The sequence below is a fragment of the Odocoileus virginianus genome, chromosome 14 (genome assembly GCF_023699985.2).
Source record: "Odocoileus virginianus isolate 20LAN1187 ecotype Illinois chromosome 14, Ovbor_1.2, whole genome shotgun sequence".
Lineage (NCBI taxonomy): Eukaryota > Metazoa > Chordata > Mammalia > Artiodactyla > Cervidae > Odocoileus > Odocoileus virginianus.
In genome coordinates this window covers 42,249,730-43,288,923 of record NC_069687.1, presented here as the reverse complement: position 1 = coordinate 43,288,923, position 1,039,194 = coordinate 42,249,730, and the positions used below count along the sequence as shown (strand labels likewise).

The window sequence follows — 1,039,194 nt, the reverse complement described above, 5'->3', positions numbered from 1 at the left end:
ATAGTTCATCAAGATCTTAATTTATATTCCCATGATGTGGAATATCTTTTCATGTGTTTATTTGCCATTATGAGTATTCCATTCAGTTCAATGTCTCGTTTTGCCCATTTTCTAATTGCATTAGTAGTTTTTTGCTGTTACATTTTGACAGGTTTTATGTAGTCCAATATGAGTCTTTTATCAGATATGTGATTCACAAATATTTTCTCCTATCTTTAGCTTGTCTTTTCATCCTCTTAACAGGATGTGTTGCTCAGTAAATATTTTTAATTTTCATGAAGTCCAGTTTAGTCATTTTTAAATTTATGAATTATGCTTTTTTTTGCTTCCATGTTTTACTTATTTATTTTTGTTGCATTATAATTAACATGCAATATTGTAGTAGTTTCAAGTGTTTAACAGTAATTCAATAGTTTTATACTTTATTAAATGAATATGGCAGTAAGACCATTTGCCATCTGTCACCATACAAAGTCGTTATGATATTATTGACTGTATTCTCTATTTGTACATTATATCCTTGTGACTTCTTTATTTTATAGCTAGAAGTTTCTGCGTCTTAATCCCTTTCACCTATTTTGTCTGTCTCCCTACCCCACTCCCATCTGGCAGCCACCAGTTTGTTCTCTGTATCTATGGGTCTGTTTCTATTTTGTTTTGTTTGCCCATTTGTTTTATATTTTACATTCCACATGTAAGTGAAATCGTACAGTATCTGTTTTTCTCTGTTTGACTTATTTCACTTAGCATAATACCCTCCAGATCCATCTATGTTATTGCAAATGACCTGATTTCATTATTATTTGTGGCTGAGTAGTAGTCCATTTTATATATAGACCACTCCTTCTTTATTCATTCATCTAGTGATTGATACTTAGGTTGCTTTCATGTCTTGTCTATTTTAAATCTTTTTGTAATAAACATAGGAGAGCATATATCTTTTCAAATCAGTGTTTTCATTTTCTTTGGATACATACCCAGAAGTTGATTTGCTAGATCATATGGCAGTTCTATTTTTAGTTTCTTGAACCCCCATCCTGTTGCTTTTGGTATCTTGTCCAAGTACTGTTTACCAACCCTAGGTCCTAAAGATTTTCTGTTTTCTTCTAAAGGTTTTTTTTTGCCTCACCTTTTACATTTAATTCTATGACCCACTCTTGAGTTAGTTTTTGAGTTAAGTTTTAAGTTAATAAGGTGTGAGGCATAGGTCAAAGTTCAGTTTTTTACCTGTGGATATCCAATTGTTTTAGTGCTATGCATTGAAAAGATTGTCCTTCTCTCATTGAATTTGTTTTGTACCTTTGTCAAAAAAACAGTTAGCCGTACTTGTGTGTGGCTATTTCTGGGTTCTCTATTTCAGGAGAATTTTAAGGCTAAGGGTGACTTTGATTTTAGATTAAATTTTTATAAATATGTTTTCTTTTTTGAGGAGTAACATATGATCGGTCCAAATATTCATAAGAGCAACTTACTATAGCCATGTTTCTAGTCCTACTGGCCTAAACCCAACCTTTCCACCTACCTCCACCTACTGTAGTACCTTCCTTCTATGAGTTTGCAATCCCAGCGAAACCTTCACTCTCCAGTTTTTTTGGCCTTGACCTGTGTCTTCTGTGTTGGCAGGTGGATGCTGTATCACTGAGCCACGTAGGAAGCCTGGATCATAAGGTAGCTCTATTTTCAGTTTCTTGAGGAAACTCCGTACTGTTTTCCATCATGGCTTTCTAATTTACACTCCCACAAACAGTGCACAAAGGTTTCCTTTTCTCCATACCCACAGCTCATGACCCCAAACTAGCATTGCCAATAATACACTCCTGTAGAATCTCTGGTTCTCCTGACCTTCTGCTGGATTTCCTCACCCACCCATACATGGGTTGCTTTCTGACCTCACATACACAATGTAAGCCTGAGAATGAAACAGAAATAACTTGCTGTGTGCTTTTTTTTTTCCTAGCAATTTCACCTATAGATTCTACCACTAAGCTTAATAGAATGTCTAGGTCCAAATACCATTTTAGTATCTCAATAGGAGTATTAAAATATGAGTTGACTTTAACTTTTGCTTGCATTTCTTGCATGGTTCCCAGAATACTCCTCCTGAGCCGCTCATGATGGCTAAATAAAATAGCAACCTAAGATACTTAATTTACTACCAACAATTACTCACTATCTAACCTTATCTGATCAGTACCTTTGTGCTAGCTGTTCTCTGTGGCTAGAATGCTATTCCTTGTGTCTGGAATAATCTCTCACCTTTCTCTCTCTCTCACACAAATCACCTTTTCAATGATGTCCTTTCTGACTACCCTGTCTAACCTTTTGACCCCACCACACTGTCTATTCATCTTCCCTGCTTTATTTTTCCTCCTTAGCATTTTTGTAAGTTTTAGCACTTTATGAACTTTCTACAATAAATGTGAATTATAAAATGAGGGAGAAAATTATCCAGTAGTTAAGATCAATCTTCTACTTATGGATGTAAACTTTTCCTAACCAGGAATGTTGCCAGGTATAATTATTCTATTTCTACAATTAACGAAATGAAGATATTTTACTTAGTTACAACAATTAGTGAACTATATAATTCTACTCTCCCTGTACCTGGAAATCTGCAGGAAATCTGCATTTATATCCACTTTGGATATAAATGGAACACATAACCATGTCACCTGTATAAATCCCTCCACTGGCTTACCAGTGTCCTCAGGATAAAGACAAAAACCCCTTCACCTGATCTGACAGGCTCCATACGGTCTGTCCCCCCCTTCTTTCCTGTCTACCTACTGACTGTCCTGCACTGAACCTTTCACAAATGGTCACCTTTGCCACAAATGGTCTTCTTTGCCTCTTCTCTAGTCAGCCTCCTTGCCTTTCAGATCACAGCACAGAAGTCCCTCCCTGTGGTAGAAAATGTAGGTATCTTATAAGCATTTCCCACCTCCCCCTTCCTTGATGACAGAGCCTGAAGCCTACTATAGAGGATTAAAAAAAATGTTGTATTCTTTCTTTTCCATCAGCTTGCAGCTAGCACATGGACATGGGCCAGGCCAAGAGATCTGACGTTCCTTCTGAGAAAACAGGGTTCTGAAAAAAAAAGAGAACCTAGCCAACAAGAAAGGATGGGAGAGCAGAGAGAGGGTAAGAGCCTAGGGCTTTAATGGCATTGTTGAGCTTCTGAATCAACCCTGATCGAAACACCTCTAGACTTCTTGTAAGTGGCTTAAGTGTTGAAGCCTCCATTTGTTAGATACCCTGTAGCGGAAAAGATTGTTGAAACTGAAAGTCGCTAAGTCATGTCTGACTCTTTGCCACCCCGTGGACTACACAGTCCATGGAATTCTCCAGACCAGAATACTAGAGTGAGTAGCCTTTTCCTCCTTTGGAGGATCTTCCCAACCCAGGAACCTAACCCAGGTCTCCTGCACTGCAGGCAGATTCTTTACCAGCTGAGCCACCGGGAGAAGCCCAAGAATACTGGAGTGGGTAGCCTATCCCTTCTCCAGCAGATCTTCCCAACTCAGGAATCAAACCGGGGTCTCCTGCATTGCAGGTGGATTCTTTACCAACTGAACTATCAGGAAATGTTTGTTACTGATGTTCTTTTTATCAGAAGTTTCACATGCAAGAATTACTCCTCTGACTTCCCTGACCATGTCAATTCCTCTTTTTATAGACCCACCTATCATATCTTTCCCTTCAGAGCACCTCCTATGCTGCAGTTTCAATAATGCAATGTAGTCATCTCTTTCTCCAGAATGTAAAGTAAGTTCTCTGAGGACAGGGGTCATATCTGTTTTTACAGATCATTTTGCCTGTACCGGACACATAGCGGAAAGTGTAGAATCCATGAACAAAGGAATGAATGAAGCTAATTAGAACTTTTAAAATATCAAAAATAAGGAGAAAGAGCCTTTCCTTTTTGCTACTTCTGCTCATAAAAAGTTGATACAAATTGTTTTTAAGGTGATTTTTGCCTCAGGTCTACAGATCTTATTGGTTTCTATTATTTCATCTTTGATCAAGTACCATTTCATGAAGACCTTGGTGGGATACTAGGGATAGGGGTCAATGTTACCAGCAAAAGACCTGAAACCATAAATCTACTTTTTACTAGGCCTGCATTTAAAAAAAAAAATTTAATAACCCCTTTCATTTCCTCATTTCTCACATTTCAAATACAGGATATAAGCCTGAAAATGGAACGCAAATATTCTGCTGTGTGCATTTATTTTTTTAACAATTTCACCCAAACTAGTTCCTACCACTAGGTTTAATAAATGTTTAGGTACAGATACTATTTTCTTATTTCAGATATGAGTATTAAAATATGAATTTGTTTTGCTTCTTGCTTGTATTTCAAGCATGGTGGCCAAAAGAAACATTTAGTTTAGTTTTTCTAATGCCATGTGAAATTTACAGTGGATTTGAAGTTGTCTGGTTTTAATTTTTTCCCTTTGCACATGGGTCTTCAATAAAGCATCCAGAAGAAAATAAATTAAAACCAGACATTTCTATCAGAAGTTTCACATGCAATCACTATAGACATGAAAAAATTCCACCATCACTTATTGGCTACAAACTAATATTTTAAATCGCATCTTATTTTTCACAGTTAATTTAATTGAAAACCTTGAATTAATACCTTATCATCTTATAAAATTATTATGACATCTGGCAGGGTTGCTGAGGCTTTGGCAACAAACAAAATAATTTCTACCGATAGTGAAGAAATACCGCTTGAAATTATTTTTGGAAATCAAAGTGTGCAAACAATCAAAATTCCTAAAAGCTCAAAGAATTTTCCCACATAAATTTGATCACATGCCCCATCACAACCTGGAGTTCTAGTCCTAAATTTTCAGTGTTTATGTGTCATTCTAAAACTTGACAAGTGAAAAACCAAATTAATTATATTTTTTCTCTTTCTCTTACCTAGAGCAAATCTGTTCCTCACATTCAGTCTCTCTGGCTTGGCAAAATACTGTCATCTTTCTTCCAATATAAGATGTCATCAACTGTAAAATGTATTGTTTTTCTGTACTACTAAGTATAAAAAATGCAGTAATTAAACCATGACACAATACCAACTCTATTATATATCCTGCTTTCAGAGAGGTAAAATGTGGGGAAAATTCACATTTAAAAGCAAAGAAACATAGTAATTACCTAATCTATGTCCTCCCCTTTATTGTAAGGAATAGAAGTCATTATTTACTGGTCTCTGGAATAAATATTTTATTTCTAGGAATAACCATGTAACAAGTTCTGACCAAAGAAATGTAAGAAAAAAGTATCATGTGACACTTTCTGGGAAACCTCCTGTAAACATAGACAGTAATTGTACCTCTTTGTCCTGCCCTCCCCCCTTTTTCTTTATTTCTTCTATCATCCTGCTATGAAGATGCGAATATGAAGCCTCAGACCATGTAAACCAGAGCTCTGTGATGAGCAGATAACGAGGTGAAGGAGACTGGATACTCCAACCATCTTTTGATTCCAGAAGCACTGCATTGATCCTACCATGGTTTCCCTGTTCTTCACTTTCTTGATGATGGCTCTCCTCACTGCGTGTCGTGTGTGTGTATGTGTGTGGGCTCCGTCACTCCCCACTGATCTAGATTAAACTCCATGGCTGGTTATTATGGTCATTTTCTTGCTTACACTTGTGATTCCTTTGTCCCTCTCTCTTTCTTGTAGTCAGTGAAATTGCCACCTAGGGTAAATTCATCTGTCTTTCTATCTTGCACCTTCACCTATGCCGCTAAACACAACTGGGGAAAACACCAAATTACACTGACTTGTCTCACTTTACCACAACTCTCAAGTTGGCCCTTAATGCTACTTGCCAAACATATTGCGTGTGCATGCTTAGTTGCTTCAGTCATATCCGACTCTTTGCAATCCCATGCACTGTAGCCTGCCAGGCTCCTCTGTCCATGGGATTCTCCAGGCAAGAACACTGGAGTGGGTTGCCATGCTCTCCTCTAGGGGATCTTCCTGGCCCAGGGAATGAACCCATGTCTGCTGTGTCTCCTGCATTGATAGGAAGGTTCTTTACCACTAGTGCCATCTGGGAATCCCAACTTTCCTATGTTCTATATTCATATATTCTTAACCCATTTACTTTTTTACACATTCTTCTTTCTCCTCAAACTTCTGTTCCTCTTCTCCTATCCTTACTCCTTCTGGTAACTCTTCTACTTCCTTGAGAAATTTCATTAATGAGAAGAATTTTTATCAAATCCTCCTACACTATTGGTAAGAATATAAATTGGTATAGCCACTATGGAGAACAGTATGGAGTTTTCTTTCAGTTCAGTTCAGTCGCTCAGTCATGTCTGACTCTTTGTAACCCCATAAACTGCCTCACGCCAGGCTTCCCTGTCCATCACCAACTCCTGGAGCTTACTCAAACTCATGTCCATTGAGTCACTGATGCCATCCAACCATCTCATCCTCTGTCATCCCCTTCTCCTCCTGCCTTCAATCTTTCCCAGGATCAGAGTCTTTTCAAATGAGTCAGTACTTTGCATCAGGTGGCCAAAGTATTATAGCTTCAACTGCAGCATCAGTCCTTCCAATGAATATTCAGGACTGATTTCCTTTAGGATTGACTGGTTGGATCTCCTTGCAGTCCAAGGGACTCTCAAGAGTCTTCTTCAACACCACAGTTCAAAAGCATCAATTCATCGGCACTCAGGTTTCTTTATAGTCCAACTCTCGCATCCATAGTATGATCTCTGTTCGTTTCTAAGAAAAACCATTCAATATTATAGTAATACAAGTCTATGCCCCGTCCAGTAATGCTGAAGAAGCTGAAGAGTTCTATGAAGACCTACAAGACCTTCTAGAACTAACACCCAAAAAAGATATCCTTTTCATTATAGGGGACTGGAATGCAAAAGTAGGAATTCAAGACATACCTGGAGTGACAGGCAAATTTGGCCTTGGAGTACAAAACGAAGCAGGCCAAAGGCTAACAGAGTTTTGCCAAGGGAATGCAAACTTCTCTAGGCACTGGTCATAGCAAATACCCTCTTTCAACAACACAAGAGAAGACTACACATAGACATCACCAGATGGTCAATACTGAAATCAGACTGATTATATTCTTTGCAGCCAAAGATGAAGAAGCTCTATACAGTCAACGAAAACAAGACCGGGAGCTGACTGTGGCTCAGATCGTGAACTCCTTGCTGCCAAATTCAGACTGAAATTGAAGAAACTAGGGAAAACCACTGGACCATTCATGTACGACCTAAATCAAATCCCTTATGATTATACAGTGGAGATAACAAATAGATTCAAGGGATTCGATCTGATAGAGTGTCTGGAGAACTATGGACGGAGGTTTGTGACATTGTACAGGAGACAGGGAGCAAGACCATCCCCAAGGAAAAGAAATGCAAAAATGCAAAATGGTTGTCTGAGGAGGACTTACAAATAGCTGAGAAAAGAAGAGAAGCTAAAGGCAAAGGAGAAAAGGAAAGATACCCATTTGAATGGAGGTTTCTTAAAAAACTAAAAATAGAATTACCATATGACCCAGAAATCCCACTACTGGGCTTATACCCAGAGGAAAGCATAATTCAAAAAAATATATGCACTCCAATGTTTGTGGCAGCACTGTTTACAATAGCCAGGACATGGGAGTAAGCTAAATGTCCATCAACAGAGGAATAGATTTAAAAAGATGTGAGAGATACACACACACACACACACACACACACACACACACAATTAAATATTGTTGTTTAGTCAACAACAGTTGTGTCTGACTCTTGCAACCCCATGAACTGTAGTCTGCTAGGCTCCACTATCCATGGGATTTTCCAGACAATAATACTGGTGTGGGTTGCCATGTCCTTCTCGAAGGGATCTTCCTGACCCAGGGATCAAACCCACATGTCCCACATTGGCAGGTAGATTTTTTTTACCACTGAGCCACCACAGAAGCCCACATATATACAAAGGAGTATTACTCATCAATAAAAAAGAACAAAATCTGCCATTTGCAATAACATAGATGTACTTAGAGATTGTCATACTGAATGAAGTAAGTCAGACGCAGAAAGACAAATACATGATATTGCTTATATGTAGAATCTAAAAAAGAGGGGTTCCAATGAACTTATTTACAAAAAGAAGTAGTCATGGATGTAGAAAACAAATTTACAGTTAAAAGTGGATAAAGGGCAAGGGGGATAAAATATGAGATCTGGATTGACATATACACACTACTATAGATAAAATAGGTAACAATTCTAATGAGATCCTGCTGTCTAGCACAGGGAACTCTACTCAGTACTCTGTAATGGCCTATATGGGAAAAGAATCTTAAAAGAAAAAGAAAAAAGAGAATATATATATGTATAACCAATTCACTTTGCAAACTAACTGAAACTAACACATTGCAAATCAACTATATGCCAATAAAAAATTTTTAATTAAAAATAAATTGTACTATATGCAAAACAGAAAAAGAGACTCAGATGTATAGAACAGACTTGTGGACTCTGGGAGAAGGCGAGGGTGGGATGTTTCAAGAGAACAGCATCGAAACATGTATGTTATCTAGGGTGAAACAGATCACCAGCCCAGGTTGGGTGCATGAGACAAGTGCTCGGGCCTGGTGCACTGGGAAGACCCAGAGGGATCGGGTGGAGAGGGAGGTGGGAGGGGGGACCGGGATGGGGAATACATGTAAATCCATGGCTAATTCATTTCAATGTATGACAAAAACCACTGCAATGATGTAAAGTAATTAGCCTCCAACTAATAAAAATAAATGGAAAATAAAATAAAATAAATTGTAAATTTCGATATTTGTTATGCTATTTTTCTGACAGATGGCAGTGAAGTGTCTTGTCCTAACAAAAGCTAGAATAGTGTGATCGTTTAAAATATCTTAAGGAAGGAAATTCTCTTTCTAATTTGCATGAAAGTGATATATTAAATTATCTTTTTTTATATAACATTTATAACATTATTTATAACATTATTGTTATTTTATATAACATTTTTGTATGTCACAAACATTTTGTAACACAGTTTTAAATTGTCTTTTGAGCTGTTCTTTTTTACTGCAGAAAAGTTTTAAAAATAATTTTGTGTAGTCAAGTTTATTATGTTTTTCTTTTATCATCTGTGTTTATATCCTGCTGAAAGAACCCTTCCCAATGATATTGGAAATGTAGGGATTTTCAGGTACTAATTATGTAATCACCCTTGTTATTGAATTATTTCTAAACTTTTTTTCAAACAGCTGTTGAAATAATTTTTTTGTCCACCTTGGATGGATAAATGTGATGATTAATAAAAAAATAAATAAAATAAAATTTACAAGTTTTGTGGAAAAAATTAAAAGAAAAAGAACTATTTTCCAGATACCCATCACCATTTCACTGACCAGCAGCTGCACCTACATACTCTGCCTTCCCTTGGTTATCATGAATGAACTATTCTTACCCCTATCTAAACCTGATCCCTCAACTTGTGCACTAGATCCCATCCCATCCTGAACCACCTTCCTGAGAACATTGCCCCATTAATTCTGTCTCATCTGCACCATAAATCTTTCACTATTTCCTGGAACATTCTCCTCAGTTCACAAGCATGCTGCCATTTTTTCCATTTTAAAAAACAACACTGGATGGTTCCATGGTGACTCAACGGTAAAGAATCCTCCTGCCAATGTAAGAGACACAGGCTCCATCCCTGGTCAGGGAAGATCCCACATGCCATAAAGCAGCTAAGTCTGTGTGCCACAACTATTGAGCCTGCACTCTGGAGCCTGGGTGCCCCAACTACTGAAGCCCGCATGCCCTAAATCATGTTCCTCACCAGAAGAAGCCACTGCAATGAGAAGCCTACTCACTGAAACTACAGAGTAGCCCCCACTTACTGCAACTAGAGAAAGGCCCAGACAGCAACAAAGACCCAGCACAGCCAAAATTGACTAATTAAAAAAAAACCACTTATCTTGACTCAATGTATCCCACCAACTACTGCCATATCTCTTTGCGATAACAATTTTCTAAATAGTTGTCTCCATACACAGTCTCCAATTCTATTCCCAATTCAACCCACCCCAGTCATGCTTTGATTCCACTTAAACTGTTTTTTCAAGATCACCAATATCCTTTTGGACAGCAAGGAGATCCAACCAGTTAATCCTAAAGGAAATCAATCCTGAATATTCATTGGAAGGACTGACGCTGAAGCTGAAACTCCAATACTTTGGCCACATGATGCGAAGAACAGATTCATTTGAAAAGACTCTGATGCTGGGAAAGATTGAAGGCAGGAGGAGAACGGGACAACAGAGAATGACATGGTTGGATGGCATCACCAACTCAACGGACATAAGTTTGAATAAACTCGGAGTTGGTGATGGACAGGGAAGCCGGGCATGAGGCAGTCCATGGAGTCTCAAAGAGTCAGACACGACTGAGTAACTGAACTGAACTGAATATCCTTTGTGTTGCTAAAGCCAGTGATCAATTGTAAGACTTTATGTCATTTGACAAAATTCATTACTAAGTCCTCAATATACTTGCTTCACTTGGTTTCCAGGACACCATACTGAACACCTACAATTTCATGTAAATACTCCTTCTCAAACTCCACTTCCTGATTCCTCCTTCTCTCCCAAACTTGTTAATGCTGGAGTGTTCTAGGACTCAATCCTTGGCCTTCTTTTTTCCCCCTTGACAACCTCATTCAGACACATAGCTTTTAAATATCATCTATTTACCAATAGCTCCCAAAAACTTTATCTCCAGCTTAGTCTTTTATCATGAATTAAAGATTTATATTTACACTTATTATTTTTTCTCACTTGGTTATTTAATAGATATTACCAACTTAAAATGTTCAAAACTGAATTCTTGATCTCCCCCAAATCTGTTTAATTGCAGCCTTCCCCATCTTAGCCAATGGCAACCTTACCCTTCCAGTTGTTCAATCTAAAAACTTTCTAGTTATCCTTAAATCCCTTCTCTCTCTTTGGGACACTAGTTCTGAAACATCTTGGAATATTTCTGAAAAATGATTCTATACTAAGGAGTGACCCTAAGGTCCCTCTACATGAGATTCAACAACAATCAGTTAAAGACCTAAAAACAGTTCCCAGAAACTGCATTAATAATGTTCAACCACTGACCCTGGAAGAGGTCCAGAAGAACATAAGGGAAAAACTGCTTGTGTAGCTATATGAAAAGCACATGCCATGGCTTCTCACTGCCGTGCCTGAAGACTTCATTTTGTGTATCCCTAGTTAGACATCGACCACATCACTACAATCCTCCTTCAGTCTTCTCTTTCCCACCCCAGTAAATTCCTTTGGTTCTGCCTTCAAATTATAGCTGTAATAGAACCACTTCTTACTACCTCTATTACTAGCTCATAGGTCCAAGCTACCATCATCTCCTGCCTAGAATGCTGCTAGAGTCTTTGAACATGACTTTCTTCTTTTTCCTTTGTCCCCTATCATATATTCTCAACACAGTTGCCACAATGGTCCTTTTAAAATATAAGACAATTCATGATACCCCCTTGATCAAAACCCTCCATCAGATGATCAGGCTCCAAGACCTCTCCTATCTTACCTGCTATTATTCTTTCTTTCACTCTGCTGTTTTCTTCAACATACCAGGCATTTTCTCACCATAGGGTCTTTGCGCTGTTCCTGCTGCCTGGACTACACTTCCGCAGCACACATATCAACAGGGGTAACTCCCTTCTCTCTTAAGTCTTTGATCAAATGTCACCTTTCAAGGAGGCTTTCCTCGACACACATATCAGTCAATGTCCTGCCAGGAAAACAGAAACCACTGTTTCCTACAGAGGAAATTTAATTCAGGGAATTGTTTACACAGGTGATGGAGTTGCTGAGGAGCCAAGCAAGGAGGATTAAGAGGCAACTCAGATATCAGAATCAGCAGGAGTTGCTGTCCCCCCTAGGGCTAAGCACCACAGGGAGTAAGTGGTGTGAGTAGAATTCCAAAGCTGGGGTGATCCATGGGCTCTGAAGTCCTAGCAAAGGAGGCTGAGCCAGAGCTGGGATCAGGGAGGGAGAGATAATCCAATAGGAACTGCAATAGGATGATGGGAAAAGTGTCAGACATCACCCCACAAGGGGAGAGGGGAGGCAGACAGATACCCAACTTGCCAGTACCTCCCATTAATTGAACTCACCTGAAAGTTCTAAGTCAAGAGAACCTGGGAGAGGCTGTTCCTTATGAAATGGCAGAGCTGGGAAGTTAAGGAAAGGATCTAAGAAAAACTGGCAAAAATTCAGCCTACCACCCTATCTAAACTTGCAAGATCCAAAATGCCATGTCTACCACACAGTCCCTCTTACCCTGCTCTGTGTTCTTATCTATCAGGATTCCTAATTGGAAGGATCAGAAACTTATTGTGACTTTTGAAAAGCAAAATTGTTGAGGAGTGTGTGTGCTTCATCCATCAGTCATGTTGGATTCTTTGCAACCTCATGGACTGTAGCTTGCCAGACTCCTCTGTCCATGGGATTCTCCAGGCAAGAATACAGCAGTAAGTAGTCATTCTCTTCTCCAGGGGATCTTCCCGGCCCAGTGATCAAACTCAGATCTCCTGCATTGCAGGCAGATTCTTTACTGTCTGAGCCATGAGGGAAGCTGTGTTGAAAATGTATTGAGTAGCTAATAGAGTCACAGGAGGTCTGGAGAACTGAACTCAATTAAAAAGGGGGCAATAGCACAGGAAGCTAGGCAGAAAGCAGGACCAAAGCAAAATGTGCCACAGAAACTAGCCCACCAAAGACCCTATCATGGCCGCGTTAAAAACAGATGCACAGCAGTTTTGTGTATCACTGGAGGCTAGTCCCCACTGCTAGAACCATGGTTACTGCTATTCATGAAAACTGGGTGTCACTGCTGTTACTACTGCCACCTGTTTCCATAATGGTTTCTCCACTACCCTGGGCCCTTGGTATTAATGACTTCCTATCTGGAATCCAGGGCAAATGTGTCTGAATGCCTGAGTCTGAATCACATACTTATATCCTCGCTGCAAAAGAGGGCTAGGAACAGGTGATATTCTCAGATTTCTTGGTGAAAGGCAGTCTGCATGACTCATCAATATGCAGAAAGTGATAATTTCACAAACACACAAAGGAGACTTACATGCTGGGCCAAAAAATTACATTTACAACATCTTTGCATGTATTCAAAACTACTGTAACTTTTCTATCTTGGACTCTCTTTACACTCTTTTATTCTTTCAGAAAAGTCTAATACAACCTTCAAGACCCAACTTCAGTTTCTTTTTCCTCATGTTATGCCACCCCTCCCCAACCCTGCAAAGGGTATCCATCAAGCTTTCTTTCTACCACCACTTGTACAAATGTCTGCATTTCAGTCACTCAGTTGTGTCCAACTCTTTATGACCCCGTGAACTACAGCCTGCCAGTCTCCTCTGTCCATGCAGTTCTCCAGGCAAGAATACTGAAGTGGTTGCCATTTCCTCCTCCGGGGGATCTTCCCAAACCAGGGGTCAAGCCCATGTCTCCTGTGTCTCCTGCATTAGCAGGTAGATTCATTATCACTGGGCACTGGGGAAGCCCCTATTATGACACTATTAAAAATTAAAAAGTAAATCTTACATACCTACTATGTGCTGGGTAATATGTTAAGTGCTTTATAGTTTCATTTAATCATCCATGCTGCTGCTGCTGCTGCTAAGTCACTTCAGTCGTATCTAACTCTGTGCGACCCCACAGACGGCAGCCCACCAGGCTCACCCGTCCCTGGGATTCTCCAGGCAAGAACACTGGAGTGGGCTGCCATTACCTTCTCCAATGCATGAAAGTGAAAATTGAAAGTGAAGTCGCTCAGTTGTGTCTGACTCATAGCGACCCCATGGACTGCAGCCCACCAGGCTCCTCCGTCCATGGGATTTTCCAGGCCAGAGTACTGGAGTGGGGTGCCATTGTCTTCTCCTTAATCATCCCTACATGTACTAATGTTTTTGCTGTGTTGCATATGAGAATATTGCACTTTACAGAGGGAAAAGTAACTAGCAAAACATGGATATTGCTAGAAAGTGACAAAAACAAGGTATGAAGCCTAGTAGGTCAGTCACTAAGTTGTGTATGACTCTTGCAACCCCATGGACTACAACCTGCCAGGCTCCTCTGTCCATGGGATTCTCCAGCATGGAGAATCTGAAGTGAGTTGCCATTTTCTTCTCCAGGGGATCTTCCTGACCTGGTCTCTGGCATTACAGGCAGTCTCCTGCTTTGCAGGCAGTCTTTACCATACCAGAATCTAAATTTTTAACCATTCAGGAGATATACTGTTTTTAAAAAGTGTGTGTGTGTGTATACACATAGAACCAAGAGTGGCAAAATGCTGATAATTGTTGAGTGGCAAAATGTGATAATTGTTGAAGCTGGCTTCAATGGGAATTTATTATACTTTTCTCATACTTAAAAAACTTAAAACCTGCAAACATACATGTCCTACTCAATATTTTTTTCTGGAGTATTCTATTTCATTTCATTTTTTCTTTTTACTTACTTATTTGGCTATGTCAGTCCCCTTCTTAGTTGCATCATGTAGGACCTTCCATTGCATTGCTCAGACTCTCTAGTTGTGACATGTATGCTCAGTAGTTGCAATGAGTGAGCTTTGTTGCCCCAGAATGTGGATCTTGGTCCCTGATCAGGGATCAAACCCTTTTCCCCTGTATTGCAAAGTCGATTCCTAACCACTGGACCACCAGGGAAAACGTTTTTCTGAAGTATTTTAAGACAAATCTCAGACATTGCATCATACATTTTGTAGTTGTTGTTTAGTGGCTAAGTCGTGTCCGACTCTTTATGACCCCATGAATTGCAACACGCCAGGCTTTCCTGTCCTTCACTATCTCCCAGAGTTTGCTCAAGCTCATGTCCATTGAGTTGGTGATGCTACCCAATCATTTCATCGTCGTCTGTCATCTCCTTCTCCTCCTGCCTTCAATCTTTCCCAGCATTGCTCAGCATCAGGGTCTTTTCCAAGGAGTTGGCTCTTCACATCGGGTGACCAAAGTATTGGAACTTCAGCTTCAGCCCTTCCAATGCATATTCAGGGTTGATTACCTTTAGGATTGACTGGTTTAATCTTGCAGTCCAAGGCATTGGGAAGAGTCTCCTCCAGCATCACAGTTCAATTTTACTTATTAATCAATAGAAGTTTGTGGAGTTCACACTAGAATCCCACCATTAAAATAATTCAGTTTTGCTCAGTTCCTACTTAGTAGTTTTCCTAGTTTTAACTTCCTATGAAAGAAGAATCATACTGATCCGTATTGGGTCAGATCTCCACCCCTGCCACACAGCTAGATTGGGTCATTCTGCTACATGGACTAGATATGGCTGACTATGCCCATCCCTTCAGAAGAGACACATCCTGAGGAAAGTGTGTGAGCAGGTAGATATTTCAACTTTCACCTAGGAAATAGAAGCTTCATTTTTCTCCTGAACCAATAAAAGAAAATAAAATCTTAAAAATATTATTTGACAATGAACACAACTGGGTTTATTGATCATTAATAAGACTGACTCTAGTAATTTGTGAATCAGGTAACACTTATCTCTGGTACCTTTAATTTCCTTGTGTTAGTTAAAATAATGCTGACTCCTTTAACAAATAAACTGTAAATTCTCAGTGGCTCATCAAAATAAAAGTTTATTTATCACATAACAGTAAAATGAATTGCTCTCCATCAGATCAGGGACCCAGGCTCCAGCCTTCTCAAGGTTCCTGAAGACCTTTGTCTTCAATAAGTGGATGAGAAAAGATACCATGCAGTTGAATACAGCTACTGAGTGACGCAAACTGATTTCTTGTGGAGCTGAGTTAAGACATTCATTCCTCTGAGCTATTTCACAGTTGCACAATCATGAGTAGATAAATGGTTGTGTTTTAATCTACTAAATTTGGGATTGTTAAACAGCAATAGATAACTACATAATGCAATGACTTCCCGCCACACTCCCTTTAACTAGCCAGCTTCCCACATGCTGCTAGAGGTAAACAATCTGCCTGCCAATTCAGGAGACATGAGGTTTGAGCCCTGGGTTGGGCAGATCCCCCGAAGGAGGACAACGGCAACCCACTTCAGTGTTCTTAGCTGGAGAATCCCAGGGACAGAAGAACCTGGTGGGCTACAAGTCTATAGGGTTGCAAAGAGTTGAACATGACAGAAGTGACTTAGAACTCCCTCATCTAGCCAGCTACCTTCAAGGTCCAGGTTAGGAAACTGCATCTATAATCTGTTATTTACCAGAATGAGTCATATTAATACTATTAATATTTGGCAGAAATAAGAGGCATAAACCATGAATATCCCAGGCAAACTAAAACATATAGTTACCATATAGCCCTTTTTTTCAGTCTTTTTGTCCTCCTCCAATGGGTTTAGAAATAGTTGAATTTTCCAGTCCTTTGAGGAACTAAATATCTGGACTCTCTTCATCCCTTTCATCTCTGGAAACTATGATATTCTTTTTTCCAAGTTCATCAGTTTCCTTGTGATAGCTTGCTGAAAGTACTTATGCTTAATTTTTCCAGTCACTTCCACTAGTACCACAGATTCAGAGGTTATACAGTCTTTTTCTTGTAATAGGGAAGAGCATTTTGTATCCTATTACAAGTTAATCACTAAAGGGATGTTGCCTATAAGTTTGAATTATACCTAATAACCTATGTCTGGGAACCCTGCCTTCCACATAATGAGCATTAAGCTAGAATACCTTTGTTTAGGATATTCCAGGTGGTGCTAGTAGTAAAGAATCTGCCTGCTAATACAGGAGACAGGAGATCCGTGGGTCAGGAAGATCCCCTGGAGAAAGACATGGCAACAAACTCCAGTATTCTTGCCTGGAGAATCCCATGGACAGAGGAGCCTGGTGGGCTACAGTCCGCAGGGTCACAAAAAGTCGGACAAGACTGAAGGGACGTAGCCCACACCCACCTTTGTTTAATTCACAGGAAACATCCTGGCCAGCCCCACCTGAGAATGACTACAGGGAGGAAGAAGGTACCACATCCCCTCCAGAGGCTGACCAGGCCCAGAACTAGAAACTGTTTGACTTCACTTCTTCCCTTTTTAGTATAAAATAAGTCTGAGGACTTCCTTGATGGTCCAGTGCCTAGGACTCAGCACTTCCAGTGTAGGCGGCCCAGGTTCAGTCCCAGGTCAGGGGACTAGATCCCACAAGCTGCAACTAAGAGTTCGCATGCTGTAACTGCAGATCCCACATGCTACAGCAAAATCTGAAGAGCCTGTGTGCCTCAACTAAGACCTAGCTCAGCCAAATAAATAAATATTAAAACAAACAAACAGTAAGAAGCCTGACTAAGCCTGAATTCTAACTCAGACAAGATGTTTCTTTGGGGCACAAGTCCACCATTTGCTCTCTTTCTGAAAAGTCACGATTCCAACAATTCTCTCGATTTACTGGCCTATCGTGCATGTGGGGAGTTGTAGGAACTTGGATTCAGTAACATTTTAAGTATCATTGGAATGGTAGGTTTCCCCTGAGTTTTCCACTCCCTGGCCTCAGCACTGCTCTTCATCCTTCCCCTAGCTCCTAAAAAAGAAAAAATATGCTATCATTGGAGACAAACAATATGTTTGTTTGTCTCCAAACACATTCTAGGTGTTTAATTTGCTTCTAGGTGTCATGTTTTGCTTCTAGGTGTCATGGTTCTCTATCTTTGCAGCTTCCAATATCAGTTTCCTCACTGCTTGATGCCCAACTACTAAACCGTCACAAGTGTAGAGTTGTCATTTTCAGCTGCACTCCACTTCCAATATGAAATGTGCAACGGCTTAAAAAAATAAAAAAAGTTTATTTCTCAGTCAAAAGTCCAGTGAAAGTATGCTTGACTAGTGGGGAGTTTTACTGTAGGAAATGGCAACCCACTCCAGTATTCTTCCCTGGAAAATCCCATGGACTGAGGATCCTGGTAGGCTACAGTCCATGGGTTTCAAAGAGTCAGACACGACTGAGCGACTTCACTTCACTTACTGTAAGTAAAACTGTAGGTAAAGCACTACTGTAAGTAGCATTTCTGGAATTCTTGTGGGTCTGCCCTCTTTATCATAAGTTTCGTGCTCTGAGTCAGGCTGGCAGGGGGAGAAAGGGCATGAAAGAGTACACATGGGGGACTTTTGTGGGCCAGGTCTGGTGGTAAAGCACATCCTATTAAGTAAATACACTCCACAGCTGAAACACAGACAAATAATTACAGCTAACTGCAAGGAAGGCAGGAATGTGTGGCCTAGCTATGTGCCCTAGAGAAAAAAAAAAGGGTGTTTTGTTTGCTTTTACTTATTTATTTTTGGCTGTTTATTATTTGTGGCACAGGGGTTCAGTTGCCTCTCAACATGTGGGATCTTTAGTTCCCTGACCAAGGATCAAACCCACATCCTCTTCATTGCAAGGTGCATTCTTAATCACTGGACCACTAGGGAAGTTCCCAGAAATAAGTTGTTTTGAAAAGCCAGCCCGTCTCTGCTATCCCAGGTCTCAAAGTGACAAGATATTCATAATTTTCAGTTTTTCACCCTTTAGGAATAAAGGCAGATTTATAGATTAGCTAAAACACATTTTATATTGCAGTTTGGTAGGTATTTTATCTTTGTATTTGACTATGTATGTGGCTGATATTTTTGGAAAAACCCTCTAACCAAATAACATGCATTATATAGATTTCACTCTTGCAAGGCCAAGAAACTGATCAATTTTGTTATCCAGTCTCCTCTGCTTAGCTCTTCCTTTGGAACAATCGAAAGATGAATCTAGTGTTCTGTCTTCCAAATCTGCTTTGAAGCTAAAGGTAGTATTTCAATAAACTTTCTTATTGGTCGGCCGGCTAACTGCAGAATAAGACATAATAAGTAACTAGTCAATATAGAAACAGATATCATCTGGTCCACTTCTTTAAATTTTCAAATGATTATTTTATGTTTATTCTGCTCTCTCTGGGTGCTACCAGTTAGTAAGCCTGAAAAGAATATTTTCAAGAAATGCAAAAAATATATCAGTGCTGAGCAATTGAGTTGACTAAACAAAATAAAAAGATCTATAAACACTTTTGTATTAAATTTGGTTTTGAAAAATTGTTTTCAAAATATGTCACCATTATTTGTAGAATTTTTAAAAATAGAGATGATAAAAACTGTCAACAGCTTTTCCAAACACTGTTAGGAAAACTCTTAGAATCTAATCATAAGGGAATTTACCAATTTTGTTTGCTGAATCTTTTTAAAAAATTTTTTCTCATTGCTCTGGTTTCACCAGGACTGAACATCCATGAAGGCACTAAAGAATTAAGCAAGAAGTGTCAATAGATTATATTACCAGAAGGAATATTAATTTCTGGAAGACAGCAAGACTCCAAAGCTTGCCTTGAAATCATCAGTTTGTCACGTGGCCCAATTGCAACAATTGAGGAAAGCAGGATGGAGCTATCCCATGCCACTAAAAGGCTTAGCATACTAATGGCCCTTTGACACTACCAGCCATTCAGAAATCAGACTTTGTCATGCTCAAGAATAGACCACTCACCCCCAACAGGAAGCACTGGGGAGGCAAACGTGACAGTAATTCCCTGTCAGATAAAACTGAAGTATTGTTTTGGATTCCATCATACGTGAAAGGAATTACTCAGTCATAAATTTAAAATATTCTTTCTTTACCTGTTAGTCACTCTGTATTAGAGTTAAGGATCTATGGCAGGTTAACAATTTTGAGAATCTAGGTGTTTTTGAGCAGGTTATGGAAATCAGGATATGACCACCTGCTATATTTTGATAGTCTAAGTATTGCTAAAGATTACATATCCAGCCATCAAAGAGGACAATTAAGCAAGACTCAAATATTTTCTATCTTTTCTTAACTAGAAGGACAGAAGGCGGTGTGAGAAAATAAGCAAAGTAGGGAATGCTCTGCTTTAGAGTTGTTTTTTTCTGTATTTACATAGCTTTAAATGACATAGCTTTAAATGACCTCGCATTAACATGCAACAAAACACTAGAAACGATTCAGTGGAAAGCCAGCGTAAAACCCCAGTAATGGTCCATGGAAACTTGGGGATGGGGAACTCACACATTAACACATCAAAACTAATTTGAAGAGGATTTAATTGATCTGTGGGCTGTCAAAGGAAGACTTCAGCTCCTAAACTACAAGTGGTTGTCTGCTCATTACCTTTTTTCTTTTGAAAAAAAAAAAAAAGAGAGAGAGAGATATAATCTTAGTGTTTTATCTGTTTATATTTATTTATTATTTCCCACATTAACTATGTGTTTAGTACCTTATTTTGTCCAATTATCTTTTGTTTAAATCAGGGAAATATTTCAGAGGGATTATCTCTTGTTCTATGAAAGAGGTAAAAACAGGTTCGAATCAGGGAGACTTCATCAAAGAGAGTTGTAATCCCTATTGTTTCTCTGTATTCTTCCCATCAGTTTAGAGAATGTGATAAATATCTCTTTGAATCAAGCATTGGCTTTTACTTTTCCTGGCTCCTATAATTCAAATGTGGTACAAAAATAAGATATTCAGATACAGTAATTTACTACACTGTGTTACTTTGTAATATAAAAAAACTACTTGTTCTTTTAAAAATGCCACTTTGGTTAGAAGTAGGTTAGTTTTTTCCTACAATTTTTATTTTATAACTCTAAATGTTTCGAGGGGAAAAGGAAAATAAAATAAGATCATTCTTTGTGACCTAACACATTTCACTGAACCCAAGAAATGAATGATTGCAAAAGAAAAAGAAGCCTTTTAAGGTTTCATTTAACACTGAAAACCTTCCCAGACCTTGTCATCTCTAGCGACATTCTCTTGCAAAAAAAGATATTATTTTAGAGTTTTGAACAGTAACTGGTTTACAACAACATAGAATTTATTTTTCTTGATTGCTCAGTTACCCAGATTAACTGTTAAATTGTAATTTGGTTGTCCTGAACTTCTTGCCAAGTTTCCACATGGTTTTAATTTCATTTCACCAGTTGGTGTCTTTATTACTCCATGCCTCCCTCTTACACTGGATAATTATATTTTTCTTTGTAAAAAGCAGAGTGATAAATAAATTTGGAACTATTAAGTGCTTACTAAAAGTTTTTCTGAAGTTCAAGGATTGCCAGAACAGTTTTCTTAAAAGAGAATAATATCATGCTTTAAAGGATTACATTATTATCCAGAGGATAAATATGTATTATAAATTTTGTTTTGTTGTCCTGAAAGAGGAGAAAAAAAAAAGAAACACTTTATTTTAAAATTAAATTTGACATCCCGAGTGATTTATGAATATCTGGGTCTTATTCATTTTCTAATAATCATTTGTAAATATTTTAAATTTTACAAAGCATTTGCAGTAAAGGTATAGTATTATCAGAATATCAGAAAGATTATTACATATACAAAATCTTTTTAAATAAAAACTTTATTTCTGCCTTACCTGATGTTTTGATGTGCTAAAATGAGTACTCAGTAAATATGTCTTATTTTATTACTAGTTCATATTTTACTTTTTAAAATATTGTTTTCGTTTTTGGGACTTGAATGTTAAAGACAATTGGTAAAATGATGGTATTTTTTAAAATAATAGTAGAAGCCAATGCATTCTATGACGTTCTCGTCACGTGTTCTCTTTCCTGTTCTGTGATTTCCATCAAGTGCTGAGACACCTTGGGCAAAGTTGTAGCCTATTTCACAAGAGCAGCCGGTCGGTCAGTGACACTGATTTTAGGAACTGCACACTTTCTAGACTGACTTTCTTCTCTACTAGGATGAGTTACATCACCCACTCAGCCCCCCAGGCACAAAAACTGCAAGAAAAAACCTGATCAGTTTTTTCATGGAGCATCATTTTCACTCTAGGATAAATACATTTAAACTTCATTTTGCATTAAAATTAAAGTTATGGGTGCAATGCAAAATTCTCATGATTTTTTGGTTCAAATATAAGACTTAAATAAAGAAGTTTCAAGATTATGAAGGCCTTCCAGATTCTTATCTCCACAGTTAGGAGAAGTATGAAAAACTCTGAATTAACACACTAAAATGTGCAATCTTTTTGTCTTTTCCCAATTTTATGGTAGTGTGTGTGTGTGTGTGTGTGTGTGTGTATGGGTGTGTATAGATAGATAGATAGATAGTTATATTCGATGAGTTTTCCTCATCCAAATTCTTCAAGCTCTGAAAACCTCAGGACTCTAAAGTCAGGGCTTTTGAACTAGAGAAGACCTCAATAGCAGAATAAAATCTATTGAAATCCAAATTGAGTGATAAATGTATAGGGAAGTAATTATGGGTTGTTTTTTTTTTTTCCTATTTTTCCATTTTAAAAAAATGAAGATGTTTTTCTACTTCTAAATATATCTGTTTGTTTGGAAAAAATATAGAAAAAGAAAAAGATGGAACCAAAATTTACCTTAGGTCTTATCACCCTGAGACTAAAAAAAAATACATTGTAGATAACAAATGTCTGTATCACCGTTTTTGATAGTTGTCTAGCACTTCTCTATGCAGGGCTAGACTGTTACTTGACCACTGTTGTTATGGCCTTTTTCAGTTTCTTATACCTGGACCAATCTCTTGAGACTGAAACTTTCTCAAGGTTACCTCAAAAATGAATGTTTCTGTCATTTAGTGATTTTTCAACTAAAGAATGCAAAAGGCAGTCCTCGTACACATTTATGAGTTTATATATCCATATATGTATGTCTGTTTGAAATATGTTTGTATGCTCTATCTATATATGGGTTTATTTTTGCCTTATTTATTGTTAAGTCTTTGCATTTAAAATTATTTCCTACACAGGTTATGATAAGAAAACAGACATATCTTTACCAGTTCCATTAAATAATAGATTATTTGCAAATTGAGCCTACATAAGTTCCCTGCTGATAACAGAGTCATTTCCTTTGAAAGATGTCTTTTAGAATTATAACCACTGTCCTGAGAATGAATACACCTAACTGGATCTTAATTTTCAGTATATTTGCACAACTTCAGCAAGTCTTTCTTGGTTATTCTTGTCCTTTTCTTTGTGCTTCATCTTCTCTTGGAGTTAGTCACCCAAACTGAATTTCCTCTGGGGAAACTGTAAGCACATTTTCTGCATAATCTCTTGAGGTTAAAAGCTTTGAGGATCTTTGTACATAATGGAAGAGGAGAGTCCTTTGACTACAATTGTCTTAATCCTTAAGATGTTTTGTGTGTCCTGAATGGGGAAGCCATCATTTCTTCTAAGGCTTCCTGAGACAGGATCTGCAAGATTTTGCTTCTTGGTGATTTTATTGAGTAACTCGTTGAATAGACAAAGTTAATTATTACTAAATAAGCATGTGTTAAATAAATTCTTTGTAACCATATTTTAAGATTACTGGTGCCCTCAGGTTATATCTAATGATATGTGATAACATGTCATAATGAAAAAGACGTTTGTCTTATTGAACTAAATGATTTTTTCAGTTGGTGAGATGAGTTGGACACATTACTTCTAACTGAATTTGGCATATTAAAAATTTTTTTATTGTAGAGGGAATTTTCATGATATTTTACATATAGATAGCCTTTTGCTTAATAATTATTTTGTTATCAGTATTAACAATCTATCTTAAATAACAGGAAATTGTTATTTAAAAAATCATAAATTAATTTTGTGTTATATATACCTAGATTTAATATAGAATCAAAGGGACAGTTTCTCCTTTGTTTATTTCCAAAAGAAAATAGACTCACATCTCTCCTTCAGTTACTTAACCTGCAGAACTTTGTCAAACATAGTTGGTATATTATGGCAGAAACAAACACAATATTGTAAATATCCTTCAATGAAAAATAAATGAATTAAAAAGAAAAAAACAAATGGAAACCCGATGGAGATATAGGATTTCTCTTTCTAGACACTTTTTAAAAAAGAGACCTTTAGGGACTTTCCTGGTTGTCCAGTGACTAAGACTCCATGCTCCCAATTCAGGGGGCCTGGTTTCAATCTCTGGTCAGAGAGTTAGATCCCACACAACTAAGACAGGCTTAGCCAAATAAATAATAAATAAAATAAAAAATAAGTGTTTTTTAAAAAGAGAGATCTTTATATTTCCCTAGAGAAGCAGTTTGCCATTAGGTGACAAAATGAACAGTAACTTCCTGGATTCCCTTTAGTCTTAAAACAAGGTGATCCTAGCAAGCCATACCAGCTTCACTTATTTCTCTGTTTTTTTCTCCAGAGATAAACGAACCCTGGTATATTTGGGTGTATAATCACAACTCTTGTAAGTTTGACTTCCAGAATCCATTTTTTGTTGCCTTGCTTTTTGCTCCTGAGGTATAGCCAAATAAGGTTTTAAATACTTTAGAAAGTAATTCACAAGTCTTCAATGGCTAGTCATTCATTCCCTCATTGTGAATTGATCCACATTTCATATGATTAAATTGGAAAATAGACTTACATGATTATTAAAGTAATACATGTTCATCATAAAAATATTTAAAAATTCAAGACAAGTTTAAATAAGAATGTCTATAATGTTACTATCCAGAGATAACTATGACAGGAATTTGATGCATTTTTTCTATTTTGCATATGTACATAATGTTTATACATATATACATTTGAATCTTCTGTTTGTCCATATTTAAATAAATTTGTCTAGGACAAATTCTTAGATGCCGGATTACTAGATAAGAGTATGAATATTTTTAATGGCTTTAATTCATACTGTTACATCATTTTGAACAGAGTTGTACCAATTTATAGGCTCACCAGCTGTGGATGTGTATATATCCTATCTCTTTTCCCCGCATTGAATGTTCATTCTGTTTAAAGCTTTGCTTGTTTGATAGGTGTAGTAGGACTGAATGGTAGCCTTCCCAAAAGATAAATCTCTATCCTAATATGTAGAGTCTGAATATTACCTTACATGGCAAAGGTGGTGATTAAGTTAAAGGTTTTGAGAGGTTTTATCCTGGATTATTCAGGGTGGCCTAAAAGCAAACATGTGTGTTTTATTTGTTTGTGTATCTGGCTGTGCCAGGTCTTAGCTGCGGCATGCAGGATCTTTTAGTTGCAAGATATGGACTCTCAGTTGCAGCACGTGGGATCCAGTTCCTTGACCAGGGATCAAACCCCAGCCCCCTGCATTGGAAGCATGGAGTCTTAGCCTCTGGAACACTAGGGAAGTCCAAAATGTGTTTTTTAAAAAGAGCGGCAGAGGAAGTTTTGAGGCAGACACATATAGAAGAAGACAAAGTACAGACAGAGGCAGAGATGGGAATCATGTGGACACAAACCCAGGAATGCCATGCCAGCAGTCCCCAGAAGAGGGAAGAGGTAAGGAACAGATTTTCTCTAAAGTCTCCTGCCATACCTGGCTTTCAGATTTATGGGCTCCAGAACTTCGAGAGAATCAATGGCTATTGTTTTAAGCCACCAAGTTGCAGTGATTTGCTAGAACAGGTGCAGGAAGTGAATACAGCAGGTCAAAGTTACATTTCAATGTTGCTTTAATCTGCAGTTCTCTCAGCAGAGACATCCTGCGTGCATGAGTGCTCAGTCATGCCTGACTCTTTGAGACCCCATGGACTAGCCGGTCAGGCTTCTCTATTCATGGAACTTTCCAGGCAAAAATACTGGAGTGGGTCGCCCTTTCCTTCTCCACGGTATTTTCTTGACCCAGGGATCAAACCTGCATCTCCTGAATTGACAGATTGACAGGTGGATTCTTTACCACTGCCACGTGAGAAGCCACCAGACACGCAGTTATTTTAAATTGTATTTATTTAATGAATAATAAGGTCAGACAAAGCTAAGACAGAAAGTGAAAAAAAAAAAACAAAAAAACCCAAAAAATCCAACTTGGAGGCTACTGCAATATTTTAGAAGAGAAAAATAGCCTGACTCGAGATAAGATAGTGAAGTGAGGATAAACAGACCAGATTAGAGAGGGGGTTAAAGTTTAAAAAGACAAAATTTATTGATTGCATAAGATTGCAGAGGGAGAGGAGATGAAGATAATGGACAGTTGGGTGGCTGACTAAGATAGAAAATGCTGGAGGGGAAGATGCAGATTTGGAGGAAAAGTAAAGAATTCAGCAAGGATGACTTAAAGTGCTTGTGAGACCTGTGTGTGAAGATGTCTGCAGGGCTGGTGGCTAGAGCTGAGGACGGAGATCATGACTAGAGGCTTACATTTGTAAGTCACCAGCATCTTGAGTGGAGGGCACAGCAACCCACTCCAGTATTCTTGCCTGGAGAATCCCTTGGACAGAGGAACCTGGTGGGCTACAGTCCATAGGATTGCAAAGAGTCAGACATGACTGAAGCAATTTAGCAGGTAGCTGCTTCTTGAAACTGTTGACATGTGTGAGATTTTTCTAGATAGTGTATTCATGGTATAAAACAAACAAGAACTGGGACCAAATCCTGAGGAACAACATAAGTGGATGCTCAGAGAAAGTTTTGGTGAATGTTCAGTCGCTCAGTCATGTCCAAATCTTTGGGACCCCACAGACTGTAGCCCGTCAAACTCCTTTGTGCACGGGATTTCCCAAGCAAGAATACTGCAGTGGGTTCTTTTTCTCCTTCAGGAGATCTTTCTGACCTAGGGATCCAACCAGTGTCTCCTGCATTTCTTTACATTGATATGCAGATTTTTTAGAAAGCCACCAGGTCAGAGAAAGAAAAGCTTTCAAATATGACTGAGAAAAAGTTGAGAGAGTAACAGGAAAAAATAAGATTTTGTTTTTTAATAACAGAATAGTTAATGGGATTGAGCTGAGAGAGTCTAGCTTTTGATACTAGCAGGGCCCAGGTGGTGCTAGGGGTAAAGAACTCACCTACCAATGCAGAAGACTAAGAGATGCGGGTTTGATCCATGGGTCAGGAAGACCCCTGGAGAAGGGCATGGCAACCCACTCCAGTATTCTTGCCTGGAGAAGCCCATGGACAGAGGAGCCTGGTGAGCCACAGTCTGTGGGGTTGAAAAGAGTCAGACATGACTGAAGCAAGCATTCAGGGCTCTGTGGGGCTTCCAGGAACAAAAGTCTTTCTGTGCCCCCCATTTCTTTGATTACAGGGAATCGTCTTCATTCAGCCTACATGACATTTCCTGAGTTCCAATGGGCATATTAAAGCAGCTGTTAATTAGGGAAGGGAGAGGAAAGGAGACCAGGGAGAAACCAACAGTCAAGAGCAGCCTTGGGGCAAGGTCTTCTTCCCCATCCATGGATACACACAGTAACTTTGAGCTATTTTGCAGACATTGAAACCCTCTCCAGATGGGAGAAGTTAGGATTAACAATGGTATGCTGCCCACAAACATGTAGATCCCAGACCCGAAGCTTGATGATGCTGACTCCTACTTAACCTCACATATCCCATCAGAAAAAAGTCCACAAGCTGATTATGCTCTCTTTGAGCAATTAGTTAAAACGTCTCCCTATCTTCCCCAATTCGGGACACAGGATTATAAGGACATTAGCCCGCTGTGGCCCCCTTTGCCTGGCAAAGTCATAAAACTATCCTTTTCTACTTCACCCAAAACTTTGTCTCTGAGATTTGATTCAGAAAAACTGAGTTTAAAGTTATCGCTTTTAGTACCTCTTGAATCTCCCTTGGCTTTCAGACCAAGGTCAAGCTCTTTCTGGACAGCCTACAGCCAATAATAGGAGCTAAACAAAAACATTGTGTACCGATGTTTCTGCCCAGCCCAAGAATCCTTTAAGGAACAATTTTTGCCCCAGGACTTCTTATTGGATTGACCCAGAACTTTTCAGATTTGCATAACCATCTGAAGGCCTTCCATATTCAAATCCTGCTTCCTATCCCTTTCATGTCTCTTCCCAGGTGGCGCTACTGGTAAAGAACCTGCCTGCCAATGCAGGAGACATAAGAAACACAGGTTCAGTCCCTGGGTTGGGAAGATCCCCTGGAGAAAGAAATGGCAACCCACTCCAGTATTTTTGCCTGGAGAATCCCATGGACAGAGGAGCCTGGCAGGCTACAGTACATTGGGTTGCAAACAGTTGGATATGACTGAAACGACTTAACACTATTTCATATGTGCTGTGAAATAGCACATATTTCACAGGTGCTATTCCCAAAGAAGCCTCTTGCACTATTCACTCTGTCCATTCTGACACAGTGATCTTGCAAGAGAAGTTTCCATGGAATTAGAGGAATTAGAAGATGTTGAGGAATAAATGCCCAGTAAAGTTCAAGACAGAGGATCAGGTGGTTGGATGCCATCACCAACTTGATGGACATGAGTTTGAGCAAGCTCCAGGAGTTGGTGATGGTCAGGGAAGCCTGGCATACTGCAGTCCATGGGGTTGCAAAGAGTCTGACACTACTGAGTGACTGAACTGAATTGAAGTGAAAGTTCAAGACTCATTGGTGAAGAGGTATAGTGAGGATAGAAACTGGAATGGAACTTGAGCCCATGGAGGCTTCACTTTAGGAATGGACAGGCATGAAATATTTCAATCTGGTAAGTTGGACTGAGTAGAAAGGGTGATAGCCCAAGATCCCTGAGAAAAATGAAAAGATGGAGTCCTGAGCTTAATAGTCAGAGGAATTAAGCTGAGATGAAAGGAGAAACCCTCTCCCATTGAGAGAGGAGGGAAGAAAAACAGGATGTGCACATAAGTTTGCAGATATAGTAGCAGATGAGACCATGTGCTTAGAGGTGGGTAAGAGGTGATAGTGGTTCAAGGACAGTAGAGATGGTTTGATGTAGCTACAGTGTCGGATGAGATGGTTAATGGTGAACACTGGAAGCATCCAGTTTAAGCCAGGACTAGACAGAAGTATTCACTATTACCGATTTTACCAGTAAGGCTCCTAGCCAGAGGCAGATGACGCACCCAAGCTGGGTACCAAGGAGAGTAACAAAGGGCTACTTGATAGAGGTTTGGCAGAATATAAGGGAAATTGGGAGATCTAGTGCAACACCCCAGGACTGGAAACCCAGGGCACTGTTCCACTACCAGGACTGAAGCAGAAAAAAGAGGCAACAGTTACCGGAGCTCAGTAACTCAGAAAGCTGAGTGGAGGGCCCGGCTTTTAGGAACAGGGACTTTTGATAGGATGAGAGACATTTCCATTCTTAGGGACCCACAAGTGGGAAGCTGGGAGAATAAATACTTAGATCTCACTATCCCTATCCCCTTCCTTTTCTGTGTTGGCCAAACCCAACCAGAAGCCAGAGAGCAAAAGAATCTGTGTTGTATTTTCCAACAGATCAGCCTCTTGGGGACAGAGAAGGGTGGAGAAGAGTGAATTTGGAGAATTATAATATGCCCTACCACATGTTAAAATGTATCACAAAGATACCAACAAAAGAAAAATAGTGCATTACTGGCTCAGAAATAGGTTATAGAAAAAACTAGTGAGTCTGAAAATAGGACCAAGTTAATATATGGCATTCATTATATGGGAAAGGTGTATTCAAACCAGTAGAACAAAAGATAAATTATTCATTAAATAGTATTTTTTAACAGCTGGCTAGTGACCTAGGAAAGTTAAATCCCTACTTTTAGAAACTTGTAAACTTAAAAATAAATCAATGATTTAAATGTAAAAAGACTCAAGAGGGAGGGGATATATGTATCCTCATAACTGATACACTAAAATTAGGAACAATTCATAATACATGTTAAAAAATTAATAGCTATAATGTACAAGTGAATAAATCTATAAAAAAATAACAATTCAAAAAAAATAAAAATAACAATTCAGTAGGGAAAAATCTGTGACAGACCAATGATACATGAAAAAACATGTTGGTAAATAAATATAAAAATACTTTCAGCTTTATTGTTAATCAAAGACATGAACTAAAAACGACTGTGAAATACATTTCCATATCTATAAAGTTGTAGAAGATTGAAATAACCTATTGTTGTAGGAAGTGAAGGAAAACAGACCCTCTGACTATGGGAATATAAATCAATATAACTTATTTACAAGGCACTTTGACACACTCTATCAAAAATTAATTTACTAATTAATTTGGCTGCACTGGGTCTTACTTGTGGTGTATAGCCTCCTAGTTGCAGCCTGTGGAATCTAGCTCCCTGACCAAGGACTGAATCTGGCCTCCCTGTATTGGAAGCATGGGGCATTAGCCACTGGACCACCAGGGAAGTCACTTTTTTATTTCAGCCCCCTCCCAATCCATTAATATGGGACTGGACAAGAAACTTAGGATAGAATCCTACAGTGGAACACTCTGTGGGCATTAGAATTAACATATGTTTCTATATTAGTTCCCAGTTGGCTCAGATGGTAAAGAATCCGCCTGCAATGCTGGAGACCTGGATTCAATACTTGGGATGGGAAGATCCCCTGGAGAAGGGAATGGCTACCCTGTCCAGTATTCTGGACTGGAGAATTCCATGGACAGAGGAGCCTGGTGGGCTACAGTCCATGGATGGGGTCACAAAGAGTCAGACACAACTGAGCGACTTTCACGTACACATTTTAAGTTATGTAAAAACATATCCACAAGATTCAATCAGTGAAAAAACCTGTGTTGAATAATCTCTGCCTTAGCTGCCTCCTGAGAAACCTGTATGAAGGTGAAGAAGCAATGGTTAGAACCAGACATGGAACAATGGACTGGTTCCAAATAGGGAAAGGAGTGCATCAAGGCTAAATATTGTCACCCTGCTTATTTAACTTATATGCAGAATACATCATGCGAAATGCCGGGCTGGATGAAGCACAAGCTGGAATCAAGATTGCAGGGAAAAATATCAATAACCTCAGATATGCAGGTGCTACCATCCTTATGGCAGAAAGTGAAGAGGAACTAAAGAACCTCTTGATGAAGGTGAAAGAGGAGAGTGAAAAACTTGGCTTAAAATTCAACATCCAAAAAATGAAGATCATGGCATCTGGTACCTATCATGGTGCAAAAAGATGGGGAAACAATGGAAACAGACTTTATTTTCTTGGGCTTCAAAATCACTGCAGATGGTGGCTGCAGTCATAAAATTAAAAGATGCTTGCTCCTTGGAAGAAAACCTCTGACAAACCTAGACAGCATATTATAAAGCAGAAACATTACTTTGCCAACAAAGGTCCGTCTAGTCAAAGCTATGGTTTTTCCAGTGGTCATGTATGGATGTGAGAGTTGGACCATAAAGAAGGCTGAGCAATGAAGAATTGATGCTTTTGAACTGCGGTGTTGGAGAAGACTCTTGAGAGTCCCTTGGACTGCAAGGAGATCCAACCAGTCCACCCTAAAGGAAATCAATCCTGAATATTCATTGGAAGGGCTGATGCTGAAGCTGAAACTCCAATACTTTGAAGCCACCTAATATAAAGAGCCAACTCATTAGAAAAGACCCTGTTGCTGAGACAGATTGAAGGCAGGAGGAGACAGGGACGACAGAGGATGAGATGGTTGGATGACAACACCAACTCGATGGACTTAAGTTTGAGCAAGTTCTGGGAGGTGGTGAAGGACAGGGAAGTCCGGCATGCTTCTGTCCATGGGGTCGCATAGAGTCATATACGAGTGAGCAACTGAAAAACAACAACAACAAATGCATAATTTCATTTATTTAAAATTGATTACAAAGCATAGTAATCTGGTATCACCATGTCTTGAAAGGTAATCACAGAATTGTTAGCAGCAGTTATCATTTTGGGGGCGTTTTGGGTGTTTTTTTCCTTATATGGCTTCTTCTGTGCTGTTTGAGCTTTTTATTTTTATTAATTTTGAGTTTTTTAAATGAACATGTATAATTTTACAAAATATAACTAAAATGAAGAAATAGTTTGTATGAAGATTAGAAGCAATTGTTACATAGAGAATTTCAACAAATCCTTGACAATCCAGGTAAAGCTGGAAATTATTCATTTACATCCTCGACGTTAAGTGATGGTCTCCAGCTCTCCTTTGATTATCAAGAGCCAGAAGAACTCAGATTATAGAGTTTAACCACAACCCATCTGGAAGAGGCCACGGCAACCCACTGCAGTATTTTTGCCTGGAGAATCCCTTGGACAGAGGAGTCTGGCAGTCTCCTGTGCATAGGGTCACAAAGAATCAGATATGACTGAAGGGCTTAGCACGCAAGCACCATAATCCATAGTATGAAGAGCAGGCAGAACACAATGGATAGGAAAGATCTTTCAGACAGGAAAAAGAAAGAGAAAGTTTAACATGATAGGAGAAAAGGAGACAGATTAGGAAGGCTGCAGCCAGACAGAAAGAAGATAAGCATAGTTGAATCCTGGAATAGGAATTTGGTGAACATCATTCCTGGCCTTGGGCAAAGGAGGTTTAGCAAGATGACAGTAACTCCAGATAGCTTGAGGGAGAATTTGAAGACATCCAGGCTTGTAATCAGCCCCTCGGTTTTATCTATCATAGCTCTGTTGTTCAGTTGGTAGGTTGTGTCTGACTCTTTGAGACCCCATAAACTGCAGCACTCCAGGCTTCCCTGTCCTTCACTGTCTCCTGGAGTTTGCTCAAACCCATGTCCATTGAGTCAGTAATGCCATCCAAACCATCTCACCTCTGTTGTCCCCTTCTCCTCTTGCTCTCAATCTTTTCCAGCCTCAGGGTCTTTACCAAAGAGTCGACTCTTCGCATCAGGTGGCCAAAGCATTCAGCATCAGTCCTTGCAATGAATATTCTGGGTTGGTTTCCTTTAGGATTGACTAGTTGATCATTGCTCTGGAATGGTAAGATAACAAGGCCATTGGGAGGATTCTAGAACAATAGGCCTGGGATACAGTATTATTCAAAGACTTTATAGGCTTTTTAAAAGCCTATGACCTCTACAGAGGCAGGAGGAGAAGGGGACAACAGAAGATGAGATGGTTGGAATGCATCACCAATTCAATGGACATGAACTTGAGTAAGCTCCGGGAGATGGTGAAAGACAGGGCAGCCTGGCGTGCTGCTGTTCATGGGGTCGCAAAGAGTTGGACATGACTGAGCAACTGAACAACAACAAATGACTTTGATATGCTACTAAATGGTAGGAAGCAGAGACTGCAAAGACTGTAAGCATTCTACACCCAATTCCAATGTGGGTGTGTGCTAGGGCAGTTTTCTGTACCAAAAGCAAACAGTTCTTGGACCCTGGCTATGTGCCCTGCAGTTCAGCTCCATTCTGACACTAACTCCCTGGAGATAAAGTCAGATTCGACAATTTCAGGGTTCAATTCTGACAAGACTGCCCTTGACATCAACCCTCTGTCTAAATGCAGATGACTAATCACAAACCCAGGTTGTCGTCTATACTTCTGACTGTAAACCAGAAGTTCCCATGACCCCCTCCTTAGGTTCAATAAATTTGCTAGAGCAACACACAGAACTCAGAAAAGCATTTTACTCAGTAGATCACTGGCTTATTATAAAAGCATGTAACTTAAGAATGAAAAGTGAAAGGGTGAGTCACTCAGTTCTGTTCACTCTTTGCGACCCATGGACTGTAGCCATCCAGGCTCCTCTGTCTATAGGATTGTCCAGGCAAGACTACTGCAGTGGGTTGCCATTTCCTTCTCCAGGATGTCTTCCTGACCCAGGGAATGAACCTGGGTCTCCTGCATTGCAGGCAGATTCTTTACTGTCTGAGCCACCAAAAGCCAGATGGAAGAAATGCATAGGGAAAGGTATGGGGAAATGTCTCAGAGCATCCATGCCCTCTCTGAGCCCACTACTCTTCCCAAATCTCCACCTCTCACCAACCCAGAAGATTGAGAAACCCTGTGTTTTGGGGCTTTAATATATGCTTCATTACACAGCCATGATTGATTAAATCATTAGTCACTGGTTATTGATTCAACCTCCAGCTTCAATCCAGCCTCTGCCATTTTCTCTCTATATTCATCCTCTGCCAACCTCCAGCCTCTGCCATTTTCTTGGAGAAGGAAATGGCAACCCACTCCAGTATTCTTGCCCAGAGAATTCCATGGACAGAGGAGCCTGGCAGGCTACAATCCATGGGGTCACAAAGAGTCCAGCATGACTGAGCAACTATCACTCATTCACTCCAGGGTATCGTCTCCCGGAAGGTCAGGGGAGTGGGACTGAGAATTCCAACCCTCTAATCACAGGGCTGGTTGCCCAGCAACCAGCCCCACCCTGTGGAGTGCTTTCCCAATGTCACTCATTAACATAACAAGATGCACCTGTATCTGCTCTTATCCCAGGAAATTCCAAAGATTTTAGGAGCTCCGTGCCAAAACCAGGGCAAAGAACAAATACATATTTCTTATTATCAATCACAGTATCATGGACAGAAAGATCAAAGTGGATTGGGCTGGGAAAAGAAAGCTGAAATTGGTGAAGCACTTCTATCTGGAGGACGGTCCCCATGACAGTAGCCATCCTTAGTAGTTATCATGTAGGACTGGATACTCCTCAGAAGATGCAAGTGCAGACTGCTGAGGAAACACACAGACTAGCCACATTCACCGGAGGTAGAAGCCCCAGAGCAGCCCAGTGCAATGGGAATATAATGCAAGTTACACATGTAATTTATGATTACCCAGTAGCCACATTAAAAAGGTTTAAAAAAAGTGAATTAAGGGTAATAGTTAACATATTTATTTAACCCAGTATAAGTAAAAATATTTGTATTTCAACATGAAATCAATATAAAATATTAGTGAGATATTTTATATATATATATATATTTTTGTACTAAACCTTTGAAAGTCAATATGTATTATTAGTTTTACAGCACATCTCAATTTGGCTTGGCCACATTTCCCATGCTCAATAGCCACACATGGTCAGTGACTTCTTTTGGATGATACAGATAAAGAGAATGGGAGGCAGACTAAAGGCTCTTCTCCTTCCACCATCACTGATACATAGAAGCTTCTTTCTCTACTCAGAAACAACCTTGGCAAAGAGGAGGGGATGGGAGAGGAGGCCCTTCTAGCTGTAAGAAATGTCTTTAATAGAAAGTTAAAATTATGGATTGTTTAAGAGACTTTAAGGGACTTCCCTGGTGGTCCAATGGCTAAGACTGTGCTCCCAATGCAGGGGGTCTGGGTTAAACCCCTGGTCTGGGAACTAGATCCCACATGCTGCAACCAAGAGTCTGTATACGGCAACTAAAGAAGATCACACATGCTACAGTGAAGAACAAAGATTCTGCATGTGGCACCTAAGACCTGGCATAGCCAAATAATTAAATATATTTGTTTTTTCAATCAAATTTCAGCTAGAAGTAACAGTTAATTTTAAACAGAGACCAAGTTTTTCTTCAATTGTCAGTGGCAGTGGGGACCCAAGGATGAGATTATTTGAAATAAAGAAATGTATAATTTGCTGCACATCCAAGTAGTATTGGGTACATTTCAACCCAATTTTTCAACCCAACATTTCAACATGTTAGTAAAGTTTGGAGAGTTGTTTTCACCGTGCAAACCTTGTTAAGCATGTTGACAAAGTAAATCAGTATTGAGCTCACTGAATTTAGGCATAGTTCTACAGAAAGTAAGGTAGTTGCTTGAACCCTCCAGATGCTTGTAACCTAAAGCCAAGACCACATAACACTAATCATTATAAGCAAGTCATGATCATTGGAAATGGGGGTTCTTGGGGGACAGGAGTTTCACAACTAATTTCATTTCAAACAGCATTAATGTATTGCTTTAGAAAAGCTCTTCTCTAAGCTGTATTTACTACTGTGTAGTACCTACCAGTCTGGTTCTCTCTTCTCTACCTTTTGATGTTCCCTATCTAAAATACCATGTCTGACTCTTTGTGACCCCACGGACTGTAGCCTACCAGGCTCCTTGGTCCATGGGATTTTCCAGGCAAGAATACTGAGTGGGTTGCTGTTTCCTTCTCCAAGCTAAAATACCTCTATCCTCAGCTCTGAGAGCTGATTCTATCTATAATTCACAAACCAGTGTTAAGTCCTCTCCTTGCCATGAATCATGCCAAGACTTGTTCAATAAAATTTATTGTGTGGCTCACATTAAGTGGCTAAACTCCTAATTATAAACTTTTATATTATTTCCTAGTTGTTTTCTTTGTGGATTTCTTATCTCACCAGTGAATTCATGCTCTACTATGGGAAGAAATTTTCTTCCTTTTTTATTAATGTATCTGATGCATTCAGAAAGTGCAGGGCTTGGGATTAATTCTCAAAAAATACTTATTGCTTGAATTGAAGCAACGAAACAGTCTGTGATAATTCAATTTGAAAATTAAAGTAGCCAAATGTAGTAATACCCACTAAGCACAGGGATGCATTTTCAGGATACCCAATGGGGAGTGCTAAATTCAAACAGAAAATTGTAAGAAATTATCATTTCCGGCATTGAAGAGACAATTTTGATTCTATCCTACTTGAATAACCTGAGCTGAGAAATGCTCCTGGCTTATATTCTCCAATCAACCATTGTTCATAAAACTGTTGATCACATCTTCTTAGCTGCCATAAGAAAAAAATAATCACCCTCTGTAAATGGTCCTTCTACTTGTCATTTATTTCTTCCACTAGGTTCTAAAAGGTGCTCTTCCTCTTCAAGCCCTTTAACATCCAAAATGAGTACAGCACGGATAGTTATGTTTCTTCCAATGAGTCAATGGGATCATTTCCAGTACTATAACGTGCACATCTTTTATCAATGACCACAGGCTGAAACTATTTACCAAAACATGAAATACAAGTTCACTCACACTTTTTCGCCTTCACTTTTTTTTGTGGCTGTACCACACAGCTTGTGGGATTTTAATTCCCCAACCAGAGATTGAACCTGGGCCAGAGCAGTGAAAGCACCAAGTCCTAACCACCAGGGAACTTTTACCAATCTCAAGAAAAGAGTTTGGCCAGCCCATGCAAATGTAGGCAAAGTAAGTAGGGCAAATGATAATGTATTACAACTGACTCATCAAGAGAAAAATACCTAGCAAAGTCAGATTCCATGTGTTTTACACACACATACACATGTTTTAATATGAAATACTTCAGAGACAACAGCTCTATAATACATCAGTGCTACTCAAAGCAGTGCTCAAGGAAGTATGTTTCTAATACTCTGGGGAGTCATTTGAGGCCTTCTGGCACATTGTAAGATAATAAAGATATCTAAATAAGTTTATAGCCTCAGTTCTGATTTTGGATGACTTCACAAAACCTTGAATTTATCATTTGTTTTTAATCATAGCCCTTTAACATTTGTGAGGCACATGGCTTTTTTTCTTGTTTCAGTCTTGATAATTTTGAAGTTGATATTCTGTTATTTAAATCATCTTTATGCTGTTCATTTTTGTGTGTGTGCTGAAATAATAATTCCTTGATCAGAAAGGCTTGTATATTAATACTTTAGATGAGGAATTCAGTTCAAATGGGACTGTACTTGGTCAAAGAAACAGATACTTCAGCAATTGTGATATCTATAGATCCACAAATTTAGAACTTCTCAGATTCCTAAAGGAGTGATTTAAAAGCTGAGTAATTCATTTATGTGGTTTCAACAATGGGGAATAATATGGACTAGTAGATTAGGCAGTAAATGGTAATTTTTTGGAGTGAAGAATTATATACAAAAAAAAATCTATATAATAACGGATTATGTTAAAACTGAGTACAGCTATTCATTTCATAAACATATACTGAGGGTTCACTATGAGCCAGGCACTTTCTTAGATCGTAGGTAAGCTGTGATGAACAAGACACACATTATTCCTAGGGAATTCCCTGGCAGTCCAATGATTAGACTCCACACTTCTATTGCAGGGGGCATGGGTTTGATCTCTGGTCAGGGAGCTAAGATCCCTCAAGAGGCAAGGCCAAAAAAAGAGACAGACATTGTTCCTAAACTTGGGAGCTGAGAATCTAACAGATACTAATGTATCGATAATTCAAAGAAAAATATTCATTGAAAGGACTGATGCTGAAGCTGAAACTCCAATACTTTGGCCACCTGATGCAAAGAGGTGACTCCTTGGAAAAGACCCTGATGCTGGGAAAGATTGAGGGCAGGAGGAGAAGGGGATTATAGGGGATGAGGAGGTGAGGGTTGGTTGGATGGCATCACCGACTCGCTGGACATGAGTTTGAGTAAGCTCTGGTAGTTGGTGATGGACAGGGAAGCCTGGTGTAAGGCAATTCATGGAGTCACAAAGAGTCAGATACGACTGAGCAACTGAACTGAACTGAATGAGAAATTAAATTCTTTATCTTAGCTGACAAGAGATTTGCTGGTTTGAGTAATGTTCCTTAGAGTGCAGCAAACAAAACATTAATTTAGTTTTGTTTCTCAAATTCCATGTAAATGGAAATCAAGGTTTGGTCAGGTATATTACATCCCATAATATTATGCTTCACAATAAATGAAGCATAAAATCTCAAGTCCTTGGCTAGTTTAGGGGTTTACAGTTTAGAATGATGGCTTGAAGGTTTGTTTGGATTTCTTTTCAGTCTAAATAATGTTTTATAAGAGATGCTTCTCTTTTTTAAAGCCTTCAAAATTAGGCTTGGGGAAAGTGTATACTCTTTTTCATATCTCATCCTTCACATAGTTCTAGAAACATTAGATAAACTTTTAAGTATTGAGAAAATATGAGATTCTTTTTTTAAGTCTTGATTCTTTGATACCCTCAGATAACTAACATACTGACTAGGGTCAAATAGGACATTTAGGGAGCATGTTATGTCCATACAGTGCAAATATCTCTTAAAAGTGTTGCTAGTTTTTAAAATCTTTATAGTCCAGATAAAACTGTGGCTATGACCTTCATTTGAATCTGAAGCATGCTGCAAGTCAGCACAAAGAAACTCAAACAAATGGAAACGTTTAGAATTTTTTAAAGAAAAATTGCTACATCTGCAAGAGTCATTGTTTTGAAGTTTTTTTTTTTTTTTTTAAATAATGCTCTATGTGCAATCAAATCTTGAAAAAAAAATAAAGAAGCCAAATGGAAGGAACATCAGTAAGCTTATAATAAAAAGTAAATGAACATTGACCGTTTGTCTTTGCCAAAGGCAAGGGGATCTGAGTCTAATAAACAATGCTCTCTAGTCATTGAAAATGAAATGGTGTAAGTCATGACAAGGTGTGGAAAGAAAACACAAAGGAGAATAAGGAGACTTTACAAGAAAGATCTCATTCTTTAATATATTTACTTTGCTTCTACTTTCTCCAAAGAGAACAACCAAGAAGTTTCTTCAGCGTCTTAGAGCATGGTTGGCATGAAAGTGAAAGTGAAGTTGCTCAGTCGTGTCCAACTCTTTGCGATCCCATGGACTGTAGCCTACCAGGCTCCTCCATCCATGGGATTTTCCAGGCAAGAGTACTGGAGTGGGTTGCCATTTCCTTCTCCAGGAGATCTTCTCGACCCAGGATTCCCGACCTAGGTCTCCCGCGTTGTAGGCAGACGCTTTATCACCTGAGCCACCAGGGAAGTCCCATGGTTGGCATGGGAAGCAACAATCTTCATGTAGGCCGAACACAAGGCTGCGTATTGTTCAGTTGCTCGGTCGTTCTGACTCTGCGACCCCATGGACTGCACCACACCAGGCTTTCCTGTCCTTCACCATCTCCTGGAGCTTGCTCAAACTCGTGTCCATTGAGTCGGTGATGCCACCCAGAGGCTTCGAGGGTTCCCCACATAGCCTAAAGCACAGCCAACAGTGGCTGGATATGGATTGAAGCCAACCCCCAGAGTTTGCCTCCTTTGGCTTTCCTGGCGGCTCAGTGGTAAAGAATCCACCTGCCAAGCAGATGTGGGCTCGATCCCTGCGTCTGAAAGATCCCCAGGAGAAGGAATTGGCAACCCACTCCAGTACTCTTACCTGGGAAATCCCATGGACAGAGGAGACTGTCGGGCTGCAGTCCATGGAGTCTCAAAGAGTCGGACATGACTGAGTGATGAGTCAGCAGCAACAGTCATCATTAACTAGGACCACAGCAAGGGGCTTCTAACTGGCCTCCTCCCCATCTAGTCATGTCCCTCCTGTCCCCTTTTCCTCAATTCCTCTTCCCCCAAATTCTGCAGACAGTAGAATTTTAAAAATTGAAATTTGATGGTATTCTTGACCTGCTTTAATTCCTCAATGACTTACAATTACTCTTCGGATAAAATTTAAAATCCTACAGATTTCTGCGTGATGTGGCACTTGTTCATCTCTCCAATTTCATTTTCTGCCTTTCTCTGCCTGCCCCACTGAAAATTATACTCAGTGACTTGCTTGCTGTTTCTCAAAGAAACCAAGCTGTGTGATCCTTCAGAGTATCACTGTTACTGTCTGGGAAAATCTTCATTACTACCTCCAGCCCACCCCAGGATACCACTGCCAACTGGTTCCTCTTCAACCTCCAGGTCTCATCTATAGCGCCCCCCCACCCTAGGTTAGGCTACATATTTTGACAGTATCCTAGAATTTGTCTTTACACATATTACTTCTATAAGCAAAACTTCTCAACAGTAATAATTATAGGAATATAATGAATTGGGGCTTTCTTTGTTGTCTAGTGGTTAAGACTCCACACTCACAATGAAGGAGGCCTGGGTTCAATCCCTGCTCGGCTCAGCCAAAAATAAATAAAAATAAATAAAAATAAATAAAAATAAATACTTGACAAAATAAATTTTTAAAAAAATATGATGAATTATTTAATGTCTTTCTCACTTGATTTGTCTTTCTCACTGGATTTTCAGCTCCATGAAGGCAGGGACTGATATCTTATTTACTACTGCTTATCTTGTTTATTACTGAATTTTACATACCTGGTAATGTGCCTGACTCAGGGGAAGCATGAGTGCTCAGTCATGTCTGACTCTTTGCAACTCCATGGACTCTAACCCCCAGGCTCCTTTGTCCGTGGAATATTCCAGGCAAGAATACTGGAGTGAGTTGCCATTTTCTTCTCCAAGGAACTGAGAGAGTCAAGTCCTAGTAGGTTGATAAGAAGTCTGGGGGTCCCCAAGGAGAGAGGTGTCTGGAATTCTCAAGGAGGAAGAAAGGGCAAACGTTTTTTCCCTCTACATTCCTTAGGATTATATAACAATAATGTATCCTGCTTGAGGACAGTTTCTGGAAAAAACCTTCTGGCTAATCCTGTTATCTTAAAATGTAAATTATGGGAGTGGGTCTAGTAAGATCTTTACAACCTCCAGACATTCTTTTGATTCACTGTAATAAGTAGTTAAAAAGTATATAACTCCATTGCTAACACTAGCGAGGGGGCACTCTTTCTGCCCCGTTCTGATGTCTATATCAGAAACTTTCCCTAGCTCTTTTATACTTCAGTAAAACTTTATTACACAAAAGCTCTGAGTGATCAAGCCTCGTCTCTGGCCCCAGATTGAATTCTTCTCCTCCAGAGGCCAAGAATCACGGTGTCTTTCATGGTTCAGCAACAACCTTTCGGGATCTTCCCAACTGAGGGATCGAAACAGCATCTCCTGCATCTCCTGCATTGGTGTGAGGATTCCATACTATTGCTCCACCTGGGAAGCCCATGCCTGACTCAAAGTCAGAGGTTAATATTTCTGGGATGTGTTGTAGTGATGACAGGGCTCACTGGGAAACTTTGTCATTGCCTCCTCGTTCATCTTGAACTAAGATTCAACTTTTTGTTCCATCTAAAAAGTTCAAATCTGAATCACCTAAGAAAGTGAATAATATAGATTTCACTGAATACTTTTGGGGAAGCTGAAGAAGAGAATGGCATCACATACCACACAGCAAAGTTTAATTGAAAATTCCTATTAGACATTTCTATTCTTTTCCTCAAAATTGCTTTATAGTGTGTTATCTCCTTTACTTTCTGAAAACCCTGTCCAGCTTTACAGACTCAGCCTTCGTCACTCTGATTTCATCGTGCCAACAAAGATCTTCTATTCCTTTTCTAGTGTGAAACATTTTAGCTTTTATCCTTCTATGAGTTTGCAAGAACTGGCCTAACAAAGTATCACAAGCTAGGTGGTTTAAAGAACAGAAGTTTATTGTCTCACAGGCCTAGAGGCTAGAACTCCAAGATCAAGGTAGGACCAGTTCTTCCTCAGTCCTGTAACGGGGAATCTGTCCCTTGCATTTAACTTCTGGTGATTTGCTGGTGATCTTTGGCATTCTTTGTCTTGTAGAAGTGTTACCATGATCTCAACTTTCACCTTCACATGACATTCTCCCAGTGGGCATTTGCATCCAAATTTCCCTTTTAATAAGGACACTAGTCATAATAGTTTAGGGTCCACCCTAAATGGACTCAACTAGTTCCATTTGCAGTGACACTATTTCCAAATAAGGTCACATTCTGAGATCTTGAGACTAGGACTTTAATATACTAATTTTCAGAGGACACAATTCATCTTATAATAATTCTGCTCCTCAGCCCTCTCTATAAGGAAAAAAAAAATTTTTTTTCCCCTATCTTCTCTATCAAAGGGTTTGGAGGGAATTGCAGATGAGGGAAATTATTTATAATGAATATATTTTATCTGTCCAAAATAATTTCCTCTTACAAGTGACTGAAAAACTAAGAAATTAGTCAATCTTCTCCATAGGTCTATACTCCAAAAATACAGATCAGGTGACATCATTCTCTTACTCTACCACTGAGAGTAGACAATATCTTATCTCCCTGGTGACCGTTAAATCTCCCGTGCCTAACTTACAGCCAGTTACATAGTAAGTACTTATAGATATTTTATTTATTTATTTATTTATTTTCAATTGAAGAATAATTACAATATTGTGATGGTTCTTATGGATGCTTGGTGAATGCAGTTGAAGAACTTTAATGGCTGCTAATCACTTGCAGTTGTAGTTTAGTAGCTCAGTTGTATCCAACTCTTTTGTGATCCCATGGACCATAGCCTGGTAGCATCTTCTGCCCATGGGATTTCCCAGACAAGAATACTGAAGTGGTTTGCCATTTCCTTCTCTAGGGGATCTTCCTGACCCAGGGATCTAACCCTTATCTCCTGCTTGGTAGGAAGATTCTTTACCACTGAGTCCCCACGGAAGCCCACTTTCTAGTTAGCCAGGCTTTAAGGCCCAGGTCAGAATGTCCCTACCTCCTCTGATGATAAGTCTTTTTCTTCTAGGTAAAATTAATCTCTTTTTCAGATAGCCTCATAGCACTTTGTGTACTTTTCACAATAGAATGCATAGTAGAATTATTCTGAGTTGTATCCATCTTCCAAGTAAATTAGAATTCTCATAGGACCAAAGATATGTCCTATTCATGTTGTTATCACTCACAAAGCCAGGCACACTTTTTTGTATTATAGGTATCACCCAGCACAATTTTAATTAGTGTTTTAAAATTAAATTAATTGATCTTGGACTTGTTCTCCTAGGCTAGATCTTCCTTCCTTCCTTACCTTCTTTCTAGTACAAGGACTCCTTTGTAATCATACTTTTAGGACTTTTTTTTTTTTTTCTGAAAAACTGTATGGTAACAAAAAAGCCACTATAAATTTAATAGTATTTTAAAATAAATTTGTGTTCTATTTACTACCAAATAATCAGCAGACATAGGAAAAAAGTGGATGCTCATCTGTTCCCAGACATATTATAATATTTGGTGTATACATGAATTTGGGAAAACTCAGTGGCTTACAAGCTGCAACAATTTTCTAGAAAATAAGGATAAATTGACAGTTTTTTATTGGATAATGGCAAAGAAAGATTAAACCACATAAAAATGAGATTAATTTTTTTTCCAAAATATTCTGCCTTGCATTCATACCTTTATTCATTTAGTGATTACTTATTCTGTACCGCTTACATGCTAGACAACAAACTAGGTGCTGAAGAGGGAGCGGGTTCAGTGCAAGTGATGAGAAATGGTTGGATCCTGGAAGTGTTGTGAAAGCAGGGCCAACAGGATTTAGGGGCCAATTAGATGTAGTGCATATGAAAAAGAGTCAGGGATGAATCTGAAGCTTCTGACTGGAGCAATCAGAAGAAGGGGGTCTGAGGATAGGGGTGTTGATAAGGAATGTGGTTTTGGACATACTAAACTTAAGATGATGATGAATCAAGAGAAGATGTCTTCAGACATATGCTAATGTGGGTACCTGTTCAATGAGAATAAACACAATAAGAGGTGTGTGAGAGGGGGTCCACATCAGCCCATGAGAGCTGATTGTAACATTTTCAGGGATTTTGTAAGCCAACTCTTAGAAGTTAACAAGCTGTTATTCAAAATTAAGCTACGTAGGTACAGGTGTATTTGTTAAATTACGCCTAAGTAAAAGTAATACCAATTTCAAAATGTATCATTTCCTAATCACTGTACTATTGTCTATGATGAGGAGGTATATGCTTGCTTATGTACTGAAGTATACAGGAAACTGGTTCCATTCATTGCTTCAGAGGAGGGGAACGTGGGTTTAGGGGTAGAAGAGAAACATTCTATTCCCTGGATAGTCTTTTGTTTCCTTTGAATTTCATAACACATGTATGCATTTCTTATTCAAATCAAGAAAGATGGCTTTTTAAAAAAGTGTTTATGTGGTTTTAAGAACATGATATACAAGTAACCCTCAGCATAGTGTGGGGGAGAGGAGGAGCAAAGCTCCTTCACTTTAAATTTGTACCAATTTTGACTCTCTCTCTAATTTTTTTTTTTTTTTTTGGCCATGATGCATGGCTTCCAGGGTCTTAATTCCCCAACCAGGGATCAGACCTGGGCCCAAGGCAGTGAAAGCATCAAGTCTTAACCATTGGACTGCTAAGGAATTCCCCAATTTTGTCTCTTTTGAACACAATTATATTTCTTTATGAATAGCCACTAACATTTATAAGAAAATTTATGATAAGCAGCTTCCAAAGAGAAAGGATTTTTTTTAATTAACAATTGTAACCTATATACAAATAGCTCATGCAGCTGAATATGAAAAGAAAAAAATCAACCCAATCGACAAATGGGTGGAAGATCTAAATATACATTTCTCCAAATAAGATATAGATAGCCAAAAAGTACATTAAAAAGACAATCAATGTCACTAATTATTGTGTGCATGCATGCATTATTAGAGAAATGCAAATCAAAACTACAATGAAAAAAAAAGCTGCAATGAGGTAGTATCTCAAACCAGTCAGAATGGCCATCATCAAAAAAAATCTATAAACAATAAGTGCTAGAGAGGGTGTGGAGAAAAGGGAACCCTCCTACACAGCCAGTGGGAATGTGAATTGGTACAGCTACTATGAAGAACAATATGGAGATTCCTTAAAAAACTAAAAATAGAACTATCATATAACCCAAAAATCCCACTCCTGGGCATATACCCAGAGAAAACCATAATTCAAAATGATACATACACCTCAGTGTTCATTGCAGTACTATTTATAATAGCCAGGACATGGAAAACAGTCTAAGTGTCCATCAACAGAGGAATGGATGAAGAAAATGTGGTACTTATATACAATGGAATATTACTCAGCCATAAAACGGATTGAAATTGTGTCATTTGCAGAGATGTGGATAGACCTAGAGACTGTCATACTGAGTGAAGTAAATCAGATGAGAATGGCAAATATCATATGATACCACTTTTTTGTGGAATCTAAGAACAATAATACAAGTGAACCTATTTATAAAACAGAAATACACAGATGTAGGAAGCAAACTTATGGTTACTAGGGGGAAAAGCAGTGGGGGTGGATAAATTGGAAGATTGGGATTGACATATAAACACTGCTATATATAAAATAGATAACTAATCTGTATAGCACAGGGAACTCTTCTCAGTACTCTGTAACTACCTATATGGGAAAAGAATCTAAAAAAGAGTGGATATATGTATATGTATAACTTATTCACTTTGTTATAAAGCAGACACTAACAAAATATGCAAATCAACTACATTCCAATAAAAATTTTTGAGAGACACACAATACAGAAAATAAGTCAAAATATGAAAAATTATGTGTGCACTTATTTGGTAAGTTCTTTAGCTTCTTGTAATAAAAGATTTCTCTGAACAGATATTTAACATATATTACTTAATAAAAGATACATAAAATGAAAAGATAAAAAATTGTAGCCTATAAACTTCAGGTTATGTTAAACTCCAGGCATGTTTAAGGAACAGTATGTATTAGAATATTTGTTATACAAAATTACATTTATTTACTTTAATACCTACGTTTGTCTTAGGAATTTGAATTTATTTAACCTATTTGTGATAATTAACCCATTGACTATGACCTTACTGGTTTTATTATGTTAATACTTTTCATCACATAAACAGGATAAGTTCCTTTGTTAATCCAAAAATGTAGCAGATTCTGAGTCAGGACTTTTCTCCTCAATTGAGCAAGGAAATCAAGCAATGCTTACGGCAGACTCATTATCAAAAAAACACAGTCAAAAAAGTTGTGCTTTCAAACAGATGATGCCAAGGTTCTGGTGACAAGTCTGAACAGAGGGTAGTGGAATAGATTGCTTTAGCCCTAAAACTGGAGTGTGATGATGTAACAAGTAGAGGACTCAGGAAGGACTTAGGAAACCTCTGTTTTGGTTTTCAATGGAAGCTGCCTGTCTTTGCTGCCTATTCCCATTTGACAGTGTGAAACTGCTGTCTTCACCATATTAAGTCTCAAAAAAAATGCACTCATTCAGGTGTATTGTGTAAGAATCCAAATTTCAGAAGCAGTGTCAGCAAAACAGTACTTTTCAATGGAATGAGGTCAATCAAACTGAGAAGCAGTCACATCAGACCATGGTAGAGAAACTACTCTCTCCCTGAGTATTTTCACCCTGTTTTCTTATATGAGTTAGGGTGATCAACCAAAAATCAGGTCTGAATAGGAAATCTTAGAAGATTCCTGTGTCTCTCAGGGTTCATGCAGGAAAAGCGAATTCACCTCTTGCCCCTGACCCCAAGGATTTGCAGAACTTTCACACAGGATTTCCCTGGTAGATCAGATGCTAAAGAATCTGCCTGCAATATCAGACCTGGGTTCCATCCCTGGGTTGAGCAGATCCCCTGAAGAAGGGAATGGCTACCGGTTTCAGTATTCTTGCCTGGAGAATTTCATGGACAGAGGAGCCTGGCAGACTACAGCCTATAAGGTCACAGAGTTGGACACAACTGAGCAACTTTCACTTTCACACAGGACAGAACTACCTGCAGTGGTGTTGTCGGAGGGTAAGAGAGTAAGGAAGCTATGGCACCTAGACAAGCAACAATAGAAAGACCTTACTTTCCCTAGAGAAAAGGAACAAGGGCAGGATATAGAGCTCCTGGACTCAAAGGGAACTAGAAATGTGTGGACTGGGCCTTCCTGCTTCTGCTGGGTGGTTGCAGAGGGAAGAAGCTGCTGCCAGAGAGTCTGTGCTGAAAGGGAGGGGGCAGGAGCCTGTACCCCACATCTCTCTCTTCCCATCCTCTACTCTCTACTCACTGGCCTGGTCAAACCTAGAGGCAAACCACTCCCCAGGGGGACATCTGCAGGGCTTGGCCTTTGAGGACACAGAGCACGGAAGAGAAGGATGGAGAATGGATGGGAGTGGAAATGCAAACAGAATAATCAGCACATTCAGCACTCATTGCCTGCATTAAAATCCTCTGGGCAAATTCCCAGATGGAGCAAATAGTGTATGCATTTCTCTGACAAATAAGCAATAATGCATCATTGTCATAATCTGTTGTATACATAACATATGCATATATACTGAGCAGGTATCCAGTGAAAAATCTTCCCTTAAAATTCTTCTTCAATTCACATAGGGTTTCCATAATCACCCAAAGGTAGTCGGGGTTTGCCACAGACCAGGGTTACTAATTGCTTACCTCTCAGAGAAATGTTGTATTTCATATTTTGAGACATATAATTAATATGCTAGATAAACAAGAAAGTGCTCACATAAATTCTCAGGTCTGCCCTCCCCCATTAAAGGAATTGAGTGACCAAATTAAAAATCTTTTTTTAAAAAGGCACATCCAACTTGAACAAAAGAATAAGAACCTGAGTTAAGATTGGAGGATTTTATGAAAGATCAGGCTCTGTCAAGAAGGAAGGACATAGTCAGCTCTTTCCTTCTTCTGAAAGGGAAAGCTGTAGTTTTAAAACTGCAATTTGTGAAAAACAGTTTAATTGAACTAAAGAAAACTAGCATTCAGATGGTTAGGGCCTAGTTTTCCACTGAGTTTCTAAGTGGAAAATAAAGCATATTAATTTGAGGAGTGAAAATTCTTCTTAAAGAAGGAATTATTTGTTTTAATCAGAAAGACTGAGTGTGCATAAATATATTTGCCAAAAAGGTTGCAAACTTTTCATTTCCAAGATGAAACACAGCAAGCAACACTAAAATACTACCACAGATTAAACTGTTCTATACTAATAATTCTCCTTTCCAACATCATTTTACACCCAAAAGGGGGGAAAAAAAATTAACTTCTGTGCTGATAGAAATTGGCAGCACCCCAATAAAAACATGTGATAACATATTTAATTGCCTAAAGACTGTTAGTACTAATAGCCAGGTGGAGCCAAAATCATTCTTTCTTTTGGTAAAGTTTTTATATAAATTTACTCATTGTCATTCTTTTAATTTTATGATAAATGTCTTCAGTGAAAAGTAGGATATAATAAGATTGGGATTTTTATCATTTACTTCATCTGAGGATTCTTTTAGTAACGTTAAAAGAAAGACAGTGGTAAACTCTTTTTTCCCCTTTTCTCACCATCTCTGTGGTAATAAAACTGAGATGAACACGTGGAGTATTTTGGACTTCCCTAGTGGTCCAATGGTTAAGATTTCACATTTCCATTGCAGGGGGCATGGGTTTGATCCCTGGTCAGGGAAGTAAGATCCCACATAACATACAGCATACCCTTCTCCCAAAGAGATAATAAAAATATAATAAATATATTTTAAAAGAAAGCATGGAGCATTTTTAATTCATGAAAAGAAATCTACTGAAGCTAAAATGACTACATTTTCCAGAGCTATAATTTCAATTCTTGGTTTATATTTACTACCATCAAAACTGATATTTAACAGCAGAGAAATCTACAGTAAATATGAATACACAAATAGAAGAGATGTTTTGAATTGTAATAATGTTTATTTTAAAAAATCCATTCTTAAAAAAAGAAAGAAAAAAAAATCCATTCTTGTAAAGCTAAAATAGTTGTAAAAGTAAGTGAAAATATTAAATTCTTCCATTTAAATTATCTTGGAATTTTTTTTAAAACAACTTCATTAAGATGAAATTCATATGCATTACAATTTATTTATTTAAAATGTCAATGGTATTTATATATTTACAGAGTTGAGCAATCATCACCACAATCAATTTTAGAATATTAAAAAAAAAAAACACATTTATTTTTCATTGCCCCATCCCTGAGCAACCACTAATCTTTCTGTCTCTACAGATTTGTCTATCCTGAATATATTGGCTAATTTTTAAAGGTACAATATTTCTCTGACAAATTCTGAATTTTATATTGATCTATTATATATAGATAAAACTTTGCTTCTGTTTTCTAATTAACTATTGAAACTTTGTATTAATTTTTTTTATTTCTAATTTTTTTAATTAAAAAAAATTTGGCTGCGCTGGGTCTTTGTTGGGGCATGTGGGCTTTCTCTAGTTGCAGCACAAGGATTCTATGGAATGAACTCAGTGGTTGTGGTGTGTGATCTTAGTTGCCCTGTGGTCTGTGGGATCTTAGGTTCCCAGATCAGGGATGGAACCCATGTCCCTTGCATTGGAAGGCAGATTCTTAACCACTGGACCACTAGGGAAGTCCCCGAAATTTTGTGTTAATTTAATACTGAGTTCATATATAAGATTTTTGAAAGAAATTACAGTTGATTCTCAAACTGCTGTCATAAAATATGAATGAATGTCACCTGTGAGTTTTTGTTGAGGTGTAATTTTTGACCTGTAAAATGTAAAGCACTTCAGGAGAATTTTAAATGGAAAAAAAAAAATCAATAAATCAAACAAAACAACTTTCAAAACGTTGATTTCATATATATTCATTCCCTCTGCCCTTGAATTTGGTGAAGGAAAATGTATATCTTGATGTGGATACAATGTCATCAGGATTGGAGATCTGACTTTCCCATAGATGACCTTTGCTAATAGAGAATTCTTAGTTTTCTATCAGTCTTTGCTTGAGGTTGAGTTCAGACTCCGCAGTTACTTATTTCTAAGTATGAGCTCCTGCACTCATCTACTAGAGGCTGGAGGTCAGAAAGCTTTCACTTGCAAAGCATTCTATTATTTGGGAAAATGCTTCTCCGCCTGATATTGTCATTCTCTGTTCTATGTCTCTGTCCTCTCCATGTTCCTCTGAATTGTGTTAGAACAACGCAGAGTGTTTGTTGATTGTCATTTTACTGGGTGGCGAATTTAGCTGGTAGCAGATTGGCAACAGTTTCCTGGTTGTTTAGTGCTTCTGAGAAAACATTCTTGAGACTTCCTGAAGTTGATGAATTTTATACTCTCCCTCTGGCTTACAGCCACTTACAGATTTACTTTTAACAACTTTATATCTGTCTTTTTTGAGATTATCTTGTGGTATTTACCTGTCATTGTAGCTGCCAAAACCTTTGAGACATTTTCGCTACTTTGTACTTCTCTATGCTGAATTATTCTACTTTCCCAATTTAGAATGTAACCCTGCATTTCCCAGCTTCCCTTGTTGGGGACTTAGTTTCACCAATCAGATTTATTCATATAAGATTTTGATTTGGAAGGAATCTATGTGAGGAAATGGGCTTCTCAGGTGGCTCAGTGGTAAAAGAATCCGCCTGCCAAGCAGGAGATATGGATTTGATCCCAGAGTGGGTAAGAGCCTCTGGAAGAAGAAATGGCAACCCATTCCAGTAATTTTGTCTGGAAAATCCCATGGACAGAGGAGCCTGACAGCCTAAAATCCATGGGATCACAAAGAGTCAGACATGACTTAGTGACTGACAACATAACATGTGAGGAAAAGCCAAGTGAGGGGCACCCTTTGTTAGGGGTGGTAGACTTTGCGGGTCTATTGTGGAGGTCCAATTTCCTGATCATATAAGAGAAGGTATGAGCGGAAGCTAACCAAATGTCAGAGTTCATCATAGCAATCTTCAGTCACCAGCTTTTGGATTGCAATGAAAACCATGATGATATGATGATATTGGAATATACAGAAGGCTGTATAGATTGAACAGTGAGGAGTGGAGGATGGAACTCTTGGCTTACAAAGAGCAGTCAGATCAGGTAGAAGAGTGAAACAAACCATATGAATTAAGGAGAACAGGTGACATGAGAGATGCAGGTATTCATCTAAAGGAGAGAATTACCACTGTCTTCTCTGTTCCTGGTGGTTGTGCCTGTGTGGGCTCACAGACCCAGTGATCACTGGCTCTCAGATTTTTCAAGAGAAAGAGAAATCCAGATTTTTGTGTGGGATTTCCAAGTTTTAAAATATTGTTAACTAATACAAAATTGTTTTACAGGTGTGTGTAACCAAATAAAATATAAATTGGATGCAGTCCCTAAGTTGCCAGCTTTTGATCTTGCTTTACTGGTGAGAAGAAAGCAGCACATAAAGAATGGTGAGATAACAGCAGGTGGGAACACAAAAGAGGATTTGAGAAGAGCAGAGTTGGGTTGACAGTATACAAATCAAAGAGTGATTCATTAGTTAAGGAGGGAGTCATGTCCATTGTGTCCATTGTATTGGGAGCTTAGAAGTCATTGATAACCTTTGCCAAACATCTTTAGATGAATAATAGGAGGAAAGACCACATTGCAGAGGGTTGAGGAATGAGGGAGAGGTGAGCTAGTGGAGACAGAATGAAGATTACTCCGTAGGTTGTGTCTAGGAGGAGATATAGGAGAGATAAGAAGGTTTTCTATTTTTTTTTTAAGGGCTAGCCAAGGCTGGCTCATGCACGTGTGTGTGTGTGTGTGTGTGTGTGTGTTGAATTAGGCAAGTTTTACTAATTATTTCCATTTTTTATCCTTACTTTAAAAGTTCTTTATGAAACATATTTATAGGCTCAGATTAGTAAAACTACTATAGAGGAAGACATTTAAAATTATGGGGAGAGAGCTCGATTAATAGAGTGAATTTCTGGAAGAGATGGGGGTGTGGTGGAAAACAGATATGAAAATGAGATTCTTTGAGATTAGAGGGAAGGTTATTACAAATGATATGGAATTGGCAAACTTATGGTAATGCTGGCAGTGGAGGAAGCTGACATAATTCTTTCCTGATGGCAGCAATTTTCTAGTTGAGTAGATAAGATAAAGTTCGCTGAAAGTAAGAAGAGTGGTAGACACACTGCTGGAAGACAGCGGTGACGGCATGGAAGTGCCAGGAAGGGAAATGGGGATAGAGAGTTACGTAAAATAGGGCTTTTAAAGAACCTGAGATTAGATCCAATAATTGTACAAGGGCACATACTGGTACTTTTGGAGGATTTCATCCTTGCTTAGCAGCATAAGCATAGATGTGGAGGGGTTGAGTTCACTGATCCATAGTTAGGATTTTGGCCAGAGAGTGTGGGGAAATGGACACGAATTCATAGAACCAATGTTCTAGTGAGAAAATCATTGAGGTAATTGAGGTAGGGAAAGATAACAGGCCAGGAGGGATAGAATGTCAAAAAATTTTGAGAGGGACTTCAATTCTTGGTTTAGGCTATAGATTTTGGGGTGTGGTTGCATCTGGATGCATTCCGAAGAGGATGTCACTTATTATTGTTTCTATTTCATTTGATCGCTTAGGTCTCTCTGTTCTTAGAAGAACTTAGGATCAGTTTAGAAGTAGCCTTGGCTTCCTGACCCATGGATAAAGCTGAAGTGCTATTCTAAAACGGTGATGTAGAACTCCTGGAAGGAGCTCTAGGTGAGTGAAGAGAAGGAAAGTGGACCAAATGTCAACTGAAGGGAGGACCAGAGTTGAAATGTCACTACTCTTCATTCAAAATTCGTGTCTCTTATTAATAAACTTGCCATGCAATACATATGCCTGGAAGGGATGGTAAAGGCAAGTTCACAACTCCTAGCCAGTCCAGCTTAAATCTCATTGGGACATCTCATCTTTTCCTGGGGCACTAAGTCTATAAAAGACTGTAGGAATTTCAGGTGTTGGTTGCCTTTTGAGTAATCCAGTTCTTCCCTTGTCACTGACACATAAAGCTCACAGCAGTCTCAAGAAACTATAGAGACTCACCTTTGCCTTGGTCTTTCACTGCCACCACTGCTTATGGGATGCATCATGACAAGGAAATCATCCCATAATTTTTTTTTTTTGGTGCTGGAAAAGATAGAGATCTCTTAAAACTTGAATGGATGTACAGCCCACGCTGTCTTACCAGGCTTCTGATTTTGCTGCTGATTTGTTGCTTGCCCCAACTTCTTGAGAAAAGCTTATACTCGTTCTTTAGCCAGAGATCTTAGTCCTTAGGGAATTAATACAAGAGACTTTTGGTGGGGGTAATCTGGCTCCTGACCGTACCAGTTGGTTCCTGGGCCATATTCTTAAAATAGAAAAATGACAAATTATAGCTCTGCCAGGACTACATTTGGTGTAATCCGGAGAATATGTTTTTAAGTGTCTGAAGGACTCAGCCACAGGAATCTTGATGGTACCAGCCAAGATATCTGAGGTCCAAGGATGGCAAAACCCAGTGACCATCCAATACTCATGGGGGGATTCCAGCTAAATTGAAGCTGGGATTTGGACATGTCTGGGCAGGTCTGCCGAATACGCAGGGCAGGCATGCCTGGAGTCTATTTACATGACAACTTTTGGCTGGAGAAGGATTGTTTGCTGATCTGAATGGAAAGTGGGATGGGAAGAACAGAAATGTGCCTGTCTTAGGACCCAGGTTTTGAAAAATGTTTTTTAATAAATGAGTTTATTAATTAAATAATATATCATCTTTTTATATCAAGATAATTGTACAATATTTGAATTATATTAGGATTTTTGCTCACTTGGAAATAATTTATTGCTATCTTTAGGAATCTGTAGTCCTCATGTAGGAGATCATATCAAAGTTAAAGACAGATTTAATTTAATTTACTTACCAGGGATTGTGCTGGGCATGTGAATGAAAAGACAAAAGGCACGTTTTGTGGTTTTGGAAATGTTGGGTGATTGAATTTTTTCTAAATTTCCATGAAAAATAGTGTATCTCCATCTGTTATTTGAACTGTGAACTTTTGCTATAGCACCTAGAACTTTGTGATATTTTGTTAAATATTAACGTGGTTAAAATAGTTTAAAATTTAAAATAAATTGTTTACATTTGGGCTTCTGGGCTTGATTGGTGCCATTCCTCATTCATTGTATTTCCAAGGTAGAGAGGTTGATGAACCACAATTCCACCCTTTTTCCTTTTGGCTGTTCTGCTCACCTGCAGTAGAAGAGCAGAATCTTAACCACTTGACCATGAGGGAAGTCCCTTTTTTTTCTTTAATTAATAACAAGTAGTACAGTCCTAGAGGACATATTCACTGGCTGTCTTTTTAAATTCCAGGCACAGATCTAAGCACTTTACACACCTTATTTCTTTTGATCTTCAGAACACTACTATGAGGGAGACACCTTCATTGTCCTGGATACATATACGGGAAAACTGAGGCCCAGAGAAGTTAAATTCCTTGTCTAATTAATATATAGCAAGCAGTGGGGAGAACTGAGGTTTTGGGTGTTGGCAGTGCTTTAGCAAAGCTACTAATTACTCTAAATTTTAAGATGGCTATGGAAAAGAAAAAGCTGTTTCTTGGTATGGTTCAGGGGTCAGAAATTCTCTCATTGCCAATTTCGATTCTCTAGACTTTGCAGTCACTGGAATTATTTTCCTGTCTTTTGGTCATGTAAAGTAATTTTTAAAATGACTCTATTTCAGTTGCTTTTCTAGAGACTGGGAAAAGCAGTCTACTGTGCATCTCTTCCCAAGAATGATTTTTTTAATTTCTAAACTTTTTTTGATATGATTCCAAATTTATAGAAAAGTTGCAAAAATATAGTATTAAAGATATCCATATACCTTTCACTCAAATTAACATTTTACTCTACTTCTTTTACTATTTGTATGCTCTCTCTGAATACACTTAGAGGGGGAAAAAAACCCTACTTAAAACTGTATTTTTTCTTTGTGAATCACTTGAGAGTAAGTTGCATACGTTTTGGTCTTTCCCCCTAAATACTTTAGTGTGTCTTTCCTAAGTTCAGAAATATTCTCTTGTATGCATATTACAATGATTAATTTCAGTAAATTTGATACTGATACAATGCTTTAATTTATGGACAGTATTCTAATATTGTCCAGTGGCAATAATGTTATACAGTGCTCTATCCCCTTTGGGTACAGGCTCTTGTCTAAGGTCAAGTACTACACTGTGCTGCATTGTTTGAGAATGATTCCAATTATGTCAGATTTTATTTTTGTTATACCCATATGGGCTTCCCTGGTGGTATGGTTTAGGTGTCAAAAATTCTCTCATTGCCAATTTTGATTCTTTCAATGCAAGAATATGCCTGTAGTGCAGGAAACCTGGGTTTGATTCTTGGGTTGGGAAGATCCTCTGGAGGAGGGCAGGGTATTCTTGCCTGGAGAATCCCATGGACAGAGGAGCCTGGCGGGCTACAGTCCATGGGGTTGCAAAGAGTTGGACACAACTGAGCGATTAAGCACACAGCACACATACCCATATAGGAGATAAAAATCTTAATTGAAGTGGACATCTGATGAAAATTAGATCCATGATAGATTTTTTGCTATTTTTACTTGTTATTTTGTAATTACTAATGATTAGGATGTACTCATACTAATTAAAACTAGTTACTAGTAACTGTTTATATTAATTACTTTATATGCATCAGTGAGTCCTAACTGAAATTCTAACAGTAGCCTAATGGTATCAACCTAATTTTAATTTTAAAAGAGAATTCTATTTTTTAGTACTAATTAGCTTAATACAGGATTACTGGGAAAGTCAGAAACTCTAACAAGGAAAAAGGGAAACTGTCCGATGTTGGACGTGAATGATTGATGCTGACAACTATGAAATACAAATTTTTAAAATAATCCGGATGTTGTTTAAAGGGCAAGCTGTTGATTTTATCACTCACCCTTGCCAAGACACACATTGGTGCCTGTTAAATTTGACGTTTTCACTCTGATGTCAATGACAACTCTAAAGCATCTGTAGCATCCCAGGATGAAGTAACAAATCAATTCCAGCAAAGGATGTGAAACCAGTCTGCCTGCTGTTTCCCTCCCTGAGTGTTCAACCCTAGTGGCAAGCCAGTAGCTCCCAGGCACTACAGAAGTTCCCATCTTTGTCTTTCCCTTGGTTTTTTTCAGCATTGGTCTTCTGCACCTCTTCTCCTTTCTCTGGGAACAGGGGGCTTAAGGCTAATAGCACCGACAGGCTCCTAATTATTATACGAACTCGACCCACCTAAGAGGCCCCTCTGCCTCCACCAAATTTCTCATTTGGTGACCATAGTTGAGAGCCAACGGTCTCCTATAATCCTGTAATTATTTATATTACAGAGGGTTTTCACAAAAGGAATAAACTTTTGGAAAGAACTAGGGTCACAGTCTTTGAAAGAATATATTTGTTCAGCTATGTTTGTAATATTGACTGTTTTTTGCTCTTTCCCTCCTATGGTTCTAATCGTCACTTCTTTGCATCTTGTACTTGATATTTTTAATACACTTAGGCAATGAAGTAGCACAGCAAGTTGGAAACTTGTGATTATCTAGTTATGTATCACTATGTATTACAATGTATTACTGGGACAACCAGTTGATGCCCTACCTGCCAATCTGAGGCTCTAGTAGTGTGAGTTGACTAAAACAAACTGCAAAACATTAATACATGTCCACTTACCTTGAAAGTGTCATTATTTACTCTCCATGAACCATGACCATTGTGGAAATCCACCCCTGCTCCATCTTTACCTCAAAAAGTCTCTAGAATTTCAATATTATACTGCCTTTATTTCTGTAGTTGACATTCTGACCTAGGTTGCGCTGTGGTTTATCTGTCTATTTTTACTTTTCCTTGTAATGTGCTTTGTTTAAAGATTTAAGATCTACTTTATTTAGATGAGGAAAGAGAAAGGGTGCCTTTGGTTCTGGAGATGAGCTTGGGACAAGGATATCTATTACATGATATTTTAAAGAGGAAACTTTAGGCTTGACACATAAGGAGGGACATCTACAGTTTCCTCCAGTGCTGAATGGAAAGTATGCCATCACTACTACAAAGGGGTGTTTGGACCTCAGATTCCTTTTTCCTTTTGAGGTGATCTGTAATTTACCTTGGAGTTCTTACTACCCCGGTCACTTAATTTCAGTGATAATTGTATTTCTCAATGAATGTATCATACACATTTTTACTCAAAAGTCCTAACAACTTCTTTTACATCATCAGCAGTTGAGACCATTGGCTTTTTAAAATTTTTTTATTTTTTCACTCATCATTTATTTACAAATACACATTATAACTTTTATATACATTGCACATTTACATGGTAGAAAAGTATAAAACTATATATTTAAATGAATTTATATTTAACTTGCCATGTTTGAAAATATAAAATTGCATCAGAAAAAAGTATTATGAAAAGCAAGAAACCTGAACTGATAAAGCTTTGATATACTTTTCATGACGCATTGGGTGAAAAGAACTAATTGAAAAGGTACAGCAGACTAGCTTTTAAAGGAAACACCTAACATAAGGTTGAATGTACAGCATTCCCCTTCTTTCAAGCTCCTGACACCCATATCACTCAATTCTTTGGATCTGTAACATCTTGGAAGTACATGATTAGAAACCCAACATTGCTATCACCACCTGCCTCACCGATGTCTTCATCATAACAAGAGAACAGAAACAGGAGTTTCCTCAAAGATGTATCCTCTGTACCTGCTATCTGAGTCAGAGTTATAATGCCTTTTGGTCAGTCAAGATTCCTTGTAAACAAAACCCGAGGGATCAGGTATGTACAGAACAGGCAGCAGAGAATCCAATAAATAAACAGGACAGAAACTGACATGCAAGTTGGTTAAAGTGGAAAAGAGTCTAACGACACACAGTTAAATGAAGGGAGACAGATGAGTGAGTGAATAGTAAGGAATGGACTTAAATGGTTTACAAGGGGAAAAAAAAGCTTTTACTTTACAAGCAAGAGACCTCACAATAAATAACAACTGCTCTTCCTTTCACGAATAAATTTCTTCAAAAACAAGGTGTACAGTCAACCAGACATTTTATGTATAAATTATAAAACATGACACAGTATAAATAAATGTCTACAAGTCTCAACTATGGGCCTCATCCAGTAGACCTCACAATGACTGCCTCTCCGGGTCCAATGAGTAACAAGGCGGCCTGGGAGAGAGCTTTAGGACAAAGGTCCTTTATGTATAGTTTTCCCCCCAAATAAATAGGCATACACTTATTTACAGTATGGACAATGTATTTTTTTCTTTTACTTTTTTTCTTTCCTTTTTTTTTTTTTTTGCCCAAAGGCTATGTCAACATTGAACACTGGTGGAGCGTTTACCACTCTAGAATGGAAGATATGGGAAAGCTGTAGTCCTGGTCTTCGTCTTCCTCCTCTTCCTCGGTGTCTTCCGAAATGGCTAGATGGGGGAATACAGGGGAGCTGCTGTTTAAATACGGACAACAACAGCGCAGAAGCAGCTCAGTGCATGTTTTCAAAGCCCTCTGTAACAGCCATATTACAGCGTTGCATTTTTATGTGGCTTGCAGTAAGATGCTGTTTTGTTTTTGGCATCTGCTGTTATGTAACAAGTTTTAAAAAAAACTTTTTTTTTTTAGAAACATTATCTATGAAGTCAAAAACTGCAGAAAGTTCTGAAGAATCAATGGCTCAGGTTTTACGGGCAGATTCCTGAAATTAGATAAAAAGCGCTCTTGTGTTCTAGGTATAACTGCTTTGGGTCCTTAATTTAGTTAGTAGGGGCAACTGCGCAAAGCAGCAGCCTATGTGTGATAACAGAAAGCTGTCTTCGAAAAAGAAAAAAAAAAAAAAAACCTTTGAAGTAGTTAGTTCAGATTCAAGTGTTAATAAAAGCAAACAGCAAAGCACACTACTAAAACAAAAGGAATTAGGGGCAGATGACTGGAATGGGCTATTTTAGAGGTGATCTTGTTGATGATCATCAGACAAGTCCTAAAGACCCGGAAATATTTCAGGTGATTTTTTTTTTGTGGATTGCTGAATTGCTGGTGCACTTTATCAGCTACCTAACTTAAACAGAAGTGGGCTTATCTGGGGGAAGTTTTTGTGCTAAGTCTCCATTCCCTAGGACTTGCCTGGGAAATCCTTAAACTGCAGCAAGGTTAGAAATCACACTTACAGTTGCAAGATCCGGAGTGCTTCACTTCCAGCAGCACACCTGAGGAGCAGGCCGCTTCCTTCATGGCACACTCGCTGGCATAGGTGGCATTGTCACTGGCACAGACAGGCTCTTCAGACTTACTCTCAGGGCACAGTGAATCGCAGAGGGAACACCGGCCTCTGCCAACCTTGAAGTCCCATAAACACTTTTTTCCACCAGTGCACTGGATATCTTCACAGGACTTTGCTTCTAGAATATAATACACCTGTGATGAGTAACTCCATTCCCCTCGCCTTGTCCCCTTTCTCTAGTCTATCAATAAATGAATAAATGTAAACATATAAAACATATTTTATTACTCACTAATGGGGCTCATGGAAATACTGTGCAAAAACGCTCTATAAAACTGAAACACACACATACTCAAAACTCCCAGTTTCCTATATATTAGCTTAGAGCATGAAAATATTGCAGTATTTTCTTAAAACAGGATTTCATAGTATCCTTCAGTGAAATATGTATTTGATTACTTCCCACAAGTAGGATCTTTTAAAAAAAGAAAGAATTCTATCAGTTATCAGAATCTGATAACAGATTTTAGGAACTGTTAAGTAATTATTTCTCGCTTCCAGCAAGTCTAGCACTTAAAAAAAATGTGTAAAATTGAGTGAGTTCTTAGGTTTCTAAGAAGGAAAACTGTTTCCTGTGTCTTGTTGGCATTTCAATATGTATGCCAATGCATCCAGAAGACAATGGTTTCCTTAAGGTGGTTATGACAGTTCACCGACTTTGATGAAGCTAGTTTCGGGAAGTTTGGGGTTTATTTATTGGTTAAGCTCACAGTTTTATCACAGTTATAGACTTTTTCTCTTTTCCTTCCTCAATCCAGAATACCTACTGATACACTTTCCCTCATAGGCCAATCCGATAGATCTGCCCAGTAGGCAGGTAGCCTTTCTCAGGTGACAGGCACTGGGGTAGGTCACTCCATCATTCCCACAGAGATACTGTTCAGAGGAGGTGGGCTCTGGGCAAATTCTGTTACAAGTCACACAGTAGGCATTATTAGTCTGGTCCACCACGCATGTAGAGCTGCCTGGACAGAAAACATCCCGACAGGTCTCTGAAACAAAGAGGGAAATACATTAATATTAAACACGTTAATAGGTACCTTCTTCCAGACTGAGCCAGTGGACAGTTTAAAGGAAATCATGAAACAGAAGCATTCAGTGTTAGGAACACACTTTGGTAGCTCTGCAGTTTTTAAAAGAAAACTAAGACTCTAGGTTGAACCTTTAGTGTCTTAAGTAATCTTTAGAATATAAAGTTAGAAAGGGTTCCTTTATTTGGTATTATTATTATTAGGCTATTACTGCCCATCCCAAGGGTCTTGCAGTGGGTCTACCTCAAGCAGAGGCTGGAGGAAGGGTCGGGTAGGACCTACTTTTACATTTGCCCTGGTACTGGACTTGCAGCTCTGGCTGCTCTTTACATCTGGCCTTGAGGAGTGCACATTCGTTGCGGTAGGTTTTTCCATCCAGCCCACACACCGGGCCTTTCCAGGTGATGTTAGAACAATCTGGGGCACAGACGCAGCGGGGTTTGTTCTTCTTGTTCATTCGGCATTTTTTCCCGGGGCCACAGTCCACGTTCTCACACGTTTCTAGGAGTTGAAAGAGGCAGGGATTAAAACCAGGGTCAGGCACCATGCAGGTTAGCCAGGAGGGCTGGGGTGCCTTGCGCAATCCTGCAGCCAGGAGTCTGAGCCCAAGGGGCTAGGCTGTTGCTCGGAAGTTGAGAAGAGGGAAGGGTGGGGGACAGTGGGCTGCGTCCGGTACCCGAATCTCCCTCAAAGAGCAAGGGTTGGCGGGCTTCACCGCCACTTTTGGCTAGGAAGTCCGAGAACCTCTGGCGACCCTTGTTTTGCCTGTGTGTGACAGGCAAGATTCAGCCCGAATGGCTTACCAGCGCTGGGGGCGGTTAGGGGGAACCCACGAACAAAGCTCTCCAGTCCCAAACTCCGGCTGGGCACTGAGGAAGCCGAGGGTAAGACGCCCTCTACTGAAGGCCTGCAGACTGCGGAGGAAGAGCCCTACCTTTACACGGGATGCAGTTGGGGGCGCCCCCATTGAAGATCATCCACTTGAAGAGCGTGTTGTCATTTACGTCCTCCTCGGTCCATGAGGTGCTCAGGCGGCCAGTGCTGCAGCACTCCTCCTTGCTCAGTTCTGTCTTGTACAGGACCTGACAGCGGCCGTTCTTTGCTTGGCGGAGCCAGCAATTCCCAGCTGCGGGGAGACAGGGGTGGGGAGGTGGGCAAGTGAGCGGGCGGCGCCGGCTGGGTAGCGGGAGGGAGGCAGCGAGCCGGCAGGGGGAGACCCGGCGGGGATGGGGAGGGAGTGAGCGTGGAGGAGAGACGGCAGAGAAAAAGCAGAAAATAAATCAGAGGGAGTGAAGGGGTGGAGAAAGGCGGAGGGGTGGGGGGGACCAGACTGAAGAGGTGGGAGGTGGGCGATCGGGAGGGAGGGCGAGAGCGAGAAGCCCGGGCGCTCCAGCCATATCAATGTCAGTTACCAGTGACCCAGACACAACACGTGCAGCTTGCATTGACTTTTACTAGACTGTTTACTTTTATTCGTCCCATTTCATAACCTGCAGCGACTCGAAGAGCAGATTAAAGAACCTGACAAAAACAGGATGCGACGGATGTTTTTACATGTCGGTTTCATGTAGGCGGTATGGGTATTATTTGTGACAGGGGTTAAGAAAGTAGAACTTGAGAGAGAAAGAAAAGATAAAGAGAGAGACACAGACGGACAGACAGACAGACAGGCAGACAGACAGACAGACAGACACACAGACACACACACACACACACAGCAACAGATAACGCAAAAGGCACTTCTGAAAAATGAAAGCAAAAAAGCAACCGGGCCCTGCCCGGCGCTGCCCCTCGCGGCCTCGAGGCGCAGCCCGCCCGACGGGCCGTTTTGCAATCCGCCAGACCCAAAGGACGCCCGCGGCCACCGCGATCTTTCGAAATCTCCGAGGGCTGCTTTCCCCGGCGCCCACGTCCTGGGCAGCCAGGCAGCGCCTTGCTCCGAAAGGTGGGCAACTCAGAGCGGTAGTGCGTCGCAGGAGGCTAGGGGCTGTGCCCAGGGGGCCGTATACAACACGCCTAAAATAACGCTAAAGCCAGGAAAGTTACAAGTCTGCTTCAAGAAAAGTACCAGGGTTGGGGGCGGGGGGAAACAAGGTGGGAGGGGGACTTACTATCGTTTCACGGTTATATATACATATACATACACACACACACACACCCCTACCTCATACCTACCGAGATATCTTTCCAAGTAATCCACCCCCCCCCCCTTCCTTTTTAATGTTCAAAGTTTGGTCAGGAAGACGTCTCATGAATCATCCATATAACTTTAACAATAACTGGACCGCAAGCTGCTATTATTATTTAAAAAAATTCTGCCCAAAGACTAATGGAGATAAATCTAATTTAAAAAAAAACTTTAGAAATTTGCTCTTATTGCATCTCAGAATTTAAATCAATTGTGGGTTCCTCACTGTTCTACAGAAAGTTAACAATCAGAGGAATGAGGCAAAAGGGAAAAAAATTGTAAACTTCTCAAAACAGTCCGGAGTAATTTTTTTTTTTTTTTTTTTTTGCGGGGTTGGGGGGAGGGGGTTAGAAGCAGCATCCACTAGGCAGAAAGCTACTTCCCTCTAAAATTTTCGGCACCCTCATTTCCAAGTTTGGGCAAAGTTTCTGAAACCACGTCCCCCAGTCACCGAGGAAATTTCAGTATTCCCCCCTCCCCACTCAGTCATTTTTTAAAGTATCCAAAAGATGCAGGAGGGAGAGATGTTAGATTGCAAATGGATCGATTGCAATCTTCAGGCTACCGATGCTTGTCCCCTTCTTCAGAGCCAAACAGGGGAGATAACATCTAAACTCATTACGTCCAGAACTTGGAGCATCTAACCCTAACTACTGAGAGAGACTCCAGCTCACTCCCTTTCCTTTTAAAGGATAACCGCGCTCCAAACTCGGTTCTCAGTCCTAAACTGTCACTGCCTTCAGTTCTCCCACTCCTCTCCATCCCGGACTCGCTAAGTTGGCCCAACATCTTCCGAAAGCAGAGTTGCTCAGAACAGACCCGGTGGAGACGCCCGAAAAGTACAAACCCCTGCCCTCCGCCGAGCCTCCCTGCGCATCCCGCCTCGCTTACCCTGGGCGCTGCGGTCCTCCATGAACTGGCAGAGCAGCAGCAGCAGGAGGCAAAGCCCGCCGGGCTGGTGCCTAGGACGGGCCATCCTGGGGGCAGGCGCGGGGCGAGGAGCGCGGCGGCGCGGGGAGCGGGCGCGGTGGCGCGGGGAGCTGGCGCGGCGGCGGGTGGCTCTGGCAAGCGGTGCGCGTCGCAGAGGCGAGCGGCGGAGGGCGCAGCTATCCCGGCGTAGCCCAGCGCTTGCCGCCGGCCGCCCGCGCGATTCAATGGACGTCAGAAGCCAGGCGCAGCCGCGCTTTAAATCTAGACGGGGGTCTCCGCGGTTTGCGGTGGGCGGTCTCCCAGTGTGTGGGGTAGTGGGAGGGCGGCCGCGAGCGAGGGTGTGCGCGGTTCCTTGGGGGTGGGGAGCTTTTAAAAGTTCAGTGTGAATCAGGTGACATTTCCCACCTTCTGGAAACCCTTCCCAATTATCTGGTGGAGGTGCCCGAAATCAAAGCGGCAGGAGGGGAATCGCCGAGTTCTTATTTGCGTAGGAGCGAGAGGGAGGGGGCAGGAGACCCGGGCGCGGGGGGGTGGGGGCGACGCTTCGGGGGTGGGGAGTGGGGAAGAACACCCACTTCAAGTCCTGCACGCCGCCGCTCGCTGGCAGCGCCGGCGCGCCCGGGGTGGCGTGTGTGTGTGTGTGTGTGTGTGTGTGTGAGTGTGTGTGTGTCTGGCACGGTTGGGGCGCTGGAGGCGGCGGCGGGCAGGGCGGAGCGGAGCCGGGCGGCAGGGCGGGAGTTGGTCTTCGCAACGCCGCTCCTCCGCTCCAGGAAGACTTCGCAAACGCCCGGAGAGCCCCGAGCTGCCTTAATACCCCGCCGGAGGTCCGGTCGCTGCCGTGTTAAGGCCCCGCAGCCTGGACGCGGGACCCCGCGACGTTGTCTGTCTGGGTCTGCGCGTGCCGAGCGCTGCGGCCACCCCGGAGCCCAGGGTTGTGGCTGGGAACCCCAGGCCACCGCACCTTCCACCCGGGGCAGAACCTGGAGGAGACGTGGCCCTCCGTCTCGACGAGTTAGAAGCGAACAAAAATGTTTAACACCTCGGGCCGGGCCTCCCCCCACCGTCACAGTCTCTCCCTCTCCTTTTCTTTTCTCCCCTTTCACTTCGCAGCGTCTGGAGGAGTCGGAGCCCGGAGCGGGGGCGCCGACGTAGGCGGTCTACCCCCCTTCCGAGGCTCGGAGACTCCCCAGTTTCTGTCCTGTGTCTCTCTGTCTCTCTCACTCCCAGTCTCCTTCTCAGTCTCTCTCTCTCTCTCTCTCGGTTCGCGGAATAAAAAAGATTGCAACATCGATAATGAACTTCTGTAGCCTCAGTTTATTAAGCACAGTGCCTGGCATTCTTCGCTGAAAGTTGGCGGGTCTCTCATTTATAACATTTTTGGCACCGCTGAATGAAACAGAGGAGGCGATATTTCCTTTTATATAAAACGATTACTTCACGGAAAATGCTATATTGTTTATTCCAAAGCTGCCTTTTAAATTTCTATTCTTTTCGCTTCTGGAGCCCGAAGAACAACAGACAGTGAAGTATGCAGACAAAATTCTTGGACATTCGCAGGTCACTGGGATTTTGTTCTACGGATTTCAAATCCGCCCCTCTTCGCCCCCCACCCCTCACATCCCCCTACCACCGCCAGACTGCCCCCCCACGCCTCCTCTCGCCCTCCCACCCCCCAACTTCCACCACCCGCCTCCCACCCTCTCCACAACTGCAAATAACTCAGTGATAACAGATTTTTTTCCACCAACTGCAGGAGATAGTGCTAATCTTTTAATAAAAGATCCCATTACAATGGGATCTGTCTGGACAGACTATAATAGATCCCGAAATACAGCCGTGCTAATATTAGAAGACAGTTGTTTGGGTGCCTCTCAGACGGGCCCAAGCCCCCCTTTGAAAGTGGGCATGAATCACAAAGCCCCGCGGCCGCCGCACCTGCACTGCGCGTATTCGGTGCAGCAGGCTGGTAAAAACGGGTGACCTCGCCGCTGCTTTTCGCTTTATAATTACCGTCCCGAGGACGAGAGGGGAGGGGCGCGGGCGGTCCTGGCGGAGGTGGGGGGGTGGGGGGCGCTGGCTTTTGCTCACTTCAGACGGCTCTGGGGGCTCCACATCCTTCTTAATCTTTCCAGATTTATTCTTCCTCTCTCTCTTCCCTCTTCTCTCTTTCCCTCCCGTCCGCCCACCCCTTCTCTTTTCTCTTTTCCTCCCTCTCCCCCGACTCTGCTCCTAGTCTCCCCGCTTTTCCCTCCCCTCTTTCTTTTCCCGTCTTCCTTTCTCTTCCCTCCAATGCAGCGTTAATGTAGAGTTGTTTAGTGCCCTCTAATGGCAGACGACATTAACAATTAATAGCAAACTGTCCCCTTTGCAGGAGCCGACACTCTATGGCAGAGTTCCAAAGTTGAATTTATTTCTTCTTTATTCAGGCAGATGGATATAGTGCTTATATAGTAATGTGCTGGAGGGAAAGTTTGTTTTCTCCCTTTCAAGTCCTCTTTCCCAGGGAAAACTTGGTTGAAAGAAAGGGGAGAGCTAACAATTATTTTTACTCAACTATTTTTTTTTTTTTAGTCAGGGAGGGGTATGGGTATAGATTTGTCTTTTAATAGCAGCAAAAGATACAGCTTCTGTTTTACCAAAGTTTATCAAACGTGTATCTAGGGTTGGAAAATAAATTCAATATTCTAAATATATAAATGATCTTAGATGGTTGGATCTCATGGCAGTGCTACCAATAGCCATTAAACGTTTTAAGACCCAAATGTAATTACATGATTTTATATTGTCTCCTGTTTAAGTATATTTCTTGGTCCTGAATCTTCTGTAGCCTCTGGAAACTGAAATTTTTCACTTTTGGGCCATGCGAACCATTTAAATTCACTCCTGCTTGTGAAGTCATCTTGCCTAGAGGGCTGTGGGATCATATTTTAATGCATTGTTTATTTTCTCAATACTTTTGGGAAGATCATTTTAAAGACCACAATTTCCTCTTATTTTATAACCATTATAGCAGTGAAAATAGTGATGTAACTTGGATGTTCTCATTATAATTTAACTTATTCATTCACTATACAAGTGCACCCAGAATATATTGACATTAAAAAGAGCATACCTAGTATGACTTTTGGGGGTAGTCTATGTGGCTAAATTAAGATTAGAATAAAAGTAATTTTGAGGGTTTAATCAAAAGATACTTGGATTTTTGAATTTTTGGTTTATTCAGATAGTTTGTGTATATAGAAACAACTCATATCACAAGAACTTTCTGAATTAGCTTAACCCAAGGTATGACTGCACAATTCCAGTATGATGGGTAAAAAGAAAAAATTCTGTTCCTATTTTATTCTTGTTTCTTTTAAAAAATATTCATTTATTTCTGGCTATGCTGGATCTTCGTTGCTGTGTTCGGGCTTTCTCGAGCGTCTAGGTTTCTCACTGTTTCTCTAGGTTTCTTCTGTTGTTTCAGAGCACAGGCTCTAGGTGAGTGGACTTCAGTAGTTGTGTGTGGCACTTAGGGTCAGTAGTTGTGGTACCCGGGCTTAGTTATCCCATGGGATGTGGGATCTTCCCCAACCAGGGATCAAATCTGTGTCCCTTGCATTGGCAGGCAGATCCTTAACCACTGGACCACCAGGGAAGTCCCCTATTTTATTCTTTGTCTACATAATGCCAAGTGCTCAGACCATTCATTTGACTAAGTTCACCACATTGACTAGTTGCTTTGGCATCATGTGATTGTCTAGGCCAAAGCAGACACACTTGCTTTTATTGTAAAAAACGCCACCACTCACGGGAGTGACCAAGCGTACCAGAGGAGTACCAGAGGCAGACCCAATACAGGATTACTTCTTGCTGAAAAGAAGATAGCTCTGCGGGTCAGGGTTGAGGTCATAGGCAAACACACTGTGGAAAACAGAATGCTGTGTTGTTTTGCCTTTGTGAATAAGCAGTTTGGTGTTTGTTTAGTGAGACAAGCTCATCCTGTTTTTCAGCTGCACCTTGGATAGTATTGATCTGTTTGGGAGAATGTCTGCCCCGAATCGGCACAGATCAGTCATCAAGATTCTTGTTGGCCTGGCGTTATTTTCTAGCCAGTTGTAGGAAATGAAACACAGGTCAATATGGTCTCATCCGGGCCTCCTGTGAGCATCAGCAAAAGAGTCATCCAATTTCTGGGGTATGAAATGGTATCACACCTGTTTGGTGACATCACAGAAAAACAGCTGCTATTTCTTTTACTGTTTTATCTCCTATAAATGTTCAGTTTTGGGTTTGTAGATGTCTAAATGTCAAGGGGACATTTTAAAATAAAAGTGCCTTCTTTCATTTTTGTTGTATGCTTCCAAGTTTGACTTCTTATTTTTTTCCCTTTCTGCTCTGCCAAAAAAGTAAATGTAAATTATGAGAAATACAATAGGACCACTTTGTAACTGGCTTTCTGGGCAGTGCACAAAAAGACTGCTGTTCTCTGATTGTTTTTTGTCAGCTTCAAAAGCTATCTTCCTTCTGAAGTTTATAAATTTAAAATATTAGAGTTTAGCAAATAATTCAATCTGGCTCCCAAGATACCTATTTTAAATCCTATGAAATGGTTGTTTGAACCAGAACTGACCTGGTTAAAATTTAGTCCCTAAAAAGGGAATATGAAAGGGGTGTGTGAGGTTACATAGGGAAAATTTTGAAGTCATGGGGTAGCTTTCGGTCTTTGCCTTAAAATTAAACGCACTGTTTTGAAGTTAGGTATTTTCCCAAATGATATTAAGATTTCAAATGCAAATAATCAATCTTGATTAAACAGGAGAATTTAAGCACTTGAGAAATAGACTGAAGTGATATTAAAATCAGATTTTATTCTTCTGGGTACAAAACTGGTTACTTAATGCGTCACAGTCTTTAGTGTTGTGTAACATCATAGGCTAGATGAGGATTGGGGGTAGTGGTAATAGTTCTGTATTGGCTGAATTGTTGCAGAACTAAAAAGTTAAGAAATGTGAGTACATAAAAGCAATGTTTATTCAAGATGTCCAAACCATCAGTTGACTTTTTAAAAATGTCATTAGAATATATACTTTTAAAAGATGGTACTGAGAAAACAAACAATTGTTACCTGAATTTTTCTCTTTCCAATGTTGCTTTTATGTTATAAAGTCAGTCTTTTATAACAGCCTTCTCTTTTTGATACTACTTGTTTCTAATATTTTATTCCTTATAATCTCCTTCAATTTCAGAAATATTTTGTGTTTCTACAAGTCACCTATGCTATGTGGCACATAGTCATGTAAACCAGTCATAGAAGCATGTTCAAGTTTAATACAACTAAGTCTTTAAAACAGACCTTAGTAAAGAATTCAAATTATGCCTTAGGGTAGGAATGTTATATGAGATTAATACAAACTAAATAGTTTATGTATTTTAGTTCACTTTGACAATACAAATGATTCATTTATTGTATGTGACTGAAAATATCAGCGTGTGACCTTTAGCACTTTTAACCCTGATTCTATTTACGATTTCCCCTGAATGGAAAGTGTGAGGAGAGCAAATCAGTATTTGTTGTTCTGTATCCGAACTTTGTGACTGAAACAATGTGTCAATCAAAGTAAGAGCCACCTTTGGATTATTCATTGGTTGAATGTGAACTGATTTGCTGTATTACTTCTGTGTATTTTGGTTTTTATTACCTCCTTTCAGATTTCCATAGAGTAGCAGTGGTTTGCACATTTATTAATTAGCTCTTTTCTGAGTGTTTTGCTAATCAATATTGCAGTTAGTAGTTGATATAATCACTGACCATTGATGTTGTCATCTGTATTTTTTTTTTGACATGAATCTTGTTTCATTTCTGATGTCTATTTTACCCCAAATGTGAAATATTATGTTTTTGACAGGTCTAAAGTTCACCAGTCTATCCTAAAGGAAATCAGTCCTGAATGTTCATTGGAAGGACTGATATTGAAGTTAAAACTCCAATACTTGGGCCACCTGATGCAAAGAGCTGACCCATTTGAAAAGACCCTGATGCTGGGGAAGATTGAAGGCAGGAGGAGAAGGGAACGACAGAGGATGAGATGGTTGGATGGCATCACCAACTCAATGGACATGAGTTTGAGTGGACTCTGGGAGTTGGTGATGGTCAGGGAGGCCTGGCGTGCTGCAAGTCCATGGGGTCGCTAAGAATCAGACACGACTGAGTGGCTGGACTGAACTGAACTGAAAGTTCACAAGACATTTAGACGTGACTTTATATATCCTATTGCATCCTTTATAGACTGTTAATTAATCATCTTTCTTTGAAGAAGAATTCATTCCAAACCTATTTTTCACTTTGCCTCTGCATCTCCTAAGTTTGAATCTAACTTTGGGTTTTCTGCTTTGTTCTGTTCATCTATTTGTTGATCCTATGTCGGTCTCAGAATCTTGACTACTATGAGGAAGTCAGGTAATGTAATTCCTTCAACTTCTTTCTTTTTCAAGATTGCAATTACATTTTATACAATTGAATATTGTAGTTGTGTTTTCATATAAATTTTAGGATACATTTATGCAATTCTATATGTACACGCAAAAAGTTTGATGGGATTATGATTGGGACAGATCAATTTAGGGGGAATTGAAATTTTAAAGTAACTATGTGCCACATATAGATAACTTAAAGAAACACAAAATATTTCTGAAATTGAAGGGGATTACAAGGAATCAAATATTAGAAATAAGTAGTATCAAAAAGAAAGGGCTGTCCATGATTGACTGATCCTTTGACATAAAAGCAACATTGAAAAGAGTCTTCAGGAGATGGGAATGGCAACCCACTCCAGTATTCTTGCCTGGAAAATTCCATGAACAGAAGAGCCTGGTGGGCTGCAGTCCATGGGGTTACATGACAGAGCACACACACGAGGGAGGTGGAGGAAGATGGGTTGGTAGCAATAAACAGAGGTAGAACTAAAAGAAAGAAAAGAGTCTTCAAAACCATGAACATGGTATATCTTTTCCATTTACTTAGGTTTTAATTGTTCTCAACTATGGTTTATAGATCCATTTTGTATTTTAACTGTTATTGAAAAACCATGCAGAAATAGAATAATAAATACAGTTTCCAGCTCTTTACCTCAAAGGATCTTGATGAGTTATAAAGATTTCCTGGTGCAGGCTTATACATGTCTTCAATACTTTTTAAGGCTGATTATCTATAGTCAGTTAAAAAGAATGTATTGAACACACATTCCAGGAGTGGCATACTAATTCATCAAAACCTCTTGCACGCATTTTTTGGGTGTTGGTTTTAAACCACAGTCACTCCTTTGAATGAATAATTTCTGTCACTATGAGATTTATACCCACTGAATATTAAAAATTATCTTTTATTGGTTAGTGTTCTATTAAATATTATTTCATACTTTTCATATGAATAGGTTCCTACTCAAAACAATCCATCATCGACTTTCCTGGCGGTTCAGTGGTTAAGACTCCATGCTTCTAGTGCAGGGGGCACAAGTTCAATCTCTGGTTGGGAAGCTGGGATCCCACATGCTGTGCAGCCAAAACAAAACAAAAACAATCCATCACAGTGCTTGAATTTTGAGTGGTGGAAACATGCAGTTTCCATTGTGCCAACATTTGGGTGACAGTTACTTTCTGCTGTATTCCTTATTGGAGAGCTACATCATCTTTTCATTTGTCTTTGCTTTTCCCAATTCATTCATCCTCCCTGTGGTTTCCTTTCCTCTTATATCTCATTTTCCGTCCACCAGAAGGATTAGCACTGTAACCCAAATTGTACCTTTTGCAGCATTGGCTTATTTTCTCATGTAAATGCTACATTCAAAAGTAAACTATACTTTGTATTGTTTATCCAACAGTACTATTAAATATTTAACAATGGGTTGAGGTCAAATGGTGATGACACAACACGTGGAAATACAGAACAGATGATGCATTAAGTGTTGAAGTAAATTATTTCAACACGTGGTGAGCCTTGCTATTTTTTTGGACTAGAATAGGAATATGTATATTATGAAGACTAGTAGATGAGTGACTTAGAGGCAGTTTTGGTCAGTGTGTGCTTAATCTACCATAAATAGTCATTCTTTTAGCAATATAAAATTGTTAGTATATATGAGGCTCATTTATTTGGTTTTCCAATATATTAGCTAAATGATTCTTCTGAACTAGTCCTAGTATGATATCCCTACAAATAAGAATATGAAAATCATCAACAGGAACCATGTGTTAATGGCTCACATGCTGGGCAGATGGAAACATAGTGTAGAAGAATTATTCAGTTGAGATCATTTTGGCCCCAAGACTTCTTTGCTTTAATAGAAAACATTGATTTGGCTAGCCAGATGACACAACCATCACTCTGTCAACATTTTCATCTTTGCCAGAGTACCAGATTTCCTGAAGAAATCTTTAGGCAGTGATTCCTAACTTTTTCTTAATCACAGTCCATCTGAGAAGCAGTTGAAAGATATGAACCATCTCCCCAGAATAGTGCATAGACACAAACACATATATGCCTACACAAAATTTTGCATTCATTTTTAGGGAGGCCCTAAGCATTTTGAAATCCATGCCTGGATCCTTGTAGGGTTCCATGGACCCCAGATCAAGATGCCTAATTTTGAAAGATCCAGTTGGTATGGTCTGATTGTTCTGCCAGTATACTCCAATGTGTCTACTTCCTTTTTCAGAACCATTCAGACTACAGTCAGTGTATCCTCCCTGGAGTAATTCCCTGTATTAGTCTGTTTTACAAAAGGAACCTATGTCACCATTAAAACAACTGTTTTGAGAGGGTTCAAAACACACACACACTGATAATGCATCTATCTATGATTTTTCCTTTAATAATAGCTACCATGTATTAGTGGGCTTCCCTCGTAGCTAAGTTGGTAAAGAACCTGCCTGCAATGCAGGAAATCTGGGTTTGATCCCTGGGTCAGGAAGATCCTCTGGAGAAGGAAATGGCAATCCACTCCCAGTGTTTCTTGCCTAGAGAATCCAATGGACAGAGGAGCCTGGCAGGCTACAAGAGTCGGACACAACTTACTGACTGAACCACTACCCCCACCATGTATTAGTATCTATTACATGCCAGGAACCTGAAATATATCATTTCTGTTTCCTTAACTACCTTTCCAGACAGATATTATTATCACCATTTCCAAGATCTCTCCACAAAATTGGACAAAGTTTAGCCAGGAAAACTTTATAGCTCAGCATTTAGGAAGGGATTGTATTTTAGGTATTCCAGGGAGTAATGAGCAAAAGAAACAGCTCCATAATTACTACTGTATTCTAAACAACTTAACACACTTTGACAGATAATGTTTTTCTACTGTTATGCATAAAACCTGCTGTTGAGGACTTCCCTGGTGGTTCAGTGGTTAAGAATCTGCCCGCCAATTCAGGGGATATGGTTTGATACCTGATCCTGGAAGGTATCAGGGCAACTAAGCCCGTGCGCCATAACTACTGAGCCTGTCTTTCTAGAGCCCATGCTCCACAGCAAGAGAAGACTGTACACTATAACGAAGACCCAGTTCAGCAAAAAAAAGAAAAGAAACAGATATTTGCAGCTGAGACACACAAAATACCCTAGCACAAATAGCCTGAAGTCTTTCTGTGGTTTAGTTTTCAACATAATTTCAACAAATATCCAGTCAATCTTCAGATTCTGTGACAGAGACAGAGCAGCAAACAAGGCAAATCTAGTTGGTTGCAGCTTTCTTTGAACTTTTGAGATAGCAGGGAAGATAGACATTAAGTAAGTGCACATAATAACTGTGATGAGGATGGCCAGGGAAAGTCCTCCTAACAAAGTGACATGCAGCTGAGACCTTACTTTTGAGGAAGAGTTAGTCAGGAGAAGGTGGTACTTGGAGAAGATGGTGAAAGAGTATCTATGAGGCCCATGCAGCAAGACAGAAATCATTTGAAGAACCGAAAGATGTTAGTAATGGCCAAAGCATATGCTTCGAGAGGAAAACTGGAAATTGAGGAATGGGAGAAGCTGATGGTGCAGATTATATAGGCTCTTATGAAAGCCATGGGTTCACTGGTTTTCCAGAAGAAATCCACCGGAGTATTATAAGTAGGGGGTGGCCTGAGTCATTCTTCACTCAGAAATGCGCTCCCCGCCCGAACAGTGGAGACAGATTTGCATGGCACTAGCACTGGTGAATGTGGAAACAGTGTCAGCCCAGAAAATGCTCTTGGGCTCCAAAATCACTGCGGATGGTGACTGCAGCCACAAAAGTAAAAGATGCTTGCTCTTTGGAAGAATAGCTGTGTCAAACCTAGACAGTGTTTTAAAAAGCAGAGACATCACTTTGCCAACAAAGGTCCGTCTAGTCAAAGCTATGGTTTTTCCAGTAGTCATGTATGGATGTCAGAGTTGGAGCATAAAGAAGGCTGAGTGCCAAAGAATCGATGCTTTCAAATTGTGGTGCTGGAGAAGATTCTTGAGAGTCCCTTGGACAACAAGGAGATCAAAGCAGCCCATCCTAAAAGAAAGCAACCCTGAATATTTATTGGAAGAACTAATGCTGAAGCTGAAGCTCCAGTACTTTGGCCACCTGATGTGAAGGGCTGACTCACTGGAAAAGACTCTGATGCTGGGAAAAATTGAGGGCAGGAGGAGAAGGGGGCAACAGAGGATGAGATGGTTGGATGGCATTACTGACTCAATAGACATGAATTTGAGAAAACTCAGGGAGTTAGTGATGCACAGAGAAGTCTGGAGTGCTGCAGTTCATGGGGTCGCAAAGAGTTGGACCCAACTCAGCAACTGAACAGCAACAACTGCACTGGTGAAAGGCTGTCTTAGGATGTCATCCCAGTAGCAGAACTCTATCAGAGGCTGACACTGGGGCTGAAGAGAGGGTAGATATAGAGACAATTAAGGGGCGGAATTGATAGGTTCTGTTGATTGACTGAATGGGGGGTGGTGAGGGTTTCTGGTATCAGTAAGTGAGTGGGTGGTGGTATCATTTCCTGAGATAAACAGCAATGGAGGAAGAGCAGGTTTCTGTTTGGGACTAGTCTTAAAGGAGCCTGTGGGACTCAAGAAATTTTGAATGCTCTGAATTGCCAAGGTCATCCTTATGAACAAATCTCTTACGGGTAACACGAGACTGTCTTCCTTTGTGACCCCGAAAACAGGCAAATCTACTTAGATATGACCAATTAGAACCAAGAATGCAAAGCACTTTGGGATGAACTGACCAAACAAATGAATGAGAATGGGTGGTAGTTTCATAAACCAATTCCAAGAAAATACAAGCTCCCCTTTGCACTTTCTAAGCACTAACTTGAAAGGGTAGCAGCAACTCAATATATAACACTTGCAATGATAACATGGTAGTTCATGTTATACATCTTCAGCTACTAAGGACATTTATTCATACACTAAACAACATTTATTTTATGAACAGAATTGAGTACAACTGAGTAACAATTGATAGCAAAACCATTAGATGAATGATATTGATGGAAAACTGACATTTATGTCAATATGTGTAATTCTCACTAATATTTGTGTTTCCAGTCTTGAGCTATTATGAATAACACTGCTATGAACATACTCATACAAGTTGTTGTGTGTCATATATTTTCATTTATCTTTAGTACTTAGGAATACTACATATAAATTTACCTAGAAGTGAAATTACTGGATCATAACTTTATGTTAAACTTTTTGAGATACTACCAAATTGTTTTCCAAACATTACTTGAGAAATTGTTTCTGGCATTTTATAGTCCATTAGCAAAGTATGAGTGTTCCAATTTCTCCACATTTTTTTTTGCCAATTCTTATTATTAACTTTTTGCTTATAACCATCTTAGTAGGTGTGAAGTGGTAGCTCATGTTCATTGTTTTTCAAAAGTAATAAATTCTACTCCAAGCTAAAGTCATTTAAAGAGATTCTGTAATGAGGAAACAAATGACAGCAAGCTGTACATTTCAAGTAAAGAAATACAAATGCACAACAGAGAACTTTGGTACTTGTGCATACAGATGAGGAAAGTATCTGATCTGTGAGCGTGTGTGCTCAGTTTTGTCTGACCTTTTGGGACACCATGGACTATAGACCTGCAGGCTTCTCTGTCCATGGAATTTTCTTGGCAAGAATACTGGAGCGGGTCACTATTTCCTACTCCAGGGGAATCTTCTGGACCCAGGGACCGAAACTGCATCTTCCTGCACTGGCAGGAGGATTCTTTACCACTGAGCTCCTGGGAAGCCCTGGAACACGGGGCTTCCAGAACCTGCAGCACAATATAAATAATCTAGGAATAAAACACATTTCCCAGGTAGAGTTAAAAACTGTAAGATTTTATAAAAGAAAGCAGTTTCCCATCAACCCAGAAAGACCCAAAAGTCTTGCTAGTAAAGCACTATGTGGAGTTGAGGGAGGAAGGGGAAGAGTAAATTTCCAAAGCTGGTCATTTGATTTTTGTCTATGACATAATTCCTTATGTCCTGCTTCCTTCTATTTGTGGCTTTGAGTCATTTTGCAATTCAGGTTTAACATTATATTAATTTTGTTTTGTGATTTTTAACTTAAAAAAAAATTTCATGGTACCATGAAAATCTTGATTTCTTACATCATTAATAAATCATTTATCTTCCCTTTTCCATGTTTTAAAGGATATGGTTTCAAAACCTTGCTTTTCTATGTTATAAAAGATTTTAAAACCTTTTTAAAAAATGTTTTCTCTTAGAATTTGTTCTTTAGATTTTAGCCTTCTATGTGGAGAAAAGTTCTTTTTCACCAGGCTGGATTTGGAAAAGAGAGGAGAGAATTTACTGAAGCAGAAACACAGTGGAAGGTAATGGTATGTCTTGGTAACTTAGCTAAACACAAAACATTTTTTCTTTCCCTGAGTACAAAAGTAATAAAGAACATTTGGAAAATATAGTAAAGGAGAAAATTGAAATCATCTGTTTCCTTACCACCCAGAGATAACAATTATTAATGCTTTGGTGTATATTCATCAAGATTTTTTTTTTCTATTTATAAAAGCAGCGATTCAAAGGATCACCAATACCAGTCCATTTGGGCAGGCAGAACCTCGCCAATAAAAATGTAGGTATTCTGGAAATATTTCTCACTTTTCAGGATTCCAGCCAACACACAGAGTCTAGCTCTGGGAAGGAAGGCTAGTGGGAAGTAGATTGAGTTCAGGGTTCTCAGCCTGCAGATTGAGTTTCAAGCAGGGTTCCAGTATGTTTGTTACTGAAGAAGATTCAGGGGACTGGATTGAAAAGCTGCTGGACCTGAGGAAACTGACCTGTTGCCAAGCTCTGTAAGAATGCTAGGGTTATGGCTCCTCTGTACCTCGTTTTCCTGTTAGGACTATCTTAGGAAAGGGGATCGGCTTGGCATCTATTTTTTTTTTTAAAGTCTTTGTTGAATTTATTACAATATTGCTTTTGTTTTTTTGGCCGCAAGTTATGTGGAATCTTAGCTCCCTGACCAGGGGTTGAACTCGCGCCCCTTGCAATGGAAGGCGAATTCTTAACCACTGGACCACCAGGGAAGTCCCAGGCTTGGCATCTATTGATGGAGGTCATCAGAAGTTTTCACATTAGGTTCTGAGGAAGAGAAAGGCAGGCAACCAAGGCAAGGACTAACATTGTATAGGTTGAAAATGAGTCTTATTTCTAATTATATTACACATTTTCTGAAAGAAGTCTTTAAAAATATGTTTTAATGTGGCTTTTTTCTTGGCTCAAGCTACTAGTGGGCTTGGTTGAATATTTAAAGTACCATAGAGCCTGCTCATAGAGTATATTATGTTAATGTAATTTTTAATAGAAGAAGTGGAAAATTGTATTGTGTTATGGGAAGTAATTAGAGATATTTTAGGAATGTATATTCTTGTTGCCCTTACAGTAGCTAGACAGCTTTTAGCTTTCAGCCAAAGTGGGATTTTTTTTTTTTCCCCTAGAAAGTTTAGTAAGATACAGATTATACATTGGTAGAATGTCTGGTCCAATCGTAGGTGTTCAATAAATATTAAACACTAACAACAATTGTGAAGTTTCCTATGCTATGTTTGTCCCAGAAAGGACTGCTTCAGCAGAGCCACGGATTAAGGATAGCCTGGGGCTGCAAGAAAGAGAGACATAGAAACTTTGCCCACAGCCCAATCCCACACATCAATGTGTCAGAACAAAAAGATCAGTATATGGTGGTAACTGCTGCGGTCCTCCCAGCATACTGAGCTGCCTTTTCTTGCTATTGGCCCTTTATGAATAAGGAGTTGAATCAGCCTGTGATAAGGCAACTGAGAAGTGCTGGCATTTTGAAAAGGATAACCTGTGAGTATGGTCTTGGGTTTTACTTACATATTTACATCTCGCCAGGTCTAGCTGCAACTTGAGAAGAAGCTGGGAATAAGGAGACAAGTATTCTTTGGCCCAAATGAAGGGCAGAAGTCAGTCTCCCCTCTGATCTGCAGTCTGGATCTCAAATCTGTGAGCCGAGTCTCTACTGTATGAGGGACGAGTACAGATTGTGTAACAGAGGGTCGCTGTGTGCATCTGACAGGAGTGTGTGTCATAGTGTAGTTTTCATCTTGATAGACTAGCACAATCTGGGTGAAGTGACAGGGCAGGATCCTGGGGAAAGGAGAAACGCCCAGGTAGCTGAACAATGAAAGTTTACATGCTACATATACAGAAAGGAAAAGAACACAGATGGCTCAGTGGAACTACTCACTGGTGAGTGGAGGAATTGAGAAAGCAGAGTGGGGACTTAAGGGAGAATAACATTTGTGAAGGCTGAATAGAATCAAGGGGATCAGAACCGTATACTGGAAAAGTGATGTGGCATACAGTAGTATGTCCATTACCTGCAGCACCATCACCATCAATCATCTTTAGTCTATGATGAGAATTCAAAACTCAAGAGAGGGCTGTCTTGGACTGTGTCTATACTTCACATTAAGTATTTAGTTTTGTCGTTGGTATTAGGAGGAGCTGCTGCTGCTAGCATTCCTATTCATGTGCGTGAGTCAGGCTCAAGCTTACCAATTAATGATGCACAGTTCGATTTTGTCTAAGTACACATGTAGACAGGCTGTCTGTCACCATTGGTGGCTTTCCCTCTTCACCTCTGGGGCTGCACAAAATCTCAGTTAACTAAGAACTTCTCCAGGTTTAAAGAATACAGCAGCAATCCATTGACTGCTATGGTTTCACAGAGTCAGAGGATATGCCACATGGCTAACTGTTGAGCTTTAACACATTCTTCCACTTTTCTCTTGGTGACCCCACTTCTAATCAGGCCCCTTTAGCTTGGGTGGCTGCAGCTGCTATGGTTTGCTGCACATGTCTAGGGGCAGAGATTCTATGAGTAGAACTTAGATGCTGATGGAGTGACTATACTTTGGATCTTTGTTTTTGGCACTCTTGAGTTTCCACTGATGTTAAGTATGGCCCGTGGGTGATTCTGTGGGACCCCACAGAATCTAAAGGAAGCAGGTGGAAATCCAAGTTACTGTTGTTCTTCCTTTGGAGAGATGCTTGCAGTGCAGAGGTTTACTTTGGCTGACTGCCTGATGCCTTGTCTTGGTCCTTTTTGGGTGATGTCCACCAGAAGAGAGCCTTTTTGAATTGATTTTTTAAAAAAGGCTGCCCACACATCCCTGAACAACAAGTTGCCTAGGAGGTGGCATTTGCATTTAGTTCTTCCCGATGGATTTCTATGAGGATGACCACACCACCACAGGCTTTGGATTACATTTTTGCATTGATACGATTTTGCATCATCTAGGACAGAATTCCATGGAATCATGTGTATTTTTTAATGCTTTGGGTTTAGAAGTACAGTCAATGAATATATAGAAGCTTCTGAATGATTGCACCAATGTTGTGTGATCCTGCCTTCTGTGCTGGCTTGATTTTTAAGAGGATGCTGGGCATAGTCTGATTCTGGCTTTAAGAATCACGGTTTTGTCTAGCACACTGCACAAATAGATGTACCCAAAATTCAACTGGTGGTGAAGAGCAGATTTCATAACTTTAGTAAAGTCTGCCACCAAATCTAACAGGCTGGCTTCATCATTATTTTAGGAGTTCAGAGAAATTTTCTTGTCAAGATACCTACTTGTTAAGACTCTGGTGTAAGAATCTGAGTTAGGCTAACTATATTGAACCAATAATATCAAAGATGTGGAAATGAAGTGAGTCAGGATTAAGTTCAAATTCAGGGATTAAGTTCTGTGCTTTTTGAGGATCATCTCTGATACCACAGAATTTGACCCTGTTGCTTCACTGTGGAAAAAAGCCTGTCTGTAGACAGATGTGACATTTGGACACTTGTTTTCATTTCCATATTCCACATTCTGCTTATCAAGACTACTCTTTTCCAAGTAAGTTTATATGGTTTAGTCAAAATAAAAATAAAAGAGATGAAGTATAGATATATACTTCCTATATAGATATAGGAAGATTTCTGTTATTTACTGAATAGAGTGGTCAATATAAAATGATTCATGGGTGCAAAAAATTAGAGAGAGTATACATTTAATATACAAAGCATTTACTGTGTATATAAATGTCTTATGCATTATGAAGTAAATTGAAATATTGGGGGATTAAAGAGGGATTTGCCTTTTTACTTTAAGGTATTTAAATTTTTGTAATTAATATATTAATTTTGCTAAGAAAAAAACACATGTTTATTGGTCAAGTTTGGATACTTTGAGAACCCCAGACCTCTCTAAAAAGAAGTAGCATTTTTATGAATGTTTAGGTGCCTTAGGACAAAAAATGTATTCAGATAGACTCTTAGTCAGATGTGAGGACTCTGAGTAACAGGCTTCAGCAAGCCTCAGAGATAAAATTGAAGAGAATAAACATTGAGAGTTTAATTATTTGAATAACGAATGAAGGTTTTGCATACTCATATATATGGGGCTATTCACTTTATTATATTATATTCACTTTATATTCACAGCTATTGTGGCTGATGTTTTTGACACACAAGGGAACAAAAGAAAAGATATATGTGACCTCATTTCTTAAAGATAGTCTAATTAAGGTAGAGCGTGGAGACCTACACAGCAATGGACTAATCCCAAAGCAACCTAAAAACCAACTTAATGGTCATAGTACACATGGTGTACATAATTTCTAAAGGAATTCGAGATAGGAAAAGATTTTGTGTGGATCTGTTTGGCTGATTAGTCTCTATGTTTTCAAGAATCATTTGAAATGAATAAATCCAATTCAAAAAATAAGTATAAAGGTGAATATAACACATATAGTGTTCCTTATAAGATAATAATATTTATAATCTTTATGATAAAATGCCACAGGAGGATGGAGTAATCAGGAATTAAAATTTTCTGAAGATGTCAGAGACGAGGTCATAGTATATGGAAAAGACCTCAGAAGAGAATTATTTCATTATAAGAAGAACTGGATAGATAGATATCCCAGGTAAAAGCAGAAGAAATAGCACAAATATACAGAAACATATAGGATTGTGAACGGCTTCCCTGGTGGTTCAGCAGTAAAGAATCCACCTACCAATTCAGGAGACTGCCAGTTCTGTCCCTGGGATGGGAAGATCCCTTGGAGAAGGAAATGACAACCCACTCCAGTACTCTTGCCTGGGAAATCTCATGGACAGAGGAGCCTGGCAAGCGGTAGTCCATGGGGTCACAAAAGAGTCTGACAGGACTTAGTGACTAAACAAGAATAACAACAACAACGACAAACAGGATTTTGAGGCAGCTACTGTAACTGATGAGTCTGGAACGATTAAATTGTGCAGGTCCTAGAATGACATATGCTCCCTGGTGAATCAGGCGGTAACAATCTGCCTGCAAAGCAGGAGACCCCGGGTTTGATCCCTGAGTCTCGAAGATCCCCTGGAGAGGGAAATGGCAACCCACTCCAGTATTCTTGCCTGGAGAACCCCACGGACAGAGGAGCCCGGTGGGCTACAGTTCATGGGGTCACAACGAACCGTACACGATTGAGCGACTAACACACACTCGAATGACATTCTATTAGAGCATTCAAACTTGATCCTGTAAACAACGTAGAGACATTAAGGCCACAAGGCATGACTAGCTCTGTAACTGTTACTACGAAATATATGAAAACAAAATATAATTCATAAATTAAAATAACCAGTTCCGCCGGTGCAGGTGCAGTCCCGCCTCAGGGCAGAGGACTAGGGTGCAGCCACTTCCGCTTTCCGCAGGGGCTGCTGGGAAGGACGCTAAGGTGGAGTTTTACGTCCCTAGGATCTGAGGGCCAGGCAGTGACACTGGAAAGCATAATCAACTTCTCTAAAGACTGTGACTGAAGTTGTCAAGCATTGTTCAAATTCCGCCCCTACTGTAAGAGAACACACCTACCGAGGGCCGTGAGGGGTCCTAGACCTTTGTCTGACCACTTGAAGCGTGCTTCCGAAGCTCAAGGAGAGAGCTGAATGCCATTTCTGAAAACTTCTTCGAAGAAAGTGAAATGTACCAGCTCTGTCACCTCTCCCCCGTCAACCATCTTCTCAGACAGTGACAACTCAGGTCTGAAAATACCTCAGATCCTTATGAGAGACTCAAACGGTCCTGGTGCACACCTGTCTTACAAAGCCGCTTGCGTAGGACCCTGCGAAGCCCTCGGACGCTGAAGTGGAGCACGGCACCGCCATGCTTGAGGCCTGGCCCGCCGGGACGGTGCTGACACACAACAGTGGGCATCACTGGAAGCTGGGATCCCTCCAGACCCCAGATGACCAGGGCATTTTCTATGAAGGTACCCTGTACACACACGGCAGGTGCTGGGCTGGGCAGGGCCATCTTCGAGCCAGGGCAAGGGGAGGGGGACCCCTTTCTGAGAATGAGGATGAAAGCCAGGTCCAGTTGCAGACTCGCCTCTCGGCAGCCAATTAGCTGCAAACCTACCTACGGGGACTAGGCAGGTAGAGTAAATGAGTGCTGGAGTCTGCACGGTAAGGCGCTTCAGTCGTGTCTGATTTCTTGTGGTACTATGGACTACACCCCGCCAGGCTCCTCTGTCCATGGGATTCTCCAGGCAAGAATACTGGAGTGGCTTGCCATAGCCTCCTCCAGGGAATCTTCCCGACCCAGGGATTGAACCCACTCATTATGTTTCCTGCATTGTCAGGTGGGTTCTTTACCACTAGCACCACCTAGGAAGCTGGAGTGGGTAATTGCTTGTGGTGGGAACTGTGGCCGAATGGAGAGCGTGTGCCTGTGTAAAGAGGGCACTCTTCTGTTCTGCTTACTGCTGTCGTGTGAGAATGCAGGCCTCAGTGTGGCTGATTGATACAGTGGCTTGTTGTAGCCATCCTGCAGAGATAGGATGGACCGCTGTGTGGGTGTCCAACTCATTGGGACCTCATGGACTGTAGCCCTCCAGGTTTCTCTGTCCGTGGGATTCTCCAGGCAGGAATACTGGAATGGGTTGCCCTTTTTTTCTTCAGGGGATCTTCCTGACCCAGGGATGGAACCCACCTCTCCTGCCCTGGCAGTTGGATTTACCCACCCCACTCCAAATTTGGTTTGAATGTCAAGACTGATGATGTCTCTCTCTCTCTCTCTCTCACACACACACACACCCCCACACCCACCCACCCACCCCAAGAGGTTATGAAATTTTTATTGCTTATATAATTGAGGTCTCTCTGGAGAGCAGGTCTGAAATGCCTTGAAACAAAGGAAGGAGCCTGGCTTGGTTTTTATTTTGGTTAAGGGCTGGGGCTGAGGTAAGGGTTCCTGCACATGGGCCAGGGTCTCACCTAGTTTGAATCTTCCACAGGCACCAAAGGAAGGAGCACTCAGGCTTTCTTATCAGCTTGCCCATATGGGTGGGTGGGGAAGAGGGAGGGCCAGGCTTAAAAGCTATCTGTAGTTAGACATTAAAAAATGGAATCACTTTATTACAAATAAGAAAATTATAACTGTGCTGGAAGTTTTAGTATTAATCACACCTAACATTTATTGAGTGTTTACTGAAGTCCAAGCCCTATTATAAGTGTTTTATTTTATTTTTAGCAATTTTTCAATTGAGATAAAATTCATATACCATGAAGTGCACTGTTTTAAAGTACCTAATTCAGTGAGTTTTCAAGTATTCAGTTTTGTGCAACTGTCACCACTATCTAATTCCAGAACATTTCTATCATCTTAAAAAGAACCCCAGTGACTTTTAGCGGTTATTTCCTATTCTCCTTTCTCCCTAGCCCTGGGCAACCACTAATCTACTTTCTGTCTCCATTGGCTGGTTCTAAACATTTCATATAAATGGAATCATACAATAAAAACAAAAAACCTCTAACAGTTCAGATAGAAAGCCTATGGAATAAGTTAATAGCTTCTCAGTAGGTGCTGTTGACATTTCAGGCATGTATATTTAATCACACAACATATGATTATGACCAGAAGACATTAGAATGCATACAGCCTTTGACACACCAAACCCTTTACAATATAGTGCTAAAACAATAAAATTGAAAAACTAAATAATAGTTTTGTTTACAATTACAACTTTTTGCTAAATGTATAAAAAAGAAAACCCTCAAAGCAGTAACAACAACAACAACAACAACAACAACAACCACACAAAAAGCATAATGCTTCAGTTGTGTCCGGCTCTTTGTGACCCTATGGATTGTAGCCCGCTAGTCTCCTCTGTCTATGGAATTCTCCAGGCAACAATACTGGAGTGGGTTGCCGTGCCCTCCTCCAGGGGATCTTCCCAACCCAGGGATCAAACCCGCATCTCTTTTGTCTCCAGCATTGGCCGGCAAGTTCTTTACTTGTTGCGCCACCTGGAAAGCCTGAGACAGACACAATTTTACTTAAAAGCTTTTGTTGGCTTCCCGCTACTATTATTACTGCTGCTACAAGCAATTGCTACTTCCCTTTTATTGAATGCCTGCTATGGGCCAAATTGTTTTGTTCTGTTTTAGTAGTTGTTAGAATTTTTTTTTTTTTTTTCTGGAAAGAACACTTAACATGAGCTTTACCCCTTTAATAAATTTTAAAGTGTATATTAAGAGGAGGTGGCAAGAATACACAGGAAAACTATACAGAAAATATCTTAATGACCCAGATAACTACAATGGTGTGATCACTCACCTAGAACCAGACATCCTGGAGTGTGAAGTCAAGTGGGCCTTAGGAAGCATCACTACGAACAAAGCTAGTGGAGATGATGGAATTCCAGTTGAGCTATTTCACATCCTGAAAGATTGATGCTGTGAAAGTGCTGCACTCAGTGTGCCAGCAAATTTGGAAAACTCAGCAGTGGCCACAGGACCAGAAAAGTTCAGTTTTCATTCCAATCCCAAAGAAAGGCAATGCCGAAGAATGTTCAAACTACTGCACAACTGCACTCATCTCACATTCTAGCAAAGTAATGCTCAACATTCTCCAACTTGGCTTCAACATTATGTGAACTAAGAACTTCCAGATATCGAAGCTGAATTTAGAAAACGTAGAGGAACCAGAGATCAAATTGCCAACATCTATTGGATCACAGAAAAAGCAAGAGAATTCCAGAAGAACATGTACTTCTGCTTCATTGACTACACTCAAGCCTTTGACTCTGTGGATCACAACAAACTGGAAAATTCTTAAAAAGATGGAAATACCAGACTACCTTACCTGCCTCCTGAGAAATCTGTATGCAGGTCAAGAACAGTTAGAACCAGACATGGAACAACAGACTAGTCCCAAATTGGGAAAGGAGTATGTCAAGGCTGTATGTTGTCACCTTACTTATTTAACTTCTATGCACAGTACATTATACGAATTCCTGGGCTGGATGAAGCACCAGCTGGAATCAAGATTGCTGGGAGAAATATCAATAGCCTTAGATATGCATATGACACCACCCTTATGGCTGAAAGTGAAGAGGAACTAAATATCCTCTTAATGAGGGTGAAAGAAGAGAGGGAAAAAGCTGGCTTAAAACTCAGCATTCAAAAAATGAAGATCATGGCATCCGGTCCTATCACTTCATGGCAAATAGATGGGGAAACAATGGAAACAGTGACAGACTTTATCTTCTTGGGCTCCAAAATCACTGCAGATGGTGACTGTAGTCATGAAATTAAAGGATACTTGCTCCTTGGAAGAAGAGCTGTCACAAACCTAGACAGCGTAGTAAAAAGCAGAGACATTACTTTGCTGACAAAGGTATGTCTAGTCAAAGCTATGGCTTTTCCAGTAGTCATGTATGAGTTGGACCATAAAGAAAGCTGAGCACCGAAGAATTGATGCTTTTGAACTGTGGTATTGGAGAAGACTCTTGAGAGCCCCTTGGACAACAAGAAGATGAAGCCAGTCCATCCTAAAGGAGATCAGTCCTGGGTGTTCATTGGAAGGACTGATGCTGAAGCTGAAACGCCAGTACTTTGGCCACATGATGCAAAGAACTGACTCATTTGAAAAGACCCTGATGCTGGGAAGGATTGAAGGCAGGAGGAGAGGGGGATGACAGAGGATAAGATGGTTGGATGGGATCACCGACTTGATAGCCATGAGTTTGAGTAAGCTTCGGGAGTTGGTGATGGACAGGGAAGCCTGGCGTACTGCAGTTCATGGTGTCACAAAGAGTCGGACAAAACTGAGCGACTGAACTGAACTGGAAGTGTTTATTATGTTACTGCTGACTATAGGTATAGTGTTGTACAGTCACTCTCTAGAGTTTGTTCATCTTGCCTGACTGAAACTTTCTGCCCATTGATTAGTCAACTCCCTGTATCCCCCTCGCCCTTACCCCTGGTAATCACTATTCTGCCCTTTGGTTTTATGAATTTTGCTATTTTGAAATACCTCATATAGTTGAAATCATATTAATTTTTTGAGGAACTTCTGTACTGTTTTCCATGGCAGCTGCGCCATTTTATGTTACCATGAATATGGTGCAAGGGCTCCAATTTCTCCACATCTTTACCAACCCTTATATGTATGTATGTTATTTATTTAATTAGGTAATAGTCTTCCTAACAGGTGTGAGGTGATATCGCTTTATGGTTTTGATTTGCAATTCCCAGAAGAGTAGTGATATTGAACATTATCATATACCTGTGGTTTATCTGTATATCTTCTTTGGAGAAATATCTATGCAAGATTTTAGGCCATTTTTTTTTTTTTTTTGGCTGCACCAGCTTCGCATAAAGTATCTTTAGTTTCCTGATGAGGGATTAAACCTATGCCTCTTACAGTGGAAGTGCGGAGTTGTAACCATTGGATCGCCAGTGAAGTCTCTCTTAGCCCATTTTTAATTTCATTTTTAGTGTTTTAAATTATTGTGTTGTAGAAGGTCCCTGTATAGTTTGGGTATTAACCTCTTATCAGATAGATGATTTGCAAATATTTTTTTCCAGTCCTGTAGGTTACCTTTTCCCTTTTTTGATTGTCCACTGTGTAGAATCTTTTTAGTTAATGTACTGCCGCTTGTTCATTTATTTATTTATTTCTGTTGCCTGTGCTCTTGATGTCACATCTTTGCCAAGACCAATGTCATGAAGCTTTTCTCCTAATTTTTCCTTTAGGAGATTTACAGTTTTGGGTTTATGTTTAAGTCTTTATTTTGAGTTGATTTTTTGTGTATGGTATAAGATAAGCATCCAGTTTCAGTCTTTTCCATGTGGATATTCCATTTTCCCAACACCATTTGTTGAAGAGACTGTTCTTTTACCGTTGTCTATTCTTGACTTCCTTATTGAATATCAGTTGACAATGTGTATGTGAATTTATTTCTGAGCTCTATTTTGTTCCATTGGTTATATGTCTGTCTTTATGCCAGTACCATTACTGTACTTTATAATATATTTTGAAATTAGGAAGTTTGGTACTTCTATCTTTCTCGTTCTTTCTCAAGATTGATTTGGCCATTTGTAGTATTTTGTGGTTCCACGTGAATTGTAGAAAATTTTTCTGTTTCTTTAAAACATGGAGATTTGGATGGAGATTGCATTAAATCTGTAGGTCACTTTGAATAGTATGGACATTTTGGCAGCGTTAAGTGTATATATTATTCTTAATGCTTTACATATAGTAACATTTAAAACTTTTTCTAATTCTAGTTTTTGCCTTTTAAATAAACTTTATTTTAGAGTACATTTAGATTAACAGAAAAGTTTGAAAGATAATATAGTAAGTTCCATATACTCTACACTCAATTTCTCCTATTATTAATATCTTCCATTAGTATTGTGCATTTGCATGATTAGTGAATCTGTATTATACATTATTATTTTTAAAAAATCCATACTTTGTTTGAACTTCTTTAGTTTCTACATAATTTGTTTTGTTTGTTTGCTTGTTCTAGAATCCATCCAGTATTCTGCATTACCAGTAGACTACTTTTTGCTGTGACAGTTTATAGTAGTGTTCTTATTTATCACAATAATTCTATGTGGTAGGGATGTTATCATTTATTTTTAAAGATGAGAAAAATAAAGCTAGGGTCACACAGAAATGGGAGTCAACTCTGGAAATCTGGGCTAGAGTCCTCACTCTCAACCACTGTACTGCATTTCTTCCCACATACTGGCTACTCAGTAAAAGGTAAACAAATGCGCAACTGTGTACTTGGATTATGGTCTGTGGTAACCTGTGGTAAATTGTGTTAGAGCCCGTATTGGTAAAGGTTATTTGTAGGAATTTAGTGAAATTTTCCCTGAAGTAAAGAGCAAGAGAGTTCCAGAAAAACATCAATTTCTGCTTTATTGACTATGCCAAAGCCTTTGACTGTGCGAATCACAATAAACTGTGGAAAATTCTGAGAGACGGGAATACCGGACCACCTGACCTGCCTCTTGAGAAACCTGTATGCAGGTCAGGAAGCAATAGTTAGAACTGGACTTGGAGCAACAGACTGGTTCCAAATAGGAAAAGGAGTACGTCAAGGCTGTATATTGTCACCCTGCTTATTTAACTTACACGCAGAGTACATCATGAGAAACGCTGGGCTGGAAGAAGCACAAGCTGGAATCAAGATTGCCAGGAGAAATATCAATAACCTCAGATATGCAGATGACACCACCCTTATGGCAGAAAGTGAAGAGGAACTAAAAAGCCTCTTGATGAAAGTGAAAGAGGAGAGTGCAAAAGTTGGCTTAAAGCTCAACATTCAGAAAACTAAGATCATGGCATCTGGTCCCATCACTTCATGGCAAATAGATGGGGAAACAGTGGAAACAGTGTCAGACTTTATTTTTCTAGGCTCCAAAATCACTGCAGATGGTGATTGCAGCCGTGAAATTAAAAGACTCTTACTCCTTGGAAGGAAAGTTAAGACCAACCTAGACAGCATATTAAAAAGCAGAGACATTACTTTGCCAATAAAGGTCTGTCTAGTCAAGGCTATGGTTTTTCTAGTGGTCATGTATGTATGTGAGAGTTGGACTATGAAGAAAGCTGAGCACCGAAAATTTGATGCTTTTGAACTGTGGTGTTGGAGAAGACTCTTGAGAGTCCTTGGACTGCAAGGAGAGCCAGCCAGTCCATCCTAAAGGAGATCAGTCCTGGATGTTCATTGAAAGGACTGATGCTGAAGCTGAAACTCCAATACTTTGGCCACCTCATGTGACGAGTTGACTCAAGACCCTGATGCTGGGAGGGCTTGGGGGCAGGAGGAGAAGGGGAAAACAGAGGATGAGATGGTTGAATGGCATCACTGGCTCAATGGACCTGAGTTTGGGTAAACTCCAGGAGTTGGTGATGGACAGGAAGGCCTGGCGTGTTGCGGTTCATGGGGTCACAAAGAATTGGACACGACTGAGGGACTGAACTGAGCTGAACTGAACTGAAATGACTTGGGGACAAAAAGTTTGGAATCATAGTTTAAACTTTCAGTGTTTAACCAAAGTCATGTTGTAGAATTTCATTTTACTTGTAAGAGGACAAAACATTTAAAAAATATAGTATTTTTTAACCTGTGAATGTTTAGTCTCAGAGTTAGTTTGATCACATTCCCAAACTCTTTCTCAACCAATTGAAGACAAGGATAGAGTCAGTTTTATTTGATGCATTGTGGATTATTTTACGGCATTCTGGCACATAGGAAATAATGAATAAATATTTGTTGAATGAGTAAATGAACCCTGATTCAATTCAAAGAGATATTAAAGATTGCTTGGTTTTTATGTTGACAGGTAGAGGCTACACAGGGTTTCCCTTATCAAATGAAAACACTATTAATTAGAGAATCTTAGTGTCTTTTAAGACTTGTACATGTTCAAGCTGCCTGGAATCTGCAAAAAGGGATAACAGAGATGTCCCAGAGAGTCCTTGCTCTTCCTACCAGCTCCCATAACCAGAACCGTAACTCTCTGAATTTATAAAAATATAATTTTCAGAATGTTCTAGGAGTATGTTTTATTAATGTTTACAGCTTTTCTAAAAAGTAGAGTAGGTCTTAGACCATCAAGTTTATTTCTTTGAAATGAACTCTGCTGAGAAATTGTTTTAAAATGACAGCCAGCAGCTTTCCTTTGTATTAATTAGCTGTGTTCACATGGGACAGTGATTAAGGGATTTGTGACTAGTTTTATAAAGAACTGACTTTTTTTTTAAAAAAAAGAAGTACATTCTGCCTTAGAGGAGAATGTGATATGTATGTCATATATTTGATTTTTGGAGAACTTTCAATTTTGGGACATGGTACTTATGTCAACGATGATAAGACTGAAAGTGCATCCTTTGGAAATATAACCCCATTCCTGCTACTCTCTCTTTTCTCCCAACTAATGCAAAATATTTATGAAGAGAAAACTAGCCAATTAGAAACAGTTCTTGCAGAGAAAATCCAACCTTGCAGGAACCTGGAAAGCTGCCCTCTAGTGGAGCTTATTAAATTTAGAACTGGAGGGTTCCAATAGACAAGTGTCTTAGGGTCAAGGGTAGTATGAAATTTCATATTGTTTCTCAAATTTCTCAAAAGCATTGATGGGAATGGCAGTTTAGAATGGAAAGACTAAAGGTTAAGTGTGACCTGTAGAATATGCATTTATTATTTTATTATTCTTTCTTTTTGGTTATTCGCTCATGTTAGTAAGGCCTGTGTTTTCAAGGTAGTTATAAATGCATTAAAAAGATCTTATAAGCCAAAATAAAACTGAAAAAATAAAAATTAAAGAGTATAGGCAGAATAGTTAAACCTATGAAAAATAGAGGTGTGGTCACTTACTTTGTGGTAAATGGTTTTGATGTTTGATTTTGACTGCGACTTTGAGGAAAAAGTCACCATTTTTAAATTATAGTAATTCCATTTTCTGTATACATTATGTTTCTATGTAGGTAGCTTGGAAATATTCAGATGTTCTGTGAATTTATCCTGATGTTCAAGGCAAGTATGTACTGGTCATAAGAGGGAAGCTCCAAGGATCCCCACCTTGTGTGTAGGGGAATAGTTATCTCTTAGACAGGGTTTGATTTGAGCCCTGTTTACAGGATGAATAGTGTTGAATGAGAGAGCACCAAAGATGAACTCCATTTCAAATATCCATTATCTAGCCAGCATTCTGCCATTGGAATTACATATCTTCATTTCTAAATGCTTCCAATCAGGAGTTCTTTGTTAAAACCTAAGTTGTTATTAATGAATACTTTACCAATAAACACCATAATGCAGTATTTCTCCATTGGACCATCTGCATCAGAATCACCTCGAGGGTCTTTTAAAAACACTGATTTAAGGACCCCACTCTAGACCAGTTTGGACAGAACCACTGGGTGGGGAAGATGGGTGAGCCAGGGTAAATCTTATACCCAGTGAAGTTCTAGAATCAAGAAAATAAGCTGAAAGTCCTCAGAGATCAAAACTCTTTAGAATACAGGGTAGGCACCTGAGGAGGAGGAAAGAATATGCCAAAGCGAAGGAGAGAGCAGAGATGGGACGAATGGGAGGCACCAGATTTGAGCTTTGGACTCGTCATGATTCTGCCCAGGGCCACTCCCCAGAAGAGTTAGTGTTGTGGTCTGTGACTCTATGACTAATCTCATCTCGTTCATCAAGAAAAGGGAGATATGAAAACCTTTTGGAAAAGGCAGTACTAGCCCACAAGAAAGCCTGAAATACAGAGAATTCTCAGAGATCAACTCTCTCATCTTAACTGAGCCTCTCGGGATAGGGGCTTTTCATTTGTGCTGGTCCCAGTGACATGTGGTGCAGATCCAGATATGTCCTGGGTCTTGTGATCACAGTCTTTCTTTTGAAAACAGTTGCTGACAATCTGTCACTCCTTTGTGTTAGAGCTCAGTCTGTTTGAAAATGCTGGGTATCAGCTGCTGTTGCTGTAGGTCCATTTCTATTTTCCAGCAGGTGGGTGTGTCTGTTTCTTTCCTTTCATCTCCATCCAGGCTTTCTTCTTTCAGACACTTTCCGGTTTGTCAAGCCAAGTATGCCTGTCATGTTGGAACCCAGCCCTGGGACACTCACCAACTTCTCTTTGTGTTAGTATCTCCCTTGACTGTGTTTCCACTTTTTCTTATCTTCATAAAGCCCATCAGTCCCTTCTCATACTCACCTGTATGTCCTATTCTCTTTATTGTGGGGCCTCAGAAACTGCCAGTTAACCCTGTAGTCTCACCTTTTCTTTATTTTTACTTCATCTAGATTTGCCTTGTGCTTTTCCTCTGGGTCATTTGGCCTATCCTTATTTCTTCTTCCCATTATTTTCTATATCAAGTTATACTAAGTTCTTCAGTAGCTTCCCTGAACAGAAATATTAGGGTTCGGTAGAAAGAGAATGGGTTTCAGGCTCAGACTAGGATTGGAATCCTCTCTTTGCTATTTATTGGTAGCTCTGAAAACAATGATTTTCTCATAGAATTCTGAAAGTTTAATTAGATAATGTAGCAATATGCCAAGTGCAGAAGCCATAACAACAAATATTCAATTCATGGTAGCTATTATTATTCTGTATTAAATTTTTTTTACTGAAGTGTGGTTGATTTACAGTATTTCAGGTGTACAGCAAAGTGATTCAGTTATATGTATGTACATGCATGTACACATATATATTATTTTTCAGACTCTTTTCCATGTGGGTTTTTATAAGATATTGAATATGTTCCCTGTGCTATACAGGTAGGTTATATATTCATATTATTTTTGTATGAAAACTTTCCATACTACTGTAGCCCACAGTGGTTTTCTTCCGTGGTGTTGGTATAGATTTTCTTGGGTTTGGGGTTCCAGAAGAAGTAGGAGAGTAGGATGTACAGCCGTTAACCATGATGCAAGAATAAAGGGGTTCATGAGCAGTAGGAAGCTATCATTTGCCTACTTATAGGCAGAGTTTTCTCTTCGAACCTGCCCTAGGTTTTCTTTGCCTGAGAGTTCAGGCTGTTCTTTCTTTAATTAAGCACAAGCCATTCCCAGAAGTGCTTGCTGAAGGGCACATGTTTTCTTCCCGTTAACTAACAGGCTTTAATTCAAAGCCTTAGAGTTCCAACTGGACCTGTCCAGTGGGGTCATGGAGCCCCCATCACGTTATGGGTTTTTGTTGTGTCCTGGCTCTGGAGCCAACATAATTCTCCAGTGTCCTAATATGCTTTCCCATTGCTGTTCATTTCTTTTATTCTGCATAAGAGCTCTCTAGATTGAGGGAGCCTATAGACAACCATGTTCCTGGCTCCTTAATCTCTGAGACGGACCCCCAGGAAAGGAGCTTCTGGTACAGTATACTCACCCTTCCCTTTTGAATTTGCAAACTATAAAATGAATGTGAATACCTTGTACTTAGAAATCTCTGATTGATTTCACCCTACAACCCATAGTCTTTTGCATATGTTCTAACATAGAGGTTCTCAACATGTTACCATATAAGGGAGATTTTTCCTTGAAATTCTGTGTCCTACTCTGTTTATTGGAGAGGAGGATGTCTACTTCCTCTCTCTCTGTTAAGATTTACTGTGGAGAACCTCTAATAGCCTTTAAAAATATTGAGAAGCAGCACAGATTCTTTAGAATTCTTAAGTAGAATGGAAAAAATTTCTCTTTTTTTTCCCCCAGCTTTATTGAGATAAAATTGACATACAACATTGTACTAGGTTAAGGTGTACTATGATGATTTGATACACATATATATTGTGAAATTATTGCCAAATACTGTTAGTTAACATTTCCATTGCCTTCCATAGTACCTCCCCCCTTTTTTTTAATGCATGTGTGGTAAGAATGTTCAAGATCTATTTTCTTAGCAACTTTCAGGTATATAATATGGTCGTCCTTTGATATCTGTGGGGAATTGATTCCAGAACCCTCTATGGATACCAAAAGCCATGGAATGCACAAGTCTCATAGTTGGCCCTCTGTTTTCAAGGTTCTTCATTCTTGGATTCATTTAACCATGGGTCATGTAGTACTGTGTTTATGGAAAAAATCTATGTCTAAGTTAAGTGGGGACCTGTGCAGTTCAAATTAATATTGTTCAAGAGTCAGCTGTACAGTATTGTTAACTACAGTCACCATGCTGTGACCAAAGTTTCTCTATTTTTCACGTCATTGCCAATACTTATTGCAAGAATGTTTTTGGCAATAGCCATTCTCACAGGTGTGAGGTGATACTTCTTTATGGTTTTGATTTGCAGTTCCCTGATGATGAATGATATTGAGCATTTTTTTGTATACCTGTTGGCCATTTGTATATCTTCTTTGGAAAAATGTCTATTCAGATCTCTGCCCATTTTTAAATCAGATTTTTTTTTGCTGTTGAATCGTGTGGATTATTTATATATTTTAGACAGTAACTTATCAGATAGATGATTTGCACATAATTTCTCCCCTTCTGTAGTCTGTCTTTTCATTTTGTTGATTTCTTTTGCTAATCAGAAAATGTTTCTTAAAGTTGAAATGTGGTTGATTTATCATGTTAGTTTCAGGTGTACAACATAGTGATTCAATATTTTTTATAGCTTATACTCCGTTCAAAGTTATTAAAAATAATGGCTTTATTTTCCTGTGCTGTACTATATATACTTGATGCTTATTTATTTTATACATAGTAGTTTGTATCTCTTAATCCTCTATACTTATCTTGCCACAAAGCTTCCCTCACCTTTTTTTGCTCTGCCAGATTCTATTCATCTATTCTTGGACTATGCTTCCCTTAAATCTTACTTTTATGTCATCTTGGCCATCACTGGCATTTCTGTCCCTGTGTTTCTAGCCACTGTTCCAAACTCTGCTTCTCCTTAGGACCCTCAAAAACTTATTATTTTTTCTTTGTTAGTGCAGATCACATTCTGTTTAGTGTTGGGCTTTTGTTGTTGTTTTTAGTAAGATTGTATGCTTCCTGAAGGCACAGCTCCTTGTACCCTCTTTAGAATGTTCAGTGATTTACAAAAAACAGCTGCTTGATAAAAACTTATTGACTGGTTATTGATTATTTCTTTAATTATATTTCACAATTTTCCTGCTTGCCAAGTCCTGCTTCTAGCCAACATGGGATTATGTGTGGCACCTGAGGACAAGGATGGCATGGAGAACTGAAAATCTAGAGATGATTGTATAAGCTCACTTAGAACTAAGGGTTTAATTATTCCCCTATCATCTGAGCCTTTTATCTGAGCTGAGTTGCCATAAGCAACAAATCAGTGAGTTTCATTCACTCTGCTTGCTTTGGCTACTGCAAATAGCATAAGAAGCACAAGTCAGAGTGAAGGGGAAGCAGAGGGTCTGCACAGGACTGGTACCTCTTGTCTGATTATGTTGGCCAAATAGCAACATGTGTTAAGCGCATCACCGAACAAGTGTTTGACCTTTCTATGTGGGGAAATCAGCATCTGACAACTTGTTTCATGATAAATTAGAACTAGTCTGGGAATGATACTTTCTGATGCCAGTTTTACTTATTCATAAAGCAAAAGACTAAGTGGTGCTGTCCCTCCAGATGGAGTTAGCCAAGTGTCAGTGGAGGGGGATAGAGATGAAAAGAGGGATGGGGACTTACAGTATGTTTTTCTACTGCTGCCAGATAGGGGGTTCTTTCTCCTCCCTCTTGTACCCTCAATACTTCCTACTCCTCAAGGGTCAATAGCCAGAAGAAACTGGTGACCTGTGGTAAAGACTGTTGGAGTGCTGAAAGGTTATTATTTCTACCTTCTAGAAACTTCTTGCATCTCTTTGGGTCTCTACTATCACCTCCATAGCAGGGTTTATATTCAAAATACTTTATAACTAGTATGGTACAGGGTGCTGAACTGTGAGGATGGAGGCTGGCTGGTTATGAATAACCAAAATAGTCATACTGGCCCTTCTCTGGGATCTAAAATCCAGTTGCCTCTGGCCTGGGCCCTGTAAAGGCCTTCTAGGTGGACCCTCTGGTATACCCCAATCCACTGCACAATAGCCAGAGTGATGTTTTTCAAGTGCAAACTGTATTTGTTCTCCTTCTTCCCTCCATTTCTTAAAACCCTTATGGCACTCCGTGGCTCTTAAAGAGAACTTCTTTCACTTGGCCTGTTAAGCCTCACATAATTTTTCTCCTGTCCCTCTGTGATATAACTGATAGCCTGTTTCTCACACAAAACTGTAAGCTCAGTGAAAGTAGGGACTATATTTGTCTTTTCCCTGCAGTTTTTTCCCCAGTGACTACTTGGTATAGTATCTGACAGTGTAGGAGCTCATTAACTATTCTTTAAATAAATAACAACTTCAAGTTTTCCAAAGTGTATCTTCATATCTAGTCCAGGATTTTTATTGTATATACATGTGAATGTGTTTTTAATAAACAGTTTCATAGAAGGTACTTGTTCATATTTCTTAAATTGTTGAACAGCATCAGCATTCTCCTAATGGTGGACATCAGGCATCTGGGAGCTATTGGATGTGAGACTGCCCTCTTTGCCCTGCCTCCTCCTCCCCACTGTCTAAGTAGTCATGTGGCACTATAGTTCTGTTTCCCAAATGATTCTCCCAAGTGATCTTGCCTCTCCAGCTCCTGGCTATGCCTTGGTCCATGTCTCATCATTTCTTATAGTTGCTTCTAACCTGGTTTCTCTACTTTCTATCTTATTCTCCTTTGGTCCATCTTTTGCAGAGCTGCTAGGGGAAACTGTAAAACTCTATTGTCTATTGGTGGATTCACCCCTTGGAACAATCATACATAGCTACTATTTGTGTATCCCAGAATGTACCACACTCTCATATTTCTTTACCATAGCTGGGGTTCCCCTTCTATTGCTCACTCCTACCCATATCCACCAGACAAACTCCTATTTGTTTTTTAGAACTTAATTTAAGGCCCATTTTTTTTTGGGGTGGGGGGAAGGGAGGGGGAGGACCCTTTGATTGCTTTCCATCCCCTAGAAGAATTCATAGTTCTTTCATTTCCATCTTCTACCATATTACTAATTACATTATTTATATTTCCTTATCTTTCTCCAACTAGTCTGTAAATTTGACATCACATGACATTTGTCTTAGTCATCATTGTCTCTCCAGAGAATAGAAGGGTATATGTTAAGTGGTAAGCAGGCTTTCCATAATGTTTGTTGACTAAGAAAATGTTTTCTTGGAGTGTGAGATCCAAAATATATGGTATATATTTAATCTTGTCAAAAATTTTGAGATCTTAAGAAATCATAGTGTATTAATTTTTGTTATATTTTAAAATTTATTTAAATTTTATTCAATATCCTTTGTTCAAATGGGATCCAATTGTGAACTGACCTCTTACAAAGCTTGTTATCATCTATGATAATTAAATTGTATGCCTTGAATGATTTACACACAGCTATTGCAAATCTCAGCAGTGAAAAATTTCATTGATTCTTTCTTGCTTTAATTTATGATGGACTTTGGCATAGTCTGGTAATGTAAGCATTGAATGCAAATTCTCTCCTGGAATTTGCTAAATTTTCTTCCTATTGATGGGGATAGATATTTTAGCAATTTATTTTCAAGCAGGATTTCCCAGCCATTTCTTTTCCCCCAGGACACCTATTTTTTCTCCTCTTTTTAAAAATAATTTACTGGAATACAGTTGATTTGCAGTGTTGTGTTAGTTTTAGGTGTTCAGTAAAGTGAATATATCCACTCTTTTTTATATTCTTTTCCCCATAGGTCATTACAGAGTATTGAGTAAAGTTCTCTGAGCTACATTGTAGATCCTTATTAGTTCTCTCTTTTGTATATAATAGTGTGTATATGTCTCCCAGTCTCACGGTTTATCTCCACCCTGCTTTCCTCCCTGGTAGCTATAAGTTTGTTTTCTGTCTGTGACTCTGTTTCTGTTTTGTAAATATGTTCATTTGTACATTTTTTTCTTTTTTTTTTTTAGATTCCACATAGAAGCAATATCATAGGATATTAGTGTTTCTTTGACTGACTTCACTCCATATGACAATACCTCTTTGTTTTCTTAAGCATAAAGTTAATATCGACCACTTCCTTTGACAGCAGAGCCTGGTTAGAGCTCTGTGGGGCATGAGGATTCCAGTGGAGGGTTTTCCAACATGGCATCACTAGGGATTGGTCTTGTCAGTGCACAGATATTTTTTAAGCACCTGTTCTGTGCCCGACTCTTCAACAAGGTATAATTACTTCTGTTCACCACTGTATTTCCAATGCCTACTACATACTTGATGAATTTCTTTTAAATAAATACATTTTTGGAAAATATGAGCCTGTTCTTAGAGAAGTTGAGAAGAGTAGAGAGACAAATATCCATTATGCTCCTACTATGTGCCAGGTGCTACGTTCACACTTCTCACACCTTGCAAGTTTTACAAAAGCCCTTTGAGGTAGATGGGCTTATTTCATTTTCCATTCATTCCTTGTTTTCCCAATTGCAGAGCTAAGGAGTAAATTAGGAATCACATAAATAACATCATTGTGTTCCTAACTTTGTATGTAAGCTTCCTCTGTTGACAGACCTTAGCTCTTTCAAAGTCCCCTCAATTATTGTGAAAAATGTCTGGGGGTGTTCTCTGTGTACTCATGAAAACAGCTTTGCATTTACTACTGCCCTTCCATTTGCCACATTGTGTCTGCCACTTTCTTCCTCCCCTGGTCTGCTGCTGTGGCTGTTTCTGCCTGCTGCTGTCTCCAGGGATTGAGCTGGGCAAGCCCTTGTGGCACTGGGTCTGTTTCAGTGTCGCATCATAACCTATTTTGTGCACAGATGTAGCGGTGTCCTGGATTTGTAAGAAAAACAGCCTGGTGACAAGACGATCTTTTTCTAGCAGAGGACAGAGCCTCTGGAGGGAAGGGCTGACATGGGCAAGGCACTCATCTGATGTGCTCTAACATGTAGTATGGCTGTCAGAGGCATGAAGATCACTGGAGGCATTGTAGATAGAGCTTCAGGCCAGAGAGTTCACTGTCTGGCTCAGTCCACCTGTAATAATGTTTGCTATTAAGACAAATCTTCCAACCCTAAAGGAGAAGGAGAGAAGTAGCAGAGGTTTGGGATCTGATGGGAAATGCCTCTGGGGAATAAGTTAGCATACACCTCTTTGTAGAGACCTACCAAGGTTTAATTAGAAGTAGCTATGACAAGAACAAAAATAACTTGGTAAATACTATTAGCTTTTTCTTCTTTCTTTGCCTTTGAAAGAGGAAGTAGTCCTCTTTTTTTGGTCCAGTAGTCCCAGGGACTGGGATTTTGTTCTGATTAATGTCTGGGGTATACTATTGGAAGGAGCCCCAAAGTCTAAATTGATATCCAAGTGACAGGGTAGAGCACTCTTTAGGAAGAATAATAGATTGAGAGATAGGGAATATGAGAGAAAGAGAAGTATGGACTAGAGTTTTAAGGGTAGAGAATCTAAGTGAAAGGGAGAGAGAAGGGTGATTACTAAGCAGCTGTTAAAAGGCCTCAGAGAGAATGATGGAAAAAGAGGATCTTTATGATATTTTCTGTCTCTTTAAAAAATCTCTGAAAATTCCCTGTGGTCCAGTGGTTAGGATTCAGCATTTTCTCTGCTGTGGCTTGGGTTCAATCCCTGGTACGGAATTAAGATCCCATAAACCATGTGGTGCAGCCAAAGAAAGAAAGCACAGTAAAAATTTAAGATATTTTAAAGTATATGTTGGGTTTTAGACTTATGTTTCTGTTGGATACAGCAGTGATCCAAGACTGGCCATGAAAGTGGTTCAGCTTCATGTTAGTATCTTCTTAGAGAGCCAAAATGAAGCCATGAAGCGATTGGCAAACAGAGTGATGGATTGTAAGGTGCAGACAATGTGTGTTTCCAGAGATCAGACAAATCAAAAATCACTGTGGGCTGTGGTTGTTGGTGAAGGTCTCAAAATGCTTACTAGAACATATCTTGGACTCAGGTCTTAAAAATATATATTGCATATGAATAGATGGAGAGAAGGAAGGACATTTTAGCCAGTATAAATATACCTAAGTAAAGGCATGAGGTAGGAATGAGCATTGTACAGTATCAAACGAGGGCTAGTCAGGAGTTGAGCCCAAGCGAAAGAAAAAGAAGAGTGATGAGTAGCAACTGGGAATTAGAATGTATCAGTAAAGTGGGATCAGTTTATGGAGGGTTTTAGAGGTTACACAAAGGAGGTTGTTTTTAATTTATAAAAGACAACAGATATATTCTGTAGAGTGATGAAAACTAGAGTTTTAAAAAAGCCTCATCTGGAGGAAGTGATTGAAATGGAGAAAGCCTGGAGACTTTTTTCTTAAATCCATGTGTGAAGCATTTAGGTTTGGACTTGGAAAGGAAATGTTGAAAGGACAAATCATAGGACTTGTAACTGATTAGATGTTTAGGGCAGGCATGAGATCAGAATCAAATAAAATTCTAATTTTTCTTGCCTAGAGGTTTTGGAGAATTACGGCTTCATTCATTTTTCCATTTATCTTTTCACTTCTTCAAGAAATATTTATTACCTACTGTGTTGTCCATACTGGGATACATTGAGCAGAAACATTGAAAACTCCCTGACCTCATGGAGCTTACATTCAAGAGAGGGAGAAACTGATAATTTAAAATATCAACAAGTAAAATATATAGTATATTAGCTGCTAAGTTATTTGAAGAAAAATAAGGAAGAGAAGGAGAATAATGAATTAGGGGTAGGTAAAGAGGTTACATTGATAAATAATTGAAGTGGAGGTGTTCGAAAAGGAGCTAGTTTTCAGGGAAAGGTGGGATTTGGACATATTAGTGGCATTATTTTCTGAGAAATGCAGGTTAGTAATTCTTATGAGATGTTGTGATTGCAAATGTAGATTTGGGAGCCAAGGAAATGGCAACCCACTCCAGTACTCTTGCCTAGAAAATTACATGGATGGAGGAGCCTGGTGGGCTACAGTCCATGGGGTTGCAAAGAGTCGGGCACGACTAAGCGACTTCACTTCTTCACTTCACTTCAGCATAGCTGCAGTAATTGAGGCCTTTATCTTGGGAGAACTCTTTAAAAAGCAGGATTTGATGAAAGCCTGAAGTCCCAACCCTGGGGGCTGCCCATTTTTTTTAGGAGAATTTCTTGAGGAGAAAGACTCAGGGAGGGAGAAACAGTATTCACATGTTGCCAGGATTAGAAAGAGAGGCCAGAAAGGAAGGGAACTTGCTTCTCAAGGTTGTTTTTATTGTTTTATGTGGATGATAATTGAAAGGTACAAGCTTATCAAAAGTACATTCCAATACAGTATTCATCATCCTCTGGTAATATCTTAAGACAGTTTCTGCAAATATCTGGAAGACTATTGACTAAAAGGGCAATGAACCACTCTGTTGCCCAGAAGTAGATAACCAAAGTAAGTTCATTTTTATCTTAACATCAGAACACACCATTAAAATGACAAAGCCCTGATTAATGAGTACCTTGTGAGTATTAAAGACTTTGTTGATGTGTTTATTTCACAACCAACCCATCCTCTCATCCTCTGTAAAACTTGTATGTCTCTTGATGCCGTATCCCCTGACCTTGAGATTTGACAGTCTAGCGTGAAGAACACCAATGTGGTAGGACATGAAAGCCTTTTTAGACAGGGAGAAACCAGTAAGCAAATATTCCATGAAACAAAAAGTAAATAAACAGGTGACTAATACAGAGGTCTGAAGGGAATGGCCTACCAATTAGGTGACGGCTTCTCAACATTTTACGAGGTGTTATTACTAATTCCTTCCTGTGAAGTTAAGGCTGCTAGTGTAACTGTTAGTTGTTTTTTCCACATTAAAATATTTTTCTTTTTAATTTAAAAGATTACTGAGATAGACAAACGCAGCAAAGAGTGCTCTAACTCTGGAGGATTGAGCTGTAAGTCTTTGTCTGTGAACTCTGAAGGCATCCTGGCTGACACTCCTGTGAGAACTTGTAGGTTGGTATGATAAACAACAGTGATGCAATAACAACATAGCTCTGGAGACTTCAAATGATTGTGATCTACATCTCACATTACAAAAAACTTAAATAGTAATGATCTTTTAAAGTCAGTACTTTTCAACTGCATGGACATTTAATCGGAAGTGAATAATATTTATTCGTTTATTTTTAATTTTTCTATTTTTACTGTATTGGGAAATATAGCACATATAAGAAATATTATATGTAAGCACAATTTAAACACTAATAATAATATCCTACGTAACTACCATTCAAATTAAAAAACAGAGTCTTGCCAGTACCAGAGAAGCCTTTATGGCCCTTGGTAATAGAACCTGATAACTTAGAAATGAGTAACACTTAATATTGATCAAAAGCTCCTGAGACCCAAATTTTAAAAATTAGTTTACTACCTTTTTGTCCTATTCATTAACTTGTAGGGAAATTATTATTTTCATTTATTTTTATTAGTTGGAGGCTAACTACTTAACAATATCGTAGTGGTTTTTGCCATGCATTGACATGAATCAACCATGGATTTACATGTGTTCCCCATCCTGATCCCCCCTCCCGCCTTGTAGGGAAATTAAAATAATTACAAAATGACAGCAGTGATTGCAGCAAAAGTTCCTTATTGTCTAATAATGCCACATGAAATTCTTAGACGCTGAACATATTTGTTTCTATCCTTCTGTTACACAGACCATCTTTCAGTAATGGAAAGAAGCAAGGGATCAGCTTTAGTTTCGATGCTCACAAATGATGACCCATTCCCTGTTTGGGAACCTGGAATGGTTGAATAGCATTATCCTTGATGTGCAAGCTCAGGTTTTGCTATTGGAAACAAATGTTTCCATTCCCAGCTTTCTCTCTGCTCTTTTTTCCTATAACAGTTCAAGACTGAAAGAAAGTAAATATTTTTCCCTTTGAAAATTTTTCCTTTTGTTTTTTCTATAAATAGTAAGCATACTATCATCATTCTTGAACTAAAAATGACAGGTGTTTGAAGGCAGTATGATGTCATTGATTTTAGTTGCCTATTTTTTGTCATACTAGATATTTCTGTTACTGAAGTTGATTTGGTTTTGTGTTCTTTATTGTTTTCTGTGTTGTGAAAAAGGAATGTTTATTTCATAAAGTATTTAAAAATATTTAAAGATTAACATATATTAACCCAATACAAGTCTCGATACAATATTCAATATAGCTTAAATGTTGTTTTAACTATTGAATTCTGTGCCCCTGTAATTGATAAATAGAGCAAAGCAAAGCCAAGGAAACAGTAGTTAAACTGATTTTCATAATCTTTCTTCCATAGGATCATCTGGAATGTATTAAACATATATTCTCTTTACCTGACCATAAAATCTAAGGGGAAATGAATATTTTTTACAGAAGTGAATTAATCATATTTGAAGTTAGTGAAATGGAGGACACACTCAGGTTTCTTTCTTCATTAAAGTAATTCCAAAGATACTTTACTGCATGGTTTAGTCTGGCCAAATAAAAAGAGAAATTGGGACCAAGATGCAAGAAAATTATGTGTAGCATACAGTATCTGTATTGGGATATGCTTTGAAAGACTGAGAAAAACTTACATATATTACAACATATCACATATCTTTACATATTATTAATGTCTTAAAAAAGCTGGACATAAAATAAATTGTGTAAAAGCCAACATTATGTCATGAGGAGCAGAAAAGAGAAGAAGCAGACATTATAAACTTTCTTACATGCTTTATACCAAAATCCTTAAAAAAATAAACTGGAATGTGGCTGGTAGCCATAGGTGCAAAATAGATTATAAATTAATTTGGAAGCAGGTGTTTCCATGGTTGTGGGAAAAACAATGCCAACTGAACATTTCCATAGCATTAAAACAACAGACTATGGTAATACTTACAACAGGCAAGAAAGAGAAATAAGATCGTAATGCTGGAACATATTCCTCACTTTCTGAAACAAAACCTGGAGCCGTGAATGCTGCAGCTGGAAGAGTTTTGTAGGAGTTTTGATCTTGGTGGGCGAATTCGGCATTAACATCTTTAACTCAGAGGCATAGCTTGCAGTAAAATCCGTATCCACAAAATATTTTCTATCCCCAGCTGTGAAGTTCTTGCTCTTTCTTTTTCTTTTAAGAAGAAATAAACAAAGACCAAAAATTATTGTATTTGATAAACTTCAATTTGTCATTTCTTGGAGCAAGTGAAATTGCAAAACAGAAATTCTCATGTTAGCCATGTATATAGTTATGATATTATAATACTTTATACTCATTGGCACATAATCCCATTCCATTAGTGAGCTGTATTAAAGAATAACAAAGTCCATGCTTTCATGAGCAATATTTTCCTCTGATAAGAGTTGTGTTTCCAGTTGATAACAGATTCCATATACCTGCACAACTTTCCTGCACTGAATTCTGGCAATTCCCATCCCTCGTATTTTCATTTTAGGGCAAAGAGAAAGGTCTGACATGGGACTCATTTGTCATTTTATTCTGTGGCCTTGGCTGAATGACACGTTGTGATATCTTTTCACTTTGTTCTCCATAGAACTTGGACATGTGGGATACATATATACAAATTACTGAAAGTTATCTGGCCCTCCTAATAGCCACTTGGGATTGTCAGCTAGTACATTTGATTTCATAATTAAAATGTGCATAAAATATATAGCATGTGTTTTAATATATGCATATAAATACTAAAGATATAAAGCAATAAATACAGTTGATCTTGTCATGTTTTAATGGCAATTTAAAACTCTGCTTGTATTTTCCTTAAGTTAAAACTACTAGACAACAAACAAATGAATCATGTACAAACAGTTAATTTCCCACTGCCCTCCTTAAATTGAGTAATCACCTACTGAATTGTCTGGTTATTTAGGTTTGGCTGAATCATATGGCATTGTTATTTCCATAGGAGAAAAACAATTGAATATTAGCAATAGCAAATGATTCAGCCTAATAGATTCAAGTTCAGTCATCAATTGTATATATCCCTTTGTTGGTTACAGCTAAATATTAGGATTGGGAATTTTCCCCCTAGCACTTCCATTGGAGGGACTCAGCTTTCTCCCACTAACTTGCTATATCCAGTGTTTCCTCTTTCAGGGGTCCATTTTCTCTGCTTTCTTGTTCCTTTTCCTTTCTTATATTATTTTTGCAGAGAGAAAGAGGGGGAATGAAGAAAAATGGAGAACAACAAGGTATGGTTCTTCTCTATGAAACTGTCCCCAAACCCTCCTAAAGATTCTAAACTCAAAAAAATATTTGGTTATTAGTAGATTTTTGTAGAAACTGGTAAACAGACTGGGCTTCCTGCCTGAATTGATGTATGGGAGCATAGAGGCCGAAGCGCATGGAAGCCAGTTCTGAGCACTCAGAGAATCACAAAGAAGATTCTTGTGTTCACATCCTATAGAATTTGGGTTTGTCCAAATTTAAACAGATCTCAAAGTTCCCTGTTTGGCATCTGTGTTTCATCTGGGGTCCTGTCCAGTATCGTTTGAATTAAGGGGCAGAGCTGAATCAGGAGTACAGTATAATGACTTCCAAACTGTGGAATACAGTGGTGTGCAGGGAGATTAGGGGTTTGTTGAATTGGCTAAAAATGTTGATTTTGGAAATTCTATTTAAATTTAGAGAAAATTTATAGAAACCATTCTGAGATAGACAGTACAGCCTTTGGGGAAAGTACACTGTTTAATATTGGGTATTTCAGAAAGAAGCTTGGTATGTGTTGAATCACAAACAAGATTGGTGGTAGTATCTGTCAGTATAAGAACATACATAGGACTTCCTGGTATGCAGTGTGGTTTTGTTAATGGAGAGAAGAGACATTTTGTGGCAAATGCCTGCTAGCAAGAAAAACCATTGCTTCCAGAAGTTAAGGTCAGGAAATGGGAAAGAAGTTAAAAGAGGTGAACTACTCCAGCACCATGCAAAGGTGCTCATAGAAACACCTAACCTTTTCTTGTATGTGGGTGAGGCTCTAGAGGGAGGTCCTGTAGAGGGCAGGGTACCCACTTACCAATATCCAGGTGGTCTCTCACTCTGAGGATGAAGAAAACATGGCACCAGGTTTAGGTTTGGAGTTTCTTCCTGTTCTCGGGGCTTCCTTAAGCCTGTGCTGTTGACTGTGTTGTTGTAGTGCTGCCTCCGCAGACTTCTCTCCAGGTTCCTTGGTGACCTCTGCTGCCAGAGAAGACCTTGTCTGGTTGAACTGAATGGGGGAGACCCCTCAAACGAATAAAGAGGCAAAGCTGGAAGAGGATTCCAATAAGGCCTGCAGATGCCGGATGTCTCCAAGGAGAGCAGTGGGGGAGGTTAAGGCTGTGTAGTGAAGTAGGTGTGGTGTGGAGGGAAACGGAGTGCTAAGTAGTTATCATGCTTTGCCTTCTCCCTACCTTTTACTTTGGGAGAGAACTTGATAAAAACTGAGACTGCTAATGTTCCCCCTTTTCCCTTCATTTAGGGCAAGTTTTAATTAGATTCGGGAAAATTGCATTCACTAGAATTCACTTAGATAACATTCTGTTTAGAATAGTGTGTGGGGTTTAGAACAGGATTCCGAGGATATGCATGCATGGAACTCTTTTGAGCTAGACAAGCAAAGAGCTTTCTTAGTTCTTGGAGGAGAAGAAAGTAGAGACTAGTACTGGTGGATCCACCCAAATGACAGAAAGTCACATGCTTTATAATGCAGCTCTCTTCATGACCGTGTGCCAAGGTAATAAATTCAAGAAGTGCTTGAACAGGAGTGGATTTTTGGTGGCAGCCAGTGAGGAGACTGTGTGGAATTATGGGAGAACTTGGACGGGAGAGCATGAAGCCAGAGAGAAGGATGAGGAAGTTGGACATTACCTGTAATATTTTGTACTCTCACAGTCTGTATAACTGGCAGGCAAGTTTAACCAGATTTGTGATGTATGTATGAGTGTGTATATGTGTATGTGTGTTGTCACCTAGCTAAATAAAAGGAGTCATGTCTTCCTGGGAATCTTCCTGCACCAGGACTTATATTCCCATGGCAGCACTTTATACACTGTATTGTAATTATCATCCTTCTGACTACTTTTTTTTTTTTTTTTCCCACAGACATAGACATTTCCAATCCACTGAGTTATCACAATTCCCTCATTCAAAGGCTTCCTTATCTCTGTTTCCATAGGAAGTCCATGTAGATGAGGCAGAATTCTTTCAAATAATTTTAACCTTGTCCTATCAGATGGATCTAAGAAAATCAAAAGAAAAGGGAGGGAAAGAAATGCCTTCACGAATCCTATGTGACTGCCGTATTCCTGCTTTCATATCTTCGTTTATCTTAGCCTCTTGCCTAAATGCCTTCCTTCCACCCAAATGTTATCTGTCTTTCAAGACCTAGCTAAAGGCACATGTCCTCCTGAACTTCTTTCCAATCTTTCTAGTTTGCTGATCTCTTTTCTAGGATTTATCTTGTCTCTGACTTCACTGAATCCTCTTTGAGGATGAGGCATGTTTTATACTTCTAAAACTTCCACAGTACAGTCCTGAATGCACAGCAAGTGTTTCATTTAAACACAATTTTTACTAGCTATGTGTGAATATGGTCTACTGCTTTAAGATGTAAGCCCCTGGAGGCAGAGCCTAGGGTTTGCAGGTGTTTTTGTTTTTTTTTTGTTTTTGTTTTTAAACAGAACTTCACACGTTTTAGGCTGTTTGGCTATTAAACAACGAAGGCCGTGAGAATACTAGAACCTCATTAAAAGTTTCCATGGCGTGCGTGCTTAGCTCTGTTACTTTATGATGGATGTGAAACAGCAATGAGCTGTTCTGTAAGTGTCCTCCCAGTGGCCAGGCATGCCAGGAGAACAATTCTTACAGTTATTACCTACTGAGATTTTAACTGATTTCCCTCTGTGCAAATATTGCTATGAGGCTAAAAAGCCCAACATCTTGACTTTGAATTCATCCTGAATTGAATAATGAATTATTATTACTAAGACATAAGAGCAAAGAATAAGTAGAAAATCAGCAACCATTGGTTGATAGTAAGACTGGAAAAATGGAATTAAGCCAGAGTCTCTTTACTCGCTCAAAGAGCTCATACCTTTCTTAAAGCCTTGTGTTATTAATAATAATAAGAAGAAACTTTGTCAGCTACTTGGATCCAGAGAGCATTCCAAGACCAACAGAAATGATTTCAGGGAGCCAAGTCTTCAGGGTTTGCATAATTGCTAAACACTGTACTTCTCAACTTTCATAAGACAAGGCCATCTTCAAAATTTATTTATGAGATGAATAATTGAGCCTGAAAATTTGATTCTGACATTTCCTGTCTGTTGTGGATCTCTGAAGAGCTGTCTTAATCACATTTTTAGTAGTGTCCAGGAATGACATTCTTCTGACTCCTTTTAAGCAGAGACTGCAGAAATTTCTAGGGTAAGTGATTGCCTCAGTTTTTGGTAGTCATTTCCTTGGGGGCATACAGTTTGCCTCTTTCACTTGTGGAATAGGTCCTACAGAGTGGAGGAGTCATGTCCTTCCCCCAGACTTCCTCCATGCCATCAATACTGTGGAAGATTTGACTTCATGAAAAGCCTTTATGTATCATAGACAAAGGATATTCTTTTTCATCCTTATAAAAAGTGATCTTGCCCAGGGAGTCACATAGAGAAGAACTGGGTGAGGCAGGAATGAACTGACTCATTGATGTATCTCCCATGAACTCTGGATTGCTTTAGAGGGATGAAATGAGCGGTTGAATGATTGTCTAAATTCCAAGGCAGAGAACTGGCTTAAGAACAACAAACACAGTTTGGGCCTGCATAAAATAGAGGGCTTTCTAGGGGATCAGAAAAAACCTGTTTTGCACAGGTGTTACTCTAATTGTGATCCAGAGCTATGGAGGGTTTCACAGTGTGCTGTGATTTCTGCGTTGAGACCACAGCTGTTATAATTCAGCTCTCTCCCCACCCTGCGTGGTGGTCTCGCATTGTTTCATAGGTCCTTAATGGGACACACACAGAAAAGTAAAGCAAGACATTAAGGCTTGCGCTTGGTTCCAGTGGATGGGGTAGCTCCGCTCCCACAGTTGGGTTTTGACCTGTCTAATAGGTCTTTGGAGAAGCAAATGTACAAGCTGAAAACTTCCAGCATATAGAACCACTTGTTTTAGTAATTACAAGTGAAGATTGCACATGCTTTTAAGTTATAGTGGAGCCCAAAATTGAAGGTAGAGAAACCCCTCTGCTGTTGAGGATATGAGTTTCTGTTAGTAGGGCTTTTAGTGTCATTGCTCATAAAAGTTGATTTGGTCCTGAATGTTAGTCTTTTACATATAAAAAATATATTTGTGTATGTGTATATATATTATATGTATATATATTTTTGACTGTTGGGGTAAGAATAGAAAGTATCCATTCCTTTTTATTACTGGATTTACTTGAGTGTAGGTCATTTAGTAGTGTGCTTTTAAATTGGTGGATATGATTTTCCTTGAGGGTTGTCGTCGCAAATATAATTGGCACAATATTATGAAACATGGGCCCAGTAGAGTAGACCGGTTTTTGAGATAGTATATTTGATTTGCTGTACTTTCTGGGATGAGGCAGTTAGATATTTCATCTCCGTGAAATTAACCTTTTTAAAAATATCAACAACAAATAACTTTTCCTTGGTTATTCAGAACTCCTTATTGAACTATCAGTGCGACTTCTTTTAAATTTTGAAAATATTGTTACCCAGCTGTCTTGGGTGCTCTTATCTCCCCAACTTTCTATACAGCTTTTCTTTTGTCTCTCAAGTCTATATAAATTGCTTTACAGTTACCTTCCCATATAGCTACATTTCAGGGCTTTTTTCCTCCCATTCTCATAGCACCTTATATATTTTATTGGTAAAGGGATCGTAAATTCTTCAAAGGTTAGGAACTGTTGTATATTTATCTATGAATCTCTGTTATTCTGAATGTATTTATTAACTCAAAGATTATTCCCTACATCTTACTTCTTTCGTATATCTTTGTATTTTTTTCTTATTATGCCTTCTTTGTATCATCCCACTGAGAGAGTATTTTGTTAATAATAACTTTAATGCCATGGTCCTTAACTACATATTGGGCTCATGTGGAGAGCCTTAGAAAATACTGATACTTGGGTTCCATTTCCAAGAATTCTGGTTGAATTGGTCTGCAGTGTGTCCTGGGCTTTGGAGTTTTGTTAAAAGCTCCCTAGGTGATCCTAATATCCAGCCAAGGTTGAGAGCCACTGCTCTTGTGCCTTATCAATTCCAATCATGAATTTGAGCTTACTTGCATTTGCACTCTATGCAAATGTCTAGCACTTTAATCTTTGCACTGATATTTATTTAAAATGATTGATGATGATAATGATTACTAACAATAACAACAGTTATTGAGCACTTCTTGCCAGACACTAAACACTTATAGTTTATTTTATCTTACAAAAATAATGAGATAAGAAATAGCATTATTCCCATTTTATAGATGAGGAAATTTAGGCATAGGGAAGTTAAATAAATTCCCAAGTCACACATTTAGTAAATGACAGAGCTGAGATTTGTATCTAGGCAAATTAACTTCAAAAGTTCACACTCCCAATCACATCATGCTGTTGTCTGTTGCACCTTTTTGGGACAATGACTCCTGATTAATGGGGATTTCTAATTACTAGAAACAAATTGCTAGCCAGTCACATAGTATTTCCTTATTGCCTTCATCTACTCAGCTCTGCCCTGAGGGGTATGAGGAGAAAGAAATTTCTTCTAAAGAGGGACCAGGCAGACCCCAATATACAAGCAAAACATGCTGCAGAGCCACAGAAACATCTAATCCAATGTTTTCAGCTGTGGTACTGTTGAGCAGTTGCATGTCCCCTTCAGTTGTGACAATCAGAACTGTTTCAGACATTGCCAAATGTCCCCTTGCGAGAACCACCACTCTAATCAAACAGCTTTCAAGCTAATAATAGTAATTAAACTTGGAGTAATAAGATGTTTTGATTGATGGTGACAACTTATTTCAAAACAAGCATATCATAATTTATTTATTCAAATGAAAGTGTTTCTATCCAAGTAATCAACTGGAAAGATGACGCTCATTCCAACAATGCTGCTGTTGTTGAAAACATTTAAAAAATTGTCTTCAGATCTTGTAGTACAACTGAAAAATACTATCCAGCATAATAAATCATCCTTTGCATGGTGAATTTAATATTTAGAAATCTCTGAAAGATATTTAGAGCCAAGTCTGGTGAGTAGGGTGTGTTGATGAAGATGAAAACTGTCTTTTGTAACTCTACCAACGTGGTCTTTCTTGTGTGGCTCATTAACTGATAGCCATTAAACAAGAAGAATTCAAACGGATGTTCTGATTAGTGATGCTCTTCATAGAAGTTGTTCCAGAACTTCTCTGAAGGGCAATGCTCTATAATGCTCACTTTTGCTTAAAAACAAATTTCATTTTCTAAACATCATATATCATGCATGTACTAAGAATTTTCATGGGTGAGCAAGTCCTAGTACTAGAGGAAACTGGGAAAGGTTCCTAAAGGAGGTTAATCTTGAAAGAAGGGAAAGCCAAGGACTGGCTGAGGAAAGTTGGGGAAGCAATTCAGGTAGGGGCAGTAATTGTGCAAAGCTTGGAGGTAGGAGGGAATTAGTCATGAATTAGGGATGGTGAGCAGGTGCACTTAACTAGATTGGAGAGTCTGAGTCAAGGACTGTGGTCTTAATCCTGCCCACATTATCAGTATCACCAGAGAAGTTTATAAAAAGCGATAGCTGCTTGAGTCCCATCTGTGTGTGTGTGACTCTTTGTGACTCCATGGACTGTAGTCTGCCAGGCTCTTCTGTCCAGGGGGTTTGTCAGGCAAGAATAGGGGAGTGGGTTGCCATATCCTACTCCAGGGGATCCTGGCTATAAATAAAATACTGCTGTGGTGGTGTCTGGAGTTTCTGTGTTTTGTTTGGAAAATCTTCACAACATATCTTAATGCATATACATGTCTGAGAACCAATTTAATAAGACATGTACCTGGTTGAGTAAAGGGAGCCTGCAATCCATATTTTCCATGCTTACAAAGTGATAGTGGGCCAGGACAGGCTTTTTAGAAGAGCAGTAAGAACCTCATGCAGTTTTGTATATACCAAGATAGTGATACTGGTGTACTACCAGAGAATCCTGAAGATTCACTGGGGCTTCCCTGGTGGCTCAGATGGTAAAGAATCTGCCTGGGTTGTATCCCTTGGTTGGGAATATCCCCTGGAGGAGGGAATGGCTACCCACTCCAGTATTCTTGCCTGGAGAATTCCATGGACAGAGGAGCCTGGTGGGCTATAGCCCGTGGGGTCACAGAAGAGTTGTGGTCAATAACTTGTCTGATGCCACACAGATAGGAAATGAGGTTCAGACCACACCTAGGTCATCTGGCTCCACAGCTCATCATGCTTTTTGGTACCTCATTAGGCCCCTTATCTTAGAGCAGTGGTTCTTTACTGAGGACAGTTTTGCCCCCAGGAACATTTTACAATGTCTGGAGACATTTTGGATTGTCATAATTGTGGGGTTGATGATGCTTCTACTTCTGTCCAGTAGTAAGAGGCCAGATATGCTCATCAATAATGCATAGAACAGCCACAAAGAATTATCCAGCTCAAAGTGGCAATTGTGTTAAGATTGAGAACCTTGAGGATGGTTGAAGCTCAGGAAGTTGGCAATGAAGGACAAGTTTATGGGTAAGATGATGAAGCGTCTTCAAACATTCATGTGTTAGTTTAGTGTTCAGTTAAATCTAGCTGTCTCATCTCCTTCTGCCTGAGAGTTGCTTGAGGCTGAGACATTGCTCACTGTAATCTAGTAACCGACCTCATGCCTTAACTGACTCCTTTTTTTACAGGAGCCCTTCTTCAAGGTCCTGCATGGTTTACCACAAGAACAGTTCTTTTCTGACCTCTTATTAAGGCAAAGAGGCTTTTCTCCTATGTTTTCCCTTTCTTTTTTCTTCTGTTATTATTAATTTATTTCTTCTTTGTGGCCCATTGAGTTCTTGGCAGATCTTTTAGATATTCGTTCTAAGTTTTTCTTTTTAGCCTTTTATTTGAAGGAGGTGGATCCCTGTTTACCAGGACCCAAGTGGAAACGTCTAAGCCCAGAGGCCACAATAAGGCAGCCATTTTTAGTCACTCTCCACCTGGACTGAATCTGAGCCAGTAGATAAGAGGCAAAACATACCCATTATCAGGCCCCCTAAGCCATCTACTCCCCTGGTTTCTCCCACGGATATTCTTGTTCCAATGCCAGTAAGCCCACATACTCTGTTTGTGGTGGCTTGGAGCCAAAATCCAGGTGTGATATTCCAAAGCATTCTTGTAGAGGAGTTTTCAGCTGGTATTTTGTTTACTACATTTTTGGCCAGTCTCACTCACTTGGGAGCCAAAAGCTTACAGAACTGAAACATCTCTAGCTTCTACCTTACCTGTCTATAAAATATGCATGAATACAGACTTTAGACAGTATGTCTCTGGCCTTCAGTGACCCCTTCTTTGCCTCTGTATTTCTTTAGGAAATTCCAAGAGATTGTGGAAACACCTCTTACTTAACTACTGCTGATTGGAAATCTCGTACCCCCACAAAGTTCTCTGAGGTGCTCAGCAGGGGAAAAAAAGCCCTCTAAAATCAAGGTATGTTGTTCTTGGGATTATTTTCTATTTTTTAGTAGAAGACTCTTCTTGAATGTTCATTTTAAGGCAGCGCTAGAGAAAAATCATACTAAATAAACTAGCCATCAACGAGTTCTTCCACTCATTTTATGGAAAGACCTCAGTATTATATAGATTTGGATTTTTGGTGTGTTTGGCTTTGGGGTCATCCTCTTTGACTTCGTCAAGGTCATTGTGTTGTTCCACTCACTTTGGGGCTTGGGTGTATGTGTTCTGGCTGGCTCTGTGACTTTCTGCCTAGCTCACCTTTGCTAGTGCTCTAGGCTTTATCTCTGTTGTCTGCCTTAGCCTCTGGTATGCAGGGCAGTGGGGCAGGTGGAAGGTCATGAGTTAGTACACAGAGATTTATGTCAGAGGGCCTGCGGGAAAGTTTAGCTCTTACTGTACTGTTTTGTTGGGAGACTGGTGTAAAGTGAGGACTACTTGTATATATGATCCCTCCTCTGCTCTCTTGGGAAATTGAGTCTTACTACCTTTATCCTCAGTGTACTTCCTTTTGCATGTTTGAAAAAGAGCATTTTGTAGTGGGTGGAAATATACAAATGTGTGCTTTTGTATTACTTTTGTTGTTGAGACATCTCTCAATCTTATTTCTATTATCTGTAAAATGGGAATAACACTCTGGCATCTTCATACCATAACTGAATTAGGACTTTGCCTTGTTCACTGTATCTAGGATAATGCTTGGTGCTTTGTAACTAGTTAATAAATACATGTTTAATAAATGAATAAACATTAAGTTTTCCAATTCTAAATGAACTTAAGATACTGCTTTCTTGGAAAGGAGGTTGCATTTTAATCTATTTTTATTAGAAATAAGATAAAATCAAAATTTTTGATATTTCTGTCTTAACTTGTCTTATTTCTGGCCCTGTGCCATAGAACTAGCAGATGAGCACAGGGAATGAGATTATCATAGATTTTTCCGTGTTAGTAATTAGGGGCCTTTCAGAGTACACAGTGTTTTTTTTTTTTTTTTTTTTTTAACTAAGCATGGTTTTAGTGGAAAATTTATTATGTACTTTTAAAGGGAAAACAGTTATACAGAATCTTCATCTAGATTATTTGCATCTCAGTTTTTAAGATTTATATGAAGAAAATAAAGGATGTATGGTCTTTCTTAGTCTACTGCACTGTATACTGCACAGAGACTTCAAAGACCCTTGACGTTAGCTTGCAGCTTAGGGAGAGTGAAGATATCTACAGGCTATGCCCGTCTTTTGATTCATAGGTGTGATATACCCATACATGCATACACACATGTATGCACATGTTATCAGGACAGTGGCACCTTATTTTATGGTGAACCTTGTTGTCAGAAAAGTCAAATTTGAGTGTTTGCTTATGTCTTTTGTTAAGATTCCTTACTGTACTCATGTTGAATCTTAAGTAACTAGAGTTTACATATGTCTCTGTGTAAATTACTCTTTGGTGTTTTTCCTCCTTTGAACTTTTCTATGATTAAAATTTGAAATGTTAGGACATTTTCTACTATTGGTAATCTGTCTGATCCTTCAGCTAAAAACCTCAGGACCACTTGAAACTTGGAAATTTTAGATTTGAGTTTTTAGAGATTTCAGACTTTATACCTCACATTTTTGAAAGACAGTGAGGTGTGTTTACTATGTTATGTAACACTCTCATCAGGGTCTGTACCAACATAATAGTCAATCAAGTTTTACAATGAAATGCACAATATGTATACCAAGAGGGACAAATCAAGACTCTAAATTGCCTCGTGGAAATTTAGATCAGATTTTTGCCACCAAATGAATTTTCAGATCAAGTCGAGTTTGCCATCAAAAGAGTTGAGAAAAAAAAAAAAAAACTTTTGCTTTTTAGAAAATTTTGGTTATTTGAGTTAATGGAAAATTAATTGTAGACTGGTATTTCAAAAATACAATTTTTCTATTTTTTTATTTTATTAAGAAGACAGATCATTTTGTGTATTTTTTTTTTCTTTTTAACTTTTAATTTTGTATTGGGGTCTAACCGATTAATAGTGTTGTGATAGTTTAAGGTGACCAGCAAAGGAACTCAGTGATACACATACAGGTATCCATTCTCCCCCAAACCCTACTCCCACCCAAGCTGCCATATAACATTGAGCAGAGTTCCATGTGTTATACAATAGGTCCTTGTTGGTTATCCATTTTAAATATAGCAGTGTGTACATGACCATCCCAAACTCCCTATCCCTTCTTCATGGCAACCATCAGTTCATTTTATAAGTCTTTGAATCTTTTTCTGAGAAACCTCATTTTATCCAGAGCCTTTTGGAGGGAGACAGGTGGCTTGCCTTAGGGTCCACTGTCCTCCACAGAAAGCCTACAGAGTTTCTGTTCACAGTCATTTGAAAATCAGCTCAATATATTTCTTTGTGCAGACTGTTAAAATGGCTTGGATTCCACTAGAGGGCAGTTGGGCCTTATCTCAGTGGACTTTATGGTTATCAGATCTGTTCCTGTCAAATTGAGTAATCTTTGCCATTAACCACCACTCATTTCTGTTTCTTTTCAGCACCTGTCTGTCCTACTTATCATCACCCACGCTACTAATATATGTCAGTTATTCCCACGCTTGCATCCAGCCTAGATTGTTCTTCTGAACTCTTATTCAGCATTTCTAGTTGGCTGTTTTAAAGACCATTGAATCTAGATATGATGAAGGTTGACCCCAAGAACTCTACTGCCTGTTATCTACCCCTAATTCTCTTCTTCCTGTGCTCCTTGGCTCAGGGAAAGTCACCCCTGTCTATTTGCTTATGCAAGCCTTGGAACTTAGGCTTCATCCCTGATGCTCCCTTTCCTTCATAATTCCTCATCAGAGCTTCTTCATTTCACTTGCCAAATGTCTCTCAAGGTTTGTCTACTTTTGTATGTCTCCACTCCTAGCTAACAACTTTCTTTTGTTTGGCTATTAGCCATCTATTTAGTCTCCTATCTCTAGTCTTGCCTTTCTCCCTTCTTCCAAATTTCTCTCTTATCCTCTGCTTTTCCTTTTGCCAACTCTAGACCTTTCACTCTTCATCTCTATCCCCACACTTTCGTATTTCTACCCATTATGAAATGCTGTTTCTCAAACATGTGGAAAGTAAGTACACTGAAGATGAAGGTTCAGTTCAGCTCAGTTGCTCAGTCATGTCCAACTCTTTGTGACCCCATGAGCTGCAGCATGCCAGGCCTCCCTGTCCAACACCAACTCCAGGAGCCCACCCAAACTCATGTCTATTGAGTTGGTGATGCCATCCAGCCATCTCATCCTCTGTCGTCCCCTTCTCCTCCTGCCCTCAATCTTTCCCAGCATCAGGGTCTTTTCCAATGAGTCAGCTCTTTGCATGAGGTGGCCAAAGTATTGGAGTTTCAGCTTCAACAGCAGACCTTCCAATGAACACCCAGGACTGATCTCCTTTAGGATGGACTGGTTGGATCTCCTTGCAGTCCAAGGGACTCTCAAGAGTCTTCTCCAACACCACAGTTCAAAAGCATCAATTCTGTGGCGCTCAGCTTTCTTTATAGTCCAACTCTCATATCCATACATGACTACAGGAAAAACCATAGCCTTGACCTTTGTTGGTAAACTAATGTCTCAGCTTTTTAATATGAGGATGAAGGTAGTAAGACTCAATTTCCCAAGACAGTAGAGGTGGGTCATATATACAAGAAGTTCTTGCTATGCATGGTTCCTTATATGTATGAATTTGAGTTAGCATGATTTAGTTAAATAACACCAGTCCTCCAATACCAGTCTCCCAGCAATACAGTACAAATGTTAGATTTCCATTTAGTCACTTCCTTAGAAAAGTTTTCCCCTTGGAGATTTAAGAACATCTTAAAGGCACTTACAACACCCTGTATTATTATTTTTTTTTTATGGCACTTATCATAGTTTGTAATTATCTCTTTCCTCCTACCTTTCCTGTGACCCTCCCTCCCTTTCGTCTTTTCATCCTGTAAATTGGCTTATTGTTGTCTGCTTTGTTTGTTCATTACATTAAAGGGCAGTGAGGTTATACTATCTCTAGGTTTTAACAGTGACTGGGAATTCTCAGTTAATAAAGGCTGAATGAATGGATAAATTAACAAAAACAGGGCCCATTTGTTTCTTGGGAAACTAAGAAAGACACAAAGAAAGAAATTTTAGTGTGGAGTTTAGTTTACAACATACCCTCAGTAAATATTCATTGAATGGATGATGAATCTGTGGTGTTGGAATTGATATGAAGGACCCGTGTATGGAAACTGAAACTTTCCAATATCTTAAGAAGAATTATTTTAACAATTCAGGATGATTTATAAAAGAAAGTTTAAAAAAATCACTCAAAATCCATCTTGCTCCTTTCTTTTCTAATGTTACTCAAGTATTATATGGATATAGTCTTGTTTTAGATTCAGACCATACATATGTTTGAAAAAATGAAGAATAGAAGATGACAAACTCTTTCTACCATCACTTCCATTTTTCTGCCAGAGGAAACCATTATCAAATTAAATGTACATTTTCTCTACTACCCCCTCTGTGCATTTCACAATTATATATATGTACATGCATGCACGCTAAGTTACTTTAGTCGTGTCCGACTTGTTGTGACCCTATGGATGCCAGCCTGCTAGGCTCCTCTGTCCATGGGATTTTCCAGGCATGAATACTAGAGTGGGTTGCCATGCCCTCCTCCAGGGGATATTCCCAATCCAAGGATTGAACTCGTGTCTCATAACGTCTCCTGCCTTGGCAGGCGGGTTCTTTACCGCTAACGCCACTTGGCAAGAAACCCTATATATGTACATGTACTCACATGTACTCACATGGTGGGGGCCACCATGTGAGGCAAAGCATCCATGAAAACACCCTGGTAAGACTGTTAAGAAGAGGAGAAATAACGTATTTAGCCCCAAATTGATACAGCATAGTGCCCCCTTTCTCTGTGCCTAACCTGAAGCACACTTCAATAAAGTCTACTTCACACATATATGAGGACATACAAACAAAACAAAAAGCGCCAAAAACCCAAAAGAAAAATAAATAAAATGGGATTATGTTGTAGGGAGAAAAAATAATTTCCCCTTTAGTCCTCTAGGTTTTTGGCTGAGACCCTCCTGTAATAAAGTGATAGACTATTAAGAGAAAAACAAATACAAGTTTAATAATGTGTACATCTCCTGAATATGTGGGAGATATCCAGGAAAGCTGAGTAATTCTCTGAAAGCCACTACCTTAAACACCATCTCCAACTAAAGACGAAAGACGTGGGGTAGTGGTGGTAGGGGAGGCCAGTTAGGGGAGGTTACCAGGAAAATTGCAGTAAAAGCAAGAGCGTGACTATTTAGAGACTTAGAGTCAACCTCCTCTTCCTGGGGCTTCCTTGGTGGCTTAGACAGTAAAGAATCTGCCTGTAATGCAGGAGACCCAGGTTCAATCCCTGGGTCAGGAAGATCCCCTAGAGAAGGGAATAGCTACCCATTCCAGTATTCTTGCCTGGAGAGTTCCATGGACAGAGGAGCCTGGTGGCTTACAATCCATGGAGTCTCAAAGAGACAGACATGACTGAGTGACTAACACTTTCACTTCCCTCTTCCTGGTGTAGAGAGGGCAACACCCTTAACAAATGAAGATATCTTTTACAAATGCAAATTTTCTTACCAAAGGGTAACTTCTACTTGGTTTTCACAGTTTCTTCAATATCTGCTGCTTTCTTTAAAAAAAAAAAAAAAACCAATTCAAAAAATTTCTTATGCCATAGGGGTATATTTTGGCACAATTCTGCTCTCCCAGTGTTTTTCTTACTATTCTGTAACTATGCTCTTCTTAATGAGACTCAGAATTCTCTCAACATGGTAGACATAAGTTTACCTTATTCTTCATGGTGCTTCATAAGATGGATATACTATTATTAATTTACCATTCCTCTATTAATGGAAATATGGCTTCTCCGTTTTTTTCAATTACATACTATGCTTTGTTAAACCTCCTACTTTTTTTTTTTTTTTAATTTTTATTAGTTGGAGGCTAATTACTTTACATCATTACAGTAGTTTTTGTTATACATTGATATGAATTAGCCCTGGATTTACATGTATTCCCCATCCCAGTCCCCCCTCCCACCTCCCTCTCCACCCGATCCCTCTGGGTCTTCCCAGTGCACCAGGCCCGAGCACTTGTCTCATGTACCCAACCTGAGCTGGTTATCCGTTTCACCCTAGATAATATACATGTTTCAATGCTGTTCTCCTGAAACATCCCACCCTCTCCTTCTCCCAGAGTCCACAAGTCTGTTCCATACATCTGAGTCTCTTTTTCTGTTTTGCATATAGGATTATCGTTACCATCTTTCTAAAGTCCATATATATGTGTTAGTATATTGTAATGGTCTTTATCTTTCTGGCTTACTTCGCTCTGTATAATGGGCTCCAGTTTCATCCATCTCATTAGAACTGATTCAAATGAATTCTTTTTAATGGCTGAGTAGTATTCCATGGTGTATATGTACCACAGCTTCCTCATCCATTCGTCTGCTGATGGGCATCTGGGTTGCTTCCATGTCCTGGCTATTATAAACAGTGCTGCGATGAACATTGGGGTGCACGTGTCTCTTTCAGATCTGGTTTCCTTGGTGTGTATGCCCAGAAGTGGGATTGCTGGGTCATATGGCAGTTCTATTTCCAGCTTTTTAAGAAATCTCCACACTGTTTTCCATAGTGGCTGTACTAATTTGCATTCCCACCAACAGTGTAAGAGGGTTCCCTTTTCTCCACACCCTCTCCAGCATTTATTGCTTGTAGACTTTTGGATAGCAGCCATCCTGACTGGCGTATAATGGTACCTCATTGTGGTTTTGATTTGCATTTCTCTGATAATGAGTGATGTTGAGCATCTTTTCATGTGTTTGTTAGCCATCTGTATGTCTTCCTTGGAGAAATGTCTGTCGAGTTCTTTGGCCCATTTTTTGATTGGGTCATTTATTTTTCTGGAGTTGAGCTGGAGGAGTTGCTTGTATATTTTTGAGATTAATCCTTTGTCTGTTGCTTCATTTGCTATTATTTTCTCCCAATCTGAGGGCTGTCTTTTCACCTTGCTTATAGTTTCCTTTGTTGTGCAAAAGCTTTTAAGTTTCATTAGGTCCCATTTGTTTATTTTTGCTTTTATTTCTGAAATTCTGGGATGTGGGTCATAGAGGATCCTGCTGTGATTTATGTCGGAGAGTGTTTTGCCTATGTTCTCCTCTAGGAGTCTTATAGTTTCTGGTCTTACATTTAGATCTTTAATCCATTTTGAGTTTATTTTTGTGTATGGTGTTAGAAAGTGTTCTAGTTTCATTCTTTTACAGGTGGTTGACCAGTTTTCCCAGCACCACTTGTTAAAGAGGTTATCTTTTTTCCATTGTATATCCTTGCCTCCTTTGTCGAAGATAAGGTGACCATAGGTTCGTGGACTTATCTCTGGGCTTTCTATTCTGTTCCATTGATCTATATTTCTGTCTTTGTGCCAGTACCATACTGTCTTGATGACTGTGGCTTTGTAGTAGAGTCTGAAGTCAGGCAGATTGATTCCTCCAGTTCCATTCTTCTTTCTCAGGATTACTTTGGCTATTCGAGGTTTTTTGTATTTCCATACAAATTGTGAAATTATTTGATCTAGTTCTGTGAAAAATACTGTTGGTAGTTTGATAGGGATTGCATTGAATCTATAGATTACTTTGGGTAGTATAGCCATTTTGACAATATTGATTCTTCCAATCCATGAACATGGTATATTTCTCCATCTGCTTGTGTCCTCTTTGATTTCTTTCATCAGTGTTTTATAGTTTTCTATGTATAGGTCTTTTATTTCTTTAGGTAGATATACTCCTAAGTATTTTATTCTTTTTGTTGCAATGGTGAAAGGTATTGTTTCCTTAATTTCTCTTTCTGTTTTCTCATTGTTAGTGTATAGGAATGCAAGAGATTTCTGTGTGTTAATTTTATATCCTGCAACTTGACTGTATTCGTTGATTAGCTCTAGTAATTTTCTGGTAGAGTCTTTAGGGTTTTCTATGTAGAGGATCATGTCATCTGCAAACAGCGAGAGTTTCACTTCTTCTTTTCCTATCTGGATTCCTTTTACTTCTTTTTCTGCCCTGATTGCTGTGGCCAAAACTTCCAAAACTATGTTGAATAGTAGTGGTGAGAGTGGGCACCCTTGTCTTGTTCCTGATTTCAGGGGAAATGCTTTCAATTTTTCACCATTGAGGGTGATGCTTGCTGTGGGTTTGTCATATATAGCTTTTATTATGTTGAGGTATGTTCCTTCTATTCCTGCTTTCTGGAGAGTTTTAATCATAAATGGATGTTGAATTTTGTCAAAGGCTTTTTCTGCATCTATTGAGATAATCATATGGTTTTTATCTTTCAATTTGTTAATGTGGTGTATTACATTGATTGATTTGCGGATATTAAAGAATCCTTGCATTCCTGGGATAAAGCCCACTTGGTCATGATGAATGATTTTTTTAATATGTTTTTGGATTCTGTTTGCTAGAATTTTGTTAAGGATTTTTGCATCTATGTTCATCAGTGATATTGGCCTGTAGTTTTCTTTTTTTGTGGCATCTTTGTCTGTAAACCTCCTACTTTTGTGCATATATTACATCTTCTTCTGTGTGGGTATTACAAAGTGGAATTGCTACATCAAAGAGCACATTTTGCATTTTTATAAATACTGTCAAATTGAATCAAGCACACCATTTGAGTGTGCTGTCTCCACTTGTCAAGACATAGTAGGTATATAATTATTTAAAATAAATAGGGACTTCCCTGGGTATGAATATGCCTGCCAATGCAGGGGACACAGGTTCAATCCCTGGTCACAGAATATTCCATTGCCTGTGGAGCAGCTAAGCCCATGTGTCACAACTACTGAGCCGTACTTTAGTGCCTGAAAGTCACCACTACTAAAGCCTGCATGCTCTAGGGCCTGCAAGCCATGACTGCTGAGCCATGTTTCACGACTCCTGAAGCCTGTGCACCTAGCACTGGTGTTTCACCACAAGAGAAACCACTGTAATGAGAAGCCACTACAACTAGAGAGTAACCCTTGTTCTCGGCAACTAGAGAAAACCACATGCAGCAACAGAGACCCGGTGAAGCAAAAAATAAAAGTAAAAGAAATAAATATATAATTTAAAAAATAATGTCATCTGATGGATGAAAAATATTTCATTGTTGTTTTGGTTTGCATTTCCCTGATATATAATGTAGATGGGAATCTTTTAATTTGTTTATGTTTAATTTGTGGATGTATGCATATATATATCAATTATATCTTTTGCCCATTTTTATATGGTCTTATTATTTAGAAGAGCTTTTCATAGTCATTTGTTTAATCTTGTCAGCAAGAATTTATGTCACTTGTACTGTATAGGCATAATGCTAGGTGTTGGAAAATTGGATAATACAACACAATATATAACTTCCAGTACTGGCTCTCTTAAAGGTAGGCTGGTTAGAGGAAATACAGGCTTGTAAAGAAAATGTTAATAAATGCAATAATGCATTAAAACTGTGTGTTGGACAAAGTGCTTGCTTAAGAATAACTGGGCTGTGGACAGTTGCTTATAAGTTATATCAGAGGGAGAAAAGTTGAAATTGGCATAACAGTTCATCTCTCTAGTAGCAAATTCACAATATATTGAAAGTTACTTGCTATTTTTTTTAGCTTACTGTTCTATGCTTAAATGAGACTTTTTACATATTTATTCAGCAATTATTGCTTATGCTATACTAGTTCTGAAGGCCAGAGTATTAAGAATAAAGACTCTTTGAAGTAATTTAATGTTTTAATTTTGAGTTTTGTTTTCCTGTCTCAAAATGCAGTCTTCTCACCCAACTAGATCAGAGTCCTTTGACAGCTTCTGTGACCTTTCATTGTACACAATAAGTGGACATACAAGCAGAGTCACACAGACATAGCTGAACCAAGTGGCACTATGAGAAAGAAAGTACCAGACAGGCACTTTCTGTCTGGTAATCTGTCTGATGCTGGTGACCACAATGCTGATGAAGAAGACTGTCCAGCTGGAGAGGCCCACATTCATGAGATCTCCTTTTGCGAGTTAAAGCAAAAGTTATTTAATACATCAGTACCACAGTTTATTAAGAACCATAGAGACCTGAGTGAGTCAGTAAGATAGTGAGTGCCTTACTTTTGTCCAGAGAGAGGGTTAATGTTTGTATATCTTTACGGAAAATTATAAAATTCATCATTTTTGTACAAAAGTCACCAACAATTAATTTTTTTCTTCAGGTAAAAGCTGGAGTGGTGTTTCAAATTTACTGAGAGTGAGCTTGAAACTCAGAAGGACCTTGTGGGGCTCTTGGGCGTGGAAGCCTTTTTTGTCACCTGTTTCTGATAGGCAAGACTCTTAACTTCCATAACCTTCCCTTAGTTCCAAAGGGCAGATTTGCACAGTTGCTAATTAACGGAGAAGCAGCCAAGAAACCACCTGAGGCAAGATTAACGGGACCAGAAAATCTCATCAATATTAGGAGACCATTACTTGAGATTAAGAGAGTGCAAGCCCTGCTCACACTCTCATCTTGTCAGCAATCCCACTCTTGAACTATTGCTATAAAACTCTTCATCAGATCCTCCCAGGTTAGGACACAGTTTTCAAGAGCAGAAGCCCGCTGGGTCCTGTTTTGCCTGACAAAGCAAAAAAGCTATTCTTTCCTACTTTATCCCAAATTCTGTCTCCGAGATTCAATTTGGCACTAGTGCAGAGAGGCTGAGCTTTTGGTATCTTCTCTGTGGATTTAGGAAGGCAGAAGAGTAGTTAGTTTTATTTCTTTTTAAGTACACTTGCAGTTAAATTGACCAGAAGGGAGATACGAGAGTGGGCAGAATTATTGATCAGGTCAGTATAGAGAAATGCACAATGCGTCCTTCTGGGCTCTCTAACTGTGTGTTTGAGGGAGGGTGTCAGAAATATGACAAACCATGAAATTTGATAGTGCATGCAATAGCTTGTAAATTGTGTGTTATTAGTCACAGTGATATTATTTTCTATCGAAATATAAACCCCAACTGCAGGCTTTGATGTTCAGTTATAGAATGGGTTTATAAACAGCAATCTGACTGGGAAAAAACTTACCTTAAAGCTGTGTTTGTATACCAGCTATCTTATTTTTGTTTATTTGGAGTGGTAGGAAAGGCAGCAATGTAGATTGTGAGTCAGTACAACACCACATGTACCCTCATCCCCTTGGCAGCACCACTGAACCTCACAAATATTTTGTCAAGATAGAGATAAACTCTGACCGCCATCTTGTGGAGGGGTCTGCCATTACCAAGTCACATTGAGTGTGAGGTGGTGACAGAGGAGGAGGGACTGAGAGGGAGATGAAAGCCATAAGCAAATGTTTCTCTCACCTGAGGATTCTGGTAGAGACTACAGGAGAGATAAAAACCCATAGATACAAAATTTGTCACCTGACAGGAAAGCTATATTAGCTGAACCTGTAGAGGAGGTCTTCCCTTAATTTGATTTAGGTTTCTATAGGATGGTGGATCTGGAATAGCTATGAGGGAGCATTTGTCATTCTTATCTTCTTGTTCCCAGATCCCTGAGCTTGGGAAGGCATTTTTCTCACATTCTTCTGAGTTCAAAGAGCTTACTGAAAAACAGACAGTCAATGTTTATTCTTCCATATTACTTCATTACATACTACACTAGAGCACATTTGTTTTCACAATACTTAATTAGATTTTCCGGAAGTGGAAAGCATTTGTTTTTTTATGGATTTACTATCAGTCTAAAAACCCAAAACCTTTCCAATATTTTAATACAAACCAGTTTTAGAGACTTAAGTTAAAGGACTGTGTTCAGCATAGGAATAACACTGATAAAAGAGACTTTTGATATGTCCCGGATAGCACCCAGCCTGACAGGATGACATTTTGGTGAAAATGACTAAGATATGTTATTAAAGGGAGGGTTTTTTTTTCTTGAAGTATTTAAAGCATAGTTTGCTTTTCACTTGACAGGACAACAACAACAGGAACCACGTGACCGTTTTTCAGTTAGCAAAGCATTCTTTACAGATGCCTGTCTGGTTGTTCTTGGATGGCTTCAGGGCACAGACACCGTATTTATCTTTTGGAAGTTCTCCACCAGGTCCAAGTGTTTGATCCCAGGAATGGGTGAGGCACATCATGCCTTCTGAAGGGTTTGACATTTAATTTGCCTGTAGTGTGGCATGCTCAGGAACATATCTGGATGAAGACTGTTTTTCACTGAATCTAGAGCCTTACAGGACTGCAGCATTCTATGTTTCTAATGTAAATTTGGCAGCAATACCTAGTGCAATGTCTGGCACAGAGTAGGTGCTGAAGGCCCTGAGATAAGAGGGTTGAGTTATCACTCACAACCTAGAAATGTACTGAAATTCTTGTAATGATTTCTACAAGAGCCTCAAACAATGGTCCCGAATTTGACTCTATTGCCATTTGGGGCTGAACAAGTCTTTGTTGTGGGGGGCTGTCCTGTGCATTGTAGGAGATTTAGCAGCATCCTTGCCCTCCACCTGTCAGGTGCCATTTACTCCACAGTTGGGAAAACCTAAAATGTCTTCAGACATTGACAAAACTTCTCAGGGGGCAAAAGTTGGAGTTGCTGCCCTGAACTTCAGTGTAATTGTGTGGAACAGATCTGGTTTTAGGCATGAGTTGAGTTAGCAGGACTAAATAATGAAATATGATATAAGCACCCTGGAAATGCCCTTTTTACCAATAGTATCTCCGCTGGTGATAGCATCTTCTAGGAAGGCTGACCATGTTAGCTGGGATAGTTACAGAAAGTTGAGAGCAAATAACTGGGCAGTCAGCCAGGGAAATGGTCTTTTTTTTTTTTTTTGTTTAAAGAGATAGACAGTCACTGAGGAGTCATGCAGTCACTGGTAAAAAGCAGGTGTCCAAGAGATAACATGGTGTATTGGGGGGAAATGGAAAGGAAATCAGGAGACTTGCACTCTAATCCTGACTTGGCTACTGACCAGCTATGTCTCATAGGGAAACTCTCTTACACTTGGCTTATAACAAGAGGACTGAACGAAGTGACCTCTGAGGTTCTTCCTATCCCTCAGGTGTAAAGAAATTGTGACTTTATTTATCCAATGAATAGCCTGTTATTACCTGTTTTTGAAGAAGAAGAGTAGGGCTTTGAAGCAATGCAATGTAGGAATCAGGGAAATATTAATTAGAAGTATAGGAAGATAAGTAATAGGGTCTTGGGGAATGATAAAATATGAGATGAGGGTAACGGAGTTTGTGCTAAATGGAAGTCATAATATAAGGAAGATGCAAGAGCCATACAATTTTGCCTGTGTGTGTGTGTGTGTGTGTGTGTGTGTGTGTGTAGGTTGATGGTGGGGGTGCTGAGTGGGCCACAGCTAGCAAGCTTGTCAGTTTCCACATGACTCCTTAGGGAGGAGGGTTTACTTGAAAGAACAGTCTCTCTTGCCAAATATGAAAACCACCATCATAGATTACTGACAGCAGTGGGCACTCTTGGATGTGTATGGAAGCTCTCAGTGGAGCATTCAGCTGATTCGACTGCATTACCTATTTTGCAGATGTACATGTCAAAGCAGTCCATAAATATTATGTCTTGTGGAAACCAATGTCATGCTTCATTGACTAAGAAAAGTAAAATGGCCTAAAATATTCTGATATTCAGTAACACAGAAACAAGGCTAGGACAAATCTGGCTGGAAGTCGAATGTTTGAAGAGTTTTTTAGCCATTTTGGGTTTGATAAAAGAGCAAACTCATTTCATGAAGTAGTCTTATCCTTACTTTCCAAACACAATGTGTATTTGAAAGGAAATTCAATCCATATGTTTTTGATTAATGATCAAAATATTATTTCTTAAGAGTTGTTTGATGTCTAAGAAGTATTTAAACCCTTTGAATAATTTTAAAGAAATATATATATATATATATATTTTTCTCTTTAAAACAGGAAATCACTTTTTAAAGAGTTTAAATGAGTTGGGACACAAATGAGATTCAGACTTGAAATCCCGACCCTGTAAGATTAGGGAAAGTTTGAAACTTGCCAAAATAGACTCTCCCATTCCTCCCTAAATGTCAGTACCTTCTGATATCATATTGTCATCAGAAATACTTGGGTACTGTCCAACAGGGTGAAATATTTTGTTATAGTTTTCTCTCAAGTCATAGGATTCATAACCTCAGTAAACTTTGACTCTCTTCTCTCATTTGCATTGGCCTTTGTATCACGTAAGCTACTAAATTCTTTACCTCTTTCAATCTGTCTCTAAGGATTTCTGTTGCTTCAGCCCTTCCAGGCTTTTATCACCTCAAACCTAGATCACAGCATTTACCATCTAGCTAGTACCTCCCTATGTCTAGTCTCTCCTAGTTTCTAGCACCAATCAGATGTATATGTTGTTGCCTTTTAATCCTCACCAAAATCCTCATTAAATCTTGAGTAAAATCCTTACTGTCCTGCTGGAGAACTGTCAGTGCTTCCTAAGACCAGTGAATCCTTTAGTACACATTCAACACTTCTCTTCCCTTGTAGCTCAGTTGATAAAGAATCTGCCTGCAAAGCAGGAGACCCAGCTTCAATTCCTGGGTCGGGAAGATCCCCTGGAGAAGGAAATGGCAACCGACTCCAGTATTCTTGCCTGGAGAATCCCATGGACAGAGGAGCCTGGCAGGCCACAGTCCATGGGGTCTCAAGAGTCGAACATGACCGAGCAACTTAACCACTACAACACTTCTCTGCATTCATTGGCCCAGCGTACTTTTCAAACCTATCAGCCTGTACTGACCAGTAGAGAATCTCTTCTCAGAGTGACTTGGTTGCTTTGTGAAACACAAGATCTGTAGGTAGGTCTGAGATGTCCTTCCTCCCCTTTCTCCTGCTCATTTAATGAGAATGAACCCTCGTCTCACCTTCTTTCCGATGACTCCTGCCTCTGCTATTACTCCTTCTTTAGAGTTCATCACACTTTCTTGTGCCACTTGTCTTTCTGTGTTGGTGTCTGATCTGATGCTACTGCATAGAATTACTTCACTTCGTAGGTGTCTATGCCTTGCCTCCTTATCTAGAAGAGAGACTTGGTTCTATAGGGGTGATTCTCCAAGTATAGTTCCTGGACTATAGTATCAATATCATCTGAGAATTTGTCAGACCTCTAATTTCTTAGGCCCCACCCCAAGACTGCTGAATTAGAAATTCTAGGTGTGGGTTCCAGGATGTTGTATTTTAATAAGCCTTCCAGGTGATTTGATTGCATGCTCAAAGTTGAGAACTGCTGTTGTAAAGGAAAAGGCTAGTTTTATACTTCTTTGTACCTTGTACAATGCCAGGACAAAGCTGAAAATACAGAAATTATTAAAATTCCAGAGAACTTGAATTTTAGAACAAGTTCTCAATGACTTGCAAAGAAGAGAATGAGAACACAAGGTTTTTTAAATGAAATTTTAAGAAATAAAAGCTACTCTTTCTTACTGATGGTCATGGAGGATTAAATAGTTCACAAGTTTATGAATAATCCTTTTAATGAGAACTTCTTCATTTTTCTTTTTTCCTTTTTTTAAGGACTTTAGTATTATTTAGCACTGAGTAATCAGATGATAGAATTTAGCACACTATATTCCCAACATTTTTTGAAACTGTAAATCTGGAGTTTATAGATGATTTTTTTTTCCTTTGGAGGTTGTTTGCTTGATGACCATATGTGAGCCTAGAAAATAATTTCATTTTCTTCTGTTTTTCCTTGAAATCTTACAGCTTAGAACACTTATGCAGAGGTGAATGTTGAGACATAAAAAAGTAGTGATACACAGAAAAATCAGTCATTTGTGTGTATCTGTATACCACCAAGGAAAAAATAACTTACTGTTTCTCACGAAGTGTAAATATTGTATTCTTCTCTTCTCTGTCCTCCTCCAATTTATACACAGCACCACAGTTTATAAGCTTCATTGCTGTGGCGAGCCTTAACCCAGTCATATTTTTTCTGTACTCCTCAGTAAAGTTTTACAGTCTGGGATGAACCCTATAAAGTGCCTGTGTCTGGCAGGCCTACCTATTGGGCAAGCCCACAATTGCAGTGAGCCAGTTTGACAACGCTGGTACACATGAGCCCAGGCAGATGACAGAGGAGCCAAGGTCTACTTCAGTTTCCGTTGGTAACAACCTCTGAGCCTGACTTTTGACTAGAGGCAGCAACCCAGTTAATTAGCATGGCACTGAAGAAAACATTTGTGCTTTGGAGTTCGTCAGACCTGGGTTTGAAATTCAGCTCTATCTCTAACCATTTGCTTCCTATTATTTTTTCCTTTTGGAATGAGGTTCCTAGTATCAGTCCTTTAGGGTTGTTGAAGAAGGTATGGCTTATGTATGCAAAGTACATGGCTCAAGTTGGATGTTCAGTAAGTGGGAGTTACTATTGTTAGTCTCTCATAATTACTGTTTTTAATTTTGAATCTTAAAATATATAACTCTAATGAAGTCATCCCCTTTCTGGCTTTTTTGCTTTCAGAGAGCTGTTTCTAATTGTTCTCCTCTAACAGTGACTGTGTTACATTGACATAAAGTGTGTGGAACAATTTTTTTTCTTTTTCTATGCTCTTCTTCACTAAAGTTGTATCTGTTGAATTTCTAGAAAGCAGGTGGGTACCTAATCAGTGCTGTATCATTTATTCAGAAATCAAATCTGTCTGGACCTTCCTTCTTTTATTGAACTAGTATTTATTGAATGCTTACTCTGTGGCAGGCTCTGAGGATACGCAAGTGTGCATAGGGATTAGAGTATGGTCTATTTAATTTCAGCCAATAGAGAGCAGAAGTGAAAATTTGTGACTAGAATTACCCTATTGTGCAGATTGTTCCTACAAACTGGATTTAGGAATCAGGTATATATGTACGTGGTGAGGTTTTCCAGGACTTAATACAAAGCATTTCCCCCAGTCTGTTTGTAGTATACCTGATGTTTCCACCACTGGAGTTGGTGCCTATCAGGGACTTGACTCTTTTATCCTCTGCTGAAGGAGAATGTGAACTGGAAGTAATACTTTTCCCCTGTAGTAGTCTCTGAGCAGATTAGTAAAAATTAACTTACCAGATCAGCAAAGCTATACTTAGCAAAGAATAGAGAAGTAAGGTCGTAAACATACTAAAAATTTGCTCTGGTTGGGACGCCATCTGGAGAGAATGGCTGGGACAAATGCAGGCAGGCAAACAGGCCAGGATGGGAGGCCTTGGGCAGTTAGGGTATATGGTAATCTCCAAGAGGCCCCCCAGTGGTTCTTGTTTCCTGTTAGTTGCAGTTGTGTGGTTTCTACCACTTTGCTGTTACTGCTGCTGCTTGCTGTTTAGGGATTAGGTCACGTCCAACTCTTTACAACCCCATGGACTGCAGCCCACCAGGCTCCTCTGTCCATGGGATTTCCCAGGCAAGATACTGGAATGGGTTGCTATTTCTTTCTCCAGGGGATTTTCCTGACCTAGGGATCGAACTCTTGGCTCTTGCTTGACAGGTGGATTCTTTATCACTGAGTCACCTGGGAAGTGCTTGTAGCACTTTGAGTGAGGGTTAATTTGTAACTAATAGGACATTATGGAAATGATTCTCAAAGTTAGGTCCTACTGAGACTTCTGCATTACTCACTTCTTAAAAAACTGTTATTTATTTGGCTGCACTGGGTCTTGTGGCACACAGGATCTTCTATCTTCAGTTGCGGCATGCAGGAATCTAGTTCCTTGACTAGGACTCAAACCTGGGCCCCCTCCATTGGGCGTGCAGGATTTTAACCACCAGACCTGCATTACTCACTCTTAAATCAGTCATTCTGGGGAAAGTCAGCTGTCATGGTTTGAAGACACTCAAGCAGCTTTATAGAGAATTTCTTTTGGTGAAGATCTCAGGTCTTCTGCTAACAATCAGCACACGTTAGTGGGTATATGCCTGAGGTATGTCGGAAGTGAATTCTCCAGCCCGAATGAAGCCTTTGACTATTTGACCCCAGTGTCACAAGAGACCTGAAGGCAGAACTACCTGGTTAATGCACATTAAAATTCCTGGCAAGGACATGGAAGCAACCTAGATACCCATCAGCAGACGAATGGATGAGGAAGCTGTGGTACATATACACCATGGAATATTACTCAGCCATTAAAAAGAATTCATTTGAATCAGTTCTAATGAGATGGATGAAACTGGAGCCCATTATACAGAGCGAAGTAAGCCAGAAAGATAAAGATCGTTACAGTACACTAACACATATATATGGAATTTAGAAAGATGGTAACGATAACCTTATATGCAAAACAGAAAAAGAGACTCAGATGTATAGAACAGACTCGTGGACTCTGGGAGAAGGTGAGGATGGGATGTTTCAAGAGAACAGCATCAAAACATGTATATTATCTAGGGTGAAACAGATCACCAGCCCAGGTTGGGTGCATGAGACAAGTGCTCGGGCCTGGTGCACTGGGAAGACCCAGAGGGATGGGGTGGAGAGGGAGGTGGGAGGGGGGACCTGGATGGGGAATACATGTAAATCCATGGCTAATTCATTTCAATGTATGACAAAAACCACTGCAATGTTGTAAAGTAATTAGCCTCCAACTAATAAAAATAAATGGAAAAAAAAATTCCTGGCATACAAAAACTACATGATAATAAATACTTACTGTTTTAAACCACTAAATTGTGGGGTAATTTGTAACTAATACAGGGCCCAGTATATGGTGCTAGATTCCTGGAAGAAAAGAGCAAAGTTAAGGAGGGAGATATTGAAAGGGAACATCAGACAGGTCAGACGAATTTTTACACTTTATAAAGGCTGTGTAGACCTGGTGCTGGGAATGGTGGTGGGGGAGGAGAAAAGGAATTTAATGCTCAATTCCCACAGTACATGGAAGGAAAAAAAAAGGGGCTAAATGATGGACATTAGTTTGGGAAGGACTCCTAAATATGAAAACTTGAAAATGGATCTATCTTTCAACACTATGTGAAGTTTTAAAAATTGACTTTTGCTTGTATTTCATCAAATGGTATAATCATAGTATTAGAGGTAAAAAAAGTTTTCTGGAGACCCTTTAGGCCTTCTTTTTCTTTACCCATGGAAGACACTAGGCTATCTTACCTTTTAATAGTCAGCATGCCAAGAAAGCAGCAGTTTCCGAAGCTTGGCAAAAGGTTTCACATTCATTTAAACAAAAGAGGCTCTTTCTAAAATTATCTACAACTATATTAAACTATGAATCACTTCTGTAACTCCAGGAAGGACTTAAGTGACACATGAGCATTTAGGTAAGAAGGCTTTGTATTAGAGATTAAAAAAAAATTTTTTTTTTTTTTTAAAACAAATTGGTTTCTTTCTAAGTGGTTTTAGAACTGTCACTGTTTTCTGTGTTTTTAGTTGAGGAAAAGGATGAGGTTCTTTGGAGAGGGGCAAGGCAGGAAATCAGGAGTGATTCATACCACTTTTTCACATTCTTCTCTGACGAGTTTTAATCACAAATCTGGGTCCACTTGTATAACAAAAACATTAAAAGTGGGTGTTTTAAACTGTGTCTTTTTATTAATCATGTATTTGGTCTTGTAAATAATACACGCAAGTACATCCTTGTTACGTCAGTTGGAAACAGTGATTAACTAACTAGCTCTTTAACTAGGAGACTAGAGTATCTTGGAATTTTACATGTAGTTCTGAAATAGCTGTGTGTTTTCTTGTGTGTCATTTAATTTGATTCAGGCAAATATTTTAAATTTTCATTGATTTTTAATTTTAATGATCCTTTTTAATCTTACTTTCTATCTAATGCCAATTTCTAAGATTCTAAAGATAGTTTTCTATGCCACAAAAGCTTTTTGAAAGAAGGGCACATTTATTTGTAAGAAGTACACTTTATTATCTCTAAGTCTCTTTGATATCACTGAAAATGGTTTTACTTTAGTTTTCCCTTCAGCCTCCTTCCTTTTCCCCTTTGTTTCTACTGGGATGAGGTAATCCTGGGTTTGGAGTCTTTTGTGATGGAAATGATTGTGACCACACAGACACAGCATAATATTTACCAGGAATAAGAGAAAAAGAAGTATCAATAGTACTGCTCAGGAAGCATTTGAAAATACTTAAGTCTGTCATTTGCAGAGAGAAAAATGGCATTTAGCATATTCATTATTAAGTATTAAGTGACTGAAACATCAGTTCAGTTCAGTCTCTCAGTCATAGTATGTACATATTAAGTTATGAGCCAAAATTGAGTGGGAGGAGATGAGTGAAATTTTAAAATTATGACAAGTAGATGAGATGGACTGAAGTTCAGGAGGCCAGCTGCATTAATAATGCAGTAATATAGTGCAGGACATTCATAAGTGGAGTAAGAAAGTTATGTGGTGCTGAGTAGGCTCAACAGATGAGTAGGGGCATATGTAAATACAGTAGCTAGCTCAGTTGTAGATTCTAGAGCAGGACTTAGAGACCTTTTTCTGTAAAGGGTCAGATAGTAAATATTTTTAAGGTTTCAATCACAACTGCTCAGCTCTGCAGTTGCAGCAGAAAGCTGTCATAGCACATAAATGGATAGACATAATTGTGTTTCATTAAAATTTTATTTACAAAAACAAGCTGCAGACCAGATTTGGCCTGTGGGCTGTAGTTTGCCAATTTCTATTCTACAGTACATAATTTTTCTTATTTACTTGTTTGTAGCTCAGTGCACTGCATAAGGTTTGAGGCCTTATAAGAATGTATAGGGCTTCCCTGGTGGCTCAGTGGTAAAGAATCCACTGGCCAGTGCAGGAGACAAAGGTTCAGATTCCCTGATCTGGAAAGATCCCACATACTGCGGAGCAACTAATCCTGTACGCTGTAACTGTGGAACCTGTGCTCCAGAGCCTGGGAGCTGCACCTATGGAAACCTGTGTGCCCTAGAGCTTGTGCCGCAACATGAGAAGCCACCACAGTGAGAGGCCCACATACCACAACTAGAGGGTAGCCCCTGCTCGCCACAACCTGAGAAAAGCCCATGCAGTAAGAGAGACCCAGCATAGCCAAAAATGAATAAATAAATTCTATTAAAAAAGAATTTATGCAACACTATATGCATATAGCAAGTTAGAGGGTCACTGGGACCTGCTGAGATTTTGTGGGTAGGAATAGAGTCAGCTCCTGTTTACCCTAGATTGAGTGCATACATTGCTAGCACCACGGAGTAACTTCGGGGCAAAACCAGTGTCTGTGGACCATTTTGTTTCCTTTTCACTGAATATTACACATAGCTTGTTCTGAGGACCTACTTAGATGCCCTTCATATGGACATTGGTGGAAGCCTTCCAGATTCAGTAGCCAATTTATCTCCCAGTGATCATTCAGAAAGATTATGCTCAATTCCTATTTGACTATAGGCAAAGAAACCCCTCTTTTCAGTGACTTGGAATACTCTTAGATGCCCTGAGAAAGAAGGTGGGGCCCTCAGCGCCTGAGGGGTGATGGTGGGACAAGGGGAATCTGCATCTATACTGGGGTGTGACTAAACAGGGCTAACTCAACTCCTCCATCCCCTACCAAATGTAATGGAAATAAAACATATCCTCTATATATGTATATGTCCTTTGACCCTATAATGCCTCTTGCAGTGATCTATCCCAAGAAAATTCTAGAGTAGCTGGTAAAAATTTATAAATTATATTTGAATTTCAGTCTAATTTATTAAATAGGAGATTGGAAAGAAGTTAAATATCCAAAGCACTGTAGAATTGATGCTTTTGAACTGTGGTATTGGGGAAGACTCTTTTTTTAAAAAAATTTATATTATTTTCATTTATTTTTATTAGTTGGAGGCTAATTACTTCACAACGTTTCAGTGGGTTTTGTCATACATTGACATGAATCAGCCATGGAGTTACATGTATTCCCCATCCCAATCACCCCTCCCACCTCCCTCGCCACCCGATTCCTCTGGGTCTTCCCAGTGCACCAGGCCCGAGCACTTGTCTCATGCATCCCACCCGGGCTGGTGATCTGTTTCACTATAGATAATATACATGCTGTTCTTTTGAAACATCCCACCCTCGCCTTCTCCCACAGAGTCCAAAAGTCTGTTCTGTACATCTGTATCTCTTTTTCTGTTTTGCATATAGGGTTATCATTACCATCTTTCTAAATTCCATATATATGTGTTAGTATACTGTATTGGTCTTTATCTTTCTGGCTTACTTCACTCTGTATAATGGGCTCCAGTTTCATCCATCTCATTAGAACTGATTCAAATGAATTCTTTTTAACGGCTGAGTAATATTCCATGGTGTATATGTACCACAGCTTCCTTATCCATTCATGTGCTGATGGGCATCTAGGTTGCTTCCATGTCCTGGCTATTATAAACAGTGCTGCGATAAATATTAGGGTGCACGTGTCTCTTTCAGATCTGGTTTCCTCAGTGTGTATGCCCAGAAGTGGTATTGCTGGGTCATATGGCAGTTCTATTTCCAGTTTTTTAAGAAATCTCCACACTGTTCTCCATAGTGGCTGTACTAGTTTGCATTCCCACCAACAGTGTAAGAGGGTTCCCTTTTCTCCACACCCTCTCCAGCATTTATTGCTTGTAGACTTTTGGATAGCAGCCATCCTGACTGGCGTGTAATGGTACCTCATTGTGGTTTTAATTTGCATTTCTCTGATAATGAGTGATGTTGAGCATCTTTTCATGTGTTTTTTAGCCATCTGTATGTCTTCTTTGGAGAAATGTCTGTTTAGTTCTTTGGCCCATTTTTTAATCGGGTCATTTATTTTTCTGGAATTGAGCTTCAGGAGTTGCTTGTATATTTTTGAGATTAATCCTTTGTCTGTTGCTTCATTTGCTATTATTTTCTCCCAATCTGAGGGCTGTCTTTTCACCTTACTTATAGTTTCCTTTGTTGTGCAAAAGCTTTTAAGTTTCATTAGGTCCCATTTGTTTATTTTTGCTTTTATTTCCAATATTCTGAGAGGTGGGTCATAGAGGATCCTGCTGTGATTTATGTCAGAGAGTGTTTTGCCTATGTTCTCCTCTAGGAGTTTTATAGTTTCTGGCCTTATATTTAGATCTTTAATCCATTTTGAGTTTATTTTTGTGTATGGTGTTAGAAAGTGTTCTAGTTTCATTCTTTTACAAGTAGTTGATCAGTTTTCCCAGCACCACTTGTTAAAGAGGTTGTCTTTTTTCCATTGTATGTCCTTGCCTCCTTTGTCGAAGATAAGGTGTCCATAGGTTCGTGGATTTATCTCTGGGCTTTCTATTCTGTTCCATTGATCTATATTTCTGTCTTTGTGCCAGTACCATACTGTCTTGATGACTGTGGCTTTGTAGTAGAGTCTGAAGTCAGGCAGGTTGATTCCTCCAGTTCCATTCTTCTTTCTCAAAGTTACTTTGGCTATTTGAGGTTTTTTGTATTTCCATACAAATTGTGAGATTATTTGTTCTAGTTCTGTGAAAAATACCATTAGTAGCTTGATAGGGATTGCATTGAATCTATAGATTGCTTTGGGTAGAATAGCCGTTTTGACAATATTGATTCTTCCAATCCATGAACACGGTATGTTTCTCCATCTGTTTTTGTCCTCTTTGATTTCTTTAAATAGTGTTTTATAGTTTTCTATGTATAGGTCTTTTGTTTCTTTAGGTAGATATACTCCTAAGTATTTTATTCTTTTTGTTGCAATGGTGAATGGTATTGTTTCCTTAATTTCTCTTTCTGTTTTTTCATTGTTAGTGTATAGGAATGCAAGGGATTTCTGTGTATTAATTTTATATCCTGCCACTTTACTTTATTCGTTGATTAGCTCTAGTAATTTTCTGGTAGAGTCTTTAGGGTTTTCTATGTAGAGGATCATGTCATCTGCAAACAGAGAGAGTTTCACTTCTTCTTTTCCTATCTGGATTCCTTTTACTTCTTTTTCTGCTCTGATTGCCAAAACTTCCAACACTATGTTGAATAGTAGTGGTGAGAGTGGGCACCCTTGTCTTGTTCCTGATTTCAGGGGAAATGCTTTCAATTTTCCACCATTGAGGGTGATGCTTGCTGTGGGTTTGTCATATATAGCTTTTATTATGTTGAGGTATGTTCCTTCTATTCCTGCTTTCTGGAGAGTTTTAATCATAAATGAGTGTTGAATTTTGTCAAAGGCTTTCTCTGCATCTATTGAGATAATCATATGGTTTTTATCTTTCAATTTGTTAATGTGGTGTACTACATTGATTGATTTTCGGATATTAAAGAATCCTTGCATTCCTGGGATAAAGCCCACTTGGTCATGGTATATGATTTTTTTAATATGTTTTTGGATTCTGTTTGCTAGAATTTTGTTAAGGATTTTTGCATCTATGTTCATCAGTGATATTGGCCTGTAGTTTTCTTTTTTTGTGGCATCTTTGTCTGGTTTTGGAATTAGGGTGATGGTGGCCTTATAGAATGAGTTTGGAAGTTTACCTTCTGCAATTTTCTGGAAGAGTTTGAGTAAGATAGGTGTTAGCTCTTCTCTAAATTTTAGGTAGAATTCAGCTGTGAAGCCATCTGGTCCTGGGCTTTTGTTTGCTGGAAGATTTCTGATTACAGTTTCTACTTTCCTTGCTTGTGATGGCTCTGTTAAGATCTTCTATTTCTTCCTGGTTCAGTTTTGGAAAGTTATACTTGTCTAAGAATTTGTCCATTTCTTCCAAGTTGTCCATTTTATTGGCATAGAGCTGCTGGTAGTAGTCTCTTATGATCCTTTGTATTTCAGTGTTGTCTGTTGTGATCTCTCCATTTTCATTTCTAATTTTGTTAATTTGGTTCTTCTCCCTTTGTTTCTTAATGAGTCTTGCTAATGGTTTGTCAATTTTGTTTATTTTTTCAAAAAACCAGCTTTTAGCTTTGTTGATTTTTGCTATGGTCTCTTTAGTTTCTTTTGCATTTATTTCTGCCCTAATTTTTAAGATTTCTTTCCTTCTACTAACCCTGGGGTTCTTCATTTCTTCCTTCTCTAGTTGCTTTAGGTGTAGAGTTAGGTTATTTATTTGACTTTTTTCTTGTTTCTTGAGGTAAGCCTGTAATGCTATGAACCTTCCCCTTAACACTGCTTTTACAGTGTCCCATAGGTTTTGGGTTGTGTTTTCATTTTCATTCATTTCTATGCATATTTTGATTTCTTGTTTGATTTCTTCTATGATTTGTTGGTTATTCAGAAGCATGTTATTTAGCCTCCATATGTTTGAATTTTTAACAATTTTCTTCCTGTAATTGACATCTAATCTTACCACACTGTGGTCAGAAAAGATGACTGGAATGATTTCAATTTTTTTGAATTTTCCAAGACCAGATTTATGGCCCAGGGTGTGATCTATTCTGGAGAAGGTTCCGTGTGCACTTGAGAAAAAGGTGAAGTTGATTGTTTAGGGGTGAAATGTCCTATAGATATCAATTAGGTCTAGCTGGTCCATTGTGTCATTTAAAGTTTGTGTTTCCTTGTTAATTTTCTGTTTAGTTGATCTATCTATAGTTGTGAGTGGGGTATTAAAGTCTCCCACTATTATTGTGTTACTATTAATTTCCTCTTTCAAACTCGTTAGTGTTTGCCGTACATATTGTGATGCTCTTATGTTGGGTGCATATATATTTATAATTGTTATATCTTCTTGGATTGATCCTTTGATTATTATGTAGTGTCCTTCTTTGTCTCTTTTCACAGCCTTTATTTGAAAGTCTATTTTATCTGATATGAGTATTGCAACTCCTGCTTTCTTTTGGTCTCCATTTGCGTGAAATATTTTTTTCCAGCCCTTCACTTTTGGTCTGTATGTGTCTCTTGTTTTGATGTGGATTTCTTGTAGACAGCATATATAGGGGTCTTGTTTTTGTAACCATTCAGCCAATCTTTGTCTTTTGGTTGGGGCATCCAACCCATTTACATTTAAGGTAATTGTTGATAGGTGTGGTCCCGTTGCCATTTACTTTGTTGTTTGGGGTTCACATTTATACAACCTTTCTGTGTTTCCTGTCTAGAGAAGATCCTTTAGCATTTGTTGAAGAGCTGGTTTGGTGGTGCTGATTTCTCTCAGCTTTTGCTTGTCTGTAAAGCTTTTGAATTCTCCTTCATATCTGAGTGAGATCCTTGTTGGGTATAGTAATCTGGGTTGTAGGTTATTCTCTTTCATTACTTTTAGTATGTCCTGCCATCCCCTTCTGGCCTGGAGGGTTTCTATTGATAGATCAGTAGTTATCCTTATGGGAATCCCTTTGTGTGTTATTTGTTGTTTCTCCCTTGCTGCTTTTAATATTTGTTCTTTGTGTTTGATCTTTGTTAATTTGATTAATATGTGTCTTAGAGTGTTTCGCCTTGGGTTTATCCTGTTTGGGACTTTCTGGGTTTCTTGGACTTGGGTGGCTATTTCCTTCCCCATTTTAGGGAAGTGTTAGCTATTATCTCCTCGAGTATTTTCTCATGGCCTTTCTTTTTGTCTTCTTCTTCTGGAACTCTTATGATTCGAATATTGGGGCATTTCACATTGTCCCAGACGTCCCTGAGGTTGTCCTCATTTCTTTTGATTATTTTTTCTTTTTTCCTCTCTGCTTCATTTATTTCCACCATTTTATCTTCTACCTCACTTATCCTATCTTCTGTCTCCATTATTCTACTCTTGGTTCCCTCCAGAGTGTTTTTGATCTCATTTATTGCATTATTCATTTTTAATTGACTCTTTTTTATTTCTTCTACTTCTTTATTAAACATTTCTTGCATCTTCTCAATCTTTGTCTCCAGGCTATTTATCTGTAACTCCATTTTGTTTTCAAGATTTTGGATCATTTTTATTATCATTATTCTAAATTCTTTTTCAGGTAGATTCCCTATCTCCTCCTCTTTTTTTTGACTTGGTGGGAATTTTTCATGTTCCTTTACCTGTTGGGTATTTCTCTGCCTTTTCATCTTGTTTAGACTGCTGTGTCTGGAGTGGGCTTTCTGTATTCTGGAGGTCTGAGGTTCCTTTTTATTGTGGAGGTTTCACCCAGTGGGTGGGGTTGGACGATTGGCTTGTCAAGGTTTCCTGGTTAGGAAAGCTTGCGTCGGTGTTCTGGTGCATGGAACTTGATTTCTTCTCTCTGGAGTGCAATGGAGTGCCCAGTAATGAGTTTTGAGATGGGTCTGTGTGTTAGGTGTGACCTTGGACAGCCTGTATGTTGACGTTCAGGGCTATGTTCCTGCGTTGCTGGAGAATTTGCGTGGTATGTCTTGCTCTAAAACTTATTGGCTCTTGGGTGGTGGTTGGTTTCAGTGTAGGTATGGAGGCTTTTGGACCGTCTCTTATTACTTAAAGTTCCATGTAGTCAGGAGTTTTCTGGTGTTCTCAGGTTTTGGGCTTAAGTCTCCTGCCTCTGGATTTCAGTTTTATTCTTCCAGTAGTCTCAAGACTTCTCCAACTATACAGCACTGATAATAAAACTTCTAGGTTAATGGTGAAAAGATTCTCCACTGTGAGGGACACCTGGAGAGGTTCACAGAGTTACATGAAGAAGAGGAGAGGGAGGAGGGAGATAGAGATGAGCAGGAGGAGAAAAAGGGGGACTCAAGAGGAGAGAGACAGATCTACGCAGTTGTCTGTTCCCAGAGTGTTCTCCGTAGCCCAGACACCCACAAAGATTCACAGAATTGGATTGGGAAGAGAAGGGGAAAGGAGGAAATAGAGGTGTTCTGAGGTAGAAAATGGAGAGTCAAGATTGGGAGAGAATAATCAACACACTCCTGAATAAAAATGGGAACTGAATATTGGATTCTTAAATGTCCACAATTTATATCATATACTGAAAAACAAAGATTAAAAATCTAGAGTAGAGGTTAGACTCTTAAAAATACTATATTAAAAACAAAAACCAAAACACACACAAAAAATTTAGAAATATATATGAAGTTCGGTTTAAAAATAGGGCTTCTCTTTTTTTTTTGTAAGGTTATAGTGTAATGAAAATGAAGATTAAGGAGTAGAGAGGACTTTAAAAGGAAATAAGAGAAAAAGAAAAATAGAAAATAGAAGAGAAAAAGGAAAAAAAAGAAAAAAAATTTTTTTCCTAATTAAAAGAATCATAAAAATCTATGAAAATGAAAGTTAAGGAGTAATGGGGGAGTAATAGGGAATTTAATACATGTAAATCCATGGCTAATTCATTTCAATGTATGACAAAAACTACTGTAATGATGTAAAGTAATTAGCCTCCAACTAATAAAAATGGAAAAAAAAAAAAGAGAAAAAAAAATATATATATTTTTTTACTTTAAAAAAAAAAAGGTAAAAATATATCTAGGAATTTCTCTGGAGCTGTTGTGGTCAGTGTGGGTTCGGTTCAGTTTCAGATAGCTCCTTGTTCCAGCTTACACTTCTCGATATCTACAGGCCCCTTCTGGTGTAGCCGGTGTTACCTACAGGGATTTTAATCTGTTGCACCGGCCCTTCTGAAACGGTTCCCTTTGTTTATTTGGCTTCTGTTTGCTGGTCTCTTCAGTGCCTAATTTCCGCCCTGACATAGGCGGGCGGAGGTGGTCTCTTATTCAGGTTCTAGTTCCGTCGCGCTGCGGGGAGGGACTGGCGCTGCTTTCCCCGTCTATGCTGCTCAGGCTCCTGGCTGTTCTATATGGAGCATGCCCAGCGCTGTGCACGGTTCCAGCTCTCGGGTGTTCCTCAAAAGCGCGGAACAAAAACCTCTGCCTACTTTTTGTGCCTTCCCCGTCAGAGCCGCTCAGGCAGCCAGGAGCTTGACGGGCGCACTCTCCCCAGGTGCGGCGTGCCTTCTGCCCTCCGTGTCCCTAGCCGCAGTCCCTGCCCGCGCTGGTCAGGTGTCTGCGCCCTGTGTCTCGCCACGACCCTCCCGGTGGATGTCGACCATCCAGAATCTCAGGAGGTCTTTGATTAGAAACTGGAGGCCTGTTTGCAGTGCGGTGGGGCTGCGGTCCTTGGGGCCGAGCCGGCCCCTTTCCCCTCCCTCCTGCCTCCTGCCTCCGGTGGGGCCGGGCCGGTCCGTAGCCTGCGAGCTCTTTGGACTTCCTCGGTCCCTTTGTTCTGCGAAGGGCCAGCAATGTGTTCGGGCCGGTTAATTTTCTCTCTCTCTTTTGCTGTCCCACAGTTTAAGTTGGTAACTCACAAAAACTCCCTCCAATTGTCCTCAGGGCACTCAGGCCCAGTCCTTACCCTAAGCAATGCCGCCCGCTCCTCTCCGTTCCGCCCCCAGTGGGGGCGGATGCCGGCGTCTGGGGTACTTTTCTGCTGGGAGTTGCTTTTAGGCACGTAATCTGTGGGTTTGATTTATTGTTCCCCTCCCAGTCAGGCTGCCCTCTGAGATTCAAAAACTTCCCCCAGACCCGCCAGTGCAAGACTCCCTTCCCGGGACGGATCTCCGTTCTTAGCTCTTTTGTCTCTCTTTTTATCTTTTATGTTTTGTCCTACCTCCTTTCGAAGACAATGGGTTGCTTTTCTGGGCGCCTGATGACCTCAGCTAGCGATCAGAAGTTGTTTTGTGAAGTTTGCTCTGCGTTCGGTTATTCTTTTGATGAATTTGTAGGAGAGAAAGTGGTCTCCCCGTCCTATTCCTCCGCCATCTTGGCTCCTCCCCCTGGAGAAGACTCTTGAGAGTCCCTTGGACTGCAAGGAGATTCAACCAGGCCATCCTAAAGGAAATCAGTCCTGAATATTCATTGGAAGGACTGATGCTAAAGCTGAAACTCCAATACTTTGGCCACCAGATGTGAAGAACTAACTCATTGGAAACCCTGATGCTGGGAAAGATTGGAGGGAAGAGGAGAAGGGGATGACAGAGGATGAGATGGTTGGATGGCATTGCCAACTCAATGGACATGAATTTGAGTAAACTCTGGGAGTTGGTGATGGACAGGGAATCCTGGCTTGCTGCAGTCCATGGAGTCACAAAGAGTCAGACGCGACTGAACTGAACTGAACTAAAATAGCCAACAAGAGAATAGATAAATACATTATGCTATATATGGGGTGAAAAATATGTTGTCTTTTAAAATTGTTTTTGGAGATAATTTTATGACAGGCAAATGCTCATTATATTTTTAAGTAAATATAACAGAATAAAGTATGATCTTAATTTTGTTGAAAAAATATAGGAAGAAGTATAGGAGACAGTATATCATGCAGGAGACTACTATTTACCGAAATCCTCTTCTCTTTACTTCTTCCTGATATATAGCCACACTGCATTTCCTAATGTCCCTTGCATTTATGTGTGACCATGTGACTAAGTTCTTCCCAAAGGAATATGAAATAGATGATGTATTCCACTTTCAGGGTTTACTTACAAGAATCTCTTACACATAAAAATCTCCTGTTCTTTTTAACTACCATCAGTTGACTAGAATTCAATACTCAGGGCAACCTTGAAAGTCACCTGTTGAAAATGGCACCATGTCCATCAGCTTGGGCTTCCCTGGTAGCTCAGTGATAAAGTATCAGCCTGCCAATGCAGAAGACACAAGTTTGATCCCTGGTCTGGGAGGATCCCACATGCCGCAGAGCAGCTAAGCCTGTGCTCTGCAACTCCTGAGCTTGTTCTCTGTACTGGGAAGAGCAACTACTGAGTCCTGGTGCTGCAGCTTCTGAAGCCCTCACACCCTGGAGGCTGTGCTCAGCAACAAGAGAAGCTGCTGGAGTGAGAAGCCCTTACTCCACAGCTAGGAAGTAGGTCCCACTCGCTGCAACTGGAGAAAAGCCCACATAGAAGCAAAGACCCAGCATAGTCAATCAATAAATAAAATTATAAAAATAATATTGGCCAGGAAAAGCATAAATTAACGTGGAGGGTGAAGAACCAGTACAACATATAAGACATTATGTCCTACACAGTTTTTGAAAATTGAGTGTAAGTTAACTCTAAGTTTCTTGTCAACCAAAGTGATTAGTCAAATGATTAATACATCAGTTTCTTATATGTACAGATGTTTCTTTATTCTGAAAGAAATTAGCAATGTCCTCAGCAGTATCCCTAAGAATATATCAGAATGCAATTTATAGTGCTGCTTCTGGATTAACTAAAAGGACTCTGAATGAAAACAAACTTTAGGAAAGAAAATAAAAAGTGAGATGTACAGCTTGACAGTAAGACATGGGAGATGATGGCCCTACTGATGCAGGAAGGAAACGTGTGTCTAGAGAAATCCTGGAAAATTCTGTCCTTCAAATAGTCTTTAATTAATATCCTTGATCTTCATAAGCCTTTTTTTCCCCTTTAATGTTAGATTTTAATTCCCCAATATAAGGTACTTTAAAAAATCTTTGAAGTGTAGTTGATTTACAATGTCGTATTAGTTTCTGGTATACAGCAAAGTGATTCAGTTATACATATATGTATTCTTTTTCATGTTTTTATCATAATTTATAACAGAGTTCAGTTCAGTTCAGTCGCACAGATGTATCCCGACTCTTTGCGACCCCATGAACCACAGCATGCCACACCTCCCTGTCCATCACCAACTCCCAGAGTCTACCCAAACCCATGTTCATCAAGTCGGTGATGCCATCCAACCATCTCATCCTCTGTTGGCCCCTTCTCCTCCTGCCCTCAATCTTTCCCAGCATCAGAGCCTTTTCAACTGAGTCAGCTCTTTGCATCAGGTGGCAAAAGTATTGGAGTTTCAGCTTCAACATCAGTCCTTTCAATGAACACCCAGGACTGATCTCCTTTAGGATGGACTGGTTAGATCTCCTTGCAGTCTAAGGGACCCTCAAGAGTCTTCTCCAACACCACAGTTCAAAAGCGTCAATTCTTCGGCACTGAGCTTTCTTTATAGTCCCACTCTCACATCCATACATGACCACTGGAAAAACCATAGTCCTAACTAGACAGACCTTTATTGGCAAAGTAATGTTTCTGCTTTTTAATATGCTGTCTAGGTTGGTCATAACTTTCCTTCCAAGGAGTAAGAGTCTTTTAATTTCATGGCTGCAGTCACCATCTGCAGTGATTTTGGAGCCTAGAAAAATAAAGCCAGCCACTGTTTCCACTGTTTCCCCATCTATTTGCCATGAAGTGATGGGACCAGATGCCATGATCTTAGTTTTCTGAATGTTGAGCTTTAAGCCAACTTTTTCACTCTCCTCTTTCACTTTCATCAAGAGTCTCTTTAGTTCTTCTTCACTTTCTGCCATAAGGGTGGTGTCATCTGCATATCTGAGGTTATTGATATTTCTCCCGGCAGTCTTGATTCCAGCTTGTGCTTCCTCCAGCCCAGCGTTTCTCATGATGTACTCTGCGTGTAAGTTAAATAAGCAGGGTGACAATATACAGCCTTGATGTACTCCTTTTCCTATTTGGAACCAGTCTGTTTTTCCATATCCAGTTTTAACTGTTGCTTCCTGACCTGCACATAGGTTTCTCAAGAGGCAGGTCAGGTGGTCTGGTAGTCCCATCTCTTTCAGAATTTCCCACAGTTTATTGTGATACACACGGTCAAAGGTTTTGGCATAGTCAATAAAGCAGAAATAGATGTTTTTCTGGGACTCTCTTTTTCAATGATCCAGCAGATGTTAGCAGGTTGATCTTTGGTTCCTCTGCCTTTCCTAAACCAGAGTATATAAGAGAGTATTGAATATAATTTCCTGTGCTCTACAATAAGACCTTGTTGTTTATCTATTTTATACATAATAGTTTGTATGTGCTAACCCCAAATTCCTGATTTATCCCTCTCCTACCTTTTCCCCCTTTGGTAACTGCAAATTCATTTTCTATGTCTGTGATTCTGTTTCTGCTTTGTAAATAAGTACATTTGCATCATATTTTAGATTTCAGATGTAACTGATATCATATGGTATTTGTCTTTCTCTTTCTGCATACTTCACTCAGTATAATAATATTTAGATCCATCCATGTTGCTTTAAATGGCATTATTTTAATCTTGTTTTGTGGCTAAGTAGTTTTCAATTATATCTATATACCACATCTTCTTTATCCATTCATCTGTTGATGGACATTTGCTTCCATGTCTGGGCTATTGTAAATAATACTGCTGTGAACATTTGGGGTGCATGCAGCTTTTCACATTAGAGTCTTTTCTGTTTATATGCCCAAGAGTGGGATTGCTAGAGCATATGGAAACTCTATTTTTGGTTTTGTAAGGAAGCTCCATGCTGTTTTCCATTGTGACTGCAGCAATTTACATTCTCACCAGTAGTACAGGAGGGTTCCCTTTTCTCCACAACCTCTCTAGCCTTTGGTATTTGTAGGCTGTGTTTTATTAATTGTCCATTTTGAAATTTATTTTTAATCGGAGGATAACTGCTTTACAGTGTGATATTGGTTTCTGCCATACAGCTGTATGAATCAGACATTAAGTATACACACGTCCCCTCCCTCTTGAACCTCCTTTCCCCGCTCTACCTCACCCCACTCCTCTCGCTTGTCACACAGCACCAGGTTGAACCCCCTGCGTTGTATAGCAACTTTCCACTAGCTGTCTAATGTAAATAGCGCTGCAAGGAACATTGTGGTATATATGTCTTTCTGAATTATGGTTTTCTCAATGTATATGCCCATTAGTGGGATTGCTGTGTCAATGATAGTTTTGTTCTTATTTTTTTTTACTTTATTAAAAAAATTAATTTATTTTAATTGGAGGCTAATTACTTTGCAGTGTTATAGTGGCTTTCACCATACATTGACACAAATCAGCCACGGGTATACACGTGTCCTTCATCCTGAATCCCCCTCCCACCTCCCTCCCTATCCCATCCCTCAGGGTCATCCCAGTGCTCCGGCCCTGAGCACTCTGTCTCATGCATCAAACCTGGACTGGTGATCTATTTCACATATGGTGATATACATGTTTCAATGCTGTTCTCTCAAATCATCCCACCCTCGCCTTCTCCCACAGAGTCCAAAAGTCTGTTCTTTATCTCTGTGTCTCTTTTGCTGTCTCGCATATAGGGTCATCGTTACCATCTTTCTAAATTCCATATATATGCATTAATATACTGTATTGGTATTTTTCTTTCCAACTTACTTCGCTCTGTATAATAGGCTCCAGTTTCATCCATCTCATTAGAACTGATTCAAATGCATTCTTTTTAATAGCTGAGTAATATTCCATTGTGTATATATGTACCATAGCTTTCTTATCCATTTGTCTGCCAGTGGACATCTAGGTTGCTTCTATGTCCTGGCTATTGTAAACATTGTTGTGAGGAACATTGGATACATGTGTCTCTTTCACTTCTGCTTTCCTCAGTGTGTATGCCTACCAGTGGGATTGCTGGGTTGTATGGCAGTTCTATTTCCAGTTTTTTAAGGAATCTCCACACTGTTCTCCATAGTGGCTGTACTAGTTTGCATTCCCATCAATGGTGTAAGAGGGTTCACTTTTCTCCACACCCTCTCCAGCATTTATTGTTTGTAGACTTTTTGATAGCAGCCATTCTGACTGGCATGAGATGGTACCTCATTGTGGTTTTGATTTATATTTCTCTAATAATGAGTGATGTTAAGCATCTTTTCATGTATTTGTTAGCCATCTGTATGTCCAAAGTGGCTATATCAATTTATATTCCCACTAACAGTGCAAGACTTTTCTCCACATCCTCTCCAGTATTTATTGTTTGAAGATTTTTTGATGATGGTCCTTTTGACTGCTGTGAGGTGATACCTCATTGTAGATTTGATTTGCATTTCTCTAATAATAAATAATGTGCATCTTTTCATGTTCCTATTGTCCATCTTTATATCTTCTTTGGGGAAATATCTATTTAGGTCTTCTGTCCATTTTTTGATTGGGTTGTTTATTGTTTTATTATTGAGTTTTTTAAATTGTTTGCATATTTTGGAAGTTAAGCCCATGTCAGTTGCATTGTCTGTGAATATTTTCTTCTAGTCTGTAGGTTGTCTTTTCATTGTTTATGGTTTCCTTTGCTGTGTATAAGCTTGTAAGTTTGATCAGGTCCCATTTGGTCATTTTTGCTCTTTTCCCCTATTGTCTTGGGAGACTGACTTAAGAAAACATTGTTATAATTTATGTCAGAGAATATGTTGCCTATGTTCTCTTCCAGGAGTTTTATGGTGTCCTGTCTTATATTTAAATCTTTAAGTCATGAAGTAAGTCAGAAAGAAAAACACCAATACAGTATATTAACACATATATGTGGAATTTAGAAAGATGGTAATGATAACCCTATGTGCAAGACAGCAAAAGAGACACAGATGTAAAGAACAGACTTTTGGACTCTGTGGGAGAAGGCTAGGGTGGGATGATTTGAGAGAATAGCATTGAAACGTGTATATTACCATATGTGAAATAGATCACCAGTCCAGGTTTGATGGGAGAAGGCAATGGCGACCCACTCCAGTACTCTTGCCTGGAAAATCCCATGGACAGAGTAGCCTGGTAGGCTGCAGTCCATGGGGTCGCGAAGAGTTGGACATGACTGAGTAACTTCACTTTCACTTTTCACTTTCATGCATTGGAGAAGGAAATGGCAACCTACTCCAGTGTTCTTGCAGAGAATCCTAGGGATGGAGGAGCCTGGTAGGCTGCCGTCTATGGAGTCACACATGATTGAAGCAACTTAGCAGCAGCAGCAGCCAGGTTTGATGCATGAGACAGGGTGCTCAGGGCTGGTGCACTGGGATGACCCTGAGGGATGGGATGGGGAGGGAGGAAGGTGGGGGTTTCAGGATGGGGACACATGTACACCCATGACTGATTCATGTGAATGTATGGCAAAACCACCACAATATTGTAAAGTAATTAGCCTCCAATTAAAATTAAAAAAAATAATAAAAGCAAATAAAATAAATAATGAAAAAATTAATCTTTAAGTCATTTTGAGTTTATTTTTGTGTATGGTATGAGAGAGTGTTATAACTTCACTAATTTACATGCAGCTGTCCAACTTTGCCATTACCACTTGGAGACTATCTTTTCTCCATTGTGTAGTCTTGCCTCCTTTGTTGAAGATTATTTGACTGTAGGTATGTGGGTGCTTTTTTCCTTCCTGGATTCTCTATTCTGTTCCACTGATCCATATGTCTGTTTTTGTGCCAGTACCACGCTATTACTGTAGCCTGTAATATTGTCTAAAATCAGGGAGGGCTATGCCTTCAGCTTTGGTAATTCTGGGTCTGATATGGGTCCATATAAATTTTAGGATTATTCGTTCTAGTTCTGTGAAAAATACCATTAGTAATTTGATAGAGATTGCATTAAAACTGTAGGTTACTTTGGGTAGTATGGCCATTTTAGCAATATTAATTCTTCCAGTCTGGGAGCATGGGATATCTTTCCATTTCTTTGTATCATCTTAAATTTCCTCTGTCAATGTTTTATAGTTCTCAGGAGATAAATTTTTTACCTCATTGGTCAGATTTATGCCCAAGTATTTTATTTTTTATTTGAATTTAAAATGGAGTTTTTTTTACCTTTCCTTTATGTTATATTGTTAGTATAAAGAAATGCAGCTGATATGTATGTTAATCTTGTATCCTGCTACCTTGCTGGATTTATCAGTTCTAGTAATTTTTGTGTGGAGTCTAGGATTTTCTATGTATAGTATCATGTCATCTGCATATAAAATGACAGTTCTCTCTCTTCCCTTCCAATTTGGATACATTTAATTTCTTTTTCTTGTCTGACTGCTGTGACTAGACTTTCAATACTATGTTGAATGGAGGTTGTGAGAATGGGCATTCTTGTCTTGTTCCAGATTTTAGCAGGAAAGCTTTTAGCTTTTCACTGTTAAGTGTTATGTTGGCTGTAGGTTTGTCATAAATATCTTTTATTGTGTTGAGGTATGTTCCGTCTATTCCCACTTGGTAAGAGTTTTTTTTGTTTGTTTAAATAATGAATGGATGTTGAATTTTATCAAATGTTTCTTCTGCATCTGTTGAGATGATCATGTGGTTTTTGTTTTTTCTTTTGTTCATGTGGTATATCACATTGGTTGATTTGTGTATGCTGACACATCCTTGTGATCCTGGGATAAATTCAACTTTGTTATGGTGTATGGTATTTTTTACATGTTGTTGGATTCGATTTGCTATTATTTTGTTGAGAATTTTTGCATCTATATTCATCAAAAATATTTGCCTGCAATTTTCTTTTTTGTTAGTGCCTTTGTCTGGTTTTGATATCAGAGTGATGTAGCTTGTAGTATTGACTAAAGTCTGGGAGGGCTATGCCTCCGGCTTGCACAGTTCTGGTTCTGGTGTGGGTCTGTATAAGTTTTAGGATTATTTGGTCTAGTTCTGTGAAAAATACCATTAGTAATTTGATAGAGATTGCCTTAAGTCTGTAGGTTACTTTGGGTAGTATGGCCATTTTAGCAATGTTAATTCTTCCAGTCCAAGAGCGGAAATGTCCTGTCTTATATTTAATCTTTAAGTCATTTTGTGTATGGTATAAAAGAGTGTTATAACTTCTTTGATTAACATGCAGCTGTCCAAATTTCCCATTACCACTTGGAGACTATCTTTTCTCCATTGTATAGTCTTGCCGCCTTTGTTGAAGGTTAATTAATAGAATGGCTTTGGGAGTGTTCCTTCCTCTTCAGTCTTTTGGAAGAGTTTGAGAAGGATTGGTATAGGTTCTTCTTTGTGTGTTTGGTAGACTTTCCCAGTGAAGCCATTTTGTGAGGCTTTTTAAAGTTGGACAGCAGTTTCTTTTTTTCCCTATTCCTCTTTCTTAAAAAATGATCTTTAATTGGAGGATAATATTTTTAATTGGAGGATAATTGTTTTGCTGAAGCTCCCGTACTTTGGTTACCTGATAAGAAGAGCCGACTCTTTTGGAACAGACCCTGATACTGGGAAAGATTGAGGGCAGGAAAAGGGGGCAACAGAGAATGAGATGTTGGCTGGCATCAGTGACTCAATGGACATGAATTTGAGCAAATCCCGGGAGACAGTGAAGGGCAGGGAAGCTTGGTGTGACCGTGGATTCACAAAGAGTTGGACACGACTTAGTGATCGAATAACAAATTGCTTTACAATGTTGTGTTGGTTTCTGCTGTACAACAACATGAAAAAGTCTTACGTATACATATATCCCCTCGCTCTGGAACCTCCCTCCCCCACCCCCATTCCACTTCTCTAGGTTGTTACAGGGCACTGGACTGAGCTCCCTGTGTTCCACAGCAGCTTCCCACTAGCTATCTGTTCTACGCAGGGTGATGCGTTATGTTTCAGTGCTACTCTCTCAATTCAGCCCACCCTTTCTTCCCCCCTCGACAGCAGGTGGTTTTCAGGAGCTTTTTAGAAACTGCTGTAGACGTCCGTCTTTCTCCATTTGTCCACACGCCTGTGCGATGACTGCTAGGAAATATTGGCTCTCCTCTGTTGCCTTCTCCATAACTCTTACTGATAGTGTTTCACCCATAACCGTAATCTAAAGGGGTTTTGGGAAATGCATTTTTGAGCTTTTCCCTTGTGATGATAAGAACTTAGAGGAGGAAGCTATGATGTTGAGTGGATAACAGAACATTTGGCACACTGTGGAATATTATGTTTTAGATCTCCTATATGGTAAGTCAAGATATAGACAAACCAAATTGCCAGCAAGAGGTATTTATAATATTTGCTTAAAAATCACCTTAAAGATAAAGTTATATGTAGAAATATTTGTATGTAAATACAAAGGAAGATAAGATATAGATCAAACTGAGAATTAAAAGTACATCAGGAAGAAACAGAGAGGTGCATTACAAAGTGGGAGTGGGATTTTGTAGGAGCAAGTGAAACTTGTACATTATCTGCAATTTTAGAAAAGGAATTTTTGTATATTACTTCTTTAATTAAAAAGAAAAAATAAATGGAATTGTCTTGGGATAATTAGTACCCTAACATAACAGTTTAAACTAATTTCTATGACATAGTATTCTATGACATCTCTGAAGTTAAGTGGTAGAAAGCTTGAATTCTAGTTCAGTTTCTGCATAAGCAGAAAATTATATAGCTGTATAGGTAATTTTATATTCCTAGGCCTCTGTTTTCCCAGTTGTGAAACAAGGGGAGTGGGTTACATGATTTTTAACATCTCTCTAGCACTAATAACCTATAATTCTAAAATTTTATTAGAGAAAACTACCAGTAGCATGGGACGGTTCTAGGTGTGGGGAGAAGACACTGCAATACTGGTCTCTAGGAAGCAGGAGGAACTGCCTGAGGCTACTGAGGATTCAGAAAATGAAAGTGGGCATTTGAAGGCAACTTGTGCCTACATTAAAATTTCACTGAATTTTAGCTCTCTTCCTATGAGACACTTAAAATTGCACAGAGAAATTTGTTTTTATGTCTGTGAATAGGGCTTAGATTCAGTTGGTTTGCAAAAAAGAAATTACTCTATGGTTTGTTCTTGGAGGGTATCCTTTCTGATTGTTAGGTCTTTTCTGTTTGGGTTTGCTGAAGTTTAATCCTACTCATACATCATACTTGCACATTTAAAGAGATGTAGTCCTTTCTTATTTCTATTAGAATGAAGTCTTGAGATTTCACTATTTTATGCTACTCAGGGATTAAACTTTGCAAACAGTTTGCATCAGAGTTGAGGATCTACCCATTCAGGGACTGAAAGACTGAAAATGAAGGTTCAGTTCAGTTCAGTCGCTCAGTCGTGTCCAACTCTTTGTGACCGCATGTATCGCAGCACGCCAGGCCTTCCTGTCTATCACCAACTCCTGGAGCTTACCCAAACTCGTATCCATTGAGTCAGTGATGCCATCTAACCATCTCATCCTCTGTCGTCCCGTTCTCTTTCTGCCTTCAATCTTTCCCAACATCAGGGTCTTTTCAAATGAAGTCAGCTCTTTGCATCAGGTGGCCAAAATATTGGAGTTTCAGCTTCAACATCAGTCCTTCCAATGAAAGTGAAAGTTAATGTCCTTTAAGTAAAAGTGAAACTTGACATAAAGACCAAACAGCATAATGATTGAAGAAAGTCTATTAGTAAAAAAGCATATTAGCAAAATTAGATGAAAAACCTAGGTTTTCTATTATCTGTTGTAATAAAATGCGTTCATATAATTTACTGGGTAGTATTGTTAATTTTTGACATTTACTAGACATCATTTATATCCTCAATACTGAATGATGATAAACAGAGTCTTTCAGAGATACTGATTCTAAAAAATTCCAAGAAAAATACTTAGAAAGATTGATAACACAGGCATATGGTAAAAAATGAATTTTGTATATTCATGAATGGGAATAGTAAATATTATTAAGATGTTAATTCTCCCCAAATTGATTTATAAAGTTAATGCAAACCCAGTCAAAATATCTGTAGACTTTTTGTTTTATTTTGGACAGACTGAAACTACACTTTGTGTGGAAATTCAAAGAATCTAGAAAAATAAAAAAGGTTTTAAAAAGGAAGAACAAAATTGGAAGACTAGCACTATCTAATTTCGAGACTTATGATAAAGCACTAGTAACCAAGATAATACAGTATGTTATAGGTGTAAAAATAGACCAATAAACCAATGAAACAGAATAAAAAGTCCACAAAAAGACCCATGCATATGTGGCCAGTTAATTTTCAGAAAAGGTATCAGAACAATACAGTGGGGGAAAGAGTGATTATTTCCATAAATGGTGCTGGAGCAATTGGATAGTTGTCTACAGAGATATCTCTCCCTTATCTCACATCATGTACACAGATTAGCTAAAAATGGGTCATAGACCTACATAGAAGAGCTAAAACTGTAAAATCCTAAGTGCAAGCATGTAAGAAAATCTTATGAATCATTTCAGATGGTATACTTGAGGCTCTGGGAACCCATACCACCATTCATAATTTTTCTATCTCTAGCACAGAGATAGAATTTTCAGGCTCTAGCATAGAGCCTGGTCACAGAATATATCCAAGGACTACTAGAACTGAGATCTAGAATTTTTTTCTCTTGTATATCACTTCTCTGGTATATTCTTTCAGGATTGAGCTTCACTCCTTTCATACTCTACTGGTGGAAAATGCGGAGCTAATACTCCTTTTCTTGGGATTTTCTCAAAGCACTTCTGAACTGAAATAATGGGACTTTTTAAATTTTCACTCATAGTCTGGTATTGCTTCAGCTCCTGCTCTAGATTGGATCTAGTGGTTGTGCTGCTCCCTGGCCACCCAGACTGAGAAAACATAGAGAGTCAGAGTGCTGAGGTTTATCAGTGAGAGGGTGACTTATCCTAGGGTAAGAGTTATTTCAAAGGAATATAGGAAGGGGTACTCAAATCACCATAAACAAGTAAAACATCTGTTTTTAAAGTATGCCTAGGAAGGATGTGATGCTATTTTTATAAGAAGTGCAGAATTTCTTTTTTTCCTGTTCTCTGAGTTAGAGGTCTCCAATTTACTTTGCTTGTAGTCTAGACAAACCCTAGTAAGAAATACTGCAACTGAGAACATTTTTGTCTTTGGTTTTTTAAAGTCTCACCATGGTGCTTTTTTTTTTTTTGTTAGTGCTAGAGACATATTCACTTAAAACTTTAGTTGATCTAAAATGATGATGAAAAGGCCAAAACAATCAGAAAACAACCCCCAAAGGATGAACAAAGTAGCAATAAGTGCATACCTATCAATAATCATTTTCAGTGTAAATGGACTAAGTGCTGTAATCAAAAGACATAGAGTGGCTTAATGGGTACAGAAATAAGACACACACACACATACTGCCTATAAGAGACTCATTTTTTATCTAAAGACACATACAGACTGAAAGTGAAGGCATGGATAAAGATATTCTGTGGAAACAGAAACAAAAAGAAAACTGGGGTAGCAATACTATATCAGAAAAATAGACTTTAAAACAAATAATATAGCAAGAAACAAAGAGAGACACTACATAATGATAAAGGGATCAATTAAACAAGAAGATATAATAATTGAAAATATATATGCACCCAACATAGGAGCACCTCAGTACATAAAGCAAATTTTAATGGACATCGTGGAAGAAATTAACAGCAACAAAATAATAGTGGGGGACTTTAATACCTCATTTACATCAGTGGATGGGTCATCCAGACAGAAAAACAATGAGGAAACACTGGCCTTAAACGACACATTAGACTAGATGAACTTAATAGATAGATAGATTCCGTCACAAAGGAGCAGAATCCACATCCTTTTCAAGTGCCCATGGAGCATGCTCCAGAATAGATTGCATGCTAGGACACCAAATAGTCAGTGAATTTAAGATTGAAATCACATTAATCATCTTTTCTGACCACAGTACTATGAGACTAGACATTAACTATAAGAAAAATACTGTAAAAACACAACTTGGAGGCTGAATAATATGCTACTAAACAACAAATGAGTCACTGAAGAAATTAAAGAATAAAAAAAAAAACCTGGAGACAAATGAAAATGAAAACACAATGATCCCAAATCTATGGGATGTGGCAGAAGCAATTTTAATGGGGAAGTTTAAGGCAATACAACCCTACCTCAGGAAACAGCAAAAATCTCAAATATATAACCCAACCTTGCTCCTGAAGGAACTGGAGAAAGAACAAAGACCAAATTAGGTAGAAGGAAGGAAATCACAAAAATCAGAGCAGAAATAAATCACATAGAGACTAAAAACACGATAGAAAAGATCAATTTAAAAGAGCTATTTTTTTGAAAAGAGAAATAAAATTGATGATCCTTTAGGGCTTCCCTGATAGCTCAATTGGTAAAAAGAATCTGCCTGAAATGCAATTGACCCTGGTTTGATTCCTGGGTTGGGAAGATCCCCTGGAGAAGGGATAGGCTACCCACTCCAGTATTCTTGGGCTTCCCTTGTGGCTCCCCTGGTAAAGAATCTGCCTGCAGTGTGAGAGACCTGGGTTCAATCCCCGGGTAGGAAAGGTCCCCTGGATAAGGCAAAGGTGACCCATTCCAGTATTCTGGGCTGGAGAATTCCATGGAATGCATAGTCCATGGAATTTGTTTCTGTGATTTATAGTATTTAAATAAATAACATCGAGACTAAAAACACAATAGAAAAAAATCAATATAAAAGAGCTAGTTTTCTGAGAAGATGAACAAAGTTGATGATCCTTTAAGCAGACTCATCAAGAAAAAAGAGAGCCCAGATCAGTAAAATCAGAAATGAAAAAGAAGTTACAACTGACACCAGAGAAATATAAAGGACTTTGCATGCTAAGTTGCTTCAGTTGTCTCCCACCCTTTGTGACCTTATGGATTGTAGCCCGCCAGGCTCCTCTGTCCATGGGATTCTCCAGGCAAGAATGCTGGAGTGGTTTGCCATTTCCTCCTCTAGGGGATCTTCCTGACCCAGGGATCAAACCCACATTTCTTGTCTCCTGCATTGGCAGGCAGGTTCTTTACCACTAGTGCCACCTGGGAGGCCCATAAAAGGCCATAAGGTATTATTAATGAACAACTTTATGCCAATAAAAAGGACAATGTAAAAGAAATGGGCAAATTTCTAGAAATGTACAACCTCCCAAGACTGAATCAGGAAAAAATATAAATTATGAACAGATCAATTACCAGTAGTTAAACTGCCAGCAGACAAAAGTCCAGAACTATATGGCTTCACAGGTGAATTCTAACAAACGTTTAGAGAAAAATTAACATCTGTATTTCTCAAATTATTCCAGAATATTGCATTCAAGTGCATTCTCTGGGGCCAGCATTAACTTGATAACAAAACCAGACAAAGATAGCACAGAAGGGGAAAATTATAGGTCAGTGTCACTGGTGAACATAGATGCAAAGATCCTCTGCAAAATATTAGTAAATCATATCCAATGATACTCTAAAAATATCATACAATCTGATCAAGTGAAATTTATCACAGGAATGCAAGGATGGTTCAGTATCCACAAATCAATCAACATGATACACCACAATAACAAATGGAAAATCATGTGACCATCTTAATAGATGCAGGAAAAGTGATTGATACTGTTCAACATCCATTTATGATAAACACTCTCAACAAAGTGAGTATAGAGGGAACATACCTCCACATAATATAGGCCATATATGACAGACCCACAGCTAATATCCTACTTGATGGTGAAAAGCTGAAAGCACTTCCTCTAAGAACAGGAATAAAACAAGGATGCTTACTCTTGTCACTTTTATTCAACATAGTAGTGGAAGTTCTAGCCAAGCAATCAGACAAGAAAAGGAAATAAAAGGAATCCAGTTGGAAAGGAAGACGTAAAACTGTTGCTATCTGTAGATACTATACATAAAAAATGCTAAATATGCCACCAAAAAGTACTAGAACTCATCAATTCATTCAGTCAAGTTTCAGGTTATGAAATTAATATACAGGAATCTCATGTTTCTATACACTAACAGCAAAGTAACACAGAAATTAAGAAAACCATTCTATTCATATTCACATGAAAAAGAATAAAACATCTGGGAATAAATCTAACTAAGGAGATAAAAGACTTGTACTTGGAAAACTATAAAACACTGATGAAAGAAATTGAGGATGATACAAATAGGTGAAAAGATATACCATGCGCATGGATTCTAACAGGAATATTGTGGAAATGACCATGCTGCCCAAGGCAATCTTTAGATTTGGTGCAGTCCCTTTCAAAATACCAATGGCCTTTTTCATGAAACTAGAACAAACAATTCTAAAATTGTATGGAAACATAAAAAGACCCTGAATAACCTAAATGATTTTAAGAAAAAAATAATAGAACAGGACATATCACACTCCCTTATTTGAAATTATATTACAAAACTGCAGTAATAAAAACAGTATGTTACTGGCACAAAAACAGACACATAAACCAAAGGAACTGAATAGAGAGCTCATAAATTAACACACACTTCTATGGGCAATTAACCTGTTACAAAGGAGGTTAGGAATATATAATGGAGGAAAGATAGCTTCTTCCATAAATGGGATTGTGAAAACTGTGCAGCTACATGCAAAGGAATCAAACTAGATTACTTTCTCATATCACATAAATTTAAAAAAAAAGACTTAAATGTAAGACCTGAAACCATAACACATCTGAAAGAAAACAGAGGCAGTAGGCTCTGTGACACTCGTCTTAGCAATAATTTTTTGGATGTGACTCTTGAAGCAAGGAAACAAAAGCAAAAATAAACCAATGGGACTACATTAAACTCTAAAGCTTTCGTAAAATGAAGGAAGTTATCAATAACATGAAAAAGCTGCCTACTGAATGTGAGAAGATATTTGCATTGCAAACCATATATCTGACTAAGGGTTAGTATTCGAAACATGCAAAGAGCACATACAACTCAACATCAGGAAAGCAATCTGATCCAAAAATAGGGAGAGGACCTGAATAGACATTTTTCTGAAGAAAGCATGCAGATTGCCAACAGGCATCTGAAAAGATTGGCTCAACATCAATAATCATCAGGCAAATGTAAATCAATATTATAGTGAAGTATCACTTCATGCCTGTCAGAATGGCTGTTATCAAAAAGACAACAAATAAGAAGTATTTGTAAGGATGTCAAGAAAAGGGAACTCTTATGCACTGTTGCTGGGAATGTAAATTGGTGCAGTCACTATGGAAAGCAGTATGGAAATTTCTCAGAAAAAGTGAAAATAGAACTGCCATAGAACATGCACAGCAGTTCCAGCTCTGCATATCCAAAGAAAACAAAAATATCAATTGAAAAGATATGCGCCCCTCTGTGTTTATTGCAACATTATTTACAATAGCCAAGATACAGATAACCTTAGATACAATAGCCAAGATACAATAGCCTTAAGTGCCCATCAGTCGATGAATGGATAAAGAGGATGTGGGATGTGTGTATGTATATATATATATATATGTGTGCGCACACACACACACACATATATATATATATATTTGTTGTTGTTGTTGTTGTTCAGTCACTAAGTTGTGTCTGAGTCTTTGCAACCCCATGGACTGTAGCACATCAGGTTCCTCTGTCTTCCACTATCTCCTGGAGTTTGTTCAAATTCATGTCCATTGAGTCAGTGATGCTATCTAACTGTCTCATCCTCTACTGCCCCCTTCTCCTTTTGCCTTCAATCTTTCCAACCATGGATCTTTTCCAGAGAGTCAGATCTTTGTATCAGGTGGCCAGAGTATTGGAGCTTCAGCTTCAGCATCAGTCCTTCCAGTGAATATTCTGGGTTGATTTCCTTTAGGATTGACTGGTTTGATCTCCTTGCAGTCCAAGGGACTCTCAAGAGTCTTTTCTAGCACCACAATTTAAAAGGTATATATGTAATATATACATACAAATAATAATATATAATATTATGTAATTATATTATTATATAATACATACACACACACATACACACACACACACACACACACACACACACACACACACACAAATAGCTGACTCATTGGAAAGGACCCTGATGTTGAGAAAGATTGAAGGCAGAAGGAGAAGAGGGCAACAGAGGATGAGATGATTGGATGGCATCATTGGTTCAATGGACATGAACTTGGGCTAACTCTGGGAGATAGTGAGGGACAGGGAAGCCTGGCATGCTGCAGTTCATGGGACCACAGAGTTGGACATGGTTAGCGACTGAACAGCAACAACATATATATGTGTGTGTGTGTGTGTGTGTGTGTGTGTATACATATATATATGAAAGGTGTATTATGGGTACATACATACACACACAATGGAATATTGCTCACTCATTGCTCAGCATCACTAATAATCAGGCAAATGCAAATCAATATTACAGTGAAGTATCACCTCATGCCTGTCAGAATGGCTGTTATCAAAAAGACAAATAAGAAGTATTTGTAAGGATGTCAAGAAAAGGGAACTCTTATGTACTGTTGGTGGGAATGTAAAGAATAAAATCTTGCTATTTGTGACAACATGGATGAACGTAGATGATATTATGCTAAGTGAAATAAGTCAGACAGAGAAAGACAAGTACTGTTTGATCACACTTACATTTGTAATCTAAAGACCAAATCAAATAAACAAACATAGCAAAACAGAACCAGTCATACATACAGAGAAGCAAATGGATTGTTGCTAGAGAGTAGAGGGGAAGGAGGAGAGAAATAGGTGAGAGGGGTTAAGAGGTCCAAACTTTCAGTTTCAGAGTAAATGAGTCACAGGTGTGAAATGTACAGTGTGGGAAATATAGTCAATAATTATGTAGTATCTTTGTACAGTGACAAATGATAACCAGACTTACGTTGATAATTTTGAAATATATATAAATATCAGATTGCTGTTATATCCCCTAAACTAACATAGTATTGAAGATCAGTTATACTTCACAAAACACACAAACACGTGAATGAACTAATAAAAAAAGAGACAAGATTTGTGGCTATCAAAGTTGGGGGTGGAGGGAAGGGAATCAAATGAAGATAGTCAAAAGGCACAAACTTCCAGTTATAAGTAAGTACTAGGGATGTAATGTACATAATAAAAATAATTAACACTGCTGTACCTTATAAATGAAAATTATTAAGAGAGTAAATCCTGAGTTCTCATCACAAGGAAAAAGTATTTTCTATTTCTTCAGTGTTTCTGTATGAGTTAATGGGTGTTCACTAAACCTATTGTGATAATCATTTCATGATATATATAAGTCAAATAATTATGTTGTACACTTTATACAACATACATCTATATATAAACTTATATAGTGCTATGTCAGTTATATCTCAATAAAGCAGGAAAGACAAAACAAAACTTTAGCCCATGTAGTCCATAGCAGAGTCAGCACAAAATCTGAATCCTTGTGGTGAGATGTTGTCATTTAGAAACTAAAGTCCAGGGACTAAAGAGCCTCTTGATGAAGGTGAAAGAGGATAGTGAAAAGCTGTCTTAAAACTCAACATTCAGAAAATGAAGATCATGGCATCTGGTCCCATCACTTCATGGCAAATAGATGGGGAAACAATGGAAACAGTGACAGACTTTATTTTCTTGGGCTCCAGAATCACTGTAGTTGGTGACTGCAGCCATGAAATTAAAAGATGCTTACTCCTTGGAAGAAAAGCTGTTGTAAACCTAGAGAGTGTATTAAAAAGCAGAGCTATTACTTTGCCGACAAAAGTCTGTCTAGTCAAAGCTATGGTTTTTCCAGTAGTCATGTAAGGATGTGAGAGTTGGACCAAAAAGAAAGCTGAGTGCTGAAGAATTGATGCTTTTGAACTGTGGTGTTGGAGAAGACTCTTGAGAGTCCCTTGGACTGCAAGGAGATCCAACCAGTCCATCCTAAAGGAATCAGTCCGGAATGTTCATTGGAAGGACTGATGCTGAAGCTGAAACTCCGATACTTTGGCCATCTGATGCGAAGAACCGACTCATCGGAAAAATACCTGATGCTGGGAAAGATTGAAGGCAGGAGGAGAAGGGGATGACAGAGGATGAGATGGTTGGATGGCATCACCAACTCAATGGACATGAGTTTGAGCAAACTATGGGAGATAGTGAAAGACAGGGAAGCCTGGCGTGCTGCAGTCCACGGGTTTGCAAAGAGTCGGATACGACTGAGCAACTGAACAACAAATGTGTGTTAATGCTTATCTCTTATATTACAGTTACTTAAGCAAGAGCATTGATAGTTATTATATTGTTATATTTAAGAAGTCCTTGGTAACTAAGCAATTTAGTCCCTTGTTTTTTCAAATTTACTGTATGTATCTGCTTAGACATTGTATAAAAACTTACTTTATTTAGGGAGTTAGCAAGAAATTATCTTCAGGCTGGAGGGTTCTGTGTGTGAATGTGTATGAAATTTCTTTACAGAGACTTTGAGTTTGTAAAACTGTTTGCTTCTGACTATTTTTGCCTTCCCTCACTACCTGCTGCTCTAGATGATTTGAGAATAAGCTGGTTCTTGTCTAAGGGATGGTCATACAGACAACAGCTGAAGGAAGTTCTGTTTATACTATGGGAGTTTATGGTTTTCTATAGATTTTACAGTATCTGTAAGAAGATCTAGCTTTTTATTTCAGGTACAATAATGTCAATATATTTTGTAACATCTCATTTTGCTGCTTTTCACCAAACCAGGTTTCCTAATAGTGTGGTTGACATTTATTTTCCTTTGTCCTCTGTGTGACATGTAAAGTAAATGAATGAAAAGTCAAGCAGAAGGCCTGAAATGTCTTCTCCATTCACCAAAAATTGATGAACATTTTCTTCTGTAGATTTCAGAGAACTAAGATTTGGACTGCAACCAGGTTCTCTGTTACGGCTGCAGCACTGAGGCATTCATGTATGCTGTTTTAAAAAAAATCACTGCTTAGAAAGCAATGAGTGTTGGTAGGCCCTAGTATGATCTAGGAGAATGCCACCTGAAGATGGTGGTGGCTTCTGTGTACTTGGCTTGTCTTCAATATTGATGTTTTACTTTGTGTTAGTCTGTTTGGTCTGCAAGAAAAGTACCATAGACTGGGTGACTTAAACAACACACACTTATTTCTCACAGTTCTGAAGCCTGGAAGTCCAAAATCAATGTACCAGCATATTTGGTTTTTGGTAAAGATCCTTTTCCTGGATTGCAGATGGCTATCTTCTTGCTGTACTCTCATATGATAGAGAAAGGGAGAGGGCTCTGGTCTCTTCTCTTTATTGGGGTACTAATTCCATCACAGGGGCTCTCTCATGACTTCATATAAATTTAAATACCCCCCAAACCCCACCTCCAAATACCATCAGATTGGGGATTAGGACTTCAGCATACGGATTTTAGGGTTAAGCACACATTCAGTCCAAGCACACCTCTTGCCTTTAGTTGCATGGGGAATCTTCCAGTGACTTCACTGGATATAAAGCATAAGAACTGAATAAGATTTCACTTGTGCTCCTTGTTATTTGTCCCAAAGAGTAGAGGGTCTTGTGAATTTCAGTTCTTATGAATTTGCACTCAAGGGAAAGTTAAATAATTATGATTAAAATCTGACATCCAGAGAGGCCTATGTTAAACATTCCTCATATTTATTGGGGATACCCTGAATAGCACATTGGCAGGAATAGTTTTTTAAAAATTATGTCAGGCTGGAAGGATTTCACAGTTTACTTTTTGGTATAAGCAGGTTTTATCCGGCACTTTTACCAACAACTTGACCTACATTTCATGTGGTGCAAGAAAAAATTTCAGTGAAAAATAGAAGCCAAGAATGCTGGATTTAAAACTAGAAGTATTCACGAGAGGGGGTGTTTATAGGTACTTCTTTCTGTTTACCATCTTAAAATGGATGTAGTACCAATGAAGGTTCTAGGATTTTCTTTCAGCCCACATTTAAAATGTTCTGAATAAACGCATGTGGTTTACTTTCACAGTGTTTACAGAGCACAGTTAAACAGCATTCAATGTCTAGGGTTAACCTCAAAATATTATGTGTATTACTGGAGTAGAATGTAATCTGCGTAGGACTGGACAGTGGGTCCTTTTCTTCTGTGCTTTTTTATTCAGTTAGTTCCATTAACTCTACTGAAACCTCACTCTTTGGTTCAGTGCTAGCTGCTTGCAGTAAATGATATTTATTATCCCTTATCTTTCTGTTTTGGGTGGAGGACAGATATTATCAGATACTTTGAAAGCTTTCTAGGAAAATGAGGAAGATTTATTTTCCTTCTAATAATGCAACAATTTAAGGATGTAGGTTGTATTCCTTAGGCCTGTGATCAGGTATGCCTAAGTGGAGGAGATAGTGATATTGTTGACCCATGGTCTGTTGCTTATCTCAGACCTGGGGAAATAAGCCCAGGGCTAAGGGCCTGGAGTAATGTTTCTCCAGTGTTTCCTCAGAATAGGAAGCAACTGTATGTTACCTGGTCTTGTATACTCTGTATTATCTCTCTATATATGTGTTTTTCTCTCTGTATGCTAATATATGCTATATTAAGGTTCTCTTGAGAATATCCTATTGGTTCTGTTTTTGGAGAACCCTAATGCAGCATATAAGATATAAACAAAATTCCTGAATCTTAAACCCTCATCTTTGTCATATTTATTGGTTTATTTTTATTCCTCTTCTGAAAAGGTTAAGTATAGGACAGTGAAGAAGACACAGTCTGATTGTGATTTTAGGAATTCTTTATATGTTTATTGGAAATATATCCAGTTGAAACAACCTAAAAGTTCAACATTAGCATATTGGTTAATAAAGATTATCAGTATAATATTTACCTGTACAATGAACATTATTAAAAGTGCATTGCAAATAAATATTTACTGATATAGAATTGTCTTCATAATATATGATTAAAGTTAAAAAGTCACTTCAGGGACTTCCCTGGTGGCTCAGTAGATAAGAATTCACCTTGCAATGCAAGGGACGTGAGTTCGATCCCTAGTCCGGGAATATGGCACAAGCCATGGAACAGTTAAGCATGTGCACCACAACCAGTAGGTCCATGCACTGCAGCTACTGAGGCCCATGTGCCTAGAACGCTGTGTTCTGCAGCAAGAGAAGCCACTGCAGTGAGAAGACTGCACTGCAAAACGAAGAGTAACCCCCACTCACCGCAACTGGAGAAAGTCTGTGAGCTGCAGTGAAGATCCAGTGCAGCCAAAAATTAAAAAAAGTCACTTAAAAAACACATAACACTCATAATGAGGTAAACATTTATGTAGTAGAAGTTCTAGGATAACATTATTCTATAGAAATATAGTATAAGCCACAAACACAAACTACATATGTCATTTAAAATTTTCTAGTAATTACATTAAAACAAATAGAAATAAGTGAAATTAGTTTTAATAATGTATATTTAAGCAGAGAAGGCAATGGCATCCCACTCCAGTACTCTTGCCTGGAAAATCCCATGGACAGAGGAGCCTGGTAGGCTGTAGTCCATGGGGTCGCTAAGAGTCGGACACGACTGAGAGACTTCACTTTCACTTTTCACTTTCATGCATTGGAGAAGGACATGGCAACCCACTCCAGTGTTCTTGCCTGGAGGAACCCAGGGACGGGGGAGCCTGGTGGGCTGCCGTCTATGGGGTCGCACAGAGTTGGACACGACTGAAGCGACTTACCAGAAGCAGCAGCAAGCAGATATAGCTAAAAATGAAAAGTAAGTGTTAGTCACTCAGTTGTCTCCAACTTTTTGCCACCCCATGAACTGTAGCCTGCCAGGGTCCTCTGTTCATGAAATTCTCCAGGCAAGAGTATTAGAGTGGGTAGTCATTCCCTTCTCCAGGGGATCTTCCTGACCCTGGGAATCAAACCTGGGTCTCCCACATTGCAGGCAGATTCTTTACCATTTGAGCCACCAGAGAAGCCCAAATATAGCCAAGATATTATTAAATATTAATATATCTAAAAATACTAACATAACTAACAAATTCTTGATATTTTACATTTGTGTACTATTTTTGAAATATAGTGAGTATTTTATCATTAAAGCATATTTCATTTCAGACTAGATGTATTTCACCTGCTAAATAGTCTCATGTGCTTATGACTACCGTATTGAATAATGCAGAGCAAGAAAGCTATGCATCAAAATATTAATAGGGTTATCTATAGGTGGTGGAATTACAGATTCATCTTATTGCTTGCTCATTTTATACAATAAACAAGATAGATGTCTTTACAATAGACATCTATTGCTTTTATAAGAAGTTAAAAAAATTTATGTTTAATGTAAAGTATTTCTTAGAAAGTCAGTTTTCACGACAACTGAAGTTTATAAATGGAGACTCACATCATTACTGCAGGCAGTCAAGGGACTGTGTGTATATGCATGTGTATCTATGTACATACACGTGTATGCATCCAGGTATGTATGTGTATATGTGTGTGTATACATGAATGGAGATGGTGAATAATGGGCTTTCTGTGGATATTGGAAATTTACCGTCATAGACACATGGTGGCCCTGAGGCATGAGCATTATAGTCTTTCAGTGAGGATTATTAACCTGAAGTTACAGTCCTTAGTCTCAAATTAATCTGTTTTTCTTCACCAGAATATCCTCACATTTCTTAGCCCAGGATGACCTGCTGGACTAAACACAAAATCTGAGCTAGATAGTTCTTGGGTTGGGTTGTAGAGGTTAAGCATGAACATTTCAGAGCAGTTAGGGCCAGATTCCCATCAAAAGCAACCTCTTGGGAATTTGGAGTGCTCAAGTATTAGCCAAGTTAGGGTCTAGTTCAATATTCTTCTGAAATGACACATTGGAATTACTCGGTCAGAGAGAGCTCTGGAATGTGCCCACCACGCGGTCAGAAAGCCCGGACTATAAACAGTGGGGCTGGCAGAATGCCAGATGGAGTCACACCGAGATCAGTGACACTTCACATGCTAGCATCTTAGTGGCCTCCTAACAAGCATTGTATTCATTAGAACCTTGCCCTTGGGGTACCTTGACCCAAGTCAATGATGGTCTGAAACACTAGACTACATCATGTCTAATTCCTTTGATGTTTATTAAAGTTAATCATGATAAACTCATTTGGTCTTAATGTCAGTGTTATAAGTACTTTATCAGACTTCTCTCCACAGTTTATTATTAATTTTCAGGAGATTCCCAGATGTCCCTGGGATGGAAGTGAAGTAAACATGAACTGGTTCCCCAAAGTTATGATTTGAGCAGTTTGAGCCAATCTGACAAAAACCTCATGTGCCTTTAAGTGTAAAGCACCTGCCAAGCCACATGTGCACCAGACCACTGGAATTCCTTGGCTTTGTTTTCCTGAGAAGGAGGCTTGGGTAGTGGGGCACTCACTAAACCACTAAATATTTCTTTCCTTTTGTTTTAAAAATAGAAATTCTTACAAAACAAGCCTCATCTCTGGTTTCCAAACCATAAAGTTCTGAAGCAGGGACTTTGAGGAATCCACAGTATTTCTGAATGAAATGTCAGTAAGTCTCATCATCATTTTCAACTCTTGCACTCTCTGCAGAGAACTCTGATGGTCTGTTGGTAAAACCATTCATTTAGTGAAGTGACTGATACAGAATTAAGAAGGATACAGCACCTCTTCTTTATTTGGGCTTCAGGAATTAATTGGCATTTTCCAGGCTTTCTTTCTTTCTTTCTTTTTTTAACTTGATGGAACAGTAGACATGACACACAACTGCTCTGTTTCATTTCAAAGAGCAGACTCTGTGAGGAAGAACACACTTAATAACATTCCATGAAATGGAAAAGTTAGTCTCCCCTCTGTACAAGTATAGTTACAAACAGCTCATAACCTATCAAGCCTAAGACTTGGGAAAGATAATTTATTGAGTCTTGTTTACTAAAGATTCTGGGAATACTTCATATCAATCAGGGTTGGTCAGTTGCTTTAACAAATAGATCCATAGATGTGTAATTGCTCAAATATAATACGAGTTTATTTCTTGCCCATGTACGAGTGCTGGGCAAGGGAGTAGGTGGGCAGTGTCCCTCCTAAACACCGTCCTTCAGCAATTCAGGCTGTTGGAGGCCTTGCCAACTTCAGCATGTGGATGCCCCAGGGCGCCTCTGTTAGGGGAACAGAGCTGAGAGGAAGATACATAGGAGAATTTTACAGACCAGAATTGGACACAGCATATAACATTTCCACTTACTTGTCATAGGCTAGGATTCATTTATGTGGTCTCACCTAACTGTGAGGGGTGCTGGGAAAGGTAGTCCCTGACCTGGCAATCACTTTAAAAATAACCTCTACACTATAGATGGGAACCTATGAATTTTTGGTGCGTACTTAGCTACCTATGTCAAATGCTCTGTTCTTTTCCTTTCAAGAAAATTTATTTAAAAAATTAAAACTAGTGTTTAAAATTTAAAAATAATAAGAGAACAGATAATTTCCCCTAGGAATGGCCTTAATGATGATACCTTCACCACTGTCTCCATGAAACCTGTATGGAGGAAATTGAAGAAAAAGGAAATGGGAGGAAAGATGAAAGAAACACAGAGGACAAGAAGGAAAAGAGATGAGGAAAGATGGCAAGGAAGACAGTGAAAAACATGATGAGATGATGAGAAAAATAAGATCCTACTATATTGGACATGCTTAGGGGTTAAAGAGAATTAACAGATTTTGCATCTCTTTCATTTTCCCTCTCAGGCCGTAGGTCAGCTTTATATAAATTTATGTGGGCATAGCTGGGTTCTGGCTCCCTTTCACTGCATATCTATCCTAATTCTGGCTTACTTGTTACCATTGCACCATTGAAATATAGTGCATACCAGCTTGTAAACTACAAAGTATTATCTGATTGTAATATGATGAGTATTAACATTAGACCTGAAACATTTTTTAAAGGTTGTATTGCTGGGCTAAATTAAAAAAATTAATCACAATTTACTGACTACAATTCCATTTTACTAAATAATATATATTGATATATAAAACACATATAGATAAAGGCATAAATCTTCCTTGTATAGCTTGATGGATTTTCATAAAAATGAACATCAAGAAATATAACCCACATTCAGATAACCCTCTTGTGCCTGTTCCTAACCATTACCCCCTCCCTTTCCCCTAGAAATAACTTAAAATTTATAGAAATGGAATTATATAGCATGAAATTTTTTTCTGTGTGGTTGATTTATATTGTCATGTGTGGCAGCAATGTATTCATTTTTATTACTGTATAGGATTCCATTGTGTGAATATGCAACAATATATTTATTTACTCTTCAAGGACATTTTGATTGTTTCCAGTTTTCAGCTATTATGAATAACACTGCTATGATACTCTTGTCCATGTCCTTTTGTCTGCAGATGTGCACATTTTTCTTCAGTATTTACTTAAGAATGAACTTCCTATGTTATTGAGTAAATATGCATTCTCTTTTAGCGCTGTGCTATGCTAAGTTGCTTCAGTCATGTCCAACTCTTTGTGACACTCTAGACTGTAACCCACCTGGCTTCTCTGTCCATGGGATTTTCCAGGCAAGAATATTGGAGTGGGTTGCCATGCCCTCCTCCAGGGAATCTTTGCAACCCAGGGATTGAACCCATGTCTCTTACGTCTCCTGCATTGGCAGATGGGTTCTTTACCACTAGCACCACCTGGGAAGCCCTCTCTTTCAGTAGATACAGTTAAACCATTTTTAAAATGACTGGAATAACTCACTTTCTCAGTAGCAGTGTATTGGAGAGTTCCAATTCTTCCACATCCTAGCCAGCACTTAGTACTGTTGGTCTTCTTATTTTTAGTCACTCTATAGAGGTTTCAAATTTCCTGATATTAATGAACTTGAGAGCCTTTTCATGTGATTATTAGTTATTGGATATGCAGTTAACCTGAATATATTCAATATATTCAAATATATTGAAAAGGTCCTTTTGTTTTTCAATCCTTATAGGTAGAACAGTGGTGATTTGCCCAGATTTCCTTTCCCCAAGCCAGGGCACCCATGCCCCCAGATGCTGTGAGTGACAACTGTTAACAGTTCATGTTGCCCACCTACTCCAGAGAATTGGTCCTTTTCTAATGGGGCTGTCTTCCCTGGGCAGTTCCATATCCTCTAGGCATGTGACTATTAGTCATTCAGCTAGTGGATGACTAATGTGAGAGAGCAAAAGACTGGCCTCCTTGGCTCAAGAAAGGTCAACCTATTGTGTTGTTTAAGCTTCTGAGTCCTAAGGATTAATCTGTAGCTAGCTTTACCCAAGACTGCATCTTTGTTTGACTCTTTCTCCTTCACAATTCTGCTTCATTCTCTTCCTATATAGAATTTTTTCCGAAGTGCATGCTCTCAATAAATCATGTACACTAAAAACCCTCTCTCAGATTTTGCTTCTAGGGAACCCAACCTAATACCATTGTTCCTAGAAGTGCTTGTAGGGAGCTGACTCTAAGAATGTGATCCCAGGTTGTATCACTTTCTAGCAGTATAATAGACCAGTCATCATCACTTCTGATAGTCTGTTACCATATGTATAGAAGTGCAACTGCTGAGGCTTTCATCTGTGATGAACTGGCATTGATATAGTAAAAGAATATGTATTGCTCTGTGCATTATTTCTGACATTTTGAAGGTAGCAGAGGACTGTGAAATTGGGTGGCTATTGTTTATTTCCATTGAAAATAGAAAGTCATAGGTTCAGGACTTGGCATGCACGCTAAGTTGCTTCAGTCATGTCCAGCACTTTGCAACCCTGTGGACTGTAGCTCACCAAGCTCCTCTGTTCACAGGATTCTCCAGGCAAGAATACTTGAGTGAGTTGTCATGCGCTTCACCAGGGGATTGTCCAGACCCAGTGATTAAACCTACATCTCCTGCATTGGCAGGTGGGTTCTTTACTGCTAGCACCACTGGGAAAGCCCCAGGCTGAGGACAATCAGCCACAAATTTAAAGCGAAGTGTGAGAGTTAAAGGGCATCTTACCTATCAAAGTGACCTCGTTTCTTGTTAGTGAAGGAGAGAGAGATGAAGATCAGGCACAGGACCTAATTTTTTAAGCGTGACAGAACTTTGGAAAAGGCTGAATTCTCAGCCTAGTCCAGTGTTCTGGGCTAAAGATAAATCCCTTGTAGAGAAGGAGTGAGACTGTAAGACTTAATACGAAGTTGTCTTGGTGGATGAACTCAAGCAACCAGATTCCCTTGTGCTCTCTGATTCCCTTGTGCTTTCCGGGTTTACAGAAGTGACACCAACTCTCCACTGTAGAAAAATACAGTCTCCCTTTCTTGAAGACTATGAGAAAAGTAGCAATATTATGTTGGTTTTCCTCAGGTTCTGCCCTCAATTTGCTTCATGACTGCCAGTATTAAATTTAATCATGAACCAGGTGGACATGTGCTGGGAAACATAATGGAAGCAGTGATTACGTGTTAAAAGGGTGTCAGGACACAACCATTATGTTCTGACAGGAATTAGGAGAGTATTCCTTGGAATAGATCCTAGGGATATTGGATCAAGGGTGAAGGAGTAATATATGGAGGGGTGTGAAGAGCGATTTTTCAACATGAGGCTGTGGTCCCATGATATATAGAATTTAACATATAAATTCTAATATGTTAGACATCGAGATATCCTAGATACATCAGAAATAATTGTAGTCAAGTGCTGGATTGGTCTTGGAACATATGGAAAGTTATGGCCCAGGTTAAAACTGTCATGGCAGACAGTGGAGGAATAGATCAAAAAGTTCAAAGATTCTATACTGACTGATTTAATAACTTAGTGCAATTGACTAATTTCTTAACAGACACAATCTATCAAAATTTATACAAGGAAAAATAGCTAATCCAAACAAGCTTATATCTCATAAAGAAATTGAATTGACAATTAATAACCTTACAAAAAAGAAAGCACCAGACCAGGTGATTTCATTGGTGAAGTCTATTAGATATCTAGGGAAGAAATAATATTAGTCTTTCAGAAAACCTGGAGCACAGAGAGCATTTTCTAACACATTCTATGAGGCTGTCATTACCTAATACCCAAACCAAGCAAAGACATTATAAAAAAAAGAAAGCTACAGGGACTTCCCCAGTGGTTCAGTGGCTAAGACTTCATACTCCCAATGCAGAGATCCCAGGTTTGATTCCTGGTTGGGGAACTAGATTCCACATGCCACAGCCAAGAGTTTGCAAGCCACAACTAAAAGATCCTGCATGCTGCAATTAAGACCTGGTACAGTCAAATAAATAAATATTAAAAAAATGAAAAGATAAAGAAGATAAAGCTACAGACCAATGTCTCTTGTGAATAGAGATGGAAAACCCTCAATACTGTATTAGCAGATCAATTCAAGAATTTTATTTTTATTTTGTAAAATTTATTTTTAACTGGACAATAATTGCTTTACAATGTTGTATTGGTTTCTGCCATACAGAAACCATAGTTTGAAGTGTGTGTGAAGTATAGTGTGAAGCAGCTATAAATATATATATATCCAGGCTTCCTGGCTGGCTCATTGGTAGAGAATCCACTTGCCAATGCAGGAGACTCAGGTTTGACCTCTAGGTTGGTCAGAGCCCCCAGAGAAGGAAATGGTAACCCACTCCAGTATTCTTGCCTGGGAAATCCCATGGATAGAGGAATGTGATAGGCTGTAGTCCATGGGGTCATAAAAGAGTTGGACACAACTTAGTGACTAAACAACAACAACATATTGAGCATATGTATTCCCTGCATATTGAGCCTCTTCCTCCCCACTCTCCTACCCTTCGAGGTCATCACAGAGCACTGGGCCGAACTCCTTTTGTTATATAGCAGCTTCCCCCTATGTGACCATGGCCAAGTGAGGTTTATTATAGGTATGCAGGGCTGGGTCAGCATTCTACAATCAATCAATAAACTAATCACTTCAGCAGGTTAAAGAAGAAAAATTATATGGTCATATCAGTAGATGCAGAAAAATCATTTGACAAAATCCAATAGCCATTCATGATAAAATCTCTTAGCAGACTAGAAATAGAGGGATATTTCCTCAACTTGATAAAGAACATCTACAAAAACCTACCACTAATAGTTTATGATGATAAACTATATACTTTTCTCTTAAAATTGGGAACAAAACAGGGATATCTCCCCTCTCACTCCTACTCAGTATTGTATTGGAAGTCCTGGCTAATGTAGTAAGACAAATAAATAATTAACAGACAAACAAATGAATAACTAATTTACATATTGGGAGTGCAGAAGTAAAACTATCTTTCTTCACAGGTGATATGATAGTCTATGCAGAAAATCCCAAAGAACTGATTACAAATACTCTTGAAACTAGCAAGTGATTAGAACAAGGTCATAGAAGACAAGGTTAATATACAAGAATCAATTGCTTTCCTATATATCAACAATGGATAGTTGAAATTTGAAAATAAAACCATAACACCATTTACAGTATAACAAAAATTTAATGCTTAGGTATAAGTCTATATATATGCAAGACCTATTGGAGGAAAGCTGTAAAACTCTGATAAAGAAATCAAAGAAGATCTCAATAAATGTAGAGATATTCTATGTTCATTGATAGAAAGACTCAGTATTGTAGTTCTTCTAAACTTGATCTATAGATTCAATGCATTCTCAATCAAGATCTCAGCAAGTTATTTTATGGATATTGAAAAACTAATTGTAAAGTTTTTATAGACAGGCAAGAGACTCAGAATAACCAGTGCAATACTGAGGAAGAACAAAGTTTGAAGACTGACACTACCTGACTTAAAAACACGATAAAGCTAAATAATTAAGACAGTGTGGTATTACCTAAAAGAATAGACAAATAGATCAGTGGAACAGAATAGAGAGCCAAGAAGTATAGTCACCTGATCTTCGATGAGGGATCAAAGGCAATTTGAAGGATAAAATACAGTTTTTTCAACAAATGGTGCTGGAACAACTGGACATCCATATGCAAAAAAAACTCTAGGCATAGTCATTTTACCTTTCACAAAAATCAACTCAAAATGGATTACAGGTCTAAATTAAAATGTTAAACTGCAAAACTTCTGGAGGATAATATAGGAGAAAATCTAGGTGACCTTGGATTTAGTGATACTTTTTACATGTGTAAACAAAAGCATGGTACCTGAGAGAAAAAAATAGTTGGACTACACTAAAACCAAAGGCTTCTGTATCAAAGAGATTGTGAAGAGAGGGAAAAAAGACAGACTGTGAGAAAATATTTTACAAACACATCTCTGATAAAAGACTTGTATCCAATGTGTATGCATATGTGTTCAGTTGCGTTCAACTCTGCGACCCCATTGACTGTAGCCCACCAGGCTCCTCTGTCCGTGGAATTTCCCAGCAAGAATACTGGAATGGGTTGCCATTTCCTTTTCCAGGGGATCTTCCCAACCCAGGAACTAAACCTGTGTTCCTGTGTCTCCTGCATTACAGGCAGATTCTTTACCACTGAACCACCAGGGAAGCCCATCCAAAATACAAGAAGAACACTTAAAACACAACAGTAAGAAAACAAAAACAGCTCAATTTAAAAATGGGCCTAAGCTTTTCTGGTAAGCGGCCTGAGGCAACCCCTAAAAATGGTGCGCTATTCACTCGACCCAGAAAACCCCACAAAATCATGCAAATCAAGAGGTTCAAATTTTCGTGTTCACTTTAAGAACACTCGTGAAACTGCCTACGCCATAAAGGGTATGCATATCCATAAACCCACCAAGTATCTGAAGGATGTCACTTTAAAGAAGCAATGAGTGCCCTTCTGTCATTACAATGGTGGAGTTGGTAGGTGTGCACAGCCAAACAGTGGGGCGGGACGCAGGATCGGTGGCCCAAAAAGAGTGCTGAATTTTTACTACACATGCTCAAAAATGCAGAGAGTAATGCTGAACTTAAGGGCTTAGATGTAGATTCTCTGGTCATTGAGCACATCCAGGTGAACAAAGCCCCCAAGATGCAGTGCAGAACTTTCAGAGCTCACGGTCAGATCAACCCCTACATGAGCTCTCCCTGCCACATTGAGATGATCCTTACTGAAAAAGAACAGACTGTTCCTAAACCAGAGGAGGTTACACAGAAGAAAAAGATATCCTGGAAGAAACTGAAGAAACAAAAACTTAACGGCCTGGGAATAAATGCTGCAAAAAATAAGTGCAAATAGAAGTAAAAAAAAAAATAAAAATGAGCCTAAGATTTGAAAGATCTCTCACCAGACTCAATATACAGATAAGCATATGAAAAAATGCTCAACGTTGTATGTCACTAAATTTTTGCAAATTAAACAGTGAGATACCACTACATTACTAGATATCTATTAAAATGGTGAGAATCCAAAACACTGACAACACCAAATACTGGTAAGGATGTGTGGAACAGCAGAAGCTCTTGTTCCTTGTTGATGAAAATGAAAAATGGTACAACCTTTATGGAAGACAGTTTGACAGTTTTTTATAAAGCTAAACATAGTCTTGGCATATGATCCAGTTATTGCACTCTGAAATACTTACAAATGACTTGAAAACTTATGCCCACACAAAAACCTGCACATCTTTACTCATAATTTCTCAAAACTGAGTCACCAAGATGTCCTTGACTATAGCCCACCAGGCTTCTCTGTTCATGGAGTTCTCCAGGCAAGAATACTGGAGTAGGTTGCCCTTCCCTTCTCCAGGGTCAGTAGGTGTATAGATGAACAAGCTGTGGTACAACATACCTATGCAGTGATAAAGAGGAATGTGCTATCAAACTATGAAAAGACATAAATGCAATTTAAATGCATATAGCTAAGTGAAAGGAGTGTGAAAAGGCTTCACACTGTATGGTTCCAATGGTGTGCCATCTTGAAAAAGGTAAAACTATGGAGAATTATCTCCATCTAATAAATAGATCAGTGGTTGCCAGGAGTTTAGTTTTGGGGTTGTATAGGTAAACTATTAATATAAAGGACTTTTTTAGGTGGTGAAACTGTTTTCTATAATACTGTAGTGGTGAATACATGACACTGCAAGCTTGTCCAATCTGTGGAACTTTATAGCTTAAGGAGTGAAACAGAACACATGTAAATCCATGGCTGATTCATGTCAATGTATGGCAGAAACCACTACAATATTGTAAAGTAATTAGCCTACAACTAATAAAAATAAATGAAAAAAAAGTGAAACAGTGTATACAATTAAAAAATCATTTAGAACTTTGGAAGATCCCAGCTGTAATACAGAATGTAAAAAACCAATCTAATTGCTTTGCAAATATATTAAACAGTCTCACCATAGTTGGGGGAGAAGGTGGTGAAGTGATTACTTTACAAACTTTGGAAATGAGTGTAGTTTGCCAAAAGAATTATAATACGCTGCTTACACTAGTTGATAAAATTACTTCTCACAGGGATTAGTTAGTTAGTTCTGTTGCTCAGTTGTGTCCAACTTTTTGCGACCCCATGGACTGCAGCACACCAGCTTCCCTGTCCAGCCCCAACTCCTGGAGCTTAATCAGATTATGTCCATTGAGTCAGTGATGCCATCCAACCATCACATCCTCTATTGTCCCCTTCTCCTCCTGCCCTCAATCTTTCCCAGCATCAGGGTCTTTTCAGATGACTTACTTGTTTGCATCAGGTGGCCAAAGTATTGGAGTTTCAGCTTCAGCATCAGTCCTTCCAATGAATATTCAGGACTGATTTCCTTTAGGATTGACAGCTTTGATCTTGCAGTCCAAGGGACTCACAAGCATCTCCTCCAACACCACAGTTCAAAAGCATCAATTCTTTGGTGCTCAGCTTTCTTTATAGTTCCAACTCTCACATCCATACATGTCTACTGGAAAAACCATAGCTTTGACTAGATGGACCTTTGTCATCAAAGTAATGTCTCTGCTTTTTAATATGTTATCTAGGTTGGTCATAGCTTTCCTTCCAAGGAGCAAGCGTCTTTTAATTTCATGGCTGCAGTCACCATCTGCAGTGATTTTGGAGCCCCCCCCCCAAATAAAGTCTGACACTGTTTCCACTGTTTCCCCATCTATTTGCCATGAAGTGATGGGACCGGATACCATGATCTTAGTTTTCTGAATCTTGAGTTTTAAGCCAACTTTTTCACTCTCCTCTTTCACTTTCATCAAGAGGCTCTTTAGCTCTTCTTCGCTTTCTGCCATAATGGTGGTGTCATCTGCATATCTGAGGTTATTGATATTTCTCCCGGCAGTCTTGATTCCAGCTTGTGCTTCATCCAGCCTGGCATTTTGCATGATGTAGTCTGCATATAAGTTAAATAAGCAGGGTATTGACGCACTCCTTTCCTGATTTGAAGCCAGTCTGTTGTTCTGTGTCCAGTTCTATTTGTTGCTTCTTAATCTGCACACAGATTTCTGAGGAGGCAGGTCAGGTGGTCTGGTATTCCCAGCTGTTTAAGAATCTTCCACAGTTTGTTGTGATACACCCAGTTAAAGGCTTTGGCATAGTCAGTAAAGCAGAAGTAGATGTTTTTCCGGAACTCTCCTGCTTTTTCAGTGATACAGTGGATGTTGGCATTTTGATCTCTGGTTCCTCTGCCTTTTCTAAAACCAGCTTGAACATCTGGAAGTTCACGTTTCACATACTGATGAAACATGGCTTGAAGAATTTTGAGCATTATTTTGCTAGTGTGTGAGATGAGTGCAATTGTGCAGTAGTTTGAGTATTCTTTGGCATTGCCTTTCTTTGGGATTGGAATGAAAACTGACCTTTTCCAGTCCTGTGGCCACTGCTGAGTTTTCCAAATTTTCTGGTATATAGAGTGCAGCACTTTCACAGCAGCATCTTTTAGGATTTGAAATAGCTCACCTGGAATTCCATCACCTCACTAGCTTTGTTCGTAGTAATGCTTCCTAAGGCCCACTTGACTTCACATTCCAGGATATCTGGCTCTTAGGTGAGTGATTGCACCATTGTGGTTATCTGAGTCATGAAGAGCTTTTTTGTTTAGTTCTTCTTTGTATTCTTGCCACCTCTTCTTAGTATCTTCTGCTTCTGTTCAGTTCGGTTCAGTCGCTCAGTTGTGTCCGACTCTTTGTGACCCCATGAATTACAGTATGCCAGGTCTCCCTCTCCATCACCAGCTCCTGGAGTTTACTCAAACTCATGCCCATCGAGTTGGTGATGCCATCCAGCCATCTCATCCTCTGTCGTCCCCTTCTCCTCCTGCCCCCAATCCTTCCCAGCATCAGGGTCTTTTTAATGAGTAACTCTTCGCATGAGGTGGCCAAAGTACTGGAGTTTCAGCTTCAGCATCAGTCCTTCCAATGAACACCCAGGACTGATCTCCTTTAGGATGGACTGGTTGGATCTCCTTGCAGTCCAAGGGACTCTCAAGAGTCTTCTCCAACACCACAGTTCAAAAGCATCAATTTTTCAGTGCTCAACTTTCTTCACAGTCCAACTCTCATATCCATACATGACCACTGGAAAAACCATAGCCTTGAACAGATGGACCTTAGTTGGCAAAGTAATGTGTCTGCTTTTTAATATGCTATCTAGGTTGGTCATAACTTTCCTTCCAAGGAGTAAGCGTCTTTTAATTTCATGGCTGCAATCACCACCTGCAGTGATTTTGGAGCCCCCCAAAATAAAGTCTGACACTGTTTCCACTGTCTCCCCATCCAATTCCCATGAGGTCCATGCTATTTCTGTCCTTTATTGTGCCCATCTTTGCATGAAATGTCCCCTTGGTATCTCTAGTTTTCTTGAAGATATCTCTGGTCTTTCCCACTCTATTGTTTTCCTTTATTTCTTTGCATTGGTCACTGAGGAAGGCTTTCTTATCTAATCTTTGGAACTCTGCGTTCAAATGGGTATATCTTTCCTTTTCCCCTTTGCCTTTAGCTTCTCTTCTTTTCTCAGCTATTTGTAAGGCCTCCTCAAACAACCATTTTGCCTTTCTTTTTCTTGGGGATGGTCTTGATCACTGCCTCCTGTACAGTGTCACAAAACCCCATCCATAGTTCTTCAGGCACTCTATCAGATCTAATCCCTTAAATCTATTTGTCACTTCCACTATAAAATTGTAAGGAATTTGATTTAGGTCATACCTGAATGGTCTAGTGGTTTTCCCTACTTTCTTCATTTTAAGTCTGAAGTTGGCAATAAGGAGTTCATGATCTGAACCACAGTCAGCTCCTGGTCTTGTTTTTGCTGACTTTTAGAGTGTCTCCATCTTTGGCTGCAAAGAATGTAATCAATCTGATTTCAGTATTGATCATCTGGTGATGTCCATGTGTAGTGTCTTCTCTTGTCTTGTTGGAGGAGTGTGTTTGATATGAACAGTGAGTTCTCTTAGCAAAACTCTGTTAGCCTTTGACCTGCTTCATTTTGTATCCCAAGGCCAAATTTCCTGTTGCTTCAGGTATCTCTTGACTTCCTACTTTTGCATTCTAGTCCCCTATAATGAAAAGAACATCTTTTTTGGGTGTTAGCTCTAGAAGGTCTTGTAGGTCTTCATAGAGCTGTTCAACTTCAGCTTCTTCAGCCTTACTGGTAGGGGCACAGACTGGATTACTGTGATACTGAATGGTTTGACTTGGAAATGAACAGAGATCATTCTGTTTTCTTTGAGATTGCATCCAAGTACTGCATTTTGGACTCTCTTGTTGACTATGATGGCTACTCCATTTCTTCTAAGAGATTCTTGCCCACAGCAGTAGATGTAATGGTCATCTGAGTTAAATTCACCCATTCCAGTCCATTTTAGTTCACTGATTTCTAAAATGTTGATGTTCACTCCTGCCATCTCCTGTTTGATGACTTCCTATTTACCTTGATTCATGGACCTGACATTCCAGATTCCTATGCAGTATTGTTCTTTATAGTATTGAACTTCACTTCCATTACCAGTCACATCCACAACTGGGTGTTGTTTTTGCTTTGGCTCTGTCTCTTCATTCTTTCTGGAGTTATTTCTCCACTGATCTCCAGTAGCATATTGGGCACCTACTCACCTGGGGAGTTCATCTTTTGTGTCCTATCTTTTTGCCTTTTCATACTGTTCATGGGGTTCTCAAGGCAAGAATACTGAAGTGGTTTACCATTCCCTTCTCCAGTAGACTATGTTTTGTCAGAACTCTCCACCATGACCTGTTCATCTTGGGTGGACCTACATGGCATGGCTCATAGTTTCATTGAGTTAGATAAGACTATGGTCCATGTGATCAGTTTGGTTAGTTTTCTGTGATTGTGGTTTTCATTCTGTCTGTCCTCTGATGGATAAGGATGAGTCTTATGGAAGCTTCCTGATGGGAGAGACTTGCTGAGGGGGAAACTGGGTCTTGTCCTGATGGGCAGGTAAATCTTTAATGCTCAGTAAATCTTTAATCCAATTTCTCTTGATGAGTGGGGCTGTGTTCCCTCCCTGTTGTTTGACCTAAGGCCAAACTATGGTGGAGGTAATGAAGGTACCATGCAGGCACTGCTGAACTCAGTGCCCCTGACCCTGCAACATGCCACTGCTGACTAATGCCTCCACCGGAGACTCCTGGACACTCATGGACACTCAGTGGACACTCAAGTCTGGGTCAATCTCTTGTGGGATCACTGCTCCTTTCTCCTGGGTCCTGGTGCACACAAGGTTTTGTTTGTGCCCTCCAAGAGTCTGTTTCCCCAGTCTGTGTAAGTTCTGGTGATTCTATGGTGGGGTCAATGGTGACTTCCTCCAAGAGGGCTTATGCCATACCCAGGTCTGCGGCATCCAGAGCCCTTGACCCTGCGGCAGGCCATTGCTGACCCATACCTCTGCAGGAGACACTCAGACACAGTTCTGGCTCAGTCTCTGTGGGGTCTCTGGATCCTGGTGCACACAAAGTTTGTTTGAGCCCCCTGAGCTTCTCTGGAGGGTATGGGGTTTGATTCTAAACATGATTTTGCCACTCCTACCATCTTACTGGGGCTTCTCCTTTGTCGTTGGACGTGGGATATCTTTTTTTGGTGGGATCCAACATTCTCCTGTTGACAGTTGTTCAGCAGCAAGTTGTAATTTTGGAGTTCTCGCAGGAGTGATGAGCTCACGTCCTTCTTCTCTGCCATGTTTTTATCTGTTTTAACATCTACAGATGTTAATCCAAGACTTATGATTTTTTGACTTTAGAAAGGTATGAAAAGCTATGAATTCAGTTCCAAGGCACTGCCAAAAAACTGTACAGCTTCATTATTCTGAAACTACTATATATGTGTATTAGAATTTAGCAGTGAGCAAGGTGTGTTACTGTTGGAGGTTACAGATAAGCAAAGGGGAAGAGGCTGGATGTTTTATGGGTAGTAACCTAGAACTGGAGACATTGGTGTGAACTCATATTTACTTTAATATATATACACAGATGGTTGCATATAGAAATATTTATAGATAAGTGTATATGTGTATAGGTTACTATGAATTAATATTTCTTTGCTCTGTTGGTTGAGGGGTCCTAGAAGCAAAGGCCTCTCAGTAGCAGTGAGCACATCTATCACCCAGGTGTTGGTATATAATTTTCCAGTAAAAGCAACCAGGGTGCCTTGCCGAAATGGCTGGCTCTAGGACTGGAGCAAGAAATACATAAGATAAGCTTGGAGTATCCTACAGTGTGCTAGAAATTGAGGAAGTTCTCAGAGTATTAAAAAACCTGCAATGATAAGGGTATGTCAAAGGGACATAAGAACAAACTGAAAGAGCACAGTGGCCAAAACTAGAATAATTTTGGCAGCACAATAAAGTAATAATGCATTATAACACCAAGTATAACAAAAAATCCATGAGTCCATACTGATATAAACAAATAATTAAATAAGTAAATAACTGGGAGAAGAGACAAATCTCTGCAGAAAAATTCCAGATAATTTATGTAGGTAATCCACTATCAAGGAGATGGAGGATAATGCCTTCATCTTTAGGTTTGGGCTGCACATAATGCCTTCCTTCTAAAAATACAATATACAAAGGAGGAAAAGAATATCTTTAGTGGAGAATCTTGACAAACACTATCTCAGGTGAGTGATCAAGGTTAACATCAACAGTGAAAGTCATGTTGGTAGTATTTACCATCAATATGATGTGATGAGAATGACACTTCAACTATGGTTTTACTCCCTCAAACCCCAATTTGAGAAACATCAATCTCCACTGATAAAACATTTTGCAGAATACCTTACCAATACTCAAGGACTTCCCTGTAGCTCAGATGGTAAAGAATCTACCTGCAACACAGGAGACCCAGGTTCAATCCCTGGGTTGGGAAGATCCTCTGGAGAAGGGAATGGCAACCCACTCCAGTATTCTTGCCTGGAGAATCCCATGGACAGAGGACCCTGGCAGGCTACAGTCTGTGGGGTCACAAAGAGTCGGACATGACTGGTGACTGACACTACTTACCAGTACTCCTCAAAACTGTCCAGGTAACCAAAGCTAAAAGTTTCACAAAGTGTTACAGCTGAGAGGAGTCTTGGGAGACCTGATAACTAAATATAACATACCATTCTGGAACAGAGAAAGGAGATTAGGTAAAAACTAAGGAAATCTGAATAGTATGGTCTTTAGCTAATAATAATATATCAATGTGGTTCAGTAAGTACTATAGCTGTAGCAGTCGTAGGGCTTCCCTGGTGGCTCAGATGATAAAGAATCTGCCTACAATGTGGGAGACCCAGGTTCAATTCCTGGGTCAGGACGGCATGGCAGCCCACTCCAGTATTCTTGCCTGGGGAATCCCCATGGACAGAGGAGCCTGGTGGGCTACAGTCCATGGTGTCACAAAGAGTCGGACATGACTCAGTGACTAAGCACAGCACAGTAGCAGTTTTAAGATGCTAATAATAGGGAGAGCTGGTTGTGGAGTATATGAGAACTTGCTGTACTGTCTTTACAGTTTTTATGTATATATAAAACTCTTCTAAAACAAAAAGTTTTTTAAAAGTAAAAAAACCTGATAACTCCTTTATTAGAGTTTCTTTGGTGACATTCTAATATTGAATAAATCAACTCCCTCATCTCCAGAAGGTGAAAATGTTAATGGGCTCAACATTCCAATTAAAAGGCAGAATGAATTAAAAAGAACCAAGTTCTTCTGGAAACTCACATATTTAAGTATAAATATTAGGTAAGTTGGCAAAGTAAATGGATAGAAAAAGATATGTGATGGAAACAGGAAAAGGAACAATGCTTAAGCAACTATGTTAATATCAAGTAAAATAAACCTTGAAATAAATTTCACTTTCACTTATTTTTCTGATCTTCTTTTTCTTGTCTAGATCGAACTATTTGACCTATAAAATTTTTCTTCTGCCTGAAGAACTACTTTTAACATTTCTTTTAGGGAAGTCTATTGTTATTTGAATTTCCTTAGCTTTTGTTTTCTTCTGAGAATATCTTTATTTTTATTTCACTTTTGAAAGATAATAACTTTGCTGAATATATGTCTACATTGGTGGTTTTATCTTTCTCAGTTCTTTAAAGAGTTCACTCCACTGTCTCGTTAAGATAGTTTATGAGAAGTCTACTATAATTCCTGTCCTCGTTTCTGTAGAGAGAAGGTGGTTTTTTTCCCCTTCTCTGGCTTTTTTCAAGATTTCCTCTTTGTCTTTAGTTTTTTGTCTTTTGTCGTTTGAATATGATAGCCTAGGGGTGTATGCGTGTGTGTGTGTGTGTGTGTGCATATGTGTGTGTGCATGTGTTAATACTTATTCTGCTTAAAGTTGTCTGAGCTTCCTAGATCTGTGATACAGTGTCTGTCATAGTTTTGGTAATTTTCGGTCATTATTACTTCAGATATTTCTTCTGTTGTTTTCTCTGTTTCCAATTATGCATCTGTGACACCTTTTGCAGTTACCCACAGTTCTTGGATCTTTTGTTCTTTTTCTATTTGTGCTTCAGTTTGTGAAGTTTATATTGATAGACCTTCTAGTTTACAGATGCTTTTCCATGGCCATGTTGAGTCCACTGATGGCATCCAAGGCAGTCTTTGTTTCTGTTAGAATTTTTGCCTAACATTTCTTTTTTATTCTTTCTTATAGTTTCCATATTTTGGCTTTTTCCACTTAAAGTCTTTAACATATTACTCATTTTTTGTTGTTCAGCTGCTAAGTTGTGCCCAAGTCTTTGTGACCCCATGGACTGTAGCATGCCAGACTCCCTTGTCCTTCCGTATCTCCTGGAGTCTTCTCAGACTCATGTCCATTGAGTTGGTGATGCCATCCAGCTGTCTCATTCTCTGCTATCCCCTTCTCCTCCTGCCTTTAGTCTTTCCCAGCATCAGGGTCTTTTCAATGAGTCAGCTCTTTGCATCAGGTGGCCAAGGTATTACTCATAGTTATTTTAAATTCCTTGTCTGATAATTCCAAAATCTGTGTCATATCTGAATCTGATTCTTAGTTTGTTTTTATAGACTGTAATTTTTTTCTTGCCTTTTAAGCATGACTTGCAGTTTTATTCTGGAAATCTAGACAACTCATCAGGTAATAGGAAATGAGCCTTTTAATGTGATTTTTTAAAAAATTAATCTTACAGTTGGGTTCTGTTTAATGTTTACTGTAGTTGTAGGTGCCAGAGGCTTTTAATTCCCCTAATGTCTTTGATTTTGTCTTTCCTGTTGTCTTTAGGGGTCCTTAACAATTTCTGAGACTCCTTAGATAGAGTCTCAATTTTGTAGTTCTTTGAGCTGAATTCACCAATATCCTGGAGTCTGATGGTGTGGTAGAAAGATGTGAAGTAGCATTTTATAATCTTGAAATTAAATCTTCCTTTAGTACATCTATGTCATTGGGCTGTGACCTTCACAAATTGTTCTCTAGTGGTATGGCCCTCCTTGGATTACTTTCTCTAGCTGTAGCATCTATTTCTTTGAAGTCACGACTGGTTTTGACTGTTTTTTTTTCCCACTTAAGTCGAGACAAGATGGACTCAGGGACTATGTTAGGAGGAATGCTATTACTGCAGATGGGATAAAGATCTAGAAAAGTCTTTTCCATTGTAAGTAAACCTTTGTTATAGAGAAGGCTCTGAGCATATTTCATAACGAAACTCTTACCCCATCCCCACCTGCCATAGCCATGAAGGGAACTTCTGGGGATCTTCACTGTGATAACTTAGTAGGGTTCCTAGATGTAAATTCAGTTCAGTTCAGTTGCTCAGTCATGTCTGACTCTTTGTGACCCCATGGACTACAGCACGCCAGACTTCCCTGTCTAGTACCAAGTCCCGGAGCTTGCTCAAACTCATGTCCATTGAGTCGCTGACGTCATCCAACTATCTCATCTTCTGTGGTCCCCTTCTCCTCCTGCCTTCAGTCTTTCCCAGCATCAGGGTCTTTTCTAAGGAGTCAGTTCCTCTGCATCAGGTGGCCAAAGTATTGGAGCTTCAGTTTCAGCATCAGTCCTTCCAGTGAATGTTCAGGGCTAATTTCCTTTAGGATTGACCAGTTTGATCTCCTTGCAGTCCAAGGGGCCCTCAAGAGTCATCTCCAACACCACAGTTAAAAGCATCAATTCTTCAGTGCTCAGCTTTATTTATGGTCCAACTCTCACATTCATACGTGACTACTGGAAAAACCATAGCTTTGACTATACAGTGGTTCTAGACGTAAAGCCCATGAAAATTTGGAGGCACCTCTAAGACTGAGGCTTTCAGGAGACTTATTGTTATGAAAGTCTGCACTCAGCTTCCAGTAGCTCATCAAAGTTTCCTTTAAGTGTTTCTACAAGTTTATGGCCCCAGTGGCTTCTGCTCTAATTGGTCTGATCTCAGCTGTGACTTTCAGGCTTCTTCTGTCCTTCCAGATCTTGGGGTGGTGGTGGTTTGCCTTGCAACTTTGGTTCTCTGATGGATCCAAGAAAAGTTATTGGTTTTCAAGTTGTTCAACTTTTTCTTGATGTGATGACAGCAGTGTTGACTTTCAAGCTCTTTATATGTTGGTGCTGATACTGTAAGTTGGCTTATTACATTTAATTATTGATATGATTGGATTTAGGCCTACCAGTTTATTGTTTTATTTTGACCCTCTTTTTTTTTTTTTTTAAGATTTTATCTTTTAGAGCATTTTCAGGTTCACAACCAAACTGAACAGACTGTACAGAGATTTCTCATATATCCCTTGTCCTCACACAAACATAGCCTCTTCTGTTATCAACATCCTCAACCAGAGTGGTACATTTGCTAAAACTGATGAATTTACATGGATACATTATCACCCAAAGTTCATATTTTTTGTCAGGGTTCACTCACTCTTGGTGTTTTGACAAGGGTATAATGATATGTAGTTCTCACTATATTAATAGTGTCATATAGAATAGTTTAATAGTCCTATAATTCCTTTGTGCTTTACTGCTTTTTGTTTTTCAGTTCCCTTCCCCACTGTTTATTTTACCTTCAGTTTGATTACTTAGCTATTTTTAGGGTTCTATTTTTAATTTATTATATTGACTTTTAGCTGTGCTTTCCTTTTTTGTGGTTATTATAGGGTATTACAGTATACATTTTAAACTTTTTACCATCTTTGATTTAGTACTGTGTAACTGGAGGCCTTACAAATAGCTGTGAAAAAAGTGAAGTGGAAGGCAAAGGAGGAAAGGAAAGATATACCCATTGAATGCAGAGTTCCAAAGAATAGCAAGGAGAGATAAGAAAGCCTTCCTCAGCAATCAATGCAGAGAAATAGAGGAAAACAATAGAACAGGAAAGACTAGAGATCTCTTCAAGAAAATTAGAGATACCAAGGGAACATTTCATGCAAACATGGGCACAGTATAGGACAGAAATGGTATGGACCTAACAGAAGCAGAAGATATTAAGAAGAGGTGTCAAGAATACACAGAAGAACTAAAGATCTTCATGACCCAGATAACCACAATGGTGTGATCACTCACCTAGAGCCAGACATCCTGGAAAGCGAAGTCAAGTGGGCCTTAGAAAGCGTCACTATGAACAAAGCTAGTGGAGGTGATGGAATTCCAGGTGAGCTATTTCAAATCCTGAAAGATGACACTGTGAAAGTGCTGCACTCAATATGCCAGCAAATTTGGAAAACTCAGCAGTGGCCACAGGACTGGAAAAGGTCCGTTTTCATTCCAATCACAAAGAAAGGCAATGCCAAAGAATATTCAAACTACTGCACAATTGCACTCATCTCACATGCTAGTAAAGTAATGCTCAAAGTTCTCCAAGCCAAACTTCATCATGAACTTCCAGATGTTCAAGCTGGTTTTAGAAAAGGCAGAGGAACCAGAGATCAAATTGCCAACATCTGCTGGATCATCAAAACAGCAAGAGAGTTCAAGAAAAACATCTGTTTCTGCTTTATTGACTATGCCAAAGCCTTTGACTGTGTGGATCACAATAAACTAGGGAAAATTCTGAAAGAAATGGGAATACCAGGCCATCTGACCTGCCTCTTAAGAAACCTGTATGCAGGTCAGGAAGCAACAGTTAAAACTGAATATAGAACAACAGACTGGTTCCAGATAGGAAAAGGAGTACATCAAGGCTGTATATTGTCACCCTGCTTATTTAACTTATATGCAGAGTACATTATGAGAAACACTGGGCTGGAGGAAGCACAAGTGGAATCAAGATTGCCGGGAGAAATATCAATAACCTCAGATATGCAGATGACACCACCCTTATGGCAGAAAGTGAAGAAGAACTAAAGAGCCTCTTGATGAAAGTGAAAGAGAAGACTGAAAAAGGTTGGCTTAAAGCTCAGCATTCAGAAAACTAAGATCATGGCATCTGGTCCCATCACTTCATGGCAAATAGATGGGGAAACAGTGGAAACAGGGGCCGACTTAATTTTTCTGGGCTCCAAAATCACTGCAGATGGTGATTGCAGCCATGAAATTAAAAGACGCTTACTCCTTGGAAGGGAAGTTATGACCAACCTAGACAGCATATTAAAAAGCAGAGACATTGCTTTGCCAACTAAGGTTCGTCTAGTCAAGGCTATGGTTTTTCCAGTGGCCGTGTATGGATATGAGAGTTGGACTATAAAGAAAGCTGAGTGCTGAAAAATTGATGCTTTTGAACTGTGGTGTTGGAGAAGACTCTTGAGAGTCCTTTGGACTGCAAGGAGATCCAACCAGTCCATCTTAAAGGAGATGAGTCCTGGGTGTTCATTGGAAGGACTGATGTTGAAGCTGAAATATCAGTACTTCGGACACCTGATGAGAAGAGTCGACTCATTTGAAAAAACCCTGATCCTGGGAAAGATTGAGGGCAGGAGGAGAAGGGGATGACAGAGGATGAGATGGCTGGATGGCATCACCAACTCGATGGACATGGGTTTGGGTGGACTCCGGGAGTTGGTGATGGACAGGGAGGCCTGGTATGCTGTGTTTCATGGGGTCGCAAAGAGTCGGACATGACTGAGCCTCTGAACTGAACTGAACTGAACCTCATATAATAATATAGATCCATTGTAATGATCTTTTACTGTCGCTTCATGTATGTTGGCAGTTGATCCTCTTAGTTGTCCTTTGTCTGCAGTATCTTTATTTCACCTTCATTCTATAAGGATACTTTACTATATATAGAATTCTTGGTTGAGAGTTCTTTTGCTTTTGGTATTTCAAAGATCTTGCCCCATTGTCTTTTGTCTTCCACAGTTTTGGATGAGAAGTCAGAATAACGTAGATTTTCTAAGGTTGCTTTCAATATTTTCCCTTTGTATTTGATTTTCAGCATTTTGATGTGTTGACTCTTGGTTTTCTTTGCATTTGTCCTGAACTGGTCTCTTAAATCTGTAGATTTACATCTCTCATCAAATTTGAGAAGTTTTCAACTATTATCTTTTCAGTTTTTTACTTCTCCATTCTCTTCATTTCTTTCTTTGCCTCTGTTACTATGAGCTTGTTATTTTTTTCTTTAACTTGTTGTTTGGAGGATTACATTAATTGATTTTGAAACGTTGGACGAATTTTGCATACCTGATTGTGGTTTATACTACTTAAAATTCACTATTTTCAATTTCACTAACACAATTCTTTTTTGCTTTTAATTTTCTAATATTTATTCTGGCACCAATAAATAAATGTTACATTTACTTTTGTAGTACTTGGATTGCAGAGGCCTGGAAACTGATTTATATGGTCCCCTAGAAGCACTGTGAAGGAGCTTTCTTTCATTCTTTTATTTATTTTTTTATGTTTCTTTTTAAAAAAATTAATTTATTTTAATTGGAGGCTAATTACTTTACAATATTGTAGTGGTTTTTGCCATACATTGACATGAATCAGCCATGGGTGTACATGTGTCCCCCATCCTGAACCCCCCTCCCACCTCCCTCCCCATCCCATCCCTCAGGGTCATCCCAGTGCACCAGCCCTGAGCACCCTGTCTCATGCATCGAACCTGGACTGGCGGTCTGTTTCACATATGATAATATACATGTTTTAATGCTATTCTCTCATATCATCCCACCCTTGCCTTCTCCCACAGAGTCCCAAAGACTGTTGTTTACATCTGTGTCTCTTTTTCTGTCTTGCATATAGGGTCATCATTGCCATCTTTCTAAATCCCATATATATGCTTTAGTATACTGTGTTAGTGTTTTTCTTTCTGACTTACTTCACTCTGTATAATAGGCTCCAGTTTCATCCATCTCATTAGAACTGATTCAAATGCATTCTTTTTATTTTTTTTTCCATTTATTTTTATTAGTTGGAGGCTAATTACTTTACATCATTACAGTAGTTTTTTTCATACATTGAAATGAATTAGCCATGGATTTACATGTATTCCCCATCCCAGTCCCCCCTCCCACCTCCCTCTCCACCCGATCCCTCTGGGTCTTCCCAGTGCACCAGGGCTGAGCACTTGTCTCATGCACCCAACCTGGGCTGGTGATCTGTTTCACCCTAGATAATATACATGTTTCAATGCTGTTCTCTTGAAACATCCCACCCTTGCCTTCTCCCAGAGTCCACAAGTCTGTTCTATACATCTGAGTCTCTTTTTCTGTTTTGCATATAGGGTTATCGTTACCATCTTTCTATATTCCATATATATGTGTTAGTATACTGTAATGGCCTTTATCTTTCTGGCTTACTTCACTCTGTATAATGGGCTCCAGTTTCATCCATCTCATTAGAACTGGTTCAAATGAATTCTTTTTAATGGCTGAGTAATATTCCATGGTGTATATGTACCACAGCTTCCTCATCCATTCATCTGCTGATGGACATCTGGGTTGCTTCCATGTCCTGGCTATTATAAACAGTGCTGCAATGAACATTGGGGTGCACGTGTCTCTTTCAGATCTGGTTTCCTCGGTGTGTATGCCCAGAAGTGGGATTGCTGGGTCATATGGCAGTTCTATTTCCAGCTTTTTAAGAAATCTCCACACTGTTTTCCATAGTGGCTGTACTAATTTGCATTCCCACCAACAGTGTAAGAGGGTTCCCTTTTCTCCACACCCTCTCCAGCATTTATTGCTTGTAGACTTTTGGATAGCAGCCATCCTGACTGGCGTGTAATGGTACCTCATTGTGGTTTTGATTTGCATTTCTCTGATAATGAGTGATGTTGAGCATCTTTTCATGTGTTTATTAACCATCTGTATGTATTCCTTGGAGAAATGTCTGTTCAGTTCTTTGGCCCATTTTTTGATTGGGTCATTTATTTTTCTGGAGTTGAGCTGGAGGAGTTGCTTGTATATTTTGAGATTAATCCTTTTTCTGTTGCTTCGTTTGCTATTATTTTCTCCCAATCTGAGGGCTGTCTTTTCACCTTGCTTATAGTTTCCTTTGTTGTGCAAAAGCTTTTAAGTTTCATTAGGTCCCATTTGTTTATTTTTGCTTTTATTTCTAAAATTCTGGGATGTGGGTCATAGAGGATCCTGCTGTGATTTATGTAGGAGAGTGTTTTGCCTGTGTTCTCCTCTAGGAGTTTTATAGTTCCTGGTCTTACATTTAGATCTTTAATCCATTTTGAGTTTTTTTTTTTTTTCATTTAATTTTATTAGTTGGAGGCTAATTACTTTACATCATTACAGTAGTTTTTGTCATACATTGAAATGAATTAGCCATGGATTTACATGTATTCCCCATCCCAGTCCCCCCTCCCACCTCCCTCTCCACCCGATCCCTCTGGGTCTTCCCAGTGCACCAGGCCCGAGCACTTGTCTCATACATCCAACCTGGGCTGGTGATCTGTTTCACCCTAGATAATATACATGTTTCAATGCTGTTCTCTTGAAACATCCCACCCTCGCCTTCTCCCAGAGTCCACAAGTCTGTTCTATACATCTGAGTCTCTTTTTCTGTTTTGCATATAGGGTTATCGTTACCATCTTTCTATATTCCATATATATGTGTTAGTATACTGTAATGGTCTTTATCTTTCTGGCTTACTTCGCTCTGTATAATGGACTCCAGTTTCATCCATCTCATTAGAACTGATTCAAATGAATTCTTTTTAATGGCTGAGTAATATTCCATGGTGTATATGTACCACAGCTTCCTCATCCATTCGTCTGCTGATGGGCATCTGGGTTGCTTCCATGTCCTGGCTATTATAAACAGTGCTGTGATGAACATTGGGGTGCACGTGTCTCTTTCAGATCTGGTTTCCTTGGTGTGTATGCCCAGAAGTGGGTTTGTGGGTCATATGGCAGTTCTATTTCCAGCTTTTTAAGAAATCTCCACACTGTTTTCCATAGTGGCTGTACTAATTTGCATTCCCACCAACAGTGTAAGAGGGTTCCCTTTTCTCCACACCCTCTCCAGCATTTATTGCTGGTAGACTTTTGGATAGCAGCCATCCTGACTGGCGTGTAATGGTACCTCATTGTGGTTTTGATTTGCATTTCTCTGATAATGAGTGATGTTGAGCATCTTTTCATGTGTTTGTTAGCCATCTGTATGTATTCCTTGGAGAAATGTCTGTTCAGTTCTTTGGCCCATTGTTTTATTGGGTCATTTATTTTTCTGGAGTTGAGCTGGAGGAGTTGCTTGTATATTTTTGAGATTAATCCTTTTTCTGTTGCTTCGTTTGCTATTATTTTCTCCCAATCTGAGGGCTGTCTTTTCACCTTGCTTATAGTTTCCTTTGTTGTGCAAAAGCTTTTAAGTTTCATTAGGTCTCATTTGTTTATTTTTGTTTTTATTTCTAAAATTCTGGGATGTGGGTCATAGAGGATCCTGCTGTGATTTATGTCGGAGAGTGTTTTGCCTATGTTCTCCTCTAGGAGTTTTATAGTTTCTGGTCTTACATTTAGATCTTTAATCCATTTTGAGTTTATTTTTGTGTATGGTGTTAGAAAGTGTTCTAGTTTCATTCTTTTACAGGTGGTTGACCAGTTTTCCCCAGCACCACTTGTTAAAGAGGTTATCTTTTTTCCATTGTATATCCTTGCCTCCTTTGTCGAAGATAAGGTGACCATAGGTTCGTGGATTTATCTCTGGGCTTTCTATTCTGTTCCATTGATCTATATTTCTGTCTTTGTGCCAGTACCATACTGTCTTGATGACTGTGGCTTTGTAGTAGAGTCTGAAGTCAGGCAGATTGATTCCTCCAGTGCCATTCTTCTTTCTCAGGATTACTTTGGCTATTCGAGGTGTTTTGTATTTCCATACAAATTGTGAAATTATTTGTTCTAGTTCTGTGAAAAATACCGTTGGTAGTGTGATAGGGATTGCATTGAATCTATAGATTGCTTTGGGCAGTATAGCCATTTTGACAATATTGATTCTTCCAATCCAGGAACACTGTATATTTCTCCATCTGTTTGTGTCCTCTTTGATTTCTTTCATCAGTGTTTTATAGTTTTCTATGTATAGGTCTTTTGTTTCTTTAGGTAGATATACTCCTAAGTATTTTATTCTTTTTATTGGAATGGTGAATGGTATTGTTTCCTTAATTTCTCTTTCTGTTTTCTCATTGTTAGTGTATAGGAACAAATGCATTCTTTTTAATGGCTGAGTAATATTCCATTGTGTATATGTACCACAGCTTTCTTATCCATTCATCTGCTGATGGGCATCTAGGTTGCTTCCATGTCCTGGCAATTATAAACAGTGCTACAATGAACATTGGAGTACACGTGTCTCTTTCAGTTCTGGTTTCCTCGGTGTGTATTCCCAGAAGTGGGATTGCTGGGTCATATGGCAGTTCTATTTCCAGTTTTTAAAGGAATCTCCACATTGTTCTCCATAATGGCTGTACTAGTTTGCATTCCTACCAACAGTGTAAGAGGGTTCCCTTTTCTCCACACCCTCTCCAGCATTTATTGTTTGTAGACTTTTTGATAGCAGCCATTCTGACTGGCATGAGATGGTACCTCATTGTGGTTTTGATTTGCATTTCTCTGATAATGAGTGATGTTGAGCATCTTTTCATGTGTTTGTTAGCCATCTGTATGTCTTCTTTGGAAAAATGTCTGCTTAGTTCTTTGGCCCAGTTTTTGATTGGGTTGTTTATTTTTCTGGAATTGAGTTGCATCAGCTGCTCGTATATTTTTGAGGTTAACTCTTTGTCAGTTGCTTTGTTTGGTATTATTTTCTGCCATTCTGAAGGCTGTCTTTTCACCTTGCTTATAGTTTCCTTCATTGTGCAAAAGCTTTTAAGTTTAATTAGGTCCCATTTGTTTATTTTTGCTTTTATTTCCATTACTCTGGGAGGTGGGTAATAGAGGATCCTGCTGTGATTTATGTCAGAGAGTGGCTAACACAATTCTTTATCAATTTTATTACAAGCCAATCTTGTGTATTTTTACTTTAGATATTGTGTATTTCAGTCTAATAATTTCTATTTCTTTTGTATTTTCTGTTCCTTTCCTGAGATTGTTACCCTTTGGTTGATTTGAAGTATATTTGCCTTTGCCTCATTGAGCCTTGTTAGTTTTTATTTTGGGCTTTCCTGGCAGCTCAGACAGTAAAGAATCCGCTTGCAATGCAGGAGACCTGGGTTTTATCCCTGGGTTGGGAAGCTCCCCTGAAGGAAAGCATGGCAACCCACTCCAGTATTCTTGCCTGGAGAGTCCCCATGGACAGAGGAGCCTGGTGGGCTATAGTTCATGGGGTCACAAAGAGTGAGACATGACTGAGTGACTTAGGCACAGCACAGCAGTCCTTATATTGCTCATTTGATAATTCCATCATTTGGTTTAACTCAAGGTTGGCTTCTGTTTATCATCTTCTCCCTTGAGAATGAGTCGTTTCCCTAGTTCTTTTTATATAATATGTAATTTTAGTTTATATCCTGAATACTGTGAACATTATATTGTGTATACTCTGAATTCTCTTATACTGCTCCAGATATTATTCATGTTTCTGTGTTAGCAGATGGTTTACTTGGTTATCTGTAAATAATCAATTATTTTAAGACTCTATTTTATTGATGTTTTCAATAAACTTTGAGAATAACTTCATCTTTCCTGTGGTATGTGGCAGACTGAGTTTTATTTTTTTAGGTTCAGCTGCAAGTTGCTCTGAGTTTGCCATGCACATTCATAGTTCAGAGGTCAGCAAAAGACTAGGGCCAGTTGGACTTCACTTGTAGTCCAGTGGTTAAGAATTCACCTGCCGGTGCAAGGCTTGTGGGTTCACTCCCTGTTCCAGGAAGATTGTGTATGTTGTGGGACAACTAAGCTTGTGTACCACCAGTTCTGAGCCTGTACTCTAGAGCCCATGAGTTGCAACTACTGAGCCCCTGCATCTTAGAGTCCATGCTCTGCAACAGGTGAAGCTGCTGCAATGAGAAGCCGTCCCACTGTAACTAGAGAGTAGTCCCACTTGCCACGACTAGAGAGTAGCCCCTGCTCACAGTCAAAAGACCCACCATAGGCAAAAAAAAAAAAAAAAAAAAGACTAGGGCAAGTTTGTATACAGACTGTGGTGTATACCTTCTTTCTGTCTTTTTAATTTTTTAAGAACTTCCCCATTTCCCCCTGCATATCTTAGGTTGCTTTGGCTCTGTCCTCTGGTTCTTCAGACAAGAAAGAGGGTTTTCTAACTAAGTTTTAGCCATTCTGTAACATGCAATGACAGCAGCCTGTTCTGAGTAAAACCACACAAATAGAAGACTCAGGCTGTACTGTCTGTCTCTTTCATATTCTAACAGCCTTCCAATATCTGCCTGATCTTAACTGTAGAATTTTGAGGTTGTTGTTCTCCTGTTTTCATTCATCATTTATATTTATTTTCAGGTAGTTTTGTACATAAGAATTGTAATCCACCGTATTGAAAACAACACTTTTCAGTCTCTGAATTCTATTGCTAGTCTCTAATATGTACCACAGCTTGATGACGTCCAAAAAAACTATGCTTAATTTCTGAAATTCCATTGCCTTACCAGTGAGATGGAGTCTTAGATGAACTGAGACATGTAAAATATTAGGCAGCAAAAATAAATATTGATTTTATTTTTCTTGTGTCTCTTTCTTCTCTTTCATAGTGAGACTCAGTCTCTAATTAGGTTCAGTCTCTAATCCTGGATTGTCCATGTTCAAAATCCAGCCTGAAACCATAATTTCTGGCAGCATCTCTAGAGTAGAGACTTTTAACTTTTTTTATTCTATTCTATTTAGGTGACACCTCTCCCAACATCTTCAGATAGTGGGAATAAGTAAGACAGGAGGAATTTATCTTAAGACAGTAGCTTAAAATTGAACAGTAAACATCTCTTTTCAAAAATTTATTTATTTTTGGTTGTGCTGCGTCTTCATTGCTTCATGGGCTTTTCTCTAGTTGTGGCAAGGGGCGCTACTCTCTAGCTGTGCTGCGTGGACTTCTCATTGCAGTGATTTCTTTTTTTGAGCCTGGACTCTAGGCACAGGGACTCAGTAGTTGCGGCTTCCAAGCTCTAGAGCACAGGCTCAGTGGTTGTGGCATCTGGGCTTAGTTGCTCCGCAGCATGTGCGATCTTCTTGGACCTGATTGAACCCATATCTTGTGCATTGGCAGGCGGATTCCTTACCACTGAACCACAAAGGAAGTCCCAACATCTCTTTTCTTATAAATCTTTCAGGTATTCCCACCACTCTCCCAATATCATTCCTCCTATCCAAACTCCTCTGTATTGCTCTTTTCCCTTTTTTTTAATTCAGATTTTCTCTAGCTAGTTCACTGACCTTCCTTATGTATTATTCATTTCATATGCAAAGGAGTTTAGTTATAATCTTGTCTCATTCCCAGTTAATACTCCAAGTTTCTTTTTTTCACCCCACAAATCAAATAGCCATCAAATGTTGGGTTTATTGAACATATCTTTACCCCAATGAAGACTACTGTGACCAACTCTTAAGCAAGGATTTTTGTTGCTTTTTTTTCTTAATTCTCATTACATTCATCCTAGTAAGGGAGTGAGAATGACGTAGACTGCTTTACAAAATATTCTTTGTACTTCTGATATCCAATAACGTCTGAGAACTGAAAGTTTTTCTACAAGTTTGGTACAGATGTATTTGGATGCAACACCTAACTGCAACTAATGTGTATCTTTCATTATCAGTTTAGTATAAGCTTTCATGCATGTCACTACAGAAATATTGATGTGCTCAGTTATAGGGTATTCATATTATATGGTACCATACCTGTATCACCTATCTAAAACCTGAAAATTTATGAATTCTGAAACACATCTTGCCCTAAAAGTTTTGGGTAAGGGGTTATAGACCTATACTATGGACAAATGCTTTAGAACATATTGATGTCGTATATTTTATATTGGAAAATTATATTCCATAAAAGCAATTATTTGGAAGTATATTTACTATTGAGTTACCTAACTCCCTACAAATTAAATTCAAACATAATGAAACCAAGCCATCATTAATTCATATTTAAATGGCAAGAAAAGCAGCATTTTCAAAACCACAACCTACTTGTCAATAACATACATTGATTACCAAAACTGCAGGAATTAAAACTTTCTGCACATTTGTATGCAAAGTATAAAAGTATCAACATTTTAAAAAATTGAATGACAGACTTGATAGAAAAATAGGTCCTCAGAAAACTGTAAGAATGAGTGAATATATCATTTTAGTATCTTTGCTTAGTCCGTTTACTAGATACAAGGCAGTGCCTCCTGGCCATAAGGTGTGTAAAGATGGAAGCCAAAAGAATTTACCTTCTCACTCTTAATGCAGAATTTTCATTTTTCTGTTTTATTCTTGACACATTAGAATTATCTGGTAGGCCAGGAACCATACTGTTAATATAAAAGTCATCAATCTAGAATCATAGTTATCATGTTGAAGAGGTGGTGGTATTTGGTGGCACGATTGAAGAAGGATGGTAAGAACAAATTTTTCAACATAGTTGAAACAGTCATGGAATTAATGTTAAAAAATATAAGGAATATATTCTTTATGACTGTACTTTGATGCACATGCAAATGGCCCAGAAAGCCCCATTTTCCCACAGTTTTATCACAATTACATATGGGTAATTGGGTGTTACCCATGGGTGGGTGTTTTAAAATGGGTACAGGAAGGTAAGTTCCATTGTAGCAACAATTGCTATTTAAACCTCTGAGCATTGTATTGACACATCTTTGGGACTGTAACTTAAATCACCGTTGCTCTTGGTTAGATGTATATATTTTCATTTTTTCTTTTCTTGGATTAGAGTGCTGTATACGTCTTTTACTGTTTTCCTAATGACTCTCTCATGTTTCTTTCTTCAAATATTTAATAGCTAGCTCTTTTTGTTCAGGTGTTAAATATTACCATCCCTTTTTTTCCTCCTGAACCTTCCTTTGATTTATTTTCATCACAACACTTTCTTTCATGACACTTAAAACTATGTTAAATGTTTATTTCCAGTCTGTCATCATATCCTACCGCATGTAGACTCCAAGCAGGAAGTGACCTTGTACCTTCACTAAACTGCTTGTGCAAGAAGGCACTTAATAAATATTTGTTGAATAAATGAATTAATGTGTGAATGAATAGATCAGAATCAAAGCGCAGGAAAATTACAAGTATTTGCAGTGGGTGCTAATGTCAGTTTCACTGTTGGTTAACTCTGTCTCAGACATTTCAAATATCCAATATACATTTTTAATGTGATATGTTTAGATTTTAACTTAAAGACTTTAAAGCTGGGAGTGATCCTCAAAAACTGAAAATAAAACTACCATTTGGTCTAGCAATTCCATTCCTATGTATATAGACAAAGAAAACAAAATACTCATTCAGAAAGATATACATACCCAAATGTTCATGCCAGTGTTGTTTACACTAGCCAAGATAGGGAAGCAACCTCAGTGACCACCAACAGATGAATGGATAAAGAATATGTGGTATGTGTATACACGCACACACTGGAATACTACTCAGCTATAAAAAAGAATAAAATTTTGACATTTGTAGCAACATGGATGGACTTAGAGGGCATTATGCTAAGTAAAATAAGTTAGAGAAAGACAAATACTGTATGTTATAACTTGCATGTGTAATCTAAAAATAAAAAAATTAATGAATATAACAAAATAGAAATAGACTCAGATATAGAGAACAAACTAGTGGTTACCAGTGGGAAAAGTGAAAGAGGTAGGGGGAAGGTAAGGATAAGGGATTATGAGGTACAAGTGAAAGTCACTCAGTCATGTCTGACTCTTTGGACCCATGGGATTTACAGTCCATGGAATTCTCCAGGCCAGAATACTGGAGTGGATGGTTTCTTCCTTTCTCCAGGGGATCTTCCCAACCCAGGGATCGAACCCAGGTCTCGCACATTGCATGCAGATTCTCTACCAGCTGAGCCACAAGGGAAGTCCAAGAATACTGGAGTGGGTAGCCTATCCCTTCTCCAGCGGATCTTCCCAACCCGGGAATCCAACCCAAGTCTCCTGCATTGCACACAGGTTCTTTTCCAACTGAGCTATCAGGTTAGCCCAGGAGGTACAAAGAGCTATGTATAAAATAAATAAGCTATAAGGATATACAGCACAGTGAATTTAAAACAAACAAACAAACCCAGAGTGAATAATGAAAGTAGTGCCCTCTAGCAGTGTCTCAAAAACTACCGTGATTCTTTCAAATGCTTACCTCTTAACAGTATACATCTAAAAATGGCAGTCAACTTATAAGCATAGCATTCAAAGGCATGAAATCTAGTGATTCCCAAGGCTGGCAAAGTATTCCTTCTGTCCTTTTTCTGATTTCTCACTGCAGAAAGCTAGGTAGAGTTGAACTGTGTTCCTGGTTAGTGTAACTAAGGTTGGGCTGATGTCCTGTGGATTAGGACAAGTCATGCCAGTATCAAGATATAGAATATTTTTTAGTGTAAAGGATAAATATGAGCTTCAAGAATAAAGTGGTACTATAATGTATTGGTTAAACAATTGAATAAGAATAGGAAATAAAACCAAGGCCAGGAACTTAGTAAGGTAGCTTAGAAAAATTGTTTCAAGAGTCTGTTTCAAGAGTCTGACTCATTGCTTTTGTCCACTAAGCTTATGATGCCGGAGGAGATTGAACTGGTGTAAAGGAACAGATTTGAGTATGGCATAAAGACAGATAGATTGAGAGATTTCTCTGGCTGTCCAGTGGTTAAGTCTTCATCTTCCAATGCAGGGGGTGTGGGTTTGATCCCTGGTCAGGGGGCTAAGATCCCACATGCTTTGAGACCAAAAGACCAAAATGTAAAGCAGAAACAATATTGTAACAAGTTCAATAAAGACTTTAAAAATGGTCCACATCAAAACAGTCATAAGAAAGAAGAGATATATTGGAAAGAACATAAATTTGTCCTCTAGTCCTTACAGATATACAATCTGATCTAACTTGTTTGAGTATGTTTCTACATTCATAACATGCTAATATATGCTTCAGTGTGTGTGTGTGTGTGAAAATTAAATAAAATTAATTTCACTTGGTATCTAGAGGATTTGTTAAGGTTGTTGAAAAGTTATGAATGCTGGATCAACACTTAAGGTCTATTCACCTTTAGAAGGATTGCCCTGTTGGCTTAGCAGTAAAGAACCTGCCTGCCAACGCAGGAGATGCGGGTTTGATCCCCTGGGTTGGGAATATCCCCTGGAGAAGGAAATGGCAACCCACTCCGGTATTTTTGCCTGGGAGATCCTGTGGACAGAGGAGCCTGGCAGGCTACAGTCCATGGGGTCGCAAAAAAGTTGGACATGACTTAGTGACTGAACACCACCACCACCACTTTTTAAAAAGCTATATACTTGGAATATAGCCAGGGGTTTTGAGATAACAATCTTTGTGTTTATCATTATACAAACATATATTGAGTGCCAGTTTTTGTAAAGTACCTTACTAAGTAATCATGACTCAAAGATAAAAGAAATATAATTTAATAGAGAAGGTAAGATATGTATATTACTTCATAAATAACTGCAATTTAAAATAGAAAGTAATTAGTACAAGAAGAGAAGATAAAGGTGCCATAAGCATTAGAAGACAGAGTAAGAATATCACCTAAGGCTATGTGGAACACAAGAAAGGCAAAATGGAGAGTGAAGTGTGGATGACATTTTGTTTACAAATCAATGTGATACAGGTATATGTTAAATGATAGTTTTATGTATATTTTTTTCTGATCTTTCACGCTAATGTTTTAAAATTTGTGTTTCTCTAGTTGTATAATGAATTTTAAAGCTTTCTTTTTATTTTTAAAAAATATTTTTTTGCCATTTACGGTCTATAATGTCTCTGTTAAACCTGTGATGATTTGTAAGGAGATCTGAGTGAGCCCAGAATAGTCTTAGCAATGGATTAAATTTTGAGTGGCTTCAATTCTTCTGATAGAAAATGTGAGACTGTCACACTTGAGAACTAGTTTCTCAGCAACATAAACAGTTGGCTTTGGGAACATCTTGTTCTAAAGCAAATGCTCAAAGTATCTTGATTTAAGCAAATTTATTTAGAAAGTGAGTGGGGTTGAATCTTATGCAACTGTTTGATTAAGTTTGACATTATTATGAGAGGGATACTTACTAAAAGGTAAGGCTGCAACTGACAGAAAGTTCCAAAGGAGAGATTTTTTTAAAAAATATAGAACATGAAAACTGTTTGAAAGTAAAAGCTAGTGAAGTCATGGAAATTGCTAACCTTTGGAAGACAATTCTGAACTCTTCAGAAAAAAGTTATGTACAACTCAACTACCTTCCTGGGATTTGAATCTCAACCCCTTGCTTAGTTGCTTTCAGCTCCCCACATATATTATTTACTGTCCAATCTTGGACTGAAAAAATATAAAAGTCCTGACTTTCTATAATTACAACTTGTACCATCATTTACATGAAAAAATTATACAAAGCTGAATTACTTGGAGTGGAGGGGGGGAGCAAGTCTGAATTGTTGAGTTCAAACGCTAGATCTAAAGAAAAGCATTATTTTTCAAAGGCACAGAATACTTTGAATTACCTGTAAACAAAGCTTTGTCAAGGTGAGAGAAGGCCTGCTGTGAATAGATAAGATGACATTTGAAATAATACATTAATTGTTTATATGCAAATGAATGCTGTTACATGTGCTTGAAAACAGTTTGTTCTCTTAAGTAGGTCAAGCGTTACCCCCTGAATCCTTGTTTACATCAGAGAGATTTAACTGACATAATTTGCATTCTTTACAAATATGGCAAAGGAAGCTGAAGTCACATATCACAAATTCCAAGTTAATGGAGTTCAAATTGATGAGAGGGTGTCCCCTTTTACTTGTGTATTAAAGTTTATAATATTTTGCTGTTCTTTATGCGTTCATAATCTGAATGTATTCTCTGGTTGAAAACAATTTTATTGAATATTTGGAATGTTTTACTGAAAAAAAAACCTTCAGATGATGTAATATGATATGGATGCAAGATCCTAAATCATGGTCTCACTCCATCAACATTTAGCTTAATTCTCCCATATTTTAATGGTCCGGTTAGATCTAATTGATATCTATAGGACATTTCACCCCAAAACAATCAATTTCACCTTTTTTTCAAGTGCACACGGAACCTTCTCCAGAATAGATCACATCCTGGGCCATAAATCTAGCCTTGGTAAATTTAAAGGCATGAACATCCAGCTGTGAGGTGTAATGGGCAGAGGCTCTGGGATACTCAAGTCACCACCACGTTCTCTTTCTGACATCTCTGCCCCACCCATATGCCTAAGTTTACTCAAAAGACAAAAAATGGGAGAAACAAGCCAGCACTGAAGTTTCTTTATAAATATTCTTTTACCCTCACTTTACCTCCATGAATGACCTTAAAAATTACCCTAGGTAATGCCAGTCATGCTCCGTGCCATTTGACAAGTGAGGACACTTGTCACAGAACAGGTCTGCAGTGCACACTGTCTTCCTTGGAAATTTTCCCTTGAGTTTTTCCTTTTCTTTTCTTTTTTAGTTGTTGCCCAAATCCTGATGGGATGAGTCCTCATTGATAGGCTTAGCTGAAGCCAAACTGTAATATCTTTTCTAGTACAACACATGCAATATCTATATTGTACCTTTGAGCCAGAATCTGAACCTTCTCGATTTATTAAAAAAAAGAAGAAAATTGTTGACTTAAAGATGAGCTGGAACTTTATTTTCAAACCAAAGAATAAAATGAAATCGATCCCCTTGGTTTTTCTTTTCTTTACTTCTTTTTTTGGGGGTGATTTCATTATTAAATAAAACCACTTTATAAATGAAACAAAATCCATGTACAAATGACTGAAATGAATGAACCAAGATTTATCTTCTTTCTTTTTTCACCCAAGGAATTGTTTCTAAGAGATCTTAAGACTTAAACATGATGCCCTAAAATAACCAGCTAGCAGTTCTGCAAAAAGGAAAGCAAAATAAATACATCTTCTTAGAAGTCAGTTATAATTTCCCTTCTGACTTTTTTTTCTCTTTTGCTTACATGCTCCTTAACCCCTATCCTCCTCTGTCCCCGTTTCACTTCCTTTAGAGTCAAAGATCTGGGAAAAAAAGTTGCCTGGTGAAGCATCTGGTCCCCTTTCCTTGGCAGCTGACATGCCACTTGAAATATTTCTTGTGCAGATAACTTAAGGAAACTGGTGAATTAATACCTTAAAATGACATTGATCCACACTGAGTGGGTGAGTGAAGTGAATGAAAGTCACTCAGTCATGCCCAGCTCTTTACTACCCTATGGACTATACCGTCCACGGAATTGTCCAGGCCAGAGTGCTGGAGTAGGTAGCTTTTTCTTTCTCCAGGAGATCTTCCCAACCCAGGGGTGGAACGCAGGTCTCCTGCATTGCAGGCGGATTCTTTACCAGCTGAGCCACAAGGGAAGCCCAAAATAATTGCTGCTAATAGGTCTGGTTTTGTGGTGGATTTAATACATTAGAAATAAATTGTACCTAAATTTGAAGAGAATGATTCAAGCTTGACCTGATTTCCTCTGATTTCTTTTCAAGCAGTGAGTAGTTTGCTTCCTAGAAAGTTTGTATTTTTCTTACATTTGTGGACTTTTAGATTATCCTTGATATTTAGCTATGAGCCTGTCCCTGGTGCCACAACTTTCATGGCTAGTATGGACAAATTAAGCCCTTTGTTTAATTATCCTCTGGTTACAAATCTGGAGGGACTGGTCAATCTTGACAGTAAGTAGTATGATTTTTTTGATTTTGGTCACAGAGGATTTAGGTCTAGAAAGATCATTGTCTGAGGCTTGTAATCTTGATGAGTTTTTCTGTATCTTTTCTGATCTAGAATATGTTTTTCTTACTTTTGAGATCAGTGCCATCTGACCACTGGTTCACATGATTAGGTTCTCATGCTTGCATCTAACTCCAACTCATGACTTCCAGTTATTTCTCTTCATAAACTGGGTAACACAATGTACTGGAGATGGAAACATTGAGAAGGAATTTGCTTTTCTGGTCAAGGCCATGGTACTTCCTTCTCAGAGGACCTTTACAAGTAAGTTTATTTATGAATTCAGATTTTAGATAATCAGCCTCACTAAGAGATCAAGAAATTAACTTTTTGTTGTAGTTTTCAATGGAAAAAAAAAGTGAAATTTCAGAAATAAACACTTTATTATTTTTCCTGAATATTTCCAGCTTTCTCCCTGTAACCTGTTGCTTGAAGTCCTAGTCAGATTTGAGGAGGGCACTTTTTTTTAAAAATAAACTTTTGATCCTAGAATATTAATAGTTTTAGATTTATGAAAGAGTTGCAAAAATACTATAGAGAGTTCCTCTATACCTGGCACCCACCTTCCCCTATTAGCATTACTATAGTATAATAATCACAACTAATGAACCAATATTGAGACATTATTATTAACTAAAGTCCATATTTTATTTGAATTTCCTTAGGTTCTTTTTTTTTTAATGTTTAAACCTCTAATTTTTATTAACAAGTTTGGAAGTACAGTGTTTATATTATTTCAATATGATAGTTACACTATTGCACATGACATTCTTAGAAATCATGGCTTGCCTTTTGAAAGAAGCTACCATTTTCTTAGTCCTTCAAAGAATAGGCTCATTGTGATTTAATAAATCCATTTCTTTTTTTTCTTCCATTTATTTTTATTAGTTGGAGGCTAATTACTTTACAACATTGCAGTGGTTTTTGTCATACATTGAAATGAATTAGCCATGGATTTACATGTATTCCCCATCCCGGTCCCCCCTCCCACCTCCCTCTCCACCCCATCCCTCTGGGTCTTCCCAGTGCACCAGGCCCGAGCACTTTTCTCATGCATCCAACCTGGGCTGGTGATCTGTTTCACCCTAGATATACATGTTTCGATGCTGTTCTCTTGAAACATCCCACCCTCGCCTTCTCCCACAGAGTCCACAAGTCTGTTCTATACATCTGAGTCTCTTTTTCTTTTTTTTGCATATAGGGTTATCATTACCATCTTTCTAAATTCCATATATATGTGTTAGTATACTGTAATGGTCTTTATCTTTCTGACTTATTTCTCTCTGTATAGTGGGCTCCAGTTTCATCCATCTCATTAGAACTGATTCAAATGAATTCTTTTTAATGGCTGAGTAATATTCCATGGTGTATATGTACCACAGCTTCCTCATCCATTCGTCTGCTGATGGGCATCTAGGTTGCTTCCATGTCCTGGCTATTATAAACAGTGCTGCGATGAACATTGGGGTGCACGTGTCTCTTTCCTTAGGTTCTTGATAATGTTCTTTTTCTGTTCCAGGGTCCCATCCAGGATTCCACATTACATTTAGTCCTTACATCTCCTTTGGATTCTCTAGGCTGTGACAGTTTCTCAGACTTTTCGCTTTTTGATGATCTTGGCAGTTTTGAGGAGTATTATTAGTCAGATATTTTGTAGCGTATCCTTCAGTTTGGGTTTGTCCAGTGATTTCCTCCTGACGACGTTGGAGGTATGGGTTGTTAAGAGGAAAACCAGAGTGATGAAGTGCTATTTTTAGTACCTCATATCATGTACATTCCATTAAAGTCACTTATCGCTGATGATGCAAACTCTTATCACCTGGCTAAGGTTCGGTTCAGTTCAGTTGCTCAGTCATGTCTGACTCTTTGCGACCCCATGAATCGCAGCACGCCAGGCCTCCCTGTTCATTACTCAAACTCATGTCCGTCAAGTCGGTGATGCCATCCAGCCATCTCATCCTCTGTCGTCTCCTTCTCCTCCTGCCCCCAATCCCTCCCAGCATCAGGGTCTTCTCCAATGAGTCAACTCTTTGCATGAGGTGGCCAAAGTATTGGAGTTTCAGCTTCAGCACCAGTCCTTCCAATGAATACCCAGGACTGATCTTCTTTAGGATGGACTGGTTGGATCTCCTTGCAGTTCAAGGGACTCTCAAGAGTCTTCTCCAACACCACAGTTCAAAAGCATCAATTTTTCGGCGCTCAGCTTTCTTCATAGTCCAACTCTCACATCCATACATGACCACTGGAAGAACCATAGCCTTGACTAGACGGACCTTTGTTGGCAAAGTAATGTCTCTGCTTTTTAATATGCTGTCTAGGTTGGTCATAACTTTCCTTCCAAGGAGTAAGTGTCTTTTAATTTCATGGCTGCAGTCACCAACTACGGTGATTTTGGACCTCCCAAAAATAAAGTCTGATATGGTTTCCACTATTTCCCCATCTATTTGCCATGAAGTGATGGGACTGGATGCCATGATCTTAGTTTTCTGGATGTTGAACTTTAAGCCAACTTTTTCACTCTTCTCTTTCACTTTCATCAGGAGGCTTTTTAGTTCCTCTTCACTTTCTGTCATAAGGGTAGTATCATCTGCGTATCTGAGGTTATTGATATTTCTCCTGGCAATCTTGATTCCAGCTTGTGCTTCTTCCAGTCCAGCGTTTCTCATGATTTAGTCTGCATATAAGTTAAACAAGCAGGGTGACAATATACAGCCTTGACGTACTCCTTTTCCTATTTGGAACCAGTCTGTTGTTCCATGTCCAGTTCTAACTATTGCTTCCTGACCTGCTGGCTAAGATAGCATTTGTCAAGTTTCTCCATGGAAAAGTATTCTTTATTCACTCTTGCGATTCTGTACTCTTTTGGAAGCCACTGTGTATACATCCTACACTTAAGAGATAGGGAGTTATGCTCCACTTCTTTGAGGGTGCAGCATCTACGTAAATTATTAGGAGCTTTGCATGAGAGATTTGCCTGTTCTTTTACTGTTATCAATTCAATATCATTATGGACCCAGAATGCTTATTTTATCCTTTGGGTTTTAATCCAATACCACTTTATTACTCAAGTTGTTCTAATTTGGTTCTTCCAGTTGGCTTTTATGTTCCATTGACATAATCCCATCATACAGGCTTGTGTTTTGGGGTATTTCCTTACTTTCTGAAGCTGCAAGGTGCTCCAGACTTACCTTTTATTCCTGTTTCAACTCTAGGGTCATCCTTTTCACCGAAGGGTTTTGGTTCTTTTTAGGATGGCAGTAGAAACTGTCATACTGGTTGCTGACTGGTGGGGCACAGTTTTGACATTTTATTTTAGAAGGTGACCTAGAAGGACTCTGACATGGTGGTAGTACTGAAACACATCAGTTCATATAAGTTTTATTCTTGAATAACTGGATTCCAATGTCTATTTTGAATCTTTTGGTAAAAAAGTTAAAACAATATTCAGGGAGGAAAGTGCCTACATTTAAAAATCCACAGTGGCTATATGCCACACGTCTTATCTGACTGATGGCTGCTGCTGCTGCTGCTGCTGCTAAGTCGCTTCAGTCGTGTCCGACTCTGTGCGACCCCATGGACGGCAGCCCACCAGGCTCCGCTGTCCCTGGGATTCTCCAGGCAAGAACACTGGAGTGGGTTGCCATTTCCTTCTCCAATGCATGAAAGTGAAAAGTGAAAGTGAAGCCGCTCAGTCGTGTCCCCATGGACTACAGCCTACCAGGCTCCTCCGTCCATGGGATTTTCCAGGCAAGAGTACTGGAGTGGGTTGCCATTGCCTTCTCCACACTGATAGCAGTGTGTACTTTTTTGGTTGATGTAGCATATTTATTTGATAAATTCCTTCTCATCAGTTAATACCTGTATTAAATTATATGAATGTCACTAATGAATTATCTTCTGGGATGAGGAGATGGTATAATTTTTTGCATATATATAAACAGGTGCTTTAAATATTTCAATAAGACATTTCAGGTTAAGAAAATTGACAAAAGTAATGAAATAGACTTCTATCTATCCCAACCCAGCTTAAGAAATAAAACTTTTCAGATATCACTGTCTTCTCCCCTTGATGAACGTAACCATGATCTTGAATTTTTATGCATGAGTGCAACTCAAGATCATGGTTTAATGCATTTAAAACTCAAGACATCGACATAACTGTGTCTTGAGTTTTTATACTTGTGTCCTTAAAAAATATGTAGTGTTGTTTTGTGTATTTTAACTTTATATCTATGTTCACATAACATCTACAGTTTCACCCTTTTTTCTACTTAACTATATATATTTGATATTTTCCATATTGTATTAGTTTATTCATTTTCATGGCTATAATTTAATTGTATGAAAATAGGGTAATTTTTTCATTCATTTTCTTGATGATGCTCATTAAGGATATTTCTAATTTTTTTTATTAATGCAAACACTGGTGTAGTGAACAACCTTGGGGACACATTCTTATTTGGAATTAACATACCAAAGTATTTCCTCATTGTTGCTGTCATTAAGCATATATGTAATGTTGGTAATGCACTGATAATAATTTCATGATTTCTACATTATTCTGATGTAAATAGTCTTGTTTAATGAGATCCTCGATATTGACAATATTTTTATTCATTCAAATGTGGAGATAATATGGTGGTCCAGTCATAATTTTGACATTTAAATCACTTACCTTATGGTAGGACTTTTCAAGCTGGCAATCAAAAATCATTTGTAATCAAATCCTATTAGTGGGATACACATACACCCATGTGCACACACACACACACGTATTTACAGTTGGTCCTCATTATTTGTGGATTTCATATTTGTGAATTTGCCTCTTCCCTAAAATTGATCTGTAACCCCAAAACCAATGCTAATGCTGCTTTTACAGTCATTTGGAGTCATGCAGAGAGCAAAAAAATTTTGAATTTGCTAATGGAACATGCTCCTGACTGAGATCAAACCAGGCAATACCCTACCTTTAATCATCTACATTTTTGTTTCAGCTCTCATACTCTAAACGAGTATTCTTTTTGCAGTCTGTTTAGAACCACATTCTTTTTTTTGTATTTTCATTGGTGATTTCAATGTTTCAGATGGCCCCAAGCATGTAGTTCCTGAGGCAACAAGGCTGTGGTGTGCCATGTGGAGAAAATAGGTCTCCTGTGTAGATAAGATCTGTCCGGGCATGAGTCAGTGCTGTCTGCCCGAGTTCAGTGGTAATGAATCAACAATACCTGTTAAATTAGATGATTTTGAACAGAAATATACATAAAATAAGGTTGTGTTTTGATCGGTTGATGAAAATATAGTAACCAAGAGAAATTAATGTTTTATTTTCCCTAGAAGCAGTGATTTAGTGTTTGTTGAATCAGTGTTCCCAATGACATTGGAGAACACTTTATAGAATTGACTATATAGTTTATAACAGAAAATGCCAGAATATGTTTCATATTGTGGGTAAAAGTTCTATTATGTGATGTTTTATTTCAGATATGTATGTATAGATGTGAATATGTATGTCTATGTGGTCTGAGAAATTATGTAGAACTATTCAAAAATTATGTAAAATAGATTTCTTACTTTTGTTCATGGAAGAATATTTCAAGTCACTGGTCTGTGATGATTTTGAGTGATAGAATTTAAGTTTAAGTTTGGATTGATTGTGTACACTGATGAAACTAGAGGTCACCTATGTTGATTTGTATAAATTATTTAACAAAAAATATAAATCAATTATTTGCAAAATTCCAAATAATTTTCTGTAAATAATAGCTCCTTTTTCAAGAGATATTGAAAAATGATTAAATCTGTAAACAGCCCTCAATTCAGCTAAATTTCTCTGGGTTCTGCAGCAGCTCAGGCTGGTACATCTTAAAGCTTCTAAATTTCTAAAGTGTCAAGATCACACCAGGATTTCACTGCAGGTCTGTAGTGCCCCAAGTTAAAGGGACATATAGTTCTCCTGAGAGGAGCTCGAAAGAGTTTTTCCACTTGATTTCTTATGTAAGAATACAGCCCTGGAAAAACACAATCAAGGAAAACAAAAGGGGACGATTATATGAGCTACTTGATGTTGCTCATATAAGAACAGTCTACTTGATGTTGATAATTGGCAGTGTTCTGGTGAAGCTGTTAGTGAGTGTTTGGAGCTTATCAAATGTTATTCATTTCAACACTTGGAGTCAATAAAACTTAAATTATGCAAACATTCTTTGGATCTCATCATTGAATCTCATGTTTCCTTATTATCTCCTCTTTAATGTCCAATACTAATAGCTGTTAAAAGAGAGTTTGTTGTAAACTACTTCAATAGAAAGGCTAATGTCTTTAGATTGCCTTAATAAAGACTGAAAAATAATCTCTAAAACTGGCACTGTGGATATAATGGAAACAGACATGACTTGAAATTTGTATGTGATCAGTTACATCCTCTTCATTTCAGTTCAGTTCAGTCACTCAGTCATGTCCGACTCTCTGCGACTCCATGAATCATAGCACACCAGGCCTTCTTGTCCATCAGCAACTCCCGGAGTTTACTCAAACTCATGTCCATCGCATCGGTGATGCCATCCAGCCATCTCATCCTCTTTTGTCCCCTTCTCCTCCTGCCCGCAATCCCTCCCAGCATCAGGGTTTTTTCCAATGAGTCAGCTCTTTGCATGAGGTGGCCAAAGTATTGGAGTTTCAGCTTCAGCACCAGTCCTTCCAATGAACACCCAGGACTGATCTTCTTTAGGATGGACTGGTTGGATCTCCTTGAAGTCCAAGGGACTCTCAAGAGTCTTCTCCAACACCACAGTTCGAAAGCATCAATTCTTTGGTGCTCAGCTTTCTTCACAGTCCAACTCTCACATCCACATGACCACTGGAAAAACCATAGCCTTGACTAGACGGACCTTTGTTAGCAAAGTAATGTCTCTGCTTTTTAATATGCTATCTAGGTTGGTCATAACTTTCCTTCCAAGGAGTAAGTGTCTTTTAATTTCATGGCTGCAATCACCATCTGCGGTGATTTTGGAGCCCCCCAAAATAAAGTCTGACACTGTTTCCACTGTTTCTCCATCTACATCCTCTTACATCACCTAAATTTGCTTTACTCATAATGTGTTTCAGCTCATCAGAAAAAACTGCCAAAATATTAATAATGCAATCTTTTGAAGACTTGCTTCATTGTATTACATTGTATCATCTTTGGTTTCATCTTTAAACTTTAGTTTTTATGTTTCTTCTTAGGTAGAAAATTCTTTCCCTGAGGGGTTGTCATTTACACCATCAGTGAGTAGGTGCGAAGGGATACAGTAGACTCTCCCTAAATTATATTAGCCAGTTGGTGACTGCAGCCATGGAATTTTAAAAGATGCTTGTTCCTTGGAAGGAAAGCTATGACAAACCTAGACAGCATATTAAAAAGCAGAGACTTTACTTTACCGACAAAGGCCCATCTAGTCAAAGTTATGGGTTTTCCAGTAGTCATATGTGGTTGTGAGAGTTGGACCATAAAAAAAGTTGAGCACCGAAGAATTGATGCTTTTGATCTGTGGTGTTGGATAAGACTTGAGAGTTCCTTGGACAGCAAGGAGATCCAACCAGTCCATTCTAAAGGAAATCAGCCCTGAATATTCATTGGAAGGACTGATGCTGAAGCTGAAACTCCAATACTTTGGCCACCTGTTGTGAAGTACTGACTCATTGGAAAAGACCCTGATGCTGGGAAAGATTGATGGCAGGAGGAGAAGGGGATGACAGAGGATGAAATGGTTGGATGGCATCACTGACTCAATGGACATGAGTTTGAGCAAGCTTCCAGAGTTGATGATGGACAGGGAAGCCTGGTGTGCTGCAGTCCATGGGGTCTCAAAGAGTCGGACACGACTGAGCGACTGAACTGAGTGTCCTTTCTGCTGGAATTCCTAACTTCCTCTGGTGTTGATTGGTCCTTGAAGAGCTTTGATTCTTAATTGGTCTCCACCAATGAGGGATGGGCTTCCCTGGTGGCTCAGATGGTAAAGAATCTGCCTGCAATACAGTGAGACCTGGGTTTGGTCCTTAGGTTGGGAAAGTCCTCTGGAGGAGGAAATGGCAACCCACTCCAGTATTCTCTTTTTAGAATTCCATGGACAGAGGAGCCTGGTGGACTACATACAGTACATGGGGTTGCAAAAAGTCAGACACCACTGAATGATGGACACTTTCACTTTTCAAGAAGGGAAACAGTCCATTTTACTGCTGTTTTAACATTAGATTGTTGTCCACAGAGTCTAGTAAAAACCAACTGAGCTTCTCTTAAAACCAATTTTCTCACTGGAGGTTTCAAGTGATTTCTGTAGACTTAAACCTGGGTCCCCTATGTTCTTTGAGGAGATAAACCTTTTTGAGTTGATAGCTCTTGTTAAACTTTGTGTATTTTAAGCAGGTGCCTCTCATTCTAAAGAACTGTGGCTAAAGAATGATTTTGAAATATCCATTTTTAACTCTTCCTTCCTGGCTGCCTTACCTACCAGATGGCTTAAAGGTATTGCTGTGTCATTGTTGTGCATTCACTCAGGGAGACTCTGACCTTAGATTTACCTCAAAGCACTCAAGCGAGAGGAAGTAGTTAAGTAGGAGTGAGAGCAAACAAATAGGCCCACATGCCTTATATGTTTACTATAATCACCTGCTTAAATGGAGGCACTGTTAATGCAGCTAGGAATTCTTTCTGCATTCATGAAAAAGATATTTCTGATGATATCTAATAGCAAAAGTAGTTCTGGCGAGGAATTACGGTGGCTGCCTTAGGCAGACAAACTGAGTGTCTAGGGTAAAGGAGGGAGGGAGAGGGAAACATATTTCACTGAACACACTTTTGGGCTTTGTGCAATGTTTGTGTATCATCTATTCAAAACTAGAAACTACAAGAGGTGGCTATAAATAAAGTCAGAGAGAAGGGAGAGGACACAGTAATTCTGCCTAATTACTTTTGACTAAAAAGGAAGAAGGAGCATGCTGGTTTTTAGGAGAACTTTATTTGTTGTTGTTATTGTGGTTTGGCTTCTGATGTGTTTGCAACTTTTCAGAACTTAAGGTAAACCTCTGGGTGGATACTTGGATGAACTTTTCTGCAGATACAATTTAAGGCAAGGGCTTGGCTTTTGCTCACATGCAACATCAAGACAATATGCCATTTTGAATCTCAGGTTTCAGTGGACATTTATCATAGAGTCAGAGAGTAATATATCTTTCTTCCCCTTTTTGCCAATAAGAAAGCTAGTGCTGAGGGGCCACACCAAGAAACAGTCAAAGTTACAGAGGCCTGGAAGAGCTGTGTGTGTGCCATGTTGGGACTGTTTCCCCTATATAGTTGTATGTGGTGATTTACTCCAGTAGGAGCTATTTGGTGAATGCAGGCATACTTAAAGGCAGAATTTGTTGTCAGTGTCAGGGAGGCCCAAAGATTATATGTGATAAAGTGTTTCAAGTTAATAAAAGTCATAATGAGATAGTAGAACAATGTAAAATGCAGTCTATCTTCCTTTTACCACTGGGGTGGAAATTTACATGGGAATGGCACTAGTGGTAAAGAATCCACCTACCAGTGCAGGAGATGTAAGAGATGTGTTTGATCCCTGGATCAGGAACATCCCCTGGAGAAGGAATGGTTCTTGCCTGAGAAATTCTATGGACAGAGGAGCTTGGCAGACTACAGTTCATGGTGTTGCAAGCGTCCATCATGACTTAATGACTAAACCACCAAACCAGTTTATGTATCCCAACTTAGGAAGAAAACCAAGTCCCCAAAAGAATCTTAGAGTTGGGCTTTTAAATCTTATTTTTTGGATTTCAGTTAGCCTATCGACCATCTACTCAGTACTTCCAAACTGATGTGCTTAAAGTCAATTTCAAATTCTAACATGTTGGTTTAAATTCACCTTGAAAACTATAGTATATTGTTGGAGGAAGGCTGTTAGTTTGCTGTTGGATGAGATCTGAAAAAGAAAGGTGGCATTGGAGTGCAAGGTCTAGGAAGAGAGTGTGCCATTGATCAGCGCTTCTTCCTTTCTTGGTCCCCCACTCTCTTTTGGTGACAGATAGCCTCAGTGGATGTCTGCATTCTCAAACATCCATGAGTTTTGGCTTGCAGATTCTCTTTCCCACAAAGCTTGTAGAATTTTTCTTTCTTGTCAGGTCATAGAAAAAGATGTATCATATGTTATTTCTTTTTCCCAGAAGAAACTAGTAGTATACACAGTAGGCAAGCCTTAAATGAAATAGTAATAGTAGTGTTAGTAGCTAGTCATGTCTGACTCTTTGCGACCTCATGGACTGTAGCCTGCCATTGTCCTCTGTCCATGGAATTCTCCAGGCAAGAATACTGGAGTGGGTTGCCATTCCCTTCTCCAGAGGATCTTCCTGACCCAGGGATTGAACCAGGATCTCTTGTGTTGCAGGCAGATTCTTTACCATCTGAGCTGCAAGGAAGTCCTACTAAATGAAGAGCTACTTCATTTAAAATGGAAGGATAGTACACAGTCATGTTGAGCTTTCTTTTGTGATCTAAATCATATACTGTTGATGTTGGTTTTCATATGAATGCTAGGAAAGGAATTTGAGGAAGGAAGAAGGCTAAAATGTCCTAGCACTTTTGCAAAAATGACTCAAATAAACTGTTAAAAAATAGAGACAGACATCATTTGAACATTTGATATTATGGAGTTGTCATTAATTGTTTTAGTTGGCATAATGATATCATGGCTATTTTTAAAGTGTAATTATTAGAGATATATGTTGAAATATTTGATATGATATTTGATATTTGCTTTGAAATAATATGGAAGGGAGAAGTAGAGGGGTGTATGGGTGAGCTAAGATTTAATCAGTGATTGATACTTGTTGAAGCTGACTCCTGGGTATTTGAGAGTTCATTATTAATTCTGTCTACTTTTGTTAGCATTTAAAACTTTCTGTAATAAAAAACTAAAAAAATAAAGTGAGAGTTTTAAAATACTCTATAGATTACACATGATTTTCTTCTCCCTGCTATACTATCAAATCAAGTCTTGGACCTGAACAGAGAGAGGAACAAGATCAGGCTGGTTATTGGAGGGTGTAATTGTGTGATTCGTGTGTGTATGTGTAGCCTTGTATTTAGTTATATGTGCATATAGGTCATTGATTAAGTGAAAAATTTAAAATAGGTATCACAGCTTGACAGTGTATATGCACCGTTTTTAAATTAATGTATTGAATTACACTTCTTGTTCCTTTTATTGGTTATGTGCAATAGCTATATAATAGCACTTGAGATGTGAAATTATCTTCAATTCTCATTTACTAGCTGTTGCATCAGCAGATTTGCAGGTAAACATCACTGCTTACATTTAACCACTGAAAAAAGTTTTAGGAAAGATGAATAACTTTTCTAACATTCATTGGGTTAGTAGCATAAGCAGAAAATGAGACCCTGTTAGTGATATTTTTAGCCTTCAGTTTACCAATCTTCATGTTATCCTAACATTCCCATGAGTTTTAGTCACAATTTTTGTTTTTTACTATAACAAAATCAAATACTTTAAAACTTAGGCATCGTGGAACAAGTTCAGATAATGAAGCGCCAATTGGATTTTGGCACCATTCCTTGCATATTTGTCATCAAGAGTCAAAAGTAATAGGAAAGAAATTAGGCAGATAAAAGCAGTTTGGTTTCACAGGAATGGAATTGACGTTGTACAGTCAGTGCTATGGAATTCAGAGTTCTGCAGCTACAACTGCCACCACCATCCTCTTCAATCATTTCAGCAGATATGTAGGGTTGAATTAACATCCGGAAATCCTCTACTACAGTGAAACTCCACATTTCTGCTTACATGCTTAGTTACAGCTCGTTTATTCTTTTTATGTTCTGAAACTATTATACATGGCTTGCCATTGAATTACTTTCAATTAGTATTCCCTTGTTGAGTTTTGCAAGGAAGTGTGCTCAATCTTTTGACCAATATGGTATTAGGAGGCATTTTGGAGAGAGTGCTCTGCTTCTTTTTATAGCAGTGTTTTTAAAGGCAAAATTTTAACTCAATTCTCTTTGCCTGCCTCTCTGATTTCACTGACTTTAGTTAAAGGTGATTCTTTTTAAAAGATAATTTCTGTATTAGGTTTAGCCATAAATGCAGTTCTTTTCTAGATTTTAGTTGGAGTAACTCTCTATTACTTCTCTCAGCTTCTTAGACGTGATTAAGCAGAGCACATAGCTGTTTATGTGGACTTGGAGGGAGTTCACAATTGCTGTTAAGGAGGAACTTTGCCTAGAATAGATATGGAACATGTGTACTACATTTGAGATTTCTTTGGGCCAGAACATGGAGCCCCCAGATAGGTGGCAGAGTCAATAGCTGTTACCTTCCTAGGTACAGTTTGTGTATTTCTTTCTCTTTCTGCCTAATTCATCCTTTCAGCACCAGGTTGATAAAAGATTATATAGAGATATCTTTGTTGATATCAGTGGGTAGAGTTGTGGGCAGGCGACAAACAAAATCCAAAGACTATTTTTTGTGTTAATTTTTAGGTGATCTTGATGATAGCATACCCATTTCTATACCGTGGGAACCTATGCTGTTGTTCCAGTCAGTTTGCTGGTAACAGCAGTGCAAAAGCCATGGACAAATTACACTTTTGTGCTTTTTCCTGACTCCAGTTGATTGGTTTAAAAATTGGAGAGTTTCTGCCATCTCAATGAAAGACTCTCAGGAAAAAGGAAAAGTATTATAATAATGACCCATTATGGTCACATTGTTCTTCTCTGGCTACTGAAGAGCACATTATAACAATGGAGGTATTAATTCCTACTTATCATACCATGAAACAAAGATACAATAATGACCAGATATATATGCACCCAACATAGGAGCACCACGATATGTAAGGCAAACGCTAACAAGTATGAAAGAGGAAATTAATAGCAACACAATAATAGTGGGAGACTTTAATACCCCACTCACAACTATGGATAGATCAACTAAACAGAAAATTAAAAAGGAAACACAAACTTTAAATGACACAATGGACCAGCTAGACCTAATTGATATCTATAGGACATTTCACCCCAAAACAATCAACTTCACCTTTTTCTCAAGTGCACACGGAACCTTCTCCAGAATAGATCACACCCTGGGCCATAAATCTAGTCTTGGTAAACTCAAAAAAATTGAAATCATTCCAGTCATCTTTTCTGACCACAGTGCAGTAAGATTAGATCTCAATTACAGGAAGAAAATTGTTAAAAATTCAAACATATGGAGGCTAAATAACACGCTTCTGAATAACCAACAAATCATAGAAGAAATCAAACAAGAAATCAAAATATGCATAGAAATGAATGACAATGAAAACACAACAACCCAAAACCTATGGGACACTGTAAAAGCAGTGCTAAGGGGAAGGTTCATAGCATTACAGGCTTACCTCAAGAAACAAGAAAAAAGTCAAATAAATAACCTAACTCTACACCTAAAGCAACTAGAGAAGGAAGAAATGAAGAACCCCAGGGTTAGTAGAAGGAAAGAAATCTTAAAAATTAGGGCAGAAATAAATGCAAAAGAAACTAAAGAGACCATAGCAAAAATCAACAAAGCTAAAAGCTGGTTTTTTGAAAAAATAAACAAAATTGACAAACCATTAGCAAGACTCATTAAGAAACAAAGGGAGAAGAACCAAATTAACAAAATTAGAAATGAAAATGGAGAGATCACAACAGACAACACTGAAATACAAAGGATCATAAGAGACTACTACCAGCAGCTCTATGCCAATAAAATGGACAACTTGGAAGAAATGGACAAATTCTTAGACAAGTATAACTTTCCAAAACTGAACCAGGAAGAAATAGAAGATCTTAACAGAGCCATCACAAGCAAGGAAATCGAAACTGTAAGCAGAAATCTTCCAGCAAACAAAAGTCCAGGACCAGACAGCGTCACAGCTGAATTCAATTTTTAATTAGAATTTTTTTCCTAGAATTTTCTAGAATTTTAATTCTAATTCTAATTCAAAAATATAGAGAAGAGCTAACACCTATCTTACTCAAACTCTTCCAGAAAATTGCAGAAGAAGGTAAACTTCCAAACTCATTCTATGAGGCCACCATCACCCTAATTCCAAAACCAGACAAAGATGCCACAAAAAAAGAAAACTGCAGGCCAATATCACTGATGAACATAGATGAAAAAATCCTTAACAAAATTCTAGCAAACAGAATCCAACAACATATTAAAAAAATCATATACCATGACCAAGTGGGCTTTATCCCAGGAATGCAAGAATTCTTTAATATTCACAATAATGACTGGAGTTCTAAATGGCAAATCTCACTCTGGTAAGTAAATTATCCTGCAAGCATTAACCCTTGAAAAAGCACAGAAGGAAAAAAAGGCAAGCACGGGAAAATTTTCAAAATATGCCTAAATTCATGTAGATGATCTGTTGGATTCTGTCGTCCTCTGTTTGCTCTGTAATAGACTGAGACCTTCATTTGGGTGTCAGTTGGAATTGCCAAGTGGTAGTTCCCCTGCAGCATGGATCCAGGTGACAAGAGTGACCAATATTTTTTAAGTGGTGATGTTATAAGTCAGATCCCACCACAAAAATATACTCTAATAACGTATTAGTAGGAAAATAAATCCAAGAACCATTCAGTTCTATTCTAAACTTGTTTTCTTAGAATTAGTTGGGTCTTTGTGTTGTGAAAGAATCGATATATTTTAGAAAATGCCTGACTTCCTATTGAATAATTCACTTGCTGAATGATAAAGTTCAGAAAAGTCTGGGATTGCCATCCATATAGCCTTCACTCAAATGACAAGAAATAAAACAGAATAACCATCATGCTACATGCCCAAACATGTAAGTTTTTCATGCAAGTTTTTAGCAGTCACCATGCAAAATAAAAAAGCAAAGACCATAGACCACTTTTTGCATAGTTCTTGACCAAACATTGAAAAGTATGATATGAAATGCTTATTAGACACCTTACAGACACATTTTAACATTCTTATTGATATTAACCTGATCTTGGTTCAATAAACTTGTGCCACAAAAGAAATATGACTTCTGTGGAATATTTAAGCTCAGTAATTGGGTTGCAGAAATACTAAACAGAGACCTAAAGTCACTTGGAAATGTTTACTTTTATTTAAAAACAGAATTCTCAAGTGCCTCTCTGCTTTCTGGTTTCATCCATGACAAGAATGAAAATACTGAAATGTGGCAGGATTTCTAACAGAATGAAAGCCAAGAAACACTGAAAACATAGTCTTGAGATTTCCGGTTTAATTTCCAGGACAAAGAGATTCATTGTCAGTTTATATCATCTCTGCTACATAGATACCTGGATCAACAAAAGCTCTTGACCTCTCTGGGGTCACCCTGTGCCCCATTTTAGCTCTGATTTTGCACTGCTCTTCCCAGTAGTGTTCTGGGATGAGGCCAGCCTCTCTTTACCACAGTGGCTCCTAAGCATTCCCAGAGGAAGAACTGGAAAATATTTGGGATTTTTCTTCTATACTTTCACATTAGTTTATTCTCAGAGCACTTATCATTTGTGTTTTGAGCGACAAGTTGGGTAAAGAAATATGGAAGAAGTGTTTAACTACTTTTTTCCCTAAAGAGCAATATCATATTTTTGTTAGTATAGTGTTTTGTTTTACTTTGACACATGGCTTCTGTAAAAATTTCAATATTTCTCTTTGAGTTTAAGTATCCAATTCAAGGGAATAAAAACAAACACCAAAGCATGACTTTCTCATATTATGAATTTAGTTACTTTTCATGTCTTTTAATGATATTATTCAACTCATTATCTTATACCTATTATATGTAATACAAAAGAATCTATCAACTTTGCAAATGAATTACAAAATTCACTAGTACTCTGGGTTTCACCTAGCACTGTTTTTCAAAAATGCCCTTTCCTTTTCTTGTAACCTTACTTCATCCTTATGCTTGAATGTGGGAATATGTTAAGAAAGACAAGCTTTTGTTAACAGCCAGTACTTTCTTATCACCGTAGCATATACAATTACATGAAATAAGACAAAGAAGGTACTACATAGGGAAAGAGTTTATTAAATTTGGTTAAGGAATGGCTCTTGGTTCTCTCCCTGTTTGTTTGGAATGCACTGAACAGATGTAATTATTTATTGATTTATTGCTAAAAGTTGTTTCTGGCTATGTTCTGGCATATCACGGTGTCTTATGATACTTGGCTGTATTTTTCATACTCATTTATTTTTTAACATTCCCATAACCACCACCCTATGTCAACTTTTAGCACCTTACACTGTAAAAATCAGCTATAGTCTCCTGCCTAGATGAAAATTGCAAGCTTAGGTGACTGGCCACAAGAATGGAAGGCTTAAGCTGGGAACAAGTTGACAAGCTGTGAACACATTGAGAGAGAATGGCCTCAACAGATAAAACCCCTCTGGGGATCAATTTACTGTCCGTTGGACTTCCAGTTGAACCATCGCTGCCGAGTGGCTGTATACCCATTGTATTTTACTACCTGCACCACTGCCTCCCACCAGATTCTTCGAGTGACTCAGCAACTAAACCAAAAGCTCCTGATTTTTTTACTCCCAGTTTGGCAGGTAGGAATGATTGTTCTTTCATGTTCTACCCTGGCCTCTATCCCTGGTTTTCATTCTTCATTTGTATTTTCCAGTCTCCTTTTGCTCTGCATCAGTTTTAAACAACCAGAACTTTACAACACGGGACTTGAGTTTTCTTTGATAATCAACACTGAAAATTATGGAAGAATGATTCATCTTGATACCTAGGTATTATGTACCAAGGGAATTGCTCTAGTAATTTGTCTTCTCTGTACAATGCTTATACTCTTTTCCGAGATACTCACTGATTATATTTTTATAAATGCAAATTGGTCTCTCAATTGTATTAAAGAATGCTTTTTTATCTGGTGAATTATCAGAATGGATGAATGGGTTTCTAGATAGATTAGAAGGATCTGCCAGGTTATATGACATCTTCTGGAGAAGGAAATGGCAACCCACTCCAGTATTCTTGCCTGGGAAAATCCCATGGACCGAGGAGCCTGGTGGGCTATAGTCCGTGGGGTTGCAAAGAGTCAGACACAACTGAGCGACTAAGCACATGACATCTTTTAGTGCACTAGCTTTTTATATTCTGGCAAATCCATCCTAAAGAGACAAAGTCATCTCATAAAATATCACTATTCTATTACCACTCATCCCATGGCCTTGCCTCCCTTATTTTTGTGTTTTCCGATTGGTCACTGAAGGAAACATGTTGTACCATAAGTGACATCTTGATCTTTGGCTCTTTGTCCAGCTCTTCTTTTCTGTGTTGAGTGTTCTGCTCTGCTCTTAGTTTCATACTAACCTTTGCTTTTTCCTTCTGGTATCTTTTGATACCAGGCAAGCCATTTGCTTCAGTCCTTTAGGCACAAATTGCCAAAGTCATTTTGCTTTTGACTTTTCCCTACTCCAGCTTGACCCTAGATCCTTGACTTACCTCTGAGTTTTGACCCATCTTCTCTTCTTGGACATATCAGCTAGTTATACTTTTCCCAACTCTGTCTCCCTTTGTGGTTGAAGCTCATTCCTCTGGCTCTTTTCCATTTCAGTAATATGGGGTAGATTTCCTCTTGCCTTTCCCCCAGCTCTTGAGATGCTAACACTTGATAAGTCTTACTTTTCTGACCCAAAGGATATTGATTCTCCAGTAAGGGCCTTTCCAACATGAGATGCTGATAATTCTTCACTTACCCCTCCAGATTCTCCAACAGTGCTGGAGATGAGAAGACAGGAGATAAGGAAAGATGGAGTTTTATTTTCTCTGCTTCTTCTTGCCTAATTTGGGCAGTGGTCATCTTCCTTTACCTGTAAGGTTTTCTCAGGTGGTTTAGTGGTAAAGAATCCACCTGCCAATGCAGAAGATTCAGGGGACATGGGTTCAATTCCTGGGTCAGGAAGATCCCCTGGAGTAGAAAACCTACTGTAGTATTCTTGCCTGGAAAATTCCATGGACAGAAGAGCCTAGCAGGCTAGTCTGTGGGGTCTCAAAGAGTTGGGCACTACTGAGCATGCACACACATCTTCCTTTACCTGTAGTCATAGCTATTTTAATTAGTTGGCATTGCTCTTATGGCTCTGGTTCTCACTGGGTAACACAATTTTTTTGTCTCATTTAGAATAGAAGGGGTAAAAGCTTTATATAGTAGCTAGTCCTTGCATGTTTCACCATCCTTCACTGGTGACTTAATGTGACCCACACTTTTGTAAATTGTTGCATTATTTGATTGTATCATCTGTCTCTTGTGGGATCCCTGACTGATACATGGGTGCTGAGAAGACACAACGTGTCTTGATGGTAATATGTCTTTGTGAATGTGACTGTCCTTTGAGGGATAGCAATGTGAAGGTGGTAATATGTGTCTCAGGGTTAATGTGTGCATAAATCATAGGCAGATGGAACACAGGAACTGTAAGGAGAGGATTGTTTGAGGAATATAGTTTGGATTTTCTCTCTGAGGGGATGAAATAGTAAGATGGGTACACTTGGATAGCCTTCTGTGTTTCTGTTAAGTTAGTAATTTATGGAATAGGCACAGTGACAAGCAATAGCATAGCCATAGGTAAGGATGGAACAAAAGCTAAGTATAGGTGTATGAATCAACCAGTCCACCCAGAGAAGACTTGGACTGCTTTCCTCCTTTGGTGGTGATGAATGTCTACCATACTGGAGTTGACTCATGAATTAACTGTGAAACTGTGTAACTTTGGGGATTAGCTTTTTCCTCTACTGAGGCAGGAAAAACAGCAGTGGGCAAAGGTCCATCAACACCCCAACTGGGGAGTGGGTAGGAGCATGTTAGCTGAATCGCACATAGAATCGCAATGATTCTGTAACAGAATCATTCCTGAAGGTGCTATAGACTTCATTGGCTCTGTGCTTTATAAGCTAAGCAGGAAGTAGTACTCATGGGCATGCATCTTGTGAAGAGTAATGACAAAACTGCTGGGACTTTCTTCAAGAACTGTGAGGCTATAGGAACAACAGAAAAAAAAAATGGGACTAGTAAGAAGTTAAATCATCCTTGTGTGTCCTTTCTAGGGAGGCCTCCTTAGAGACATAGCAGTGGTTCTACATTCAAAGTTCAATTCAACCCAGTATGTGGGTTACCAGATTACCACCTTAATCCACTAGGCTACAATCCTAACATATCTCTTTACCTTTAAACTGTCAGATTGCAGAAAATTTGGGGCATTTGGTAACTGCATGCAGACACTGGTATTTTTCTCAAAAACATTGAACTACACAGCCAAATTTAAATGGAGAGTATAGGAATTATCTGGTAAATTATTCCGTGCCAACAGCTAAATGGGATTATTCTGGACCCAAGTTTATTTTTTTTGGCCTATTCAGCCAATCTGAATTGGCTGTCTATGACAGACCAAATTTAACAGATCATGGGCTTTTAGACAAGGGACTGTCGTTAACAGAACGAAATGGAGTCATATTTAAGGAAATCATGAAATCCCTTCTGTTTCAGTTGGAATTAAAAAGGAATGGTGAAGAACAATATACTTGTAACTTTTTGGGGCATTGAATGCTTAAAACACATTTAAAATTAGTGTTAAAAAGAATTCCATGTTCTAAAATTTTAGGTTGTAGAGAATAATTAATAACAGTAAATATTCATCTTTTGACCTATATCAATAGAAATAGCTGATGATACAGACTCAGTTCACCAGATTTCTCTTCTGTGTTTATTGAGCAGAGATGATTTCAGACGAACCTATCTTTGTCCTGAATTAAATCTCTACCTTCTATGTTTTTCCCGTTCTATCCTACTCAATAAAGAACCACACAACCCATACTCATAGTGAACAAAGCTATTATTTAATGGAATCTTTCCACTGTGAAACCAAATTATTTTAATTGGCTTAAAATAATACTAAATGCTGAAAGCCAAGTACATGACCTCTGGCCTTGCTGGTGTCTAAGATATCATAGTCTTCATACTTTCTGGTGAGAGTCTCAGACTCGTCTCTGAAGAAGGGCCAAAGGTAAATAAATTCATAGTCTTTAGATCAGGGTTTTGCCAATGTATATTATGTCTCATATAAGCCCTTATTATATAACTTCCTCCTTTGGGTTCTACAGAGTTCTTGTTTGTTGACATTCAGGGTGTGTCTAAAAAGTGTATTTTTGATTTATCCTACTTACCTAGTGCCTAGGATCTGGTTTATACTTTGTGGTTTATTTTTTGTGGTTGTCTATTTGCTACGTTTTGTTCATGTGCCCTCGGACTTCTTAGGGAAAGCTTGACAGCTCATTTTTATATATCAATAAATAAGTAAGTAATACATCATGGATCAAAGGCCACAGCAGCAGCACCGTAGAGAGAATTATATTGTCCTAGGCACTTATGTACTTATAATGATGATATCCTTGGACCCAAGACCTAACACATTTTTCATTAGAACTATTAGATTCCACACAAGATAAACAATTACAAACATTCTAGTGAAGATGATTAAAATTCAGCAGGCTTCTTTTACAAGCTTCAGTATTCTTATGTCTTCCTCTTTGGCCTGACTTATTTCTGTATTTCAGAATTCCCTTGATTGACTTCCAAAAGCTACTCTGTTAATACCTCTTAGACCCAGAGGCATAACTGAAGAAGAATGAAACTTGGAATTCTCGAATCTTTAATGGACCTTTCAGGAGCCAGGTCCAGCTTTGGAATTCCATCTAGGAACAAGCATGCCTATTGCTCCACTTATTCCAGGTGTAACATTAGAAGCTCTAGTTCAAGAGGGAATTTTATCTCTTATAAAATCTACCAGATTTCCTTTGGGAAGAAAAGAATGAGCTTGAGAGGGGGTTACTCCTCAGGAGCTATAACCTAAAATGTACCTGCTTCATATTGCTATATTTAGCACTGCATTCCAGCCCCTAACACAGTGCTCCAGCACAAAGGAGGACTCACACATGATTTGTTGAATGAGTATATACAGTTTTCAAAAGCTTGTAGAAAACCCAACGATTTAAGAAATTAAATTTAAATTTAATTTAAACTTAAATTTCTGACTTACACATGTATCACCTATACTTCAAAGCAAAACAAAGAGATATTTTATGAATAAAAGAAAATAAAATAGAGGAAGATTGAAAAAAAGAGAGGCAAAGGGGAATAGAAAGAAGAAACAAGACTATAGTACTTTATTCTGATAATGTGATTGAATATTTTGGTATGCTAGTTGCTTAATTTTCTGTCTAATTGTCTTGTTTTGGCCGTTTCTTCCCGTTTTGTGGTCTGTGCTTAGACACTCAGTCGTGTCCAACTCTTTGTGACCCATTGACTGTTTTGTGGTTTAGTACTGGGCAGACAAATAAAATTGTGGTCACTGAAATTTATTCTAAAAATGTCTTCATTCCTTTCATCATTTTATTCCCAAATAGATTAGTAATATCAACAGCAATAAAAATAGCACATGCATTTAAAAATTTAATGTACTTATTAATATGTTTGGGTTTGCCATAATATATTTGTGTTTTATTTGCTTTTCTATTCTGTTTCCTCTCTCTGCCTTCTTTTTGATTATTTTTTATTATTCCATTTTTTCCTTTCTATTGACTTCAATGTTACACTTTTTTTTGCCTTTGTTGTTAACATTAGTTTTACCCAGATACTTTTATTTCTTTTTTTCATTTTTTAAATTGAAGAGTAGTTGATTTACAGTGTTGTGTTAATTTCTGCTGTATAGCAAAGTGATTCAGTTATATGTACATATACATTCCTAATATGCTTTTCCATTATGGTTTATCACAGGGTATTGAATATAGTTCCCTGTTCTATGTAGTAGGACCTTACTGCTTATCCAGTCTATATATACTAATTTGTGTCTGCTAACCCCAAGCTCCCAATCCATCCCTCCCCTACCCCCTCTGCCTTGGCAACCACAATCTGTTCTCTATGTCCGTGAGTCTGTTTCTGTTTCACAGATAAATTCATTGGTGTCAAATTTTAGATTCCACACGTAAGTGATATCATATTGTATTTTTCTCTTTCTGACTTACTTTACTTAGTATGATAATCTCTAAGTTCATCCATGTTGTTGCAAATGGCATTATTTCATTCCTTTTTATGGCTGAGTAGTATTTCGTTACATATATATGTACCACACCTTCTTCATCCATTCATCTATCAATGGACTTTCATGTGGTTTCCATGTCTTGGCTATTGTGAATAGTGCTGCTATGAACATAGGGGTGCATGTATCTTTCTGAATTATAGTTTTGTCCAGATATATGCCAGGAGTGGGATTGCTGGATCATATAGCAACTCTAATTTTAGTTTTCTGATGAACCTCCATACTGTTTTCCATAGTGGCTGCGCCAACTTACATTCCTACCTACAGGGTAGGAGGTTTCCCTTTTTTCCATATCCTTTCCAGCATTTGTTATTTGTAGACTTTTTAATGATGGCAGTTCTGATTGATGTGAAGTGGTACCTCATTGTATTTTTTATTTGCATTTCTCTAATAATCAGCAACAGTGAGCATCTTTCCATGTGCATGTTGGCCATCCATCTGTATGGTTTTTTTTGGGTAGCTGACATATTGTGAAGCCTTATTCTGTGCCAGGCATTAGCCGGAGGGTGCTATAAGCAGAATAGCATGGAATTCTCATGACTACCCTAAAAGTAGATGCCATGATTTCTTGCATTCTCCAGACAAGGAGATTGTGGTGAGGAGGTTTAAAGGATTAAAGTTCTTTTTACCCAAGGTCACACAGCACACATGTAGCAGATCTGAACCAGGCGGCCTTCCCCACACCCTCTTGCTGGGTACTTACTGTCTTCACTGCATCCTTCTGGTGCCCTCAACCCTCATCAGAGCGCTCACTCTGCCTGGGAAGCCTCAGAGGTCCTACTGTGTTACCTAGATGGGCTTTCCTAATCTTGTTCCTTCAAAACTTGTTTGTTGTGTGTTCTTTAGAGCCTTTGTCTGAGAGATAAATCCTTGCTAATAGATTAAGAGCTGATAATCAGTCGATTTGTGGTTATTCCAAGGAAATTCATTTATATATTTAACAGAGACTCCTTGAAGATTGTACTTCACCCAAAGCAGTGACTATAATATTGAGAAGTTCAGACAGTTGGTAGATCTTTGGGAGAGGGGCACTCATTTGGTCTGGGCTGACTTCTAGTGCCCTTCAGTTCAGTTCAGTTCAGTTGCTCAGTCATGTCTGACTCTTTGTGACCCCATGGACTGCAGCAAGCCAGGCCTCCCTGTCCATCACCAACTCCCAGAGTTTACCCAAACCCATGTCCATTTAGTCGGTGATGCCATCCAACCAGCTCATCCTCTGTCATCCGCTTCTCCTCCCGCTTTCAATCTTTCCCAGCGGCAGGGTCTTTTCAAATGAGTCAGTTCTTCACATCAGGTGGCTAAAGTATTGGAGTTTCAGCTTCAGTGCCCTTCAGATCATTTAAAAAAGCAGCTGCCTTTTTGGCATATGTTCTTGGATGTTGTGATGAGGGAGAAAGTGTTGCATGTTCCTTTATTATTTATAAATAATTCTAGTTAGGCTCATTCATATGTATGTACTCATTTCCCCTTTGGGCTATGAGAGCACCCAGTGCAGTGTGCCTGCTTCCTTTGGGGTTTCTTGGGGAAAAGGCCAGTTTGATGCTGGAAAAGAGAGATTGTGTTGCTCTTTTTGACTGACATTTGTGCTGATGCAGCAGGCAAACCAGCTTCTCTGTGGGTGGGTATGTTCTAAATCAATTCAAAATTCTTCCCTTAGTGATATTGTTTGTTGTGGTATATGTATGTGGATAGAGAAAAGGAGAGAGAAGGGGAGAGAGATGAAGAGAGAGACAAAGAGAGACTGTGAATAAAACCCTGAATTAAATTTGTAATTAAGTTTAAATTTGTGCCTTTCTATGAGATATATGGGAAATCAAAATTTCAATTTTGAATTAACTGATTTCAACTCTGACTAATTAAATATATAGTCTGATAGTCATGAGAGGAAGCTCAGAAAAAAGCACAAATGGTGGAATTAGCAGTGATCTTTGACTTGGAAGCCTGGGTTCGAGGACTCACCCTGCTGTGTCTTAGCTGTGAGAACTTGGTGAAGTTAACTCTCCTTTTTGATACTCAGGAAACCCTCTTGGTTTGGACATGTTATCATTCTGTGATTCAGTGATTTAAATCTTTGCCATGTGTAAACCTTTACTTCACAGACCTCACCTATTGTCTCAGGTTGAGTTCCCAAGAAGTAGACCCTGAGACAAAGATTCCTATGCAAGTGATTCTTTTTTTTTTTTAAACTTTTTAAAATTTCAATTGGAGGCTAATTACTTTACAATATTGTGCTGGTTTTTGCCATACATTCACATGAATCAGCCAGGGGTGTACATGTGTCCCCATCCTGACCCTCCCTCCCACCTCCCTCCCCATCCCATCCCTCTGGGTCATCCCAGTGAACCAGCCCCGAGCATCCTGTCTCATGCATCAAACCTGGACTGGCGATCTATTTCACATATGATAATATACATGTTTCAATGCTCTTCTCTCACATCATCCCACTCTAGCCTTCTCCCACAGAGTCCAAAAGTCTGTTCTTTACATCTGTGTCTCTTTTGCTGACTCGCATATAGGGTCATCATTACCATCTTTCTAAATTCCATATATATGTGTTAATATACTGTATTGGTGTTTTTCTTTCTGACTTATTTCACTCTGTATAATAGGCTCCAGTTTCACCCACCTCATTAGAACTGATTCAAATGCACTATTTTTAATAGCTGAGTAATAATCCATTGTGTATATGTACCACAGCTTTCTTATCCATTCATCTGCTGATGGACATCTAGGTCTATGCAAGTGATTCTTAAAAGACATGTCACAGGGAAGACCAGTAAATGAAATGGAAGCAGGACAGGAAGAGTAGAAAGCAAAACAAAGAATTCATCTTGGACAAAGTCCTGCAGAATGTTTCTCAACCTTATCCATAGGGGTGTGCTGGAGTGTTGATCGTGTCTCAAAGATATCATTACATGAGGTAAGGGAGATGGGTTTCTACCTCCATGACTTGTTAGGGCCATCTTGTCTCCCCTGCTCCTTCTCTCCCCAGTTCCTTGAACTTCTGTTTTCTCCCAGGCATGAATGCAAAGGCCTTTCGTGGACTGAAGGCAGTTCTCCTAGGAAGAGTGGGTGCTGGCTGCTGGCAGTGAAAACATACCCATAAGGGACTGGTTCACAAGCATGGTGGAAAGAAATCTTAGGTGAGCTGGCTGTGGCACCATTCTGCTCCAGCCTGCCATGCTTTGGGAAAACGACTAAGTTTGTGACGTGGCTAAATTACTGTCAACTTAAATTTACTTGGGGAGAAAAAAGATGGTAAATTGGAAAGCAACCACTCTCTTTCCAGGGCTCAGCAGTGAGGCCAAATGTCATTGTTAAACCAAACCAGTTCTTATCCTCAAATATGATTGCTAACAAAGTTTCAGGAGATATGGGAAAGCCACCAAGATTGTCTAATATGATGTAGAACTTAGATTCCCTCTGAGGTCAGTAAAACATTATTTTTAATTAACATATAAGGCAGAGATAACCTTAGAGCGAAAGTTGTCTGCTTTGTGTATGTGGTTTCCAGGGTCTTATAAATGAGAATACTCTAAATAGAGTAATCAGATGAAGGGTGAAAATGAACCGAGAAAAGGTAACTGGGGGAAATTATGCATATTTAAATATTCTTAAAAGCAAAGATATTTATGTTCAGTTTTCAGGCAATGGTTTTATTCTCTCCTCAGAGATACTTATCATTTTTTTTAATGAGTTACTCATTTTCTTTAAAAACACCTACATACTTAAAATGTTTTCCTTATGAATCAATTTTTAATTTGACAGAAGTGAAGGTACTTGTGCCCATAAAAAATGCCATGTGTTTTTGAAGTGTTAGAAAAAACAGCTCTTTGGCACTAAACAAAGCTGAGGCAGGAACGTAGGAGAGCAGCTGCAGAATGACAGAAAAAATGTAAGATAATGAGACATGTGAGAGAATGTATAATTTAATGTGAAGCTTGAAGCAAATGGCGGGAGGAGGAACATAAATGAGAAAACAGTTAAAAATAGTGGCTAAAATGACTTTAAATCCAATAAAACATAAAATGAATCAATTAGTGCTTAAGCGATATAGAGGAGGCATGATGCTGTGAAAGAGTCTGGAAAAGGCTGACAGATTTTTAGTCTATGAATTTAAATTCATAGGATCAACAATTTCTCTGCCTGGAGATATCTATCTGCTTTTTTTTTTTTTCCTTCTTATACTAGTTGACAAAATGACTTCCTTTCTTTTCCACTTTCTGAGATGTGAATCAATCTGTTATAAAAGCCTCAGTTTTCAGTTTTCTGAAAACATTCCACAAGACGTATGATAAAATGTGTTTGAGTTTTAGAAATTTTTTGTAACTCCTGCTGAAATGTAGCTCTTTCTGTATCTGGATGTTAGAGGTGCTTCTTAGCAATTGGACTCATTGTGGGAGATTGATGGAATTCTGGGGAATGATGGCAAGTAGCTCTCTTGATGTCTCTTTACTTCTTCCTGGTTTTTATATTGTTCATGAGCCTGAGAATTAGATCCTGTAACAATAGCATCCAGAGTCTCTACAGTGAGTGCTTATTCCATGGAAAGTTATGGAAAGCTTTTAAGAACCTGAAATCTTTTAAGGACAGTCTGGCTATATCTGTCTTCCTGGAATGGTTTACCTGAAGCTTGTGTTCATGGAAGTTGAAGCTTAGACAACTTCTAGAAACCCTTCTTGTTTCTAGGAAAGTACTATGTTCTCCATAAGTGCTCATTCAGTGCTGACTGCATATATGAAGGGATAAAATAGTACAAAAATGAGGTTCTTGGGTGGTTATGCTAATAAAATGACATTTTCATCTTAGAATATAAGAAGTCTTTTATTATTAACTGAAGTCCAGTCTAGCAAACATCTTTCTCACTATTAGTCTTTACAGTTTTAAAATTCTAATCATCAATTCAGTTTCTAATAGATGTATCTTCTCATGGGTTAGTTTTTCAATTTTTCTCCGAATTGATGCTATGTGTAGTAATTAGCTTGGCAATGAGGAAGTAGATAAATGTTTCTTTATAAGCATTTTGGGAATTTTCTCATATTATCTCATTTTTTACAAGAATATATTTTGTGGAGACATTTGTTTCAGACAGCTATGGTGACCAGCTATGGTCTTATATTCCTATCCATTTGTATTTAGGGTAATATTCCTAAAATATGGTCTTTAAACCCACTGCCTCAGAATCACTTTGAATGCTTGTAAATTCAGATTCCTGAATTTATAATCCAATGAAATATAGTTTTAGGGCCTCAGCTCTGAAATCTTCATTTTTTCAAGCTCCCAGGTAATTCTTCTGAAAATTGAGAACCACTGGCCTAAAGTGTAGTGTGTACCTCAGGCACAATTGTGTAGTAGGCTTTGTCTTCAGAAGTGTTCAGATGTTCCTCTCCTGCCTTCAGCACCTGTGGTGGTTATTTCAGTCCTTCAGTTATAATAAACTTCACAGTAAGGCGTCAATGACTTGATTTGTTGCCCATTCTAGATTGTGTATTTTAGAAACAGGACTGATGAGGATAGCATGGTAAGCCTAAAAGTTCCTGGCTTTCTAATGGTGGACTTTTAACACTGGAACAAAGGAGTTGTTTGCAGGGAAAGTATGTCTCCTCAGCACCTATCACATCACTAATGCCACAGATAGCCATTCACCTGTTTACCGGGTGACCCTTTTAAAGTCACTTCATGCAAGGTCCCCAGAAGCAAGTCTGAGTTGGGATGGGGCAAAACCAACTGCAGTCTTTCATTTCCCACTGTCCCTTTAAAAGCATTTAAGTAGGGAAAATTCTTTTCCTGCCCCAGATGAAAACATACAGTTCCATGACATTTTGGTACTTTAAAGTAAAAAAAAAAAAAATGCATTCTCAATGGAGTTATTCACAGTGTCCAGTTTTATGAAATAATCAAAACTTTGAATTTGATTAAAACTCAGTCTTCCCTTTTTCCCAACTTTGGACTGTCTTCTCACAGTAGCCTTTCTCCTCTTTTCCCCCTTCTGACATTTCTCTTCCTCTTCTGTCTTGATTACTGCCATTTCTTATCTTTCTTGGATTGAACCAAGGAGACACAGATGGGCAAGAGGGACAGGGAAGTTCTTATCTGATTGGTACTACTTAGGATGGTTTGACATTCTTCAGTCAGTTCTTCAGAAGCTGCCCCTGGGCACATATTATGGCATATCTTTGTGGCATAGGGGATGTATTTCCCCCCTCCTCTTTTCCCTTCTTCCTTTCTTATCTTTCTCCATCTTTTCTTTTCTTTCTTCCTTTTTGTAATTTTTTTCCTTTGCTGGATCACTCCACACAGATTAGGGTGTGATTCACGTAAGCAGTTTTTAAGTGGTTTCAAATCAAATCAAAGGCTCACTTCCTTTTATGTTAACACACATGCCTCTTTTCTTCAGCAAATCCTGAGAATGTAGGCAGATTACATAGTACAGCCACACCCTGTCCTTGCCTTGGACCAGCAAGCCAGCTGTTTCAGTTATCTATTGCTGTGTAACACACAACTCACACAGTGGCCCCAAATAACCGTGCTTTTTTATTTCTGATGGTTTTTGTGTTGATTGGGTGGTTTCTTTGCCTGTTTTGCCTGGCTTTGCTCATGAGCTGTGTTCAGCTGGAGGGCTGGCTGGGCTGAAAGGCCCAAGATGGCTTCATTCATACATCTCCCAGCTGATGCTGGTTGCTGCCAGGGTGTCTCTCTCTCAGTCTACCTCACCCCCCTGCCAGGGTCTTCCAGCAAGTGAGACTGACTTCCTAAGTGGTAGGCTCAGCACAGTGCTTCTGGAGGCAACAGTAGAAGTTACAAAGCCTCTTAAGGCTTGGCTTCTAAGTCATGTAACACCATTATTTTATATTTTATTTGTTAGAGCAAGTCCAAGGCCAGCCCAGATTCAAAGGATTAAAGAAGTAGACACCATGTCATGATGGAGGAAGTGACAAAATCACAATACAGCAGAGCTTAAATACCATGATGAGAAGAATTTGTGGTCATATTTTGCAATCTGCCCCACTGACTCTTTAGTTTTCATTTTATGTCAAGTATCAGTTCACTGTCTCCATTACTGCAGAGAACATATCTCAAGCTCTCTGAGTGGTTCCATTGAAGAAACTTCCTCATCCTGGACTTGAGGGCAGGCAAAACAAGGTATAGAAGGATGCACTGAACCGTTCATTCCGAAGAAATCCTCCTTATAAATGTTGTACTAGCTTCCTGATGCCCTTATTCTTTTATACCATCAGCAGGATAAGCATCAATAACATGTTAGTGGATGACTTCTTTGTAAATTATTTATGTGGTCTTATACCTCCTTTAAAGTGTACTATTGACTGTGTTTTGGTGCTTTCACCCAAACTTTATTTTAACATTTTCTTGTACTTCTTTGAAAAAGATTTTCAAAGTGAGCCCCTCTAACTTCTGAGCAAACAGTAATGACTAGGGCAGCTTTGAGGTCAAATGGGCCAGGTTTTAACGCACAGATTCACCACTTAATTCTTCTGCCTGGTGCTTACACAATCAGCTCTACAACAGAACTAATAAAACATACCATGTGCGAGGCTCAAGCTCATTTTCACGGTGCCATTCCTCTTTGCCAATGATTTTTCTTCAGCACCTTATGACCTAGTTCTGGCTAATCACATGTAAGATGAAGTCTGTTAGGAGTGTCAAAGAGAGATATACAAGATGAAGTCTTTTCCTTTGAACTTCTTTCCTCCTTTTCTTAGTTTTGATGCTGTTAAGTGAGGACATGATACCTAGAGCTAAGGCAGCCAAGTCATCTTTATGACCCACAGGTGATAAACCCAAAGACAAAGGCCATTTCACTGAGAAAAGTGGAGAGGTGAGCTTGGCAGAAGATCCTGGCTAAGCCACTGAACTAACCTCAAGAATGCTACTTCTAGGATTCTTGCTATGTGAGAAAGTTAAACATCTTTATTGTTTTGTTACTGATGGTTGAGTATTTTGCTTGCAGCCAAAGCATACTAATTGATGTAGTGATTATTACTGGATGAAGGAAAGGGATTAATACCCAACTTTTTCAGATGGATTAAAAAGTAAGTAAAAGAAGACTGAAAGAGTTAAAATCGACTAAACTGTGCTGCCAGATCAGTAGCACTGATAGGAATCCTGAGACTCTGACCTCTACCTTCCAGAGTCACTTCCCATCAGCAAATATTTATTGAGCACCTTCTCCATCTCTGCGTCTGAATATCAGAGACAGCCTAATGTGGGGTAAACAAGGTGGCAAAGTGAAAAGAACATAGGTATTAAGATCTTCAGATAGGCCTATTTGATTTGGGGCAAGTCTTCCTCCTCTTCTGAGCTAAGTTTCTACATCTCTCAAATGCAGTTGTGCTGACCTAGCAAGACTGTGACAAGGATTAAATGAAAAATTAAGCAAGATAATGTCTCTGAATCCTGTCTCAATATTATGTCCAAACTAGCCTTTTTAAGATGTCAGCAGAGTGCCTGGTCTGGGATTGGTTTCCCAAAGCCTGGTGAAGGAGGACAGAATTCCTCCAAAAGGCAAATTGGAGTCTTTACAGCAAGAAGATAAGCTAAACCCAGCATGTCTGGCAAAGTCTCCATCCTAACTGCAAACTCAAAGGCCAGAGGCCAGCTCCAGTTGATGATAAGAGTGGTAGATGGGACTGAGGGGGTGTTTGGAACTAGTGCAGATAAGGCTTCAGGAAGATGGCTAAACAATGTGACTCAATCTAAGGGCTTCATAGCTCTTTGAAGCCCAGTCTGTCTTAAGCCATGAAAAATTTGTATGTGATTGTCAATTAAAAAAAATGCTCACAATGTTTTTGTTTGCAAGTTTCTGAGTACTTGGCCTGTCTGTAACTACTATCTCTTACTGTCTTAGGAAGGGATTCTGCCCCAGATCTGGTCCTGAGGGTCTTACCCACCCCTAGCGGGCTCCTAGAAAAAGGAAAAACAAGACAATCTCTCTGGTAAGTGTGCTACAGTAACAGTTGTTCCCGCACCCAGAGCTCTCCTTTAGAGGTGCATGTCTGTCAATGTCAGTCAGATACGGGGGGAGAGTCAACCTTGCCCTACTTATGAGTAGAGAAAACATATTCCTACTTCTTAGCAGATTACTTATTAAGGAAATTTCATCTTTATGTGATCTTGAGGCACATTTACAAAATGCCCCACATTTTAGTACATTATCTTAAAAAGGTATGTATTTAGAAGTCTCAGGTCAAATTCTTTCCCTGTCTTCCAGCTGTCATAATAATAATCCATAAATACAACATATGATTCAGTTAGTCTCTAAGACTGATACTGACTGTATTTTGACACTGAGATAAACATTCAGTGAATAATTACTATGTGTCCTCTAGTAAACACTTTCTATGTATTTTTTTTAATCCAGGTGCCAGCTTTATCAACTAGATACAGTTATGTCTCCATCATGTGTGAACATGATGATTTCACAGATGATGAGGTGATTTGCCCAAGCTCATAAGCTACTGGGCTTCCTAGGTGGCGCTGGTGGTAAAGAATCTGCCTGCCAATGCAGGAGACAAAGGAGATGTGGGTTTGATCACTGTGTCGGGAAGATCCCCTGGAAAAGGAAATGGCAACCCACTCTAGTATTCTTGCCTGGAAAATTTCATGGGCAGAGGAGCCTGGCAGACTATAGTCCACGGGGCTGCAAAGAGTCAGCATGACTGAGCACACAGCTACTAAGTGGTACAGTTGAGTTTGGAACCCAGGTAGTTGAATGTCAGAGCTTGAGGATTTTCCTTCTACATCATGTGGATGATCACTCAGTCCTAGAGGCTAATGAGCAGGAGAAGAGTAAATATTTGAGATCTGGAAAACAAAATTCTATTACACTTAAGGAAATTAAAAATAAGGAAATAATCTTAAGGGTTTTTTTTTTTTTAAGTGCATAAAATCAGTACTTGAAGATTATTCATACATCAGCTGCTTCTCATTTCCAGTGTAGTTTGATATCATGAGTGATTGTTTGGTGCAGACCCTCCATCTGAGGCAGATCAGACAGAGTTCTAATAGCAATATCCTTTAAATCAAGTAAGTTTACTCCAAATGTTCCCAACATAGCCCAAAGCCAGGAAAGTTCACAGCTCTACATTAAAATGTTAGAAAAAGATCACATTGCAGCAGCTGCTTATGTGGATTACCTAGTCTAGCCATTCTGCTAAGACTTAAAAAAACCTGTCTGAGTTGTAGGAAGAAAAAAAAGCAAGACTCTAAAATATCAAGTTGGTGCTTGTTGGTAGAGCTGTGATTTCCCATTTGTTGCCCCAGAAGACTCAGGTGTATCTGAAATAAAAAGTCAAGATGTTTTTCCAGACTCTGAGGCTGTGGAAGGTTTGGTTTTGTCTCTGTACTTCCCCCGCCCGCCCCCGACCAGGTCCCATGCTGTTTCCAGTCATTAGCTTCCCTTGAAATTTTTTAAAATCCTAGAAATGTTTCACTGCAATCCAAACCACATTAGGAACTCTCAGTCCCTTCTCAGCCACTTTATGTAACTTTTTTTAATACTTTACAAAGACACGAGATCAAATGGTCTCTCTTTCTACCTGTGTCTTCTGATTAAAGGTCAGTGATACTGTTACTGTGTGTTTGTTTGTGCGTGCATCTGATCCTTTTGAAATTTAATGAATATTAACATTTATTATGATTTTTATCTTTAAGCAGGAAGAAATTTTTGGAAATAATGGATGTATTCATTTTCTCAATTGTGATGGCTTTATGAGTATACACATATAGTAGAACTTACCATGTTGTGTGATAAAATCATATGCAGTTTTTTCTATGCTGTGTATATCCCAAGAAGAGCATTACTCTGAGATGGCCCCTAAAAATACATCATGTAGTAAAAAATAAGTTAGCCTTCTGTGTCAGAGTAAACAAAAATCCTGTCTCCTATTGGGATCTTTCAGAGGTGTAGTAAATCACGTTTTTAAGACAGTGAATTTAGGCAGGATTTAGTAAACTGAAAATAAAATTACTGCAGATTAAAAAAAAAGTTGCTTCAGATCAAATTTTTGCATGATGTGGTAATTTTTTGGTTTATTTTTCATGTGAACTTTATTTTTTAATATATTTTACAAATTTATTTATTTTTAATTGGAAGATAGTTGCTTTACATGATAATATATTTGAAACTCAGAGTTACCAACCTGAACAAAAAACCTGGAAAAATATATATCTGTGCTTCTTTTGGGAAATATAGTCAGGGAAAATAAATCTGGATGACCATGCAAACAAATATTTTTATCTTCAAAACATCAAAGCATGGTCTGTGAGGCATGATCTGATCTCCATTTCACAGGACAGGATACTGAAGTAAAACCTTGGAAAGCCCTCACAAAATTAGAAACTGCGGTGAGGCTCTTCAACTATTACATTAGTAATCTCTTCCTGAGCCTCTTATGTTTCCTTATGTTTCTCTCCATAGTACGACTTTTCACAGCATTGGTTTCTTGCCTTCCCTTGTTCTTGTGGTTATTGTTAGGTTTAATCACAGTCAGAAAAATGATAAAAGTAGATCCTCCATTAGCATGTTTCTTTGTGTAGTGTTGTTAAAGACATGGTTTCTGACATCATTCATTTAGTTCCAGTGTAATCATCTAGACTTAGAGGTGGAAATGATATTCCTTTCAGCGTTCAGAGATCTTCTGAGAAGGAAGAGAGTGTTAGAATGTAAGAGTCCTGCCCCACACTAAAACTATAACCTTTTTCATCACAAGGAACAAAGTGAAGTTAAAACCATCAATCTAGTTGGAGGATGTTTATGAAAAGTTCTGAATTAACCTATGAAGTATCTGTGAATCTGAAACAGAGAGATCATGTTTCTCATCTTGTTGCTTGCAAGTTCAGAATATTTAGCTTCTGCTGTGAAATGTTTTCTCATCTTGAAATGCCTGGATTCCTTATGCATGGAGAGAAGTAGCATAAAAATACACACGACTGATGTCACGTCAAGAAAGGCCAATGAAATTCATGGTGTTGCTCCTGGAAGATAAACAGACTGAAAACAATCAGTATGGTAGACCTCTTGGTTTACCCTTTGCATAGTTTATTGGCTAGGATTTTCTTTGGCCACATGTAACTTAACTACACCTGAACTACGGTGGTTTGCTAAACAGGCTTTGAGATTTCAAACTTAGCAGGGACTTGGAGGTAATCATTCTAGCTTCATTGTTCCAGGATGCTGATGAGAAATCAGGATCCTTTTCTTTTCTTGTTCTGCAGTCCTTAGTATACGGCTTTCATCCTCATGGGCTTAAGTTCCACCTCTAAGTATAATGTTCACATTTAAGACTAAGGACAAAAGCAAAAAACAAAAGGCACATGTGAGCTTATTCTGTCTCTTTTTAACAACAATTTAAAAAATTTCCAGAATCTTATGTAATAGAGTTGCTTTTATATCTCATTGGCCAAAACTGGATCACATAACTACTCCTAGCTACAAGGGAGTTAGAGGAAGTATTTTAAATTGGTAATATAGCCACTCTGAATTTTGATGTTTTTTAGTAAGGAAAAAGTATAGAATAGTTATTGGGTGGGAAGAGAAAATTAGAAATAGGATTATTGCCCATTGGAAGGAAAGGATGTACCTTTTTTTTTTTTAAACATTATACTTCATGTGTTATTAAGGTCAAATATTCCATCTTCCACAGAGTTCTCTTTACTCTCATTGTTTTCTCTGGATTCCTTTATTTTAAAGAAAGTGTCATTGATCCACTGTATTCATGCTTATTTTCCTTATTTAGACAGTGAGCTCCTTGAGGATCAAACCTAGTCTAATTTACCTTTGTAATCTCGTCATCTACTACTGTGACTGGCACACTAGTAGGAAATAAAAAGTTAGTTGAAAAAATATAAGGAAAAGGTAAGCAGCGGTAGATCATGATCCCTAAGAAACAGACTCTGAGATTCTGGGGGTATATCTACATGCCTCTTTCTGAGACTTTCTCGAATCGAGTCTTACATTCTTTCTCCTATAAGCACTTGACCAGTCACAAATCCCTTCCCCGGCCTGTCCTCCTCAACTGATGATTCTGCATATACTCCTACCTCGGGCTAGCTTCTCTCTACACAAAGTGGGTGACAGCACTGCCTGAAATCTTGGACTTTGGAAGGATTACCCCTTACTCCCTCACTTTGAGTAAGGTGTGAAGTCAAGCAATAACCCAGTGTTGACTTGTGCCACACACCTAGCTGACTCCTCCATGTATAATACTTGTTTTGTTTCATTCTCAAAACAGATCTCCACCCCTGATGCAGCCAAAAGTGTGAGCTGAAGGACAGGCTTGGGTGCAACAGTTGTGGATGACATGGGGTCTGGCTGTTTGCTCAGGCAGTTTACTTGTACTTTCTGGCCCTATTTGTGCCTGGTCTCCAGTGTTCCACTTCCATCTTGTGATTTTGATTTGATTGGTCTGAATGAACAAATTGGGCCTACTTTTGTAAATAAAGGATTGTTGTGACATAGCCACACCTGTTCACTGTCTACTGTCTATGTCTATAGACAACAGCAGAGGTGAGTAGATGTTACAACAGCAGAGGTGAGTAGAGGTGATAGTAATCCCATGACCCAGAAAGCCTAAAATATTTATCATCTGGCCTTTTATAGAAAAAGCTGGCAAATCCCTGACTTAGAGAAATTTGGGAATTCAAGATTTTTTTTTATTGGAATATAGTTTATATACAATATTATATAAGTTGGGCTTCCCAGGTGGCACTAGCGGTAAAGAACCTGCCTGCAGGAGACAGAAGAGACTTGGGCTCAATCCCTGCGTTGGGACAATCCCCTGGAGGGGGGCATGACAGCCTACTCCAGTATTGTCTGTAAAATCCCACGAACAGAGGAGCCTGGTGGGCCACAATCTATAGGGTCAAAAAGAATCAGACATGACTGAAGCAACTTAGCATACATGCATTATATAAGTTACAGGTGTGCAATATAGTGATTTACAATTTTTAAACATTAATTTCATTTCTAGTCATAATAAATATTAGCTTTATTCCCTGTCTTGTACAATATATCCTTGTAGCTTATTTTCTGCCTAATAGTTTGTACTTCTTAATTCCCTACCTCTTTGTTGCCTCTCTGTCTCTCTCCTCTCCCCACTGGTAACCATTAGTTTGTTCTCTGTATTTGTGAGTCTACTACATTTTTGTTGTATTCACTGGTTTGTTGTATTTTTTAGGTTTCATATATAAGTGATTTATACATTCATCTTTCTCTGTCTGAGTTATTTCACTTAGCATAATGCCCTCCAAGTCCATCTATGTTGCTTCAAATGGCAAAAGTTTCATTCTTTTTTATCACTGAGTAGTATTCCATTGTGTATAGAAAAATGGATACATCTCACGTCTTCTTTATCTTTTCATCTGTTGATGGAAACTTAGATTTCTTCCACATCTTGGAAACTGTGATAATGCTGCTGTGAACATTGGGGTGCATGTCTCTTCAGAGATTCCACATTTTTGACTAAATCTACTCAAATGTTCTCATCTCAATTTTCAGGGTTCCATTCTTTCCCTATTAGGACCTTAGCCTTGGAAAAACAGACCTGCTAAAGCTGAGACTTCAGCTTTTTCAGTAGCTGTGATTCTGCATTCATTAAGTACTGGGTTTGGTCCTCAACCTTTTTTGCCTTTCAGCTGTAGGAGATGAGAATTTCTTCATAAACTAAAGTGCCCCTTGTCTTTCACATTTCACATTATATTGGTGATTAATCACCCTCAGTCTTCCATTGTCTTTCTCCAGTGCATCAGTGGTCCCGAGCAACAACTATCCAATTTCATAGTCCTCGTGAACTTCTCAAATGTTTTAGATGTTAGATTTGCTGGTGCATTTTCTTCTCCCAATATCACAACCCAGTTCATACTCAGGACTTTCTGCATGGCTTTGCAATACACTGTGTTGCACAGGGCCTGGCACTGAGAAACATCCCACACTTGGTTTAATACTGTGCTGTCGCCATCTTGAAATTCTTAAAATCGTGGACTGTATCTTGTAAGTGAAGTCCAAGGGGGCAGTGGAACCCGTGCATGAACAGCAGAGATAGCTGCACCGTATGTGTCTGCAATTCTGTGTCAGTCCATTAGCACAGAGCATTTGCTGTGCTCCATGAACAAGAATTCTCTAGCATACATGGGAGTTCAGGGAGATGCAAAGAAGGAAAATATAAGTATTTTAAGTTTGTAACTGAGTAAAAGATGGGGACTGGGATGATAGAAGGAAAGAGAAAGTTAGGACATATTAATAGTTTCTTTTCTTTCCAGTCTTTCTTTACTCATCAATAAGCCAAAGATAGTGTTGATAGAATATATGTATCAAGAAGTGAAACTGAAACAGTTGGGTTGTTTTTGTGCTTTTATCCCACTGTTCTGCTAAGAACGAAGTACATATTCATGTGTAAGCTAGGAACTATGAGTTGTGCCATTTCTGTGATTCTGCATGTGAGTTAAATAATCTTATACCTGCCTTTAAAACTAATACTGCACAATGTAAAGATAAGTGGTAAGACTCAAGCTAATAATTAAAAATTTTAATTGACAGCAATAGATAGCAAATTAAAATCCCGTTAAGTCAGAGACTGCAGAAGAAAGAAAAAAAGCTTGAAGAATCTCTGGCACCATCCCCCACCCCCCACCTTTAAAAAAAAAAAAAAAAGGAGGCCCACATTTTAATTCTGCATTGAGTCCTACAAATTGTATAGGTGATCCTTGCACCACCATGAAGTGTTTTGCAAGTGCATTGCATGTTAAGGGCAATCAATGCACCACCTACCGCTAGTCTTCATTGCTGGCCAGTCAGAGAGGGATCCATCTCCAAAATCTCGTTTCAGAGTCTAGTTCCCAGGACGGCATCTGGGAGCTGTCTTAGGTTTGGGAAAAAGCTCTGGAGATGGAGATTTGCTCATGGGTACAGCCAGGTGTGATTTCAGGAGTATCTGTGTAGAGGGAAGCAGGGAGGCGGAGGGAGGGGTTGCGTTATAACACAGTTATGATGGGGGCGTCAGATGATCTTCCAGGGAGTTCTAGAACTGGGATGGACTTCCGGAGTTGTTCCACCTGAGTCAAGGGGCCTGGCCCTTTGTCCTCTCACATCGGTCAGGCATTGGGTGCAGACTGCACCCAGTGGGGATCAGTCTCCCTCAGCTGAGGGCCGTTCGTGGAGAACGGTTTAGCTGTGGGCCCCAGCAGCTGACACGCACAGCAGCGGGGGGCGAGAGACTCCTGAGCAGGGTGTGGGCTGCGGAGTAGTGTCAGTGAACAAGGCCTGCATGACGGTCCTACACGGGAGGACAGCAACAGAATCCAGAAGAAGCAAAGGTCCTCTCTCCCTCTTCCAGTTTTTAAAAGGTCCAGACAATGCAGAGCAGATAAGAAGAATGCTGCTGTGAGACTCACCGCATACTTACTTTGGTGGTTTAACTATGATTATTAAAATAAAATCAGGCGGATATCAGTTTTAATACAAGAAAGCCAGCACTTAAAAAATATTAGCTCCTTGCCTCTTTTTTTTCATGCTTAAAGCCTATTCTGTCCAGAGTCTTGACTTTCAGAGGAATATGGAAACTAGGATACTTTTACTAAAAGTGTTACCCTTGTAGCTCTGTTACACTAGGAAACAACTCAGATATAGCACTGCATAAGATAAATATTAGGGTCCACAGGGCAGACTTATACAACTGTCTGAAGTTAAAAATTAAATATTTCCCTTTATGATTGATGAGATTACACAGAGGCTGGGCTGAGATGGCATATAAATGTGTTTGTGTGCATGTGTGTGCATATATTGGTTGAGGGTAGAGTGGAAGGGACACACTTTACAAGTTTAAACTGGGTACGCCCAAGGGGATCATGTTTGGCCTAGGTCCCAGGGTACAAGTTTATACTGGGCCGTGAAAGATGATACTTGGTTGTGTGTGTGTGACACCTGGCATAGAGGCTGAAAGGAAGGCATGCCTTGTCTGGGGTTTTCCCAGATGCTTTCTGGATTTCTCCACCATTTTCAGCAGTACCTCCTTTCAGACATACAAATCATGTGTACCATGCATGGGCAGGGTCCCACTGGTCCTGGGAGTAGCCTGCAAATTATTCTTCCTCATTGGTATAAACCTGGGGAAAGGGAATGATTGGCAAGAAATCAACTTTCAAAAGAACTCTATTTCTTTGTTTGAAGGAGAAAAATCAGATTCTTTGGGCATTGGATAGAATATCCAAGGTTATGGGGAAGAGGCAGGCTCTGTCTCTCTCTATTGGCCTAACTGTCCCATTCAGGATAGTAAGGTCAGAAGAGGCCAGACTTTCAGAGGAACAGTGGAGAACTCAAAGCCCTAGCCTTGAATTGGAGAGACAGGCTGAACTTCTCAGGCTCCCTTTTCCTTACTGCTCCTCCTCTTTTTTATTCTTCCTAAAACAACAAGTTTTAAAGAGAAGAGGATAAGAGGGGACCTCTAGGGTACCCTGCCTGTTCTGAGGTTCCCAGTTGTTTCTTTGTAGACAGAAGCGTCTGACTGTGCCAGCGTCATCCAGCACTCCTGCTTTGTCGGAGGAATACTGCTGTGTCTGTGCACCCAGGCGCTGACTGGAGAAGATGCAGAAGCTCCGTTTTCTCAGACACAGGTTTCTTCACAGTTGATCACTCTTGGCAACCTTGTTCTGGCATTTATTAACTTGGGAGACCAGCAGCAAGCTGAATGCATCTTGGAAGGAAGAGATTCTCAACATTGGCTTGTCAGGCAGTAGGCCTTTCATCTTCTGTAGCCCGAGCCGAGTGAGAGCAGGCAGAGTGGTGGGGGTGGGGGTGGAGTATTGGAGAATGATTTCTAACCACTAGTTATAAGCTTGATAAAGGAACAGAGCATCACTCATATCAGAGCTTGAGGTTGGCTGGTTCCGTATAGTTAAGTAGAGCATGAATTGCCATTAAATGAATTTGAAATAGAGGAAAAGTGTTTCCTGAGGTAAAGAGAGATGCTGGCACGTTATGGCTGCATTTTGAAAGACCAAGCTTGGACTAAAGTCTTCTCATCATAAGCAGAGCAGAGTCTCTGTGAGGGTATCTACTGGAAGCAATACCTCAAAAATGCCTCCAGGGCTTACATACATCTTCAAACAAAATTCTAACTCTGGAGATTAAAATTCTCGTACAAGGGGAAAAGACCTCATAAACACTTCCTTGAAAAGGCATTCGGCCACTGTACTTTTCCCTTATCGGTTACTGTCCCACTCACCCCTTTCACCTTCTAGTTTTTCTAGCTCCTAGGAAACAAAGCTGTCATAGCATTCAAGACACCTTCTCTTCTCATAAAACAATAATCACATTGTAAACCCCCAAGAATGCTGCAATAGGTATCTCTGGTTCTTTATTAATGCCGCAGGTATTTGTCTAGCCTTAGAAAAGCTTTTGGCTCAGTGTCCTACTCATATTTTTGGGCTATAGCTTGCTAGAGTTGTCAGGACAAGTAAAACATTTCCCTTTCAGCATTCATTAAAGAAAAAAAAATCCTATTGTATTTCTTAAAAGTGACCTGTGACTCATCTCCTTTTTTGGGATAGAGTTATAGCTTAAGATTTGGTCAACAATGTACTTTTTGGTTGTGAAAGGTAATGCAAATGATGAGAGGTTGAGAGATGCTGAAAATGGTATGAGTTTTATTCATTCATTTGCCACACCCACAGGATGTTGAAGAAATGTATAGAAATGTTTCAGCAAGTATATCTTATGGGCTGTCAGTATAACTTCCTAATTTAAGATTGAACTCTAGGTTCCAGGCACCATTCATATTGAGGGAAAGAAGTAAATTGCCACATTAGTACAGACTTATTTTGACTAGTATTTTTTCATTTTTTAAAAAAAATAAAAATAACATTGTTTCTTTATGATTGTTAATATTTGTTTATATAATTGTTTATATTCTTCAATTATATTTACAGGCAGGAGGAAAGCCAGTCATGAATTCTACTGCAAACATTTCAGAAAAGACAATGACATATAAGGAAAATAACATAAATATTCATAATCTCACTATCCAGGGATAATCAGCATTAAGTTAGTAGTTTATAACCTTACAGTGTATTTTTATATTTATACGTGCAAAGGTATATTTTGCCAGCATGGGATTGTATGGCACATAATGTGTGACTTGCATTTTTTATTCCTCAGTTAATAAGCCTGATCATTCCTCAGCTTTTTAGTGAACATTTCATATTTGTGAAATGAATCCCTCTTTAGACTGCTTACTATGGCAAAAGTGGAACCATTTCATAGCAAATGAATTGTTCATTTTGTTAGCAATTTGATAGAAGGACTGGATAGGCAGAGGAAACAACTTAGATTTTTGCTTGAACTTCTTGCTTAATTATATTGAAGAAAAGTTTCTGGAGACAAATGGTCTTTGACTTTGATCGAGCCAAACAAAATGATCAAGAGTTGTCAAAAGGCCTCAGGAGATAATAAATAGTTCATGGATTTCCTGGGGGACCTACTTGGGCATCTTAGGAAATAATGAGGCATATTTCTCCACAAACATTAGTCTGGGCCTTCTATTTGTCAGAAGAGCGTATGAAATGTATCTGTGAACTGTTTTTTTTGGATTGCCAGAAATCCAAATCTAACCATAATGTTATTCACTTCCAGATTTTTCCCTTTTATTTCTGTTTGTAGAACCCAAATGCATTAAGGCCAGGAGTAGGGGGTGGGAGGGTTACAAGTACAGTATATTTGAAAGTTCTTGCCTTATGTGGATAAGGTCAAAGTTCTTTTCAGTCAAAATGTAGTTAGCTTTTTTCTCCCCCTTGAATTGCCCGTTGCTTGTGTAAACAAAAGGAGATTACACAATGAAAATAGAATCCAGTAAAAACTTACCTGTTTGAGGCTTTGTAAGACAGTCAGCCAAACTTGTCAAGTACTGCCAAAGGTGAGAAAACTGAGTTGGTTGATATTTGGCTATGTTTCCCGAGTCTGAACTGGATTAATAAGTGAGCACCTGGACTGAGTCATGATGTGAATGTTCACCAGCACTTACAGGTGTGACCGTGCTGTGTCACTGCACATCTGCACGTGGCCTTCCAAGGTGATCCCAAGGGATGCCTCTTTGCTTTGTCATGCCCACCTCCCATGTTTCTGAAGTAAAGCTGATAGCCCAGAGAGGATAAAACTCCTGGGAAAATAATTGAAAGACTTTGAAATTACCAGCAGTCTTGGCTTATGCTGTCACATGACTCTGAAAGCCTTTTGCTGGTAGAGTCACAGGGCTGGGAATGATGGAAAGAGGTTACTTAATTCATTTTACAGCTCAAGGCAGAACCATAAATACACACTGGTGGTCTTGCTTCTTTTAAAATGGTGTTTTTGTATTTTTTTTAACGAGAAAGCACCTTCTTTCTCAGTTACTTACTTCCTTGTGTTTACTTTTGCTTTAGTCACAGTAACTTTGTCTCAGTGTTTGTTGCAGAACAGAAAAGAGATACCAGACACTGAGTGACTAGGTTTCTCATAGAATTAATTTGTACCACTGATGAAATTAGTCAAAATGATCTGATGGGATAAAAGCCACTTAAGGTATTTATAAGTATACACACACACACACACACACACACACATATGTCATATTAGTAATACCATGAACAATGGCATATTGTCACAGATATATTTTCAAAAATCAGTTTTTCAGTAAAGTTTGGGAAAAAGTATGTGCAAATCTCCTGGAACATTTTGGCACATCTAGAGCTTTTGCTCTACATTCATCTGTGACAACAGTCAACTTTTTAATGTATTTCTCATTCATAAAAACAATCAATACTAGAAGGAGCAAGTGGAATTCATAAAATTTTTTGAGGCTTTCCTAATTTGAATTCATAGTTTAAAAAATAAAGCTTTCATGCTTTGCTTCTTCTATTTCTGTCTCCAAAATATATTTTGAACAAAAACTCTCCTGCAAATCAATGCCAGATTTTCTGGTCACTTGAAATGAACTACAGACCAAAATATAAGCTCACATATAAGCACTACCCACAAGAAAATTACATTTGGGTTATAAATAAAGAGTTAAAAAGCAAGCTTAAAGTTAATGTAAGATTCTTGCAGATGAGGTATGATGAATTACCAGTGATAAGCACAAAGGGGGAAGAAGATCAGTCATATCATTTCTATTATAAAGAGAGTCAATATAGACTGTCTTTAGGGACCCCTTCAGGTTATAATTGAATGGTCCTCATTCACAGTCAGTGTAATGTGGTGTGACTGGGCTCATTCAAGTTGTATTTGTCTCATTGGAGTTATGGAGAAAACATAAAGAAAAGTCTCTTTCTTAAGGAGTCTGTTGACTTTACTGTTTACTGTCCCTGCTCTGAGACAGACACATAAAGATATAAATAATGGACAGAATGTCTCTTGATACTATGTCTTCATATACGACAGCCATCCATGAAGCCCATATTCAGTAGCAATAAATGCAGATTTCAACGCCCTTTGGAGGTAGCCATCTTGGCCCAACTGTTTGCTGTCTTGCTCTTCATGGCCTGTTTCAGCATTGCACACTGTATCCTCCTTGCTCTGATCTTTTAAAATTTATCTCTATGTGACTGCCTTTGAAGTTGGTGGCAACCTTGGCTTTGATAATTTTAACTCTGGGTAACTTCCAGGACACATCTGCTACTGACTGGTTTTTGGCTTTTCTGACTTTTGAACCGTCTGTCTTGTCTTCAAATCCTCGCTTGTCTCAGAACCTATAAGGCTATATTTGGATTATATTGGGTTGGCCAAAATGGTCATTCGATTTTTTTCCATATGATGGCTATAGTAGCGCTTAGTTGTCTTTTAACTTCATTTGAAATAATTTTGTTAGATTGTATTGTGACAGCTGTATTGTGTCGTATCAGCACACATTTAAAAAAACTTGTGAAAATAGGTGAAGTTTTGTATAGCCACTTTAATATTGAAAGTGAAAGGAAAAAAGCAACATTTTACGTATATTATACTTCATTATTTCAAGAGTGGTATTGGGTTGGCCAAAAAGTTCCTTTGGTTTTGAAGTAAAAATAAGACATTTTTCGTTTTCATCAAGAATTTTATTTGAACAGTGTATTTACCATTTTGTTCCACTATCTTCTGCCATTTTTCAGACAACTTCATAATTCCATCTTCCCAAAACTTTTTACCTTTTTGAGGGAAGAACTGTCCCAGTTGCCTTTTATAATTTTCCAGGGAATTGAATTTTTTTCCATTAAGAGAATTTTGTAAAGAATGAAATAAATGGACATCTGAAGGTTCAATGTCTGGCGCATATGGCCAATGAATCAGAACTCACCAGCTAAGCTCTAACAGTTTTTGTATGGTCATCAAAGAACAGGCCATCTTGCATTATCCCGTTGAAAGATTATGCTTTTTCTGTTGACTAGTTTTGGACTCGTTTTGCCAAGTGCTGCTTTAGTTGGTCTCATTGCAAGCAGTACTTGTTGGAATTAATTGTGTGGCTTTCTGGAAGGAGCTCACAATAGAGCACCTTCCAATCCTACCATATACACAACATCAGTTTCTTTGGATGAATACTGGCCTTTGGTGTGGTTGGTGGTGGTTCACTTTGCTTGCCCTATGATCTCTTTCAGTCCATGTTATTGTACAATATCCACTTTTCATCACCTGCCACAATTTGTTTTAAAAATGGAACAGTTTCATTACATTTAATTAGAGAATCACATGTGGAAATAAGGTCAAGAAAGTTTTTTTTTTTTTTGCTTAACTTGAATAGACTCCAAATATCAGAAGTGATTAACACAACCAAACTGGTGTAAATGATTTTCAACAATTTTTGAATATTTTGGATATTTTGAGTGTGTCAGCTATCTCCTGAGTGGTATAAGGTTGATCGGTCTCAATTAATGTCACTATTTATTGCTATCAACCTCAACTAGTCTAGCCAACCATGGAGCATCATCCAGTGAGAAATCTCCAGCATGAAACTTCACAAAATACTGTTGACACATTTGATTAGTCACAGTATCTTCTCTGTACCCTGCACAATTTTTTTTTCAATTCGATTGCCTTTTTATTACAATTTGATGGCTTGAATCTTGGTAGAACTCCCAAAGGGAGATCCTAGTAGTGGGAATTTGATTTTATGGAATAATAATCTGGGTAGAGAACATATACTATAAATAATCTACATATACCAAGGTTAAGTGAGTGTGGATGAAGTCACCAAAGGAGAGCGTGCAAAGTAAAAGAAGAAGAAAAATGAGGAAAGTGGCTGAGGAACATAGATATTGAGGCAATTGAAGCTTATCATCAACTAGGATATAGCACCAATATGAGTTTCATTGGTTAGCAGGGACATGACTACAATTTGGCATTGAAACAGGAGGTAGAGTATATTCACAAAGATATGTTTAGTTTTGATTGACTACTTATCATTAATAATAAAATCAGTAAAGTTAAGACATAATTACAAAGTAATGGCAGATGGACAAAGCATAACATTTTAAAGAGATCTTTCATGGGATACCTCAAAGAATGACATTCCTAATTTACAAAATGGCAATAAGATGTAAAGTAGAGATAATGAGGTATTCAGGGAGAAGTGCAGATGAAGAATGTGCTAAATGATGTTTTGCTATTTTTTCAAATTCTCACAGTCTGACTTCAGTAATGTAGTGCCATATATATATATATATATATATATATATATATATATGTTTTTTTTTTTTAAGGCTGTTCTTTTTCTATAGGGCTATGGGTATCTAATGTTTATACTCTCACTCTAGTTTGTGGACAATAGCAGTCAGAAATTATTAGAAAAGGTCAATTTATTTAGTCAGCTTACTCAGGCAAGGATTGGGATTAAATATGGGTGTGCCACTGAAATGGAGCTCATTTGATAATAAGATGCCTCAATGCCACTTCGTGAGTCTCCAAAGCACTGTCTAGTCTACAGGGCATTCCTTGATTGTCTCTTATTTTCTTACATAAAAACAAATACAAACACATAAACAAACAATATGGAAATACACTCATTTCTTTTTTTTTCCCCCAATATACATAGCTTTTTGCTTCTTCATTGGCAGCTGGTTGGCCTCCTGAGACATGGTTCTGGGTAATATCCAGAAACAAGATTAGTGCCTTAGGAGGAACATTGTGAAATCAGTAAGAAAGCAACCTTGCTGATCCAAAGGAACAAAGTAGTTCTTTGAGTGCTCTAGGCCAAAATGCTTAAAGGATTCTGAGTCCTACTTCTCACCTGACTCAGGGTCAGTTAAATTTCATTTGTTGAGTCTTGGATCACAGTTGGGTGAAACTGTTGCTCACTGTAGGACAGCTCACTCATTTCCTTTGACACATGCTCTTGTTTTGCCATGAACACTAAGTGACCTCAAACACATTTTTTTCTAAAATTGTAGCAACAAGGGACTTGAAAAAATGAAACTCATGAGACAGTTATCTCTCTTGGCTCCTGAAAAGGCTGTGTCTTAATTGCCCCAAGAAAGATGAAGTGATGTTACCGACCCCATTTCTTGGGAATGATAAATGGATTGCTTCAGCACTAAATGCAAGAATAGATGTGGCTAAGAATGCTTTCAGAACTTTATTTTTGCCTTATATGTTTATCGTGGATTTGCCCAATTAAAAGTTGAACCAAACTAGAGCTCAAAACATCACTTTTTTTTAATATTGCAAGGATTTCAAATATATAATCATATATACATATATTCATATCATGAATATCTCTTCCCATCCTCCAAGTTCCATGTAAATAAAGTATATTTCTTGTATTGTATCATTAACTTGCCAGGTTATCAATTTTTCTTCTGAACAGACTTTGGATCCTTTGATTATAATTTCATTGTAAAGTAATTATGATATTTTGAAGAAAATAAGTCATGAGGAAACATTAAAAAATTACTGGAAGAGATATCTGCTTAATTCTGGAAGAAATCAGGTTTAGATTAAGGGATAGAAATGATAGAAAGAACAGTATCTCTTATTTGGTAATTTAGAGAGGGAAGGAATCTTTATTTCCTGCAAAAGGCAAGCAAAATCCTCTGTCTCTAAAAAAATCATTAAGTAAAACTTCTTTATGGTGGAAGGTGGTGATGATAGAAAGCCTCAGGAATTTTTTTGTTTGTTTATTTTTGTGTTGATTTATAGTTCATATATTCCCCCAAATATAAAAGAATATTCTTGACAGATTGAGAAGACTGTTATAGGAAATATCAAAGTATGTGACACAGCATTTGTGGTTCTGAAATAGATGTGAACTTTTTTTTTACTAGGATCATTTTAAGAAAAATTTCTTTCTACCTATTTGTCTTTCTATCTATCTACTTCGGTGTTTATTTAACAACTATTTATTATGTTCTTTGTACAGTTTGAAGCACTGGGGATCAAAGAAAGTGTAAGGTTGAGGTGGGCCTTCAGCTATTGTATGTGGGAGAAAAGTGGTCTTCACAAGCTGAAAAATTGCATAATACCTGTGATCAAAGAGAAAATTGTTCTCAAATCATCAGATGTTTAATTGTTTCACCAGACCAGTGTTTCCCTGAACTTGGCTAATCATTAAGTCATCAGAGACACCTTGTAAAACACCAATTCCTAGCCTTCATCCTTGAATCTTTAATCCAGGGCCTGGTCAGTGGGGATGGGAATCTGGTTTTAACAAGGAGCCAGGTGAGTTGGATGTATAGAAAAGTGTAAACTACATCATATGAGTATAAACTCTGCCCAGACAGGGACCATGTCTTGTTTACCTTGGTGTTTTGTGCTTGGCACGCTGCTGGTCACATAAGAGGCACTCAATAACTGTTTGCTAAACTGAACAGTGAACATCTCCACAAATAGCCTTTCTGGAAGTCCTCGCTTCTTGCTATAGTTCTAACTTCATTGCTGCCTGTGCTTTTCATCTCTTGATGCTTTTCATCTCTTCATCCCACATGATATGAACATTCCTCTCTGCCACCAAGTCTTAGCATCCTCGTGTCATCTTTCATCTTGATCAATAGCATCAGTCTGAATAGAAATTAATTACCCAACAGGATATTACTCATTTCTTTTGGCCTTCAGCCAGAGGATCTTTTTGTAGCAAATAGGTGTATTTAGTCCTGGGCGTAGATTGGTATTAATAATATTATAACTTGTGTTTATGTAATATCTTTCTCTCAGAACTGAAATCTTTCTTCAGACATTATTTAGCAAGTACAATCTATTCATCCCTCTTTAGGTGTGTACGTTGTCTTACAGATGCCTTACACATGAGTCTAGTTGATTGGACCACCAAGAATTTAGTGGCAATGATTCTTCCACCTGGCTGTTGGGCCTCAGGGTGCCTGAAAAAGGTGTGTCCCAACAAGCAAAGGCATCTCCCTTCAGACAGGCAATAGTTTGACACTTAGTTTATAACTAGGTGTTACCTTACCTGGAGGGGGTAAAACAGGGCTGAGGCAGGCCAAGGGAGGAGTGTCTTGGCAAAGAGGATGCCGTGGATGGTAGAGGATTGTGATAGACTGACCTGAATCTTAGATGGGAGGACAGGAAGAATCTGATCCAACAGGTCAGAACTGACAGCTGGTAGAAAGTGAAATTGAGGACTGACATGCTGAAGAGATTTCCCTGAGGTCACCAACTGGTTGACACAACCATGGATAGAACTGAACTTTGACCTAAAATCCAGTCACCAGACCACATCCTGTAGAGGGAATACTCTATATCCTCAAAGGTCTAATCAATCAACTTGTCTGGGCAAAGCTAACTGAAAGTTAGTCCTCTGAGAAGTCCCCCCACCCCACCATTGAGCTCTAGATCCTAGGAGAAAAATTCTTGAGGTTATTCATCCCATTGCTTCTTGGAACACATAAGTGGAAGAACATGTCTTAGTCAAGATAAATTTCCATAGACAGTTATCAGGCACTGAGATTCTTCCTGACAAGGCATGTATTTCTATACTGTTGGTTAGTAACTGATACCAGCTAGCATCAGATAATATTACATCAAATTTCTCTTCATTTGTGATTTGACTTTTGCATATTCTGAGAAGACAGGCATGAATCACAGGTATTCAGCTATCTAACAAGTTCCCAGTATTTGCCAATCTCTGTAGTAACTTGAAATTTTCCCAGTTGGCTTACAGCCAATGGGCGCTGTAGGCAATATAAGGTGCTTATGGAAACCCAGTGTGTGCAGGTTACTTCCAGGATCTTTGAACCCCATGGGTGATAAATGCTTTATGGAGTGGAGAATACTAAGGAGATGGTTAGTTCTCTCCTCCAAAACTCTTACCTCCCCCCAGAGGTAAATCTTACTCAGTATTTGAATAGAACTTGTTGATCCCTTATTAAGGCTGTGGTTTATGGAGTGAGAATTAACTTTTTCAGAGAGTTTATAATTTTCCCTCCAGAAACAGAAATCTTATGACATAATCATTGAAGAGGATTGTTCTAGAATGGAAAATGAAAAGTCTCTTTTTCAGTGCAAGGGTAAAGTCAAATGTTGCATGTAGCAGTGACAATCCTGTCTGTCATTTTTGATTCATTACATGATGTTGCACAAGCTCTTTTACTCCTTTCCCTGGTCTCTAATAAACCTTAGAAAAAACCTGTTATGGAGTCCAGTGAAGCTACATTTGCTAAGTATCTCCTGAGAGCAAGAAATTTATGGTGGCTCAGTCAGTTAAGAATCCACCTGCAGTGAAGGAGACTGCCTGAAACATAGTAGACCTGGGTTTGATCTCTGGGTTGGGAAGATCCCCTGGAGGAGGAAATGGCAATCCACTCCAGTATTCTTGCCTGGAAAATCCACGGGCAGAGGAGCCTAGTGGGGTACAGTTCATGGGGTCGCAAGAGTCGGACACAACTTAGCGACTAAACCACCACCACACCTCTGCAAGATAGATGTTTTCACTGCCATTTTACCACAAAAACTAAACCTGAGAGAAGTTAAATAATTTTCTAAGCTCACACAGTTATCAAGAGGCAGTGGTAGGGCTTGAATCTATGTCTGCCTAGTTTCAGAACCCAAGCAGCATGACTTGTAACAGGAAGTTGGGGAAATAGATGAGTTGAAAGACCACAGTTTTTTACTTGGCTTCACAATCAAGTATGTGGATTTATGAAATTTTATTCTTTCCATTTTCTGTCTTCATCTGTATGTGGCTTGCTCTCATTTTATTCCACAGATAAATTTGTGAGGGGCCTATTGATAGTCCTGGTACCAAAGTTTCAGCCACAGTGAGAGACCCAAGGATGTCAAGGAAAACTCAAAGTAGTCCTATTCAGTTGCAAAAGACAGAGACGAAGAGGTTTGACACAGAGGACAGGCTGTGAAAGTGAGTGTTTAGGTAACTGCCAGGGTGGCGCTTGTATTTTGTCTTCTAAACTCCCATGTTTAGTGATTGGGTGTAGTTCTAAGGGTTCTGTCTTTCTAAAGCCTTTAGAGAATTTCCAGGCCTGTCTCATTGGACTAAAACAGTGGTTTAATGTATTGGCTAATTAAAGAACTGCTGGTGATCCCTTTTAAGGTTTTCTAAACTATTGAGTGTTCTGAGAGCTATGGTAAAGTACTCTAAAGATTTAAGATTTCATCTTTGAAAAACTGTATGACCTGAAAATATAAACTTTATTAAAAAAAAATCAGAGAAGTCACTGTATAAGTTGGCTTCTCTGAATAAAAACATAATTTCTCTTTTTCACTTTACTTGGTGTGTTTTCTGGTACATCCAAAATGGAATTTAAGTTTCAAAAACTTGTTTTTCACCTAGTTTTAATGGGCCATACTTGTCTTCTGCAGTATCTCACAGTGGCCGGGGTCCTATGTTGTCTGTCAGAGGATTTCTGTTTTTGTCTTGGCTGTCCCAGTAGTTACCTGTATTGTCCTTGCACAAGTCTCCTAACCTTTCTGAGTTTCATGGTCATTATTTGTCAATGAGGACTTTGGAGTCTCTGAGATCATATAAGATCTCTGCCAGGTCTGCATTCTGTGGTCTTATGGTATATCATTTGGTTTCTGGCTTAAAAAAAACCACCCTAAACTAATGGTTTGCCTATAGAATTATAATATATCATGTTTGTGATTACTATTAGCAATTTGATTTTAATTGTTTTCTGGAATGCTATGATATGAATTTATTAGTCATTGGAAAGAACTCAGGAAATAGAATCTTACATGCATTTTTATTTAAGGGGAAGAGTATGTGGTTCCAAGTACTTAATAAAGAATCAAATGATGAACTTGTCCATTATGCTGTTTAACTCAACACAAAGAATTACATGGGTTGTGGAAACCTGTGAGTAACTTTAATTTTATTTAGGAACCAAAGTTTTATTTCATAATATTTTAGTGTTGGAATTGTAATCATGTCTTTGTTCTTTTCTTCTTTCCTTTTTGGCCAAATAAGCAGACACCTTGTTTTACATAGAAAGGGTATTGATGGTCTTTGAAAGGAAAACAATCTGAATTTTGAACAGATTTTTTTTTTATGGGTCAGCACTTTTGTGACTATAACAGACTGTGACTGATTAAGACAAATGGTTATTGGCTGACTTGAAGGAAGCAGAGGTTCATTCAGTGAGCAACTAGAGAGGGTAATAATTCTGGCTTTTGAGAGCTGTCAGGAATCTCTAGCCATCAACACAAATTCTAGCTATAGATACCATGGCTTGGCAAAATCAGATCTCATTTGGAAAACTCTTTTCTTACACTGAGACATGTCAGATTCTCAGTTGAAAAGAAGGTCTACTGAAGATACCCTAATTAAAGACAATTATGATAAGACTGAAGAGACATGATAACTAAATGGTCTTAGATAACATGGTCTTAGATTGAATTTTGGACTGAAAAAATTTGTATAGAGAAGGCAATGGCACCCCACTCCAGTACTCTTGCCTGGAAAATCCCATGGATGGAGGAGCCTGGTAGGCTACAGTCCATGGGGTCACGAGGAGTCGGACACAACTGAGCGACTTCACTTTCACTTTTCACTTTCATGCACTGGAGAAGGAAATGGCAGCCCACTCTAGTATTCTTGCCTGGAGAATCCCAGGGACGGGAGCCTGGTGGGCTGCCATCTATGGGGTCACACAGAGTTGGACACGACTGACGTGACTTAGCAGCAGCATCACTGGGACAAATGGCAAAATTGGATTGTTGACTCCAAAATAGAAAATAAAAGTATGAATATCCTGATTTTAGTTCTTAAACTGTGGTTATGCCAGAGAATGCTTTTGTTCTTAGGAAATATACACAAAAGTATTTAGGAGGAAAGGGGCATGATGTATACAACTTACTGTTAGATAACTCATGAAAATAATATACACACAAATAGGATAGTAATTGATAAAGCAGTTTTACTTGCAACTTTTTTGTGAGTTTGAATATAAAATGTTACCAAAAAAAAAAAAAACTTGTCTGATTTTGCAGAATTGGGGGGAAATGTTAACAAATTCTCTTTGACCAGGACTAGCAAGCTGGTGAACGTCTAAACTAGAAATTCAAGGATATAGCTGAAAATAAAAGCCTTAAGCTTATTGGTACCATTAAACCATAAGCTTTGCCCTCTCTTCTTACTCAACATTGCAACCTGTTCTTTTGTATCATTATCCTTTGTCCTGGAGCAGTCTGGGTAAGAGCTTGAGTTAATCAGTTCCACTCCCTCAGAAAGTCTTTCTAATACCTTGACCTCAGTCAGAAGAAATATGTGTAAAATCTCCCCAGGAATTGGGGAAGACTTCAATATTTTTCAAGCTAGTGGGCCCTTTTTGTTGTAAGCCAAGGACTGTAGATTATGTTTCACTTCTGTCCCAACCAGCTTAGTCTCTCCTCCCTTTTCTCACCATAAAGGGGAAAAATACCGAAATCCTGGCTTTTGTAAAACCATTTGTGTGTGTGTGTGTGTGTGTGTGTGTGTGTGTGTGTGTGTGTGTGGTGCAGTTTCAGTTACCTCAATCACCAGAAACAATAATGCATAATTAATACTGTGCAACAATCTGTTCCCTCCTAAGGATCAAATTAAGATGGACATATCTAGTCATCTTTTCACTAAGATTCATGTAAGTTGCTGGGAGAAGGCATCAGTGAGCTATACAAACAGGGCAGCCCATTAGGGTCTTTTATTTTAGTGGGAGTATCTGTTTTTACATGTGCCTTTTCATTGCTCCTGGAGTATTAACAGCATAATGCTGAAGATGCAGTCTCATATTTGCAATTCCCACCCAGCGAGCTACCTTTGATCTCATCTGGTGTTCATATTCTGGGAGTCTTGGGGAATAAAAGTCTTTTCTTGCTACTTCATGGCTGTGAAAGCATGTCTGATTTGAAGGCTTCATGTAAACTGCCTGTGAAGTAGAGGCTGCTTTGAAGGAATCTGATCAGCTGTAACATTCTGCAAGGAGCAGGGTGTTCAGAGAACGTATAATTCTTCTTCGAAACAAAGATCCTCGTCAGAGCTGTGAGGCTGAAGGAGGTTAGAAGGATACTTTTGCCTTCAGGGTGTCCCAGCTCAGCCTCTGGGTGCTAGTCTGGGCAGGTAACTAGTCTGAGCAGGCTACGCTTTAGTTGACACCTTCGGGATGAACAGACAGGGAGAAACTTGTAGTCATTTTTCTTGGCAGAAGCCACAACCCAGCCCAAGTTAATTATGTCTGAGGAGAAGAATAGTGTCTGGGCACCTGCAATTTTCAATTTGGTACCTCATTTTCCCAGTGCCAAGTATTCTATCGAGCCATTCACATGTATCTTCATAAAGTCCCTTCCTGGTTTCACACAGACAATGGGAACTCTGAGTTTAGAAACTTCTATGTAATTGTCACTGTTTACTAAGAACTTTGTATGTGCCAAAGCTGATTAAATAGCTCTACATGCATCCTGTCTTTTAATCTTGATAACATCCCTTTGAAGGTGATATTATTGCTTCCACTTAGTAGTTGAGAAAACTGAAGCTTAAAGAATATCATGCCTCAAATCACATGACAAAATATTGTGGAACTGGTGCCTCAAATCAAGCCTGCCAGATTGAAAGACTCAAGATTTATATAAAGTTCTGTCTAGAAATAAATATTTCTTCTCTTAACATTCCTATGAATTAGAGGGTAGGCTTTACTGTGTCTGATTTTGTACCCACACCTAACTTAGAGGTTTTGCCCAGAACTATAGATTTATTTAGAGCTAAATGCAGAACTGCTCCTCTCTCTGCTGTTTAAATCTGTTCCTTTTCTTAATAATAAATGTCACTGGCAATGTATTCTAGAATGTTTCTAGAAAGGCTCTGACTTAAGGATTAGGAAAGTCTGCTAAAATCACGTTCGAAAGTGCATAACTTGCGTCTCAACTGACTCCTTCCGCACAAGCCACAGATACGCCAATCTCTCATCTAAAAACAAAACAAAATAAAACAAGAAAGTAAACACAATCACCTCTCTCAATCCTGCTTCCTCCTCTCTATATAGTCCTGTCCTTTTCTCTTAGCTGTGAAGTTTCTTGGCAAAAATATTAACAGTTACAGTTTCCATTTTTTTGGCATCATGTTCATTCTTAAACCTGCAGTCTTTCTCCTCCACACATCTACACACTGCACTAACACTTTTCTGGAAAGGTCATCAATTTACAATATCAAATTCAATGGATCCTCCCTTCTCCAATACTTTTTATAAAATTTTCATTTATTTAGAAAAGTTAAAAAAACTATATAGGGCATAGTTATAATCATATACCTAACCCCTAAATTCTACAAATAATATTTTACTGCATTTTAAAAATCTTTCTGTACTTCTGTCCATCCATCAATCCATCCAATTCAAAGTCAGTTGTGAACGTCAGTATACTTCATTTCTAAGAGTACATCTCATTCACTAGCGTTTAATGTGTTCTTGTTAATATTCTTCTTTCCTGACTGTAATTTGGCATGATACCTTGTCATATATCTGTGTTGAAACCCCCAAATTCAGGCTTAACCATTCCCTACACTGGTATCCAATTATCTGATGAACAGTCAGATATGAGAGTCTTCATATAAGTTTTTGCTTAGCACTGTTTCTTTTTTCACTCTTTGGCATTTCCTTTTTAATATATTTTCTGTCCCTTTTTCTTCTACCCGCTCCTTAAACATTGGTGTGTTTGTTCTCTCTGACTTGACTATTCTCTCATATCTCTATTGTTTCCCTGTATCTTAGGTTTTGTTCCCTATGGAACAGATTATAAGATGGAGATTTGTATGTAGAAAGTTGGTTGGGAAGTGCTCTTAGGAACAACACAAAGTGAAGGAAGCAGGATTCCATTATTACAGAATCAGCTATCCATTATTATTTCCAATAATTTCCAAATATTCCATTATTTCCAATGGAATAAAAATTCCATTATTACAGGGCACAGCTAACTCCAAATAGAACCCTGGAATTTGAATAGCCTCTTCAAAACTGTCCCAAATCGAGGCAAGGTGGCTAGGCCTTTTACCCTTGTATCAAGCAGTGATTAGAAATCCAGTTTTCACCTTGGGCCTTTTTGCTGAAACTCCTGTGGTGTTTTGCTCCACTAAAACCCAGACTTTGGGAAATCACTCTGTGGGTTGTTATGTACTATGGCTTACCCTGGTTAGAGTCTTCACTGTCTCCAAAAATTACTGTTTGCTCAAGGAAACCTGTGTGTATATGTGTGTCTGTCTATTCAGAGTTACCAGAGAGAAACGAGTTCAAAAGGGATTCAAGAAGGACCTAAGGAAGAGGACATATATTTATTATTCACTAGCAGAGAGGCTCTGAAGTGTGCCTAAGTGGGAAATGGGTCTGTCATATGAGGCTGTGTAGGCCGTGTGCTCCAAGGATTGCTTTTCATCTGGTAACTAAACCTATTAGTCTCCTGTTTAAATAATCTTTATTCCCATGTATTTTATTGGATTGGCCAAAAAATTCATTTTGGTTTTTCTGTAATATCTTAGTAACAAAACTTTTTGGCCAGCCAATATGAGATAAATTCACCCTCTTGAATTTTATATTTTACTTCCCTTTATTTTTATCCTTACTGGGTTTTTGTCTACATGTTCTATCAGTTATTGAGAGAAGGTATGTTGAAACATCTGACTGTAGTTCTGGATTGCCTGTTTCTTCAAGTTCTGTTGGTTTTGTTTAACGTATTTTCAAACACTGTTTTTAAGATGCCTATATATTTATGATTAATATGGCCTCTTAAGTCCTTTATCATTATTAAGTGTTCCTATTTATCACTGATACTGCCTGTTCTGAAGTTTACTTTCTCTGATATTCATACAGCCATTTCAGCTTTCTTATGCTTAGTGTTTACATAGCATATATTTTTCATCCTTTTCTTTTTAAATTATCTGAGTCTTTTATTTAAAGTGAATTTTGTGGAAACAGTATATCATTGGGTTTTGCCTTATTACTCAGTCTGATGATCTCTGCTTTTTAATTGGAATGTTTAGGCCATTTACATTTAACCTGGTTCTGGTAGTTCTATTTATGTTTATCGCCTTGTTATTTGATTTTTTATTTATCCTATATCTCCTTTGTCCCCTTTCCCCTTTTTTCTTGCCTTCTTTTGGATGAATGGACTATTTTGTATGACTTCATTTTCCTTACCATTGGTTTATTGATAATAACTCTTTGTTTAATATTTTTGGCAGTTGCAGTAGAATTTATAGTGCACATTTTTAACTTAGCACAGTTTACTTTTGAGTAATATTATACTGCTTCATTTTTAGTGGAAGAACCTTGCCACAATATTTGTTCATTTTCACCTCCTATCCTTTGTAGTATTTTATATATGACTCACAATACAATGTTATTATTGATTTGACTGTTATTTTTTTAAAGATAAAAAGTTCTTTGCATTTACTCTCACGTTTACTATTCCTGGTGCTCTTTATTCCTTTGTGTAAATCCACATTTCCATCTGGCGTCATTTTCCTTCTGCCCGAAGAACTTCCTGTAGTGCAGCTCTGTTGGTGATGAATTCTCTCAGCTTTTGTTTGTCCCAACAATCTTTATTTTGCCTTCATTTTTGAAAAATATTTTCATTGGATGTAAAATTCTACGTTGACAGTTGTTTTCTTTCATCACGTTAAAGATGTCATATCATGAAAAGCAAGTCCTGGAGTTTTGTGTTACACAGCCTGCATCACCATATGTGGCAATCCCGTGTCCCAATCCAGGCTTACTTCAGGGTCTCTCTGCTAGTTTGTGATAAAGAAATGTCCTCCTCCTCCAATTCTTGTTCTTCTTGATTCCTCCTGGTAACTTGGGATAGAACACACACACACACACACACACACACACACACACACTCACACACACACACATTTCTTTGATCAAATCATAATTCTCAGAGATGGTATAATCTAATTCACTATTGAAGCAGAGAAAAATATTTTCCTCAAGTCAGTGTCATCTGCCTGTAGGACTTTATGTAATCATGCAGAGGACATCCAGTCCCCCCTTTCTAATGTTCGGATTCCATATTCTGTGTGTCTTGTCTGGCACAAGATATTAGGTTAATAGTATGAATGGGTTAGCAGGGTTATCTTTTGACATCCTCTGTTGCTTATACAAATAATTGGCATTTTGAAATTATGTTTTTTTCTAAAATTAGGCCACATCAAGTTTTTAATCTGTTACTAATCCGAGGAGATATGACTGTGTGTGTGTTTTTCATTTTCAATTGTACTTATATAATATCATTCCTCTTCTCTTAAAGATGAGACTGATTATTTTCTCCTTTGAGATCTCATTGTATCCTGAAAATCAACCATAACACCTATCACATTTCACTACATTTATTTATTTACACATCACTTTTTATTCTATATTATTTTAGAAGACAAAATCAGTAATTTATTTTTGTTTCTGAGCATTGCATAATGCATGAGACATAATCTTCTAAGAAGTATTTTTGATGGAATTTAATGAATGAATGAATTCTTGTGTAATTATTTTGGTGCTACTGCCTAAATCCTGATATTAGTCAAGGATGTACGTATGTGGTTATTACTGTTCAAAGTGTTTGGATTTTTGCAGTATCAGCATAATTTTGTAATATGCATAGTCAGTTTGTTTTTGTGAAGACAATATGAAAATTACAGCAGAGTAGATTTGATAAATAAGCCTGTAATCTTTGGAAATATCTTTCAATACAGTCAGAATGCTTGGAGAAGTTAGTAGTTGCCTTTTGACGATGTTTGCTGGTGAAAAAAATTGAAAGAGCTAGTAGGAACTGAAGGAGAAGTGGTTCAAAGTGGTTAAATTCTTTAACGTATGAGACCAAGTCATGATATAAAAATGTACAAAAAGAGATCAGAAACATGGCAGTGGTGTAGATCCTTTGAGAATTCAGCCCTGTTCATTTAGACCTCTTCAGATTGACGCCAGTGGGGCCAGGAAATCAGCGCAGAAGAGTCTGCTATCTCCACTTCTTTTTGCTGGAATCCAAGTAGAATGCTTTGACAGAACCCTGGAGACCAATAGTTTGTCCAATTTAAATATATTGGAAGTTACCCTTAGGACTGAGCAGTTGCCCACTGATTTTTGATGTGTCCATAGGAAGTTTGTTTATTTTACAAGGTCATCAACATCTATCCACAGTTTTCAGGGTTAACATCACAGCAGCAACACACTAAGACTCATGTATATGAAACTATTTGGAAAAGAGAAAAGGAAGCAGAACATTGCTTTATGCATGTTAACAATGGACTCTTGGGAGAATATTTATTGGAGGTAAACAGGGATGTTCAGAATTTTGTGTAATTTAGTTTGGGAGCTGTTTGTACTGAGAGAACCTTGGCAAGGACTACAAACTATGGACTCAGACTTTATTTTTCAGGAAAGGAACAGTCTTGCATGTTAAGAGGACAAAAGAATGAACACTAATCTGCCCACTTTATGGGTCACATCTGTGCTGCAGATTTGGCTGTCAGTGAAGTGGTTGCATTTCCTTGTCTTAGATCTGAGAAAACATGGTCATGAGTTATGATGAATTATTATAAATACAGCCTACAAAAATGCACACATGTGTCTTCAAACACAAGTATAGATACCCTCACATGTACCTCTTCATAAATGGTGCTACAATTGTAACATGAGCTATACCTTGTTTGCTGCTATTTGTTGTTTTTTCTTCCAACAAGTGACTGAAGTTTATAAGTAGTTTGTAAACAACTTATAGCTAGAACCATAAACTCAGAAACTTTCAGGACAGAGTGTATTTTAATTTGATGACCCTAACTTTAGGTATATGTGCTTTGGTTTGCTATATTCTATTTCTGTGTGCAAATAAGTCAGATTGTGCAGGATTGTGTCAGATTGTGTGGAACACATACAGCTGATAAACCTCTTCAGACATGATTTATAGTGCAGTCGTGGCCTTTTTACCATATGATGTAAGATCTGAGGCTTCAATTGAGAGGTCTCAATGATGGTTCTCATTGTGTCTTGACTTGGAGCCTTGCAGTTGTGCTCATCACATCAGAGTGCATTTGCAATTATGGATCTTCACGATGGAGCATAGTTCATGCTCAAATAGAAATTATTCTTTCAATTACATTTTAAAACATTTTAAGTCAGAAATCCAGATGCTCTTTTATCTGTTTCTAAGAGATTAAATAACATGATCTTGACCATCTTGAAAATTTTGCTTGGTGACTTAAAGCATGTTCTCTGGAGTTAGCTTGATTTTTGTGAGCTGGTACTACTACTTACAAGATCTCTGTTTCCTTATTAATGATATGTGGCTATTAATGACTTCTAAATTATAAGGTTATTTTGAGAGTGCCTCTCACAATGCTTGGTATCCAGTAAGCACTCAGTAACCATAAGCTATCCTTATGAAAACAATTATTATTGCAGTTCGACTACAAGAAGGGTTTAAGCAATATCTATCATCTATTTACTCTTAGAGAAAGGTCTGCTGAGGTACTGGTAAATGTCTGGCTTCATGGAATCAGGTAAATGTAAATTGCAGTGTTATGTGTATCACAGACACAGGGAAAGAAGCCAAGCATGGCTATAAATTTCACTAGGGCTTTATTTTTTTTTTTTAAAGCATAATGGTATGAGAAAGCTAAGTCAAAGAGCATTATGAAATCAGCACTATTTTAATATCACATTAGCAATTACATGGGATTATCCTAGAGTGATTTCCAAATGACTTATTCTATAACCCAGACCAGTGCATTTTGTACACACATACACAAGCATACACTTGCACGTGAGCATGTAATATCCAGTCACTGATTTAGGAACAAAGACTCCCCGAGGGAGTTTCAAAAACTCTGCTATGTCCCAGTGTGCTATTCTATATTTTACGTCCATTTCTGAGTCAGCAGAAACATGCGTAAAATCATATAAAGTCTGATAACTCCCCTGCTATCCTCTGAAGCCAGAACCCACATATGGGGGTGGTGTGAATTACTTATCCTCTTCTAGGTCTGGAACATGTCATTACCACAAAATTCATTCCCTATGCAATCATCAGGGTCGATGGGAATATAAGAACAGTTGGGGCATGAAACCACAGTAGATTGTCAGGATTGTCTAGCATATGGTGGATCAGAAACAGAGGTATTGCCTTCTGATCTCTGGGGAAGTAATATTGTATTGTAGGCTGGGCAACAGGCCACTAACTTGGGGGCTGAAAATTCTAATCATTCTTTTGTCATTAACCTGTGGTGTGATCTGCAACTTGGTTTCTTTATATGTAGATAAGCATACACTGAGAGTCCTCGCTATATTGTTGCAGATAGTTTTTTCAAACTTTAAAGCAAAATTAGGAAGCCTCCTTCCATAGTCCTTGGGTTGTAAGGGACAGATCAACAAACCATTCCAGTGAAGAGCAAAGTGTATTCAGTCTCACTTTGCCTACCAAAATATTGTGAGATGATGGCAATATAAACCAGCTGTTTAACTCTCTTTGTACTATGGAGTGGCATTCCTGCAGGTTTATGTACTTGGTTTAGGTTCTGTGGCTCTTTTAAGTGGCTCTCAGTTTGCTCAGGATATTACAGAATCATGGAAATCAGCATAACACAGTGGGAAAGACTTGGGCCTTGGAGTTAGACGGTCAAGCATTTGAATCCCAGTGCTGCCATTTACCATCACCTGACCTTGGGCAAATCACTTAACCTTTTTCAACTGTCTTCTCATCTATAAAATGGGAAAAATAATCGAATCTTCCTCATGGTGTGCTTATGTGGGTATAGAAAATCCTTGGTATATTGCTTATAGTTAACTGAATATTTGTGAGGTGATGATATTGTGCATTTAAGTGGACAAGGTACCTACTATTATAACTCAGACTTCATAGTTATTAATCCCAAGTAAATTCTGAGGATTATCTGCCAGGAGGATTCCATGAGCCTAGGAAAACAGTGAAATTTTGAAGATGGCAGATGATCAGCTAATGTCAATAATATGAGGTGTTGTAGTAAATCTCCAATCGTGAAACAATTTAATAATATTTATTCCTAAAGATTGCTGCAAAATGTAAATGAGATAGGATACACAAAGTGCCAAGCACAGTGCTTGGTATTCAGTGGCCCTTAAAGACAGCATTTCCCTTCTTCTCTTACTTCTTGGGAGTAGTTGCCTTAGACCTGAAGGTTGGGGTTGTCTCAGGGTAACAGGGGCCACTGTAGTATATGGCTGTATCTCAGGCTTCACAGCAGGTGTCTGGGCCCAAAATGGACTCCCCCTGGAGGCCTGCTAGGACATTCTCCTACAAGAGAGAAGGATCCTTTGAGAGGAAGGCAGTATGATATATGAGAAAGAGCTTAAGGAAAATGAGTGTAAAGTGTTATGTTCTAATCCTAGTTCCACTACCTGATGACTAGACTGTTTTACCAATAATCTCCTAGATGTTGTTTTTTTCATCATTAAAATGGAGGGAATACTCTAGGCCATAGAGTCTAAGGTGATAGTATAAAAAATAAATGTGAAGATGTGACTTAGTGAGAATGCTTTGGAGATGAGTACATACAAATAAATGGAAGGTGGGAAGTAGGTATGTTGGTATCAACCTGGAGCCCCTCCTTTATCAAAAGCTAGATCTTGATCAAGTTGTTGGAAGTGATTGTAGATAACATCAAGCTCAGGTTTGTTCCTCTTGAAACCTTTACCTGTACTTTTTATATAGGTCTAAGCTCATGAAGGTAGCTCAGCTCAAATGCCATCTCCTTCATTAATTAAATGCCATCTCCTTTGATCCCCTGCCTCCACCACCTCAATGCTGGAAGTAATTGCTAAGATTTATAAACATCTATACTCCCTTATCCGTATTAGCACCATCCAATAGGAATATGATATGAGCCACATAAGTAATTTTACATTTTCTGGTAGCCACATTAAAATGCTAAAAATAAACATGCCTGAGTAATTTAAATATTTTATTTAATTACTTAATTTTAATATTTAAATATTTGATTAATGAAAATATTGTAATTTCAACATGTAATCAATATAAAACAATTTAATGAGTTATTTTACATTGCTTTTTTGTATTAAGTCTTCATAGTCTGTATACTTTACACTTACTGCACATCTCAACTGAGTCAAACCAAATTTCAAGTGTTCAAACAGTGGCCACATGTAGTCACTAGCTACCATGCAGTCAGCACAAGGGTCTGCCTTTCATGTGGCATTGAGGTGTGTCTTGTGTTTGAAGTATTTATGTAGACGTCACAGATGTGTTACTGAACTGTGGACATCTTAAGGACATGATCCCTGTATGATTTGTCTTTATTTCCTTTACAGTATACAGTACTTCAACTTTACATGTGATAGATAGTCACTCAGTGGATTGAATTAGTATGCTAACAAGTAAACATGCAAACAAATGAATAAAAGAAATAGAAGTTATAAACAGCCAGTTCTTAAAAAATCTGTGAAATATCATTTTAATCAACATAGTCAACCGTATTTACTGCAACCAGTATTATTTACCGCAACCCAGTACTATTCTAAGTAAAACATGTACTAAGTGCTGCAGAAGCTACCATGTTAATAAAGATACAGTCCTTGCTCTAAGTGACCTTAGTTGCAGAGACCCCTAAGCTGGGATAAATCATAATGTTCTAGGTATCAACTTTGAAAAAGGAAACATAACTCATCATGCTGTTCAGTAATCTAGAATCTTGCACATGTAAAGAGTTAAATGTATTTGCCTAGAAATTTGCCATTTTAACTATGCCAAACAACGTTTATAAAAGATGTGTTTTTTCCCATATCCTGTTATTTTAAAGGCAAATAAAGTGAGGGAATATTTTAAATTCACATTACTGATTTGCAGTAAGTTATCCCTGAGGAACTTAAGAACTTAATATTATTTTGTATTTCAGGGGAAAAAATTGACACTGAGTGCTATAAATATATCAAGAGCTAATCCAGTTCATTGGTGTGGGCACATAAATTCCCTGGAGGAGTTTAAAAATCCATGTTCTGGCCCAGAACACATGATTGTGTCTTTGGGCTTTGAGTCAGTAAAATATCTTTACTTGTCTGGTGCTTTTCCTGAATTGGGAGTTCTCTGAGAGTCAGAACTATCTGTCTGTCTGTCTGCCGGCCTATCTGCCTACCTACCTACCTACCTGATTCTGGGAAAGATTGAAGACGGGAGGAGAAGGGGATGACAGAGGATGAGATGGTTGGATGGCATCATCGACTCAATGGACATGAGTTTGAGTAAACTCTGCGAGTTGGTGATGGACAGGGAGGCCTGGCATGCTGCAGTCCATGGGGTCGCCAAGAGTCGGACACGACTGAGCGACTGAACTGAATGGAACTGTACTGAACCTACCTGTCGCCTAATCATCTCTCTATTCGATTGTGCACCTATCTGGGCACATATTTGGAATTCAACAAATGTCTGTTGAGTGAATAATGAAAAATAGAATCCATGATGATTTTCATTTGTGATTCATTACAAATATCCACTGAGTTTGGGTGTCTGCATTTGCCATATGAGGAGAAAATGTGAATGACCGGGGTTATGCACTCTGTATACTCTCTTATTCATGACTAACCATGTTCAGAGATTTGTGGTGTACTTCCCTATAGTGTTTTTGTTTGCTCACATCTTTCCCCCTTTATATGACTCACATTATTACAACCTAACATATTAATCATTTCAAAACCACAGTACTCTGAATCATGATGAATCCTGGGTTATAATGAAATACATCCACTAGGAAGTGAGAGCACTTCTAGGAAACATGGCAGTGTCATGTGGCTCTTTTGATAAGGTTCATCTAGAGGAAGTATGAAATCAATCTTCAGTATTCCTGTAGGGAATGAAGAAGTACAAGAATGGTTATGAATATTGGCACAGTGTCTCAGGGCTGTTGTGTGAGTGTAAATATACTGCTCTTTAAATTTATTTCAACCACTTTATACTTTTTATAATTAAAGGGTAATGTATATTAAGTATAGTATATAAGTGAGAAATGAGTTTTTACACAACAACTTCATAGTGGATATCAAACTGGCTTTCTTTTCCGGCTCCAGATTCATTTGCATGTCATTAGGGACTGAACTTCTGTGGTTTGCTTCTAGATGTAGAACGTGGTTGTCCAACTCTCTTAGGCCAAAAATCTTTAATCTTCCTATCTAACCATCTTAACATAGGTTATGTTTGTTTTCGTAAACGTATTAGTGAAAGAGTTGAAGCATTTGGGGCTCACTGAGAGAGAAATATACTGACTGAATAACTGAATGGATTATTGGAAGACTCTAGAGTGAGTGTTTTACTGGTGTGAAATAAAAGGCTGTGTGATTTCCATTGATGTTTAAGTGTTATGATGTTCTCCTTATAGCCTGGGGCAGTAACTCATTGAGTCAACCTCAAGTTTTAAGGCACTGCACATCTTTATGTTATTACTCACCATTAATATCTCAGTATTTTCATTTTTCATAGTTAAAGAGAATTTGCTTTTAATTTTTCTTTTAAAACTCTGTAATACATGAGCCAGCTCTTTGGAAACATTTTCAGTTTCTCCTGGGATTATAAAGCTCTGTAGGATCTTAACTTGAACCAATTTGGTAAAATAACTTATGTTGCCAGATTATTGAAAATTGGGACTCATAGGTTTTAATCAAAACCAATATTATTGTTCCACATGCTCCCATCCAAGCCCAATCTATGGATCTAGTTTTTCCCTGCCCCGGCCCCACTCACTCTTAGAAATCCTTTCCCTTTCAGTTATAAGAAGAGTTTCATTTTGGAATGAATATGTCATGTCTGTTATAATAATTAAAAGACAAATGCTGGGCCTCAGTCCAAATTAAAGCTTGGTTTCTCCCTGGCTTAGGCCTGCTTCAGTCAGCCTGTAGGACTAAGAGAGAGGCTGATGGCTTTTCTAGTTTCCCTGCCTTCTTCTTATCTTCCTCTACTCCCAACTCCCCATGTGGTTTGGCTCTTGCAAAGTGGAGGAGAAGGGGCCAGGAGAGTCATACTTGTAGGATACAGTAACAACTTGACACTGAATTCCTCTGGCTGAGGGAATTGTTTAAATCAAGCTCTTTGCCCTAGGGGTGCTCTGTGGGTTTTCCAGTGATACCATTGCATCTTGTATACCTCCCTTGACTCAGGCAGAATCTTGCCTTCAGCTGGTCATGTGACCTCTTAGATCTCTTTCTTCTCCTGGCAAGTAATCTCTTAGGAGGTGTTTGTTATGGGTTGTGTTCCCCTAAAACAGAGGACCCCAAACCCCGGGCCACAGACTGTACCAGTCTGTGACTTGTTAGCAGCTGAACCCCCACATCAGGAGGTGAGTAGCAGGCAGTGAGTGAAGCTTCATATGTATTTACGATGGTTGCCTGTTGCTCGCATTACCACCTGAGCTCTGCCTCCTGTCAGATCAGCAGTAATGAAATGAGCTTAAATCATCCTGAAACCATCTGTCGCCCCCTCCTCATCTGTGGAAAAATTGTCTTCCGTGAAACCAGTCCCTGGTAATAAAAAGGTTGAGGACTGCTGCCCTGAAAGTATGTTGAAGTCCCAGCCTCTGACACTTGTGAATATGACCTTATTTGGGAATAAGATCTTTGCAAATGTAATTCACTTAAGATGAGTTCTTTAGAGTAGAGCCTTATCCAATATGACTGGTATTTTATACGAGGAGAAAACTGAGACACAGAAAAAACACCCTGTGATGACAGAGGGAGAAACTGGAGTGATGCAACTGCAACTTGGGCTTCCCCTGTGGCTCAGTGGTAAAGAACCCCCCTGCAAAGGCAGGAGACGCGGGTTAGATCCCCGAGTCCGGAAGATCCCCTGGAGAAGGAAATGGCAACCCACTCCAGTGTTCCTGCCTGGGAAATCCCATGGACAGAGGAGCCTGGCGGGCTGCAGTCCATGGGGTGCAGAGTCAGACACGACTTGGTGACTAAACAACTGCAGCTTAAGGAATGCCAGAGATTGACACTAGGACTGAAGCCAGGAAGAATCAAAGAAGGATTCTACCCATAGACTCACAGAGAGCATAGTGCTGCCAATAACTTGATTTCATCCTCCAGAAATGGGAGAGAATAAATTTCTATATTAAGAACTTCATTTGTACTATTTTGTTATAGTACCTCTAGGAAACTAACACAGATAGAATCCCTTTTGAGCTAACTCAATCACGACTTTCCCACTGCAGGTTTCCCAGTTTGCCTCCAGCAATTATACATCTTTAATTTGCCATTGTTAAGAAAGCAGTGACTTCCAGCTTCTGCTTTCCATATGAGTTGGGTAGCAGTCTATTTGTGTGTCCTAGGCTGCCAGGGACACACTTTCCTCCACAGGGAGCGAAGGAACTGCCCATGAGCCAACACCCTTGAATTTCCAAAGACTTGAACCCTTTTGTAACCTTTCTTGAGTGGAAGGTTGCAGATAGGAAACATATTGCAGGATCTGCATAGGTCAGGTAGTGCCTCACTTTGGAGATTGGGAGTATTTGCAGCTGTTCTTTTAGTTTCTGCGTCTTGAAACCTCTGCCAAAACTGTAACAGGCATGCCCCACTCGAGATAAAAGCAAAGATAAACAAATGAGACTTGATTAAGTTGAAAAGCTTTTGCACAGTAAAAGAAACTATAAATAAAATGACAAGACAGCCTATGGAAAGGGAGAGATATTTGCAAATGATATGAATGACAAGGGATTAATTTCCCAAATTATAAACAGTCCACACAACTCAATGTCAGAAAAAGAAATAACTCAATCAGAAATTAGGCAGAAGTTCCAAATAGGTATTTCTCCAAAGAAGACATACAGATGGCCAACAGACACGTGAAAAGATACTCAGTGTTGCTGATTATTAGAGAAATGCAAATCAAAACTACAATGAGCTATTATCTTATATCAGTCAAAATGGCCATCATCAAATAGCTGACAAATAATAAGTGCTGAAGAGGGTGTAGAGAAAGGGAATGCTCCTATACTTTTGGAGGAAATATAAGTTGGCACAACCACTATGGAGAACAGAATGGAGGTTCCTTAAAAAATTAAAAATAGAATTACCATAAGATCCAACAATCCTATTCCTAGGCATGTATCCAGAAAAGGCAAACCCTCTAATTCAAAGAGATACATGCACCCCTGTGTTCATGGTGGCACTATTTACAGTAGCCAAGATACAAAAGTAACCTAAATGTCCATCAACAGATGAATGGATAAAGAAGATGGTGTGCACACATACACACAATGGAATATTACTCAGTCTTAAAGAAGAAGGAAAAAATGCGATTTGCAGCAAAATGGATGCACCTAGAGATTATCATATTAAGTGAAGTAAGTCTAACAGAGAAAGACAAATATCATATGATGTCTCATATGTGGAATCTAAAAAAAATTATATGCATGAACTTGTTTACAGAACAGAAATAGACTCACAGACAGAAAACAAACAGAGTTATCAAAGGGATGGGAGAGAGATAAATTAGGAGTTTGGAATTAACAAGTACACACTACTATATATAAAACAGGTAAACTATAAGGATTTACTGTATAGCATAGGGAACTATACTCAATATCTTGTAAAAGCTTATAATGGGAAAGAATATGTGTATGTGTACATATAGCTGAATGTATTTGCTGTTCACCTAAAACTAATACAACGTTATAAATCAGCTATATTTCAGATAAGGAGAAAAAGACATCCTTTCTTTCAACAAATGTTGTTTTTTTGAATGCTGACTAAGTGTCAGTCATTTTCTGTGCACTTGAGATCTATCAGTGAACAAAACATAGATCCTTACTCTTGTGGAATATACATTTTCATGAGAGATATCCCCCAAATTCAAGCAAATTACTTTTTAACTGTTCTCAGTTTTTAATCTGTAAGATGTGATAATGCTTTGATAGAAAGGCATCTGTAAATAGGCAAAATTAAGGATGTTAATGATACTGATTCATGTAAGATAAAAAGATATTTTAAATACTATCAGAAATATTTAGAGTATCTTCACTAAAATTCAGAGATAAAAATCTTACATGATTTATTTCAGATTCAGTGTATTTTATTTAATATAAAGTTTATGTTTTATGTTAAGGTTTACATTGAACTCTATCATAAAAATATATATTCCAATTAGCCAGTTGTCTTCTTTCATTTTATAGAATGATTAATATCATTTAGTATCTTAACAGCTGATATTCATTTAATATATTAACAGTAACTAATGGTCATATTTTTAATATCTTACTCATATTTTATATTTTTAATCTATTGTTAAAGAAAAAATGCTATGTACTGGTCTTAATAGTTTTTAACTGCATACACCTTTTTCTTTTATTCCCACATAGATATATTTTGATCATTATTATGATTAAATTACTAAGAGTTATTTCTGATTTTTATAAACAGCTCTTAATTATTTCTTAAAATGAAACACTGAAGTCTTATACATATATTTATATTCTTCAAATAAAGAATGACATGATTAAGTCACATAAAACATTACCTTTATTATAAATTAAGTAATAAGAGTATTGATTAATATTTTTATAATATGAGTAGATACATTTGTTAGATGTGTATCATAATAATCTTGACTTTATGCCTTTTAGGAATATACCTTATAATATATTTTCTGTAAATTTATTCTCTGTAGCATCATAAGCTATACATTTCATATTAACATGTTTAACTTAAAATAAAGTTATTTTTTTTTCTTGTTAGTAAGTCTGGCTAATCTGAATGCCTTGACAACCATTACTGGCTGTGCCAATTAGCTTTGTGACAGCGACTTTTTGTATATGTGATAGGATATAAATTGTGTATCTGTAGCTCCAAACATGTAACAAAATGTATTTAAAGACATGAAATAAAAACCTTCTGTTTTAGAAGTTATTTGGGGGAAAAATGTAATAAAATGGACAATTATTCAGTTTTTCAATTATTTCTAAGCATATCATGTTACAAGAGGTCTCTAGCTGAAAGTGTAATGGATATAATTAATATATATTTGTATGGTAAGTCTTGCTTATGAGAAACTGAATGACAAGTATATATGTAGTAGATTTGGCAAGTCAGGTGTTTTTAATGCTTTAAACTCAACAAGGTTTCTGAATGTTGCCAGCTGATAGATCAAAATAATTTTTGGTAGTGATCACTGAGATATTTAATGTTTTAGTTTTTCTTAGGAAGACATTAAGTAGCAAATTGGAGAAGGAAATGGAAACTCACTGCAGTACTCTTGCCTGGAAAATCCCATGGACGGAGAAGCCTCGTAGGCTACAGTCCATGGGGTCGCAGAGAGTCGGACACGACTGAGCGACTTTACTTTTACTTTACTAAGTAGCAAATGAAAGCACCGTGACAAGTTGAGAGCGAGGTCTCAGGAGGAAAGAAAAGAGTTTGTATATTAGATACTATAAGTGGAAAATCCTAAAGATGCTATCAGAAAACTGCTAGAACTCATCAATGAATTTGGTAAAGTTGTAGGATACAGAATTAATACTCAGAACTCTCTCACATTCCTATACATCAGTAATGAAACATCAGAAAGAGAGATTAAGGAAACAATCCCATTTACCATCACAGCAAAAAGAATAAAATACCTAGGAATAAATCTACCTAAGGAGGCAAAAGACCTGTACTCAGAAAACTTTAAGATACAGATGAAAGAAATCAAAGATGATACAGATGAAGAGAGACATGTTTGTGGGTTGAAAAAAAATCAATATTGTAAAAAGAACTTTACTACTCAAAGCAATCTACAGATTCAGCGCAACCTCTATTAAATTACCAATAGCATTTTTTCACAGAATTAGAACAAAAATGTTTACAGTTTGTCAGGAAACACAAAAAGTCATAAGAGACAAAGCAATCTTGAGAAAGAAAAACAGATCTGGAAGAATCAGGCTCCCTGACTTCAGACTATGCTCTAAAGCTACAGTCATCAAGACACTATGGTAAAAATACTTAGGAGTATATCTACCTAAAGAAACAAAAGACCTATACATTATAAAACACTGATGAAAGAAATCAAAGAGGACACAAACAGATGGAGAAATATACCGTGTTCATGGATTGGAAGAATCAATATTGTCAAAATGGCTATACTACCCAAAGCAATCTATAGATTCAATGCAATCCCTATCAAACTACCAATGGTATTTTTCACAGAACTAGAACAAATAATTTCACAATTTGTATGGAAATACAAAAAACCTCGAATAGCCAAAGTAACCTTGAGAAAGAAGAATGAAACTGGAGGAATTAACCTGCCTGACTTCAGACTATACTACAAAGCCACAGTCATCAAGACAGTATGGTACTGGCACAAAGACAGAAATATAGATCAATGGAACAGAATAGAAAGCCCAGAGATAAACCCACAAACCTATGGTCACCTTATCTTTGACAAAGGAGGCAAGGATATACAATGGAAAAAAGACAACCTCTTTAACAAGTGGTGCTGGGAAAACTGGTCAACCACCTGTAAAAGAATGAAACTAGAACACTTTCTAACACCATACACAAAAATAAACTCAAAAATGGATTAAAGATCTAAATGTAAGACCAGAAACTATAAAACTCCTAGAGGAGAACATAGGCAAAACACTCTCTGACATAAATCACAGCAGGATCCTCTATGACCCACCTCCCAGAATTTTAGAAATAAAAGCAAAAATAAACAAATGGGACCTAATGAAACTTAAAAGCTTTTGCACAACAAGGAAACTATAAGCAAGGTGAAAAGACAGCCCTCAGAATGGGAGAAGATAATAGCAAATGAAGCAACAGACAAAGGATTAATCTCAAAAATATACAAGCAACTCCTCCAGCTCAACTCCAGAAAAATAAATGACCCAATCAAAAAATGGGCCAAAGAACTCAACAGACATTTCTCCAAGGAAGACATACAGATGGCACAAAAACACATGAAAAGATGCTCAACATCACTCATTATCAGAGAAATGCAAATCAAAACCACAATGAGGTACCATTACACGCCAGTCAGGATGGCTGCTATCCAAAAGTCTACAAGCAATAAATGCTGGAGAGGGTGTGGAGAAAAGGGAACCCTCTTACACTGTTGGTGGGAATGCAAATTAGTACAGCCACTATGGAAAACAGTGTGGAGATTTCTTAAAAAGCTGGAAATAGAACTGCCATATGACCCAGCAATCCCACTTCTGGGCATACACACCAAGGAAACCAGATCTGAAAGAGACACGTGCACCCCAATGTTCATCGCAGCACTGTTTATAATAGCCCGGACATGGAGGCAACCCAGATGCCCATCAGCAGACGAATGGATGAGGAAGCTGTGGTACATATACACCATGGAATATTACTCAGCCATTAAAAGGAACTCATCTGAATCAGGTCTAATGAGATGGATGAAAGTGGAGCCCGTTATACAGACTGAAGTAAGCCGGAAAGATAAAGACCATTACAGGACACTAACACATATATACGGAATTTAGAAAGATGGCAACGATAACCCTATATGCAAAACAGAAAAAGACACTCAGATGTATAGAACAGACTTGTGGACTCTGGGAGAAGGCGAGGGTGGGAATGTTTCAAGAGAGCAACATCGAAACATGTATACTATCTAGGGTGAAACAGATCACCAGCCCAGGTTGGGTGCATGAGACAAGTGCTCAGGCCTGGTGCACTGAAAAGACCCAGAGGGATCGGGTGGAGAGGGAGGTGGGAGGGGGGACCGGGATGGGGAATACATGTAAATCCATGGCTAATTCATTTCAATGTATGACAAAAACCACTGCAATGATGTAAAGTAATTAGCCTCCAACTAATAAAAATAAATGGAAAAAAAAAAGAAAAGAAAAAAAAAAGAAAACTGAGAAACTTTAAAAAAAAAAAAAAAGACACTATGGTACTGGCACAGAAACAGAAATATAAATCAGTGGAGCAGGATAGAAGACCCAGAGATAAATCCATGCATGTTTGGCCACCTAATCTATGACATAGGAGGTGAGAATATATGATGAAAAGACAGTCTCTTTAATAAGTGATGCTGAGAAGACTCAGCACCTGCGTGTAAAAGGATGAAACTGGAACACTCCCTAACACCATACACAAAAGTAAACTCAAGATGGATTAAAGACCAGAATGGGTATAACACAAAATGGATATAAGGCCAGACAATATGAAACTCTTAGAGGAAAACAAAATCAGAATACTCACATAAATCAAAGCAAGATCTTTTTCAGTCTACCTCCTAGAGTAATGAAAATAAAAACAATAATAAATAAATGGGACCTAGTTAAACTTTAAAAGCGTCTGCACAGCAGAGGAAATCATCTAAAAAAAAAAAACAAACAAACAATGAAAAGACAACGTTCAGAATGGGAGAAATGTTTACAAATGAAGCAACCAACAAGGGATTAATTAATCTCCAAAGTACACAAACAGCTCATGCAGCTCAAAATCAAAAAAACAAACAGCCCAGTTAAAAAATGGATAAAATACCAAAATAGACATTTTGCTAAAGAAGACATACAGATGGTCAACAAATATCACCTCATTCTGGTCAGAATAGCCATCATCAAAAAAAGACTACAAATGATAAATGCTGGAGAGGATATGGAGAAAAAGGGAACCCTCCTATGCTGTTGGTGGGAATGTACACTTGTACAGCCACTATGGAGGACAGTATGGAGGTTCCTTAAAAAACTAAAAATAGAACTACCATATGACTCAGAAATCCCACTCCTAGTCTTATATCTGGAGAAAAACCATTAATATATAACTTTTATAACTTAATAAGTTATATTAAGGTTACCATGCATGCACCATAATATTTATTGCAGCACTATTTATAATAGCCAGAACATGGAGACAACCGAAATGTCCTTCAACAGAGGAATGGAGAAAAAAGATATGGTACATATAAAAAATAGAATATTACTCACCCATAAAAGGAATGAAATAGTGCCATTTGCAGAGATGTGGATGGACCTAAATACTGTCATACAGAGTGAAGTCAGGAAGAGGAAAAGAAATATCATATAATATCGCTTATATGTGGAATCAAGCAAAATGTTACAGATGAACTTATTTGCAAAGCTGAAATACTGTCACAGTTGTAGAGAACAAATTTATGATTACCAGGGTGGGAAGGGGGAGATGAGATGAATTGCGAGATTGGAGTTGACTATTTTATACACTGGTGGTGGTGGTTTAGTCACTAAGTCGTGTCAGACCCTTGCAATCCCATGGACTGTAGCCTGCCAGGCTTCTCTGTCCATGGGATTCTCCAGGCAAGCGTACTGGAGTGGGTTGCCATTTCCTGCTCCAGGAGACCTTCCCAACCCAGGAATTGGACCCAGTTCTCCTGCATTGCGGGCAGATTCTTTACCGACTGAGCCACAAGGGAAGCCCTACACTACTCCTCTGTATAAAATAGGTAACTAATGAGAACCTACTGTACGGCACAGGGAACTCTACTCAGTATTCTGTAATGACCTATATGGGAAAAGAATCTAAAACAGAGTGGATGTATGTATAACTGATTCACTTTGCTGTACATCAGAAACTAATACAATGTTGTAAAGCAACTATACTCCAATTAAAAAAAAAGAAAAATATTCAAGTGGCACATTTAGATTTAGGCAATGTCCTGCCTCAGGTAAGATGAGTGCAAAGAATGATTCTTAGACATCCTTCCAGTTTTGTTTGATTATTATCAATGCATCTATGTAGTATGCACATGGTGGTCAATTACTCCTACATTGGTCTTTTCTTCTATTAATGTTGGTTGAGTGTCTACTTTGCTTGCACTCAAGGAAGTTATAATCTAATGGGGGAGCAACCTTACAATTTTAATGATGTGTTACTATATAGAAGGGGATAGTGAATATAAGGGCACCATATGAGATGTCATCTAACACAGAGTGATTTCCAGAATGCTTCTTGGAATTATGATAAAATAGTTTAATTTTGAAGAAAGAAATTAGTTATGTGGATGAAGATGTTGCCATTTTCAAGAGCTCCTAGTGTAAAACATGGAATTCTGGGAGAACTTTGTGAGTTAGAGAACTAGAAGATTGAATAATGGCCACTTAGTTTCCTTGTTTCAATAAGTATATTTTTCTATGTATTGCTTTATGTATTGATTATCCAGAAAATAAGAATTAGAGACCATTTTGTGATCACAGAGTGGTTAAAATAAACAAGATGAGAAAAAAAAAAATCTCTTTGGCCTGAAATGATTTTCTTAGGTGCTTCATATGCTCAGAAGTAGTGAAACCCTATTTCCTGATATTATTTCTTCATATCTCTTTATTAAATGATTTATTCTGTATTGATTCTGCTTTTCTTAAGAAAAACCTACTTTGGTCACAGATCATGCTTATGAAGCAATGGGTTTATCAAATACTGCCATTTACCTCATAGTAATGGCTCACCATTCTAACCCTGGACTTTCCCTTACATGACTTATTTATTTGTGGAAATTCCAGTGGGGCAGAATGCAATTTTTATTTTTACTTTCAATTCATGATTTTGTTCCTTAGTCACACTTCCTCAACAGGTACTTTCTGATCACTTACTCTGCTGCAGGCCCTGTGCCAGGCCCTGGGAATCACAGCATGAGCGTTCTGGAACGACCGATCGTCTCCCCTGTGTGTTTAGCTGTGGGGGTGGTGGTGGGGCTGAAGCAGGAGCAGGATGAGTGGGCAGTGAGGGCCGAGAGGTTAAAAGGGGCAGTTACAGTGCCGCTCTAATGTGGCTGATGAGGGACAGTGCACAGCGCGCTTTGAGAGTTCAGAGTAAAGGAGCCCAGCTGAAGGAGCTCACCTAAATGAGACTAGGGAAGAGAGACAAGAGGAAAAGGGACGATTACAGGACACTTTAATAGAATCTGTGGAGATTCACTGATAAAAGGAGCTCCAGAGGCCTGAGGAAGGGCTTCAGTTTTCCCATCTCATTCAGTTTTCCAGTCAGTCACAGATGCTTGAGAGCCTGAGAGACTCTAGATAAGTCAAGCAGTAAGAGCGCTGCTGTCTGTGTTCTGCCCCAACTGCAGAATCATGGGCAGATAGATAGCTGTTGTTTTAGATCACTCTGTTTTCTGGTGGTTTGTTCCACAGTAATAGGTAACACAGACATCTTGGTTAATTATCCATCCAAGCCTGAATTGCTTCAGGAGCACAGTCCTCCATACCGTTCACCTGGAAAATCTCTTTCACAGGCTGTGTCATTTTACCGTCTCTCGGGGAGCTTATGGCTGGGGGACAAGAAGATTGTGTAGTTCTCTAGTGCCCCTTTTTACTTTCTTTTCTTTCCCAGTCTCAGCAAACACTTCTTGGCCGGAAATTCTCTCTCTGGTGTAGAGGGAGATCTTCAGGGAGGACGAAAGAGCTACTCCAAGTTGCAGTTTTCTCCTTGGTTTTATTTAAATGCACGTTGTTGTATTCCATCTAGAGAGGTCACAGACAAACAAGAATGTCCCTAAATGATTTGAAGAATTGTGTTTGTTGCCAGCAAGCAGGCATGCTTTCTCAGTGTCATAAAAGACAAGACTTATATTTTTCCCCTGTATAGCAGTTAGTTTAGGAGTGTGGACAACCCTTAGAAACATCTCTAGTTCCATCAGGGGAATAAGTGGTAAAAGATGTCAAAGGAAAAACCAAGTGTAGTTGGAATGGAGCATAAAGCAGCTCTTACAGGAATCAGTTTTGTATTAGAAGAGGAAAAACTTGGCTGTCTTATAATTCCCTACCTATGAAATGATTTAACTTTCTTAAAGGAACTGAGGAGTAATTAAGGGTGGATCATGGGCCTGTCATCTTCAGAAGATCATTTTAAAAAGTTTCCTGAATTGTGTACCCCCCAAATACAATTAGTCTTCAATCATATTTTGCAATAGCAAACAGCAAGTTTTGCTGAGAGAGGCAGTCTTAATTCTGACAAGGTAGTTCTCCAGAGTCTTATTACACAACAAGAGATTACAGAATCAGCATTTATTCTGGAAATTTGCAATAGTTTGTGCTGAAGTGACCCTCCCTAAGCCTTGAGTATTTGGCAAAGAGAATGGGATATAAAAGGCAAAAAGGAGTTTAGCTATTTCTTCTTTATTAACTAAGTGTATCCTAAACAGAATCCAAATGACAACTCCATAGCAATGAACTAGTTTTGCTTTGCTAAGTTTTGATGAAATATTTGATCATATGATAACACTTACCATTACATCATTGAAACTTGAGACAAATATGAAAGAACAGTGTAGTCTTACCATTTTTAAACTCTGGTATAAGATGGCTTTGATATTGAGTTCCATTTATATGACTTATATAGTTAAATTTCTCTGTACCTTATTCCGGGTGGTTTCTGACTTAAAACTCTTCTGGCGGAATCCTCAAAAACTTTGGCCCCTTGCCCTTTTGATACCCCTCTTATTCAGCAGACCTTTAATCAATTCAAATGTTTGTATCACTTGGCTGCCAGAAGAAGGATACGATTGCACAAAATAGTGCTACTTAAAATTTGAGATAATTTTCAGTTTTGTGCAACAAGTTATTTTACATCGTTTGTCAATTCTTGCACTACCTCACCAAAGGAGCTATTCCAAATTATCTTTCTATAATTCCAAATTATCAGGCAAGATAACGAGACCACAGTAGGTATTTTGACAGAGGAAGTTGAATACAAGAGATGGTTACAGAGGAGTTAAAAAGTTGGAAAAGCAGAAAGGAAATGTGGAGATAATACTACAGAGCTAATAACTGCAAGAAACAGCTGCCATCTCTTGGACTTGGGAAATGAAAGGAACAATTAGGGTATTGAATTTAAAAGCTTATAGGAGGGTCCTGCGGAGATGGCAATGGCACTCCACTCCAGTACTCTTGCCTGGAAAATCCCATGGACGGAGGAGCCTGGTAGGCTACAGTCCGTGGGGTCGCTATGAGTCGGTCACGACTGAGTGACTTCACTTTCACTTTTCACTTTCATGCATTGGAGGAGGAAATGGCAACCCACTCCAGTGTTCCTGTCTGGAGAATCCCAGGGACGGGGGAGCCTGGTGGGCTGCCGTCTATGGGGTTGCACAGAGTTGGACACGACTGCAGTGACTTAGCAGCAGCAGCAGTAGCAGGAGGGTCTTTGTAGAGTTTAGACCTCCAAGGAAGGGGTATGATCTAGATGCTGCCAGTACTCCTGAAAACATGCAATGAGGCTAAGTGCCAAAAGAAACTGGCAAAGAAATTTGGAAAATACAGTTGTAAAGTCTCAATACTAGCGCCATAGAACATATGATAGAAGGTAGTATTTGAAGAGACAATCACCAGACAACTAGTATAGTCCATCCTTTTCTTCATGTCTTTGCCTGGTTCTTAAAAAAGCAGACCTTGAGACAAAGGCTTATATGCTACTACCTCCTACCTAACTGAGTAGCAGGGAGGCAGGAGTTAGGGAAGAGGGGAGCATTCTGTGATGCTACATTCAGAACCTCTCTTCAAGGCCAAAATACCTGTTCAGCAGTTGCTCTGAATTTCAGCTTTTGAAGGCTCACAGTTGCATTGTGTGTGGGATTTATACTTGAGCTAAGGAAATTGGTTCCTCAAGGTTACTGTCTTCCCCATGGCATGGCCCACATTGAGTGTCTGGGCATCTAATCTCCAAACTCTAGTCTCAGTTTGAGATAACTCTGAGAGCTGTGCTGGCTTCAGAGCTTCTCATAGGATTGTTTGAAGCTAAAACTGCCTTGCACATCAGCTCTTCCCTCTAGACACCTTCCTGCCATTCCTGCCTTCTTCACTTCCTTACAGGTGTAGCTCACAAGAGGGCACTCCCCCACTAATCTGCATGCAACTCTCCATCTCTGTTTCCAGGAAATAGCTGCAAGCCAATGGATCCAGGATGATCCTGGAAGCAGTCTCTAAAATGAAATTATGAAGATGGATTACTCAATGATAGGTTGGCCCTGAGGCCTCCATCACTGGTGATAAATGGAATGTGGATAATCCCTGCTATGCAGATGATGTGAAATTATTAGAATTTTCACCAGCGATGAACAGACAGGTGGAATGGGGCATTCTGAATGATGTGATATGTTTGGCACCTGAAGGGTATGAAGGAAGTCGTTATTCTAATAACTATGAAATCAGTTGACTTTCCTGAGCATCACTGAAACATGGGAGAGATGTGATAGACATAAAGTGATTATTTACTAATCAAGTCAAAATGTAAAAGCCAAATTGTCTTCATGTGCGCATTCAAGGCAACTTTTAGTCCCCTGTAGTCAGGGACAGTGTGGAGCACCAGGCTCAGACTTAATCGTTAGAGTAACAAGGCTTGAGAGATGGTGGAATTTTTATCTCCAGCAGATGTTCTACGTCAAGCTCAGGGTGCAAATAAGGAAGGAATGGGATGCTTGGAATAGGGACATCTGGGTAGATTTACTTAAGAACCTTGAGCTACCAGTCTCCTGAAACCTCAGATCTTTTAGAAGTGGTTCACTTCCCTTATAATGGGACCACTGGATTTGGGATGGTGACCTCTGGATAGGTTCACTTCAGAACCTTGAGCTTCAAAAGTGGTTCATTCTCCCCAATTAGAAAATGGTCACTCCCTATTGCTTTAAGATAATGCAAAGGCTTCACATGAACTAAATGCTGGTTAAGAGTTTGTTCTCCTCAGGGTCTGGGTCAAATTCCCCTTCATTTAGTCAGAGTCAAATCCCAGAAGAGACAGACTGCAATCTACTGGTCTGCTAAAGGAAGAAGAGGGATATTCTGATGAAGAAACGGATGACTATGTGCCAGCAGGTTTGGAAAAGTATACATTGGAATGAAATTTGATGCTGGATGAAGGAAAGTAGAAATATCATTGGATAAAGGAGCATTCTCTCTTGATACAGCGTTTAACACCCTGGCAAGAATTCTGGTAGACAGTGTTTTGTGTCCACACCTTCTTCATTCACTTAGTTTTTCTCTAAACTATCTTGTCCCCAAACCTCAAATCTTGTTCCCTACAGATCCATGAATTATAGGCAAGAAATTATAAACAGGAAACTCTCAGAAGAAGAAATACATTTGGCTAATAAACATTAGCAGTCCATGTAGTAACTCAAAAATATAACTTAAAACAAGAATTTTTTCACCTCTCAAATGGGAAAAAAATTAAAAGACTGAACACTTTCATGTGTGGCTAATGATGCTTCAAATTGGTACAATACTTTTTGAGGACTATATTGGCATAAGGTATCAAAATTTTAAATACACAGATTATTACTTTTGATCATGATGGAATAGTAGTGACTGCATTTCTTTCTTTTTTTCTCACTATTTGGATATTTTTATATTTTCCTTTTTGTTGTTGTTGTTTTGTTTCTGACTGTGCCACACAGCATGTGGGATCTTCCCTGATGAGAGATCGAACCCATGACCCTTGCAGTAGAAGCTCAGAGTCTTAACCACTGAACAACCAGGGAAGTTCCTATTTTCCTTTTGGACTTACAAGAGCCTTGTATATGACAGATAGCATTCTTTGGTTCATCATGTATGTTACAAATATTTTCTGTAATTTCTAGTTTGTTCCTTAATTTTATCTCTTACTACTGGAATTAGCGTGGAGCAGATGAGATGCCCAGGGTGAAATGTTTAAGAAAGCTGTCACGCTTGGGCTGTCATATCCTGCATTTGCGCAACCCTGACAGTGAATGTCTCCTTCAGAGTAAGATGCCAAAGGCTGCACTCTGGTTCTATGACAGTTATTTTGTGACAGTTATTTTCTGCTGTAACCTGATTAGAAAATGGAGAAAATATGTGAAATATCTGTTAATTCACATTTATTTATGACAATTATTTTCTGCTGTAAATTATTAGAATATTGAGAAAATATGTGAAATACCTGTTATTAAACAGTGCAAAGCTTGATCTCTAAGATAAAGGAAACAAAAGAAGTGAGCCCTATGATATCTGTGGTTTCTGCCTTGATGGCACTTTCTAGATCATTGTGCAAGGGCATCCCCCCAAATTATGTCTCTTTCACTAAGTTGGGGAACCAGAGATAAGAGTTCATGGTAGTTGAAGCAATAGGAAGTATGATGCCTCCAGCTTTCTCAAGATTGCTTTAGTTGGTTTTGGTCTGTGGTTCCATACAAATTTTAGGTTTCATTTTTCCATTTCTGTGCAAAATGCCCTTGGAATTTTGATAGGGATTGCATTAAATCTGTAGATCGATTTGGGTCATATAGACATTTAAAAATGTTTATTTTTTATTTATTCTTCCAGTCTATGAACATAGGATAACTTTTCATGTATTTGTGTCTTCTTCAGTTTCTTCATCAGTCATGTAGTTTTCAGTGAACAGATCTTTCATCTCCTTGGTTAAATTTATTCCTAGATATTTCATTCTCTTTGATGCTGTTGTCAGTGGGATTATCTTCTTAATTTATTTTTTCGAATAGTTTATTTTGTGTGTGTGTGTGTGTGTGTGTGCTCAGTCACTTAGTTGTGTCCAGATCTTTGCAACCCCATGGGCTGTAGCCCACCAGATTCCTCTGTTCATGGGATTATCTAGTCAAGAATACTGGCGTGGGTTGCTATTTCCTCCTCCAGAGGATCTTCCTGACCCAGGGATCGAACCCTCATCTCCTGCATTACAGGTAGATTCTTTACCACTGAGCCACTGGGGAAGCCCATCGTTATTCCAAGTCTATGGAGATGCAGTTGGTTTTTAAGTTTATTTTGTGTATCAACTCTGTTGACTTTGTTTAATCATTGTAAGAGATTTTGGAGGAGTCTTTAGGGTTTTTCGTATATAAAATCATGTCATCTGCAAACAGTTGACTTCTTTCTTTCTAATCTGGATGACTTTTACTTCTTTTTCTTGCTTAATTGCTCTGGATGGGACTTCTGGCACTATGCTGAATAAAAGTTATAAGAGTGGGCACCTTTCTCTTCTTCTTGATCTTAAAGAAAAAGCTTTTAGCTTTTTGTCATTTAGTGTGATATTATCTGTGGGCTTGTCATACATGGTCTTTATTATGTTGAGGTACAGTTCTCCTATACTTAACCTGTTGAGAGTTTTTATCATGAAAGGTTGTTGTATCCATGGCCATACCACCCTGAATGTACCCACACTTGTGGTATGAAAGCTTGTTGCATAATCAAATCCTTTTTTTGCATCTATTAAGATGATCATATGATTTTTTTATCCTTTTTTCTGTTATTGTGGTGTGTCACATTATTGATTTACTTATGTCAAACATCCTTTTGTCTAAGGGCACTTGATCATGGTGTATGATCCTTTCAGTGTATTGACTTTGATTTACTGTTTTTTTTTTTTTTTAAAGATTTTTGCATTGTGGGTATCAGGAATGTTGACCTGTAATTTTCTTTTCTTATAGTCCTTATCTGATTTTGGTATGAGGATAATGCTGAGTTTGTAAAATGAGTGTGTAAGTGTTCCTTTCTCTTCAGTTTTTGAGAAGAGTTTGAAAAGGATTATCATTAACTCTTCTTTAAATGTTTGATAGAATTTTTCAGTAAGCTATCTGGTCCTGGGCTTTTCTTTGTCAAGAGATTTTTGTTTGCTGCTTCAATCTCATTACACATTATTGGTTTGTTCAGATATTCTATTTCTTCATGATCCAATATTTTTTGTTCTAAACATTAATTATTTTTGGCTGCGCTGGATCTTTATTGCTTTGCGTGGGCTTTCTGAAGTTGTGGGGAGCAGGGGCTACTCTTCCTTGTCTTCATTGTGGTGGCCTCTCGTTGCAGAGCAGAGATTCTAGGTGCAGTTCAATTCAGTTCAGTTGTGTCCGACTCTTTGCGACTCCATGGACTGCAGCACGCCAGGCTTCTGTGTCCATCACCAGTTCCTAGAACTTGCTCAAATTCCATTTTCCATTGAGTCGGTGATGCCATCCAACCATCTCATCCTCTGTCATCCCCTTCTCCTCCTGCCTTCAATCTTTCCCAGAATCAAGGTCTTTCCCAATAAGTCAGTTCTTTTTTTTTTTTTTTTAAATAAATCAGTTCTTCACATCAGGTGGCCAAAGTATTGGAGCTTCAGCCTCGGCATCAGTCCTTCCAGTGAATATTCAGGACTGATTTCCTTTAGGATGGACTGGTTTGATCTCCTTGCTGTCCAAGGGACTGTCAAGAATCTTCTCCAACACGACAGTTCAAAAGCATCAATTCTTCGGCATTCAGCTTTCTTTATAGTCCAACTCTCACATCCATGCATGACTTCTGGAAAAACCATAGCTTTGACTAGATGGATCTTTGTTGGCAAAGTAATGTCTCTGCTTTTTAATATGCTGTCTAGGTTGGTCATAGCTTTTCTTCCAAGGAGCAAGCATCTTTTGATTTCATGGCTGCAGTCACCATCTATAGTGATTTTTTTTGTCTTAATTTGTATTTGTTTATTATGAAGTTGAACTTTTTTTTCTAGCCATGTGGAAGTCATGTGGGATCTTAGTTCCCTGACCAGGGATAAAACCTAGGCCCTCAGCCGTGAAAGCTGAGTCCCAACCAACGGGCTGCCAGGGAGTTCCCTGAATATCTTTTCATCTTATTGGCCACTCTTCTTTTTTTTTTTTTTCTTTTAAAAAATTTTATTTATTTAAATTGGAGGCTAATGACTTTACAATATTGTAGTGGTTTTTGCCATACATTGACATGAATCAGCCATAGGTGTACATGTGTCCTTCATCCTAACCCCCCTCTCCCACCTCCCTCCCCATTCCATCCCTCAGGGTCATCCCAGTGCACAGGCCCTGAGTGCCCTGTTTCATCCATTGAACCTGGGCTTGTGATCTGTTTCACATATGGTAGTATACATGTTTCAGTGCATTTATCTCAGATCATCCCACCCTCACTTTCTCCCACAGAGTCCGAAAGACTGTTCTTTTCATCTGTGTCTCTTTTGCTGTCTCGTTTTTAGGGTCATCGTTACCATCTTTCTAAATTCCATATGTATGCGTTAATATACTGTATTGGTGTTTTTCTTTCTGACTTACTTCACTCTGTATAGTAGGCTCCAGTTTCATCCACCTCATTAGAACTGATTCAAATGCCTTCTTTTTAATAACTGAGTAATATTCCATTGTGTATATGTACCACAGCTTTCTTATCCATTCATCTTCTGATGGACATCTAGGTTGCTTCCATGTCCTAGATATTGTAAACAGCACTGCGATGAACATTGGGGTACATGTGTCTCTTTCAATTCTGGTTTCCTCAGTGTGTATGCCCAGCAGTGGGATTGCTGGGTTGTATGGCAGTTCTATTTAGTTTTTTAAGGAATCTCCACACTGTTCTCCATAGTGGCTGTACTAATTTGCATTCCCACCAACAGTGTAAGAGGGTTCCCTTTTCTCCACACCCTCTCCAGCATTTATTGTTTGTAGACTTTTTGATAGCAGCCATTCTGGCCGGTGTGAAATGGTACCTCATTGTGGTTTTTGATTTGCATTTCTCTGATAATGAGTGTCATTGAACATCTTTTCGTATGTTTGTTACCTATGTGTATGTCTTTGGAAAAATGTCTGTTTAGTTCTTTGGCCCATTTTTTTATTATGTTGTTTATTTTTCTGAAATTGAGCTGCAGGAGTTGCTTGTATATTTTTGAGATTAATTCTTTGTCAGTTGCTTTGTTTGCTATTATTTTCTCCCATTCTGAAGGCTGTCTTTTCACCTTGCTTATAGTTGCCTTTGTTGTGCAAAAGCTTTTAAGTTTAGTTAGGTACAATTTATTTTTGCTTTGTTTCCATTATTCCGGGAGGTGGGTCATAAAGGATCTTGCTGTGATTTATGTCAGACAGTGTTTTGCCTATGTTCTCCTCTAGGAGTTTTATAGTTTCTGTTCTTACATTTAGATCTTTAATCCATTTTGAGTTTATTTTTGTGTATAGTGTTAGAAAGTGTTCTAGTTTCATGACAGACTAGTTTTCCCAGCACCAGTTGTCAAAAAGATTGTCTTTTCTCCATTGTATATTCTTGGCTCCTTTGTCAAAGATAAGGTGTCCATAGGTTCGTGGATTTATCTCTGGGCTTTCTATTGTGTTCCATTGATTTATATTTCTGTCTTTGTTCTGTAGTGATTTTGAAGCCCCTCCAAAATAAAGTCTCTCACTGTTTCCATTGTTTCCCCAGCTATTTGCCATGAAGTGATGGGACCAGATGCCATGATACTAGTTTTCTCAATGTTGAGTTTTAAGTCAACTTTTTCATTCTCCTCTTTCACTTTCATCATGAGGCTCTTTTGTTCTTCTTTGCTTTCTGCTGTAAGGGTGGTGTCATCTGCATATCTGAAGTTATTGATATTTCTCCCTGCAATCTTGATTCAAGCTTGTGCTTCATCCAGCCTGGCATTTCACATGATGTACTCTGCATATAAGTTAAATAAACAGGGTGATAATATACAACCTTGATATACTCCTTTCCCAATTTGGAATCAGTCTGTTGTTCCATGTCCAGTTCTAACTGTTGCTTTTTGACATGAATACAGATTTCTCAGGAGGCAGATAAGGTGGTCTAGTATTCCCATCTCTTGAAGAATTTTCCACAGTTTATTGTGATCCACACAGTCAGAGGTTTTGGCATAGGAAATAAAGCAGAAGTACATGTTTTTCTGGAACTCTCTTGCTTTTTTGATGATGCCAACAGATGCTGGCAATTTGATCTCTGGTTTCTCTGCCTTTTCTAAATCTAGCTTCAACATCTGGAAGTTCACGGTTCACAAACTGCTGAAGCCTGGCTTGGAGAATTTTGAGCATTACTTTGCTGGCTAGGGTGTAAGATGAGTGCAATTGTGTGGTAGTATGAACATTCTTTGGCATTGCCTTTCTTTGGGGATGGGATGAAAACTAACCTTTTCCAGTCCTGTGGCCCCTGCCGAATTTTCCAAATTTGCTGGCATATTAAGTGCAGCACTTTCACAGCATCATCTTTTAGGATTTGAAATAGCTCAACTGGAATTCCATCATTCCCACTAGCTTTGTTCATAGTGATGCTTCCTAAGGCCCATTTGACTTCGCATTCCAGGATGTCTGGCTCTAGGTGAGTGATTACACCATCGTAGTTAATCAGGGTCATGAAGATCTTTTTTGTATAGTTCTTCTGTGTATTCTTGCCACCTCTTCTTAATATCTTTTGCTTCTGTTAAGTCCATACCATTTCTGTCCTTTATTGTGCCCATGTTTGCATAAAATTGTCCCTTGGTATCTCTAATTTTCTTGAAGCGATCTCTAGTCTTTCCCATTCTATTGTTTTCCTCTATTTCTTTGCATTGATCACTGAGGAAGGTTTTCTTATCTCTCCTTGCTATTCTTTGGAACTTTGCATTCAAATGGGTATATCTTTCCTTTTCTCTATTGCCTTTGGCCTCTCTTCTTTTCTCAGCTATTTGTAAGGCCTCCTCAGACAACCATTTTGCTGTTTTGCATTTCTTTTTCTTGGGGATGGTCTTGATCACTGCCTCCTGTACAATGTCCCGAACCTCCTTCCCTAGTTCTCCAGGCACTCTATCAGTTCTAATCCCTTGAATCTATTTGTCACTTCCACTGTATAATTGTAAGGGATTTGATTTAGGTCATACCTCAATGGCCTAGTGGTTTTCCCTACTTTTTAAAATTTAAGTCTGAATGTAACAATAAGGAGTTCATGATCTGAGCCACAGTCAGCTCCCGGTCTTGTTTTTGTTGACTGTTTTAGAGCTTCTCCATCTTTGGCTGTAAAGAATATAGTCAATCTGATTTCAGTACTGACCATCTAGTGATGTCCATGTGTAGAGTCTTTTCTTGTGTTGTTGGAGGAGGGTGTTTGCTATAACTAGTGTGTTGTCTTGGCACAACTTTGTTAGCCTTTGACCTGCTTCATTTTGTACTCCAAGGCCAAATTTGCTTGTTACTACAGGTATCTCTTGACTCCCTACTTTTGCATTCCAGTCCCTTATAATAAACAGGACATCTTTTTTGGTGTTATTTCTAGAAGGTCTTGTAGGTCTTCATCAGTTCAGTTCAGTCGCTGAGTCTTGTCCGACTCTTTGTGACCCCATGAATTGCAGCACGCCAGGCCTCCCTGTCCATCACCAACTCCTGGAGTTTACTCAAACTCATGCCCATCGAGTTGGTGATGCCATCCAGCCATCTCATCCTCTGTTGCCCCCCTCTCCTTCTGACCCCAATCCCTCTCAGCATCAGGGTCTTTCCCAATGAGTCAACTGTTTGCATGAGGTGGCCAAAGTACTGGAGTTTCAGCTTCAGCATCAGTCCTTCCAATGAACACCCAGGACTGATCTCCTTTAGGATGGACTGGTTGGATCTCCTTGCAGTCCAAGGGACTCTCAAGAGTCTTCTCCAACACCACAGTTCAAAAGCATCAATTTTTTGGCACTCAGCTTTCTTCACAGTCCAACTTTCACATCCATACATGACCACTGGAAAAATCATAGCCTTGACCAGATGGACCTTTGTTGGCAAAGTAATGTTTCTGCTTTTTAATGTGCTGTCTAGGTTGGTCATAACTTTCCTTCCAAGGAGTAAGCGTCTTTTAATTTCATGGCTGCAGTCACCATCCGCAGTGATTTTGGAGCCCCCAAAAATGAAGTCTGACACTGTTTCTACTGTCTCCCCATCTATTTTCCATGAGGTGATGGGACCAGATGCCATGATCTTAGTTTTCTTTTTTTTTTCATTTATTTTTATTAGTTGGAGGCTAATTACTTTACAATATTGTAGTGGGTTTTGTCATACATTGACATGAATCAGCCATGGATTTACATGTATTCCCCATCCTGATCCCCCCTCCCACCTCCCTCTCTACCCAGTCCCTCTGGGTTTTCCCAAAGCACCAGGCCCAAGCACTTGTCTCAGGCATCCAACCTGGGCTGGTGATCTGTTTCACTATAGATAATATACATGTTTCGATGCTGTTCTCTCGAAACATCCCACCCTCACCTTCTCCCACAGAGTCCAAAAGTCTGTTCTGTACATCTGTGTCTCTTTTTCTGTTTTGCATATAGGGTTATCACTACCATTTTTCTAAATTCCATATATGTGTTAGTATGCTGTAATGTTCTTTATCTTTCTGGCTTACTTCACTCTGTATAATGGGCTCCAGTTTCATCCATCTCATTAGAACTGATTCAAATGAATTCTTTTTAATGGCTGAGTAATATTCCATGGTGTATATGTACCACAGCTTCCTTATCCATTTGTCTGCTGATGGGCATCTAGGTTGCTTCCATGTCCTAGATATTGTAAATAGCACTGCGATGAACATTGGAGTGCATGTGTCTCTCTCAGATCTGGTTTCTTCGGTGTGTATGCCCAGAAGTGGTATTGCTGGGTCATATGGCAGTTCTATTTCCAGTTTTTTTTAAGAAATCTCCACACTGTTCTCCATAGTGGCTGTACTAATTTGCATTCCCACCAACAGTGTAAGAGGGTTCCCTTTTCTCCACACCCTCTCCAGCATTTATTGCTTGTAGACTTTTGGATAGCAGCCATCCTGACTGGCATGTAATAGTACCTCATTGTGGTTTTGATTTGCATTTCTCTGATAATGAGTGATGTTGAGCATCTTTTCATGTGTTTGTTAGCCATCTGTATGTCTTCCTTGGAAAAATGTCTGTTTAGTTCTTTGGCCCATTTTTTGATTGGGTCATTTATTTTTCTGGAATTGAGCTGCAGGAGTTGCTTGTATATTTTTGAGATTAATCCTTTGTCTGTTGCTTCGTTTGCTATTATTTTCTCCCAATCTGAGGGCTGTCTTTTCACCTTGCTTATAGTTTCCTTTGTTGTGCAAAAGCTTTTAAGTTTCATTAGGTCCCATTTGCTTATTTTTGCTTTTATTTCCAGTATTCTGGGAGGTGGGTCATAGAGGATCCTGCTGTGATTTATGTCAGAGAGTGTTTTGCCTATGTTCTCCTCTAGGAGTTTTATAGTTTCTGGTCTTACATTTAGATCTTTAATCCATTTTGAGTTTATTTTTGTGTATGGTGTTAGAAAGTGTTCTAGTTTCATTTTTTTACAGGTGGTTGACCAGTTTTCCCAGCACCCCTTATTAAAGAGGTTGTCTTTTTTCCATTGTATGTCCTTGCCTCCTTTGTCGAAGATAAGGTGACCATAGGTTCATGGATTTATCTCTGGGCTTTCTATTCTGTTCCATTGATCTATATTTCTGTCTTTGTGCCAGTACCATACTGTCTTGATGACTGTGGCTTTGTAGTATAGTCTGAAGTCAGGCAGTTTGATTCCTCCAGTTCCATTCTTGTTTCTCAAAGTTACTTTGGCTATTTGAGGTTTTTTGTATTTCCATACAAGTTGTGAAATTATTTGTTCTAGTTCTGTGAAAAATACCGTCGGTAGTTAGATAGGGATTGCATTGAATCTATAGATTGCTTTGGGTAGAATAGCCGTTTTGACAATATTGATTCTTCCAATCCATGAACACGGTTATGTTTCTCCATCTGTTTGTGTCGTTTTTGATTTCTTTAATCAGTGTTTTATAGTTTTCTATGTATAGGTCTTTTGTTTCTTTAGGTAGATATACTCCTAAGTATTTTATTCTTTTTGTTGCAATGGTGAATGGTATTGTTTCCTTAATTTCTCTTTCTGTTTTCTCATTGTTAGTGTATAGGAATGCAAGGGATTTCTGTGTGTTTATTTTATATCCTGCAACTTTACTATATTCGTTGATTAGCTCTAGTAATTTTCTGGTAGAGTCTTTAGGGTTTTCTATGTAGAGGATCATGTCATCTGCAAACAGCGAGAGTTTCACTTCTTTCCTATCTGGATTCCTTTTACTTCTTTTTCTGCTCTGATTGCTGTGGCCAAAACTTCCAAAACTATGTTGAATAGTAGTGGTGAGAGTGGGCACCCTTGTCTTGTTCCTGATTTCAGGGAACATACCCTGAAAATACCTTCAATTTTTCACCATTGAGGGTAATGCTTGCTGTGGGTTTGTCATATATAGCTTTTATTATGTTGAGGTATGTTCCTTCTATTCCTGCTTTCTGGAGAGTTTTAATCATAATTGAGTGTTGGATTTTGTCAAAGGCTTTCTCTGCATCTATTGAGATAATCATATGGTTTTTATCTTTCAGTTTGTTAATGTGGTGTATTACATTGATTGATTTGCAGATATTAAAGAATCCTTGCATTCCTGGGATAAAGCCCACTTGGTCATGGTGTATGATTTTTTTAATATGCTGTTGGATTCTGTTTGCTAGAATTTTGTTAAGGATTTTTGCATCTATGTTCATCAGTGATATTGGCTTGCAGTTTTCTTTTTTTGTGGCATCTTTGTCTGGTTTTGGAATTAGGGTGATGGTGGCCTCATAGAATGAGTTTGGAAGTTTACCTTCTTCTGCAATTTTCTGGAAGAGTTTGAGTAGGATAGGTGTTAGCTCTTCTCTAAATTTCTGAATTAGAATTAGAATTAAAATTCTAGAAAATTCTAGGAAAAAAATTCTAATTAAAAATTAGAATTCAGCTGTGATGCTGTCTGGTCCTGGACTTTTGTTTGCTGGAAGATTTCTGATTACAGTTTCGATTTCCTTGCTTGTGATGGCTCTGTTAAGATCTTCTATTTCTTCCTGGTTCAGTTTTGGAAAGTTATACTTGTCTAAGAATTTGTCCATTTCTTCCAAGTTGTCCATTTTATTGGCATAGAGCTGCTGGTAGTAGTCTCTTATGATCCTTTGTATTTCAGTGTTGTCTGTTGTGATCTCTCCATTTTCATTTCTAATTTTGTTAATTTGGTTCTTCTCCCTTTGTTTCTTATTGAGTCTTGCTAATGGTTTGTCAATTTTGTTTATTTTTTCAAAAAACCAGCTTTTAGCTTTGTTGATTTTTGCTATGGTCTCTTTAGTTTCTTTTGCATTTATTTCTGCCCTAATTTTTAAGATTTCTTTCCTTCTACTAACCCTGGGGTTCTTCATTTCTTCCTTCTCTAGTTGCTTTAGGTGTAGAGTTAGGTTATTTATTTGACTTTTTTCTTGTTTCTTGAGGTAAGCCTGTAATGCTATGAACCTTCCCCTTAGCACTGCTTTTACAGTGTCCCATAGGTTTTGGGTTGTTGTGTTTTCATTTTCATTCATTTCTATGCATATTTTGATTTCTTGTTTGATTTCTTCTATGATTTGTTGGTTATTCAGAAGCGTGTTATTTAGCCTCCATATGTTTGAATTTTTACCACCCTTTTTCTGTAATTGAGATCTAATCTTACTGCACTGTGGTCAGAAAAGAGGACTGGAATGATTTCAATTTTTTTGAGTTTACCAAGACTAGATTTATGGCCCAGGATGTGATCTATTCTGGAGAAGGTTCCATGTGCACTTGAGAAAAAGGTGAAGTTGATTGTTTTGGGGTGAAATGTCCTATAGATATCAATTAGGTCTAGCTGGTCCATTTGTCATTTAAAGTTTGTGTTTCATTTTTAATTTTCTGTTTAGTTGATCTATCCATAGTTGTGAGTGGGGTATTAAAGTCTCCCACTATTATTGTGTTACTTTTAATTTCCTCTTTCATACTCGCTAGCATTTGCCTTACATATTGCGGTGCTCTTATGTTGGGTGCATATATATTTATAATTGTTATATCTTCTTCTTGGATTGATCCTTTGATCATTATGTAGTGTCATTCTTTGTCTCTTTTCACAGCCTTTATTTGAAAGCCTATTTTATCTGATATGAGTATTGCGACTCCTGCTTTCTTTTGTTCTCTGTTTGTGTGAAATATTTTTTTCCAGCCCTTCACTTTTAGTCTGTATGTGTCTCTTGTTTTGAGATGGGTCTCTTGTAGACAGCATATATAGGGGTCTTGTTTTTGTATCCATTCAGCCAGTCTTTGTCTTTTGGTTGGGGCATTCACCCCATTTACATTTAAGGTAATTATTGATAGGTATGGTCCCGTTGCCATTTACTTTGTTGTTTTGGGTTCACGTTTATACCACCTTTCTGTGTTTCCTGTCTAGAGAAGATCCTTTAGTATTTGTTGAAGAGCTGGTTTGGTGGTGCTGAATTCTCTCAGCTTTTGCTTGTCTGTAAAGCTTTTGAATTCTCCTTCATATCTGAATGAGATCCTTGCTGGGTAGAGTAATCTAGGTTGTAGATTATTCTCTTTCATTACTTTAAGTATGTTCTGCCATTCCCTTCTGGCCTGGAGGGTTTCTATTGATAGAACAGCTGTTATCCTTATGGGAATCCCTTTGTGTGTTATTTGTTGTTTCTCCCTTGCTGCTTTTAATATTTGTTCTTTGTGTTTGATCTTTGTTAATTTGATTAATATGTGTCTTGGAGTGTTTCACCTTGGGTTTATCCTGTTTGGGACTCTCTGGGTTTCTTGGACTTGGGTGGCTACTTCCTTCCCCATTTTAGGGAAGTTTTCAGCTATTATCTCCTCGAGTATCTTCTCATGGCCTTTCTTTTTGTCTTCTTCTGGGACTCCTATGATTCGAATGTTGGGGCATTTCACATTGTCCCAGAGGTCCCTGAGGTTGTCCTCATTTCTTTTGATTCTTTTTTCTTTTTTCCTCTCTGCTTCATTTATTTCCACCATTTTATCTTCTACCTCACTTACCCTATCTTCTGTCTCCATTATTCTACTCTTGGTTCCCTCCAGAGTGTTTTTGATCTCATTTATTGCATTATTCATTTTTAATTGACTCTTTTTTATTTCTTCTAGTTCTTTATTAAACATTTCTTGCATCTTCTCAATCTTTGTGTCCAGGCTATTTATCTGTAACTCCATTTTGTTTTCAAGATTTTGGATCATTTTTATTATCATTATTCTAAATTCTTTTTCAGGTAGATTCCCTATCTCCTCCTCTTTTGTTTGACTTGGTGGGCATATTTCATGCTCCTTTACCTGTTAGGTATTTCTCTGCCTTTTCATCTTGTTTAGATTGCTGTGTCTGGAGTGGGCTTTCTGTATTCTGGAGGTCTGTGGTTCCTTTTTATTGTGGAGGTTTCACCCAGTGGGTGGGGTTGGACGATTGACTTGTCAAGGTTTCCTGGTTAGGGAAGCTTGTGTCGGTGTTCTTGTGCATGGAACTTGATTTTTTCTCTCTGGAGTGCAATGGAGTGCCCAGTAATGAGTTTTGAGATGGGTCTATGTGTCATGTGTGACTTTGGGCAGCCTGTAAGTTGACGCTTAGGGCTATGTTCCTGCGTTGCTGGAGAATTTGCATGGTATGTCTTGCTCTGAAACTTACTGACTCTTGGCTGGTGGTTGGTTTCAGTGTAGGTATGGAGGCTTTTGGATGGTCTCTTATTACTTAATGCTTTATGTAGGTAGGAGTTTTCTGGTGTTCTCAGGTTTTGGGCTTAAGTCTCCTGCCTCTGGATTTCAGTTTTATTCTTCCAGTAGTCTCAAGACTTCTCCAACTATACAGCACTGATAATAAAACTTCTAGGTTAATGGTGAAAAGATTCTCTGCTGTGAGGGACACCCAGAGAGGTTCACAGAGTTACATGAAGAAGAGGAGAGGGAGGAGGGAGATAGAGATGAGCAGGAGGAGAAAAGGGGGGACTCAAGAGGAGAGAGACAGATCTACGCAGTTGTCTGTTCCCAAAGTGTTCTCTGTAGCCCAGACACCCACAAAGATTCACAGAATTGGATTGGGAAGAGAAGTGGGAAGGAGGAAATAGAGGTGTTCTGAGGTAGAAAACGGAGAGTCAAAAGTGGGAGAGAGTAATCAACACACTCCTGAATAAAAATGGGAACTGAATATTGGATTCTTAAATGTCCAAAATTTATATCACATACTGAAAAACAAAGATTAAAAATCTAGAGTAGAGGTTAGACTCTTAAAAATACTATATTAAAAACAAAAACAAAAACACAAAAATTTTAGAAATATATATATGAAGTTCGGTTTAAAAATAGGGCTTCTCTTTTTTTTTGCAAGGTTACAGTGAAATGATAATGAAAATTAAGGAGTAGTAGAGGAGTAATAGAGGACTTTATAAGAAAATAAGAGAAAAAGAAAAAAAAGGAAAAGAAAAAGAAACAAGAAAAAATTTTTTTCCTAATTAAAAAATCATAAAAATATATGAAAATGAAAGTCAAATAGTAATGGGGGAGTAATATTGAATTTTAAAAGAAAATAAAAGAGAAAAAATAAAAAAGAAAAGCAAAGAAAAAAATTTGTTTAATTAAAAAAAAAGAAGGTAATAATATATCTAGGAATTTCTCTGGAGCTGTTGCTGTCAGTGTGGGTTTGGTTCAATTTCAGATAGCTCCTCGTTCCAGCTTATACTTCTCGATATCTATAGGCCCCTTCCAGTGTAGTTGGTGTTACCTACAGGGATTTTAATCTGTTGCACTGGTCCTTTCTGAAGTGGTTCCCTTTGTTTATTTGGCTTCTGTTTGCCGGTCTCTTCAGTGTCTAGTTTTCGCCCTGACACAGGCGGGCGGAGGTGGTCTCTTGTTCAGGTTCGCTAGTTCCATCACGCTGCCTGGAGTGGGGGGTGCTGTTTTCCCCATCTACACTGCTCAGGCTCCCAGCTGCTCTATATGGAGCGTGCCCTGTGTTGCGTGCGGTTCCAGTTTTTGGGTACTCAACAAAAGCACAGACTCGGTTGCACCTGCGTTTTGTGCCTTTCCCCGCCCGAGCAGCTCAGGCAGCCAGGAGCTTGATGGACGCACTCTCCCCAGGTGCGGTGCGCCTTCTCCCCTCCGAGGCCCCAGCCTCAGTTTCCACTCGCGCTGGTTGGGTGCATGCACCCCGTGTTTAGCCACGACCCTCCCGGGGGATGTTGACCATCCAAAATCTCAGTAAGTCTTTGGTTAGAAACTGGAGGCCCGTTTGCAGTGTGGTAGGGGATGCCACCTCTGCGGCTGAGTTTGCCCCTTTCCCCTCCCCCCTGCCTCCTGCCTCTGGCGGTGCTGGGCCGGTCCGCAGCCGGCTAGCTCCTCTGGACTTGCTCAGACCCTTTGTTCTGTGAGCGGCCAGCCGTGTGTTCGGGCCGGTTAATTTTCTTTCTCTCTTTTGCTATCCCACAGTTTTACTTGCTGTCTCACAAAAGCTCCCTCCGATTGCCCTCAGGGCACTCAGGCCCGGTCCTTACCCTAAGCAATTCCGCCCGCTCCTCTCCGTTCCGCCCCCACTTGCTGGTGGCGGATGCGGGCGTCTGGGGTACTTTTCTGCCGGGAGTTGCTTTTAGGCACGTAGTCTGTGGGTTTTATTTATTTTTCCTCCCAGTTAGGTTGCCCTCCGAGATTCGAAAACTTCCCCCAGACCCGCCAGTGCGAGGGTTTCCTGGTGTTTGGAAACTTCCTCTATTAAGACTCCCTTCCCGGGACGGATCTCCGTCCCTAGCTCTTTTGTCTCTCTTTTTATCTTTTATATGTTGTCCTACCTCCCTTCGAAGACAATGGGCTGCTTTTCTGGGCGCCTGATGTCCTTAGCTAGCAATCAGAAGTTGTTTTGTGAAGTTTGCTCTGTGTTGAATTGTTCTTTCGATGAATTTATAGGGGAGAAAGTGGTCTCCCCATCCTATTCCTCCACCATCTTGGCTCCTCCCCCTTAGTTTTCTGAATGTTAAGCTTTATGCCAACTTTTTCACTCTCCTCTTTCACTTTCATCAAGAGGCTTTTTAGTTCCTCTTCACTCTCTGCCATAAGGGTGGTGTCATCTGCCTATCTGAGGTTATTGATAGTTCTCCCGGCAATAGAGATGTTTAATTTTGACTTCTTCAGCATTACTGGTCAGGTAATAGACTTTGATTAGTGTGATATTGAATGGTTTGCCTTGGAAATGAATAGAGATCATTCTGTCGTTTTTGAGACTGCATCCAAGTACTGCATTTTGGACTCTTTTGTTGACTGTACTCCATTTCTTCTAAGGTATTCTTCCCCACAGTAGTGGATATAATGGTCATCTGAGTTAAATTCACCCATTCCAGTCCATTTTAGTTCACTGATTCATAAAATATCAAAGTTCAGTCTTGCCATTTCGTCTTTAACTATTGCCATTTGACCAATTTACCTTGATTTATGGACCAAACATTCCAGATTCCTAAGCAGTATTGTTCTTTACAGCATCAGAGTTTACTTCCATCACCAGTCACATCCACAACTGGGCGTTGTTTTCACTTTGGCTCCGTCTCTTCATTCTCTCTGGCATTACTTCTCCACTCTTCTCCTAGCATATTGGGCACCTACCAACCCGGGGAGTTCATCTTTCAGTGTCATGTCTTTTTGCCTTTTCATGCTGTTCATGGGGTTCTCAAGAGAAGAATACTGAAATGGTTTGCCACTGCCTTCTCCAGTGGACCACATGTTGTGCAGGGGCTTCAGTAGTTGTGGAGTTTGGGCTCAATAGTTGTGACACGCAGGCTTCAATGCTCTGAGGCATGTGGGATCTTCCCAGATGAGGGATCAAACCCATAACCCCTACAATGGGAAGCAGATTCTCAACCACTAGACCACCCGGGAAGCCCTCGTGATTCAGTCTTGATAGGCTGTACATTTCTAGGAATTTGCCCATTTTTCCCCAGGTTATCCAAGTTGTTGGTGTTAAATTTTTCATAGTAGTCTTTTTTAATGATCCTTTGTATTTCTATGGTGCCTTGTAATGTCTCCTCTTTATAACTTTATTTCATTTATAATTTTATTTATTTGAGTCCTCTTTCTCTTTTTCTTAGTCTAATTAATGGTTTGTCACTTTTATTTATCTTCTAAAGAAACCAAATCTTAACTTTTGTTGATCTTTTCTTTTGTCCTATTTTCTACTCTAATGTTTATTGTTTTCTTCTTCTGATAACTTTGGGTATAGTTTCTTCTCTTTTTTCTGGGTCTGGAAATGTAATGTTAGGTTGTTTTTTGAGGTCCCTTTTCTTAATATAGGTATTTATTGCTATTAAACTTACCTTTAGAACTGCTTTTCTGCATTTCATAAATTTTGGTATGTTGTGTTTCCATTTTCACTGATTTCTGAATACTTTTTGATTTCCTTTTTAGTTTCTTCTTTGACCTATCTGTTGTCCAAGAGTGTGTTGTTTAATTTCTGTGTATCTGGGAACTTTCTAGTGTTCCTCCTGTCATTGACATTTAGTTTCACACTGATCTAATTTATAGACTACTATAATATTATAGACCATTAGGAGATTACACACAATTTTCAAGTGCACATGGAACATTTCATAAGGTAGAACATGTGCTGGGACATAAAATGAGTCTCAATAAATTTAAAATAATTGAAATCATGAATATGTTCTCTGTCCACAACAAAATTGAACTAGAAATAAATAACAAAATGTTGCCTAGATAATTCTTAAATATTTGGGAATGAATAAACACTTTTCTAAAAAAGCAAATGAAAATGAAGTCATTGGGGAAATTAAAAATATTTTAATTTAATGAAAATTTAAAAAGCGTAGTATATAAAGTTTTGTTGGATGCAGCTATAGCAATGCAAGGGGAAATTTATAGCTTAATAATGTTCACATTAAAATGAAAAATGTTTCAAAATCAGTGATCTAAATTTCTTCCTTATAAAGCTAGAAAAATAATAAATTAAAGGCAATGTAGAAGAAAAGAAATAATGAAGGTAAAATAGAGATCAGTGAAATAGAATATGGACAACAAATAGAGAAAAATCAATTAAACCAAGCACTGGATGCTTAGCACCATTAACAAAATTGATAAAATTCTAGTTAGGTTGATCAGGAAAAGGAGAAAGGATATTTATTACAAATATCAGTAATGAAAGAGAGGATAGTACTATAGATATACTTTAGTAATTAAAACACTTCATGCTAGTAATTCAACAAGGTAGTGAAATTGATAAACTCTTTGAAAGAAACATTTAATTAAGCAGCTTTAATTAGATCTCAGTTGTTTATTTTTGTTTTTATTTCCATTGCTGTAGGAGTTGGGTCAAAAAGATCTTGGTGTGATTTTTATTGGAGTGTTCTGCCTATGTTTTCCTGTAAGAGTTTTATAGTATCTGGCTTTACATTTAGGTCTGTAATCAATTTTGAATTTATTTTTGTGTATGGTGTTAGAAAGTGTTCTAATTTCATTCTGGACATAGCTGTCCAGTTTTCCCAGCACTACTTACTGAAGAGACTATCTTTTTCTCCATTGTACATTCTTACCTACTTTGTCATAGATTAGGTGACCATAGGTATGTGGGTTTATCTCTAGACTTCCTATCCTGTTCCACTGGTCTATATTTCTGTTTTTGTGCCAGTACCATAGTGTTTTGATGACTGTAGCTTTATGGTGTAGCCTGAAGTCAAGGAGTCTGATTGTTTCAGCTCTGTTTCCCTTTTTCAAGATTGCTTTGGCTATTCATGGTCTTTTGTATTTTCATACAAATTGTAAGAATTTTTTGTTCTAGTTCTATAAAAAATGCCATTGGTAGTTTGATAAGCTTAAAAGCTTTTGCAAAACAAGGGAAACCATAAAAAAACGAAAAGACAGTCACCAGAACAGGAGAAAATATTTGCAAATGAAGCAACCAACAAGGAATTAATATCTGAAATATAAAAACAGCTTAAAGTAAAAAAACCCCAAACAACTCAATCAAAAAATGAGCAGATCTAAATAGACATTTCTCCAAAGAAGATACACAGATGGTTAACAAGCACATGAAAAGATGTTCAGCATCACCAAGTATTAGAGAAATGCAAATCAAAGCTATTAGTAAGATGAAATACCACCTCATACCAGTCAGAATGGCCATCATCAAAAAATCTACAAACAGTAAATGCAGGAGAGGTTGTGAAGAAAAGGGAACCCCTTTACACTGTTGGTGGGAATGTAAACTGGTACAGTCACTATGGAGAGCAGTATGGAGGTTCCTTAAAAAGCTAAAAATAGAGCTACTATATGCTCCAGCAATCCCACTTCTGGGCATATATTTGGAGAAAACCATAATTTGAAAAGGTACATGCATTCCAGCTTTCATTCTGACACTGTTTACAATAGTCATAGTCAGGACCTGGAAACAGCTTAAACAGAGGAATGGTTAAAAGAAGATGTTGGTACATACCTAGAATGGAATGTTATTCAGCCAAAAAAAGAATGAAATGATGCCATTTGCAGCAATATGGATGGACCTAGAGATTTTCTTTTTTTTGTTTGTTTGTTTGTTTGTTTTTTCCATTTATTTTTATTAGTTGGAGGCTAATTACTTTACATCATTGCAGTGGTTTTTGTCATACATTGAAATGAATTAGCCATGGATTTACATGTATTCCCCATCCCGGTCCCCCCTCCCACCTCCCTCTCCACCCGATCCCTCTGGGTCTTCCCAGTGCACCAGGCCCGAGCACTTGTCTCATGCACCCAACCTGGGCTGGTGATCTGTTTCACCCTAGATAATATACATGTTTCGATGCTGTTCTCTTGAAACATCCCACCCTCGCCTTCTCCCAGAGTCCACAAGTCTGTTCTATACATCTGAGTCTCTTTTTCTGTTTTGCATATAGGGTTATCATTACCATCTTTCTAAATTCCATATATATGTGTTAGTATACTGTAATGGTCTTTATCTTTCTGGCTTACTTCACTCTGTATAATGGGCTCCAGTTTCATCCATCTCATTAGAACTGATTCAAATGAATTCCTTTTAATGGCTGAGTAATATTCCATGGTGTATATGTACCACAGCTTCCTTATCCATTCGTCTGCTGATGGGCATCTAGGTTGCTTCCATGTCCTGGCTATTAGAAACAGTGCTGCGATGAACATTGGGGTGCACGTGTCTCTTTCAGATCTGGTTTCCTCGGTGTGTATGCCCAGAAGTGGGATTGCTGGGTCATATGGCAGTTCTATTTCCAGTTTTTTAAGAAATCTCCACACTGTTTTCCATAGTGGCTGTACTAATTTGCATTCCCACCAACAGTGTAAGAGGGTTCCCTTTTCTCCACACCCTCTCCAGCATTGATTGCTTGTAGACTTTTGGATAGCAGCCATCCTGACTGGCGTGTAATGGTACCTCATTGTGGTTTTGATTTGCATTTCTCTGATAATGAGTGATGTTGAGCATCTTTTCATGTGTTTGTTAGCCATCTGTATGTCTTCCTTGGAGAAATGTCTGTTGAGTTCTTTGGCCCATTTTTTGATTGGGTCATTTATTTTTCTGGAGTTGAGCTGGAGGAGTTGCTTGTATATTTTTGAGATTAATCCTTTGTTGCTTCGTTTGCTATTATCTTCTCCCAATCTGAGGGCTGTCTTTTCACCTTGCTTATAGTTTCCTTGTTGTGCAAAAGCTTTTAAGTTTCATTAGGTCCCATTTGTTTATTTTTGCTTTTATTTCTAAAATTCTGGGATGTGGGTCATAGAGGATCCTGCTGTGATTTATGTCGGAGAGTGTTTTGCCTATGTTCTCCTCTAGGAGTTTTATAGTTTCTTGGACCTAGAGATTTTCATACTGAGTAAAGTAAGTCAGACAGAGAAAGGCAAATATCATATCATCACTTATATGCAGAATCCAAAGAAAGTGTACAAAAGAATTTATCTACAAAACTAAAATTGAGTTAGAGATGTAGAAAATAAACATGGTTACCAGGAAGTAAGTGGGGGGTGGGATTAAGTGAAAGATTGGGATTGACATATATTCACTATTATATATGAAATAGATAACTAATACAAACCCACTATATAGCACAGGAAACTACTCATTATTCTGTAATGACCATATGGGAAAAGAATCTAAAAAAGAGTGGGTATATTTATATGTATAATAGATTCACTTTGCTGTGTACCTGAAACTCACACAAATTGTAAATCAACTATACTTTGATATAAAATTTATAAAACTATACTTTGATATAAAATTTTAAAAAACAGCTTTAAAAAGAAACTTTCAAATGTGAATAGTTCTATATTTAGGGGAAAAATTGAGTAATTAAATCCTTTCTGTAAAGAAAACTCAAGTTCCAGGTCACTTTGCTGATGTATTCTACCAAATGTTTGAGGATAAGATAATAATAGCCAGTTCTACTAACTGAAAATAGTGTAGAATGGAATACCTCCAAATTCATTTGATGTAGCCAGCATTACCTTGACATTACACACAAAAAACAAAACACTGTAGGCAAGTATTCCTCATGGACATAGATGTAAGAATTTTTAATAAAATATTAGAAAACTGAATCCAGTTATGTCTAAAAAGAATACATATGGCCATATTGAGTTTTTCTCAGAAATAAAAGATTAGTTTAATATTAGGAAATCAATAAATGTAATTCACCATGTAGGCAAGGTAAAATATAAGAAAAATTATGATTGCAATAGAGGTAGACAAAATATTTGACAAACTTTAACATTTATTCATGGTAAAATTATCTAGCAAATGATGAATAGGAGATAATCCCTATTGAAATGAAAATGAAAAATGTGTGAAATGAATATCTATGAAACTTTATAATCATCATATTTAGAAGACTGATTCCTAGAGTGAGGAACAAGGCAAGATTATTCACCTTCACCGCTCCTATTTATTGTTTTATTCAAGCTCCTAACCAGGAAGGGCACAACAGAGGATGAGATGGTTGGATGGCATCACTGACTCAATGGACATGAGTTTGGGTAAACTCTGGGAGATGGACAAGGAGGCCTGGCGTGCTGCAGTCCATGGAGTTGCAAAGAGTTGGACATATGACTGAGCAGCAGAACTGACTGAACTGAGCCAGTGCAAAAAGACAAGAAAAGGAATGAAGATATATATATATATATATATATATATATATATATATATATATAATGGAAAAGAAGAAGTGAAACTGTTTTTATTTTTAGGTGACATGATGGTGTATATGGAAAATACTAAGGAATCTACAAACACCAGAACCAGAAGGAAAATTGGAAAGTATACAGGGTTAATTTAATATACAGAAGTTAATTGTATTTGTATATACTATAAATAAAAACTTTGAAAATGAAATGTCTAAAATTTAATTTTTAATAGCTTCAAAACATGGAATATTTAGGAATGAACATAACAATATATGTGGAAAATCTGTGTACTGTTCCAAATATGGTCAGGAAAACCCAAGTAAGACTTAAGTAGTTGGAGAAACATGCTGATTTACTGGAAGACTCAATATTGTTAAAAGGTTAGTCTTTGCCCAGTTGATTGGTATATTCAACCTGATCCTGATCCCAATCCCTGCTGGCTTTTGGAAGATGTGCACAGATGGATTCCAATATATCTGTGTCTGTATATTTGTGCATTGTGAATTGTTAAAACAAATTTTAAAAAGAGAACAAGAGTTTGGAACACAACAAAACTTCAAGAAGTATAACATCAGTTCGTGACAGTATATTACTGGCATAGGGATACATACTTTTGTCAGTGAAACAGTGGAGAAAACCCATTGGTCAAGTGATATTCAGCAAAGGTGCCAAAGTAATTAAATTAAGGAAAGGATCATTTTTTTCAAAAATAGTGCTGGAAAGCCTAGATGTCAATATGGGAGAAATGAATTTTAACCTTTATACCATGCATACCACACACAAAAATTAACTCAAATAGGTTTAAACATAAAAATTAAAAGTATAAAGCTACAGGAAGAAAACGGAATCTTCACAACTTTGAGGTTGGCACACATTTCTTAAGTGGCATACCAAATGCATAACCCAATTTTAAAAAATTATAAATTGGATATAATTAATTAAAATTTTCCTTTTCATGAGAGATTTTTTAAAAATTAAAATGTAAGTCATAGACTGAGAAAAAAATTATAATGTTCAGTTCAAAAACCAGTTTTGCAACACATCTAAGCCATGTTCTACAATGTTAGCTTTAATGGTAATGACTCAACATTTTGATTTTCCTCTGTCTGATGTCTGTCAGTTGGATTTGAACACCTATGAGGAACTGGTGGGGGTATTTTGTATTTACTTATTTACCTCTCTAAATTCTAACAGTAAAATAGGTTCATTTTCTTTATAAGATGAGTAGATACCCTTTACTCCCATCCCCGACCACAGATCTTGGATGCATATTTGCTGATCGGTGGCAAGATGCCACATCATTACATTGTTCATGGATATGTCACAAGAATGTTCTGAACCATAGCCTGTTTGACTTTTAGGATACATGAAACCTAGTGAATGGCAATAATAATTCATCACCCTTTGTGTGTGAGTTCCTGTGTAAATATACTTGTAAAGAGCATGGATTGTGTTCTTGAATAAAATGATTAGAATATGAATTCAGCAATTTACATATAAGGATATCACCTAATCAAGGCATTCAAAGTTGAGGTCAGAATGTGAAAATCCTAAATTAATGTGTAACCCATTCAACTGCTATTTTTCTCAAATGGATAAAAATTTGAATATTTTTATTTCCATCTGCATTGTTTTGTGCATTCAAGAAAAGCTTGCCAAATATTATAAATAGACATCTAGTTTTATTACATTTTACTACATTTTTAGAGCAACCTACATTCCAATAAAAATAGCCCCATGTGCTATAAATGAAAATTGATATTCATACCTAGTCATCCAACAGAAATCATTATTAATATTAGAAAATCAATGAGTGGTTATTATTGGTATGGCAGTAGATTTAAATTGGGAAAACGATGAGTCCAATTTTAGTATTTAGTAATTGAGTTGGATATTACATGCTTTGGGAACTATGTTCATATTGCATGTCAAATCCCATTACAAAATCTGTCTTTAGAATGCAAAGGTTCATAGCAAAAACTGTATCCACACCCCTGGCCAGTGGCCCATCTATTTCAAACAACATTCAATACAAAACAGAGACATTTCCATTGTCTTTGGAATTCACTAATAAAACTTGGCTTGTATTGCCATATAATTCCCGCCAAAGGATTCACATCTAGTGCATATTTTTTCTGTGCATTAATCCTAGAACTGCATTCTTCATGATATCTTTCCACACTCTCCTGAATTCCTTCTCCACATTCCTGCTAGACTCTTGAACTAGACCATGGATTTTAATTCTGTTGAAGTTTTCAAAACAAGTGAAAAGTATTTAGGGCAAGTCAGGAATTCTCTAAGAACTTTGCTGAAGTCTCATTATTCCAGATGATAAAGCATTGCCTTCCAATACTTGTCAGGATTGGGTAGCATAATCTGCTGATATCTAAGGAATGCAACTCAGCAATCACTTTGGTCTTAGGACTGTCAGAGGATTGATTTAAATGGGTAATGATTCCAATGCTGAATCAGAATCCAATTTTAAAGACCGTTTCAGCATCTCTGGGAATATGATGAAGCAAGATATAATACAGTGTCCAGCTGTACAAATTCCCAATATAGGAAGTAGCATCTACTAGTTCCTGGGAACTAAAACTTCTTTCTGAATCTATTGATTTTAAACATAGAGAGATTTCCACGTAACTTGTAAAGTGTCACAAACCAGAATATGAGGAACTGGACCTCAAAAAGAAAAGTATTCCTTTGTATTTAGATGAACACAAATAAGAAAATAATTGAATGATATCTGAGAGGCTTGATTTGTTATTTTGGTTTAAAAAAAAATTTATTTTTGAAATTTTTATTTTTTATTGAAGGATAGTTGATTTACAATTTAAATAAATAAATCATGAATTTACAATTGTAGATATGTCCTTGTTGTTTACCTATTTTATATAATGTAGTATGTATCTGTTAATCTGACATTCCTAATTTAACCCCCTTCCCCCTTTGGTAACCATAAGTTTGTTCTCTATGTCTGTGGGTCTATTTCTATTTTGTGAATAAGTTCATTTGTATCACTTTTTAGATTCCATATATAGGTAATATCATATGATACTTGTCTTTCTCTGACTTACTTCACTTAGTGTGATAATCTCCAGTTTTGTCCATGTTGCTGCAAATGACATTATTTCATTCTTTTTTATGGCTAAATAATATTCCATTGTGTGTGTGTGTGTATGTGTGTATGACACCTTCATTCGCTGGTCAATGGACATTTAAGTTGCTTCTGTGTCTTGATTATTGTAAATAGTACTGCTGTGAACATTGGGGTACATATATTTTTTTGAATTAGAGCTTTCATTTGTTCTGGATATATGCCCAGGAGTGGAATTGCTGGATTATATAGGAACTCTATTTTTAGTTTTTTAAGAAACCTCCATACTGTTCCTCATAGTGCTTGCACCAATTTACATTTCCATCAACAGTGTTGGAGGGTTCCCTCCTGAGAGGCTTGATTTGAAAGGATAGTCAAAGCAAGGCTGTAGTTGCCCAGGACTGGTGTTACAGTTGCCAGTACTAACTACTGGAAACTTTCTTAAATGGATATTATTTTTAAAAGTAGTAACATATTGAAAAAATAAAAAAGTATTGGCTAACTCCTAATATAGAATTATCAATCCACTGCATTGTTCTTAGCAAAAGAAATATTCATCTGCTTTTTAAATGCATCCAAGGGCTCTCTTGGTAGAGGTATAGAAAATTTGAAGGTATCATGGTTGTTACAAAGTGGTTCTTGGAGGCAAAATAGAAAAAACCCAGAAGCCTTTTTAAATGTTACTTTTGTGTATGAATCTTCTCTTGTATCATGCTGAAGCTCTGTGAATAGATTTTCCTAGGTTAATAGCTCGGTCGCTGAATTCAATAAAGTTCCAGAAGAAAAATAGGTAGGAGGATAAAGAAAAACCTATTTCAGGCACCCTGGTGGCTCAGATGGTAAAGAATCTGCCTGCAGTGTGGGAGACCCAGGTTCCATCCTTGGGTCGTAAAGATCCCTGGAGAAGGGAATGGCAACCCACCCCAGTATTTTTGCCTAGAGAGTCCAATGAACAGAGGAGCCTGGAGGTCTCACAAAGAGTTGGACATGGGGCTCGCAAAGAATCAGACACAACTGAGCGACTAACACACACAATGGCTCCAGTAGGAGAATATACCTTCCACTACTGATGGGGTCCCAAGAGTTTGCCCTGCAGTTGGTCATAGCATGATTTAGAGCTTTTGATGTCTCCCTAAAGTATTGTCCTCGTTTTCTGGTCCAACAGATAACAGTGGTTCATCGTGTCACTCTTTATATAAAAGGGGCCTTGGGAAGTTGCAAACCTACTTATTTACCAAAGAGGCCCGCTGAAATGCTCACCATGAATCCTGAAAGTCAAAGATTCAAATTCAACACCCGAAGTCCTTTATTTTTGTACCAGATGCTTTTTAGACAGACCTTTGATAGCTCTTAAAAGACAGCAAGGGAATAGCAGCCTTTGTCCTAAAGATTTGTCTGCCTTTTGCCAATAAAATCTTACCATGAAGATTCTGCTGAGTGTGCATTGCTTCTTACCACCCTGTTCAGCTGAAATTAGAATTTCTTCTGATAGCATTTAGTATATCTCCTTTGGACAGTTGCTCTGCTTTTGTTTTTCTTATTTGTACTTTCAAGCTTCCAATTTAACCACTAAACATTTAGGGCATTAGGCGATTCTCTAGATCTCTCTGAAAATCACCAGAGAACAACTGTCATAAGAATGTTTCACTTGCCAAAGGAAATAAGTCACGTTCTCCATATCATAGTTTGGTTACTCATTAGTCTTAGAATTGTTTAGGAGTTGGCTGTAGTCCATAAAACCTATTTGTATATGGATCCAGATTAAAAACCACTTTCCTTATGTACATTTTTATTAATCAAATAGATCTTTGTGCAATTACTACAGATTCCGGAATACAAATATCAAGCAACTAAGGCTGGAACCTATATCTGTTGCTTTGCAGTGTTATACTGTTCAAAGCAGTAACCATTAGTTATCTGTGGCTTGTTGACTATACCTTAATTAAAATTAAATACCATTAAAAATGTAGCTCATGGTTGGTCACATTAGCCACCCCATGTAGTTAGAGACTACCATGTTGAACAGTGCAGATATAGAACATTTTCAGTTGTAGATCAGTGCTATTCTCAAACACTACTTATAGCATAATCATAATTTTTACTTTTTAATAATAAGAAACAAACCCACATTATTATGTGTTTTTATTGTCTTTAAGGGCAAATGATATAGGTCACACTGCAAAAATTCTAGGCAATCAATAAGAAATCCTTATACAATCATGTGAGTTTTACTCTGCATTATTTATCGTATTTTACACTTCAGAAAACACCAAGAGGTCACAGGACTTGTTCCGTCACCCTCAAGGTTAGTGAGCGGCTCAGGTAGAATGAAATCTGACAGCCCAGACCACTTAATCTGTGGAGAATCCAGGTGCCAGACACAACGGGGATAAGCATCAGAAGTGAAGGCAATCTCAAATGAGCCTCTGAAAACCCATCAATACACTGTACAAGTATTTATTTTACAGGCTGAAATGGAAGTGTGTTTATTGGTTTTCTTTTCAAATTGTCCTTGGAGTTGAAGGCTTATTTGTTTCATTGCTTCCAGTATACTTGTAATTAGAATTTATCAGCAAGTTATTTAATACAGAAACATGCGAATATAGGAGATAGTTTTACATTTTTAAGCTTGAAGGAGGACGTTCAGTCACTACAATATCTAATTAGGTCAGCCTTTGGTAATAGAGTAACTGACATGATTTAAAAAACTGAGTTAGTGGCATACTGGAACCAGTTTGTACAGGTTCACAAGAGCCCAGTATTAAACGTTCATGAATTTTGAAAACTGGGTATTAGATATAGCCATTATTAAAAATTAAATTTTGTAAGGTTATAATTAAATAAATTGCATTTATAGAAGACAAAGGTAAAAAATACTCAAGAACCATCATTTCGTAATTATTTTACTACATTTTACTATTAACTGCACTGTTTGAGTTTACTTATATTTAATATACCTATATGGTGGAAATACTCTATTATATTATGGTACGCTACTGCAGATCTTTTCCAAATACCTGTAAATAAATTGATCTGTCTACTTGCAGTTTCACCTCCCGCTACATCTGGTGCTCTTTTGTCAAAGAATCATGCTGTATAGAGATGAGGAAGAATTAGAGATGTTTTCTAGAGTCCCATAACTGCCATTTCTTTCTGTAAGTTCCTAGAGAGCAAAGTGAACATTTGAATTGAGTCGCCAAGCAGATGGATAATTAAGGATATTCTTCCAGATTGAAAAAAAACAGCATGATGATAAAAGTGGGGAAGAAGAAACATAGAACATGTGTAATATTCAAAAAGATCTCTGTAGCCGAGGTATCATCTAGACCTTCCCACTTTTTGGACACACACACACATACACACACACGTCTCACTCTCTCTGTATGTATATGTATGTGTGTAAGTGTGTGTGTGTATTCTTGCTGCAATTTACCCTTCTTGCAAGCACCCTCTTTCAACAACACAAGAGACAACTCCACACATGGACATCACCAGATGGTCAGTACTGAAATCAGATTGATTATATTCTTTGCAGCTGAAGGTGGAGAAGCTCTATACATTTAGCAGAAACAAGACCAGGAGCTGACCGTGGCTCAAATCATGAACTCCTTATTGTAAAAGTCAGATTTAAATTGAAGAAAATAGGGGAAACTACTAGCCCATTCAGGTATGACTTAAGTCAAATCCCTTATGATTATACAGTGGAAGTCACAAATAGATTCAAGGGATTAGAACTGATAGATTGTGTGAAAAACTATGGATGAAGGTTCATAACATTGTACAGGATTTGGTGATCAAAACCATCCCTGAAACAAAGAAATGCAAAATGACAAAATGGTTGTTTGAGGAAACCTTACAAACAGCTGAGAAAACAAAAGCGAAAAGCAAAGGAGAAAAGGAAAAATATACTCATCTGAACACAGAGTTCCAAAGAGTAGCAAAGATAGATAAGAAAGCCCTCCTAAGTGAACAGTGCAAAGAAATCGAGAAAGACAATAGAACAGGAAAGACTAGAGATCTCTTCAAGAAAATTAGAGATACCAAGGGAACATTTCATGCAAAGATTGGCACAAAATAGGACAGAAATGGTATGGACCTAACAGAAGCAGAAGATATTAAGAAGGGGTAGCAACAATACACAGAAGAACTATACATAAAAGACCTCAATGACTGGGATAACCACGATGGTGTGATCACTCACATCAGATGTCTTGGAGTTCGAGACAACTAGAGCCAGACATCTTGAAGTTCGAAGTGAAGTGGGCCTTAGGAAGCATCACTATGAACGAAGCTAGTGGAGGTGATGGAATTCCAGCTGAACTATTTCAAATCCTAAAACTTGATGCTGTTAAAGTGCTGCATTCAGTATGCCAGCAAATTTGCAAAACTCGGCAGTGGTCACAAGACTGGAAAAGGTCAGTTTTCATTCCAGTCCCAAAGAAGGGCAATGCCAAAGAGTGTTCAAACTACCACACAAATTGTACTCATTTCACATGCTAGTAAAGTAATGCTCAAAATTCTCCAAGCTAGGTTTGAACGATATGTGAACCAAGAACTTCCAGATGTTCAAGCTGGATTCAGAAAAGGCAGAGGAACCAGAAATCAAATTGCCAACATTCACTTGATCCTTGAAAAAGTAAGAGAGTTCCAGAAAAACATCTACTTCTGCTTTATTGACTACGCTAAAAACTTTGACTGTGTGGATCACAATAAACTGGAAAATTCTGAAAGAGATGGGAATACCAGAGCACCTTGACCTGTATGCAGGTCAAGAAACAACAGTTAGAACTGGATGTGGAACAATGGACTGGTTCCAAATAGGGAAATGGGTCAAGGCTGTATATTGTCACCCTGCTTATTTAACTTATATGCAGAGTGCATCATTTGAAATGTCAGGCTGGATGAAGTACAAGCTGAAATCAAGGTTGCTGGGAGAAATATCAAAACCTCAGATATGCAGGTGACACCACCCTAATGGCAGAAAGTGAAGAGGAACTAAAGAGCCTCTGGATGAAGGTGAAAGAGGAGAGTGAAAAAGTTGGCTTAAAGCTCAACATTCGGAAAATTAAGATCATGGCATCTGGTCCCGTCACTTCATGGAAATAGATGGGGAAACAGTGGAAACAGTGGCTGACTTTATTTTTGGGGGCTCCAAAATCACTGCAGATGGTGACTGCAGCCTTGAAATTAAAGGACGATTACCCCTAGCCAGCATATTAAAAAGCAGAGACATTACTTTGTCAACAAATGTCCGTCTAGTCAAAGTTATGGTTTTTCCAGTAGTCATGTAGGGATGTGAGAGCTGGACCATAAAGAAGGTTGAGCACTGAAGAATTCATGCTTTTAAACTGTGGTGTTGAAGAAAACTCTTGAGATTCCCTTGGACTGCAAGGAGATCCAACCTGTCGGTCCTAAAAGAAATCAACCCTGAATATTCATTCAAAGGCCTGATGCTGAAACTACTTTGGCCATCTGTTGCAAAGAACCCACTTATTGGAAAAGACCCTGATGCTGGGAAAGATTGAAGGCAGGAGGAGAAGGGGATGACAGAGGATGAGATGGTTGGATGGCACCACCAACTTAATGGACATGAGTTTGAGCACCTCCAGGAGATGGGAAGGACAGGGAATCTAGCATGCTGCAGTCCATGGGGTCACAAAGAATCAGACACGACTGAACAACTGAACAGCAATAACAACCCTTCATGCATCTCAAATTTTAATGTGCATATAAATTGAATTCCAATTCCCTAGGCTAGAGTTGCTGCCTGAGATTCTGCATTTTAGTAAACTCCCAGGCAAGGCTGATTTTACTCATCTGTGGCTCACACTTCACATAGCAAGCACCTAGTTCATATGCATACAAACATGCATAGAGGTTTGATGTGTTTGTTGTTGCTTTTAGTAGAATTTATGGGAAGGGACTAAACATCATACTTGGGAGATATCATGTGGACTGGGGAGTAACCTGAACAAATTGGAAGGAAAAATCCCTAAACTCAACTAATTTTAGAGCATTGGGCTTCTGGATGATGTAGACTCAGGTTTTGAAGCTATCCAAAGGAGTAGAAAGATCTAGATGACATCTGGGTTGCAAAGCTTTTTGACCATTACACATGTTCTGGGCTTCTCCTTTTATGATCATCCTTTTTTTTTTTTTTTTTTTTTTAGTTTGGAAGACCATCCTTAATACTTTCTGTGACTCCTGGAATCTCCTCCAGGAGTCAATTCAAATGTTCACTATGCTCTCTAGGAACTTACAGAAAGAAACAAATATAGGACTGCAGAAAGCACCTCTAATTCTTCCTCATCTCTATATGGCATGGCTCCTTGAAAAAAAAAAACAAAACACCGGTTGTAGTGGAAATTGAAATAGAGTAGAGAGACCATTTCAGTTAGACGTAGTTGTATGCAAGTGAAAGTGAAAGTTGGTCAGTTGTGTCCAACTCTTTGCGACCCCATGGACTATACAGGCCATGGAATTCTCCAGGACAGAATACTGGATTGGGTAGCTGTTCTCTTCTCCAGGGGATCTTCCCAAGCCAGGGATCGAACCCAGGTCTCCCACATTGCAGGCAGATTCTTTACCAACTGAGCCACAGGGGAAGCCCAAGAATATGGAGTGGGTAGCTTATCCCTTCTCCAGAGGATCTTCCCAACCCAGGAATTCAGTCAAGATCTCCTGCATTACAGGTGGATTCTTTACCATGAGCTATCAGGGAAGCAGTGCAGGAGACTTGGGTTCAATCCCTGGCTTGGGAAGACCCCCTGGAGAAGGAAATGGCAACCCCACTCCAGCATTCTTGCCTGGGAAATCCCATGAACAGAGGAGCCTGATGGGCTACATTCCGTGGGGTTGCAAGATTTGGACACAACTTAGCAACTCTTCCACCACCAAATGGTGCTAAGAAGCAAACTCTACAGGTAGGATTCTGGAATTGATTTATTCACTCTCCAAGTGGCAGTGAAAACCCCATCCTGGCTAGGCAAAGCCCTTATGGTTCCTGGAATGCTGTAGAATGCACTTGCTGAAACACTGAGTTCAGTTCAGGTCAGTTCAGTCACACAGTCATGTCCAACTCTTTGCAACCCCATGGACTGCAGCATGCCAGGCTTCCCTGTCCATCACCAACTCTTGAAGCTTGCTCAAACTCATGTCCATTGAGTCAGTGATACCATCCAACCATCTTAGCCTCTTGTCATCCCCTTCTCCTTCTGCCTTCAGTCTTTCCCAGCATCAAGGTCTTTTCCAATGAGTCGGCTCTTCACATCAGGTGGCCAAGGTATCGTAGCTTCAGCTTCAGCATAAGTCCTTCCAATGAATATTCAGGGTTGATTTCCTTTAGGACTGACTGGTTTGATCTCCTTAGAGTCCAAGGAACTCTCAAGAAACTGGTGTGGGGTACAGATGAAAGCAGGTGCACTAAACTGATTCTGTGTATCTGGCATTTGAAAGGTACAAGGGAAAGGATAACTCTGGGACTTTGGAGTGGTTTTCTTTTGCTTAATGGTGTTTATATGTTGAAGAGAGTTCATAATAATCTTCAATCTATCAATCAAGTTTAAAGGAAATTATGAGTCAGAGATGCTCCTTGGTAGCATTTGAAGAAATGCTAATTTATAACTTCTATAGATGGAGAGCAGGCAGGGCTTATGGCCTGGAATAGGATTTAAGTGTAAGCAGCAGAAAACTTTAGAGAAAGTTGAATTCTCAGCCTAGGAAAGTTGAAGCCAAAGTCAAAGCTCTGACAGGAAAGGAGTGGGAGACTGAGATGGGGATATCTGGGTAGATGCACCTGAGTACCTGAAACCCCAGATTTTCTGGACTCTCTTAGTCTTCAGACTTGACTATTACCATTTACTGGAAGATAAGATTCTCTCTTCCCTGTTTAAAAGCCATGTAGAAGTCTCAAAGGAGACAGTCATCTTTAGGAAATTCTTCCTCATGAACTGCCTACCAGACCTATATCTTGGGTCAAATTTTAGCAAAAATAGATGGGGGGAGTGTTAGCCTCCTAAGGGAGAAGAAGTGTTAAATATATCAAAGAGTTACTGGATCTAGTTAACAGGTACTGGTAGGATCAAAGACATAGTGCCTGGGAGTAGAGCCTGCAGCTGGGATTATCAAAGAGTAATCAAAGCTGGAAGAGCTTCAGTGTATTAGTATGGAGACACTTCGGCAAGGGTCCCAAGAAGCAGTTTAAGTGCTCTGTGCATATGGCTCTTAGAATACTGGAAAAAGCAGTGCCCTACATCAAATGTCAGCAAAATTTTTCTGTAATGGACCAGATAGTAAATACTGTACACTTTGAGAATCATATGGCCAATATGTAAGCAAATAAGTGTGGCCAACAAATTGGGTATTTCAATAAAACTTACCGAAAAAGGAAGAGCAGGACTTCGTTGGTGATCCAGTGGTCAAGACTCTGTGCTTCCACTACAGGAGGCATGGGTTACATCCCTGGTCCGGGAACTAAAATCCCACTTGCCTTGTGGTATGGCCAACAAATAAATAAATAAATAAATAAATAAATAAATAAATAAATAAATAAATAAATAAAATCCCACATGCCTTGTGGTATGGCCAACAAATAAATAAATAAATAAATAAATAAATAAATAAAATGTTTTAAAAAGGCCAGCATTGGATTTGACTCGGGGGCCATAGTTTGCCAGCTGCTGCTCTACATCTAATGCAATAGAGGTGCCAACCCTTCTGTGGAGACCGTGAAGCAATATATTAAAAAGTTCAGGAAGCTGGCATACTGGAATGGGCCTATTACATCAGAATGGAAGAGCCACCATATGACTCTATTCCTTGGGAGGTCTTAAAAGGAGATTATTAAAACAATAAAATGATTAAAACAATAGAAAACGTGCTGGTGAGGGAGAACCAATATCTTTAAAAAGTGTCAAGGTGACTGTCCTCTGTATACAAGGCTGAGTGTGTGTGTTTGTACTATATGTATATAAAATTATATACACAATTCATATACTGATGGATATACTTACTATCACTTTCATTGACTCATTTGGAGAGCTTGGGCTTTTTATTCCTGCAACTGTGAGCTTTGTGGGTCTGGAGTTCTTGGTTTCCTCCAGAAGACTATTGGTAGGAGTCCCAGTAATCTTCTGTTGCGTGGTCATTTTGGGGCTTCTCATGCCAGTAGATCATCAGGCTAAGGAAACAGTTACATAATGGTAGAATAATTGACTGTAGTCCTGAGGAGGTAGGACTGAAGCTACATAATGTCCCCTAAGGTAATCAGTTTTGGCATCTTTTGATTTCCCCATGTCCAGTTTTAAGTGTAAATGCAACCACAGCAATCCTGGCCTAATAAGGACATGGTCATTAGGAACTTCTATTCTTACAGATGAGGACCCACCAAGCAAGCCACCTAGCCCTCCCCTCACCCCCTGAATTTTGCAATCAGAGCTATTACATGGATATAATAGTTTATGAATGATTGAAATGAAAAGGAGAGGTAAGATACTCTGCCCTACCTTGCATGCCTTATTCTCTCTCTCCAAATATCACTTTCTCAATAAATCATCATATATATAAGAATTCACATCACAGGCTCTCTTTCTAGGGAACCTGATCTAGGATAAGGTATAAAGCCAATTTCCAAGAATCTTGCTGGTTACTAATTTCAAACAGTTATAACAGAAGGATTTCTCTAACAGAAGGATTTCTCAGTAAGGAAAGGTTTAATCCAAGAACTATACCAAAGAGTTGTATACATACACACGCATATAAATATATGTGTACACAGATGGGTGTATGTGTGTGTATGAGTATAAATCACAGATATTTTGTATGTTTCAGTGGATGAATAAGTGAAGCTCCTACTCACCCAAATGACTTGGGAACTTTTACACTTTAGCATCCAGGAAAAGTAAAGGTTCAAATCCTGAGTGGTAGGCATGCCTGCTTTAGTGACTTGTGGGCACTTGTGTCTTCTTGGAAAGGAATGTAGGCTGTATGCCCATATGGGAGTGCCTGGGATGAATGCATGACTCAATTGCATGTCTTGGAAAAGAACCAATAGGCACATGGTCTGTTGACTAGAGCACAGGTGAAGTAGTTGTGATTTACAGATGTACTTTGGGAAGATTTTATGTTAGACAATAATTATGACTAAAACTAGGCCTGCATCTAATTCTTTGGACTTGGATATAAGTGGACTTTTGGAATCAGAGATATTGCATTAATATAATACTTTCTAAAATAGCTGGAGTGAAAAGAACTATAAAATCATGTGCCCTGTAGATACAGATGCATGTATACTTTAAAAGGTTATGATTAAGAGAAGGTACCCAATGACTTGCAAAAGTCAACGTCTCGGCAGGAATAATGAAGATAGATCAGAAGATCTGAATCTGAAAGCTATCTAAAATTAAAAAAAAAAATTATTTGCATGCTAGAAACTTTACTGAAGCCACATGCATGGTTATTGAAATATTTGATCAATGTCAACATAATCTGGCTCAACATTTAGTACATTTGGTTTAGTTTCATTAACTATTTAATTTTGAAATTGGCCTTGTCAGCAAGCTCTCATATGCCAAGAATACCAAAGAAAAACTTAGACAATTGATTTTATCTAATAATAAATGAAAGTCGCTAAGGTCCTTTTCTATGAAAGCAGGGATACTTCAAATCCCTTGGGAGATTTACCAACCAAGTTACTTAGAATGAGGAGATTAGATGAAAAGAATGTCAAAGAAGGGCTGGTATGGAGCATGAAGCAGGAGGCTCCAGAAGTTACCAGAAGGGAGCTGGGAGAGCAATGTCTGGAACTTTTCTCTAGAAGGTTGAAAATTTGTAGCACATAAAAGGAAGTGTGGGTTGTGATCTTTATAGATCCTACTCACTAAGGGCCTGATGGAATTTCTTTCTTATCTTTGAAATCCTGTTTCTTAATAACATGTCCTCCAAGTTCCGTTGTATGTGGTTGCCCTGTTATTCTTTCCTGCTTGACTGTTTCTCACAAACTTGACCAAGAAAATATCACTCAGGAAGTTCACTTGTGGGAAGCTTTCCCTTTCTATTGCAGAACAGCTCAGATAACACTGATGCTGTCCTGAGTCATCCAGCATGGGTTGGAGGTTTGGAATCTGTACAGGAAGTGGTCTAGGCAAGTGATAAACTGACATCAAAAGACTTGATGCTCAGGTCTATCAAAGTACCTAAGAGGATGGACAGTTCTTTGAACCCAAAATTCTCTTGAAATCCAGCAAATTTTGACTGGAAATCTTACTAAAGGATGATTTCCCATGAAATTTCTGGTCCTTTGTTTCCTATCAGATGATGAATGTCATGAGAACAGCTTTTGTTGCTACATTTAAGTTTCAGTTCAGTTCAGTTGCTCAGTCGTGTCTGATTCTTTGCGAACCCATGGACTGCAGCATGCCAGGCTTCCCTGTCCATCACCAACTTCCAGGGCCTCCTCAAACTCATGTACATGGAGTTGGAGATGCCATCCAACCATCTCATCCCCTTCTCCTCCTGCCTTCAATCTTGCGTCAGGTCTTTTCCAGTGAGTCAGTTCTTTGCATCGGGTGGCCAAAGTATTGGAGTTTCAGCTTCAGCATCAGTCCTTCCAATGAATATTCAGGACTGATTTCCTTTAGGATTGACTGGTTTGATCTCTTGCAATCCAAGGGACTCTCAAGAGTCTTCTCCAACACCACAGTTCAAAAGCATCAATTCTTCAAACTCAGCTTTCTTTATGGTGTGTGTGTGTGTCTGTGTAAATGTGCACACAGCATTTCAGCTAGGCATAGAGAGACATATGGTTATTCACTATTTTGCTTTGAGTTGGTAATAAGCATATTTTAATGAACTCTAGTGACTGGATTATTAGAGAGAACTGGTAAAGGTAAGTGAATGTAGGGATTTGGTGCTGATAAAGATTTAGTGACAGAAATTCAATATAGATAAGGACAAAGATAACAAGACACTGAAAAATAATGGATTACCATAAGTACAGTAATATAGTAACTGTTTTATATTCTAATTAGTTTCTTTGGCAAGTTAACAACAATTTCCTTTTGTCTTTTCATCAAGTGGGAAGTTTTTGTTTTTGTTTTTTTAGGAATCTATTTAAATGTCAGAGTTAAGCACTGGAGTGCCAAATATTTCCATTCTCTTCTAAGATGTTTGTTGAAGGTATTGGCATATAGATCATCTCTAAAGATGTTTTTTACTACATTATGTGAGCAATTCTTTTTTCTTTTTAATTGTAAGAGTTTCCCCTTCATCTAACATCATCCCTCTTTAAAACTAGCTCTCCTGCACTTCATCTCCTTAAAAAAAAAACAGTCAACCCAAATTCCATGCACTCATTAAGAAAAGAATGATACTGCCTTTTCTTTTGTTTCCATTTATTTTAGGATTGGTTTTTGCCTGAGCTGTAAACTACATATCTAGAATTATGTTGGTAAAAGGAGGAAAGAATGGATTGTGAAAGAAAAGCAGGGACCTTGATAAAAATTTAATATGGTAAAAATGGCGAAGAGATGATAAACCTATAGGTTTAGGCAGGAAAAAAGAGATAAAGTCAGACACATTGGGACTATTGTGTTTTGGTAACAGACATTATGATAAAATGGGCACTGTCACCTTCAAAACAACATTTGCAGATCCAAGTTAAGAAGTGAGATATTTTACAGAGATAAAAAGTTTTGAGGAAAAGAACATCCTGAAAAAAAGAGTTTCTAAAAATTCAGCATAGATAAATCCTACAGAATGTTATTACATCACACCAAAGTGTGTCTGTGCAGGTATCTTCTTGGAAAATAAAGTCTTCTGAATAATTTTTGCAGTTTTGCATATCAAAAAAAGATGATTGATTAAAATGTGTGTTGAGTTGAATGAGCCAGGAGTATTTGTCTCTTTTTCATAGATAACCATACACAGTTTTGTGGTTTTAAAACCGAGGTGCCCAGAGGGAGAGCGTACATCTGGGGTGGTGGCTTTTCAACCTTTATCATTATCACCGTGGTCATCACTGGGCAACTGTGTATTTTGGGATGTTGAGCCCTACAAATGTGCTGAGATCACCCTGTCCAGTCTCAGTGTCAACTGGGAAACCAGCATCCTTGAATACATTCCTTATCTCCAAAATCTCTAATGATTCAGGGGGTTGCTGTTTCTTCTTTCTAGTACCATCTCTGATCTGAGTCTGGTCTTTTGTGTCTACTGCTCTGTGTCTTCTCCATACCATTTTGCCCTATTCTGGACATGGCCTTGATTATTTCAGTTCCCCAGAATGCCAATAAAGCAGCTGAGTGTGTGGCAGACTTTTGCTTTGAGGGTAACTAATATGGACTGAATGTTTGTGTCCCATGCTTTTCATATTTTGAAATTTTAGTTCCCAATGTGTTGGTATTTGGGGCTTCCTAGGTGGCACTAGTGGTAAAGAACCCTCCTGTCAATGTAGGAGACATAAGAGACATGGTTCAATCCCTGAGTTGGGGAGATCCCCTGGAGGAGGGCATGGCAACCCACTCCAGTATTCTTGCCTGGAGAATCCCATGGACAGAGGAACCCACTGCAGTCCAGTGGGTGGCAAAGGGTCCGATACGACTAAAGCGACTTAGCATGCACATAGCATGTGATGATATTTTGAGAGATGGGGCCTTGTGGATGTAATTAGGTCATGAAGCTCTCATGATAGGATTGCTCATGTGTGTCTGTGGTCAGTTGTTTCAGTCGTGTCTGACTCTTTGCAACCCTATGGTCTGTAGCCCAAGCCTCCTCTGTCCATAGGATTCTCCAGGCAAGAATACTGGAGTGGGTTGCCATGCCTTTCTCCAGGGGATCTTCCTGACCCAGGGATCGAACCTGCTTCTCTTGTGTCTCCTGCTTTGCAGACAGATTCTTTACCCACTGAGCTACCTGGGAAGCCCATAATGGAATTAGTGCCTTTCTAAGAAGAGACACAAGAGAATTTGCCTCCTCTCTGTATGCATGCATGAAGGAAAGGCCATGTAAGAACAAAACCAGGAAGAGAGGACTCTCACCAGGAACCTAACCATGCTGGCACTGTGATCTCCAAAACAATGAGAAATAAGTGTTGTTTAAGCCACTCAGTCTATGTAATTTTTCAGAGAAGCCCAAATAAGGCAGTAATGGATTAATGGAGTTGATTACACAAAATATAATTGTAAGTACAAAGCAAGGATTATAATATTAATCATCAGTGCTCTGACATTTAACACTTTCCTACCTTTCTACATTTTTTTTTCCTATCTATATGCCCTCCTTAAGTTTTGGCTGCTCTCACTCATCTTTTTATCTATGGTCCACTCTATCTGCTAGCCTCCAACCCCTAAATTCCCATTATTTTTTTAAAATGAAATATGATTTCACTTTCTGCCCATACTCTAAGCTAGGAATATAATTGAGCACATTTTAATATAAGAGACTTTCTATTGTGGGTGACTACCATTTCACAACACAAAAGTTTTAAGGAGCTATTAACCTAAAAGGCTTTCTGTTGTCGCTGTCTAAAATTTAACAGTGTAAATAAACAAAAAATAGCAGAAGCTGTGAAATTTCATTTTTTTCTTTTAACATGATCAAAACCCTAGACAAGATTCCCTCTTCCTGGTTAGAGCACAGACATGAAATATATTGTTCTCCTTTCTTTAGAAGCACAGATTTAACACAAGTGATGCTTGTAGTCTTAGTGATTACAAAAAGACTTTTCAGTGTAAATTGAGTAAATAAATAGAAACTATTTATACAAAAAATTTTTAACTGTCAAAAATTTAGAGAAGAATTAACACCTAAGCTTCTAAAACTATTCCAGAAAATTGAAGAGGAAGGAATACTCCTCCAAATATTTCTATGAGGCCACCATCACTCTGATACCAAAACCAGACAAAAATACCACACACAGAAATTACAGGTCAATATTACTGATGGACATAGCTGCAAAAATCCTTAACAAAATACTATGTGTTTCTGAATAAAAAAACACATTAAAAGGGACATACACCATGATTAAGTGGAATTTATCCCAGGGATGCAAGAATTTTTCAATATCTACAATTCAATCAGAGTGATACACCACATCAACAAATTAAAGAATAAAAACTGTATGATTATCTCAACAGATGCAGAAAAGGCTTTTGACAAAATTCAATATCCTTTTGTGATTAAAAACTCTCCAGAAAGTGGGCAAAGAGGGAACATACCTCAACATAGTAAAGGCCATATGTAGCAAACCTACATCTAGCATCATATTCAATGGTGAAAAGCTGAAAGCATTTCCTCTAAGATCAAGAACAAGAAAAGGATGTCTCTCACCACTTTTATTCAGCCTAGTTTAGGAAGTCATGGCCATGGCAATTAAAGAAGAAAAAGAAATAAAAGGAATCAAAATTGGGAAAAAATTAGTAAAACTATCACTGTTTGCACATGACATGATACTATATATAGAAAATCCTAAAGATGCTGTCAAAAACTAGTATAGCTCATCAATTAATTTAGTAAAGTTGCAGGATACAAAAGACAAAACCTTAACAGACAAAAATCTGTTGCATTACACAACAAGAAAAGATCAGAAAGAGAAATTAAAGAGACAATTCCATTTACCATTGCATCTAAAGAATAAAATACCTGGAATTAAAACTACCTTAAGGAAACAAAAGACCTGTACTCTTTGGAAAACTATACTGTACTCTTATAGGAAAGCTGTAGGATACAGTTGAAAGAAATTGAAGATAATATAAAACAGATGGAAAGATACACCATATTCTTGGATTGGAAGAATCAATATTGTTAAAATGACTACATGACCCAAGGCAATCTACAGATTCAGTGCAATTTCTACCAGATTACCAATGTCATTTTTACTAGATAAAAATCTTAAAATTTATATGGAAACACAAAAGACCTCAAATAGCTAAAACAATTTTAAGAAAGAAAAATGGAGTTAGAGGAATCAGACTCCCTGACCTCAGACTATACTACAGAGTTACAGTCATCAAAACAATGTGGTTCTGGTGCAGAAATAGAAATAAAGACCAGTGTAATAGGATAGAAAGACCAATGGAGTAGGATAGAAAGCTCAGAAATAAACCCATGCACCTATAGCAAATTAATTTATGACAAAAGAAGGCAACACTATACAATGGAGAAAAGATAAGTCTCCTTGGAAAGTGGTGCTGGGAAAACTGGATAGCTACATATAAAGAAGTGAAACTAGAACATTCTTTAACTCCATACACAAAAACAAGCTCAAAATGGATTACAGACCTAAATGTAATACCAGATACCATAAAACTCTTCGAGGAAAACATAGGCAGAACCCTCTTTGATGTAAATTGCAGCAATATCTTTTTCAATCTGTCTCCTAGAGTAATGGAAATAAACAAAATAAAAGGTTAATGGAAAACAAAAATAAACAAATTGGATCTAATTAAACTCAAAACTTTTGCATGGCAAATGAAACCACAAACTAAATTGAAAAAACAACCCACAGAATGGGAGAAAATATTCACAAACTATGCAACTGACAAAATTAGTCTCAAAAAATTTGCAAACAGCTCATGAGGCTCAATATCCAAAAATCAAGCCACCCAATCAAAAATGAGATCTAAATAGACATCTCTCCAAAGAAAACATAAAGATGGCCAAGAGGCATATGAAAAGATACTCAACACTGCCAATTGTTGTTGTCATTGTTCAGTCACTCAGTCATGTCCAACTCTTTGCAACCCCATGGACTACAGCATGCCAGGCCTCCCTGTCCCTCACCATCTCCCAGAATTTGCCCAAGTACATGTTCATTGCATTAGTGATGCCATCCAGCCATTTCATCCTCTGACACCCTCTTCTCCTTCTGCCCTCAATCTTTCCCAGCATCAGGGACTTTTCCAGTGAGTTGTCTGTTTGCATCAGATGATGAAAATACTGGAGCTTCAGCTTCAGCATCAGTCCTTCCAGTGAATATTCAGGGTTGATCTCCCTTAAGATTGTCTGGTTGGATCTCTTTGCTGTCCAAGGGACTTTCAAGAGTCTTCTCTAGCACCATAGTTCAAAGGCATCAATTCTTTGGCGTTCTGCCTTCTTTACGGTCCAGCTCTCACAACTGTGCATGACCACTGGGAAGACCATAGCCTTAACTATATGGACCTTTGTTGGCAGAGTAATGTCTATGCTTTTCAACACACTATCTAGATTTGTCATAGTTTTCCTGCCAAGAAGCAATCATCGTCGATTTCATGGTTGCAGTCACTGTCTGCAGTGATTTTTGGAGCCCAAGAAGAGGAATCTGTCCACCTTTCCCCCTTCTATTTGCCATGCAGTTGGTGATGGACAGGGAGGCCTGGTGTGCTGCGATTCATGGGGTCACAAAGAGTCAGACACGGCTGAGCGACTGAACTGAACTGAACTGAACTGAATGGTGCCAGATGCCACGATCTTAGTTTTTTTCATTTAGTCTTAAGCTGGCTCTTTCACTCTTCTCCTTCACCCTCATCAAGAGGCTCTTCAGTTCCTCTTTGCTTTCTGCCATTGGAGTAGTGTCCACATATCTGATGTTGTTGATGTTTCTCCTTCCTATCTTGATTCCAGCTTGTAACATCCAGCCTGGCATTTTTCATGATGTGCTCAGCGTATAGGTTAAATAAACAGGGTGGCAGCTGACAACCCTGTTGTACTCCTTTCTTGATCTGGAACCAATCAGTTGTTCCATACAGGGTTCTAACGATTGCTTCTTGACCTGCATACAGGTTTCTTAGGAGACAGGTAAGATGGTCTGGTACTCCCATCTTTCTAAGAGCTGTCCACAGTTTGTCTTGATCTACACAGTCAGAGGTTTTAGCGTAGTCAATGAAACAGAGATAGATGTTTTTCTGAAATTCCCTTGCTTTCTCTATAAGCCAGCAAATGTTGGCAATTAGGTCTCTGGTTCCTCTTCCTTTTCTAAACCCAGCTGGAGCATCTGGAAGTCCTTGGTTTGCACAGTGCTGAAGCCTAGCATGCAGGATTCGAAGCATGACCTTGGGAGATTGGTACAACTGTCCGATGGTCAACATATTCTTTGGTGCTACACTTCTTGGGAACTTCGATGAGGATTGGCCTTTTCCAGTCCCGTGGGCACTGCTGGTCTAGATTTGCTGACATAATAAACGCAAAACCTTAATGGCATCATCCTTTAGGGATTTGAATAGTTCTGCTGGAATTTCATTGTGTCCACTAGCTCCATTAACATTAGTAATGCTAATTATTAGAGAAATGCAAAGCAAAACTATTAATGCAGTGAGATATCACCTCACACCAGTCAGAATGGCCATCATCACAAAATCTACAAACAATAAATGCTGGAGAGGGTGTGGAGAAAAGGGAACCTTTCTAGGCTGTTAGTGGAAATGTAATTTGGTGCAGCCACTATGGAGAACACTACAGAGGTTCCTTGAAAAACTAAAAATAGAACTACCATATGATGCTATAATCCCACTTCTGGCCATATATCTGGAGTAAAACATGGTTTGAAAAGATGCTTGCACCCCAGTGTTCACTGAAGCACTGTTTACAATAGCCAAGACATGGAACCAACCTAAATGTCCATTGACAGATGAGTAGATAAAGAAGATGAGATGCTTATATACAATTAAATATTACTCAGCCAGTAAAATAATGAAATAATGTCTTTTGCAGCAACATGGATGAACCTAGAAATCATCACAGTAAGTGAAGTAAGCCAGAGAAAGGAAAAAAAATCATATGATATCACTTATATGTAGAATCTAAAAAAAAAAAAGTGATTTAAATAAACTTATTTTCGTAACAGAAACAGACTTAGAAAATAAACTTATGGTTACCAGGAGGGAATAGATTGGGGAAGGAATAGATTGGGAGTTTGAGATTGACATGTTCACACTGCTATATTTAAAATATATAACCAACAAGGGCCTACTGTAAAAAAGCAAACAAACAAAAATTGTAATTAAGGAACTATGTAAGTCAGACTTTGTGCTTAAGACTTTCACATGCATTTACATTTGCATACACATATTTTTATTTAATTTTTAAGTCACCCTGGTAGGTAGGTTTTAGTCATTTAATTTCATATATTGCCAAGATACTCAGTGTCATGCAGTTGGAGATGCTGAATAATGGGTCATTATATTTTAGGATGTGAACTTGGTTTAGCTAGTCAATAATCTGTTCAATTTTACATACCCTGAAATGATCAGAATTTCAATAATGACCTCACAGTACCTAATTCCATAAAAGGCTGATAAGTAACCCAGAATGCCAAAATTTCAATTTGTAATAGGACACATTTATTCTCAATGACCATAACTTTTGTTTATTTCATTCTGGGAAACTTTTTTTTCCTCCTGGAATAAATATCTGCTGGGCTCAAACTATTAATCAGAAATATGCAATTGGAAAACAGAAGAAATGTTGTTTGGAGACAATTTACCTAAGTTCAGAAAACCTTGATGAACTGTTACTACCTCAGTGTTTCTTACAAGGAGATAATTTCCAATGCAGGCCACCCTCTTTTCCTTGACACACATTTCCTTAAGATCATTTATATTCCTGGTTTATACACCATCAGGTCATTAATTCATGGTACTGAGAAAGAGTTCATTCCTTAGACTCTGAATTGCCCACAAATCATAGTTTATATGTACTACAGAGGAAATGGAAGGCTGAGATTACATGACTCATGCAGTGTTCCCCAGATAACAGGTGCCAGTGCTTTTAGCTTCTACACAACAGAGGGAGAGCCACTGTTCAGTTGGGTAAGAGAGGCTACAGCATCAAGAGCTATTCTGGGGATAAATGAAAACACAGGTGAGTAGGCCTTGAATTATAAGAGGAGTACAATTATTAATGTATAATTGGGACACAGAACATTGATAAGTTTGTTTTCATGTTCTGTCCCCTCTCCTACTCTCATGAAAGGAAAAAATTCTTACCCCCTGCATCAGCTTCTGGGCTCCCCTTTGGGGTAGGGAACATTAGTCATGGGCAAAGCAGAGAAAAAAAGGAAAAGAAATCCAAGAGACTGAGTTGATTTACTCAAGATCTGGGGGAGAACTAGGGAAAGTGAGCAAAAAGCTTTATGGGCTTGGTTTCAGGGAGAAATTTTTTTTTCTAGCAAAATGGCAAGTGAGAAGCAGAGACTAGAAGCCTCTAGAGCAGCTTCTACACAACAGGACTGGGAATAGAAACCAGAAGCTTAAAAATTGTTGCTTTGAGTTATGAGCAAGCAAAGAATGGAATTATTCTTAATTACTCTTGGTTATTGTACTGTTATGTTTCTTTGAGTGAAACGCCTTGGCAAGACTGGGTCACTTGGAGCCCTGGGGATTTTGGGATCACGGTTGGAAGAATAGCACTTTGTTCCTGAAGATATTCACTTGAAGTAGAATTAGAGTTGTCTTCATGGGCATGTGGTTAGCACAGTGACATAGGTCCCTATGCTCAAAGGATCCCACTGTGGTGTGAAATTCTTGATAAATTTGTGTATGTATCATACTGTGTCTTGTGAATGAAGTCTGGTGAAACTGTGGAGCATGAGTGTAAAGAAGATAGGTGGCAGGCAGCCAGGCAGCCTCTGGGAGTGGGGCATGGTGGCTTGATCCCAGTGCCTGAGATCTAGAACCACTAGGTGGCATAGCAGAGTTTAACCACTTGCTCACCTTGATCCAGGAGCTGAGTGATCCCTGGTGGATCATAATGTTAGTCGCTTAGACATGTCCGACTCGTTGCGACTCCACGGACTGTAGCCCGCCAGGCTCCTCTGTTCATGGGATTCTCCAGGCAAAAATACTGGAGTGGGTTGCCATGCCCTTCAGGGGATCTTCCTGACCCAGGGATCGAACCCAGATCTCCCACACCATGGACAGATTCTTTGCCATTTGAACTACCTAGGAAGCCCCAGGTTATCACAAATTGGAGTGATTCCTGGTACAGAAGTTTAAAGATTCTTGGAGTCTGTCCAGAGTTGGGTCAGTGGGAAAAAGAAATGCCTGACCTGACTTCCTCCTGGATAGCTGATAAGAAAGGGAACCTGGCAGCTTGGGACTCAGAGTGCAAGCTGTGCTGCCTGTCACAGGGCCTGATCTCGGGGCGTAAGCGGGCTGAAGTCTGCTCCGTTCTGGCAGGCGTCTTTGTGGCCTGGAGCACTCCCTTGACCACCTCTGTGTGCTGGGGCATACTCTTCCTACTGCTGGCCTTTCTGAGTCTGACTTGTGTTTGTCTCTATTGGCCAACTCGGAGGGCCTCTGGGGAGGAACCACTAAATACAAATTGGATAATTCTGGTGATTCCCCATACCAGTTAAATACTCTATTTCCATGTACAACTGGCACTGCACACTTTAAATGGATGGTAACATTCATGCCAGTAATTTGAAAATTTCATTTTCTTCAGTTAGGATGACATTAAATAGCAAATAAAAAAAATTGCATAGCAAGTTGATAGAGATCATCAGAAGAAAGGACAAAGTTTTATATTTTAGTACCTTCAATAACATTTCCTCCTTGCTTTTAGAACAAGAAAGTGAAAGAACGTGAAGTCGCTCAGTAGTGTCCAACTTTTTGCGACCCCATGAACTGTAGCCTACCAGGCTCCTCTGTCCATGGGATTCTCCAGGCAAGAATACTGGAGTGGGTAGCCATTTCCTTCTCCAGGGGATCTTCCCAACCCAGGGATTGAACGCGGGTCTTCCGCATTGCAGGCAGACGCTTTACCCTCTGAGTCACCAGGGAAGCCCCAGCGGCCCTGGTTTTTCATTTTGCCCTGGGACTCACAAATTAAATAGCCAGCTTCAGGGAGGGAAGTTTGTAAGATGTCATTGCTAAAAGGAGGGTGGGCTGAAACTGATTTAGGCTTAAGATAGAAATAGACTCAACATGTTTTACCACTGGAAATGATGGAATTACTTTGGGTGGATAAAAAGCTACAGAACTCAGGATCTCTTTAGTATTCTATTGTATGGCAGGTTATATCTCAAACCATGATTTCCTACAGTGTCTTTATAGAACTTTGTATTTTCTGGGAAATTCCATCAGTTGCAGCATAGGGCATTGCTTGAATACAGAGGCCATTTGCTTATATTGATATTTACTGAGTTCTCCTAAGATCTTTACTTCTTTACATAGAGTCACTGTCTCCGTTTAGGATGATATTTGTTGGATTGTCTACTGAAACTTGTGTTCCACCTTCCATAACTGCAAAGTGTCAGCCCAGCCAGAGACTACATTTCCCAGTTCCCCTTGCATCTTGGTGGGGTCATTCTGGCCATTGGAAAACAAACAAGTGAAAATACAATATGTCATTTCTAGGCAAAGATGTTTAAGAAGTGGGTGTCCTTTCCTTGATTCTTTATACTTTTGTGGGTCAAGTGCAGAGAAATCCAAGGCTTAGAGAGTGGTAGAGCCACAGGTAGAGGAAAATTCACTTCCCTAGTTGGCACATGGAAGAAAGCTACCTGGAACATGCCCATTGAACCTGGTCATGCAGAAACTACAAAATAAACTTCTATGTTAAGCTTCTGAATTGGGGGAATTTCCTTATAACAACTAGCTAACTCTAATAACTCTCACCCAAATCCGTAATAGACTGACTTAAATCTCAAGTAACCTTTAAAAAAATGGAATCTATGCTTCTAAGTTTACAGGTGGAAGTCCAGGTATTGGAAGTTAAATTATTTTCTCACATAAGTGTAAATAACTGCTAGCAGAACCACAGACAAACACCAGAGAGCCTGTCTTCTAGTCCAGCTCACTCTATATTTTGTTGGTGATATATTCTAAAGGGCAAACTTAGTAGATATCTATCTATGATATGTTTTTGGAAGCAATATTAGGTAGAGAACTGCAATAGCATTTCTTACTTAAAAATCCTGGTAGAAACAAACTAGTCAATATATAATTTTTCATGATGTCCTATTGAGTGTTACTCAATTTTGTTAATTACAAAATCAATCTCTTTCTTTTAAATATAATTTTAAAGGTTTCATGAAATGCTAATCTTTTGCTATGTATGTTTAATTTTAAATGAAAATCAGGGTAAAGAGATCTTGTTTCACTTACCAACAATTTTCTTTATAGCAAACTTTTGTTAGAACATATTCATTAACATTTCCCAAATGAGAAAAGAAATGCCAGTTATGAATGCTATAGTTTAAAATTGAATGGCATTTTTGGAGAATGTCAAGAGATTTCTATGAACTCCATCTCCAAAGTCCCTGCTCCCTCAAACAAAGGAATCAGATCAAGAAGGAAAAAAAGCACAAGAGAAAGAATGTGTAGGTTCTTTCCCTGTTTGAAAACTGAATGGGAAGGGTGAAAACAATCTAGTGCTTCTGGCTTTTTCATAAAAATTGTAGTCAGAGTGATTTTGTAGAAAGTGGGTACAATAATATATGTTAGTGTAATGTATTTTGAGTGGGAAATGGTGATAAGCAGTGGATGTTGAGAGTGGTTCTCTTTTGGGTGGAAGGATTAGAAGGTTTTTATCTTCTATGTTAAGTATTTCTGTAATAATAGGATTTTGGGAATTAATAACTGCTTCTGTGAACATCAAACCTCAGTTTTGCACACCTGAATCAGACCACACACCATGTTAGTTCTGCAAGATATTGGTTGAAACTTACTGAAAAATCTGTCATATCTCATAGTGAAGCAAACTGTCAAAGGCAAAATTTTAAGGCGTAAACTTGTCCATATGAGAGAATTTACACGGTGGTGACATATGGAGGCGTCTGTGTAAATAAAATTTGTCAGACTTGTGTTTGTGATGTGGATGTGCCATCCTCCTCTTTTCTCAGATCTCCTTTCCTGGTTATTCAGACTTTCTTAGAACTATTTTCATAGTTAACATTGGTTTCACTACATTTTTGGATTGAGGGTGGAGGTGGAGACAGGAAGGAGGATATTAACCAGAAGAGAAAGCACTCTTCAAGGCAGGCCATGATCTGCGGAAATCTCTCAAAGGTGTCTCTCAAAGCACTCCTGTTCTTAATTTTTGTTGAAACCATGCACACCCCTTTGATGTACTTGGTCTAGTAATACACACCTTCTTCCTTTACAGCCAGTCATATGAACTTATTTACATCACAAGTCTCTGCCAGAGGCCAGGAAAGAGATCTGTACAGTAATTCCAAACACGGTCAAAAAAGGAAGTGGCTCAGTAGTTTTCATAAAAGTCAGTGACACCTATCAAATGGCATTAGAAATATTTAGGAAGGACTATTCACAATTGCTTCAAACTGACATGATAGTACCTGTCTCAAATGAAATTGCACATTACTGGATAGCTTTTAAAACAATTCATCTGAAGCCATACAGTCAGCAAGGCAGTGTCAGCTGCCCAGAAAAACAGATGTTAAGTGGTGATTGTACTTTGAAATAGAAATGAAGTCAAGGGTCTTCTGTTGTTTTGAGTAAGTCAAACAGTCTAAAAAGGAACACAATTTAAATGAAAAACATTCTTTTATATTGTGGGTTTTTTTTACTCATAACTCACACTGTGTTTGCTGTCTGTATGTGCCATCCTGTCTATTGATATAATTAGGAGATCATTCTAAAAGCAAAGATTGTACATAGTTTTGCTAGTAGAATTAGTTGTGTAACCTTAGGCATTCACTCACCTTGTTATATTTTATTAGAAGTAGACTTAATTATAAAAGCAACAGTATGGGGAGTAAGCAAGCATAAAATCATTAACCATTCAATTTGCAAGTTAAACAACAATAAGTGTGCCGTAATATATCACACATTTATGACCCAATCTTTAACAGTCAAATCTTTTTTATCTAAAAAAATGAAAATTTTTGAATTCTCAAAATAATGCTGCCCTTTTAAATTTCGTCACTAATTCTGCGTGCTGAATTTAGACGTGTTCAATAGTACCAAGAAGCATCTTGCTGTCAAAGCATTTATTTTTGTTCAGTTGCACTCTTTCAACCAGTCTTAGGGTACAAGCCTCCAAAAGTCAGTTTGCTCTCACAATCTGTACCCCTGCAATATTTCAATCCCCAGCTGGAGTGTCTTTCATTCACTCTCTTATGGAGAAATCACCATCCAGGCTTCCTAAATGAGGGCAGAAGGCTCACTCAACTTTCTTTCCCTACTGTGAAGTAACAGTGACCTTTCCTCATTGTTTTGAGGACAGTCCAACGTCATGATTAAGATGAAATCTAGCAAGAAGGTAGGACTCATGTCTTGTTCTAGCATCCAGTGGAGTTTGGCCAACTCATGTGTGTATATATGTATGTATGCATGCATGTTGTTTGCATGTATTTGCATCTTTAGAAGAGTGATACAGATTTACATAGCACAATGATTTTAAAGGGCTGGTTAAGTTTTAGATATTAATTAATACGTTTTTCATAAGTTTACAAACCTGAGGTGCAATTTAGTCCAATGGTCTCTTGGCATGCAATGCACTGACAGCCAAAACCCTGTTTACCAAACCCGAGGCTGTTGCTCATGTGTTTCAAACCATATTCCATATTTTAAAAAATGAATTAGGGCACTTGCTTAGAGACTATATTAATGAGTTTCTAAAATTTGAAAACTAAAAATTTAAAATAATCAGCTAATATATTCAAATACCCAGATGTTTGGCATTATACATTAAAATGCCTGGATATTTTTGTAGAGATTCCCTATCCCAATGTTTGAAGTCAGGTAGCTGTGGTCTATGTCAACTATGAAAATAAGCATTGGCCCACAGTGGACTTGACTTTGCCCAGAGTTTATAAAAGATTATTTTATATGCAAAGGAATCAGCCAGTGCACTTAATGGAAATCAGGTGTCATGCCTTTGAAACATGAAGTAGCCTCTCTTCATCGCCTAAACAAGGGATTTTATGTTTGGAAGAAGCCCATGGATGCTAGTATTTCCTTGACTAGGTTCCACTAAATATAAATACATGATGTTTTATTTTACCTTATTTTTTATGACTGCCTTCTTCCCTTTGTATCTCCCTATCATCAAGTTTAATTGGATATTTCTGCTATGTTCTGATTTTTAAACTTAGAGAACTGAGTGTGCTTCCTCAAAAGCCAGTCGTAGGATCTTTCAGAAAACTTAAGCTGATTCCTTTATGAACATTAATCAACATTAGTGTTTTATTGCATTACCCTTTCCAGTTAAGCTATTTGCAAAATTTTAGTGATGGTCCTCTTTATGTCCACTTTCAGACTGGTTATGTGGTTGAACTGAAAAAATATGTAGAATTTATAATCAGAATATTTGGGTCAAATTTTACTTTTTCTGCTTTAAGGAGTCAACCACCCAGAAATTTAGGTTTTTCATCTATAAAATAGAAACAGAAGAAAATCCTGCAATATGTGAAACATGGGTGAACCTTGAGGGTATTATGTTAGGTGAAATAAACCAGTCACAGAAGGATAAATACTTCATGGTTACACTAATAGGAGATACCTAAAATAGTCAGACTCTTAGAAGCACAGTAGAGTGGTGGTTGCCAGGGGCTGGTGAAGGGGAAAATGGAAGGTTGCTAATAACAGGCCCAAAATTTCAGTTATGCAAAAATGCATAAGTCCTAGAGATCTGCTGTAAAACATAGTTCCTATAGATAATACTGTATCATATACTTAAAAATCTAAGAGGATAAATCTCATGATAAATGTTCTTACCACAATAAACTAAGCATTTAAAAAGCCAGGAAGAGTTATATTTGCCTTAAGTGTAGTGGACACATTTGGGAATGATCTGCTTAACTTGTTACAATCCAATTGTTCTGAAATCACCCCCAGCCTCCAGGTAGGCCTTGACAGCCATATTTGCTGTACATGGACCACCCCCTTCCCCGCCACACCCTGCCCCACTGGCCAAAGATGCTTGGACCAGGAAGGGGTATCTTTTCAAACTGAACTGTAGCTGTAGTTCCCACCTACACTCTGCTGGGAACTTGAAGGTGAGATCAAGTAACTGTAATTCAATTGGACTGGTCTCTTATCAGAGGATAAGTAAACAGGAAATCTTGATGGTCTGATTGGATGCAATGAAACAGATACACAGAGAGAAGCAGAGTAAGTGATGAAAAGGACTACTCTTAGTTCCTTTTGGTCTTCCAGGTCCTGGTTCTAGCCTTTCCTTAGGCTGATTGCCCCTTGGGTTTTATGAAATTATGATGATGATAAAATGTCTTTCTTTCTTAAAATTTGACATTGATTTCTGTTACTTGCTTCTAAGAGGACTGACTAAACCACCTAAGATGTGCTGAGTATTAAATCATAATATTTGAAAAACTTTGTAAACCATTTTAAACAATGTAAGTATTATATGATTATTATTGGAAAATGTCCTAATTCAAGAAGGGTGACTATGAGGTAGAACAATGTAGGAGGTACTTGGGAGCAGGTAGGATCCTTAGTTAGAATCTCTTTAATATTCTGTGTAAATGTGTCTTACTGTACTACCTCTAGTCAATTTTGCTTTTAGTCTAGTGATAACATGAGAAACAGAAATAAATTTGGCCTAAATGTGGAGGAAAATAACCCTGAAAAATTTCAGAATGGTCTAATTTAACATTTTTAAGGCAAATAATTTTTGTCCTCTAAATATTTTTGAAAGTGACTTATAAAAATCCAGTAACATAATAACCTAAGAGAATTAGTGGCAATCCTGAATCTTCATATATAAAAAAAAATCAATTGATAGAACTGAAATTAGTGATTGAAAAATGGAAGCATAATAGTAATTATTAGAAAATATTCTTTTCAAAAAATTTTTCTTTATGTGTGACATTTAAATGTGTATTTTGTGTCTCCTTTCTGACCTGAGGGACAGGATGCCTGGTCTGGGTGTGGGGATGCTGGGAGATTTAAAGAAAATGATTCTTAAGTTCATATATACACCAGACATAATCCATAGATGTGATAAATACATTAATTTGTATTAAAAATGATTAATACTTATTAAATAGTTACATGGACGATGTATAATTCTCACAAGCCTAGATATTATCCCCGTGTTATAAATGAGATCTGTGGGATTTGGAGTGATTTAATAACTTATTTGGGCTTCCCTGGTGGCTCAGATGGTAAAGAATCTGCCTGCAGTGTAGGAGACCTGGGTTCGATCCCTGGGTTGGGAAGATCCCCTGGAGAAGGGAATGGCAACCCACTCCAGTATTCTTGCCTGGAGAATTCCATGCACAGAGGATTTTGTGGGCTACAGTTCATGGGGTTGCGAAGAGTCAGACATGACTAAATAACTAACGCACACACATACACACACACACACACACACACAGACACACAGAGTAACTTGCTCAATGTTAAATAGGTAGTAAGCGGTAGATCTGATTTACTTCTAGTTGGTATCAATCCTGAGGTCTTAACTATCATATTACTTTACTTCCAGTATAAAAATGATTAGGTTGAGCTATAAGAAATTGCCGTTTGTTTAGACTGAGCATGTGAAAATATTAGCAATTCCAGGATTCAACTCTATTAACTATTAGCTTATATAAAGCACTAATTAGTTTATACACATAATCAAATCTAATGTATTTTAGTGATGTATGTTTTCTTATAATTCAGAAATCAAAAATATAGCTAGTGCCTTATGGTGGATATCTTAGCCTGGGTTTGTAGAAACATAGAACTGGAGATGGAGATTAAATTCTTTGGCTTTATTGGGAAGTGAAACATTCAAACAACAATAAAGAAAAGAAGTGAAGCAGGGGAAGAAGAAAAGCAAATAATAGATTGTCAATTTCTGAGCTTGCCACAGCTCAAAACACACAGACACACAGACACACACACAGAGCTGACTTCTCAGGCATAGAGGTCATTTTCTTCTGCACATTCTACCAGTACAGTCTGTCAGAAACCCGAAAGCCGAGGAGTTCATCTGCTGGTTCTTTCCTGTTTTCTCACTCTGACTGGTCGAAATTCACCCTCTCTAGGTTAATTTATCTGGTCTCTCTTTGTAGGCATCTCCTTCATCATCCACGTCTGGAAGTTATAGAAGCCAGAGCCCACCATGGGTTCAGTCTGACTAGATTATATAGACAATATCTGCTGTGAGTTCTTTTGAAAATTTTATTTATGTATTATTTTTGGCTGTGCTGGGTCTTTGTTGCTGTGTGCGGGCTTTCTCTAGTTGGGGTGAGCAGGGTCTACTTTCTAGGTCCATTGTGCAGGCCTCTCATTGTGGTGGCTTTTCTTATTGCAGAGCCCCAGGCTCTCAGCACACAGGCTTCAGGAATTGCAGCACATGGGCTCAGTGGTTGCAACTCCTAGGCTCTAGAGCACAGGCTCAGTAGTTGTGGCACACAGGCTCTTGCTCCGTGGTGTGTGGGGTCATCCTGGACCAGGTCGAACCCATGTCCCCTGCATTGGCAGGCGGGCTCTTATCCACTGTACCACCAGGAAAGTCCCATTGCTGTGAGTTCTGATGCAGGAGGTTGACTGAAGTGGTGCTGACACCCAGTCCTCGCCCCAGAGGGTCCTGAGACATAGTATTGGTACCTGCAACAGCAACAACTGAGTTGGTTCATTGAGCAAGGAGTTGATGTCCAGGGGGCAGGGTGAACCAAGCAAATCTAAGGAGGGTCATAAACTAGATCTGATATACGAGAACCTCAATTTTATTGGCAGATTTGAAGAATTCCTGGTATTCTTTAAAAGACTGAAAAATAAGAGAAGAACACAGCATTTTCTCCTGTGAATAGGTTAATATTATTTTCTACTTCTTTTCTTGGGTTGCCTTACTATAAGTCATTCCTAATGAAATCACAGTTTCAACATTATGCTTTGGGGAAGCGGTCTTCTCCCACCCCCAACTCTGTTTCTGCCTCAAGAACTGTAGCAAACAATTGTAGTCTGCAATTCAGGAGAGATAGACTAAGAACCTTATCTGGTACAAAAAGGAAAGTTGTATCATTTCTAAATATCCAAGGCTTATCCATCTTTGAGAAAAGATGTTTGCAGTTTTTAAAGCCCTCCTGTGACCATGACTTTGCCCTTTACTCTCATTGGAAAGACAGCGCCTTCCATGATACAGTGCCTCTAAGCACTGCTATATGAACTAAATCTTGAGAATGCTCAATTCCCCAGGCTGCATTTCTATTGTTGTTGGATGAGTCTCATTTCAATATTGGCCGGAACTGACCTTTCGTAGTTCATCCATTCTGAACTGCCCATAGCTTGCAGTATTAGGAAGTCAGCCAAATTGAAGAAAATGTAATCTTAGAATGCAGTGTATAACTAATTTTCTCCCTTCTCTTTAGATAGGTTTTTCAAGAAAAGCCTAGTGATAGGAAAATTGAGTGGGGAAGAGGAGACAAGACAAAGGAGATTTTCTGGAATCCCATGCTCTGAGGTTGCCGTTGTAGCGTGCAGCGTGTAGCATTGCCCCTGCTGTCCGCCGAGTGGTGGTAGGACAGTCCCTTCAGGTGGGGACCAGATGATAAGATGGTATGTCTTGTCTGCCTGTGGAAGGAACCTGTGTGTGAATACAACACTTCATGAAAAATCATGCTTGTTCTTTTCTTTCATGAACAAAACTCCTTTTCCTACCTAAAGCCTGCCGCAGAGCAAGGACATGATGGAAAATGTTTCCACACCAGGGAGTTTGAGATCCCTAGAAACCTATTTACTTGGCATGTACCTTTCACAACTATTAGGTTTTGTAGTTTGAAGACTCTTTATAACTTTAATTGTAGTTCACTGTGGAGCTGGCTTAAATTCAGTAGTTAAAGGTCAAAATACAATTACATAAGGAATTGGCAACCTAGATCAATTTGAAAGTGGCTCACATTTTCATCTTATTCTTTCATGGCCCCAGATTTGAGTATTTCTTACAGAGAAATATTATATATATATATATATATATATATATATGGAGGAAAATGAAATGAATTTCCAACATTCTGTGGTGATATTACAAATTAAAGCATGATTTTTTTTAAAAGTTCATAGTAGAAACTTGACAATATCTTATTTTCCTTGTAACTCCCCATTCCTCCATCCCCAGAACTATACTGATTAAGTGAGGCCTTTTTAGTTTCCCTATATTTCATTTTTGAAATACTGGGAGCACAGAAATGATCAAAGGCACATAAGCTTTTAAAAAAAAAAAAAAAAAAAAAAAAAAAGAGAGACTGAAATATGTGTATCTGACTACAAGTTTACTGATTAGGCTGTAACAAATATTAAATTCTAGAAATACTTTAGGTCAAAGTCCTGGAGTTTTCATATAAAATGCAACCCTTTAGAATCATTTAACTCAATTCAACATCATTATTAATTGTAACACTTAATGTCTGGCCAGTGATAGGTAGTCTGGAAGAGAAGATATCCTACTTTGTCTAACCTTGAGTGAAGCAACATGCAAATGACATTCCTAAATCACTTCATACATCCCCAAGACTCTTTCAATTCACAACAACCCTGTGACATAGGTGGGTCCAATATTGTCTTTCTCATTTATAGAGAGGAAAACTGAAATTCCAAGGAAAAACTTTACTTGCCTAAGATTATCCAAGAAGTGGTGTGTAGGACTTAAATATTCAATACCAGACCACCTTACCTGCCTTCTGAGAAACCTGTGTGCCCATCAAGAAGCAACAGTTAGAACTGGACATGGAACAACAGACTGGTTCCAAATTGGGAAAGGAGTACAAGGCTGTATATTGTCACCCTGCTTATTTAACTTATATGAAGAGTACATCATGCAAAATGCTGGGCTGGATGAAGCACAAGCTGGAATCAGGATTGCCAGAAGAAATATCAAAACCCCAGATATGTAGAGGATACCACCCTCATGGCAAAAAGCAAAGAGGAACTAAAGAGCCTCTTAATAAAGCTGAAAGAGGAGAGTGAAAAAGTTGGCTTAAAACTCAACATTCGGAAGACTTAGATCATGGCATCTGGTCCTATCACTTCATGGCAAATAGATGGGGAAACAATGGAAACTGACAGACTTTATTTTCTTGGGCTCTCAGGTCACTGCAGATGGTGACTACAGTCTTGAAATTAAAAGATGCTTGCTGCTTGGACAAAAAGCTATGACTAACCTAGACAACAATTAAAAAGCAGAGACATTACTTTGCCAATATAGGTCTGTATAGTTAGAGCTATGGTTTTTCCAGTAGTCATGTATGAATGTGAGAATTGGATTATAAAGAAGGCTGAGCACTGAAGAATTGATGCTTTTGAACTGTGGTGTTGGAGAAGACTCCTTAGAGTCCCTTGGACTGCAAGGAGATCCAATCAGGAGATCAATCCTAAAGGAAATTTACCATGAATATTCATTGGAAGGACTGATGCAAAAGATGAAGCTCCAGTACTTGGGCTATTTGATGTGAAGAGCCAACTCATTGGAAAAAACCTTGATGCTGGGAAAGATTGAAGGCAAGATGAGAAGGGGACAGCAGAGGTTGAGATGGTTGGATGGCATCACCAACTTGATGGATATGAGTTTGAGCAGCTCTGGGAGATGGTGAAGGACAGGGAAGCCTGTCGTGCTGCATTTCATGGAGCTGCAAAGATTTGGACATGACTGACCGACTCAACAACAACAACGTATTTTTCAGTGTGGGACTGCAGTGGTAATGGATACAGATGTTGTCAACCGCAGGGCAAGACACAAACATTTAGATCAAGCTACACACAATAAACAGTAGGTAAGTTAATGATTGTTGTTGTTGTTCAGGTTAATGGTAGCTATTTATAAATCATCCTGAATAGGTTGTTTCATCTGCTGAAGCTGGAGCTGCTCAACTGGTGCTCCAAATTTCCAGCAGGTCAGTTGCTAAAAAGAGTCATGAAAATAGATAATTCATGTACTCTGTGTGTGTGTGTGAGAGAGAGTTCTTGTAGACATGAGCATATATTACGTACGCACACATATATTCAGTAGGCCCACACATACATCTTTGTGCCTTATCAATCATCTAATTTTGTCAAACATTATTCTCAGTGCCAAGAGCACAGTACTACGCAGTAATAAAAGAAGTACATATTAAATTTATGATAAGATACATTTTTGGTTTCTGATCATCAAAATCTTTCCAATTATATTAAAAAAAATAGTGATGGACACTTATGCCATTCTTGATAACATAAAGAGGTACCAACTTTGGGGAGAAAACTTTAGTAATATGCATCTAAGGCATTAAAAATGTGCTGTAGAGCCAGCTGTTCAACTCCTAGGAGTATATCTTATATATATCTTATATATCTTATATATCAGGAGGCGCTCAACAGTATTGTACATTTGAAAGTTGCTAAGACAGTGGATCTTAAAAGTTCTCATCACAAGGGAAAAAATTCATAACTATATGAGGTGATGGATGTTAACTAAACTTATTGTGGTGATCATTTTTATAATATATACATAGATCATTATACAATAAAACTAGTACAGTATGGCAATCATATCTCAATGAAATTTTTCAAAGTGAAGCTGTGGAACAGATAAGAAATTGCATATTGGGGCCTGAGGGACACTTGAAGCCCACAGATGTGTTTTCTTTAGACTGCATGCTTTGTTTTAGTTTGATTTTGGGGGGCAGTGGGTTGTATTAAATTTTAATTCCTTTAAGATGGCCAGTTTAGACGCTGGCTCCATGACTCCTTATTTCCTAAACAAGTCTGATTCAAACATTTATGTACTCTCCTGGTCCCTATAGACTTTTGAAACTGCAAATTTTGGATTAAATTTTTTCTAAGTTCAATGTCAATTATGTTTATTTCCCATCAGATCTCCCCTACTCCCTCCCCCTAAAAATGATCAACATTTAACTTCTAGGCAGTTTGATTAATGTCTATAAGAGAGGAAAACTATAAATTTAATAGTTAATAGAATGTAATAATAATAAAGATAATGAGAGTTATCATATTTACTCTGATTACTCTAGGTAGTTTACATACATTAATGCATTTAATACTTGTGGCAGTCCTACAGTTCTAACAATAGTGGTAAGAACTCTTATTACTCTTATTTTGTGGATGAGGAAACTTCCACAAAGATAAGTGATTTTTCCAAAGGTTTAGGTAAAAGGTAGGATCAAGATTTGATTTCAGAGAGTCTGCCTCCCTTTTTAACCAATATACTTAACTCTAGTATATTCATAAAATGGAATTCTATTCAGCCATTAAGTATGCTAGGCAAATGTCCAGGAGAACATACTTTAAAGTGTTTAAGGTAGTTCTCTTGTCATGTGAAATCCTGAGTATTATTTCATTTTTTCTCATTTAGATTTTCTAATAATACATATGTAGTGTTTCTAAAATAGACATATAATATTATCTAAAGAAGGAGAGCCAAGAGAAGATTTTGCATTAAAACAAGAATAATAGCAATTCAAACTGGGCTGCACACTGTTTATAATAGCCAGAACATGGAAGCAACCTAGATGCCCATCAGCAGACGAATGGATAAGGAAGCTGTGGTACATATACACACTGGAATATTACTCAGCCATTAAAAAGAATTCATTTGAATCAGTTCTAATGAGATGGATGAAACTGGAGCCCACTATACAGAGTGAAGTAAGCCAGAAAGATAAAGACCAATACAGTATACTAACGCATATATATGTAATTTAAAAAGATGGTAAGAATAACCCTATATGCAAAACAGAAAAAGGGACACAGATGTACAGAACAGACTTTTGGACTCTGTGGGAGAAGGCGAGGGTGGGATGTTCTGAGAGAATAGCATTGAAACAAGTATACTATCAAGGGTGAAACAGATCACCAGCCCAGGCTGGATGCATGAGATGCATGAGATGCATGAGACAAGTGCTCAGGGCTGGTGCACTGGGAAGACCCAGAGAGATGGAATGGGGAGGGAGGTGGGAGGGGGGGGTCGGGATGGGGAACACATGTAAATCCATGGCTGATTCATGTCAGTATATGGCAAAAACCACTACAATATTGTAAAGTAATTAGCCTCCAACTAATAAAAATAAATGAAACAAACAAACAAACAAACTGGGCTGCATTCTCTGATCTGCACTGTGACATGTCACCTTTGAATGTGCACAAGGCAACTGCAAGAGGATCATTCCTTACAAAGCTTTAAGCCTAGTCTAAAACAGGCCAAATTCCCATATTCTTTTTCTGATGCAAGCCATGCATCACACCATGAGCAATACCATATGAATGTCCCAGGTAAAACTTAGAGAACAAATTAAAACACTTAATATACCCCCATAGAGGGAGGTGAAATCAAAACTGTAGTATTCTCCAGAAGTCCTCATTCTTTTATGATAGACACTAAAGCAGGGACCCTGTAAGTTGTTGTATCTGAGATTCCAGCTGCAACACACTGAGGACAGTACCTGGAAGCTTTGCTTATTTCTGGAGTATTGCTGTGTTCAAGTCTGAATATGGTAACTGTTATTAATGTCCTTTGTGGCATCCATGACATATGCGCATATGGAAATAGTAGACAACCTCAAAGAGACATGGTGGGAGGTTCAGTCTCACATATATGCTCGATCCCTTCAAGACTAGAACCCTCTAAATATGGTTTATCAAGGACCACTGCTAAATAGTAACATCAGAAAGTGATACCATGGATCCCAACAGTTAGTAGCTTCTAAGTCGCCAGAGTTTGGAGTCATATTTGCCTTCAAAAACAAAATATCCAGAATAAGCAATTGTTGTTCAGTTGCTAAGTTGAGTTTGACTCTTTGTCATCCCACGAACTGCAGCACATCAGGCTTCCCTGTCCTTCACTATTTCCTGGAGATTGCTCAAACTCATGTCCACTGAGTCAGTGATGCATTCCAACCATCTCATTCGCTATAGCCCCCTTCTCCTGCTGTCTTCAATCTTTCTAGCATCAGGGTCTTTTCCAATGAGTCAGCTCTTTTTACCAAGTGGCCAAAGTATTGGAGCTTCAGCTTCAGTATCAGTCCTTCCAATGAATATTCAGGGTTGATTTCCTTTAGAACTGACTGGTTTGATCTCCTTGCAGTCCAAATGAGCAGAGCATCAGTGAAATGGAAGAGCAGTTTCCATTGCAAGAGAAATATGCAAATCTGAAAAAAGATGTCTCTGAATGAAGCAAAATGTTAACAACTGTGATAGTCTGAAGAGCTCACAGTGTCGGGACCATTGCTGTACAGTAAGTTATATTCAAAGTCTATGTTATTATACAAAATTCAGGTGTTGTGAAAAATACAGTTTAGAGGAGCTAAGTAAGTTTACTTTAAAACAATGGGCATGTGCTAATTTGTGTCATATACCAATGAGGTACCCAAAGATAGGCAAAGGCTAATTCTTAATAGCCTTGTAGGGCCACCCGAGATGGAAGGGTCATAGTGGAGAGTTCTGACAAAATGTGGCCCTCTGGAGGATGGAATGGCAAACCACTTCAGTATCCTTACCTTGAGAACACCATGAACAGTATGAAAACACAAAAAGATATAACACTGAAAGATGAATTCCCCAGGTTGGTAGGTGCCTAGTATACTACTGGAGAAGAGTGGAGAAATAACTCCAGAAAGAATGAAGTGACAGAGCCAAAGTGAAAACAATGCCCAGTTGTGGATATGACTGGTGACAGAAGTAAAGTCCGATTCTGTAAAGAACAGTGGAGCACAGGAATCTGGAATGTTAGGTCCATGAGGTTGGTGATGGAATGGGAGGCCCGGCGTGCTGCAGTCCATGGGGTCACAAAGAGTCGGACACGACTGAGTGATTGAACTGAACTGAACTGAAACGAAACAGGTGATGGCAAGAGTGAACATCAGCATTTTAAGAATGAGTGAACTAAAATGGACCAGAATGAGCGAATTTAATTCAGATGACCATTATATCTACTACTGTGGGCAAGAATCCCTTAGAAGAAATGGAGTATCCCTCATAGTCAACAAAAGAGTCTGAAACACAGTACTTGGATGCAGTCTCAAAAATGACAGAAGATCTCTGAACATTTCCAGGTAAAACCTTTCAGTATCACAGTAATCCAAGTCTATGCCCCAACCACTAATGCCAAAGAAGATGAAATTGGATGGTTCTATGAAGACCTGCAAGATCTTCTAGAATTAACACCAAAAAAGATGTCCTTTTTATCATAGGGGACTGGAATGCAAAAGTAGGAAGAGATACCTGCAGTAACAGGCAAGTTCGGCCTTGGATTACAAAATGAAGGAGGGCAAAGGCTAACAGAATTTTGCCAAGAGAATGCACTGGTCATAGTAAACACCCTCTTCCAAAAACACAAGAGACGACTCTACACATGGACATCACCAGATGGTCAATACTGATTATATTCTTTGCTGCCGGAGATGGAGAAGATCTATACAGCCAGCAAAAACAAGACCGGGAGCTGACTGTGGCTCAGATCATGAACTCCTTATTGCAAATTAAGACTTAAATTGAAGGAAGTAGGGAAAAACACTAGACCATTCAGGTATGACCTAAATCAAATCCCCAATAATTATACGGTGGAAATGACAAATAGATTGAAGGGATCTGAAGAACTGTGTACCTGAAGTACCTGAAGAACTATGGACAAAGGTTCATGACATTGTAAAGAAGGTGGCGATCAAGAAGGTGGTGATACCCAAGAAAAAGAAATGCAAAAAGTCAAAAAGGATGTCTGAGGAGGCCTTACAAATACTTGAGAAAAGAAGAAAAGCTAAAGGCAAATGAAAAAAGGAGAGATATACCCATCTGAATGCAGAGTTCCAAAGAATAGCAAGGAGAGATAAGAAAGCCTTCCTCAGTGATCAATGCAAAGAAATAGAGGAAAACAGTAAAATAGGAAAACAAGAGATCTCTTCAAGAAAATTAGAGATGCCAAGAAAACATTTCATACAAACAAGGGCACAATAAAGGACAGAAATGGCATGGATCTAACAGAAGCAGAAGATATTAAGAAGAGGTGGCAAGAACACAGAACTATACAAAAAAGATCTTCATGACCCAGATAACCACAGTGGTGTGATCACTCACATAGAGCCAGACATCCTGGAATGCAAAGTCAAGTGGGCCTTAGAATGATTCATTACGAACAAAGCTAAGGAGGTGATGGAATTCCAGTTGAGCTATTTCAAATCCTGAAAGATGATGCTGTTAAAAGTGCTGCACTTAATATGCCAGCAAATTTGGAAAACTCAGCAGTGGCCACAGGACTGGAAAAGGTCAGTTTTCATTCCAATCTCAAATAAAGGCAATCCTAAAGAATGTTCAAACTACCACACACTTGCAGTCATCTCATATATTAGCTAGCAAAGTAATGCTCAAAATTCTCCAAGCTAGGCTTCAACAGTACATGAATCATGAACTTCCAGATGTTCAAACTGGATTTAGAAAAGGCAGAGGAACAAGAGATCAAGTTGCCAACATCCACTGGATCATAGAAAAAGCAAGAGAGTTCCAGAAAAACATCTACTTCTACTTTATTGACTACTCTCAAGCCATTGACTGTGTGGATCACAATAAACTGTGGAAAATTCTTCAAGAGATGGGAATATCAGACCACCTTACCTGCCTCCTGAGAAATCTGTATGCAGGTTAAGAACCAACAGTTATAACTGGACATGGTTCCAAATTTGGAAAGGAGTATGTCAAGGCTGTATATTGTCACCCTGCTAATTTAATTTATATGAAGAGTACATCATGCAAAATGCCAGGCTGGGTGAAGCACAAGCTAGAATCAAGATTGCTGGGAGAAATATCAATCACCTCAGATACACAGATGATACTACCCTTATGGCAGAAAGTGAAGAGAACTAAAGAGCCTTTTGATGAAAGAGGAAAGTGAAAAAAGTTGGCTTAAAACTCAACATTCGAAAAACTAAGATCATGGCATCTGGTCCCATCAGTTCTTGGCAAACAGGGAAATAGTGAGAGATTTTAATTTTGGGGGCTCCAAAATCACTGCAGATGGTGACTGCAGCCATGAAATGGAAAGATGCTTGTTCCTTGCAAGAAAAGCTATGACCAACCTAGACTGCATATTAAAAAGCAGAGACATTACTTTGAGAGAAGTCTGTCTAGTCAGTTCAGTTCAGTTTAGTTGCTCAATAGTGTCTGACTCTTTGCAACCCCATGGACTGCAGCACACCAGGCCTCCCTGTCCATCACTAACTCTGGAATTTACTCAGACTCATGTCCATTGAGTCAGCAATGCCATCTAACCATCTCATCCTCTGTTGTCCCCTTCTCCTACTGCCTTCAGTCTTTCCCAGCATCAGGGTCTTTTCAAATGAGTCAGCTCTTCGCATCAGGTGGCCAAAGCATTGGAGTTTCAGCTTCAACATCAGTCTTTCCAATGAATATTCAGGACTGATTTCCTTTAGGATGGACTGATTGGATCTCCTTGCTGTCCAAGGGACTCTCAAGAGTCTTCTCCAACACCACAGTTCAAAAGCATAAATTCTTCGGTGCTCAGCTTTCTTTATGGTCCAACTCTCACGTCCATACATGACCACTGGAAAAACCATAGCCTTGACTAGATGGACCTTTGTTGGCAAAGTAACATCTCTGCTTTTTAATATGCTGTCTAGGTTGGTCATAACTTTTTTTCCAAGGAGTAAGCGTCTTTGCCCTGCTTTATTTTGTACTCCAAGGCCAAACTTAGAATGTAAAATAACTTTAAAAAAATCCTTAGGAAATGTCAAGGTAAATTTTTTTCTTTCTGTGCTTCATTTGAAATGATTTATATAGAATCTTCTTCTGTAGTAATCTTCATGAAGTTTCAAAGACTGAGATAAAACTTGTTTTGGTTTCAAAATAGTCTCACAGTCTTTTCCTTTATAACCATGCTTGGTGTCTTTGCAAATATCAAGACTTTTACATAGGCTTTCCCTTATTTTATTAAATAGCAAACAGGTATTCATGAATAAAATCTTTACCTAACATTTTGAAGTATTAGTAAGATTTCTAAATCTTTATTTCAAACATACTTTGGACATTAGTCGGTTCATTATGCATGTGGTCATTTAAAATAGCACCTGAAACAGACTTATAATTAAATCCAAGTCTGCCAAAATCACAGCATAGACTTGGAATATAAATTTAAGCCAGATAATTGAATTTTTGCACCTTCTTTGCAGCCGTTTTTGCTCTGAATCGTTTTCTTCACTTTATTTCCTTAGATATGGACTTTGCGTGTCTTTGTTTTTAGCCCAAATGCCTCTGATATTTAAGAGGAAATCATCTTTAGTAGGAAAAACTGTCCATTTCCCCTAAATTTACATTTTAGACCAACTAGTTCATTCGGAGTAGGCAATGACAACCCACTCCAGTACTCTTGCCTGGAAAATCCCATGGACAGAGGAGCCTGGTAGGCTGCAGTCCATGGGGTCGCGAAGAGTCGGACCCGACTGAGCATCTTCACTTTCACTTTCATACATTGGAGGAGGAATGGCAACCCACTCCAGTGCTCTTGCCTGGAGAATCCCAGGGACAGGGGAGCCTGGTGGGCTGCCGTCTATGAGGTCGCACAGAGTCGGACACGACTGAAGCGACTTAGCAGCAGCAGCAGTTCCCTTGTATAGCCGTTCCCGCTGCATTCCACACTACTGATAAGCTTTAATTAACCAGCTGTCTATTCTTAGTTAAAATATTTCAGAATTTAAAAATAATAAATCAGTTTTGAGTGTACATTCCTTTTTGTGCTTGAAACTTTCCTAAATACTGACAAGGTAGACTTAAAGACAGCTTTTTCTACTATAAACTTATTCATCTTACAATGCATGTAGTTATGATAGTCATAAATGTGGCAAGACAGATACAATAAGAAGGTAATGTTGATTAAATACAGATCAAAAATGCCAATGAACACTTGTTTGCCATAGGACACTTGAAAGGGATTTTTACTTAATTATTTTACTTGGATCTGTTAGTGGGCTGAATTGTAATGGAAGCGGGTACCTTAAAGAGCTTGGGAAAGTTGTTAGGGATATAAGGGTTAGCTTATATGTTGCAGATGTGAGGTGCATAAAAAAGCATTTCATATTATTGCACATTTTTAATTTGCTTTTTTCATAAAAACCTGAGTGCTTTTCTCTGTCCTCTGTGCATTAGAGTTGAGTAAAAAAATCCACTACTTAAAAAAATTTATTTTATTTTTAATTGGAGATTATTACCTTACAATATTGCGATGGTTCCTGCCATACATCAACACAGATCAGCCATACATCAATATATATGTCCCCTCCCTCTTAAACCACCTACCTCTCTCCTCATCCCTACTAGTTTGAGAGTGGAGAAATTGAATGACAAATAGAAATCACTTACTTACTAAGTTTTCTTTTCATGTGTAAAAGGCAACACTTGAAAATGTGTGACTTTTATTACATCTGCTAAGTTAGAGTAGTATTTTTCTACTTGATATCATGGTACCATATGCATGTCATTCCCTTTTTTCACATGCAGTGAAATTCCAGATAAGTGGAGGGAAATGAACTTCCTCCTCTCCATAACCAATGTTCATGGAGGGAAGAGGAAGAAAAGATTGACTTAATCAGTGAGAAAGAGTTCATTTCCAGGGTCACTGACATTGAGAGAGCAAGCTCAGGTACTGCTGATGACTCAGTGTTTACAGGAAAGCCAACAAAGGCTTTTCTAAAGTGAATAATTTGGTAATGTCATGTTAGGTGGCAAAGCATTTAATTACCCTTAATAATTTATAATTCTAGTGGTCAGCTTATATGTTGCAGATGTGAGGTGCATAAAAATACATTTCATATTATTACACATTTTTAATTTGCTTTTTTCATAAAAACCTGAATGATTTTCAAAGTCTTCTGTGTATTAGAGTTGAGTAAAAAAAAATCCACTACATTTTTTTTAATTGGAAGATAATTACTTCATTACATTGTGATGGTTTCTGCCATACGTCAACCTGAATCAGCCATAGGCATACATATAGCCCCTCCCCCTCGAACCACCTTCCCACCTGCCTCCCCATCCCTGCTTTTACAGTACTGTGTCTTCAGTTCCTGCCTTAGTCTGTTCAGGCTGCTACAACAAAAATACCATAAACTGTGTGGCTTAAAAAGAGCCATTTATTTTCCTTAATTCTGGAGGCTGGAAAGTCCAAGATGCCAGCAGATTCCTTGTTTGATGAGAGTCTGCTTCCTGGTTCACAGATGGTTGTCTTCTTGCTGTGTCCTCACAAGGGAGCTCTCTGGGGTCTCATCTATAAAAGCACTAATCCCATTCATGGGAGTTCCAATCTCAGGACCTAATCACCTACCATAGGTTCTACCTCCAAATGCCACTCTGGAGATTAATTCTCAACATGTGACTTTTGGGGGGTAGGGGACACACAAACATTTATTCTATATCAGCTTTCTATACATCCACTTTTTTTTTCTCTTCACCAGAAAATATTTCAAGAAATAAATTCTGATTGTTATTTTTTGAAGCACTTGCTGCAGATGCCCCCTCCCCTGCAGTTTGTGTTTGGAATTGTGTCAGCTGCTGTGAAAAAAGTAGTAGAATTAAAACATGTGTTTCCTATTGGGGCTGCCCATAGCCTATAAAGAGTCTTTGTGTAAATTTGAAAAAGATGCCCCTTTCCCTGACAGCCACAGCCCCGAACCAGAGTCCAAGACTGGAGGGCAGAGCACTGGCCAGACTTCAGCCCCTGCTCACCCCTCATCTGGGTGCCTGTGTGGGACGACCCAACCAGCAAGGCACGGGGCCTTGTTCCTGCCTTCCCTTCTGGAGTCTCCACTGAAGTTGGGGAGAATGGTAGATAGGCAGCAGCTAGAACACCCTGTGGTGTGTAACTAAATGTGGGATTACGTGGTTTGAACTGAGAGTGGAGACCTGGAGAAAATGAAAACACAGTGGAGGGGAAGCGTTTCTGCTCTGTGTAAGAATTTTTATTTCATTTAAAAACATGGAAGTTCATTTTGGTCTTGCTCAGCTTGGTGCAAATTTACCCTGACTAGCATTTGTGGAGAAGCAAAGGCCCCTTTTTAAAATGTATGAGCTCCTGAGGTTCATGTACTTTTCAAGGAAGAAAGAAGGGACGTTCCAAATGACTGATATTGGATTTTCCACCACATTTTGGCAGATGGAGGTTCAAGCTGGTTCTAATTAAATCTGAGAAATTCAAGAAATGTGCCAGGCATTATGATAAGTATTGAACACACATTTGAACTTACAGATGATCCTCAAAACACTCTTTTGAGGATACTGCTTTTCATGGCAGCTGCATTTTACAGATGAGAAAACTGAAGCTTAAAAGAGTTTAGTAACTTGTCACCAGCTGGTAAATGGCAGTGCCCTCATTCAAACTGGGCAGCACCCAAAGGTATCACTACGAGGCCACACTGCCTGGCTCTACCAGGGCTGATTCCACAAGTCACACACTTCACAGCATGCAGACAGGCTCGGCAGGCAATGTTATGAACTAGTAGTTCTGGCACAAATTGAAGGACTTTTGTTAAAATATTGGTATTGTGAATAGAGGAAAAACAGCAATAGCACATGACCGATATCCTTATTCCTTGAGGTCCACATAGACTAAACTGGGTTTGGTGTATGTGTGCTCAGTCGTATGTCCAACTCTTTGCGACCCCATGGGCTGCAGCCTGCCAGGCTCCTCTGTCCATGGCATTTCCCACGCAAGAATACTGGAGTGGGTTGCCATTTCCTTCTTCCAAACTGGGTGTAGTTATGACATACAATATAAGATAAGCCTATATACATATGACATGTGGAGCATGTCTTCTACACATGCTAATGACATACATAAAAACAGCTCAGGTGATTTTCAAAGCGCTAAAGACTTCCTGGATCCTACTTGTTAATTGTCAGTATTTAACTTACTATTTTGACCTTATTTATGCTTTCCCCCACATATATTTTCCATTCACATCTCCATTACTGAGCAAGAAGAGGGCATGGGTGTTGGGGTATGGGCAAGAATTAGGTATTAAGTCTGAAGGCTGGGGAACCTGCACAAGAGCCAGTGGGAGGTAATAATGAGCCAGGCTGAAGGATCTTGCTGGCCTGCATGGAGACCTTGAGGGGGGCTGAGGCATGAACCCCTGAAGTTCTAATACTGTACAAGGCAGGAGGAGGGGGGCTCTCGAATGACTGATCCAGATTCACATTCAAATTGGTTCTAATTAAATTTAAGAGAAGAAGGAAAATGAAGGAAGGTGTAACTACTTCCATCCTAAATGTCATAGGAAAGGAGACAACAGAATTTATCATCCAAGCTGAGATCTTTTTGAGGGTAAAAGGGGATTACTGTAGGTATGAGATATATTAGTCCCCAGAAAACTGGAAAATGAGGCTTACATATCCCATATCTCTAGTCTTTTTTCCTTGTATAGTGTTTTTGAGCTTAGCAAGATACCCATTTCTGTATTTAGGATATACTAATCATCAACCACCATAGGCTTAATTGAATTATTTTATTCTTCCTGAGATACCCTTTTTTTTTATACAAGAAAATATTTCCATTTGAAGTTTATCAAGAATCCTCTACTTCACTCGTATGTACTTTAGTCTGTTTTATGAATTGGGTTACCCAAAGTTTAGATCAGAAAGTCAAAGATGAGAGGAAGAAATAATCAGGGAAGTCAAGTGGGATGCCCCCAAGTGAACTCCTTAAATGCATACTTGCCAGATTGGTCTTCAAAGCCTTCGATAATATATACTGTCAATCTTCCTTCTTATCTGCTCTCTCCACTCCTCTGCTCAACCACCCCAACCACACATACTTTCATCTGCCTTCAGTTCAGTTGCTCAGTCGTTTCCGACTCTTTGCAACCCCATGGACTGCAGCACGCCAGGCCTCCCTGTCCATCACCAACTCCTGGAGCTTGCTCAAACCCATGTCCATCAAGTCAGCAATGTCATCCAACCGTTTCATCCTCTGTTGTCCCCTTCTCCTCCCAGCTTCAATCTTTCCCAGCATCAGGGTCTTTTCAAGTGAATCAGCTGTTCTCATCTGGTGGCCAAAGTATTGGAGTTTCAGCTTCAGCATCAGTCCTTCTAATGAATATTCAGGACTGATCTCCTTTAGGATGTACTGGTCTGATCTCCTTGCAGTCCAAGGGACTCTCAAGATTCTTCTCCAACACTTCAGTTCAAAAGCATCAATTCTTTGGTGCTCAGTTTTCTTTATGGTCCAACTTGCACATCCGTACATGACTACAGGAAAAACTGTAGCTTTGACTAGATGGACTTTTGTTGGCAAAGTAATGTCTATGTTTTTTAATATGCTGTCTAGGTTGGTCATAGTGCTCCTTCTAAGGAGCAAGGTTCTTTTAAATTTCATGGCTGCAGTCACCACCTGCAGTGACTTTGGAGCCCCAAAAGATAGCCTCTCACTGTTTCCCCATCTATTTACCATTAAGTGATGGGACTATATGCCATGATCTTAGATTTTTGAATGCTGAGTTTTAAGCCAACTCTTTCACTCTCCTCTTTCACTTTCATCAAGAGGCTCTTTAGTTCTTCTCTTTCTGCCATAAGGGTGGTGTCATCTGCATATCTGAGGTTTTTGATATTTCTCCTGGCAATCTTGATTTCAGCTTGTACTTCATCCAGCCTGGCATTTTGCATGATGTACTCTGCATCTAAGTTAAATAAGCTTTAGCTTATTTAATGTTCGTGACATTGTACAAGGGGCCGTGATCAAGACCATTCCTAAGAAGAAGAAATGCAGAAAAGGCAAAATGACTGTCTGAGGAGTCCTCACAAATTCCTGAGAAAAGAAGAGAAGCTAAAGGCAAATGAGAAAAGGAAAGGTATACCCATTTGAATGCAGAGTTCCAAAGAATAGCAAGGAGAGATAAGAAAGCCTTCCTCAGTGATCAATGCAAAGAAATAGAGGAAAACAATAGAATAGGAAAGATAAGAGATCTCTTCAAGAAAATTAGAGATACCAAGGGAACATTTCATGCAAACATGGGCACAGTATAGGACAGAAATGGTATGGACCTAACAGAAGCAGAAGATATTAAGAAGAGGTGTCAAGAATACACAGAAGAACTATACAAAAAGATCTTCATGACCCAGATAACCACAATGGTGTTATCACTCACCTAGAGCCAGACATCCTGGAATGTGAAGTCAAGTGGGCCTTAGAAAGCGTCACTATGAACAAAGCTAGTGGAGGTGATGGAATTCCAGTTGAGCTATTTCAAATCCTAAAAGATGATGCTGTTAAAGTACTGCACTCAATATTCCAGTAAATTTGGAAAACACAGCAGGGGCCACAGGACTGGGAGAGGTCAGTTTTCATTCCAATCACAAAGAAAGGCAATGCCAAAGAATATTCAAACTAGTGCACAATTGCACTCATCTCACACCCTAGCTAGCAAAGTAATGCTCAAAATTCTCCAAGCCAGGCTTCAACAGTACATGAACCATGAACTTCCAGATGTTCAAGCTGGATTTAGAAAAGGCAGAGGAACAAGAGATCAAGTTGCCAACATCCACTGAATCATAGAAAAAGCAAGAGAGTTCCAGAAAAACATCTACTTCTGCTTTATTGGCTATGCGAAAGCCTTTGACTGTGTAGATCACAACAATCTGTGGAAAATTCTTCAAGAGATGGGAATACCAGACCACCTCACCTGCCTCCTGAGAAATCTGTATGCAAGTCAATAAGCAACAGTTAGAACTGGACATGGAACAATGGACTAGTTCCAAATTGGGAAAGGAGTACATCAAAGCTGTATATTGTCATCTGCCTACTAGTCTCCAAAATGTCCTACTCACTTGTACCTTGGATCTTTGCTCAAACTCAGAACTCGAATGCACTTCACCCGAAAACCTTACCTGCTCCAGTATCTCCCTAGCAGAACACTATTTTCTTTAGTTTCAGTTCCAATGATGAAATTCTGTTAATAGGGTTATTTTAAATCTCCTCAATGCCATACATATCTCCTATACTATTTATCATACCTTCTCTCTATAGGGTAACCATGTAATTCATCACCCAAACCAGTATGCCTCTGAAAGTGAAAGGATGTGCTATAGGTAATTAACAGGTGCTAATTAATATGTAACAAGTTTGAGAAAGTGAGATGTGTCATCAACTAACTGGAATTTTTGAGAGGTGTGACTATTTTCTCTTGCTACAATGTGAGCTCCAGAAAGGCAAGTGTATTGGTCAAGATATGTCAGGTTGATGCTTCAGTAACAAAATACTCCAAAATTTCAGTGGCTTAATTAGAAAAAAAGAGAAAGATTATGTATCACGCTATCTGTCCAGCATGTGGACATCTGGACAGTTGCTCAGAATTCCACCTGGTAAAGGCTCTATCATTGTGGAACTGCACCATCTAGAGCAGCCTTCTTGGTTGTCAAGAAAAGGGAAGAGGAACAGGAAAGTAATGAGCTAGCTCTTCTATGCTTTGACCTCCCTTCCACTCACAGATCTTTGGCAGTACCGACCACCTTGTCTTGCCCAACCCCACAGAGGCTGATAAATGCAGCAGAACAGAACAAATGTTTGGTGGACACTGTTTTCTCTGTTAAAGGGAGGATTCTTGAGGCCTCTATTTTTGTATGTCTATATCCCCAAGCGTAGTGGTGTATACATGGAAAACAATCAATAATTATTTGTCATCTTAAATGTGTTGAGTTAAGTAGTTTGCCTTTCCTACTTTCCATTGTATATTATTTGCCTACTTTAAGAGGAAACCTGACTTTTTGAAAGCCAGGTTTGTGTCTGAATACTTACCCTCTTCATTTATCAGAAACAAATGCTTTAAAACCGAAAACAAAAATGAGGAAAGGGTGGGTTTTCATTCTCACCATGAGATACTGCCACTCATAAACATATGGAGGCGCCTCTCATTGCCAAAACATCTGTTTGCTGTTGTGTAGACATGGCCTCTCTGATGTGATCTACATTTAAAAGTATGTTATTACTTATAGATCTATGACTGAAGATTACACGTGGAATCTTGTGAAATTTACTGATGGCTTTAACATTGGGAGCTGAAGTGTAAAATCTATTCAAGTAACCCTCAAGCTGAATCTTTGAGATTGCACGCAAAGAACTGGAGAAAGAAACACAATTTGTTCTTTGCCCATGGGCAGAGGTGTTTCACATGGGGGGCAGGGCTTCTGGTGCATCACACTGTGAGAGGGCCTCATCTATGCCCAGGCTGGATGGGATGGTCATGGAAGTGGAAAGAATTGGGGAAGAAATAATCTTTGATACTGTTGACAGCCCTTTATCCCTTGGTCTTCATTCTTTTTCTTTTCTTTCTCCTTCTGTGACCTTTCTTCTCCTGTTTATCCTCTCTATTTTCTCTCTTTTTTTCTTCCCTAGCTCCTCTTCCTCTAGCTGCACATTTAATATAGTTCCCAGAGTTTGATCCCTGGTTCGGGAAGATCCCCTGGAGTTGGAAATGGCAATCGACACCAGTATTCTTGCCTGCAGAATTCCATGGACAGAGGAACCTGGTGGGATACAGTCCATGAGGTCACAAAGAGTCAGACATGACTGAGCACGCAGCAGCACAGAGGAAGCTTATCAGCTTGCATGGTTCTATGTGTCACCTTTCTGCACTAGACCCAATCTATATTTGCAAACAATAAATGAAGAATTCCTGTTTCCCAGTGCTCAGTGTCTAGGAAATATCAGCCTAAGTTCCAGAAGGGAAAAGTCTCGTTCTGGTCTTAGCATTATCTTCCAGTGTGGCCTTGGGGCAGATTATTTAATGTCTCTGAATATTGATTTCCTTTCATGTAAAATGGAAATAAAATTTGTTCTGCTTACTCTTGCAGACCTGTAGCATGAGTAAAATGTGAAAATGGTGAGGATATACTGTGTTTAATGTACAGAACTATTAAAAACATCACTCTAAATGTTACCATGGAAAACAAATCTGAAGCTGTAGTCCCAACTACTCTCCTTGCCATCAGTTCTGAATTGTTACCATCTTTCTGGACACTGACTGCCATGTCATTGTCTTCCAGGCACTTCAGATTCAACATTTTCAGAAGCAAGTGTTGTTTTCCCCTCCCATGGGGTTTCCCTTCCCCTTGTCTTCTGCTTCCTGCATTTCCTCTATTAGTTCATCGCCATTTTTCGCAACTGGGAGCCTTGGGGTCATCTCGAAATCTGTGCTGACCCTTCATACTTACCCCATCCAGTCAGATTATACATCTTGTTGATTCTTCCTCTAAAATGTCTCTAGAATCTACCCCGCCATTCCAGTTAGGAATGGTGCTCATCTTATGGTGCTGCTTACCTTCTGCCCTGTTCAGATCCTGATCATTTTTCTTCTTCTTCCAATGTATGGAATTCCATACCAGTTATGGCTCATTATGGGAGAGGGTCAGTAAATGTCACTTGGCTCTTCCCTTTGGCAGAGCCTGACACAACTTTGGGATATAACTTAGACCAGGTATTTCAGTCCTTTCTAATGTGACCATCTGCCTCAGCATCTTCAGTTATGATATATTTCAGCCAACCAAAAAATTTCCCTTAAATAAAATACAGAGGCATCTGCACGGCGCTGGTCCTGGGGTTTTGGTGCATAGTGAACCTGTTGAGGGCAGAAATTGGCTGTAGTGAACCAACTGTGAACCAACCAACTATGACCAGCATCTTAGCTGCAACCAAGGATGATAATTATGGGATAGCAACAAAGGTATAAAACTGTTGGTATCCCTTGTTTCCAAATTACTAATGTCTATGAATTACAGTGGGGGTTTTGGGTCCTTAAGTTTAGACAATGGTTTCTACATCTTATGTTTTAAGCCATGCATGTTTGTGCCCTGAAATGTGTTTTTTGCAAAAGAAACCTTATGTTTACTTTGTGAGACAGGCAACAAATGAAGATAAAACCAGCCTCAAAACTTTTTAGTGTGTTTATTCTTTCATCTGTATGTCTTGTGAAAGGCATTGTTTTTTTACTTATTATATAAAAACTTGTGAGTCAATTAAAAACAATGTCGGGTTTCACACATTCCAACAGAAGATTTATTCCTTCTTCTCCACGTGTTTCAAATTAGTCCAATTTGTTCATCAGTGAAAAGTAAAGCAGTAGACTGAGTTCCTGACAGAGACTAATCCAGGAATATCAAAGTATTGAAAGAATAATACAATATTAGGATTTAGAGTTAGTAAATTTTTTTTCCTAGGCATTTCACTTGAGATTTTCCATAATGATATATAACAGTATTTCTGAAATGCTATTTTTCCCTTTCAGTTTAAGTGAGAGACTATAAAGGCACTAACCTTTCCAGTTTTATCTTACTGTTAATGTTGTGCTAAAGTATTTATTTGAGTTAAATTTGTCATCGTGAGATTGGTCTGTTTTCTGCAAGACCACAAAATTATAAAAATTAGTTGTAGCTCTAAAACTTCTCAGATAATTTATTCATCACCTTCCTGGAAAAAGTCTTATCTCTTTACTAACAAAAAAGAGTTGATAGAAATTATAAATAGAGAATACATAGTTCTGATACTGTGTTAGTTGTTGTTCTAAGCCTTTTACATATGAACTCATTTAATAGTCACACTAACTCTATAAAGTAGATTATACCTACTTACCTATGAGGAAACTGAGGCAGCATAAAGAAATGGAAAAGTGATGACTCTTCATCTTGCATCTCACCTTACTGAACATGAAACTCCAAAGACTCTCACTGTCCCTAATATAAGCTTATTTATTCTTTTGTTTATTTAGGAGCCAATGTGACATGATTGATTCATTATACAAATATCATAAGCACAGACACTTGCCAGACACTAGGTAGAGCTTGAGATCAAAGATGAAGGCACAGACTCTGCCATAGGAGAGCTTGTAGTCTAGCGAGGAGAGAGACAAGCCCAAAGATGAGCGTATGAATGAGACCAGAGTAAAAGAGCATGTACATGGAACCCTCAAGCTTCAGGTGTGGGGGAGGGGGGTCAGGAAAGTGACCTCTGACCTTGAGGTCATGTATGAGAGGACATCTGGTGTAGGGAGCAGAACACAGCAGGGAGATGGGAAAAGGTGTCTAAGTTATGTGGCCGGCATACAGAATGTGAGAAAGAGCTTCAGCTTTGAAGTTCAGCTGAACTTGACTTTTTCTACCCACTTATGTGTCAGGAGGGCTTCCCTGGTGGCTCAGATGGGAAAGAATCTGCCTGTAATTTGGGAGACCCGGGTTTAATACCTGGTTCGGGAAGATCCCCTGGAGTTGGAAATGGCAACCCACTCCACTATTCTTGCCTGGAGAATTCCATGGACAGAGGAGCCTGGTGGGCTACAGCCCATGACGTTGCAAAGAGTCAGACATGACTGAGCGACTAACGCTTTCACTTTCTATGTGTCAGGTGACTTCAGACACCTATTCTCTCAGTTTGCTCATCAAGAAAATAAGGGTGATAGCTCCCTCAAAAAGTCATGAGGATTAAACGCAATAACATATGTGTGGTTGTGTCCTATGGCTGTTATCAAAAGTAACCACAAGTTTGGTGGCTTAGAACAATAGAAATTTACCTCGTACAATTCAGGGGGCCAGCAGTCTGACATCGCTATCAACTGGGCTGCATTCTGAGTGTCAGCAGAGCGGCCCTCCCTCTGGAGGGTCTGGAGGGAATCCATTCCTTTGTCTCTTCTGGCTCCTGGGGAGGCCAGTATTCCTTGGCTTGGGGCTACCTCACCCCAGTCTCTACTCCCAGGGCCACATATTCTCCTCATCTTTAATATTCCCCTTTACTGTCTACCAAGCCCAAAATTCCAAGGCACATTCTCCATGTAGCCAGCTTGATCATGACTCTTGGACTGGCTTTTCTTCAGTTCCAGTTTTAACTTTCTCTGCCTCTCTCTTATGGAGACACTTAGGATTGCATTTGGGCTTCCCTGGTAGCTCAGCTGGTAAAAAATCCACTTGCAATGCAGGAGATCCCAGTTCAATTCCTGGGTCATGAAGATCACTGGAGAAGGGATAGGCTACCAACTCTAGTATTCTTGGACTTCTCTGGTGGCTTAGATGATAAAGAATCCACCTGCAATGCGGGAGACATGGGTTCAATCCCTGGGTTGTGAAGATCCCCTGGAGAACATGGAAACCAACTCTACTATTCTTGCCTGGAGAATCCCCATGGACAGAGGAGTCTAGTGAGCTACTGTCCATGGGGTCACAAAGAGTCAGACACGACTGAGCGACAAAGCACAGGGTTGCATTTAGGGCCCACCTGGATTAATCCAGGATAATCTTCCCATCTCAGAATCCTTAATCTAGTTCCATTGACAGAGATTCCTTTTCCATAGAAGGTAATACAGGTTCCAGGGATTAGGATGTGATATCTTTAGGGAGCTATTATTCACCTTACTCCCAATATGTAAAGGATATTGGCAAATCAGAGCTCCTCCATACATGTGAATTCCTACCCTCCCACAATTATGTGTCTCCTAAACCATGGACGGGCCTTAATCTCAATGGGCAGACGTTGCACTTGCTGGCCTTTTTATTTCTAAGTAAGGGTTAGTTAGCTTCTTCTAGACAAACCTGGTCACTATACAAGTAAAAACAAAACAAAACAAAACAAAGATGAATAACTTTGTGTTAAAGGAAATAATTTGTGTTAGGAAATAATTTTGTTTATTTTATTAATGCAGGTTAAACCCTTAAGATTATTGTGTTGAGGATCCGATGGTACATTTCAGAGAGGGCTTCCCTTCCATGTTTCATTTTGCCAGGTATGGCCATGGGCTTTGTGTAAAAGTTTAGTTATATGATGACCTTTTTTCCTCTGCGCATTACTCATTCTCCTTCGCCCGTCAATGTAGGGAAAGAATAATCACTGCAGAGGTCAAGTAGCACTTAGGAGCAATTTAAGAGTCATAGCCCTTGGCTATGAACTTTGGGATATTGCTCAACTTTATAGACTCATCAGCACTTACGTTCATTTTGACAAAGAGACAAATATTTTCATAACTCACTAATCCTGTCAAGAGGGAAAATCTTAAGGATTTAAGATAAAGTATTCATTGCCCTGAAAAAGTAAAAATTTGAATCCACTTACAAAATTACTGTTAATGGACTAACAAGCAATTGGTTATCTGGAATGAATAATGACTCACAGGATATAGAATGTCAAGGATGTGAGCCATTCTATGTTCCAGTCCTTGGTAGACTTGATATTCTTTTACTTTCGCTACTGGGCCTAACTTCCCACATTAGCACCTTAATGTCGTCTGTTTACTTAGAACTCTGCCATTCATCTGCCGATGTACTTGTCCCACTTTGATGGTAGTCCTGCTCCTTTTGTCCTTTCACTTAGATTATAAAGATAGATATATCTTGGGTACTCTCATGTACTAGAGATGTTGAGTTTGCCTCTGAAGAACAGTTCATCTTAACCCTATTTCCCCTGAAAGTAGAAACTGAGGCATAGACTTGAGGACAAGTGGTTTATTTGGGCAGTTGATCTCAGGGAACAGGAATGGGGCATTGAGAAGTTAAAACAGGAACTGAGGGAAAGACAGTCCAAGAGTTGTGATCAACTTAGTTGGTTGATCAACCAACTTAGTTGGTTACTACTGTGGGCAACTGGGGCTCAATCCTCTTTAAAATCAGCTGAGAAGTTATGTAGAAGGTGCAGTGGGATTTTTGGCTCAGGAGACAGTAAAGTGGAATATTTATCTGTTGGCTGCTGCCCCCTGTTGGTCAAGGAACCCTTGCACTTCCAGGGTGACGTCAAGAGGGCTGAGTGGGTCCCAGCAGCAAGGATCCAGAGTGACCATGCCTGAGGGGCCATGAGGCAGAAAGTGAGTTAGTCTATTTAGCTGAGATAGATGAGGTCCTGCCAGGTTATACTGGTCATAGGTGATGGCCACACCAGTTCTTGGTCTAAAAGATAGACATGAGAACGTGAAGCTGGGCACAATACCCGAAACCTACATGGAAAGCTGAGAGTACGGGGTGTAAACAATAATTTATGACAGATAGGATGTTACAGGCTGAAAGAGTGATATGGCCAAAGCAGTGCTAGAAACACTAAGTATATTTGGGAGTTCACTGTAGAAGCCTTTGGGACTTAAGCATGTTCAGAATAGTTTAACTGGAAAGGATGGGTTTTGATCCAGTTCTTGAAGTAAGGGTCATGTAGTGAACATCAATTATGTTTGCCACTCTGCTTCCATCTGCCCTTTTCTGTATTTCAATCAAAATTTCTCTCAAAAATGACTTCTCTCCCCTCAGCCCAGGTGCTTCAGCTTCCTCTTGCTCAGGGGTGGAGCATGTGAGCTGAGCCTATGCAAACTGGAGCAGGGAGCTTCCCGGCCACTGGGATTAGCTTGTGACTTTTGAAATGAGACTTTTGCTGAAATTACTGGACAAGAGACTTGCTCTCATTCGCTAAATTGAAAGCAGAAATGATGCAAAGTGTAGACTTGTTAAAGTTATCCTGCTCCTTTAAGGTGTGAGGCTGCCAGAGGAGGTGGAGTTGAGAAATGGAAACAGAGAAACCAAGACATAGAGATGATTTTGTTTGAACACTGGCATCAAGCACTATTTGAAGCCAGAAGTTCCTCTGGACTTTTCAAGTCTATGAATTTCTCTTTAATGTTTAAGCCAAGTTTTCGGTTGCCTCCAACAACAAAAACAGCAACAGATCTTATAACTTAGGTAGTTTTTAGGCAATTTTGTCTTCTCTATAATTTATTCAATTTTTCTTGCTTTACTTATAATGATGCCAGTATTTTCTTCCCTAACTTTTTCACTGGAGAGTGAGTAAAGCAAGGAGAATGACTGTAAATACAAAGAACCAAAACAGGGTAGGGGTAGTAAAGTGTGACTTGGAAGTTTGGCAGTTTGAATATGGTAGATAGGTCTGTGTGTGTGTCAGACTAGTACAGTGTCTTGTATCTTTGTCATATAAGACTACCTTGCTCCATACGCATTGCCCTTATAAATTTTTTTGTTGGCTTTATATGAGAACTGTATCAGTATGAAAACTGGTTACAGTATGAACCAAAAGTTAAAACCAGACTGTCTCTGAAGGACCTACAGTTCCAGGTAGGACACAAGGAAAGTGAAGATAAATTTGCAGAAAAGAAAATTTAGCCGGGATGCCAGGAAATCTTCTAGACAATGAGATGGTTATTATTACTTATTTATCATATATACTGGATTTGCCTATCACTTAATAACTCGTAGGCACAATTGTGTATCAAAAATCTAAAAGGTTGAATGTCCTTGTCAGACGTTATAGCTCATAGTCTATAGTACACCTCAAAGGTAAATTCAAGATGCAAACAAACTCTTGAATTTCCATGGTGGCATTGGGCTGAGTGGGTCCCTGCAGCATTTCAAATAAAGCCAAGCAGAGCCAAAGGCCTCAGGAAGGAAACTGGCAGTGACGATGCTGATTTAGGATGCTAAGTGAAAGGCAGCCTGGTCAGCCTCACCTTTGCTGTAATTTTAGATTTTTAACATGAACTGCAAATGCAGCTACTTTTGTATTCAGACATTATTTTTTCATCAGAGTTGTCCAAACACTTAATAGGCCATAACCAGTCTACATAATCCTGTCCTTTGGCCTCGGTAGCGGAGTTTGCTCTTAATATAAATGATTGAAAACCACATGAACAGCCACTTGTGCTGATCACATTTATAACCTTTGTCTTACAGAAAACGTATATTGGATGGTCAGGTCGTTATTTTTGCCCAAAGTCATATTTTAAGCAGGAATATACCATGCAAATATCTACAGAGTAAAAGTTAAATTAGAAGATTGGGGCTATTATCTTGGATCCACAGTCTCCAGTGTCCAAACTTAAACCAAATTTAAACTGTCCAAATTAATCTCTACCCATTTTTTCTTTATGCATCAAATCTTTGCACATACTTAGCGCTCAATTTGTTAAGTAAATTAATGATATGAAAGGTGAACCTTTTTTTAGTAGTCAAAATTGATATTGTGTTCAAAACTTGAATAACACAGCATTGTTTTTTGTTGAAGTATAGTTAAGCTACAATATTATATAAGTAACAGGTGTACAATATGGTGATTCACAATTTTAAAGGTTATGCTCCATTTATAGTCTTTATAAAATATTGGCTATATTCCCAGTATTGTATAATATATCCTTGTAGTTTTTTTTTTACCTCATAGGTTGTGCCTGTTTATCCTCTACCCTTAAATTGCCCCTCCCCCTTCCCTCTCCCCACTGGTAGCCCCTAGTTCTCTGTGAGTCTGTGTATTTTTTGTTATATGCACTATTCTGTTGTATTTTTTAGATTTATTTCACATATAAGTGATATCACACACTATTTGTCTTCTCTACTTATTTCATTTAGCATAATATACTCTTAAATCCACCCATGTTGTTTAAATAGTAAAATTTCATTCTTTTTTACAGCTAAGTAGCATTCCATTATACACACACACACACACACACACACACACACACACACACATATATACACACCACATCTTCTTTATTCATCTGTTGATGGACACTTAGGTTACTTCCATATCTTGACAGTTGTAAATAATGATGCCTTGAACACCAAGGTGAATGTGTTTTTTCAAATTAGTATTTTTGTTTGGTTTTATTTTGGCATATATTGCCAGGAGTGGAATTGCTGGGTCGTATGGTAGATTTTTCCCTGCATGGATCACAGCCTTGTTGTGACAAAGAGGTTTGCATAACTCAGTGAAGCTATGAGCCATGCCATGCAGGGCCACCCAAGATGAACAGGTCACAGTGGAGAGTTCTGACAGAACGTGGTCCACTGGAGGAGGGAGTGGCAAACCACTCTAGTATTCTTGCCTTAAGAACCCCATGAACAGTATGAAAAGGCAAAAAGATATGACACCAGAAGTTGAGCTCTCCCAGGTTGGAAGGTATCTACCATGCTACTGGGGAAGAGTAGAGTGCAATTACTAATGGCTCCATAAAGAATGAAGCAGCTGGGCCAAAGTGGAAATGATGCTCAGTTGTGGATATGGCTGGTGGTAAAAGTAAAGTCATGCTGTAAAGAACAATATTGCATAGGAACCTGGAATGTTAGGTCCATGAATTGGAAGTGGTCAAGCAGAAGATGGTGAGTAAACACTGACATCTTAGGAATCAGTGAACTAAAATGGATGGGAATGGAAGAATTTAATTCAGATTACCAATATATCCACTACTGTGGGCAAGAATCCCTTAGAAGACATGGTGTAGTCCTCATTGTCAGTGAAAAAGTCCAAAACGCAGTACTTGGGTGCAATCTCAAAAACAGCAGAATGATCTTGGTTTATTTCCAAGGCAAACCATTCAACATCACGACAATCCAAGTCTATGCCCCAATCACTGATGCCAAAGAAACTCAAGTTGACCAGTTCTATGAAGACCTACAAGACCTACTAGAACTAACACCAAAAAAGATGTCTTTTCATCATAGAGGACTGGAATGCAACAGTAGAAAGTCAAAAGATACCAGGAATAGCAGGCAAGATTGGCCTTGGAGTACAAAATGAAACAGGGCAAAGTCTAACAGAGGTTTGTCAAGAGAGCGCACTGGTCATAGCAAACACCTTCTTTCAACAACATAAGAGATGGCTGTACACATGGACATCACCAAATGGTCAATACCAAAATCAGTGATTGTATTATTTGCAGCCAAAGATAGAAAATCTCTACACAGTCAGCAAAAACAAGACTGGGAGCTGACTGTGGCTCAGATCATGAGTTCCATAATTGCAAAATTAAGGCTTAAATTGAAGAAAATAGGGAACCACTAGGTCATTCAGGTGTGACCTAAATCAGATTCCTTATGATTATACAGTGGAAGTGATGAATAGATTCAGAGGATTAGATCTGATAGACAGAGTGCCTGAAGAACTGTGAACAGAGATTCACAACACTGTATAAGAAGCAGGAACCAAAACCATCCCCAAGAAAAAGAAATGCAAGAAGGCAAAGTGGTTGTCTGAGGAGGTGTTGCAAACAGCTGAGGAAAGAAGAGAAGCAAAAAGCAAGGGAGAAAGGGAAAGATTTACCAACTGAGTGCAGACTTCCAAATAATAGCAGGGAGAGATAAGAAGGCCTTTCTCAATGAGCAATGCAAGAAATAGAGCAAAACAATAAAATGGGAAAGACTAGAGATTCCTTCAAGAAAATTGGAGATTTCAAGGGAACATTTCATGCAAGAATGGGCATAATAAAGGACAGAAACAGTAAGGACCTAACAGAGGCAGAAGAGTTTAAGAAGAAGTGGCAAGAATACACAGAAGAACTATACAAAGAAGGTCTTAATTACTGGGATAATCATGATGGTTTGATAACTCACTTAGAGCCAGACATCCTGGAGTGTGAGGTCAATTGGGCCATAAGAAGCATTGTTGTTCAGTCGCCTAGTCATATCTGACTCTTTGCAACCCCATGGACTGCAGCATGTGAGACCTCCCTGTCCCTTACCATCTCCCAAAGTTTGCCCAATTTCATGACCATGGTATGGGTGATACCATCCAGCCATCTCATCCTCTGATGCTCTCTTCTCCTTCTGCCCTCAGTCTTTCTTGGCATCAGGGTCTTTTCCAATCAGGTCACCAAAACACTAAAACTTCAGTTTCAGCATCAGTCCTTCCAATAAGTATTCAGGGTTGATTTCCTTTAAGATTGACTGGTTTGATCTCCTTGTATCCAAAGGCTCTCTGGAGTCTTCTCCAGCACTGCAGTTCGAAGGCATCAATTCTTTGGCGCTCTGCCTTCTTTATGGTCCAGCTCTTACAACCATATATGACCACTGGGAAGACCATAGCCTTGAGTATATGGTTAGAAGCATTACTACAAACAAAGCTAATGGAGATGATGGAATTCCAGCTGAGCTATTTCAAATCCTAGAAGGTGATGCTATTACAGTGCTGCACTTAACATGTCAGCAAATTTGGAAAACTCAGCAGTGGCCACAGGACTGGAAAAGGTAATTTTTCATTCCAATCCCAAAGAAGGGCAGTGCCAAAGAATGTTCAAACTACTGGATAATTGCACTCATTTCACATGCTAGTAAGGTTATGCTCAAAATCCTTCAGGCTAGACTTCAGCAGTACGTGAGCTGAGAGCTTCCAGATGTATAAACTGGGTTTAGAAAAGGAAGAGGAACCAGATAACAAATTGCCAACATTTGGTGGATCATAGAGAATGTGAGGGAATTCCAGAAAAAACATCTACTTCTGCTTCAGTGTGTGTATGTGTGTGCTCAGTCGCTCACTCATGTCTAACTCTTTGAGACCCCATGGACTGTAGCCACCAGGCTTCTCTGCCCATGGGATTATCCCAACAAGAATTCTAGAGTGGGTTGCCATTTCTTCTTCCACGAGATCTTCCTGACACAGGAATTGAACCCTCATCTCCTGCATCTCCTCCATTAGCAGGTGGATTCTTTACCAACTGAGCCAGCTGGGAAGGGCTTCCCAGGTGGCTTAGATGATAAAGAATCTGCCTGCAATGCAGAAGACCTGTGTTTGATCCCTGGGTCAGGAAGATCCCCTGGAGAAGGGAATGGCAACCCACTCCAGTATTCTGACCTGGAGAATTCCATGGACAGAGGCCTGGTGGGCTACAGTCTTTGGGGTTGCAAAGAGTCAGACATGACTAAGCGACTTTCACTTTCTGCTTCATTGACTACACTAAAGCCTTTGACTGTGTGAATCACAACAAACTATAGGAAATCCTTAAGTAGATGGGAATACCAGACCACCTTACCTGTCTTCTGAGAAACCTGTATACAGGTCAAGAAGCAACAGTTAGAACCTTACTTGGAACAACTCACTGGTTCTAAATTAGGAAAGGAGTATGACAAGGCTGTATATTGTCACACTGTTTATTTAACTTCTATACAGAGTACATCATGCAAAATGCCAGGTTGGATAGATAAATCACAAGCTGGAATCAAAATTGCTGGGAAAAATATCAACAACCTCAGATATGCGTATGATACCACACTAACGGCAGAAAGTGAAGAGAAACTAAAGAGCCTCTTTTGAAAAATTAATTTATTTATTTTAATTGGAGGATAATTTTTTTACAATACTGTGGTGGTTTTTGCCAAACATCGACATGAATCACCCGTGGGTGTATATGTGTCTCCCCATCCTGAACCCCCCCCCATCTTCGTTCCGACCCCATCCCTCTTGATGAAAGTGAAAGAAGAGAGTGAAAAGCTGGTTTAAAATTCAACATTCAAAAAACTAAGATCATGGCATCCAGTCCCATTACGTCATGGCAATAGAAGGGGAAAAAGTGGAAGCAATGACACATTTTATTTTCTTGGGCTCCAGAGTCACTGTGGACAGGAACTGCAGTCATGAAATTAAAAGACGCTTGCTCCTTGAAAGGAAAGCTATGACAAACCTAGACAGCATATTAAAAATCAAAGGTAACACTTTGCTGATAATGGTCTGTATAGCAAAGTTATGTTTTTTCCAGTAGTCATGTATGGTTGTGAGAGTTGGGCTGTAAAGAAGGATGAGTGCTGAAGAACTGATGCTTTCAAATTGTGGTGCTGGAGAAGACTCTTGAGAGTTTCTTGGACAGCAGGGAGATCAAACCAGTCAATCCTAAAGGAAATGAACCCTGAATATTCATTGGAAGGACTGATGCTGAAGGACCAATATTTTGGCCTCATGATGTGAAGAGCTGACTCATTGGAAAAGACCCTGATACTGAGCAAGATAGAAGGCAGAGGAAAAAGAGGCAACGGGATGAGATGGTTAGTTAGCATCATAGATTTAATGGACATGAATCTGAGCAAACTCTGGGAGATAGTGAAGACAGGGAAGCCTTGCATGCTGCATTTCATGGAGTTGCAAAATGGATATGAATTAGTGACTGAACAATAGCAACAACAATGACAGTTTTATTTTTAGTTTTGGGAAACCTCCATACTGTTTTCCACAATGGCTGAACCAGTTTATATTCCTAAGACTGCAGGAGAGTTCCCTTTTCTCCACATCTTTGCTAACCTTTTTTATTTGTGATCTCTTTTTGATGATAGCCATTCAGACCAGTGGTTTTAATTTGCATTGTTTTGTATGCTCATTGTGATTTAAATTTGCATTTTCCTGATGATTAGCTACTTTCAGCATCTTTTCATGTGCCTGTTGGCCATCTGCATGTCCTCTTTGGAAAAGTGTCTATTCAGGTCTTCTGTTCATTTTTTAATCAGGATTTTTTTTTTGTATTGAATTATATGAACTGTTTATATATTTTGGATATTAACCCCAAGTGGTGCTAGTGGTAAAGAACCTGCCTGCTAATGCAGGAAAGGTAAGAGATGTGGGTTCAATCCCTGGGTCAGGAAGATCCCCTGGAGGAGGGCATGGCAACCCACTTCAGTATCCTTGCCTGGAGAATCCCCTGCACAGAGGAGCCTGGTGGACTACAGACCATAAGGATGCAAAGAGTCAGACACGACTGAAGTGACTTAGCATGTAATCATATCATTAGCAAATATCTTATTCCCATTTTATAGGTTGTCTTTTGTTTATGGTTTTGTTTGCTATGCAAATGCTTTTAAGTTTAATTAGGTCTCATTTGTTTACTTACACTTTTGTTTCATTTGCTTTAGGAGACAGATCCAAAAAAATTGCTAGGATCTATGTCAAAGAGTGTACTGTTCATGTTTTCCTCTAGGAGTTTTTGGTTTCTGGTCTTAGATTTAGGTTAATCTGCTTTGATTTATTTTTGTATATGGTGTGAGGGAATGTTCTAATTTTATTCTTTTACATGTAGCTGTCTAATTTTCCCAGCACCACTTATTGAAGAGACTGTATTTTTTTCTCTATTGTATATTCTTTCCTCCTTTGTCATAGATTGTTTGACCCCTTAGTGTTTGGGTTTATTTTTAGGTTCTCTAGTCCATTCCATTGATCTATGTGTCTCTTGTAACACACAACATTTTGTTTCTGTTTTGTCTTAAAATTAGATTTAGAAAGCTGTTTTAGAGATAATATTGTCAGTACTCAAACCTGATAGAGTGTCATCTGATATATCTCCAATTATTCCAATATGAAGCAAGAAAGACCTAAAAATGATTTCCAAATCAGAGTAAAATTTCATTTTTTAAAAAGGGATATCATGCAATATTTGGGATAAAAGTAGAAGAAGGTCACAAAATCAAATAGCATGCTTCCCTCTTAGAGAGCAAAGAATCATTGCCCTGAACTAATGAGGAGGTAACTTGGTTAAACAAAAATATTTGGGTTTATTTTGGCTTGATTTAGGGTCTCAGAAATACCATGTGCATGTTAACATGGGAATCATTTTGAACATGATTTGGGTATTTAAAATCACTCACTGAATGACTTTAATCCCTTCTGATGGGAGACTTCACTACATCTGAGACAAGCTTGATTTTGTTAAACTTCTCAGTCCCATGTTTGGCCACATTAACCTGCGAGCATGATTAGAGTTAGAAAAGCGACTCTGTAGAAGATGTCACCTTCCTACTGAACCATATCTGCAGCTCCCCATGTGTCTCTGGATCACATCTGTTTACTGACAGTGGGCCAACCAATGTCCTCATTCAGTCACACGCAACATCAATGAGAGTAGCGTGCATGTTCTGACAGTACATGTTGACCCCAAAAACAAGTTGTTCTACTGTTAGCCGTGAGGTTCATACAGAAGTCACCTGGATTCTATCTACTCACCTTTGTACATCAGCAAAACAACACCCATCCAAGATCTTACCCGTGAAGCTTTACCTTCATGACGGTAGGAAAAACAAATATTGCAGTACATTTGATTTTCAGATTTCAAGGAAGCCTGTTTTAAGCTGGCTGAAATAAGAAAGCTTATATTTCTAGCAAATGAAGCTACTTTGGCACAGAGTTAAAATTTACTGGTTAGAATTAAAAGTATTTCTTTCTTCAAAATGTAGAAAGGTATATTTACTTTTTTCCCCACCAATCCTTGACATCCACACATAGATTTTTTTAAAAAATTTTATAAAAAGGAGTTTTTGGAGTTAAAAAAAAAATCAGTGTGAGATATTGCCTCACATAATCTCAGCATGTTTTATAGAGAAAGGATATAGAAGCATTTGACTAATAATAGATATAGAATCCTATTCTTATCATCAAATGAGTAGTTGGTTTAGTGTGTTTTTCTTTATGATAGCTAAAAATAAGATTAGGCCTTTTCTTTGTAAGACTGGCACAAATTTTCTCTTCTTTGCTAACTTTTCCTAGTTTTAAAAGTTAGCTTTTCAGAAATAATACCAAAGCATGACTATATAACTTTACTTTTACTTTTTTATACTTTACTTGCAGAGCGGCAGTGGATACACAGTGATTAATAGTGTATTACAGCCAGTGACCCAGTTTGAGCCAGATTTGTTCTTTCTGCTTATGAGGAAGAGAGGTCTGCAAATCACCACAGACTCATGGGCAGCAAATAGAAGGAGTCAAATGAGAGCTGTAACCAGAAGCGCAGACACTGGTCACACACCAATCTTCATAAACACATTTATTTATGTGGGACATGGAATAGACAGAAGTATATTTTTTCAACATAATACTTCCAAGTTAGAAATAAAATGCTGCATAAGTAGTAAATATATTGAAGAGTAAATTCAGGAATTGAAGTTTGTTAGATGATTGACCAATTTTACTTTTCTGTTTCTACATTGGTTTCTCAAAAATGTATTAATTTCTTAAGGGTTGGTACCATGTTGACTCACCATTTAGAGTGCAGATTACTAGTTAAGGATTTACAGTCCATTCGTATATTCAATGTATTTTTTATTTAGCACCTATTATGTGCCAGGCAATATGTTAAGTGGTGGATATAGAGCACTAAATGAAGGGGATGAGGAAGAAGAAATGCCTACCTAGGTGATTAGGTTGTACTCTGATTTATAAATTTAGAAGAAAAAGTCAGGCATTTCTAGCTCAATGTCTTCTTCCATCTGGTATCGTCTACTGGCAGAGAGCATGTTCTATGGCCTGTCTTTTGTCATGAGATAATAGGGACTTTCACCTAGAGGAGGAGGCCTGAAGTTGCCCACCATTGACTAGGTGAGATTCCCAGTTTCATCAACAAAGTATTAACCCGCCCACTTGGTCTTCTGCTTAAGATTAGTTTTCCCCAAACATTCTCATCATTAATAAAGTTAGCACTGTATCTGCATGACTCATAGATTTCTCTCTCACTTGATGGTAAACGAGTGGATAAGAGAAGGGTAGTAATATTGACGCCTTAAAACACCAATACAGGGGCTTCCCCAGTGGCCCAGTGGTAGACAATCTGCCTGCCAATGCAGGAGACACAGGTTCAATCCCTGGTCCAGGAGATCCCACATGCCGAGGAACAACTAAGTGCACGTACCACAACTACTGAATCTGTGCTCCAGAGCCCAAGAGCCGCAGCCACTGAAGCCCACACGCCCTAGAGCCAGTGCTCCCCAGCAAGAGAAGCCACTGCAATGAGAAGCCCGCATGCCGCAACCAGAGAAAAGACCACACATCAGTGAAGACCCAGCACAACCAAAATAAAAAATAAATAAAATTTTTTAAAAAACCACCAAGATAAGCTGACCTCATTAACTAGCAGGATGACCTATGGAAAATTACTTAACCTCTGAGTTTCTTTATCTCTTAAATAAGACTAGGAAATGATTTCTAAACTCTCTGGTTGCTCAAATATTCTGTGACTCTATGCTTGTTTCTAGCAGAAACTTTTTAGAACTTTGATAGATTGAGATTATTTTTTATTATTGAGAGTTTAGAACATTTCTAGCTTTAAAACTTCAAAACCAAATTGCTTTTGGTTATATGATGCAAGAGTTTAAGACCATGGTCAAATCTGGGAAAGTATCTATCAAGTTTCTTTCACATATGAAGTATTACTACTGGTGCATCCTACAGACAAAGGAATTCTGATTTTTTTTAATATGATTTTAAAGTATGGTGCATTTATCATTGTATTAACTGTATTATTTAATATATTCCTAAAGGAAAGAACTTCCCTTCTGATGAAGCATCAGTGAGAACCAGATCTTTTCCTTCCACACTTCCATGTATGATGATTAGATGAATTTTCCACAGACTAGCTTCTGGGTTCTCTTATATTGTCCAGATACTTCCAACTGCCATTAGGAGCATGTGAAATTGACCTTCCTGTGACTAGTACACATGGAGTGACTGTGAACTTCATAAGTTTATACCACCAAACCCTAACTAAAATGCTGCGATTCATGGGGTGGCAAAGAGTCGGACATGACTGAGCGACTGAACTGAACTGAACTGAAACCCTAACTAAACATATCCCCCTATTGGGCTCACTTCAGCTAGATCTCAAGAATGCCTAGGACTCCTCTTGCTTCATGTAACACAAGGGTACATGTGACAGAAGGTTTAATGGACTGAATTGTGTCTCCCCCAAGTTCATATGTTGAAGCCCCAAATCCAGCATGACTGTATTTGAAAATAAGGCCTGTAAAGAAGTAGTTAAGGTTAAATAGGTCCTAATGGTAGGGCTCTAATTCGATAGAACTAATGCCCTTATAAGAAGAGTAGAGAGAACAGGGATTCTTGTGTGCATGCTGAGGAAAGACTTGCTCAGCAAGTCAGGAAGTGAGAACTCAGGAGAAACCAAACCTGTCAACACCTTGATTGTGGATTTCCAGCTTCCAGACTGTGAGAGAATAACTTTCTATTGTTCAAGCCACTCAGTAATATTTTATCATAGCAGCCCTAGCAAATTAAGTAATACAGTGGGGAAAGTAAGGTGACGAGAGTCAGTGGGTCTTATCTGATTTTGATTAAAATGTCTTAATGCTGCAACTTTTACAAAAGTACATGAGTCGAGGTTTTGCTTTCACTGGGATGTAAGAGAATGCAGGAGAACATTGATCTCAACCTAGCAGCAGGTGAAATCGATATAATCTAAATACTCACAACTTTTCTTGAGCGTATCAGAGAGTGAAACTGGAAGACAATCAGATGGACTGAATTCTGAAGAGTGATAAGGTCCTCTTATAAAATACAGACACAAGAATATTTCACATTTGATAGAGCATTGGAGGAAAAGTCAGGCACTGTAAAAAAGAATAAGAAGGAAATAGCTGAAAACTAAACAAATTCTGAATGGTAGAGTCCAGACTAACATGATAGTATACTGAAGCACAGGGGTTCAGTTCAGTTCAGTTCAGTTGCTCAGTCGTGTCTGACTCCTTGTGACCCCATGGACTGCAGCACGCCAGGCTTCCCTGTCCATCACCAACTCCTGAAGCTTGCTCAAACTCATGTCCATTGAGTTGGTGATGCCATCCAACCATCTCATCCTCCGTCGTCCCCTTCTCCTCCCGCCTTCAGTCTTTCCCAGCATTAGAGTCTTTACCAATGAGGCAGTTCTTCACATCAGGTGGCCAAAGTGTTGGAGTTTCAGCTTCAGCATCAGTCCTTCTAATGAACAAGCACAGGAGTTAACAAACTTTAACTCATTAGCTAAATCCAGCTTTCTGCCTTTTAAAATATTTTGTATTATTGGGGAAAATTAAAAAAACAGTAAATCATGACACATGGAAATTATATGACATTCAGATTGCAGCATCTCTAAATAAAGTTTTTGGGGACACAGTCATAATCATTGTTTATGCTTTGTCTGTATCTGCTTTTACACTACAGTGATGGAATTGAATAGTTGCGATAGGCATATGGCCTGCAGTGCCTAAAGTATTTACTATCTGGCCCTTTACAAAAAGTTTTTTGTCCCCTGGTTTAGAGCCTTGTGATACCTAGACATAGGGAAGTTGCACTTACTTGGCAGCTGTCATGCCAAGTCTCTACCATGTTCTCATGAGAAAGGCTGGGGGCAGGAGAGGAGCGCTGAATTCCTTGGCGGTTGTTGTTCGGTCACTCAGTCATGTCCAACTCTTTGTGACCCCATGGACTGCAGCACGCCAGGCTTCCCTGTGGTTCACCATATCCCGGAGCTTGCTCAAACTCATATCCACTGAATCGGTGATGCTATCCAACCATCTCATCCTCTGTCGTCCCCTTCTCCTCCTGCCTTCACTCTTTCCCAGCATCAGGGTCTTTTCTAATGAGTCAGTTCTTTGCATCAGGTGGCCAAAGTATTGGGAGTCTCAGCTTCAGCATCAGTCCTTCCCATGAATATTCAGGACTAATTTCCTCTAGGATCCTTACAGTCCAAGGGACTCTCAGGAGTCTTCTCCAACACCTAGGCAATATACTGACATAAAGCTACTTCCTCTCCCCCAGGACTTTCTCTCATACAAAGCAAGAGCTGCATGCCACTGGAAGAGTGCAAGGAAATCTGCTACACACATCTTTTCCTTTCCTAGGCCAGGAAAAGATCCAACATCTGAGGGGAAGTGTAGGAGTAAAGCCCGCAGGACGGTTTGGAGAGGCAGGAAATTCTTCTACATCCCTAGTCTCCCTGCTGAGGAAGAGACAGAAGTGTGTGTACCTTGAAAGGAACTAAATCAAGAGCAAACCCAAACTCAGCTCAAGTATTGAGTAGACTGACTCAACTCTCTACACTACCAGCTTTCAGAAGAAGCAATGTTTCCTTTTCCAGGTAGAAATACTATTGACCTCAGTTTCTACTATTCCCCCGCCTCCACCCCACCCCCAAATAACCAACATACTACAAAAAAAAAAAAAAACAAAAAAACAAAAACAACTATCAGACATATAAGAAGCAAGGAAAAGAAAACCTGACCTACTGTCAACAGAAAATGTCAAGAGAACCAGATGAAGAGATGACTTACATGTTAGAATTATCAAACAAAGGCTATAAAATAAATAAAATTCACATGTCAAAGGTCTGGTGAAAAAGATAGACAAAATGCATGAACATATAGTATATTATAGCCGAGAGATGGAAACTGTTTTTAAAAGTTAAATGGAAATCCTAGGAATAGTTAGAATATTAGAGTTGAATAATTTCTTTGACAGGTTAAGTAGCAGACCAGATACAGCTGCAAAAGATCAGGGGGAGATAGTCAATAGAAATTATCCAAATTGAAATACAAAGAGGAAAAAAAACAGGAAGGAAGGTAGAACAGTGCCCACCAACAAATGTAACTTTTGTAACTGGAGGCTCAGAAGGAGAAAAGAGAGAATGGGGTAGAAGAAATATTAAAAGAGTTAATGTCAAGGACTTACATTATCGATATTATGAATATTAATAATGAAAGAGAAGTCATTGGTATAGGCCTCACAGACATTAAAAGGGCAATAAGGGACTATCTTTTACCTTCTCCATTTCTACTACTTCGTGTACGTAAATCTGACACCTTAGATGAAAAGTATAAATCACTTAAAGGCACAAATTCTCATAGCTCTTTCAACAAAAACATATATAATCTGAATAGAGCTGTACCTATTAAATAAATTTGATTCATATTTTTAAAACTCTTTCATTTTGTGGATTTTGCTAAACATTTAAAGTTAGGGTTTCACCACATGAAATTGGGGAGGGGGGCATAATTCAGTCCACATCAGGGATTGGGATGGGCCCTCTGCAGAGGTGGCCTCTAAAGATCTGAGGGTTGAGGTGGAGCCAACCTGAAGAAGCAGGAAAAGAGCATCATGGGTGGGGAGAACTGTGGACATAGGACACCTTCAAGTATTAGAGTTTGGGGTTATCAAGGAAAATAGTAAATCCAGCTATTTCCAGCTCAGTCAGAAGTGAACCTTTACAATCAAACCTCTCATCTTCAAATTTCTATTCAAAAGTCACTGCACCAGCATTTGAAACTGGCAGTGGAACAAGGTCAGAAAGCATACAAAGAGAAGAGACTAATTATGGGCAGATGGGAATTGCAGCTTGATTTCCAACTCCAACCAACACTACTCACTGAAACCGGTTAACTTAAAAGCCACCTCGTGAAGGATGACTTCTTGGGGTGTCTCATTAAGTCTTCAGTGACTATATGCCTGCTCCATTGATGGTGATTTTAAAGCACTGGCCAATTCTAGTGGGAAGGAAGATGCCTCAGAAAGTTCTAAAGGTCTGATTGGCTAATGTTTACAGAGATTCTTAATCTCAGTCTTTCTAAGTCAACTGAAAAATATTTGACATCACATGTCAGCAAAGACTTCTTATGGGCGCTGGTTGAAGTCTGCGGCTGTAGTTTTCCGCTGTTTACCAAGCAGCAGTGCCCGGCAGATTATGGTTGAGACGTGCTCCAGGCAGGAACGGGGCATGTGAAACAGAAATCCTTCCACATCTATTCAACCACACCCCATTTTTATTATCTCCACACAGGGAGGTGAACAGAGAGAACTACTAAAGACAACAATGGGCATGGTTTATGCTTGATTCACTGTTTCCTCCCTCTGATGGCATAATTATCAGCAGCAGCATCCTGGCGCTATGAACAAGCATCCATCTTGCCGAGTTCAGGCCAGGGAAGGCGTTCCTTTGAAGAGAGGCCTTTAAAGACTTGAAGTCTTAGCTTAATCCACTCAGACTCTTCATGTAACTTTGTATTTTTAAAAAATTAGCTGTCTTTACAGCGCATAAAATTCTGTTGTTTGTTAAAAAGAAATACACAGTATAGCACAAGGAACTATATTCAATATTTATAATAACCTAATGATGGAAAATAACCTAAAATATGTGTGTTTATATATATAAAACTATCGCTTTGCTGTACACTGAAACTAACATAATATTGTAAATCAATTATAATAGAAAAAAGAGAAATATACAAATATAATGCCAAGGGCTTCCCAGGTGGCTCAGTGGTAAAGAATGTGCCTGCCAACCAGGAGACCCAGGTTCTACTACTGGGTCTGAAAGATTCCCTGGATAAGGAAATGAGAACCCACATCAGTATTCTTACTGGGGAAATCCATGGACAGAGGATCCTGGCGGACTACAGTCCATGGGGGTCACAAAAGAGTCAGATAGGACTTAGTGACTAAACAGCAACAACAAACAACAATAAAATACACACTATATGTTTTGTTATCAATGGGTAAGTAGTGTATTCTTGTTTGACACATTCTGTAAGTCATACTCCTTTGATATCCAGGAAACCGGTTGATTTCTTTAAGTAATAGCCAAGGAAAATTAAAATTTAGCTTTTTTTACATTGCATTTTGTAGTTATATAAATGATAAATAGAATAGTTGCTTATCTAGTTTTCTGTGGTTTAATTTGATCTTAAATGGGCAGAATTGGAAGAAACTTTTAAAAGTACTTCTGAAAATCTGATTGTAACTGTTACAATCAAACAGAATCTTATGTTGTCCATCATGACATATATTAAAATATCTACTTATACATGAACACAAACCTTTAAAATTTGAGTATGTATGTTATAATATATATATTTATTTAAATCCATCTTCTTTTTAATGAACTATAATTTTTCTTTCTATTAAAATCACTTACATTACCTTAAAACTACTACTGTAGATTGAGCGACTTTAAATGACAATTATTTAGTTGAAAAATCTAATTGCTGTAAAGATTGTCAACAAAACCTGTATAGTCTTGCTTTTCTTGAAGGACCAATTTGAGGATCTTTTTCTGTTTTTGGTTTGTACTAATAATCTTTTCTTCTTACAAATAATTCCAAGTTTACTTTATTACAGATGGTATTTGTCTATGGCCAAAAGCAGTTTCCAAAATGCACCCTAGCTCAATAAACTAGTTTAAAAAGCATCTTTAATAAAAATAAACAGTCAAGAGAGAGATTAACAAGAATCAAAACTCCTTAGCGCATCATAAATAGCCCCTTTCACCTCACTAGTCCTATTTTTTTTTTAATCTAGAATACAAACATGTAAGAAACAGAAAATTGATCGCGTGACTATATACGTGAGTTAATAGGACACAGTCACTTAAGCAGTGCCCATGTGTACTGTTTTCAAAGCAGGATCTTGTACATCTCTCTAAACTGTGCCAGATAAGAACAGTCACTGAATTTACTACCATTTAGATGGTTTGGGCTGAAACCCTGGACAGTTGGTTGAATAGGCAGGAATATTAACTTTTCTGAACTTTTCTGACCTCTGAATTTATCTTTAGATTTTTAACTTGGCAGGAAGTTATGTTTTTAAAAGAACATCTGAATGCCTACTACTTGCCAGGCACTGAGCTATATATCCATAAACAAAAATATACATGGTCTCAGCCATCATTGATTAAATAATTATGAACATCTGAAAGATAGTTGTATTCCCTATCATCTTTTATCAGTTACATCACCAATCAATGGCCTTTATAAAGAGATTGTTATTAGAATGTAAGAAAATGAAATGCAACTTCCATCTCAAAAGTAACGTGTTAAAACCAGCAGTGTTAGGTTGTTCTGAACATGTACTGCCACCCAATGGAAATGTGCCCCAATGGCACTGGTCTGTAGGTCTGGAGACCGTACATCCTTCTGGAGAAGTAACGGTGGTGGTTTAATTGCTCAGTCCTCAGTCGTGCCTGACTCTTGCGACCCCATAGACTGTAGCCCACCAGGCTCCTCTGTTTGTGGGATTTCACAGGCAAGAATATCAGAGTGGGTTACCATTTCCTTCTGCAGGAGAAGTAACACTATTGTGCAAACCATTCAGTGTGGTAGATGTTTTGCCCAGAATGAACTGATTGTCCTGGGAGAGAGGGGCGGGGTGTGGAACTTTAACTAAAAATATTTTCCTCTTTATCCCAGCAAAAAAGAAAAATCCTTTTTCAAGATCTGATCTGAGGTTACCATAGTGAAATAGTGAAACTGTCTGTAAATATCTTGAGTGATATCATGTAACAGTTGCCATTTCATAGAAACACTACCAACATGCTGCAGGTAACATTTCCATCATATGTATAAGTTGTATAGGGAAGAAATGAGGCTGGAAGTAAACAATGGAATAGACCACAGTGTTTTATGGTTTGCAGGACTCAAATTCTCAGCCTTAATTTTGTTTTAATTTTGTAGAATCAGCCTGTTTCTTACATATTAAGGGTAATTTGTTAGGGGTCCTGACAAACTCAGGAGGAATGGATTAGAATGTTCCTCAGTATCCCTTCCACCCTCATGGTCACATTATTGATGTCATTGTTTAAGTCTCTAACAAAAAGTATTTAAAGGGAGCTAATTTGTAACCACCTCAAGAATTCTTAAAATCATTTGTTATGTTAGGTGCTTTTAAAAAGATATTAAATAGGCATATTCACATTTTTATTGATAAAGAAATTGAGATAGGCAGTATATTGTCACTTGGCATGTTTTTAAATGAGAAAAGATAGTTTGGTGTCAAAGACTTGTGGTAGGAAAGGAATTTATCATTCTGAAAGACTTAAGGTTATTTCCAGTACAGTGAAAATGTTGCTGTGAAGGCTGTTTGTGCCCCAGAATGCCACTTCTCCTTTTCCCCTAGGAAGTTAACAAAAGGAAACTGAATGGGACCCCGGTGCATAGGAACCAGAGCTCCCTTTTTAAATTTAGTTTAAGAAGGTGTGAGCATCATAATATCCTGCTGGGCATGCTAAAAATTTTTCCAGGGCAGCAGTTGCCTTACTAAATTTATCATTTGACTACCTTAACACCCCAGTCTCCAAAGGGATTAATTACCTAACAATGTATCATGTGACTATTTATGTTATATTATGAAATGTGACAGGAGAGATTAAGTTGGTTTAATGAAGAATGTTATGGTAAATTTCTAGTATAGATTTTCTGACTAGGTGATTAAAGCCAGGCTTCATGGAGGCTTTGCAGAGTTTTTCTGCTTAATGAAGTGTCAGAAGTGATAAACATCATTTAGTCATTCAACAAACATCGATTGCATACTTATTATGTGCTCTGTTGTGGATACCTTGCTGTACGTGTGGATATCAAGATAAGTAACAAGACAGAATCTTTGCCTAGTCAAGGAGGAATACTGCTGTGGCTTAACCAGAATGTGGCTTAACCAGATGGTCTAAGACAGAAGTTAATTCAAAATGTGAATGCCATCTACTGAATGTAGGAGTGTTGGGACATTTACATTAATTGATCATCATGTTAATTTATACATGTTACTATAATTAGAAGCTACTCTGTTCCATTAAAAAAATACCTATTAAATTTTTAACAAAAATTGTACCAAAGGTAGCATCTTTTAGTCAGAAGAAAGTTTCTGTAATCAAACCAGATTACTTTGATAAAAAGTTCTCTACTGAAAAAGTTGTAAACGTTGTTTGTATGTGAGCTACATTGTGATGCTCTAATGACAAGTTAAACATATGAGAGTACAATTGCTCTGCTGGGTCCTCATGAGTCAGTTTGTCCTGAAGGAGCTTGCTAGAGGGCTACAGGGGAGAAACTATAGGCCTTGTCAAGAGAAAGTGTCTTCTGTCTCACTTGTAATTCGTTGGCACTGGGAATCACTAAGAACTACATGTAAATTGCGACCCTGCTGTTGACTTGCGAGAATCACAAAAGGATCTGTCTTCCTCCCTGTTTGTCTTAATCGGGACCAAATTCTCCAGGTACAGAAGTGACTTCAGTCTTAATTCTGACAAGCTTCTCAGGGTACCAGTTAGCAAATTCACTCTTTCACTTATAGCTCTCAAATGACCTTAAAGTTGACAACTTTCTAAAATTGCCCACCTGAGTCCCAGGGAATAACTTATGAACAGAAAGTGACTGGTTTTGATCTGTGTGTTGGCTTACTGTATACATCAGAAGGCGAGTGGACTAATAAGTATCTTCATAGGCTGTTCATGTTTGAATCTTGATTTTCATGATTAGAGTTACTTTAATTTGCCCGACTTTATTCCATTATATTTCACTTTATCACCCATCATTAATAATATCAACTGCACATCCACTGTTTGTAGAACCCTCTGTTATCCTTCTAGTTTTCTAACTCCTTTTAAGGGAGATATTTTGTTTTCTTTTGACAGAATTTATATCTGTTCTTCTTCCTTCCAGTGGACTGAGGGAAACAGACTGTTCTGTGAGGGAGTTATGTTTAATGTGAAAAGATTTCTATTCTACAACCTCATCTGGACTTTCTAATTTAGACAGTATACAATAAAACTTGATTATTTTGGAAGATAAAAGCAATGTCTTTGGATTGATTTCATCGATGATAGATTGGTGCTTTATGAATGGGCAAACCCCTCAACTAGTTAATTAAGGAATATAATAAGCAGTTCAGAAGCCATGTTGTACTTCATATAGGCCTTTAGTGACAAAAGGAAAACAACGTTTTGAGTATTTGTGATTTCTCCAGAGCCACCCTCATCCTCCCACTTGCAGAAATCACCTTGTCCTTTCTTTGAATTCTGAGGCTTTTTCTGTATCTTTAAGACCACGCAATGTTTCTTGTTTGTCTGTTCCTTCCCATGGTCATTGCCCAATGACACCAGGTCCAGCCAACTTCTATCCACAAGGATCTGAGTTTGCCCACAGCTATGTCTCCTGATTGTCCCTGATTTCTGTTCTCAGTTCTGTTCACTGTTCTCAGCTGCTGCTTGTCCCTGGAACTAGTCCCGGTCTTAGAAACTAGCCAGAAGAAGCTGGCCTACAAGAGGAATAAAAGAGAGATTTTCTCGGCTCTCTCCAACTCTGTGGATCCGTCAACTCTGTGGATCCGTGGAGCTGTGGTGGGAGCTGGTGGGTGGCTGTCAGTTTCCAGCAGTGCCTTTCCATTCTCATCATGGGCATTACTCCCTTGAATCTTCTCAACAACCCCAGAAAGTAGATAATCCTTTTATAGACAAGGAAACAGATTTCGGGAGGTTCAATCACAGGTCCGCACTGGCATAGCTAGTAAGAATCAGAGCCAGGATTTGAACCTGACACTAGGGATCATGCTGGTAATTATTACAGGTCAGATACCATACCGTGCAAACAGCGCCTATGCCATTTGTATTTACCAGCTAAAACAGATGAAAGGTAATAGACATGACCTAATTGGTTATGTTTTATTTGATATATCCGGACTTTAGAACCTCTTGAATTAATATATGAATTTATGGAAGCTAATAGTTTTGAGCAGATATGTGCTGGACCCTAGAGCTTTACATATATTTTCTCATTTAAATCTTACAATTACAATGTAGAAAGGCAGGCACTAATATTTTTTTAATAAACATTTTACTGAAGTAACATGTATGGAAAAATGTACAGAATTATAGATTCAATAAATTCAATAAACTTTTACAGATTGAAAGAACAGTGCAGGTCAAAAAGATGAACATTACTGCCATCCAAGGAGAACTCCTTATTCTCTCTCCCAGTCACTATCCCCTGACTCTAGTAGTAGGCACTATTGTTCTTTGCACTTAAAATAATTGAAAACAGATGCACAGCATGCTTAAATAACTTGCTCCAAATCAGAGGTCTGGGAAGAACTGAGGGTTGAACTAGGTATTTCTTCTTCACTCTATTTTATCCCTTCTGATAGAATATTATGGCTTCCATTGTAAGTGCTTGCTATGAGTAGGTATTAGGCAAAGAGTCGTTTACTCATAATGTATTGAGTCCTCAAATTATCCCAAAAGGGTAACACTATAATCCACCTCTTACAGCTGAAGAAATCAAGGAAAAGAGAATTTCAGTGATGCCTTGATAGAAAGTAGTAGAACTAGGATGTGAATCTAAACCTGACTCATTCAGAGTTGATGCTTATGGGAAATAATCTGAAAAATAAATAATTGCCCCCCAAATAACATTTCTGAAGAGGAGGTTTCAAAAGAACTCCTCCCATTTTCTTGCAGGTTTTTGTATCTCAGGTTTCACTTGAGGCCTCCACATCAATTTTGCCCTTGAGCAGCATCATGTGTATCATAGAAAACAACACTTATTGGACTGAATTCTACCTCTTGGTCATAGTTATACAGTTGCAGCATTATCATGTTATTTTTACCTTCTAATTAAAGGGTTATATTATCTATTTTTTTTGTGTGCTCGCCTGGGAAATCCCATGGACAGAGGAGCCTGGTAAGGCTACAGTTCACGGGGTCACAAGAGTTGGACAAGACTTAGCGACTAAACCACCACCACCACTGGTGTCTATCTGGGGCTTCCCTGGTGTCTCAGATGGTAAAGAATCTGGCTGCATGTGGAAGACCGGGGTTTGATCACTGGGTCATTAATCCTTTGACTCTGAATTGCACACAGGTTGACTACCATAGGCAGACCATTAAAACGCCTGTCATTTGCCACCTATTCCATGTTCCTGGAGTCCAAAAACCTTTCTACTGTGTGTGATTTGCAGTCACCTGAGGCTATCAAATAGATCTGCTAACGCAGTTCTCCTGGCTTTTCTGAAAGTGCTACCAGCTCATTCTGTGTTGCTATTAGAGTTGGCTCACATGGTTGTTGACCTGAGGTGTCCCTCTGTGGTCTTGTTACAACCCTCTCAGCTACATAGCCTGGCTCATATAATATTTGCAAATATGTAAAGTTTTAATCTCTATTCTTGGAAGTAGCAGACACTGTTTGGGAGTGAATAGTACTGTGATTTTCGTTACTTGCTCTTTTTTTTTTCTCCCTTCAGACCAGATTTTGGACAGTTTCTCTGTTTCATATTATAATTCCCAGTTGTATCGGCATTCATATTTCCAAGTTGAATCTCATTTCACGACTTTCTGCCATATTTCCAGCCTCTTTTTTTCCATGCTATATCATCTATTATAACAATTTCAAACAACTGCCAACTTGACACATTTATCAAGCTAGCAGAGGATACACTGTAACCCCACCCTCCACCAAACAACTAATGAAGATATTAAATTAACCTGATTTCACTCCAGTACTATAGAGGCTTTACTGGACACCTTCCCCTTGTCTGGGGATGGCCATTTATCACTGTTTTTGGATACATATTCTGGCTTATCTTCAGCCCATGAGACAGGGCTTCCATACAAATAAATCTACTTCAAGGGAGATTTTTGCCTTGTAATATATTAGGTGTGATATTAAAGATCAGTTCTATTAGGTCTACTGAATTCTTTCCTTTACGCTAATTTTGGTAATTCATTCAAAAGAGGGATTAAGTGTGCCTGGCATTATGCACACTGTATTTTGTTTAGACTTCCATTATTCCAGATGTTCAGAATAAGCAGCTGTGGGCACTTCAGAGGAAAAAAGAAAAATATTTCCAGGTACCCCATTATGTGCGTAAATGCTGGAAATGGTTGATCACACACACACACACACACACACACACACACACATGAATCTCTATGTGTGTACTCATAGATGTGCTTGTATGAGAGATCATATGGTGGTGGGCGAAGCAGAACCACAAAAGAGAAAAAGCACTGAATAGGTTATCACAAGATCTCTCGTCTACTCCAGGCTCTGACACTGTTTGACCCAGTTTAAGACAATTGATCTTATCAAGTCTCAGTTTCTTCATAAGTAAAATGTCTACATCAAAATTACTTCTAATACCCGATGTGGCATGTAAATGTATTTTTTTTTCTTTTTTCCTCTTAATATTCAATTTTTAAATCAGAACAAGCAATATTCCTTTAAGATAGCCTGAGCAAACTTGTATGTTATATGACTCTTTTTTGAGTATTATATTAGGGGATTCAGGCTTTCTTGGTACATAAGCAGAAAATATTTGATTTTGGAACCAAGCTTTATGGAGGAAGTAGAGAATTTGCCAATACTGTTATTTGCAGAACAGGAACTGTATCACATACCCTGGACTGGAAGATTTACCCTTAAGTTTGTTCCTGAGGATTTCTAACAATAAAATGGAAACTTCCTTGCCTCTATAGAGCTTCTGCTTTAGAGATGCACAGAATTTTAGATCTGGGAAGATGTATGAAGGTCAACTATTCAGTCCCTCATTTTAGAAGACCTAACTGCCCTTAACTTTCTTCTGCATGCAAAACAGAGAGAGTCAAAAGTTCATAGCAAAAGCATAGTCCTGCCTTTAAATTCCACTTGCAGCAAGAGCCAAGACCTGCCTGCCACAAGTGAGTAAGCAAGAGGCACAGAGAAATATGTCAGGCACCATCCATGCTTCTAGGGAGTGGGTAGGGAAGGCAAGGCCAGCCAGCCTGCTTCCAAGCTAGAGGAGGAGACTTTGTCCCTGGATTTTCATCAAGTTTTAATTCACAATTTAAATGTAAGACAAGTGGCCATGACCTTCCACCCTGGTTTACCTCTCAGAGCTTAGAGTGAAAGTACAGGTGAGGCAGACACTGAGGGGACATGTTGCACCCCCCTCCCCCAAAGAATAAGAGAGTTGCAAAGTTGTTTATTCACAAGAGCAGTAAAACCAAAGAAGTCTGTACTTTAATCAGATGCATGTCATTTGAAAGCCAAGTTTCCTAAAGTAAATTATGTCCATTTCTATTACCAGTGAAATATCTCTATCCTTTAATTAAGTGATCTGCAACACATGAAGTAATGAGATGCTGAATGTTTCAAAAATTATACAAATACTTTGCAATCACTGGATTCTAAAAACAGTTTCATAAACTATCAAATGTGCAAACTGGAAAAAGAGAAATAATCTCTTATTTTCATAAAAAATGTGTAATTGTATAGACGGGTGGCTAGAAGAATGCCCACCAAAACATAGAATATTTATCTCAAGGTTGTAAGATTTAGGATAATTTTCCCTTTCTTTTTAAACTTTTCATGTATGGCTTAAACAATCTAAGTAAAAAATTCTTTTGTACTCTAAAAAAGCAAAACTTGTAGTATTTACAAAAGTATAGAGCTAGCTTTTGATTATCTCCAGAACTCTTGAGCTTACTGTTTGTGGCATGTACTTCCATGTGTCATCTATCCAATCTCTTCTTAAACTTCCATTATCTGTTCCTCTTCAACCTCACTCTGATGGAATGCTCTTTTGAATCTTACTAATAATGTGTCCTTTTAAAAGGCTTGATGCTACTTTTCTTAATTTTCTCAGTTTTCTATAGTCCAGAAACCAAGTGGCTATGTATTCCTTGAATATCTCTTCCCATAATTTTCAATGATACTGAAATTTCCTCTTCCTCCTTCATCCTTTGTGAGCATTCCTTCTCCATGCTACCACTGAAGTGAGCACCCCTGCACCCCTTCTCATCATTCACTTCTTTTTTACACCCATCCAGTTGCATGATTCTATCTACTTAGGATTCTACCACATAGAAAGTGAGAGCCCCTGGGTGCCAGGCATTGTGCCAGGTGGTGAGGATCGAATCCCCAAGAAGACACGTTGTCTTTAAGGAACTTACAAAAATGGACAATGTTAGGTTATTCAGCTTTCTACATTGAAAGGAAGAATCACACTGAGAAATGCAAGGTAGGAAACCTAGCCCAGCCTGGAAAGTGAGGAAAGCCTTCATTAAAGAAATGGTCAGTCATTTCAGAAAGAGAGCACAGTGCAGACAAAGGCACAAAGACATGAGAAGGCACAGTAGACAGTGGGAGCTATCAGCAACCTGTTGTCGATGAGCCTGCAAGACAGGGATGCCCACAGAAGGCAGATAACAGAGTGCCTTGTGTGATGTGCTAGTGCTGTGGACCGCCTTGTGTCTCCCCCAGATTCATATATTGGAGCCCTAACCCATAATGTGACTGTATTGGGGGATGGGGTCTGTATAAGTCTGAGCCACCAGAGAAGCTCTTTACGGAAGTAATTAAGGTTAAATGAAACCGTAAGGGCAGGGTCCTGATCCAACAGGATTAGTGCCCTTATAAGAGAGCCACGCAAAGGGCTTTCCCTCATTCTGTTTCCACAACGGGAGGGCACAGTGAGAGGCAGCCTTTTTAAGCCAGGGAGAGTGTGCTTGTAGAACTGCTGACACCCTGACCTTAGGCTTCTAGCCCCTAGAACTGTGTTTAAGCCAACTAGCCTGGTATTTTGTTATGGCAGCCTGAGCTGACTAAGGCAGTGAAGGAGTCTGGACTTCATCCTGCAGACCAGGGATTCTTCACAGGGAAGTACTGCTGCCAGGGGTATTTTGGAAATTTGAGAGGGAGGTTTTTGGGTTTTTTTTGTGTGTGCGTGTGACTGCACAGTGATTGCCAGGTGCTATTGGCATTTACTGGGTGAAGGTTTTCCGCTTCGTGGCGCATTCTCATGCAGTGAAGAAATATCCAACACCTACCAGACATTTATGTATGTGAAAAACATGTTTATCCTTTCTGGGTCCAGCACCAATCTTCACTTTACACAAAAATACCAAGTATTTCAATATAATTTAACATACATTGAACTTTTTCAGGAATGTCGCTATCTGTAAATAGAGGAAAAAGTATTTTAAAATGTTTTAACATTATTCAGAATTTCAGAAAATCATGTTGCTACAATTAAAGTGACTCTTGGTATTCGTGTTTTGAACATGTATGCCAGTATCAGTTGGTACAGGTTATTGTCACATGTGGTGGTTCAACATATAGATGTAAACATCTATCTATTTTATCGTGCCTTTTAGTATTCTGTGTCTGGGCATTGACTATTGAAAGATAAGTACTTTGTGTTTTTCTTTTATAATACAATTAGAAAGAATTCTAGTTTTTTTGCATTGTTTTGTAGTAAATATGTATAGGAAGGTTCTACTTCTCTATAGATTTTATTTTAGGATAATGAAAAGGACATTGTTATAAAAATAGGAGGATTAAGAACTACTGCTATGGAAGACTGGGACCTTGTGGAGAATTTTAACGCAATGATGTATTTTTTTTTTTTTTCCTGATGTATCTTAATCTCTTCAGAGCCCTTAAATTTTTCCTCTTTTCCCAAGCATTCAGAGGTGGGTAGGACATAAAAGTCCTTCTTCCTACCTCCCTCTCACCTGAGGGTACTGTTGTCATGGGAAATCTGTCCAAGCTCCCTCTTTGAAAGTCACAGAATTAAGGCCTTGGGCTTGACTGTAGGGGCATAGAATGAACCTAAGGAGAGGGAACCACCCATTTCAATACTGTGTTAGCCAGCCCCATCAAAACCCCGCTCTCCGCTACTGTCAGTCTCAAGAATTGTGTTAACCTGAAGAACCTTCTGTCCCTTTTCCTGAGGTTGTACTTATTTCAGGATGAATGAAGTCCTGGGCTCATGGGAGCCAGGAGCGTATGTGGCCATGTTGGTTTTGTGTTTGGCAAGGATAACAAAGTGATCAAGGTGTCTTAAGCCACGCTAAGCCACACAGCAATAGTCCTGTGAGTTGGTTACCAATACTACCTAAGCGTTACCAGTACTCCCCGCCACACGCAACCCAGCTTCTTTGCCCAAACCTAGCTCTGTGACTGCTGCTCCAGCCTTACTTACATGTCAAGGCTCTGAAAACCCCATTTCTATAGGCTGGTGAACTTTACATATGAGACTGGCAGAAGGATCACAGGCCTCTCTTATCTGCACCAAGAGGAAGAAGATGCCTTGATGCTGGGGATCCTGGCCCACCACTCCCTCCCCTTTCATCAGGACTACAGCTGGAGCCACCTGTGTTGCAGACTAGGCCTCAACTCCTTGAAGGAGGAGTTACAACTCCAGTGAATTTCCAGGAGATGGGGGTTTGCTCCAGGTTATGACAATGGATACATTAGCGTGGGCTGAGCTTTGATTGCTAGACCAGGCTGATTGTCCTCATCAGGGCTCTAGCATTTCAGATATACTTCACTCATGGTTGGGTTAGTGACCTAGGAGACCACATCCATTAAGAGAGGTGTGAGGAAAATCTTGAGATGCTAGGACCGTTGATCACGTGCTTCCTACACCATACTTCAGTCTTCACCTGCCTGGCTAGAGGTCCATGACTTGACCTTCTTGTAAATGAGCTGCCCCTTTTCTTCTTTTCAGACTTCAGCTAGCATGAGCTGGGTTCTCTCACAAAGCTCCGTGCCACCTCTGTGCCACTGGTAGTGAAGAGCCATGCCACTCATGAGGCAGAATATTTCCCAGTGCTGGTCTCTTTGCCCTTGTTGGCATCACAGATGAAACTATGGGATTGACTTAGAGTTCATCTTCAAGGCAAGAAGATAGACCAACTCTTTTAGGATTCACAAGTGCATTGACACAGGTTTAATAAGAGTTTTATTGGGTTCCCAACCACTTTGGAGAGAAACATAGTATTCTGTGTGAAGATCAAGTGTGTGCAGCTCTGCTTCCGGAAATAGATGATGGCCTAAACATGTGTTTTAACTGGTGTCAATTTCCCTGATTCCTGAGCTCCTGGATCGGCTCCTGGGATGCCCTCCAGAGATGTTTCAACCTCATCTAATTTTGGAAAGGTGATAAATAGAAGGTCTTGCAGACATGCCTTGTCTAGTGTGAGTATATCCTAACACTGTGGGTGGAGGTTGTAGTGCCTTCCCCCACCCCCCCACCCCCAAACAGGTTCCCTTTCAGGAATGAAGGATTTATTACCTTAGCTGTTGGGTGTGCTATCAAAAATACTCTATGGCTGTTAGTCTCCTTCAGGTTTGCCTCAGTTGAAGAAATCACCATTGCTCGGTGCCATATTCCATTCCTAGCATGGTCAGCATTCAATGTGAAGCAATAAAAGTGTTGCCCTTTCTAACCAATGTGGTATGGCTAAGGGAGGATCCTATCTTCAGAGTAACCTAGTAGATCCGCTGAGGCTTCTGTTAAGACTGTATCGCAGATGAGCTTCTCTGTCTGACCCATCTTGCTCCTTTCCACAGGCCTTGATCCCAAGAGCACTACCTAATAACATCCTATTTGCCATTCTTAGCCCCAGAGAACACAAATTCAGTAGCTGGTGCTAGGAGTGCTCTGAGAAGCAGGTGCTGAGATGTGATTTTGGAGCTGGGTTCCCTACCATGGTGCTGAACCAGGATTGTATGCATTGGGCTGATTTCTAAGGGAAGGGAAGAGGAGCATAGGTTTGGAAAAGGGAGAGGTTATCAGTTGGGATCATGTTTCTCAGATACAGCATTTAAACATCCTGGAGATGGTGCACACTAGTCACTAGGGTGATCCTTAAGAGCTTGGGGAAAGTGGTGGTCCATTCTAAGTGAGGCGGAAGCACCAAAATGCTGTGACTTGGGAGGAGAAACAGACTGAAAGGCTCAGAGAAGTGGGCATGCTGGAGTGGGTGTACCTTAAGCCTGAAAACCCACCAAGACCATGTTGCCCTGGAAGGTTCAGAGGATACACCATTTATTCAAGCAGTAAAGCACGTGCTGGTTAAAGAAGCACAAAGATCACTCAAAAGCTCCATCAACAGAACCCCTCTGTAGCCCTGGGGGTGGTGGGTAATGCCATTACAGAATTAGACCCCAAATAGTAATGTGGATAATGGGACTCTGAAACAATATAGACCAGGTGGCTCACTTTACCAACAGAATCCTAATGGATGAAGTGATGTTATGAGGGTCAAGAAGGGTTCTAACCAACAGAGAGTTATGGATATGGTTAAAGGAACATGGGGTCCCTAGTGATAAATAAAATCAAGAATGGGTGATCAAAAAACTAAGCAGTTTTGGTACATATGCACAAAGGAATATTACTCAGACTTAAAAAGGAATGCATTTGAGTCAGTTCTGATGAGGTGGATGAACCTAGAACCTATTATACAGAATGAAGTGAGTCAGAAAAAGAAAGATAAATATCATATTCTAATACATATATATGGAACTAGAAAGATGGTACTGAAGAATTTATTTATAGGACAGCAATGGAGAAACAGACATAGAAAACAGACTTATGGACAGGGGGAGAGGGAAGGAGAGGGTGAGATATATGGAAAGAGTAACATGGAAACTTACATTACCATATGTCAAATAGATAGCCAACAGGAACTTGCTGTATGGCTCAGGAAACTCAAAACAGGGCTCTGTATCAGTCTAGAGGGGTGAGATGGAGCAGGAGATGGGAGGGAAGTTCAAAAGGGAGGGAATCTATGTATACCTATGGCTGATTAATGTTGAAGTTTGACAGAAAACAACAAAATCCTGTAAAGCAATTAGCCTTCAATAAAAAAATAAATTAAAAGAAAGGAAAGAAACCAAGCAGTTTCCGAGTTTTCCCATATAGGGCAGTTCTCAGAACTAGAATCTATTGACTGAAGAAGAGACCAGGTATCCAGGAGGAAGAATTTGCAAACAAATGTGTGTGCTTAGTCACTCAGTTGTGTCCTACTCTTTGCGACCCCAAGGACAATAACTGTCAGGCTCCTCTCTCCATGGGATTGTCCAGGCAAGAATACTGGAGTGGGTTGTTCCAGGGGGTCTTCCTTACCCAGGGATTGAACCCTGGTCTCCTGCGTTGCAGGCAGATGCTTTACCGTCTGAGCCACCAGGGAAACCAGAATTTTTACAATGTTCTATTCTTGTGTTTAGTTGCTAAATTGTAAACAATAATAATTCCATAGTCCTTCCCAAAGGGACCTACAACAATTTATTGAGAAAAATATATTCTGGGGAAAGAATAATATACATATATTTTGAGGACTTTTAGTATATTGAATGAACTGACATTGATATCTGGTAATCTGAAGTGACTTTATGGGCCTTGGTTAAAGTGAGGGTATGTAAGGGGCAGATGATAAATGGAGACCTGGTCCACATCTGCTTCCCAGTGGGTCTACTGGCTCCTGGACTATCCTGTGGTCAGTTACCTGGTCCCAAGTGCATAACTGAAATAAACAAATTGGTAGTTGACACAACATTCGAACTGTGGTGCTGGAGAAAGTCCCTGGGACAGCAAGGAGATCAAACCAGTCAATCCTAAAGGAAATCAACCCTGAATATTCATTGGAAGGACTGATGCTAAAGCTGAAGTTTAATACTTTGGCCCTCTAATGCAAAGTACTGACTCATTTGAAAAGACCCTGATGCTGGGAAAGATTGAAGGCAGGAGGAGAAAGGGGGTGACAGAGGATGAGATAGTTGGATGGCATCACCAATTCAATGAACATGAGTTTGAGCAAGCTCTGGGAGATACTGAAGGACAGGGAAGCCTGGCGTGCTACAGTTCATGGGATCACGAAGAATCAGACATGACTGAACAACTGAACAACAACAACAACAAGAACTTGAAAGGTTTGTTGATGAGCCATGAAATCCACTGGGATTCTTGGCCTCCAGAGGAGAAGAAGTCAATCCGGGGCCATTGACTAGGCTTGATCGCTCAAAGCTTTTGTTTAACAAAGTTTTATTAAAGTCTAAAAGAAATAGAGAAAGTTTCTGATATAGACAACAAGAGGGGGCAGAAAGAGTGCCCCCCTGACAGTCTTTAGCTGGATGTTATATAGCTACTCAGTTCAGTTCAGTCATTCAGTCGTGACCGACTCTTTGCGACCCCATGGACTGCAGTACACCAGTCCTCCCTGTCTATCACCAACACCCAGAGTTTCCTCAAACTCATGTTCTTTGAGTCGGTGATGCCATCCAACCATCTCATCCTCTGTCATCCCCTTCTCCTACCACCTTCAATCTTTCCCAGCATCACGGTCTTTTCAAATGAGTCAGTTCTTTGCATCAGGTGGTCAAAGTATTAGAGTTTCAGTTTCAGCAACAGTCCTTCCAATGAATGTTCAGGACTGATTTCCTTTGGGATGGACTGGTTGGACCTCCTTGAAGTCCAAGGGACTCTCAAGAGTCTTCTCCAACACCACAGTTCAAAAGCATCAATTCTTCAGTGCTCAGCTTTCTTTATAGTCCAGCTCTCACATCCACACATGACTATTGGAATAACCTTAGCCTTAACTAAATGGACCTTTGTTGGCAAAGTAATGTCTCTGCTTTTTAATATGCTGTCTAGTTTGGTCATAACTTTTCTTCCAAGGAGTAAGCATCTTTTAATTTCATGGCTGCAATCACCATCTGCAGTGATTTTAGGTATTTACCCTACTCTTCCCCCACCCAGTATGCATGCCTCATCCAATCAGCAAATGACCCACAAGACCCCTATCCCACTCCTTGTACCCTGGGTATAAAAGTGGACCAAGGACCCCTGTTCAGTGTCGACTCTCCCTTGAGCTGGCCTGCTGTTCTAACAGTGTCTCCCATTCTAATAAACTTTGTTTCCCTTTCATTCTGTCTCATGTCTGGAAATTCTTTTCCAACCCATGCCCAGACCACAACATTTTTGGTGGCCCATAAGGAGATCTTAGGGTCTCTTCCCCCACCTCCTTGCTTGTCCTTTTTCATAGGAACCCTCTGCGAAGAGGTGAGTGGTGTGGAAACAACTGAGGAACTCTGTTACCAGGCCAGGGTTACCCTCTAGTGTCTTCCAAAGGCCCCAGTGCTCACTGCACCCCAGTAGCTGCCACCCAAACGGGTGAGGGTCTCTCCTTTTGACTTCTTTCCAACTGAGGACTAGGCCAACCAATATTGTGTGGGCATGGATCAGGCACTTAAAAACCATTAGGGTTCCTGCCACATGAAGACTCCCATGTGAGGATAGGGGGGGCATGGAACAGATCATGCCACAAGGGCATCCTCCCCCAGCAAGACAACTTCTGTGCTCTGTGCCAGTGACTGAAGCAAAACAGAGACCATTGTCCCTTGGTCACTGCCTCCCTGACAGGATTGTAAGGCGGATTCCTCAGCCTTCTTCCCTGTCACTTTCATTTCTTTCCCTTTCAGTCCAGATTGATTTACAGGAGCCTAGGTGTTGCCTTTGAGCCATCCCAAGAGTGCCTTCCATGTTTCAGGGAATTGCCAAATGGTGAGTCACCCGGTTGCTCCCGGGAATCTCTGCTTTCTCTGCCCGAGTCATTGTGCCTTAGCTCATGGTTCTCAGAGGTCACCTCTCACTGTTGGATGCAATTTTTGGGGTGGTTGGCCATTTTTGTGCCATTAGTTGTATGGAGACATCCCTGAGATAAAAAAGGATGCCTTTTTGCCAGCCGATGATCAGTACCCCCATTCTACGGCATATAGGCTAAGGATGGATTCTGGTGCATCTTGGGAGCCTCTCTCAGACTCTTGGCTACATTCTCAGAAACTGGAAAATTTTGACCCTGCACAAGGCCTGACCCCAATACAAACAGGGGGACCCAAAAAAACTTGGCCTCTGAATGGCACACTAGCTTTTGCCAAAAGCAGGGAAGGGACTCAGAATATCCTTGTGTTCAGCCCTTCATGGCCCTCATTCAGAATCCGGATTTCAGGGACTCATGCCACATGTGTCTTTCTGTTCCTCCCTATCTCCTGTTCCCCTGTTTCTCTCTATCAGATTTCCCAGACAACCCCTACTTGACCTTTCATATCCACATGACCTCTAGGAAAGAATTTTGAGGTTCCCATTTGGTCCAGGTCTTTTCCTATTTTCAAAATCCTGAGGGATCAAAAACTCTCCTAACATTCTAAAGAATTCCCTTCTAACTACTCCTGTTTCTCAGGGTGGAAAAGGACCAAGCTTCCCCCAGTCCTGCAAATTCCCTTAACCCTTCAGATTCTTCTGAGGGGACAAAGACCTCACTTCCCACCAGAGGGACAATCCAAGATTTTTATCAGCCCATCTGCCCCTGATATCAGAGTCAATTTGAGCACTATTTGATCTGTATTTTAGCTATAAAACTAGGACTACAGAAAGGAAAGCTGACTTTTTGACACAGAATGGCCATGATATTCCTTAGACTCCAGACAAAATTGGTTAAAATGAATTTTTTTCTTGGAAACTGCAAAACTGGTTCTTTTTGCATATGCAGTTAGAAACAACTAGCTTATTAAAAATCCTGCCTAGGGAAAAGCTTGAAGTTAACCCATTCCATGTCCCTGAAATGCACAGCCCACCTTTGTCTGAGACCTCAGCCTTGGGCAAATTAGAACTTAAAAAAAAGGAGGAAGGGGGTGAATCAAAGACACATTTTAAATCTCAAGTGGAAAACTATGTGATCTCTTTCTGTCTGTCTGTCTGGATTTATGTATGTCTCAGTGTCTGTCTTTGAGGTGTTTTGTTTGTTTGTTTGTTTTTATAATATTGCTGAAGTTGTAAATGAGTTCTAATTTAACTGGTCTAAAGAAAAGTAAGTGCTTACAAATAAGACAATCCTAAATACAAGAGAAATTAATCTAAATGAATTTCAGATTAATGTGAACTGGGAAATATTCAATATTAAATATCTAGTATTACTGTTTGTTTCCTAATCTAGTATCAGTTCAGTTCAGTTCAGTCACTCAGTCGTGTCCGACTGTTTGCGACCCCATGAATCGCAGCACGCCAGGCCTCCCTGTCCATCACCAACTCCCGGAATCCACTCAAACCCATGTCCATCGAGTTGGCGATGCCATCCAACCATCTCATCCTCTGTCGTCCCCTTCTCCTCCTGCCCCCAATCCCTCCCAGCATCAGGGTCTTTTCCAATGAGTCAACTTTTCGCATGAGGTGGCCAAAGTACTGGAGTTTCAGCTTCAGCATTAGTCCTTCCAATGAACACCCAGGACTGATCTCCTTTAGGATGGACTGGATGGCTCTCCTTGCAGTCCAAGGGACTCTCAAGAGTCTTCTCCAACACCACAGTTCAAAAGCATCAATTTTTTGGTGCTCAGCTTTCTTCACAGTCCACTCTCACATCCATACATGACCACTGGAAAAGCCATAGCTTTGACTAGACAGACCTTTGTTGGCAAAGTAATGTCTCTGCTTTTTAATATGCTATCTAGGTTGGTCATCACTTTCCTTCCAAGGAGTAAACATCTTTTAATTTCATGGCTGCAATCACCATCTGTAATGATTTTGGAGCCCCCCAAAATAAAGTCTGACACTGTTTCCACTGTCTCCCCATCTATTTGCCATGAAGTGATGGGACCAGATGCCATGATCTTAGTTTTCTCAGTGTTAAGCTTTAAGCCAACTTTTTCACTCTCCTCTTTCACTTTCATCAAGAGGCTTTTTAGTTCTTTTTCACTTTCTGCCATAAAGGTGGTGTCATCTGCATATCTGAGGTTATTGATATTTCTCCCACCAATCTTGATTCCAGCTTGTGCTTCTTCCAGCCCAGCGTTTCTCATGATGTACTCTGCATATAAGTTAAATAAGCAGGGTGACAATGTACAGCCTTGAGGTATTCCTTTTCCTATTTGGAACTAGTCTGTTGTTCCACGTCCAGTTCTATCTGTTGCTTCCTGACCTGCATACAGGTTTCTCAAGAGGCAGGTCAGGTGGTCTGGTATTCCCATCTCTTTCAGAATGTTCCACAGTTTATTGTGATCCACACAGTCAAAGGCTTTGGCATAGTCAATAAAGCAGAGATAGATGTTTTTCTGGAACTTTCTTGCTTTTTCGATGATCCAGCAGATGTTGGTAATTTGATCTCTGGTCCCTCTGCCTTTTCTAAATCCAGCATGAACATCTGGAAGTTCACGGTTCACATGTTGCTGAAGCCTGGCTTGGAGAATTTTGAGCATTACTTTGCTAGCGTGTGAGATGAGTGCAGTTGTGCAGTAGTTTGAGCATTCTTTGGGATTGCCTTTCTTAGGGATTGGAATGAAAACTGGCCTTTTCCAGTCCTGTGGCCACTGCTGAGTTTTCCAAATTTGCTGGCATATTGAGTGCAGCACTTTCACAGCATCATCTTTCAGGATTTGAAATAGCTCAACTGGAATTCCATCACCTCCACTAGCTTTGTTCGTAGTGATGCTTTCAAGGGCCCACTTGACTTCACATTCCAGGATGTCTGGCTCTAGGTGAGTGATCACACCATAGTGATTATCTGGCTCGTGAAGATCTTTTTTGTACAGTTCTTCTGTGTATTCTTGCCACCTCTTCTTAATATCTTCTGCTTCTGTTAGGTCCATACAATTTCTGTCCTTTATGGAACCCATCTTTGCATGAAATATTCCCTTGATATCTCTAATTTTCTTGAAGAGATCTCTAGTCTTTATCCCAAGTCCAAGGTCAGGGGCAGCAGCGGAGAGGAGCTACCACACACCCGAGGTCAGGGGCCGAGGCCAGAGGAGCAACCCCGCCTCCAAGGAGCGGCAGTTGCGCAGGCGCAGGAGGGCCAAGAGGAGCTATTCCACGTACAAGGTCAGGTGGGGCGGCCGGGAGAAGATAACCCTCGTCCAAGGTAAGGAGCAGCAGCTGTGCTTTGCTGGAGCAGCCGTGGAGCGATACCCCACGTCCAAGGTAAGAGAATCCCAAGTAAGACGGTAGGTATTGTGAGAGGGCATCAGAGGGCAGTCACACTGAAACCATAATCACAGAAAACTAGCCAATCTGATCACAGGACCACAGCCTTGTCTAACTCAATGAAACTAAGCCATGCCATGTGGGGCCACCCAAGATGGACGGGTCATGGTGGAGAGGTCTGACAGAATGTGGTCCACTGGAGAAGGGAATGGCAAGCCACTTCAGTATTCTTGCCTTGAGAACCCCATGAAGAGTATGAAAAGGCAAAATGATAGGATACTGAAATAGGAACTCCCCAGGTCGGTAGGTGCCCAATATGCTACTGGAGATCAGTGGAGAAATAACTCCAGAAGAATGAAGGGATGGAGCCAAAGCAAAAACAATACCCAGTTGTGGATGTGACTGGTGACAGAAGCAAGGTCCATGCTGTAAAGAGCAATATTGCATAGGAACCTGGAATGTTAGGTCCATGAATCAAGGCAAATTGGAAGTGGTCAAACAGGAGATGGCAAGAGTGAATGTCGACATTTTAGGAATCAGTGAACTAAAATGGACTGAAATGGGTGAATTTAACTCAGATGACCATTATATCTACTACTGTGGGCAGGATTCCATTAGAAGAAATGGAGTAGCCATCATAGTCAACAAAAGAGTCTGAAATGCAGTACTTGGATGGAATTTCAAAAATGACAGAATGATCTCTGTTCATTTCCAAAGCAAACCATTCAATATCAGGGTAATCCAAGCCTATGCCCCAACCAGTAATGCTGAAGAAGCTGAAGTTGAATGGTTCTATGAAGACCTACAAGACCTTTTAGAACTAACACCCAAAAAAGATGTCCTTTTCGTTATAGGGGACTGGAATGCAAAAGTAGGAAGTCAAGAAATACCTGCAGTAACAGGCAAATTTGGCCTTGGAGTACAGAATGAAGCAGGGCAAAGGCTAATAGAGTTTTGCCAAGAGAAAGCATTGGTCATAGCAAACACCCTCTTTCAACAACACAAGAGAAGACTCTACACATGGACATCACCAGATGGTCAACACCGAAATCAGATTGATTATATTCTTTGCAGCCAAAGATGGAGAAGCTCTATACAGTCAGCAAAAATAAGACTGGGAGCTGACTGTGGCTCAGATCATGAACTCCTTATTGCCAAATTCAGACTTAAACTGAAGAAAGTAGAGAAAACCACTAGACCATTCAGGTATGACCTAAATCATATCCCTTATGACTATACAGTGGAAGTGAGAAATAGATTTAAGGGACTAGATCTGATAGACAGAGAGCCTGATGAACTATGGATGGAGGTTCGTGACATTGTACAGGAGACACGGATCAAGACCATCCCCATGGAAAAGAAGTGCCTAAAGGCAAAATGATTGTCTGAGGAGGCCTTACAAATAGCTGGGAAAAGAAGAGAAGTGAAAAGCAAAGGAGAAAAGAAAAGATATTCCCATTTGAATGCAGAGTTCCAAAGTATAGCCAGGAGAGATAAGAAAGCCTTCCTCAGCGATCAATGCAAAAAAATCTAATATAGACATGTCTAAAAGTCATAAACATTAAGCATAATATTTTCATTGTGGGTAGGTTTATTATAAGTTAAATATTGTTATATCTGTTACAAATTTGTCAGCAAGGAAAGTAACTCAAATAAAGAAATTTTGAAAAAGAAAAATGTAAATGAAACGAGCTTTTAGATAAACTGTTAAGAATAATTATACTTTAGAAATGTCTGTCTAAAATAGTCTCTCTAGATTTTGGTAACCTTAATTTCTCAGTTCGGTTCAGTTACTCAGCTGTGTCTGATTCTTTCTGACCCCATGGACTGCAGCACGCCAGGCCTCCCTGTCTATAACCAACTCCTGGAGTTACTCAAACTTATGTCCATTGAGTTGGTGATGCCATCCAACTAACTCATCCTCTGTCATCCCCTTCTCCTCCCATCTTCAATCTTTCCCAGCATCAGGGTCTTCTCAAATGAGTCAGTTCTTTGCATCAGATGGCCAAAGTATTGGAGTTTCAGCTTCAGAATCAGTCCTGCCAATAAATATTCAGGACTGATTTCCTTTAGGATGGACTGGTTGGATCTCCTTGCAGTCCAAGGGACTCTAAAGGGTCTTCTCCAGCACCACAGTTCAAAAGCATCAATTCTTTGGTGCTCAATTTTCTTTATAGTCCAACTCTCACATCCATACATGACTACTGGAAAAATCATAGCTTTGACTAAATGAACCTTTGTTGGTAAAGTATTGTCTCTGCTTTTTAATAAGCTGTCAAGATTGGTCATACCTTTTCCTCCAAGGAGTAAGCATCTTTTAATTCCATGGGTGCAGTCACCATCTGCAGTTATTTTGGAGCCCTCCAAAATAAAGTCTGTCACTGCTTTCACTGTTTCCCCATCTATTTGCCATGAAGTGATGGGACCAGATGCCATGATCTTAGTTTTTTGAATATTGAGTTGTAAGCCAACTTCATTAAGCCATTAGTTTTAAGCCATTGTCTTCATTACCTCCACCATTCTTTGGCCTCAGGTCAAATAACAGGGAGGGAACACAGCCCCACCCATCAAGAGGAAATTGGATTAAAAATTTACTGAGCACAGCCCCACCCATCAGAACAAGAGCCAGTTTCCCCCTCAGTCTCTCCCATCAGGAAGCTTCCATAAGCCTCTTGTCCTTCTCCATCAGAGGGCAGACAGACTGAAAACCACAATCACAGAAAACTAACCAATCTGATCACATGGACCACAGCCTTGTCTAACTCAGTGAAACTATGAGCCATGCTGTGTAGGGCCACCCAAGACAAACAGGTCATGGTGGAGAGTTCTGACAAAATGTGGTCCACTGTCGAAGGGAATGGCAAACCACTTCAGTATTCTTGCCTTGAGAACCCCATGAACAGTATGAAAAGGCAAAAAGATAGGACACTGAAAGATGAACTCCGCAGGTTGGTAGGTGCCCAGTATGCTACTGGAGATCAGTGGAGAAATAACTCCAGAAAGAATGAAGAGACAGAGCCAAAGCAATAACAACACCCAGTTGTGGATGTGACTGGCGATGGAAGTAAAGTCCGATGCTGTAAAGAGCAATATTGCATAGGAACCTGGGATGTTAAGTCTATAAATCAAGGCAAATTGGAAATGATCAAACAGGAGATGGCAAGAGTGAACACTGACATTTTAAGAATCAGCAAACCTGAATTTCTAGGGTTGCGCTAAACTAAGTGATGGAAGTTTATTGAATAGCTAGGTAGTTTCCAAATAAAATAAGATTCTGAAACATTCATTACTGAACACTAGCTTCCTCTTACAGAGAAACTAGAGATTTTGGACTGTTAATGAATAATGTTTGATGCCATTCTGAGATGTTCCCTAGAATATTTTTTTTTAGAAATTTTCACTGGTATTTATGTTCACCAATCTATAAATGCTAATATAAAGGTCAGTTCTTGGTTGTTTTAGAAAAGGAGGATGTGTGTTTTCAGTAAAAAAGGTATGAGGAATGAAATTACATTTTATGAAGGGAAAAGGAAGTAGGTCTGACTTACAGATAGCTGTTTCAGGATGGGAGAACAAAGTAATGGGTACAGAAAGTGATAAGAAGGTTTTATGGAAAGTGGACCCCAAGGGGAGAGTTTAGTGCATAAATATGTCAGGGGAATGTGTAATTTCCTCAGTTCTGTCTCACTGCAGCAAAAATTTGAAGCGACAGATGAATCAGTGTTATAGCTCAGTTTTATTGGCCAGCAAAGGAAAATAGGCGTGAGAGCAGACCAACCCAAAAGATGCAAAGAAAGAAGCCCCCGGCTCAATTTTGGCTTCTCTTTTTATATGTTTTTTCTCCTCCCCTGAACCTGCCCCATGTAAATTGGGCTAGCCAGGAGGGCTGTTTGTTTTACCTGAGGTCCTTACTCTGGTCCTGGGACCTTCTTTTGTTCTATTTTTGCAGGCTCTTCCCTTCTTTGTCTTTTAGCCACCACCATTTTGGACTCCTTTTTCCTATTCTAACTTCCTAACATTCCCCCCTCAAGAAATGGGAGGCCCAATTCTTTGGGAACAGGAGCATTGAGGTCTCTCTGGCTACTTCTTGCAGAACTGGGATAGTGAAGCCATCACTATTGAACCTCCCCCACTTGCTAGTCTCAGGCCTCGGAGTCCTTATAGTGGTGTCCATCTAAGGGTGAGTGATATTTTCCATGGTCGGCTGTAGTTTTATATATCCTTGTTAAACTGGCACTGCATGTTGTAGCCTGTTGACCTGGGCAGAGACAAAATGGGTTAGACAATTGATAATACATGGAGCAATCATAAGCAGCATCAGTATGGTGATAACAAGGATTATCAAGGGTGTCAGCTAACTCCAAATTCCCCATTGCCAGGAAATGGATCCCCCCCAAAAGAGATTGTAGCCACCTCAAGAACTCTCCAGCTCATTCTTTGAAGTCCTGTAGGATCTAGAATGGTTTTCTTGAGGACTGTGAGACTTTTTTTTTTTTTAACTTAGGTGGAGTTATTTCCCCAGAAACATGTCTCATTCAAGATGGCTCAAGTCCCTCCTTGTTCAGGGATCAGGAGATCTATCTCCTATCTCTTTTGGAGTACAACCCCTGCCAAGCTGTGTTGGCTCTTTAGAGCTGTCCTGAGAAATATTATTTCCAGAAACTTAATTTTGGGAGTGTTCATTAGAATGACACTCATTTGTGGTTCTGTATAAGTATCTGAGATCTCCCAGGGTCTCACAGGTGGATTGAGTATCCTATTCTGTTTTCTTCCATGGCTTGACTCATCAATAGTGAATCCAGGAGTCATGTCCTGGGAACTTGATTGCTGTGGGGGTAGAAAGTATTAGAGGGTAGGGGCCTTTTCTTGTGGGCTGCATTTGAGCCTTTGGAGACCCATCTTTCCAAACTTTAATTAGGACTTGAGTCCCTGGAACATATAGTGGTGGCTCTTTAGAATCTTTTGGGTCCTGGTTGACACCACACAAGAGTATATCCTGTTAGAATTGTCCAATGACTATGGTATAAGAGTGGAGGGACTGAGCCTCTGGATCAAGAAAGGAGTCATTGACATAAACAGAAGGTCTCCCATACAGCATCTCATAAGGACTAAGACCAACCTGTTCCTTAGGGGCAATGCGGGTATGGAGGAGAGCTATTGGTAAAGCTTCCTTCTATCCCAGAGAGATCTCCTGGGTAATCTTTTTATTGCTGATTTTAAGAATTGGTTGGCTGTTTCTATTTTTCCTGAAGACTGAGGCCTCCAAGCACAATGTAGATAATAAAAAATGCCCAATGCTTTAGAGACCCCTTGGGTGACCTTAGAAGTAAATGATGTCCCATTGTAACTTTGTAATGACATGGGCAGACCAAATCTTGGAATGATTTAGTGGAGCAGTTTTTTTTGTTTGTTTTCTTTTTTGCCACCTCCTCAGCCTTCTCAGTCTGGGTGGGAAAGCCTTCAATCCATCCTGTGAAATTTATCTATCATGACTAATAGGTACTTACACCCTTGAGAAACTGGCATCTAGATGAAGTCCATCTGCCAGTCCTCTCCTGGATAGGTCCCATGTCATTGGATGGGCTGGGCCAGCTGGGGTCTTCAAGCCCCTTGGGGGTTGTTTAACTGGCAAGTGGGACAAGAGGAGACCACTTACCTTATAGTCATTTGGAGGCCTGTTCCTCTGAAGGACCTTTTTAGTAATCTTTGGAGGGCCTTCTTCTAAATGAGTGGTGGCATGTAAGGAGTTAACCAACTTCCACTGGAGGTTCCCAGGAAGAAAAAGGAGTCCCTCCTTTTGGAACCACCCCTTATGATCTTCTTGAAAGCCCTCACTCTTAGCTTTAAGAGTCTCACCTTCAGTATATGAAGGAGTTTCTGGCAAATTAGTCTGTGGAACTAAGGTGGCAATGCCTATTAGGCCATTGTTCTGTAATGCTGTTCTCTTAGCTGCCTGATTGGCTGTTTGGTTCCCTCATGCCACTGCCATGCTCCCTTTTTGGTGTCCTTTGCAATGGGAGACTGAAACCTCGGTGGGCAGATGGACTGCCTCCAAGAGTCTGAGGATTTGGTCACCATATTTGATCAGGGACCCTTGGGTGGTCAAGTGGCCTCTTTCTTTAAATAGCAGCATGTTCATGTAGCACCAGAAAGGCATACTTGGAGTCAGTGTAAATGGCTACTCTTTTTCCTTTTCCCAGCTCTAAAGCTCTAGTCAGGGCTATGAGCTCAACTAATTGGGCTGAAGTGGCAAAGGTTTAGCCTCTATGGTCTCAAAATTGGAGACTACTGCATATCAAGTTCTTCTTTTTCCATCCAAAACAAATCTGCTTCCATCAGTGTACCAGATTTCCTCAGGATTGGTTAGAGGGTCTTCTGACACTCCATCTCGAGGTTTTGTCCAATGGTCCAAAGTTTCTAGGCAAAAGTGAAAGGGGAGAGAGCCCTCGGGAGTACTCAGGAGGGTGGCAGGGTTAAGAACTTCACAAGGGGATATAGTCAAGCCTGAATTTTCCTTCAGCACTACTTGAAATCTGAGGATTCTTTGATCAGACGTCCATAAATGGCCTCTCCCATTCAGGAGTTGTTTCACATGGTGGCTGGTAAAAATAGAGAGTTTGAAAGAGAGTTTGAGTTTGAAAGCATCTTCTATTAGGACTGCAATAGCTGCAAGATTTCGAAGGCAGGGAAAGATCTCTTCTCAATAAGGGAATAGGATACTCAGGGCCACCAGAAACTGGTGGGAAAATATTTGCCCATCCCAGCAACAAAGAAGTGCTCAGGCTAGTCTTTTGTAATTGTTTTCCCTGTATCACCCAAAATGGTACAAGTTTGGAAGGAGTAGGCTCTGGAGTAGGAGGTCAGGACAGAGTAGGTAGCCCCTATGTCAACCAAGAAAGTCTCGACCTACCTGCCACCTCCAGTTGCACCCTTGACTCCAGCCCCGTGTTGGTTATCTGTGACAGGTGGGCTGGCTGGAGCAGGCTGCTTCAGTCCTGTTGAACCATCATGAGGGAAGGCTTGGCACTTGACCTTGAGGCTCTTGGGTCCCCAGGGCACAGTGCCACACAATGTCCAAATTGATGGCATTTGTAGGGAGCCATTTTAGGAGACTTGTCAAGGTTTGGACACTCTTTGGTCGATTGTCCTGGCTGTCTACAGATTAGGCATTTGCCTCATGCCTTGTCCTTCAAGGACTCGGGGTTTGCCATAGGGCTTCCCTGGAGGGCAGCCAGCATCTGGGCATGCCTTATCTCTTTCCTTTTATCCCTTTCCTGGGCCTTGGCCTCCCTCTCCTTTTCTCTGTTATAAAAGGTACTGGTGGCTGTCTGGACCATCTCATCTAAAGAGGCAGCAGGGTCCTGCTGCTGTAGCTGCCTGTCCCTCGTAAGAATCTAAGTCCAGATTGGTAAGCTTTTGGAGGGCCTCTTTTAGCCTTCCCAGAAAGGCAGTGGTTCTCATTGGACTCCTGAATTATTGATGAGACCAGGCATAGTCCAACAGCTAATAGGCTTCCTTCTATTTCCATGGGTGGATTTCCTTAAGGGTGACTCTTTCTGAAGCATATCCTACCCAGTACTGTCGTAACCTGAGAGCTGGGCTCCCCGGGTCAGGGTGCAGATCCCCAGGCAGGCTGAGGGGTGACAGGCTCCTGGAGATCAAATCCCTGGGCAGATCAAGGCAGGTTGGCCTCCTGAGAATTGGATCCCTGGGCAAGTCAAGGCATTTCGACCTCCTGGGACCCCTGGATTGGTGGATCCCTGAGAAGGCTGAAGCATGACAACCTTTCAAGGACCAGATCCCTAGGCAGGTCGAGGCAGGTTGACCTCCTAGGACCCCCAGACTGGAGTTGGGTGTCCCCAAGGTCTCCAGTGTGACCAGTGCTGGGTAGGATTAAGGGGTTGTAATCTTAACTCATTGCCAGTTTGTCCACCACAGACAGGAATAGATGCCATGAATTAAAGTAATCCAAGTCTGTGCCCTGAGACTGGGAACCTGGGAAATAGCCATAAGCTTTATCCTCTTATTGCTCTGAGAGAATGTAAGTCACTGATTTTTTTCCCCTAGCCCTCCATGAGAACAGTTTAGGGTGTTTCAAATGATAAACATTTCATTGTCATAGACCCACTCTAGATAATAGCAGCCTAATGACAAAGGAGTGGGTTTTCTGGTCCTGTTAGGGGCATTAAGAGTATTATTAATAATAAGCGGGGTGGAGCAATGTTGCCTACAAGGGGGCAGGGTCCTGATTGTAGGAGTTAGTAAGTGGCTTAAGAACAAATTGATAAGAGGCAACAGACCAGCTGTTCTGTAAAAGCAGAGTGAAGATTTGATCCAGGGGTATGTTTGTAACTTTAGGAGAGGGTAGTAAGGGTTTGGGCCCAAATGGCCTACAGGGCTAACTCCCAAAGTGGCAAACATTGTCCCTGGAAGCGAGTTGCCCTTGAAGGGATGCCACCAACAGATGAACTTCTAGCAGGCATTGTGTACCTGTCACCCCCCCTAGTGTGTCCCCTGAGAGGTGCTGTTGTCACACATGTTGTGGGAAACATGGAAGATGAAGGCCTGAATCTCTACAGGGATGGGTATTACACAGTATTTCCCTCCCAGGGGCCAGCTATTTTCCGATTGTCATGCCAGAAGATTGTAGATGCAACACTGTGGGCCTGGACGGGGCTCAGGAGAAGAGCATAAAACAGGAGCAAAGGGGGCAAGGCACAACTTATTAAAAGTATGACATAGCCCAAGGCATAACATAAACTGATTAAAATCAAATAGGTCCAAGATGACAAGTCATATTCAACTAAACCTTGATCCTCAACCTGCAAGCTAAATGACACACCCAGAGGTGCCAGGACAGTTCCAAGTCACTGTCAAAAGACCGAGGAGTGAGTGGTTCCCCAATTGTTGGAATGATCCTCCCACTCATTAGCATATGAAATCACCCAGCTCTTGAAACCTAACCACACCACATTCCATGGCTGCTGCAGTCTCCTCTGTGATGGTCCACACCCTGTGGAGTGTGCTTCTCTCTGAATCCGACAAATCCACCTCTTACCTATCACTGTGTTTCTCACTGAATTCTTGTAATGAGGCATCAGAGCCTGAGCTTCATTAGGTCCTGAAGCCAGTCACCGTGGGTTTTGGCTGGGCTCAACTCCCAGGAGAGAGGAGCTGAAGGACCGGAGGAAAAAGCAGTGGGATAAACATGCCCTTCATAACCTTCTGGAAGATCTGCTAAATACCTGACTTATGCTCACAGTTTTCATTGGCCTGATCCTTGGCACAAAGAAGATTAAGGACCGAAGAACCCCCATCCACTTGGGCAACAGCTACTAGGGCAACGCAGATAGTGGAGCCTTCGGAACACCCTGGGGCACCCACTGCTGCTCGTCTGTTCGCAGATGGTTCGAGGAAACAAGAAACAAGATTGTAAAGGAATTAAGATTTTGTTAGCCATATGTCTTTCCAGCCATAGGAGCGAGGACTTTCTTCCTTAACCGGAGGTCTTCTGGAGTCTGGGACTGAGCCACGTGAGCTTTCTGCCAAGTTTGTTTTTGCTGTCCCGGTTTCCAGCACGGTAGGCTTCTTGTCACTTCCACTCCGCTACGTTTTTTTCGCGTTCGGCTTCCATCTCAGGAGCTTTCTCTGAGTTGGGCTTCTGCTGTGCTTGGCCTCTGCCTCGTGGGGGCGGAGCCGAGGTTGTTTTAGCCAGGTTAAATCCGAGTCGCCTCACCGTAAATGTTGGGGGAGTGTGTGATTTCCTCGGTTCTGTCTTGCTGCAGCAAAAATTTGAAGGGACGGACAAATTGGTGTTATAGCTCAGTTTTATTGGCAAGCAAAGGAAAATACATCCTCGGGGGGGGGGGGGGGGTGAGGGCAGGCTGACCCAAAAGATGCAAAGAGAAGAGAAACCCCAAGCTCAATTTTGGCTCCTCTTTTTATGTGCTTTTTCTCCTCCCCCTGAGCCTGCCCTATGTAAATTGGGCTAGCCAGGAGGGTTGTTTGTTTTACCCGAGGTCCTCACTCCAGTCCTCAGACCTTCCTTTATTCTACTTTCTCGGGCTTTTCTCTTCTTTGTCTTTTAGCTACCACCATTTTGGACTCCTTTTTCCTATTCTAACTACCTAACAAATACAAGTTTTCTTGAGACGTTGAACTGCCTTTGATAATGGATTTTAAGTTTCTTTACCTCTGAAGTGATCTGTTCTATGTTCACCTTTGAAATCTTCTGTGTTACTTTGGCTAAGTGAATATATGGTTTCACAGTGATCTATATGATTCTATCTGACTGAGTGTTATAAACTCTTTTGATATTTATTGACAAAACTTCCTAAATAAATTGACTTCTGGCTGACTTTGGGGTGCTTCAGAGGGACCCGTGACATCCCAAACAGATATTAAACTACCTGGCTTCACTGGACATGTTAAATTACATGGGAAGTAGTGTTGAATGGGTGATAAATCTTCTTAGGTTATACCGTATGGTTGATGTTACTAATATAGATATCCTAAAATTATGTGGAATTCATATAAATCTGATATGCCCTGATGAAATGTGGTCAATTATAATTCTAGTTATCATATCAAAGTGTTGCATATCACAGCAATGACCAGGCTACTTTTTCAATTGCAACTTAATCAGATTTTAAACGTGCCTTATATGGTTTCACTCTGATGCCTTTGCAAGAATACTGTTGCTTCAAGATTTATGGAGAAGACTTTCCTAAGATTAACCAGTAAACAAATTTTGCTTGTTTGTTATCTGGTAAACTGGTAACAGACTGTAATTTAGTCTACTCTCTATGTTAAGAGAACAAAGGTTTCTTAGAATGCAGCTTTTGATAACAGATTATGAATTTCTTTTCCTTTAAGTTATTTATATTTGTTTTTAAAATCTTTTGTTACTTTGGTAAAGAAGCATTATTTTAGATTATGGTACATGTAAACAGGTCGTTCTGCTTCTACAAAAATAAGCCCTCACGGTTAGACTTTTGCTATCCTGATGTCCTTTAAAACATGGCAACAGTCTACTCCTAAATCAGGGAATTAAAAATGGGTGAACAATAGCTGTAAATCAGAGTTAGGGCTATGGAAATCCAAGATAGCCACTTGGCTTTTCCCGGCTCCCTGACAAACCTCATTTTTATTTGATGGATTAAAGACTTCCCTGGCTACAGGGTTAATGCCCTCATAATGAAAAAAAATCATGTTTCACTGAATATTGTTTTGTTAATTGTTAAACTAAGTTTCTAGTTTTGTTAATTAAGGTCTAGTGTTTAATAAGACTCACTTCTGAGATAGTTCCTTATTATATTGCTAAGAGATTTAATTAAGTTATTAAAAAGAACACTCTGAGTGTTATAAAGCTTATCTCAGTAACCAATCTTTGGATAAAGATCAGATGCTCCATGATGTACAACCAGGAGATTAACACCTGGCTACAATCATTTAACTAAGTTAGATGACCTGGGGTATGCTGGGCTATGAAAGTTCTTGACTTCTAATTCTTACTTATGATCTTACTAACAACTGCTAGCTATATTATTTTCTATATTGCTTGTTTCAGAAGATTGTTTCTTACATTACCAAATGTGTGACTGAGCCTGTGATAAAATGCTGATATGTAGTTCCATATGAGATCAATGGTTGTAATAATGTAATTCTAGATGTGGGAAGAAGCAACAAGAGGGAATATTTTTTTGAACCAAGAGGCTAGTAAGAGAGGTATGGTCCAGAGACTTTTGCTACTTGCAAGATCTGGCTAGTAACAGCACAATGAGTGACCTGTCAATGAAATCTTCATTAGACCTTCCCAGCACCATGGGATGCAACTGCCATGAAATGCCCCAAAAGCATGGTCAAATATATGGCTATGCAGGGACCCTGCTGACTGGAAGTTGGCACTTGCCAGCTATCTCTACAAAGATTAAATCATGACCACTGCAAGCTGCTGACTTTCAACATCCCTTGAAAGGAGTTCGCAGTGGAGATCAGAAATAAGACACTCTGTGCTCTGGGAAAAACCCAGAAGAACTGGCCTTCAGAGAGTCAGATGTTTTCAGCTAAAGATTTTTATGAGCCCAAAGTTTTGCATCTTCTCATACCTAGAGAAACACTAATGTCGCAAACCAATGTCTAGTCCTGGTTCTCCTGGCTAGCTCCTCAGAAGATTTTATATTTCTATTAATCTTTGGGCCATGTATCTAAATTTCTTTTTAAGTTTGTTTCTTCTAGAATACAACAAATCTCCAAGTGATAGTTTGACAAAAATATTCCCTTGCCAACACTGAGACAATGCCAAAACAAGCCACCATATCATTCCATGGACTCTTATCTCCCTCTCTCATTACCCTGACAGAGAGCAGGCAAAGGGAACCCAGAGCCCCATGACACCCCTGTACAGCCTGAAGAAGCCAAAGCAGTCATCACCCCTTTTCCTTTGAGTCTGGGTTCCCAAATGCCTGAGAAGGGAAATATGTAGATAGTTAGACATGAGCAAGGTATCAAAAGGGGCTAAAGAATTGGCCCTAAAAATAAAGAGAGGGAAGAATGTGGTGACCCATGGACAAAAGAGCAGATAAAACCAAGGAGTGCTTGGAATGCAGGAATGGAAAAAGCAGACCCTTATCATCGTTCCTTTCCCCTTGTTGTAACTATTAATGGAATGGTATAACCTGTCTCCCCTCCTACACCATAGTGAGAAGGTATTTGCTCTATTCTTCCCCCACCCAGTATACATGCCTCATCCAATCAACAAATGACCTGCAAGACCCCAATCCCACTCCTTGTATCCTGGGCATAAAAGTGGACTAAGGACCCCTGTTCAATGCCGGTTCTCCCTTGAGCTGCCCGCTGTCCTAACAGTGTCTCCCATTCTAATAAACTTTATTTCCCTCTCATTATGTCTCACGTCTGGAAATTCTTTTCCAACCCACACTAGGACCACAACAGTGGAACTTCACTTCAAGGGCATCATATTGATCAGACCATGTGAGTACATAGTGGAACGTACATTGATGGCTTTGGTAAGATACATGTACTCCAGGGGGGAGGAATTAAGTTTTGAAGCTTAACAAGAATTTAGGGGCCCACCACAATTTTAGGTGGCTAGTGGTCTGGGGTGTGCTGAGACATCACTTTCAAAGTGAAAGCCACATTACTGATTATTGTACCTCCCACCCAGTAGCAATTCCATGCCTATTAATACTGCTCCAACTAACAGAGTGGGTAACACAAAGACTGCCAGCTTTGAGAGAGGTCCAGAATAGGAAAAGACTCTGCATCCATTCCAGGTTGCAGAATAAGGAGATTTACTGCTCTAACCATATAATCTGCAAGACATGGTGTTATTAGACATTCGCCTGGTGGGATAAGACACTGTTTCGAGTTCATGCCAAGTGTCAGTGGGAGATTCATAATGCAGATCTCTTCAGTTCTAGGGCAAAGTCATGCCATCTGCAGTATAAAATTATATGCCTATCAAAAAGTAACAAGCTGTGCTGTTGAGCCCTGATACAGATAGAGCACATGACCAGGAGACATCAAATAACCATGTCACCAGAACTACTGTCCTGAGTATTATCAAGCCTACCAAATCTGAAAGTCAAGTGAGTACAATATTCACCTGTCTTAAGATGGAAGTGTGGTACCTCTAAGATAAAGCCCAAGTGGGACCAATACAGGAAATGCAAGCTCTGTGAGCAGGCAGCCCAGACTCCATGTCTTCTACCACTGCTGTACTCGTGCCTTCCTTGGTTTGCACCTATGGGGGAATTCCTTAGGACCAGGAAGTGAAGGAGAATAAAGGCCCAAACTTGGTTCATGGATAAATCAGGTTAGGAATGTTTTATAAGCCAAATATGGAAGGTGGCTGCACTATAGCCTCACTCAGGCATGGCTTTGAAAGTCAAATATGAAAGGAAATCTTCATAATGGACAGAACTTTAGGCTGCAGGCCTGGTCATCCACCTTTTGTAGATAGAGAAGCAACCTGAGGTTAGATTATACACAGTATACGTGCACTTACTGGCAGTGCCCAAAGATTTGGTTCAGTCTGTAGGAAACTGGAGATGAGAGAGTTTCAAGCTAGAGATAAGTGGACCTATGGGAATGGACATAAAGGGGGAATATCTTTGTATTTCACATTACTGTCCACCAGAGAGCATCTCTCACTGAAGAGACACTAAACTGTTAGCTAATCAAAAGGACTTGGCAGTAGACATCAGCTAGACTCTGTCATTGGCCAGTCCAGTATTGTCATAATTGACATGTGAATCAAATAGCCATGTCGGTAAGGATGAAGGCTATTCATGGCCCGATAACATGAGCTCTCAAGGCTGACCTAACTACTCCTGCTAGAAACAAAGGCTAATGCTGAATCCCCCATGGCTTGTTAGATGTATGGATCTGGAACCTAGAAAAGAAGGGTGTGTTGGGGTGCACTTTCAGTACTTATGGGGTAGGATTAGTATGTTATGGGGAGAAAAGCAAGGGGAGAGAAGATGGTACAACCTAGGGAGTAACAGCAGTTAAAGGCCAGGCAAAGGGAGATAAATTTTAGATGGAGGCTGAGAAGGAGAATTTAGATAGAAATCGAGAGCCAAGAGCTTTATAAGGAAAAGTGTATAGATGAATTAGGTAAAATTGGGGTTAGAAAATATCCACTGGTTTTAGCAACAAAGAGGACATTGAAAATTTTGGCTAGAGCAATTTCAAAGCAAACTAGGGCAGAGGGAAGTTGAGATGTGATTGGGAACTGAAGAAACGAATTCAATGAGTGTTTGTTGAACTTTAAAGCATGATACTAGTATGGAGGAAAGAACAGAAAAGGTGGTACATAAAGGGGAAAGTAGTAAAGGTTTAAAAGATCTGCTGTGGAAAAATAAGGAAGGTAACCAACTCTGTGCACGTGTAAAAATCATCAAGTAGTGCCAAAGCCAAGCCAAAGTTGAAGTCCACAAATCTACACTGGCATCAGTCAATATGGTTTATGTATATTTTCCACTAGGGGTGATTGGCTTCCAGGGGTGGAAGTCTGGAATGCATGTGATTAAACTTGCCTAATAATTGATACAAAGGTAAAGGTTTTCACACGTGAGTGTAGTTGAAAAAAATGGGACCAAGATGTTTCGGGGTCTGGCAAGTGAGATTATAGTGTGACTCACTGTGGTTCTGAGTCTTCTCTGGTGGCTTAGATAGTAAAGAATCTGCCTGCAGTGCAGGAGACCTGGGTTCAACCCCTGGGTTGGGAATATTTCCTGTAGGAAATGGCAACCCACTCTAGTATTCTTGCCTGGGAAATTCCGTGGAGAGAGAAGCCAGGCAGGCTACAGTCCATGGGGTCACAAAGAGTCAGACATGACTGAGTGACTAACACACACTGTGGTGGGAAGGAGAGGAAACCATGAGGAGGGGAGGGTCTCAGAAGAAGAGGGAGGGCCCAGGTACTTAAGACCCAGAGTTTTGAAAGGCAACGAGTGAAAGAGATGGAGAGGTGAGAGGTTATGGGCAGATACTGATGTACCAGAATTTATACTTTGGTCATTCACTTCCAACGGCTGGTAATGCCTACCTGAAGCACCAGTATAGAATGAAAAAGAGCCTTTTATGGATCACCAGCCCCAGAAAGTCAGTGACCAAAATGCAACAAATTAAAAAACTATTGAAGTGAGGAAGGCAGTAGAAATTGAATAATTGTTCAGTATAGATGCTGACTGGCTTCCCAGGTGGCTCAGTGAGTAAAGAATCCACCTGCAATGCAGGAGACGCAGGTTCAGTCCCTGGGTCGGGAAGATCCCCTGAAGGAGGGCACGGCAACCCACTCCAGTATTCTTGCCTGGAGAATCCCCATGAACAGGGCAACCTGGTGGGCTACAGTCCCTGGGGTCGCAAAGAGTCGGACCCGACTGAAGCGACTGAGCACATAGATGCTGACAATATCTAGTAATTCAGCTTTGAGCTTCCCAGCAGCTAAGGCAAATGGAGGATCCATCAGGTTATTTAGCTCTTATCTTATTTTAAAAAGCGTCATATTGGTCTGAAGAGATGCTGAATTCTACAAAGAATGTATTGGATGGATAACTTTCACTATGACTTAGATGAAGCTCATGAAATTTGTCCTGGGGGCAGCTCCTGAATTCTGTACCAGGCTTCTAACTATTCAAAGTGTAAAATTGTAATTTTTCTGTAAATCCCCAAAAGACAACAGTATAGGTGTGCAGATGAAATGTCAGTCATGTGCCTCAGATGTCATCAAGAGCCTCTGGACTGCTTGAACCTTCCAAATTCTATGATCTGCAGGAATTCAAAGCCTTCCCAGAAGTGTCTGCTGATGCACAGGTGGTTTCCGTTTCCTAAACCTCCCTTAACTCATCACTTTTTCACTCACCACCTTTGTCCTCTACACAATGACTCCAAAATTAAATCCAGTCCTTTCTGCAGTTTTTGCTATTAAGATGACCACAAAGAAATTACTCAAATTAATCATTCTTACTTAGGAGTCAAAATTTATAACTTAAGTCTGATAATGGATGGAAAACCATTAGATAGCACATAGAGTCTTTATCCACTCAGCTGCTGATTGACAATTTTTTTCTTGACATAATCATAGAAAATTTTTTTGGATCTGTTTCCTGAAGCAAGGGAAATAAAAGCAAAAATAAACAAATGGGACCTAAGTAAACTTAAAAACTTTTGTTGCTTTCATATCTTGGCAATTGTAAATAATGCTATGAACATTAGGATGCATATGTTTTTTCAAATTAGTGGGTTGTTTTTTTTTTTTTTTTCAGATATGTACCCAGGAGTGGAATTGCTGGGTCAACCAGTAGTTCTATTTTTAGTTTTTTTTGAGAAACCTCTATACTGTTTCCACTGTGGCTGCACCAATTTACATTCCCACCAACAGTGTAGGAGGGTTCTCTTTTTTCCATATCCTTGCTACATTTGTTTTTGTGTTCTTTTTTGATTATAACCATACCGACCAGTGTAAAGTGATATCTCATTGTGGTTTTAATTTATATTTTCCTGATGATAAGCGATGTTGAGCATCTTTTCATGTACCTCTTGACCATCTGCATGCCCTCTTTGGAAAAATGTCTATTCAAGTCTTCGGCCCATTTTTAAATCAGGCTGCTTGTTTTTTTTTTGATATCGAGTTATATGAGCTATTTATATGTTTTGGATGTTAACCCCAGACATCATTTGCAAGTCATATTATTTGCAAATACTTTCTCCCATTCAGTGGGTTGTCTTCTTTTCATTTTGTAATGGTTTCCTTTACTGTGCAAAAGTTTTTAAGTTTAATTAAGGCCTAGTTAAGCCTAGTTTAATTAGGTTTAATTTGTTTATTTGCTTTAGGGAACAGATCCAAAAAAATTTTTCTATGATTATGTCAAAAAGTGTTCTGCCTATGTTTTCCTCTAGGAGTTTTGCAGTTTGTGGTCTTACATTTAGGTTTAACAGTTTTTATTCACTTGCTAATGCAAATGGGAACTTCCTTCTCTGTAAGAATTTTGTGCTAATCGATTGAAAACATACACACACACACACACAACACACATATATATCCTTTTGTCACTAAGAGGACAATATACCAACCTGTCTCTTTGGTGGCCCTCCTGTCTAGCCTAAGGAAACAGGAGAGGGGGGAACTGAGGATGCTGTGTGTGGGCATAATAAACAATTCCTACAGGGGCACAAGAGCTTCACTATAGAAGTCATTAAAGCTGTTATCCGTAGAGGAATTGGCAAGCGGCAGATGAGTTGTCACAACTTGATTCTTTTCTGTAACAGGAATGATCTTGGCACAGTTTACAATGCAGCAAACTGTGCTTAGAAAATTGTGGTGTTTTCTCCTATGTATCAGAATAGATAGCCATATAAAAGATGGCGTGATGAAGAGAAATGTTATGCCCGTTACCAAGTGCATGTTACTTTAAACTCTTTCCCTAATCATATTCCCCCAAACTAACCAGTAGTACTTTTATTACCTTACATAGATGAGTATTATTTGGCAAATTATGAAACAGCTTGTTACACTTTTTAAAAAGTTAATAACACAGCATCTGATTCTTTTTAATAAAAATTTTCTTCCCTTGAATGCTTTCATTATTTTTGTCTTTAGATTATAACCAGTTGTTCTTTCCACTGAATAACCCAGCTTTTCTAGTTTCTGGTTCCACGTAACTGGAGCCCAGTAGGCTTAACTACATTTGAAGATGACTTAAGTAGATGAACTTTGCCTTAGCTTGTAGATGTAAGCTTAATTGTGCCTTGCTATGCATTAGCTGCCTAATCAATCAATCAGTAGGCTACATGTTGTGCTACAGAAGAGTTCGGCTGTGTGTTCACGTGAAAAATAATGGAACTGAGTCCAAAAGAATACCCAGTGGATTCTCAAATCATTAGATTTTGGATTAGGTCTTTACTTTGGCAACATGTGTACAAATAAACAAGCATGACTGAAATTAATTTATTGCATTCAAGAGACATCTGTAATTGTGCAGTTACTCTGTGAGAAAGAATTAAACAATTTCATCTTTGACCACTTCCCTTCTTATTCCAGCTAAACAAACCTCTCCTTCAGATCCTCTCTTCAGCTGATAGGAAAACAAAGGGCCGCATAAATAAGCCTTTGTGTTTATAAATATTAATACATATCAAAACACAAGGATGACATTAAAGTGTCATGAAAAGCCAGTTTAGAGACAAATTATAGACTAATGCTTCTTGCTTCAAGTGGATCTTGGGCATATGTGCCAAAGTTCTGTAGCACATGCTATGTGAGAAAACAGGAAATCAGCTCATCTCTTTCCAGTTCTGAAATATGAGGGCTGGGGTACAAATCACCTTTCAATATCTTATGGATCCTGGGGAGTTATGTTCAACAGGACTTTATTTCAATTGAACTATGACTAAAGGAAGCCAAAATATACTGTCTGTGAAGCTGTCATAGTGCAATGTGTCTTATTAAGCATACACTGGGCAAAGCTGCAGGGCTAGCTGAAAGATGGGTTGGCCTCTAAAGACCCAGGAACAGTAAATAAAGGCCAAAGGGGATCAGAAATAAATCAGAATAAATGATAATCCTGCTCTAATTGTTGATCAACATAATGTTCAAGGGTATTTACTGTGGACTTAGAAAGAGGAGTCTTGAGATTTCTGCCAAGGTCAGGAAATGTTTTAATCCCAAATGATTAACTGGGAAAATGTTCGTGAGTACCAGTATGTGTTATTGAAAGAGCTATAGGAAGAGGGAAAAGGAGATAAGGAAGAAGATAAATACAGGTGGCAGGATAAAAAACAGGGGTGTGGGGCCATTTAATAATAATAATAATAGTAATAATCATAATGGGAGGAGACAATCAGCAAAATAAAAAGGCAAACTATGAAATAGGAGAAAATATTTGCAAACCATATATCTGATAAGGGATTAATATTCAACATATAAAAGGCACTCATACAACTCAATAGCACACCCCCCAAACAAACAAACAAAACCAACCAAAACATTCACATGAACTTATTTAAAACTGGGCCAAGTATCTGAATAGATATGTTTCCAAAGAAAACATTCAAATGGCCAACAGATATAGATAAAGATGCTCAACATCAGTAATCATCAGAAAAATGCAAATCAAAACCACAATGAGACATCACCTCATACTTATTAGGATGGCTATTATCAAAAAATCACAAGATAACAAGTATTGGTGAGTATGGTGATAAAGGAATCTCTACACACTGTTAGTGGGAAAATAAATTGATACAGCCATTATGGAAAACAGTATGGAGGCCTCTCAAAAAATTAAAAATAGATCTACCATATGATCTAATAATCCTACTTCTGGGTATATATTTAGAGGAAATTAAGTTAGTATTTCCAAGAGATATCTGTACTTCCATATTGATTACAGCACTATTTACAATAACCAAGACATGAAACAAGCTAAGTGTCCATCTATAGATAATAGATAAATGTGATAAACATATATGTGTGTGTGTGTGTGTGTGTGTGTGTGTGTATCTCAGAATAAAAAAAAATACATTTATATATATTCTGGCCTGGGAACAGTAACCAAAGACCAAGGGGATCAGAAATAAATTAGAATAAATGACAAAACCTGCTCCAATAATTGACCAACATAATGTTGGTCAATTTTATTATATATATAATTTATATATATATGATTTATAATGATATCATTTATATACTTATATATGACATATATATGCAGTTTTTTTCTTTCTGCACAGGAAACTTTTTGACACTTGGTATTGATTTGAGAGTTTTATGGAAGTAAATTGAATGGAATAGGTTATATTTGCATATGTGCTCAGTTGCTTCAGTCTTGTCCGACTCTTTGTGGTTACATTTATTGAATACCTAATATATACTCCCTTTTACAGAAATGTCATAAGGGCTTTTATCTGAATTTTACTGATAAGGGCCCTGGAGGAGGAAATGGCAACCCACTCCAGTATTCTTACCTGGAAAATTCCATGGACAGAGAAGCCTGATGGGCTGCAGTCCATGAGGTTGCAAAGAGTCCGACATGACCGAGTGAATACACTCATGTACATAGGTAGGAAGTTAAACCTCTGGAAAGTTAATATATTAAGAGCTTTGCTCAAGTCATGCATATAACAGGAGGAGAGGTGGGCTTGAACTTGGGTCTGGCTTTAAGGCCTAACCACCTTACACTACCCACTCCAGAGAACCAACGCCCTTGACCACAAACTGAACTCACTGTATTGGTATTTAACTTTTCAAGATTTATCTTTTTTAAAGTAAGATTTATTATATGAAAATGTCACCTTCTTAATGTGCTTTTTATTCCATAGGATATTATTTTCTAAATTCATTTAGGGCTTGGAGGACAGCAAAATGATGTAGAAGACAGACATAGGGTTAGAAAACAAAGGCTGTGATGTCTGTTTAGTGTTGTTTAGACGATCTCATGGTATGTTATTTGTGCTTTTATTTTACTTTAAATTATATTTTACTTACAGAGTTAAAGATATGAAATTAAATTGACTTACAGAATTAAAAATAATTTATAACTCATCCTGTTCTAGAAAGTATTTCAGGTGCCATGAATCATAGTTAGCTAAATGTTTCTATACTCCTTCATCTGTCCAGACTAGTTTGTCGAATTCTTGGGGCCAGAGACAGTTCTAGCCATCTTTGTTTCTCCAGCAGCACCCAGTGGTTCATTTATAAAAAAAATAATAATTTATTTATATACTTGTGGTCGTGCTGGGTCTTCGTAGCTGTACCTGGGCTTTCTCTAATTGTGGCAAGCAGGGGCCGTTCTTCAGTGCGGTGCCCGTGCTTCTCATTGTGGTGATTTCTCTCGTTGCAGAACACAGGCTCTAGGGTGCGCAGATTTCAGTACATGCAGCACACGGTCTCAATAGTTGCAGCTCGGGCTCAATAGTGGCACACGGGCTTAGTTGCTTAGACGAAGATCCCAGCATGTGGAATCTTCCTGGACCAGGGATTGAACCATTTTCTCTACATTGGCAAGTGAATTCTTATCCACTGTACTACCGGGGACGCTGCCCAGTAGTTCTTGATGGGGTAAGTCACCAACATTTGTTGAACTCATTCCTGCTGATATGACCTGACAGATGGAGTGTACAAAGAAGGACTTCTGTAGGAAAGAATTGTACTGATTGTTTACCAAGTGAAATAGGATATTTTAGAATCAAGGCTGGGCTTCCCTGATGGCTAGGTGATAAAGAATCCACCTGCAGTGCAGGAGACACAAGTTCAGTTCCTGGATTGGGACAATCGCTTTGAGGAAGAAATTGCAACCCACTCCAGTATTCTTGCCTGAAAAATCCCATGGACTGAGGAGCCTGGCAGGCTACAGTCCAAAGGTTTGCAGAGTCAGACATGACTGAGCGACTGAGCATGAGCTCAGGAATTGAGGTTAGATGGATGATTCAAGTTCAGAAATCAATACTCTTTATGGGTTAGTAGATGACCCTTTTGAGTCTTTTAATATCAATAACATGTTGAATTAAAAACATTTCTATGTTTAAAATCTATCACTTTGTAAATACTTCTGGGCCAGCAACTGTCATCATTACACCCTTACATTGTAATCGACATTATTGGGCTTCCAATAATGTCTTTTTTGGGCTTCCCTGATAGCTCAGTTGGTAAAGAATCTGCCTGCAATGCAGGAGACCCTGGTTTGATTCCTGGGTCAGGAAGAGCCCCTAGAGAAGGGATAGGCTACCCACTCCAGTATTCTTGGGCTTCTCTTGTGGCTTAACTGGTAAAGAATCTGCCCACAGTGCTGGAGACCTGGGTTCGATCCCTGGGTTGGGAAGGTCCCCTGGAGAAGGGAACAGCTACCCACTCCAGTATTCTGGCCTGGAGAATTCCATGGACTGTATAGTCCTTGAGGTCACAAAGAGTCGGGCACGACTGAGCGGCTTTCACTTTCACTTTTATAAGGGAACAAAAGAGGCAAGGGTCCTGAAATCACATGGGCTGTATTTTGCCTTGGGTTTTGCTTTTATCTATCTACAAGTTTGTGAGTGTTAATGATTGCTTTCTGCTTGTTTTACTTTTCATTTGTTGGCAGATTTATTTGTATTTTCAGAAAATAAAAAGGGCACTTCAAAGACTTTGATCTTACCTTATTCTTGTATTATTTTTTGCTTTCACAATATGAATGCTATGTTAACTTGGAAATTAAAATACAATGTTACATTGTATATATTTAAAGTTATATTATCTGTGACAGTGCAAGGCACATAGTAAATAATAAATAACTCTGGATTAAGAGATTGATCATCATAACTATCCTCTAGTTATGCAGAAGCCTTAGTTCTGCAACTCACTGTTGACTTTGGACAAGTTACATCATGCCTCCAAGTTTCAGTTTTGGCATCTGAAAAATAAAAAGAATAGAGCAAACAATATATAAGAACCATTGAAACTTTTTAGCATCCTCTGATCAACTGCAGAGAATGGGTTAGTATCATTACCTCTGATTTTCCACTAGGAGAGTCAAATTATATGTATTTTTATGGGATAGATGAGTTTAAAATCCATCTTTATCTTTTCTGCTTTTCAGAGAAAAGGTCAAATTTAGAAAATATGGATTTTTTGGTAGTATCATAAATATTCTTTCTTCACCCATTTAGGGTAGGCCTAAGGCTGGAAGCGTGGATTCTTTCTGGCATATCGGTTCACTAGTGGGGTAAAGGCTTTCAGAAATAGCACTACTCTCACTGATATTCAAGCTATCCTGACTATAAAAAAATTTTTTTAGCCTGCTAAAACTGCCCAATAAGGTTAAGAAACACCTGGCATGAACCTGACTTTAGATGAAATCATAAACTAATCCAAACACAAGTTAACTTGGAATGAAATTAAACCCCGTCATAGTGAACTCCTAACATCTGTGAAAGTGCTTGCTGTTTTTCAGAAGGGTGTTGGGTGGGAAGGCCACCTAGCTACAAATTACACTGTAAGAGTTTGTGGGCCTGTAAATCATTTCTAAAGGATTGTTGGTGATATTCTTCTGTTATACAGAAAAAATTTCCAGCAAGAGAATTACCAGGGTTGATATCTGATATCAAGCAACATGAAAAGGAGAAATGGAAACTTTTTATAAATGCCAATAAAAAAATCACTATTTCCCCCTTCTTTTTAAGATGGATAATTTAAACGTGATTTCTTTGACTTTTTTTTTGTCCCTGGGTAGCATTTTTCTGACTCTGGTCATATGTGATCAACAATGTAATATGCTCCAAAGATGGAGATGAATTGCAGAAGTCAGACAGGAATTTATTTTAAAAGCTTAGACTACCCAGAGGATCAGAAAATATACCCTGGGTTTCTAGGGATTCTGCAAAAAAGAACTTGGATTATGCTGCTAGCTGTAGGTAAGTAACATTCTGCATACACAACTACAATATGCTGACATCTTTACTGAGTTACAGAAAAATCTCCCTTAGTGCCTTAGGTAACTGTTTGCTCTAGCACACTTATTGTTGCTGTCTACAATTAGCAATATAATCATTACTAATCACTCGTAGATGATTCTAATCAAATGTGCAAAATGTGTTTTGAATCCATTTGAGTATCATGTTGAAATCATTATGTCCTGAGTTGCTCCCTTCCATGTAAAATGTCTGGGCTTACCAGGTGGCTCATTGGTAAAGAATCTGCCTGACAATGCAGAACACACAGGCTCAATCCCTGGGTCGGGAAAATCCCCTGGAGAAGGAACTGCAACTCACTCCAGTGTTCTTTCCTGGGAAATCCCATGGACAGAGGAGCCTGATAGGCCTTAGTCCAAAGGGTCTCAAAGTTGGACATGACTGAGTGACTGAGTACACATGCACACATGCAAAAAAAATACCTAAGTTTGGAATTAATGTTTGAATATATGCTTATGGACTAATATTTAGATTTTAAAAGAAAAATCTATAAATAATTTAAATAAAAACATCTCATGAGTTGCTGAATGAATGGCTGTTTATATCTTATTTTAAAAAGATATGTTGGAAATCAGTACTATTTTAAAAATTATTTTGTGTAATGTGTTCTAGTTTATAAATAAAGTTTGTAATACATATTGGCTGCAGCTAAAATAATACAGCATTTAATCACTTCATACAAACAGTGCATTGAAATAAAGCATTTTGAAAACTAGAAAAAAAAAAAGAAAGATGTGTTATAGTCTTATAATTTGCTCCAGCATTTTGTGCTGCTATGAAAAGAGAACAGCAAATATTTGGAGATGCCCTTGCCTTCCCTGGACAGCTTGACTTTTGGAAATTTTTGTTCTCAAAGGTTATATACAATTCTGAAAGTTTATTGCATGCTAAGGTAAAGGCATTTGCAGTATCTCAAAAACAAACAAAGACTACTTTCTAAACTGGTCACAGAGAAATTTGCAACTACTCAAGTCTGAAGGTAGTTTGAATTAATGTGCCATTGATTAGTAGGCTCCCATACCCTAAATCCTGCAGGCAGCCCATTCTGACCTTGACTCAAAGAGCAGAAGGGTGATTTGCATTTACATTAGAATTTGGATGCCCTTGGATCAGTTGAGTGTGCAAAACATCAAACATGATAGAGTTAATAGAGAAAGATGGGTGGATAGGTAGGTAGAGAGACTCCTAAATGGACAGAGGTCATCATAATTATTTTTGTGATGTTGATTAAATTCATCATAAGGAGAAATAATTATTTTTAAGAACACCTTCTCTAGCCAACCTGTAGTTTCTGGTATTTAGTGGAAATAATAGGTGCCTGGGACTTTCCCATGCCTTCACTAGTATCAGATGTTAGGAGACTTGCACCTCAATGAATTTGGCAGCAGTTTTGCATCAGGAATTTTGCTTGTCTCCACAGATAACTGCCCAGGTGTGGTTGGTACCTGTAATACTGTCATAAAATTGGACTTGAGTTTCAAGTGTTGGTTTGATCTCAGTCATGGCTTCTCTCGTTTGTAATGATCTTATTGTGGCTACAGGAGAATCATGATTGAAGGTTATGTTGCATGCATCTGCTTTGTATAAATGCTCTATTTCACTTGGAAAAAGTTCATCTGTTCAAGAGACCACATTTTTTGATGATTATAGATGGACAAATGATGCTCTGGAACTTTAAGAGAGAATAAGGAAGTGTTTAGTTTTTCAGGGATAATTGAAAAACGTCCCTCTCCTTTACATCAGATGTGGTTATCTTAGAGGCCCACTTTGTTTGCTTTCTTCTTACTTAGAGCCAACATACACATCACTCTGATTTCCTGGAGTTTCTTCACTCCTCCTTGTGCCAAATTACATCCCAGTCTGCTTTCAAAACTATGCGGAAAACACACATCCTTCGGGGAGCTTTCTGGACTAACCCCACCAAGCTCCAGTCACTCTTACAATATTCCTGTTGGGCTTTAATTTTATATTTTAAGACTCAGACATTCATTCACTGAATCATCTAACATGTGCACGAACTCTATACTAGGCCTTGTTTAGATGCTGGAGATATATTTGTGAAAAAAATTTTCGTTCCTCTAGAAGTTATATTTCAGTAAAGAGGGTGTGATGGTTAATTTTGTTCCCTTGGGTAGGTCATGGCATCAAGATATTTGGCCAATACCAGTACAGACATTGCTATGAAGGTATTTTTAAGATGAGATGAGATGAACAGACTTTGAGTAAAGTAGATTACCCTCCATAATTTGAGTGGCCCCATCCAATAACTGAGGCCTTAAGAAAGAGTAAGGGAGGAAGAAGGCATTTTTGTCTCCAGGTTGCCTTTGGATTTGAGTTGGAACATCAGTCATTCACTGGGTCTCCAGTTGGCCAACCTACCTTGCAGACTTCAAACTTGCCAGCTCCTACAATTCCATGAATCAATTTCCTAAAGCAAATCTTCTCTATCTCTCTGTATATGGGTGTGTGCTAAGTCACTTTAGGCATTTCCAACTCTTTGCGACCCTATGGACTGTAGCCCACCAGTCTCCTCTGTCCATGGGATTTCTCAGGGAAGAATACTGAAGTGGGTTGCCATGCCCTCCTCCAGGGGATCTTCCCAACCCAGGGATTGAACTCTGGTCACTTATGTCTCCTGCATTGGCAGATAGGTTCTTTACTGCTAGCGTCACCTGGGAAACTATATATATTTATAAATAGTTATTGTTGTTTAGTTGCTAAGTTGTGGCCAACTCTTTTGTGACACTGTGGACTGTAGCCCACCAGGCTTCTCTTTCCGTGGGATTTACCAGGCAAGAATACAGGTGAGGGTTGTCATTGCCTTCTCGATATGTGTGTGTGTGTGTGTGTGTGTGTGTATACATAGTGGTAAGTATTACCACCTGTCACGTGGGAGACTGGGGTTCAATTCCCTGATGGGGAGGCAACATCCCTTTTTGGCTTCCCTGGTAGCTCAGATGGTAAAGAATCTGCCTGCAATGCAGGAGACCTGGGTTTGATCCCTGGGTTAGGAAGATCCCCTGGAGAAGGGAATGGCTACCCACTCCAGTATTTTTGCTTGGAGAATTCCATGGACAGAGGAGCCTGGCAGGCTACAGTCTGTGGAGTTGCAAAGAGTCAGACATGACTGAGTGACTAACACTTCCACTTCACTTTCATATATATGTGTATGTGTGTGTATGTAAATATGTGCATATATAATTTATATAGTATATTAGAAGATAATAAGTGTGAAAGAAAAAGTGGGGGGTGTAGAGCAGGATAAGGGGTACTGGGAATGTTGGGGGTGGGAATAGGCTGTTTTATTAAATAGAGGACGCCTCACTGAGAAGGTGAGATTTGAGACTATCAGAAGATACTGGGAAGGTTAGCCAAGGGACTCCTGGAGGAAGAGCATTTCAGTCAGAGCAACCACCTGGAGTAAAGATCTTAATGCAGGTGTGTATCTGGTGTGTTCACGGAATAGCAAGGAAGCCGGTGTGACTGGGATGGAGAGCATAAAGTGTTGAGTACTAGGAGATGTGAGCATGTAACAGGAAGCTAGATGAAGTAGAGCTTTACAGGCTCATTGTAAAGTGTTGAGCCAAAGTGAGATATGATTCTACTTTATGATTTTTTAAGAAATTATTTCTGGGAACTTCTCTGGTGGCCCAGTGGTTAAGAATCCACGTTCCAATGCAGGGGATGCAGGTTTGATCCCTGTTTGGTAATTAAGATCCCACATGCTGCGGGGCAACTAAGCCTGGATGCCACAACTAGAAACCCGAGCCCTGCAACAAAGAGCCTGCACACTACAGTGAACACCTAGGGCAGCTAAATTTTTTAAAAAAGTTATTTCTGTCTGATCTACCAAGAAGAGTTCAAGATCTCTTGAGGCCTAGGCTCTGAACTGGTATGCCATCACTTGGGGCATATTATGTTAGTTGAAGCAAGTCGTGGAGTTTTCACAGATTGACAGATTGGGAACAACAGAATATATGTCTTGATAGGAAGAGCAACAAAGACACATTACAAAGGAGTATGATATAGTGAGGGAAATAATTGCCACCATTTTGGCAAACAATTTGCAATAGAGGCTATTTTGGAAGTCCAGGTGAGAGACAGGGGTTGCTGGGACCGAGGTAGTAGAGTGGAGGTGGTGTGAGTTGTTCAGAGCCCACATTTACTCTCGGTGTTGGGGCTGAAACATGAATTCTTGATGAACAGGTATAGGGTGCAGAAGAGGAAAGGAGAGGAGTCAGGGGTCAGTCTGAGGTTTTTGGCCTGAATGACGAATGATGGAGTTGCTATACACAGAAATAGGGAAGATCGCATGTGGAGATGTTTTCTTGAAAGCGAGAATTTAATTTTAGTTGTTTCAAATTTCTGTTAAACTTCAAAGCTGAAACATGAAATAAGCAGTTTTATATCAAGACTAATGTTTGACAGCTCACGAAACAACAACAACAACAACAAACTCAATAAAAAAGTGGGCTGAAGACCTAAATAGACTTTTCTTTAAAGAAGACTTACAGATGGCCAAAAAGCACATGAAAATATGCTCAGCATCGCTAATTGCTAGAGAAATGCAAATCAGAACTGCAATGAGGTACCACCTCATACCAATCAGAATGGCCATCATCAAAAAATCTACAAGCAATAAATGCTGGAGAGGCTGTGGAGAAAAGGGGGCCCTCCTACACTGTTGGTGGGAATGTAAAGTGGTGCAGTCATTATGCAGAACAGTATGGAGCTTCCTTAATAAACCAAAATTAGACCTACCATCTGACCCTGCAATCCCACTCATGGGATTAGAGAAGACTCTAATTTGAAAGGACACATTCACCCCAGTACTGTAGTCAAGACATAGAAGCAACCTGTATGTCTACTAACTGATGAATGGATAAAGAAGATGTGATGCGCACGCACGCGCGCACACACACACATATATGTATATTACTCAGACGTATAAAAGAATCAAATAATGCCATTTGCAACAAGATGGATGTACCTATAGATTATCATACTAATTGAAGTAAGTCAGACAAAGACAAATATCATATATCACTTATATTTGGAATCTAAAATATGATAGAAATGAACTTATTTACAAAGCAGAAACAGACTCACAGACTTAGAAAACAAATGGTTACCAAAGGAGAGAAAGGGGGAAGGATAAATTAGAAGTTTTGGATTAGCATATACAAACTACTATAAATGTAAAATATATAAATGACAAGGTCCTAGTGTATAGCATAGGGACTATATTCAATATTTATAGTAAACTATAATGAAAAAGAATATGTACATATGTGTAACTGAATCACTTTGCTGTATACCAGAAACTAACAGAACATTGTAAATTAACTATACTTCAGCTAAAAAAATTTTTTTTGAAGACTAACATCTGAGAGAGATGTTTGGGCTGGAGTCCTCAGCAAATAGCTGATATTTACAACCTTGGGACTGAATAATATTTCTTTAGGAATGACTCAAGATAAAAGGAAAGAATCAAATATTGAGCCTCAGAACTAATACACTAAAACAAATACTAATACTGTAGTGTATTAGAAGTTCAGGAAAAAGAATATGAACCAATAATGGAGGCAGAGAAGGAATAGCCAGTGATACAGGGAAAAAACAGGTCAAAAGAGTGCAGCGTCGTGGATGCCAAGAAAAGGCAGCGATTTGAGGAGTAGGAAAGGACTCCACCAGATGCTGCTGACAGGTCACCTGAGGTCATTGCCAGCCAGATCATTTGAGGATCTTTGAAAAATAAAAGCTTTGGGATTCTCTTGTTATTTTTTCTATGTAGAAATGTTTCCACTCCGGCTGTCTAAGGAGTGGCAGTGTAGTGACGGTGGTCAGGTAGCTGAGGTTGTAGTGCTGGCAGGAGTAGCGGCAGCAGCAGTGGGACCAGCAGTGGTGGTGGTCATGGTGGTGGGGTGATAGGAGGAGCAATACGATGGTGTTAGCCGTAGTGGTGGAACAGCAGTAGCAGTGTGGTTACGGTGGTAACTGTCATGGTAGTAGCAGTGCTGGCGGGGCTGGTTTGGTGTAGTAGTGTAGGAGCAGGAGTAGTGTGGTGGTGGCTCAGTGGTAGCAGCGGCGGTGGCGTGGTAGTGCCCTGTCAGTAGTTGGACCAGGGTGTTAGTAGCAGTGGTGGTGGCGTGGTAGTGGCCTGTCAGTAGCAGGACCAGGGTGTTAGTAGCAGCGGTGGTGGCGTGGTAGTGGCCTGTCAGTAGCAGGACCAGGGTGTTAGTAGCAGTGGTGGTGGCGTGGTAGTGCCCTGTCAGTAGCAGGACCAGGGTGTTAGTAGCAGTGGTGGTGGCGTGGTAGTGGCCTGTCAGTAGCAGGACCAGGGTGTTAGTAGCAGTGGCGGTGGCGTGGTAGTGGCCTGTCAGTAGCAGGACCAGGGTGTTAGTAGCAGTGGCGGTGGCGTGGTAGTGCCCTGTCAGTAGCAGGACCAGGGTGTTAGTAGCAGTGGCGGTGGCGTGGTAGTGGCCTGTCAGTAGCAGGACCAGGGTGTTAGTAGCAGTGGCGGTGGCGTGGTAGTGGCCTGTCAGTAGTAGGACCAGGGTGTTAGTAGCAGTGGCGGTGGCGTGGTAGTGCCCTGTCAGTAGCAGGACCAGGGTGTTAGTAGCAGTGGTGGTGGCGTGGTAGTGGCCTGTCAGTAGTAGGACCAGGGTGTTAGTAGCAGTGGCGGTGGCGTGGTAGTGCCCTGTCAGTAGCAGGACCAGGGTGTTAGTAGCAGTGGCGGTGGCGTGGTAGTGCCCTGTCAGTAGCAGGACCAGGGTGTTAGTAGCAGTGGTGGTGGCGTGGTAGTGGCCTGTCAGTAGTAGGACCAGGGTGTTAGTAGCAGTGGCGGTGGCGTGGTACTGCCCTGTCAGTAGTAGGACCAGGGTGTTAGTAGCAGCGGTGGTGGCGTGGTACTGCCCTGTCAGTAGCAGGACCAGGGTGTTAGTAGCAGTGGCGGTGGCGTGGTACTGCCCTGTCAGTAGCAGGACCAGGGTGTTAGTAGCAGTGGCGGTGGCATGGTAGTGGCCTGTCAGTAGCAGGACCAGGGTGTTAGTAGCAGTGGCGGTGGCGTGGTAGTGCCCTGTCAGTAGCAGGACGAGGGTGTTAGTAGCAGTGGCGGTGGCGTGGTAGTGGCCTGTCAGTAGTAGGACCAGGGTGTTAGTAGCAGCGGTGGTGGCATGGTACTGCCCTGTCAGTAGCAGGACCAGGGTGTTAGTAGTAGTGGCGGTGGCGTGGTAGTGCCCTGTCAGTAGTAGGACCAGGGACCAGTGTGTTAGTAGCAGCGGCGGTGGCGTGGTAGTGCCCTGTCAGTAGTAGGACCAGGGACCAGTGTGTTAGTAGCAGCGGCGGTGGCGTGGTAGTGCCCTGTCAGTAGTAGGACCAGGGACCAGTGTGTTAGTAGCAGCGGCGGTGGCGTGGTACTGCCCTGTCAGTAGCAGGACCAGGGTGTTAGTAGCAGTGGTGGTGGCGTGGTAGTGGCCTGTCAGTAGCAGGACCAGGGTGTTAGTAGCAGTGGCGGTGGCGTGGTAGTGCCCTGTCAGTAGCAGGACCAGGGTGTTAGTAGCAGTGGCGGTAGCGTGGTAGTGCCCTGTCAGTAGTAGGACCAGGGTGTTAGTAGCAGTGGCGGTGGCGTGGTAGTGGCCTGTCAGTAGTAGGACCAGGGACCAGGGTGTTAGTAGCAGTGGCAGTGGCATGGTAGTGCCCTGTCAGTAGTTGGACCAGGGTGTTAGTAGCAGTGGCGGTGGTGTGGTAGTGGCCTGTCAGTAGTAGGACCAGGGTGTTAGTAGCAGTGGTGGTGGCGTGGTAGTGGCCTGTCAGTAGCAGGACCAGGGTGTTAGTAGCAGCGGCGGTGGCGTGGTAGTGCCCTGTCAGTAGCAGGACCAGGGTGTTAGTAGCAGTGGCGGTGGCGTGGTAGTGCCCTGTCAGTAGTTGGACCAGGGTGTTAGTAGCAGTGGTGGTGTGGTAGTGGCCTGTCAGTAGTTGGACCAGGGTGTTAGTAGCAGGACCAGGGTGTTAGTAGCAGTGGCAGTGGCGTGGTAGTGGCCTGTCAGTAGTAGGACCAGGGTGTTAGTAGCAGGACCAGGGTGTTAGTAGCAGCGGCGGTGGTGTGGTAGTGGCCTGTCAGTAGCAGGACCAGGGTGTTAGTAGCAGCGGCGGTGGCGTGGTAGTGCCCTGTCAGTAGCAGGACCAGGGTGTTAGTAGCAGTGGCGGTGGCGTGGTAGTGCCCTGTCAGTAGTTGGACCAGGGTGTTAGTAGCAGTGGTGGTGTGGTAGTGGCCTGTCAGTAGTTGGACCAGGGTGTTAGTAGCAGGACCAGGGTGTTAGTAGCAGTGGCAGTGGCGTGGTAGTGGCCTGTCAGTATTAGGACCAGGGTGTTAGTAGCAGGACCAGGGTGTTAGTAGCAGCGGCGGTGGCGTGGTAGTGGCCTGTCAGTAGCAGGACCAGGGTGTTAGTAGCAGCGGCGGTGGCATGGTAGTGGCCTGTCAGTAGTAGGACCAGGGTGTTAGTAGCAGTGGCGGTGGTGTGGTAGTGGCCTGTCAGTAGCAGGACCAGGGTGTTAGTAGCAGCGGCGGTGGTGTGGTAGTGGCCTGTCAGTAGCAGGACCAGGGTGTTAGTAGCAGTGGCGGTGGTGTGGTAGTGGCCTGTCAGTAGCAGGACCAGGGTGTTAGTAGCAGCGGCGGTGGTGTGGTAGTGGCCTGTCAGTAGCAGGACCAGGGTGTTAGTAGCAGTGGTGGTGGTGTGGTAGTGGCCTGTCAGTAGCAGGACCAGGGTGTTAGTAGCAGTGGTGGTGGTGTGGTAGTGGCCTGTCAGTAGCAGGACCAGGGTGTTAGTAGCAGTGGTGGTGGTGTGGTAGTGGCCTGTCAGTAGTAGGACCAGGGTGTTAGTAGCAGTGGTGTTGGCGTGGTAGTGGCCTGTCAGTAGTAGGACCAGGGTGTTAGTAGAAGTGGTGTTGGCGTGGTAGTGGCCTGTCAGTAGCAGGACCAGGGTGTTAGTAGCAGCGGCGGTGGTGTGGTAGTGGCCTGTCAGTAGCAGGACCAGGGTGTTAGTAGCAGCGGCGGTGGCGTGGTAGTGGCCTGTCAGTAGTAGGACCAGGGTTTAGTAGCAGTGGCGGTGGCGTGGTAGTGGCCTGTCAGTAGCAGGACCAGGGTGTTAGTAGCAGCGGCGGTGGTGTGGTAGTGGCCTGTCAGTAGCAGGACCAGGGTGTTAGTAGCAGTGGTGGTGGTGTGGTAGTGGCCTGTCAGTAGTAGGACCAGGGTGTTAGTAGCAGTGGTGTTGGCGTGGTAGTGGCCTGTCAGTAGCAGGACCAGGGTGTTAGTAGCAGCGGCGGTGGTGTGGTAGTGGCCTGTCAGTAGCAGGACCAGGGTGTTAGTAGCAGCGGCGGTGGCGTGGTAGTGCCCTGTCAGTAGCAGGACCAGGGTGTTAGTAGCAGTGGCGGTGGCGTGGTAGTGCCCTGTCAGTAGTTGGACCAGGTTGTTAGTAGCAGTGGTGGTGTGGTAGTGGCCTGTCAGTAGTTGGACCAGGGTGTTAGTAGCAGGACCAGGGTGTTAGTAGCAGTGGCAGTGGCGTGGTAGTGGCCTGTCAGTAGTAGGACCAGGGTGTTAGTAGCAGGACCAGGGTGTTAGTAGCAGCGGCGGTGGTGTGGTAGTGGCCTGTCAGTAGCAGGACCAGGGTGTTAGTAGCAGCGGCGGTGGTGTGGTAGTGGCCTGTCAGTAGTAGGACCAGGGTGTTAGTAGCAGTGGCTTGGCGTGGTAGTGGCCTGTCAGTAGCAGGACCAGGGTGTTAGTAGCAGCGGCGGTGGTGTGGTAGTGGCCTGTCAGTAGCAGGACCAGGGTGTTAGTAGCAGTGGTGGTGGTGTGGTAGTGGCCTGTCAGTAGCAGGACCAGGGTGTTAGTAGCAGTGGTGGTGGTGTGGTAGTGGCCTGTCAGTAGTAGGACCAGGGTGTTAGTAGCAGTGGTGTTGGCGTGGTAGTGGCCTGTCAGTAGCAGGACCAGGGTGTTAGTAGCAGCGGCGGTGGTGTGGTAGTGGCCTGTCAGTAGCAGGACCAGGGTGTTAGTAGCAGTGGTGGTGGCATCCGGGGGGTTGAGCAGGCCTGTACTAGCAGCGGCAGCATGCTCCAGGCTCTGTCTCTCAGGCTCCATGTAGATAGCCTCACTGAGTCCTCACAGTCATCCTTCTCTTTATGGATGAGGAAACTGTGTAGCGGCAAAGTGAGCTAACTTCCCCAGAGTCACAAGGCCGTAATGTTATGGGTGGTGGCGGCATAGTCCCTAAATTGTGCCCGACTCTTGTGACCCCATGGACTGTAGCCCACCAGGCTCCTCTGTCCATGGGATCTCTCCAGGCAAGAATACTGGAGTTGGGGGGTGCCTTTCCTCCTCCAGGGGATCTTCCCGACCCAGAGATCGAACTCGAGTCTCCTGCATTGCAGGTGGCTTCTTTACAGCTGAGCCAGTGGGGAAGCCATGTTATGGGTCCGGAACTCAAACCCTGCCCTTCTGATCCCATGGCCTTTCTATTAACCACTCTGCTATACCCACACTCAGGGAGCAGGAGCAAGGGTCATCATCGTGCCCTGGTTCAACAGATTACACTTTAGGCATCAGGTTCCATCATGCTTTATTATGAAAGCTAGGCTTCTGATTCTGTAACCATTTTTCTAGAATATCTTGTTCTTGTTTATTTACTGAATTATTTCCATTTCAATCTAAAACCAATTTGAAGCAGCTTATATGACTTATACAGCATAAAGAAATAATAAATGATGCAGTGTGGTAGACACCTTGCTTCCATCAGCCATTCTAATACCTGGCATACTTGTGGTAGGAAAATTATAACATTTATTGCTTCAAGATTTTCTTGCCAAGATTCAGAAGGTAATATGCAAATTTTGACAAACTCTTCATAATTGTTCATGTTTTTAAAACATGAATGGTAAATTTCCTTTGACATTTAAGTATAAATAGCATGTTGAACTTTTTGCACTATACATAATCAAAATATTATCTGAATTATAAACACATTATAATTGCAGATAGCACAGCGAAAGAATAGTTTATTCTAACTCAAATTTAGCCTTAGAGTCATTTTTGTCTATTTCATATTTCTCTAAAATAATACAAACAGGCTTCCTATTTTTTATAATAATATAGAATGCTTCAACACAATGCAAAAATATACCTTTGACCACAAATTATTTTAGTCGTGGTGGCCATTTAAATTCATTGTTGCAAGCGATAAATTGGAGAAGGTTGTGAGAAGTTCAAGTGGAGATGCCTGTAGGCAGGCAGGTAAGCATCTGTGACCTAGGTAGGCCCAGTGGTACCACTTAGAGCACAGTGTTGTAGGCAAAGTGTGATTGCAAAGCCAGTCAAAGACAGGAGACACAAACTAACACAAATCCACTCCCATCATCAAGGTACTCCAATTGGGAATGAATATAAGTGTGTGTGTGTGTGTGTGTGTGTGTGTGTGTGTACACGCACACTCAGTCGCTTCAGTCCTGTCTGACTCTTTGTGACTCTATGGACTGTAGCCTGCCAGGCTCCTCTGTTCATGGAATTCTCCAGGCAAGAGTACTGGAGTGGGTTGCCATTCCATTCTCCAGGAGATCTTCCTGACCCAGGGATCGGACCCATGTCTCTTGGGTCTCCTGCTTTGGCAGGTGGATTCTTTACCACTTCGCCACCTAGGAAGCCTGTGTATGTATATAGACATGTATAAAAAGACCTCAAATTAAACATGTTTAAAATAGGACGTGTTCTGAATTTTTCTATTTGCCTCTAGTCTCTCAGCTCTCTATCCATTCTTCATATCACCACCAGAACAAGTATATTAAAGTTCGTGGGTTGTTTTTCTTCTGAAAGTCTTCTGAAGATAATTGCCAATAAGATCCATGGAATCCATGCTTGCTTGGGCAGGGTGACTTGCTAAAACAACAGTCATTTATTCTTTGCCTCCCAACTGCAAAAGCTGGAAAGCACATGCTCCTTGTCTCAGCCTCTCTTTCACTTGCAAGTGGCCACTGACTCATTTTTAAACAATGAGATAAAAGACCACTGGAGATTCTTGGGGAGATTGATTTTCTGATAAAAAGAACATGTGTGGTTGTTGCTGTTGTTTCTTCCTGTTTCCTATATTGAATATGATCATAATGACTGTAGATTAGGCATTCATTTTGTCACCACATGGAGACAGATATAAGGATAAAAAGTCCCTAAAGATGGCAGAGTAGTAGAAAGACTTTGGTCCTTGAGGACTCTGTAGAACTGGTGACACAACCCCGAGACTGTCTACTTTTGGATGTATTGTTAAGAAAACAATAAATTGTCTTTATGTTTTAATCAGGTTTTCTGTTTCTTGCATATGATATTATTTCTAATTCAGCTTTGCATTCAAACACCTACACTATCTGATTTGAAGTTGTCCTTCCATACATATCTGTTTTCTTGGCTAACTGATCACTATGTTTCAAAAAATCTTCACTATTTCCATTTCTAGAACATGCCCTGGCCTTTCCTGCATCAGTGATTTAGCTCCTGTTATTTCTTTTGTGTGGAATTCATTTTTTATTTTTATTTTTTGTATTCTTCTGCTAACACTGCCTTCCTTTTGTTATCTCTAGTCTTGCTGTGTAGTCTTAGATGTCCAGCTTACATGTTATGTCCTTCATGAAAATTTTTCTGCTCTTACTGGAAGTGATAGCTTCCTTCTTGAATTCCCGTGAAACTTGGCTTCATGCAACAAAGATCACACCAAGTCCCAGAATACAATTATTTATGTTCTAAATTGTAATCCTTGACTAAAACTTGACTCGTATGTCATTATTTCTTCTTGGGGAGGGATTGAACCTAGGTGTTTATCTATTTTTCTAAATGAGTAGATGAATGATTAAAGCAAATGAATTCTAGCTTTCAAAAGTGTCAAGTAGGTTGGGAGCAACAGAAACTGAGAAGGGGTGAAATAGGGAGGATTCCATAAATAGCGTCAGAGAGTATTCACTCACTGTGAAGAGGTTATGAAAAGTTCCATCAATGTCAGGACAGTCTAACCAGGTTTTTGTCGATTTCAAGGAATGAAGCAATTCTTGTGTCTCAGGGCACATTTTGACTGTTGGGTAGTTGTGCTTTTTTACATTGCTTTTGTTCCATGTAATGAGAATTGGGTACATAATTCTATATATTCTAGTAAGAACTCTGGGACCATAAAATATTCTAATAAAAATTATATTCTTTGAGGTTTTATTCACATGTTTTCTTCTTGTTATAACCTAATATGCTTCTTAGAAAAACACATTTCATTGTTTTTGAGTCATTTCCCCATCTTGAGTTTATTAAACTTGAATTAAAAAATTATTCTAAAAACAAAGATCTGTTTTTTACACTGGAACTTGAAAAACTTTTGAAACTAAATAAAGTTAAAATTCAAAACATTAAGCAAATATAAATCTTAAAAATGGTAAGGTCTTGCCCAAATCAAATATAGACATTTATTACTGCATCATGGGAGTCATTTCTGTCCCTTGGTCTTTTCTAGCTGAGGCCATTTGATTAATGTGATGTTAAATGCCTAATATTAGGTAATGAATTAAGTTACTCATCCTGTGCCTAATCCCTTCCCACCCACTTGTAGAAGCAAAGGGTGGATGAGGATAAACAAGTCCATGAGGGGAAATAAATAAACTTGCACATATGTACAGATAGACATATCTATGGCCTTAGAAAAAGAGAGCAAGAAGGTGGGGGAAAAGCTTTGGGAGAATATATTTCAAATATTTTCCTCTCTCTCTCCCTCATGTTTTATAAATATGTATTACAGAGGAGGATGTGCTTAGCAAATAAGGAAAGCCCACTATGACTCCCTAAAGACCGCTGTCACTACTAGGCCTTGATGACAGCCAGCATTCTGAAGAAATATATTTAAATCGTAGACTTTCCTTTAAAAATTAAGAAATCCAGAAAAGTCACAGGTCTTGATTACTGATTCTGGCACAAGCTCGGTAACAATTTTTAGACATAATGTCCTCTCAGTTGTAAACCCACATATGGGTCCTTTGCTGGCCAAGTTCAGAGCCAGTTTCTTCATACAAGCCTGGAACTTTATCTGCTCCTTTCAGATCTTTCAACAGTTTGCAAGGAGTCAGCCTTCCTTCTTTCCAGAAAGCAACCACCCATTCTTTCAACTTCATGTCACTAACATTACTCATCACAGTGGAGGAAGAGACATGGGTAATCTTTTTTTTTTTCTAATTTTGGAAACAGTCCAAAAGTTCCAAATTTCTTTCAGAATTATTTGAAACTAATCTCCTCATCTGTGACTGTCAGTCTTTTCAGATGTTATTGGAAGTTTCCTTACTCTGTTCATTCACTCACTCACTTCTTCATTCCACAAATTTTTGTCAAGCACCCACTATGTGCCAGGCACTGGTCTTGACTCCGAGGGTATATCAGTGGACAAAATCCTAATGGAGTTTGCATTCTAGTGGGAAGAGATGATTATAAACAAATAAATGAAAAATAATGTCAGGTAGTGATAAATGATACAAGAAAAATAAGCAGATTTATAGGGAAAGAGAACGCTGGGTGGGAGGGCCGCTTTGCAGTGGGTGATCAATGAAGGCTCCTCTGATCACTAAGCGGGAAGTGACGGTGTGCAGCATGCAGACGTCTGGGAAGAGAGCCTGTTAGACAGAGGGTACAGGCAGTGCAAATGTCCTGAGTGTGTTGATGTGTTCAGGGAATGTCTTCAGCCTGTGTGACTAAAGCAGAATGGGCACACGTGTGTGGGGTTGGGGGAAATGACATTAGATAAGAGACATTAGATAATAGAGAGCTGAGGCCAGATCAAGGCCTTGTTTTCCATCTCAAGGCTTCTGGCATTTACTCCAAGTAAATGGGAAGCAATGGAAGATTTTTTTGAAGAGTGATATGATCAGATTTAAGTCTTAAAAAGATCACTTTGGCTTACAATGTTGAGAACAGACTGTAGGGATCATGTTCCTAAGCAGGGAGACCAGTTAGTAGACTATTACAGTCATTCAAATGCTAGATGAGTTCTTGTCTTCAGTTCAGTTCAGTTGCTCAGTCATGTCCAACTCTTTGTGACCCCATGAACTGCAGCACGCCAGGTCTCCCTGTCCGTCACCAACTCCTGGAACCTACCCAGACTCAATGTCCATCGAGTCGGTGATGCCATTCAACCATCTCATCCTCTATCGTCCCCTTCTCCTCCTGCCCTCAATCCTTCTCAGCATCAGGGTCTTTTCCAATGAGTCAGCTCTTTGCATCAGGTGGCCAAAGTGTTAGAGTTTCAGCTTCAACATCAGTCCTTCCAATGAACACCCAGACTGATCTCCTTTAGGATGGACTGGTTGGATCTCCTTGCAGTCCAAGGGACTCTCAAGAGTCTTCTCCAACACCACAGTTCAAAAGCATCAACTCTTTGGTGCTCAGCTTTCTTCACAGTCCCACTCTCACATCCATACATGACCACTGGAAAAACCATAGCCTTGACTAGACGGACCTTTGTTGGCAAAGTAATATCTCTGCTTTTTAATATGCTATCTAGGTTGGTCATAACTTTCCTTCCAAGAAGTAAGCATCTTTTAATTTCATGGCTGCAATCACCATCTGCAGTGATTTTGGGGCCCCCAAAAATAAAGTCAGCCACTGTTTCCACTGTTTCCCCATCTATTTGCCATGAAATAATGGGACTGGATGCCATGATCTTAGTTTTCTGAATGCTGAGCTTTAAGCCAACTTTTTCACTCTCCTCTTTCACTTTCATCAAGAGGCTTTTTAGTTCTTCATTGCTTTCTGCCATAAGGGTGGTGTCATCTGCATATCTGAGATTATTGATATTTCTCCCGGGAATCTGGATTCTAGCCTGTGCTTCCTCCAGCCCAGCGTTTCTCATGATGTACTCTGCATATAAGTTAAACAAGCAGGGTGACAATATACAGCATTGACGTACTCCTTTTCCTATTTGGAACCATGTTGTTGTTCCATGTCCAGCTCTAACTGTTGCTTCCTGACCTGTATACAGGTTTCTCAAGAGGCAGGTCAGGTGGTCTGGTATTCCCATCTCTTTCAGAATTTTCCAGAGTTTATTGTGATCCACACAAAGGCTTTGGCATAGTCAATAAAGCAGAAATAGATGTTTTTCTGGAAGTCTCTTGCTTTTTCGATGATCCAGCAAATGTTGGCAATTTGATCTCTGGTTCCTCTGCCTTTTCTAAAACCAGCTTGAACATCTGGAAGTTCACAGCTCACGTACTGCTGAAGCCTGGCTTTGAGAATTTTGACCATTACTTTACTAGCATGTGAGATGAGTGCAATTGTGCAGTAGTTTGGGCATTCTTTGGCATTTTCTTTCTTTGGGATTGGAATGAAAACTGAACTTTTCCAGTCCTGTGGCCACTGATGAATTTTCCAAAGTCTTGTCTTAGAAATTTATAAATCCAGTTTTGTTTAGATTGGATGGTTAACCAAGATGCTAGTCTCATGGCCAACTTCTAGGCCTAGCATTTTCTCAGAACAGTGTGTAGCCTGCTGTGATCTCATTGCTGTACATGGACTAATTCTCCTACACCCCACTCAGCTTCTGTGACACTATTCTGGGGGAGGAAGACATTTGGCCTTTTGGCTCTCATAGAGTCTTCCTCTGGGTTTCAAGCATTTTCGCAGGAACTTTGCATTTGTATCTTTCTCCTCTTCCAAAGTGTCTCTTTTTTTTTTATGGGTAATATTAAAATATTTTTCTTCATTGAGTATGGTTAATTTACAATGTCACATGAGTTTCAGGTATACAGCAAAGTGAATCAGTTATGTGTGTGCTCAGTCACTCAGTCTTGTCAATTCTTTGCGACTCCATGAGCTACAGTCCATGGTGTTTCCCAGGCAAGAATACTGGAGTGGGTTGCCATCTCCTGCTCCAGGGGATCTTCCTGACCCAGGGATCGAACCCACATCTCCTGCATCTCCAGTAATGGCAGGTAGATTCTTTACCACTGAGCCACCTGGGAAGCCCAATTGGTAAAATATACACATATATCCATTCTGGTTTTGATTATTTTCTTATATAAGTCACCGCAGAGTGTTGAGTAGATTCCTGTGCTATACGGCAGGTTCTCGTTAGCTGTCTAGTTTATGTAGACATAAACATATGTCTAGTCGTGTATGCATGTCAATCCGAATCCCCCCGTTATCCCTCTCCCCTTTGTCCCTGGTAACCATAAGTTTGCTTTCCACATCTGTGACTCTATTTCTGTTTTATAAATAAGTTCATTTATAATATCCAAGATGTCTCTGATACCTCTATATTTGAGGAATTCTCTGTCATCCCTTGGTCCGTTTTTAAAAAATCTTCTTGGTCTTATCTACAGCCCATTCAGTTTTGTGTTACCAAAGCAGGTCCTAGCTTTAGTTGGATCTCAGTCTCCTCACCTGTTCTGAGTGGTGCTAGAAACTAACCTGTAGCTGATTTGCAGTGTGTGACATTATTCTAGGGGCACTAGTGCCTCATTCTTAGCATTAGCAGAATTTATTCTGCTTCCTCTACCCTTCAGACCTCCTACAAAATTCCTATTTCCAATCTGAGAGATGCCTCTGGTCCAGAGATGCCTCTGCTCTAGTTCTAGAGCAATAATGATTGACAGGTCCTGAGCCTTCATTCCATTTTCAATCCCGACCACCTTCTCACATTACCTATGGCAGAGGTTGCTGGCAACCCACCAGCCATGTCAGCTCGGAGATATGTTTCATTTGGCCCCTACAGTGTTGTTTAAAATTTTTTGAATAATTGCCAGTACTTAAAAATTATGAGATTTATATAATAACATGAAATTTTCATTTCTCTTGAAAAATTGTTAGTCTTGGCCAAACCGCATACACATGCTCACATGGCAGTAGCACAGTGCAGGTCAGAGCAGCCACGTCACGGGATGAGTCACGTGCTCTGCGGTACTTGCTCCCCACCCCTTTCACTGCCACATCTCCCGCTTGCTGGTTTTTCTAGATATCTGAGTGCAAACCTTGGTCACTACCCTCATTCTCCCATATCTCACCGGCCTTTAAAATTAGCCTAGAAGTCCCCATTGCCAATGCAAACATTTTAAGGGTAAGAGTTATCTTTTAAAGTTATACAAAACCAGCAACAACACCTCCCAACACATAGAAAATAAGAGACATGACTTTCACAGAGGAAAGAGCAACTGATGTCTTATGGCTTCTCAAAATGAGAGTCTAAATCGATTTTGGTTGGTTATCCAGTTTAATGCAACCTAGGTAACCATTGGACATACACCTTGACCTTTCGCCTACCCTAACCTTCTCCAGCCCAAATCTGTTCTAGCAAAGTCTTCTGAAATAGGATTTATAGAAAGACCAACAGTACAGTGTAACTTTGAACAGAAATATTGGTGCCACATTTGTCATGTCTACTTCTAACCTAATGCCAAAGTTTCTCTTGCCTCCTGGTACATTTTCAGATGTCTGTATGGTGACAGAAGAATTCTCCAATCTCTTGTTAGAGTTTCTAAGCAGTCTCAACTCTGTGGGGTAGAAATTTATAAAGAGTTTATTTCTTCCAGTCACCGCCTTCAACTGTGCCTCATTCATTCTCCATTTCTTGTCACTTAATACCATCTGGGATCGATCCCATAAATTTCCAGTCATTTGAGTCATTAAAACTCATTTATTTTAAAGCATCAATCTCCAATTTGACTTAATCCCATCTTTCCTTTGTAATCTTTCTTGCGTGGTCCATGTAGGAATCTTTCAGAGGGCCTTGTAGGACCTGTCCCTTCCACAGTTCCCAGACCAGGAGAGCCATCTGTCAGTCCAATTCCTCCACCTCCCATTGGCTGGTGCCACCACCCAAAACTTCTCGTTACTGGACCCCTGTTGCCAGGAGGTCACCACCATGGGCTGAGCAAGATGCCCCAAACCTGGCTACTTTCTGTGGTGACACCCACGTGACCCACAGTCAATTTAATCATCTTTGCCACCAAACAGTGGAAGAGGAGACTGCCCCCCATCTCCCTTCTGCTGTCTCTCCTTAGGTCCCCCACCAGATGGTCACAGGGACAGATCAGCCAGTTCACTGCCAGGCAAATATCTCACCAGGGCATCCATCCCAGTGCAACCCCAGGCTGAGCCATTCTCCTGAAGTCTCACTCTCACTTGTCTTGGTGACAGGAATGCCCTCCTCTTCTCCCCAGGGAAGGGGGAGAATCATCTTTCATTTACACCTGACAGTTTCCCTGAGGACAAGGAATCCATCGACTCTCATCCTTTCCTCTCGCCAGTCCTCTGCCCTCCAGACTGGAGGACGGGGGACAGTCACTTGTGGGTGGGTCAGTTCTGCAGACTCTTTGTAAGCCCCGAGCGAATTGTCTGGTCCACTGCCGGCCACTGTTGTCAGAATACAGGCACTTCATGATTTCACAAGTGGTGTTCTCTGTTGTTGATGCCAAGCTTGGGAAAATCTGCTCAGTATCTCTAACACTGTTGTACTTGCGCAAATTGCGTCAGCTTGAGCACATCCAGTTGTGAGGGACAGAAAACTTGACCCCAAATAGATCTGCCAGCGAGGAGGTATGTTATGTCAGTTAACTTCAAAAGAGATATATTGTGTTACTTAACTTCAGACTGTATTGATTACTGGTTCAAATGGTGCTCTTGGGTCCCCAGCTTCATCGTGTTTTCTCTGGGTGAGAAGTGGTAGGTGGGGGAGTCGTGGGGCTCTTATGGAAACTCTCTCAAGGATCACCTCATCAGACACCAGCAGAGGAGAGTCCACTTTCCCAGCTGCTCAAACAGAAGTCCTGGAATGTGACTTAGGTCATGTGCCTCATGTGCCCATTCCTGACCCAGTCAGAGTGTTTGGAGGTGGCTGATGCCACTTTCAGGGCCAGGTGAAGACTGGAAATGGCTTTCCTCCATCTCTCCCACCTCCCAGGACATCCTTCAAAGGAGGCCATAGAGTTCCCAGATCCACCCTTGCCCAAACAACCTGAGGGTAGGTACACTTTAGGACCTGAGGCTGAAGTATGAGTCTGGCAATATAATGAAGTTATTGCTAGGTTTCAGTGGGGGCATGAAGACTAATGGTTTAAAGTTTAGGACCTTGAAATAGTACAGAACTGGATCCAAGTCCTGGCTCTGTCAGAGCAAAGGAATGTGACCAGGTACACGTAAATTCTCTGAGACTTGGTTTCTCAGTTTTCCCAGCTGTAAAATGGGAATGTTAATACCCAAGTCATTGGGTTGTTAAGAGGATAAAATAAATTGTGCCTATTTCAGTTATTATTGTATAATGCCTGACACAATTAGGTGTTCAATAAATACTATTTTTATTGCTAAGAACTTCCCTTTTTGTGCATAGACACCAATACTGTGGAAAAACATACTAAAGTAAAAAGGTTCTCCTTGCATTTCCTAGAAGAGACTAATTTGACACTGTTGTCCCAGGGAGTAAGCAGATTTTCCTGCCAATTCTCCTGTTATTCTTTGCACGGAGCAAGTGGAAGACTCAGTGTGAAAGATGGAGGATGGAGGAAATCTAAGTGTATGAAATGTTGTAAGCACTGGGACGTGTGTGTATGTGAACTAGGAAGCTCATGCTAGGAGTAAGCACCAGAGATTCATGAATCATTTTCAAAGAGCAACATCAGGTGCTTTGGAGAATCTGACAAATTTTGAGTAACTTATGAATTTAGCAGCACCCTCAGGCATTGTTGAGGCCTCCTGCTCTTAGATTTGTCTATAAAACGGGAAAAATGGAAACATTTTTGTTTTGTCATCTAAAACAAAGCAATCTTGCCCAAATTTCATATTTTAAGGAAATCATAAACATATGAATAGAATCAATTCATTTCTAAAATGCATTTTGTATTTCTTGTTAAAAATTAAGTAATACTGGAATTAAATATGAGAGAATATTTTTTATATCAACTAGGAACTGCAGCTTTTTGAAACGTAAAATCTCATGTTTTGAGAGACAGTAACAGTGGAGGTGATTTTCCCAAGTAGAATATGTGGATTATGTTGAAATATATATGTTGTGACTGTATAAATGTAAAATGTTAACAACAGCCTGTTTTGCATTCCAAAACTCTGCTCCTATTTGTTCTGAAAATAAGGTAGCAACTGGTGCCCTCTTGTGGAAATGATTATTTTAGCTATTTAGTTGGAAGGGAAAATCTACAGTATTAAAGCATACCTATCATAGATATGTTTTTGCCAGACACTTTTGATGACTTTAAATTAATCATATGATTTTGTTTAAACATGAAGTCCAGGAGGAGATTTTAATATGTAGCACAGTGATGATCCTCACAGATTTATTTACATTATGGCTTTTTTTTCTTAAGTAGATTTTGACCTGTTGTCTGATTTGGCTCTTCTAAAAACTTAAAAACTAATCAGGCCTCATTTAGGTACATTTATATTTCACCTCAAAAAATTGAACCAAACAAGTGTGTTTAAATACAAATAAGAATGCTTTTCACAAACTTTAAATGTCTGTGCAGCATTTTCCCTCCCAAAACTTCTCTTGATGGCCCTACTCCAGGGATAGGTTTTGACCCAGCTCCTGAACCAGCTTCAAACAAGTGGGAAGTCCTCCACCAATTTTACCCTCCATGACTACCTCCATCTCCTTAGCAGCTGGCTGTCCCTGCTGTATGTCAGAATATAAAGAACAGTCACAGTAGTCCAAGACTGAAAGTGATTCTCGGGCTCCAGAATTCTCTGGCATTCAAGGTATTCAAGGAGTGGGTGGCCAACTGCTTGGTAGGCCTACAGCAGAGTGCATTCAAGGTCAGTTATTTGGACTCAGTGATCGTCATCATCCCTTCCAACTCTGAGATTCTAAAGCTCCTCTATGTAATCCAGTCCTACTGAATGAAGTAGTCTTCAGCCCCATGACGGCTGTGCAAATTTGAACCCACTCAGTGCAAGTCTGTATGTCCCTCTGGAATTATTCCATCAAGCACACTCCCAGAACCTTCACAGGGCCATTTAAAGTGCACATTAATGGGGACACTGGAGTGTAATAGACATATGATGCTCTTTCACCATTATTTTTATACAGTTATAAATAATTGTGGAATACACAAATTATCTTTGGCAAAAAATTGTTAAGCGTAATTACAGGTGGATGCCAATTCACATCAGAAATGGTAGAAGCCTAGAGTCACATATTCAAGGGAGACACGAAGCAACCCAGGGGGAGTTATGTGTGGGTTTGCGGGGCGCAAAGGAGCCAGATTCAAACCCTGATTCTGTTATTTGCTAGATGAATGATCCTAGGTAAATGTCTAAGCTTCTTTCATCTGTAAGATGAGAAGGATACTTACCTCAGAGGGTTGCAGTAAGAATTCAATGGTATAAGAAAATATGCAGAGTATGCTATGTAGAAGGCTCTAAAAATGCTAGGTATTCTCACTTAAGGGAAAGAAACAATACAAAAGTGGAGCCATGGCCAGAAAGGGTCCTTGATGTTTAAGGCTTCATAAGCATTGAGAAAGAAAAATTAAGTGTTTCCTGTATATAATTACACTGTGTTCATTGATTATGCCTGATAAGCTTACCTTATGAATCAGGTAACTATCTCCATCTTCCCCTAATATTTTATCTTTGATTATTGATCAGGGTATATTTTAATCTCTCAGCATTTATATTCACACAGTAAGCACTCTTAACTGACTCAATTATATATCAATAAGAGCAGAACACTGGAATTTGTACGACTCCCTTGGCTTTTCATAAGGACATCTCTGAACTTGACAGCAAAAACTTTTAGTAAACAGCAGCTTCAGGTACCCATAGTGAAGGATCTGTGGAAAATCTTGATAGATTAAACCTGACTATTCCATAGTTCAAACTATTGGATTAGTCAGGCCTACAAACTGGGTGGTCACAGTTTATATATACAAAAGAATAATTTATGAAGACTTAGTAGATTCAGAAGATACATAATTTAAGACAGAATTCTTTTGGAAAATGATATTCATAATTATTAGCTAAAGTGACGCCATCATGTGGCAAAAACAAAAATAGCATGCATTCAGAGCTAATTCAGAGAATAGCAATTTTGGACTGTTTTTAATTAATTGCTTTTGATAACTGGATTAATTGATTGTCATTAATTAATTTTAATTATTGTTATTTCAAATATTTTACAAAATGAAACTTTGTTACTGTTTCTTAGTGGGATGACTTCAAATGCATGTAATTAAAATGTGCATAAAATGTGAATAAAAGTGCATAAGATATGTACAAAAATTAAATGCACTCCCAAAGCTAAGTGAAACGTGAGGAAGTCTGGATAATGTTAACTAAGCATTAGATTGCTTTACTCTTTTTTAGAACTATACTAAATAATTTGATTCCCTGAGTAAAAATAAATATATAGGGAGGGGGGATCGGGATGGGGAATACATGTAAATCCATGGCTGATTCATGTCAATGTATGACAAAAACCACTACAATATTGTAATTAGCCTCCAACTAATAAAAATAAATGGAAAAAAAGAAATAACTACGTATATCTATATTCACATAAATATTAAAATTATTGTGGATTCTTTGTTGAAAAAAAAAAATACATAGAACTGCTAAGACAATTGACCAGCATTAAAAATATAAAAGCAAGGTTTTGTGGTCAATATGGAAGGCTGAGTGCATGCACATGTAAAAAAAAAAAGTGAGAAAGATACAGTACAGGAGGTTTAGATTAGGCTTCAGAAACCTAGAGCTGGAGAAAAAAGCACAATGGTATATGGGAGTGAGAACACACAGCAAAATAAGAGTTTTCAATTAAAATATATACTTAGACTTTCCCAATGGCTCAGCGGTAAAGAATCTGCACGCAGTGCTGGAGACTTAGGAGATGGGGGTTTGATCTGTGGGTCAGGAGCAGGAAATGGCAACCTGCTACGGTATTCTTGCCGGAGAAATTCCATGGACAGAGGAGCCTGACGGGCTTCAGTCCATGGGGTTGCAAAGAGTCTGACACTTACTTAGTGACTGAGCACACACTTAGAAAGCTGAGCCCTGAATTCCTAGCCACCAGCCTCTCTGTATTCACAGAGCTCGAGGCAGCTAGACTCTCATGCCCCATGAAACAAACTAGACTGTACCTCTCTGGCTTCCATGCCAAATACTATGGAAAAAGCTTCTTCTTCTGGTTAAGATAGAGTAACATGGGCTAGATTTATCCTTCTAATTGAAACAGCTAAAAAACAGAGCAAAACATACAAAACATACAAAATCTTAAGACTCTGACAAGACCTGAAAGGCAGACAGAGGTAAAAAAAATAAATACATTAGGTAAAGAGGAACAAAGATAAAGTAACATAAGAGAAAATAAAAACAAAATGCTGTAGAGAAATACCTTTAAAGCACCTAAAGAAAAAAAATCTACCAACCTAGAATTAGGTTAGTGTTCTATATGTTAATGAGATCAAATTGATTAACTGTTGTACCCAAATCTTCTATATACCTACTAAATTTTTTCTTCCTATATGTCTATTTCAACATGTGTTAAAATCCGCAACTATGACTGTGAATTTATTTACCTTTGTTTTAATTCTGTAAATATTTGCTTTATGTATTTTGAAGTAATGTTATATGATATATACTAATTTAGAATTGTACCTTCCTCTTAAATTGACCCTTTTATTATGACGTAATATCCTTCAACTCTTACACTTCTTGCCTTATAATATATTTTGTTCTCGAACTAATGATTGCCAGTGGGGAAGAATAAGGGGAAGAGATAGTTAGGGAGCTTGGGATCGACATGAACACTGCTATATTTACAATGGATAACCAAAAAGGTACTACTGAATAGCACAGGGAACTCTGCTCAAGGTTATGTGGCAGCTTGGATGGGAGGGGAGGATGGGGGAGAACGAATACATGTATATATGTGGCTGAGTCCCTTTGCTGTCCACCTGAAACTATTGCAACATTGTTAATTGGCTATACTCCAATATAAGATAAAAAGTTAAAATATATATATATTATATATATATAGTTCTATGTGAATATAGTCACACCAGGTTTTTTTCAGTTAGTGTTTGCACACTGTATCTTTCCATTCTTTTCTTTTTGTTCTTCTTGCTCTCTTCTCCAGTACTAGTTCCTTGTGCCAGGGTTTGGAAAATATCCTCAAACAGAAACCTGGAATGACAGTGAGGCTCACCACACGTGCTTTCCTTCCTTTAGGGCCAGTTTCAGAGAGCTGTTTAATGCGGCTGAATTCTCTTTCACTCCACCACTGTTTTTTCCTTACTATATAAGTGATACTGCAAGGGTCAGCAAACATGGCCTGAGGGACAAAGTGGCCCATCTCCCATTTTTATAACTCATTTTTACTGAAACAAAGCTCTACTCATTCACTTCATATTGTCACCGGCTGCTTTCATGGCGCAACAACAGACTTGAGCAGCTGTGACGGAGATCGGATGTAGGGATGTCTAAATATTTACTGTCTGGCTCTTTACAGAAAATGTTTGTTGACCTCTGAGGTACAGAGAAGGAAAAATGATGTGTAGCCTGAGGGCATGGGGCAGGGTGACAATTAGGGTTAGAAGAGATTTTTCTCAGCTAGGCCTGCCTGCAGTCTCATTGGCCAAACCAGGCTTTGTTCTCTCTTCTGGCCCTTTATTCAAGGTCTTCAGCCAGGTTTACTTCATAATGCGGGACTGTCCTCTTTACATCCAGGGATAAACTTGAGCTTCAGATCATTCTCAACCGCTGGTTGAATCTGGGCTTCTGGAATCTTTGTTAAAGGAAAGACAGCTTGTGCTCTTGCCCTGTATTCAGGTGTCAGTCAGTTCTGCTCCCATATTGCTGACAGGTGTGTGGAAAGTGAATCTGGCTCTCTTCTTGGGCACCTTTGAGATGACAAGGACTTTTCCTGGCCTGTCCACCAAGGCCTCTGGACTCAGCCTCTTCATGCATCTGCGACTGCCTCAGATTTCTTTTTTAGTTCCGAAGCCTGTGGGTTTTCCAGTCCTACAGATTGCTGACTCACCAACTCCACTTTGGCAATGTTTTTCAGCTTTTTGTTTACTTCAGCCCTTCCTCTTAATGATTCCAGAAAGCTATTAGGAGCTTTCCTAGCGCCCACACTGTGTTCCTTTACATAGCTTTGCTTTCCATTGGCTAACAACCCTTGTGTGGGACATTTCTCTCTCACTCTCTCTTTTAACCAATTTGTTGTGTATATTTTAGAATTCACAGTAGTGAAATTTTGAGGTCTGGCTTTATTCTGCTATCTGAAACTGGGAGATTCCATATTGGTTTTAGAATATGGTCAGTAAAGTACATATAATATTTGTAAAAAGCTCTTTGGTATCTAATTTCTTCCCACTTGTAAGATGAAGGATTTGTAATTGGAATTTTAACCACAAGGGGGGAGTGTTTCTTTTGATTTTCATTTCCTTATTAAGAAAAAAAGAAAAAAAAACTTTTATGCTGGGTTTTATGTTTGTGACCAATGAATAAAATTACACAAGTAGAATATGATATTTTTGTAAATAATTCTATCCGAATACAAAGCTGAATCAACAACTTTTTGTATACTTACAAGGCACAAGGCTCTCCGCTGGGCTGTTTATTAGTAGATGCTACAATGTGTCTTTACAAGCCAGTTGTACAGAAAAAAGCTTGGAATTCTGACTTGTTAAAATCAGTAATTCCAGATGAGTTTATGTTGAACTAATAATTTAAATAATAACTATGGCATCATCTATTTTTTACTGAAAAATTTACATACCATCAAAAATATCTTGGGGTTTCCCTGGTGGCTCAGATGGTAAAGAATCTACCTGCAATGCAGGAGACCCCGGGTTCAATCCCTGGGTTGGGAAGATCCCCTGGAGAAAGGAATGTCAACCCACTCTAATATTCTTGGCAGGAGACTCCCCATGGACAGAGGAGTCTGGCAGGCTATAGTCCCTTGGGTCGCAAAAAGTCAGACACAACTGAGAAAATAACACTTCCACTTCCAAAAATATCTTAAAGATTATCACTTAAATGACTAATGACTACAGATCTCCCACCACACTTGACTTCCTCAGAGATATTTTCACTTCTACAAATTATATTACACTTAATAAAAAGGTACATGTGGAGTGAGATTTGAAAATCTATTTCCTCTTATTTTTTAACATAGCATATAGGCTTCAACTTGCATAAAGTCACTGACGCTAAATAGCATTTCACGGAGAGTTCCTGATAATGGGCCAAAACGTATGACACGGTGTCTGGGACTAGATAATGTTTAATAGCTCAAAATGACAGCAGAAAATATTAGGGCAAAACAAGGAATTTATTATCTTGCTTAAGTGAAATGTCCAAGGATGAGGCTTTGTCGGCTTTCTCTTCAGAACTGTTTGTGCTCTGACTGCTCAGAATGACTCCAAGCTGCTGCTGCTGCTGCTGCTAAGTCGCTTCAGTCGTGTCCGACTCTGTGTGATTCCATAGACGGCAGCCCACCAGGCTCCCCCGTCCCTGGGTTTCTCCAGGCAAGAACACTGGAGTGGGTTGCCATTTCCTTCTCCAACGCATAAAAGTGAAACGTGAAAGTGAAGTCACTCAGTCGTGTCCGACTCCCAGTGACCCCATGGACTGCAGCCCACCAGGCTCTTCCGTCCATGGGATTTTCCAGGCCAGAGTACTGGAGTGGGGTGCCATTGCTTTCTCCGGACTCCAAGCTGATGCAGGGTCAAATCTGAAAGAGTGTGTGTGTGTGTGTGTGTGCGTGTGTGCATGTGTGTGTGTGTGTGCAGGGTCAAATCTGAAAGAGTGTGTGTGTGTGTGTGTGTGTGTGTGTCTTTCCAATGAAAATGAAATAAAATCCTAGCTGGCTTCCAGGACCTCCCAGGATCTTTAATGTTCAGATTCCCTTTAATCTCTTCAAAATCATCCCACCAGGCTCTCTTCCTTATATTTCAGGTACACTAGCTTCTCTTCTGTTCTTCAAATGTGCAGAGTCCTCTCCTACCCGGAAACCACTTTACTGTTGTCCAGAAACTGTTTCCCCAGCACTGCACAGGCTGGCTGCTCTCCTCCTTCAGGTCTCAGCTCAGCTCAGTGTTCATTTGCTTCTGACCCCAAGGAATGGGCACCCTGTTCCTCCCCTACATGTAACTCATCAAGCTGTCCTTATTTGTTTTCTTACATACAGCCTATCTTCCTAATGAGAAAGCAAACTCCATGATGCAAGGACCTTATTCTTAGAGCTCACAGATGTATGCCTAAAGCCTAATAATAAGAGCACTCAATAAATTTATTACTGTTAAAAATGGTAACTGTTATCTGGTGAATGTTATTCCAGCCCTTTTCTTTGGGCATTAAAGATATATATATCATATATATGTGATACTATATGCCAATTTTCTTTTTAGATTTTATTTTCACTTGTACTTTATTTACAACAAAATAACTGAAGTGAAACTGAAGGAATTAAAAATCATCAGAATATTTACTTACAAGACATAGTCACCCCTAACATATCCTTTTAAACTTGACAAGATTGTGAGAGCTATTAAGCAGCTTCAATCAACGTTTTGTTGACTACCTGTTCCAATTTGGGGGCAATTTCTATTTTTTAAAAAAATATTCTGATGGCACTTACATTTAATTCCATAATCATAATCCCACAGTTGTTTTTGGTTTATATTAAAATGGATTAAAATCTCACCTCCATTTTTTTTTTTTTTTTTTACCATTAACTTCCTTAACACTGAGTTTTAAAGTTTTGATTACCCTCTTGATTGACTGGACTTCTGCCCAAGATTTTTAAAGAGCTGTTGGTATCTGAGCTATTGTACTTTTTGAACTTTTGTGGGTTTAGGAATGTCAGTTTGCATTTTATCGACACCAGCTTGACTGTATGTAATATTTTGTGTCATACTTTGCTCTTGGGCTTTTTTAGATATTGCACACCAGCATCCTCTGGCATCAGATGTTTCAGACAGTTGTAAGATCATTGTCATCCCTCCCTTATTTTTCTACCTGGATGTGAATATAATTCTTTATCCTTGATGTTTAGCAACTTTGCCAGAATATACCTTGGTGTTGTTGCTGTTTAGTCGCTCAGTCATGTTTGACTCTTTTGCAATCCCATGGACTGTAGCCTGCCAGGCTTCTCTGTCCATGGGATTTTCCAGGCAAAAGTACTGGAGTTGGTTGCCATTTCCTTCTCCAGGGGATTTTCCCAGCCCATGCATGGCACCTGGGCTTCCCTTGTAGCTAAGTTGGTAAAGAATCTGCTTGGAATGCAGGAGACTTGGGTTCAATCACTGGGTTGGGAAGATCTTCCGGAGAAGGAAATGGCAACCCACTCCAGTATTCGTGCCTGGAGAATCCCATGAACAGAGAAGCCTGGCAGGCTACAGTCCATGGGGTCACAAGAGTTGGACACGACTTAGCCCCTAAACTACCACCAGGGCTGGTACCTACGTCTCCTGTGTCTCCTGAGCATTGGCAGACCTATTCTTTACCATTGTGCCACTGGGAACACGCCACCTTAGCGTTAGTCCTTGTCAATTTCTCTGGCCGTGGGCTACTACTTGATAAATCCAGTCTCATTTCCCACTACTTCCTGGCAGGGGCCACACCTACTTTGCCAACTTTTTGCCCTTCGGTGACCTCATTATGCTGCTTTATATCCCTCTGGCTTGGCACAAGCTAGTAAAATTTCCTCATCTCTACTCCCACCCTGCCCTTTGCTGCCTATCTTTCCAGCAGATTTAGCTCAAGCATCTCTCTCCTCCAAGAGGACTTCCTAGACCACACTCCTCAGGTGACCCGCCTCTATCCCCCTTCACTCCCACGAAATGTTAACAGGTTACCCTAGTATATTCTATTCGGTGCACTGAGCTGCCATCACTGGTTCATGACCGTTTCACATCCAGGACTGTGAGCGCCAAGGGGAGGGCCGCCTCGTTTATACCCACGTAACTACGTAACTACCCAATTTAAAAGAATTCTTGGTGGTAAAAAGTTGGAGATGGTAGAGGAGTGTGCGGACAAATCACTAAGCAGCTAGTAAACTACCTAGAAAAAGTATAAATGTATCCAGGTCAAATGCCTTAAGCCTCTAATGAACAATATTCACAAACCGGAAGGCGGGGTAGGTAAAACTGTGAAAGAGAAGCCTGCAGGTGAGTGAGCGGAAAAGCAGAGTTTCCGTAACGGAGGAGGCAGGTGTCCAGGAGAGTCCAGGGTCGGCTCTCCTGTACCTCGGCCCTTCGTCTGAGGATAAAGGCACGCGTGGTCAGCCTTTTACCCGTTGAATGACAGTCATAACTCTCGCCCACAAACGCAATACATCCGCGAGCGAACACCAAACTCCAAGGGTCCACGGCGCAAACTCAGTGAGGAAAACAGCGGGGCGGAGCCAGCTCTGCGCATGCTCCATGGGGGTGGATGGGGCCAGCAGGTTGCGCCTGCGCGCTGCGTCCACTTGGCGCCTCCGCTTCCGCGGCCGGCATACCGGGCGAGACTTCCCTGGCGGGATGGTCCCCCGGTGCCAGGTAAGGGTGGGGAGTCCGCCCGAGTGTGTCCGCCCTTTCCTCCACAGGCGCGGCCCTGCTCAGTCAGACCCCGGAGACTGCCACCGCGGTGGTGGCCCCTCCCGGTTTCGGAGGCTTTGCTATGGCCTCCCCAAAGAAAGTCAAGTCGATTTCTGCGAACTCTAGTTAGGCGGGTGACGGCCCAGAAGACCAGCTGGTTCCTAAACGCTTCTCAGATTATTCTTTTCTAAGAAAACACGTTTTCAATTTAAAAAGAAATGCAGTTAACTAAGAATTCTTAGGTGAAATGCTGCACCTGTGCATTGGCCAACCGTTGATTATTTGCAGACCTCTGCTTGTTTCGTGATTTCCCTAGTGACTCAGCGGTTTAAAAAAAAAAAAAAAAAAATTCACCTGCAGGAGATGCGGGTTCGACCCCTGGGTCGGAAAGATCCCCTGGAGAAGGGCACGGCAACCCACTCCAGTATTCTTGTCTGGAGAATCCCATGGACAGAGGAGCCTGGTGGGCTGCAGTCCATGGGGTCGCAGAGTCGGATACGACTGAAATGACAGCACTCACCCACGCTCGTTTCGTAGAGAATGATTTGCTCCGAGTGACAGGTGGGTTATTTTACTTGGTCGGATCCCTTGGATACCAGGCTGTCTTACATAGGTTTGTCCTGGGGAATACCAGTTTATCCTATGTTTCAGACCCACCTGCGTTTGTAACTATCAGGGTTTGTATGTTTCGTAACATAATCCCAGACAGCTGGGTTCAATGTAATGTAAACTGGAATCGAAGGTCATATGACAAGAGTCAAAGACGTGTCTTTTACCTATTTGGTCATTTATTTGTGTAAGTCATCTCTTGACTCAGACATTTGTTCACTGCCTAAGTGTTTATAAAATGTGCTATAATTTTATGTAAATTAAGGCCCAACTTCATGGTTTCTAAGAAGATATTGTTAGAGGTTTAGTCGGGCCACGCGTATATTTTTAAAACTAAAAAGCATCTGGAAGTTAGTCTAAATTGTACTTAAAGCCTAAATTTTTTTCAAAATTTGAGTTTGTGGATATACTGAAATTTTTATGGGCACTTTAATTTTTTCTAATTTATCAAAATTATCTTTGATTAATGCATTTGAAAAACAAAACCCCGCGTTGAGAGTCAGGAAAGGGCTATGAATTGTTACTGTTAAATACGTTTTCTTTCTTTTCAGGTGGAAGTGTTGTATTTTGCAAAAAGTGCTGAAATAGCAGGAATTCGCTCAGAGACCATTTCTGTGCCGCAAGAAATAAAAGCATTGCAGCTATGGAATGAGATAGAAACACGCCATCCAGGGTACTTAAAATTTGTAGAATGTATATGATAAGCACTCTTTCATATTTAAAAATGCATGAGTAAATGATAAAAGTAAGAAGTTAATATTGATTTCTATGTTTAATGTCAAAAGTATCCTTAGTTGTATTTTTTCTGAAAGCTTATAGTATTTAAAAATAAACAGTTCCTTAAGAAAGGTTTGATATTTTACTTAAAAAACACAGTGAGCTGGGATACTCCCAGAGATATGACATTATTAGCTTTTATAATTTACAAAATATTGAAAATTTAGATTTTGTATTTTTATAGCATTAAATGAAATTGTTACAAATTCTGTTAAAATGTGTGCTTTAAATTTTTATGTCCCACCCCTTCTTTAGAGAACTCAAGATAGAAATTTTTAAGATTGAAAGAAAAATGAAAGCTAAGAAATGTTAACTGCTGCTGAATTTGCATTTTTGCAATATTTGATTTTTTTTTTTCTGGTTCTTGAAAATTGTCTAATTTTACTGCTCTTGTTCCTACCTCAGATGAGTCTTCTTTGGAGCAAAATATAAAATTGGTTTACCAGAATGTGTTCCAGGAATACTAAGTGTCACTTAAATCCTTGTAGATGTTTAACTTTGAAGCTTTAGTGCTGTGTAGCAGATAGTCCACAATGTATCTTCCAAAAGAATACTATTCCTTCTTGATTTCATATCTTTTTAAGTTCCTAAAGTGCCCTGATAATCAATGGAAGTGGTTGGGCCTCTGTCCTACTTTACCTTTAACCTTGTATCAATACCTGGCTGAGAGGCACTTGGTATTTTGGAACCTTACAGGGTATACTTAGCATACTTGTTTCCTTAGATGGAAAGCTCCTGGGGAGGGCATGCACTGATAAATGTTTCTTTTTTTTTTTTTTTAACTTGGTCTGAATGTTGTCTCCAGTTTAGTGTGGTTTTTTTGTTTGTTTGTTTTGTTTCTTTAATTGCCTAAGACACCCAACATCCAGTAAAGAGTTGTTAGCAATTTACTGTGTTCTTCATGGTGAATAAATATGTTCTTCAGTGGATATATACTTTCTCTGCAAAATATGAGTGAGTTTAATTAGTCATTTTGTAGAGGATGCTTCATAAAATAGTATTTATGTAATTTTAATTGCAGCTGAGGAGATTTAGGATCTAACAGCATTGATAGGTCTAATTATACTTTTTGCCCTTCAGATTGGCTGATGTCAGAAATCAGGTGATATTTGCTGTTCGTCAAGAATATGTCGAGCTTGGAGATCAGCTCCTCCTGCTTCAATCAGGAGACGAAATTGCCATTATCCCTCCCATTAGTGGAGGGTAGTACTTTTGAGGCACCTGGGTATGTGAGAGAGTTTTTTTCTTAACCAGTGTTGTGGAGCAGGATCATACAGATAATAACCCGTATATTGTTTACTTTATACTCTTTGTAAGACTGCCTGCACCAGCTCTTTATTGGTGCAGGTGGACTTACAAATGCCTATCATCTTTGCAGTTGAATGTCATTTTGGTATGTTCACTCTACTGATTTAACATGATTCAGTTGAGCTTTTATTTTGTCTTGGGCACAGTGCCAGACACTGGTGTTTTAATATTCCTATTTTGCAGAAGGGAAAACTGAAATTCCAAGAAGTTAAAAAAACTTGTCATGATCACATGACAATAAGTGGCAGAGCCAACATTTGAAGTCAGATTATTGGACTTTCTGGGTACTTTTCCACAAATAATGTTTATTAATACTGGATAATAGCTTTCCTCAGTACAGAGAAATGTAGAAAAATTGCGTAGCTGAAAAGAATATTTCTCTTCCTAAGGGAAAAAAAAAGCTTGCCATTTTCCAGGTATATAAAGACAACTTTATTGTTATAATTGTATTGCAAGTGGCTCTAGGACCCATGTCATCTTTCCACTACATAAAAATGTAGTCCATGTGTCAGTATGATAATGTGTAAGAAGCTTGCTTAGTATAATGTGGAGAGGCAAACAGAGTGAGCCTTAATTTGTGAACTGAGAAATAAATAATGTAGAAATTAATAGTCATCACTAATTGTAAGTTAGGAATGAAAGAAAACTTTCTTAATTTGATAGTGGTTTTATTTCAGTCAAGAGTAAGTATCATCCTAGACGGCAAAACTTTGGTTGCATTAATGAAAAGAACAAGCCACGGATGTCTGTTTCTTTTCGATCATTTTTTCTCTCCACTCTCCTGGAGGGCAGTCCCCCAAAAAGTGAAGAATAAATATTGCAAAGCAAGTCACCTGGCAAGATCTTCTATTTAGAAAAAATACAATTCTTTGTTAGATATGTATCTCAATTTTATTTGAAAACTGTGGCCACCGTATCACCACCATGGTTATAGAAGAATGCTACTTTTTGAGTTTGGAATTTATTCAGAAAACAATGGCCTGCCATTGAAGGGGTGGGGGTGTGTGTGTGTGTATGTGGTGATTAGAGCTGTCCTTTGAGAAGACTAGGAAGATACTCAGCAGCAGTGTGTATTATTTGAGTGTGTTTGGCAAGATTTCTTAAATACAGTTTGAGAATCTGTGTTCTTATAGAATCAAGTTATGGGAACTCAGTGTGGTCTGAAGCTCATAGATGTTTGGGTTACCTGTATCATATTGCAAGAAAAAGTGGAAAAAACTCAGGCGGCATGTGTAGGAGGTTGAAACTTCCTGAAATCTGGTAGCATCAGAATAATCCAGTAGTTTGGTTTTTTTTTCTCTTCAGTAGTATGATCATAAATACCGTCATAAATACCTCTTCCCCAGCCCCTACGCTATGTCTCAGAACCCTGTGTGTTTCCATAAGTTATCCCTGTTTGTAATTCCTAGTTATTGCTTTGTTCCTCCTCCAGCATAAGTGCCCTGAGTGCACGAGCCAGGTTTTTTGTCCCCTGGCCTATATCCAATCTCTGACATTTAGTAAGTATGTAATAGATCCTTGATGGATGAAATGAAATATATGGCAAAGGACCTATGGCATCTGGTGAACAGGCCTTCAGTTCATTCCCTTGTTTCCTCAGTTACTTAACTGGGTTGTGCCTGATTATGAAATGAACGCAGTTCCTGTAGAGTCACCATCATTTCTGCTTGCTCTCCTTTTTGGATAAAGAAAAAGCCAGTACTGAGTGTACTGCTTGGTAACCTAGTGGTTTAGAGGTGATGTGCCTGTGGATGAAGGAGGTAAGAGTAGCAGTTCTAGAATGGGGAGTATTTCAGCCTATGGGATAGATTACCTTTTAAGTGATGATGTTAATGGTAAACTTCTTATAACATGCTTGATTCATTAGGGGTATTTGTAGATTACTGAGTTCAGCTAAATTTTATACTTATTTTTATCATCAGATTTCAAATCATGCCTCCTAACATATCTAAGAGTCACAAAGAGTTGGACATGACTGAGTGACTGAACATATCTAATATAGAAAAAAATATAAATTGAAATACAGCCGATAAATTGGGTGTTTTGACTCTAGTACCTATATTAAGGTTTGCTATGCATACTGAGTTGCTTCAGTCGTGTCTGATTCTATGCGACCCTGTGGACAGCAGCCCACCAGGCTCCTCTGTCCATGGGATTCTCTAGGCAAGAATACTGGAGTGGGTTGCCATTTCCTTCTCCATATTAAGGTTTAGTAATATCTTATTTCTAGAAAAGATATGAATGAAGTTGAAGAGAAATCTAAAGATATAATAAAATTCACACCTGAGAAACTTTCAGTAGATGAAGCCTCACAGCTGGTGATTTCTCCACTCTGTGGCGCAATATCCCTGTTTGTAGGTGAGTTTTAATTTTCATAGCGTCTATTGACTGTACGAGATGGTTTAAGTTAGCAAGTGTTTCTCCTGCTCAAGTGTTAATAGTCAGAGGATTTTAAGATCCTGAGCAGTAAACTGAGATTACCCATGGTGGTGACTAGAAATTTTTAGTTCTTGTTTGCTTTAGTAATTTAACTTAAAGGCAAAAAAAAAAAAAAAAGTAGAATAAAAGTCATTATTAATAGAGAATTATGTATTTCCAGATATTGAAGGGGAAAAGTGGTGATAATAATAACTTAATGATAATCCTGGGAATATGATGTTTTCCTTTTAAGTGTCAAATCTTAATTCTTAGAAAGGGGATATATACTGGTTTGTCTTTTTAGTGTTTTCAGTAAACCTGGCTAATCAGTGTCATTTTATTTCCTCATCTTTGTGATAATTATCTTTTGATTTTCTAATCAAGTCTTTATGTTTAGAAAATTTCAAAGTAATTTGTACACAAACTGGTATGCTATTCAAAAATAACCCCTCCCCCCCCTTTTAAATTAGTGTGGCTATTTCAACTGTAAGGAGAAGCCTTATTTTGTCTTTTTTCTTTTTTTTTAGGGACTACAAGGAATAATTTCGAAGGGAAAAAAGTCATTAGCTTAGAGTATGAAGCATATCTACCAATGGCAGAAAATGAGATCAGAAAAATTTGTAGTGACATTAGACAGAAATGGCCAGTCAAACACATAGCAGTGTTTCATCGACTTGGGTATGATTTCCTTTATCAATTTAAAAGTTTAAGTGTAGTTGTTTTCCACCTTTGTACTAATTCTGATTCTGAGATCTTTCACTAGCATCCTGTATTACCCTGAGAGGGAGGTTCATGTATCATTCTGGCGGACTGTGCCTTTAAGGGCTGCTCGTTATATTGTAACATTTGAAGAGTTCAGTTCAGTTGAGTGGCTCAGTCCTGTCCCACTCTTTGTGACCCCATGAATCACAGAAAGCCAGGCCTCCCTGTCCATCACCAACTCCCGGAGTTTACTCAAACCCATGTCCATCGAGTTGGTGATGCCATCCAACCATCTCATCCTCTGTCGTCCCCTTCTCCTCCTGCCCCAGTCCCTCCCAGCATTTGGAGAGTAGCTGATGATGTAACAAAGTCCAAATGTGTAAGACTCTTAGTCTCTGTGCCCAGCAGCCTGTGCTGATGTGTGCTAAAGGCCAGGAGACACTTAAAGAACTGTTTTGTAGTCTGGACTTTGTTTATATGACAGTCTGAGATTTTTTGATGTGAAAGCCTCTTGAGGTCATGAAATTAGTTTATCTTTTTGTATCTCTAAAAAGAGTGGAATTCAGGCTTTGTAAAGAACCCAGCAATGGGACTAAATCTATCATCTATTAGTTATTACTTTGTCATTGACAGCTATGTTTTTTAATAATGTTATCAATTCTGTTATTTACTATTTATTGCTATTTAATATTTTAAATTCTATGTTACATTGATCATGCGATTACTTTGTATTTCTAGACATTACCTGACACTGTGCCTTGTTTGTTTGAGTCAGATACTTGTTGAGTCAGTGAGGTCCCTTTCTTGGTGCCCATCAAATAAATCGAGTGGATACATGCTAACAAGTTGGTCACAGCTTTGGCTTCTGCTAAATGCAACTGAGATGAATTCCTGTTTTCTAACTAAATGGGGTGTTTAGGTAAAATTCTGAATATTTAGTTCTGTGTGCGGTGCTAAGTGGCTTCAGTTGGATCTGACTCTTTGCGACCCTGTGGACTATAGCCCACCAGGCTCCTCTGTCCATGGGGATTCTCCAGGCAAGAACACTGGAGTGGTTGCTGTTTCCTGTTCCAGGGGATCTTCCCGACCCAGGGATTGAACCCCTCTTCTCCTGTGTCTCCTACTTTGGCAGGCAGTTTCTTTACCACTGAGCCTTTACCATTCTTTACCACTGATGCTCAGATATTTAGTTCTAGGAATTAAATGTTTGCTGGATTTCAGTAAAATTTTTTTTTTCACGTGTTGATTCTTTAACGTGCAGCTTCAGAGGAGATGATGAATTTTTGTCTTCATCTTGTTAAAGCTTGGTTCCAGTGACAGAAGCAAGCGTTATCATTGCTGTGTCCTCAGCCCATAGGGCTGCATCCCTTGAAGCTGTGAGCTATGCCATTGATGCTTTAAAAGCCAGGGTGCCCATATGGAAAAAGGTAAGTTAGGAAAATACCTACCTTTCTCTCTCGACATGATTTTTTCTTAGAAATTTTAAAATTAAAAACAAAGGAAAAGAATACATAGAGTATTTATATTTATGGGCCTTCCCTGACTTTATAGAATCTTGTTTTCTTTTATCTATGACATAGGGTGTTTATGTAATAATCTTCTTTCCAAGCATGAAAAATACATGCCTCAAATAATGCATGACTGGGAGAAGACCTCAGCAAGTGGTAACAGAATTCCTAGTCTGGAATGTTCCAGTGGCTCATAATGCAGTAGTATCCCTTGGAATTGAATTCCCTTGAGTTAGAGGGTCTTTCCTTTGGAGAGCAGGAATCATGCATGGCTATTTAGGCAATGGCTAAAATAGAGATTTCTCAAGGCAAAAGAACCTTCTCCTAGAACGCCTTCATTTTAGGGGGGAATAAAAGGATATTGCCTCTGTGGAGAAAATGCAGAGTGGATTTAAAAACCTAAGTTTGAAAGTCTAGTTTGTTTTTGGTCCATACATCAAACCCATCTTAGAGCATCGTGAAGAGATGAAAAGGCCCAGCTCCCTGATTTCTACCCTGGTTTAGTTACCTCAACAGTGGGACCACTCAGAACTCTTAGACACGTGTACTTACACTTGAGAGCCTCAAATTGCCCGTGGCATTGTGGCTGATCGCAAAGCTGAGGAATGCATTCACTGCCCAGTAGATCAGGGCTCAGGGTGAAGGACTGGAGGGCGAGTCCTTCCTAGGAGCCTCCTGCTTCTGTCAGTGCTGAGATGAGCTAATTGGACTCTGAACCAGCGCTTATGAAATTTAGTGACCCATATTTTCTGAATAAAAACTGAAACCCATTGTTATAAGGGGATACTTAAGAACTAGAAGATAGCATGTGTGAAAGGAATCTTGTCATAGTGAAGCTCAGGTATCTGGTTGCTTGGCTGTGAGCAAGGCTGCCACCATTTTGATAGACCATGAGACAGGCCCCTGGAGAGAGCAAGGTAGAAAGAGCATTCCAGAATGAATTGTGAGCCTGGCTGAAAGAGCTTTCTTTACCTGGGAGGAAAGAATAGCCAGCTGGCTGACACAGTAAATGAGAGAGCAGGAGATGGGATGTTGAGGACTAACTGGGCTTTCTGTTTGCTTCTCTGTCTGTAGGTGAGAGGGTGTCCATAAAATGGAAAAACCTGAACTCTGTGGCCAACCCAATAGAATCCAATCAGAGAGAGAAGAGAAAGTGATATATTCTTATTCCTCTTCTGTCCCCAAATTGTCTAAATTCTAGTCTGGTTCTGGTTCCAGCCTGTGCTTTGAGATTATCTGTGATGTAGGCAAGTGGTGGCTGGGTGGGTAGGGCAGGCACTTACAGAGCCGTTGTCACCTACCTGTACCTCAGATCTGTTTAGGTACCTCTGTGGTGGTCTCTTTAATTTCAAAGCTAATGGAAACACCCCTTCTGCCTTTGGAAAAGCATGTTTAGAAATGTGGAAGGTAGTAGGTGTGCCTGATAGAACAAAATGTTTAAAGACCTTCCATCTTCCCTACAAAACCTTGCCCTGGCTATTGCCCATTGTGGTCCCAAGTAGAATTAGTAGTTTTATTCCTTTCGATGTTGGCACCTTGCCTTGTTAAGGCTTCTTGGCTTCTTGTCTGTTGTTTCTCCTACTGGACTGAATCTTTGAGTGTAGGAAGCATGTTTGTTTATGTTTTTGCTCTCAATGCCTTAGGCAAATGTCCATTGGATTGTTAAAAGAAGAGCACATTTAAATAGTTATGATATTCATTTGCCTGATTTATTCCAGTGTATTTGTGTTTATTAAAATGCTCTCTTTTGAATTCTGGTTATGGTTCTGTTTTTTAGGAAATCTATGAAGAATCATCATCATCTTGGAAAAGAAACAAAGAATGCTTTTGGGCAACCAGTGATTAAACCACTTAGGTTTTTAGTGCCCTAAAATTTAAACTTGGTAAATTCTTCTTTGATCATATTTCCATTCTTCTTCTCTAGAAGATAGTTTAATGAAGCTGATCTCTTATGTTATACCAGTGGAACAAAAGACAGGAGAAAAGAAAGCAAAATAAACGAGTGTTTAGGACGACGGCTTATATGGGAACTAGAGACAGAGGAAAGAAAGACTTTAGGGGGAAAATGGAAGAAAAAATAATGTGAATGGTGAGGAATGATGCCTGTGGTGGACAAATGGTTCTGTGACTGAGTCCCAGTTGTAATTTGACTCACACTGAGGGGTCTCCCCTCATCAGTGACTAGCTCAGGATGCCCTCTCTGTCCCCCTCCTGCCTCCGACACCCTGTCCCCACCCCCCTGCCCCTATGCCCAGTGATATTGTTGTCAGGGATGCATTTTGGGAATGTTGGCAGAACTGAAAGTTATAAAACGTCCTTATCAGATACTCTTGATATATTTTTAGAATTTATATATTTTAAAAATAAGTAAAGAGACATGATTTTAAAGGTTTAAAGCAATATTTTCTTGTTTTTTAAAAACTCAGTGATGATGCATGCATGCTCAGTCACTTCATTTGTGTCCAACTCTTTGAGACCCTATCAGCTGTAGCCCACCAGGCTTCTCTGTCCATGGGATTTCCCAGATAGGTACCCTTGAGTGGGTTGCCATTTCCTTCTCCAGGGACTCTTCCCGTCCCAGGGATTGAACCCACCTCTCCTGCATTGGGAGGCAGGTTCTTTACTACTGAGCCACTGGGGGAGCATGATGATACCTGAGATATTTCATAATATAAGGATTTCTTCTGTTTCAGAGTCTAGTATAATCTTATCATAATGCTTATTGTATTTTGTTATTTGTATTGTATCAGTATATAAATGAGCATAAAATTGTCAAACAAGACAAACTAGCAAGGGTGGTTTGTGTTTTAATGTTAGTTATAAGATTGTACTCACAACCAATTAAGAAGGAAAATTATGTGATTATTTAGTAAAGCATTTTCAGATATCTTTTTAGCTTAAGCAGTGTTGTTGTTAGTGAAGACATTAATAAAGTTATGTTTTCTGCAAAATCTTATTCTAAATAATGGTCCAGTTTTTGTTTGGTCGACCCATATACTACCTTGATAGATCTTAGGATATAATTTCCACATAGTTCTTTTTTTTTTTTTAACTGAAGTGTTATTTGCAATATTTGGTTAGTTTTAGGTGTATAGCATAATGATTTGGGGTTATTTTGCAGATTATATTCCTTATAAGTTATTGCAAGATTTTGGCATAATTTCCTGTGCTACACAGTAAATCTTTGTTGCTTATCGTTTTATGTGTAGTAGTTTGTTAAGTCCACATTCCTAACTTGTCCTCCCCCCTCATCCTCTCCCTTTTGGTAACCATAAATTTATTTTCTTGGTGTTTCTGTTTATATTTGGATTCATTTGTATTATTTTTTAGATTCCATACGTAAGTGATATCATACAGCATTTGTCTTTCTCTGACTTTTTTCACTAAGCATAATACTCCATTCATGTTGTTGCAAGGGATAGTTTCTGTGTGGTGAGTAATGCGCCAGTGTGTGTGTGTCTCATCTTAAGGGAGTCATCTGTTGAGTTGCTTTCATGTCTTGGCTGTTATAAATAGTGCTGCTATGAACACTGGGGTGCGTGCATCTGTTCAAATTTAGAGTTTTCATGTTTTCCAGATATATACCCAGCAGTAGAATTACTTGATCATAAGGTGGTTTTATTTTTAGTTTTAGTTTTTTAAGGAACCTCCAAACTGTTTTCCATAGTGGTTTCACCACTTTACATTACCACCAACAATGTGTGAGGATTCCTTTTTCTCCACATTCTCTTCAGTATTTATTTGTAGGCTGATTGATGATAACCATTTTGACCAGTGTAAGGTGGTACCTCATTGTGGTCTTGATTTGCATTTCTCTAATAATTAGTGGTGTTGAGCATCTTTTCATGTGCCTTTTACCTATCTGTATGTTGTCTTTGGAAAAATGTTTGTATGGGTCTCTGGTCCATTTTTTGACTGGGTGGGTTTTTTTTTTTTTTTATATTGTACGTGTGCTTAGTCCCTCAGTCCTGTCCGACTCCCTGTGACCCCATGGACTGTAGCCTGCCAGGCTCCTCTGTTCATGGGATTCTCCAGACAAGAATACTGGAGTGGGTTGCTATTCCCTTCTCCAGGGGATCTTCCCGACCTAGGGATCGATCCGGGTCTCTTGCATTACAGGCAGATTCTTTACTGTCTGAGATACCAGGGAAACCCAAAAAGTACAGTAGTACAGTATAAGAGCTGGTCAACAGGAGCTGGCATCTAGTGAACAGGTAAGAAGAGTTACTGACTGGAGGAAGGAGAGGAAGCGGGAGATGGCAGAGCTGAAGGATCGTCAGCAACAGGAGACGGAGGGCAAGCTGCAGTTTCACTCACACCTGACGCTGACGGCACAGGTTCTGGTTCCTTGCTGGCTGCAGATAGAATTATCTACCTTCTTGAAAGAAGGATCCAGTGATGCCTGAGTAGCAGCTCTCTTTTTCTCATTGTAGATGACACGGTAGCACTGGATTGCATTCTGAACGTCTACTGCAGCCTTCGTGTCCCATTCTGTGTTCAGGTCTTGTGCCTCAAAAGCTGACAGTGCCTCCTCAGATAAAGAAGAGCCCTTGCCTTGTCCTGCATCGTGAATTTCCTCGGTCCTTCAGTTACTGCTGCTTCCACTTTGTCTCTCTTTGTCCTCCCTCCAGTTCCATCAGGTCTTCATTACTGAGCTCCTCCTGTTGTACAGCCTGGAGTTCAGTGAAATCGTCCTCCTGCAGATACAGCTCTACCTTCTCACTGAGGGTCACTGAGTCACTGAAGACCTCACTTTTGCATCCTCAAAAGCCCTAAACTTGAAGGTTCTTCTGGAAGGGACTTAGAGTATATGTTCATGTTCGGTCTATGTGGATTTTGGAATTTTTCTACTCAGTTTCTTTAGAGGATCTTCACTGATAGTAATTATAAAAAGAACTGACTCATTGGAAAAGACCCTGATGCTGGGAAAGATTGAAGTCAGGAGGAGAAGGGGATGACAGAGGATGAGATGGTTGGATGGCATCACCGACTCGATGGACACGAGTTTGAGCAAGCTCCGGGAGTTGGTGATGGTCTGATGGACAGGGAAGGCTGGCCTGCTGCAATCCGTGGGGTTGCAAAGTCAGACGTGACTGAGCGGCTGAACTGAACTTATACAAAGTACATGAAACATTCTCTAAGCATCTTTTAAAAAAAAAAAAATCGTATCTTCATTTTAAGTAGGTTTTGTTTAAATCAGGAACTCAGACTATTAATCTTTACTATTAAGCTTTTAAGTCTCCAGTGCAGATGGGTTAAGGAGTTAATCTGGGGCATGCTACAATTGGGACGGAGTATCTGACAGTTTTCAGTGCATCGCACTGGATTTGAATAGGGTTGTTGTTGATCCCCACTTCTCTTAGGAGTGGCAAAGTTAATTGGTGAAATATTAACTCTGACATAGCCTTTCTATGTCTGTGACTTAACTGGCTAAGTAGAAGAGTAACCTGAAAAAATTGACCTTTAAACAGATTGTTATGTTTAAAGTCACTTGGGGACTGTGGCTTTATATGACAGCTTAGGAAGTTCATTTAAGAAGTAGGAAACTGATTTCTTGTGTTTCAAGTGTTTTAACAGGTAGCAAAAGTGAGAGTTTTATCTTTGTGTGAAAGTAGCAGCAGGTGTTCTAGTGAACTGTTTTGTGGTTTTGTGGCTGTGCTTGTTCTTTACATATGCTACTGAGTCACTATACTTTCAGTATGTCTTGAGAAGCAGTGATTAAGAAGTTAAAAGTTTGAGTCTTGACCTTAGATCTTGAATGAACCTATTGGACAACTGGAAAGCGATTCCTGGATGCTCTTGAATCCACTCATTTCTTTATTCTGCTGCATCTGTCATCCAAACCACCACTCCATTTCTCTTGGACTGTTGCTGTGGCCTAGTGACAGTCCTCCTTCCTTCCCCCACTTTGGTCACTTCATCATTCTACTTGACCCTTCTGATAGGTAATCACATCCCAGAACCTCTGTCCTCACTGTGACCGACAAACTCATGAGCCGGCTCCCGCCTCACTCCTCTCTCGTTCCAGGCTCCCTGCTTTGCTGTGGTGATTTGTGGCAGGCTTACTCTCCCCAAGGGTCCTCACCTGCCCCTTTGTAGGATGCCCTTCCTCCAGGTATTCCCTCAGTTGCTCCTTGATGAAATGTTACCTCTGCAGAGAGCCTGCTCCAACTACACTCTCTAAAACTGGATTCCTCGTTCTACTTTATATCTCACAGTGGCACTTACCCACTGTCTCATGTGCTACATCTGTTAGTCTGTCTCCATCACTAGACCATCCATTTCCTGAGACTAGGGACTTGTCTCTGTCATCAATGTCTAACTATAACATGCACGCAGGAGTGCTCAGAAGTATTGTTGGTGTTAAGCACTGAAGTGAAGTGAAAGTCGCTCAGTCATGTCCAACTCTTTGCAACCCCAGGCCAGAATACTGGAGTGGGTAGCCTGTCCCTTCTCCAGGGGATCTTCCGAGCCCAGGGATCGAACCCAGGTGTCCTGCATTGCAGGCGGATTCTTTACCAGCCGAGCTATCAGGGAAGCCCATTATGCACTGAAGCTCATATTAAACACATCTGAAGGATGTGTAGTTGCAGTGCTTAGAGATGTGACGAATGGAGTGGATAGGTGCAGCGAGCTTTTCTCCGCTCCTTTCCTCATTCGCGTCCGGTAACGTCTCTCTACAGTCCTGAGGATGCACGTGGAATGATGTGTGTGGTGCAGTTAGGCAGCTCACCCAGCAGAGGGGGGTAGAGCCAGGGCTAGAGCAAGAGCAACTGAGTGAATTAGCTTTGTGCTCTATTTGCACAGAATCAAAAATTTCAGATTTAATTAGTAGCCTTTTTCTTTTAGTTAGGTTGGGGTGGTCCTCAGATGAAAATCAGCCCTTCTTTTTGAATAAGAGAGTTTCCAGTCTTTAGTTGGTTATCTTTAAAATACTAAAGGGTTATGCTAGGATGAACCCCCAGGTGGTGCAGTGGTAAAGAATCCGCCTGCCAATGCAGGAGACATCGGTTCTATCCCTGGGTCGGGAAGATCTCCTGGAGGAGGAAATGGCAGCCCACTCCAGTATTCTTGCCTGGGAAATTCCATGGACAGAGGAGCCTGGCTGGCTACAGTCCATGGAGTTGTAAAGAGTCAGATACAACTGAGCGAATAAACACACGATAGAATGAGGATTATTTTTATGCTCTGTGTAGTTTTTCAAAGGTGATAAAGAATAAATAAAGGGAATTATTTTTTAAAATACTGAAATATAAAAGTATGTTCTGATTTGGTACAGAATGCTAGCTTTCATACAGGTCTTTAGCAGCATTTCCTAACCCACTGTGACAAAACAAAGAAAAATGAATGTTCTTTTTCTCCAAAGTTGTATTTTAATGTAAGAAGCATATAAGATACACTTACTGGTGGTGGTTCTGCAATCTGTTTTTGTCATGTGCTTCACCAGAATTGAGATGGGCCGAATTGAGGGGGGCGTGGGGGCGTGGGGGGCGGTGTTCACTTGGTGGGAATTGGAGCTGTTTGTGCACAGGCGTGAAAGGCAGCCCCACCCACCCCTACCCCTCAGCCTTTGCATCAGTGCACATCTATGCAGTGACAGCCAGTCTCTGGGCCTGATATGTATCTTGTTTTACAATTTGAGCACATTCATTTCAGAGTATTTAATTCTTATGAGTATGTAAACGTTCTTGTTTACTATTTTTTTTTTTTAATTATGAGATGACTGCTCGTGTAGGCTACAGCAGTTTGACTCTTTTTTTCTGTTTTAGGCACATATTTCTTTCTAGAGAAATTTCTTTCCAGAAAAAGTTGTGCTTTAGAGTGGTGCTTCTCAAACTTTAGCATACTGTAAATTATCTGGTGATCTTATTAAACTTCCAGTTGAAATTCAGTTCTGCGTGGCACCTGAGAGCTCCATTTTGTAACAGGCTCCAGGTGATGCAAATGCTGCCCGCCTGTCAACCACACTGTGAGGAGCAAGACTTTCGTCTCTAAACTGTGAAGGCGATTTGCTGCCTGCAGATCATCCATGTGGCCACTGCTATTGTAAGTGGTGAGATACATCCTCACTCTTCTGAGTCTTGACTGACTGTTCTCAAGTACAGTGAGTGCACAAGATAAATACAGTGAGATCCATAAGTCAAAAAGTTCAAATTCCAAAGTGAATAGCTTTATTTTCAAAATGATTTTAATGATATTCAGTAATGTGCTATGTAAAGAGTAGTTTACAATTGAATGATACTCTTCTGTTTGATTCTCATACTTTAATAGGAGAAAAGCTCTTAATTTATGTTGATTATTGCTCCAATTTGTTTCTTAGAAATCAAATGAACTGTGACACTTCATGTACAAACATGCATACATTCATTTTTACATTTTTGGTGGAAAGACAAAAACCAATTAATCAAAACAGCAAATATTCTTAAAGATTTATACATTATGTATGAAGGAAACTATCCAAGACAACTTGTCTTTAAAAAAATATACAATTTAACGTACTTGTGCAACATATACATTTACATTTTGACTTTATCTGCCAAAATAAACCACTTATGAAACCATTTTTTAATATTTACATAATGGCTACATTTTCATTCTTTAAGGTTCAAACAGTTAACATTTTGTTTCAAACATTGCCCCCATATATACTTTTTACCTCTAGATGTTTAGCCTAATTGATTAGAATGAGTGTGCATTAATGAGGGCATACTCCTACAAGTTGTGTATATGATTATTTTCTATGTGCAAACTGTATTAAAGATGGACCAGGGAGCGAAGTTTGAGGAATCCTGTTTAATGCTTATGATATCTTAATTTATGAGATTGTCATATATTAAGTTAGAACTGTATATCAGAATAGACTATAAAATTACACCTTTTATAATAACTACTTGTGTAATAACCATCAGTATAATCACTTGTGTGATTATGATAAATTGTTTTCCACTTTTTTTTCACAGTAAATGTTCACTATTTTATAAAAACACACTCAGTTAGGAATCTGTCCAGTTTCTCAGCTTGCTGCTGAAGTGAACAAATGCACAAATTCAAATTTCAACGCAGTTTCTTTAGACTGTTTTACTTTATTATTTTATAAAGCTTGTATGGCAGCCATGCATGAAGCAACTCAATTCTTACCACATTCTATACACATTGTCTATATACCATTTATGAAATGGAAACTTTAAGAGGACATCTTTTAAGCCCTATATTCTACTTACTTTTAAAACAAAAGTATGGCTGAAGAGGAATACAGAGCTGTTTGTTTTTTTTTTTTTTTTAACAATTTTTAAATATCTTGGATGACTATTCAACCTTTGCTAAAAGTGCTCAGGGAATACTCCTCAGTGGTGCCTCTGCCTTAGACCTGTGGTCTGCTAACAGAAGTTGTATATTAAGGCCACGTGCCCTCGGGCAGTGGTTCTCAGCTGGAGCAGCTATACCTTCCAGGGAGCATCAGCCAGTGTCTGAGACATTTTTCGATTGCCACGAGGGGGAGGGTGACTCTGATGTTGGTAGGTAGAGCTGTAGACCAAGGCCAGCTAAACATCCTACAACGCACGGGACAGGCCCCCACCGGGAAGAGTTACCTGGCCCCCGGTGTCAGTAGTGCCAGGGCTGAGAGACCTTAGCCCAGCGAGATAAATGGTGCAGACGCGTGGCTGACTTAAGTTTGCAGTAATCCAGCTCCTTCGTGGAAACAGTGCCATCAAGGCGACTCATCTAAGGCGAGGCCTGCCGGAGCTCGCCAGCCTGCTGTGGGCACGTGACCTCCATCTAGTGTTTATCTAAGGAAGCTTAGAGGCAGGGTAAAGGAGGATGACATGCTGGAATTCTTAGCATATTATTTTGAAGAACTAGTATACATATATATACAGCAGTTACCCGGTTTATTAAATAGTCTTTATCAACATAATGACCAGTTTCCCTCCATTCTTTTTTTAAAACAATCCTTGGAATGAAACAGTGAGTCCACACAGCTGTTACAAGAATTGGGCTCTACCACATGTAGAGAATACCATGTCGTTTTTGTTAGAACCCCCTGACATTTTATTGCTAAGTGTTTCTTTTCCCGTTGTTTCGTCAGACACAAAATGAATCCCGGAACTGTGCAGACAGCCCTGCGCTTCCATCACAGGTACACACAGGCTCATGCCTGTTTTCCTGACTTCGTGTCACATTCTGGGAGGATTGTCTATTTGTGTTATAAGAAACCCAGACAATGGGTTTTTAAAAGTTGAAAGTGTCACTACTGAGCTCCACCCCAGTCTCCCCCATTTTATAATGAGGACGCTGAAGTTTCAGAGGCTGAGTGACTTGTCTGAAGCTTTAAGTATGTATTTTCTGACAGAAAACAGTCCCCACAGCCTTTGCCTCTGCGCTTTTTCTCTCGGGCCCTCCTAGAGGATGAACCTAGAAGCCGACAGAGAAAAGAAGGTACAGCAGGAGGAACGGGTGGTGGTCCGCGTGGTGGCCCGCTGACATCATAAGGACCTGCACGCTTGTTAAAATACAGGTCATCAGGCGTCATCCCAATCCGATGACTAAAGAAGATGATCAGGAATGGGGGCCTGAGGCTGTCTGGTGAGCAGACTCCCAGGCTGAAGTCGTTCTTCTGGAAACGTAAGTTCTCCAGAAACAAGCACAGCAGGTGCTTACTAGGTGGCTTCTAAGGCCTCCTTGTCATTTCCTGCAAATTCCTGAGACTGTTTATATTTTACCTTGTCTACCCTGCCTGAAATATCAACAATTAGAAGTTCACTTGGGCTTAATTTTTCTTACATGTTTAGCAACGACTGCAAACAGCTCCCTGAAGTTAAGGGGAATATACAGTAATTCACGCAAGTGCGGGAAGCGGAACGGATGACTTTCTCCTCACACTTGGGGAAGAGCCCCTGCCCTGGGAGTGGAGGTTTGGACAAGAGGTCCCAGGAGGGTGGAAAACTCCGGACTCCTGGAGAGGAAGGCGGGCAGCTGTGGGCTCGCAGAATATGGGGGCACCAGGACGTGGGAGAGGTTCACTGTGGAAGCAGAAAGGATCCCAAAGCAATTACTCAAATTTCAAAAACTCACAAGATACCAGCCAGGTCAGCCAGTTTTCATCCTAAAGGAGAAAGGAAATGTCTTACTCCTTCCCAGTGGGGACTCCAGCAGACAAGATTTTACTATAAATGTTATAGATGCTAAACAAAAGTTAGTGCTGTGGCCTCTAAACTCTTTAGGCCACTAACCCTCCGCCACTTAAGAGATTTCCTCTGCAGGAGGCTCTACCAGTCATCAAACATGTTTTGATAAGCACATCATCACAAGAAACAGGACTCTGAAAAACAGCTGTGGGCTGACAACAGCAAGTTTTACCTCGTTTATAAACAAAGTTATAACTGAAAATGTCCTCTGTGGCAACTCTGGACAAGCAGCAAAAGTTGAAGATCTGTTTTTTTCCCCAACAGTATCAAAATCCAAGCTAATGATGTATCTACACCTACTACTTCCACTTGTTTAAAAACAGTTGTTTTAAATAATTGGGTTCCCCCACCCCCAAAGGTTATATTTTTCTCTAAGACTTCTCCAGTTTGGAAACATGTCATGCTTCAGATACAATGTACATGATAATGTAAACTCTGGACCAGCCAGCATAAAGATCACGTTTTCCTCCATATAAAATAAGTCTTTTACCCTTTGTACCCCTGACCTCCTGATCCCCTCACAATTTCTTTCCAAACTGACCTGCAGTTCTAATTATTACATTATTTAAGTTACCCTGGGATTAAAAAAAAAAAAAATCCATTCATGCGAATAGCAACCCCCGGCTCTAGTGTGCCCCTTCCCACTGCAGTGGGAGCTGCTGGGTGATTCAGCTGTTGAGTTCTGTGTTCTCGTCAGTTTCATCTGGACTTTTGGTCATTTTTTCATATTTTCTTTTGAAGAATCCAAGCTGTAAGATGATGTAAAAATGTTACCAGTTGTGGCTTATTTTGTATGAGACCCAGACCCACCCCCTGCCCCTGGAGGTGGGGCGCTCCAGAGAGGTGGCTGTGCAGAATATTGACCTGGCATCAGCCCTTCAAGGAGGAGATTGATACCCAGAGTTGAATGAATTGCATAAAGTTAAAAATTTTCAGGGTCTGCTTATTTGCAGCTGAACAAAACATTCAGGGTCAGCATGAAAGAAGGTTGGGGTAAAGGGATCAAGACCACTGGAGATAAAATCCTTACTGATTGTTTTCAAAAACTTGAGTGGGAATATGCAAACAAACTTGCATTTCCTTTTTTCTTACAACATAAAACTTAGGGCAGCTCTGTGATAAGAAAATTGGAAGACAGAGGTCTTTAGGACCCTCATATCTTAAAATATGAAACAGTTCTTACCTTCCATAAAATTGCAACTAGAGCCAATAGCAAAAGGATTCCAGCAATCACACTTCCTACTATCACTCCAATTGGTACTTCAACTTTCTCATGGGGTTTCATTATCGTAAGGGGAATCTGTAAGTGTATATACAAAACAATTGTGTTAACTTTAGACTGGGAAAAAAGGTGAGATGGTCTAGTCAAATCTTCTAATCTTAAACGTGATGGTCTAGAAAGGGGATGTGATTTCCTCATGATTGCAATCCTCAGTTAAACATTGTGAAGTAGAATCTCCAGAGAAAATGAGCCTGCAAATACAGGCAAAGCACGCAAGTCTTCCCCTTTTCTTCCTTTAATTGCATCAGTACTTAGCAGGTAAGTCATCTCTGACAATCTCAGATGCTTTAATCATTTATGAAATGGGAACTTCAGTTTCTGACATCCATTCAAGTGAAAGCATTTGGAGCCCAGTCTTGGGGAGGGGAGTCAACAAATTAACCACCCAAATCCCTTGTGATTAAACAACAATTTTGTATTGGGTTCCTAAAATGTTGATTTCACTTACTCTCACTCAAGATTACTTGATAATGAGTTGTTAACAAGTAGAAGTAATATCTCAAGACTCAAGCTGACATTTTCAATGATAAATTGCCCTTGAGGCTACATGTGATTCTTAATGTCCATTTTCTGTCAGTCTTTGTGACTTTGGGCTTCCCTGGTAGCTCAGCGGTAAAGAATCCACCTGCCGACCCCTGGGTTGGGAAGATCCCCTGGAGAATAAAATGGCAACCCACTTTAGTATTCTTGCCCGGAGAATCAAATGAACAGAGAAGCCTGGTGGGCTACAGTCCATGGAGTTGCAAAGAGTCGGATGTGACTTAGCCACTAAACCACAACATCAGCATGGCTGCTGTAAGTTCTAACTGTAACACTGTATTATTATTATTTTTTAATTGAGGAAAGATCACAACCATTTCCTCCACAAAGAATATTCTTAAAAGAGTTACATTTTGGAACCAAATGAGAGGAACCTAACTTACTTACTTGAATTTAACACTGAATTACAATGAGAGATGAGCTGCATTTCACCAAAGCATTTATGAGTTGGGCTAAATTTTAGTCTGGTCTTTTGGTGACTATAGTTCTTCTAATTTGGATTTTGAAGAGCTAAAATAAAGCTTCATAAATTTAGGAATAAAATAACTAAATTCATATAGTTCATTGTGTAGTGGCCATCATATCCCTACTTCTGTCTATTTTAGAACATCCTAATCCAGGCTCCATAGATCTTTAGGGAACCATGAGTACAAGATTTTTGTATCAGATTTTTAGGCAGGCTTAGAATTCAAATAAATCTAAGAATCATTCATCTACCTATAGGGATAGGTCAGTTTATTCTTTGGATTCCAAAAACTATTTAAAAATTATTTAAAATAGTATTTGAATTAAAAAAAATTTTTTTATAGACACAAGTAGTAGTCAGCCTCTATTATCAGCATTGAGCAGAGAAAACCATGAAAAGAAAAATCTCCCAAAAGGTTCATTGATGTTAATTTGAATTTTTCATTAACACATTTATTTAGTCCAGGTTTCCTAAAGATTTCAGCAGAGGTCCAGGTATTGTCTGAATACTGCATTTTTCTGAAATGAACTTTTAACATATGTAGAGTATTTCCTTCTCCCAACCCCGCAGGCTAAGTTCATAGAACTCTGATTTTGAATCCCACATTTCCTTTGGCTCCATTTCTGGCTTTCCACACTCCAGCCTCTGAAGATAGGGTGTGGGCCTTCGCTGACAGCCCTAAACCAGAAGCAGAAAAGCATGCTGTGCGGAATCATTTTTGTTGGGACAGCAGTGGAACAGCAGTGCTGTGAGCGCTACACGCAGGCACTGAGAGTCCAGGCTTCGCAAGGTCATTGGCATTTTAGCCAAGTCCATAGGCTGCAGCAGTGAACTTGAGGCCAGCGGCCCAGCTGGCCTTGGGGGCAGAGTCTTGAACTGGCTTCCAATTCCTAACAAAAGCATTGGGAGGAAAATGCCCAGGTCTCTGCCAGCAGATTAACTGAGCATGGAAATCCTGCTATATCTAAACACAGCGTATTCTGAGCAGAGTTCCAGTGCAAAGGAAGGCTGTCCCATGCCAGCTCTTGCAACAGTGAGCCTTTGTTTTCTGTGAACATATGTTTCTTTGCCAAATCTTTTTTTTTTTTTTAAATCAAGAGAAGCATTTATAGTTTTCTAGACTGAAGATCTAATGAATGGATGTGTCATATAGTGTCAGTATCATTTGTAAGGAGTACTACTTAAAAAAAAAAGCCTTCTAATAAATGCCTTATTTATTAAGCATACTTCAGTACTTAAAAAAAAAAGTACTCTGAAATACTATGTATGATTCAAATGAGCATGACTTAGACTTCATGGCCTAGGATGTAGATTACTTAGTGTAAGCATGAGCAGAAAGGAGGAGCTGAGGTGCTGAAGCAGTGAGAAGGGAGCCACAGCCAGATGAAACCCCTTGCACCCTGCCTTCTATGGGATCATCATGTCTGATCCAACTTTGCCAACGTGGGGACATGGAGTAGGGCAAGTACATAACTGGGCTTTTTTGAGTAGCAAACACCCTTGTCAAAAGCTCAACATGCCCCCTGCACACAGCACTGGCAGAGGGGTGGGCAAACCATCTGAGCCACCCCTCCAGCCCGACCCTTGGATACACCCCGCTACCCTCACCCCATATAAGAGAAAACAGCTCCCCTTTCAGGGTGCGAGGAAGCAAGGGAATCTGTTAACTCATTCTTGCTCCCCACCTGCTACAGCAGGGGCCCTAATAAATCCTTGCCTGAAAAAAGAAAAAAAAACTCAACATGATAAACATTAGACTTTGAGAGTTTCACTAAGTTCTATATACAGGTAGGTGAGAAGAATGACTGTTCTATAAACTGTCAGAAATGGAATGACTGTCAGACTCCACGACCCACAGGGAGGGACGTGAGCACTCACCGTGACCATGTTTTCTTCGATCACGTATATCTGAGGGTTGTACGTGTCAATTTCTGCAGCTGCTGTTAACTGTACTGTCTGGAAAGTCGACTGGAACATAAGAATAAAGAGTATATTTTTATCCTAGCAGAAGTTAATGCATAAAACAACATGTCCATTATTTATTTCCTTGTGGAAAGTGACTAGAGCAAATGCCAGCTCTGAAGACTCAAACATCTTTGTGCGCTTAAATCACTGATAGGACAGGACCCCACGTGGGAACTTCAGCCCGCGTGTGGGCTGTGGGTGGCTGGGCCCTGCAGTGGCAAATTAAACTGAGTCTTGGCGGGTGGGGTCTAGATATCAGCTTGTTAAAACTCTCCAGACGACTCTCAACTTGAAAACAGGGATGAAAAACAAAGGTTTAGAACTGAAGTTTTTAACTGGGAAAGATCATAGTTTAGGCTTTTAAAAACTTAAGTTTGTGACATGAGAGAAAATTGAAAACTTTATACTTGCCTAAGTCACAAAATGAAATAGAAAATCACATTCAAAAAGAAGAGAGTTTTTCCTCTGGGTACACACGTATAAATAATACTGTTTAAGGACCACACATGTCAGTGGCAGATACCTTAAACCTTATGTCAGTGCTATATAACAGTGATAACTTCAGATTTCTTAAGTATTTCTACAAAAATATTGGATTTGGGGCAGGCATTTGGAAGGACATACATTTTATGTTGATGTTATTATTAACCTCCAAAAATGAAATAGTTTTACATGTGTTCTTGAATGCACTTACAGAAAAAGCTATGCACTACTGCTGTATTGTTTTCTCTATAATAAAATATTGGGACTGATGCTTATTTTGAGACAAAATAGAATGCCTGGATTTGAGAACTGCCTTCCCATGCTCTGGCTACTAGGATTGAGTTTTTCTGGTTACCAGGGCACATGATTCAATATACTCCATGAGGTAATTTGCTAAACTATATCTGGGAGCCAGAAGAAGAGAATGCATATCCAAAAAGTGAGCAATTTATTTCTTTTCCACTGGCTCAGTCTCTGATTAGTCTTCTTAATTTTCTCAAGATGGAAGACTGCAGCAGAAGTTAACCCTGATCACTGGTCCCTCAAACATACATTATTTGGGGAACATTAAGAGTACTGACAATGGTTTAAATTAGAAAAGGAGGAACAGTTCAGTGAATGCTCACTTCATAGTCCCTGTGGAGTACAGGTGAAAGCATTTCCTTACAGCACCGATAGGTATATCTGCCCTCCCAAGTCTGGCCGTTTGCACAGGCGCACGGTCCCCAGCACGGCTGACAAGTGGAGGTGGGCGGGCCATGCATACCCAGGAGTGGGAAGTCACACCTTCTAACATTCAGCCTTCTCCTTACAAAGAGCCAACATGCCATTGATTTGGAGGTCTGAGCAATCGCTTTGTGATGAAATTACTTTGAAATGTTGACTTACACTGCCTCAGAAAAAGGGCCAAAAGTGCTATATTAATGGGCTCTAATACAGGAAATAGGATTCCTATTTCAGACTGGGTCTCCTAGGTAGTCTGAACATCCACTTGGCTGTTGAAATAGCTGAAAACAAGGTGGGGAGAAACATTTGACCTTTCATGAAGGAGGAAGATGTATAAGCCTTGATATACAGTAATTCCTATGAGTGTTTTTCAGGATAAATAATACACTGCTTCAAAATTTTGCTCCCAGAAATGAAACTGCTGCTTCTGAAAACCTTGGGAAGGTACTTTAAAGAGTCTTACAGTTAAAATGATGTAGCTTTAAACAAACTTGAGAAAAACCAAATGCATTTTACAGAGTTGGAGTGATTGCCTTTTGATTTGCAACGGTTTCCCTTCCCAGCTGGCAAAGATTACTATGAAAACATTTGTTCCTCAAATCCAAGGAGCCAAGATCCAATGGGTAAAACTCAGCGGCAATCTGCAGCAGCTGGGATGGTGGCATAACTGCCTGCTTTGCTTCTTACAGTATTTAGAAGCGTCCTGGAGGCTTGAAAGCAACTAATGAGAAAACCAACTAAAAGCAAGCAAACAAGCAGAAAACCCAACTCCTCACTCCTCCACTTCTCTAGCAAAATTTCCCCTGCCTTTCACAGCTCTTGTTATTTCTTTATCCAAGAATATTGCTTATATTTTTGTTCCAGGGACAAGTTTGGAGGGAGCTAATTCTCCAATGTTACATAAAACTCCTCAGCAGGGAATGGGGTCTGTTGGAGAGATCACGAAGTGGTTAGCAAATAGGGAATAGGATATAGTTGGTAAGCACCTTAAGGACTGATTTATTCATTTTAAAATCACCTAGAGCTACAAGGCTCCCTGGAGATTTTAGACTAATTTTTATTTTGCCTTAGAGCCAGTGTTAGTAAAATGAACAACTCGCTGCTTATGTAGTCAGATTTAAAGAGCTTGGTCCATCCTTCCAGTTTCCGAGCCAGATTGAAATTCTGGCTTCCGAAATCTCTATTGGAAGCAGATATCACTACTGCCAAGTCACACTTGCTGATGGAATAACACACTGACATTGTTCTGGCACTTTCTTTGAACTTTTCATGAGATTGAAATGACTTTTAAAAAAATTGGAAGCACACTGGAGATTTCATGAGACAAGGGGTAAGAACAGGAGAGCAGAGTGTTTATCTGGCTCTAGAAGACAGATGCTTAGGTCGGAGTCACCCTCGAGGTGGCCCGAGACCAATCAGCAGCCACCTGGGGGTGTCAGGAATGAGGCTAGGCTGTGCGGGCCTTGACTTGGGTGTGGCAGAGACCAGACGGTCAGGGAAGACACGAGGAGGCAGATAGAGAAGGGGGCCCCCCGCACCCCAGACAGCAGAGGGGATCCCGACACCACTCCAGGGATTCTGCTATGGTAGGTTGGCCTGTCTAAGAAGCAGACGCTTTACAAGCACCTCAGGGGATTCAGAGGCACAGCCAGGTTGGGCAAGCCTTGGAAAGGGATGGAAGCATATTGCCTTCCAAGGTAAGATTGCTTGGGGCCACTGGGCACGGCTGACATTAACCAGAATGCTAATTTTGTCAAGAGGTGTGAACTTAAAATGAAGCTTTACGTTTCCTTGCTATCCATAAACCCAATAAATAAAGCTGATACTTACTGCTGCAAAAGTCCCATTCCAAATCCTGGTGGACACATTAAGGAAGTATTCTCCTTTCACCTGCAGGTCTCTCAGCCAGCATGTGATGTTACTACATGAAGCAGTTCTACAGTTCTTTCAGGTTGGAGTCAATGATAAAAGAAGAGAAGTTAGTATGAGCTTAAAAAAAAGAAATGCTAAAATTTTACGAAGACCGATAAAACCCTGGGGAGGATCTAGGGAAACTGGCAGTCTCGTGAACTATGAGTAACTATTATATAACCCTTCTAGAGATTCTGGCACTTTGCCTCAAAATGTAAGAAGTACATATCCTTTGCCCTGCCATTTCCCATCTGTATGGAAGGCCTCAGGAAATAATCATAAATGAGTGCAGAAAAATACAGCAAGCCTATTTATTGCACTACTATAGACGAGAGAGAAAAAAACAAAAGAAATAATTCATGTTTATCAACAGTGTACTAGTTTATTACTGAATATATATACACAAAGGGCTTCCCTGGTGGCTCAGATGGTAAAGAATCTGCCTGCAATGTGGGAGACCTGGGTTTGATCCCTGGGTCAGGAAGATCCCCTAGAGGAGAAAATGGCAGCCCACTCCAGAATTCTTGCCTGGAGAATCCCTATGGATAGAAGAGCCTGGTGTGCTGCAGGCCATGGGGTCGCAAAGAGTCAGACAACTACTGAGTGACTAACACTTTCACTTTTTTGTGTATATACACAAAATTCAGTTCAGTTTAGTTAGTAACCTCATGATAAAGATGCATTCCTTGAGTTTTAAAAAAGTCGTCATTAAAAGAGTCAATGGTTACCAAGGAAGGATTAGTGGGGAGAGAGGGATGAACAGGTGTAGCTCAAAGGAGTTTCTGGGCAGTGAACAACTCTGTATGCCATAATTGTGCACCATGTCATTATACATTTGTCCAGACTCATAGACTATACATCAAGAGTATACCTAATGTAAACCATGGACTTTGGGTAATTAGGATATGTCAATAGGGGGGATTTGATAGTGTGGGAGGCTGTGGGTATGTGGGGGCAAGGGTATATGGGAAATTTCTGTAATTTAAACTCGTTTTGCTGTGAACCTAAAACTACTGTAAAAATAAAGCCTGTTAAAAGATCTATGATATATTGTCCAATGAAAAGAGGTAGCTTGGTCCACTTATGTAACAGTATACATGTGCCTATTTATAGATTAATGATTAGAAAGAAGAATGTTCAGTAAATGTTACATGGTCAGCTGTTAGATTTCTAGAGAACTTTAGTTTATTTGTAGCTTTTTGTGTTCCGTTTGCTTTATATTGGAAGTTGCCATTTTTACAAAATCAAACATTTTCACAAAAATATGGAAACTTCTAAGAGGTATCATATTTTGGCATGCACTGAGGTGAGTTCCTCTTGGGCATTTTTACATACCTCTGTTCAAATTTAGACATTTACACTGTACTTACACTATAGTTACTTAAGAAACTGTTTCATTTTCCTTGTTTCCTGTTTTCCCATCCTTTATGAAATAAAACAATTGCAATGACAGGAAAACAGGAGAATTTCCACGTTGTTCCTAGAGGAGAACCGACGTTAATCTTGTACATGTGTGCTAAGGCACTTCAGTCATGTTCAACTCTGTGCGATTCTATGGACTGCAGCCCACCGGCTCCTCTGTCCATAGGATTCTCCAGGTAAGAATATTGGAGTGGGCTGTCATTTCCCTCTCCAAAGGATCTTCCCAATCCAGGGATCCCACCCACGTCTGCTGTTTGACAGGCAGATTCTTTACCCTTCAACCCCCTGGGAAGGCTTGATCTTACTGTTCGCTAAATGTTTATGTATTTGAATACTTAATAATGTGCCGAGCACCATGCTTGACACTAGACAAGCCTCTTTCCCAAAGAAAGTGGCATATAGCTGCGCTGCAGGATATGATAAAATACGGAAAGCAGAGAAGGGTTGCCAGAGTCAAATTTAACAGCTCAATAAAGACATGAGTGATTCTGTGGAGAAGGTGAGAGAGGCTTTACCTTGCATACATGCCCAGCTCCCGCCCAGCTCTTTGCAGTGTTTCCAACATGCACAACACAAAACTCGTTTGACCTGGGGTCCTTTTGATTTCATGAAATTATAATAATGGCATAAGTGATAATGCCAATAACCTGGTTTTGAGCGTATATTTTCTTGATTCACACAGACCATCAAAGGCAGAACAGGAAAGTTCTCCCACGTGTGTGGTGGCAGGAAAAAAGAAGTGCCTCAATTTCCAGGGAAAACAAACAGTGAATCACCCAAGGAAATTTTCACCCCATTAACCTGTCCTTACCAATTCTTTTATGTGCCAGAAATTTTCACTCTTGAAAGATGCAGAAGAAGACGTCTGTCCTATTTTCAGTGGATTTATTTCGGCTTTGCAACTGATGTCACCAGCCTACAAAGAAGGGCATCAAATTGGTCTTCGGAAGCAAGATGGTTTATGATGTTTTCAACTTGTTAGGAAATCCTGTTGTCCCATGTTGGGGCAGGGGAGGGCTCCCAGGATCCCCTTCATTGTGCTGACCTGGCCACAATTCTGTACATCACTACTGTAATTCTGAAGGATTCAAATCCTTCTGATGTGACTGGACGGCATGGTACCGGTTCTTAACAGTCCATGTGTGATGAAAGAATAACAACTGACTGTGAGTGATTTCACTTGGGTTCTTTCCTGTGGAACAGTTTAGGCTTTTGCTTCCCTGTAGTCACCTATGAACACCACAAAAGTAATGCTGCTGTAGCATTAGCTAAGTGCTAACCACGGGGTTTGGCTAGAGTATATCAGAACTACCTGGGTGGCTTTTAAAGGAAAACACCAGTGCTAGAGCCTCAGCCCTGGAGATTCTGATATAATTGCCCGGGGTAGGCCTCACCATCACACAGATTTGGGAAACGACCCAAGTGATTAAATGAGCACCTGGGGTGGACAAGTCCCAGACAAACGCCCAGGCTGAGAGCTTGAAACCAAGCTACTGACTGAAGCTGTGTGGCCCAATTACTCTCCCATCATGGGTTCAACCCTCACTTCCCAGCCAGCTAACTTCTCTATAAACAGGGCTCTGACAAAGTCAGATCTTCACCTGATCAGAACAAGATGCAAATAATAATTTCTGCTATCTGTAAATCCCTAGACTCAGACATTTCTGATGACAATATCCTGCTTCTCATATGAAATTAACGGCTAGTTAACTGCACCCAGGGTGCAGAGGGATTATCTTTTCAGCTCCTCATCTATAAGATGGCAGCTATGATCACCCCCACCTCACGGCGCGTTTCCGCATGGAAGGTGTGCATTTTTATAAGCAATTTGGCCGCCCTTACCCGGTCTGTGTGCACCCCAGTCACATACATCAGCGGGTTCTTGCCTTTGGTGTATTGAGGGATGTGGATAATTACAGATGCCATGCTTACTGGAACACTTCCTGTTGTCACCTGTGTAGTAAGAACACATTCTGATTGCTGCTACATCAGACACACATTGCAAGGAAAGTGATCAGTAACCTCAGGATTGATGACGGGCAACTATTAAGTAGTTAGATTGAGTCCCTATGGAAGTGAGTGACTACTTTATGGACTCTTTGAGTCCTTGTGTTTTATCTTTCATTAAAATCTCAACATCTATGATTTGTACTGGTACACAATTTGTGACTTAGGAGATGGTTAAAAACACTTGCCATCTGTGGGTTTGGCCTGTCAGGGCATGAAGTCCCACTCTGCCCCTGATAGCAGTGGGGTTTAGGCAAGATACTTGACCTCTTCATGCTTCAGTTTTCTCATTTGTAAAATAAAGATAGTCAGCAACTCGGAAGTTATGCACAGGCATAGCCTCTATTCTCACTGGTGGGAAGTCTGTCCTAATTGTTCACGGCTCATGCCCTATTGGGGTTACACATTTTAAAGGACGCTCATAGGAATAATAATCCTACCAATCTAATAACTGATCTGGGAATTAAATGAGTTAACATATATAAAGCATTTCATACAAAGGCTGATACTTATTATATGTCTTTGAATATTATTTTATTGTTACTACTAATTGACTAAATGTTTCATTAAAGAAGTAACTGCCAAATACCATGCACATTTTATAAATTCCATAAATTATCACAAATCAAGATTATCACAAATCAAGATTCCTTTAAGGACCTTTTAAAGAATACAAATTGTCACCAAATTATAGAGTTGTAACCACTTGACAGATTAGTAGAATATGTACAAAAATAAAATGACAGGCTGGTGGATGGATTCTTTCCTTTCTATTTAACAAAGTTTATGTAATGTCATTATAAAATATTCTCTCACAAATTCATTTCTCTTTATATAACTATAAACAAACTTTAATAATTACCAACTAATAGCCAATAGAAATTGATTAAAAAAATTTTTTTGTATACTACTTAGCATGATTGTACAAAGTAAATATTTGTATACGAATGGTGAGCTTTAAGTTACTCAAACAGAAGTTTGAACCTGTTTAAACTAAACAGAAGTGGTTTCCCAGCATAAATTGGCATCATATTCCAGAGACTGCTGTCCATAGTAGTAGCTTTATGTTAATACTCTGTTGATTAATATTCAACATTTGCTTTCAAAATACACCAATTATCTCTACCCTGGATACAAAACTATGTATCAATACAAAACCCAACTGTTTGCTTATGGATGTCCCATCTTTGTGGTGGCATCTGGCCCAGAAGCATCCACATCACCTGGGAACTTGTTAGACCTGCATATTGTTAAGTCCACCCCAGACCTTTTCAATTAGAACTTCTGGAGATGGAGCCCAGTGGTAGGTGTTTGACAAGACTCAGGTGATCCTAATGTGTGCTCAAATTTGAGAACCACTGGCATATTTCACTTTTACTTTCTCCTTCTCTTCCTGCCCTCATTTTGCCCTCCTTTCTCTTGATTTCCCATTCTTATGACAGGTGTACCAACCTTAATGGAGAAGATGAATTTTGGACCAATATCTTCAAAACTGTGCACAATAGAAGAAACATTCCCATCCAAGGAGACTTCATAAAAATTTATGTTGGTAGATCTGTTGGATGATATTTGTAAAGCTGAATATTTTAGTTATGCTATTGCTCTTGAAGTTTAATATTTCTTTTACTTATATTATCTTCGAGTTTATATTACAAGTGAAAGAATTCACATTTAGGTACAAGGAAAAGAAATATTTGTTATGGCCTTAAGGGCCAGTATACATTTCCAAGGCTAAAACAAGTTTCTTTCAAAACATATGCCTTCATGATCTGCTAAGATTCTTTGTGTTATGTCAGTTGTATATATAGATATATATATCAGTTGTAAGTTTCTAAAATAAGTACAAATGTATTTCTGTAGAACTTGTAGTGAAACTCTTTGCAAGATTGCTATATTGACTGCTGAGTTAATACTGTGGACACCTGGTCCTTATTGATTGGATGAACAGATTTATAAGGCAGAGGATTTTCCGCTTGGTATAATGGCTGAAATATTATACAATATTAAGATATCAGGCATTAGCTCCTGCACTACTCAACACTGGATGCCTGTGAAACAGGGCATACATTTTGTGTATTATTCCTTCAGTCTTCTTGCCTGGCAGATCCCATGGACAGAGGAGCCTGGCAGGCTACAGTCCATGGGGTTGCAAACAGTCGGACACAACTTAATGACAAAACAAGGACAACGATCCTTAGTTCCAAGCCAACTCTGATGCTTTGGTCTAACTTGGGGTAGGTCCATCTGTTTCCACCACCGACCACAGAAACCACTTCTAGGATGGCTGACTCAGGAGTTTTGTTATTAGATTAGACCTAGAGGTAATGGCCTAACTGAATGTCTTTCCCTGGGGCTGCTGAGTAGGGTTTGCAAGTGAAAGAATGACCAGGCCTGAGGGAACCCGCACAGGACCACCCAGACTGAAATGTAACTGAATACCATTCCCTCTCTTCACTCATTTCTGGGAATCTGAGGCTGAATTCAAACCAGGGCAGCTTCTTTGGGGGATAGAGGGCAGATAGCAGGGGCAGGAGTCTGAGAAGCAATATTTATTGCCATCAGACAGTTTATCCTAATTATAATATGTTGATTCTATTTCCTAAAAAAAAATTGGACTGGATATTTTCAAGATAGTCCTTTGGTTTCTTGACTGAAAATCTTGCCTTTTTCTCTTTTATGCCTAAGAATTTTTCCCCAAATTCTCAAAAGGAAAATATGTCAAAGGGACTTAAATAAATGTAGTATTTGTCAAGGTTATGTCTATGAGAGGAAATAATGATTTGTCAGCCTTACATGGAAAATGGGAAAACTGACTGGGATTTAAAACAGAAAGCCTGACTCCAATAAAAATTAATTAAAGAAATAAAATAGAAAGGCTGGCTGTATGTGCCTTTCGGATCTTTGTGTGAGGCCCTGTGTATGGCCAGTTTTAAACTGATTAATACACTCTGTTTCTGCATTTAAAAGCAATCCAGCATTCTTTCATTTGTTCCTTAAGGGTTCCATCAGTTACTTAAATACTGATCAATATATTTATATTATTAGCTATAATGGGGCTAGCTATAGTTAGCTATAGTTAGCCCCACTAGTTAGCTATAGTGGGGCAGATCCGGTTTCAGAAATAAATTCTACTGTCATCTCTTTCCACCCATCATGTTTGCATAATATAATTGCACACTTATATAGTATCAAAATGGTTCCTAAGGGATATACTCAATAATTGGGATTGGGTAGGACTTTTTTTTCTTCAAAAAGTAAGTAAACTGTGTGTGTGTGTGTGTGTGTGTGTGTGTGTGTGTGAGGCATATATCCTAGTAGATAGACAGACCCTGCATCTGGAAAATATTCTGGAACAGTCAAATTAATCATTACAAAATGACCAGAGGAGATCAGAGGGATGATTTCTCTTCATTGTGCATTTTTCCATGATGTTTGGATTTTCTATCTGTGCACATTTAACATCTTTCTTTTTAGAGATATTAAGACAAATTATTTGGATGGTAGGTTTACGAGCCACTTTAGCTTTATTCTCGATAATTCTCCATATTTTTTTAACTGCATGATATACTTTAAACATCAGAATGTCTGAGAATCCAATTTACCATCACACAAATACATAGCTAAGATTTAGTAAATATGAGGTCCTACTTCAATATTACATTTATTTCATCTTAAAATAACTGAAAACATTGGCCATGGTGGGAGAATGGAATGATGCAAAGGCTCTATTAACAAAAAGCATTTAGGATGAGAAAGTAGCATTATAGGTAGGAAGGAAAACATTTGGGTAATGTGGTCCTAGCAATCTCTTAGGCTGCAGCTGTTTTCAGTTACTTATTTTAGCAGCTGAGGGCCCTTTGAAATCTGCAGTTACTGAATAATTTTTCAGGGATGGATGACTTGAGATACAGTTTCTGCTTTTGCCGTTTGCAACTCACTTGATACAGAAGCATTCTTTTCATCTTTGCTCATGTGTCTTGAGCTCTAGACATAATGACATATTTTCCTTTTTGTTTTTGCTCAGGGATCTGTTGGATGATCCACATATTCCATGCTTTTAGAGGCTGGAGTGATGTTAGAAAAAGCTGCGGTCACTGGACACTCCGTAGCCTGGCTCCCTGGGGATACGCTGCTGTGTGTTTTCCAGGGGTCATTGATCTGTGCTGCGACGTTGCCATGGTGTCTCAGCAGCTAGAGAACTCTGGTTCCCAGGCTGGGAGGTGGGCCGCACCTGGGACTTCTGTACCTGCATGGCTGTGCCGCAATATGTCTGTGCCTGTGAACCCGCCTCACTAAGTGGGAATGAAGGTGATAACATCAGCACCTGTGGTGTCTACAAGTGACTCACCTCGCAAGACACCAGTCTCTCTGAACAACTCAAGATAATAGGTATCAAGTGGCACTGTTCTGGCTGGTGCACTCAGGTCTACTTGCTTTGGACAGACAAGAAAGTGGAATAACTCATTTCTTTCTGGATGACCTCTTTTGAAAAATGCCTCATTTCATCCTGGTTGGAAGAAACCTCCAATCCACTACGCCAGGAATTTTCTGTGACGAGATTCAACATTTGTGCCCAGGGCTTTCATGTCCAGGAGTGGGGCTACCACTGGAGATCTCATGTGGGCAGCAGGGCACCGCGGTGGGGAAGGAAGCGGTGGCGGCTCCTTGGGGCCCTGCCAACTCCGCTCTGACAGCTCGCCCTAGGGCTGCAGGGGGCTTCTGCTTGGCATGTGACAGACGATCATCCCTTTGTCTTTCTGGTATTGCTTAGTCAGTAAACCTAAAGAGTCCCTCAAGAGTCCCCTAGGGACCAGTTTCCCCCTGGATTTCTGTTTTAGTTGACAAGGAGGAAATATTTTAATTCAAATTCTCCAGTAAAGAATGAGCATATAGAGGACTTCTTTAGTCATGAACCAAATGTGCTGTGAGCTGCGATCATAGGCTCCCCACTGTTTCACCTACCTTGTTATGTGAATTTCAGCATCGTACAGCAGAGAGAGTTTTAAGTTGACTGAATTATCTGCCATGTTTTCTTCCTGGCTTTCGCTATTGAAAGGAATATTAGCAAATTACTGAAAGAGAAATATTAGAAAAGCCACTTTTCATCAATTCATGACTTCACCATGTTTTACCTTAAGGCTCGGAAACTGATAGATGCCTGATTCTGCAGGTTTTGAAGATTGAAGTCGAAGTTAATAGTGAAAGTCACCTATACACAAAATGAAAACTCATCAATCTATGATGCTTTGTACTCAGGGACCAACATGAAAAAAAAAGTGTCCCATAAAAGTAAACTCACTCCCATGTGATTCTGAATTTTATGAAACTTAAGTTTTCTAATTTGTAGAATATCTATGTATTTTTCCACCTTGCCTCACCTTCAGAATAGAACTGAATTTACTTAACAAATACATACAGCAGGTCTCATCCTAATGACTCAGTCAGTAAAGAATCTGCCTGCAAAGAAGGAGACTCGGCTTTGATCCCTGGGTTAGGAAGATCCCCTGGAGAAGGAACTGGCAACCCACTCCAGTGTTCTTGCTTGGGAAATCCCATGGACAGAGGAGCCTGGCGGACTAGAGTCCATGGGGTCACAAAGGAGTTGGACGCGACTTAGTGACTAAACCACCACCACCACCATACATATCACAGGCACTAATACTTGTCTGAATTTGAAGGCTTTGTGCTGATGTAAAATCTGCTTACCACCAGGGGTTAACAAATGATATCCATGACTATGTGTAAAGCACTTTGATTGGTGTTGGTCAATGTGTTTAGAAAAAACTCTGTTGTATGTGTCTTTGGAAATGAATTGCACAGGGGGAAATCCCACTTTTATTAATAACTTAAAGCATGCAGATATTTAAAAACTTCCTTTAAATATGCAGCCAATTATTTTGTGGTGCCTCTCAAATGATGACACTTAATAAAGAAAGATGGTTCACTGGTGAATTAACACCAATGATGAGAAGGGGCCAGCATGGATTTGGGGATGAAATGGAAGTTGTACCTGTTGTTTGCTCTTTAAAGCAGGGTAGCCCACATTGCAGGTAACAGACTTCTGAGATGAAGCAATCTGGCAGGTCACTTCTGTCCCATCAACCTGAATGAGACCAGAGAGGCAATGATCAATTTTTTTCAATGTCTGTATGTGCGCTCATGCACATATGTGCCAAAGGAAATATAAACCACCTAGACATTTTAGCAATGAGGTTGTGTTCACACCAAGACTTGAAAATCTATGTATTGTCCAGATGGCTAACATCTATTTTTATTGCTAGACAGGTCACCCAACAAAACAAACAAGTCAGATACTGAAATTTCCCCCAGAAATAAATCATATGTCATATTTCAGAAGCACAAAATTAATTTAATCCACCATTTAGAAATGCTGTCTTTAATACGTACCTTTCTCTCAATATATTTGAAAGTTGTAGTTTCAAGAGAAAAGCAAGTAAAATATAGCTTTTGTTTATATTTTAAATAACTTAAAAGAATCATCTTTAGATTTCCTCAGGATTCTTCTCTTTAAGAAGCTGTCATTTGGCAGAAGAAATTTAAACACTAAAGTCAGAATTGGTGTAGAACACTAAATCTATTAAGTTCACAATGACTTGAAACTGGATGAAACCATTTTTAAAATCCTTTCATCAAGTAGTGAATTTGGAAAACCTCAGTTTTTCCCTTCTCTCCTTTTCACTGCTTGGTGGCAGAGGGACCGGGGGGCATTCATGGTCAAGGGTGTTCCTGGTATAGCGATCAAGTCAACATGATTAACTGACCTCACTGGAATGCGTTATCTTGGCAGCAGCAAGACCTGCGGTTACAAAGTTTGGGCTGAGCTGTGGGACTCTAATTTCTGAGAGCAAGTGCAACTCCCAGCATCTGTGCAGCTCCACGGCAGCCTCATCGCACAGATGGCTTGAGGAGAGTTTACGGTAGAGTCTGGCTACAGCTGCCAAGCGTCAGGTCAAAGGAAAAATCTGATCCAAGCCATGAAGCTGAACTGGTCTAGATATGCAGCCAGGCTATGTTCTCAAGTAGTTTAACTAGCTGGGAGCCACAAGGAGTTTCTTCAGAAAACACAGAGGACCTGGAAATTTGAGTAGAAGGAAGACTAATTGACAACAAAAATAGCAGTTCACACCAGAGCGCCTTCACATACCGGCATGGACCAGGAAGCAAAAAACAGGTTTTCTGAAAAATCAACAACAATCTCAGTGTTGTAGGCACTTTCCTTCTTGTTTTCCAGTTTGACTGAAAATGTTAACCTTTTGTTCTGGTTGCTGACAATGAAGGGCTGTTGTCTGTTAACAGTAAAAAGGAGAAAAAAAGTCATCGCAGTTTTGTTTTCTTTTTTTAAGTCAGCATTCAAATACTTTACTCATTTAAAAAATAATTTTTATATGGAAGAGAGAAGTTGAAATTTATACTTTTTATATTGAAGTATAGTTGATTTATAATATTAGTTTCATGTGTACAATATAGTGATTGAATCTTTTTATAGATTATATTCCATTGAAATTTATTACAAAATAATGACTATATTTTGTTGTGTTGTACAATATATCTTTGTTACTTAACTATTTTACATTTATATGATATTAATAGCTTGTATCACCTAATTACATACCTCTATCGTGCTGCGATTCATGGGGTCGCAAAGAGTCGGACGCGACTGAGCGACTGAACTGAACTGATCTTGCCCCTTCCTCCTTCCCTCTGCCCACTACTAGTTTATTATTTTTCTATTTCTGTTCTGTTATATACATTTGTTTTGTTTTTTAGATTCTCTATATGAGTGAAACAGAATATTTGTCTTTCTCTGACTTATTTCATGAAGCAAAATACCCTCTACGTCCATCTACATTATTGCAAATGGCAGAATTTTATCCTTTTTATGGCTGAGTAATATTATATTTATAAATGTGTATACATAAATATGTATATACATGTGTGTGTTACATCTTCCTTTATCCATTCATCTATTGATGGACACTTAGGTTGCTTCCATGCCTTGACTATTGTACATAATGCTGCTATAAACACTGGGGTACGTCTATCTTTTCGAATTAGTGTTTTTGTTTTCTTTGGATGCATGTCCAGGAGTAGAACTGCTAGACCATATGATAGTTCTATTTTTAGTTTTTTGAGAAACCTCCATACTGTTTCCCATAGTTGGCTGCACCAGTTTACATTCCCACCAACAGTGTAAGAGAGTTTGATTTTCTCCACATCCTCACTAACATTTGTTATTTATGTTCTTTTTGATGACAGCCATCCTGCCAGGTAGGAAATGGCATGATACCTCATTATGGTTTTGATTTGCATTTCTCTGATGAGCATTTTTATGTGCCTGTTGGCCACTTGTATGTCTTCTTTGGAAAAATGTCTATTCAGGTCTTCCTATTTTATTTTTTATTCCTATTTTTTAAATCAGGTTTTTGGTTTTTTGACATTCAGTTGTACAAGTTGTTTATATATTTTGGATATTAAACCCTTAGCGGTCACATCATCTACAAATATTTTCTCCCATTCAGTGGGTTATCTTTGTTTTGTTAATGGTTTCCTTTGCTGTGCAAAAGCTCTTAAGTTTAATTAGGTCTCACTTGTTTATTTTTGCTTTTATTTCTTTTGCAAGAGACAGAGACAGAAGAACTACTGCTACAATTTATGACAAACAGTGTTCTCCCTCTGCTTTCTTCTAGGAGTTTTGAGGTTTCAGGTCTTATATTTAGGTCTTTAATCCATTTTGCATTTATTTCTGTATCTGGACAAGAAAATGTTCTAATTTTATCTTTTTTACATGTAGCTGTCCAGTCTTCCCAGAACCACTTATTTAAGGGACAGTCTTTCCTCCATTGTATATTCTTGCCTTTGTTGTAGGTTAATTGACCATAGTAGATGGGTTTATTTCGGAGCTCTCTATTCTGTTCCATTGATCTATATGTCTGCTCTTGTGCCCAAACCATGCTCTGTTGATTACTGTAGCTTTAAGGCATAACCTGAAGATACTTCCAACTTTGTTCTTTTTTATCAAAATTGCTTTGAAAATGTGGAGTCCTTTGTGGCTCCATATCAATTTTAGAATTATCTGTTCTGGTTCTGTTAAAAAACATCATGGATATTTTGAGTGGGATTGCATTAAATCTGTAATTTGGTGTGGACATTTTAACAATATTAATTCTTCTAATCCAAGAACACAGGATATCTTTCCATTTCTCTGGATTATTTTCAAATTCTGTTATCAACATTTTATAGTTTTCAGAGTATAAGTCTTTCACCTCCTTGGTTAAGTTTATTTCTAGATACTTTGAAATTTAGATTTTAAGGATTTTTAGGAGTTATGACATTTCTTTTGTAGAAAAAAATTTCCATAAGCAATCACTTGAATAAAGTAATCTAATCTTTTATTTCTACAATTTTCACTGTGCTTTAAAGTAAAACTTACTGAGTAGCTGGCAGCTGCTGAACATTTAGAACTAGATCAGAAATGCAAACTCCATCATCACCACAGTCTTTATGGAAAGGGATCTACAAAAAAAGAGAAAAACAACCCCAGAAATTTGATATTGAGTTAAACAAGCAAATTGTAGAAGAACACATAATAGTATTATTCCATTTACATAAAGTTCAAAACCTTGTGAAACTAAACCATATTTTAGAAATATATACATGTTTAGCAACATCAGAAAGAAAAACATTGATAAATGCAAAATTCAGGATGGTGGTGCTCCCTGGGGGTGCAGGATAAAACTGGATGTGATAGAGTATGGAGTGATACAGAGAATTTCAGAAAATTTTACCATTTTATTTTTTTAAAATGGTTGTGAACACAAGGTGTTCCCTTTATTGTTATTTATTTCTTCAATAAGCATTTACTGAGCACCTATGGCAGGGCAAGCACTACTCACAGTGCTGGAAATAGGGCAGGGAACAAGGGAAAACAAAAATCCCTATCTTCATGGAACTTACCTACTGGTGAACTTTCCATAAGTAACTGTACTTCAATTAGAAAATTACCAACTTAGGCTATGTCCTAAGTATCTTTCAAGCACTAAGGCAGTGACTAAAACTTTGCCGGCTAGTCGGGAATTCCAAGAAAGGCAAGCCGCACTTACACTGAAGACCTTGACCGTCTCAGAGTAGGCTTCAAGGGCAGGGTTAGTGCCAGGGTTTTCCAGACTGATATTCATACACAGATTCAGAGGGCTGATAGTATCAGAGGGCTCCTAAACACACACAGAGTTAGTGGATTAGGGCATGGCAGCTTCAAACAAGAAAATGACCACACATGTGCTCACAATTAAACACACAGTCCACTCTCGATCATGCAGAATAGCTCTGTTTTAAACTTTCAAGGCTCTTGCTCCTTCACTTCTATCCTAAGGCTGCTGTTAGCCTCTCCACTTATAAGAGACTTCTAACTTGGGCTCAGTAAAAATCTGAAGCAGTGATTCTTAGGTAAACTCATCAGTCATTTCATTATTTATATAATGATCAATATTTAGATAAGATATCCAGTTTTCAATGCTCAGAAGATCCCTCTGTCAGTACCCAGCTCTTGGGTTGTTGGCCATGTTCTTCCCATTCCTACTGCCAAGACTTTTGGCATCTACAGGTGTCCTGACCAGATCTCTGGAAGAGAATATTATGACCTGGAAGGGAAAGTGCCCAGGGTTCATTGTCAGGAATGGACAAGGGAACACCCCTTCCTAGTCTCCAGTCTACAAAACCAGGTGAAAGTGCTTCCCATACTCAAAACTAAGCTCCCCAGTTTCCAGCCTAGCTGTTAGGGCTCTTTCGCATGCAGAAGATGATGCACGTATCACTGAGCAGGCGTTAAAACCAGCTCCGTCCGGCTGTAAGTAGGAGAGCTCCTCTTTGTCTCTAGTCAAGATGGTGGAGGATTTGCAATGCTCCAAGAGGCCTGGGCTGCTTCTAGTTTTTGAGGTTTTCCCGTCTATTGAACAATGAAAATAATGCCAAATCAGGGCTGCAGACACCATCTAGCATTCTTCTTCAAGAAAGAAGAATGCCTGTACATTGGTAAGCACTAAAAATCAAATTTTCCTTTTTTTAGGAGTGATATCTTTATCTCAACAGGACTTCCGTCTTGAGCCCTTTGGACAGGGGGTGGGGGGTGGGGGCAGTGACTTCCTGACTGCAAGGAAATGTATCCTCAGCTACAGAGTTGGCACATAGGATGGACTTTGGTATTGATAGCAAATACAGTGTTACCTGGAACAATACCTCTCAGCTGACCACAATAACACACACCTTGTAAAAACTTCACAAGTACACATGGGGGAGAATACATGTTTATACACATGTAGTAGTTTGGCCACTCAGTCATGTCTGACTCTGTGACTTCATGAACTGTAGCCTGCCAGGCTCCGCTGTTCATGGAATTCTCCAGGCGAGAATACTGGGGTGGGTTGCCATTTCTTTCTCCAGTTTATATATATACATACATACACCACATCCTGGCTGTCTTACTTCCCCCACAATGGATTACATGTTTAATTTGACCCACTACTTAGCACAAGGATAAGAGAGAATGGAAGCTGGCTTTTATTCCTTTAAAGAAGCTGTATAACTGGCACATTATCAACAAAAGATGTCGAGGCCTTCACAAAGAAGGAAACTTCAACTCGAACAATAAATTACTCAGCTGATTTTAGTTCATCCAACTCTTCGTTCTTCAATTCTTAGAACTTATTGAGATGTGATTTCTGTATCATCCATCTACTTGAGAAATGTCTGGGGATGCCACTTAGACATAGTCCCTGGATCTGAAGGGAATTTCTGGTGGGGGGGGGGGGGTGCTTCCAGCATACAGATCTTATAAAAGTTTCTTTGGCAATTCTTATGTATCTTATACTTTGAGAACCACATTCGAGGAAAAGTTCTTAAATAGCTCTTATAAAAATTGTTTCCTGAATAAATTATACTTTAAATACCATAACCTGGCTTTTTGGGGGGAAATAATCATATAATTTATAAGATAAGCTTTTTTAGAAATTTTCTTCTGAGAAGCACTTTTTCTACTTTGGAGAATTTAAAAATCCATGTGAACTGTAGTAATTATGGCATAAGATTAGAGCAAAGAGTTTTTACCTCATAATCTACCATCCTTCACCTACATCAATTTAAATCCAAAAATGAAAAGGGAAATTAGAGTTATTCTTTTCAATCACTTAAAAATAAATAAATATTCTCCTGATATGAAAATGTCAATATAAAATTTACTGTCAACTAAAAGTTCTTCCTATTAAACATTTAAGAAAGCACTGTCTTTGATTTTTAGCCCTTTTACTTGCCATCCCAAGTAAAACTTAATGCAACTAACTTACATAATAGCATGTGACCATATAGATTAGTGTAAAAGAAATATACTCCTATTCATAGACCAAAAAAAAGCACTAATTAGAAGAGCAAGGGTTCTTCTCACTCATAAGCCTCCAATTCAGGCTTTCACCATTCATTAGTCTTTAAAAAGAAAGGAGATGAAAGAGATGACTCCGAGGCTCACCTGTATGTGGATGAGGTACTCAGAACAGCGCTGTGCTTGACTTACTATCATGGTCTTCTGCAAGCACCTTTCATTATTTTCCTTAAATAACCCCCTGGACATCACTCTGGATGAAAACTGGTCTTCATCAATTGTGATGTTATACACAATGGCTATAATAAAAATCATAAAGAAATGTCATTACAAATACATTTTAAAGGAAAAAGCATTCCTGTTTTATAGTGTCTTACTGGGTTAAGTCTCTGACTACAAGAAAACAAAAGCCAGTCTTCCTTTTGATGGACTGTGAACCATGGCTAGCCTGTGATATTTGTAACTGCAGCTCTGGTATGATGTACGTTGACTGTGGACACAAAGAAATGTGATTCAAAGAAATGTGATTTGATGCAGTAGAAGGAAAAGTAGACTTGCCACTGGGAAATCTATTGAATGAAGTTGGTCAAATTATTTCCCCAAGTAACAATTTCATCGTCTATAACATGGTGACATGAAAAGGAAAGGAATTATTATTGAGGGCCTACATTTGAACACATTCTTATATGTTATGTAAGTTTTACAATAAACCTGGAACATGGATATTATTATCCTATTTTTCAGATAATTAACAAAATATTATTCTGTTTTTCAAAATAATTCACCTCAGCTCACACAGCTAGGGCATGGTCAGAAGTAAAGTTTGAGTAATTCTGAAACCAGACCCCATGTTCCTACTATTTCTATGCAGTTTAGAGGATTCACTGTTATTTGAGAATTAAATCAGATACTCTAAGGCGAAATGTACAGTGCCTTGCATATTCCAAAAGCTTACTTGGGGGAAGTCATGTTACACTGCAATAACAAGTATTGAATCAGACAGACTTGTTTTGAATCTTAATCTCATCATTGACAAGCTTTAGGCAATTTTCTTAATCTCCTAGAACCTCCATTTCTTCATCTATAAAACAGAGATAATAATACTAACATAGGGAAATGGAAATAAGAAACATATGTGATAAAAACTGATGTCAGTAGCTAATGTCCAACTATCAGAACTTTCAGTAAAATCTGTTGGCTACCCATCAAACACTGAGAAGATCTGATACTATTAGTAGCATCAATTGCATTACTTAGGATTATTCTGTTTTATTATTTCCAAGAATTGATGTTTTTGAACTGTGGTATTGGAGAAGACTCTTGTGAGTCCCTTCGACTGCAAGGAGATCCAACCAGTCCATCCCAAAGGAAATGAGTCCTGAATATTCATTGGAAGGACTATGCTGAAGCTTAAACTCCAATACTTTGGCCACCTGATGTGAAGAACTGACTCACTGGAAAAGATCTTGATGCTGGGAAAGATTGAAGGCAGGAGAGGAAGGGAACGACAGAGGATGAGATGGTCGGATGCCATCACCGACTCAATGGACATGAGTTTGAGTAAACTCCGGGAGTTGGTGATGAACCGGGGGGCCTGTCATGCTGCAGTCCATGAGGTCGCAAAGAATCAGACATGACTGAGCAACTGAATTAAACCAAGAGTTTAAAGGTTAACTATACTTCCAAAAGCATTCTATATGTGACCTTTCAAATACCTACTAGAAGTGATGTATAATTTTTCTTGCTCTGAATACTTCCTGAGGTTAACAAAGATAAAATACAAATGAATCAAGAACTACAAATAAGTAGTGAAAATAGCACAAAGGAAAAGCAATGGCAGGGAAGTGATGGCAGCCAGGACAAAGTTAGTACATGTGGAATGACAATATTTCATTTTTTCCAAAGTGATACATAGTTATATAGGCAATATGATAATCCTTTTTATGTTATTAACTTCAAGCTGGAGTGCGCATCTGAAGCAATAAATAATAGAAGTCACATGCTGTGTAAATTGACTTTTCAAAGTCACAGAGATGGGATTTCTCTCTTACACACTATTATTGCCAGGCAAGTAAGTGACGAATGATCATGACCATGTGGACCTAAGGCATCAAGAAGAGGATTCAAAGGGAAAGGCACCCAATGGTGAGAGACCCTAGACAACAGGTGGGAGGGAATAAAATCCTCTGAAAGCAGAAAATGCCTTTCAAGTGCATGGTAACAGAAGAGGCGGAGTACAGTCCAAAATTGGGAGGAAGAAGCTTGAGACAAACCCACGCTTCAGGGCCAGCAGAGGTTACCCACCTGTCATTTCCACCAATGAATAGATTTTCCAAATTAACTTTTTATATTTAATGTCTTATTCCTCCAGCGTCATTAAGATATCATCGATATATAACATTGTGTAAGTTTAAAGCATACAACATAGTGATTTTATACATTGCAAAACAATTACCACAATAAGCTGCTTAACATACCCATCACTTCACAAAGTTACAATTTCTTGTGTGTGGTGAGAACTTTTAAAATCTAGTCTCTTATAACTGCATACAATACAGCATTACTGACAAAAATCACCATGCTGCACATCCTATCTAGCCATTTCATGTTCAGACAGTAATGGTTTCCAACTCGACTTTCATGGCTGCTCAGATGAATGTGCTAAAAGGCAGGTGTGTGAAAAGTGCTCCTCAGAGGTGGGTCAGGGTTTGAACACTTGAAAGGAAAAATGCCAGATGAATATGAAAAATAGGAAACATGGAAGGCGTGTCAAGACGTTAATATAACTTTGTGTTCCTAGCCTTCTTATTTCTTCTATAAATCATGACAACTTGCCTCTATATTTTTACCCTTTAAGTTAATTTGTTCACCACCTAGTAAAATAGCTGTAGTCAATCCTAACAGAAATCAACCCTGAATATTCACTAAAAGGACTGATGCTGAAGCTGAAACTCCAATACTTTAGCCACCTGAAGCAAAGAGTTGACTTATTAGGGAAGACTTTGATGCTGGGAAAGATTGAAGGCAGGAGGAGAAGGGGACAACAGAGGGCGAGATGGTTGGATGGCATCATCAACTCAATGGACATGAGCTTGAGCAAGCTTCGGGAGATGGTGAAGGACAGGGAGGCCTGGAGTGTTGCAGTCCATTGGGTTGCAAACACTCAGACACGATGAATGACTGAATAACAAGGAAATACAGGTTTCTGAAAATTAGAGTCAAAATCTGATGGAGAGGGTATATATGCATAACTGAGTCACTTTGCTATACAACAGTAAGTAACACAACATTGTAATTCAACTACACTTCAATTTAAAAAAATCTGATGAAAAGGATGAGGACCCACGAAACAGCAGCAAATGAAAGAAAGTAGTATTGGATTAAGTGCTAAAAATCAATGGTTACATATTGAAGGAACTGAGATAACTGGTGCAGGAGAGATGGAGGTGAGATGCAGTGCTTAGAAAGACTTCAGGGACATGGAGGACCTCAGCCAGGCTGCCAAAGACAACTGGACCAATCCAGAGAGAGTAAGACTGCCCACAGTCTTCCTTACTCTCAGACTTTCCCTCACTTCACTGGATTATTTGTTGTTATTGTTCAGTCATTAAGTCATGTCCAACTCTTTGCAACCTCATGGACTGCAGCACACCAGGTTTCTCTATCCTTCGCTATCTCCCTGAGATTGCTCAAACTCATGTCCATTGAGTTGGTGATGTCATCCAGCCATCTCATCCTCTATCGTCCCCTTCTCCTCCTGCTTTCACTCTTTCCCAGCATCAGAGTCTTTTCCAATGAGTCAGATCTTTGCATCAGGTGGCCAAAGTACTGGAGTTTCAGCTTCAGCATCAGTCCTTCCAATGAGTATTCAGGGTTTATTTCCTTTAGGATTCACTGGTTTCATCTCTTTGCTGTCTAAGGGACTCAAGAGTCTTCTTCAGCATCACAGTTCAAAAGCATCAATTCTTTGGTGCTCAGCCTTCATTATGGTCCAACTCTCACATCTGTACATGACTACTGGAAAAACCACAGCTTTGACTATATGGATCTTTGTTGGCAAAGTAACATGTCTGCTTTTTAATATGCTGTCTAGGTTGCTCACAACTTTTCTTCCAAGGAGCAGGCATCTTTTAATTTCATGGCTGTAGTCACCATCTACAGTGATTTTGGAGCCCAAGAAAATAAAATCTTTCACTGTTTCCACTGTTTCCCCATCTATTTGCCATGAAGTGATGGGACCGGATGCCATGATCTTCATTGTTTGAATGTTGAGTTTCAAGCCAGCCTTTTCACTCTCCTCTTTCACATTCATCAGGAGGCTCTTTAGGTTTCTCTTTGTTTTCTGCCATTAAAGTGGTATTATCTGCATATTTGAGGTTGTTGATATTTCTCCTGACAATCTTGATTCCAGCTTGTGATTCATCCAGCTTGGACTTTCACATGATGTACTCTGCATAGAAGTTAAATAAGCAGGGTGACAATATACAGCCTTGACATACTCCTTTTCCAATTTTGAACCAGTGAGTTGTTCCATGTAAGGTTCTAACTGTTGCTTCTTGACCTGCATACAGGTTTTGCAGGAGGCAGGTAAGGTGGTCTGGTATTCCCATCTTTTAAGAATGTTCCACAGTTTGTTGTAATCCACACAGTCAAAGGCTTCAGTGTAGTCAATGAAGCAGAAGTAGATGCTTTTTGGGAATTCCCTTGCTTTCTCTATGATCCAACGGATGTTTGCAATTTGACCTCTAGTTCTTCTGCCTTTTCTAAATCCAGCTTATACATCTGAAAGTTCTCGGTTCACATAATAGATTATTTAGAAAATATAAAACACTGGGCACAAATTATACATTGTTTTATACTTTCTCTCTCATTATTTCATGCTTCTTAAATTTTCAAGAATAGAAATATTTTATCCTCATGCTGAACACACTCTATTATGGCATAGCCAACTCCCCATGGACTCATCTAATATGGACTCAAGTTCAATTTAATTTGCATGTGCCCATGGTTTTATGTTAGGAAGGTATGGGTAAGAGAAACTTAAAGGACAGACTGAAAGAGGCCACAATTATGTCACTGATTTCATGACTTTCTGCTGCAGAATGTGACCTTCTAAGGATGACAGAGGAAGGTCTAAAACACCTTCCACACCTAATTAACCATTCTCAGGCACCTCAAATATATGGCAATTCAAGTGTCTGCAAAACCCTTGTTTCTTTTGGTTTCCATAGCCCAAGCATAGTTTAAATCAGGACTGAAACTCTACAAGCAAAACTATCTCTTGTGCAGATTATTTCATGTTTACTCACCCACTTGATTGTTTTGATTAGTAGGTCTAAACTTAGCACTGAAGCAGAGTTTAAGTTTTATCTCAGCATTTTTGTTGAGCAAAGTGATTTTTTTTGGTGTGAATGAAGCATCTACAGATACATCAGCAATGCTCTGTGACCTGAAAGACCAATGTTTAAAAAAAATTATTCTCAGGAAGCTACCCAGAAAAACTAGTCTTAGCACCTTGTAGGAATGTGACCACAAAACAGCATTAACCTAGCTTAACTGCTCCCCTCAAAAAATGGGTTTGACTCCTTGTGTCTTGACTTTTTAGATGAATCAAACTCACCTTCAAAGAAAAGAGTTTGGCCATCATGGGCTATCTTAAAAGGGAATGTCACAGTATAGGAAGTATATGGCCTACCACGCATGAGGTCTACCAAGGTGGCCACAGGGTGAAGCTCACTGAAAGGTATGACTTCTTACAAAACTGTTTCCAAAGCAGCCATATAATTATGTCATCACACCTTGTATTTTTCTAATGCTACTCTTAACTGATTTTATTCAGTAAATATCTTTTCTTTTTTTCAAAGCCTTAAATATTACATTTGAGTTTTATTTCTTCCACAGGAAGATTTCATTAAAATGATGCACCAAGGCAGTGGTCCCCAACTTTTTTGGCAGCAGGAACTGGTTTCGTGGAAAACAATTTTTTCACGGACTGCAGAGGCGAGGGAGATGGTTCACACCAGTAACGGAGCGGCAGATGCAGCCTCATCTGCTCACCTCCTGCTGTGTGGCCTGGTTTCTGACATGGACTAGTGGTTGGGGACCTCCACACTAAGGGACTCCTCTGGTGGTCCAGTGGTTAAGGCTCCGTGCTTCCACTTCAAGGGGCACAGGTTCAATCCCTGGTGGAGAAACTAACAACCTGCCTGTCGTGTGCTGAAAGAAAAATGATGCACGAAAAACAATGCTTTTCATCCTTTAAAAGCACAAGTGAGATATTGTAAATAGTTTCACTGAACTCAGAGTGTGATTTACTCAATAGCCAATTTCTTTCTGTTCTTCACATACTTGGACATTTAAAGCGTATTTTTCAACAGACATAAATGGATAACTGAACTATATTTTCTTGGAGACTCCTGACAGAATTCTGTTTCTTTCTGGTTCCATTCCTTCACCAGCCCAATATATTTATTTTTACCCTTACTCACTTGGCTCTTGAATCCCTTATCGTTCCCCCCTGCTCTTCAACTCCTCCTGAGGTCAATGAGAGGTCAGCTAAACCCAAATAATGGCTTCTTGTTTATGACTAATAATTGTAAAAGATACCTTTTAACCACAGGAGAAGTTGTACTTCACTTGTGTGGCCTTGGTATTCAGTATTTTTAGAGCATTCTCATGAGAATTCTTTTCTACAAGTTGAGGTAATAAAAAGATAATAATCAGAAATATCCTTAATACCATTTCAAGAGCTTTATCTTTTCAATACACTTTTTCTGTTCATTTTAAAGAGGAGAGAGACTTGGTTCTAATGTTAAGCAAGTACTTTTTTTTCCTACCAGGAAAAACATACTCCTTCCTCTATGCAAACTATGACATACAAATGTCTTAGAGTGTTATATAATGCCTGTGACATTTTCACAATACTAGCAAAGCAATCTGCTCTACTTAGCAGGCCATGTGTTCGTTAACTAGTTTGTGTCTGGCTCTCAATGACTCACCAGAGCTGAACGACCTGTCCAAAGGCCCCCACGGACACATCGGTGATGGAATCCCCATTTAAATCTCCATAGCCATCCAGGGATCTCCCAAAGTACTGGAGGTGGCTACTAAAGGCTCTGTCGGACCCCAAGATTTTCTAAAAGAGCAAGTTTGAGATGAAATTATAGTTCGTGACAACTGAAACAGAAAAAAGCATCTACATTGCCCTGGTATATTCTTTCTATGGCCATTTCTCAGACTGTTTTATTCTCCACAGAACTCCATTGATTTTTCATAGCTCATCTGATCTGATTATTATTCTTGCAACCACATTTTCATCAAAGCAAACAGCATGACTCTCACATAAAATAACCAGCCAGCACAAAGCAGTGAGAGATCAGCGAACTGGAGAAGAACTGATGCAGGTTTGGGTCCTGATTCCTCTCCTAGCTCATTTCCTTCAGATCTTTACTCAAAAGCTGCTTCTGAGTGAGGCTTTCTTGGTCACTCACTCAAATACTTGATACCTCCTAGCCCTGAAAATTTATTCCGTATTTTAGTTTTTAAAAAATTCCTTATCATTTACTACTCTCTGGAATACTTTTCTTACTTATCTTCTTTCCCTCTGTCTCCTTCACAAGAATGAAAGATCCATACAAAGCACAATTTTGACTATCCTGTTCTTTACAGTATTCCCAGAGTCTAGACAGAGCTTGACATACAGTAGGGGTTCACTAAGTATCTGATGAATAAGTGAATTAGGTTATAAAGTAAGAGGGATGCATTGGATGGTCCACACAATACTCTTTAGCTCTAACACAATGTAACTCATTCACGTGTAAACAAACTACCATAAAACTGTGGATTACCTGAGAATACCTCAAGCGAATCATGCCCTCATGACCGTTGTAGATGTACACAGCTCCAGAGTTCTGATTTTCCAAAGGTGAGCCAACAATCACGTCATTAAAGCCATCCATGTTGATGTCTGAAAGAGCTGCAATTGCTGAACCAAATCGAGCATTTTCAAGACCCTTGGGGCCTTCCAGAAATTGGTGCCAATTCAAAATGCCCTTGCAGAGAGGGAAAAAGGGGACAATTAAAGCCAACCTTACATTAATAAATACATACTACTGTATATTTATAGTAGTATAAATATAGGTATAAAATAGATAACCAAGGACGTATTGTATGGCACAAGGAATTATATTCAATAGTTCTAGTTACCTAAAAAGGAAAAGAATCTGAAAAAGAATCTATCTATCTACATACCTACCTATGTACAAATGAATCACTGTGCCATACTGAAAATAAGGTCATAGGCTATCTGCGCATAAACCAAGGTGAAAAGAAGCAATTCTTTTATGTAGGCTGGCTGCACAACCTACATAAGAGTGTCCATTTCTTTTTTTTTTCCCCTTAATATTAGGATCTTCACTCATCTGTTTTCAATTTTTTTTTTATTTAAAAAATTTCTGGTAAAAATCTACTAAACTCTACAATAAAATTAAGGTAGAAACAAATAAAACACAATATCTTAATTTAGTCTTTTACTTAAAAGCTATTGAACAACAGTGGCATAATTATAATGGTATAGGAAGTGAAAGATGAGATTGTTAATATTCCATTATATAAAACACTGAATATTTCTGCCAAAGAAAAGACATTTTCCTGTAAAAGATACAATTGTGGGCTCTTTTTTTTTGTTGCAGATTTTGAAATCAAGAATGGAACTATTTCATGACTTCATAATAAAGCAATGCTCTTCAACCATGAAACTGAGTCTGTTTTGATTCTTTCTCCTCTATAATAATCTTACAGAAATTAATTTATTACTGAGTCTGGTAAAATACTGGAAGATCATTTCACCTTTAGCAATTAATAATATTCAGAATATCTGACTAGCAAGAAACATTTAAGAAGTTGGGGATTTGTTAAATTTTCAAACTAGTAGATACACTCTTCCCTTATTAAATACTTAATTACACTTTCTTTATATGCTTTAAAATTGTTTTAATTGCTTCTGTTTAAGGGCTAAGTGTTATTTTTTGTTGTTGTTTGTTATTTTTTGTTGTTATATTAATTTAAATAAATAAGGTAGGACAAAATATTGCAACAGTTAAATATAACATTTACTACATTAATATCAGCTTCTCTTTTTCCATCCTTTCCTTATCTAGCCATCTAACCTTCTATGTCAATCTGTGCCTTTATTTTTAGTTTTCTTTTCAGGTTTCACTAAGCTAACTATAATTGTGTGCATGGATTTAGAGATTTAAGTCTGTAAGTTGGAAAAACTAGGCTTTTCCATGTTAGAGTATGCTCAGATCTATGTGCAAGAACTGGAATTCCCAAGATCTGGATATATACATAAATGTTACACCAAGCAATGGAATTTTCTGACAAACTAATGTAGAAATTGTACAGGATTATATGGCTATTTCTAAAGTGCCTGGTACAATTTGTCCTTACCATTGTAAAATGTCAACAAAGCAGCTTTGCCTTGCTATTGTTATATCTTTATAGCAAAGAAGAATAATTGAATGAGATATTTGGGAAATACACAGATGTATATGCATGTGTGTATGCATTTCAAAAAACAACATGCATTTATAATAACTTTATTTGTAAAGAAAATATGTATTCAAAGACCTCCTGTGGAAGATAGCAGGACATTATATATTAAGGTCTAGGTTATGCTTTTCAATGTGATTTTTAAAACTGTAACTTAATGGTGACATCCATAAGCCATACTTTTATTCAATAATAAACATTCTTTAATCTGTAAAAATGAAGATTCACTTTTATTTATCAATACTAAAGCAAATCAAAGGAAATCAGTTTAATAATTTTTTTTTTACCTTTGTGATAGTAAACAGGTAGACTCTTCCTTCCTCTTTCTTCAGGTCATTCATGTACATTGGCGCACCTACCAAGAGCACATCTGTAACGGTGTCCTTATTCACATCAACTGCACACAGCACACTACCGAAATAGGAGCCAATCTGGAGGAATAAAGCATATCAACACTAGGATTCTTCTACTCTTAGTATTACACTAAACTTTTATTTACTCATTCAACAAGCAAAAATTGAGCATCTATTGCCTGTAAGGTGCTAGGAACATAAAGATAGATAACATCACCCCTTCTTTCTGTTTGTGTCACAATCTAACACTTGTTTCTTGGCACTTAGTGTGCACAAAAATCACCAAAAAAAGCACCTGTAAAATACAGATTCCCAAGAGCCATTTCCAGAGATTCTGATGCAATGTCTATTGGGCAATCAAGAAAAAAGTATTTTAAATAAGCACTCCAGGTATTTCTTATGCTGGTGGGTAAAAGACAACACTTAAGGGACACTTAGAAGCTTTATGAGATGTTGTAGACAAAGGCAGGCAGGGAAGAGGGAGGTTGAACAAATAACAGGACTTCTGTGATAAAACATACTAGAAAGTGAAAGTGAAAGTGTTAGTCACTCAGTCATGTCCAACCCCATGGACTGCAGCCCATCAGACTCTGTCCATGGGATTCTCCAGGCAAAAATACTGGAGTGGGTTGCCATTCCCTTCTCCAGGGGATTTTCCTGACCCAAAGATAGAACCCAGTCTCCCACATTGCAGGAGGATTCTTTACCATCTGAGCCACCAGGGAAGACCATAAACTTTAAAATACTAAAGAGGAGGAAAATGTATGACCACAGTGGATTTGTGGTCAAGGAAGTCAAAGACTCAGATCTTCTTCCTCCAGGAAAATCCATATAGACAGTGAATCAGATTTAATCCCAGAGAAGGGAAATCTGTAGATAATCAGTTTCTCTGATTTAAGGAAGAAAATTTTCTGTTAGTTGTTGGAGTACAGTGATGTGCATTTCAAATATGTGCTAAGTTCAGGAGTCAAAACTACTTAGCAAGAAAATAGGATTCTATAGGCTGGCTTTTGTTCTCGTGGACCATGACTGGGAGGCATCACCAGTCCTCACTACCAAACTGCCACACATCAGAAGAAAGTGACAGAAGAGAGCTGCTTTACTTTTAGAAATGTCCAACTTTTTGACATTTAGAAATGTCAGAGCCACGGGATACCTTTACAGGCCCAGATGTCCTAGCTCAGTCTAATGGGATACTGCTCCCTTTGTCTACTCGTTCCTTCTCCAGATCCTCGGTTCCTGTTGGAGCTTGCCTACAAAGCAGTGGTTAGGTGTCTGTCATCACTGGGCTCTAATGGCAACTCAACCCCATGAAAGCTATGTAGCCTTAGGTAGTTACTCTCAGCAGTTAATCAACAGGGGATGGTACATCTCAGTATTGTTGTGAATATTTGAGGAATATTCAAGTAAACACAAACCACAGAGTCAGCTACAGGGTGGGCACTCAATAAATGTTAATTTCCATTTCTACTGACTCCTCCCTTCCCACAAGCCCTGGTTGTCCATGAAATTAATTTCACCTGCTTAAACAACGGAATTTACCTGGTCACCTCTGTGAGATTGAATAACTGTGATATTGCCATTCTCATTAACACTGTATAGCACTATCTGGCCCGTATAATTTGCTCGAGGAGCACCAGCAACAAAGTGGACACTGTTCCCAGTAGAAATTGAAGCCACAGAGTAACCTAGGAGAGAAGGGGTTACAGAGTAGGTACTGTTGAATATCTTGGCCAGATAAGCTTGTGAAGCTAGCAGAGATGATCAGAGGTCCCTTTTGTTAGTGTGACGCAAAGCTGCTCATGCTCCTGAGTATAACATGAAGGTCACATCCTCTTCCTTTTTCTAAGATGAACTGCTTGTGCACTTTGGCTGGAAACTCTGCCTGTGGAGGTGGAACATGTCCCCATAAAGCTGACCCTAGATTCTGCATTGTCCTCACCAGCTCCTTATGAACCTGACACTCAACAAATATTTGAGAATGAATAAATAAGTGAATTTAAAAGGTGGAAATTTGCACAGTGGGAAGAACATAGGCTTTAGAGTCAGTCTCCAGTTCAAAGTTTGGACTTGCCACTTGTTAAGTTTTTTGTCTTTGAGCAAGTAATTAACCTCTTTGGAAAGGTAAAATGAGGATAGTAGTACTCCCTTCAAAGGATAGTTGGAAGTATTTAAATATTATGTAGATAGAATAGCCAACTCAGGGACTGCCCCATAGTAGGTGCTCAAAATTGGTGACTACCTATTACATGAACAAAAACACTGGAGACTCCAAATTGATGTAAGACTACCACTTACAGTTTTGACTTTTACATACTATTTCTATTTTGGAGAAACACAGTCATGTCCCAGGATTAACAACTGCTGGAACAACCAGAAGAGATTAACGAGTCTAACATGCAGTGTTTCATTAAGTAGTTATGGGCCTGACTGGCAAAGAGGCAGCTGAAATATGTGTAATTAGATGACAGCTCAAGTGCTTTGCTGAACTGATCCTGAAATCCAACAAGAGACTAGTTTAAAGGAAGCAACTTAAATGTGCTGAGCCAAGTGCTGGTAGGTCTTACCTAAATATGAACTGTGATTTCTGTCTTGCAGAATTTGTTCAAACGCTTGTTTAGAAAAGATCAGATGTCCATGAGGTGTCTTCTGGACCACAGTCCCACTCCAGTCGTAAGCTCCTACTGCACCCAGCATCAGAATATTCTGTAATAATTGAAAAATGAGAAGCCTTAAACCACCTGTAAGGCATAAGAGTGTCGGGTGGGCAAAACATCGAAACAAATGGTCTAAATTTAAAGGAGAAAAAAATAAACAAAACTAAGCATGATGAAGCAAAATATACATGAATTGCTTAGAAAAGAGAGACAACAGGTCAAAAATGGAATCACCTGTGCCAAGTCTACATCATCAAACCCAGACCATACCTAACCTAACTGCAACTTCAACCTCTCCCAGGAAGGTCATCTTAAATGTCACTTTGGAATTCCCTGGTCAGCACTAGTGAGATAATCACCTGAGGGACCCCTTCTGTCCCCTATGTGAAGGTGACTGTGCCTGAAACAGTCTGACCATTTCCCCTTCTGCCCATAAAAGCCTTCCATTTTCTACAGCCCCTTAGAGCATCTTTCTGTTTGCTTAATGAAATGCTGCCCAATTCATGAATCATGGTGGTGGTTTAGTCGCTAAGTCATGTATGTCTCTTACAACCCCATGGACTGTAGACTGCCAGGCTCCTTTGTCCATGGAATTTTCCAGGCAAGAATACTGGAGTGGGTTGCCATTTCCTTCTCTAGGGGATCTTCCTGACCCAGGGATCAAACTTATGTCTCCAGCATTGCAGGCAGATTCTTTACCAACTGAGTTATGAGAGAATCCCATGAATCACTGAATAAAGCCAATTAGATCTACAGATTCACTCAGCTGAATTTTGGTTTTTTAACAGATTGTATGTTGATATATCTCCAAATTGTTTTGATACATTTTGTGCTGGAAAAGAAGCCTTCCCATGGGCTATATTACTTTGGGCTTTGCTTAGTACAACACATTTTGAAGATAAATCTGTACTACAGTACAGGAGGGGCACACAGCCATCTTCCAATTTCCATGCAAAGGCGCACATCTGCAAATGCTGAGCAATTGTAAGCCTTTAGAAAGGAGTCAAGAAGGGAGCCTCTGGCCTAACGTGTTCCTAAGAAGAGCTCAGGCTATGAGACACGCTCAAGAAACAGAAAGTACTGCTGCCAGAGGAAGAGAGGTGGGCACTGTTCCCCCAGGCCCATGTGGTGGCCCTCTTCTGACCTGATTTATCTTCAACTTCCCTCCTCTTTCTCCTTTTAAACACTTTATTTATTTTTTGGCGGTGCTGGGTCTTCATTGCGGTGTGTGGTTCTCGCTAGTTGTGGTGCACAGGCTTAGCTTCCCTGTGGCATGTGTGGTCTAAGTTCCTCAACCAGGGATTGAACCCACATCCCCTGCACTGGAAGGCAAATTCTTAACCACTGGACCACCAGAGAAGTCCCTTCCCTCTTTCTTCTTAACTCCTTCTCACACATTCCTCTCTCTCCTATCCCATCTATTTGTGAATGGCACAGCTACAGAAAGCAATTGAAGATATGATATTTCATCTATGGGAAGAAAAACAGCCATTGGTCAGCACCAGTGGGGAGGCCCAGAGAGGACAGCCCACTCGGGATTGGCTCAAAACCCAATCTGAATATTCAAAGCTATAAGTCATCGCAGGAAGCAGATGGTCAGGATGGGACTTGTTTTTAAATTTTTTTAAAAATTAATTAATCAACTGATTAACTAATTAGTTAATTATTTTATTTATTTTGGCTGTGTTAGGTCAAGTTGTGGCTAGATCTTTGGCTGCTGCACGCAGACTCTCTAGCTGTGGCATTCGGGCTCTCTAGTTGTGGTGGGAGGGCTTAGCTGCTCCAGGACAAGTGAGATCTTAGTTCCCTAATCAGGGATTGAACTCATGTCCTCTGCATTGCAAGGAGTATTCTTAACCACTGGACCACCAGGGAAGTTCTTATTTACAAGTTTTTGCTCTTAGAAAATATCAGAGATGCAACTTTGGGGTTTTGCTGTTATTGTTTAAAATGTATTTTCTTGAAGTCTAGTTGACTTACAACATCATATTAATTTCTGCTGTACGGCAAAGTGATCCCATTATATAGACATTATTTTCCATATTCTTCTCCATTATGGTTTTCAAGGTATGATTTTGGAATGAAAAATACAAAGCCATTTAAAAAAAATAGGGAATTAAATGTGTCCCATTCTGAAGACAAGAGACCATGAAATTATGTGAATGATTGTCATAAATCCTGGACTCTGAAATCTGGGTGCAGGAAGGGGCTTCAGGGACTATACAAAATTTCAGGAAATTGTGTGAAAAATTCTTTGTGTGGGTTCACTGACATTTTTTCTGAGGGAAAGACCATAACTTTTAGGAGCATCTCTTAACGATTGGTGATCCAGAAAATGTTAGCACCTTTTATTCTACAAACAAACAAACTAACAAAAAAACTGACCCTGGGCCTTTATTCAGCCAGTCAAATCCTGTTCCCTGAGTATTTCCCAGGGTTACCTGTCTCCTTGCCTCTTTTACTTTTACTACTGTTGCACTCATATCCTGAGTAGGATTAGAATCAGAGACCTGTGAGACGGATGTCTCTGAGAAAAAATGGACTTCCTTGAGCTAAGATGTCCCATCTCACTCTTTCCCTAACTCCTGACTTTTTCAACATTTTTCTGTCTCTGCTGTTAAAAAACAGATATTCAAATAACTCAGAATTCAACCATGACAGTGATGATAAGAGTTTGTGTTTTATTTTTTTTTTTAAGAGTTTGTGTTTTAAACAAACTTTTCCAGCAGTTGATGATATAAAGAAAATTCCTACAGTAATAATAACTTGAGTTAATATACTGCCTGTCCCCTGGAGCACTCAAAGGCTTTCTTGTATATTATCATTTTTTTCCATTAAAAAAAATCCCTGTAAAATAGGGTAGGGAAGGCATTATTAACCTCTGTTTTTTAGATGATAAGCCAGCAGCACAAAGAATCTAAATGACTGTGACTAGGAGTGAGAACTGCTGATCACTAGATGGCTGTTCTTCCCATTTCAGGACAAGGCTACTGGGTCCAGAAGTGTCAAGGCAAATGACAGCATGCCTGGAAGTTATCTGATATACACACATTTTGAGGGGAGTATTCCGCGCTGAATCCCACTTGTGACATTTCCATTTGGAAGTTGTCTCCTCCTTGAACTGTACCTGGGAAATAGCAGTTTCAAAAATTATATCACTGTTACCGATTTTAAATCAAAATTTCAAACACGGGTGCCTACACACACATACACACACACGCATGGTTCTGATGTCCACTCAAAAGTACAGAGCTACCAGATTCTGGGAGGGAGGAATCTCTAGGGAAGTGTTCTAACACATGCAGAAACCCATGATGCTTCCCAGGTAGTATCTGAAGTTGGCATTAATCTTGATTGTGGATTAATGTATTTATTGGTATACTATGAAATTCCTGACATCAAGAAACACTCAACATAGGGGATGAGGTAAGATGAAAACTGACACGATTATCTTTTCTTTTTTAAAATGATTGTTACTTGCTAAAGACCTAACTGAATTTTTAGCTTTTAAATATTGGTACTAATAAATGCACATATATCTCAGATATAGTTAGAGGAGCCAAGCAATTGATCTGTGGTGAAGACAGTGTTGAGAGATATTTGGATTCAGCTTCAGGAACCAGGATTCAAGATTGAGTAGGAATGTTACCAATTTGGAGGTTGGTCCAAGTTCTGCATATGTGCTTACCTCTGACACTAGCACCCTAAGATTCATTTAGAACTCTTTTTCCATATAGTGCAGCCAAAGTGGTTACATTTCACTAATCTTCACAAAAAGGAAAGTTTGTGGACTGTCACATTAATGTAGAGAAGAATAAAAATGTTTGGATAGATGCTTCCCATGGATAATCAGGAGATAAAGATTTGACTATAGGGATTAATACTTAATCTATCAAGAGATAAAGATTTGACTATAAGGATTAATAACTAATCTATGCAATCCCTTTGATCATAGCAGATGCTCAATAAAATATTCACTTCATTGCTGAGAGTTATTTGGGTTAACCATCAGGAACTACGATTTGCATCACGTAGGACTTTTTACCAACTGAGAATTGTTTTCTAGTCCTCCTTAAAGTGAGGTCTTAAACAATATGATATTTCTACAGCGACTAGACCTCCCCAGCCACAGAAGTAAATTATTATATATCTGGTAAATGTTTCCTCAAAATCTGAACTATTAAAAATCTTCACTGTATTTTCTAACCTAAAAAGTATACATACTTACTGCAAACAAATTTAAGAATTTCAGTGTAAATTATGGAAGCAGAATAAAAAGGTAAAACTATTTATGATTATAATAGATGGTACTACATTGCTGCTCCCAAAGATTATACAATTTATAATCTTATCAATAGTATATGAGCTTCTGTGCTTATCCATAATCTCCCCAAGATTAAACATTACTAATCTTTGTTGTCTTTTAGGCACAAAAAAACATTGACTTAATTTAAAGTTTAAAATAATTAAAAATTGGGAACATTTTCCTTTGTTTATTGACATTTGTATGAGGCTTCCCTGGTGGCTCAGATGGTAAAGCATCTGCCTGGATGCTTTACCTGCGGGAGACTCGGATTCGACCCCTGGGTTGGGAAGATCCCCTGAAGAAGGAAATGGCAACCCACTCCAGTACTCTTGCCTGGAAGGCTACAGTCCATGGGGTTGCAAAGAGTCGGACACAACTGAGCAGCTTTACTTTACTTACTTTACTTTATAAGCTATGTATTCATCATTCTTTACTTTTCTTATTGATGCTATTTATGAGTTCTCTTTGTATAAGGTATATGTGAAGTGAAAGTTGCTCAGTTGTGTCTGACTCTTTGCGACCCCATGGACTATACAGTCCATGGAATTCTCCAGACCAGAATACTGGAGTGAGTAGCCTTTCCCTTCTCCAGGGGATCTTCCCAACCAAGGGATTGAACACAGGTCTCTCCTATGGCAGGCAGATTCTTTACCAGCTGAGCCACAAGGGAAGCCAATTAATTAAAAGAGCACGTGGTAATAAAGAATTTTTTAAGGTTTTTAAAGAACATTTAACTTTATTTTTTAAATTTTTATTGGAGTATAGTTGATTGTAATATCATGTTAGTTTCTGCTATACAGCGAAGTGATTTAGTTATACAGATATGTACTCTTCTTTAGATTCTTTTCCCCTATAGGCTATTACAGAGTATTGAATAGAGTTCCCTGTGCTCTACAGTAGGCCTTTATTGTCTATTTTATAGACAGTAATGTGTATATGTTAGTTCCGATCCCCCAGTTTATCCCTTCTGTTCCCCTTATATGCTGGTAACCGTAAGTTTGTATCCTTGAAAAAAGTTTTTGAAAGAAAATTCTGAGGAGTTCTTTTACCTTCAATGCTGAAAATTTGTTCTCCTATTGTCCCAGCCTTTTCTAGTAGATCAGCTTCATCAGAGACATTGAAAAAGTGTCTTTCTGTTGGAATACTGGCAATTGCTTTAATTTCTTTTATTAAATTTTTAGTATCCAGGGCGTTTCTGTTTAAGTACCCAAGAACCTTGAAAACAGAGGAAGAGAGGAGACGGCCATCAGTGCTGTACTTTAATTTTCCTGTTAATATTTTCTAGACTTTTTTTTTTTAACACAATAGGCCTTTTGGAGAAGTAAAACAAGCAACACTTCCATATCGGTTGGCAGGACTCAGAGTTAGCAAGATGCTGAGGTAGAGTAAAAATATTCTTTTATATGAAGCTATGACCAGGCAATTAGAAAGTATAGTCTTAAAGCAATATTTCCCTATGAACTGAAAGACCAGTAAAAAGAAAAGCCACTTACTGCTATGCCAAACCTCAGTATATTGTCTTTGTTACATTGATCAATCACAGCTTTCAACTTTGAACCATCATGGGATTCACCATCAGTTACAACCACCATAACTTTGGTAGCACCTGGTCGTCCACCAGCAGCCGTTGAATAAGCGGTATCTCTGTGACAGATAAAATAAAAACTCACTATCGATGGATAAAGTTAATACATGGACCTCTGGTTAGAAAAGTTACTATGAAACTGACTTCTTTGAATATAACCTATTGCGACTTAGAATTGATCTATCAGTTCTGGTGACATCTTAACTATATTATATTTGTAGTTTGTAGAAACACATACAAGAATGTAAATCTCACTTGGCATTAAAAATAGCTCCCATGGTTTTCATAGTGTGTGGGTATGTATATTCACATCAGGAATCCTTAGAATTATCCTCTGCTAAGAAAATTAAACTTATTAAAACTAATCAAGAGCAAAGATAATTAATTTTTGTCATAAATTTTACTCATTGGATCTGCATTTTTCCAATAACAAATTGCATTTTTAAAAGTAATAAATATATGTGGTAAAAGAAATCTAAAGCATTTGGAAAGCTATAAAACAAAAATTTTACATCAAGCCACTATTTCAAAGGTAATCACTATTATCAGTTTGTTTCCTTCTAGAAAATGTTGTATATAGAGCATATATGCAAAATTTACTCCTTAAACTTTTATATGGGGACATATTCTATACAGTGGTTTTTCATTTTGATGGAGATCAGCACATATAGAACTCTCCTTTTTGTGTTTAATTGATTTATAAATTTTCATTTTAAAAATGCTCATTTTATACAATTTTAGAGATAAGTTTCCATTTACAGTTATTATAAAATATTGACTGTATTCTCCTTGTTGTATTACATCCTTGAGCCTGTGTTATACCCAATAATTTGTGCCTCCCACGTCCCCACCTTTATATTGCACCCCACCACTCCACTGGTAATCACTAGTTTAGAACTCTCCTTTTTAATGGCTATGCAATATTTCATTGCTTTGAGGAACCATAGTTTACTTAATCAACTCCCCATTATTATGCATTTAGGCCATTTTTGGTTTTACAAATAATGCTATAATGAATGTCCTCGTGTATATATCTTGGCATACTTTTTCAAATGCATCAGTAGGATAAAATCTTGGCACTGAAATTATTTGGACAAAGGATTTACACATTTCAAATTTTGATAAATATAGTACTAAATTGTTCTTCAAACTTCTTCCAATTTATACTTCCATCAGTGTACAAGAATGTAATTTTCCCCATCTTCTTTCCCTAACAACGAGGACAATTAACTTTTAATCTGGGATACTCTTATAAGTGAGAAATAATATATTATTGTTGTTTTATTATGTACTTTTTAACTATGACGAATGACGAGTGTTTTTATGTTTATTAGCCATTTATATTTCTTTTTTCATGAACTCTTGATTTTTCTTTAGATTTGCTCATTTTTGTTTTTCATCATTTTCCTGATCAGTAAAATTTCTGTTTATAAAGAAAATTACCCTTTGTCATATATGTTGTAAATAACTTTTTCAGCTCATTAATCATTTTTAAAATTTTAGTGATATTAATACTGTGCAGAAATTTTATATTTTTGTATAATCAAATCCATTACTTTTTGTGTCTGTGTCTTTCATATTTGACATGTGATTTTAAAAGGGCCTTATCTATAAGACTTTTATCATCAGCCAAGTTTTTTCATAGTCCTTTAGTTGTTTCATTTTCTTAGATTTAAACTGGTGATCAGTTGAAATTTGTTTTGATTCAACGAGCAGGGATTCAGCTTTTGGTTAACCAGGTGTCCAATAATTTTTTTCCTGTCTATTGGATTGTCTTGTTGCACATTCTTTCTGGTGTCATCATATAGGTTTACCACCACCACTTATATGATGAGAATTTAAGGTCTATATTTGCTTCCATTCATCCCTCCCATCTTCAAGTTCGTGTATTCAATGCACTGAATATTTTCACCTGAAAGTGTATGGAGTTCTTTAATTCAACTTGTTTAAAACTGAGAATATCAGTTTATTTCCTAAAGCTTTTCTGTATTCTATATAGCAGAATATAGAAATATTGAAAAATAGTTCCTATTTCTCAACCAAATTTGAATTCTTATACTCACATCAAATAATTTTTTAAGTGAATTATACTCTTTATGACATATAGTAGAGCTCATGTCTGATTATAAGTTGGCCGAGGGTAGAAACTATGCCTCGTTTAGTTTTGATGACCTGTGTGTGTTAAGTTGCTTTAGCCAAGTCCGACTCTTTGAGACCCTGTTTCCATAGCCTGTCCATGGGCTCCTATGTCCATGGGATTCTCTAGGCAAGAAAACTGGAGTGGGTTGCCATTCCCTTCTCCAGAGGCTCTTCCCAACCCAGGGATTGAACCCAAGTCTCTTATATCTCCTGCATGGGCAGGTAGGTTCTTTGCCACTAGCGTCATCTGGGAAGCTCATGATTATCTGCAGGGCTTGGAACAATAAATTTTAACTTTAGGCACCAAATCAAATTAGATCAATAGAAAATGGAAACGTTTACTGAAGGAGTATCAGAATTCTATTTGGTGTTGTAAAGAAACAGATCAAGAATGAGGAGAAAGAAGAAGAAAGAGAAAAAGAATTAGATGTAATTAAATTCTGGAATGAATGAGTAAAAAGTTAGGTGGTTCTCCTCACAATGGAAAGACTCCTGTTAGCTTGGAAAATAATGGTGAGGGAGGGATGACAGGGAGAAAAACAAAGTTTTGAAAAGACCATAAAATCCCATTTTCTCAGAAAGTTTCTGTTCTCCCTAAAAGGAAGCTTGCCAGGCCCCTAGGCTCTTTCCAGGGAAAAATGCCACACCCACATTCCCTTCTAAAAATAAAGGCTCTTTACTGTTTCTAACTCCTAGGAGGCCATTTTTCTACGTCATCTTAGTCCTCCCCTCAGCCTGCTTTACTGAACCAAGAAGGGTACTTAGCATAATAGCTACGGCCAGCAGCCGATGAGGTAGCTGGACTCCAAAGCACAGCTTAATGGGGACACACAAAAAATTAGCCAAACCAATCATATCTTCTCTTGTAGGGAATCTACTCTTAAGACATATGGGGAGAGTCAGCAGTTGACAGAAGCAGCAACTAGAACACAGAATGTCCTGAAAAAAGAAAGGACAGATATTACAGGAAATTCAGAAATAGAAAGGGCAAGATGTGGTGACTGGCCAGATATGTGACCTAAAGAGGAGTAGAAAGAATAAAAAAAAACTATTAAGTTTACAGTCTGAATAACAAGGGGAAAAGGCGGACAATGAATCAAAATGGCAGAGTCACGAGGAGGGGAAGGGAAAAGCACAGGGCCAGTTTAGGATGTACTCAGTCTGACAAGTGAGCCAGCACTTCAAATCAGCATCAGCTGGACACCCGTGTGAATTCCGAGAGAGGTCAGGGCTGACGACATAGCTGTGGGGTAAGCCAGGCAGGGCTGATGGCTCACGTAACCTGAGAGTGGATACAACACCTAAGAAAAAAAGGGTTATGAAAGAAGGACTCTGTTTAATGAAGAAAAACTAGAAAAGAAGCCAGTGAAGAGGCAAACTTGTTGACAAAAGTTGCCAGGTTTTCTGGAAGTGTGTGGTGTCAAGGCACCTGGGGTAGAAACAGCACTGCGTGCTCATTATTGTCAAATGATAAGGGAAGCTAAAGAGGATGAGGCTTGAGGCAAAACCACATTTACAGGGTGGCAGAGTCATATGTTTCAAGGATATGAAGGAAGGAACATAGATTCTTCTTTTAAGGGATTATGGCAGTGGAAGGAAGGCACAACCAGATGGCAAAGGGCAAAAAGTAGGTTTAAAGGAAGATGAACTTACTGTTCTCATTTATATTTTTTAAACAATATGAGAATGTTTAGCACCTTTTTGGTAAAGGTATCTGATCAAATCAGAGTGAAGATGAAGGTCAGCAGTGCTAAGAAAATAGAGACACTGAGCTAAGAATTAGGAGTGTTATATAGTTATGAAATTACCCCAGACAGTAGTTAGCAGAATGAGTCCTTCAATTCAGACTCCTATGTCATTAACACTTAAGATTCTACGGCCCTTCTTAATTTGGTTGAAGTGTCCCATAGCTCAAGTTGTTTGTGGTCTTAATAAATAGTAACAAAAATTTGCAGATTGCTCCATTTCCAACTTAACCAAAGGTCTTTTAATCTCATTTTATTTACTTCATATAAAATATTAAAAATCTTATAAAAGTCACAGAAATCAAAGATTTAAAAATTTTATTCCCTTCTGCCTTCTCAAAGTGTTCAAGTAAAAGAATGTTCAGACTTGTCTATTCTACTAGTTCTGATTTAAGTGTAGGTATTGCATATTTGGGTTTCCCACATGGTGCAGTAGTAAAGAATCTGCCTGCCAATGCAGGAGATGCAAGAGACGTGGGTTCAATCCCTGGGTTGGGAAGATACCTTGGAGGAGGAAATGGCAACCCACTCCAGTATTCTTGCCTGGAGAATCCTATGGACAGAGGAGCCTGGTAGGCTACAGTCCACGGGGCTGCAAAGAGTTGGACACAACTGAGCAACTGAGTATGCACGCACCATATATTTTATATTTTTCTTTGTCTTTTCTTACTTATGAGCACTTCTATTTTATCAACATATTGACCTATTAGCATCATGACTTACCGTGCATACTGAATTGCTTTGAAGGTATTTGTAAGGTCTCCACCATATTGGAATGTCTGCGATGTTGCTTTAATCATTTCATCTTTGGATTTAAAAGTATTCAGGTTAAACACAACTCTTGGATTATTGGCATATTGAATTAACCCCATCTTTAAGAGAAAAGAAGTTTATTACAGGTTTGTTGTTGTTATAAATCATTCCTATGTAACCAATATAAGAAAAATCAGAAGTGCATTTATACACGGGCTGATAGCTTAAGGAAATCATTTCCAACTTTTTTCTTAAGAATAATTATTTTTCTTCCAATAGGATAACTTCCCTGTCAGAGGTCATCAGTGTACAGCAGTGGGACTTATTGACAAGCATGATAATGTGCCATTTATGTGCCATATGGTTCTCAAGAATAATAGCTGCAGCTTTTAAAGCACTGCCATATGGATGAATAGTAGAATAAAGTTCATAACAGGAAGATTTAAATAGATTTTTCTAGTTACAAAAGGATATATATATGTCAACCATTACAAGCAATCATGGATGGAACATAACATCTCATCAATTGAGGATAATTATCTAATAAACAAAGAAGTATAGTTGAATACTAAGAAAAGTGACTGCTAATCAGTGCAGTCAGTATAAATGTCTTCACTGTGCTGGATTTCCTTCATCACAGACGTTAGAAAGGAAGCTGCTATATGTGTGTTTGGGACAGGACATTTCTGGTCTTCAGGGAGAATGCCACTGGAGGGTCTTATTTGGAAGAACCGAGAGGTAGAACAACTTCTGAACAAGACGTTTGAGCACATACCAGAATCCTTTAGATCAAGGAGGTCAAACACTTTGGTTAATGTCCTTGTACTCAGCACTGAGATCACTCTCTATGCCTAGGATTTGGGGCTTCCAGAATAGGAAGTGGTTATAAGGGAATCAGTGGTAAAGAGTTGCTGAAAATAGAGGCCAGTGTGTAAGGAAGGTGGATAGGGCAAGGCGTGGATTTCTGAGACCAATCAGCTGCTTTTGCCAGGAAGGCAGTTAACCAGCCTTCCTGGGAAAATCACCAAAAAAATATGATATTGTTGAACTCCTCTCTTCAAGGTAAGATGTAAGACTTGAGAGAGAGAGGAAAGGATCAAAAATAACTCTAAGAATCTCAAAATCTAAGCTGAGAGGAAGAGACTGGTGACCCCTGACACAGCCCCACAACTTCTGTGTGAGAGGGAGGAAGGTGGAAGAGAAGATGTGGTAGATTAGGGCTTACAGAAAGGTCACATTTAGGTTCAGAGAAAAGATGCTGAGTAAAACCACCTTTAGAGATGAAGAAGATGCATTGGGGTTGCAAGATAGAAGAGGAAGGTTAGCAATTCCCCACGGAAACCATTAAACACAGTAAGTCATGTTACAGGGGTAATTCATTTAGAGACAGAAAATAAACAGATACAGATGAAAACTTCTCTTATGAGGGGCTTTAACAGTGATGTTCTCTAGAAACCAGTATGATACTTAGTTTTATTTAACAGAATTTTCAGTGAAAGCCCACAGTGAAACCTTCAAAGTTTTGACAGATATTAATATCCTCTTGGTATTGAAAAGCAATGTCAATGGGGAAAACATGCAATGGTATTTTACAATACTATACAGAGATGCAGAAAGGCAAATTTAAATGTAGAGAAGGGCAAAGCATTTAGGGAAAAGTGTTCCAATAACTGTTAGGCCCTGTAGCATCAGATGCAACACAGGAACTGGTAACTCTGTGGACTGGTTCCTATTGATATTGGTTCAATGTTTTCCTACAACCAGGACAGCCCAGAAAATGGCAGATGCAACAAGAAAGAAAGAAATAACCCAAAACTTTAAAAATGCTATTCAGTGTTATAAAAGCAGCACCTTTCTGCTCCTTAATTTTGGTTGCCTACCACAGGAAGGCAACCAAAGCACTTCCCTGGTGGCTCAGATGGTAAACCATCTGCCTGCAATGCGGGACACCCAGGTTTGATCCCTGGGTCGGGAAGATCCCCTGGAGAAGGAAATGGCAACCCACTCCAGTATTCTTGCCTGGAGAATGCCATGGATGGAGGAGCCTGGGAGGCTACAGTCCATGGGGTCGCAAAGAGTCGGACACGACTGAGAGACTTCACTTTCTTTCACCATAGAAAGAAAAAAAACCAAAGATTCTTTAAAACATAAAGCTACACAAAACTATTAAAAGGATTTCTGTAAAAAATGGAAGTTTAGCCTCGACTATGATACTGAAGTGAAAGTCGCTCAGTCATTGCAACCCCAAAGGACTACACAGTCCATGGAATTCTCTAGGCCAGAATACTGGAGTGGGTAGTCTTTCCTTTCTCCAGGGGATCTTCCCAACCCAGGGACTGAACCCAGGTCTCCCACGTTGCAGGCAGATTCTTTACCAGTTGAGCCACAAGGGAAGCCCAAGAATACTGGAGTGGGTAGCCTTTCCCTTCTCCAAAGGAACTTCCCATCCCAGGAATTGAACGGGGGTCTCCTGCATTGCAGGCAGATTCTTTGCCAACTGAGCTACGACAGAAATATGCTGTCTGAACTTATTTATAAAAATCCTAGAATTCAAAGATAATTTTTTCACCAGTAAAAAGAGAAAGTTATCATTACTAGTCCAAGTGTGTGTAAAAAATACATTATGGATTTTTAAGTGTATTGATTAGTGCATGAGTTAGTGGAAGAAAAAATTAGCAACGAAAGATAAATTAAGAAGCTATGTCACATATCCGATGCCTGTGTCCGAAATAGGAAACCATGCTTAAAGACCAGCATTAGGCAAAGTTACGATAGAATAATTCAATGTGGCACAAATTTCAATTAACTTTTAAGATTACCATTAAATGCCTTTAATATGGGGATTGGACAAATGCAAAGATGAAGACTGACCTCATCTCTAGTAATATTTTCTCAGAAAGAAAGCTGTGGGTTAGGGTCTATATAAAGGATGTCCATACCTGTGTCTTTGTGGGGCCTATATCTAGGCCTTGTACAAATTTTTCCAAAAAGTTCTTTACTGCATCCCAAGGATAAATACTGTTTGATTCATCACATACAACCACAACATCTATGAAGGAAGGGCAGGCTACATAGGAAATGATAAAAGAAACATATTTCCATAGGTAAGACAAAAGTCACATCCACATGAAAATGAGACAGAGTAAAAGAGAATGGCACTTGCTGATACATTTTCCCCTCTTTTAAATCAAGGCATTGCTCAGACCCTTGGCACATTCATCACTTACTCTGAACTGCAGGCGCAAAGCTGGTCCTCAACTGAAAATCGGGACTGACATCAGAGCACACCCCAGTTGTGTAATACTGACTTCCGCACTGCTGTGCCCACAGGGGACCACAGGTCTTCAAAAAACGAGAACAATGACAAAACACATCGGAAATGTTAACCTTCCACCTCGCCGTTTGTGAAGCTCAGGAATCATTTCTAAGACACTAGGAATCATCAGCTCTTGAAACTAACAGGTCAACAGCGCCTTTGAGGGAAAGTGCACTGGAGCCCAAAGAGGGGAAGGAGAGGGTGGCAGATGTGTTGTGCCCGGTGGCAAGGGTCTCGGGGACAGGGACACTGGGACTGTCGGTGCAGGGAGGAGCCCATCAGGTCACCCACCAAATTAGAGAAGAGGGGTGCTGTCCTTCCAGAGAACAACCTGGAGAAAAAAGGGGCCAAGTTCATTTTTTGTCTCTCAGCTAACTGGGTCTCACCTGCCTCATCTATAAAATGAGGATGATCAGACCTCCTAACTTAAGGCTGTTTTGAAGACAAAATGAGTCTATGTCTATGAAACACTTAGAATAGTACTGGGTAAATAGCAAACAATATGTAATTGCTAGCCAGCCTCATTAGCATTATTGTTCCTTGAACATATGTCTCCTCCTGTCCCTTCCATTTTCACTATTCAGCAGAAACTACAAACCCTATGTCCCCATGGGCCAGGCAGGCAGCTTGGCAAAGAGCTTGGGCCAGGTGTGGACACTGTGGTGAGTGAAGAGCCCACACCTTCTGTGCAGAGCAGACCACTGCGGCTCCTGGTCACTGGCTGCTGTGAAACAGGCCCTGTGTGGCTGAACGTCTCAAATTCTCAAGGAGAATCAAAGCAAAAATTCTGTGTGAAAATTCATAAAAAAAAAAAAAAAACCCTTGCAATACTCTACATGCTAAACAAACAAAGGAACTAGCAGGCTCATGAACTGCCAGTTTTTAACTCTGCAGTTATCAAAGCATTTCTTTGAGGACTTCAGAGCTGCCTGTGTCCACTCCCTAGAACCTTCAGTCACCCAAGCTGGCACTTGTCTTCTTATGCACATCATACTCCAGTTATTAATATCGCCATTAACCCAGTGCCAAAGCTCTCCCTTTCAGTAGCCCTTGAAAGGCAAGAACTCCTGATTAAATCATGTGGGAAATACCAAGTGTGTGTGTGTTAGTTGCTCAGTCATGTCTGACTCTTTGTGACTCGAAGGACTATAACCCACCAGGCTCCTCTGTCCATGGAGTTCTCCAGGCAAGAACACGGGAGTGGGTTGCCATGCCCTTCTCCAGGGGATCTTCCCAACCAAGGGATTGAACCCAGGTTTCCTCCATTGCAGGCAGGAAATATTAGGTTAAATACAAATCATTAGATGTGAAAGGAGAAAAAAAGGGCGAAGAGAAGTCTAGTCATGATCTTAAAAAGACCTACAAAGATTAACCTTATATAAAGCTGTGGAACAACTATTAAAACTTAACTGAAAAGTGTGGACTTGCAAAAAGTGATTGGAAGAATGAAAAGGAACTTATTTGACCCAGTTTAATTGTTGGTAGCTCAAAAGAGAAGCAGCTGTGGTCATATTTCATACTCAATGAGCAAGGCATAGTTTTTCCCTTATAAAACTGGTTCATTTTGCCAATTAGGGGAGAATCACAATTGATGCCGTGGGTATGTTTACCAAATGAGATACCAATTACTGATTTCCTACATCTGCACCCCCAAGTTGGTTTAGCTTAATCACCCTGAAAAACACTCATGAAGTATTTGAAAATATTTTTTGGTTTTAAAAGCAATGGAAAACAACATTAAGGAGTTGAAATTAGAATATGCCAATTGTTAATGCCAGAACAACATTCCTACTTTAAGCCCAGAACTTAAGAAGTTTCAAAAAATGTGATGATTGTCAGTCTTTTCCACAGTATTCTTAAGAGTATCTTAAGATTTTGACCTTTTAGGTATGGAAAGGAAACCTTAGCTTTTTTTTCTTTTTCCTTTCTTTTTTCTCTTTCCCTCTTTCCTTCTACTTGCTACATTGACTATTAAATTAACCTCAAATTCTCTTCAACTTCATTTTATATATAAGGTTTATAAGAGGTTTTACACTTACATAAAAATTGATAGTTATAGATTAAAAATTTGAAGTTACAGATTAAAAACTTTGAAGCATATTCTGTAATCCCTATTACCTCAATATATTTTCTTTCTTAATTTATTCAACTTTAAAAAAGGAAACAAGAAAGACAAAACAACCCTATGATAAAGACTTCAGAAGATGATAAACCAGGAAGATTCACTGAAATACTCATATATGCATTGATCTAACATATATTGTAAGCAACACCTAATTCACTAGTTGATACCAAAGTCTAATATCTCTCAGTAAAAACAGAATCATATTGTTCAATATTGATTATACTTTTAGAGAAATCTGTTTATATACATAGGCTTTTAAGTTAGCATGTCAATGCAACATGTCATAATCAAGCTTTCTAAGAAGATTTTAACAGAGATATACAACTAGGTTACACCTACATGGGCTGGTAGAAATGTCAAATGAGGTTGGGTTTTTGTTTGCACTCTTTTTTTCTTTCTTTTATCTTTTGGTGTGTGATGATTTTCTTTTTTTTAACATAGCTGTGTCTTTTAACAATTTTCTATATTATTTTGCCTGTTAATTCCAAGGTCAGAAATTCTCTCAGAAAACTTCCATTTTCTTCTAGTTTTTTAGATTAACTCTTTAGTTCACTTGGAAGCATATTTGGATATGCAAGATATTCACCAATTAATTGTCCCCAGACCACTTGTTAAATAAAGCATTCTCTTTTACTGATTTGTGGTGGTCTTTACACAGTATTCTATAAACTAAATGAGAGTAAATGCTAACATGAAATGAGTCCAGATCATTGCTTTAAATAATATCAGAGTAGTCAATGATTATCAGAAATGATTAAAAACAAAAGTACTTTGTAGCTTTGAAACCTACTTTCTGAACTAGCTATACCTATCCAGAATGTTCCTACAGGAAGGGGAAATGAGAACTAGAATTCTGTTGTCATCAACAAATGCATTTTTCAAGGGCAAAGAATCGCTGTTCCTTCTGCCCCCTTTCCTCAAAACATTCTGTGGCAACATTTTTGCTAAATATCTTAAGATGCTTACATATCAACACATTGTTCTTTCATGTCGGCTCTCCTCTAGCATGACTTATCCAAAATTCAAGTTCGAACGTTTAAACGTCAAGATTTGGTTTGCTAGGAGGGACGGTCAGAAGACACTGACTTCACACTTGAGAGGAGAGAGGATCTGAAAAGTAAACACTCACAAGAAATCCTCCTGTTCCCACATTCCTTGTCAGCGTCAAGCCAAGGCTCATGTTGGTTTTCATCTCAGTAACATTGGAAATGCTCGTGGAAGCTTTCAAAGGGGAGAAGATTTTTAAAAGTGGTTAAATTATCATTTAAAGACTTTTTTTTCAATGTACACTCAGGTTTATATGTAGCATTGAGTTTAGTGCTCATGGTGTGTAATCAAGTATATGGAAATTAGATGTTACATTGATCTGATACTTAAATGAGTGAGGCTGCAGAATGTGATCCTCGGGGGTGGGGTCTGCAAAGGTCATGATGACTCCATCTAATGCTTTATTCTGAATCATAAAAAACCATTCTTAAAGTGTTATCAAAGAATGCCATATGGTAGAATCTGGCCCAAAGCAACAGTAAGTGAACTTTAGAAGGCCATCATGACATGAGCATGTAGAATAACAGATAAATCTCTCCAACCTTCTCTCTCCCATTCAGCTAAGGCATCATTTGCTGTATCCATTCTTGACCTACTGAACATTGAAATTCTTTTCAATAATATCATTTTTTTCATTATCCTCTAATCTCTGCCAAGGTGTATATGTGTGTGTATATAAACATACATGCACACATACCTGTACAGCTATACATATTAGTTTTTTATTATCCTCTAATTTCTGCCACGGTATGTGTGTACATATATAGACACACACGTATACACATACATAAAATCACACTATTTCTGTAAATGTGTATATACATCATTTATCTTAAGTTGTGCATGCTCAGTATCTTAGTTGTGTCTGACTCTTTGTGACCCCATGGACAATAGCCTGCCAGGCTACTCTGATGGTTAAATTCCAGGCAAGAATACTGGACTGGGTTGCCATCTCCTACTCCAGGGAATCTTCCCCATTCAGGGATTGAATGTCCTTCACCACTGTACCACCTGGGAAGCCTTAATCCTAAGTTATCTACTCATTTATAAACATATGCATAAAATTTCTAAAAATAAATATATATATATGTATTTATGGGCGAGAGCTCAAAAGTTTTATTATGCAGTTTATCCCCTATTTTCCAGGATGCCCATTTAAAAACTTCATCCTTCTTCTCAAGCCTCCAAACTCAACCCAGATTCCATCACTCTCTAGTGCAAAGAAGATAATCACACTCGAAGGGTAATCTCAACTTCTCTCATCTTTACCTAAAAGTCCTTCTAGAATTCTGACTTGTCTCTTTTCTCTGTGTCTCAGAAAAGGGAGCATGCTTCGTAAGACTCATTTTCTCAGGTACCAGAGACATTAATTTCATCCAGTTAACTTCATCCTTGACTGGTCATCACTCCCTTTTATTGCCTCCTTCCTCTCTCCTTACAAATAGGATCAGTCAGTTCAGTTGCTCAGTCGTGTCCAACTCTTTCCAACCTCAAGGACTGCAGCACCCCAGGTTTCCCTGTCCATCACAACTCCTGAAGCTTACTCAAACTCATGTCCATAGAGTCGGTGATGCCATCCAACCATCTCATCCTCTGTTGTCCCCTTCTCCTCCTGCCTTCAACCTTTCCCAGCATCAGGGTCTTTTCCAATGAGTCAGTTCTTCACATCAGGTGGCCAAAGTATTGGAGTTTCAGCTTCAGCATCAATCCTTCCAATGAATATTCAGGACTGATTTTCTTTAGGATGGACTGGTTTTATCTCCTTGCAGTCCAAGGGACTCTCAAGAGTCTTCTCCAACACCACAGTTCAAAAGCATCAATTCTTCGGTGCTCAGCTTTCTTTATAGTCCAACTCCCACATCCATACATGACTATTGGAAAAACCATAGCTTTGACTAGATGGACTTTTACTGGCAAAGGAATGTCTCTGTTTTTTAATATGCTGTCTAGGTTGGTCATAGTTTTTCTTCCAAGGAGCAAGCATCTTTTAATTTCAGGGCTATAATCACCATCTGCAGTGATTTTGGAGCTCAAAAAATAAAGTCTGTCACTGTTCCCATTGTTTCCCCACCTATTTGCCATGAAGAGATGGAACTGGATGCCATGATCTTAGTTTTCTGAATGTTGAGTTTTAAGCCAACTTTTTCACTCTCCTCTTTCACTTTCATCAAGAGGCTCTTTAGTTCCTTTTCACTTTCTGCCATAAGGGTGGTGTCATCTGCCTATCTGAGGCTATTGATATTTCTCCCAGCAATCTTGATTCCAGCCTGTGCTTCCAGCCCAGCATTTTGCAAAATATACTCTGAATATAAGTTAAATAAGCAGGGTGACAATATACAGCCTTGACATACTCCTTTCCCGATTTGGAACCAGTCTGTTGTTTCATGTCCAGTTCTAACTGTTGCTTCTTGACCTGCATACAGATTTCTCAAGAGGTAGGTAAGGTGGTCTGGTCTCTTGAAGAATTTTTCAGTTTGTTGTGATCCACACAAAGGCTTTGGTATAGTGAGTAAAGCAGAAGTAGATGTTTTTACTTATAAGATCATTTCCTTTTTATTAGAAAAATCATTTCTTAACCCTGCTATCTTATTAAACTATTTTGCCAATTCTCCTTCACTACTTAACTTCTGGAAATAGAGGTCTGCTTTTGTGGATAATTAAAACCCAGCAATTCCAAACAGTTACAAACAATTCTACCAAAAAAATTCCAAATAGTGATTTTTCTTTTTTTAGTAGAACAAGATCATTTTAACATGACCAGAAACACACAGTGTTCCTCAGTAACCTCCAAATTATCTAGGACTGATGTTTCTAGGGAGGGAGAGAAGTATGAATAGTCTCAGATTTCTGTTAGTAATCACCAAAATCATCCTAAATGTTGGTGGAAACTGGTCCACAGACTGGGCCAGATGGTCTAGGAGGCAGCACGTTTCCCACACATCTTACTTAATGAGGTCATCAAACGGTGTTGGAAGTTTGGATACAGTTGGACCCCATATGACTACAGAGATAAAGGCAACAAAAGCAGTCTGTATTTCTTAAAGACAAAACTCTGGTTTGGTTGTCTTTTTTTCAACTGAGTATATAACAAGATTTTGTTATGTAAAGAAAAAACCACATTGCTAATTATAACTTACTTTGCAAATTCAATTTTTCACATGTAGTGGTGGATAGATCAACAGGACATTTATATACATCTCCCATTCGGTCCTTGGGAAAGCCACTCCATGGTGAACCAACCAGTAACCTAGAAATAGGGATTTTATTTTCCATTAGACAGTAAATGTTAGCTATAGTGTCTTAAAGGTAAAGCTGACCACAAAACAGTAAAAAAATCCACATTTAGTTTCAATTTAATAAGTGAACAGTTTCTATTTGCTCAGCTATAATTTGTTGTTTTTCTTTTCTTCTTAGCTGATGAAGAAATTGATGAACATCTGCAGTACAGTGGTCTTGCCACAATACCTGGGAGGTCTCTCTAAAGCATTTCTGTCCAGTGGAAATATAATGCAAGACACAAATGTGAGGCACATATGTAATTTTAAGTTTTCTAGTGGCTGCATCAATAAACCAACAAAAAAAGGCAACAGATGAAATTAACTCATTTAGATAATATATTTTCTTTAACTCAGTATATCCATACTAACTTGCAATCAATATTAAAATTACTGAGCTATTTAACATTCTTTTTCCATACTTAGTGCTTGAAATTCAGTGTGTATTTTATATTTTGAGCACAATCAAGTAACATGTCAAGTGCTCAGTAGCCACAAGTGGCTAGTGGCTACCATACGGCTCAGTATAGCTCTAAAGAATGAAATAATATTAAAACCTAAAGCAAGAACTAACATCTGTTGAGTGTCTTCCATGCCATAAGCACTTGCATATGTTATTTAGGGAGCACATAAGTTATCTAAGTGGCTTCATGTTTTACTGTCTATATAAGGGAATGCTCAGCAAAAATACAGAGCAATATTTACCCACAGCAATTACTGTAGGTCTCTCCTTATGTGCATCGTGTTGGAATACAGAAGCTGGAATACAGAAGCAGAGGACAGAGATAGGTGCTAACGTTTTCCTTTTGGTTAGTTTCACTTCCTACAGAGCTTTCCAAAAAGATATTATGCATTTCCCTGTAGAATCACTGGACATTTCTGGCCAAGAATAGACAGAAAGCATCCACATAACAGTCTGATCTTTAGAAACTCCTGTAGGCTAACTACTCAGCAGCAACCAATGACTAAGGAAGCGTATTTGACTCAATGTTTTTTTCTTGTCAAAGTTGGGAAAGATTAGATTATTGATCTATGAAACTTAAATTCTTTATGATACTTCTAAATATTTTGTCATTATTGATTAAACAGCATGTGCTCAATTAAGTGCTATAGTGAATTAAGAAAAACCTAAGGCACGTTTATGTCTACTAAATGTAGTAAAACTATTTAAAAAAATAACAAGTAAAAAAATAACAAGTAAAAAAATAATAATCATAACAAATGGAAATATATTAATAAATTGCTCTTGAAAAAAATTTAAATGGTCAAAGGAAGCTAACATGGACACAGAAGGATGAGGCTGGTAGCTGGCATTCTTGTCAGAGGGAGCAGCATAAACAATCATGGAAAGAGGGAAATACAAATTATTCTGAAAGAGTTAATGATTCAGTAATAATCTTCTCCCCTTATACAAATATTCTCAAGCAAGTATTTTGTAGAGGATTCTAGAATACTTTAAACCAGTTAACTTAAATTAAGGTTAGAGTTGAAAGTTTTTGTCTTCTTATGAGTAGATACTTTACCTAATTTATCTGTTAAAATATTGTCTATAGAAACCATCTACAAGACAAAAAGACAGACTAATGAATGGGAGAAAATATCTGCAAATGCTAAGACCAATAAGGGATTAATGTACAAAGTGTAGAAACAGCTCCTACAACTCAACATCAAAGGAAAAAAAAAATCTAAAAAAAAAAGGCAGAAAACCTGAATATACAGTTTTCCAAAGAAGACATACAGATGGCCAACAGGCACACAAAAAGATCCTTAAAATCATCAATTACCACAGAAATGCAAATTAAAACCACAGTGAAATATCACTTCACACCTGTCAGAACAGCTATCATCAAAAAGACCACAAATAATGGATGTTAGTGAGGGTACGGAAAAAAGGGAACCCTAGGACACTGCTGGTGGGAATGTAAATTGACAGTCACTGTGAAAAACTGTGGAGGTTGCTCAAAAACTAAAAATACAACTATCTTATGACCCAGCAATTCTATTCCTGGATATATATCTGGAAAAGAAAATGAAAATGCTAATTTGAAAAGATGTGCACATCAATGTTCATAGCAACATTATTTACAATTGTCAAGATATAAAAGCAACCTAAGTGTCCATCAATAGATGAATGGATAAAGAAATATGGCATACACACACATACATACACATATATGTATACATATATAAGTAGGTGAAGAGTCTGCCTGCAGTGCAAGAGAATTGGTTCAAGCCCTGGGTCCGGAAGATCTCCAGAGAAGGGAATGGCAACCTATTCCAGCATTCTTCCCTGGAGAATTCAGTTGACAGAGGGGCCTGGAGGGCTACAGACAGTCGCAAAGAGTTGGACATGACTGAGTGACGGACTTTCACATACACATACAATGGAATACTACTTAGTCATAAAAAGGATGACATTTTTATTATCAAACTTTATTTTAAAATTTTAGCATGCAAGTTTCCATCTATTTTGATTGAAGGAATTTTTAACTATAGAATATAGTTGGTCCCCTATAGGATAACGCAGCTCACATCACAAGTTCAACTTAAACCTTGAATTTGGAGTAAAACACATGAGTATTGCTAAATGTCCTCAATCACCACTTCCTTGCACTCTGGGGAAAGAAAATCCAGAGGTAGTGGGTGGGAACAGATGCTACTTAAGTATTAAGAATTCCACATGAGCTATTTTAAAATGTAAATCCTTTTCAATCTGAATTTTTGATTAATTTTCAGCTAATAATTTCTTATGGTAACATTATAACAAGGTTTTATAAACATGCATCTGTAATTTTTACTTTAGTCACAAATACAGTTTTTTTGCTAAAAAAAGAAAAAAAATGGTATTTTGCCATTTGAAACAACATGAATGGACTTGGGGGTATTATGCCAAGTGAAATAAGTCAAACAGAGAAAGACAAATACTGTGTGATATCACTTATATGTGGACTCTAAAAAATAAAACAAACTAGTGAATATAACAGAAAAGAAACAAACTCACGGATACAGAGAACAAACTAGTGACTACCAGTTGGGGGGGCAGGAGAAGGAGCAATATAGAGGTAGGGGATTAAGAAGAACAAACTATTATGTATAAAACAAACAAGCTGTAAGGATATATAGTCCCAAACAGGAAATAAAGTCAATATTTTATAATAACTCTAAATGGAATATAACTAAAAAATTGTGAACCACTATGTTGTACACCTGAAACTTTTACATTAATAATATTATACATCAACTATACCTCAATTAAAAAGTAATACATCAAAAATATTGTCTATAAAGAGGAATGCAATAACACCAGGCATATAGGTTAAGATTTCTGAAAAAGATAGAAATTGATATGTTGGCTGTAAGTCCCAATATTTGCCTTAGTGAAGGAAGACAATCAAGGAGCAGGATTCGAAGTGCATGTTTGAGCATATCTGATGTTCTTCAAATTCATGACAACTCAGAGGAAATCAGGAAACTTATGAGGATTCTGCATTGTAAAAACTATCTTCCAGCAGCTTGATTTCTCCATTTCTACAAGTCTCTGGTCTTCATTCCATAGTGTGACTATACAGAATTACCTTTTAATCTTTGTGTGCAGGATACATCTTAAAATATAAGAAAGAAAGAGACTGAAAAATGAAAAAGAATATATATATATATATATGTATAAAATGGAATCAATTTGCTGTACACTTGAAACTAACAACATCATAAATCAACTATGATAAAAAAATTTTTTTAATTAAAAAAAAGAAAGAAAGAGACAATCTGGCCTTTGTTTGCTTTTCCAGCCCTGTTTTATTCACATACTTTCCTGAAATTCTGTATTTGAGTCATTAGACTCTGATCTGGTGGAGAAGCTGGGTTCTTTTTGCTTCTAAACCTTCACACGTGCTGTTCTCTGCCTGGAAAAATTCTGCTCGTTACTTAGGTCTCCCATTAGACAACCACTTCCTCCAAGAAGTCACCTGGTTCTTCCACATTTGAGCAAGGTGGATTTCCTAAGTAATTTCTTAGCCTCTGAACTTTCTCTGTCCTGGTTTTCATCACATTACCCTGTAAGGGCCTGCCCCCTGACTAAATACCACCCGCCCCCCAGGAAGGAAAAGTCCATGGGGACTAGGAATCCTGCCTATAGCACTGAGTGACTATGTGTCAAATGAATGAATGAAAAAACAACTGAACAAACAAATGGATGATTCTACATTATTTTTTAATATTTTTATTAGAGTATAGTTGATTTACAATGTTGTGTTGATTCTACATTATTACCTGGCACTTCCCTTGTGGCTCAGCTGGTAAAGAATCAGCCTGCAATGTAGGAGACCTGGGTTCGATCCCTGGGTTGGGAAGATCCCCCAGAGAAGGGAAAGGCTACCCACTCCAGTATTCTGGCCTGGAGAATTCCATGGACTCCATAGTCCATGGGGTCACAAAGAGTCGGACACAACTGAGCAAATTTCACATACACACACAAGAATTCTCTTGTTAAGGAAAAGTTGAATAGAAAATTTTTATTTCTTTTTGTCTGAATTAAAGATAAAATAAGCAAAAAAAAGAGGTGAAAAAACTCCACCAAGTGGAAAAGAAAGCATTATATGGGTACTCTTCTATCAATTGTTCCTGATTCAGTCTCTACGTAGCTATTTGACACATGATGTGTCAAACTCATGTCTTTATTTTTTAAACAAAGACTGACTGAGGAGTCTGTAGGGAACAACATAGCACCTTATAGCAAGAAACTATAACAAAAAGTGTGGCTTTGCCCCTTTAAACTCTGGGGATTTATATTAATGACAGCAAATCTTACAACCGATGCTGTATAGGAGGCTTTCCGAATATTATTAAGTCCCTATGCCAAATGGGCCTGAGATTATTTTATCTCCATTTTACAGATGGGATCACTGAGACAGATGAGCAACTTACTTATATTCACATGGGTCGTGAAAGCCAAGCATAACTGATTCTAACGTCCAAGCTCTTAACCCTTAGGCTATTTATTCTCTTTCCTAAAAAGTGGCAAGAAGGCCTGGCAAAGGGCCCGGATTGGGAAAACTGAACATATGAGTTGGCTTCCAGAATCATAAAGGAGTAAAACTGGAACCTGAGAGTCAGACCACACCTACTGAGAAGTGGGTTGTAGGCCCTGGCTGTGCTGTGCACAATCAGGTAAGGACCACATATGTTCAGATAGCACCAAGTGTGGTCATCGGTGGTTTCTACTGCCCTCTATTCTCAGCTTATTCCAGAGAAACACACCGAGAAACAAAAGTTGAGTGTTTCTCACCTAAAATGTAATCATTTTGTTTTTCTGGGCCTCCAGCCATAAAGCTGCATCACTAGCTACCCATTTTTTCAGTGAGAAAGCTCAAAAGGCCACCTGCTGTTTCCTAGTGACTGTTTCCTGGACACTCTCTCTTGGCCTCCTTCCACCTCATCCCAGAATTCAGGGTTGGACAACCTCATGGTGCTGGGGGGTTATGACATCTCTACCACCACCATGAGAATTAGGGCCCCTGCCCCTGCCCCCATTCATCAGACAAGAAGAAATGAAGCCTCTGTGCAGCTATATGCCATTTAATAAGAAATTCATGAAAGGGCTTGAGATTCTCACACAGTTCAGTTCAGTTCAGTCGCTCAGTTGTGTCCAACTCTTTGCGACCCCATGAACCGCAGCATGCCAGGCCTCCCTGTCCATCACCAACTCCCAGAGTCCACCCAAACCCATGTCCGTTGTGTCGGCAATGCCATCCAACCATCTCATCCTCTGTCGTCTCCTCCTCCTGCCCTCGATCTTTCCCAGCATCAGGGTCTTTTCAAATGAGTCAGCTCTCCACACCTGGTGGCCAAAGTACTGGAGTTTCAGCTTCAGCATCAGTCCTTCCAATGAACACCCAGGACTGATCTCCTTTAGGATGGACTGGTTGGATCTCCCTGCAGTCCAAGGGACTCTCAAGAGTCTTATCCAACATTCTCACACAAAACACATAGAAATCTCTGGTAGCATCACACCACATTAAACTCTTAACACAAAACAATAGAGGACGGTGGCAAACCAGACCATTATGTCTGTTGAAGAACAGCAATGGTGTTTTCACTGTCTATGACTCATTCTTTAAATACTGAGAACCACATTAGTAAGTAGGTAGTCATAGGTCATACTAGTGATTACAGAGAAGGCTTGAAAATCCTTTGCCCACCTCCTTTTTTGGCAGTGTTTCCAGCAGATTGCACCCAGTGAAATCCTCGTTCCTGACAATTCTCCCTTAAGAGGAAAGGTTATGACATCACCCATGGCTACCCTGAGGGAACTGTGACATTCTCGAATTAATCAGACAGGAAGATGAGGGAGGCAGGTATACTTATCTACAAAATTTTATGTAATCAGCTATAGCAGGAAGAAACATGCCAGGAGAGAATGTTATAAAGGTTGGGGATAAGACACCTCAGCGGGTAAACTAAGTGTGACGAAGCCTCTCTGAAGTAACAGATTTAACTTAATCTCAACCAGGCAAAGAGCTGCATGAACAGTTGTGTGCGCTGATTCTCAAAACAGAACAAAATCCCAAGATATAAACTTTTCTTTTCCTACAGTGAAACTGGGAATTCTTCCAAGACTACTTAAAATAACACTTACTGTTCAATTATCTTGTGGGAAAATAGTGATTATATAGAGTTCCAAAACATAGCCAATTTGCCCACCTCCAGTGGAATTCAAAATACTTTGTTTAGTTAGTAAATAGTATTTATGTTGGTGTAGGTAGTTTTAAACCCACAATCCAGGGGCTGTTATAAATATCTTCCTTTGGTCTGTGAGTCTCTAAACTCTCCAAGCATTTCTTTGATACTAGAGATTTTCCCAGAGATTACTGACAGAGGTGCACTTAAAATACTAGGGCAAAGCATGTTTTATTTGATTCAATACATATTTCTTGAGGTCCTAGGAAACTGACATGTTGTACAACTCTAGGGAGTTCCATTCCCACATGAATGGTGTGTCTTGGCCTTGTGCAGTGTACAACCTGTGAAGCTGTACATGGTGGCCAGGCAAACTATGTGCCAGACTCAATTCTAGGCATTGGGGATACATTAGTGACTAAATTAGTCAAACATTTATGGCCTCAGACTTCTCTGATGGGACAGTGGATGAGTCTGCCTGCCAATGCAGGGAACTTGGGTTCTATCCCTGGTCTGGGAAGATTCCACATGCATGGAGCAGCTACGCCCATGCTGCACAACTACTGACCCTGCATTCTACAGCTGGAGGGCTGCAACTACTGAGACCTTGTGCTACAACTACTGAAGCCCATGCACCTAAAGCCTATGTTTCACTACAAGAGAAGTTATCAAAATGAGAATCTACAACAAAGAGGAGGCCCCATTTGCCACTGCGAGAAAGCCCATGCCCCGTACAACTAAAAATAAATAGATTAATAAATTCATAACATTTTAAAAAATCATGGCCTCACAGAAGTTGCCTTCTAGTGGGAAAAACAGACGATAAATGTAATGAGTAAGTAAAACATATGGCAATGGTAATCAGTACTTTGTGGGACAAGTGAGGACGGCAGAGTCAAGAGTGTAGGGTGGAGGGTGTTGCAATCTTTATTAGGAGGGCCAGGAAAGGTCACTGAAAAGGTGACATTTACATAAAGAGTTGGAGGAGGGAAAGGAGTAACATCATAAGCCTCTGGTGGAAGAGAAGTCCTGACTAAGAGAATAGCAAGTGCAGAAGCCCCGTGGCTGGCGCAGAATGCACTAGGGGGAAATGGTAGGAGATGAGGTCATGTTAGTAATGGGCCTGATCACATAGAGCCTTGTATGAAATTGTAAGGACTTGTTTTTTCCTCTGAGTGAAATACGAGAAAGCCACTGGAGGGTTTTGAGCACAGTACTGACACAATCTGACATATTTCAGAAGGATTTTGAAAGTTCCTCTGTTGAGAATGATTGCATGGGAGTATAGGTGGAGCAGGTGAAGCACGCAGAAGGCGCATGGCATGATGCAGGTAAGAGGTGATGCCAGGCCCTTGTGGGGCTGGCAGAAGGGAAGGTGGTGACAAGGCGGTGATGATATATTTTGAAGGTAGGACCAGCAGTATTTCTTGAGAAGTTAGTTTTGGAATAAAAACAAACCAAAGGGTGACCCCAAGGTTGTCAGGAAGAATTAAAAGTAACCAAGTGGCCATTATCAGATAAGGAGGATATGGTCAGTAGAGCAAGATTCTTCAGTAAAGGAAGCTCAGAAGTTCAGAGGGAGGTATTTTCAGTTGGAAATGTCTATCAGCCATCCAGAGTTGTTTTGTCTGGCATTAGAAGTCTACTGTATGTAATACCCACATTAAGATGAGACATGTCAAAGCCTATAGCTTGTAAATATAAATATTATTCCTTATATTGTTTAGTTTCAGGCCACTGACAACACAAGGAGTCCAGTGAGTTACATATGGCTACTTGCTTGCAACATAAAAGGAGTTTGTCATGGGAAGAATTCACCTGTAAGGACTTCCCATCTCTAGGAAGGAAGAAGGCAGGTAAGAGTTCATTTTTAGCTCTTGGTTGGGAAGCGCTGCTATTATAATTTACTAGCTAAACTCTAGCATATGTTTCAAGGCAATTTTAGCCTCCTGGCCTCATTATGCTTCCAGACTTCTCTGGTTTCCAGGTTGTTTCCTCAAATAGTGAGAAGGCTACATCCTCAAGATCTTTCAGTTCCCCAATGCAAAGTCCACTGACCTCATTATTGCTAGAACATCATAAGCCTATTGTTTTATCTCACAAAACCCTGGAAATCAGCTTTTGCACTGGAAGCAAATGAATCAATAAAAACTGATTCTGTTACATTGACTCATCCAACATGCAGTTTTCCTGAAGTTAAAATCAAAAGCCAAAAGACAATTTAATGCCTTGTGACAATATAAATTCCACATTCTTGTGCCCTGGTGGGGAGGAAAGGAATGCTTTTAAGGTCACACATTTTTATGTCTCAAAGTCCATGAGACAGTAGCTTTTAACTAGGTGCTTCAGCAGATAGCTATCAATGGAAAGAACTGGAAAAGAAACAATATTTGTAAACTACAGTTTATAAGGCACATTTTAACATGTATTATCTTCTTTCATCCTTATAAATATCCTGTGAGGTCAGATATTATAAATATTCCTGTTTCCATATAAAGAAATCCAACTCTAAGAGTCTGATTGGCAACAAAACCTAGATCTGCACTTATGTCCTTTCACTCCAAACCTCCAGTTCTTTCTGTCATACTAAGCTAGCTTAGAACTCTTCCAGGAGAGCTACTCACTGTGGTTCCATCATCTGGTTCCTAACCAAATTAACAAATAGGCCCCAACTATGCCACTTAGCATTTACCAGATCCTTCTTAAGACAGAGTCAATGGATGGGAAAGTTTCAGACAAGTAATCACCAGGAAGGGGTGGGTGGGTGGGTGGGAAAGTGTATGTGAGTGTGTGTGGGAGTGTGTGTGTGTCCCAGCACCGTCATGAATGAACTTGTTTTAAAAAACAGACCATCAGGCATTAACACAGAGGGAAGCTTGAAATGATAAGACAAGGTGGTGAGGCTAGATGTGAAGAACTGATTCTTTTGAAAAAACCCTGATGCTGGGAAAGATTGAAGGTGGGAGGAGAAGGGGACAACAGAAAATGAGATGGTTGGATGGCATCACAGACTCAATGGACATGAGTTTGAGTAAACTCCAGGAGTTGGTGATGGACAGGGAGGCCTGGTGTGCTGCAGTCCACGGAGTCACAAAGAATCAGACATGACTGAATGACTGAACTGAACTGACTGAGGTGGTGAGGCACGGAGGATTTTCACAAATCACAGAAGGTCTCCAGAGTCTCTGGCTCAGCAGATCTATTCCACAGGCAAGTCACAAAAGCTGGGCATGTATGTGTGACCCTGTCTGTGGATACACACACAAATTTGTGTCCAGAGCTGGGGAAGGAAGAAGTTAGTTGGAGCAGGGAATATTTAAAGTGCCCTTTCTGTTATGCAAATCACTGAAAAAATGTACCCATAAAGATGATTTTAACTTAGCGGAAAAAAATTAGCAACTGTGGTGTGACAAAGGTAGGTAAATCAACACTGGAGTGGTCTATGGAGCTCTAAAAGGAACTTGGTTGCCTATTTACCCTGGCCCTACTGCCAGCCATGGGAAAGTCATTATTAATAGGAAACACGCTACTTTATAGACCTACATTAATAGTGTTAGTTTAAGTATATGACTAGCATAATAGTCATAAAAATATTAATGGTAAGTTTTTTAAACTTAAAAATACAAGAATATATTATAGTCAGACTTCTAAGCCTTTGTAGGATCAAAAATATGACTAAGTTAGAAGTTGGTGAAGATAACTAAAATGCAATAGAAGAACAAAAAGTAATATATACATCATGGATTTAAAATAAAAGCAAACCTTATGAATAAACAAAGTAAGCATGTTAAATGGCACTGCCAGAAAAACCTAATGGCAAGAGAATATTATCTTTGGGAAGAGACATAAAGGATGATGTTGGCTGATATTTAAAGTGGGAGGGGGGATCGGGATGGGGAATACATGTAACTCCATGGCTGATTCATATCAATGTATGACAAAACCCACTGCAATGTTGTGAAGTAAGTAGCCTCCAACTAATAAAAATAAATGAAAAAAAAAATAAAGGCTATATAATGAAAGACAAAGACATGATTATTTTGGAAAAGGGATCAGAATAGCATTCTTGGCCAAGAAGAAGAAGAAATGGACCAAAATTAATCTAATATTGCATGGGAGCTAAACTGTGACAGACGAAGAGATGGCTGAGGAAGAAGTGGTGGGTAGAGAGAGGTGGGGAGGAGCAAGTCATTAAAAATCCTGAGTTTGCTTCTATATATTTTTACACAGAGCTGGTGAGAATACCTCATATATGCACAGTAGTTTAGTTTTTTGAAGTGCTTTACTTTTATTCTCTCACAAGGCGGTAAAAACTTCTGGTTTGGTCAGGATGCCATTTTCTTTGTGATCCAGAGAGGCTCTGTGACTCTCCCAAAGTCACCCAGCTAGTGGTGGGGAAACTGAGGTAAAACCCTTTTGTTCTAGCTCTTGGCTAATCTGACAAATCTCTGTCTATCAGAGAATGAAAAGACAGATGGGAACTGTCATCCCAGATAATACTTTTTGTAACAATTTTTAATTAAAAATGCTGAATGAAGTTCATCTTTCTTTAAAAACTTTACATGAAAATTATATTTAAATATTATTTATAAATGCCAATTACATTCTCCCATGTTCCTCCCTGGACACTTAAAAAAACATGCCCACTTGGAACACCTTATTCGTGTATTAATCTGTGTGATCTGTGTGTGTGCATGCTAAGTCACGTCAGTCATGTCCGACTCTTTGAGACTTTATGGATTGTAGCCCACCAGACTCCTCTGTCTGTGGTATTCTCCAGGCAAAAGTACTGGAGTGGGTTGCTATGCCCTCCTCCAGGGGATCTTCCCAACTCAGGGACTGAACACGTGTCTCTTGTGGCTCCTGCATTGCAGGTGTATTCTTTACCTCTGAGCCACTGGGGACGCTGCTTGTATTAATCTACCCTATGCTTATTACTTCTTAGCTCTGTAAACTTAGACAACTAACAAAGCTTTCTAAGTCTCACCCCTTTATCACTTATAAAATGGGTAATAATTTGACAAAACTCTTAGAGTCATCAAGAGTATTATGTGTTGGCTAAGAATTTACTAGCATTGATATTGCCGATATACTATATGACATAATCATTGCTGCTTGTGCAGAATTGAATGTTACTTCTTTATTGTTTATCTAAAATTCACTTACAAGAGGTATCTCATACACCCTGTTATATTTATAATATACATAATGCTTTACTACATTTTTCTTAATTAAAAATTAGAATCTATAATATATATAGATGGAAGGGTTTTTATTTTTGGCTATGAAACATGTTCAGGGCTTCCCTGATGGCTCAGTGGTAAAGAATCCACCTGTAATGCAGGAGACACAGGAGATGCAAAAGTATAATAAATAAAACCCAGCAAAGGACTCAAGATCATTTTGCTGAAATCTTATAGATCCCTGCCTATACATTCTTAGAAACATGGGGCACATGAACAGACAAAGTTTGTCCTTTGAAAATAGCAGAGTGTGACTTAAGAAAACTCTTCCCTGGGTTGGGAAGATCCCCTGAAGGAGGAAATGGCAATCCACACTAGTACTCTTGCCAAAAAAATTCCATGGACAGAGAAGCCTAGTGGGCTATAGTCCAAAGGGTCACAGAGGTGGACAAAGAGGTAAGCACTCATGACACATATTCATTGTATTTCTCCTTCTAAAGAGAAAGCATGCACTGGTCCTCACTACAACAAGAAAATACATTTCTACAACTGGAAATACCCTCAATTCCCAGACAGTCCCCGTCACACAAGAGATTGCAGTGTTCTAAGATTTTTGAGTCATATAATGAGTTCAGATGATTCTTGAGACAGGCCCTCAGATTAGACAAACAGAAACAGTACATATCACCACAAGCTTCCAGGAAATGACGTTAAATGTATCACAATCCTTTGTACAACTGTGATAAGGATTGCATCACCTACATCTGAACATCCGGCATATAAAATGAGGGCTCCAAAGTGCGGTGACCCTTTGCCTACACTGAAGGGAGAACAGACCCCAGCCTTACTTACAGGAAGAGGAGCACCGTGGAGCTCTATTTGGGAGGTAATCTTGCTTTTAAAATCATCCAGCTCATAAGAGACCATGATAAAATTTCAAGAACTTGCAAAGCATATTTTTAAAGTAAAAGTCCACAGTGTAATAAAAGTATAATAAGTGAAACCAGCAAAGGACTCAAGATCATTTTGTTAAAATTTTATAGATCCCTGTGCAAAATATGCCAATACATTCTTAGAAACATGGGGCACATGGAAGAGATAAAGTTTGTACTTTGAAAATAGCAGAGTGTGACTTAAGAAAACTCAGGCTAGAGCTTTAAGTGAGTTTTCAGAAGGCAGGAAAGGGCTGAGAGATGAGGTCGGGGGTTCAACAAGACAGACTGTAAAGAAAGTCAAAGTGAGCTGAGGAGAAAACTACCAGAACAGCAGCTTTACATTTTTATTCCCTTTTTACAGTAAGGGAGTGAAAAAATAGAGAGACGTGTGTGAGTGTGTGTTACATATATAAAGTCTAAGGGAAAAAGACTCATAGTTTATTAAAGGAATTCATAGTAATATCACTTTCTGTGCCCAAAGTTAACTTGATTAATATCAGAAGGAAAGTTAATGTTAAAACAGTCTTTCCCACATCTGCTACTCTCATAATGTCTGTGTGATTGTCATAAATTAGGAGTGGGGAGGGGCACAGTGCCAACTGTCAAAACAAATAGGCCATTCTGGATTCCAAGTTTCATAGTATTTTCCTTGATCCCGGGAGTCATGAAAGCTGCTGCTGCTAACCTCGGCCACCCCAGCACTGGAGCGGGAAAACCCGCTCACACCTGGATCCTGCCCCAGCCCTGCCCCCTGAGCAAGGAACCTGGGCGGCGTCAACTAGGGAGAGAAGTCAGGGGGGAACCCTGTCCCTCCAGTGCCTCGGGTCTTGGGAAGAGAAAATGAGCTCCCAACAGCAAGTTAATATAGCAAGTGACACTAGGGGAACACAAACGCTGTTAACTTCGGGGGTGGCACTTATGCCTCTGATTATTCATGGCTGCCTGATCTGTACATTCATCTTCCTCACTGACTATTCCACATGCCTTGAAGTCAAGGTCTATGCTTCGTACTTTCTGCACCTCACATAGCATCCAGCCTGTGGTGTGTTAGAAGATCACGTCCATGACTTGGATGTTACGGGGCCAGATCAGGGAGTGACCTAGGCTAGCATGTCAGGCCAGCTTATGTTCTCTTTTCTTCCTGCTTCACACCCCCACAGGGTGTAGCCTTCAGGTAAGACCTCCTTTCTCTGCTTCCTGGGCGTGGGGTTTGCACAAACCAGCTGGTGGTTGTACTAGGCTTGAGGAAAGAAGTCCTTGACAAGCCTCACCATACATCTTAACAGAAAGCTCTGTGTTTATGTATCTTTCAGTAATGTCACGAGAAGGTCAAGGCAGGATTTAGAAATGTCTGGGGTCCTTGGTCTTGAAATAACCCTGTCAGCACCAGATTCTCACCACAAATTAATACATTTGTCTTTTTAAACATTTTTATTTTATATTGGAGCACAGCTGGTTAGCAATGTTGTGTTAATTTCAGATGTACAGCAAAATGATTCATTTATATACATGCATACATCTATTCCTTTTCAAATTCTTTTCCCATTTAGGTTATTACATAGTATTGAGCAGAGCTCCCTGTAATGCGTTTGTCTTCTAGCAATGCTTTCAGTACTTAAAGGGAATCTTGGAGAGACAAAGGAGACAGGGCTCACTTGGCCAGCACTCTGCCTGCTAGATTCCTGTCAACTTTGTCCCTCTGGGTAACTTCCAACCCACAAAGTGGCCAGTGGCTGAGCTGCCAACAATCCTTGACATCTCTAATACCATCTATTGCTGATGGTGGCCCTTTCTCTGTCCCAGAAAAACTGTTACTTAAAAAGAATCACCTCAAGTTTAATGCCAGGTCGGTCTCAGCAAGGCCATGCCCATGAAGTGGACCATCAGAACTCGTCTGAAGGTCTTGTTCAGCTTCTATATCAGTCGGTCTATAAGAGATCACTTTGTAGACTACCTCAAGTGAACCAACTGAACTAGGACTTTCATTCAGTAATCAAGAAAATAATTACTGATCCTCTACTCAACATCAGCAGACACTCTGGGTTCTGAGCACACACCAGTGCCTACACTGAGAGACAGAGCAGAAGGTGGGTCATGGGCGTATAAACACATAAAGATAATTTCAGATAGTAACAACGGCTACTCAGAAAATAAAAGGCTAGAGACAACTGGGAGTGGTTGTGAAGTGCTAATTCAGACAGGTTGGTTCTGAAAGGTCTCTTTGAGAAGGAGGCATTTGAGCTGAAACTGAGAGGTAAGAGTGGAAATCTTGGGAAGACAGTCCCTTCCAGGAGAAAAGCAGTACAGCAAAGCCCTGAAGCAGGAACGAGTTAATACCCTTCTCCTGCTAGTTCACCTCCACTCTTCAGACCCAGCTCATGGTTCACCTCTTCTATGATGCCTTCTGAGACACACTACCCTCTTGAGTATCATTTCATTTTGTTTGCCCATCATACAGATAGGCACATACCAAAATGTGAATCATTGGGATCCTGAATGTTTGAATTCCATTTTTTCAGAGCACCAGATGTAAGTTCATGAAGGAAAAGGGGTATAAATTATAGCCCTTATTTGATAAACTAATAACTGCCCATTTAATCATCAGAAAAAGCTCTAAATGAGCCAGGATCTGCCTGGAATTTTCTGCTGCAACAGGGAGCATGAATGCTTGTAAGGACCCCTGGTCACCTGGAATAGGGAATCCTGACTTAAAATGAAGCCAGAAGACAAAGCTTTGCTGAAGGAGAAAATGTAAGGAACAAGTCTGCCATCTAGAAATGGTCCAGAGATAGCATTAGCTAGTTGAACACTTACAAGACCTAGTGGATACTAGTTTACAGAGTAAGAAAGGAAGACAAATCTATCCATCTACCTACCTATCTGTTTCTCTATCACCAAATGGTCAAAATCTGGTATTATGAATTCACAATGGAATATTTAGTGAAAACTTTCTATCTAGGTTTTTTTTAAAAAGTTCTTTTAAGTCATCCCACTAATTATCAATCTGATATTTACCAAGTCTGAAGGAAAAATTCTTCATATAAGGATATTTGAGGGCTACCAATTAATAACATTTTCATGCATCAATCTGAACAAGAAATTGTAGTCAAATATTAAATTTATTTAATGATTTTACTGAAAACATAAAGAATGTTCTTACCAGTTGCCTTCTGGATTTATAAACTGCTGCACTGCATAGCCAAACTGTTCACTTGAAGGACCAGAAAATATCTTCGCTTTTGGGAGACCAACGTTGTATGCCACACAACAGTTTAAAATGCCTATAAAGAAAAATGAAAACAGTCCATATTTACATTTTGTGAATATAAGGTTGTAATATAATTCTCAAAGGCCACTTAAAAAAAAAAAAGATTGAAATAATAATTTTTCTCCATTAATGCTTACCAAGAGTTTTAAGTATTAATTTGAGGCCCTGGCAGCATGCTAACTACTTTATTTGCATGACTCACTATTTCATTTGGCCTCATAGCAACTCTAGAATATGATCGCTATTATTATACTTGCTTTGCAGAAATTTCTGAAGTTGTTGGAAATATGTGTGTCTCAGGTAGAAAGGGATAAGGGAAGGCCAGGATAAGGCTGTCTGACTGAAGAGCTTGAACTCGTAAACCACATATTACCTTTAGGGATTCTTAAGTAACTCCGGTTCTATTTGCACTTCGTAATGCAAGAAGACTCTAAGGCACCCGAAGGCAGGGTCAGAGGGTTATCTTCTATTTCTCCTGAAGATCTTGACATGAACTCTATATGAAATGTCCGTTGGTAAAGCATTGCTGACTACATCAAAGGAGTTAAAAAAAAAAAAACACAGCTGCTTGAAAATTGTTTCCTTTCTTTCAGAAGGGATCACTTTCCAGGATGAAAATGTAGGGAAAGGGGTCAGATGTTTCATTCCAGCAGGAACTGCAGAAGTGGTTTTGCTTTTTGATGTGTCTTTCTGAATACTCGAGAAACAATATTCATTTTCAAAAACAACAAAGGCCCTGGTAGGATAAAACCTGGATAGATCTTTTTGAAAAACCTTGTTTTTGATGGAAAGAAAAGAGGGGAAAGAGTCGGGTTGATGAAGACCACCCTCTCTGACCCTGACGGCATTGACACTGGCTGCGCTGCATTCTGGAGAAAGAAGGTAGTGTGGACATTTATATTTTCTATGGAGATGGGATGGGGTTTCCCAGGTGGTGCTAGTGGTAAAGAACCTGCCTGCCAATGCAGGAAACATAAGAGACACGGGTTCGATTCCTGGGTTGGGAAGATCCCTGGAGAAGGAAATGGCAACCCACTCCAGTATTCTTGCCTGGAGAATCCCCATGGAGAGAGGAGCCTGGCGGGCTACAGTCCATGGGGTCACAAAGAGTCAAACATGACTGAAGCGACTTAGGGCACAGAGATGGGAACAGGCTTCAAGCTGTATGAGATCAGTAGTTATCTTTGCAGACACTGAAGGCAATGTGAGTTCTTCAAAACTGACATCAAAGTTCCATAACTATGCGTCTTCACAAAGGAATACCCTACTTTCTGGGCAACACTGAAAGGGCATTATTGTTTCAGGCATTGAAAGGATGGAGGAAAAGGGCTGGCTCTCCTGTTATGCCCTTGTACTTTGGAAGCAGATTCTGAAATGTGCTCCAAAAGGAATAACGAGGTCAGTGATGAAGCTTTGGGGACTGAAAGTAGTTGACGTTGACGTCTCTCTTCACATGCCAAAATCATTCCACCATAAATGTTTTCACTCAAGAGTGCTCAGCTCATTATTGGCTTTTTTTTTTTTTTTTTAGAAATAATGTGCTGCCAGGAAGAGGACAAACAATTTTCAAATACTCTATAGCAAACACTACACAGCTTTACATTTGCAGATTTTCTCCTTAATATCATTTTTTTCAAATGCACCACTCCTTTATCCTTTTCAGGAAACTAAATGCAAGTGAAAATAACACAATGTTGGAAGCAGAGAACCAGAACTGACTTTCAGAATACTGGTGTTTCAAATCAAGAATTTAACTTTGCCCCATTGTACAGAACTCGGTAAATCTCATTTAAATATGTTACCAATTATCTAATGAATCAGTAAAAGCTTGGGGAGGTAAACTGTCCCCTCTTTTAAAATATCTAATGCTGGAAAGGCCACATGTGACTATATAAGTGTGTATATACATGTGTGTGTATATATATATATATGAAATGACCTCATTTTCCCCTCATTAATTAGACATTGGCAGATCATGTCATGACATGAAATCATGATAGGCCCCATTTTATCACCTAGCAGTTAAATTTTATTACATATATGTGTGCATATACACATATATATGTGTATACATACACATATGTACATGTATCAGTTCAGTTCAGTTTAGTCATTCAGTCATGTCCGACTCTTTGTGACCCCATGGACTACAGCACACCAGGCCTCCCTGTCCATCACCAACTCCTGGAGTTTACTCAAACTCATGTCCATCAAGTCGGTGATGCCATCCAACCATCTCATCCTCTGTTGTCCCCTTTTCCTCCTGCCTCCAACCCCTCCCAGCATCAGGGTCTTTTCAAATGAGTCAATTCTTCACATCAGGTGGCCAAAGTATTGGAGTTTCAGCTTCAACATCAATCCCTCGAATGAACACCCAGGACTAATCTCCTTTAGGATGGACTGGTTGGATCTCCTTGCAGTCCAAGCGACTCTCAAGAGTCTTCTACAACACCACAGTTCAAAAGTATCGATTCTTCAATGCTCAACTTTCATTACAGTCCAACTCTCACATTCACACATGACTACTGGAAAAACCATAGCCTTGACTAGATGGACCTTTGTTGGCAAAGTGATGTCTGTGCTTTTTAATATGCTGTCTAGGTTGGTCATAACTTTCCTTTCAAGGAGAAATGAAATCTTTTAATTTCATGGCTTCAATCACAATCTGCAGTGATTTTGGAGCCCCCAAAAATAAAGCCAGTCACTGGTTCCACTGTTTCCCCATCTATTTGCCATGAAGTGATGGGACTGGATGCCATGATCTTAGTTTTCTGAATGTTGAACTTTAAGCCAGCTTTTTCACTCTTCTCTTTCACTTTCATCAAGAGGCTCTTTAGTTCTTCTTCACTTTCTGCCATAAGGGTGGTGTCATCTGCCTATCTGAGGTTGTTGATATTTCTCCCAGCAATCTTGATTCCAGCTTGTGCTTCATCCAGCCCAGCGTTTCTCATGATGTACTCTGAATAGAAGTTAAATAAGCAGGGTGACAATATATGGCCTTGACATACTCCTTTTCCTATTTGGAACCAGTCTGTTGTTCCATGTCCAGTTCTAACTGCTGCTTCCTGACCTGCATACAGATTTCTCAAGAGGCAGGTCAGGTGGTCTGGTATTTCCACCTCTTTCAGAATTTTCCACAGTTTATTGTGATCCACACAGTCAAAGGCATTGGCATAGTCAATAAAGCAGAAATAGATGTTTTTCTGGAACTCTTACATTTTTGATGATCCAGCGGATGTTGGCAATTTGATCTCTGGTTCCTTTGCCTTTTCTAAAACCAGCTTGAACATCTGGAAGTAAACAGTTCACATATTGCTGAAGCCTGGCTTGGAGAATTTTGAGCATTACTTCGCTACAGTGTGAGATGAGTGCAACTGTGCAGGAGTTTGAACATTCTTTGGCATTGCCTTTCCTTGGGATTGGAATGAAAACTGACATTGTCCAGTCCTATGGCCACTGCTGAATTTTCCAAATTTGCTGGCATATTGAGTGCAACCCTTTCACAGCATCACCTTTTAGGATTTGAAATAGCTCAACTGGAATTCCATCACCTCCACTAGCTTTGTTCATAGTGATGCTTCCTAAGGCCCACTTGACTTCACATTCCAGGATGTCTGGCTCTAGGTGAGTGATCACACCATCATGATTATCTTACACACATATATAAAATATTAGTTAAAAATGTAAATCATATCATCTTTCCGCTTAAAATACCCCAATGTCTGAGAATAAAATCTAATTTCCTTACCACAGTTTCAAAAGTCCTTCATGATCTGGCCCCTATGTATCTGGTGACTTTCACTTTCCACCACCCTCTCCACTCACTGTGTTCCAGCCACAGTGGCCCTCCTTCTGTCCCTTGAATACATCCCATTCACTCTGCTTATCGCGGTTGCAGCATCCAGACACACTGCCTACAACACTCTTCTCAATTCAGTATTTATGTCCTGCCATCTATCCATCACTTAGATCTTTGCTCAAATAGGTCTCTGCTATCCTTGCAGAGACTGCCCCTGACTCATCTACCAGTTTACATCCTCCTTAATCATTATGCTACTATCACAGCACTTATCATCCGAAATGATCTTGTGTATCTGCATTGTTTTGTCTCTGTTTGCCTACTAAAACCTAAGCAACTTCAGAGTCCAGACCTTATTTCTTTTATTCACTCCTATTTTCTCAGCACCTAGGATAATATTTGCGGTATGAAGTAAATATTTAATGAATATATGTTATTTGATGATGATATGGAATATAGGCAAAATTAAGAGATGAAAGAGAATTCATACTCATATCATTCTAATGCAAGTACAGATAATTTGGATATACTATTTCCTTCTAGTATTTTTTCCAATATTTAAACCATAATGTATATTCGAATTTGTAGCCTACTATTTCTTAATGCTTATGTTGGCCTGCCTACATCAGAATCATCTTGATTCATTTGATCCCCACAACAACACTGTGAAACAGCAAAACTAGGGATTATTAGAGGTTAGATGTCTTTCTTGCTCAATGTCACTCAATTTGTGGCTGAGATCTGAGTCCTGGTCTGGCTCATCATGTCAACCTTATAGTCCAGAATTTCTATTTGTAAATAGTCTGCTCATTTTTCTCACAAAACATGATCTTCTCCATCACAATGCCTTCATCCCACTGATCCTAAATCACTTCTTACCTGATATATCAATCCCTCCCTGAAAGCCTGCCCCTTTTGATTAAGTCTCTCTGTTCTCTATACTTAATTTTTTCAAACACATATTTACAACTCACTATGTCACCATTTCACACTTAGCCTATGATAACCAATTAGCTTTTACAAATTTATGTAAGTATTCTAAGTCAATGTCTATTTCCTCTTTACAATCCCACTGCTTATACTAATGTATTCCTATGTCTGTCATAACTGAATCATATGGAAAATGACAACCTACTTGGTTCATCCTGTTTCCTTACACCCTAAACATGCCCATATACTAAGAAATGAATCATTCAAAAAATATTTCTCTTCCTTTGTGCTAGGCATTTTCCTAAGTCCTGGGGACAGAAGCTTTTTAACTTATGTGCAGGGTACATCATGCAAATTTCTGGGCTGGATGAAGCACAAGCTGGGATCAAGATTGCTGGGAGAAATATAAATAACCTCAGATACGCAGGTAACACCACCTTTACAGCAGAAACTGAAGAAGAACTTAAGAGCCTCTTGATGAAAGTGAAAGAGAAGAGTGAAAAAGCTGGCTTAAAACTCAACATTCAAAAAACTAAGATCATGGCATCTGATCCCATCACTTCATGGCAAATAGATGGAGAAACAATGGAAACAATGACAGACTTTATTTTCTTGGGTTTCAAAATCACTGCAGATAGTGACTGCAGCCATGAAATTAAAAGATGCTTGCTCCTTGGAAGAAAAGTTATGACCAACCTAGACAGCATATTAAAAAGCACAGACATTGCTTTACCAACAAAGTTCTGTCTAGTCAAGGCTATGGTTTTTCCAGTAGTTTTGTATGGATGTGAGAGTTGGACTGTAATGAAAGTTTAGTACTGAAGAATTGATGCTTTTGAACTGTGGTGTTGGAGAAGACTCTTGAGAGTCTCTTAGACTGCAAGGAGATCCAACCAGACTATCCTAAAGGAGATCAGTCCTGGGTGTTCATTGGAAGGACTGATGTTGAAGCTGAAACTCCAGTACTTTGGCCACCTGATGTGAAGAATTGACTCATTTGAAAAGACCCTGATTCTGGGAAAGATTGAAGGCAGGAGGAGAAGGGGACAACAGAGGATGAGATGGTTGGATGGCATCACGGACTTGATGGACATGAGTTTGAGTAAACTCCAGGAGTTGGTGATATATAGGGAGGCCTGGCTTGCTGTAGTCCATGGGGTTGCAAAGTGTTGGACACAACTGAACGACTGAACTGACCTAGCAACAGAAGCAATGGACCAAACAGACAAGATCTCTGCTGTCATTGAGCTTCCATTCTTGTAATTGGAATAAGAAATAAAAAATTATATTATCATGGGATAAGTACTAAATTTCAGAAAGCTACAAAGAACCTTGACCCAAGAGTTAAGAAGAGGATAAATCTAAGTTTGAAGGCTTCATTCATAGAAGAGGTGGCAATCTATATGGACCTTAGAGGATGAGCTGGAATTCACTACACAAAGAGGAAGACCAAGGTCATTCCAGGCCTAGGGAACATCTGCTGAGTACTATGGGGACATGAGAGAGAATCGGGCCAGTGAAGAAGTGGCCCAGCAAGTCACAGATTATTAATTTATACATTCCAGGTCTATATTAGATGTAGTGAGTTTCAAGGTCATGTCATTACCCAGAGTGTAACTCTTCCCTCCTGTCCTCATGTGTATGCTTGTGAATGCAGAAAGTACTTATCCAAGGTGACCTTGCTGTGTATTTGTTGACAGTAACCAAGTCCAAGTAGTCAGTGAATCTCACCCAACCTTATTGCAAAAATAAGCAATGTATGATCTTGGATGGTGAACTAATTTCCTCTCTGTTCACAATTAAAGGGGGTTTTTCATTGATTATAATCTGGCTTGTTGTCATTTTAATATCCACAGGCAGACCAGATAGTTAAGCACACATTGATTAATGCAAACTTCTTTTTTCTTCCACTCATTTAAAAATTTTATAGCACCTCCTGTCTAGAGAGTTCCTGCTCATCTCTGAAATAGATTTCTAGGAAACTTTAATAATTTAAGAATTAGTTTCAGCAAATATGGAGTTCATTCTCCCACTTTATTCTGAAAAGTGATTTTAAATTATAGGATTGTGGATGAGATATAGTTAACCCAGTTTTGTTCTCAAAATGTAGTGAGGCTGAGAAAGAACAAAATCTTTTGAAAACAAGGGTACAAATAAATGTATTAAACAAGACATGCCTTTCTATATTTAGCAACAAAATTTGGGGTGGAAGTGTCTTGACGTCTATATCATTGTCAGAGCTCAATGACAAACATTTGCAGTAGAAGAAGGAGAGTAATTTGTGTACCTATTGTGAAATATAAGAATATATGTTGAAGGGCAGGTGGTGCTGGCTTTTCATGAAAGGTATTCATTTGCAAAAAGATCCAGAGAGGTAAAGGGAAAAATTCATGTTAACAGAATCAAGACCAAAAGCAAGAGGTAGAATTGGACAGAGAGGAGTATTTTAAATTAGGACTCTGAAGGCATTCTGGCCCATTCCACAGATGTATGCTGATATTTGAGGGGAGGATATACCTCTGTTAAAAAGTTAACAAAAATATAAGAACTCTTTCAGATATAAAATAAGTCAAGGGGATATAAGGTACAGCTTGGTGACTATAGTTAATAATACTGTATTGTGTATTTGAAAACTTATAAGGGAAAAACCTTAAAAGTTATCATCACAAGAAAAAAAAATATAATTACATGTGGTAAGAGAACTTCCCTGGTGGCTCAGCAGAAAAGAATCCACCTGAAATTCAGGACATGTGGGCTCAATCCCTGGATTGGGAAGATCCCCTGGAGGAGGAAATGGCAACCCACTCCAGTACTCGTGCCTGGGAAATCCCATGGACGGAGGAGACTGGTGGGCTACAGTCCATGGGGTTGCAGAGAGTCGGACATGATTTAGTGACTAAACAACAATAGATGTTAACTAGACTTACTGTGGCAACCATTTGGCAAATATACATGTATCAAATCACTGTGTTGAAAACAACTCAGTCAAAAAATGGGAAGATCTAAATAGACATTTCTCCAAGGAAGACATATCGTCCAAAGAAGATAGTCAAAAAACATATGAAAATATGCTAAACATCACTAATTATTAGAGAAATGCAAATCAAAATTACAATGAGGTATTGCCTCATACCAATCAGAATGGCCATCATCAAAAAATCTACAAGCAATAATCTGGAGAGGATGTGGAGGAAAGGAAACCCTCCTAGACTGTTGGTGGGAATGTAAATTGGTACAACCACTATAGAGAACAGTATGGAGGCTCCTTGCTGCTGCTGCTAAGTCACTTCAGTCGTGTCCGACTCTGTGTGACCCCATAGACAGCAGCCCACCAGGCTCCCCCATCCCTGGGATTCTCCAGGCAAGAACACTGGAGTAGGATGCCATTCCCTCCATGGATGTTCCTTAGAAAACTAATATTAGAACTACCATAATGACCATATAATCCAATGATCCCATTTCTGGGCATATATCCCTGAGAAAATCGTAACTCAAAATGATAGACACACCCCAATGTTCACTGTAGTACTATTTACAATTTTCAAGACATGGAAACAATCTAAACATCCACTGACAGATGAATGAATAAAGAAAATGTGATACTTATATACAATGGAATATTACTCACCCATAAAAAGAATAAAATAACTGCCATTTGTAGCAATATGGATGGACCTAGAGATTATCATACTAAGTGAAGTAAGTCTGACAGAGAAAGGCAAATATCATATGCTATTACTTACACATGGAATTTAATAAAAATGATACAAATAAACTGATTTATAAAAACTCACAGATCTCAAAATCAAACTTACAGTTACCAAAAAGAAAATGTGGGGGGGGGAGTGATAAATTAGGAGGTTGGGATTAATTTATACACTCTATGCTGTGCTATGCTGTGCTAAGTTGCTTCAGTTGTGTCTGACTTTTTGCAACCCTAAGGACTATAGCCTGCCAGGCTTCTCTGACCATGGGATTTCCAGGAGTGGGTTGCCGTGCCCTACCTCCAGGGGATCTTCCCGACCCAGGAATCGAACCTCCATCTCCTACATTGGCAGGCAGGTTCTTTACCACTAGTGCTACCTGGGAAGCACCAACATATACATACTACTATACATAAAACAGATGCCTAATAAAGACTCACCGTATAGCACCAAGGAACTCTACTCAATATTCTGTAACAACCTCTATGAAAAAGAACCTGAAAAAATATATATATTTGCATAACTGATTTACTTTGCTCTAACAAAGAAACACAACACTGTAAGTCAAGTATACTCCAATAAAAATTTTTAAAAAAATCATTGCACTGTACACTTGAAGCTAATATTATATGTCAATTATATCTCAATAAAAAATAAAACCCACATTACTCATATACATGAACTCCAAGGCCTGCATCTCTGTTAAAGAGCCAGCACAGGGTGTCGCTGGTCTAAGGACATGGAGCACACTTCTACCCTACGCCTGGTGAGGACTGGTCCTCAGAAGCTGCAGAGGTATTGGCGGAAGCAGGGGCACAGGGCAGTGAGCTGAGCGTTGCAAGGACAGCAGGAAGTGCAGCTGTCACCAAGATACAAAGGACCTCTCCTAGGGGACAGCAAAGGTTCCCAGGAGAACCGGGCTGAAGAGCCCAGGAGAAGCTCTTTCATCTAGATCAGGGATGGGTGAAACTTCAGGCATGATCTATCTTAGGGTAGAATTCTCCTGATCTGGGGGTCTACTAACCTCAAAAGCAAGTTCTCTGCTTCTGAAAAAGGATGGTGTAATCTGTGATAAAACCTTTCCATTTAAAGGGAGAGATTTGAAAAAATAAAGGAGTCAATGGTACCAAGAAAGTTTAACATAGCAGGTCAAATTCTATTAGGTTTTAAGGTCTGAGTAACCCTCTATTGCTCAAGGCTCCATCCTCTGGGCCTGAAATAGCTCTACTAGCCTCTGCTTCTCTTTCCCCTTCAGTCCGGGAGTAGCATTTCTGCTGAGACAACATTTCTGTAGACCTTGCAAGGCCTCTTGTGCATGTCATGGGGATCTGTGCCAGTAGACGAGAGGGCTCTCCACAGACCTTTCCTGGATACCTCTCTCTCACTTCCTCTGTGAGATGGTTGAGAGAATCCAGGAATCCCACGCCGAATCCATTCAGCAAAATGCTTTCCAACCACACCCTTGGCCTTCTCTTCAGAGTACACTCTCCTAACAGTCAGTCTCCTAATGTTTGCTTTTTAAAGCAACTATGGATAGGTTGAGAATTCCTTAAATCATTAAGTACTGTTCTTTTATAAAACTAATTAATTAATTTTTGGCTGTGCTGGGTCCTCATTGCCGTGTGCGGGCTTTCTCTAGCTGCGGTGAGCAGGTTTCTCTAGTTGCGGTGTGTGGCCTTCTCAGGGTGGTGCCTTCTCTTGCGGAACACAGGCCCTAGGGTGCACGGGCTTCCATAGAAGAGGCACGCAGTGTCAGTAATTGTGGCTCACAGGCTCACAGCCCTGCTGCATGTGGAATCTCCCTGAACAGGGATCGAACCCCTGTCTCCAGCATTGGCTGGTGGATTCTTAACCACTGGACCACCAGGGAAATCCAGTACCGTTCCTTTTTGTTTAATACTTTCTTCCTCAATTTATCTTTTCTCTTGCACTTCACTACATTCAACAAGGGAAAAAGGCAGGCTGCCCCTTCAACATTTTGCTCGGAAATCTCCTCAGCTAAGCGTCTTAAGTTCATTGCTTGAAAACTTCTCACATTAACAGCAGGACACAATCAGACCAAACTTTCTGCCACTATAAACCCGGGGTCACCTTTCTTCCAGTTTCCAACAACACATTCCTCATTTCCTTCTGAGCCCTCGATGCAAGTGGCTTTGATGTTCATGTTTCTACCAGCAACTTCCACACAGCAATCTTCACAGCCTCAGGTTCAAAGCCTCTCTGTCTAAATACGGTAATATTCACAGATTTGGGAGATTGGTATGTAGAAATATCTTTGGGGGTACTACCATTCAACTCAATACAGTGAGTCTGCCAGTAATGCAAAGTCCAGACTGAGGTCTGCCTGGGTTGTGTTTGTAGTGAGAAGCCTTGAGGGTGAGGTGATCTCACTCCTCAGGACAAAAAACGGGTGTGCTGACTTCTTGCTGTGAAACAGCAGGTCACCAAACACTTTTCCTCTCTCATAATGCAGCCTCCTGAGTGTGCAGGCTTCCGTTTGGACCCCTTCCCGTGGCCCTCGTGAACCTTCATGGGCAAGCACAAGGGGAAATGGTGTAAACATGCTGGCGCTGCCTGCCGTGCTGTGAGTAATAAAGTCCTTGGTCTCTAACTCAGGAATCTCATGCCATCTGAGCATCCTTGAAATGACAATGGGCTAATGTATTAGCTTGTACATAGGATAAAATCAAAGAGCAGGCCTGTCAGAGTAGAGAAGAAACACTCCCCGGTCTGAATACTGAGGACTGAATGAAAATGAAAATGGATATTTCCTGGGGGTTCAGACAAATCTTAGGGGAGAACTGTATTTTCCTACAAGGGTGGAATAGGGAGTCAAAAGAAGTATCTTTCAATTTTAAGAAGCAAAGGGGCTCCAGCTGATGTCTGGGCAATGATTTAAAAATTTGTTCTGCTTTGTAATTTTATGGCCACTTTTTTTTCAATGGTGTGTGCACGTATCATTTCTTTGATAATTACTCTGCATTCATGTTAAAAAAATTATGTGTATCATTTCCCTGCAGAAATGAATGTATCACTATGCAATTAAGTTTTAGGGGGTGTTATGGATGAGTTGTATCTTCCTCAAGTTCCCACATTGAAACCCAAATTCCTAATGTGACTATATATGAAGGTAGGACCTTTAAGGAGGCATTAACAATTGGGTTGGACTTCTTGGGTGGCTCAGTGGTAAAGAATCTGCCTGCAATACAGGAGCCACAGGAGACGCAGGTTCAATCCCTGGGTTGGGAAGATCCCCTAGAGTAAGAAATGGCAACCCACTCCAGCATTCTTGGAAAATTCCATGGACAGATGAGCCTGGTGGGGCTACAGTCCATGGGGTCACAAGGAGTTGGACATGACTGAAGTGACTTAGCAGAGTTTGCTATGGCAGGCACTACACATCCATCCCAGCCAATAATTGGGTTAAAAGAGATCATAAAGGTGGGAACCTAATTTTATAGGACTGGTGTTCATATAAAAAGAGGAAGAGACACTAGATCTCTCACTCTCCACGTACATACAGAGGAAAGGTCACATGAGGATGCAGCCAGAAATCTACAAGCCAGGAAGAGCGGCATCACCAGAAACCAACCCTAAGGGTCCCTTGATCTTGAAATATTAATATGATCTCCAGAACCATGAGAAAATAAATTCCTGTTGTTAAAGCCACACATTCAGGTGTATCTTGTTATGGCAGCAACTATAGCAGACTAAGGCAGGGGGAAATAGGATTATATTGATATCAGACATTTTCAATTTACTATGCTGTATTTCAAAGACAAGCCTGTCAATATACAGATGCACATATACAAGAGAGATATATACTAATTCAAGTTTTGAAGTTTTAAAGTTCATATTTTGTACAAAAAAAATACAAGTCATATTTTGTGACAAAGTAAGCATATTAAGTATCAGAGTATTGTGGCACACTATTTATTAGGTGATTTTGATGTCCATTTTACAATTCTTGATCTTGTAGGCAACTAACATCTTCAAAAGTCTCTAGCAATTACTTCTTTTTTTTTATTTTAATTTTTACTTTAATTTCCATCTTAAAACACTTTTTGTATACTTGAATATTTTTACTTTTCTCTTAATTTTTACATATTCAGTTAAATTCTTAGCAATTGCTTCTTAAGTCCGTTTATTAGGAATTAGCACTTCCTAACAACTCGATAAATTCTCTTTTTCTTCACAATGATGTTGGAGGATGAGCTGCTATCTGGCAGACTCACTGGCTCCCAGTGGCCGAGAGGATGGGGTGAAGTACTGGGATACCAGCTCATCAATTCACTTTCTATTTTAACATTAAACTCCTTTTATGTGAAAGGAGAAACTCATTTGTGTCCATTTAGCAAGTCAGAGCCTGTAGAATAGCTTGCTCATTAACACGATATGCCTGACACATCTCGAGGCCATGTATGCAGACAATAGACACAACTGACGTTAGTTTTTCTGTTTTATCTCTGTTCACAGGCATTTCTTTAGAGACTTTTGGTTTTCCCCTATGATTCTAGCCTCCATACTCTTCTTCTAACTTACTATTTGCATCTCTTATTGTGATGTATTATCTTGAAATGTTATATTGTTCTCCTGTGTATGTTTTGTCTCAACAGTTACATAATCGTTGCCTCTCCATCCTGTCTGACCTCACCTCCTACCCTATCTTTTTAGCTCACTCACCTGGCTCTTCCTTAAACCCACCCTGACATTTGTCCTTTTGTTTTATTCCTTCTTCATGGAACCCTGTCCCAGAAAGCTTTCTGCTTCTGCATCAAACATCAATCTATCAGAGCTGTCTTTCCTCACCACCTGTGGTGGTCAGCAGGTTCCCAGTAGTCCCCATCTCCTGCTATCCGTGCTTTTGTGTGATCCTCTTCCCTTAAGGGCAGGATCTGTGACTTCAAACCAATTGAAATGAAGATTCAAAATGTAGAATCAAATATCATAGAGTATTACTTTTGTATTTACGTTACATAGAATTACAACTTCTATCTTACTAGCAGATGTTATCATTTGTTGACAAAGCAGAGAGGCCCAGAGAGCAAGGAATAGAAGGCAGCCTTCAGCTGAGAACCAAGGCACTCAGTCCAACAGCCCCAGACAAGATTAGTTCTGCCAACAATTAAAAATGAGCAGAAGTGGATCCTTCCTCAGTTAAGCATTCAGATGAGACCCCTGCCCCTTGAGCCAGCACCTTTGACTGCAGTCTTATGAGACATTCTGAAGCAGATGATCCCAGTGAAGCCATGCCCAAATTCCTGACTCACCCAAATGATAAGGCAATAAATGTATATTAAGTTGCCCAAGGTGTGGTAATTTGTTTTATAGCAAGAGACATAATATAACCCCAAGTTAAAAATAATTTTCCATTTCCCACTACCTGCGCAGCATTTTCAGATCCCCTTACTGTGCTATTTTTTTTTCTTAATAGAGCTTTATCTCATATGTTATATATAAATATTTATCTTTTTCATTTGTCTGCCAACTTTATTAGAATCTGTATTTGAAGAATTAAGTTTTATAGGGATTGACACCTCAACAATTTGGGGCAGAATGTCTCCATAGGAAAAAATTCTAAAATTGTAGAAAAAATTCAGATATAAAATTAAATACCTATTTAGAATAAGAAAAGTAATCCTAGCATGCTAGGATTTTCAGTTTTAAAAACTGAAAAATATTCAAAAAATCATACATTTTACTGATTGCCTGACAATATTTCTGTAATACATTTTGCCTTGGCTGTACATCTTTTGACCACTTCTTCACTTGATAACTTTATAAAAGTGTATTCTCTAAAAAGTATTTCATTTTTTTTGGCATGGTAAATTGAAGGTTTATAATTATCATTCTTATTTACAGTTAAAAAAAAAAGTTTCTTAATTTCCATAATACCTTATTTGTAATGTCAAGTAAATATTCAGGATTGTTATCCAGTATCTTGTGTGTATGTGTGCATGTATGTGCCTGCACACACTAGTCACTCAGTCATGTCTGACTCTTTGTGACCCCATGGACTGTAGCCTGTCAGGCTCCTCAGTCCATGGGATTCTCCAGGCAAGAATACTGCAGTGAGTTGTCATTTCCTCCTCTAGGGGATCTTCCCAACCCAGGGATCAAACCTGGGTCACCTGCATTGCGGGCAGATTCTTTACCACCTGAGCCAGCAGGGAAGGCCCCCAATATCATACAGGAGCTATAATATCAAGGCACTTCAAATTTTCTTTTACAGGGATTAATCGAAAAATTTTTTCAACTGATGACATTTATCAACCAGTTTGTTGTTGATGTGTTTGTTGAAATATGTTAGGGTATGAAACAGACAATGATCTGAACTTTCACATATGTAATAAAAACATCAGACATGTGAATACATGGAAAGAGGCCTGAAGTGAGGGTCCTGATGCTTAAACTTCACTCTTTTTATGGTAAATCTGCCTTTGTCCCTAAAAGTAGGTGCTTTACCTGTTCTGTTCACTGTTATATTTGCCAGTATGAGGAGTATCTACATGACTGTAGATCAATAAAAATCAGTTGAACTAACAGAAGGACTGCTGATTGTTTCACCTCTCCACCTAACAAGTTATGCATCAGTTCAGTCCAGTTGCTCAGTTGTGTCCGACTCTTTGTGACCCCACGGACTGCAGCACCCCAGGCCTCCCTGTCCATCACCAACTCCTGGAGTTTACTCAAACTCATGTCCAAGGAGTCAGTGATGCCATCCACCCATCTCATCCTCTATCGTCCCCTTCTCCTCCTGCCTTGAAACTTTCCCAGCATCAGGGTCTTTTCCAATGAGTCAACTCTTCTCATGAGATGGCCAAAGTACTGGAGCTTCAGCTTCAGCATCAGTCCTTCCAATGAACACCCAGGACTGATCTCCTTTAGGATGGACTGGTTGGATCTCCTTGCAATCCAAGGGACTCTCAAGAGTTTTCTATAACACCACAGTTCAAAAGCATCAATTCTTCGGTTCTCAGCTTTCTTTATAGTCCAACTCTCACATCCATACAAGACCACTGGAAAAACCATAGCCTTGACTAGACGGACCTTTGTTGGTAAAGTAATGTCTGTGCTTTTTAATATGCTGTCTAGGTTGGTCATAACTCTTCTTTCAAGGAGCACACGTCTTTTAATTTCATGGCTTCAGTCACCATCTGCAGTGATTTTGGAGCCAAAAAAAAAAAATAAAGTCAGCCACTGTTCCCACTTTTCCCCCATCTATTTACCATGAAGTGATGGGACCAGATGCCATGATCTTAGTTTTCTGAATGTTGAGCCTTAAGCCAACTTTTTCACTCTTCTCTTTCACTTTCATCAAGAGGCTCTTTAGTTCCTCTTCACTTTCTGCCATAAGGGTGGTGTCGTCTGCATATCTGAGGTTATTGATATTTTTCCCAGCAATCTTGATTCCAGCTTGTGCTTCATCCAGCCCGGCATTTCTCATGATGTACTCTGCATATAAGTTAAATAAGCAGGGTGACAATATACAGCCTTGATGTACTCCTTTTCCTATTCGGAACCAGTTAGAACTGGACATGGAACAACAGACTGGTTCCAAATAGGAAAAAGTTATACCTGCAATGGGAGATAAGTAAAGACCTGGTTCATTAACAAATATAAGTTATAGACTAATTCAAAGAAAGATGCTTGAATTCACATTACTGAAAAGATACATTTTGAGATACAGTCCTCTTTCTGAGAAGAAGGGTTAAAAGACAGAGTAATACATATGTATGCAGATACGGGCATACATTTGTCGTTGTTGTTGTCTCTAAGCCGTCCCTGACTCTTTGCGATCCCATAGACTATCGCCCGCCAAGCTTCTCCATCTGTGGGATTTCCCAGGCAAGAATACTGGAGTGGATTGTATATAAAAATATACACACACATTTTATTTTCTATTTAAAATTTTAGAGAACATTTAACTTTACTTTTTACCTGGCTTTAGGAGAATCCTAAAAAGAAGACCGACTATATTTTGAGGTGACGAAGTGGCAGAACTATGCCAGTGCTGGAAATTCAAGAATTTTTCTTTTTAACTGAAAAATTCACATACTGGACAAGACCAACAATACTTTGTAGAGTCTAAAAGCTTGGCCTCTGTATTGGAATAGCTCTGTGACCTTGGACAAGCTATTCATCTTCTATAAGCCACAGCTTCTTCTTTGAAATAGACCCAATCTATATGCCTACTTTGTTGTGATCAGAGAGAGTATAATAAAATTCTCAACCCAGTGTCCAGCACATGATGCACACTTAGTAAAGACAGCTTGCTTTTGTAATTATTTTAACTATTAATATCATTCATTATATGTTACTAACAATAGCACTTTGAGAAATTTTAAAAGGCATGTCAATTTGTGATCCCACTTTCACCTATGACATAAAAAGCATATCCTGAATAAGTTTCCATTTAAGTTTCTGAGAACTGCTGTGTAATGGGTAGGAGGACAGCATGTCTGCAATTTGCTGACAGACACTCATCATGAGAGCCAAGAAAACATTATCAGCCCATGGACCCTCCAGGAAGCCACGGACGCAGGAAATGGGCTACTCAGACCCTGACTTTGAAACTAAGAAAACAGATTTCAAACTCTCAAGTGTAGTTAATCATTACCTAGAATATGTATGACAACAGAAAATGGGGATAGGTTGCATTAGATCCTTGAACATGTACAAAATTATAGGAAATCATTCTCAATAGTATTGTCTTCATGCTGAAAGGACAATACTGTGGAAAGAATTTAGAAAGTCCTCTCCTCTCAAAAAAAAATAATAAAGCAGCTAAACTTAGAAATTACAGGCCCTTTGAAAAGAACCACACATTTATTCCATAGAGAGATTTAAGCTCTACAATGTTTGGCTTATAGCTATAGTGCTTAAAAGAAAAAAAGAGCAGTGCAAAGCCAAAGGCATAAAATGACCCTTAAAACTGCTTCTGAAATAACAGCAGTGTAACATTCTCCCGCTTCCTTTAAGAAAGAAAAGTGCAGTTTTCTCTTAAAAGTCTTTGTTTTAAGTGTGAAATTTTATATTCAGTAAGGATGTAGATTCTCTTCCTCAGGTGACATTAGAAGCAGAGGGCCTGGGGAGCTACTTTGAATCCTCCAGTTCCTCCCGTGTCAGACACTCTATCGCCAAATGAGAGGCACTCCACTGAGGACCCTTAAAATAATGAATGATGATGACAAGGATGAACACCAAGGATATGAATTTTGAAAAGTAACATTTTACAGTGTGCGAAATACTTTTCTGTTCACAATTCCATTTGACCCTCCCAGTGACCCAGCAAGGTTGGGAGTAGTTTGCCTGTGACTTATCCAAAGTCATCCAGAAAAATGGCAATAAAATTAAAATCTACTCTTCAGAGCTGGAGTTCCTCCCATGATGCCATGAACGTGTCTGTTTAATATATTAAGGGTTCTCGACTGGGAGCCATTTTGCCCCTCAAGGGTCCTTTGGTGACGTCTGGGCACATCTTGGTTGTCACACTGTTGTGGGGAAAGGGTGTGCCTACTGGCATCCCTGGGCAGACACCAGGGATGTCCCCCAGCATCCCAAAGTACAGAGGACAGCCCCTGCTGCCAGCCCTGCTGCTCCATGCCCCAGTTACCGAGTCTCAAATGCCAATACTGCTGAAGTGATGGGTCTGAACAACCCACCGTCTTATAAACACCATTAAGCTGACGAAGTCACTGTGGTGGTTTTAAAACATGTCTGGGACTGACTTGAGGCTCTTCCCATCAAGATGCTGAGTAAGTCTCCTCCCCTACAATCCAGGTGTGGTTTGGTAATTTCTTTGATGAATAGATGCAGTTGCCTGATTTCTAAGTCTAGGTTAGAAAAGATCATGAAATTTCTGTCACTTTTGAGAGGGACACTTGCCTTGGGATCCCCGAGTTGCCCGATAAGAAATCAGGTTGCCCAGAGACTGCCATGCTGGAGAAACCCCTTGACTGAACCACATGAGGAGAGAGCTGCCCCTCCTCCGACAGTAACCACATAAGGGACCTCAAGCCAGAACGGCCCAGCCAAGCTCTTCTCAAAGTTCTGTGCAGGAAACCACGAGAGATAACAAATGATGGTCATCATTTTAAGCCACTAAGTTTTAGGGTGATTGGTTACACAGCAACAGCTAACCAGAACAATCTTCAGAGACTCAAAGTCAAGTGCTCTGGAAAACAGAATGTCTTTTATTTCTCTCTAAAGTATTCTGACATACAGAAGTATGGAAATCTTAACTACATGACTACAACTCCTCAAGTGAAAATGAATTATAATTCATTTTGGAAGTAGGGGACAAGGAGAAGTTTATCAAAGAAATTTTCAGAAGAAATTGTGAAAGCTATCTTGTAATGACAGACTGCAGGTTGGAGTCCTGGACTTCAGTCATTTTCAAAAGCTAGTTATTGTAAAAATGAGGTATTTATTGGCAATATTAGATGATCTCTTGAGGCTTCTTCTAGGACTAACTAGAATATCCTACTCTAATATATTTTTCAAAAGATAGACATTTTAATATTGTAACTTAAAATGTACTCTGATGAATATAAAAAATGAGAATTAAAATAAATATGAAGCACCCAGTTTACATTCACCAAACTATAAGAAGTTTTAAAAAACCTACAAAAAATAAATTAAAGCCTAATGTTGGTAAAAGTGGTAAAAATCAGACACTACTGATGACCACAGTATTCAGTATGCAAGAAGAGCTAAAAAATAAAGATAAGTTTTGATCCAGTAACGTTGCTTTTGGAAATTGTCCAAAAGGAAAAAGAAAGAAAAAAACTTCTCATACAATGATATTTATAGCCACATTACTTGCAATAGGGGGAAAAAACCCACAGGAAACAACCTAAATATCCAACAATGGGACAATAGTTAACCATGACATGGCAGGATGTATTAATGTAAAGTTATAAATATAACGACCACATGGCAAAGCATATACAAGAGATAAGTGAAAAGAGTAAACAAGTCATTTTCATATAAACAGTGATTATATCTATGAGAATTTACTTTCACACGAATATCAAAAGAAAGAAATATTTTTTTTCTGTTAACATGAATATCAGTACATCATTTTCTATAAGGATATTGAAATATCCTGCTTTATAAAGAAAAGCTATAAACTTACAGTATTAAATAAGTTAAGCACTTTGATGGACATATTTACCTCATATTATTGAAATTCTGTCTTTATTTTAAAATTTTTTTACCAATCATTTTCTGGGTGCTTACAGCATGCCAGGTCCTGGGAATACAACAATAAATAGAATGAAAGGTAATCTTAAAAGTGTATTCAGGGGAGAGATAGTCAAGTTAAGATAAATTATAGTGCTGCTTTATGCAAACAGAAAAGGGGAACAGGAAAGGGTTTTTCAGGGGGAAATAAAAGATGTCTGCATTGTCCTAATACTTTTATTTATCTTGTTATTTGTAAACAGCATCATCTTAGTTTGACATTTTGAGACAAAGGGGAAACATTCCAAAAGCAAACAAACTTTCTCAAAGTGAAAAAAAATCAACTAAAGGGATATTTTAGCATGTTTGGATAAACCTATAAATAAAAGGATCTGTGCATATACAAATTGTAAAGTGCCTAGAAAGTTTTCAGCTTGGTATTCATTCAGAAAGTGTGCCTTTAATTCATGCTACAGTAGCTGTCATACATGCTTCATTCATTCAACAAAACAAGACATGGCTCCCATCGTCTCAGATTTTGTGATCTACGGGATGTAAATCCAAGTAAACAGATCATTGAGATAGAATGTGACAACTGCTATGAAAGGTCCATGTGAGAAGGACAACTAAATTGGATTAGGATTTGGGGTACATGAGCCTCAGTGAAACTGAGACTTAAAGGATTTATAGAATATGAGTTAGGGACTAAACTGTATCTTAGAAAGAGAGAACACAGACAAAGATAAGAAACTATGGAACTGTATTATTAAAAAGGGCTAAGGTCACATCTTGGGGCTTCCCTGGTGTCTCAGATGGTTAAGAACCCATCTGCAATGCAGGAGACCCAGGTGTAATCCCTGGGTCAGGAAGATGCCCTGGAGAAGGGAATGGCTACCCACTCTGGTATGCTTCCCTGGAGAATTCCATGGACAGAGGAGCCTGGCAGCCTACCGTCCATGGGGTCACGGTGGGACACGACTGAGTGACTAACACTTTCACTTTCAAGTTTTCATGTCACTTGAACCATAGCCAAAAATAAATAAAGAAAATGATACTAATCTGTTAAAATATGATTATTTAGGGGCAAAAATTAAATACTGCAATAATAAAAGGTACTTCATAGTTACTACATGCTATGGTCTGAATGTCTGTGTCCTGTCAAACTTCCTGTATTGAAATTCTAACCCTCAAAGATGACGGTACCAGGAGGCAGGTGCCTTTGGGAGGCACTCAGGCTTTGCCGTCAGGAAGGGGATTAGTACTTCATAAGAGAGGCTCCACAGAGGCCCCTAGCCCCTCTCACCACACGAGGACATGGCAAAAGGCACCAGCTAGGATCCAGGAAAAGAGCAGTCACCACAATGTGGCCTTGCTGGCACCCTGATCTTAGCCTCCTCAGCCTCCAGAACTGTGAGAAGTACGTTTGTATTGTCTATAAGCTACCCAGTCTGTGGTGTTTTATTATAGCAACCTGAAAGAACTAAGACACTATGACATTTACATAAATTATCTAACCATCTTTCAATTTTACATTAAGACTTTTTTAATCTGGGCTATTACAATTTATATAAAGGAAAATAAAGAGCACATAAAAGTATCTCAATTTTCAAAGCTATGTTCCCCATCCCCTCCAAAACAATGTTAATAAGTACACAGAAAACTAAGTCAATTACTCTGAAATATCTATGTTATGTACTAACATTCAGAATATGGTTACAAAAAGGTTTTATAAATCAGGCTTATTGTCCATATTTTAATAAGTGTCTAAGAGGCTGTTTAGTTAAAGGACCTGAAAGAAGCTGGTAAACAATTTGGGATAGAGTTATCTGACTGAATTGACCAGAAGCCGGCTTGCATTCAGCCTGCGTTTCTACATGGTATCCATGGAAATGAGATCAGGCCTGCACAAAGACCAACAAAGGCCACCTTTGAATGAATCAGGAGAATGACAACGGCCAATGTTCAAGCCATCCATGAACACAATAGCTTTGCACACGCTCTTCAGAACACAATGGAATAATCTCTTACACTGACAATACAGCGTCCTTCACTCTTTTTTTTTTTCATTGCTCTGTTTAAACATTAACCTCATTTTTATACAGAAAGCCTTTCAATGATCAGGAGTTATGCACAGCTTCTGTGGTACAAACTGTCTCTAGTCTCTTTAAATTAATAACAGGAGGAATTGCAGGTACTCTTTCAGACACAGAATAATACTGCAGGAATCTTCTAGGAACTGTTTGATCAATAGAACAGACCATTCTCTCAAAGGAAGAAAAATCTATTTGAAAATTACCAACAGTTCCAATATTCAATGAACCTGAAAACATTACAAAAATATGCAGTTCAAGTTTATACTGGTTAGTAAATGCAATTTACATGTACAAGAGTAGGCAGGCATAGACTGGATTAAAATATTTGACTACAAGCTCCTTGAACTAATAACTTTAACAAAATTAAGAGTAGGCTTTCTTTTCTAATTTATATTAATGGAAATGTTTAAAATGCCTTGAAAAAAACCACTGAGTTATACGCAGTATAAAAGGCTTTACTATTTTAAGAACAGAACCTTTTGAAGATAGCACTAATTCTCTGTGCTATATGGGACTCAGATTTCTCAAAAGATTGTTTTGAAGATCTTTATTATACTAGATAGAAATAAACCATTAAAAGCTTAACTGGAGACACATAAATCTATAGCGACAAAAGAAAATTTCTTTGTTTTTTTTTTTTTAAGAAAATCTGACTGAAGCACTGAGCTTAATTCTACTAATAGAACTGGAATATTTTTATATATTATGCACCCTAAAAACAGCTCTAAGCTTGTTAATTACAACTGCTTTAATGCGGTAAATATGTTCGGAAGCAAACAAAAGTGTATATACATCAGCTCCCTCTAATCTGAGCAGCCACTTGGAAGGGTGGGAGGTGCTGCTTCCCGTAGCCCTGCTGTCTTCTCTCTGTTGGCCTTGGTCAGCTTCTCCTTTCTCTCATCAATTAACATCCTCTCCATTTCACAGCCCAGAATCTACTTTGCCTTCCCTCACGTGATCATCTGTGGTTTCTAATCTGTCCAGGGGGGCTACAGGGCATCCAGTTTCCCTCTGCCTCCTTTATCCCTGACGGCATCCTTTCCACCCTCTTCTCCTCTCATGTCATGGGCTTCTGCCAGATATGGATGCTTCAGTGTAAATTTCAAAACTGCAAGGGTACCATGCAGCACTGCAAGTGACGGAAGTAAAAAAACAGACAAACAGACAAACTCACAGTAATGATGTTTACACAGGTTTCTCCAATCTTTGCTTTTAAGCAGACGTTCCCACTTCAGTCCTCTAGCTCCTTTCTCCTCTCTTCCTGTCAAACTTCCGGACACCGTCCCCACCCTTCATCTCTGGTTGACTCCTCAGCCCACAACACTCTGGTTGAGCTTTGTCCTTCAGTGAAGACTGCTCTCACCAAGGCATCAGCCCTGCTGGACTTAGGTGAAGGAGCTGATCCTGTGGACCAAGCTCTCGAAACACCTCCGTGGCGCCCCAGTCCCCACAGCCCTTTTTTCCCTCCTCCAGCTGTGCCGTCTCTCTCTCTTGGTGTCTCCACTTCCTCCTGTGACCCTCTAAGCTGGCTCCTCAGCTTGTAGCCAGAGTCACCTGCTAGTCTGTCTCCATCTGACTCATCAACATTATGTCTTCAATCCCTCTCCAGATGCCCACGACTGCTCGCTCTCCATCCCCACCTTACTCTCACTTCTGTTCCTAACACCGCCGCACACAACCATCTAATAACTGCATGGGTACACTTGGCTGTCTCAAACACAACCTGTCAACCTGATCTGCTCTTTTTCCTCTGATCTTACCTTCCTTCAGGCTTCCCTGTTCCAGTGAATGGCCCCCCTCATTGAGTTATTTACATCAGAAACCCAGGCATCAGTCTTACAGTCTCCCACTCTTGTTGATCAATCACCACATCCCATCCATTCTTCCTTAATTCCTTTCACACCTGTACCCAGCTATCTTTCCCTACTGCTGCTATCTGGGTTTGGACCACTGCCATCTCTAACGCCGAAATGAGCCCATTCACTCCGCTGTCCCCTCCTGCCGCCTGGATGATCTGCCAAGGAACCAACCTGAGTGGATCACTGCCCTGCTCAAGGCCCCTCAGAGCCCTCCAGCTGTCCTCAGGATAAACTCCAGGCTCCTTGCCAGGACTTATAAAGGCCTTTCATGGTAGGGTGCCCGCTCACCTCCCAGCTCTCACTTTCTGTGAATACTTTGAGCCACGTGCTCCTGGCATAATGGCCTTCTCCTTTCCTATTCAAGCATCTGAGACATCTGGCTCAGAAACTAGGCGACGGAGCCTACTCCTGATCACAATAAATTATCGCTTACAGTCATTTAAAAAGAACTGGACTCCAAGGCACTTCACAGCAGAGCTGAACAGTAACAATGATTTCCTGCCCCTAGGATGGCCTCTCCAGAGCTTGATACTCAAACATGTCTCAGTGATATTTCTCCATCCTCTGAATTCAACATCTAGTTGTATACCACTCATTCAGCAATTAATTACATGAGACCATATGACATCTATTATGTTATCAAAACTTACATTATATGTGTACATTATAGGCATAGACAATAAAACAATAGAAATAACATGTTTATACGGAAATTTTTAAAAACACCAAGAGGTATGAAGACTTGAAATTTCAGTAACTCAGAAACCCAAAGTCAGTATCAAGGACCTGCTTTCTTTCTCTCTTTCCACTAGACCAGTGTGTTGGCTTTATCCCCAGGCTAGCTGACATCATGGTTGCAAGAGAGTGAGTGAGTGAAGTTGCTCAGTCGTGTCTGACTCTTTGAGACCCCATGGACACCAGGCTCCTCCGTTCATGGGATTTTCCAGGCAAGAGTACTGGAGTGGGTTGCCATTTCCTTCTCCAGGGAATCTTCCTGACCCAGGGATTGAACCGGGGTCTCCCGCATTGTAGACAGACACTTTACCATCTGAGCCACCACGGAAGCAAGATGGCTATGCTATTCCAAGATTCCCATCTGGACCTGACAATAGCTTATTAACTAGTATCTCTCTTAGGAATAAAAAATTCTTTCCCAGAAGTCCCTGAGCAGATCTGTACCACTCATTCAGCAATTAATGTATCTGTACTCATTCAGCAATTAATTACATGAAACCACATGCCATCTATTATGTTATAAAAACTTACATTATATCTTTGTTATAGGCATAGGCAACACAACAAAAACAATATAACAAGTTTTAAATTACACAGAAAGCTTTCTCCACATCTCTTTGGCTAAAATTCCATTATATGCCCATGTCCAAATCAGACAGTAGCAAGAGATCCAGGGCCACCATCACTGGTTCAGTTCAATTACCCTTCAATTTCCTCCTAGTTGTGCAGAGGAGAGATTAACCCAGTAATTGGGCTTCTGTCAGAAAGGAGGATGGCAGGGTATGAAATTGGTTAGGCAGCCCCCTCCCAAGGACTGAGACAATTTCTTTCCCTCATGTGAGATGTGTTCCAAGTAAATCACAACGTCTCTGGACCACGTTTCATGTTCCCTGCAGTTCTACATTGGACCCAGCACACTGCCTTACATAAAGCAAATGTTATATAAAGATACGATCAAAAACAGTTTTATGGAATTCACCGTAGCCAGAGCAGCAAAGCACCTACATCTCATCAGAAGGGGGATCATAGGGATCACTTGCATACACAAGACCTATTGTTGTCTCAGGATCTGTGGTATCGAGATTCTTCTTTTTAGAGAGTCATTATTCTGTGTGCTCCTCCCGGTAAATCATTAGTTACCATAACAAAAGCATAAACACTCTCCACATCTCGGAGTTACTGATTAGAGTAACTGCTTTTCATGGTTCTTTCCCTCTTACACTATGTTTAGTCTTTCCATGATGTCCGAAGCTAAGCAAGGCTGATTGTGACTTTGGTGGTAGCATTTACATGATGATGATACTTTTGGTCCCACATGTTTTCCCTATTCTTGCTGAAATTTTTTATATTTTCTTTTGAATAAGTGCTGTTTTATTGATAATGTATAAGAGCAAACATTTTTGGCATGTAAGGACCCCATGTATCACTTAAATTCAAATAAATATGTGTGTCTAGCTGAGTTGGTTTGAGTAGTAGACGTGATTTTTGAAACAGCAGATATGCTATGTCAAATTTAGGCAAAGACAGAGTGTTGAAATATCTCTTTATCATATCTTGAACATTTTGTCCAAATGGGAGTTACTATAAGGAAGTAGAGTAGGTTTACATATGTTTTCAGAAAGAGACAGACAGACATAGTATTTCAACCAATATATTCCTAGTGAAGACTATGAAGTTGGAAAGGAAAATGAATCAAAGAGAACCTGTTACTTCTAGCAATCAACATTTGCGAACAACTCTCTGACTGTCCCCTTGAAAGTAGCTGCTGGCTAATGTCATCTAAGAGGAAGAGAATTTGCTGTAGAAGAGGATGCTGTCGGTCTTGTTGTGCTTAATGAAGAACAGGAAAGGGTAATCACAATGGAAATGCAAATGGTGCTGATAATACACTAGAAATTTTTTTATTTTTGATACACAGACTGAATGGTCTTTATTTTGCTGAATGTCTAAAATTCTACCATTAGATGCTCATCTCTTTATGTTAATAGGCTTCTTCCTTTTTTATATGTCCAGGGCTGCTGCTGCTAAGTCGCTTCAGTCGTGTTCGACTGTTTGATCCCATGGACTGCAGCCTACCAGGCTTCTCTGTCCATGGGATTTTCCAGGCAAGAGTACTGGAGTGAGGTGCCATTGCCTTCTCCATGTCCAGGGCTATCAGCACACTAAGACAGAAGCAGTCATCACCTACTTTAGAGGGAATTCACTTGACCTGATGCATCCTCTCAGTGTTGAAATACACCTGACTTGGTGGTCACTACAGAACAAGGTGGTACAGGCAACTTGGAATTTTAACTTGTTAGGAAAGAGAAGGTGCAGTATTTAAGCAATTACTTCCAAACCTGGCTGTATATCAGAAATGCATGAGTAATTGTTTTTAAATACTGAATGGTGTGGCCTGCGTGCATGCATAGTCATGTACGACTCTCTGCAACCTTTTGGACTGTAGCCTGGCAGGCTCCTCTGTTCATGGGATTTTCAGGCAAGATTACTGGAGTAGGTTACCATTTCCTCCTTCAGGGGATCTTCTCGGCCCAGGGATTGGACCCTCATCTCCTGTGTCTCCTGCATTGCAGCAGGATTCTTTACATGCTGAACCACCAGGGAAGTCCCTTAAAAACTGAATGCTGAGCCCCATTCCATGAATGTGAATCAAAACAGTGGCTCCAGAAGCAGTATTTAGGAGAGTAAAGCTTAGTGTACATTGGGCAGATGGACATGGAGACTCACAGAGGAAGGGAATTACCATATTGGATGGTGGCCTAAGGTGGTTGAGGGGCTGAGGCTGAGTGAAGAGAAGTCGTTGAGGATAGGTCCTGAAAATAAAAGATTACTTAAAATTTCCTTTTTATTATAAAAACTTCCCTACTTTATCATTTTACTTGGGGTTGTCTCTTTTAGGACAAAGGTGAGTTGCAAAGGGATGAGAGAAAAAGGGAAAAAGCATCAAAGCAGTGAAGGAAAAAAATAACATAGTCTGGAAAATATTCTAATACCAAATATGGTATGATCAAGTGCAGTCAGAATACAGAATGGTGTGCATAGGTGTGTACGCGAGGCTCTGGGATGTATGTACTGTGAGTGCGCCTATGTGCAGTGCGTGTGCTTATGTGTGTGTGCAGGGCGAGTATGGTACAGAAGAAGCTGAAGAGGAAGGCTGCGGGCAGATGGTGAAAGATTTTTATGACATGCCACAAAGTTGGGACTTTGCACTACATGATTTGGGCAGCCACTCAATGTTTGATGTAAGGGGGTGACTGAATACAGATAAATGTTTAAAAAGATAATCCTGGTGACAAACACAGTTAAACCAGCTTAATAACAGTAGGGATCCAGAAACAAAAAAGTGAGGGCCTGAACTGGGTGGGAGCAGAAGACATATGAGTTGGGGAGAACAGACAGAACTTGGAGATGGGCTGTGAGGCTGCCAACAAGGGAAGAGATCCCTGATTTTCATGTTTGCAGAATAATGCTGCCATTAAACACTACTAGATGATGTAGGAAAAACATTTCAGAGGAGACGCATCCACTTTGGTTGGGGACATGAGGTCACCTAGGTGGAGATATTTACTGAACCACAACTCAGTAGAGGAGTTTGACCAGAGATGCTGACCTGAGTGGTGGGCAGGCCCAAAGAGAACTGGTAGGAGCAAGAGGATCCAGCATGGAACTCTGTGAACACCAACAAGGACTGGGCCAAAGAGCCGAGCCTGTGAAGGAGACCAAGGAAGAACAGCCAGGAAAATAGGAGACAAACAGGGAGAACAGAAGCCAGGGATGGACGGTGTTTCGGGAGGAAAGAGTGGCCAAATTACATACTAACGGAGGACTTGCTTACTAAGAGGGAAATTAGAATATTTACAGCCCGAGGGGAAATTAGGGATTTGAAAATATTCATTAGACAGGGGTGACTTGGGCAAGGTACCAGAGATAGCAAAAGATGAGGCCTAGAATCCCGGGGCAAGGATTATCCTTTGCCAAACAACACACTAGAGAGTGTAAGTGATGTCATGCATTTAAAAATCACATTTCCCTTTCCTCTATGGACCTATTACTTGGTTTATGGATTATCCAGGCCTCTTATGGTCTTTCTTTTCCATTCTCAACCTGCTGGTTACTTCAATGATTGCAAGCACTTAAATCCAGGAAGATCAATGAAAGGTGATAAATATGAAACCAAACTAAGAGCACCGCTTTTTCTTAAATACCTGTGAGAATGTTTACAGAGAGCCAATCTGAATCTCAGTGTTAAAGTGAGATTTGAGGGTTTTAAGTTTCTACAGTGGTTGACTTATATGCTGGAGTGTATGCTAGATGTATAAATACACACACACACACACACATGAGCTTTTACATTTTAATTTTTGGTATTTATATTGAACAATTATACATGGATATAGTCTACAAACAACTACAAATATGTATGTATAATAATGATGAGTGTTCAAAAATTTTATACAGATAGGGTCATGCCATAAAAAACTGCAGCTGTCACAAACTGAGAGCTTTCAATTATTCACTTTAATCTTGGATATTCATGGTATCAAACAATGATGCTGTTTTCCTGGGAACTTGGGTTCAGATCACAAATGAGAAAGCTTTATTATGATCATCCTGAATTAAGAGAAAACCTGTTCCTTGAGTATGGAAACACCTGGAGCAGGAGGAAGAAGGAACTACACAAACTGTTAGGGCAGCTGTCATTTTATATCACCTCTGCTGGCTTGCAGCAAGGTGTTGAGTTCTCCCTGTTAACCAGCTCTGGGGGGAAAAAAACTCTGAACCTGACTTCATGCCTTGCAGTACCACATTCCTCTAAAGTTATTTCTCACTGCTTTGTTAAGAACAAGCCTCAACACTTCGAAGATAAGAAAATGATGTTATATTTCCATAGCTTCTGTTAATAAAGGGTATTTAAGAGAGCTGAAAAGCTTGGACTGAAGGGTCCATTAGCTCTTAGGAAGGTGGTGGTCTCCAGCGACTGAATCTCAAGGTGAAAGTAACTTTATCTGAAACCCCTAGATTAGGGTTGATGACGCCTCAGAACATCTTTGGGGTCCCAGGAGAGAATATCTGTGAAGTAGCAGACCCAGGATTAGACAAAAAAACTAACTGATGCCTATTCTCTGCTGGGGGTGAGGACTATTTCTGTTTCTCTGCTATTTTTCTGTATTTCTGCTATTTCTATAACCTGGAGCAAAGGCTACAGGATCTTCTGCATTAGATTTCTTTCAGGATCAAGGACAGCAACTGGCTACATGCCTCAAAGGAGGGCAGTTTAGCAAAGATTTATCCTCTTGGTATAAGCATTTGAAAATAAGAGACCATTTTTTTTTTTTGCTAGCTATTCAAATTACAAAATACAAGTGTGACTCCCCCACTCCACCCCAAAAGTAAACTAAAGTTCTTGAAATAAGCACACACGAGGCTCTGGATAAGATTTAGACAACGCACTCTTGATGGACTGTGGTCGCGCCGCAGCTGGGCACCCCAGACTCGTTTCCCCACTTAGTGAAAAAGGGGTCAGGAGAGGGGCGGATCCGGCTCTCATCGCCTTGCCCTAGGAGCTACAGCTGCGGGTAATCCTTTTGTTGTAGCGCCAGAGATCGAGAAAGTGGAAAGAACTTTTTCCGGATCTAAGTTTACATTCGTTGAATAGACGACGTTACAACAATAAGAGGAAGGCAGCAGGGCAGAAGAATTCCCCTCTGTCAAAAGCACTTAAGAGGCGCTTGGTTTTCCTACGTCCCCCAAGGGAAGACACAGCAGTGCTGCGTTCTGGAGAAATGAGGACATTATTCACACACTCCGGGTTGAAAAAGAAGCGTATTGGGCTCCCAGGCTCCTGCAAAGCCACCAGGCACCGCGCTGAGGGCAGGCTGCCGCCCAGGACCGAGTTCCTAGGATGCACAGAACGGCGGAGTCCGGGTCTGGCGGGGCACCTGTCTGAGCCGGACTGCAGGCGCCCGGCTAATCCCCACTCGCCCACGCTTGGGCGCGCTTGCGTGCCTGCCTGAGAGCGAAGCGCGCTTCCAGTTAACTTCGAAAGGTGCTTTACAGACAGGGTGAGACACGCCTTATGGGGACACCAGGCGGGGGCGAGCCGGAGCCGCAATGAGGAGTCTCTTTCCGTCCCGCTGGGATGGCTGGAAGCCTGGGTCCACGTGGAATCAGAACCGAGACGCGGGTCGCCTGCGCCTCGCGGGCGCAGAACTCCCGGCTTATGCGCCCACCCGGGGACCCACGCAGGTTCCTCCTGCAACCGATGCGGAGCGAAGACGTCGCTTACCTTGACTGAGCACTAACACCAGCTGCAGCGGCGTGCCGCCTGTCCGTCCTGGCCGCATCCTGAGCCCGTCGCCCTGGCGCTGGAGCTGCTGTGGGTTTACGCGGGGATCCAAGGACACCGAGACTCTCCAGAAGCCGTCCCGAGGGCTTCTCTCCCGCTGCCGGGCGTGAGCCGGGAAAAGTTGCCCGGCAGCTCCCGGAGCGCCAAGGCCCGCCCCTTCGCCTCGGCACTCAGCAGACCTGCCCCGGCCGGCCCCGCCCCGCCCGCCCACCGTCTCCGCCCAGCGAGCCGCACCTGGGCCCCTCCACACCCCCGGAAGCCTCACCTCCACCCACACACACCATCCCAGCCCCGGGACCCAGGAAGCCGCGGGGATGCGGGCTGCGCGCCTGGGGGCCTTTCCTGCCTGCCCAGCAGACGGCGAAAGTCAGGCAGTCAATACCCCGCCCCCCGACAGTCTGACGTAAACCCGGGGGAGACCCCGGGTCCCCGAGAGACCCTGGCCCTCGTGCAGGCCTCCGGCTCCTGGCAGGGGTGGCGGGGGTGGCAGGGGTGGGAGGGCTGGAGAGAGCCATGACCCCCAGCCTCCGTTCTCAGGGGCTGCGCGGTGCCTGCCTTCTCTGCCTTTCCCAAGTGGGTGGGGAAACGGACAAAAATAAGCGCAGAATGACCAGGTTAGAAACTAACCCGACAGGAAAGAAGATCTGCCCACAAGTTATGATTATCCCGAAGTGATATTTAAGCCAGAGCTGCTGCGGGGGGTGGGGGGGTTGTGTGTTAAAATTCTCATTCCTTCCTCTCCAAGATAATAAGCAGCTGATTTCATTGTTAACTTGAAGGGATTTACTTCAAGACACAAAGACGAGAGCGAGGCCTGGTATGAACTCGCGATGCTTCCTGTTTGCATTACCTTGTGAGTATTTTCTTCCATTATTTCAGGCCCAGCTCTGGAAAGAGAACATTCCATAACTACTTCTGAGCTTTTTACTTCCCAACCGAAGAAATAGGATAGTCACTTTTCTTTAAATCTGGGGTTTCCTCCGAAAGTTCGCCCACAAATTCCCGGCACATTGCTGAAGCCAGGATCCTTCCAGTGACTACTTTCATGGTGTAATCAAATGTTTTAATAAACTAAATGTAAGGAGATACTAGTCCAATCATTGTTATTAGCACCATTCTAAACCTATATGAAGCAGGTAACTATGAGAAGGGGCTTCCCTAGTAAAGAATCCGCCGGCAATGCAGGAGACCCAGGTTCGATCTCTGGGTGGGGAAGATCCCCTGGAGAAGGGAATGGCTACCCACTCCAGTATTCATGGCTACAGTCCATGAGGTCGCAAAAAAAGACATTTGCCCCTTGGAAGGAAAGCTATGACAAACTGAGACAGCGTATTAAAAAGCAGAGACATTACTTTGCCGACAAAGGTCTGTCTTGGTCAAAGCTATGGTTTTTCTGGTAGTCATGTAGGGATGTGAGAACTGGACCATAAAGAAGGCTGAGCACCAAAGAGTTGATGCTTTGAAATTGTGGTGCTAGAGAAAACTTTTGAGAGCTCCAAGGAGACCAAACCAGTCAAACCTAAAGAAAATCAACCCTGTATATTCATTGGAAGGACTGATGCTAAAGCTGAAACTCCAGTACTTTGGCCACTTGATGGGAAGAGCTGACTCATTAGCAAAGACCCTGATGCTGAGAAAGACTGAGGGCAGGAGAAGAGGGTGGCAGAGGATGAAATGGTTGGATAGCATCACTGACTCAACAGGCATGAGGTTGAGCAATCTCTAGGAGATAATGAAAGACGGGGAGGCCTGGCGTGTAGCAGTACATGGGGGCACAGAGAGTCAACTGAACAGCTTTGGAAAGGATGCTGTGCTTGGGATACTGCCACGAGGAAGCAAAGTGGTTCAAGATGGGAAGGACTTAACTGGTAAAAATCAAATGCTCCCCTTTACCATAGCTAGTGCTGGAGTCTTGAATTGTTAAAGTATTAAATTGGTGTTTATCAGGTGCTACTGCTTATAATCATGACTATAAACTCAGTACATTTGAATCCAAAATATATAGCCCCTAGTTCTTTCCTGTTTTCTTATCTGTCACTTACTAACTCGACTTACTAATCCTTACAAACACTCGAAGGCATTTTTTTTTCTGCCCTGTGGATGCTACTCACCTGCTTACTAAGACTCCAGTGGCACCTGAGAAGACGTAGGTGGCCGCTCACTAACCCTGACCCCCAGTCATGATGCTGGTCCCAGACTTATTGCAGGAAGTCAGCCAGGTTTCAGGCAGATGAATATCTGTCTGTTTCCTTCTGACTCACTGAAATGTGAGTAAGTGTTTGGAACAGACCCTTGTTTGGGAGGCAGTGAGTTCTCTTCGTGTGAGACAGGAGTCTGTGCTTTGTCTCAGAGTGGCTGGAGAGAAAATGCACCTTTTTTGCTTTTGTGCCCAGAACTAGACAAATTAACATGCTGGCATGAAGTACAGGATAAATCAGGAGCTATATTTTTCCAGAGCAGGCAACAATTTCACATTTCGAGAAACAGAGAACCACCTTCTGCCCCACATTAAGTTTTTTAAGAGTGTAAAGGTTTCCTGACACAGAACAGTTGGAGAACTCCAACCTTAATCATCCTAGGAACTATCCTGTCTAGGTGTAATTTTGCCGGCCACCACATTCTGAGTAGTAAATAAGACAAAGGCAGGTTTTCTGAAACTCTTTGGTCTCAGGATGCCTTGGATAAATGAATACAAAAATGTGATTAGGTACATGATGGAACATTATTCAGCCATAAAAAGGAAGGAAATTCTGCCATTTGCAGTGACATGGATGATGAACCTAGAAGACTTTACAGTAAGTGAAATAAGCCAGACAAAGGCAAATACTGTATGATCTCACTTACATGTGAGACCTAGAAATGTTAACTTATTGTACAGAGAGTAGAATGGTGGTTACCAGGAGCTAGGGTGTGGGGAATAGGGTGTGATGTTGATCAAATGGTACAAACTTTCAGTTATAACATGATTAAGTTCTGGAGACCTAATGTACATCATGGTGCCTATAGCTAATAATACTGTCTCGTATACTTGAAATTTGCTAAGAGAATAGATCTTAGGTGTTCTTACCCCACACACAGAAAAAATAAATATATAAGGTGATGAATATGACGAATATGTTAATCAGTTTGGTTGCAGTTATCTCATAATGTATATGCATATCAAAACTTAATTTGTCTATTTTAAATATATAAATATTTTAATTAATTATCCCTCAATAGAGCTAGAAAAAAATAGGATCCCAAAGAACTTCTGTTTATATGAATTGTTTCTATCAGTGTTTACCTTGGAAAATATTGAGACAGATAAATTTTCAATATTCATGTGTTAATTCAGCTTAAAATAATAGTAAAATTTTACATGTTAACATAAATAATACATTTTATGAAAAATAACTTTCCCAAAATAAAAGAATTAATGAGATGAATGATACTATTTTACATTTATGCCAGTCTTTTTAATATCTGACTTATACACTTGAATTCTCTTATCTGCTTCTGCATTCAGTCTGTTATAGAGAGGTCATTTTTGTGAAGTTATATGAATTAACCCATCATCACACAGATACCTGGATGGAAAAATAAAACATAATTGCAGATATTCTTCTGCTACTACACCAAAATTCAACAAGTGGTGTTTTGAAAAGACTAATTATGAGACCATGGGTTAAATCCCATTTCCCCTGCCTTCCTTCATCAAAGTCATTTTAAAACTTGCATGTCCTCCAAGCTCCATGTAGCCTAAATCATGTTTGCCTGAGTGAGTTGCTTTCTAGAAACTTTTGGGTCAGCTGTGTCTAGTTTGAGCTGAGTTGGCTGTGACTGGATAAGACCACCAATCCTTGAACCAAGTGTCCTGGGTGACCTTTGAAGGTGCAGAGGTCTGTAGCTTCGTTACAGCTGCACAGAACCGTGATTGCCGCACCTTTTTCCAATCACTTTTCCCTATGTTCCCTACACCTCAGATGCCCTGCTTCTTCATTCGTATCCAGTAAATACCTCCAGCCTTTTGCCGTCAGGGAGATGGGCTTGAGATTTGTTCTTTCATCTCCTTGCTTGGCTCCCTTGCAAATAAACCCTTGCTGTGGTGCAAACCTTGGCGTCTATCTTTGGACTTGCCAGGGGTTGGGAAAGGTGAACCTACTTTGGTAACATCACAATGTGAAACCTGAAACCATTATCAGTGAACTTTCCTACCCTAGTGCTGGTTTGTAACATAGATGAAACTTGAAATTGGTCCTTCACAGAGTATGTGGTGGGGGAGACAGGCAAGTAAACCACCAGCTACAGGATAACATCCAATGAAGTGAAGTCGCTCATTCGTGTCCGACTCTTTGCAAATCCATGAACTGTAGCTTGCTAGGCTCCTCCGTCCATGGGATTTTCCAGGCAAGAATACTGGAGTGGGTTGCCATTTCATTCTCCAGAGGATCTTCCTGACCCAGGGATCCTACCTGGGTCTCCCACACTGCAGGCAGACTCTACTGTCTGAGCCACCAGGAAAAACTCAAACATCCAATAGGTAAAGGCAGAGAGTGGCTTAGGGTCACAGAGGGGCTCATCTGAATGAGACCTGGAGGGTCCTGGAAGATTTTCTAAGGAATACTTACACTACATTTAGAAGGACTTCACTTGGAGTCAGCTGCCTCTAGTTTGCGCTGAGCTGGTTGGCTGAATAGGACCACCAACCCTTCAACTGGGCATGCATGATAGTCAGTACACAAAGGGCAAAGAGAGATGGAAGAAATGGTAAGATGGAAAGATGCAAACACTGCAGATTGGAATGTGCATGCGTGCACACTTGTGTCCAACTCTTTTGTGATCCCATGGACTGTGTAGCCCACCAGGCTTCTTTGTCCATGGAATTTCCCAGGCAAGAATACTGGAATGGGTTGCCATTTCCTCCTCTGGGAGATCTTCCCAATCAGGGATCAAACGTTGATTCTCTTTCTTCTCCTGCATTGGCAGGCAGATTCTTTACCACTGCACCACCTGGGAAGCCCATAGAGATTGGTAGATGGCAGTTTTAATAAACGAGAACTTGCTCATGAAGCGTTTCTTGAGCAAGATAAGTGGGTCCCTGTGCCTTCCTGCAAGGTGAAGAGTTTATACAGAGGCCTTTAGTATCATTCAGTCACATGTACAGTTCACATGGTCTTAGGAACACAATACTCTCTCAAGGCTTGGAGCGGCTCCTCTTGAGGGAACAGTTGGTAGAATGTACATCCTGTGAAATTGCCAGTGTCCAGCTCTCCTAATGTTTTATCTTTTTCTTTTTATATAGTTTGAGGAGGTTTTTATGCATAGCACTAGCTTATCTTTAAGGTGTATACGTTTCTCCAATGAGAGATCCTTGAGGACTTGTCTCATTAACTTCTTTTACTCAACAGTCCTTAAAGCAGGGCCCGTCATAGAGCTGACGCACAATAAAGGCCTTGTACATTTGCTCAGCTAATGACTAACATCTTCATTAAGGTAAACCAGAGAAAAGAAGAAGTTAAGTTTATCTCCTCAAACATGGAAAAGCTCAATGAGGGGAAATATTATTCATATATACTTTAGGTTCTTTTAAGGAAATGTGTCATGTGATGGGTCCAGCCAGCTTCATGGTTCTCTTAACTGTTCTGATCTCTCTGAAAAACTTGGATGTTTAAGTTAGAAATCAGCCTTTTTCTCAGAGGGGGGAAAAAATCAATCTTACGTAGTCTAAGTCAAAGAATAATTAATTGAACTAATATGAAGACATTTCAGAGAACACAAAGATGAGAAATACAGCCTGGTTTTAGAGACTAAAGTGGTGACTGGGAAGATAAGAAGACACTTCACTTAACAGCTTTTTGGGAATCATATGAGAATTATATGGGAATTCATTGGTTTTGTCTTCCTGTGTGTACCTGCATTCTTCTCTCTGTAGACTGACTTCCTCTTTAATTATTCATCATTTCCAGTGCCCTGTAACTTAACCTGGGCTTCCCTGGTGGCTCAGTGGTAAACAATCCACCTACCAATGCAGGTTTGATCCCTGGGTTGAGAAGATCCCCTGGAAAAGGAAATGGCAACCCACTCCAGTATTCTTGCATGGGAAAGCCCATGGACAGAGGAGCCCTTGGACTACACAATCCATGGGGGTCACAAAAGAGTCTGATAAGACTAAGCTACTAAACAACAACAATAATAACTTAGACCAGCAAGTATCATTAGCTTTCCATGACTCATCTCTAGTCTTCATCCTATTAGACCTAAGTTTTACTCAATACAGAGTCTTCTTTAGCTTGACACTCTCATAAGACCATTCACGATGTTCTTTTTTTCTTAAAGTCCTCTGCCAGTCTTTGATTCTTTAGGTAGTTGTTACTCCTTTCTGAAGCCAAGACCTCTGCTTTCCCAACCATTAGGCAATTTAACTTAGTGCATCCTATGAGTGACACTAACTCCTGCTTTATTTGAAGTAATTTTGTTTGTACCATTTGGATTGGAGTCAGTCCTTTTAGATGGAAACAAATTTCAAATGTTTAACATCAAAAAGTCAAACAGAGCCAAGTTTGCCATTAGGATTTATCTGACTGGCAACCCAGTGAACTTTGTTTACACATCAAAAGAATGAAATCAGTGAAGATGAGAGAGCCTCAAAAAGATTTTGAACTTAAGTTTTGCCAGGAATCTCAGTCTTAATCACTTAATCTAAATCTTTTCTGCCTCTACATCCTCTAGTATGCTATATGAGAAAGCAACAGCTATATTCCTGCCTTACAAGACTTAAGTGAAACTCGCTCAGTCATATTTGACTTTGTGAACCCATGGACTATGCAGTCCATGGAATTCTCCAGGCCAGAATACTGGAGTGGGTAGCCTTTCCCTTGGAGAACCCACTCCAGTATTTTTGCCTGGAAAATCCCATGGACAGAGGAGCCTGGTGGGCTGCCGTCTAAGGGGTCGCACAGAGTTGGACATGACTAAAGTGACTTAGCAGCAGCAGCAGCCTTTCCCTTCTCCAGGGGATCTTCCCAACCCTGGGATCAAACCCAGGTCTCCTGCATTGCAGATGGATTCTTTACCAGCTGAGCCACAAGGGAAGCCCAAGAATACTGGAGTGGGTAGCCTATCCCTTCTCCAGCAGATCTTCCCAACCTAAGAAGTGAACTGGGGTCTCCTGCCTTGCAGGTGGATTCTTTATCAACTGAGCTATCAAGGAAGCCACTATTTGCCTCTAAGGCCCTGTCTAGTTTTCTCCCAGAATTTGTCTCTCTTATACATTCTTACAGTTTCTGACATTATCCTTCACCTGAATTAAGTGGAATATCTTGCAATAACTTCACTTTTATGCATTCACTTATACTTATTTAGCACCTACCATGTGCAAACTAATGGGCTCAGTACTTGGTGAGAACCAGTATGTTGACTACTTGTCCTCAGTGAGCTTGAGATCTCATTCCCAAATATTGTCCTTAAAGTCTTGCTCTAGCTGAAACTGTGTGAAGCATATGAGCAGAGGATATGGAAGTGCACTCTGGTTGATGCCATTCAGCAGAATGAAAGAACATTTGGGTACATTTTCTTTAGATTCAATATGAACCTTTTTGTTTGTTTATTTTGTTTAGTCACTAAGTTGTGACTCTTTGCAACCCCATGGACTGTGTAGCCCACCAGACTCCTCTGTCTATGGGATTTCTCAGCAAGGATACTGGACTGGGTTACCATTTCCTTCACCAGGGGATCTTCCCAACCTAGGGATTGAATCCACATTTCCCACATTGGCTGGTGGATTCTTTACCGCTGAGCCACCAGGAGAGCCCTTTATAAAGGTATGGGAGGTGGCTTAAACCATCAGAAACCTCTGAATCTTAAGAGCAATGCAGATGTTTCCAGCTTTAAAGTTGAGGGGCCTGGCATGCTGCAGTCCACGGGGTTGCAAGGAGTTGGGCACGACTGAGCAACAGACGTGAACTGAACTGAACATTTTTCAAGCCCTTAGAACTACATACTTTCACAGGATATGCTAGAGTAAGGCCATTCCTTTTCTTCTTAGAGTTGCAGCCCAGAACGTGTACACAGAGGCTGTCAACTGAAACTTAGCATGCCAGTCTCTGAGTACCAATGAGATCCTACTCATGCAAATGCCCAGATGTTCTCCTCTCACCAGTCTCTCTTGTACATGTAGGGCACTTCTTGAGTCCCTGGGCTGAGATTTGCACACCTCTGCTCCAAGATCAGTCATGACTGCTGCTGGCCCCCACAGCTTGAAGTGGTGCCCTCCCTCCCAAACCACCAAGTGGGTGTAGATAGATCCCTTTCTCTTTCTGATCTTGTGATAACTTCAGACTTCATACAGACACAACTTATGAACCTGCTTTAAAATGAGGAGGCTGTGACCCTCTCTCAGTCTGACATTGTCTTAGATGGACTCCCTGAAAGGCTGGCTTTTACTCCAACAGGGAGGTTCACCTGTGGCCATATTTCCCTCCCCCTCCCAGGGTGCATACTTGCATCCAGGGCCGCTGAGTTTCAAGGCATTCAAACAAACTACCACATTATATCCAGAAACACTGTTTCCTCCTGACCCTTGGCTTTGGTTCTGAGTCTGGCTCAGTGTTTTTTCCACTGTACTTCCTTGAATTTTGGCTTCTGTTCTTTTCCATTCTCCGCCTTCTCCTTCCCAACTACTTAATTCCACATGACACATATGACTAACTCTCAGCTCCAACCCTAGCACAAACCCCTGCCATATATTTATATATGTAATTTTTAAGTAGAAAATTATAATAGTGATTATATTTGTTTTTTCTTTGATAATTGCATGAGGTGAAATTGACATACATGAACTGTATATATTTAACTTATATGGTTTGTGGTTCAGACCGTAAAGTGTCTGCCTGCAATGCAGGATACCTGGGTTTGATCCCTGGGTCAGGAAGATCCCCTGGAGAAGGAAATAACAGTCCATGGAGTCCCAAAGAGTTGGACACGACTGAGTGACTTCACTTTCCTTCTTTCTTTTCTTTTACATATTTATACTTTGAAAAAATTTTTAAATAATATTAAAATATTTTAAAGAGTACCCCCACAGTTATGTAGGGGTGTGTGTGTTTGCATTCCCACATGTGTGTGTATTTGTGTGTGGAAGTGGAGGGCAAGGAGGAGGCATTCATAGGAGGCAAGCTAAATTGAGGACCCAGAGTCTGAAGGGCTAGTCTTACAGACCCACACATCTATTTGAGCTGTGAAACATCCCAGGGGGGAACTATCTCCAGGAGATGTCAGGTGTGCAATATTAATCCAAAGAACAAGAGGTTTTTCAAGGGAAAATGTTAATTTGAGTAAAGGAAGGTATCAGCTCTAAATCTCTGAGCGGGGGATGGGGAGACATAGTAAAAGGATTATAGAGCAGAATGGTAAATGGGAATATCACCCTAGGGATAGAGTAAAAGAGTGTCATTGATATATTGTGACTGTGTTATTCCACAAGTGGTGTGGTAGATTGTTTCTTCATTTCAGCAAATACATGACCAGATTATGAATGAAAAAGAGGGACTGACTACAAGTTGGAAGCCACAGAAGGAGTTCAGAGTGGGCCACACAGAATATGCCACTTGGACATAAATGTTATTCTGAGCCCAAGGTAACTGAGAATAAACAGACTCAAGAAAGATGTTGCCTTCCTCGCTCTTTAACAGGAAGTGCAGGACAATTCTTAATCTCCAGAGACAACTCTAGACTTACCAACTCAAAGAGGACACCAGAGAAATCTAATAACAAACCTTAGTAACTAGCCCTTTTCTGTCATTTGCTTCCCCGTATATTTACCTTTCCACAGCTTACAGCCCATGAACGCCTAACCTACTTGTTCCTTTGTCTTGTCATCTCTCTACAAATTATTGTGCTTTGTTAAGATGCTGTATATGTTCTAACCACCCTGTCTGCTGAAGAAGGTCATCCAGCAGATGTAGTCAGCAGGTCCAGCAGGTTAGTCCTTGAGCTGGACCCAGGCAACTGGAGGGTCCTCACCCCATCCACTTGGAATGTGTCTTCCACCCACTGTTTATACACTAGGAGCCACTCTGGGGACAAACCTTGAGCGAGTAATGAGACCTCATTGAGACCAACTGGACTGTATGTGTGACTGCATCTTGTTAAGGCCTCTGTATAAACTTTCCAGATTCTGGCAGGTGAGTGTGGATCTTGTAGTGGCTCATCTTGTAGTGGCTGGAGACAAGCCTTGAATGGAAGTTCCCTTGCTTTTTAAATCTGCCACATACTAATCTGAAGTGACCTGCCTCTTTCTTTGGTGTCTTCTTGCCCTCCTAAATGGGTACCAGTTTGTGAACCAACATCTTTGAGTTACTCATCACTCAGTTTCCCATATATATGCTCCATGCACACATTTATAACTTCTGCTTGTTTGTTTTTTTCTTGTTGTCTTCTCTTTTGTCAGTTGAATTCACAGGGCCCCAGACTGTGAGCCCTAAGAGGGTACAGGGGGGATGTACCCTCCTCCATCCTAGCACCACGCAATCCTGCATGCTCAGTCGTGTCTGACTCTTTGCGACTCCATGGACTGTAGTCCAACAGGCTCCTCTGTCCATGGATTATCCTGGCAAGAATATTGGAATGGATTGCCATTTCCTCTTCCAGGGAATCTTTCAGAACTGGAGCTCAAACCTGCATCTCCTGTGACTCTTGAATTGGAAAGCAGATTCTTTACCACTGAAGGCATGAAGTGAAAGCCCCTAGCACCACTAAGTCCAACTGAACCAGGAGCGGAAGCCAACTATGACCTGAGCACCATACTATGCAGTCTGGACCACCATGGTAGTAAGAGGCAGAAAGGAAGAGGAGGACAGGAAGACAGTCTTGCTGCTAATTGATATCTGAGATCTACATTCTAGTGACCCACAGAAGATTAGAGGAGAGGTTTAGGCCTGGAAATTTACACATGTCTAAACATGACTTGAGTCAGAGACATCGTATTATAAAACTCCAATCCATTTACTGTATGCCTCTGTAATTGCTCTCATGCTGAGAACCCAAGAGTTACACACATCTCCTCGGTATATTACAAGCAGATCTCATTTCATTGTGTTTCTCTTTAGTGTGCTTCACAGGTACTGCTTTTTTGCAAATCGAAGGTTTGTGGCACCCCTGTGCCAAGTGAGTCTACAGTGCTATATTTTTAACAGCATTTGGTCACTTCATGCCTCCATGTCACATCTTGGTAACTCCCACATTTCAAAATTTCATTATTATTTGTTGTGATCTGTGACCAGTCATTTTGACGTTACTACTAAGTTTTGCTGAAGGCTCAGATGATGGGCAGCAGTATTTAGCAATAAAATATTTTTTAATTTTTAAACATAAATTTTTAATTTATTTAAACATGGAGGTTTTTTTTTTTTTTTTAACATGGAGGTTTTTAAGACATAATTGCATTGTGCACTTGATAAACTATAGTGCAGTCTAAATATACCTTGTATATGCACTGGGAAACCAATAGGTTTGTGTAACTTGCTTTGTTGCAATATTGCTTTATTGTGGTTGTCTGGAACTGAGCCTGCAATACCCCCAATGGATGTACTACTGCGTGTAAGTTGCCTTTCGTTTTTGTTTTTAGTCTATTTCCACCCCACCCCCCAAGGTGTGGTTTCCTTATATGCTCCTCTTATTGTCTCTCAGTAATTGCAGCAAAGGATCAGAACTTTCTGTATTTATCATCTTTGGGCTGTAGGCTACAGAGATGAACATGTGGATGGAGAAAATAGGTGACAGGCTTTAATGCTGATTAGAAAAGATTAGATCAAACAGTTGCTAAATTGCTTTGTATCCACTGACATGCAGTTTAATTTGAAGCAAAACATAACTGTTGCTATTTCTACATACTTAAAACAATAGATATATGTTCTATAAACTGTGGCAAAAAGAAAATGTGCCTATTTTTAACTAAAAAACCCACATTTGTTAATGCCAACTACAGTGGGAGTTACATTTAAAATAGTTTAAATAAGTTACTTGGAATCTAAAGGAAAAACAATCTTTTTGTTGCCCTAAGTTATTATAGAAATTTAAAATGTATATATACCACTGAAAGAGGGTAGTGAGATAACTATTTGACTGTCTACCATGTGCTAAGAATGTATGGCATGCCACATGTGTTATTATTTAAGCTTATTTTCTTTTGGCTTCTCATAACAACTTTATGAGCTATTGTTATGTTGTCTAGAAGCTTATTGTTATGATGTTAGCAAATTTATTCTTAAGAGGGTCAAGGTCAAGAAATGGCCCAAGAATGCACAGCGAGTAAACAGCAGGAGTGGAGATGTGGACCCAAGTCCCGCCCAGACTCTAAAATTCATTCTCTGTGCACTATATTATGAGGCCAAATTATGTTATGGTTTGAGATACATACAAAATCCCAACTTACATTCTGCCAAACTGCTTAATAGGGGAAATAATTATATATATGTATATAAAATATATGTCATTTATGTAGCATTTAGGATCCCAGCATTTCAGCCTGGCCAGTTCAAGTAACTATGTGAGAGAAATACCCGTTCTTTCAGTTTCTAGTCAAGGCAGCCACATGGCTTAGATTGAAAATTCCTTTTAAAGATATGAATAAAAATGAATAGTTTCTTTTCTTTCCTTTCCTAGACACTGTGGCATTAATATTGGCATTTTACTTCCTAAAATTGCATCCTAAGGTGGTTCTCTCCCATAATGTCTGATAGGAAATACAAAAAAAAAAATTACAACTGTGATGTAAATACAGTGCCTCCTGACTGTCACACACACAAGTTTTGAAGATAAGAAAAGCAAACTAACAAATATAATCGCAAAATGCATCTACACAATGCAATTCTACTCAGCATTAAAAAGTGATGGACAATCAACACATGCAACAAGATGGATAAATAGCAAACACATTGTGCCAAATGAGAAAAGACAGATACAAAAGGCTGCATACTTAATGAATCTACTGATATGACATTCTGGAAAAAACGAAACTAAAGGGACGGAAATCAGATTAATTGTAGAGGATGGGGATGGGGGGAGGAAACTGATAAATGGGTCATGAGGAAACTTTTACTTGATAGAAATATTTTATATCTTGATTGTGGTGGCGGTTACATGATTACATACATTTTTCAAAACTCAAAGGAGTTTTATTTGAAAAACAGAAGTTATGCCATAATAATCTTGACTTTAAGCGGGGTTGAGGAGCTTCCCACACATCCTTGGCGGAAGAGTGATGCCTCCCAACTCCACAGGGACAAACCTCCTGCGTCAGGACCCTCTCAGACCTCAGCTTGTGCATCTCTTCATCTGGTTGTTCATCTGTATCCTTTATCATATCCTTTAATAAGCCAGAAAACATGAAAAAAAAAAAACTAAAAAAAAAATCATGACTTTAAATTTGTTAAAAATCCAAGTTAAAAAGAAAATACATGTATAGAAAAGGAGATGGGGCGGGGCTTGTAAATTCTAGGCTCCAGAAATGACATCTGGGGAGGGAACTGTGGTGGGTGTGGACTTTAGAATGCGATTTAAGGAAACTAAATGCCAGTATTAATGCCGTGATGTCTAGGAAAGGAAAGAAGAGAGACTAATTATTCATATTTAATCACATTTTTGAAAGGTATGGTCAAGCTAAGCCCACATGGCTGTCTTGACTAGAAATTGATTAAAGAGAATGATGTTCCCTTTTATAGTCTGTGGAAATGATACTTAAACATAAAGCAAATGCCTTATTGGAGAGCTAGGTAGCTCCTGGGATGTCTGAGCAGTCCCTCTTCCTCTATTATTTCCATCAGTTGATGGTCCCATCCCTAATAATGTCATCAAATGCAATCCAATCAACATATCTGATTTTTATTCTCCTTTTTGCTGTCAGCCAATTTCTGAATTCTGTGTAGTGAGGAAAGTTCCTCTCTTCATGTTAAATAGGTTCTGTCATATTCAGTCCAACACAAGTTTGCTGTGGCCAACTTCTCTAACCAACAGAAAGCAGACAGGGTAAACCAGAAGTTCAATACACCCTGCCCTTCCCCCATAGTCCACTTGTGGAGGAGGATGCACTTGTGCAACCAAGGCCTCTCCCTTGGATGTTGTCTGCTCAGGCTGGAGAACCAGTGGGAGTCAACTTGCCCTCAGGGTTGAGGAGTTCCCTAAATGAAGTTTTCTTGGTGGAGGAGCTAGATAAAGCACTGCCCCAGCATCTGAAAGGAGTACGACTTGGATTGCAGATAAGTGGCTCCTGTTGGTGGGTTAAAGGAGAAAGTGTTTTGTTTTGATATGTTCTTTTTTAAGGAGTTGTAGCTTGAGAGTAACTGAGAGTAATATAGACATGAGAGGAAGGGATGCTCAGCCTCATTTCAGAAGTAAGAAAGCACAGCATCTTTGTATTGAGGATCCAGCAGCAGGACACGTCGGGAGCAAGAACTAGAGGAAGAGAATGCAGATGCTTCTCAATAACAAAGAGGCTGTATTCTTGAGCTGCCCACCAACACACTAATTGGAATCTCTGCAGAATTATCCACATTATAATGGTGAGGTATGCAGAATGGGCAGGAGTGAGAGAAAGCTTTGAAAAGTGTGTGAAAAGGAGTAACAGATGGCACTTGGGTGCAAATAGAATAGAAAAGTCTGACAGTTAAGGAAGGAAGGAAATAAAAAATGAGAGACTCAGCACGTAAAACTAAAGAGCCCTGGACATTTCATCAAGGGTGCTTAGAGTCCTTGGCATGGCTAACTTCCAGCTCCACTAATTACAGTCTGATGGCCAATTCTGGATGCTATTCTTTATTTTCCAGGTTTAGGCATTTCCACTCTTGCCTTTGGAATGCCATTCAAGATTGTGGTTTCTAAATGAATTCATGCCACACACAGCTGGTTGAAACTATAAAAACAACAACAAAAAATAACTGACTGAAATGGCAGCTAAAGACCAAAACTGTGGATGTTTCAATGCTGCTTTTATTGAATTAATGCAAGTACTGAATTAAGCTAGTACTTGCCTGTCAAGTACTAACTAGAACTCTGGCACATGGCCAAAGAGCATTCATCTGTGAAGTGGCTGGCAGCCTGTCTACCTACAGACAATGGTGCTTGCCTTATTATTCCTGAAATTGGGAAGGAACTGAACCATTGTGACTAAACTCTGTGCAAGTTAGGGATGCTACATGCTGATTTAAGAGTCAAGTCTCAGAGTGAGATAACTCCTTGATTTGCCTCTACTCCACACAGATGTTTAAGTTCAGGCACCTATGGGTCCTTGAAAACCTGCAAGACATCAAAGTCAACTCAAGTATAAGTCTAGGATTTCTGTATACTTAGAGGAATTCCAGGTTTCCCTCACAAGAATTCTCAAGTCTAGAATTACATTCATTTTTTAAAAATTAATTTTTATTGGAATATAGTTGCTTTACAATGTTGTGTTAGTTTCTACTGTACAGCAAAATGAATCAGCTATATGTATACATATATCTCCTCTTTTTGGAGTTCCTTCCCATTTAGGTAATCACAGAGCATTCAGTAGAGTTCCCTGTGCTATACAATAGGTTCTCATTAGCTATATATTTTATACAGAGTATTCAGTTCAGTTCAGTTGCTCAGTAATATCCGACTCTTTGCAACCTCATGAATGCAGCATGCCAGGCCTCCCTGTCCAAAACAAACTCCCGGAGTTTACCCAAATTCATGTCCATTGAGTTGGTGATGCCATTCAGCCATCTCATGCTTTGTCGTCCCCTTCTCCTCCTGCCCCCAATTCCTCCCAGCATCAAGGTCTTTTCCAATGAGTCAACTCTTCGCATGAGGTGGCCAAAGTATTGGAGTTTCAGCTTCAGCATCAGTCCTTCCAGTGAACACCCAGGACTGATCTCCTTTAGGATGGACTGGTTGGATCTCCTTGCAATCCAAGGGACTCTCAAGAGTGTTCTCCAACACCACAGTTCAAAAGCATCAATTTTTCAGCACTCAGCTTTTTTCACAGTCCAACTCTCACATCCATACATGACCACTGGAAAAACCATAGCCTTGACTAGCCTAGGACCTTTGTTGGCAAAGTAATGTCTGTGCTTTTTAATATGCTGTCTAGGTCGGTCATAACTTTCCTTCCAAGGAGTAAGTGTCTTTTAATTTCATTGCTGCAATCACTATCTGCAGTGATTTTAGTATTACTAGTACATATATTTCAACCCCAATCTCCCAATTCACCCCCTACTTCTCCCCCTCGGTATCCATTTGTTTGATCTCTATGTCTGTGTCACTATCTATTTTGCAAATGAAATAACCTACACCATTTTTCTACATCCCACATATGTGTGTTAATATATGATATTTCCTCTTTCTGACTTACTTCATTCTGTATGACACTCTAGGTCCATCCACATCTCTGCAAATGACCCAATTTCATTCCTTTTTATTGCTGAGTAGTATGGAATTGCACTCATCTTTATGTTCATTTTGTTTGATATTAATATAGTCACCTCCAACTCTTTTATGGTTATTATTTGCATGGTATCTTTCCCCCATGATTTTCTGTTCAACTTATTTGTGCCTTTGAATCTCTTTTAGAGGACATATAGATGGACCTTATTCTTTTATCAGTTTGGCAATCTCTGACTTTTGATTTGACTGTTCAGACCATTTACCTTTAACATTATTACTGATATGGTCAGAGTTACATTTGTCATATTACCATTCATTTTCTGAAATTGAAACTTCAATACTTTGGCCACCTGATGTGAAGAGCTGACTCATTGGAAAAGACTCTCATGCTGGGAAAGATTGAAGAGGTGGGAGGAGAAGGGGATGACAGAGGATGAGATTAGATGGCATCTAACAGAGATGGTTAGATGACATCATTGACTCCATGGACATGAGTTTGAGCAAACTGTGAGACAGTGAAGGACAGGGAAGCCTACCATGCTACAGTCCATGGGGTCACAACGAGTCAGACATGGCTGAGCGAATAAACAAATTTGTTTTGTGTAATAAATGAGGCCACAGTTGCTATTATTTTTAGTGAGAGTACCTTTCCCATCTTTCCCTCTTTACTCCTTACTCTTTGCCCTGCCCCACTGCTGCTTCAAGAAGTAGTTAAAGAAATAGTTATTTGACACTTGGACTAGTATGGCATGTGTATATGTGTATAATGGTTATTAACTTGAGAGAATATGGGAGTAATTTTCCTTCCTGTTGCCAATTCTAGGATGAGGGAAAGAATTTGATGGCTATCATCCTTTTACTATGAAAGAAAAAATTTAAAAATTAAAACACCTACAGCATACCATTTCTTTGTGATTTGAAGTATGTCAAAATAGGTACATGGGAAAAATAAATATGTATGCTCAGAAACAAGACAACTTAATGTTAGTAATTTCTGGTGCTGGTGAAATGATTGTTTTAAAATTATTTTTTCTGAATTTCAAATTGTTTTACAATGTGAATATGTTTCCTTTTACCCTAAAAGATTTTTTCCTAATCTAAAAATTGTCACCCATTTTAAAAAACAATTCAAATAGCTATTCTAAAGAAGAAAACAGAAATTATCTGCAGTCCCTTTAATGATCACTTCTATTTGGTGAACATTGTTACTAAAATCTGCTTATGATTATCACATTAATTTTATTATCGGACACCACAAAGGATAAGAAAAGTAAGTGTTGTGTCTATGCTCTAGACTTAAAAATAGTGTTTCTATGCCTGCCACTTATTTTACAGAGAATACAGCCAGATTCTCTCTACTACCTCCACTACATTTTCCTCCTGGGTGAAGGGTGAAGTGGGAAAAGTCATAGTCAGAGAGAAAAGATAGTGCATTGGAATCATGTACTGACACAAATTTGGTCCAGGACCTTACAGATAACCTCTTTGTAAGTCAGTCTTTTTCTTCCATAAAATTATCTCCTTCATTTACTCTACTGCATAGTTTGAGGATAAAATCTTTTGTAAGATGAACACATGTTATTAAACTTCTTCTAGCATTTACTTCTAGCCCTTATATATGAAATTATTTCTTTAAACTATAGGCTGAATAGAGAAAATAACTTTTTTCACTTAGTTTTTTGGTTTGTTTTATACTATGTGGTCCAATCTATTATTATACAGCAGATGATTTATTATTAAAACAGCTCATTAGGAGAAGATATGTAGTAATAATGGATTCTGAGGTTTTTGTCTCAAGTTTGCAAAAGACTAATCTCCTTGCTATATTGTATACAGGAAGCACCACAGACAGACTGCATTTGCTTTTTGTTTTTTCCACTTAGAAGCATTAAAGTGGAAACCTACCAAGGAGCTAAAAAAAAAAAAAAAAAAAAATGGTGCTTTGGAAGAAATACTAATCTTGGACAAAATTCTTGTACTTAAAATCACAGCAGTCACATTTTTCTTTAAAAGAGTCATTTTTTTTTATTAACATATAAGACAGGATGCTTATTTACCTTGACGTAAAATACACAGCTGATGCACAAGATAAGATAGAATTATACAAAAATACCAAACTTCTGACCTCAAATCAGTGTACAGGATGCACCACACATAGGACATTCACAATAGTTTTTTGCTTTCTCAGCTGTTTCTAATCATGTCATCTTAAATCATTGTTACCTGATAACCAGTTTCTTCTTTAACATGTATTGAAATCAGGCACGTAATAAATGACTAGAATCAACAGAGTTAGTGCTTCTTTGTTCTTGAATGCAATCAAAATATTTTCTTCTAACAAGTCGGTCCAATAAAAGTCATTTGCATGCACCCTTAAGCTGTTCATTTTAATGAGTTTATTCTGAGGCAGATAGACAAGCAGTGAATATACTTTATGTTAGACCATGCAGAAAAGTTTATTAGAGTGAGTATGATACATGTTTCAGGGCAATAGTTAGTATATACAATGTTTTTCTTTTTAATAAAATGGACACATCTTTTTAACACTGTCTGTTAACAATTTTACAACCTGACGCTAGTAACACTCAGTACACCATTGAGCCTTCAGGCCAGTGTTCCCTCATAAGGAACACAGAGGGTGGCTGTTACATCTTGAATAAAGGCAGGGGTGACTCTCAATTAAACACCAAGTATTGGGATGTACTGTGCGAAATGGTTCTAGAATGAAGAAGATCTGAGCTGTTGCTGCTTCAAATGATGTTTTTACTTGAGCCAAAGCGTGTTAAACTTCAGGAAATTAACCCTAGTTAACAGACAGGTAAGAATATACTTTTACTCTTATTTAATCAACAATTTACTTGTGTGAAGTACATGTGTTAGTATTGTGGCCAGGTATGATGTGGGCTAAAAATGCTTATTTTGAGGAGTAATGGTGTGTACATAAAAGATAAATAGCTTTAGCCCCTCCCCCACTTTTTTTTTTTTCTGTCTCTCAAAATGCAAGATGTCTCAGGGACATGGCAGGAAGACTGTCACCTATCTTTGGACCAGTGATGCTAAGATCTCTCAGAAAGCCACCATTAGTGTGCTGTGTGGTGACCCCCTGCTGCTTGGCTACTCTGTAGCAGAAAGAAACAATTATACCACTCACTCTTCCCCATCCAATCCTCTTTCCATCTCTTGAAAACAGAGTTGGGGACAGGGACTGTCAGTATGTGACTGTGAATTCTGGCTTTTATCCTATCATTTAGAATATTTCTTTTTAAAGTTTAGTTCCCAGTCTCTTTGCACAGATCAAACTGAAATAAAAGATTAAATGCTGAGTCTCAGTCTCTTGCACAAAAGCTCCTGAAATTCCAGACTTACTCTTTTTTCATCAAGATGTGATTTTAATATGGTAACATCAAACACAATCATAGTTATCAGTGTTCCTGGTATCCGCCCAGTATTGCCATGATTGCCATGGTGTGTCAGATAATTAGAGGATTTCCAAGACTCAACTCACCAATAAGGAACATCCAATCCTCAAGGCCTTGCAAGGGGCACCAGGCTTCAAATGGCCTTTCCAAGAAGACCCAGGTTAAAACCAAACATCCCCACAGTACAGATGAGAAGAAGCCTCCTGGAGGGCAGAAAGCAGAGAGATCCTGCAAATGGTCCCTGTCCTACTGCCCAGTCATCATGACATTGAAATTCTCTACCCCGTGATGGAGGGAAAATGCAAGCAAGTCCTGTGTAATGTTCTGAACTTACTAGCTATGGAAGAAAGGCTTTAATGTACTTTGAAAGGAAAGAAAAAGCTGATCTCAAAGCAAAGAGCCCAACATTAGAAGTGATAACCCATCCTTGTATTGATATCTTTTTTGGAATGGTAAAACTTCAGCATGTCCTTATGCGTACATTTGTTGTGGGAGGGCTGATCCTGGGATGCAGTGGATTTGGGAGTTCAGGTTTAAGAACTGGATGTCCTGGGCACCACATGTTGTGGGGACAATGGGCTGGGGACTGAAGAGCCTCCACACACTCCTTTACTTTTCCTCAAGGTTGATGATCAAAGGCTGTTGCTTGGAATTGCTAAACTCAAGGTTGAACTTTAATAGGAGGATCAAAAATACTGACTATTTCACCAGATTACAATGTTAGATTTTAACTCTCTTTTTACTGTTGTACTTAAGATGTTGTACAACAGTGCTTCCATTCAGAAATGGCAGCCTTCAGCCTTCTGTAATGCACTGCAGAGTTCATTTCCAGTGGTGGTTTCAGAATTTCTGGGTAGGAAGTGATCAGGGACAGCAAGCTGATTAGAATCCTGTTGCCCAGGGGATTCACCTTACAGTTGTATTTGCATTAAAATGCCTGCTGTTTACAGTTAACTTGTATATCTTAATTAAAAAGTAGTAGCATCATTTTGAGGATTTTAAAGCTCCTCTTTTTGATTTTAGATTATATTGTAATTTCCATGGATGAGGATGGGGGTTAGGGGTTGCTGATAGAGACCCACCGAAGGGCTAAATCCTGCCAGCCCCACACTGCTGAGAGTGTCCCAATAATGGTTTGTAAATGCCTTAAAGATGCTCCATCTCTGAAGTGCCTTTTATCTTGCCCCTATCCCATTTACTGTACCAACCGTTTAGATTGCTACAGAAGAAGGTAGAACTGACATCCTGTGTAAGTGATCAAGTCAAAGCAGCTGGTATTCACAGCAAACAGAGCACACATTTTAAACAGATTTTTCTCTAGGAGTCTTCTCAAAAGTGTCCCTTGGGGAGAAGACTAATAGAGGGAGACTTCAGAAGTGTTGAAAATCAACGAAGGATACACAGGATACCAGTTCTAAAAGACTGATTTGCCCGGAAGCCTCTCTGTTTGAACAATACTGTGGTGGTCCTGGACACAGGAGCCATGCTCTGAGCCTGAGTCTTCCCTAGTTTTCTCAATGTTGTGCGAAGAAAAGACAGCTCTTTCACAAGGAGCAGATTTCAACATGTTTGCCGAGAGGACGTCCGGTAGGAAAGCGCAGTGCATAGACGCCGGCGGGCACACTCTGTAAACTGGGATCCTTCTGGGGCCGCCTGCAGAGAACGCACCAGCTCTTCTCTCAGCCTCTCCTCCCACCCAACTTTACTCGAGCATTCTGCAACCGCCTCTTGCTGTGGTGCAAATATTTGTTTCCCAATTAACCCTAGGTATTGGTTTTATAAAAGGTAAAATTATAAATTACTATGGTTGAATAAACATCAAGTTTTATAAAAGTATGTCCTCCCACAAACCTCATTTCAAACCCAGTTATGACATAGAAAATATTCAAAGATTAAATTGCCCGAGAATCTAGGGCTTGGAGAAAATAACTGAATAAATTGGATCACTGAAGTTCAAACTGAATCATAGAAATCACAAATATTTACAGAGAATGACCTTTCACGGTATGGCTCCAGGGCTCTGGATTCCTAGAGAAAGTGAAACAGCTTCTTTGCAGCTGTGTAGGTCTGATTTTCATTAAATTTCTTCAAAATTAATATTTTTACTTTCAACTCCTTCCTTTTCCAGCAAGTTTGTATCATTTTATTAATGTTAAAGGAAGATTACAATGTTAGAAATTAAGATGGAAAAATAGGAAACTGTGTAGCACTTTGTCTACTGGGCTTGAGGGTAGCATTTTAAGAATAATCTGAAATCTGATTGTATTGTGCATGTTTGTATATGTATATATATACATGCTATATTTTTATTTATCTATCGTATCCATCTATCATCTATTTATATCATTGTCATCTAATCTGGGTCAGGAAGATCCCCTGGAGAAGGAAATGGCAACCCACTCCAGCATTCTTGCCTGGAGAAGCCCATGGACAGAGGAGCCTGGCAGGCTACAGTCCATAGGGCTGCAAAGAGTCAGACATGACTAAGTGACTTAGCATATGCGCAGTCCCTCTCAATGGTGTGCCGAAGCCAGCTCATACTGATACAAGAGAGCTGACATATATATTTTCAGGAATTCTACAAGCTGGTTAGGGTTATGTTAGTAGCTTGAAAATGGCCATGACAAAACAATTTAGATCATGAAGACTGGCTAATGACACAAATCAGGGATTTTTTTTTCCTCCTGGAAAGTCAGCTGTTAAATAATTTACCAGAATACCACTATAGGCTTGGTATGGAAAGGGACTTCTTATATAGTTCAGTCTATAGCAAAAGCAACAATTAATTTTTAAAAATACCAAAGTTAAAAAAGGAAGTTTTTTTTTCAATATAATTTAACCAATAAAAGTTCATTATTGTAAGTATCACTTTTCTTATTAAATGTTTTAAAATAATAGCATTTTATATATTTCCAGTCATTGACTATATTTTAGGACATCTGTACAAAGTTAATTTGGGACAACTGTTAAGACATTATTTTAGCCAAAGCTTCTACATTTATGATATCTAGGTATTACATAACTATATGCTAAAGTTAAATATTAAAGAAAGTGAAAAGAATATGCAAAGTGGATGAACCAAACTTCTCCTGTGGTGTAGCTTTTGTGTGTTTATTTCTTGTAAACTGTCACTTGGTGTTGAGGTATTTTTTCTTCAATTTGTGTCTGGGTATGCATGCATGCGTGTATGTGTGTGTGTGTGCGTGCATGTATGTTTATACACCTACGTGCACAGATGCATAGACACATACACACATAAACCTCAAAAGATTACAATATTAGGGAAACAGGACATCTGGCTCATTTAACAGTCTACTTAAAAACCATGAATGACTTATGTTGAAAACTGTGTAAAGCTTATAAGTAGCTATTTGATCTGGTCAAATACCTCTTCCCCTCTTTTCTAATATGTTCAAAATGTCATCTTTTTTATTTTTCCCCTTTGGGTTAACAATATATTTAGTTGAAATCTGCATACTCCTGATTCAGTGAATGCTTTATCTAGGAGTCAGAGAACAAGTGTGAATTTAAAAAAAAATTTATCTGTCAGATTTATTTCTAAGAATGTGCTGAGCTTGGAGCAGAGCTGCTAAGCGGGCTGTGCACCATGACGACTCCGAATATGAGAGATGCTTTGTTGAGCAGACAAAGGACAGGTGGAAAGAATGATTTTGGAACCTGGAGACAGATGGTGGGAATGAAGAAAATTCTAAAACGGGACATTTCTGAACAAATGACAGGCCAGCAAGAGGATACGAAATCTCTGGAAAGACAGCCTTTCTTTTAGCCACTGATGTCCTCAGCACTCCCCAGGTGCCTGTCTTTGACCATCAGGATATTAGATGCAGATGGAGAGAGCCATGAGGTAGGCTGCCTCTGAGTCCACAGACAATTCCCTGGAAATTAGTTTTTAAAAAAGAAATCCATGGCATTTGATTATTTTCCATTGACTTGCTGCTTTTTGAGAAAAGTAGAGCCCAGGATTTTCTAGATGAGGATGGATTCTGATCTTGTGACAGTCAATCAGGTAGAGAGATGGAGCTGCTGCACAAGTTACAGCACATTTTACAGCAGTAATTTACATATACATTCATTCATTGTTGTTTTTTTCCCCAAGAAATGGAGCGACCTAGGAACTTATGCTACAGTAGAGTCCGATGCACCATAATGATTACTTCAAGAACAAAGAAGCTCTTACAAAAGTGTGATGTCTTTCTGTTGGTATGAGGTTTCAAACTTGAAATTCTTTAAAATGCATTTCTGGAGATATATTTAAATATTGATATGACACATTCAAAAAGCAGTGGCTTGTTGGTAAAATGCAATACTGAAACGAAATACTGCCTTTTCATAGAAAGAATTGTGTTTGGAAAATTAAATACCTTTACAAAGATTAAAAATAAACATACTCTCACAGCTTGAGGGTTTGAATGAACCATGTACCAAAGAGTTGAATCAACTCTTACTCTGGGTTACATCCTGGGACCCTTCATGTTTAAAAGCTGCCCAGCAAAGATGACCAGCATTTCTGCAGCATCCATCAACATTATCAGAAATCATTTTTGCATATACTGCACACATGATTTTTCATCACAAATCAGTGCTATGTCACATAAAACTGCTGTTATTTTTAGTATAAAAGAGTTTTGAGTTTCAGAGTTCAATATCAAAATTAAGTGTGTTCTATAAAAGCTTAAATTAATCCATTCAGTGCACTTGCTTTTCAACAAGTCTTTCTTGATTTTCTCTCCTAGATAAAATTTCAGCTCAATTGTACTATTTTACAAACACTTTGGAAAGAAAATTTTCCAAGCACAGAACCCAACACAAAGATTCTGACTGTATTCTCTGTGATTTGATTCTATTTTCTGTCCATACTGTATATAGGAAAAATTTTCTCATTTAAATGAGGGGAAGTGATCTTTTTCAGGTAAAATTCCTTTCTTTGCATTCACAAATGTTGACTATCATGCTGAATGTGGATATCCATCAGGAATCAATGGAAAAAGCTTAATTTATATTATTTTGAAAGTAACTGCTTCAATGATCATAAAAATCTTTTTCTGTATTCCTTAAATACTTTGGTGATTTAATATATAAACATATTTGTACAGGTTATTTTTCATCTTCAAAACACTTTGTAATTTTGCTTACTCAACAAAAATGAGTAATTTTTAAAAATATTTTTCAACATTTTATAAAATATATATTTACGGTACTGTTTTTGGATCTTGCTTGATCTGTTATTTTCTAAATGACTAATCCCTGGTGGATTACATAAAGCTATGTGACTGTGTCTTTGACTGTATTTATTAATTTCTTGTCACATATTTGAGGCAAACCTGAGGATAGATTATTGAATAATTACTTCTTCTCTTCCAAACATTTCACTTCTCCATTTTCTTCTTTAGTGGTCTTTTGAAGAATCCGATCTTAGAGAAAATACCAAACATAACACAATTAGTTATTTGAATTTAGGTAATAAATATTTATCTCAGATAAAATTTAGCTTAGTAAAATGTTGGCAATTGTGGGCATACAAATAAAATAATCGAGAGGTATTCTTTTCAATTGACCTATTAGGTAATATTGAATGTCCAGAAATGACAGTTATTGGACTTCCCTGGCGGTCCAGTGGTTGCGACTCTATCTGCCAATGCAGGGCAGTTGAGTTCGATCCCTGGTCTGGGAGGATTCCACGTGCCTCAGGGCGACTAAGCCACTGTGCCGCAACTACTGAGCTTTACTGATACAACTGATGAAGCCTGCATGCCTGGAGCCTGTGCTTTGCCACCAGAACGAGAAGCCTGTGCACTGCAACGAAGACCCAGTGCAGCCAAAATAAATGAATAAAATATGAAAAAAAAGAAAACAACCCCCTCCCCACCACCAGTAGATCAGATGATACAGAAGAACAGATTAAAAAAAAAAAAAAAAAAAAAAACTAATATATGTAGCAAACTAACTTAAAGGGTTCTGGAAAAATATTTTGGGAGACATGCAAACTGTAGTTATCCAGCACTGTCTCTACTTTGCCATCATCTTTCTTTTTTAAGCATGTGTCAGAGAAATTTCCACTGAACAATCAATGGTCATAAATTGAGGTCATTAGAGATGATGGTGAATCTGGTAGGTACACTATGGCTAGGAGGTTGGGGAGCTTTCTGAGTTGTCTGGATTAACTTTAAAAAGATGTATTTTCACTTTTGGCTCTGCTGTGCCGGGTCTTCATTGCTGCGCGGGCTTTTCTCGAGTTGCGGTGAGCGGGGGCTACTCTTCGTTGTGGCGCTTCTGCTTCTCGTTGTGGTGCCCTCTCCCGTTGCGGAGTGGGCTCCAGTAGTTGCTGCACATGAGCTCAGCAGCTGTGGTTCCTGGGTCGCACGGGCTTAATATTTGTGGCACATGGACTTAGTTGCTCCACAGCATGTGAGTTCTTCCTGGACCAGGGATCGAACCCATGTCTCCAGCATTGGCAGGCAGACTTTTTACCACTGAGCCATAAAGGAAGCCCTGGATTAACTTTAAATGTGTTAACACATCCATCTATATAGGCTTGACATAAAGAGACTCTTAAAAACACCCTGTATCATTTGGATATGAAAATGAAGTAATTGAACATATGAAAAATTCCACATGGTGGTGAAGGTGGGTCACTTTGCATGATGCATTGTGATAAAAATTAAAACTGCTTTATTATTTCCAACTATATAGAATAATAATAATAATTTTTAAAAAAGGATAAAGAATCTGCCTGCCATTGCAAAAGATGCTAGAGATGTGGGAGGGTTGGATCCTTAGATTGGGAAGATCTCCTGGAGAAGGAAATGGCAACCCGCTCCAATGTTCTTGCCTAGACAATCCCATGGACAGAAGAGCCTGGCAGGCTACAGTCCACGGGGCTGCAAAGCGTCGGACGTGACTGTGAACATTATGTTGTTACATTAAAAAAGAGGATAGGAGCTGGAAGGAACCTTTGCAATATTCTAATGTAACATGGGTATTAAAAAAATTTTAAAATAGGGGCCTAGAGAAGTATTCTTTTAAATCTGTATTCTTTTAAAAAATTTGAGAGTGGATTATAATAGTTCAAGCAAAGGCCGCGAGTTAATTCTTTGGAAACATGGCACTTTCATGTCATTTTAATCGTGAAAGAAAGTGAAAGTGTTAGTCGCTCAATTGTGCTGGACTCTCTGCGACCCCATGAACTGCAGCCTGCCAGGCTCCTCTGTCCATGGGATTTTCCAGGCAAGGATACTGGAATAGGTTGCCATTTTCTTCCCCGGGGAATCTCCCTGACTCAGGGATCAAACCCGGGTCTCCTGTAGAGCAGGCAGATTCTTTTCCGACTGAGCTACCAGGGAAGGTCCCTTTAAGTCATGAAGTTGTGGTAAATTATGCAAGGGAGTCCTATATTGTTTTAAAGAAAATTATTATTAAACAATTGAGACGTCTAAGGGCATACATGGTGAAAAATATGCAGTTTTAAATTAGAGAAGTTTTACTCAGGGCTTTATGTCTTCCTCCACTCCAGAACTTAGTTGGTGGTAGACATCACAAAAGAGAGGACAAGAGAAGAAATGAACATGAAGAAACAATAAACGTGTCTTCCCTAGAATACAAAGTCTCCTACACGTATCAGGCCTTTTTCTCTGAGCCAAATATACGCATTCTGGACTCACAAACCATTAGGCCCTTTAACTTGTACCTGCATGTCCTGAGTCGAAAATAGATCAGACAAAGCTCTCACAAAAGCAGGTGGTGAATCATGACTTTTCTCTTTCCTGCCCTGCCCAGTTCCTGATCTTTTCTTCTTCCCTCTCAAGTTTTTTTGTTTTTTTTTTTTGCTTCTTTTCAACCTCCCTTTGCTTTCACACATGAAAAGCTTAGTTTTAAAACTCAACTCCTGTTATCAAAAGTTTTCTACCCAACTGATTCTATTAACATTGGGTTTTTCAGTGCAAGTTGGGTGATTAGAGTGAAAACTAGGAAAATATATGTTCATAGCTTCAAATTGGACAGGGCCAATTCTAGTCAACATTTGCAACAAGTTAAGTCTGTTTTCAGCACCCAAACTTACTTTATAGTTTTCACTTTCTTTCTTTTCTTTTTGTATTTACTTAATGATCTTATTTGTGTCCCCCCCACCCAGTTAAAAACCCTGTGGCAAAAGTCTGATTAAACAGTCCCTGGCAGAAATACGTGCTCAACGGTTGTAATATGGAATATATGTTGAATGAAAACATTTATCAGTTCAGTTGCTCAGTCCCGTCCAACTGTTTGCAACCCCACAGACTGCAGCATGCCAGGCTTCCCTGTCCATCACCAAAACATTTATATTAACATATAAAAGGCAGAAGCAGTACTATCCCCGACTCACACTCCCCTTGCAATATGCATATTGGATGAGGAACAAAGTTACAGGATTAGTAAATAAATCATTAAGGGTGGATCTTTAGACATCAGTATAAGATCAAGACTTGAACAATCTGTTCTCAGGGTTCCTTTGTGGACCATCTCATTCTATCCTTTTGGTTATGATGACTGAACTTCTCCCTTAGCATGTGTTACCATATTTCAGGACATACTTCCCAATCTATTTAAACCTGTGTCCTCTAAAGCCTTCTCCCCTCAAGATTAAGTATAGTAAGCACCTACTAAGACTTTGTCAAGTCTTAATCTCTTCTATGCTATGAAGATAAAGCTACAGAGACTGTGCCTTTTGAAATGGAATTCTAGTTCCAGGAGAAATCTTTGGCCTGCTCCCTGTACAAAGTCTCAAACTGAGAGTTTTGATGAACTCCCAGACTGGTGGGGTTTGGAAGAAGAATGAAGAAAGGCTGGTCCTGAGGTTTCTGCTCCACTAGTCTAAAATTAGTCTAAAAAGATGCCTGGGGATGAGGGTAGCTTTTCTGAGCTTACTGCAGACAAAATGCTTCAGGGAGGTTAGGGCAAGCGGAGGGCAAGTGATCTTTCCAGGATAACAGAGCCGCTAAAAGGTTGAATCCAACCAGGGACTATCACTCCAATACCAAATATTTTTATATATTTAAGGGAGTTCATCACCTTCTTGAGCAAAACCAATTCCTGGAGCTCCAGAGCTAAGAGCCTGCCCCATAGAGTGCATCAGAGGACTACACTGGATTAAAGGCATTGCTTCAGCCCAGTCCTTTACTAGAGGAGAACTCTTAGAAGGCTTAACTTCTGTTTGCTTCAGTGTGCCCAAGTATAAAATATGTTAAAAGTTGAAAAGATTGTAAAGAAAACAGAGTGAATGGAAGCAAGGGAGACCATAGAGTTAGGGGGTTATAGCGCTGACACAAAAGTGAAATGGCCCAGATTCAGATCTCTACTCTGAAACTGACAAACCATGTGACTTTGGGAAACACATTTAACTTTTCTATGCCTCAGCTTCTTTACTTACAAAATGAAGTCCATAATAGTCTCTTTCTCATAGGGTTGATGTGAAGCTGAAAATGTTTCCTGGTACACAGTAAACACTCAATAAATGCTAGTTTTCCTCCCCCCTACTGTGGAAATACCTTTCTGATTACTGGCACTCACGCTGCTGTGACTGAATTAACTAAACCTACAGGTCAGAACTGTCCAAAGGTTGCTAAACCTTTGGGCTTAAAAAGAAGACCCAAGAAGCCATCAGAATGTATCATCAAATAATATCCTGGATGGAAGAATGTGTTTGCTTTTACACTTATGCTTTTTTCAGTGTTAGTCGCTCAGTCGTGTCCAACTCTTTGTGACCCCACGGACTATAGCCCACCAGGCTCCTCTCTCTATGGAATTCTCCAGGCAAGAATACTGGAATGGATAGCCATTTCCTTCTCCAGCTCTTTTCAAACCGATGACCAAAAAACAGGGCTGAAAATTATTTGTTAATTTTAAGGAGAGGTATGCAGCGAGAGAGACTACTCAAGTATCAGCTCTGGCTTCCCCCTTCTCTTGGCAGCAGTGTGCTAAAACTGTATAAGCAAGTGCTGTGCTTAGAAGACCATACTGAAAGAAATCAACAGTGAAATGTCCTATCACAGGTGCTTACAAACAAAGAAACCCTTTTCTACGTTCCAAGCACACCCTTGACACCACTAAGCCAGGCCTTGGGTACCACAGTGTGGCAGAGCCAGGTATTACAGACAGAGCGTGGATACCCTGGGAAGCAGGAGGAAGAGCTGCAGGGCTGAGATGGAGCAGAGTTCTGTCCTGGAGACCTTGCTGGAGAAAACCTGTGGGTTCTATTTAATAAACTAAATGCTCCTGACATACATCTTTAACATAACTGTGTTCATCTTCTCTGAGAATAACCTCCCGAAAAGACGAAGATAGCCATTGTAAGTCAGAGTGGATAGGAGCAGTTGGTAATTTGATGGGGGAGAAATTTGCTATTTAAACTATTTGATTAAAAGACAATTCTGTTGCTCGGATATTAGAAAAATGAATATGTAGCCACAATCTCTATTTTTAACATATTGATAATTTCGCTTTTGAACAAAACAATAAAATATAGGGTGATAAATGCTAGAATAAATGCCAATTTGATATTTCATTAGAAAAACATTAAATTCAACTATGAGATATTATTCTCTATTAAATTTATGCTAAAAGGTATCATTTCATTTCTGCTTAATTTGAAAAAGATACAAAGATTGAAAGATTTTGCATATCTTAATTTAAGCAAAACATCTACTGATATGGAAATAAACATCTGTTGATATGTAAATATACAGATTGACTAACAAAAATAGGTTAGTTTTACAGGAGGATTTGAAACAGGAGTGTGTGAAAGTATAAGATTTCTGTGTCAAACTAATTGAACAAATCTCTCATTTCACACTCAGGCATGCAACTATTGCATAAAATGTGGTATTTTTATATATTAAAGAAGCATTTAATTTTTAAGATACATAAAGATATGTGATTAGGATAAGGGCTTTATCTTAACCATAATTCTGTTGCTTCTATGTTCTTAAACTTACATAGAAATGCATTCTTTTCTTTTTTCTATAAAAGGGAGTTTTCATTTTTCTCTGCTTATAAAAGTAATGCATACTTAATTTAAAATTTCCAGTGTTATAGACAAATGAAGTTCCCCTATAATCCCAATCTCTAGAGAGATCTTCCATAATTTTTGGATATGTCTATTTTTTTCTTGTACAAAAGTGGATTCAAGTTGCGCACAGTGTTTGAGATATATATTTTTTCTTTTTAATTTTGTCTTGGTTATCATTTCAGTGTTTTTAATGGCTATACAATACTATATTCCAAAGCATGGATAAATCAATTTGTTTCACCAATATGCTGTTGACAATTGAAGGAAAAAAGTCTAAGGAACTCTGAGTCTTACCTTCCACAGCGCTAATATGAGCAACATTAATAGCAATAATCCAGCAAAAGCACTCAGCAGGATAACCCATAGTGGCACTCTGCCTGGTAGCCCATCTTTGGATATTTGGATAGCAAGCTGAAAATGATTAAACAAGATTGTTAACATTGATAAACACCTCTTTGAACTTCCAGAACACTGAGTTCTTGTAGGCTATAATTTTCTACCAAAGAGTGTACTCAATCTCATTACTACCACGGAGAAAATAATGAGTTCATTTTAAAAGGCCCTTCATCTATTCTAAATGTCTAATCATGTCATATTCATTATTACCAAAACAATTTTACAATCTTATCCTCCAGAAATCCATACATAAAGAGTAAACTAGCTATGAATCAGAATTCTCAAGGGTAGAGGTGAATTTCACTCAGGGAGAATGAGCAGCATTGTATGTTTTAAAGGTTTATTCATAGCCTTCAGTGCATTATCATAATAGCCTAAGTTTGGACTGGAAGGTTGTCACTGGTTGTTGACATATAAACCTGAAGGGGTCTTCTAATTCTAACTTTAGCTCTAATTATAATGTACTTTATTTTTTGCTAACAAATTGAGATATAATTTTCATACAGTAAGATTCTCAAATCTCAAGGGTACGGATGAACAAATTTGTGCATGCATTTCCTCAATGCATTTTTTTTTTATACCACACTGTCTAGTCCAGTTGACAGTCTCTTAGCATCTATAAATTAGATCTCACCTGAAGTAAACTTGGAGGAGACAGCTTCTAGCGTTACAGCTACTCGAGCTCTCTCAGTGTGGCACCTAACTCTCAGGAAAACTTGTCTGCTCTGTGTCCTAGCCCTTATATTTCTGAGGGGGAAAAAAACTCATTTAGGGTAGCTGTCAATGACCAATAACACCTCAAGGTTATGTATCTCCCTTTAATGGGGAACATCTCCATTCCTTCACCTGGAGGGGAAGATTAGAGGTAAAAAAGAAAACTAACAGGGAAGGTATTTGCATAGAGTGGATACTGATCCAGATCCCTCACTTGACTCTGAGTAGGTCACTGCTCATGCATCTGGAAGACAGAGCTGGCAAGAATATAGACATACGTGGAATCAGACCTTTGAAGACAGACTTTAAGCACATCTAAAATAATTCCCTGAACTTAGAGGTAGAGAAACGGAAATCTGGATGCGATCAGTGATTTTCCCAAGATCATACAACTATGAAATGATAATTTTTAGTAATTTTAACAGCTTAAGTATAATTTTTCTTTAGAATAAAATGTAGAAAAAACAGCTCTGTGGGAAAATTTAAATAACATATTTAAAAATGCTAAATATAGGGAAAATAGGGATGTTAAAGAAAATGTTAAAATAGGGAAAATAAAGCTAATTATAAAATTTAAACAAAATATATTTAGTAATCAAATATACTCTTTTCCAAACCCTTTCCAATATAATGTATACTTTTTTTTTTTTTTGGTCCTTACTGGTAAAATTTTAGTTTCTCTACATGTGGAACAACTTTTCATGTATCAAGCTAAGTGCTGTTTATAAAGTAAGAAAACATTATATCCAGATATTCGATACATATATTCTTTAAAGGTACATACTTATCAGAAGTCACTGACATTGTAATTATTTTAAATAGATACTAATTTGATGGAGAAGGAAATGGCAACCCACTTCAGTACTCTTGCCTGGAGAATTCCATGGACAGAGGAGCCTGGTGGGCTACAGTCCATGGTGTCAGAAACATGACTGAGTGACTAACACACTCTAATTTGAAATGAAAAATGAAAACTTCTCAACGTTTGGTAGTTTCAAGTATAATTTTATGACTCATGATGTCCATATGAAATATTTAAGCTCTCATGATAAATGGGGAAATTATGCTCAACTGCCCACATGTATAACAGGTGTTTTGACCTTATTTTACAATAGGACAAAAGAGAAAAAAGCAAACCATTATATTTTTAAGAAGAACTCCAGCATGAATTTGTGTCAGGGAATATTACTTCATTTTTGTTTCATATTTCCCAATGGCTAAATGAAAAAATTTTAAAATAAATTTACAAGTATTCCTATACCGTGTAAAGACACTTTCTGGAAATAAATTGTTTTTCAAATCTGTTCTTCAATGTCAACTGCATTTTGTAATGGTAGTTTTTAAGGATGAAAATTACAAATGCATCATATGTTATCAAGGTAAGAATAAAAACATCAATTTACTGTGATGGTTATAAGTAATAAAGTCAAACATGGCATGTTAATTGTAAATATCATGGTTTTTCCCAGTTTCTCACAAAAAAGGAAACTGAAATCACACTTGAAGCTAATCAAGTGTAATTTGAAGCAGAAAGTGTCTGTCACTTATTGAGAGCAGTGCTAGTCACTGCTTTAGGGACTATAAGCAAATATAAAACGTTATGTCACAAATGGAGTGAAATGTATAATGTTTTCAAAACTTGGAGTCGCACTTACCTCTCTTTTTTGATTGCCAGCACTTAAAACTAGTGATGCATTTTCACTCTGAAGTTCTGCCCTTACAGTAAGATTTAAGCTGGAAAAATGTGCCTGAAAAGCAAACAATTTATTTTCAGCATATGGAGCTAGTCACAATGAGAGCTAGCCATGTTTTAGAGCAGTTTTTCAAACTAAAAATTTTCTGAGATTGAAACATTTAACATCCAGATGGCATTTGTGGTAGGAAATGATGACTGTGTATCCACCTTTCCTCTCTGCACTCAGATTCTCACTTAGATCCTTATTATAGAATGAAGAACTTTTCTGAATAACACAGTTTCTATTAAAATTTTTCCTTTGCAAAATGAACTCCAAATCCTGCCCTCCTTTCATGTAATTAGGTATAGCATAGCTACTCTCTGGTAATGAGGTTTATGTGTTTAGAATTAAATTGAAATTACCAATATTCAAGAATTGATGATTTATTAAATATAGCAACTTAATATGATCAAACCTAAAAATAGAAATTTCATATAATTAACAAAATATTTCTAATAGGGAAACAAATAATATAGAATACAATGGATTAAGTTTTAAAGTAGCCAATTGTCAGATGGATTTGACTTTATTAGGTGTCAAAATGTCCACAAAAATAGATAGACAGAGTAATGCAATAAATTTATAATATACATTAGCTCTAATCTTTGTTAATGCTGTCAAGGATTGTCTCTCTATGACTCTTTCTTTTTTAAAAAATTAATTTATTTGTTTTAATTGGAGGCTAATTACTTTACAATATTGTGCTGGTTTTTGCCATACATTGACATGAATCAGCCATGGGTGTACATGTGTCCCCATCCTGAACCCCCCTCCCACCTCCCTCCCATCCCATCCCTCTGGGCTGTCCCATTGCACCGACTTTGAGTGCCCCATTTCATGCATCAAACCTGGACTGGTGATTTATTTCACATATGGTAATATACATGTTTCAATGCTATTCTCTCAAATCATCCCACCCTCACCTTCCCCGATTCTTTGTGTCTTAACTGAGTTCTAAGGTATTAAGGAAAGTGCAAAGGAAAGAATAAGAGAAACTTAAAAAAAGCATATATATGAAAGGGGACCTTGGAAATAACTTAGTTACTAACAGACAAGGAAGTGAGTGAGTGAAAGTCGCTCAGTCATGTCTGACTTATTTGCAACCCCATGGACTATAGTGTCCATGGAATTCTCCAGGCCAGAATACTGGAGTGGGTAGCCTTTCCCTTCTCTAGGGAATCTTCCCAACCCAGGGATTGAACCCAGGTCTCCCGCACTGCAGGCAGATTCTTTACCAGCTGAGACACAAGGGAAGCCCAAGAGACAAGGAGAATGACATCCAAATAGTTGATTTAGTGGAGCTGAGGCTTGGATCACATTTGTATAGGCTTTCAGTCTTAGGTTCTTTCTAAAGAAGCACTCTGCTTTGTTTTATTAAGTGATGAATATTTGTTTATATTATTCAATTATTGCAGAGAACTACACAATCACTTACTTTTATAAAAGTTGGTTTCCATAAGATAAGTGAAACATTCACTTGGCTCGTGTCAGACGGAATCAGATTACATGTGATGGTGGCAAATTTACATGCACTGCAATCCTGTTTAAATGCCCAGAGGTATAGATTAGTATTCATGCCATTTGATAAAAGATAGCATATTAAAAATATTCTACATCATAGTTATTTTTAGGTTGATATTGAATTTATTCACTTGGAAAGCATGAGGTAAAATAAGCACTTGTCTTGCTAATTTGAATTTACCAGAATGGTGCCTCGTTTGATATCTTCAGATTTGGATATCACCATTTTCTTCCCAGTGTGGATACCAAAAGGATCCTGAAGGTTACTGGGTATGCAGTTGACATTCTAAGAATTAAAAACATGTCTTTTATCAGATGAGATATCAGAGGGAAAAATGGTACAATAATGTGAAGAATCTGTGAATGATGGATATTGCCAACCATGAATGATCCCTCCTGGTAAGTGTGCAATATGGAAGAAGTGTAACTCTGAGGCACACATGACTTACCTCGGAAGATGACCATCCACTTGGGTATAGTACAGGAAAACCATCCGATGTCACATTGGGAAATGAAATTGACAGTTTAAGTTCTGGCATTGGAAAATGCCCACTTTTTCTAATCTACAGGGAAAAAGGGAAAAAGAAACATAACCTTTTCTTCTTTCAACAGCAAGTTTTCTTACATAGGATTTTGCTTCTCAATTGATTAATTAAGTTGTGTTAATATTTTGAATCCCAAAATGAATGTAGAGGATTTTATCGTACTGTACAGAGAATTGGCCTTTCCTGCTTCCTTCCTTCTTCCCTTTCTTCCTTGTTTGTGGAATTCTCTAATCTAGGAAAAGTAAATGGGCCTAGAAAAAACTGGTAGCCTATATTTCAAAAATTTACTCCAGAAGTAGAGTATCTGAGGCATTTCAGCAAAGGGCACAAATAAAAACAATGAAATATTCTTGATAGTCTACATTTATTTCCACTTTGTAAGAGGAATTCCTTTTTCTTCATTGCCAATTCCCAGAGACACTGAGACCATCTTCTAACAATGCTGTGTGATTTCATTCTTCTGAATACAGATTTAAACCCATCATTTGAATTGGATGCTTTTTACTTGAGTAACAAAAACTTGAGTCTGTATCTGTAAGTAGGCATGACCTAAAATGACAGCCTGGCTCAACTCCATAATTACTTACTATAATGGTTAGGAAAAGTTTGTTATGAAGGGTTCAAAAATAAAAATAAAGGTTGTAATATAAAACATTATTTATGGAGGCATTAGTAGGAACACCGTAAGTTGTGGTATATATAACATGTATGAAATGTAGCAAGGAGCAGAATGAGTTAACCAATTTATTTGTTGAGTAAAGGAAATTATTACCAAGACAATTTTTGAAATAGTCATGTTATTTTTTTAAAAGTGTTTATCTGTTATACAAAAAATGCAAAGTCTATGTGGTTATAGGTAGAGTCTATTTGGTTCCTTATTCTCTCTAGGAAGTCACTCTAATTTCGAGGAAATTAGAGCTCTGGGTCTTTTAAGTTGCTTGAAAGTATAATTATCATCAATTTAGATAAAATTATTTTAAGGCTTCCCTGGTGACTCACTGGTAAAGAATCTGCCTGCCACTGCAGGAGATACAGGTTTGATCGCTGGTCTGGGAAGATCCCACACGCGTGGAGCAGCTAAGCCTGGGTGCCACAACGATAGAGGCGGTGCTCTAGAGCCCGCGAATCCAGCTACTGAGCCTACGCGCGCCGCAGCAAGAGCGAACCCAGGGCAATGAGAAGAACTGGAGGGTAGCCCCCACTCTCCGCAACTAGAGGAAAGCCGGTGCAGCCACCAAGACCCAGCCCAGACACAAATAAGATCCCGTGGATGGCAGCCCACCAGGCTCCCCCGTCCATGGGCTTCTCCAGGCAAGAGTACTGGAGTGGGTAGCCATTCCCATCTCCGGGGGATCTTCCCTACCCGTGGATCGAAGCCAGGTCTCCTGCATTGCAGGCAGATTCTTTACCATCTGAACCACCAGGGAACCCCTAAATAAAAGATTAAAACTATTTTAAATTATAAATTTATTTTAATTTAAATAAATTATATACATGTAATTTAAAGAAATTATAAAGAAAAATATGCTGGAATAGATTGAACCAAGATATTCGTATGTGTCTATTAATACTTTAACTTCTAAACCTACAAACACCTATTTCACAACACTAATTTAGAGGTAATTTCTTACCAAGTAGAAGATATCAATTTCATTTCCAAGGTCCTCAGTAGAATTAATAACTTCAGGGACAGTCTCATTGGCCGCAATTGAAATATGGTATTCACTTGCAGAGCTTAAAAGAATTAATTGGAAGAAAAAAGTAAAACAAAACAAAGTGAAACTTTCACTTGACCTCACTATTTCTTTCTATTTCTTTCTTGTGGGAACCCCGCAATAAGTACTTCAAGAGATTTCAAATCAAACGCAAATTCTTTTACCCTGAAATCTAAAGTTAAATCTTTGAGGAGGGTGAGAAAGGTTACAATTTAATTCAATAGTTACCAATGCTTAAAATACTAAAATATGTATAATTTTTAAATTAAAAGTTTGATTGATAAAACATGAAATGTTTTCATGAATTTATTAATATCATCTACATTTAGTGAGTAATCAGGCTAAAACTTGGTATTTTTAATAGTGCTGAATTTAAATAGATTTTAACAATTTGTTAGCTTTTCACAATTTAAAGTCATGTATTTACTGTTAAAATCTTTTTCATAAAAGTTTCATAAAACTTTCAAGCTTTTTCATAAAACTCCATGTTCTTTGGATGAACTTGGTAGAAGGACATGTAACATAAACATATTTAAAAGCAATACTTCAGTTTAGAGAAGACCAAAAATACATGTTTGCCAAAATTTGGTTTTAAAAAAGTGAAAAATTCTTGGGATAAGTTAGTGTACCAGAGAAATGAAAGTAAAAAAATAGAAAACAGTGAATAGAATTAAAGGTTAAGATATATATGCAAAATCTACATGTATATCCTACAGTCCTTTTATTTTTGTGGTCTGTTATTACTAAAACAAAAGTGCCATAGAAGATAAATTAATAACATGACAAGAGTCAGAATAAATGACACAGAGTTTTGTACTTTTTGTACATGGCTCATATTTATTTAGCAAAAGCCTGGAGTCCTGCTCATGCAAGTTTACTAACATAATTGGTGTTTGGATAGCTTAGAAATTCTTACGAAAAAGGATGGTTTACGAATAATGGAGGAAATAAATTTTGTTGCTGTTTAGTCTTTAAGTTTGGCCACCTGATGCAAAGAGCTGACTCATTGGAAAGGATCCTGATGGTGGGAAAGATTGAAGGCAGGAGAAGGGGATGACAGAGGATGAGATGGTGGGATGGCATCACTGACTCAGTGGACATGAGTCTGAGTAAACCCTGGGAGATGGTGAAGGACAGAGAAACCTGCTGTGCTACAGTCCAAGGTGTTGCAAAGAGTCGGATGTGACTGAGCAACTGAACAAGAACAAGAAGTTGCTAAGTTGTGTCTGACTCATTTGCAACCCCATGGACGACAGCCCACCAAGCTCTTCTGTCCATGGGATTTCCCAGGAAAGAGTACTGGAATGGGTTGCCATTTCCTCCTCCAGGGAATCTTTGTGACCCAGGGATTTAACCCACATCTGCATCACAGATGGATTCTTTATCACTGAACCACCAGGAAAGCCCCTGAAGAAAATAAATACCTCTTGTCAATAAATGATGATTTAATCTTGAATTTCCAGGATGGGTAGAATAATCAGATACCACACAATGAGAATAATTGCCAAGAAATATGTTGGTGACCTCTAATTTTAGAGTGCACGAGAATCATCCAGAGGGTTTAACACAGATTTCTGGGCCTCCTCCCCAGAATTTCTTATTCAGTACGTCTGGGGTGAGGTCAGAGAATCTGCCTCCCTAAGAAGCTCCCACGTGATTTGCTACCCATGTTCAGGGACCACAAGCTGAGATCCACTGGGTTACAGCAAGGCATCAACCTGAAGTGTGGGGTCCTCCTACCTGGAAAACTGTAGTCCAACTTCATACTTCACAGGGATAGAAATGTTCACTTCATTATCAAAAAGGGTTTCAGGCGGCTCTTCACTGTCACTGGAAAACATAGCAGTCAGACAAATAATTAAACCGTTGGCTATTTTGAGACTTTTCTAAGCATTTGAATGAGAAGTTTATTTTGGTAACTAAATAAAGACACACACACAAAATAGACTTACTGATTTAAAAAGAAAATTCAGTGTGGAGAGGAAGATCAGAGATGGATATTGTTAAAAGACCCTAAGGTGATTCTCAAGTGCAGCGAGGGTTGAAAATGACACTGATTTTTGAAAATGACAAGGTTTTGCAAACTTCTATGTGAACAATAAGTATTCTTGGGTCAAAGGTTAAATACACAGATTACTGGACTTTTCTCCCAGAACAAAATGGATTTAGTAGGCCCAAAGTAGGATTCATGAAGTTGTGTTTTTTTATATAAATCACACAGGTGATTCTTATTTATCACAGATGAGGCCCTTGTGAAGAGATGTGCTTAGGAGTACACAGCTGAGGATAAATCTAAAACCTTTGCCTTCTCACTTGACAGTCTTTCTAGGCCTTGTACTTGGGCTTCCCTAGTAGTTCGACAGTAAAGAATCCTCTTGCCATGAGGAAGACCTGGGTTCGATCCCTGGGTTGGGAAGATCCCCTGGAGAAGAGCATGGCAACCCGCTCCAGTATTCTGGCCTGGAGAATCCCCTTGGACAGAGGAGCCTGGCAGGCTACAGTCCATGGGGTCACAAAGAGTCAGACACGACTGAGTGACTATGCACAGCACAGCACACGCCTTGTACGTGGTGCTTATTTGTTGAACACCTACTTTCCTCCCTGATTTTAGTTACCATTTCAATTATATATTATTTAAATGCATGCTTAGATAGTTATACATTTATATGTACATACACATATCTCATACTCTCCTGTATTAAGTAAAAAAGCATGGACAAGTGCTATAACAGGTACCAACACTGGCTCTGGGGCCAGAGGGCCTGAGATTATTCTTGGATATTGACCTACTTTGGGACAGCTGTTTAGTCTCTCTGTGCCTCAGGCCTCAGTTTCTTCATCTATAAAATGGGAATTTTATGACTAAATTCTTTGTAAATAATAAGTGAGCAACAGTGTAAAATGCTTAACATTGTGCCAAGGACATAGGGAATACTCAGTAAGTATTAATTTTTATTATTATTATCATATATACCCCTCTACCAAGTGACCAAGCACCTAGCATTTTGTCTTACAAAATGGGCAATGGGTACCCTTTAATAACTGCTTATTCCCAAGTATATTAGCAGCATGATATGAGTGACGGGGCAGTGAAGGCAGCTCCCTGTCTTGGGTTATAGATATATGTGTGACTGAGCTTTTGCTGTAAATGGCCCCTGCCTCTAATCCATTCCACACTGCAGCCCAGTTAATCTTTGAAAGAAACAGCTCTGTACATTTGACTTCACCCCTCAAAAACATTTCATGGCCTGTTCAACTAAGAAAAGATGCCTCATTTCGAAATTCAATACTCACCATCCATGGTAAGATGTACATTCCCTGTTTATCTTCCATCATTCCTTTATGTATTCTCCTATATTTGCACTAAAATTGATTGCCCAATATTCCCCCAAATAGATCTAGTGGTCTACCTTCACGTTTTTGCTCAAGCTGTACATTTTTACTTGAAACATTCCATCTAACTACCCACCAACCTCTCTGAATTGCTACCCATTCTTTAAGGTCCTTCTTAATTATAACCTTCTTGATGAAGCTTTCTTGGGTTTTCATTGCCAAGTAGATATAATTTCACCCTCCATTAAGTCTCCACACATGGCTTCTATTTCTTTAATAAATTTTCCTTGTTCTATCCTGTATGATAATTAATTTAAATACTAGTCTCAGTCCCCTACTGTAATATTCACTTCATGAGGAGCTTCATGCCCTTATTTAAGTGACAAAGTCAGTATCTTGTCCACGTGTTGTGTGTGCTGTGTTTAGCCATTCAGTCCTGTCCAACTGTTTCCTGTCTGACTGTTTGTGACCCCATGGATTGTAGCCCACCAGGCTCCTCTGTCCATGGGATTCTCTCATGGACAAGAATACTGGAGTGGGTTGTCATGCCCTCCTCCAGGGTATCTTCCCAACCTAGGGATTGAACCCAGGTCTCCAACATTGTAGGCAGATTCTTTACCATCTGAACCACTAGGGAAGCCCAAGAATATTGGAATAAATCGTCTATCCCTCTTTCAGGGGATCTTCCTGACCCAGGAATCCAACTGCGGTCTGCTGCATTTCAGGCGAATTCTTTACCAGCTGACCTACCAGGGAAGGGCTATTTTGTCCATAGTAGAGCTCAAATAAGTATTTGCTAAATTGAACTGAATTGAGTATACAGAATTAACTCATCCACCAGTTAATTTTCTCACTCATTAACTTTATATTTATTTAGTAATTATTCAATTATTAGATTTTTTTAAACTGGGAATAAAACAACAAATGATAAAAGTTTACCTCAAGTTGCTTATGGTCCAGTGTATAGTTACTCTTAGAAAAAAGGTAAGTACTATTTCAATTTCCTTATCAGACTTTTGCTATTTTTAGTTTGTGTATTGTCTATACCATCTTTCAGAAGCTTTGACTGACTTGAATAAAATTTATTAAACTACAAAAGGGTATCATAAAATTTTAAGTCTCTTTAATGATTCAGTTGACTTTGATGGGCAGTCTGTAAAAGTTTTTAAATTAGCAAAGCCTATAAAATTTTTAATGGATTTAAATGCAATTTGGCAGATATAAGTGATATGTGATTACAACATGTTTTATGGCTCACAGACCAGTGCTTTAACCCAATTAGGTTTATTATTTCTATTAAATGAAAATTTCTCTATTTTGCTAATTATTCATAAGGATGATTTTGTGAAGCAAAGGGGTTCACTGCCTTCTACTTCCACTGATTACATAAAAGCTGTAAGAAGTTCCAGTCAGTCTATAGAACATTTTAAATATATGAAAGAAATTATATGCAGGCATCCACATACACTCATGTACATACAGGGACCAACCTTGTTGCACTTAAATGAATGATCACATTTTCCATGAGATAAGATGTGTTAAACTGAAATAATATTTTGAATGTTACCTATAAAATAAAAATATCTTTAGTAACAGATAAGGAAGTAGAATTTTTGCATTAATTAAAGTATTAAATCATATAAATATTTTTCTTTTTAAAATAAAATTGCCTAAGTTTATTAATTAATAATGCAAATTTCATGAGCAAAGGAGAAGATATATGTGAAAACATCTTAACACACCAGAAAATGTTACATATAGATCCAACACTATCACATTATTATATCCCACCCATTGTTATTTTTTCATATTACCACTGTCTACCAGATCACAATCATAAACATTATAATTATGAAATGGTCACTATTAAAGTCTCTTTAAAACAGAAACTTCAAGTACCAGCAGCCATCTAAACACATCCATTAGAAACATTTATATATTTGGCTTTGAGCATATTATTTTTCGTATCCAATTGCCACATGTATTTTCTATAATTTGCTTACCATTTCTCCTTTTCTTAGGAAAGGATAGCCAACTTTACATGTGATATTATGATTGGATTCACAACTGTCTTTTTGGATAGCCTAGGAAGAGAAAGTAAACAGAATTAGATCAGATATGCAGGTGAAATACTTGAACTTGACTGAAATACTTGAATTGATTGCAATACCTGAGCTTAGATTTTCCCAGCTGTGCCTTAGCGGCTGCCTTGCTAAGATTTCGCAGTATAGTTTTTGGGAAAGTCTCAGCATTCTAAGATCACCTGTCCCACAGCTCAAGGAAATGTGAGGTGCTTACACCACAGTAAGGACAGGGTCTTCCACTGAAAACCGGGAGGACTAACGCCATCTGCCTCGGGGTGAGTAGGTGGTTGTAGGAAACCATCCACACCTACAGGATGACCACGTGGAAGTCCACAGTGAATGGTCGTCACTGAAGAAGTGAGTAAGAGCTTGGGCTCTGACCTGGGACCACCAGGATTTAAACTCTGAGGCCCACACTGTTAGCTTTATCTTCATCAGGACTCCTCTCTTCTCTGGGTTTGAGTTTCCATTTACCAGGGTTAGTCAAACTCTATCTCATCAAGTTGAAAATGCCTTTGAATGTTAGACTCACTAGTATTTTACATACAACAAAAAGGAAACAATAATGCCTCCCGTAAAATAAGCATATATATTGTAAAATGCAATTACAGAAACATTTAAGTGTAAAAAAAGGGTTTATCTTAGAATCTCTGTAGTACAGTAACACCCAACTTGCAAAGGAATTAATGAGAATTAAATAAATAAAGCTTGTAGAACAGTGTCTGACACATAATACGACTCAAGAAAAAACTATCATTATTAGGATTGTTATTGTAAATAGAAGTATTTAGAGAGAGGCCTCGTTGATATCTCTGTTTCTCTGCCAAGGCCATGAAGTCAGTTGGAGAAGATACAGAGAGTGACTTTCAATACAGACCTCTTTTCTCAGAAAAATTCAGGGGTACTATTTTCCTGGCATTGCTTTGCTCATTGAGGTTTTTATTTAACATTCTTTACTGAATCTAAACTATGTGGCAGTAATATAGGATATTTTTTAAGTCTATCTGAGTATCATGTTCCTGAGTGATGTCCTAATAAATTGGAGAAGGAAATGGCACCCCACTCCAGCACTCTTGGCTGGAGAATCCCTTGGACAGAGGAGCCTGGAGTCCATGGGGTCGCAGAGTCGGACACGACTGAGCAACTAACACACACACACATACACACACACACATCAGTGAAAATCTGAATTTACAGAACCTGGACAATTAAAGTTTTAATATTATATGTATTAAGCATACTTGGTTTTAATGTGAATCATATATAGTACTAACTCATATAAATATACACAGAATTTTAATTCAGGGGAGTTAATTCAGAGATCATAATTAAAAGCAAAGTTCAAATTTGGAAGTATTAATTAATCCTGATAGAGCATCTATGCAGCTGTATGTTATTGCCAAAATAATAATAATAAAAAAAACCTTTCTGTCATGACAATGAGACATAGTCATTTAATATAACTCCCTTGTCAATGTAAGGATTGTGCATAGAAAATGGGGAATGGTATCTTGATTTTTATGCACAGAAATGTTTTGTTATTGTTCAGCAAATGTACTGCTCCTTCTCTGCCCTTCTGTTAACCTCTTTGACTTTATTTTTTCTTGGCTGAGTCTCAATTTCAGTGATGTAAGGCTTCTGTGAAGCCTACAGTTTTTGTACATCAGCTATCCTCTCTGGATACTGAATCCAAGAAGAGTCATACAACCTCTAAAGAAATACATCAAAACAAAAACATTTTTTTAAAAAAAAGTTTGGTCCTTTCATCATTAGTAAGTGCTAGTTCTGGACAAAATGCTTTCTAGCCTTCTAAAATCAATGTAATAAAAGTTACCCCAGTAGTATGAAAAGTAGGTTCAATGCATGATTATTACAAGAATAAATAAACATAAAAGTAAAGGTTTACCTCAATTCCTGAAAAAATTAGATTTGGAGAATAATTCACTATGGTTCTGGTGTTATAGGCACTGTCCTTTTTATTTTTGACCGTGAGGCTAACATTGAACTTATCATTGTGGGACTTGACAATAAGCAGACCCTTTTCTGTGGTGGATACATCCAAGGCAAGGTCTGAGACACATTTTTCCTTGTTTCCACAATCTTTGGCAAAGGGAATCTGAAATAGTCACAGAAAAGCAATTTTTCAAAATTTAGCTAGGCATTATTGAAAATTACCTATGAACTTGCATAAAAGAAATGACATATTTCCAAAATAAGCAGGTCATAAAGAGAACAGATTTCACTGCAGAAATCATAAGGAATTTTTATAGTTGTTCCTATAATTTATAGGGGAAAATAATAATTTTTACTTTTGGCTATAAATTTTTCCAGTCTTTTAAGGAATGTACAGTTTTCGCAGATGTTTTTCACTGGCTTTCATCCGCCAGAACTGAACAGTTTCAAAGAAATAAGTCAAGTACTTCAGGATCCAAAGTTATGAGAGAACACTGTAACACTCAACTCTGATCATGAGATTTTCTGTTTAAAAGGATCAAATACTTAAGATCATAATAGCTTCAGTCAAGCGGGTAGAAAAAGATCAGGCCACCTAACTGGGCGCTTTCCTTGACTCCGCTTCTTCATTCAGCCCCTCCGCCTTATCCAACCCATCACCAAGAACCATCCACTCTTCTTTGTTCTAAATATCTTTCACACCTCCTTGCCTCTGCATTTCCACGTCTATCTCTAGCCAGCTCTTCTTACTTGCTCCCCTGAACTAAAGCAACAACTCCCTGACTGGTCTTCCATACCCACTCTTGATTCCCTCCAAACATTTTCCACCTTGCAGCTGAAGTAATTCTTCAAAGAGCCCCCCAAAATCCAGTGCTATCACCAAACCAACTAAAGCCATCAAGAGCAGTCCTCGGCTCTTCAGGAACAATTAAAGTCTGTGCAGTGTCACAAAGTCCTGGTGATCTGGCTCCTGCCTATGCGTCCTGTCTCATCTCACATCACCTTCTGCCCTTGCTCTTCAGCTTCAGCAGCACTAGTAAGCTTACTGAGTTTCCTTTATGTCTCTGAACCTTGGCATGTATCCCTCTTCCTGGAACACTGCCCTCTCCACTCCTCTAATAAGATGGAAAAATCTTCCTGTGCTTCAGGTCTCAACTGCAGTGGCCTAAGTTCCAGGGAGGGTTGGGAAGATCCCCTGGAGAAGGGAATGGCTACCCACTCCAGTATTCTGGCCTGGGAATTCCATGGACTATATAGTCCATGGGGTCACAAAGAGTAGGACACAACTGAGCGACTTTCACTTTTCACTTTCTAATCCTTGATACTTCAGTGTAGCAGAAATTCCCTTTGAGCTCTGAAGTTCTCCTCCAGGGCATGTCCTGGAATGACTACCTAATACTTGTTTCCTAGGTTAGAACTGCAAGTTCTGATGCCTGAAACATGAAAGACACTCAGTAAATATATTTGTAAAGAAGGCAGGGGAAGCAGAAGATAGATGCATGGGAAAACGAATTTCCCATCTCAGCCCCACTAATGGCAACCCACTCGAGTATTCTTGTCTGGAAAACCGCATGGGCAGAGGAGCCCTGGTGGTCCATGGGGTCACGAAGAATCAGATATGCCTGAATGACTAACAAACTCCATCAGTGCCACTCACAGTCTCACTCTTTTGCAGCGATCAGACAGTAGTCTGAACTTGGAAGCATAAACTAGATGAGCACTGTTTAGTCTCTTCCTCTGTCTTTCGCTGTTGGGGTAGTGGCGAGCCCAGCAGGAAGCATACATCACATTTTCATTCTGCAAGTTTTACAAAGTGGATCCTCCGGAAGGCCTGAGATTAGTAAGTACTGCTAATGACCTATTTAGTTACCTGTGGCCTAAGCCTGGCTCTGTAGGAGGACCCCCATTATACTCAAACCATGCCCTGGAACCCAGTGTTCATTGGTAATAAAGGGGAGTTCCAGTTGGCCAACCCATGTCTTTCTTTCAATTGTTCCTAAATTCAGAAAAGATAAAAATAGGTGTCATTTGTAAGTTCCCTTAAACTCCAGCAAAAGGAAGTAAGAAGAATTGAGAAAAGTCTAGAAAAATCTAATGCCTTTAAAAAAAAATTAATATAATTGCTTTAGGCTTAAGTGTGTGCATCTGTTTATATGTTTCAGGTTTTTTTCCTAATATATTCACAAATAGGCATTCTAAACTTTAAAAATCTGACTTACATATTCATGTACTGAATTTGGTAGAGAATCATCAAGAACAGGCCCATTTTCTGGATCGGTAAGATTAAAATCCAAAGTTATTCTCACAGAGTCCCGAAAGTCATGCTTGTCCTAGAGGTCAAAACACAGAATATGTCATTGGCATCATACTTCTTGGGCCCTGTGATGGCTTTCTTCTTCTCCCCCATGGATCAGGCTTATTGGACCTTCTTGTGCTCCTGATCTGACATATGACCTGATCAGGCTTTTGCTTCACTAGAGAGAAACTGCCCTTCTGTCTTGACAAGGGACACTTCTGGAACACAGAGGCTTCTGACTACGACCAGCTGACTCACATCCAGATTCTCAGATGGGCCTGCTGGAATGATGGATAGGTTGTACTTGGCCATGTCAGAATGTACAGCTCCAAGCTACTTGCATAACAATATCGTTTCTCTTGAGACTTTGAGCTAAAAAACACTATGTAATACTCCTAGGAACATCTCTCAACTTCAAGAGAGCAACCCTTCTTTAAACTGAGTTGCATTTCTTTAATATGATATATGCCTTGAGTTGTAAGAATTTTATAATGTAAAAGGATATGAAAATAATATGGATGTGATCAATATTGCTTTTATTACCATCAGTGACAGCCATCATTTATGGAATGGCCAGGATTATGAGTTTTATACACATTATTGAGAATTATTTCAACAATCTTACAAGACACAAAATAATTACAGTCTTTATTTTACAGATAAATAAAACTGAGCCTCCTAAGAGACTAAACCACTTTGTCAAAACTACTCAGAATGTAGGGAAGCTGGGCTACAAATTCCCTCCTGGCTGACTCCATGACAAACGTTAAAGTATCCATCAAAATCCAGAAGTATTTTGGAAATTTTGAAACTAGTTCATTCCTTTCAATACCAGTGCCTAGATATAGCTAGATGCTAAATTTTTGGAGAAATATATACAACAGTGAGCAGGTTGGAGACACTGCCAAATTTGGTTTCACACCTTTTCAAATTTTATCCAAGTTCTAACTCCTAAAGTTTCAATTCTGATGAAGTAAATAGGAAATTAGCTCCATTTTTATTTTTCTCACCATAGATTGAATTCAATATTGACCAAAAATGCTTATCTTGATATATGTCATGAGGAATATTAACTTGAAAATTACTGAGGAAGAATAAACATGGCACACCAGCTTGCATGTCTTCTGTCACTTTCCTGCCCCTGACTACAATATTTTCAAAATATGAAACATGAATACATCAGGAATAATGAAATACGTCAGAAGTGGGGGCAAATAGGCTTATTTCATTTAAATTTCCAAGATCATGTTCAAGTCTCTAAGTTTCAGTCTTCATTACTGAAATCAGGGTTTTCTCAGTACATCTGTTCTGCTTTCCTTTTTCTTTAGTGTCACATACATTTTAAGAGACTCTTGCTCCGCGTACCCAGTGATGCAATAAAATACATTTCAAATGGTTCAAACTGGCTTAGCAGCCATCTCTAGAGGTTAATAATTTGCTTTCCAAGGCTCCTTCATCCACTAAAATAGAAACAGGTAGCATAAAGCTTACAGATGACGGAAAATGCCAGATATCTTTCCTTTAGTCTAAAGTCAAAGAGTGAAACATATAGTTCAATGGACAAAAACAGACCCCAGGAAGCATAAGGCCCAACAGTTCCCCCTCAGGGCATTTAACCACTTAGCCACAATTGACAGACAAATCCTACAAAAGTTCAATGATGCTTTCAAGTTGAAAGAATGAATGAATGAAATGAATAAATGAATGAAATACAAGATTTCTATCAACTGGTGCACCATGCCTTTTACTGTTCTATAATATATGGATGTCTGATAACATACAGAAGGAATATGAAAGATAGCTTTATGAAATATATTTGGAAATTAGAAAATCAGATCTGTGATTTTCTAAGAAAAGTGAACAAAGTTTAATTTGTGATTTGTACTTTGAAGTAAACGTAAAACTGACTGACTTGAAATAAGGCATCTCTATTTTATTTTGATCCAGAATAAGTCAGCTATTATATATGATTTACTTGCCAACATGTAGAAGGAATGCTTAGTGCATTCTGACTCTCGAACTGTGATGTTTCTTTGAATCTTCCTCTCTTGAGTTCCAGAGAAAAAACTCCGTGATATCTGTCTTAGAGAATCTAATGTGACACGGTACTGCATATCTATAAAAATAAACAAAGAATAATTGGCAGGCATGTTCATTTGGAGTTATTATCATGTGACCCAGCTCATTAATATTATAGAAAAATCTCCAGAGCAACCAGTCAATACAAGTTATTCAGCATATTCACACTACTGTAGTACAATGGTATTTGCAGTCATGAAGATAATCTTGAGGAACTCTAAAGAACTCTCCAAGTTTGCAAGGCTTTTAATGTTTAATTACACTTATTGAAAAATGTATATGTATGTGTACACACACCTACCTACATACCACCTAATTTCTTGACCACAGGGGTAAGTTTACTGGGTTTTCACTTAGCTTTTTTTTTTTTTAATTTAGAAATGTTAGACCCCTGTTTAGAATATTGACTATGTTGTATTTCAACAGAAGCAAAAATATACATTAATGATATTTTTAACTTATATTAAAAAAGATGTCATTTTTGACTATTCAAAGGATATAATAAAATAAGCTAAATAAATAAAAGTTTAATAAAATAGGCATACCTCAATAAGGAAAACAAGTTAGGCCTTATACCTTATATGAAGGCAACAATCTTTCTTATTTCCTTGCTTAATTACTATATAAAAGTAAGACAAATAATGTTGCATATGATAATGTAAGTCATTATTTTCATTCCTATACCTCATTTATCTTCCAGTCAGAGGTTTACTGCAGATCATAAATAGGCACATGTAGTGTAAACTAAGAAAAGTAGATTTTAAGGATTAATCATTTTTCTCATTCTACTTATATTTGGTTAGCAGACTAAACTACACTTGGGCAGCCTATGATCTTCACAGTTTTGGCTCCAACATGTTTCAATATCATTAAAAACTGCTTTAGGAATTGTAGAATATAGGCAAAAAAGGGATACACAGGCTGATGTAATGTGCCTGAGAACACACATGGGATCTGTTTGACCCTAACAAACAAGGGTCACCTTCTGATTGGAGCAGAGATCTCAGGAAGATGGGGGCATTCAGGTCCTTTGTAATATCAGTCTTACTGGAGAGAGCCCAGTCTTCAACTCTGCCTTAGAATTGGTGTCTCTCTTTCTCTAGCACTTGATTGTTCAGAGTAAATAGGAGAGCCAGAGGAGAAATAGGGAAGCCAACTATGGAAGGCAACCAAATAGAAGTATGCAGTTTCTGCTCCAGAATTTACAGGTTCCATAACCCACTCCTTCTACACTAGAAGTTTTTTCAAGATTCAGTATGCTCACAGAGGCAAATGTGATGTAAGATTCCTATCATTGAGGGGAAGAGACTATCTTACTGGATTCATCCTGTGGGGGCAATAGAATACACTGTCCTCCTGCTCCAGAGTACTTTTGTACGTATGACACTTACCAGCCTCATAAACCATGTTTTCTTTGGACTTCAATTTCACATTGAAACACACCGTGGCATTTATACACACTGTTTCCTTTCCCTCCACACGGCAGTTTTTCTTTTGAATATTCACTTTATTGGGTTCAAAATTCATGGTCACTTTAACAACAGCCACATCGCGAGACCTGCAAACGCATAAGCCACGGGGGAATCACTACTTATTTTCACATTTAATGCATGGCCATCCTTTTGGGAGTGCAAAGTGAGTCATCTGAGATGATCCTTCTTTGTATGCAGCATGGATTCTCAGGATGCCTTTCTCTCATGAAGCTTTGATACAGAAGAGACTGTATCTGACGTTCTGAAGACACCCTGGTTATTCTGGAACCAAGTTAGGCATTGGGTTCTGAGGGGTGACAGAATATGTCGCCCTAAAATATCGGAGTTTGGGACATGCCATCACAAAGCATGTCACTTTGGTATACTGATCATTTGAACTGCAGGCACTTAAAATACAACAAATGCTGAGAGGCTTTCTCAGAACTCCAGTTAACTGCCTAAAGATGCATCCTCTAAAGAGAACTCAGTTGTCATAAATCTTTTCCCAGGAGTGTCATCAGCCAGAGAAGACTGACTTATCACAGAAGAGGAGGCTGGAGGGGACACCACACCCAGACAAACTTTGTTACAAACCGTTTTACCTCCCATCTATTCTTTTAAGGGCCTATTCATCTTTCCTAAAAATCGTTCATTTTCCCTAAGAGGCCTACATCTCCCTTTCCTTTCCCTATTAAGATAATTTTGAAGTGTGAATTCTAAGCTACCTCAGAGAGTTATTCAATATCTCCCATGTATACATGAGGTATATGTGTTCTAATAAACTTCTGGGTATTTTCTGGTTTTGTTTGTTTTAGTTTTTTTTCTGTTAATCTCTTTGATTACAGAAGTCTCAGCCAGGAAATCAGAAAGGTACAAGGAAAATTAATTTTCATTCCCTACAATTGATAGGCCAAGGAACTGTGATTTCCTATGATAGAAAAGAGATGAAATCAAGTGGCCAGGTGCCAACTCAGAACCAAAACCACAGTTTCAGCACCTTCGAGTTTGTTCCCAACCTGGGAAGAGCCCAGAGAACCCCTGGACAACTTTGTTGCACTCTAATACTTGTCTGTTCTTTTGAAGGGTCAGCCCTGCTCCTGTTTCTGGGAAAGAGAAGCAGAATGGCACGAGAAGCACTGTGCTATTTATTATTATATACATGCCATTTATTATTCATTTACATTTTAAATTAACTTTCATAACAAGACATATTATTTTCTCTGCTTTATATGTAACTAAGACTTTGAGAGATTATTTTGTCAGAAGCTGTCTAGGGATTTAAACTAGGATTTAAACCCAGTCTTTCTAATTCCAATGCCTGGTGATTTCCACTAATCCAAAGTGAGAAGACAGTAATCCAAAATTAGGCAAAGAGAGTATACGGAGCCTGAGGTCAACGCCTTAGAATGAAGCCAGTATAATTGTTAAATACCTTTATCTGGCTTCTGCTTTGCAATCAGACTGGCTCTTAGAGTCTGCCTGCCAATATAGGAAATGTGGGATCAATCTCTGGTAGGTAAGATGCCCTGGAGAAAGGAATGGCAACCCACTCCAGTATTTTTGCCAGGAGAATCCCCTTGGACGGAGGAGCCTGGTGAGCTACAGTCCATGGGTTGCAAAAGAGTCAGACACGATTTAGCAACTAAACAACAATGATCGTGTGAATACCTAGGACTCTGCTAATGTTTTTGCATTTAAAAAAATTATATTTTTTTCTTGTAAAAATACTTACCCATAGAAAATAGGAAAACATAAAAAAAGAAACAAAAAATACAAATCAGTTGTAATTCTATCACCCAGCACTAATAACCATTCAAATACATACATATATATATATATATATATATATATAGAGAGAGAGAGAGAGAGAGAGATACACATATGCATATACAAATGCTGGCCCAGATATATATATAAGCATACCTACTTAAAGATATTATAAGCAACTTTCCAATATTTCTGTTTTTTTGAGAACATTAGGAGAGTCCCAGGGACTGAGGAGCCTGGTAGGCTGCTGTCTATGGGGTCACACAGAGTCGGACACGATGGAAGCGACTTAGCAGCAGCAGCAGCATACTATTCCAACAAATGCGTGAAACATAATCTATTTATTCAAACTTCTCTTATTGGATATGTATCTTAACTCCTTAAAAAAAATCTAAAACCTACAGCACTATGATTATTCTAAAGATCACACATCTCTAATTATAGATTGTATCTTTAAAAAATTTTCAATTCAGTTCAGTTACTCAGTCATGTCCGACTCTTTGCGACCTCATGGACTGCAGCATGCCAGGCCTCCCTGTCCATCACCAACTCCTGGAGCTTGCTCAAACTCATGTCCATCGAGTCGGTGATGCCATCCAGCAATCTCATCCTTTGTCTTCCTCTTCTCCTCCCACCTTCAATCTTTCCCAGCATCAGGGTCTTTTCAAATAAGTCAGTTCTTTGCATCAGGAGGCCAAAGTATCAGAGTTTCAGCTTTGATATCAGTCCTTCCAATGAATATTCAGGACTGATTTCCTTTAGGATTGACTGGTTTGATCTCCTTGCAATCCAAGGGACTCTCAAGGGTCTTCTCCATCACCACAGTTCAAAAGCATCAATTCTTCAGTCCTCAGCTTTCTTTACGGTCCAACTCTCATATCCATACATGACTATTGGAAAAACCATAGCTTTGACTAGATGGACTTTTGTTTGCAAAGTAATGTCTCTGCTTTTTAAATATGTTGTCTAGTTTGGTCATAGCTTTTCTTCCAAGGAGCAAGTGTCTTTTAATTTCATGGGTCCAGTCACCATCTGCAGTGATTTTGGAACCCCCAAAAATAAAGTCTCTCACTGTTTCCATTGTTTCCCCATCTATTTTGCCATGAAGTGATGGGACCAGATGCCATGATCTTAGTTTTCTGAATGTTGAGTTTTAAGCCAACTTTTTCACTCTCCTCTTTCACTTTCATCAAGAGGCTCTTTAGTTCTTCATTGCTTTCTGCCATAAGGGTGGTGTCATCTGCATATCTGTGGTTATTAATATTTCTCCCTGCAATCTTAATTCCAGCTTGTGCTTCATCCAGCCTGGCATTTCGCCTGATGTACCCTGCATATAAGTTATATAAGCAGGGTGACATTATAGAGCCTTGATGTACTCCTTTCCTGATTTGGAACCAGTCTATTGTTCCATGTCCAGTTCTAACTGTTGCTTCTTGAGCTGCACACAGATTTCTCAGGAGGCAGGTCAGGTGGTCTGGTATTCCCATCTCTTGAAGAATTTTCCACACAGTTGTGGAAACACAACTGTTTGTTGTGTTTGTTGTGATCCACACAGTCAAAGGCTTTGGCATAGTCAATAAAGCAGTAGATGTTTTTCTGGAACTCTCTTGTTTTTTCAATGATCCAATGAATGTTGGCAATTTTATCTCTGGTTCCTCAGCCTTTTCCAAATCCAGCTTGAACATCTGGAAGTTCAGAGTTCACATATTGTTGAAGCCTGGCTTAGAGAATTTTGAGCATTACTTTGCTAGCCTATGAGATGAATGCAATTGTGCAGGAGTTTGAACATTCTTTGGCATTGCCTTTCTTTGGGATTGGAATGAAAACTGACCTTTTCCAGTCCTGTGGTCACTGCTGAGTTTTCCAAATATGCTGGCATATTGAGTGCAGCACTTTGATAGCGTCATCCTTTAGAATTTGAAATAATTCAGCTGGAATTCCATCACCTCCACTAGCTTTGTTCATAGTGATGCATCCCAAGGCCCACTTGACTTCTCATTTCAGGATGTCTGACTCTAGATGAGTGATCACACCGTCGTGGTTACCTGGGTCATGAAGATCTTTTTTGGACGGTTCTTCTGTTGTATTCTTGCCACCTCTTAATATCTTCTGCTTCTGTTAGGTCCATACCATTTCTGTCCTTTATCGAACCCATCTTTGCATAAAATGTTCCCTTTGTATCTCTAATTTTCTTGAAGAGATCTCTAGTCTTTCCCATTCTATTTTTTTCTTCTATATCTTTGCATTGATGACCAAGGAAGGATTTCTTATCTCTCCTTGCTATTCTTTGGAACTCTGCATTCAAATGGGTATATCTTTCCTTTTCTCCTTTACCTTTAGCTTCTCTTCTTTTCTCAGCTACTTATAAGCCCTCCTCAGACAACCATCTTGCCTTTTTGCATTTCTTTTCTTGGGGATGGTCCTCATCACTGCCTCCTGTACAATGTCAGGAACCTCTCTGTCCATAGTTCTTCAGGCACTCTGCCTATCAGATCTAATCCCTGTCACTTCCACTGTATAATTGTAAGGGATTTGATTTAGGTCATACCTGAATGGTCTAGTGGTTTCCCCTACTTTCTTCAATTTAAGTATGAATTTTGCAATAAGGGGGTAAAATTTTTAAAAAAGAACATATTAAGGCTTCTTATTTATTTATTTATTTTCATTTATTTTTATTAGTTGGCGGCTAATAACTTTACAATATTGTAGTGGTTTTTGCCATACATTGACATTAATCAGCCATGGATTTACATGTGTTCCCCATCCCAATTCTCCCTCCCACCTTCCTCCTCATCCCATCCCTCTGGGTCTTCCCAGTGCAACAGCTCTGAGCACTTGTCTCATGCATCCAACCTGGGCTGGTGATAGTACTTGATAGTACTTGTTTCAATGCTATTCTCTCAGAACATCCCACCCTCGCCTTCTCCCATAGAGTCCAAAAGTCTGTTCTGTACGTCTGTGTCTCTTTTTCTGTTTTGCATATAGGGTTAGCGTTACCATCTTTCTAAATTCCATATATATGCATTAGTATACTGTATTGGTGTTTATCTTTCTGGCTTAATTCGCTCTGTATAATGGGCTCCAGTTTCATCCATCTCATTAGAACTGATTCAAATGCATTCTTTTTAATGGCTGAGTAATATTCCATTGTGTATATGTACCACAGCTTCCTCATCCGTTCGTCTGCTGATGGGCATCTAGGTTGCTTCCATGTCCTGGCTATTATAAACAGTGCTGCGATGAACATTGGGGTGCACGTGTCTCTTTCAGATCTGCTTTCTTTAGTGTGTATGCCCAGAAGTGGGACTGCTGGGTCATATGGCAGTTCTATTCCCGGTTTTTTAAGGACTCCCACACTGTTCTTCACAGTGCCTGTACTAGTTTGCATTCCCACCAACAGTATAAGAGGTTTCCCTTTTCTCCACACCCTCTCCAGCATTTATTGCTTGTAGACTTTTGGATAGCAGCCATCCTGACTGGCGTGTAATGGTACCTTGTTGTGGTTTTGATTTGCATTTCTCTGATAATGAGTGATGTTGAGCATCTTTTCATGTGTTTGTTAGCCATCTGTATGTCTTCTTTGGAGAAATGTCTGTTTAGTTCTTTGGCCCATTTTTTGATTGGGTCATTTATTTTTCTGGAGTTGAGCTGCAGGAGTTGCTTGTATATTTTTGAGATTAATCCTTTGTCTGTTGCTTCATTTGCTATTATTTTCTCCCATTCTGAAGGCTGTCTTTTCACCTTGTTTATAGTTTCCTTTGTTGTGCAAAAGCTTTTAAGTTTCATTAGGTCCCATTTGTTTATTTTTGCTTTTATTTCCAATATTCTGGGAGGTGGGTCATAGAGGATCCTGCTGTGATTTATGTCAGAGAGTGTTTTGCCTATGTTCTCCTCTAGGAGTTTTATAGTTTCTGGTATTACATTTAGATCTTTAATCCATTTTGAGTTTATTTTTGTGTATGGTGTTAGAAAGTGTTCTCATTTCATTCTTTTGCAAGTGGTTGACCAGTTTTCCCAGCACCACTTGTTAAAGAGGTTGTCTTTTTTCCATTGTATATTCTTGCCTTCTTTGTCGAAGATAAGGTGTCCATAGGTTCATGGATTTATCTCTGGGCTTTCTATTCTGTTCCGTTGATCTATATTTCTGTCTTTGTGCCAGTACCTTACTGTCTTGATGACTGTGGCTTTGTAGTAGAGCCTGAAGTCAGGCAGATTGATTCCTCCAGTTCCATTCTTCTTTCTCAAGATTACTTTGGCTATTCGAGGTTTGTTGTATTTCCATACAAACTGTGAAATTATTTGCTAGTTCTGTGAAGAATACCAGTGGTAGCTTGATAGGGATTGTGTTGAATCTACAGATTGCTTTGGGTAGTGTACTCATTTTTACAATATTGATTCTTCCAATCCATTAACAAGGTATAGTTCTCCATCTATTTGTACTTCTTTGATTTCTTTCATCAGTGTTTTATAGTTTTCTATGTATAGGTCTTTTGTTTCTTTAGGTAGATATACTCCTAAGTATTTTATTCTGTTTGTTGCAATGGTGAATGGCATTGTTTCCTTAATTTCTCTTTCTGTTTTCTCATTGTTAGTGTATAGGAATGCAAGGGATTTCTCTGTGTTAATTTTATATTCTGAAACTTTACTATATTCGTTGATTAGCTCTAGTAATTTTCTGGTAGAGTCTTTAGGGTTTTCTATGTAGAGGATCATGTCATCTGCAAACAGCGAGAGTTTCACTTCTTCTTTTCCTATCTGGATTCCTTTTACTTCTTTTTCTGCTCTGATTGCTGTGGCCAAAACTTCCAAAACTATGTTGAATAGTAGTGGTGAGAGTAGGCACCCTTGTCTTGTTCCTGATTTTAGGGGAAATGCTTTCAATTTTTCACCATTGAGGATAATGTTTGCTGTGGGTTTGTCATATATAGCTTTTATTATGTTGAGGTATGTTCCTTCTAGTCCTGCTTTCTGGAGAGTTTTTTTTTTTTTTTAATCATAAATGGATGTTGAATTTTGTCAAACGCTTTTTCTGCATCTATTGAGATAATCATATGGTTTTAAATCTTTCAATTTGTTAATGTAGTATATTACATTGATTGATTTGCAGATATTAAAGAATCCTTGCATTCCTGGGATAAAGCCCACTTGGTCATGATGCATGATCTTTTTAATATGTTGTTGGATTCTGTTTGCTAGAATTTTGTTAAGGATTTTTGCATCTATGTTCATCAGTGATATTGGCCTGTAGTTTTCTTTTTTCGTGGTATCTTTGTCTGGTTTTGGAATTAGGGTGATGGTGGCCTCATATAATGAGTTTGGAAGTTTACCTTCTTCTGCAATTTCCTGGAAGAGTTTGAGTAGGATAGGTGTTAGCTCTTCTCTAAATTTTTGGTAGAATTCAGCTGTGAAGCCATCTGGTCCTGGGCTTTTGTTTGCTTGGAAGATTTCTGATTACAGTTTTGATTTCCGTGCTTGTGATGGGTCTGTTAAGATCTTCTATTTCTTCCTGGTTCAGTTTTGGAAAGTTATACTTTTCTAAGAATTTGTCCATTTCTTCCAAGTTGTCCATTTTATTGGCATAGAGCTGCTGGTAGTAATCTCTTATGATCCTTTGTATTTCAGCATTGTTTGTTGTGATCTCTCCATTTTCACTTCTTATTTTGTTGATTTGGTTCAAAAATAAGGAACACTTTATGAATTTGTGTGTCTTTGTTGCACAGGGGCCATGCTAATCTTCTCTGTATCGTTCCAATTTTAGCATATGTGCTGCCAAAGCGAGCACCATATTAAGGCTTTTTAACACTTTAGTGACAAAGGCCTGATAATGGGTTTTAACCAGTGTGCCCTTTCACCAGCAATGAATGAGTGAATGAGTGTGTGTCGTTTGGGTCCTTCAGGTATAAGGTTGCCTTGACCTCTTCCCACCGCACACCTCCTCTCTGCTCCACACAGATCTTTACAGCACCTATGGCTCAGTCTAGCCCACAGGATCGGGCTCTCCCGGACATCCCTGACTCCTGTGTGGGCCTCTATTTATCGCCTGCCAGCTGTACCCTGTCAGAGTTCCCCCTTCAGTGCTGTAAATCTCCGTCTTCGTGTTTCATTATTCTGGCTTGGTCCATTTTGCTGTGTGATGTCGGGAACTTAACTCTGTCATTGGCCCATCAATGATAAAGCCTTGACTGGGGGCAGGAGAGGCCAGAAACAAGTTTTCAGGGCTTTGAAAGTAGCCTTTGACACAAATTGGAGAATAAAAATGGCCATTAATAACTTTTTATTTTATTAATAAGCTAATTAATTAATTAGATGGCATTAGTGAACATATCTGACTATTGATGAGGATGTTACAATTAACTGAAATTAATTTGGGGATGCAGGCATTTTAAAGACCGAGAGAAGACATTATTGTAGATGCTTTTACACTTGACCAACAATATAGTCAGTCAGTGATGCACAAACGTCTAGTTCTATGCACTATGTAAATGAATGAAGAGTCAGTTATCCCTAAAAGCTTGTAAGTAACTTAAATTTAGGGAAACTTTCTTGTTTATATACATCCTGTATGAGGCCGTCTTTTTCTCTATCCCCTCCTCTAAGCGGCATGACAATCACATAATAGATAACCCACATTAGGAGTTGATTCTACTTGTTCTTTTAATACAGGTGCTTTATTTTTAAGATTTATCAGTTTCTTAGATTCCCAAACTACATAATTTTTTTCTGAATATTGGAGCAAAAAAAGAAATGGACATTTCGTATACAAACTGTGATCATACTCTGAGCTCTGGTTATTTAGTTACTAAGTCATATCCCACTCTTGTGACTCCATGGACTGTAGGCTGCCAGTCTCCTCTGTCCATGGCATTTTCCAGGCAAGATTACTGGAGTTGCTATTTCCTTCTCCAGGGCATCTTCCTGACCTATCTTTAAAATATTATCAGATTAACTGGATGTTATTAAAATACATGCCTGCCAATGTAGGAGACATAAGAGACTGGGGTTCAATCCCTGGGTCAGGAATATCCCTCGGAAGAGGGTATGGCAACCCTCTCCAGTATTCTTGCCTGGAGAATCCCATGGACAGAGGAGCCTGGCAGGCTGCAGTCCAAAGGGTCTAAGAGTCTGAAGTTGCAAAGACACGATTTAGCACACACATACTCAGGCAAGGACTCAGTAATGTGTCATGTCAATTTGTGGATGCTGTGGATCAGATTAATTGGCTGTTATTAAAATACATACCAGAAGAGGGCAGCACCACCAAGGCCCCCAATAGTGACATCAGTCAGACCATCACCATTTAAATCCATTTCTCCGTGAATAGACTGGCCAAAAAATTTAAGTGTCTCGCCATCTCCCCCTGATGGAATACGCTGTGAAAATACCAACAGAGAGTTTTAATGTCAGAAGAGTCTCTTGAAAAACCGTTTCAAATAAATCTGATAACTTGGATTGGTTGACAAAAAATTAAAATGAGAGATCTTTTGGAAACCTGCCCAAGAGGCCCCTCATGTGGGGACAAGAGGAATTACTTAGATGTTCCCAAAGGATATTCTTTTTATAGTGCAGACAAAATCATTTCAGGGTTATTGACACCAGGGAGAGGGAAAAATATTATATAACGTCATCTTGTCTAATCCTCAAGGAAAACATTATGAGTAATTGGCTCTGCTTTCTAGTTTCTGTTCAATTCCATTACACAGAGATATTTAAAGGTACTGGAAACACATCATACAAGCAAGACGGGGAGTGGAAAATTATCCTAGGGTCAATTTGGGGTTCACTGAACTTTGAGGCTGGGTATAAATAATACATTCCATCAAATACATTTTTCAATATGTGATCTTTACTGTCTGTCAAAAATGGTACTGAAAGTCAAGAGCATAATAGATTCTATTTCATTCACATGTATCCACAGTGCTGGGAAGCACAAATGAATATGGAGTTCTGATGCACATTACCATATACAATATGTTTGGCATCTGCACTTCCTAACTTAGCTCAGGTTCAAGCTGATAGCATTTTAACAGAACCTGATGGCAGGAGTCCTGACTGACAAACTCTCCCTAAACTTGAAGTCTCCTTTTCCTATCTTCCACTTAAATGTCATAAAACTTAAGAAGCCAAATAAGGTAAATCAAATGAAAACATTTTTCAAGCCTAAAGGTTTGTGGTTCACTGGAAATTGTTTCCTTATATTTTTCTGCAGAGAAATCAGGAGTTACTGACCCCACTGCTTCTGGAGGGCTTGATTCAGTTTGGTTCTGGATTATTCCATATACAAGCAGCACCTCTAGTTACCATAGAAATGAATGAGCACATCTCTCACCTATTTTTGGGAAAGCATTCTGCCAATAATTAAACAAACTCAACTCTAATATTTTTTATTGCTTTTGTTGCTTAAAGCTGCATCTTGATTTATCATCATTTTACAAAATAATTGCTTAAGAGAATCTAGTCTACTTACTAATGATTTTAAAATCCTTATTTTTATATTACAAGTGCCACTCCATTAAGTTTGAGGTATTGAACCGGAATGAATAATGTAAAGAACACAAGAAAGAAACTCCTTCTTCCAGTACCTGATTCCATCACACTCCAATAGTTAATATTGCCTGTTTTCAGTTATGAAATACTGTGAAGATTTTTAACAGAAGCAAATCACTTATTAAAAAGATAGGAGTGTTGTTAGGGAAAATGTTACTGAAATATGCCCTTTATTTTGTTTTTCACTATTAATGCCATTATGACAATGAAAAATTAAGGACAACCTCACAAGACATGAATAGATTTTGAGAATTCTGTTGACTATGGAGCCAAAGAACATTTACAAAATAAAAAGAAATAATTGATGCTCGGTTTTTCTTTTCATATGTTAGAAAAGTAGTGAATTCTATTTTATTTATAAGTAGTTGTTCAATGCCCAATTAACTATGGTTACTTAAAAACAGACAATTACATTAGAGGAATCCCTTTAAATTCTTTTGCTTTTGTACTACATAAAACATTTCTGTGAATGGACATTTTTCTTATGTAGGAAAAAGTTCTAATTTATATATTAGGCTCTAATTTATAGAGTCGTTAGCTGACAATAATTTTAAATCAAGAACAATAGAAATCCCCTGCAGGTTAAGCTTAATTATTCATATTTTTTTCCAAGAGGGATTACTTGGTAGAAAATTATAAACCTTCAGAAGTCCAAATTTATTTTTATGAAAATACACCAATTTAATTCACAAATATAAACTTAATGTGATTTTATTATAAAAACATGGGTACTGAATATAAAAACAATTTCTTCTCCTTTATTAGCTAAATCACATAATTACTATTCTCTTTCTCAGAAAGTGGTACCCTCTGTTTAGGATCAGACACACTGTAGTTGGTAAATAGCATCATTAAAAAGTGCTCTTTTGTTCTGCTTTTTTACCATTTCAAAAGATCAAGTCAATTGTAAATCAATTATCCTTCAATTAAAAAAAAAGATCAAGTCATGAAGACAAGGCATATACACAAAAGAAAAACTAGACAAAACAATAAAATATCCAATACAAGTAATTCTACTATGAAGAAAACTTAGAAATCTAGTTTCCCAAGAGTCAGAAGAAAAAATTAAATAGTTCGTGAAGCAAGACAGGTGATACCTGGTATTGAACCCATTTATCAATTAAGGGCAAGAATCACAGGATTAGAAATAATATAATAAACCGATGCTTTCTCAATGACTAATAAAACTAAAAAAAACCCATACATGGCAACTGACTGTATGACCATATACCATTACTGTATTTTGGTAACATCCACGGCTGTTACACTAAAATAATAAATAAATGAAGGAATCTGTAGGTTTCATTTCTCACTTGTGCATACTCTTCTCTTATAGTCTTGCCACTTCCGTGATAAATGTACACGGCTCCTCCGTGGTCATCTTCCAGGGGCGCTCCAATCACTATATCATTAAACCCATCGAGGTTGAGATCTTTCACAGCAGCGATAGCTGTTCCGAAACGAGCCCCACATGGTTCATTTTTGTTTTCCTTTGTGCATGAGTTGTGCTTTAGAGATGAACAGCAAGTCTGCTTAATGGGTTCCAGGCTCATTTGATATTCAAACCTTGTCTGGAAGAAAGATAAACAGAATCCTTATGGATTTCTGTCATAACTACAGCAGAGCAAAGTTTTAAAGTATGTACTAAATCAGGGCTATTAAAAACCATTTGGACCTGAAGGATAAAGTTTGCAAAATTTCTTAAGAAGTGTGTCTATCTGAGAGCAAAGTTAGAAATTTCCACGAACAGATTTTAGGAGTGTAGGCAAGGATGTACTGAGGATTTTAATGGAGTCTCTTTTTAATGTAATCGAGTGAGTATATAATTCAACAGCAGCCTTTTAAAGCTGAAGAGCTGAATTTTTAAATTCTCAATTTGTGTCACTATCCTTTCTTTATCCATTATTGTGTTTTTCAGAAAAGTCTTTCTATATTCTTCCCTATAAAGGACAGAAATAATGAACAGGAACACAGTTTCTTGGGAAAAAGGGAAAAACAGTATAGGACCAAAAAATGTTGACAGGAGGAATCAAAAAGATGATAGGGAGAAAGATACATAATTTATGATTTAAAATAATTAAATGGGAAAGACTAAAAATTTAACAAGCTAAATAGATACATCCCAACTCTGCTGTGAACAGCAAAAATTCTTCTAATGAAGAAGTCAAAAATTATTTCACTTAGCAAATGATGTCTGAAGCTAGGATCAGAAAAACAAAAATCTCACCGCAGCTGTCTGAAGTATTCCAAAGACCACAGCAGTTTGCTCAATGTTTGGTGTGACTGCCTTAACATTCACTACTTCTCTGCATTCTCTCCTCACTCCTACCTTTACACACACACATGTGTGCCCATACACACTCACACAGAGCTTGAACTGTTAATGTGACCCACTCCTAGACAGAGCTCACAAATGGTTGCCCTGAGAACTTGGCAATTTAGTGAAATTTATTTATCTTTATTCTATATACTCTTGATAAAGTTCACATTTATAAGCAGAAAATATCTAAGTGTTTGAGTTATTTTGCTACAATTCTAAATGTTCATTGAGAGGCTGAGGGGTTAGTGAGGTAGATTGGCCCTGAAAGCTTCTTTGTTCCTTTTGCCAAAGTGAGTGAAAAATGAGAATATTATTAACTGAAATTTTAAGAAACAAAGAAAGAGATTTTCCTGAATTTCTACCAAAGTAACTGTTACCTGATTCAGAGCGTAGACATACACTTTTCCTTGTTCTTCCTTCTCTCTTCCCATGAACATGGGAGCCCCGACTAGAAGAATGTCAGTATTAGAATCTTTATCAATGTCAATTGTCGTTAAAACACTTCCAAAGTAGGAACCAATCTAGGACACAAGACAAAACAGAACAAAACAGTCTGATAAACATCAGAACTTCTCAAGGAAACTAAAAACCTGCGTTTTTCTTATACCAATCGAGAAGAATATCTGGGATTCAGATGACCAAGGAAATGAGATATAGAAATTGATGCTACCTGAGGGCTCTTTATTGGTTCTGCATGAAGTTAATGAATATTAGTTAGTTCCATCCAGGAGGATGAGCAGCTGTCATATTAGAGTCTGTAGCTTGAGAATAAGAGTAAGGATTTTCTTTGGATTTTTACCCTAACTTCTCTTCTGCACGAATCAGAAAAGACTAGTAAGAATACAACAATTTTTTAAATGAAATGAACAATACAGGGCATTTCCCAGTGGCTTCAGTATATGCTAAATACAGTAAGATGAAAATATAACCTGAAATATACCACAAGTAATTGAATTGTCTCGGAACATTGGGGCAGCATATTTTACCTTAGAATCTTAGAAGACTGTCTACTTGACAGAAAAGGCTAAGTCTTGTCCCAGCAGCCATGGGAGATAGAGGAATATAAAAGGATTGCTGGGGGACCATGGTCTAGCAGGATTATATGTTCTCTTTAATGACAGGGATGAGTTTTAGGGAAATTCAGGGTACTTGTGCTTCACTAAGTACAATAACTTTCCCAAATATTGACCTGTGTTTGAAATTTGATGCTCTTATAATTTTTTCTTTGAAACTTCCTGTCTTGGCCTCCATGATGTTACTTTTGTTCTCCTGGTTCTACCGCTATATCATAGATCACCCTTTCATTTTGACAACTCCTTTCTCTCCTTCCATCCCCTAGATTGTGACCTCCCCTAAGTTCAGACCTGCAACTATTCTATTCCCTTAGATAATTAATCCTTCCCTAACAATCCCCACTATCTTAACTAGCAAATTTCACTCCATCCTCTGCAAGACCCATAGTTCCACATTTTTACACATTGTTAGACATTTAGACAGTTGCTAGACGCTGATTTTTAGAATGTCCTTTTCTCACAGGCTTATAAAGGGTTTAAGAAGCCTTTGCTTTTTAGATTGAATTAATTACAAATATAACTAAAATTTTTTAAGATCTGACAATATTGGCCCTTCATTCTTACATGGCAATAGCCATCCAGAGTTGAGCAGGGGCTAAGCCAAAAGCTGCCCAGGCCTTGGCTCCCACTTCCTGTTGTCTTCTGCCCAGTAGCTTTTTCATTGCCTCCCCTCCCTGCCACTTGCAACCATTTGAATTTGCGCTCACTGTTATAGAAAACTTATCTAAAACCAAATACCACTAAAAAAAATTTTTTTTTAATTGCTTTAGTTGCTGACATTTTAATCATGGTGCCTTCTTTCTCCCAGACTTGAAATTCAAATTTTTCATGATTTATTATCATTTGTGATACTCTCCTCAAGTGCTCATAAGTATTTTTTTTTTTTTACAAATATTACATTTCCTGTCTTTTAGGCAATTAATAGAGTGATAATAGATCTAAGGGGCTTCCCTTGTGGCTTAGTGGTAAAGAATCTGCCTGCAATGCAGGAGATGCAGGAGATGTGGGTTTGATCACTGGGTCAGGAATATTCCCTGGAGAAGGAAATAATGCACTCCAGTATTTTTGCCTGGGAAATCCCATGGACAGAGGAGAGTGACTGCTTATAGTCCATGGGATCACAAAGAGTTGCACATGACTGGGCAACTGAGCATGCAAGTATACAACAGACCTAAGATATCATCCAAATGATTTATTTTACAATCTTGTCAATTCTTCCTTATTTATGTCCGCCACATCCTTTCCTTTTCCATTTTTATTGTTGATCTATCATTTCAGATTCTTTTCACCTCATCCTTGACCTCCAACAAGAGCCTTGTTTTTATTGCTGATGCATTTTCTGATTATGGGCAAAGGGCTAATAACACCCTCTCACCTGCTAAATGAGAATCTGACCTTTGGCTTACTCTGTGTAATATGACGAAAGAAGGATTTCAACTACAACACTTAGCAACATTGAGTGTGGTGACAAAACCTCTGATTGGGATGTTGCATTTAGGCTGGGGGGAATGATAAATACCTGATGGAAATAATATATTTTGGGCTTCCTAGAAAGCAGTGACTCTTGAAACTTCATGCCTTTAACAAGACCCAGGGAAGCTATGTGTATGGTGCTACTAGAAAAGATCTTGCCTCCTGTAGGGCTTTAAAGCCCAGGCAGCAACTGCACCTGCTTGAAGCACCTGTCTCTTGGCACCTCAGCTGAGCCATTTGCTGGGTGCCTGTCAGGGTTCCTGCAGGAGAGGGAGGCTGGCACTGCCCTGCCCTTCTGAGTATTTTGTGTGTGTGTGGGGGTGGGGTGGGGCAGGTAAACTAGAGAGTTGGAATATTTAGTGAAGCCCAAGAATGCCTCCATCCCATGAGGAATGTAGAATAAAATTAACACAATCTCATTCTAAAATACTTGGAAAATGCAGAAAACTATGAAAAAAGGAATAAAAATTACTTACTTAAATTGTTACAATTTAATAATAACCAACAATAGCATAGATGTTTCTTTCAATTTAAAAAATATCTATATATAGTTATGTTCACATATTGCATATATAGTTTTTCTTAAATTACTTTTAATATTCAATATTATCAAAAGAGAATTCTCTGATTTTACATGTTACAAATTATTTCCCATCACCTCTAGGAGAAAATCTGAATTCTTTACTCTACCACTCAAAACCTCATACAATTGGTACCTACTTTTTTTAACTGGCTCTTTCTGCCTATCTACATTGTCTTTCCTCTAGACTAGCCCACATTTTATCTCCTAGGAAGACTTTCTGTACCAGTCCTAGCTTATGGCTCTTTCCATCTTCTGAATTTACTATCTGTGGCACTGGTACTTTCATACTTCTTACTGTCTGAGATTCCTTTTGCATTTATTTATATGTCTGTATCTACATCAGCATCTATTTTTCTTACCTCTATCTCCATCTAGCTGAAATTTTCCTGATGCCAAAGATGCAGATAAGTTTACATACCTCCAAGAAGCCTAACATGAGATCCTATATACCGTGGATGTTGAATATTGGTGTGCTGTTTTTTAAAAAGTTTAGGACAATAGATAATTCAATTTACACAGGAAGACTATGAATGGATTAATTTAAAACAACAAGTTTGAAGCTTACCTGTTCTCCATTGAGTGTCTGGAGAATCCTGATGTCTCTGCCCTCCATCCTGTAGATGATAACCTGGCCTGTATGATTGTACCTTGGCTGTCCAGCAATGTAGAGCACATCTCCAGGAATAGTGGCAGAGTTTACTGTGTAACCTAACAAAAGAGAGATGCCAGATATACTTGCTGGCCCCTTAGAGTCTGCATGGAATAAATTAAGATCTATTTTAAATGGCTGGGAGAATCATTTTTATATGTTTATATGGACGTCTCTGTTTTTGAAAATAAATGTTTTCTTTAATGCAGGTAAATTTGTGTTGGTTACAGCTTTTAGTTTGTTCCCTGATTATCTACCACTGTTGCTTCATTCTGAAATGTATTTTCCTCCAAACCTTAGATTTTCACTGTTAAAAGGCACAAATTATATAACAATGACAGAAAAACACACATACACAACTCTAGTAATCTCAATTTACTCTTTGGTAATAAACCAACTGTATTTCATTTGGATGCATGTGTTTATGCTATAGAAATTGATAATTTTATACAGTTGGAATCATAGTAAATGTAAATCTTTTTTGTATCATTGTCTAGGTTTTTAACTGTAATTTTAAGTGGCTGAAGCTTATTTATCTGAATTGAAGTGTAAATGCCTTGTGTTTATACCTCAGGATCATTTCCTGATGAAATGGTGGCATTTACGTGGTTTTTACTTTTTTGGCATAATACTTAAGTCTCCAAAGACATCTTTGAGCCCTTACTTTTTTTTCTTTCCTTTGGACTTTTTTGATGACAAATTTCAAAGAATAGATTACCAGATCAAATTTTTAATGGTTCTTATAACATCTGACAAATTGTTTCCAGAATATTTGTACAAATTCATTCCACGAACAGCCATTGGAGAGGGTAGTTTCACCAAAATTTCACAAACATTAGGTATATAACTATTATTTAAAATTGTGGATGCTCTACTAAATGTTAAACAATATAACTTGCCATGATTTTCATTTTCATTTGTTTGATTAAAAGTGAGCTTGAATAACTATCTCTCATGTTTAATCATTCCTCTTTTTAATTGAGCTTTCATGGCCTTTAAAATTTCAAAGTCTTTAAGACTATTATTAATTTTGAATGAAGAATTAGATTTATTGTTTGTATGTCTAGAGGACAGAGCTAAACAGATAAAAATAACCATGTGCAGATTTCAACTCTACCGAAGGAAGAAATGTTCTAATAACCAGGCTGGCCACTACTGGAGTAGAAGGCAGATTATTTTTCCAAATGCCACAGAATAGAATTCCTTACTGAGAAAAAGATTATGTTGATAATTTACTCACCAAGTATTTTACCATAAGATAATAGTTTCATTTTCTTCCAAAACTTTAAGAGAGAAATAGAGGTTTTGTACTCAAATATATTTATTTTTACAAATGCTGCTGCTGCTGCTAAGTCATGTCAGTTGTGTCTGACTCTGTGTGACCCCAGAGACAGCAGCCCAACAGGCTCCTCTGTCCCTGGGATTCTCCAGGCAAGAGTACTGGAGTGGGTTGTCATGTCCTTCTCCAGTGTATGAAAGTGAAAAGTGAAAGTGAAGTCGCTCAGTCATGTCCAACTATTAGCGACCGCATTGACTGTACCCTAGCAGGCTCCTCCGTCCATGGGATTCTCCAGGCAAGAGTACGGGAGTGGGGTGCCATTGCCTACTCCGTTACAAATGCTAGTGGAACACAATTCCTCAGCTACATTTTCTTTCGTAAATACTTTTCTTACAATTCCTCTGCTTCATCTTAGAGCTTTTTAAAAAAAATTACTATACATAATAGACTGTAAAATATTCTTTTCCAGACATGTCATGTGTTATATTTTTGCTACTAACCACAATATTGCTTAGAAAATAAAAACTTTAGGGTAGTGTTTATATAAAAATAAAATGGAAAAGGGGAATGTACAAAACAAAGGTTATTTTATTTCATGCAGCTCTATTAGAATATTAAGAAGGGAGTGGGACGAGAGTGTTCGTACACAAGGATATTTTTTTTTTTCAATTTCAGAACTATGAATGCAAACTGGTAAAACAACCTTTAAAAAATAAGTTGAAAGTCATGTTTGAGGCTGGAGTTTTGTTATTATCTAGTTGACTTTGATGATGCACACTTAATAACTAAACTATTAGCTGAAACCTTCACAGGGACAGTAACAACCCAAGCAGGTATTCCTGACTGAAGCTTGGGCGTTTTTACAATAACAAGAGAGCAAGAAGGAGGACTCAGTAAAGTCTAATTTTAATGCAAGGAAAATCATCATAAAGATTTAAAAGTTTATACCGCTTTCTGAAAAAGAAAGGCACAGAACTGAAGAGAAAGGAAAATTGATGACATAGCTCTGTGTGTGGATTTATGAAGAGTAAATCCTGTCAGCTCTCATGATTCACTTCTTGGGAAAAGTGCTAGAATCAGGTGAGGTAATGGGAAACACCGGATCTGTCTTGATTTCATGTGTTGCCTCACGTCTTTACCTTTCCTCTTGAATCAGTCTGGTGTGATTAGAAATCAGCAAACTGTGAGTGGGGGAGGCAGGGAACAGGATCTTGCCTGTATCCTCACCATCAGAGCCACTTGCTCAGGGCATATTGCAAAAGGCAGTTGCTGGGTTACAGAAATAGGGGTGCATAACTGTCCTGAGGGAGGTTCCATGGCTGGTTCCTGCTGCTTTCTGATCATTATTGGTTACTGTAAGATTTTTTAATAGACTGTCTACCTCTTACTTACCTTCCTTCAGAATTTTCATAGTCTAACAACTTTCAATCCACACAGATTGGAAGAACACATTCGAACTCTTCTTAATGTGTAACCCACGCAAGGAAACATTTTGAAACCTTAATTTTAGATTTAGAATAATATTTGGAGGAAAAGCCATTTTTCTCCCTTGATCTTTTTCTGAGTGCTTTTCCATTTTGAAAGAAATCTTACATATATTAGACTTTATATTGGCAAAATATCTAAAGCACTAACCTGTGACTAAGCTAATAAAAAGGTTTCAAAAAATCTTCGAAACAAACAAAAAATCATCTTATCACACTGTCAACAATATATCCCCAAATTTCCTTTTCTGGGCAGATAGGAGTCATATATTATAAATATGTGGTCAGGAGTGGAGGTTCTCAATGTTTTTGCTTACAGCAGTATCTTTCAATCTTGAATTCCCCAAGTCTGCTTTAAGCAAATAATTTACCCAAGGTTTTTGAGAATAATAGATTTACAGTTCTTTAAGGTTTTTTTGTTTTTAGAGAACTTAATCATATAATCACTCAGAATACTAAAAATACTATAGTTTTATTTATTAAATAAAGTTATTATTTAATATATTATTAAATGTGGTGTTAATGTGTGAACTTCCTTAGAGTAGTGACAATGTCATTCACATCTTTGTGGATGTCAATATCTTTGTGGACGATATCTTTAATGTTGTAAATGTTCAGTATTAATTGGTAGCAGTATTAATATCAGCTACTCTTAGTAGCTATATAATATACTTGTATTAGTTTTCTATTGTTGCTGTAACAAATTACCACAAACTTGATGGCTTAACATGTCACGGTTTTATTATTCTATACAGTCATAAATCAGCTCGAGGTCTCCCTGGGCTAAAGTCATGGTGTTGGTAGCGCTTAGTTTCTTCATATGCTACAGAGGAGAACCCATTTTCTTGCCCATCGTGGCTTCTAGAGACTACTCACATTCTTTGGCTTGTGGCACCCATTTTCCATTTTTAAAACCAATAATATTAATCTCTCTGACCATTTTTCTATGGTTCTATCTCTCCCTGTCCACATCCAGGAAAGCTTCTCTGATTTTAAAATCTCATGGGATAAGATTGGGGCCAACCAGGTATCCCAGGCTAATCTCTCATGTCAAGATCCTTAACTTAATCGCATCTGCAAAGTCCCTTTTGTCACATAAGATCTAAGTCTGGGGATTAGGACATGGACATCTTTGGGGTCTATATTCTGCTTATCATAACACTAATAAGAAGAATATTACTATACAACATTACATAATAATACAATAATAGACAACACCTGTTGAGGGTCAACTATCTGTCACAACACTAAGCACCTTACAGGGATTATTTATTCTCATATTCATAATGATGCAAATTTTATATACCTGTGTATATAAACTATTTCTTATAAATAAGAAAATCAAGGCTTTGAGGAATAAAGTAATAACCAGGAGCAGAGTCAGAAAACAAATTCAAGACTCCGATGACCTCAGAGTACCTCTGTACTGTCTGATTGCATGCCTAGTGCCACAATCACTTCAAGTCACCTCAAGTATGATGGGATCAGCAGCTTTACAATTTTTATTTTTATGTGCATGATGTTGCATCAAGTGGCTTTACCATTTACTTCCCTATTCTCATATTTTTGAACATTTAGGATATGTCATTTTCCTCAATATTATAAGTAACAAAACAATGAAAACAACCATTCCCTTGGCATTCTTAAATAACTGATTTTCTCTTTAGGTTAGATCCTCAAAAGTGAAATTTCTAAGTCAATATGGTGTAAACATTTTTATGAGAACAAATGTTCTCCAATTCTTCTATCTAGGATGGAAAGAAACCTCATGTTAAACTGGTTCTAGATTTCAAGGTATTTCATATATTAATAGAAGAGTCTCATAGACTCATAGGACATGAAGAACCTTTAGAAACTATCTAACCTAACCTCCTGTCCTCTTTTTAGGTATTCTATCTCATAGCTCATATTATACTACTGGTGACTGGTTGGTTCTGTATTGTCTCTTATCCAAAACGATAAGTTTCATAAATGCAGGAATAAATTTCCCTTATTTACTTTGTTACCCTTAATTTACAGCTGAATATTTGACACACTGCAGGCACTTATTATTTATGTGTTTTCTTGATCAGCCCAGAATCAGCATTTTGGGATGGTGAAATGAACACTGAAATAAGAATTAAAAAACCTAGATACCAGTTTCAGATTTGCCACAGTTAACCATGATATAATATTTCTAGTACTCAGTTTCTTAACTTGGCAAATTAGATGTGTACCAATTGCTTTCTAAGATCTCTTTTAATGCTAAAACTGAATATGAATTTTAATAGCAGCCCCTTTATTTTACATCACAATCCTTCAAATATTTAAAAGACATGCAGTGTACACTGTTTTCTAACCACCATTTTTTTCAGGTTTGGTGGGGAGAGGGATGGGTAGATGGGGATCGTTTTCAGATTTATAGCCTTTAGATAAATTTTTACTGGTGATTCTAGTTCGGCATTTTCTTTTATAATGTGTGATGCTTAGGACAAAGCTTAGCATATTCTAGCTGTTCTCTGATTAAGGCAGAATGAAATAAGGTCATTTATGAGAAATAGAATAGACTTCTGTTAGTGCAGTTCAATAAAATGTCTTAAGGGGATTTAGCACTCACATTATACCTGCTGCTAACTGTTATATATTTTTAATTACCAAAACTCCTCAGACTCTTTATTCTTCTTAAATTCTGTTGCCTCTACAGCTTTAATACATGCCTTTGAATAAAAAGATGTACAGATGTGCCAGTAAAGAGAGAAGAGAAATGCTCCCCAAATATTTGTTGAGTGAATAGAGAGAGCTGGGAAACCATATCCTGAGGGTCCTATCCATCCTGTGTGTGTGTTAGTCACTCAGTCATGTCCGACTCTTTGGGACCCCATGGACTGCAGCCCACCATGCTCTTCTGTTCATAAATTCTCCAGGCAAGAATATTGGAGTGGGTAGCCATTGCCTTCTCTAGGGGATCTTCCCAACCCAGGGATCAAATCTGGGTCTCCTGCACTGCAGGCAGATTCTGTACCATCTGAGCCGCCAGGGAAACCCTTCTATCCTAGGCCCTCCCAACTGCTTACTGAGATGGACCAGTGGTGGAAGAGTCCCCTGGTATCCCCCAGACAGTTCCCAGCCTGGCACAAATTCAGAATAAAGTGACACCAGACATACACCTCCTCATTCTAGGCAAGTCTTTGGAAAATCATTACATTACTGGGCTTCAGTTCAATGTTTCTGATTGTCAGCAAAGGTACTAAAGAAGAAGTCATATGAAGAAACAAGTAAAAAGTTTACCTTCCAAAATTAGGACCTATAGAGAGAAACTAATGATAAAAAACATCTAAGAGAGTATGGGAGTCTGGTATTCAGGGTAGGCTGAGTCAAGGTTTCTTTTTCTACCTTTGCTTCCTATTCACTGGGTCTGAAGCACTTGGTGACATTAACAAGAATACCAGACACCGAGAGACCTCAAAAAGTGTGAATTTCAGTCCAAATCCCTCCCTGTGTAGACAGTCCTTCTAAGAAAGGCCCCTCATATTCTATTATTTTGACTAAGGTTACTCAGAGGCCGGGAAACTTTCATGGGTCCTATAAAACATCCAACTTGTAGAAGTGATCTCTTTTACAAAGTCCGCCTATATAAGTATAAGCAAATAATGCTAAAAATTAAAAAAAAAACACAAAACTTTTATAGAAAACCAACTTTCTATCAATCACATCCAAACTTTACCTAAATAAGAAGCAAGAGGTTCATTCTTCTTTGTGGACTCAACATTAAAGGTTGTGTTCTGGGGAATTACGCTTTGATCAGCCTTCTGCATGACAACTGTTCCATTCCAATCATAGGCTCCTACTGCTCCAAGCATGACCCAGTCCTGATATCCAATTAGAGAAAACAATGATATTTAACAAAAATAGTAAGTGTAAACATGTACATAGCATTAATAGTATAATAAGTACTGTTCAAAGTGCTTTACATATATTAAACCATAAAATCGTCCCAAAAGCCCACTGGGCTTGATTCCATTATTATCATCCCCATTCTACAGAAGAGGAAATTGAGGCAGAATAAGGAAATTTCCCTGGGTTATACACTACAATTGCACCCTGAAATGTCGATATTCCTGTGCAGGGACAATGGTATTAGCACATTTTCTTCCATCTACTGTAAATAATATATTTTCTAATCTTGTCTTTTTGCTTTATGGCTGTTAAGAATTCTGGGTCTTGAACATGAACTTCTAGTAAGACCCTTGAATACTTTGACATTGAGAAAAAGATACATATCTTTAGCAAATACACTAAATTAAATATTTTATTTCATTAGATGTATAATTACAGAAGGCAGACCTCAAGCTGATTCATGATTATTAGTAGTGTAGTGAGCTGTGTGTGTGATAACATGTTTTCCTAATAAGTAGCCTGTGAAATACTGTTTCCTTTTTTTAAAAAATTATGACAACTAGTAACATTATTTTTTCTTATTAAGACTTTTCTTTTCCATGCCCATTTTTAAAGTCTTTATTGAATTTGTTATGAGGTTGCTTCTGTTTTATGTTTTGGTTTTTTGGGTGTGAGGCATGTGAGATCTTCTTGACCAGGGATCAAATCCGTACCCCTTGCACTGGAAGTCAAAGTCTTAACCATTGACCCAGCAGGGAAGTCCCCTCTTTCCTATTTGGATTATAAGCTACATGGTCTGAATAACTGCTCATGTAATGAACTGCAACTCGCATCTGTAATGCTGATGTCTCAGTGTTGACTTTGAGAAAGGAAATCTAAAAAAAAAAAGATGTTTTCTACCAAGTGGTCAATGTACCTGTGAATAATGAGCACTGAAGCCGGTCTGAGACATTTCCATCTCAAAGGATGCTGCCGATTGGTCGACTGTAGCTGTAACAGACGAAGAGAGTCACCTTTAGCACAGTACGGATCTGCAGAAGACAGGGACCTAGACCTATCTGTGGTTTTGACCAACCAGAACTTCTAGCATTTTTAGAACATTTTCAGCGCAAAGATTTCTCAACCCCAAAATTCCTAGGCAGGGCTGGGTAGAGGACTGAGAGGGTTAGCAGAAGGGCTGTGTCTCACATTCCTGACTGTTAGTTTCCCCTCCCTTGTTGGAGGGGCTAAGGCTCTAGTCATGCCTCAGTTCTTATATTCTGTCTATGTGGGGGCCTCTGGAGCTTGGCATCAACATGGTTGAAAGCTCTGTATCACCACCCTCATGCCCTGGGTATCCTCCTGAGATTAGGCTAAACTTACTAAAATGTCAGAGGGCTAACGTTTGATTCACATATTTAAAGAGGTTTCTTGATTCTACCAGCCTCATTGTATTTCCTGTGGTATATTCTCTCAGAATTCCACTGTTTGATAAGGGGTTTAGGGACTCTGGGTTTGTATTTGCCCTGATGTCTGACTGTGGGTGTCACTCACAAATCAGGAGGGGTCTTTCTGACAGGACTCCAGGCCACATGCCATTCGACCACACTTTTTTTTTTTTTTTAAAGATCCTGTACCCATTTTGAAGCTTGTTACTGAAACACAGAAATAATCCAGAGCATTCTTTGGGAGTGTGCTGCTCTCAAAATATTCATCAAGCCAAAGCCACACCCTCCTAAGGGGATTAAGGGAATGCTGATTTATTTGCTTTCAGGAGGGAATTACTGATTTATTTGGCCTTGCTGATAAGTTAAAAATAGCACATAATTTTTAAAAAGTCAATCTACTCTTTCACTGAGGTATGAGAGCAATCTAGTTTGTGAACTCAAGCTTATTTACTAGTTATTTTACCTGCATAAAGTTGTTAACAAATACATCAGAGATTGCCTTTTAAAGGACTAGATTAAATGGAGAAATCAATCAAGAATTCAACTATATCATTTTACTCTCACATACAAATTGTCCTTTAAATGACTAAAATGCATTTTAACTTTAATTTGAAAGTTTATTTTGGTTTCACAATGGTGTAAGGTGCTTTACGATTTATCTCTTCAAGATCAAAGAATGAAGGAGTGGGGACCTATATATTTCCAGCACCTTCCCCTGCTGCTGTTCTGTTTACAACTGAGGACAGACAGAAGGAAGTTCTGTGAAATTCTGCCTGCTCAGTCTTCATCCTGGTGAAGCACATCTTATATCCCTGAACTTCTTGCTGTCAGCTTCTCCCTGGACTTGTTCATGGGTGTGGTTATGCATTTTTCCCAAGGGCTTGATGGGAAAACGGGACATTAGTTTACCCATTTTGGGGCGCAAAAGCTGGCGTGTTCACCTCACTAGCAGGCACTGTCCTTTGGCAAGCATGATTTTCACACTTGCTGCTATTTGCCATCTAAAGATAAATGTTGATAGGAAATGGAGATTTCCCAAGTAACAAGGAAAGGTATCCCCTTAGGATCTCATTATGAAAAAAATCAGAAATAAGCTAGTAGAACACTGCTTTTGGTTAGCCCTGGAAGTATAATAATAAAGATATGCGAAACATTTTTTAACCTGAGGAGTTCCTTATAAGATGGCTTCTTTTTTAAATGTGGAGATACTTCTTGGAGTATGCAGCTACTCCAATGTATAATCTTTAACTCATGGTGTGGTTAGGTTAGAAAGTACCTGGAAATGTCATTTAAGGCAGATGAATCCCTCCTCCATCCAATACCTCATATAGGCTTCATTCCTACACATCTTAGGTTATATTTACTTACTTACTTAGGATGAGATTTAGAAATGTATTATACCTGTATTATGTATTTAGACTCTACTATGCTCAACTAAGTAATTTTTCTTTTAAATGATCTTTGTAGATTGTTTTTTATCATACCTGGTCCATGTTATTAAAAACTGAACATGCACAAGGACTTGGAAAAGCTAATATAGTTCCTTAAGGCCAGCCAAAGTCATAATCCAGCATATTAGTAAATGATGCTTGGATAGCTGTTGTGACACCAAGGCCACTTAAAAGTGACTTGTACACAAAACACAGGAGAGCCAAGTTCATTAGAAGCAGCTGTGATTTGAGATTAATAAGGGGAGTATTCTGTTTCTAAAGGCACGGGGTAAAGAAGTCAGGGCAGAAGGAAACCAGAAAAATTCAATCTGGGTGGGCTGTAGATCCCTGTCATCTCTGAAATAAATTTCCTCCTCAGTGGTTGCAGTCCAGTCATGAAATCAACCGGGTGAGTCATAATCACATTGTTTTTTAAATTGAAAGATAATAGAGTAGAATGGAAGTGATGAAACTATCAGAATGCATCACATATAATAAGGGTTTTGGGGAATTTTTTTTATATGTATACATATGTGTGCACTGGGTCACAAAGCAAAATGTATTGATTTTCATGAGTCACTATCAAAAAAACTTTGAAAGCCATTACCCTAAACTGTCTTCTTTCCTTTTACTACTTTTAAATATTCTCTGTCCGTCACTTTCCCCAGCCACTTAATGCTCAGTTAACACGGTCGACAATTTTTCAGTGATGTCTCTTTCTCATTTTGTCTTTCTATTTCTCATTATCAGGTCATCTAAGGGAGATGGAGAAGGTGCTTGTAAGTTTCTGTGTTTAAGGTGAGAAACAGCAGTCCTCAGCATGGCCTGTCCTCACAAGGACACAGTCAACAAGATTCGGACAGAGCAGAACAGCAGAACGGTCTGGAGGTTTCTTATCCTAGGTTGAGAAACAAAGACACATTCTCTGACTCTCCAGACCACTGGAGAATGTGAGCAAGAGGCTTTTTCAATGTGCCTGGCATAACAATTCTGAAGACTTCTTTTTTTTCCCCTCAGGAAGATCTAGTTCCAAAGTCATTTGTTCCTTGACATCTCCACCTCAGGCAGAGGAGGGAATGCCAAGACTTGTTATTCCCAATAGCCAGGTGCCATTGAAAAATCAAAGAAAAAATGTACAAAGAAGAAGCATGACTCAGACAAATATACTGAACCAATGTTTTGCTGCCATGGGTCTTGAGGCAGAGCTCCATGAAGACCTTTCAAAAGGGCAAGGAGCAAAACTGAGAAAATGAATGAATGAAGATGTTGTATAAGAACTGTCCTACAGAAGCCCAAAATGAAAAATAAAAATAAAACTCAAGCGAGTGTCTCCATTTTCTAAACTTGTGTCACAGAAAAGAAATAAAACTCATGGGTATATTTTTGTTTTTGCGTGTCTGTTGGACTATTGTCTTCATCTGGCCCTCACATCAGTACTGCCATGTCCTTACAAAGAGAGCTGCCAGCAGACACAGTGCTATAGGACAGATTTATAGAAAAAGGGCATTGTTCCATGGTGGCTACTGTACACAGTAAAAACACATTAGCCATGTGGTAAAAACAAATACAAAAACCCATTGAGTTTGAATTGCAGACGGAACATTCAGGCTTAATGAGAAAAAGTCATACCTTCCAGGGCAAAGATTCTTTCTCCCAGAGCTTCAACAATAGTGACTAGTGCCAATTCATCAGAGACATTGAAGAAATGCTTTTCAGTGGGTTCACTTGCTATTGATTTTATTTCCTCCACAAATTTTTCAGTGCTCAAATTTCCTCGGTTATAGCTGCCAAGAATCTAAGTCATCAAAAACAGCAAGAATATCTTTTAAATTCTAGATGTTAAACAAGAATCTCAAGCATTTTGTCAATAAGCAAGGAAGTATATAGTAGTATATACCTCCTTGTTGTTTAGTAGCTAAGTTGTGTCTAAATCTTTTGTGATCTCATGGACGGTAGCACTCCAGGTTCCTCTGTCCTTGGGGTTTTCTAGGCAAGAAAACTGGAGTGGGTTGCCATTCCCTTCTTCAGGGGATCTTCCTGACCCAGGGATTCTTTACTGTCGATCCACCAGGAAAGCTCATATAGTACTGTGGCATAATGCAATTTTTATGTATTTCCACATTCTTAGAAGGGTGATTTTCAGAATCTGCAGATTCTTTAATATTAACTGTTTTATATTAATTTTCTAATATATACTGCAATTGCTGTAGAAAAATATAAACGGTAATCCTGTATGCTTACCAAGGTTTCTTCTCTGCCATTTCTGTGTCCCTCTTTATTAACAGCTATATCTTTAAAGCCTGATAGTTCAAAAGTAATGTTACAGTTTCTGAGTGTCTCTGATATTATTCCAGTCAGTGACATCACCACTTGCTAGCAAAAGCTAATAGCCAGTGAATTGCTTGATCTCTCAAACAGGCAGTACTTCCTGAAACTCTTACCAAGGGGAAGTCAGACATGTATATTTTTTAAACAGATGTTGGACTAAGGAGCAATCTAACTTGGCAATCTAGAAAATAAACAATTGGGACATTCCTGTTCAAAACAAAATGCTTTAGACAGGGACATTCTTTTTAACAGAGAAGAGACAGAGGCAGGAATTATCTGCTATAGTTAATTGTAATTATTTAGATTTTCTATCAGGCTTTCTCAAACATTTAGTTTTAAATTTTTTAAAGTAAGGTTTATTGAGGTATCATTTATATGCAATAAAAATCACCCTCTTTAGATGTACAATTCTATGAATTTTGACAAACCTACACAGTTGCGTTCCTACCACACTGAGATTAGACTATTTCCATCACTCCGAAGAGTTGCCTCTTGCCCCTGTGTAGTCAGTCTCCTCTTCCTTCTAACTCTGTGCAAACACTGATCTATTTTCTGTCCTGACAGCTTTGGTTTTTCCAGAATGTTAATGGTAAGGGATCAAATAGTATGTTGCCTTTGGTGTCTGGGTTCTTTCACTTTGCATAGCTTTCTAGAGTCATCCATGTAATCACATGTATCATAATTCAGTCCTTCTGATTGTTGAGTAGGACTCTACTGTCTAGATATACAAGTCATTTGTTGAGGACATCTGGGTTGTTTTCAGTTTCAAGTGATTATGAACAAAGCTGCTCTAAGTATTTGTGCTTAGGAATACTATCTGTTTTCTTTTTTCTTTAGTAAAGACCTAGGGATGAAGGCGCTGTGTTCTGCAATAGAAGTATATTTAACTTTATAAGAAACTGCCAAAATATTTACCAGAACAACTGTTCCATTTTTCCATTTCACCTTTCCCACCAGTGATATGTGAGAGACTCAGTTGCTTTGCATCCATGACAATTCTTGGTGTTACCAAGTTTTTTCCTTTTTACTAGTTTTAGCAATTCTATTGGTGTGTAGGGGCTTCCTTGATGGCTCAGTAGTAAAGAATCTGCCTCCTACTGCAGGCAACACTGGCTAGATCCCTTGGTTGGGAAGATCCTCTGGAGAAGGAAATGGCAACCCACTCCAGTATTCTTGACTGGCAAATCCCATGGACAGAGGAGCCTGGAGTGCTACTGTTCATGGAGTCGCCAAGAGTGTCAGACAGGACTTAGCAACTCAACAACAACAATATGTGGATGAATACAACTGTCAGAACTCATCAGATTATTTACTCTGTGCACAGTATTCACACTGAAATTTTGCACTGTATATGCTTTATCAGTTTTGAAAAATGTAATGATCTATAATGCTATGCAGTGATATGGATGAATCTTTACAATTTAATATTCAGGTTTAAAAGTTTTGAAATATTATATGTTTTAGCTTTATAAAGTTAAAAACAAGAAAACCTTTTTCAAATTAATTTTTTTCCCAGATATGCACAATTACCAAAGGACTATTTAGAAGAAAAAAGATCAAGAGATAGTCAGTATAGGATTTGGGTTGATGGTTACCAGGTGGAGGAAGGCAGGTGATGAATGTGATAAGGCAGGTGGTAAGTTGTCAGAGGACCAAACTAGCTCTTGATTTGGGTAGTATATTCATGGTTATTACAACGTTATTAAAATAAGTATGCAGGTACAATTATAGATACAGAAACAAACAAAGTGGGCCATGCTTTGACAATGATGAGAATGTCTCCTGAACCAAAGTTCATGATTCATTCAGTTCTATGCTCCTGAAATCCAAAATGCAAATGTAAGACTCATGAGCTCCGTGCCATTGCTTGATTTTTTTTTTTTTTAAGAATATCCGACTCCTTGGGGAGAACAAGAATTATGACCTTAATAACCAGGAAATTACCAGAATTTTCTAGCTTCACTTTATCTTTAAACGGTAGACATGGATTTGTCTGGCATCATTAACAACAAAGACCTCCATGGTGCTTCCAAAGTCCTGTTGCAGAGAAGAGTTGAGTCTCCAACTACAGTTTGGCATCGAGGACTGGGTGGATCTTGGACATGTAGGCAGGTGGGCACAGGTGGAGGCATCCCTGCTGGCTGCCCGGCCCCTGCCTCGCCGCCTCTGAACACGTGGCCCCCCACCTCTCCTCAGCCGCCTGCTCTCAGCTTCCACATGTATTTCCTTACTGTTAGGTTTAGAATGTTAGATTTAAAAACTGACTTTTATTAAGATGGGTATAGCTTTTCACTCGTAGAAAGAAAATAACTAGAATGATTGTTTTAAGTGTTGTTGTTTATGATCTTCGACATACTTGTTTATTTGTATCATAAAACGCATAACAGTTTAGATCAACAACTGAATCGCTCTAATGTACCTAAATGTTAATGTGAGAAAAGGAGGTGGGTACCAAGTAGGCAGGCAGGCAGTGCATCATGGGTTCTCAAATTTTCCTTCCTAGTGAGAAGCGGGTGGGGACTTTATTGCTGCTTCTTTACCCGTGCGGGAGGGGCGCAGAGGGAGTTCTACACATCTGTGCCCGGGGGCTTCCTGCGCTCCAAGACCACCAGGGCATTTCTCCAGTTCCCTTGTCAGCTACCTAGCTCCTGCACCTGTACAATGCCCTTGGAGGCAAAAATGCCTTACTGTCTGTGAGATGCTTTGAAGCTGAGCTGCTTTGAAGGAAGCACACTATTTAGGAAAACCAGAGCTAGCTCTAAGGTCAATGGGCCACTGTGTGTGAAGCTTTTTTGACTTTTGAAATTACTCTTGACTACTATGTCCAGATTTATGGAGGAGCTTTCAAATCACACCAGAACACAAAAACTTAGCTCCTGTTTATTTGGCTGAAGAGCAAATGCCGAACATCAGAAGTGGTTTACATTTTAACAGAGACCACTAGTGCTTTTCCCACTTTGGGCTGCTTGATGGGTAAGAGAATGAAATGGAAAAGGTATTAGAGAGTTGGTCAAATGCTCTTCCTACAGGTGGGTGTCTCACCACAGCTGGGCGTACATGCCCCAGAGTAAGGATGGAAAAGGCGGAGTCTCTGAGGTCCAGAGTATTTATTATATCTATGGTGTGGGTTTCAGGATCTCTGGGCCTTGCTCAACACTTCATTCTCTACTTGGTCTTCTCTGCACACACTGGCAGACCTCTCTTTTGTCAGCAGTTTTGCTATGCGTGAATTTCTTTTAGATTTATAAAAATTCTGTATCGTGTGAAGCCCTCCAAGTCCCCACTGATTTACCTAATTTTTTCTGTAAGTCATTATCTCACCTCCTTGGTTCCTATTTAACATATTTTAGATTTACTATTGAATTGACACGTTAGCTTCCATTTCACTTATAAACTGATGTAGTTAAAGATACACATAAAACATTGTCTTGAACTATACATAACTGAGGCTCTTAGTTGCAATGTAAATGTTATCAGACATTTAGTGCTTTATGTCACAGGACAGAGACAAGTGGATAAAGTTCAATGGGGAAGATGTCCAAGTAACAAACTTAAAGAATAAAAATAAAATGTATAAATGCAATATGGAAGTATATATTTAGAAGAAAATGTAAGAAGAGAATTCCCACAGAAATTATAAGAGAAAAGAATTCTCACAGAATTCACAGGAATTACTGTGACTTGCAGCCAATTTGAACTATTTTGTATCACAGCATAAAAACGAAAACAGAGAGAAATGTATTTTGGTTCTTTACACAAGGATCTGGTAGCTGGTAAAAACATTCTTTTCTATGAATCAAAAGAGATACAAAATAATACTTCTAAATTAATCCCTGTCCACTTAATATGTCAAGCCCAGGCACTTGGTATTCTGCTAATATTTACCTGGAATAGACAGTCAGAATTGAAGCTCCCGTGAGGCAGATGTGTCAAATGTAAAGTATAAAGCTCATTTACATGTAGCACAGTGCCTTTTGTGTGCCAATGAAAGAAATTCTAAGATATTTTCTAATTTCCTTATTTTCATTTGAATGCTGCGGGTGATACAATTCTATAGCCATTATAAACACTGCCATCATCATTTAAGATTAGAATCTGAATATAAAGCAGGCTCCTGCTAGTAATGTCTAATATTCTCAAGTGACAGAATAGAGACCATGCAGTAGGGTCTTCAAACCAGCTCAGCACCCTCACCAAATCTGAGTATTTCACAGGATGTGTTTGCAGTTTTGTCAGAGTGCTTATCTTTTCAGTAGTCAATCTTTTTTGAGTGGTTGTCTGCCCCCAAAACACATCTCTGTGGTATTCAGGATCAAATTGTGAGGGAAAAAGATGGAGAAGGAGGAACAGTCCAGTCAATGACAGGGCTAGACCCCCTAGAATATTTGATCTTATCATGAATAGGTGTGGAGAAATTCCTGAAACCTTTCCATGTGAATACACAAGGAGAAGAAGTAAAAGAACTGTCTTATTTCCTAGTTTGGTATAAACTAAAAAGTACATATTAGGTTCACTTGGAAAATATATGAATTGGGAAAATAACAAATAATTGTTGCTAAAGTGAAAATTTCCTATACTTTTTGTTTATACCATTTTAAAGAGCAATTTGACACTAATTCATTGATTAAAATGGGGAAGGGACTCATGATTTTATGGTTCTCCAGGAAGGTTAATGCAATCATGAGACCTCTTTTTGACCAGATGAGAGGCAAAATGTGAATTATCAACCAAGGATCTAACAAAGGGAAACAGATTTATGGGCAATAAATACTGAATATGCAGCCAGGTACAATATAAGAGTGATATAAGATTCACTTAAAATTAAGAAACAATGAAATGATAGATACTTTAATTCCACTGAAGTTTTCCCAATGTTGTTAATGCTGCTGCTGATTAATTCAGCTCATGACCTGCATCTATGGTATCTGCAATGCTAGACTATATGCTAGTTTCTGGGAGGAAACTGAACAAATGATGGCATCTTTGGTACCCGGTTGTGTGGGACAAAGTGGGCATGTGCTGGCTTTGCATACTAAAGAGACCAGGCATAGTCTCTACTTGTGGACAGTATCTCTGAGTGAAGGCTGGGCCATAAGGACTTATCTTCAACCCTGGAAAAGATCAAAATAGCTGTAGTAGCAGGAGAGATAATGATGGATTGAATAATAATTGGCAAATGATAACTTAAAGAAGTAACAACAAGGGGAATGAGAAATAATGGAATGTTTTAATTTTTTAAAAATTTTATACCCCAAATGAAAAAGAAAATTTTGCAACCATTTATAGCCTATCACCTGTTTATAAAACAAGAAATAGGCACCTCGCCCCAGGGAAGCAGTGACTCAATTGTGTGTTCTGGCACTTCATCATGGATGAATCTCTTTTTCTTCCTTACCTACAATTGGATGGGGTGTCTTTCACTGTTCACACTTTTGAAAGGAAAAAGGGAAATATCACTGACTAAATGCTGATCAACAAATTGTGGGTAATAGTTGCTGTTACTGGAAGTTGGTGATGGACAGGAAAGCCAGCCTGGCATGCTGCCGTCCATGGGGTCACAAAGAGTTGGACATGACTGAGCCACTGAACTGAATGAACTATAAATAAAAAGGATTTTGTTGAAAAGCAATTTTGGTTGAACTTTTAGAGTTCTGAAATCTTTCATTCTCTATTAAAAAAAAAAAAAATCAATTTAAGAAACCTCCCTCCCCCGAGGCTGAAGGCATATGTTCTTCTTCCTCCATCCCTCCATCTTTTCCCCCTTTCTCTTTCTCTTTCCCCTTCCCTATTCCTGTCCCTTTCTTTCTCTCTCTCTCCCTCGCTTCTTTTTATGCATTTTCTCCCTTCTTCCTCCTCAGCCTTTCCTCATTTTCTCCCTTCCTTTCTTGTAGTGATTGTTTGCTGAGTCTCCAGTTGCCTGACACTATGTTGAAGACACAAAAGGGTCAAGACCTAATCCTGCCCCGACAGAGTTCACTTCCAAATGGAGACGCTTCTGTTTTTCAACCTTGTTTGCGTAACTCTCATAAAATAATCACGATATGCACACAGCAGGGCCTGAAAGCCAGCTCTAGCCCCGTACTTACAGCTATGGAAAACCGCTGAATGCTTTCATCCTCACAGTCCTGGATGACCTTACCCAGCCGGTGGTTGTCATGGGACTCTCCATCCGTCACAATTACCATGACTTTTTTAACCCCTCTTCGGGCACCCCGGGCTTCAGTGAACGCCTCTTCCCTGAAATAATCACAGACAAACGAGGAGCAATTCAAACATCAGCCCAAGTTTAGGCAAGGTGATCAACAAAATGAAAACACTACCAGCTCCAGGGAGCCCATTAACATTGACTCCCATTGTTCAAGCCGGGAGCCATGATGCTCACTGTTTGTGATAGTTTAAGATTTATTCCAGATGATGGAGAGGTTACCATTTTGCTAATCACCATTTATCCCTTGTGGGATATTTTGTTTATCCAAAAGGCAGCAGTCTTTCATTCTTTGGAAATTTCAAAGGGAAGGTGTTGACTGGAGCATACAGCAGGTTTAGAGAAGGTCAGATTTTAAATACTCTCCCAGCCCCACCTTTGTCTGTAAACACTCCTTGTCTCACTTGACAGGCCTCTTTCTGTCTGCTTTTGGCAGAAGCTTTTGCTTTAGCTCTCACTTCCCACACCTACTCTGACATTCACAGAAGAGTGTGGCCATCTTCTGAGCTACAGACTGGGTGTGGGAGAAAACGCAGTATCTGCACGGGAGAGTGCACTTGGATATGGGGTAAAATCTAGACATAGGAATTAGACTGCAGATGGCAGTGGTCTGAGTCAGTGACAGAGCTGTGTTCATGGGGCAAGGAGGGTTTGGCTAGCTATGAAAGGTTTGGCCTGAATTAAGTTTTAGGACAAAGGCTGCTAGGGATGAGGTAGGAGAAGGTGGTCTGGAGAGAAAGGAAACACGCTATGAGCTAACTTCAAAAAAGGAATTTTGATTTAATTTAATTTAATTCAACAAGTATTTATGGCAAGTGATGGAAGATAGGGGAAACTGACAATTTTTGTTTGTTTTGTATCTTCTGCGTGCACACACAGACACACACACACAGGCACACTTTCCCGTTATTACTTTCTTTTCCTCACTTCACATTCCCCTCTGGAGTCTTGCACAAGAGTACACTTTACTTAGGACTAAAACAATGAATGGAATGGATTTCATATAATATTGTTTTAGTATATTTTTTAGTACATTTTTGGTATAAAATGTACCAATCATTGTACTGAATAGTCTATTTAAATATTTCACTTTGGTCAAAAGAAAATAAGAAAACAACAGAAAGATAAATATTTTACTTTGGTCATGAGGACAAACAGCTGCAGTTTGGAATACACCAAAGAAACACCTCTCGTTTTAACCTCCCAATGGTTTGCCATGGTAAACATTAGTTCTACTGCAGATATACAGTAAATGCACAGTAGCGGGAATCGTGTGAGGAGGGAGACAGGATTCTGGTGACGTGAGCAAAGCAATTTCATCTGTGCTTGTTTTCCCTTTAAAAGGACCTACAGCAAATATGACAAGATGATAAGAACTGTTGATTTTGTTTGATGAGTACATAGGATTTTGTTGTACTATTTTTTTTAATTTTCAATTTTTCCTACAATTTTCAAAAGAGAAAAAGAAGCTTTTTTTTTTTTTTTTAATACTGACCACTGGGGAACTGTGTATCTCTGCCCTCTATACCAGACAAACAGATTTTTTACTTATTTCTATGTACAAAGGTGAAAAATAGATGTTAAAGTCTAGCCTTTAAATGAAATCTGGACATGGATATGATAAGATATCAATCTTTTTTACAACTCTGATTCCTTTCAGCAGATGTCTCTAGCCTCCAGGATCTAATACCTGATGATATGAGGTGGAGCTGATATAATAATAACAGAAATAAGCTGCACAATAAATGTAATGCACTTGAGTGATCCTGAAATCATCCTCCTCCTGCCCAGTCTGTGGAAAAATTGTTTTCCACAAAAACAGTCCCTGGTGTTGAAAGGGTTGGGGACCATTATCTTAGAAGATTGCCAAAATTTCCTGACTCTCTTGAAGATCAAGGCCATAACTGAATGAACATCAGCTGAAGGCGATGATTAAAAGACGTTCCTTAAAGAAAATCTGGTAGCTCTGAAACCAGGACTGGCTTTCTATGGGTAGCATTGGCAGAGTTCATGTGAATACCCTTTATGTTTCAACTGTCTCCTGCAAATTATGTTTGACCCCCATTTCCCACTATCCATTTTTCTTTTTTTAAAGTAAGCATTGACCAGTCTGCATGGCTTTATATGTTAATATACCCCAGGAGAATCCCTTTCTTTGGGACAGGAGAATCCAGGCTTTATGAGTAAATAATGTGAAACAACGAAAAGAAAGACAATTTGGGGTAGGGATCAGTTCAGTTCAGTTCAGTTCAGTCTCTCAGTCATGTCTGACTCTTTGCGACCCCATGAATCATAGCATGCCAGGCCTCCCTGTCCATCACCAACTTCTGGAGTTTACTCAAACTCATGTCCATCGAGTCGGTGATGCTATCCAGCCATCTCATCCTCTGTCATCCCCTTCTCCTCCTGCCCCCAACCCTTCCCAGCATCAGGGTCTTTTCCAATGAGTCAACTCTTCGCATGAGATGGCCAAAGTATTGGAGTTTCAACTTCAGCATCAGGGGTAGGGATAAGGGGACATAAAAATATGTTTAACTAGGAAACACTGAAAATGGAAGTAAGAATTCTAAATATTTAGAAATACTGTTTGAACTGATCCTGCCTGAAAGGAATAAAGAACAATTAGACATGCAAAACTAATGTATAAGAAGAGTACTTAGCAATGTCATTATGGAGTTTTATTTATATACAAAACTCAATAAACTCTATGTCCCACAGCTAGACCTTCTGTGAAAACACAGAGGCAAAAGCCATATAGGGACATGGTATTTAGAGTGGTATTTATGCAGGAGCAAAGCAGTCAGAATATTTCGTCAGTTAGTTTTCAAAGATGAATATTCATTCTTAAGTGGTTGCCTTTGGAGGACATAGCTCCCCACAGGCTCAGAGTTTCAAAGAACACTTTGATTTACTTTGAAAGTACAGTCACATTTAGCCAATTACTTAAGAAGTGCACTCAGCACACCTAAACGCGTGCACTTCCGTGCATGCAAACTGGTGATCCTATGGGCAGGTGAATGTAAAATTACCCCATCTGTTTGTGGTTATTTTTCTCACGGGCCCCACATTAACTATAACCACATGCTTTTCTAACATTTATGAGTCTGAAGCAGACCATGAAATTTAAAATTTTTGAAGATCCAATCCATTCTTTGGAGTATCCATATTAACCATTTTAGCCCTCTTAGAACATGGATCTTAACTGGAATGAGAGGATGGGCTTTTCAGAGTCAGGTGAGAGTCCAGAAGTTGAAGGCTCTTAAGAGAAGGATCCTTAACATTAGTCATACTGCTCATTAGATTTTCTGTGATTTTGGTACTGTTCAGTTTTTGTTCAGAAGCTTTCATGGTGGTTAACGGGGAGAAATAAGCAAAAGAGCTGAGTGGGATCAGGAAAAATACAGAAAAGAGAATGCTCTACACTGTAAGGAAAGGATAGTTCTGTAGATCCTTGTAGAATGCAACTCAGCCAGAGTGGATTATGTGCACTCCATGGAGGAAACTGCAGAAGGGAGGGAAGGAGGAATGTGAATTAGAGGGAATTTGGGGAAAGTAAGGAGGAGAGAGGGTATCAATGATGAAATCCTTTCCTCTTTTCAAACTTTTCACTGAAAATGATTTCAAATAAGACATTTAATTTGCCTTCTTAAAAACTCTTATTTGAGAGCTTCAACAACCCTACATCTGTAAATTTAAATCTGCGAAATGCTGTAAAATTATAGACATATTATGGTATACACATATACTGAATAGAAGTGTACTAATTTAATCCATTTTTTATACCAAGATTACTAGAAGCTGAAAACAGAGAATAAAGGGAAAAGATATTATCTAATATTATGTCTTAGTACCCAAGAACATGATGCTGTAGACCACATGACTTTTTTGACTGGTTCTGCATCAATCAAAATCTTGGAATAAAAGGAAAGATAAGAATGGTGAGACTGTAATATAGAAAATTTGACCCTACAATTATTAGCTAATCAGTTGAATCTGATTTCAACAAGGTGGCTTTAAATATTACTAAGGTAATAATAACTGTTCAGTTAATACTTCAAAGCACTAGACTGTAAGCAGTTACTGTTGCACAGTCTTTGACTTTGGCTTATTATTATTATTTTTTAATCTATATACCTTGCTGTGCGCTTTCCAGGTGGTGCTAGTGGTAAAGAATCCGCCTGCAGTGGAGGAGACCTAAAAGACTAGGGTTCAATCCCTGAAATCTGGTTGGGAAGATCCCCTGGAGGAGGAAATGGCACCCCACTCCAGTATTCTTGCCTGGAGAATCCCACAGACAGAGGAGCCTGGCAGGCTACAGTCAGCAAATAGGTGGACACAACTGAGTGTCTGAACACACATACCTTGCTGTGTCTATTCCAAGGGCTGTCATGGTCTGTCGGCCGCCTCTCTGGACTATTCCTTTTGCTGCAACAAGCACCTCTTCTGTTGATGAATACTTATTGAGGTTGAACTCATGAGTTACATTTTCTCCATACTGTACAATTCCAACCTGAAATACCAAGTCACTGTGTTATCCATCTAGCAGACTTCCGCTTTAACTGTCTTCAGTTTAAACACATGGATCAGATGTAATAGTACAAGTTATTATTTAAACCAAAGGGATTAAAACCCTACCAGTACACAAATCCTACTTTGACAGCAATAATCATTGCCATTTGTGAATATTCATATCCCAAAGGACACAAATGAGAGTGCTTTATTAAACCTCTCAAATGATTGGTTTCTCTCTTCAACAGTGTTTACCGAGTGACTCTGGTAGGCTTTGGGATAGAACATGAAACTGACATGGTCTCTGCCTTCATGGAGCTTCTAAACTAGAGGGAGAGAGAGAGATTAAACACAAGAATTATTCAAACACAGGGTCAGCTACAAACTGTGAAAAAGGCTGTGCTAACAGAAAAGCTATTACTGGCAAGTATAACCTAGAAGCGTAATTTAAAATGGGGCTCAGGGAAGCCCTTTCAGAAGAGATATTTGAGACTTAAAAGATATGTGCTAGGAGGGTGGAGGCCCGTCCTGGATGGCAAGTGTGAGGGTGGATGGGGTCCACACTAAAGGACTGCCCTGTGAAGAAACTGAGATGGCAAAGAGGTAGGTGCTCTGAGAACAGAAATACAGTCAATGAGTCTGGGCCAAGCTAGGAGGCAAGAGGGGGGCAAGATGAAGTTGGAGGAATGCTCAGGGATATTTTTGGCAAGGACACATGTGTGCTTCCTGTAGCTCAGCTATAGCTTCATGGCTCCTAAATTAGCCCATTCCCTCTCTTGTTCTGTCTTCTCTCTCTCTTACTGCCATACTCCTTTCATTCCTTCTTTCCCCCAGGTGGGTAATGCAAGCAGCTAACTGCAAAGCCACCGTGAAGGAAAAAGACTTTGAAGGTTAAGTGCAACTGATTCACTTCCCCTTGCCCATTTTCTTAATCCTTTTTCTGCACCCTCCTTTGAAGTTTGGTGTGAACCAATAAACTAACCTATATCAAGAACTGTGCCTGAAGTTACTTTGTTTAACCTTCCTACCCCCCAAATTAGGGACTCAGAGAATTCTTTACCCAAAGGACTGGTTTTTTCTTTAAATAATTTTTTTTTTTAATGTTTTTTGACTGCCTTGGGTCTTCGTTGCTGCAAGGGCTTTTCTCTAGTTGTGATAGGCAGGGGTTATTCTTCATTGTGGTGTGCGGGCTTTTCATAGTGGTGACTTCTGTTGAGGAGCACAGGCCCTAGGGTGTGTGGGCTTCAGTAGCCGCAGTTCCCAGGCTCCAGAGAGCAGGCTCATCAGCTGTGGAACACAGGCCTAGCTGCCCTGCTCTGTGTGGAATCTTCCTGGATCAGAGATGGAACCCACATCTCCTATATTGGCAGGTGGGTTCTTTGCCACTGAGCCACCAGTCTTTGAATAGCTTTTAAATTACTTTCCCACTGACCCTAATAGCTTTTAACCAGGAATCCAGGGAGATACTGAATAATTATTAAGGGAAACAATGTAGGTTTGCCATTGTCTTTGTGTGTATAAATGCTCAGTGTAAATAAATGTACAATTATTTTGTTATTTAGATATAATCATTGTGCCTAATTTATGGTCCCATGGTGAACAGAAGCTATTGAAAAGTACTAGGATTCTGTTGGGCAGTTCTGTGTTGCTGCAGAAGTTAATTGCTCATCCATTCAGGGCGTCTTTCAGAGTTGGTTTTGTTTTTATTTCTCTTTGTTTCAATTGATTAAGCAGGAGACTAAAGAACTTTGAAAACTGTCACCCCTGTTATTATTCTTAGATATTTTACTACTTGGATGACTCTATCAAACACCCTAGTCTCTTATTTCTTTGACTTTCTTGCCTTTAGTAATCTTTTGCTCTAGCTCACCTATGTCATCTGCTTCCAAGGTCTTCTCTTTGACCTTGTCATCTGGAAAAACTGCAGCACCTCAATCTCAATGTCAAGTGTTCTTCTCTCTGACCGTTAACTTTGGCTCATTTACCTAGTATATCTAATTCATCAATTCCTTGACCACATTAAGACTTCCAATTAATCCATATATGTTACTTTTTATTTTTGTATCCAACCTAGATTCCATGATCCATCACCATAATCATATACTTGCAAACATTTATCTCCTTTAACCTTTTTGCCCCTGCATTAACTAATTTGGCTAACTTCCAACTGTGGTTAAGCCCAAATATCTCCTTCTCTGTGAGTGATCCTGTGACACTGAACGCTGTTAGACAAAAACCACATACCTTGTAGACTGGTTTCTCTTTAAAGTTTTGCTTATGAATCTAAAATGAGGTTGCACACAGCACTGCCCAACCATACTAGTGCTTTTTAATAGTGAGTGTGCTCCCTTCAGTCAAATTCTGGTGATAAGGTGCTAACTTCTCAGGAAAAAGACAGCATCTCCTTTACACATGCGGAGGAGTTCACGTGAGAAGAGAAGGAAGTCATGCCAACTAAATAAAGCTGCTTTATGATGTAACATTTTACATTTACAACATACTTTTCATATCTTAGAGAACATCCTATGAACTATTGGATTATTGGGGAAAATTGGGAAAATATAACATCTTGGTAAGTCATATATCAATGTTTTATGTCTTATATCTATCATATCTATCTATGGATCTCTGTCTACTTAACATATATCTCACTTTTATAAGCTCATTCTTTTGTAAATGTTGGGATATAAGAGAACTCATAACGGCTCATTCCCTCACCCTTTGTGTACACTTTGCTTCTCACAGCTGAACCCGAGACTTTCATCAGATGACTGTCCTTGGACTGCTAGAGCTGCTTTGCCCCAAAGGTTCCAAGAGTCAGCAGTGTCTGGAGTTTTCTCCCTCCTCATCCCTTGCCCTGCTCCATAGGCAAGGCCTGAGTGCGGGCAAGGCAGGATGGGTCCCTTGACTTAACCTGGAGCCCTTTCCAGATGCAGCTGAGGCCTCAGCTTTACCGGAAGCCACATGCTTGCTTGCCCTCCCTGGCTGCTCTGTTTCGATCCCCCAAATCCCTTCCTATTTTCTTTTGGAAGCACTCCTGTTGTAAACTGCTATCACTTGACTCCTGCTCTCAGAGTTTGCATCTGGGGGATTGGATCTAAGACAGTTATTATCTACGCTTCTGCATTCTTTCTTCAGCCCAGGCCAGACATCACTGACTGCCTTGAACCTGGACCGTGGCAATCAAGGTCTCTACACTGCTGATCTCCTTCCCTCCATTTCCACTGTCTTCAAATCCTTCTACACGGTGATAGTAGATAAACTGTGTTAAGAGTCTGCTTTTATCACATGCCTTTGTTATTCAAAAACTCCAATAACTCTTCATTACCTACATCAATGACGTTGAAATATATTTTATGAAAAAAAAATTTTTTTTTTGAAATATACTTTAAAAGAGAACTGCAATTCTAATTAAAATAGAAAACAGATACAACTTCAAGCTGCTTCTTGAAACACTAGGCCTATAGGTTAAAATTCAGTTTCCCCCTGCCCTGAGTTTCAGCCACCCAACCATCTGGCCCTACATTCTCTCTTCATCCTCATCTTCAGGATTCTACCCAGACCAAATGCCCTTCCTTATCCCTGCAACTAAGCTAAGTCCTACCCTTTTGGTAAGATTCAAGTCTCACTTTCTATGCAGCTTCGTCCACCTAGTTGCCAATAGAGTCCACAGTGATCTTCCCTTTCTCCAAACTCTAAAGCAAACTTGTCTGTGCTGCTCCTGCGAGCACAGCATTCTTCTCAGCTTTTGTCCACATGCTTTATCTCTCAACAGCATTATAAGTTCTGAAGGGGCAGGCAGGGGTAAAGTGCAGGACTGCGTCATAGCTGTTGGTATTCTCTTATCCTGGGCCACTATTTTGCTTTGCTCACAGTTGACCCTCGTACATTCTTACTAGATGAGTGTACCACTTCACATAGGCAAGTAGAAAACTGAGATAGGAGGGAAATAATGATAAACAGAAAAAGAGAGATATGAAGAAGCGTGGGAAATTAGAAGAGGGCAGTGGAAACTCACATCTCAGGAAGATGACATTCAGTGTAGGTTCCTGGCTGACATGGGAGTTCTTGTTTCCTTAGGAATCAGAATAAGGTTTCTGCTGTGTCTTCCTCAGAAAAGGGTGCCATTTATTAATTTTCATCACAGGAAAATAGCCACATCACTAAACGTACATAATGCTTTGTGTGAGACTCACTTTAATAGGAGTGATTTAAGACCCAGCTTACTTTATAAATTTAATGCAGGTGAAACAGATCTGTACTAAAATAATGAGTATAGGTGCATATGTAACCAAGTCAAAAAAATATGAGAATTAAATAATTCTTATTTAAGAGAAATTTTAAGAGAAATTCTTACTTCTTAAGAATTTCTTAAGAAATTCTCTCTTATGTTAAGAGAAAAAGTGATGAACACACATGGTGAGGGAATCATAAACACATTTATTGTCTCACAGGTCAGCCCTCAGGCAGGAAGGAGGATCCAGGTTCCTAAACAAGCTGCCCAGGTCAAGAACAGACAGTTAGTTATAAAAGTAGAATGGGAGAAAGCAAAAAAAAGCAGTCTTGAGCCTGGAAGATCTGTCAAGGATGATCATTAAAGACATTTAAATCATTTCAGGATTGAGAAAAAGATAAAAAACCAATAATCATCATATTTGACTTGAAGCAGCCAATTGTACTGAAATGGTCCAAAGACCCAGAGGGTGGAGCTAAGCAGAGAACTGCAGAGGAGTAGTAAAGATAGAACGATTCTAGGCATTCTTACTAAATGAAAAAAAGTAGGCAGAGACGGCAGCTAAAAGATACAACTAGGTTAACCGTGGGCTTTCTTTAAGGGAGAATGTGAAGAGTAGCTTATGGCATCAGTATAAGACAAGTCGATGAAGATAGTAAAATTAGGCTCTTTCTTGAAAAGATTTTTGATGTGGACCATTTTAAAAGTCTTTATTGAATTTGTTACAACATTGCTCTGTTTTCTATGAGGTTCTTTTTTGGCTGCTAGGTATGTGGGATCTTAGGTCCCCACCAAGGGATCAAACCCACACCCCCTGCCTTGGAAGGTGAAGTTTTAACCACTGGACTGCCAGGGAAGCCCCAACAATAAACTCTCACAAAGTGAGGGATGAGTAACAATAGAGGAACAGTTACTTTTCAGAGACAACTGTCAGGGACACATTTAGCTCCTGGGGAGATGTAGTTTGAACTTCTTGATTAAGTAGTTACAACTGCAAGCTGATTCACAGTATAGCATAAACTAGGCACACAACTGGCTGAGAATCCTGCTACAAGAGTAACAGGAACATTTAGAACCTCCCACTTCAATATAAAATTTACATTCATGTTTCAGATAAACCCCAAACGAATGTCTCCTTACCCTCCTTTTCCAGGGAATACAAACTTTCTAAGTTGCTAGGTATAATTTTTTTAAAAGTCCATAATCACACACTTTCAGAAAGCAATCATTAAAACAAAGTTTAACAGTTTTTCTGTCTCTGTCTGCCTCCTTCTGTTGTAAGGAAAAAAGGCCACAAATTTCAAATACTACAAAAGAGCAAGGCTTTCCCTTACTCCTGAATTGCTCTGCACTGACTCAAAAGTGGATTACTCTGAAAGTGCTCTCAGAGTCTTTAATATGAAAACATGCATTGTGAATCACAAATTGGAAGACCTGATGTATTTTATTCTTAGTTAAGGGAATTTATTTTTTATGTGCAACATGTTCCACACCTCAAACGACATAGCTTGGAAAATATTATTTTATTCTAATTGTGAATTACCTGTTTATAAAGATCAATTCATTGTTCTGCTTCATTCACACCTGTTATATTTATATCACATTGTCATGGATTGCTTCCCAGGTGGTGCTAGCAGTAAAGAACTCACCTGCCAATGCAGGTAGACATAAGAGATGCAGGTTCAATCCCTGGGTTGGGAAGATCCCCTGGAGAAGGAAACGGCAACCCATTCCAGTATTCTTGCCTGGGAAATTCCATGGACAGAGGAGCCTTGTGGGCTACAGTCCATGGGGTCACAAAGAGTTGGACACGACTGAAGCAACTTAGCAAACAGTCATGCATTGCAGTTTTCCAAATATAGGCCTTGACTTTAAGTTGGAAGTTTTTCAGGATTAGAGACAAAGTTTTAGAGTTTGTTATTTATATTGCTATACACTTAGCATAATACTTTATCAATAAGATACTTCATAAATATCTGCTGGATTAAAATGAATTATCCAAATGGCTTCCTTTCTTTTAAAAGTAGAGCAAAGAGGGAAGTGAATGTGAGGAATATGGAAGGAATGATGCTATTAGAAATCAGAAAAATTACTATTTTTTTTCTCATAAAAAAGTCACAAAAGAATGACAAGAGAATTTAAGAAAGAGAAACGTTTAAAGTAGCTATTATATATACTACATCAAGGAGTTATGAAGGAATGGAATTATCTCCTCCTTTAGAATTCTACCATTACCTTGTAATGTTAAGTTGGAGTTATAACACCATGTCTAAATTGTAATGCCCAGCATGAGTTTAGTTTCTGGGTTTTCATTCAACAGTTAATATTATCCAATCAATGGCCTTTTTAGGAGAATAATGACAGGAAAACATTATAAGGTTTTCTGTGTGTTTGTAGGATGTACAACAGCTTTACATAAGTCCTCAGTCTTTGGGTCTGGTCATTTCATGTTTTCTTTTACCCAACTACGGAACAAAAGCCCTGCCTTACAACATGCTTCTACTGTAATTAATTAGAGTGTGGATTCAAGTTAAGTGTCAACACAAACCATCCTGAGACCGTATTAACTGAATCTGGGCTTAACCTTTGTCTCTACGGAGAGGCATATGAACAGGACTGGCTCACAGGTAAATGAAATAAATTCTCAGAAACACAATAAAGTTGGTATATGATAGGTCTTTAGTTGGTCTCTTGCTTGATGGAAGGTGATGCAATAAAATTGACACATACTCAAAAATATGAGGCTAGAAGATGTTAAGAGGGGGAAGACTATGGGAGAAATTGAGACCAGAGGTGAATGGGGCTACATGTGTTGAACACCTGAAAAGAAAAGCCTAAAACACAAAGTTCAAAGAATATTCAAACTATCACACAATTGCGCTCATTTCACATGCTAGCAAAGTAATGCTCAAAATTCTCCAAGCCAGGCTTCAACAGTATGTGAACCAAGAACTCCTAGATATTCAAGCTGGATTTAGAAAAGGCAGAGGAACAGAGATCAAATTGCCAACATCCGCTGGATCATTGAAAAAGCAAGAGAATTCCAGAAAAACATCTACTTTTGCTTCACTGACTATGCAAAAGCCTTTGACTGTGTGGATCATGACAAACTGTGGAAAATTCTTAAAAGAGATGGGAATACCAGACCACCTTACCTGTTTCCTGAGAAACCTGTATGCAGATCAAGAAGCGACAGTTAGAACCAGACATGCGACAACAGACTGGTTCCAAATTGGGAAAGAAGTATGTCAAGGCTGTATATTGTCATTCTGTTTATTTAACTTATATGGATAGTACATCATGCAAAATGCTGGGCTGGATGAAGCAAAGCTGGAATCAGGACTGCAGGGAGAAATATCAATAACCTCAGATATACAGATAACACCACTAAAGAGCCTTTCGATGAAGGTGAAAAAGGAGAGATAAAAAGCTGACTTAAAACTGAACATTCCAAAAAGATCATGGCATCCAGTCCCATCACTTCATGGCAAATAGATGGGAAAACAATGGAAACACTGACAGACTTTATTTTCTTGGGCTCCAAAATCACTGCAGATGGCAACTGCAGCCATGAAATTAAAAGACGCTCGCTCCTTGGAAGAAAAGCTATGACCAACCTAGACAGCATATTAAAAAAGTAGAGACATTACTTTGCAACAAAGGTCCATCTAGTCAAAGCTATGGTTTTTCCAGTAGTCATGTATGAATATGAGAGTTGGACCATAAAGAAAGTTGAGTGCTGAAGAATTGGTGCTTTTGAACTGTGGTATTGGACAAGACTCTTGAGAATTCCTTGGACAGCAAGGAGATCATACCAGTCAATCCTAAAGGAAATCAGTCCTGAATATTCATTGGAAGGACTGTTGCTGAAGCTGAAGTTCCAATACTTTGGCCACCCAATGTGAAGAGCCAACTCATTAGACAAGACCCTGATGCTGAGCAAGGTTGAAGGCAGGAGGAGAAGGGGATGACAGAGGGTGAGATGGTTGGATGGCATCACCGACTCAATGGACGTGAGTTTGAGCAAGCTCTGGGAGACGGTGAAGACAGGGTAGCCTGGCGTGCTGCAGTCCATGGGGTCACAAAAAGTTGGACATGACTGGGCATCTGAACAACAACAAAAACACAATGTAGAACAGTGTCTTGGCAGGGGAGAGTCCCCTTCAATCAAGTCTCTTCTAGCCCGATGACTTCATGAAGCCGAGTGGGAGAGTGAGAGATGGTGGTCACTACAATAATGATTTTTAACACAAAGAGAAATTTAAAAATTCCAGAAATTACATTTTTCCAACATAAATGACTTGCTTCCTATTTGCTAGGCAACACACAAACTCTGAACTGTATTCTATAAATATAAGGATTAACGCACAACACTGTCATTGTTTAACTCACATTCCACCAGGACAGATGAGATCATGAAACAAAAAGCGATGCTTCTGAGTGATGAGAGCAGTTGATTAACCGTGTGCAAATGCTGTGGGGATGTGGAGGGGAAGGGACTTCTCCTAGCAAGGGTGGGTGGAATAGCCATAGAGAAAGTCATATTTGCATTGAGTCTCAGAAGTTCATCTAGCACGTGGGGCCTGGGGTGGAGAAGGGCTTTCCAGGCAGACAGAATCCTGTGAACACAGAGCAATGTGTTTAGGGGAGGACAAGGCAGGAGTGACTGCAGGGCAAGGAGAGAAGGAGGCAGTGCGCAGGCAGTAGGTGACAAATGCCTTATAATTCACTGGAGAACTTGGGTATTATTCAGCAGACAGAGATAGGAAATTTTTATCCACGGAAATGTCATGATCTGAACTTTACATGGGAAAAGTAATTCAGATGAGTGATGGATGGGGATAGCGGACAACAGAGACAAAGAGGCTAGAGAAGGAGATTCACCTCATTCACAACACAACCTGATAGACCAGGGTTTGGCTGCACGCCTCAGATAGCCTTCTCAGACCTCAGAACAATGCATCAGCCCTCATATTTAAGGCTCCTAGGAAACGGCCATAAAATGTGTAGTAAAAAGAAAGATAAATAATATTCCTAAAATTTAATTAATTTCCCCCTTTCATTTTGCCTGGTTTAATGTTATGCTACACTCTTGATGGGAACAATCTAGACATTGTTCCATTAGTATATTTCACTTTTATATCAAGCCTCACAATTTACTGGTTTTATTTAGGGTAATGCACTTGTATATGGCATATTTATATCATTCTCATTTATTATTAAAAGCAATGCTATGTTTAGGTATTGAGGATCAATAAGACCTCCATAATGTTTATACCATCATATCTTTTATGGCAAGCCCAGAGTGCTTCAGGTTTGTTTTTATAGGTGGTTTTTTAAAAGGTGATTTTATAGCCTTTACTCTGTCTTGGATAAAAATTTGGTTTGCAAAAGTTCCTTGACTATGTTTGCAAAAGTCTTAATGGGACCACACAGAGACATTGGAGAAATTCTGAGTAACTATTTAGGGTTGATGTTTTTGTCATTTGCATTGCATTTTCTTAATGTATACTAATTGTCGTATGGAAACTTTAACACAAGTTTTAAAATTTATTTTCCTCCCTCCCTTTCTTCCTTCCTTTTTTTTTTTTGTGGAGGAGAAAATTACTTCCAGAAATGGTTCATATCTTTGAGACTAACTTCCAATAATTGCAATTACTACATGAAAATCTATGACTGCAGAAAGTAGGCCATAATACTCGACCTTGATCAAGTGAATAACTGTAATTAATATAACAAACAGGAACTCACAAGGTATAATTAGAATCTAAATTTTGGGGGGCCCGTGATCCCTGTAAAACTTATTTAGGGTTAAATTATTCTACTCTCACTGGATGGAAAGATAAATGTCTTTCTTATGGCTTTTCTTATTTTTAGTTTTAAAATATCTGTTTTTTTTTAAAAAGCTCTATATTTTAATTTAGGCTGTACAACATGAAATTGCTGTATTTGTAAGTCAAAATGATCAAATGACTTGAGGAGAATGGATACATGTATATGTGTGACTGGGTCCTTTTGCCGTGTACCTGGAACTGTCACAACATTGTTGATCAGCTATACTCCAATATAAAATAAAAAGTTAAAAACATAATCAAATAGCAACAATTTCATATGGCTCAATCTACATTAAAACAAAACCAACAAGACAAAACATCAAGTTGATCTATAATTAAATCTTCTCTCCTCCTCCTTTCAAGGGAGGAGAGATGCATGCTGTTGAGGAAGGGGCATGACTGGCTGTTTCTTTGTTTCTCTGCTCCCGCCCCTTAGATTGCTGACTATAATTTCTGATGTGGACAGAGGGAGGGAAGACAAATAAATAAAGGGTACCAAAATTCTACTGGTGCCGATCTGAGAAGGGTCAGGTGCTAATAACAGGTATTACCTTTTTAGTGGGCTCTTTGGAGATCTCCCTTCACCTGCATCCTTGCCTGAGTGAATGCATCTCACTACCGTGATCCCTAGGAATTGGGGATAGCGTCAGCTGTTCTTTGCAGAGGCTTCCACTCACTTCCAGGCGATTCTATGGACAGGAGCAAGCATGACTCCATGACAAGCTACGAGAAACGTACGTTCTTTGTACTGACAACTTTAGGTGTGAGGCCAATCCCCGCATCGTGACTCGTTTGTCAGCAGCCAGACAGCTACCTTGCCCTTTAGTGTAGGAGTCAGGCACTCAGCAACTGTGTGTCCCAGCTTTCCCAAGCTCACTGTATCATCCCACCAAAGCCTTTCTCACCAGGCTCTTTCTAGAGGGAAACACTCTTCACAAATTTGGCCAACTCTATTCTTAGTGCCTTTATACCCTTGATATGGGTGAGGAGTCTGGGTCCTGTATCCAGCTCTTAACTTTCCAGTTTTGCAACTTCTTCTGGGTAATACCTCTCAAAATTCATTTTTGTAGCTGCCCCTTTCAGGAATGGAGAGATAGGGAGGATAAATAAGGGGGAGGGAAAATTTCAGAAGCTAATTCTGCAAATTCTAGGGCAGGACTGGGTGCTTCAAATGAAAAGGAACAAAAACTAAAGATTAAAAAAAAAACCTATTTAAATTATGTTAGCAACCAACCAGGAGAAAAAATGATTGTTAAAGCAAATTGTTTAGGTTTTTAGAGAGAATTACTATAAGACCACATGAAAGAAAAGCATACTTTTTAGTACACATTTCTTTTTAAATTACTATGAATGAATTTCTTATCTGACTTCACTAAAGGAAGATCAAACTTTAAAGAGCATTTAAATTTGTTGTACTTAAAACCCTATTAAATAGAGTTTGGCAAAAGTGATGGCTTAGTGAATGTCCTTCTCAAACCCTTTTGTTTAGAGAATTACTTATGAAACTAGTCATTAATACAGCTTAAGCCAACATAGAAAAAGATTAGAAATCACTGAAGTATAAACACTAAAACCCAACATATAAATAATATACTTAGAAGACTATTAAAATCCCAGCAAATGAAAAAGTCTCATTAAATGTTCATCTATCAGAGAAAAATGCAAAAAGGCATTCAGTATGATACACACACTTATTCAACAGGTGCTCATTAAAGGGCCACTAAAAAAGCCCAGCAAAGCACTGGGCCGACCACTGACAAGGATAAAAAGAGATATAAAGGCTTCAGTCTTGAGGTCCCTGTAATCTGGAGGATGCAATAAGCACATACACACACACCACACACATCAACACGCTAATTCATTAGTCCATGGTTTCTCAATGTTTACCTGTTAAAAATTATGTGGGTTGCTTACTCAAAATGTAGGCTCTGTAGCCTCACTCTCAGAGATTCTGATTCTTAAAGTCTGGGGTACAATCCAAGTACCTCTGGGATTCCGAAGTGGGACTTCCATGAGCCGCACTTAGAGACACATTGTTATACAGAGGCTCCAGGAAGGCAGTGGCCGTGTCTGTCTATTTTTCCATGATTATCCAAGCCCTCACGCAGAGCCTGGTACATAGCAAACCCTCAGGAGAAACCTCCAAATAAAGGAATGAATAAGTCTGGCTAAACTCCACCATGAACGATGCAAGCAAAATACGACATAAAAACTCAGAAACTGAAGTAGCTCCTCCCTCAGTAGGAAGCAGGTTCCCTCGAGTGAAATCTGAAGGTACTACAAGTGACTCAGTGCACAGGGCTGCATTCTGAAACTTTTCTCTTTGTGGAATGGGGTCCTGGAACCGAGGAAATATGACCTGACTCTTCTCAGCAAGTTTGTGTCCCTTCCCTTCACTGGTAGCATCTGGACCCCAGGGTTCACCCCCATTCCTCTGAATGGAGCCACTGTTCCCTCCCAGAGAGACATATAACTCCACGAAGCTCACTCTGGCAGGCTGGAATTCAAATGGTGCTGGACAGAACAGCTCTTCTATTGGGACTCACTACTGGAATGTAAAATTAATTACAGCTCTCATAGATGGAAACATCAGAACTGCAGCAGAGTTCGTTGAGCGTATAAGCAATTGATTGTCAGCTGTTTCTTTACAAAACTGAGTTGCAGGCACCAATCCTCAGATTATTCCTCTAAAATAGCCTTGTAGGTTTTCTTCCTAAACTTGTGGAGCAACTTCAAATGTGTCACAGCTGCACTAATTTCCACAGATAGCTACAAAGAAATAAAATTTTTACAGTGTAATAGATAAATGTAAAAATAAAATCAAATATTCAGATGACCCCAAAATACTACAGAGTTTAAAAATACTCCGTTTTTTCCCCAAGGGTCCCTGGTGGCTCAGACGGTAAAGAATCTGCCTGCGATGCAAAAGACTCAGGTTCTATCCCTGGGTCAGGAAAATTCCCTGGAGAAGGAAATGGCTACCCACTCCAATATTCTTGCCAGGAGAACTGCATAGACAGAGGAGCCTGGCGCGTTACAGTCCATGCTGTCACAAAAGAGTCGTAAACAACTTAGCAACTAACACAAAAATACCCCAAGACTGTCATTAGTTTTGGAAAGAAAGGACGGATAAGAAGGTAAAACAGGATGGATAAAACAAGTGGCAGGGAGAAAGTTCATTGCTGGGAATGTGGTAAGAGAGGGGAGAGCTGTGATTAGCAGTTTGAATTCAGGTATGTCAAAGCAGGCAATTTTATATGGAATAAAAAGTTCACCCTGAATTTTAGCTTTATTGATGAATTTGTATTCCGAATATTATCTTATTAAAAATCTATGCATTTGTATCTTGAGGACAACAGAAATCAAAACATGAAGTCACATACCTGTGTCTGTTTAGGGCCAATATCCATTCTTTTAAGAAGGTCATTTAAAAAAGCTGTAACACTTTCCCAGGGGTAAATACTGTTAGAACCATCCAGCACGATGACAATGTCTAGCTGAGTGCTGCATTCTGCAAGAAAAAGAGTCAATCATGCAAATTTGGCATCTATCTTTAGAGGAATATGAAATGGTTTCACGGTTGAAAGAAGTTCATTTTAAAAGATGATGTTCTTCAGGGCTTCCCTGGTGGTCGAGTGGTTAAGAATCTGCCTTGCAATGCAGGGGATGGGTTCGATCCCTGGTCCAGGAAGATCCCACATGCCACAAAGCAGCTAAGCCAATGAGCCAAAACTACTGAACTCGCATGCTGCAACTACTGAAGCTTGCATGCCTAGAGCCCACCCACCACAACTAGAGAGTAGCTCCCACTCGCCACAGCTAGAGAAAGGCCACATGCAGCAATGAAAACCCAGCACAGTCAAAAATAAATAGATAAAAGAAACATCTAAATAAATCTTTTTTTAAAAAAGATGATGTTCTACACAATGGACACATTACTTTTAAAACCAGAAAAAAAAAAAAAAGAGTTTTTTAAATAAAAAGTAAAGGTGATAAATATTCACTGCATTCATTAACAATTGGTTTGGGATTCACATCAAGTAAAACACATTTCTACTTAATTTTAATTAACACGGTATGAGTTATCTTTGGAAATTTTTTCAATATTAATTCTGTATACAGTTCTCATTCCTTGTGTATTTCAAATGAGTTTATCTTCCTCAAAGAAATTCACCCTTTAAATAAAAACAATGTGACAGCTTTAGCTATGATGATTAAATATGACTCTGTAAAGGTTACTTGCACTAATATCAGTTCCAAAAACAGCAGTGAGGTTTGGTTATATATTGGCAAAGCAAACATTTACCTAAATTGGTAATGCTGGTAGCCAAGAAAATACTTCAAGCTTTTTGGTATGCTCCTGTGTATACATATATCTCATCCATTGCTTACGCTTTTTAAACACTGCAAAAACACTGCATAAAATCTGTACCTTGTACAGGGGCAATGGAGTTCACAACTTGAAATGTGGGGCTGACATCAGAACAGATTCCAGTTGTGTAATGCAAATGTCCACATCGATAGGCATACAAGGGCCCACATGCCTTAAAAAAATTTTAAAAATTAAAACCATTAGATTAAAAATTATATAACAGATTTTTAGGAAGATTTATGATCATAGAATTCCTCATTCATTAACCATCATTACTCTTCCTTTTCTTACCAGAAACCCTCCTTTTGGGTTGGTGACTAAAGTTGATCCAAATGTCATGTTCTCCTTTACTTCTGTGACGTTGGGAATTGATGTATTAACTAAAAATAGAAGAAACTTTTATGAGAGTGGAAAACAAAGTAAAATTAAGTGTCTTCCCATAAAAACCTTCTGTTTGCTCATATCATAGGACATTCTTCTTTTGGTTCAACTAAATAATCTTTGAAGTATTATTAAGGAGTATAATAAACAAGCAAAGGCAGAAAACTGGCTTTTGTCTCAGAAGCTTTGTCTGGATCATTGTCTCAAATACTTTTGCTGAACTGTAAAAGAATGTACAACTATCAGGACAATCAGAATGTGGGACAGCCTTTCACTCATTTTTTCCTATTTAAAATAAATAAAATATTTAGTCTCAGAATGTAGATACAAAGTAAATTTACACACTCATCTTATATGTTATATCTACGTGTTAAAAATGACCAATGACAAAATGATTTCTGGCAAGAAGAAGGAAAATGGGTAGAAGACCAGAAAAGAAAACTCAAACACAAGATTTTAATCATTATATTCATCATCACAGGGACACTAACAGGGTTGCAAAGAAAACCAAAGCAAGATCAGAGCAGTGGTCAGGATGTTTGGATAAAGACACAATGAAGGGACTACATTTGACATTACAAACAAGAATGTTGGGCCCTAAAGCATGCAAACCTGGGCAAAAAGAAGTTCCACTCTCATTAAAAAAGGAAAAAAATAAAAAAGATTAGACAGGAAAGGCAAAAACTTCTAAACCCTGCTTAGCAGAGTGTTAGAATATTTAAAAGTGGCAAAACTCAAGTTCAAGAAAGACTCGTCTTACTGTTCATGCCTATAATTTTTTCTTACTATAAGTTTATATGGGAAATGGAGACAGAGATTGATTCTTGAATGGTCACAGTGACCTCCTAATCTGAACACTGTCTTTGTCTCCGAATCCAGTTTGGTTTGCTTTGAAAGCACCTGGAACTGATCTTGAATAATCTGGATTAGAGGTTTTAATACTAGGGTTGAGCATTCCTGAGATGTTAGGAACTATAGCAGAAACTTTCCTATTGCTCTTGACGTAGCCAGTCTCCATGCTACTTTTGAAACTCTATTCCAGTTTCCAATAATGGAGGAATAGCTTCTATTAGAACAACCCTTTTGTAAACAACTATAAACTTTAGGAAAAGGAAAAAAAAAAAAAAAAAGGAACAATCATCCGAAGGCATTGGAAAACAATCCAAACCAGGCAGAAACTGGAAGGGAGTCTATACTTGTAAGAGGAGATTAACACTAGTTGAGTTTCCTGTTTTTGTGTTTGTTTGTTTTCCCCAAGGGAAGGCCTGAGCCAGTGCCTAAACCTCAAGTAGGATGCACAGTCTTCCTGTCTAGAAGAAACAGAGCACAGAGAATGGGCCAATGACAGTCATGTCAAGTGGGGGGAGGGGGTATTTTGGAAAGGAAAGCCACAAAAGGAGAATTTCAATATACACAGATACATTTTCTCCAAATATCTAAATGACCAGAATTGTATATGTGCAGAATAAATTTCACACAGCCCAGCTAAAAAATTGGAAGAAATGAGTAGAGATTTTAAGGGCTTCCACTGCTCTTTGGAAATTGACTTCAGCCAAGTAAATTGCCTGCTAAAACAAAAAAAAAAATTAAGACTTTTCAAAGACACATATCAAGATCTAGAATCTCCACACTTATAATTCAAAAGTTTAATCCAGGATACAATCCAAAGTTACTAAACATAAGAAGAAACAGGAAAATGTAACCTAACCTCAAGAGAAAGGTAATAAATGGAAAGTGACATTGAGATATTCCAGATGTTGTAATTATCAAGTGAGGATATTAAAGCAGCTATTAAAGCTATGCTTTCGAATATAAAAAAAAAGTTCATAATGAACAAGCAGGAATTTGAATTAAAAAAAGAACAACTGAAAAATACAGTATCTTAAGAAAACCTGCAGAGGCTGAGTCATTTCCAAGGTACTTAATACTGTACAGAACACTGACAGGGTTCTAATTCCTAGACAGATCTAGCAGGAATTTTCTAGTCATGTTCTAACTTTGGTATTTCTATCAAATACATATATTTCAATATAAATTTACCTCGTGCTATTCTCTTTTTTAAAAAATTAAATTTCTCTATTACAATTTCCTTATGTGCTACTTTCTTAAAAAAATACTAAGCTAAATTTTGTGGAGTAAATGTGATGAATAGGTTTATTTGGAAAATTTCTTCTGTGTTACTGCCGAGTTTACAAAGGATTCTGGTCAATGGAGGCAGTTACAAGTTATAGAACTAGTTAGATCTTCTAAGTCTATGACTATTCTATGATGAATTTCTAAAGCAAATGAAAGGCAGAAGGCATAAAAATATGTGAATGATAAAAACTGAAAAATTTTTATAGATGACTTCTGGTATTTTCTTGAGTTGGTTGAAATTTACTTTCAGTGTGAATGCTGGGCATAGTTTAGGATCAGACTTTAACATTTTGACTTTACATACCTGGGAGATCCAACTTTATGCAAGGTAATGATTCACTTCGCCCAACTGGACACTTATAGACATCTCCAGTTCTGTTCTTGGGTTGGCCAACTAAAGGAGACCCAATAAGCACCCTGGAAGTTAAAAGAGTCAATTAACATTTTTGAATAATGAGAAACATTTTATTTTTGTTACTGTATGACTAGTTCTAAGGTGACTGACAGTAGCTCCATAGAATAGTCACCCTCAGTAATTTAATGTTATTTAAAATAAGCAGAGTGTCTTCTCCAAATTGCAGATTGATTTAAATAAAAAAAAATAATAAAATACATAGGAGAGAGACTTGAGAATATTCTATTTACTTGTATCATGTTACTTTAATATATTTTTTTATTTGGGGGATGAAAGCATAATTATTGGTTAAGCCTGCTGCTGTTTTAATTTACAAAACACACATGGAAGTATAAATGACTTTTTCCCAAGAGGAACTGATAATTTCATAGAGAAGTCAGGGAAAAGAAACATTAGATCATCATATTTAATGTTAGTGTATGCTTAGTTTGTAAGTACTTAGACAATAGAGATAGTTATGAGACAGGTTAAAACCACTTATTTTTTTAGCAGAAATATGAAAACATTCTAATAATAAGTAATGGAAAGGTATAATCATGATTTATCTTAGTGCTAGCAAAAGCCATTTAACAAGGTCCCCTATAATATCTTCAGGAATACAATGGGTGAATGTAGCTGAATGTTAAGATACTTGTTGGGATCCATAGCTGCTCATTTATTGCTGGCTAAACAGCTACATCCAAGGCACTGATTACTAGCAGCCAAAGGACTCTAATTATGTACCCTAAGACTGCACTTGAGGTTGACCTAGTCTATATCTTTGTTAATGACTTAAGTGAAGACACAGAAAGCATAAAAGTATTCTTCAAGTAAGTCAGTATACCTATGTGGGCATGCAGAAATGTCCTAACATTCGGGAACAAGAAATTTAAACTAGTAAAATTTAATAAGAACCTATGCAAATAGCTTCACTTATCTGTGTACTATTATCTACATTAGAACAGAATGTGAGAAACCTGATTTAACAGAAGTTTGTGTGAAAAAGTCATGGAAGATTTAGTTGACAGCGAGAAAACAGGAGCCAATAGTGTATTTTAGAGCCAACAAGGCTAATGTGACCTTAGGCTGCACTGCTAGAAATAGATGCCCTGGTCACGGAAAGTGATAGCCCCTCTGTGCTCTGCACTGTCGGGCCATGTCTGGAATCTCCAAATTAAGAGAGACATAGGCACAATGGAATGTATTTAGGAGGCTATGACTCAGACAGTTCACAGCCTGGTAATTTTGTCAGACCAGAGATGCTCAAGGGAAAGTTGGGGAGGTTTAGTGTGGGGAAAAAACTGTCTGACTGAGAATTGAAAGGTCGTAAAGGGCTGCAGTGGGTTGGGCATACCTTTTTAAATTTTTCAAAATTTGAAAGTTTGCCATATATAAAAGGGAAGGGATTTTTAATGGAAATGAGTTTTACAACAATTGCAAATATTGAATTGTTGAACAGAATCCCTAAAACATGGTTGTGATATAATGCCTTTTGCAAAGCCACTTCTGATATACATAAATAACCATAAAAATGTTCAAATCTGTTAACACATAATTCTTACTTCTGGGAATCTATCCTAAAAAATGACCTAAATTAGGGGAAATAAGCTTGATGCATAAAGATAATGCTTATAGGGTATATATAACCATGAAAGATGAAAAGAAATGTGATCAACAGCAAGATTAATTAATTGCTATAGGGTCATTCCATAGAATATTGTGCAGTCATGAAAAGAACAATAGTTAATAAGACTCCATGGTAGGATAAAAAATTATAACCTAATTTAAAATAAAAGCCTACCTAATTTATTGAAAACTTATGACAACTTGAAGCAGAAGATACCAAATTATATTCAATGTACTTATAAAAGCAATGGTAATAATAGTCTGGATTTGTTGAATTTACACCTTCTAAGAGCTCTCTATGTCTTAAGTAATTTAATCTCCAAAAAATATATCATGAACTTTGGTGCCAGACTTCCTGAGTTCAAATCATGGTTTTACCTTTTACTTAGCTGTATGGTTTAGGACAAGCCAGTTTTATTCTCTGTGCCTTAGTTCTTTCATCTTTAAAATGGAAATAGTAAGAGTAGCTACCTGACATAATCATCAAGAGCATGAAATGATTTACTATATATAAAATGTTTAAAACAGTATGTGGCTCATAGCATGTGTGAAGTGTTGGTTTTTCTATTATCACTCTACATATTTTCAGATGATGGAACAACAGTATCTATGTAGAACACAGATTCAAAGGGAGTACACCAAAAAACAAATTATATTAAGGAAGTTATGATTAGATTTTAGGGAGTTCCCCCCACTCAATATTTGCAAAATCTTCTGTAATGTGATTGATTAAACTAGTTTTATAGTTAAAAATAGTTTGGAGAAAAATAGTAGATGTGTTATGAAAGTATTTAAGTTGAAACTAGATAGATTAATTAATGTTTATTAAGAACATCCTACATGCTCAACATTAACATTAATGCCAGGCCCTTGGAATACAAAATAATAAAACACCATTTTTTAGGTGGCTTAAAACTTAGCAGAGGAGCAAATATATAGATGTGCTATTACTATACTGAATAGGTTTGACTTTGGTGCAATGTCAGCAAAGTCTTAGAAGCGCGAAGGGATGCACACTGCTCTTTCAACAAGTTCAAGTAACTCAGTGTAGATGGAGAGGAACTTAAATCTGGCTAGGTAAGTAGGATCTAGATCACATGTGCTCTTATAGACTATTTTAAGAACTTGGATTTAGTGTAAGGAGGAGAGAGTTGGGAACTGCTGAAGCTTTTAAAGAGGGATGAGACATGATCAGTTCTGATCTATAAAGCTTTTTACATGTAGTGTAAATGAGAAATGAAGATCTGAATTAAGGAAGTAGAGAGGGACAGGATAACCAATTCTGGAGACATTTAGGATATAAGCTGTATTAGTTTGGGTTTCCCCAAAAGCAGACTGGTACAGATAAATTTTGGGGAGGAAATTCCAAGTAGGCACAAATGTGAAGGTGGGAGAAATGCTAGAGGGAAGGAAGAAAGGCCAATAAAAATGTACTGATAAGGGTTACTTCTGTAGGCATCTGGGCCCAACCTTGTGAGGAACATCTCAGAAACTACATGGAACATATATGAGCATGCCAGGAGCATGGCTGAGGTCCTAAGAGTAAATGCTACCAACTCAATAGAGGACAGAGCAAGAAGACGCTGAAGGCTAATATATAGGGGGAAGTAACACAGGACTTTAAGAAATGGAGGAAGAAAATTGGTAGGAGTGATCAGAGAGGGAAAGAGAGAATCAGAAAACAGTGACATCACAGAAACCAAAGAAGGCAAAACTATCAAGAATGGGAGCCGTAAGTGCTGAGCAGACTTCATTTTAAGTACCTTGGCTAAAAATGAAGAAGAAGGGCCATATTAATAAGCTTGGGCTTCTTTTCTCAAGCAAACCATTTAGGGTTTGAGGGGAGTTTAAATTTATTCCGGAGGAAACCTGGATATGGCAAAATAATAGTATCCAGGGGTTTGTAAGTGCAGTATATGGTTTGGAATTTTGTGTACCTTGGGATGTGGTTTTGTCCCTCCTTGTCCTTCATTAAGGCAGAATCTATTTTTCTTCCTATTGAAATTGAGATTTGCTTGATAAAAAGAATGCAGCAGATATGACACTGTGACTTCCGAAGATAGGCCTTAGAAGATAGTGTAGACTCTATTTCACCATTTTTTTGAAATCTGAGACCACCATGCCATGAAGAAGCCTCATCTAGCCTAATGGAGGATGAGAGGCCACGTGGAGGAGAAGTGATGCTTGAGCAGACAGCAAACGCTCCAATACGGGAGTTAAACCATCAGCATGTTAATAATATATAACGGGAGTTAAACCTCAGCATGTTAATAACAAGGGCAGAAGGGAAGAGTGGGCATGGATAGCTCAGGCAAATGTGTGGAGACAGGAGCATGAGGCCTGACATGGAAGGTGATGAGGAAGGAGGAGTGACTGGGACACAGCACAAAGCTTCCTCACAACCTGCAGCAGGAAACGTGGGACTGGCAAGAAGTGGGCTTTGAAGGGAAGGTTCTGGAGTTTATATTTGAACTCTAGGGCAGTAGAAAGCCCCTAGAGTATGATGATAATTGGAAATAACCTGATATAACAACTGGAGCCATGGCCTATTGTGTATTCTGGATAAGGCAAGACTAGAGTGTGAGAACTCAGCCAGTGGTAGACTGCAGCAATAGGTCAGGACTGAGACAGGGAATTTGAGAGTCAGGATCAGTGATACAGAACGGATAAGCAGGACACAGGACATAAAACAATTTTGTGTATTTTTCTAGGAGCTATTTGTTCTGACACCAAGCATGCAACTCTGGAAAGAACGTAGATCTCACCACTTAATCCTAAGAAAGCCTCACTTTTCCCAGGCTGCATATAAATGACAAGAGCCTAGAAAAATACCAGCCTAGAGTTTATGGAAGGAATTTCAGGAATCTTCAACATTCTCAAGCCCCATTATCTTGCTTTATTTTTTTTCTCATAGCACTTACCACATTCTGACATACAATCTACCTGTTTATTAAGTTTATTATTTATGTTTTGTTCATCCCTCCCCAGCAGAATGTAAGCTCCACAATAGCAGGAATTTTCATCTATTCATTCACTTATATATCTTGAGTGATTGAAACAGTGCCAGGTAGAAAACAGGCATTCAATAAATATGTATTAAATGAATAAATTATGACTGCATCAAATGCTGTAAGAATATGAATAAGGAAGACCTGGTCACTCATATGGCCAGCTAAGAGGTCCTAATTGTGAAGTTTTTTTTTTTTTTATTCTTTAGAGGGTGGATATTTTGCTTAAGCAGAACGCCATCTAGGCCTTTAGGTGTCACAGGAAGTATTTCCATGGGTCAAGGTTCCAGAGAATCTGTATTTTGTAGAAGAGAACTGGCTTAAGGAAGAAGGCTGGGTTCCACATCCTGGCCCTGTCACACTTGTGTTAAACCTTTGGCAATTCATTCTCTGAGTCCCAGTTTCCTGTCTAGAAAATGAGGATGTTAACAGTCATATTCACTCAAACACACAGGGTCAATATGAAGACTCAAAGCACAGTTTCATGAACTATGAACGTTGTAACTTTAAATTTTAATGCAAGTTTGCTTTAGCTCATTAAATTTAATTTATATTAAATTTCTGCTTTTTATATGACATTATGGCAATGATTTGTATGAAGATTAAGAGGACTAAAGAATGTTCTGGATCTCATGCCAGAGAAACACCTGATAAACTAGAAGATCATCAAAGTGAGAGAAACACCTCTTCTCCATGAAGAAGCTCCAAATATAAAAAAATTTAATAAACTGAGAAATGTTTGCTGTTCATAATAGTCATTCTTGTCATTATGACTGTTGTTACATTTATTTGAAAGGCAGCTGTCCTCAGACTGCTGTTTCATATTTATATACTTTTCTTCTTTAAAAGATAGTTTCCTGGAGATTGTTTCACATTTACATTATTTCTTTTCATCTAACTCTTTCTTGATCTCCAAGCCAAAGTCTTTATCAGAGTACCAAGTACCTCCTGCCGGCCATTTAAAAAAAAAATCAACAACAGAGTGTGTTTGGTCATCTTAGAGAATGAAGTTATACAGTGGCCCCATGAGCTGCTGTGTTTTCGGTCATGAAAGGTAGCAGGTAGAAATGAGGCGAGCCAAAGAAATGACAAGTTTGGCAAAGAGGAAATTTTAACTTCAAAAGATATTATTAACACTTAAAAATAAATATTATATTAAAATCCATACAAGAAAATTTTTTAGAGCTGTTCGTCTTTTTACCCCAAGCTTGAATAGGCTTTATTTAAAACACACATATACACTGGAAAGTCACCTGAGCCCACAGATAAACCTTACCTGGCACGAAGCAGGGTCCTTTAGGGAAAAGGCAGGAATCTGATACATTTTGATATATTGGGTTGGGGATTGGCTAGGGAAGTATTTTCATCATGAGAATCTACTTTGAAAAGACAGGCCAACTGAAGTCACTGAAGCCCCTAAGAATGGATGCTTAGATTAGCGGTCTTCAACCTTTTTGGCACCAGGGACCAGTTTCAAGGAAGACAATTTTTCCATAGACCAGGGTGGTGGTAAGGGGATGGTTTCAGTATGATTTTCATAAGGAGCCGCCACCTAGAACCTTTGGATACACAGTTCATAGCAGGGTTCGCACTCCTATGAGAATCTAATGCCGCTGATCTGACAAGGAGATGAAGCTCAGGTAGTAATTGAAACGTGGGGGACTACAAATACAGATGAAGTTTTGCTGGCTCACTGCTCACCCACCAATAATCTCCTGCTGCGCAACCCAGTTCCTAACAGAAGGTTGGGGACCCCTGGTTTAGATAGCACTCAAGGGAGTGGGAGCATATGCTGGAAGGAAGGAAGCAAAGAGCAACAGAGAATGGAAAACCCATATCAACATCTCATTTTTTCCCATCTGTCTGTGGCCTTGCCATACTAGTGATCACCACTAACTCTGGAAGGCTTCTGCAATGCTGAGCACATTGGCTTTTCTTCTCTTCAAAGCAAAACTATTAAACCAGTTGTATTTTTTGTGAAATTTTCTAAACCACAATGCAACTATTTGGATGCTCCAGCTCATGCTAATCATTATAAAAAATGGCTGGATTTAATCAGAGGTATAATGTGTTCTGCTACTGAGAAAACATGTGGTTTCTGAGCCAAAGATATAAAGGTTACACTCCACAGGAAACTGCTGAAAGGTGAAGGGGAGATAGGCTGCCTTTTCTGTTAGCTTTTCATGTTTTCCAAAGATATAAAGTAATACTTTTCAAATATACAGACTGCATGTGTTATGGACCAACAACTAACTTAGGCATCCTTGATGTGAGATAGATCAGGATGATTTTTTTAAAAAAAATCTGAGGTTACAAAGTTTCCAAACATGACCAGTAGATATGATTTATGCCAGTGCCCACCTCTGGAGAAAATAACAAAATCCATGTTCTCCCAAATATATCAGTTATATAGTTCATTTCTTAAAATGTCTGCATCCTATCTGATTTTATAAACACTTAAGAATATCCAAACATATTACTAAAATTTATTTTGCATGGCCAGTGCCTGGATATTTTTAGAATGGTATGTTGCTACCATGTCATCCTTAAAGATTTGAATATTTAGATATTTGTTCAGTTGAGTTTAGTCCAGTTGCTCAGTCGTGTCCAACTCTTTGCGACCCCATGGACTGCAGCACACCAGGCCTCCTTGTTCATCACCAACTCCTGAAGTTTACTCAAACTCATGTCCATTCAGTCGGTGATGCCATCCAACCATTTCATCCTGTGTCATCCCTTTCTCCTTCCACCTTCGATCTTTCCCAGCATCAGGGTCTTTTCCAATGAGTCAGTTCTTTGCATCAGGGGGCCAAAGTATTAGAGTTTCAGCTTCAGTATTAGTCCTTCCAATGAATATTCAGGACTGATTTCCTTTAGGATGGACTGGTTGGATCTCCTTGAAGTCCAAGGGACTCTCAAGAGTCTTCTCCAACACCACAGTTCAAAAGCATCAATTCTTTGGTGCTCAGCTTTCTTTATAGTCCAACTCTCACATCCATATACGACTACTGGAAAAACCATAGCTTTGACTAGACGAAACTTTATTGGCAAAGTAATGTCTCTACTTTTTAATATGCTGTCTAGGTTGGTCATAACTTTTCTTCCAAGGAGTAAGCTTAGATATTTCTAGTTCATTTAATTTTAAATTCAATTGGCCACACTGTTTTTGTTTCCCTGATTTTCACACCGTTTCCATAAAATCATTGTAAGCATGGGACATCAGAATGGAATTAAAGTATCTGATATACATATATACATTCAAATGCTCATGAGCTTTCATTCACATTAAAATGTAAAGTCTAAAACTACAGAGATAGTTATTATCAACCTTTACTTTTTTAATGGAGCTCTAATAAGAGTAACAGCCCTAGATAGTGAGTGGAGACTTGAGTTCTGTTTTTTGCTCTGGCCCCAAGTAGCTATATTTCCCTAGGGGAGTTACTTTAAAAACAAACGTTATTGAAGTATGAATGACCACTTTAATGTATACAAATTGATGAGTTTGGGGATAAGTATATACCATTAAATCTATCACCACAATCTATACCATAAACATATCCATTATTTCCAAAATTTTCCTCAATGCCTTCTTTACTAGTAGTAGTTATTATTACTATTATTTTGTGATAAAAACACCTAACAAAAAAATCTACATTCTAAGCAAAATTTTAAGTATAAGATACAGTATTGTTAACTATCTGGAGAAGGAAATGGCAACCCATTCTAGTATTCTTGCCTGTAAAATCCCATGAACAGAGGTGAGGTGCCTGGTTGCAAAGAATCAGACATGACTGAGCAACCAACACAGACTGTTAACGATAGGGGCTGTGCTATATAGTGAATCTCCAGGACTTATTCATTTTGCTTAACTGAAGCTTGTACCCTTTGATTAATGCCTTCCTGTTTTGCCCTTCTTTGAACCCCTGGTAACCACCATTCTGTCCTCTGCTTTTATGAGCTCGATTATTTTAGGTTCCTCATATAAGTGGCATCCTGTCGTATTTGTCCTTCATCTGGCTTATCTCACTTAGTAAAATGTCCTCCAGGTTCATCCATATTTTCTTAAATAGAAAGATTTTCTTCTTATTTAAGGAAGAATAATACTCTACTATATATGCAAAACATTTAAAAAAATCTATTCATCTGTCAATGGACATTTAGATTGCTTTCAAGTTGTGCTTTTTGTGAATAATGCTGCAATGAAGATGGGAATGCAGATATCTCTTCAAGATCTTGATTTTCATTCCTTTGAATATTTACCCAGAACTGGGTGAAGTGAAGAAGTGAAGTCACTCAGTCATGTCCGACTCTTTGCGAATGCATGGACCGTAGCCTACAAGACTCCTCTCTCCATGGAGTTTTCCAGGCAAGAGTACTGGAATGGGTTGCCATTCCCTTCTCCAGCGGAACTTCCCAACCCAGGGATCTAATTCAGGTCTCCTGCATTGCAGGCAGATTCTTTACCAACAGCACCACCAGGGAAGCCCTTTTATACAAGCTCCTCTTAAAAACAAGACTCACTAAAAAATTATATTAACTACAAAGTGAAAGAGCTCTAATATTAATTTTGTATAGTTTTCAAAAGTTAAATATGCTTTAAAAATCATACTAAAGTGAACTTAACCAATATTAAGAGGTTTAAAAGTGTATAAAATTCAGTGAGATTCATTATAAATAATAGACTAAATTCAATAGATAAGTAAAGTACTAAAAATATAAGCCTCATGTTATATTATGGAAGTGATACTAATGCTCCCAAGACAGCATCTCACATGCTTCCATATACCTCATGCTGAGTCTCAGCTAGACTAAAATGCAGACAAAGAACTCTTGCCAGAATAACATAATTACAAAACAATTGACTATTTTGAATAAGGCCCTTCCTTGAGGTCAACCCAGGTTTCAACAGAATCACTAACCACAGCTCTTAATACTGACAAGGATTTTTTCCTCTTTAAATTCTATTACCAAATGATTAGACTACATTTCCTACCATAAACGATTCATTCTAAGTCTCATTCATAAAACGAACTGTAACCAAATAATATTTTCCATTACCTTGTAAGAAAACTAAACAACAAGAAAACCCATTGACTTACCATTTTCCTTCTTCGTTTTCATATTGTTGAACAGTATATCCAAACATGTCCTCCACTGGGCCGCTGAAAGTCATCGAGTTTTTCACATCAACATTGAATGACACACAGAAGCCTAGAACAACTTTAAGAGAGGAAACAAACATCCAGTTACATGGAGTTAACTAAGATTCCATTATGTTTTGAATTATTAAGGCATTCTTGAGGTTACCATTCAAAGCTGAGTGCTTATTAAAAAGAGCAATGATGCTCAAAGAATGGGAACAACCAGAAAGGTCTGCAATGTTAACTGTATTACTGACTGGAAATCAACCTAATGACTTTAAAGAATGTAAGTATTAACATTCAAACAAAATCCCATAATAATTTAGTATCTGTACCATTCCCAGAACCAAAGATTTCAGAATGTGTGGGAAGGAGCTGGCTGAAACTCATATGACTAATGCAGTCACAGATAGTTTTCCAGTAGTCATCCCTAGATCAAACCATGGCCACTAATGAAATGTAAACAGCCTCATTTTCCCGTTTTGACTAGAGGATACAAGCATCACCATTTACAGCCTCTAGAGAGGAAGATTTCTCATTGCTGCTTCAAAAAGGAAGGCAAGATGACTCCTTCCACCCAGAGATGGCCTCCTATGCAGGCTTGAGGTTTGCTCTGCCTCCATCTCTGAATCAAGCAGGGCGTGGAAGCTTGTACACTGAGGTCTCCTTATTATGTTGGTGGTGATAGCCTCACAGGTGGAGAGGCTAAATTCATTGAGATTAAATTAGATGATTCATCTAAAGAGTTTACTCAATGCCTGGTACTTACTACATATTCAATGAAAGGTTAAACCTCTTCAATTCTTTGTTTGTTTGTTTGTAGTTCAGATAATGGAAATCCTTTACTGGTGAGATTCTTTTCTAAAAGGGTTCTGTGGCTGCTACTGCTAAGTCGCTCCAGTCGTGTCCAACTCTGAGATTTCACGGAATGTAGCCCATCAGGCTACTCTGTCCATGGGATGTTCCAGGCAAGAATCCTGGTGTGCCCTCCTCCAGGGGATCTTCTCGACCCAGGGATCAAACACACATCTCTACGTCCCCTGCATTGGTAGGCAGGTTCTTCACCACTAGCACCACCTGGGAAGCCCTAAAAGGGTTCTTCAGTTCAGTTGCTGAGTCCTGCCTGACTCTTTGCGACCCCATGGACTGCAGCAGGCCAGGCTTCTGGGTGGTGCCAAATTCTCTCAAATGGATGGTGTCAAATTCCATCTTTGGTACTGGTTTTTAAAGCATACTTGTAAAGTTCCAAAGTTTTCCCCTCCTAGATGTAACTAAAAATTCTTCCCGAAGAATATGCTATTATAAAATCACACAGCATCATAAGGTGTATTGAGATGATTAAATTCACTCTTTTGTGTTTTACAGCTACATGTAAACAGAAAAAATTTTCTTCCTTATTCACTGTATATTCTTCCATAAATATAACATAAATTCAGACTCCAATTCATTCCAGGCTCTAATGTATAACTTTCAAATTTTGGTAACAATATTAAATGATTACCTGATGCAGATAATTGTACATAACTTAGAGAAAATTATTCTTCATAAAAAGATGTTCTGTATACTTACTTATAGAGTCTTCTGTTGATCTCCTGACCTGGAAGATCTCTCCACTTCAATATATTAAGGTCTTAACTATTAAGCCCTCTTCTTTTAAAAAAAAAAATCCTCATAGAAATAATTATTAAATACTACCTACATTGTAACTACAATGTAGTGAGATTTTTTGAAAAGTACTTAAAGGCGGGACTCTTATTCATCTTTCTTAACCTTTCTCAAAATCTAGCATAGCTCCTTGTACACAAATGGGCATAACATATTCATAGAATGAAAGATAACACATTGAAGGAGAAAATGTGCCAGCTGTCAATAGACGTGGACTGGCAACTATTTCATCTTAGTTAAGGAAGACTTTATGGAGATGGAAATCTTCAAGTTACATTTTTAAGGAGAGGGAGAGATACAACTTGGCAGAAGAAAATGTGTCCCAAGGATCTGGGAGAGTCTCTGCAAGAAATAAGGTACAGGACGGGACAAATATGGTTACAAGATCACAGAGGGAGATTTGCCTGGCTGGTGTGGAAGATGCAGGAAAAGAATGGATGGGTAGAACAGGTCCATTTATGTACATTTCCTGCTCATTCTTCAAGGACGATAGAGAACAGCTGGTTACCATCTTCTGCATAATGGCTTTTCATGTATTTGAAGACAGTTTTAAACACTGTTCACTCTGCTCCAAACTAAATAGTACTTGTTCCGACTCTTTCCTCACAGTTTTTTTTTTTGAACACTTTCAACAGATTATTTTTGATATGAGAGACACAAAAAAATAGTACTCTAAACAGCAGGATTTCTCAACTTTGACACTATTGACATTCTGGCTCAGAAAACACTTTGTTACGAGGGCCGGCCTGTGCAGGGTAGGGTGTTTGACAGCATCCCTGGGCCCTGGCTGTACGATGTTATTAGTCCGCCCTGAGTTGTGAAGATCAAAAATGTCTCCAGACACAAGTGCAAAATCACTGTGAGTTGAAAACCACTGTACTATGGATAAGGTGAAGAAAACCACTACCAATGATTTTATCAAAGAAGGTGCCTGAAAACCAATTGTAGTCTGCTGACCAGCAGCTACTGCATCACCTGGGAGCTTGTGAGGGATCTAGAATCCTAGGCCCTCCCGAGACTTCCTGAATCAGTATCTACATCCCAACAAATTCCCCAGAAAAACAGACTCCTATTAAGGTCTGAGAAGTACAGGTCTGTAACATGGTACCCCTCTTTCATAATGTTGATGCAGGTAATAGAATTTACCTAAATTAAAACTACTCATCATCCTTTAGGAATACAAAGGGAAAAGGGTTTTCTTTAATTAAGATCAACTTAATTAAAGAAATTAATTTAAGAGGTCAATTCCTCTTGAAAGATTTTCTCTGAAGTTCATCATCTTCAGTATATGTGTGCATGCGTGCTAAGTCACTTTAGTGGGGTCTGGTTCTTTGTGACTCCATGGACTGTAGGCTCCTCTGTCCACGTGATCTCCAGGCAAGAATACTGGAGCAGGTTGCTACACTGTCCCCCAGGGGATCTTCCTGACCCAGGAATCGAACTTATGTCTCATGTCTCCTGCATTGGCAGGCAGGTTCTTTACCACTAGTGCCACCTGGGAAGCCCCATCTTCAGTATATGCTTCCCAAAGGCTATTCACAGTGCTCCTCAATATAAGACCAAAAGTTTTGGTTTCCTTCTGGGGACCTGTTTGTTTATTCTAGATGTTGTGTGGAATGTCCGGGGGTGTGTGCTGAACTTTTTTTTTTTCATTTCCTGTCCTCAGAATTCCACAGGCAATTTGCCCAAAATGATTGTAAATCAGTTTCTTTCATGTTTTCTAAGACACCAAGGAGCCTGAAGCACAGGAGATGACATTAAAAAAAAATAGTTTACATCTTGTTCTTTTGACTTAAAGGAGTGCATAAACAGTAAAAGTAGCTTCTCGTAACTTTTAGTACAATGTTCACATTGCTATATTCAGTTGTCTTGGAACTTCATGTACTAGAAGTAAAGCAAAATCACACTTATTTTTAACCAAAGTTTTAAAAAAACAGCAAACAGACTGGGGTGGCTTCAGGAGCAACATGGGGAGAAAATGATGAGAAAAATACACAGACAATAATCAGAGGTCAAAAGTAAATTCTGATTTCTCATGTACCGACAAGAGAGAATTTTTCCTTTAATAGTATTAACAACTATATAGTATACTTTTTATGTGTTACACCTCACAAGCTCCATCTCATTTAATTGGCTAACAAGTTCAAAATCAAATACCACTATTGTTATGATTGGACAGAAGAGGAGAAGGAGGCTTAGGATGATAGAGAAATTTGCCTACATTTCTTCAGGACTCCCAAATCATTTACAGTAATCAATTTTTATCTTAGCACTAACCCTGGGAAGAGTTAATAGAAGGTGACATAGAGATGGGTTTAGAAGAGAGGCTACTATGAATCCATGTAATTCCATCATCTGAGGGGCAATTTGAGCAGGAGACTCTTCCACATTGGCCATGGCTGGAGCATGTTTGGAGGCAGGGAGGGAAAGATTGTAATAGGAGAGAAGTGATGGGTTTAAAAGAGAGGCTACTATGAGTCCATGTAATTCCATCATCTGAGGGGCAATTTGAGCGGGAGACTCTTCCACATTGGCCATGGCTGGAGCATGTTTGGAGGCAGGGAGGGAAAGATTGTAATAGGAGAGAAGTCATGGCTACAGAACTAGATAAAGCGGCAAAAGGGACTTCAGCTGAAACATATAGGTTTTGCTAGAAAAGAAGTGGGCTTGCTCCCCTTCAAATATGGTGATGTGACTTATACATCTAAGAGCTAACAACTGAAGAGGATGCTGAGATTGTTGGTATTGGAGGATCACTCTTATAAAAGATCAATTTGTGTAATTTCTTTACTCCAGGTTGGAGTGTGATGACAACAAATGAGAGAAAGAGAGAAGGAGAGGGAGAATAAACCCTCAGTTTTATAATGTTTTCTGCTTACAAACATTTCCATATAAATAAAGGTATTGAGCTAGGCAGTAAACTAAGATTAGGAGGAGAGCAGTTAATACTCTCTTTTTGTGTGTTGGAAACTGGAGCTCAGAGGGGTTAAGTGATTTGTCCACAGTCAGGCTGTGTTAGTGGCAGAGATAAGACATCAACACTGGTCTTCTGAGGTCAAATCATAGACTCTCTGTGACTGCAGTGTGATTAAGTTCAGTTCAGTTCAGTTGCTCAGTCGTGTCCGACTCTTTTCAGGTGAATAAAAATAAAAAATAACAACCTATCTCAACAAAACCCTCATATGGCCTATGAGAGCTCTTAATCACCTTGTAGCTTTGAAACATTTGAGGATAACAGGCAGGAAATAAAGGGGGCAAATTCTGGGCATCTCTAGCAGGCATTGACTCCCCGGTGGAAGGAAGGTCCCCCTCCTGCACACATCCTCTGAGTTTCCAAAAAAGTCACTGCAGCCTGTTTGATTGTTTGCTTCTAATGAAAAAAGATTTGTCTTTCACAGGGTGATTCAGAAATTTTGATCTAGTAATATCTAGATTAGAGTATTTAATAGCCAGAGGGATTCTGAATATTTTAAACTCTAAGCCCAAGGCAAGAGGGTATCAAATAAATGCTGATTAGGAATGTGTATCCAAATGCTTTTGCTTTCTTTCAGCAACTTCCTACACATGTTTATCCAATCTAGAAATAACAGAAATCATGCAATTAACATTACTTTATTATATTTAAAGAGTGAAATGATACAGTATTGAGATAGAAAATAATACTAGTGTTATTATAGGTAATTAATGACTTTTAGAGCAAATTCCTTGATAATATAGAAAGACAGTGATCTTTAGAAATATATGAGCCTGGGCTTATACTTAGCCCTTTCACTTATATTATTTATTCAATTATTCATATTTATTAAACTACTCCAAAATATTAATCAAGTCTTTATTTTGGGTTGGATATATGCTAAGCCCTGGAGATAGTTATAAAAAGACAGTGCTCCTGTTTTCACAGATCTTAGAGCCTACCTGGGAAAAAAATGGCAAGTGAGCCCCAGTTTATCATATTTCAAATAAGGTTATAAATACCTTTCATGTGTTGACTGCTGTTGGATATACAAGGTATTCATGTAGCAAGAGAGAATGCTCAATACTCTACTGCTTTCAGAGGTAGAATCCAAAGAATCAGTTTACCATCTGGCATTTGAGTTTTCTTTTAGAAGTGGATTTCCCTCCATTCTGATGATCATTTGGATCTTGAAAAGTGATACAGATGTGTTATATCAATGGGGGGCAGGACAGTAGGTTCATTGACTCATTTCAATAGCAAATTTCCTGTTTTTTAAACCCAGCTGCAATGACATCTGTAAAGAAAATCTAAGATGAGGGTGTCAGGCCTTCCAAATGGAAGGGCCAGCTGAGGAGGAGGAGCACAGGTGATCCTGTCCTCTCAGTTAGATCTCTTGGATTGTCAGCTCAGTCTCCCAGAAAGTGATGCATATTGCTGATGTCACCCAGGCTTTGAGCCAACAGCTGCTTGAGGCTTCTCTCCTGCCAACGGCAGTCTACTCCCCTCTAATCGACCTCAAACATTATGTTTGCTTTGCTAAGTCGCTTCAGTCGTGTCTGACTCTATGCAACCCTATGGACTGTAGCCAGCCAGGCTCTTCTGTCCATGGATTTCTCTAGGCAAGAATACTCCAGGAGTGGGTTTTGCATATATGTTCCCTTAAAAGTTAATTTGATCAAGAGTTTAAGTGAATCTGTTCACAAAAGTGATAGCACTACATAATTCTAGTTGAAATCTGAGATAATTTTTTTTATAGCATTGCAATCTTGAGAAGGAGAAGCCAAAGAACTCCAGTGGTGAGGAGATGGGAAGTAAAAATAGAATGAAAATAAGACAATATTAAAACCTTCAGCAGAAAGTATAGGATCAACACAAGTGTTTGGAAATGTCATCGTATTTTCAAATATGGAAAATCTACATTTTTCTGGAAAAAACACTGTACCCAACTCAGAGTCTCCTTCAAAGAAGTGGAACTTGCCTATACATTATGTAAAAAGAAAATCTGGCTCAGTCAATCTCACCATTCAAAGCCCTTTCAACAGAAATGATGTAATATGTCAGCAAGATATCAACCTCCATCAGCAAGTCCAGAAAAAGCCAATCCAAATAAACACCTCGACGTTCAGGCATTTTCCAAGTTTCATCCTGGGAAGCTGCTTTTTAACTTCGGCTTGCTATAGTGAGCAAATTGTTTTGACTTCCAGTACTAATGTCCTGTGGGCCTCCAGTGACTACAAATGGTATTTGAACTTCAAAGTGGTTATGTGTATAGTGTGTATCTGTATATGACTGGTAGGAAAGAGGCAAGGAGGTCTAATTCTTGGCACACAGTAGGTGTTTAATACAAGTTTGTTAAATGGAACAGGATGGAATAAACAGAGAAATGAAGATTTTTAGTATAAAGGTCACTCTGGCTGTAAGAACTTGTCCCCTTTCATAAGTGCTACCCAGAATATTAAACTCCAGTGGAGTGTTTCCCAAACATCCTTTGTTAAAAATCCCTCTTATAAATTTTTCTACATAAGTTTGTTCTTCCACAGTGTTTATTTTCCTTTGTAGTATCTACAGACATCTGCTTCTCCCCCCATACCCTCCCACCACAAATAATTGCCTGCTTTGCCAGCTCCTCTCAGACTCTGTCTTCTCCTGAAAATCTTCAGCAGTCTCAGAACTTAATGCTGCCATCCTATCAGCATCATCTTCTGGCTCTGTGTTTTACAGGATAAAAAAGCTGCAGAACCTTAGGGGTCCCTGGATCTCGCTGTGGGAAACACAACTTGTATGTTTGTGCAAGCAACATGAGCGCAGAACTCTACTTTCCAGCTGCTGGCATGCTGAGAGCTGAGCTCATTACTTTTTGTGGCTACACAGCACGGGAGAGCTACACATGGAAAGGCATACTGGACTTCAAAACAGAGTAGGATTGGACCCTATTTAAATGTTCACCCAGATATATGACATATGAAGTCTTTGGACATGTGAGAATCTGAGGGAATGTTGTGTTTTTGTTAATGAAATCCTTTCAATGAATTTTATTAACTTATAAATAATTTCTTCTCAGTGAAACAGTAAGTCATTGCCAGTTTTAAAGTTATTTTTCTTAGTATGTACAACAAGTACTTTTCAGGGCCAGAAAAACAAATACACTATAAAATAAATGGTTTTCAGTTTACCTAGTAGCTTTAACTGGCAATTTTCAATTCCAGGCACTAAAAGATTCCATATTGATTCTTTTGTATCATTTAATGGGACAATTTTTCTGGATGGCTTTATTGTTGGCTTTTGAAAGCCATACACATGTTCAGGTGTGTGAAGCATGGTTACTATTTCAAATACTTCCATTGTTTCTCTGGGGACAGTGAGTTTATCCCACTTCTTTTTATGCTTATTTGGTTGTTGATGCATTTAATAATGGGCTTCTCGAGTGGCGCTAGTGGTAAAGAACATGGCCTGCCAATTCCGGAGACAAGAGACTTGGGTTCAATCCCTGGGTTGGGAAGATCCCCTGGAGGAGGGCATAGCAACCTATTCCAGTATTCTTGCCTGAAGAATCCCATGGACAGAGAAGCCTGGCGGGTTATGGTATACAGGATCACAAAGAGGTGAACACAACTGAAGTGATAGCATGCACACACTCGTGCTTAATAACTCCAATGAAAATTAGGCACTTGAAAATCATTCATATACTACTTCATGCATATACTACTTCTTTGCTTTCCTGACTCATCAAACTATCTGTTCTTCACACTAGCAAAAATAACCTTAGGACTAGCAATGCTTTACTGGCTCATATATTTCACTGAGAAGAAATTATATGTGAGCTAACAAAATTCACTGAAAAGGATCCGTTAATAAAAGCACAACCTTTTATTCAGGTTCCTTCTTCTAAGGCATCAAATGGATAGAATGCATATGGTAGCTGGGTAAGACTGAATTCTGAAACTGAACCAATAATAATATAAAGAGTGAAAAGTCATCCTCTTTTCTTAATGGTACAATTTGGAGTTTAGAACTAAAAATTTTAAAACACACCTCTGTGAAACAAAAAATAACTTAGAAATAAATGTAAAGCAATAATCATAAAAATTTCAAATATATCTTGAAATCATTTATTTAGATTATTAAAATGTAAAGACTGAAAGAATTTTTAATGCTTTTTAAAAATATGATTGTTTATAATCTAACAGACACCCTTCACTTAGTGAAATTCCAACATGAAAAAAGTCAATTAAATTAGGCTGTCATTATTTAGATTGGAAAGTAATCACTGGCATTATGAGTCAGCTATAATATTCTTTCAAAGAGGAAGAATGCCTAGATTTTTAAAAATGTGGTTCTTTACACAAGTTCTTAAGAACACAATCAGCAGATAAAATGAAGTCTAACTACATTTTAGTTTGCTGTGGATCATGAATGGCTATTAAATATAGCTTGTCTTAACCTCTTATTAAAAAAAAAAAACCTTGTCATATTGCTCAGAAGCAGGAGACAAAGTGTGTGTGTGTGTGTATACATATATACTTGTTTATAAAGAATTAAGAATTTAAGAATATTTATAATATTCTTTTTTGGAATACAATTATCTAAATGCTTTCTGGTTTTGACACACAAGTGGTCAATTATTAACATTAATAAATTAAGGGCTTCATGAAGCTAACCAACAAAGTATTGTATGTAATATATATAATAAAATACTGTGCAAACTTCAACAGTATATTGCAACCAAACCCCAAATCTGTAAGAAAACAATTATACTACACTTGAAAATCATTCATATATTACTTTATGCATATACTACTTCTATGCTTTCCTGACCCATCAAACTATCTGCTATGCATACTAGCAAAAATAACCTTAGGAACTAGCAGTGTTACTGGCTCATATATTTCACTGAGAAGAAACCAGAGTTACCTAGTTACCTAGGCAATTTCAAATTCCAGATACTGAGAGAAGACGTTACTGATTCTCCTATTCCATTTAACAGGCCAATTCTTCTGGACAGCTCAGCTCTGCCCCTAGTAATATGCTACCACTTAAACTAAAATGTTTCTGTATAAATATGTCCCTTCCTAGCTACTTATTATAGCAATTTTCCATTATATCATTCACTACCAAACATTCTCTTCATTCATAGCCTCTTGTTACCTCTGTTCAATTTAAAATGTGTCTAGTTTATCAAGAGGAAATAATGCAAGCTAAACAAATCCAAATTGCTATTCACCTGAAAAAAATTTGAAAAATAAATCAGAAAATATTTTAAAGGACGTTGGGGTTTGTTTATAAGAGTTGAAAAAAAATCTCAGTAGCCTGGAATGTTGAAATATTTCAGAAGGCAAGTGTCAGCAGAATGCCCATTTTCTTTGCAGTGAAAAGAGATAATTTTTTGATGCTTTATTTTTTGTATTGAGATAGCACTAAACTTTGTTTTCTTAGCTATGTTGTTGCTAAAACCATGATGATCTTTTAGCACTTAGAATAGTTGAGCACTAACATCCTTGGATTCAAACTCTACTCCTATCTAGTAGCATCATCTTTTATATCCTTTCCATTAGACTATTAGGGTATCTTGAAATGAAAGTACATACAGATGTTATAGTCAATGTTCCCAAAAACTGTCAGCCAGTATTTTCCTTACATGGAAGCATTCTATTACTTAGAATAAAAACTCTAGTACTTGTACTAAGTACTTGTTACACACAAGGATCTTAAAATTTCAGTAGAGGTTACTTCTGGACTGGAGGAAAGGTAAGGAAGAGAATAGGATCGAAAAAAAGATATAAAAGTGTGGCTTTAGCTGTGTTTTAGAGGAAAATGCTTATTTCTCATTCCTGATGTTTCTTTTCACGTGGAGGGAACTTCACAAGCTGCAATATTTTCTATTTCTGTACTTGCCCCGCCTTTCACACTTAACTGATTGCTAAGTTTGGAAGGAGAAACTATCTGGGTATCTCTTAGAAGTGAGCCTGCCTACAGAAGAACAAATAAAACAACCTCCAAAAATACTCTGACCTGCTCCTCCAGAGTCAGGCTTGGAACTGGCTTCTGAAGGGTTTCTGAAGGGTAAGTTGGCTTCATCTAGAGGTCAACAGTGGGAATTTCCTTTCCCAGCTGTGCGCCATTCTGACTCTCTGTCATTTCCCAGTTGGTTCTGACCTCAAGTGATAAAAAGATTTGCCCATCACTGAGATGTCTTAAAAATCCCAGTGGTGTTTATTTCTTAAGAAAAATAAACATACTGGGAAAATGTTTGTGTTTCACAATGCTGGGTATTGGGTACATTTGTATTTGCTATGTTATTCCTCTAATTTCCTTTTTGGCTTGGAATATTTCATGATTTAAAAGAGCTTATGGATTTTCTCTGTATAATAATACATTTGAAGATATTCTAACAGATACAAAAACTCTAATTCTTTGTAATTTCATTAATTTTCTTTTCCTATTTTCATAGTTCTTAACAAAGAAATTAGAACAAACACAAAGCCATTCTCGTTTCTTGGAGTTACAAGAAGGCAAAAACAAAAGAACTTGAATGCATGGGCTTAATTATATTTACTCATTTCCTGCTTCATACATTCTTATGACTTACATAAAGAGTAAGGGGTGAGGGGCAGTAGAAGAAGCTACAGGAGGCATGCTTAGGATAAGGGGGAAATAAGATAATTTCAGAGGCAGACAAGGTCAAAGTGTGGTGAAGATTCGGCCAAATGTTTGCCATGAGAAGTGCCATATCATACTCACAGTCTGGTGAACATCACTAGGGTCAACTTGGAAGGACAAAGAAGCCAGCTTTGGGAAATGAAATTAACACTAGGATTAACCAACATTCATTGTTTGCTTAAACAAATATACTGGCCTGGAAAGGTACTGACTGCTAGAATTTTTACTAGTTTCTTTCCAGAATTTTCTCAGTAATTGTTCACAGTCTAGTTTCTTATATTTCTTATCCTAGGACTATGCTATTTATATGGATGAATTAGTGCCTCTTCAGAGAACTGCAGATAATTCTCACCATGGAACTGAGAGTTACATTAAGAAAGAGACACATGTGCTGTTCCAAGAACTCATAATTCCTTACTCTGTCTGGGAGAAGTTTAACTAAGAAGTATGGAAGTAAGTCAGGAAACACATACTGCCTTTCCACTGCCCATCTACTTCACAAACACTAGTCTATCAGGGAAGATGTAAAAGAAAGAGGTCATCACTCAGTTGAGAACTCTTCAGCATGCTAGAGATGGATTGAATAGTTACTTATGAAAACATTAGCATATAAAGATGAAAGGAAAAAGTGCCAAGGTGTTTTCCAATTATCAGTAAAGTTAAACAGAATATAGAAAGATTAGTGGCAGATGAATGTGAATGCTTATTTGATAGTTTTCCTCAAGTACTGCAACATTAGAAAACTTGCTGACTTCATCATTCCTTACCGTTACATGTATTCTTTCCACTTTCTGGTCTTAAGTTATTATTTGGATCTTTAAAGAGGCAGAAATTAGTTCAACTGAATCAGTAACATTAACAAAGACTGTGCCCTGTGACATCAATGGAATCTAATATATTTCTTCAGAAGAGTTTCTGACAATAAGACATACACACACACATGCTTGTCTCAAAATTCATCAGTTTATCATTCTTTCTGTTGCTGGAAGTGTATTTTTAAAAGCACATATTTGGTTATAACATTGTCTAAGCCTTGGTTGGTTCTCAGAGCCCTGTAAATTTTGTCCCACTCCCTATGTAGCATTACAGAGCCATTAAAATAAGGCCTCATTCTACCTTTCTGGTCTTATTACCACTTTCAGCTAAGCACTTCGAGTTATGGTTACTTCTTAATATCTGCAGTTCCCTGAAACATCTTGCATTCTCTTCTGAATCACTTAGCCTGGGCATTTCTATCCATCTTTCAAAGTCTATCTCAAGGTCACCGCTCCCACTGATACTCATTCTTTCTCTATGTTCCCACAGAACCTTTACAAACTTATCCCACAGGGCATATTAATTTATATTACAGTACACTAGTTTATATGCTCAATTTCCCTGGTGAACTATAAACTACTTGAAGTTAGGAATTCATATTCTCACCCTCAACACTGAGCACAATTTCTAGACATAACAAGGATGACTTGTTGAATCCTAACATCCATTTCTTCCTTTTTCTTGGTAATCAGATCTTTACTCAGCATAGCAGTCCACGTGGCTAAAATACAACCTGTAGCTGTGTACAGTTCTGTGACCAACTGCTGGCCAATGAACAGGAAGTGGAAGTGTCCCAGGAGACATCTAAGGAGCTCCTTGAGCAGAACTAACTCACCTAAAAGATTTACCCTTTTTTACCCTCCTATTTTCTCCTCTTTTTGTCCCTCTCCTGTCTCCTTTCCTCAAGTATAAATTCCTGCATAACAGGTAGAGTTTTGTTATGGACTGAATTGTCCCCTTTCCAATTTGTATGTGGTAGCCCTAACACTAGTGTGCCTCTGTTTGGAGGTAGGGACTTAAAAAAAAATTTTTTTTTAATTTCTTCTTTATTTTTGGCTGTGCTGGGTCTTCATTGGTGTTTGGGCTTTTCTCTAGTTGTGGCGAGCGGGGGCTACTCTTTAGTTGCAGTGGAAGGGCTGCTCATTGCAGCGGCTCCTCTCGCTGTGGAGCGTGGGCTCGAGGCACGTGGGCTCAGGAGTTGTGGCTCCGGGGCTCCACAGCACAGGCTCAACAGTTGTGGCGCGTGGGTTGAGTTGCTCTGAGGCATGGAGCATCTTCCAGGATTATGGGTAGAACCCGTTTCCCCTACATTGGCAGGCAAATTCTTTACCTAACTGAGCTACCAGGGAAGCCCAGAGATAGTTACTTTAAGGAGGTGACTAAGGCTAAATGAAGTCATAAAGGTGAGGCCCTGATCCAATAGGACTGGTGTCCTGATAAGGAGGGAAAGAGACACCAGAGATTCTCTCTCTATACACGCACTGAGGAAAGGTCACGTGAGGACAAAACCAGAAGGCAACTATCTACAAACCAGGAAGAGAGGTATCATCAGAAACCAACCCTGAGGGAAACTTGATCTTGGGATTCTAGCCTTCAGAACTATGAGAAAATAAATTTCTGTTGTTTAAGCCATCCAGTCCGTGGTATTCTGTCATGGTAACCTGAGCAGACTAACATAAGCTCCAACTGCCATGTGAGACTATGACTTAAACTTGAACGGAAATGACGTGATGAAGAACTAGTGTGGTATTACGATGACAGAACAGCGACCCACCTTGGCACTGAACTGCCCTCATATGGACTTCTTTATGTTATATGTTATTCTGCACTGTTCTATGTCACTTAAATTACTTAAAGTCACAGTTCTGTTAGTTACAGGACAACCTAATAACAAATTCACTGGTATATAATAATTTGTCCATAAAACCTGTTGACTGAATGAATAGATGATATAAATAATATTCTTTTAAAAAAGTTTCTTATGAAGTCTGATTATCATCTCATGTAAATGTGCAATTTTATGCCATTTTACCCAACCATTATTTTTCTTTATTTTTATTTATTTATTTTTTGGTCTTCATTCATACAATTCAACTGAACTGTTAATGATCAGATAATAGATTAAAGCTATATCTTATCATATACTTATCTTAACAACTTCAACTTACTTTAAAAATACTACTCTTAAATAAATTTTTGCAACTAAATACCTTTCTCTAAACTACAACTTCATGATCACATAAAAAAGAAACTTCAGTACCTACAACAATAGCCCCCGAAAAGAAGTATTAGTTTATACTGAATAAGCTTTCAAAAACTCTTAACTCTAGCCAAGATCATGGTAGTAAAGTTAGATAGAATAACTTAAGAAAAAGGTAAAATGTCTGGAATATACACCTTTCCTAGGAAACATTTTCCTAGAAATACTGCCATATTATGGAGCTCATAATATATAATGTTGTAAAGGGCTTATTTAAAGACTTGCAGAGTCTGTAGAGTGCATCTTGTAGAGACTTGTAGAGTGAATCTTATAAAAATATATGGATAATCAAGTGGTATTAGACTGGATGCACCATTTTATGAGGCAGTAGTCAGGATCCTGAAGGTTCTATAAAGAAGCCTATCTGAGTGAAGGGCCATTTTACTGTCTCTTCAAAGGCTTCCTTTTCTGTCTGGTGCTACAACACAAACACTCCAATTTTAAAGCTTTTGACAGCTTACCAAGACCAAACACAAATTTTTAAGAGAAAACAATCAAATTAAACTCTTTTGAGCAATGGTATTGGGAAAAAATATATGTGTATATACATATTGGGTTTCCCTAGTGGCTCAGCAGCAAAGACTCCATCTGCTAATTCCGGAACCAGGAGTTTGATGCCTGAGTTGGGTAGATCCCCTGGAGAGGGAAATGGCAACCCATTCTAGTTTTCTTGCCTGGGAAATCCTGTGGACAGAGGAGCCAGGCAGGCTACATTCAAGTCCAAAGAGTTGGACACGACTTAGTGGCTGAACAACATACATATATATATATTCTGTTAGAATAAAGATAGTCTTCTCAATACCTAGAATATTTGTCAGGATTTAATATACTTCTAGATTTTTTTTGCTGCTGCTGCTGCTGAGTCACTTTAGTCGTGTCCAACTCTGTGCGACTCCATAGACGGCAGCCCACCAGGCTCCTCTGTCCATGGGATTCTCTAGGCAAGAATATTGGAGTGGTTGCCATTTCCTTCTAGTGATAATTTTATTCTCTATTCTAACATAGTGTTGGTAATATGTTGTTATACACTGTAATTCCTCCAAGAGAAATTTGTGTGACTGATCCTAGGTCAGGTAGCTCAGCTGGTAAAGAATTCACCTGCAATGCAGGAGACCCCGGTTTGATTCCTGGGTCTCTGCTGGAGAAGGGATAGGCTAGCCACCCCAGTATTCTTGGGCTTCTCTTGTGGTTCAGCTAGTAGAGAATCCGCCTGCAATGCAGGAGACCTGAGTTCAATCCCTGAGTTGGGAAGATGCCCTGGAGAAGGGAATGGTTAACTACTCCAGTATTCTGGCCTGGAGAATTCCATGGACTGTATAATCCATGGGGTCGCAAAGAGTTGGATACAACTGAGTGACTTTCACTTCACTTCACTTCACTTCAGTCCATCTACTGAATTTAGGAGAAGGTACATGGAGAACATCAAATATTAGGTATTATACCTTCCTAATATTTGACTGCTAAAGTGATAAACCGTAGAACTTTGTAATTGGAAGGAATGAGATGCTTGGATATTGTTTAATTTGGCCTTCCCATTTTACCAGAGGCCAGCAACTATCTACTTTTGGCACCTATCTTACTCCCATCAGGTGTTCCAGAAGGTGCTGCCATGTTAAAAAGTGATCCTGCCTCCCAGGCCAGAGCTGGCTGGTCCAAGAATGAGCATCAAATCTAAAATGAGTCATCGAGTGGATCAATTCCAGGGGTTGGGGAGTACTCAACTCAATTAGAGTACTCAACTCTCTGATCTCAGGTTGGCACCTTATGGATGCTCCAGTTCTGATGCAGAAGGTCATGGAACAGGAGGCTCAGGAATAGACACAAGCTTGATTTCTGCCAGGAAGCAGTTTCATAGTGTGAAGCAGTGAAATTGAGATGAAGGAGGAAGTTCTAAAATACAGAAGGGACTTGAGAGATTGTCTAGTCCAATAAGGGCTTCCCTGGTGGCTCATATAGTAAATAATCTGCCTACAATGCAGGAGACATGGGTTTGATCCCTGGATCAGGAAGATCCTCTGGATAAAGGAATGGCTACCCACTTGAGTATTCTTACCTGGAGAATTCCATGGACAGAGGAACCTGGTGGACTACAGTCCATGGAATCACAAGAGTTGGACACGACTGAGCGACTAACACTTCATACTAGTCCAATAATTGGTTTTCCTGTCACTTTTATTGCTGCCTGGGGGAAGGATGGGGAAGAAGAAGGAGGCAGGGGACTTCCTTGGAAGTCCAGAGGTTAAGACTGTGCTTTCAACGCTGGGGGTGCAGGTTAGATCCCTGGAGGGGAAAAAAGATCCCACATGCCATGTGGTGTGGCCCCCCAAAACAAAACAAAAGCAAAAGACAAAAAATTTTAAAAAAGAAGAGGGCAGAGTAGTTAAGAAAGGCTATAATGACTTGGTTCAATGAATGTTGCCCTCTTGTTTCTCCAGCCTCTCCTAGAGCTATTTAAAGAAAAAAAAAAAAAAAGACTGAGAGTAAGAGAGGAAAAGTACTAGGCCTGCTCTGTCACAAGTATGTAAATAAATCTGTATATGCGACTACATTATGAATATGTGGTATTCATTCAGCAAACATTAATAAAGGTCTACCCTGTGTAAGGTAATGTGAAAGAGCTACCAGTGATTAAAAGGCAAAATAAACATTACCCTGCCTCCAAAGACATTTAGTCGCCTGTGAGACATAAGGCATAATCAAATAAGACATTTAGGAGGTTAAAAAAAGGGGGGGAAAAAAAAACTTCAAGGGCCTTAAGTGATTACTGTAATTGTGACTATTGTAATTTTAATGCCAGTTTTACAAAGCCTAACAATCTTAGCTTTTTTCTTTCCTAGCTAATCATTCAAAAGTTATGTGCTATCTAAAGGAGATTTGGTAATAAACATACACTGGGACATAATTAGGGGTAATCTCTACATATTATGAAAAAGGATGACACCTCATTCGGACAGGTGATTAAATATACAAAAGTCTCCCGAGAGGACTCTACATTTCAAGTTGGAAACTGCTTTTCAGAATGTTATGTCTGTGTTAGAAGCACTGACAGAAGGTGGAAATAAAATAGAATGAAGACATGACACAGAACTCACGCTGACTTCCATTGCTAGGTCAGATTTAGAGTTGAAATCTTCCATTAGGCAACCCAAGAACAATTCATTCAAATACAAGTGAAAGGGCAGAATGGTGATGATGTCACCACAGAATAATTGCTGCTTTGTGGCAGGCTGGTCTTATTAGGAGGGCAGAGCTGACTGATCCAGAAACTGACACTCCTGCCTGGCGTCTAGAGTGAAAAACTACAGCAGTGAGTGATTCTGCTATATGTCAGTTATTTCACAACCAAATCCTGAAGCATATTTTCCTTCATGTCTTGAGTGCAATTACTATTTCATATTATGATGAAAGATCAGTAATATAATTTGTGTTGACACTTTCTATAAAGTACTTGCCTTTTAAACCTTTAAAAGTATAAAAAGAGCTTTGTGAAAAAGAAATCCAATTTTTAAAATTTAAGTTTTAACCTTTTACCAACAAGTAGTGATTTTCTGGATGAACTCCAATCAACTTAAAATGACTGTTAGGTTAGTTAAAAAAACACCAGTCAAGTAAAGTAAAGACAAGTCTTCACTCCCTGGTGAAGTAGGTGAAGTAATTAGGACTTATTCAAAAACTTCATGCAATCTTACATATGAAAGCTTCCAAAATTTCTCTTTGAAGACATATTTTACAGAGGGGACAATTTGCAAATGTGGTGGATCAAAGCCTTGACATTTATTTCTTACCAGATAGCACTACCCAAAAAGAAAAAAGAAAAAGAAAAAAAGATCGCAAAAATGCACTGGGGTCCAGAAAATGGGCTTCTTAGCTTTTGGTCTTCTGAATAGGGCCATTGTCTGAACTGTTACATTTGTATGTTCTCATAGTAAAGCAGCTTTTCACAGAACTATTATACTCTATTGGCTTTTCATATTTAGGGACTCAAATAACTTTTAATATATTGTATCAAATGTCATTTTTGAGAAGAAAGGATTGCTTCATTTACATATTTATTTAACTGGACATGAAATGAAGCCTTGACAAAAGCTGGTTATGTCCAACTACATGTCAGACAAAAATATAAATGTCCTGGGGTTAAGTGGCAGGTATCATATTCCTTTTATGACATGAATCTCAGCCAAACTGTCAAACCAGACCAAAGTTGAGTATCACAATGGTCAAAAGGCCCACTTCTCAACATTACTGATGGTTTAAGGACAAAAGAAAAAAATGAGTACATACTGGGTAATAGTGTGAACACATCAATATTCTTTCTGGACATTTTAATAGAGGACTGGATTTGACAACACAAACCCCCCAAACTCTTTAGTATCTTAAAAGTATATTTAAAGAAAAGTATGTTCTCTCTATATGTGAAGATGTTAACTGTTTTCAAGAGCTTCCTCTTAAATAAAGGAAAAAAAATACACCAATGTCCTTTGAAAACTATTTGAAAATGTTATTTTCCGAATTGTATTTAGCAAAAACATTTTCAAAAACTGACTAAAAAGTTTTTCTTTATAGGGTGGCAAGTTTGCATGAATTCTTCTGTTTCACTAAACCTACAGATCTGTCGACACAGAAACTTAGATTGCCACATTTTCCTACAATTATTTACCATATCTTTTCTTTAAATTCTGTTTTTAAAAAATTGAAGCGTGACATATATTCAGTGTAATGGGTTGAACTATCTCCCCCAAAATATGCCCAAGCCCCAACAGCTGGTATTTGTGAATGCAACTTTATTTGGAAATGGGACCTTTATGAATGTAATTCAGGGTCTCCAGATAAGAACATCCTGTATTTAGAGTGGACACAAAATTTAATGGGACTTCTCCGGTGGCTCAGAGGGTAAAGTCTACAATGCAGGAGACTCAGGTTTAATCCCTGGTTTGGGAAGATCCCCTGGAGAAGGGTATAGCTACTTCTCCAGTAATCTTGCCTGGAGTACCCCATGGACAGAGGAGCCTGATGGGCTACAGTCCTTGGGGTCTCAAAGAGCAGGATATTCAAAGAGCTGAAAAGATATGTTCACACAAAAGCTTGTATGCAATTGCTCAGAGCAACACTATTCATTAGAGCCAGAGTATGGAAACAATCTTGATATGACATCAACTAATGAACTGATAAAATAGGATTTTCCCATACAGTGGAATATTATTCAGCTATAAAAAGGGGGAAAGTACTATAAAAGTACTGATACATGCTGTATCATGAATAAACCTTGGAAATATTCTAAATGAAAGGAATTAGACATCAGAGGACACATTTTGTATGATTCCATTTATACAAAATATAAAGAATTGGCCTATTGATAGAAACAGCAGATTTGTGGTTTCCAGAGCCTGCACAACTTTCTTTCTCGAAAATTTAATGACTGGTATCCTTATAAGAGAAGGGAGAGGGAGATTTGAGACACTTAGAACCAGAAACGAGAAGACCATGTGAAGACAGAGATAGGGACTACAGATATGTGTCTACAAGCCATGGTATTCCAAGGAGTTCCAGGAGTCACCGGAGACTATAAAAACTTAGGAAGGATTCTTCCCTAGTCTTCAGAGAGAAACTCGCTCTGCCGCCATCTTGATTTTGGACTTCGAGCCTCCAGAACTGTGAGAGAATCTTTTCTGTGGTTTGGGCGAGCTTGTCACGGCAGCCCTAGGAAACTGATATATTCAGAAAATGGCACATACCCTCATTTTTGACAAATGTACATAAGGGCATAAATGACCACAAAGTGAATTCATCCATGTAACTACCTCTTAAGTCTAGAAAAAAACATTTCCTGCACAACTGAAATCTTCATTTCCTTTTTAAAATAAGAAGCAACTCAATAACAAGGAAGAAGACAACCTCATCAGAAAATTGACAAGGGACTTTAAAAGACATTTCTCCAAATAAGCTACACAAACTGCCAATAAGCATGTGAAAAGATGCTCAACGTCATTAATTAGTAAGGAAAAGTAAATCAAAACCACAATGAGATATCGCTTCTTATCCAATAGGATGGTCATTGAAAAAAACGCAAACAAACCAGAAAATTGAGTTTTGGAAAGCATTTGAAATAATTGGAACACTCATATATTGCTGACGGGAATGTAAAATGGTATAGTTGATAAAGAAAAGAAGTTTGGTGGTTCCTTTAAAAAGTTAAACATAGCTACCATATGACCCAAAAATTCCAATCCCAGGTATAATACTCAAAAAAGTGAAAACGTATGTTCATACAAATGTTTGTACGCAGTTGTTCAGAGAAACACTATTCATGAGAGCCAAAGGATGGAAGTCAACTTAATATTACATCAACTAATGAACTGATAAAATATGATTTTCCCATACAGTGGAATATTATTCAGCTATAAAAAGGGGAAAAATACTATGAGAGTACTGATACATGCTATATCATGAATAAACCTTGGAAACATTCTAAATGAAAGAAATTAGACACCAAAGCTCACATATTGTGTGATTCCATTTACATGGAATATAAAGAATTGGCCTATTCATAGAAACAGCAGATTTGTGGTTTCCAGAGCCTGAGGGGAGGGAGGTAGGGGAATGATTGCTCCAAGGATATGGAATTTCTCTCTGGGGTGGTGGAAAGTCCTGGAACTTTATTGTTATTGTTTCACAACATCATAAATGTACTTGATGTCACTGAATTGTAACTTTAAAATGGTTAAATGGTAAATTTTACTTTATATATATTTTACCATAAATAAGGACTTCCCTGATGGTACAATGGGTTCAGAATCTGCCTGCAATACAGGAGACACATGAGACTCAGGTTTGATCTCTGGGTTGGGAAGATCCCCTGGAGAAGGAAAAAGCAACCCATTCCATCATTCTTGCCTGAAAAATCCAATGGAGAGAGGAGCCTGGCAGGCTACAGTCCAAAGGGTCACAAAGAGTCAGATAAGACTGAGTGACTAAGCATGCACCATAAATTAAAAAATCAAAGCAGCTCAACTAGCCACTGTCAAATGAAACAGAATACACAACCTAAAAGTTGAGAATTATGCTTTCTGAGGACTTAAGCACAGGAGACAGCCTCTCAACTCCGAGGAACCGCTCTGAAGAGGTAAAGGAGGGGCTAGGATACACAGGAGTTTTTGCAACAAAACAAGGTAATCCAAACATCAAAGGATTACTGCTAATTAAAGCAAACCAGACATCCCAAGGTAATGAATTTAGTGCTTTTTTATGTATGGAAAGATACAAGAGTCTGAGCTCACTGAAATCTCTCCTTTGATAGGCACCGTCTAGGGCCAGTATCCTGTTTTTTTTCCGTCCTGGATCCCCTCAAGGTATGCTGCTGGGGGCAGTGGCAGTGGCTGACGGCTTGATGGCCTCAACATCCTTTGTTTACTGATGGAGCAGCTGACTTTTTTTAGTCCACACCACCATAACCATAAACAATGTCTTTTTCAAATTCAATTTTATGTTTTGAGGTAATTGTAGATTCATATGCGCTTAGAACACATAATAGCATTCCTCTGTGTGTGTGTGTGTGTGTGTGTGTGTGTGCGCGTGTGCCAGTGCGGTGTGCGCTTAAGCGGTCAGTCATGGCCAACTTTTTGTGACCCTTTGGACTGGGTAGCCTAACAGGCTTCTCTGTCCATGGGATTTTTCAGGCTAGGATACTGGAGTGGGTTGCCATTTCCTTCCAGGGATCAGAACTTTGTCTCCTGTGTCTCCTGCATTGCGGACATATTCGTTACCCTCTGAGCCCCTGTACCCTTTGTCACATTTGCTTTTTAAAGAATATTAGGTCCTTGTTTTTCCTATTTAAACATTAAGAAAAAACTTTCTCTTTGGTGGCTAATATAGGATTGTGTAATTGGGAATTCTGCAAATCGGGCTTCCTGCCACCAGCATTGGGTAAAAGCACAATATGTTTTACTTGGTTACTGATCAGCCCGTTAACAGAAACAACCTTCCGAGCTATTTTGTCTTTAATGGGAGACAAAAGGAAACATGATGAAGGATAGATACTAAAATTTGGACGGACCACGTACATACTTAAATGTATTTCCATATTTAATTTCTCTGACGAGTGATGTATAATTGTGTACATATACATAGTTTTTCTTTCTTCTTTTAAACCCATAGAATAAGCATGGTTAGGGCTGAAGGAAAGTAGGTCACAGATCATTAAGTGTGAGAATATAAAACAAATACAGCACTCTTAAGGTAGGGTACATTTACTTAAAGCTACAACTTCTCAAATATATGACATGCCATCTATGTGGGGAGTGTAGAACATATTTACCTGACTTTGCGTACTTGTGAAATAAATTGGCAAGTGCTGATGATATGTTTAATTCATCTATAAGACTACTACTAGCATACAAAAACCTATTCTATTTCTAAGCATGTGGGAGAAATTAAAAAGAAATGGTAAAAGCACTGTTCAGTCTTTCCCCTTGTTTTCCCCTGGTTTCCAATTATTTCTCTTCCTTGGTCTGTGTTTCACCATTCTCTGCTCTGTTTTTTCAGACTTCATTGGGATATTTAAATGCCCAACCACAGGCTAAACATTGACCAAGTAAATAAACATTAAATGTGTTGTGGCTTTTGCCTAAGTAGGATCGTGGAATCAAAACTACAACTAGAAGAGATCTCAGAACTTAGGTGACTTCCATTTTCCTAAAGCAGAAAAAGACTGGGGTGTCAGAGAGAATAAGATAACCAGAAATGTCACTCTAAACACATACATTTAGGATTTATATATCTGTAATTAGGTAATGAGGAACTTCCCTGGTGGCTCAGCGGTAAAGAATCTGCCTGCCAATGCAGGAGACTGAGTTTGATCCCTAGGTGGGGAAATCCCCTGGAGGAGGGCATGGCAACTCACTCCAGTATTCTTGCCTGGAGAACTCCATGGACAGAGAAGCCTGGTGGGCTACAGTCTGTGGGATTGCAAAAAATTCAGACAAAACTTAGTGACTAAACAACACTACAAATCAAGTAATGAAATTGAGAGTAATATGAATATTGTAGAGACTTTTTCATTAATTTTGAAAATGATTATCTTCTCCAATATTTTATTCATTAAAAATAATTTGAATTGCCTTCAAACATAGTTACCTTCTTTATTACTGTCGCTGTATCTTAAACAGCTCCATTTTCTCTATAATGGGTTTTTAAAAATCCATGATCATTTGAGAGTGTTAGTTGCTCAGTCGTGTTCAATTCTTTGTGATCCCTTGGACTGTAGCCCACCAGGCTCCTCTGTCCATGGAATTCTCCAGGCAAGAATACTGGAGTTGGTAACCATTTCCTTCTCCAGGGGATCTTCCCAACCCAGGGAATGGACCCTGGTCTTCTGCATTGCAGGAAGACTCTTTGCTATCTAAGTCACCAGGGAAATCACTTAAAATGTTTAAATATTCCATACACATCAGCTGCCACCACGGTGATCATTCAGGCTATAAGTAGCTCTGAGGTTTGTCTAAGATGCAGAACCATCTCAGGAAAGTCAGGGCACCAGCAAGTCCTCTCTCTTCATAAAGCTCTGTGTACCTGGTTCCTTGGAGCCCTCCTTTGAGCACACACTGAAGATACCCAAGTGTGTCCTTGGGGAATCTCAGAAGGCTACAATTGGAAAAGGCCTCATGTAGGCTATGTCATTAGAAAGTATCCTTAAATGATGAAGACACTGAGACCCAAGCAGTTGAAATCCCTGGGTTAGGGTACTATGGCTAGTTTACTGATGGGGCCCAGAGGAGTAAACAATTTCCTTGCTCTTATTTGAATTCCCTGCCAACTGCCTCAGATGAGGAACATGAAACAAAGATTATCCATCTTCACTGTGCACCTGTGGATGAAATTATAGGTCACACAAGGCAGAAAGGTAAGAGGCAACAGGACTTCTGCAGTCTTGGAATTGTTTCCACTGGATAAGTCAAAGTCATGGGCAGAGGCTAGAACAGGAACTGGTGAGGAAATAGAGTCAAGTGACAGACTTCCAGCTGGCAACAGGCGAAGGACCCTTGGCCAGGAGCCACCCAAGTGTCCCACGCCTCACACAGAGCAGCCAGGGTATCAGTTGTCAGCTCTTCTAAGAAAGTAGCAATGCCATTGCCTCTCTAGGATAGAGGCAGTTCTCTGGGCCCCACCCAGCCCAAGCTGAAAAGGGTGCCCACATCAATGGGAGGAAGTGGGCTGGAGGAGGGCTGGGTTTCATATTTATCTCTGTATCTCCAGTGCCTTGCATAAAATAGATGTTCAAAATATAGTTACTTGAGTAGAACATCTAATTATAATGAGAACTATGTCACTAATCTCCCTTAGGCAGAACATCTCTCTCCTCTCAGCCTCAATTTCCAAGACTTCAGGTAGAAACATTCACCGTGATCCAGTGGTATTGCTCTTAGATTGAAGTGAGATTCTCTACATGAACTCCATTTGGGAATGCTAGAACAGTTTCATACAAAAAGGATAAAAGGTCAGAAAACTAACTGCACATGGCAAATTCTCAAATAGGTGCAGTGCCAATTTTGTTACTGACATCCTTTATTCCACAAAATATATGCAGTTGAAGTTGTAAGAACACAGGCCTGTCTACTATAATGTAACATAGTCATTCCTACAGCAACCTCATGTGTTCTACAAAGTCAAATGTAAAAATAAGAGAGCGTGCAGTAAAAACAGATTTTGGACAGCTTACTCAAAACCTACACAATTTTCTGGCCAAAGCACAAACAAAACCGATAGCAACCCAAATAAAAATTATAGCACAACATCCTAAAGGCATGCTAAATTCCTAACAAATAAATGCTATACTACATATAGGTCTTTCATGGAGGGGAGTAAGAAAATGTTGAAGCTGCAGATTATGGCAACAAAGGGAAAATGAACTTAGTGTGCGGCAAGCCAGGTAATAAATTTTTTCAAGAAATCATACGTGTGGTAAAACTAAGCCAAGAGGAAGCATGTGAGGAGAATGAGCACTGTGTCCATATTGTGTTAGTCCATGCGCGCTCTGTCCAGCTCTTAGTGTAACTGGCATCCAGGTGCTGGCACTTGGGGCCATAACCATTAAAGTGCTGGGGAAAACTGCATTAGAGTGACATGTCTGAAAGACATCATTGGTCCATTTATCAATTATGTATAAGCGAATTTGCTTACAGCAACAAGCACCCACATAGAATAGTCTTTCTCATGGATTTCTAAAGGACCATTTTCACTGAGAATGGGGGAAAAGGCAGCCTAAAAGCATTTTTTAGCTACTATAGATTCCTGGACTCCACAATAGACTTTCTAGTTCAGTGGATATACTTTGAGAAACAAAAATCCCTAAGCTGTCTAGAAATGAAAACTATAGTCAGTCACTCTTAATCTTCATGCTCTTGATGATAACCAAAGTTTACTGAATATGTCTCCATATTCACTGGTGCATGCAAAAATACCTTAATCTATTAATAAACCAACATTTATTGAGTACACATTGATACTGTGTTCCTGTACTGACTACAGGCGGAGAAGTAAGATACACACTCACACACACTTAAAAGGTAGGCTATCACTATAAAGAAAAAGATAAGTATCAATTTAATAACACAGATATTAAGGATTACATAAGTAGACAAGGGTTTTATCTGTCCACTAAGTTAAGGGGTAGAGAATTGTAAACATCACAGACTATTTAAAAGTAGAAAAGCAAGCAGAGAATGTAGCAAACATTCTATCAGCTTATGCCTTTGTCAAAACCAACTAAATAAATCTGAGACACTAAGTTTCTTATTAGTCCTTATCTGACTGATTTTTCAACTCAGCACAAGAACCAAATTTTTTAAATGTTATTCTGTGTCAAGCTTCACCATTTATTATTAAATATCCACGTGCATCTCCCTGTTTCCTAGTGCTCCTTGCAGTGAGGTGGGAGTAATGTGGGCTGGTTCTGGTCAATGAAGGACGAGAAGTGATAATGTGTCACCTCCAGCCAAGGCAGTGAAGAGCAGGTGTGCTGTTTCCTACCAACACCTTTCTCTTTCTTTCTGCTGTGATCTTAGAGGGATGTATTCCCCAGGGCACATTACAGGGTACAGTGGGGTCACTGCACCCACACTGGACTGAGAAATGTGAAAGAAAAGTCAGTGTTAAGACACTGATATTTTGGGGTCTTTTGAAAGCTAACTGTATTTACCTTGTTACTTTTACATAAAGCTTCTGATTCATAGATAGTCTCAAAATACAAAATAATTAGAATTTGTAAAATTAGAATCTCTAAATGGTGAGAGATTGGCTACCTTTCTGATGTGCATGTTAGTCCTGGATGATTGTTAAGGCCCTGAAGATTGAATCGGCCTCTCATTATTATGACACAAAGGGGATAATGTGCTAGCCTTCTCTAATTCTCAAAGTTCTCTGATAGTCTAGGTATTTCCTTACTTTCAATCTCTTCCTGGAGAAAGGAGTCACGCAGAAACATTCTTAAAAGGTATTGTTAAAGGTTAATATGGGATATAGTTATAAAACACAGATCTAAGCCTAACCAGTTTAATCTCTGCAGGAAATTCCTTAGAACACAATGGCTCTGATGCTGTCAGGTAAGCTATGCTTGAATGTACTACCCAGGAAATTCACAAGATATTCTTGTGCAGGAGAAGGAAATCCTGTCCTGGACATTTGTGTAATGGGTTTGAGTCCAACTTTGAAATGTGTCTACCACAGGAAAATAGTAAAGCCTATTGTGCAAGTACACATGGCTACAGGTTAGCACTTCAAAAAGCAGCGGTGAAATGCAAACAGATTCCAGCATGATAACATACCAGCATCTCAAATGAATATACTTGAAGAACCACACTATTTTTTAAAACTCAGCAAGCCGATGCTCTTTTAAAGAAATAAATTCAGCAAAATAAATATACTAAGATTAATGTTATATAACTGCTGAATTAATAACTTATGAATGTGAATATATATGTGTATATACATATATAGTCATACACATTTTTCTCCTTGGATAAGTTATCTTAATTATGCCTAATTTGTAAATGGACTCTATATCATGCTCCAGGCCAAATATCCGCAAATTGTCTTACGGGCCACATTTCCCCCACTGTCAGTTTTTGTAAATAAGGTTTTATTGGAACACAGTCATGTTCTTTAGTTTACTATTGTCTATGGCTAATTTTGCACTCAAGTGGCAGAATTAAGTAATTCTTATTAAGAATCAGTCTGTTACTCTGACAGAAAACAACAAAATTCTGTAAAGCAATTATCCTTCAATTAAAAAATAAATTAATTTAAAAAAGAATTAGTCTCTCACTCAAGAGACTGTGAGGACTGCAAAGAATAGAACTGTACCATCTCTGTCTCCTTACAGAAAAAAAGTTGCTAACCTCTGCCACAAATACAATTGGAACAACTTTTAAAAATATGTATGTTATAATGTGTATATGCAAAGACACATATTTACAAATAGTTTAGTCCTTCAAATGTCTGTACCATCCTAATCTCCTATGCTTAAACAAATAAAAGGCAAGAAATAGGGTAAGATTCTGGCAGATGAAATAAATGTTATTCTGATTTTGCATCATTTTTCATCTTCAGCAAATTAAAGCACAATTATACAATTCTGCATTTCTGTTACTTACCCTAGAATGATGTCTGTCTTATCAATCTACTTTAGTTTCTATGAGTAAAATTCATTTCACATTTAATTAAATAAGAAGCTCTAATGAAGCTTGTGACCAGATCCCCACTGTGGCCACAGATGTTAACATTTATTGAACACCTACTATGTGAGCTGAGTATTTAAATTAAAGCTCCATAATTTAGTGTACAATCCCCACGGACAGAGGAGCCTGGCAGGCTACAGTCCATGGGGTCGCAAAGAGTTGGACAAGACTGAGTGACTAAGCACACAGCACATTTCCAGGTGGCATTATAGAGAGGTTCACAATGGCTTAGTGATGCCCAAGGTCGTACAATCACTTAGTTATGGAATCCAGGTTTGGACCTAGTTCTCCGGAAACCAAGCTTAGGGTACATTCTACTCCGACCCGTGTGTTCAACAGTTCTGGTATATTAAACTCTTACTGACTTTTTACAAAAAGTAAGAAAGCCAAATAAGGGAAAACAAGTTCTGAAAAGATTAGCATCTTATTAGGTTTGAACTAGACTAAATGTTTAATGGAAAAATTCCTCAGATATGATTTCTTAGTGGATAGCATTTAAAGCTTTAGAATGTGCTGGATTTGAGAGGTTTTAAACTGTCCCAAACTGATTCCAAACTGACACAAGTTTACCACCCCAAGTGCTTCCATTTCTTTTTGCTTTTAGGGAGCTAGTTCTCTCCAGGCAAAAGAATCCAGCTGCTAGGTGACACTCCTTGAAAATATTACTTCGAAGAAAATCCCCATCTGTTTAGCCAGTCATAATACAGACAGATTTTTACTATTGTTATTTTTCCTGTGATTCAGAATAAAAGTGAAAAGGCCTGGGAGTGAATAAACACACTCTCCAGAAACGAAGAGACTGGAAAAGCTTTGCCATCTCTCTGGGAGGGTTAAACCTCCAAAACTCTAGGAGGAGATGTGCAAGGCTAGGCCCTGAGGCTGCTCCTCCTGGGACTGGCTTCAGAGTCCTTCTCTGCAAGGAGGACCCTGGTTTCAGAGAGATGGCTGGGCAGGTGATGGTATGCAATGTGCTTAGTCACTCAGTCATGTCCAGCTCTTTGCAATCCCATAGACTATAGCCTGCCAGGCTCCTCCGTCCATAGGATTTCCCAGGCAAGAATACTGGAGTGAGTTGCCATTCCCTTCTCCAGGGGATCTTCCTGACACAGGGATCGAACCCAGGTCTCCTGCATTGCAGAGTGGACAAGAATTTGAGCAAGCTCCAGGAGATGGTGAAGGACAGGGAAGCCTGGAATGCTGCAGACCATGGGGTCACAAAGAGTTGGACATGACTGGGTAACTGAACAACTCCTGCATTGCAGGTGAATTCTTTACCATCTGAGCCACCAGGGAAGGGTCAACTCTTATTTCAGCTTACAAGTGAACCCTTCCTATCTAATTCATAAAACAGTGCCTTCAACAGCCCCCAGTTTCTCTATCCCTCCCAAAGAATGGCAGTTTCCAGTGTGTTTATGGGGTGGGCTGGAGATGAAACTTTATTCCATGACTTAGGAATGAAGCTTTTATATTAATAGAAATAAACACTAACTTCATGGTTTAAGATCCTGCTATGAATAGCAGATATGTTCAACTGTCTATAAGTCATCATTAATAATCATCTTTCCTATAAAGAAATCATCTTCATTTGAAAACAAGGACATCTGTTTTGCTTCTGCTGGCACATGGGTTTCTTTTCAGAACTGAAAACATGCTCATTGTTCATGGATATTTTTTGAGTCCTAAGGATAAAAATTTTCAATAGCATCTAAAGCAGGAAAAATGTCTTGAGCATTTATTCTGGATCAAGAATTATAAAAAGTGTCAAAAATCTTAATTAAAAAAAAATCCTATTGGGTTGGCATTTAGTTTATTGGTAAGGAGATGGAAGTCATCACTGAAATGTCCTTTTGGAGACACTAAACCCAGGAGGTATAATTCCATTGCTTTTATCCTTAACTATCACCTAACACTGTCTTCCTGTTGTATGTTGTTCCTGCCTTTATGGAGTTTTTGTGACTTAATTTTGGTGATACATTTTAAATTAATCTTAATTTATCAAGAGTATAATAAGCCTACTTGTAATGACCAATTGAATTTTGTGAGAAAACCTCACAGTATCAAACTGCATCATAAACATAACTACCATTATTGTAAAGACATCTTGTAATTAGGTACCTCCCTGGAGTAACAGTCTCAGGTGACTGAATTGAGAAAGGTGATGACCTTATTATTTTAGGATATTAGAATCATCTGGAAGAGATGATAGTTAAGTAGACATTTATTTATATTCAGGGCTATTATTGAAAGGTTTAGGTCAATGTTTTTCAAACACAGAAGAGATCAGCCCTTCTCCATTCTTCCAACAAAGACCCTAAAACTAGAGCCAAACCCAGTCCTGGACAGGAATGCACCCACCCAAGCTCCTCCCAATCTCTACTCAGCAAAGATCTCTCTGATCAAAGCCAATCATGGCCAGTGGTACCGAAGAGATGAACATGGGGGTGTGGGGTTGCTAGGTGGTGTTGTTCAGTTACCCAGTTGTGTCCGAACCTTTGGACACTTCTTATGATATTCTGGTCACCTGATGTAAACAGCCAACTCATTGGGAAAAAAACTCTGATGCTGGGAAAGATTGAGGGAAGAAGGAGAAAAGGGTTGCTAGACAGTCAGCTAAATTTGAATTTCAGGTCAGCCATGAATAGTCATTTAGAATAAGTCTGTCATGTTCGCTATTCCTCCCAGCCCCTAAATCTGACAACGTTAGGAAGAGAAGCACTTGCTATATGTTTTGTATTTTAACATTGGCTCACCAGGTAGCTCAGTGGTAAAGAATCCTCCTGCCAATGCAGGAGATGCAGGTTCAGTTCCTGGGTCAGGAGGAAATGGCAACCCAATCCAGTATTCTTGCCTGAAAAATCCCATGGACAGGGGAGCCTAGTAGGCTACAGTCTACGGGGTTAAAAAGAATTGGACTTGACTTATCAACTGAGCATGCAAGCACGCACACCTCCAAACTGAGGTTTAACCACAGGAGAATAAAAACCCTGGTGAGTTTTGTTCTTTAGAAATTTTGTAACCTACTCTGCTTTGCATTTGGCGCATTCTCAGTTGCTCAGTCATGTCTGACTCTTTGTGACCCCATGGACTGTAGCCCTCTAAGGCTCCTCTATCGATGATATTTCCCAGGCAAGAACACTACAGTGGATTACCATATCCTCTTCCAGGGGATCTTCCTGACCCAGGGATTTAACCTGCATCTCCTGCATTGGCAGGCAGATTCTTTACCACTGCCCCACCTGGTAAGCCCTAGCATTTGGTGTCCAAGAGGAAATCTGGTTATGTTTGCTAGTTCCTCCTTTTTCATGCTTGAAGTTTGACAGCTGGATCGGAAAGCAGTGTTGAAATAAGGACAAGTGTGTGTTTGGAGTAATGAGATAGAGCATCATCTTCCTCTCTCCTTCCATTTCCTTCCACGGCCAAATGTCAGCTGGGGAAAAGCAGCGATAAGAGACTCGAGAGGCCCGAGGAAACCTCAAGAAGATTGTGACTACAGAAGCCAGGTGCTCCCTGAGTCTCCGGAACTCCCATTGTTCTTCAGGACTAATACTGAATCTCCTGCTCAGAATTTCCCAGTCTAAAAATTAATGATCCCTGGACTACTTCAATAAGCCACCATTTAAAATCTAACAATAGAACTGGTTCTTAAGTTCTTACGGGTGAATGAGACATCCGTCCCCAAATCAGGAGCCCAAGAGCAAACTGAAGTCAAGATTTAATGGAAGTAGTTACATAAAAGAAAAAAAAATATGCCAAGTATTCAACTAGTTTTTAAAAAAGAATTTTAAATTTATTGTTAATAGGAGGATAGTTGCTTTACAGTGCTGCGTTGGTTTCTGCCATACACCGTAAATCAGCCATAAGTATACTTATATCTCCTCACCCTTGAACCTCCCTCCTACCACCCCCACCCCATCCCACCCCTCTAGGTGGTCACAGAGCACCAGACTGAAGCGCCCTGTGCTATTTAGCAACTTCCCACTAGCTCTCTCTCTCACATATGGAATGCATATGTTTCAGAGCTACTCTCTCAATTTGTCCCACCCTCTCCTTCCCCGCTGTGTCTAAAAGTCTGCTCTCTATGGCTGTGTCTCTATTCCTGCCCTGCAAATAGGTTCATCAGTACCATTTTTCTAGATTTCATATATATGTGTTAATATACCGTATTTATTTTTCTTTTTCTGACTTACTTCGCTCTGTGTAACAGACTCTAGGTTCATCTACCTCACTAGAACTGACTCAAATTCATTCCTTTTTATGGCTGTGTAACAGTCCATTATATATATGTACCATAACTATGGTTAGGTAATCTATTTTTTCCTAAGAAGATATGAAGCCTGAAAGGGATGTAGGCTTCCTAAAGGTTTCCCTAACTAATCAGCATCTCCGCTGTGATGAAGAATGTAAGAGTCAAAACTTACTGGATTGGATGAACTAGTGCTGGGACAGCAGGCCCTACAGTCAGACTGACAGTGGTTCCAGGCTCAGCACCACCTCTGCTCCTTCCAGCAGGTGGCTGAGTTGGGGTCTGAACAATGACAGTCTGGCTGCAGGCCTGTGCCCCTAATACGGTATAGAGGCTGCCTTGCATGGGACTTAGTAAATGTTAATTCTCATATTCCTACTGTTCTAAAATGGTTAGTGGATATTTTGTTTTTACTCTCCAGCATCCACACACTTTTCCTAGTTGGGGAAGCTGTGGAATTTCAGGATACAGAGGAGATGAGGATAGGAGTATGGACTAGCGCTTCATCCAGCCTGCTCGTCCACAGAAGGTGAACCGATGAGCTCTGGATGGCCAACCTGATGTTCCTGCACATAAAGACTATTCTCAGAAGCTCTGTTTGAGTTGTTTTCTAAACACTGGAGTATAATTGATTTACAATGTTGTATTAGTTTCTGCTGGAGAAGGAAATGGCAATCTACTCCAGTACTCTTGCCTGGAGAATCCCAGGGGCGGTGGAGCCTCGTGGACTGCCATCTATGGGGTTGCACAGAGCCGGACACGACTGCAGCGACTTAGCAGCAGCAGCAGCAGTAGCATTAGTTTCTGCTGTACCGCAACATGAATCTGCCATATGTTATCTGATTGAGTTTTACATTCAGCAGATTGGTGGTGGCTTCTGGGGGTGGCAGTTCCATCAGCTGCTTCGTCCTACACAGATATTTCTGTATTTGACTATAGGGATTTGGCTATGTCTTCCTCTTTTTCTTCCCATCTGAGACGTCATCTTTTAAAATATTTCTTTGTTGCTTATATTACCAGAGTTGCTTTCTCTTGTTTGCAAATGACATAGGAATAGCAAGAGAATTGCGGTTTGTTTATGACTTACATTCAGCTGAAACAGTCAGCCAAAGAAAGCTGAGCAGTGGAATAATGATATTCAAATAATCATTAACAGGTACCACAGGAATTAAGGTGACTAACTGGAAGGAAAGACAACACCTACTGTTCAACCTAGGAATTAACATTAATTTTACTTGATTGGCTAGGCTTCCCTGATAGCTCAGTTGGTAAAGAATCCACCTGCAATGCAGGAAACCTGGGTTCGATCCCTGGGTTGGGAAGATCACCTGGAGAAGGGAAAGGCTACGCACTCCAGGATTCTTGCCTGGAGAATTCCATGGACTATATAGTCCATGGGGTCACAAAGAGTCGGACACGACTGAGTGACTTTCATTTCACTTACTCAGTTGGAAGTTTAATAGTGGGTCATGGCTGATATAAATCCAATCTCAGCACTGCAGGGATGCATGAGTTTTTGTGGCTCTGTATACAGAGTGAGGACCCCTTGGATGGGTGGCTATGGTTCTCTGTGTGCAAACAGTGGTGTCCTTGAAGGAGTTGCTCTTCCTGGCATGCACTGAAAAGTGCTTTTCTAAGTTCCTCTATTGTATCAGTTACAAAAGTACAGTTTTCACCTCCATCCTCTGTGCAGTGATGTGAGACATGCATTATGTACCCTAATATAAAATAAATAAAAATATTATGAAGACTGAGAATGATCTGGCTAGCCTGTCTTTTGCTGAGGGTAACTGATCAGAGTGGGTCTACTTTTTCTGGTGATAGCACCATCTTTGACAGATGGTAGGGATTTATGGTGCGAAAAAGCTTCAGGCATTTCTTTTGCCTCATAGTCCCATGGCTGATCCGGTGCCCTAGTGATATATATGTCCAGAAGATGCAATAAGAAGGAGGAATAAAATTCAGTTAAATAGAGCTCTTATTAATTTCCAGGCATTTTGCTTAAATCATGTTATTTATTGTTTGCAACTCTATGAGGAAAGTTTTAGCATTTTTTCCACTTTAACAGATTAAAGCTCATAAATCCGAATTTGAGTATTATAAAGGTAACATGATGTGCCCAAGGTCACAGAGTCCATCTATGGTAGAGCTAAGATTTTCTAGCTAAGAGCTAATGTTCACTGCTGCCTGTTGTCTGAGTGAAAGAAAGCATTCAGAAGATGACCCAGACTCACATACCATCTTTTGAGGTGATTCCAGACAGTTGTGCTATCTTCCTGTTGCCAATGATTTTAGTTTTCACTCTCTGTACAATATGGTTTTGCTGTCTTATTCTGTCGTACATAATTCTTGAATCCCAAGATTTATAAGCCCCATCCTCCAAGGAGCTTTTTTTTTTGGTAACCCCTTGACTATATCAAGCAATATATGTACATCAATTAATATTCACAAATTATTCACTATCAGTCCTAATGGTGACTTTATTATAGCAAGTCAAAATATTACACCTAAAGGAATAGTCAATCCCACAATGAGGCATTAAAGAAATACACTCCCCTCATCAACTTTTTTGGAGAAGGCAATGGCACCGCACTGCAGTACTCTTGCCTGGAAAATCCCATGGACGGAGGAGGGGGTCCATGGGGTCCATGGGGTCGCGAAGAGTCGGACACAACTGAGTGACTTCATTTTCACTTTTCACTTTCATGCATTGGAGAGGGAAATAGCAACCCACTCCAGTGTTCTTGCCTGGAGAATCCCAGGGACGGGGGAGCCTGGTGGGCTGCCGTCTATGGGGTCGCACAGAGTCGGACACGACTGAAGCGACTTAGCAGCAGCAGCAACTTTTTAAAGTTGTCTTTTCAGTACTGGGGATCTACAATTTCACAATTTCTTCTAAGCTCCATCTCTTTTTCTAGCCAGATGCTGACTGGTACTGTGGCTATAGAACACTTTAAGGCCAGCTGGCCTAGTAAAGGGCCAAGACAACCTGGTTGCAGGTAAGAAAGACCTGGGGAGCTTTTTGTGAAATGTACAGATGCATGGATTCCTTTCCTCAAATATTCTGACTTAATTACCTGGGGGTGGGGCCCAGTCATCATGTGATATAAAAACTCCCTAGTTGATTTTATTGTGCTGCCTGGTTTGAGAACTGCTTACCAAACTGAGAAATCATTCCAGTAAAAATAAAGACCTGCCTGTGTTTTCTCATTACCTAGTTCTCTGGGACAGCAAGCAAAGTTGATAGGGGAGGAAAAATAACAAGGAGGGAAGTGGCAGGACTGTGCAACTTGGCATGTCATTGGAATGTAGTGAACTATTCAAAAATATTTGTAAAGTTCAACATTTTTGTGTACCTATCCACTGAGTATTTTAAACAATTGTTTCTCCCCTAATGCTCAAGTTTTAAGGCCCCCAACAACTTTGAAAATATGGGAGTATTTGGCAAAGCATTCTAAAAAATGACCCTCTGCTCTGGAATTTGCTCCTTCTAGCAGGCTGCTCTCTCTAGCAGTCGGCCAAACCCCAAATTTGGCAGCTTGTGGAATATGGTGCAAAATAGATTCTTTTTAAACCTGAGAGTCACTGAAGATTTATTTTGCTGGAAAGATACTACTTTTAAAAATAACAATTATTGCTACTGCACCAGGTAGAGGCAGGGATCTACAAAGGGGGCTAGGAAATCAGTGCCACACATCTTTGCTCAATCTACTGATGGAGATATGGAGGTTCAAAACGATGAAATGATTTCAAGTCACACAACCAAATGGTCGGGCCTGGGCACATTCCGATCTGATTCATAGGCCAGTTCTCAAGTCTGCCCATCACAGCCAGAGTCCTCTGAGAACAGCATAGATGCCTTCTTCTGTGATTCACAGTTATTCAGAAAGGCAGTGTTTTTGCAAATGGTGATATACAACCTTTGGTAACTATAGCAAATAGTGTGTAAATTATGTCATTTTTGTGAGCAAAATCCTTTTTATACTCTCAAGTATAAAATCTGGTTGTCTGACTTTCTTAATTCTGACAATTAAAGTTTCTAATTCATTTAAAAGGATATATGTGAACCCATGCATCAAATGCAAATCCAAGAGCTTTAACATCTGCAACAAACTATTATAAAAAGGCCAGATCTTTCTCCACATTTCCTGTGAACTCATACCATTCTTCACTATATTTTACTGTGACCCAGAGAGAGTCTGAGATAAGGGTGAAAATGATTCCCAGAAAGGCAGGAAAAATTCTAACACTTATTAAGTTTTAGGCAAGGAGTTAGGCCCAGAGTGAGAAATTTTCTAGGGTGATAACAGACTCATTTCTTAAAGAGACATGACTCCATTTAATGAGGCAGAGAATGAATTGTGTCTCAGCTCTTCCCACTTCCCCACATTCCTCACTTTGTTCCATTTCCTCTCACCCAGGCTGAGAATATCGCTGAGACACAAAGGGTCAGAGAACTATTCCCAGAGTTCTTTCCTCCTCATAAAATATATTTTGTTCTTTTCTCCTTTCTGTAGAAAATTTCCTTCCACCACACCCGATCCACGATGACCATTTAGTAAAATGTACTACTTCAGAGGGGACGACAGAGGATGAGATGGCTGGATGGCATCACCGACTCGATGGACATGAGTCTGAGTAAACTCCGGGAGTTGGTGACGGACAGGGAGGCCTGGCGTGCTGCAGTTCATGGGGTCGCAAAGAGCTGGACACGACTGAGCGACTGAACTGAACGACCTCAGAGAGAAGTTGTTATTATTTATGAAAGTTATTTTCCTGACTTTTATATCAAGGATAAAATGGTGAATACAGAGATAGGAAAGACCCCAGGTCTTCCTGCTGTCCAGCCTCAGGCCCAAGTCAGCTCTCTATCGTTTCCCACTTGACCGCAGGCCCAGAAGTCTGTTTCCCTTTCCCTGAGGTGGTCACCACCACCCACTCTACCCTGGACATCCTCTTTTCCAGGAATGGTTGTGGAGTAGGACATTATGTCCTGCTCCCTCCGCTCACCGTCCACTTCCTTGCTGTCCTGCAAAAAGCAGCGAGCTCTCTTTTTGGTTTAACTATTAAGTGATGAGAGAGAAAGAGGAGATGACAAAAATATGGACAATACAAAGGTTCTGGAATCTTTCTGTTCTTTTCAGTCATGGTCCTGTCTGTGTTTCTGATTCTACTGATGCCTTTCGCTTCTTTTTGAGAGCAGGAGGCAACAGAACCTTTTTGCTCCATGAAGTCTCTTCTCAGGTTTGTTGACTCTTTACTGTAAATATTTAACATCTAGAGAGCTGAGAGATTACAGGAGATCACTATTGAGAAGAAAAATATTTTACCAAGTAAATCTGAGAGGAATGCTTTCAGTTCTCTTTGCCTCATTTCTCTAGAAACTAATGCAAGATCAGTGTAAGCTTCTGGAATCTAGCAATTTAAGCTCCAAGAGCACCTCCTCAGTGAAGACAGGCCGAATTAAGAGCACTGAGTTCCCAGATTCTCGGAAAGTTCTGATTCCTGTATCTATTGCAGTGCTAGGAAAAACAACAACAATGAAAAACCTCCTCTAAATTATGCTCATAGGATCAATGAGTTGAAACACAAGATTAAAATGTTTTATATCCATAGAGCAATTTTTCTCATTGGTTTCAAACAAAAAGTTCTAGTTTCTTTCAGTCTGTCCCAATCCTAGTCTGGGCTGTCCCCAGAAAGGAAGGAACTATGATCTTCTCTATTCACCTCATGACCTTGGGGGCTGGCACACAGTAGGTGTTAGTATTTAGTAAGTGGATGTCAGAAGAATGAACTTACAAACCAATCAGAAGAATCAAGGCACGAGGCTGAGTCTTTCTCTAGCAGAAGATGAACAGTCATTCAAAGAATGGACAAACTGACTTCAAAGCTGAGTTTGAGTCTCAGTGATGCTGCTGAGAAAGTGTCTTGCCTCAAGATGAAGAATTCTGATAAAGGAGAGTTTAAGGCATTTTAGAATCCCATATTGTTCTTTGTTCACTTAGCGCAACTTCCTCCCAATATACATTGATGACAAGAAAATGAGTAAGAGATTGGAACAGGATAGATCAAACAAGAATGTAGACTCTGTGAAAAACTCTTGTCTGTGGGGATTTGAGCAAGTTATCAATCCTCTATAGACCTCAGCTGTCTCAGTTTACATCCCTATCATGAAATGAGGTAGATCAGATGATAGTAAAGTTTCCATACAGCATTAATTAAACTCTCATGATTCAAAATGATTCAGTCAATCACTGCAATGTATTTTCAATCTTCCTCTTCTTTATATCATCCCCCCCTCCCAAAAAAAAGAAAAAAAACCAAAGCGGCTTCTACCATTGTCAACAATACACTTGGAGAAGAAGAAAAAAATCTTAATTATGGTCATGGGATCAATCAGTTGAAACACAAGATTAAAATGTTTTATATCCACAGAGCAATTTTTCACACTGGTTTCAAACAAAACGTTCTAGTTGATGTTTACACTAGGACTTGATGAAAAATTCTAGACATAAAACTTCTGGAACTTAGACTTGAACTCAGAGAACTTCCTACCTCTGAATAAATTTTACAACTATAATCTACTGGAATTTTTTTCCTTAACAAGTATTCATCTTTCAACAATTATTTAAGTTTTCTCATCAAGACTATTATGGTAAAACTCTGGTTATCTGGAAATGTGATTCTAAGTGTGGAAGATGGATGAAGATTTCTTTGACTATTTTTCGATGATTTTGGAGGACAATTTTGAAAGACATTATATTTCCTTGACTTCTGAATGTAATGCACTGAATAGAATTCAATCCTTTCCTCAACAGTAGTTACTGTAACACAGTAATGTCCTCAGGCTCCTGTGAAAGCCTCTAAGCCCTGGATTTTTTCTTTTGAAGGCAATCCGGGATCTACCTGAGCTGTCATTTCTCACCGCAGTCACCTCCCTGTCAGTTTGGCCACTTGTGGTCATTTCTCCTTGATATCTAATTTGCTGACTAAAGGCATGGACACATTTCTTAATTCATCTTTACATATGCAAGAGTAGCATAATTTCTACTACTTAAGGTGCTACTATGTTAGAATAATGCATATATATTAACATACTATGCATAACACTTTTTAAAAAACAAGCTTACTACAACTAAATGTGAAATAATACACAGATGCTGAGTTTGTGAGGCTTGGTTTAACATGTAGACTTGCAGCAGTTTCTGTACAGTTTCTAATCCTCAACTATATTACAGATTAGAATGCCATATGATTGAGATCTGACTTTTCATGAGAGAGGAAAAATAAGTGGTAGGTAAATAAAAAACATACAAAATGATTGTACAAACTTTGACCAATTATAAAATTTAGTGCTATCATTTTTTTCTTTCTTTGTATTTCTAGATACATTTGACCTACTCCAAACAGAAAACTGAGGAATGGACTACCACTGTTTTATTTTTTTAGAGAGTTGCTTTACTGGGCACCTTACCACAGCTACTGTCTATGTGATTTTGGACAAATTATTTAACCTCTTTTAACTTCAGGGCAACAGAGAACGAGATGGTTGGATGGCATCACTGACTCAATGTAAATGACTTTGAGTAAACTCTGGGAGACACTGAAGGACAGGGAAGCCTGGCGTGCTGTGGTCGATGTGGTTGCAGAGTTGGACACAACTTAGTGACTCAACAACAACTTCAGTTTTCTTATCTGAAAATAGTAATGACAAAGCCTTTCTCCCAGTGATCTTCAAAGATCTAAATAATTTCTTTTAAAGCGCTTCCCATAGGTCTGGGCTTTAATAAGCATATGGTGACTTTTGTTTTAACAGGTTGTCCATTCTTGGAGTTGCGACAATGGCACCAACCCCGTGCACGGCCAGACAATGTGGCTGCAAAGACATTGTTCTCCTGTATTTGCTGTCTGGCAGATACTGCCTTGCCTCAGTATTGGGTGTTTTCAAACCAAATGTGGCTGCCTAAATTGAAATGAGCTCTTAGTCCTCTATATCTCCTATGTTATAGAAAAATAGGCATTCTGAAAAATGGAGGAAATGTTAAGGGGTGAAGGAAAGGAAACTTGCAAGAAGACGGGGAATCCAAATCCCTACAATTTATCATAAATGTCATGATCTGAAGCAACTGGCATCTAGAAAATTCCTACATTGACGTCAATTGTGATAGAATTAAAATAGCCCCTGTCAGGAGTAAAAGTGTTAGTGTCAAATTTGTATGCAACTAAAGAGTTGCACACAAAAGTGGATTTTCCTTGAGGAAACACATTCACTTCTCTTAAATTTAAATGAATGAATTCACGATATTCCAGTTTCATTCCCAGTGTTATTTACTACAACAGAATATACTAACATGTTTCTTAAGATAGAGAAATTAAATACTGCAAAATAAATGGGCTATCTTTCAATTAGTATACTTGGGAAATCTACAAAGAACACATATTCCCTAAAAAGGAAGGATTCTTGCCATATAAAAAAATAATGATGAATGAGGTTTTATCATTTCCACTTCAGCTTAACAAATATCTTTTGCCAATACTTTTTCACAGTGTTTCTAATTTAACTATCTCCTTCCTGAATTGAGCCAATTTCTTTTTTATTTCTAGTTAAGTTTATCTGCTACTTGATAATGTTAAGTAACTCAAGTTGTTCTAGACCATTACTAGAGATTCTGTTCTCTAATGTCTTAATGAGATGCATTGCTGACTTTGAATTTTTTCTGAGTAAGGCATCCTTGATACACAAAAATATATTTGTATCTCAACTCCATTAGAAATCATTTTTACTTTTCCATAACACATTTATACTGAACTTCTACATTGAGAATTCATCAGTAAAACACATAACACATTAAGAAAATCTTGAATAGCACTTCTCTAAAAGACTAAATCTCTTAAATTATATAAACTGAAATTACAGCATAAAGTTTAAATATGCTGACATTAATTTAAAGAAAACTATTTAGGGCTTTAAAAACTTTATCTGAAATTTATTTAAATTAATTTTTACATCCCCATTTTAAATTCTTTTCACTAATTTGGAGTTTATTTACTGAAAAATGTGTATCAACAAAATTATGGGCTGATCAAAATCAACTTTTAAAACAGATATAAAAAAACTTTGCAAAATTTATGCCACAATTCTGACACTTGTGGTTCTTCAGGGAATAAAAGAGGAAGTGGTGAGGGAAATCAAAGACATGCAAACTCCAAAGGATGGTGAAGGACAGGGAAGCCTGGTGTGCTGCAGTCCAAAGGGCTGCAGAGAGTCAGACACCACTTAGTGACTAAACAAGGGCCCTATAGCAGTAACCTTTCGGCTTGAAGGAAACAGAGCTTGCTAACAATTCCTGCACTCTGGGAATCCAGAAAAAAAAAAAAATCCCTTAATAAATTCAACCATCACCTTATAACATTTCTTTTTTAAAAACAAACTTTTCATGCACTAATTTGATGAGCTAGATGGGTGGGGCTTCCCTGGTAGCTCAGTTGGTGAAGAATCTGCCTGCAGTGCAGGAGACCCAGGTTCGATCCCTGGGTCGGAAAGATCCAGTGGAGAAGGATATGGCAAACCTCTCCAGTATCTTTGCCTGGAAAATCCCATGGACAGAGGAGCCTGGTGGGCTGCAGTCCATGGGGTCGCAAAGAGTTTGGCACGACTGAGCAACTAACACACACACAGACGGGTGGGATGGGGGGTGGGGCAGGAGGGAGGTCTAAGAAGGAGGGAATGTATGTATACATACGGCTGATTCAGTTTGTTGTACAGCAGAAACTAACATTGTAAAGCAATTATACTCCAATAAAAAAATACATATACATACTTAATTTGGCTTTTGCTCCCCAACTTAGAAATTTTTCTTAAAAACTTTTAAAAATTCAGTTTTCTAGGAAATCAACACTTTAACTATTCTACATGTATATCTCTAGTACACTAGAGAGATGTGTAAAAGAAAAAATAATGACCTGGCATATTAATTGTTGAAATCTATAAATACCTGTGCTTTATTATAATACAGATAACAGAGTCAGGTAGCATTTGAAGAGATTAAATACTGCTCTTTCCTTATGCTTGGATGTTTGGTCCTTTCTTATTTCTAGTTTCACTAAAACTTCCTAGGTTAGTTTTCTTTTTTTGGTCCATGATTTCAGGTCTGCTTATATGCTGACATCTTTTGTATTATTATCCACAGTCAAATACTTTATCCTGAACTTCAGAGTTGTACGCACAATCACCTAAGAAACCTTCTTCTGGATGTTGACTGACTCAGTCATTCCATTTATTTTTTTTAGCATCTACTTTATGTCAGGGTTTGTTCTCAGCATTGGGGATATAGCAATGAACCTAACAGACAATGATCTCTGCCCTCCTAGAGCTTATATCCTATATAGATGATAAGCAAAGCAACTAAGTGAATTCAAGCATTACAGAGACAACTTAAGGCAAGGAAGGATAAGGGAAACTTTGAGAAGGTAGTTTTTAAAAAATGCTTTTTCTTTTTTTTGGTCACTAAGGTGACATTTGCACAAAAACCTGAAGGGAGTTAAGCAAGCATATAGTGATGTGGTAGAAAAGCATTCCAAGAGTCCCACAGGCACTTCAAACCAGATTCCAAACTGAACTTAGTTTTTCCTTGCAAGCCAGCTTCTCTTCCTAGTTTTCCTGTGTCTGAATTATGCCATCATCTCTCCCACCATTAAGGAAAAAAAAACACACACCTGAGATTTATCCCTAGACTCGACTCCTTCCATAATTTGGAACAATCTTCATGTCCCATTGATCCTATTTCTTAGTGTCTCCTCATGACTTCTATTCATTGTATTTCCTTGTTTAGGTCATCATTTTCCTGTTAAATTTTTCTAGTAAGTTCTCTTAACCTGTCCCCTTGTCTCCAATCTTGCCACCTCCAACCCATTCTTGATGTTGTCAGTGATATTTGTGAAATGCAAAGTTTGTCAAGCCATCCTGTTTAAACTTTTCAATGGTTTCTAATGGTCAAACCTACCCTTTATTATGGCACGGGGAGAGGGGTGTCAAAGGTGATTAGCACATTTGCCCTGCCTGCCTCCTCTTCCAGATCTTTCCAGGTTTATTATTTTAAGCAAATATGCTGGCTCTGGAAAGTTCCTCCTAAAAGCCACCTCTTACAACAGTGTGTCCTCTTAAACATTCTACAAGTTACTCTTATAACAGTGATTTATGTTTCTTTCCTAAATCCAGCTCAATACTTGATACAAACAGGCACTAAAAAATGGATAAAATTAAAGGTACTGTTTTTAAGAAGTGGTGTAAGTATGGTTGCCCCATATCTAAGCTCTAGGCACAAGCAAAAGGATTTCTCTTTCCTCAAACCCTAAGAAAACCTTAGAAAGCTGTTGTCAACATGTAATTCCACATATTTTGATACTGAACACAAATAGCCAGTATTATTTGCTTGGAAAACCATCCGATTTGAAAGTGAAATAATACTTTCCCAAAGAACAGCTTTTTTCGGGGGAATTTCCATATACACCATTTCATCTGTGTACTTTTCTTTTTTTTTAAAGCAACACAGAGAATTTCAGTTCCAGTATATAGGAAATTGCAGAAATTATGAATCACTTCTCTTAAAGAATATGTGAGGCTGAGCGATCTGGTTAAAAGGATTAAAAAAAAGTCATTAATAAGTGCCTGAAAATAAGCAGACATAACAGAAAATTAGCTTCACAAAGTTATTCTAGTGGCACCTTGGAGGAAAATAATTCAACTTGAATATAAGGGAGTAATGAAAGTGAAATACAGACAGAAAATTAACAAAATATTTAACATAAACAGGAGGCCAGGAATAGCAAAATATAATTTGATATGTATCATACCTGCAACAAAAGAAAACAAACTGCAAACTTCTCATTTATTGAGCCTAGCAAGGGTAGCAATCTGTTTACAACAAGCACCTGGGAATAAACAGAACCTTATAGTACAACACTGTATTAATTTGAGGTATGTTATTGACAGTGTTTTCATTTGTTACCAGTCATTCCTTACTAATGAATAGCAATTGAAATTAAACTGCTGTATATGCTTTCCAAAGACCTATGTTTCATTTTGTTTTTTTAGAGAACAGTAAAAAATAATTATTTGAACCAATTTATTTTATTATGTTCCTATCACTATTTTGATATTTATACCTATGTATCTAGGAAGATTTATACTTGATAACAGTATTGGTAAAAAATGTAACTTTAAAAAAGACAAATTCTTAAAGATACTTTAGATATAGAAACAGGCTTTCATTTATTCTTATAGATAATTTAATTGAATACTGGTAAGCAGTTTTCCCGAAAGATCTTAAAATTCAAATATCTTTCTCTATGGCTGGCAACCCTAGGCAGAGATTAACTGGCACAGAGAGAATAAGCCACTGCCTAAATGTTTTATCAGTTTTTATTACACATGGCAATCAACTGGAGATGCTAATATACACGCAGCAATTCAACAGGTCTAGGGTAGAGTCCTGGATGCTAGTTTCTAACAAGCTCTCAGGGGATGCTGCTGGTTCATGGAAACCACACTTTTGAACAGCAAAGCCTGAATCCAGGGTCTCAGCCTTGTTATCTACTGGAAATCACCTGGGAGCTTTAATAATGATTAAAAAAATACTCTATCACTTCTAGGACTGCAAAGCTATTTAGTCTGGGGTCCAGTCTGGGTATTGAGTTTTTACAGTTTCCAAGCTGAGATGAGTTCCCAAGCCCCCGGTGGCTCACATCTTAAGAGTCTGCCTGCAAAGATCCCTGGTCAGGAAGATCCTCTGGAGAAGGAAATGGCAACCCACTCCAGTATTCTTGCCTGGAGAATCCCACAGATGGAGGAGCCTGGCAGACTACAGTCCATGGGGTCAGAAAGAGTTGGAAACAACGGAACGACTTCACTCACTTCCTTAAGCTAAGATGAAGCTAAATTTGAGAATTTAACATTCTAAAAAGTATTGGTTAGATTTACCTAAGGTTTTCTTTCCTCTGGTTTCTATCACCATGGTTAACAGCTAGGACTAACCCGTACTAGATAACAAGCAAGAGGCTCCAAATCTCCAAATTCTGACTGAAAACACAACGCACTATCAATAAGGTTCTAATATTAAGAATCTTGGTGACTTAATATTTACACTCCTACCAAATTGTTAATGACATTTTATATCTTAAATATCCATAAAGTTATAATAAAATGATAATTTAAATCACTTTAAGAAGTAGATGTTTTAAAATGTGCGTTTAAAGTATATGGAGGTGTTTATCCTTAACTACAGGCTTCCCTGGTGGCTCAGTGGTAAAGAATCCACCTGCCAACGCAGGAGACCTGAGTTTGATCCCTGGGTCAGGAAGATCCCCTGGAAAAGGAAAATGCAACCCACTCTAGTATTTTTCCCTTGGAAATCCCATGGACAGAGGAGCCTGGCAGGATACAGTCCATGGGGTCACAAGAGTCGGACACCACTTAGCGAGTAAACAACCACCATCGCTAACTACAGATAAAAAGGTTCAGGTGAGTTAGGAAGTTTTTTATAAACAATATACAAACTTGGCACACCAGCAGAAAGGCTCAGAAGACACAGGAAGGACAAGCAAATTTTACTTAGCGTCCTTATTTGAAGCAGGCACCACGGATTCTGGAGTTACAGACTGATTGAATTATCACTCTTTGTTCATAGGCCTTTCCTATTATTTTACTAAGTTGAGATGTGAAAAATGTTAAGATGTGATTATATTTCAAGGCCCCCTCCTGAATTCTTAAATTGCACACAAAAAATAATGGAAAATATTTTAAACTCTCAGGTATTTGCATAAAGTCCCTAATTACAGTAAACAGCTGGAGTACAAATCAACCGCCATTTACTAATGATGTGATGGGTTGCCCTGGTGGCTCAGACAGTAAAGAATCCACCTGCAATGTGGGAGACCTGGGTTTGATCCCTGGATTGGGAGGATCCTTGGAGGGGGGCATGGCAACCCACTCCAGTATTCTGGCCTGGAGAATCCCCATGGACAGAGGAGCCTGGTGGGCTACAGTCCATGAGGTTGCAGAGTCGGACATGACTGAGCAACTAAGCACAATGATGTGACAAACTTTCGGAACAGGCTTTCTCATCCCTCCATTAAGAATGTAAATGCACATACAAATTCATGGTAGCATTAACTGTAACTATGATAACCTCCCAAATACATAAATAGTGTGGCAAAGAACTCAAGTACAGACTGCACACTATATCTAGGTTTGCCACTAATTAGCTCTTAATAAGCAAATCCCATACTTAGCCTCATTTTAAAAATAAAAGCACCTTGAGTAGGCTATCCTGAGAATCTTTAGCAGATCAAAGCTCTACAACCTCAAAGTAACTAATTAGGTGCTCCTCTAAAATTTATTCTAAACTAGCAAAGAAAAACCCAGCTTATTACTTTTAACAAGATTGGTTTAACAAGTTTCTAAAGAAAAACAGATTTTAAGTTTAGCCTCAGGAAAGTCTTCTAATTACTATGCAATCATTTAAAATAGCAAATAAATTTAAAAATTAAGAAAAACTGGGATGTGGAGGAAACAGCAAGAAAAATGATCAAGGAGCAAGGTGTAAAAATACACTGTGCCAAATTAAAGTAAAGAATGTAAACTGAAGATAATGAGATATTAAAAAGCTTTTCCTAAGGAAAACTACGTCAAGGCATGCTGTATGGGATTTTTATGTTCCATCCCAAAGAATATATAGGCATTCTTTTTAAATATACAAAATGTTTCTAAGAGCTGTGAATAACTCATAATTCCAAAATAAAATTATCCCAATTAATAATATATGGAGATTACTTCCTTTTATTGTTCAGTTTGAAAACATGTCCTGCCAACCACAAATCACCTAGTGACCAAATACATGAAAAATCCCTGTAAGAACCACAAAGGGCCATTTTTGCAGCTTTCTTCACAGGATGCTGAGAAAATGTAACAGTGAAGGAGTGAGACACAGGTTGTCTCAGTTATTGCAATCATTCATCTTCTTCAGAACTGGAATCATTCTCTTGGTCAGAGAGTTCAGGGACAGGGAAGCGGAGGATGGCAGCTATTCCAGTCAACTGACTGAGCTGTTCCCCAGACACGTGAAGACTGGAGAATATCCTAACGGTGCCCGCGTTCTCTTTCACGCTGTCCACCAGCCGCACATACCGGCTGCGTGTGGCTACATCCTGGTGCCTGAAAAGCTCATCGCTGATGAGCAGTGTGTCAATTGCCATGGCCTCATTGGCCTTTTCCACCTGCTTGAGTCCATAAAACGCTCGGTCGGGTTCGTGTTGCAACATTTTATAGAAGTCATCCAAGGCCTTTACTTCTCCAGCGGCTTTCGTGTCTGAAAGGCGGCTAGCTACTGTAGGGTCACAAAGAGCCTCCTTCAGGGAGTACTTGTGTCCAGAGGAGGCATGTACCTAGAATCACAATTATAAAAGTTAGACAGAAGAATCTCTTAGGGTATCTGTTAAACTGCCCACAATGACCTCAACCCAAAAACACTGCTAAGGTTTTCTATGTTTAAGACTTTAAACCAAGTTTATTAATATAAAATCCCTAGCCGCTTAACAGGTTTCTTTTCACTGCATTATCCAATTCACAATCCCAGCCAAGTTAAATCTTTTTTTCCTCTTGTACTACTCTGAGTTCTAAAACTTTAGGAGTAGTTTAAGCAAACCTCTCTGCCCATGCTTAATCATCCCCGGGTAAGACTGTTTTACCTGAAGGAATTTGGACCGGTTCTCCAGGAGCAGTTTGTTGTCCGTCTTCACTGCCTGTTGAAACATGTAGTCGCAGAACTGCTCCCTCACAAATCCTGGGCTGGCCACTAGGACGCACTTTACAACATCGAAGTGTATGTGGCGCTGGATGGCCTGGACTACCTGTTCATAGAACCGCTCCAAGGCCCGGTCGTGCTGCGAGCAGTTGCCTTTCCGTTTCCGAGGGATGTTCACTTCCACCTTGGCCCGAGTGAGGGTCATGCTGGGAGTGACTAAGCAGATATGGGCGAGGCCTTCCTGCATGACCACAGCCGCCACATCGGCGCTCCAGGCTGGGTCACAGGCTTGCTCGATGCGCTCCAGAACCACACTGTCCCACTGTTTTTTGGCCAGGGTGAACTGGCGGTTGGGCTCCAGCTCGATGGTGTGGTAAGCCCCCATCTTGACATACTCATTCTCCTGGATGTTGGTCCCCTTGACCCGCAGCTGGCAGGCTTGGGAGTCGAAGTCGATGGCCTCCACACAGAGAGTGAGGGTCGTGCGGACCCGGTTGCTTCCCACGCTGCCGGTGGAGGACTCGGTCTGCACCTTGCGGATGGTGGAAGCGCGCAGGCTGTCGCCCACCTGCACTAGATTATAGGTGTGCCACATGTCCTCGGGTTCCTCGGGAACCAGGGTCACCTGGCCAGCATTGTCTTTCTCAATGTCCTTCCTCACGAGCTTCATGACCCTGGCGGGGGCTCACTGCCAAAACAAGAGGAACCGAGGGGGTCCCCAGGGAAAAGGGGTCAGGAAGGGAAAGAAAGTCTAGGCCGGGAAGGGGGCGGAGCCCGGTTCCTACCGGCACCTGCCTCGCGAGAAGGAAACACGTTATATCCGACTCTTGCGGCTGGGGGGTGGGGCACTTACTATAGCCCTTCCTTTTCGTAGTCTCGAGGCGCGCCGCGCAAAATCGGACACCGCTGCGAACACCTTCCTCTCCGCGGTTCCGGCTGCTGTACCGACCGAGGCTGTTGCAACGAGGGCGCATGCGCAGCCCGCGTCCTGCCTCCCGGCGCACGGCTTACGTCCCCAAAGGGGAGGCGGGGCCGCAGCTGGCGCGTGCGCAGGCGCGCTAAGCCCGGAGGTGTTTCCCGAAGAATAAACCACCTAAGGAAAGCACACGGAGTCTTTGGTGGCGAGTCTTTGGTATTAGTGCTGAACTTGGACTTCCTAAGTTTTTTCTTCCACCCCTGTTTGTGAAGAATCTGGGGAGTTGTGAGTGCAAATATATATATATCTATATTTTAAGCTGTGTGCTACACCTCCATATGTTTAATTCTAGTTACGGAAAAGTAATAACTTATGGAAAAGTAAAAGGGCCCTGAAAAGTGCACACTTGGCACCAAGGCCAAACTGCGCCCCGCCTTGCTCCTGCCTCATCCGCACTCAGACGGTGCATCCTTTTTGGAGCTGCTCAGTCCAGAAGCTGTTTCTTAAGAACGTCTGCTCACGGGGCATCTGGACTGAGTAACGTGCCCAGCTGTTTTCTGCTCTCAGTTGACCAAGTCCGCACGATCTGATTAACCCAGATGTTAGAACACTGGTCCCAGAGAGAGAAGAAACCATCTGTGGAATTTACCCCTGGATGGACCTCTCAGTTGCTTTGATCTGATGTCTTGAGAACCCCAGAAGCCGAGGTTGGCAGTCTCAGCTTTCTGCTGCTCAGCAGCCTGTGAAATGTTTACGGTAGGGGTTGGGTTTCAACAGTTTAGGACCGGATCTTCATTGTCAAAGCTGAGCTGAGAGCCCAGGACTGGGGAAGTGGAGGAAGGACTGATTTACCATGACTGAACAGCTGCAGAATTCATTTGAAAGAAAATTCTTAAGTCACTTAACATTTTGGGATGAAGTAGAGGCGGGGCTAGTTTGAAAGGTGGGAAGTGCCTCTTAAAAGGACCAGTGAATCGAAAAAACCCACCAAATTTTTGAGAGTTAAGATGGCTTGGAGGGCAGAGGGCACAAATCTTCCCCATTCGCCGTTCTATGTTATTGAGTAAGGCACTGAAAAGGAAACTTAACCACCCCAAACTGTAAGACTGGGATGAAAGGACGTAATATGACTTTGGCACAAATCTTGATACCCAAATTTCAATTAACTTCCTCAAAGGTTGTCAGGGGCAAACAGAAAGGTCCCCTCCAAAACTCTAGTGCAAATTAGACCAGTTTTTTGTTTTTTTTTTGGTGGCATCTCCTCTCCCTTGCCCTTTCTGTACCTCCTTTCGCCACCTTCTATCATACTGAGTGCCCCCCCCCCCCCCAAAGTTCCTAACTCAAACTGCCTTCTTCTTCCAGAACTCAACAACTTTACATTGAACAAGGAACTGATTACACTAAAGTGTGAGTATGGCTTTTGTCTCCAACAGACATGTATCTTTTTAAAATGTGCTTGTTAAGCTTGAAGAATTCTTAACTGGTAGTGTGTGTGTGTGTGTGTGTGTGTGTGAGAGAGAGAGAGAGAGAGAGAGAGAGAGAGAGAGAGAGAGATCGGTAAAGAAGGAGGAGGAGATGCTTTGAGATGCTCCTTGGTCACCTTTTTAAGTATAATCATTCCCCCTCTTGAAAATCTGTCAAGGATCAAAAACCACAGTGATAGGTACACAGGGCCCTTAATACATGTTAGGTTTTTACTGAAGAGCTATCACTTCTTGAATATTCACCAGGTACATTCCTATGGTTTATTCCAGTTCTTACCAATAAGGTAAATGTTTGTTATTCTCATACATAAATGAAGAAAATGAATTAGGTTAAGGAATGTATTCAAGGTCACATAACCAGCATTCAAATCTAGGCCTGCTTAATTCCACACTCATTCTACCAACACAAATCTAAATTTATGGACGCTTGAAGTCATCTCCTAAACCCTGAAGGTTATGTCTAGTTGTTCAGTCGCTCAGTCATGTCCGACTCTTTGGGACCCCATGGACTGCAGCACATCAGGCTTCCCTCTCATCCACTATCTCCTGGAGTTTGCTCAAATTTATGTTCATTAAGTCACTGATGCTATCTAATTATCTCATCCTCTCCTGTCATTTCCCCGTAACTCTCACCTTTATCAGTTAAAATAAGACTCACAGCTTAGGAGTCAACCTGGGGCACTGAAAGGAAGGTTCCTTCCTTGCTCCTTTATTACTAAAACAAAAAGATCCTTATATTCTTTTCAACATAATTTTCCTTCTGCCTGGCCTTGGTCACCATTGTGATTCTTGAGAAAGATCAAAGATCAGCTTAGAAAAGTAAATATATATTTCTACATTGCAAATCAATGGTAAACCTCTGTTGACTGTTGATTCTGTGATTCTTCTTCTTTTTTTAAATTATGAGACATACTGCTTTGGGTTGTCTTTTAAAATATAAATGTGCTTCAGTGACCGAACATACTACAAAACTTTCATAGAAATGTTATTTGATCTGAAATGTCCGTAACAGAATTTTTTTTTTTTTAAGTAATCTGAGCTTGTTGAATGATCAGATGTTTTTCTCCCAGATTTTGCATTATAACTTAGTCTTTCTAGGTCAGTCATCACAGTTCTGAGTTACTTGAGGGTTCTCATTCTCTGTTAAAATCCAAATTCCCTGAAATTCAAGGCTTTCAAGACATGACTTTACAAATTTTATTTCCCTGTACCCGCTTCAGCCCCCTAAATTCCTCAATGGGAGCAGTCTTTGTTCCCTGTACATCCTGGCAACTTTCTACTTTGCTGCCTTAGCTCTTATCTTTATAAAATGTCACTTTCTCTCACCAGTACTTCCATAAATCCTACTTATCATTAAACTTAAATGTTACCTTAAAGTTGAAACCATGCATTCTATTAGTTGGATACATATCTTTTCTTTCTTACTGAACTCTGGATGGGTTCATCCTTGCATCCCTCCACTGTCCCATGAAAAGTCCCCTTGCACCCAGTAGGCACTCATATATGGATGACGAGCTGAGTGAATCGGATAAAAAAATGTAGCGACTATATTTATTATTATACTATATTATATATTATATATACTCTCTCTATATATGCTATATATACTATATTATTACAGATACTTCTTAAGACACTGATATTATTAACTATAGCTCACCTGGTTTACAAAATAATTCCCCTTATTTTCATACTTCTATGATTATAGTAGTTATATAACATATAGCAGTATAGAGTATTTTCAGTCTTTAAGTAAGCAAAATCATGAGAAAAAAACAAAATTTAACTAGGTTTCTTTAAATACTAATTTTATACTTATTTATTGGCTCTTTGAAGATAGAAATCTTTGTATCAGTAACTTTAATTATATTTATTTTTCCTGTAAACTTTTATTTATATTAATCTCCCCAGAAAAAAGAGAAGTCAGTGTTGTTGCTTCCAAAAGCTTTCAATTTGTTGTTGTTGATATACTTCCAGTGTCTCAGAAAGACAATTGGGCTAGAAGTCAAGTATCCTGGATTGTAATTCTTACGCTGTCAATTGTTTTTACTATAATTTCTGGCACCACTTACTCTCTTTGAAACTGAACTTCTTTTACTTAGGAATTGAGGAAATTGAATTCAGTAATTAAAATTGTTTTAATTGTGAAACCTATTCTGCAATGGTATTTTTAAAAAATTAAAACACTGCCCATAATCTCACCCTGAAACATTTATTTTCAGTTTTGAATCTGATTCTTCTAAGGTCGATTTTAGTGGTAAAAGACCAATATTAATTTTAATGTTTGCATGTCAAGAGTCAGCAGACCTGAGTTATGGTCTTTTCTATCTAGATTTTAGCAACTTTAGATAAGTTCCCAACCTCTATAAACCTAAACTTTTTCACTGTAAACTATAAATAAGACTGTCTACCTCTCGCATTCACTATCCCTTAGAAGGTTTTAATGAGATTATGATACTTTGAAAATTGTGAAACTCTATAGACATGTAAGGTATTGTTGTAAATCTCTAAGAATACCTGGCTTGAAAATAGAGATTTGGCTCAGACAAAGCAAGGAGCAAGGGCTCACTTTAACATGATCACAATTATTCAGCCTTGAAAAATGACTGGTTCAGTAGAGTTGAATGATGGATGATCTGTTGGGTGCATTTATGTGTACTACTTACCACCTCCTTTCCAGGGAAACCTTAGGTTACTCCCACCAGGAGATGGCTCATGTACCTCGCTGATTACAATCCTTCCTATTATAATAATAATGTTAGAAATGATTTGTGTGATAGCAGCAGGGCTAATGGGCTGTCTTGTTTGAATATTCTATACTTAGCACAGTGACCCTTACATAGTAGAGTCTGTATACATTTTCTTGTATCCATCTTCTATTTTTTGCAAAGGTTACTCTCCAACAACACAAACCTAATATTTTCCTTTCTCTGCTTTGGGGGCTTTTCCCATTATTGCTTCTTTGCTTGTCTAGTACTTCTTTCAGACTCTGAGCTTCTTAAGTCCAGACACTACCTTTTATTGTGTTCCTTTGTATCTCTTTTCATGTGTTCCTGGAACCCAGCACAACTGGTACATTATCATAATTATATGAGAGAATGAGTGGTTATTAGCTCTACTTTAATTCAGAGTTTTTAACTTGTCTGTGAAATCACATTCTGTTTTATAATGTTACTAATAATTTGAAAGGAAGATTTCTCTTAAGATAAGTTTTTGTAAACCTATTTCATTTTTTTGAGCTATCTATGCATGGATAAGAAAATGATTAATTTTAAATATATCTTAATGAGAAAAAAGTCTTAAAATGTTATAAAATAGTGTATGATGACAATTGGTGTTATTACACTTGTTTTGGAAAATGATCTTTACTGAATAAACAGCCAGCACTCTTATATAAATTTCTAGTCATGACTGCAATAGTTATTTAAGAGAGAATGTGCTAAAAAAAAAAAAGAGAGAGAGAGAGAATGTGCTAACCTTAGATTGTACAAAGATGCCTATGTGACCTCCACAAGCAAAGTTAGTGGTTGACTGGGAGGATTATTCAGCTAATTCAAGTAAAATGGTAAAAGCGAAAAGGGGAAAGTGTTTTGTCTTGCTTTAAGGAACTTGCTATACTCACTATCTAAATTTTAATTTGTGATTAAAAATACTTACTTGCAATTGTCAAAAAACAATATAAAGCCTCCTACTAAATAAATAATCTTATCAACAAAAATGTGTGGGAGAGTATATTCCTGTTTGTATGAATCTCTATATAATGTAGGATTATTTTATTAGAATATTACAGTAAAATATGTAGTTTTAGGAAATGGTCAATAATTTTGAATTTTCAAACTGTAGTACTCGGCAAACTAAAAGTATATAGTTAAAAAGAGAATTTTGAAAAGCACATTTGTAAGTTGTATTAGGAGTATAGGATTTATAATAAAATATGCAGACCATCTTAATCATTTGAGGTTCCAATGTGATTGATTTAGGTATCCTATTCAAATTTAAGAATTTTCATGTATTTCAGCAGATCTCAGATAGTTCATACCAAAAAAATATGTCTTCACTGCTTTTACTATCTTAATTATAATGATTTTTCAAAGATTTCTCACTTATTTTGTTTATAGAGCTCTACCATTTTTATAAAGCAATATTAATGTTTTGCACATAAAGTGAATTCTTAATTCCAACCAGTGCATATATTTTAATTGCCTTTTAAGATTTAGTTGACTTTTTAATTTTCCTAAGTTAGAAAAGACATTTGATAAAAAATTAGGTCCCGTCAAATATACTTGGTCCTGGTACTAACCACTGATATGAAAGAATATTACAGATATTAAAGCCTGCCAAAACAGAGTTACTGATCCTGTGACCTGGAACATTTTTGAATTATTTTATTGTCACTTTTCTCCCTAACCTTCCTCTTAAAGGTAGAGTATTCACAGGAAGCTCTGTTATTGGGAGCTGGTGAGGTTGCTGGTGTCAGAGGAGCAATTATTCCTTGAATCAAATTTGGCCCTGGAAGATAACTAAAAGGAGGACAGGGTTCATATCTTTGTATCCAGGAGTGTGTTTGGAATCTCATGATGCAGTTTTTAAAAATGTGATAGAAAATCGCATGTAGATATGCTGCATGTTATTTATTATAATTTTCAGATGTATATATTTCAACATTTTAACATCTCTTGAAACTAGGAGGCATCTGTAGGTTCAACAATTATAATTAGATTGGCAGTACTTTTCTTTCTTAATAGTACCTAAAATACTGGTGCATCAGTCACTTGGTGGTGATTTCCATTCAACTAGATATAAATATGGATAGATAGAAATAGATAGAATATTCCTGATATAACTAAAAGAGACAACTTGACTCCTTTATTATTTTATGAGTTTGTTTGTAGTCTGTTCCTTTGTAACTCATTCAGTAGCAAATTTTCAAGTACCTATTATTCATAGACGGTAGGGATAATAAACAAAGACCCTATTCTCAACAGAGCATACACTAATCTGGGAAAATAGGCAACTTGATGTTTAATTTTAATATGCTGTATATTATAGAAGCAAAGGTGCTAGAGGCATACAAGGATCTGGGGGAAGGGGTTCAGTCTACTCCAGTGGCTTCATGGAAATAACGTTCACATGGGGACTTGAGGATCAGTAGCACCATAACTGCGTATGCAAAGACCTGGAGATTTCAGAGGAGCTGGCACAATGGAGGAGCTGAAAGAAGCTCAATAATCATAAAGACAGGAATATATTCAGCTCATTTACATCTGTTGATACACTACTGTACTTGCTTTGAGAGCGAATACAATTCTCCAGTCAGGGACCACTCTGAATTGGCAATGTATTCTGACTTTAGCATTGTGGCAACGATTCCAAATATCTTTCATCTCAATTTTTTAACAAGAATTCAGATATACTATATTGTATTTCATACAACAGAAGAGCGGTGTAGGTAAAGAATAGCATTTTGATGCCTAGTTTTCTGAATATATTTAAAACATGAGCTCCTTTATTTTATAAATTAGTTAAGGGGCATATTAAAATTCAGCCAGTTCTACATCTAATGGGATGTTTGTTGGGTTGAGGTGTTGGAACCCAGGCAGAGGAGCATGCATCTAAGGGAGTCAGATCAACAGTTATAAGTTGTGGCCCTAGAGCTCATGCATCAAAATAACAGCATGAGAGCAGGGAAGAAAAGTAGGCAAGCTAGTTTGGCATGTATACTTTATTGCTACCGTTACTGCCCATTTATTAAACAAATGAACAAAAGTCCTCTGAATTTATTGCTGACTTTCCAGACTTCATAATGACTTAAATATTTTCACTATTTTCAGCAGTTCCTGACAATCCACTGTATGTCATTGGAGGTCATTTCTTTGTTATAAGCAAGTGGCTGACTTCCTTCCATATCCAGCCATTAGCTCACTGGACTTCTTTTAGAATAGGAAATCTTGCCTGTGAAAAAAATCATAAAAGAAGACACCAGCTTGTAGTCTAGCTGAAATGTTTCTATGGAGGAAAGATACACAACTCAATTAGGGATAATTCTGTGTTTGTATTTTTAATAAGCAGAGATTATAATTTTTTGAGTTATAATTTGAGTAATTTTGAGTTATAATGAGTCTTATTTGAGTTATAATTAATGTAGGAAGGGACATCATCTAATTTCACTATATACCTAAAAGTCATGGAAAACAGACCCACTTCATCATTAATCGGATCCTTATCAAAGTCTTTTAGACAATTAGACTTGGATTTAACATTTAGAGGGTTGAGCAAGAGGGAAATGGATTTATATTTAGACAGCCAGTTGTTGTTATTCAGTCCCAAAGTCATGTCTGACTCTGCGCCTCCATGGACTGCAGCACGCCAGGCTCCCCTGTCTTTCACTGTCTCTTCGAGTTTGCTCAGATTCATAGGCACTGAGTTGGTGATGCTATCTAACCATCTCATCCTCTGGCGCCCCCTTCTTTTGCCTTCAGTATTTCCCAGCATCATGGTCTTTTCCAAAATGGTATATTATTTCAGAACATGTGAGATCTGAATAGAGTATAGGCTTTGCCATTTATTAATTGTGTGACTTTTGTCAAATTAGTCTCTTAGTTTCTTCATCTGTAAAATATGAATAATAGTTCCAGAATTTCCCCTTTTTGAGACTGAAATGTAGTATGTGCAAAATTCTTGGCACAGGGCCTCATATATAATACATTCTCAAAAAACATGTGCCTTTCAGCAATTAGTTGCGCTAGCTCTTCTCTGTTATTGTCTTGATCTTTGTCCCCTGGGAGTTTGAATTTTGCCATTTGGACATGACCAGTGGGAGAGCTGGGCAAGGCGCGGGGGGTAGGAGGAAAAGGCAGGGTGTTCACTTCCCCCGCTTTCTCCCTGCTGGGCCTCAGCTTTGGCACGAGCTGCATTCTGTGGCCATGGCCGCAGCTCCTGTCCAGTGGTCCCCCTCCCATAGCCAGAGGTCACGGTCAAGCTGACACTGCTGCCCCGTCAGGCCTAGGAACAGCCGTGGCTTTTCATCTCATGTTGCTTCAGGTGCTTTCTTCCTACTTGTTCCTGCTTGTTCTACGTGCTCCGCCAACTTTTGCCAATTCCTTTCTATGTTTCTGCAAACAGTCCCTTGACTTAAGTCAGTTTTCTTAAGCTAAATCCTTTATATGTGCCACTAGTTCTTTTGCTGGGACTTTCACATATTTAAAGTAATGATAGAGACTTTAGACATAGAGAAGGGCATCTTTCTTGACACATCATGTTTAAATGCTGAGAAAAGTTAATACAAGATAATCCTAAATATAATGGGAAGTTTACTGAGATGGTTTATTAGAGAGATGGTTGTTGTGATGTAAACCCAGCTTTGAAGACTGGAGAGAGTTTGTTTAGAGGGCAGGGGGTAGTAAGAAAGAAGGGTGGAATGCTTTTCTAGATGTGTAAAATAGTGTCATATGCACAGTAGCAAAATAAGCATGAGGACTAATGGGGGAAATAATGAAATGTGACTGGCTGTCATGACTGGTTTATGTTCAGAGGTTTTGGTAGGCAGAGTAATGGTTTTTCATATATCTTCATTTCCTAATCCCTGGAACTTGCAAATGTATCACTATATATGGCAAAAAGGATTTGGTATATATGATTACATTAAGAATCTTGAGCTGGGGAGATTATCCTGGATTATTCAGGGGAGCCCAGCATAATTAGCATTTTTATATGAGTCAGGAAATAGGGTCAGCATCAGAGATGGAGATGTGGTGAAGCAGCAGTCACAGGAAAGATTTGAAGATGCTACTTTACTGGCTTTGAAGATGGAGGATGGAGCTACAAGCCAAGGAATGCAGATTGCCTTTGCAATCTGGAAAAGGTAAGGAAATGAATTCTCCCCTAGAACCTCCAGAAAAAAGGCAGCCCTGCCAACATCTTGATTTTAGCCCAGTGAGACTTCTGACCCATATAACTACAAGTGGTAAATTTGTCTTGTTTTAAGCCAGTAAATCTGAGGCAATCTGTTATGACAGCAATAGGAAACTGATAAAAGGCACAGTAGGAGACAGAGGGTAGTGGATTAGGGCAGACCCTGAAAGGTTGGTTGAGAATTGTGGATTTTATCTCATGGATAACATAGAGCCACCAAAGGTTTTTGGCTAAAGACTAAGGTATGATAAAAACTATGTATTAGGAAGATTAATTAGAGGTTAAGTTCAGACTGAAGACTAGAAGATGAGTTCTATAGTACTGTGCATGGGTGGGTATGGTGATAAGACCCCAGATTCTATGGATTCTGTGGACTCTATGGATTGACGAGAAGTTTGTAAGGAAGCTGACGACATGATGACTGACAGGATAACCAACAAAGAAAAAGAAGACATCAAGTTTTAGATCCTTCTGTTATGCTGTGAAATGGGCATAAATATAGCACATAAGAAGGCTTCCCAGTTGGCTCAATGGTAAACAATCTGCCTGCCAATGCAGGAGACTCAGGTTCTATCCCTGGGTCAGAGGATCCCCTGGAGAAGAAAATGGCAACCTACTCCAGTATTGTTGCCTGGGAAACCCCATGGGCAGAGGAGCCTGGTGGGCTACAGTTCATGGGGTCATAAAGGAATCAGACATGACTTAACGAATAAACAACAACAACATAACACATATGAGGAACCTGTTGATTCTTAGATAATAACTTTAAATTTTAATATGGTTGAATAATATATAATATATATATATATATATAAATATATACACACAAAAGAGAATTAAATGTAATTTAGAAATGTGTATGCATTATTTTCCTTTCACCCCCTTACTGGTTTTAACAAGGTTCTCCAGGGGATGTTCCCCACTCAGGGATTGAACCTGGGTCTCCTGCATTATAGGCAGATTCTTTACTGTCTGGGCCATCAGGGAAGCCCTTCATGCATTATTTTCCTTTAAGTCCTTTCTTGGATTTAGCAAGGTTTATTACCCACAATGGGCTTTCCAGGTGGCACTAGTGGTAAAGAACCTGCTTGCCAGTACAGGAGACATAAGAGATGCAGGTTTGATCCCTGGGTTGGGAAGATCCCTTGGAAGAGAGCATAGCAACCCACTCTAGTATTCTTGCCTGGAGAATCCCATGGATAGAGGAGTCTGGTGGGCTTATATTCTGTAGGGTCACAAAGAGCTCGATGCTACTGAAGCAACTTAGCACATATGTATGCATTACCCCCAACAATTGCAGAAAACCAACGGTATACAAACATAGCTGTTTTAGGCATAAGAAAATAAAGTAGTTGAATATATATATTATATATGAAGTTGTAATTTACTTCTATTTTTTTGCGTTTCATTCTTTTCAGAGGATTTGCAAACCTCATTTGATTATTTCTACACTGAAAGTCGCTCAGTCATGTCCATCTCTTTGCGACTCCATGGACCTGTAGCCTGCCAGGGTCCTCTGTCCGTGGAATTCTCCAGATTGAACCCAGGTCTCCCCCATTGCAGACGGATTCTTTATTGTCTGAGCTACCAGAGAAACCCAAGAATACTGGAGTGGGTAGCCCATCCTTTCTCCAGGGGAACTTCCAGACCCAGGAGTTGAACAGGGGTCTCCTGTGTTGCAGGCAGATTCTTTACCAGATGAGCTACCAGGGAAACCTATTTCTAAATTAGTGACTGCTTATTCAGTAACATGAGAAAGGTACAACTTGAGTACTTAGTAAAACATTCAAATTTTGCACAACAACAACAACAAGATGCAGACAGCTTCCAAAAACATTGAGTTGGAGAGGAATCATAGGTCAAATGGGCTTCCCTGGTGGCGCTAGTGGTAAAGAACCCGCCTGCCAATGCAGGAGGCAGTAAGACACTTGGGATGGATCCCTGGGTCGGGAAGATCACCTGGAGGAGAGTATGGCAATCCACTCCAGTATTCTTGGAACATCCCATGGACAGAGGAGCCTGGCAGGCTACAGTCCATAGCATTGTATAGAATTGGACATGACTTAACATGCATGCACACATAGCTCAAATAGTGTAAAGGAAAGTGACAGTGGCTTACAAGGTCAGCCATTTACTGACTGTAAAGCTCTTCAGAAGTTGACGCTATTTGGATTATTGGCTCTTTTCACACAAGGCTTCAGCCATCTGCCTTCTCTTTCTTTTACCCTTGCAACTTTTCCTGCTCAGTCAGTAACTGGTAGAAAAGAGCTAACCATCAGTTAATGATTTGGAAAATCTTAGAAAATGCTTTGATTCAACCTCCCCCCCCCCCCCCCAATTGAGTGTAAGCTTGCATCTCCACTGTGCTTAAGCCTATCCTAAAAGATATCTATTTATGCATAAGTAACAATACTTTATTTTGTATTTTAAAAATTATTCTGCTAATTGTCAAATGTTCACTACTTCCTCAATTTCAATATGTTCCTTTTCCTGGGTGCTAACACAGAGACAGCATTTCGGCACAAGAGACAACTTTGCCTTGCATTCTTCTCTTTCCTCCTCTGTAGCAGAAACTATCTTGAGTACATAAGAGCAAGAAAATGAATAATGTCCACTCGAGCAACCTGAAAGTAGAAACTCTACACACAAACACGGAAAAGGAAAGTAGAAGCCATTAGCAAAGTCCTAAAATACCATGCAGATTGTCAAAAACAACTTTAATTTAAAAAGTCAATTCCACCTTGTAAAGTTTTCAGCACTGCTCCCCCCATCATTGAGGCGGAGGGTTTTGAAACAATTTCAAAAGTAATTCACACCGAGAAACCAACGCAGAAAACTGCTTTTAGAGCTCCAACCTGCCCGGACTACCTGGAGCGCCCGAAAGTGGATCCGCGCTCCCTTCACCACTCCGGGCCGAAGCTCTGCGCGCCTCCCTCCCGGAGTCCCGCGCTCAGCAGATGCTCGGAGAAAAGCAGGGTCACTCACCGGAGAGGAGCCAGCAGTAGGCGACAGCGACCCCTGGGCTGGCGCGGCGCCGGGGGTCCATGACTGGAGTGGGCGCAGCGCCGCGGGGACGCGCGGGATCGGGGGCGAGGACTTGGCGGAACCGCGCGCAGGACCCGCGTTGCTCGCCGCCGGGGGTCTCAGTCGCTGGCCGGTCGGCCCCGGCGCCCAGGGAGCAGCGGGGCGATTTCCTGTGTTTTCCACCAGTGCCTCTAAGTTCGGTTCACGCTACTCGCCTCGCAGCATTGCCACATCGCCCCCCCTCTTCGTGCTCTGAAATCCCACTGGCAGCGTCCCAGGCTCTGTCTGAGACATGGACAAATAAAGCCAGCTTCGCGGGTCCTTGTTTAGGCTAAAGTCCACGAGCTGCGAAGCAAACCTTAAAGGGACATCTGCCTTTCATTGAGAGGGTGATTCCGCTCCCGGCGCCAACTCCCTAAGGTGGTAGGAACGCGGGCGAGGGCCGGACCTTGCGGGGGTGTCGTTAGCCCAGTGGCTCCGCCTTCGCACCCCTCGCTTCTCCCGGGGTCTGGGCACCCAGGCGCTTTCCAAGTGCCGGCGCTCCTCGGCCAGTAAGGGGAGGGGGGCGGCTTTCCTGGGGTCCGATTGCGCAGAAGGGATCAGTCCGTCTATGAAAGTGAGCGACTTTGGTTGCCGCGCGTCTCTCCTGCGAGCACTTGAACTTCGCTGTCCAGCCCTTTTGCACTCAAAGGGGGTGGGGGCGTCCACCCCGACACGCCCCTCTGACGGCTTGGCTTGCTGTAATCAGGGTTTGCTTCCTTTCTGCTGATTCGTGGTCACAGGGAGGCTTTTCTTTGGGAAAACTGTGATAGCTAGAGGAAAGGAGAGCGAAGACTGGGAGAAAAAGGGAAAGAGAAATGCAAGAGGGAATCTAGAGGGGAAGGAAGGGAGGAAAACAGTCTCGTTAAAAATGGAATGTGTGTGGGCTATTTGTTTAATCTCAGTTAGGTTGTTTGTACACTGGAAATTGAACCAAAGAAAGAATTTAGGGCACTGTTTTATTTCTTGTTGCTACAGACTTTTATAAATAAGAATGAACAAATTTGGGTGCATGTTATTTACTCCACATAGGAGTTTGCAGTGCTTCTCTCGCTGAGTTGTACATCCTTTGAGTCAAGAGCCACATCTACATGGTAACTTCACCAAATACTTGCTGTATTTAAATCATTTATGTTTTAATGGTTTTGAGAATTTCAAAGAATAGGAAGTAATGGATGAGTAGACTTGTATTTACAGATGTAGTGTGTGTGTGTGTGCACTCTCAGTGGCTCAGTCATTTCTGACTCTGTGACCCCAAGGAGTGTAACCCGACAAGTTCTTCTGTTCATGGAATTTTCCAGGCAAGAATACTGAAGTGGGTTGCCATTTCCTCCTCCAGAGGATCTTCTTGACCCAGGGATCAAACTCCCATCTCCTGCATTGGCAGGTGGATACTTTACCATTGACCTACATGGGAAGCCCCTTACAGGTGGTAGAGGGACTCAATTATATACAACTCTACTGAATTCGATTCAGTGTAACTACTAATTGAGTATTTCTGTCTAGCAGGACTAGAGTTAGGCAAGACAAGAGTGCCACCCAAAGGAGGACTCATTGCCTGGAATACAGTACAGGTGACACAGTACAGAGACGCCAAGGAAGGGCAGGGAGAAAGCCACAAGGATGATGGAATGGACTGCCAAATAGAAGATTGCAAGGATAAATGTTGGAGAAGATGAAATTTAAGAAGTTTAATGAAGATCAAAAATTGGGTGGGTAGAGGTGAGATGTTGATGTCCATCACATCTCAGAAAGGGACTTATCAGCCAAAGAATTCCTCTTCTAATTTATGAATGTGAAGTGATTCATTTCTTAGTAAGTATATTTAAAAATCCTGTAAGTCTGTAAAAAATTACATTGTATTGGGCCATAGTCAAACCTACTAGGCAGTACTTGGGCTCCTTTGCATGCAATCCTGCTAAGTCGCTTTTGTCATGTCCGATTCTTTGCAACCCTGTGGACTGTAGCCCGCCAGACTCCTCCGTGGGAGTTTCCAGGCAAGAATACTGGAGTGGGTTGTCATGCCTTCTCCAGGGGACCTTCCAGACCCAGGGATCAAACCCAACTCTCTTAAGTCTCCTGCGTTGGCAGACGGGTCCTTACCACTAGCACCACCTGGGAAGCTACTTTGCCTGTATTCAATGCTCTCAGTATCACACTTTGACTTTCTAATCTCTCATTTTTGTTAACTTGATATTATCAACCTACTTCCTTCCTCTTTCTGGAAAAGTTCTGCCACAGAATGCCTTTCCTGTGTATATCTCACTTGTCTGTAGTTTCACCTGCATCTTATGCTTCTTACCATGACCCAAAGGGCTTTGCAGTATAATCGGTAAATTCTATTTAATTGATTTCTGCTTAGACTTTAAGGCTTCCCTGTGGCTCAGATGGTAATGAATCTGCCTGCAACACGGGAGACCCAGGTTTGACCCCTGGGTTGGGAGATCCCCTGGAAAAGGGAATGACAACCCACTCCAGTATTCTTGCCTGGAGAATTCCATGGACAGAGGAGCCTGGTGGGCTACAGTGCATGGGGTCGCAAACAGTCCGAGATGACTGAGCAACTGACACTTTCACTTTCACTTAGATGTTAAAAAATAATATTTTCCCAAAAATATTTCTCCAAATTGTTCAGTTTTTAAGAACAGACAATAGTGTAAGTGGTCCATATAATCAAAGCTGTGGTTTTTCCAGTAGTCATGTACAGATGTGAGAGTTGGATCGTAAAGAAGGCTGAGCTCCATAGAATTGATGCTTTCAAACTGTGGTGCTGGAGAATATTCTTGAGAGCCCCCTGGATTGTAAGGAGATCAAACCAGTCAATCCTAAAGGAAATCAGTCCTGAATATTCATTGGAAGGACTGTTGCTGAGGCTGAAGCTCCAATACTTTGGCCACCTGATGCAAAGAGCTGACTCATTGGAAAAGACCCTGATGCTGGGAAAGATTTAAGGTAAAAGAAGAAGGGGGCCACAGAGGATGGGATAGTTAGATTTCATCACTGACTCAATGGATGTGAATTTGAGCAAACTATGAGAGATAGTAGAGGATAGAGGAGCCTAGCGTGCTACAGTTCAAGAGGTTTCAAAGAGTCAGACATGATTTAGTGACTGAACAGCAACAAAATATTTGTGTGTCTGTGTGCATATAGGTATACACACACATATATACATATGCATGTACATATGAAATTATATAAAATTGCAATATATTCAATTAGAAAAAAATGAAAAGAGAAATTCTAAAATTATAATTGAGCCTATAGTTACTGAGAACTTTACCTTTCTTTGGGGTGGGGTGTTAATAAATACTTTGAATGTAAATATTTTAAAAATCTCCTCTAGGATTTACAGAATAATGGTGATAAACACCACTACCAGTGCTGTGGTTTTTGAAGTTATTTTTCATATATGTTATGAATCTTGTAGCTGTGTTTATCAGTCTTCTTCATGTCAGGTTAATGCAGATGCAGAGAGTGAGAAAACAGCTATTGCTGGAGAAGTTAATTTAGAATAAGTGTTCATTTCCTAAATTTCAATACTTCTAAACAAAAATCAATGTCAGAAAAGCTACCTTCTTAACCAGTTTATCCTAACTAACAGAAAGACATGCCACTGAGTGAATTGAGGCTTAGAGAAGATAAAAGTAGTGGTCACAAACTAGTAATTATATTACTTGATGGCTAATGTTAAACTCTTCTCTGGGGGCTCAGAAGATAAAGAATCTGCCTGCAATACCAGAGACCTGGGTTTGATCCCTGGGTCAGGAACATTCCCTGGAGAAGGGAATGGCTACCCACTCAGGTATTCTTGCCTGGAGAATTTCATGTAAAGAGGAGCCTGGAAGACTACAAATTCATGGGGTCACAAAGAGGTAGACACACTGAGTGACTAACACTTTCATTTTTCTCAATGTTAAACTCTAGGCTTTATGTTATATACTTTTCTATTTTAAGTGAGACAATCTGATCAGATCTCTTAGAGTTTGGAAATATTGGTGAAAATTAAAAATACACTAAGATGTTAGAGGCTGAACTGATTGAGAATTTGGAAAGTAGAGTCTGTGAAATGATGCAAAAGTAATAGGGGTTGCTCACTAATAATCTCAAAAAGAGAAAGATACTTCATTCCAAAGTATTCTCCTTGGAGCTTATCTAACATATGAATAAGATTACTATACGTTCTGGAGTTAAGACTGCATGGATTCAAGTCCTGGAACTACCATCTGGGAGCTGTGTGCTCAGGAAGAATTATTTGATTTCTCTAAGGCTCAGTTTTCTCAGAAGGAAAATGGGGATGAAAATATTGCTTATCCTTGAAGACTGTTGTGAAGATTAAATGAGACATGCCTACAAAGCATTTAGCACAATGCCTAGTTTTAAAGTAAATGCGTAATAAAATGAATCATTTGTCTCAGTGGTAGAAGAATTAGTAGTAGTTAGACATTGGAAGCATAGGTCAGGGCCTCTGTGTGGTGGGCCCTACAGGAAGTGATGTCATTGGATGGGCATCAGAAGGGAGCTTTAGCATTTGGCTAAAACGTTACCATCAATTCCTATTATTGTATCTAAAATCTTCACCGTTAGGATATAATTATCTTGAAGATATAAAAATTATAAAACCTGTAAAATGGGCATACATCAAGTCATCAGAGCCCTTTATGGCATTAGCAAGGATTTGCTTTTCAAATTAGCTAGCTGTCAAAAATTTTTTTTTTAACAAGAGAAGAAAAATTTCACTAAGGGGTTAGGAATAAAAGAGAGGCTGGAGTTCTGCTTCTGGTGTATGCCAGGGTTCTTTGGTAGTAAGATCATGGATTCTCAAGGCCACAACATAAAAAAGGTATCCCCCTCTGGGTACCAGGATAGTGTCAATTTTACTCAATAATAAATAACTTTTAAACTATTATATGTTAAAGTAACATTTTTATAGGCAAAATACAAAATGGTATGTTTCGAAAAGTTAGAGGTTTCAAATACATTTTAAAGTAGCTTCAAGTGTGCTTTCATTCTCCCTCTTTGAGGATTTAGGGGTAGGTGTTAGTTTTTATAAAGATTTCATGATGATTCAGATTTTAAAATTTTACTCTGTATGTGTTTAGAATAATGCAGTCCAAGACAGAGATACTAATTCATGGGGCTAACCCATACAGGCAGCTCAATCTAGTTCAGTAAATTCTGAGTTCCTGCTATGTATCAGACTCCAGGGTTATGTTCTGCTGAGGCAAAAAATGGGTAGAATAGTTGTTTTTCTACTGAAAATTGCTGTCTATTAACTTCTTTCACTTGTAACTAGGAACAGAAAATAAGCAGTTTTGTCCTCAATTCTAACATTGGTATGTTTCATTTTAAGCTTGTTAAATTAAGCAGTTTGGTGAAATTATCATATTCATTGTTGTTACCTTGACTTAAGAACTCATGATACTTCTTCTGTGACCAAAATAAAGTCATGTTTATGATGACAGTGATGTGGGACTTGAACTTTACCACCAAGCAACCTTTTTTGGTCTTGTTATTGTGTAATGTTCTTGTGTGAATGTTTTTTCACTTAAAATATAAAAAAGGTGTTCCTCCCGCTCTATTTCCTGGATAAGTCTGTGCCAGAAACCTGGTCCAAAGACGTTTGGGCAATGGGTACTTGTGAAAAAAGATCTGACTTTAGGATCCTGGTGAGGGACAGTTCTTAACACTGTAGTAAACTTCCCTAAAACTTGGCAGAGTTCAGCATGAGAGAGACAGTAAGACTACAGTGAAGGGAGTGAGTACCAGGGTGGAGCCCTGGCAAGGATGTTTAATTTGCGGCGCTCTCTGACTCAATGGAACCACCACTCACGACAGTAACATTTTAGCTGTGTTGCTGCATCACTGAATTTGAAATGTGAGTTGATTACATTTTAAGGTATTAGGCAATTCTAGAATTATTTGAACAACTTGATTTAATTATTTTCCTTTAACCAATTTCTAAAAAGTTAAAACAAGTAAATGGGCTCTAAAATCCCAGGATTGTAGCAAATAAGTGATTAGTTAGTAATCAAGCTAAGAACATAGGTATTTCTTATAATAGGACTGGTCAGTAGGTATCTATATCTACGCTGAAGTGTGTGTGCTCAGTTGTGTCCAACTCTTTGATACCTCATGGACTGTAGCCCGCCAGGCTCCTCTGTCCATGGAACTTTCCAGGCAAGAATACTGGAGTGGGTAGCCATTCCCTTCTCCAGGGGATCTGCCTGACCCAGGGATCAAACCTGTGTCTTTTGCACCTCTTGCACTGGCGAGCAGATTCTTTACCACTGTGCCACCTGGGAAGCCCCATGTGTCTGTATATATATAAATACATCAAGAGAAAGAAAGTCTATTATTTTGCTCTAAAATAATAACAAGTAGATTATTTTACAAATTATGTGGCTATTTTTCATCTTTTACTAGATCATAATCTATATCAAGATAGTCATTTTTATTACCTGCAGACATCTGCCCCCATGTAATTCATTCATTCAAACATTTATGAAATTACTTCTGTGCAGAAGCAAGTCTTTTAAGTCCTGCAGATTCAGAGGTGTTGAAGTGCATGGCCCTGTCCTCAAGAAAATTCACAAGCTATCTAAATATATGCATAGAATGTTATTTCTATTGCATCTGATTAACCCTAGAATGGAAGGTATTGTTAACAGGAAGAAAAAGAGTTTCAGAGATGGTGGCACTGGAATTTAGCCTTGCAGAAAGTGGGCAGAGGTTTCGTAGATGGAGAAAAGGAGATGGGCATTCTAGACACAGGCAGCATGAAATGGATGAATGTGATGAAATAGAAGTTAGGAAAGGCAAGTGAAGTTGTGACCAGATGTGAAAGAATCTTGGAAGGAGGCCAAGGAATTTGGATTTCTTGTAAGCAGAGAATATTTTCATAGTTCTGAGTGACCATTCAAACATGTATTTTACTGTTTTGTTTTCTTCTCTTATGCATTTTCTAATGTGGCTTGATATGATCTAATTGTGAAATATATTAGAGCAGATGAAATATATTAAAGCCATGAAGCACACTGTGGAACATTTTTCCCTAGAATTTTTATGAAATGTCTTCTTTAAGGAAATTTATTATTATATATTATCAGTAAATACAGTTACATGCACTCCTAGGATAAAGGTGGAAGATTGGACATTGGTTGAGCAAAACATGGAGAGCCAAGAAGAATATTTGGTGTGTATTTTAAAGTTTTAAGTTGATGAAAAATGAAGCTACTCATCATGATGCCTAAAAGAAGTTTTAAACACTCCAATTGGGTACCATATGCTAGGAATTTAAACTTTAGGAAAGATATACTACCAGTATTGGCCATTTTATTTTGGTCCCAATGTAGATGAATGGAATGAAGGCAGCCATGAACTCCTAATCATTCAAGACTTTGTTCTATGGGGTGAGGACTGTTTTTATTTTATTTTATTTTTTCCCCAATTATTTTTATTAGTTGGAGGCTAATTACTTTACAATATTGTAGTGGTTTTTGCCATACATTGACATGAATCAGCCATGGATTTACATGTGTTCCCCATCCTGATCCCCCCTCCCGCCTCCCTCCCCATCCCATCCCTCTGGGTCATCCTAGTGCACCAGCCCAGATACAGAGTGAAGTAAGCCAGAAAGATAAACACCAATACAGTATACTAATGCATATATATGGAATTTAGAAAGATGGTAACGATAACCCTGTATGCTAGACAGAAAAAGAGACACAGATGTATAGAACAGACTTTTGGACTCTATGGAAGAAGGCGAGGGTGGGATGATCTGAGAGAACAGCATCAAAACATGTATATTATCAAGTGTGAAACAGATCGCCAGTCCAGGTTGAATGCATGAGGACTGCTTTTAAAGGCCCTGCACTGAAAGAGGAGATGTGGGACTTTTCATGAAAGATAGCCTTGATGAGCTGATCGCTCTCCAGGAAATGAAACTGTGGGAAGCCAAGAGGATGGAGCCCGAGACTGGGGGTTAAAAGCCACTAAAATTGCCAGGGTAAAGCAAGAAGGGACAGCCAAGTGTGAGTAGGCAATGAAGACAGCGGCACTGTGGAGCAAGTTTGGAACTGGATGACTGAGAACATTTAAAACAAAGGCCATAAGTACCAGGATCTGCCCCGGTTTTTCTTTCATGTGTGCCCAGATGTACTACAAAGGCACAGGCAAAGAGCTTAAAGTACCTACTGTGGAGTTCTGGCTAAAGATATCTGAGCCATAAAAGGTAATAGGACAAGTACCTGTAATGGTAAATGTATTAGTAAAGCTAGTAAAGAAATGATAATATTAATAAAACAATTATATCTGTATATTGCAGGAAAGAATTTCATAGTCACAGAAAAAGGTGTATAAAAAAGGAGATTATTTTTATGAGACTAAATTTCTCTCTCAAGTCCTCAAATACAGAGAAGTAATTCAGTTTTTCTTCTTTTATTTTTTTCCTGGGAATGACTTTTTAAGATTTTTTAAAATTTAATGCTTGCAGAGGGGAAAAGAGAAATAGGAGACTATATGCCCAAAAGAATGGGTTTTCCTTTTCAGAAGAGCTACAGAAGGTTGTTCAACTCCTTGGGTGAGAAAAGAGTTATAAAGGATGTTAGAATGCAGAAAATTGGTGACTCCTAACGTGGAAGAACTAGGCCTAGAATAACTACAAAGAATGTTAATCTCTTATGATCTTATAATTTAATTTTACAATAATCACTCTGCTAGGAGTACAGAAGAATAGAATCTTTTGATATAAATTCAGTCTACCTAGAGTAACAATATTTAGATTTTCCTTATCATCTCTATAACACTTAGTTTTGAGATTATTATATTTTATTTTACTAGAAGTTAGGGAAAGTGAATCAGAATTTTCTACTTTGTGGTGATTCTTCTGAGTAAAAATCATATTTTTATTCCATGAAAATGTCTTAATGTAAAATTCATTTCATGTGAACTATAGTAATAGGCATATGTGTGCAATAAACAAGGGGGAGAAGTATTGTTAAAATAAACAAGGGGGAGAAGTATTTCTGGAGTTATAGACTATCTCCAAAATTCTGTTCCTCTATAAAGGTTGTGAGAACACTGGTAAAAATTGTGAAAATCAACTTATTCAGCATTCTGCAGTTAAACAAAGAGTTATAAATTAAAAAAGAAATAATTAAGAAAAAAACCAGAACCTTCAAAAAACATCAGACTCTGTGGTGTATTAATTTTCCCTATTTCCATCCCCCTTCTCCTATCTCTGTGGTACCCTGAAAGCAAATGGCCTCACAACTAGAGTAACTGGAAACTGGCAATCTAGGAGTCACTGTATGTGGCAAAATAGGTTTGGACCTCCTCACAATTCCTAACCCAAGAGAATCATTACTATTTGACCTGGATGGCAGTTTCCTGAGAAGTTGCATTTCAAAATTTGTCTTTTATTTGGCCTGATTCAGAGCTAGATCTGTGAAAGTAACCATATTCCAGGGGCATTTTTTAAAAAAAGTTTATTGGCCATCATTTTACGCTACAGAGGTCTGGAACAGCAACACCAGTTAGGCTAACAAGAGGCTGATGAAAATGCAAAAGAAGAAACCAGAGAATAAGATGTTCATAGGGAAGTTTGAAAAAGTTCTACATATTTCTGAGAATATAGGACATGTACTTGTGCAGAGCTATGTATATGCTCTGGAAAGACCTGAAAAGACTCCTCTCACTACCTCTGGCTGACTTTGAATCTGTGCGGTCAGGAAGTTAAGGCTAAAAGGCAGAATCGTGAACTGCCTGGTAGAGCTCTGAAGACTCACCCTAACATGCAGAGAGAGCCCTTCAGCAAAGGTAGGCGACTTGATGTTTCAAGGTATTAAACAGAAATCTCCACTTAATCATTAAATTTTTTTGTTTGTTTGTTTTTAATCATTAAATTTAAAGCAAGTGACTTTAAGCTAACCAAGCAAAGACTTCAGTAGCCATAAAAAGCAGACTTTACAGAGTTAGTCTAGGAAAGTCACTCAACAAACACACACAGAAGCAGCAGCAACAGTAACAATAGACAACAGTAACATAACCTAGAAAGTCACACAGTTTTCAGAATCACTGTATTATAATTTTTTTTGTAACAAATTCAATAAACACTTTATTTTTTAATTTTTTTCCCATTTATTTTTATTAATTGGAGGCTAATTACTTTACAATATTGTAGTGGTTTTTGTCATACATTGACATGAATTAGCCATGGATTTACATGTATTCCCCGTCCCGATCCCCCCTCCCACCTCCCTCTTGACCCAATCCCTCTGGGTCTTCCCAGTGCACCAGGTCCGAGCACTTGTATCATGCATTCAACCTGGGCTGGTGATCTGTTTCACCCTAGATAATATACATGTTTCAATGATGTTCTCTTGAAACATCCCACCCTCGCCTTCTCCCACAGAGTCCAAAAGTCTGTTCTATACATCTGGGTCTCTTTTTCTGTTTTGCAGATAGGGTTACCGTTACCATGTTTCTAAATTCCATATATATGTGTTAGTATACTGTAATGGTCTTTATCCTTCTGGCTTACTTCGCTCTGTATAATGGGCTCCAGTTTCATCCATCTCATTAGAACTGATTCAAATGAATTCTTTTTAATGGCTGAGTAATATTCCATGGTGTATATGTACTACAGCTTCCTTATCCATTCGTCTGCTGATGGGCATCTAGGTTGCTTCCATGTCCTGACTATGATAAACAGTGCTGTGATGAACATTGGGGTGCACGTGTCTCTTTCAGATCTGGTTTCCTCGGTGTGTATGCCCAGAAGTGGGATTGCTGGGTCATATGGCAGTTCTATTTCCAGTTTTTTAAGAAATCTCCACATTGTTTTCCATAGCGGCTGTACTAGTTTGCATTCCCACCAACAGTGTAAGAGGGTTCTCTTTTCTCCACACCCTCTCCAGCATTTATTGCTTGTAGACTTTTGGATAGCAGCCATCCTGACTGGCGTATAATGGTACCTCATTGTGGTTTTGATTTGCATTTCTCTGATAATGAGTGATGTTGAGCATCTTTTCATGTGTTTTTTAGCCATCTGTATGTCTTCCTTGGAGAAATGTCTGTTTAGTTCTTTGGCCCATTTTTGGATTGGGTCATTTATTTTTCTGGAGTTGAGCTGCAGGAGTTGCTTGTATATTTTTGAGATTAATCCTTTGTCTGTTGCTTCATTCGCTATTATTTTCTCCCAATCTGAGGGCTGTCTTTTCACCTTGCTTATAGTTTCCTTTGTTGTGAAAAGCTTTTAAGTTTCATTAGGTCCCATTTGTTTATTTTTGCTTTTGTTTCTAAAATTCTGGGATGTGGGTCATAGAGGATCCTGCTGTGATTTATGTCAGAGAGTGTTTTGCCTATGTTCTCCTCTAGGAGTTTTATAGTTTCTGGCCTTACATTTAGATCTTTAATCCATTTTGAGTTTATTTTTGTGTATGGTGTTAGAAAGTGTTCTAGTTTCATTCTTTTACAGGTGGTTGACCAGTTTTCCCAGCACCACTTGTTAAAGAGGTTGTCTTTTTTCCATTGTATATCCTTGCCTCCTTTGTCGAAGATAAGGTGACCGTAGGTTCGTGAATTTATCTCTGGGCTTTCTATTCTGTTCCATTGATCTATATTTCTGTCTTTGTGCCAGTACCATATGACTGTGGCTTTGTAGTAGAGTCTGAAGTCAGGCAGGTTGATTCCTCCAGTTCCATTCTTCTTTCTCAAGATTACTTTGGCTATTTGAGGTTTTTTGTATTTCCATACAAATTGTGAAATTATTTGTTCTAGTTCTGTGAAAAATACCATTGGTAGCTTGATAGGGATTGCATTGAATCTATAGATTGCTTTGGGCAGTATAGCCATTTTGACAATATTGATTCTTCCAATCCATGAACACGGTATGTTTCTCCATCTGTTTGTGTCCTCTTTGATTTCTTTCATCAGTGATTTATAGTTTTCTGTGTATAAGTCTTTTGTTTCTTTAGGTAGATATACTCCTAAGTATTTTATTCTTTTTGTTGCAGTGGTGAATGGTATTGTTTCCTTAATTTCTCTTTCTGTTTTCTCATTGTTAGTGTATAGGAATGCAAGAGATTTCTGTGTGTTAATTTTATATCCTGCAACTTTGCTATATTCGTTTATTAGCTCTAGTAATTTTCTGGTAGAGTCTTTAGGGTTTTCTATGTAGAGGATCATGTCATCTGCAAACAGAGAGAGTTTCACTTCTTCTCTTCCTATCTGGATTCCTTTTACTTCTTTTTCTGCCCTGATTGCTGTGGCCAACACTTCCAAAACTATGTTGAATTGGAGTGGTGAGAGTGGGCACCCTTGTCTTGTTCCTGATTTTAGGGGAAATGCTTTCAATTTTTCACCATTGAGGATGATGCTTGCTGTGGGTTTGTCATATATAGCTTTTATTATGTTGAGGTATGTTCCTTCTATTCCTGCTTTCTGGGGAGTTTTAATCATAAATGGATGTTGAATTTTGTCAAAGGCTTTCTCTGCATCTATTGAGATAATCATATGGTTTTTATCTTTCAATTTGTTAATGTGGTGTATTACATTGATTGATTTGCAGATATTAAAGAATCCTTGCATTCCTGGGATAAAGCCCACTTGGTCATGGTGTATGATTTTTTTAATATGTTGTTGGATTCTGTTTGCTAGAATTTTGTTAGGGATTTTTGCATCTATGTTCATCAGTGATATTGGCCTGTAGTTTTCTTTTTTTGTGGCATCTTTGTCTGGTTTTGGGATTAGGGGATGGTGGCCTCATAGAATGAGTTTGGAAGTTTACCTTCTTCTGCAATTCTCTGGAAGAGTTTGAGTAAGATAGGTGTTAGCTCTTCTCTAAATTTTTGGTAGAATTCAGCTGTGAAGCCATCTGGTCCTGGGCTTTTGTTTGCTGGAAGATTTCTGATTACAGTTTCGATTTACTCGCTTGTGATGGGTTTGTTAAAATCTTCTATTTCTTCCTGGTTCAGTTTTGGAAAGTTATACTTCTCTAAGAACTTGTCCATTTCTTCCAAGTTGTCCATTTTATTGGCATAGAGCTGCTGGTAGTAGTCTCTTATGATCCTTTGTATTTCAGTGTTGTCTGTTGTGATCTCTCCATTTTCATTTCTAATTTTGTTAATTTGGTTCTTCTCCCTTTGTTTCTTAATAAGTCTTGCTAATGGTTTGTCAATTTTGTTAATTTTTTCAAAAAACCAGCTTTTAGCTTTATTGATTTTTGGTATGGTCTCTTTAGTTTCTTTTGCATTTATTTCTGCCCTAATTTTTAAGATTTCTTTCCTTCTAAGAATCACTGTATTATAATATTTTAAATGTCCAATTTCAACCAGAAAAAACACATAAATACAGGAAATTAAAAAACCAGCAATATAAACCATCATTTAGGAATCCTAAATGTTGGACTTACTAGAAAAAAGACTTCAAATGAGCTATAAAATGTACTCCAAGAATCAAAGAAACCATATCTAAAGAATTAAATGAAAGTATGAGAATGATTTCTCATTAGATATAGGTAATCAATAGAAGATAGATATTATTTAAAATTAAGAATTATGAAGGTGATAAGTATAGTAGCTGAAATAGAAGTTACTGAAAGTGCTCAATAGCAGATTTGAACTGGCAGAGGAAAGAATGAGTGACATTAAAGAGATTATCCAGTTGGAGGGACAGAACAACAGCGAATACAAAATAAAAACAAATAGTGTCTCAGAAACCTGTGAGATGCTGTCAAGCGTGCCAATGTCTCATGACAGAAGTCTTAGAAGAAGAGCGAGAAGAAGCCAGAAAGCGTATTTGAAGAAATAATACCTGAAAACTTTCTATATTTGGTGGAAAATATTAATATTTACATTCAAAGAGTTTCATGAGTCAAAGAAGGAAAAAAAATCTAAGGAGATCTACACCTGGGTTCATTAGTCAAACTGTTCAATGCCAAAGAAAAAGAGAATAATGAAAGCAGTAAGATAAAAGTACTCATCAGATAAGAATACTGGAGTGGGTTGCTATTTCCTTCTCCAGGGGGTCTTCCTGACCCAGGGGTCAAACCCACATCTCTAGCTCTGGAAGGTGGATTCTTTACCACGGTACTACCAGCGAAGCCCCACTCATAATGTACAAGGGATTGTTGGTAAGATTACTGACTTCTCTTCAGAAGTCATGAAGGCCAGAATAGAGTAGGGTGACATTTTCAAATTTCTGAAAGACTATTAACCATATCCAGCAAAACTATCCTCAGAAGAGATAGAGAAATTTAGATATTCCCCAGTTTAAAAATACTGAGATAAGTGATTGCTAGCAGACCTGCCTGATGAGAAATACTAAAGGAGTCCTTCTTTTACATGAAGGCAGTAACTCAAATTCACATGAAGGAATAAAGAACACCAGTAAAGGTGATTATCTTTGTAACTGTGAAAGAGAATACAAATGTATTTGGTTTCTCTTCTTTTATTATATTTAAAAGTAACTCTGTAGAATAATAATTATAAAAATTGTGTTGGTGAGCTTACAATTAATAAGATGTAATTTATATAATAATAGTAGTACAAAAGGGGAGGGAATGGAACTATATTGGAGCAAAGTTTTTGTATACTATTGAAATTAACCCCAACTAGATTGTTTTAAATTAGGATGCTAACTGAAATTAATCCCCAGAATAACATGAAGAAAACAACTAAAAATATATATGAGAAATAACAGGGGAATTACTATGGTATACCATAAAAATAGCTATTTAACAAAAGAGGAGTCATGAATAGGGGAATAAAGGAAGTTTCTTTATACCATACACAAAAAATAACTCAAAATGGGTCAGAAACTTAAATGTAAAAGATAAAACTGTGAAATACTTCATAGAAATGTCGTAGCAAATCTTAATGACCTTGAATTAGGCAAAGGTTTCTTGGATACTGTACCACTAATACAAGTAATGAAAGAAAAAACATATCAATTGGACTTCATTAAAATGTAAAACTTTAGTGTTTCAAATGACACCATCAAGAATGTAAAATAGAAAATATTTGAAAATCAGAAATCTGATAAGGGTCTAATACCTCGAACATATGCTTCTCTGATGGATCAGTGGTTAAGAGTCGGCCTGCAATGCAGGAGATGTGAATTTGATCCCTGGGGTGGGGAGATGCCCTGGAGGAAGAAATGGCAACCCACTCCAGTATTCTTGCCTGGGAAAGCACATGGACAGAGGAGCCTGGTGGGCCACAGTCCATAGTTGCAAGAGTGGGACATGAATTAGCAACTAAAACCACCACCACCACCCAGAATACATAAGAAATTCTTACAACTCAAAAATTAATAAAACAACAACAAATAACCCAATTAAAAAATGGACAAAAGCTATAAATACAAATTTCTGTAAAGAGATAAACATAACCAATTAGTACATGAAAAGATGCTAAATATCATTTGTTATTGGCAAATTCAAATCAAAACTGCAATGATAGAGTACTTCACACCCATTAGGATGGCTATGACAGTAATGGGGCTGGCAAAAATGTGGAAAAACTAGCACTCATAAATTGCACAATGGTACAGTCAGTTTAGAAATATCCAAGATAATTGAAAACATATCCCCAAAAAATTTATACACAAATGTTCGTAATAGTATTATTCAAAATAACCAATCAGTGGTAACAACCCAAATATCTATCAGCTGATAAATGGATAAATAAAATGTGATATATCCATTTATTGTGACATTGCTAAGTCATAAAAGGAATAAAATACTAGTGTATGCTTCAACATGAAGAAATCCTGAAAATATGCTAAGTGAAAGAAGCCAGGCACAAAAGGTCATGTACTGTGTGATTCCATTTATATGCATTGTCCAGAGTAGACGAATCCATAAAGAAATAAAGTGGTTTCCAGGGACTGGAGGACAAAAGGCATCAGCAATGACTGCTAATAACTAAGGGAATTCATTTTTTAAGTTGATAAAAATACTCTAAAATTAGGTAGTAGGGATCGTTGCACAACTCTGAATATATTAGGAACCATTGAAATTGAACACTTAAGAAGGGTTCATTTTATCTCAATAAAGCTATTAAAAAATAATACCTTTCTAATTATCACAGTGGGTGAGTAGATACCCAGAGGCCTAGTCTACACTCACAGTGGTAGGATTAATGAAAAGTGGATTCTTCTTTAACTTTTGATAAAACTAATTAGGCCAAATGTCTATACCGATGTATTAGGATTAATCAGTGATTCATAGTTGCTGCCCATTACAATTTTTGGCAAAGTGTAGAGATTTTAGAGCTGAAAACTTAATTGTAAATTGTACTCCAAAATATTCTGTAGTGATGTGGCTGCTATACATATAGATGCAGAACAAGTGAAAAATATGTTCTTTTTCAGTACTCAACCTGATACATGTAAGAATTCTAGAGAGCCACGTGAAGTACTAGCAATGACTGCAGAACAGAAAAAGCAAACCACCAGATTTCTTCAAAATAAATGCTATTTGTTTAAATGATAGTGATTGGCTTCTTATTTGGGTGAGTCACTGATTCAATAGTAATAATTAGAACAAAGTGAGAGACAATATAAAACTCATCCAGAATATCTCTGTTGACCACAGAATATTAAGGTACTTGCATGAATTAGAAAACAAAATGTGTAGGGTGTATTCAGTGAAAAATACTCTAGATATCAAATGAAACCATGGGCAAAGTGGACATTAGAGGGAAATGCTGTCCATTTACTCTCAGCCCTGCCACTGAATATGTGATTATAACTATTTCAATGAAGTAAGTTGTCCTAAACTTGAAAATAGGAAGAAATACTGGAAATAAAATTCCAACAAATAAACAACTTCTCAGTTCAGTCGCTCAGTTGTGTCTGACTCTTTGTGAGCCCATGGACTGCAGCAAGCCAGGCTTCCCTATCCATCACCAACTCCCGGAGCTTACTCAAACTCATGTCCATAGAGTTGGTGATACCATCCAACCATCTCATCCTCTGTTGTCCCCTTCTCCTCCTGCCTTCGATCTTTCCCAGCATCAGAGTCTTTTTCAAATGAGTCAGTTCTTCCCATCGGGTGGCCAAAGTATTGGAGTTTCAGCTTCAGCATCAGTCCTTCCAATGAATATTCAGGACTGGTTTCCTTTAGGATGGACTGGTTGGATCTCCTTGCAGTCCAAGGGACTCTGAAGAGTCTTCTCCAATACCACAGTTCAAAAGCATTAATTCTTTGGCACTCAGCTTTTACTTCTAGTGGTCTATAATTGACTCCAGTTGCTTATTTTAAGAAATTTTCAACCCTTATTTAAAAGCAATTAAATAGAATCCAAAGTTGACAAAATGAAATAGACTTGAAATGACTGTATGTAGGGGAAGATCTCAAGATTTTCCTGAAATTTAAAAAAAGAAATACTTGACTGTTCTCCAGTCAAAAACTAATAATCAGTAAATTAAGTAAGAATGATTGTGTCCTAACATATAAAACACACATGTAACCATGCGCATGTGTGTAAACATACACACACAAATGCACATCCCAGTACATCAGCCAAAATATGACACTGCGCAAACACAAGCTGAGGCTAAGAATGCTCACCTACTTAAATATATATGCGGCTCTTCACTCTATTTTATGCTTTTGCTTCTTTATTGCCTTTGCATTTCAGCTTCACAAACTTCTAAGTGATACTGTCTTTCATCACTGTTTGCAAAAATTTAGTTTCCTTTGAAATTTAAGAGGAGTTATGACACTTCATAAACATTCACAGAAGGAAATCTTAATAACTATTATTTGTATGGTTTTATAATTAGTGAGAATTGTTCCATTTCTTGTTATATTTTTTCCCTTTTAACCTTATACTTGAGTTTCACAATGTCCCCATTAGGAAGACTGGCTGAGTATCTAATTTACTTTAGTTTTCGGAAATTTGGAGCCATGCAGTAAGTGGACATGCCAAGACTGAACACCACTGACTCTGGTGTGGTTTTTTTTTTTTTTGTTTGTTTGTTTTTAATTCTGTGTACTCACAATTTGGGAACATTTTAAAGAGGATTTTTTAGAAAATTTATGTTAACTTGGTATTTTAAGTTTTTTCTGTTAGTAGTAAATACACACAAAATTTAGAGTAAATCTCTAGGACACATCTGTTTCCTGTTCATTGCGCACATCAGATTATAAGCTTTTGGAATGAAAAGTGACATTTGAAAGCTTCAAGAAATGACAATAGCAGCAATGATGATGTTTTTCAGCTCTCACTGGTAATGTGGGAAGTGATTATATTTTTCAAAAGCTTTTTTAAAATAAAGCAAATCTTAGAATATATTCAGTTAGGAAATGAATCTTGACATTAACTGGTTTCCAATAGCAGTAAATAAGAGTTTGAACAAACACGGTGATTTTTTTTTTTTAATATTGACATTTCTTAAGTACTTGTCCAGGTTGTTTTTTAATTTTATGGTATTGTTAAAAACTGATGCCTGCATATGTGCAAAATATATTGCTCCATCTTTTGGGTAATACAGGTGGTTACACATGTTTCACCTAAATAGATGCATGGCTTTTAAATAACCTTATATTTGGGCAGGTTACTAACTTTTGATTTGGAAGAAAATCTATTGAAGTTTTTCCTTTGATACTAATTTGCTAAATTAAGAAACATTTAAGTTTTTTATCTTAAAAAATCTAAAGGAAGAATTTGAGAATTAGAATTCTTTTGATGCAAAAGCATGTCTACCTTACTTGTTACTTATCAAATCTATTTATTACTTATTGAACATTCAGTTCAGTTCAGTTCAGTTGCTCAGTCTTGTCCGACTCTTTGAGACCCCATGAACCGCAGCACAACAGGCCTCCCTGTCCATCACCAACTCCCGGAGTTCACCCAAACCCATGTCCATCGAGTTGATGATGCCATCCAGCCATCTCATCCTCTGTCGTCCCCTTCTCCTCTGCCCCCAACCCCTCCCAGCATCAGGTCTTTTCCAATGAGTCAGCTCTTCGAATCAGGTGGCCAAAGTATTGGAGTTTCAGCTTCAGCATCAGTCCTTCCAATGAATATTCAGGACTGATCTCCTTTAGGATAAACTGGTTGGATCTCCTTGCAATCCAAGCGACTCTCAAGAGTCTTCTCCAACACCACAGTTCAAAAGCATCAATTCTTTGGTGCTCAGCCTTCTTTATAGTCCAACTCTCACATCCATACATGACTACTGGAAAAACCATAGCCTTGACTAGATGGACCTTTGTTGGCAAAGTAATGTCTCTGCTTTTTAATATGCTGTCTAGGTTGGTCATAGTTTTTCTTCCAAGGAGTGAGCATCTTTTAATTTCATTGCTGCAATCACCATCTGCAGTGATTTTGGAGCCCAGAAAAATAGTCAGGCACTGTTTTCACTATTTCCCTATCTGTCTGCCATGAAGTGATGGAACTGGATGCCATGATCTTAGTTTTCTGAATGTTGAGCTTTAAGACAATTATTCACTGTCCTCTTTCACTTTCATCAAGAGGCTCTTTAATTCTTTCCCAGTTTCTACTGTAAGGGTGCTATCATCAGCATATCTGAGGTTATTGATATTTCTCCCAGCAATCTTGATTCCAGCTTGTGCTTCCTCCAGCCCAGCATTTCTCATGATGTACTCTGCTTATAAGTTAAACAAGCAGGGTGACAATATACAGCCTTGATGTACTCCTTTTCCTATTTGCAACCAGTCTGTTGTTCTATGTCCAGGTCTAACTGTTGCTTCCTGACCTGCATACAGGTTTCTCAAGGGGCAGGTCAGGTGGTCTGGTATTCCCAGAATTTCAGAATTTTCCACAGTTTATTGTGATCCACACAGTCGAAGGCAGAAGTAAAAAAAAAAAAAAATAGTTACTAAGACAAAGAAGAAATTTCCTTCTTTCCTTTTCTATCCCTTTCTTCCCTTTCTCACTTCCTTAAAGGTAAGTTTTCTGCAATTTTTGGTTCTTTTCTGTAGAAATCAAAGATCCTTCACTGGGAATGAGGTCTTTCTGATCACATAAATTAACATATGTGTGTAGATATCAGATAACAGAAGCTACAACCAGTTAGGAGTTCAAATAGAATTCAATAAATAGGCAGAATTCAATAAAGTGTGCAGAAATATGTAGTTAGGGCTGAGGAAACCAGCAAGGCATGTCTGATTACAAATTATTCCCACTCCTAGGTATAAATGAAGGAGATGGCATTATCAGTGAGATTTGGGGTCTTGGAAAGGGGTTGGTGTCCAATGGAAGGAGGCAGCCTAGAGTGGGCTGGAGATGGAGATAAAACTTAGGGTGAGAAAGGAGCCAGGATGGGCACGAGGAAGCATCTTCCTTCTCCCTTTTTCTCCCCTCCAGTATCCTGCAAAAGGCTCCTATTGGTCTAATCCTCAGAGGGCAAGGACCTTGGAGATGCCATCTATAGGTATCAGTCTCCCAGGAAAACAGAGCAGAGAAGGAAATGGCAGAGAATGTATCTGGGAAATGGTGGGAGCAGATGGTAAATAACCAGTCTTCATCTCCAGTGCTTCATTTTCTTAGTCTGACTGCCCAAACTGCTGGGTGACTCAGATGCTCACTGCTTTGAGAGTACTCACATAACTGAACATTCCTTCCCCGAAGGCAAGGATGCTGCTCTCTCAGTGGGACCACCCGACTTAAGCAAACAAGACCCCCCTCTGTCCCTGCTCTCAACCCCTAGACTCCATATCATTGGTGATGGTAATTGGGGTGATGAGAGTTTTCTAACAAGTCTTTCTGATTTTAGGCTTTCCATGTCCTGAGTTAATTTATGAGGATGAGTCAAGCTTGGGTCATAATCTCGGAGGAGAATTCCTGAGGGTTCTCATATGGAGCTCGATATTGATGTGCTCTGGCTGGCTACATCTCTGTCAGCTGACCTCAATTAGATCAGGACTTTGATGATCATATTGGCTTAAACCTTGAGACTGACAGCCATCCCCAGGGACTCTGGTTGCACTCAACGTGCTGGCATGTATATTCCAGTCAGACAAAAGCTCACCAGCCCAGGAGGACCCTTGTCTAAAACTCTGAAATGTTATGTTTCTGTAGAAAGTCTAAATTTTTTGAAACCAAGTTTATTGTTCAACCTTAATTAACACTAGAGTTTCAGACCATATACAATCTTCAGTATGGTGAAAAAGTATATTTGAAATAAGTGTCTTGTGTTACCTTTGAATACAGCTCTGGTTCTCATTTTTGGGCTTCCCTGGTAGCTCAGTGATAAAGAATCTGCCTGAGGAGCCTGGCTGGCTACAGTCCATGAGGTCACAAGAGTCGGACACGACTTAGTGACTAAACAACAAGAACAACAAACAACTGGTTCTCATTTTAGGAAAGAAAACTCGCCAAAAAGCACTGGAACTGCCCTTAAAATGCACCTGTTTGGTATCATATAAACGTGGACTAATATGAAGATGGTGGCGGTGGTGGTTTAGTTGCTCAGTCATGTCTGACTCTTTGCAACCCCATGGACCATAGCCTGCCAGGTTCCTCTATCCATGGGATTTTCCAGGCAAGAATAGTGGAGTGGGTTGCCATTTCCTTCTCCAGGGGATCTTCCCAACCCAGGAATCGAACCCGGGTCTCCTGCACTGCAGGCACATTCCTTACCAACTGAGCTACAGGGAAGCCCAATATGAAGATAATTAAATATTATTTAACGTTGTTATTTTTTTTATGAATCTTATTTGCTCATGTTTAAAGTTTACTTAAATTCATGTCTCTGGGAAGTCAGGGGGAAAATTATGGCCAATGCATGGGAATTAACTGCTCCATCTGACTGAATGACACTATTAATCCAATGAGATTCAATTTTTCTAGGAATTAAATACTTTCAAAATATGGAGAAAATTATGACTGGTACTGTGATTGCTATTATAATGTGTCCCCCATGGTTTTCCTCTTAGGCCAAAAAATATAGTGTTAAAGTTGAAAAAAATGCAGTAAGAGAATGCTTAAAAAGAAAAATAGAAACCTACAAATAAATAAAATAAGGATAGTAGATTGTTCTGCTGTTTAATGATCTGCCCTTGAGATTTTGGTACACTTGATGTCTCAGTGTACCCCTAATTACCTTGCCTGTCAAAATTTGTATAGGAGAGGATCACAAAATATCACCTGAAACCCTCTTGTTTAAATCAAAATTTTTATTGGTTCATTTATCGTCACATACTGTGAGGCCCTCTTTTAAGTGCTGGAGTAGGGGTGGGAATGGGGACATTTGCAGTAACGGGAGGTCTGGTTGGTGAGAGGACAGATCAAGGAGGTCGATGGAGGTCAGTGCTGCCTAAATGTCCCACAGCTCGCTGTGAGAGCACAAGGAAGGAACAATAAGTATGTTTTCTAAGTAATCGAACAAGGTGGGTTATGAAATGTTCCCATGCAAGAGTAGGAATCTGGAGCTTTTGTTTCAATTTTGAAAAATCTAGCGGGCATTGAGAAGACAAATTAGTGCTGTCATTTCATTTGGATGAAGTTGATAAAGAGCTGAACTACCAGGGGAGGATCACAGAAGAGGTCAGAGGGTCAGACAATAGCTGGGGGTAGAAGGGCTTCTTTGCTGAAATATATATATATTATTTACTCATATATTTATCCTCACACACACACACACATATATACACACACATGTATCTCTCCTTTAAATATGGCTATCAGTAAGCTCCGCCACTTCTGTTAAAAAGATACTTGTTATTCAAGAACGAACAAGAAGTCTTTAGAATTTAAACAGCAGAGAGTATATGGGAAGTTTATGCTTTTATTTCTTGATTCAGTGGTTTAATGATACTCCAGGAAGTGCCTACTATATGCCAAATATTGTAAGTCACTATACAAATATGTATTACTTAGTATCAGTTTTTTCTCTAGTTCGTAACTTTTAATTGAATAAGAGTCTTCATGCCTCTGTGTGTGTGTGTGTGTGTGTGTGTGTGTGTGTGTGTGTGTGTGTGTGTGTTTAGGTATTTTGTTGTATACAAAAGGAAAGAATCATCAAGGTGTTTTATAAAGATAACTTTCCTAGAAAAAAAAGCCATGACCTGCTGAAAAAGTTTTGGACAGCCACACAAAAAAAGTCAGCCTTGTAAACAAGGGTTTCTGGAAGTTTGATATACAAGGTCCTCCACCCATTTTCCTGTTGCACAGGATGTAGTGGCTTTTGTTGAAATGCAGTGTGACACTAAATAACTGGCAGTCACTAAATGTGCTGCTTATTATTTGGATTACTCTACAGAGCTCCATTTACAGGAAATCAAATGACCTTCACTAGATAGAATGTATTGATGTCAAATAAAAAAGCAATCTAAGGTTTTGTTGTGAAACTATTCAATCATAGAGATTAATATTTATACATGCCAAGAATAGCTTTATTCTTAAAAGTCTGTGTTCATAGTTTAGGTGCATATTTAATCACTTTCTATAATTCACAATTAAGATCCATGATACCTTACTTAATCATTGCCTCCTAACATAATTTTTCCTAGAATGAGTTGTCATTTAACAGAGGAACTTTTTTAGGATGTTGATGACTTCATGGGAGTGTAATGATAGATTTTAATCTAGTAGCTTCCTCAAGTCACATTATATTGTTATCAATATTTTATTGAATTTTATTTTTGGATAAATAAAATAATGCTGTTCATAATTTTATCTTCTGTATTATGTATTACAATGGAGTTTTGTTTTTTGAACCATGAGTTAATAAAAGTGATTAATTATATCTGTTTTCTTGTTGACCTTGACTGAGTCAGTAACTGTGGTGCAAGATTGTATACAGACTTAAGATTATTCAATTTTATATGCTATATTCATTGAGGACTATTTTTCTTTAGTTAAGTGACTGTTGCTCTTAGATAGGAGGGTTTGTACACATACTCATTCATTTGTTTATTCATTTAATCTTCAGAACTCATTGAACACCTGCAAAGTCCCAAGCCATTCTCAGGTAGAAAATAGGGTAGACATGGCCCCTGCCCTCATGAAGCATATCCTTTGTTGGGAGGAGATAAACAATAAACTGTAAGTGAATAAATGAGCAAATGTGTCACATGGGAATAAATATTAAACAGATAATTAGAATGACTGATGACTACTTCATTTAGATAGTCAGAAAAGACCTGTCTGAGGAAATGACATTTGATCTGTCTTTTGAATGACAAGAAGCCAGCTATGTGAAGTTCACATGACATGAACCTAAATTTGTATGAAGAAACAAAAGTAAACTTTAAATTCAATGTGTTCACCTTTGGCTAAGAAGACTGATGAATGTGTGTAAATATGGAAAGTGACACTAGAAAAATAAATCCAGGAGTAAGCTGCATTGCAGGTGAGCTATTGCAGAGGTCAATGTAAAGTAAGAGTGAACCATGACATGAATACACTGAAGTTGTAGAAAGAAGAACATGAAAAGAACAGGAAAATTAAACAGCAATTTGCCCTTTATTTCTCATGTCTCCACTCGCTGGGCATGAAGATGCAGATGATTAACGAAAGGTTGTTTTGGCCAAGTGAGTGCATGCTCAGTTGCGCCTGACTCTTCGACCCCATGGGACTGTAACCCGCTGGGCGCCTCTGTCGTTGGGATGTCCCAGGCAAGAATACCGGAATGGGTTGCCACGTCCTCCTCCAGGGATCTTCCTGACCCTGGGATATCCTGCATTGGCAGGTGGATTCTCTACCGTTGAGCCCCTTGAAAATCCCAGTTTGGACAAGTAGCGTGGGCTATTTGTTGGTGTAGTAGCATCATTTTATTCAGAATTTAGCACTATATTCTACATTATAGAAAGTAACTTTAAAAAATCAAAATAGGTATATGTGTCTAAGAATTAAATATTTAAACCACAGGAATGGGTGACGATCTAGTTGTATACATTCTGAATCCTTCCTTTCACAATTGATTTTTTTGGAAGAATGTTAGCATACAGGTGTAAAAATACCAGTTTCTCTTCCACCTTTATCTTTTGGATAAATTTCAGTGTGAGCGCCAAGGCTTATTAGGATACCTTTTCCATCTCAGAGTTGTGTCTAATTGGCTTCTTATAATTAGACAAAATAAAATCACATAAACAAACTTGGTCATTGAATGGAATGCATAAGACTCAAGTAAGAAAATCTGTGGGGCTTCCCAGGTGGCACAGTGGTAAAGAATCTGCCTGCCAATGCATAAGACGATTCAAGAGCTTGGCAGGCTACAATCTATGGGGTTTCAAAGAGTCCGACCCAAATAAATGACTGAGCATACACATACACAAGAAAATCTATGAGTCAACTGGTTTCTGATTTCTTGTTTGAGATACATAAACTGAGGTTACAGAAAAATCAAGCAAGTAAAGTTGAATTTAGCCCCTCCAGACGGAATCCAGAACACTAATGTGAAATATCCAGAAAAATAAGTCTGGCCTTTAGAAATGGAGTTCAGAGTTCATTAATATTTTGAGAACTTGTGGGTTCAGTTTGTGAAAGTGAAAGTGTTAGTTGCTCAGCCCTGTCTGATTCTTTGCTACCCCATGGACTGTAGCCCCCCAGGCTCCTCTGTCCATGAAATTCTCCAGGCAAAAATACTGGAGTGGGTAGCCATTCCCTTCCCCAATTCAGGAATCAAAACCAGGTCTCCTGGGTTCAATTTAAAATGTCTGTTTATGAGAAGTATCTTTAATCTAGCTTACTCCAGAAGAAAGTAAAGGGAAAGACTTTCTGTTACATTAAGCAGAAAAAAAAATCCTGTACTATTCCATTGCAGAACTCTGTGCTGCATCTAGAGTGATGGATAGTAAAGCATCTTTGTGTGCTTTTGTTGAGTAAATGATGTTTTGTTTTTTATATTACCAATTCTTTGCTCAGGAAATGTTTACTTTAATGATCTTCATTGCTCCCCTCATGAAAAAGAAATCTATACAAATACAAATTAGACAATAAATAAAAAATAAATACATAGTCTTGCTATAAAGTGATAACTCATTAGTAACACTTAGGGCCTTTAAAACTTGATACATATATGAATACAAGGATATTTATTAAATGTGATCACATTATGCATACTTTTGTTTTTATAATCAATTTTGCATTCTGTAATTTCACCATGTGAATATATGGTGAATATATTTATTATGAATATATTTTATGCTATTGATTATACATTGACATCATCATTTTTATTACATTTTATTACATATTATAGATTTACCATGTCTGCTTCTGTTGGTCACTTAAGTAACTGCCAATTTTTGTTATTAAAAACAGTATTTTAATAGACCTAATCAGAGGTAAACTCATAAAAGCACATGTGATAGACGTTTAAGCAGTCCAGGTCAGTGAAAGTTTCGCAGAAGCTTACAACCCTAAGCTGACATAAAAGCTGAGACCGGAGAAGCCAATCTGTAAATGTTGAGGAAAGATAAGACCAGAGTTTAACATCCTTTTTCTTTATACTTAATCTTTCTTTAATCATTAACTTAGTAGAACATTCTTTCAATGCTTTCTTGCTTTCTCTGACCTTCAGAATCAGAAATAAAGACTTACTCTTTTCTCTCTTTTTCTGCCATATTAGTAACAATGTGTGAAAGTGTTAGTCACTCAGTCCTGTCTGTTTTGAGCCATGGTCTGTAGCCTGCCAGGCTCCTCTTTCCATGGGATTTCCCAGGCAAGAATATTGGAGTGAGTTGCCATTTCCTTCTCCAGGGAATCTTCCTGACTCAGGAATCACACCTGGGTCTCCCACATTGCAGTCATATTCTTTACCAATCTGAACCACCAGGGAACCTTGTTACCTCAGTAAGAGTGTATAGGTATAATAATTCTCCTGTCTTTTAGGATATAATTGAATAAATATTATACAACCAAATTGCTTGTTTTGCTCTTTCTGTATTAGCTTGTATTTAGCTATTGCTAGATGAGTGCATAGTCTCATTTAATCAGGTGTAATAAGCCCATCATTAATGAATGAAGATTACACGTCATAGGTAGCGTTGATGCCTACAACGCTGCCAGGACACTGGTCAGATGTCTGTTCTCTTACAAAGTAACCCTTGCAGGTCATAAATGAGGTCATTTCCTGGCAGCCCAGGGACACTGCAGACTTGGAAGATCTTGAAAAAACAGAAAATTCAACCAACATTCACTCTATCTTAGGCCTTTAGAATCTTAACCATCCTTAGGATCCATTTCCAACACTGTCTTCTCAATAGAGTCTCTAAAAATGACCATGGATCCTAGGAATTAAAAACTATGCCACCTTGACTTGAGCCCAGTGGTTAGGAGAACCCAAGAACAGTGAAGACCATAAGATAAAATAGTAAAGAAACTCACAAAACGAGAATTAAATATTATGACTTAAGCTAGAGACAGAAAAAAAGAGTGATTAAGTTAGGATCCAACATAGGAAATAAATTTCCACATTATAATATAGTTGTGGATAAACCCCATGTCCTATCGAAAATCCAGAGAAAATACAAAGAGCAGCATACCAGCTGAGCTGATTTGAAAATAATGTTTCTGCCAACTCTCACTTCAGTCATAAGTCAAATAGAGATTATGGGACAAGTTGTGCTAATATTTGTTTATTTTATGTTGTCTAGAATTTTAGGAACTGGCTTTGTGTAGGTTATAGGAAATTATTTGCATATCAGGTATCACTTTGCCTGTTGCTTCTATTTTGGGTGAGATAGGTGGGTGACATTATATTGTGGTACACAAGAATGGCAGCCTGTGAGAAACTATTCCACAGGAACTGAGGAGAGATAATAGGTTGGAAAGAAATATTCTCAGGCAGATCAACTGTGACCACCCGACTCCCAGTGCAGACACCTTAAAAATTTTCTCAATATTTTAAGAACATGATAATGAAATAAATTTTTGCCAGAAAAAAATGGATGAGAGTTTGATCAAACTTTGGAAAATTATTTGTACTTCCTTTGGATGGAGCACTGTGATGAAAAGGACCAGGAAAGCTTTCAGCAGTTTATTCATGTTCCAAAAGAATGTTAAGAGTGCCCAGTATCCAAATTCATCAGGCAAGTATTGCTGTGAGCTTTCCAAGTTGGGTTCATTTCGTGAGATGAAAAAGAAAGTTATCAACACTTTAAACTTTTTATATTCATGACCAGACCTTACTAATATATGCAGAAATTGCCAGCAAAATATGGAAAATTTGCTGATTTTAGTGCTGTCAGCTGAATGGAAGGTGAAAGCATGTTGGAGAGAATGAAAACTGCATGTCGCTATCAAGGAGTGTTTGGGGTTAAGGAGATCTACAAGAATCAACTTTGTCAGAGGGATCATGGTATGGTGTTTCCTTACTGATATTAGGGATAACACCACAGACTGAATATGACTTAAGGAAAAGCTGATCTAGATTTGGACAGCTCTTCTTTCTTTAAAGAAGTGAAATATTCTGATTCAAACCAGACTTGTGAATTGAGTAACTGGAGATTCATTTCCTTTTTCTGATCTGCCCTGAGCTTGTAAGAGTCAGATTGCCCATATTTACAAACATGTTGGGTATAAATGAAGGCCCAATTTCAGAGGAAATTCTCAAGTTTCAAGAAATATGAAACATGCTTTAAGATTTGGCAGAAATCCTTGGAAGATAAACCTCAAGATTTTTCTATATAGTCACAAATCTGATACATGCACTCCTCAATATACAAATAAACCAGTGAAGCTGTAGGTCAATTTTTCTCAGCAAGTTAACCCAGGAACACTAGAATTCTGGAGATGTGTATATAAATCTTAAAACTAATGAAATCTTCAGCTCTGTGACCAAATTGGGCTAACACCTAGCAGAAACTACCAAAATATATCTGAAATCCATTGATGTTGTTGATGTTGTTAACCCAGATTAAGAATTAGGATGACCCTGAAAATTGTTCTTTGGGCTTTTCTTAAATGCCAACACTTCATTCTTATTACTTGACCAAAATTGATCAGTTAGTAGCAGTTGGTCAATTAAAAAAATACATGTAATAAATTGGTTAAACTATATTTGGATTACTTTGGCATCTTTGCCTATTTATTGGGTTATATTTTACCAATGTTATTAATAAAAGATTCATGCAGTGCACACCTGGGGATTTCTGGGCACATTCTTCCCTGGGAAATCCCATGGACAGAGGGCCCTGACAGGCTATAGTCCATGTGGTTGCAAAGAGTTGGACACGACTTAGCAACTAAACAACAAAAACCTACAATAGAAAAACATAGGGAATTAGGGGCCACTGACCCAAGGAGCTGCTCAGCATTAGACAGTTCCCTGAGATATTCCTAAAATGTAAAATAAGTAAAAAAGCCTTTTTTTAAATTATAACAACGTAATCTAATATCTTCTGAAAGGGAACAATCATTTGGCCACAGAGGCAGCATTAAGGATCACTAGTCCCATTTTTTTACAGCCCACATGGTCTCATCCTGTTTCTCGGCTTCTCTCTGGACTGACTCTTTTGTTCTTATTATCCAGCCAATCTCATAAAACTAAAAATTAAAATTTTATAAATATATAAATGAAAATCTTATAAAACCAAAAATTCAAAAGGGAGAAAGTCTGGTTGCTTTAGTGAAAACCAGGCCACATTACGGCTCACAGGCTAATCTAAGCTGCAGTGCCTTGGGTTAAGTACCCAGGAATGTCACGAAGAATGATTACTCTTCTGCAGCGGACAGCTTGGAGCTATTTCACAGAGCATGTAGTTTATGGGTGTTTGTGTGTTTGTGAGGTGAGTGGATGGTGAACAAGGAAGTTTTTGAGACATTAGGCATGACACACATGTCTACTATGGGGTAGCAGTCATAGTAATAAATATTCTTCAGAAGAAAAAGCAAACAGGAAGCTAGTGGCTTTTAATTACTATCTGTCAAGGGAGTTAGTAATCATGACTGTAAGACAGAAATCACAAACTTGAATAAAGCCTTGCCATGGAGTATGAAAAAAATCCATCTTTAGTTGTTTCCATAGAGAGACACATCATATGCATATTAAAACAGATAGGAGTGTTCTTCATTTCCACAAAATAAATGTGATTCTTATTTTTTTCTTGGTTTCATTACCATCTCAGTTTATTTTTTTCCCTCAATTTTGATGGTGACATGAGGACAGAGAAATAATAAAAATGTAGATCAAATTTAACAATATGCAACCGACACTTGGTGAAAAAGGTGGAGGGAATTGGGGTGAACAGGGAGCTCTAGGCCTTGTATAAAGTGATTAGTAACTACTTAGATCTTTGTCACTCAAGAATATGGGCTTAATGAAGTGATATCTTCTAGAGCTTTAAAAGAGGGCAGAAGTTTAGGAAGTTTAAAAATTAGAAAGAATCTAATTCTTATACATTGGCATTTCCCCCCCTCTCTTTCAATTCTTCAATGGAAATTTTTCAAGGAATACCTATTTGGCGGCTTTTTGGGGGCTTCGAGGAATACCTGTTTGAGCCATCAGGAATACCTGGTGGCTTAGCAGTAAAGACTCTGCCTGCAGTGCAGATGAAGGTTCGATCCCTGGATCAGAAGGTCCCCTGGAGAAGGAAATGTTGACCCACTCCTGTACTCTTATTTGGAAAATGCCATGGGCAAAGGAGCCTAGGGGGCTACAGTCTATGGTGTTGAAAAAGAGTCAGATACAACTTAGTGACTAACAACAACAAGACAGTCTGCAGGTCTCTAGTTTGTGATTATATCTGGCAGAAGAGAAGTTGAATTTTTCCTTTTTTAAAAAATACTTTTTGAGTGGTTTTGTAGCTTTCTATCTTTAAAAAAATTTTCTTTATTATGTAATGATTAGAAAAACGGGGTTGTTTGGAAAGGGAGTTGAATGCGAGGAAACCTCCACCCTACTCAACAGACAGATTTTTGAGTAAATGTTTCCCACGTAATGAAATAAATGTTGAGAACTTTTAGAATGGACTGAATCTTTGAGAACTGAAATAAGGGAAGTAAGGGAAAAGGAGGAAAATAGAAAAGATTTGCAAGTATCTATTTTTGCTAGTAACTGTGACTTTGGGCTTCTCTTGTGGCTCAGCCGGTAAAATATCTACTTACTGTGGGAGACCTGGGTTTGATTCCTTGGTTGGGATGATTCCCTGGAGAAGGGAAGGGCTACCCAGTATACCCAGAGTACTCCAGTATTCTGGCCTGGAGAATTCCATGGACTGTACAGTTTGTGGGGTCGCAAAGAGTCAGACACAATTAAGCGAGTTCTTTTATGTGACTTTGGACAAGTCATTTTTCTTGGGCGTAAGTTACTGAATCTGTGAAATTAAGGGACTAATCAGGTCAGAAGTTTTCAAAGTTGATTGACATTAAAACTTGCAGTTGGAATTCTGTTTTCCAGATGTACATTTTTAGTTGAGTACCATGTTTATGTGATCTTTAATTTTCAGACAAATAGGAAAAATTGTACTAGTAGAAAATATGATTAAATAGAGGCAAAATATAAAAACCATTCCCATGTGTACATGATAAATCAAGTTGTTGCAATAAATATATCTGAGTTTTTCTGTGTTCATCTGCTTCTAGATTATTGATTTTTAATGTCTCTTAATACTTGTTAGTTGATAAGTGACTGCGGTGCCAATATCTTAAATTTGTGAGATAAAAATTAATTGAGAAAATATTTCTATTAATTTTATATTTCTGCAAATTGGAAAAAAATATTTTATTATTCAATTTTATGGTGGGAAAGCTTGGCCTACCCATTATGGGAACATAGTTTAGGACTTAGCTTAGGTTCCCTAAGACCTTCCCTGGTGGCTCAGATGGTAAAGAATCTGCGTGCAATGAGGGAGACCCAGGTTCCATCCTTGGTTTAGGAAGATATCCTGGAGAAGAGAATGACTACCTACTCCAGTATTCTTGCCTGGAGAATTCCATAGATGGAAGATCCTGTTGGGTTATAGTCCATGGGGTTGCAAAGACTCAGACACAACTGAGTGACTAATACTTCTGCAAATTGGAAAAAAATATTATAGTATTCATTTATATGGTGGGAAAGCTTGGCCTACCCATTATGGGAACATAGTTTAGGATCACTGGAGTAGGTTCCCTACGCCCCCTTCCAGCTATAACATTCCATGCATCACTACTTTTCAAGTGTGGCCAAGCAAGATCCAGGCACATGCAGTTGGAGAGAAATTCTCCTAAAAATGAAATATAGCTGTGGGCCACTTTCTGTTAATTGAAATGGGAAAAACAGACTTTTGAGGACAAGTGAAACAGTTTAAATGCATGAACATTTTTTCCCCAGCAATAAACTTTAATGGTTTATCAAATCTCTGTTTAATCAAATCTTCATCCAGAAATCTTCATTAATTCATTATATTAATTTATTCCAGTGGCTACTCTGTTAGGAAATCTCTGTGTTCCAGGGATACAATGAACAAAATGAACAAAACAGAAGAAAGTTATCATCATAGTGAAGCTACATTAATGAGAGAAATATAAAATAACTAAAATACAAAAAATAGTAGCATATTGAAAAGCAGAGACATCACTTTGTCAACAAAAGTCCGTCTAGTCAAGGCTATGGTTTTTCCAGTGGTCATGTATGGATGTGAGAGTTGGACTATAAAAAAAGCTGAGCGCCAAAGAATTGATGCTTTTGAACTGTGGTGTTGGAGAAGACTCTTGAGAGTCCCTTGGACTGCAAGGAGATCCAACCAGTCTATCCTAAAGAAGATCAGTCCTGAGTGTTCGTTGGAAGGACTGATGCTGAAGCTGAAACTCCAATACTTTGGCCACCTAATGCGAAGAACTGACTCATTGGAAAAGACCCTTATGCTGGGGAAGATTGAGGGCAGGAGGAAAAGGGAACGACAGAGGATGAGATGGTTGGATGGCATCACCGACTCAATGGATATGGGTTTGGGTGGGCTCCGGGAGTTGGTGATGGACAGGTAGGCCTGCCGTGCTGCAGTCCATGGGCTTGCAAAGAGTCGGACACAACTGAATGACTGAAATGAACTGATAAGTTTTATGGAGAAAAATAAAGAAGAGATGGGGGGAAATGTGATAGGGGTTGTAGGGGTGAATTTAAGATATGGTAATCAGGCAAGCGTTCACTGTTTGGGTGACTTTTGAGCAAAGATGGGAAGGTCTATGTTGGATTCCAAGGTAAGAGAGTTATAGTTGAAGGGCCCTAAGGAAGGAGTATCCCATGTGATTGGAGTAGACGGACTAAGGCTGAGGTTGGTGGAAGATGGGATCAAGTCCTGTAGGGACTTGTAGGTCATTTAGAAGACTTCACTTTTATGCAACAGTGGAAGCCAGTGGAGGATTTTGGGTAGAGGGCGGCATCATTCTAACTTATTTTCAAGAAGCACTCTGTCTGCTTTTTTGAGATGAAACTGTAATGGGGCAAATGTGGAAGCAGAATGAGTAGGGAGAAGTCCTTTACTGTTAGATGACAGGGGTTCCAAGGTGGTGCAGTGGTAAAGAGTTTGCCTGCCAATGCAGGAGACGCAAGAGATTCAGGTTTGATCCCTGGATTGGGAAGATGCCCTGTAGAAGGAAATGGCAACCCACTCTAGTATTCTTGCCTAGAAAATTCCATGAACAGAGGAGCCTGGCGGGCTATAGTCCATGCGATCACAAAGAGTCGGACATGACTGAGCACACAGACACACACACACACGTATTTAAAAGATAAGCCAATGGCATCTGCTGAAGAGATCAGATGTGTGGTGTGAGAAAAACAGAGGAACCAGGTAAGACTCCAAAGTCACTGTGTCTCTAAAGGCAAACTCCTCCTCACTCACAAATATTCCTATATCAATCCCAACAGTTTATTAGACGCATGATTATAATATACCCCTTGGAGTTGTCAATTGCTCATTTTCTTCTCTCCCTTTTAGAGGACACAAAGATCATTATAGCAAGGACAGGGAGCCACATCAAGATGACCTACAATCTATTATCTTGCAAGGAGTTTACTGACTCAACTGAGTCCACCATCCTCATTTGGTCCTCATTTTGATTCATAACATTACCTCTGCTTTGTACTATGTTTGAATGGAATTTCCCATCTGGCCTACTGAGCTCTATCTAATCCACTAATGCTTCTACCTACTGGTGTGCTCTATACTCACGGGTCAGTGCTTTGTATAGTTAGCACATGAGTCATTGCTTCTAGTTATGACAATAGGATCTTATTAAGGGTAAGTCTACAAACACCCAGGGCATGGATGATGATAGAAATTGGCTTTGTGAGGAATAAACAGGTAAAACTCTAGATGATTCATAAATGTTAGGTATTTATTATTTTTATTTCTAATTACTGTAGTGCTTTACTGTTCATTACAGTAGCCACTAGCCACATGAAATTATGTAAATTTAAAGTTAAATAAAAAATTCAGTTCCTCAGACCCAGCTATATTTTAATTACTCAATAGCTACATGTAGAAACTGTGGAAACAAACTGTGGAAAATTCTTAAAGACACGGGGATACCAGACCACCTGACATGCCTCCTGAGAAATCTGTATGCATGTCAAGAAGCAACAGTTAGAACTGGACATGGAACAACAGACTGGTTCCAAATCAGGAAAGGAGTACGTCAAGGCTGTATATTGTCACTCTGCTTATTTAACTTATATGCAGAGTACATCATGAGAAATGCTGGACTGGATGAAGCACAAGCTGGAATCAAGATTGCCGGGAGAAATATCAATAACCTTAGATATGCAGATGACACCGCCCTTATGGCAGAGAGTGAAGAGCTAAAGGTCCTCTGGATGAAAGTGAAAGAGGAGAGTGAAAAAGTTGGCTTAAAACTCAACATTCGGAAAACTAAGATCATGGCATCCGGTCCCATCACTTCATGGCAAATAGATGGAGAATCAATGGAAACAGCAGCAGACTTTATTTTCTTGGGCTTCAAAATCACTGCAGATGGTGATTGTGGCCATGAAATTAAAAGATGCTTGCTCCTTGGAAGAAAAGCTAGGACCAACCTAGACAGCATATTAAAAAGCAGAGACATTACTTTGACGACAGAGGTCCATCTAGTCACAACTGTGGTTTTTCCAGTAGTCACATATGAATGTGAGAGTTGGACTATAAAGAAAGCTGAGTGCCGAAGAATTGATGCTTTTGAACTGTGGTGTTGGAGAAGACTCTTAAGAGTCCCTTGGACTGCAAGGAGATCCAACCGGTCCATCCTAAAGGTAATCAGTTTTGCATATTCATTGGAAGGACTGATGCTGAAGCTGAAACTTCAATATTTTGGCCACCTGATGGGAAGAACTAACTCATTTGAAAAGACCCTGATGCTGGGAAAGATTGAAGGTGGGAGGAGAAGGGGTGACAGAGGATGAGATGGTTGGGTGGCATCACTGACTTGATGGACATGAGTTTGAGTAAGCTTCAGAAGTTGATGATGGATAGGGAAGGCTGGCGTGCTACCTTGGGGTTGCAAAGAGTCGAACACAACTGAGTGACTGAACTGACTGACATGTGACTACTATATTGAAGACCACAGAATGGGGAACATGTACATTATTGCTGGTGGTTCTATTGCAGACTACAGCCCTAGAAAATATCTTCTATCTTACTACTGATTACAGAGGAGAGGAAGTGATAAGTTGGAGGTCACTATCCCATTCAGATAACCTCGGTTTCACCCTAGCCGAATCCCCCTTCCTAACTGACTTGGAAATATTTTTTCTTGTACTGATCACTGTATACACTAGGTTTCTAAGGGCTTTCCAATTACCTTCATTTCTTAATGCATCTTTTAAAGGCAATAAGTGCAATTACAATATTGTGAGAGTATGTGTATACTAGAAATCAAGACCCTCTCACCACAGTCCCATGAGGACACATGTCTTTGGCTTTGTACAACTGTTAGAATTTTTCAAATGACTTTTGCCTGAACTTAAAAAAATTAATGTACATTTTAAAGGAAATGAATCCCACATGTTTTGGTTTATTTATACTTGTTCTTCCAACTTTTGATTTGAGGATGACTTGCGGTGTCTGAAAAATCTTTGGGGACTTTCAGATGAGGGTTAATATTAATTTCCCCTCCAAAATAGGAAGTTAGGTTTGGTCACGGGTAAATGATAACAAAATCCCATGTTTAGTTAGCCTTCAAAGCTCAGATTTGCCAGTTTGGAGTGGGCGTCAAACTTGGCAAGGGGTATTCTTCATTCATGGGACTTAGTCCATTAATGAATTCTTTTCAAAAAGAGAAAGGACAGTGTTGGAAGATTTACAGTAAAACATTTAATTGTGTATTATATTATGCTAACCATGGACCATATATACTTTTGAGACTCTTTACAAAGGAATAACCGTAGCCTGCCAAGCCTGCCACCAGTTGTCCTTTTGAAGATGCTGCAGTGAACTGGCAAAACTACAAGCTCATGCCAACTCACTTTAGGATAACATCTGAAACCTTCTGGAACTTTGTTGAGTAGTGCAGCTAGATAGTCATTGTTATTGCAGTGTATCTCAGGACTATACTATTCTGGCTACCATTGATAGGCCTACAGAAGCCCAAAAGTTGGCAATAATAGAGGCATGTACTTTCAGCCCTTGTATTAGATAATGTTTGGCCAAGAATACCAGATCCCCCCAAAATAAGTGGTACCATACATTGTGGTCTTGCCTTATACCAAGTACAGTGCAAAAATTGAACAAAGTTGTGCCTAACATATATAACAGCTCTTCATGGTAAATAGTAATGTACTCATTTTTTAGTTTTGTAAAATGAAGCGTGTGTGTGTGCTCAGTGGCTCAGTCATGTCCGACTCTTTGCCACCCCATGGACTGTAGCCCACCAGGCTCCTCTGTCCTTGGAATATTCCAGGCAAGAATACTAGAGCAGGTTGCCATTTCCTACTCCAGGGGATCTTCCTGACCCAGGGATTGAACCTGTGTCTCTTGCATCTCCTGCCTTGGCAGCTGAATTCTTTACCACTGCACCACCTGGGAAGCCCAAACTGAAGCTTGTTTTATCAGAAATCATGCCTAGAAGCAGAATCACATGGAATTTTCTGATTTTGATGCCATTTCTTTTTAAATACATTATAATTTCTCTAATTTTTTCCCTTGATTTTTAATTTAAAACCCATATAAAAATGTTATTTAGATTATAATAAAGGAGGCATAGAAATGGGCAATGTGTATTTGAGTCATCATAGTAGAAGAGCAAATAGAAGCTACTGCAAAAGTGGACAATCTGACAGGGTATCTGGAAGAGTTATCCAACAAGTCCCCTACATATGAATGAGTTCTGTTCCGAGAGAGTGTTTGTAAGTCCGATTTGTTTGTAAGTCCAACAAAGTTAGCCTATGCTACCAATTAACACAATCAGCTCTGTACCACTGCTTTTAAGCTTCCTTCCAGACATCCTGGGCTTAAAGATACTGCACTGCTGTACTCTCTACAGCACTATACAGTCAAGTACACAAGAACACAACCACTTGAAGAGGGTGCATGCATGTGCAATGTATGCCAAACACATGAACTAACTTACATGATTGGATATGTGAATGCATGTTTGCAGTTTTGAAATTTTGCAATCTGAAGGTTTGTATATAGGGGACTTGCTGTAGTTGTCTCTGGGGCATAATTATAAATAAATAGCTGTGTCCTGGATATGTCTTCCAATGTCTGGCCATAGGCTGTTGAAAGAACTTATTGCTGTTATTGTTGTGTTGTTTAGTCACTAAGCTGTGTCTGGGTCTTTGTGACCCAGTGCACGGTAGGCCACTAGGTTCCTATGTCCATGGGATTTCCCAGGCAAGAATACTGAAATGGGTTCCCATTTCCTTCTCCAGGGGATCTTCCTGACCCAGGGATCGAACCCAAGTCACCTGCATTGCAGGCGGATTCTTTACCACTGAGCCACCTGGGAAGCTGTTACTTATTCCCATGTCCCCTTTTAATAAATCCATTCACTGGTGAGCAGTGCTGCTATACCTTTAATACTGAAACCTCCTACCTGTTTAATGAATATTCATTATGCCATTGTGAGTTCTAACTTAAATCCTGAAAGTATAATTGTCTAATATACTATCTGATCTATAAAAGTTCTTGGCAGACTTTAGGATAATGTTAGTTCTTTTCTAGTCCCTTTATGTTTATTTATACTTAAAAATAAGTTGGAGTTTCCAGACTTCCATTCTAGTCTAGTACACTGTGTTAGTTTCTTCCTTTAATTATAAATTCCATTTTATAACAATTGCAAATTCCAAAGAGTACATTTCAGGGAAGTTATTACAGTTCATTTGAGGATAAAGCCATTGGCATTTGACCTCATGTCACCATTTGTAGAATGCTACAACTTCTCAGAAATACATTGCCTTGTCAAGCCTTCTTACTTAATTAAATCTTCCTGTAAATTTCTTGAAGGCAAACTAACTAAATAGCAGCAATTGAGGTGGTAATACTTATTTTATATTGAGTAGAGTCTTGGACATGAATACTGAAATGCTCAGCATCTTTGATGATGCAAAATAAGAACAATGAGTTTGATGGAGAAATGTCCTCTTTCTTTTTTGATAACCAGCCCTCAGCTTTGTTTATCATCTCATATCTTCTGAGATGATATGTTCAGGAAAAAACAGATCTACTATTTCCCTGGTCAACCTGAGGCCTCAGTCCACCCGGAATCCAGAATTTGGATCAAATTCATTCCTGAATATGATTCTTGTAGCAGGGTCTTCACTGCAAGCCTTAGACCTGGGAAACAGGGCCCTGTGCCTTAGGGAGTGCATGCCTTTGTCACCATGCTCTAAGTCCCCTGGCAGTGCCTGGGACCAGTGGGGCCCAGCAGTGCCATCAGGGAGATGTTCCCTGAGCTGGCCATGGGCCTCCTATGCTCCTCTCTCCTCTGCAGCTCTCAGAATGACCCTCCTCCACAGCATAGGCAGGGACAGAAGGTCACTCTGGAATCACGGGGTTGATTACAGTAAAGGAAAAAAGGGACAGTGTATGTGAGGGTCTGGGGATAGGAAAATTGTGGAAAGACCCATTTTGACCTGACTCCACTGATAAAATGGACTTTCAGGTGAATAGGAGGGAACAGTTGTTCTTAGTGCAGTGGCAGATGTTGTCCCATCTGATCTAGTGTCCTAAGGGCTGTCATGGACACTGATAGATGTCTTTAAAAGAAAACTGAAGAGCTCATCCCAAGGAGCTGTGAAGCTTGGAGCTGGAGGGGAATCCCTATCTCCTGCAAAAAGCTCTATAAAAAGATTCTACTCTAGCACTCACAAGTAAGTCTTTGCAGATAATCCAGTATCAATCACAGCACACCAGGGCCAAGTTCCAGGGATATATTCACTGGTGAAGATGGAAATTCACTGCCTTGAAGCTTGGTTATATTCAGACAAAAGCATTTACTCAAATCACCTTGTGGGTAACCCATGTGTGCGTGTGTCCTAAGTTGCTTCAGTCGTGTCCGACTTTTTTGACCCTATGGACTGTGGCTTGCCAGGCTCCTCTGTTCATGGGATTCTGCAGGCAAGATTACTGGATTGGGTTGCCATGCCCTCCTCCAGGGACTCTTCCTGACCGAGGGGCTGAACCTGCATCTCTTACGTCTCTTGCATTGGCAGGTGGGTTCTTTATCACTAGTGCCACCTGGGAAGCCCAGTGTTTTGTTTAAGATGATCCAACCACCACTTTAACCTTGAGAAACCTTGCTGATGGGTGGTAATGGTCCATCTCAGCTAATCTTCTGGCTCAAGATTGAATATCCTTTTTTTTTTTCTTTTAGTAATTACACTTACAATTTAAGGATGCTTATTTAAATATAAAAAAACACCTGTAAACTTTATTGCTGTGTGATATTTCCATCCTCTCAATCACGATAAGCTCTCTCACAAGTTTTAATGACTCATTAAACATTCCTCTACCTCATTATTTTTGCTTGGAATTTTATGCTTTTTTAAAAAATATTAAACATTTTTTTTCTAAGACAATAGTGAATTAATTTGATTAGCACATTTTATATCAGCTTTTTATATTTTTTGTCCTTCTTTCAGATTCACTTGACTGCCAACTAAAATATGTCTTGAATAAGAATTATATGTATAATGTTTAAGTGTGAGCACAAGCATGTTTTCAAGTGTGTATGTGTGTGACTCAGCGGGTTATGTATATGTAACTGTGTGCATGTGTGGGTGTGTGGGTAGACTTTGTATATGTGAAAATATCTTTATTTTGCTCTCAGCCTTGCATGACTGGGTATAAAATTATAGATTGATACTTATTTTCCCTTGCCTACTTAAAGGTTTCCTCTAGTTTCTTCTGACCTCTATTATGCTGAAAATAATCTACTCTTAGATTTATTGCCATTACCTGTAAGTAATCACTCTTTTTCCATTGCTGGCTTTTAAGATCACCTCTCTCTCTCAATTATAATGTTTCCAAGTGTAGATTTATTTTTATTTAATCCTCTTGCTTCTTGGTATCCCTTAAACCTGAGAACTTAGATCTTTTTCTATAAGTCTTTAAATTTCCCATTAAAAATTTCTTTAAATTTTGCATCTCCATAATTCTCACTTTTATTCTTAAGAACTTCTGTTTTATAAATGTTGGAGCCTTTCATTCTAGATTTTTAACCGTGTTTATCTTTGTTCATGCTAGAATTCATCAATTGTATGTTTTAGTTCATTAGTTCATTTTTGTGTTGGTTTGTCTAGAAATTATCCCATCTATAGCATTTTCAAATTTATTACTGTATTTTACATTTCCAAGATTTATAATTGGTATATCTATCTATCTTATCTATCTACCTCTGATTTTTCTGTTTTTTTTTTGTTAAATTATTTTTCTGTTCTATTTAAATTTAAATTATTTCTTCAGTTATTTCTTTCACATCCTTGATACTTTAAGAATGTCTTTATCAGACTGTTTTATAAATATCATGTAGAAGAGCTCTACTAATGAATTATTGATTTTGTTTTTTTAGTATAAGATCATGTTTTAATTACTGATCATTTTTAGTATCAGATTTTCTTCATTTATTTTGAAATTTTTGTATACTAGTTTATTTCTCTCTCTGTCTGTCTCTCTGATCTGATCTTTGTCACACACACACACATGCACACACACACTCATCCCTCTCATACACATATGTGTGCTTTCCTACCCTGGCCTATGCACACATACATGGTCATCCCTCTTGTTCTAGGTTTTGTAGTTCCCTCTGTTCCTTTTGTATCTTCAATATAGGGCTAGATTTTGTAAACACACTTTGAAGTTATGGCCTCTATGAGCTGTTTGGACATATGACAAATCTAGGTTGAATCTTGAAGGCAGCTTGATTCATTTTTAGAAAATGAAACTGGTTTTTTTCCCCACAATGCCTCCTTGAACCCGCAATGTCTACATATTCTTAGCTTTCACCAGCAGACTGATAGATCTGAGATTCCCCCTACTTCTTTTTGCAAGTGGAGGAGGTTCACCAAATCCATGGTTCTAAGTAGAAAGTGAAACTGAAGTCCTCCTCCAGGATCAGAGGACTACTTTTAAATTAATGAGCTCTGGCCCAGCATTGCTACATTATTTGTCACTACTACAAAACACAGAAAATTGACTTCAGCTTCCACTCACCACTCTATGTTTCTCTTCTGTTTCTCATCCACATAGATAGCTGTCTTACATATGAGCCCAGTGGTGTTTTGTGTTTAACATTTTATCTTTCATTGCTATTTGTTGGAAAGAAGGTTTTTTTGAAGCATAAATTCTCAGCATCATGTTAGCCTGGAAGCCTCCTTCTCTTTTCAAACTTCTTGAAAAACTAGTCCATTTTTAGCATCTCTATTTCTTCCTCACCAATTAAGTCCTCCACTTGGAATCAGGTATCTGCATACACAGCACTGATGAAATTGCTCTTCCCAAAGTCAAAGAAGACATGAAATATTTTTCCATATTATCTGTTTAGTTGTTGGCAGAAAGTTCCCCTACTTTCCTGCTTATTCTTATAATAAACTCAGTGTAACCCAAGGGAGCTTTGCAACCTAAAAATCCTAATAAACATAGACCTGTAAAAATTGAACTTTTAAGATATAAAGGAAAATCCAGTCATGTTTCTTACTTTCTAACTTGCCTAAATGCTTTGATGACCAGGTCCCATACCTGTGAGATAAAAGCTAAAATTTTTTACCTTGACATATTCATGTCTGCACACTTCTTATTCTTTTGTCCTCTATCACATGCTCTTCCAAACCCATCTCAGATTTTATACCCCAGTACCAAGCACAAGTGCTTTCATCTCTCTGCACACTGTGCTATGTCCTTTGTCTGCTTACCCTCCTGTTTTTGCCTAGTTCCCCTGGCAAACTCCTAACCTACTCTCAAGAGCTAAGTAATGTATCCTAATGTATTTCTTTATGAATATTTTCCCTATGTATATTCAACAATATTTTAAGAGATGCTAATTGATAGCTTTTTACAGATGTTATTCTGTATGTTGAGAATTTAGAGTGGGCAAGAACAGACATGCTCCATGCCCAAATATTAATGGAGGAAATAGGCATTAATCAAATGCTCATGGGATAAATGGAAAATTGCGTTTGTGATAGAATTTCTGTCAAAAAGTCATGGCACTAGTCAAGCCTGTAATTAAGGAAAATTGATGTTGAGGAAGAGATTTTCTTGACATTTCTACAGAATTAAACACCCCTTTCTCTGGTATTGTATGCATGGTTCTGTTACAATCATCAAAGTGGATTTCAATTTGTTCATATGTCTGTCTTCTTTGGAAAAAAACCCCAGATGCTGGGGAAGATTGAGGGCAAGAGGAGAAGAGGGCAACAGAAGATGAGATGGTTGCGTGACATCACTGACTCAGTGGACATGAGTTTGAGCAAAATCAGAGAGAGAGTGAATGACTGGGAAGCCTGGCATGCTGCAGTCCATGGAGGTCTCAAAGAGTAGGACATGACTGAACAGCAACAACCGTCTTCAGCCCTAAGATGTGAAATGCTTACTCATTTCTGAATCTGTCTCAGTCAGACTATCTGGCAAATAGTAGGGATATATTAAATAAGAAAAATGATGAACTATTTTTCTGATTGAATTAAATAATAACTTTAGTATGAGTTATAGTGAAAATTATAGAGAAATCATTTTTTATTCCCATTATTTACTTTCTCAAGAACAAGACATCCAGTGTTTAGTTGCCCTGCAGAAAACAGTACCGTTCTCTAATAATTATAAGCTTTTTAGCATTCTTTCTTATAGGTCACAGACTATTCTCGCAGCTACTTGCTAGCTTTGAGGTTAGAAATGAGGGAACAGCATTCACTAGTCTAATTATAAATTATTTCAAAGGTCAGAGCATAAGAGCACACGCTACACTAGTGCCTTTCAGAGAATGGAAAGTAATGAACATCTATTTGATGAAATAAATATTGTAATGAGGAGAGCAAAAATAGCCAAGCAACTATATCAGACATTTCTGGAATAAACAAGAGAATGATAAGGAAATGTTAAATAAGCCTTCTATGATTTTCTGATCCTATATATTTTAAAATATTGTAGCATGTAAAACTGATTCTAGAATGGGTTCTACATTGATACTAATCCACTTCTTCACACTGACATTAGTACATTGAGCATGGTCCATACAGAGCCAAGACTGTTTCTATACAGTCCAAATCCACTCCCCTCCCCCTTTTCTAAAACTAGGTTAAAGATAGAAGTTGTAGCTGATTCACTTTATTGACAGCAGAAATTAACAAAGTTGTAAAGCAGCTATACTCCAACAAATTAAGAAAAAAAAGTAGTACTTTGGGTTTTGACTCATGCTTTCATCCTAGTGATCTGATATTGAATGCTTCTTTAGCACCCACTTCTGGGACCTGTAGCAACCACAGACAGGCTAACAGAATGCATGATCTGCATTTACATATCTGGGCATAAAGTCCTGACCTCAAGATGTCCCAACATTTTCTTCATGACTAAGGGTGATCCAGGGATCCTGCAACCATTTGTTATTCTCTAACTCTGTGTTAACTTTGACACCTTAAGATCTTGATAAACTCCCAAAGAGGTTAATTACTCTTATTTTCTGTTTTGATTATAGCCATCCTAGTGGGTGTGAGGAGGCAGAAGGCAGGAGGAGAAGGGGACGACAGAGGATAAGAGGTTGGATGGTCACTGACTCGATGGACATGAGTTTGAACAAGCTCTAGGAGTTGGTGATGGACAGGGAGGCCTGGCGTGCTGCGGTCTATGGGGCTGCAAAGAGTCAAACACGACTGAGTGACTGAATGGGTGAAAGTAGTGTCTCACTGTGGTTTTGATTTGCATTTTCTGAGTGACTAATGATAGCGAACAACTTGTGCTTATTGGTCACTTGAATATCTTCTTCTGAGAAATGTCTATTTAAGTCTTTTGCCCTTTTTTGTATTGGGCTGTCATTTTACTATTGAATTCTAAGTATTCTTTATATATTAGACCCATATCACCTATATATAATTTTCAATTATTTTCCCCATTCTATGAGTTGTCTTCTTACTTTCTTGATAGTGTCTTTTGAAGCACAAAATTTATAATTTTGATGAAGGCTGATTTTTCTATTTTCATTTGGTTGTTGCATTTTTGGTGTTATATTTAAGAAACTGCTAATCTGAGGTCATGTAGATTTACATCTATGTTTTATTCTAACAGTTCTGTGGTTTTAACTCATGATTAGGCCTCTGATCAATTTTGAATTAATTTTTGTATATGATGTGAATAGGGTTCCAACTTCATTTGTTCAAATGTGAATATCCAGGTTTCCTAGCTGTATTTTTAGAAAGATGATTTTTCTCCCTTTGAATGGCCCTGACATTCCTATTGAAAGTCAACTGCACATGCATATATGGATTTATTTTTGAACACTTAATTCTGTTCCACTGGTCTATATGCCCCTCCTTATGCCAGTACCACACTATCTTGATTACTGTAGCTTTGTACTGCCTCTTGATTACTATAATTTAGAAATCAGAAAATTTCTCAAAAATTCTCTATTTATGTTTTTTTCCAGATTGATTTGGCTATTTAGGATCCCTTGTGTTTTCATACTAATTGTAGGATCAGCTTACTCACTTAGACAAAAAAAACAGTTGGAATTTTGATTCAGATTGTATTGAATCTATAGATAAATTTGGGAAGTCATCTTAACGATATAAAGTCTTCAACATAGGCTGTTGAACACTTTCAGCAATGTTTCATAGTTTCTCTTTTTATAATCCCTCTATCATTGCTCATATGGCCAGCTTTGGATTCTGTTACTGCTTGTTCTGGGAATGTAGTAATTATTCATTCCTTATAGTAATCAGTCTTGGCATCTAGAAGTAGTGATAGAAGAAGTGCAGGCATTGAGGGACTGAGCAGTGAAATGCTGAAAGGAAAAGGAAATTTCAGATAAAAACCAAGAGATAGGGAAAGAAATTCTACTTATGATTTTGATTGAAATGAGTTAAGTAGTTAATGAATAAATAAATTCATGACAACTTCAGCTACTTGAAGTTAGCTTTTTATTGAACCAGCAGGCATCTCTTAAAATATCATTCTTGAGAATTAAATTCAGTGATAATATTCCATGATAAATAACTCTTGAGAATTAAATTCAATGATAATATTCAATGATAACTCATTCTTGAAAATTAAATTCAATGATAATATTGCTATTATTCAGATAATTTATTGAATCTCTTGTTTTGGATTTGCACTCAAGGAATGCTCTCATGGTGGCAGTCTGATGATCATTACTACTTTATTAAAAGAACTGAATGTAATTATAATATAAAAATGTTACTTTTTAAATGGAATTTGGAAATTATAGTGATACTGTATTGAGATATTAACTTGTGCTTAATTCTAGGGATATTTTTTCCTTCCCAGTTCCTAGAGGGTAGATGGGCTCTTTTTGTTCTTTTGTCTTAGAGAGGCTTTTTGTTTTTTCACTGAACGGGGTTTCCTGTACACGAATTCTCTTTCTAACTTTGGCATATTTGTAATTTTGGGAGCATGGGCTACGTAATGAAGAGTACTAGTAATGGAATGTAATGGGTTTTCCTTGTGGCTCAGCTGGTAAAGAATCTGCCTGCAATGCAGGAGACCTGGGTTCAATCCCTGGAAGATCCCCTGGAGAAGGGAAAGGCTGCCCACTCCAGTATTCTGGCCTGGAGAATTCCATGGACTCTGTAGTCCATGGGGTCACAAAGAGTTGGACACGATTGAGTGAATTTCACTTTCACTAGTAATGGAAAGGCACGTGGAGGAACTAGAGAGACTCAAAGCAAGAAGTGAAACCAGGCTACAGAATGGATGAAAATATTCAGATTTTCCTGGGGGTTGGGACCTATGATTTATTCCTTTAAAAGTGACCCAGATGGTTGGCCAAGTCCTTCTTGATAACAGAAGGCATAGTTTTATATGGATACTGGGTCTTGGGTATTGACAGTTCCAGCCTTGGTCAAGATTCCTATGCCCAGTGAAAGCACAGAGGTTTAACCATGAATGAGGACTTGGGACAGAGACAATCTTAGGGTCACCAGTGTGTCCCCAAAACCTGAGAAAGCCTACAAATATTGGTACTATGTCACATTTCTAAGTTCTGCATATTATTGTGGTGGGTAGAAGGGAATGGTATAGGAAGAAACCTCTTCTGAGGTATTCTGAGTTAGATTTAATTAAATTTAAGAAAATAAAGTAAGTGACATTTCTGGCATAGCCTGAGTACTTTGTAGAATAAGATTCACCCTGGAATACTGGTTGTGATGTAAGTTCCAAAGTAGGACCTCTGCAGTTATATTAAACTATTGTGAAATAAAACAGTTTCTTCAGGGGGTGACTTTGAAGTGCAGCCTTCATATGGATATAACTTTTCACCTCTGTCTCATAATTCTGAAATAGCCTGGTGTTCATGTGAGCCAGGATTACATGTAGTTTATAGTGTGGTGTGATTTGAGAGATGTTGGTAGTAATGGTCACGATTCCTTTAGCTCTAGCTTCTCTGATCTTAAGTGATTCCTGCTACTTGAAGCCATACAAGAGTTTTCTGGGGCACAGAATATACAAATTGTGGTTCTCTCTTCCTTATTTTTAATCACTCAAGGCAAAGACTAACTTCAGATACAGTTTTACATTAAGCTTTATAAATATAAAATTGATATGAAAATCATAAATTTCATTGTTAGATAGAAAAGTTATTATTAGTATTATGCCCTTTGGTCCTGGCCTTGCAAATCTAAGTTCCCATTCCTCAGGTCAAAGGGCACATAAAGGACAATCACAGTTAATAGCTTGACTCTAAGGTGTTTCCTCATAGTTTCTTCAACTTGACTGCTCATTCTGTTGTGTTCTCTTCTCTTCTCTTTGGCTCTTAAGTGCTTAGGGTTTTTAATTTTGTCCCAAGTGCCAGTTGTTGGCCCTCCTTTTTTGCTTTGTGATCTTTGATTGTGTAAGCTGGATCTTCTGCTATTGGTTCCCAATCCACAATTCTAAATTTCTCATTTTCCCCCTTTTTTAGTGCTTTCATCAAGAAGAGACACTTGGTCTATTATTAATAGTTTTGGTTCTCAAGGACCCACATCATCTTCTGGGCTCACCTCGGCCTAACAGTCACAATCAGGTACATCCATTTATCCAGCCATCCACCCTTCTGTGTAGTCTGCTTGTTTGTTAGGTAGATTTGGGGAGGCATAGTGAAATGTACAAAAGCTGTACTTAGAATCAAAGTACTTGGGAGAAAAAAGATTATTATTCTGGAAAACCTAGACTAGAGAAGACTATAGATTGTGCCCCCCCAAATCATATGTTGAAGTCCTAAACCTGGTACCTCAGAAAGTGACCTTATTTGAAAATAGGGCTCTTGCAGATATAATTAATATGAAGTCACCCTGGAGTATGAAAGTGAAAGTGTCATTCGTTCAGTCATGTTCAACTTTTTGCAACCCCATAGACTGTAGACCACCAGGCTCCTCTGTCCCTGGAATTTTCCAGGCAAGAATACTGGAGTGGGTTGCCATTCCCTTCTCCAGGGCATCTTCCTGAACCAGGGATTGAACCCGGCTCTCCTGCATTGCAGTCAGATTCTTTACCATCTGAGTCACCAGGGGATTGAGTATGACTGCTATCCTTATAAAAAGGGTGAATTTGGACACATACACTCACATAGAAACAATGCCATGTAAATGTGAATGCAGAGATTAGGATGATGCATCTACAAACCAAGAAACCCCTAGCAGCCAGAGGAGAGGCCTGGAAGAGGCTTCCTCTCTGTCCTCAGAAAGAACCAAGCCCTGCCAAGACCTTGATCTCAGGCTTCTAGCCTCCAAAACAGGGACAATAAATTTTTGTTTTTTAAGCCATAAGTTTGTCAGTTTGTTATAGCAACCCTAGCAAACTAATACGTGATTTTAAACATAAAAGTTGTTTTTCTACTTAGATAACCTTTCTTTTTTGAAAATCATATTTTGAATGTGATTGACTGTGTCATGTAAATGACGTAGACTTTTTAACATTTTCTTAACCATCCAAGTTGAATGTTGAATACTGTTTTTTTACATTTAAAAATATCAACCAACATGGCATGTGTGGGGTATGGAATGGCCCTCTTGGTTCATAAGCTGCACCTGCTTTATACACAAAGTGCTTACTGAGCAAATGAAATTCACAAGTTTACCACCTTAAACTTACTTTACTCATCTCCCTTTCTTAGTGGTTTGACCTTGACTTCACTCTGATTTTGATTCCTTTGGCATGGCTCCCAGTTGTGTTTGGCCTTTTGCAAGTTGTCTTCCTTAGAACTTCCTTCCCCTCTTCTCTCCCACCCCCTTCAGTTAATTCAGCAGTGGTTTATTATTAACTACCTCTGCTGCACCTCTGTACATTTTCTTCAACAGCTACTTCTAAGGGGTCCATGTGAACCAGACGCTGTGCTCAGTTCAGTTCAGTTGCTCAGTTGTGTCCAACTCTTTGTGACCCCATGGACTGCAGCTAGGTCCTGGAAATACAGAAGTCCACGAGACACAAACGATCCTTGGAAGGAAACTTCGATACTATATTGAGGTTTACAAAAGAATCAAAGTATAGCATTTTGTGGCCTAAATTTTTGTGCCATCTCCTTTTTACTGTAAAATGATTACAGTGGTTTTAATGATGCACCAATTCAGTCATGATTATATATCTCCTATATACATACCAAGGAGGTCCTGATACCCTGTGTATGTAAAATTATACAATCAAGGTTTCCTTCAGGCTAATATTCTTATTATCCCAGCAACCCAAAGGCCCTTCTCTTGTTAAAAAAATTTTATCCATGCACATAATAAGTGAAATCATAGAAACTTTTTTGTTGAAAAACTGTCCCTTCTCTAATCTATGCCCCAGAGGCAACAACGTTCAGCTCTTAGAAATTTTCCTCCTGCTGCTTCCTCTGTATTTACAAATGATATTTCTGATATTTCTTGATATCCATTTTAGATATGATTTACTGAGTTCCTGTTGTCATAGTTAAAATTTTGTCCTTTCCAGCACACCCCATGTCATCACCAACATTCCAAGATGCCATGTCATTAGCCTCCCCTTACTGTTCTAAGGTACGTCTTGGTTAAATAAGCATGTCAGCATTATTATGTTTATGTAAATAATAATCTTTGCTATTCTGAGTTCCTTTCTCAGACAACTTTTGTCTTTACCTATGATTGATAATTGCTGTTTTGAAAGATCCTTCTGTTTAGTGTGTAGACTTTGAAGAATCCCCCTGTTTTCAACATGATATCTCCCCAAAGCTTTGCCTGCCCTGATGTCGGTGGCCCTAACCCTGAGCCCCTCAAGGTTCCGCTGAGTGAAGTGACTCATTTGGATGGGGAAGGGGTGCAGATACTAATATTGTCATTTCCTCTACTTTATTCAGTCAGTAACCAGGCCTGCATCTACTTAGAAGCATCAATACTTTTTTCTTACACTGTAATTTTAAAAAAGATTTGGAAAAGAAGATAAACTTAACATGCATATTCAGAAGTCCACAATTCCTCTCTTAATGAATCATTCATTTCTCTCTGGTGGACTCAAGACCAAGAGGCAGTCTCTCCAAGTACCCCCACCCCACCCTGCAGTGTAGGCTCATGCATTCTCATTGCAAGCATGTGATATAATACTTTACAATTTTCTTTCTTCAGCTTCTCTCTCTCTCCCTCTCTTCCAACTTCTTCCATTTTACAAGTGATTCTTAGATTCAGGGGCAAATGTAAAATGGTATTGGTATTGGGTGAAGATTCTTACAAGCATGAATTGCATTAACTGTAACAGGAAATTAGAGAGTCAGTAGTCTCCATGCTAATAACTTCCCTCACCTCAGTACATCTATGACAAATGAAATAGTTTCTGAATTGATAAAGCAGAACAGATTATACTAGTGAGAAAAAGAACTTTCAGAGTCCAGAATGCTGAGGGATTAATTTGTTATCTGAGTTCATTCTCACTGATGGCCTGAGTTTACATAGCAATACATTTGCATAATTAAATGAGATGCTACCCTCAGTCCAGGTGCTATAAGAACTGAGAAATGGAATCTAAATTGGGACTCCGGCAAAATTTAAACTTTCTGGGTAGAAGTGGCAGCAGCCTTCAATAATGATATACCCAGGTTGCTTTATTTTTGTAATTTTATGGATCTTTTGCCATATATATCACATACCAGGAGTTCTATAAGTAAATTAGCTCTCCAACAGCAAAGTAACTTTATGACAGTGCTAGCTAATAATTTCAGTATTAATGGAAAAGAAATACTATCAAGATGACCAGTATTCATGCTCAGAATATTTCAAGACATGTTGGCTCTAGGAGGACGGACAGTGTCTTTCTTGATTATGGAACAGGACTTGTCAAATAGTGTTCCAAAGATCCCCCAAAGTATTCAACCATTGACACAGCCTGATTTAATTCAGGCAGGAGCAGTCTCCAATGGCTCTCCTCTGGATCACTCTGATTCCATTCTCTAGGAGAGCAAGATTCTATCATCTAGAAATTGTCCTACCTCATATATATTCAGGCAATGAAAAGATCCATGATATACCTACAAGCAACCTATATCATAAATACATCTTACCTGAGAGGAAAAGCATTTGCTTCATGTTAGGATGTAGCAGTGGGTGAGACAGACGTAGGATCTTATACATCTAAAGGACCATACTATCTCCAATGTCTCGCAGAGTGTGGACACTTGACAAATATCTGCTAGCTGGCAGCATATCTTTTCCATCATGAAACTTACAGTCCACCTGGCAAAGAAACCATATAACAAGAAATTATGATGAACTATGATAAGTATAGAGGAAAGTAGGGAGTCAATACGAGCTCCTGGACAAAGTGATGTTGGAGTGAAGGATGGGTGGGACTCAGCCAGCCTTCAGTGGCTGTACGGGTAATAGCTAATGGCAAGAGGGGACCATTGCAGCCAGGAATGTTCCAGCAGGAGAGGTAGCGTGAGCCAAGGCTTGGAGAAGAGACAGAATTTGGAAAGAAATTGACTATAACTGGACAGTAGAATGAGTGGATGTCTAAAAATAAAGAGGAGGCGGTAAGGGAGAGTTGTAAAATCTGCATTCAAGAGTTTGGACTTGATTCTAAATGCTGTGGGTGACTATTGAAGGGTTTTAAGTCAGGGAGTGACAGAACCTAGCATGTCAGCTGGCATGATTCTTTCACAGGGATTTGGATACTTGAACTTTTGTGGAAAGACTGAAGGGCAAACATCATCTCTTTCCTTGGCCATATTCCAGGGTATATTTTTGAATATTGGCAAATTAAAATTTATAACTCCTACTGAAACTAAAATAACTCCTTGGATCTGATTCTGCCTACCCTTAATTACTTTCCAGAATCCGTGTTAAATTGACACGTGGTATTTATTAAGGTGGAATCCATTTCTCAACGCTCCTGGAAATCAGGGCATATCAAAGAAGTTGCTCAGGCCCAAAGTATTTCTTTCCAGCTGTCCCCACTGGCTTACGGATAACATTTCCTAATCTTGTGGGGTTTGAGAATTTGTTGCAAAAACCCATGTTGGACTGGATTTAATTCTCAAATTAGGATATATCATTTTGCTGAGGCAATATCCCTAGTTGATATTTACTCCTTTTCAAGATCACTAGAATTTTTAGAGGCTATCTTGTTCCACCCATCAAGTTGATGAAGGAGGCCCCTGAAGTCGTCTCTGGTAAAATGGAACTCGGTGATTATCGTGAGAGCCCTTGTTGTAATGTCTCCCACTGTTTCCCATCAAGTGAGCATTTATTAGTGCCGGAACTTCATTGCCTGCCATTCTCCCGACTGAAAACAAGCCTTGTAGCTGTGCCAGGATGACTGCTACAGCTTTCTTCTTAGAGCAGTGGTTGTGACTGACTGACTTTCTTTGCCTTCTGTCTCCCCTCTATTTTCCCTGGGCTCCATAATAGAACCCAGTGATGGAAGAAGCACAGAGAAGGCATGGTAATCAGGTGGACCTGGGTTTCAGTCTTGATTTTATTATCACTCAATATAATATCTGTGGCATACTATTTACTTTCTCAACTTCACTGTCCTCACTTGTAAAATGGGGTAACACTATCCAATGCAAGACTGCTGTAAGGATGAAATGAGGTGATGCGAATGAAGTGCCTAGCACAATGCCAGGCACATTTAATCCTCAATAAATGGCAGATGATGCTACATTTATGAGAAAGATGTCAGCCTTTGGCATTCTGTCATTAAAAAACCAAGTCTGGACTTTAAAATTAGCCAGAACGCCAGGCTGGAGGAGCATATGCAAATCACACGCAGATGTGGCCTTCACCCTGGTGAGAGTCTCAAAAGACTGCTGCTTTCTGTCATCGAAAAGAAAATGTCACAGGGATTGAGGAAGCAGTTGTCTGTGTGAGAGACTTGAGGTATTGTGTTTTTTTGTTTTAAACTGAGGTATAGTTGATGTGATATTTTTTCCTCTTACTGATTCTTGGTGTCCTCATCTATAAAATGAATTGTGTTGTTCAGTCGCTAAGTCATGTCCGAGTCTTGGTGACTGACCCCATGGACTGCAGCATGCCAGGCTTCCCTGCCCTTCACTGTCTCCCGGAGTTTGCTCAGATTCATGTTCATTCAGTCATTAAATGACTTCCAAATAGTTTAAATTCCATTTTTCTAAAGTACCAGGGTCATGTTTTAACCACATTACAATTTTACCTTAGGCTAAGGCCATTAAATATCTAGGTAGAGCTAAGAACACAGTTATATAGTCTTGTGTATGTATATGTGGTACCCACACAGCACATAAAAAAAAATCCATAAAATTTGAGAATATTTACTTTTGGTTCTTATGTTGTTCAAAAATTTCACCACAGTGGTTTAAAGTGCTTACTCCTAACTCCACCCATATTTATGATGGCTTCACTTTGCCCCTTTCTTCAATAGTCTTGTAGTCTTTAGGAAATCTGCCATACTTTTTTTTTAAAGTGTATAAGTAATTTAGGAGGATAGTTCAATTTGTGTGTGTGTGTGTGTGTGTGTGTGTGTGTGCACTAGAGACAGGCCTTTTGACTTCAGGAGTTGGCTGTGATTTTGTGAAGAACATTAAAGACCCTGCCTGTTCCACATATGTCTACTAATCCAACCTGGATTTGTCTTGCCCCACAGTGTGTGTGTCTTTTAAAATATTATCAAACCCCATGACTTCAACTACCACTTATATGGTAACTCCCCCTAAAATATTTCTAGCTCTTCAGAGAAAGGTCAAGTCCAAAAACATGTATTTCATATAAGATCAGTATATTCAGCAGACTGCTAGTAAGGCAAGGTGATTGATTTCATCTCTTCATTTTTTTCTGAGTGCAGTTTACTTCCTCATTATTATGAGTGTTTATTTCATTGGAAATGGCATCTTCACTTCCACAATCACTCTGTGTTTGGGCAGACAGCTTATAGAAAACCATGATGGTATGCAAAGTAATGGATGTTGGCATTAGTGTTTTTAGCATGAATTAAAAGTCAGGCTAGAATTGTTAGGGAATGAAACAGTAATAAAATAAATAGGATATGTATATAGGAATGTATTTGTAACTAGAAAAGTTGAAAAGTACCTGGTTTATTGTTACTGACTGAGTAATTAATTGTCTAACATTTAATAGTTTAAAAACACCCTTGTATCAGACTCGTGGTTATGCTGTCTATGTATTTTTGAGACTAGGACAAATGTACAAACACGTTTGTCTGTTCTGATCAAATTACCTGTAAAACATTGATTTAAAAACCCCTCAAGTTGGTGATTAACTAATTTTACTTTTAGTTATTTGCTAATTTTATCTTTAGTTTCTTTTTTTTACTAACTTAGTATTTATTTTTACTAAAGAATACATCAGAATAATTAAACTGGTTTGTGTACAAAAAAGCTCAATTTAATTGTTTATATGTATAGCTTTAATTTTTTGGAAGCTTAACTCTTAACTTCTCTCAAAATTCTATCTCAGTATTCTTCCCAGGTTTACATGTATTTTTCTTGGTACAGTGGATCTTTGCTTCTGTTATTAGTAGCTTCACTGGTCAGAAGTTTATCAGGCAAGTACTAGGAAAGTGGCTGGGAAAAGAAAACTAAAGTTTAGAACAAGAGCCACATGGAAGGGAATGGATATTGTGGAGCTGAGAAGAGAGGCTTGAGAAGGTTTGGGAGCAGAATTTGAAAGCAGATGGTAGAGTTGGACTGTCATAGATAAGGATGCTGAATGGTATTTAAGACTTAAAAGGTTGGACCAGCAGAGCCAGAGTGCTAGGGATAGATGAAACTGATGATCAAAAGCAGGAGATTGTTGCTGAGTAAGAAGGGCCAGAGAATAAATGAAAACTTAAGGTCAAGATGAGGTCCCAGTTAGAAAAATTACGAGGAGAGTGGCAGTAGACACATGTCCAAGAGATAAGAGACCTTTGAAACTAAAGCACAGTCTATTTCCTGCTGAAGCAGGAAACAGATGATATCATTTATGGACCAAAAGCATCCCAAGACCTTGAGGGTTAAGATCAATGCCATCCTCAGCTAGCCACCATCCTAATAGATATCAAGAGTAGGAGAGGGGCTAAGGGGTGCAGAGGGTCCTTCTGAGAAGCTCAAGTATTTTAAGGTATGTGTTGATTTTGTAATCATATTTTCCAAAGAAAAATTTGTCGTGGGTGGCTTAACATTATGGTACAGAGTCTGACAAAAGGAAAAAAAATTAATATTAGGACACTTTCAAAATATTCAGGCCAAACAGTTGCTGCAGTTACTCTGGACTGTAAAAAAAAGACAGGAAAAGTGATTTTATGGAGCATAAAGAATAACATAAATATATAAACCTCAGTCTCCCACAACAGGGATTAATTCAGTTCATGGCTCCAACAACAACATAAATAAAATGTAGCACATCTTCTATTAGACTAAGACTGAAATGCTTGACTAGGTCACTATGGTCATAAAAAACAAAGACTTTAAGGCTGTTAATGCTTTATATCTTATTTTAAAGAAAATATATATCATTGATTTTTCAATGAATCATAGAGTACTAAAAAAATGTAAAAAAGGAATATGGTCAATAATACTGTAATAACTTTGTATGAGGACAGGTGGTGATTAGAATTACTGGGGTGACCATTTCCTAATGCATTTAAATGTTAAAGCATGATGTTATACACCTGAAACCAACTTCAACTATACTTCAACAACAACAAAAGCCCTGTAAGATTCCACAATTGAAGAAAACATAGAAGCGTGATGATAGAGTCATTTTGATCCTTAAAAAGGAAGATTGTGCTTAGTCACTCAGTCGTGTTCCACTTTTTGTGACCCCATGGACCGTAACCTGCCAGGCTTCTCTGTCCATAGGGTAAAGAACACTGGAGTAGGTTGCCATGCCCTCCTCCAAGGGATCTTCCCAACCCAGGGATCGAACCCAGGTCTCCCACATTGCAGGTGGATTCCTTACCATTTGAGCCACCAGGGGAACCCCAAAAGATAGATTAGTTTGATGCAAAATAATACACCCTAACCCTGCTGGAGAAGTGAAGCAACTCCTGAAGCCCCTTTTGGAAAGGGATATTCTATTCCAAGCCACTTTTAAGTCAGTAAATCAAGATGATTTTCTGTTTGATCTGCAATCGATAATGTGCTAATGATTTTGTAAATATAAATACATGTTGGCAACACTCTGTGCTGCAGGGGAGTTTTACTAGTCGTCTGGGGTCATAGAGCAGTAAGAAATTTTAGAAAGGTGAACATTACTAGAAATGAAATGTAGGTGTGTTCAGTTTTTTTCTTTGTGATCTTAAATATTTCGTGATAACTTCAAAGAATCCTATTTGTGAAAATTTCCATTCAAATTAAGTCAATAATTGTACTTAAAACCCTATCTGTTGACCTGGTCAAGCAGCATATATTTCCCCTCTAAAATGTACTTTAATATGTACATAGATTGTTTTTAAAGAATCTTAAGAAAATGGCTTACAAAGCATAGCATGCCTTTGTATTTAAGAAGGCAGCAGTCTGATGAATTTAGCAAAATTTCTGGGTTTAATAGGAGGCCTGCTTGTAATTGTACAGGTTGCTGAAAAACACTTTGGATTTCATCTTATACCCAAATATGAGAGCAAGCAGATTTGTTCTGGTGGCATTTTTTGAGGGAGCCACCCAAGATGTCTTGTGTTCACCAACGGAACTTACTTACATAGCATGTGAGCAGAGGGATTTTTAATAGCAGTTTCTAATGCAGTGCTTCTTAAGGTGAGATTCAAGGGCCGTGTGTTTTGGAATCACTGTAGACACTAGTTATTAATAAAAGTGTGGACCCCTTTTCTCAGATAATGAGAGAGCAAACCCTGGTGAGAAATTATGGGAATCAGAATTCCTAACAAGCTCCATAAGAGATTCTAGATCAGGGAGCTCCCATTAGTGGTTCTTTTGCTCACTCTTTGGACAAATAGAGAAGTGTGGTATTGCTTACCTTGACTATCAGGATCTGGAGATAAGAAGCAACCTTATCCCATGAGTCCTGGCAACCTGAGCCTGGAACAATTGCAGACAGCTATCGAGGGCCTCCTTCTAGTGTAAGCTGAGATGGTCTCTCTGATGGAGTTTTGCAATTTCAAGTGGAAGATTATTTTGCTGTTGTGCTGTTTTCAGACTTTACAGTTTCCTTCTTTATAGCTTTTCGTATTTGACTGTGAGGAAAAGATTTAATATGCTTTTTAAAAATTTTTTGTGTTTTCTTTCCCATTTGATTCAGGACCTATTTGTAATTTCACTATACATTTGTTCAACTGAGAGATAAGCATACCTAATTTTTAATTTTTTGCTTATGATGATGATTTTTTATGTTTTAGTACCCTCTTTTCTCTCTCTTATTTTCTTTAATATTTTTGAGACCTTTTTTTTTTTTTTAAAAAAAAGTAAGTGCTCTGACCAGTAACCTTTTTCTCAATGTAATATCTTAAAAAAAAAAATCTTCCTTCAGGGTAATTGTGTCTATTTCCTTTACATCTGGTTTTCTGGCTACTGATTAGGCAGGGACCCTGGCCTTGTTTCTGCTTCCTTTCAGACTGAAAGATAAGATAATGAGAAGGGACATCACTGTCCCAAATGGGCCCTGGCTCTGGCTTCTGATTTTGCAAATGCTGGATTCTCTCACACTTTCCTTTCTCACACAAGACCTAACAAAAGCAGAACTTGCGTGGTTGCTGGTGGCCCTGTCCATGAAGGAAAAAGAAGCATTTTTCTCTCTTAGTTTTCTCTTTTTCCTCTTCTTTTTACTTTTAAACTATTTTAATATCAATATGCTCAGAAAGAAAATAATTTCATTGTATTTTTCCAGAATTTTTAATGACTTTAAGGAGTTCAGAGAAAAGTAGGAGAAGAGGTTAAAAAGTAGTTCTGGGCCACTGGTTTTCAAAACACTTGGTAACATATACCCATAAAAGTAGGTTAATAATTTTACAATATGAACTCTACTTACTTCTAAGAAAAGCATTTCTTTGGGGGAAATATAGTTTTATACCCTGAACATAATGTTTACATTTCCTCTTATTGGGTTTAGCTAATTACCTTATTAGTGACAAAAGGAGGTAAATATAGACTTAGTAAATTAAAATTAACTGAGCATTCTCAAACTTCATTCTATCCAATAGTTTTCTCTACTATTTATTTTTTTACAAGTGTAGTTTATAAGTAGATCTGATTTACATCTCCCCCACAAACATGTAATTCCCTCTGAAAGATCTGGAACATGAGTGCTTAAAGTCTGTTGGGTGATAATATTGCTTTCTGAAAGAAGTAACCTGAAGAGATATGTGATATGATGATAAAATCCGTTTTCTAGAAAATAACTTTGAGTTTGCTTCCCTATGACTGAATGATAGGGGAGAATACAAAGTTTGGTAATTTTGGTTTAGATAATCGACTCTTTCTGTTTTTCTGTTTCCTTTTATTAGTACCTCTTCATAATAGTGATAAATTTGCTACTTGCTACTTCAATTGAAGAATAAGTATATTTAATTTTAATTTTTCTGCCTACAGTGTTTGTTGCTTTTAGTTTAGTGCCCCCTCCACACACACACACACACACCCCATTCTGGAATTTGGGTTACATTAAGATTCAGATATTCATTTCTATCATTTTTTTGGGACACCTCCGATCAGCAATGGGCAGGTCAAATATTTTAAAAATGTAGCCAATAAAGTAAAACAAAAACACCTTTTACTCTCCCCCTGCCCCACCCGCCCACTTTGGATTTCCTAATGAATATAACAGACAGTAGGAATTCTTTAGGGGAACTTATGCTAAACGTTATAATATCCTACCACATTTCTCTTCCCCTGTTACTTGGCAGGCATTGCCACACACTCGGCTTTTCTTAGCTTTCTTCACCCTTTTGGCAGGAAATTTCTTTGGTTTATTCTTTTAATCTGAATTTTGCCTGACCTGACCTCAACCCATTTGAATGGAAACATTCTTTAGAGAAGAAAAAAGGCAGTTTAGCTAGAAGCTGGTTGAGGTCTCATTGAAACACTGCTCGTTAAATCTTTCCGGTCAAGAAGAGGCAGGAGTGGTCTTAGCACACACAGAACTACCATATATTGTCATTTTGTTTTTCTCACAAATCAAAATAAAATGCGATTGCCATTGTAAATAGTTGGTAAGACTTAGTTAGGCAACATATTCTGTAGCATATTTCAGAAACATTGTCAGAGTAAACTGCATTAACTCATAAAAGTGTACTCTATTTGTTTAAGCAATCTTCTTTTAAATTTTTCATATCAAAAGCCTTCTACAAGTAAGTGACACTAGAGACTCTTAAAATTTCATAGTGCACAATCTTCAGTGGTGGATACTGGAAGTTATAGGATACCTGGAATGCTGAATAAATGCAAAGCACAGTGTTTTATGATAAAGTACAGAAGTCACACAATGGAATAGCTATATTACATTTTAACCAACCCAGAATTTATACTTGACATGTGTTCTAAAAACTTAGCTTATGGTTGAACACAATTTTCTTGTTTTAATTATTCCAGAAGTCTGCCTTATTTATATTAAATCCAGTTTTAACCTACTTAGTTGTTACCTCACTAAAGATACATTTGGAATTATATAAGTGCTGATAAATTTCAAATTATGTAATTTAAGGAGAAACTACAACTGAATTGTACTTTAAGCAGAAATATGCTCTAATTGCATTCATGGGCAATTTACAAGAAGCAGGAAATACTATACATTTATCTGCTTGCCTGGGTTTCATCATGTGGTCAATGCAAGGTGAGTAACAGCTGTCACAGATAAACATAATTAGTACTAGAAGATTAGCACCAGGTATCAAAGGGCACATGTACAGCATCATAGTCAGGCAAGTCAGGGAAATTGTAAATTAATGTATTAGCTTGAAGCACATGAAATTGCCATTTTGAATGGCGTGAATTGCCCTCATGGATATTGTATTTCAGTGGGAAAACCTGGGAACTAATACATAATACATGATGTCACTACTGAATTGAATGTAGAGATAGGTGTCTTAGGTTCATGTATGCATTTTTCCAGAGGGAGAGTTTGTTGAATTCATGAGGGTGGTTTATGATCACCAAGGGATTAAGGACCAGAAACCTATTACACCCTGCTCATTTGCTAGATGTAAAACCCAAAAGACAGATGCAGAGTGATTTGCTCATCATCACATGGTTTGTTACAGCTGACTTAGGATCAGCACCCAAGCATCCCATGTCACTATCAGTCATTGTTGCCCACTGTAGGGGAGATGATCTGTGATTTTTCATCTCTTTTCTGTATTTATTCTCATTTTCACATTACCTGACACCATTTTGACTCAACAAATTCATGCCAAGAGTTGAGAGCCTGGTCACATAGACCTCAGTGCTAAAACCCTCATGGCACCAGTTGTCACATTTGTAGAGTGATGTCATAACTGACAAATGATTGTGAGGATTAAATGAGATCATGTACACACACACACACACACACACACCACACCTCCTCCCAATTCCTTGGTTATATTGCCTTTTACTTGATAGCACGTCTGCTATTGTTACTATTGTGTATGTGTTAAGTCACTTCAGTCGTGTCTGACTCTTGGCGACCACATGAACTGTAGCTCGCCCATGGGGCTCATCTGTCCATACGATTCTCCAGGCAAGAATACTGGAGTGGGTTGCCATGCCCTTCTCCAGGGAATCTTTCCGACCCAGGGATTGAACACGAGTCTGTTAACATTTCCTGCATTGGCAGGTGGGTTCTTTACCAGCAGGGCCACCTGGGAAGCCCATTGTTACTATTACTCTGTTTAAAATTTTTTTAAGCCTGTTCTTTGATGCTATGTCCCTAGGCTGTAAAACTTCATTCCTTCTGTCTTCACCACACTTTAATTCAAATGGCAGTGATTGGATTTTTCTTTTTACTAAATTCAGTAAAAGGCAGAGGCAGTAGTGACTGACTGCTGCTACAGACTGCTCTATAACTTGGCTGCCTGGGTTCAGATCCTGGGTCCACCACTTACTATGTACGTAGCCTTGGGTTAGTTACACAGATTTTTCTGTGCATTGGTTTCCTCATACATAGAATGATGATAATAAACCTCATAGAGTTTTTGTGAAGATTGGATGAGTTAGTATATATTACGACAATCCTGTGAAGTAGACATCATTAGGTTTGTTTTAAGTAATCAGCTACTTTCACAGATTTGTCTAAAGTCATCTCCTATGCATGGCAGTCCTGGAGAAGGAAATAGCAACCCAGTATGCTTGCTTGGGAAACCCCATGGACAGAGGAGCCTGGTGGGCTACAGTTCATGGGGTCGCAAGAGTTGGACACGACTGAGTGATTAAACCACCACCACCATGCAGGGCAGAGTCATTGAACTCAGTGTCAGTACTTCCTCAGTGTGTCTTAAAGCCTTTAAAATAGGTAGGTGGGAGAGGGCCTCATGCGCCCTCTATCCCCAAGATGGTCTTTACAAGTCTTTGTCCTCCTTGAGAGCAGTAAGAGAGCTGCCCGAGGGCCCTCTCAGCAGCGGCATTCTGCCAACCCTCTGTTGACTGGACAAATAACTCTGAGGGCGTAAGTATGGACATCTAGTGGTCTCCTTGTCATCCAGTTTGAGACTGCCTCAAACACCAGGGTTCCATCAGGCTATAAAGTCCTTGAGAGCATTTTATGTGTCTTCACTACCTTTAGCAGGATTGTACAAAATGCTGGGCACGCAGTAGATTCTTAAGAAATTTTATGCCTGTTTCAAATAATTTTTCTCATTCTTTCTTCCTTGTGTTTTTATGTAGTGGCAGAGTTTTGTATGATGAATGTGCTATTTTTTTATTAAAAAAATTAAATTATTTTTCCTGTAAAAAGCAACATGTGGATTGATTGGTTGGTGACTTGCCATATCTAACCCTTTGAAATCCATCCTTTGTCTTTGGCAAGCCAGGGGGAATGTGGCTGTTCCTGCCCAAGGGGATCCTGATTCATCTTCTCTGGTGGCAGCAGGGCTCGGCCCCTTCCTTCCTGCAGGATAAATGAGAGGCTTGGAAGGGTGGCTGCATCCGAAGGCCCTGGGGGCCAGCTCTTTTTCCCACAGTCCCTTCCTCTGCCTCTGACTCACTGACGCTGGCTCTGTTCTCTGGTCTCCTCTTTCCTCTCCAAGCTTCGTGTGCCAGAGTTGTTTTCCAGAAAACAGGCCATGTAAATTCTGTGACCCACGCTTTATTGATATGGAAGACAGATGAGTGAAAAGGAAACCAGAACTTTTCCAGCATTCTATAATCAAAACATTTTTAATAGAAACCTGGTTCTTTTATAATGAAACATAGCCAGTAAGAAGGGGATTCCCTGCTGGCTCAGATGGTAAAGAATCTGCCTGCAGTGTAGGAGACCTGGGTTCAGTCCCTGGGTTGGGAAGATCCCCTGGAGAAGGAAATGGCAATCCACTCCAGTGTTCTTGCCTGGAGAATCTCATGGACAGAGGAGCCTGGTGGGCTACAGTCCATGGGGTCACAAAGAGTTGGACAGGACTGAGCAACTAATGCTTTCACTTTTCACTTTCAGCCAGTGAGGTAGGGGCCAAATTCCTAGTGTGATGTTTATCTTCTTACTCCAGTACATTCAGAAGCTATCTCTACCTCAGGATTATTTTTGTTTGTTCTAAGAATTATCTCGTGTGTGTGTGTGTGTGTGTGTGTGTGTGTGTGTGTGTGTGTGAACAAGAAACATATTTTCTTTTCTATTGTTACAACTAGAAAAAGGTTTGAAATTTCTGCCTATTTCATTTTCACAAAGTTAAACCTAAAGTAAAAGGTACATTTTATAAATAGGGTTAATTGATTCTGCTGATCATGCAGAGCAAAACTTCGGTAGCATTTTGCACAAGATAAAGATGATTGATTTGGGAAAGATGGAAAAGAGTGGATGAGGAACTTTTAACCTCTGTCCAGGATCAGGATACCCTTATGTATGAAACTCTGAGATGCACTGGGGGGTGTATCACAGGGTGAGAAACAGCACAAGTGAGTAGGCAGCAAAAAGGTTTATGGCAAAGAAATCTCAAAGGACCTCAAAGTATATACTCAGACATAACCTTGAATGTAAGTTTTTTGTATAGTTGAAGAAAATAGATACGTATATTTTCGATTCCATAGCTTCTTTTTGTATTTCAAAGAAGAAACCCTTTCATATCGTTCTTAGGACTGTTCATCTGGAATGTCCATTGCTGTGTCCCTACGTGGCAGAGGGGTAAGTTGGATATCTTCAATCTGTAGGCAAGTTGGATTTGGGGAGCATATTCTCCAGTGGTAAATAGGAAATTTGAAAATTATTTTGTGTCTCCTGTTTTATTTTTAAATATCATACATACTTAAAAAAATCTTACAATAGATGTTCTAGGAAGATGTATCAGCCTTGCAGTTTGGCTTGAAATACCCAGCCCCCTTTTTGGTCAGTGTGTACCTATAGGCTTTCTGTTTGTTTCTCCTTAAGAAAGAGGCTTAGAAGATGGAGGGCTTTTTTTTTTTAAAGGATAAATAGGGTGAAAAGAACTATAAGAACTTATTTGTGGTTCCTAGATTCATCCTGGGTCAAAGTTGTGCAGTCCCAAGTCATTTGACATGGACTTTTTTGAAGAAGAAATATGTTTTAGTCTCTCACGCTTCCCTAATAGCTCAGTTGGTAAAGAATCTGCCTGCAATGCAGGAGATCCCGGTTCGATTCCTGGATCTGGAAGATCCACTGGAGAAGGGATAGGCTACCCACTCTAGTATTCTTGGGCTTCCCTTGTGACTTAACTGATAAAGAATCTGCCTGGTTCAATCCCTGGGTTGGGAAGATCCCCTGGAGAAGGGAAAGGCTACCTACCTACTCCAATACTCTGGCCTGGAGAATTCCACCGACTGTAGAGTCTATGGGGTCACAAAGAGTCGGACACGACTGAACAACCTTCACTTTCACTTTCACTCTCTGTTTAGCAGGGACCAAATGCATTATAAATTTTTTATGGAGATTTTATGAACTGAATATCTAACTTCAAGTATTTAATAAATAATTTGCATAATTTTGTGTAACATCTGACAAATAATTAGAACCAACAAAAATAGTCAATATGCTTGAATTATCTTCTGAGTTAAGCTGAATTATCATAAGCTGAACTGCTGTCTCATATAATGAAATGAAATGAAGGGACCAGTATTGCCATGAGAGGAGACTCTTAAGATCAGGGAAAGAGAAACCAGAAAGGATCTGGTCACGTTAGGATCTTTATCATGTTAAGGTGGCATAGAGAAGGTCTGGGAAGAAGTAAAAGGCACATCCTGGAGAAAACCCCTGCTGATTTACAGGCCCATGTTTGATTTAAAGATATATATTAAAACTATAATGCTTACCAGAAAAGTCATGGAGTTATCCATTTGAGAGCTAGGCTGACTTCTAGCAACCATGATGTTCCATCCGTATATACATCATCTCCATTTTACAGTTGGACAAGCGAGATGAAGACAGTTCCCCAGGTTCATGTGGTTGACAAGTGGTAAAACTGAGATCATCACCCAGGTTTCCTGTGGTGGGTACAGAATTCTTTCAGCTTGAACTCTTTTGCTTTCCTGTAAGTCAGGTTGTATGGTCAGTGTCTTCTGGGTGGTGACTGAAGCATCTTGTTTTTAAAAAAACATTTGAGGAGATGTGGGTGAACCTAGAGTCTGTCATATAGAGTGAAGTTAAGTCAGAAAGAGAAAAGCAAATATCATATATCAGCAAATATATATGTGGAATCGAGAAAATGGTACAGATGAAATTATTTCTAGGGCAGGAGCAGAGATGCAGATGTACAGAACGGACATGTAGACATGGAGAATGAAGAGGATGGTGGGATGAATTGGGAGATTAGGATTGACATATGTACGTTGCCATGTGTGGAACAGTGGAAAGCTGCTATAGAGCATGGGAAGCTCAGCCTGGTGCTCTGTGGTGACCCCGGGGGTGGGGTGAGGGGAAGGAAGTTCAAGCTGGAGGGGATACACATACATATATATTTGGCTGATTCACTTCATTGCACAACAGAGACTAAGGCAACATTGTAAACCAACTATACCCCAATTTTTTTTTTTTAAGTAATGTAAGCATTTTGGATGGTGGAGATATCGTGGTTACAACCAACATACTTACGAACACTTTTTAAAACTATCTTAGGCGTCTATGTGCAGAGGCCAGTAGCTTCAGCGAATGAATCATTCAAGTCCTAATTTGGTGAAAATACTGCAGTCCTATGGAGCATTTTTTATATGAAATCCCCTGAAGCAGTCTAATTTTAAACAGCTGGGACTCATTTGTTGCTGCAGTCTATTCTACTTTTTGAAAAGATCGATATATATATATTTTTTCCCCCCACACAGAATTTTTGAACTTTCCAGAAAGCCTGAACACATTGCCCTATTTGAACTAATAAACTAGCAGCTGCCTGCGGACCCTGCTGGACAACTGGGGCCTTTTGTTCTCCCTCTGTGTCCAGCTATGAGAGTGATGCTGTGATAAGCCCCAGTTCAAGGTTGAGGGACTGACTGCCTTCCAGAATCCCATTGTTTATGCCCTTCCTTGTATTTAATGTTCTGTTTCCGTAACTACTGATGCTGAATCTGATCAAGAACCCAGGTGTGCCACCTCTTGCAGATCCACGTTGTCTTGAAGGTTCAGGAATCCACAGTCTAGTTGAAAAAGAGTAGTAAAGGGGGAAGGAAGGAAATGTTAGTTGCCTTGACTCAAAAATATGGCGAGAGAACTTTGTAACATGCAAAGGTTAAAAGATTGCAGCCGCTTCTTTGATAGTTCTATTGTGGTTTATTTTACACAATGCTGTTTGCTGTATGAAGAAGATGCCTATCTATTAGGGGTGATAAGCAGAACAAGGCCCACCCTGACTCCCTACCTTGCTCTTATCAAACTGTATCTGATGAATGAATCAACAGGAAGTTTTGCTAGAAGAAGTTGGTGGCTGGGGTTTATATAGCAAACAGTGAGCAGTTTAGAAGTATAGTAAGACCAAGCATCAGCCTTACCCCCCTGCAGTATGTTGGGGTCCAGGTCAAAAATTAGGCAAGTGTATGTCAAAAGCAAACCACTGGTTCTGGGGTTTTCTTTTGTTTTGTTCTCTGGGAAGTGTCCCTTGTCTGGTAAGATACATGGTGTTCCAGCTCAAACTGTCCAGGTGCGCAGCTAAACCATTCTACAGGGAGAGGAAATGATGGAATACAACGTAGCTACAGTTTAATGCAAGCAGGGTGTCACTAATAAACTTCAAGGCTCAAAGTATAAATGAATCCTTTTCAGGTGTTCTCTGCTGGTCTATTTTATTTCAGAACCCCGACTTTTGGGGCTTCGGTTTATCTGGATAGATCCACCAGTCCTGACTCATTCATTCCTCAGTTTAGCAAATCTTCATTGAGTCCTGTGTACGGTGCTGGGCACTCAGGACCCTGAGAATCTGGTAATCAAAACTCCTGATGATATGGATATTGTGGGAAAGCTATTGCTTTTAACCTTAATCTGCTTTCTAAAGTGGTCTTTCTCTACCAGTTCCATAAGGGAATTAAGCTGTACAGAAAATGATTTGAAAAAAAAAAAAAAAGAAAATGATTTGAGTGACATTTTCTCAATTTTCCTAAGGATGAAAGTAGTTGGTACCGTTCCAGATGCACTGGACATGAGTTAATTCATCACCTGCTATGCATACTTTAAACATTAGAGCTAAATGGACTCTGATTGATGAGGGTTTCTTGGGTTTCTCAGAAGGAATAAGTCCTATCTTCTTCAAGCCCCTGCTACAATCTTTGTCAAAACTAGTACTAGGAGACAGTCATAAGGATTAGGAGATTCATAACACCCTCCCTCCTCCATACACAACTGGCCTTGAGGAGAGAAAGAACAAATAAAAATCATTATATTCTTTTAAGAGAAACAACCTCTAGTGTTGAACAAACTGGGTGAATATTTTATGGGTGAAGATGCTGTTCAGAGGTGATTGGTGATCAGATAGTAAGATATATTGAATTTGTCTGGGAAGGGTGTGAAGCAGGAGTCTCTGGGGACTAAAGAAAGGTGAGGACCAGGCATTTAATGATATCTATTGTGAATGTGCCGTGGACTAGCATCTCTTTAAATGTTTTTGAGAGCTGAAAATAAAGATTGGAATTCCCATTTTACTCATGATTTTAAAGACATTTCTCTTGGCCCGGACCACATGGATTTTGGTTTGAGTAGGGTTACACTCCTGTGAGTTCACATGTACCAGCTCATTGGTTTGATGAGGTGCCTGTGATCCAGTTCTTGGTTATTAGCTTTTATGCTAACTTTTCCCGATCACTTATATTTCAGATTATCTATCCTGGATCTCCTCTTTATCTTTCCATTTACTCCCCTCACATTTTAGGATTCTCCAGAAAAGTAGAACCAGTAGGAGATATATATATATATATTCCTATATAGATACACATACACACATATACACACACACACATATATATATATTATACATTCACAAACATGCATATCCACACACATAATATATATATTAATAAATGCATTTTAGTGTATTGTAATTATACATATGTTTATGTATATTTTGTAAGTATAATAAGTACATATATGCATACAAAGCATTTCTACTTGTATACAGATATAGATGTATAGATTTATTGTAAGGGGTTGGTGGTTCACACCATTATGGAGGCTGAGAAGAGCAGACCAGACCCAAGAGAGCCAATGGTACCATTCCAGTCTTAGTCCAAAGGGCTGAGAAGCAGAAGAGCTGATGGTATAATTTCCAGTCCGGGGGCAGGAGAAGACTGAGATCTCAGCTGAAAGACAGTGAAGCAGAGAGTGAATTCTTCCTTACTCCTTTTTGGTTTCATTGAGGTCTAAAAAGGATAGGATGGGGCCCATCCACCTTGGGGAGGGCAACCTCCTTACTCAATCTACCAATTCAGATGCTAACCTCATCCAGAAACACCTTCACAGACACACCTAGAATAATGCTTAGCCGAATATTTGGACACAGTGTGGACAGGTGGACAAATAAAATTAACTGGCACACTAAGCCAGTTCTTTAAATGGCAGTTGCCGGGCTTCCCTGGTGGCTTAATGGTAAAGAATCCGCTTGCCAATGAAAGAGACACAGGTTCAGTCTTTGATCAGGGAAGATCCCACATGTTGTGGAGCAACTAAGCCCGTGAGCCCCAGTTACTGAGCCTGCACTTTAGAACCTGGGAGCTGCAACTACTGAGCCCACATGTCACAGCTAATGAAGCCCATGAGCCCTCGAGGCCATGCTCTGCAACAGAAGAGGCCGCTGCAATGAGGAACCCGCGCACCACAACGAGAGAGTAACCTCTGCTCTCTGCAATTAGACAAAAGCCCTTGTGGAAGTGAAGACTCAGCACAGCCTTAAGGAAATAGTTTTTTTTAAATGGCTGTTGCCTACACATACTTTTTTCTCTAGCCTTTCCATTCCATTTCCTTCTGATAAACTACCCCTCTGCCCCAAACATACATGTCCATGAGACATTTCGTTCATGCTTCTACCCTGAAGAAGCACTAATTTTTAAAACTTTCTACTTACCCTTTTGTAATATTTGGGTATTCATATTATGCAGGTTTATGATGAGCTCCACTGACTTAAAGTCTAAAAGTGTTCCAGACTGTGTATCTATTTGTTATACACACCCCACCTTTATTCTGTTCTTTTCTTTCTCACTGCTGCATACTCTATTATCAGCCTCTCTCCTCCTAGTTTAAGGCTTTGATTTACAGTGATTTTTCTTAGGGACAAGAGACTTTCCCACACAGAAGATGCATGTGTCTGTCTGGACTGATATTGGGTAGGATTGCAATGTTTGGTGTTTTCAATCAGCTATATCTTGTCTCCATCAGTGTACTGCTGTGTCTGGGACCCTCAGAATCCTGACTTGTTCCATGAATGAAAGAGAAAATATTTCAGTTCTGTGTTTTACTTTTCTATCTTAAGTGAAAAGGAAGTCATAACCTTAGTTGTTCTTTACATTGATCTCTTGATTTCACCCAGTTCATCTGCCAAAACTTAATGGATCTGTTTGCGAGAGAAAATATGGAAAAAGAAGAAACACTGATCATTTCTAAATATGTTTTCAGATACTTATTAATTGTCTAGTGGGTCCAGGGCCTTGCCATTGAGAACAAAAAACTATTATATAGAGGCATGGAGAGTTGTCGATGAATATCCAGGAGGGCTAAAGTTATTATTCTTTATTTTTTAAAAAAACCACCTTGTTCTTAAGTCTCACAAAGAGAAATAAAACAAGGTCAACAATTTATTGAAAGTTGTCACCATATTATGATTAAAACTCTTGAAGAGTCCTGTTCAACTAAGCATCAAATGTAACATGCTTTCACGTATTAGCCATAGAAACTTTATCAGAGGAAATGCTTTAAAAAGATGACTCTAACATCTCATATTTTGATTCCTGTGTTAGATCGTTGTTCAGTCACTCAGTCGTGTCCAACTCTTTGGACCCAGCAGACTGCAGCACACCAGGCTTCCCTTTCCTTCACCATCTCACGGAGCTTGCTCAAACTCATGTCCGTTGAGTTAGTGATGCCATCCCACCATCTCGTCCTTTGTTGTTAGACACGTTTTTGTCCAGAATAAGTGAAAGTAGTACTACTAATGTATGCTCAAGACATTTTGGCATATGTGTATTTTAATTGAACATTGGAATAAACATATTCATTAGGAATTTAAGTACTTTACCTGAAGATTTTTAGATCGATTTGTTTAGGAGTAGATCCTTTAACTTTGTCAGTTTCAATCAAATTTGCATCATTTAAAGGGGGATGATTTAGGCCTGATGAGGGTTATTTGCTCCATCCACAGGTCCTCATCCCTCGCTGCTTCTCTCCTGATAACACCTCATCTCTGATGCATAGGCTCCTCCACTGCCCTCGTTTTGTCAGCTAGGGGTGGTCAGCAGTGTGTTGAACATACATCTCTCTGACCACTGAGAAAATTGTACTACGAGGAACCTCCTATTATATGCATGATCATAAAATTCCAGCTTTTAGATTCAATGTAGATAAATCATAATATGAAAGAGCCTTATATTGACTTTCCTGGCATCAGAATAACTGTATTTAGTACTTTTCTCATACTAAGCAGATAGATGGCTGTTGAAAGTCAGTTTCCTCTGAATAGAAGTGTAGTGGGGAGTGGAGTCAGAATCAGTAGTGGATAATAGAAACATGAGGTTTACAATAGACCTTAATATATTACTTAAAAACTCAAACCAGCATGAGAATAAAACTAAGACACACAAAATTTGCCCTCTTGTAGAGCAACAGTTGTTAAGGTAGTAAATTGCAAATACTACCCAACTTTGAATCACTCCTTCCTAGTAGAAGAGGCACCTACCCTTGACTTAAAACAATATGACATCTAGTCTCATAGTTCTTAGCTTTGTATACCATATACATAGTGAAACAAAGCTGATTATTTTTAAACACTCTTTTGGTATTAATTTCTTTGATTTTTTTTTTGAAGTACAGTTTTTACTTTGAAGTAGACAGTGTTCAAAGCATCAGTTACAAAGCACAGAGAAGGCTATTATATAACATGTCTGTGAGACATTTCCTACTCTATATCAGTTGCCACATTCTTAGCTATATCTGTGGTCAATTAGCAATGCCCAAGATCTTTCTCAATAAGAAACTCGAATATGCTAATATAAAATAGAACAATATACATTTTACGATGTAAGATATGTATATATTGAATATACATATTCATTTACATATGTGATATTTTTCTTCCACTTAATAATTTTTTGTTGCAATTACATGGGGCAGCGGAGGGAGCTTGGCCTGGGATTGGAAGGACCCAGCTATGTGAGCCTGAGTAATTTTCTAAATACCTCCAGGGCTCAAAAATGCCCTTTCTAAAATAAAGAGGCTATCAGAGGTTCTTAATCTCTTTTTTGGTTATGAGCTCCTATATATGACTCATAAAAGCTATAGATGCTCTCCCTAGAAAAATTCATGAATGCATATTTGCACTAAATTTTGTATGCCTTTGAGGAAGGTCCTTGATTTCCAAAAGTACATACATGGATTTGAGGATAAGACTAGCTATACAGAACCAGTTTTGAACTTCATATTTCTATATGATAGTATTTCTCAAATCACCTTTTGATCATGAGAACTTATTAGTCATTAGAACTTATGAATGAGTTCTTTGTCTCTTCCTGACATCAAACCTGTGGCTCGGGCTTCTTAAGAACGATCTTACAGCTGGAGCTTAGCGCCCAGTCTGCTAAGAAAAAAAATCATGTTTGAGTCCACACATCTCTGGAGCATCTGTAGAAAACAGAACACTGACCCAAGTTTCTAAAAAAAGGCAGAAAATCTGACCTGATAGCAACTCACACGGATCAGACTTGGGGATTTTACTTGACTACAACCTCACTTCGAGCCAACAGTATGACATAATTTCTAAAATTGTCTGTACGAGCCCCTGTAGTCTTTAAAGAAGTTGAATTTCCAAATCCTGATTTTTTATTTGAATGATCAAATCCAAGGACCCAGTATAAGACATGTTATATTTACAAGTTAGAGGCAAGTCATAGGGATCATAATTCAGTGGATCATTGTTGAAGTTAAAAAAATAAATAAAGGGGAGGGGGCAGGATGAAGAAGGATCTGGAAACTTTGCCATATGAGGAATGATCACAAAGACCAGAAGTATTTCATCACTATATCATCAGGGAAGAGACACTTCTGGACTATCTTACTCTGGGTAACTTTGGAAGTTGGAACTAAGCCAGCAGCTAGATTTAATTTCAGAGTGAGGAAGGGCTTTCTAATAACACAGAGTGTGAAAATATGAGATGCACTCATTTGTAAAGCAGTGTAAGGCAAGAGAGGAGGAACAGACTGCCAGGAAGATTCTGGAAGGGATCCACTTTGAAGGTGGGAGTGAGAACAGTGATCGGTGAGACAGAGGCCTTGATGAAATCTAAAATAAATTTCTTTTGTCTATGAGATTCTATAAGTCTAGATACATGGACTGGAGGAGATGGCTTAGGAGAGGTGATTATTAGAAAGAGAGTATAGTCTTTTCTGAAGTTATAAAGACATCATGAAAGAAGCCTCCTGCTTGGTCACTGTGAGTGTCAGTCTGGCAGTTGTCACTCACTGTGACAATTGACAGATTTTCTAGTAAAATAGTTGCCCAACAGAGTGAAAGGAGCTAATGTAAATATAGCCTGGCAAGACACTCAGACTACATTAAGTGGAAATAAGCAAAAATAGTAGCAATACTGCCACACACACAATGTATATTTCATTTAATCTTCATGACAGCCCTACAGCAGAGTCACTGATGACATCATCATCCTCATTCACAGAAAGAAAATACAGGTGTAGAAGATAACATAGCAAGTAGTAGTAGAACTGGAACTTGAACTCAATAGTCCAGTCTATAGGTCATGTGATTATATTAGACCACTTCTTCAAACAGATTTGTTCCTGAAACAGGTCCACAGTGTTGTTTAGTCTTTACCAGGTTCATGGGGCTTCTCTGATGGCTCAGCGGCAAAAAATACACATACAATGCATATTGCATTGCAGGAGATGTAGAGATGCGGGTTTGATCCCTAGATTGGGATGATCCCCTGGAGGTGGAAATAGCAACCCACTCCAGTATACTTGTCTAAAAAGTCCCTTGGACAGAGGAGCCTGGTGGGCTACAGTCCAAAGTGTTGCAAAGAGTAGGACACGACTGAGTGTGGACAGAACAAAGCGAGGTTCGTGGACCATATGTTATATGTCCACAGTGATGGGTGATAAAGATTATTTATAAGTCATTGGACAAATATTGATAGAGCACTCTCGTAGTCCAGGCAGTAGTCTAGGGTTGGGGATATAGCAATGAGCAAAATAGACACAGAATTGCCACTTACATGCCAGTGGAGAGAAGCGGCTAATAAACAAGAAGGACATTTTATAGTCAGTTACATAGCAGTAAATACTATAAACATAGCAGGAAAGTGGGCAGGAAATGATGGACAAGCAGCTTTAAATTGACACATAGGTGAATTCTCATTGAAAGGCAATGTTTGGAAGGTGGAGTTGGGGTCCTCCTTTGACCTAGATAAATTTGAATTTTCCATCAGCTTTTCATGGAGGTGCTTGGGAACCTTGGAGAAACCCCTAAGGGCAGTACAAGTTGCTACTTTAACCCCATAGTTCCCTGAGCTTAAATGGACATGAAGGTAATAGATTAACTAGAATGTGAAAATAGAAATAAGTGCAGTGTTCTGTCCTGGAATTACTCATCCATCCTAAAGGCCAGAGTCCTTGGCTTCTGTGTCCTTGCAGCTGAACTAAGTGTGGGAAGAATAGGCCATCTGCTTCTGGCTAGTGTGGCAGGAGGAAGTGGACATTTCAGATCAGTCCATCAGTGACTCCTGGGGAAACTCCAGACATCCTTGAATAAATAACATGCATTCTTGTGAGGTTTGTAGTGAACTTTGCCAACAAGGAAGATCTGACAGGATGTTCAGTGTTTTGCTAACTACCTCCATCAGTTATTTTTGCTGCTGGAAGGTTTCCCACAGAAAACTAAAGCTGTGAAGAGATAAGTGCTTTTTTTATTCCCTTTCTTTACATATATGTGACTTTAGGCCAGAAAATTTCTCACCCTTAAGTTTTATTTTCCCTCCTTGCTGCTGAAGAAAGGGCATAGGAGCCATGGGACAGTAAGATCTATTGTGTAGACTGATGAACTCTGAGCTCTTTGGGGGCAAAAAACATGGCTTATTCATAATTATATCCAACCCAGAAACTATCATCATAACTTAAATCTTGTAGATAGGCAATAAATATCTAAGTTGAATACATGAGATTCTTCTACATGCCTATTTTAGGAATAATGGACGCACAAAGATATCAAGCCTCTTAGCCCAACAAACATAAAATTCAACAACTGCAACTTTTATTTTAAAATAAGTAAGCAAATCTAAACACTAGATTATTTTTCATTTAAGTCAGGAATAGAATAAAAATAACTGAGTAGCAAGAATTAAAGTTCACTTCTTAGTGTCTGTGATTCTTAGTATTCATTTTCTCTTCTTAACAAAAATTTTCTTTACAGAGTGTGCAAGAAAATCAGTGGAAAATGATGGTTAGGGAGGAAATTAACAGCAGTTAACCCAAACCACAGAGCATACCATGGGCTTTTTTTAATAAGTGATTTTGCTCTGTTATCTTAGTTAGACATTTGTCTTCATATTTTGCAGTTTTTCTTTACAAAGTCTCCCTTATGTTTTGCTTTTTAAAATAGGAATATGAGAATGGAAAGTAAAATTAAAGAGCAGAGAATCGTCATTTTGTCTGCCTCGTTTCCTCGGTAACTTCTCATTTTTACTTTCTCATGTACTAAATGAAGACATAAGTCTGACACTCCAAAGAAGAATGTTGCTTTCTTTGGACTGACACAGAAATGTCCAGCTAACAATTCTCTGGGTGAATTTGGCATTTTAAGAAGAATCTGATAGTAGTTCATCTATGTCTGCGTCAAAAATGTCCATGCTTTGAGAAAAATGAAATGTCATGTTTCTTTTTGCCTTTGAAAGACAAAGAATCACCACCATTACTGCTAATAAAATTAGTTTGTGACATTTCCTCCCCTTTCTTGTATAAATAGCTATTCTCATCCATTCTTGACCAATACCCAGTGCCTTTTCCATGGCAGATGTATTTCTAGTCTTAGGCTTAATGTAGGAATACAGTAGATAAAGATTACTTGAATCACAGCAAAATAACGTTTCTGATGGAAAAAACCTAAAAAAAGAGAAACCAATGCTGTTAGGTGCCATGCAATACTTTCTCTTCTTCAAGGGAAATTTATCAGTTGGGAAAACAGAAGCCACTTTGTGTTCTTTAGACATTAAAGAACCCGAGACAGAAATTAGGTGCTTATAAGACTTCTGGAAAAGCAGAAGGAAAGCTTACCTCTGGGAACTAGGGTTTGCTGCTTTTGGGGAGTTAGGAAATTGAATGGCTGACAGTAATCACAGCTTCTTCAGGCACTAAAAAGGTGCTTTCCAGGGGAATATGCAACCGCTGCTATAATTTCATGTCTACTGAAGTCCTGGGGTCTTCTACTCTAGCCTCCAGAGGACTGAAAATAAGGCTTTTGCCTTTTTTCCCTTGTAACTTTCACCTGCCATGTCTAGTGTGGAAGCTGCTGGTAGTGGTTCTGGGAAATAGTTCCTGGGGTTTCCAGCCTTCTGACTCAGTTGAGGGTACCTGAGAGAGAAAAGGATGCTGAATTACCAGCACCTTCTGTTGGGAAAAACAGAGATTTCTGAAAGTCAGGGAATAACTAGATAGTCCAAGACGAAATTCTCGACAGGACTAATAAACCAGTGGTTTGCACACACACTCTAAAAACAAAATGTTAATTATGATAATGCCCATGGTTTCAGAAGAAGCTGCTGCTGCTGCTGTTGCTGCTAAGTCGCTTCAGTCGTGTCTGAGTCTGTGCGACCCCATAGACGGCAGCCCACCAGGCTCCCCCGTCGCTGGGATTCTCCAGGCAAGAACACTGGAGTGGGTTGCCATTTCCTTCTCCAATGCATAAAAGTGAAAAGTGAAAGTGAAGTCGCTCAGTTGTGTCTGACTCTTAGCGACCCCATGGACTGCAGCCCACCAGGCTCCTCCGTCCGGGCAAGAGTATTGGAGTGCGGTGCCATTGCCTTCTCCTTCTCCGTCAGAAGAAGCTAAGTTATGCTAAATTAAATGTTACTTCCTTTGTTTGATAAGGCACTATTGACAGGCAAAGATGAGGAAGACATTACTACTCTCTTGATTTGGAGGAATTATTTTAAAAGTGCATCATGCTATCCTTGTGTACAAGTGTGAACTGCTTGGTCTCATTGTGAGGGAATTCGTAACTGTTTAACCCCTCCCCCCCTTAAAAAAGTCATGTGGGTTAATGTCAACCCATTCAGAAGAAGTTCTCAAGTAGTGAGCCACAAGGCTCAGAATTAACTCTTTCTGGGGTGAAATGTCCAGAAACAATTCTCAGAATTTTTGAAAATTACATGCGTTGAAACAGCACTCCATAACCAGCAACTAGAATGCCATATAATATGCCACCTGCAATTTCAATATCACTTTTACATATAAATAATAAAGATGTTTCTTTGCATAGTTTTTCACCTTGCATAATAAAAGGGCTCTTGTTAGAGCAGATGCTTTTCCTGAGTCAGCGTTTAACTCCCTTTTCTCCTGGTTCTGTGTAGCTAAGCCCTCTTCCTAGATGAGGCATGAAAGATGGTAAGAGAAAAACTGAATACAATGCATTGTAGTTATGTATATTAGCTCATTCTCTTCTTCCACTTTTCATTTATGCCAAATAGTTAGAGTCAAATGCTAATGGAGAGGGGATCAGTTTGGACTTGGGCTGAGGGCAGAGAGGAGCAGGGGAAGTCCATATTTAACCTGCCATCAAACAGCCCCTCTCTACTGTCTCACAGTGACTTCAAAATGTGTCCAAAATTATGCTCATTACCTTGTGCCACTTTCCACACACTCGCCTAAGCCAAAAAAATATCATTATCTTGAATTCTGGCCCTACTCACTGTATCAAAGTCAATGATCAATTCATGTCCTAACCTCCTAAGTATCTCCCTCTGTTCAGTTCTGTTGCTCAATTGTGTCCGACTCTTTGTGACTCTCCCAGATCTCCTATTTACCTCCTAAATCTCCTATTTATCTCCATCCCCTCTTTCACCACCTTGCTCTACATCACAGTCTTTGTTCAGTAGCTTTCATGCCACTGCTTCCTGTTTGGGTATACAAAGTTTCTCTTCATCTGCCAGCATCCCTGTTATTTTTTTCCTATCTTTTTAAGAATAATCTTGCCAAAGTGCAAAAGGAGATTATCTCTTTCTCTTTAATTAATGCTGTCAATTGTTCCAATTGTCCTTAGAATAAAGTCCAAACATCAAATACGTAATATTAGTCTTGATCTGGCTGTGCTTATCTGTCAGCTTCATCTCTTTATACTTCAACCACTTTGAAATGTTTACAGTTTCCTGAAACACTCCGACCTTGCCTACTTCTCACCTCTTATCTGGTCAATCTGCATGCTTTCTTCAGATTTTCTTTAGATGTCACATCTTCTGGGCAAGCTCCCCCAATGCCCCAAAACTGGGATTCATTTCCTGTGCCACTCAAGCATCCTGTAACACTTGTTACATCATTATCAGAGTTACTAGTAAACTCTATAGGGAATGTATCCTCTTCTAGATTTTACTCAGCAGCATTTACTCTGGTACCTAGGATATAGTAAGGCCAAATACAAAGATACATTGAATAAAGAATGGAACTAGAAGTGTAAATATAATTCTATTCACTGAATTTATAAATTAGGTGGTCTTGAAACCAAGTGAGCCTTGTAGCTTGCGTGTGCTAAGCAGTGCTTCCCCTCTAAACATGAGTGGCAGGGGCCTACCCTGTGGGCAAACTAAGAACATCATACGAGAGGAGTTGCCTTGAATCTTTTAAATTTGCATTCTGGTCACAAAATAATGTATTCTCCAACCTAGTGCACCATGTTGTCTTTCAACATGTTTTGGAGAGGTTTGACACAATTATTTCTATAAAGATAGCTGAGCACTGAAGAATTGATGCTTTTGAACTGTGGTGTTGGAGAGGACTTCTTGAGAGTCCCTTGGCCTGCAAGGAGATTCAACCAGTCCATCCTAAAGGAAATCAGTCCTGAATATTCATTGGAAGGACTGATGCTGAAGCTGAAACTCCAGCACTTTGGCCATCTGATGGGAAGAACTGACTCATTTGAAACGACCCTGATGCTGGGAAAGATTGAAGGTGGGAGGAGAAGGGGATGACAGAGGATGGGATGGTTGGATGGCATCATCCACTCAGTCTACGTAAGTTTGAGTAAACTCTGGGAGTTGTTGATGGACAGGGAGGCCTGTATGCTTTAGTCCATGGGGTTGCAAAGAGTCAAACATGACCGAGTGACTTAACAGACTGAACTGAACTGAAACAATTATTTACTTTTCTTTCAGTATTCAGTAGTTGTCTATCTACCAGTCAACTACCTGACTTAGAACAGAGAACAGAACAAACATGATAACTCTTGTGCGGCTACAGCAATGTGAAATTCTTCCATAATTCAGTGTGATTCCATCATCAATAATATGTGTAACAAATGTATCTTTGTCTTTTTTTTTGCCAAGCACTAGGCCACTTTGTGAAAGATATTTTGGTGTTGAACATTTGTCAAACCTTGTATATAGTTTATGAAATTCAACGTGCCTGAAGAAGTAGCATTTGCTCCCCAGAATTCATGTAGTCTTAACTCATCATGCACAAACACAAGTGTTCTTCTGTTCCTTTCCTACTCTTTTCTCCTTTCTATCGCTTCCTACCTCAGAAGAATGAGAATATGGATCTTACTGATAGGAGATGCCTTTAGCGTTCCTGATCTCCCAGCAAACATAAAATGGAAGACTTAAATGAGAGCAATGTTTAAATCCAGCGCCTGCAGACTTGTTTTAGGCTTCGAGCCTGTGAACTACGACAGCAGTCAGGGCTGTGTATTCAGAATGGAGCCTGCTTCATGGTGTGCGTTTGGGTGCAAAGGTTGTATCAGAGAGGGAGGCGGGGAAGAATTCTGCAGCCTGTGCTGCAGCCTCCATGTCATGTGCCCAGGGATGCAACTACCTTTACTGGTAGGAAAGGCACCCTTTTTCTAATGTGTCTTCTCTGGTAGAGGTGCCTTTTCAGGTACATCTCTCCAGAGGGGGAGATAGACAGGAGCAGTGGTCTTGGTTAGAGTTACTGTAACTTATCATCCTTTTGCTGGGTGGTGGTTGTGCCATTGTGATTTCTGGTGGTGAAACATGGTTCTACTCTTCCACGTCCATCACAGAGGATGAGATGGTTGGATGGTATCACCAACTTAATGGACATGAGTTTGAGTAAACTCCAGGAGTTGGTGATGGACAGGGAGGCCTGGCGTGCTGCAGTCCACGGGGTCGCAAAGAGTCGGACATGACTGAGTGACGAAACTGAACTGACTGACTCTTCCATAGGCTCCTTTTAGTGGAAGCTTTATGATTTGGTGTTTTTGATGGAATCAAAGAAACTTGCTACTAGTCAAAGAGCAATAGCGAGAAGTATATTGTATGTTCTATATCCAACTTGGGTCCTTGGGCTCATGTTATTATTTTGAGTAAGATTTAGATTAAACCACACACCATACACACACACATATATGTACACATATGTGTACATATATGTATATACATACACACACATATATATGTGTGTGTATAGGAACATCTTGCTTTTTATGGACTCTAGTTTAGGTGGCACTAGTGGTAAAGAACCTACCTGCCAATGCAGGAGACAAAAGAGATACAGATTCGATTCCAGGAAGATCCTCTGGAAGAGTGCGTGGCAACCCACTTGCCTGGGTTCTTGCCTGGAGAATCCCATGGTGAGGAGCCTAGCAGGCTACAGTCCATGGGGTCACAAAGCGTCGGATGTGACTGAGTGAATAAGCACAATTGCATGCAGTTTATAGGTCAGAAGATATCTATCTGGGAAACATTTCTCCTAGCTCTTAACAAAAATTAGAGAATACAACTGTGATGACTATGGACTTCCATTGGAAAAAGATTCAGGTTCTTTTGCTTCTGAGAAAGCCCTCTAAACTATGCAGATCTTTAAAAACATGAAACATGATGCTGAAAATATCACAAGGGAGGGAATCCTCATGAGATTTGTGATGCTTCCTGCCCCGATCAGGCCATAAATAGCATAAAAGAGTAATGCCTTTGGTATTTGAGCACTTCCATGTTCAGTCTGAAAGACAAACAGAAGTACAGAGGTGTGAGAAAAATGTAGGATTTGAGATCTGTGTAAACTTTGCAGATTCCCATTAATACTCAAATTTTCATGTAGTTCCACTGAGAGCTTCTCCTCCTCTAGATTTTCAGTCAGTTTAGTTCAGTCGCTCAGTCGTGTCCAACTCTTTGCAACCTCATGGACTGCAGCACGCCAGGCTTCCCTGTCCATCACCAACTCCTGGAGCTTGTTCAGATTCATTCCCATTGAGTCGGTGATGCCATCTAACCATCTCATCCTCTGACGTCCCCTTCTCCTCCCACCTTCAATCTTTCCCAACATCAGGGTCTTTTCCAATGAGTCAGTTCTTCCCATCAGGTGGCCAAAGTATTGGAGTTTCAGCTTCAGCATCAGTCCTTCCAATGAATATTCAGGACTGATTTCCTTTAGGATTGACTGGTTGGCTCTCCTTGCAGTCCAAGGGACTCTCAAGAGTCTTCTCCAAAACCACAAAGACACATAAATACTCAAATTTTCTTGTAGTTCCACTGAGAGCTACTCCTCCTCTAGACTTTAGTTTCAGCTTATTGGAGACTAGTAAATTCATGTACACTGAGACCTAAAGTTTCTCTGAGGCTTGTCTGTCTCAAAAATATATGGCAGTACTGATGATTTTTATAAGAATATTTAAAACTGGTGTTATAGCTGAAGGATGCTATTGATAGTTCACTCAGGAAATATTTAGCTAAAACTACCTACATATAGCTATGGAAGCAAAACCAAATCTCTTTGCTGTGGCAAGTCTAAGAAAATTACAAGGAAAGAATTGTTCAGATGTATTGGTTGGTTTGTTTAATGGATGAGTCAGAAGCCTGATTTTTTAGCTGTGATGAAATTTTAACATTAGTCCCAGTTCCTGAGACTGGGAAAGCATAATTGTTCTTCTGCCTTAATAAAATTGCACCCAGAGCTGAATTCTAACATGTGTCTCTAGTTAGATGTTGAAGTGAATGATCTTAATGATGAGGAACTATCTGTTGAATTAATGTCAAAAATATTTTTGTGTATTTTTGTATGTGTTGCTTTTGTATATTTTGTATGTGTGGTTTAATGTGTATTTCTGAACTTATGCAAAAGATATTGATACTTCTGCAAAGTAAATGATATAGTAAATCTCTTTTACCCCCTTGGCCCCTAGTCCTTTTCCTTACAAGGGGCCCTTTCCTTCCTCCTAAGCTTCTATCTTTAATTGAAAGTCCTACTCAAGGGTATCTATTATAATTATGCCTAAAGCATCTGCAAATGACGCTTTATGTCATTAATATTAGGGATACTTGACTCTAGAAAGCCTTTCTCATGGAAAACTAACTGGTACGTTTTCTGCTTCGAACCAAACAGTGAAGAGTTTGGAGGACTGCCTGGTACTGTGTTAACCAGTTTGTGCAGGACATCTCGAGGTGGGCCCTGAGACTTCTTAAGTCAAAGAGTTAAACATCTGCATGTCTTCCAGAATTGCTTCTGTGCATTTTAAGATACATTCCTTAATCTTCTATGAAAGAAAATCAGTCAAATTACCCTTAAAAATAGCCACTGACCTCTGTGCCTATATAAGTTATAATTGGTAGCATTCTTGTGGGAAAGAGATTATATTTCCCTCAGTTCTGATATGCCTTTTTATTTTTGTGTTTTCAGATGAATGAAGAGTTGATTTAATGATTCAGTTCTCCTCAGTCACTCAGTCGTGTCCGACGCTCTGCGACCCCACGGACTGCAGCGTGTCAGGCCTCCCAGTCCATCAGGGGGCTTCCCTGAAGCTCGGTTGGTAAGGTTTACCTCAGAACAGATCTCAAAAGATTTTTGTTTGTTTTTTCCTCGACTCATTTACTTTCACTTGGCACTTTATTATCACTCAAGCCATGTTCCAGTCCACCGTTGATCATCATTAGCCTGGCTTTTCCAGGGCTATGCTAACGGTCCTGTATGATGCATCAGCTAAATCTGTGAATGCCTCGAATGGTAGTTGCTGAGGCCTGTTGTAAGAGAGTATTAACCTATAATTACATGTGATCAAACAGTTTAGATGGGAACAGGCCTCCTAAGATGTTTGAAATTATCATTGATGCAGCCTTTTGATGATCAGTGGTTAAAAAAAAAATAGCTCAAACCCTCAGCCCATTCCAAATGTCAAGTAATAATTACAGGAGAATACAAGCACCTGGATTCCAGGCACAAAGGTAGAAATAGTGTGGCTGGTGGAACGAGAGAGAGCTGTTTAGGGCTTAGGCTGTCGAGCCTGGAGTATATAATCACAGTGCATGCTCAAGTTCTGAAGCATTTGCAGCTTCATTGACATCCATCAGGATGAAGGAAAAACAAGTAAAATGAAAATAAGAATATAAACGACATTCATTTCTAAGGATATATTTCTGTATGTGACTAAATTCACATAGTGCTTTTTTTATAAGCTCGCTTCCCCAGCATGTTTTCCTAAACTTACTTGGAAAATGGGAACTACAGTAATAATTTTAGAAGTTTGGCCACTTTAATTCCTTTCTTCACAGTGTCTCGGGCAGGTTATGGAGCCAATCCTGGACACAGCATTTTCTTCACACTTTCATCCTGATTTTTTCTTGAGGGACTTTGTAATATGTTGGGCAGAAGCTAGTTAGGTGTCTCCTCCTACCTTTTAATTACTTGCCCTGTTGATCAACTTTAGTGCCATAAATCTCTATCATTCATTGTGTAAACAGGGATATAATGACAATTTTAAAGTAAAATAAATGACTTCCATTTGAGTTACTTCTTTCTTTGGGTTAAGACTATAAGAAGATGTTGTTAAAATATATACACCTTACCCAGATAGATAAGTCATTGACAGATTTTAAGTCATTATGGGAATGCTTTAGATGGTTTTTTGAATATCATGAAAATCAGAAAGGAGAGACTAAAGAAGTTTGAATACAATTCAATATATTTTGACCAGAGAAGGGAAGAGGGATGGAGAAGGGGAATGAGGTTCTTCGTGGTTCCTCTGAGAGCAATCTGGGGGCCCTGGACCTCCAAAGGATAATACTGAGGAGTGGGGAGAGGAGTGAAATGCTTAAGTCAGCTTACCGATTAACTGTGAGAATTTTTGTGGAGCTAGCAGAGCCTGAAGGCAGGAAATTGTCTCTGTGCAGTTAGTTAACTCTGTGTTAATGGAAGGAATTTGGCTTATTACTGTAATAACTAACAACAAAAATGCCTTCCGTTGTACAACCTACTAGAATTTATAAGATAGTCTCAAAATACTCTTGATCAAGTCTAGCAATGACTCTGAAGTTACTGTTATACCCCTTTGGGGGGATAAATAAGGAATGGAGAGAGTTTGTTCAAATTTTTTAGCTAGAGAAAAATAGGGCTTCTTATTTTAAAATGTTCTTGTATATTAAACTTCAAATAATTGATACATACAGCAAGTAGGAAAGAAGGAAAAATACAGAATTCCACTATGGAAAGGAAATCACTATAAATATATTGGTTGTTTCCTTCCAGTCCTTTAAAAATATTTTTTTAAAATGAAGTTTGTCTTTTGTATGCATATTTAGTTTGCATTCCCATATATTATTATAATTTGTTCTTTTCCTCATGTAATTACAAATTCTTTATGTATGTAATGTTTTAATCACTTCCTATTTACGCTATTGGCAAGGAAGGGATTCCTACCCTAAGCAAAGGGGATGGCTGAGCACAGGACACCCAGCACTAGACAAATGAGGATGATAGCAGTTTATTCCTTACAAGCGCCTCTTATTCATTGCTCCTCACAGCCCAAGGGAGGAGGGCACTGCAGCATGCAGGGCCAGGTGAGGGTTTCACTGGAGAACAGAAAGAGCAACCAGGAACTGCGTGGCGCGGGCTTTGTGGTATCAAAAGCGTGGGGTGCCCTCTAGTTCCTGCAGGAGGATGTGACTGGCTCATTTGAATAATTCTGTGAACTGTCAGTGAACTGAAACCCATAACTCAGTGATGAGCAGGATCTATACCTGGTCCCCTTGACAGAGAGGGTTGCTTGGCTAAGAATACCTTATTTGGGAACAGAGTGTGGAGGGGAACTAGGCTTTTCAAGGCCCTCCTGATTTCACTAGCTGTCAGTGCAGTATACAGTATTGGGTCTTAGTTTTACACACCATATCTTGTTTATAGTTTCAATATCAATTAACATTTTCCTATTTAATGATAGGTACCCAAGAGAAAAATACTAAGTCAAGAAAAGATAAGAATAGTTTCTTGATACCTATTCCCAAATTCCTTTGCAACAAAACATCTGAGATTAAGTTTAAACTTTTTACTATACCACATTGTTTTTGACAATGAAGGGCTCTTAAAAGAGCTATTTTATTATTTAAATTACTATCTATGAAGTTTATGTAATGGCTTACTTTGTGATTTTCTTGAACTGCAAACACCTGATCTACCAGGTTTAGGTTGGCAGAGAGAAAACTAATGCCAGATTCTATTCAACAAGAGTAATATTTAATGAATCACTAGTGTAATCTTAAGTAAAATAAATCATAAATTTTAGTCATATCTCAATGTAGAATACTTTCAAAATCCTTCTTAAAAAATATGGATTCTCATCTAGAAGTGATCTCTTCATTAATATTAATAAACAGTAACTTTTGTGTCTCCCTGGAATTGTATGTTTTGAATTTTGAAAGAGAACAGATATGTTCTAAAACACTAAAATGTGCAGAGACATGCTACATGTTTAACATATATTTGAATGCTGCTTAAAGAAATGAAATTGTATGTACAAAATACAATTTAGGGCTTAGTTTCACCAATAGTGATAAAAATCTATCAAAATAACTATAAAAATTGTTAGCAAAATTATGAGTCAGCTCAGTGGAAATGAAATAAAGATTGAAAATATATAAAATGGTGTTATAATGAAAAATCTGGGTTAATTTCTTGTGACTATACAAAAACATTTGTTTTTATTTAGTTTAAATTATTTAAATGTGGAGAGTGTATGAGAAAAGGAAGTACATACATTGAAAATAGTACTTAGGCTACTCCCAATGGAGTTGAGAAATAGTTACATGATTATATTTCAGGAGCAATCATCATGCCAGTATAATATTTCCCATTCATTTCTTTATTATTAAATTAATCCAAATTTATGTTTATAACTACATTTAGTGAAAAGCCTGAATCATAGGATGTTTAAATTAAATGTAACTTGATTTCTTTCAAACAATGAGTCTTCACATATCACTGGATTTTTAATAACTTTGATTTTTAAGACAAACACACACACACATGCACACACGCATAAATAAGAGACTTGTAACAATAAATGTAAAAGTTACAGAGTTGATATTTACCCAGGGATAAAATTTTAGGTCCTTAGGCCATCCCATATTAATTCAGAATTAAAGGCAAAAAGAAGCTTTGCAATTTAATATGCCAGTTTATCCAATAAATAGAAGTGTAAAACAGTCTAATAGAAGGTCTGTTACCTTAGATATTTGGGATTATCTGGCTTTGTTTAGTTTTCATGTGTGGAGATGTTAAATCTGGGGTCTCATGGAACAGGGAAGCATTTTTTCACATCTTGTATTCTTCACTGTTAGAGTATTAAGCTTGATCCTCTAACTGATGACCTTGCATGATCAAGAGAAGATTTTTGATTTGTTTTTAAAATATGCTGTCTATAAGAGGGAGACCTGTGAACATGTTGCAAATGATTCCATGAAATTATTGTAAAATAAAGGATTCATTGCTTATAATGGTTATTTTTACTTATCTGGAAATTTTATATGTATTAAATATTTTATTACCACATGATGTTTGAAAGTGGTTTTCCCTTTGTATTATATGTAGTCTAAACCTAGAGGCAATATAGATTTCAATATAATTGTGCAACACAGAAAATATTTTATATGCTATAACTATCAAAGGCCAATGTTACGGTATGTATTCTAAGTTTTATTTTAAATAAGAATTACACATACTATAAGCTGATTTTGTTCCCCCCAACTTTATATGGAAGAAGGCAATGGCACCCCACTCCAATACTCTTGCCTGGAAAATCCCATGGACAGAGGAGCCTGGCAGGCTGCAGTCCATGGGGTCGCTAAGAGTCGGACATGACTGAGCAACTTCACTTTCATTTTTCACTTTCATGCATTGGAGAAGGAAATGGCAACCCACTCCACTATTCTTGCCTGGAGAATCCCAGGGACTGGGGAGCCTGGTGGGCTGCCATCTATAGGGTTGCACAGAGTCAGACACGACTGAAGTGACTTAGCAGCAGCAGCAACTTTATATGTTGAGGCCACAATACACAATGTGATTGTATTTGGAGATAATTACTTTGTGAAAGGAATTAAGGGTAAATGAGGTCATAAGGGTGGAGCATCCTTTTAAGAAGAGACACCAGAGAGTTTTCTCTCAGCCCTGTGAGGACACAGTGGGAAAGCAGTGTCTGCAAAATCAGAAAGAACATTTTCACCTAAACCCAGCTATGCTGGCATATTGATTTTTGATCTCCAGGCTCCAGCCTCTAGAACAAAGCTAGTGGAGGTGATGGAATCCCAGATGAGTTACTTCAGATCCTAACAGATGATGATGTTAAAGTGCCTCACTCAATATTCCAGCAAATTTGGAAAACTTAGGAGTGGCCACAAGACTGGAAAAGGTCAGTTTTAATTTCAATTTCAAAGAAGGGCAATGTCAAAGAATGTTCAAACTACCACACGATTGCATTCATTTCATGTGCTAGCAAGGTCATGCTCAAAATCCTCCAAGCTAGGCTTCAGCAGTATATGAACTAAGAACGCCCACATGTACAAGCTGGATTTACAAAAGGCAGAGGAACCAGAGATCAAATTGCTAACATCTGATGGGTCATAGATAAAGCAAAAGAATTCCAGAAAAACATCTGCTTCATTGATTACACTAAAGCCTTTGACTGTGTGGATCACAACAAACTGTGGAAAATTCTTAAAGAGATAGGAATAACAGACCACCTTACCAGTCTCCTGAGAAACCTGTATGCAGGTTAAGAAGCAACAGTTAGAACTGGATGTGTAACAACAGACTGGTTCCAGATGGGAAAGGAGTATGTCAAGGCTATATGGAGAAGGCAATGGCAACCCACTGCAGTACTCTCGCCTGGAGAATCCCGTGGATGGAGGAGCCTGGTGGGCTACAGTCCATGGGGTCGCGAAAAGTTGGACACGACTGAGTGACCTCACTTTCACTTTTCACTTTCATGCATTGGAGAAGGAAATGGCAACCCACACCAGTATTCTTGCCTGGAGAATCCCAGGGACGGAGGAGCCTGGTTCGCTGCCGTCTATGGGGTTGCACAGAGTCGGACACAACTGATGCGACTTAGCAGCGGCAACAGCAGCAGCAGCAAGGCTATGTGTTGTCACCCTGTCTATTTAACTTATGCAGAGTACATCATGAGAAATGCTGGGCTAGATGAAGCACAAGCTGGAATCAAGATTGCTGGGAGAAATATCAATACCCTCAGATATGCAGATGACATCACCTTTATGGCAGAAAGTAAAGAGGAACTGAAGAGTCTGTTTATGAAAGTGAAAGAGGAAAGTGAAAAAGTTGGCTTAAAACTCAACATTCAAAAAACTAAGATCATGGCATCTAGTCCCATCACTTCATGGCAAATAGATGGGGAAACAATGGAAACAGTGAGACTTTATTTTCCTGGGCTCAAAATCGCTGCTGATGGTGACTGCAGCCATGAAATTAAAAGATGCTTGCTCCTTGGAAGAAAAGCAATTGCAAACTTAGACAGCATGTTAAAAAGCTGAGACATTACTTTGCCAACAAAGGTTCTTAGAGTCAAAGCTATGGTTTTCCCAGTAGTCATCTATGGATGTGAGAGCTGGACCATAAGGAAGGCTGAGCGCCGAGGAACTGCTGCTTTTGAACAGTGTTGTTGGAGAAGACTCTTGAGAGTCCCTTGGACTGAAAGAAGATCAAACCAGTCCATCCTAAAGAAAAGCAGCCCTGAGTATTCATTGGAAGAACTGATGCTGAAGCTCCAATATTTTGGCCACCTGATATGAAGAGCCAGCTCATTCAAAATGACCCTGATTCTGGGAAAGATAGAAGGCGGGAGGACAAGGGACAGTGGATAAGACAGTGGGTGGCATCACTGACTTAATGGACGTGAGTTTGAGCAAACTCTGGGAGATGGTGATGAACAGGGAAGCCTGGCATGCTGCCTTGCACGGGGTCACAAACAGCCAGACATGACTGAGTGACTGAACAACAACAAGCCTCTAGAACTGTAAGAAAACACATTTCTGTTGTTTAAACCACCCTATTATGGTGTTTTATTATGGTTCAGGCTGACTGAGAAAATGCATATTGATTCTAAGAATTATATGTTCTGAATTCAGTGGGCCTCATTAGTTAGGTTACTTTTAATCATTAGGAATAAATAATATACAAAAGTTTTCATAGTCTTTTATAAACATGATTTGTCAATTAATTCTTCCCTGAGCCTTTGTGTTAACATCTCACTCCCAAGAAAAATCCAGTTTGTAGAACTTTGTTTATTTGTTGGCTGATTTATGTCCCTGGCTGAGTCATAACTGTAGGTCAGTGATCAGTATAGAATATATATGAAAATATTTCTTACTCAAACTCATTAAAGCTTGCTGAAATTTAAACACAGCTGAATGGTACCATAGCAAGTATTTATATAATTCTATCCTTGTTGTCATAGCTGTAGTCACAGGTTCTCACATACCATGTGAAAATCAGAGTTCTCATTATAAACTGTTGTATAACCCATTTGTTAATGATGAAATCAATAATATAAACGCAAGAGTATAGAAAACACAGGACATATGTGGACATGATGGGCCTTTTCTGCTTGTTTTCTTGAAATGTAACATTGGGAGCCTTCAGTTCTTGTTTATGCTGTATTGCTAACGAGGTCTGTGTTCTTTGGTAAGATATTTAGTCTGTCTCGGTCTTAGTGTCCTCAATTATAGATAACCATATTGACTAGATAAGAAATTTTCAAACAAGGCTTTGTGGGATGGGGAGATTGGTGTGGGCTCTCGAGTGGGACTATAGAGTGGGACTACATTTTTCAAGCCAGAAACTATTTTTTTTTTAAATGTCCTAAAATTTCTTTAGGAGAAAGGGCTCTCTTGTTTTGTTTATTTAAGTTTTTTAGTGACTGAGTTTGATGATTTCAAATGTATTTTTTTTAAAAATATTACTTGTAAGCAATTCTATGACTCTATGTTTATATTAATACCATAGATTAACTGATTAGACTATGGCCTTCTTGTCTAATACCCATTTAGGCTAAGATATCATTGTTTAAATTCAACAAGTTACTACTTATTTTTGCAGATTCTATTATGTATATGCTCTGTGTTGATAATACAGTATTCAGGATAAATTAAGAAGGTGACATTTTTTCTACATTCAATTACTTGATGCTATAATCCCCCCAACTGAAATTTTTTCCTTGAATATTTTGAGATTTTTTATTCAGCGACCTTTTATTGTTCTTCTCTGTAACCCACAATTTTGTTGTCATATAGATATAGAGAATGTATTTAGTCTTAGGTATTTTAGGAACTGTGCATTTAAAAAAGTCTTTTGGAGACAAGTAACCTTGGGTAAGTTAATCTCTGGATTTTGCAGTCTTTAAAAGCTTAAGGATTTATAGTCTGTAATAGCTTAAAAAATATTGACAGATGGTACCTATTTGAAAGACTGACAGCTATCAGTGGGCCATAGACATTACCTTGAAGAGAGTCTGTGTTTAGGTCATATATAATCTCCAAAGGAAGAGGAAAAGTCCATAAAGCATCGAGCAAAATTCAGAAGATATTGAGTTATTAAGTGAGAGTATGGATAAGTAAGACCTTAAAGATTCTTTAAAGATGATCTTTTCCAAATAAAACCCTTCAAGATTTTATTTATGACAAACAGAATTGAAGATATTTCCCCATAGCCCTGATAAGAAGGTAATTTAGCAGAAACAACAGTAGATAAAAGGTATAGACATATATATGTGGTCAGAGGAAGGTGGCAAATTACATTAAAAAGCTCAGAAGGTAGGAAAAAATGGTTAGATTAGAAATGAGAAGATTCATAAGCCAACTAGCATTAGGAAGGCTGATGATGTTGCTTTCTTTGAAATAGTCAATATGAGCTCATAGCTGTCTGTCACTTATGGCACTTCACACATCCATGTTTGGCATCTCCTTAGTCAGTGGATGTGTTGGTGGAAAGAGGAAGGCATCAGATTAAGTCAGACTTCCCGCAGAAGACTCTGCTCTATGTACTGAAAGAACAAAGCCATCTGTCTTTAGACTAGATTTGTGGGAAAGACAAGAAATGAGAAGAAAGCAGATTTGGAGCATAAAATGGGGCCAAGGTTGTGATATTCAGAGATATCCAACAGGCAAACAGTATCAATAGATCATGGCTTTCCCATCCATTTCACAATTGATAAAAGTGAAAGCAAGGTAATTACAACAGGGAATAAAAAGTGCTCATCATGGATTTAAAAAGGAATTTGGTAGCGGTGAGTTACAAAGGATAATGCTAAACAGCATTGAGAAAAGAGACTAAAAGAAGGTGAGATAAAAAACAGAACTTGCAAATTTTCTTCTAGAACATTTGACTCATCAAAAAGCCATAAGCTTGGGTCTTGTACTATAATCTGTCTGGTGATCTTTATCGAGTTTATTTTATTACAACTTTTTTGCTGGTTATTACATCTACCTCAGCAAATGAAGGCTGAGAAATGTACCACATGAAATATTCATTGGGTTTATAGCTTTAATCTTAAAAGTAAAAGCCAAGGTAAAAAGCTGGAATAAAAAGAGTTTTAGTGTCTATTTTATGTATCTAAAAGCATGGGGAGAGGGTAAAATGGGATTCATCACAGGGAGGAGATAGCTAACAGGAAGGAACTATATGGGAAGATCTTGAGAGCAAAGACCACTTTTAAAGTGGAAGTCTGAGGATATGGAAAAAAAAAAAAAAATGAAAGAGACAAAGAATCTGAAGAATTGAAAACTGTTAGGACGAAGCCAAGATGTGACTTCAGTAGGCTAGTGTGGGAAACTGCTGCTAAAGGAAATGTCTGGATGGGGGAGGATAGCCCCTTGACTTCATCACGCAGCATGGAAGCTCTGAAAGAATCTAGCAAAGAAGGCATCCAAAAGGGACAGTTTATTTTAATTAGGAAGATAATTGTAGCAGAGGAGAAGATGCTGTTCATTGAGCACATACTTTATAGCAGGCACTTTCCATTAGTTATTTGGTCTCGTTTTCACAAGCAGATGTTACTGTCACTATTTTACAAGGGAAACCAAGACATAAGAGCTAAGCGACTCACTCAAGGTCATAACACAGAATAGAAGTGAGATGTAAGCCAGGCTCTTTAGAGCTCAGACCTTTTTCATGACATTGCATTGCCTCACATCTAACTGCCCGCAGAATCTTCCATAGTCCAAAATGGAAAAGCAAGAAGCGGTGGCCACCCCTATAGCATACCACTCCGCCTGATGCCACTGTTGAATTTGAAGCAAATAAGTGCTCCAGATAAAGGCACTAAATAGGTTAAAGAAAATGCGATTAGGAAACTATAGCCTTTTAAGAAAATGCAGTGACAAGAGAGATCCTTTGTCTAAGGGCAGGTAGGCTCTAGAAGATACCCTAAAGCAGTGGTTCCTCGGTATTGTCCACCTTGGCTTCACACTGGAATAACTGAGGAGTTTTAAAAAAATCTTCATGCTTTTTGTCCCACCCTGGAGATTCTGAATTTACTGGTCTGGAGTCTTGGGAATTTTCCCTATTGGATTTTTAATTGGAGCTCCCCCAGTGATTTTAATATGTGGACAAGTTCAGGAACCATTACTTTACAAGCCGAGATAGGGTTAGGTTCGTTCATTCCAGCCAACAAACAGAATTCATCTTTGCATTGCTCTGTTAGTCTAGGGTCTTATGAATCATAGATACTTTATAAATGTTTGGGGAATTAACTTGAGCAGCAGAGAAATAGTATACATATACAGCCGTAGTCCTCTAAACTCTGGGCATCCTGTAATGCCTTTAAATCCTCCCCGCCCCCTGCCCCCCCCCCCACCCCAGAAATGTTCTATGTTTCTTTCAACAAGCCTCAGAAGAACTGTGCTTCAGGAAATTTCTGAGTCAAGGAGTATTTGAGATCTCACTTCTGTCACCAGTGTTCTCTTGTGTAGAAGCCCCCTGCTCTAAACCTGTTGGGGATCCCCAGGACTCTGCCCTGCTGCCCTTGGCACAACACCACACCTCGGCCAATCTTGATTCCTTCAGGGAAGCTGACCTCTGGCGGCCATATTGGCAGCACACAGTGGTTAAGAGCATGACATCAAGACTTTCTGAGTTCAAACCCATGGCCTGCTTGCCACTGACTGCTTTCGTAAGCTCAGGGAATTTACTTAGCCTGTATGTCTCTCAGTTTCCCCTTCTATGCTGTAATATGAGGATATAATCATACCTGCCACATAGGGATCTGCTGAGGCTCAAATGTGTTTGAGATATTAGTACAATGTCATGTTACATGGAATGTGCCATATAATTGTGTACAAATTATTAGGGGGAGAATATTCTATTAAAATGAGTTTATAAGCTTTCATCCATACTTTAGAAGAGGAAGATTTTTTAACAAATGTTAACCTAACAGGATTTACAGAATATGCTAGAGAAGATTTTCAGACGTTGCTGGGAACAGGTGTGAGATGGAGAATGGACAGGGTTTGGTTTTGCCATTTGCTCTTTAGTTTGTCTATTTCACACTGAGGTCAGGCTGACTAGACACAGTATATGGCCAAGATCTATATGGATAAAATGCACAATCAGTTACTCTGAAGCCAGTAGTAATACAAAAGACTGGCCATATCCATCCTTTGGTCCCTCATTTTTGTTTTGCTTTGCTGTCCTTTTGCTTCCAAGTAGAAATAAAGCAACAAGGGAAGTAGATGCAGCTCGTGGAGACAAGTAGGTTGTGCAATGATTTTAAAGAATCCTATATCCCATCCCCACTTCATCAGGCAAGAGGATGAGAGTTGACATGGAACCTTTTAAAGTCAGAAGGATGGAAACTGACACATATGTAAAGATGTGTAAGGGAGTGATATCTGGATTCGGGAAAGCATCCTGAAGGTTAGATTCATAAAGGCTTATCTGACTTGATAAAGAAGATGATGAAAGGCAGGTTGCTGACAGAGAATGTAAAAGGATAGGAGTCATTTATATTAAATAGTGGTAAGTAGTATTAAACTTTAAAGGTGTACAGAAACCTTAATCCAAATAGCAAGTTTCCTCTAATTGAGATCCCCTAATAGAAATTAGGATGAAACTCCTTTAAAGTTAACATCCCTACTTCAGCTGGACTCTAAGAAGATAATAGATCAAATGATAGAAACTGAGAGTTGAAGATGGTTTATTTTGGGTTTCCAGCTGTGACTTTTCTGGATTTCAAAATGACTGCCTTGGTATTTACTTTTTCTCTTGGGAAAGAAGGGAAAAAATCCTTTACTGCATTCCCACTGTCTAGGATATTAGCTGTTACAATTCCTATTGGCTGACCTCACGAAAGAGGACATTGCATTTGACTAGCTCAGCTTTTCTTCCCCCATTCTCACTGTAGATGTTACTGTACAACACACACTGCACATTGGCTTAGTCTTTGAGGAGCATTGTAGTGTGAACTGCACACAGAGACAAGTAATTCTATACTGTTTCTTCCCAAGTTCCAATTGGCACAGATAAAATTCCCATGTGTTATAAAATTGCAATTATAGTTTGTGACTTTCTGGAAAATGCCTCATTGGGGTTTGGCTTAAAAAATTCATGCGATCTTTTACCCCAAGAAAGTGGAAATAAGTTAACATTCCACTTTTCATGCAATGAATCTACTGACTAGTTTATAAGACCCAAACAAATCTAAGAAAATTAGCCATTGTAGTTTGTATTCATCAGTGATAAACTCATGCTTGGAATTGCTTGGAAGATGATTAAGCATTTATGAAAGGAAACCAATGGTTTTTTCATTGTTGAAAGAAAAAAGAAACTTCTCTCCATTTCTAAGGACTTTAAAATCAGCAACAGTTTTCCTGTGTTTGTTTTTGTAGACCACATGAGTGATTCAGCTGAATTCTTCTAGTTGTAAAAAAAGCTCTGACACAAATGGACAACATGTTAATACTTTGGGTTATTGCTGTGTGTCTCATTTTCCTAAATCAGGAATACAGGGAGGCTACATAGGTTTCAGCTGGTTTGAAATATATTAACCAGGGCCCCAGTGTGAAGTTAGTTAAGTTTCAAAAAGGAGAAATCAATCTACAAAGTAGCATAAAATCCTAGATGGATAAGCAACTCAGAAACATGTATTTAGTGCTTACTGTTCACTAACATATAGTGGAAATTGTGAAGTCAACAGCATTTAACTTCATGACCTGAGCCCCTGAAGCTGACCTCAGTATTTACTCATGACTCACTGGAAATAATAGAGTGAAGAAATTCTAAACATAGGAGAGGTGCAAACCCCAAATTGGAAGAACTTACTCACATAAATCATATCATCCAACATCCTCTGGATCATCGAAAAGGCAAGAGAGTTCCAGAAAAACATCTATTTCTGTTTTATTGACTATGCCAAAGCCTTTGACTGTGTGGATCACAATAAACTGCAGGAAATTCTGAAAGAGATGGGCATACCAGACCACCTGACCTGCCTCTTGAGAAACCTGTATGCAGGTCAGGAAGCAACAGTTAGACCTGGACATGGAACAACAGACTGGTTCCAACTAGGAAAAGGAGTACATCAAGGCTGTATATTGTTACCCTGCTTATTTAACTTCTATGCAGAGTACATCATGAGAAACGCTGGGCTGGAGGAAGCACAAACTGTAATCAAGATTGCTGGGAGAAATATCAATAACCTCAGATATGCAGATGACACCACCCTTATGGCGGAAAGTGAAGAAGAACTAAAGAGTCTCTTGATGAAAGTGAAAGAGGAGAGTGAAAACATTGGCTTAAAGCTCAACATTCAGAAAACTGAAATCATGGCATCTGGTCCCATCACTTCTTGGCAAACAGATGGGGAAACAGTGGCTGACTATTTTTCTGGGCTCCAAAATTACTGCAGATGGTGACTGCAGCCATGAAATTAAAAGACGCTCACTCCTTGGAAGGAAAGTTATGACCAACCTAGACAGCATATTAAAAAGCAGAGACATTACTTTGTTAACAAAGAGCTGTATAGTCAAGGCTATGGTTTTTCCAGTGGTCATGTATGGGTGTGAGAGTTCGACTGTGAAGAAAGCTGAGTACTGAAAAATTGATGCTTTTGAACTGTGGTGTTGGAGAAGACTCTTGAGAGTCCCTTGGACTGCAAGGAGATCCAACCAGTCCATCCTAAAGGAGATCAGTCTGGGTGTTCATTGGAAGGACTGATGTTGAAGCTGAAACTCCAGTACTTTGGCTACCTCGTGCGAAGAGCTGACTCTGTGGAAAAGACCCTGATGCTGGGAGGGGTTGGAGGCAGGAGGAGAAGGGGACGACAGAGGATGAGATGGTTAGATGACATCACTGACTCAATGGACATGGGTTTGGGTAGACTCTGGGAGTTGGTGATGGACAGCGAGGCCTGCCGTGCTGTGGTTCATGGGGTCGCAAAGAGTCGGACACGACTGAGCTACTGAACTGAACGCACATAAAGGCAAGAGGCTTAGAAAATCCTTCCAGCCTATTGCTAAGGAAGGAAGGGTTTAGTCACAGGCAATTTATAAAGGTTACTGCATTGAGGAGAGCCTCAAGTTCTGAAGATTCTGGCTTTATACAAATGTCTGTGGTCATGCTTTATAGTTTAGAAAGTCTGTGTTCTAGTAGCAGGTTTGAAAGACGGGACAGAGAGAAAACCACAGAGTCCTTCCTCTGCAGATGTTTTGCACGCATAGGTCAAGCTGGCCTCTTATCTCAAGCCCTGGGCCACAGCATTAGCTTGGCTCCACAGGTTTAGTCCTTGGCACCTTTTTGTATGAATCCTGAGCCATTTATTTATTTTCTTCTGTCCTAGCACTGCCCAGGCAGCTCCAGCTGAGCAGTGATAAGGATATTTAAATGTAGTCTGTATAAAGAAGTTTGTAGCTGACCAGCCCACGTGGAGCCCAGAGGAGCCTGTTCCTGTCTCTTCCAGAAGAAATCTAAAATATTTGTAAGTCTAGACTCCCCAGTTGTAAATAGGAAACTCACTTTGGGAATTCCCTGGAGACAAGCCAGAAATCCATTTTTGGGCCAAAATAGAGGCCCTTGTTGATTTCCTTGCAACACCTCAAGAACAGTTGAAGTTAATCCCAAGAAAAAGAGCACTTGGTAGTCTTGTAAAGTCCTAGCCCACTGAGGTGTTCCTAGCATGAACAAGAAACTGTTTGTGAATGTGGTCACTTCCCCAGAGAAAACGGCTCCTTCACCGAAACTGAACATTAGAACACAGGTTCTTAGGAATAGCAGTTCTCCTGAAGTTAAGTTGAAAAATGCAAGTTTTCTCAACAGAAATTTCACAGAATATGAAGCCCTCATCCAACATACAAGAAGTCTGCTTCAACTTCATGAGAGATTACGTAGGAAGACACAGAATACAAGAGAGGTGCCCAGATGAGTTCAGCATTCTAGCTCTCCTTGCTAAGGTGTCATGCAAGACGTGGGGGAAATAGTACCTGCCTCACTCACATGCCTCTAGAAGCTGTATCGGCCTCAAGGAAGCAATTAGTTAAAGCTGGAAGGGCCTTTAGAAGACTGTTGAAGGGGCAGTCTGAAAGAAATGAAAAAGAATGTTAGTAGAGGCTAAAGATTCTGTTATGTAGGGGCAGGAAGTGAAGCTGTTACCTGCATTCATGCGGAAAATAGAAAACATATCAAATAAACGGGTGTATCAGATAAAGTTTTTAAATGGAATCTGAAAAACACCAACTTGAGTACTTTAGCTGTTTATGCCAAAATAGGAAAGAGAGATGGGCTAAGCTACATAGAAGTGTGTAAGTTTTAAGCAAAATTTAGAGAAAATATGAAAAAAATCAGGATTTCCTGAGTTAAGAGGATGTTTTTCATTCCAGTTCCTTTAAGCAAAAGTCAAGGAAATTCCTTCAAGGCAAGGACTAAATCAGGGTGTAGGTGGCTTCTTATATCTCTTCAACTAGACAATATGTTTAAGGACATTAAGTGCATTTCCCCACAGTGCTTTCATAGAAATAAGTAAAAATGGCTAGTCTTAGAAAGAAATGTGGGTGTGACTTTTGTTTAATGGAGTTGATTATAAACTGATAATTGCTTTCCAATACTGTGTTGGTTTCTGCCATACATCAACATGAATCACTCATACATATGTCCCCTCTCTCTTGAACCTCCCTCCCACTTCCCACCCCATCCTACCCCTCTAGGCTGTAACAGAGCACTGGGTTTGAGCTCCCTGTGTCATATAGAAAATTCCCATTGAAAGGTCACGCTGACTGCCCCCGCCAAAAGGTCCCAGATAAGTACCAGGGACAGACATCCACCAATCAGCAGCCCGTTGCCAGGCAGACTGATGGACGCGAAGGTGCCAAGACTCCGGCCAATCAAGAAAAACCGACACGGGACAAAAGGCCAATCAGCACCCTAGAACTTGACTCCAAGCATATTCGAAAAGGTCCCGCCGCTTCCATATCCGCCAGGGTACATAGGTGCCGCCCCGCTTTCCGCAGGTTGCAGACTCCCTTTGTCTCTTCACTCACCCGCCCCCCGGGAGTTCTGCCCGAGAGCGATTGCCCAATAAAGGCCTTCATCAACGGTCCTTAGAGGTGGCTCTTTCTTCCCGCGGCGTTTTCTAACACCCATTGGCTATCTATTTTATACAGTAATGGATATGTTTCAGTGTTACTTTCTCAGGTCATCTCGCTTCCCCCTCCCCTACTGTGTCTACAAGTCTGTTCTCTATGTCTGCATCCCCATTCAGTTCAGTTCAGTTTAGTTGCTCATTCGTGTCTGACTCTTTGCGACCCCATGAATCGCAGCACACCAGGCCTCCCTGTCCGTCACCAACTCCCAGAGTTTACTCAAACTCACGTCCATCGAGCTGGTGATGCCATCCAGCCATCTCATCCTCTGTCGTCCCCTTCTCCTCCTGCCTCCAACCCCTCCCAGCATCAGGGTCTTTTCCACAGAGTCAGCTCTTCACACGAGGTGGCCAAAATATTGGGAGTTTCAGCTTCAACATCAGTCCTTCCAATGAACACCCAGACTGATCTCCTTTAGGATGGACTTGTTGGATCTTGCAGTCCAAGGGACTCTCAAGAGTCTTCTCCAACACCACAGTTCAAAAGCATCAATTTTTCAGTACTCAGCTTTCTTCACAGTCGAACTCTCACACCCATACATGACCACTGGAAAAACCATAGCCTTGACTATACAGATCTTTGTTGGCAAAGTAATGTCTCTGCTTTTTAATATGCTGTCTAGGTTGGTCATAACTTTCCTTCCAAGGAGTGAGCGTCTTTTAATTTCATGGCTGCAGTCACCATCTGCAGTGATTTTGGAGCCCCCCAAAAATAAAGTCTGACGCATTGCTGCCCTGCAAAAAAGTTCATCAGTATCATCTTTCTAGATTGCATATATGTGTTCATATCTGATATTTGTTTTTCTCTTTCTGACTTACTTCACGCTGTATAATAGGTTCATTCACCTCATTAAAACTGACTGAAATCTGTTCCTTTTTATGGCTGAGTAAAATTCCATCATATGTGCTGTGCTTAGTCCCTTGGTTGGGTCCAGCTCTCTGAGGTCCCATGGTATCCCACCAGGCTCCTCTGTCCATGGAATTTTGCAGGCAAGAATACTGGAGTGTGTTGCCATTTCCTCCTTCAGGGGAATCTTTTTTTTTTCATTTATTTTTATTAGTTGGAGGCTAATTACTTTACAATATTGTAGTGGTTTTAGCCATACATTGACATGAATCAGCCATGGATTTACATGTGTTCCCCATTCTGATCCCCCCCTCCCACCTCCCTCCCCATTCCATCCCTCTGGGTCTTCCCAGTGCACCAGCCCTGAGCACTTGTCTCATGCATCCAACCTGGGCGGGTGATCTGTTTCACACTTCATAATATACATGTTTCAGTGCTATTCTCTCAGATCATCCCACCCTCGCCTTCTACCACAGAGTCCAAAAGTCTGTTCTGTACATCTGTGTCTCTTTTTCTGTCCTGCATATAGGGTTATCGTTACCATCTTTTAAAATTCCATATATATCCGTTAGTATACTGTATTGGTGTTTTCTTTCTGGCTTACTTCACTCTGTATAATGGGCTCCAGTTTCATCCATCTCATTAGAACTGATTCAAATGCATTCTTTTTAATGGCTCAGTAATATTCCATTGTGTATATGTACCATAGCTTCCTTATTCACTCATCTGCTGATGGGCATCTAGGTTGCTTCCATGTCCTGGCTATTATAAACAGTGCTGCGATGAACATTGGGGTGCATGTGTCTCTTTCAGATCGGGTTTCCTCGGTGTGTATGTCCAGGAGTGGGATTGCTGGGTCATATGGCAGTTCTATTTCCAGCTTTTTAAGAAATCTCCACACTGTTCTCCATAGCAGCTGTACTAGTTTGCATTCCCACCAACAGTTAAGAGGGTTCCCTTTTCTCCACACCCTCTCCAGCATTTATTGCTTGTAGACTTTTGGATAGCAGCCATCCTGACTGGCGTGTAGTGGTACCTTATTGTGGTTTTGATTTGCATTTCTCTGATAATGGGTGATGTTGAGCATCTTTTCCTGTGTTTGTTAGCCATCTCTATGTCTTCATTGGAGAAATGTCTGTTTAGTTCTTTGGCCCATTTTTTGATTGGGTCATTTATTTTTCTGGAATTGAGCTGCAGGAGTTGCTTGTATATTTTTGAGATTAATCCTTTGTCTGTTGCTTGGTTTGCTATTACTTTCTCCCAATCTGAGGGCTGTCTTTTCACCTTGCTTATAGTTTCCTTTGTTGTGCAAAAGCTTTTAAGTATAATTAGGTCCCATTTTTTTATTTTTGCTTTTATTTCCAATATTCTGGGAGGTGGGTCATAGAGAATCTTGCTGTGATTTGTGTCGGAGAGTGTTTTGCCTATGTTCTCCTTTAGGAGTTTTATAGTTTCTTGTCTTACATTTAGATCTTTAATCCATTTTGAGTTTATTTTTGTGTATGGTGTTAGAAAGTGTTCTAGTTTCATTCTATTACAAGTGGTTGACCAGTTTTCCCAGCACCACTTGTTAAAGAGGTTGTCTTTTTATCCATTGTATATTCTTGCCTCCTTTGTTGAAGATAAGGTGTCCATAGGTATCTAATCCAGGGGTTGAACCTGCATCTCCCACATTGGCAGGCAGATTCTTTACCCCTAGAGCCACCTTATGTATCACAACTTCTTTATTCATTCATCTTTCAATGGACACCTAGGTTGTTTCCATGTCCTAGCTATTGTAAATAGTCCTGTGATGAGCCTTGAGGTATATATGTCTTTTTCAATTATGGAAACCTATAATGTTTTAAAAGAAATACCATCAACTTGAAGAAACAGAACAATGCAAAATGGACAGAGGTCTTTTTTTTTTTTCCATTTATTTTTATTAGTTGGAGGCTAATTACTTTACATCATTGTCTTTAGACCCAAAACCTAGCTGGAAACACAGGTTACCTGGCTGCAAACATATGTTATTTTTTATGGAAAAAGAGGGGTAACTGGAATAAAGAGCCCAAAAAGTGGACCAAAAGCTGCAGACAGTCTTTACCTGGAAGCAGGGCTGGACTCCAGTCAAGGAATAGTGTCTCACTCTCCTTGGGCTTCCATAACAGAATATCATAAATTGAGTGGCTTAATCAACAGAACTTTCTCACACTTCAGGGTCAAGTCCAAAGTATGGGCAGATTCAGCTCCTGGTGAGAGGCTGCTTCTTGACTGACAGAGGGCCATTGTTGTGATTTCACATGGCACACAAAGAGAGAAAGAGAAAATTTCAATTATATTGAATCCCATCATGAGAGCTCTCGCCTTATAGCTGGGTTATCTCCCAAAGGCCCCATCTCCAAATTCCATTGCATTAAGGGCTAGATCTTCAACCTATGAATGGGGAGTAGGAGGGGGCACAATTCAGTAGCAACAAATGCCCATTGGATTTCAGAATTTCTACAGACCAAAGACTGCTGTGTGCCTCCCATTCACTTCTGCTTGAATGGCAGTATCCTATAAAGTCATCTCTGTCCCAACAGTGTATGGGGATGTCTGAGGGGCAGATATTCACAGAGAACGGCACTTGAGAAACTTATCTGCACCTGGACTTGCAGGAGATGACAAAATCTTTAGGCCTTAAAAAAAAAAAAAATCTTTAGGCCTTGAGGGGTGAGAGTTTTGAGAGAAGTAGGAGTTGATTTTGGATGTGGGAGAAATGTAAATTTTGTAATAAAAAGGTAGATTATGATAAATTAAGGATGTCTGCTATTTATGTTTTGCTGTTTTAATTGTGAGATGGGGTCTATATCTTCTTCTTTTGATTCTGAGGAGTATCTTTGACTCCATGAATAACAGTACAATGGAAGTGCCAGTTTCTGACTCAGGTTGTAAAAGATTGATACCTTAGCCCTACTCTTAAAACACTTGTGCTTAGAACTGAGTTACCATGCAAGAAGGTGAGCTACCTTGACCTTTAGTGGATTCCACCAGGGATTCTATGCCTCCTACGATAATGGGGCAGTCATGCCAAACTAAAAGTGGTTACACAGGTCTTCAGATATTCTATAAAGCACTCATGTATGTAAAAAGAGTGTTTAAAATTTTCTAAGTTATTGTTCTAAAAGTTCAACTTCCATCATCATCATCTGAGAAATTGTTTTAAATTCAGATCTTTGTATCCCACTCCATACCTATTGAGTCAAAAACCCAGGGGTGAGACCAAGAAGTCCTTACTTTATCAAGTCTTCTGTTGCTAGTGCTATATAAGTTGAGGGAAGGTTGTCTAATACCTTGTTATCAAGAGATGCTAATTATCTTAGAAAATTGCAGTGTTTATGATGTTAGGCTGTATTATGTAAAACACATATATTGGTCTGCTTTTGTGTCCATCTACTTGATAACTTTATAGGCTTAAGTAACTGAATATTTCATTATACTCTCAACTGTAATAGTATCTGAACATTTACATATTTAAATATATATTGTTTGATTTTAAATAAGTTATTTTTATTTCTTCTTCAGTTTATAGTTAGGTATACATTGATTTTTCAAAACTGAATGAAGTCATACTATACTATTTATTTTATTTTAGGATAGATATTATACAATTATTTGTTTAGAAGATGGTGGGATGTTGGATATAATAGGATTAAGAACCACTGTTGTAGGAGATTCATGACAACCCATAAAGTTAGTGTAGGGAACATTGGAGATACTCTAGACCGCCAAATTGACCTCAGAATATATCTCAATCCTAAATTTCTGATGATAACTCTTGGGCCAAAAGAGCTGATGAAGAAACATTTGAATCTAGGGAGAGATATTCATACTTTACAAACTGAGCCACCAGTCATAACAAAAAAAAAAAACCCAAAATTTTCCTAGTTGCTTCAGATTTTTAAAACGAAAGAAACAGAACATTACAAATAAGTTCATGCTCTTTTTTTCTCTCTGAAATCCTCTTTTCTTTTCTCTTATCTTCTTTCTCTATGGGAAAGTATTATTATAAATTATATGTGTAGTCAAAATATATGCTTATACTTTTATAACATGTATCAGTTCAGTTCAGTCACTTAGTCATATCTGACTCTTTGCGACCCCATGGACTGCAGCACCCCAGGCTTCCCTGTCCATCACCAACACCCAGAGCTTGCTCAAACTCATGTCCATCAAGTCGGTGATACCGTCCAACCATCTCATCCTCTGTTGTCCCCTTCACTTCCTGCCTTCAATCTTTCCCAACATCAGGGTCTTTTCCAATGAGTCAATTCTTTGCATCAGGTGGCCAAAGTATTGGAGTTTCAACTTCAGCATCAGTCCTTCCAATGAATATTCAGGGCTGATTTCCTTTAGAATTGACTGATTGGATCTCCTTGCAGTCCAAGGGACTCTCAAGAGTCTTCTCCAATACCACAGTTCGAAAGCATCAATTCTTTGGTGCTCAGCTTTCTTTATAGTCCAACTCTCACACCCATACATGAGAGCTTCATGTGATTTTTATACTTACTTAACTAATAGCATGCTGGAGGTAACGTTCTGCAATTTGCTCTTTCCATTCTCTTACGTTATGAAGATTTACTCAGAGTATTTACAGGTTTAGTCCATTTTTTCAAGCTTATGTGTATTATTTCATCCTACCACTCTACTACAGTTTTTCAAACCTTCACCTTATAAAAGGTAAATATCCTTAACACACACACACACACACACACACACACACACACACCCCTTAGTATATATGAAAAAATGCATGCATGTGAGTATATGTGTTTATGTCTGTATGTCCCACTTCTGGATTAGTCTTTTACATGTTTTTTGATCTACTATTATTTCAAAGACTAGATTTTGTTTTGTAATCATTACTTTTCTTTTTGCTTGACTGTTTTTTAATACTGTTAGTTTCTATTCTCATCTTTATTATTGGCTTCTTCTTTCTTTATTTTCTTTTTCTATCTATTTTATGTATAGTTCATTTATTTAAAATTTTACTTTTTCAAGAAAGGCATTCTAGGAAATAACATTCAAGTTACTACATTAGTTCCATCATTGAAGTGTCAAAACATTATTTCTGTTGTTATTCAGTTTAAATATTCACATTACTGTGGTTTTCTCTTCATTTTTTAGGAAGATGCATTACATATTGGGCAAGGTGCATTAACAATGCAATACTAATTCTTCAGGACTTGTCTAATAGAGCATCTCAACCATGAATAGATTACAGGAATGTCAATGTACTGATTTCTTCAGCTCTTAACACAGACAAGTGGAACTTGGAAGAGACAACCTCAAGGTAGTAAAATTGGGGAGCACAGACTTTATGGTCTAGTGTTACATGGGTATTTATGTCATTGTTTTTCTTTATATGTTTTAGGATGATGTTGTGGAAGGCTTACCAATTAATGATTGATTAATTTCCTTAATGGAGTAGGAAATGGCAACCCATGACTGAATATGTGTGTGCGTGCACACATACACACAATCTCCTTGGTGGATTATTCCCTTTTAGTTTTATGAGATGCCACACTGTCATTATTAATGACTTTTATCTTCAATTCCCTTTTATTTGTTATTCATATTTCTGTACCAAGATTCTTTTGGTAAATATTTGTTCAGGTTATATTTTCATCCATTTGTTTTCAGTTTGCTTGTATAGTGTTGCTTTTAGTGTGTTATTTATTATTCAAACCAGAACCTTTTGAGAGTATGTGAAAGTGAAAGTGAAAGTCGCTCAGTTGTGTCCGACTCTACTACCCTCTGAACTATACAGTCCATGGAATTCTCTAGGCCAGAAAACTAGAGTGGGTAGCCTTTCCCTTCTCCAAGGGATCTTCCCAACCCAGTGATCGAACCCAGGTCTCCTGCATTGCAGGCAGATTCTTTACCAGCTGAGCCACAAGGGAAGGATGCTGTTAATAATTAAGCTAGGACAGCTAGGTGAAATCCATGATGGTTCTGAGCAATCTGGGATGTGTGAACTTACTTTTAAACAGAATATAATTGGATTTTACTTGTACTCAATTATGATACTCTGCCTTTTAGGGAAGATTTAATGCATTCATATTTTTGTAATTATTGCCATATTTGGATAGTTATTATAACTTGATTTGTAGTTTAGATATAATTATAGAAGTATACAATTGTATAGTGATTGCTTCCCTCCTTTCCCGCTCCCCCCACCCCCCAACTTTACTCCTTTTTTGCTTTACCATTTTGACAAGATTTCTTTCTTTTGTCTTCTGAGAGAGTACTTAGTTTACTCAACTTTTAAAATGATGGTTTATCTTAAATTTTAACTTGCATATTTAGCTGAAAGATGTTCATTGTTGTTCAGTATCTTTAATGCCTCTCTCCTATAGAATACCTATATAATACGAGGTTCTTAGAAAAATTTAACTCTGATTTATCTCATGTTATTGTTGTCTGGTATTTTAATTCGAACATTAAAAAAATTATTTATTTATTTATTTTACTTGACAATATTGTATTGGTTTTGCCATACATTGACTTGAATCCACCATGGGTGTACATGTGTCCCCATCCTGAACCCCCCTCCCACCTCCCTCCCCATCTCATCCCTCTGGGTCATCCCAGTGCACCAGCCCTGAGCACACTGCCTCATGCATCCAACCTGGACTGATGGTTCATTTCGCATATGATAATTTACATGTTTCAATGCCATTCTCCCATATCATCCCACCCTCGCCCAATAAAAAATATTGCCTCTCCATTTCATCATGAACATATTTTGTGGCCCATACTTATTTATGTGTACCAACAAGCTTTAGCATGTCTTTACTTCTCCCATTCTTTTTTTCTGGTTCCAACTTATTTCTTGTTGAATCACCTGTTTAAGTATGTTTTTTAACAAATCATAAACTCTTCATCTATGTATATTTGAAAATGTCTGGATTTTATTTTACAAAGTAAGCATTATAATTTTTAATCAATTTCGTAAATGGGGAGACTGAACCATGACTGGATAAATACATTTTTCAAACTGGAAAATTCTTAAAAGCTACCAACAATGAATGCCAGCATAATAGAACAATATACATTGAGGGAAAATAGCTGCTTCACTAAAATTCTATCCTTAGCTGACACCCACTAATGCAAAATATGTTATCTAATTATCTTATTTTCTGTGATAATGAGCCTCTTCGGTAAATTAAAAATTATTTGATATTTTGCTTTTGCATTTTGATAGGTCTGGGTATGTACTTGTTTTTCTTATCCTGCTCATGACTTGGTGACTTCTTCAAATTGGGAGTCACTCTTCTACACCTCTGTGGACAATGAGCACCTTTCTCTAATTCTGTTTCCTCCTTTATTAACTCTGCCTGCTGGGCCCCTGGACCGTCCCATTCCATCCTTTATGTCTCTATATGTATTGAATTCTGGTAAATGTCCTTGGATCAGTCTTTAAATTTTTTTCACTTCTATTTTCCTTGTGTCTGTTCTTGTGCTCCTCTCACTCAATGATGTTTTTTTGTTTCAATTTTATAAGTGTGTTTAGGTTAACTCTTCAGGTGTGAGTTGCTCAAACCCTCTACATTTCCAAGAAAGGCCTGACTTCAGAACTGGCTCTTGGACAGCTCCTGGAAGTTGAACTCTTTGAGTCTTCGAATATTCTTTCTGATAAGAGCACTTTTGTGGTCTTGGGCCACACAGCACCAATTTAATTGATAGTTTATGCTAATGAATATAATTTTTGGTAAATCATATTCTGTTTTTTTTCTTTCCCTCTGTTCTTCTGTGGAACTGGAGTCTGAGAAGCTAAGTCCTGCAGTTGCCTACATGATTGATACCCAAGAAAAATCCTGAAGATGAGCGCAAGGCTCAGGGGAGCTTCAGGTATGTCCTCACACATCACTGTTGGTATAATTAAGTGAATCTGTGGGACTCTGCTGGAAGAGGACATCTGGAGGCTTGAGTCTGGTGTCCTCTTGGACTTCACCCTTGGTGCCTTACTGATTTTAATATGTATCCTTTTGCAATTAAAAAAAAAACTAACTAGGAATATAACAGCTTTTCCGAGGTCTATGAGTTCTTCAAGTGAAACATTAAACCTAAGAGTGGTCTTGGGGGGTCCTGACACACAAAATAAACAGTTGACACTTAAACAAATTGGGGGCTGGAGGTGACCCTTGAAGCAGTTGAAAATTCACATTATAGCTTATAATCAACCCACTTTATCCCCATTTCCTCTGTATCCAGGGTTCTGCGTCTGCAGCACATCCAACCAACTGCATATATCATTGAAAAAATCCACATGTAAGTGAATTGCACAGTTCAAATCCATCTCCTTCTACAGTCACTGTATTTCTCTTTCCAAATATTCCATTTTAGTCATTTTCAAATAGTCTTTTTTCACTCTTCTATGGAGAAAACATTGTTACTATTCCTTTATTTTGCAAAATATTTTAAACTTACTTATTTGAAGCTTCTTTCTGATTTTCAAAACTGACTTTCTGTCCTTTGGGTGCAAAATTTCCCTCTTGCCAAGCCTACTGATGCTCTCCCACATTTTCCTAGAAGGCAGTCATATAACAGTCAGCCACATCCTCAGCTCCAGTTGATTCCATGGGCACTGTACTTGGGTCTGTGGAAGCATTTCTAAGGGATAGATTTAAACTTACCTACATTAGATTCCCATGAGTTCCTCTGATTTTGGATGAGTTTTCATAATAAATTTTCTGTTTAGTGTAAATTAGATTTAAACACATAAAGAATAAGACTGAGATCCTGATATCTTTTAATTATTCAAACATTTAAAAATTATTTAATACTTATTTCTGGCTGTGCTGGGTGTTCGTTGCCTGTCTGTGCAGGCTTTCTCTGTTTGCGGCGAGCTGCTCTTCGTTGCAGTGTGTGGGATTCTCATTGCAGTGGCTTCTCTCTGCAGACACAGGCTCCAGGTGCATGCACTGGAGGTGCATGCTTGCAGCTCCCAGGCTCCAGAGTGCAGCCCAGTAGTTGTGGTGCGTGGGCTCAGCTGCGCCAAGGCACGTGGAGCCTTCCCGGACCAGGGGTGGGCGTTGGGTCTCCTACACTCACCTGTGGATTCTCATGCACTGTGCCACCAGCGAAGTCCCTGATATCCATTTATTAAAATCTTGCCCCCTCTTTACTGCTCTGAGTTCCATCAAACATTCTTACTATGTTTCCAGGCTAGTGTTTCAAGTTTTTTTCTAATCTTGTTTCATGGGTTGAATAAAAGGAGGGAAAGGATGTATAAAATTTTGTCACTTCCTCCTATGTTCAATCACACTATTTTAGTGTTTAATGTACTGAAATAATTCTGCCATAAGTCATTTTATCCTTTGTTCAATTGTCTTGAATCCTAAGATTAGTTACTTGTCCCATGTACTTGTAAAATAAATTGTGATTCATTTTGAATTTTCCTGTATTATCTGAATGGCATCTTTTAGTGCCAGTTTTCCACCCTTTTTCCTTTCTGTTGAAAACTGTTAACATACACAGGTTTTATATATGATATTATGCATGCATAGGTAGGACTCCTTTGTGTGTAGAATCAGGAGAGTCAAAATTATCAAGAAGACACCAATACGCTGTTTTCTGGGGGGACCACTCTTGAAATGACTATTGTCTATCTTAGTTTCTTCTGAATCCAGGGCCAAATCTTATTTTTATAAGAATTCTTTATTCATAGCCCAGTTAGAAATATAAAGAGAGTACTGTTTACTAGAGTCCAAAGAATTTTTACGCCTAATCCCTCAAGAATGTGAATAGTTAATTATAAATATGGTTGGAGATCAGAAGTACAGATGTGATAGAGCTATTTAAAAAGCGAAAGATATTAGTCAAAGGAAAGAATGAAGAAATGGATAAAATGTTAATAAATTCTTTACATCAGTTACTGTGGAGAATGATAGGTAGGCAGAAATTCAGTAGATTTCCTGGAAAGGATATCAGAAGTTCTTATGCAGCAAGCAAGCAATATTAAAGAAGGGAGTTACAATGCCTGAACACTGCAAAAACTCTAAGCAATGGCATGGTTTCAGAGCTTTAATTGAAGTGATTAACAACATAAGCAGATATTTAGAAATAGATCTGTAACTTCATGAAGAAGAAAAATATAAATGAAAAGGACAAATGTTTATTTTTGCTGAGATTTCAAGAGGCTTCAGTACTATTTAGTTTCAAATTTAGTATGAGAAACAAGTATATTTTAGAGTGTTTTTCTGCAAATACACCACTTTTCAAGTTCTTGCACCCTTTTTATGGGTGATAGCAGTTGTCTTATTATCTCTCAAGAATGTCAAAATAAAGGAAAGAAATATTAGTAAGACTTGTCAATAGGACATTGACATAATGTGTTTATTTTTCTACCTGAAAGAGTAGATGTTGTTCCAAGTTTGTGGATGTGTGGCTGTGAAAAAAAAAAAACTTAATAACATAACTCATCTCTTGCATTGTTTCTAAAATGCTATGCTTAACTATTTATCCAATGGTTTTGCTAACCAGATCTTTACTAATGAATGTGGTGTGAAATTAGTAGGAACCATTAGGTGAAAGGAAGACGATAACCTTGGAAAATAGAACTTAAAATTTACATGTATGTATTACAGAAAAAAATACATAGCTTTCTTTCACTGGACATTTTCCCATGTTGACCAACACCTGCATTTTGTTCCTATCTGCTCTATCTTTTTAATGTAAGCAGATTTCCAGTGCTTCTTGTTGTCGTTCAGTTGCTAAGTTATGTTTGACTCTTTGTGACCCCATGGACTGCAACACTCCAGGCTTCCCTGTCCTCCAGTATCTCTCAGAGTTTACTCAAACTCATGTCCACTGAGTCGGTGATGCTATCCAACCATCTCATTCTCTGTTGCCCCCTCTCCTCCTGCCCTCAATCCTTCTCAGCATCAAGATCTTTTGCAATGAGTTGACTTCTCACATCAGGTGGCCAAAATATTGGAGCTTCAGTGTCAATCCTTCCAATGAATATTCAGGGTTGATTTCCTTTAGTGGTAGTAGTAGTGTTAGTCGCTCAGTTGTGTCCGACTCTTTGACCCCATGGACTGTGGCCCGCCAGGCTCCTCTGTCCATGGGATTCTCCAGGCAAGGATATTGGAGTGAATTGCCATTCTCTTCTCCAGAAGATCATTCTGACCCAGGGACTGAACCCTGGTCTCCTCCATTGCAGGCAGATTCTTCACCATGTGAGCTACAGGGAAGATCCTTTAGAATTTCCTTTAGGATTATCCTATTGCATGCTGCCATTTACCTGTTTCCTTCAAGTGTCCTTTACTAATTTATTATGTAACTCCAGCAGATCTCATCTTCTTTTTGTTTGTACCTTTCTCAATTTATAATACTGTAAAAGGCTTTGTCTTTTATTGAATATGTTTACTTGCATACCCAGATTCTGTTCTGGCTTCCCTGATGTCAGTCATTTCTCTTCCTCTTAAGCCCTCTTCACCTACTTTCTGGAAGAAAATCCTTGAAATAAAATTAAAAATAATAAGAGACATCTAATTGGATCATATGAATCTATATATATGATCAAATTGCATTGAACTAAATACACATATATATGCAAATCTGTGAATATTTTATAAGTGCATTTGTTTATAAGATTGAGGAGTATATCTTTGTAACTTTTCCTGGGTGTGATATTGTGCTATAGTTATGCAACTACAGCTCTAGTGTAGCTATAGTTACCTTTGGAGGACACTAGGTAAAAGTCCACAGAATCTGTGTATTTTTTCTTAAAACTGCATGCACATGCATGACTGCTAAGTTGCTTCAGTTATGTACAACTCTGTGATCCCATGGACTGTAGCCTGCCAGGCTCCTCTGTCCATGGGATTTCCCAGGCAAGACTATTGGAGTGGGTTGCCATGTTCTCCTTCAGGAGATCTTCCTGATCCAGCGATTAGGAACCTATGTCTCGTATGTCTTCTGCATTGGCAGATGGGTTCTTTACCACCAGCACCACCTGGGAAGCCCTCTTACAATTGCATATGGTCTATAATTATTTCAAAGAGAAAGTTTTTCAAGAAGGCATATAAATAGAAACATGATTGAGTATTATGAGTTTCACCTTGTTTCTTCTGCTAAGTTAGCAATTTGGACAAGATCACAAATAATCTAGCACCTCATAGCCCCACATGTTTTGAGTACAGCAAATTAAATGTTATATGCATTATTTTTCAATCATTCATTAATTCATTTTGTCAGTCAGCAAATCTTTATCAAACAGCTATTATGAACCAAGCACTCTTGTAGGCACTGGAGTTAACATGCAATTAAATTTTTCTTGGATTTAATGAAATGTATTTTCCTGAATGAGGAGTATTTGTGGTTTACTAAGAGTTTCTGAGTTTATAATTTCTGTTGGCTTATATTTGCAAACTGCTTCATTGGGATCCTCTTATTTTTTGCCATGATACATGTGAGTGGACTCCAGTTTTTTCTTTTCTTTTTTTAAAGTCATTGTTTTTGGGTAAAGAAATCTCCAGTTTAAAAATAAGTATTGAAACCCCTCAAGGTTTCAGAAAGTAAAAGAACATGGCTAACTATCTTATGATAGAGCCACAGTATTGATGAACCAGCAGAAATGTTCCATTTGAAAAGGCCTGTGATGAACCAAGTGACTTACCTCACAGTTGCACCGGAGATCTTCAAACAGAGCTGTATAGCTAAACCACAATTGATAAGAGATAGAATTTCTTTAAATCTTTAAGAGATCATGAACGCTCTCCCTAAATGCTCTCACTGTTTCATCCCTGGATATATCCAACTATATGTTAAACTTAAACTGGATCATGGAAAATAGTTTTAATTCCGTTTTTATCTCAGTGATGTACTTGGGGGAATAAAAAGGAAGGAAAATGTCAAACTAGCTTTTTTCTAACTGAAGAAATTTACTTGTATTTCCATGTTTGTGGGCATGTGTCATGAAATGAAAAACTAAAGCTTCAAAAATTATAGTATGGTTCCAGTTGTGATAATGATTCTGCTCTTTGTTATTTCATATTTTCGCTTTTCATCACAAGAAATGAGCTGAAATTTTTTTCCATTTTTTTTTTTTCAGCTTCTGCTTTGTAGAGCATTTTTGCTGTGATAAAGAAAACCAATGTGTAGAAATACAATGATAACATTGCTAACTTTACAAAAATTGGTCCATCCAAAGTATGGGATTTTGCATATGCTAGAGAAGGCAAGAAATGACATTTGATGGAAACTCTACGAGTCTCATTCATTAGAATTTTGTTTCTTAATCACTATTTATGACTATGAGATTTGAGATATCTCCTCAAATCTCATATCCTCCTTGTCTCCCTTACTTCTACAGGAACTATAGACTAGTTGTTCATGCTGAATACATCTCATGTCAAGAGTTGACCTGCTCTAACGTGCATAGCCATGACTCTGAACTCAAGACTCTTATGCCTCCACTCTGTCATTTTATTCCATTTTAAAGACCTTCTAATTGGGCTCCTTCCTTTGTTCCCCCTACAGGATTGCATGTTCAGTTTGAATTTTTTTTTAACTGATTTCATCAAAATTTTCCTTTGTCTTTCAAGGGAACTCTCCCTATAGCTCCAAAACACTGCAAAACTATTTAATCTGGTGGAGAAAGACATACAAGGGGTTGGATCACTGGCACTAGGAATCACAGTTTTTAGTCTCAGTGGTTTCTTTAACACCAAACTCTTTTATTTCACTTGTCTACATTCACAACTTTGGAATTCTCCTCCAGTCTTCCTAATGTGATTTGACAAGGACTGCTGCTCTCAAGACTGTGTTTATTTGATGAATGGATATGGCATATCTCCACATTTTGTTAGAATGTATCTTGGAAGCTTCTTTGGAAAGAAAATATGGTAAGAAATAGTTTTGTTTCCAAAAAAGCCAGTCTGTAACCTGTGGTTCTCCTCCTCTATCCCCCAACTCCTGACTGCATTAACAACTGAGCTTTGAAGAACCAGCTGCTGAAAGTGATAAATCAGCAGCTCAAAATGATGAACGAGAGACTCATTGTAGCTCAAAGTGAAATATAGGTGCTTTTCAACAATGTTAGATTGGTTACTGGACATGGGAAAGAGTGGTGACTACTGGTCAAATGTATGAATAGATATATTATAGTAGCAATTATACTTACCTATTTGAATTCTATTTGAAATCCTCTTATTACTATAACATCAGGTATTTTATTTTGAGGAGCATTACTAACAATAAATCAGAACTAACATTTATGGAGTGCCAATTAAGTGCCAAGCCAAGTGCTAGGCTGGGGAGCATTAGCTTTGAAATGCTTAGTTGTGATCTCCAAGCACCACTTATGGAAAATTATGATCTGCTTTCTAAATTATTGCACAATCTTTAGATACGACAGACATTCTGAATTTTAAAATCTATTTTTAATATTTCTAGTGTGGTTTATACTTACTCAAATGGAATATTTTTCAGCTTGTTCCTTTCCAATTGCTACTTACACACCTGTCATTCAAGGCTCTTTTACTCTGATTTTGATTTATTCAATTTGCCAGTGTTCCCTGGTTACTAGTCCATGTAATGGTCTGTTCATTTGTACATAAACATTTATATAAGATGGAAAAGTTGAAGTAATTTAAATTTAGCCCATTATTTTTTTTCCAATGTGAATTGTGTCAGTATACTACTTCAGTGAGAGGTTATTCATTGGTTTTCTCTCTGCTTTTTTATAGTTTCCAGGCATGTTTAATATCTGTGATTAACTGAATTTTTCAGGTTAACATCTGCATTTAATCACAAGTTATTACCCGTTTCCTAGACTGGTCAGTGTAACATTTCAATCACTCCTCCCTTCTTTCTCCACCCGTGTAGTAAAAGATTCAAAGTCACTTATACTTTCTCTCCTTCACAGCCATAGAGCTGCACTTAAATAATATTTAAGAAAGTTATATTTCTTTTGAAGTGGTCACAGGAAGCATATGCTTAGTGTATATAAACAGAGAGAGAGTTGAGGCACTGATTTTGGAAGGCTTGGCTGATTCACAGAACTCTTGTATCTACATGGAAACATTTTTCCGTAGAGAGAAATGAAAGGCTCTTTTGGGCTCCAATACCCGCAGAGCTCTTGTATAATGGCAATGAAACTCTAAGAGAAGTCTTCTTTCAGTTTCACTTTGCTCTCTATTTTTGGTGTGGCTCAACAAACTTCTGAGAGGTCTCTGTTTAAGCTTAAACACTCCTTGTCTCACTTCCCCAATTCTTTAACTTTTCAAAGTCATTTGATCATGGAGAATAAAACCTTAAGGATTAGTCATACTTCAGGTAAAGGGGGAAATGGCTTCATTACAGTTATTTTATTCCCTACTACCCCACCACTGAACACGATTATTCAAAGTGATTCTTCCATTTTTCTCTGAGTTCTCCATAAACCTGTCATAAATGATTCAATTTAAGGAAGAAAAATGTATTAAAGCAGAACAACTAAACATGTGGTAATGTCTGGCTACTATTTTTGGCAAAACTTGACCTAACCCAGGAATTTGCCTCTCTTCCAAAATTAGGTGTTTTTGTTGGGGAGGGTGAGAAGGGATAAGACAAAAACAACCATTCTGGGATTTTAATTGATTGAAAGCTAGGATGGGAACAATATTCTCCATTTTTTTCAAGTATGGATGGTATTGGACTATGGGTAAAAATTATGAAGGGAACCTGAAAATTTCATTCATTTATCTAGTTGATTACATCTCTAAGGGCTTCCCTGCTGGCTCAGTTGGGAAAGAATCTGCCTACAATGCAGGAAACTTCCTGCAGTGTAGGAGACCTGGGTTCGATCCCTGGGTTGGGAAGATCTCCTGAAGAAGGAAATGGCAACCCATCTCAGTATTCTTGCCTGGAGAATCCCATGGACAGCGGAGCCTGACAGGGTATATATAGTCCATGGGTTGCAAAGAGTCAGATGCAACTGAGTGACTAACATTTACTTATTTATACATCTCTAAGTTATTCTGACGCGTTTAATGATGAGCATGATCATTGTTATTCTAGGAAATTTTTAGGGCCAGGATACGTAAAAGAGCACATAATGACTGAAATTAATCCCCTTACAAATAGTCAAATAGAAACCTCATTTCCTTTCTCAATTCACTTAAAAGCAACAGAAATCACTGTGTGCCTACTATGTGCAAGCCCTTTATTGCCTTGAAGTCAGGAGTGACTTCTTGTTCATCATTTTACTGTCAATGTCAACTACACTGATGATTGGTAGATACCCAAAGTTCAGATGAGACTGAATAGTGTTTGGGGCCTGTTAGCAAAGAATCTTTAAACTGTTTCCGTTTTAGGTTACCAATTTGTGTCATCGTGTTTAGTGATGCATTTTGTCCTGTCAGTTCAGTGCTCATCACCTTCAATCCTGCATGGAAACAAATCAAAACAAAAAAGGACATAGGTTAAGTTCTCAGTATCACCACTTTTTGTTTTCTTGAATCCCAGCCTTCATTTTTCATGACCTGTGTCCTTACCCAGTTCAAGTAACTGCTCTCTGCCTTTCAAGGTTCAAGTGGCTGTGAATGGTTTGTGGAAAGAATGTCAACATTCACCAGGCGTGGGGGTCAGTGCTGCCTCAGGGGATCCTGGTGAGCAAGTGGGGATGAATTTTGCATTGAGGTTGTAGGGAAGTCCTGAAGCACAGAAAGTATGTGCAATGAGGGACCTGGAGAACTTATCCTGTGTTTGATGAAGGAAGGAATAGAGCATGGATTTGCAATTACGTGGATGTGGAACAATAGAGCACAGTTCTCCAGGAGCTGAATCTAAGCCCTTCTAGTCCATGTGACCCAGAAGCAGGAGACCTTCTGGGAAGACAAGCCCAAGGTGGTTCTTTCTGTGACCATTTAATCACCTGAAACCATGTGAACCAGGATCACATGTAGAGTTGATTTCTGTGTCCTTGTGGACATGCTGTTCATTCATGTTTGCTTTCCCAATGAATTAAAATACAGGCTCAGAATCTTCTTCAACCTAGGATTCTAGGTAGTAACTACCAATGAAGTCAGGCCTGGATTTTAGAAATAAAACCAACCCCTGACCTAATAATAGATCATTTCAGTGGCAATGGAAAACACCTCTTGCTCCTATTTTGATTTTCTCTTGTACTTCCCCAATAAAATTCCCCGAGCTGCATTATTAGAGAAATGCAAATCAAAACTACAATGAGATATCACCTCATACCAGTCAGAATGACCATTATCAAAAAGTCTACAAATAAGGGAGGGGATGTGGAGAAAAAGAAACCCTCTTGTACTGCTGATGGGAATGTAATTTGATACAGCCACTATGGAAGACAGTATGGAGATGCCTTGAAAAACTAGGAATAAAACCACTATATGACCCGGCAGTCCTACTCCTAGGCATATACCCTGAGGAAACCAAAATTGAAAAAGAAACATGTACCCCAGTGTTCTTTGCAGCACTGTTTTCAATAGCTAGAACATGGAAGCAACCTAGCTGTCCATCGACACAGGAATGGATAAAGAAGCTGTGGTACATATTTACAATGGAATATTACTCAGCCTTAGAAAGGAACACATTTGAGTCAGTTCTAATGAGGTAGATGAACCTAGTGCCTATTATTCAGAGTGAAGTAAGCCGGAAAGAGAAAGATAAATATCATGTGTGAACACATATATATGGAACCTAGCAAGATGGTACTGATGAAATTATTTCAGGCCAGCAATGGAGATGCAGACATAGAGAACAGACCTATGGACCTGGGGGAAGGAGAATAGGAAGGAGAGGGTGAGACGTATGGAGAGAGTAACATGGAAACTTACCTGGCCATATGTAAAATAGACAGCCAATGGGAATTTTCTATATGACTCCGGGAACTCAAACAGGGGATCTGTGACTACCTGGACAGGTGGGATGGGGAGGGATATGGGAGGGACGTTCAAGAGGGAGGGGACATATGTATATCTATAGCTGATTCATGTTGATGTTTGGCAGAAAAAAAAAATTCTGTAAAGCAATTATCCTTCAATTAAAAAATAAATTAAAAAAAGAAAAGTTCGGCTCTATATGGATGAAACTGAAAAAAAAAAGTGAAAATATTATGAAAAAACAAGTTCCTTGAGCCCGTCTTTGCACAGATATGTCATAGTTTCCTTGGTAGGGAACACAGTCATCCTCTTAACCATTAGAAAATGTATATTGAAACTTACGCATTCTTCCAACTTTGTTCCTGTCTGTTCCCTCTTCATGTATTCTGTCATCCCCTTATGCTCATGTGTCCTCTAGGGCACTTATTTTATTTTATTTCCATTTATTTTTATTAGTTGGCGGCTAATTACTTTACAATATTGTAGTGGTTTTTGTCATACATTGATAGGAATCAGCCATGGATTTACATGTATTCCCCATCCCGATCCCCCCTCCCACCTCCCTCTCTACCCAATCCCTCTGGGTCTTCTCAGTGCACCAGGCCTGAGCACTTGTCTCATGCATCCAACCTGGGCTGGTGATCCGTGTCACCATAGATAATATACATGTTTCAATGCTGTTCTCTCGAAACATCCCACCCTCGCCTTCTCCCACAGAGTCCAAAAGTCTGTTCTGTACATCTGTCTCTCTCTTTCTGTTTTGCATATAGGCTTATCGTTACCATCTTTCTAAATTCCATATATATGTGTTAGTATACTGTAATGGTCTTTATCTTTCTGGCTTACTTCACTCTGTATAATGGGCTCCAGTTTCATCCATCTCATTAGAACTGATTCAAATGAATTCTTTTTAATGGCTGAGTAATATTCCATGGTGTATATGTACCACAGCTTCCTTATCCATTCGTCTGCTGATGGGCATCTAGGTTGCTTCCATGTCCTGGCTATTATAAACAGTAGGGCACTTATTTTAAAAGAGCTTCTCTCTAAATTGTTACTTGCATAATCTGCCCTCCTAATTTTCTGTCTCCTGAAGCTCTGGTCCAGACCTGCTGCATCCACATATTGACCAAATATTTTCTTCTTAATCTTCAGCAGCCTGACTTCCATCCCTCTGCATTGTACTATTGGTGCTACTGCTATTTTTCCCTTTATTGAGGACTAACAGTGGTCCAGGAGTTGTGGTTAAATATCATATCTCACCATTTAATCACTTAAAAGATAGCTCTAGGGGGTCAGTGCTAGAAACTAGATATAGAGATTAATTTAGTAAATGGAATAAGGAGGAATTAGCTCTGGTATAATTGTAATACCAATGTCTTTAAGTGCCTAAAATTCCACTTTTATTTATTTACCTTTCTTCTACTCTTTATGTCCCTCAATCCAACACTGTCTAAAAGAACTTTCTGTCATGATAGATTACTTAATTCTATATCTGCACTATTTTCTTATGGAAGTCATTTGCCACATGTGGTGTTAAGCCATTTGAAATGTACAACTGAGGAACTACATTTTAAATTTTATTTAAATTTAAATAGGCACATATAGCTAGTGGCCACCCTCTTGGACAGCACATATTCAATTCTTCAATGTCATTAGGCCTTGTCAATAACTTCTTCTACTTACACTTTGCTTTTCCTCAATTGCAGGGATCATGATCTCATGATTATTTGTTGTTTTCTACTCTCTTTGGGGGTTCTTTCCATCCTTCAGTTTCCTATATGTGGGTTGTTCCCAAGTTTCTTTCTCAAGCCTCTTCTTTTCCTACATTTACTCTTGGCATTAACACTCATTCTCATGTCTTTCAATAATTTCTTAAGATGAATGACCAAAATTTTTCCTTTCAGTCACAATCCTTCTTAGATTGTTTTAGACAATTTTCAGGTTTTGTACTGAACATTGCTACTTGGATGTATCACTAGCTCCAAGTATGTGACAAAAACAGGAGTGATTTTCCTTTTCAAATTTGTTTGTAACATATTCCCTGTTTTTATTAAAATCCTTCAGATTTAAAACTTCTAATTCTTCTTGGGTATTATTTTTATCTGACCCTGTGTGAAATCATTTGCTAAGTTTCATTGATTCTGTCTTGCAAATATCCCAAGTTTATTCCTACCTCTTTCCCAGCAGCAGTTTCATTTCTGAGATTCAACTATAAAGGCTCTCAGAATGATTTCCCTGGAATATTATAATAATGCTCTAAATGGCCTCTCTGCATCCAGTCTTCATTGATTCAATTTATCCTCTCTACTTCTAATCATTTAATCATTTTGAAGTCTTGCTCTGAACATTCATTTTCATGCTTGTAAAACTTTGAGGGCTTCTGATTTAGTCCAATTAAATCTCATGCATTTCATTCTGGATTTTGGCTCCGTTACTCTCTCAATTTTCACATCTATTTCCTCTTCCCCATGGAAGCTTTCTAGTCTTTTTGGTTAGAAAAAACATCTCTTCTTTCTTCATATCTCATAGTAATATTGCTTTCTGTCTTGCTGTATTTTTATTTACATGCACATCTTGCAACTTCCATTAGCTCCTTAAGTGTAGAATATTGTTTTATTTGCATCTGTAATCCTCACGATACCTAAAATGATATGATGACTTCTAAATCATGGAATTTATATAATTTTAATTCAGTTCTTAACTTTTTAAAAATTTGATTTTTGTTTTACTTCTTTCATACCAGACACTCTTTAATCTTTGTGAATACAAGGTGAAAAAGGACATACTTCTCTAAATATTTCAAAGTGTAGGAAGAAAGACATTCTAAAAATTATTTTAAAACAAAGTGTTATGCATATAGCATTAAATTTATGTTAATATGTTCTAGGTACAGTCTGGCACAAAGGAAAGAGTAATCAAATCTGAATGGGTGACTTAAGGAACTTTTAGCACACCAAGGTATCTTGAGAGATCCAGATGTTAAAGTCCTTGAAGGAAGAATTTACCCAAAAGTGTGAAGATGGCAGAGTACCCAAGGAGCATGAAAACTTTGAACACTGACCTCGAGGTATGAAATGGCATGACATTTATTGGAAAATTACAAGCATTTCTGAGTGTCTAGAACACAAGGTAATTAATACATAAAGCAGTTAGAGGAGGAGAAAGGGAAGATGTAGAAGTTTAAGCTTTAACTTCTAGCATAAAAGAAGAATCTTGTATGTTATCCTGAGAACTTTCAACTTTCTCCTGGAGGGGAGCTGTTAGGAGTTTTAGCTAGGGGAAATAACATTTTTAGATTTGCTTTTTAGAAATTTCTCTCTGGGAGGAGAATGGAAGGATTCAGTATTAGAAGCAGCAAGGTGGTTCAAGAAGTTGTTGTGATATTGCAGGCAAGAGAGATAAAGCCCTAAATTAAGGTCAAGGCAGAGAGGATGAGGATAAAGGATCCAATAAGTGACTGGTGGATGGAGGGTAATGGAATTAATGAAGAGAATGTATTCTACTGAGGAAATATTTTGGCAAGCAAGGGTATGAACTCATTCATTCCTTAAAGTTTTGGACTTGCTGAACTTACGGGGTTTCTAGACCATCCAGGCTGAAGTGTCCATGAGGAAGCTAAACACAGAAGTATGGGCGTCAGGAGAACCATGTGATACAGAGATGTAATTTGAAGTTATCAGCTTTTAGGTGAGAGTATAAACGGTTTTTCCAAACTCTGCTTTGGGATAGGATGCAATGACAAATAACCCTAATATCTTTTCAGTGATTTGTCATATTTTTTCTGTATTGTGAAGAAAAAGATTCATGTTTAAGGAAACTAATTTCATCTCTCCTGATCTAGGCTAAATAGGAAAGGAAGGGATAAGTAGAGGTTTTTTTTTTAACATTTATTAATTTTTTTTACCTGCATTCGCTCTTAGTTGCTTTGCAAGGGCTCTCTCCTTGTGGCGCACAGACTTTAGAGTGGAGAGCTCAGTGGCTGCCCCAGGGCGTGTGGGATCTTAGTTTCCTGACCAAGGATCAAGCCCTCTTCCGGTTCATTGGAAGGGGGATCCTCAACATTTGGATCACAGGGAAGTCTCAGGAAGGGAGAGTTTTGAAGGAAGATAGCTACTGTAATATTTATTAGACTAGCCAAAATAAATGCTCATCTTTTTAAATTATGAGTTGAAAGTTGAGGACAATCTGTGTCAGTCTATATCTGAGGAATAATGTATTAAAAAATAATGATAATTTTGGAACATGTTTAACAAAAACAGAGTAAGATCTTTTGGCATCTTATTCCTGACTGTAATTCTATTGTGTAGATGTTGTGTAGCCCCAAACTCTTGTTGTTTTATTTTTAGGAAATCGAGTCTTCAGAGACAGAAATTAAAATTAAGACGGGTACAGTCTTTCCAGCTGTGATTTCCTGAGTTCTTATGTTCTTTTAAATTTTAATGTTGAGATTTACTCATCCTCAAAAATACTTTAGACTTAGACTGAGATAATATTTTGCATCATTCCCCTCCAGTTGTGTATTTTTTTATATTTGTACCCCCAGTGTGCCCCCTATTCATTCTTACAAGCATACTTAAAAGTTTAGTAGTTTCTTGTTCAAGGCTGTTCAAGTTTCTTGATTTATACTTATTTTACTTCATTCCATAATTAAAGTGTATAGCACTGCTATATCTTATGAAGTATTTGACTTTTTCTGCTAACAAATGTATCCTGTAAGTGGTTTGATTATTTTCCCATATCTGTTTATCTTCTTCTTTTCTTCTTTTATACTGAATCTGGTGTGACATCTAGCAATTTGTTGAGAGACAGCATACCCAATGATGGATGAATTACAGTCTCACTTTGAATTCTGGGGAAAAGGAAGCAGAATTTTTTTTTTTTTTTTTTTTTTTGAGAAGGACCATTGACGCTGAAACTCTTTCACTTGACCATTCCCAGAGGCTGGGACTGCTGGCCTCAGGGCCACAGAGGAAGACCCATCTGTTTTCTCAGGCTCTGCTCTGGGGAGAGATGGGAAGGAATCTTTGTGAAATCTCTAGGGACTGGTGAGGATTGTTGAGACATGTTTATAGTTTAGGTCTGCAAAGAATCATCCGTGACTATTAAGATGAGGCATTTTAGTCTATTTAAATATTTTCAGAGAATATTTTATTACTGCAGTAGTTCATAAAAAAAAGCTAATTCAATATTCTTTTCCTTTTTATGTTCCTGCTATAATTGATCTATGAATTTTATGGAGACACATTCAAAATAATAAAGGCTAGAAATCATTTAGAAACACACAGATTTACATATATTCATATGTATCATTTTAATCTGTAAATGACTTGAAAGTGGAATTTTAATATAAATGGCCATCATTATATTAGTCAGTACTCAGTGTGTTATGCAACTTGTAAACTTCTCTATAATATTCCCTTATGATTGACTATTAAATGTATTTATGCATTAAATTCTTAAAATTATTTTTTAAATTTACATTTATTTAACTTAATTTTCTATCATCCTGTACCACATCATAATCATATTTCTCGCATTTCCTGAGTAGCTCTTATCAGTTTTAGAATCCATTACTTTACTGAGCGGAGCTCAAATTAAGTTATTCTGCTATCTTGTGGTTGCAACTTGAAATAGCAAAAGCTGTATTCAGAAGTTAGACTTCAAGTTTATCTATTGAGATATAAAAAAAAAATCATCATTGCTGAGAAAGGGCTAAGTTCCCTGAGAGAACACTTGATCTTAATCAAAATTTCAATAGTTATCAAATCACTTTCCCTCAGTGCCTAGGCAGACTCTGGAAGCAAGTATCACATTGCAAAGCTGCTAGAAATGGACTCAGGGCTGGAGAGCTACTTAGCATCATGGTTGAAATTATCCCTTGGTGGTGCTAAAGAATTAAAGATCCTACTAATTACCTCCCAGAAACTCAGGTTCTGAGGGCTGAAAACAAATGCTTTTCTAGTAGAGAAATTAATTTGCTGCAGGTCTACTAAATTTCCTTTTCCTTTCCACACTCAAGCCCAGGTTAGAGGTGGACTCTCTGGATACAGACCTTAAAGAATGGAAGGACTCCAGCCTTGTGGAGATTTGTCAATATAGCTTGCTTTATTTTGGGTCCAGTAGTGATTCTGGGCAGGAAGAGAGGGTGGGAAGACACAAAAGTATAGTTTTAGGTGTTTCCAGATGTGTAGTTCTGCTGGTTCCCTTACCCCCATCCCCAAGCACTGTGAGTCTGTTCCTGGGGTTGCTCCCATGTTTCGGCTGAGAAAACCAAGGGCTTGGCTGCACGCTGCTACCTTCATCCTCCCACTACCATCCTACCTTTAACCTCCCTCCGGTGGTGCCGCTACCACCATCCTCTACTAGTAGCCTTGTCAAAGCGCCAGAGGCCCCTTTAGGTCACTAAGATGGCACTAAGATGGATCCTTAAGGCAGCTTACTTCTCATCTTGTGAAGGGAGGATTGGCTTCTGCTTATATTCTTTTTTTAAATTTATTTTTATTAGAGTATAGTTGCTTTACAGTTTTGTGTTCATTTCTACTGTACAGCAAAGTGAGTCAGCCACACACATGTGGTGGAGGGGGTTTAGTCGCTAAATCATGTCCGACTCTTGCGACCCCATTGACTGTAGCCCACCCAGTTCCTCTGTCCATGGGATTTTCCAGGTAAGAATACTGGAGTGGGCTGCCATTTACTTCTCCAGGGCCTCTTCCCAACTCAGGGATTGAACCTGGGTGTTCTGCGTTGCAGACGGATTATTTACTGCCTGAGCCACCTGTAAGCCTTTATATATATATATATATATATATATATATATATATATATATATATACTCCCTCCCTTTTGGACTCCTGGTTTCTGCTTATATTCTTTCCTTCTTAATCCCCAAACCTGGAAATTATCTCTAAAAAGTCTTATTTTATAGAAATTCTGAAGGATGTCCCCCTAGCTAAGAAATAACTTTTAATTACAATGTTAACTGAAGAATCGGTACTGGAACCAAGTCTTTTTGAGTTGAATTGAATCTCTTCACTTCCTTAGATAAGTTGTGTTTGATCTATGTTGTTTATGCCTCAGCTTTAATTATTAAACCTTTATTCACTAAATCCCACTGTAGTGTAATCAGCGAATAGACGCACATCTGCTCAGTCCTAACACCACCTTTTAAAAACATCTTGTCCTTTATAAAGCCCTCTATTTCCTCTGGCAGATGCTGAAAGTATTAATGGTGTCTAAGAGGCTTCTGTCTCTTAACGAGTAGCAGGTGTGGTCAGAATGCCTTATTATTTATCACTTCCTCACCCAGGATATTGTTCTGTGCTTGTAAGGCATTTATGCTGTTCTCTATCAATGCCTCTTTATTTCCTATAGAGCATCTCTGTGACTGAAATGAACCTTACACTTTACAGTAAACCTTGACATTTGCTACTGCAGAGACCACCTTCACCTGGCCAGGGACAGTGGTGGGGATCAGCTAGAGCAGCTCTACTAATGTTTCCCAGATTTGGGGATTATGTGAAGTCATGGGGTGAGGTAGTGGGTGGAAGAGAGGGGTGTAGAGGAGGGAGGTTTCCTTCCTCCCATGAGATCACTGTATTTTTTGATACAGCTTTCAGTTCTGATTTTACTGTATGATTGGAAACCTTTCCCAGTCTGATTGCTCCAGATGGATTGGAACTGGTCCATTTTAGATTGCTGTGTTTGATATTCTGCTATGAGATTAATGAGAAAAACACCTTTTTGAAAGCACGGTAGTTTTTTACTCCTAAGGCTGAATCCAAATGACTATAGGTATGAGAATCATTACATTGATGTAGCATAAATTGTTTGATTGAGTGTAGAGAGATTTTAGATTTTGCTGTTGACCTTCCTGGAATTAATTTCTCTCTCACTGTGCTCAGAGCTTCTTGAACTCATTTGATTTTTTCACTTATTCAGATTTTCTAAGATCTCTGCTTTTCTGTTGGGATGAATAGAAATGTTTACCATTCCCTTAGACATAATTTTCTGGTTTAAGCTTTAAATGCATCTTTGTGCAAAGTCTGAATGATAGCAGTCTTACTGTCTGGAGGGAAGGTGACAGTCTGGTGGCAGTCTTCTTCCTTAGACTTAGTTGGTTTATTGGTTCTTAATAGTGTCTAGTATCATTGTTTTTCCTTTTTATAGGACACTTGTCTATGAAAAGTCAAGTAGACCTAAGTGAAGTGTTAGGTCTTAGATTTTCACTTCAGAAACCACGCATAAGTTTGAGATATTTAAAAAGTGTATTGAACTGAGGACAGAGATTAAAGGGTTAAAGATGAAAGGTTTTCTTTTTTTTTTAAGTTTGTTTTTTATGTGTAGACCATTTAAAAAATCTTTAGTGAATTTGTTACAATATTGCTTCTGGTTTTATGTTTTTTGGTTTCCGGCTATGAGGAATATGAGATCTTAGCTCCCCCACCAGTAATTGAACCCTCACCCCCTGCATTAGAAGGCAAAATCTTAACCTCTGGACTGCCAGGGAAGTCCCAAAGATGAAAAGTTTTAATGTATTTTAGGCATGGAGTTAATTGTTATCAAGCTTTATAAGAAATTTCTCTCATATAAGTACTTATACATATACACATATAATTATAATTTAGATGTTTATACGGGTCTGTGTATATATTTTTAGCAATTAAAATAATGGTAAAAGTTTTAGGAAGTCTCATTTCTATGCTCTCGGCTTTCAAGAATCCTTGAGAATGAAGTTCTGGACTTGTTCATTGTATGTTTCTGGGGTTGGTCCACTAAATATCCTCTCCTGGAGGTAAGCCAAGTTTTTATAGCCAAGGCGGTTTTATGTGAAGGAAGTGGGAATTCAGTTATAGTTCTGATTTCATGAATACTTCAAGGGAGCTTTCAAATAGCTAAGAGTTGATTGAACTGGTCTCCTGTACTTTGTTCTGACCATTTTAGTTCAACTTTATAATTATTACATACATATCTAACTTGTATTTAAGAAGGAAGATGTCTGTAGCAACTATTTGATGTGTAGGTGGTCATAAGCCCCTTTAAGCCTTCCTTTCCTAAAAGCAGGAAGACACCATTTGCCAAATGTAAACAAAAGTGAACACCAAAGGTGGGAGGGTGCTTTTGTAACTAGGAACACACAATTGAAAACATCACACATTTAATATCTCACAGCTAGGCTGAAATTAATTTGATAAATACTTTTTACATTATTTGAAAAAGTGTTTATCAACTCAGTGTAATGTTCAATATCTGTTTCTTGTTTTCTGGTTTATCTTTCGGAAGAATCAACATAACACTTTAAACTTTGAAGTGTCCAGTGTTTTCCCTGAATCTGAACAGCCTCCTATTTAAAAAGTTCTGTAAGTTTAACACAATATGGTACACTCATACTTGGATTTCTCTGGTGGCTCAGTGGTAAAAAATCCACCTGCCAATGCTGGAGACTCGAGTTAGATCCCTGAGTGGAGAAGATTCCCTGGAGAAGGAAATGGCAACCCCCTCCAGTATTCTTGCCTGGGAAATCCCATGGACAGAGGAGCCTGCAGGCTATAGTCTGCTGCTGCTGCTGCTGCTAAGTTGCGTCAGTCGTGTCTGACTCTTAGCGACCCCATGGACCGCAGCCTACCAGGCTCCTCCATCCATGGGATTTTCCAGGCAAGAGTACTGGAGTGGGGTGCCATTGCCTTCTCCAAGGCTATAGTCTATAGGGTCTCAAACGAGTGGGACATGACTAACAACCAAACAACAACAACACTCATTTCTGGCCTTCATTCTTAACCTGTAGAATATAGTCCAGGATTTATTTGCCATCAGAAGGCACAGCAAGAAACTGGTTCAGTCTGAAACAGAGTGGAAATATTTTAACCTAAATTGGAAAAGAAAGAAATATTAATTGAATTTCAGGAATTTTGAGAGACATGAATCCATCTATTTGTCTATCTATGCATATTTTTTTCCTAACTTGGATTAGATGAAGGAAGTTGATATGTTAAAATCAAATTTAGGAGCTTTATGAGAAGTGAGAAACATGTTCAGTGACACCTCCTCCCCAAAGAGAATAGTAAGATATTAAAGGTAATTTGATGCAAAGGTACTAATCACAGAAGAAATTTATACTCTGATCAGATGACAGCAGTTCTTCTTTACACTAAAATTACTTGCTAAACCAATGGTTGTTCTCACTCTGGGGCCCTGATAAGGTCTGGTGGATTATGTCCTTGAAACTTGCTCAGTACATGGCAGGTTTTTCCTAGAAGGAAAGGCTTTAAGAATAGTGACACTATGTTGTCACTGGAAACTGGGGCAAATCTAGAAGACTTGAGCCTTGGAGATGGAAATTTCCAGTGATGTCTTAGTTCCTCCTTTCATTTGCATTTCTCCAGATTTAATATTCCTTCTACAAATGATCTCTTCCTACATTTGTAGAAGACAGACAAGTTAATCAGAATGCAGACCAAAAAAAAGTATTGTGACCTAATCTTAGAGAATAAGGGTTTACTGATGAGTGAAAAGATGAATATTTAAGAAATATATTGATAAAATGGAAGCAAGAAGTGTTATTTAGGAACAAGGAGATCCAGACCTATCAGAAAGTTCTTTGATTTTTGATGCAGTTCCCTTTTAAAATAAAACATCTCAGCTATGTGATATTCTTGAGAACTGGGCTAATAGAAATCTCAGTGATAAAAATCAGAATATAGGTTTTCTAAATGCAAAATATATCTTGTGCCTGTGAATTAGAAAGAATGTGAAATATTTTCCACAGCCTTTGTATTTATTTTGAGAGGCACAAGTCATAGCTATTTACTCCTAGAGGAGCTACCAAAAGCAGGTATTTTGAGCAGAGTATCAGTCTTGGGAAAAACTAGATGCTAGACAAAGTATATTTTTATAAAACTCATGCTTTCTTCATTTGTTCTCTCTCTGCTGGTAGGTAGCCATCAACTAACTATCTTTTCAACTTCAACTGCTTTTGGCAGGGTCTGCTAATACTCACTTAAGTGTTAACTGCAGAGGGGTTTTACCTTCACAAGGATAATTGCCTTTGAATAAGAGCTCTGAGAGTCAAAAGTTCTGGTTTTAAAATGAAAGGACCGGATCTAGAATGCTGGCAATTCATTGTCTTAAAAGAGAGAGGATGATACTTCTGAGGACACTTGGGTGTCCTCAAATCAGATCTTTCGTATGGCCACATATTTTATCCAGACCATTCTTGTCCTATATGTGCTGTGATATCTCTTTTCTCTTTGCTTCTAGCTTGCCCCAAGCACTGTCAGGGTTACAGAGGCTGGATGTGTAGAGTTTCTACTCCACTGGGAGAAAGGTTCTTTTTTTCAGTGGAAGGGCCCTGAGGGTTTCATAAGAGAGCTATTATATATTCGCTAATGTCATTCTTCTTCTAAACTCTAGGGGCAATTGAGAATTTAGGAGAATTCCGTTTCTCTCCTGAGGTGAGCAAGAATCCACAGGTTTAATGAATGAATCTACCCTTTCTAAGTTTAATCCTGATTACTCTGCATATTGTTTTCAAACTGTCCTATGGGCAACCTGTTCTTTTAGAGAACTTTTTCTAAGTGGGCACTTCCGGATTTGATACTGTCTGCTTGTGTTTCCATTTTGTTCCATTGCTGTCCTTAGTGGAAGGAGTTAATGACATAATTCAGGAGAAAGAAAGCCGCATGGAATTTGACAGTAGGAAAAAGCAGTGGTGCACTAATTTGGTATTGTACAGATCCCAGCTTGGCATCTCAATTTTAACAGTAGCTCAAGTGCTAAGTCGTGCATACACATGTTGAAGATATGACCTCAGGGGCTTCTTCAGGCTGTGAAGGCTATTATACCTTCTGTACTTTCTTATTGATATGCTCCTCCCTCCAGTAGGCAGCTGATTTATACATATAGCACTCGTGATTTTCTGCTTATTGGCCAAGAGGGGCAGCATACACACAATTTCTAAGGGAAGCTTTCAACTTGCAGTACTAGTCTCTGGATATAACTTATTTCAGAAGTCATAAAATGGCAATTTGGGGAGTTATAACATGGGTATGACATGGGGGTAAAACGACTTACATATTGTATGAATCATTGGAGATTCACTCACACATTTGGAATATGCAAGAGTGAAACCTCACTTTAAAAATTGGGCTTATTTTAAAGTTATGAAGACAATTATTTATTTTGGTATGGTATATAGTGTTCCATATATTTGGAGAATGGAACCATGTTTTGCTGAGCTAGAAACTCTGCTGTGATATTTAAAGTGTTCTTAGGGAATTCCCTGGCAGTCCAGTGATTAGGACTATTTTCACTGCTAGGGCCCAGGTTCAATCCCTGGTTAGGAAACTAAGATCCTGCAAGCCACGAGGTGAGGCCAAAATGAAAAAAAAAGTGTTTTAATATAAAAAGATTAAACTATGTTTCAGTCCGTCAGTCAGTTCAGTTGCTCAGTCATGTCCTACCTTTGTGACCCCATGGACTGCAGCATGCCAGACCTCTTTGTCCATCGCCAACTTCCAGAGTTTACTCAAACTCATGTCCATTGAGTCGGTGATGCCATCCAGCCATCTCATCCTCTGTCATCCCCGTCTCCTGTCTTCAATCTTTCCCAGTATTAGGGTCTTTCCCAACGAGTCAGTTCTTCGCGTCAGGTGGCCAAAGTATTGGAGTTTCAGCTTCAACATCAGTCCTTCCAGTGAATATTCAGGACTAATTTCCTTTAGGATGGACTGGTTGGATCTCCTTGCAGTCCAAGGGACTGTCAAGAGTCTTCTCCAACACTGCAGTTCAAAAGCATCGATTCTTCGGCACTCAGCTTTCTTTATTGTCCAACTTTCACATCCATACATGACTACTGGAAAAACCATAGCTTTGACTAGATGGACCTTTGTTGGCAAAATAATGTCTCTGCTTTTTAATATACTGTCTAGGTTGCCCATAATTTTTCTTCCAAGGAATAAGCGTCTTTTAATTTCATGGCTGCAGTCACCATCTGCAGTGATTTTGGAGCCCAAAAGAATAAAGTCTGCCACTGTTTCCTCGTCTATATGCCATGAAATGATGGGACCAGATGCTATGATCTTAGTTGAGATTAATTTTTAAAAATAATTTTAAAAATTTTACTTAGGTATACTTTTTAATGCTAATCTTAGTCAAAAACCAAATCTTATAGCCTAAGACTTAATGTTTATCATTAGTATAATCTTGCTCTCTTTTTAGTAAAACATGTAGTCCTACTAGTTTCTTAACTAACTTAAATGTTTATTTTACCTTATTCAAATTAGCTAAAACAAGGAAAAGTATGTATTCCCAAAACTAATATAAAAATAGACCAGAAGACTCCATTATTTTTGCCTATAAAAGCTTAAGGAAATTCTCTTCAGTTTGGGTAGATCTGATAATGTATCCTGAAAGAGTGAAGGGTGGGACCAGGGGGTAAGGTAACAATTGTTTCACACTCCTGGCATAAAATAGAATTTACACATTGTCAACAGGCTGGGAAAAAAAACAAACAATGATTAAGATAGATAGTTTTTATCTGGCCAATCTTATCTTTTTCAAGCTTAAGCAAACTTTTAAAAATGGAAATCTTTATTTAGGCTTAGCTCACTGCCATGATCTAATTGCAGAGGCTTCCAAACCAGAAACCAACAACTAGAGTCTCTGAAATGGACAACTTCTTACAGTAATGATGTGTTTTCTGTCTCCTGCGTCTTCCAGGAAGTCTTTAGAGTAAATCTAACAAATATTCACTAAAGAGCTGTTCCAGAAAACGTAACTTTCTTTTCAAAAGAGATGTGACTGTAATGAGTATCTCTGTCTCTATCTCTAAAACTCGGTCTCTGTTTCTCTCTGTCTTTGTCTCTCATTGGTTTTTCTGGAATTAAATGATGCAGTAAAATAGGCTGCATGGCATGGAGAGTTGAGAATTCTTTCTTTTTTTTTTTTAATAAAAATTAGTTTGTTAATATATATTTCTAGACATGAAATTTCATGTTATATCTCTTGTGAACTTATGTCATCTGAAGACTAATTGTACTTATTCTTTCTTCGGGAAGTTTTTCAATGGCCTTTGACCAATCCAAATTAGTATTCTGACCTGAGCCAGTGTTAGGTCATTAGAAGTAAAATCCCCTTTCCTGTAAGAGATCAATTGTAATGGTATATTCAATTGCCAAAAAAAAAAAGAGAGAAAGAAAGAAAGAACTTAATACTGTTTATTTTGATTTAAAAAACACTTGACAGTCATAATAACTGTAGTTTTAAATTCGAGGTCTGTATGACTGGAATATGAGTCATTAACATATGACTGAGAATAATATACTATAAGAGGGAATGGGATATTTTCACACCAGACTGGGAACCAAGAAATCCAAGCTCTGTTAGAATAAATGACCAATCAATGACTATTAGTCCAGCTAGGATTTCATCTGTCCTCATCAATTAAATAAAATTATGAAATTATAGTAGCAGAGTGGTTTTCATATTATAAAATGACATGACTTACTGCACATTTACATGTCCATGTGTTGCTGTAAGCATTAAATACGATGGTGTACACAGAATAGTTACTCTGGTGCCTGGCACTTAGGAAGGATCAACAAATAACAGTGAAATTTGTGATGATTTCTTGAATTAAATTTTTTGCACCAACCAATCCTCATTTAAAACATGTTATTTCAACAGCAGCCACAAGATGGGAGTATTTACCTTTATAGTTAAGTTTTTTTCTTTTTCTTTTCTAATTACATTGCTGAAGGAATTGGGTGTTTTGCCTTAGCTACTTCAGTCTCCATATTTATCTGTGAGGATAAAAGTGACAAATTATAGTTTAAAATTTGGCTGGTGAAAGACTGGGCCAGCCAAATTTGAATTGTATATGATCAAATCTAAGACTTGGGTTGGCTTTTTAAATAATCATCTTTTTCTAATGAATTGAAAACTAACTAGATGGAAAATAAATCAAAGCATTGTGAAAAAGGAACTCTACTTAAAAAACTAAAGCTATTTAGAATCTATAAATGATCATTGATGGAGGAAATTGTGTTTTCCTGTCATTGTGTATATTGGAATATTGGACATATGAATACTTTTTTTTAAGGAGGATTACACAGGAATGTCTGGTCTCACTAAGAAGAATTGGAACTCATATGTTCATTGCTGCATTATTTAAATGGACTCCTCATCTATGGTGGACCTCTGCATTTGAAGTATCCTCTTTGGTTCAGAGGGAATCATTTGCCAATGAAATATGTAAAAGCCACGTGCATGCACAGCGTTTTGTTGTTCAGTAGCTCAATCATGTCCAACTCTTTGTGACCCCATGGACTGCAGCATGCCTGGCTTCCCTGTCCTTCACCATCTCCTGGAGCTTGCTCAAACTCATGTCCATTGAGTCAGTGATGCCATTCAACCATTTTATCCTCTGTCACCTCCTTCTCCTCCTGCCCTCAATCTTTCCCAGCATCAAGGTCTTTTCCAATGAGTTGGCTCTTTGCATCAGGTGGCCAAAGTATTGAAGCTTTAACTTAAGCATTAGTCCTTCCAGTGAATATTCAGGGTTGATTTCCTTTAGCAAATGTCCACTTTGGTGAAAGATGAGCTCAACTTCTGTTTTCTGTGAACACTATTTATATAAATTGATCTCTATGAAACTAAAACATTGCAGATGTTTTACAATTAAGTTTATTCATAGACAAAATTAAAGAAAATGGTCTTCATTAAAATAGGAATATACCAATGAAGGAAATCTGGGTTGGCATTTTCCCCAATTGAGAACTGATAAACTCCGTTTTGGTAGCTTTCCTCAAATCCATAAAATTCCATAGAGTTTATGGAGAAGAAAACAATATCCTTTTGTCAGAGTGCTGTATATAAAGGTGAGAATATTGTATTTTTTATTGATATTTCCTCATTGCTCTCTTTAGATGAAGGTTTATTATACATATGAATCATTCTAAATTGGAAGATGGATTAATTTTGGAGAAGAAAAATTGCTTTAACACTCTGATGAAGACATATTGATGTTGCAATAACATCTAATAAGAAGACACCTCAGTTAAATAGTGTAGGCAGTCCAGAAGGATACACTTTTAGGCCTTTCAGTGGTACCAGAGCCCAACAGGAAGAAGAAAAACTCCTCTCCTTTGCTGTCAAGATCTCAGCCAATGGAAAGCCATGAACTCTGTTTACTCTAGCCCTCCCAACCTTCTTTTCCCCTCCTTAAAAGCATTCTTCTTCCCTTGCTATGCAGGAACTTGTTGGTGGTGGCTTGCCATGATTGCAGATCTCAAATTACAATTTTCTTCCATTTCTAAATAAACCCATTTTTGCCAGAGAAATATCTGGCTATTTGTTTCAGGTCAACAATGCAGTCACTTATAGTATACAATGTAGTAACATACATTATTTGAAGAAGTTCTATATCTTAAAATACTGAAGAACCACTGATCTGTTCTGGGCCTTCCCCTTTCCTTATTATAGAAGACAGGAAAAGACCCAAAGAAGTTAAGTGATGGACTTGGGGCATGCCATGTAAATGATAACTCCAACTAGAACCAACGTCCTGGGCTCCAGGTATGGTTCTGGGCTTCCCCAACCACACCTTGCGCTGTCTCAAGTGAGATTAGGCTACTCCTTCTCTTTGTTTCAAGCATGGCTCTCCCATTTCTTCAAGGGATTGTTCAGCTTATGGAAAAACATCTTGTTTTCTTTCATGGCATTATGAGAAATTTAGAACTTATTCTTCTGTCCTAAGTAATGACTGGCTTCAAGCAAGTTCTGTTAGCTAATGACTGTTACAGAGAATGGTTCAAGATAATCTAATTCCAAAGCCAAATTGCTGTTTTCAGGAAATGCCACCCAATATTCAATAGCTTGAGACCATCAAATTATATTTAGCAGATCAAATATCATATAGTGCATTTTGCAAACTAGAACTGGAGTGCAATAGAAAGTTACATTGCTCAAAGTAAAACTTCTCGGTGCTGTATCAAGCCCACGCTCTATGGCATAGAACTCTTTTGAGTGTTGATGGCATATTTGTCAGAGGGTTGTGACAGACCCAGAACTATGTCCTAAGGAATTCTTTTCCTCTGCCAAGAGAGATTTCTTGACCCACCCCATATGTGGATGGGGTAGCCATCTATTCAGCAACAAGTTTTACTTAGGCTATTTAATTGCTGTAGGAAACCTGATCAGCTGATTGTCAAGGAATATGAATTTGCCCTTAATCAGCAGCACACAGTATTGACTCCATATGTTCTAGCCAAAGAGTACCATTTTGAAAATTTAGTTAAATTCCTATCAAGAATCTTGGTTTTGAGAAATTATGATCAAGGAGGATTGATTGAAAGCTAGGCAAACTCTCAAATGCTATATGTAGATGGTTCAAAAAAATGTGTTTTAAGCCATCAGAATGTTAAAAAATTTTGCCATGTGGTTTTAGCTTCTAAAAATGTTTTTAATCAATTACATTGGGCATAAGCTATTAACTTGCCAGAAGAAGTATCCATACAAAGGAAACTTATTTAAAGTTCTTAAGAGACACTGCTAAGAAAGGAAACTCATGAAAGAAGTTCTTCTCAGGTCTTAATAATAATAAAAAAAAATCATCTGTTTCTAAGGGCTTTTTTTTTTTTTTTTTAAAAAAGAAGTTCTTATAGATACCAAGAATCTTTTCACTGGTTTTCTTTCAGTTTTTGCTTTTATTTCTAGGAAGCACTGAGTCAAATTTGCAGCTTGTCCCTAGCACATGTGAAATGCATTTTTAAAAGAAATGTAGTAACCAAACATTTTATCCTTCCTCTATATCTCCCTTCTATGTAGTTTATCTTATTGTTTGTATTTTGACAAGAAGTCATGGATTTTTCCCAAAGAATAATACATTTTCATAAAAGGAAAATCAAGAGCAAGAGAATTGTAGGTGGATATTTCAGATAATTTTTTTAAGTGCTTATATGAATAGGCACCTGTGTATTTATCTGGATTTCCATGTTCTTTCTTGTCCCAGTCTTTGCCAAGACATGTTACTTCTAATTCTCCATTCCTTTCCCCCATACTCCCAACTCTGCTTTGCTTGGCACTAGAATTATATTTAGAGAGAGAACTGCCTCTGTCCCCTCGTGGGGGGTTAGAACAAAATGTTAGCAGATCCTAAGACATCAAGTTGAATGTATAGCAGATAAAAGGAAAAATGGTTACCTTGACTTTTGGAAATAGGTAAGGAAAGGGAGAGAAAGGGGGAGAAAGGAAAATGCAGAGAGAGGATTTGGAAAGATGTGAGCCTAGACATGACCCGGGGAAAGAGATAAGGAGGAAACTGCTGGCCCATTGCCATGAGAAGACAGATATGCACTTTACAGATAAAATTAGTTTTCCGGGTGATGAGTGCTGCACACCTCTGCTCTGTTTTCCACTTGTCGTCACTAAAAAAGAATTTCAGCACTAATTGTGGGAGTCTAGTTTTTGTGGAATGTGAAGGGATGAGTTTTCTGCCTGGGGCCATGAGGGCAGCCCAGAGGGAGAGTGCAGGGTCATGGGAGCCCAGAAGTCTGCGTTAATGTAAGACCCTGGGAATCTGTCAAAATCTCAGGGAGCGATTGGGCTTCTAAAGGCCAGGACAATATGAGGGAAGGAAGAGACTTCTAGGGAAATTTACTTAAATCTTGGAGTGACACAAGTCTGACTGACAGTTTAAAATAAGGGAACTATACAGGTTATCACCCAAACTACAATGCTTTTGAGGATGAACCACAATGCTTTTGAGGATGAAAGAGAATACCATTAATAAATACTATTATAATAGCAGGTATGTATCAGTGCTGCCTCAGGCAAACTCGGACAAATGGTTGACCTCAATATAGTACTTCACGTGTGTGTGCATGCATGTTAAGTCACTTCAGTTGTGTCCGACTCTGTGATTCTATGGATTGTAGCCCACCAGCTGCCTCTGTCCATGGGATTCATCAGGCAGGAGTTCAGGAGTCAGTTGCTATGACCTTCTCCAGGGGCTTTTCCTGACCCAGGGATCAAACCAGAGTCTTTTATGTTCCTGCATTGGCAGGGGGGTTCTTTACCACTAGCCCACCTGGGAAGCCCATAGTTCTTAAGAGTTTCCAATCATTTGCATAAAAGTTTGGAAGTGCACTTCTAGGAAATACCTGTTTTCTTAGTTAGTTACAAACATTTTTTAATTTAATTTTTATTTTACTTTGGAGTTTAGTTGGTTTACAATGTTGTGTCAGTTTCTGGTGTAGAGCAAAGTGAATTAGTTATACGGTTACATATAGCCATTCTTTTTCTGATTCTTTTCCCATATAGGTTTTACAGAATATTGAGTAGGTTCCCTGTGCTATATAATTGGTCCTTGTTGATTATCTGTTTTATTTATAGTAGTGTGTATATGTTAATCTCAAACTCCTAATTTATCCCTCCTCCTTCCCCTCACCAGAAAGACTCTTGAATACACTTGCTTTAAGTACTCCGTTTAAGTTCATGCTCATCAAAATGTGTTTTTCCAGCCTCCTCCATTCTTTGTATCCATTCTTTCCTTTGATCCTGAAAGAAAGTGAAAGTCTCTCAGTCATGTCCAACTCTTGGGAATCCATGGACTGTAGCCTGCTAGGCTCCTCTGTCCATGGAACTCTCCAGGCAAGAATACTGGAGTGGATAGCCAGTTTCTCCTCCAGGGGATCTTCCCAACCCAGGGATCGAACCTGGGTCTCCTGCATTGCAGGTAGATTCTTTACCATCTGAGCCACTAGACCTGGCCACTCTAGATTAACTTCTCTTGCTCTCTGATCCCATAAACCTAGCTTCTGTCTCAATTCCCAATGACAAACCTAAACTGTATATCATACAGTACTCTTGTCACTATCCTTCACCAAACTTTATTGTTCATGGTTTATATTTCTATTGCAAATCATAATACTTGGCACACAAATATGCTCAGTAATTGTCTATTAAACAATTAAAAATGAGTTGAAATGTCTTTTGGAGTCAATATCACATACTTCTTACTCCATAATTTCTTGTGTGGATGTGCCCTGAGGCAGCAGCCTAATAAGAGCTGTGCAGTTGTAGTGTGAACCCTTCAGGCCCTCGGGTTAGATGGCCAGAAGGAAGGAAACAGCAGTGTAATAGATTGGAATTGTTGTAACTCAGTTCCTGGGGATATCTGAACCTTAGGGTTGTTTGGTGTGATGACAATTTCTCTCTCACTACCTGCAGAGAAAACATTGCCACTTTCTGATTCAGAGAATTACTACTTTTGTTGGATTTTCTGATCTTATTAAATATGTTTTCTTCTAGTGCACTGCCAATAAACTACATATTTCTAAACATTTTGAGGTCTATGATTTTTCATATTTTGAGTGTTTGTGCAGTGACAAAGATTGTTATTGAGGTGGGAGAGCTGACATAATAGACAATAAAAGCTCTCTCAAAGTAGCAGTAAAATCTGCCTCCTAAAATAAATTCATATTTCATGTAGAGTGGGTCTGAATTTTTTTTCCTCTCATGTTTCAAAGGACTAAGAATGTCTCTATCAGATCACTATCTGGTTTCTAGGAGGTTTGTTATTATATTAGTGTATATTTGAAATGTTTTCTGAAGAGCATATCTTTCTTCCAATTTTTACAACTTTTAATAAGTTTTCTTTCAAAACTGATTAACTTCCGTAATGATGAAGAAAATGGCATTACACATATTTTATGGGTGTATGCAATCCAATTTTTAATCAGTCCATTGTTCCATGTCTGGTTCTAACTGTTGCATCTTGATCTGCATACAGATTGCTCAGGAGAAAGTAAGGTGGTCTGCTATTCCCATCTCTTTAAGAATTTTCCACAGTATGTTGTGATCCACACAGTCAAAGGCTTTTGCGTAGTCAATGAAGCAGAGTAGATGTTTTCCTGGATTTTTTTTCTTTTTTGCCTTTACTATGATCCAGTGGATGTTGGAAATTTGATTTCTGGTTCATCTGCCTTTTCTAAATTCAGCTTGAACATCTAGAAATTCTCGATTAACATACTGTTGAAGCCTGGCTTGAGAATTTTGAGCATTACTTTGCTAGAGTGTAAGATGAGTGCAATTGTGTGGTAGTTTGAACATTCTTTGGCATTGCCTTTCTTTGGTATTGGAATGAAAACTGACCTTTTCCAGTCCTGTGGTCACTGCTGAGTTTTCCAAATTTGCTGGCATATTCACAGCATCATCTTTTAGGATCTGAAATAGCTTAATTGGAATTCTATCACCTCCACTAGCTTTGTTCGTAGTGATACTTCCCAAGACTCACTTGACTTCACACTCCAGGATGTCTGGCTCTAGGTGAGTGATCACAGCATCGTGATTATCTGGGTCATTAAGATCTTTTTTGTATAGTTCTTCTATGTATTCTTGCCACCTCTTCGTAATATCCTGCTTCTGTTAGGTCCATACCATTTCTGTCTATAATTGTGCCTGTCTTTGAGTGAAATGTTCCCTTGGTATTTCTAATTTTCTTGAAGAGATCTCTAGTCTTTCGCATTCTATTGTTTTCCTCTATTTCTTTGTGGTGATCACTTAGGAAGGCTTTATTATCTCTCCTTGCTATTTTTTGAAACTCTGCGTTCAGATGGATATATCTTTCCTTTTCTCCTTTGCCTTTCACTGCTCCTCTTTTCTCAGCTATTTGTAAGGCCTCCTCAGACAACCATTTTGCCTTTTTGGATTTCTTTTTCTTGGGGATGGTTTTGATCACCGCCTCCTATACAATGTTACAAACCTCCTCCATAAGTCTTCAGGCACTCTATCTGTCAGATCTGATGGGTTCAAAATTGGGAAAGGAGTATGTCAAGGCTATATATTATTACCCTATTTATTTAACTTATGTGCAGAGTACATCTTGTGAAATGCCGGGCTGGAAGAACAAGCTGGAATCAAGACTGTCAGGAGAAATAGCAATAACCTCAGATATGCAGATGACACCACCCTTATGGCAGAAAATGAAGAGGAACTGTAGAGCCTCTTGATGAAAATGAAAGATGAGAGTGAAAAAACTGACTTAAAACTCAGCATTCAAAAAACGAAGATTATGACATCAAGTCCTACCACTTCATGGCAAATAGATGGGGAAACAATGGAAACAGTGACAGACTTTATTTTCTTGGGCTCCAAAATCACTGCAGATGGTGACTGCAAGCCATGAAATTAAAAGACACTTGCTCCTTGGAAGAAAAGCTGTGCCCAACCTAGATAGCATATTAAAAAGCAGAGACATTACTTTGATGACAAATGTCCATCTAGTCAAAGCTATGGTTTTTCCAGTGGTCATGTATGAATCTGAGAGTTGAACCGTAAAGAAAGCTGAGCACTGAAGAATTGATGCTTTTGAACAGTCGTGTTGGAGAAGATTCTTCAGGGTTATTTGGACAGCAAGGAGATGAAACCAGTCAATCCTAAAGGAAATCAATCCTGAATATTCATTGGAAGGACTGATGCTGAAGCTGAAGCTCCCAATACTTTGGCCACCTGATATGAAGAACTGACTCATTGGAAAAGACCCTGATGCTGGGAAAGATTGAAGGCAGGAGGAGAAGGGGACGATAGAGGATGAGATGGTTGGATGGCATCACCAACTCGATGGACATGAGTTTGAGTAGGCTCCAGGAGTTGATGACAGACAGGGAAGTCTGGTATGCTGCAGTTCATGGGGTCTCAAAGAGTCGGATAATACTGAGAGACTGCACTGAACTGATGTGCAACCCAGATTGGGTTTTCCTGGTAGCACAGTGGTAAAAGAATTTGCCTGCCAATGCAGGAGATGAAAGAGACTTGGGTTTGATTCTTGGGTTGGGAAGATCCCCTGGAGGAGGAAATGGTGACCCACTCCAGTATTCTTGCCTGGAAAATCCTATGGACAAAGGAGCCTGGTGGGCTGCAGTCCATGGGGTCACAAAGAGTCAGACATGACTCAGTGACTGAGCAACATGCAACCCAGTTGAGTGAAAGTGGTAAGATTGTATTTGTTGATACATGATGTAGTATGACTCTTTCTTGATCTGTTCTAGATTATAAACTTTAGAACAACTTCTGGATCTTATGTGCAATCATGATATCATCATACCTTAAGCCTTCACTGGCTTCCCTCTTCTAAAACATAATGTACAGCAGCTCTTGTAGGATTATTGTTGCTGCTATTGCCTGATATCTAATCACTCTCTTGTGTAAGAATAGCTGAGTTTTGGTTTGGAATACCAACTATTTCCTAATAACAGTCACATATTTTACTAGTGTTCATACCACTCCAAATTACAGCCTTGAGTCCTAAGTGGCTAAGCTCAATCAACAAATCTCATTCTTTTGGCCAGTTCTAAGGTTCACCATGACCCAGTCAGGGTTCATGAGATACAGGGAGATGTTTAGTGATGTTTCTGGAACACAGATGTGTTATGTCTTCTCTTGATGTTTTTTAACAATGCTCAGTTTGGAACTCTGGAAACTTGGTATCACCAGACTAGAGCCCAGAGGAACCGCTTGGCATCTTTGGAGAGTTCAGGGATGAAGTGGGTACTGCCGATGGCAGAACAAAGGTGCAGAAAGCTGAATTTTTGTGACCTCCTTGGAACTACTGGATCAAGTCTGTTCTGGATTCAGAACTTCCTTTAAATCTTTAATTTGGAACAATTATTTCATTTTCCAGTTTTAAGCTAGTTTGAGTGGGAATTTCCATACCTTAGAAATCCACTTGATAAATCAGGACTTCCAAAGGAATCAGCAATATTTTGATTTTTTATGATTTTTTTTTAGTTAGAAGAATGTGGTTGGGATGGGGGATAAATTGAGTTCGAATCAAGTTATGGTTGGTGGAGTGTTCAACCTCAGAAGGAGAACTGACTCACACACCATTTTGAAGAATGTGTAGGAGTTGTAATGACTTGTAAACAGAGTCATTTTCTTGCTAAATTCCCTTAGAATTGAGAAAAGATATCTTTCATGGCACGGTAGGTGGGGCTGAGATATTGATTGTTTACCTATGAGATCTTCTATGAATCATGACTTACTAGTTGAAGAGATGTAATTACATTTTTCTTGATATCCTTACTGAAAAACATTGGTAACATGTAATCCTTCCTACAATAAATGTTACTTGCTCTAATTTTTTGGTATTAGGAAATAGTTGGTATTCCAAACCAAAACTGAGTTGAGAGTGATTAGATACCAGGCAATAACAGCAACAATAATCTTACAATACCTGCTGTACATGTTTTAGAAGAAGGAAGCCAATGAAGGGTTAAGGTATAATGATATCATGATAGCACATAAGATCCAGAAGTTGTTTCATGTCTAAGATTCATTCATGTCTACCTCTTTAGTCTTCCTCGTGGTTCATTCTCATTTTTCGATTTATGTTATATTTTTTTCTTCCCTTTTCTTCTGTTTATTTTAATTTACCAAACAATAGGGCCCAAGGGTAGCAGCCCATGAGGATTACCTAGTATTACTACCTAGTATTAGTAGTTAAGAAATATTACTCTATATTAATTCTGTCATATTTTCTTTTTTGTTTACAAGAAACATGTTTTCATGAGGTTCAGCAACTTATTGAACCTAAAGAGGAGGACACAAGCCACCAAAATCATATGCATCCTTCCACTTACCTTTCATGAATTATTCAAAGAGATTTAAAAACCATAGAGGTCATTCACAATTACACAAATATGAATTCTACTCTAAAAACTAAACTGCTAACAACTCAGATAAGAGCTCTAGCACACATTTTTCTCCCTAGAGAATCAACTCAAATGTATTAATAAAAGGAGTTGCTAAGGTAGGGATTGCTAGTGAGTTGTTGTTGTCGTTCAGTCAGACAGTTCGTGTCTGACTGTTTGCCACCCTTTGGACTGCAGCCTGCCTGGCCTCCCTGTCTCTCACCATCTCCCAGAGCTTGCTCAAACTCATGTCCATTGAGTTGGTGATGTCATCCAACCATCCTGTCCTCTATCACCCTCTTCTCTTCCTGCCCTCGGTTTTTCCAGCATCAGGGACTTTTCCAGTGAGTCATCTTTTTGCATCAGATGACCAAAATACTGGAGCTTCAGCTCTAGCATCAGTCCTTCCAGTGAATATTCAGGGTTTATCTCCCTTGAGGTTGACTGGTTTGATCTCCTTGATGTCCAAGGTACTTTCAGGAGTCTTGTCCAGCACCACTGTTTGAAGGCATCAATTCTTTGGCCTTCTGCCTTCTTCTTAAAAAAATTATTTATTTATTTAAAAAGTGGGTTTTTTTTTAATTGAAGGATAATTGCTTTATAGAATTTTGTTGTTTTCTGTCAAACCTCAACATGAATCAGCCATAGGTATACATATATCCCCTCCCTTTTGAACCTCCCTCCCATCTCCCTCCCCATCCCACCCCTCTAGGTTGATACAGAGTCCCTGTTTGAGTTTCCTGAGCCATACAGCAAATTCCTGTTGGCTAAATAGAACCCAAGCCACTAAAATCATATGCATCTTTTGACTTACATTTCATGAATGATTCAAAAAGATTTAAAAACCATAGAGGTTATTCACAATTACAGAAATATGAATTCCACTCTAAAAAGTAAAACTATTTTACATATGGTAATATAAGTTTCCATGTTACTCTTCCCATACATCTCACCCTCTTCTCCCCTCTTCCCATGTCATAAGTCTATTCTCTATGTCTGTTTCTCCATTGCTGCCCTGTAAATAAATTCTTCAGAACCATTTTCCTAGATTCCATATGTGTGCGTTATAATGCAATATTTATCTTTCTCTTTCTGACTCACTTTACTCTGTATAATAGGTTGTAGGTTCATCCACCTCATCAGAACTGACTCAAATGCATTCCTTTTTATGGTTGAGTAATATTCCATTGTGTATATGTACCACAACTTCCTTATTTATGGTTCAACTCTCACAACCATACATGACCACAAGACCATAACCTTGACTATATGGACCTTAGTCGGCAGAGTAATGTCTCTGCTTTTCAACACACTGTCTAGGTTTTTCATTGTTTTCCTGCCAAGAAGTAATCGTCTTCTGATTTCATGGCTGCAGTCACTATGCACAGTGATTTTGGAGCCCAGGAGAGGAAATTTGTTACTATTTGCACTCTTATAAATAAGAGTAAGAACAGTCAATTTTGAACTTCCTTGGTGATGCAGTGGATACCAGTTTGCCTGCCAGTTACAGGGGACACAGGTTTGACCCCTGCTTCTGGAGGATTCCACATGCCTCGGAGAAAGTAAGCCCACATGCCACAACTACTGAAGCACACATACTCTAGGGCCTGTGAGCCCCAACTCCTGAGCCTGTGTGCTGCAATTACTGAAGCCTGAGCGCCTGGAGCCTGTCGTCCATAGCAAGAGAAGTCACTGCAATGAGAAGCCTGCACACTGCAATGAAGAGTACAGAAAGAGAGAAATAGAGGAGAGAAAGCCTGTGTACAGCAAGGAAGACCCAGCAGAGCCAAAAACAAATAAATATACTTCAAATGATACAGAAGAATACAAATAAAATTATATATTATAAGAGGACAGTTAACTTTCTAATTATCCAATGCAAGAGTGTTTGTTTTTATACAGTAACACATTTTTGTCACTTCAGGCAAACTCCCAAGACATGAAAATTGGTTAAGTAATAGTTATATTATATTTGACTGTTTTTCACCTTGGTTTTTAATTTAATATCTGTGTCACTGAATCCAAGCTCATCCTGCTTGCCACATGGCAGGCCAATAAATTGGGAGATGAGGTGTTGGGGCAAGGAATAATGACATTCAAAAAGCCAGGAGTCCAACAAGATGGCAGACTAATTCCTAGGAAATCACCTTCCTGGGGTCTGAATGCTAGTTTGTTTGTTTTTTTTTAATAGAACAAACAAAAGGGAAGATGAGGAGCTAAAGTAAAAAGGCTGTAAGTTGCTGGAACTATCTCCTGGTCTCAGCCAGTTTCTGGGAGGGAATTGTTAATTTCTCCTTTCCTGCAGCCATTCACAGGTGGATTGGGTCAGGATGTTTCCTCTTAGCTGAACAAAGGTATATTAATTTTACACTCAGACACGGGGTTGGAGACCAACCATCTTGTGTACTTTAAGCTATAGGCAACACTCCTTTAGTGATTAACTTGTAGAAGAAGCAGTAGAGGTTAAAAGAAGCAGATCTAATATGAAGTCAGATTTGTTATTCCCTGTTACATCTGGACATTATAAGTACTCCATGCCAATATTCTTTTTCAAAGTACTTTTGACATTTTTTGATTTGATTCTAATAATCCTATTGTGAGGTAGTAAAATAATTGAGGCAGAGAGAGGTTAATAGTGTGAAACAACAGTTATCATTCTTTCCTTATTATACTAATAATCTTATTATTATTATTTGTTCTGTTTAACAAACTTCTTAGCCTTCCTGTGGTTCATAGTCTCTGTCTATAAAGTATAGGATGATTTAACTATAATATTCATTTGACTACTGTTTGTAACTGAAAATGGAAAGCGGTGTAAATGGCCAAATAGAAGAAAAGGTAAATGAATTTTATTACATACATGTAATGCAGTATGCATGCATGCTAAGTCACTTCAGTCGTGTCCGACTCTGTGCGACCCCATGGACAGCAGCCCTCCAGGCTCCTCTGTCCACAGGCTTCTCCAGTCAAGAATACTGGAGTGGGTTTGTGATGCAGTAGGCAATCATAAAAATCATGTTTTTAATAAATAATAGATAGAGATAATGATAGAATAAGTGTACTGCAAAACAGTATACACAGTAAAAAATACATGCTTGGAAAAATGATTCAAAAATAAGTAAATATTTTAAGATAGTATCAGCAACTGTATTTTTCAGATGGGATTTCTATCTTAGTTTGGGCTACTAGAACAAAAATGTCATTGACTGGGTGACTTAAGCAACAGAAATTTATTTCTCACGGTTCTAGAAGCTGGGAAGGCCAAGATCCAGGTGCCAGTCTGTTCTGTTCCTTGTAGAAACTCTCTTCCGGGTTTGCAAATGATCCTTCTTGCTGTATCCTCATGTGGCAGAGAGACCATGAGAGCTCTAGTCTGTTTCTCTTCTCTGTTGTTGTTGTTGTTTAGGCCGTAAGTTGTGTCTGACTCTTACGACTCATAGCCCACAAGGCTCCTCTGTCCATGGCATTTCCCTGGCAAGAATACTAGAGTGGGTTGCCATTTCCTACTCCAGGAGATCTTCCCAAGCCAGGGATCAAACCCATGTCTCCTGCATTGCAGATGGTTTCTTTACCACTGAGCCACCTGGGAAACCCATTTCTCTTCTTGTAATGACATGAATTCCTTTGTGGGGGATTCATTCTTCCAACTTCATCTAAACCTAATTATCTTAAAGCCACTACTTACTAATACACTGTCTCAACTGAAGTGTTTCAGCAGATGAATTTTGTGGAGATGCAACCATGTAGTCCATAACAGTTACCTTTTTAAGATATTTTAATACAGATTTTGCATCAGTGAGTCCTACTACTTTTACAGGAAATGTATCAGAGTAGTGATATATACTAATATATATTTTCCTAGTAGCAAACAACTGGAGGGGCCTAAATCTCCTTCATCAAAATGTAAATAGCTGATTATGGAATAGTCATACTTGAGAATATTGCTCAAGTGTTAAGAAGAATAGAAAGACATTTAAGCTTTACTTCAAATAAAAATCAACAAGTATCATATAATCCTAAGCAAGACCAGGCTTTAAGGTTTGGTTTGAAATCTGAAAGTGTGGACTCACTCAGTTAAAATTTCTCTCACTTTCACTGCTCAACAACTGAGCAGTATGAAAGATGCACCAATTTTGAGCTTATTAGCAAACGATGGCACCCCACTCCAGTACTCTTGCCTGGAAAATCCCATGGACGGAGGAGCCTGGTGGGCTGCAGTCCGTGGGGTCACAAAGAGTCGGACACCACTGAGCGACTTCACTTACGCTTTTCACTTTCATGCATTGGAGAAGGAAATGGCACCCCACTCCAGTATTCTTGCCTTGAGAATCCCAGGGATGGGGGGGCCTGGTGGGCTGCCGTCTGTGGGGTCGCACAGAGTCGGACACGACTGAAGCGACTTAGCAGCAGCAAACAAATCTGCTCCTAATTTCTGATAGAGATTTACATGAAGTTTGAAGGTCCCAAAGTCTATGAGAAATGAGGACACCCTCAGAACAGGTGGGAGTAGAGGGTGGGCGTATGAGCCCCATCTGTCTATAAGCAGCCTTTGCTGAGCCAGTGTTACAGTTCCATCCTCTCCCTTACTTTGTTATGGGGCTTAATCAGTTTCAGTGCAACAGTTTATTTGGAAGAAATCTGTATAGATATGCAAAGCAAGATTGACAGTCAGTTGTTTATAGTTACTGCCTCTGGGGGGAAAACATAGAAAATGTAGAGGACGTGTTCTTTTCCTGTGTGCGCTTCTGTGTTTGAAATTTTTTCCCAAAAACTCATTTCTCAATTGGCTAACAAAGAGAACAGTAATACTTGTTAGACAATGATTTTGTAGGACATTATATATATATTATATATACACATTATATATATATAATATATGTATATATTATATATACACATTATATATATTATATATATATATTATTATATATATATATAGAGAGAGAGAGAGAGAGTGCACACACACACACACACACACACACACACACGCACACACATATATACACCTGGTTATAGTATATATATATAATTATATACATTATAGACAAATACACACACACACACACACACCTGGTTCAATCTAAATGTAAATAAATTATAGATTGATTAATAATTCATATGTGTTATATATAATAAAATATATGTATTATATAATAAAATAATAGTGAGTCAAGGAAACTTTGCCAAATGAGTTTGTCAGCCTGCCACTAAGGGCACGTTACCAGTAATATAGCCAATTCAAGGAATGTTACTGGTCACTTGACCAAATTCCACTTACCAGCTCCTCAATCTGTTTTTCCTATGCATGAGCCTTTGTCCATGACCCTAAAGAGAGTATGTTGTAGTGAAAAGGATCAGTGGAATGTGTTGGATCTGATGTGAGACTATTCATGTGATATTTGTTTATCATTTTCTAAGTAGTTATTATATGTTAGTCATTGAAGACACAGACGTAAGTAGTAAGAAGCCTTATGCCATCAGGGAGCTTGCTGCCTTGGCAGGAAAGGCAGGCCACTGTAGGTATTCTGAGCACGGAAGTTGAGGGTTGGGCTCTGGGGGCAGACCTGGGTTTGCAGATGCTGTGTGATCTGAGGAAATGACTTAACTTCACTACTGCTCAGTTTCCTCACCTAAAAGAGAGGACAGTTATGGTGTTTACTTCTTCAGGATACTGTATGGATCAACTGAGATACATAGGTAGAGTTTCAATTCAGTTCAGTCATTCAGTCATGTCCAACTCTGTGACCCCATGGACAGCAGCACTACAGGCTTCCCTGTCCATCACCAACTCCTGAAGCTTGCTCAAACTCATGTCCATTGAGCTAGTGATGCCATCCAACCATCTCATCCTCTGTCGTCCCCTTCTCCTCCCATCTTCAATCTTTCCCAGCATCAGGGTCTTTTCCAGTGAGTCAGTTCTTCACATCAGGTGGCCAAAGTATTGGGGCTTCAGCTTCAGCATCAGTCCTTCCAATTAATATTCAGGACTGATTTCCTTTAGGATTGACTGGTTGGATCTCCTTGCCGTCCAAGGAATTCTCAAGAGTCTTCTTCAACACCACAGTTCAACAGCATCAATTCTTTGGCACTCAGCTTTCTTTATAGTCCAACTCTCACATCCATACATGGCTACTGGAAAACCATAGAGTTTAAATTATTACAATTATTATTTAAATGAATAATTTTGATGTATTGTGACAAGAGTTACAACAGTGGTCAGAAAAAATGATGCTATGGTGGCTATGATGATGTGGTCCAGTGGGAATTCACGTGTACCATCAATATCTTCTGTACCTGGATCCTGAAGTAGGATGTTAGCATTGCCTTTATTGGTTTTGAGAGATTCCATTAGTAGAGTCTCTTCCTCTTAGGAGAAGTTCTGCTGGCTACCCTTGGTGTTCAAAACAGTCTCTTCACTATAGGTCTCAGTCTCCTGTGCTCACAGCAGAGCAATGATTTATAAACCATTAAGAGATCCCAGTCTGTAGTTCTGATGTCTACTGTGAGGGGCAAGTGGGGGTGGCATGACTCCTTTTCTGCTGATTTCTTCCATGGAATGGGCTCGATGCCCGTGAAGAGGAGGTTAGAGCTGGCTTGAATGTGTCCAAATATACAGACCTGCCCACTGCACAAACCCAATCCTCTCCTTTTACTCCTTTCCTGGGTTCAGTGTTCTTGTTCAGTGTTCAGAATTGGCTTTCTCTTCTGCCGGACAGAGTGCCAAGAGTTGGTTAACGCACTGTGGCTGGAGACTGTTACACAGGAGGATAAAGGTGCCCAAAGGGGTTCCATTCCCCGTCACAGAGCCAGGGGAGAAATGCACGTAAGGATTGCAGAGTGATTGGAACTTAGAATAAAGGTGGTCCTCTTGACTCAGCCCTTTAAGCGGGGGTGGAATTGTTTTTCTGAGAAGTTAATTGTTATCAGTCTTAGAGTTTTTTCCCCCCTGTATTTGTTTTTCATGATGCCACAGGCACTGAATGATTTAAGGGTGAATCTTATGCAAAACCACTTGTTCTGCTCAATGAACTCATAGGTCCTAAGTGGCTCATGAGTATCCTTTTAAATTCCTATTATGATAAATGAGACCAAATGGCATGTTTTGCTGTGTTGTCTAAATTGGTCACATTTTTCTGTATATTTCCTGATTCCTCTAATATTATAAAATAGGTTAGGAAATATATTATGTAAACTAGTACTCATACTCCAAAATTCAACCTCTTGTGGATAGCCTGCCTCCCTATTAAAGTAAGATGAAACTCTGGAAGAAAGTAGTTGGGTTTGTGACAATCTTTCCTGCCTTGGTTAAAATGACTTCTTTTACTTCTCTTTATTTTTTGATTTTATGTTCATCACAGAGATCGTCCAGTTCCCCAGATACCTCAGCACCACAGGTAAAGTGGGAACTTAAGAGGCCAGTGACTGCCAGAGGCCTGTGTTGCTTAACTGGATTAATGATCTTGTACCACAGTGTTAAAAATAGGCATCGTTAGCTCCTAGAGGCTGTCTCCAGGATGTCATCAGAACTGAAAAAAATGACTCCACACACCAAAAGAAGGAGAACGTGAAAAAAAAAAAAAGTCTGTATATTTGTATGACTCATCCCTGACAGTGAATATTCAAGAGTATGAGAACAAGACAGTTAAATTCTATGAGCCTTATTTTTCTTATATGTACAATAGGTCAATGCTGTTGAGGCAATTTTTTTTTTTTTTTGGCTTTCCTGTAATATATGAAGAATAGGCTAGGTAATTAGATGAACGTGTTTTACCTAACAGAGGTTCACCCAGGAAGAGGAAATCACTAATAATCCCCCAGAACACTAGGCATAATACCCTCCCCCACTGCCAAAGATGTTCAAGCACTAATCTCTGGAAATGTGAATATGTTATAGACCTTAAATCATGAGATTATCCAGGATTGTCCAGGTGGGTTCAGTTTTATCACGTGGACCCATAAAAGCAGAGAACTTTTCCTGGCTAGAAGCGAAAGAGGAAGGCAGAGGGATGCAGCAGAAGAGGAAGAGATTTGAAGTCTGAGAGCAACTCTCCCTCTGCGGCTGCTGAAACCCATGAGAAGGAATGCAGCCAGTGGCTGCAGGTGAAAGCAAAGAACCTGCTGAAGGCCATTCAAGACCTCAGTCCTACAACCACAAGGAACTGCATTTACCCAGTGACCTGAAAGAGCTTGAAAGGTGGTTTTTCCCTAAAGACTCTAGAACAGAACACAGTATGGTGATACCTGTATTTAGTCCTTGTGAGACTCTAAGCAGAAGCCTGCACTGAGCTACACTGAGCCTAGACTTCTCATCTGTAGAACTATGAAATGATTAATGGATGTTGTTCAAAGCCACTGTATTTGTGGTAAATTGTTACAGAAGTGATAGGAAACTAATACACCCTCATTGCTGGGAGAAGAAAAAAAAAAAAAGACTGAAGCAGGTAATTAAGCATATGGCTCCAATACCCGGCCTCCCCGCTCTTCCTGCTCCTCAGAGACTGACTCTGCAGAAGGGGACACATTTTGGGAAAGGGTGGGCCTCTGAAAGGAGATCTCCTCACAGGATGTTCTTCCTACCTGGGTGCCAGTATGTTACCTCTTTGTCAAGGCAACTTGCCAGTGTCATTTGCTTAAGTGAGAGGAAGCCTTGAAGCTGAACTTGCCTTTGTGCATAGGTGAAACCAAGTAGTCACTGCAGGTTCCGTTGCAAGGTTTGAGGAGCAGCTGAAGGGGCTCATTGGCACAGGGAACTCTTTGGAGCCTTAAACAGAGTAGAGATCCTGAGCTGTTAATAGTTGTTGAATTCAGTTGTAAATGCTAATAAAGCAGGCAGCAATAACATGACAGCATTGTTTTGGAGACCACAGGGCCAGAGGGCAGTGTCCAGAGAGAAACTGGCTCATTCTGTCCACTGTGAGGTGATGGGAAACACACACCTCCCCGCTCCTGGCACACACATTCAAATGTAATTTTGAAGAGGAGCCAGAGAGATGGGGAGAAGACCAAGAAGACTGGGATGAAATGTTATGTTTCTAAGAAAGAGCTTTACCATCCTAAAGGAACTGTTAAACTGATTGGATGAAAGTTGTTTTATTTTCTACCAATAATTAGGAGATCGGGAAGAAAGACAAATTAATTTTTTTAAAAAGGATTTCATTTTCTCATGATGATGGTTAATTACATATGTCAACCTGGCTGGTTTAAGAGTTGCCCATATAGTGGATAAAATATTTCTGGGTGTGGCTGTGAGGATGTCTCTGGAAGAGATTAGCAATGGAATCCATAGACTGAGTAATGAAGATGTACCCTTACCAGTACAGGTCGGCATCATCTAATCAGTTGAGGGTCTGAATAGAACAGAAAGGTGGAGGAAGGATGAATTTGCTATCTTCACCTGAACTGGAATATTCATCTTTCCCTGTTCTTGAACATAAGTACTCCTAGTTCTTGTCTTTGGAGAAGGCAGTGGCAACCCACTCCAGCACTCTTGCCTGGAAAATCCCAAGGACGGAGGAGCCTGGTAGGCTGCAGTCCATGGGGTCGCTGAGTTGGACATGATTGAACAACTTCACTTTCACTTTTCACTTTCATGCACTGAAGAAGGAAATGGCAACCCACTCCAGTGTTCTTGCCTGGAGAATCCCAGGGATGGAGGAGCCTGGTGGGCTGCCGTCTGTGGGGTCGCACAGAGTCAGACACGACTGACACGACTTAGCAGCAGCAGCAGCAGCTGGTCTTGTCTTTTGGACTCAAATCAGACTTAACACTGTCAGCTTCTCGGTTCTCAGCCTTTTGGACTTGGAATGAATTATGCTACTATTAAATTAGTGCAAAAGTAATTGTGGTTTTGCATTGTTTAACTTTGGCATTTACTATTGGAATACATTCTTAAATAAATGTGTTTATGTATACATCAGGCTTCCCTGGTGGTTCAGATGGTAAAGAATCTGCCTGCAATGCTTCATTTTATGCACATTTCTCACTTTATGTTTTTTTGCTAATGATGTATTGCTTACTGTTTATTTCATATTTATTTTAGATTACAGAAATGATGTTAGACAAAAAGCAATACAAGTGATTTTCTTGTTGTTTTTCAGTCACTAAGTCATGTCTGATTCCTTGTGATCCCATGGACTGTAGCATGCCAGGCTTCCCTGTCCTTCACTATCTCCCTGAGTTTGCTCAAACTCACGTCCATTCAGTGATGCCATCCAACATCTCATCCTCTGCCATCCCCTTCTCCTCTGCTTTCAATGTTCCCAGCATCAGGGTCTTTTCCAACTAGTCGGCTCTTCAAATCAGGTGGTCAAAGTATTGTAGTTTCAGCTTTAGTATTAGTCCTTCAGGTGAATATTCAGGGTTTATCCTTTAGGATTGACTGGTTTGATCTCCTTGCTGTCTGAGGGACTCTCCAGAGTCTTCTCAAGAACAATGATTCAAGAGCATCAATTCTGGAAAAATTTTCCATGACTGCTAGAAAAACCATAGCTTTGCCTATATGGGCCCTTGTTGACAAAGTGATGTCTCTGCTTTTTAATAAGCTGTCTAGGTTTGCCGTAGCTTTCCTTCCAAGGAGCTAGCAAGTGTCTTGATTTCATGGCTACAGTCACTGTCTGCAGTGATTTTGGAGCCCAAGAAAGTAAAGTCTGTCACTGTTTCTACTTTTTCCCATCTGTTTGCCATGAAGTGATGGGACCAGATGCCATGATCTTAGCTTTTTGAATGTTGAGTTTTAAGCCAGTTTTTTCATGCTCCTCTTTCACCCTCAAGAAGCTCCTTAGTTCCTCTTCACTTTTTGCTGTTAGAATGGTGCCATCTTCATATCTGAGGTTGTTGATGTTTGAGGTTCAAATATTTTCTTGAGTTCAAAATGGGTCATAAAGCAGCAAAGACAACTCGCAACATCAACAACACATTTGGCCCAATAACTGCTAGTTAACACACAAAGCAGTGGTGGTTAAAGAAGTTTTGCAAAGGAGACAAGAGCCTTGAAGATGAGGAGTGCAGTGGCTGGCCATCGGAAGTTGACAGCGACCAATTGAGAGGGTCATAGAAGCTGATCCTCCTACAATTACGTGAGAAGTTCCTGAAGAAGTCAACATCAACCATTCTACAGTAGTTCAGCATTTGAAGCAAATTGGAAAGGTAGAAAAGCTCGATAAGAGGGTACCTCATGTGCTGGTTGAAAAAAAAAAATCATTGTTTTGAAGCATCATCTTCTCTTACTCTACACAACAACACAACCCATTTCTCAATTGGATTGTGATGTGCAATGAAAGGTGGATTCAATAGGATGACCAGCGATGACCAGCTCAGTATTTGGACCTAGACGAAGCTTCAAAGCACTTCTTAAAGACAAACGTGCACCAAAAAATGGTCATGGTCACTGTTTGGTGGTCTGTTGCCCATCTGATCTACTATCCAGCTTTCTGAATCCCAGGAAAACCATAACAGCTGAGACATATGCTCAGCAAATTGATGAGATGCACTGAAAACTGCAGCACCTACAGCTGGCATCAGTCAACAGAAAGGCCCAGTTCTTCTCCACATATTACTCAGCTGAATGTCGTACAACCGAGAGTTCAAAAGTTGAACAAATAGGGCTATGAAGTTTTGACTCATCCGCTATATTCACCTGACCTCTTGCCAACCAACTACCACTTCTTCAAGCATCTGAACAACTTTTTGCAGGGAAAATGCTTCCACAACCAGAAGGAGCAGGGAATGCTTTCCAAGAGTTTGTCGAAACCGAAGCACAGACTACAGGAGTAAACAAACTTATTTCTCACTGGCAAAAATGAGTTGATTGTAATGGTTCCTATTTTGATTAATAAAGATGTGTTTGAGTCTAGTTACAATGATTTAAAATTCATGGTCCGAAACTGTAATTACATTTGCACCAGCCTAATAGCTTTCCTGGTTCTCTAGCTTGCAGACAACAGATAATGGGATTTCACAGCCTCCATAATCATGTGAACCAATTCCTATAAAAAAAAAAATCTTCTCATAAATATATCTGTATATATCCTATACAGATATATCCTGGTTCTGTTTCTCTCCAGAACCTTGACTAATAAACTCATGTCTTGTAAATTTTATTTTGACTATGCTATTGTATAAATCTTTATCCTCCATAGAAGTGTCAGTTTTTGGAGATCAGGGTCTAGTATCTTATAAATATACCTCTTGCATTCCCCAGAGTTCCTAGATTTCAGAACAAATAGTAGGGATTATTCAATGCAGATAACAGGCCTTTCCTTGCCAGTTTAAACTGTCAGCATTTGTTTTGGTTGGTCAGGGCCCACATCACTCCAGTTATTAAATATTTTAATATCACCCTCAAGTGAATCTTTCCTTTTACATTTTGCTATGATAACTTTTTAACATTGAAAGAATTGTACATTGCATATTCTTATTACCTAGATTCTGCAATTCGTGTTTTGCTATATTTGCTTTATCATACATATATCCATCATTCCTCTAGGCATCCATCAATCCATCTTATTTTTTTTATGTTCTTAAAAGTAGGTTTCAGAATTTACCCTTAAGCACTTTTGCACATGCATTAGAGTTTGATATTTGTTTACTGCTTGTTTTTTTTTTAATAAGTCCTAGGCTAAATATATATTTTGTATTTGGAGTTTGACACATGGAATAATTAAGTTTAACACAGTGATAGCTTGACCAATAAAAGACTGCTGTGAATAGTTGATATTTGAGTTAGGAATATGTAGACTAAGATGAAATTTTGATTATGTTAGCAAATTGAGATCCTCTTTATAATCTCACTTATCGGCAAAGTTTAATTGGAATAAATAGGAGAGAAAGTCAGATACATTCCAGGAGTCTGAGGTCTCAAGGTAAAGGCTGATTCTAATGGAAACTCTCTAGATTGTGATGAATCATGTAGATTTCCCAGCAAAGGTCAAAGGAATACTGATGAAGTCAGAGACCATTTCTATTGTTTGAAAACTCTCAGATTTTTGACCAGTGTTTCTATCAGGTTATGAAGCTAATATTTTCTCCATTGGTTGAACAAGCTATAAAATCATTAAGATAGTACATTTAGACAACTGTCTTGCTTCATCATACAATTGGTCTGTGTGAATTCTTATGGTTCTAACTATTGCTCCCATCTCAAAAATGTCATTTTTTGAGAATTATACAGTATATACACCATTTTAAGTGCCTGTTAATATTAATATTCACACAAGGGAAGGGGGACATCATTCCTTGGATAACAGCTTGGTAAATTCTTGAAAAACTGATTATATGGTATCCATTATCCCAACATGTTGTGTATTAGTTAAAACCCCTCCCCACTACTCTCTCTCCCCTCCTGTGGGGGCAGAACAGGGCTTCATTTTGAGTTATGATTATGGTGTTTTTCTTCTGCACGGGCATGCAAAAATATCAAAAGCAACTAAAGGAGCTGAAAGAATATGAAAAGCTTGCTATAGCAAAATTTAGCTAAGGAACATCTAAAAATTGATTTGATTTGTGTTTCAGAGGAAAAACTATCCCTGGTCAGCTTGAAGTATTGCACTGTAAACTGATCCACCCTGTCTGATTTTTCAAAGTCTGCAGAAGCCTGAGTGGCCTGTTACACAGTCTACCCAAGGGACATGGACTTGGTCATCTATGGCATGGAAGAGATCCAACCTCAAATTGAGACAAAGGTAAATATATGCCCCAAAGTGTACTTTCAAAGTGCTTTAGAGGCCTTCCTCCTCTTGAGGCAGTCTTGAGCATAAGATGTGTAGAGGCTCAGGTTAAAGAGGAAGATGTATGAGGAAGTAAGCTTAAGTCCCTACTGTTACTCAGCCCCATACTGTTATTTCCAGAACACTGTCAAAGTCTTCATGGAGGGAATTTTGTTGACACACAAATTCTGGAGTCAGACAGTTCCTGGCACCTAGGAATTGCTCCATAGGTGGGACAAGTGTTTGCTGAATAAAAAAGTTCACTTTCAGTATCTAGGGCTGTGAGCAGAGGCTCACAACCAAGGTCCATCTTCCCCCTAGAAGTCTAGGTTCTAAAGGATCCATCCTTCCACAGAAAATACTTGAAAACCAATAAAGATATACCATCACTTAGAGTGGCCCTGGGCATGTTACACCACAGTTGCAAATTTCAAATTTGCAAATTCCTGTTGGATAAGTTTGTATTGTAAATGTCTGAAACAGGCCTAGTGTGGGAAAAATAACATAGGCATAGCAACATATTTTCAGCCACAGCCTCAAGAAGGTAAGAGAGAGTGGTGCGGACTGTGGCAAACTAGAAATCACATGCCCTGTCTAATGTGGGCAGCTACATTCACCTCTGGTTGTTTCATGCCTTGTGAAAATGCACACTCTGTACTGGGGAGTCCTAATTTTTCAAGAACAGCTGGAATTTGGTTTGGAATTATTAATTTTTAAGATCTGAGAGGCTACCAGCATTTGGGATCTCAGGTTTCACTTTAATAAATACAAGGTTCTAGTTTCAATTTGGTGACAGAATGTGCCATCCAGCAGCAGGTGTCAGCATACAGGGAAGTGTAGTTAATTATTGCTACTGCATAGAGTCAGCAAATTCCTACTTCATTCTCTTTTCTTTCTGGAGTGAATCTTTCTTTTGTGCTTAACCCTGTCTCACACTTATAACTATGCCTTTTAGAGTTCAGAGTAATATAATCTCTTTGCTGGTTTATATTGATGGAGAAGGCTGAGTTTCCAATAGTATGAACTCACAAAACAGAATAGTAGCTTACTTGGGACAGAGTGACCAAACTCCTCGCCCAGGTTGGTACATTAACCAGAACGTGGTGTCTATCCACATCCAGTTGAATTTCGTATCTGTTAGGCTATTCTTCACAAACCTCAAAGAACATGTGTTAGATAAACTTTATCTAAAGATAAAGTTAGAAACTTTATCATTCTTAAGTTTCTATAGGGCTTGCAGGGCTATACATGAAGTAAAGTTATACTAATTGCACTTTGGGGAAACTGACATTGTCCCTCTTCCATGCTCACCATATGAGATATCTGATGACTGGGGGAAAGGCATTAAAAATTGCTGGTGAGAATGGCTGGGCTGAAGGCACACCAGGTATAGGAAAACATTTGAGAAATACAGATCCTCCTCTGAAGCCCACTAGTTAGTTTCCAGGTTTGGTTTGTCTCTGATTCCTCTGTTGTTTCCTTAGAACTGTAAATCCGGCTCTTCTCTCTCTATTGGCAGGCATATTCTCTAAGAAGACATTTGAGGTTCAAACACCTTAATGTTGAATTTCAGGCAACTTCTCAGCTCGATGAGGAAGAAACATCAGGGCAGTGTGTTGCTTTAAGGGCATTTGAATACACAAGATATCATGATTTTTCCTGACAACACAGGGCAGATGGGTTTTGCCTACTCATAGGAAATGTGTCCTTTATTTTGAACCACAGACTGGAGTGGTTAATAGGAAGAAAGCCACAAAGCTCAGTGTTCAGGCCTTTGCTGTGATGTAAACAGGATGTGGCACAGTGCCCAGAGAGCAGGAATTGACACTTGGGGGCTGAAAAGCAGGTGGTCATCGTCCCAGTGTGGCAGAAGTTCACAGGAAGGACCAGATCTTTCCTAGATTAGTCTGGGGTTGGGAATGCACCTGAACCCACATATGGAGAAATCAGAGCACTTGATTCAAAGACCAAGTCTGAGAAATAAGGTGAAATTAACTGGAGTTATGGAGGTTGTTTTAATGTAGCACTCCAGGTGGTGCAGTGGTAAAAAATCCCTCCTGCGAATGCAGGAGATGCAGGAGACCCAGATTCCATCCCTGGGGCAGGAAGAGCCTCTGGAAAAGGAAATGCAACCCACTCCGGTGTTCTTGCTTGGGAAATCCCAAGGACAGAAGAGCCTTGCGGGCTACAGTCCGTAGGGTCACAAAGAGTTACACAACTGGGCACAGTACACATAGCACAGCTGGATTTATAGTTATGAGCAGGTTTAGTATCGGCTTCTATCGACCAATTCCTGAAAGTTTCTGTAGAGGATGGAATTGTGTCTCCTTGAGAGAGATCTTAAATCCCAGGAACCTGTGATCATGACCTTATTTGGAAATAAGGCTTTAGCAGATGTGATTAAAGTAAGGATCTCAAGACAGATGATCCTGGATTTAAGATGGGCTCTAAATCCAATGACTGATATTCTTTTGAGAGAAAGGAAAGGAATCTGAGACACAGAGAAAAGAAAGACATGTGAAGACAGCGGCAGGGATTAAGTTAGCTTCCCTGGTGGCTCAGATGATAAAGAATCTGTCTACAATGCAGGAAACCCAGGTTCAATCTCTAGGTTGGGAAGATACCCTGGAGAAGGGAATTGCAATCCTCTCCAGTATTCTTGCCTGGAGAATCCTTTGGAAAGAGAAGCCTGGTAGGCTACAGTCCATTGGATCACAAAGAGTCAGACATGACTGAATGACTAACACTAGCTTTCAAGTCAAGTAACACCAAGAGCTACTTCCATACTAGAGCCGAGGAGAGGGCATGGGACAGATTCAGAGCCTTCAGGGGTAGCTAACCCTGCCAACACCTTGATTTTGGATTTCTAGTGTACAGAAGTGGGAGAGAATAAATATCTGTTGTTTTAAGCCATGTGGTTTGTAGTATAGCCCTGCTGCTGCTGCTACTGCTAAGTCGCTTCAGTCGTGTCCGACTCTGTGCCACCCCATAGACGGCAGCCCACCAGGCTCCCCCGTCTCTGGGATTCTCCAGGCAAGAATGCTGGAGTGGGTTGCCATTTCCTTCTCCAATGCATGAAAGTGAAAAGTGAAAGTGAAGTCGCTCAGTCATGTCCGACTGTTAGCGACCCCATGGACCGCAGCCTACCAGACTCCTCCATCCATGGGATTTTCCAGGCAAGAGTACTGGAGTGGAGTGCCATTGCCTTCTCTGAGTATAGCCCTAGGAAGCTAATAAGGGCTTCCCAGGTGGCGTTAGTAACAAAGAATCTTCCTGCTAATACAGGAAATACAAAAAAGAGATGGGTTCCATCCCTGGGTTGGGAAGATCCCCTGGAGGAGGAAACGACAACCCACTCCAGTATTCTTGCCTGGATAATCCCCTGGAGAGAGGAGCCTGGTGGGCTACAGTCTATAGGATCACAAAGACTCGGGCACGACTGAAGCAACTTAGCATGCACATAGGAAGCTAATACAGTTACCCCATACCTGACCTCTGACATTGTTCTCCAGATGGTGTTTTCCAGCTAATGTGAAAGAAGTATTTGCTTTAATCACCTTTAACTTCTCTTTCCTCTTTTATTCACAGTAAAATGTATTTTTTGAGCTCTAGGAATGAATTAAAAATTAAAGTTCTATGGTTATGGTAAAAAAAAGTCAGTGTCTAGATTTAGAGCTGATCATTAACTGGAAAACATAAATAATTAAATCTTCATTCTAAAATTAACCTCAGTATTCACTCAAAAATTATTTTTTATTAATTCATTCATTCTTCAACCCATTTCAATCAAATATTTACCAAATGCATGCACTATGCTAGATATTATTCTTCTACTGACTTGGAAATACATGATGAATAAGAAGGACAAAGTGTCTGCTCTCTTTGCTTATACATTTTGATGATCTAGGCAGGAAATAAAAAAATTAAATGAAAAATTACAGGATGTAATAAATATTGTTGATGACATCTCCATTTATTTTCTTATAGTCCCTGGTATTAGTACATTTTGATTCTTGATTATAATGATGACTACTTGCTAAATAGAATGAAAGGAGAGTTTAAAGCATAGCTATTTAAACTAAATCCTGTTCTTTACAGGACCTCTGTTGGATTTCACCTCTGTCATGCCTGGTTATGTCTATATTTCAGGTTGAATTCATAATAATGGATAATCAAAGCTATTTAATTCACAACACAGTATTGTTTCTGTCACTTGATACATAATTGAAAATAGATAACCTCAGTGGCAGCCCCAAAGCTTAGACGTCAGAAAGCTCAATATCCTTTCTCTTCTGATGCAAATCAAGAAGGAAAGAGCTAAAAAATTGATTCAATGTTATATGGACTGTACAGAAATGTTAATACAATGGAGACTTCATGTTGAAGAGCTAAGGTAGAACAAAAGCTCAAGAGTGAAAACAATTTATATAGAGATATCAAAGTTCATTATTTTCTTGCTTATTTTTTCCATTTGCCCTACGTGGAGTCGGGCTTCCTTGATAGTTGAGTTGGAAGGAAAGCTGAGTGCTGAAGAACTGATGCTTTTGAACTGTGGTGTTGGAGAAGACTCTTGAGAGTCCCTTGAACTGCAAGGAGATCCAACCAGTCAATCCTAAAGGAAATCAGTCCGGAGTATTCATTGGAAGGACTGATGCTGAAGCTGAAGCTCCAATACTGTGACCACCTGATGCAAAGAACTGACTCACTGGAAAAGACCCTAATGCTGGGAAAGATTGAAGTCAGGAGGAGAAGGGGATGACAGAGGGTAAGACGGTTGGATAGCATTACCAACTCAATGGACATGAGTTTGTGCAAGCTCTGGGAGTTGGTGATGGACAGGGAAGCCTGGTGTGCTGTAGTCCACGGGGTCTCAAAGAGTTGGACATGACTGTGTGATTGAACTGAACTGAACTGAATACATGGAGTAACTGAGCTATTACCGTTACTCACAGTACAGACTAGCTTTAGTTTCATTTGAGGTGTGATGGATACCAAAACATTATGAGACAAGACTTACCCCTCACCCTCTGCTGGCCCAAATATGCAGAAGTTTGCAATGGAAATGGAGAGGGATTCTGTCCTATAACTCTTAGATGTTTTACAAGGTCAGAAAACTTTTAAAAGAGGGCCAGAGGATTCTGTGAAAAGGAAGAATCTTGGCCAGAGTGGTCATGCTCTTATGAAGCTCTTGAACCATGCTTGGAAAAAAGGATAGGGTGGAGTTACACTAACTCCCACTGCTTTCAGAGGCCTCTGGGGAACACTGGGAGGCAGAGAGGATGCTATCTTCTTGAGAAACCCCCAAACAAGGGAAAGTTTGACTTGGCTACCTTAACAACTAGGGCAGTCAATGGTATAGTGTTGAGAACAGTCCAAGACTTTATTGAGTCAAAGGTTGCATGAGTATTTCCCTGGTAGTTGTGGCCCACACTACAGAGACAGTCAGAAAGGGATTAACTTTAATTCTCTTCTGTGAAGTCTGCAAATTGCAAGGAAGTCTCAGTATAAAGAGGCTGGATTTATCAAATGCCCAGGAACTGAAAAAATATCTATCTTAGTTCAAGGAAATGCAGAGAGGAAACTCCAAGGAACCTCAAGAATGCCCCCTTAAATGCACTCAGATGTAACAACTTCAGAACCAGAAAGGAAGAACTTACCAAGCCCCAATCTGTTCTAGACTTATCCCTCCAAATTGTCCTACCATTCTTCCCTCATAGCTCAGTTGGTTAAGAATCTGTCTGCACAGCCCTCAGATTGGGAGAAAATAATAGCAAATGAAGCAACAGACAAAGGATTAATCTCAAAAAATATACAAGCAACTCCTGCAGCTCAATTCCAGAAAAATAAATGACCCAATCAAAAAATGGGCCAAAGAACTCAACAAACATTTCTCCAAAGAAGAAATAGAGATGGCTAACAAACACATGAAAAGATGCTCAACATCACTCATTATCAGAGAAATGCAAATCAAAACCACAATGAGGTACCATTACAAGCCAGTCAGAATGGCTACTATCCAAAAGTCTACAAGCAATAAATGTTGGAGAGGGTGTGGAGAAAAGGGAACCCTCTTACACTGATGGTGGGAATGCAAACTAGTACAGCTGCTATGGAGAACAGTGTGGAGATTTCTTAAAAAACTGGAAAAAGAACTGCCATATGACCCAGCAATCCCACTCCTGGGCATAAACACCGAGGAAACCCGATCTGAAAGAGACACATGCACCCCAATGTTCATCGCAGCGCTGTTTATAATAGCCAGGACATGGAAGCAACCTAGATGCCCATCAGCATACTTATGGATAAGGAAGCTGTGGTACATATACATCATGGAATATTACTCAGCCATTAAAAAGAATGCATTTGAATCAGTTCTAATGAGATGGATGAAACTGGAGCCCATTATACAGAGTGAAGTAAGCCAGAAGGATAAAGACCATTACAGTATACTAACGCATATATATGGAATTTAGAAAGATGGTAATGATAACCCTATATGCAAAACAGAAAAAGAGACACAGATGTACAGAACAGACTTTTGGACTCTGTGGGAGAAGGCGAGGGTGGGATGTTTCAAGAGAACAGCATCGAAACATGTATATTATCTAGGGTGAAACAGATCACCAGCCCAGGTTGGATTCATGAGACAAGTGCTCGGGCCTGGTGCACTGGGAAGACCCAGAGGGATCAGGTAGAGAGGGAGGTGGGAGGGGGGATCGGGATGGGGAATACATGTAAATCCATGGCTGATTCATGTCAGTGTATGACGGGAAGCACTACAATATTGTAAAGTAATTAGCCTCCAACCAATAGAAATAAATGGAAAAAACAAAAAACACCTGACATTAGTCAGGTGCATTTGTCAGTATCGATAAACCAAAGACAAAGTTGGTATGAAAAAAAGAAAAAAGAATCTGTCTGCAATGCAGGAAACCCTGGTTCTATTCCTGGGTTGGGAATATTCGTTGGAGAAGGGATAGCCTACCCACTCCAGTATGCTTGGGCTTCCTTTGTGGCTCAGCTGGTGAAAAACCTGCCTGCACAAGGGTGGGATGATTTGAGAGAATAGCATTGAAACATGTATATTATCATATGTGAAACAGATCACCAGTCCAGGTTCGATGCACGAGACAGGGTGCTCAGGGCTGGTGCACTGGGATGACCCAGAGGGATGGGATGGGGAGGGAGGTGGGAGGGGGGTTCAGGATGGGGACACATGTACACCCATGGCTGACTCATGTCAATGTATGGCAAAAACCACCACAATATTGTAAAGTAATTAGCCTCCAATTAAAATAAATAAATTAATTTTTAAAATATTAAAAAAAAAAGAAGAATCCACCTGCAATGCAGGGAGACCTGGGTTCGATCCCTGGGTTGGGAAGATCCCTTGGAGAAGGGAAAGGCTACCCACTCCGGTATTTTGGCCTGGAGAATTCCATGGACTGTATAGTCCATGGGGTCATAAAGAGTTGGACAGAACTGAGCGACTTTCACTATCATCCTAGGTAGCATGCAAGTGCAGTTAGAGGTAGGGATAGATAGTGAGCAGGAAGATGAGAGAAGAAAACCAGGCATTCTTTTCATCCAGGTTTCAGACCTCAGGAGAAGAGAAGGTTTAAACTGAGATTAGATTTTTTTTTTTTAATTGTAGGGGAATGAAAAACCTATGAGGCTATTTGCAATCTATGGTAACACTAGAATTGTCTGTTATCTGAGAGTGAGTAGAAGATTCACAGATCTTCATAAGTTTTCTTACAGGGACAGATGAAGAGCAAATTTTCCAGTGAGAAAAGTTTAAAGAGATGCACGGAGAGAGAATTATTGATGCATTTTGATCACAGATCCACGTCATACTTACTTAACATACTGGATACACTTCATTGTTGAAACATTTTCTATAGATAGAATTCTGAGATTTGAATCATTGTAAATTCATTTTCTTTAATTTTTTGTGACATTCAGTTAAAGTTTTTTTGAGAAACAGTCATAATTAAAAATGCAGTTATCTCATTAAAACATAACATTAAATGAAGTGTGTTAGTACTCTGACAATATAAATCTCCAAATAAGTAATAAAATATATGCTAATATGTACAGCATTTATGCTCAAGTTCTTTCTGTTCTGTGTCACTTATGAGGCCAGAAGCACCATTGTTAAAGAGAAATTGCAGGATGATGATGTGGTTGGTCCACCGTCAGGGGCTAGCCTGTATTTGAACATATCAGCCATATCAGATTGGAAGATAGTTCTCTCATTTAGGACATTCCAATTATTTTAGTCACATGACATATTTGTAAATCTTTAATTATTATTAGTGTGCATATTGGTTCCTTAAGTGAGTCTGGAGGAGTTTTCTTATTTCTATTTCAAAAAATGAATCCAGATGCAAACTATTATATAGAGAACTGATAAACAACAAGGTCCTACTGTATAGCACAGGCAACTATTTTGATATCCTGTGATAAATGGATACCATAATGGACAAAATATATATAACTGAATCACTTTACTATACAGCAGAAATTAAGACAACATTGTAAACCAACTATACTGAATTTACATATAAAAATGAATTATTCCCATCAAGATACTTTCCTCTTTATTTTAGTACAGTGAATTCTTGGTAAAGTTCAGATAATAAAAAGAAATGATCTATTTCAAGTATACTTTAACGAGTGATATTCTCTGTGAGAATGAACCTGGCAGGACATGCAGTCCTTCCCCATCTGAGCTGCCCTGGTGACCTGCATTCTGCTTCTTTCACTGTCATGATCAATATGATAAAGGAATCAAACTTTTATACTTTAAAGATAGCATGAAACATGGGCCTGATCACACTAAAATAATGATATTTTTTCTCTTTTTAGTTTAATAAACTTTTTGGTGGAATTTGATTAAGGAGCATAATATCAGATGCAAGAGTCATCCATAAGGTAAGTGAACTGTATAGAAGCAAAAGTATGAAATTCTCCTTTTTTAAAAAATAAGAGAGCTATTTATATTAATGAGTTGAATTCATTACTAAACTATAAGGAGTGGAGTGCTGCAAGTTAGCTGCTCATCCACAGAAAAATAACAATTCCAAGCTAATTAAAGAAGCTTTTCAATTTTGGTCCAGTGAATACATTTAAAAGTTATGTCATATTTATCAAGTGATATAATTTAATGTGATAATTCAAACAGAACTAGTTAAAAATAAACTATTGTAGTAATTATCTGGGAGGCATATTCAATAAAAGCAGTTTAAAAAGTTAATTTATCTTGATTTTATGAGAAAATGATTCTTGTTTTCAGAGTTGATAATTATTGTGAAAAGGCTTCCTCAAGTTTTTGCACACTTAGAAAAGATTGATGAGTTTAAGGCAAAATTGTTTGTTTTCACTGTAGCTGAAGGAAAAATTTATGCATGCTCTGAAATAATTTTGCAGCTGTAGCTTGCTTCAAAATCAGGCATTCAGAGCACATACATTTTGAAAACTAGGATTCATTTTTGTGTTACAAACGGATGTGGCAAGTTTCTAAAAATGTACAAAAATGTTTTAAAATTCTTTTCTCTAGCTTTAAGTCACTTTTAATATATGTATGAAGATTTCACTCTGATGCCTGAAAAATCACCATTATTTTTCATATATTTGTGTCTCTTACATTGTGAATTATATATTTAGATGTTTTTAGTGAAAATATTTTGTTTTTCTAATTTTTTACAATCTGGAAATTTGTTATTAAGCTTAATTATTTAGAAGATTTTAGTGAAAGTGTTACTCTCTTAGAGACAATAGCTTAGAGAAAACGGCATGAGTGTATTTTCCTTGCTATGTGATACTAACTCATCAAGAAATTTAAAAAAACTGTAGATATGTCTTAATTAAACCATAAGATTAAATGAGAATTCCCTCATTTTCACACCAAGTAAGTTGTTCTTAATCTTATCTTGAGCTTTGTGGGGGCAGCATCCATTGCTGTTTATCTTTGCTGCATTTAGCCTCAAGTTTTGTATATAGTAGGTTCTCAATAAATATAGCTGAACAAAAGGAATTTAAGTGTTTGCTTAATTTGATGCTTTAAGCTATTGAGTTGGGAGTATTACCCTTGGATTGACTAGTAACTATGTTTCAAGGATATTATATTATATTCCAGCATATTATATTCTAGCACATAATATTCTTTCTTCCATCCATTCAAAGAAGAAAACTCATTGGTCACTTCTTATGAGCCAGGAGCTGTCTTAGGTTCTGAGAATAGAGCTGTAAGCAAGCAAACAAACAAACAAAAAGACATGGTCATTGCTCTGAGGAACTTGATAATCTGGTGGGAAAAGGTAGAAATAATAAGTTATAATCATGGAAGATAAGTTTTGAACACTTGTTATGTAACAGCCACTGTACTAAATACTCTTCATATATTGTATCATTTTACTCTTAAACTTAGCAGTTCCATTCATTTATTTAATAAATTATTTTCAATTATTTTGTCCTAGGTACTATTTTCTATAGAGTTTTAGAAAAAAAAAATATAGCATAAAGAGTCTAGGGGATAATGGAAAGGAAAAGTGGTCTTTTTAAACAGGAGAATTGGAGAAGGTGACTCTGGGGAGGCCATATACCAGGAGAAGTGATAGAGTGAGCCTTGAGTAGATGTGGAGGTAGCGTAGTCCAGAAAGAGGGAAAAGCAATGCTACTATAAGGAAAGGGAAATGAGCTTGTTTTGCTCAACAAATTAACAGGACGCATTTGAAGCTCCGGTAAATCACTGAAGGGCAGGATTTGGGTTACAGGGTGGAGAGAGCAGTGAAGTGTATAAGGTTAGAGGCCAAGACCAGATAATGTAGGGTCTTGTAGATGATAACAGGAAGTTTATATTTTATTTTAAATATGATAGAAAACCTTGGAGAGCTTGACCTGGGGAGTTTTGTGATCTTGTTTATATTTTCAAAAGCCTTCTCTAGCTAACTCCCCTTTCCAATATTCCATATGCCTTAGTTCATTCAGACAGACATTTCTTCACCCAATTATTTTTTCTTTTCTTCCTCTTACTTTCATTAAAGAGATATATGTTTATAAACTGAAAAGAATTCACTGATTATATCTAGTATTCACTTAAGCCATCTGAACAGAAATAATTTGGTTTTGTTTTGAAACTTCTCCTGTCATGAAATGGAACAATTACCTACCATTCTTATGTCAAAGACAGATTTTCTTTTTTCTATCTTGAGAGACTTCATCAAGGATTCCTGATTCCAAATGGCATTAGTGTCATTGTTCATAAAAATCAATGGGAAACTCATTCTCTACTTGCTTAGGGAGACCAAACTCTTCCTTTAAGTCACCGTGAGTTTTCAGATTTCCTCCTGCTGTGTGGAGGAAAGTCACTGTGACTTGAAACAGAGTTCCAAAGCCACACATTTGCCCAGAAGTTATCAGAGAAGGAGCTAGAATCTTACTTTGAGAATAATTGAAGGGAAAGTAAAAAAATAAAAAATAATAACAAAGAGTTAAGAGGAAATGAAGCAGAGGTCTCAATTAGAGGGCAGCCAGAAGGTGGAAGAGGGCAGCGCCCAAGAGGAGAGCAAAATAAGACAGGAAGCAAGCTAAATGCTGACCGCAAGAATTGCAAAAGAAATGTGTATCGGAAAGAGGATTTTTTTCCTGAAAAGATGAAAATCAAAACCACAGAACATTTCATCGTTGATAATGGAAACACTAAGGTCATGAACAGAAAGGAAATTTTACTGACAAAAGATTTCATTATAAACTGCAAGAAACTGGATAATAACAATAAATGTACAAGGAAATCATAATAAAACTGGTCAGAATATTTGCAAAAGTAAAATTGAGATTTCAAGCAGGATTTTATTCATAAATGAAGACAGTTCTCACTAATGATACTTCAGCTTTAATACTTCATCTGTTCTGAGTATTTATGTTTCACCCTGTATTTTCTTTAAAGGTGAATTTTATATTCACTTTTGCAATGTGAAATATCCTCATTTGTTTAATGTGTTCTTATCTCTTTGAATCATATAAGCTCTGATTCAATTAGGTAGATGTGACTCCTGGATTGCCTGGATTTATGGAGACATATTTATCATTTTTAGAACAAATCAGATAAAGAAAGGTCTGCTCAATGAAATACAGTAATTTATCATTTTCAGCAGAGGGGAAATTTGTTTGCTATTTTATTACTGCTGTAATTCCAAATTATCTTACAGGTGTTTTAGAAATCTGTCTAGATCTGATAAGTTCTTTCTATTTGGAATAAATTGATTCTCTCCTCCCAGAGAGGATAACTGCCATATGCTCTGACTGCTTTCAGAGTTCAGTAAACCCTGGAAATACATGTGAACTACAATGGGCTGTTGAATTTAGCAGAAGTAGGAGCATCCTCAGAAATAGATAGTTTTCTAATGAGCAGATGTTATTAGTTATTAGTTTAGACCTTGGGCTAATCCTAGAGGAGGCTATTAGCAGGTAGTGGATTAAATAAGGTGACTCATATTAATAAAGTTTCTTTAATATGAAAGAAGAAAAATAGCCTGTCATAGATCAACATTTGTCAAATCTTTATGTAGCACATGGAATGCTCTTGAAAGCGACTGAGCTGTAAACTTTCTTTTTGATTAAATGTGGAAGACTCTGGATTGCTTTTCTCTTCATTGGAAGCACACTCTCAGATCTGAAAATGAAAATTTAGAGCTGAAAAGGTGTGGCTGATGAAGAAACTAATGCTCTGGGAGGGTGAATGTCTTGTCTGAAGTCTTACACCTCATTGGTGTTACTTTGAAATGAAAACCTGCCGCTCTGAAATATATTCTGTGCTTTTGCTTATTGACCTTTGATTCTCTTTTTCTCTTTGCATTAGCATCTTAGCCTTCTGAACCTTGTCATCATGCTTTTCTCATGCTAATGTACTTTCAGTATTGAAAATGTACTTTCAGTATTACATGCAAAGAGTAATAGTGAGTACCAGAGGCTTCCCGGGTGGTACAGTGGTAAAGAATCTGTCTGCCAAGGCAGGAGACACAGAGATGCAGGAAGTTTAATCCCTGCATCAGGAAGATCCCTCTGGATTAGGAAATGGCAACCCACTCCAGTATTCTTGCCTGGGAAATCCCATGGACAGAGGAGTCTGGCGGAGTGAAGTCCACGGAGTCGCAAAGAGTCGGATTCGACTGAGCAAAGAGTCAGATTTGACTGGCACAAGATTCCTCACATTCTACAGCAATTGCGGGGAAGAGAGGGATAAGGAAACTGAGAGGTCTGCAAGTCGATTAATGCTATAAAGTATTTTGAAAAAAGGAAAGAGTGTAATAGACACATAGCTATATGTGCTTATTCCCTTTGCTTTTCAAATAGAAAAATATCTCCTTCCCCCTCAAATGTTTACAATGAGCAGCAATTAAAAAGATGTTGACAGGCAGTTGTTGGCAAGTTCACTGAAGGCTTAAGAATCTTCTCTGTATTCGTTTTTTTTGAGGTTCTTGAATAATCATGCATAGCCATTGACTCTCTTAAATCCATCCCTTCCCCTGTTCATGTGAACTTTTATTTCTAGATATTAGCATTAAGTTGTTCGCCTGTTTCCCCGGCTGTAACTATCACTGAAGGCCCCATTTGCAAAGCTAAGCTAAGCCATCACGACCTGTCTGGGGAGGCATGAAAGAGGACAATACTCCAACAGCCCAGCCTTGCTTAAAGAAGCCAGAGCAGTAGAGGCTCAAGGGATTTTGCCCATAGCATAGCATGTGCTCTGTGTTCAGCCCCACAGCTTGTTATTGGACAGACACCCCCTGACTGTGAGCAATTTTTGTTCCTTGAGGCCTGCTGATCCTGGCTATGGTTCTGTCATTGATTTGAACATAATCTGCGTGTTGCATCTTTATTGGATTGCCATGATTCATTTAAAAGGAAATGTTTTTGATCCTTGCTGACTGGCTTTCACAGTGGGGTGGGGTGGGTAGGGGATTGGTGAGCAACCTAGAAAAGAAAATACTTTCAACGTTGCTCTTGAGTTTATGGCTGGAAGGGAGGACAGCTAAAACACATTAGTCCTTTCGCTATTCAGATATTTGACTACTTCAGCTAGGGGGCCTGGACACATGATCCATTTTCTGTTTCCTGTCCAGCATCTATTTGATGCGATATGCTCCATGTCTCTTTTCATTAACTGAGACCTATATGATGTCAGTTGAGAAAAACAGTAGCTGATGTTATGAATACGCACAGTAGCATGACAAAGATCTTTTACAAAGGCCTTTTACTTTGTTCCACTGTATGTTTACTATTGTGTTTTTTGCCTGCAGCTTGGCTGTATTGAAAGAAAATATTTCAGCTGGGCCCTGCTGGGTTTTTTTTTTTAATTTGCCTTTGAAATGCTAGATAACAGTGAGCTCCAGTAATGGCAAACTCCTGACATTAACAAATGTGGGACAAGTAACCCCATCGAGGCACCTAACAGTCATCATTCAAACACTCTACTTAAGACCAAACCTACAAATGGAAGCATAATCTGCTCTGGGGGTAAGTGAGGTTTGGATTAACTTTAGTGTCACAGATAAAGTACCCTTGATCATGACTGTAATTATATCCTGGAACGAAGTAAGCATGCATGCTCAATTGCTCAGTCGTGTCTGACTCTACAACTCTATGGACCTAGCCCACCAGGCTACATGTCCATGGGATTCTCCAGACAAGAATACTGGAGTGGGTTGCCATTTCCTCCTGCAAGACATTTTCCCAACCCAGGGATCAAACCCATGTCTCCTGCGTCTCTTGCATTGGCAGGTGGGTTTCTTTACCACTGAGACACCTGGGAAGCTCACGATGAAATGTGAGGTGCTGCCATGTTAACCCCAGCAGATCTGATTCAGAAATGGGTGAGGTGACACTGTGCTTAAGAGGAGGAATATGAAGCTTTGTTGTTAACTCAAGTTGAAATGTATATGGAATTCCAAGACTCAGAAACTAGGACTCTTTCACCTTGCTAGTGCATCTTAAGACCAGATAATACTTTATCCCGTAGTTGCTTGGAGAATTTGAGACTAGTGCCCTATTGCTGCGTTGTGTTAATTAAAGAGATGATAAGAAAATCTTACATTATGGCTATAATCTCAACAGTGCTAACAAAACAAAATTAGAACCTGACAAATAGTTTGAGGGGAGTTACAGAGCTGAAAAAAAGATCCCAGCTTTAATGAGCTACACTAATTGATGGGGCTCTGATTTGTGTTGCTTTTAGCAATTGTATTTAATTGCCAAATTAATTGATAAGTACTATCATGGATTACAAATGCATTATCCATGCACAACCATAGCATGCATAAAGAAAGTAACTACTAAAAAAGTTCCACACATTAAATTTATATTATAGTTACAGAAAGTTCTAAGACAGCATGATAAGCAATCACTTGTTAAGGACCACCAATTGACATCACTACTTAAGAGCATGAATTCATTCTAAAGCCTTGTAATTAACAATATTAACCTTATTAGCCTTTTTACTCCTTACCTTTTGGAGGGGTATAGAAAGTTTTCCTAAGTGTCAATTTTTTTTAAAGGAAAATCTAGATATTCCTTAACATTAAAAACGATAAGCTCCTAACAGATCATAGCCAGTGTGTACTAACAATTCAGGTTTCACAACTGCTCAACACTGCTTCCATATTATACAATTCATTCAAAATCCCTTTAGAGGAGGGTCACTTAATCCCCTTAGTGTTTGATCTGTAGATCATTGTGTTTAAACATGTGGGTCTATTATTAGCAGAAACTACACACAAATTTTAAACATCATTCAAAGGGTTAAAATTCTTGTCATCTGTTTCACTCATGATGTCTTTAGTAAGCAATCATTCCAAACTACATTTTTTGTAAAACTAGTCCATGAATGAAGATTTTAAAACTGTTAGTTGTCTTGTTTCTATGGAAACCAGCAGTAATCTACACTGGTTACTGAACTCGGAGAAAGTAGAATCAGAAGGTACCATTGTGAAGAAGACACCTCTATAAACTATAAAGGTAAATTAGCTGCCAGAAGTAACTGTTTTATGTTAGGTTTATTATTTATATAAAGTATCCTTCTGTACATAAAGCCCAGTTTATGGGCAATGAGGTACTAAAAGGCTACTTTCCCTTTTCCCAGAAAATGCTTCTATTGAGGCATGAGTGTGTGTGTGTGTGACTATTTGTATGAGTAAAATAGTACCAATCTGATAGTTTTTAAAAATTGCAGATACCAGTAATGGTCTACTGTATCACTGGTCCAGGGATATAGTATCAGCATGGCTACTTTACTGTGAATGCCTTTGAAACTGACCTGGGGCTGGCTATTTCATTGGATACTCTCCTGAGTTCATTGGCAACAAAAGGCTTACATATAGAAAACCTTTATTTATGTGCCTTGTCTGTGAGTATGGTGGGGAAAACAGGACAAAACTGAAATAATCAGAAAATAAGCATCTAACCAGTTCATTTAAGGTCAAGTACATCAAAATTTAAGCAATTGTTATAGATAATTTATTTTAGTTTCCTCAATAGGGAAGAAATTAGAGGGACAGATCCAGGGATTTTGAGAAATCAGTCCCATTTCTAAACCTTTGTTGTAGAAACATCATTATTATGTAAGTGACTCTATTCTTAATTATTTATGACATGGTTTCCGTAGCAAACATGGTTTCAGGACAGTAGATTGTTTTATTTGAAAATAGACATGAACCTTAAGGCTTCTCAGAATTTTGTGGTAGAAAATTCTATATAAGCAAATAATAAAGCCTGCGGCTCTTAAGTAGCATTCATTAGCTATGCTTTAGTTATCCAGAAGTGGCCTCTTGATTGTCTATGAACCCCTGAAACAATATGTAAAGTTTTTTGCGTGTGTACCTTTGTCTAGAATGAGGATGTATAAGTTTTGGCAATTCACCAAGATTTATGTAACTGCTTCCTACCCTTTGGCTTAGCTGGTAAGGAATCTGCCTGCAATGAAGGAGATCTGGGCTCGATTCCTGGCTTGGGAAGATTCCCCAGAGAAGGGAAAGGCTACCCACTCCAGTATTCTGGCCTGGAGAATTCCATATAGTCCATGGGATCACAAAGAATTGGACATGACTGAGTGATTTGACTTTTATCACATACTTATGTAACTGGTAGGTAAAACTAAACAGCAGCCATAGATTTTAATGGCTGGTTCAAGAAACCCTGGAGATCCTTAAGACCTTCCAAAGGAGTCCAGAGTTCAAAACTGTTTATATAATAATGCTAAGACATTTTTTGCCTTTCACTCTGGCAAGGTACACAATTGAGGGTGGGTAAAAGTGATAGTCCCTCAGTCCCTCAAACCACTTAGGTGAAACTATACTATTATCCATGTATTGTTCACTCTCATGCACTCAATTAAAAAAGCCATTTCAATTTATAAGTGATGAAGCATAGAGTTAATTTTATTGACATGTACCTCTGAGTATATGTCTTCTTAATATTCTGTGCAATAAAATGAGAAGTGGGCATTATTTGTGGTGATATGAAAGTATGATGGTTGTCTCAAAGAAGAACATTTGTACAGTTATCTGAAAATAGAAAGGAACATGATTAGATGCCTTTCCCCCACAAAGCACCATTCTTTCTTTAAAGAATGGATGACAAACTTATAGTTATTCAGATTATGGTATTTGAGACATATTCTCTGAAAAGTGAATGAAATGATCCTGTTAAAAGAAAACAGCTGAAAGTGTGTGTGTGTGTGTGTGTGTGTGTGTGTGTGTGTTTATGTGTGTACTCATTCATGTCTGACTCTTTGTAATCCCATGGACTATAGCCCAACAGTCTCCTCTGTCCATGGAGTTCTCCAGGCAAGAATACTAGACTGGGTTGAAATATCTTTCTCCAGAGGATCTTCCCAACCCAGGGATCGAACCCTGGTCTCCTGCATTGCATACAGATTCTTTACCATCTGAGCCACAAGGGACTCTCCAGCTATGTAGCCAGTGATAAAATCTAAGCATATAAAAAGATGCTCAAAATCATATGTCATTAGGGAATTGCAAATTTAAACAATGAGATACTACTACACACCTATTGAAAGTGAAGTGAAAGTGTTAGTTACTCAGTCGTGTCTGCCTCTGCGACCCCATGGACTATAGTCCACCAGGCTTCTCTGTCCATGGAATTCTCCAGGCAAGAATACTGGAGTGGGTTGCCATTCCCTTCTCCAAGGGATCTTCCCAACCCAGGGATCGAATACAGGTCTCCTGAGTTGCAGGCAGATTCTTTACTGTCTGAGCCAACAGGAAAGCCTATTAGAATGATGAAAATCCAAAATACTGACAGGACCAGATACTGATGAGTCTAGGGAACAATAGGAACACTCATTCACTGCTGTGGAAATGCAAAATGGTGCTGCCAGTTTGGAAAAGGCTTGGAAGATTTTTATAAAACTAAACATACTCTTACCATATGATCCAGCACTCATACTTTTTAGTATTTATCCAAAGGAGTTGAAAAGTTATATCCACACAAATACCTGCACATGGATGTGTATATAAGCTTTGTTCAGTTGCCAAAATATGAAAGCAATCAAGATGCCTTTCAGTAGGAGAATGGATAAACTGTGTGTATCTAGATGATAGACTGTTATTCATCACTAAAAAGAAGTGACCTATCCAGCCATAAAATGACATGGAGGAACCTTACATGCATAATACTAAATTTAAGAAGCCATCTGAAAGGCTACATACTATGTAATTCCACCTATATGACTTTCTGGAAAAGATAAAACTAAGGAGACAGCAAAAAATCAGTGTTTGTCTGGGGTTGGAGGGAGGGATGGATAGAAAGGTGAAGCACAGAGAAATTTTAGAACAGCAGAACTTTTATATATATTATAATAGATACATGTCATTTTACACTTGTCAAAATCCATACAATGTGCAACACCGAGAATGAATTGTAATGTAAACAATGGATTTGGGGTGATACTGACATGTAAATGTAGGTTCATCGATTGTCACAAATGTACCATTCTGGTGCAGAATGTTGATGGTGGGGGATTGTATGCATATGTAGGAGCAAGAGATATAGGGGGACTTTCTATACTTTTTACTCAATTCTTCTGAGAACTTAAAACGCTTCTAAAAAAGAAGATCTATTGAAAATCTCTTATGGGTGAAAAATCCCATACACAATGCCATGCATAATAAAAAAATTCCATACAAAAGATAGAATAAGGAATTTTAATGAATTAGGGTGCAAAAATTCCTAGGTATGGTTATAGATTCTGCATTGCGGCTCATCTCAGGAAACTCCCATTTAGTGATTTTTCTCTGTAGTAGCAAAAATTTTCCAGAATTATATGAAACAATTAGTAAAATATTCTTTTCTTTTCAACTACAGATCTGTTTGAGGTTTGATTTTCTTTATTACTTCACACAAAATAACATATTACAACAGATTACATATGAGTGCAGATGTAAGAGTGTAGCTACCTTCATTTAAGACATGTTAAATTTGAAAAAAAAGTAAAATAATGTTATTCTTTCCATTAATTTTTTGAAAAGTGCAGCTGTTTTTCTTAAAAATCTTATTTTTTATGTGTAAAACATTTGTTATTTTCATTTAAAAATAGCTTAATTTTTCATGTGGTAAGTATCAATTGGTAGAATCCACATAAACTGAAGCTGTTTGAGGGCCTCAGTATTTATTAAGGGTAGCAAAGTGTCCTGAGACCAAAACATTTGGGAACCTTAAACTGCATTAGAGTGATATCTCTTACACTGGTCGAGACCTGTATTTTGATCTTTGTACTTCATATATTTAGATTCCTCATTCCTCATTCTTTTCAATGACTTGGACTTCTAGAAATTTAACAGTTGGTATGAGTTTACCTAATTATACTCACCAATGTTTTATAACATGTTTCCCAAGTTGCCTGTAACAAGTCCTGTCCAATTGTATGGCTGTTTATTCTGTTAACTTGTTGTAGCAAGATATGTGTATCCTTCTTCAAATTATGAAATCCAAGAATTAGTGCTTTTGGAAAAATAAATCTCATTTTTATTTCTCCAGGAAGATGATGTATCTTCTACTTAGTATATTGGTCCTTTTGCATATTATGAAGATAGATAAGCATTAATGTAAATTCAATTGACTAGTTTATATCATGGAGCACAATATATAAGGAGACAAAATTCTACCGTTTATACAAAATGAGCAGAAAATCCAAACAAGTGACTAATATGTCAGTCAACAGTCAGTATTAATAAGTATATTGTGACCAAAAGTAGGGACTATTTTCAGACAAAATACATCATGCATTCTATAAAATCATAACAAAAGATGTATGTTTTTTCTAGCCACCTCGATTTAATTTAATCACTCCATAGTTAAAGAGAAAATGACTCTGAGCTGAAAACTATCCATTTAAGATTTTCAGTAATTCTCCAAGTGTCTTCATTGTTTATTGAACCACAAGAGCACAGAAGACCCAGGTGAAAGTCTGAGTTCTCCTTCCTTCATCAGAGATCCTAAATGTTTTGCAGCATTATTTTATTTTATTTTTTGTATATGTGTGTGATTGTGACACCACATGAGCTGTACCTGTTAGGTCAGATTCTTAATGAAACCAACTTGCAGTTCAAAAGCATTGAACTTTATCTACTGGTGGCCCAGTTGGTAAAGAATCTGCCTGCAATGTGGAAGACCTCAGTTCAATCCCTGGGTTGGGAAGGTCCCCTAGAGAAGGGAACAGCTGCCCACTCCAGCATTCTGGCCAGAAGAATTACATGGACTGTGTAGTCCATGGAGTCACAAAGAGTCGGACACGACTGAGTGACTTTCACTTTATCTGCTAATCAGTCACCCTATGTAGTTATTGAAGTTTAGTGTACTTTTCCTATTTCATGTCTTTTCTGATTTTATATTAACTTAGAGGAAAAACTGCTCCAGCATATTTTTTTTTGTATGTGAGTTTTCCTATTAGCATATTCTGAAATAGCTTATTGATACTCAGTAAAGTATAGTAGAATGTAAGTGATAGAATGGACCTTAAGTTTCTCCTAGGTCAACACCTGTATTTTGCAGGTGGCATATGACTTAACCAGTGCCACAGAAATAATTGAGAAATCAAGGGAATTCCAGAAAGACATCTACTTCTGCTCCACAGTCTATGCTAAAGCTTTTGACTGTGTGGATCACAATAAACAGGAAAATTCCTAGAGAGATGGGAATACTAGACCACCTTACCTGCCTCCTGCGAAACCTGTACGCCAGTCAAGAAGCAACAGGTAAACCCTTACATGGAACAACTGACTGGTTCAAAATTGGGAAAGAAGTATGACAGGGCTGTATATTGTCACCCTGCTTATTTAACTTCTTTGCAGACTACATCATGTGAAATGCCGGGCTGGATGACTTATAAGCTGGATCACGATTTCTGGTAGAAATATCAACTACCTCAGATATGTAGATGATACCATTCTAATAGCAAAGAGGGAAGAGGAACTAGAGAGCCTCTTGATGAAGGTGAAAGAGGAGAGTGAAAAATCTGGCTTGAGACTCAACATTCACAAAACTAAGATCCTTGCATCTGGTCCCATAACTTCATGGCAAATAGATGTAGCAAAAGTGGAAACTGTGACAGATTTTCTTTTCTTGGGTTCCAAAAACCGTTGCAGATGTTGAATGCAGCCATGAAGTTAAAAGATGCTTGCTTGCTCACTGTAAGAATAACTATGACAAACCTAGACAGCATATTCAAAAGCAGAGACATCACTTTGTCAGTAAAGGACTGTATAGTCAAAGATACAGTTTTTCAGTAGTAATGTGTAGATGTGAGAGTTGGACCATAAAGAAAGCTGAGTGCCAAAGAATTGATGCCTTTGAAATGTGGTGCTGTAGAAGACTCTTGAGAGTCCCTTATTCTGTAAGGAGATCAAACCAGTCAATCCTAAAGGAAATCATCCCTGAATTTTCATTGGAAGGGCTGTTGCTGAAGCTGAAGCTCCAATACTTTGGCTACCTGATGGGATGAGCCGACTCATTGGAAAAGACACTGATGCTGGGAAAGATTGAAGCCAAAAGGATAAGGGGGTGGCAGAAGATGAGATCATTAGATAGTATCATTGACTCAAAGGATATGAATTTGAGCAAACTCTGGGAGACAGTGAAGAATAGGGAAGCCTGGTGTGCTGCAGTCCATGGGGTCACAAAGAGTTAGACAAGACTTAGTGACTGAACCATAACAACCGCAGAAATAATTAATTAGCATAGAAGAATTAGAATCGGCCGGAAATCTGTTTGCCATTTTTATTCTAGGCAGTGATTGTTAGGTTAGTTGTGGAAAATATTCAACATTTACTGGAAAGCATTATCAGTAAAGAGAAATTTTAGTTTTAATTAATAAACAAGTCGTAGACATAGACCCAGATTTTAGAGTGACATGGAATGTAAAAGCTTATCAAATGTATGTGAGACATAGCCCATGACTTATCTTCAAATGGAGAGATAAGACATGCACTGCAGGTGATGAATTGAAATGGTGCTTGGTAATTGTCAGAAGCATTTTAAGTAAGGTTTGAAGCAGAAATCTGGAGAAGGAAATGGCAACCCACTCCAGTATTCTTGCCTGGAGAATTCCATGGACAGAGGAGCCTGGCGGGCTGCAGTCCATGGGGTCTCAAAGAGTCTGACATGACTGAGCGACTATCACTCCAGGCAGACGTAGCTGCTTCACACTTAAAGAGCTTTACACTGAATAGGCCTGCCGCTTAGCACTATAGCATATTAGAAGGCGCATCCTCTAAACCAAAAGCAGCCTTCTGGAGCAGAGATGCAGAGAGAGAAAATACCTACAGCACTTACTGGGTAGAACCACCATCTTCATGTGATGGAAGGTGGCAGAATCTTTCTAGGAGACAAGCCTTAATCCTCAATAACAGTTCTTAAGCTGAGTGCATGAGAAGTAATTAAAATGTAAAAATAAGAGTTCTCAAGGAAGAAGTGAGCATCCTTATGCATCCAGACCTCATGGGACAGCAGTAGTATTGGAGGATTCTGGGGGACGACTCTGGAGACCATTACCTGAGCCATGTTTGTTAAGGGTTTCATCACCAGTTCCTTAATGAGGAAGAGAGAGACAGTAAGAATCTACTTGGATTTTTCATATTCACTGTCTATAAATCTGATATCAAAGAATATAATTATCATTGTATATTGTGGGCTTAGGTAGTATCAACTGAGCCTTGTATTGTGAAAAATTCTTCCAGTTTTTGAGGTAGATAGGTATTTAATTGGATCAGTGGATTTGTCTGAATATTTGAGTCAGGATTCGGGAACTTAGGATAGCCAGAGACAAATAGCAGCTAGTCCTGCCCATTCTGAATCACTGGTCCAAGTCCTCTTTATATGAACCCTTAACTAGAGAATCCAATTTGTTCAATGTTACCTCTGTGAAGCTCTGCTGCAATGTTAATTAGCCCAGGGTTCATTGTTTTGATAATTTCATGCTTCAGCAGAATATCATGAATTGCAAGCATGCAGAAAACTGCTTTTCAATTTGCAAAGAAACCCCTCAATGGGATCTTAGCAAAACCTTTGTAACACTCCAAGAAGAACTTCCTTTTACATAACAAAGCATTATTTCCAAGATTTAATTTTCTCATTGCTTTTCGTTTTCTGTAAAGACTGCTTGATACAAAAGGTCAAGGTATCAGCAAAACATAGACAGATTTTTGCTGAATGACATAAACCTGTCAGAATGCTGAGCTTTGATGTTCCATTAAGTGATCGATGTAGATTACTGACTTTTGGCTAAATGCTACTCAACCAGATAAGGTCAATACCTGTTAGTTCATTGGTGGAATAATTAATCAATCAATACAGGATGCTTGAAGTCAGAGAGAATTATTGCCAGGCTTGTATCTCCGGCTTTGGTCACAGAAATTATTTAAAAACATCCTTGTAGCATTAACCCCCTCCATGCAGGGTTTACTGTAACATTACGTATCCAGGGGAAAGGAAGAAAAAAAATTCCAGTGAGCAGTACTTCTTGTAACCTTGAGCTCCCCAGAAGGAAAAGCCTCTAACAAGCTGAGAGCACCATCATTAGTTCTTCCTTTCACATCATCGCACTCTGCTTGTAAAATAATTACATGCAATTTTTCTATTTTACAGTTGGACCACATGACTACCTGGTCTTTTGCACAGTGACTCACCCCTCCCCCAGACTGCCTGGCTGAAGGCTGGAACTGCTCCCCTTTAAACATCTCAGCCGGAGGCTTTTATGGTAGCTGGTTACAATATTTCCTAAGACCTAAAAAATAATCCATTTGGTTAGTAGGAAAATTCTGTCTCCTCACTATTTTCTGTTTCCAATGCAACCAGATTTTTTCTTTGAAATGCACTAGGCCAGGATTCTTTGTATTTTTCAAAGTTGCAAATGTGGCCATTTCCTTGAACTTGTGAGTTTGGAACAATTGGTAACACTTCTTGCTAGAGGATTATTATTGACTGGTTCTAATTATCTGCTGGTTCATGTTCTGCGGGAACAAAGCATCTTTTCTGTATAACTTGAAAATTACTATTAAGTTTTTGCAGAACTAATGATAATGTTTTTATTCATTTTAATAATTATGATATGTTTAGAATGAGCCAGGCATAGTCACAATCTTTCCTCTCAAGGAACTGAGACATTTAACCAACAACTTGGCTTATTCTGGTTTTCGCATCACTTCTTTGTCTCTTGCTATCATTTAATGTGTCCACATCTTGTGAAGTAGAGTGTAGGAGGATTATTATTGCAATATGTCAGTTGGGAGAAGTTAAGTCATATAGGCTTATTTCCTTAAAGATCACTTATTTAGCAAATACTTGGAAACAGAATACAGAATTCCTAGGTCTTCAGGAATCCAGTGTGAAACTACTGACAGGTTTTGCTCAGGTTATGTATATGCAATACCCCTAAAATAATACAACGTGACAGTCTCTGCTAGCCATTAGGTCCTGTTGTGGGAAGTTGCTCTTTGTTCATGTAAACTACAAGAATTAGAGAAAAAGAAAAGAAGAAAAATTAAGTTAAAATATTATTACCTGTCCTCAACAACCATGCCCAGCTAAGCTCTGTCTGGATGAGCTGTGAATGCCTGTGTCTGCATACTGTCCACTTGCATGCACCCCAAGTCACCCACATCAACAACAATCAGAAGTAGAACCAAAGGGCTTCCCCCAAATGAGTTGACAGTGTCAGCTTTAGATTTGAGGTAGGAGTGGGAATTGAGTTTCTCAGAGCCCCCAATAGGCTGGTGGGAAAGTGACCCCAGGGTCTGGCCTGCCCATGGATGGGGAAGCACAGGTATGCACCTGGGTATACTAGGAAACAGGTGTGCAGGCACTTCTCCAGGCTTAGGTGGGATTATCCAGGAGCAAGATTGCTGAGCTGGACTCATCAGGAAGGTCTGGCATTTCTGTCTCCATGCCTGCCCACGTACTTTCAGATAAGCTAGTGTATGACTGTTATGTGAATCGTGACCCCTGAGGTGTGGGGCTTCATGACAGTGCTTCATCTGAAACCTCTGTTTTTGTCAGTTTCTCTCGAGGCTGATCTCACATCTTTGCTAATCCTGTCATTCCTAGGTGGGGTCTATTGTGTTTTCTTTGTCGGGGCGTTTTCTGTGTCAAGTCAGTACTGCAGATGTAGCTGGTTTCTGGGCCTGAGGAGAAGGAGGGTTTCAGAGCACGCTCTCTGCAGGCCCTACAGTGACAGCTGAGAAGCCAGACTGTCCTGAGACCATCAGGCCAGAGAGGCCACTGGTTGCCTGTCCCATCTGAGTCCAGCTTTTTAGCCATTCTTGCCAAATCATTAGGAAAGTGGGACAGCCCCGTACCCTTATAAAGCAGGCAATCTACCAACTGACTCTACTGCTAGCTGGACTCAGTACAAACAGAAGAATCACCCAGTTGGTTATGCTTGAATTCTTGATTTACAAAATTGTGAGCGAAATAAAATATGTCATTTAAAGCTGCTATGTTTTAGGGTAGTTTTTACATAGTGACAGGTAACTCATAGGTGGTGATGAAAGGAAGTGCTGGTTGGGGAGTGGGGAAGCTGGACAGGAAAATGGAGTCAATAGAACAATTAATGGGCAGGTGCTGTGGGTAACCCAACCTCTGTCCCTCAGCGATCTCTGGAGGCCAAGTGGAATGCAGCTCAGGGTTGAGGGCTATTGAGACACAGGAGATACGGGTTTGATCTCTGGGCCAGGAAGATCCCTGGAGTAGGAAATGGCAATCTACTCCAGTATTTTTGCCTGGGAAATCCCATGGACAGTGGAGTCTGGTGGGCTTACAGTTGATGGGGTTGCAAAGAGTCAGACACGACTGAGTGACTGAGCACACATGCATGCTGGGCTCAGACTCAGCGTTCCAGACTGTTCTGCTTGCCGGCCTAATGTGCTCCTGAGCCGAGAGGAAGTCTTCACACTCAAGTTCAGTGGGTGCTCCAAGAAGCTGAGTGCGTGCTGAGTGCCGAGGGGAAGGCTGGGGCTGGCAGAGTCTGCTACAGCAAGTGGTGTCTTCAAAAGGAGCTTCAGGGAAAGGATACCGCTGTTACTTGTCGAGCCTGATTTTTTCTGCCAAACATGCCAGGCATGTGTGTTTGTTTTTATTCCCCACTCCCAGGGACTTAATTACTCAAGGCCTAATGCAAGTAGCATCTGTCCCTGGATGCCTTCTCTGACCTACTACAGGTAAAATTAGTCCTTCTGTAATCCGTGATATGGGCTTCCCAGGTGGTTCAGTGGTGAAGAATCTGCCTGTCAAGCAGGAGACCTGGGTTCAATCCCTGGGCCAGGAAGATCCTCTGGAGAAGGAAATGGCAACCCACTCCTGTATTCTTGCCTGGAAAATCCCATGGACAGAGGAGCCTGGAGGGCTGCAGTCCATAGGATCCACAAAAGAGTCAGACACAGTCTTGATAAATCAGTAATAACAACAATCCGTGATATCCTGAAATCCGTGTCTAAAGTGCTGTCTTATTATATTTTGCCATAGTGTAGTGTCAGTCTACATTTCCACGACTCTCTTTACTATATCCAAAGTCCAGTAGGGAAATAGACTGACTGTGTTGTACAGATCTTTTTAATTTACCATGTGTGCTCAATGTGCTCAGTCCTGTCCAACTCTTTGTGACCCCATGGACTGTAGCCTGCCAGGCTCCTCTGTCCATGAGATTCTCCAGGCAAGAATACTAGAGTGGGTTGCCATGCCCTTCTTCAGGGGATCTTCCTGACCCAGGGATCAAAGCCAGGTCTCCTGTATTGCCAGGCAGGTTCTTTACCACTAGCACCACCTGGGAAACCCAGTTGGTTTGAGAAGTGACACAGAGAACTGAGATTTATTTATTGTATTATTGAAATAAATTTTTCAGTTGACTTATGCCTTTCTAACATGCTTATATTTATTAAAAGAGCAGGCAGGATATTTCCTACATATTCTAATTTAAACATGTTTCTAATAAAACCCCATTGCATTGAGTGGACTGTATTTCTTTGACAGATATATTCTAGTGAACTAGACAAACAGCAAATAAAGTAAAAGCAAATATTTTCCAAACTTCTCGGTGGTCTCCTAGTTCTCATGAGGTTTTTGGTGAAATGATAAAGGTAAAAACATTGCAGGGCAGCTTAGGTTCTTGGAAAATGTACTCTAGGTCTGTTTGAGAGTTGGTATATCTTGAAATAATTTTGAATTATTCTTCTTGGCTTATCTCAAAATAGTTTTGAATTATTATTTCAAGTAACATATGCAGCAAGAAGGGGCTTCCCTGGCTGTGCCGTGGTAAAGAATCTGCCTGATAATGCAGAAGACTTGGGTTCAAAGATCCCCTGGAGAAGGAAATGTCAACTCACTCCAGTATTCTTGTCTGGAAAACTCTTTGGACAAAGGATCTTGGCCGGCTACAGTCCAAGGGGTCACAAAGAGTTGGACATGACTTAGCGACTAAGCAACAACAGCAATGCACCAAGAAAATATTATTTGCAAAATCATGAATGTATTCCCTGAGAGATTCCAAACGCCTATGAAAAAAATAAGGAAAATTCCTATAGTGTCAATGAATTGATAATCATTTCTCACTCTTTAGTATATAAATAAGGCCATTTTGACTGTGTTATTCTTACAACACAGAAAATGGTCATAAATGTGAAGAATAGGGCCTTGGCTCTTTAATAGTTTGTGGTTAGAATTCTACAAGTATCATGGCTACAAACAGCATGCCCATGAGTCCTCAGTACCTCAGCTGGGTAATGGTAAACTTTCTAAAGTGGGGCTGTCTCAAAGCAGTCTCTCTCTCTCTCTTTTCTTTTTTTTTTTTTTTTTGGTCCCATTATTAGTATATCTACTTTCAAAATCAAGTATAAAAGAGAGAAAAATAACTCCTCTTCATCCCTCCTACCTAACAAGCTGGTGCAAAGTCCTAACAGGCAATGTTGCACACACTGTCTTGGCTATTCCTCCAGTCTCCTCTTAGTATCTTAGCATGTCCATTTCTTATCCTTGTGTCATTGTTCATACAGCCTCCTTGCCTAGATTTCCTTCTTCCTATTGAGCTGCTGATTTTTGTCCTCTCCTGAAGAGTCACTTCAAGCAGCATCTCATGCAGGAGCCAGATACAGTGAGAAGATATGCCTCAGTGCTTTCATAATATCTTCATGGAACTTTGCACTTACCACATTTCTTACAGATCTTTTTTTTTTTTTTTTTTACATTCTGTAATACTCATCCATTGTAAGTATATAGTTCAATGATCTTAGTAGATTTTAGAGTTGTACAGCTATTACCACCACCCAGGACAGAACCTTTCTGTCACCCCATAAGTTCTTTTGTCTCATCTGTTAATTTCTGCCCTCACCCCTGAGCCTAGATTGATCTCTTTCTTTCCCCATAGATTTGACATTTACCCCCTTGCCTTTCATATACATGAAACCATATGATATGAAGTGTTTTGCAGAGTACATCATGTTAAATGCCAGATTGGATGAATCACAAGCTGGAGTCAGAGATTGCTCAGAGAAATATCAACAACCTCACATATGCAGACGATACCACTCTGGTGACAGAAAGTGAAGAGGAAATAAAAAGTCTCTTGATGAGGGTGAAAGAAGAGAGTGAAAAAGCTGGATTGAAACAACATTTAAAAAACTAAGATCATGGCATCTGGTCCCATCATAGCATCTGGTCCCATCACTTCATGGCAAATAAATTGGGAAAAGTGGAAGCAGTGATAGATTTTATTTTCTTGGACTCCAAAATCACTGTGGACGGTGACTGCAGCCAGAAATTTAAAGATGCTTGCTCCTTGGAAGGAAAGCTATGATAAATCTAGACACCATATTAAAAAGCAGAAACATCATTTTAATGACAAAGGTCCATGTAGTCAAAGCTATGGTTTTTCTAGTATTCATCCACAGATGTAAGAGTTGAACCATAAAGATGGCTGAGCCCCAAAGAATTGATGCTTTTGAACTGTGGTGCTGGAGAAGACTCTTGAGAGTGCCTTGGACTGCAGGGAGATCAAGCCAGTCCATCCTAAAGGGAATCAACCCTGAATATTCATTGGAAGGACTGATGCTGAAGCTGAAGCTCCATTACTTTGGCCACCTGATGTGAAGAGCTGACTCGTTGGAAAAGACCCTGATGCTGGGAAAGATTGAAGGCTAAAGGAGAAGGGGATAGCAGAGGATGAGATGGTTAGATAGCATCACTGACTCAATGGACATGAATTTGAGCAAACTCCAGGAGACAGTGGAGGACAGAGGAGCATGGCATGTTATTGTACATGGGGTCACAAATAGTCAAACAGGACTAAAGGACTGAACAGGACTGAACGACTGAACTAAACAGGACTAAAGATCATCCACTTAGCACTTTTTTGTATGTTCACTCATTCTATAGCATGTACCAGTAATCTGTTCTGTTGTATTGTTCTACTATGTCCTATTTTATAAATATGCCACATTTTGTTTATAAATTCACCAGATGATGGACATTTGTCTTCACTCTATGGCTGTTGTGAAAATGATGCTATGAATATCCACATAAACTCTCTGGATGGATACCTAGGAGTGGAAGTGTTGATTTGTACGGTAAATTTGTATTCAACTTTGTAAGAAACTGTCAAACTGTTTTGCACAGTGATGTATCATTTTACATTCCCACAAGCAAGGCAGGAGGATTTTAGGTTTTGTTGTATCCTCCACATTTGCTATCGTTTGTCTTTTCAGAATAATCATCCTAGTGGGTGTGAAGTGACCTTTCATTGTGTTTTAAATATGCATTTCCCTAATGACTAGTGTTGTTAAACATAATTTTAATGTTATTAGGCAATATGGGTAAAATGGTTTTTTATATCATTAGCTCATTTTTTGAGTTACCTGTCTTGATATTTATCTTGAGTTTGTCTTCTTATTATAGAATTGCAAGGGTTCTTCATATATTCCAAATATAAATCATTGGTCAAATATATACTTTGAAATACTTTCCCCCAGTCAGTGTATAATCTTTTTACTTTCTTCATGGTTCGTTTGAAACAGTTAAAGTTTATCTTATTTAAAAAAAAATTGTTTTGTGAGTCAGTCTTTCCTACTAATATTGTTTTGAGGACAAACTCTGGGCACATGTATTAATATGTCCACCTACTTGGACAGTGTTCACAAAGAATTATTGACAACCCACTTGTTTTAAGCAACATTCCAAGTTCTTTGAGTGGGTTAATCCCTTTATTCCTTACAGGAGTCCCATGAACTAGATACTGTTAAAAGTGAAGTTCAGTAAGAAAACTGGAGTTACTTCCAGATCACAAAGAGAAGGTAGGAAGACTGGGATTCTGATGGTGGAGCCCAGGTGCTTGATCCCCAGGCTGCTCAGCCTGTTACTAGTCTTTCCCTGGAGATCATTAGAATCAGAGAATGAAGGCTGTATTTCCCACACATTTACTACTGATATTTTAAATATTATCATTTAGTCTTCAGAGTCAAAAAATAAAATAAAATCTAAATCTTGTAGGAATTAGAAGGGACTTCCCAGCTGGCTTCCCTGACCGCTCAGTTGGTAAAGAGTCTGCTTGCAATGCAGGAGGCCCTGGTTCGATTCCCAGGTCGGGAAAATCCACTGGAGAAGGGATAGGCTACCCACTCCAGTTTGGGCTTCCCTTGTGGTTCAGCTGGTAAAGAATCCACCTGCAATGTGGAAGACCTGGGTTTGATCCCTGGGTTGGGAAGATCCCCGGAGAAGGGAAAGGCTACCCATTCCAGACCAGAATGGCCTGGAGAATTCCGTGGACTGTATAGTCCATGGAGTAGCAAAGAGTTGGACACAACTGAGTGTCTTTCACCTTTCACTTTTCCCAGGTGACACTAGTGGTAAAGAAAACCTGCTTGCCAGTGCAGGAGACGTAAAAGATGTGGGTTCTATCCCTGGGCCAGGAAGATCCTCTGGAGGAGGGCATGGCAAACCACTCCAGTATTCTTGCTTGGAAACTCCCATGGACAGAGGAACCTGGTGAGCTACAGTCCATAGGGTCACAAAGAGTCGGACACGACTGAAGCGACTTAGCACACACTCATGGGACTTAGAACCAGAAATTGAATTACCACTAAATTAAAATATGATGAGCAAGTACAGGGACCTGTTTGGTCACCAGGATTTCAGGTTTTCAGCTCGTCTTTCCTTTGTTGTCAATAACAACATGAAATGTTGGCGCAATGTCCTTTCAGAGAGCAGCCGTTGTGGGTAAATAAACCTGGCTAAATGGTTCTCTCATCCCTTATGAAGTGGTTGAACCTGTTCCATTGTATGATTTTGAGAAATAAATAACAGATGTTAATAAAAATATATCATGCTTTGTAAATATCAGCTGAAAAATATGATTAATAGTATCTTATTATCAGGATAAGAATTAAATGAGATGATTTGTATAGTGTGCTTTGCCTAGTGTTTGGGAACTAATTAAGTGCTAATAATTTCTGTAGTTTCTATGAGCCGCAGATCACTTCCTTTCAGTCCTGCTTTCAGTATCCTTGATTGGATAAGCACAGTCATTGTATATATTTATCCAAATATACTTACTTTTAGTAAACTCTTTTACAAAGCTTGTATAGAGACTGTCCAGTCAAGTAGCCTGATCTATATAGGTGAGCATTTTTGAAAAGTTTATTTCATTTATGAAATAAATAAAAATAAAAAGTTTTATTTCATTTATGAAATAAAAGCTTTGACAGAAAAACCCACCTTCCTATTCCTTAGACTTGCACTGTTACCTAAATAAAATGCTGATATTTAGGATTACTAGTTTTGTTTTTGTTTAATATAGTCTTACAAAAGTATATTAGAATGAAGGCAATGTTGGTTAAAGTTAGACAAGTTTAACAAGTTTAAAGTTAGACAAGTTGGTTAAGTTTTTATTTTTATTCTAGTAATTATCAAATCAGGGTAAATAACTGATATTTTCCTTAATACAGTGGATTTACTTTTTCAAAACACACATGAACCTTTATGAATATTTATTATGTATAGCTTCTTTTATTGTATTATAGTTTTTCAGCTTTGTTGAGGTATTTCTGATGAATAAACAGCATATATATTTAAATTATACAATGGGATTTTTTTAAAGGTGTACAGTGTGATAATTTAATATATGCATGCACCATGAAATAATTACCATAAGCTAGCTAACACATTCATCACCTCACATATTTACTATTTGTGTATGTATGTGTGGTAAAAATACTTAAGATTCATTCTCAGCAAATTTCACATATATAATACAATATTATTAGCTATATTCACCATCATTTTCAGTTCAGTTGCTCAGTTGTGTCCGACTCTTTGCGGCCCCATAGACTGCAGCATGCCAGGCATCCCTGTCCATCAAAAATTCCCGGAGTTTACTCAAACTCATGTCCATTGAGCTGGTGATGCAATCCAACCATCTCACCCTCTGTTGTCCCCTTCTCCTCCTGCCTTCAGTCATTCCCAGGATTGGGGTCTTTTTGTGTATTAGATCCCAGAATTTATTCATCTTGTAACTGAAAACTAAAGCTTCTTATAATGACATCATTATTTCTTACATGCTTTTTTGTTTTCTTGTTTCATCTTGCAAACATTTCTGTGACTATAAACCATACATACTTAATAGACTATCAGACAAAATTTTATAACATCACAGTGCTTTCTTTATTCATGCAGATTATACCAATTATTGGAAAAAGATAAATTTTCCTAAGTGGTGTTATATTTCATCTTTGTTTTAAGATGAGCTGCAATTAATTCCAGAAATACCTATTTTCCTCATATTTATCAGGGAAATATAGATATGATCATCTATATTAATTGTTTAAAAGCTTTAATTATATAATATTGCCTATTGTTTATAAGCTTTAAGTATATAATAATTTGTATTTCAAAAATAAAACTCCATGAACACAAATGCAGATATTTAGATAGGTATATTTTATTCAGTCAATTCATAAAGACATTCTTATATTTTAATGAAAATTCAGAATGGGTAACTTTAGAACAAAGAAAGGAAGTTACACAATATATAAACTTTCACAGCGTCTTAGAACATGTAATTTATTGTGAAGATAATAGACCTTCATTATTCATCAGTTTTCTTAAGCAGTGTTAAAACTTTCAGAAATGCAACATATATTCTACCTGCTTTCATTTAAAATGGAAAGAAACAAAAATATAAGGCCATTACTGTGATGGGTGAGGAAAAGACCATTTCTAAATATCAGAACTCATATATTATAACTCTGTAAGGCTAAGAACAGTCACACTAGAAAAGTTGCCACACTGGAAATTATGTCCCACTAGAATCAGAAATACGTGTGAGTACAGCTTAGTATTTCACAAGCCCTACTATAATATTATAGTGGAAAATTGGCTACTTTTTGGCTGCCCAAGGCTTTCATAAGTTCCTAAACCTTTGAACAGAGTGACAGTGAAGCTCCTTAAGGAAATGTGTGTGTGTTTGTGTGTGTGTGTGTGTGTGTGTGTGTGTGCGCACTCAGTCGTTCAGTAGTGTCCGACTCTGCAACCCCATGGACTGTAGCCCATGAGGCTCCTCTGTCCATGAGATTTCCCAGGCAAGAATCCTGGAGTGGGGTGCCATTTCCTCTTCCAGGGGATCTTCTGGCCCCAGGGATCGAACCCACACCTCCTGTGTCTCTTGCATTGTCAAGTGGATTCTTTACCACTGAGCCACCTGGGGTTGATAGTAAAATAGCCGGTGGCTAGGGATCACCTCCCTCACCCTGGCCTTTGACTCTCACCTTGCCATGAAGCTAACCCTTTGAGCCCTCGAGGGAACCTGGAGAGAGATGGAGGGTATCCCCACACAGTGGGTGGTAGGGTTTGGAAACCTTGTGCACACAGTTACAGGCTAATGTTCTGCTTTCACTTTGCCACTGATGCCAAACAAGTCCGAGTCTTAACCTGGGAGATAAAAGACCTAAAATGCTATTCAATATGACAAATGTCATCCTGATTGTGCATTCTCTTCTCTATGCAGAAAATATTTCCCACATAAGAGATGACTTAGAAGTTCAAAATACTGACCATTTACTCCTCTGTTAAATGTTGGCATAAAATATCATTAAAAGCTTTGATGACACATTGAAGAAAATTAAATGTATATTTGAAACTTTCTAAAATCCAGTTTTTGAATTTATGTTTTAGAATCTTAATGGATTCAATTTACTAATATTTTAATGGTGGCATAGTTTGACTAAATAAACTTCACATAACTGGAAATGGACTTGATAGCCTTCATCCCGTCCTTAATGAAACTTATTTATTAAAATCAGTCATACAGATCATTTTACACAGCAGGCTACTATATATTTAGGGGCTAGATTGTGCTGCAGTCTTAGGAAAACTCCCAAATCTAAATTGCTTAGCATGGTGGAAGGTGATTTCTTATTCATGTGAAGTCTACTGTCAAACCAGGTGACTGTTCTAAGAATCTCTTCACTCATGCTGAGGGCTCCTCTCTGTCTCCCACTACCCCCTCTCCCAATAAATGCAAGTGTAGTGGACCACCCTGAATACATTGCCTCCTTAGTTGATGCGTCAGAAGAGTCAGTTGATGGCCTTGACTCTGGTCTTCTGTGTTTTAGCCTGGAATTCATGTCACTTCCACTTACAACTTATTGCCTAGACCTAGTCTTGTAACCTTGTTTAACTGCAGGTTGTTGAGAAATGCCTGTCAAGGGAGAAGAAATGGATAGTTTTTTTTTTTTTGGTCCCCAAAGTGAGAATTGTGCTGCCTGAATATGCAAGACTTACTACTGGCCTACCCTGGCAGACAGAAAACCATGTAAGTCTTCAGAGCATGTGTGCATGCGTGCTAAGTCGCTTCAGTCGTGTCCGACTCTGTGATCCTTGGACAGTAGCCCTCCAGGCTCCTCAGTCCATGGGAGTTTTTAGGCAATAATACTGGAGTGGTTTGCCATTTCCTCCTCCAGGGGATCTTCCTGACCCAGGGATTGAACTCACATCTCCTACATTGCAAGCAGATTCTTGACTGCTGAGCCACCATGGAGGCCTTACCTAAGAGGTTCCCACTCTTAGGTAATTGGATATATCTTTCCTTTTATTCCTCTGGGTACATTGTAGAAGTCTATAGGTGTCTTAGGCTCTATTCTACCTCTCTCTCTCTTTAGCCACTAAGTCATGTCCAACTCTTGCGACCCAATGGACTGTAGCCTGCCCGGCTCTTCTGTCCATGGGATTCTCCAGCTGAGAGTGGAGTGGGTGCCATTTCCTTATCCATCTACCTCTCCCTCTCTCATCAGCCACTTGTCCATAGAGATCTCTGCTTCCATTTCCCAATAAGAATAATATAGCAGTCCACTTATCTGTCAGCAGAACAGCCAAACTTGCTCTTCTCTAAACATACTTCTGTAATTAACCACCATCATTGACACTTGACAACCAGTTTTTTGCATCATGCTTGCCGACATAAGATGTGGAATTTTCTAGGTCAGTCCAGGGCAGAAGCTACTTATGGAGAAGTAATTTGCTACTCATGGGCCCTAATGTTGTTTACTTTATTCTATGTTGCTCTGACATATAAGTGGAGTAACTTTCCATCATTCAGAAATATGTAAAAAATTTCTGGTCTACTGATTTTAAAAAATAATTTTACTGTCATTTTGACAAAACATCAGGAGGTAAGTGCAGCAAGCTTATATCCTCAAGCCTCCATTATGAACCAAGAATTATCACTGCTTTTTCTATTTTGCAAACATTACTCACTCTTGAGACTATAGCTCAAATGACATTTCAGTGAAGTGTTCCCTCTCCAAGTTTAATTAGTAGCTCTATCTTTGTTGTTGCAAAAGTTGGTTTGTATTCCATTAAATCACTTGCCACTTGGCCTAGTGATTTGTCTCTACTTATCTTTCTTACTTACTGACTTGAGAGTTTTTGAAGGTAAAGACTATACTATCTTTGTTTCTAAATACTTCTATGCCTAATACCATAGCTAGGATTATATCTATGGAGTGAGTCCATTTACAAAAGAGTATTCAAAATCCCAGGCCTTAAATTTCTGCTTTATGCAATCAAGGTCCATATAAGTATTTTATCTCTAGAAATTTTGTTTACATTTTGAAAGCTTATTCAGCATATGGAAATCTGTAAAACTATTTAATAATTCAAACAGAGTACAGTAAATATGTGTGTGTGCATGCTTTTACTTTTAAAATATATCTGCAAGTGGAAAGTTAAACTTCTAATTGAACAGTATATGTGATATCATTACTGCTTCATACCAACCATTCAATTTTTTAAAAGACATTTCTGTAATACTATAGTACAGCATTAAAGTACAGGATCTTCACAATGTAGAAAGTAACTCTGACAACCTTTTACTTATTTTTTTTTTCCTTTTACTTATTTATGTACATTTTTTCTAGGCTTTGAAAAGGCTTTTCTAGACTTGTTTATTAATATTTTTATCATAGAAATGGAATTTAAGTGCTAAAGATGATTGAATTTGTGATAAATTAAGAACACTTTTAATCCTATCCTCAAAAATGTTAATACCAGTTCTACATGTTACTATTGTAGGTGGACACACCTGTTATCTAAATTGTGTGATTTATCCAGTTAAAGAGGCTTCTTGTAAGTGAATAACATGGAACGTTTTCATATTCTTACATATAATAAGACTATAACAACCTTGCTCCGATTTTTAATTATATAGCATATCAAGTCACTTTCGCCAGCCCCACATTCAATAATATACTTAAAGTGGAATAACCTGAGATAAATGAATCATATAATTTATGATTAGGTTGTTTAGTCATTCAGTCGTGTCCAACTCTTCGCGACCCCATGGACTGTAGCCCTCCAGTCACCTCTGCCTATGGGCTTCTCCAGGCGAGAATATCGCAGTGGGTTGTCATTTCATTCTCCAGGGGATCTTCCTGACCCAGGGATCAAACCCACATCTCCTGCAATGGCAGGTGGGTTCTTTATCTCTGAATCACCAGGGAAGCCTATGCTTCAGTTAGTAAAGAAAATTAAAACTTTATTTACAAAGTCAAATACATTCTGTAAATAGTGTTGATATTACAAACAACTTCAGCTTTCAAATTTATTCATACATCTGAACTTTCCTCTCCAAAACTCCTAATAGACTTTCTGAGGGTATCTAAGTTGTACAGGATTTGATGTGTCCTCGAGTGGTCCTTCAGTCCCAGAGTTGTAGATAATTGAAATATGTCTTTTGAATGGTAGATTGTATACTGATCATCTAATCAACTCCTAGAACCTATCTGAGACAACAGCTATGATCAGAGTCTGGACATATAATCTGAAAGGACAGTTGATGCTGTGCTCAGAGCTCAAATCAAAATCTAATGACTCTTTCCATACAGAACCTTTATGAGAAATTTGGTTAATATTATAAGGCAGGTTCTGGCAATGGGGTAATACTGCATATTTTTCAATGGAGTTTTTTTTTTTTTTCATTTTTGGCTTTATTGTGCCTCTCCTAATTTATCATTCCATCTACAAACAATCTGAAATCTCAGATTTGGTGCTTTTGTGATCTTACATACATTTATTACACTCTTTGTATGTGTACGAACAAACAACTATCTAGAATCTTCACTTTTCACACTCAGTAATCACCTCCTTTAATTCTAAGCAAACTGAGAAAAATGTAGGACTGGATAAAATGTGTTTTCTTAGTCACTAGGTAACTGTTGTTTCACCCACATTCTTTTGGAATAGATCCTAATTTTAGAAAGTTAGTGAATCTAAATGTTCAATGGCTATTACTTCCAAGGAAGAATGATGGAGAAGTTAGAAGAAAGATTTTGTCTTCAACATTTGCAGGATGTATCATTTAGCATATTTGCAATAATCAATTGGATTCTAGTTTTTAGTTTGAGTATATCAGAGGAGACCACAGGATAAAGCCTATTGAAAGTGAAAGTTGCTCAGTTGTGTCCAACTCTTTGCGACCCCATAGACTATACATGTAATTCTCCATGAAATTCTCCAATTCTCCAGTACAGAATACTGGAGTGGAAGGCCTTTTCCCTTCTCCTAATCTTCCCAACCCAGGGATTGAACCCAGTTCTCCATTATTGCAGGCAGACTCTTTACCAGCTGAGCTGCAAGGGAAGCCCAAGAACACTGCCGTGGCCAGCCTATCCCTTCTCCAGGGGATCTTCCCAACCCAGGAATTGAACCGGGGTCTCCTGCATTGCAGGCAGATTCCTTACCAGCTGAGCTATCAGACAAGCCTGATAGGGAATGTTATTTGAAAATGAATGGAAGATCTCTCTGAATCTTGAGTTGCTTCAAATTGACAATCATGTATTTATACTTAAAAGAATATCCACTACCTATCAAAATACTACCCAGCCTTCAAATTTTGTCTCAGGTGTCACTTTGTGTCACCTTCATGTTGCCTAAAGATATTTAATTTGTCCCTCTACCCTGCTATCTGAATGCAGAGTTCCAAAGAATAGCAAGGAAAGATAAGAAAGTCTTCTTAAGTGAACAATGCCAAAAGATAGAGGAAAACAAAAGAATGGGGAAGACTAGAGATCTCTTCAAGAAAACTAGAGACACCAAGGGAACATTTCATGCAAAGATGGATTCAATAAAGGACAGAAACAGTGTGGACCTAACAGAGCAAAAGAGATTAATAAGAGGTGGCAAGAATATACAGAAGAACTATACAAAAAAGATCTCAATGACCCAGATAACCACGATGGTGTGATCACTCACCAAGAACCAGATATCTTGGAATGCACAGTCAAGTAGGCCTTTGGAAGCATCACTCTGAACAAAGTCAGTGAAGGTGATGGAATTCCAGTTGAGCTATTTCAAATCCTAAAAGATGATGCTGTGAAAGTGCTGCACTCAATATGCCAGCAAATGTGGAAAACTCAGCAATGGCCACAGGACTGAAAAAGGTCAGTTTTCATTCCAATCTCAAAGAAAGGCAGTGCCAAAGATGTTCAAACTACCACACAATTGTACTCATTTCACATGATAGCAAAGTAATGCTCAAAATTCTCCAAGCTAGGCTTCAACAGTACATGAACTGAGAGCTGCCAGATGTTCAAGCTAGATTTAGAAAAGGCAGAGGAACCAGGATCATAGAAAAAGCAAAGGAATCCCAGAAAAACATCTACCTCTGCTTCATCGACTACGCTCAAGCCTTTGACTGTGTGGATCACAACAAACTGTGGAAAATTCTTAAGGAGATGGGAATAGCAGACCACCTTACCTGCCTCTTGAGAAATCTGTATGCAGGTCAAGAAGCAACACTTAGAACCAGACATGAAGAATGGACTGGTTCAAAATTGGGAAAGGAGTGCATCAAGGCTGTATAAAGTCACCCTGCTTATTTAATTTATATGCAGAGTACATCATGCAAAATGCTGGGATGAAGCACAAGCTTGCTGGGAGAAATATGAATAAGCTCAGATATGCAGATGACAGCACCTTTATGACAGAAAGCAAAGAAGAACTAAAGAGCCTCTTGATGAAAGTGAAAGGGGAGAGTGAAAAAGCTGGCTTAAAACTCAACATTCAGAAAATGAAGATCAGAGCATCCGGTTCCATCACTTCACGGCAAGTAGATTGGAAAAAAAATGGAAGTAGTGACGAAGACTTTATTTTCTTGGACTCCAAAATCACTGCAAATGGTGACTGCAGCCATGAAATTGAACGATGCTTGCTCCTTGGAAGAAAAGCTATGACCAACCTAGATAGCATATTAAAAAGCAGAGGCATTACTTTGATGACAAATGTCCATCTAGTCAAAGTTATGGTTTTTCCAGTAATCATATGTGGATGTGAGAGTTGGACCATAAAGAAAGCTGAGCACCAAAGAATTGATGCTTTTGAACTGTGGTGTTGGAGAAGACTCTTGAGTGTCCCTTGGACTGCAAGATCAAGTCAGTCAGTCCTGAATTTCCAATTCAGAAAATATTCCAATCAATATTCCCATCCTGAATATTCATTGGGAGGTTTGATACTGAAGCTGAAGTTCCAATACTTGTGACCACCTGATGGGAAGAGCTGACTCATTAGAAAAGACCCTGATGCTGGGAAAGATTGAAGACAGGAGGAGAAGGGGATGACAGAGGATGAGATGGTTGGATGGCATCACCAACTCAAGGGATATGAGTTTGAGCAAGCTCCTTGGGAGATGGTGAAGGACAGGGAAGCCTGCCATGTTGCAGTCCATGGGGTCACAAAGAATTGGACATGACTGAGTGACTGAAAAACAACAACCATGCTATCAGAGTATTACAAAGAAATCTCTGCTATATAATATGCCAAGATTTGCTGAGAAAATCATGAAGAATAACAAAGCTTGAATACCTATACTTTATAACACTAGATAAATTATAGTGGTTAAGACAGTGATGTACTGATCTAAGGTTAGATGAATAGACAAAGAGAGTATATGAACACACCTACAAATCTGGGCATCTAGTTTTATGCCAAAGGTGACACTCCAGAGCAGAGGAGAAATAATGGTGTTTTTAATAAATAGTACTTGGCTGATTGGATATCCATACTAAGTAAATAAAACTTGATCTGAAACTATATTCAAAATCTATTCCAGATGTGACTATAAAACATTTTAAAAATAAAAATTTTAGAAGAAAAATAAAATATCTTCATTATTTTGGGGATAGGGCTTTATTTGTGGCTCAGCTGCTAAAGAATCCACCTGCAATGTGGGAGACCTGGGTTTAATCCCTGAGTTGGGAAGATTCCCCTGGAGAAGGGAAAGGCTACCCATTCCAGTATTCTGGTCTGGAGAATTCCATGGACTGTATAGTCCATGTGGTTGCGAAGAGTCGGGCACGACTAAGTGACTTTCACAGACATATATTTGTTAAATAAGACTCAAAGAGTGCTAACTGTAAAGGAAGTTTTAAAAAATTAGGCTATCATAAAATTAAGAATGTCTTAATAATTCATCATTACAAGACACCATTGAGAGAGTGAAAAGGCAAGTTATCAAGTTGAAGATGTATCTAAAGTATGTATTTTGATTAAAAACTCATATCCTTAAAATATAAGGAACTCCTAAAACTCAGTAGAAATAAGACCAGAGAAGAATGCAGAAAAAAACACAGGCAAAAGACTTGAACAGGTATTATAAAAGTGAAGTGAAGTGAAGTCGCTCAGTCATGTCCGACTTTTTGCGACCCCATGGACTGTAACCTACCAGGATCCTCAGTCCATGGGATTTTCCAGGCAAGAATACTGGATTAGCTTGCCATTTCCTTCTCCAGGGGATCTTCCCTAAAGGGACTATCCAAATGACCCGTTAACAATACTAAAAAGTGCTCAACCTCATCAATCACCTGAAAAATGCAAATTAAAACTTCAGTATATGTCTTGGCAACTGTATACCAGTATGTCTAAAATGGAAATGATCAATAATAGCGAGAATTGAGGATCTGAAGTTAGTGGAACTCCCATAAACTATTGGTGGGATTATAAATTGATAGAATCATTTTTGGAGAAGTTTTTGGGAAAATTTACTAAAGCTAAAAGTGTGGTGGTGGTGGTTTAGTCCAACTCTTGCGACCCCATGGACTGTAGCCCACCAGGCTTCTCTGTCCATGGGATTTTCCAGGCAAGAATACTGGAGTGGATTGCCATTTCCTTCTAGTAAATCTACTTTTAGATGTATATGCAATATACATATATGATATTCTTCAAAAGACAAAAATGTTCATAGCCTTATAATCATAATAACCTCAAACTTTAAACAACTCACATTTCTGGGTATAGTAAAATGTATAAATAAACTATGCTATATTCATTTAATGAAGTACTATATAGCAGTAAGAATGACTAAATTACGGTTACAGGTGAGAATGTGATGAATCTTGAAAGCAAAATGTTAAAAAAAAGTCAGAAACATATACTATTTGATTTCTCTTATAAAAATTTTAAAATGAAATGAAATCAACCTAGGGTGTGAAAAGTCAGAATAGGGTTCACCCTTGAAGGAACCATGAGAGGTGCGCCCACTGTTGGTAATGATCCATTTTGTGTTCTCAGTGTTGGTTATATGAGTAGGTTCACTTTGTAAAAATTAAGCTACACATGTGAGTTTTCCATTTTTTAATATATACTTTATATTTAATTTCAAAAATTACTGTAAAAATTGCTAAGTATAAGACTTCTCTCTTCCAGATTAAGCTCCACAATTTGTCCTTATACAACCAGGATCTGGCATAGTGTCTGATATATAGAAAGTTTTTAATAAATACTTGTTTAATTTAGAATAAAGGCATTGTTGATTGCTCAGTCAGTGTCATTACATAAAGTCAAGTCAGTTACAAGAGAGTAATTCTCCAGCCCATGATGAATAAATGGGTCAGGCCACCCATAACTTCATGGAGTTGTAAATTGTTGTCAAAGTCCCCACTCTCAGCAATTCTGAATCAAAGAGACCTGAAGTCAGACTTTAGGTAGATAAAAACCTACCTAAAGATCTTTAGGTCAAGCAAATCTAATAGCAATCTAGTAGGTAAATTCAGGGCAAGGGCATACACAGCATATGTTCAACGAAAAGGTGACTAATCAATTACTGTTTGATAATTATGACAGTTTTTCCTCAGATTAAAATAACAATTATTTAAAATGTACCATACCATAAGGAAGCAATTTTTACCATAGAGAAATAAAAATGTAACTGTTCCAGGGAACATTTGTCATCAATAATATTAAGCATATTTCACATTAAATAGCTAATAATCTTTAGTTATTGACATTTTTCATACCAATAGTCAGTAGTGGGTTTTGGTACCAGTAATAGTGTTTAATTTTTATTAAAATTAATAATTGACCACTAATAAGTAATAGAGGTTAATTGTCATCTGATGATAAATATGAAAAAGCCATACTCAATGAACTCTAGTATCCATACCACACAATATCCATCATTAGGGCAGTGGGGACTTCCCATTTAAGACCTCTCTTAGAGACCATGTCATTCAAGAAATCACCTCCATTTAAATGAAAAACAGAAGAGTACATCAAGAAAATGGTAGTGGCCAATATTCAGTCAAACGTAAACAGGTACCTGAGTGCTCAGAACATCAGAAATTATACATTCAGTACAACCCAAGAAGCTCAGCCCATAGCAAGGCAGGTGCACAGACTGCTTTTAAATGTTAAAATTGGTCATTCACTGAATACCTCAGAACAACACTGTGGGCCAGACAGTTTGAGGATTCAGAAGACATGGTCCTAAATCCTATCCTTTCCATCCATTATCTGTGTAGTTGGACAGTTTGCTTAACTTTTCTGAAACTTAATTTCCTCCTCTGTTAAATGGAATTAATAAGAATATGTCATTTGTTCATTTTTTTTAAACCATGAACTTAAGTTTATTGAAGACCTCATATATCTGGTACTCTCTTGGGTAGTGATTATTATTAGGACTATAAGGATAATATTTAGCCTAATGTCTGGCATATATTGGAGTAGGAAATGGCAAGCCACTCCAGTATTCTTGTCTGGAAAATTCCATGGACAGAGGAACCTGGTGTGCTACAGGCCATGGGTCACACAGGGTCGGACATGACTGAGCACACACACACTGGTATTTACTAATTGATCAACAATTAGTGGCTTCCCTGGTGGTTCAGGCAGTAAAGCGTCTGCCTACAATGCGGGAGACCCGGGTTCGATCCCTGGGTCAGGAAGATCCCCTGGAGAAGGCAATGGCAACCCACTCCAGTACTCTTGCCTGGAAAATCCCATGGACAGAGGAGCCTGGTGGGCTACAGTCCATGGAGTCGCAAAGAGTCGGACACAACTGAGCGACGTCACCTTCACAACGATTAGTAGCTTAAACAATGACATGACTGTTTGAAGTAGCAGGATGTCTGGTGGTACTTCTCTGGTGCCTCAGGCGATAAAGAATACACCTGCAATGCGGGATACCCGGGTTCAGTCCCTGGGTTTGGAAGATCCCTTGGAGAAGGAAATGGCAACCCATGCCAATATTCTAGCTTGGAGAATCCCATGGACAGAGGAGCCTGGTGGGCTCCAGTCCATGGGGTCAGGAAGAGTTGGACATGACTGAGTCACTGACACAAGATGGTTGGTCTTACAATGACCTAGATTTTTTCTGTCTTTTCACTCTTTCCTGCTCAGTGGATCAGCACCACCAGGGTTCACTCATGGGCACAGTGATAGCCAGAGCTCTAAGCCTTAAGCCCCATACCTTCCTACAGCAGCATCCTGAGAGTGAAAGTGAAGTGGCTCAGTCGTGCCCGACTCTTTGCGACCCCATGGACTGTAGCCCACCAGGCTCCTCATCCATGGGATTCTCCAGGTAAGAATACTGGAGTGGGTTGCCATTTCCTTCTCCAGGGGATCTTCCTGACCCAGGGATCAAACACAGGTCTCCCACATTGCAGGCAGACCCATTAACCTAGCAAACAAGAGTGAAGTTTAAAAAAAGGAAAAAATAATATGTTCTTCATTACATCTATTATCCTGTACACCTGGTCCATTTTCTCTGTGATTTAATGGACTACAAGTGGGTTACACACATACACCTACACAATTTGCTGGGCAAAATGGAATATGGCTACTAAACCTGTCATCTCTGTGGCCAGTTATATCATCACTCATTCTCTCCTGGGGTTTCTCTGAGTGAAGAAGAAAGGAATAAAGCTTTTTGCATTGTGATGGTGCTCAATAGATGCTGGTGGTCAGCTATTGGCTGGACAAAATGTGGTCTGTGCAATAAAACTACATTCCACCCCCCCTGAGCTAAAAAGGGCTGGTTAGTTTTACCCTATTTCTGATCCTTAGACACCAGTGGCAGGCTGGGCCCAGGAGGACAATTGCCTTAACTCCTTCACATGATGGACTCCATGAGCTCCTTTTTACCTCTATTGCTTTATTCTCTATAGCTGCTGCCCTCCATGCACTATAACCTCTCTTCTAAACACCCATTCTTCCCACTAAAACCCTTACCTTCCATTTTGAAGTCCTGTAATCAGTCTGATGCCCTCAGACAGTGAATCCTAGCTCTCTCACACACACACAGAGTTAAAGTGTGGCAGCCTCCTATATGGATTGGTGTGGGAAGAATTGAGGTATATAATATTTATCCCATTTCATTTATTCACATATTTCCCTTTAGATGATTATGATGTTTCCTCTGGCACCGTGCCCATGAACTGTAAGAGACAGCCTTCCCCTGCCTCATCCCAGCCTGCCTCTGGTCCCCTGTGTATGTCTCTGCTCTTCTTCCCCTATACCCAACAAAGAATAGGATCTGATAAGGTCACTCTGTGCCAAGTCAGAATTGGGTTTTTTTATGCCAAGTCTTAAAAGATGGACGTATTAGAAGTTTGATTTGCCAAAGCCAATAGGAATTGATTCTAGGCAGCAGCCGATAACTGAAAAAAGAAAAGAAAGGAAAAATACTAAGCAACTATAATATTGAGGACTGTTGAAATGCTGACCACCCACAGGCTTTTCAGCTCTGCTGGAAATAGTGAAATCAGCAGAACTTTTGTTTGTAAGTGAGGGTACCTCCTGAATACTGAATCTCACCAGCTATAATTCATCTTTTGTCCTTAGTTTACAAACTGTGAAGCAATGGATATTGCTTTCTGCTGTGCTGGGCTGAGTTGCTCAGTCATGTCCAGCTCTTTGCAATCCCGTGGACTTTAGCCTGCCAGGCTCCTCTGTCCATGGGGATTCTCCAGGCAAGGATACTGGAATGGGTAGCCTATCTTTTCTCCAGGGGATCTTCCCAACCTGGGGATTGAACTGGGGTCTCCAACATTGCAGGTGGATTCTTTACCAACTGAGCTACCAGGGAAGCCTGGTTATTGCTTCATTATTGTGCTAATAATCTGCAATCATTTCATGAACATGATACCTGCTAATAATTCCAAAATAAATCAACCCTATATATTCATTGGAAGGACTGATGCTGAAGCTGAAGTTCAATATTTTGGCCACAGGATGCAAAGAGCCAACATATTGGAACAAACCTTGATGCTGGGAAACATTGAGGTCAAGAGGAGAAGGGGGTGATAGAGGATGAGATGGCATCACCAACTAAATGAACATGAGTTTGAGCAAACTCCAGAAGATAGTGAAAGACAGGGAAGCCTGGTGTGCTACAGTCCATGGGGTCACAAAGAGTTAAACACAACTTAGCAATTGAGCAACAACAATCTATACAATCTGTAAAATCATCAGTTCAGTTCAGTCGCTCAGTTGTGTTCGACTCTGCGACCCCATGGACCACAGCATGCTAGGCCTGCCTGTCCATCACCAACTCCTGGAGTTTACTCAAATTCATGTTCATTGAGTCAGTGATGCCATCCAACCATCTTGTCCTCTGTTGTCCCCTTCTCCTCCTGCCTTCAATCTTTCCCAGCATCAGAGTCTTTTCAAATGAGTCAGTTCTTCGCATCAGGTGCCCAAAGTATTGGAGTTTCAGCTTCAGCGTCAGTCCTTCCAATGAATATAAAGGACTGATTTCCTTTAGGATGGACTGGTTGGATCTCCTTGCTGTCCAAGGGACTCTCAAGAGTCTTCTCCAACACCACAGTTCAAAAGCATCAATTCTTCGGCACTCAGGTTTCTTTATAGTCCAACTCTCACATCCATACATGACCACTGGAGAAAACCATAGCTTTGACTAGACGGACCTTTGTTGTTAAAGTAATGTCTCTGGTTTTTAATATGCTGTCTAGGTTGGTCATAACTTTTCTTACAAGGAGCAAGCATAAAATCATAGGACATTCATTTATTTACACCAGTGCATCTTTTTCAGACTACCAAAAGCCACAGTAATCAGGTTTGTCCATAAGTTATTCACCACGACCATTTGTTCATTCCTGTGCGTCTTTTTGTATTTTAAAGTAGCCCAAATAATTGTCAGAACGTTAACTTGGTTTGTAAGCATATGATCCTCCCATTTTGACTTAAATCAGTAAATATTGACTATATAAAAAGATAATATGAGTGGACCAAATATAGTTTTGCTGCCAGCATACCTCCCATTGCTAACTTCTTATTGTGTTAGTAACACTTTAAGCCAATCAAGGAAGAGTTTCAACCTAACTATAAAGCTCCATCCATACTTCTCCTTATATATTCCTTCAATTAAACATTCCATTTCCCCAACTTAACAAACCACAATCAAAAGAAAAATAATGATAACAAAAAAACTAAGTAGAATTTAAAACAAAACAATACACACGTGCACACACAAACACATACACACCCACATGTCATATTAGAAACAGACAATAAAAGCAAATGAGAATCTTTTTATGCTCTTGTTTCTGCCAATTCTTATTTGTTTAACTATTATACAATATGTCCTGAAATCACCAAATTTAGCCTGTGGGATCCTATGGGACTGTATGATCATTCATTGATAGTAGTAAATTTAAATAAAAATTAATTACTACAGAAAAGTAATAAATTAGAGTATGGTCAGTTTGTTGTGTTAATATCATTGGACTTTTCTACAATTTTTAATGCAGTATTATATTTGCTATTGCCACAGTAAAATTGCCAGGGCTTCACTAGGAAGCAACATATATGCATAGCTAAAGACATTTATTTAATAAAGTAATTTGGAATTTTCATTAGATTCTGGCTTCTGTGGGAACAAATGTATGCAGTGAGGTCATTCTGTCTAGACAAAGTCTATTTAATTTTCTTACCCCAAATCAAACAAATTACTTATCTATAGATCTAGGCTTACTCTACAATATCCAATATGGTTAGCTGCACCTGGGTGTTTTGACTCCTACAATAAGACCACCAATTTGCTTCATTTATACCGCATTTCCAGGACGGCCATCTAGCCTGAAGGTTATTCAGAGATTTTACTCACTTATAATAGTATAATATTTGTGAAACAGTTGATAATTTGTGTTTGTCATCTGAGGTGATATATCTTGTCACTTTTGAATAGTAATAACTGAAGTGAAATTTATGCAATTTTAAAGATGAAGATTTGAATGATAATACATATTTGTAGTTATATTAATTAAGTTAACAAGTATTTTGATGTAGGCATCTAAATATGGAATAATTGTAAGGTTGCAAAAATACCTAGAAAGAAATGACAGTTACTAATTATGATTCTGTATTTATATAAATATTTTATTGATTTAAATTTGATTGCATAAAATTATAAATAAATGTACTAATCCCTGCTAACATCTGAAATTGTTGATCCTACTTCTTTTTTTTTTTTTAATTGTTGATCCTAGTTCTTGATGTGTTATATTGTAGCCGAGAATTTTCACATTTTCTCTTTAGGTGGAATGACTACAGCAAGGCTTCCGTCCACACTTGAAACTGCTGTCAGTAATTCGTACACTGTAGTGGAAGAATTTAATTTTATAAATAAGGTTTTCTAAAACTCCACTTTTTTATATGCTCAAAACCAAGTTTTTCTCAAGCAAACAATAGTTCTTATTTATCATGAGGATTCTGGCCACATAAATCCACTTAGCTGTTTTGTTTTGAGTTCTGTGTGTTAGTGTTATATTCTGGGATCCTGAAGCACTAGGTTCTTCCTACCTAGAATTATTACATGCAATAATTTTATTATATTTGTTTTGTCATATTTTCAAGGTGCAGCCCTCCAAAGGGGCTCATGCTTCCCAGCAACATAACCAGATTTCAACGTTCTTATGACTTTAGATGGGGTTTCCCTGGTGGCTCAGACCTTAAAGAATTCATTTGCAGTGCAGGAGATCCAGGTTCCATCCCTGTGTTGGTAAGATCCCCTGGAGAAATGAGTGGCTGCCCACTCCAATATTCTTACCTGGAGAGTTCCATGGACAGAGGAGCCTGGTGGGGCCTCAAAGAGTCGGACACAATCGAGCGACTAACAGTAACATAACTTTTGATACACATTGTACTTGATGTTTTATCAGTCCGTCTGAGAAAAACACATGAATATATTTAATTTTGTTGATTTTATTTTGTTCAGTTTGGGTCAGATGTAATTTATAATTATTATTTAAATTTAACATTTGAGATCATACATTTTTGTTGGCAGTTTTTCTGATAGAGAAGGGAAGGGTGATGAATAGTATGATCACACCTAAGCTTTGTCTGAACTTACCTAATTTTTAAAATCTCTACAAGCTCATCAAATATTTAGTACTTCCTTTGAATGATAGTAGTATGACCAGCAAGTTTCAATATTATTGCCAAAATGAGTATAAGTGTATTAGAAAACTGAGATACTCATTGCTTCTTAATTATGCTAAACTAAAAAGTTTTCTAATGTTTTTCAAAATTAAATTCTTTACTTTTTATTTTATACTAGAAATTCACACTAGATTATTATTACTATTTATAAGACTACATGAAACCCCAAAGATTGATTATAATATTACAATTCCAGCTTGTGGGGTTGTCATCTAATCTGGATTTTTTGTATTCAAAACAATTATGATTTTATTCAGTATGCTGTTAAATAGTTCAGTTCAATTGCTCAGTCGTGTCTGAGTCTTTGCGACCCCATGGACTGTGGCATGCCAGGCTTCCCTGTCCATCACCATTTCCCAGAGCTTGCGCAAACTCATGTCCATCGAGTTGGGGATGCCATCCAACCATCTCATCCTCTGTTGTTCCCTTCTCCTCTGGCCTTCAATCTTTCCCAGCATCAGGGTCTTTTCCAGAGAGTCAGTTCTTCACATCAGGTGGCTAAAGTATTGGAGTCTCAGCTTCAGCATGAATATGCTGTTAAATAATCTTCTGCTAAATCTTGAGAGTCCCTTTGACTGCAAGGAGATCCAACCAGTCTATCCTAAAAGAGATCAGTCCTGAGTGTTCACTGGAAGTACTGATATTGAAGCTGAAACTCCAATATTCTGGCCACCTGATGCAAAGAGCTGACTCATTGGAAAAGACCCTGATGCTGGGAAAGATGGAGTGCAGGAGGAGACGGGGATGACAGGGGATGAGATGGTTGGATGGCATCACCGACTTGACAGACATGGGTTTGGGTGGACTCCGGGAGTTGGTGATGGACAGGGAGGCCTGGGGTGCTCCAGTTCATGGGGTCGCAAAGAGTCGGACACGACTGAAAGACTGAACTGAACTGAAATAACATTTTTGGATTCATAAAATTAAAATAAATGTCCAATTTTTTAGTAACAGGGCATTTGATAATTGAGTCCTGGCTCTTTGTTTCCTAAGCAACGTGGCAGTGGTAGGAAACAGACAATAGTAAAATACATAGACTCAAATTGATATTGTTCACTTATTTATTCCAAAAGAGGGCAGCAAAAGTCTATTTTATATAAATCCTCTGCTGTGTGCTAATGTCTTCTGGTCAATGGTTGTTTTTGAGTAATTCATTTTTAAGTCAGATATTCCTTTCCTCTCCTCAAAATGGTAAATAAAAATAAATACCTGATAAATAGAAATAAGTTTATTGTGAAAAATAGTTCGAAGAAACTTTTAAAAACCCATGATTTTACCAGAAGCAGATAATTTGTCAAAAGGAAAAAAGTCTCTTCAATGCTATGGCTTTCTTTGTCTCACTCTTCTCAATTAAAACCAGAATAAATACTGGTTTCCTCTTTCATTTATCCTATGTTTCTTTTATTATAGTATGTAATCACTGAAAAATTTCATTTAATTGTACATAAATTATTAACATGCTTCTACTAATAAAATGATTTAAAATAAGAATACAATTTTTTAACAAAATTTTGGCACTAAAATAAAGAAAACTCTTTGAGAAATCGCATACAATTTAGGCTAACTTTGTTTAGGTATATTAAATAAGTGGTCTAATGATGTTAATTTGAAGTATGCTCCTGTGTATTCATCTTGGTATTGTTGAGTTCCTCTTTGAAAAATCCTGTCCTGAGCTGGCACCAGCAGAAGAAGCAAATGACTGCTTTATTCTTCAGATTTTTTCTTACACACTTTTTTTTGGATTTGTATTTCTGTTCTTTAGCAGTTTGAAAAATTCTCCTTTCATCTTACTGTAGATGGTTGATCTTAAAAATATCAAGCATGCAATTAGATAGCTTTCAAATCTTGGGGCTGAAACTAATGAATGAGAAGTAAGAGGAGAGCTACAGAATATCTGAGAATGTCAATTATACTTGACTCCTTGAGAAGCAACATGAATTTTGTGGCCAGTAATTAGTACTTTCAAGAGGGATGGAAGGAAATAAAGAGGGAACAGGGAGAGAATGGAAGCTTGCTCTCTTCACAATCATGGTATCCTGTGCCGCTGTCTATAGTAATATTAATGCAATTACACATTTCTCCCATATTATCTCTTTCTACTATTGATTTAATTTTTAAATTTGGTACCTTGATAAATTTTTAGAACTGTCTGATCTTTCATTAATAACTATGTCTATAGCCAAAATTGGGTAGTAATACTTGTTAATGAAAGAGGCAATCCATAGACTAAATACTTCATTTATTAATATTATGTGGAAGGTGATAACGTAATATCTGACACACTCTAAATACTTCTTATTAACATTATTGTTGTTGTTGTTCCTTTATAACTATCATCTCCTTCCCAGGCAAAGAAATCCACTTTCATAAGATATCCTTCAGAGTGTTTCTTGACAATTGTGTCATATCTATGGGAGAGGATGGGATAGGATCCCTGTGAGCCAGGAGGAGTTTGGTATAGCCTGAAGCATAGGCAACCACAGACAACATTTACTGAGCGCGTGTTACAGGACAGACACTACTCTAAGTATGCTCTGTGGATTTTATCACTTAGTCCTTAAAAAAAGAAAATGGAGGTTCAGTGGTAGAACGACCTTGTGATGACAGAAGAGCGCTGTTCATCAAAGCTTCTAGATCAGGATGAATTAGTTCAACGCACAGACAGTTGGACGTTCATCCCAGGCTCGTCTTTCTAGACTCCGTCTCCCTGCCTGCTTTCCTCACTCTGCTTCTGCTCCTCAGTGCTCGGTCACACATTTTTCTCACCATTTTTGACATATGATCTTAGGAAAGGATCAAAGTTGAATCCTTTAGTCTTCTGCTGTAAATTTAAGGTATGGTATTCCTTTTCCCATACTCTGCATCTTAAAATTTAGTACTGTGGATTAAAAGTCTTGCCATCAGGAGGTGTGTTTCGATATTAATCAGTAGATTGAGATATACTGGATGGTTTGGGGAGTGTGGTAATAGCAACAGCAAAGTTTCCTTTCTGGATTCTCAAATCACAACATCTGTATAATTACTTCTCAGATAACAGATAATTACAGTCTTGTACAAGCAGGCCTAGCTGCCTATTCGACAGTACATACACTTGTAATAAATTGTTGAATGGAGAAGGAATACCTGCCAGATATTTTATGCACATTGGATAATTTAATTTACAAAATAATAATAATAAGTAAATATTGTTCTCATATTCATTTTTAAAATTGGAAAAAACGAAGCAGAGAGGAGGTATGTAACTTGCTTATGTATCGTAGAAGATACATAATGATAAGGAACCTTGGCACTTGGGCTCTGGAGTCTGGAGCTCTCAGTCACATTTTTTTTTTTTTAATTCTTTGTTATTTCTCTTTTCCAAAGTTTCACCCATCCATCTTACTCTCAAGTTTTTTTCTCTACTTACTCTACAAAGGACATCATTGGATTCCTTGGTCACAACTACTAATTAGGGTGCATAAATTTGATTTTCTGTGCCTACTTGCTACTGTATTTTCAAGTGTCTACCAGCATAGTTGTATGGATCTCTCAAACCTTCTCAACCCCAACATGTCCCAAACTGAATTTACCTTCCCTAAGTCATTTCTTTTCTCGTGTTTGTTGCTTGAAAACCTCATCATCCATCAACATATTAAATATAAAAATTTACTCTTTTTTTGTAGCTCTTCAGTTCAGTTCAGTTCAGTCGCTCAGTCGTGTCTGACTCTTTGCGACCACATGGACTGCAGCACACCAGGCTTCCCTGTCCATCATCAACTCCCGGAGTTTACTCAAACTCATGTCCATTGAGTTGGTGATGTCATTAAACCATCTCATCCTCTGTTATCCCCCTTCCTCCGGCCTTCAGTCTTTCCCAGCATCAGGATCTTTTCCAGTGAGTCAGTTCTTCACATCAGATGGCAAAAGTATTGGAGTTTCAGCTTCAACATCAGTCCTTCCAGTGAATATAAAGGACTGATTTCCTTTATGGTGGACTGGTTGGATCTTGTTGCTATCCAAGGGACTCTTAAGAGTCTTCTCCAACACCACAGTTCAAAAACATCAATTCTTTGGCACTCAACTTTAGAGTCCAACTCTCACATCCATACATAACTACTGGAAAAACCATAGCTTTGACTAGACGGACCTTTGTTGGTAAAGTAATGTTTCTTCTTTTTAATAGGCTGTCTAGGTTGGTCATAACTTTCCTTCCAAGGAGTAAGCGTGTTTTAATTTCATGGTTGCAGTCACCATCTGCAGTTATTTCGGAGCCCAAAATAATGAAGTCTCACTGTTTCCACTGTTTCCCCATCTATTTGCCATGAAGTAATGAGACCAGATGCCTTGATCTTAGTTTTCTGAATGTTGAGCTTTAAGCCAACTTTTTCACTCTCCTCTTTCACTTTCATCAAGGGACTCCTTAGGTCTTCCCTTTCTGCCGTAAGGGTGGTGTCATCTGCATATATGAGGTTATTGATATTTTTCTTGGCAACCTTGATTCCAGCTTGTACTTCATCCAGCCTGGCATTTCGCATGATGTACTCTGCATATAAGTTAAATAAGCAGGGTGACAAAAGGAGCCTTGATTTATTTCTTTCCTGTTTGGAACCAATCTGTTGTTCCATATCTAGTTCTAACTGTTGCTTCTTGACCTGCCTATAGATTTCTCAGGAGGCAGATCAGGTGGTCTGCTATTTCCATCTCTCGAAGAATTTTCCCCAGTTTGTTGTGATCCACACAGTCAAAGGCTTTGGCATAGTCAATAAAGCAGAAGTAGATGTTTTTTCTGGAACTCTTTTGCTTTTTTGATGAATCAACGAATGTTGGCAATTTGATCTCTGGTTCCTCTGCCTGTTCTAAATCCAGCTTGAACATCTGGAAGTTCATGTACTATTGAAGCCTGGCTTGGAGAATTTTGAACATTAGTTTGCTAGCATGTGAGATGAATGCAATTGTGCAGTAGACTGAGTATTCTCAGGCACTGCCTTTCTTTGGGATTAGAATGAAAACTGACCTTTTCTAATCCTGTGGTCATTGATGTGTTTTCCAAATTTGCTGGCATATTGAGTGCAGCACTTTCACAGCATCATCTTTTAGGATTTGAAATAACTGGAATTCCATCACCACTAGCTTTGTTCATAGTGGTGCTTCCTAAGGCTCACTTTGAATTACAGGATGTCTGGCTCTAGACACGTGATCGCATCATTGTGATTATCTGGGTCATGAAGATCTTTTTTGTATAGTTCTTCTGTGTATTCTTGCCACCTCTTCTTAATATCTTCTGCTTCTGTTAGGTCCTTACCATTTGTGTCCTTTGTTTTGCCCATCTTTGTATGAAATTTTCCTTTGGTATCTCTAATTTTCTTGAAGAGATCTATAGTCTTTCCCATTCTATTGTTTTCCTCTATTTCTTTGCATTGAGCACTGAGGAAGACTTTCTTATCTCTCCTTGCTATTCTTTGGACCTCTGCATTCAATGGGTATATCTTTCTTTTTCTCATTTGCCTTTTGCTTCTCTTCTTTTCATAGGTGTTTGTAAGGCCTCTTTAGACAACCATTTTGCCTATTTGCATTTCTTTTTCTTGGGGATGGTTTTGATCCCTGCCTCCTGCACAATGTCATGAGCCTCCGTTCATAGTTCTTCGGGCACTCTGTCTGTCAGATCTAATCCCTTGAATCTATTTGTCAGTTCCACTGTATAGTGGTAAGGGATTTGATTTAGGTTATACCTGAATGGTCTAGTGGTTTTCCCTACTTTCTTCAATTTAAGTCTGAATTTGGCAATAAGGAGGCTCTTAGTTTGTGGCTGTTAGTTATTCTTAATATTTCATATCTGTTTAATTGCCAAATTTACCTCTTTAATGTCTTTTCAGATATTTAAGGGTCAATTATACTTCAGTATAATCTTTAAGTCCATTTCCTTTCTTCTCCTTTACTGCTAAGACTTATTAAGCTCTCCCCAGACTACTGCATGTGTGGATTTGCACTAAGTCACTTCAGTTGTGTCCAACTCTTTGGCATCATATGAACTGTAGCCCACAGGCTTGTCTCTCCATGGGATTCTCCAGGCAAGAATACTGGAGTGGGTTGCCATGTCCTCCTCCAGGGGATCTTCCCGACCCAGGGATCGAACTTGCGTCTCCTGCAGCTCTTGCTTTGCAGGCGGATCCTTTACCACTGAACCACCTGGGAAGTTCCTCCTAAAGTACTGCATCCCTTTTAATTGCTGTCACTGAAACCTTTCTTGCCTCCAGTAATTCTTTTCCACAGTTCTGCTACCATTGTTATCCTTCTGAAAAAATTATAATCTTGTAACTCGCTGGTTTTAAAACAAAACACCAGCATTATTTTTTGCTAACAAGAGAAGCTTCTTCCTCTCATGTCATATGAGGCTTTCTGCAGAAGTGATGAGGTCCTCCTTCAGTATATCTTCTGCCTTTTCTCTTAGGTGCTCCCAGGTGTATTTCTCATTTATCTCAGTACACTGCTCTTTCACATCTGGATCCTTGCTCATAAGGTTTCTTGCCTTTGAATTGCCCTTCTCCTATAAAATTAATTCATCTTCTAGCCCTGTTGAAATTACATGCCTTCCTTCCCTGATATCTTCAAGAAGACTTAGTACACTATCCTGACTTTGAGTTTTCTTTTAATTAACTGATTTTATTTTGAGAAATATGATGCACACAAAAATATTTCTAACATATAGTAAATTGAGAAGCATAATAATAAGTTGAACTGTTAAACCACTAAACTACAAGCCAGATTATGACAATTCCACTGAAGCTTCCCAGAGGCATTTTCCCACTGCCTCCATCCTGTCTGAAATTGAAGACAACAATTGTGCTGGATTTGGGGCTTGTGTTTCTTTTCTGTTTTATAATAATGCAACCAAGTATGCGTGTATCTTTAAAAATATAATGGGCTTATCTTTTTGGTTTTGAATTTTATTAAAATGGTATCATATTCTATGTAGTCTTCTGCTGGTTTGTTTCAATGCTTTATTTCTAATATTCTTCCCTGACATTGCCTATGAGTTGAGGATAGTCTATTTTCACAGTTGTATTATATTCCAATTGTGAGATAGTTTTCCATTAGATAGTATATTCTCTTAATGATGAATGTCTGGGTTTTCTCAAGTTTTGAATATTATGTTCCTTTGAGCTCTTTTGAGTATTCCATAGTGAACATGGGCTAGAATCTGTTTAGGGTATATACCTAGGATTGGAATTATTAGGTGGTAGATGTATACCTGTTCAACTTTAGAAGAAAAAGGTAGTTTTTATCCCAAATCTTTGTGTCATTTTTCATTCCCATCAACAGTGGGCATTGCTCACTGTTAGAATTTATCTACAGTGAATAATCAAGGTGAGAGACTATATCTCAAATACTTAGCTCAGAGCTTAGTACATGGTGTGTGTGTGTGTGTGTGTGTGTGTGTTAGTTGCTCAGTTGTGTTCAACTCTTTGCAACCTCATGACTGTAGCCTGCTAGGCTCCTTTGTCCATGGGATTCTCCAGCAAGAGAACTGGAGTGGGTTACCATTTCCTTCTGCATTAGTACATGGTAGTGCATAATAAAAGTTAAGTGATTAAATACACAATAGTTTAAATACAAATTAAGACAAACACCAAGAAAATACACACAGGAGGTAAAGGCTAAAGAAGAAATTATTTCTTATTTAATTTTGGGCATGACTTCAACCTAGGTCCAGATGTCCTTTCTTTCCTTCTTTCCGTGAAATAGTGCCAACACCATTTGACCAGAACTAAAATTTGGGTTTGTCTTTGCAGGACGATAGTTAATAGTTACTCATTTATATGGAAAAAAAACTCCTCAATATTGTGAATATTTTGTACCATTTTTTGATATATTGTTTTGATTTTAGAAACTTTTTATATTCATATTGTCTTTAGAGAAAAGACTCTGTTGTTTGTGGAAACTATTTATGTAGAAGTGTGATTTTTACATTTTCCTTTTATTCTTTTTCCTGACCACTTTGTTAAAGGATCAGTTCAGTTCAGTCACTCAGTCATGTCTGACTCTTTGTGACCCCAAGGATGTCAGCATGCTAGGCTTCCCTGTCCATCTCCAACTTCCAGAGTTTACTTAAACTTATGCCCATTGAGTCAGTGATGCCATCCAACCATCTCATCCTCTGTCTTCCCCTTCTCCTCCTGCCTTCAATCTTTCCCAGCATCAGGGTCTTTTCCAATGAGTCAACTCTTCACATCAAGTGGCCAAGGTATTGGAGTTTCAGCTTCAGCATCAATCCTTCCAATGAATATTCAGGACTGATTTCCTGTAGGATGGACTGGTTTGATCTCCTTGCTGTCCAAAGGACTCTCAGGAGTCTTCTCCAACACCACAGTTTAAAAGCATCAATTCTTCAGTGCTCACTTTTCTTTATAGTCCAACTCTCACATCCATACATGACTACTGGAAAAATCATAGCTTTGACTAGATGGAGCTTTGTTGGCAAAGTAATGTCTCTGCTTTTTAATATTCTGTCTAGGTTGGTCATAACTTTTCTTCAAAGGAGCAAGCACCTTTTAATTTCATGGCTGTAGTCACCATCTGCAGTGATTTTGGAGCCTAAGTAAACCAAGTCTTTCACCGTTTCCATTGTTTCCCCATCTATTTGCCATGAAGTGATGGGACTGGATGCCATGATCTTAGTTTTCTGAATGTTGAGCTTTAAGCCAACTTTTTCACTCTCCTCTTTCACTTTCATCAAGAGGCTCTTTGGTTCTTTTTCGCTTTCTGCCATAAGGTTGGTGTCATCTGCATATCTGAAGTTATTGATATTTCTCCTGGCCATCTTGATTCCTGCTTGTGCTTCATCCAGCCCAGCATGTCACATGATGTACTCTGCATATAAGCTAAATAAGCAGAGTGACAAAAGGAGCCTTGACCTACTCCTTTCCTGATTTGGAACCAGTCTGTTGTTCCATGTCCAGTTCTAACTGTTGCTTCTTGACCTGCATGCAGATTTCTTAGGAGGCAGATCAGGAGGTCTGGTATTCCAGTCTCTTGAAGAATTTTCCACAGTTTATTTTGATCCACACAGTCAGAGGCTTTGGCATAGTCAGTAAAGCAGAAGGAGATGTTTTTCTGGAACTCTTTTGCTTTTTTGATGAATCAACGGATGTTGGCAATTTGATCTCTGGTTCCTCTGCCTTTTCTAAATTCAGTTTGAATCTGGAAGTTCATGGTTCACGTACTGCTAAAGCCTGGCTTGGAGAATTTTGAGCATTACTTTGCTAGTGTGTGAGATGAGTTGTTAAAGGATATATATTTTCAAAAGTATACAGCATCTATAGAGCTTTGCTTTCCACAAGTATACTTATATACTAATATTAATATGATGCTTTTCCTAAACTTCCTATGAGTTAAGAGATCTCTATAAAGTGGGACTGGACTATATATATCTAGGTTTTTGAAGAGACTAAACCATTTGTCCTTTTATGGAGAAAGCACGCCTGAGAATTTCCAATGTTCCAAAAAAAGAGAGAAGAAAGGTCCTCTCATCTCCCTAGGTCTTATAGTGTCCTGCAAGATTTTCTCTTCTTAAGACACTCAGTTCTTTTCATTTTCACTTGAAATTGTTCCTGATTAATATTTAAATAAATGTAAACATCAGCTTTAGCTAAAGTTAATTGTAGAATTGAATACTGTTCACGTAGGGGATTTTTAATGTTTGCAGAGGCGTTTTGTCAGCAGTTTTTGAGCTGTTTAAAATATCAGTGTCTAATGGGATTAAGTTGGATAATCAAATAACAAACTGAGATCTGGGTAGACAGTTTGATGCCTGTGGGGTATTTCCTTGATGAATATAAATGAAAGGTGTCTCGTGGTTAGGGGCAGAAGTCACCATGTCACTCTGCATGGCATTTCTGCTGAGTCAGCACCTTGGCATGAACTAGAGACTCAGATGAAGGGGTGGACTGATAAGAAGCCTGACAGGGTTTTATGTTAGTGCAGTGGAATATGTCGTGTGATATTCTGAGCAACGGTGGTTGTAAATAGTGAAGAAAACCAATTGATGCAGACAGTCATATCTAAAATCAGTTCTTAATTTCTTAATAGTCTGTATTCTGGACCAATTCTTTGACTGATGATTTACATAAACTTTTGCTTCATTTTCTTTCTAGAGCTTGTTTATTAGTCCTTAGAATGGAGCAGGAATAAGTTCTGCTCACGTTTACAATTTCATGCTCTGTTTTACCCTGAGTTCGTCCTTACTATTTATATTTTCTTAAAAATGGTCATTTGGGTATTCACAATTTCTTTTAAATTTAGCTTTGAAACAAGTTAAATTATGGGAAGTAAAAAGTTCACCCATTATCACCTGTCATCATATAATAAAAATATGCATTTATATAATCATATTCATGTAGATTTGTGTGTATACCTGTATTTTATATATATATATATACACACACACATATGTGTTGAATGAATGGTTGCAGAATGAATGTATTTTTATGAATACATTATGAATGTTTTTTCACTGAACTTTATTTCAAGCCTTTCATGTAATATTTTCAATGAAGCTTAAAATATTCCATCTAGTAAACTGTTTAATAATCATTTGTTTATTACTATCCATTTGGTTTTATCTTTCTCTGATATTTCTTGTATTTTAGCCTCATAGTATATAAAGGCATAGTTTTTCATTGGTTGTGCTTACAGATTTGTTTTAGGCAATATGATGAAAAAGACAAAGATTTTCTCACAAGTATTCCACATCCTTGTAAAATATTCTCATTTCCCTTCTGGTTTCTTCTTCCTCCTCACTCACCTGTTAGGATCACTAAACTCATGCTCTTCAGGATCCTTGTTTAAAAAAAGTCATATGGCAAATCATTTATGATTTAGGAAGATTAATTTAATGCATAAACTGTATAGAAACATGTAATGAGTGCTTTTCTAGTGAATTCTGCATATTGTGCTATCATGTTGGTTGAAGTATTTAAGATCGGATGACTTTCCAATGCCCAGAAAATAATCCTGTACAGGTAACCTCATTCTTTTTCTTTAAGCCTGGTCAGAGCCTTAGTTCCTATAGTCTTTTCATAAGATGAATAAAACTTGACCTTAAAAATGAACTGAAACCAATGTGTGACTGTTCGGCCTTTCTTGTAAGTTCTCCATATCCTCATTGCACATTTTACATGTCACAACAGCATTCTTGTTCTTCTTTTTGTGACATGTAAGTTATATATGTGACATATGACATGGAAGGTTATCTTTGTAGGATAAGAAAACTGTGTATAGTAAGTAAAACTTGATGTATTTATTTCATATTCTGTACTAGGCACTCATAGTTGGTGCAGTTTTATTAAGAACCAGTGTATAATATTTCATGAAACATTTTAATGGCTTGATGATTATTAATTCAATGTAAAATTTGTTGCTGGAATATATATAGCCTTGACCAACCCACCCATGTTTTTACTAACTACAGTGTTGATTAATGATAAATTTTCTACATTTTTAATCCCTCTTAAGTGAAAAAAATTGAATTTCTTTTTAGTATAACATATTGCTCAAATCCCTATCTAATTTCCCTGGTTAATGTCTGCTTTCAAGGAAATTAATTATATGCAAACTATTAAAATGTTGTCAAATAATTTTCAAATATTTACAAATTTTCTAATTATATTTGTGGGCTTTATTTTTTAAAATATCTATTATGATTTAATTTACATACATAGACATTTCTAGTGATTTTCTTTGAAAAAGAAATTTTGCAAAATAAGTATGTTTGTTTTGATGCATTTGAGTTTAAATGAATGTAGAGCTAAAGAGATTTTGCAGAATTATGTTTAATTAAGGGGTCTGTATCCTCTTTGTCTCCCTCTCTATCTTTATCTCTCTCTCCCAACTCCCTACCTCTGTCTATTTGTATATCATCTTTCCTCTCTCATTCTCTCGCTGATGATCTAGTGAGGCCAAGTATATCACAAACTGAGTTTCAGGGTGTGAAAGCTTAGAAAGAGCAGGAAGAGTGAACTTGTTATGCTTCAGGCCTGTATTTTCTAGTAAATCTTTGTTAGTAATATTAAGATGGATAATTTAACCTAAGGCACAATTTATAAGCCCTTTCATCTAAGATATGACCATTATATTCTTCAATATAAAATTGAAGAACTTTATGGAGAACAGATGTAAATTTTGATCTATTATTCTTATATATGTTTATCCATGTAAAATTTACCATGATGCTGATAGGTGCTAAGAGAATGAAACAAAGAAAGAAGGAACATGATGGATTTGAAGGATTAAATATTGTTGCAAATTCTTTGCTGCCACAAGCTAGTCCAAACATTGTTCTTTTTGAATCTGGGCTGGGCCTGCGATTAAAGTATGGTGGTGGTAAAACTGTATTTGTTCTGATCCTAGAATTTAATAAGACAGGCCACTTCAATTTTCTGCTTCCTGAAGCCTAGCTGCCTTGCTGTGAGGAAGCCCAATCAGCAGCAAGGAGGGGAACCATATGAGGTATAACTGAGGTCCCTTGCTCACAGCTCAAGCTGAGCTCCCAGCCTCCAGACAAAACAACTTTCCAGACATGCGTGTGAGTCATATTGCAAGTGCGTGCTCTGCCCCAGTTGAGTGGTCCCCGCTGAGGCTACATGCGGTAGACATGGGATGTTCTTTTTAAGCCTTCAAGAATAGGAGTGGACCTATGGAGATCAGTTTATGAGGCTAGTTTGTTCTCTAGATGAGAGATTACCTAAGTTTGTGTGCAGACAGTGGAGATGGTTGAAACAGGACAAAGTAGATGAGGTTGGCAGTTATATCAGTGATGAAACTGAGGAATTTGTTGATGATGCAACGGTACTTTGTACTCTTTGATTGGGTCTGAGTTGCCCAGTTGTTTCTCTGAGACTAGGCTGATGTTGATTCTTGGTTGAGAGACTGGATGAGTCAGAGGGGATTCTCATATCCTTTAGCAAAATTCAAACCAGTATAGAGTCCTTTGTATGCTAGTCCAAATCTGACTTTCTTGTGGAGAATAAGAGGAGAAACAAGGAGGCAACATGGACTGTTCTGGCATGGAGAAGCCATTACCCTCTGTGGACACATCTTGAGTGGTTTAGTGAATGATGCTTATAATCAAAACTCATATGAATATATAGGATACATTGGCAATTAGATAAGTTTCACAATCATCTAAATATGAATTTATAAATAAACCAGCAATGAAGGTGAAGCAAATTCAGGATAAACTCAGAAAGAGTACATAATTGTTAACTGTTATTCCAGGGGGTTATTGGAATGATTAGGTCATTTATTTGAGAAATCCATGCACTTATTCAACAAACATTAATATTTATTGGGTTTGCTGCTGTGTGCTAGAAACTGCTTGTCAAGTGTGTATGTGTTTCTTGGGAGAGTGAGATCCTGAATCGATGATTTTCATGAGCTTACAATCTGTTGAAGAAGATATAATATTTGATTTAAAAAATTTAAATGATAATACTGTACAGCAAGATGAGTAAAAAGTTCAGTTCAAGTAAAATTCTAACACTTAACCTGGATTTCTTTAATGTTTGAATTTTTTCTTCAGAGAAGTTTTAAACATTATTGTTAGTAAACACCTTACTTTTTACTTTGTTATTATTAACATTTATTTAATGATATTATATTAGTTTCAGGTATATAAGATAGTAATTTGGTATTTTTATATAATGAGAAATGATTATAGCATTAATAACAGTTATCACCCATCACCTTACAAAATTATTACATTATTGACTATATTCTCTAAATGTACATTACACTCACTTGACTTATTTATTTTACGGCTGGAAGTTCTTATCTCTTAATCCCCTTCACCTATTTTGTCCATCCCCCATTCTCCTTGACTCTGGCAAACACCGGTTTGTTCTCTGTATATATGGGTCTGTTTCTGTTTTGTTTTCGTTTTTAAATTTCTATTCAGTCATATCTTTGATATTTTGGAATAAGTCCTGAAAAATAGTTTTGCTCTCAACCTAGGTAATCTCTTACTTAATGGAAATGGTCATGAGTCAAAGCACCTGGATTCTACATAACTTGCCTCCGTCACTAACTGGTTTTGAGACATTAGGCAAATTGTAGTCTCTCTGTTTCCCTCTTCGTGGTTTGTTTTTTTATTTATTCTTATAAATACTTGGTTTAGTTTCAGTCAAGAGTATTCAGTAGATTGAAGAAGCTGGCAGTAAATGTATGGTTTCAAAGGTGGATGCTCTGAACAATTATTTAAAAACTAAATCGCTGTTGTTGTTGTTTTCTGCCCCAGAGATCAAACCCACGTCTCCTGCACTGGCAGGCAGATTCTTAACCCTGAGCTATCAGGGAAGCCCCCCAAACAAAACAAAACAAAAACTAATAAGTAAATTACTTATATTTAAAAATGCACATCATATATGAAGTACCTTTAACATATGTGTATGCATATGTATTTTCTCAGGTGACAGCAGGTTGAACTAGATACAAATAATTTTTACTTACACATATAATGAGACAATGATTTATTTAACAACTTCCCTTTTTTACTGGGGTTAAAGTTTAGAACATAATAAAAGAACTATGCTTGGAGTACGTTGAATAGGTGAAGTTTAGGAAGACTAAAAGAACTTTATGCCTCTTTGCCTTCTTATCAATGCTGTTGATGAAGACAAAATTAATCTTTTTGTCTCAACGTCTCATTGTCATGTAAGAATACAAGAAGAATTTCTGGCTGTTTGATTAATTTGATAGATTTGAAATACTAAAGAAATCAAGGATCTTTCCATGTAACCCAAGACACTGGAAGCCAATAAATAGCCAGTTACCAAAGAATCTGTAATTTGGACATTGGTGAAGTAGAATTGTTGTTATTGTTTAGTTGTTAAGTCATGTCAGACTCTGTGACTCCATGGACTGTAGCCCACCAGGTTCTCCTGTCCATGGGATTTCCCAAGCAAGAATACTGGAGTGGGTTGCCATTTCCTTCTCCAGGGGATCTTCCTGACCCAGGGATCAAATCCATGTCTCCTGCATTGGCAGGTGGATTCTTTACCACTGAGCCATGTAAGAAGTAAAATTAGCTGCTACAGAAAGCAGAACGTTCCTTTTCTCAAACTTCTCTGTGAAGTGTTCTGGCTGAATCACACCATGGATTAACTCAGGTAAATGCTTCCTTGCTCTTTTCTTTCAGCACACAAAGCAAATGTTACAGTGTGGTATTGTCAGCTATCTCCTTTGAAGTATTTGGGAATTTAGGTATCTTGTTGGAGTGTTTAACTTCATCTTCTGAATTATGATTAAACAGTGGGATAATATTTTTTTATTCGACTTTACTACTACCAAGTCATGATGATCATTTCATAAGAAGTAACGAGTCCCTTGGGCTTTGTAGGTGGCGCTAGTGGTAGAGAAACCAATTGCCAATGCAGGAGATAATGAGAGACTTGAGTTTGATCCCTGGGTCGGGAAGATCCCCAGGAGGAGGACATGGCAACCCACTCCAGCATTCTTGCCTGAAGAAACTCATGGAAAAAGGATCATGGCAGGCTATTGCCCATAGGGTTGCAAAGAGTCAGACACAACTGAAGCTGCTTTGCATGTATGCACTCAATCAGTCTCTTAGAATAGCAAAGTTGAGTTCTTGTCATCCTTTTCCATATATATTTTACTCCAAGTCTTTCATAAAAACCTACAAAGACTGTCACCTAATCACAATATGATGGGGAAAGCAGAGTATATTACACCATTTTTTTTTTTGCATCCAATACATTTTTGTATGAGCAACATGCATTTTCACTTTGCTCAAGGCCTAGCAGGCCCACCTGGCTTTCCTGTATCTGCTAAGAGCAACATGAATTGTTTCTTTATATCATACACATATAATACCTAATATACTAGTAACGGATGGAAACCATTCCCCTTTTTACCCCTGACATGCTTTTTGAGTAAGAGTTTCATGGTTTGCTAAATTTCTTATTGAGAGAGGTTGGAAACTCTTTCTGCTTGGTCTGTCTAAAGTTTTCATGTGACATCTGAAAACTTTCACAGTTTGAAAAAAAATGACAGAAGTTAAATAAGAGGTATTTATCTTTCAAGATTGGGGACATGTAGTTGAGTTTTCCAGCAACATTTGATTACATCATTAGTACATAAGTGGAAAAAGGAATAATATTCTTTGAAGACCTGAAGTTGGTTGAGAAAGAGCAAGATATATTAATGTCTTAAATTTTACTTTTCTTACTGCTGATCAGGGCTAAAATACTCATGTTTTCAGCTCAAAAACTCTGCTAAAGTAGTTGGAGAATTTCCATCTGGTGATAGAGCAACTGTTAATTGGAAATAGTTGCAGAGCATTTGGACATTTTAATAACATTAAGTCAAATATTTCAGCTGCAAAGATGGAAATTATTATTTGGAAATGTATTATATTGAAATGTTCTTTTATTTTTCAACTATAAAGACACACATATTGAGTTATCTTTCCAAAACATATTTTATTGGAAGAGTATTTGTCATTTTAGACCCCTACAGAAAGAAAGTGAAGTTGCTTAGTCATGTCTGACTCTTTGTGACCCCATGGACTGTAGCCCACCAGGCTCCTCCGTCCATGGGACTTTCCAGGTACGAATACTGGAGTGGGTTGCCATTTCCTTCTCCAGGAGATCTTCCCAACCCAGGGATTGAACCCAGGTCTCCCGCATTATAGGCAGACGCTTTACCATCTGAGCCACCAGGGAAGTCCTATATTACTGTGTAATCTTTGTTATGAAGATATTGCTGTGGATGGACCGTAGAAGGATGTATGCTTTTTCAGCCATCTCCATTATGATAAATAGTACAGATTTGAGAAATGTCTCCTCAAATTTGTAAATTTAGCCTGTGATTTCAGGGTTTTGATTTTAAGTTGATTGATCAATATGATAATAGTCTTCTAATTACTTAATTGACATAAACCATTATAGACAATACTAATAGCAAGTTTTGGAGGGGGGTGGTTTAAGTCAATACTTCAAATATAAAATTGGGTCACAGACAGCAAAGTGAATTGCCTAACAGCATGGAACAAACCTTTAAATTCCTATCCCTGATCTAGTCATTATAACAGAATCCCAGTTTGCTTACAATGTCTTGTTACAAATTGGCTCGAATTTTCATTTTCCTTTCACTATTTACATTGAACAGATTTGCAGCCTACCACTCCTCTTTAAATCTTTAAAGCCCTAAATTTTATGATATTGTATATGTTTTCCTTACTGAACAAATCAATTCAAGCAACCTCTTATTAACAATGTATATTCTCAGGATTTCTAGATCTGATTTGTTTTTGACTTAGAGTAGAAATTGTTTAGAATGTAAACAAGTATTGCTCAATTTTATTTTTTAAATATCTTATCATTCTTGTAACTTTGTCTCTAAATATTGATTTTTTCACTGAGAAGACATTATCTAGTCAACTGACATGGGTCACTGGGAAATCAGGATATTAGAACATTTGGCTATTATTGACCTGAAAAAAAATTTAAAATAGCATTTAAGAGGTCACTGTCTTCATAGCCTATTCCTGATTCCAAATGTCCGTTTTTCTTTACATACATGTCCTTGGGTTTAATTATAGAGAAGGACTTTTACTGACGATAATTTGTTTCCTTTCCTTATCTATTTAAAAAATCAATTCTGATGCACTGTTTCATGCATTGCATGCATGTGTATACATAGATAAGTTATGGTATATGCTTTGCAAACCACAGGGAACGGAAGCATTGCCTTCATTAGTTACTGTTGCCACCTGAAAAATCTGCTATCATGTAAGCTTTCTAGTTTGCTCAGGACTGAAGGGTTTCTTAGGATATGGGCTTTCAGTTCTGAGACCAGGTAGGTCCTGAGCACACAGTGTCAACTGGTCACTCTGCTTCCATTTCCCTAATTTAAATGTACTGATCCCAGCTCCCTGTATAAATGAGTACCTAATGGGTTTCCTCCAGTATTCATATAAATTTCAGAAATCCTAAAAATGGAAAAATTAGTCTTCTAGCTGAAAAAAGAGCATTTTTAAGATTAAACATTTAGGAAAAGTAAGAGAAGATTGAGCTGAATGATATCTGGTCTATCTCTCAACTGAAATGTCTTGTTAGAGGGAAATGCTACTTTTTCATCACCTGAGACTTGAGAACTCTATCTGGAATTTAACAACAATATTACCTGACTGTCCTCTCCGGTAAAATTATTTAAATTAAGTCAATAAATGCTCTGCACTAGGGGGAATAGAGAGGCCATTCATATACAAGAACTCCTTCTTGCCCTCAAGGAATTAACAGTACAGTTGATAAAGATCATCCAAGATGGCAAGGAGATTAGAGGGCAAGGAGATTAAAGTTTACTAAGGCTGCTCTTTCTGTGGGCACTTCCATTCTCCAAACAAATCTCATTTCTTGTTTTTTTCTGCACTTGATTTTTAAGTTGTCTAGACAGGCTGCTTTGGCAACCATCAGATGGTTTTGCTGACAAGGACTTTGCTGTTCCCATAACAAGGAAACCTGGCCAGGTGACCGGTTGCTGTGCTTTGATGATATTTCTTCCTCTGTTATTTGATCTCCTCCAGTGTTTGACAGAAGCTGGTGCACAAAGACAAGTTGGGGGAGGCATATTTTGGCAAATAGCAAAGGAAGAAGCGGGAAAGAGGTGCAGACTTTCTATTTTGAATTGTAAGTTTCAAAGTTTTCAGACTATAGGAGTTTCAAACCAACGCCTCTCTTTACCAGGTCTAAGAAATCCTGTGTGCTATTGAACTCCTTAAACCTGTTTTTCATTTGTCAGATTGCAATGCTTGTTCTAACTTTTACATGGGGTCATTGGGAAGATTAAGTGAGATAATGCATGGGAAAGATTTAGTCTGATTCCTGGCACATAGTTAATTCTCGATAAATATGTTGATTTGTGTTGTTTTGTAGTTGTAATCTTTCTGTGCCTTCCTTTAGAGCTTCATAAAGATTACCAAGTCTTTTGTATGCTTTAAAGGTTTAAAGTAATTAGAAATAATTTGGGATTTTCTGTATCTCCATAGAATCTTTAGAAGTAGAAGGAAAACAATCACATTACTACACTAATATTAAATAGAGCTATGTGAAAATCACATTGGACTAAATTATACAAATCAGAAAACGTTTAAACCAGGAAAACTATGAGACTATGACTAGTATCTGACTGTTTGTAATGAGGGAGCCCTTCCCATACTTTTTGAAGTAGTATCAACATAGTAATCACAAAAATGCATTGTCCAAGCTCCTTTTATTTTATATATATTTTATTTATATGTGGGTATATTTAAATACATGGAATTTAAATTTCATTTTTAATACTATGATAATAAATAAAGTTGGCAGCCACACGTGTCTAAATACGAAGAAGGCAATTCTGCTTTTTGTAAAGTCAGGAAAAGAGAGCCTTCGTGAGGATGTATGAACTGGCTGCTATCAAAGAAGCAGGAATCAGGAGTGCTGACGGAGTTAATGACAGCTAGCAAGGCAGTGCTACTGTTCTGGGCCAGAGATTCTGTGGCTGATCTTGCTGGAGCTGTAAGCTGCATAATTCTATTTCTCTTCTGCTTTATCTATAGAACTTAATACTTATAGCCCCATTTCTTAGATTAGCAGCTCAAAATTTGAATTTAAAATGCTTCGATTATCTTATTTTTAAGGTGCTTTACGTTTAAAAAAATACAAACATTGCCTTTTAGATTTCTAGCTATCTGGTTTTAGCAGGGTGTTATTTTTGGTACCAAAGGGCCTCTGACGTTGCTTTGGAATTGCCTCCTTTTGTTGCATCAGCCCCAGGTCACTGGAGAAGAATAGGGGATTGGAGGTTGACAAAGATGAAGGGGTGATTTGTGGGTCAGTTCATCAAAAACTGGAACAGGTGGATGTGAGAGAAACATCCTCTTGCCCCATATTCTGCACCATCACTTCTTTCCTTCACGGAGCCCAGAATGTTCATCAAGCATGAAAAGCTTTCAACCTGTTTCTGACACAGGAAAAAAAAATAGCTTGCTCTAAAACAAGTGTTTCCCCTAAATGCCCAGTTCTCCATCTAGAGTGAAGTGGATAGATAATTGGATTTAAATGAACATAGCTGTTGAAAAGGATGAAAAAGATTTTCATTGTGTTACTGAAAACTCTCAAATAGTTGTGTTTTTTTTTTTTTTTTTTTGCTTAGGGATTTTTTTGTTTGTTTTAAGGAATAAACACTGTGGTTGCTTTGCTGTTTAAAATATAAAAGCCTGATCAAAATATTATCTACTGAGATCTGAATGAAATGGAAGTTTTGGAAAATCCTTAGCTTACTAAAACTCAAGTCTGTATACCAGTTTCTCTGTTATTAAATGAATATTTTCAGCCTCAAATAAGGAAAAGAGCAGGTGGATTATCTCAGATAGAGATTGTTCCTTTTACTTTTATGAACTAATATTGATAAGTGCTTCAGCGTAAGAACTGAATCTCTATTTACATCTTCTAAGGTCAGTTTCACTTTTGTACAATATGGCATTATAATCATTCAGCAAGAGAAAATTTTCGAACTCAATGTGCCCTGTTAGGTTTTTACATAGCTGGGGGTGGTTTTTGTTTATTTCTTTCTCTTTTGTTCTTTTTTTTTTCCCTCAAAATCTCTTGCTTAATTAATCATCATGGGGTTGTACTTCATTTAATTTTATTCTCAATTTGACTGATTTGTTACCAGATATCTCAATAGAACCAAATGCCTCTTCCTTCTCCCTGTCTATCCTGAGGGCATGTTGAAAAGTTCTCATCCTGAGATGCCTAGTAAAAACATGTTATTTTGGCATTTGGTTACATTTCACCTAAGTTCCATATGATACTGCAGTTTGCTGAGCATCTGTAAATTGCAATGTGTACCCTTAACATTGTACTCCTAGATTTCTGGATTCTAGGAGTTTCATCATGGACAAGAACAATTACATTAAATTACCCTTCAAGTCTTGATGAAGCATCTATAAACATTAATTTATTCATCATCTAAAAGAAATAAGAGCAAATCAGAAGGAGGGTTGGGGAAAGACTATGAAAAGACTCACTACAGTATTATTTAGAAAGACTAAAGGACATCTAGAAAGCAACTGTTCAGTATCAGCCTCTTTAAAGCCTATTTACAAGTCAAAGTTTATATTTCAACAAGATATGTATTGGTAAAGAGTTTCAAACAGCAAAATAGTGTGAATCATTAAAATAATGAGTTTTCCTTTTCCACCACAGTTTTCCCTTCTTTTTCTTTTTTTTTTTTATCTCCCCCTCTTGGCTTTAAGTACAAAATCAGTCTTCAGTGATGTGCTCAGAATTATGCAGCTTTTCAGAATGACATTATTTTTTTCTAAGAGGTCACATCATTTTAAGGATAACTGCAGACATGACTTTGGTGTAATTTCATTCCTTCTTCTACAAAGCTGCAGGTTAAACTCAACATGACAGTGTGAGTGATATGCTTGCTAAATTTGTGCTAACATATGCAAATATAGGGAGGAATTATTTATCAGGGAGTAATATGCTTAAGTTTTTTAATAAAGAAAAGCCTAATAAGCATAAAGAAGTGAGCTCTGTAGGAAATGGTGACAGATTGGAATCATTTGCTAAAGGAAACCGCCTCGTGTGGAAATTCCAGTGCCACAGAAAATATCACACGTGTAGAACAGCCTTCTTGATTTTGATACTAGAGGCGCGGATATGGCAAAGGCCTCACTGACCTTCCGATTTCTGTGTTGTGATTGAAGAGGAGGCGTCCTGCCCCAGTGTGTAGGATTAGGACCGTTCTTCTCTGCCTTCCTGGTCCAAATTGAACATTTGTATCATTGGCCAAAGTCAGAAAGACTTTCCCGTGGGGCTAGTGGGCCCTGGGTTTGAACAAAGGTAGTCGTCCCCATCAGTAAGGTTTTCCAAGCTTTACCAACTTGATGTGTGTCTATTGTTCAGCATCCTCCCCTGCCATCACGTCCTTAACACTCGGGGCTACTCGTCTACATCTTTCTTGGTTCTTGATTAGAAAAAACATTTTTTTAAATGAAGAAACTCTGGCAAAACTTTTATTTTGCTTAAAGTTGATCTTTATAAACTCATGCTATATTATGTCTTATAGTATGTAGAGTTTTCATATATGCTCTTTTGCATCAGAGTCAAAAATAAATAGATTGTATGAATCATATATACAGGCTATATTTATTCTATGTTTTAGATTATTATGTGGACTCGTTTCTATCATGAACAGACATTTAAGTGTTTTTCTTCTTATAATGACACTTTGTCTGTATTTGGTTTGGTTAAATGTTTTTATTCATTCCTCCGTTTATTTCATATACCACTAGATAGGTCATTAGTTTTAAATTCGAATAAAAGCAAGGATGGTATTGCCCTCAGGTCTGTCTGTTACAATATATTTGTATATTGTTTTGTGCTGACTATTCTCTTGGAGCAGCAGCTGTCAGAGGACTATTTGTGTCTCTGATTCCTCCAGGTATTTCTCTGTGACCTGAGAACTGATCCAGGCAAAATGATACTGATTCTTGTATCTGTTTCTTTTTCTTCTTTGATTTATTTATGAATCAATGAAAATGCAAACTGTTGATTTTCTAATATGACCTTTCCATTTCTGGTTTTGAATTTATATTAAGAAGTCACGAAACGAACATTTGAAAACAGGCTGCCAATAATGGTTGGCACTTTCATAATGAAAGTTTTATCTGATTTCTACGTTGTTTAGTTAATATTTGCTTGTAATAAATATTTTATAAGTTGCTTTTTTATTATATAATCTATAACTTTTATAAAATCAGTTATATTTTCATTTTTCAAAGATTAGCAAATAAAGTTTTTTTTTGAAGTATAGTTGATATACAGTGCTATGCTTGTTCCAGTATACAGCAAAGGGATTCAGTAATACATATACATATATCTGAAATAAAAGAATATATATATTCTTTTCCAGATTTTTTTCCCATATAGTTTCATTTTTTGATAACAAAATAGGGCTTTTGAAGGGCCAGCTTCTTCACTGTGCCACAGTACATTCTGTTTCTCTGATAGAATTCTTCACTTTGCAATATAATTGTTTTTTTATGCATCTGTGCCTTCTACTAGTATGGTCAAATCTTGATGGCAGAGACTCTGTATTATTTATTCCTGATTCCTTAGAATCTTTTTATTAGTTGCAGTTGTGTTCTAGGAACAGCAAGGAATCTAAGGACCCACCAAAAAATAAGCTTAATTTTGAAAAAAAAAAAAAAAAAAAGAGTTAATTTTTCTTGTTGAAACCACTTTACTAAGATTATCTGGATGACTTTTGTTTTTTGCATCTTATATCTTTAATGAGCAGTTTTCTAGCAATTCATTTTCAGTATATTTTTCTTATTTATAATTATAGTTATTTATTTTTTGGATAGCATTTTTTGCCATGCATATGTTTATGAATTTTTCTTCCTCCATTCTCCAGAAGTAAGATAATGGACTTGAGCACAGGTAAATAATCTGATGGGATGTTATGACTGACTTAAGAAGTCCTAGGTCCTGAGCATCTGAAAAGTTAATTATCTCACAGGAGATTACACTCTTCCTCATTTCTACTTCATAAACTGAACTGATGGAATTGAAACATTTTTTTATTATTACCAGTGCTCTTGCCTTTTTAATTTCTTATTATAAGAGGACTTGTGACCTTGATTTTATATATAATCAAGGAAAGGAGGAAAAAATATGACAGGCATGTTCTTTATTCAGTCATATTTTAGAGTAAAGTGAAATGAATTCCAGATTTAGATTAATTTTTAAAGTACAAAATCAGATCAGTAAATATCTGCTTATTAAAAAATGATGACTCCTTTGCAAGATACAGTTTGAGTTATATTCAACCCCATGGTGAATTTGGAATGAATGTTGGTATTGGTAAGCAGGTCCTTCAGTTAGAATGTACCATTTCAAGGGAAATTTAGAAGATATCCTAAGTTTAGTTGCCTAATGTAGAATTGGACTACATTTGATCAAACCTAATGAAACAAACAGTATATTCATTGTATGAATGCTGAAAAGAGAAGACAGCTAAGGTTTTCATGTCTAATTCCTGCTAATCTACATCATGTACAGTCAGGCTGAGACATACAGGCCTATGTAGAAGCTTACATTAAAAAAAAATGCATCTGGGGCGCATTTACTGTCATCCTTCTGTCTAAATAAAATAATGCTTTTTTTATTATGAAGAAGGCAGAACATAATTTTAAGGAACAACTTTTGGTAATCTGCAATAGCATAAAATGCTTTCATCTTTCAGAGTGGTACTTATATAATGAGATTACATCTATTTATTTTTGTATATATGAAAGATTCATAGAACTTTTGGCTTTTTTCACATACCTTGTTTTGGTCTATAAATGGCATCCTGAAGTACAGTGATGAATTTTCAAATTTTAGTTTTCTTTTCAAAACTGGCATTATGTTTATAGTATATGCCCCAGAGAGAACAAACTACTTATTTTTGAAAAACTAATATTAAAAACTCTTGTGAAAGCTCTATAAAAGCAATAGATTTTATTTCATGAATCAAATCCACTTTAGCTTTTCTGGTTTAGCTGAACTAAGATTAACATTTCAGATAGAGGAAAAATCTGCCTCGATGCCTTCATTTTATTAAACTAGAGTTGACAACATAGAATCCATCGTGCAATTATAAAAGGCTGCCTTTAGTTTTAGTGGTACGATATTGGATTTCAGTGTCATTATAGTTCCAGCTTTTATGTACTAGTTAAGCCAAGCAAAATCGCTACTGAAAATTAGGCTTTTTTTTTTTTTTTTTTTTTTTTTAATGACGAGCTTACACTAGTTTGAAACAAAGCCCATCTCTTTCAACCCTTGCCTCAACATGGAATCAGGCAAGCAATGAAGAATCTTTGTATTTCTTTTTACAATGCTATCTTAAAAATGTATAAAATTTCTATTTCATTTTACAGTATTATCCAGTGGCACTAATTACTTTGAAAATAACTCAGATTATATTTTTGGAAGAAGAAATTTTAAATCCATCCATGGTATTTTGACAAGAGTGGATACTGAAATAATTATTCTTAACCTGGTTTCAGTAACTGTAACTTCAGTGACCCTAGGGGTCCAGGTCATCACTTACCAATAATTTTAGTAAAGTTCAAGACAATCTAAAAGAAAGACACTATGGTAGTAAATATCCTACTCAGCCAAATGTTGTTATGGTGAGATGTCCTGACATTAGGTAGATGAGAGAAGCTGTGTTGGGAATGCTTTACACTCCTAGAATATGTTGTAGCAAAGGGAGCGTGCAATATTTTTGTGGATCAGAAGTAGGTCACACAGACCAGATGGGACATTTGGAAGGGTGATGGAACCCAAACAGGGAGCTTCTTGGTGAGTTATACTTTCAAAACCAGAGTGGAGGAGAGGCTAAGTGCCCGCTGGGGAAAAGATCTGCTGTTGAGACATCTCCATATGTGAGTGGGTTCCTGAAGAATGGATAGGACACCCTATGTGTGGAAGATTCCAGACCAACAATGGGCCAGCAATGCTAGAACCCAGTAGCACTGTCAACTGAACCTTACTTTCTCTCTCTTTCCCTAGTTACAACTCAGTACTAACACTAGGTAGTGGTCTGGTGGAAGCAAGAAAGGAGAGCAAGCTCAAGACAGGATGGAATAGACAAGAATCTTACCATATCCCCTTTCCCATGAGCAGTCTCTGAATGACTCATAGAAAACTGGGCATTTAGAAATTAATGAAATGAGAATCTTATTGACTAAGTGTTACCAGGGAAACTCATAGATCTTAGTAAAGTTTAAGACCTAGCCTATATTTCAAACAAGGGGCAGAAAACAACTCATTGGACAGTGCAGGCTGGAACATGCAATTGAGGAAACGGATAAGATTGGGGCTTCACTCCAGGGTGGGCCATTTTGCAGGGGAATGGTTATACTTCTATGTATGGAATGTTTTATAACATATAAAACTTTGCATGAGAGTGTACAATGTGTGTCCTTTTGTGTCTCTTGTAGTTACTTATAAGATAAATAGGACAGACCTGGAAAGACTCAGTGTTTGCCCGGTGTCCCCAGGCTTTCCATGGGGAATGGAAGAGGAGCTCAGATGTCTGACTCCTGCACAGTCTCTCAGCTTCAGTTAGCTGCCTCTTCTGACTACCTGTTTTCCTTTTCACCAAGCTGTTATTCTTTCCAGATCTATTTGCCATATTTGACACAATACTTAATACAGTGTGACACATAGTAGGAGCTCCATAAATGCATGTTGAATGAGTTGTTGGATGAATAAATAACAGACTAATGAATCTATAAGTCTGTGTTCAACATACCTGGGTCTGAGTGGGTGCCCACATTTGGCACCCTTCAAGTTGCGCAGACACAACTGACAGAGCAAGTTTTCCTCTTGAAAATGGTAATCTAGACCTGATTTCACCTCTTCTATTCTATGATTCTACAAAGACTCTTGCAGATTACAACTGTTTTGCTTTTTTGGAAGATGTTTGTATTCTTCATTTTAGAAACCCAGAGTCTTATGAGGATCAATACACTGTAAATGCCAAAGTGGCTTGAAGTTGTGTTCTCATTTTAGCTGTGTTAACAAATCTGCTAAATATTAATAGCTAAATTAAAGAGGGCTTTTTATACTTTCAAAGTGTATGTGATTCAGACCTCTCTATCTCTTGAACAGTCCTTTTATGTATTTTCTTTAGAATTAGTTTCTTAATCATCAGAAAAATTCTATATTTTCTATAACAGTGAACTCACAGCAATCTGGAAGAGAGCATTTATAAATCCTTTCTTGTCATTTTCAACTTCCCTAAGTGACATTTGCATGCTTTCCTAACTTTGTCTTATGGTCCACTCAGCCCTAGTCAGTGTGTTGGTATAAACATTTGATTTAATTCTGATTATATTTTCACTTTGAACTTGTCATTTTGCATTGAATTTGAATTTTCAACCTTACTGCTCTACATGAACATTTATGCCACTTGTCAGTTTGGAGAATGAACAGGGAGGAACTGTCCAGGCACATGGGAACTGTTACTAAGGAAACAATTCACTAGCAAACATTTTAATGGTGGCTGAGTTTGAATCAAGGTGGTTTTCACAGATTTAATGGTAGCATTAGAATAAATGTATAGTGATTTTTATAAATACAGAATGAAGTCATGGGGACTATTCATTTGAACAATAACTTAGCAAAGTGTTCATATCAAGTCTGCAATTAAAAGAATTTGTACATCCATCTATGTACATTACTAAGAGTACCCTCAGTCATTTTCCCTATCATAGCTAGATGACTCTTATTATTTAAACAGCTAATGATTTTAGACACTTAACAAAAAGTTAAGGATGTAGAATGGTATACAGAAAGAGAATTTAGATAGATTTAGTTTTAATTATTATCTCTGACACGTATTGTCTATATTAATTTAGAACCAATTAATGATGCTTACTCTTAGTAAGCTTAAAGCTCAACATTCAGAAAACTAAGATCATGGCATTTGGTTCCATCACTTCATGACAGATAGATGGGAAAACAGTGGAAACCGTGGCTGACTTTATTTTTATGGACTCCAAAATTACTGTGGATGGTGAGTGCAGCAATGAAATTAAAAGACACTTACTGTTGGAAGGAAAGATATGACCAACCTAGATAGCATATTAAAAAGCAGAGACATTACTTTGCCAACAAAGGTCCGTCTAGTCAAGGCTATGGTTTTTCCAGTGGTCATGTATGGATGTGAGAGTTGAACTGTAAAGAAAGCTGAGTGCCAAAGAATTGATGCTTTTGAACTGTGGTGTTGGAGAAGACTCTTGAGAGTCCCTTGGACTGCAAGGAGATCCAACCAGTCCATCCTAAAGGAGATCAGTCCTGGGTGTTCATTGGAAGGACTGATGTGGAAGCTGAAGCTCCAATACTTTGGCCACCTGATGCGAAGAGCTGACTCATTATAAAAGACCCTGATGCTGGGAAAGATTGAGGGCACGAGGAGAAGAGGACTGCAGAGGATGAGATGGTTGGATGGCATCACCAACTCGATGTACATGGTTGGGTGGACTCTGGGAGTTGGTGATGGACAGGGAGGCCTGGCGTGCTGCGGTTCTTGGGGTCACAAAGAGTCGGACATGACTGAGCAACTGAACTGAACTCTTAGTAAGCATCAGTCTCCTGGTGCTAATAATAATATTTACATATGTTAAAAAGTTAGTTTATCAAAATATATAAGTAACTCAAATCCACTGTGTCCAAAATAGAACTGGTCATCTGAAATGGGTACTTGCCAAAATCAGAAGTGAATTTCTAAACAATAAGGCAGCGACTTTAGATCTATAGACCAGCCAAAAGATTTATTCTAATTCCATTTAATTACTCCTCAAAACAATGTTATACAACAATAAGGTGCTAACCTTCTTGTTTCACATTTCTTATTATGCATTATCATACATGTTAATTCTTTTAGAAGTGTGAGCAGACTGGATTTCCCACTTTTGAGGATGGGCATTAATCAGTTTTGCTCACAGTCAGCAGTTCACTTTGAAGAAACTGCAAGGGACTTTGTGCTCGTTGGTCACTCCCTGAGGCAGACGTATTGCCCTTCAGGCTACCTTGTTATATTAATAAACAAGCTGACAGCATTTTAAAAGAACTTTGTTACAGGATAATTAATAGGAAAATTACAGATACTTTCCATTGGTATCAAGAACTCCCATTGGTAGCACTGAATGTCCAAAAAGGAACACAGAGATATGGGTTAATCAAGGAGAATTTATAATCATAATTAGATATTTCTAGGCTTTTTAATTGCTCAAGAACAGGAAACATTATTAAAATATGATGATTAATGGGACTTCCAGACTAGAGGTCTCCTCAGTTCAGTTCAGTTCAGTTCAGTCGCTCAGTCGTGTCCGACTCTTTGTGACCTCATGAATTGCAGCATGCCAGGCCTCCCTGTCCATCACCAACTCCCGGAGTTTACTCAAACTCATGTCCATTGAGTTGGTGATGCCATCCATCCATCTCATCCTCTGTCAGCCCCTTCTCCTCCTGCCCCCAATCCCTCCTAGCATCAGGGTCTTTTCCAGTGAGTCATCGCTTCACATGAGGTAGCCAAAGTACTGGAGTTTCAGCTTCAGTATCAGTCCTTCCAATGAACACCCAGGACTGATCTCCTTTAGGATGGACTGGTTGGATCTCCTTGCAGTCCAAGGGACTCTCAAGAGTCTTCTCCAACACCACACTTCAAAAGCATCAATTCTTCAGCACTCAACTTTCTTCACAGTCCAGCTCTCACATCCATACATGACCACTGGAAAAACCATATCCTTGACTAGACGGACCTTTGTTGGCAAAGTAATGTCTCTGCTTTTTAATATGCTATCTAGTTTGGTCATAACTTTCCTTCCAAGGAGTAAGCATCTTTTAATATAGGTCTCCTAGGTTACCTCAATTCTAGAAATGTTTTTCTGAACAAGTTTTTGATGTAACCATCTTTTTGTAGTCTCTAAAAAGAGAGACTTCAGTGCTATAACTTTTTACTCTCCTAGACACTACACCTACATTGAATTGGTTGTCAGATTTACTTTGCATGTGTGCAAAGTTTCTTCATTTGTGTCTGACTCTTTGCCACCCTATGGACTGTATGTAGCCCATCAGGCTCCTCTGTCCATAGGCTTCTCCAAGAAAGAATACTGAAGTGGGTTGCCATGCTCTCTTTCAGGGGATTTTCCTGACCCAGGAATGGAACCCATGTCTCTTATGTCTCATATATTGGCAGGCAGGTGCTTTACCACTAATGCCACCTGGGAAGCCCTGATATTTACTTTAAATCCCTTAATACCATTTATTAGCTATAAGAAAAATAGTTGCTATGTCCAGGTCATGCATCTAATATATTAGTTAAGATTGGCATTGGTTGACAATCTTAAAAATGTTTGGCGATTTTAGAAATCTTACTTTAGCCATTGAACTCCCTGTTCTAAAATTATCTATGTGCCTATTAGCTTGTATTTCCCACAGAAACAGAGAGAAAGCTCATAAGACAATGCTTTGTGGAGAATAAAAGGAAGTGAGGCAGGAAAGGAAGGAGAGCAAGTACAAGACAGTGCTTACACAGCTCACCAGAATTCTACAAGTAGGAAGATCTGCTGCTAGAACATGGGCATTTCTTCAGAAAGTCCTCATGGAATCCCATGGGCTTCCCAGGTGGCGCTTGTGGTAAAGAATCTGCTTGCCAATGCAGGAAACATAAAACACCTGGGTTTGATCCCTGGGTTGGGAAGATCCCCTGAAGCAGGGCATGATAACCCACTCCCGCGTTCTTGCCTGGGAAATCCATGGACAGAGGAGCCTAGTGAGCTACAGTTCATAGTGTCGCAAAGAGTCGGACATGACTGAAGCGACAGCACATACGCAGGCATGGAATCCCTAAAACTCTGAACAGTCTCTCCTGCTGTATCTTGTTTTCCTTTGATCAGAGTTAACCCTCCTACACAAAGGCTGTTACCTAGCTCTCCTTCACTCCACTTCTGCCCAAACCACTCCCCAAGTCCCCAATTTCCCCATCTCCCTATTCCCATAGCTGCAATGGAATTCAGCTAAGATTGAACCTGCCTGGCTCTGGAATTGCTGCAGCTCATTTGGTGTTGGCTGAGATGGAGTCTTCCACAAAGTGGGGCCCTTGCCCACAGGGAACCTGAAACAGCTGATAGTATTAGGACATGAAGCAATATAGGCAAAGACCAGAGCTCCTCAAGGCCAAGGGAATCCAGGAGAGGCTTGGACTGTGTCTAGCAACACATCAAGAACATATTATTTTTGATATGTTTGTGATGCAGTGATGAAGTCTTCAGATGCTACAGTCTGCGTCCAATGCTCATTAAATACCAGAAGCAGAAAGAGAACCAATTAGGCATGTTGATTTCTAAGTATAATAATCCTCTTCATGGATCACAGGCATTTTGTGGTGAAAGGCCTTGCCTAACTCAATGAAGCTATAAGAGTATATATTATAGTGTTGTTTTTCTTCTCACCTAATATTTAGTCAAAAATAGTAAGGAAAATAATAATGATGCTGTTAAAGTGCTGTACTCAATATATCTGCAAATTTGGAAAAGTCAACAGTGGCCACTGGACTGGAAAAGGTCAGTTTTCACTCTAATCCCAAAGAAGGGCAATGTCAAAGAATGTTCAAACTACTGTACAGCTGGGATTATTTCACATGCTAGTAAGGTTATGCTCAGAATCCTTCAAGGTAGGCTTCAGCAGGATGTGAACTGAGAACTTCCAGATGTACAAGCTGGGTTTTGAAGAGGCAGAGGAACCAGAGATCAAATTGCCTGTATCCATTGGGTCTTAGAAAAAGCAAGTGAATTCCAGAAAAACATCTGCTTCGTTGACTATGCTCAACCTTTGTGTGAATCACAACAAACTAGTATAATTCTTAAAGAGATGAGAATACAAGACAACCTTACTGTCTCCTGAGAAACCTGTATGTGGGTAAAGAAGCAACAGTTAGAACCTTAACATGGAACAACGGACTGGTTCGAAACTGGGAAAGGGGTAGGACAAAGCTGTGTATTTTCACCCTGCTTATTTAACTTAAATGCAGAGTACATCATGTGAAAGGATGGGCTGGATGAACCTCAAGCTGGAATCAAGGTTCCCTGGAGAAATATCAACAACTTCAGAATTCAGATGATACCACTCTAATGCTGGAAAGGAACTGAGGAGCCTCTTGATGAGGGTGAAAGAGGGGAGTGAAAAAGCTGGCTTGAAACTCAACATTCAGGAAACTCTCCCATCTAATAGTCAGAAAAATCATCCCATCTAATAGGAGGGGGAAAAGCGGGAGCAGTAGCAGATTTTATTTTCTTGGGCCCAATATCTCTCTGAATGGTGACTGCAGACATGAAATTAAAGGACACTTGCTCTTTGGAAGGAAAGTTATGGCAAACCCAGACAGTGTATTAAAAAGCAGAAATATCACTTCACTGACAAAGGTCCATATCATCAAAGCTATGGTTTTTCCAGCAGCCTTTTATGAATGTTAAGTGTTAGGCCATAAAGTAGGCTGAACACTGAAGAATTAATATTTTCAAATTGTGATGATGGAGAAGACTCTTGAGAGTCCTTTGGACTGCAAGGAGATTCAACCAGTCAATCCTAAAGGAAATCAACCCTGAATATTCATTGGAAGTACTTTTTTTGAAGCTCCAATACTTTATCCACTTTATCAGTTATCTTCTGATTGGAAGAGCCAACTCATTGGAAAAGAACCTGATGCTGAGAAAGATAGAAGGCAAAAGGAGAAGGGGGTGGCAGAGGATGAGATGGTAAGATAACATCACCAAGTCAATGGACATGAATTTGAGCACACTTCAAGAGATAGTGGTGGACAGAGGAGCCTGGTGTGCTGCAGTCCATGGGTCCACAAAGAGTCAGACATGACTTAGTCACTTAAACAACAGCAAAAGTATAATAAATGAAATAATAATGGACATTGGAAGAAGATGAGACAGGATAGAGATTGTAGTTCATGATTTAATATACAGCATAGAAATGATTTTTTCTTAATGCTAATTGCCATGGAGAATGGCAGTTAGAAGATAAAACTGAACATGATACTTTGCTACACTTTAAGATATTATTGGCAGGGGAATGAATATGCTAAAATATTAATAAAGTCACCTATAAATATTTTTTCAAAGATTTCTTAAGAAAGAAAATCTGGCAGCTCAAGAAACATAACTTCAATGATTCAATTCTTTTCTCTGTTTTACCAACCCAGTGAAAATCAAGTCTTGTTTTATGTTTCTAATAGTACTATATGCCATTCAGTAGCAGAGAAAGCTTAGTACCAGCTGCTGGATGTTTAAAACTTTTTTCAGGACAGTTAATAAAACTATTTCCATGGGAACTATATATGCAGGTTATAAAATAAGAACAAAAAAGAATCTCTTTTATGGTAAGAAATTAGATTTTTTTTTTCTGCAATTGACTAGTGTGCTGAATCTTTGAAATGTGTTCATAAATATTAATTGATCTGTCACTTCATATATATGTACATATACACATATACATCATTTCCTCATTTGCAAATGTAAGTTTGTTCGTTCAAACTGTATTGCTTACAATGGTAACAGGAATGTACTTCTGTTGCTAACAATGTGTTCAGTGTTCCATCAGTATAATTTTCCATTGATTTTGTGGTGTAGGTCTTCTGTGAACTGCACTTGTTGAAGTATCATTAGTTGGTGAAAACAGGCCTCAATAAGCCAGAAATGCATGGGACAAGGTTCATGTTGTATGTTTTGTTGATATAGATTCACATTCATGAATGGAGTAAAGAATAAAATGGTGAAGATAAAATTAGAGAACTACTTTCCCAGTCAACTTCTGTCACTACACAAATTTTCTCACATTTCTATAAATTTCTTACCTCACTTTGTTACATATTCCAAAATTATGAACAAAATTATGACTTTTGTTCATTCAAACTGAATTTATTGAGTACCTAATATGTGTAAGACACTCTGCTAAGTGCTGCAAAGTACAAGATGACTATGACATGTGCCTCTGATGCCAGAAATTTAACTTTCAGTGGGAAAGGTCATGTTCTTCTTGGAGATGGTTAAAACGGTCAGTCTTTTATATATTAGTATAGGCTTCCCTGGTGGCTCAGGTGGTAAAGAATCTGCCTGCAATGCAGGAGACCTGAGTTCGATCCCTGGATTGGAAAGTTCCCCTGGAGAAGGGAAAGGCTACCCACTCCAGTATTCTGGCCTGGAGAATTCCATGGACAGTATTGCCTGGTGGGCTGCAGCCAATGGATCCCAAAGAGTCAGACGTAACTGAGCCAATAACACTTTCACTTCACTTTTTCATAGGTTAATTTCATAGTTGCTTCTCTTAAAATAGCTCAAAATGCTGTTGTTTATGGTTATTTATATGATCTATCTAAAGATGTTATATATATCTTTATATCTATGATGAGCGCCGAAAAATTGATGCTTTTGAACTATGGTGTTGGAGAAGACTCTTGAGAGTCCCTTGGACTGCAAGGAGATCCAACCAGTCCATCCTCAAGGAGATCCAACCAGTCCATCCTCAAGGAGATCAGTCCTGGGTGTTCATTGGAAGGACTGACGCTGAAGCTGAAACTCCAGTACTTTGGCCACATCATGCGAAGAGTTGACTCACTGGAAAAGACCCTGATGCTAGGAGGGATTGGGGGCAGGAGGAGAAGGGGCCGACAGAGGATGAGATGGCTGAATGGCACCACCGACTCGGTAGACATGAGTTTGAGTAAGTTCCGGGAGTTGGTGATGGACAGGGAGGCCTGGCGTGCTGCGATTCATAGGGTCGCAAAGAGTCGGACACGACTGAGCAACTGAACTGTACTGAACTGAACTGAAAGATATTATAAAGTGAAGTCGCTCAGTCGTTCCTGACTCTTGGCGACCGCAAGGACTGTAGCCTACCAGGCTTATCCGTCCCTGGGATTTTTCAGGCAAGAGTACCGAAGTGGGTTGCCATTTCCTTCTCCAGGGGATCTTCCCAACCCAGGGATGGACCCCGGGTCTCCAGCATTGCAGGCAGATGCTTTACCCTCTGAGCCACCAGGGAAGCCCCCAAAGATATTATAAAGATCTATATAATCTTTCCATTAAATGTTACTTCTCCCATTTAAGGGGCTATTTAACCAGAGATGTCAGTCTGTGCCATCACTTGACCCCTGTCTAAACAAGGCTGTTTTACCTGGAGTTCCACTCTCTAAGGTTAAACCTTTTATATGCTTCTATATACAAATGTGCACACTGCCTCCTGCCAAGATATTTTCTTCATCACTAATGGAAAAAGGAAGTATACTCAGTTTTGTTGCTAGTATAAGTAGAGGAATTCTTTTTTTTTTTTTTTTCCTATTTGGTAAACTACTATTATTGTTCCATTAATACTGTCCAGAATGCCTCATTGTTTTAGGGCACTAATTTTGAATTCTGTGAAGGTTAAAATTAGGATTATTAGAGAACTGATTGCAAATCACAGAATAACCTGTGATAAAGTAACTGATCAAAGTTTAATTTCTTTGCCTTTATCTCTAGTTTGGATATTATGTCAACTCCTTGAGGGAAAACTTATTTGAAACACTGAATATCTGCAGTTTGTTGAGAATAGAAAACTCCGGTACTTCATTGGGAAACCCAGGTACTGACTGGAGCCTCATATTAATGAGTTACACAGCTTGCTTTGATATGCCTGGTATACTATCTGACTTGTCTTTGGTAATAGCTCAAACTGAGCAACTAGTAACAGTAAGTAGTACTTTGATGCTTGTATATATGATAGTTACTTTAAACATTTAAGAAACTTCCATTGTTATTTTAAATAGTTGAAGTTGATGGATTACTATTCTATAACGGGTCAAGAGGGCATTAATTTCAACTATTATTTTTGAGAGGTTACTCAGTTCTAGGTATCCTGATGAGAGATTTACTGGTATTGTCTTTAATCTTCACAGTACTGCAAAAACAGTACTATATTAGTTTGTTTTACATGTTAGAAATATTAGGTTTGAATAATTTAAATATATCACCCAGTGTCACACTGTAAGTAACAAAACCAGCAAGTTGACTCAAAATATCTCTATCCAGAGCATAAATTTTAACTTTGGAATTTTGGGGAAAAATCATAAAATATACAGAAAAGTTATAAGGGAAATGCAAAAATATCTTTCACCTAGAATCTCAAGGTATTAAAATTTTGCCACATTTATACATATATCTATATATATCAGTAGTAGTTATTTACTCTGTATTTATGCATATTATATATATATTACTGGTGAACTATTTGAGAGCACTTTATATATTATGCTCCTTTACTCCCATATATTTCAATAGACGTCTCCTAAGAAAACACTTTCTTTTATGATCACTGTACAATTATCAATTCAGGAACTTCAGATACATTACATCTAATGTGTAGTCCAAATTACTACTTTTACCAGTTATCCATAAACATTTTTTTTCTGTTCTAGATTAATCCTTTAATCTGCAAGAAGATTTCAGGCTTTCTGTTTCTCTTATGAAAGTATAATTTTGGAGAACACAGAATAGTAGTTTGCACACTTTTGTTGTTGTTTAGTTGCTAAGTTGTGTCTGACTCTTCTTGAGAGCTTATGAATTGTAGCATGCCAGGCTCCATAGAGGATTTCCCAGGCAAGAATACTGGGGCAGGTTGCCATTTCCTTCTCCAGCGGAGCTTCCCCTATCCAGGGATTGAACCTGAGTCTCCCGCATTGGTAGATGGATTCTCCTATGACATTGTCATTTTGGAGAACACAGAATAGTATTTTGCATACTATTCCCCAGTTTAAGTTTACCTATTGTTTCCTTCTGACTCAATTCAAGTTATAGTATATGGTTTTAAGAGTACTGAATGCCTAACAACTGTGTGCTTCCCAGTGAAACACAGCAGGAGGCACTGGGGCTCAGTTTGTCTTGTTATGGCTGATGTTAATATTGATCACTTGGATGAAGTATCTGCCAGGTTTCTATACTATAAAGTTACTATGTTTTCCTTTGGAACTAATAAGTAATATGTACACAATAATACCATATAGACATGTTGTTCACCTTTGGACTTTGATACAATGGGTTCATTGATAATTCTTGCCTGAATTATTATTATTATATAATGGAAATTTGTTGTGGTCCACACAATCAAAGACTTTGGCATAGTTAATACAACAGAAGTAGATGTTTTTCTGTAACTCTCTTGCTTTTTCGATGATCTAACAGATGTTGGCAGTTTGATCCCTGGTTCCTCTGCCTTTTCTAAAACCAGCTTGAACATCTGGAAGTTCATGGTTCATGTACTGTTGAAGCCTGACTTGGAGAATTTTGAGCATTACTTTACTAGTGTGTGAGATGAGTGCAATTGTGCAGTAGTTTGAGCATTCTTTGGGATTGCCTTTTTTTGGGATTGGAATGAAAACTGACCTTTTTCCAGTCCTGTGGCCACTGCTGAGTTTTCCAAATTTGTTGGCATATTGAGTGAAGCACTTTCACAGCATCATCTTTTCAGATTTGAAATAGCTCAACTGGAATTCCATCACCTCCACTAGCTTTGTTTGTAGTGATGCTTCCTAAGGCCCACCTGACTTCATATTCTAGGATGTCTGGCTCTAGGTGAGTGATCATACCATCGTGATTATCTGGGTTGTAAAGATCTTTTTTGTACAGTTCTTCTGTGTATTCTTGCCATCTCTTCTTAATATCTTCTGCTTCTGTTAGGTCCATACCATTGCTGTCTGTTATTGTGCCCTTCTTTGCATGAAATGTTCCCTTGGTATCTCTAATTTTCTTGAAGAGATTTCTAGACTTTCCCAGTCTATTGTTTTCCTCTATTTCTTTGTATCGATCGCTGAGGAAGGCTTTCCAATTTATCCTTGCTATTCTTTGGAACTCTGCATTCAAATGGGTATATCTTTCCTTTTCTCCTTTGCCTTTTGCTTCTTTTCTATTCACAGTCATTTGTAAGGCCTCCTAAGACAACCATTTTGCCTTTTTGCATTTCTTTTCCTTGGGGATGGTCTTGATTCCTGCCTCCTATACAATGTCATGAACCTCCATCCGTAATTCTCAGGCACTCTGCCTATCAGATCTAATCCCTTGAATCTATTTGTCACTTCCAGTGTATAATTGTAAGGGATTTGATTTAGGTCATACCCAAATAGTCAAGTAGTTTTCCCTACTTTCTTTAATTTAAGTCTGAATTTGGCAATAAGTAGTTCATGGTCTGTGCCATAGTCAGCTCCCGGTCTTTTTTTTTTTTTACTGACTATATAGAACCTCTCCATCTTTGGCTGCAAAGAATATAATCAATCTGATTTTGGTATTGACCATCTGGTGATGTCCATGTGTAGAGTCTTCTCTCGTGTTGTTGGAAGAAGGTGTTTGCTATGACCAGTGTGTTCTCTTGGCAATGTCAAAGACTTTTATTTTTGTATTATTTTATTTTTATTTATTGACTATGCCAAGCCCTTTGACTGTGTGGACCACAACAAACTGTGGAAAATTCTTAAAGAGATGGGAATACCAGACCATCTGACCTGCCTTTTGAGAAATCTGTATGCAGGTCAGGAAGCAACAGTTAGAACTGGACATGTAACAACAGACTGGTTCCAAATAGGAAAAGGAGTACATCAAGGCTGTATATTGTCACCCTACTTATTTAACTTAAATACAGAGTACCTCATGAGGAATGCTGGGCTGGATGAAGCTTAAGCTGGAATCAAGATTGCAGGGAGAAATACCAATAACCTCAGATATGCAGATGACACCACCCTTATGGCAGAAAAATGAAGAAGAACTAAAGAGCCTCTTGATGAAATTGAAAGAGGAGAGTGAAAAAGTTGACTGAAAACCCAACATTCAGAAAACTAAGATCATCGCATCTGGTTCCATCACTTAATGTCAAATAGATGGGTAAACAGTGGAAACAGTGACAGACTTTATTTTGGGGGGCTCCAAAATCACTGCAAATGGTGACTGCAGCCATGAAATTAAAAGATGCTTGCCCCTTGGAAGATAAGTTATGACCAACCGAGACCAACCTAGCATATTAAAAAGCAGAAACATTCCTTTGCCAACAAAGGTCCGTCTAGTCAAAGCAGTGGCTTTTCCAGTAGTTGTGTATGGATGTGAGAGTTGGTCTATAAAGAAAGCTGAGCTCTGAAGAATTGATGCTTTTGAACTGTGATGTTGGAGAAGACTCTTCAGAGTCCCTTGGACAGCGAGGAGATCCAACCAGTCCATCCTAAAGGAGATCAGTCCTGAATATTTATTAGAAGGACTGATGCTGAAGCTGAAACACCAATGCTTTGGCCACCTGATGCAAAGGACTGACTCATTGGAAAAGACCCTGATGCTGGGAAAGATTGAAGGTGGGAGGAGAAGGGGACGCCAGAGGATGAGATGGTTGGATGGCATCACTGACTCAATGGACATGAGTTTGAGTAAACAACTCTGGGAGCTGGCGATGGACAGGGAGGCCTGGTGTCCTGCAGTCCATGGCGTTGCAGAGAATCGGACACGCCTGAGTGACTGAACTGAACTGAATGGGAAATTTTAAAAATCTATTGTATTTGTTTCCTGGGACTGTGGTAACAAAATTCCACAGGCTTGGTGGTTAAAGCAACAAATCTGTTTTCTCACAGTTCTGGAGGTAGATTTGTTTTTCTTAAGGTCTCAATCCTTGATTTGCAGATGGCCACCTTCCCACCATATCCATATCACCACATGTTTATCCCTCTGTCTGGGTTGTCTGTATCCTAATCTCTTCTTATAAAGACACCAGTTCTATTTGATTAAAGCCCAATGCAAAGACCCATTGAAACTTAATTGCCTCTTTAAAGACTCTATCTCAAAATAGAGTGTCATTCTGGGATACTGGGTTTTCCGGATATAACATATGAATTTGGGAAGGACACAATTGAGCCCAAAACACGTATCATTTATTCCATATTTGTTAGGTAGCAGTGTACTGTAACAAAGGGCTTTTTTCATTTCCCCATTTACATATATATATATTTGTATATACAGTGTTATGCATACACACACACACACACACACACAGAGGTATATTCTCCCAGTGTAAACTTGTGGATTCTTTTACAATTAGTATATTGTAATTCATTTTGTCATTTTCATGTTCTAGTTGTTCCAGATTTGGCCTCTAGGAAAACTTTCGAGTGGACTCTACTGTCATTTTTATAAGACCCTCTAATTTCTTGAGCTCTTTTTTACCTTCTGGAACAAAATTATATTCTGGACACATCTCAGACTTTCTCTTCCCTAGCCATAGAATCAGCCCCTTCTCCAAGGAGTCCTGATTTCTTTTAGTGGGTAATTGCATTTAGGAATCCAGATCTGGCCCAGAACATATATTCTTAAGCAATATAAAAACAGTGTCAAAACACACAAAATAGGATTAGTGCAAATATAATTAAAAATGATTAGATAAATACATATTATAATAAGGCCATAGTTGTTGAAACACAGGATCCAAGTGGGAAAAAGATAACAGAAGTCTATTATGTTAAAAAAAATAAAGGACTAAAAAATAAATGTCACTAGGATAATGGGGATTTGTACAATATAGTCTTTTAAATGCAAACCTCAAGAAGTACAAAGTAACTTGAAATATTCACCCTATGTATTTGGAAAGGAAAGCTGAATAGTACACTTTCCCTAATTGCTCCCCTTTGCGGGCCTCTGAGTCTCCATATAGATTTCTAATCTGCTTTCTTGGTAAATCAAGTTATAAAAGACCTTTAGAGTAATGCTCAACAATCAGGACTAAAATGAGAGAATAAATTCAAATACCACTAGACGAATAGGGAATATTGCTGACATAAGTTGTTAATAATGAAAATACTGACCAGCAAAGAAACTCACTGATGTAGGATCTGTCTGAAAGCATATTGATTCTTGAGTACATTAATCCCTTATAGAGAAGAATTAATGTCAAGGAGTGAGTCATGGGCCAAAATATAAGATACTTTCAAATGTGTTTTCAGAGCTTAGAGTGTGCTCATCTGTGGCAACCCCTGGCTGTTAAACAATTCAGATGCTTTCTATAACCTGATCCTATGATGCATCAGGGAAAAGAAAACACTTTCCAAAGAAACTTTGTTGCTCTTCACCATTTCAAGGCAGCAGGATACCAATTAGTACTCTGGGAAGGAGTAATTTATCATTTTCTATCAGGATACCTTAAAAGAGAAACACATGTGCCGAGATTATAATAGCTCTTATTGTAGCAGGCACTGTCCATTTATATTGTTATCTTGAATGCATTGTTGCATTGAACAACCACCAAATTAAACAGCTATTATTATTTCTGTTTTGTAGTTGTGAAAAATTAGCTTCAGAGTGTTAAATAATTTTATGAATGCCATACATCTTTAAAGATACAGATCAGTGATTCAAACTCAAAAGCTTGCACTTCACTACTCTGAGTTACAATCCTTTATAACATCTGGTTATTTATCAATCATATAAAAAAAATCAAAACAAACACTATTCTAGGAAGTTCAATTTGGTTGGTCACTTGGGTGGGCTTCCCTGGTGGCTCAGAATGTAAAGAATCTGTCTGCAGAGCAGGACACAGGGGTTGGATCCCTGGATTGGATCCCTGGGTTGGGAAGATTCCCTGCAGAAGGGGAGGGCAACCCATTCCAGTATTCTTGCCTGGAGAATTCCATGGACAGAGAGGAGCCTGGCAGGCTACAATCCCCGGGGTGGCAAAGAGTCAGACACAACTGAGAGACTAACGCTTTCACTTTCACCTTCATTTGGTATGAAAGTACTATAACATAACTTGATAGAAGATTCTGAAAGGTGGAAAGAAGCAAGCAGATTGGCTAAGGATCTTAAAATGTGAGTGATGAAACAACAGTGACTTCGGTGGGCATCTTTTCCCTATATTCCCCTAAATGTCGAGTTTTTATACTGGGTGCTGGAGAAATTGAAAACCCAGAAATGCCAAGAGTAGGGAAAACAATTGAGAACAGTTCTGATCTCCCTAGTAAAAGGGTTGGGAAAGGGGCAACCTGGCAAGATAGAAAACTTTTAGATAATAACCAGTCTAATTTAGCTAAACACCACAGAAACCAAGGGAGTGCTACTCCCACCTCCAACAACAACGGCCACTTGGTGAACCTAGACTTCCACTTTTGCCAATCTGTAGTGAAATACCCCAAACCCTCCATGAGGTGCTGTCAGAAGAGACCAAGCAGGGAGCTGGACTTCCACCTTAGCCAGATGGGAAGGTCTATGGTGTCAATGAAGAGCGGGGGAGTAGCTTGAGCTTTTACCTCAACCAGTAATAATGAAGCATTATTCAGACTTCCTGGTGGGGTGATATCAGAGCAGTCCCAGTGAAGAGTCAGGACTTTCACTACAATCCAGCAATAAGGAGGCCACACTCCTGTGGGTCATTGAAGGCAATTCATAGAGCAGTAATGAGACACTCCTGCCCCTCTCAGACAAGGTAGTATCAATGGAATGATAGTAGGAACTTCCCATCTCAGCAGATACTAACAAAGCAGTATACCATTCCCCCAACAGGAACGTTGTCAAAGGCATCTGCTCTAACAGGGTACTGATATGAGATTCAGAGCTTCATATACCAAAATGCCCAGATTTCAATGGAAAATTACTTGTCCTGTTAACAACCAGAAAAATTTCAACTAGAATGTGAAAAGACAATCAACAGATGCCAAAATTGAAATGAGGTAGATATTATAATTATCTGACAAGGAGAATGCTTTATAAACATGTTTGAAACAAATGAAAAATTTTGAAGTCTCAGCTAAATATTAATAAATATATCTAAAGAAGAAACAAATGAAAATTTTAGAACTGAAAAATGAAATAACCAAAAGAATCATAATAATAATTGGTGGGCCCAACATCATAATTCTGAGGGCACAGAAAAGAGTCAATGAACCTCAAGATAGAACAATAGAACTTCATGTGAACAACAGATGGGAAATAGACTGGAAAGAAATTAAATAGAGCCTCAGGATCCTGTGAAGCTCTAAGCAAAGATCACATTCACGTTTGGAGTCCTGGAAAGAGAAGAGAGGGAATGAAAAAGTACTCAAAAAAAAAAAAAAAGACTGAAAACTTCCTCAAATTGCAAGCAATAGAAACCTAAAGGTTCAAGAAGTGGTCGAACCTCTAGCAAAATAAACTCATATAAATCCATGCCAAGACACAGCATAGTCAAACAAGGAAAAAAGCTTGAAACCTTTTTTTTTTTTTTCCCTATAGGGGAAAATCAATTTGAGTGACTGGATTTCTCATCAGAAACGAGGCTCAGAAGGAAGTGGCACAACATTCAATACTATTATAAAAGAAGAGTCAAACTGGAAATCAGTATCTAATGAAAATATACTTAAATGAAGGGGAAATCAAGACATTCTAAGATTAAGGAAAACTAATAAGAGAATTTATTGCTACCCTAAACACTGACTAAAGGGAGGAATCTTGAAAAATTATAAAGTGAGAAAGAAAGATGGTAAGAACAAAAACATGAGTAAATACAATAGACTTTCTTTTATCCCTTTAATTTTCTAGATTATGTTGAAGCAAAATTATAGCAGAGTGATATGTTTCTCTATAAGAAGGAATATTTAAGACAATTACATTATAAATAAGAGAGCGTAAAGGGAAGTAAAGGGAGTTAAGGCTTCTTGAGATCATAAAATGTTGGCACAAGTAGACTGTGTTAGGTATATATAATACCATACCTAGCACAACTGCTTGAAAAAGTATCTGAAAAAATACATGCAGAAACACTATAGAAAATTGAGGTGAAATACAAAGAAATGCTCAAATAGCCCACAGAAAGGCAGTAAAAAGAAAATAAATGAAAAAAAAAGAAAAGAAACAGCACACTTACACTTTAACAAATCAATACATTAATTGTACATGTTCTAAATATACCAATTTAAAATCAGACATTGGTAAAGTGAATTAAAAACAGGCCTAAACAAAACAGGATGCAACTATATGCTTTCTACAAGAAATTTCAAATACAGGTTGAAAATCCTTATGGACTTATCTTTTCAGAAATATATAACTACTGTTATATTATCTTTTAGTAAGAAAAGAAATAAAGTATGATAAACATAGTAAAAATGTTCCCATTGCAAAATATAATTAAGTAGTCTGTGTGAATAAAGGGTGAAAAAATAAAAAATATTAAATACTGTATATTGACTGAAAAGAAATAACTTCAACAGGGACATGAAATTTACTCAATATCAGTAAAGAAAATTCAGGGATGCAGTGGTGGTAGGGGGTTTCTTTTTGTAAAATATACCTGCATCTAGTATACAAAGGAAATCTAGCAGAAAGAACAGTTGAAATTGTGGTAGTCTTTGAATGAAGGGAGAATAAGGATTTTTGCAAAGAAATAATTCTCTCTTAATTATACAATACTCTATCTCATACTGAAAGAAATGCTCAACTTTGTTGGTCTAGTTTGGTTTCTAGAAATAAGTCCAATATGAGAAAATATTGTTAGCATTTAGAGCTTACAAAATTAGGCAGTAGGTCTACCAACAAATAGTGATGTTTACAGTATCAAAAATATTTTTAAAAGTTTGGGGTACCTAGAACACACTGTTGCTACTATTTTCCAATTCAGGGAATCTGAAATTGCTCTTCATAGTGACTTTGCCATCCTAACTTACATAGGTAGGTATAATCTCAGGGTAACAATCCCCAGCATTTATATGCATTCTAATACTGATGAAGAGAAAATGTTATCCTTACATAAATCAGTTATATAACAATCTGTTCTATCCCTAGGATAGTTAAGATTTACATCTGCCTATTTCACTGTGGTCAAATGGAAAAAGCAGTAAGTCCCTATAACAACTAATTGGATACTCAAAAACCTTGTTGAACCATTCTTTGGAAGCAGAGGTTTTAAAGATTTGGGTACTTTTTAAAAGCCTTAGATATCAACATTTTTAGGAATAAAATACAAAAGTACACAAAATGATTGCATTTTCTTTTACCTAAATGTTTTAAAGTGTATATCACTGAGCTAAGTAAAAAGGACAATTTAATGATATAAATTCATATTCAATCTATATATTAACAGTAGGGCTATTCTTTAAATAGGAATAAAAAAGAAATAAGTACCTTTTAATGTGTTTAATGTGTTGCTTGCTGGTCTTTTTCTACATTAAAAATATAAATACAAGTTGCAAATGAAATAAGTACCTTTTAAAATAATGTATTGTGGGAGGATTTCATTTCCCATTTCTCTGGGATTTTTCTCCTTTGTTTTTGTTGTGAATTTTTTTCCTGCCTGTACAAATTGTATCATTTTAATACTTTATTGTCCCTTTACAGTATACTTCTTTATTATATTCTTTATATATATTATATATATATACTTTTAGATATCCTCAGTTTAGATTTATATTTTACTGTTTTCATTATATTTCTTTATTTTTAGTATTGTTTTTCCTTGCCAAGAGTTAGAACTCGGCTATTGTTTTAAATATTAGGTCTTCATTCTTCTATAAATATAAAATAATGAAGTTTACTACATGAGAGGCTAACTGGCTATCTTAGGAAGAAAGCAACCCATTTATGGTCACACATAGCTGCTAGATGAAACATTACTAATATCTAGCATAATGTTTTTTGTTGGCCCAAACTTACTAAGTTGTCATGGCTTGGTTTTGTGAAAGTGACAGTTACATACTGACTTATTTGTAAGATCTGTTGTGTGGCTCTTCTGAAACTTGGCAAAGACTGTCAAATTTTGCTGAATTTAAACCCTCACTAAACACATCACCACTTTCGTTTTTCTAGAGACAAAAAGATTTCTGAAAACTTACTTGCAGCCTTGTGAAATTGTAAGAATAAATACCTCTCAGAATAGAATGAATTTTTCGACTTTCAAAAATTTGACAATTGTCACATCTGGTTGAGAATTTTACAGAGTATTTGTTGGAGATAAGGTCCATAGTTTGCAGTTGGTTATATAGCTTTTCCATGCACGCTAAGTCACTTAGTGTCTGACTCTTTGTGACCCTATGGACTCCTGTGCCAGGCTCCTCTGTCCATGGGATTTTTCCAGGCAAGAATACTGGAGTGGGTTGCCATACCCTCCTCCAGGGGATCTTCCGGACCCAGGGATTGAAACGGCATCTTTTAGGTCTCCTGGATTGATAGGCAGGTTCTTCACCACTAGCACCAACTGGGAAAACCAATATAGCTTTTAAATTTCTTCTGTTTGTTCCCTTTCCTTCTGTCCTGCTTCCTTTTCCCTTTCCCCAACCCTTGTCTCTTCTGTGCAGTTTATTTGTTGAAGAAACTGAATTGTTGGCCATAAGGAGTTTCCTAGAGTCTGAATTTTGCTGACTCCACCCAGCTATATTGTTTAACATGTTCTGTTCAACATGCTCCATAACTGTAAATTGGTAGCGAGTGCTTGGTCAGATTCAGGTTTGAGTTTTTAAGAGGTAAAAGTCTTCATTGGTGGTGTTGTGGATTTTATCAGAACCACAATAACTAGATATTTCTCATTTTGTGATGCTAGCAGCCATTGGGAATCATTACATGCCTTACTCTCCTCCCCCCACCCTGCACATTTTCATTAAAGGCTATATAGTAATTCTATAATTTCTTTTTTATTTATTAGCTGGAATTTTTTTTTTAAGAAGATCTTTCTCATTAACTGTTTCATTACCCATTGGCATGATATTTATGGAAAAGGAAGGATAAGTGCTAACTTTTGTCTCACAGTTACAAAAATTAAACTATAACTGATTTCAAATCTAGTGGATTCTTTTTAAATTGAGCAAAAGGAAATAGTGAGTATGATTCTCCTTTTCCCTCCAAAAAAATAAAGTTTTTATTAAATCTCAAAAGCAGACCTCAAAAGGTGAAACCAAGTGTATTTTAGAACCCTCTAAAAGAAAAAAATCTTATTTTCTTTCTCAATTATACTGTCCTAGAAGCTTCTGCTCTCTGAGTGTGGGTATAAAGTCTTTGACTCAAAGTTTCTTTGAGTCTTGGTGTAAAGCAACCCTGTGGTGTCTACACCATATGGTTATCAAACTTCACATGGAGGACAATAAGGAATAATGTTCCCTTTGCTAAGATTGATCATGTTGCATTTTTAAAATTTAGTTAAAATAATTTTTTTAGTTTAAAAGTGGTATGTTAATATCCTCAGGGCTTTTTGTTAGATAGTAGTGTTGTTTAAGTCTTAGATAAATGATATCACTTCTCTACCTGGAATAAGCCATAAATCTTACATCTTTGAAGCTGCATAAATATAATCGATCATTCGTAATTGCAGCTATTGTGAGATGTGTAAAACAAGTGCAGTGGGAAGAAAACTTACAAGTGCTTACAAGTCAGTCTCAGCTTGTGTATGGGTTTTAGAGAAGCAATAATTAAATATTAAGAAATAAAAATATATCTGCCAAATGAGTTTTGCATTGCTTATGTGGAGATTTTTCAAATTGCCACCTCAGAATACTTCACATAATTTCAAGTATAATTGTATTTTCTATTTTATGATTAATGAAAACTGCAACAAGTCCATTTTCAGAAGCTCAGGAATTTGAAAATGTAGAGTTATTTATCTTTTTTATTGTTAGAGACTGGAGTTGAGTATGTGAAATTGGGATACAGTGTACAAAGTCTTATAAAGTTTTTTTTTATGTAAGCTTTATAAAGAATTTGTGTTCTAGCAACTATAACTTCAAAAAAATGTGCGGTGTTCAAAAGCATGCACTGTTATTTGGGTGTAAAAACTACTTACATTCACGTGTGTGTACAAATACACAAAAGTCACCATAAAAAAAGAAGGAATACATATCCACTCTTCCCTTTAGCAGCAAGTCAACAGAATTTTTAGCTTAGTCTCTAAGGATTTCTTTCTATTACAAATATGAAAGGGGAATGTTAAAAAAAAAGTCTAAAATTTAATAATGATAAAAAAAGCTACCCAAGACTGCATTCTGCTTGATGGCTCCAGAGAGTAGAAAGAGATTATGTTAAAGCATAAATGGAGCTTTAACATTTTTAAATCCAGAAGGTCTAATCTAATCTAATCCTTTTCAATCCAATTTTTTTAAATGCATCCTAGACATCAGATTAAAGCATGTGCTTTGCTTTCTAGGCCATTTTAAACAGACTCAGCATCTGTGCTTCTGACCCTCCATGTAGCAGTTTTTTTAAAAAAAGAGTGATTTAGAAGAAATAAAAATAGAATAAACCATGTGTGTGTTCCTATGTCTAAATGCATGGATACATGTGTGTCTATACTTTATATATGTATAATTTTGCTAAGACTGATTAAAGAATGGTGACTGTATATTTTTAAGTGAATGGAAATGGAGAATCTGATTAGAAGGCTGTCAGTAAAGATGATGTTTGGAGTGTGATTCCTCAGCTCTGCTTCACGGCCACACGCAGTGCCAGTTGCTGCTTCGGTTTGTCTCATGTCTACTTTGCACTAACACTAACAGCCTACACGTAGCTTATCAAAGCTGGCTCCACTTCCAGCTATTTCCAGTTTGCTTGAATTATCCTTTATGTGAAAGCTGCTGCTGGGTTAATTACCTTTAATTAGTTTTCTTGCAACCCTCCCAGCCAACACAGGCCGAAGACCTCAGAGGCCCTCTCACCAGGCCTCCATCTACCCTGCAACTGGCCTTTAAAAACACAGCATATCCCTCTTGCCTTGTTTCTTTCCATGTCTGTTGCAGGGGGAAAAAACGCATGAAATCTTGGCCACGTGGCAGTCTTTAGATTTGTCCTAAAATCTTTTTGTCCTCGATTTGGAATTAAGGTATATTCCTTGGATAGATAAACTTCCAAGAGTCTCTGTCATCCTTTCTTGGGTTGCCACTTATTTCTAAATTTAGCTCCATTGTTTTTAGTGATTTAGCATCAAAATAATTTACTTAGTTGGGGTTTTCATTTCTTAACTGTTACTTCCTTTTGTAGCAGATTGGAAAACCACTACTTTTAAGGATGTATTTACTAAAACTCCGATTCTTAAAGAGGAATCTTTAAAAAATTTTTTTTTATTTTATTTATTTTTGGCTGTGCTGGGTCTTTGTTGCCGCACGCAGGCTTTCTCTAGCTGCAGAGAGCAGGGGCTACTCTCTAGGTGCGGTGCATGGGTTTCTCACTGAGGTGGCTCCTGTTGCAGAGCGTAGGTTCTAGGCACATGGGCTTCGATAGTTGTAGCTCCCAGGCTGGAGAGCACAGGCTTATTAGTTGTGACATAGGGGCTTAGCTGCCCTACAGAATGTGGGGTCTTCTAGGACCAGGATTGAACTGGTGTCCCCTGCATTGCAGGACAGATTCTTAACCACTGGACCACCAGGGAACCCCAAGAGTAATCTTTAAGGAGATTCCTCTGGCTAAAGATTTGAAATGTATACAGAAGATTTTTGGACAGTCTGTCCATAGCCATTCACTGGTTTCTGCAAACGTGCAAATCTCCTAATTCAAAGCATGAGTCTAGACCTGCAGTTCAGGGCTTTCACAGTGTTTTGTTCATTCTGCTAATACTTACTTCAGATTATATTGTGCTCAGTTTGATACATGTTGATTTTTTTTCAAAAACTTTCTATTGAGGAAGCAACAGATCAACAGCTATGGCAATACCCAGGATTGTGATAGTAAAGAGGATTCTCAGGCCTCACCTCAGATTACTGAATGAGGAAACATAACAAACTCTCCAGATGAATTATTTCACATTAAAGGTTAATTGCTGTTGCTGCTGCAATGCTGTCACTTCAGTTGTGTCTGACTCTGTGCGACCCCATAGACGGCAGCCCACCAGGCTCCCCTGTCCCTGGGATTCTCCAGGCTAGAACACTGGAGTGGGTTGCCATTTTCTTCTCCAATGCATGAAAGTGAAAAGTGAAAGTGAAGTCGCTCAGTTGTGTCCGACTCTGTGTGACCCCATGGACTGCAGGCGACCAGACTACTCTGTCCATGGGATCCTCTAGGCAAGAATCTGGAGTGGGTTGCCATTTCCTTCTCTGAAAGGTTAATTGAGTGTTTTAAAATACTGTCACCTTTTTGAAGACAGCCCACAAAATACTCTTGATAAGTATTAACTGAGTTGCCTGTTAGTACCCAAGCCACACATCTTCTGTAAAGTCATAAATCACTTTCTGGACTTAAAAATAATAAAGTATTTGCTGATATATGTGTATATGTATACACACATATAAAACTGGAAATAGAATTTATGGAAAAATGTAGCAAAATGCTCAATTTGTCAATAATATGCAAAGTATACTATTAATAAATAAAAGAAATAAAATGTACTGATTAGAATGCTACAGAGTTTCAACTAATTTCCTACTTTGCTTGTTTATGCTCATCTATTGAATGTACAGTTAGAACTGGACATGGAACAACAGACTGGTTTCCAGATAGGAAAAGGAGTACGTCAAGGCTGTATATTGTCACCCTGCTTATTTAACTTATATGAAGAGGACATCATGAGAAATGCTGGGCTGGAAGAAGCACAAGCTGGAATCAAGATTGCCGGGAGAAATATCAATAACCTCAGATATGCAGATGACACCACCCTTATGGCGGAAAGTGAAGATGAACTAAAAAGCCTCTTGATGAAAATGAAAGAGGAGAATGAAAAGGTTGGCTTAAAGCTCAACATTCAGAAAACTAAGTCCCATCACTTCATGGGAAATAGATGGGGAGACAGTGGAAACAGTGTCAGACTTTACTTTTGGGGGCTCCAAAATCACTGCAGATGGTGATTGCAGCCATGAAATTAAAAGACGCTTGCTCCTTGAAAGGAAAGTTATGACCAACCTAGACAGCATATTAAAAAGCAGAGACATTACTTTAACAACAAAGGTCCATCTAGTCAGGGCTATAGTTTTTCCAGTGGTCATGTATGGATGTGAGAGTTGGACTATAAAGAAACCTGAGTGCCAAAGAATTGATGCTTTTGAACTATGGTGTTGGAGAAGACTCTTGAGAGTCCCTTGGACTGCAAGGAGATCCAACCAGTCCATCCTAAAGGAGATAAATCCTGGGTGTTCATTGGAAGGACTGATGCTGAAGCTGAAACTCCAATACTTTGGCCACCTCATGCGAAGAGTTGACTCATTGGAAAAGACCCTGATGCTGGGAGGGATTGGGCGCAAGAGGAGGAGGGGACGACAGAGGATGAAATGGCTGGATGGCATCACCGACTCGATGGACATGGCTTTGAGTAAACTCCGGGAGTTGATGATGGACAGGGAGGCCTGGCATGCTGCGATTCATGGGGTCACAAAGAGTCGGACACGACTGAGCAACTGAACTGAACTGAACTGATGGAATGTACTTCTGAGTCTATACCTTAGAATGACATAGAAAGTAATCAATGTGACAGAATTGTTAGGTTAATAAAGGAACTCCAATTAGAGGGTTGATTTGTCAAATCACTCTCTTGATTCCTTTCCCACAGGTGTGTATAGATGCTGTAGTCGCTGTGTTGTGTCCAACTCCGCAATCTCATACACTATAGTCCGCCAGGCTCCTCTGTCCATGGAATTTTCCAGGCAGGAATACTGGAGTGGATAGCCATTCCCTTCTCCAGGGGATCTTCCTGACCTAAGGATCTAACCCAGGTCTCCCTCACTGCAGGCAGATTCTTTACTATCTGAGCCACCAGGGAAGCCCCCAGGTATTGTCTCCCAGAATATGTAATCTTAAACCTTCAAAATGTTTTTGGCTCTTTTTGAAAAGATTTAAAATCCAGAAGTTTGTCATTTTTATTAAAATGGTTCCAACATTTCCTTTTTTAAACATTTATTCCTAATACACTCTCAGCACATACATTATGCCAACATAGACAAGTGAGCCCCATATCTACCTCCACCTAAATAAATGGCAAACTATTTCCAAATCACAGCTATTTGCTTCCCCTCTACATTTCTTTTCTATTGTCCTTCCTGTCTCTGAATGGCGCCACTACTTCCCAGCCCCCGCCTCCAATCCAAACATCTGATCAAGTTAGAGTCTTTATTCCTTGAGTATTCCTTTTTACTGAATGGTTGTTCCATGACTTAGTATCTTCCCTGGTTCTTCATAGCTGGTGAGATGAAATTCGGTTTCCTGAGCGTGTCCTCTTGGAACTACCCCAGCCCTCTGTCCTCATTTCTCTATCCTATTCCCTTATCTATCCAAGAGTCCACTCATTCTAAGTTACTTGAAATTCCCGCATACTCCATGCTTTTCCACTCCTCTGTGCTTTAATCATACTGATCCTTCAGGAGATTAAAGATAACAGTCAGAGAGACACGGGTTACTCCTTCAGTGCTGCCACTGACCAGTTGTATGACTGAGCCCAGTTTATTAATTTTCATTTATAAAGTGAGAATAATAGTGTATCTCATTACATTTATCTTTACATAAATGTGAAGAGGATGAGAGTATGTAAGGATAGCATGAGAAAGTATAGATAAATTGCTTTGTATAATAAGCAGTCAGTGTATTTTGGTGGCATTGTTATTGTTATTATTATTACTGTCTAAAATTCAGCTCTGGTATCATATCTTTTAGGAAGTTTCCTGTTCTTTCAATCTAGAGTTCTTGTAGCTTCTGGAGCACATCCCTATCATAATACTTACTGCAGGATTTTTTAGTACTGTTTTCTGATTCCCCTTAAACAAACTGAACTACTTGAGATGACTATACCTTTCATTTCTCAAGGCCAAAGTTCAGTATAGTATACTACCCAAGTAGGTACACTTAATAAGTGTTGCTTATTCCATATTGTCATTTATGTGTATAAGCTATATATCCCATCCCAAAATATCTTAAGTCCTCCAACATGTCAAACAATATGATTTAGTACAGAACTGATAGAATTCTGAAACATAAAATACATAACTTGATTTTGGGATAAATAAATTTTTCTCCCCTCAAACTGTGTTATTTAAATTTTGGGTTAGCTGCTACCTTGGTATATGGGATGAGAACTATTAGTAATAATATTATTATTGTTGTTTAATTTAAATTATCTCTATCTTGAACAAGTTGACATAATTTTAAAATACTGGTATAGTAAAATATACAGTAAGTGGTCAAAAGTTATGCATTTTGTGCTATTGTGTAAAATATTCAAAATGAATGACTTTAGGATGGATTTGTCTTGTAATGCTGCCAAGTTAGAAGCTTGAATAATTTAACCCATGATTTACCAGGATATGTTACTGAAAGGATATCAAGATTATTTAAATAATTTGAGGATTTGTGACAATTCTAATCCTTGTAGAAGTAATGCAGAACATGGTCTTTTAGTTCATACTGATAGCCTCTTTATTGTCAGTGTAGACAAGTGTCAAAATCAATTGTATGTATAAAATAACTTTTGAAATTGTTAAGATGGTCAATTTCTTCCATAATGCTTCCATTTATTCACAACAGATCAAGAAACCTTGGTAACCTATGATTCTATCTATAAAGTATATATAGGTATATTCTACCTATCTAATCATCCATTTATAATCAGATTAGGAAATTTAAATAGAAATATATGAAAATTAATGTTTTTCTTTTCCTTTTTTTTTCTTTTAGCAATAATAATTAATAGGAAAATTGTATTGGAAAGCCTTATGAGAAGAAAAGACTTAAAAGAGAGAAAAAGTAATTCTGGACAAAATTCTACATGAAATAGAAAACTATTTCCTGGTTCAAAATTATAACCCAAAATAAGCCAGCCAAAACTGAAGGGCCCTTTAATTCTTAAAAGATTGGTTGAATAATATGAAAAGCCTTGAAGCAGTATTTGAATTCTACCTCAACAAGTGATCACATGTGAAAAAGTTAAGACAAGGAGAAATTGTGTGGATGTTGTGAAAATGCCAGTTATCTATGATTAGAAAGAGCATCTACTGATTAAGTTAATGTTCCCCTAAGGAAACGTATTGCCTACAAAAAGAAAATAAAAGTCATGTGAGACAAACAAATATTTTGATCTTTGGATAACATATTTGCATATTTTTTTTCCAAAGCACCTACCATGCCCAGGGGCAGCCTGACAATACTCAACAGTGCTATCTACTCATTGACTGCACTGTCAGGTTTTCCCTCTGGCATCATTTGCCACCCGGACTGCCTGCTGCCAGGCAGATGACAATAAAATGTAAACTTACACTCCTAAAGGAGATTTTAAAATGTTACTGGAGAGAGGAAAGCGATATCATGTTGTCCAACTAGAGAATACTTCTAGGTGGGAGTAGCCTAACTGTTAATGCAGGGCCACTTAGGGAAATTCCAGCACAAATGCTGTAATTTTTATGGTTCCTTTTATCCCATGGGCTTCCCAGGTGGTGCTAGTGGTAAAAAACTCACCAGCCAATGCAGAGACCCAGGTTTGATACCTGGGTCGGGGAGATTCCCCTGGAGGAGGTCATGGCAACCCACTCCAATATTCTTCCCTGGAGAATCCCATGGATAGAGGAGCCTGGCAGCCTACAGTTCATAGGGTCGCAAGGAGTAGGATGGGACTGAAAGGACTTAGCATGCATCATTCCATGGTCTACTGCTTTCTCCATATGAAAAGAATCAGGGAATCATCTAACAGGGAAAAGTCAAAAGTACAGTTTACTTAGGTATCGCTTAGATATGATACCTGAGGAAGAAAAACACACAAGTACCACATGACTCTTGGTTGATGTTTTACTGGAATTAGCAAGAGAAAAATGAATAATGGTTGACTATTCAGGACAAGAAGAATTAAGTCTGCACTGTGCCTGAACTTCCCTTAAGAACTCTCCAAGTAAATTTATATTCTTTTATCTGCAAGCAGCCCTCATCAAACAACAGATCTCAAAGTGAAAATAATTCAAAGTGACTCTTATTTCTTTGGCCGTGAGTTAAAGATGTTTACTTTTCGCAGCACAGGCACAAAGAAAGAAGATTTGGCCAAGCCTGAAAAATCACCTTTGCTTTATTAAACCAAAGACTTAGCCTGAGAAGAGAAGACTTGAGAAATCAAAGAGTAAACAGAGATTACTGCTGCATCACTTGGCCAGGAGCTTAATTCTCCTCTACTAATGAGTAAGGGAACCAACCACACCTGCTGAGTGTTGGCAGTAGAAAGAGGTTGGCTCTGGGGTCGAGCGAGAATGTTGTTTAAAAAAGGAGCCATGGAAATTTGGGCCTCTCCTGGGAAACTTACTGTTTCTCTTTTTAATAGTTTCTATATGGATTTTGGAATCGTGTGATCAGTGCTGTGAGTGAGAGGATGTGTACAGAGATAGTTGCATGTTGAGAGCAAGACTGAGGTGACAACCCGACTGTAGGCAAGATCTTGGAGGGCTTGGTACCCTCACTGCCTCAGCTGGAAGCTCTGGGAAATTCAAGGAAAAAATCTGTTTGGAAGCACATTAAAGAACTGAGTCACGGTGGTGATGCAGGGGTTGGGGTGGGAGGGTATGTCTTATTCCAGGTGGTATGAATATCATACTCAAAATTCCTGGGAGAAGGAAAGAGTTAAAAGTGAAATGTAAACCAAATTTGAAAGTAGTATCCATTACTGTTGATGTGCGAGATGAACAGAAGAAAATTATATATGTATGAAATAAAATCATAACCAAAAATAGTTGAAATGGGATTTATAAAGAGAAATAATAATGGATAACATATTAAGTTCTTGCTAACTGCCAAACACTGGCCTAAGAACTTGAGGTGTATCAGTTCATTTAATCTTCCTCACAGCTGCTGAGATAGGTATTGCTATTAATATCATCTTGCTTCAGAGATGAGAAAACTGAGGCTCAATAAAGCTAGCTAAGTGAACCAGTATCACATGTCATTTATTAAGGCAGAATCAGGACTTATATTCAGGGGTAATGATATTTTTCTTCTCTTACCAGAAATTAGTTGGTGAAGTAGATAGTTGGATTAGAAAGACTTAGACATGCCAGCCCATGTGTTAAAAGTCTGGGCTCTGGAATCCTGACTTCTATATATACTTATGAAGAATATAATTTTTCTGGTTGTAACCTTTTCCTTTTCACTTGGAGATGCTCCTTTAATGTTTCTTATAAAGCTAGTTTGGTGGTGCTGAACTCTTAGCTTTTGCTTGTCTGGAAAGCTTTTGATTTCTCCATAAAGTCTGAATGAGAGTCTTGCTGGGTAGAATATTCTTCGTTATAGGTTTTTCCCTTTTATCACTTTAAATATATGGTGCCATTCCCTTCTGGCCTGAAGAGTTTCTGCTAAAATGTCAGCTCATAGCCTTATAGGAGTTCCCTTGTATATGAGTTTTCTTGTATGTTGCTTTTCCCATACTTCTTTTAATATTCCCTCTTTTTCTTTAATTTTTGCCATTTTAATTACAGTGTGTTTCAGCGTGTTCCTCTTTGGGTTAATCCTGAATGGGACTCTACACTTCCTGGACTTGGATGACTGTTTCCTTTCCCATGTTAGGGAAATTTTCAGCTATTATGTCTCCAAATATGTTCTCAGCCCCTTTCTCATTCTCTTTCTTTCTGGGACCTCTATAATGTGAATATTTATATGCTTGGTGTTATCCCTGCAGTCTCTTAAACTTTCCTTATTTAATTTTTTTCTGTTCAGCTTTAGCGATTTTCACTACCTCTGTGTTTTAGTTCATTGATCCACTCCTCTGTATCATGTAGTCTACTGTGAATTCCTCCTAGTGTATTTTTCATTTCAGTTATTGTATTCTTCATCTCCCTTTAGTTGTTCCTTATATATTCTAACTGTTAAAAGCTTCTAACTTCCTGCTCTGTACATCCATTCATCTCTTGAATTCTTTGATCATCTTAACGATCACTACTTGAATTCTTTCTTGGGCGGATTGCCTAGCTCCACTTCATTTAGTTCTTCTGGGGTTTTATCTTGTTCCTTATCTGTTCCTGCCTAAGCTGTTGTTTGTAGTTCTATGTATCTGGTAAGTTAGTTGTGCTTCCTGACCTTGGAAAAGTGACCTTCTGTAGCAGATACCCTACATATCTCGGCAGTGTACTCCCCTCTCATCAACCAAGCTATATGCTCCGGGCTTCTCCTATGAGGCTGCATGGGTCCTTCTGTTGTGGTGGGGTCGAGTATGTGGGTGATCTGGTATGCTTGATTGGCCCGGGGTCAAGTTGTTTTCCATGCCCTACCTTGTGCTGAGGCTGCCTGCTACTGGCTGTGTAGACTGCTGGCTGTGGTTGGTGGAGCCAGGTCACAAGGCAGCTGACTACAGAGCCCTAAGGGGCCCTAGGGCTAGTACTGGCTCCTTGGTGGGTGGAGTTGGGGTCCAGAAGTCTCCAGTACTGTTGCCTGCCCACTGGTGAGTGGAGCCAGTTTTGGTGTTAGTGCTGGCCTGCTGGCAGGAAGAACTGGAGTTCATTGCAGGGCCCAGGAATCCCAGAACTGGTGTTGCATTGGTTGGGGATTGGGGTGGGAGTGGGGGCTTTGTGCTGGTTCCTAATACACTTGGGTCCAGGATCTGGGGTGCCCCAAAGCTTATGTTGACCTACTAGTGGGCAAGGCTGGGGCTCAGCTGGTCCCAGAATAGGGTCTGGCCTGCTGTGCGTGGGCTGGGCCTGCAGGGGGCAGGACTGGGTTTTCTGCTTCTGGTGGGAGAGGCTGGTGTGGAAGCTAGCAGAGGCTTCCTGAGGGCAGGGCCTGGGCGCAGGGCGTTCTGGGACCAGCGCCTGCGCACTGGGGCAGCGGCAGAAACAGCCGCATTCTCTGGAGGCCTTTGGGAAGCCTGTGTGCTGGTGGCTGGGGTTGTGTCTGGCACAGTTAGTTGTTTGGCCTGAGATATTCTAGCACTAGTTACTACAGGCTGCTGGGTTGGGGGCCAGGTCTTTAGCTCTTACATGGCACGTCGGCAGTGGCTTCCACAGGCGCTAGCGTCCACACGGTGAAACGAGCTAAGGCCGCAGGATGAGCCACAGTCATTCCTCACGTCTCCCGGAGACTCTTCAGGACCAGCAGGTAGGCCTGGCCCAGGCTTCTTTCAAATCACTGCGTTTGCTTTGGGTCCCGGTATATGTAAGATTTTGTGTGAGCCCTTTAAAAGTGGCGTCTCTATTTCCCACAGCCATCTGGGCCTCTTGATATTAAGCTTTGCTGTCCTTCCAAGCCAGGTGCTCTGGAGGGTTATCTTCTAGGTGCAGGACCCCTGGGCTAGGAGGCCAGACGTAGGGCTCAGAGCTCTCTCTCCTGGGGCAGAACGTCTGCACTGTAATTATTCTCCAGTTTGTATGTCACACACTTAGGGTATGGGCTTTGACTGTATCCGGAGTCTAACAGTCCTCCCCTCCCCGCCGTCCCCCACACAACCTATCTTGTGGTTCTGTCTTTAGATCTTTCTTGATAGGTTCCGGTCCTTTTCATTCATGGTTGTTCAACAGATAGTTGTGATTTCGTGAGAGGAGGTGGGTCAGTCACAGCAAAGGAAATTTATGGCAAACATTATAGCTTCCTTCCTCTTCCTACCTCATTCCAGTTTCCTTTTAGACATGTTCTGTGAACATCAGAATTAGCTCTTTTGGATCTCTGCATTGCCTCACTTAACTTTTCTAGTTCCGTTTTCTCATATTTAAATGCCAGTGATGGTGTTTTAGATCCCGTTGGATGATTGTGTGGTTAACTATATGTGTTTAAGTGAAGTACTTAATGAGCCGTAATTACAAGGGATCAGTAAATGAGAGGTGTATGGAGAAAGTAACATGGAAACTTACATTACCATATGTAAAATAGATAGCAAATGGGAATTTGCTGTATGTCTCAGGAAACTCAAACAGGGGCTCTGTATCAACCTAGAAGGGTGGGATGGGGTGGGAGATGGGAGGGAGGTTTAAGAGGGAGGGGACATATGGCCAATTCATGTTGATGTTTGACAGAAAACAACAATTTTGTAAAGCGACTATCCTTTAATTAAAGATGTAAATTTATTTTTTAAAAAGTTGTGAATGAACTCCAGATACATTGGCTACCAGAGCTCTGCAAAATGGCTAAGAGTGTGAGAAAATTAGCTGAGGGCAGTGCTCTCAGGCCGTGCTCTCAGACAGAAATGAAAACTTGAGTAGTTAGCAGATAAAGATCAGGACATACATTTGCAACACAGAGGCAGGCAGCCTGGTTCTCAACATCCAAAGTTGTTTATGTGGTACAGGGGTTTCTAGAGACATTAAGGTTTCTGTCATGGACTGACACACCTGCTGAAGAGAACTTCCTAGAACAATAAGAGAAAATGGCAGTGACAAGGACTCTTCAGATTTGAGGTGTCTTGGATCAGGTTCTTTAGAAGCAGACTGAGTTTTGGTGCATGATTATAGGAGAAGCGGGCTTCCCTTGTGGCTCAGATGGTAAGGAATCTGCCTGTGGTGCGGGAGACCTGGGTTCTATCCTTTGATCCGGGGGTTGGAAAGATCCCCTGGAGGAGGGCATGGCAACCCACTCCAGTATTCTTGCCTGGAGAACTCCCGTAGACAGAAGAGCCTGGCAGGCTATAGTCCATGGGGTACAAAGAGTCTAAGAGTCAGACACAACTGAGCGACTAAGCACATATTGAAGAGGGGGTTCTTCAGAGAAAATAAACCTAATAGGAATAGAGAATGGCATTCCCGCAAGAGAAGTGTCACTTTACTTGTGATCTCCTGTAAAGCCTAGCCTGTAGCTAATGCATAAATTGCATTAATTAGGACATTTTGTAACCCCATATGCACATCAGTCCTTGACTACCAGGGGGTTTGTTGTTTTTTCAGTCCTTAAATCATGTCTGATTCTTTGCAACCCTATGAACTAGCCTGCCAGGCTCTGTCCAAGGAACTCTCTAGGCAAGAATACTGGAGTGAATTGCCTTGTCCTTCTCCAGGGGATCTTCCTGACCCAGGGGTTGAACCTACATCTCCTGCATTATCAGGTGGATTCTTTACCACTGAGCCACCAGGGAAGCCCAGCTACTAGGGGTAGGGAAGATTTAACTTCCCGGGTGAGATGGTGCCCCTCAGCTGAGGGCAGTCTCCTGAGGAAGGAAGTTGCCAGCACTCCACAGCTGGTGGATATGTGAAGCAGTGAGGAAAAGAGATACAGGAAGGGCAACCACAGTTCCTACCAGAGGAAATTACTGAATATTAGTCAAGAAATTACAATGGTAACTAGGCTTATGGTGGTGATCATTTAGTAATGTATAGAAATATCCAGTCGCTATGTTGAGTGCTGGAAACTAACAGTGTTGTAGGTCAAATATACTTCAAAAACAAACTAAGAGAAAAGAGACAGATTTGTGGTTGCCAGAGGTGGGGAGTAGGAGGAGGATAAAGGTGGTCAAAAGCTACAAACTTCTAGTTACAAAATAAATACTAGGGATGTAATGTACAATATGATAAATATAATTAATACTACTGTATGTTATCTATGACAGTTACTCAGAGTAAGTCCTAAGAGTTCTCAACACAAGGAAAAAATACTTATTTTACTTTTGTAGCTGTATGAGATAATGGATGTTCCCTAGACTTACTGTGGTAATCGTTTCATGATATATATAAGCCAAATCATTGTTGTTGTTCAGTCACCCAGTCATGTCCAACTCTTTGCAACCCCATGGACCACAACATGCCAGGACTCCCTGTCCCTCACTGTATCCCGAAGTTTGCCCAAGTTCATATCCATTGCATCAGTGATGCCATCCAGCCATCTCGTCCTCTGATGTCCTTTTCTTCTGCCCTCAATCTTCCCCAACTTCAGGGACTTTTCCAGAGAGTCAGCTATTTGCATCAGCTGACCAAAATACTAGAGTTTCAACTTCAGCATCAGTCATTCCAACATCTACTCAGGGTTGATTTCCCTTAAGATTGATTGGTTTGATCTCCTGGCTGTCCAAGGGACTTTCAGGAGTAGAGCAAATCATTATGTTGTACATTTTAAATTACACAGTGCTGTGCTATATGCCAGTTATATCAATAAAACTGGAAGGAAAAATAAGTTCATAGTCCATGAAAAAAAGAAATTGCAGTAGTAAAAAGAGAAGAGATTCCAGAGGCTGAATCAGCACCCTGTGGGCATAGAGAATGGTAGTGGTGTGATAATGGAGGTGATTACAATGTTAGGAAAGGACTCCCTGTAATCTGTGGGCATCGTGTTAGAGGAACTGGTATAAAAGTGGTCTCACCAGCTATTAAACAACTAAGGCGGGTGAGGAGAGACCAGTGGTCGCTGAAAAAAAGAGATGCAATGTATGATAGTCTATGACATCATCTATCTATGGGAGTATAGGAGGCAAGGCAGAGTGGTGGTGGATGGTCAAGTTTGATAAAGGAAGTATAGCCAGAAAGAAAATAAGACTTTAAATCACAGTCTGGGAGAATTATTTCCAGTTACCTCAATTTTGTCAGATGAAATGATATTTTCCGGAACCAAGATATATAATTTAGGGCCTTGCCACTGTAGTGTTGATCACAAGGTAAAGGTATTGAAGAGAGGATGTCTCCAAATGCTCACTTTTCTTATGTGATTTGGCGTCAGTGTCACCACCATGAAGCATTTTTTTTTACCTCCCTTCTGCAAGGCTGAGTTAGGAGGCCTTAACCCTCTGAATTTACCTGCCTTCTCACATGTTACACCATTTTATAACTGCCTCCTTACCTGCCAGTTCTTGAAACTGTATCTTAGTAACACCTCAGTTCCTAGATTCTGGCATATTGTTGGCATTGAACAGATGTTTGAATGAGTGACTACATCATTACACTTGTGTTTATTATCAATTTGCATAAGTCAAACACATTTTTTTGGATATATGGTGGACACCTTACATTGAATGATTTCATTTTATTAATACCTTCTTGCTATGTGTGGACGGACAGTTGGAGAACTGTCTTCTTTGTTGATACCATCCTTGTATAAACGTCCCTTTGGGGAAGTGCATGGTGTATGGAAAGAATGACTACCCATGTATGGTTGCTTAGTTTTATTCCAACTTTCCTAATGTAGGAAAAAGCAATTCATTAGAAATATTGAGTAATGCAATTAATGTCTACCTTAGAAATGATAAATTCCTTCTTGTTTATTTAGTAAATAATTCTGATGATATATAGCCAATCTAAATAAAATATTCATATTTGTCCCCTTCAAAGAGAATTATGATTGTTCTTGAAATATCTTTGATGATTCAGTTGGCCCAAACTAGTCTCATGGTATAAATAAAGTCGAAGATACAGTAGACAAACTAACTTGGCTCAGAAGAACTTCCTCTCAGTTTATTTACTGTTTCTATAAACTAGTAAACTCAAACCATCAAATACCAAAAATACACCAATATACAGTGTAGAAAGGAAGAAAGTGAAATGTTTTGGGGGGGAAGTATTGGGATGAAGTTATTCATGTGATATTTATTTATAATACTTATTATTCCCCAAAAAGCATTTAAAATGGATTAACAATAGAGCACAATAAATTACACTGTAGAAAAAAATGATCAAAGAGCAACATGAAAAGCACAGTGAAGCTAGGAGTGACATGATTATGTAAGAAGCACATCTAAAGTCTAATAGCACAAGTAGGTTGTGCTCTTTTGCTTATACCAAGTATGAATGTGTTTTTGAGTAGAGGGTCATCTGAGAAAAAAGGATAAAGCTGCTTCATCTCCTTAGTCATGGTGACTCTTAACAGCTTAATAATGGGGAGCCCTCGTAGCTCAGTTACTCAAAAATACAGTTTGTTGAATTGTAGGCCTGCAAACCACCTTGGAGGACAGTATTGTAGCTAAGTCAGATTGGTGAGGAAGGAATGCAAGGTTTAATGACAGTGCTTTTTACTGCCTGAATTCCACACACTTTGAGGTCCACCTCAACTCTGCTTTTAGGCTCTGCTTGGCTACCATCCTTAGAACCACTATGGCTGTTTGCAGAAGGTCCAAAACTTGTTTGTCTCTTCAAAATCTCTCCTTTCTCCATGTTTGCCTTTGATAATGTGTGGTAAATGTAGCATAGCAAAAGTACACACTGCCTGTAAAATCCACTTCCTTCTTTCCCTGCAGATTTATGCTCAAGAAGGTTTAGACTTATCACCTTCTCTCTAGAGCCACGTAAATAACTGGCAGTGAATTCTTTTCTTGCTAATAGTCATTAACTGAAAAACCTTGCTCCCATAATACAAAATTTGTATCTACTATAGGCCAGTCCTTAACTACCTTAAAAGAAGTGAAGGGAAAGTATCAATTGCTCAAATTAGTCATGATCCCCACACCTGGGAAATGGTGTTGTTGAAGCACTTGAGCCATAAAACCAGATGGCACAGTGTGTTTATATAAGCTGTTTGCCTAGAAACTGAACCAGATTGGTAAACACTAAATCAATATTTGAGGGTTAGGTGCCAGCTGTTTTTCAGGATGCCATTAAGTGACTGGAGCTCATCAGCAGATCTCAAATGAGAGGCATCTTTAAGCCCGGCCACTGTGCCTGAATTCCTCTGTTTCACAGCAGCAGTGTGCACGTTTCAGCCTTTTCCATAGGACTCGACAAACCTCACACAGATTGTCACCACACTGCCATAACTTTTTCTCAAGAGTTTTATTCATTTAGGGCTGGCAATAACTAACTAATGGACTGTTTATTTGCTTGGCATCCTTCTTAAATGCTCATTGACCAGGGAATCACTTGGACTTGCATGTGGTTTTGGTTTAATTTGCCATTTTACTGTTGCCAGGGACCCCAGTGGTTTACACTCGCCATGCATCAATAAAGGTTTTTTACAATTGGAGAGATCTGTTGTGCTGCTCGATGCCACATGGCAGAAGGAGCTTAAATGTCAATTAATAATAAGAGCAGTTAAATGATATTTTATCAATGTGTTTGGGGACAGCTGAAATCAATAGGTTAAGTTTAATTCCATCTAGTAATAAAAAGATTGTTTTATGATTCTTAACCTGCCAAACATTCAAGCCAAACATTTCTGCAAAAGCTGATGTGGTTTTCAGGTTTTTATGTTTACTTCCGTTAAACTTGAATGCAATTCTACCCAGATCTTATGTATATATTTCCTGTCCTATTAAATGAAAACTCTATGGATAAAACAGGAAGTTAATGTTTATTGGAGTTTCTTTTTTGAAGTAAGGAGACAGACTTAGTAACTTTACATCTCTTTAGCAAACTATATTCAATGAAAATAAAGTGTAAAGTCAGAATTACTGGGTTTGTAATTGAATAAATTATCACTTATATCTGCACAAGTCACTTCTCAGAGCTCATTTCGTCATCTAAAGTAGGACCAAAAACCCTGATGATTTTAAGAGGGCTGATAAAAGTAACCTAGGCAGAACTGTAGCAAACTAGTGATATAGACAAAGAATTTTATCATTATAATGATTCATATCACAGTTTAAATCCCTTAAATATCTAAGTTAAAAATATATTAAGACTCTAACTTCAACAGCATATATTAGAAATGTATACTAGATTTATATTTGGAAAGCTGACTATATTTAAGATGTCAGTTCCCTTCTAAAATGGTTTACAAAGGGAGGGAGGTAAATGTATTAACTTTGAATGTCTTCAGATTTAGAAGTTTATATCATAAAACCAGTTGGGGGATGGTCTAGGGAGAAGGCTAAGATGATTGATAATTTAATTGTAAATTTATATGGGTGACTAAATTAGTAATTATTTCAGATAAAACCCTTTTGTTTGTCAAATTTGTCATACAAAAATATGCTATAAAACCTAAAATATTTAAAATAGTTGACAATTGATATTTAAATTAGCAGATGCATACATCCCTGGTGGCTCAAAAGGTAAAGAATCTTTTTGCAATGCAGGAAGATCCCTGGGTTGGGAAGATCCCCTGCAAAATGGAATGGCTACCTGCTCCAGTATTCTTGCCTGGAGAATTCCATGGACAGAGGGGCCTAGTGGGCCATAGCCCATGGAGTCACAAAGAGTCGGACACAATTGAACCACTAACACTTTCACTTTCAGAAAAACAGAACACCATTGAACTAGCATATGTGACCACGGAGTATCTAATTAGTGGAAATAATTGGTTATTTAATAAATGATGGTGAAATAATCAGCTGTATGAAAGATCATAACAGCAGATAGATTCCTACTTCATAGCATATGAATTTTAGGTAGATTATAGAAATATATGTAAAATGGTTACAAGCAAAATTGGAAGAAAATAGATGTTGTTAGTTAATGCTGGTAAAGAAAACTCTTCTAAATATAAAATTAATATAAATGAAGGAAAATTTATCCATATTAAAAAATTAATATAATACAGATTTAACAAAATTCATTAGAAGGACTGATGCTAAAGCTGAAGTTCTAATACTTTGGCCATCTGATGCAAAGAACCAACTCATTAGAAAAGACCCTGATTCTGGGAAAGACTGAAGGCAGGAGGAGAAGGGGACGACAGAGGAAGAGATGGTTGGATGGCATCACCGATTCCACGGACATGAGTTTGAGCAAGCTCTGGGAGATGGTGAAGGACAGGGAAGCCTGGCGTACTGTAGTTCATGGGGTTGCAAAGAGTCGGAAATGACTGATTGACTGGACAACAACAACAAAACAAAATTCAGAGAATAAATAGTAAGCTGGGAAACACTGACAATTAATGAGACAAGCTTGAGTAGCTTTCCCTTATTAAGAACTCTGTAATAAAAAAATATCCCAACTGGGTGTAGAAGAAGAACAATTCACAGAACAGGACACACACAAAACTTAAAAATCTAACTGTCAATTAAAATAAACATTTAAAAGGGCTATCAAATAACATAAGGAAATAGCAACCCACTCCAGTACTCTTGCCTGGAAAATTCCATGGACGGAGAGTCTGGTGGGCTGCAGTCCATGGGGTCACGAAGGGTAGGACATGCCTGAGCAACTTCACTTTCACTTTTCACTTTCATGCACTGGAGAAGGAAATGGCAACCCACTCCAGTGTTCTTGCCTGGAGAATCCCAGGGACGGGGGACCCTGGTGGGCTGCCGTCTATGGGGTCACACAGAGTCGGACACGACTGAAGCGACTTAGCAGCAGAAGCTTCCCAAGTTACCATATTTTAAATTTAGTTTAAACTTAATTTTTAAGGTTAATATATTCATCTAATTTAAAGTTCAGAGAAAGTAAAAATAATTCTTCTCTCACCTATTCTCAGTTCTTTAATTCTGTCTGAGGAGATAACAAATGTTTGTAATTTCTTATAGAAGAGTTTTTTTCCCCTCCCCAATTATTTTGAATCTTAATGTTGGTGAGGACTCAGTGAAAAATTTTTGAGGAAGATCTGCATGTGACAGTGTACCTGAAAAAAAAATTGGGCTATTCAAGCATTAATATGTTTAATTGTTGACCCATTCATTCTCATTCCTTTTTCTACAAAATTATCTCAAAACAAAACCAGACACGTGTGTACAAATTTGTGAATTTATTACTAATGACATCTTGTTTGTAATAGAGAAAAAATAGAAACAAATTTAAGGACTTCTCTGTAGCTCAACCTCCATTTAAATGGCTTTCTTACACTGCAATACAAATATACTATTCTCATTTCTGAAGAATGGACTATGGAGAGTTCTTATGCTCTGAAAAGATAGAAAAGAGCAATGGAGAGAAGGAGAGGGTGGGGAAGCATAAGGAGGGAAGTGGAGAGTGGAAGGACTTTAGATGAGTTGTCCACTTGTCATTTACTATCTTAAATATTGAACGCCTTTTAGTAGTTAACGAAAGGTCTAAGAGCTCATCATTTATGATAAATCATCAAAATCATCAGCCGTTAGACCTTTGGTTACATTGTTTAAAAAAAAGTAGCCAAACTCCTTCACTCCTCACATGGCTCAGAAGATAATCCTTACAGAACCATAGGATGGTAATTTGATTATTTATTTCTACAAATATTTTATGGTTTTTTAAGATATTTAAACTCAATGATTTTTAAAATCACACTAACCAGTTTCCAACAATAACACCTTCCTTGCCCCCAGTATAAAAACATAAACTCTTCTAGATTCTAACTAAGGTTGAATTATATTTATTATTAATTTCAGAGAAGTTAATGTTTGTATAATATTATTTTCATGTTCAGGAACAGGGTATTTTTCTATGTCTCTTCATGCCAAGTTTTAAGTCCTAATACTATTTTATCATTTTATTTATATATGTGCATTTTCTACATCATTAAATGTATTCCCATGAATGTAATATAAAATTAAAATGTTAATAAAATGAGGAAACATTAGAAAATGACGAATAATGTAAAAAAATGAGAAACACAATAAAGACAAAAAGGAAAAACATAGGCCTATATTATAAGCTAAGATTTTAAGTGAATTAGATAAAAATGAGTCATAAATTTAGAATAATGATAATACAACATAAGAGATATTTCTGGTATGTAGCTGATAGGGTTAACGCTCATCATTTAAGTTCATTGACATAATTTGCTAAGAAAATAATAGATAACCCATAGGAAACAGGAAAAGTAATTCATACCAGAAAAATTCAAATGGCTAATAAACAAGAAAAGATGCTTAACCACATTGCCAATACAAATTAAAATAAGACCACAATATTTTCCCAAAAGAGGGGCAAAAATGTAAAATAGAGATAACACCATTTAAAGACAACAATAAAAATAAACTAGTGGTCTTGTACATTGGTGGAAATATAAATGGCTATGACCCCAGTAGAAATGGAACTACTGATTAGTAATACTAGTGTAAAATATGTAAAAAACTTAGGACTCATCAGTTCAATTTTGGGAATTTATCTTAAGGAAATAATATCAATTGATTGAAAATATGTGAAGACAGTGTTTATTGCAGCTTTACAGTGATAAAAATATGGTAACTATTTTATCACCCATTAATAGGGGAATAAGAGATTATATCACAATGCACCCTGCTATGGAATTTTGGTACTGTTAACAAAAATAATGAAAGCTTTATTTGTTAAACTGAAAGGATATTCATGATGTCCTTTAAAGAAAGAGATGCAAGTTGAAGAGTAATTTATCAAGTATTATCCATTTTTTATAAAGCAAACAAATGAAAGAATAATACAACTTTTTACCCCCACCAACTAAATGTATGCATTTAGTCAGATTCAGATAAAGTTATTAAAGTATGTATACCCAACTATTACTCAAGGATTAGACATGGTTAGGGCTCCTGAGAAATCTGTATGCAGGCAAGAAGCAACAGTTAGAACCGGACATGCAACCACAGACTGGTTCCAAGTCGGGAAAGGAGTACATCAAGGCTGTTTATTGTCACCCTGCTTATTTAACTTATATGCAGAGTACATCATGCAAAATGCTGGACTGGATGATGCACAAGCTGGAATCAAGATTGACAGGAGAAATATCAATAACCTCAGATATGTAGATGACCCCACCCTTATGGCAGAAAGTGAAGAAGAACTAAAGAGCCTCTTGATGAAAGTGAAAGAGGAGAGTGAAAAAGCTGACTTAAAACTCAACATTCAGAAAACTAAGACCATGGCATCTCGTCCCATCACTTCATGGCAAATAGATGGGGAAACAATGGAAACGGTAACGGGCTTTATTTTTGTGGGCTCCAAAATCACTGCAGATGGTGACTGCAGCCATGAAATTAAAAGATGCTTGCTCCTTGGAAGAAAACTTATGACCAACCTAGACAGCATATCAAAGAGCAGAGACATGACTTTGCCAGCAAAGTTCCATCTAATCAAAGCAATGGTTTTTCCAGTAGTCATGTATGAATATGAGAGTTGGACTATAAAAAAAGCTGTGCACCAAAGAATTTATGCTTTTGAACTGTGGTGTTGGAGGAGGCTCTTGAGAGTCCCTTGGACTGCAAGGAGAGCCAACCAGGCCATCCTAAAGGAGATCAGTCCTGAATATTCATTGGAAGGACTGATGCTGAAGCTGAAACTCCAATACTTTGGCCACCTGATGCAAAGAACTGACTCATTTGAAAAGACCCTGATATTGGGAAAGATTAAAGGTGAGAGAAGAAGGGGATGACAGAAGATGATATGGTTGGATGGCATCACTGACTCAATGAACATGAGTTTGAGTAAACTCCAGGATTTGGTGATGGACACGGAGGCCTGGTGTGCTGCAGTCCACGGGGTCACAAAGAGTTGTACATGACTGAGTGACTGAAAGGAACTGAACTGAGTAGTTTCCGTTTAAGATATCACTTACTGCAGGTCGTTTTGTTCTCTAATAACTTTCCAAAATTTCAAACATTATATTTAAAAACAAAATTAACAAATATAAATGTGATAATTTGTAAAAGCACTCAAAGATGAAAAAGAAAGAATCACTCACCCTCACTCTAACCACTGCTTCCCCGGTGTTTCCCCCGTAAAGAATCCACCTACAACACAGGAGTCACAGGAGATGTGGGTTCGAACCCTGGGTCAAGGAGATCTGCTGGAGGAGGGCACAGGAACCCACACCGGTATTCTTGCCTGGAAATTCCCATAGACAAAGGAGCCTGGCAGGCTACACTTCATTGGGTCACAGAGTCAGACACGACTGAAGCGACTTAGCACAGTATTCCTCATAATTTAAAGTTTAGATACTTTGAACAAGTCCTTTGACTGGCATATTTCTTGGAATGTGGTAAGCCCCTACTTTTCAAACTCTTTTATTTTAATGGTGAGTCTCTGATGAGAAGCCATGCTTAATCGAAAAGAATGTCGCAACCCTTTTCACTTGCACTAGAAAGGTTGTTCTAACACCAGTAATTTTGAAGAGAACCAAAGAGTAATTAAGCTGTCAATAATTATAGAAGACTCTTATGCAATAAATTGCCCTTGAGCTCTATTTATTTTGGTCAAGAAACTTCTTACAGGATTTTATTTTTATCTATGGCTGGTACTGCAAGTTAATCTTTTGTTTCATTCTATAATAAAGTCAGAGCAGAAAAGTGATATGCTGAGAAAAGAACAATGACTGATATCTATAATGTGCATCTAGTTTAAAAATGCAAATCTACAATTAAAAAATCTAGAAATATCAATTTTTGTTATATGAACTCTACACTCTGAAACCAATTCAGATCACCTTCAGTGGACATTGGACAATGCTAACCATTCACAGACTTGTCTACTTGTGTTAGCTACAGTTTAGAAAGGTCTGTTTTTATCCCCCTTAGAGTTACTGGGAGCTCTTAGTCAAATTTAAATGTTTATTATTATTATTTTATTACAAGGCTGTTTAAAATACATATTTAGAATAGTAATTCTGAATTGCAAGTAGGTTTGGAGGTGAGTGCCTGTCAGGGAAGAATATAAGAATGAAAATTGAGAGGCATTTGGGAATGGGAGATATATATAGTTTGGAATAGCATAATTGACATAATAATTATTTTACTTGATTAAATTAACTTTATTTTAAAATGTCAAATAGCATTCTGGTTAGGTATTAAGGCAGATATAAGTCTGATTTTTCAAAGTGAACATGAGTTAAGTATGGTTGAAAAAGAGAATTATAATTCTTTGTCTGAAATGATGGGTCATAAAAGGAGATGCAATACTGCCTTATTATAATTATGACTATTTTAAACTCAAAAGTCTAAGATGTATAGCCAAATGTAACTCATCATTTCAGCTGGGTGATGGGTACAAAGGAGTTCATGCAAATCTCTTATTTGACATGTTTTAAATTTTCCATAAGAAAAATTTTATGATTATGGCCTACAATGGCCTAAATAGCTTGAAAAAGTCAATGATGAAAGAAGCTTTGTTCAGAGGCATAAAAATATTTTGGCAGGAGGAGAGTAAATTCATATGTGTGCTTCTTTAAATTTCTTTTTTAAAATGTCATAGTAGAAAGTCCTGTCACCATTTGTGGTTAAGGATGAAAGGCATATGGGGGCACGGCAAACTACTCCAGTATTTTTTCGTGGATAATCCCTTGGACAGAGGAGCCTGGTAGGCTCCAGTCTATGGTGTTGCAAAGAGTTGGACATGACTGAGCGACTAAGCATGCACACACATATATGCTATTTATACATACAGTAGGAGGGCAAAACTAAACAGAGGGATGTGGAAACTGGGAATGTGTGGGAGTGCATATTAGGCCTGGGACAGGAGAGACCAGATAGGACACAGGGAAAGAAAGAAACAGAGAGAACGGCAGCACACGATCATGGACTAGAACAGGGAGAAAATGAAGAGTTAATCTCAGAGGGAGGCAGAAGCGTGCAGAGGAGGTTAATAGATTTTAAACTACCTAGTTCATAAAGAAATCAACTGTTATAAGACCTAACACTACTTATCTTCCAAATGATCATAATGGCCTTTTGCTAAATTTGTCATTTGTGTTCCAGTTCACTGGTAATCCTTTTCTCACTTTAGTTTCTTCTTTCATCTCCAATATATATTTTTTCTTGCTTATATTTCTTTTGTCCAATGCCATTTTCTAGAGATATTTGGCAATTTCTAGATTATGAAAGAGCTAAAATTAAATTATTGAGGAAGCCCCTGGCTACAAATGTATATATTTATATTTATGGAAGTGGTAGGAAAACCCTAATGCGGTAATTAAGTTATAGAAACTAAAACGTTTAGAAAATTTTTCTTCAGATAGGATGAAGTTAAGCATAGAACCATTTTCTCTAAGTGTATTTTTGGTTGGTCATTGGAAGAGCTGGCAACCTAAAAATGATAGGATGAAAAACCAACTGCCATAGACCTGGTCAGTGGCTTGTTCTTGGGTTCTTCTGGAGTGTTTTCTTACACCAACAGTGAGTTCTCTGCCGACACCAACGTAATGTCCTGCAAGTCAGTTCAGTTCTGATACTAACTGCTTAGAGCTAGCACAGACCTCACAGGTTAAGGCTCAGTCCCAGAAGACTGCCTCCACTCCAGATGCTGGTCACAAGTTCCAGGTTATCGTTGGTACGTCTGACCAACTTGAGGGTACCCAAGTGTCCCTCCTCAGGTTCAAGATCTTCCTAGAGCTCAAGGAAATGATTTATTCAGATTTACAGATTTACTTCCCCCGTGGCTCAGCAGTAAAGAATCTGCCTGCAATGCAGGATCCACAGGAAACGCAATTTTGATCCTGGGTGGGGAAGATCCCTTGGAGAAGGGCAATCCAGTATTCTTGCCTGGAGAATCCCCATGGACAGAGGAGCCTGGTGGGCTATAGTCCATGGGGTTGCAAAGAGTCAGACACGACTGAAGTAACTTAGCACACAGCACAATGAGTTATACAGTAGCTGATAATCAACATGTTATGTTAATGGACTTGTGCCCAGCAGGACACATTTTCTATCACATATTCTGCATGGAGTTTCACTGGCTCTGGTGGTGTGAACCTAATTCAATGTGTTCAAGTTCTAATCTTGGTATTCCTTTTGTAGAAGAAATAATTTGTATCTTTATTTTCAATTACCTTCTCCCTTACCTTTGTTTTGTTTTGCTGTCTTCTTCTTCTTTTTTTTTTTTTTTCTTAAATCACTCTGTAGTTAATATGGGCTTCCCTGGTGGCTCAGCAGTAAAGAATCCACCTGCAATGCAGGAGATATGGGTTCAGGTCCTGGGTGGGAAAGATCCCCTAGAGAAGGACATGGCAACCCACTCCAGTATTCTTGCCTGGGAAATCTCATGGACAGAGGAGTCTGGTGGGCTACAGTCCAGTTCAGTTCAGTTCAGTTGCTCAGTCGTGTCCAACTCTTTGCGACCCCATGAATCGCAGCACGCCAGGCCTCCCTGTCCATCACCAGCTCCTGGAGTTTACTCAAACTCATGCCCATCGAATCGGTGATGCCACCCAGCCATTTCATCCTCTGTCATCCCCTTCTCCTCCTGCCCCCAATCCCTCCCAGCATCAGGGTCTTTTCCAGTGAGTCAGCTCTTCACATCAAGTGGCCAAAATACTGGAGTTTCAGCTTCAGCATCAGTCCTTCCAGTGAACACCCAGGACTGATCTCCTTTAGGATGGACTGGTTGGATCTCCTTGCAGTCCAAGGGACTCTCAAGAATCTTCTCCAACACCACAGTTCAAAAGCATCAATTTTTTGGCGCTCAGCTTTCTTCATAGTCCAACTCTCACATCCATACATGACCACTGGAAAAACCATAGCCTTGACCAGATGGACCTTTGTTGGCAAAGTATTGTCTCTGCTATAGTCCAGGGGGTTACAAAAAGTAGGACATGACATAATGGCTAAACAACAACAACAGGATAGTTGATATACATCATTCAATAAAGATCTCCTCCAAATAAAGAAAATTCTGTTTCTTCTTTTCCCCTATTCAATTAATTAATTAATCTATGTTTAAGTTGAACAATCCTCTCTAAAAAAGGCAAGACTAAATCAGATAATGGAAACTCTCCATGAAGCTGCTTTGTGGTAACATGACAGAGGCCTGGTTTGATAATATTCCTCCCTCCTTCCACTTCCCTCCCTCTCTCCCCTCTTTCACTCCCTTTCTTCTCTTCCTTTTTTTCTTTCCTCTTTCACTCTGACTTTCTCCTTTCCTCTCTGCTTTCCATTTTTCTTCCAGTCATTTTTTTTTGCTGCGTAATTCCCTCAGACTTAGTGGTATAAAACAACAAACATTTTATTATGCTCACTCTGCTCTGGGTTAGGAATTTAGGTAGGACATAATGGAGGTGACTTGTCCCAATTCCACAGTTTCTGGGACCTCAGCTAGAAGGATTCAAATGACTAGATGCTAGAATAATTTGGAGATTTCTTAATTCCCTTGTTTGGCATCTGTATTGAAATGACTCAATTTGACCACAGCTTGAACACGTACAACATGGCCTATTCATGTGCTCTGATCTTCCTCAAAGCGGGTAGACTTCAGAATAGTCAGGCTTCTTAGAAGGTGTCTGAGGACTTGCGAGAATGACTGTTTCAGCAATCATTATTGAAGACGAATGCACTTGCGTGGTCTTGCTGCAGGTTCTGCCATGCTCTGCTGGAGGAGGTGATTATAGTATCACCCTGCTTCACAGAGTGGGGATAAAGACCCTGCTTCCATATGAGATAAGTGTCAAAGAAATCACAACCATATTTTATAACTACCATACTTACTTTGAAGGAGACTTGAAACTTCTTTTTAATATATTCTGTTCATTTAACAGGCTGTGAGAATATATTTAATGAAGTTTGAACCAGTATTCCTGCGCTAAGGGAAGACCTTAACTCTATTTCTGTGAAGTGAAAAATATCATTTGAGTGAAAGGTTAATAAGTAAACCTATTGATCGGAGAAACATGGTATGTTTTAATTGTATTCCTTTTAAGTACTCTGGAACATTAACAGTAAAATAGGGTAGCGTTAAAACAGGGTGTCATTAAGATGGGGAAATACTGCTCTGAACCTATGATATCTACATCCTAATTCTCTGAATTTGCCTTGTCAGTGGGCCTCATTTCCCACAATCTTGGTTGAGAGGTCCCACTTCCTTCAAAGAAACTTCATGCATGAAAATGGAGCTCATGTACTAAGCCACTATTCCTTTCACTTTACCTTCATGGGTAATCTAGAGGTAACCTGTAAGTTCAAGAAGTATATTTCATAACAGAAAAACAGCAACTAAATATATGAATTGAATCATAGAGAAAATTGCTAGAGAATTTTCTGTTCCTTGTTTCAACTGGGACTGGCATACCTGGCATGTTTCAGAGGCTAGCCACATATCACTAAACAGAGACATAACGGCAAAACTCACAACATCATTTAGACACTGTAGATTTCTCACTTCAGTGGTTTTGATGTTGATGGAGAGTGACTTCCTTTGAAAGTGCAATGATCTGCATGCCTTTTGATCATTGTCGTAGTGAAGACTAATGTTATTTCACATGAAACTGACAAGACTTAGTTTCTTTATTTCTTTGTGGAATAACTTCACACACATGGACTTTCAAAAATTTAATATGAATTTGTTAATGAATGGCAATTGCTTATGGGTACACAGTCTGATTGAGGATCAAGGTGTATATAAATATATATACAAGGGGAAAGTTTTTCTGTAGCATTTCAAACAACTCTACTAGGTAGTTTGGTGACACGTCTGTCACTTCAAACATATTAGTATTGAAATTGTAGCACTTCGCAATTGAAGTGTATTACACACTTGAGATACAGTAAACTACTGTATTTGAATTGAATCATACAATCATAGATATTAGAGCCAGAAAAGACCTATTAGGTTATCATGTCCATCCACTGCCATTTGGCATTGTTGTTTACAAGACATTGTTGCATCTAGAGTTAAACGCCTCAAACAATGGGATTTCTTCCACTGTACAAGAACATTTTCTTTTATTGTCTAAAGGACTTTCTTATTGAAATAGTTTTTTTTCCCTTAAATTCAGCTGAAATTTATTTTTTGCTCAATTTCACTCCAGTGTTTTCATACCTCAGTCCCCATTTTGTAACCTTACCTTTATTTTATCTCTTCTTATAGTGGCACTTCTTTAAAGACTGATCCATTTAAAGACCATACTTCAAACTTCAAAAATGTAATTCACTTTCTGCCCAAATTATGTGACACTTTAGGTTGGCTTACCCCCAGAAGTGGACACTGAGACAAGGATACAAGTGTAAATAGTTTATTTGAAGATAACTCTAGCACATGTTTGGAGGTGACTGAGGAAGAGAGATAAGAAAGAGAAGAAACTCTATAAAGGATGTATAATCAAACCAGTGCCGTTATGGGTAACTGGATCTTAATCTTACTGCAGATGCTGATGGTTTGTATAGAATATGTGGCTCAGAGTTATTCCTCTGGGAGTCAAGCAAGCTGGGGTGCTTATGTACCAACTCTTGTCAGCCATTAGTTGCAGGCTCCTCATAAGGGATATTAACCTCCTGGTACTTCTGGCCCACCCTGCACATGACAGAATGGACTGTAGCCCACAGAGGAGGCTGTCAGACTACTGAAACTCTGGGTTTTTATGCGTCAGAATGGTAAGAAGACTGTGGGGTATCTGACCCAGTTAATCTACCAAGTGGTGACTTCCAGCCATCATTGGAACTCCATGTACACGTTTAGTTTGTTTGCACAAGGTTTATAACTTATTTTTAAGTAATCATTTTCCTCTGGTTCAAAGTTATTTTATTAAAAAAACTGGAAGCACTTCAAAAGTTTTCATTTTCTATAGAAGAGCAACATTTCATTCAGAAAACATATGATATTTTCAGCTGTTCTTGATTACAAGTACAGAATTCAAGCAGTATTATATTTAACTAAAAGGATAAAACAATACATTTTTAAACAGTAAAAGTTAACTTTTGTAGAAAAAGTATGCTAGTGATTAAACATATATATTAACATGCATTTATTACTAAGTATATTCTATAAATTCATTAAACATTATATTTTTATATTTTATTCCTAAAGTCAATCATTTGCTAAATGATCAGATTCTGTTTTGTTAGTTTCAGAAGTCTTATGTTTCATGTGATGAATATGCTGACTATTATATTTGTGCAATAACATGGTTCTCAAAACATTGAGTCTAACCAACACAATCTGTTCTCTTTAATTCTAGTACCTTGAAACATAGTTCAAAGTTTACAGTTTCTATTTTGCTTGACAACATTGACCCCACGAGGATAACCTCTTCATTTTCAGATCCTTTATCTCGTTCTTTTTTTTTTTTTAAATCGGAGAGGACTACCTTTCCTACAAAGTTCTTAGAAATCAAAAACCAATTTAAAAATATACTGCTAATTTCTATAATAGCAAATATTACGTAAACACATTTTGTTTGTTTCTATTCCCATGAGCTTGTATTTGGCTATAAACCATAGGTAGTCTTCTGGAAGCAACTAATGAGGGAGGGGAGGGAGGAAAAGAGAATAGGAAAGATGAGCAAGGGGATAACCTAGGAAGTAGAGGCAACAGGAACTCACTTTACTGCCTTGGTGAAATTTTTCTCTGTCTTAACCTTCAAACCACACCCTATGCTTAAAATATTCTTTACATTTAATTTGCTAAAATTTAAATTGGCTATTATCCAATAAAGCACTTTAGAATTTCATTTCTCCAAGATAATCCTATTCCAAAGGAAAAGGAAGAATTAATTTCCAATTGATCTTTGTCTAAATAGTCCGTTCTCTCTTCTTTGCAAATCATCTACTAAATGCATTCACATTTTGATTTATAATAATTTTTTTCATCATTTTTACTTATTTAGTTTACTCTTTCTGTTTGCTATCTGGCACATAGATTATTATAGTAGTCTTCCATTTGCTTTTATTGTTTTCATTATTACCTTACCCAATTCACTGTGCAAATCTATGCTTAATTAATCTTCACAAAAGCCATTATTTTAGGGCTACTAGTACTCTCAGTGGCCCTTAAAACTCACACTTGATAGCTCTGAACTCATGGTGTTTCTCCTGAAACTTAATTTCCTTTCCAATGTTTTCAGTCTCAGGAGATAGAACTCAAATATAACTGCTCAACTCAGAAACCTGAGTCTTTTTTAAACATCTCCTTAAAACTAATCCATCTCTAAGTCCTCTTGGCTTTGTCTCCTAAGTGTCTCTTAAATCTATTCATTTCTCTCCAATTTTACCGCAACTATGCTAATACTATGTTAAGCTAGTGGAGGTAATAGAATTCCAGTTGAGCTGTTTCAAATCCTAAAAGATGATGCTGTGAAAGTGCTGCACTCAATATGCTAACAAATTTGGAAAACTCGGCAATGGCCACAGGACTGGAAAAGGTCAGTTTTCATTCTAATCCCAAAGAAAGGCAATGCCAAGGAATGTTCAAACTACCACACAGTTGCACTCATCTCATACGCTAGCAAAGTAATGTTCAAGATTCTCCAAGCCAGGCTTCAACAGTATGTGAACTACGAACTTCCAGATATTCAAACTGGATTTAGAAGAGGCAGAGGAACAAGAGATCAAATTGCCAATATCTGCTGGATCATCAAAAAGTAAGAGAGTTCCAGAAAAACATCTATTTGTTCTTTATTGACTATGCCAAAGCCTTTGACTGTGTGGATCACAACTAACTGTGGAAAATTCTTCAAGAGATGGGAATACCAGACCACTTGACCTGCCTCCAGAGAAATCTGCATGCAGGTCAAGAAGCAACAGTTAGAACTAAATATGGAACAACAGACTGGTTCCAAATTGGGAAAGGAGTATGTCAAGGCTGTATATTGTCACCTGGCTTATTTAACTTATATGCAGAGTACATCATGTGAAATGCTGGGCTGGAGGAAGCACAAGCTGGAATCAAGATTGCCAGGAGAAATATAAAAAACCTCAGATATGCAGATGACCCCACCCTTATGGCAGAAAATGACGAACTAAAGAGCCTCTTGATGAAAGTGACAGGAGAGTGAAAAAGTTGGCTTAAAACTCAGCATTCAGAAAACTAAGATCATGGCATCTTGTCCCATCACTTCATGGCAAATAGATGGGGAAACAATGGAAACAGTGACAGACTTTATTTTGGGGGCCTCCAAAATCACTGCAAATGGTGACTGCCACCATGAAATTAAAAGACACTTGCTCCTTGGAAGAAAACTTATGACCAACCTAGACAGCATATTAAAAAGCAGAGACATTACTTTGCCAACCAAGGTCTGTCTAGTAAAAGCAATGGTTTTTCCAGTAGTCATGTATGGATGTGAGAATTGGACTATAAAGAAAGCTGAGTGCTGAAGAATTGATGCTTTTGAATTGTAGTGCTGGAGAAGACTCTTGAGAGTCCCTTGGACTGCAAGGAGATCCAACCAATCCATCCTAAAGTAGATCAGTCCTCAGTATTCATTGGAAGGACTCACACTGAAGCTGAAACTCCAATACTTTGGCCACCTGATGAGAAGAACTGACTTATTTGAAAAGACCCTGATGCTAGGAAAGATTGAAAGCAGGAGGAGAAGGGGATGACAGGGGATGAGATGGTTGGATGGCATCACTGACTCAATGGACATGAGTTTGAGTAAAGCCTGGGATTTGGTGATGGACAGGAGGCCTGACATGCTGCAGTCCATGGAGTCACAAAGAGTCAGACAGGGCAGAGAGACTGAACTGAACTGAATGCTAATGCATGAGCTTCCCAGGTGGCACAATGGTAAAGACTCTGCTTGCCAGTGCAGAAGACACAAGCGATGTGTGTTCCATTTCTGGATCTGGAAGATCTCTTGCAAAAGGAAATGACAACTCACTCCAGTATTCTTCCCTGGAAAATTCCATGGACAGAGGAGCCTGGTAGGCTATAGTCCATGGAGTCATAAAGAATAAGACATGACTGAGTAACTGAGAACACACACATGTTAATAAATAAAATACGGCCTTCCTATTTGAGATGCTGAAAATTCAGGTAACTGGTCTACATCACCTATTCTTGCCTTTCATCTCTTAAATCTGCTCTTTCCATATATCTAGAAGAATCTTTTCAAAAGTACAGATCTAATCAGATGGTTATCTTTTCCCTCCCCTCTAGTACTCTTTCTAGAGTACTTCAAGAAAACTTTTTTTCTTAAAGTTTTTCAGTGCTTTCTAACAACTCTTGGGGTAGACACCAAATTCCTGAATTTGACCTACTCTGCACTAGCTGTAAGGACTGTATCTTTTTCCCTCCAAAGTCATATTGAATCATGTCTCTCTTAATCTATTTTCTGTAGCCCTGTTCATCTGCTTACAGTCCAGCCATCATGAACATTCCTCAATCTCTTGTGTATTTAGAGAAATATTGGTCACTTTTCACATATCATCTCAGATGTTAATTTTTTAGGTTGTTTTCAACCTTTGAATTTTTACATTTGCTCTTACATACCCTTTCTTATTTGTCATAATTACAACTTCATATTTATTTATGTGATTATTTTACCTTTCACTCGATTGCAGGCTATATGAAGGAAGGAATTATGTTTGCTACTATGGTAGATACTTGAATATTTATGAATAAATGAAGAGTAGTAAGTCTCTGTACTTCTTGCTATTTAGTCACTAAGTCATGCCCGACTCTGCAATCCCATGGACTGTAGCTACCAGGCTCCTCTGTCCATGGGATTTTTTCCAGGCAAGAATACTGCAGTGGGTTGCCATTTCTTTCTCCAGGGGTTCTTCCCAACCCAAGGACTGAATCAAAGTGTTTTGCCTGGAAGGCAGATTCTTTATCACTAGGCCACTTGGGAAGTCCCGGGTCTTTGTTCTAGTCAAAGATAAATTCTAATCCTATTTGCCAACATTTTAAGGTCACCCACAATTTACTATGCTTATCTGGCTAATCTTTCACCTTGTGAAATATAAAGTAATGTTTGAGATAGAGGTCACCAGAAGACTTCTTGTTCACCACTGGGTTTGAAAACATGATGCAAATAACTGACTTCTTGGAAAAAACCCTGATGCTGGGAAAGATTGAAGGCAGGAAGAGAAGGGGATGACAGAGGATGAGATGGTTGGATGGCATCACCGACTCAATGGGCATGAGTTTGAGCATACTGCGGGAGTTGGTGATGGACAGGGAAGCCTGGTGTGCTGTAGTCCATGGGGTCACAACATGTCAGACATGACTGAGCAACTAAACTGAGCTGAGTCTGAAGAGAATGCATGAATATACTATACAAAAAGACAAGGGTGGAAAAACTACAGTTTTGAAGTTGTCAGAGTTCTTCAATTGTTCCATGTTCTTCAGAAGTTTACAAATTAATTTTGAAGAAAGGGATAGCCTCTCAGAACTTAACAACATTATGAATAAAGTAAAAATATATACATGCAAGTTCCCTAAGTGATTTTAAAATTAAAATGTTCTAATCAGTCTCAGTAGAATTTAGAAAAGAAGTTATAACATGCTCACTATTAAACTGTATTTTTCAGTTGGTAATATCAAGTCAATATTTCTGCAGCAAATTAAAGTACTTATGAATTTTAGCTCCTACACATGGTTAGGCTGGTGATGGTGATATTGAAATTTTTTTCATACTAAGAAATGGGTTGTTGGGGAGATATTATTGTTATTCTACATGGCAGCATGCAATACAATTTGAGCAAAGACATCTGATGCTGAGAAAACAGCACACTGTGTGGGTTAAAACTTCTGAGTGTTTAGGGCATTTTGTATTGGGAAATTAGAGCTAAAAACTTTTCATGAAGGGTAAACATTAGGAGTAGAGATGTCTTACCCTATGGGGTGAGAGAAAACTTTAGACAGGTAGATTCATAAGCATTCTTGCTAACATCATAAAAAAGGAGTGGAATGTACTCACTTAAGAGATCAAGTGATAGGTTTATATTTTTATTATCACAACTCTACCATTACTCAATTGGTCATCCTCTCTTGTGTTAAGTTTGCTGATGTGACTTTCTATTGTTCTTACTGGGTTTAAGCCCTGGAATTTATTTTTACCCTCACCTGTTATCTGGTCCCCTTGGGGTGGCTCTGTCTCCAAAATCAGAGACAATGAAGGGATCACATTCCCCAAAGTCAAGCAGTTGTTTCCTTAGGAGTATTCTCTGTCCTCAAGCAAAGTTGTGAGTCATAATGAGTTTTTTAAAACATGGAATTCTTTATAAAAACCAAGTATACTCAATTCAATAAAATAGGAACAAGTTGGAAGTGCTAAGGCATTTGTACAAATATAGCTTACAGCTCTATATCTAATACTGAAGCAATGTGCAAATAGATACTTCTTTCTCCTTACTCTTAAGCTCACATGCTCAAAACAGCTATTTTTCTATATCCTAGTAATAAGATTGTGGGGCATTATCAAAAGGAAACAAGTGTGGAGGATTAGACTTTAAGAGAGTACTTGGAATATTGTGCTGGTTGGTAAATAGGAACAATGTGGTATGTGGCAGAAGGGGTGGAATGGGGAATGATACAACTTACTAGGGTCCTGAAGTCTAAACCATGGACAGTGAAAATTCTATGTGAATTATTTTAGCCAGTTTATACTAGAGAGACTGCTCACTTTTTCCCCATTGGTCTTTGGCAGCCTAGAGGCAGATGGACCTGAAATGGGCTAATCAGCTTATGATCAAGGGTGAGAAGAAGGGGTGTTTTAGGCACTACAAGCTCTACCTGAGACAAATTTTACTCTTATTTTCTCTTAATGTTACAAACCTTCCTGGGAGAGAAGAACACAAAGATGAGGCCACAGTAGATAATTTTAGGTAGGTTAAATTCACAAGATGACTATCTGCATTGCATAGCAGTTTTAAAAATTTTAATAAGATCTTGAATTTCTTTTATTTTTTTTAAATTTTAATTTATTTTTTATTTTAGGCTACTCTGGGTCTTTTAAAAAATATTTGTTTATTTGGCTGCATCAGGGTCTTAGTTGTGGCACACAGGATCTTCACTGATTCATATGAGGTCTTTTATTGCAGGGCACAGGCTCCTTGTTATGGTACATGGGCTTTCCTAGTTGTGGCTCGCAGGCTAGTTGACTCTTGGAATGGGGGTGGGCTCTCAGTTCCCCTACCAGGGATTGAAATTGAACCCTTGTCCCCTGCTTTGGAAGGTGGATTCTCATCCACTGGAGCAGCAGGGAAGTCCTTCTTGAATTTCTTTTGATTTAAATTTTAATGTATATTTCATATATAATGGAGACAATGGGTGCTTTGACATTAGGGCTAAAGATAATATTTTCAAACAGAAGTAACATACAGATGGAAGTAGATGTAAACTTCTGTAAAGCAGGGATCCCCAACCCCTAGGCCACCCATTGCCTCCTGTCTGTCGAAAAATTATCTTCCATAAAACTGATGTGCCATGCTATGCTTACTCATTCAATCATGTCTGGCTCTTTGCGACCCCATGGACTGTAACCTGCCAGGCTCCTCTCTCCTTGGGCTTCTCCAGGCAAGAATACTGGAGTGGGTTGCCATGACCTCCTCCAGGGGATCTTCCCAATGCAGGGATCCAACCCAGGTTTCCCACATTGTAGGCATATCTGTGCCACCAGGGAAACCCAAGAATACTAGAGTGGGTAGTCTGTCCCTTCTCCAGGGTCTCTTTCTGACCCCGAAATCAAACCAGGGTCTTCTGCATTGCAGGAGGATTCTTTACCAGCTGAGCTGCCTAGGAAGTCCACGCAACTGATTCCCAGTATCAAAATGGTTGGGGACCACTGCTGCAAAGG

At 38.8% G+C, this 1,039,194-nt stretch overlaps 6 protein-coding genes, 3 long non-coding RNA genes, 1 other non-coding gene and 1 pseudogene across 14 annotated transcripts; 5 read left to right on the top strand and 6 right to left on the bottom strand.

Annotated features, from left to right (window-relative positions):
- Positions 1-57,426: 57,426 nt before the first annotated feature.
- On the bottom strand, positions 57,427-63,694 carry FST (follistatin). 2 transcript variants are annotated; one of them, XM_020901748.2, is made up of 6 exons: positions 63,593-63,694; positions 61,448-61,639; positions 60,796-61,014; positions 60,250-60,474; positions 59,370-59,600; positions 57,427-58,628 (listed from the first exon to the last, which is right to left on the bottom strand). In XM_020901748.2, the coding sequence occupies exons 1-6, from the start codon at positions 63,675-63,677 to the stop codon at positions 58,546-58,548; spliced, it is 1,035 nt and encodes a 344-aa protein (XP_020757407.1). In that variant the 5' UTR covers positions 63,678-63,694; the 3' UTR covers positions 57,427-58,545. The 2 variants fall into 2 exon arrangements, with proteins under 2 accessions (XP_020757407.1, XP_020757408.1); XM_020901749.2 differs by having other exon boundaries at positions 59,370-59,597.
- A 3,866-nt stretch (positions 63,695-67,560) lies between these two features.
- On the top strand, positions 67,561-70,132 carry LOC139038186 (uncharacterized). The gene is made up of 2 exons (XR_011491113.1): positions 67,561-67,808; positions 69,520-70,132. It is a non-coding gene; the product is annotated as an uncharacterized lncRNA (long non-coding RNA).
- Positions 70,133-174,016: 103,884 nt separating this feature from the next.
- Positions 174,017-175,158, top strand: LOC139038218 (large ribosomal subunit protein uL22-like; annotated as a pseudogene).
- Positions 175,159-427,586: 252,428 nt separating this feature from the next.
- Positions 427,587-429,434, bottom strand: LOC139038217 (uncharacterized). Its single transcript, XM_070476412.1, has 2 exons — positions 429,129-429,434; positions 427,587-429,044 (listed from the first exon to the last, which is right to left on the bottom strand). Exons 1-2 carry the CDS (start codon positions 429,432-429,434, stop codon positions 427,587-427,589), a joined length of 1,764 nt encoding a protein of 587 aa, XP_070332513.1.
- A 22,751-nt stretch (positions 429,435-452,185) lies between these two features.
- MOCS2 (molybdenum cofactor synthesis 2) lies at positions 452,186-462,604 on the top strand. 4 transcript variants are annotated; one of them, XM_070476667.1, is made up of 7 exons: positions 452,724-452,892; positions 453,492-453,613; positions 454,798-454,942; positions 457,256-457,383; positions 457,971-458,121; positions 459,449-459,572; positions 461,431-462,604. In XM_070476667.1, the coding sequence occupies exons 3-7, from the start codon at positions 454,845-454,847 to the stop codon at positions 461,497-461,499; spliced, it is 570 nt and encodes a 189-aa protein (XP_070332768.1). In that variant the 5' UTR covers positions 452,724-452,892; positions 453,492-453,613; positions 454,798-454,844; the 3' UTR covers positions 461,500-462,604. The 4 variants fall into 4 exon arrangements, with proteins under 4 accessions (XP_020735998.2, XP_020736000.2, XP_070332769.1 ...); XM_020880339.2 differs by lacking the exons at positions 452,724-452,892; positions 454,798-454,942 and adding an exon at positions 452,186-452,292; XM_020880341.2 differs by lacking the exons at positions 452,724-452,892; positions 454,798-454,942; positions 461,431-462,604 and adding exons at positions 452,186-452,292; positions 460,728-461,405.
- A 5,197-nt stretch (positions 462,605-467,801) lies between these two features.
- ITGA2 (integrin subunit alpha 2) lies at positions 467,802-573,774 on the bottom strand. The gene is made up of 30 exons (XM_020880338.2): positions 573,537-573,774; positions 542,836-542,956; positions 526,745-526,854; positions 523,690-523,781; positions 520,347-520,461; positions 520,059-520,186; positions 517,090-517,238; positions 512,391-512,541; positions 511,947-512,112; positions 509,642-509,718; positions 506,502-506,640; positions 505,477-505,622; positions 503,869-504,012; positions 501,877-502,080; positions 501,028-501,164; positions 499,339-499,478; positions 494,177-494,328; positions 491,763-491,873; positions 491,093-491,175; positions 488,807-488,948; positions 487,652-487,744; positions 486,774-486,850; positions 486,604-486,687; positions 483,094-483,196; positions 481,477-481,587; positions 480,446-480,550; positions 478,132-478,245; positions 475,006-475,095; positions 472,023-472,139; positions 467,802-471,588 (listed from the first exon to the last, which is right to left on the bottom strand). The coding sequence occupies exons 1-30, from the start codon at positions 573,592-573,594 to the stop codon at positions 471,508-471,510; spliced, it is 3,540 nt and encodes a 1,179-aa protein (XP_020735997.2). The 5' UTR covers positions 573,595-573,774; the 3' UTR covers positions 467,802-471,507.
- A 329-nt stretch (positions 573,775-574,103) lies between these two features.
- Positions 574,104-584,946, top strand: LOC139038259 (uncharacterized). Its single transcript, XR_011491212.1, has 2 exons — positions 574,104-574,449; positions 584,023-584,946. It is a non-coding gene; the product is annotated as an uncharacterized lncRNA (long non-coding RNA).
- Positions 584,947-591,972: 7,026 nt separating this feature from the next.
- Positions 591,973-817,153, bottom strand: ITGA1 (integrin subunit alpha 1). Its single transcript, XM_070476666.1, has 33 exons — positions 817,003-817,153; positions 816,225-816,536; positions 808,801-809,017; positions 802,911-803,082; positions 751,789-752,698; positions 690,327-690,447; positions 680,504-680,616; positions 677,974-678,062; positions 677,743-677,854; positions 676,694-676,821; positions 663,095-663,243; positions 658,615-658,765; positions 651,830-651,995; positions 648,260-648,333; positions 647,171-647,315; positions 640,621-640,763; positions 637,304-637,447; positions 635,920-636,177; positions 633,302-633,432; positions 624,215-624,381; positions 622,724-622,860; positions 620,668-620,778; positions 618,402-618,611; positions 616,415-616,495; positions 615,902-615,978; positions 612,819-612,908; positions 610,995-611,097; positions 609,268-609,381; positions 609,000-609,104; positions 608,733-608,837; positions 607,217-607,309; positions 604,746-604,862; positions 591,973-598,824 (listed from the first exon to the last, which is right to left on the bottom strand). The coding sequence occupies exons 5-33, from the start codon at positions 751,847-751,849 to the stop codon at positions 598,780-598,782; spliced, it is 3,540 nt and encodes a 1,179-aa protein (XP_070332767.1). The 5' UTR covers positions 751,850-752,698; positions 802,911-803,082; positions 808,801-809,017; positions 816,225-816,536; positions 817,003-817,153; the 3' UTR covers positions 591,973-598,779.
- On the bottom strand, positions 631,738-631,844 carry LOC139038329 (U6 spliceosomal RNA). Its single transcript, XR_011491322.1, has one exon. It is a non-coding gene; the product is annotated as a U6 spliceosomal RNA (small nuclear RNA).
- On the bottom strand, positions 737,511-739,180 carry PELO (pelota mRNA surveillance and ribosome rescue factor). Its single transcript, XM_020880335.2, has 2 exons — positions 738,437-739,180; positions 737,511-738,133 (listed from the first exon to the last, which is right to left on the bottom strand). The coding sequence occupies exons 1-2, from the start codon at positions 739,160-739,162 to the stop codon at positions 737,699-737,701; spliced, it is 1,161 nt and encodes a 386-aa protein (XP_020735994.1). The 5' UTR covers positions 739,163-739,180; the 3' UTR covers positions 737,511-737,698.
- Positions 739,606-1,011,519, top strand: LOC110129169 (uncharacterized). The gene is made up of 12 exons (XR_002311401.2): positions 739,606-739,693; positions 740,771-740,815; positions 833,437-833,566; positions 855,657-855,822; positions 858,297-858,383; positions 871,263-871,442; positions 906,639-906,737; positions 915,633-915,698; positions 935,752-936,886; positions 943,881-943,934; positions 991,669-991,771; positions 1,009,735-1,011,519. It is a non-coding gene; the product is annotated as an uncharacterized lncRNA (long non-coding RNA).
- Positions 1,011,520-1,039,194: the final 27,675 nt, after the last annotated feature.

Coding starts and splice junctions, on each gene's coding strand:
- FST (XM_020901748.2), bottom strand. CDS start 63,677: ATGGCCCGTCCTAGGCACCAGCCCGGCGGGCTTTGCCTCCTGCTGCTG. Junction 61,640..63,592: donor GGAGGACCGCAGCGCCCAGG/GTAAGCGAGGCG, acceptor GTCTCCCCGCAG/CTGGGAATTGCTGGCTCCGC. Junction 58,629..59,369: donor GCACTCCGGATCTTGCAACT/GTAAGTGTGATT, acceptor TCCCCCATCTAG/CCATTTCGGAAGACACCGAG.
- LOC139038217 (XM_070476412.1), bottom strand. CDS start 429,434: ATGCCACTGCCACTGCTACTAACACCCTGGTCCCTGGTCCTACTACTG. Junction 429,045..429,128: donor CCGCTGCTACTAACACACTG/GTCCCTGGTCCT, acceptor TACTACTGACAG/GGCACTACCACGCCACCGCC.
- MOCS2 (XM_020880339.2), top strand. Junction 458,122..459,448: donor GCAGTGTTTCATCGACTTGG/GTATGATTTCCT, acceptor ATCTTGTTAAAG/CTTGGTTCCAGTGACAGAAG. Junction 459,573..461,430: donor GGGTGCCCATATGGAAAAAG/GTAAGTTAGGAA, acceptor TCTGTTTTTTAG/GAAATCTATGAAGAATCATC.
- ITGA2 (XM_020880338.2), bottom strand. CDS start 573,594: ATGCGGCCAGGACGGACAGGCGGCACGCCGCTGCAGCTGGTGTTAGTG. Junction 526,855..542,835: donor ATAAATCCAGAAGGCAACTG/GTAAGAACATTC, acceptor CCCTATTTCTAG/GTTACTGGTTGGTTCACCAT. Junction 481,588..483,093: donor AATTCATCTTCTCCATTAAG/GTTGGTACACCT, acceptor CTTACTACACAG/GTGACAACAGGAAGTGTTCC.
- PELO (XM_020880335.2), bottom strand. CDS start 739,162: ATGAAGCTCGTGAGGAAGGACATTGAGAAAGACAATGCTGGCCAGGTG. Junction 738,134..738,436: donor ACCGGTCCAAATTCCTTCAG/GTAAAACAGTCT, acceptor TTGTGATTCTAG/GTACATGCCTCCTCTGGACA.
- ITGA1 (XM_070476666.1), bottom strand. CDS start 751,849: ATGGACCCCCGGCGCCGCGCCAGCCCAGGGGTCGCTGTCGCCTACTGC. Junction 651,996..658,614: donor TTCAGCGGTTTTCCATAGCT/GTAAGTACGGGG, acceptor TTGATGACTTAG/ATTCTTGGCAGCTATAACCG. Junction 611,098..612,818: donor GTTGGACTACAGTTTTCCAG/GTAGGAGGACCC, acceptor AATTCTTTTAAG/CTCTGCAAGTGAATACCATA.